The following is a 1,089,902-nucleotide window of genomic DNA, read 5'->3' as shown; positions in this document are numbered from 1 at the left end:
CCAAATGGCATTTAGGCTAAGAATCCCAGCTCTGTAATCAGAGTATTTGAGTCTGGTGGATCCTAGATCCACCACTTAGTAGGCAGTATTTGGGCAACTTACTTAATCTCTTTAAACCTCAGTTTAGTCACATGAAAATGAGAATGATAAAAATATTTTTTAATAAAAAATTATTTTTTTAATTAAAAAATTCACAGCATGCTTAGGAGAATCAAAAGAGATAACTGTATAAAGTGCTTAGTCCAGAACTTGTACATAGAGAGAAAACAGTACTATTAGGTTATAATAACAATATTCATCTCCTAAATGCCAAAGTTAGCAAACCCATTGTAGGGTCGAATATTTTTACCAAGTGCAGGCTGAAAAATGAAAACTGCAGAATCCATTCTCAGTGTCTCTTACACTGTGATCTTTTAAGACTTTGATCCTGCTGCCTATATCTTCGTGTAGCTAAGCTTGTCTTGATAGACTTGATGTATCGGTTCTAATGGTGATTCAATTAGTCTAACATTTATTTAAAAAAACATTTGCTTAATAAATGAATTTTCTGTCATTAGCAATAATATGTTAAGTTCCAGGCCTTCTGTTGTAAAGAGGTATGTAGATAAAATGGAGCAAAATTATGGAACTGAGATAAGCAGTGAGAGAGTAGGAGTCAGGGCAGATGTAAGCCATCAAGGGAACTGTATCTTCCAGAAAGAAGACACAGGGAAGATCACTGGGTTTCAAACAGTTGAAACGTTGGTCTGGAAAAGATACCTGTTTGTTACTGGTCCACCAAGAGTGCTTGAGTCCAACGGATTGAAGACACAAGGAGATGGATTCCAGCTTAAAATAAGGAAACATGGGGTGCCTGGGTGGCTCAGTCGGTTGAGCATCCGACTTCGGCTCAGGTCATGATCTCACAGTTCGTGAGTTCAAACCCCGTGTCGGGCTCTGTGCTGACAGCTCAGAGCCTGGAGCCTACTTCCGATTCTGTGTCTCCCTCTCTCTCTGCACCCCTCCCACCCCCCCACTCATGCTCTGTCTCTCTCTCTGTCTCAAAAATGAATAAAACATTAAAAAAATTTTTTTTAAATAAGGAAACATTCTGAATGGTCAAATCTAATCAGGGACAAAATGTGCTGTGTTTGGGACTGGAGAGTTCTCTGTCACTGATAGTGCTTTGAACCAGTGCTGACACCCACTTGGCCATGTTCTGAAACAAAGCGAACAAAGCACCAAACTGATGACTGGAGTAGGTGACTTCCAACCAATCCTGCGAGTCTGTCTCCAATTAGACTTTTCTCCCTAGATCATAAGATACCTAAAGAAATCTCTAAGCACTAACCGAAGGACTACTGCAGGGGCACCTGGCTGGCTGAGTTGGTAGAGCGTGCGACTCTTAATCTCCAGGTCATGAGCTCAAGCCTCACCTTGGGTATAGAGATTACTTGAAAAAATAAAAATAATAATAAATAAATGAACAGTTCCTCGAGTTCCTACTAATTCTGGAAAGCTAACAAGCTTTTATCTTAAAAGTAAAACAAACAAGCAAAAAACTTAAGAGGGTAACTTGGAAGGTATCTGAACATCTAGTGCAATTATACTCCAGTGAATCAGACACAAGGGAAGTAATTAGATAGGCTCCTCTTTCTATTCCTCCGTCCTCTTATCTCCCTAATGTTTGAGGATTCCCACATTTGTCTAAATGTTGGGAGACCTGTCTAAACAGTGTGAGGAGCCCAGGCTTCGGAACCAGACAGACCTGAAAGTAACTTCGAATTCTTCCACATACTAGCTATGTGGCCTAGAAAAAAGGAGGATTGCCTCTCTGAGCATCACTTCCTTTACCTGTAATGAAGATAAATTTTATTTCATGCAAATTAGAGATGATGATATAAAGCATTTATCATGATGCCTGGAGCAAGATATAGGGTAGGAGCCATTATAACTATTAGTTCACTCATTCAACAAACATTTACTGAGAGTTATCTGTATCAGTCTTTGTGCCAATGTATCAAGAGGTGCTGTCTAAACTTTACAGGCATATGATACCCATGAAATCCACAGATATCACTACTAAAGGGGACCATGATTTGTAACTTCAGAGGATCTAGGAGATTTGTAATCACAGAAAAGTGACCTCTAGAACACCTTTGATCCACATTTTATATAGATCAGTGCCTTGAGAGGAGCTGAAACCCCTCCATCAAAAGCCTCTCTCCCCAAACATGTCTACACACACATCATCTCCCTTCACACTGAGTGCTACGTACACTGCTGGCAAATAAGAGCAAGGGTGCCGGCCGGCACTTGGAACGTTCGCTCCGCAAGTGTTAGACTATCACACTGCAAAACCTCTTTGCTACTGAACGTTCTCAGTCCCATTCAGAGATGAGTCTGCTCAGCAAAGTGGGCAACATACCACTGTGACTGTACTTTCTCCACTAATTTGGGGTTCTAGGAACAGTTCTCAACATAATGGCTGGCAAAATTATGCCAGTGCCATACCTGGAACTAGATAAAGAAACAAAAGACATTAAAATGCAAGTTCCACGTGGCTTGAGGCACTGTCGCATTCACCATGGTGAAAAAATGGGAAAAGATCAGCAGGCAAAACGGGGTTGGTAGGAGTCCTCCCAAGGCCAAGGCAGCTCGAGAGGCTAGACCAACAGTTGCAAGTACAGTGGTCGGGGGTGGGGGCTACCTATGCCTGAAGGCACAACCTGAATTCAGAGATCTGAAGAAGGGAAGAGTAATTTTCAACGTAAAATGCCTACCTTTTGTCCTAAGGGCTACACCACAATGGATCCCTACGGTGCTGATCCCACCAGGAACCTATTTCTAGCAACCAGTCCCTAAGGTTACAAGAATTACATATGTATACATTAGGTTAGAATGACCAGTCTTCCTTGGGCAAGAATCACTTACATTACATAATACCTTACAGTCTTCAAACTGATCTGGATCATAGCCATGCATTTATATTAATACTTTCATTTAAAAATGAGGAAACTGAGAGTTAACACATTTACACCAAATAACTAATAAATAAGTAGAGACTGGTTTCCAGAGTAGCTCTTCTGACCTCAAGTTTAATACTTCTTTCTCCAAACAACATCCAATTTTCTGGAAAGGACTATTCCCGCCAGCAAATTCTGCTATAAAGAAGACAGTCTGTCTGCAAAGCAAATAATCATCTCTAAATTATCTAATTCAGACTTCATAAGCCTCTTTTTTTCATTAGAGAAGAGGACCCAATAGAGCGAGTCCCAAGTGGACAGCTTTCAGAGCTAGGACAAACACCTAGCACAACCCTGCCCTGTCACGGAGGAAACTGAGACTCCGAAAGGTCAAGAGGCATGCCAGATTGTACCCAGAGAAACAGTACTGGAGCTAGATATGGACCAGATACTGTGTGAGTTCCGGGGCGGTATGCTTTACATTTGATGACACTGCCAAAAAGCCTTCGACAGAAACAAACAACTTTTCAGCACTTAAGGAACCTCAGCATCCATGTTTGCTTTTCCTGAGCACCCTCCATGGGGCCTAGCTACATTCTTCAGCATCTGTTTTGAAATGGGTAGAGGTATGTGTTTCTATCTACCAACATTTCCCTTTCTACTTTTCACTCCATCTTGAGAACAATTATGTGTCCAAGGCTCACCAGAAATAGGTACAAATCATTGAACAGTTCCAAATGGACACATTAAAATTCACCCAAATTCTAGCCCCTGATATGAGGGCCTCTGGTTTCTGTCTGATTTCTTCACAGCCCTTGTCCTGGGTGAGAAAGGACAGTAGCATACACAATGGGGATTTGGGTTGCAGGGGGTGACTGTCACATTTCAATTATCTTATTGATTACCAGACAACTTTGACCATTGCTGATTAACCTTGCATATGCTTAAAGAAATGCTTTAAGCAATGAAATTTTCTGGCTTACTGGAATTATTAAAGTATTAGTGGAAAGATAATATGTTGTGAGAGTTACTTAAGAATGGTTTTAACTGATAACCACTATACCTTTATGTGGGCCAATTTTTACCATATATGTTTGGCCTCAGCTTTGGCCTACATGCTAATGTCTCCCAATTCTCTAGCCTCACCTCTCATCTTAATCCCAAACCTAAGGCCTGTATATTCATCTAACTATTGGACATTTCTACTTGGAGTTTGCACTTGATCTTTTAAAAAACAGACACCATCACCTTTCTTCACTAACTGGCTCTTACACCCCCTGCTGGAATTACCTCAGGGATCAGCCCCCCACCTTCTCCCAGGATCACATCCAGAAGTCACCCTTTATTCTTCCCTTCCTTCCTTCTCCATTTGCAGGGAGTCACCAGCCCTGTCACACTTGTCTCCTCCATCTGTCTGTAAAGTTGGTTCACACTGCTCTGTTCTTAGAGCAGGTAGGTCACCTCGTCCAGATCACTGCAGCACCCTCCTCCAAGTTACCTTGGCCTACACTCACCTACCTTCCTTGCATCTGCCTCACTGGCTGAAAAGGGCTTTCTAGATACAAGACTGATTGGATCACTGTGCTGCTTGTCTCTCCCGCATGACAGCGTGGCCTACAAGGCTCACCTTGGCCCAACCCCTGCCTGCCTCTGAAGCTCCACCCATCACCAGCCTCCCATCCTCACCCCTTTGCTCATCACTACCGCACACCCCTTGTGGCTTCCACGCCAAGCATGTGTCTACGTGCCAATACACATGCCGTGTGCTCTCCTGCTGCGGCCTTGCCTCTTACATCCCTTGTGGACTTCCACGTGTCCGTCAGGACTACCCCAGTGCATGACTTTAACTTGGCTCGCATCCGGAAGCAAAGCGCCCCTTTATCCAATACAAAATTTCCTCTAGGAAAGCTTTGGTTATTTTGTTTTTTTGTGTTCCAAAGCGTGAACTTTAGTTAAAAATAAGCTTTACATTTTAGAATTCCAATTCTAAAAATTGTTGTAAAGCCAAAAAGGCCACTGGGTACACACAGAGAAGTACTTCCATGCTGATATCCTCATAGCCCATGTCCTCTATATCTAGAACTACTCAGGAAAGGTTCACAAATGGATTAAGGCCAACCACGTCTATAAGCTATGAAGATCCATGCTCCAGGCAGCCCAGCTTCCCTCTTACGTAGCCGAGGCTCTGGAAATGAATGTTTCTCTTTGTAAGGCAATTCCTCCACACAGCCTGAAGTCCTAATTACAGGCTCTTTGTTGAGCCTTACCCCAAACTATTTTTAGATGAAAAAAAAAAATCCATCAACTCAGATAAGAACTGCTCATAGGACCCTTCTCTGCAGTCCCCTTGCCCAGCTGAACTAAGCTTAACAATTTTCTTGACTATAACAAAAATGAAAACCCACAAATAGAGTGGATCAGCCTCACCTACACAAGATATCGATACAACCTGGGGTAATGGTATATATCCTACTATTAGCAGAAATATTTATTTGCTGCCTGGCATGGTTAAGGGCATGTAGTATCTAGGTTTTTGATCACCTGCAAAATGAATTAAATCAATTTGTGATAGTGACAAAAAATAAAATCAGAAACATAAAGTCCTCTGAAAAGATTAACAGAAACAAAAACAGTTCATAGTAGTTCATGACTTAGAGTTTAAGATTTAAAAGTTGATGGGGTGCCTGGGTAGCTCAGTTGGTTAAGCATCTGACTTTGGCTCAGGTCATGATCACACGGTCTGTGAGTTCCAGCCCCATGCCAGGCTCTGTGCTGACAGCTCAGAGCCTGGAGCCTGTTTCGGATTCTGTCTTTCTCTCTCTCTCTCTCTCTCTCTCTCTCTCTCTCTTTCTGCCCCTCCCTTGCTCACACTCTGTCAAATCTTTCTAAGATTTGTCTGGCTAATCTCAGAAATAAAGATTCCCATGGGGAAAAAAAAGCAATCTGTGAAGTCCTTTTCCTACTTCAGGATGACATATAGAGCCCTTGGTGATCTGGCCTCAGTCTACTGACAGCCTTAGTTATAGAGTAGTAACTAGATACCTCACCTCCTTTGCAGTGGGGTATGGCCATATGACTGTATTCTCACTAACAGAATTGGAGAGGAAGTGATGCATACCACTTCCGGGTCTAGATCTTAAATACTGCATATGGGCTCCTCAGTACTCGTCCCTTCCTTCAAGCTGTATAGAAGTAACTACAATCCAGCATTGACCATGCAGACAAGAATAACACTGAGATCAACAAAAGAAAAGTGCCCTGGACCCCTGAATGATCCTGTGGAACACAGCCAACCCTTCAACTGGACCACTCATCTTGGGCTATTAAATAAAAGAGAAAAAAAAAAAACTTCAAAGTTCTTTCCACTACTGTATTTTATAGTCTCTTTATTGCAACCTTCTAGCCTTTACCTAACTAATAAGCACATCTATCCAACTTTTTCCACTCCTCCTCATCCTTCAAAAACTAGCTCTTCTGGGGAGTGTTTCTGTGACACCCATAGCATATCTATCTCTCTTTTGAGTCACCACAGTCCTCTGTTCTCACCTTTATGACAGCTCTCATCACAATTTATTTCAATGGTTTGCCTACCCTTCAGCCTCCCCTAGAAAACAAACTCTTAGAGACCCGAAGGCAAGAATTCATCACATGCTGTGTTTTGCACAATGTGTGGCACAAGTTTGTAGCTTACTGAGTTCTAAATGAATAAATGAAGTTGAAATCACACAGACTTTCCTAATGACTGAAAGTAAATAACAGTTATTGACATACACATTTGTCAATTCACAGTCAACAGTAATCATGCTGCTTAAGCATTATAAGAAATGTTGGAGTCATCTTAGGGGCATGGCCTTTCTCTCTATTAGAAATATATTTATAATGGTTGCCTCATCTAAAAATCATGGTTCAAACATATGGGAGAAATGAAGGTTTTAAAATAACTACAATGGAATGGAGGAAAGAAATGGCAAAAAATAATTTTGTAAGTTACATTAGCAGTAGGTATTTAATGTTGATCATTTTTATTACTAAAATTAATATGGTTATCCATGGTAATGATAGCCATAATCTGGCTTCCTCCCCAACCCGTTTTTGAAGTTGATGGCAGGAATACTAACTCTACCACGGTCTGATGTCTGGCATGAATGCCAATGATACCAATATTGGCTTGATCTAAGTACTACTCTGGATTTCACTGCCTATGAAAAAATACTGCACAAAAGTCAAATACAAGAAATAGATCATGTTTGCAGACATATGAAAGAAAGGAAATTGAAGATGAGGAAATTTGACTAAATACTATGAAGCAGAGGATTAGAAGATATTTCTTTGCATATGCAAATATTTTATCGGAACATTTTGTGCCTTACAGACACATATTTATGGATTTTTTTAAGTTCCATCAGTCTATTTTATTACGGTATGACAGCAGATTTTTAATTTTGAACTATTCTGAAATTAACTGGAAATAGACTTTTTTTTTTTATATATATATATATGAAATTTATTGACAAATTGGTTTCCATACAACACCCAGTGCTCATCCCAAAAGGTGCCGGAAATAGACTTTTAAAATCAGTTCATGTTTAAGGATCATGTGCTACGTGAAGTGCTTCTCTTTTTTTTCCTCATTCCTGTAAGAGTTAACAGCCTTTGTCATGTTGCTCTTTTCTGTCTCAGGAAGAGAAGTAAACAGGTAAAATCACAAGTAATCTTGACACATGTATTCTATTCATTATAACAATTAAATTTACAGAGTTAGGGAAATGCTCTGGAGAATCTGCTGCCTCAAGTTTGATTTGGGTTGAAGCCAAAACATTTCAGCTTTGGTACTCAGGAGTATTATTTAGAAGATAAATTGCCTGATATCAGATTTTGGAAAAGGTAGAATTACCATCAAGTCTTGTTACACAACAATTCATTGGAGGGAACATACTCTGTATTATTCAGTTTTGCTTATCATAAAAAAGGATTACTACTAAGGAGAATTTAATTGGAATAAAATATCACTGAATTATAGTTTAGTGCAGCATTTCAATAATAAATAGACCACCTCCTTCTCCTGAAAAAAAAAGTTTTATTTTGAGGTTTTACCACACCACTGGAATGTAATATATATTTAGAAATGTGTTATCATAAATCTTTTAACACTAAAGTAGACTGTACCAACTAATAGGAGAGCTTCAGTATTGATCTCCACTTCTTTTGAATGACAAAAATGGTTTCAACTTTCAGTGTGGCAATTTCTCAAAAATAAATTTGAGTGGAGGAGATTACATTCAACTAAAACTACATTATGAAGCAGCAGCAGCAAGGTAATATAAAGTACTTTTCTTGGTTATATTAGAGATCTGTACATATTTTTCAGTTTCTTTCAAGGTCTTGATTCAACAAGATTTATTAGCACTGTCTTCTTTAAAGGAAAAAAATGGCTCTGTATAAAAGTTTGTATTTTTCTGTCTCTAGAACCCACATTTCTGTACTCCACTGTCTCAAAATAACCACTATGAATAAAAGGCTTTTCTTAACTTGGTTAAGCTGAATTACCACTGAATTCTAGCCAAGATTTACTCTTTTCATGGAAAAACTCTTAATAGGAATAGCAGACCTTCAAATTCAGACTTTAAAATTGAAATGCTGAAGTGTGATCAAGGATAATATTAATGCTGAGACCAGGTTCACAATGAGTTCAGTGAAGGGGCATGTTGGAGAGTAAAGCTAATAATACATATAATTAAATAGGATGGGGTAGAGAACAAGAAATACGTCTCAGTTCTATTGATATTTTGGCAAAGGGTGGTTTTATTTTGGCAGGGATTTTCCACACCACTTTGAATAGATAGTGTTATGTTAAAAATATTTTCACAAAATGACGAAAAAATTCCTTACGTGCCTGGTAGGTGAGCAAGTAGGACTTGAACATATTTGTCCTTCTCATCATTGAAGGACATCACAGGTGTTTCTAAATAGACAATTCTACATCCAGGATACAAACATCCATTTCATCTCTACTCTCTTTTCCTCCCATGCATGATTTCTAATTACTTAAGCAATCCATCTAGTTGGAATATCCCTATAGGTGCCAGGATGAAGCCTTAATATAACAGGAATCGTCCTGCATGGACGGATAGTAGGAGGCCCCTGTAGCCAAAAGTTTCCGGGGACAAAGGACCCAAGCTTTTCCTTTTAAAGATGTGGAAAGATATAATAGTACCTGTTCTATGTTTGTTATTTCCTTCTTTTTGGCTGATGTATTCCTCAGGTATCCTGCCACTCTTTATTTACACTTTAAAAAGCACTGTTTAATGTGCACAAGAGAAGAAAATGTGACATATTTAGAAAAGGAAGATGACAGTTTGTTGAGGGCTTTCAATGTGCTAATTCAAACTATCCAAGTTACATCCTGTTGTGAAGAAATAACCATCATCACAAAATCACTGCATCTTAGAAGAACCTTAGTCGAGGTTTGGTTGTATGTCACTACGTTCATAAATATCTCCCTGCATTCAATACTCTCTGCATCGAAGTGTATATGTTCATGCATTTATAAGCATAATTTGTCTTGTATATAACTGACCTGGAGCTGTCCCAAGACAGCACATTATAATCATTAGATATGTAGACAGAACAATGAACAAATCATTAGACTGTCCAGTATGTAAATTTTAAAGGAATGACTTCATTTGAGCAATTAAAAACCCATGAAGAGCCTCTGATACTAGTCCCTACCTTTCAAGTTCTAACAGTAATAAAAGATCCTCACCCCCTAACGCGCCACAAGCAGCTCTGGACTAGCACTCAGCTGACTTGTTTCTAGTTCAATTCTGCTACTCACTACCCGTGCGGCCTTGACAAACAATTTTGTGTCTTGGTTTCCTGTTCAGGAAATTGGGGACGGTAGCAAGTCCTGGCTGCCTACCAGTGTGCTTCAAAAGGTCAGAAGCATGGGGGAAAATCACTGGAAAATCTAAGTTCTGTGCAAATGCGAAGGGTTGCTATTAGTGTTATAATTACCTAAATCTGCAACTGGAAAAGATTTTAAGGATAATCTTGTTCACTAACCACATTTTACAGAGGAGAAAACCAAAATGATGAAAGATTAGAAGACTTTGGTAAAGCACACTGTATTGGAAGTAGATTGTATTAAGAATACTACTTTGTAACTCTAATGTTCTTTCCATGAGCCTACTCCACTCATGGAGTGAAGTAATAAAAGCATGTATGTGGTAATGCCTCCTTGTATGTAGATGTGGGTGTCTGTGTATGTGTGTGTGCTATGAAAGCACCACTGATGATGCAATTGCCATTATATGGACTATTCTGTGGAGAGTATGTGTCCTTTATTATTAAACAAATTTCATTTCAACAGCACTGAACAAATACACATAAGAATGACTCATTTTATATACGATGGTTTTACAAAGTACACCAAATCCATTGTTACCCTTATTTCATACCAAGTTATTTGGAAAAATTCCAATCCTACCCAGCTCTTCATTCATCCCTTTGATTTCTAGTCTGGCAAAGCCAAGTAAAGCAATTCAGCTAATTATATATTCACTTTCTTAGCACATGTAAAAATGTCCATGATTTGCTTGATACGATAAATTCCTCCATTCAATAGCCTCCTGAAAATGGCTAGAATGCCGTCATAAGATACTTCTACTTCCCCCAATTCAATCACAGAGTGATCAAATGGAGAAATATCCCTGCAGGTGACTGCCACTCCTTCCAGTAAGTCAGAATTTTAACAGCCTAAACCTGGAATTTCATTAGTAAAATCCACTTCATCAAAAAAGCAAATATTTGTCAACTAGTCATTCCTTGTGCAAGATCTTATACTCTAGTATTCAAAAATATTTCTTTAGGAAAAAAAAAATAGAGCCTTCCATGGAAAAAATTAACGTATCACCAAATGGAATTCTATCGAGAAAATGAATGAAACGTGTAAATATACCTTGGATCTCTTCTTTCTCTATCAGTCCAAACTCAGCCAGAGAAACGTGCAGGCCTGACTCCCAGGCCCCAGGCCCCTGTGTGTACCCTGCACATGTACCGTGCCTGCTATTGAAAGTGTTTAATAATAGAGGAGCTTGTACTTTCATGTAATTCATAATTAGGAGACGACTACAGCTGCATTATTTAAAATCAAGCCTTTGTTATCAGCACCAGTTTTAGACAGAAGCCGAGAATCATTTGTGAGCTGTGGCAGACCCAGACTGTTCAAAGCAATTGCTGTTCAGCATGAAAGCTGCAATGGAGGTCACGGAACAGGTCAGGAGGAAAGATAGTGTATCGATTTCACACCAGGAATAGAGGCAAAGCGAGGGCCCACTGTTGCTGCATGTGATGTATTTCACTTCAGTTTAAGGCACATTTCATTCCAGTCCGAGAGGGGGTGGGGAGCAAAGGGCAGTGGATTTCACACTGAATCATGATGAATTCTGGACTCGTGGATTCCAGTAAATATCTTCTTCCTGGCAATAAGTATTTCTGTAGCAGAGTGAATATAATGGAAATTAGGCTTCCATTGGTAGCAAGGATGTACCTTAAAAAAAGGTAACCATGTTGTGAGAGGTTCATTTCCTCTGTTTATTAAAATGTAATAAAAGCAGACATGGATGCAAAAGCATAAGATGAATACAAGTGACAAGCTCTGCAGAATGACCTCACAACGAGCAGCATTTAGGTAGTCAAAACGATGCTACAGACCACTCAGTGAGAGAAGTCGATTAATGGAAACAAACCTCTCAAAAAAGAATTCTTGGTCATGGCCTCAAGGGTAAATCTTTGATGTCAAACATAGGATGCTGATGGCATCCTAAAATGTCACTCCATGTTCCCACGCTGCACATGGACTTTCCTTGTTCCTCACCTCTGAAAAGCCATTCATACTCAATAAGACCCAGGAATCAATGTATACCAAACTTCATCCTGCTTCAAGTTGTCCTAAGATAACTAGTAAACCGTTTCCAATAAATACCATTAATTTGCCACAACGACCCTGTATTCTGCCTTTACTGTGAGCATCAGCATTTTTCCACCTTCAACATTTAGATCATTTGGGTGAGCTTAGGAAAATAAACTAGCTGCTGGATGTTTATGATTCTAAACAACTGGAAACAGGGCATCCTTGTTATTGTCTTCTCATTGGAGAGAACTGATTTTCCCATGTATGAACTCAACGCAGAGTACAGCTAACCCAGGTGCAACCAGCTGGGGTGGAAAATAATTTTCTTGTAATGATAGTGGCATTATCCCTTTAAAAAATACTAACCTTGCTATGCATAGTATATACATACTATATATTATTTTTGGAACACTTGTTTTTCCTGTTTAGAAACAGGAATAAATATTTTCTCTTTTCAGGGAACCAAGATTTTATTAGAAAGAGCACAGGGACATCCTCTTAAATTATTTATATCATTTCTCTACCTAATCATTATTTCTGTTAAACTGATACCAGGCATTAATGCAGGCCTTTTCCCTGTCTCTTCTTCCTGCATGCCTCTTGTTTGTTATTTTATAAGTGAGGATCAATTTGCTATCTGCCACAGAAATAAAGATATGGCAATTAAAGCATATATCTTGATATATTTTTTAAATCATTTCATTCGTTCCCAAGCCTCCTTTAACGGGTTTAAAAACTTAAGAGGGAATTAACACACTCCGTTTCTATCCTACTAAGGAAAACTAAAAAGCTCAGATAGGGAGAAATATTAAAACAGAGAAGAGAGAGAAATAGATTCCCCACCCCACACCCCTTAGGTGAAACTGACAAAGAAGAAGAAAGTACACAGGGGTAGGGGAAAGTTAGACGGAAATCAAGTGACATGTTGCTTCCCTAGACCAAATTTCCTCTAATTTGAATCCAAAGTATCAAAAAAGTCCAAACATCAAACAAAAAAGTCCACATGAATTCATAAGGATAATCAATCCAATAAGTCATCTAGAAAGATCAATTCAATAGGGTAAAACACATACAGTAAAGAGTAATACAGAAAGTTCCCGTTAAAGTGTTTCTGCAATTTGGCTGCCATGTCACCATTTTTCTGAATGGTTTCAAGGCATCAATCCAACTTTTCTAGGCATTGCACAGAAACTTTTGTTATTGGAAATAGATCTTTTGAGAATCTTGAATATATACAGTCCGATTCCTTCCTCCAACAAATATTTTGGCTAACAAAGTAATTTTCAGAAGTTTGGCAAACTCCCAACCACCAATCTTAATATACAATAATATGAATTTAGAGAGGATTCATGTTATTCCAATATGTATTCTAACTCACAAATATATTGTTAATGTTTTTGAACCTAATTGAGGTAGCTAGTTCTCATATGCATTCCTGAGATGATCATTCTTAGCTTCTGTGTTGAATGCTCCCTACTCTATATATGCTTTCAATCAAGAACTATAGTATCAAAGTGCATTCTACATAAAAGCACAGCACTTCAATCTCCATACCAAAAACTCTCGAGCTAAAAAGATGATGTTTAGTCGGAAGTACAGTTTTAAAGTGTATCTCCAGTTCCTAAGATGGATATGGCTTTTCTGCAACACAATAATAAAGATGCCTTGAGTAAGATGCCTATGTATGTGTGTGTGCAGGTAGCCCCCGGATGGGTCTGAAATGCAAGTCAGTTGCATATTCTCATGTAATTTTTTCAGCTCAGGTACGTGAAAACATCCATGCTCTCTGTATCCTTCAAAGACAGTCTTATTGTTAGTTATATTTGACTACAAATGAATTCTCCCTCTTCAGAGAGCTGGCCCAGAACTCATGGCCCCGGAGCTCCCTATCATTACTGAAGCCATCGCTAGAAAGTTAAGTAAGGATTATAGTACCCTGCCCTCCCCATCCTCACTCTCACCTCCCAGAATTCTGATGCCTCTGCTTTCCAGAGCTCCTTATCTTGGAAGCAGACTTGGGAAAAGATGAAGAATATGGTTGTGTCATAGGCCAGGGACCTTTTCTCCCAGACATCAGTAAAGGCCAGCCAGAGAGCTATAGGTTGTGCATAAACTCCACGGATTAAAAAGGAAGTGGCTCCCAGGGCAGTTTCAAAATAAATTAGGAAAGCGTAAAGTGCTTTTGCCTTTGTTATCCTATGTCTCTGTTCTTCCTTCACACCAAGAAACTAGCCTCCCATATCACAATTCTATGAAAACCAGATATCCACAAGGAAGTGATCAAAAAGCACTGGGGACATCCACAGAGGTAAAAATGTCCTATTTACCCAAAGCCCAAGAGTGTAGGGATGCTGCTTAGGAGGGTAAGGCACAAATGGTACAAAGACAAGAGCTCGTGTCAGTGAAGTCTGTTTACCCTTAAAGCCATATTGGTAGCCCAGACAATTCTAAAATGTCCCTTGGCACTCTCTTGTGCAAAGTAATTGGAAAATGCTGCACCAACTGATAAAAAGCATTTCAAGTTTCTGCCTAATGTCTGTTTTATATTTTCAAAGCCCTGAATGGCAACAAGGATTAAAACTAGTTCTGAAATAAACAACAAATATTTATTGAGCAGCAACCATGAGGCACTCTGCTGGGACTTCAGGGGATTTGGAGACGTATAAGACCGAGCTTACAATTTAGTTGGGAAGATCAGACATGTGCACAGTGGAGGTTAAGCTCTAACACAACATGAAAATACTTGAAATGTCAAAAAATACCAGCGAGTGTTTCCATCTCAGGGTGCAAGGCTGTTATTCTCCCAAGGCAGGTTCTAGCCCCATCAAAACAGACAAAAATCTGCCTTCAGGTAATAATAACGCAGATAAAAATAAGTCAAAGAGATCACTGCCAATGTAAAAAATGTCCTCAAAAGGCCCTTGATTTTTGCTCGCCCATACAGTGAATATTATGAACGTATTAAATAGATAGTTTGGTCGGCTTCATTTATATGCAAAATTCATTAAATCATTCAGAAACTAAGACTAACTTTTCAAATGATGCTCTTTCATTAGGTGTCTGCAAAATATCAAAATAACTGATCAGTTCAGTCATTAAGTAAAAGAAATTCATCCAATCAATGTGATTGGCATTGATGAAAACACAGCAACCAGCCTAACTTTTTTTTCACTTTTCTATGAAATTGGTTTCTTATAAACTGACAGATGATCTTAAAAGGAAATAACCGTTTTAACAAAACTTTCCCAAGAAATCAGAATTGCTGAGCTAGGTTCAAAAGACAATGAGTAAAGTGTCCCAAAGTGTTGCCTATCATCGGTCCTGTGGCCTCCTTAGTAATGCTTTATCTAATCCTTGCCTTAGCTTTCTCATTCATGAAATAAAATCATTGAGTAAGATGTTTCAGAGGACCCTATAATCTGCAATTGCTCCAGAAAAAGAATATCTGGTGTACCAAATTAAATATAATTACTTTAATATTTATAGCCAGAAACTTTCTTTCAAAATATCCATACCATGCCTTGTAGTGCTTTTCACTTTCTCAAAAAAAATTAAATATATAAAATAAATGCGTATGTATTCTGTAGGCAAATACATTAACATTTTAAATGCCTAAAGTAACGGCTATATATTAGCAATTCCATAGTTTTACATATTAAAATATCATCTTTAATCTTATTTTCCAGCTGACTATATACCAAGTGTACCAACAAGTATAGACGAAGTTAATCACATTTTAGTAGAATGAACATAAAAGACTCGAGGATTTACTTACAACATTACATGGCCTTTTTTGCAATATTTAAGATAAATGTTTTTAAAATTCAAATTGGTAATCCTATTTTAGAAATACTATTGTTATTTGACTGATTTCATGTAATAGTGCATAGTATTTTCATCACTAAATTCTATAATAATGTCCTTAAAGTGAAAAAACCAAATCAGAAATAAACTTGAAGCCTCCATTAAAAACAGCTCTTCGCTCAAATTAGAAGAAAATAATTCCAAAAACCCAGCTCAAAAAGTATGATTAAAAACTGTTATATGGGGGCGCCTGGGTGGCGCAGTCGGTTAAGCGTCCGACTTCAGCCAGGTCACGATCTCGCGCTCCGCGGGTTCGAGCCCCGCGTCGGGCTCTGGGCTGATGGCTCAGAGCCTGGGGCCTGTTTCCGATTCTGTGTCTCCCTCTCTCTCTGCCCCTCCCCCGTTCATGCTCTGTCTCTCTCTGTCCCAAAAATAAATAAACGTTGAAAAAAAAATTAAAAAAAAAAAAAACAAAAAAAAAAACTGTTATATGTATTTTTCCTGAGTGACTAATTATCTGATTTATATAACCATCATTACTTCAACTTATTATACATAATTTTTGCTATTTTTTTAAATAATGTCTCCAAATATCATTGAATAAATGTGGTTGTACAGTATGTATAAGGTTCAAAAGCTAAGGGTCAGTGAATAACTGTGCCTACAATGGTAATTTGGTTTTTAATTTAAGAACATACTACATACTCTTAACACAATAAAGGAATGTCAATATACCAACTGTGGGGACAAAGGAATAAATATAATCAAGGCTTGACATTTGGCCAGTGTTAGAATGTGACTGAGAGGTAACTGGTATAGCTGTGGACTGTAAATATGGAAGGTACCATTATTATATGATGTATGATGGCTCTTAATGGGACAGAGTGGTCATCAGTTAAGCAAATGAACCATTGGGCAGAGAATAGATGTGACACTGTGGGCACGATCTACTAATTTTCTAATAGGCAATGGACATTAACTGGTTCACAGATTTTAACGAGGACATATACAATATGTAGTACATATGCACGAACAAATAGGTCTACATATTTATTTGAATGAAATAAAGATATTAATATACTACAACTGATTAATTTTATTTCCACTTTCCATTGAAATGTTTTCAAATCTACACGTTTGTATACACAAAGAAATTGGGCCAAATCACCCTTAGATTTCCTATTTGATTTGACAGTATGACGTACGCATCAAGAGATTACAGATATGCTGAAACTATTTCTCGATCAAAAATGAGACAAATTATAATTTCTAGTCTGAATCACAGTTCGAACCTGGTACCAGTGAAAGTGTCTGAGTCAGTCACAAGATGAAATTGGAACTTGAGCTTGACTTTGTTTAGGATCCCCCCAGAAGCATAAAATGAGATAAAGATTTGTTTGGAGGTGAAGGCAATATTGGAAGGGTGTTGGGGAAGTGACAGAGGAAAGGGAGAGCGGTCAGTAAGGATACGAAATCACTATTACCACTATGAGCCACTAGAGCTTAACCCCACCAAGGAATTCTGGGAACCAGTGTAAACCGCACCTCAAGGATCATCCCATCCACATGGTGAAGAAACTGGTGTACTTACATATTATCTCTCTCGATCATCGGACACTACGTTAATGCCCTGGCAAGGGCTTCCACAGCCAGAGAAATCCCTGGAGCGAGGATGCTGGCAATTGGAAATCAGGTTGTCGGCACTAATGGTGTGTGTTACGGTATTCTAATGCACTCAGAAGCTCCACTTAGAAATCCACAAGACATGCTGCCACCCTAGTGGGGGCCTTCATTTCCTTTTGCCTGGAATGTTGTAGGCACTTCCTAACTGGTCTCTTCATGTACCTCCTCTCTCCACTTCAATCTCTCCTATGCACCACTGCCAAATCAATCTTTCTAAAACGTGGTTCCAATCTGCCATTGCCTTGCTCAGAACCTCCCTGGTCCTCTTTGTCTGCAGAACTAAGGCAAATGTTTCGGTCTCTCTTTTTCCAGTCACATTATATGCTATGCTCCTGGACTTACCTTATATTCTGGTCAACGTGAGTAGTTGCTACTCACCTGAATATATTTTTATCCTTGCCTGTATCTTACTCTTCACCTGGGCAAGTCTAGACCTCATCACATTCTTTTTCAAAAGATGACTAAGGTCATCTATGGTGGCAGACGGTCGCTACATTTATGGTAACCATTGTATAATGTACAGACTTGTTGAATCGCTATGTTTTATACCTGAGGCCAATGTAACATTGTGTCAACTACACTTCAATAAAAAATAAATAAATAAAAAATAAAAAGAGGAGTGTCCTTCATGTGGGCTTTCCTTACACATGCCCCCTTGTGTACTTTCACAGCATCTAATTTCTTCCTCCACTCTCGAATTTACTGGGTTTGGGATTGTGTCTACTTATATGCAGTAACTGTCGTCATTCTCCCTCCATATTCTCAGCTCCATGAGATCAAGATCTTTATTGATCTTGATCTGTACCTGGTACCATCTACCTTGACCTTGACCTGGTACCATCTACCATATCTAGAGAATTCTCGGCATGCAATAAATTCTCATAAAGCATGTGTTGCTCTGGAATGATGAAAATAGGAATTGTGCCACGAAAAGAGAACTGACCCCAGAGTCTGACACCTAAGCTGCAGTCATAACCAGGCACGTGACACTGGTTTTCACTCAGCTGTTCTGCAACTCGGTTGCCTCACCCACAAAACTGGCAAACAAACTACCCTGTGCCACACATGTCCCATAACAAACTCAAGAATTAAACAAATTAATGAAGTTGGTTTGACATTTGTTTACTGACAGAACATCACCAGTTAGTGGGGTTAGCACAGTGAGGTACTGTCCTTCAGGTGGATGACGGAGATGACTACACTGGGAGTAGTTTTACCAGTAACTGTCCTGGCTGTGCTTTCCTCAGCGTCGGCTCTCAAAATCAAAGCCTGCATGGAGACGTTGACTAGTTGAGGAGAGGGATCAGCCTTTGAATTCAGTTCAGAGCAGAGTTTACCAGCTTCACATGGAGACTGAATAAAGGACTCTGACCTCATTAACACCATGCTTCGGCCAACAGAGTCAAATGGGCATTTGTGTGTATGCATGTATGTGCACATACGCTTAATCATTTTCGTATGTATTTTAAAAAAGAAGAAATGTCTAAGGCCGCCCTGCTTATCCACAGTACATACATGGATGTTTTCAAAGGATACGCTTGAATAAGCGTACAGATAGAATGCATGCACGTCCTCATCCTCCTCTTTTCTAAATGGCACACCCCAACTTTATAGGACACTCATACACTGGCATTGACACACCTTTTAAATATTACTAAAAGGCTGCCTTTCTACTGTGTATTAAGCAGCTGCTTGCATATGAGTATCTTGTTGTCCAGAGTGACAGCTGTATTTTCGCCTGTTTTGACATTGAGTCTGATCTGGGTGAATAGCTCATATCCATTAAAGTGCTATTACAACACTGAATGACTGCCAGAATACTTCCTGATCAATTTTAAAAGCCAGCTAGCTGTCATCATCTAATCGCAACAGCAAAAAACAAATCTTTGGGGAATAAAATGAGATTTTTAAACATTTTTAAGGCAGTGTATTAAATATAATCCCTAAAAACTGTTTGAATAAGAATAATAAGCTACAGAAATGGGAAGGTGGAAATAATATTTTCTGCACTTTGAAACCCCTTACACTTGCATATTGGCAGGCAATCTCAAACACTCCTTAAATTTACCATTTCGACAATCACTGAGTTTGAACTCCTGCCATTACATAACTTAATAAAGCAGCACTGAAAACAATCACCACAGAGTGCGATTGTGCTCACCATTAAATTTAGTTCTATAAAATTTAAGACTGAATTCAATCATCTCTCCGTCTTTGCTTCAATGGTTGAAATCCAAGTGTTCAGGTTTACTCTTTGCCTTTCTCAACAGCCAGAAAATATGCATATTTTTAAAGCTACAAGGCTGGTATTTCAGATTTGCATTTATTAAGCCTTGCCAAAGGGAGGTAGAACTCACTGAGACAGTTAAGACCACTTGAATCATCAGTTTAATTGGGGAAGTCTGATTCAAAGTTGTAATTCCACCACCATTATACTGACGGTATCAACAAATACATAATGTATAAATTGGCATAATCCATTTGGAGGGCAAATATTTAAAGGATGTCTTTTTTTTCGGTACAATTAATCATCGGGGTGGTTTCTTAATGGGCAGTGCTCAGTCCTTCTCATTTTGGTGTTAGCACTATTTTCACACCATGCTTACGCCAAGTAACGCTCACTCACAGCTTGGAGTGGGCTTTCCCAGCAGCAGAAATGCAATGACCCAACTCCATTTCATCTGGAGGCTTATGGTCCTCAATTCCATCTGGGACCACAATATCAGAGAGTCCGAACCAAAGGCTAGAAATGCTACCCATCCAACCCATATTTTATACTATGATAGTCAGTGATATACCATATTTTAAAAATCCTTCAGAATGCATGTCTCCTTAATAAAAGACAACCATTCATGGAAACACAGGGCTGGTAAAAACAATTATTCTTTATGGAGATTCAAGAGCTCTCCTGAGAAACTGGAACCTATGTAACAAACACTTTTCTCCAGAATATTAGATGATCTCCTTCACTTTTGATCAAGGTCTCCTGTCATTTTCACTTTAAAAGACTCTCTTCACCCTTCATTTTTAAATATTAAAATCGATGTTATTCTAAGAAACCGACTCTGTCATCTTCTCTGCTTAAAATGTCAATGCTCCCCCTTGCACAGTGGAGAAAGTCCAGTAACTTCACCCGGCATACCAGCATTTGAAGCACTGCTTTGCTAAGCTCTTGTTGCCCCGTCAGGCGTAGCAACTCCTCCGTCCAGCCCCGTCAAACAGTTCCCTAGTCTTCTGTCTCTCCAGGCCTTTCTGCAACATGGCCTTTGCACATGTGGTACTCCCTGGCTCATATTTTCTGATCATTTCCGTGGAGTCAAACTCTTATTTCTGCAGAAGATCTCCCCTTAACCTCCTGCATGAAGTCATCTTCAATTTTCCTAGGTAAATGTATTTATTCCTTGCTTGGTGTTCCCACAGTACCTGCACACAACAACTCCAGGTCACAATGTATAAGTGACATTTTAGTTATTTCTCTATCTATCTGCCTATGTCAACTGCCAAAGATACGAGGTTCTGATGGGAACAAAATAAAACCACAGAGTCCAACCTTATCCCAAATAACGAAACTTGTCTCACATTGAAAGTTCAGCATGAAAAGAAGAAAAAAACAGCAGCAGAATGGTATTTCTGGTAACAAGTTCACTTCTGTGTTCATTTTCTGGTTTCACTCACTTGTTCTTTTTTATTGTATTACTCCTACCAATGTGCAAGCTTTTGCCTTATAAAGTAGAATTATCAAAATCCATTTATCACAGTTTATAAATAGGGACTAGCTGGGGTCTAGTCACAAAACACACCCCAAAAATGATGAAATAAAAATGTCAATGGATTTGATGTTGAACTGCAGAAAATAGCCAATATTTTTCAAAACTACAAGTTATTCTTAAAGGCAAAACTCATGTTTCTGAGGTATAAGTGTATTTTTCCCCTTGGAGGTAAAAACTAAGTGTCAAAAAAAAAAAAAAAAAAAAAAAAACCACTAAGTTTCACTACAGAGACTGAAGCGTGACCTACATCAAGGTCCAAAGCATGAGCCACTGATGTTTACCCCTAATAAACTTCTTAAATTTGTAAAAGAACAAGTGACATTTTATAAGCAACCAAGCATTGGCTGAAAGAAGCCTAAGTTGTATTAGATTTAAAACTCACTACCATAGATGTGACATTTTTTTTGTCTTTTATAGATTTGACTATACTTTGGACAGGACCATGTGGTACAGAAGACAAGACACAGGAAAAGGTTGTAACTGAGGTCAGCTATTTGTGCCAATCCCCATTTCCTTCATATCCAGTCCATTACTCTCAGCACAAGTTAGTTCAGCCTCCCCAAGTACTGTTAAAAATATGTATATTGCTTCTGGGAGATCTACTGCCCCTTGTAAATTCACATATTAAAGGGTAGCATAGAAGGGAAAGGAATCTGTAATAGAGTCATTTATAGCCAAGCACTAAATCATATAATACAGAAAACAAATGTAGATGGTTTGGAGGGTGGGGGCATATATATTACCTCTCTTCAATGAACATTCATAAAATAAAATGGATCTCCAAGCTGCCAAAATTAAGTGGAAGCTGGGCTACTAGAATATCAAAGACAAGGAAATAAAAAGAGAAAGAGAGAATGAGAGAAAGAGAGAGACCAACTTCACCTAATCTGAATAAGTAGTTAACCAGGTATTCAATATTTGAGAGCTTTGTAAGATAAAATTTTTTTTGACAATCCTGAAACTCATTACACCAATACATATCTCCAGGAAGAGAGAGAGAGAGAGAGAGAGAGAGAGAGAGAGAGAGAGAAACCTACAAAAGGAAAAAAAAAATCCTGGAAAATCAGAGAAAAAAATAAATACACTCCACTTCTCCAACTTTGCCAATGATTCCTATTCCTCCTGACTCGGTGCCCAAACACGTCTTTCTCTGAACTTCCTTGCTATTTTGCCAAAAGAGAAAACTTATTTTCCATCTATGTAAACTCCTAGGAGAGGAGGGAGCAGGAAGACTACTCAATTCAGCCCAAGAAAAATAGAGCCCTTGTGCATATCTCCACGTGTCTGGCAGTGACCAGATCCCCTGCCAACGCTGGTGGTCTGGGCTGGAGGCTATGATCTGACCTAGGACTTAGAAGCATTTTGCTAACCTTCCTTTGCTGGGTCAACTGGAGAAAATGATACTCTTAACAGGCAGGAAGGAAGGGCATGAAGCACATCACATTTAACACCACTCCTTTCCTTGAGCTGGCAGGTCCTAGAGAGTGCCTGGAATTTAGCTGCTAAAGATTAAGCCTTGCTAGACTCTATAATGAGAGGAACAGTCTCTGTGGTACAGAGGGAAAAGGGAGAAAAGTCACAGGAAAAGGATGAGAAACTCTGAGTTCTGGATTCAAGAAGCCAAATCTATTTTGATCTACATGAAACGTTAATTAACAAAATCAATCAAAAAGGTAGAAGAGAGACTAAACATATATTTAAACTGGCTGTTTAATGAATCAGTATACTATAGCTAACAGGAAGACTCTAAAGCACATGTGAGTGAACTGGAAGCAAGAGTATAAAGAAGGACAAGTTCATTGTGAGGAAGAACTAAAATGGGGACAGGTGAGACTGATTATAGATTTACATTCCTCCTTAGCTCTTCAGAAAAATGTGAAAACACAGCAAACAAAACAAAACAAACAAATACTGTGAACAGAGACAAATAAAAAAAAATGAAAAAAAATCAATTGGACCACTGTTGGCATGTAGCCTCCATTAACATACAAGTGAATTCTGCCCAAACAAGTAACATGAACAGATGTTAACTGAATAGCTACCACTGGTCAAAATTGTGTTGAAGACGATGAATACAGCAAGGACCATAGAGTCCTTGCCCTCTGAAAACTTATATGCTAGTTGCAAAGGAAGACAGTTGATTATTGTATACCTAAAACTAAGCAAGATAAGAGGCACACAGAAGCGTCAGATCTAAGCTTGAGGTGTCCGAGAAAATATCCCAGAGAGCATCATCAAGGCCGAGACCTGACAGCTGAATAGGAGCCAGCCAAAGGACAAGCAGGAAGGAAATGCTCTCTGTTTGCATTAAATAATAGTCATCTGATACAAAACAAATTATTTTGATTTGGCATATACACCTAACTACCTAGAATCAAGACGAGAGCTGAAATCTTTTGTTTGGAGTGGACAAGAGTCTAGTCTGATATTAGCAAAGAAAGTCTTCAGTGAAGACAGGACAAAGGGTTGAAATATCTTATTTTAAATAATCAAATTCTATGTATCTTTTTTTCAGTATTTTGTCAATTTTTTGTGGAACCCACTTGGAAACTCAGAGTCTGAAAGAATTCACTGGTGCCTCCTAGCTTGGCAGACTCGCTCTAACCAATTTTCCTTGCAAGGGGATATCACTCAGTCAATGCCTAGACTGTATGGCTGGAAGTAAAGGAGGCTGGGCAGAAGAAGTAACATTTGTTGATCACCTACTGTGTGCTTCATGCCTGATATATTACAAGTACTATATATTGAATTCTGGCAACAACCTAGCAAGGAAGATCTCGATATTCTCATTTTTCAGATGAGAAAACAAGACTCAGAAACTTAAAGTGCTTTATTCAAGGTCTCACAAAGACCTTTATGCAAACCAGTTTAAGTGTCAAAGCCATAATCCAAGCCCAGATTTGTCTGTTCCCAAAAACTTATGCTCAAAACCAATTAAGCTAACTGTGCTCTACTCTGCAAAATGTCAGTAATCACTGCAGAGGTAGCAGCCCCCTCCGTGTTCTGTCTCTTTTTTTCTGCTAAGCTTCTTATTTTAAAATCTATGAAGACACATATGGTATTTTTATTAGTGGGCCTGGCAACCCATTTCAACAGAACCTTAGTAAATTTAGAAATGTATCAATAGGTTAAGAATAAAATGGTGTTGAAAGCACAGCTATAAGGTATATTTTAAAGGTAAAACTATATCTCATTTACCGTTTAGATTTCAAAAACTTATTAAAAGAGTTCTGCATCCTATCATATTAAAAAGATTAATTTTCTCCACATTTGTTTTTTTCTGCTTACAAAAGTAATGCATGCTCATCATGAAGAGTTTGAAAACTACAGATAAATATAAACCAATAAAGATCATCATAATCTCAACATTCAAAATTAGTCCATGTGAATATTTTGGTGTATTTCTATATTTCTGTGTGTGTATATATCAATACATGTGCATGTAATTTTTAACTAAGATCAAAACTGTGAATAACGTTTTGAAACTGGTTTTCTTTTTCATTTAATATTATACGATAAGTATTTCCCTACCATCTCATAGTATTCAAGAATTAGATTTTCAGTGAATGAATGATATTCTTATCCTATAGACGTGTGCTGTCCAGTATGGTAGTCATGAACCGCATGTGACTATTTAACTATAAGGACTTAAGGACGTGCTAGCATTTTGTCTTGTCTTAAAGATGTACCTAGTCACTCTCCTTCTAAAAATATGTTTTGCCTGAGATTTTTCCACATCATGAATATGTAAGAGCCAAACAGTGTCTTATTCATCTTTTCAGCTCTGCTTTAGTGTCTGACACATAGTAAGTGTTCAATAAATGTTTGCTGAATTGATCTGAACAAATGTCTGTCTGAGACTCACAGGGTAATAAAGGCCAGGCTACCCATGGTGGATTTTCCTATAATACATAAATATATGCATAATAAACAAACAAATCTAACCTCTCAACTTTAACATAAATACTGTAAACAAACACAAAGTAATATTCAAGACAAAAAGCTCATATGTGTCAATAATTCATATTAAGATCAGGAAAATACGTCTCCCTTAAAACCCCAAAACCACTGAAGGATTTAAATGTCTAATATGAAAAGGATGTATTCCGAATATTCTTCCCACCCACTCTACCAGGGCCACACTCAGGTTATTATAAAACTACAGAATCAATCCACCTTTAGAATGCATGTTTAGAATGTAATAGGAATGACAATAATTGTTAACAGCCTACAGATCTATTTCCAGCAGCAGAAAGCATCAACATATGTATGAAAAAAGGTGATTCTGACTCAAAGTCAAATTAGGAAATAAGATACATAGAAGAAATATGGAGATTAGGTCACACCTTCCAGTGAAAAGAAATATTCATTCCAAAAGTGATGTCATGGGTCAGCTTTGAATCCAAGTGTAAGGTTAACATTTTGTCTCACTGGAAAAAAATGAATTTGACCTTGTAATATTTACATCACACAAAAACTACCCCAGACAGATTTCTTTCTGAAAGCCTTCAGATTGCTTCTTGTCAAACCGTCTGTGTCAGAGATGTGAAATGTGATCTTAACCGGTAGCCATATTTGACGGTGACAATCCAGAAGACAGGACTGAAAAGGGTTTTAGTGTGGCTTCTTTTTTTTTTTTTTTTTTTTTTTTTTTGTAAACTTGTGTTTGCCACTACTTTTATTATGTGTGCCTGGAAGAGTACAGATGTCACTGAGGGCAGCTCTTGGATAGAACTGCTTCCTTTTTTACAAAATTGTTAACAGTCTTGGATTAAAAATTTAAAGGCAATAGATTCTGTTAGCACTCAGAAAAGCAGAGTCAACTCTTTACTAAAACATGGTAACTTACTGTAAAGCAACCCCAGACAAAAAAGATTTTGAGTATGACACTGGCAAATAAAATAAGCTATCATAGGAAATATATTTTGATCAACAGTAATAATAATTCTATTATATTACTTATATTAATATACAATATTAAATATATACTATTTATTATACAAATAATATATATTATATAAGTGATATATTATTATATAAATAATATATATAATAACATATTTATTACATAAATAATATACATTATATAAATAATGCATTATTATATAAATAATAAATATATAATAAAATATATTAATTATATTATAATAATTATATATATATATATATATTTCAGGAAGAATAGCAGGGGTTTTTTAAATGTTTATTTATTTTTGAGAGAGTGAGACAGAGCATGAGCAGGGGAGGGGCAGAGAGAGGGAGACACAGAATCTGAAGTAGGCTCCAGGCTCTGAGCTGTCAGCACAGAGCCTGATGCGGGGCCTGAACTCATGAGCTGTGAGATCATGACCTGAGCCAAAGTCAGGCGGGAGCTCAACCGACTGAGCCATCCAGGTGCCCCTAAAATATATTCTTTAGTCCTTTAAAAACTGGTAATTATGGGAAGGAAGGCATTGCAAGGTTTATTGATATGCAGTGATTAGACTATGAAGAGCGTTTTCTTATACAAAAGTAATATTTTAAAAATCTCTAAAAATGTGATATTTCTGACAACTTTAGTGGAAATGCCTTGGAGGATATTCAAGAGGCTTACATATACTTTTGTTTCATCTTCAAAGAATATGCTGCCATGCATTCTAATATTTTGTACTGAATCCTAATCTCCATCTTCATTATTTTCCTATAGACGTGAGAAAATTTATGCCTTATATTTTGTAACCTAATATAAATATTCCTATTAAAGGCCAAACTATGCCTATTTTTTATTTTTTTTAATGCGTATTTATTTTTGAGAGAGAAAGAGATAGAGCGCAACTGAGGGAGGGGCAGAGAGAGAGGGAGGCACAGAGTACGAAGCAGGCTCCAGGCTCCCACCTGTCAGCACAGAGCCCAACGCCGGGCTCAAACTCACTTACCATGAGATCATGACCTGAGCCAAAGGTGAACATTTAACTGACTGAGCCACCCAGGTGCCCCCAAACTATACCTATTAAAGGTAATTCCTCTGACATGCTTAAAATTTGGCAAGCGAGCAGGAGGCTACAGAAAAGAGGCAGCTAGATAAATGAGGTAGAAAAAGTATGGGGTCAGGGTCTGACACACCACTGGTTTGAATGTCAGTTCAGCTTTCTGTGACTTTGGACATATTACTGAACTTCTGCAAGTCTTCACTCAGTCCTCATCAGGGCACCGGACATGATGATACCTACCTTGATGTGTAATTTCACGGACAGCTCTTTATATGCATAAAATACGTGTTCTTAATAAGTGGTAACAACTATGGTGTATTACCCCTCCCCCTCCTATGATTCTATCATTCCTATGACAAGAACCTAAGTGGCCAACGCATGTGATACAGTCACTGTCATAAAATACTACATATTTTATTATACTTATTATATCAAAGAATAAATTATGCGTAAAGTCTAAAGTACTGGGGGAACTCAGAGAAGAGACAATAACATGAGACTGAAAATATCAGCGAGAACTTCAGTGAGAAAGGACACAGTCTTTGTTTTAAAAACCAGATAGGGACTAGGAAGACTGGAAGGCTGGAAGAGCGGGGGCACAGGTGTGAAAAATCCCTGGATACTAAAACCCTGTACCTATGTCTGGAGGCTGGTTTTGACCCCTTGGGCCATTTGTGACTCCTGACACACAAGAAATATGCATATATGGAGAAAACCAGAGAACCACTCACTCAGGTGAGGGTAATAGTAAAAATAACTACCTCTTTCTGAGCAACTGCTCTGTGCCAATTACCCTCTGTGTCTCAATTTCCTCTTCTATAAAATGGCGGTAATAGTTTTTTTTTAATTGAAGTAGAATTAACATACAATATTATATTAGATTTAGATGTACAACATATTGATTCAACAGTTCTATACGTTCCTGAGTGCTCACTACGGTAAGTGTAGTCACCATCTGTCACCATAGGATATTACTGCAATATTATTGACCAGATCCCCCCATGCTGTACTTTTCATCTCCATGACTTACTTATTTTATAACTAGAGGTCTGTACCTCTTAATACTTTTTATCTGTTATATCCATCCTCGCACCCACTTCTGATCTGGCAACCATCAATTTGTTCCCTGTATTTAACAGTCTGGTTTTTGGTTTATTTGTATCTTTCTTTGTTCACTTAATAGTTCTTAATTCAGGGAAAGCACTTAGAACATTGCCTAAGACTAGGACTAGCACTCAAACATTGGCTTTGGCTTTGGTGATGAAAACAGTAATGTAGTACCAGGCCCCATGTGATGTACTCTCCTTTCATGGCATCATCTACTCCTAACATTAACCCTGCAACTCACAGGGTGACATACTGGAGGCGGTGGGGTGGAAAGAACTGAATAGAAAAACACTGGACTTGTTAAAGTACTCACTGTGATTTGGGAATGACCACTATTTATAAAGGGTTGGTCTGGCAGGAGCAGGGTAGTTGGGAAGCAAAATAGGAAGAGATTCTCATGCAGGCAATGCCGGGCTTAAGGGCACTTTCCAGGTGGTAGATGTGGGGTGGAGAGAAAATACTTCTGACCCAAAAAGGGGGGGGGGGAAGCATGATTTATTGTCATTGGCCGTATAGTTCACCAACACTTATCAAGTGCTTAAAATATGCCAAGAAGTGTGTTGGTTTTGAATCTAAGTATTTCATTTAATTATCCCAGCATTATTCTGGGGTGGGTCGTTATCATTTGCATTTTGCAGATGAGTAAACCGAAGCTAAAATTTACATCCCATGCCCAACATCATACAGCTGGTCAGCAGTGGGGCTAGGATTTGAACTCGGATTTGTCTGATCCAAGACCCAGCACGTGTGGCCTCTAAACTATGCCACAGCTCTCACATGGCTATGCTTAACATGATAAATTTGCTGTCTGGTTATAAAAATTAATTGATATTGATTTTTTTTATTCTTCAGAATGCATCTCTTTGGTATCTGAAGTTTTACTCTATACTAGATATTGTCAAGGCATATCCATTTTTAACAAAGAATGCAAATCCAATTGTCAATCGTTGATATTTTGCAAGGGATAATGTTACCGACAAGACACCTGAAAAATCTGTCAAGATATGCAAATAACATCCGTGAAGTTATTCATGAAAATCACCTTATTAATGAAAATAATGATTACTCCTTTTTTTCCTTGGGACCAGATTTGTAATCAGACAGAAGAGAGACTCGGATAAAGGAAAAGCAAAAGAAGTTTCTGTACAACAAAATGAAAAGTTAATTTCGTGAAACCAGCTGTTTTAAACAGGGTTGTTTTGAAGACATTGTTCATATCTATTCAAATAGACCCCAGCCCGACCAAAATGTTAATCTGTCACTCCTAACTGATCCTTTACAAAGCCTCAGACCACTGCTTACAAAGGGAATGCAGTTTATTACAGTTGTTGCACTCCAAATGAATATTGATTTCAATCTCAGAATTGCTACGAGAGGACTTGCATCAATTACACAGAACATCAGAGTCATAACGCAAGTCACCTAGTCCCAGTGAGGCACGCAGCAGATCAATCCCTCACTTTCACACACCTTTGAAGAGACACCAGCTACCATGAGCTTCCTTTATCTAAACCTTAAAGTAAGCCATGCAGTGCAAAAGGGTGATAGAAAAGGGAACCATCCCCAGTTGTTAAAAAGCATAGGCTACCGGCTACCATCAGAAAGCCATTATAATTACTCCTTTTCAAGTGGGCTGTGTTAATACAAATACAAATGAGGGGGTAAAAAAATGAAGCCTTAATGGCAGCATTATGAGGGGAGGTTTCTCCTTTACATTATTTATTTATTCAATGGAAAATTATTTGGCAATTATGATAAAGCAACGAGACGACAATGACTTTTCTTTGAATCACTAATTACAATGCTGATTGCCTGTGGAGTGAGATGTGCAGTTATGGTCAAACAAGAACTTTCATTGTGCTGAACAGCTTGGGCTGGCCTGACACCTGGGTGGGGAGGGGAGGGTATGACTCACACACACTTCACTACTAAAATCAGACTCATTTGTATTCAGCAAAATTCTAACGCAACGTTATTAATCTGGGCAAGATACTACTGCAACCAGTAATCTTAACAGATTTTTTTTTTAAAGAAGGAAAATCCGAGTTCCAAAATGAATAGCCATATGAAGTCTAAGAGTATACTTGAAACATATCAAATGGCTTTTCATGTGAAACTTATTTTTTATAAGTTTGCACTTCTTGTGTTCTTACATTTCTCTACAAGCTACCTTTATGTACACACAAACGTCAAAGAAATGTCACCTTCTTAACTCAACATAAGTGCTCTTTAAACACAGACGATTTCTCTTCAATAATGGCAGAAATGTCTTACAATTAATCGTGAAGAGGAAATTGCTTTTCTTGTAATGAATTCAGTGCTTTGAATTTTAGTAACTAAAGTTATGGTTTTCCCAATAACACTGAAATGGTCATCTTTTTCCAAAAGGAGAAATATATTTCTTATATTTGCAACTTGTTTATGTTCTAAAAAATCAATTAAATTCATAAAGTTAAAGGAGAAGATATGCCTTAAACTGGTAACATTCATCGTTAGGAAATGCATTATTCTGAAAGATTCAATCTCTCACAGAATGATAAATGCTGATATTGGAAGAGAATGGAGGTCATCTACCCCCCCATCTAACTTGGAAATTCCCTCCACAATATCTCTCAGAGAATCCTGCCTTTTCCAAGACTTGGAGAAGAGAGGTTTACCACCTCGAAATGCAGATTATCCCACTTCTGAAGGTCAGTAAAAATCTAAAGGCCAGACTGGCCTTCCTATGACTTCTACCCCTATAACCCATTCTAGAGTATCACAGAATCAATCAGTCCCTCTTCCAAGCGATCCCTTCTAAATATTTTAAGACAGCTATCATGCCTCCTACAAAGCTTCCATTTTTCCCAACTTATTAACTCTAGGTTCTTCCAGCTAGTCCCAATGTGCCTTTGTGTCTATCCTCCACAATCTTTCCGCCTTAACACATGTTAGGAGGAAAAACAAAATAATATATACCAGATGCCGTCAAATAACCCAAGTGTAGTAGGACCAATTTCTTTCCTGTCCCTATTTCTAAAGCCATGATAGAAGCATGGACCATATTTACCTCATAGGCAACTAAAACCTCTAGGTCAATGTTATACAAATGATTTTTAACAAAAGTATAAGTTTAATGAACTTTACATCCATTGCTCTTAGATTTCATTTTCTTAGTCCATTACTAACCCTGGAGAAACCCACTCCTTAAATCTCTCCAATCCTTAGTTTCCTTGTGTACAAGATGCTCAGCACAGCAAATTCTAAACACGCACTAGCTACCACTTATTAAGTATTTGTCAAGCACCAGGTACAGTGCTAAGGGCCCTGTGTGCACCACACACAAACAGGTAATATTGCTTCCATTGCACAAATGCAAACCAAAGGCACAGAGAAGTTCAATAATTTGCTCAAGGTCACTCAACTAGTGACAGAGCCAGGTTTGACTTTAGGCCATCCCTACAACCATGCTATCAGTGACCATTTTTCTTAATTTTATAACTGGTAAAGCATCAATAAATGGACCTGTGATAAAATTGTTGAATAGAACAAGATTAAAACAGTGTCTACAGGGGCGCCTGGGTGGCTCAGTCAGTTGAGCATCTGACTTTGGCTTGGGTCATGATCTCATGGCTCGTGAGTTCGAGCCCCATGTTGGGCTCTGTGCTGACCGCTCAGAGCCTGGAGCCTGCTTCCCATTCTGTGTCTCCCTCTCTCTCTGCCCCTAGCCCATTCGCATTCTGTCTCTGTCTCTCTCAAAAATAAATAAACATTAAAAAAATTTTTAAAAAGTGTCTATATATCACCCTCCAGTTTGATTCATTTATCTTATGGAGACCATTTATTCAAAAATCCTCACCACACAATGTATGTATCCACAAAAAGACCACAATTATGACATAAGATACACTCTCAAAGACTTATGCAAACTAAGTTAAACCACGCCTTGGGAATTTCACTCATCAACAGATTCAGTAATCATATTTTTTACGAAGAATGTGAGGTGAGCTTAGCATCCTGGCTGTCATCTAATGACTACTGTCTTTTCCCAAGTGCTGTTAACTCATCCATTTAGAAGTTCCTATCCTGGAATGGGTTTAAGTTTAGGCATCCACTTTATTCAGAATATCAGGATATTGATTCATTTCTTCCTTTCTTGGTTTTTCCAAACATTTTCAAAAGTAGTTCCACAATACCAACAGAAAATTCCTTTAATGCAACAGATGAATCTGTACCATTTTCAAACAGCTTTTAAACTAGAATCTCTACACCTACTTCAGGTTTCCAGGTTCCTTTTAGTTATGGTTGTGCTGCCATTTACACTTTGAAGAATCATTATCCTTTACAGAGAAAACAGAAATTAAATACAATTTACCAGTGTTTCTCTTTTGTTGTCTTTCAACATTATACCATCTGTTCCAAACAATGCAAATCGGCAAATATTTACGGAGCACCTAGAATGTGCAAATATATTTGATGAGAATGAAAGGAACACAAAAATGACACAGTATACTTAAAAAATGTGGAAGGAAAGTCAGAGAGGGAGACATGGTCAAGTATAATGCAAAGAGAACTGAACACATAGGACAGCAAACAAGCTGTATGGGATCCCACAACTAAACAATGAGCTAGAACTTTTATTTTCCCTCTTTTTATGTTTCCAAACATAACTAAGTCTTTTTTCATAATCCTATATTTTACATGTGTACTTTGAAAACTCATGTGTGATATTTTTTGGGTGACCATTCTCTTCTTTGGAGTCATCTATTATTGTCAGAATGTTATTATTAGGACTTCCCATACCAATGGCTCATCTTCACTCAATCACTCTTTGATTCGTTCAATTCTTCACTAGTTACAGAAATTTACTGGGTCTACCAAATACCAGAAATTCCTTCAGTGTCCAGAGTCACTGAATCACACATATGCAATGTGAGCAGGGAGAGGCAGAGGGAGACAGATAATCCCAAGTAGGTTCTGTGCTGTCAGCGCAGAGCCTGATGCAGGGCTCGATCTTACAAACTATGAGATCATGACCTGAGCCAAAATCAAGAGTCGGACACTTAACCGACTGAACCACCCAAATGTCCCCACCTATAATGTTTTTAGATTCTTTACTATGGGTCAAGTGATGCAAGACCACCTTAATTAAAGGAACTAAAATCGTTAGTTAGATTTTCAAAGATCTGCTCCCTGAAGTCTCAGATTACCGTTCTATGTACAGTCTTCACAAGCCAATTACTCCACTGTTCCCTCAATTATTGGAGGGATTTTTTAAAAGACAAATAATATTTTTTTCAGAATCTTGGCAGATCATTTATAGAGATGAAAGTACCCAGCATGGCTATGCCCATCTCAATGGCGGTTTTATAATCTCAATAATTAAAGCAGAGTCTCTATCATCCATTTTGAAAGGTCAGCAACTACTTCTGTCTAATTATTTCATTCACACCCAAATGTTTTCTATGGAAATGTATGTTTTGCTGCTTCTGGTGTTTAAAAGTAGTACTTAATAATAAGTACTATTTTCATTTTCAAAGCAATAGATGGTTACTATTGAAACGTGAAAATAAACAAAAGCAGAAAAAAAGAATTATTTAAAATGTTAGTGCCTGGGAGTATTTTCTTTAATATTTTTTGCTATATTTCCTCCCTGAATATATGTAGATATGTACTAGAATGCACACATATGTGTCTATGTAGGCACATATATCTTCTGTGTGTACATGTGTGTACTGTTTGTATTACCTATGTGATATACAGTGAATCCTCTCTGTATTATTTCTTAAATAAATCTGTTTAAACTTAAAAACATTTTTTTAATCTGTTTCTTGCAGTGGGAAAGTCTTTCCATTGTCAGACCTTACCCTTAGACCCTGGCCTAAGATTTGTTCACAGCCTTTATGCCATAATTAATTTTCATCCTAAAAATCTATGCCCAGCATATAGATTTCTGGCCATATTGACCTCATCCCCATTATCATGTCCTGCTATGGCTTCCAGAGAATTTCCAGGGTCTTCATTCACTCTATTTCATTAATCAAATATTAATTGTATTTTTTGCTTATTTTGTCTCTTCTCTCTTTACCAGCCTCAAATCTCAACGTAAAGCCCTTTGGGCCCTAACAACGAATCCCTTGTCCAGCCCATCCTTCCCAGTCCTGAAAAGTGGAAAAAGAGATAAAGATACTACCTATATTTCAAGCCTTGTAAGTCTGTTCCAGAACTCTGAAGACACATTCTCAGGCCCTTATAATCATCTCTCCTTGACATGCATTCATCAATCCCCAGGTTCAATGAGATTTAACAGACCAGCCATCAATTCTAATATTCTCAACTCCAGAATGTGATGGACCTCTGATGAAGTCATTTCAGGTGTACCTACGATCTCTTTCCACTTCTCAAGAGTGACCATATCTGGAATCACTCTATGGGATTTCTCTGTGAACACTGCTCACTGTCCAGCACAGGACAGAGCAATGCTTCTTCAGAAGGCCCCACTTCATGGTCCAGGAGAATATCTCACATCTGCTGAACAGCTCTGAAGGGACAGGACAGTCTCCTCTCTTCTAGGGGGGGAATCAAATTTCTACACTCACCAACCTCTCAATGTTGGATTACAACTGCTCTCTGATTCTCATTTCTTCAATTTGCCCTAATCAAAAAATAATCTAAGAATGAATATTATCACCCAGGTATCTGAAACACAAAATCTTTTCTCCAGAATCCAACAAGTTATTCACTAAAAAGAACAAAGATAATTTTTTATTTTAACATACTAAGCTGTAACTGTACATCAGTTAGTCATTTAATATATGTTACCTATCACATTAAAGAGACTATAGTTTTATTTAATTCTTTTTTTTAAAAGAGAGAGAGAGAAAGTGTGTAAGCAAGAGAAGGGTAGAGGGAGAAAGAGAACCTTAAGCAAACTGAAATCAAGAGTCAGATACTTAACTGAGTCACCCAGGTGCCTGTGAGTAGTTTATTTTAAACTGAGGATACTAATTACAAACATATCTCTATAACCTTAACAGGAACAAAAAGCAAACATATATATCTCTACAACTATTCTTTATATCTTTTTTTATAAAGGTTTTTTTTTTTTAGTTTATTTATCTATTTTGAGAGAGAGAGAGAGAGAGCACAAGCAGGGGAGGGGCAGAGAGAGAGAAAGAATCCCAAGCAGGCTCAGCACTGTCAGTGCAGAGCCTGACGTGGGGCTCTATCCCATGAACTGTGAGATCAAGACCTGAGCCAAACACAAAAGTCAGAAGCTTCACCAGCTGAGCCACATAGATACCCACCCATCTTTTTTTAATACGAAAATCATGATGTTATGAACCACAGTCCTTAAATAACCTACTCTAGAAATAAGCAGTATTAGTCCCTCTGTCCCTTATCTGTGTCTGTGCCATAAAATGTATAATCATATCCTTGCAAAAATAACATGACAATGTGCCTTTTAATATTATGCAAAAATTAACATTTTCCCTTTTTTTCCTACTGTAAACAAAATTATGGGGGTATTTTTTTTAACATTTGCTTTTCTGATTTGAGTAACGGCTTACAGGAAATAAGCAGTAAGATCAACTCCACTTATCCTGTACTGAAGATGTTTCACATTGATTTTGTGTGTATGTTTCACTTGAATGTATCTAGAAAATGAAAATGGTTTTATTTCTTATTTCAGCTTTTTGTGACATCTCCATGTTATTACTACTATGACAAAAAAAAAAAAAACAACCAAAATTATAGAAGACAGTTTGACAATACTTATCAAAACTTAAATGCATATTCTATTTTTCTGAACTTACCCTAAGCAAATCTAGTTCTTAAAACCTTGGATTGCGAGTAACTTGTTCTGCAAGTGTTCCGCAAAATGAGCAAACATTTCTAATAAGTTTTAACTTAATAAGCAAGCAATGTCTTGCAATATGAGAGGTCCATGACGCCAAAAGTCACATGATCACAACCGAGCCAATGGTTCTTGAAATTTGCTTTGATATACAAGTGCTTCAGATTACAAGCATGTTTCCAGAACAAATTATGCTCACAAACCAAGGTTTTACTGCAATTGAACAAATACACACATAAACGCAAAGAAATCCACAAAATTGTTAATAAAAACAAAATACTGAAATCAGCTTAAACACCCATTAATAAGGAATTTCTTACATAAAATACTATGCAATTAAATATGTGCCAGTATAGAAAATGATGATATGGAGTTATATTGCACATAATATATTAATTTAAAATACAGGTTAAGATCCATATGTAACGGTAAAATACAATTTGTAAAAATGTGTACCTATAAATGCAATAAAAGTCTACAAATGACTACCAAAAATTTTAAATGGTTGTATTTCTGCTAGGTGAGATCACAAATAGCTTTGTCTTTATATGTCTGGGCATTGTATGGCAAAGAATAAGCATGCTTTATACCTATAATCAAAAAAGGAGGGCAGAATATAAACCCAAAATATATTCTGGGTAAAAGTACCCAGAATATAAAATCTCTAAAATCATTATCTTAAATCTAAACCAACTAAATGAGCCAAATACACATGATCCTGAATTCCATTTGAAACATTTTTTCCATGAGAATACCAAGTCTGGAGATGCCTGGGTGGCTCAGTAGTTTAAGTGTCTAACTTTTGATTTTGGCTCAGGTCTTGAGCTCACAGGTTCATGAGATGGAGCCCTGCGTTGGGCTCTCCGCTGAACAGCCGGAGTCTGCTTGGGATTCTCTCCCACTGCTCCCCACTCCAAATGAAGAAATAAACATTAAAAAAAAGAATACCAAGTCTAGCTGACTTAAGACATTTATAAGGAACTTACTATAAACATTTAATATCTAGAGAAATATACAAGACAACCATGAGGGATAAAGAGATCCAAGTATTTATGATATAAGAGCAAATAATTCCACTTATTGTATAAAGAAACCATCTCATCTGATTTGCATGCACTCGTTAAATATGGACAATGTGACTGAAGAATACAATGCTTTTTCTAACTTCTTTTCCTCATTTTATCAGTGTAGCTAATCAGCAAGAGGACAGAAGTCCAGTGGAGTAAGTAGACTGTTAGAATCTGCCACCCCTCAAGGGTCCTGAACATTCTAAGTCAGAAAACCATTCATCCCCACCACTTTCTTGGTCTCCAAGAACAGTTAGATGGATACCATCACTTATGACTAATCAACAAGTCAAGTTCTGTCATGCTTTGCCACTATTTATGCTGATCAAAAGATATGGCTTTGAGGATGAAATATCATACCTTTTTCCTGATAGAGTTTAGTCTGAAGATTTTCATAAGGTCTAAATCTAAAAAGTGAAACTCTCACTTAAAAGATTGATCCATATCCTCTTCTACAAAATACAATCCTAATATTTAATGTTATTTTTTAAAAATTTTTTAATGTTTATTTTTGACAGAGACAGAGCATGAGTGGGGGAGGGGCAGAGAGAGAGAGAGGGAGACACAGAATCCGAAGGAGGCTCCAGGCTCTGAGCTGTCAGCACAGAGCCCGACGCGGGGCTCGAACCCACAGACCATGAGATCATGACCTGAGCCAAAGTCAGACACTCAACTGACTGAGCCACCCAGGTACCCCCTAGCATTTGATGTTATTAATTCTCACTAAACTTGAGTTATATTCCACCAATATAGCATGCCTTTATGGAAATAATGATGCAACATTAGAAAATAAATATTTACAGTGGGTAGCCACTAAAGGCTGTTCAATGCAAGAGGAGATCTTGGTTCTCCTCCACTGCACACTCCTACTGAAGTCACTAACTGAGGAACCTCTCAGGTGAGAAAACTCACAGTGCCTCTGCATCAATGACCATGATGTAATTTTCCTGGGCAGAGGCCTGGATGGTGGATGGAGATGGGATGGAAGAAAACAGGAGGGAAAAGCAGGCATGGCCCTAGGCTCCCGCCAAACCTGAGCCACATCTCCCCTTTCTGTTGTACACACTGGGCTCCTGCATAAGTTTATTTGAAGAAATCAGCCTATTTCTTGGTGTGGGCGGGGGGGGGGAGGGTGGTTAGGGGGGGAAGGGGAGAAGAAAAAAAGAACAAAAAGAAAAACACTAGGGAAAAAATGCATATGACCCCAGGCCTTTCTAACCTAGAAACTTGAAGCCTTGATTCATCCCTGCCATGAACCAGGAGTGAACCTCGGACAGGCTGCCTCAAGTGTCATGGCATGCAATAAAAGTAACATTAAAGTGAAGAAAAGATACCAAAAAAAGAAAACAGAAAGGAAAAAAAGAGCGCATAAATGGCCTAATTCAATTATTTCCTATGCATCAGTGGGCTACAAAGATTTAAAGACTTCTGGAAAAACAAGTAGGAAAAGGCAAACTCTGGTTTCTTGTAATTCATAGACACACATCCTCTTACATAAATTGGTTCAAAGTTAGTCTGAAGGAGAACTGGCTTGCACACTTCTCCCTTTGACTCCCAACATGTTACGGGCGTTATTTCTTTTAGAAAACCACAGCCACTTAGCAAAATACAATATATACACAGTTAGATGGCAGTGAATTTAAGAGGGGCTCACATAAGCTCTCTCACTTGGTTATGACCCACATCTTCGGGGCAGTTCTCCACCCTGAATGTAAATACTTTCATGTCAACCCTGCAAGATCTCCCTCATCCCCATTTAGAATATATCCACCAGAACAAACGTTGAAGCAATTATCTAGACTGCCTGTTTGATGGCAAGTGATAACAATATTTTATTTATTGGACTCTAAAATGTTATTGAGTGTTCTATGCATCCCCTCACTGTTTCATCTAATCTGCACAGTACAATTATTAGTCCCATTTTCCGATGAGGTCACTAAACCATAGGATGATCATAATAAATCTGAGGGGTTGTGTTGTCCAGTACCCTTATTTTATGATGGAAGAAAGTGAGTCGGGGGCTACTCAGTGTCAAAAGCAGCAGTAGACTATGGTTGTCCTCTGCATCAGCTTGGCTTTGGAGGTTTGGGGCTTTGAAGTCAGATAAGCAGTATTTTACAGACTGGCTTCGACATTCACCAGCTAAATGTTCTTGGAGAAGTTATGTTACTCCTCTAAGCTTTGATTCCTCACCTGTGTGATGGGGGAAAAGAGTTCTATCATAGCCTTGGGCTTAGTGAGGATTAAAAAAAAATGCTATGAAACACTTAGTATCTTAGTATCTTACCTGGCATAAAACTCCTGGTCAAAAATCGTGATCCTAGTATTATTACTACTCTTATTAATGCCATCAATACTTCCATGGCAAGCAGCGGCAGCTTAGCGTCCTTGTTGCTGCCATCATCATCATTACCACACCGTGCTCCGATTCAGAAGGGATGCCTGAAGTCGCTCTCTGACTCAGTGTCATTGCTCACAAGCTCCCTCCTTCTTAATATATGCCTTTCTACCTCCCCTATCTATCCAAGCTTTACACTGAGGCCCAAATCAAGACACAACTCTTAAGAAGCTGGCCCTCAACTGTTCCTGCCCACATCGGTCCCCTGATCTGCTGTCTATATTACTGGATTCTCAGGTGGGTGCTTGAAACGTGATGTCTGTTGATGTTACCTACTTTTTCTTACTCCTCTGTGAGGTGGTTTGCTTCGTCAGGAAAGAGGCTGCCATTCACTTTTTTTTTTATATATCACCTACTTTTCTAATACAGTGAGGAGTTCATAATAGGTCTGCAACAAATACTTGCTACATTAAAAATACAGCCTCTTCTCAGCCATAAATAAGCATCTTTTTGCTTTATATCATCCATCCTGTGTCTAGGCTCACATATTATATTAGTTCACAGCAGCCACATTTTAAAACAACACGACTGTGCTAAATTGAGGTACCCTGGCATCAGATCCTCACAGATTTCAGTTGAGAAGGTGGCATGTTGCAAAATAACTGTCCCTATTAAAGCGTGACACTCGCAGAGGTGTAAATTCCTAAGGCCAGACTGACCGTAACACGGACACAGAGCTCGTAAATTGCTGACCACTCTGGTGGTCCGTCTGCTAGCTTTGCGCGGTTACCGAGTTTCTCCAATTTCATAATGTTCAAAGATCTTCTGTAGATCCAAGGCCTACGCAATAAATAAACCCATGCCCATTCCCCTGGAAGTAGAATTCTTAGCCTAGCATTCATTTCCCATAGAACCCTCAGAATTATAAAGGCCATAAATTTTATGTGCTATAATTTTAAACTCAAAAATTTTGCATTTAAAAATCCTCATTCTTTACACTGTTTTAAAACATAAATGTCCGTCTAACATTTTTTACATGCCCTTCTCTAATGTCATCTTAAAATTTGTGGTTTCATATTCTCACACCCCTAAACCCAGCTCCTCCCCAGAGGCAATCACTGTTACCGAGTTGGTATGTATTCCTCCAGAGCTTTTGTCTATAAATTGACATACATCTGTATCCAGAGAGAATGTGCAGTATCCTTTTGTGACTTGTTTGTTTAGCATAAATGGGGTCATATTGCACACACCATTCTATAACTTGCTTTTTTTATCCTTTGAGATAATGGTGTTGGGGAGAAATTTCCTTGTCAGTAAAAATACTTGTAGTTCATTCTTTTCTTAACTGTACAGATTTCCACATTTGTTCACTCAGTTCTGTATCGATGAACATTGGGTTGTCTCCCCTTTTTGCTATTATGAATAATGTTGCAGTGATATTCCTTGCTAGTACTTATGTATTGTTCTCTGTGACATTTTATTAGAAATTATTTTAATTAAGCACACATCCTAATCATACGTCATTCCTCAATAAACGATACAATACAAGGTTTTCTTTTTGTTTTTGTTTTTTACTTACCTAGAAGAAATTTAAAATCCAGCTTTCATCTATGGTAATATTTAACTTAGTATCATATCATTACAAAAGAACAGGAGTCAGTAAGCTACAGCCCATAGGTCAGTCTCATCCACGGCCTACTTTCGTAAATAAAGTTTTAATGAAACACAGCCATGCTCATTCTCTCACACATTGTCTGTCACACACAAAGTGCACTCCAACAGTAGACCTGAATTGTCGTGACAGATGTAGAAATATTTGCTCTCTTTCCCTTTACCAAAAAGTTTGCTGACCCTTATGCTAGAATAGGAAATGTCTTTCCTCTGGAAAGCTTTTTCTATTTATGCAAAGTGCAAATTAAAGGGTCAGTTTCTTGATGTTTTAAGACAATTGTAGCGGCACTTGCTACTGAAAGACATAGCCCACATCTGCTGAACAAAACAATGTCTCTTTTGAATTTCACAACTGAAAATATGCAATATGAAGTCATTTCTGCTTCTGGTCCTTCAATCACTTTTGAAGATAAGGAGTAAATGAATTAAATTAGGGATTCCAATTAAAATAGCAGATGTCCCTAAGCTTGCTGATGATTTAGGTTGCCATTTTGAAGCAAAATATAAATTTTTTTAATGATTTGCCTACTATAGCCTAGTAGTATTTACTAAATATTTGTGATGTGGAACAAAATTATAGAGTGAAGCTGCTAGTGATTCAAGCCAAGTGACATATGGTCCTGGGCTTCCCCATACCCTCTGGCATCTGGGGTGGTTGCATTAGGTGATATCAATATCCTTCCCCATGCTCACATTCTGTGGCCCCTGCAATTCATACTTAAAAGGAGGTACTTATAATAGGAACTCCATAGACTTAATACTTAAAATCACTACAACATTCTCTATGTTGACATAATGTATTACTCTATGTTGTTGCTCACCATAAGATTTAGGTTAAAGTTGGAAAACAGGTCCTAACAACAACAACAACAAAAAGTCTTAGTTTATTTACTCTTTGCTCACCTACAATGAACTGGTGTTTACAAAGCTATTTACTAATAGAATCCACCACTTATTTAAACAATATGAGGAGGCCCAAAGCATGCACAGATGACTTTGCTCTTATGAGAAATAAGAATGTTTTATTTTCAACTCAACTTTCCAGACTGTGCCATACTTCTGGAAAAAGGGAATCATGCTTTCAACCACTCTCCAGTGTTGTAAACTTAGAAGTATTTTCAGTGTTCCTCATTTCAAAATTTTATAGAAACTATAAAGAAGGTCCCAATAATTATACAAAGGATTGAATTCCCATTTTGTTCTTCCCTACGCAGAGAAAATAATGGAGAAATCTGTCTACGCATTCTGTTTGATCAAAACTATTAGTAATAATAATGAGTTCTCAATTATTTGCTGACTGACAGTTGGAAGACATTTTAGAGACCTCTTTTGGATGACCTGATTGCTTAGTCCCTCAGATGACCAGGTTGTGGTAGCCAAAAACTGCTCCTCCCCAGCAACCACTCAACAACAAGTCAGTACATTCATTTGTTGGTGGTACTCTTGTTGAGTGGAAAGAATAAAGAATGGGAGGGGTGTCTGGGTGGTTCAGTCAGTTGAGCATCCAGTGTCCGACTTCAGCTCAGGTCGTGATCTCATGGCTCATGAGTTCAGGCCCCACATCAGGGTCTGTGCTGACAGCTCAGAGCCTGGAGCCTGTTTCAGATTCTGTGTCTCCCTCTCTCTGGCCCTCCCCTGCTCATGCTCTGTCTCCCTCTCTCTTGCTCAAAAATAAATAAACATTAAAAACTGAATGAATGAATGAATGAATGAATAAAAACACTAAAAAAGCATGGGGAAAAGGGGAAATACCACACAGAGCAAACCCAGGGCAACCAAGTTTACACAGGCTGTCCTGGTACAGTTATTAATAACTCCCTCTTTCCCCTCCAAACATTCATGGCTAAACCATAGCCACAGTCTCCCCCAGAGTCTCTTTTTCATCTCTTTTTTTGACAGTCTCCTGATTAGGAAAATTCTGAAAGGAGAAAGAGGAAGCATAGGATTAGAAAAAACAATGGGGAAAGCTGGCAACAGCATGGCCCCTGAAATCCAGAGGGCAAGAAGGGATGAAGGAAGCAGTAGATGGTACAGGGTCCAGGGGAAGTCTGAGGTCAATGTCAACGGCTCCCCACCTTCTCAGTCAACCAGGTCACAGGGAGGGAATGACATGCTTACAAGGTTGGCTGTCTAGGCTGCAGACTTAAGCGTCAGGGCCAAGGTTTCTGTGGGAAGACTGCCCATGAGGACAGTTTACAGGAAAATGCTGGAAACACCTGATCAAAGGACTAAAGTGACTGCGAAGGCTCCCCAGTGCTGTTGTGAATGCTGATGTTGGAAAAAAAAGGGGAGAATCTCTCTGAAATCCTAAAGACCCAATAGCCAGGTCATGTTCAAGGAGTGGTTGCTTTAACAATATTGAGAAGATTCCCATTGTCTTTAAAGCTAGAACAACTTCCCCTACAACCCCAGTCTGTTGTTTCTCTTCTTTAGATTAAAAGGTTCTTTCTAGTTTCTGACACAGGTTATGTCAGAGTGAATTTCCTCTTCAGGAGTGTCTCTCCTAGTTGGAAAACATTGTCTGGTAGGGATTCCAACTTTCTCAGCATCTGGGGACCATCCTTTCAAACCTACCTGTCATACAGATGTCATCAGCTAAGTATTGTGCAGCTGAGGAACTGTGATGCTACATCATTCAGACTCCTGAGAAATGGCACTAGCAATACAAAAATTAGCTAACCCTTACTGAGTGTAATGTGTCAAGCTCTAAATGCTTCATATTTATTAATTCATTTAATTTTCATACAACCCTAAAACAGATGATACTATACCCATTTTACAGATTAGAAAACTGAGGTTAACTAATTTGCCCTGAGTCACATGTTAATAGGTGGTATAACTGGGATTCGAACCAAGGTAATCAGGCTCCACACCCTACCCACTCAACTACTTGGCTACAGTAATTCTCTTACACGAAACTCTTCTGAAATTCTGGGGTAGGCAGGCAACTTCACAAGAACACAAAATTAAACTGCCATAACCCAAAGTGACTCCAGTAAATCACATACACTATTCTTGAATTTTCTCCTTGAAAATTAAAATTAAAATGGAAGGGGAAATGCTTCGGATTTTCCCATATTCCTATAAAGCAAATCATAATCTTAAATCCTTCAACTGTTACAAAGCTTACCCTGTGTAAATCTTACTTGGATTTCTTCTAAACCAAAATAACCGCCAAAATATTCAGGGAAGAGAGCTCATGATGGTGTTATATTCCTTTCTGAAAGCTTCATTTAGACACCTACCAGAGATCCCTTCATGGACACGGAAAAATCTTAAACTGTCTCTATTTGATTGTGCTTGCCTAAGGCATTAAGTCCAATCCACCATGTCGCACCTCAGTAACTCGACACAGACTAGAAAATTCTTACAGTCAGCTTCCCCAAGGGATTTGTTAAGTTTCACATGCATTTAGTTGTGCAGTTGGCCTGCTCAAATTGATAAACTTGTAGCTAAATTCTTTCTGCAGCAATGGGCTGTTGGGCTTATTTTTTTTTTATCACCAAGAGACTAAATATTGCAAAAGAAGCTGTTACTATGCGTTAGTGTTACCCATTAGTTTTTAACATAATTGAGCTTACATTCCAATTTCTCAGTAACTGATAAGTATTTATTTTGTGGATGTGGTTGAAAAGGATTAAAAAGAGCTAATACTGAAATATATTTATAGCAAAAAAAAGGAAGGAAATTTTGATGTCTTAAATAGAGCAAAGAAATGAAACAAAAATTAGGAATAAAATTATTATTTTTATTAGAATTCCCAAGTTGCTATAATAGACATATGCCTATACAGTTTAACTCTTGCATCTATGTTCAGTCAAGTCAATATCCCAATGCAAAATGGCTTCACTTAACAAAAACATACTAAAATTATTTGGAATGCAAACAGTCAAGTGGTAACTCAGAAAAATATGGGGTTTTTTTTCTTCCAGATTTTAATTCTCTTCTTACTATGCTTCTCAACTCTCAGAGCTGAGGATCAGCGCACTTCATCTCAACTTTCACCATCATGTGGTCTTCTAACACACTGTACCAAGGTTTTCCCTACGCCATCTTCTTGCTCACAGTTGAATACAAGTGAGAAAAGCCATGCACAACTTCAGTAGCATTTCGCAAATTCACTACCATGTCATGCCTGGAAACTCTGCTATTTTAGAAACATCACTTTGTGTTATAAAGTCAGCGACTTTACTTGCATCAATTTTAAAAGTCACCACCCCAGTGCAATGTCTCTGCCATTTATCTTCTATGTACTCTATGTCTATGTTATTTTCAATTCATTTGCATATTCAACAAACATATATTAAGCATCTACAATGGGCCAATTATTGTTCTATATCCCTAGAATAGACAGTGATCATACCTGCCCCCATGGGAAAAAAATGAATAAATATATGTGCACTGAAAAAAAAATAAGATGAGGAAATGCAGGGTGACAAAAAAAATATTTTAGATAGAGTGATCAAGAAAGCCCTCATTATAAGGTGACATTAGAGCAGAAACCAAAAGAACTTTAGGATGGGAGTCACGAATTATCTGGGTAAAGAGTATTCCAGGCAAGTGCAAAGGTCATGAGGTAGGAACATGTAGACACAGTTGAATAAGTAAGAAAAGGGGTGGTAGAAAATGCCACCAAAGAGCGAGCAAGGGAATAAAAGCTACATGGCCTAGCAGGCCACATTAATATTACTAGAAGATTTTGAGCAAAAGAGTAACTTGCACTGATTTTTATTTTGAAAGATTAATTGTTTCTTCATGAACAGCAGGCGAATGAAAGTGAAAGTAGAGGATGAGGCATCCAGTGGGGGAAAATAGTAGCTTAAGACAGTTTTAGTTACATTGGTGAGAAATAAGCAGATTTGGGATATATTTTGAAAGCAGAGTTGAAGAGATGAGATGAATGTGGAGTATAAAATAGATGATTCAAGAATAAAGCGGACTGGGGTGCCTGGGTGGCTCAGCTGGTTAAACAGCTGACTATGGCTCAGGTCATGATCTCAAGCTTGTGGGTTCGAGCCCCACGTCAGGCTCTGTGCTGAAAGCTTGGAGCCTGGAGCCTGCTTCGGAATCTGTGTCTCCCTATCTCTCTGCCTCTCCTCCACTCACACTCTGTCTCTCTCAAAAATAGACAAACATTAAAAAAACTTTAAAAACAAAAGAAAGCTGATGGACTAGATGTGGGATAAAAAACAATGTTTAAAGGTGACTCCAAGGATTCATATCTAAGCAATCTAAATTCTTACAAGTATTCAGAACATTTGTAACCCTACAGTTCATTACTACTATGTTTTCTCTTTTTGACCAGCATTAATAATAATACTAATAATAATAACAATGATTTTAGAAAGAGGAGAAGGCAGGAGGAGGGGAGGAAGGAGAAGAAGAAGGAGAACAACAAATGACGACTGGATAAAGGAATGGCCAGATGGCCAGATATAGAATAAGGCAAGTATATTATTGTCAAATCTAAGTGATGGCTATATGGATATCTACTGTAAAAGTCTTTCAACTATTCTCTATGTTTGAAACTCTCATTAAAAATGTCGAAAAAGAGGGGCACCTGGGTGGCTCAGTCAGTTAAGCATCGGACTCTTTATTTCAGCTCAGGCCATGATCTGACAGTTTGTGAGATCGAGCCCCACATTGGGCTCCATGTTGACAGCGTGGAGCCTGCTTGGGATTCTCTCTCCTTCTTTCTCTGCCCCTGCCCCAGGCACTCACGCACTTTCTCTCTCAAAACAAATTTAAAAATTTCTTTAAAAATATTGAAAAATATACAGAATTTCCAAAATAGATTGACTATGGAAACTTTTGCCAATGGATCTGCCCCATGAAAATGTTCTACTTATACTATATAAAAAGTTTAAATGCTTTGCACAAGGTCACAAACCCCAATGACAACAAACTCAGGACTAGATCATTGATCTCCTAATTCTACAGGCAGAGCTCTTTTAAGCATATGATCCAGACAATGTCTGCAGAACATCTGCACCTGACAGTCCTGTTGCAACTTGAAAATGAACTTGTATTAAATCAGCATTATATTCAAATTATCACTCATTCCCAATTTGTTCCCATCAGTATTCCGCTGCTATCAGATTTTTTGGGAGCCATCTTTCCTCTGCTCTCCGGGTGTCAGTGAGTCCCATCGCTTACTTTTATGTCCTCTGTCCCACAGCTACAGTACTTACTAGGAATCTTCAGAGGTCTGCTTTGTCCAATCCTGCAGGGAACAGAGCCCTTCCATCATTTACAGGAACAATGCAGCTCTTTGCTTTAACTCTATCTCCAATATTTTGTTTTTGTCTATTTTCACCTTGACAGGATCCTACATCCAACCAGAAGAATCCTCTTCCCTGAGTAACTTTTGATTCCTGTTCTCACAAGGCATCAATGGCTCCCAACTGCCTCTTGAATCAAATGAAAACGCCTATCCGAATGATTATCTTCACACCTAAGTACCTCCATTTCCATTCAATGCATTTATTCAGCAAGGAGGTATTGAGTAATCACTTTGTGCCTAGTTGTATGTTAGGCCCTGTAGGAAATTATAAGATATATGACATAATCCCTTCCCCTAGGGATCTTAACAATCAATGTAGAAAGACAAAACATGCACACATTAAACATTTTTATAGCAACACAAGGCATATGTGACTAAGGGCCCGTAGGAGTGAGTAGAACACGCAAGTCAAAGATTACTAAGAGCCAATGTGTTTGCCCAAGGCTTCACGACTTACATATGATGTGAGCTGGAGCTGGTTCCAAAAAGGTACAGAATAGCACCTTCTCCAGGGTAAGCTCATTATCTCCAGGGTGGGAATTAGCATCCTCTAAATTCAGACACTAGTGTGACCAGCCTGCCTGGAGTAGAGCCTTCTTGTGCTCAGTATTCAGAAATGAGGCTGGAAGGGAGGTAGAGGCAGGATAACAGTGATTCTTCAAGTATAACTGAGGAATGTGGGATTTATCCTCACACCAAAGGGAGGGGAAAAAGGATTACTAGGTGAAGAGAAAAAGATGAAAGTAATTGCTCATGTAGCAGCAACATTCAGGGTGGAATGCTAGTTCTGAAACTACCATGCCAGTCCCATCACAAGGAGATGGGGTCTCTGACAAGAGTGTGCAGACGATGGATGAAGGAAAAAAGAACATCCTGAACAGGCACATTCTGAAGGAACACTGTTAAACATACAAAGTAAAGAAGAAAAAGAGGTTACCAGTGAGTCCAAAATATCATGCTAAGGTAATAAAAGAATGAAGACACGGTTGATTAAAAAATAATGAATAAAAAAGCTAGGAGAGAAGGGGGTGGTGAGTTAGATAATGGCAGAGCATCTGAACTCACCAGGCAAATTCAAGAGAACAAAGTGGAGGCACCTTTGGCTCAGTTGGTCACGTGTCTGACTTCACCTCAGGTCATGACCTCACGGCTAGCGAGTTTGAGCCCCGCGTCAGGCTCACTGCTGTCAGCACAGAGCCCAATTCAGACCCTCTGTTACCCTTTCTCTCTGCCCACCACCCCCCCTCTGTCTCAAAAATGAATAAACATTTTTAAAAAATAAAAATAAAGAGAACAAAGCAAACTTTAGATGGAAAATAAGGATGTGATCTAGATTCAGAGGACACTAGCATAAAAATGATAGCAAAAGACTACTATGTATTTCCCCAAACTCATGCCTTTTCCTCCTGGGCACCCACCTAGATTACCTTTCCCAGCCTCGTGCTTAGCGGTGTGGCCACATGCCTCATGCCTGCTTTCTGGTCAGCAAACTATGTGTAGGGTTACTTCCCAGCTGGGCCCACACATGCTTCCTATAGGCTCGCCTCCTTTTTTTGTCCCTCTCACCACCTGAATGATGTATACCTAGAAGAAGACTCCCAGAACCTAGAATTTAGCTGAAAGGAGCCTGGAACCCTGAATAAATGCACAGAATAGAGACCCCACACACATGCAGATTCCCACTGGATCTGATGTAAGAAGTAACCTTTGATTGCATTAAGTCACTGATGTTTGGGAGTGTTTGTTACAGCAGTCAGTCTACGCTAAGGTTTTCCAAAAATAAATCTGATTCCTATAAAACCTCAGCTGTTCAAACAAACCTTACTGCCATCTACCAAAAGCCTGCCTACTCCCTCTGTTTTCATTTATTTTATTCATTTTCATTCATACTTCCTAGAATGATTTCCCCCACCCTAATCCTTGTCCTTCCTGTCCTTAATATTTTTGCCTAAGTTTTACATCCTGTATTAAAACAATTCCTGACTTACCCCAGCTGACAGTAGTCACTGCAATCATTTTCCCAACCCCACAGCACTTGTGCAAATATCTCTATCCATCTGTAACTGGTTATGACTATGTTTTTATGTTTATTTTATCTGTTATCATGTATCTCCATTTATATTTGTTCCATTAGATTATAAACTCAATATGAACAAAGATTGTGTTTCCTATTTCCTTTGTAATTTCCTACATGCCTCATATATTGCCCTACACTGTCAGTGCTTCATAAACTCAACTAATTGAAGTTCGAACTTCTACTCATATACTTGCACCAGATGTGTAACAACTCACAAAATCTGTGTCTATAACATAAATACACGCACAGTCTTGCAGTGGGCACCCTCGTTTATCCAGCGTCATCAGGGAATGAACTGGTCCACAGAGGGAAACCTGGCAGTCAAACATAACGCAGCACGGAGGAACAGAGAGGCTAAACAACATAGCACAGTGAGCGGGCATCTGAGCCTAATGTGCTCTCTGGTAAGTCGCCATTTTTCAACAGTCATTAAAATACAGTCAATGATACGGTCATAGTGATATAACAGGCAGAGGGCAGCTACACTTGTGACGAACACAGCATAACGTGTAAACTTGTCAAGTCAGTAAGTTGTACACCTGAAACTCTTGTAATGTTGTGTGTCAACTATACTCAAATAAAAACATATATAGGACAATGGGGGACAAAACAAAATGAGATTCAACAAAAAAATAAGTAATTCTCTACTACGTATTTGGGAGCAAATAAGTTCAAATTGATCAAAACTGGTTTACACATGTCTGACCTGGACAACAACTGGTAAAAATATTTTAAGTCAGAGGCTGTTGACAGACAGCATCTCTCCAGACGCCATCACCATCAGACCCTTCTGCCACAACTCACTCTTTGAAACTCAACTCTGTAATGGCACCTGTGCTGCCTCCTCTGCTCCCCGCCCCCCAGCAGACTGAGGGTCTTCCTCCTGCGTGAGACTGGGTCATTCTGTATACATGTCAATTATAGCATTCATCACTCTGGGTGGTAACTGTGGGCTCTCCTGTCTGCTTCACCGAGCCCACTGCAAACACTTTGGGACAAAGGACAGAATCTTACTCCGAATCACAACCCCAGAGCCAGGGTAGAGCGCGTGGCATGCTAAGTTACATTATTCAGGATATTTTTTACTACAAGCAACAGAAACTCAATCTAAATAAGCTTAAGGAAAAAAAAGAAACCAAGGAACATAAGAATAACTGGCCTAGGAAAATACATCACTAACAGATCTTCTTCCCTCCAGTATGTAATTTTTTGAAGCACCATTAGCAAAGGTAAGAAGCTTAAAATTGTTTCTTCTCCAGAATATCAAAGAAAATAATTTTTAAATGTTTATACTATTGTGAGAGACAGAGAGAGACAAAGAGGAGAGAGCTTGAGCTGGGGACCTGCAGAGTGAGAGAGACAGAATCTCAAGCAGGTTCCGCACCATCAGCACAGAGCCCAAAGTGGGCCTCAAACCCACAAGCTTCAAGATCATGACCTGAGCTGAAATCAAGGCTTGGACGCTCAACCAACTGAGCCACCCAGGTGCCCCAAAGAAAATAATTTTTTAAATATACCTCCAATCACTAGAAATAAAAATAGTTCAGGATGGAGATTTACACTGTATAATCATTTACAAAATGCAACTATATCTGACAAGAAATATATCATTTATAATAATCCCCACCTCATTCCTCACAGTATTCCTCTTAAAAATCAAGGGATAGAAGTTCAACTGGAATTTTTTAAACCATGGTCAGCAATTGAAACTTAAGAAGCAAATATTACCCTTTAAAAATAAAACCTGGGAGCCAACTTTGAGTACATTCTGTGTTCCTTGCACTGTACTAGGCATGAAATACAAACATGAACAAATGAAGTGTCAGCCTCCTAGGAGCATAGGCTAATAATGGAAAAGAGGCAGGAATGCCACTAACCCAGATATTGCACGATGCAAGCTGTGATCAGGTCTTAGGACAGTAAGGAGCAGGAAGGAGAACAGTCTGGTTAACCGGCAAGAGCAGGGAATATTTCACAGAGGAAATTCTGGTATTTCTGTTCTTCCTCAAAGGATGCAGTGGTGTTTTACCAGGGGAGAATAGTGTAAACCAAAGTCCAGAATGGTGAGAAAACACAGTGTTTAGGGAATACCACCTACCCCCATACAGATGGGAAAGAGAATTTCAGTCTGTACATAAGGGGGAGCCAGTGAAAGTTTGTTGGGGTTTTTTGTTGTTGTTGTTGAGGTGAAATGCAAACAAAATAAAATTAATCATTTTATTTTTTTTTAACTTTTTTATGTTTATTTTTTTTGAGAGAGAGTGCAAGCGAGCATGAGCAGGGGAGGGGTAGAGACAGAGGTAGAGAGAGAAGCAATCCCAAGCGGGCTCTGCACTGTCAGCCCAGAGCCTGGCATGGGGCTCGATCCCACGAACCGTGAGATCACGACCTGAGCCAAAATCAATTTGGCCGCTTAACCGACTGAACCACCCAGGCACCCCTAAAATTAATCATTTTAAAGTCAACACTTCAATAGTATTTACAAACGAGGTATGCAATCACCACCTCTATCTAGTTGCCAAATATTTTCATCACCACAAAAAGAAACCCCATACTCAGTAAGCAGCTGCTCCCCATTCCATGCTTCCCTTATGCCCGGGCCACCTACAATCCATGTTCTGTCTCTACAGATTTACCTCTTCACATAAATGGAATCATACAGTATGTGACCTTCTGTGTCTGACTTCTTTCATTTGGCACAATGTTTTTGAGCTTCATCCACATCGGTAAATGTATCATTACTTCATTCCTTTTACGGCTGAGCAATATTCCATTTTAATGCATAAACCACAATTTCCTTACCCATTTATCTGTTGATTGGCACTTAGGCCGTTTCCACCTTTTGGCTATTGCAAATACTGCTGCTAGGAACATATGTGTACTTGTAATTGTTTTATGTACCTGTTTTCAAATCTTTCCAGTAGATACCTGTAATTGCTGGGTAACTTGGTGACAAACTGTCAAACTGTTTTCCATGATGGCTGATATAATCCCATCAGTGAAAGGTTTTAAACAGGCCATGACATAGAACAAAGGCAGTTAAGAGGCTACTCAGTTACCTAGTTGAAACATGGCAGTGCCAGAGCTAGGACCACAGTGAGGGAAACATCAGTAGACAGAATTAAGAGCAAATAGGAAGTTACATAAGGAAGAATCAATAATGTCTCTTAGGTTTCTATCTTGAGTAACTGAATGAATGGTTCAACCATTAACTAAGTTACAGAACAAGAGGGAGAAAGCCCTTAGTGAAGGCACAGAGTTGGAAGGGCTGATTTACAAGAGCCAAAGATCTACCAAAGACGTTCTAAGGGTCGTGAGGAATTCTGGTCAAATGATGATGTTGAGTTTTACTGTAAGTTCAGCACTGATTAAGACAGAAGATAGATGAAGGAGATATACAGAACGAGGGAATTCCAGGAGAGATTTAGAACAAGGAGAAAAGAGGGCCAAGGAAATCAGTTTGGAAAAGACATTAGAATGCAAGATGACCCAAGACTGTGAGAGTGAAAAGGAAGCAGAAGAAGAAAAACAATGGACAGCTGAAATGATAAGAGCCAGACAAGATGTAAAAGTTCCTTGTTGTTATCTACTATAGAAAGGTTAGTTCCTAGTTCATGGTTGGGTTTTTCAAGAGAGAAAATGCTCAGCAGGATTCCTCCTATTCAGAATCATCAGGTACTGAAGGCCTCCTGTGCCTGACATATTTACGTATATCATCCTGTTGTATTCTACAGAAGCCCTGTATGGGCATTTTTGCCGATCTGTAAATAACCTGAGGCTTGAAAGGTTACATAATTTTCCCAAAACCACACAGCTACTGTCACAACCAGGGTTTGAAACTATACTCTTTCTACTGTGCTGAGCTGCCCTGACTTCAATTTCCTCTTAAAACAGTTCTCTTTCCTTCTTGTCTTTATAACATTTTCCCAAGAGTTACTTGCTTCCTTGGTAAAATGACAATTGCTTCAAGTAGACAATCTGAATTTAAGGAACTCAAAGTGCTTAAATATTTAAAACATAAATACTAGAATGGCTACTCAACTTTTTTTTTAATTTTCAGGTCCCAATAACAAATAGTTATCTTTTTTTTTATATATATATATGAAATTTATTGACAAATTGGTTTCCATACAACACCCAGTGCTCATCCCAAAAGGTGCCCTCCTCAATACCCATCACCCACCCTCCCCTCCCTCCCACCCCCCATCAACCCTCAGTTTGTTCTCAGTTTGTTTTTTTTTTGTTTTGTTTTTTTTTATTTATTTATTTTGGGACAGAGAGAGACAGAGCATGAACGGGGGAGGGGCAGAGAGAGAGGGAGACACAGAATCGGAAACAGGCTCCAGGCTCCGAGCCATCAGCCCAGAGCCTGATGCGGGGCTCGAACTCACGGACCGCGAGATCGTGACCTGGCTGAAGTCGGACGCTTAACCGACTGCGCCACCCAGGCGCCCCTGTTCTCAGTTTTTAAGAGTCTCTTATGCTTTGGCTCTCTCCCACTCTAACCTCTTTTTTTTTTTTTTTTTTTTTTTCCTTCCCCTCCCCCATGGGTTCCTGTTAAGTTTCTCAGGATCCACATAAGAGTGAAACCATGTGGTATCTGTCTTTCTCTGTATGGCTTATTTCACTTAGCATTACACTCTCCAGTTCCATCCACGTTGCTACAAAAGGCCATATTTCCTTTTTTCTCATTGCCACATAGTACTCCATTGTGTATATATACCACAATTTCTTTATCCATTCATCAGTTGATGGACATTTAGGCTCTTTCCATAATTTGGCTATTGTTGAGAGTGCTGCTATGAACATTGGGGTACAAGTGCCCCTATGCATCAGTACTCCTGTATCCCTTGGATAAATTCCTAGCAGTGCTATTGCTGGGTAGTTATCTTGCAAACTTCATCAAAAAGTAGATTATTTTACATGAAATCATTGTTATTCATTTAAATTACATTTTGGGGCACTTGGCTGGCTCAGTCAGTAAAGCATGCAACTCTTGATCTCAGGGTTGTGAGTTCAAGCCCCCACATTGGGCATGGAGCCTACAAGAGAAGGAAGGAAGGAAGGAAGGAAGGAAGGAAGGAAGGAAGGAAGGAAGGAAAAGAAAGAAAGAAAGAAAGAAAGAAAGAAAGAAAGAAAGAAAGAAAGAAAGAAAGAAAGAAAGATGGAGGAAGGAAGAAAGGTGGAGGGAGGGAGGAAGGAAGGAAGAGGGAGGGAGGAAAGCTTTAACCAAATTACATTTATTCATGGAGGAAAAACATTTTGTTCTCTAATCCATAATTTACAAAGTGTTGTATATTTAGTTATTGTAGTTTTGATTTATTATTTTTATCTTTTGCTAAAGGAGAGGTATGAGCAGTATTAACCAATCTTAACTCTTTGTTGACAATATATTAATTCAATTTCCTGGGAGTCAGTTTACAAGAATCTATTGTAAAAGATGAACAGCAAAGTGTCATGAAATCCCAATATACACTTTTCCTCAATACAGTGCATTCGAATACAAATATAAGTACTTCAAATACAAATATTAGTACTTGCATATTTGTGGTGTTCATGGAACCCATAGTATCATATTTCAAACAAAATAATAACTAACTACCTCAGGCCATCACCCATACCTCCTCCCACCCCCAACCCCCACCCCCACAGAGAGGACACCCAGTGTCTCTATCATCTCTTTAACTTAGAAAACTCAAAGGAGGGTATCTGCAAACTTGCTGGTTCCCTTTCCCTGGGGCAGAAGGTAATTAATTTGACTTAAAACTCCTCCTCTTCAAATTCCTTCTGCGCTCTGATAACCTAAGATCCTGTTTATGTAAACAAAAGTGCTTAATTAAACAGAGTGTCTGATAATATCAGAAAGAACTAAAAAAGAGTCTCATGCCACCATTTTACTAATCAAAATTTGACTATATCTATGAAGCCGTGAAGATACATCAGTCTTTAAAAAGGTAACAATATTTAATTTTCTAATGCTTTTATTTCTTTTTTGAAAAACTAACTTCATCCTCATTCAAAATTGAAATCAAGTTCGTCGAAAATTAATTGGAGAGAATAATTATTTTACAGTGGGAGATAAAGACCACAAACTGCCAGTGAAGTGCAGCACTTCCGCCTGTCAAGTGGAAAAGAACCCATTGTTGAATGAATAAAAAGTGCAAATTGGCTAATAAATGGAACTTTTGTCATATGTGCTATTGTTATCAAATTCACTGGCCAGTTCTAAGTCCACTATCATCTTTCCCTTTTGTGCATTTGCTTATAATTTCCTCTAATATTTCTTATCCTCTAGATCCCCTGACCCTACACAAAATGGGGACGTTGATTGTGTTTGATTACATTTTCCTCTACAGTTTCTCACCCCCTTGCATTCCCTGACCCTACTCTTGAGCCACGTCCTTCAAAGTTTGTTGTTTGTTTTTGTTTTTTTTTTAATTTCCTTTGGAGTCTCTCCGTTCTTACTACCGGCAAACCTCTAAAAGCAGTCACTCACTAAGCTACATCCACATCCCTATCCTCTCACACAATTCATGAGCAACATAGTCCCAAGGGAATCATTTTTCTTTGCCAAATTATCTCTGTATCTCAGTCTACCTATGTTGATCATTGATACTGCCATTCTTCTAGTCACGCAAAACTTTGGAGTCATCTTTGCCTCATCCTTCTTCATCCTGAATTTAACCATGACATTATGAAGATTTCATATAATTTTTCTCAATAAAGAGAACTCATTAATGTCTAGTGCCTTTATTTGAAGGTATAAAATAACTTGTATCTTGATACTGGGCTCAGAAAATGTGGTCCCCACACTCTCTGACTCCCTACTTTCTCCTGTACTTCTAAAACAATAACCACAGCAACTCACCTGCCAGACAGCCTCGTGTCAGGCTCTGTGGCAGATGTGGCTCCAAGGCCAGCGACAGGCAGTGAGTCAGCCTTTGCTGACTATGTTCTAGACAATGCCTGTACCTGGTGGCTAATCAGTGGCACTGTCTAAACATCTGGAAATTAACGTGATCTACAAAACCTCTACCATAGTAACTAATAAATGAGAACAACAACAAAAAAAGCAAAGTCACTGTAAAGAAACAGAATGACTTCTAATCAAGATGTGATTATGACCTGATGACCTAAAGAAAGAATACGACACTCGGAAAGGGATGCCTTAAGCACAGACACTACTTAGAACATGAGAGCAAAAGAGGCAAATGCCAAGTGTGCCCTTCCACATGCTATCCATGAAGGAGCTGCCTCAGTTAACAGGCTTTGAAGAGTCCTGTCTCCCTGCCCATCTATAGCCAGCAGGCAGCACCAGGCTGTTAGTCTGACCCATCCTACTACCCCATTCTGATTCCATGCCCACCAGGCCCCTTCTCAGTGGGATCTGCTCTCCCTGTCAGAAAAGAATGTCAGGGTCTTGCTAAGACAAGCATTCCATCTGTGTGATTGTATGTCTCATTGTAAATGAATAATTCGGCATTCTGGGTTTATTAGCCTCATGAATGTGGTTAATCTGAGTCCAGACGGAAGAGCTGGACCTGCCCTCTAAGTGCTGACAATATCAGACTTCCACACTGGCTCAACTTGTGTGACAGACCTTGTGCCACTGATCAACCACCGAGGCAATGAACGTCTTACTGTGAGGCTCAAAGGGAGACACAAAAGTAAGTATTTTTTAACTAACCCTGAGTGATATTTTGTAATGTTGAATATAAGAGATAGCACTTACAATTCAATCAAATTGCTTTGAACTAGTCATGGGTTATGATCTGAATGATGCAAATTAAGAGATGAAAAGTAATTATCATCGAAATTTTTTGTCATGTAGTCATTAAATGAATGATGTGTGTTATTTTATGGAGGGCCACGGGGAAGAATTCTACTCACATTCAGTCTCTACTGCCCTTGCAAAAATATAAACCAGTACCTCGTACAGCTTCAAAGGGCAATGCTACAGGTGTTGTTGAAAACTTGTGGCAGACGGACAGATGGCTAGAAACCAAGGCTATGTTTGTGAAACCTAAGGATCTTGATTCTCCCAGAGGGAAAGCCTCCAAGGTAGTCTCAGAAAGGGAATTTACCCCTGGTGTCCAGATTATTTCTTATGTGGGCCTTGATTCCTCTAGAATTACAGCCCCATTAATCAGGCTGGCTTTCCAGGGCAAACATGAAGAATATCAATCCTTATCACAAAATGATCACAAATATACCTCTACAGGGCCATTTATGACCATCCTGTTCCCTCTCACTGATCCTGACAAGCCTCCAGTATTAAATCTCACCAAGAACAAATCTTGAACCCAAATGGATTAATCCTCCAACAACTTAGAAAAAAACTACACTCCTCCGTAGTTTTCAAGTGTTTTATCGGTCACTTCTCAAGTTTATTCTTCTTACCTACTGGGTTCACCCACAAGTTGCCTTCCATTGTAATTAAGAAATGTAAGAAACCAGGCAATCAGGGAAGAGCAAAATGGCAGCAGTGAGACTAATCAACTTTAAGTGAAGGGTTATGTATGGTCACAGTAACCTATTTGGAAAAGTGTGTGCAACAAAAAAAATTGTTTTGGTTACTTCTCCTTTTGCTTTTATAATAATTAGAATGCTTTCTATTGTGCTGTATGGTTTTAAAATAATTACAGCAAGTCAATAATAGTCATTTAAAATGTAATGAATTGATGACTAATCTACACATCCTTTCAGTCATTCAACAAGCATTCACTTATCAAATACATTCAATTATTTTCATAGTCTGGATTGTCTGCAAATATTTGAGTTTCTGCCATTTCACTTTTTAATGGAAATCCTCCACCGCAAAACGTCCAAAAAGGACTCATCATCTTCTGACACAAAAGATGATCCTTTCCCTACATTCCCTGTTTCAGGGAATACGAACACAATCTCATGACTCAGAACCCTTTGCTTATCGTGACTCTCCTTCTCCCTCACTCCTCACATCTATCCAGCAATTAATTTCTACAGCTTCTGCCTCCCATAAGTTATCAAGCCCATCCCTATTCACACGGCATTGATCAGGATGCCATCTCTTGCTGGGAGGACCACATCGCCTCACACTAGCACCTCTTTCCTCTGGTCTCACCTCCCTCCTCTCTCCTCCACATCACCACCAGAGCTAGTCTTCTAAAATTCACGTCTAACCAGCTCACTCTCAAGCTTACCCTTTGCAGCTTTCTGTTTAATTCAAACCACGGGCACTGTGATAGGAAATATAAACTTCAAAATTCATTGCACAAAATACAGATTTTAATGATTTCCCAAACTAGAGCTTTCTAGCCTTGTTTCCTGTCCTATCACCAAATGTGACCAGTCACAACAACCTACGTAGATTTCCCTATGGCTTTTCTGTCCCTGTGCCTAGAACGTCCTTCTCCATTTTATCTACTTGCCTAGTTCTTATCCTTCAAGATTTGAAGGGTTTCCATGCTCTTGACATCCACTCCTGAGCCTCTACCATGGGTCTGGTGTCCCAATTCTATGGTACCAGAACATTCCATACCTCCCTCTTTCACAGCATACAACAGTTGTAACTGATGTTTTGCACACATCTGCCTCCACTCCTGCCACTCTTCACAGGGGATTGGGGGACCCTAGATGATAGACAACAACCTCTGGGGTCCTCATAAGAAAGATATTATATAAAATTTTCTAATTCTTCTCATATAGTACCAGACCAGTCAAAAGCCTGAATCCTAAATCGGTGTGTGGGGTAGTCAGGTTGTTATCCATTATTATATCTTAATCACTGTTAACATATCAATGTGTCTGTTTCTATACTACTGACATAAACCAGAAGGAATTACCTTTTTCAACTTTTTTTTAACTGAGAAGATGAAAGATTAAAAGAAAGCTATCATATTGACTCCTTTCTTTGACAACGGTCTGCTATGGGCACATGGAAAAGGCAGCCTTATAGAATTTTAAAAAATCATTTTTTCAGTTACATGATCACCAGATTAACTAAGCCAAATGCTCAGCTAGGAATTTTTTCTGTTGCCCAAATTATCCTGAATGCTATAAAATCTTCACATGGTTTATAATGTACCTACAAAAACTGCAAGTACAGTTGAATGCTTGAGCAACACAAAAGTGGGGATGCTGACCCCCCACTGTTAGAAACCTGAGTATAGCTTTTGACTCCCCAAAATCTTAACTACTAATGGTCTACTACTGACTGCAAGCCTTACCGATAATGTAAATGGTCCATTAACATACATATTTACATATACACATAATAATATATACTGTTCTCACAATAAAGCAAGCTAGAGAAAAGAAAACATGATTAAGAAAATCATAAGGAAAATACAGAACTGTACTGCATTTACCCAAAAAAAAAGTCTAAGTGGACCTATGCAGTTCAAATCCATGTTATTCGAGGGCCAACTGTAGCTACTTATTGTAGAGAAATTAATTAGTTGAAAACCTATTAGAAGGAAAGTCAAAGAGGCCGTGACTATTGAGGAGTAAATGTCTTCAATTCATAGTTCAACTGGAAAAGTTATTTTGGAGTATATCAAAATGATTTGCTTTATCTTCTGTATGTATAATCTTTCCCTCATTTTGTTCTCATATGAAAGCCTCTATGTTCTTGCCCCCAAGAAAAAAACCATCGGCAAACATATGGCCAAGATATGAAGCGTAAATGAAAGGTCTGTCCAGTCTCATCATTTCTTTGTCGCTTCTAGTACTTTCCACTTCCAGAAAGCACACATAAAAAGTAGACAGACGTTGCCTTTTGCCAGCCTCAGTCAACTTGGAGTCTTCAATGCCTAGTTAAGTGAGCGGACTCTCCCCACAAACTCCCCTTTCCTGTTCAAGAGGGAGGCACATTTAGAACCGCCATACGATACAGTTAGGCACTCACTGGCCTTGCTGTGTTAAACCTACATGACCCAGTCCATCTGGTCCCCAGTTTTTCCTTTCCTTACTGTTTGTTTTCCCTCTCCCTGCAGGCAGAAATCATTTGATCCATGAATACTTTCCTTGGTGTAAACAGCTTTACCATCTATTACTTAATGGTTGTTAAAGTAATTAGACAAGGAGGCCATTAGCCTAGGGTGGCTCTAAAGCCTTGGTAGCTACCTAAGCAAACCAAAACCTAAGCCAGAGTTAACGCTCTAGAATCCAATAAAATGAAACTTAAGAACAACCAACCACAAAGGGCCAACTCAGCTTTCCCAAATAAGGCGCCAGCTTAAGCTGTAGCCATTCAAATAATTGCTTTGCTTTGCTTCTGTGTCTCCGCTCCGAAACCCTTGCCCCTAGCTCCCTTGGTGGTGCACTCCTAACCACCTTCAGTTCGGTGCTGCCCAACTGGAATCGATGTATGCTCAAATAAACTCTTGAAAAACTTTAATGTGACTCAGTTTACCTTTCACATGATTACTACTTTAAGCCATAATTTAGAAAAGATTTACAATCTTTTCTTATAATAGATTATAATTCTTAAATACGCAGACACTAAATCACCAAAACAACGACTTTTCAGTCTGATTTGAATATTTTACATACTGGCATTTTGATATGTTTTAGTGAAACCGTACTCGCTACAAATTTTTCCAAAACTTCCATTTTCTTCTACCCATGTAGACAGAACTAAAAGTGGAAATTAATAATAATATTAACTTTATGAGGACATTGATAGTTTTTGTAAAAAAGAAAACTGTTTCTTTCATATGTTGAGCTGTGACAAAATGTTTGTATTTTAATTAATATACACTCTACCTAAGTATTGGAAATTTTATGAAAATCCTCTGAATTAAGTCACAGTAATTCCTAAGAACAAAAAAAATTAAAATTACTTGACAATCATTTAATAATTAATCTTACAAAGCCATAAAACGATACTGTCTAAAATCAAAGATTCAGTGCTTAAAATCTGCAATTATAAGTTTGCACTCTTTACAAAATTTACAACTTTATACTGTCTTATTGCTGTTATTACTATCACCTGTTTTATAATGACCACAGGACATCTTCTGTTTGAGGAAAAACACTATGTTACTAATGTTCAAAATCCAATTCCAATTTTAGTATGTCTCTGATCCCTGGAAATAATAACAAAATACTTCTGTAAAACTCTGCCACCTAACTTCCCCCTCTCGGGGATCATCTTAATTTTTTTAACCCATCCTGAAAAATGTAACATTTTTTTTCAAGCAGCTGATGCTTTTAAACATGCTGGACTGGGCTGAGCATTCCTTCGTCCTGATGTCATGCACCAGCACTTGTCTCAGAAGACATCTTTTGTAGTTGTAACCAAAAGGCAAAAGAAATCAGAGCTGTGAACAGGGAGAGAGGGAGAGAGGAGGGAAATTGCTTAGACCAATTCACTAAAAAGAATTCTGTATATTTTTAGTCACTCAACGCACATACTTTAAAATAAAGCCTTCTGACTTTTGTAAGGTATTGCGCATATTTTCACACTATTGGTTTTAAAAATACTCTCGGCTTTATGGTAATGTGTCACAGGGAAGTTAGCTATAGTTTCATGAAAGACGTTTTCATCCCTGACTGGCATCTTCTCAATAGCTGGGGCCCAGGCACACCGCTCTCTTCCCGGCAAGGCCCTCTGCGCTGAAACAGTGCAGCATTCATAACTTATTCTCAGCACCGCGGGGCAGCTCCACAGAAAAGCTTCTCCAACCTAATGGGTTACATCACTGAAAAGTCTTCCATTTGGCCTAGGTGAAAAACATGAATGCATGCCTCGTTCATTTTTCCACCTTAAAAAAATAATAAAGTAAAATCATATCCACCCTGAGCTAAAGACCTGATTCCCACAGCCCAGCTCAATCAAAGCTACAATACGGCTCTTACTGAATCTTAGGTAGTGGGACCGCTAACTTTCTAAACTGCCAGGAACCTGCAAAATCATTTTTATAACTTGTGCCCCTGCTAGAGGTGCCCAATAACATCTCCAAAATAAGTTAACATGGTAATGAAGAAGGCTTTGATTGGTGGTTAGCATCGCCTTTAGGTTTAGGTCACATTTAAAAATATACTTGACATACAGTAATGGAACCAAAAACCTCATCCTCCCCACTGACGTCAACACACATAAACCAATGCACGTGGAGGTTTCCCTTTCTCCTTTCTCCATACTTTCCCCGATGGCCAAAGGAAACCAGCTGCATCCAAATCTTCTCAGAGTGTGCTAAACAGTCATGACTCCTTGGAAGGTAGACACCTAGTAATCTATCCAACATGTTTTCAGTTGAAGAGAATACACTTTCCTGACTCTTCATTAGAATGCACTTTCAAGGCTGAGCCCTAATGAATGGCAAGAGAACACTTCCATCTTATTCTCAAAATGCAGGTATATATTCATACTTGGAGGAAAAAAAAACCCATTGCTCATAGTGTGTTCTCTAAATAATACAAATGAGAGGGGGCAGTACATAGCTGGTGTTTCAGCCATGATTTTTGAAAAGATGCAAACCATCTGAAAACAGCCACACAAAGATTGTGCAAGAGGCATGCTGTTCTGTACTGAGTTCAGAATCCTCACCGCGGCATCCATGCAGACTCTCAGGGCTGCTGTGACAATGACAGCATCCTTACTGCTGTCTGTATGAATGACAAGGGAAAGCCATGTCAATTATGAAGAATCGTGGACCTTATGACTAACGACTCACTCAGAGCCATTTATATCCTTGATCGTGTAAATCCATCCTCGCTCACCAACCCATGACATGATAGAACTTTATAGCTTCTTCCAAGCTATTTCCGTGCATTATGAAGAATCAAGCTGCTGCCATCCACATTCAGAATCTGAATCCTAAACACCCTTGTGAAATGCTCACGGAAATCAACTGTTTGCACTCCTATAGGCCCGAGATCTCTTTTTCTGCCTTCTTTTCCCTTCCAAAAATGTGTCCTTTCTTATGGGTTTGTGGATTTTGTTTCGTTTTGTTTGTTTTTCAGACATAATCCCTAGCTGACATACATGCAAAAAAAAAAAAAAAAAAAAAAAAAAACATCTTCCCCAGAAGTCTACACTGAAAATTCCAAAAGAGTTCAATTCCCTAACTAAATATAGCATACATTTGGGGCATTAGATAAACTCTTCACAAAAAAAAAACAAGCATAAACACTAATTCTTGAAACACTAAAGATCCCAATTTGCATAGGAACAGCCTAATATCAACAAGGTAGACTTTTAATAACCAAAGATCCCTTCACTGTGTTATGTGTGTGATGCATATTTTTGTGTAAATTTCTGACTTTTCAAAAATGTTCAGTAGCCTCTAGATCATGTAGCTGTACCTCTCTCCTCCAAGACACATCACTGAAGCTTCCCTAAGTAAAAACTGAGACATTGACATATCTAAAAACCACTGTGACGAAGCACACACACAGGATTCCTTTCTTGGTTCTCCATTTCTTTATCAATACATATTATTTGCTTGTTTGTCTAAGTCTGATTATAAGCATATCTTGCTGAGACAGTATTCTGGAATGTCATGCCCAGATGGCCCTCATAAATATCAAGTAATAATCATTACCATAATTTAAAGAACTCCCTTTATGAGAGAATAGATACAATTTGGCCCTCAAATTCCTTACAGCTTTACGTACATTGCACCCAGGACTTAGTTGGTTGCCAAGGTAGACGTCAAGTCAGAAAACCTGCCTTGATGCAATTGTCCTTAACAATTAAACCAGATATTGTGCTTTTAGGACACAGGAATGACTAAACCAAAGCTGCAGACTTGGTGGCCAATCCTCCAGAAACTCTTTTAGAAGACAGAGCAAAAATTCACAGAATATTCACATGACTAAGGATAATTAACGTCAACCATTTCCACCCTACAAGAGAAAATAGAGCTTCTGTTAAGAATGAACAATAAACACATTATTTTGGTTCCATTGTTTTTTTTTCGAAGCAGTTCCTATCTCTAAAAATTACATGCAAACACAAGAGTATTCCAGCTAGCCCAACTTACCCACTTTGCTGATAATGTTAGAATAAATTTTCTAAATGTTACAAAAAAAATTAAAACATGCTTCAAATATTATTTCCGTTCAAAATTCAGCACAAGAAAGACTTACAGAAAATTGGAACATAAGTACTTAGGTATTCAACTTACATGGCCACATCTCCAAAGAAGGGTTACGGCAAAATGTTGCTAAAAAAACACCAGATCTCTGTCATACTTTATCTCTTTCCTCTTTTATATTTAGCCTTTTTGAGCATTTTCACCTTACGTAAGTACTAAAAATTGGCATGTTTTACATAAGGGCATCACTGACTCAATCCAAGTAGAAGATCTCTGAAGATCTTGGGAAGAATCTTCACTCTCCTTCTAACTCCATGTAAAATTCTAAGATAGAGCAGGGATTAAACTCAAACAAAACTAAGACTGAGCCCTTATAACCCAGATCAGGGTTACATCTAAACAATTCCCAACTCACTTTCAGAACACGGGCAACATACAATGTGTACAATATATACTGAATCATTGAATCTAGCCAGTTAGGTTTCATTTTAAACCACATTGTATCAAACAATCTTTCTTCTGAATGAGTTTTTCTGTACTACACCTAATAATACTATTTCATTTGATAAGCTCTGATACATTACATAAATATAGTACAGCCTCCCTAATTTACAGCCATTATTGGAGGAGGAAACCCAAAATGTAGCACAGGGGTTCAGCCAAAGATTTAAATTTATCGTGTTTGGCAAGGACTTTTGTAATGAATACTGGTGTATATATTTTTTCACTTATAAAGGGAAATTTTGCATTTGAGATCGTTGGAGGAATAAAATTAAGTGAAAACCTACAAGGCCAGACATGAAAGTGTTCATCTCAAAAAATAGTGATTTAATACAAGCGAGTGTCCCACTCCCTGAATACACCGGGAACGCATACATTTAATTTAATAAATAATTCTGTCAATATAAAGCACACACACAAACTTGGTGAAGTAAGGCGAGAATTTCTAGTCTAAAGAAAAATATAAAAATTTCACAAAGCAAATTTTTTTCAAATTTGTAAGCCCTACAAAATACTCTAAGAAAGCACAGAACTTGAGGAACTTCTTCATCGTTAATGGAGAGTACATTCACTACAATTATTAGTTGAAGACAGTGAAAATACTTGTGTGTAATGGCAATGTGCTATTCAAACATGTACAGTTCTATATGTTGGAATTTGTTTTTCTTCTTTCATTACACCTAAAAAAACAACCGCCCTTTCACCTTCATTTAAGATAATTTATAACTATGTACCATGCTGCAATCGGTTGCAAACGGCCAAACCAGACACACATCATTTCTGGCACAGCCTCAAACTTTTACATTTGTCCTGTCACTATAGCACAATAACTCAAAGCTGCACGTTACCCCCAGCTTTATTTCAGCCAATAGTTTTAACCCTGCCTCTACCATCTGAGTGATATTAGCAGGTGGGAAACAGAGTGATTTTGGTTTCACTTTCTTTCTTGTCCTTTATCCTACAGTGAACAGTAATAGCCCATTGACTGGTTCAGATAAAGGAGTGCATAGACGTAAGGAACCAAGTACATAGAATTCAGAAGCTACTGGACTTGGGAAGGAGGAGGTTGTCTCCAATACTGCCAAGTATTGAGCATATATAACAGAAGTAAAAACATGAAGCGAGATTAATTAAATAAAAAATAATCAATTAAATTGTTAATAGCTAAGGAGTTCATACAGACAGAGACATTATTTTAAGGGGTATCTTACTTTGGAATTTGCGGTGCTGGGTTGATACCTTGAGAGGGTAGAAAGAAACTGAGGCGAGCCACAGGAAGCAGAGATGAAACATAAGGGGGCCATCAGCTAGAGCTGCTATTTGACACCCTAGGTAGGGTTGGGTGAGATCACCCAGGGAAGATACTGGCCTGGGATTATCTGCATCTATGCAAGGAAGAGCTGGATGTTCTGGGTCGTGCCCATCAACATGGCATGCTGTTGAACCTCTTACTACAACTCCACCCACGAAGGTGAAATAAGAGATGTGGTGCAATGAGAACACCTGAGAGACACTCTGTGACACCCTCAAGGGATGCTCCATGGATTGAAAAAAAGAGCTCAGTAGAGATTTATTATTTAAATAGTAAACTTCCTGAGAATTTTTCTAATCAAAAGAACATGTTATTTTTCAGTAAGAGTAAAAATAAAGTCAGAAACTTTTAATGCAACATATAATTTATATAGTTTCTCAGCAAAACATTTACTGCATCGAGATAGGACTGCACTTCATACGTACCCCGTTAAAAATAATTAAATGGCTGCCACATTTCACCTCAGAGGAGGATTCATTTCCATATTGGACTCAAAGATCACTTTCTATAAAGTAGTCTCAAGATGCATGTTCCGTTTACAAAAGCTCTTCAGATGAAAGATGTTTTTGCAAATGCAAAATATGAATTATTGTCATCATCATCATTTTTATTGTGCGAGGCATGTGAATGGATTTTGCATCTGGTGGCTCCAAGGTTTTACCACAGCAGGGTGGCTGGGTTAAAATCTAAATTCCTAAAGCAATACTGTAATACTTTGAACCATAGTGACATTCAAGGGGGATAATGACTTTCTGATGAAGTGAGCAGCTCCTCTGTGGTAAGAGGAGAAACGCCAAACCTGGAACGGGGTGCAAACTCACTGCTAACTCCTGGCTGGAAGTGGGTAATAAATGGCTGCAAGCATTTCTTAGTTCTCCTGCGTGAACCTCTGACAGCAAGAACCACTACAGGCCACAGGGCTGAGAAGCCTAACAATCTGAAAAAAACGCGTGTGTGTGCGTGCGTGCGTGTGTGTGTGTGTGTGCGCGTGTGTGTGTTTATTGCTAAAAAAAAATTAAATTGAAATACTATTTTCTAAATACCTTCCACAACATAAGTGGCCTGTATCTTCTTTCAAGACAGAGTATCAGTTTATTTCAAATTTAGAGATACTGGCCTCGATTCAAATTCATGGCAGTTATAGAAACCAATGTTCCGTGCCTTGATTCAGGTGGCAAGCATTAAATCTTTTTCCGGCTGTCATGCAACAACAACTTTAATACAAATTAGCACTGCCAAACTCAGTTTCCTGGGCTCAGAGGTCCTTGATGCTACTCCGTGAATTTTATTCAGACTTTCACGTGAACAGTGCTCTTTTGAAATGGTAGCATCTGAGAAGAAAAACCTAAACAAAAACACATTTTATTCTCAGCTCAGTATTCTCATTTCAACACACTACAAGAAAAAAATTAATATCTCCCTTTTTGTTATTTTGATTAATGTGAAACTTAATCATTATGTCCTACAAGAGAATGTTCTTAAATGCAAATTCCATTTCTATACCTGCAGTTTGCCCTTCAAGCTGTTTACATTGAATAGAGACCTGTCAATCAACACTAATTCAAAAAATGTAGTGCTTGTGTTAGTATCTCATGGTTTCTGAGTCAAACCTTTCCAAAGCTCACAACCATGGGAACAACAGACCAAAATAAAAGAGTCACCTCTTCTCACTGGATAGGAAAACCCAATTAACTCTGAACCTGACACTCCAAACAACTTTGGGATGACTTCCAGCAAGGAAAGATCTGTCAGAGAAACAATATTTCAAGCTAGGAATGGATTCTTCTTGTTTCTCAAATTGGTTTTTAATTAAGACACCCCAGGGAAAAACGGAGTGATGAAGTAGTTAGTCTTAGCTTCCAGGTCTCTGGATATGTGATATGTTCAAAACCAGGATCCTCTGGCATAATTTTAACACTCACAGAAACTCTATCTCGCTGCTTAAAATTGACATAATAATATACCATTTCTTTTCTTTAAAAAAAACTTTCTGACAAGTCAATCGGCATGATTTTAAAACTAAACGCACCTACTTTAGAAGTTGCTTTTCTTTAATAACCACTTCAAAGCCCACAAAATAGGCAATGTAACGCAAAAAGGACCCCATTCCAAACAGTGGTTATATAGTTTTATTCTTTCTTGACCTGAAAAATCCAGGATCCAGTATTTTTTAGACTGGAAAAAAGTCTGAAAATTTTAAAAATGAAGAGAATTTTTGGGAAAATGTGATTCCCTGAGATGTTCATTCCACCATGATATATTTAAATACCTAAAAAGAGCAAATTATGCGAGGGTGCCTTACTATATTGCAACCCACAGGCCCAAAGAAAGATGTCGCAAATAATTGCCCAGAAATCCTTATGGTCCTTTTAAGTGGCTTTGGAGATTGTAAAGTACAGGACAGTGGCATCAGACACTGTCTACGTACTACTTCTGTGACCTTCAACTGAAACCTTGGCTCCCTGAGCCCTACAGTTCTAAATTGTAAACTAAAAACAACGGTGCCTATCTCAAGAGATTTGGGGAAGTGTTAAATAAGAAAATATGCCTGATTCGGTGGTGAACATAATAGGCAGTAAATAAACTGTTCTGAATCTTATTTAAACATTGAGGCAATCAGTGAAGTGGGTATTATATTCCCATTTTACAGAATAAAAAACTGGGAGCCTGATAGTTCAACTAGTTTGTTCAAGGGCACACAAGTTTTAAGTGGCAAAGGCAGGAATGATGTTTTAGGAACAACCAGCAATGAGGAGAATAATAATAATAATAATAATAATAATAATAGCAAACATTCATCGTGTACCATAGGAAGTTTTTTAAGACGTTAATCAATGTAATCTTCCTAAAGACCCTAAGAGATTCAGACTATTATCCCCATTTCATAGATAAGGGGAAACTGAGGCTCACAATAGCTAAACAATTTTAAGTCACTCAGCAATTACTTATTAAATTCTTATAACATTCTAGGCATGGGCAATATAAACATGAGAGGAGAGACAGGACTCCTGGCCTCTCATTTCTACAAAAATCACACCTAGACAATCTTAAAAAGTTGTCACCTTAGGGACTGAGTAAAATACCAATCTAAAACTGAATATGGTCATTAGCTGACATTTTGTGGGGAAAAAATAACCAACCACTTGACAACCTCTTCTCACTAATCCATGCAACATTTCTCATTTCTCTAGTACATAAAACATTGGTCATCTCCATCTTACAGAGGAGTAATACAGAAGTATGCATAATCTTGGATCTACGGATTAAAAACAGGTTTTAAAAATGCAATTAGAACATTTCCTAGGGATTGGAACTCAGACACCTAGTGAGGCCCTCCAATGCCAGAGGCCAGTTTCCCCCATGAGGAGTCTAGGGGGCCTTCCATCCACCTAGCATCCTACCAGCCAGATCTGGACACAGCTATTAAGATTTACACACACACACACACACACACACACACACACACACACACACCCCGCCAAATAAATCCTAAAAGAAATACATGAAAAAAGATTTATATACATATACTCCATTACCTTCTTTCAACCTCCTGTGCCTGAGACAGAAGCTCCCAGCCAGTACAAGCACTTTGCACAACTCTAGGGGACACCATTCACTTCAAGTACAACAGAAATCATGCTCTGTGAGTTGGACAAGGCATGGCCCTGCTCCCTGATGTGTATTTGGGCTTTTCCTTGGGGGTAGGATAGGATGTGTTTGTTTTCCCCATAGTGGTCTTTCCCCAACCCAACTCCAAATCTTACAAAAGGGACAAAAGCAGAATACATGTACCCTGCTGAACAATAGACTCTTGCCCATCTGGAATCCAGCCTCTTCAACACACTAGCCGAATGACTCTTGGCAACTTTTGTCACCTCCCCAAGTCTCCATTTCCTCATCTGTAAACAGGATAACACTAGCACCCAACTCATATGGTTATTGGAAAGATCCAGTGAGATAATAAAGCACCCAACAATGTCTGGCACATGCGGGCTCAAGAGTGGTTACTTATATTCATTATCATTTCAGCTCCAATGTTCTATTCCTCTCCAATTTAGCCAGATCCATCCAATAATACTTCTGAGAAACACCAGGAAAAAGTAGCACTGAAAGAAGAGAGAACATTTTTAAATGAAAATTGAAAAAAAGTTTAAGTGAGACTCTAAAATAGATTTCAGATCTTTAGACACTACGCATGTTGTGTGGCTACTAAAAGAATGACAATATTGACAGACGCTGCAGAAACTTCTCAAGCCAGCAATTTCATGTGTGTGTTTGTGTGTGTGTGTGTGTGTGTGTGTGTACGCACGCGTGTGTGTTTTCTCCACTACTGACAGTTCAGTTGAATAGACAGATTAGAGGCGTGTGTGTGTGTGTGTGTGTGTGTGTGTGTGTGTGAAAACTTGTAAAAAGTAGTAATAGCCTTATTACTAGTTGGTCTAAAAACACCTTATTACTAGTTGGTCTAGAAACACCAATTAGAAGAACCTGGGATAGAAAATCATGGCATTTTTGGGTCCTACTATCTATTAAGCACAGAAAATATGAGGAGGCAAATTGTGTAGCAAGTTCCAAATAAGGGAAATGAAAGTTTTACCGAATGAATTATATTCATAAATATGGTGACACTGGGTGTTTTTAGCTGTTGCAATCTAAAAAATAGCTTTAAAAATATAATTTTATGGAATGAAAACAATGCCTCTTTTTTAAACTTGAAGAGATACACTTGATAGGAAAGAGTCCTCTGAGCACTGGAGAGAAGGAGCTAACTCAAGGTTTAAAGACAAAGAATGAGCTGTCTCTAGAAAATCCACATTTGAACATACCCACTCTTGAGTCACCAGGCGTGCTGTGATGAGACACTAAGCTCTGCAAATTGTGGAAGTGATCCATAACCTGATAGGTTGGAGTTACTTTGACTCTTTTCTTGATTCTTCAGTAGGGGTTTGTTTTCATGAAGGTGTTAGATCTGACAATTAACCTTAGTAGACAGATATTTCCACCTGACATAAATTGCAAAGCCCTTTCCTCCTCTCGTTCTTCTGGTATGCACTGTGTTTATGCACATGCTAATGAAAGAAGCAATGACTAATATCGATGTCTAAATGAAAAACAATTAAGGAACCATAAAGTCTTATAAAGAGCAGGAAAGAAGTATGGATTTGGGCCTTGTAAATCATTTAAAAGAGTCATCTCCAAACTTCTTTGATTTCGCCTATCAATAAAACATTTTCTAGAAGAGGTGTTTAATACACACAAACCTATCCATTTCTAAATTATGAATAGGTACAACTGTGCAAATACAGCATGGACATTACAAAATACAAATAAGAAATACATTTTAAAAGGAAAAGTTAAACAACTGAATATAAGCAGAAGTTTCATTATTTCCTTCCTGAAACAAAATGGGTCTTCCTACAAACCACCTGGACTACACACATCCTATTCTGAAGACCCCTGATTTTAAAGATCCAGAGCAGGTAAGACCCATGAAGCCCTAATGTGAGAGTTGTCTTCTGAACAGATCCTACCACCTCACTGACTGTCTACGTGAATGTTTCTTCAACCCGAGTCCAGGGGTCACCTCCATCAGAATTGCCTGAAGTACCTATAGGTTCCCAGGCTCCATTCCTGCCGACTCAATCAGTAGCCCTGTAAGCCTTACCAAGCTCCCCCCAGAATTCTTAGGCATACTAATGTTCGAAAGGCACTGATGTACACCAATGACCAGATACTGATTTCCTCTTCTTCTTCACTGTGGTCTTCACGGAAGCCAGAAGAAGTCTAAGCTTAGAGGGATTTGAGCAACACACACCACTACCATCACAACCATAACAACAGCAGCAAAAACCTCCAGGGAAGAAAATCACCTGTAAGAGGTAGAGACGCTGTCAAAAATGCATAGCTGTGTGCTGTCATTTTGTTCTGTTAATTACAGGAGCTATAAATCCTCCGTGATCTGTTGCATTTTTAGTCTTCCTTTCCTACAAAGGACTTCACATTCTTCTACAAAAAAGAATATAAAAATCCAAAAATTAAAAAAAAACTGCTATGATACTAATATAAGAAATGGTGAACACCGTTTGCACCATCCCACTGGTCCAGTGATTTAAAGATAGCAAAAGAGGCTTCTTTAATAAATCTCCTCTGTCGACAACCTCAACAAATGTGCTCGTGACCATTTGAAAGAAATAATGGAAACAAGACTCTTCTAGAAACCGAAAAGAAAAAACAACAACAACAACAACCATATTTTCTCAAAAGAAGATAAGGAATCACTCAGCTGTTAATACAAGTTCTCCAAGCTGGGAGTATTAAAAGACTTGGTCCGAAGGCAAAAGATTCTTTATTCAAATACTCCATCATTTCATCATTCAAGTGCTTAGTGCAGACTTTTATGCCATATTTCTGCTAGTATGGTACAGCAAAAAACTACTCTACCAACAAATCTAGAGATCATGATTGATTGCCTAAGCAAATTCTGACAGATTACTGTATTGATCAGATGTCTTTCTATATTTATTCTCATTAGTAACACTAAAGAAACCTTCTTTAAAACCTTCTTTAGTTTGTTCTTTTGTGTGAGTTTTTGTTTGGTTTTCCTTTTTTTTATATATATCTCTCTGGTATAGTGTGGATGGTATGACGATAATGAAGGGTGGCCACGTAGCACTGATCTGACCAATGTTATGTAGACAGAAGTCAGCATGGAACTTCTGGGAAAGTCTTTGCTTTTCTGATAAAAAGCACGAAAGTGGCTGTCCCTCCATTAGTCATCACCCTTTCTGGAGCAGTAGCTGGAGCACTTACCTACTAACCATAGAGAAGAAGCCAAGAAAAGGAAAGGAGACTCCAGCTCTGTCTTTGTTTGGTGGTTAAACCAACAATAATGATCACCCACCTCGTAGTTCTCATTATGTTAAAAAAAAATGACTAATCTTTGTTTAAACCACCGCTAGCCGATTTTTCTCTTGTCTGCAGTAGAAAATATCCCTTTACTGATGTGTACCTTCTTTTTCTTCATCACATTTCCAAAATCCGGTGTCACCAAACACCTGAATTATTCTTACTTTTCTGAAATACTAAATAAAGCAATTTATCTGTATAGTATAGCTGTGGCCCTCACACTGTTTCTATGTATTATTACTGTGACTATTTCCCCACTGCAAACTGAGGGCTGAGGTCCTGTTTCGTTCATCTTGGCTCACCCAAAAGCACTTAGCACAGTTACTAGCAACCATAAGTGCTCAGTTTAATATTTATTGAAAGAATTTACTGATAATAAAGGATAACCTCCTTTGTCACTTAGAAAATAATAATTAAACTCATGCATGTCCTCATGTGAATGGCTCCTGTTGTAGATTCTACACATACACTCTATCTCTATATAACCATTCACTCATTCAAACCTTAACATTAATTTATTAATCTATGTGTAAGGCAATATGCTATGTGTCAAAGGAAGAGAAATCCATTTGATATAGTTCTTGACTTCAAATAAAGTAATTTATTGTAAAAAATAAAAATATATTCACCTTAAGTTATGCCCTATGGCCTATTTCAGACATCAGTACTTGAAAGGGTTACCTAATCTAGGTATCCCTGCTGTAGAAATGATATTCCAAGTTCAAAATACACTTGTTGAACTATAAACAGATTTTCATTTACAAGCAATTCCAAACTTACAAACAAATGAATTTCTAGAAATATATTTTTATTGTAAACTTAGAAAACTTTCCAAAAAAATAACCCCTTTTGGATTATGGTCAGGTATTTAATCAGCCCCTGACGACTGTTTAACCTTAATGTGGCAGAATTATGGGCCCAGTAGTCCCAGCACGAACACTAAGTCAGTGAAAAAAGAAATTAAAAAAAATTAAATCAACTCCACTCTATACCACTCCTTGTTCAGTTCTGGAGTTAGTTCAAGGCAAACACTTCAAACAGATGAATGTGTTCTTATAATTTTTCCTTCCTTTTGAGACTTCTCTTTCCCAGATACTTAGCCCCAAGTGCCTTCATTCAAATATTAATAACCGCACCCCTTCCTATATCACAGAAGCCCCCCACCACCACCAAGACCACTCCCTTGCCCACCTTTACCTCAAGTATAAGAAGGAAGGCAATGTGATCCTGCTCTCTGGAAGTATCTCCCTTGTAAAAAGAGAATGTGTGTTAACCCTAATGTATCTAGCTGCTGAGTTCCCCTCCCATCAAGGTGAGGTGAGCATTTCAGGTAAAGCAGAGCAGCAGCTCTCCATGTATAGGGAAGGATTTCCTGTGAGAAAACAAGGTTGAAATGAGTAAACTTTGATGGTAAGCTACCTTATCCTAATCCCTCTATCAATCCTTCTAATTGAACTCACAGTTCTCAACAACTCACAGTTTTCAGCGGCCATTCTAAAATTTTGTTCAACCAAGAAATAAGGAGGATCTGCTATGTGGCAAAGTGTTGTTTTTTTACCCCTTTCCCTACCGTAGACACAGCAGGGATTTTAGCAAGGAAGAGAGGAAGGGGAGAACAGGGCAACCTGCCGGATTTATTATGGGTCATTTGAAATTTGCCAACCATCTGTACTTATGGGGTTGAAGGCTTTAATTAAAACAAAAACATGATTACAAGGAATTTAATTTAAGTGTGCTTTCACGCTGCAGACTTCAGCAAAGGCTGCATGTGCGTGCAGGCGTGTGTATGTGCACGTGCGTTTGTGAGACTGAGCAACCTTGATCTTTAGGAATCTTCAAAGGAAGCAGCAGGCATGAACTGTTTTCAGTATTTTTTTAAAGCTAAAAGAAGTCTTATATCTGTTCCTAAATAAGGTTTGACTAAAACATCAACTTTCTTTGATTTTTAACTAGTATGATCCTGGCAGTGTTTTACTACACAGGGTATCTCAGGCTGACCAACGGTCCCACTGGTAGACATCTATCACTAGCTAATAAAGAATGGTAATACCTGAACATATCTTTTAAGTATATACAGATTTTTTAAAGGAAATATAATTAACATGTAGTGTTATACAAGTTTTGGTGTACGGTATAATGATTGACCGATTCGATGCATAACTCAGTGCTCATCACACATGTGTTCTTAATCAGCTTTATCTATTTTGCTCGTCCCCACCCCGCCTCCCCTCTGCAACCACTAGTTTGTTTTCTGTATGTAAGCATCTGTTTTTCTGATGAACCTACAGGGTATAATGCCCAATAAAATAAGTCAGACAAAGACAAATACCACATGATTTCACTCACATGTGGAATTTAAGAAACGAAGAAAAAAAAAGACCTGAATAGATCTTAATAAGTGCTATTTACAAGATGAAGGTATTTCAGAATGGGTCTAGAGGGAACATAATAATTTGACCCTTAGTAATTAAAAGCTTGGAAACCATGATCATGGATTTCATTACAATATGAACAAATTGGGGAAATACAATATATTTCAGAGAAGTTTCAGAGAAATACAATATATTTCACAGAAGGTGTTTGTCATCAACTGAGCAGGCAGCCTGTATAGAAAAATTAAAATGTGACCCGAACTGAAGCTCACAAAATATTACTTCTATTTTGCCTCCTGAAAGTTATAAGTATTATTTTTTAAGTTACTTACTTTTAGCCTTAAAAGTAAGCATTTTTAACAAATATTGCCCCAGGGAACTGAAGATAACATTATACCTGGCATATAATTCCCAGTTCTGCTTTTTAAAACTTATCCATCTCATAAATGAAGTCTTAAATAAAAGCTTTATTTCCGTTAGAGATGATGCACAAATTGTAAAACTATAAAGAAAAACATGGAAATCGTTTTCACAAAAGTCCAAAGCGAGGTTACCACAGGGAGGAGAGGGAGTGCACACCTCCAGGTGGCCATTTCTGGGATGGGTAGTATCTATCTTACCCAGAGTAGGTGCTATGTTGAAGTCCCAACCCCCTGTACCTCAGAACATAGCCTTACTTGGAAACAGGGTCTTTGCCAATGTAGTTAAGGTCCTTAGGGTGGGCTCCAACCCAGTGTGACCAGTGTACTTATAAAAAAGAAAAACTGGGAAAAACGTCCTATAAAGATGAAGGAAGAGACTGGGGAGTTACACAGAGAAGCCAAGGAATGCCTGAGATTTTTAGCAAACCACCAGAAGCTATGAGAGGGGCCTGGAACGGATTCTCCCTCATAACCCTAAGAAGGAACCGATCCTGCCAACACCTTGGACTTGAACCCTCTGTCATGGTGAGACAATAAAGCCCTGTTGTTCAAACCACCCAGTTTGTGGAGCTTGGTTACAATAGCCCTAGAAGATGAATACACTAAAGTAATTATTTTTATAATTATTTAAAAATGGCATACATATGCTGTATGTGGACTTTTCTGAATATAGGTTTTCCAAGAAGACCCATTCCTTTAGATAGGTAAGAAAAGGCCATGAAACTGCACAGGAATCAAAATGGACATATTACATTAGGACTCTGGCTTGTGAAAGTGATGAACTCCTGGAGCGTGAGAGTAACAGAAGCAAGTAAAGACAACCCCAGGGAAACTGTAAGGTTTCGCCTTCCCTCAAAGACTGAGAAGTTTTACACGTCAATTCAATCTACCTCCAGCCTAGGATCAACTGATAGAAAAAGAGGAAAAATGAACTTCAGGTGCTCTGCATTAATGACCTTTGATTCCTTTCATCCTCTCCTTGGAAACTTCCTTCCAAGTTTCTATAATTATGTTTATTAATGCCAGTTACCTCCATGTGTTTTAAAATTTTAGTCCCCACTGTTGCAAATGCTCCAAAAACCCCAGTTCCAATTTCATCTTCCATCCAACCCACATGTTTGTGTCTCTTTGCTCTTCTCAATTAGCCTCATTATATTAAGTTATTAGAAATAAGGATTTCTTTTTACTTATGTAGTTGTAAGAGGAAATCCCACCTGATGTTCTTTTCTGAATTATGGCAGAGCACTCAAAATTAATTAATTGTAAGGCATCTTTGCTTTAAAAAATGTTTCTGAAAATAAATATATTTTTGTCTCCCCGTCTACTAGCTCCACTATCTACCATTTATTTTTCATCACCAGACTAGGATTTTAACAACTAGGATCTGACAAGTCTAAAAAGCTAATATTACTCTTATCTCACAGGTAAGAAAGCTGAGATTCAGAAGTGGCAGCAGACATCCAAATCCAACAACCATAGTTCTTCCATGATAAAAAATGGCTTTTTAGTCTGCTATAACAAATTCCATCTAAACCCACAAATTCAATGCAACAAAATCACCAAGCAATGCCAAGGTTGGGACAGGATTGGGTTCATACTTTTTTTAAACTACAATTTTTGCGACACAATATGGGCAATATCCCCTCCTAAAAACTTTGGGGCATTACTGGTACATTTTTTTTTCCTAATAAAATACTTGTAATCAGCCTCCGCAATGGTTCCCACTAACTCTCCACCTCCTAGTATTTCACACCCTTGCATAGTTCCCATCCACACTGAAAGACTGGTGTCTGTGTCCAAGAGAATACGGTAGGACACTTCTAAGGTTCTAAAAGACTGCAGCTTCCATTTACTGTCTCTCTTCTCCCTCCCTTCCTCCCTCGCCTCCCTCTCCCTCACTTACCTTCCTCTCTACCTCCCCTCCTCATTTCCTCCCCCTCCTTCCTTTATTTCCTCCCTCCCTCCCATCACTCACCCTAAGCCAGCTGCCACTGTAAGGACACTTAGGCAGCCTAGGGAGAAGTCTGAGGTGAGGAAAGGAGACTTCCAGCCAACAGCCAGTGAAAAACTGAGACCTGCCAATAGTCATGTGAGCTGAGCCATCTTGGAAGCTATACTCCAGCCTCAGCACTCGACTGCAATCTCAGGAGAGACCCTGAGTCCAAATCACCCATGGGAAGGAACTCCAGGATTCATGCCCCTCAGAAAAGTGTTTGATAATAAACAGTATCATACAGTGCACTGGGTATGAAAAGTTATGTGATTTAAACTTGAAAATGTACCATTATTAAGCTTTATCATTGGATTTAGGAACAAGTAATCCATAATTATATTTCAAGTAGAAGACTGGTAAATTCACTGACACTGAGATACTTTTTTCACTACTGTATACAGCATACTACACGTACATATGTAACAACATAATTTTTTTTAACTTAAAGAAACGCTCAGAATAATAGGAAAAATTCAGCCCATTTGCCATAATGTATACGGTATATCAGATAGGAACCTGGGATCTGGAGTGCAGGAGACCTGGGCTGGAATCCTGACTATAAAATTTACTAGCTGTGTGACCTTAGGCAATTCACTTAACCTCTCTGTACTGTTGCATCCTCATTCATAAAATGGCAACAGTAACACCTATCCCACTGGGTTGAATAGGGAATGAATAATGTATAATATGTTCTTAGCCCGAGTCTTGCATAGAGCAAGCACTAAATCAGTAAATGTTTTTCACGTTTTCGTGTGGTAAAAAGTGAAAGGAAGAGCTGCAGAAAATGTCCCAGTTGGGGGCAATATTGTTTTGGATATTATCTGTCATTTAGTCCACATTCAATCATTATTTTTATAAGTGTGATCACTTCGGAATTTGCATTTTAGTGAAGGCAAAGTAATTATTCTATGAATATAATTTTCAGGTGTATCAAGGAAGAACAGACAGCGAAAAATGGAATCTTCTGTTAATTAATGGCATCTCAGACCTCACAAACCATAGCTTCTCCCCAGTCTATTTTTTTCTATAATAACAAAAGTCCTAAATACTGAGCATCAGAATTATTTATGCCATGCAATTGTCATATTACTTGGTATTTATAGAGAACTTTAGAATCTATAAAGCATTTTCCCATGCATTATCCCACTGAATCATGTACACTAAGTTCTAGTGGAAACTGAATATTAATTTCAAATGTAAAATTAATTTAAACAGTAAAATGGGGAGCCCAATTCTGTCTAACTTCAAGGTTGCTCCTAGTACTAATGGCTGCTTCGGTCTCTTAAATGATTCTCCCAGGGGAAGAAAGAGATGGGCTGGCTGGAAGCTGTGGGACACCAAGTCAACAAGTATGATTCCAGTCAATAAGTAGAGATTCAGTACACCTTCCTCAGGGCCAACGATGTCATTTACACCCACTTCATGCCCTCCCTCCTTTCCGCCCACATATTGTGTTGAGGTAAGAGGAGAGCATTCTTTAAAAAGTTGGAGAACCCAGTTACAAAGTTTCTTCTCCTCCGCCCCCCACAAATTGTTTTGGAAGCAGCCTTATGCATTATCTTTTTTAGCTGCTCATTATTTCAATTTAACGCCCTTATCTGCTGTCTTCTTTCCACTTGGCAAAGCTCTCTTATCAAATGCTACTCTGTATTTAAAATCTGGAACAGAGCTAATATGGGGCTTATTACAGCAAAGAGAAAAGACCTGTTTTGCCATTATTTATTTGCATTCGGAACTGCTTGTGTTTTTAAAGCAACTCCTTTGGCCCAGAAAGTGTCATTTTTATCATTAAAATCTATCTAGACTTTCTTCAGGATCGTCATCTATCACCACTAACAATGACAAAAGTCACTGCTTAGTACCTATTTAAACAATAAATAGCTTTCAAAACGTAAGCACATAAAGGGGTCTTGAATTAGAAAGAAATATGAGCTTTAAAACTGTGGTATAAATTCCTAAACTTTAGTATATTCTTAGATTTCCTATAATGTTAATAATCTCTTTCTTGTTAATGATCACACTTAAAACAGTTCCATTTATAAGCACAAACTCTTACTAAGATAACATTTTCATCATTTATCAGTGATTTGTTACATTGTTTGCCTAGGTCTACCTTTAAGACGATGTCATTATTTGCAGTCTGAAATAAACCAGGTAGGGTCTAATAGTTTCAAAATCCAGTTTTAATAACTCAAACAACAAAAATCCAGCCTTTGTATTTTTCAATTCAAACTAATATTGATCAATGAACTCACTATTTTCAGCATCCTCTATAGGTAGAAGGACACTCTTCAAAACACCTCCTCACCATAATGGCCTCTCCTCCCTTCAATCCAGTTAAGGCCCTAAACTCAGATAGTCACACACAGTTTCTCACTGACATCAAGAAGCAGCATACCCCTCTCCCAAAATATCTGTCTGAAAGAAAGAAAGAAAGAAAGAAAGAAAGAAAGAAAGAAAGAAAGAAAGAAAGAAAGAAAAAAAGAAAAAGAAAAAGAGAAAAGAAAAAGAAAAAGAAAAAGAAAAAGAAAAAAAAAAGAAAAAGAAAAAGAAAAAGAAAAAGAAAAATGTGGGGCGCCTGGGTGGGTCAGTCAGTTGAGCATCCAACTCTTAATTTCAGCTCAGGTTGTGATCCTAGGGTCTTGGGGTCGAGCCCCATGTCAGGCCCCACGCTGAGCATAGAGACTGCTTAAGATTCTCTCTCTCTCTCTCCCTCTGCCCCTCTTTCCTGCTTGCACTCTCTCTCTCTCCAAAGTAAACAAAAAAAAAAAAGGTTTTTTTTTTACTAAAGTTAAAAAAAAAAATTGCTTCTTTTGACTCCATAACTATAAACAAAAATTATTTGAAGGGTTTAATATTTGTGTTTGATTATTTACTTCAAAGGATTTTAGCTTATGTTCTATTTGGGCAACTGAATATCATATGCTGTTCTGTACTTGAACTTCTGAACCACTCTCAACTCTTACTTTTTATTGTCCACTGAAATGTAGCTTTCTAAAATAATTTAAATAAGACCACGACTGAGTAGCAGAGAAGACTTGGTTCGTCATCCATAAAATGGATGTATGACCTCTTCTCCAGAGAGTTTCAGTGGGAATTAGATGAGATAACATGTGTAAAACTCTTAGCACATTGCCTGAGATATAGAAAGAGTTCAAAGCATGTGCCTTCACCATGATGATGATGATGATGATAATGATGATGAAAATGGAGGGTGTGGCCACATAAGACATCAGACAATACTCCCACTGTGAATAACTGAAAAGCATCCTCAACTTGAGATACGGAGCAATTTATCACAACATGTTATTCAGATTAAGTATGAAAGAGAGCAGAACCAATATAAGATGGCAGCACTACAATCAGATATGAATTCGCATTTTTCAGAGAAATGTTATTAGGTTTCAAATTACTGGTAAAATATTACTTTGGGTCTTAAATATTTGTTTCTGTAATGGAAATAGACACAAAATATTTTCAAGTTTAAAAATGTTTATTTCAAGAACTTCCATGAAATTACCATTTACGTGGGGAATTAAGCAGCACAAACATTTCTCTAAATAATTCCAGAGGTTGGTGAATATGTTTAAACACATATGCTGGCAAAACCCAATAAACCAAAACACAAGACACTGTAATTGTGGTTCTTAGGATTAAATGAAGCTGTCTTACTGCAGGTTTTCCTCTCCTACTATGTCTTTCAGAATCATTATTAAGTTCTATGGAACTTTCCTTTTTCCTAATTCCACATTTAACACATAAGGATACATGTTGAATGAATAAAATTTATAGATGAGAAAAAATTTTATTCTATGGTAAGGGACCCAAATAATGTTTTAAGACCCAAACAATGTATGATACTTGGCTCCCTGATAGAGTAATGAGGAAAATCCATTTTTGCTATTTTGGAATTAATAAAAGCTATAATAGTGAATAGAGTAACTGCCTCCCCCCTCCAAAAAAAAAAAAAAAAAGTCTATAACTTGACATTCCATTGTGGCGTTCCTGGTGATTTGTCTGAGAAGATCTCTCAGCCGGACACCATTAGGGCGCAAGAAGAGTTAGGTCTCTTTGGTTTCCATTTGTATTTGAACTGATTGTTTTTTTATTAGTGCAGAATTTTACTTTTACTTTTCTCCTGTTCCAAGAAATATACAAGGCTATAAACACATAATAAGGGATGGTTTCTCCATGGCTAGCTACCGTAATAAATTCTTTCATGCTTCTTTCCCAAAAAATGACAATAAAGAATATTTAAGTCATTGAAAAAGAACTATATAAATACAAAGAAAGTATGGAAGTAAGGAAACCTTCTTGGATGATCTTCCTTTTAAAATTCTTCCATGTGGGGGCGCCTGGGTGGCTCAGTGGGTTGAGTGACCGACTTTAGCTCAGGTCATGATCTTGCAGTCTGTGAGTTGGAGCCCCGCGTCAGGCTCTGTGCTGATCGCTCAGAGCCTGGAACCTGCCTCGGATTCTGTGTCTCCCTCTCTCTGCCCCTTCCCCACTCATGCTCTGTCTCTCTCTGTCTCTCAAAAATGAATAAACATTAAAAAAAAATTTTTAAACAAAGTTCTTCCGTGTGTTTGATGCCTATCTTACAATCAATATATCCTCTTTTTTTCCAGAGTCCTCTAATACATACTTAAAAGGATAGGAAAAGCTACAGATTCTGCCTAATCTAGCAATTAACCATTACTCACAAAAAAAGTAAATGAAACTCACATAAAACATCATACATGGCATGTCCCTTAAGTCCATAAAATGCTTATTCTGGTTTCCACAAGCTACCTGACTTCAGTCGGCATACCCCCTTTTGTGGAGTATACCTGACTTTAAAAAGACTATAGTAATAGCACTGCATTATACTTACTACTTGATAAATTCAGGAAATAGGATCTTCTCAGTAGACCTGAAAATATTCAGGAATTTCAACGCAAAGAAGTGATGCTGTCATTGAGGGATTGAAGCATGTGCTTCTAAAACCAGCACTACACACGTCTTCACAGGGCTCTCCCTGAATGGGTTTGCCCTTTGGCTGTCACAATCATAATTAAGTCTGTGTCTACCAAAAATTTGAACATGATTCCAACTACAGATTTCATGAAAGAAAAGAGGTCTAAAAATGGCAAAATGCTCATGTAAATGTAAACACAGTTTTCTAAAGGGCTGGAATATTGCAATTGTCCAACCTTAACACTAGACTCAAGGTCATTGTTCATTTTTGGAGTCTTGATTTGAACTACAGTTAAAGCATGCATGTGTGCCCATGTGCACGCACGCACACAAACATGCCTATTAAATAGCATGCAACCACTCTCAAAAATCAGGCCAGGTTCAGGAATAAATAATTTGTAGTTTCTGGGACATAAGAAGCAAAAGTTTAGGAATATAAAACCACGAGGTGTTCAAGAATCAGTCAAATAAATAGTGTGTCTGGAAACTGGAAGGTCAAAAGAAAGTTTAGACACTCAGGACAAATTTCAATGGTCAAGACAGTCAAGAGTATATGAGTCAATAGTTTGACAGATCAAGATAGCAGTATCACCATCAACCTGTTGGCATGAGCCTGTTCTGGGGCTACATTTCCTGTCCACATATTTATTTATTTACCACTCACTCATATACCAAACACATACTAAATGCCAAGCATCGTACAGTTAAGTTTCAGGTCTCTTTGACCTTGAGGTGCCCAAGCAGGAACAAATGGCTACGACCAATATACAGTTGCACATATGGGTGTAGAGATCAGGAGAGATCCTGGTTGAAAATTAATAACTGTCGTGTTGTCAGCATCTCTGTTTCCTTTTATGAGGCCATGGGAATGTATGGAAGATTCCTGTAGGGAGTACAGGATGAGGGGAGTAGAAAACCAGGCCAGAACCCTGAACAACAAACGGAGAGCTGGGAAGAATACCAGACAACCATGGTCTCACAGAAGTCAGGGGAACAGGGTATCTCCCAAAGGAAGGGGTGCCCAGTAGTGTCAAATGTTGTCAAGAGATTATGGAGATAAAGACTGAAAGTGTCTGTTGGTCGAAGGTCACCTCAGGTTTGAAGGTATACAAGGAAGCTGAATATAGTTGGCAAAGGTAATGGTAGCTTTGTAGGGTAAGGAAGAATGTGTTAACACTTCTGGAAGCATTCACTTATTGGAGGGGAGGAGAACTGTCCTTTTTAAGAATTTATAAGATAACAAGAAATAGAAATCAAACTAGAGAATAGGGGTCACAGGCTTTTTTTCAAAAAGAGAAATAAACCTCTGAAAACTGAAACAAACTTGAAAATGGAAAGGCTCAACTTTAAGGGAACTGAGGAATGTTTAAAGAAATGCTGAGTGCACCAGAGATAAAAGAGTGTAGCAAGAAGCGGGGTCAGAATGTGACAACTGAACTGCACTTTCCTTATGCTGAGCTGGGGTGGGGAGCAGGAGGGTAATCACTATGATTCAGAAGCTAGAGGTATGACGTGTAGGCTACAAAATGTCCTAACCTATAAAATCAGAGAACACGAGAACTCTCCTAAGCGTATAATGCTTACCGTGATGATACCACCATGTTCAGAATTAAGAAGTGCACAGACCCCAGGTGCCTGGGTGGCTCAGTCAGTTAAGCGTCTGACTTTGGCTCAGGTCATGATCTCACAAATGTGGGTTCGAGCCCCAAATCGGGCTCTGTGCTGACAGCGCAGAGCCTGGAGCCTGCTTCAGATCCCGTGTCTCCCTCTCTCTCTGCCCCTCCCCTGCTTGGACTCTGTCTGTCTCTCAAAAAATAAATAAAACATTCAAAAAAGTTTAAAAAAAAATAAAAAAGAAGTGCACATTCCCCGAACTGACAGACAAGGTCAGTCCAAAGGATGAGGGAGGGACTTGGTTAAACAAAATTGAAATTTCTGCACCGCTCAAAATTTCTACAAGATGAAAATGCAATATAAATACTTGGAATAGAAAATAAATGCTTATAATGAGCAACACTTAAAGATATCAAAGATGAAATCAACAAAGTAACAAATTCATACATTTTGGAAATTAAGATAATGCGTTAGAGAGCTTATCTGTGTCTGACACATAAAAATGCAATAAACAGCAGTTATTAAAATATTACTGTTGAAATTCTAAGACATAGTTGCATAAGTGTGTAGTTGCTCAAATTTTCCGGGAAGAAAACATAATCCAGAGATAGCCTGTGTTTTTCAGAAAAGAGCAGTCTTCCCAAATAGATATTGCATACAGAAGACCACTTTCATTTGGAGCAGGGAAGCCAGAGTGGATCTGGATAAAATAAATAAAATCAGCATCATGCCAGGATACCATACCAAATATCCATGCATGGTTATATTCTTTTCTGCAACTCAGTGCTCTCTTTGGGCAAAGAGAAAGCTTTTGCCCATTACACTGAGTTTTCAATATTAACACCGAATAGAATTTCTAAACGTGTTATAGGGTAGAGCTCCATTTCTATTTGTATAGGGTGTGCGTGTGCATGCATGGCACATGTGTGTGCGTGTTTGGACGTATTTAAGTGTATACATCCAACATGACAGATGTTATTTTGGTTTCAGAGAATTGGATGTGTTTCCTTACCTGTACGTTAATAAATCTGTAGTTAAATTTTATTTCAAAAATTCTTCAAGACATACATCAGTGTATCTGAGATGGATAATATGCACTGAAGAAAAAATTTAGTGTCTACAGATAATAAACTTTGGAGAAAGTGAGCAATGTTCAGAGTAAAGAGAGAAAGGAATAAGTATATTTGAACTACTGATCCCTGCTTTCCCTAGAGTCATTAATTATTTCATTTCTTTATATATATCAAGTTCAAGCAAGTTTATCAAGTTTTATCCCTCTACTGGTTTGTATGAAAGTAACAGTGTTCACTACTATTAATCATGGCAAAGAGCTAAGTTAATCATTGTTATTCAGCATATCCTTACATGATATTTTCCACGCAAAGATTTTTGTTACAGATACTATGTACACAAGGCCACTTGATGACTGAACCAGGCTATTAGAGGAGAGCTCCCTAAATGTCAGTTCTCTTTGTAACCTGTTCTATTTTACATGATTGAACTTTTAAATTTTGGTCTAATCAACTTAAATTATTATGGGTACAATTTTGTGAAATGTAGAATTAATGGAATTCAAATTTTATGGAACTATAATTAACTATAAAATGGGTTTATACTATTCTAATTGGAAATATTCCACTGCTCCAGAATTCACCTATTTGGTAGTATCATTTGGAGGTGAAGAAAACTACCAAAGGTATATTTGGTTCTAATTAAAATTTCTTGGTTCCTTGGCAAATGGAGAGTTGTAACACACCTTAAAGTTAAAACTATTCTCTACAGAGTTATAGAGGTGTAATCTTCAGGGAATCAGAACAGATAATGTAAATAATTCAGCTTTGAAACACAGAATACACTAGAAATTTCTAAGCCTTGGTAAAATATTCATAATTATAATTATAAAACACTTATTTTCCCTATTAATTTCCTTTTTAGATCAGAGATCACGAGGTATGCAAATCTTAGTTGTAGACTTTTGGCAGATATGGGGATTTCCAGGGATGAAATGTAAATATGAAATAGGCATAATTAGAATTGGAAGTCATTCATTCCTTCTTCATTAACTCTGTTCCAAGAATGTTTTCACCACTGGGCATGCAAAATGATTTCTTCCCTTCCAAAGAGATCACAGTCTATGTAGAAAGACAAGAACACAAGAAACTATAATTTATTTCTTCATCATCCATAATTTTGGTTAACGGTACTCTATACTGGTTATGGATATTTAGAATCTTAGCAATAGATTCTGATGATGAATCTGCTCTCAACGGAGAGATGATTTCTATATTCCAGTGTCACTTCCTCAAGAGCATCTTTCGGTTTGATAATTTATCATGATCTTCAGATATTTCATTGATATTTATGTAAACATCCTCATTGCAGAGAACAATTATGGAATGTATCTAATAGGGAATATTTGGGCAAGAGTGGTCTTGTGAGCTATTAGATCATGTTTTGATAATTAATTTTCATTAAATTATAGTAGTATGGTATTGTTAAGCCCTATAGGATAAACATTAGGCTGAAAGACTAGAAAATGGGAAAGCAAAGTGCCAAGTCACTGGGCATTGACTGGAGGTGCACTTATAATTTATAACTCAATCAGAATCGACCAGAAGCCACGGTCATTTTAACCAAGGCTTTTAAGTGAGCTATATCAACAAATTATGGTATAAACAAAAGTGCAATGCTACTATGAAAAAGATAGGGATACATTGTGACCCATGCCACCAAAACACACAACATGTAAATCTATTCACAACTGAGTGTTATAGAAACTATGGAGAAGATAGAACTACAGGTTATAACTTACAAACAAGATCATAATTTCTTTATAACAATCTCTAATGTACCACCTTACCACAGGACTACGTGTGATCTGCAAACCTTGGGTTGATTTGTTTATGTTGTAACTGTAATCATTAGCTTTATAGAGACAGTTACTATGAAATCAGATGATAAGGTGATGACTTAGTATAATCTGAGGCTGCAAAATGATTCAATACCTACAAGTGTGGCAGGTACTAAAAGTCAATATGTAAGAAGGGACCTATAGCATCAGTCAGGGCCCATATGGGGTGGGGCTAGGGTATAGGTAAGGGAAAAAACATTATGAGTAGGAAAATGATGTGGGAAAATGGAGCAGCCCCAGAAGAAAGAGTGAAAATAGAACACAATTCTCTAAGAGTCAGAAGGAAGCTGGTATGGTCAAAGGATGTCAGTTCTATCATATAGTAAGACAATAGACTGAGGCTAGAGCCCAGTTCCAAATCTTTACTAACCGTGACCTTAACTATAAAGTGGAGATACTGACAGAACCTATCTTACTGAGCTATGGAGAAACTTCAAGGATATAATGCAAAGGACAAAGTGAACTCTCAACAAGCTAAAATTATGATAAAGAGAGCATAATTGCAAACTGGGACAAAAATCAACTGTGATAAATATAGTCATGAGAGTGTTCATATATTAACATCATAAGGACCTATCCACTACTGAATCAACTAAAACCTATATAAGTTTGATGTACTACATCATATGCAATTTTGGGAGCCTTTCACATATCTGCAATCTTTGGTCATTTCTTCTCAAATAGTTGAGTTTAGGTTGCATTAAGCTCAAAGAAACTCTAAACTATAGGACAATTACACCACTACATCCTCTTAGCCTTCTAAATAATCACTGTTAACAGTGGTTCAGACTGCTGAGAGACAAGTTTCTATGGGTCTCTTGCATTTCTGCACATCTAACAGAGAAGGCACTAACTACCCTTTGTGTCATACTATCTATTCCAGTTTATGTGCACAGAGAACAGCCTTGCAGGACAGAGCTAGTGTTTCTCCCTCCAGAGCAAAGAGAAGACATATTTACTGTCCATGCTAAAAAATTCAGGTTCCCTAAATTCAGAGCTCCTCTTGTAACACAACCTACTGCACACACAGGTATTATGTGGCCCCCTTTTCAGGAACTGGAGATCAGAGAATTGCCTTAAATTCTGATACTCTCACTACTGCTAATGCTGTAATAAACTTCGTCTCCAGTCCAAGGATATCACATCTTCTCTCAGCATCCATTAAATTGTGGAAGGCTAACTTACTAGCTTGAAAGTAGGGTAAAATCTCAGGTTCTTCACAATTCTAGACACAGATTTTCAGGGAAAATATATCCCCTAAGTAACTGATAAAAATGTATGATATGCCATTTCAGGAGACTCTCAGATCCCCTGAAGCCCATTTACCGACTGCTATAAGGTGATGGACACAGGTTAAAATCCCTGTGTAGGTCGGAAGGCTACACTCTCAGAGTTTATCAAAAGCCTTTGTGATCACGTAAGGAACAGATGCTGCTGGCAATGATAACAGCAAAACACAGTTAGATGGTAACGTATGCCCTTGGAACAGGACTTGGTAAGTGAACCTGACTGCAGAAGGGGCACAGGGACAGGTATCATGAAGTCTATTGTGGTTTGGTTCAACCCAACTCTTAAACACTTGCTGTGGATTCCTTTCTACCAAGAACTCTATAGCTACCTATAAGTGCCACATTTAAATTTCTACTTCAGCACTGAGCAGACCCTGCCACCTTAGGGTCACAACATATCACCCATTCTGAATTTCTTCACTTGCTGGTATCTTTTTTACCACAGTGAGAGGCTTTTAAACTAGATTTTTTTTAATGTTACAAATGAAATATGTACAGCACGTGTGTTAACCCCGCTCATATATTCACCCTGTTTATATTCAATAATGTAAAAAAAATAATGTATAATTTCTAACACAATATCACTATGAGATAGTCAATTTTCAGAAGAGGTATTTCAAAGTTAGACTAATGTATCTTTGGGAAGGAGTATTTATGTGTGATTTGGAGAGACAGGCAAGGGCATACTAAAGACTTTCCATGTTCTAATAATTTGAAAATCTGTTTGGTATTATGGGCTCCTTTAAAAAATGAAATAGCCTCATTCCAAAATGTAATTGGTCTAATCAGATTATCTCCTAACACTCAGCCAATGTTAGTTTTGAGAAAGTAGGAGTTTGATGAGTGAAGAGGGAAAGAAAGGAGTTACAGAAGGTCCAGTCCTACACTGTGATGTGTTTTTTTTTCCCCCTGCATATTTTCATAAGAGAAAAAATGGAAATTATCCTGTGAGGACAGTGCTTTAGGAAAAAATATTTTTAACAGTGCTGCTAATGACCACAGACAATTAAGCCTAAAATAGATTTAGGGGATAAATACTCTTAAATCTACAGATAACATATAAAACAAGGTATAAATAATCTACATAGATAGAGAAATTAGGCAAAAAAAGTCATTATTTCTTAGAATTACTTGTAGCATCCACTAACTGGAAACTTTCAAAGGAAACAATAAATAAGTGATTAAATGATCTATCTATTCTAAAAAGTCATTAACCTATTAGAAGAAATCTTATCCAATCATAAATATTTAAATCTGTCTATGCCATAAACACTAAATCAGTTCACCTTTACAAGTAAGGTAGAAAAATTAGAAGAAAGCTCCTTCAAAAAAACAAGGTTAGAAAGAAAGAAATAATTGTTGTAGTTTGGGCCAATAACTCACTACAGAAATTTATTCCTTTATAAATGTTTTAGGAACACACAAAATTTTCAGAGATTAGTTATTCCCCTAAGTGTTCGCCTGTCGATCAAACATTACATTGTTAACTTCCTTCTTTGTGGTATATCATCTGGTTTTCAAATATTTCCAGAGTTATTCTACCATCTCAATTGAATTTAACCAAGAAATGTATTTATCGCTAAACACTTTTAGTGTTTTCCTTTAGTGCTACCTTCAGTCATGTGCATAATATGTCACTTTAAAATATAACTTAATATAGCCTATAGCTTCCACTGCAATGTCTCTCTGGACATTTTTGCAATAAAAAGTTTCTGCTCAAAGGTGTTTTCATGGAAGAGAAATATTTAAATATACAATATTTTGTTGATTGAAACCTGCATGACAAGCATTGCATTTGATCTAAAAATTTCACTTAATAGCTTAGAAGTAAAGAATATTTGTAATACCATTAGGAAAAAAAGGAAAAAAAAAACACCACAGACCTCAACTCATTATTTTGTATCATACGTCCCAATCATTCAAATCATGTAGTCATAGATTTTTTGTAGCTGGAAGGAAATGTTAGCAACTGAATATGCTAATGAAGAAACTAAGGCTCTAAATGGTTAAAGGACCTGGTAGAGTACAACTTCCTATAAAGATAATGAAAGACCGAAACGGGTCACTGGGATTTAGGCCATTACCTGCTGTTCTACTAATACCCAACACGCAAGCAACCAATGGTAATTCATAATGTATTGCCATGACAATCTAGATATGCATAGGCCTTGTGTTAAGTATGTATCTGTTATTGAGTAATGGAATTCTCTTTGCTTTTTGCCTGCCATTTGTAGTATACCACACTTGATACCCTTTGGTAAAGCTGTACGTTAGGGCTACTGACTCTAAATATCCTGGCCCCGGGATGTTACAGTACTACTATTATGGCTAATTTTTACAATATACAAACCACCTTAGCTGCAGGATGGTGCTACTGTCATAAAAAAGGCTATGCCCCAATCATTTGTTTAAGTTTCTATTCAGCTACACCAACACCATGCAGAAACAGACCTTGGGAAATTCTTAATTTCTGAAGACAAATTAAAAGGATGTGGGACAGTTCTTTCTTTTTGCTAAAAATGTTCTAGCTTGTTAGTAGTTGTCTGTATCAAATCCAGAATGACTGCCAAAAAACACATCTAACTTTTTACAGATAGCGGCTTCCCTACATTAATGGGAAGGAATGATCCTGATTTTCTTGCCCTAAAAACAAGAAAATAATGCATGAGATTAAACCCTACGGATGAAACCATGTACAAAAGGAGTATAGGTTGTGGGAAAATATGCCATCATTAATGTCTTCTGCTATCTGTGTTGCTAACTATAACTCTTGCATATATAATTCCATTATACTTTTATAATTCAGGGTTTTGAAAATGCTTTTGAACCATTAATATATTTTCCTGGTTAAAATTCTTTGAGATGTTCTTAACAAGAGTCTTAGATAATGAATTTGGGCAAACTCTGGAACAGTCTTTACAGTATTATCATTCTCATTAATTTTCAGAACTACCCACTGTGTTGAGATGATTGTCATGGGCCTAAGACTTCAATTTGGCTAAATATTTTTGCATATATTTCAACATATAAGTAACTAACAGATGTTTAAATGTTAAGTTCATATGGAAGAAATGGTTAAATGTGTTTACTCTAATCTCATGATTTCTTCGCAACACTAATTCTTATTTTACAATTTCTTTATGTATTTCATAATTTCCTCTCTGCTTTGGTCTATAATGGACCAAAAATTCCAAAATCTCTTTAAAGATAACAAAACAGTCCTTTAAAATATTCTGGAAGTTAAGCCATATATGCATATGTAATATTTAATGTATGTATCACTAGTTTTTTAAAAGAGAAAACCTTAAACAGTAACTCACATGTTTTTACAAAATATACAGAGTTCATATAAAGCATAGGACTGTACTTGTTTTGGTTCTTTTATTTTTACAGAAAGAGAGTTTTCCATTTATATTCGTATTTGGCTTTAGCAACCTGATCTATGATATTGCCCTAACCTGCCAGAAAAAGATGGGTAGGAAACTAAAAACAATATTACTTTTAAGAGAGTTAATGCAGCACATAGTTTCATACTTTCATCCGGTTTATTTTTTTTCTCTTTGCCTCTTTGGTTATCTCTGAAGACTGCTTCTGTTTCCATTGTTTCATCCTTTAGCATTCACATATCAGAGCAATAAGTATTTCATTACTGGTTTATCTGTCCAGAGGCTTGAGAAGCGGTAACAATTAACCCTCCCTTCACAGTGATTGATACAGGCTTTGCTTTCAATTTGTTCCACTACACAGATCATGAAATTCTGAATGCAATCATCCTCATTGACCTACACTTTCAAACACACGGCTACAATGAGACGAAAGTAATTATTAAAAGGAACACTGGACTACTGAGATCTGAAACAAAGTCTTTAAAAAAAATCTGTTAGATGACCTTCTGGTGAAATTGGCAAATTTTGATGTTAAGGAAAATGATAGCTTTGTGTCCCTGTCTGGAAATATTCGATGCAAGCTGATCAATGTATATTATGGTGATTGCACTGACTACAGTATGTACTTAGAAAACACAGAAATCCATTTTCGAACTGTTATAAACAAGAGTTAAACTGTTAACATCGTAGTTTAATCTATCTAAAATTTTTTTTCAAGGAAATTAAACTTCCTGATTTGTGTACAAAGAACAAACAGTGACTGCGGCGAAGAATGAAGAAGGCTGGAAAAGCAGTAGCTTGACTTTATAAGAAGAGTTGCATACCTGAGTCCTACATCTTCCCTCTCCCCCTCCCTTTAGATGAAGATTCCCAGTAAGAAATGAATACATTTTTCACAAAGTCTGAAAAATAGCTTCAAATAAATATTAATCTACTGCAATCGATATATATGAGGGATGGAGAGGGGCTAGCAGGACACTGGTGACTACAGAACTTTATTAAAACAAGGGTTGCAGTTAAAGAAAATCAGGGCAGAAAGCAAGGCAGCAGGCCTGAGGCTCTAATCACAGAACAGAGTGATGGAGATGAACCAATACTGCATGGATTAGCAATGAATTATTTTGAACCGTAATCATATGCCTGCACAGAAGAGAGGCAAAAACTAGCCATTACTCATAAACTGATCTGCTGATTTCTTGAGAGAGGCGGGGGTGGAGGGGGGATGAGAATAAATTCATATGCTAAACTAATTCAGAATAATGAAAACCTAAAGATGTGGTTACACTTCAAGTAACATTCTATTTTTAACGTCTGCCACATACCGCAAAATATGGGGTGTTTAGAATATAAACTGTAAAGTGCTTGGATTCGAGTAGGATTAAACCAACCATTTCTTCTAAGATTAGGATGTGATATTGTCACTCTACTCTCTATCCTTCCTTGTCCAATAAAACTATTTCTGGATAACTTTAACACTCCCAAGGATAAGATTTTTGAGTATTTGGTTATAAAGAAGCAACAGCATTCAAGAAATTAATTTCCTTTGGATCATCTAAAAAATATATCAAATGAAGATTCAATTGTTAGAGTTAATTTTGTTAGGAAGAGAAAAAAAATCAAAACTGCTGGTAGCAAGAGATTCCTGAGATTCTTATGAACAGACTGTTTAAATGAAGAGCACTTTAATCAGTAGAGGAATCCTCACGTTTCTAATGTCTTGCTGTGCATTCTGCAGGTTATAGTAGCAGCTGGTAGAGGTCATATATCTTTTGTGAGCATCCCAAAAAGGCTCACTGCCAGACTGTTAAATTATGAATAAGCAATGAACAAAAGAATGCAGATACGGTGGTGACAAGATAATCCAAGCAAATTTATCTATGACAAATTTCACAGGATTAACAAATTACATTTACACAGAACAATAAAAATGTGTAAAAAAAAAATGATGAGCCTACTTTTCCTTACAGCATTAGGAAAACAAAAAGTCACCAATTCACTGCATATATTTAAATTTAACTCGATCTGAAGTAAGACATTTATAATATGTTCAAGATATCTTTGTAACACTTCTGCATTTTAGTAGATATATATAAACATGCTAGATCTGGTTTATATTTTATGTATGTTATGTTGTAAACAATCTATCCATCTATCTATCTATCTATAGATACGTCTCACATATGAACCATGCACAGTATATATAGAATCTTGAACAATAAAAAAACCCCGTTCATATATGAATAGAATGCTTATGTTTTCCAGAAATAGATCCTGAGGAATAAATTATTTGTGTAGAAAAAATGCTACCTCAATCAGTGCAACACATTTTAGCTATTAAAATACCCTTATTCTTTGATGTCTCCATTCTCTAAGACCAGAGAAATAAAGGTTCTGGAAACAGTTTCAGTTATCCCATTTGCCCCTACCAAAATACCAGTCTTTCTAAGTAAAGTGCTTCTGGCTGAAGTTTAGGACCAGTATCCCTTTCTGTAGTGTTACCACGGCAGAAAGGAAAATTCGTAGATCGGAGGGTAAGAGGGTGTCGATTTGAGCTACATCCACATAAAGATGACCCTTAATCCAATATTACATTTTTCTTTACAATAAAATTCTTCTTATAAATCGTACAAGTGAAAAAGCCCCCGTCTATCAGAAGTAATGGGATATCACGGAAATGACCTATGATTCTATAAAGTGGTCTTAAAATGCTATGTGGCACCACTTCCAAAAATATGTGATAAAGATTTAAGCTTTAATGTTATATATAACCTAGGTACCAAGTCAGAGCCCTTTAATTCTGCATTAGCATACTGATGATAATAAAATACTGTAATCAGAAGTAATTTCTTTTAAGATGATCTGAATGCTATTTTAAATTTTGTAGCCTATTTTCACTCATACTTCCTATTGACTGCTGCTTTTTATCTTCAATATTTTAGTAAAACATCTCTCTAAATGAACCCTTTCCAACATTTTATAAGGCAACCTATTCTTTATGTAAACAAGAGATTTTCTGAATGTAAAAGTGAATATTTTAGGAATATACACAAGCAAAATATTCAGTTCTTTCAACCACAAATACTCAAGCACTGCTTATCTAGTCCTTTCAAGGTCTGAAATCCCTACTATACCTTTTTTTTTTTTTAAAGAGCTATTCGGTTGACAGTATTACATCCAAAAACGTAGAGATAAATGTGGCATGCCTGTCTACTACCTCAAATCTAGCTGACATTCAACAATGAGCAGTAATGGAGTCAGATGTTATAAAAGTTTCCCAAAGTGTAGCTTTTGTCAAAGAACTGTTACGTAGCAGACCCAGTCCTCTGATTCCTGACATCAGAGAAATTAAAATGTTACCAAAGACCACCTTCTTGAAGATTCCACAAGTGTCTGTGTGTGCCCACGGGGGAAGGGGGACTAAATAATGAGAACTTATCATTTATGTATTTATTGTCGTCCATTTTAAACAAGTTTTTAATTAAATGAGTTAATTAATATATGTAAAGCCCTTAGACTAGTACCTGTCACATAGTGCTATATAAATGCTTGCTGTCAGTATTCTAATGCCAGATAATTTGGCAGGAAGCCAACTTGTAGGAGTCCTTATATATTTCAAAAGACAATACCAGCAATACAGTTAAGTATGAAAGTTGTTATTCAGAACGTCGATGAGGCTGTTTCAACCCATTCAGTGGCAAAACTATTACAAAATAAAAATGTCTCCACTGTAATCTTTAGGCAAACTGTGGCCCACTCTGAGGATGGAAAACGTGTGTGGAAGAGGCCCTGGAATATTTCACAGTCTATGACCAAAAAGGTGAGTGTACGTGGCAAACCGATTCTAAAACCATTTTTTAGAAAATCTGCCCTGCAGTAGACAGAGCTGGGGCGCTTGCCCACAAAACTGCTGGAATGTTAAGGGGTAGAGGGAAAATAATTTAAATATTAATTATTCTTCTAACTTTATAATCGCCGCATTTCTGAATTTCTCCAAACCGCTGACGAAGGACCAAGAAGCGGAGATCTAGCTCACTATCCAGAGTGTACAGGGTCTTCCTGCCCCAAGAGCTGTCTGGCATCAGTGTAGAAATCCCTGGCTCCAGGAAAGTCCAGAAAGGGAGGCCCTGCACACGGCTGTTAAGGTGCATTCCTACAGAGACAAACCTGCATTCAGTCTCTAACTCTACTCCCTTTGTTGGTTGGATTAGCTTCTGTTTTCTTGACCATAAGTAGGGATATTAGCACTTCTCTCACAGGGCACTGAGAAATTTCTTGTCAAGTGTTTAATACAGAGCCCGAAACATGGTGGTCAATATTAAATGTTTACTATTGTCATACGTGATCTATTTTTATTTTTTAATCCCATCAGAGAACATTTTAAAAATTTGCTATGATTGCACTTGCATTTATATGGCATCTTTTCTTTCTCACCTCCAAGAACCTCTAACCATTTCATAGTCATTAGTTACAATATTTTACAATCTCAATAGCTGCCCCCCTCTGCCCTGAACACTAAACTAACACAAGTCAAAAGAGATAGAGGGCCTTATTTATATTTCTATGAATTCTGCTCTTCCTCCTCTTGCAGAAAAGGATGTTTTCTCACTTTTGATAATATTTGCATGTCCAGTATAAGGGCAAGTCTATGACCAGAGCAACTGCTCTTACTGAGTATTATTTACTATCAACTCTGGCACAAGTCATGATGGTCCATAGTAGAGGTTCAATAAATAAGGCTGAGTGAATGAACAATCACTAATCATAGTCAAAGGCCACGAGCAATTTGGGCCATAGCGATACGCGATTTTCATCTTGTGTCTCATGATTTTGTACACAAGACTACAAATATTCCAATTAATTTACCAAAACATTACGCTCTAAAAACGTATCCAGACAACAACTTCAAGTGTTGTTTAATCTTGTCACCGCCCTAGTCATTTTAGATATAGTAGTAATCATTTTACTGATACTAAGCTATGTCCTGCTTATGCACTGTAGTATTACTAATATTACTACAAATTATTCTAACTATGTAGGTTCTCATCAAACTTAATAGTGCAAACTCCTATTCACACTAATGGGCCCAGAGCAGTAAAAATACCATTCAGTTAAAGTTGGTTTATTACACTGCCCAATGAGGAAAAAAAGGGGGGGGGGAGGGGCACTATTTACTGTGAAAATACTAACATCATTAAACCCACAGCAATATAACTGAATTTTCCCATAAATCCTAGAAGTTCTTAGTACAGATTTAATATTGGTATATATCACAGTACAGAGTTTAAATATTTAAAGTTTCAACATAATTCCATTATGTGCAACTTTGATAGCATTTAAATTTTAAAACTAATGTTTAGTCAACTAATCAAGGTAAATTTTCCACATACCAACTCTCCTACTAAGTTATCTAGTGTAAACAATTAAGGAATGTCTAATAAAACACCTGAAGTTAGATTTTAAGCCAAGAGAAACACAAAGTTTTTAAAAATGTAACTCAAATGATGAAATGTTACACTGTAGAAAGAGTGGCCATGTAAACTTAACATGAGGGGCTACTTCTGCTCTCCTGCGTGCTGAGTTTTCTTTAAATTAGCAAGAGGCATTCTACAGAGGAAAAGAGGATCACAGGAATACAGGAAAAACAAGAAAACAAAAATAGACCATCTAAGGTTTACACTGGGGTCTTTATTAATAGGGAAGCACTTAAGAAAGTTTATAAGGGAAAACATTACTAGGAGTGATTTAGAAATATTTGTGACATATTCCCCACAAATATCTCCCGAAATATAAAGCTCTACAGCTTTAAACATAACTAAATGAAAGCTACACTGTCTAAATCCTCCCCCAAAAGTGCTGCTTTACCAAAGCATGCATCTATACATCTTGTCAAAGAAAACCTCAGCACAGAGCAGGGGATCCTGGACATCAGGACCCATTTCAAACAGATGCAATTTTAATGTGCCACTGGATTCCATCCATGCTAAGATCTGGGACAGAGCAAAATTATTAAGGGGTTCATGGAAACTCTGGCATTCCCATAAAATAGCTCCATTGTAGGGGCAACCATTGTGTAGAATTTCAGGGGAAATCAAACTTCTTGTCACTAAAAATATCAACTGTTGCAAGATGTAGATTATATTTAAATTACAATGCAGTTCTTACCAATTCATTGCTGAGATCTTAATTTTCATATAACTTTTAGTAAAATGAAAGTCATCTTTTTAAGAATATGCAAAGATACGGGAACCAAAAACTGTACTCATAATACCACTTGGTGCTGAAATACCCCATGTAACTTTTTTTTTTTTAACCCAAAGCATCAAGTAATGTTGAAGTCAAGTTTGCTCCTCGTAACAAATCAAACCTAGTAACTGCATTATTACAGAACATGCAGAATTTGGAATAGCAATTTGTCTCTCAATTCATAAATCAGAAATTGGGAATATGGAAAGATGTTGCAATGGGGAGGGTCCTACTATAAAGGTCATTATAACTCCTGCTCCAGAGCTATACTATCTAATATCCTCTCTGGTGGTTCTATGATATGCCCATGCATTACAGTTCTTGTTGACAGCCTGTTGCCTTGGAAATATTTCATTATTTCAGTTTTTCCATTTGTAGACCCTTGGCCTTGTGATATGAAGGCCATCCTATTTCATATTTTCGATTATCATTTAAGCAATCTTGTGGAGCTATTTATATATAAGCAAGTGTTAGACAACGCATATCATCATTTATCACTCTGTGTTTAAGCTTACAATGTAAAAAGAAATACCTCCAAAAAAAAAGTCTCCACCACTACCTTCGACTTTTTAAACCAAAAGCCCCGTGCTGTTGGAATATGCTTTGCAAACCAGCCTGGGCACATCACATGCTTGACACTTCTATCTGTCTAATCTTCTTGGTTATACATCCACATAGTGGAAAAACTCTGTGGCAGTGCTATATAATTTGCAGCCTATGCAGCCTATTGGAGTTTAAAGAAAAATCAAGCAAATTTAAATATACAAGGTTTTCAACTCCTTCTCTCAGGCTCTAAAAAGCCACTTTCTGTGTGTAAGAGCCACAGAAATTTCAACAGTACTAAATAGTAACCAAAAACATTAATAATAAGAAGCTTCTTTTCCAAAATTACTCTGTGAACACTATTGGAAGGAAATGACTTTGTTCTGTATGACTAAACTCAGGTCAGGTATTTTATAAATCAACAAGACAATTCAAAAGATATATTTTTTTTCTATAAAAGTTTCGATTACTAGTGTATTTGAAAAGCAGTAAAGAGTAGTGTCTATAAATGCCTTTATGAAATTGATTATTTGGAAACCATTTTTTTAAATAAATGTCAGGATGTCCCTTAAAGCATGTCCACAGGAAGTCATCTTTTATAAACATACTTGTGTTCAACCATTAGACAGAAATACTACTACTAACCAACAAGTTTCAGGCACAAAGTGAACATATAGGTGAAATGACTCTACTTAGTTGAAGCAAATAACTATGAAAAACACCCCCCTCCTGAACAAACCATCTGACTTTCCATTTCTCATTACAAAACCAAATCAACTAACATGTGTAATGTTTACACTTAAAAGTGTTAAGAGCATTTAAAGCCCTAATAACAAAGTGAACCCTCGGGGTATAAAACAACTGTTTGGATAACGGGCCAAGTTTGAGGTTATTACTGTTTGAAACATTTAGTTTATAACTCCTTCTTTCCTCTATACTGTTCCTTCTGCCCCCTACCTCATTATTACTCCTCCCTCTCTCTACAGGTTAAACCTTCTCAGATCCAACCTTTAAAATGACAGCATCCGAGCTGAACAAGAAGATGCTATTAAAGGGCATTAAATTAAATACAGTATATCCTCCTACAACTTCAATCAGAATTTCAGACCAAGTGTTATTTAGTTCAGCTCTCAAGTGGAGCAGAATAACAAATCGCGCACTTTGATTTACCTTCTTCGAATGCCAAATGGAGACAGGTGATAAAGAACGCGCTCATGCACAGGCTATGAAGTTTCCTCTAGAAATTAATTCTATCTTCAAGATTCCTATCTCAGAAAAATTCCCAAAATGGCACACAAATAGGCCTCTGCTAGAGAGATTACTGGGGCCATCCCAGTAAATACATTTACTACCAACAGACTGGGGAAGGAGGAAGGGTGAAAGGGAGGAAGGAAACCAGTTACAAACTTCTGATCTGAAATTGTTAAATGTTAAATTAAAAAATAATAATGATGATGAGACCTGCACAATACTCTGAAAATTCTTTTCTATCTACAAGATAGAAAAGAGCAAAGTACTTAATATGTGAATTCTTCATAAACCACTGAGTATTCCTTTTAGCTAGTATGAATTGTCAGACAGTTAATGCTATACACATTCAACATCTTTAAAAACTGGATTATGCGTGATTTACTCTCAGGTATATAATTTATACAGAAATTATCCAGAGTTTAGAATTAGTCACTTATGTACCTACTTAACAAAATTATTTCCTTAATCCTGACAATTCTTCTGTCCCCACTGTATGAAGGAAACAAGCAACAGAGCAATTGAAGCTTTCTAATGAATAGCTTGTTTAAATACCTCTCTACCCTCTCTTGATGTAAGCTATAGGTTAAATGCTAAGTTGTATCAAATATAAAACTGCTCATGTAATAATAATTAAATCTTGCAACTACTACGGATTTCCCTCATCTTTTTTCTCAAGTTCACTTATGCCTATGAGGAAAGTGCGGGGGCGGGCGGGGTGGGGGGCAATGTATCTAACAACATTTGTTTTCCTCAAGAAGCAAAGCCTGACATTTCATACTTCCTACTGAGCATTTCCTCTTCGGAGACAGAAAAAGATACTTTGCTCAAACCAATATGCTATATGCAATTAATGTCATTAACGCTGCCAATTAATAGCAAATAGGATTCCAAACAAAGTAGGCTGGGTGGACAGCAGGAGGGAAAACCACGTGGGGTGGTGGGGGTGGGGGGTGCTTAGTTACTCTGAAACCTAACAATGCCATTCACGTAAGACGGTTAAGGATATTTTGAATACAAACTCCCTTTTCCTTTGGCTTTAGTTTAACTAACTTCAAACAGACATGCCGGCTGAGCCCCTTGCCTGGATATGCAATTCTCACCAGGAACTTTTTAAAACACAGATCCCCAAACAGTAACTAACGGGGCATAGATGTTCCAACTGTTGGCACATTTTGAATCTCGCTGTTTACTTGCTAATTTGGATTTGAGGGTTTTCTTCTTCCTTTTTCTTTTTCTTTTTTTTTTCCTTTGGGGACCGGAGGAGTGGAAAGGAGGGCAAGATGAGAGCACAGCAGGGCAAAGCTGGAGACCCACAAGTTGCCAAGGCTAGGGGCGCAGCCTGGGCGGCGGGGAGGCGGCGGCCGCGCGCCTCTCTCCGCCCGGCCCGGCCTAGCTGCTCCGCGCGGAGACAGCCCCTCCGCGACACATTCCGGGCCTGGCGCGAGCTCCGCTCCCCGCCCCCGGCCTCCTCCTCCTCCTCCTCTCCTCCTCCTCCTCCTCCTCCCGCTTCTCGCCTGCCTTCCCTCCCCCTCCCCAGCCTCATTCCTTCCTAGAGAGCAGCTGCCAAGGGACCTGCGGCGGCCCCCGGGGATCCCCCGGCCCCCACCCTCACTGCTGCTCCCCGTCACACTGCAGCCCCCTTCTCTTTTTGTTTGTTTCTCTCTTTTTCTTTCTTTTTTTTTTCTTTTCTTTACTTTCTTTTTTTTTCTTTTCTTTTTTTTTTCTTTTTCTTTTTTTTTCTTTTTTTTCTTTTTTTTTTGTCAGCGAGTCACTCCATTCGCCGAGCCGAGGAGGTGCGACTGCTCAGCGAGCCTGGCGCCGCCACCGCCGCTGCCGCCGGAGCCCGCTCGCTGCCGCAGCCGCCGCGGGCGGACAATGCGCGCGGGGACCGCGGGCGAGCGCGGAGCCGCAAGCCCGCAGACGAGGTCCCCGTGGGCTCGCGGCCCAGGAGGCGGACTGCGGAGCGGGCCCCGCCACCTCGGCGGCGGAGGCGGCGGCGGCGGCAGGAGCAGCCGCCCCGGCGGCAGGTTCAATAAACAGAAAAGTGTTACCGTTCTCGCCTGGAAGGATCCTGCTGAAAGCTGGGCTTGGTGGGCGCCATCTTCCTGCTATTTTTTTTCCTCTCTTACTTTTTGCCTCTCTCCCCCCTCCCGGGGTGGGGGGCGTGGGGAGGGCGGGGGGTGTGCGTGTGCGTGGGGTGGCGGGAGTGAGTGCGGGCGTGCGCGGCGCTCAGCGGCGGCCCGGCGGGCGGCGGCCGTGGCCCTGGCCGTGGCCGTGGCCGTGGCGGCGGCGGCGGCGGCGGCGGCGGCCGTGCTGCTGAGGCTGGGAGGCTACGGAAAAGTAGTGGGGCCGGAGCCTCGCCGGCGGCCGGCCGTCCCCTCGCGCCGCCGGTGCCTCTCGCCGCAGGTCGCCGCCTCCTCCGCCGCCTGCGCCTTCTCCTCCCCCTGCTCGCCCGGCGCCGCCGCCGTCCATGCGCCGCAGAGCCCCCGCGGCCCGGGCCGCTCCGGCTCCGAGACATGCCCAGCGCGGAGACTGGCGACCGGCGGCGGCGGCGGAGGAGGAGGGGGAGGAGAAGGCGGCGGGGGGGAGGCCGCCGCGCGGCCCCGCGGGCAGCCCGGCCCAGGGCCCCGCCGCCTCCGGGTTCTCACCCTCGCGCGCCGCCACACCTCCCCCGCCCCCCCACTGTCGTCCCCCACCGCCGCCACCCGGAGCTGGCCTGGTGGCAGGTGGGGCACACACTCTCGCGGCGGGGGGCGGTCGGGGCCTAGGCCGGGAGGGGCGGGGAGGGGGAGGACACGCGGGGGTTCCCAGCTTGACCGCTGTGAAAGTATTTCTGGGCATTTTCCAGCTGCTTTGCTCCAGAGCGCTCTCTCGCACGCAGACACACCCCCCCTTCTCTCTCCCGACACTCTCTCACTCCCCGTCTCTCTCTCTCCGTCTCTCTCCCCTCTCTCTCCCTCTCTCTCGCTCGCTCGCTCTCTCTCGTTGGGGGACTGGGAAGCTCGGCTGCCAGCGCAACAACGCCACTCAGTTGCAGTTGCGAACACTTCCCTTCTCGGGAGTATGTCAGCCCGGGAGAAAGAGGCGGAGAGGAACTGGGAGGCCACGGAAGCGGCCTCGGACAGGACACCGTCCCGGGAGCTCCTTCCGAGACCGTGGAAATAAACGCGGGTGGGCGTGCGCTGACCAAGACCAGGAACCACGAGAACCCTGTGGGCTAGCGCAGCGGCTGCACAGGCACCTTATGGCTCCGGCGCTCTCGCCAACATTTCCTGACCGGAGCATCTGCATTATTCACCCGCATACATGTCTGCAGACCCAGGGGTTCACAGGTGAACCCCCAGGAGTTTCAACGCAGTTAGATACAAATGCCTGTCCCCACTCGGTTCCTGGCACCTAAGACCGGACCGGACTACGGACATCTCTCTGTGGTTTCCCCAGTTTACAGCTCAGCGAGGCCTAGAGAAAGGGCCACTCAATGAAGGGCCAGTGCTGGCATCCTATTACCTGGGTAGACCCTGGTCAGAGGGTCCCCTCCACTAAACCTTACTCTGCCGGGTGTGGGCAGCTTTTTAGGCAGAGACTTGGGTCAGTCATGTGTCAACCAGGAAAGCAGAAAGGACTCCCAATGTATTTCCACTTTGAATAAATGAGAGAGCCACACGGAAAACATCACTCCTATGCGAGGCTTTGCATTTTACTTTAAACTTAAGAAAAGAAAAGAAAAAAAAAAAAAAAGACCTGAAAGGGGTCCCATTCGGTCCTACCGGTGCAGTAAAGTGTGGCTGGGAGTTGGAAACTTTGAAAACACAAGTGTTTTTCGTTGCAGAGGCGTTTAATCTGCATGATGGTGTTTGAGTTCTCTTTGGAGTACACTCTACAGGTAGAAGATGAGAGTGATTGAAAAATGAACTGAAGTGGAGAGTACAAGATATTGAGTACAAGATATACACGGGCTGGCAGGGAGGGGGAAAAGTTGCCGGTTGGAAGTTTTGGCTCCAGGACAGCCAGCCTAGGGTGTTGCTGCCCAAAGATGACAAATGAGAGAAGTTCTGTTCTCCCAACAGGCCACTCTTGCTGGAAAAGCCCCCTACTACTGTCACTCCCTCATCAGACTCCCCAAAAGCACTTAATGCAGAAATACATTTTGATAGAATGATGTGTCACCATTCACTTTAGCAAACATATCCAGCTCTTAAAGTGAAAACTAAGTCTGCCCCTCAAAGCCTCTGAAGCCTATCATGCTGGTGGTCCGATGAAGAAGTGCCAGAGGACGGGGGACTCATGACTCAAATCCTCCCTTAAACATTTGGCTCACTCTCCTGTCCCCAAATTAACAAAAATTAAAGGCAGTAACAGGTGTCATCTGACTAATGAAACCAAAGAAAGGTCCATTTCCCACAGCTAGCACCTTCTCTTCAGTCATTATGACTGAACATAAAAAAGGAGGAAGGAAATTATACACCCAAAGGCTAAAGTTGATTATTTTTAAAGCTCTAGTCTTTAGAACCACAGTGGGATTCAAAGACTTGATAAAGTAGCCCAGATTCAAAGATGAAGGTGGAAGGCATCAGTTGGCTTTTCAGGGTGGGAGGCTATAGAGGATTCCCCCTGGAGGCTCCTGGCTTATTGGGAAAATTGGCCCTGGGAAGATCTTTGTGGTGAAGGACATCAAAACTCTGAGGGCAAACCTAAAGGCTGAAAATTCACGACCACCTCTTATGTTCCATTTATATCTCATGGATTAGTTGGAGGTCTCTGAAATTGTCCAAAGGCCATCTGACATTTCTGGCCCTTGACTCCCTAGGTCACAACCATAGTATTGTGACTATTGCCTGCACCTCCTAGGTAAAGTGACCACCAGATTATATTGTCATTTAAATGTTTTGTGAGTGACCAAAAAACCTTACCTGAACCATGAAAAGGAAAAATCTAATTCTTGTCTAGTCCTTTATGTTTGAAAGATTCCCAGATCTTTTGTATTAAAGGTTCTTGTAATCACTGAAGTAAAACAAGACTAAAATAATTTAAATTAAAAAAAATCCTTTGACCAGAAATAGCCTGTTTTTTGAGTTATTTTCTCAAGACTCTCTTTTTAAAACTTCTGACAGTACCCAGAGCATGTAATGAAGTCTTCTACAGAATATTTGCAGTCCTGGGCATCAACTTGGAAAACACTCAGTGTGTTATGCAAAATCTGCTCTGGTCGCTGGGCCATTGGTTAGAAAGCACAAAATATGGCAGTGATAGATTATCTTAACCTTTTCAGTTTAAACACTGTTGGTTCAAATCAAAGGTTCTCAAATCAATGAAGTTTGAAATACAAGGTAAAAATAGGAACTGTTATTTGAATTATGCATTGTGTATATTTTAAGTTAAATGCCATTGGCAAATCTCTCAGATATTTAATCGTGTGCAATCTGGGAAACACAAATATTTAATTTCACACTTTCACGTGTTTTTTCTTCTTCTCTAAAACCGAGCCCCACAAATGGGAAGCTTACCTTTCATACTACATTGTTAGTTTTTCTCAACACATTTTTGTGGATTACATTTTTGATAAAATATTGGAAGATTACAACTTGTTCTTAAGGAAAAACTTTAGGGTTCTAGAGCTGTTGGTGGTAGTATATCCCCCCCCACACACACACTTCCTTTCCTAATTGCATCAAAGAATGTTTACTAATTCAATGTCACAACTCTATTTTATTAAATATCTATAAATGTTTGGGAGAAATGCAAACAAGTAATACTTTAAAACTTCTTTCTCACCCACCTAGCCTAACTTTGTAAAATTTGCTTCCTAACTCGCATCTCTGAATCTGACGCATTTGCATTATAATGCATTTAAGATGAATACTTAACAGCGCCGAGGAGACTCGGATTTCATGCTGTATTTCCCTGTAGTAACAGGTGACATGATAACACTATTATGTAGAATTGCGAGTCTACAGCTACACGTGAAAATCGTTCCTATTCTGTTTGGAAACAAATGATCAATCAGTCTCCCGTGATCAATTGCCCTCCTGGCTGCCGGTCAGCGCGGGTCCGCACCCGGCAGAGGCAGTGAGAAAATTCCGCGGAAGGGGACAGGGATCCCAAACTTTGCAAAAGCACCTTGTGCTTGTGTCTAAGACTTCGCTGCAACTCCTAGGCTACGCGGGGCTGGCGTTCTGGATTTGGGGCCAGGCAGAGGGCAAAGGATGATTTCACTTCGCCAGTAAACTGGAGTGCCTTTCAATCCGAATTGTGAATTAATTTTTTCTTTCTCATCTGTAGAACGAGGAGCAAGCGAAGTGAGCCCTGACGATGTGCATGTGTGTTGTAACGCATAAAACAGGAGGCAAAGTGAGTCCCACCCCAGCACCCCGGGGCGGGGGCACTAACCCAGCCCAGGCGGGACTACTCACCGCTGCTGGTAGGAGGTGATGCCCTGGACGTTCTGCGGGGTGCCGTTGGCCGCGGCGCCGGCCCTCCCCATGCCCGCGCCCGCCGGCACCCCCGCGGCCGCCCCGCCGGCCGCCGCGGCCGTCACCTGCACGCTGAAATCCGGAAAGATTCGGATCATCGCCGCGGCTTCGGCCCCCGGGCGCGGCGGCTCTGGGCGAGAGCTGGCGGGGGCTCTGGTTTGGGCTCCGGCGGCGGCAGCAGCAGCAGGGCGAGCAGCGGCGGCGGCAGCAGCAGCGGAGCCAGGCACCAGCCTGCAATCCCATTAGTGAGCCGCGGCCACTGTGCGCGGCGGAGAGGCGCTTTGATGTGCGCGCAGCGGGCTGGGGTGGGGGGGCCGCGAGCACTAGGAGGAGGTGCGGGGGGGCGTGCGAGGGACTTGCAAACAGCAAAACGTGTCAGGGTGGGGCCTTTTTTTCCCTTTTGGGGGGGCGGTGGTGCTCCCCCCTCTTTCCAGGATGTTGCTCTCACTGGCTGCTCCGGCTGCGCGGCGCGAGCCCAGCTGAGGGAAGAAGGGGAGGGGTGGCGGAGGAAGGATGCACCGGGAGGCTTGGCGAGGACTTGGCCGGTGCAAGGGAATGACGGGCAGCGGAGGGTGTCTTTCTTTCCCGCCCCCTCTACACACACACACACACACACACACACACACACACACACACACACCAAAGCGCACTTCCGACCCAAAGTGCAAGACTGAGGTGCGCTCTCTCCCCTCTTTTCTCTAGAGAAATAACCACCATCCAAGCAGGCTCGCGCCTCCCGCAGCTTCCAGCAACCTGGACTTCAGCCCGCGTGTGCAGGAATGGGGGCGCAGACCTTCCCCTCCCACCCGGGACCCCTCTCTGCCAGTCTTCTGCACACCAGGCGGCGCGGGGGTTGCCAATTGCAAGTTGGACTACTGGAGAACTTGCTTATCGAGGAGGGATGGTGTGCAAAGGAAAAGGGGGGCGGGCGGAGAAGCCGCTTTTGTGCAATGGAGAGTTTGTTCCCTTTATCAAAAGGGACTCTGCTTGCTCCTTGGTGGGCGGGCAGGTTAGTCTTGGACAAACTTGTGAGCTGGGGAGTGTAGGTCCAGCTAGAGGGATCCGGGTGTGCTCCCGATGACCCATCTCTACACGCCCTTTTCAAACGTTGAAACGAATAAATTAGCAGCCACAACTGAGGCGAACTCTGCAAATTCCAACCACCAGGGAAACAAAAAGAGAAAACACGTGCATTTATTTCCTCGTGTCTCCCAGTTACTTCTCTGCATTGTTACATCGGTATTTCTTAGGGGGTGAGGAGGGATGCTAGTGATTTCGGCGCGCCTTTTTAATGACAACTTGCACTTCTTCGGGCCCGATTAGTAGGTGGGGGCAGTGGGAGTGGATCGTTTCCCCACCCCCTGCCCAGGACCCCCTGTTGCCCCACTTCCTCCCTCTTTCTTCCGGCTTGAAAGCCGGGACCGGAGTTGCGGGGCAGAGGGGCGCGTCCCTTGCGGGACGCGGGGCTCTGTAGGGCTCCCTTCCTCTTGCACGCACCCACCCGCGACCCACTTTGCTGGTGCTGTGGTTTTCCCCATCTCGTTTTCTCCTCTCCCCGCGCGCGGAAGCTCCGGCCGGCAGCCGGGGTGCGAGCGGCCGCCGCGCCCGCCGCACGAACCCAAGTTGGGCTCGGCGGAGCATGGTGACCGCGGCCGCGCCGCCCCGGCTCTCGGCCAATAGCGCCTCGCCGGGCGAGACACCTGCTTAACCCTTTGAGCCTGGGGCGCAACCGGCCGGCCGGGACCCAGAGGGGCAGGGCGGATTGGCCAGAAGTTGCCAAGGCCGAGGGCGGCAGCCTGCCCAGCCCAGCATTCCCGCACACGGGCTAGGGGCCAGACGCCTGCCCTAGCTGTAGAGCTGGACGTCCCCTTCCACCCTCGCGGCTCTCGGGAAGCACAGAGCGGCACAAAGGCCCGTCCGCGCCCCAGCAGCGTCCCGCGCCTGCCTAGGCAATCTCTGCACTCCCCTAACCCGAGTCAGTTTCCGGAGGAGCCTCCCGCGCCCGGCAGCCACAGGGAGACAGAGGGAGGGAGCCCCAGCTCTCGCTGGCCGGGCCCACGGCGCAGCTGCGTTTCCATTTTCCTCTCAAAGAAAATGCTTTGGACGGCAGATAATACCAAGAGATATGAAACTGCTTCGTCCCCCACATGTTGCACGTAAAAAGAATCGTAATGAGCATCTGTGGCGTGTGCTAAGGATCCCACGAGTTAGTTGAAGACCTAACCCAGGTCCTGACTCCTTCCTTCCTGGAAAGAGGTCATTCTCTAGTTTAACGGCATTTCATTCGGAGATACTTGCTTTTCAGAGGCTAAACTCAAGGTCATTGAACGGAGTGGGGGTGGGTGTTGAGAGAGTGGATGGTCTGAGTACATGGAAAGCTGCCTTGTAAGGATCTGGTCACAGATGTGGGTCCCTGTAGGAGCACCGCGGCCAGGAGATGCTGATTGACTTGGTTTCTGAGCCCTCTCCTCTCCATCTCTCATCCTCAGGGCCGGATCTTAAGCGAGAAATCTCAAAAAGCATCCCTTGACTCCAAGCTGGCTTTCCAGTTGAAAGAAATGGGAGTTCATTGCAATTCTAGAGAGGTCAAGAATGTTTCAGGGGTTGGGAAAAGTTCTCCTCTGACTGCAGAGGTCAAGGCCGGCCAGCGGTACTGTAGACCAAAGGAAGCCAAGTAAAATGGCTGAGGAATCAGGCTAAAAATGAACACAGATCCAGGCCGTGGCTTTCTATAAAATAGAATTTGTCTGAATTATTGGCCCATTGTGGGGTGATGCTGTGCCTGCCACCTGACATCTAGGTCAGCCAGTTGATGGAGGCTTCCAGCAAGCAGGTCCAGCTTCCATGTGTGCTTTGACTCCAGTAGCATAATGCAATATTCCAAGCTAGATCCCATTGATCCAGAGGCATTCCCAATGTGCCAAATGATGCCAAAGGGGGGAAACCCTCGTTGGCCAAAAGAGCAGAATTTTTAGATTACTTTCCCTTTTAAAGTCTTTCTGCACAACCAACAGTGAGTTATATTTATAAACAATATCCCAGTTCTTCTTTGTTTCAGTACAATTCTATGAACGGAAAAAAACCAGTGATTATATTTTATGGACTACTTATTTTACCGAATAGCTGGTCTGGAAATTTGTGGTCCTGCTTCACTTCCCTTCTGGAAGGCAAGTTTTTCTTGAAAGCCTAAAGGGCAAAAGTGTCCCAATAGAAAGAATGTGTGAGATCTGTTGTTAGACATTTAAGACTAGACTTGCTGAAGCTCACTTCAATTCTACTTTATATTATTAAAAGCAAGTTTAATGAGTACATTCAACTTCAAAGTTCCAAGCTGTCAATGCCATATTTAAGAGAATATATCTCCTGCCCTCCAGAAACTTTCTTTTCTAAAATAGAAATACACAGAATACTTGAAGAAGACTTGCACAGTAGGTTACCTTAGAATGCATATAAATCTGTTTTCAATATTTTGTCTTTAAATGTGTAAGTCCAGAAGTTTGGTTTGCATGTGTGAGAGACAAATTTCTTATTGGACCTGCTTATCTCCATGTTCATTAAGGACCTTAAGCAAAATATAAGTTTATTCACTCATTAGTAATTCAGATTTCATTACTGTATTCTTTCAGTTAAAATCTTTACATGCTGGCAGCTGTTTTGAAATATTTTGAAAGTTGTTTTGGCACTCATCCAACTAAAAGGGCTCCAGTTAACATTAAACTGGATACTTTCTCATTTTATATTCTCCTCCCCCCCCCTGAAATCTACATATTAGTGTATGTAGAGATCTAGAAAGACTTTTACGATCTTTTAACCCTCAGTACGTACATATGATATATACACAGCTATCACAATTACATATTTACATCTTCATCCTTGTTGTCACTGTAAAGCTACGCCTTTTTCTCATGTGATAAAAATACCTATTCTCTGGAAATTCATTTCCATGTACTTAGAGTTAAATGGTTTGACTTTGAATTTTTACTACTGCCTGTCAGAAGCTACCAAGGAAAGAGGGGCTATACGGCTTGATTGTATCTAATGTTTGTGTTACTTTGGTCAGATATTTAAGAGGAAAATAAAACAGTACATAGAGATTAGGATAATATAAAGCAAAACAAAATGAATAGAAAGAAAATATAGTATGTCATGAATAAGGTAAGAGATGTTTTACTCTGAAATGTTGAGTGTTTTAGCAAAGTGATCACAATGCAAAGAGAGATTTTCTTTTTCTATTTAAAAAAAGACAAAACAAAAACAAAACCTCCTGTGATCATTTACTACAGTCTGTGAGATGAGTCTTCATTGTAGGAAGAGCCATGAGTTAAAATGAAGATCCCTCCATACCAGGGGAAGGAGATCTTACATTCTGTAGAGGGGTTAAATATTTGATTTAAACAATTTTCCGTCTTTGCTCCTCAATCCAAACTGAATTCAAGCTCTTACTGCTAAATTTGCCATGCTATTAATATGTCCTCTAGTCTGTTCAAAAGCAAGACTATAATGTCAGGGGAGGAAAAAAAGTAACATAAACTTAGCAATATACACTTTCTGGATATTCCAGAAGAGAAACTAAGGAATTAAGAGAGAATATCTAATAAATCATTATTTATAATATATGTATGTTCATATATAATATATAAGGAGAGTACTGAGAATTTTTCATATTAATACTACCTATATCAAATACTGAATATCTCAAGCTATTATGCTAAACTAATTCTCAGAGGACTTTATAAATATATAGCTAGAAAGAGAAGAGATTTAGTTAAGAGAGGAAATCCTTTAGCTATTTTCTAAATTCAGCAGCAGACAGTAAAGGAGGAGGAATTGTTTTAAAAAATTAGTGAGTAGGAAATGGTCTCAAATCCTTATGCTTTTTTTTTTTAGTTATAATATTCACATTGTAGCACATATTATTCCAAAATGTCTGCAAATCAATTGAATCTAATATTTGTAATTTTGGAGGGGAATATTTAAAATCTACCTGTCATTATAAAGGAATCACAAATGTTGGTTCTAGTTGTTTCTTCTGTCAGCATGATTAGAATTTGCACAGAGCCCCTAAGTGTGTGTGGGTTGGTACTTGCACCACAGGTCCAGAGGCCATGCACCTTTGTATTTCAGTGAAAATTATACCTAGTGCTAACTGGAAATTTCATTTGTTTGCTTTGGTTCCTCCAGGTAGGCATATTTATTTAGCCAATGGACTCTTTTCTTCACTGAATTTTTGAGTGAATTTAATCATTATTAATTCAGTGACGGGTTGTTTAAAGGAGTGGCTATTGTTTTGGATTAATTTTTTTTTTCAAAATAAAAACAACCATGCTAGATGAGTTTTTGCTTGAATTTTTCATTTTCTATAGGATATTTTATACACCTAATCACACAGCAAATCAAAGGAATGGTTTTATTATGCTCCATGCTGAGTCAACCATTCTGTTTCTATTAAACTGCTAGGTTTCTTCACTTAGAAGAGTGATTCTGGAACTTTCGTGTGCATCACAATCACAATAAAAACATATTAAAATACAGATTTCCGGGCCTTACCTTTACAGAATCTTATCCAAGATTATCCAAGATGGTGGTGAGGGGAGGATGCTAATAATTTGCATTTCTAACAAATTCCTAGGTGATACTGATATAGTTGGTCCATGCACCATATTTGAGAAGCACTTACCTGCAATGTTTACCACAGAAGGTTAGGATGGGAGGCCTAGATTCAGATCCTGACAATACACACCGATTGAGTGGGAAAGCTATTTAAACTCATTCAGCTTCTATAGCCTAACATGGTATTAATTCAGCCCAGCAAAAATGGATTTTCCTGTGCGGTGGGAATTCAGACACAGTTCCTTCCTTCAGGGAGCAAGAAGTTGATTAGCAGAGGCAAATACATAAAGAAATGAATTGCAACAAAGTATCCTAAGGGCAACAATAGATTCATGTGTAGAGCACAAAAGTGGCAAGTGGGGGAGGTTAGGAGTCCAACCAAATGAAAAGTAACAAAACATGGTCAGCAGCTTGGGGTGACAATCACAGCACTCTGGGTTTGAATACAGTTCTACCTTTCACTGTTCTTGAGAAACAAGGTAAGTATATAAAGTACTTAGGACAGTTCCTGACTCATGTTAATTACTCAGTGAAAAGTAGTCATAGACATGACAACAATCTCTAAATTATCTTCTAAGATCTCTTCCTTGGAGATGGGACAGATCTTGATAATTACCCAGATAAGTTATGCAATATTGACATGCTCTATTTATGAATGTCTACAAGTCTAAAGAGTTATTTATTTTTTAATTTTTAAAAATTTTCTTTTCTTTTTTTAAATTTTTAAAAATTTTAAATGTTTATTTAAAAACAGAGACAGAGAGCGTACAGTGTGAGTGGGGGAGGGACAGAGAGTGAGAGAGAGGGATGGAGAGAGAATCCCAAACAGGCTCCATGCTCAGTGGGAACCAACCTGGGGCTCCATCCCACCACCGTGATATGACTTGAGTGGAAGTCAAAAGTCTGATGCTTAACTGACTAAGCCACCCAGGTGCCCTTTTTTATTTTAAAGTTTATTTATTTATTTTGAGAGAGCGAGAGAGAATGAAAAGGGGAGGGGCAGAAAGAGAGGGTGAGAGAGAATCCCAAGCAGGCTCCACACTGTTAGTGCAGAGCCTGATGCAGAGCTCCAACTCACGAACTGTGAGGTCATGACCAGAGTTGAAATCATGAATGGGTTGCTTAAGTGACTGAGATAACCAGGCACCCCAAAAGACATACCTCAATTGTTTATAGTGGTCATCTATAGGTGGTGGATTGGCAGCGAGTTTTCTTTTCTCCACTGTCCTTTTTTATTTTCCATCTTTGAGGCGTTTAAAACTAGATCAGAGAGAATTTCAGAGTCACCTTTAGAATGACTTACTCTCATTTTTGACTACTTCTGTTTTTTTCTTCCTTTTTAAACTCTGAGAGCACAGAAATATTTAATTATCCCATTAATTTCATTAGTTATTTTTTTATCAGTTTAAACTTTTTCAGGTACATCTCATTTCTATTACAGTGAAAAAGTCTCCAAAATGATACTAGTTATTGATAGACACGAGAGGACAGTCAACTGGGAAATACCTTTTGTTTTAAATGTTTATTTATTTATGTTGAGAGAAGGTGGGGGAGGGGCAGAGAGAGAGAGGGGAGAGAGAATCCCAAGTCACTGCAGAGCCTGACATGGGGCTCAATCTCATTAACCATGAGATCATGACCTTAGCCGAAACCAAGATTGGATGCTTAACTGACTGAGCCACCCAGGTGCCCTTTTTCACCTTAAAGTTTATTTATTTATTTTGCAAGAAACAGAGAAAGAGAGCAAGCATGAGCAGGGGTGTGCAGAGAGAGAAAATTCCAAGCAGTTATTTATTTTAAATTCCAGGACATGGGGCACCTGGGTGGCTCAGTCGGTTGGGCGGCCGACTTCAGCTCAGGTCATGATCTCACGGTTTGTGAGTTCGAGCCCCGCATCAGGCTCTGTGCTGACAGCTCAGAGCCTGGAGCCTGTTTCAGATTCTGTGTCTCCCTCTCTCTGACCCTCCCCCGTTCATGCTCTGTCTCTCTCTCTGTCTCAAAAATAAACAAAAACGTTAAAAAAAATTAAAAAAAAATAAATTCCAGGACATTATACCTGCAGTTATGAATGACTTTTTTTTATCAAAATCAAGAAAGGTAACAGATAAAAATACTGCAAGTGTTCCATGGAGTTTGGTACACTTTTTAAAAGGCTTCAAGTTCTAGTTTACACGAAGGGCAGTAAAATTCTGGCATTAACTGTGTGCAAGATGTGTAGAGGCATAAAATAAAATAGCTTAACAAAATGTAAATAAAATACTATTGGTTATTAGAATGAAGACATTGGTTCTGTTTTTTGTTTTTTGTTTTTTTTTGTTTGTTTGTTTGCCAATCTTTTGGAATGAAGGAGGGTGTGACTTGCTGTAAACTTTGACCAGAATATCCCTAGTGGAGTCATTCACAACTGTTTTTGTCTCAAGTCCCCTCTAACTCTTAAATGTTTTCGGGCCACTCAAAGAGCTTAGGATGATACATATCACATTTATCAATATTTAATGCGGTCAAAATTTAAATACATGTAGAAATGTCTTATTCATCAAGGTCATTTAAAAATGATAAAAAATGATGAACTCATTACATGTTAACATAAATAACATTTTCAATTAAAAATTAACTATTTTTCTCCAAACAAAAAAACCAGAAGAGTGATATTGTTTTATATTTTTGGTTTTCTCAAATACCTGGCTCTGTATAAGACAGCCAGACTCCCATTATCTTTTCTGCATTCAACCTGTTATAGTATGTTGTTTTGGTTTAAGTATGTGAAGAAAATTCACTTCACACAGAGATATGTGTAAATACTAAAGAATTAATAACTGGATATTATTCTTTGTTATTACACCAACACTCATTAAGTAGTAATTTCTTTACCATACACATGTGGTTATGTTGTCAGGCCCAAGAGCCTCTTCCATCCTTGTCAAGGGGAGTGCTAACCTTTCACACAACACAGTAGTGATTTCTTAAAACTTAGCTGCACTGTAGAATCTGGAATTATAATAAGAAATTTGTTATATTCTAATCATTGAAATCCATTGAACTATAGATTGTTTTTTGGTTGATGCATGACTTTGTATTATCAAGCAGTGAATATTTTTAAAACACTTTGACTGTATTCTGCAAATCTTCCAAATGTTAACACATTTCATTGCACAATATCAGAAAATCACATTTATTAAGATCACTACCCATCTGATCAGTAAAGTCTTTACATATTGGGAAGCTGTCAAGCTGACAATAGCAAATACAAGCTTCTTAAATACTAATTTTCACTTGGAATCTCAAATATTATTATTGGCAACCGAACTCTGTCAGTTGTATCTTCAAAGTCATAGATGCATTGTATTCATTTTCAAGAAAATGTCTGCCAAATACCCATATCTGAATAACCATAGTGTGTCAGTTATACTTTCAAGTATAAACAATGTTCCATGGGAAAAAAAAAAAAAACATGGCTAGCTCAGCTCATAATTCAAGAAATGGCACAAGTATTTTTTTGTTCCAATAGCACAAGTACTTTTTTTTAGAGACAGAGTTAGAAATTTGCAATAAGAGTACTTTATGTGTACTTCCCACTTCAGCAGAAAGAATATTTGGAAGATATGTGTTTAAAGGTCCAGATTGAATAAAGTTAATAATTCTTACTGCTTCATCAAGGATATTCTTAAATGATACAGGCAACTCTTTACTGTGAATATGTGGCAGGGGAGAATACAGTGACTACCAGTACAGCTTGATTCACTCTAATGCTGTTTTACTTCCCAGTGCTTTTGAATCATCAGTTCAGACATCCACAACAAAGAAAGCAAATACTGTAGTGTCTTGGTATTATTGTAAAATAGTGATACCCTGATAAACTCCTCAGCCTACACTTTGAGAACAACCATCTGAATAGTAAGCAAGTCTCAAGTTATTACAACCAATAAACAAGAGAAGTTTAAAGTCTTCATTTCCTGTACACTTTGTAATTATGTACTGCTTTGCTATCAAATCATGAATGGGTTATTATGAACATATTAGGATTTTGATTTTGAACAGAACTCAGAAATAGGTGCTTTGTTGTCTTATATGGTCACTCAGGAAGTGGGCATAGTTTGGAGCAAAGCAATTCAAATACTTAACATTGAAGCTCTGGGAACAGGAAATTAGTTTTCCCTTCATTCTCCACAAAAAAAGGATGAGAATACAAAAATTAGAACGCTGCTCCAGAAGGATGGAATGATGAAACACATAAGGAGCTAGATTAAGTTCCAGAGCAGAAAGAAGTTTTCCATTATACAGAAACTAAGGAGGACCACCTCTGGAGGTGCTGAGCATCCCTTACTTGGAGGTATTTTAGCAGAACAAGATGACTACCTTCTAGGAATTCCAATGAAGAAATGTTTCACTAGGGGTCGGTTAGGGTCAATGTCCCTTAAGTTCATAACGTTTACACACATAATCTTTAATTTATATTATCTCTATACCATAAGCCAAACATCATAACATTGTTTTCAAAGTGTTGTACAATCTTTCTAATATGATTTACATAGGCAATCACAAATATTTTATTTATTACCATTATTCTTTATCATTATTCAAAGTCTTGTTCAAAATGGAAAAACTAAATTATTGTAAAAAGCAGCTGCATTTTCTCAAAACCCGCAACCCAAGAAAAAAAAGGAAAAAATCTGTAATTTAAGTATTTACAGTAATTAATTTTAAGTACCCTGGACAGCTGCTCAAGATACAGACCAAGTAGGAAGAGGTAACTGAACCTTTTGAAATTAAAGAACACTACTTGTTCTTAGTGATTCATAATCAAAGACTTATCTCAAAGAGATGATGAATTACCAAAGAATTAATCATTTAATATATCATTTAAAATAATCTTGTTCAAGAGTTGTATCTCAACTATCAGATACATATTGATTAAAGTTCCAAAAGACGCAGCTTCTTGGCTAACTTATTTACAGAGACAACTCTCCAGTGGTTATATCTCAGGGGAGCCAAGAAAGAATGTCATCAGAGAAACGGTATCTGTGTAAGTCTACCCAAAGCAAAGACACTTAAAACTCTGCTTTAATTTTACTTATTTTGACTGAGAGAAATGATCCCTGCTAAAAAAGTGATTTGTGTGGTCAAAGCCAAAGAAAACTACAAACTTGAGATTCATTAAGAATTATATGAGGGAAAACATCTAAACAACTTTTCCACTTCAAAATTTTGCCAATTTTATTTAGTTTTATTTTGGAGAATGATACCAAGTATTTTCACTCTGCAAGTGCCTTGTTGTCAAAGATCTTGCTTATTATGATTTCCTCATCTTTCACTTTTTCTAAAAAAAAATTGAACATTACAGAAATAAAATATATTGTATATGAAATCACTTCAGCTGTGTATAACAAAAACCCAAAATAATAATTGCTTACATCAGATAGAAGTATTTCTTATGTAAACATTTGGAAGGTAGTACAAAACAGATGTACCTGGATTATCACGCAGGGGCCTGGACTTCTACCTTGTTTCTCCATCATACCAACCGTTGAACTAATCCACATAGTCCCAGATGATCAGCTACCATATTCACCTTGTAGGCAGCAGGATAGAAGTACCAGGAGTAAGGAAGAGAAGGGCACGGATCTTCCTCTTAAGAACATGCTTTAGAAGTGACACATACCACCCTTACATCTCAGTTAGCAAAATTTAGTCACATGGTCACGAATGGCTGCAAGATAAGCTGGGAAATGAAGTCTCTGTTATAAAGTCATGTGGCCAGATACAAATCAAGAGTTCCATTATTGTAGAAGAAGGAGCCAGTCCAACCCAGAAATCCACTTGAAATTAGGAGAGAAATAAATCCAGATAAGTGACTCTTCATTGAAGTTTACAAAGTGTAGTTTCAAACAGTATTTATTTGAAATCTAATAACCACATTCTGAGGTATTCACCAATGAAACTGAAATGCATTCTGATTGCAACTTAAGCCAAAGAGAAAGGGATATAGGAATAAAGTGTGATTACATTTTTTTCTTTTTTTAAAGGGAAGAAGTTGACAAACTTTTAAGTTTCAGTGTAATAAGAAATGTTATATTGTGCTGTGTAATTTTCATTTGATTTATGACTAAATAAAACCCAGACAAATGTGCAAATATTATTTATTCAATAATAATGTGGTCAACTATTGTTCCAAGGACACTAGGAAGACTCACGCACACCTTTCATTGAGGAAACGGCTGCAGGCATTCAACAGTTTGAGATTGAGAGAACTTGCTTTTGGTAATCTCAGATGTCCTTAACATCTGTTTCTGCACAAAGGCAAGATACAGCTATTGAATAACTTGCTGATTCCAGCCATTCCCTACTAAAGACTCTCTAACTTTCAACTCAAGCTTATTTTGAACTTTTATCTAAATTCCAAGTTTCTTTTTAACTGTTACCATTTGAAAGTTACAGGCAAACTCAGATATTTTAATAGCTTAGAATAGTCCAGATTCTAAAGTATATGTTAAGAGTCAGGAGAAGAAAAACTTGAGTCAGAGCACCCGGACTTTAACATGGCCAAGGACTTGAGGCAAATTTCTTAACTTCTCAGGGAAGAGTTGCTTTCATTCATTTCCTTTCATTGATGCATAAATTTATTTCAACACTCTTTGAGCATCTACCTACTATATGCCAAGTATTCTTCTGAGCAGTGGGTCTACAGAAGGATATAAAACAACGCTGTTGCTAATGGAGCTTTCACTGTAGGAAGAGGAGATAGCAATAAACAAATATCTGTAACAGTAAGAAAAGACAACTTCATAGGGTTGTTATAAGGATGAATTAAGGCAAGCAATGAAGTTTAGCCTAGTTCCTGACATGTACACATACTCCTATCTATTATCTATTGTTGATATTACATGGATTTGGGAACAGTATGAATCAAAAAATTCAATTTTGCAATAATCATCTAAAATAACATGCCTGGTCTGCATTGAAGACCTATTATCTAAAAAAATTTTTTTTGAAATTTTTGAAGGACCAAGAGACAGCGCAAGCAGGGGAGGGGCAGAGAGAGAGGGAGACACAGAATCTAAAGCAGGCTCCAGGCTCTGATCTGTTAACACAGAGCCCAATGTGGGGCTTGAACTCACAAGCCGTGAGATCATGACCTGAGCCAAAGTCAGGGGCTTAACCAACTGAGCCACCCAGGTGTCCCCCTATTATCTAATTTCTACTTGATTAAAAAAAATTTCTGCAATATCTAATAAAAAATAATCCCACATTAAAATGATTTATACCCTTTTTTTCTTATTTCTCTGATTTTTCAGAGTAAAAATAATAAATAATAATAAATATATATAATATATAACATAATATATATTATATGCCATTATATATAATAAATAATAAATACATATATTTTTAAAATACTGAATAAAACTAATGGTGTTAAAATGGGCAAAGAAATGAAGATGGAAAATTAATATTTCTTGATTATCTGCTGCTAGTCAGGCACTATGTTTGGCATTTGATACACTTTCTTTTAAGCCTTCTAACAATCCTATAAAGTACCTATTTTTAGCCCCATGTTCCAGATGGGAAAACTTTCTAAATTTCAACAAATTCACGTAAATATTTGACACAACTAAAGAAAAAGACAACTAAAATCATTTATGTTTTTTTAGTTTCCAGTTATCGTTTTACAAATAATTGGCCACAAGTACTTTTCCTGTAAGAAACAAAGGAATGTAGTGCCACCAATGAGACTGAGAAGATAAATGACAGGTTTTATATCTTAAGTAATTGTCCTAAAATAAATCAGGGTTTTTATTTTCTTTTCCTGTTAAGTTCAATTAGTTATAATACAAAACAGTTATAACACTTTCATTCAATTAGGAAAGCTCACAGAGATTTTAGGAGTTTTTTCCTATTAAGGAATATAATAATGGTATAGATCAACAGTTCTCTAGGAGTGTTCCCAATCTTTATTATCATCATAGAAACTTGTTAGAAATGCAAATTCTCAAGCCCCACCTATTGAATGCAGTCCTCTGATAGGGGGCCTGGCAAACTGTGTTTTAACATCCTCCAGATTATTTCAATGTGCCCTAAAGTCTGAAGATTACTACTAGTGACCAACAAACAGTGTTAAGGACAATTATAATACTACTTTTTTCTGAGGCAAGAATCTCTCTTCTTTGCCTAAAAAATGTATGTCCTTAGTTTCCTCCCATGCAAAGAGAAAGCGGAAGCCAAGACGTTCTTTTATAAACTCCCAATTTCAAAACAGTTCCAAATATCACCCATTTGGAAGCTGCGCTGGTCGTAAAACTGTAGCAAATGTTTCAAAGGGAACTAAAGACTGATTCCCTTCCTAAATTCTTCTGCTTCCAAAAGAGTGGAGAATATTTTGCAAAGACTTAAGATCCTGAAAGCACCGAAGAGAAAACCAACAGAATGGGAGAATACAGAGCCCTCACAAATGTGCTTTAGAGACTTACTTTCCTACCTGGAGGGCCAGAAGGAGCAGTTCCTGTTCAATATGTAGGAGGCCAGAGAGCCGGATTGGTTTGTTAAAGCTGTCACTGAGATTAGAGCTTCCCGAAGCTCCTGTCCTAACATCAAGTCAATTTCTTGCAAAACTCTTTCTCATTTTAAATGGGAAAAAGATTAGACTGTTGAGTGCTTGGGGAAAAATATAAAACTGGCTGGTGGGCAAGCTTTCTTTCTTAAAAGAAAAATTCTCTCAGCCTTCTGAACTCAAAGATAGCTTAATAAAAGTTACAGAAAAGTCTAAAATGAGTGGGTAAAAATGAGAGGGTAAGGAAAGGAAACCAGATCCCTCTTAAAATCAGTGTTCCTTCTCAGTATCCATGCAAGAAAACACCTTCGAAGCTCTTGCAGAAATACTGTTGACACAGAGGGAAAAACTAAAAAAAAAAAAAAAATCATTCAAAATAATATTTGGAGACTTTAACTTCAGAATAAGTTGGGAAACATGACATAAAGGATCCAAAATAACGTTTCACATTCAAAGTGGCCATAGTTCCCACACGCACACTTGCCCTTCTGTGGTAGGGATGCCCTTCCCTCTATTTCATCAGCAACTCCTTGGGCAGAGACCTGTTGCAAACTGTAAGAGAAAGGAAGCAAAGGAGACTAAATTGTATTTTCATACAAACAGAAAAAGTAGTAAAGAAAGGATTTCTGAAGCTGAAATTATCACCCCAGTCTGTTTGCCACAGAGCTTTGACTTGCACTACAGTTTTGAAAAATGAGGCTAAAGTGAACATCATTGAAGCAAAGGCTCTAGTGTTAGTTTCACCAGGCACTGGCCAACAAGTTCTGTGAACTAAACTGGAGGAGAATTGACTGATCTTGAAGCAGGTAGGCAATGTAGAATTTAGCCCAAATCAGAATTTTACCAGATTATTTCGTCAGTTATTACTCACTGAGATTTAAATGCTAAGGTGAAGATAGGAGTCCAAGAGGCTCTAAGGTGTGTGGGAAGGGGATGGTAATAATGCCCATGAAAAATAAAGAGACAGGAAACAGGATCTGGCAAGGAAAGTTGGGATATAAATCTGGATAAAGCCAAGATGTAGACCAGGATATAAATCTGAGATGTGTGAAAGGAAAGTGGAGGGGGAGGGGAGAATTGGTCAGGGAGAGTCTTACACTGTGAAACATGGAGAGTTAGACCATGTGTCAGAAGAATCCCACACTGGGAAAAAGTGGTCAGGTTCTGGTACCCCCATATTGCTCAGTCATTGAGGACCACCAGGGAAGAGGATAGCCTTGGTTCAAAAGTTGTGACATATTCCCAAAGCACTGTCACTGGAGGCTGCCAACTGTCTGAATTCCTTGAAGTTGGGTGGAAAGATTTTTCCTGAAGGAAGATCCAAGCAATACACTTCTATGGTGGTCACAGGTCACCCTCATGCCATATGGATCCACTTCTCCATGTATTTAGCAGTCCTTCAGGATTCCTGTGTGTCTCTCTTCCTACGACAAAACTGTAATCCTTTTTGCAACTGCTATTTGTCATTGCCTTTCTGTACTCTTCATTCTAAGTTCTCCTTGCCCTCAGTCATCACTTCTATGGTCTTGATGGTTTTTCAGAAGTGTCTATTTATCTGCTGCAGATAGCTTGGACTTTAGAACCTCAGGGTCCTGCAGTGAGATTCTCTGGCTGGGGTTTGCCATCAACCCCACTGCATCTTTTCCACTACTGACATCTTTGAAATATAGAGTCCTGCTCTAGAGCCCTGCCCCCTGGCATTTGGGCTGAAGTAGTGTTCCCAAGTACGAAATGTATTTCTTCCAGAACCCAAAGAAACACCATTATACAATTATGCTTCTTTCTTTGTTGTAGTCGCTGGTATTTCTTTTCCTACTTAGCAAGGAATGTCCTAGCATGTCTCTGGCTGCTGAGTCCTGAAAATTTTACTGATATTATGGGCCTCTGAATCTTCTCGTGGTTATTTCTTGTACTCTGGAGTACATATGCCTTACCAAGACTTTCAGGATGTTAGCCACCTCTTACTCAACCTGCCTGATCTGCATAATATAATCAATGCAATGGATAAAGTGATATTCTCAAAGATATTGGGTGGTCTAGATCTCTTAGAACTATAACATAGTTCCCATAGCCCTGTGGCAAAACTGTCAATATATATTGTTGACCATACCATGTGGACCAAGGTGAACTATTTCTGTTCATCTTTCTTGATTAGGATAGAAAGTAATAAACATTTGCCAAATCAAAAGCTGTATATCATGTCTTGAGGTTCTCACTAAAGTGAAATCCTGTCTTCCAAGATGGCACTCCTACGTCAATTAAGTCCCCAATATCCAGTCTTATTTTCTGGCTCCCTTTGTCCAGCACCCTCAAAATCTAATACCAGGGGTCCTTCCCCAGCTTCTGCTGGAATATGCTTACTAGTTTTTGTAGCATATTTAGGATATGATTGCTTTATCTATTGCCAGGTTCAGCACATCTCTAGCTGGATTATGCTGAGAGTTGATCATAGTTACCAGCATGAAAGTCGGAAGTTCTGGAGGCAGATCTTAAGGGGATCTTGCTAGGAAGAAGACTGCGGTGTCTTCCCATATGGAGAGACTTCTAGCTCTTGGTAGGGATGGGCAGACCCCTCTGCAAACTCTGAATGTTCAGAGGGTTGGGGAACCAAAATCTTTAGGGGTATCTACTCTAATGCCCCCACACCATATGTCAAGCTTGCCAATTTTCCCAAAAAGTGCCTTGATCATGAGATTTGCCTCTGCTGAGCATTTAATCATCTGAAGCTCAGTGATTCTAACTCTAGAGTTTCTTTTTTTACTTTTCCTGCTTTCCTTCCACAGAAGGTAAAGGCTACTTTTGAAGCGCCAAAGAGGTCCCCTGGACTTCTCCTTTACTTTTCAATTTGGTAATTACCCTCAGCTTGTCATTATTTTTCTCTAGAGTTTCAATTCAGCCTTATAACAGCAAGCCAAATGTATTGTCCTTATATACGTTTTTCCCCACCCATCTCATACTCGACATTTTCAAAGTCCTGAATCACTGTTGCAGTCAGGATGTTCCCCTCCACTGCAACATTGTCCCAGGTCACCCCTCTGTGAAGGCTCAGTAATGGAGTCACCACCTGTGCCAAGGACTATGTGTACCCTGCCTACCATCCAAGTACTTGCCAGGTAAATGCTGAATAATCTAGGCCCAAACCCCATCTTATTATCCGTTTGGTCCTCCAGGAGGCAGATGCTGAGACAAAGTTAAGAATGAACAAGATTTATTGGGAGAGCTAACACTTTTGAAAGGTAAAAGGGAAGAAAGCATTATTTGACAGGGAAAGCTTTCAGATGAGACAATTGCCAAGTTGCAGGGGGACACCTGAGAATTTTGTCCATTCAGCATCCATGTCCCCTGTTCGGAAAACTGTACCTCAGTTTTCCTTTGAGGAATCACCACTCTCTGTTCACGTGGAAATGCCCTACACCCCCGTCTTCACTCAGCCCTAACACCACCAAGACCTGGCCAGTCAGGACTGTTGTTAGAATTAAGTTTTTGTTCCCCACCAGTGTCGCTGACTGGAAAGACGAGGTAACCTGGACTTACCAGGGAATGCCACCTGAAGAGAGCCTGCCTATGAATGAAGCCAAGACAGAGGAAAGCAGAGCTGAGAAAAAGAATGTGAGAAACTGGATTCTGATGATATATCTGGAACCCTTGGATCCCTCCAGACTTCGAGACTCCTGGACTTTTGGGTTTCAGGAGCCAGTCAAGTGTCTTTTTGGCTTTGGGCTGTTTGAGATAGATTCAGTCCCTTTCAACTAGAAGAGTCTTACTACAGAAATGTTAGAGAAAGGACTGGACAGTGGTATAAGCCATAATACTCCTTAATATGGGCTTAAAAAGAGTACTTAATGTTAGACTTAGAACAGAACTCACAGAGCATCCAGTTGCAACCCAGCGCCTTTAAAAGAGAAGCAGTACAGGGGCATCTGAGCGGCTCAGTTGGTTAGGTGTCTGACTCTGGCTTAGGTCATGATCTCACGCTTTGTGAATTCTAGCTCCTCGTCAGGCTCTGCACTGCCAGCTCTGAGCCTGCTTCAAATTCTCCATCTCTGTCTCTGTCTCTGTCTCTGTCTCTCTCTCTGCTAGTGTTCGCTCAAAAATAAAATAAACAAACAAAAAAAAAGGGAAGCAGCAGCACAAGTTGACAAGTTGAGTGACTTATCTAAGGTCACAGAGCCACTTGGTGGCAAATCACATTTTGATTCTGAGTCTTCAGTTTCTAGGCCACAGTAATTTTCACTGTAACACTCCATCCCTAGAGAGACAGGAGATTACACGATGTAATTCATAGAACTCGCAGAAACAGGAAAAAAATTAATTTATAAACAATAGCAGTCAGCTAATGCTAATTTAGTATTTAATGCCGGTAATCCTGGATAATGTGGCTATTGAAGAGTAGTTACTAACGTGGGCTTCATACTGTAATTTAGCATTACTTAAGTGAGAACAAAATCAAAATATGCACTTTTGAACAAAGTGTGGAGCAGGTTTAATCCTTACTAATTTTTCTTTTTGTGACTTGCCTCAAAATGTTCCTTTTCTTTGTTCAGCACATTTCTATTCTTTAGGTCTTCTGTGTAAAATCTGGAATGTTGTAAGATGAAAACCATTTTGGAAAATTAACAGGAACTTTTTCTAGTGCAGTGTTATTTACTTAATTATTATAAGGAACGTCAAAGAGACTTTGCTGGTTTGAGAGTCCCTGTCCCTTGTTGTTATAATGTATTCTTATGGCAGTATTTTTTAGAAATCAGCAAGCTTAGGTTTTAAAGGTTAAATTAAAAGCTAAATTTTTGAATGATGAGTGTGTCCACATAAAATACCTTAAGGAAAAGGTGAAACATTTATACATTTATGAGTAATTGATTCTTTTATAATTTTTTATTTTCTAGAAAAGGGCTCATAAACCAGCTGAGGGTTTCTATTTCAGAGAAGATTTATTTGTAGGTTTTCATTTGTTTCACCCAGGCATTATATTATTTTAATTTTAAAACGTATTTGGATTTTTTCATAAGCTGGATTTTAAAAATATTTTCCAGGTTTTTCTAAAAGCAACATTATGATCAATCACATGCTGACTGTTATATAATTAGCCTAGTACATCAGGTTTACGCACTGCAAAATGGAAACGGAGAGAAACAGACCAAGACTGAGCAAGGCAACAAAAAAGGTATACCCTATGATACACACCCCACTTGGTAACTCTCTGGCCTTCTATTTTTTAAAGATAAATTTGATACCAGGAAATTCATCTACAATATTCGACTTAAAGCCTCAAGTAGTCCCACACAGATCTTTAGATTCAAGAGGCCGTAATTGCAATTAGATGCACTTAAATTGTATGTAAATTGCCATCACTGCAAACATCTAGTTAAAAAAATATGGATTGATAAGAAAAGGAAAGAAATAAAACTTGAGTATATCAATAAGGAAGGAGAGAAGTTGTATCTTGGTATTTTGCTATTAAGGAAAGCTTGATTTGTTTGCCTCCTCAGATTCAATAAATCCATTTATACATCCAAGGAATACACATGGAGCATCTATGTTCATTTAGCACAGGAGTTATGGAGATGGATGGATCCAATCCTGATGCCTGAGGAGCTTCAAGCAGCAGGGAAGATAGACACACGAACAAATGACTAGAGTGCCACGTGAGAAAGGTTGCAGTACAACTTTGTGATGATGGACGGGGAAGTGGAGCTGAAAAGTGAAGTGGACCTAGACAAACAGAAGGGAGGATGGGGAAGCCGTCATGAATGAGGAAATCAGTAGGAACTTAACAGGTGTAGAAGAACAACACAGCGGTTTCAAGCAGATGAATGAGAGTATGTATGTCTTCTGCAGGGGGTGGAATGTGGTTAGAGAGTAGGCAGGGTCTGTGGTGGGACACGGAGGTGAAGCAGCAAAGCAAAATGCACAACGGGAAATAAATTCAGGTGCGCAAGATGGGCAGGTGTCAGATATTAAAGACCTTGAGTCCCAAGCTATGGCATCTGAATTTCATCTCACTGTCCATGGAAAGTTATGAAAGATGTTTTATTTTATCAAGATTATGGCATGATCTTATCATAATATAGAAAGATAAAGTCTACCAGATTTCACAGGATGGATTAGTGGAGAAAGACACTGGAGCCATGGACCCTCTTAGAAAACTATTTCAGTAGAAAGTGGTGTGGTGATAAATGCTTGACTTGGGGTAATGTCGTGGAGTAGAGGAGACAGGAATGTAGCTTAGACAAAGGATAAAGGTCAGTGATACTAACTAAGGTAGGAGACATGTTGCAGTGGAGAGGAAAGCCATGTTGGGATTAGAACATGTTAAGCTGAGGTGCCTGCAGGTACTGAGGTAGAACTACCCAGCTACCTTGGAATATGAGTCAAAAACTGAGGATAGCTTCCTGCTGCTGAGCCTCGCTGAACACGGGCACTCATGGCACAGAGGGAAGACAGGCCATTGAAGATCAATCAAGTCTTTCGCAGCTATAAACACAGAAAGTTGCTGTTTTTATCTTAATTGTCTCCTGGATGGCTATCAACACACAAGAAAACATGTTTGAGCTCATACAGCTTTCATTAAAGAATAGATGTTCAGAGAAAGCAGGTGACTTGACTCAGCCAAACAGCTGGTAGGTGGTAGAATCCAGAATGAAGTCCAGACCTCTAGGCCATTGTATTTCATCCGACAAAACCAAAAGAAATGCGATGTCTGAAGTAATTAACACATCCAATTCTCTGGGCCTTAACTTCTTCATCTGGGAGAAACTTTTAAATGGCATGGCCTCCAAAATCCCTTTTGACTCAAAAATATCATTATCATGTGCCACATTAAAGAGTAAAACCTAACTCTGGTTTACCACATCCAAGCTGAGTGAATTTGAGTAAATCACAAATCCACTGGAGCCCAGTTTTGTCATTAGTACAAATTGCTAGGAGGATGTGATCAATGTGGCAGTGTGCTTTTCTATTTATCACAGTGGTCTTTAGGAAAATGCACATTAAAACAGTATGATGCCACTACAAATTTTCTAGAATGCCTCAAATGGAAAGCACAGAAAAGACCATGTACCGGAAGCTATGTGGAGTCACTCTCAGTCACTGCCTGTGGGACTGTAGATCAGTACAACCATGTTAGAAAACCAGCACTGTCTAATATCCAAACAGCATGCATACCTTGTGACCCAGCATCTTCTCCTTAAAGTACCCAACAGAAACACGTAAATCTATTAACCAGAGGTCCTACACAAGAATGTTCATGTAACACTATTTGCATGAACCTGTGGGGTTATAGAAAAAATACATGTTGGGAGATCTCTGCCCCTCACTCCTGGAATAATGCTCTGAAAAACCTTGTAATTTCCTAAATGATAAGAGTGCTAGGAGCATGTCTTGTAATCCTTGGTCCATGTCCCCAAACTGTGATATAGGCTCCTAAAACCTTTATAAATTCCTAAGTGATAGGAGCACAGGGAGTATCTATTATTCTTTTTTTTTTGAGTTTTTTTTTTTTTTTTTTTTGAGAGAGATACACAAACAGCACTAGTAGGGGAAGGGCAGAGAGAGAGATAAAGAGAGGGAGAGAGAGAGAGAATCCCCAAGAAGGCTCTGCACTGTCAGCAAAGATCCTGATGTGGGGCTCAAATCCACGAAGCAGCAACATCATGACCTGGGCCAAAATTCAGAGCTGGACACTTCACCAACTGAGCCACCCAGCTGCCCTGAGTATCTATTGTTCTAGTGAAGCAACTCTGGGTGGGCACCTGGCTTCTGAATGGGAGCTGATCACCACAAACAACTAGGCCTTGATTAGAAGCTTGAACTTTTCAGCTCTGCCTCTGCTGAACTTCTTTAGAAAGCTGGCTGAAAACAGAGGTAAATGACTGATTAGGCCTACATAGTAAAGCCTCCGTAAAATCCCCAAAGTACAGGGTTTGGAGAGCTTCCAGGTTGGTGAACACATCCACATACCAGAAGGGTGATGCACCCAGAAGTTCCTCTGCTTGGGACCCTCCCAGAGCTGACCCTATGTATCTCTGTATCTGGCTGTTCATCTGTATCCTTTGTCACATTCTTTAATATACTGGTAAATGTAAGTGTTCCCCTGAGTTCCACGACTGTCCTAGCAAATAATCAAATCCACAGGGGAGGCAGTCATGGCAACCTCCAAAATGTGGAGCCACTTTGGACACAACCTGGGGACCTACTATCTGTGATTGGCATCTAAAGTGTGGGGGAGGGGCAGCCTCATGAGACAGCCCTTAACCTGTGGTATCTGATGCTACCTCCAAGTAGATAGTGTCAGAACTGAGTTAAATTGTAGGGCATCCAGCTGGTGTCACCAAAGTGCTTGGTGCAGGGAAAAATCCCACATGTGTGGGGACCAGAAGTGAAGTGTCCTCTGTGAAAGTAAGAGAGAAAGACACAGGGGGAGAACTCTAGGTTTTTGACAAAACAGAACTACAAACTGGAAATTTCCCCCAAATTCATCAACAAGAGAATGGATAAATAAATCAAAGCATATTCAAGATAAAATGACAAAGAAAGAACAGTTGTATACAACATGACTAAATCTCACCAACAAAGGTAGAGCAAAAGAAGTCAGACACAAAATAGTACACACAGAATGTTTCAAATTATAGCAAGTTCCAAAACAGGCAAAATTATTCCCTGTTGTTGGAAGATAGGAAGGGGATACCCCTTGAGGTGGAAGAATGAGTAGCTTTAGGAATGCTTAGAATATTCTGCATTGTGATCTGGGTGCTGATTATGTAAGTATCGTTTGTAAAATTCACGGAGTTCTACACCTACAATTTTTGCATGTATGTTACATTTCAATAAAAGTTTAAAAACTCGTCCTCGTATCTAACAATTATTAGCATCTCTCTATATAAATATTTACTTCTAGATAGACCTATGCTGATTTTACTGTAAACAATGCCTTCTAATTATTGTAATCTGGTACAAGTATGTCCTATTGATTGGATTACCATGCTAAAAATAACACACAGTTTCGTTAATTAAAATACTGAGACAGGAAAACCAATACTTAAAATTAGGTAATATTTAAATGTAACACCGTCAGAGCTTTAAAGCCATGGAAACTGGGGCAAAAAGGCTGAAAAAACTATGAGTTTCAAATAATGAATATTTGTGATGGTGTAAGAAAAATCCAGGCACTTTTTTTTTTAATTGAAACTTTCAGAGAAATTTTGCATATTTTCTTTCAACTGTCTGTGTAAAATAAGAAAATGAAGATTGGAACAATTATTTGTCCGACTTGAAACAATGCTCAAAATTTGTTAAGCAAATTATAATTTGTGGATCAAATATAACAGTACCTAAATCTTCTCATTCTCTAGCCCGTTTTCTTTGTCCAAATTAAAATAAAAAGGATTTTACTTTGAAATCCCATATGATTTATTTCTTTATACTAGTTTATATTTACAAACCATCTCTAGTTGAGGGGAACCCTCCTCAACAGCTTTAAGTTTCTTGCAGGAGACAAACCATTTAACTATAATGGGTGAAAACAAAACAAAACAAAACAAAACAAAACAAGAGACAATGCTGACAGGAAGGAGCCGCACAGTAGCCCACAGAGGGGGAAACCAACAAAAGAGAAGAAACGCAAATACTTACTCATTTGTCTAAAAGGTATTTTAATACAGTCACTTTCTCTTAGCCATGGGTTTTCATCTTGAATGTGTATCACGCACGTGTTGAAAGAAAATTCTGTTATTTAGCTGTCCTCACGTTCAGTGGCCAGAGGGGGCTGGTCACGGTTTGTGGGGAGGGGGACATTTTTAGCAACTTGGATTTATGGGGACCTAGACATGGCTTCATATTTAAACTGGAAGAAACCCTTTGGCTACGGTTTCTGACTGGGCTCTAATTTCTGAAATGACGAGAACATTCCAGTGCCCACTCCTGCTACCTCCCCTAAGACTAGCCCTTTCCCTTCCCCTTCCTTCCTCTTCACCCCACAGGCAGCAGCCTTAAGGAGTATTTTCCTCTCCAGCCTTTATTTCACAACCAGCCCCACTGAAACAGGATTCTCAAAATAAATAACACGCGTCACCAGCCCCCTACCATTGTCTGACAGAAAAACGCCAATTAAAAGAAGAAACAAGGTTAATGTAAAAATTACAGCTTTTGGAAAAACGACCACTAATTTTCAGTTTTAGAAGAAACTGGGGAATACAAGCCTGGGTGAATTGGAAATTGCAGTGTTAAAGAAGAAAATGAACACCAGTTTAAAGTTGCAAGTCAAAAATTCACCAGTACCAAAAAGTAAAAGCCAAAAAAAAAAAAAAAAGGTTAAAAAAGAAGGTGACAGATATGCTGATTAAAAATGATCTTAAAAATGAGTTTCTTTCGAACATTAAATGGAAAAATCCAGAGTTTGGATTGCCAACTGTTTACAAAGAAAAGATTATTCAGAAGAACTACGTGACTCAAACAATAACATCTTTCAGATTCTGCTGGGAAGATTGGTAGATAATATGAAATTTAAACTAACATTTGGACTTTGTCCATTTTGTGCTCAGTGAAGACATTTTTGGCATGCTATTTAAAATATTTTCATATCAGTTTATCATTTCAAAATACAGTGAAAACACACACATCTGCAGTTGCACTCTGTGGTATAAAGGAAAAAAATGGAAAAGGCTAAGGCCATTTTACCTTATATAGAAACAAATAACAATTCCCTGCATCCACTTTGCACTTATTTTCACCCTTTAATGTACATAAGATACAATTTTTAGACATTCTTGGTAAGAGCAAAATCATCAAGAAGACTTGAGCAACTTGTTTAACCCCTGCTATGCTTTCATTCTCCAGGCTAAGGCACAGGAACAATAAGACAACCTATTTCCCGGGTTACTGTGAGCATCTCAACACGGCTAAATACCAAAAACTACTCAGGATGGTGTGTGGATGTAGTCCCAAAAATCAAGAGAAAAAACCAGAATATAAAAGTGAAACAATATTTGCTGTTTATTAAATTACCAGCCATTGAAACATTGGGAACTGCTAGGAAAAAAAAAATACAAAGAGTATGTGACAAAGACCATATGTGTCCTGCAAATCCTGAAGTATTTACTATCTGGCCCTTTAAAAAATATTCATCAATCCTTGCTCAAATAGATCATCCTAACCACGAAAGATAACGTTCATTAAGCGTGAGTAATACGTATGGAATGCCAGAAATATTCAGATTTTTCTCTGGGGTTACATAGCATTTACCAAAGTTAAAAATTGATTATATAACCAAGTTATAATTTCTTGTATAAATTCAAACGGCACCAAAATATTTATCAAAGAAATGTATTCTGAAGTATGCCTGATGCCAGCAAATTGTTGAATCAGGGTTTTGTTTTGTTTTTGTTATCTTTTTTAAGCCTAGCCTATGAACATGATCACCAGGAGCTACCATATGTGCATAAATGCCTCAAGAGTATTATTGCAAATAAACCTCATTCAGGGCTGTGGTGGATGCACAACTCCAGGGGGCACTAGCTACATTGTGTTCTATGAGTTATGCTGAGGGGTTGACTTGTGAGCAAAAGACAACATGAATGAAGCCCCCTGAGGTGTGCCACACAATGGTATTGAGCCAAACTCCTTTTCATTGGTAAAAAAGGAAAATAATTTACATAATGTATTTCTATTTTGTCAGATTTTATTTATTTATTATTTATTTATTTGTTTGTTTATTTATTGAGGGAGAGTGCACACACAGGAGTGGCAGAGTGGGTGAGAATTTAAGCAGGTTTCATGCCCAGCCAGAGGTGGGGCTCAATCTCACCACCATGAGACCATGACCTGAGTCAAAAAACGAGAGATGCTTAACCAACTGAGGCACCCAGGCACCCCATATTTTGACAGAGTTTTTCATAAACTCCACATTGATACCTTCCTATGAAGAAAGAGAAATAAAGTTGAGATACCAAGAGAGTAATTCAAAAAGGTTAGTTGATTTTTCCAGAAATTTAAAGATCATTGACTGAAATATGCCAGCTGGTTGGGGACCATTGCAGCCATACTAGTGGCCTACCATTGGACAGTTATCTGGTCCAGGAAAGCCCAGTTTAGTTTCAAACAGTGATCTGAACGAGGACACAGAAGCTATGCTTGTGAAATTTGCTCATGATGTCAAGTCGGGAGGCCAGGAAGATACTAGGCCTTGTTTCCAAGTGAAAATTTCACCATAGGCTAAAACTAAGCAAAACAATCCAAACAGAAATCGCTCTTGTACATTAAGAAACTCTCTAAATCGTGACTATCCCAATATTGATCTGCATAAATGATTTTAGAACCTAAATGTACTTTGGGTTCAAACGACTCAAGGAATTTGAAGAAGACTGGGGTAAATATGGAGAACAATAGTTGTCCTTAAATATTTGACTTTTGTCCCCTTTTTTGAGTAAAATATAAATTTAATACATGTTTTTTACCCCCCCCACAGGTGAAAAGGTGAGGCAGCATTTAACTCCAAAATTAAAAAACTGAAGGGCTACAGCCAGGTTTAACCCACAGATATGTGTATTTAATCTACCAACCTCATCCACAGTGTTTTATCTAACAGTTTGAATTAATTATCATGTTGAAAAGCCACAGATTTCACAGCTATATCTAGATTTTTGGCATCTCTTGAGTCACAGGAAGGCTTGGCCACATTGGCCCCTCACTCCTCTGGAGGTATTCAGCTGGAACAGAGTAGCACCTTCCAGTCCCCACAGTCCCCACCACACCCTGTTGAATCACACCTGGCCTGCTGTACTCATGTACATACAGATATTTGAACTTATGTAACTCCTGTAAAATAAAATGATAAAGAAATTCTTTAAAAACAGAATCTGTCCCCAAATGTCATGGGTTGCCTTAAGAGATGTTAAGCTTCCTGGGGCGCCTGGGTGGCACAGTCGGTTAAACGTCCGACTTCAGCCAGGTCACGATCTCGCGGTCCGTGAGTTCGAGCCCCGCGTCAGGCTCTGGGCTGATGGCTCAGAGCCTGGAGCCTGTTTCCGATTCTGTGTCTCCCTCTCTCTCTGCCCCTCCCCCCTTCATGCTCTGTCTCTCTGTCCCAAAAATAAATAAACGTTGAAAAAAAAATTAAAAAAAAAAAGAAAAAAGAGATGTTAAGCTTCCTATCATGGAAAGCAGAGCTACTGAAACAGGTTGAGATGAATGTTACAGTGAGGATGGTTATATGGGGCTTCAATTAGGCTACACCAGTATTTATCAAATTTCTTTTTAAAAGAAAAGAGATTTGTAGTGTTTGCTTAAATTAGCTTTATTCTAATGACTCAAGTATCCACAAACATAAAATTTGTGAGCTAAATTCTTATGTTTTATCTCAGATTTGTATAAATCCCAAACAAATATTTAAATTCCAAAATTATTGCTGTCAACATCTCTATAAAAACTTAACAAAAAACCCAGCCAAACCTTTGTGTTTCCAGATTTTTATATTTTCATATTTTAATTTGAGTGTTTATGATGTATGCAGGCTACTTTATGTTATCAACTTAGTTTTGGATCAACACCTAGGCACTGTGCTTAGTTGAAACTGTAAATTTCGGGATGATTCCTGTGGTCCAAGATTCCCATGAAGGTAGGTCATTCACAACCAATATTCAGAAAAAAACAAGAAGATGATCCTCATTATGCCAATTCATTCCAATCATGAATTTTCAAGAGCTGGTTTATACTATTTGATATTCAGGTGCCCATTCATAGGTTCCTTTTTCAAATGAAAAGCTCTGACTCATTGAAATGAAGTCAACGGGTATTTGTAGTAAGTACTTAATGAGTGGCCAATATTGTGAGGACAAAAGATGTATAAGATAAGGTCCTTGCTCCTAAGGAACATATTCCCTCTTGAAAGTCAAGTCCTAAACAGAAGAAATAAATAAATATAATAAAATCAATGTATAAACAAATATAATACAGACTACAATACACAGTAGACATTTGAGGAAGGGAAAGATTCATACACACTGATGTAATTTGTGGAGAATAAGTAGAATGTGAACAGCCCAAAGGAGGAGAGAGATATTCTAGGTAACAGACACAGTATGTGCTAAGAACATCCTCCTACATTAAAAAAAAGTTTGAGGCATATGTGGGTATGTGAGAAGCTTGATCGTGGAGGTCCTTAACACTACTCAAGGTTGAAACTTTAAGCATTCCATCAGTTATCGATGAAAGAGATTGTATGAGGTAATGATTGTGAGAGCATCCTGAAGACCAGCCAGGACGTTAGTGCTCTGATCTAGGTGGGGTGTGAAGAGGACTATCACAGGAGGCAAAAGAAAGGAAACTACAATTTGTTTCCAAAGATGAATGCATTCAGTTGACCATGGATTGGTATAGCAAGATGGTGACAAATCAAAGAGACATGCTATTGAAAACCTGGAGGACTTTGAGCATGGTGGTGTGCTGACAGAAACAGTTGAATGAACTCAGATTAGAGCCTGTTGTATTTCTTTTGGTATTATTTCCTGAAAGGGTGGAATTAGCCTACAGCCTAAAGGTGGGCTAGTTTTTATTCAGAGATAAAACCAAAGAAAGGGATTGGCTAAAGGTACCAATTTGGGGGTGGAAATAAGAGAAATTTAGAGACCTTAGGTTGTAACATCAGTCTCTGGTTCCCTCTCTCTTTCTCTCTCTCTTTTTTCCTCCAGTGAAGTAGGAAGCAAGGCCATCTACTGAAAATGAGTCATAAGGTTAGGGTAGAAGCATGGGGAATGTGGAAGAGGCATGAAAGGAATACACTCATCCAGAAATTGAAAAATACACAATAAAATAAGAATGCCATTTCAACAGATGAGATAGTATGAATTTGTAGCTGAGAATGATATCATGGCTTTGAGATTTTTCTCCAGCATCCTTGATAAGAACCAAGGATACAGAAACAAGAGAGTAGACAGTAGGTAAAAGAGTCCTAAGATTTTAATAGGGCATCTCATAGGTTATTAACATGATTGCTCATTTCAAGAGTCCAGCCTAGGTAAGGAAGCAAATAAAATCAAAATTGCATGGATATGAGCTGGGAAAAAGGGAAGTATTGAGGGCATAGGGAGAACAAAGTGAAGAGCAAAAGGAATGAGGAAGTGAATAGATTATGTACCAAAATCAAACAAAATTCCTGTGTTCAAGATATACTAGTGTGGAGGGGTGCCTGGGTGTCTCACTCGGGTAAGTGTCTGACTTCAGCTCAAGTCATGATCTCACAGTTGGTGAGTTCGAGCCTCACGTCGGGCGCTGTGCTGAAAGCTCGGAGCCTGGAGCCTGCTTTGGATTCTGGGTCTCCTTCTCTCTCTCTCTGCCCTTCTCCTGCTCCTGCTCTGTCTCTCTCCCTCTCAAAACTAAATAAAAATTGAAAAAAAGATGTACAAGTATGGAAGGCCCAGGTGGGAGTGTAGCCACATGTGTGGCTATGGCAGGGCTAAATGAAGTTGAGTGACGCCTGAAGATGAGGAGTTTTGAGACGAGAAAGTAATAGAGTCATCCTCATCAGTACTGAAGCCAGGGAAAATGGTGACAGACCCAGAGAAGAAGATGAGATTGTAATGCCATTGAGGATGTTGGAACAGCATCCTGGTGGATATGAGGGAAAGTGGAAGTGAGGGAAAGAGTAGTTTAGGAAGATGTCATGTACCCCCCAAAATTAGTGACTGAGTAAAGTTAGAACAGTATGCCGGGTGCAGCAATGATTAAGGAAGTGGTTGTCCCTTACTTAGAACATTCCCTGTGCCTCTCTTCATATTCCCTTCAGCCATGGATAACTTTAGAAACTGCTACAACCACCAACTTCACACAGATGTAACCTGACAGCACCCCAGCTCAAGCATATCACTCGGCTGTTGACTTCTACCTCTGCCTTTCTAAAGGCCATCTAACATAGAGGGAGTTGACACCAATTAGGACAATATTTGTCCAACATTTAGGTGGTGGATACATGCTCCCCTCTTCCATCTACTGGGCAAACAATTCTGAGGTGCTGTCTGTAAGGCTACTAAGGGGTGTCCCACATAGATTGTTCTCCCGTTGTCCATGGCAGTGATCAGTTTCATAAGGCATCTTTGTATTGGCTTTCCCTCCTTCCTGGGGTCATCCCTCCAAGTTTCCCACTCTATTCCCTGGGATTGCTTCTTAAAATTATACCAACTCAATGCAAGCCTTTGTGGCAGACCTGCTTTGTTGGAGGAATCTAGGATCCTTATCTGTAAGTAGAAGCCATCAAGTGAGCAATATAGAAGGTTTCATGGTCAAGTAAAGGTCAACTTTCAGTTAGGTTGAGGAGGAAGGAACCCTGAAAGAAGAGAAGTTATTACAGAAGGTAAGTTTCTAAAGGATCCTCTGGGTGAACGGATGGGTGACAGATCAGAGCTAGAGCAGAGCTGATAGAGATGAAAGCTTGGAGGAAAAAAGAGGGAGGTGAAATATGAATCATATATGTTAAATAACTTCCTTCATGCTAGAAAATAAATATGCTAATAACCATGAAGGTCACGTTTTAGACAATTGTATTTATTGCTATAGCTTTGCATTTGCCTTTATCTTCATTTGTTCCACCCTGGACAGAACATCAGACAGTCTAGCCTGCTGTAGATTTCTATTTCTTGCCAACATGCTGATGTCATCCCATATCCAGCCCTTAAAGTCATTTCAATTCACATTCACATCTTTTGTCTTTTTCTTGGTATCTAATTTACTGTAGCTTCGTTGAACTTGCTTTTCCCTAAGTAGGAGATGTGGTCAATTCAGCTAAGAGAAAATGTCAGGAAACAAACCATATGTATACACGATGATACCATGTGGTGATCACCAGAGAAAGTTTTAAAAATATGTATGCACACAGTAATTTAAAAATATATACATAAAAGCATATAATTCTGTCAGATCACTAATTCGCAGAGAAATCTTTTGTAATGTCACCACCAAACTCTGCCATATTCCTTGAACTTTTGAAATTTGAACCAATAAGTCATGAAATATTTTGAGTCTATTTTGAGCTGAAGTTTGCCACTTTTAGACACTTTTGGTTTCAAATTTTAAGTTATAAGAAGCATCAGTCAGGAGTTAAAACAAACAGAGCAAAGACATCTTTTGTTACTTTCTGAACCTGCTGAGTCATAAGCCATGAACACTTACCAGACCTGTACCATACAGCAGGCCTGGGAGAAGGCCCGACACATGTGACATTCAAGTGAACCTCGAATTATTGTTGCTTAGAAAGAATTCACAGAGGAAACACATTTATTTTGGAATCATAGAAAACTGAGATCAAAAGAAACCTTTCAGGTCATGGGCACCCCACTTCCTGCCAGTCTTTTATGCCCTGTTCTATTTTTTGTTTTATGCACTGTTCCCTTTGGCCTTAAATTTCTTCACTGATGACCCTTTATGAAATTAAATTTCATAATAATGTTATTGTGTGTAATATTGTCGATAAAACTGCTTTACACTTGTAGGTCTTGTGCCCCCAGCAGTTCTGGATTTGGTCTTTCTAACGCACAGCAAAGTGCTGATTGCCCAATTCCATCACACTCTCCTCTTACCTGCTCACATCAGGATCATCTTACTCCCATCATCCTGACTGAAAAAGTCCTACACACAGTTTGTAGACTTCATCTTCTTTGTTCAGGCTCTTTCAATTATTTCTGCTATTTGTTTTTTTAATTCCTCCTAGTTTACCTCTCACTTCTCAATGATGAGGTAGTTTAAGCTGATTTTTTTTCTTCAGTATAATTCATCACCCCATCATCATAGTTAGTGATGGCAGTTTAAGTTATGGATTTAGAAGCACAATTCAAAAAAACATAATCCTCACCATCCAACAGACTCTAATCCACAGAAACAGTCTTATTGGGTACCACCCTTCCTTTCTTGAGTAATCACTCCAAAAGCTACTTGGTCATAGCAATACTAATGATCAAGATTAAATTGAATTTATTAAGCATGCATTGGCAGGTGCTTACTAAACCCTCTATGAAACAAATTCCTAGTTCTCTGTCACTAGGAATTTGAAATCTAAGATCATCCACATACACAGCTAGGTGGAGGAAAATGTAGCATTTTACTAGCATCTATTGATGTGAAATGTGTTATATAGTAGACTTGGACTGTTTTCCATAACTAACACATTGATTTTTTGTTGTTGTGGAGGAGAGATTTACTTCTACCCAATGGTTAATCTGTGGAGTTTAGTTAGATCCATTCCCTCTGTCTCCCAACACACACAAACATATGTTTATACACATCCACACACACATACACACACACACACTCACTCATTTCGGAGGTGGAAGGGGACAACTGGGCAGATGACTCTGGCCTGGCCATTCAGAGCATTCTGAATGTTTTAGGGATCAGAATATGATAAAACTCAGTCTAATTAGGCTCAGTCCTAGGACTTTTGTCTTTCCAATGAAGTTGCTGAGAAGATGGCATATGAGCATAGAAATGTTGGTGGCCAACTTGCCAACTTGCCAACTTTTACAAAGAGTCTTCCTGAAGGAACCAACATAGAGGAAAACAAATCCAAAAGATGGAGTGAGAAATAAAGTCTGGATGATATCCTTTGAAAGCCAACAGATCGTCAGATTTTTTTTTACTGGTCAGTTCTGATCCTATATTTCCAATTACATGAGTTAATATATATTTGCTTTAAGTCCGTTTGATTTGGGTTTCTGTTACCTGACACTGAAAGGTCCTTATTAATGTATGTAGTTTGACAAATAACCAGTTTGATCAGACTTTTTTCTTCTTCCTTCCCTTCCCTTCCCTTCCCTTCCCTTCCCTTCCCTTCCCTTCCCTTCCCTTCCCTTTCCTTTCTATAATCTCTATACCCAATGTGGTGCTTGAACTTATGATCCTGAGATCAAGAATGCATGCTCTACCGACGAAGCCAGCCAGGGACCCCTTGACCAGAATTTTATAATATATCTTTTGTATTCCAACATTTGTCATGGTGGGATATACATGCCATTTGCTTCAGAATCTCCTAGAATGCTTATAAAATGCAGATTCTTAGACCGTATTTCAAACTTCTTAATCAAAATCTATAAAGGGAAGGCTTAGGATCCTCATGTTTGTCAATCTCCCTCTGGTCATTTTATGCACATTAAATTTTGAAAAACACTATTGAAGTCATAACATTACATTATATCAGCACAGATCAACCAGTTTTTATCGAATTGACTAGTGAGTTCAGTCAAATGGAAATTCTTTTCAATAATTGATCATCAGATTGTTAAATGTCAGCACTGATGTAGATAGGGGAAAAAAAGCAAATACTTAAGGGCACGTGTGAAGGAACTGTCACAGGACTTACATGTTTAAATGACTGCAGAAGTTCACTACATTTTGCCTGTAATCTATGTGGCCATTAAAAGAAACAGATAAGGTAGGAGGGAGAAATTAAGCAACTTCACCTTAAAGAGATACAGGAGGGACCACTGCAGAGACCAGACTATTCATTGTCTCTGTTCTGTCAGATGTTGAATGAACTTTACACCTCTCCAATATGGCATTAATTCCCTCTCTTGAATAATTCCACATTTCCCAGAGAGCATTAGTTCACTGGAATGTGGTTTATTTGTAAGGACCCTATGGAGCCCTCTGCTTCATTGGACCTTTTCCATGACATTAAAATGCACATATGTTTAATTAGTTAAGTTTTTTAAAGCAGACACCTTGAGACTTAAGAGATTCACTTCCAATTCAGTTTCTTTTTTTTTATTTTGCATATATATATATGTATATAAATATGAAATGTATTGTCAAATTGGTTTCCATACAACCCCCAGTGCCAAATTAGTTTCAAAAGACATGGAAGATGTGGAAAAAATCAATATGAATCTGTTATCTAATCAACTGATAAACATATTGTGGTATACACTCAGCAAAAAACACGGAAAGAAATATTAATACACTTGATTTACTGATGAACCTAAAAACATTAGGCTAAGTGAAATAATTCAAATACAAATAGAGTGCATATTGTATGACTCCTATATGAAATTCTAGAAAAGACAAAACTACCATGAAAGTAGTCAATGGTTGCCTAGACTGGGGAATCAGAAGGCTTCTATTACAATGAGGCTCAAGAGAATTTTTCAGAGGAATGGAATTGCTCTATTATCTTGCTTGTGGCTGAGGTTACATTACTGCATATAATTACAAAAATTTAACAAGGTGTATATCTCAAATGAGTGTATATTGTATGTAAATATACCTCACTAAAGCTATTAGTAAAAAGTAAACTTTACATAGAATGGGAACAGATTTTATCAGAACAGGCTAAGTAGGACATAAAGAGCAGTTCTAGGGAGGCATGGGTTGAAGTCTGGGAAGATTGCCCATGGCCTGGAGGTCCCAGCAAAGAAAGGACTTTGGAGATCTAATGGGAAGGGGAGGGAGTCTCTTATTCTAAAGTGGCAGCTCCCTCACCCACTCTTGTTTACGTCACCTACTGGATTCAGGGCCACAAGTGATCAGAGCCACAGGAGGCTCATAGCTCTACCTAAATAGTAATCATGGAAAGAACGAGGCCTTTTGAATGAGTTCACTGATAAGAGCATATCAGCATAGGAGGCATGGGCCAAGAAGGGCTGTAATAGATGAGAGTAACACACAGAGACTCATCCCAGTGGTGTGCCGCTGACAGACGCACTGGGAAGGAAAAGAACACCTCCTAGTCTAGAGGACATTCATCCAGAGATCAGTGACCTTTTGTTGCAGGATAGTCCCCTTGGAATTATTTAAAGATATCCCCTGGGTATTTGTCCAAGGCACAAGTTCTAAACAATTTACAAGTGTAAAACTAAAGGATACTAGTAAGTATCCATTGAATTAGAAAGTTACCCTCTGGAGGGGAAAAAAAAAAAGCTTTGTGAAAAATAAGGAATTGCTTCTGAAAAATTGAGCGCATTTAGCAAGCAAGCTTGATTACAACCACTTTACCTCAGACCTTTCCGTTGAGCGTGGAAGGATGTGTTGGTTTTTTTTTTTTTTTTTTTTTAATTTTTTTGAGAGTGCTTTCCTATAAATATCCTGTCTGCCTGCTGAGGGAACAAATGGGAACAATTGAATTTTGTCCATTTCATGAACCCCTTAAAAATAATAGGGTGCCCCCATCAGTAGTGTTTTATGAGCCAAAGGATAGGTTTGGGCTGCCAAGTGGGATAACTTTCTATTGAAACCCTAATTTTCTCTTTTACTCATTTGCTGCCATAAAGCAAATGAAATTTGGCTTTTAAAAAAAAGTGGTAACTCATGTAAAGAAACTATTAGAGGGATTATTAAAAATCCATAAATTACATTAAATTTATAAAAAGCTCTTAGTGCCAATAAATAAGTCATGTCCTTATCTAGACACATTCAAACTGGGCATCCATAAAAAAGCACAAGGAAATGAAAAGTTCAAATGGAAGAAGAATCACTAGATGAATTACTTCATCCTAAATGTTGCAATTGGCTTCTTTTACAGGAACAATTTTTTTTCCAGAGGTGATAAACGCAGAACCTCATCAATCTAGCTCTTTACCCTTGGCGGATACTTGTCTTTCTTTATGCATATTTTTTTTTCTCTTTGGCTCCAGACACAAAACGGAGAATCTTTGTGATCCAGGATTTGTTTGAAGAGATTTCATCTGGAAAGAAGTCAAGCAGGGCACTAGCAGGGGAGCTTTTACAGATTATGACCCGTAATCTGGTTAATACTCTGAAACACAAAGATCCGAATGTTGGGATAATACTGCTTCATGTGGGGCCATGCGCCCTACCTCTCCCACCCCCTTTGGAAGTCATCCCAGAGAATGAGAAGAACCCGGCTTGCACAAGCTGGCAGACAAAGAGGGAAGAGAACGTGGCTATAAAGGCATATATTCCGAATCTAGCATAGGATAATCATCCAATCATAAGATTCACTTATTCTGCTATTGTGGCCAAAGAAATCCATTTTTTTGTTTGTTTGTTTTTACTTTAGGATATCACATACATCACCCTTGATAAAGACTGGCTGTTGGGATCGAATGTAAGGCTTGATTTCCACTCAAATATTTGGGTTAATCCTTCAAGTTTTAGTTTTTGTCTTTTTTCCCAAAAGGTTACATAAAACTAATGGTTAACTTTACTATATCCATTTGGAGACCAGTCCATTTAAAAATTTTTTTTTTCAACGTTTATTTATTTTTGGGACAGAGAGAGACAGAGCATGAACGGGGGAGGGGCAGAGAGAGAGGGAGACACAGAATCGGAAACAGGCTCCAGGCTCTGAGCCATCGGCCCAGAGCCCGACGCGGGGCTCGAACTCACGGTCCGCGAGATCGTGACCTGGCTGAAGTCGGACGCTCAACCGACTGCGCCACCCAGGCACCCCTGGAGACCAGTCCATTTTAATTTGTCTTCTTTTCAAAACCATCTGCTGAGAGTAAATTTTCATAGCATCTAAGTTAAATTGTGAATATATTTTCTTTATGCATAAAGAAGTTTCTATAAGATACTCGATGATATCATTTTTCTATCTAAAATGAAAGGATAAAGTGCATTCCTCAACTCAAATTTGACACTTTTTTGGTTGTCTAGATTACAAACAGATTTTTCAATGGCCATTTTTAAAGTTTTAAGACATTACATGTGTTTTGAAAATAATAACTTGGTGCGAGACAAAACCTCCAAAACTCTGGTTTTGTGTAGGTCCGTCTTCCAACACATTCACTTGCATACACATGCCCTTTGTGCATAGGAATTAGGCACCCTGTCAATGATTCCCCAAATAATAAATGCCTGACCAAAGAACAATCTGTGTGCAGAAACATTTAGTGGAGGAAGCAGACCCCAAACCCACAGTTCTTATAAGCACCATCCCTTTGCTCCATAGCAATACTGGGAGCAAGTTATTTAGGGAATACTAAAGTTATCTCGTGGGAAATAAATAACTGTGGGAAGTAAGTTATTTAGAAGAATACTTTGACAAACGCATGAGAGAGAAGTCACGAGACCTCAGAAATACCTATCCACCTGCTCTTTGGTGGAGCCATTGTCCTCTGAATCTGTACCCTGTATTGCTGATGCCCCCAGGGCCGAGAGACGGGTGAGAAGTTGGAGTGCTTATTTCTGCTGGAATACCATCAAAGTTCCTGATTCACGATGGATGAAGTTTTCACAGACTAGCTGGGGAACCAGACTGCATTTTAAAAAATACTTCCAGAGAAAAAATAAGTTGCAAATTTCATTCAATTGACTTTTCTACTCACTCTTAGAATCCACTCATAAATTGGGAGCTTCTGGGATTATTCTTCCGAGGTCAATGATTTGCTGTATTCGGTGACGTTAGGCTAAGTAATTTCCTCAAAAGATTCAGAGACTGAAATGACTGGAAATTCCCAGACAGGTCTACTCTACACATTATTTATCTCATTCAACCTGCACGTTGTTATTTTGTTTTTATTTGTTTTATTTGTTATTTTGTTATTATTATTATTATTATTATTATTTTAGAGAGAGAGAGTGAGGGAAAGGGACAGAGGGTGAGAGGGAGAAAGAGAAAGACAATCTTAAGTAGTCTTTACACTCAGTGAAGAGCCCGATGTGGGGCTTGGTCCCAATGATCCTGGGATGATGACCTGAGCCGAAATCAAGAGTCAGATGCTCAACCGACTGAGCCACCCAGGTGCTCCTAGAAAGAATCAGTTCTAATATCACCTTCACCGTCCCACAGTGTTGAAATTAACCTCATTTTAAAAATTATGTTTTGCATGTTTTATACCTGTTAAGGTAGAGAAGAAAAAGAAACGGGGAAAGGGGATCTTTCAACCTGAATATGTATTGCTGATTTAGGCAAGTCTCTCTGCCCTATTTTCTCTATTTATCAACCCAGCTTCTCGATGCATTTTTACAATAAGATTTTTAAAAACAGGTTTATTTTAATAGGGAAATGCAGAATAAATTTTAAGACACAGTTAACACAATTCTGGGATAGAGCAAAGTGTTAATGTGAAATGAACATACGTCAGAGAACGTGTAACCTTTCCCAGGATGAACTTCCCACATAAATCCTCTCCTTTCTCTGAAGGCTGTGAGACAAATATCTAGGCTGTCAAAATTGGAAAGCTTTTGATTCCGAGTAATAAGGGGCCTGGGGCAAGGGACATAATTTTTTTATACCATTCTCCTCATTTGTAAAATGAGAATAACAATACCTTCTTATTCTACAACACCATGAAAACTAAAAACAAAATTTAAAGTTCCAGTTTTGTAGAGGTACACTCTAAAATATCAGTCTTTAAATTTCAAAACCCACTGGACCACGTGACTATGACTTTTAAATACCTGAGCAGATGAGTTCTATTTCCTTTGCACATCTCAACCTTTTTTTCCCATTTCTCTAATCCACACGTTTGTTAAATTCTAATATTTAGAAGGTGATCACCGGTTAATAATACCCTTCCACAAACATCATTTTGTTTGATCCTCCCAGCAGCCCTGTAAGGCAGATGTGGTGTTCTTGGTGAGAAACCTCAAGGAAGAAGAAGCTAACATATTCCCTGAGTCTCACATCAAGGAAGAGGCAGACTTCTGCCCTGAACCTAGGACTGCCACAAAGCATCATGGCTGGACACAGCCGGTTCCCCATCAGGGAGAGGGCCCCGGTTTTTTTTTTTGTTTGTTTGTTTGTTTGTTTTTGTTTTTTTTTAATCCTTCTTGTTTTCGGGACTCCCTTAAAGCCCACCAGAATGCTGGGATGAGTTCTCAGGATGGGAGATATATTAAATAGGATGCAGATTCTGTGGAGACAGCCACAGAATTTTATGCAGCCTTAACTAAGAATTGCTAATTGTTAGTCCTTTACCTTATTTGTTCCAAATATTTTTTTTCAAACGATCAAATGGGGGATGGGAGCAAGAGAGAATGAGCCAGAAAGAAATGCCAGTAATCACGGTGAATAACAGTCGTAGGGGGAAAGTGACAGCTCAAGGCTTTACTGTTGTCATAAAAGTGGTGCAGTTTCAGAGCTTTCAGATGAACAAATCTCTGGGGTCTGTGGCCACCATGGTTCTAATAGCATGAGAAAGGGTGAGTCGGTATAAACAATAACAAGATTTATGTGAGCACAAACTGCTGACTATTGACTCTGATTTTGAAGAGACGAGAGAAGAGAAAGCGAAACCAGACCGATTCTCGTTATGTCCCTATTTATGGGAAAGTGGGAAACTTGACTGATTCCAGTGGACATTAACAAAGAGAAGGCAAGCAACTGATTCAGATGCCTTAAGATTACAGTCAATAGAAATAAAATGGAAAAGAGACAATAAAAAAAACAAGCTGTCATGTGGCTACTTTGCACTGAAGGTCTCTGACCACCAAAACGGACTGAGAGAGAGCTGGCCGGGGCAGCTGTATACTCACAGCAACAAAGACTTTGAAATTCTGCTTGGTGGAACAAAACATCCATCCTATGGTGGCTACCAGCAGAAAATAAAACTCAAACACGCTTTTATTCGTGGCTTGTCCTTCAGTTGGTGAAACTTATCTGAAGAAAAAACCCAGGTTTTGCCTCTTCTGCTTTTTACACCATATTAATGTGTGAGCAATCCCACCTCCTCTACCTTCTTTCCTTGTCAATAAAAAGGACCTTAAACCAGACTCTTCTTTTTTCAGTTTATTGTAAGTTAGAAAAGGTACTTTTCTACTCTGGAAACTTCTCTTCGGTTTTACGACTACAGTTGAGCTATCACATTTTGGCCTCATAGACTTATATTAACAACCTCATTAACTCAGGTAGATCTTTTCAGTAACAAAAGAATGCTCCTTATTACATTTTCTTAGATGGGAAGTACATCTTCTTGAAAACCACACAATTATAAAAACAAATATGCAGAAAAGGAGTCTTTGGCCACAGAAGGGAACTTAACCAAAGTGCCACTGACAGATCTTAATAAGAGAAAAATCAGGCTTAAAATAGGGAATTGAATATTTGAGCACAAGATCTACTCCCATAATCTGGGAATTTTATGGCCTCCCTAAAGGAAAGAGTATGTGGTCTGTTAAATCTGATCATAAAATATCTCCTTGAGACCTTAAAATGTAATGCGTCAGATGTTCAATCCATTCAGTATGGCCCAAGTGCAGATCTGAGACGTCACCCCCCAATTTCAAGACAGTCCTTCTGGTGTTATTTGTCACAGTCTACAGCCTTCAGAAAAAGATGGAAACTGTAAAGCTGAGGACATAATACAAATAGTAAGATAAAAATACTCTGTCGTTCCATATTAAATGTATTTGAACATCATATCTATTCATCTACTTTTACACAAAGGCCTGGAAGGATACAAATTAAAGTCTTAAGTGGTTATCTATGGACACTTAGATTGTTAAGAGTCAGCTTTTGCTTTTCATTTTGTCCATTACTGCATTTGATTTTTTTTCAATGAGAATTTATTAGTGAAATTTAGTGATTAAAAATAAAGTCAATACAACCTTTTTTCTAAAGTATGTATAAAGTGATAGGAGACATTTAAAAAAAAGTAGCTGGTAGTCTCAGACAGTTTCAGTGCACAGTTAAGATCAATTGTTTTGGGGGTGATTCTGAGGCTAAACAGACATCATGACATTTAGAAGGGTCATTTTAATATTTACTACAGCAGATCTGTAAATTCACTAATTCACCCTAATTTTTTATTGCCCTTGAGATGCATTTAGAATCAAGTAGTCAGCAATTATTTCTTCTTTGGGGAGAATAAATGATCATTCCAGGTAAGCAATCGATCCATTGCTGAGAGTTCATCCCAACAACAAAAAAAATTTTAGAGTATCAATTCTAGGGTTGCGTGTTATAAATATATACTATGATGATTTGGAAATGGGAATTTATGCTCAAAAAGTAGAATAACAGCAAGTTTTTAGCTTGTGAGTGACATCATTGGCAATCTTACGCTACTTAGAAGGTTGGAATGCTCTGGGCAGAGAACTCTGCACCCTGTCAGGTGCATCTCAAACGGATCAAAGCATGCGGTTAAACAGACATATTTTTTTATGAGAATGGAGATCATAGCCAGATTGCAGTTAGGTTTGCTTGCAAATGGTTTAAAAATATGTTGTAGAGGGGTGCCTGGGGTGGCTCAGTCGGTTAAGTGTTTGACTTCGGCTCAGGTCATGATCTCACATTTCCTGGGTTCAAGCCCTGCGACAGGGTCTGTGCTGATATCTCAGAGCCTGGAGCCTGCTTCGGGTTCTGTGTCTCCCTCTCTCTCTGTCCCCTGCCCTGGCTCATGCTGTGTCTGTTTCTCTCTCTCAAAAATAAATAAACATTAAAAAAAATTAAAATATGTTGTAGAAACAAAGGACCTAGCGCTGAGGTGCTCGGGTGAGGGAAAGGGGAGGGGCGTGGGGGTGGGTGCGTGGGTGCTTAGAGTAGTCCCACCAATTTCATAAATCAAGTGACTTATAAAAGTATACGAAGTAGAAGACCAAGTTCACAAAAGCCCAGAAATTGCAGATTTGTGGAAGAGACATCCTCTCTGAAGCCACTGAGCAAGGAGAAAAAGGGCAAGAAAGAGATACTTCATAAAGCCAGGCCTAAACTAATGCTTTTTGCCCTACACCTTCACTTTTACACTTAACCTAAAAAGATTAAAATATCATAATAATTCTGAGATTTCTGGCTCTCAAGATTTCCATTATGACACATCAATAAAGCAAGGCAAGGTGACTGAGAAAGAACGGCCGGCTTTCATTTCCTGCTCATTTGAAGGTCACTTTTGGAGATAAAGATTATATTTTTGCAGAACCAGAGGATACACGAACATTTCTAGAAACTTGTAACATCAGATGTTCTGAACGAGCGAAGGAAAATGAATGATCCTATTAAGATACTTCTGACCATAAATCAGAGGTGTTAAGCTCTGACTGGCTAACTTCAGCTTCCCATTTGACTCATTTGAAAATGGAACTGATGTGAATATAGATTGAGGAAAGATGCTCGGTACCATTAGAGGTGGCTCATAAGCTACTACTCGCAGGGCTCAGACTGAATGAAATACAGTGTGCCTAGCACCCGGAGACAAATATTTGCATCGTTTCATTGTTAAGTGACTCCGTACGAGTAGCAGAAAAATGGGTGTCATGCTTGTAATACAAAAGAAGTGCTCGTGTTAAAACTCACAGGCTCACTGCGAAGAGTGGTGAGCAATTTATTAACGTCGAGCACTTGGAAAGCCATTCTCGTTTTCAGGCTGACCCTTCTGCCATTTTCAAAAGCATCTATTTCTCCCCTTGTGCCACGGTTCCAACCTCCCTCCCCCTAATATTCTTAGTGAGAGTTTGCTTGGATCCGCTAAGGAGCAATGCTTCCGCAAGAGCAGGGTGGCCCCACCTTCTGCCATTTCTTCGGAGTTCTTACTTTCCGGGGACTTTTCCCCAGGGAGCATGGTGTCAGTCTGCCACTCGCTCGTAGGCGAGTGAACAAGCTTCCTGAGCCTCAGTTTTCCCATCTGCAAAATGAGACTAAAACATTTCTTATCCCAGAGGGTTGTTTTGAGGCATAGACTTGGATTTGTTAACGTGTATGAAAATAAATACCTGCCACTTAACAGGTGGCCGACAAATGTTATCTTCCTTCTACCAAAAAGATGTCAGGTCCGTAAAGACAAACGGCTTGACAAAAAAGAATAGAAACTGCATTTACCTTTGTCTTTCCGGGGCTCCACTTGGTGCCTGGCACACGAAAGATTCCCAGTCATGTTTGCTTCATAAATATTGCGTAGAACGTCCTCTATAAATACAAATACGTCCACCATTCCGATGGTCAACTCAGGGCGGAAAAGCCATCGGAGTAGTTTAGGAAATGTCATCAGCGAACCTCGTTGTTTGAGACAAGCGTTCCCGGGCTCAGGGAGAGCCTCTGACTGCCGCCCTCTGAACAGGGTGCGATCCCCCTGCCACGTGCCCCTCGTCAACGAAACGCAAAGCGCAGAACATTAGAAACAGCTGCTCAAGGACTTTGCAACTATCACGTCTCCTTAAATGTGAAATACCGATATGTATACTCGTATCTGCAAAGTATAGAATAGAGACACCCGGACGTAATCTTTAAAAGAAACAAAATTAGTATCTTACACATTCTAACATGGGGACCATAGACATTACAATTAGGGAAGTCATATGTGAAAGCAATTATAAGGCTAATTATAAAAAAACACCCTAAGAACTAAATAATGGCTCAACCTATAAATTGTAATTTCATCATCTAGGCGGTTTCTTAAACTTTGACTTGTTGGGAAAGAGAACTATTTTTCATACTTAGAGTTTAAATGATGAACTACCACCCTTTAATACTAGCACATTTTAAAGAAAGAAGAAAAAGATACTCGAGTAAAATTCTGTAGGTTTTTTTATAAAGAGTTTTGTTGGACAAGTCTGTAAAATTCTCAAAGAAATACTTTAAATTTAGCAGGACTTCACTGAAAACCCACAGTTCATCTGAACTGAGAATTTGTTTTTGAGTAAAGAAATGATCAAAACACTGTGTTATAGAATCCAGAAACTGTTTCTATCTCCTAAAAAATTTCTGGAGAGGATACTCTAATTTTGTTTGACATGTTTTTGGTGTTTGTAGGGATGACTTTTGTGCCTAGATAAAAATATTGTAGTCTGTAAGGCTTTGGAAGTTATTTGTTTCTTCATTCAATGACAAGCCAAGATTTTCTTTTTCTATAAGACTGTTTTCTTTGTTCAAGGTGGAAAATTAAATTTAAATAATTAAAATATCAAATATTCATGGATGCTATGTGGTATAAATGTTAAAATCACAAATATTTGAAAACTACGTTTGTTAACTTACCATCTATGAAAGTGTTTTCAAGGTCTTTCAAACTTCATTTAAAAAAAGTATTATTTCTTACCTTTATCATATACTACATAATGTATTATATACTTGATATACTTGTATACTCCAAGTACAATGTTATAGGTTCCCACATTCATCCGTTCTTTCATTTGTTTATTTAAGTGCTCATTCTACAAATTCTTGTTGTTTCCCTATAAGGCCCTAAACTCTGGATATAAGTATGTACAAATTCCACAATACTTCTTGCCCTTGTGGGGCTTACAATCTAATATGAAAGACAGACAATAATTTTTAAAAAGTCACACCAGAGAATAATTGCAAACCATGACAAGTGATCTAAAGAAGATGTCCTGGGGTGCATGGGTGGCCCGGTTGGTTAAGCATCCAACTTGTGATTTCTGCTCAGGTCATGATCTCACAGTTGTGATATCAAGCCCCATGTCAGACTCCATGCTGAGTGTGGAGCCTGCTTTGGATTCTCTCTCCCCCTCTCTCTCTGCCCCACCCCCATTCATGCTCTCACTCGCTCTCTCTCTCAAAACAAATAAACAAACATTTTTTTAAAGAAATTAAATTAAAGAAGATGCACTGGGTACGTCGGGTGTATGAAAAGGGGACCTGATCTTGTTCGGTGGCTCAGGGAAGACTTCTCTGAGGAGGATAGCCAGACTCAGGCATGAAGGTTACTGGTCATTCACAATGGATAAAGCTAGAACTGAATGCCAGTTTGTTGACCTAGTTTGAAAAACTGGGAAGAATCATTCTGCTTTGTAGTAAATAGTAAAAACGGCCATAGGAGCTAAAGACTTTGAAGGAACAGTTCCCCAACCCTGACTACACTGGGGGACTTTAAAAAATATCAGGTCCTGAGCCCCATCTACAGAGATCTGGCTATAATCATTCTGAGATGGGATTGACCTTTCTTTTTTGGTTTTTGTCTTTTTTTCTTTGTTTGTTTTAAGGTCCCCAGGTGATTCTACTGCATAGTGAAAATTCAGAACTACTGCCTTAGAGTTAGGGGGAGTGTGGCCAGAGAAAAAGGCTGGGATTAGACCCTGTTAGAACCTTGCATGCCTTCTGAAGGCTTTTGGTCTTTATACTAAGAGCAATGGTAAGCCTTTGAAAGGTCATGTCACAAGTGGCTATGCCAATGTAATGGTGGCTGAGATAACCAGTGGCTGCAATAATAGTAAATAATAAGCTTTCATGACCTGGAGACCCTTATTCATTCATTTAGTCATTTTATCTTTCTCTGTGGAAAACCAGTTCATTGAGATACTGATTTGTGTTTTGCCCTCCTACATTTCTTTCTCCATCGCCACTTCCATAGGGTAACCTCCTTTGCCTCTGAACAGAATTTGAAGTGAATGTTTTTGCTCTTTTGCAAAAATTTCTTATCATTGAAGAGATGATCTTAGGAGTCCTGGAGTGGAAGGGAAGGGATGTGGTGCCTGCAAGCCTCAGGCTCGGGGTTGGCTGGGGCCACAGGATGTGGAAGACCTCACATGAGAGTGGAGTGGGGTCACAAGTAGTGAGCTGGGCGACCACCAGCTGAGGACTCAGGGGTGGTGAAGGGTAGTGGGCGTACCGTCTCCTCACTCCAAGAGTCAGTGCTAATTAACATTATTTTCCCACCATCCATGCAGAACCCAGGCTTAAGGTTGAGTTTAATGTGATTTTTAAAAAATGAGGACGTGTGCCATATCAAAGACACTACAGTTATGGTCACAGCTTTGCAATCTGTACATCGCATTGGACCAAATACAATGAGTACATGTAAGCAGTAGTCATCACGCCAGAGGCTGGGAACAGAGTCGTGTGCAAACTAGTCCCTGGTTAGAGCTCACAGCGCAGTGACGGAGACAGACAAGATATAAAGTTAGTCATTCTGTAAAGAGAAGTGCTTGGAAGACATATGCAGAGATGGTGAATGTGCAGGGAGGTTACTGATACAGAGTGGTCAGAGATGGCCGCACAAGGATGATATTTGAGCTGAAGAAGCCAGAAGTGTCCAGAAAAGGGAAGGAAGGAACCAGAGTTGAAAACATCAGGCCAGCCAGGCTGGCTATTTTCTAACAAGCAAAGAGGAGAACAACATGAGGTTCACTCTTAGAGGTTTAGAGTCTGATCACGCAGGGCCTGAAAATAGGGAATTTGAATGTGTGCAGAACAGGCTGACAGATGACTGCTCTTCGTAGACAACACCCCCAGCTGCTGGGGCAACGAGGCCTTGAATAGGGAGCATATCTCCATATCTACCAGAAGAATATTTCCATCACCTTGAGAAAGTTCCCTTATGTCGATTCTCAACCCCACCAGAGGCAATGGCTGGTGGAGATATTTATCACTGTGAGTTAGTTTTGGTTAATCCTAAACTTCGCATGTAAGGAATTATAAGATCTGTTCTCTTTTTTGCCTGACCTCTTTCACTAAACGTAATGTTTTTGAATTTCATCCATGTGGTGTGTGTGAGTAGTTCATTTCTTTTTAATGTGTGCTATTCTATTGTATTGATATGCTACCATTGGTTTTTCCATTTTCCTGTTGAACATTTAGACCATTTCCAGATTTGGCTATTATGAACAAAGCTGCTATAAACAAGTCTTTTGGGGAACAAACATGTTTCTTTATCTTGGGCAAATACCTAGCAGTAGAAATACTGGGTCATGAGGTAGGTGTATATTTAAGAAATTGCCAAACATTTTATATTTTACATCTAAGGTCTGAGAGTTCTAGTTACTCCACCCCTTTGCCAGTATTTGGCATTGTCACACCTTTTCGTTACAGTCATAGATGTGACGAGAGGCATCTCTTGGTTGTTTTCGTTTGCATTTTCCTGCTGCCTGACACGCCTTCGTGTGTGCTCGTCTGCCATTTGTGTATCTTCTCTTGCGTAATATCTATTTAAGTCTTTTGCACCACCACCCTCTCCTTTCAAAATTAGATTGGTTGATTTCTTATTTTTGAGTTGTCGGGATTCTTATACATTCTGAATACAAGTCTTTTATCAAACATATATTGCAAATATTTTCTCCCAGTCTGTAACTTATGTTTCATTTTCTTAACTACCTTTGGAAGAGCAAAGGTTTTAAATTCTGATGAAGTTCATCTTACCAATTTTTTCTTTTATAGTTCCTGCTCGTCATGTCTTATTGCCAAGTTCTAAATATTTTTCTCATAAGTTTTCTTTTATTTTTTTTAAAGTTTATTTATTTGTTAAGACAGCGAAAGAAAGAGAGAGGGTGCCAGCAAGCGGGAGAGGGGCAGAGAGAGAGGGGGTCAGAGTGTCGAAAGCAGGCTCCGTGCTGACAGCTGAGGGCCTGATATGGGGCCTGGACTCACGAACCACGAGATCATGATCTGAGCCAAAGTCCCATCAACTGAGCCACCCTAGTTCCCCTCTCCTGTGTTTTCTTGTAGAAGTTCTATTGTTAGCACTTACATTTGCTTCTAGTATAATGTTTCAACTTAAGATTCATTTTGTTTCTTTTCTTTTTTTTGAAGTAGTTACAAGCCCACTCAGATTACAGAGAAGGGCATAGACCCCACCTTTCAGTGAGATAATACTATTTATCATTGTTATGTACAGCTACATGATGTATTTGTGTGCCATGTGGTTGAACTGAAATATCTGGTGCATCCCTAAATATTTTAGACTGGTGGCTGCACTTTATAACAGGTTAAAAAGTATGGAACTTGAAAAAAAGTACATAATTTGAAATTTTGATAGAAAGGAAATTAAGACATCCAACTTTGGCAAGAGCAAAATTTCCCATAGAAATGAAGAAACTTGTACAAAATTCTAAAACAAGGTCTTTTATCTTAAAAGAGGTAACCTAATAAAGGATATGAAGCACACTTGAAGAATATAAAATTTGTTTATTTCTTTAAACAATGTGTTTAAGTTTACTTATTTTGAGAAAGAGAGAGAGAAAGCAGGAGAGAGTGAGAGCACAAGCAAGAGCATGAGCAGTGGAGTGGTAGAGAGAGGGAGAGAGAGAATCCCAAGCAGGCTCTATGCTGACTGATGGCGGGGCTCAAACTTATGAACTGTGAGATTATGATCTGACCTGAAATCAAGAGTCGGACACCTAATCAACTGACCCACCCAGGTGCCCCTGTTTATTTCTTTATCAAATAGTTATTGAGTATATGCTACATGCCGTGCTGAGTTGAGCTTGGGCACTGAAAGAGTTCACTGCTGACAGTCCCTGCCCTCAATGACTTTACAGTCTAGTAGGGAAGACCATCATGTAAACAAACAACACCCCAAAGGACAATGGTCATAAAGCAGGCTTTTGATACACGACGTGCCAAGTGTAAGACTTCCACAGATTGCTCTGGAGAGATACAATCTTGTTTGCCAGGATGAGCAGTGACTTGCCATGGAAACTATCAGGGGCCTCTGTGGTCTAGGCAAGGGAAGGAACATGCGAAAGAGAAGATTAGAAAGTTTCCAACTGGGGTGGCATGTTCGGAGAAGTAGGGGAAATCTTGGTGTGTAAAGTCTGCTTTCAGCAGCTTTTCTAGTCCACGGGGGTAAAGAGCCAATGGTTTCTGACAGATTCCATTGCCTTTTGGTTTGGCACTTTATCCTGAGGACATCAAGGAGACTATTCCCATTCTCCGATCCTGATAGTTAAGGACCAGAAGGAATCTAACATCCTGCAATTACCCTGGAATGTGGAATTATTCCAGCATTTCTTTTAACCAGTTTACAGGATATCGGTCGCTAAATGTTGGGGTTAAAAAAATACTTCGCAAGGAGAGTATCGAAGCTACATTTATTGTTGTCCACTCTGCCATTTTTCAAATGTACAGAGAAATTCTAAAGAAATTTTTCTAGAGAAGTTGCTAGAATTATGTAATAGTGACAGCTGAACAGTTAAGCATTGCTATAGACCAGTTAGTCAAGGGAATCTAAGTCTCAATCTTAAATGTGAGGAGGAACCTAATATCTCTAAATTTGGTTTTCCTTACCATCTGCTAAATATATTTTAGAGAGCATATACATCCAATTTACATATATTTGTATGAAAAATGCTAGGAAATTCTGAACAAATATGTATTTGAGTACTGTTTATTAAGAAATGGCTAGAAAAGTAAATTGTGCCAGAGGTAAGTGCAAGAGAAAAGAACGTGTAGTCTTCAGGAAGCATTTTTACTCATGGAGGAAAGACTACGATGAAGACATTATTCTCAGCAAATAATCCTAAATTCAGAAGGGAGACCTAAATATATTTACTCAGTGTTTTATTTGAAGAAGCAACAACTTTAATTTGATCCACATTTGATGAGTATTTTTCTTCTTATCGGAAGAAATACATAAATAAATAAATACCGACAATCTGAGTTTCTTTTTAGGCAGCTTCCAATTTCTGAAGCCCAGGCTGCAGAGCCCTCCGAGAGAAGCATCTCTTTCTGCACTGTGCATTCATCACTGTCATGTTGCGTGGCCATCACAGTTTCAGAAAAGTTTCTGAAGTATTCCCTTTTTTTCTACCCAAGCAATATAAATAACACCGATAGTATTCTCCATTGTGAAGTTGATACTATGGCGATGAAAATAATGTGCTCCTACCAGATATCTGAATAACTCTCAGGAGATGCCACCCAAAGACATTCATGTCCACATCCCCATCCAGAAAGGAGCAGAAAAGTCCAGGAAGCCGTCCATGGTCCGCCTGGCAGCTGGACCTGTCAGGTTTGGTGTGACAGTGGTTTCTGTCACAGTCCATGTTCTGTTTATTGAGCACTGCTCTTCTGTTGTCTGAGAATTATACTTCTGTGGCTTCATCCTACTGAATTATGGGAGACACCAGCTTGCTAAGGTGGATCATTTGGTGGATAGAGCATAAAAAAATTTCCTGCCTTATTGAAACATCCAGGTAACCTTAGTTTTATAGCACCTTCACATGTAGGTCAAGGTATAAAAGTATTCCAAGATTAAAAAAGAGTTTCAAAGCATCAACGTTTCAGAAAGTTCAGATTATCAGCTACAGATTAGTACTTTTAGATGCATAAAGCTGTTTTGGTTTGGTCTGGTTTTCTGGGCAGACTGTTTTGGACCTTGCCTGTGACTGGATATATCCTATATGGTGTGAGATTCAGAGTTATCACCACTGGGCATCGTGCCGATTTGGAGCTTTTTGATTCCTAGTTAACTATCCTCTATGCAAGAAGGGTAACAAACACTACACACGACACCAGCCACATTCTTAGGAAATCTAGCACCTGATCATAGCCAGGCTCCTCAAGTGTCAGTTTTCCTCTTAGAAACTCCAGACTATTCATAATAAAAACTCTGGAGAGAAAACAGGAAGAAGGCTCATTTCTGTTTTATTTCCTATTTGAAGTCCTTAGTGAGATATGGGCATTACAAGGAGAAGAATGCTGGGAATGACAAGTATGAGGCGCTCAGATTAAAATCTAAGAAGTGCTTTCTTGGGCAGGTTGGTCAGGGATGCTGGTGGAGTGAGCTCACTGGAGGAGAATAAGAACTTAAATCAGAGTAAGGAGATATTTCCTGATGCTTACTTCAAAGATTATTGAGTGACTTATTTCAGGTGTCAAGTGATTTATGCCCAAGAAAGGTGGATACATGGGCTTTGAACAGATTGACTTAGTTTGCCTGTAGTGTGTACAGCTAATTTATTCAGTTCATCAATGAAGCAGTAAAATAACGGATAGAACAGCTGATTGCAGGTTAGTTCTAGTTGATCTTTGAAATCCTACCTTGCCAGCCTCTAAGATGGTCCCCTCTGATCTTTGCTTCTTGGTATTCATGCCTTTATGTAGTATCCACTCACACTGAAACATGGCTGGTCTGTGTGACCAATAGATTACGGCAGAGGTGACTTCCTAGGCTAGGTCATAAAGGACAATGAAGATTCTACCTTGTTCTCTTAGTTCAGTTTTTTTGGAAGAAGCCCATAACTATGTCATGAAGGCACAAAAGAGGCCCTAGGGAAAGATCCATATGAGGAAGAATTGGTCCAACAGCCAGTACCAGTTTCTCAGCCACGTGAGCCACCTTGGAAGTGGATCCTTCAAGATCTGTCCAACATTCAGTTGAATACCACCCCAGCCACTATCTGAAGTAACCTCATGGGATACTCTGTGCCAGAACTGCCTAGCCGAGTGAGGCCAGAACTCCTGACTCACAGAAACAAAAAACAAATTGTGTTATTTTAATGTATTAAGTTTTGTAGTAATTTGTTACATAGCAGTAGATAGTTAATGTTGAACTTCATCTCCCATCTGATTTCTAGTTGCCTCAAAAATTCCTAAACTTGAAGGCCAAGATCCATACAGTCCTTGTGCTCTCATGGATTCTTATTGTTCACTAAAATCTACTTTCCTCAACTTCCAGTGCACACAGCTAGACTATATCCTCCAGCCTCGCTGGAGGATAGGTAGGCCATGTGATTAGGTTCTGGCCAGTGGAGCGTAACTCAAAACCTGGCTCATAAAACTTCCCAATTGTGCTCCCCCATGCTATTTTGCCTTTATGCCTGATTTGGATACAACCCTCAGAGTGATCTTTTAAGTTCTGTGTTGAAGATGGCATTGCCACCGTCAGCCCTAGTCCCTCGAAGACCATGTGGAACAACGTGGACTGTTCTGTAAACAAGAAATGACCTTTGTTCTAATGCCACAAAGCTTTGGGGATCTATCTGTTACACGAACCTACCTTATTCTAATCTACACAGTGCCCTCCCATTTTCCAGACCCTTCCTGGAATCTTTACCAAATTTCCCTCCCCACCCCGCAAAATTTTCCTTTCCTGTGTACTATTTCTTGAAAGTAAAGTTCTCTCATAAACTGGTAAACAAATCTATTCTAATACACTCAACAAGTGGGCCTGCATTAAGGTTTGAGCACTACAAGATAACGTATTGCAATTTAACAAGGTCTCTGACAGATATCTATTAAACTAAAGAAGAAACTCCAGAGAATTTCAAGAAACTTAGCAAGCTAATGAAATAGCTTTTGGAGGAAAGACAGAATTTGTGTGACTCCAGTCACAGCACACAGGGACCTTCCAACATTAGTAGGATGTTGGTACTGAATTACAATGTATTCTCAGAGTTTTAGTCTTGCTGACTCCAGGGAGGATGAAGACGGAGCTTTGCCTATCAGCTTGGTGTGACACCACATCATTAGGTTTGTTGTTCCTGGAGACTAGTGTTTGGGCTAATTTCTCATACATGTTTTCCGCATCCTTTAGGCAACAGCAAGAGAAGAGGCCAAATATAGTGATCTGAAGATGAGAAGTTATGTGGCATACTAAGACACGGAGGAGGATCCCACCCTGACTTGATGAAAGCATTTTGGTTTTAGTTCAGTTTTTTGTTTGCTTTATGAGAAGGAGATTAAAAAAGAAGACAGGAAGGAAGAAAATATCCACCTAGTGGTAGCCACACCTGGAAGGTTACGCCAACTAAGGAAAGATTATGCCAACATCAGATTTTACCAGATACTTGCCTTCATGACTCCTGCTACAGATTTCTTGCCATTCCCCATGCAGCCAGAGAGGGGTGACTGGAGAGTATGTCATGTTCTAGCACATTAATATCTGTAAGTGGTAACAGAGCAGTTTAAGAATGTCTCTTATGGATAATAATTAGGAAATACATAATAACTAGGAAATAAATACATAATAACTAGGAAAACATTTTCTTTGAAGTAGTGCCTTAGCCTGGGCTCCCCAGGAAGCAGAGCCCCAGGCAGAAAGCCTATGTGCAATCCCTGTATTAATTCCACACCATCCTAGGGGGCAGAGGAGAATGATGCAAGGTAAAGGGTGCATTTGTCCAAGATTCCATCACCTACTGGCCAAGGATTCTCCCCACAAGGTATTAACTCCCTTGAGTTTCCAGGTTGTACTTGGAGGGGAACACATCAGTAGAGATTAGTTGCATTTTCTGTAATTTATGTAAATGGAATCAAAGTAAGTGCTTTCTTTTGTTTTCTATTTTTATTTTTTTTTTCCACTCAGGATAATGAATTTGAAATTCATCAGTGTTAGCACACGTCAATAGCTGTAGCAGATGCAAGCTAATGTGACCTCCTCAGAGCCATGACCTTTTCAGTCTCCTCCTCCAAGTTGGCTGGGACATGAGACTTGCTTCTGACCAATAGACTATGGCAAAGGTGGTGGGATGCCATACTCCTGTTCATTTTACTTTTGTTAACTGAGATTAACTCAATTTATTGTTAACTTGAGATCCTTAATTCACCTGCAACGTATTTTAAATAGTGATGTGAAGTAAGGTTCTAAATTTTAAAATACCTTGTAAGTAGTCCCCAGTTTATTGATTTCTTTTTTCCATCATTAAAAAAATTTTTTTTTAACATTTATTTATTTTTGAGAGACAGAGAGAGACAGAGCATGAGCAGGGAAGGGGTAGAGAGAGAGGGAGATACAGAATTCAAAGCAGGCCTCAGGCTCTGAGATGTCAGCACAGAGGCCAACACAGGGCTCGAACCCAGGAACCGTGAGATCATGCCCTGAGACAAATTCAGATGCTTAACTAACTGAGCCACCTACGTGCCCCATGTTTTTCCATCATGTTGCACTACCCGTTGTATCATATATTAAATTCTTATATCTAGAACAGATTCTGGATGAGAAAGGACTTTCCAAAACTGTGGGAATCACAGAAAAAATGAGAAAAATTGGAAAGACAAAATGCTATTACTGGAGGACAAAATAGCAATGAAAATGGGGAAAGAAGGGCTGTTTCCTGCTTATACAGTACTTACAATTTTGTGTGTAAAGGAATTTACAAAAAAAGAAATATACGTTTCTGACAAACATAACCCTAATAAAAGTTAACATGTGTTAAACAGTAGTGCGTCCAGTCACCAGGCTAATTGTTCTACATGGACCTCAGTTAATCCTCACAATAGCCCTGTGAAGTCATAGAGTTTGAGTATATTTTAATCTCAGAAAGTACCAAGATACTATTCATTTTTCACTTAATCAATTAGCAAAGTTTATTGACATGCTGTTGGTAGGAATTCCTGGATAGGACACAAAAACCACAAGTCATTAAAGAAAAATATCAAAAATGTCATTACATTTAAAATTACATTTTGATATTCAAAATATACCATTAAGAAATGGAAAGACAAGTCACAAATGGGAATAAAAGATTTGCACTAAATATATCCGATAAAAAGACTTGTGTTTGGGAGATGCAAAGAAAGTCCTAAAACTCAATAAGGAGAAAACGCATTTAAAAAATAGGCGAAAGATTGGAAGAGACACCTCAGCAAAGAAGATATACAGATGGGCACATAAGCATATGAAAAAGCTCAACAACTTGAGTCATTAGGGAAATGCGAATTAAAGTCACAGTGAGATTCCAGTACAACATACCGGTAGGGCTAATATTAAAAAGATTGGCCATACCAAGTGTTGGCAAGGATTTGAAGCAAGTGGAACTCTGATCCACTGTTGGTGGGAATGATCAATGGAAAATCACTTTGGGAAACCAATTTGGTGGGTTTCTTTAAGTTAAGCACTCACTTGGGGCACCTGGTGGCTCAGTCCTTTAAGCATCTGACTGGCTCAGGTCATGATCTCACAGTCTCCTCTGTAAGTTCAAGCCCTGCCTCGGGCTCTGTGCTGACAGCTCAGAGCCTGGAGCCTGCCTAAGATTCTGTGTCTCCCTCTCTCTCTGCCCCTCCCCTGCTCATGCTCTGTCTTTCTCTCTCAAGAATAAATAAACATTAAAAAAACTTTTTTTAAAGGTTAAGCACTCACTTAGCATATAACCCAGAAACCCCAATTCTAGGTATTTGGAATGAAAGCATCTTCAGAGGAAAACTTGTACACAAATGCTCATAGCAGCTTTCCTCAAAACAGCCAAACCCTAAAGCAACCCAAATATTTCAAAGGGAAAAAGAATAAACAAATAGTGGTAAATCCATACCATAGAATACTCCTCAACAATAAAAAGTAATGAACTTCTGCCATACACAACAATGTGGAAACATATCAAAAACATTATGAGGAGTAAAAACAATGCAAATCCAAAAGCATACATATCGTGTGATTCTATTTATGTGAAATTCCAGAACAGGCACAACCCATCTATATTGACATATTGATGTTGCCTAGGCCAGGGAAGGGGGGGAACACAAAGGGACACTTTCTTTTATCGGAAGATTCTGTATTTTAATTTGTAATAGTGAATGTGGGGCATGTAGTTTTTTTTTTCTAAAATTCCTTGAAATACAACTTAAAATGGGTGTATTTTATTGTAAGTATATTACACCTTAATGAAGCTGCTTATTTTAAAAGATTTTTACTCCAGTGGGGTTTTTTTTTTACATTATTAAAACTAAAAAACTAAAAAAAGTATCTTGAACAAAAATTTTGCTATACAAAAGGAAACCTTGTTAAAGACATAATGACATAGCCTCATGTTCAAGAAGTATATATTAAATACAACAAGATTTAACTTATGTGTGGAATCTAAAAAACAAATAAATGATGGGGCACCTGGGTGGCTCAGTCAGTTAAGCATTTGACTCTTGGTTTTGGCTCAGGTCATGATCTCACAGTTTCATGAGTTCGAGCCCCAATTTGAGCTCTGTGTTGACTGTGTGGAGCCTGCTTGGGATTCTCTCTTTCCCTCTCTCTCTCACAATAAATAAACAGTTTTTAAATAAATAAATAAAAACAAGTAAATTAAACAAAACAAAACAGAAACAGACTCGTGGTGAACAAATTGGTGATTCACAGAGCGAAGGGAAGTGGGGAGGATGGAAGAAAAGGGTGAAGAAGACTGAGGCCAGTCTTCAGTTTTAAAAGAACTAAGATATGGGGATGTAAGGTAAGTATAGGGAATTTAATAAAAAGAAAGGTGAAGAATGTCTAATGACAGGAAAATGATCAAAATGGATTTTTAAGGGAAAAGAGTCACATAACTATATGTGACTTGTACCTCTCTTCAAAATTTTCCAAATCAGCCCTTACAGCTTGAAAGTCAATTTCTTTTGTGCTTGCATGCTCCCTTATTACTTTTTTTTGTCTTGGCAAAATGCTTGTTTAATTGTGTAGCCTTTTCACAAATTAGTTTGTTGCTCAAGGATACATTTTGTCCCTGACTTTATATTCATAAGTGAGAAGAAAGAAGAATGTAAGTACACAGTTTGCTTCTTCACAACATGAGAATAGATCTAGTCACATGAAGAAATACACTTTGCAGAATTTTTTTTGTTTAGCGGGATCGAACCAAACCAGGTACGCTGAAAATACTACACATTAAAAATTTGGTATAAATAATATGTTTAAAAACACATTTAGGTAGAGCTTATCGTAATTGTGCTATTTTTCATGGGGGTTCCTGGGTGGCTCAGTCGGTTAAGCGTCCGACTTCGGCTCAGGTCACCATCTCGCGGTCTGTGAGTTCGAGCCCCGCCTTGGGCTCTGTGCTGGCACCTCGGAGCCTGGAGCCTGTTTCAGATTCTGTGTCTCCCTCTCTCTCTGATCCTTCCCCGTTCATGCTCTGTCTCTCCCTGTCTAAAAAAAAATAAATAAATGTTAAAAAAAATTAAAAAAAAAAAAAAGAAAATTAGAGTTCATGAAGTTTTGCACAGTACATGATTTTATCTTTAAAATAGTTATAAAAATTCAGGAGAAATTATATTTGACTTTATTTCACATTTAGTCTAAGATTTTATCATTTTAATTGTCCTTGGGGCTACTTGTATGTCAGAGGAGCATTAACCCAGTTTTCTTTAATCAAGAGAGTGGAACTCAACACCCAAAAAATAATCCAATGAAGAAATGGGCAGAAGACATGAATAGACACTTTTCCAAAGCAGACATCCAGATGGTCAACAGACACATGAAAAGATGCTCAACGTCACTCATCATCAGGGACAGACAAATCAAAACCACACTGAGATACCACCTCACACCAGTCAGAGTGGCTAAAATTAACAACTCAGGAAACAACAGATGCTGGCAAGGATGTGGAGAAAAGGGAACCCTCTTGCACTGTTGGTGGGAATGCAAACTGGTGCAGCCACTCTGGAAAACAGTGTGGAGGTTTCTCAAAAAATTAAAAATAGAATTACCCTACGAACCAGCAATAGCACTACTAGGAATTTATCTGAAGGATAAATGAGAGCTGATTCATAGGGGCACATGTACCCCAATGTTTATAGCAGCACTTTCAACAAGAGTCAAATTATGGAAAGAGCCCAAATGTCCATCAACTAATGAATGGATAAAGATGTGGTTTATATATACAATGGAATACTACTTGGCAATGAGAAAGAATGAAATCATGCCATTTGCAGCAATGTAGATAGAACTAGAAGGTATTATTCTGAGTGAAATAAGTCAATCAGAGAAAGACAGATATCATATGTTTTCACTCATATGTGGATCTTAAGAAACTTAACAGAAGACCATGAGGGAAGGGAAGGGGAAAAAATAGTTACAAGCAGGGAGGGAGGGAGGGAGGCAAACCATAAGAGATTCTTAAATACAGGGAACAATCTGAGGGTTGATGAGAGGGGGGTGAGGGGAGAGGGAAAATGGGTGATGGGCATTGAGGAGGTACTTGTTGGGATGAGCACTGGGTGTTGTATGTACATGATGAACCATGGGAATCTACCCCAAGAACCAAGAGCACACTTTACACACTGTATGTTAACCAATTTGACAATAAGTTATATTTAAAAAGAAAAAGAAAAAGAAATAGACACCTCAGGCAAAGATTGGGAGGGAAATTGAATATCAGCTCCATTTAGGTTTCACAGAGCTAAAAAGTACAAATGACCTATTATAATTCTGGAAATGAATACTCCTACCCATAAAACATTTCAAGAATTATTTTACTTGCTCAAAACACCTTTAGTACCTCCGAGATGTCAGCTAAATAGAATCTTCATTCTGCATATGGAATTCAAGGCTTTCCATGACCAGTTCCTGGTTCTACCACTTACCAACAATGACTTTGGGCAAAGGTACTTTTTCTGTCTGAGCTTCTAGTTTCTTAGTTGTTTTTAAAAAATACACAGGGAAAGTAACATCTTGGTCCTAGATTTGTTGTGGGCAATAAATGAAATAAAACACTGAGCATACTATACATGTGGCATAGAGTGAATGATTTAAGAATGGAAGCTATTCATTTTATGTGTTATTATTATTCGATTTGTTTATTTCCCTACTGGGCTGTAACTTAAAGGATCACTGTTGTCTTTATTTTCATTTTTCTCTTGTCTGTTCAATGGATATTTACTAAAGGCCTACCACTGCTGGGCATCATGCTAGATGATGAGGCTACAGCAATAAAGAACATGAACCTGGCACAAACACTCAGGTAGCCTTCAGTCTAGTGGGGAAGAGACTCAACAAATAGGAAAAGAAATTTCAAGGGGAAAATAACTGATGGGGGATATTAGCAGGGAGCAGTGGGGAAGGAGACCTGATTTTTGTAGTTGTTGCCATCAGAGAAGACCCCTAAAACGTGAGCCTGAGACCTGAGAAAAGGATTAGTTATCACGCAAAGAGCTGAATGAAAGGGATCCTGGTAAAGGTGTAGTATGTGCCACATCAGATTTAACAGAGCTTGTGTGTGAATGGAAAGAGAGAAGGGGCTAGAAGTCACTGAGTGAAGGAGTGACAGTCCTGAGATCTGCCTAGAGCGGTCTGCAAGGGCTAGTCTTACAGACTTGGCAGTGGAGCTTGGGTAGCATTCTATGCGCTGTGGGAAACCATAGAAGGATGCCTAGCAGTGGAGGGAGAACATGTAATTACGCTGAAAAAAAGACCATCCTGCCAAATACTGACAGTGGAATGAAAGGGACCTGGGAGGCAGGATGTCGACGGAGGAGGATGAGGGTAGAAGAGGAGGTCTAGCATCTGGCACCTGCCCACCACTCAGCCCTCACAGGGATTCTTTCCCTCCTGTTCTCCAGCCACACCCTTCTTCCTCTCACCTGTGATAAGCTGGTTGCTTCCTATGGTCATTGCCCTGTTTTCTCTGCCTTCAGTACTCCTCACCCAGAGCACTGCCTAAACGGCTCAGTCTTGTAATTCAGGTCACAGCTTAGTCTCCTTCTCAGAGAGATCTTTCTTGCTTCTTGCTAGATGCATCCCTAATACTATTCTTTGGATAAATGCTGAATTGCTAAGTGTTAAATTCAATATTTAGTTCATTATAAAAGAGAACATCTGGATTAAAAAAAATAAATCTAATGTTTGAATACATAAATTTATTTCTATAATTTTATCACGGAAGATTTTAATAGTTAATTTTAGAAGTGTGAAAACACAGGGAAGAAACAATTTTTCAGCACTGCCAGCCACTATAATGCTGCTTCTTAGTAACTTCAGTAGAGAAGCAAGATGGTTTTGGGTTTCCTGATTTTTCTCTGAAAGTCTCTTCTTGTCTTCAAGCACTATGTACTCTGCAGTTATGATTGCACTAATGGTGGCTCATCATGGGTGACATGAAACAGGCTTTTTAGAATTCCACCTTATTAGGAAATTTTGAGTGTGAAACTTGGTTTACTATTTTTAATTCATCTTAACAAGATGCAAAGAACTACCAAAGAGGATATTTTCTCAAATTTACAACCTAAATGAGTTTGATCATTGAAATGTAAATATACACCTTAAATATTTTTTTAATCTGTTGATCTATTTCCTTATTTATTTAACTGGTTGAAAGTTCTTCACAATTGTGTTTATACATAAGTGAAATCAATAGCTTTCATAATCATCCGATAGTATAGCAGTTATTCTTGTGGTAACAATAAATATTTTGATTTTAACAAACTCTTTGTAGACTTCAAAGCACAAATTAGATTTTTTACCCCAAATTCTATCTAGAATGCATACCTATAGTCGAAAATTAGCACAGACATTAACAATAAATCTTAATGATATATCCTGTTTGTATCACTGATGTTATTTTGATTGGAAACCTACATGATTACCCTACATGATAACTGATAAATTTGGGATGCCAAAAACAACCTTGAAGTGGGCGTTCAGCTTTTTGTCTTCTGAAATCTGAAGTCAAAGACAAAAAAGCGTATTTTGTCTAAATGTGAAGACCCAAAGAAAAATTTCATGTATCTCTACTTCCTGCCACTGTCTCTGACAACAGAACCCTGTTTTATTACCATCAGTATACTAATCACTGACTTGTTTTTCCTTCTTTTTACAATATTCTGTATTCCTTCTTTAGAATGCTGCTCCGTGGAAATAGGGACACTGTCTGTCCTGTTCAGTAGTGTCTCCTGAGCCCCAAAAAAGCACCTGGCACATGGTGCCCAACAAATGCTTGCTGAGTAGATTGGGAGATGGATGGATGAATGAATACTAGAGTAGTACAGGCAAGAAATGATGTTGGCTTGGACTCTTGCAAAAGAAATGGGGAGAGCAATAGATTTTTTTGGATAGAGAATCAGCAGCACTAGCGAAAGGATCAAATGTGGGACATGAGGGCAAATTATCAGGGTTGATTTCCAAGATTGTGGATTGAGAAATTTTTGTATCTTCAGTGTTTAGCGTCCATCCCAACACATGGTATATGCCCTAGAAATGTTTTTTAAATTGGTGAATTGACTTCAACTTGGACTTCAATAGATCCAGTTTGTGTTTGTGATATTTAGAAGTACCTATGGACATTCTGGACACATTTTCCCAAAATTGTGCACACCACCAATGCCTGATGCCCACATTCTTTTCTCAGGGGCTGAACTATGCAGGCTGAGGCAGCTGCATGGCAACTGTTGAACATGACTGGCCTGGAGAGAGACACAAAAGTATGATTGCTATTGCTATCATTTAACTTGTGGTTTCAACCAGGTTGCTATAAAAGTAAGTGGTTTGCAGTTCCTCACCTTCTTCCCTGGAGAAAAATGAAGAACACTAATTCAGAAAAATATGGCAAATTTTCAAATTAATTATTGGAACAGTATCTGAACCATGAAAAATTCAGTTTCCAAAAGAGGATTAAAAAAGAGCATACGGCACTAATTGTCATAGAGTCCTTGTTACATTTTATAGATTTTTCATTTTGTAAAGCAGTGAATCATTTAAAAGAAAAAAGTTGAACAGCAATTCTAGCGAAAAGTTAAATTAATACAGACATTAGCCCAGACTCTACGTGTATGATGTTGGCAGGCTACACAAAGCTCTTGCTCCTGTGGACGCCGTGCATAAGAAGACAGACAGCCTCCCAATTTCTTTACTAGTAAAGTCATTTACTAGAATGTGAACCCTGATGTGTCCTTGTCCCCGGAATTCATTATGTAGGCTTCATGGGCTTGCTGGCCCTCCAATTAGCCAGTTTTCCTGCCTGATTTTTTGAGAAAGGGACAAAGCTATTTGAATGCAGCAGTATCTTGCACAATATGGAGTCTTTATCACCTTCCCCCTGTCAATGATTTTACAAATAATGATGTGGAGAGCAGGGAGAAGATAACCGTTTCAGCATGTGGTCACCAATCATCTCTTATTGTTTTCAAAGAATGGGCAAGTGTTATTCTACACTTTGGGTCAAAAGAATTTTTTAAAAATTGACTAGAGTCATATGCATGCGTATGTAGAAAAGTTTCATTTTTAGAATCAACAAAATCGTAGCCCCTTCTCCTAACTGACCTTACGACACCAAATCTCCACTGCCTGTGATGAGTCTGAAATGCTGTAAGCCTGATGTCTTTTCCCCACCCTCCCTGCCCTGGCTTTCATTGGTTTTATGGACTTCAGGTGACAAGCAGGGCAGCGCAGGGTAGTGGGAAAATAATGGGCTCTGGAAGGGACGAACTTGACTTCAAATCTTGGCTCAGCCCCATTATTGCTGTTTGACCTGAGAAAAGTGGCTTATATTCATCTGTGGAATGGGTTTCATAATAAACACCTTGCAAGGTAAGGTATATCTGGATATGTAAGATATATCTGGAGTCGCTGCCATGTCATGAGCAATCACAGCGGTCATTGTCATGGCTTCACGGCACCCTGATTTGTTCATTTATCAGCTGGACCACCTTCCTTTGAGTTTTACCCTGTGATGCTGTCTCACGTTCCATACATTAAACATCTCCCCATTGTTCCTCCTTTGTTCATTTAACAAATTCGAACTGTGGATTTATTATGTGCTAGGTCTGACGTGAGTCAGGCTGATTTAGAAATCCCGTCTTTTGGAAGATTGTCAAACTTTTTGAAGAACTGTCAAACTGCCTTTTGGTATTTTTTGGAAAGCCAGGATACCTTTTATCTAAACACTTATATTCATTTCAACATTAACCCACTTGGAAGGGATGGTGATAGCATTGGCAGAACAGCACACAGACCACTAGGAATCTGCAGTCTGATAGTTGATGCAATTGTATGCACACCATTTCAAATAAGTAATTTGTTTATGTGTATTTAGTTATTTTGAGAGAGGCAGAGAGAGCAGGGGAGGGGAGGAGAGAGAAGGAGAGAGAATCCCAAGCAGGCTCCATCAGCAGGCTGAGGATAGCCAAGCAGGCTATCAGCCCAGAGCCTGATGTGGGGCTTGAACTCATAGACCATGAGATCATGACCTGAGCCGAAATCAAGAGTCAGATGCTTAACTGAGCCACACAGGTGCCCCGACATCCAACAAGTAATTTAACAAACATGTTCATAATTTAGGTCTGGTATTACAGTTTCCTATCTCTTGTGAGAGGCCATCTAAGATTTGAGGAGTCACAGAGAAAAATATATGGTATGGTATGTCCTTCACTTATGTAAGATTACAACTTTCCAGACATTAAGATATACCATTTTTATATTCAGTAGAGCACCTAACACTGTTATGTCCAGAAAGGAATGTCCATTTTTACATGATAGAACATGGATAACTGGTACCTTCAATGAATATATAAACCTCATTTTAGTCAAAAATATTAGTTTTTTTCCCCACCACAGTTTCAGCCAGTGCTACTAAACACAGCAAAATGGATGGAGAATGCTAGCAAGTATGAGCCATGAACACAACTGCTGGAGCAGCAAGAATTTGGGAATGTAGGAAAGGGTCCAGTGCTTGGCCACCCCAGAAGGAAGCAGGGCAGTTGCCCAGGAGCTGCTAGGGGTGTCTGTTGACCCATCAGGATTCTAGGGCTGCCGAGGAAGCCAGGAATATGTGCAAGGCCTAAACTCATGGCAGGAGAAAAGCCCAGCCTGTTCTGTGAGGGTAATTAAAAGCCTATTCTAAATGCTCAGAACACTATATGGAATATCCCATGGTTATTTATTTACTAACAATTAAGTGTCTACTATGTGCAAAGACCCTATGTATGTGGGCATTTTGCACGCCCTTAATTCTGCTTTTATTCTCCTCGTCCCCCCACAGGATCTTGTTGTTAGGGAGAGAAAAGTGCTCTATTTGTCATTTCTGAACTGAAATGCTTCCATCAACCTTGAATTACAGGCAAAGTCTCCTATACTTAGCCATTGTTGGCATCATCATCGTCATCATTATTGCAGGCTCCTGAAAGAGAGCTGAGAGTGCTTCTTTTAATGCCAACTGTGATTTGCATGTTCATAGAAGGTTTGAAGTTTCAGAAATTAAATGTCGGGGTGTAAAATTTTCCTGAAGGAAGAAAGTATGATTGCATCGAACTTTCAAAGTACAATCAAAGTCTAAAGGAAATATAATTATTATTGTCGGTTTATCACTTCAAACATGTTGTTGTAAATGTCATTATATCAGATGAGTTTGGTAACAGGTTTTCCATTTTGCACTTTATTTGACAAGGTGATTCATTGTTTAGTGCAGTTTAAGATGTCAGTCCTTCTGGAAGGAATTGAGCTGAGCTGATGTGCATAAGAACATTCTTCCATCAAAGTATATGATTAAGGAAGGGTTAGGCTCCTGAAATATTGTTTCCAAACTTGCTTTGAATAAGCGTAGTTTCTTTGTCGAGATATAATTTATCACATTGTGCTACATCTGGGAAAGTGTACATAGACTAGACATGCTGCCTATGGCACCGCGCGTAGCTGTAAGCCTGTGCAGGATGACCCTATTTTGGATAAGTGTGTCTGCAACATAGAAACCTATCTAGTAATTGAAATTGTGTACTTTGTTTTTGTCTCAAATAAAATATTTCACAATGAGCCAGGATGATGGAGCAAACACTTGGCTCCACGTTATTGCCTGTAGTATTTGGATGAGTATGTGTTAGTCACCCAATATTAGACGTTTTAAGACAGATCATCCAGCTTTTGAGTTCATAAAGGGAGCCTACAAAGAGCCAGCAATTGGGCTAATTAATACATTATCTATAATATCTAAGGCAATTTTACAAATTATTGGCATCCTCATTATACAGTCAAGGATCTGAGGCTTTGAAAGGATGAGTAATTCTCCAAGAGACATACAAATGGTGAGTGGCAGAGCTGGGATTCAAACAGAGGCCCTGCAATTCCAATGCCCAGAGCTCTTCCTTTACTGTGTAGATGTCCAAAACATATCATGCCTACCCTCTTTTTAGCAGTTTTCCCTATGGGATTTACTGCTGGCCTGGGCAATGCTTTTATTTATACATAGTATCTGTTAGAAGTGCACTTGGTGTCTGACTGTTAGGGTCTTGCTTTAGGAGCAGTTATTCATATCAAACATAAGCTTTAAGACAGAACATTTCTTCTTTTCTTTCACCAAATTGAAATATGTGCTGATTTCAGGAAAGGTCAAAATGTCCCAGGCTTCTTAAAGTGAAATTAGGTAGTAAGGAACTCCCAAATACCTTCCAAATCACATTATTTAAAATTAACCACAGAGAGGGTATCATGTGCTAGAAGTCTTGTTTAAATTGAACAGCCTTTTTATGAGATACAGTGGCCAACATTTGAGAATGTAAAATAGTTGTGATATATTTATGCAGTTGCCATTAAAAAATGACTGATATGTCGTAGCTGAATAATATCCTCTCCAATAATGAGAGCAGAGGCAGACTTAACACCTATGGAGATTCAAGGTTGAAAAACGTTCAAGGCCTTTCAGTTTGCATTGAGGATGGCTAAGTCCAGGATAATTTTCAGAGCTCTCAATCCTGTCTCAGCTTTGCTGCTTGGAATGGAGTCAAGACACCAAATTTTGGACCTGCTTGAAAACTCCAGTATCCCAAACTAGGGGAGAGGTTTTGGTGACTTCCTATTTATTTATGTTACTGCACTGGAAGATTTGAAACTTGAGGTATGTTTAACCATAGGTTTCTTGGCTGATGCAACTATGAATAAACCCATCTCTGAATAAGAGGGCTTGTTTTCATTTCCATTTAAATTTTCAAAAGGTGTATCTGCATGCGTACGTCTGCCTACACACACTTATCAACAAACACGTACTTTATGGTTTTAAGTTCAGTAATAGACTTAAAATAGTCATCATTCATTCTATAAATAACACATTGCTCAGCAAAGCAATAGAGGATTGGAGAGCAGTTAAGTGCTTCATCTCTGATTCATAGGTTCAGATCCCAGCTCTATTTCCATACTATTTCTGGGATTTGGGGAAATTATTTAACTTCTCTCTCAGTTTCTCCACATTTAAAATAGTGGCTATTTCATAACCCTATATGGGCTCATATTTATAAAGTACTTAGAAGAATATTTAGACACATGGTGAATGTTATACAACTATTTGCTTAATAATGTTTTTTCAAAAAACAACATGATTATCACCTCACACCTGTTGAAATGGCTATCATCAAAAAAAGAAATCACAAATGTTGGCAAGGATGTGGAGAAAAAGGAACACTTGTACACTGTTGGTGGGAATGTAAATTAGTGCAGCCACCCTGAAAAATGGTATGAAGGTTCCTCAAAATATTAAAAATAGAACTACCATATGATCAATAATATCCACAGGATATTTATCTGAATAAAACAAAAAACTAACTTGAAAAGCTGTGTGTGTGTGTGTGTGTGTGTGTGTGTGTATTAGAATATTATTCAGCCATAAAAAGGAAGGAAATCTTACCATTTTACAACATGGATGTACCCTGAGGACATTATACTAGGTGAAATAAGTCTGACAAAGAAAGAGAAATATTGTATTACCTCACTTATTTGTGGAAGCTAAGAAACAAAAACAAACTCAGAGATACAGGGACAAACTGGTGGTTGCCAGAGGCAGGAGTTGGGGTTAAGGAGTGAACAAAATGGGAGTCAAAAGGTACAAACTTTCAGTTATAGATGTCACGAGGATGTAATGTATAGCATGCTGACTATAGTTAATACTGTATTGCATATTTGAAAGTTGCTAAAAGTGTAAATCTTAGAAGTTCTCCTTACAAGAAAAACATTTGTAACTATGTATGATGGATATTAACTAGACTTATTGCAGTGATCATGTGACAATATATGCAAATATCAAATCATTATGTTATACACCTAATATATGTCAAATGTACCTCAATAAAAAAACACAGTCATAATGGATTAGGAAAAAACACGTTTAGAAGCAGATTTTGAGAAACATTAATACTTTTGGAGTTATACTTGGTCCTCTTAAAGAGATATTCAATAAAATTTGAAGTAGAAGTCAACTTTTAATGTGAATTGGCCTCTACAGCAGGGTAACTACAGAAAGAACCAGAATAATGTGCATACTGCAAATTGGTCTGGCTATTATTCTTCTGAGCTACTATTCTCAGAAACAGTAAGTAGTGATGGTCAAAGAATTAATCTGTTTGAATTCAAGAGCAAATTGTCTAATTCCCTGAGCCTCAGTTTCCTCACTATAAAACGGAAATATTAATATATCTATCACTTAGGTTGTTGTGAGAATTAAATGAGATAACATTTGTCAAGACCTATTAAGTATAGTGCTTTACTCACCAACAGCTATATAGTTAATATTAATATTTATATTTTTATTATTTGAGTCCCTTATCCACAGTTTCTCATCTATTAAGATTAAGTATAAATGGCATCAACTGACTGCACTTAGAATGAAATAATACATGAGAATGTTAGGAGACCACAGTGAGAGGTGAACTGCATATGGCAGTGGTGGTCAAATGTTTCTGGAATAATTTGTCACTTCTTTATTTCTGTATTTAAAAAAAATTTCAGATAAATCACAGTGAACTTAAAGTTCAAAAATTTAAAAAGATAAAATATTGAGGAAATAGGAACCCAAACCTGAGAAAAGAGATAGAAAAGACTGACCTTATTTACCTGAAAACACTGACAAATGACTTATTCAAGATTTTGAAGGATAGTTTTTATGAGAATGTTGACTTTCATCTAAGAGAAGATAAAGGATCTGACTATAAATAGCAGAGAGTAAGGTGGCCAACATAAAGACTGTATAGGAATGATATTCTTTCAGCAGAACGGTCTTTGAACAAACTTCAGAAATCTTCCAACATATGGTAAACAATCACTATCTTGGATATTTAGAGTTATTTAATCTAATGCCTAGGAATGAAAAACTGGACCTCATAACCACTTTCTACTCTAAAATTTGATATTTTATACTTGAAGACCAGGGCTTCCCAAACTTTAGTCTGTCAGACACCAGAATATAGTGTTACTCTTGGGCTGAGGTTGGATCCTGTCAGCCTCCATGGTGGCCCAGAGGGCCTATCACCATGACCAGCCTCCTTCATTCACTCCAGAGTATGAGATCATCACTTCTTATGTATGTCATGAGGTGAAAAATATAAGAAATCCTTGACTGGCTTGTGTAATGTACTGAAAAAGAGCTGGTATCTAAATACAAATGTATTAGCCATCAACTGAAAACTTTTTGGAGGCTAAAGGTAATTCCCTGATATGCACATGGGAACCACGAGATAAATGAAAAAAATTAAGGAATTTATAGTCTTCATGATTCAGATTTTCTAGGTGTTCTTTACATTTTCCTTAAGAACATTAGAGGAATCCAACTGGAACATTATAATGGCTTGGTCAATGTGACAAGGTCTATAACTTCATGACAAGTGCTGATGGAGCCCATCCATTTTCAAAATCTGTACCTTGAAAATCTGGGAGTGATAGGATTCCACATTTTCTTGACTGAAAGCCAAAACAACCTCTTGAACTAAAATTAAAAAAAAAAACAACAGATCACATTCATCACATTCTTTGACTTTGCTTCTTCCTTCTCTGTTTCCAAATTGTATGGTTAGGAACTCTGTTTTTGAACATAGCCAAAATAGGATATATTCATCCATTTATTCATTTACCCACTATTTATTCATTCTTTTTTTTAAACAAACATTGAGAGCACTCATATATTTATAGAACAACTGTTCAAGACTTTGGATGATCCAGTATAACAGAAAACTAATTGGACCTATAAGATATATGTTAAAATAAATATGAAACAGTATGTAAGAAGAGGCATGAAGATAGATTGAGAAGTAGGTTTGGATAATTGAAATGGAGAAATCAGCATGCAGAATATATTTCTGAAGATAAAATGCAGTCTTTCAATCAGTTAGAAGCATTTTAAGACTTTTCATGGAACTTATTGATTTATCATTGGACATTGAATCCATAAAGAGGCCTAAGTGTATGATCTCAATAGAGACTCTAGGCTTATAATTCTCTCTTAGAGCCATTACTGCTGAACAACGTGGCACAAATTAACATGGATAGAAAAGGACCTCTTTTTGACAGATGAAATGTCTATTTCACATGGCATGAAACAGGGCTGGATCCCAAGTGCCCTCTTTTTAATTTTATAACTAAACAAATTGGCTGGTTTTAGATGACCTAGCCACAGCAAGACAAGTACCTCTCTTGTGTTGATGACATGCCTTCCTGTATGGTCACAGAAGTGGTTTTGACAAGCAATTCAACCTATTGGGCAACTTATGTCAGGAAAAGCCACTAAATATTAATTCTTTTAAAACCAAATGATCAATTTTGGTAGACACACTGTGACATCTAAATGGATAATTATAAGCTGGTCTGCTCAAATGATTGCCATATGTAGTTTCTTAGGATCACAGCTTGTGATTTACCTTGTTAACCCTTGGTATACAGTTGGTCTCAAAATTAAACATTTAACAAAGGTCATGTTAAGGATCTTCTGTGGTCAAGACAGACCTTTAGCACTTCTTATCCTCAAAACCTTCGAAGGCAGGCTATTTCTTTTGTGCTTTATGGTACAGAATTCTGTCATTGCCATTAATTTGTACAGATACAGAAATGCTTGTGAGAAATGCCCTTTATCTGTTTGAAAGTACTCAGTTAGCTCAATGTTGTTCAGAGGTAAAGTGATTCTCCATTAAGATAAAAATATCAGACAAGTCATTTTATCTTTACAAGGAAACAGCATCTTTGTCATCCACACATTGGATCTTTTTCAATCAGAAATGTGGACAACCTCTGAGGAGAACCAGATAGTATTCTCAATTGTGAATTGTCTATTATTCATCTTCAGTCAAAAGCCTGACTGAGACTATCGATGCTTAGAAAGAAGAGATAATCGAAAGAATCCCCCATTCACTCCTTTTTAAGATTCTCCAAAATATTACCATATAATGCCTTCAGTTTTCACCTAAGTTCTTTGTAAGAAGTAGCTCTATGCAGGCTTCTTTAAAAAAAGAAAAGATTTAAATTATATTATCAATGGTCCCCAAAAAAGAACCATTGGGCAAATTCCGCTCAAAGCTCGGGTGCGACAGGAAGTTACTTCTTTTTACTAGACAAAGAATATTCTTGGTCATGTTTTCTTCTTTACCTTGATTGCTGAGAAGCTTGGAGTGAATTTTTATGCTTTAGTTTTAGTACTTTCCCTTAGTCTGGATTTTCAAATAATTATTCCCTCATTGTTTTTATTTCTTGGCTGGTGCCTTTTATTGTATTAATAATTTTCCATGTAATTGTGATTTTTATTGTAAGCTGCCTCATATCACACTTCACTTTTGGAAGTAAGTAGTGTAAAAATACATATGAAAAATACCATCTGTTCAACAAGGAGTTGGTACTAGATTAGGGACTATTTGGAAGAATGTGGTCAGTGTAATACCTGCAAAAGAATAACCTTGGTTAGTTTTTATACATATGCTTAGGATCTACCCCAGATCTACTGGATCAGGATACAGGTGGGCACTGGAAATCTTCATTTTCACAAGCTTCTACAGACTAAACAGAATATCATAGCTGCCAAACCATTTTCAAGAACATACTTCTTATATTTCACAAGCACTTTCTTCAGCTACAGTAGGGCACAAATTTAGATACTCACAAAGGACTTCATTAAATCAAATGTGTGAGAGAAATTGATAAGCATTATGAATGACCCCAAAATGAATTAAAAAATTATTGCTATGAAACATGAGTCATGGGGGGCTTGGGATCAGGGTGGCAGTAGGAACAGAAAGTACCTAAATAGGATTTCAAAATCTGGGAGGAAGGAACACCACAACTTTCTTAGTCGCATTTGTGGAATTAAAGAGAGAGGGAGAGAAATCAGAGCTATCCTGGAATTTGAATATTGAACAAGTAGGAAAAGGTTAATGTCAGTATCTGAGATAGAGAATTGTATAAAAGAGTGAAAAATTACAAGTTTGGTTTCAAAGTATGAGTTCCACAGTGAACCATCAGGTGGAAACACAGTTGAGTACAATGAACTAGACCTAGAATTCCTGAGAAAAGTCAAGCTTGGTAATGAGGTGTTGGAAAGTTACACCTAGAATTGAGGTGAAATTATGAAAGTAGGACATAGATAGGAACTAGAGAGTGAAAAGAGAGGACGCTTATAAAGGAAATCTGGAGAAAGACATATAGCAGAAAGGGCAGGAAGGAGACACATGTCAAAAAGGAGGAGGTAGGGGTACCTGAAAGGCTCAGTCAGTTAAGCATCCGACTCTTGGTTTCAGCTCAGGTCATGATCTCACAGTTCATGGGATCAAGCCCTACGTTGGGCTCTGTGCTGACAGAGTAGAGCCTGCTTGGAATTCTCTCCCTCCTCTCTATCTGCCCCTCCCTCACTCATGCTTTCTCAAAATAAATAATAAACTTTTAAAAAAGGAGAATATAAGGAAGAGGATTATAGGCTTCAGAAGTCAAAAGAAAAATGGCTTTGGGAAAGGTTTCAAGTGCCAGAAGCTTCTTTGCTGTCCAGTAGTATTATAATTTCCTGAGGAATTGTGGTTGAGCAGTTTCAGAGGAGTGGAGGAGGCAGAAATAAGACTACAGAGGGAGAATGAATGGGAAGGATATGCTAGCATAAAATTTCTGAGAATTCAGATAGTGTAGGCTGGAGCAATATGATGGTACCATGATAGGAAAAAAGCATGGAGGACAGAGCTGATGTCAGACTCTATAGAGCCTTTCTGAAAATGACGAAAACTTGACCCTTGTTCTGGGTAGACATATTCCCATGTGAGTGCTGACATGACTTGGCCAGCAGAATATTGGCCATATTTTATCCTGACTTGTCCCCCCAACTGGGAGTCTTTGTGCAGTATACAGAAGCAACACTCTTTAAGACAAAGTTTTTGACGACCACAGATATTTAAGCATGTTTCTAGGCCTAGGAAAACCTTCAAGTTGTTGGTGGGGGTAGGGGAGACAGGGAGATAGGGATAACTGCTAAAAGAAAATCAAGAGAAGCATGAAATGATGGACTCAAAACACAAATGCTCTTAGAAAATAAACAGAGCAGATATGACCATTTACACCAACATTTTACTTGAAAAAAAACCTCTCAATTAATCTTCACACAAAATCTTTTGTAGTTGCAAAAGGGCTTCAAAAAAGTTGTGATCAGTGAGTGCCATATAGCTACAAAAAAGATTGAGGAAGATCCTTATGAAATGATATGGAGTGATTTCCAGGGGACAGTATTAAATAATAATAATAATAAAGCAAAAGACACAATAATATGCTCTTTTGTGCTAGACAAGAAAATAAGAAAAAAATATGCTTTATATATACATATATATTTTATTTATATATGCTTTATATATATCTTATATATATATGCTATATCTATATTGCTTATTATTACAGAAAGAAACAGAGGACAGAGAAAGCAGAGGACAATGAAAATTGTGGACTTACAAGGCCAAGGGAATACAGACTAATAGACTAATACCAAAGTCAACTGATAAATGGTGGAGATGGAAAATCATAATTTTGCAACCATCTTGGTAAGGAACAGATTAGACAAAAATTACCAATGAATGTTAAATATATGGAAAGTTTTTAGGTAGAGCAGGATATTTGCTGGCTTTAAAGTGTTTCTCTACAAAATGGTCAAAATTAGCATCACTAATGGGGGACAATTGGACAGACATTGTGTGTCTCCAGATATGATACCCCGAGAAGGAAAGAACATCTATATTCCTACTGAGAGTGCATGGCTTCAATCTAATCATGAAGAAAGGTAAGATAAATACAAAATGAGAAATAATGTATTTTTAATTTTTTTTTTCAACGTTTATTTATTTTTGGGACAGAGAGAGACAGAGCATGAACGGGGGAGGGGCAGAGAGAGAGGGAGACACAGAATTGGAAACAGGCTCCAGGCTCCGAGCCATCAGCCCAGAGCCCGACGCGGGGCTCGAACTCACAGACCGCGAGATCGTGACCTGGCTGAAGTCGGACGCTTAACCGACTGCGCCACCCAGGCGCTCCAAGAAATAATGTATTTTTAAAAGAGGTTGGGGGGTGTCTATTCTTCATAATTATCAACATCATAAAGAGACAAAGGTTGGAGAAATGTTTCCAGATCAAAGGAGGCTAAAGAGATACGACAACTAAATTTAATACCTACTCTGTTGTACTGAAGAATGAAATAATGCTATGAGTGATATTATTAAGGAAACTGACAACATTGGAATGTGAAAAGTAGATTAGATAAATCTATCGTATCAATATAAACTTTTGAAGTTGATAACTATACTATGGTTATATAAGAGAATATACCTATGTCACTATTAAGAAAAATACAATGAAATATTTAGAGATAAAAGGCAATGATGTATGTTACTTATCTTCAAATGGTTCAGAAAACAACTATATGGATGGAGAGATAGAAAATGATAAAGCAGACATATTATGACTGAGTATTTACCCAGAGAAAATAAAAATACTAATTAAAAAAGATACATGCATTCCTATGTTTACTGCAGCATTATTTACAATAGCTAAATATGGAAGCAACCCAAGGGTCCATTGATAAATGAACGGACAAGGAAGATGTGGTATATACATACAATGGAATATTATTTGGCCTTAAAAAGGAATGAGATTTGTGACAACATGAATGGACCTACAGGGAATTAAGCTAAGTGAAATAAGTCAGAGAAAGACAAATACCATATTATTTCACTTATATGTGGAATGTAAACAAAAATGAACAAACATAAAAACCCAAGACTCTTAAATACAGAACACAAACAGGTGGTTGCCAGAGAGGAAGAGAATGGGGGATAGGTAAAATAGATAAAGGGGATTAAGAGGCACAAACTTCCAGTTATAAAATAAATAAGTCATGAAAATGAAATTTATAGTATAGGGAATATAGTGAATAATATTGTAATAATGTTGTATGGTGACAGACAGTGACTATACTTATCATGGTGAGCACTGAGTAATCCATAGAATTATCGAATCAATATGTTATGTACCTGAAACTAATGTAACATTTGATGTTAATTATACTTCAAAAATAAAAAAAAATAAAAAAGGAAATGATAAAGTACATGGGGTAGGATATTAACAATAGACAAACCTGGTTAAAGTGGACCCTCTTATTTTCACACTAGTTTGCAAAATCTAGCTATTCTATTGTAAAAAATAAAAGAAACATTGAATTTGTTATTTTAAATGTTTATAGTTTGGTGTGTTGCCAGGGTGAAATCCAATAAATATGATTCAGGAATTCTTCTATCTTAGAGAATATCTCTTGAAGATAAAAGAGAAATTTTGAGATAAATTTTTTGGAAAGTGAGACTTCATTATTTACTCTTAAAGCTAGAATATCTTTGGGGAAAAAAGACCCATGTGAAGAAAAATCATATAAAGAATGCTAGGAATCATGACAAAGCCCAATTTTCATTTCATTAAATTAAATTTTAAATTATATTTTATAGAACTCTCTCTTCAATACCACTTGCAGATATGAAAAAATACATAGAAGGGAAATTACACATTTTAAAGTATTTATCAAGCAAAATGTAATGATAAAAATGTGTGTTCCTGCTAGAACATTAATCTCATCCTTCATGATTAACTATTGCGCTTTTCTTTCATCAGGCTCTGACCTTTAAGGTGTTCCTGTTGTGTGTGTGTTTTAATGCCTAACTTTTCTGGAAAATGTGCAGAGGTCATAATGAGGCATAATTATACACAATATATAATTTTCTTTGGCCTTTTTCAAGTGCTAATTTAGCTATCATTTCTTCCTATAGAATTTTCATAAAAAATATTTTTAAGTGAAAATCTTTTCTTTAGGTTTGGCATGAATTTTATGTTCAATAAGTAATACAGACAGGAAATTTAGCAACGTGTGTATGAATGTTAAGTGAACTCTGTAAAATAACTCCTTATTTATCCAGATGGAAAATTTCTAAAACAGCCTTTTTCCCTCCATACTCTTCTTTAATGAAAAGGAGGCAAATAATAAGTAGCCAACCTCTTTTAGTCCACAGTTCCTTTATTGTAAAATGGCTATCACCGATTAGCATAGTGCCTGGTGCATAGGAAGCACTTGGGTGATAATGAGTTATTTTATTATTATTTAGATTGATTTAAAAAATAATATCCAGAGTATGTTTATTGACGTAGAGTGATTTCCCATAACTTAATCATTTGCTATGCCAAACAATAATTGGTAATCAATATGGTGATGCTGAATCATCAAAGAATACATTTGTTTGAAAATGTTCGAGTTGCCACTAAGCCACAGATGACTTAAATAATTAGACCCTTAGGTTCTAAGTAAGAATACTCTGATTTGCAATCATTCTAAATCAGAATCTGTTTTCTTTTTTAAAAAAAATAATATACCTATTGAGTATTATTTCATTCCTATGGAAAATGTCTCTTTGCCTTTAAATAATTAGTAATTTTACTTTCTAAAAAATGTTTTTACATATAATGTGTAGGGAAAGACATCATTGGTAACAGGACCACCCTGAACTTAGAACATTTATAAAAGTATTCAGAAGAGAGGCAAAATTGGTGTTCATGTGAAAAAGAACTGTTTCCTGGGGGCACCTTGGTGGCTCAGTTGGCTAAGCATCAGACCCTTGATGTCCATTCAGGTCATGATCTCATGGCTTGTGAATTTGCGCCCCACATCGGCTCTCTGCCGTAAGTGCAGAGCCTGCTTCGGATCCTCTGTCCACCCCCCCCCCCCCACTGCCACTCTCTCTCCCTCCCTCTCTGACTCAAAAATAAATCAACATTAAAAAAAAAAAAGAACTGCTTCTTGAAAAGTTAAGAAGCTTTCGTTTTACAAAACCTTGTTGTAAACATCATTAGTCATTTGAGATCGTCAGGGATAAGAGAACCTATATGAAGACTGATTTGATTTTCACACCATTTTAATGACAAGATAAATTTTCAGCAACTTCGATTTCTATATAAAAAGACACTTTAAAATAAATGAAACATATTTGCAAGCAAGCAAATACACACAGAAGGAATTATTTGTTTTGAATTGCTGACAGTGTAAGTAACTTGATCAACTAATAGAACCAGACTAATTCTATAAACCTTAAAGTATTTTTTTATAAACCAGTGGTTAGGGAATATTGGGATGTAAAGAGGATCTTACGCGTTTTTATGATCCTAATACCTTCTGTCATGTTAGCCCTTGAATAAATTTTGCTGAATAATGTTTGTTTTATGCCTGGAATGGCCCATTTGTTTATAGGGAGTTAGCATGTGTTTTTAATGGCAGGATAAGTGTAAGCACAAAGAAATATTTTAATGATTTTAGTATTGTTACTTATGAAATCATGTATTTATTAATTTTTATTAAATTGACAAAATCCATTATTATATGTCTTGATGGTGTGGAAAAAAACACCAAATTATACATCTGGTAATCTTATTCCAAACTTCCCACATAAAATAAATGTAGACGGGAGAAAGAGCAACGTCAGAGTCTATAATGTTGACGAACATGGCAGTTTACGTGGTAGACGCACAAAAGGTTTTGTGTACTCTGAAAGATCTTAATGTTCCCTATCTTATGCCTCTGTAGTTAACCATACGTGAAGTTACCTGAGCTAACTAATCAGCATTGGTCATTTTTTTCCAATGTAAATTAGAGCCAAATTTTGTTGCATTTTACATTTGCTTCCCTTAAATTCACTTTTTTAAAGAACATACTCACCAGAGAGTTTGAGTTTTTCACTGTTGTGGAGTATCCAGGGCTGTCCATCCATGCACAGGGGGGGTTGTTTCTCTCGTTCTTTGGAAGTCCTTTCCCAGGTTTTGAGGCACTTCTTTTCAACCAGGAGAGTACAAGCCTCAATATCAGTGATTCTTAAACATGATGTCATAAGGAAATTGTAACCAATAATAAGGTATCAATATTTAAAAATAATTTTTAAGTATGAATTAGCTTTGCTTCAAAGTTATGTATAGAGTAATGTCACTCCATTCAGCTGTATTACGATCCCCTTTATGAGTGGGAGATGGGCGGAGAATCTTTCCTTACTGGAAATTGCTTATTAATGCTTGGTAAAAGCCTGGAAGGGTCTCACACATGTGAACATCTTCTAGTTTTGTGTGTTACAACAGAAAAGAGAATGATACAAGTTGCTTCATGCAAGGCCTTGTTATACTTCAAAACACAAGTGCAAGTAACATCGAATATTTTCTGCATTGGTAAGGGCCCATCAATAAAGGATCAGATGGTCTGAAGGCATTGGCCAAAATGCCTTTGTTACAAGAAACCATACTATTGTGGGCCTGACTTGCACACATCATTGCATTATTTTACTCTGTAAATGCAAGTACATGGCAAGTCTCATATTTAGAGGCCATTGCTATATAAAATGTATGTGGTTGCTTTTTAAGGAGGAGGAAGTAGTTAAAAGCCTTCTTTGAGTGACCCCTCCAAAAGCATGTGGCAGTGGGAGGTGGTAGGGCTCACAAAGGTAAATTAACTTGTACCTTTCAGACATCTTCTATTCAATAAGAAGGCCCACCTATGGCCACAGTGGGTCTGTGGTGAATATTTATTTCGTTGGCGAATTCAGATTGTTAATAATGATCAGTACATGGGAAATGAAAGTGTATCTGAAACAATCACTGATTATGTTTTTACCTTTGTTTGGGATGAAAAATAAGTTTGAAAAATTGATTCTGAAATGGCCTGGATTTTAAAATGCTTTAGAAAAAAAAATAAAATGCTTTAGAAAAACATTTAGAGAAAGGATTCCAGTCTATCAGTGAATTGAAGTGAGTTTAGGTTATGTCAATTTTCCTGTTGGTTCTGACTGAACTAATGACTTAGTCTGTAATTGACTAACCCTCTAAATCAATCAAAGCCAGGCTATAATAAGTGAACTAAATTTAAATACTTAAACCAACTGTGGTTGTGGAACAATCTTAAATTTATGAAACAAGGCACACTTTATGTTACTAAAGGTAATATGAAACTAAAATGGAGGCCTCAACAAAATCTAAAAAGCAAAAAATAACCAGGTGCTAACATGTTACATTGATTTTGCAATTGGAAATCTATCTGCCTGTAAGAAAATGGTGTCAGAATTTAGAATACCGTAGACCAGAAATGGGAAAGCTTTTTCTGTAATTGATCAAATCATAAATATTTTGGGCTTTGAATGCCATATGGTCTCTGGCACAACTACTCAACTGTGCAGTTATAGTGCAAAAGCAGCCATAGACAATATGTAAACAAATGTGTGTGGCTATGTTCCAATAAAACTTTATTCATGGACACCGAAATTTGAATTTCAAATAATTTTCACATGTCATGAAATACTTTTCTGATTTTTTTCAACAATTTAAAAAGTAAAAACCATTCTTAGCTCATAGGCCAAACAATAACAGGCAGTATGCCAGATTTAGCCCACCCTGTAGTTTTCTGACCCCTACCTTAAACTAATAAAGCATGAGCTGTAAGAGTAATTTGTGAACTTCAAGACACATCAAAAATGTCAGTGACTCATTCATTCCTCATTAAAGAGTAGGTATTGAACAATATACTATACTTGACAAACACGTTTACCCTGAGTTCAATAATGAAGAAACAACTGGACACATCCAGATTGTGGGTCATTCTATTAAAGTGGCCAGGACTCTTCAGATATGTCAGCTATGAAAGACCAAAGAAGGAAAGAATAAAAGCACAGGGAAACTGTTCAAAGTGAAAAAGGCATGAAAACATGAAAGCAATGCATGAGCTTTGTTTGGATCTGGGATTAAAACAAAAACAACTATAAATGGACATTTTTAGGGTATTTGGAGAAATCTGAATATAGATTTGATATAGATTTTCAGATATTACTATATCAATGTTACATTCCTTGGGTGTTATGATGGTATTGTGGACTTGTAGAATAATATTTTTGTTCTTAGATGATTATGTTGAAGCATTTACAGATGAAGTGTTAGGATCTGCAATTTAATTTCAAATGGTTCAATCACAAAAAAATGTATGTGTGTAAAGAGAGAGAAAAAGCAAATGTGGTAAGATATTAACAATACATGAATCTGAGTGATGAGCATGCAAATATTGTACTGTTCATTCAACTTTTAAAAAGGTCTGAAATTATTCAAAATAAAAATTGAAAAAAAGTATATAAAGACACAGTTGTAAGTTTAATTGGTTCAAGTTAGAAAATTTGAAATACATTCATCAAAATTCTAAAAAATACTAAACTCATTTGGAAATTAAAATAATTTGACTTGTAAGAAATAGCTGGATTATTTCAGTATGTTTTGATATTTGTATCTAATTTGTTCCCAGGAATTTTAGCATGGGTAAAACCTAAACTGGATGAACCAAACACAGCAAAATAATTAAACTCAGATTCGCAAAAGCCCTGAATTTAGATTGTTCTGTTGTTGTGTAAGATGCATATTTATTCAGTGACCAGAAATCTGAAATTTTGTTTCTGTAATTAAAAATTTCAAATACAAAAGAACATTTCACTTCTTCTAGTAGTCAGATCCAGATAATTCTGCATACTATTTGTGCTCACTATGTTTTCAAAAATGTAGAGAAACTAGATAGAAAACAGAATAAATGGGTCATCATTTAATTTGGAGAGATCATTCTATTCAAGGATATGAAAGGCACTTTCACAAGGAAAACTATAAACCCTTTGTAGGCAGAGACCATGTTTTAGTTGCCTTTGTATCTCTAATGCCAAACACAGTGCCTCACACAAGTAGCCACTCAATGAATGTTTGTTGAATGACTGAATAAATGAATAAATAAATGGGGGGTGGAGGACCCTGCTTAATATGGAAACAGATTAGGTCTGGATTTGATGTAAGGAAAAGATTCAAGAGGACTCCGGCACTAGACTGGTCCACTAAAGGATGTAATGGATTATTTATTTATTTATTTATTTATTGAAATTTACAATAATAGAATAAACATATATCTTGAATATACTTTTAGAGAAAACCACTTAAATGTTCAGATATTTTTCTACATGTATGATGATGACAGTTCCTCAGTTTCAAGGATTCTGTCTGCTAACATTCATTCAGGTTGAAATGGGTCTGAAAATCATGGCATATGAAGGGCAGTTGAGGGAATGAAGAACAGAAATCATAGCAGCTGGGAGGAGACGAGTAACTGACCTCAGTTATCTTCAAGGTTGCCATGAGAAAGAAGGGGTACAAACACTCTGAGCGGCTCCTCAGGGTAGAGCTAGAATCGTGAGCAATAATGAAAGGCAGGGGGAAAGGCGCCCTATGCAGCTTTTAGCCACCTAAGAAAGAACTTTCCAACAAAGATACACTCCCAATCATGGGACAGCTTGCCTTAACAAATCACGAACCACTGTCACTGGAAGGTGTGGCAGATTTGGTGTGACCATTTTCAAGGATAACTGGGGAAGTCGTGCCTACACACAGCAAGAGGTTGAGGTGATTCCGTCTCTTCCAACCAGAAAAAGTACTGTTCAGTAAAAGTCATCTTACAAATTCAGTGTTAAAATTAAGTAGATAATTAGTAAATGAATATTTTTAATACCTCATGGTCTTAAACGAGCATATATAACAGGTAAATAGAACATAATGGTCAGTTTGTTCTTTGAAGGTTTTACCAATAGATGTGGCCCTTGGCATCACCCAAGGAAAATTTAGGTTGTCTCAATATATAAAATAGTTCAATACCTCAACAGGGATCCCGAATGCTCTTAGGTAGTTCAAGACTCTAGGATTTCTTCTTTCTCTGCATTTCCGGTCACTATCCCTGCCTACTCTGTTACTTCAAGCCTCCCTTGTTTTCTACAGCTGCCTCCTAATGAGACCTTTAACTCTAATCTCTTTCCCCTGTCATCATCTTGCCCACCGCTACTAGATGTCTGCCTAAAACTTCTTTTGAATAATTACTACCTATGCAAAAGCCTAGAATGATTAATCAATTTAGAAATACATATGGAAAAGATTAGAAGGGACATAACAATTCAAATTGTTATTAAAATGGGAAAATCATAGACTAGTATTTTAAAAATGTTCTTGGTGTTGTACTAATGTTCTAATGATAAATAAAATCAGGTGCAAAAGAAAGACTCCACAAAGTCTTACTACCTACCGTATTACCTACAAAAGCTCCAACTTAACTTTTTAAAAGACCCCTCATTAGGTCTCCCAGGCTACCTGTTTTCCCACCACCTCTGCAAGAAAACTTCACTCCTTTTCTATGGTCTACCTTTCAGTTCTCTTCTAGCCCCTTTCTTCCCTCTTGTCCCTCTTTGCTACTTCTGTCTTTGTGCCTCTTTTACCACTTTGCTCTGATCCTTGCCTGCAGGACAACCACTGCATCTCATTTGGGTGTTCACTCTGTCCACAGTGTAGGTAAACCTCCGAAGGGCAGGACCTTTGTTCATCGTTGCATTCCCCACATCTACAATAGTCCTTGCAGATAAAAGGTGTTAATTAACTATCGGTTGAGTGAATGATTGCATTACACATTTTTCTAGTTGTTTATATGTTATAGTGTAGGTCTCTCAAAATGAAAAGGTACATGTCATACATATTGCCTAATTCAATACTTCAACTCAGTAAATGTTTACTGAATACCTACTGTGTATCAGGCACTTTAGTAGGTGTTAGGATATAAATTAAAAACTGCATTTAACAAGAGCAGTAAAGACCAAATGGAATATTTTTCAGCTGATTTCTTTTTGCACAAAATAAATACACCTGAAATCTATACTCTAAATCAAAATAGTCAAATTTTCTAGACTTTTCTACCATCTTTCTATCAAACCCATTCAAAAGAATTACATAGAATAAATATGAGACATATTAGGTATTCTGAAATCCAATATTAAACCATTAATGATAAGTAGAAATAAAAAAATCTAAGATAAGTTTTTCTTGGTTTAGGGGACCTGGCATTTAATCATTTGTGTTCCAAGATCTTTGCAGTGATCAGAAAGATTTTGAAAATTGTAAAGGCTTCACATGTAGTTTAATTTTAAGCCTGTTATGTGATATGGATATTTTGGAAGCTACTACATATTCTAGTTCTTCCAGAACCAGATGTAATAATTTGGTAAAGAACACAGGTAGAAGAGATCACTGATTTTCCTTTTCCCCCAATGAACTATGTTTATTATGCCAATTTCAATTACCATGCAATCTAATGGTTTAAGGCTTATATTTTCCACATCACTAGACATCATAAACATGAAAGCATTTTATACTGTCATTATACATCAATGTTTGTACTTGGTTATACATATATACAGAAATTATTCACACATCTTAACCTTGCTATTTCCTCCTTTCAAACCAACATAATTTTACCATGAAAGCAGCTTTTTAATAAATGGTATAAGAAATACAGCAAGGCACACTTTTTTAAAAAACTTTTTTCTCATTACCACCTCAAGAAGCATAAAAAATGAAAATGTTGTACATAATTTAATAGTAGAATGTCACCAGTTTATAATATACAACACCATATAGTTGTTTCTTGAAGTGCTGCATAGATAATTATTTTTAAAATGAAATAAATAAAATGGCGCTTTTATAAGTTGCTTAATTTTGAAAGAAGGACCAGTGTTTCTTCTGTATGCTGCAATCAAATCAAATGTTGGCCTTTTAGGTAAATCTCTTTCAATAAACATAGGCATCATACCATTTAAAAAAATCCAGATCGAAACATGAAATTGGTCAAGTACCGGCAGGGGGGGGGGGGGGGGGGGGGGGGTCATTCCAGACAGGTGAATTTAATGGACCATCAATTTGGTGGACCGCAGAACTTTAAAGAGTAGATGGGGAGGGAGGAGGCAAACAGAAAAGTCTCGCTGGAGAGGCGGGGTTGGTAGAGGTAGCTTGGGAGAGGAATCCATGGGAGAACAAGCAGCTTTGCCGAACTTCAAAGACAATCACCTAAAGAAAACCAGTGCACAATCCAGATCACAAGGCTCATGTGGACAAATCGCATTCGGAGGGAAGTTTCATCTTGGGAGAGGTCAATGTAACAAATGGCAGTGACGTGATGGAACCACAGACCAGCCCAGGGTGGGACTATGAGGCCACCCCTGAGTTACAGCCAGGCTTATCTACAAGAAACAAGAAAGTGACAAGAAAAGGTATCAGAAGTGTCTGTTTCATTTGCAAAACCAGCCCTTTGAGGAATGCTGCCATTTTGGAACTACCTGCTGATATTCTGAAATAAGAAGATACATAAAACATAGTAATTTTAATAGCCCAAGATTCGTATTACTGACAACAGTGTTTCAGAATCCATTGAAAAACACATTGATTTTTTTTAAAGTGATATGGTTTTGAATAAAACAAGAAAAATCATCAAGTTTGACCTTTTCCCTGGATATAATCTGCTCTTCTGCTTGTGAACTTGGTTTCAAACACTCAAGATAGCTTCAAATCACTATGAAAATGTGAGGCTGCTGGTGCCAAGTGAGGCAGCAAAATATCAACAGTGATTCACCGACTGGGAACCTGGGCCCTCAGGTGGTTTAACCTTTACTTCAGTGACTGTATGTGTGACAGCAAAACTGAACAATTCCGCTATTACATAGTGGTAGAATATTCATAGCATCGTTATACTCCCAAATGTTTCAGCCCCTTGTCTGTAAAAGCAGATAACTTGGGCTTCTAGGTCAAATACGAATGCATTTCATTTAAGGTACAGATACACTGTGCAAATAAGAATGACTCAATTATATCTGTACATCTTGATAGCTCAGATACAAATTCGTTCCAAACTCAGCCAGTTCTACCTATTTCTAATTGGCTGAAAGCAACAAGCCGGATGTGAGGAACAACTGAATTCCAGGTACAGGCAGTACAGGATTTAGTTTCTTTAAGTCTGCTGACCAGCTCTCAAACAAAGCAGGCTTTTGCTTGTCTGGGTTTAAAAGGAGTTCTTTTTTTTTTTTTTTTTTTTTTTTTTTAATTTTTTTTTTCAACGTTTATTTATTTTGGGACAGAGAGAGACAGAGCATGAACGGGGGAGGGGCAGAGAGAGAGGGAGACACAGAATCGGAAACAGGCTCCAGGCTCTGAGCCATCAGCCCAGAGCCTGACGCGGGGCTCGAACTCCCGGACCTCGAGATCGTGACCTGGCTGAAGTCGGACGCTTAACCGACTGCGCCACCCAGGCGCCCCTAAAAGGAGTTCTGATGCTGATGTCAGTTTGCTTTATTATCTTTCTAGAACTAAATATTATCATTCTCCATCTTTCTCTTTCTGTATAATCTTGTAACCCGTTTAAAAGCCAGAAAAACTAGCAAATGTGGTTTGGGCTGAAGCCACAGGAAGCTGGGGAGAAAAGGCAGGTTCTCAAGAACATGGAGAGATAGAGAGATAGACAGGAACAGATGGGACAAAATTTGGTACAGTAAAATGCTTCGGTAACTCAAGAAAGATCATGGTGCATTGTTCACATGCTGAGGACATGACTCATTGGAAATCTGGACGTTGAGTAAGGAATCCTTAGGTGAGGCAAAGCTGGCCTTACTAAATGCTGGTATTTAAATTCTCTATGGATAATCAATTCTTTCAACTTGGCTCACTTGGAGAGGGACAGGCAAAATTGATTGAAGCGCAGATCTGGGGTGTGTGTGTGTGTGTGTGTGTGTGCTCGTGTGTGATAGGTGATGCCCAATAAAATCTTCATTATTTAGCATGGTAGGGCTAGTTACTCAGAAGGGCTGGATAATTTTTTTTAATTTTTAAATTTTATATTTTTAAATTTTTTAAAAATTTATTTTTCAGTCAGAGACAGACCATGAGCAGGGGAAGGACAGAGACAGAGGGAGACACAGAATTTGAAGCAGGCTCCAGGCTCTCAGCTGTCAGCACAGAGCCTGATGCAGGGCTCAAACCCACGAACTGCGAGATCATGACCTGAGCTGAAGTTGGATGCTTAACCGACTGAGCCACCCTAGCGCCCCCAGAAGTGCTGAATAATTAAAAAACATTTCACTTCAACCAGAACCTTAATTTATTAAAGTGATTTTAAAGGTAACTTTGATAAGATTATACTTGTATTCTTTAGTGAAAAATTAATAAACTATCACCAAGAGTAGTTTCTTAAATCTGCTTGGCCAGCTTCAGATCATATTAAATACTTAGTGTCAATCAAACGAACAGCATAAGAACTTATGTTGTATATGTGAGGAATGTGTGCTGTTCAAGTTTTCTCAGTTTGTAAAAACTGAGTAGCAGCAATTTTACTAGGTATGTGTATGCTCGAGCATGTGTAATTATAAGTAATTGCTGAAAATCTAAAATCTTTGAACTACCAACAATCAAATTTGCAGACCAATAAGATAGGAAAAGCAATGGAGCTAAAAAGATCTGAAGGAAATATATGAGTCCTAAGTAAACACAACCCCTCCAACACATACACATACACACACAAACACACAAACAAAACTGAAAAACAGAGTAAACCAAAAGGGAAAAAGAAAGGACACACTGGCTGCATGTGATGAGTTAAATTTTTATACCACAGGATTTATCCAGCCTGAAGTTTACGGTTAAATCATTCACCAAAGATCAGAGGCTTATGATGAGGATTATGAAGAAATAACTGTCAGAATACAGCAGAAAGATTAGTGCAAAGTACATCTCTTAGGCAGGTCCTAGGAGGCACTCTAGACATACATTATGTGCTTCCTCCAAATTAGGCAGAAATATCTGGATCTACCCAGTTACCTTTCCTTTGATGTGATTTGCTAGAACTGACCTCTCTATTTTTGTAGAAACATGACACATAAATGAAAATAGTGAAAAGCACAGCAGTGTGCCTAGAAATCAGAGGAAATGCATCCTGTGTTAGATCATGTTTAAAATTCCAACGGTTTCAGTGGGTTTTTAATTAGAGCAGTAATTGAAAAACCTTCTCAAAATTTTTTGAAAAAAAATATTTGTTACCATTGCAGACTGTATCTGCTATTCTAAGTTGAAGTTCCTCCAGATGACATCATAATTTCATCACCTGAGAACTTATTTCTTAAAAAAAAAAAAAACAATAGCCCAGCAAATTGAATATGGTGTATTTTATTACCCTGATAGAGCACCCTGACTGATGGTTTTGAAGTGACTTTAAAAAGTAGACCACTTTTTGCTCCTTTGAACCTTGTAGGAAGAACAATGAGAACAGTTAAGCTTTTAGAGACATGAAGTCTCATATTTACCAAATAATTTTACTATGTATTCTGATAACACCAAGGGCATGTCAATGTTTTGAGATTAAATAACTCATCCTGGTTAGTAGTATTTTAACAAAATGTAAATGTTTGTACCCAGGTACCCAAGGCTAATGACTGGTGAAAAATCTGGGCATTCGGGTATTTTGTCTGCATGATACTGAGAAAAATGAATAGGGCAGTAAACATGGCTATTTAAATGGCCCTCGGGTGATAATAAGTCACTTGGGGGCGATGTGAGTTCTGCAGAAGTAAAATCTGGCTGCTTCCCCATTGCCTGAGATAGGGCCAGGAACCACATCTCGGGGGTGGGGCAGGGGGGTGCTCAAGAAAATATTGCTGGCTGGCAGGCGGGCTAGCTGATAGGTTTACACTGTGGTGTCGGTAAAAGGTGAGGGATGCACAGATCCAATAGCACTTTCACTTCCCCGTGTCTAAAGATGGAGCTCCTTGTCATTTACATGTCAATTCTCTATCTATGTAAGGGACAGAAGAAATTCCCAGAGTGCCTAAAAGGGAAGAGTGTGACCCGGAGGCTTCTCCAGTGCCAGAGCTTCTGGAGCTCCGGATCTCAGCATGACTGGTGACTTGAGAGTCGTGGTCACATGATATGCTCAGAGTGGTGTTACTTTCAAGCCTTTTATCCCCTTTCAGAAAGCAGAAATCAGCCAGGCTCCGCCAGCCTCTGCCGAAGTTGGCAGAGCCAGCAGTACAATCGGTACTAATAGAACTTGTTTAGAAGCAGCTTATGGAATTGCAGTTACTCTCCCTTAATGGTCAGTTTTACTGCATACTGATGGAGAATGTGATTATAGGGTGGACATGTTTCACAGAAAATACATTTCTCTCTTTCCTACTTTTGTTCCCACTTGCAGCCAATTGTAAATTGAGTCTGAAACACAGAAAATTAGTTGAGCTACATGAGTAAGTAGGATGTCTTTCTTCAGTTTTGCATACTGAGTTTATTTTTAGGGTATATATATGGTATAGATTCCCCCCTCCCCATTTCTAGCAGCTCTACATGGAATCACACATTTTAATGAGCTTAGGGCACAGGTGTTGCAGGAAAAAAAAATAATGATGTTTGCCATTCATCTTTCAAATTAAATAATGTGTTTTTAAATAGTAACTTTTTTCATAATACATTATGGGAACAACATTTATCTGTCACATTTTAAAAGATGTATTTGTAATAAATGTAAATTACTTTTAGAAAATCAGTAATTAGGCTCATCAAAAAATAAACAATCTGCCACAAAAAAGATAATCTTTAGCATAGTTAAGTATAATAACTGTTATTTGAATAAGTTAACAAATTAGGGTAGATTGCTTCTGTAATTCATTTCCTATAGCACGAGTTTAGGTTACAGCATTAAGCTTCTTGGAGTGGGGGCTGGAGACACCATTCGGCACCTCATACTTTGGTGAAATACAACTCTCAACATTCAAAAGCTCAAATTTTCTTCTTTAGACTTGATTGAGAAAGTATATTCATCACTGGGGTTTAGAGATGGAAAATAACAGAATTTTTGTGTCACTTTCAGAGCTATATCATCATCTCAGAATAATCAATCAATAGCTGTCTTATTAAATACGAAGAGTGGAATGACTTTCTTAAAAATTTTGATGGAAATCAGCCTGTCACCTTGAGGCAAAATTCAAAAATTCTGTTTTTATCAAAACGCCATTAACTTGTCATGTATTCTCTCTGCATTTGCTTTCTGGGCCTGTTCTCGGTCTGTGTGTGGATAAATAAAAGCTTCTTCTTTAACATCAACTTTCCCCTCCTGTTTGAATCCTCAGACTCGGCCATGATCAGGAGCTGTGACAGCACAGCCTTCCACTGGGGAAGCAAATGTGATGATAGTTACATTAGACAGAAGCATAAAAGGAAGGCCCAGATCAGGAGATGCAGCCTTTAACCTAATCATTGTTCATTTCCAGGCACTGAAGGGTGTGGGCATCTCTGCGTGCAGGAAACTGAAGTGGGAAGCATTGTCACTGTGCATGCATTTTGATCAGAGGCTATAATTGTAATTGGGAGAACCTTTTTTCCTCCCTCCATGGAAGGTCCTAAATTATCTGGCTACTTCCTCAAATTTTGTATTCTTCTTGCCAGAATGATGTCATAAAGATAATGTCACTAAAAATGTCAATTGTGACTGTTTCTCTCCCTTTTGCTTCACAGTTACTTGCATTGTTGGGAATATGCCTTCCACCTAAATGTCTTATTCAGATCAGTATCTGCATGACCAGTCATTTTGACTAGTCTGTTCTCCTCTCTCCTATCATGGCATTGTTGACTCATACACTAAATATGTACATTAAAATATATTAAAAATATATATTAAAATGAGGACTATACATACCTTTCAATGAGATGATTTTCATGCGTGGAGAGGGTTGCATTCTACCTATGCATATTTTTATGTTGTTCTTCATGAAGATTTAGAAGGTTTTCTTCACAGGTTAAAGTTTTGGGGTTGGGATGCAATGCAGCCTTGTCTTTTGGCTGCTTTGCCTTTGAGGAGAGCCCTGGAACTCTAGATTTGGCTGAAGCAGCATTATGTTCTCCTGGCATTCTAGATTCACCTGTGTTTTCCAAACTTTCCTTTTCACTGCCCAGCCTTGAAGTAGTTAACTCTGAGCTTTTCCCATGGACAGTAGCTAGGGGTAAACCACCCCCTTCCTTGCCAACATCAGATTCTTTCTGATGGGGAGAACCTGAAAGAGCCACCATGTCTTCCTGATCGGCCACGAGAGAAATATCATTGAACTTAGAAGAGCCAGATGCTGCTTGTTGTGGCAAGGCAGCTTCAATGGAAACAGGTTCATTTGGAGGAGCATTGGGGAGGCAGGGCTCAACTCCATCTGGGTCATCTTCAACACAGGCCTCAAAGAAGCATTCCGTGTCCTCCTTGTCTTCTAAGCCAGAATCGCTAATGTCCAGTGGCAATGGAGTGTTGCTCTTCTCTTCTACGTAACTGGTGACCTCCCCACAATCACTGTCATGAGATGAGAGAGATAAATAGGAGTAAAAGTCCCCTTTTCTCAGCTGGATGGGCCGGTGAGAATGTTCTAACACCTTCTCCTTGATTTGAGTTAATGAGGTAGGAGCAGCTGCCTCATTTTCAGGTTGAGATTTACTTTTTAGGGCCGTTGAAGCCATGTCAATGATTTCCTTAACAAAGTCATGTACTGAGCAATCTTCAGCATCTTTTTGATGGAAAACATCTGGCTCACAGTCACAACAGGAAATGTTGTCGCTGACAGAAACATTCTCCTCTGTTTCATTTTGTTCAAGTGCTAGGCAGCAGGGAGCAGATTTTCCAGCCATATTTGGTACATCATTAGGTGAAGGTTTCAGTACCTCAGAATCCTGTCTATTGATAATGCTGGCTTCTGAGGGCAGTTCTGGGCAAGACTTCTCAGTGGGAATAGAAGCAGTAGTTGGGTTTTCAACATGGTGGTGGTTTTGACATTTCTTTGGACGATGTCTAACGGTTTGGGGAACAGATTCTTTTCCAGCAATATTTGAATCATCTGAGCTATCCATAAATACTTTACACTTACAATGCTCACTGTCTGAATTCTTTTTCCCAGTTGAACCAAGATTATCTGATTCCTTTGAAATCCCATTCTGTTTGTCTTTCTGCCTTTCTGGAGTGCCTTCAATATTGCCATTTTCCATGTCAGCCACATATGGATCTTTATTAACTTTGAAAACATTTTTCTTATTTTCACCCTTTGTCCCTATCTCATGGGTGTTGGATAAATTCTTACCATTTCCATTATTTTCAGAGAGACATTTTATGGAGCTGTTTAGTAGAGCCTCAATGTTCAGGGTATCAGACGGATTGGTCATCTCACTACTACTTACATCCTTACTGCCCTTTATTTCATCACTGATATTACACCTTCTTTTATCTTTTGTCAAGGAAATCTTTGGTCTAATCCAGGTCTGTAGTTCATTCTTTATATAGTCCAGCCCTGACATCAAGTTGCATTCTTCATAAATTTCATCATCTGTTGCAATACTGGAATCATCATCTTCATCTTTGATGCACAGCTCTTCTTCTGTCAAGGTGAGGGTAGAGCTGGAAAGGAGGTCACTGTCATCTTCATCATCAGTGCAAGCAGAGGTGCAAGAGACATTAACAATCATGCTGACATTGACGTCGCTTTCATCAGCCACGGAACGAGTCAGGCGCTTCCTGAATGATGCATTTGATTCCGGGACCTTGTTCTTGTGTAATACAATATCCTCTGAGCAAAGAGAGAGCTCATCACTGCTGCTAAGTTCTGTAAGAGATGCTGGCGAGTCTTCATTGATAGAGGATGCTATGTCCAGTGATAGCTGGCCAGTAAAGGGCATCTTTTGGGAACTACTTTGGAGAGTGATATCAGAAACACTTCGCTTTATCTTTTGCTCTGAAGGGCTCTGGATATTCTCTAAACGATTCAGGAGATCTAATGTCCTTTTACTCAGTTCACCAACTGAGCCACTGCTCACACTTATGTCCCCAGAGCTGTGACAGCTAAAAAGATCCTCATTGCTTTTATAGGATGTCAACCAACTTTCTAAAGAAGTGCTTCGCTGGAGGCTGTCACTGCCATTTTTAAGGATGCCCAATCCAAATAAATCACCCCCTGGAGAAAGAGACTCAATAGATGAACTATGTGATAAAAGGGAGAGCTGTCTGGCATTCTGCATGCCAGTGAATGTCTTCTCCACATCGCCACTTTTATATGAGTTTCGATCCATTTCATGGGATGCACTTGCCAAAATCTTTTCATGGGGAGGTGCATCTGGTTGTAACTCTGTAGCCTGATGTTTAGATTTGCAGGATTTTTTATCAAAATAAAAACCACGAAGCAGGGGATCCTCCACATGTGCTTTTTCACTTTGTGACTGTTTCATTATCATTGGCAATTTGAGTTTTGAGCCTTGGAGGTACGAGTAATCATAAAATGTAAACACATCATGTTTTCCTTGTAATTCTTCTCCCAAACAATCAGGGGTATATTTGGTAACACTGTTTAAATCTCCAACTTTTCCATTTACACAACCCACTGGTGAAATGGATGGCTGAGAGCTATTTGGAAGCTTAATACGTTCCTCCTCATCTTTAAATTTTTGCTTTAACACGTTAACTGCATCTCCCATTTGTGGGTCCAGATGTTCAGTTTCAGGGTTACTTGGGGACCCATCCACCATATTGAGCAAGCACATTTCAGAGTTGGTAGTGGTTTCAGTGTCTCCCTCGCTGACGATTCCACTCTCACTGCCTGAATTCTGGCTCATGTCTCCTCCATGGCACGGGCAGGGCTTCACCAAACTGGAACCTCCTAGAAGGTCTGGCAAAGACTTGGTAGATGAAAATGAAGAGTCTTTACTGAGACTCTTAGTTAAAACACTAGGCTGTGTCATGCTGGTGAACTTCGGGTTGTTTTTCAAGAACGGCATGCTGCTGTCTTCATAGAGTTCAACGTTGTGAAGGCTGTACACTTGGTAAATGTGTGGACTAGAGGGGACAGTGACACTTGAGGCATACTGAGACCCCCCATGGTCACCTGCCTCTTCTTCATAACCAGGGTCCTCACCACCTATCTCTTCAAGCTTTAAGGAAGGCATGAGAGGTTGGGGTTCTTGATCGAGGTCATTTGACTCTTCATTCAAACTAATTAACTTGTTACTTATGTCAGTTTCATCCCATTCCAGGGCATCCTCACTTGTCCCATTTAGGTCCATCAAGCCAGGATCAATCACATTCAAAGTCTCCTGTGTAGGAGAAAGGGGAAAAAAAAGAAGAATTAGGGAACACATGTATGAACACTTTATCCGTTCAAAATCTCTTGGAAGAGTCAGGAAAGAAATTTTCCCCAAGCATGGATTTGAAAGAGAACATAATTATCAGCTCTATTCTTCTCTGGAATAACATCCAAAATTATTGAAATAGGTTTTTCTATCAATAGCAATTTGTCACTGAAGGCAATCACATTGATTAAAGTGTAAGATTATTACAGTCCAGTTGTAAGTTTTGGAATTAACCATTTCCTATTGATTCTTCTACATTCTTAACCTAGGATTGGGAGAAGATAAAACTGTCAGGTCAATTGAGGTAAGTAGAGGACAGCCTACGACATCTTTAAGGCACATTCACTCTGATGCTTTTCATTCGGCAGTCCACAGTGGAATACTATCTACACCTACAAATGGCAAACCCCCTCTTGCATCTAATTCTTGGTTTTCCGTTTGAAGCAGCCTTTGCTTTGGGGAAATGGGATACACTTACGGCCACCTGTAGAACGATTCATGGTCAGAGACCCTTCCTTGTCTATCCTTTCTTCTGCCATCCCTTTCAGGGCTTTCTGCCTCTTGAGAATTTGGCCCTGCTCCCAAATAGACCCAAGACAAGCAACACCTGATTGGTTTCCTCACCTATATCTTTCTGGACCCTGAGTCTCGGGCCCCAGTTCTCTCAGTCTCTCTCTTCCCCAGTCTCTTTCTATGACAGAGATTCTACTTTGATCTTGTTAACTTGTCTCACTATTGTCAGTCCTGCCCCTATTTATTACAGGCCCCTAGGGCCTGCCTCTAGCCCTAGAATAACAACTATCTGAAGACTTTTCTGGCTTTCAAGTTTGATTTAGCCCAGATTCTCTTGTGCTGCACTCTGCCAGCACAGTTGAGATCCTTGATCTTTCCTTGGACTTCCTGGTTTTAACTTGGTTTAAGTAGAGCTTGACACATAGTGGGACACAATGGTTTGAATGAGTTCCTGGATCTGTCCAGAATCCTTCACCATCCTCACTTGCTTTCCAGCTGTCTGGATTCATGCTAGAGCCAAGAGAGGTGATATGAGTGTGCAGGCCCCGACAGGCTCACCTATACACAGAAACTCAAATAGAATTTTCAGCTTGGCTTATGTTTATGCAGGGTAGTCAGGCAGATGACCATGGCTCTGAAACTATACAGAATGGGTGAAATGCTGACTTTGCTGCCTACCAGCTGCGTGGCCTTGGGCAAGTTTCTTAGCCTTTCAGAGCACCAATCCCTTTACGTCACTTGTTAAGGGGGGCTAGGACTATCTATATTTTGAGAGAATTCTGAATACTAACAAGCTAATGCTTTCAAAGAGCTTGAGGAGGCCATTGATATAAGGTAGCTATAATTCTGAATACATGTAGCATTGCTCTAGAGTGGGTTCAGTCCATTCATAACGGGTTCTTCGTGCCCCCCTTCTTCTCTCCTTATGGTCCTAAAAACCATAAGGGATTCATGATATGGTAGGTAGAGAGAGATGTCACACAGTATAATAGGTCAGCATATTTGCATTACAATTCAGAATTATTTTAACAGTCTGGTTGAAAAACAACCAATGATGCTTTTTTCCTCAGTAGTGGGGAAAAGGCTTCACCAGCAGCACACTCACAAAACTTTCCTAAGAAGCCCTCAATCCTTTCTGAAACTAGTACTTAAAGGATACCACACAGTCTCATTAAGTGTAAAATACCCATTAGCACTTTATTATACTGGATATGTAAGAGATTATCTGTCTAGCCTACTTAAGTTTAAAAGAGTCCAGTTACAAAGTAAACATTAATTAAAGGATATTTTTAAATTTTATAACAGAAATCTTTCTTGCTGCCAATGTTAGAGCAGTTAATCTAGAACACTGGCAGTCATCATACTCACTTAGGTATGGAGTACATTCACGGTGATGAATTTTTATTAGAATTTCTGTTTATTCTTTGCTTGCCGATAAAGGAAGTACTAATGACCGGTTAGTATGGCTAATGAATGTTAACATCTTCAGCTGTAGAAACAATCAATCAGTCTAATCAAATAGTATATTAATTTCAAATACTATCTTGCCTGACACTGTACTCTGAAAGTGCTAATAAATAATTGAACTAGTCTTTCAAAGAAGCTCCCTTTGTAGCTCTCTGGTCGACTTAAACATTTAGCAGCACAGATTTTCCCTGGGAGTCCCAAACCTGGGGGCTCACTCTAGATGCAGGAGTTGTGCCATCTGGGTGTGCGTCAGAAGCCCAGCCCACGTGATGCCTGTAACTTGGACTTGTCTTCCGTGACACAGTTGTTCTCTGACCAAATGCTGCCTCTGTGACTTTACAAATGTAAGCCTCAAAACTTATAGCAGCACCTAAAAGAGCAAATCCTTTGCTCAATAAAATAGTTGGAGTGGGAAATTTCCATCAGAAAAGATTACACTTTTGGATGTAATGCTGTCCTTTCCCCTCCTTAACTCTCTCTTCCTCTACATCTCTTAAATTTATTGTAACTGCTGACATTTTTTATATGTCAATTCCTGGGAATATCTGACAAGATACTTTAGAAAAATCATTCACTTTAGACTTTAAAGTTTACATATTAAGGAAGTGCTATTTGTTCTGCCCTCATTCACTCCCTTCTGTGGTGGATTAAATTCTGTCAATATTTTCAATAAAATCTCCATTTCCTCAAGACTTAATGTCAAACATAAAACATCCCCTGGGGGCAAGAGAGTGTGTAAAGTTTCCGAGAGGTTGGGCATTGGAATATTTATATAACTAAAAAGTATCTGTGAAAAAAATGATGCATGTTAGAGTGATGTAACTGGCAGGAAAATTATTTGGTCGAATGCTCTCTTTGATGATAGCTCAATGGCCAATAATGCTCAAGCTAATTAACTGTATTTTGTTGTTGTTTTCTAGAGGTTCTGTCAGGTACTTTTTTTAAAGACACAAATGTTTCTGTCTTTGATACAGTGATAAATCAAAAATGAATTCAGACAAAATCTAAGAATATTTGACTGAAACCAAAAGGATGGTGAGTAGTACATGAGGTTCCAATAGAAAGTCTGCAATTCAGGGATAATTCAGAATTAAATTAATTTGTGCAAGGGTCCATCATTCATAAACTTTGCCTCACTGGTATAGAATTTGGCCTAAACCTAAAGCTCTATATAAATAACTGTGGGCACACACACACACACAGCCCTTCAAGATCTGCTCAAGAAACAAGTGGAATTAATTGGTGCTCTTTTTTTCTTTGTTTTATTCTTGGAAACAGGTGGTTTATTTCAACACAATATATACAGAGAAAGTGAAAGGGGCTGGAGAAGAGATGATGATGGTGAGAGAATGAAGATTCCAATTCTAGTAAGTAATATCTATCCAAACTCATTTCCTTCTGCATTTGTATGGCTTCAATTGAATTAGGTCTTCCAGGATCACATTTCTAGGATTTTCTAAAAATTTTAGGTTACATTGTGGGTTTTTGTAAGAGATGAGAAACACATACCGGCTAAAGAATGGGGACAAAGGAATCTGATGTTCTATGAAACAAGCCAACCGAGATACAATACAGCTACTTCTAGACTCCTTTAATTTCCTTTAAAAGGTTGCATCTTTTGAAAAATTAAAGAATGTCAGAAAGATCAGGATGAACTGGATGTTCCAGTCGAACTTCTGGCACTTTACACCATTAGGAGGTCTTGCAATTTGTGTTCCCCCCATTTATTCTAGATCCAGGAGATTATTAAAGCAACACCACTTGCAAAGTCCTGGGAAGAGAGTTTTATCTATAGAAAAGTGAAATACAACAGAAACACACAAATAAATAAAAATGATAACATAAACATCGTTAATTGTAATCAAATAAAGATCTGCATGTCTACCCCTGGTCTACCCCAGGAGACCACATGGAAGTTTGAGGTGATGGACAGGAGGGAGAAATAATATACATAGATCAGGGTAGGGGAATCAAATTAAACAAGGGGAAATTTCAACTTTCATATATTCACTGTGCTTTTTTTGATGCAAATATTTCCCCTTGTTTCCCCCTCCAAATCTAAAACCAAAGTATCTGAACATTAGATGCATAATTATTTCCCTAAATTTGACTTGAGTAGATATTTTCTCAAAACAAAACAAAACAAAACAAAAACACCAACACCCATAACAAACCACTAGTCCTCAGAAAATGCAAAGACAGCTTTTAAGAGAACTCGGGGTTTGTAGTACTCTGCCTCTTTTTGGGCAAAGAATAGATTCAAGGTTGGAATGAAAAAATATAGATGAAAAAAGAAATAGAATGAAAAGCAAAAATTTTCACTGTTTATCAATCATTTTGGGATTTAGGGCAGAATCTCAAATAGATCTGAGTGTGAATCCTGGATGCCCCCCAATCCCACCTTACATGTTAGCTCTGTGATCCTGGGCAGGTTCTTTGACAGTTATGTAGTTATTTAGTTCAACTAAAATAATTTGTATATCCAAGAAAACTATAGTATATTGAGTCTACCTTAGGGGGTGTTGGGAACTTCAAATGAGAAAATGCATGTGAAGTCCTATGGAGGGGGTGGGAGGCTGGTACACAGTAGGTGCCAATGACTGGTAGCTCTTGGCATAGATTCCCCATGCTGAAAAGGGGGAAGAGAGTGTGACTAACCATTAAATAACTGTAACCATGTTTGCATGAAGATTGGTGGTTGGTTGGCTAATCCTTTTGTACAACCACATGCATGGAGTTTAAGGAAATAAACATCAGTTAGACCCCTTACTCACTCCCATTGCACTGTAAATGGGGTGTGGGTTTGTCTTTCCATGTCCTGGCTGGGCTTAGCCCTCAGGAATAACCAGATGAGAAAAGACACCTGCCCAGCCTTCTGCAAGGCCCATAACTCAAGCACTTTCTATTTCCTGAAAATAATCTTTTTTTTTTTTAAGGCAGGTCCATTGTCTGTGAAATCCTATCACAACTGACACATGAGAGCAATCAAATCCTGCTCACTATCTATCAGATTGACAATAATGTTAAAGTAACTTGTCTCAGCTCAGAAAATGCTTTGAAAGTCTATCTCACACTAATGATCAAAAACTGTTCTAGCGAATGCTCTTTTTCAATAACAAAGCTGATCAGAAACTCAAAACAGACAAGTAAAACCCAAAGTCATCTCACAAATCTCACTAAAATGAGTACTGACATGGACATATTTCCTAGTCTTGACTATACAGACATTTCTGAAATAGTAGAAAATGAAAAATCCATTAGATGTTGTTTTAAAGTACGTTTTACAATAGCAAAAATTGTCTTAGTTCTCAACAGGGACCAGAGACAAAAGACATCCAATATTAGTAACCAGGGGTTTTCCTCCCAGATATAAACCCCATGAGGGCAGGGGCTCTGTCTTGTCTCCACTAGAGCCCCAGAACCTACAACAGTGCCTGGGAGAAAGCAAGTTCTCAAAAAATGAGTGAACTGAATGAGGAAAGACTGGGCTGTGGTCTCACAAACTATTGTAGAGATCTGCGGAAAGGCCCCAAAGTTAAATTCTGCCGCAGTGAAACACCTGGAGAATTTCTGACTTTCTAGCTGCTACCTCCTCGTTTAAAAAGCTAGTATCCTCTGGGCACCTGGAGGCTCACTCAGAAGACCGACTTCCACTCAGGTCATCATCTCACAGTTTGTGAATTTGAGCCCCACATTGGGCTCTCTGCTGTCAGCACAGAGCCTGCTTCGGATCCTCAGTCCCCCTCCCTCTTCCCCTCCCCTGCTGGTTCTTTCTCTCTCTCTCAAAATAAATAAATAAGCTTAATAATAAAAAAAAAAAAAAGCTAGTATCCTCAAAAACATCATGCTCAGTGGAAGCCATATAGAAAAGCAATATACTGCATGGCTTCATTGATATGAAATTCCAGACTAGGTAAATCCATAGAGACAATAAAAATTGGGGGTCACCAGGAGCTTGGGGAAAGGGAAAAGGGAAGGAATTGCTTAATGAAATATTTTGAAACTAGACAGAAGTGATGGTGACACCACATGTAAATGCCAGTGAATTACTCACTTTAAAATGATTAATTTTATGTTATGTTAATTTCACCTCAGTTGAAACAAACAAACAAACAAACAAACAAGCAAGTGAATAGGAGTCTTTAGTCCTGTTGGGTTTCAAAAAACACAGGACTTCATCACTCTATTGAGGAACTTGCTTATAAAAATATTAAAACAGATAATATTTCTGAATTCACTTATATCTCTGTGCATATATTATCAATAAAGTAATTTTATATCACAGGCTTCTTTGGTCTGCACACATGCTCATCATTTTCAGAAATGCTGAAGAAAAGAACATCCTGTGTATAGTACTTCTCTCAGCTCAACTTCACTCATTTTGATGCAGCAGTCTCTTTTGAGGAGAGAGGAGTAGGATTAACAGAGCCCTTATTTGCTGGGATAGTCCAATCTCCTTCGACCTTATTTTACTTGATTCCTCTATAGTAGTTGACTCCATTTTTTTCTTGAAATTTTCTCCTCTTTTGATTACTTTGATGCTAAGCCTTCTTATAAAATCCACTTCAGCTGCCTTTTAGATGACAGTGTGTCTCACAGTCCTGTCTTGCCTCTTTTCACCCTATAGTCTCTGCTGCCACATTGCTGTTGTCTATTATTTTGAAGGGTATATAGGCTGTGTTGAGAAAAGAATTCAGAGAAAGTATTGGGGGAGGGGGACATTGCAAGAAGAGGGAACAATAAGCAGTGAAGGCAGATGGGATAGAGCTTTATGGGTACTTTCATAGGAGGGAAGAGCAACCAGCAAAGGAAACAAACAGCAGGGAAATCCAAGTAGGACTGGTATAATATTCTGGGAGCTGTGAGAAGGGGACGTTTAAAGTAGTGGGTGGGTAAGAGTGTTATAAGAGCAGAAAAGGTAAGAATGGGAGGTGAGGGAAAGTCACTTAATTAGCAAGAAGAAAGTTATTTGTAAACTGAGAGAGGTCAGGTCCTAGAGGCTGGTGGGTGAGGAAATGAGCAAGAGACTAGCCAGAGGAATCCTGGTTCCACAGTAATATTGCTGTTGAAATTGGGAGCCCTGTCCTCACAGGTGCTATTCACCACCTTTCTTGCCCTCCAGGATCAGTCTTGGAAGGAAAACAGAAGTGAAGAAACCATGGTAGCCAAGGAATGTATAGGGTTTTATAAACAAGGTGATCATGAGGCTTTAGGAAGGAATTCTATAGAGGAAAGATGGATACACAAAGTATAAGCACTTCTTTCTTCCCTTTCTACAACTTCAGTTTCTCTGGAGGGCCTGCTCCACAGGACTGCTGTTTAGATTAAGAAGCAGTATGTCTGGAGCACCTGGGTGGCTCATTCAGTTAAGCATCTGACTCTTGGTTTGGGCTCAGGTCATGATCTCACTGTTCCTGAGTTGGAGTTCTGTGTTGGGCTCTGTGCTGACAGCACTGAGCCTGCTTGAGATTGTCTCTCTCCTTCTTTCTCTGCCCCTTCCCCACTTGTGCTCTTTCTCTTTCAAAATAAATAAATAAATAAATAAATAAATAAATAAATAAATAAATAAATAAATAAACTTTTAAAAAAAGAAGCAGTATGTTTGTGCCAATAAAGAGATTTATTTATTTAAAAATTTTTTTAATGTTTATTTATTTTTGAGAGAGAGGCAGACAGAGTGTGAGTAGGGGAGGTGCAGAGAGAGAAGGAGACACAGAATCCGAAGCAGGCTCCAGGCTCTGATCTGTCAGCACAGAGCCCAATGTGGGGCTCACACTCATGGACCGTGAGATCACAACCTGAGCTGAAGTCGGAGGCTCAACCGACTGAGCCACCCAGGCACCCCAAATTAAAGAAATTTAGGTGTTGTCATAATTACTAAATAACTCTTAGGTGCAGTAGCCTCAGTGTTGGCAGTATTAAAGCTAGGTGACAAATGCCTTGCTTCAAGCTATATTTTTCTTTTTTCTTAATTTTTTTAATGTTTATTTATTTTTGAGAGAAAGAGAGACAGAGCGTGAGCAGGGGAGGGGCAGAGAGAGAGGGAGACACAGAATCAGAGGCAGGCTCCAGGGTCTGAGCTGTCAGCACAGAGCCCAATGCGGGGCTCAAACTCATGAACTGTGAGATTATGACCTGAACTGAAGTCAGAGGCTTAACTGACTGAGCCACCCAGGCTCCCCTCAAGCTATGTTTTTCTTAAGCTAATTATTGTATAAATCATTACTCATATTTGTTAGGAATCCACTGTAGAAAAAAGATACCTTCCCACCCAACTATGATTTTTTTACTAGAAGTTACTAGAAAAATAATCTACTTCTACCGGCAAATAAATTATTTTATCTTGACTGTTGCTTTATATACAAATACATTGTAATTTTTATTATATTCAGATCAGACTGAATAGGAAAATTATTTTTCTCTTCTTGGTCATTATTTTATTTCTCTGAAAAATTTTCCCCAGAGTTTCAAGAAAGTAACTGAATTCAGAATTGCTTAAAAATGAATTTAAAAAAAAGAACTTAGGAAGAGATTTTTAAATAAAAGAATTTCCTTATCTGACCTCGTCAGCATTATATAGAGCCAAAACAAATAAAAGGAAGTAGGGAAGAAACAGAACTTCAATAAAGTTGTAAAAACCCAACCACAATAAAATGGTGGTATTTTCTACATTCTAGCACATGGTAAACCTTCTTGGATGACAATGACAGAACCACATGACAAGTCTAGTAAACAATTTTTTTTTCCCCTAATGATATAACATGTGGCCTCATTTTTCTGGCATTATTTAAGTGGCTTGGTGTTTGCCTTTTTTTTTTTTTTTTAATTTTAGAGAGAGAGAGCATGAGTGGTGGAGAAGTAGAGAGAGACTGAGAGAGAGAGAGAGAGAGAGAGAGAGAGAGAGAGAGAGAGAGAGAGAGACTCTCAAACAGACTCCATGCTCAGCATAGAGTCCTATGTGAGGTTCAATCCCACGGCCCTGGTATCATGACCTGAGCAGAAACCAAGAGTTGGATACTCAACCCACTGAGCCTCCCAGGCACCCCAGTGCCTCTCAGAATTGACATAACATTGACCTCTCAGAATTGACATAACATTTGAGTTTTGTACCTGTGGATATAGTTTTGCCTCACCTTTGCTTTAATGAAAAGTATACTCTTGTTCCTCCTTTGTGATAAGGATCTCCCATTAATAAAAACTTCTAATTTTTAAAACTACAAAGCATGTTTGTAGTAAAGAGGAGGTGAAGAGTCCTGTAAACAAGTGAAGTTGACTACACATGGCTTTTCTGTGACGTAGGCTGGGGTTTACAACTTTCTGACTGCATTGTAAGCACAGAAGATTTGTGGCATGTTCCCAAGGTAGCCTGATGTGTAAGGAGAGCTTTGTCAACATGCTGAGGTCTGCCTGAAAAGCCGAACATCAGAGAACAGTGTTTACCCCGTTCAGGACCTATGCCTTTTACAAAGTCCATATTAGTGAAGAGAATTTTGTGTCTTTTCATTCTCAACAAGATACATAAGTGCGATGTGGTATTATTAACCATTTGTTCCTCTCAGATAAATAGAGCATGGGGGTTTTGTTTGGTTTGGTTTTTTAATTCTAAAAAAATTTTTTTAATGTTTTATTTATTTTTGAGAGACAGAGAGACACTGAGCATGGGCAGAGGAGGGGCATACAGAGAGGGAGACACAGAAATCGAAGAAGGCTCCAGGCTCTGAGCTGTCAGCACAGAGCTGAATGCGGGGCTCAAACTCATGAGCTGTGAGATCATGACCTGAGTTGAAGTCGGACGCCCAACCAACTGAGCCTCCCAAGCGCCCCTTGGTTTTTTATTTCTAAGACTGACTACAACTTACTGTTCAGAGAAAAAAGTAAGACTAAAATGTTGGCCAATTTTGATTAAAAAAAATTAAGAATTATCAAAAATGGTACAGGTGCAAGTAGGTCATCTATGATTCATTTTCTTACAATAGCTTAACCGTTGTTTCTATATCTGATTTTATTTGATTTTATTTATATTATTAATAGCTCCTTTAAAGGTAACTGCTTTTAGACTTAGGGAGAATGAAACATTCTCAGAATTGCTAGAACACCTCCCTTGCACTGTCACTATTACCTCCGTGAAAGGGATGAGAGAGTATATACAAGTTACACTTGATGCTAGAAAAGTTGGTTGAAATTTCAGAATGAATTTTCCTATAAGGTAATAAACATCTTTGAAGTAAGTTTCCAAGAGACTTTATAGTATACTTCTGATTCCTAAATCCTTAGACATGTTAAAAATGTACAATCCCTCAGGGGTTTTCTTTTTGTGATCTCATGAGAAAAATACTAAGGATCTTAAGATTCCGATTAGATTTAAAAACTCCGTCTTGATTGCCATAGAAGCTCTGGTCCTGGTCTCTCACGGAGGAGGCACTTGAGAGTTTTGAATGTCAGGACATTAATTCAAACTGTAACCCAAATCAAAGGTACCCAAATCAAAGACATGTAAATTTCATTCTAGAGGAAAAATGATCTCAAAATGTGAATTCATTTTGTAATTTTTTTTTTCTAAAAAGCAGTATTAGGGGTTTAGGGTCACCTTAATCCCTTAAAATCCTTTTACAATGCAAGAAATAACCAAAAATAACTACAAGCCTCAAAACCTTCAGAGATGGGTCATTACACTGGCAGTTTAGAGAATATGCTGAGTTTTATAGTCCAGGGAGGCAGGACACTGACCAGCCAGGGAAGCTAATCACCTGGGCAAGATCTGCTGAATCTATTACTCCAGACACTCGACAACGGTAGCATTTGTGACTTATCTCTACTTTGTGTTTAGTCAGTGCACAGCATAGCATACGTTGACTACATAAACCTCCACTGCCTTTTTCCCCCCCTAATAAATAGCAAATAATCAGGGAAATATAATGCAGGTGACCTCCACCTCCTAACAAATCAACGATATTCTTCAAAGGTCTACTCTATACAAGACATTTCTCTTGGCAAACATCATTGCTGCTATTAAGAAGCATGGGGAACGCTTGGATAAATAGAGATCCCTTATGTTTATCTGCAGATAGGTTCCATACTGAGGTAACACGGCATTATTTTTTTCTCCAGATTCAAAGTCCCTCCTCCCACCAAATTAATCATTTTCTCTCGTTATTTAGTAAAATCACTAGATGAGCTGTGACTCCATAAACTTTAGGAACTCATTTATTATGTCGCCTGATCAGACCCTGCATTTATTTACACGCTGTACCCATAAAACCCAGCTTTCATTAGTGCTGGGGAGGAACAGTCCTGCTCCCTTCGCAGGGGAAGGTGAAGCTGGAGAAGATAATTAACCACAAAACAATAAGGAGGCTTGCTGGGTAAGCAGTAGTGTGAAAACAGTTACTACTCACAAAAGAGGGGAAATTAGCTTGCTGGATAAAAAAGGAAGTGTCAGATTGAAGACTGAAAGGCCTGCCAACAGAAGTAGATAGCTCTATGCATCATTAATGAAATTTTTTAACACTTAAACGCCACAGCTGTCCACATTTGAATGCATGTAAATGCCATGTGTTTCCTGAGATTAATATGCATGTTGAAATATTTCTTTTCCCCTTAAACTTCTAGATGTTGTCTCTGTCTGTTTCATTTCACCTACTTTCTTTCCAAGAATAAAAATGCACCAGCTTTCTCAGCATTGTGTCCTCATTTCCAAAAACCCACGTACACCGAGCATCCCGGAGATGGGCAGCGTGCTCATTATATTTTAACAAACACATTATTTTACATTCATAATACCGATATTTTAGTAAACAGAAAGTTTGTTTTGATTTTGCTGCTTCACAGAGTGAAGACTTATGATGTGCGTTTCCTTTCAAAACTTCCTCCTGGAGCATTAGTGCTCCCTGAAGCAGCCCCATTTTGGCAGAAATTCAGTTCTGTGAAGTGCCAAAAGAAATAGAATAAACAAACACTGCTCCATGCAGCTGGCAAGATCATTTACATATTCCTGCACACCAAACATGAAGACCTGAATATGGATTAGAGCTACGGTGATGACACAAATGTCATATAGATAAAGAGAAACAAAATCCAACACGTCGTTGTTTATTTTACCACCGCTACTGTGTGAGTGCCACTCAAGAGAGAGAGAAAAAAATGGAGGAATTGCTTTTTGAAAATTGGACTCCCTTCCTCATTTGAAGTGGTTCTTTCAGACTATAAAACAAGAAAAAGAGCAAAAAGGCATGGATTATTTTGGATCCCCTAATATTCCATGCTTTCGTTTTGGGAGCTAAACCAATTTTAATGTACATCAATTTGAATGAAATGGGTTAGTGATCTTACAGGAACAACCTTTAATATACACACACCTGAATTCCTATCTAGTCTTTTTTTTAAATTTTTTTTTACAGACAGAGAGAGAGAGAGAGAGAGAGAGGAAGAAGCAGAGGGAGGGACGGAGGGAGGGAGAGAGAGAGAGAGAGAGAGAGAGAGAGAGACAGGGAGGGAGAGAATCTTAAGCAGGCTCCATGCACAGAGAGGAGCCTGATGCAGGGCTCTATCTCACAACTGTCAGATCATGACCTGAGCTGAAATCAAGAGTCGGATGCTCAACCGACTGAGCCACTCAGCCCCCCCCCCGCACCTAGTTCTTTTGCTGCCCTTGATAATTTTGGCCAAGCACATTGCTCTTTAATGAGATTTTAAGTTCCATGAATGGGATCCTTGGGTTGGGAGGTACAGTAGACCATTTGGGCCCATTAAAGCTCCAGCAGCAAACAGCATATAGTAGACAGGATTTGCCCAGACCCCTCAGCTAACTTATCTTCTCTCTTCATTTCTGCACATGCTGATTTCTTGATTGCTACAAATGAATGGCCCTACTTGTTCATAGCTAGATGGATAGGTGTCCTAGAGAGGAAGGGACAACTCTCTAGATATTTACTGCCATAACTCTTTTTTCAGTCCTTGGGGATGACAAGAGCTATATGAAGAGCTAAGACAGTAACACGTAACAAATGATGATGGTGACAAGGTGAGGAATAAGGAGAATGCTAGATATTTTTAGCCTCCACCAAATTAAAAAATCTTTACCCCACACTGGACAAAGTTGACTTTTTTATGCACAAACTGCCCTTGAAATGGGATTATCTTAGGAGCTTCCAGTACTTTAATATTTAGAAGTAATTGCCATTATACTTTTGCATAAATGTAAAAACAAGGGGAGAAATCAGAGCCATGTGGCAGAATCTAGTTAGTTAGATATCATTAAAGTTTAATAGTCAAGGAATGTTCTTTAACATTGAAGTAACAAACCATTAAGAAAGGTCAAGGGAGTTGGAGCTATTTTACCTGGTGTGAAAGACTTATTTTTCATAGCTTTTGGAAGGTTTATATGACTAGGACAATGAAAAAGTTCTCTATTTCCAGGGTGCCCGGGTGGCTCAGTTGGCTAAGTGTCCAACTCTTGATTTCAGCTCAGGTCATGATCTCAGGGTTTGTGAGTTCCAGCCCTGCGTGAGGCAGTGTTCAGCCTGCTTGGGATTCTCTCTCTCACTTTCTCTCTGCCCCTCACCCACTCTCTCTTGCAAAATAAATAAATAAGCATTTAAAAAACAAAACCAGAAAAACAGTTCTCTGTTTCCAAAGCTCCAAGCTCAAGAAATAGAATTACAATATAGCAAGAAAAAGAAGGTAAGACACATCAAAAGGATTTGTTATTAAAAGGGCAACAAAAGGGGAACCTGGGTGACTTAGTCAGTTAGGCAACTGACTTTGGCTCAGGTCATGATCTTGCAGTTCATGAGTTCAAGAGCCTTATCAGGCTCTGTGCTGACAGCCCAGAGCCTGCAGCCTGCTTCAGATTCTGTCTCCTTCTCTCTTTACCCCTCCTCCATGAGTACTCTCTCTTTCTCTCAAAAACAAATGTAAAATAAAATGAAATAAAATGAAATGAAATAAAATAAAATAAAATAAAATAAAATAAAATAAAATAAAATAAAATAAAACAAAATAAATCAAAACAAAGCAAAACAAAATAAAAGGGCAGGGAACCTGGGTGGCTCAGTCAGTTAAGCATCCAACTTGGGCTCAGGTCATGATCTAACAGTTCGTGGGTTTGAGCCCCATGCTGAGCTGTCAGCCCAGAGCCTGGAGCCTGCTTCCCATTCTATGTCTCCCTCTCTCTCTCTGCCCCTCCCCTGCTTGCAGTCTGCCTCTCTCTCTCTCAAAAATAAATAAACATTAAAAAAAAATAATAATAAATAAATAAAAGGGCAACTAAACATTCCCATAGACTCCCATGAAAGTTTGTAAAAAATCTATTCCTAGACTTTTTTAAAAACAGAAGGGAGAATAATGTGTTCAGGATAATCCTACTCACCACTTCCAAACCAAGCTTCCTAAAATAAATCCTTTCATGGTACTACCCCTGTAATTAAAAACAAAACAAATACCAACAACAACTTTCAGTCGCTATTTTCTCTTTTAAATTATTCTGACTGACTTTTAAGGCATTCCATAATCTGGTCATATAAAAATGACTAAAATTTGGGGCCCTTGGGTGGCTCAGTCTGTTGAGCGTCCAACTTCAGCTCAGGTCATGATATTATGGCTCATGGATTCAAGCCCTGAGTTGGCTCTGTGCTGACAGCTGAGAGCCTGGAGCCTGCTGTGGGTTCTGTGTCTCCATCTCTCTCTATCCCTCCCTCGCTCATGTTCTCTCTCTCTCTCAAAAATAAACATTAAAAAATTTTTTTTTAAATGACTGAAATTTAATTTAATGCTTTCAAATTTCATCTTCACCACAGTAACTGCCTCATGAATATCCCTCACTCACTTATGGTACCATGCCTCTGTTCATAACAGGTATTCAATAAATATTTTATGAATGAATGAATGAATGAATGAATGAATATGGTTTCTATTGCCCTCACCAAGTCTCTCAAAATTCAGTCTTAAACTCTTCTATAAAAATTTATCTGGATACTCTGCCCTCAGTGGTTTCTCATTTGATTCATACACCAGTTATAGAATCATGTAACTTAGTATTTATATTTGTTTATTCATTCAACAAACATTCACTGAATACTTACTATGACCTACCACCTAATCACTGAGCACAGATGAATTGAGCACAGACTCACCTCTCAAGTATCTTGCAGCTTTATATTTAGTTTTGTAATTGGTGCTGTCATTTTCAACCCAAACACAGATTGGAATAATTATTATCTCATTTATATCAATATTACCTTACCATCAATACAGCTTGCAAATTTCTTCAGAGTGAAGATCATGTCCTGTACTACTTCTGTGTAGATAAATCTCAGGACAATGCTGAGCATATAGTAAGTACTCAAGGTACTCTTGATTATCTGTCTATGGGTTCAGTCCCTTCCAATTCCATGACCCAGTGGAATCAGATGAGAAACCATCCTTGCAAATATTCAGAATCCAATTCTTGCATAATCAGCAGTGATACACTGATGGTATTATGGCTATGGAAAGAATATTTAACCTAGGTTAAGATAGCTTTAGTTTTTCAGACTTAGGGCCTATGGATCTGCCTTTACTATACTGCACTACTATACTTTTCTTTGCAAAAGTTAGCTTTTTCAGTACTGGTATCAATTTTAACCTCCTGGATGACAAAACATAAAATCTTTTCTGTGATGTTCAGTAAACTTAGCCATTTATATGTTAAGAAATCGTAAACACAATTCAAGTGAAACAACAGACCTAAAATATTAGACCTGAATAAAACAGAAGACTAGAGTAAATCTGATCATCTTCTAGGGGGTTAAGAAAATTCTTTGACCCCAGTGGCATTTTCAATTAAATGTTTTCTCTTCAATCAAAATTTAAATGTGACTGTTGCTTCAAGATCAGCGGGTTGGTATTGAGGCTTAATACCTATTATTTCTAGACCAGTGCTTCCCCATCTTTTTCCAGTCATGACATATAGAAAATGCTAACATATATTTGCTTACCAGGAAGGAAGGAAGAGGTTACTACAGAAGGCAGATGACCTGGACTCCTCCCATGCCCTATCCAGCATTTCCCCCCTCCTTCCACACACCAGGAGGAATAACGGTTTCAATATCTTAGCTCACCTCTAACTAATTTAAGGTACGTGGGTGGGAAGCTATATTTGACATAAATATAATTAGAGGTTAATTTGGTAGGGAAAACCATGAATGTATGAGAACATGGAGAAATGGGTTGATGAAGACTGAAATTATGGCAGTTTGATATAGGAAGAAAAAATAAATATGTAGACTAAAGAAAGTTGATATGAACTTTTTAGAAAATGTCATTCATTCAATAAATATGTATTCAATAAATTTATTCAGCACATATTTATTGAATGCCCTGTACTGAATAAAAAAGACAGGTTTTAGTGAGTAAGATTTACTAGTAGGTAAGATTATAATCTGTGATAAGATATAAGAGGAAGACTTGATCTACTCTAGGAGGTCAAGAAAGCTTGCCAGAGGAAGTGGCTCTTCGACTGATTTCTGCAGGATAATAAGAATTTTCTGGGAGGGAATTCACAGCATGGTGTGTGGTGAAGGCAGAAAGAACAAGGCTCTTAGGCAGGAGGGAACATGCTACATTTGGGGGCCTGACAGCAGGCAGTGGGTCTGGCCTGCAGAGAGAGGAAATGCAGAGACTGGAAATAAGTCTGGAGAAGCAGACAAAGTGGAATGATCAGATGAGTATTTTTAAAAGATTACATAGGCTGTAAGGTAAGAGATCGGACAGGAAAGGGGGCAAAAGTTGATACAAGGCAGGCAACCATAGAGACAGGTAAAAATAATAACTAACATTTGCTGAGCACTTTTTCTGTGCCAGGTAATATCCTAAACACCTTATGAGTGGTGCCACTAGCTTGGACTAATGTGGTGTACTGTTAGGGAAAACTGGATGGACTTCAGAGCTATTTAGAAATTACAACTAACAAGACCTGAAAAACATGATTTTTAATGGGCTTAAATATTCCATCAACTTACACTTTACTTAAATACATATTATTACAAATCCCTATTGTTTCCAATTGTTTGATTTTTTTAAAGTATGATAGACCTATTCATATAAATAGCTCAGATTATTTTCTGAGAGTAAATTTGAGACAAAATTTGAGACCAAAGGGTGTCACACTTTTTAGGATATTAATAAATAGCTAAATAAATAATCACGCCAGTTTGGAACTCATTTTAACCTCTCTAACACTGGAATTTGTCATTAGATTGGATATTTATTTATTCATGGGTTTAGTAACCATTTGTATTTATTAAATTGTATTTATTTATTATTTGTTCATACCCTTTGCCAAATTTTTGAGTATTTAGAACTAACTGGATGGACAATTATTAGGGTAAACAGTTTATGTAGTGTGAAAGAATTTTAATATAAAATGAAACTGGAGTATACAGAATGGAGAATCTCACACATGCTCCCTCAGAAGAACAGAACTTAAGAACTGAGAAACTGATTTCTTTTAAGTTCCTGATTTACAGAAAATTGAAACTTCTCTCCTGACCAATGAATCTCTCCCCATCCTCAAGCCAATGAACTTACTGCTTGGACTGTGGCTGGATTTCCCAACCTTTGCACTCTCTGCACATAAAGACAGCTCACCCCAAACCCTCGGGGGGACTTACCTGTAGCTTGCTACATCATGCATTTCCTGAATTGCAATTCCTCTACTATTCCTGAATAAACTAAATTTCTGGTAATTCAAGCTTGCCTCAGTTCACCTCCTTTAGGTTGACAGTAGTCAAGAGTACGGCCAGTGTATGGTGGCTTGGAAGGTTATGAACTCTAATTTCTAAGCAAAATGGAGCGATAACATGTACTTGTTCAGGGAGATAACATCATTACAACAGCATGTCTGTCATTAAAGCCACATAGTGGTATGCTGAGTAGACTGAAGAGGCTAGTTGGAAATAAACACACTGACAAAGAGTAGACACTAGCCATTAGGCTGTGCCAATAGTGGATTAGAGTTAAAAGGGTGAAAACAGAAAAAGGAGAGTGTGAGTTTTCATCAGCTCCACTTAAAAGTTACTAAGGGAAATGGAAGCCTTACATACATTCAGCCCCAAACCACTTGCACCATTAACAGTTGCATTTCTACAGATTCTCTCTTAAAAACGTCTGCACTCCTTTGGGAATCACTCTCGTTGCCCTTGAGCTTACTGTGCATATAGTCCATTTGCTTCAATACAGATTTCAACCTCCTGTTTGGGACTTCTTGGATCGATGTTTGCCAAGATTTGGATTCTTAGCTCTGCTTGATCCTGATCCTGCATCTTAGATTTCTCCTGAATTTACATCCTGCAGCCTTGGATCTTGTATGCCCTTCTCCTGCACCTAGTATGAAACTCTGGAGTCCTAGTTTGGGCTAGAACATTTCAACTAGCTAATTTTAGCTAGTTTGGGTTAGAACACTTCACCTAGCTAATTTTAGCTCTGGCAGGTAAAGAGCTTTGGATGTTGTCACTCCCACCTTCAAAAGAAGGAAAAGCTAAACAAACTGAAATCCAATGACTTCTCTTGGACCCTTCCAAGCTCTAAGGTTGCCAGGAAAACTGTCATCCTTAAATCTATAGATTTAGGCAAGTCCAGATAATCATAGATAAGATCTACTCACCTAAAGCAGAAGCTACTAGAGCCATAAACTGGCTGGAACTCCCTTTAGCTTTCCTGTCTCTCCTAAGGGGTAGAGAAGCTAAGAAACATTTATGAAGGATGTCGCCCCAGGGCGTAGGCCACTGAACTGAGAGTTAATCTTAAAATTATAGAACACTTCTCCTCCCTCACTTATTACCTACACCACATAGGGTGCCAGTAAAGTAACAGTGGATTAGAGCTAAAAGAGTGGAAAAATATCTGAAAAATCCTTAGGAAACCTCAAAGGCAATAGAGAAAACAAAAACAGGACACTAAAGAAGTTTGAAGTGTGGCATAAAAGAATTACAGCTATGGCAAACATGAAATTCAGGTCAACTCCTAGCCAGATTAACATCAAACCCTACATTAATGCCCTATTTACCTCAATTCTTATTACCTGACACACCATGTCCAGCTTTCAACAAAAAAATTATAAAGCATGCTAAAAGGAAAGGGAAAAAAAACAGTCCAAAGAGACAAAGCAAGCATCAGAATCAGACCCAGATATGACACAGATTTGGAAATTAGCAGTCAGAAAATTTTAAATAACTATGATGAATTTATTAAGGGCTATAATGAAAAAAGTATACAACATATAAGAATAGAGGGCAGTGTAAGTAGGGAGATAGGAACTCTAGGAATGAATCAATAGAAAACATTAGGGAAAAAAAAAAACAGTAGAATGAATGATGAATGCCTTTGATAGACTTATCATTAGCCTGGTTACGGCCAAGGAAATAACGGATAAACTTGAAGATAAATCAATAAAGAATTCCAAACCTAAATGCAAAGAGAAAAAAAAAGTGATTAAAAAAAGAATGAAACATCCAAGAACTTTGGGATAATTTCAAAGGATACAATAGATGTGTAATTGGAGTACCAGAAAGAGCAGAGAGAATGGAGGACAAGAAATATTTGACGTGGAATGACAGAATATTCCAAAATTAGTGGCACACACCAAACCCAGAGCCAGGAATCAGGATAAACACCAAGCTGGTCTATCATATTCTCAACCATAGAAAACCAAACATAAAGAGAAAATTGAAAGAAGTCAGAGGGAAAAAAGCCTCACCTATGGAAAAAAATGACAAGAAATACAATTAACTTCTCATCAGAAACCATGCAAGCAAGAAGAGATTGGAATGAAATGTTTAAATTATCACAAGAGGGGCACCTGGGTGGCTCAGTCAGTTGAGGGTCCAACTTCAGCTCAGGTCATGATCACACGGTTCGTGAGGTACAGCTCAGGTCATGATCTCATGGTTCATGGGACTGAGCCTGCATCAGGCTCTGTGCTGACAGTGTAGAACCCGCTTGGGATTCTCTCTCTCCCTCTGTCTCTGCTCTTCTCCTGCTCATGTGTGTGCAAACTGTCTCTCTCTCTCAAAATAAATAATCATTTGTTAAAAAGTGAAGGAGAAATAAAGACTTTCCCAGACAAACAAAAACTGAGGAGATTCATTGTCATCAGATTTTCCCTGCAAGAAATGTTAAAAGAAGTTCTTCAGGAATAAGTTAAATTACATAGATCAGAAAATTGGGATCTCTGTAAAGGAAAAAACAATAGAGAAGGAATAAATGAAGGTAAAATAAAATCATTTCTCCTATTCTTAACTGAGCTAAAAGATACTGTTTACTTAAAGTAGTAATAGTAACAATGTTTTAGGAAACGAATGACAGCGATGTCATAAGGAATAGGAGGAAGGAAGAGAGAATACTATGTTATAAGTCATCTGTACTACATATGTGAAAAGAGTGTTATTTGAAGGCAGTCTTGGATTAGTTAAACATATAGATTGATAGATCTAGGACAACCACTAAAATGTTCTGATATGCTAAAAGAGAAGACAAAATGAAAGGTAAAAGGTTCCATTAAAATTTTAACAAGCAGCGGTGCCTGGGTGGCTGAGTCAGTTAAGCGTCTGACTTCGGCTCAGGTCATGATCTCACGGTTCATGAGTTTGAGCTCCACGTCGGGATTTGTGCTGACAGCTCAGAGCCTGGAGCCTGCTGTGGATTCTGTGTCTCCCTCTCTCTCTGCCCCTCTCCCACTCATGCTCTGTCTCTCAAAAATAAATAAATGTTAAAAAATTTTTAAATTTTATAAAGCAGGAAAATGAGGAAAAGAAACAAAGAACAAACGCAATGAACAGAAAACAGTTACAGATATTAATTACAGATATTAATCCAACTCTATTAATAATCACTTTAAGTGTGAATAGTCTAAGTACTGCAATTAAAAGAGATATTCAATCTATAAAGAGCTCACCAAACTCCACACCCGAAAAGCAAATAACCCAGTGAAGAAATGGGCAGAAAACATGAATAGACACTTCTCTAAAGAAGACATCCGGATGGCCAACAGGCACATGAAAAGATGCTCAACGTTGCTCCTCATCAGGGAAATACAAATCAAAACCACACTCAGATATCACCTCATGCCAGTCAGAGTGGCCAAAATGAACAAATCAGGAGACTATAGATGCTGGTGAGGATGTAGAGAAACGGGAACCCTCTTGTACTGTTGGTGGGAATGCAAATTGGTGCAGCCACTCTGGAAAAGAGTGTGAAGGTTCCTCAAAAAAGTAAAAATAGACCTACCCTATGACCCAGCAGTAGCACTGCTAGGAAATTTACCCAAGGGATACAGGAGTACTGATGCATGGGGGCACTTGTACCCCAATGTTTATAGCAGCACTCTCAACAATAGCCAAATTGTGGAAAGAGCCTAAATGTCCATCAACTGATGAATGGATAAAGAAATTGTGGTTTATATACACAATGGAGTACTACATGGCAATGAGAAAGAACGAAATATGGCCCTTTGTAGCAACATGGATGGAACTGGAGAGTGTTATGCTAAGTAAAATAGCCATACAGAGAAACACAGATACCATATGGTTTCACTCTTATGTGGATCCTGAGAAACTTAACAGAAACCCATTGGGGAGGGGAAGGAAAAAAAAAAGAGGCTAGAGTGGAAGAGAGCCAAAGCATAAGAGACTCTTAAAAACTGAGAACAAACTGAGGGTTGATGGGGGGTGGGAGGGAGGGGAGGGTGGGTGATGGGTATTGAGGAGGGCACCCTTTGGGATGAGCACTGGGTGTTGTATGGAAACCAATTTGACAATAAGCTTCATATATTGAAAAAAAAATAAAAAATAAAAGAGATTTTCAGAGTAGATAAAAGAATAAGATCCAACTATATGTTGTCTACAGAACCCCACTTCAAATACAAAAACTCAGAAAGGTTAAAAGAATGGAAAAAGATATACTACGCTAATACCAATCAAAAGTAAGCTGGAGTAGTTATATAAATTTCAGACAAAGCAGACTCAAAAACAAGAAAAGTTATCAGAGATAAAGAGCATTACATAATAATAAAGGGATCAGAAGAATCCAAGGATCCAAGAAGAATTCCCAATCCTAAACTTCTAACGAAAAGACATCAAACTATGTAAGGCAAAAACTGAGAAATCCATGGAAAATTAGAAAATTCTTTGTTATAGTAAATTTCAATTTTAGTTCTATTTTTTTCAGTAATTAATGTATCAATCAGGCAGAAAACCAGTAAGGATACAGTTGACTTCAACACCACTGTCAAGCAACTGGTTCTAATTAACATCTATAGAAATTTCATTCAAAAACAACAGAATACAAATTCTTCTCAAACTCACATGGAACATTCACCAGGGCGGACCATATTCTGAGCCATAATACACACTTTAACAAATTTAAAAGAACAAAGATCTTACATACAATGAATGTATGCTCTCAGACCACAGTGGAATTAAACTAGAAATCATTAACAGAAAGACAGCTGAAAAATCCTCAAATATATGGAAATTAAACAACATTCTTTCTTTTTTTTTTTTAAGTTTATTTATTTTTGCAGAGAAAGAGAGATAGACAGGGCATGAGTGGGGGAGGGGCAGATAGAGAGGGAGACACAGAATCCGAAGCAGGCTCCAGGGTCTGAGCCATCAGCACAGAGCCTGATGTGGGGCTCGAACCCACAGATCCCGAGATCATGACCTGAGTGAAGTTGGACACTTTACCAACTGAGCCACCTAGGCACCCCAAAACAATGTATTTCTAAACATTTGGGTTAAGCAAGTGTCAAGAGAATTTTTTAATATTAAAGCTAAAGATTAAAATACAATTCATCAAGATCATGAGATACAGCAAACGTAGTGCTTAGAGGGAAATTATAGCATTAAATGCATATATTAGGAAAGAAGAAAGACCTAAAAATTAATAAACTAAGCTCCTATCTTAGAAAACTGAGGTTGGGGGGAAAGCAATTTAAGCCTAATGCAGAAGGAGACATCAATTAAAGTACAAATAAGAGAACAATGGAGAAAATCAAATCAACCAGGGCTGAGAGGGGTGTGTCTGGAATTAATTCAACTGATTTAGGTTTGGCCAATTCTGGCTGGAAAGGAGGCTAAAGATGAGAGGAGGTTATGTTAACCATAGAATCTATCATTCAAGATTTCCTTAACTACTCACTTCTCTGCCATTTGTTCATGTGTTTATTAAGTAAAAATATGTTGATTGCTCAGTATGCCAGGCAATGTATTAATTTCTAAACAATTACAAAGGTAAATAAGACTCAGTCCCTGTAGTAAATAATAATAGTTGCTAACATTCATTGACTGTAAGGTAGCAGTTGTTCAAAGAACTTTCCAGCTATTGGGGTGCCTCGGTGGCTCAGTTGGCTAAGCATCCAACTTCGGCTCAGATCTGGATCTCGAGTTTGTGGGTTCCAGCTCCAAGTCGGACTCTGTGCTGACAGCTCAGGGGCTGGAGCCTACTTCGGATTCTGTGTCTCCCTCGCTCTCTGCCCCTCCCCCACTCGCTCTCTATAAAAGTAAGTAATAACAACATTAAAAAGAAAAAGAACTTCCCAACTATTAATTCATTTAAACCTCACATAAACTGAGGTAGATATTATTGTTATCTCTATCTTACAGATGAAGAAAATGAGGCATAGAAAAGTTAAATAATTTGCCATAATCACTTTGCTGCTAAGGGGCCAAGTCTGGCCCAAGCTCTTAGTTACCACATTCTACTGCAGTAATATTCAAGGAGAGGTAATTTCTCCTACTCTGTCTACTGAAAATCCTTATATTAAGGACACAGATCTTATATTTAACATTAACCCCTTCAACTATAATTTGGGGTACGTGGGTGGCTTAGATGGTTAAGCATCCAACTCTTGGTTTTAGTTCAGGTCATGATCTCACAGTTCCTGAGTTCAAGCCCTGCATCTGGATCTGCACGGATAGTGTGGAGTCTGCTGGGGATTTTCTCTCTCCCAATCTCTCTCTGCCCCTCCCCTGTTTGCTCTCTATCTCTCTCTCAAAAAATAAACAAACATTAAGAAGTCATTTCTTTCTTTCCTTCTTTCTTCCTTCCTCTCTCCCTTTCTTTCTTTCTTTCTTTCTTTCTTTCTTTCTTTCTTTCTTTCTTTCTTTCTTTTTTGGCTGAGTGGAAACAGGAGGGAGGGCATATAAAACTGTATATAATGCACTTCATCTACTTGAAAAAAAATAGTAAGGAATTCATGAAAGAAAAAGAAATTTATTGGAAATTACTTTTAAAAGAGCTTTTTGGTATTTAAAGCTTGGCTAGAAATACTCTAAAGAAGAAAGCTGTTTTTGACATGTATAAAGATTTTTTAACAACCATCTCTCTTGTAAGTAATTAAGTACAAGTAATTACATAATTACTTGATTATGTAGCAGCACTAAAATTTTACAGGAGGTTTTTCACTTAAACTCTAGCCTTATAAAAATAATTGCCACAAGTCAAAATTATTTTCTAAATGCAGTAATTTTTTCTGCTTTTAATTTTTTGAGGGGGGGGCAAGGAATCTAGGTCTATTTTTGTTTATCAACCAGAGCCAGAGAAATATGTAATTTAACAATGTGTCACTGTGTTCAGACACTGACTTGAAACTTAGAATGAATCTCCAAGTTACAATGGTGAGAAACACTTAGTTGGGAAATGAAATCATAAGCCAAGGCCACTTTCTAGAGAATTTCCTTGGTCATAAATTTCTAAAACCATCAGTCATATTTGGGTGAGAGTGCTATTACTTTACTCACAAAATAGCATTTTAAAATACTTGGTTTTTCAAAGCACATCACCAAATAAGATCAAGAGAGAGAAAAATCATTAGAAATAAAGAAGACTCACAAAACATAATTTTATGTAACATTGGCTTGCATGAAATAAGCTTGAGTAACAAAATATGTAGGTTTCCCCCCCTTTTCTTCCTTCCTTCACTTCCTTCCTTCCATCCTTCCATCCTTCCATCCTTCTTTCCTTCCCTCTTTTTCTTTTTCCTTTTAAAAGTAAGCTGTCTCATCATTGCAAATTTTCTCAAGTTCTTAGAACTCTAATTAAAATGTGGTAATTGGTTATGTTACCTCAATTACCATGATGCATGGACATTGATGCAAAGTGACACCAATTGAATCCCTTGGGTGTTTTACCCTGGGGCCATCCCATTTATCGTGGCCTTATTATTTTCAATTATGTGGCTAGATGTGTTGCATACTTTCAAGGCCAATAACTGTGCAAGGGTTTTCTGAATGCAAGGTTCTGTTTTCAATGCCAGAGCTCTGGAATGCCAAGGCAAAAGGAAAAAAAGACTAAAAACGTAAAATTCTAAATTCAGTAAGGAGTCAAAGGTACATTTGCTAAACTAAAGGTATTTCAAAAGAATACAGATTTTTCTGTTTAAAACATCGGTTTGAAAAGCAAGAATGATTTATTTGTTACTGACAACTACTCCTCCTAACTAGGAAAGTAGTGATGGGACCATTCAGAAACCTTATATGATGAGTTAGGTGAGGAAACAGAGATAGAAAAGATAAATTTTAACAGTTTGGGTTTCAAAAAGGGCTAAGCAGAACTGTACTGAGTACGTTACAGACTTCTATTACAAGCATGATAATATTTTACAGAGATTGGTCCCAGCATGAATGTGAAGGTGAGATCACTATACAATGGTTATAATACATAGTGTTGCCCAATGAGGACACAACTAATGTTTGCCGGGAAAAAGCCATTGTTGGTTCTATGCACTCTTACTGTCTCCCCAACCCATCCATCCAATGCCAGTGGTGTCTGTAGTCATGATGAATGACTCCTGGTCATTCTCCATGAAAATCTAGGAATGACTTAGAAAATAATTTGAGCCATTATCCATAAATATAATTTAACACTATGTCAAACCAGTTTCATTTTCTGAGAATGATCCCTGTGTCTTCACAAGGTTTTATATTTGAAAAAAATCACATTTTCAGATTTCTAAAAGTGGAAGAACATTTTCTGTCCTTTTACTTATTAGTTTATATCTTGATTTAGTTTGAGTGTTTCCAAATTGGTAAAACATTTGTTCATATGCTGCAGATGATAGAGGAAACTAAATTGGGAAAGTGGTAAGAGAAAGGAGGAATTGTACTGTTCAGAGATCTATTTTATTTTTCAATTTTTATTTTTTAATTGAAATATAAAAGGCATACAACACTATATTATTTTCAGGTGTACAACAGTGATTTGACATTTATATACATTATAAAATAATTGCCACAATAAGCATAGGTACCTTCTCTCACCGTGCAAGGTTTTTAGAATACTATTGACAGATTCCCCTCGCTGTACACTATTGACAGATTCACTTCGCTGTACATTACACTCCCGGGTTGTATCTATTTCATAACTGAAAGACTGTATCTCTCAATTGCCTTCACCAATTTCCCTACTCCCACCCTCCTCCCCTTTGGCAACCACCAGTTTGTTTTCTTTATCTATGAGTCTGTTTCTATTTTGTTTTGTTCGTTTATTTGTTTTGCTTTTCAGATTCCACAAATATGTGAAATTATATGTTATTTGTCTTTCTCAGTCTGATTTAAATCACATAGTATAAAACTACTAGGTTCATCCGTGTCATCACAAATGGCAAGATTTTATTCTTTTTTATGGCTGAGAAATATCCCATTACATATATACACACTTTTTTAATCTACTCATCTATTAATAGACACTTAGGTTGCTTCCATATCTTGGTTGGCTATTATAAATAATTCTGTGATGAGCGTTGAGGTACATATGTCTTTTCCAATTAGTGTTTTCATTGTTTTCAAATAAATAACTAGAAGTGAAATTCTGAATCATGTGGTGGTACTATTTTTAATTTTTTGAGGAAACTCCATACTGATTTTCATAGAGGCTGTACTAATTTCAATTCCGACCAACGGTGCACAAGGGTTCCCTTTTCTCCATGTCTTTGCCAACATTAATTTCTTGACTTTTTGATAATAGTCATTCTGACATGTGTGAGGTGATATCTCATTATGGTTCTGATTGGCATTTCCCTGATGATGAGTGATGTCGAGCATCTTTTCATGTGCCTGTTGGCCATCTGTATGTGTTCTTTAGAAAATGTCTATTTAGTTCTTCTGCCCATTTTTAATATTTTTTTTCAATATTGAATTGTGTGAGTACTTTATATATGTACTTTGCATGTTAACCTCTTATCAGATATATCTTCCCCCATTCAGTAAATTGCCTTTTTGTTCTGTTGATGATTTCCTTTACTGTGCAAAATCTTTTTAGTTTGGTGCAGTCACATTTGTTTCATGGATTTTGTTGTACTTGCCTGAGGAGACAGAGGCAAGAAAATATTGCTATGACTGACATCAAATGGCTTACTTACCACCTATGTTTCTTCTAGGAGTTCCATGGATTCAGGTCTTACATTTATATCTTTAATCCATTTTTAGTTTTTTAAAAAAACTTTCTATTGAAATATAATTACCATGCCATGTTATATTAGTTTCAGGGATACAACATAGGGATTCAACAATTCTATATATTACTCACTGCTCACTGGACAAGTGTAATAATCATCTGTCACTAAACACCATTTTTACAATATAACTGACTATATTCCCTATACCTACACTGCATTTTTCATCTCTGTGACTTATTTATTTTGTAACTTGAAGTTTGTGTCTCTTAATCCTATCTATCTATCTATCTATCTATCTATCTATCTATCTATCTATGTATCTATCTATCTATCTACCTACCTACCTACCAATCTATCTATCATCTATCTCTTCCCCTATTCACCTCTCTGGAAACCACCAGTTTGTTCTCTGTATGTAAGAGTGTTTTTTTCTCTGACTTATTTCACTTAACATTAGGTCTATCCATTTTGTTGCAAATGGAAAGATCTCATTTTTTTACTGTTATTAATATTCCATTACATATATACATATACTACATTTTCTTTATCCATTCATCTATTGATGGACACGAGTGGTTTTCATAACTGGACACGAGTTGTTTTCATAACTTGACTATTGTAAATAATGCTGGAATAAACATAGAGGTGAGTTGATATATAGGCATATATATTTTGAAATTAATGTTTTTGTTTTCTTTGGGTAAATACCCAGCAGTGGAATTACTGGATCATATGATAGTTCTATTTTTAATATTTTTAGGAACCTCCATACTGTTTTCCATTGTGGCTTTACCAATTTGCTTTCATACCAACAGTGCACATCCTCCACATCCTCCACATCCTTGCCTATACTTGTTATTTCTTATCTTTTTGCTTCTAGCTATTCTGACAGGTGTGAGTTGATATTGCATTGTGGCTTTGATTTGCATTTCCCTGAAGATTAGCGATGTTGAGCATCTTTTCATGTGTCTATTGGCCATCTGTATGTGTTCTTTGGAAAAACGTCTGTTTAGGCCCTGTGTCCACTTTCTAATCAGATTATTTGGTTTTTTTCGTGTTGAGTTGTATGAATTCTCTGTATATCTTCTCCTATTCAGTATGTTGTCTTTTCATTTTGTTAATGATTTCTTTCACTGTGGAAAGACTTTTTATTTTGGTGTAGTCCCAGTAGTTTATTTTTGTTTTTGTTTCCCTTGCCTGAGCAGTCATATCTAGAAAAATGTTAGCCAAAATCTATGACCAATGTCAAAGAAATTACTGCCTATGTTGTCTTCTAGGAACTTCACGGTTTTAGGTCTCACATTTAGGTCTTTAATCCATTATGAGTTTATTTTTGCATATACTGTAAGAAAGCAGTCCATTTTATTGTTTTGCACGTAGCTTTCCAGTTTTTCCAACAACGTGTGTTTATTTCTGGGCTCTGTAGTATGTTTCATTGATCTATGGGTCTCTTTTTGTGCCAGCTCCATACTGTTTTGGTTACTATAGCTTCGGAGAGTATAGTTTGAAATCTGCAAGTGTGATGCTGACAGCTTTGCTCTTCTTTATCAAGATAGCTTTAGCTACTTGGGGTCTTTTGTGGTTTCACTCAAATTATAGGATTATTTGTTCATACAAATTTGAGTTCTGTGAAAAATATGCCACTGAGATTTTGATAGGAGACTGTAGATCTTTAGGTTGCTTTGGAAAGTCTGGACATTTTAGCAGTATTAATTCTCCCAATCCATGAGTAATCTTCCCATATATGTGTATCATTTTCAATTTCTTTCATCAATGTCTTAAAGTGTTCAGAGTAAAGGTCTTTCACCTCCTTAGTTAATTTTAGTCCTAAGTATTTTATTCTTTTTTGATGTAATTGTAAGTGGCATTGTTTACTTAATTCATCTTTTCAGTAGTTTGTTATTAGTGTATAGAAACCAACAGATCTCTGAATATGAATTTTGTATCCTGCAATTTTACGGAAGTCATTTATTAGTTCTAACAGTTTTTTGGTGTGATTGTGAGGACTTTCTCTAGATAGTATCGTGCCATATGCAAATAGTGACAGTTTTACTACTTCCTTTCCAATTTGGATACGTTTTCTTTCTTTTTCTTGGCTAAGTGTTGGGGGGAGGGGTGGGGGGGCAACTCCAACACATTGTTCAATAATAGTGCTAAGATTGGGCATTCTTTGTTTCTGGTCTTAGAAGAAACACTGTGATTATACCTTTGGGTTTGTCAATATAGCATTTATTATGTTGAGGTATGTTCTCTCTATAGTTACTTTGTTGAGACTTTTTATCATAACTGGATATTGAATTTTCTCACATGCTTTTTCTGCATGTATTGAGATAACTATATGATTTTTCTCCCCTTCTTTGTGTTAATGTGCTGTATCATGTTGATTGATTTGCAGATGTTAAATCATCCTTGCATACTTGGAATAAATTCCACTTGATCATGATTTATAATCCATTTAATATACTGTTGAATTCAGTTTGCTCATATTTTGTTGAGGATTTTTGCATCTATGTTCATCAGGGATATTGGCCAGTAATTTCCTTTTTTTGTAGCATTTTTGTCTGGCTTTTGTATCTGGGTAATGCTGACCTCATTAAATGAGTTTAAAAGCATTCCTTCCTCCTCAATTTTTTTGGAATAATTTGAGAAATATAGGTAATAACACTTTTTAAATGTTTGATAGAATTCATCTGTGAAGGCCTCTGATCCTGGACTTTTGCTGCAGGGGGATGAAGGGAGGTGGTTGATTACCGATTCAATCTCCTTGCTAGTAATTGGTCTATTTAGATTTTCTATTTCTTCAAGATTCAATCTTAGAAGATTGTGTTTCTAGGAACTTAGCCATTTCCTCTAGGTTTACTTTACTTTGTCAGTAAATAATGTTGGTAGTAATCTCTTAAGGTCCTTTGTATTTCTATGGTTGTAACTTTTCTTCCTTCGTTTCTGATTTTATTTATTTTGCACCTCTCTCTTTTTACCTTGATGAGTCTGGTTACAGGTTTATCAATTCTGTTTATCTTTTCAAAGAACCAGCTCTTGGTTCATTGACTTTTTCTCCTTTTTGGTCTCTCTATTTCATTTGTTTCCACCCTGATCTTTATTTTTTTTCTTTCTATTAATGTTGGGCTTTGTTTTTACTTTTACTAATTCCTTTAGGTGTAAAGTTAGATTGTTTATTTGAAAATGTTCTTGATATTCTAGGTAAGCTTGTATTGCTATGAATTTCCCTCTTAGAACAACTTTTGCTATGTCTCATAGATTCTGGAATATTACGTTTCCATTTTCATTTTTTTTTTCAACGTTTTTATTTATTTTTGGGACAGAGAGAGAGACAGAGCATGAATGGGGTAGGGGCAGAGAGAGAGGGAGACACAGAATCGGAAACAGGCTCCAGGCTCCAAGCCATCAGCCCAGAGCCTGACGCGGGGCTCGAACTCACGGACGGCGAGATCGTGACCTGGCTGAAGTCGGACGCTTAACCGACTGCGCCACCCAGGCGCCCCTATCCATTTTCATTTTTTTGATTTCCTCTTTTATTTCTTCACTGACCTATTGGTTGTTTAATAGCGTGTTGTTTAGTCTCCATGTGTTTGTTTTGTTTTGCATTTTTCTTCTTGTAACTAATTTCTAGTTTCACACTGTTGTGGTCAGAAAAGATGCTTGATATGATTTCAGTCTTCTTAAATCTATTGATAACTTGTTTTGTGGTCTAACATGTGGTATATCCTAGAGAATGTTCCACATTCACCTTAAAAGAATATGTTCTGTTTTTAGATTAAATGTTCTGTATATATCTATTAAATCCATTTGGTTCTAATGTGTCATTTAAAGCCAGTGTTTTCTTTTTGATTTTCTACCTGGGGGTGATCTACCCATTGATGTAAGTGAAGTGTTAAAGTCTCTCACTATTATTGTTTTGTTGTCAATTTCTCCCTTTATATCTGTTAATACTTGCCTTATATATTTTAGGTGCTTCTCTGTTGAGTGCATAAATATTTACAAATTTTATACCCTCTTGTTGGATTGACCCATTTGCCATTTTTGTCTTTTATTGTCCTTTTTTGTCCTTTTATTGTCCTTTTATTTGTCCTTTTTTGTCTTTTATTGCAGTCTTTGTTTTAAAGTCTATTTTTTTAGTATAAAAGTATTGCTACCCCCGTTTTCTTTTTCTTTCTATTTGCATAGAATATCTTTTTTCATAACATCATTTGTGGTCTTTGTGTATTTTTATATCTGAAGTGAATCTCTTGTAGGCAACATATAGATGGTTTTTGCTTTTTTTTTTTTAATCCATCCAGCCACCGTATGCCTTTTGATTAGAGAATTTAGTCTATTTACATTAAAAAATTATTATAGGTTTGTACTTATTGCTATTTGTTAATTGTTTTCTGGTTGTTTTGTAACTCCTCTTCTTTATTCCTTTTATTTCCTGTTGTTCTTCATTCTTCTGGTTTAATTATTTTCTTTAGTTTCCTATGTTTGGACTCCCTTCACTTTGTTTCTGAGGACCTATTATAGGTTTTTTGTTTGTGGTTACCATACATTCATATAGAAAAATCTGATGTATAGCAATCTATTTTAGGCTGATGGTTGCTTAAGTTCAATCACATTCTAAAAGTGCTATATGTTTACTGAACCCCTCCCCATGTTTTATGTTTTTGTCATCATACTTTACATCTTTTTATTCATCTTTTTATTTTGTGTATTACAAAATTAATAATTATTATAGAAAAAGTTGATTTTCCTTTTGTGTTTTAACCTTCACACTAGTTTTATAAGAGGTTGATCCACTACCTTTATTATATAATTGCCTTTACCAGTGAAATTTTTGTCTTTCATTTATGGTCTTTTCTTTTCTGCTTAAAGGAGTACCTTTAACATTTCTTGTAAGACTGGTTAAATGATGATGAACTCCTTTACTTTTTGCTTGTCTGGGAAACTATCACTTCAATTTTGAATGATAATTGCGAGGTAGAATAATCTGTACTGTGTTTTTTCCTTTCAGCACTTTGAATATACCTTGCCACTCCCTTCTGGCCAGCAAAATTTCTGCTGAAAAATAAGCTGATAACCTTATGAGAATCCCCTTGTATCTAACTAGTTGTTTTTCTCTTGCTGCTTTAAGATTCTCTTTTTTTTTTAATTTGACATTTTAATTATAATGTGTCTTGCTTGATCTGTATCTCTTTGATTTTATTTTGTTTGAGACTTTCTTGTGATTTCTGAGCTTGGATATCTGTTTCCTAGGTTAGGGAAGTTTTCAGCCCCTTTCTCTTTCCCCTCTCCTTCTGGGACCTCTTAAATGCTAATGTTAGTATGCTTGGTGTTGTCCCAGAGGTCTTTAAACTATTATCATTTTTTAATTTTTTAAAATATATTTATTTATTTTCAAGAGAGAAAGAGAGTATGAATGGGGGAAGGGTAGGGGGGGGAGAGAGAGAGAGAGAGAGAGAGAGAGAGAGAGAGAGAGAATCCCAAGCAGACTCTGTGCTATCAGCACAGACCCTGATGTGGGACCTGATCCCATTAACTGTGAGATCATGACCTGAGCCAAAATCAAGAGTTGGGTGCTTAATCAACTGATCTACCCAGGTGTCCCATCCTCATTTAAAACAATTTTTTAAAACTCATTTATTTTTGAGAGAAAGAGAGACAGAGTATGAGTGGGGAAGAGGCAGAGAGAGAGGGAGACACAGAATCTGAAGCATGCTCCAGGCTTGGAGCTGTCAGCATAGAGCCTGACATGGGACTCGAACCCAGGAACCGCAAGATCTTGACAGGAGCCCAAGTCAGACACTTAACCAACTGAGACACCCAGGTGCCCCCCAACACCATCTTCATTTTTTAAAATTCTTTTTTCACTTTGTTTTCCAGGTCACTGATCTGTTCTGTATCATCTAATCTGCTGTTGATTCCCTCTAGTCTGTTTTCATTTTAGTTACTATATTGTCCATCTCTAATTGGTACTTTCTTATATTTTCTATCTCTTTGTTGAAGGTCTCACTGTGTTCATCTATTCTTCTCCTGAGTCTTGTGAGCATTCTTATGACCATTAATTTGAACTATTTATCAGGTAGATTACTTAGCTCTGTTTCATCAAGGTCTTTTTCTGAGGTTTTGCATTATTCTTTCTTTTGAAATATATTCCTCTGTCTCCTCATTTTGTCTGACTCTATGTGTTTATTTCTGAGTATTAGGCAAATCAGCTACCTCTCTCAGTCTTGAAGAAGTGATCTTATATAGGTGTCCTATGGGGATCAGAAGCATAGTCTTCCCCTGATCACCAGAGCCAGGTGCTCAAAGGAAATCTCCTGTGTGTGCTATGTGTGCCTACCTTTTGTGGTGGGGCAGTGGGTTGTGGTGTAGCAGTGGACAGAGCTCTCTGCCCTGCCCAGCTGGCTGGGGTACTACAGCTGCCAGTGAAGTGGAAGAAGTGTTCTCTCCTGGCCCAGGAGGCTGGGGTTGCACTTAAGGGAAAGGCTCTCTCCTAGTTAGGCTGGTTGGGGTGCTGTGGCTGCCACTGTGGATGCTGATGTGGTAACAGGCATGGTTCTCTCCCTGGCACAGGTTGTTGGGGCACCACATTTTTTGTTGTGGCTATAGCAGTGGGTGAGGTCTTTCCTCACCCCCCAATGCCACCCCACACCCCACTGTAGCCATGAGAAGGGCTCCACATTGGTCTAGCTAGCTAGGGCACTACAACTGCCACTGTGACCACAGTGGTGAGCAGGTCTGTCCCCTGGACCCAGCTGGCTGAGACACCATGGTGCTGCTGCAACTGTGGCAGTGGCTTGGGCTGTCAGCAAACTGCACTTGCCCACATTAGCAGGCTAGAGTGAGAGTTCCAAGATCATGCCCACCAGCAGTGGCACTGGTAAGGTAGACTAGGACTGCAAAAGTGGCATCCAACATTGTCTACATCCCCAAAGAGTGTCTCAGCAGATTCTTCCCTGTGTGGCTAACACCGCAGGTGAAAGTGGGTCTCTCCCATCTGTGTTCTAGGTCCTTTTCCTAAAACTGGTGTTTTATCATTAAGTGTCAGGGTGCATGAGACTGCACATGAGCTCTTTGAGAGTAGGTTCTTCTGAACATAATCCCTGTTAGTTTTCAAAACCTAGCTTTTGGGGGGCTCATTTCTCCTGTGCAGGGTTTAAGGGTTGAAGTGCCTGATGTGGGGCACCTTGGTCCTTAGAGGAAAGTTCTCTCCTTCTAATATGCCTCCCAACTGTGGATTGCTACACCTGAGATGGAGTTTTTCTTTCTTTGGCAAGACCTTGTCTCTGCCACTCCCACCCATATTAATGCTGCCCCTTTGTCTCTCATTGGGGAGGCTCTGTTTATACAGTTCTTAGGGCTTTTTTCTGAAGAAATTATTCCATATGTAGTTGTATATTTATTTTGTCCCTGGATGGAAGTAAGCTCAAGACCCTCCTATGCCACTGTCTTGAGCAAAGATTTTTTTACCTTTCTCACTCTATTTTATTTCATTTATTTATTTATTTATTTATTTTGGTGGTGTTATGCTACACAGTTCATCTGAAAGTTTTTTCAATTTGTTGCAAATCTCTAAAAATTTTTCCTATTTACTGGAAAAAGAATGTGCATATAAGTGGACCTGTGCAGCTCAAACCCATGTTGTTGAAGGGTTAACTGTATGTATGTTTGTTTATTTACTGTTTTTCCTCATAGCACTTATCACTATCTGCAATTATTTTATTTTAATTCCTGTAGTTAACATCCAGGATTATATTAGTTTCAGTTGTGCAATATAGCAATTCAACAATTCCATATATTAGTGCTCATCAAGATAAGTGTACTCTTAATGCCCTTCACCTATTTCACCCATCTCCCCTACCTACCACCTTCTATTTGTTCTCTATAGTTAAATTTTTTTTTTGGTTTGTCTTTTTTTTCCCTTTGTCCATTTGTTTTGTTTCTTAAATTCCACATATGAATGAAGTTATATGGTATTTGTCTTTCTCTGACTGGCTTATTTCTCTTAGCACAATACTTGGTAGATCCATCTATATTGTTGCAAAAGGCAAAATTTCATTCTTTTTTGATAGCTGAATAATATTCCATTGTATATTTATAGCACATTTGCTTTATCCATTCATCTATTGATGGACACTTAGGCTGCTTCTATAATTTGGCTATTGTAAACAATGCTGCAATAAACATAGGGGTGTATGCATCTCTTAGAATTAGTGCTTTTGTTTTCTTTGAGCAAATACTCAGTAGTGTAGTTACTGGATCATAGGGTAGTTCTATTTTTAATTTTTTTAGGAACCTCCATACTGTGTTCCACAGTGGCTGAACAAATTTGTATTTCCACCAACAGTGCAAGAGTGTTCCTTTTTCTTCACATCTATGCCAACACCTGCTGTTTCTTGAATTTTTGATTTTAGCTATTTTGACAGGTGTGAAGTGGTATTTCATTTTGGTTTTGGTTTGTATTTCCCTGATGATGAGTGCTTTTGAGCATCTTTTCATGGGTCTGTTATCCATCTGTATGTCTTCTTTGGAAAAATGTTCATATCTTCTGCCCATTTTTTTAAATAAAAAAAAGTTTTTTGGGTGTTGAGCTGTACAAGTTCTTTATATATTTTGGACACTAATCCTTTATCACATATGACATTTGAAAATATCTTCTCCCCTTCAGTAGGTTGTCCTTTAGTTTTGCTGATTGTTTCCTTTGCTGTGCAGAAGCTTTTTGTTTTGATGAAGTTCCAACAGCTTATTTTTGCTTTTTTTCCCCACTTGCCTCAGGAGACATATCTAGAAAAATATTCTTAGAGCCAATGTCAGAGAAATTCCTGCATGTGCTCTCCTAGAATTTTTATGGTTTCATTTAGGTCCTTAATTCATTTTAGTTGGTTTTGTGTGTGGTGTAAGAAAGTGGTCCAGTTTTATTCTTTTACATGTAGTTGTCCAGTTTTCCCAATGCCATGTGTGGAAGAGACTCTCTTTTTCCCATTGTATATTCTGGTCTCCTTTGTCAAAGATTAATTGACCATATAATCATGAGTTTATTTCTGGGCTTTCTATTCTAGTCTGTTGATCTATGTGTCTATGTCTGTGCCAGTACCATACTGTTTTGATTACTACAACTTTTAAAAACTGGCAACGCAGGGATACTTATGGCAGAATCCCAGACTTATTTCCAATCAACACCCCAAAAGCCTTGTATTTGCAACACTTTTGAAGTCCTTTCTAATCTAGCTTCTTGCATAGATTAACTGTCATGTCATTTTTCCCCTTTATTTTTGTCTTTGAATTCAATAGCAAACTCAAGAAAATTTTACAAAGAAGTCATCCTATTACTTTTAGAAATACTTTTAGAGTAAAAAAATATGGAATGATGATGTGTGATGATCATAACCAAAACATTTCAGTCATAAAAATACATGCCGAAATCTAAACTTTACTCTATTATTCAAACTTTTCCATTTTTCAAAAGCAACTTTTTTCCTATCAAATATTTTTCTTTTTTTATTCAGTGATTTTTTCATTATTTGATTTATTTTTTCCAAATAATCCACTACTTAACTATACCCGCGTATTTTTTTCCAATGAATCCAATTCTTTCTTTACATGAGAGCCAATGGATAAGAGTGCAGGGAAGCACTGGGTTTACTTTCAAGTGAAATCCTCTAACTAAATCCAACTTAGCTTGAGTCTTTAGATCTTCAACATATCATTTACAAATTCTTAGGACTGACCATCTAATAAAAAATAGTATGTTCACAGAAATTACTGTGTTGCCATTTGTTTATATGATTTTTCTTGTATGCAATTCAAAAAAGATTTCTAGGAAGTTTCTAATATAAAGGAAAAATAAGATTATTGGGGGTGGTGGTGAGGCAAGAAATTATATCAATAAAGCCTTTAAGAGCTGTGAAAGAGCTTAAAGCCCTGGAGTCACATATTCATGGATCCAGATCTTTTTCCTCCACTTACTAGTTCTATGTCCTTGGGTAATTAATCTTTCAAAAAGTTAGTTTCGTCATCTACAATGTTATCACGATTAAATGACACAATGGATGGTAACCCAGTGACTAAGACGAAGTACACATTCAATACTGCTAGCAAATAAACACAACAGCCCCATCCTTTTAGTGACTGACACGTAATACTCCTTGGCTTTTTATTGGGATATTGTCCAGACAATAAAAAAAAATAATTTGAGAAAATAAAATAAACTGAGAGACATATGTCCTCACAATGTTTGATACCTTGTTTTAGGAATGTTGGGTTTCCCTGAGGGAATTGGTCTATATTAGACCAAACCTGTCTGGTAAAGGTTTATTGAGATGGCATTTGAAAAAAGAAATCTGACTTGTGATATATAGAATTCACCACTGGAAAACTGACCTTCTTGGTACAAATTCCATGAAAGTCAGGAGTTTATGTGAAGCAATTGTGAATTAATAAGAACCTCCACGTTCTTAAAAAAATGTTTAAATAAATAAGTGTCAGTGAAATATCAGTGGCTAACCAACTCACATGGCAAACCAAATTCTCTTTTTTATTTTTTCCTGGTATTGTAAAAGGGAAAATGCTTGCTTAGTTCTCTTCCTTAAGGTTCTGTATAAAATATTACTCTTTTTCAAATACAAATCAAAACCACACTCAGATATCACCTCACGCCAGTCAGAGTGGCCAAAATGAACAAATCAGGAGACTATAGATGCTGGAGAGGATGTGGAGAAACAGGAACCCTCTTGCACTGTTGGTGGGAATGAAAACTGGTGCAGCCGCTCTGCAAAAGAGTGTGGAGGTTCCTCAAAAAATTAAAAATAGACCTACCCTATGACCCAGCAGTAGCACTGCTAGGAAATTTACCCAAGGGATACAGGAGTACTGATGCATAGGGGCCCTTGTACTCCAATGTTTATAGCAGCACTTTCCACAATAACCAAATTATGGAAAGAGCCTAAATGTCCATCAACTGATGAATGGATAAAGAAATTGTGGTTTATATACACAATGGAGTACTACGTGGCAATGAGAAAGAATGAAATATAGCCCTTTGTAGCAACATGGATGGAACTGGAGAGTGTGATGCTAAGTGAAATAAGCCATACAGAGAAAGACAGATACCATATGGTTTCACTCTTATGTGGATCCTGAGAAACTTAACAGGAACCCATGGGGGAGGGGAAGGGAAAAAAAAAAAAAAGAGGTTAGAGTGGGAGAGAGCCAAAGCATAAGAGACTCTTAAAAACTGAGAACTGAGGGTTGATGGGGGGTGGGAGGGAGGGGTGATGGGCATTGAAGAGGGCATCTTTTGGGATGAGCACTGGGTGTTGTATGGAAACTAATTTGACAATAAATTTCATATAATAAAAAAATAAAAAAAATAAACAAGATACCCAGGTAATTCATATGTACACTAGACTCTGAGAGCTACTGTTACAAATCTTGGCACTGTAAACTAGTGCTGTCCAATAGAACTTTGTACAATGATGGAAATTCCCTGTGCTATTCAGTACAGTAACCAATAACTGCATATAACTATAAGAACTTCAAATATGGCTAGTGCCAATAAGAAACTAATCTTTTTATTTTATGTAATTTTAATTAATTTAAATTTAGATAGCCACATATGGCCAGTGGATACCATATTCTACATTGCAGTTGTAACTTTTTATTCAAACGTATTTATGGGAACAATGTATGCCTTCTGAAGCTTTGGGACATTTGTTCTTTTTATCTCATTTGCCAAAGGTTATAGGACCCTCATAATACATTGATACTTGTAAAAAAAAATATTACTCCTTTTCATAAATGAGTTAGAGATGGTTAATTTTTGGCAATTAAAACTTCTTCACATATCACTGGTGATAATGAGGAAATTTGATCCATAATTTCCTAAATTGTATTGGAAAATGGAATGACCTAATTTCAAAATCCAATAGACTTAATACGTATTTATAAAACTCCTGTTAATTTACTTAATTAAAACAAGAGTGGATGCATATGCAATATTCATATCATTAAAAAAGACCTTATCTTAAAGAGACAATTTAGGATGCTGATTCAGGACAGTGACTCCGGAGCCAAGATGTCTAGGCTTTGACAGATCAGTTACAAACTAGCTGGGTCACTTTGGAAAAGTTGCTGAAACTCTGCTTCAACTTTTCTTATGCAAAATTGAGAGGATAATAGTACATATATCATATGACTATTAAAAGTCTTAGATGAATTAACATGTAACAGAAAAGGGCCTAACACCTAGTAAGTGTTATTATGTTAGCTATTATTATTTTTGTTGCTGTTGTTTTTTGGTCCTTCAGAAAAGGGATGCTCATTTTATTTACTTACTCCAAAGCAAGGATACTCACTGTCAGGCTTCAGGGCAATCTATCAACCCATTTATAACTACATGTAAAATTCTGTATATCCCCATGTGTTTTTAAAATAGTCTTATTGAGGTATAATTGGCATAAAATAACTGCATAACTTAAAATGTACAATTTTATACATTTTGACATATAAATATACCCACAAAACTATCACTACAATCAAGATCATGACTATATTTACCATCCCCCAAATCTTCCTCAGTACACTTCATAATTCCTCCAGTGGTCACAAAGATTTTACCCTATAATTTTTTTCTATTTTGTTTTACATTTACATTTAGATCTATGATCCATTCTGACTTCATCTATTTTTAAACTTTTTTAAAAAAATGTTTATTTATTTATTTATTTTGAGAGACAGACAGAGAGAGAGAGAGAGAGTAGGGGAGGGGAAAAGAGAGAGGAGAGAGAGAATTCCAAACAGGACTTGCACTGTCAGTGCAGAGCCTGGTGCGGAGCTCAAACTCACAAACCATGAGATCATGACCTGAGCCAAAATCAAGAGTCAGATGCTCAACTGACTGAGTCACCCAGGCTCCCTGACTTCAATTTTTCAGGATGGTGCATGCAATATGGAGTTCAATTTCATATTTGTGCATATAGATGTTAAATTGTTCCAGGATCATTTGGTGAAGGACTACCCTTGGAATTGCCTTTGCATCTTTGTCAAAAATCAATTGACCATTTTTGTGCAGCTCTATTTCTGAAATATCTACCCTGTTCTATTGATCTATTTCTTGGCCTTGACACTAAAGCCATACTCTCCCAAACACTGTAGCTTTATTTTAAGTCTTGAAATCAGGAGGTGTAAGTCCTTTAACTTTATTCATCTTTTCCAAAATTGTTTTGACTATTCTAATGCCTTTGCATTTCCATGTGAATTTTAGAATCAGCTTATAAATTTCTACAAAATACATTACTTGAAATGTCATTTGAATTACACTGATCTTACAGATAAATCTGGGGAGAATTGATATCTTAATATTGTGCCTTATGATCCATGAGCACAGTATACTTCATCACTCATTTAGTTATTTAATTTCTGTCACCAATATTTTGTAATTTTCAGAGAATAGGTCTTCATGTATTTTGTGAGATATATCCCTAAGTATTTCGTATTTTTGCTGTTATTATAAATTATACTGTTTTTTAATTTCAAATTCTGGTTGTTCATGGATAGCACATAAAAATACAATTAATGTTTGTATATTGGTTTTGTATACTATAACTTTGTTAAAGTCTTTTACTAGCCCTAGGATCTTTTTTTTTTTTGGAGAATCTATAGCATTTTCTACATAGATGATCATGAAGCATGTGAGTAAAGATAATTTGGTCCCTTATCTTCCAAGTGGCATGCCTTTAATTCCTTTTTTCCTTGCTTTCTTGTATGGGCTAAAACTTCCAGTGCGATGTTAAATAGAAATGGTGAAAATGGACATCCTTGCCTTCTACTGATACTAGGAGAAAAGTATTCAGTCTTTTACCATTTAATATGCTAGCTTTAGATTATTTGTAGGGCTTACTGGGTGGGTTTAGTCCATTAAGCATCCAATTCTTGATTTTGGTTCAGGTCATGATCTCATGGTTCATGGGTTCAAGCCCCACATCGGGCTCCATGCTGACCATGTACAGCCTGCCTGGGATTCTCTCTCTGTCCCTATCCCACTCACTCTCTCTCTCTAAAAAAATAAATAAACTTTAATAAATAAAAAATAAAAAATAGATTATTTGTATACATCCTTTATTAAGTTGATAAAGTTTCTACATTATTTTATCTAAATAGTTGAACTTAATGGCATAATTATTCATAATATTCCCTTCATATTTTTTAATATTAGTAGAATATGTAGTGATGTCTATCTATTATTCCTGATGTTGATAATTTGTGTCTTTTCTCCATATTCCCTGATCAGTCTTGATAAAGCTTTTATCTTTTCAATAAAACAGCTTTTTTTATTTCATTGATTTTTTTTCTCTATTGTTTTTCTGTTTTCAATTACAGTGATTTCTGCTCTGATATTTATTTCCTCCCCCCCTTTCTTCTACCTACTTTGTGTTTAATTTGCCCTTATTTTTCTAGTTGCATGTGGTGAAAGCTAAGATCATTATTTTAATAGCAAATTTTGGTGGCACAAATTTTAATTTTTTCTATTTCTATTCAGTACAAAAACACTTGATAATTTCCCTTTCTAATTTCTTCTTTGTTCCATGAGTTGTATATAAATTTTCTATCTAGTTTCCATATATTTGAGGATTTTATAAATATATGCCTATTATTTATTTCTAAATTAATTCCATTATAATAAGAGAGCATACTTTGTATAATATGAGTCCTTTTACATTTTAGACTTAGTCTGTGGTTCAGAAAAGAGTCATTTTTGGTAGATGTTCTGTGTGCACTTGAAAATAAAGTATATTTTTTGTTGTGGGATGAGGTGTTTTAAATGTCAGTTAGATCAAGTTCATTTATGGAGTGTTTATGGCTTTTATATTCTTACTGATTTTCTCTCTGCTTATGCTGCCAATTATTGAGGAAAAGTGTTGGAATCTCTTTCCAAAACTGTGTATCCCTGCCTACTTGTGTCAGTTTTTGACTCATGTAAGTTCTGTTATTAGAACATCAACATTTACTAATGGTGTGTCCTCTAAATTAATTGGCATCTTTATCATTAAAAAAAAGTGTTCTTCTTTACATCTTATAATATTTTTGCTTTGAAATCAAATCATGTTACATATTAACAGTTGTGTTAGTTTAATGTATGTTTTTCCATACTTAACCTAATTTTGTCTATAATTAAGGTGGGTTTATTATAGACAACATATAGCTCCATCTTGTTTTTTTAATCCAACCTGACAATTACTGCCTTTCAATTGAAGTTTTTAGTCCATTTACACTTAGTAGAATTACTGATATGATTGGTTTAATCTTCCACCTTGCTTCTTTCTCTTTGTTACACCTGTGCTTTATTCCCATTTTCCCTTTTTTCCTGCATTGTGTGTGTGTGTGTGTGTTTATGGTTAATGATTTCATTTCCCTTGTTGGACTATTAGATACAGTTTCTTGTCATAGTATACATTTTATGTTTTCACAATCTATCTTTAAATGATATTATACTACCACATGTAGTATAAGAACCATTCAACAGTATAATTCCATTTCCTGGTCTTTGTGATATTGTTGTCATATGTTTTACTTCTACATGTTTTGTAAATCCTGCAATACGTTGCTACTATCTTGTTTTAAACAACCTATTATCAATTCAAGAGATTTAAATAATACAAAAATAGTTTCATATTAACCTACATAGTAGCCATTTCCAGTACTTAACATTCCTCTGTACAGATTCAAGTTTCCCACTGATAGCATTTTTCTTTTGTCTGCAGAATTTCTCTTAACATTTCTTGTAATGCAGTTCTGCTGGTGATAATTTTTTCTTCTTTTGATGTCTGAAAACTGTTTTTATCTTTCTCTTTGAATATTTCTCTGTGTGTAGAATTCTTGGTTGTTATTTTTTCCCAATACTTTAAAGATGTTGCTCCACTGTCTCCTGATCTGCATTGTTTTGAAAAAGAATTCTGCTATAACTCTTAATAATAATAACTCTTAATAAGTCTGCTATAACTCTTAATAATAACTCTGTTTTCTCTGCATGCTTTGAAGATATTCCCTTATCACTGGTTTTAATCAATTTGGTTATGATGTCTCTTGTGTAGTTTTTTCATGTTTATTGTGCCTAAAGTCTACTGACAAGTATCAGTTTATACTTTTCATCAAATTTGGAAAATTTTGGCCATTATTTCTTCAAAAATTGTTTCTCTTTATGTCCCTTCTTTTAGGGATTCCAATTACATATATATCGTGTTGCTTAAAGTTATCTCACAGCTCACTCATGCATTGTTTTCTATTTTGTCTTATTTTTCTCTGTGTTTCATTTTAGACAGTTTCTATTGTTACATTTTCAGGTTTATGAATCACTTCTACAATATTTAATTGGCTGTTAATACCACTCAGTGTAGTTTTCATCTCAGTTATTATAGTTTTTATCTGTAAAAGTTTGATTTTTGACAGATATCTTCAATGTCTGTACTTAATATGCACAATATTTTTGTCTAACTTCTTGGAAGTTAGCTTCTCTCCACAGCTCTCTCCTCTCTATTACTCTATATCAAATAGCAAAATAGATATAGTCCTATAGCACATTTAGCTGTCTTGGCCTCCTCAGACTCCCGGACCTGTCTCTTCAACTCAGTGAGACTGCCAGAATCTGTATAGACTTCCTCTCCATATGCTGTGCCTTGGAATTTCTAGGCAGAAAATTGGGTAACCATAGTATCACTTCATTCATTTCACATGCAAGGTTAAAATTTGTGATTTTGGGAGCACCTGGGTGGCTCAGACAGCTAAGTGGATGACTTCGGCTCAGGTCATGATCTCATGGTTCGTGGGTTCAAGCCCAACATTGGTCTCTGTGCTGACAACTCAGAGCCTGGAGCCAATTCAGATTCTGTGTCTTCCTCTCTCTCTGCCTCTCCCCACTTGCTCTCTCTCTCTCTCTCAAAAGTAAAAAAAAAAAAAATAATAATGTGATTTTGCCCAGTTTTTTAGTTGTTTCAGGTACAAGGATAAATGTGATCTCATACTTTATCTTGGCTGAAAGTGGATATCTGCTTATGTACTTTAAGAGGAAGAAGGCCTGGGGCGCCTGGGTGGCGCAGTCGGTTAAGCGTCCGACTTCAGCCAGGTCACGATCTCGCGGTCCGTGAGTTCGAGCCCCGCGTCAGGCTCTGGGCTGATGGCTCAGAGCCTGGAGCCTGTTTCCGATTCTGTGTCTCCCTCTCTCTCTGCCCCTCCCCCGTTCATGCTCTGTCTCTCTCTGTCCCAAAAATAAATAAACGTTGAAAAAAAAAATTAAAAAAAAAAAAAAGAGGAAGAAGGCCTACAGCCTTCGTCAAGGAGTTATGGCCTCTTTATTAAAAGATAAGAAACACTGTTCTGAATAAATTTATAGATTATTGGTATGGATGATTGTCGTTACTATGGATTGTCTTATACATTTTAATTTTCATCTATTGTAAAAAGTGATATTTAAACTGGTAAAATCTTGGTTCTCTATAATAAACACATAATAAATTCAGAATGCTATTTTGGAAGATGGGATGGCTTAAGGTAACATAAATGTATAGTACTGTCAGTCAAGATATGGGCCTGAATCAATGAAAGGAATAAAAGGAACAAAGCTCAAGTTTCTTTGGCTCACAAAGAAAGAAGGCAGAAGACTAGGAAAGAAAAAAACCAAAAGATACAATTCAAATGAAAATTAGAATTAAAGCTTGAAAAGTATGGACACACATCAATATTACAGTTAACACACACACACACACACACACACACAAACACACAAAAGTAAGTCTGGGTAAAGAGTTTAAATGTATGAAGAACAAGTGTAATGTAAAATAATTATGCAATTTCAAAATCTTGATAAGGGAAAAAGATACTTTTGGGATTTGTCAAGATACTTGATAAGGGAGAAAGGTGCTTTGGAGGTTTTATACAAGATCTCTTGCTTTCTTGTAACTTTTGAAAAAGAGATAAATATATTCATTATTTACCTAGTTAGGGGTAATAGGGAAGTTTGACATTTACACACTTACCTAAATTTTTCTGAATATTATGGAAATTTTTCCATATTTTCGTCTGTAATTAGCTATGAATATTACCTAGTATGATAGTTATTTGTACATTTGTATTATCTTTCGAACTGTGCTTTTTAAGGAAGGGGAAGGGATCTAATTTACTGCTGAATCTCTAACACTGACTACTATAGAGCATCTCTTAGAGAAAATTCACTTATTTAACAAATATTATGAAGTACCTATTAAACCCTGTGAAGTTTTAGGAATGCAGAGGTGAACAGAAACTGGCTATGTGGCTGCTTTCTTCAGACCAATGGAGAAGACCAATAGTAATCGAATCATCACACAAACAGATGTCAATTGAACCATAAGGAATACTGCATATGGGATTAAGTGACATCTCTTATATAAGTTATTTCCAAAATGACTAATGAAGACAATCCTATAACACAGTGACTGAATCAGAGCTTCTAATTTGCAGTTTAAGAACCTAGTCCACATTTAAAAAAAATTTAAATCCCAGTTAGTTACCATATAGTGTAATAATGATTTCAGGAATAGAATTCAGTGATTCATCACTTGTATATAACACCCAGTGCTCTTCCCAACAAGTGTCCTCCTTAAGGCCCCTTGTCCATTTAGCTCATCCCCCCCCCCCCCCCGCCCAACACCACACCCGTTTGTTCTCTGTGTATGAGAGTCTCTTATGGTTTGTCTCCCTCCTTGTTTTTATATTATTTTTGCTTCCCTTCCTTTATGTTCATCAGTTTTGTATCTTAAAGTCCACATATGAGTGAAGTCATATGGTATTTGTCTTTCACTGACTGATTTATTTCACTTAGCATAATACACTCTAGTTCCATCCACATTGTTGCAAATGGCAAGATTTATTCTTTTTGATTCAATTCTTTTTCATTGAGTAATATGTCATTTTATATATATACCACATCTTCCTTATCCATTCATCACTCAATGGACATTTGGGCTCTTTCCATTCTTTGGCTATTGTCAATAGTGCTGCTATAAACATTGGGGTGCATGTGCCCCTTCGAATCAGCATTTTTGTATCCTATGGATAAATACCTAGTAGGGCAAATGCTAGGTTGTAGGGAAGTTCTATTTTTTATTTTTTGAGGAACCTCCATACTGTTTTCCAGCGTGGCTGCACGAGTTTGCATTCCCACCAGCAATGCAAAAGAGACCCTCTTTCTCTGCATCCTTGCCAAAACCTGTCATTGCTGGAGTTGTTAATGTTAGCCATTCTGACTGGTATGAGGTGGTATCTCATTGAGGTTTTGATTTGTATTTCCCTGATGATGAGTGATGTTGAACATTTTTTCATGTGTCAGCCATCTGGATGTCTTCTTTGGAAAAGTGTCTATTCATATCTTTGGCCCATTTCTTCACTGGATTATTTGTTTTTTGGGTGTTGAATTTGATAAGTTCTTTATAGATTTTGGAGACTAACCCTTTATCTGATATGTCATTTGCAAATATCTTCTCCCATTCCATTGGTTGCCTTTTAGTATTACTGATTGTTTCCATCACTATGCAGAGGCGTTTTATCTTGATGAGGTCTCAATAGTTCATTTTTGCTTTTGTTTCCCTTGCCTCTGGAGACATGTCAAGTAAGAAGTTGCTGTGGTCGAGGTCAAAGAGGATGTTGCCTGTTTTCTCCTTTAGGATTTTGATGGCTTCCTGTAATACACTTAGGTCTTTCATCCATTTTGAGTTTATTTTTGTGCACATTGTAAGACAGTAGTCCTGGTCATTCTTCTGCATGTTGCCATCCAGTTTTGCCAAAACCATTTGCTAAAGAGACTGTCTTTACTCCACTGGATATTCTTTCTTGCTTTGTCCAAGATTAGTTGGCCATATGTTTGTGGGTCCATTTCTGGGATTCTCTATTCTGTTCCATTGATCTGAGTGTCTGTTCTTGTGCCAGTACTATACTATATTGATGATTACAGCTTTGTAATATAGATTGAAGTCTAGAATTGTGATACTTCCAGCTTTGGTTTTCTTTTTCATGATTGCTTTGGCTATTCAGGGTCTTTTCTGGTTCCATATAAATTTTAGTATTATTTGTTCTAGCTCTGTGAAAAAGCTGGTGTTATTTTGATAGGTATTGCATTGAATATGTAGATTGCTTTGTGTAGTTTTGACATTTTAACAATGCTTGATCTTCTAATCCATGAGCATGGATTAGAATTTTTTTCCATTTTTTGTGTCTTCTTCAATTTCTTTCATAAGCTTTCTATAGTTTTCAGTGTATAGATTTTTCACCTCTTTTGTTAGGTTTATTTCCTAGGTATTTTATGGTTTTTAGTGCAAATGTAAATGGGATTGATTCCTTGATTTCTCTTTCTGCTGCTTCATTATTGGTGTATAGAAATGCAACCAATTTCTATGCATTAATTTTATACCCTGTGACTCTAGCATATTCATGGATCAGTTCTAGCGGTTTTTGTGTGGAGTCTTTTGGGTTTTCCACATAGAGGATCATGTTGTCTGCAAAGAGTGAAAGTGTGACTCACTCCTTGCCAATTTGGATGCCTTTTATTTCTTTTTGTTGTCTGATTGCTGAAGCTAGGACTTCCAACACTATATTGAATAACAGTGGTGCGAGTGGACATCCTTCTTGAGTTCCTGACCTTAGGGGGAAAGTTCTCAGTTTTTTTCCATTGAGGATGATGTTAGTGGTGGGTCTTTCATATATGGCCTTTATGATCTTGAGGTATGATCCTTCTATCCCTAATTTCTTGAGAGTTTTTATCAAGAAAGGATGCTGTGTGTTTTGTCAAATGCTTTTTCTATATCTATCGAGAGGATTATGCGGTTCTTATACTTTCTTTTACTAATGCGTGGTATCAAATTGACCTAGTCCACATTTTTATCCAATAGCTCATACAGAATTTCCTTCAGAAATAACTTTTGAAGAAAAGAGTATACCACCAGGTACTTCACATCATGTTTTAGAACTTGGAAACATTGTCACTATCATTGGAAACATTATCACCATCACACAGGTCAAAAGGCATCTTCTTGGTGGTCTCATGAAGGTGAATAGTCTTATAGAAATGTAATAATACTCAAAGCCATTTTGGGGGAATATGAACCCTGATCATGAATGTAGATATAGTTTTAAACCAAATGTCAGAATAAAAGAAAATTTATTAAATAAAAGCATGTACTCATTCATTTAGCAAGTATCTGTCAAACATCTACCATGTGCAAGTACGTCCCAGGCCTTGCAAACAGGCACTGAAAGTCCCTGTGCATGAAGGACCAAGGGGATGGCATGAGGGTGAGGCATATGATAAACAAGCAAACAGACCACTTAGAGACTTCTGATTTTCTGCATAGGTAGCCTCCCACAATGGTCAATGGCTGCTTGCCCATCAAAGCAATATGGACTCTACTAAACAACAGAGATCATAAGCAAGAAATATCTCCAACTTAATTCGGTACCCTCTGCTGACTGAATTGTTGCCATTAGTCTTACTCTGTTCTATCCTTTTCTTGACAGTGATTTTCAACCTTGTTTAGCACAGACCTTATTTGCTACCTCCATCATTCCAAAAGCCTACACACTCAGTAGACAACCTAAAGAAAAGGGGAGACTTTTCTCTATCTGCAATTTATATCTACCTCTATGTGTTAGCTTGAGCCTCTAAGAAGTAGCCGGGGTTTTAAAATGAAAGCTTACTTCTACCACAGAAGCAGGATAAAAATGTCTACATCTAGTCCACAGAGATCTAGTCCTGCAAGCCTGATCATATGATTTCAAGTAAATCCCCAAAGAAAGCCATTTTTGTCTCCTCCAAAGCAGCTTGAATGCTTCCAAAATGTCAGAGTTTCTCCAGGTGCAGATGGTTTTTGTGTAAGTTTTATTATGGTCACTACTATGCTTAGAGGCTTCAAAACTATAGAATAAAAAATAACCTCTTTTGCCCTTCCAAACACTGAAAGAAAGAAAGAAAGAAAGAAAGAAAGAAAGAAAGAAAGAAAGAGAAAACACACTAGCTAAATAGCTTCATAGGTCTTTTCCAAGAAAGACATCCAATTATATAGACTCTGATTACTGGTAATAACTTGGAAGTCTTAAGAAATTTAACATCTTCAGCTCAAAACAATTAAATTGAACTGTTGATGATACAATCACCCCCTAGACTCAACATAGCTGCAGATGCAGAAAAAGTGAGAAGGCTTACTGATTCATTGTCCCTTCTGTTCCCAGTCCCCAATGCCAAACACATCAGACAGCAAATATTAAGAATTTGTTAAAATTAGAATTCACAGGAGAAGACTTTTTTCAGTGGCAGGATTATTACATTTGATTTTTCAATTTTGAATCTTGGACTTTCCAAACCCATAGAACTGATAATATAAACATATAACAATAACTTTCCATTCCATGTATGTATGTATGTGTTTCATTTATGTAAGTCAAACATGAAAATTAGGTATTCAACTAATGGTCAGTGACTTCAAAGGCATTTGGGGAATGCAATCTTTTTATCAATAAATATTTTCTATTAAGAATATGAAGGTTTTCTGGACAAGAACTTATTCTCTACTATTATTAAACAACCTTAGTCACATATATTTCCTTCATGTATCAATGGTTTGAACTTATAATCAACTTGGAAAATTCTTAAAAGGGACCCTACCCCTACCTTGAACACTGCATTAGAATTCACAGAGGAAACTTTCTAGCTCTCAGCAATGTATATCTATCAAAAGAAGCTCTAAGCAAAAGAAATGGAGTTTGTTGTACAAACAGTGTTAAGTCATCATGTAATGAAAAGGTAAGCAGTATACTTTATGTCATTGCCTCATAGAGCAATGCCTCATAGAGCATACACATTGCTACATGTGCTTTCAGAGTAGAAAGCCGCCTTCTAACAAAATCTTCATGGGGTATTTTACGATTAAAGAATATCACTGGTGAAGGAATGACTGAAGGAATTAATGGCTTAGTTTGGCAAGATTAAGCCAACTCTTCCTGTGATTTTTTTCAAGACATTGAGATACACTGAAACACTTCTTATTGGTAGGCAAATAAATCTCTGTGCTATGACAAATGGAATTTCATCTAGTGGTTGGAGAGATCTATCCCTTTCTTTCACAAAACCACTTGTAAGATGAATACATTTTCCAAGTTCTGAAATAATTTTTTTCTGAGAAAAATAAGAGACCATTATGCTTAACAAAAAAAATATCACTCACAGACTCCTTTCCCATCTTCTTTTGTAGCCGTGTTTGCCACTGAACAGCTTGCATGACAATGGCTTCCCATCTTCTTTCAAGATTTACAATGATCAGTTGCATGGGCTGGTGGTCTGCGTTCAGATTGCAAGTGTCCCGGTCATCCAGAAGATGCTGGCACAATCGCAGGATGGAGGCCACTCCACGTCGCCGCTGTTTGATTTCACCACAGAGGGACTGCAACACAGAAAGGGCTTGATCCGTGGGTGTTTATAAAGCATAATTCCCCCCAAATTGAAACACCTACTTCCACCATTATTTCAAATTATAGTGATATGCTTGGCTATGAATAAGACAAGAATGGCTCTGGAGTTGCCTTTAGATTGGAGACCATCTATTGATACCCAAGTAATGCCAAAGAATTTAGCTGCATCCCACTCTTCTTCCCTTTTTTTCAATGATTTCTCCATCTAAAACGCTGGGTCCCACCTGGACACCTAGGTGATTAACAATTTACAACTTAATGAAATTTAGGTCATATGAATGCCAAACAGATTGACCTGCTTTAATTCCAGGTGACAGGAAACACAAAAGATAGAGAAGTGCTCCAAAAGGAAATGGAAATTTTCTAAACTTACTCCTAGATTTTTTGAGGCCAAAAGTTTAGTTTTCTACTGGCTGGGAATAAGTTAAATAAGATTGCAGAGAAGTTTCATACCTAACATCTATTATTGGGGAAAAATGGATAAGCAACATTTCTCTTCCGAAGCTTGATTAACAAAGCAATAATGTTCTGAGAACAGAAATTAGGATACTGGATTATTACTGCACTATTTGTTGGTTGCTGTTTCTTTTAATAGACATTCACACAATTTAAGAAGGATATGCATGCATCAAAATAGAATTTTGCCCCCAGAAGCATTTGTATTGCTGCAGTGACCCTAAGCTGAACGATTCAAGCAAAATAGTGGGTACACATGTCTAAAAATATTATATCTTTTCTTTGCCTACGGATAGTGTGTAAGTGATATTCTAATTCAAAGCCTTCAGGAGAAATGATGATTGTATCCACAAACATCACTGAATTACTAATCTCCTTCTACTGCTACAATTGGACTGTTCTAACAGTTAACAGATTGCTTATTAATCAACAAGGGTAAACAAGACAATGCAATTTCATTTAGTGTGAGAGTTTTAATGCCTAAAAGTATTTGTGCTTAAAATGTTAATCTAGATAAGGCTTCATTAGTAGAAGTCTTAAAATGATTAAATGCGGTTCATTGAAATGTGCACAGAGTGGCAGTAGATCAGCAGGTGGACATTTCATACAGATGTTCCACTTACTGATATAATACATGCAGTAGCCATTTAAATGACCCTAGCTCAGTAATAGCTGAAATTCTATTATTTCTGTAATGAAAGAACACTGTACCTTTAATATTTCTGAATTTTAAATAAGGTGAATGACAAATTCCCAAACCTCTATTTATGGCAAAATATGACTAGGAATTTTATTATTCAATTTATACCAGTGCAGCATTTTTAGTTATGTTTCCTGAACTTACCCTTATTTATTTTCCTAGCATTCATTATTATTTTCCAACATAACTCCTAATATAACCACCAGGTCTGACAAATTTCTTTACTGATGCTATTCATTTGTTCAAGGCTGAATGAGGAGAAACCCCTAGACATTCAAAGATAAAACTTGAGGGCCTATCAAAGCAAAAAGCATTGTTTTGATCTCCTCCCATCCTGCTAACTGCCCCCTCTTAAATACATTCTCTCTCTCTCTCCCTCTCTCTCTCTCTTTCACACACACGCACGCGCACACACACACACACACACACACACACACACACACACAATTTGCTCTCTTGCTCTAGAACTGTTGAGCAAGTCAAACTGTCAAGTCCAATTAATACCTGCCAAATTTTGATCCAATATTAACACTTCAAGATAATAATATAGCCAACTGAAATTCATTGAAATGAGTCCTATGAATATGAATATTGAGGATTTCTTTGTTTTGTTTTGTTATACATTTGTTAACAATAAAGGGCTAGAAAAATCAAGAGTGATATTTCCATACCATAAAATTGGATCTTGCAAAACTCTGTTTGAAGTTGACTAGACCAGTAACTGCATTCATCTAGCTAGCAAAAAGTCCCCATGTCTCTTAGCCAAATGAAAATTTGCCATGGACAGCACTAAACGTATGTGTGTAGCTAGCACAGCCACATTGGTAACATTTACAAAGTAGCCCAAATAAGCTTCGTGCACCTTAAAGGCATTTTTGAAGTTCTGAAACAGGGCATGTGAGATCACTAGGGGAAATTTTCATAAACGTCACTGGCCATAACCTTTTTATGAGTATCTAGAATACACCCAGTATTTAAGTATCCAGATGAACCCCAACCCACATCTTAATGTGAGTCAGTCCAGGTAAAAAACTGTGAAAGCTGTTTTTGATGTTCAGTACAGGATTTTATTGAATGTTGACATTCACTACCTAATTTTGGGATCTTCACAATTCCACAGTTTTTTTTTCTCTTACTTTAAATATCTAAAGAACTTAGTCTACATTCTGGATTAATAATTTATCCTATATGTACAGTGGGAAATAACACGACTTTAAAAAGGAGGCAAAAATTGAGAATTTTAAATGCCAACATAATTTTTGATAGTTTTTTATATCTAGGAGATATAACTGATAAAATAACATTCTTCTACATAAATGAGTTTCCATGACAACCATTAAAATATACATATTTATTTATAATCACAAACACATACTCAATAAAACCAGTGCATTTTCTGGTGATGTTTCTTAGAATCAGTAGTTTACGTTATTTCCATGATAAACTATGCACAGAAAAATGTTAAATGTAACTACACAGGAACAAATAAGTATTGTAACTACTCCTGGCTTACATTTTCAGAGAAAAGTACTTTTAAACACAAATCCAAACTAAATAACCTAAGTAAGGCACTGAAATAAGATAAACTCATCCCTGCCTCTTAGACTTCCTCAAATGTGCATTGTACCTTCTGTCTGCTAGGCAGCGGTTTATGCATGGAGGCTTCAAACAGGAGCAAGTTCCTGCTCCTTCTCTCAAGGAGCTGAAGTCTACTGAAGGTGGATTATCCACAAATAAGCATGGTACCAAGAGTAATGTAGAGAGAGACCTGTTAACAGAATGTTTGTGCAAGTTGCTTTTGGAGGAGTTGGTGAAATCTCCAGGGAATCAATGGGAACCAGATGGTCCAAGCTGAATGGTTGTGGTTATAAAGATAGAAGGTTCAGGAAGCAAGTAGCCTGGGGCAGCGGGAGCACCTAGTGTGTTAGGGAGAAGAGACAGTGAAGCAACTGGACAGGAAGTAATTAACAGAAAAATTTGTAATGTTTTTCATTATTGCCAATTCTGAAGCATTTTCCTTGATATCTGATGAGATATGCTTGATTCTCAAGCATAGTCATATTGCCTTCACAGAAAAGTATAAAGACAAGAAGAGTAAAGGAAATTTATTTTTTTTTAATTTTTTTGATGTTTATTTACTTTTGAGAGAGAAAGACAAAGCATGAGTGAGGAAAGGGCAGAGAAAGAGAGAGAGAGAGAGGGAGGCACAGAATCTAAACCAGCTCCAGGCTCTGAGCTGTCAGCAGAGAGCCCGATATGGGGCTTGAACTCAGAAACGGCAAGATCATGACCTGAGCTGAAGTCGGTCGCTTAACTGACTGAGCCACCCAGGTGCCCCGAGTAAAGGAAATTTAAAAAGAAAGAAAAAAAACCCCACTAATTATCAGTATGTCTAAAAAAGAGATTCCAAATGTTTTTGTACTAGTTGTCCTATTATTTGGTCATTGTTAGGCAATGTCTTCTTAGAAGACTACCTCTCAGTATGGAGGTCATTGTCTTACATCACTTCAGAATCCAATTGGTGGAATATAGTTTGGTGTGCTACTTTTAAATTTCTAATCTCTTATTTTCTTTATTTTACATTTCTATTCAATTTCCTCATGTTATTAAAAAGGCAGACTTGCTATAAGAAGTGTAGAAAAGTAAAAATCAAAATTTCTAAGTCATTGTTTTCCTTCACAATAATCGGATATCCAACCTTCTAAACACATCTTTTTCGGCGTGTTACAATAGAGTTGCCAACAGGCTGAAGGTTTTTCTATCACACGTATAAACGGTCTGGTTTTCAATTAATCAATCGTGATGCAAAGGATGTTTTTGGTCTATCTTGGGGGGGGGGTCTTTTATTTATTTAGTTGTTTGTTTGTTTGTTTATTTTTAACATTTTTATTTATTTTTGAGAGAGAGGAGACAGAGTATGAGCAGGGGAGGGGCAGATTGAGAGGGAGACACAGGATCTGAAGCAGGATCCAGGCTCTGAGCTGTCAGCACAGAGCCCAAAGCAGGACTTGAACTGGTGAACGACATGATCAAGACTTGAGCAGAAGTTGGACACTTAGCCAACTGAGCCAACCAGGTGCCCCTGTTTATTTATTTTTTTAATGAGGGTTTTTCTTTCTCCCCTCCTGACATTCTGTCAGCCTTTTTGACTGTTTAAGCCACTCTATTATTAGCCAAATGTGATGTAACATCCTTTTTGACATTGGCTTCAGTTTAACACGATTAAAGGTAAGACTTCCAATACTGATACTTCGTTTTTCATTATATATTAAACATATGCATATATACGCACATATACATACATATATTGTACAAAATTATACCTACTTGTATACCCATATTCTTGACCTTAAATAATAGTGTCATCTACTATCACAGAAGGATATAAATAAGCTTACAAGAAAAGAACTACAATTAGACCAAAAACCAAACCACACAATAAGTAAAACATAAGAACTAAATAGAGAAAAGAGAGATGAAGAGGAAAATAAAAATTTTAAAATACCAAAACTAAGCAGAAAAAAAAATCTATTTAAGAAACTCCAAAGCAGTTTGTGTCTATATCTCTTACATAATTTTATTCAGCAGGTTAATGTAACATCATTAAATAGGTCAATATTAACAAAGTGATAGGACATTAGATGATCTGTCAACTAAAAACTATTTATGAAGCAATTCCATTTATAAGAGCAAACATAACTTTATTTTCTAGATTGATCAAGTTTTTAACAATATCTATTGAGTAGGCCCTCTCTGTAGTAAGCACAATAAAGAAGTTTTAACCTGCATATATGATACATACTTGCCTTCAATCTAGTTGGAGTGAGGAAATAACAGAGAGAGGAAAAAAGTGAAAAAGACATGCAAGTTCTTCTGGCTTAAAGAGTCACAAGTAAATAGCTCCAACTCTTTGTTGCAAGGGTCCCCCACACTTTTTTATGTTGTCTTTCCTTTTTGCACTTTCTGTATTTTACCATTTTAATTTCATAAGGTGGGAAACTGTCTTCTCTTAGTCTGCTACCTGTGACCAGATTTGTAGAGCAAATCTTCTCAGAGACTTCTCCAGGCCAAGTAGCACTAGCATCACCTGGAAACTTGGAAATTCCAGTGCTCTAGGGCCACTCCACCTGTTCTGAATCTGCAACTCTGGGACAGGCATCAGTGAGCTATGGTTTAACAAACACTATATGTGATTACAATGCATGCTGAAGTTTGAAAACACTGGCCTATGGAAACAGAGGAACTTAGTTTTATAGATAAGAGAATTAATCCAATTGAGCAGATTTTTTTTTTAGAAGTATAAAATAGAAGTTACAATTCTGTTTCTGGAGTCACATTGTTAGCCAAGAGCCTAGAGACCACACCAATGGTGCTCAGTTCTTTTTTTAATTGTTACTGAATTACTGCCAGAAAAAGAATCAATCAATGAATGAATAAGTCTTTTTGACCAGAGATATCTTTATCTTATTAGTACGTGCTTGATGATCTTTGGAATTTTCAGTATAATTATTAAGCATGATGATATGTTAGGTTGTTTGAATACTATATTTGGGATTTTTCTCCTTTTAATCAATTTTATCAAAAATTATTTAGTAATTAATGACTCCACTACATGTGTCATTGTGCTAAAGATGCTTCTCTCAGAAAGTGTATATAATAAAACAAAACCATGATGATTGTTCAGAAGGTACAAAGCATCAGATACAGATAATGTTAATGCTACAGCCATTGTCTAACAAGAACATACAGTATGTGGGGAAAATGAGAGGCAATACTGGTACCTCTATGAGCCTTCAAAAGATGCTTTTTACTGGTTGGTTCTGGATTATTATTTTGGGGCAAGGATGCCAAAGATAATATGAATGGTATTTCTTACAGCAATAAACATTTATTGAGTATCATCTATGTGCTAAACACCATACTTTTCATTATAGGTTGGAATTAGTAAGTAAGGGGAATATAATAAAATGTGGTACCTGTTTTTAGGTGCTTGTTATTTGGCTGTAAAGAAAAGACTCTCCCTCCTCAAAGTAAACGTTGACTTGGGGGATGAAAAGATCATTACTAGCAGGAGTATATAGATTAATGTTCATGGACCTAGTACTATGTTAAAGTTGCTGAAGATCAAAAAGGTGGAGGGAAGAGAGGTCAGGCATTACAGTCGGAAGAGTCACATAAGAAAGGTCAAGAAACTACAGTTTTGGTAACATTTTAAAACAGGATGGAAGTTCAAGTGGACAATGATGATAATCATAATTCAATTATCCATGCATCCATCCATCCATCCAACAATCCAAATGTGCTTATTGAGTGCCTCTTATGTACCAGGCACTGTTCTCAGGGATGGTGATATAGCAGTGAGCAACAAGAGTTCTGCTTTCATAGAACTTACATTTGAATTTGTGTGTGTTGGGGGGTAGTGGTAAGAGGCTGGAAATAAAACATAAATAAACCTACAAGAAAATATCAGATAATGATGAGATATAAAATAAAATAGGGTGAAATGGTGGAAAGTGGTGGGGGTTACTTTAAACTGGATAGTCAGTAAAGCTTCTCTGAGGGGGTAACATCACAAAATAAAACATTTAGATATAGAAACAACATAACTTAGTGTTCTGATGCTGCAATAATTTAGACAAGATAATGTTTGTAACATGGCCAATTTAGGCCATAAAAAGGCATATTTTATGATTAAGTATAGGATATTAATGATTAATGATTGAATGCTTTCCAATAAAGTAAGTGGAATTAAAAAGATCTTGGTACAATTAAGTCAGAAAAAGCATTTTCAATAAAAGGGGCTGGGATAATTGCATATCCACATGCAAAAGAATGAATTGAACTCCCCACCTCACATCATATACAAAATTAACTCAAAATGAATCATAGCCCTAAATGTAAGAACTAAAACTAAAATTGGGGTGCCTGGGTGACTCAGTTGGTTAAGTATCTGACTTCAGCTCAGGTCATGATCTCATGGCTCATGAGTTGGAGCCTCACATCAGGCTCTATGTTGACAGCTCAGACCCTGGAGCCTCCTTCTGATTTTGTGTCTCCCTCTCTGCCCCTCTCCTGCTCACACTCTTGTCTCTTTCTCTCAAAAATATGATAAAAACATTAAAACATTTAAAAAAAGAACTACAACTAAAAACATCTGAAAAGAAAACATAGGAGTAAATATTCATTACCTGGGGATAGGCAATGCTTTTTTAAATAGGACACCTAAAGTAGAAGTGACTTCTGACTTCTTAGGCAGTGATTTCTTAGAGATGCCACCAAGAGTACAAGTGACTTTTGGACAACTTAATCAAAATTAAAAATTTCTGCTCTTCAAATGACACCATAAAAAAATGAAAGAACCCACAGAATGGGAGAAAATATCTGAAAATCCTATATCTTATAAAGGACTTGTACCCAGAATATATAAAGAACCCTTAAAACTCAACCATATAAAGATAAGTAACTCCATTTTTAAAATGGGCAAAGTATTTAATAGACATTTATTCAAAGACAACATACAAATGACCAATAAACATATGAAAAAGTGTTCAATATCATTAGCCAACAGGGAAATGCAAATCTAAACCACAATTAGATACTACTTCACCCACACTATGATAGCTAAAATAAAAAAGACGAAAATAACAACATTGGCAAAGATATAGGGAAATTGGAATTCTCATACACAGTTGGTGAGATTGCAAAGTAGTGCATTCATTTTGGAAAATAGTATGACATGGAGCAACTGAGTGGCTAAGTTGGTGAAGCATCTGACTCTTAATTTCAGCTCAGGTCATGATCTCACAATTATGAGACAGAGCTCTGTTTAGGGCTCCATGCTGGGTGTGGAGCCTGCTTAAGATTTTCTCTCTCCCTCTCTCACTACCCCTCTCCCACCTCTCTTTCTCTATCTCTTTCTCAAAAAAAAAAAAAAATAGTATGACATTTCCTCAAAAAGTTAAACACAGAATTACTACATGATCCAGCAATTTCTGTCATAGATAAATACCCAAAAGAATACACAAAAACCTTCAGACTAATATTCATAACAATGTTATTCATAATAGCCAAAAAGCATAAACAACTCATATATATATGTATATATATATATATATATATATACATGTATATATATATATATGTCAATGGTTAATGGATTAAAAAAATGTAGTATTTTTTGGCCAACTAATCTTTGACAAAGCAGGAAAGAATATCCAATGGAGTAAAGACAGTCTCTTCAGCAAGTGGTGCTGGGAAAACTGGACAGCAACATGCAGAAGAATGAACGTGGACCACTCTCTTATACCATACACAAAAATAAACTCAAAATGGATGAAAGACCTCAATGTAAGACAGGAATCCATCAAAATCCTCAAGGAGAAAGCAGTCAAAACCTCTTTGACCTCAGCTGCAGCAACTTCTTACTCAACATGTGTCCGGAGGACAACAAAAGGAAACAAGGAAAACAAGGAAAACAAAAGCAAAAATGAACTACTGGGACCTCATCAAAATAAAAAGCTTCTACACAGCAAAAGAAATAATCAGCTAAACTAAAAGTCAATCAACAGAATGGGAAAAGATATTTGCAAATTAAATATCAAATAAAGGGTTAGTATCCAAAATCTATAAAGACCTTATCAAACTCAGCACCCAAAAAACAAATAGTCCAGTGAAGAAATGGGCAAAAGACATGAATAGACACTTCTCCAAAGAAGACATCCAGATGGTGACAGACACATGAAAAAATGCTCAACATCACTCATCATCAGGGAAATACAAATCAAAACCACGATGAGATACCACCTTACACCTGTCAGAACGGCTAACATTAACAACTCAGGCAACAACAGATGGTGACGAGGATGCAGAGAAAGAGGATCTCTTTTGCATTGTTGGTGGGAATGCAAGCTGGTGCAGCCACTCTGGAAAACAACATGGAGGTTCCTCTATTTTAGTTATTAAAAATAGAACTACCCTAGACCCAGCAATTGCACTACTAGGCATTTATCCATGGGATACAGATGTGCTGTTTCAAAGGGACACATGCACCCCCTTGTTTATAGCAGCACTATCAATAATAACCAAAGTATGGAAAGAGCCCAAATGTCCATTGATGGATGAATGGATAAATAAAATTTATACACACACACACACAGACACACACACACACACACACACACACACACACACACACAATGGAGTATTACTCGGCAATCAAAAAGAATGAAATCTTGCCATTTGCAACTACGTGAATGGAACTGGAGGGTATTATGCTAAGTGAAATTAGTCAGAGAAAGACAAAAATCATATGACTTCACTCATATGAGGACTTTAAGAGACAAAACAGATGAACATAAGGGAAGGGAAACAAAAATAATATAAAAGCAGGGAGGGGGACAAAACAGAAGAGACTCATAAATATGGAGAATGAACAGAGGGTTACTAAAGGAGTTGTGGGAGGGTAGATGGGCTAAATGGGTAAGGGGCACTAAGGAATCTCCTCCTGAAATCATTGTTGCACTATATGCTAACTAATTTGGATGTAAATTTTATTATTTTTTTTTTTAATTTTTTTTTTCAACGTTTATTTATTTTTGGGACAGAGAGAGACAGAGCATGAACGGGGGAGGGGCAGAGAGAGAGGGAGACACAGAATGGGAAACAGGCTCCAGGCTCTGAGCCATCAGCCCAGAGCCTGACGCGGGGCTCGAACTCCCGGACCGCAAGATCGTGACCTGGCTGAAGTCGGACGCTTAACCGACTGCGCCACCCAGGCGCCCCTGGATGTAAATTTTAAAAAATAAAAAATAAAATTAAAAAAATATGAAATACAATAAAATAAAATTGTTAGAATGCATCCAAAAAATGTAGTATTTTTTATTCATACAATGGAATATTATTTGACCATAAAAAGGAACAAAAGGGGCACCTAGCTGACTCAGTTGGTAGAGCCTGTGATTCTTAATCTTGGGGTTATGAATTCAAGCCCTGTGTTGGGCATAGAGCTTACATTAAAAAAAAAGAGGAATAAAGTACTGATACATACCACAACATAAATGAACCTTGAAAAATTATGCTAAGTGAAGAAGCCAGACACAAAAAGGCCACATAATTGTATGATTCCACTTATATAAAATGTCTGGAACAGACAAACGCATACTATGTATATTAGTGGTTTCCTTGGGTTACAGTCAGTGGGGGATAAGGAATGACTGCTAACGGTTAAGGGATTTCTTTGGGGACTGGTGAAAACATTCTGAAATTAGATTTTATGGTATGTGAATTATATCACAATAAAGCTATTTTTTTAATCTCTTGGTAAGGCCAGGTATATATTACTAGCCACATAACTGGTAATAGAATCAGAGAATTTACCACACATACATTTAGGGTGTGTCATGACAAGAGATCTTATGATATTACTAATAACCATTCAGACATCACAATTCTGCAACAGTGAGTTCAAACACATATTAATACACTTAAATAAAGGCAAACTTAGAGCTTTCATTTATTTTGTTTTAAGTAATCGCTATACAATTCCCGGGGATAGAGTCATAACTGCAAACCTATAAATCTCAGTCAACAGATAAGACATTCTGCTATATGATAAAAATAATACAGTGCTGTTTTTAATATAGCTGTCCTAGTTCTAGAAATATCATAAAACATAAACAGAAAAGTATATATAGAAGAGCATGGATCTGTTAAAGGAGCTGAAGAAAATGTAGAAATTAAAGAATGTTAGTTAAGTCTAATTACTGCAGTGGTGAGTTTCATGCACGATCACACATCTTATGAAACTGTAATCCATTGTGTTATTGGTGTCCATATGAAAATGAGAAAAGTGACATATCAGATGTACTTCATGTATTTTACCAACGGTCATTCTAAGTTAACTATATGTATGTGAACCTATAAGAAGTCTTTTAAATGTTATGTTCTCCTCAAATATTTAATCAAGGATTTACTTGATTGCAAAATAATAGCCAACAATCATTGAATATTATTAAATTGCTAGAGCACTATTCTTAGTATTTTTTTAGTTTTCACTAATCTCATACACTAATGACAAACATTATTTGTGTATTTCTTTCTGCTATGCATTCTTTAGGTATTTTATATGTATTGGCTCATTTAATCCTCACAACAGCACTATGAAATATATATTATTGTCATGTACCTATTTTACAAATGAGGAAATGGAGACACAAGGAGGTTAAGTAACTGACCAAAGATAACACGGCTAATAAGCAGCAAAGGCAGGATGTTACCCCATGCAACTTGAATCCTGAGCTAATTCATAAAAACACTATGCTACATTTCCTTTCTAAAAGACCTGAAGAGGCTTATAAAATGTTTCCATTTTAAGACTGTTCCTGTCCCTTATTTCCAACCAGAAGTGGCCACAACCATAAAGTTATTATTGATAAGAGAGCCAACAATGTACTTCAGTATACTTTTCATAGGTGTCTCTTATACCCGTTTCTAGACCTAAGTTAAAAATTAGTAATCTTTGGGGTGCCTGACTGACTCAGTTGGTAAAGCATAAGTCTCTTGATCTTGGGGTTGTAAATTCAAGCCCCATGTTGAGTGTAGAGATTACTTAAAAATGAAAATCATTTGGGGCTTGGGGTGGCTCAGTTGGTTAAGTGTCCAACTTCGGTTCAGGTCATGATCTCACAGTTCCTGAGTTCAAGCCTCGCGTCGGGCTATGTGTTGACAGCTCAAAGCCTGGAGCCTGCTTTAGATTCTGTGTCTCCCTCTCTCTCTGTCCCTCCTCCCCTTCTCTCTCAAAAATAAAATAAACATTAAAAAAATAAGTGAAAAAAAATAAATGAAAATCTTTAAAAAAAATAGTACTCTGCTATTCTTAATTCTTCTTAATTCTAGCGTGGTTGTGAGAGCAGAGATGGAAAAAACACAAATTAATTTACTGAGCAAATATTTATTGAGCACCTATTGTAATGGGCACTGTTCTGAGTGTTTGAGATGCGTCAGTGAACAAAACAGACAAACTTTCTACCCTCAAGACCCTCATATTCTAGCAGACAGTGGAGGATAATCTTTTTTCTGAGAAAAATGTAAATTAAGTACATAATCAAAAAGAGATTGAACAAAAGTAAGAAACATTTATTAGGCAAATGATTATCAGAGTTCCCAGCAAAGGTCAGCAGATCTTTTGGTCTTGAGAGCACCATTCTTGAGCCAATTATGTGCTTACCTCAACTGTATCTAGTGTATAGTGTTGCAATTAAGAATTTCCATCCAGAAATTATAAAGGGGTAATTCTTCAAAACAGCAAAAAAAAAAACCTAAAATACCTCAAGTGAGGTATGAATGATGAATTGCATATTTTAAAGGAAATATGGGCAAATGACATCTGCATATTTTAACTGATTCCAAACTTAAAAGACAGCGTCAGCCAATATAGGAACTCAGCTCAGTTGCGAACCCTAGGACTTAATCTATATTGAAGCTAAATATTCTATAAGCATGCAGTGAAGTGCAAAAATAGCAATTGAAAAATGACACGATTAAATGGCACGACATGCAATCATTTGCTCTCAATTATATCAATGTATCTTCTTCATTTCTAGGAGTCAGGCAGAAATATTGTTTTTTAAATGCCTCTATTAAATTGGTCACCAATAATAAAATAGATGAGAGTCCTAATAAGCTCATTTACATAACATACATCATACACTACAAAACTATTCTCTCCAAACAGTTTTGCTCATAGATTTGTCTCCTGGTTGTCATGAGTCTTTGCTACATTAGCAGATTTCAAAAGCATAATACTGCCTTCAGAACCATTTGTAGAAAAACGTTTATGAAACTTTTCTAGTTAACCCTTGGCAGGATCCTTATTGCTAATTATGGAAAAGGTATTGATATAATATCTTGGCTGTCACATTTTATTATGGTGATGGTAGAAACAGAATCTAGGTCTGACATTTTGGAAATACCACCTAATTGCAAGTTAGAAACACAGAATGACAGTTTTAAGTAGATTATAACTTCTTTCAAAATAACACACGGGTTTATTTAATGTAAAAGCTGGATTTTAAAAATAGCATTAAAGACCCCTGAATTGGTTTACTAAGCACATCTCTATCAGCTCCTTGAAGATGGTCTGGGATGTGTGCCAAAATAGTTTCAAAATTGTACATGACAATATAAGTCTAGATTCTAACACCAAATGATTTCTTATAACCATTTAAAATCAAAATATTTCCAGTGAGTGCTTCCATTTTTAAGAAAAATCATCTCCTCTCTGTTCATCGAGGCAGCAAATGAGTGAGGTCCAAAGTCAAGTTACCTTAACTTTCATGGCCTACTTAATTTGACCTTTGACCTAGAAAAAGCTTTTACTTTTCTTGCAATCTAGTATCCTCTCACTTGGATACTAGATTGGATCACTTAGGGCCACCAGGACTATTGGTTAATACTATAAATTCTTGGATGAATGGTGTCATCAAGATAAAAGCTAATCAGTTTGTTACAAACATTCATTTAATTGTTTGTACTTTTCATGTGTTGAAAAACATTAATTATATTTGGAAAGGAGATTTCTATTTCTGTTGGCTATTTTGTTAGCTGTGGACCAAAATATAATAACCATTTTAGAATTGCAGACCTTGCTTTGTTATTCCATAAAAACTGTTGCTATCCCTGTGTGGTATTCTTTAATTTTTTTGTGACTTTCCCTACATTAGGTTAAGTACTTTTAAATATGTTTGTTTTTAAGAATCAAGCTCAGTGGTCGTGTGCTTAGTTCATATTCGCATGTAATTAGTAATATGTTATATACTTCCTTTTGTAAATTAAAAACACTATTAAAATTCCAGACATACAAAACAATATGAAGATTAAGTTACTCTAAAGAAAACTGTAATAGCTTACAGATTGCTTGTATCATTACTAAAATGCTGGTATCTATTACAGAGTCTCTCTGGAATAAAGAATGCACTTTTGGCAATAATCTTTTAAAAACATGTCCATTATTGTTAAGATGCTAAACTAGTCTGCAATTATAGAAAGGTAACTTTTAGCAAAAAGGGGGAAAGGGTGCTGGATATAAATGCAACTTAGCCATTATACTACAAAATACCTTTTCTTAAAATTCCACAATCACTCTTTTCATAAGCAGATAAGGTATTAATTGCCATTTAGTTCTACGTTATTATATTTTGAAATCTATTTACAACACCCACTGTGCTTTTTATCTCTTGTTAGATTTCATGGGAATCATTTCAAAGTAATTCTGGGGAATGGATAAAGGTGATTTTCTTCCTCTAGATTCTCTGTTGATCCCAGGTACCTGAACTCATCTTCGTTTTTAATGGATGTTGGGTATTCACTAGCCAGGTCAAAGGAATAGTCAAGTTGGTCTTGAGGAAAGGAAGAAAATAATTCTATGTGACAAGGTACAGCACAATACATCCATTAGGCCAAATCTACAAAAGAAGGATCATCATAAAGACCACACTTGAAAGGAAAAGCAAGGAGAAAGAAGGAAAGTGAGAGAACACAGGAGCAAGGATAACCTGGGAGGAATTCCCAGGGATAGTGTGGAACACGCAGGAGAGGACAGATTACTGAACTAACTGGTTTCATGACTTGCTCAGCTCTGTTGCATGGTATTTTCTAGCTCTCTCATTCATACATTTGACTCCTTCTCTCCTCTATCAGACCCTATTTTCCCAAATTTATCTCTGAGTAACATAGTTTATTTCCTATGAAGCCACTCTTGGCACTTGTCACAAAGCTCGGAGTGTTACTGGAAGTAGAACAGCTAGGAATTGGTATTTTAGGGAAGTATTACTGTTATTCCAGAATCCTGCAGATGGGAAATAAATGAATTCAAGAACACGTGGGACACAATAAGAATGCAGGAAGAGAGTTAGGCTTTGGGGAATAACAACACTAAAAAGGAGGAAAATGATACTAGGGACAAAAAGTCAACACTAGAAAGATCCTTCTGTTTATTCATTTATTCCTCCCTGACCTGGAAGAGACTGAGGTATAGACAGCTCTACAAACTTCATATTTCTGATTTTATTTTTATGACATCTAAATAGGACATTTTCCTGTGAGTTTGGATAACTAGGAAATTGCTTCTTAGCTCTTTTCCTTTGCTTTTGTGGTGGAAGCCCAGGGCAACTTGACTCCTTCTCGCCAGTTTTCAGTATTCCCAGATGTGCAGTAACACTAACCACACTCTCAGGGTCGTTTAGAAGTTTAACTAATATATAACAGCAACACACTCTTCAACCATTATATTAGGTAGTAGAGAGATGCTGACTCAATATTAGCCAACTGGTAAATTGCTATAATGATTATTTAGCTCAAAGCAATATTCCAGAACCATGTGAAAAGGAAATGTAATAAGAACTTCATTCTTTAAACACTCCCATAGCTAAAATAAAGCAGAGGTCCAGGAGAATTTTTTGAGAGCATTTTCCTGAATAAAGTTAGTTTTCCTTTTAGAAGGATGATGTTTTCATTTTTTTCTGAGAAGAGATACCACATCTCTCTCCTGCTTGCTCCCCAAAACATGAATGAGTATATTGGGGGGCAGTGCCCTCATTCACCTCATCTAGTATTTTGGCAGCAAGGCAGAATATATGTCATCAGGGCATGAAGGTGTTCTAACTAAACATCTGAGAAGCAACTTGGACTGAGGGGAAAAAACACAACTTAGAGTCTTTGCCTAGTTTGGCAATAAGTAGTTGTATTATCTCAAGTAAATCATATAACTTTTATGTGCCCTCCATATTCTTTCTCTAAAATGCAATGATCCTTTAGCATTTCACATCTTCTGGCATCAGATTATGACATAATCTTGTTCTGTTATGAGGCAGGAAAAATATCAGTCTATCTAAGACAGACTTCTAAAAAATAATAAAATACAACTTTGAATATTTCTCAAATCAGTTGCAAGTTGACTCTCATCTGCTCTGGTGAACTTGTAGGAGTGAAAGAATACTAATTTCATTTCATCTTTCATTTTTATTTATTTTTCCTTTCACTGTCCTGAACTGTAGGAAACTAATTGGGCAAGTGCTTTGTTGCAATCACTTGTATGAATCAACCTTGCTTGGCCTCAGATTCTGCTCATGTATTCTGCTCATGTTCTAACATATTCAAAGTCTAACTCCAAATATCTTTATAGTGAGAACCACATGCCTAAGAAAAGCACACAAGATTGAAAATTTTAACTTCCATTGTTACGTTTGTGAAGTTTTGAAGTCCATTGCACCAATGTTTTACTGAGAATTAGGATGGCATGGTTGAATGGATATCCATTGGCTCTCTTGGTGGTAATCTTGGCTGACAGATAAAGGAGTGAATGGGTCTTGAAACATCCTTCTAATTCCTAAAAGTCATTTCCCCTGTCATGACTGAAGGGTAATAAAGAAGGACATTTTGAGAAAAGGAGGAGAGCTTGAGGGGAAGGAAGAACCTGGTTTACCACCTATCCTGTACTTTTCAAAGAACTTCTAACACCAGACCCATTGATCTATTTTTACACTTATCCTCATGACATTAAATTCAAAAAGAAAGAAAAATATCCTTAGGGAAGAGAATGCAATATTCTGAATGTAAGGGTATAAGTTAGGATTTAATCAACAGTTTAGAGCATCAGTGAAATTAAGAGAGATAACTTAGGCTATTTTTTTTTCCAGATGGGAATAATGATTTATGCCTCTGTCCTATCTTAGAGAGGTTTGGGGAGGATTAATGAGCTAAAGTCTCTAAAGCTCTTTAAGCTCCTCATATGGAGGTGCAACATAAACAGAAGGTGAAAAATGATAGCAAACTGTACACTGAGTTGAACTTCCAGAGCAAAGCCCCTGGAAATGAGAAGCTGTTGCAGGTCAAGATGGTAAGTCTCTGAATTCCAATACCAGAGGAGTCTTGGTTTATTGTCATATGTATCTTTAACACTATTTAAAATAGGACTTCATAGTATTAACAAGCATTTCTACATTTCTTGTCAATCACAATGTCTGTTGTAATGATCATTTTTTTTAATTTCCAATCATCAAATAACATAGACTTATTATCTCTATTTTATAGAGAAAAAATTGAGTTGTGAAAATTGCAAAGACATCAGTATTAATTCACATGAAATCATTGGTTTGGTATTATTGGACTATGGCCTGGATTAGTGGGCTAACATCTGGCTCTGGTTGGGTAGTTATTTAATTTATCAGAGACTTGGTTTTTTCTTCTTCGGAATAAGAAGGTTAAGCTAGCTAAATGATCTCAGGTCCCATCATGATGATCTGCAATCTGCTAAGTACTTCTTAAGTATCTAGTGACTCTAAAGTACATTGCCTATGGTACTATGAAGGGTATGCAAAACAAATACTTTAAGATGGTTCCTACTTTTAAAAATTTTATACTCTTAAAACAACAATGAAATATCAACACACCCCTATTAGAGTGGCCAAAATTCAAAACACTAACACCACAAAATGCTGAAGGGGATGTGGAAAAAGAACTCTTATTCAATGCTGGTGGGAATGAAAAATGACACTAGCACTATGGAAGAAACTTTGGTAGTTTCTTACAAAACTAAACATACTCTTACCATACAAGTAGGCAATCGTGCTCCTTGGTATTTACCTGAAGGAGTTGAAAACTTATTTCCACACAAGAATCTGCATATGGATATTTATAGTAGCTTTATTCATAATGGCCCAAACTTGGTAGCAACCAAGATGTCCTTCAGTAGGTGAATGAATTAATAAATTATGTTATAATCAGACAATGGGATATTATTAAGTATTAAAAAGAAACGAGCTACCAAGCCATGAAAAGACCATGGGAGAATCTTACATGCATATTGCTAAGTGAAAGAAGTCAATTTAAAAGGGCTACACACTGTATGATTCCAACCATACAACATTCTGGAAAAGGCAAAACTATGCACAGTAAAAAAAATCAGTGATGGGGTGCCTGGGTGGTTCAGTTGGTTAAGCATCCGACTTCAGCTCAGGTCATGATCTTACAGTCTGTGAGTTCAAGCCCTGCGCCAGGCTCTGTGCTGACAGCTCAGAGCCTGGAGCTTGCTTCAGATTCTGTGTCTCCCTCTCTCTCTCTGCCCCTCCCCTGCTCATGCTCTGTCTCTCTCTATCTCAAAAAACAAAAAAAAAAAAAACAAAAAAAAAACAAAACAACTTAAAAAAAAATCAGTGCCGGGGTTGGGGCAGGGGGAAGGGGGCTAGGAATAAATAGGCAGAGCACAGAAGATCTGTAGTGCAGTGAAAATACTTGGTATAATAAACCACAATGATGGATACATATCATTACACAGTTGTCTAAACCCACAGAATGTATAGCATTGAGTTAACTGTAATACAAACTATGAACTTGGAGTGATCATGATATGTCATTGTAAGTTCATCAACTGTAACAAATGTACCATTTTGGTGGTACCATGTTGATAATGGGGGAGGCTCTGTATGAGTAGGGACAGGGAGTATATGGGAAATCTCTGTAACTTTCCCTCAATTTTGCTGTGAACCTCATACTGCTTTTAAAAAAAAAAAAGCTTAATTTAAAAAAGGTTTACACTCTAGTTTGTTGATAAGACACATAGATTCATAAATTTTTTTAATGTTTATTTACTTTTGAGAAAGAGAGAGAGACAGAGCACAAGCAGGGGAGGGGCAGAGAGAGAGGGAGACACAGGATCGGAAACAGGCTCCAGGCTCTGAGCTATCAGCACAGAGCCCCACGCAGGGCTCAAACTCACAGACTGTGAGATCAAGACCTGAACCGGAGTCAGACGCTCAACAGACTGAGCCACCCAGGTGCCCCTAGACACATAGATTCATACCTATCCACACAAGAATAACATTTAAATAAGTACACAAAACAACACAGAAGTCTCTTATCTCTAGAGCTCCATGCACATGCACATGTTATTCTGTTCACACTCCCCCTCCTTCACTTCACATGTCAATTTAGAGTCACTCACTCTAGGAACTTCCTTGTCCCTCCCCAGGAATGCCCCATTTACTTCCAGAGCACATTATGTTAACTCCAGATAATCTTGAACTGGCTTCTCTTTTTAGGTACCAGAGCCTCTCCATCCTTACATGTGTTCTATTACTTCCAATGCCTTTTCTTGAAGATTTTCTTCCTTATTTAAAGGGGACTGTGAAGGCAGAGGCAATTGCATTCCAGGAAAAGAGGAGCTCTTAGTGGGAGTGAGTCCTGAGAAGGCTTTCTCCTACTTCCTCACCCCTACCAGCATTAGCAGTTTCTAAATCCTGTCATCTCTAACAGGAGAACTCTCTTAAATCCAGCCTCCTATCTTCCACTATAATTGTACTAGTTCAAGTCCCCAGAACGTATCACCTAAGTTACAGCATAGTTACCTTCTAATGGGGCTTTCTCTCTGAACACTGATGGACACACAACTCTGCAAGACCACTCTGCTGCTCTGGGACACTGAAGATGCCCCTGATGAATGAGAAAAGTATTGACTCCTTAGCTTGCTTTAAACTTCACCTGATATTAGTTATATAGGTACCCCATGTTTCAGTATCAATGGACAATTGGCTAGCCCTTGTATATGGTCTACATTTTCTCATTCTTGAATTTTCATAAAACTCAAGGGAATCCACATTTTCCATTTCCTTTTTGTCAGGGCCTGAAATATTTGTAGAGGAGGCCACTTACAGATTCTCTCAGAGGACCTACCTTAACACTCAGTCCTGGCAAACAAAACTCTCTCCTTAAGCACAAAGAGACATAGAAAAATCAACACATAGATTAATAGACATTATAGTTAAAAGGAGGGCCCAGTTTGAGCACTCAAAGCAACAGACTAATAAACTCCTTTTGAAATAGAATTAGTACAAGAAAAAAGAAAACCTTAGAAAATTTTAATCTATTTCAAAAATATACACAAATATATTGCATCCATGGCACTGAAGTAGGCACTTCTGCAAATGAAACAAATCAAGAACAGGAAAGATTGTACAAAGATGAAAAGAACTTTTGTTGAATTAAAAATTGCAGTGAAAAACTACAAAATTAGGTACTGCAAAAACAGAAAACCTTGAGAATTTCACCAAAAGTCCCTGTATTAAAAAGTAGAAATAAAAATAGGTTTCTTTAAGTGAAGGAAAGATCTGGGGGACTCAATATACACAGAATGGGACCTCTAGAAAGAGGGAACTAAACTAAACATATGGAGAACTTGTGATAATCAAATGGTAGGCAAAATTCTCTGATGTAAAGCAAAATTTCAGTTGTCAAAAATCAATTAAGACTCACCAGGTTCCCAGCAAAAGAAATACAAAGGGACCAACACCCAGCCATAGATAAGTGAAAAACAAGGTTACTATGGAGCAACAAAAATCAGCCTTCTTCTTTATGACTGTAAATGCCAAAAGAATCATTAGCAGTTTTGATGGTCAAAGGTTATATTCTCCATGACAAAATTTTACAGTTGGCCAAGCTATTGTTTATTTGTGAGGTCAAGTAAAATGTATTTTCTGACTCACAAGGTTTGGAGCATATACTAAGAATGCACTTTTCCTATAAAAATTATTAGAAGATAATCTAATAGTACTAAGAATAACTTTTTTTAAATGGAAAACCGTGGTATTAAAAAAAACTGATGTTGAGCAACGAAATGAGTATTACAAAGAATTAATTCTGAATCATGTTTCATATTCTTATAAAATATAATGCAAACATAAAAAAATTATTGCAAGTATGAGAATGTCATTGTGTTAGTAAAATAATAATATTAGGTAATAACTGCATCCAAGATGATACCAACAAAAATGGAGAAATAGGGTAGAGGATGCAGAAAAGTCAATTTATCATTTTAAAAGTGGCATCAATAAAAGGTAGATTCATTCTTGTTCTTGGATATAAGGGATATCTTTTTTAAAAAATTCCAATTCACTAGGATAAAAATGAAGAAAACAACATGCCTTACAGCAAAATATTTAGACAAGACCACTGTGTAAGCTTCATGCATTGCTAACACTTAGCCCAGGGCCTGCCACATGGTAGGTGTCCAAGAAATATTTATTGGATGAATAAATGAAGGAACATGATGAGTTAAAAGATCAGCAATCTTAATCAAGAAACTAAATGTGGGCTGCCTGGGTGGCTCAATCAGTTGAGCTTCTGACTCTTGATTTTGGCTCAGGTCATGATCCCAAGGTTGTGGGATCAAGCCCCATGTCGGGCTCTACACTGAGCATGGAGTCTGCTTAAAAATCTCTCTCTCTCTCTTTTTTTTCCTTTGCCCCTTCCCTGCTCAAACATGTGCCCTCTCTCTCTCTCAAATTAAAAAAAGAACTATATGTGAAAGGGCTTACTTTTTTATTAAAAGATAGAGACTTTCAGATTTGATTAGAATGCAATTTATTTAAAAAATTCACCTAAAACAACATGCTAAAAATTTGATAACCAAATGGCAGGCAAAGATATATGAAGACTTTAGACGTATTGTGAAGGACTTCAAGGCACCTAATAGATGAGAAAGGAGTAAGGCAATGCCTCTGATTGTAGGGTCTCTACAATTGTAGGGTTAGTTCTGTTACATTCAAATCCCGCATCTCTTCAACCTGGTCATTAATTTTAACCAAGAGTGTTCTGTATTCTGTTTCTCACAGACCTGTACATTTGCTTGCCATCACTGTACCAGCCATTTCTATAATTCTTTGCACTTTTAAATCAACCGAGTCCTGATGATGTATAAAACAAAAACATATATATTCATGCTACCTGTGCCACCTTTCTGATTGAAATTTATAACTAGGAAAACCTTTTCTTTCCCATTTTAGACCCGCATGTCTATTCAAATTATAAAGATATTATAATGTTAGAAAGGAAATGGATAGGGGCGCCTGGGTGGCGCAGTCGGTTAAGCGTCCGACTTCAGCCAGGTCACGATCTCGCGGTCCGTGAGTTTGAGCCCCGCGTCAGGCTCTGGGCTGATGGCTCAGAGCCTGGAGCCTGTTTCTGATTCTGTGTCTCCCTCTCTCTCTGCCCCTCCCCCGTTCATGCTCTGTCTCTCTCTGTCCCAAAAATAAATAAAAAACGTTGAAAAAAAAAAAAAAAGAAAGGAAATGGATATAAAGACAAAGTTGGCTACTGTGGTGCCAAAGGCAACAAACTTTGGTTCAAAAGATGCCCTTGTCCTTCTGAAGCATCATTCTCAATGAAGTAAACATGACTTCTGGAATACAGAATTGTCTGTATACCAGAAGTTTTATGCCAAATGGAAAGTGTTGTTTAGAGGAATTAAATGACATCTATAATTGAATAGATTCATCCAAGGAAAAAGATGGCTACGACACAGTCACAGAATGCTAGAGGTGAGGGGAAGCCTTTCAAACAAAAAGCCTAAATTTACAAATAAATAATATCAGGCAAAAAGAAATTATTTACTGAGATCACACAGCTGGAAATCCTAGGTCATAATGTTGCCAACAAACATGACCTAGTAAGGGTACTCTATAACTACCATTAATTGGTAAACTGTAAAAGAATGATGTGGTACTAAAGTTACAGAAGAGGATTCACAACTCAATATTAACACTAAAAAAATAAATTTTGTTTATCTCCTTAAGTGGAGTTCTAATTGTGTGTGTAGAGCAGTAAACCAGGAGAAATATGATGAAGATATAAAAAGAGTGTTTACAAAAGAAGGTCAGGGATACAGAAAATGGGGAAGAAAAGGGACTCTAAGCAGCTGTTTTGCCATCTTGCTCAAAAGCCGAAAAGTAGCCTGATGTGGAGATCCACCTTTGATAATCTGGGATCTGGTCTATTGCATCCCAAAAGAGCTGTCCTTTTCCCAAGTGAGAGGGGAAACTGGGAAGGTGTACTGATTGCCTCCTTTTTTGCTAGGCTTTAGAGGAAAACAATCCTCTTGTGGTTTTACCTAGATGATTATAGGTCAATGACTAAACAATAAGATAGATAATTCACTTCCTATTGAGCATACAACTTACCTCAAGTAACTGCAACCCCATGGACTTTTCTTTATGTTTACTACTTATCTATTTACTTTGCTGTATTAACAATAAATATTTTTTTAAAAAGACCAGTTTATGCTATAGTAATTATAATGCTAATATATATTGAGTTCTTACTATGCAGGCTCTAGTTGCAAGCAACTTTCATATATAGTATCTTATAACCACTCTATGAGCTAAGTGCTATTACTATCCCTATTTGTAAGATGAGAAACCTAAGGGGCTTTAAGATCAGGGATTAGAAATAGTTAGAGTCGGGGCGCCTGGGTGGCGCAGTCGGTTAAGCGTCCGACTTCAGCCAGGTCACGATCTCGCGGTCCATGAGTTCGAGCCCCGCGTCAGGCTCTGGGCTGATGGCTCAGAGCCTGGAGCCTGTTTCCGATTCTGTGTCTCCCTCTCTCTCTGCCCCTCCCCCGTTCATGCTCTGTCTCTCTCTGTCCCAAAAATAAATAAACGTTGAAAAAAAAAAAAAAAAAAGAAATAGAGTCATGATAAACCCAAGCATCTTGAACTCACCTGTGTAAGCTTCTTCTCTAATGTGGAACAGATTCACTGCTCCCATCCTACACTTAGATAAGTGGAGAGCATGGAGACAAGTTTACAGTTCTGTTCCCCATTTTCTACCCAAATTGAGTGTGTTAACAATAAAAATAACATTGAAATAATGTTAAGAAATCAATTAAGACTTAAGAATATAAACATTAATCACAGTGGTTTCAGAGCCTAAATGTATTTCTGTCTGATTTTCTAAGCAGCAATAAAGTAAAGATGGGTGAGATCTCCCTCTCATCTTCCTAGATTAGCATTGCAGCCTTTAATTTCCATGAATCTGGTTTACCTGATAGCAATAATACGAATGACACCTTTGAAATAAGTACACGGCTATATCTTTGTATCCTCAACTCATTCCCCTTCATGGGAATCAGTCAGTATCTCCTTCTAGTGAAAGGTGTGCTCAGAAAGAATTAGGTCTTTGTTGTTTCTTTCTTTTTTTCTTTCTTTTCTTTTCTTCTTCTTTTTTTTTTTTTCACTTTAGAAGGCTGCACTAAGACTGCCAATAAAAATTTCCTGTGGATCTTCCCACCAAACCCAAATGGTAGTGTGTATAACATTTATTTAAATCTCTCTTTGAATTCAAACCTTAACCCAGCCAAATTTTTTAAAAGACAGTTCTGGATTGTATCTAGTTACTTAAAATTACTTCCAAAGTGTTAGATGATGGATTTCTTATATGTGGTGGGACAAAATATCTGATAAAAGCTGAATTCAGTATTTTCTTTTGATGAACCTAACATGGTTAATATAATAGCTTTTTAAAAAATTGTATCTAAGACATATAGAAAAGATTAAATCCTGTCTGATGTCTGTTGATTTTGAAAGCATTTGCATGCTTTTGTCACAGCCAGATTGAATCACTGTAATTCTTTGCAGCTTTGCCAACAACATCATTACAAAGTTTGTAATGGCTCCAGGACACAGCAGCAGGGATGATCCTGAACCTGTAGGAACCATGGCTTCCTTTCACATATTACAAAACTTCCAAAATATTTTCTTCTGTCTTTCAACCTAGTCTTAAAAATGTGGGTTTGGGGGGACACAACCAGTGTGATTATTTATGCTGCCATTGAGATTGGTTACAGTGGACATGGGAAATTCCCTCTAAATGTCTTGGCCAGATTGGTCCAATTTTTACTTCTGGAAATTACAGTGAGATTTGAGAAAATGTTTCTTAAAGCATGAGAACTGTGTTTAGCTCTTTTATTTATCTCTCTCTTTTTTTAAGTACATTAGTGATATCTCTTTTCGGAGTAATTACTTAGTAATGCTGCACATTTAATAGTTAATGTGAAATCCTTTTAAAGACTGTACCCTGAAAATTTTAATTTCTAAGATTTCAAACATTGATTTGCTGATTCCTTCAGCTGGCTGTCAAGTATTCAGACATGGGGTGAGAGCAGGCTACCAGTTGATGTGTGTTTTGTAGATCTTTGACCTAGGGACTATTGAGTTTACAAAGTAGTGGCAGATTCTGGAATAAACTTACTAGGTCTGACTATTGGCTCTAACACTTACTACCTGAATGACCTTAAGTAAATTACCTCAATTTTCCCTGCCTTGGCTTTCTCATCTATAAATACAGAATAAAAAACTACCTGCCTCAGGATGGTGATAAGGATTAAATAGGCAAATGCAGGTAAGACATTTCGAAACTGTGACTTACATCCTATGAGCAGGTGATAAGTACCAGTTGTCATCGTGTCATTGCTAAAATTATTAAAGAACATTTTGTCTCCTTCTACTGCAATTCCCACATGGCCTCCTTTCCTCAAAGGAGATGCAGATGGTACCATTGCCATGCTTGTGATAATTTTTGTAATCTAGAGCACGGTCAGGAAACTAAGGCCTGATGGCCAAACCTGACCCAATGTCCACTTTTGTAAATAGTTTTGTAACTCAGTTCTATTGAACACACTATACTAATTCATTTACATATTATTGGTGGCTGCTTTTACACTACAGCAGCAGAGTTGAGTAACTGTGACAGAGATTATATTATCTGGCCTTTGGGGAAAATGTTTGCCAACCCTTGATTTAGAGTAAAACAAGGTTTCAATGTTCATTTTGAAGGATCAGTGAGTGACAGGGAGATTACTGGAATTTGAACCCAAAGACCATGGCTGTTGCTCTGTCTCTGCTCCTTGTTGCTATGTGGATTCAAACAAGTCATGTTGACTTTCCACATCTCAAGTTCTTCATTCATAAAAATAAATAAAAACATCCTTAAGGAAGTGACCACAATTTTCAACTTACATAATTAGTAATTAGTCTAAGGTTTAAGTATAATAGCTTGCATAAAAGTGCTTGGTCAAACTTAAATTGCTAAGCAAATTTGGGCCATTAATCATTGCCAAGCTTACCAAATCTATTCCACTCATTCATTCACCTTCTTGATGACAGAGCCTCTTGGCAACTCTAAACTTGTCCTTCCCAGGCTGATTCTGGGCCCAGTCCAGTGCTGCAGCCTCCTCTGGCTGGTAATGAATAATTTCTCCCCAATTTGAGTCTTTAGAATAATGAATTTAGTTATGGAATACAATAAACATATGATTAGGTAATTATTTTCTCTTTGAAGGGCCATCATTAAAAAGTAGTGCTTTCCAGCCAATGGCATTAAAACTGCATGCAAACAGCTCTAAGGGGCCCTTCGCCAGCTGACCTCATGAAATCTCTGACGTGCCTTCCACATTTTATTGTAATGGTGTGTTCACTCCTTGACAATTTTGCATTTCTGTCCCAAGGGTCTCAGGTTCACATCTTCATGTATCTCCCCATACTGGGCTTTGACTCTTTCTTTCTTAGGTAGAATTTCACCTTGTGTCTAATCCCACATTTATCACACTTACTGCCTTAAAGAAAAAGAATACATTCCACAATTGCTTTTTCCCTTTTTCTGAAAACTTAAGATCCTGATCCTTTCTCTCATCCCAGACCAAACTCAAAGAAGGAAACAGTTCTGTCTACAAAGGGACAGGTTTTCCTTTTCATATGCAGCACCCTCCTACCCGTTCTCCTGGGTAGTGCACTGTGGCTTATCTATCATTACTCTGGGTGTCATATAAAGGAATTTGTTCCATTAAAAGCCTGAGATTATAGAGAATGGAGAATCATAAAGCTAAATCCTGTGGATAAATCCTGTCTTCCATGTGACCAATGACAGCAGTAGACATTTGGGAACCCACAAGAAGAGGCAAATTGTGGCAAAGAGTTCCACACGTAAAGATTCTTTAATAACTCCTATCTGAGAAATTTTATCACGTAAAAAAGCAGAGGGTATCTGTTCTTTGGATTTGTGGTAAGTAAAAAGTTTTTATTCTGCATATGCTTATTATCAATTATGATTTTGACAGGTTATAAACATTATGTTACATTATTATTATATTACAAACATTTGGTTTGATTCTTCCAATGAACGTGATAATATACAGAACACTTGATTAATCATACACTAAGCACTAAAGAGTAAACAGCTCAGAAATATTTAAAATTCTGGCTAGGAAAGACATTTATTCCAACAGACAGGCATAAAGCTTTCTTAAAAAACAAAAAAGAAGTGCCATCATGCTAGATCCACTTAGCTCATCTGATCAAATTCCTCAAGGTCAAAACTTTAGAAGGGACTCAAGTTTCAGGTTATAGAGAATTATCAAGACTCCATAATCTCAAAAATTTTGAAAGTTTCAATTTAAAAAGTGACACATGACAAAAATAAAGGTCTACACTGATATAGTATAGAACTGTAAAATAAAAACACAAATACTTTCACCTCCCAAGATCTTCAATAGCCAAAACTATTTGCTATCCTGGCCCAGTTGCTGAAGATTGTGACTGATAAACCAACCGCAAAGCAATAGTGACATTTAGTTCTGTTCTGTTCTTCTCTCTGAGTCATCCAGCATTGAAGGGAATTCAGTAAATATCAATAAATATCAATTTTGCATAGTAGTTCAGAGAATAGACTTTAGAGTCAGACAGCCCTAGATTTAAACCTAATTCTAGGGGTGTCTGGGTGGCTCAGCTGGTTAAGCATCTGACTCTTGGTTTCTGCTCAGGTCATGATCTCATGGTTCCTGAGTTTAATTAAGCCCCACGTAGGACTCGATGCTGATAGTGCAGAGCTTGCTTGGGATTCTCTCCTTTTCCCCCTCTTTCTGCCCCTCCCCTGCTTGCTCTCTCTCTCTCTTAAAATAAATAAAAAAACTTAAAATTTGTTTAGAAAACAAAAGAAAAAAAACCCCTAATTCCACCACTCATTCTGGCCTTAGACATACAAAACTTAACCTTCAACTGGCCATTTCCATACCTGCAAAATCAAGATGCTATACCAACTTCACAGGCTGCTATTAGCATTAAATTAGATACAGGTATATATTCACAATAGAATATCATACAAATATCAAAATAAATGAATTATAGCCATACTCAATGACATGAATGAATCCTGTCATTACAATATTAAATGAAAAAAGAAGTCCTAAAAGATAATACACAGCATGATTACCTTTTAATAAAGTTAAAAACAAATAAAATAAAAAAAATATTCTTTCCTATCAAAGGAAAGCAAGGGCACAAAGAATATGGGGTTCATGATTATCTAAGGTGAGGAGGGCAGGGGATGGAATAGGGCTAGAAAATCAGATCGAGAGATGAACATTATCATCAAAGTCTTACCTTTTGTGGGAGGGGCAGGGTAGAAAAATGTCTATACCGACTTTAAAACCAGCTAAATATGTAAGAATGGGGTACAAAAGCAATTAGTTTGATGACCAGCGACACTGAAAATATAAAAATGCCCTAAGAAAAAACAATCTTTGAGGAAAACAAATAAAACAGCAAAGAGCATATGATAGTCTCTGGCACTTTTGAAATAAAAATCCTAGGATTATTTTCAGGCACTAAAATGCACATGGTAAATAGTGATTCAGATGTAGTGAATATTTCCCTAGTGGCTACAAAGTATTAGCAAATGACTAGGACACCTAGGAATTATCTACTGATCTGGAAGTCTAGAGATTTTTCTCTCTCACTGTTTCTCCTTTGTTTCTTAAACTCTCTTAAATTTGTTACTAGGATAGCTGAAAATCATGACACTATACAAAGCTAAAGCATAAAGCTAATGTCTTTTGGAAGCGTCAGCAAAATGAATGCAGAACAGCTCACTCTTACATTTATAATAATAACAAACATGGGAGGGGGAGTTGTTTATAAATATCTATAAGATATGGTGTAGGTATATAAATAATTGTAATAACAAACTTCCTGTTTTTATTTCCAATTATTGTATAACATTTTTGGGTTTATAATATTAAGAGATTTCTGGCCTTTAAATGTACCATTACACAAAAAGCAGAAGTAATAATTTATACATATAAACTCATAACTGTGTGAGATAAATACTATCAGCATCCCATATTTTAGATGAAGAAATTGAGGCACCAAGGGATAACATAAGGAACATGACCAAGGTCACACAGCTGGCTGGGGTCATTAACTGGTTCATTAATGCTGTGACATAGACACTGTGGAGAAAAAATATATTTCACAACATCCAGCCTACTAATGACCAGGATGCTTGATAAGGTGCATGCTATGTTCAAGTAACACAGGGAAATACCAGAAGGCTCCATCTCCCTGCGATGGGGGTTAGGGCAAGACAAGTAGAGATGAAATAACAAATCTTCTGGACATTAGAGTTTAGAGAGTAAAACCTATTTGCCTTGGAAAGAGGCTTTCATTTCATTTCCAGTTTGGTCTTGTCAGTTCAGCGGCAGAAGAGAAGGTTTTCAACCAAAGCAATTTGTAGGTGTGTAATGCAGACAGTTTATTGGGAAGTATTGTGGCCTTACCTTTGACAGCTCCTCCTCTAAGGCTATGCAAGTAAGCAACATGAGCCTGCTTATGTGGCAGACGGAAAGGGAGCCATCATGTGACTCAATTCTATGATAGACAGTTGGAAGATTGCAGGGCTGCAAGGGGATGGCAGTGGGGGGAGGGGCTGGGAGTGAATAAAACCTGGTCCTGGAAAGCATCGAAAAGGGACAATTCCTTGGTCCTAAGAAGTTCTCTCCTTCTTGGTTTTCTCCTTTCTCCTCTTTGAGACTATTTATGCCAGAAGGTTTCTTGGCACCAAGTTCATATCCTGTAACCCCAGAGCCTCAGACTGATAACAGCCAGAGCCTAAATAATCACTGCACTTACAGGAAGATTCAAAGGGAATAGACTAGCATAGGCAATACAAGAAAATATTTGAATTTTAAACTGCTTTTGAATAGATGGTGCATAAACCATGGACACAAATGAGGTACATGCTTTTTCGTGGACGTCCAGTGAACACACACATAGCTGTGTTGCTAAGGTTGGCATTTTTCTATGGGGGAATATGCTTGTAATGTAGGAACCTCTTACTTTATTTCTTCCCTCCATAAATAATTGATACTCTCACATGTAAAAATTATGTTTCTTTTTGTTAGCATTAATGGTATTCAATTAAATCATGTGCTTTTATCATATCACTTCATGGAAGTATTTTTAGCCACATTATTTATGGAACATTTAGGTCTGCCTTTCAAAGTCCTGAGGAATCTTTAGTGTTTGCTGGTCTGCTTTTAATTTATCAAAGCCCTCCCTCCACAGGCACTGCACAAAACACACAAGCAGCAGAGACTCCCCCCCCCATACAATGTGTATTTGATATGCTTAATGTTCATCTTTATACACACACAGACGTTGGCGTACAAGAAACGTGGAGGGTGTCTATAAATTCAAGGAAACATTTGAGTGCACAGTGATACATAGATACATGGGTATAATACTTTATGTACTTGATAAATATTTCATCCCTCCCATAAAGAAAGCTTTTTATCAACTTGGATTGTTTTTTTATTACCTTAAAGTATTGCAGTTGTTTCTCAGCATTCATTGTTCCTTCCTTTTCTTGTCTCAGACAGGAATTGAAGATGAAAAGCTCTGTATCTCTTAGCCACCCTTTCAGTTCTTTGATCCTGACCTCCAGCTGCCTTACCAGGCTTCCGCTTTCGGGAGAGAGCAGGTCACGTGGACCAGACCCACTGTGCCCTGCCATTGTGTCCTGGATCTTCTGTCCTAGGGTTTTCTAAGGCATCGGATTAAAAACAAAAACAAAAACAAAAACAAAAACACACCAACAACAACAACAAAAAAAACAAAAACATAGATTAGCTCAGGTACCAAAAACATATCACAGTTTGGCTGGTAACAAGAGCCACCTGGAAGGTGTCTGGCTGCACCTGCTACTTCACAACTGACATTCAGTTCAGATTAGCTCATTGTTCCATTTAGGATTTTCGAATTCTTGAGCCATGTGTGTTGTTCTGACCACCACCAGAGGCTTAAGAAGACCTCATTCACTTATAATTTCCTTTAACAGGAAGGAAAAGTTCACCATGGACACTGATGAAAATTCATTTGAATTCTCATGATGGGAGTTTACAGTAAACTAGTGTCTGCATAACATTTTCAGGAGATAGAAGTCTGAGTTTAATCAATATACTAAAGAGGCCAGGAGTAGATTATGCATGGAGAATTAAATTCCTTTTGTTTTGTTTTGTTTTGTTTTGTTTTGTTTTGTTTCATAAAGTATAATTCCCCAAACCATATATGACTGAGGGCTGTTGAGAAGGGGTAGCCTCCTCGGTGCTGTTGGCACATTTTACCTGACTTGGAAATTGTTCAACCCCACACTTAACCACTTTGCATTTCTGGTTGCTAGATTTTCTTATATATGTGTCAAAATAAGCCCCAATCCACTATGCTAGAAGCCTTCTTAGATTAACCACTATGGCATGAATGTGCAGTTGGGAGGGTTTTTTTTTTTTTTTTTTTTTTTTTTTAATGGAAAACACTCCGGAGAATCAGTAGGAGTTAATCTATAATGATGAATTAAACCTACAAAAATAAGCTTAAAACACAAATAAAATTAAGTCAACAAACATTCATTTGCTGTGTGGTGTTCTGTAAATAGTATCTTTAGGAGATCATAACAGAAAAATAGCCTTTCTTGGCAACACCCTTGTATTTTCATGGTGCAAATATTGATAATTTGAAGACCCTCAGTGGAATCCAGATTTAGCTATTGTTTTTATGCTGTAACAAAAGTAGCAGCAGGAGGTGAAATCAATGCCCTTGGAGGGTAGGGTCACAAAAAAGAATTTATTGCCACTTTTTTGTTCTGGAACAGTTTGCAATCATAAATTCTTCATAAACAGAATACTTCAGAGAATGGTCCGTCTTCATAAATATACGACAGAGGACATCAATTTCATTTAATTCACAATTTGTGTCAGCACAGCAGATGCCAATGCCTGCCTTGATAGGGTTGTTTAATATGCAATTGAGACAGAGTAATATGCAGCACAGGGGACAAAATTTCACAGATTAAACTGTACGCACCACTGACATTTCATTCTAATGTATTTCCATTCCACACTGTTCACCTTAGATGAAAGTAATATTAAAAACCATATCCCTCTATTTTACTATTGTTAGAAGTTAAAATCCTTGTCTTTAAATTTTTTTCATGCCAATTAAAATGTAATCATGCCAATTAAAGCGGTATGCCTGGTGGTGTTACTGCAGCACAGGTTTTGTTAAAAATCTTCCCCCCGCCCTTCTCTCCCCCTAAATCATGACAAAACTCTGCATATTGTATTCAAATGGTATTTTTGTCAAAATGGCAACCGTTTTTCGGGTATCTGACTCATGAAGGATAGCTAAATATTCTGTTTCTTTAATATTACGTTGACTTAAAATTTTTGTTGAGGAAGCAATATACGTGCCATCAAACAATTTTCAAAAAAGATTGTGTTTAGTTATTTATCAAATTAGAAACAGATATATTAAACTACAGCTCTTTCTATCAAACACATAAAGTTGCTGTTCTCATCTCTTTAGTAAAACAACCCTTTAAAAATGTCGTACGCTAACCACATTTCTCCTGCAGGAGATCAATGAATTCTGTACAAGTTAGCAGGTTCCAACTTAAATCACCATATTATAAGGTGGAAGCCATTAATTACTATTAAAAAGTAATGTAACAGTAGGTCAGAGTAAAAACTTTCCATGTTTTAAGTTACTTTGCACAAGTGTAGAGCCTAGTGAATTTAGATGAGAAAGCAAGGATTTAAACTTGCAGTTTTTTTAATCACCTAGATTAAGTATGGCATAAACTGAACACTGGCAATCCTCCAAGTCATCAAGGTACACGGAGAGCTTTTTATTCAAAATATTTTTGGAGTATTATTTCTTTAAAATTAAAAAAAAAGAGGCAGGAAATGGAAGGCATGCAAAATTATGCTCCATAACTGACACCACCCATACTTTGCTGTTATAATTAATCATTTAAGTAATTGACAAATTTAGCTTACCCTTGATTTGAAGTGAAGGCAATTTAGGAGAGAAGTTGATGAAAAAATACAGTCTAACCTCTCTCTCTCTCAGCTGTCTTCCAACAAAAGGACAGTACTGTCTCGTGCACAGTGCCATCCAGGTCTCTGGGTAACAGAATCTCTATATTGCCTTTTTGCCAGATTCTTGCATCTCAGGCTTTGGCTGAGACCCAGCCCATCATTGCGTGAAATGAATTACATGAAACTTTTTTTTTTTGGCTTTTGTTAAAAGTGAGCTGGAAATTGAGGCACAAAACAGAGGCCGATTTCATTCTGCAATTCAGATTTGGGTCAGATTTGCATCTTTGTTTTGGTGGCTTTAGTGTCACTTGAAAGCTGTAGTGACAACTCCCCTTTTCATCTGAAGGGTACAGTAAATAGTTACACAGTGGATGTCTCTAACATGTACCTTCAGAGTAAATTCTATTAACATTCATTCAAGCATGACAGTCAGTGTATATCAGATATACTGTATTATAGTTCACTTGGTGCATACCCATAATACATGGCATATTTTACTTACTTTTGTATGTATTAAAGAACCAAAATTATTAAAATCTGAGAGGAGACAAGCTCAGTGTAAAAAAAAATCCCACAGAAAAGGAAAAGCAGTGTTTTTTCCTCATAATAGCATAAATAGCTTGTTTGAAATGTAGGTAGTGAATTGAAAGAGAGAGATATTTGTGCTTCAAATTAGAAATCAGACAGATAGAGTACTTCACTACACAAAAAATGTACACATAACCTACAAACAGTAATAAAAATGCAAATACCCCAAGCAGTTCCCATTTTTCATTAATTGAATCCACTTTTTCAAGGAGATCATTTGGTAGTAAAACGCCACCTTTCTTCAAAGCTTCAACCTTACTAAGCAGCTCCGTCTTTTTCAGGTCCCTGATGGACATTTCCACACTGTATCTCTAAAACGAGAAGAGAGAAGGAAAGCTATCATTAGGGAGACAGGTGTTCTCTGCAAATCTTTGAGCACAGAGTTAGTGACGCTCATGAGGGTTAAAAGTTTTTGTTTCCAATAAAATTTATGGGAAGGCTAAACCTAAGTACCTTGAGTCGTTGAGCAATATTGCTGAAAACAGTTAAAGTATATATTACTCACACATACATAGACATCCAAGGTATTCCATTTAGTTGACTAAAATTTATGTCACATTAAAGTAAAGTTTACACACACATTGGGTCTTTAATTTAGAATATTCCAAGTAGGAAAATACCTGGTCTAGGAAAATTTACTGTTACAGTTAATTTGGGTCAACATTTGGCTCCAGAGCGCTGCCCATCTCTCATGTCTGCCCCACAAAGGACTCATGGTACAGGGTGGTACAAATAAAATGTTCCCTAAAGATTGTGTAAACTTCCTCCTTATTCTGTAAGTCTCCAGAGTTCTCAGTTAACCCTTTTTTCCCCATTTTCTTTTACTTAAAAATTGCATGGGCTTGAAGAAGAGGTACTTATATAGAGAAAAAAGCAAACCAGAGCTTTGAAATGGTTACAAATCTATGTTTCTTTATTGATTATTGTAAAATGTCCCCAAACATCACAATTGATTACAGTCCCCTCTCCCCCAATATACATTGTATTGTAACAAACTGCCAAGTGAGTCTCTGCTAAAAGATGTTTTGCTAGAGATAATGTAAGTGCCATTTAATATGGCAGTTACTATAGTGACTCTCTTCAAATAACTCTATTTGGATAACTTCATAGTTAGAAAGTCTTGTATTATGAATAGCTATAAATGACTGTGGCTATATTTTTAAAAGGTACTACACACAAAAAACACCTGTGAGTTGAAAACTAGATTCTAGTTAAAATACTACACATATTTTACAACTTCAGCACATTGTCAAAGTATAATGGCAATCCCCATTTTTTTTTCTTTGAGCCATAAAAGTTGGGGCACTAAGGTTCTTGGTAGTACTGCTCCATTGCTCTAACTAAGCTAAGAGGAGCACCTTAACAGATCTAATAAGAAAAGCTTTTGTCTGGGCAAATCAGCAAATCAGCAAGTACAAAACCTGCCCAAGCATGTTATTCACCTTTAAACCATGATATTGTATATGATCCCAAACTAAAATACGATTGGAAGCAGCTTAAAGGAAAAGAAGGTGTGAAATCCTTGTTTTGGGTAATAGATCCTCAGCATTTACGTGCATATGTTTGCATACTTTTAGTTTCTTATTTTAATCTTTCATTTACGCTAAGCATGCACATCATTTGTATTATGTAAACTTCTCCAAATGTTAGTCATTTGTGGATCACAGAACAAAATGTTTTAAATGAGGTGATTTAAAGCATTTCATAGTATTAATGAATGTTGATCAGGGTGTCAAAGTATCCAAAATTACATGAATATGCATAACGAAAAAAATCAAGGGTTGTTTGAGAACTCTTCCAGAATTTGACCTGTGATAGGTGGGAGATTCTGATTGCATTTTCTAATGGCAGGCAATTACCAGGATCATGTTACTCCAATACTTAAAAAACACACTGGCCACTCGAGTTTTCTGGACCAAACACTCAACAAGTATTCCAGAAACCCAGATAGTGTTTTATTTATCAGAGTGATGATTGAGGAGAGGGCAATCTGCTTTATGTAATCAGATTCCCATCTAAAGATGATGCTGCCGACAAAGATTTACATAATTAATTTGGTAAGACTTCTTTGACATAATATTGGGGAAACCAGCATTTCGGGCAGGCAGACGAGTCCTATTCAAATCTTTTGCTTTTGCCACGTGCCCTGACAGAGGGAGTCCTCCGGCTGTGCCACCTGGGAGCAGCCTCAACCAGTTATCACTGTCACTTGTGACAATCTCATCCCCTCTCTTTATCCCAACATTTAATGGCTCCCACATAGCAGATCAGTCAAGAAAGAGAACAGTTTAGATTTGGCCCATAAAAATAATAGTCTTATAATAATAAAAATATAAAAAGCAATTAATTTAATTTTAGACATAATAAAATAATTTTCTCTATGAAATGTGGTACAAGTAGTCACAGCAACCTCTAATAAACGGTTATTACATTAAAAAAACTTGTCTTTATGTACTCTCCCTGGTCTTGTCCCCACGTAACCTACTGTATAAAGAGCTTGATTAAAGATGTGATTGATGGACAATGCCTTCAAACTATAAAAGCTAAGATAATCCAGCCAATTATTAGGTGTGTTGGTATGTACCTGAAAGATACTAGAATGTCATGTAATTTAAGGCAAAAATATTTGTTCTCATTTTTGAGGCACTCTGAAGGTTGAATCTGATATGATTTCAGACCTCAAGCAGTATACGTATATAATAATGCAAACGTTGTTTTTGTTGATGCTCAGGACATTTTGCTCTTCTCTCTCCAACATCTTTTCAGAAGCATCAGATGGGGAGAATCAACGGCCTTCTCTATCAGTCATCCTATCGAGTAGGGCTACTTTATCCTGTGGTGAGAAGATAATTTAATCTTCATATTCATTTCACCCACAGCAGTAAGTGAGCAGAGGCTGCCCCGTTGTGTCCTATAGCCTGGGATATTATGATAGAGACTACTCTTCAATAGCCAAAAATGAGATTAACGAAGTTAAAGTCAGATGGCTTTTCTTGAGTGCTAAGGTAAATAAGCATCCAGTATTTAATTTCCCCACAGCACCTGCTGTGGGCCTCTCTGTCTAGTCAAAAATAAAATATACTCTATTGAAAGGGCATATTTACATTATTAAGTGTATTTGCTTGGCCAATTCAATTTTGACTAATGAAGCCTCCTAATAGATACGTGAATGATCTAAATTAAAAACGCAGGCCACTTCTATCCTAAATGCCACTCCTAGGTGTACAGAAGGTATACGAAGAAAACTTTAAAAACGGAGTTAAAAATAACCACCAATGTTAGCTTGCTGTTGTCACTAAAAATTAAGGAAGTTTTCAGAAATTCTCACTCAGTCCTTTCTTTTTAAAAGTACAAACGCTAAAATTGAATTATAAAACAAAGCCAGTAAAATAGGGATTTCTGAAGTAAATATAATTAGAAATGCATAAAGACTTGATTGAGATAACTTTTTTGACAGTTATGCTAAAGGCTCTTTTCCCTCCTAAAATCTTTTTTTTTTTTTTTTGTTAAAAATCACACCAAAAATTCTGCCTAAATGGAGACTGGAACAATGCCTTGAAACAGTGTTAATTGTCACCATGGAAACCAGAAGAATAAGCCATTTTGAAACTGGTATAGAAGGCACACATTGAGAAACTCCAGCATTTTTCTGCCTCCCTCAATGTTAAAGAACAAGATGCCTTGTCACGGTGAGGTCACAGAAAGAAAGCATCATGAAAGGGTTGTAGATACTCACTGTCTAGTAAATAAAAAAATAGAAAATAAACTACATACAGCTAATGCTATAAGATTCTACCCAGTGAATCTTTTTGAAATAGAAAGATCATCAAAAGATGGCCAGGATTGGGGGATGGATTCCACATAAGCAAAACTTCAGGGCTATATTATGTGAACCTTGCCCCCAAAGCTCCCTGGGAATTCTGCTGTTGTAATAAAACTTCAGAAGAGGAAAGAAAAAAGGCAGCATGATGGAATTCAAAATAATGCTCTAAAAGCACACAGAGAGATTAAGACATCCATTGTAAGACTTTTGTATGGTGCTTCTGTTGGTTATGCTGAAAAGAGACCAGACATTGCTGAGCAGAGAGTGAAGTTTTGGCTACGAGAAGCACAAGAATTAAACCAAAGAATTTTCTTGATTATTAGAACAGGGCTGTCTGATTCTGTGTCTTCGGGGTTTAAGTATTTACATCCTATACCATATTTTAACTGGGCTTGATGTGACTTTATATTAGGAAGAGTTAAACTTTAAGCAAGGAAAATGATCTAGTCATTAGAATAACAAATTTGAATATCTTTCCAAGTGCCAAGTAATACCACAAACACCTGTATATCCAGCATAATCTCCTTTCCTGTAAACACACAACAGAGAGAGAAAATACAGTGGAGGGGGGGGAATGTATTTTAGTCTTTTAACAAGAAAGCCTATGGTAGGAACACACCAAAACACCAAACTACCAGCAAAACTATATGTGGAAAATAGGCATTTTTGCACAAAAATGCAGAGATGTGTCTGTCTATGACTCCCGCATTGTGTTTTCTGGCTAGTGTTTGCCCTCCTCATGCGAGACTTCATGGTGGCCCCTCAGCAAGTCCATGCCTAATGCCATTCAGTGGTGAACAAAGAGTCTTTTTATATGAAAGTCCAGGGTCCACAGCTCAGCTGTACATGCCCCCACATGCTGGAATCTGCTAGAGGCCAGTGTCGTCTCTGCAGCACCTCTGGTGTTGCCCCCTTTTCCAGAACACCAGTGTCCAGCATCTCATGACGCATGTGATGTTTCACATTGAGCCAATTTCACCAACACTTTGGGAAGATGTTTGAGAATGAAGAAGGCGGCTCGAGCCCACGACAAATAAGAGTCGTTATTTCTTACAAACTCTTTGTATTTTACCATTAGCAATTTATGGCGAATAATTGCACAGAGAAATTATAAAGACTCCTACAATTGTCCTTGTAAATTAATAATAGGCTTTCTTGATTGGGATAAATTTGCTGCTGAGCCTTTGGAAAAATTAAAAAGTGCAATGTCATTTAAAATTGCCAGAACTCGCACAGCAAATTACATCTGAGGTTAAGAATTGAGTTTTACCCCCTCTTCTAGCTTATTCCATTTGCATGATCTGGAAATCACATTACATTGGCCATGTATTGTTAATTGGACATAGATTGCATTATCTTTAATATAAATCAAACTACAAATATTAAAATGAATTGCAAATTCCCTAATAGAAGATCATAAAACAATCTTTTTTAAAGTATCTCCCATTAATAATTTAATTCCAATTATATCACTCAGAAAACTTAAGTAGGAAACCTGGCAACTTATTTCTCCAATCATTTCTTTTACATAACAAATACCTAAGCCTTTGAAAATAAATACCCAGAACGGTATTCATTGTTATAGAACAAAACTAAAAACACCAAGAACTGAAAACTTTTCATTCTGATTTCCTGTAAAATACTGCCTAAGAACACCAAGCCTGCCTGTCTTCTCCCTTCCCTGCCCATGTCAAGGGTGAGAAAAAAGTCTCCATTGAAAAGATTTACTAAGTTTAAGAACTATTGTAATCTTACTCTCTAAAATTATAAAATTGATTCTCCTTCTATTTATCTTTTAAAGGTTCTCTAGTCCCTTACATTTCTCTATAAATCTGATATCTTTCTGAAGCCTTTGCATGGCCTTTAATGAGTTTATATTAAATATTTAATACTGTTTAGGGCATATCTACTACTACCAAAAACAGTTATATTCCCAGCAGTCCCACTGTTTCAGGCAGAGGACTTGATTGATCCTCCTAGCCTGAATTGAGTAGAATGAAAAGAAGCAGTTGGAAAATAGCTGCAATCATTTAATGCAGATGACCTCTGACAGCCTCGCAGCTCTTCTATCTGAACAGAAATTTGCATGGGGTCTCTGTGCAGAGGAACAATGTAACCTAAATGGTAGACAATCTTTATTCTAATGAAGTGGGTGTCAAGGTCAATGTAAAACTGCAATGATAAATGGTGCACCACTAGGCAAGAGAAGTTGCATAGGCATTGTAGTGCTTTCACATTAATTGAAGACTGAAATGCGCTGCGTGAAAAGCACAAGCCTCTCTTTTCACCATAATGTGTTAATGCGCCAACGCCGAAATGATTTCTTCAAGATGTTTGCCTGTTGACACGTATCTTATTGCAAAAATAACGCAAATATGGAATTAGGGCAAAAATGGGCATTTTTAGAATTTAGCTTTTTCCTGTAATAGAATTACAAAATTCTAAATAAATCTCCCCAAACAGCGTCCTGACACCTAATGTAATTCCTTTGATCCCTTTTTCTTTTCTTTTTCTATTTAGACCTGTCTTTAATTAGTTTCAACCAAGCAACCTTTATAGACCCCTTTGCTGGGTACTTTTATACTGAGCTAACTGTAAAAGAGGACCGAGGAGAGGAGAATCATTCAGATATTATTTTTTCTTCGCACTTCTAAGTTTTCTGCTTAGTCTGCAGTTAAGATCTTCAGGTATTGTTTGTCCTGAATGAAAATGTAATGAAAAGCCTATGGTTTGTAAAAGAAAATAACTATTTTCTAGTGTGAGAACTAGAAAACTATAATCTGGCCGTTTGACATTGCCAAAGTGACTACACAACAATAATTACACCATTTCTTCAGTTGATCTAGCAATTCTGTGGCAGCCAACTTTTTTCATTATATAAAAATAAGGACTGTAAGCTGCTTTAAAAAAAAAATCCTGATCTACTTAAGCCTGTAGAGGGGACATTGTTTGCTAATACACTCATTAGCAACCAAGCATTTTAACTTCATCAATTAAACAGGAAATGGAGTTGCACCATTAGTTTTACAGTTTGCTAAAATACTGATAAGGGCATATTACTAACCATTTGAGAAACATTTCCAGGCTCAACCCATAATATGTCATAAACTTGATGCATTTTTATGGTTGACTTTTTTTTTTTTCCTGATTCGGGTAGATGTAGCCACCGATCTAAAACTAAGCTTCCTGCTACAAATAGATTTTAATAGTGGAATTACACTTATACTAGTCAGAAACGGTCTACACGTCTTTCAGTCTGTAGTCTTGGTGACTAGGAGGCTATTAGTATGATTTACTAGAAAATAAATGATATTGCCAGTTTGTAATTCCGATGGAAAACAAACTGTTCCACATAGAATTTAAGATTCCTTAAATGGTAATTCAGAGGGAAAAAAAAATCTCAATATGAAGGAGGATAGTGAAAAAGATAAAGAAAAGTTACTGATGAAACTGTTTAAAAAACTGTACAGCTTCATCTGTGTGTGATTTGTCAGGTCTGAAGCTTTGACGTGCCCAAGGGGCAGACCCCAGCGGGGAGTAGGCTGCCGAGCTAAATAGCTGTGAAAGAAGTCTTAATGTAGGATGGAATTCAAACTAACCTTGACATGACCTCAGGAAAAATATGCAAAAAGTAAAATGAATGCACTCTGCAAGATACATCCTAATTTTGTGGTGGAGCTGGTTAGTTTTACAAACATAACTGAGACCTTAAAAGAAAAATAGAAAGCTAGTAAAAGGGGCAAACTTTGGAATTCAGGCAAAAAACGTAAGCAAGCATGATGTGTTACTGTGAAGGCATGTGAACCATTTGGAAAGAATCCAAATAAAAACCCACACCGAACAATATTGTTGTCAGCCTGTCTATTCAAGAAAATTGTTTTTTTTAGGTTGAATATAAATGACACAAAGCCAAGATTACATCACTGCATTACAAAGTCTGTTGTGGTTTTTAGCTGAACAAGCCCCATGGATCTATTGGTTTAGGACAGTAATTCAGTAAGGAGGTTTTAATGTGTTATTTTTCCTCCAGTGACAATAAAAAATAGAGGAATTTAAGGAAGAAATATCGTGGGTGCTCTCTAGTCTATCTCTTGCTTTTGATCTGTATTTGATAAGCCAAACTCACATTTTAGTTGAGGCATTGAGTCTCGATTTGACTGTATTATAAAATTTTGCCTGTTTTGAAGTGATCGGCTTAGGAGGAAGGCATTTGTTCTAGCTCCCCGGCCAAGAACTGGCTAACTCATTGGATATATGGAAATTTTAATTGACTGTCAACTTGTGTAGAAATTCAATCCTATTACCTTCTCAATGCAATTTTGTAGCAATACCAGTTATTTACTACACTACTAACCAGATTTTAAACATAATTAGATTGCTAAGAACATACACCCAAAATCTAATGACTTAAATCCCTACAGCAAGGATGTGAATTCCTGTATCAGGTGTATGTGCTTCTATTAGATTTTCATAAGCATAAAGGGAGCAGAAGGATGCAATCATTTAGAAGCACAGAAGTACAAGGAGTTTTCCTGAGAACCTGTTGAACAACCATATGCAATGATCACTGTTTAATGGATAGGTTACACCACAGGTTGTTTTTTGGTCATCTTATTCAATATTTTTTTATTAATGACACATATGAGTAAAATACGTATATGGCATGTTGATTTGATTGGCTGATTACACTAATCTCAGTGACCAATAAATAATAATAAATATCTTATGTCAGAGATCAGAAATTCAAATACCTACAGGTGGTGGTATACTAGTAACCCAGCTCTCTGGGGGTGTGGGGGAAGCCCTGATTTATGGTGCTTGCTGATTTCCCTGGTGTATATACTCCCACCATGGCAGATTTCAAACTACCAAAAGTTGCTACTGCTAGCAAAACTCCTGAATATTTAACAATCAGCTCTCTTGAGCCAGTACTGGCCAGCTCCAATAGCCTACTAACTGGCAACTAACTAAAGTAGTTGAGCTGAGCTAAGTCATTTTCTTTCATATTCTAACTATTGCCAGTGTCTTGGAAAAAGAGAAGTGTTTTCTCTACTAAAGGAAAAACAATGTAAAAATGTGATGTTACTAACATTTGATCCCAGTGAAGGGGCAATAGGAAGAAGTAGTGTGGATTGTGGAGGATAGGAGAATACAAGTTTCTTCTAAAAGGGGTAGCCGCTAGTCAGCTTTGCCAACTGTTCACATGTGAGAATATGGCTTCAATATGGCTTCTATATGGACAGGTATATGTATTTAAGAGCAGATAGAAATATATATTTTTATGTGAAATCTCCTAACTTTTATATGTTGAATTAAAAGTTTTTAACACCTACAGGCCAAACTATATCTTTGAGTTGGATCTGAATGCATAGGCAACTGCTTCACAGTGTCTATTTATGACGATACTATACTCTAAAGGGAACACAATATGCTGGCATAGTAGATTAAATCTAAGTAGGAGATAAGATCAATGTCAAGTCTGAGTTCATAATCTCTCCCTGATTAAAAAAAAAATACAAAAACTGTACACACAATAGAAGTTAATAGGCTTCATTGTCATTAGGTTCAATGAGTCAACGGATAGTGGAAGGTAAATATAAAAAAGGAAACATGATTTGGAGCTGGACTGAAACAATCACAGGGTTATAAATAAGAAAAGTAACAAATCAGCTCGACTATGATTTACTAAGCCCAAACCTGCAGTCCTGGTTCTGGTTGGGTTCCATTTTCCAAGGGAGACTTAGACAATGTATAAAATGTCCAAAGGAGAACATTCAAGGAAGGCAGAATATTCAACACTTCTCCAAGGAGCAGGCTGTTGAAGGAGCTGAAGATATTCAGCCAAGGAGTAAGGAAGAATTGAAGATGACAGAAGAGCGGGAAGGACATGTTAGCAGACTTGGAAAATTTAGAGGGCTTTCAATAGAAAATATTCATTTCTTTCATCTGATCTCAGAGATCAGGAATGGGCTCAGAGGCTAAAGAGTAAGTAGAAATGAAGCCTGGGCAACAGTGAGTTTCCACTTACCACAGGTATTAAAACAGAGACCAGAAGTCTATCTGGTTGGGAAATTTTATGAGACAATAGGGCATTAAATGAGGATTGGCCTAGAAAATAAAATTGAAAGTTCTCTACTTTAAAAAGTTGAGTTTCTTTGGGCTCACATCTGCCAAATAAGCTGTAACAATCATATTATTATGTATAGAAAGAATGCCAAGATCAAAACACACCAAGTTAAGAAGAAGCCATCATTTACTGAACAAGACTCACATAGAAGATTCTCATGTAGAGAAACCCAGGAGAACAATAAGGGAGCAAAGCTACAACCACATAAAACATAAGCCATACAATCCAAGCTCAAGATAGGGCACGAAAAATGAGAAGAAAAGACAAGATTAAATGAAAATCCTCAAATCATCCTCAATCTGTCCTACTTCAGGAAAAATACTTCAATCATTGAATTTGAGGTATTAAACGAAACCTAAATATTTTATAGGAAACTTCTATAGAATATATGCAGTTAAGTCCATATTTCAACAAGGTCTTTCTTGTAGATTTTTTTTAAGACAAAAACTTCACAAATACCAGTCTCAAAAATTTTCTTCCATCAATGCAGAACTTTCTCTAACATATTGAAGAAATGCATTATATACTCTTGCTGCCAGCAGTGTGGGCATAATGGCAATTTCTCCTCCATGCTATGAAACTTCATGGTTGTGCTATATTATGTTGAAAATCTGCACATCTCAATGGGTTTTCTGTGCATTCCAATGCACTTCAGTGACGATGTGGATCATTGCCATAATACATCATGACTGTTCTAATTACGGTTTCATTATGATGCACCATATCAGGGCTGTCGTAATGTCATGTCAGCACATAGTAAGAATAGTTATGCAATTATGTAATATCTGTTAGAGTACGCAATGTAGGAAGAAAAAATACATGAGGAGCAGCAATTAATGTAATGAAACTCAGTTTTCTCCTTTTAAAAAGTTTCCAATTTAAAAGTATTATTTCTTTTGCTTTCCATCTTCTAACCTAAACAAATGCCTTGAAATACATCTATTTTTGCTTAATTGGGAACTACTGTAAAATTTAATGGATTTTTTTAATAAGGCAAAATAAGAAGAGAAAAGGGACATCTGACTTGAGCTGTTCTCCACATGTCACAGAAGAATGAGACATGCTAGAAATCTACTATATGCTAGAAATCCAGTAAAAATTTGAATGTAGTAAAGCACAGTCCACTGAAGGCTTACTATTATGCAAACTTCAAACACAAGGTCACCTTCTTCTGTCTTCTTTAATCTCTTGTGTAGACATAGAACTTCTTACCTTACCCCTTAAAGCTTGATTGACCAGCTATGTCTTAAGTAAACTATGATAATGAAATGAGATAAAGCACTGATATCCACACTTAACTTCCCTGAATTAGGACCATAAATATATACTTGCCTTTAGTCTAGCTGTCAAAATATACTCAAATATCTATTAAAAAAAACAGCAATCTTATTGTTTGTCTTATATTTGAAGAATAAACTCTCAAAGGATGAGGACTATACTTTGTTTGACCAATCACGGAGTACCTTGAATATTTGAGATCTTTAGAAAACATTGAGTCAATGGATAGTTTCTCAAATGAAATGACGCATGAAATGCTGTTTGTTGTTTTAATATATAACCATAGGAGAATTTATATATCAAAGCTTACCCCCATATCTCTATAGCTGAATTATAAGCCTGTTCAATGCAAGTATTTATAATAGAAATGCTGATGAAGCCTAAACACCATGGACGTATATGGTTGTGCAGCGGCAGCCATTTCAAATATAGATATATTTTTAGTATTAGGAGGCACCGAGTTTGTTTAAATCTGGACTTTTTTTTTTTTTACAATTGCAAGTAATGTTAATAGCACACTGTAAATGTTAAGGCTAAGTGTGCAATGTCAAAATAGATTGAATCTCTCTGAAAATTGGAAATTCAGGCTTTTCAAACGTAATCCAGATGTTTGGCTTTTATTCAGATTTCAAGAAAGAGGGAACTAATATGATATAAAATTCATACATGCATATTTCATTAGTGCCTTTTGTATTGCTGAATTAAACATTCTGAAACGTGCTTTTCCCAAATCACAGAGTTTTAAACCAAAGCAGTTGCCAAGATATTGCGCACCTCAAAAATAATGCCAAATTAATTTCATAAGGAAGAGACTATATATTTCTCATGTTAATGCTGTTGATAATGCTTCTTCAAAGAGAATGCCTTGCTTTCTCTTTGAGGATGACAAGAAAAATGAGAGGTAGAATACTGTAGCCATAGTAGTTTATCAAAAAGATATTGCTTCAGAACATGGTGACTTTGGAAATCCATGAGAATCAGTGGCCCAAATGAAGGCTGAAAGCACTTTCCGCCATATTGCCATTATAAAAAACTATCTTGTCAAGGTTAGTGCAAATGGGCGTTCCCCAGGGACTATGGCCACTAGCTCTGAGAAACATATCCACAACTCACTATGTTTGTACGTTTTAAGACAAAGCCAATCAAAACATTTCCAGAGTTACTGCTCTCAAAACACAATGGAAATGCCATCGCACCTTTATGTATTCACATCGAGGCTTTTTCTTTTTAGAGCACTTATGACTTTTTACATCTATAATCTTAACAGACCCAAATGCCACGGAGTTTTTCTTGGTGACCACCCAAATCCCTGAACTGTAAAATATTTGATGCCTTAGGCCACTTTTTTGAGGGTACTCTAGTACCTTCACAGCAGATGAGGATGAATGTAGTTACAGAATTACATTATAAATTCCAACAGTGGAGTGTGTAACATCATGGATCATGTGTTGATCACCCTTTATCCACTGTAACTTTTAGCATTATGGGTTAGATGTAGAAGGTAGTTGGAAAACATTTTATTCATTTGAATTTCTCCCCCCAAAAAGGCCAAGGGAGCCCATATCATCTGTTGAAATATATGTCAGGTATAGTATTAGTACACAGAAATGAGAAGCATGTGATTGCCTCCATTTATCTTTGAACATTAGGCACACCTGGATGGCTCAGTTGGTTAAACATCCGACTCTTGGTTTTAGCTCAGGTCATGATTTCACAGTTCGTGACTTCGAGCCTCACATCAGGCTCTGTGCTGATGGTGAGGAGCCTGTTTGGGATTCTCTCTCTCCCTCTCTTTCTGCCCCTCCCCTGCTCACAATGTCTCTGTCTCTCTCAATAATAATAATAATAAAAAAATGAACATCATGCTCAGTGAAAAACTTACTTGATCAGAACTTCCAATATAGAAGTATTACTCTCAATTTTTAGACAGAAACTGTGAACAAAGTTAATTGTTTCCCATGGCCAGGAATGGTTAACATAAGAAAAGCTTCTATAAAAAGTATCAGGGAAAAGAGGAAGGTGACAGAAACCTTTTCAATATTTAAGGACACCTTTTGGGAATTCACAGTTTTCTCATAGCAATAATATTTGACCACGATGCAAGAGGCTGGGTCCAATTCCCAGTTCCAATGCCAGTCTGCTATAGACTTAAAAATCTTTCTGTTGTAGCCTCTTTGATTGGTTTCTTTGGGGTACATGTCCATATTTACTACAGAGAGATCTTAAGGAAATAAACTAGAGGCTTCAGGCTTTAAGCTTTAAGCACTGTTTGTTGCTTCAGCATCAGAAAGTTTGTCATTTCAATGGATTGTTTTCTTTTTTGTTCTCCTATGGCAAGCCCATGGGGAAAGTAAGTGATATCACTTCTGTCTTACAGATTAGAAGTTGATACACAGAAACTAAGTGACTTGCCCAAGGTCGGTAAGATATCTCTAAAATCCAGAACAGAACTTTCAGAAGGAATTTAGCTTAATTTGCTAGGCTATGCTGTCATTCTTGAAAACACATCTTTAGATATCGTCCAGAGTTGTGAAGAAATTAGTAGGCCCTGGGGGTACAAAGTCAATAAGGTCAAGAATGCCATTCAAAGTGACTGGAACCAGGTTCATCAGGGATATTGGCCTGTAATTCTCCCTTTTAGTGGGGTCTTCAGTAAGGGATGAATCACTGGGTTCTACTCCTGAAACCAATACTACACTGTATATTCATTGAATTTAATTTAAATAAATAAATTAAACACACACACAACAAACAAACAAAAAAATAAAGTGACTTCTGGGTGGTCAAAACACACTTAAGAACTCCACCCTTGCAGCTTCTATGGCCAGATTCATTTGGTATAATTTCATCTTCCAAACCTCCACAAATTTTTAGTAGCATGAAGTTGAGGCTAAAAGGGCAGATAGGCTCTCACTGATAGTCATAGTTGTTCAGAAGAATGATGGCTCATAATTTAAAGAAGCTCTAAGGTACAGGTGAAAATTTCTTAGCATAAACTAAGACTACAAAGAATAAACAAACCTTGGTTATGATACTTGCTTTTCAGCATTTTTCCAGCTATGTGAGGGAGTCTGCCATAAACATTCAAGGAAGTTTATTGGAACAGATCCATCAAAAAGAAACACAATGTGTGTGTGTGTGTGTGTGTGTGTGTGTGTGTGTGTGTGTATCCAATCACAAGAGTGATAAAAGTGAGAAAGAGGAGGGAGTAAAGATTTAGAGAACAAAATGAAAGAAATGCACAGATGGATGGAGAGAAAGTAATAAGTAAATAGGGGAAATTACAAAGGTTTTTCCAGATAGGGGAAATAGTACCAGTCCACAGAGAATAAAGCATAAAAACTAATAAAAATAGAGAATGTTGCAGAAGGGGAAAGAAATCACAGCTAGAGAGAAGGTTTTCGGTGAATGGTTCCTCTGAAATAATCAGATGAAAGAATATGATAATGATGACTTAAAATTTTGCATAGGGGCTGCAAAAATCTAGCAAGTGGAGATCTAAACAAAAAAAAAAAAGCAGAAGTACTAGAATGTGGCCATTTAGGGCAGCCATAACGCTGGATAACTTTTCAAGAAGAAATAGGTCCTAACATTTGTGATTTCGTTGGATCTTCTCTAAGCATATCAATAGGGAGCCCCTGGACTGGGCACCACTTTGTTTGTGACTGTTACTTCTGCCTTTGCTTTATGGTGGCTTGCTATAGTGAGGGACTTTATTTCATATTTCCTTGGTCATCCCATCTGTAAAACAGGGACAATGATATCCTTACCACTTATCCACCATAGACATTTTAAGATATAAATAGATCTTGTTTGTATGAAATTTCAGTTTTCTATGTATAATGTACTATTTTAAAACAAAGTCTTTGATTTTAATATGTTTGTAGTATGACATTCTCATCTGTTATCCATTTGCAAGGTAAGACTGCATATTTCCCATTTGTTTTTGTTATATGTCTTAGGAATAATGTATTGTAACTGCTGTTCACATTAGAGAATAAAATAGGTCACACAGGAATGGAGTCACTGAAAAGGTAAATAATATTTATATATAACATATATTATATATATTTATTATAATACATATTTATTAACTATGTATATACAGTTTCCTTCTTTTAGAAAATATATCAACAAAGTGTTACTATTTTTCTCTACCATTAATGGAAGGAGGAGGGAATATGTTGATATTACCTAGTAAAACTACTTCTCAAAACCTACATACACATAACCATTTGATCACTAGGTTCTATAAACATGGTAATAGACAAGGACCCATGCCAAATATATTAATTTGTGAATCAGTGAGATTCAAAGAGTTTGGCATAAATAAATAAATAAATAAATAAATAAATATAAATTTTTTTTTTTTCAACGTTTATTTATTTTTGGGACAGAGAGAGACAGAGCATGAACGGGGGAGGGGCAGAGAGAGAGGGAGACACAGAATCGGAAACAGGCTCCAGGCTCCGAGCCGTCAGCCCAGAGCCCGACGCGGGGCTCGAACTCACGGACCGCGAGATCGTGACCTGGCTGAAGTCGGACGCTAAACCGACTGCGCCACCCAGGTGCCCCATCCAGGCATATATTTTATTTTATATTTATTTATTGGGGCCCCATCCAGGCATATATTTTATTTTATATTTATTTATTGGGGCCCCATCCAGGCATATATTTTATTTTATATTTATTTATTGGGGCGCCTGGGTGGCGCAGTCGGTTTAGCGTCCGACTTCAGCCAGGTCACGATCTCGCGGTCCGTGAGTTCGAGCCCCGCATCGGGCTCTGGGCTGACGGCTCGGAGCCTGGAGCCTGTTTCCGATTCTGTGTCTCCCTCTCTCTCTGCCCCTCCCCCGTTCATGCTCTGTCTCTCTCTGTCCCAAAAATAAATAAACGTTGAAAAAAAAAAAATTAAAAAAAAAATATATATATATGCCTGGAATTAGATTGCCCATTTTTGGTTTTGCATTTCCAAATGGATTATAAATTACTTAAGAAAAAGGATAATCTTCCTTTTATTTTGTTTTTTCATAGCATATAATAATCCCCAACAGACTGGACAGCAAAATTTGTTTGCATTGCTTGCTAACTGTGCAATTCCCTGTGCCTTAGTTGCTCATCTGGGGATACTACCAATACTTCTTTCACAAGCTTGCTGTGAGGTTTAAATGCATGCATATACGCAAAGATCTTAGAACAGCTCTGTTACATAAAAAGCACTATATGTAAGTGTTTGTTCAAACTTGATCCAATGTTGCCTGCTAAGAAAATATGACCTTTTGCATAACTTTTCTCATCTCCTTTATGCCATTAGTTTGTATATTTATGTATATAACTTCCCTTCACTAAAGAAAACACTGAATCTAGGATTCAACATTCAATAGAAAAGTCTCTTGCCTTTTGTTGACTTTAGTTGAACACATGGACAAAAGCAATTATGATGTGTTGCTCATTTCCTACTCTTCTCCAGTGTATCTTCCTGATTTTGGTAAAGTCCTTGTTAGGTGTCACACCAAACCAACCCCTACCTCTGAAGGTTTTCCTCCCCCACATCCCATTCTTCTGCAATGCAACCTATATCCATTCCACCTATTTACATTCCATCCAGCAAGTCCCAATTCAAATATCATTTCTTCTATGAAGATGTTCTAAGAAGGCTAGCACTTATTTTTTGGTACCACACATATTTGTTATCTTTACTATTCTTTTGTGTTTTTTGGTTTTGCTTTTCCAAATGGATTATAAATTACTTAAGAAAAAGGATAATCTTCTTTTTATTTTGTTTTTTCATAGCATATAATAATCCCCAACAGACTGGACAGCATCATTTTCTACTTTTCCCTACTTTTAAAGTAAAGGTGAAGTATTAGACCATTCATTCCTAATATGCATCAGACATCAACATGTGACATATGAACATATATTTAAAAATACATGAGAAAAAAAGAAAGTAGGAAATGTTTGTGCTTATGCAAACAGAAAGTAATGCAAATTTCATATATTATTAGTTGAGCTTGATACTAATTAGTGCAGTTTGCAAAGTGGGAAAAACCTTGTAATCAATTTTTCCCCAAGCAAGTATGAATCTGCCTTTAACCAGATAGCTCTCCAGAGAAGTAGTCCCAGTAGGGAATTCGGAATTAGAGAGATTGCCTGTCACAATGTCTCCCTGGGTAACTCTGAATTCAAACGTGAGCCTGTTCTTTACCAAAATGCCCTAGGGACAATTCTGGTCCTTTCCTCATAGACAGCTAAATGCCTTTAGCAGTATTTGCCATGACATCCAATGTGACAATTCAAATACAAACCAGTGATGTGCGTATCCCAACTCAGGCAGAAAGTAAGAACAGGTTATCTGTACCATATAAAATGACCCATTTTCAATGGAAATATAAGTGAATATATCTATTTTCTGCTGTAAAGAAATCTGAGGATTTGATCATTGTGTCCAAAGAAAAAGGTAGGAAAATTTAAATGTGTAGAAAATAAGACATCAAAGACAAAGCTAAACTTCCATGACAGATTTAAGACACTGTTGAGAATCCAACTGAATAGTTATCTACCACTGAACGAAAGTAAAATGTAAAGGAAAGGTCTAGAAGTCTCATAAAGTATGCATTTATGAACACCATATGAAATGAACCAAAATAATTTGACATTTAGAAACTATACACTTTTTATGGTAGTTTTCCAAAAAATTATATTTACCCATGGGTTTGTTTCCTTACCGTTTGAAATTGAGTTCCTAAAATTCTGGTTTTGCCAGATTGTTCATATCAAATCAATTACTAATTGTATCAATCATTGATTTTTCACCAATGAGAGAATACTGAAGTTGGAATGGGCCTCAGAGGCTCCCAATCCATCCTTCTGGTTTTACAACAGATGAAGAAAATGAAACCTGCGGGGAGAAGAGTCTTTGCCCAAGGAGAATCCAGCCTCCTTCTCTAGCACTTTATCACACAGCTTTCTAATCTTTCTCGCCAAGCACTGGTCTTTAGTAAAGCTCAAAAATAAGATAAAATAAAACTCAAAATAAGAATCTAGAAAATAAAATAACTTAATAAAACTGGGGCACTGAGGTGAAGTCCACCTATGCTCTTCAAGAGAAATTAACATATGGAGATCTGAGTGGCAGTGGCTTTTGTCTTTCCTGTGGAAGCTTCAGGATTAGTTAACTCTGCCAGTACACATATGAGAATAATACTGAGTCATGGTAAACCTCTTACAGCGATAGCCAAACTTCTTTTTTTAAAAAATCACTTTGATGTATGTGTGAGTATGCATTTATATATTTTTATTTTGTTTTTACTTTTTAACTCTTTCTAACTCTGATCTATAATTCATCTTCTAAAAAGGCCAATGTGAATTTATGTTTCGGGGCCAAATATAAATATAGAGCGATTTCAGAGCAGTGGAGTCACCAGAGAAGTGCTAATAAGAGCAGCATCACAGCCAAAGTTAAAAGAAGTGCATTAGATCCATTTTCTGCTTTCCTTTGGGTCCCACAAGCACAATAGAGCGTAGGAGGCCACCTGGTGGTGAAATGAACCAATTAACCATTTAATGCTACATTGAAAAGCAAGGAAAACAGGCCGACTTTGGGTTGTTACAAAAGGAAAACTAGAACCTTGGGCAAAAGAACGATATTCAACAGGTATTATTGCGATACAACAGATAGAAAATTTGAATTGGAAAATCATTCAAGTCTGTAGAATAATGTATATTACAAAAGAGTTGACATAATAGTTATTTATACCAGGGACTGGTAAAATTTTTTTGCAAAGAGTTAGATAGTTTAGGCATGCTGGACATATGGTCACTGTTGAAACTATTCAACTCTCTTATCGAACTATAAAAAGAGTCACAGGTGATATATAAATGAATGCACCTGGTTATGTTCCAATAAAACTTTATTTAAAAAACAGGCTGGGGGCTGGATTTGACCTTCAGACTATAGTTTGTTAGCCCCTGATTCTGTATTACTTATGTATTAAGCTATTTACCAAGCACAAGGATGAACCCCTTACATACATTACTCATTGAACCCTGACAACCTTTCAAAGTGGGTGCTATCCCTATCCCCGTTTCCCAGGTTTGAAGACTACAGCTTAAAAAGTCTAAACACTTTGGTGGAAAATGTACTATGCTCCTTCTAACTTAGAAATGCTTTCTGTAGCCTCATGACCATTTTTTCTCTGTGACTACAGAAATATGTTCTGACCCTCCCTCCCATTTATCCTGCAGAGGCTGCTTTGGGTTCTCTCCATGGAGACTTTGCTCCTGTTTCTCCATCTTGCATTCCTTTGAAATGTTGTTTGTCTCTTACCATCTCTTTCTCCATCACTTCTTTTATGTTTAAAAACTTTATGTCAGTTTTCATAACAACAGATGTAAGCAAGCATGAAAAAAAGACAAAAGCAATGTATTAAAAATAGATAGCCATATATACAACAATAAGCCAAGGAAACTGTCATACTGTATGTGCTCCAAATGGAATGTGAGCCAAAAGCATGATGCTCTCTCTCACATAAATAATATATTACACATCCACTGGGAGAAGCAGCAGCTCTGTCCCTAAATGGGAAGAGGATTTTTTAGCCCACTTTTATATAATTTTCTTTTCCTTTTCAAACTCCTTTTTCTTTAGGTATACACTGTAAGTCATACCATCTCAGACAGGCCATATTCCTCCTCCAAACCATCCATGAAGTATTTTATTAACTGTTAATAAGAGAGAGTTGAAAAACCTGATGGAGAAATCCGTGGAGCTTGTTAAAGCTCCTCAAATATATGGATTTACCAGTACTGTCTCAATATTAGCATATTTTCTCCTACGAAAGAGGGCAGAAGTGGTTTCAGTTAGATGGAGTATAGACAAAGCTGATATAAAGGACTTCTAAAAGATTTTTTAACTTGAAAAGAAACCTGCAAAAGCTTGAGAAATGTGACTGTATAGAAAACAGAAAGAAGAGGTTTAATTACAGACCATGGATTCTGGCCGATTTGACAATTAAACCTAACAACAGAAGGGATTTACACTAGATATAAGAAGACTTTAAGGGCAGAGAGAGTTGTTAAACATTTTAATGGGCGGCTGTGGAATTCCCTCTGGAAAGATCTTTAATGGAGGACAAATTCTCTCCTATCTGGGATGGAGGAAAAACAATCCTTGGAAAAGATGAAATGAAATGAAGGTCCTTATGAGGTCACTTGCAGTCCTGAAACTCCAGGTAACATCCTTACTTCCCATGGAAATAAATAACTGTGCAAAACCTCTAAGAGATTCACTTTGGAAGATTCAGAAGAAAACACTCATTACGCAGGCAATTTAAATCAGAAAGTATTTATCAAGTGCCCAATATTACCTAGCCCCAGGGAGACGTACGCCCCCAGCAGAGCACAGATCTGAGCAGCAGTGTTGGCCAATGGACAGAGAACACAATTATTCACTTCAGTTAATTTTTTAAAAAAATCTTTGAACTCCAATCAGCTTTCTGGAACTGTCTATTTCCTGAACTTGGTGAGCTCAAAAAAAATCCCACAAGAGCTGGCTTTCACATGAGATTTCTGGCATTACTCATGGTATCCCTGGATCTTTTTGTAAACAGAAAAGGCTTCTGACAGTGTTTCCATACTTCATTTCTTTTTCTAACCCAAACTTGGACGGACAGAGCCTCTTAAACTATCATCAAAACATGGATTATAAAATGCTAGCCAAATTTGAGTTATTTTGCTATATTCCCATGTTGTAGAACAAGAATTCAATTAGCTTAAGTTTTAATGAACATGAGGATTTTTGTTCATGGCTTGTAAGAAATCCAGTGATTCACAGAATGGATCTTCAGCATCAACAGGCAGAAGAGACTGAGGAAGAAGAGAGAAAAATCACACAGAGAGGAATGCCCTTCACACTTATTTTCAAATCTCAACATGTCTCAGCTGAAGAAAGCTGAGGAGGAAGGACAAAGTTCAGTGGGAAGGATGTCAAGGTGGACATAAATCGGATCAAGAAGTAAATTCATCACAAATCTTTCTCAAATTCCAATTATAAATAGTACATCTTATAGCTTTTTCTTAATTGCATAAAATCAATAAATCCTATAATTAATGGCTAAGTAAAAAATATAAATGACCATATATGAGGATTATTTTTAAAATTATGAAGTGTGAAACTTTTTTTTAAATGAAAGAGTAGGAGAAAATTTCAACATTACATTTCAGCCTTCTGACATTACAGCAGTGGATTTTTTAAGTTGCATATTCTGAGTTGTTAGCTGTAGCTTTGGAAAGATGAATCAGTCTTTTAGGTTCCATCCATCCACCCTCATCATGATGAGCTAAAGTCCAAATCTCTTATTGTTTTTCTCACTTCCTTCACGACAACTTTGTTAGATATACGTACTCCTCTGAAGCCAATTTTCTACAACAAATATGTCAATAAACTCTCCCATTAACCATGGTAGAATAAAAAAATGTGCTGATATTCCTACCATTTCTAATGGCTGTGCATGTTCACCTGTATCTATTGTTCTATTTTTAGGTTTTATATTTGCATGATACATGTTATCGTTATATGAAATAAGTAATTATAATGTCTACATAAATAAAATACATCAACAAATATTACAGTTTGAGAGGTTGTGGACTAGCTACAGAATTATGGTGATTAGTTATACATTTTTGTACCATTTGTCTCAGACATGGGCATCATTATCCTTCCCTTCCTCCCTCCCTCTTTCTTTCCTTACCACCCTGTCTTTCTCCCTGATACCAATCTGGTCAAATTCAAGTATTCTGAGTATTAAGAACTACACTTAATGCACTTTGGTTTTTAAATGAGAGAGATTTTTGTTTTTCTTTTTTTTATACAATATAAGAGGATGCCATGATGTTTCATTACCAGAGCATGACAATAGGGTTGTTCTCTTGCAAAAGTAATGAAATGATAGCATAGTTCTGATTGATAGAACTTAATTAATAGATTATTAAATAAACCTATTTCAGAAGTGTTTCTCAACTTATATTTATTGGGTTTCTATTATGTGCCAGGTATTGCACTAGGCAGTGGAGATATGGCAATAAACAACACAGACATGAACCTTGCCATCCTGGAGTGTGGAGTCTAACAAAAATTATAATCATTCATTCTCAAATTTGGTCCACATAGTCCAAATCTATCATCACTAAAAATATGCACTTAGTTATAACAAAGTACTCATGGCTAAATTATTCTCAAGGAGGGCTCTTTTAGGGATGCACCTATGAATATTGAAGGAGTAAACTATTCTAATTAAGGTAGCAAAATCCAATATGCCCAGATTTATAACCTAGAAATGAGCTCCAAACTGAAACTTGGCATATACGAAGGAAGTTTATATAGTTATTTACACATGCATGATTTTAATGTCTTGGGACTACAAGTATATCTGGTCCAAGGAATCTGGTTTCATCCAGATTCAATCCTGATGAAAGATTTTTTTTAAATAAATGAGTTAATACTTTGTAGACGCATGTGTATATCTGTAAACACACATAAATGTGTGTGCATAACCACGTGTGTGTTATACTTCTCCCACAAACTTCCTACTTTTCAAAAACAAAACTTCCTACTTTTTAATGGATAAAATGAGATGACAAGGGAAATATCACAAGTCACAAATTTTCTTTAAGCAAATGTCAGTGAGCATATAGAATCAATTACTTAGAAAGAGGCTGAAATAGTGTGTTCAGATGAGTTACTGGGATGTATAGATGTCCTTCTGGAGAAAAGCTGGAGATCTGTGGTCTAAAAATATTTAGAATAAAAATTATACAACCCCAAAGGTATTAGCCTGCTTGACTCTTTCTTGGCTTCAGTACAAGAAAATATGGGTGTGTATGTATGTGCGTGTATGTTTATGTTTTGTGTCTTATGTAAATGAATGAAGGTTCAGCAGGAGCACCACTTCCTTCTTAGCTTACCCCAGTGTGCCTCATTAGGTACAGAGTGTCACAGAAGTGCCTAGTTTAAGAATGTATGAGCTCTGCAAATGCCAACATTATTAAAAATATGCTTGGGAATGCCCTTGTTTCTGAGAACTAAAATTGCCTCCTTGACAGGACTGGAAAATGGCTTTTCCGCAAATGATATTCCTCTAGAGTATCTCTCCATGGGGACCCTTCTTCAGTAACTCCCTTTGGCAATAACAGGATCCATGAGGTTGAACCTTCCTAGGGCAATGCTGCCTTTAGTGCATCTCACCCAAAAACATAAATATTTTCAGCCTTAGCTTTCCTGAGTCTGACAAAACATGGGAGGTTCCCGTGAGACTCAAAATGGTAACACTTTCCCAGGGTGCTAAGGTGCTTAAGAAAGTTTGGGGAGTTTCACAGAATAGCCTGATGATTGGCTAAAGAGCAAACCCAAGTCCATCATGCTTTCTCTGCTGATGTTCCATTTAATATGTAGCACCTTCTTTCTTATCTAGGCACAAAAAGCTCATGTGGAGGGAGGAAAATGCATTTGCAAGAATTTTTCCTCTTGTGGAGAAGAAAATATGGGACAATAGTGAGCAGGCAAGGAACACGTGAAGGAAAGATTGTGGGTATTAGAGCCACCCAGACTGGGTTCAAAGTGACTTATTTCTTGTGATAGTTATTGATACAGCCCAACAACAATTTCTTGCTTTCTGCCTTTCAGGCTTAGAGTAGAGATGCATTTCCCCATCTACTTTGGAGTTGGGTGAGGCTGTGTGATTACTTCTGGTCATGATTTTGAAAGGAAGTGAACTGTGTCTCTTCCAGGTAAAGGTTTAATGGCAAGAGTGAGACCCTCCAGAACTCTCTTTTCTCTTTGCCACATTGAAGGAATATTTAAGAGGATGACTGATCCTGTGAGAAGTAAATCTTCATAACCGTAAACCTTTGAGACTTGGGGGTTGTTTGTAATTTCAGCAAACCCTAGTCTAACCTGAGGCACAAGTTGTCTTTTAGGCTAGTCACTTAACCTCTCTGTGTTTCAGGCTCAGATGCATGAAGTAGGGAAAAATAATTCAGGATCATTGTGAGCATTAAATAAGAATGTGCACAGGGGGCACTAACATAGTCAAATAGTAAGATTTGACCAATTTAGTTTTTTTTCTCCCTCCATCCTACTCCTATCTCATAACACGCGCGCACACACACACACACACACACACACACACACACACGAATGTACTTCCCTTTTTATCAAATGGTGGAATAAATAACATCTATCCTTGGTCCCCTTCCTAGATTTCTTCTCTCTACCCCTTCTATCTTCCTCTCCTAGTGCCCTTCCATTTAAACTAAATGTTAAAATTGACATTTAATTCAGTATTATTCTCCTACCCCCATAGAATACCTGCATCCAGTAAAGTGCACTCTTTTTTACCTCAAAGAAATGAATTAAAAAATTTTTAATGTTTATTTATTTTGAGAGAGAGCAAGTAGAGGAGGGGCAGAGAGAGAGAGAGGGAGAGAGAGAATCCCACGTCGGCCCTGTGCTGTTAGCACAGAGCCCCATGCAGGGCTCAATCCCATGAATCGTGAAATTGTGATCTGAGCCAATATCAAGAGTCAGACACTTAACCGACTGAGCCACCCAGGCGTCCCCAAAGAAATGAATCTTAAGGCTGGGATTTAAGGCAGGATGGAAATTTAGTAAAGGAAATAGTTGGTTTTGGACAATCTTAATACTCCAAATATGATTCCTCAACCACAAATCTACCTCTTTCTAAGGTGAGACATGGTAGCGAGATTAGGAGAAGAATCTAATCACTGTGAAAGTACTATGGTTAAGTTTTTCCCATCCAGGGTTCTCCAGACTATTCTGAACAGGTACCAGGACTTTTTTTTTTTTTTAATATGGAATGCTTCATGAATTTGTGTGTCATCCTCGTGCAGGGGCCATGCTAATTTCCTTTGTATTGTTCCAATTTTAGTATATGTGTTGCGGAAGACAGCACCAGGACCTTTTTTGAAATAACTAAAATATCATCTAGGTTCCCTTCTATCCCCACCTTCCTGTTTTGAGAATACATGCATGAAATTCTAATAAATTATAAAAACTTAGAATAATCATACAGACATAATATTTGGGTTCAGTAGCATATCTTATACACTTGGTTATGGTATAACTTACATTGTAAGTTATATGATTTAGTGTCGTCATTATGATATGGTTACGAAAACCAATGCCTTCCTGATATAGGCAGTTATAGATGACAACCAGTGCCTTACTGATGTAAATGCATGGAACATTAAACCTAACATTTATTATTTTTATATCAAGACCACTTTGACAATGATAATACTTGGTTTTCATCATTAAACTTTGGTAGTCCTTTTTTTAAAAAAAACAAATAAATAATTCCCAGCTCATATCATATAAAGTGTAATCATACATCATACATTTTTTTTCTAGCTACAAGCCAGATTAGCCTACATATGATTATAACCATTGAAGATACATAATTTAAAAATAGGAAATGCAAAAAAGTAGGTGAGGGACATTTCCATGCAGTCACTTAACTGAAACATACACATAGTATGGAGCAGTTCTGGAGCCAAAGGTGGCAGTGAACCTAACAAACACCCTTTCTTATGAGGAGTTTAAATGTTCCTCAAATTTATTTTATAAAAAACCAGAAAGAAATCTACAAATATGTGGGGTTGAAGCCAAATCTCTCAGCTTAACACAGGAGGGAACACTGCACATTCACATCTAATTAAGAGTCGTTTTTCAAAAGTTAAAGGCTGAAATTTTTGCAATTTAATCCAAATTTTATTAGCAAACTCTAATGATTATCCTGATAATTGCAATTAATAAAAGCTCCCAAACAGGTCAACTCGTTTAAGTGCTATCTGTATCATTTGGATTTTAACATGATGGTTATTACTTATTACCCTGAAACCAAGCTGCGCAATGAGATATTGATTACTTTTAACCTTTAGATCCAAGGATTCAGGAAAGGTCAGAGGAGGGGAACACTACACCTTTCATGGCTGGCAAACGTATTGCCTTCAGGAGAATTCAAATGATTCCCATTGGCCAAGTAGATCCAAGATTAGTTTATTCTCTGGGCTGACAAGAAATGATGATGCTTTTAAAAATAACACCCAGCACGTATTTAGTGAAGTGTTACATTTATATAACCAATGGCCTCAAGATGTGCTTCACATCACAGCAATTCTCAGGCTGTTAACCCTTTAACAAGTTTTGCTCACGGAAGCATCTTTGTTGGGATGAGATACTAAACGTAGTAGCTCTAATTGGAATAAACTCATCTCATTAAATTCAATTGTAGGTTCCAAAAGGCTAAACACAATCACTGGACACCGTTGGCCACCAGCACTCCTTTTGGTTTTCTTTTTCCATGACAACATTTAGAAATATTTTTCACATTTGCCACTGAAAAGCAAGGAGTTAGCTCTTGGTAGGGTCCAGCAGAATTACAGGCAAGGGAAACATAACTGTTATGTGTTAGATTAATTTGCAGAACACTTGGCATTATTATTGCCAAGTCGTCAAATTGTTCCAAGTTGTTCCGGAAGGTTGTTATTAATAGTATGTTTTCTGAGGAAAGTTCTGTCTACTTTTGGAACTGCATTTCTGTTGCCAAGGAAACTCCTTGAAGCACAGTTTTCTAGGAGCACACTGCTGCTTTTGTTTGCCAGTGTCCTATTCATATCATCTAAGTAAGCGTTTTACATGCTCCAGCCTTCAGTCCCAAATGTTGAAGTGTTAGCCCATTTAAGTTGCTTTTTCAAACACAGCTAATGCCTGCTATGATTTCCCTCTTTCTCTCCCCCCTTTTCTCTCTCCCTCTCCATCCAAAGCCCCTCTCTCCCCGCCTTCTTCCCACTCTCCCTCCAACACGCCCAACTCTTACTATTCAAGGTTTATTTTTTTTTAAACAGTTGCATTAGGGGAGATAGTTTTCACAAGTTTTTGATAAATTAACTTCAATTTGAATAATAATTCCATAGGTTGTAGCATTAGTCCTTCAAGTGTTAATTATCTTTTCACTTTAAAATTAATGTAGTCATTTCCTCCTGACTCCTCTACCCCATTTATTGAAGTGCTGAGGAAAACATGTCATTGAGTCCTGAGCCAGCCCTGTTGTTGTGATTAAGCGTGGTCACATGGCCCATCTCTGCCAAAAGGAGGGCCCTGAGAAAAGGTGACAAAGACAGTGATTTCCTGTCAGCAAAGAGTACGACAGGGCTGTCTAGAAGTGATGCAAATGAGGGGAACTTTCCCCACGGCTTGTTTGATCCACTCTAGGCCAGAGCAGGCCAGGCCAGGGAGAGAGGGAGCAGCACAATACAGCAGAGGCAGCCCAGAGAGCCAACGCACCTTCCGGACAGTAGCTCACCCACCAGAGACAAAGACTGCTGGCGGCCTTTCCTCGCTTGCCCCTATGCACACACAGCCAACTATTTCTTGGCATACTATTCTCTTAACATCCTTCTTTTTTTTTCCTCTTAAAAAAGTGATTCAAACAGGCATTGTAAGCTCCAGCAAAAACAGTGTTTCCTATATTGTTCAGAAACCTCATCCATCCACTTTTTCCTCTGAACATGTTCAGGATGAGTTTTATCCTCTCTCAAAAAAGGAAAGAAAAGAAAAATATATGCATATTTAAGTCTTCATAGCAAACACTGATTCATCAATGCTCACATTAATATGGCAGTTAATCTAAGGACTTTTTAACTTTAACAAAAATGGAAAAACAAATCCATTTCTACATAGCAGTGGAGGTAGCCTAGATTTTCCTATTCTGATCACTTTTAAAATGACTAGATAATGTTATTTGAAATATTATAATGATTTTAAGCATATTCTTCTTATCTTAATGGAGTTTTAATCTAACATACAATTAAGCTCTACAATTAATCTACTGAGAAAGAGGTAAAAAATTATCATTAGATTCTTGTGCCTGATATATCTGCTACATTTTTACCTTGTCTGCTTCAATGACTAGTAATTTGCTTCATTTTGGTACTGAAATTCCAAACTAAATCCTAATTAACAGAATTTAATTTTTTGACACACTTCTTTTATACCCAAACACCAACATGTAAAAAAAAAAAAATTTTAAGGTAATGGATTTTCTTCTATTTTAAGCCTACCTCCTATGACCTAGACTATGAACCACCCTAACATATTTTTAGAAGCTCAAGTTCAGTCTTAAAGGTATCAGGCCACATATGAAATTATTTATACCTGGTCCAGAACAAAATAAAAGAGAACTATTAGAGAGGGTTGAAATTTGTGAATTTATAAAATATAGAGATAGCGTGATTAATCTGTTTTCTCTGATTGGTTCATAGCTATGACAACATCATTTTGGCATCAATAGTTATAAAATAGCAAGCCAGCTATGTCCCATTTTTCTTTTTTTATGCTGTTTCTTATTCCCCAGAAGTTTTTCTTTTAAAAGTCATAATGCTTGCCTTTTAATACAGACCCAAATTCTCTAAAAGTGACATTTTCTCCTTTAAAATTTATCCCTTTCTCTTATCTGTTTTTTTCCTAAAACAATCCTTTCAGTGTTTAGCTCTTTTTATTTGTTCGTATTTGTTTTTTTTTTTTTTTAGCATTTTCTTATCTATTCATTCACCCACCCATGATTTAAACTTACTCTTTTCTATTTAATTGTTTTAAATTATTCATTTTTGTTTGGTAAACTGTAGATTAACTAATTTCAACTGTGTTTCTTTCTCTTCAATGCTTCTATTTCCCTCTCACTTTCCTAATATCCTCTTCTCTTCAAATATATAATATTGATGTCCTCTCTTATTAATTCCACCTGGCCAAACTATCATCAAGAGGAGTGCCACCTTCGGGTGAGAGCTGTGATCAAAGTCTGTAAACATTACCTGGCAACAGAGTTAGAGAAAAATAATTAATTCACTTGGTAGAAGTATTATGTTTAGAAACTTACTTGTAAGAAATATGGTGGTTAGATATTTCACTACCATGCCATTCTAATCCCTTACATATTAAAAAAAAATCCTAAGAGAAAATGTATTCATATCTAAGTATCAAAATAAACTTAATGTCTTCAAATGAAGTGTGATTTTTTTTCTCATGGAAGATGTAAATTTTGCGATTGAGCACATTTCCCTCTTCGCTTTCACTACCAGGAAACCCAGAGTGGAGTTTTGGGATCTTTATTAAGTGTGTAGGACCATACAGTCTATATGCCTACATATTAACTCTTCTCAGAGAAAGGGACCCTAGTCTATGTATATTTTCCCCAGTTCTGATTTGTATTTCAGTGTTAAAAACATTTTAAAAATTTTCCTGTGAATTCTTATAAGCAACCTCAAATCCAGAGCAGAGTAAAAATGTAATTAGCCTCTTTAGTGAGCATTGTATTATGCAAAGTGAACGGGCCTTTTCCTTTTGCACATAGGACATAATTGTGTAACACTTATACCAACAGAGAAAGATAGAGGTCATTTGCATTTTTGCCATAAAAGCAGAACTATATGAGAGCAACTAACCCTCAAAATTAAATGTAAAATCTTCAGTATGAATTCCTTGAAAGTATAAAGGTCTTAGTTGAAATGCGTACTAATTTATACAATCTTTAAGCTGTAAGGGCTATTTTAACCCCTTGGAAATGATATAATCTAATATTTTATTGATGAGGAGCAGCTAGACCATTCTCAAGGAGTAAATCCATAAATGTGCTGTTTTTGGTGAGCTTCATACTATCTGAATACTATCTGAAAACAGCTCTTGTTCAAGTATAATAGTAGTAATCACCAGACTGCAACTTTTGAATTTGGCCCTTGAAATTAACCTTTGGACTCTAGAACTCCACACCAATCCAGGATCACGAAGGGCTCTGTCATCTGTGCTTTGCACTTGGCAGAGAATGGGCAGTGCTTTGTGGCAACAGTAAGGAGTCCTGGCCAGGGCACACCCTCCCAGCCCTGCAGAGTCAACTGTGTCTGCTGCAGAGGGCAGAACGGCAACAGCAGCAGCCTGAGCTCCAGCCTCGTTGATTGTGGAGATACTTCTAGGTCACTCAGTCTATAAAATTCATAGGATGGGGGAGGAGGTGTCTTAAGCTTCCCTGAGCCCAAGAATAATGCCACCTTTGATCTGTAGAAATGAAAAAATGGAGCTTTTCCTTTGCAAGTGGGTTTTAAATATTTCTCCATTAATAGTTAATGCACATGCAGACCAGCAGAGTGACAGCTCCCAGTGATTATGAATTCTGGCTACGTAACTCCAGTCCAAATAGGAGCTGAACTTTCAAAATCACGGTGGTTACTTTTGACAAATTAAATTGTCCTACTTAGGAAGGTAGAAGGAATGAAGAAAAAGAACGTGAGAGAGGGGGAGCAAATTCTCCTTGGAGGTGATTCTCACATTGAGGAAGAAAAAACGAGAAAGAACTACGTTTCTGTTTTCCAGGCTGACAATACTGCCAGTGTTTATTAGAAAATAGCTATAGAAGGTCCCCATTCAGAGGTTGGGTCAGTGGGCCGGACAAAGAAGGGAGAGGGAAAGATATTGGCAGTATGGCTTACTATCTCAAAACAAGTAAGAAAGTATTTTTAAGGAAGTGGTTATACAAGGAAAGTATATATAAGGAAGATACAGGTTGCTCTTAAGACCCTGCGGCTGAAAATTTAGGAAAAAAAAATGGTCTTCAATTTCTAACAATCTGAAAATAACAAGAAATGGTTTAAACAGGAAATCCACTTTGTAGCCCATTGTAATGTTAAGGTTCTAAATTATGTCAGGTTGTGTCAATGTTCTTTGCCTATTAAGTCTAATTCCTTTCCTTTAATAAATCCCTTTGGTATTTTGCTGGTTTAGGGTAACCAATATACCACAATAGGCACCCAACTTGGGAGGTCTGCTGAATGAATAGTCTAAGGTATTTATTGGTACCTCCCTATCTAGGAGTAAAGGTCAGATGACTTTCTATCGAAGACCAGAATATACAATAAATTGGTAAAGTCAGGCATGTAGTACTTGATGTTGAAAATGCTAAAAAATCTTCACTCTCATTGACTACCAACTTATTATACTTTCTCTAACACAACATATCCAAATGTGGACTTTGGGGATCAACTTAGGACTGTATAATGCATATAATGAACCAGGATCTGGGCATGACTATCTACTCCAGGAAAAGAGTTGAGTGATGATATATAGAGATGCCCCCAGAGAGAGGACAGAAAAACCTTTGGATTCTATGATAACAGGAATAATGATTCTGTCCTGGTCTCCAGTTCCTGGGATTTTACCATTGCTCAGCTGAAGGTCTCTCTTAAACGTTTCCCCTTCATTCTTTACATTAATACCAGAGATCACAAACTTCATTCTCATTCTTAATTTTTTAGTATATGTGCTGCTGAAGCAAGCATTCATCCTTAATTTTTTCACTCAACAACTAATGGTTCAACATCAGCTATATAAGGTGTTTTACTTCACAATGTACAAAATACAAAAGCAAGGGATTTTTCTTGGGCGTTACAGAAGCATTTTAAGAAATGAAGATGATGTACATAGGTTGAGATGGATTGGGAATGCTGTGACATGTGGTTGGGCATCCTGTTGAATTGTCACAATGACTAGGGAATGTGAATAGTAAATGCTCTATAGTGGACAGGGTAGTCCTCTTCACCAACAAAAAATTGTTTTGTCCCAAATGTCAGTGGTGCCCTTGATGAAAAATGCTGAGAAAGCATTGATATCTTTCAGGGCCAACAAATTTAAAGATTAAAGTCTCAAATGGTATTGAAAGCCTAGGAAGGCCTGGGGACCAACTGAAAAAGCCCTATTACTCAGGGGTCTCTATGATCAATAGACTTCAAACCTCCCTCCCCCAAGTCATCAGTTGAGTTGATTTCTGAAAAAGCGCATTAGAACAGATGAATGGGACATTGAAAATGTTGACCTAACCTAAGAATCCCTGAGGATTCTAGACAAAGACCTGAAATTAATTTTCCTCCATCAATTTTTCTAATTCAGGAGCCATCCCAAGTTCTAAATGACTCCTTAGCCAATATCCTCAGGATTGCTTTGGAGGTTTCTAAAACTCTGGAATAATGTGGGGGTTTGTATAAAGAAAGACTCTGCACACTTGTAGCATTCACCTTTGGTGTGTAATTCAACCTTTAATTTTGCTTATAAGCCAAATGCAAAGTTAGTGCTAGTCTCATGAACTTAGTTAGCTATGTTGAACACCTCTAAGCAGAAAGATGATAACAGGACATGAGTCACAAAGGAAGAACCCTGGTATGGAAAATGTTTGGGAAAACACTATAATCCAGAAGTACTGAGTGGGTGGAATAATAGCTTTGAATATGCCAGAATGGGAATTCTTAGGCAGAGCACTTACAAGGAAACCACAAGAAAAAGAAGACTGATTTCCTATTAATTGTGATGTAAATTATATGGATGTGATTTTGACAAAGAATAGCACTGTTTCTGAAAAAAAATAGTGGTTTATGTGCAAAATACAAAATGCATCAAGAAGAAAAGAAATGTTATTTGGCATCAAGAGTGCAATAAAATCTGAGATAATGGCTTATGATTAGTTAACTTTTGTATTATTTTTTCCTGGTTGGCTCGATTTTTAATGCTTAAGTATTAGGAATAAAACTAATATTTTTGTATCAATAAATTAATAAAGATTAATAGGCATTTTTTCATACATAATTCTTGATCCTGACATGAAATGTGAAATCACCTAGCTTTGTTTACATTAGGTGAAGACTGTAACTCTAACATTATATTATGCTCAGAAGATATATTGGATAGCTTTGTTGTTAATGTGGACAGCTATCCATACAGGAAATAGCTAATAGTCAACAAACTCGATTAATGTCGGAACACAATTCTTTAAGGAATAAAATATCACCATGTGCTGACTCCCTGGGGAGCTTATATCTTCTCTTAACCAAGACGATTCTCAGGGGACACTAATTAAAGTCAACCAGACCCTTGAAAAGTATAAATAAAGATCTCTCTTTAGAGAAGGTAAAAGTTAATATATTAAGGAAAGGAACTCAAAATGATAAATAATGAGGAAGAAAGAAGACAACTTTTATTTGACCTTGAATGTACTTCTTATTCTATAAGAAATTTTTTAAAGCTAGAGGGTAGTTGTTTCTTGTCATTATACTGTTGCTGATTCTGTGGTTAGTTATTAATTTTATTTTTTATGATTCACAATCTGCTCTTTGAAATATGCCATATGCTCAAAGCAATTCAAGGATGACAACTGTCAGAATTACTCCAATAAAAATTGCCTAAATGAGGAAGATTTACTGCAATCTGATATTTCAGTGGAAAGTCCCTCTAACCCTCCCCAACAGCTTTTTCAGACACTGTGAATCTTGCAACCATTTTTTTTTCAGTCAAAAATCACATAGATGTTTTATAAGAACTTCTAAGACTATTTAAGTAGAATTGGTAAAACATACTAGGCTAAAGGTGAATTAGCAGACACGGAAAAACAATATAGATAGTTATTAGATGGATTGCCTGCAATCAATATATAAGTTCCAAGCCAGTTTTCTTAAATCACACGAAAATGTATTGACTTAATATGACAACGTCTGCTCTATGTATCACTAATAAACATTAAATTGAATGAGCCCTCTACCCTGAAAGTAGCAAGCCAAACTGAAGGCAAATTTCTTTTTTCTCTGCAAAGATCTGAGGGGTGGATAGAATCCACCTGAGTGCTCCAATGAAAACACATTTTGTTAAATGTTACCAGTCCATTTATCCTTCATTTTGTTTCAGTCTATTTATTAATGCAGTTTCATTTATTGCTATTCATCTTGGAGATAAATCTTTGTCCTTCTATAGAATTACACCAAATAGAATGTGATAAAGGGAACTTTCTTGCAATTATGATGTCGGTGCAGCCTGTCAGCACACAAGGGATGGAAATGAGTTTGGGGACAGGGAAGGGAATTCTAATAGACACCATGATACATACAATGAACGCAAAGATATCCTGAGAGAGAGAGACTTGTCAGGCTAATCAGATCTTCCACAGCAAGGTAAAGGCAAGAAGGGTAGCTCTAACCTTGTAAAGATGCCGCTGCTGCTCCTCTGACATCATCAGGTCGTGGCTGTCCATCACGAGGGACTCCATGTCAATCAGCCAATCCCAGAGCTCCTGATATTCTGAATCAAAGTCCAGAAGCCTGAAGATAAGGCACAAAATGTATTATGCATAAATACAGTGTAGTTGTTAAAATCTCATATTAGAATAATATATTCTTGAAAACCCATGATGTTCCTAGGTGATACCTGTAAAAAGAGAAGAGAAAAATTCTCTGTGTGGTTACACAGTGGGCAAAATAGAAACTCAAGCCTGTGACATAGCATTTCTTAGATTTTGAAAACATAACATGTAATTCTGATGCTCATACCAGCGACACTTCATCACTCTTTCCATCTGCAAACCCTTTTTGAGGATTTGCAGCACTTGAACAAAATGACTACTTCTATGTCCTTGAAAGAGAGCATTGCCATATTAACAGTGTGAGGAACGGAGGGTCAGTGTCTTGTGAAAGTTACATGGCTCAGAATTTGGGGTCAGAATAGCACCCTCAAAATTCAAATCTCTTTATCATCTACTAGGTTTTCATAGGTATCACATCCTAAAATCATCCATGATTAAGAATACTAATTTGACTAATTTCTCTATTATGATCACAATTTCTTATCATATCTTAAATATCATTTTCACTGGGAAATGACTCAATCATTTATTTGTCCCTCTGCTGTCTACCTGCCTATCTCTGCAAACATATATGCTACATTTATTGTCATGGATGAGTAGCCAGCATTTCAGCTTAACACTGAGAGATAGGCTTGAGTGACTCTGGTAAGCCAGTGAGAACCAGGGGCAGATCCAGTATTAGACAGGTGTTCCCCACAGACATGTAGGAAACAAAGGTAAGGACAGGAAGTCAAAACAATGAATCTTTGAATAGCCAGCAATCATTAAAATTCAAAGGAGGATCACTATGGTTTTCAACAAAATAAATCATTAGAATAAGGAGCTTAAAAGGATTAATGTGATTCTCTATTGAAAGCCTGGTGCATAAGTAAAGCCCAGATTCTTCTAAAACACTGTGATCAGAAAATGAAAGTGCAGGATGAAAAACTATGACTTTGTCCTTTCTCCAAAAATCATCTCTTTAAAAGAAATCACATCCTTGCCAAACTGTAACTGAGCAAAACCCTATCAGTACCAATGAAGCAGCAGGCTCAAGTATGAATCTGGATTTATCTATCAAGTGAGTATCTTATTACTATCTTGTTCCTGTCTCTGTACGTTAAATGACTGCTTTTCAAGAAAATGAACATCCACTTTTCATAACTTACAATTTAATCTTAATCTGTCAAAAAAAAAAAAACAATTTAAGGTGGGTCTGGTGATGGAGACTGAATCTAGAATTGTCTATTTTATTTTAATTACTTTACCATCATTATAAATATTACTGGTTAAGACCATAAACATCCAAGGGCAAGGATTGTCACTGACTGACATGTAGAATTAATGTTTAGCTGAATGCTGATCTTGGGTATAGGTGATATGACCAAAAGCTTCAGAAAGGCTATGGTGGCCCAGAACACTGATTCTCAGACTTTAATGTGCAAGTGAGGAGTTTGTTGAATGATGATCCTGATTCAATAATTCTAGGGTGTGGCCTGAGATTCTGCATTCTTAACAATTGTTGGCAACTGGCAATGCTGCTGGTCATGGACCTCGCTTTGAATAGCAAGGAATTCCAGCATACACTGGAAATCTGAAATAGGATCTTATTTCAAAATATTCAAAAACAAACAAAAACCATGGTAACAGGGACAGATAAACCATCAACTTTCTTTATTAACTCTGTGAGTTACTAGTAAGAAATCACTAATAAGCATTTGCTCACATGAAGGTTCAATCATTTAGAAATACCACCTGAGGGGTTCCTAGGTGACTCAGTCTGTTAAGCATTTGACTTGGGCTCAGGTCATGATCTCAATTTCTTGAGTTTGAGCCCCACATCAGGCTCTGTGCTGACAGCTCAGAGCCTGGAGACTGCTTTGTATCCTGTGTCTCCTTCTCTTTCTGTCCCTCCCCTGCCCGCACTCTTTCTCTGTCTCTCTCAAAAATAAACAAACATTAAAATTTTCTTTTAGAAATACCACCCAAATTATGGTCATCATTTCTCTCTCCTTGCATTCTCCCACATTTTAACCATAAAGACAGGAGAAAAGCAGAATGCCATCCCCCAAATTAGGAAGGTATGATTCAGGGGAATAGTAAGAACAAAGGAGAAATAAAGGGAAAAGCTCACCCTTTCCATATGTATGGATCTGGAGAATAAGGAAAAAATAAAGGCAAAAGGAGCAGGTGCTAAGATACATATCCTCCCATCTCTTGGACTAAGATCCAGAGAGGAAATATGTGAGACAGGTTGAAAAGAAAGCCAAAAGCACAAGGATATCAGCTCCATCACCTGCTAGGAAGTCTGGGAAGAGACTTCCTTAAAGTTCCTTCACTATAACCTGGAGTGGGAATGCTACGGTCAGAGAAAACTCTGGTCAGGACTCCCCTTGCTACCTGCTCTTTTATCCCCTCCCTGAGGACACTTCTCTCTCCCATGAAGTTTCTGGGAGTTCACCTGATGAACTTGACAAAGGTGTTGCCATAGCAACAGAGGCACAGTGACCCCAAGGAGAGGAGGAGGAACCTCTGAAGCCAGACCTCAGAGAGTTGGCAGGGTCAGTGAGGGCTAAGATAACGCCTAGTCAGCAAGAAATACCCCCTGTCCAAGCCATGAGATAACAACACAGACGCAGTCCTCAGTGGGAGACAACCTTGGAATATCTAGGGCAAGATCCATTTCATTGAACCCAGCCAGACTATACCCAAAGGTCATGGTAAGCCAGGGGAACTCACTGCACCCTAGAATCACAAAGTCATATAAACCCAGATGCCATCTTAGAAAAAAGCAGGGAGAGACATAAATCTGAAAAACAGCATTTACCCCAAGAGGTAGTTCCCTAATGACAATGTTAAATTTTAGGGGAGGCTATAAGCATCGTGTTTAAGTGCCTGAGCTCTGATCTTAAAACAAGAATTTTCCCTGCTTTACCAGGAAATTATGTGTTTAGGATGTTTCATAAAAATCATTAATCAGCAAGGAAAACAAAGAGGCCTGTTTTCTTTTCCATATGTGTCTGAAAAAAAGAAATTTTGATTATGACCAAACAATGCAAGGGTAAGATATGAGTTTATCTTTGCATTGCTAATGCTCAGCATAGCACCTGGAGAATGATGATGAATGAATGTAGATAATGAAGCCAAAAACCTTTAGTAGGGCAAGAATGACTTCAGCATGTGACAGAGAGCATAGTATCTTATCTTCAAATGCCAATACCAACACAACCAGTGCAACATGGACAGGCTTCTTCATTCATTCGGAAGGTGGGATTTTGCCTTCTAGTACATAATAATGGCGCATTTGCTAATTAAAAAAAAATATGTGCAGTAGATTCTCAATTAATGTGAGTTGCTCTCCTGCTCCTTCCACATTTTCTTCTTTTCTACACTGAAACTTAAAGCAGATTTGAATAAACAAAACATATATAGGGTGGTAGAATGTTCAGAACCATGGACATTTTTTCACCTTTATGTCTACTGAGCTGTTCCCTCCTATTATTCCCCTTATCAAGGGGCTTGGAACAAAAAAACATTTCTTCTAGTTAAATGCACCTCAGACTTCTCAGAGAGTCTACACTGGAGACCCACCAGAGGCAAATGAACCTAACACAGATGCTCACCCTTTCTTTAACCTATTTTCATTTTAGCTGGGAATATGCAGGCTTGAGTTTGTTAGGTACAGCAAATGCTTTGGTTTCATATTTTGCTTCATTAGCATAAAATCAACACCAGTGTTTGCCAAACAACAATTCTCATAAGGTCTTAATGCTGAAGACAAAAACACTTTTTTTAGCATTCAGGCCCGATTTCAGATTCTTGGCCACGTGTTAATTCACAGCTTAGAAAAGACCTGAGAGCTTTCCAAATTTACTAAAATAAAATATGTAACTTTGTAGCAAATCACAAATAAATTACTAGAATTTCTCTGTTGGTTCTTTGAAACCTTCTGAAATGAATGCAATTTAATGTGCTCATTATTTCAGGAAAATTCTTAGGTAAGAAAGTAGTTTACTTCCTTATGTTTACATTACCTGCAAAGGTGTGCTAAGTGTTTTTCAAGTGATTTTAGGAAGGACGATGTCTTCCAGGAAAAGTGCCAGCTATTATACAGGAAAACAGGATCATCAATGAGTGAATTTATCAGGGGTAGCATAGAACTAGTTAATAGTTTTATATCCCTTTGAAGAATATGCTGATTCTATCAGCTGAATTCAGAACAAGGTTCTTTTCTTGAATTCTTGGTGACAAAGGCCCTAGTCTTTCTTTTTAGAAGAGAGAGAGAGGTAATTGAAACTGTGGCCAGTGGCTCAGAATTTTATAAGTGTATAAACATAGGAACTACTCTTTTGGAAGAATTTTCCTCACAAAATTTTCTCTGTAGTTGTGCTTTGGTTTGTGTTAACTCTTCCACTCAAATATGTAATCTGTTAGATGTTAAAAGCTCTCAAAGTATACCTTTTCAGTACTGTATGAATCTGTTATATTCTCTATGAAACTGTTACAAAGCAAACTCATATCTACTCTATGAAAGTGTTACAAAGCAAACACATCACCCAAATAGTATTATTTTGGATACTTCCTTAAATTGCCGTATACTGCATCTTAACTGGGTTCACAATAAAAGAGTCAGACACTCTGTTGTAGGTATAATATTCCCATTTTAGGAGGTTGAAAGCCTTCATCACATGAGGAAAAACAGTCTTCTAAATCAAAGTCAGTTTTTGTTAGAGAAGCACAGAATTATGAGTGTATTTATTTCATAGATGGAGAATTTAATAGAGATGGAGACAAAGCTATGGAGAAATAAATGTGTAACTTTTTCTTTAGTATTTGTTTCTAAGTTTGGGTTCACTACTATGGGTAATTGCCAAAAATATTTCCCAACATCCTGTCCACCATTTTACTCTGCCTCTTCCAGGTTACAAAAAGATTCTTTTCACCACAGAAATAAAATACTAACAAGCTTATTCAGTATTATTTTCCTGCAGATTGGAGAGCAATACATTATTTGTAAGGCTAGCATAGTTTAAGAAATAATCCTTCCTCTAAACCCTGATGGGAGTTATGTTTGACTAGCTAAGTGTTTGAATACATAAATGCATTCAGCCTTTGGTATTTAAAGTGAGCATCATTAACTCAACATTTCAACTTAAACTTTGCTTAAAAGATAAAGTTTCACCCAAGTGAAATCAATGGGAGGTGTGTGTGAATATATGAGGTTTCAGTTTGGCCCACTGAGGAATTTTGATTAAAACAGACAACCAAATGAAGAAATCATCAAAATAGAGCAATTATTGGTTGAAGAAAAGATAACACTATAAAGTCCTGGCAGTTTTTCTACCTAAGTCTCAGTGACATATATTTAGGAGCATTTAAGAATCCATCTTTTATACACTTAATGGTTCATTTCACACCAATACATCCAAAAACACAAGACCGGTTCCTGAAATACCAGCTTGTCTATATTGGGACTTCTATTAAATGATCCAATTTTCCTAGCTTCTTTAGCATATTGATTCTTTCCCCAAATATTCACTAAGTGTTCACTGTTCACATTATTTGCTCAAGGAAGTTTGCCTCTGCTTTTCAAAAAAGACACTAAAGGGAGTGGTAACAAAATCTTGTAAAAATATGGTTTAAGAATTTTACAGAAGTGAAATACTAATAATAGATCAGAATTTCCCATCATCCTCTACACCATGTGGCACGTAAGCACAGAAGGGGCACCTGCCCCAATCATAATATCATTAAAGAATAAAATTTAGCTTTCTGGACATGGAATCTGATATGCACAGTTGCATGTAGAATCCCTTTCCACTCTAAACATATTAAAGTGTGGACACTAATATACTATTTTGAATGAAAATTCATGAGCGACTTCCTCATGAGAAAAGCAGTCTGCCTTTGCCATTAATAAATAAAAAGGAATATGGAGTTCTTTCCAGCAGTAATTTTCTCAATTCTCATATATACCCACATACATGTAAAAATGCCTGAGAAAAATAAAATCAACCCTACAAATCTGTTAATGACTGGCCCCACTTTCTCATGGGCTCATGGGCTGCCTGTCCATAAACAGTTGTTATTACAATAACAGTCACAAAGCAAAACAAAATTCTGATCTCCAAGGTTAGAAAATATCAATTAGAAATATCAGTGTATATTTCTGGATGTATTTGGAGGATTCTGTTAGGCTGTCAGGAAGTCAAACCCTTATCTAAATTTCCAGATAATACACTGGACTAAGCTCTAGACAAAGAACTGGAAAACATTCTGAAGAATGTAGAATCAGTAGTGATTCTAACACAAATGGGGGAACAATACAAAGCAAGAGACAATGTTGTTTTTCAAAAAAAAAAAAAAAAGAATAAATCTTCCTATGTATCATCTGTGTGTTAGAGGGGCTGGATCTAGATGTGCTACCAGCACACTGGGATGCATCAGGCAGCTTGCTCTTTAAAAGGACTACCACACCCTAGGCCTCACTGGTTTTCAAAGATTTAATAGGCAACAGAGAATATGGACTCTCAGGGTTAGGGCAGGAAGTAAATAATCTGGAAATTATCTAATCCCTAACAAAAGCCTGGTGGCAGAATTAACACAGAGCGCTCTCCCAGAATGATTCTATCTCCTTCATCAAGGTTGTTGACTCTGCCCAGAGAGTGCTATGCTCAGACTACAATTTTAGTTACTTGTAGAACTGCTCTTACTGAATTATGCTTTGACATCACTTCTCCAGCCTACATTTAAAAACTGCCTTCGGAATTTTGTTTCTCTTGTAGGGCTGTAGTATCACAGATGCCTGTCTTCTCCTTAAAGCCACAAGAGAAATTCTCGGGCCTCAATGGCATAAGAAGCTGGGCTTCCCTAGGAGCACCTGGGTGGCTCAGTCGGTTAGGCATCCGACTTTGGCTCAGGTCATGATCTCGCGGTCCATGAGTTCGAGCCCCGTGTCAGGCTCTGTGCTGACAGCTCAGAGCCCGGAGCCTGTTTCAGATTCTGTGTCTCCCTCTCTCTCTCTCTGACCCTCCCCCATTCATGCTCTGTCTCTCTCTGTCTCAAAAATATATAAACATTAAAAAAAAAAACAGAAGCTGGGCTTCCCTAGATACATATGATTTTTAATCTTAGGACACCATACATTTTCTGATACAGGAGATTTTCTTCTTTTCTTTCGTATGTAAAATTGAGAGCCAAATCACAACCCTTCTTGAGGACATGCAGAGAATACGTATCTGTTTGTTTTCTTACATGTATTTTACTTTTGCTTAACTTATTTCAGTCAGATATTTATTTTATTTTATTGCAAATATGTTTGTAAGTTGACTCAAATCCTTTGTGAAGATGGGGGTATGAACAGGAATAAATTTTAAAGTGAAGAGTTAAGCTCTGCACATTACAATAAGGTAGCTTAGATCTGTCTTAGGTACCCTCTCATTGCCCCTGCTAGCATCTCTCTGCCTCTTCAATGGGCCTCATCAGCCCTCCAAAGCAGTACAGAAATTAAGATGGAAGGGAGATACAAATATATCTCTTTATTGGTTGACTTTCCTGTTAACTTTGAAGTAACAGTTTCCCGGGAAGTATGCTTCTGCCTCTCTGGCTTGCCTTTTGCTTGATCCTGGCATGGATGGCATTAGATCACTGAAGTGGAAGACTGCCCAGGTCTAAAATTAGTTTAATGTATTTGCACATTAAAAGGGTATAATATCATGACTCCAATGAATACATTTCTACTGGTAAGGTGTTTTTTTTTTTTTTTCCCAGAAAGACCTATTTTGACAGTTGCATAGTACCCAGAATATCAGTTATGCAGAGGGTAGCCAGGTACTTTTTGCTCCCTTTGACTACATCCTGATCTTTCTATTTAATAACATCACGATACAAAGGATGGAGCAAAAATAACCTGAAATGAACACAGATCAGCTAGCTATTCATTAGATTGAGACAAGCCAAGAGTCAGAGGAAGAAAGTAGAAATTCATGGTGGAGATAAATTCATGTGTTGCCTAGTGATTTATCTGCAAGAGCATTCCCAACATTAGCACAAATAAAAGATGGTACTTCATTTTATGGCTGGCGTGTACCAGAAAGAAAACATTTTACATAGCAATGTTCCAGAAAACACCCATTGAGCAGAAATTCAAAATGGTCATTTTGTGTATGAAAGAGAGAAAGAAAGAGAGAAAGAATATGAGTAAGCATGAATGTTCATGTAACTGCAACAGAGATATTTTTGGCATGTTGCTCAACAGAAAACCAGGAATATCACCCTGCAGCAGTAAAATCCAGGTTGATTATATCCCTTCTCAGGAGGTTAAAATCATTCAGTGTATCTTACTGCTTAATTAATTTAAAGAATCAAATTTGATCTTTAATCAAACAATAGTTTAAATAGTGATTTATTTGTTTTCATTTATCAAAATCATTTCCCTTTGGGGATGCTATATATATATACATATATAGTATATGTGTATACATATACATGCATATATACACATGTACATATACACACATATATACAATACATATATATGTACATATATACATACATATACACATATATATATATATATATGTGTGTGTGTGTGTGTGTGTGTGTGTTCAGACCAGTACAGAGATGTTTCTTTTTCTAAAGAAAAATGGACTCATCCTTTCTGCCAAACTTAACTTTTTATCTATTTAAAGTTCATTTCAGCCTGTTGTGCTTGGGAATTACCTATATATTCTGTTCGTATTTGGGAGTAAAATTTACACTGAAACCTTGCATGGTAAGGAGTGAGTTATTCCTACATTCTTAGACTTAGGACAGAAACCTTGACTGCGTCTCTGAGACATGGCTCAAATTTCCCCATAGCCAGAGGAAGCCTGGCATATGGCCAGTGAGACTTGAGGTATCTTCTAGAACTTTACCACCAGAGCAGAAGTCCCTAAAAACTCACCTGGTATTCCCTCCTGATCCCAGGAAGCAGAGTCAAGAACAATCTCCATGCCCTTCTGCTTCAATAACATCGGATTATTATTTATAGTAACCTCAACACACACACACACACACACACACACACACACACACACACACACACATTCTTTCTCCTTACACAGTTACTGTCTTCTGGCCGAAATCCTCACCTTCCCTCTACCAAATCTTTTTCTAATAGCTAGCATCTATGCACCTTTTCTGACAGCTCAGATATTCCCTGCCCCCATAAGTCTCCCTGATTAGGCAGACCTCCTAATTACTCCCATAATACTCTCTATCTTGAATTTTACCACTGTTTCACAAGGATTATCTGAGTGTCTTTCTCCCTCACTAGACTGAGGACTATAGAGATTAAATTTTTTTTTCTATCTTTTCTATTTCTAGTATCTCCTACCACTTCCTGCAACATAGTAGTCAATGCATATTTCATTAACTAACATATATATATATATACATATATATATATATAACATTATAAATATTTTAGGCATTTTCTTATAGACTATTGTATTTCTGTGCTACAAAAACTATACAGAGTAGGGGGGTAAGGGGATGGGAAAAATTGCTGAAGGGGATTAAGGGGTACAAACTTCCAGTTATAAAATAAAGAAGTCACAGATATGAAAATACAGCATAGGGAATATAGTCAATAATATCATGATAACATTGTTTGTTGATAGTAACTAGACTTACTACCGTGAGCATTGCTTAAGGTATAGAATTGCTGAATCACTATGTTGCTCACTTGAAACTAAAAATAGCATTGTATGTCAACTATACTTCAATAATAAAAAATTTTAGGTATTTAAAAGTACAGACAGAGATATTGCATCTTGAGAAGGTTAAGTGTCCCAATCAAAGTCACACTGCTAAATGCATCAGAGTGCCGACTTGAATTCCAGTCTTTAGTTTTTAATCTAGTACACATTCTTTCCTCCTTGAAGAAATTAGACTAGACTGAATTCATGACTACCCCTAAAGGTACATGTTATTTGTGCAGTTGGAAGCAATCTGAGCAGTCTTAACTCATTCTAATATCTAGGATCAGGAGCTTTTACCTGCAGCTTTAAGGCAGAAAATAATAGTTGACTGTGGTCCTAAATTCCTGCCAATCAAGATACCACCTTGAATTCTCAATGATGTAGTTTTTATTTTGGAAGCCTTGTATAATATAGCATGAAAGATTCTAACTGAAATCAAAACGTTCTGATTATCCACACTTTTTAAAACAAGCATTCCTTAAAGGTAACGTTATGTCCACCTGGGTGAGGGAGTAGTTTACCATAAAGTAAGCTCCTACCTCTCTCAGCGTCTGCTGCCTCATAGTTACCACACTGTCCTTGTTGATGGTCGAGAAGCGCAAAACATTCTTGAGACCCAGACCTGCTTCCTGGGCATTTACACTTGGAGGTTCCACAGACCATCAAACAGTTTGGAACTGTGCCACAAATACTCAGCTTCTTTCCCCCATTCCTGCTCCTCGCCTTTCTTCCCCACCTCAGTGAATGACATGTCCATCTGCCAGACTGCACAAGCCTGAATCATGGAAGTCCATTCTTAAATTTCCCTCCCTTAATGTCACCTGCTTGGTGTCCAGGGCCTGTCTTCAACTTCCTTCTTTCAGTTTCCAATGGAAACTTTCAGCTTCCATTGCTACTGTCCTAGCTCAGGCCCTATTTATTTCTCACTTGGATGACTAGAGTAGGATCTTAATTGAACACTATCTAATCTTGCCCATGCCAATCTATTTTCCTCACCACTGCCAAGATACCATTTCAAAACTGACCATCTAGTCAGTCTGGGCAGGCTTTACTGGTCCTAGAAGTTTGTACACAATGCCTCCTCTGTAGGAAGCATTCTCATGGTCACTTCTGACCCTGAGGCATATTCCATGACACTTCTGGAAGGCTTTCCTGACTTGCACACACCTGCCACATGCTGTGTCTCATTGTCTCTCCATGCTCAGTACAGCCTGCACTTAACAGTTGTAATTCAACGTTAAATGACACAAAAGCCATTTGAATCCAGATTCTCCCATCTTCTTTCTCCTCCCTGAACTAGCAATCAGAACATCAGAGTGGCTCCTTTCTCTCCCTCATTCCCCTCACCTGATGGGTCATCAAGGTTTATCAATTCTTTCTGGCTTTAGTCTCCAATCCAGTCTCCACATACTCAATTAATTTCTAACCTGAAATCTTCATTGACTAAAGCAGTGCTTCTCAAATAGCAGCATCAGAATCGCCTGGAGAGCTCATTACACAAAGATTGCTGGTCCCCAGGTCTAGGCTTTCCAATTCAGTAGGTCTGGAGTGGGACTGAGAATTGGCATTTCTAACAAGTTCCCAGGAGATGCTGATGCTGCTGGTCCAGAGAACACACTTTCAAAACGAATGGCACATTGGTTCTCAAACCTGAAGTGGGCATTAGAACATATTTATACCTTGGCTCACTCCTGACTACTGAATCAGAATTTTCAATGGAGTGGGGTAGGCAGACATTTCTCAGCTTAAAGACTCCACAGGTGATTCTGATTCTGAGTAACAACTAGGAACTCAATGATTAACTCCTGGACCTGGACTGTGCCTTCTTCCCAAGGCTTAATTTCTCACCCCTGGCTTTCTATCCCGCTTTCCAGTCATATGGAACCAGCAGGCAGTCTGATGATTCCAGACTTGTGTTCCCTCTCTTCGAGCCCCAGATCAATTTGAGCTACTAATTTATGCATCCATTCATTCACTGACCATCTAGCACGCACAAGCCTAGCACCCGGTGTAGGGCGGAGTGTGGTGAGCACTACAGATGCAGCTTTGCCTCATGGAGCCCACACTGTTGCTCTGAGCTCCTCAGCATCCTCTGCTTCCCTTTCTCATTTCCCAGGTAAATACTGGCTTGATGCCACACTTTCTTGCTAGACTGTAAATTTCATGAAGGCAGGGACTGTGGTCTGTCTTTGTAGGTGCTAAATAAATATTTGTTCAGATTAAATTGAAAAGCTCTTCCCCTGACCCAGCCTTCTTTCTTTCCTTTTTCTTTTTTTAAATTTGAGTATAGTTGACACACCATGTTACATTAGTTTCAGGTGTACAACTTAGTGATTTGACAGGTTTATACATTATGCTATGTTCACCATAAGTATGGCTACCATCTGTCCCATTACATCACTATTACAAGATCATTGACTTTATTCCTTATGTTCTGCTTTTCATTTCCATGACTTGCTCATTCCATAACTGGAGGCCTGTATCTCCTTTTTCCCTTCACCTGTTTTGTCCCCCCCTTCCCCCTCCCCTCTGGAAACCATCAGTTTGTTCTCTGTATTTATTGTTCTGACTCTGCTTTTTGTTTGTTTATTCATTTTTTTAAAATTCCATTTATGAGTGGAGTCTTATGGTATTTGTCTTTTTCAGCCTTACTATGTCACTTAGCATAATATTCACTAGGTCTATCCATGTTGTTTCAAATGGTATGATCTCATCCTTTTCTATGGCTGTATAATAGTCCATTGTGTATATACCCTACATTTTCCCTATTTATTTATCTACTGATGGACACTGAGGATGCTTCTGTGTCTTGGCTATTGTAAATAGTGCTGCAATAAACATAGGCAAAAATATATAGTGGGAAAAAGACAGTCTTTTCAACAAGTGGTGCTGGGAAAACTGGACAGCCACATGCAAAAGAATAAAACTGGACTACTTTCTAACAGCATACACAAAAAAGAATTCAAAACAGATTAAAGACCTAAATGTGAGACCTGAAACCATAAAAATCCTAGAAGAGAACACAGGCAGTAATTTCTCTGACATCAACCATAGCAACATTTTTCTAGATATGTCTCCTAAGGCGAGGGAAACAAAAGCGAATATAAACTATTGTGACTACATCAAAATAAAAAGCTTTTGCACAGCAAAGGGAACCATTAACAAAACAAAAAGACAACCTACTAAATAGGAGAAGATATTTATAAATGATATATCTGATAAAAGGTTGGTATCCAAAATAAATAAAGAACTTACACTACTCCATACCAAAAAACCCCAAATAATCCAATTTAAAAATGAGCAAAAGACCTAAATAGACATTTTTCCAAGGAAGACATACATATGGCCAACAGACACATGAAAAGATGTTCAACATCACTGACCAAGCCTTCTTTCAAAAATCCTCTCCCTGCTGTCATTCGTAATCTGCTCCAGATCTCCTACCATAGTCAGAATTGAGCTATGTCTTCCCTGAGCCGAAGCCCCTACCCAAACAACGGTTTCTAACTTAGCACTTGTGATCCTTTATTCCATGTTGTTTATAAACTGGCTCCTTCTACTAAACTGTGAACCTCTCTTTTTTGCCTTTAATCTCTATATTCATATTAGTAATATTTGTCAAATTAATGAGTGAAGTCAATTTTGTCTTCACTTAAGCCTACTTCCGAATGTTTTTGCTCAAACTTCCTTGTGGCTTTAATGAAATCTCCTTAAGACTCTTCAATTTCTCCATAGTAGAAAAATACCATAATTAAATTTCATACACTATGGAATATACACAACATAGGATTTAGAGGGGGAAAAAATGTTTATCGAGAGTCTGAATGAAATCCTCAGAGAGAAGGCAAAGCATGACTTTTTGAACTGTCTACTGCATTCAGACCCAGGGTCCTGCACTGAAGTCTTAGCTCCAACTTAAAAAATCATCCTGGGCATGCCAGTCACCCCAGCCTTTTTACCTCCCAGTTCTATCATTTATAAACTGAACAAAAGAAGTGGTTTGTGATCGACAGTAAGTCTTGACAGCAAGTAGGATGCTACTTAATGAATTAAACAGCATCTTTGAAATTCATTTAAAAAATGAAATCAGACAACGTCTGGATAGAAAGAGGTGTCAAGAAAAGAGATGGTTACACTTTACAAAATATACAAAAGGTAAGTGTTCTTGACAAACTTTGCTCAGACCATTGTGTCATTCACATAGTAGGCCTTCAGTGGATATTTACTAGGCGAAGGAAACAAACAAACAAAAAAAACAAACAAAACAACAAATCTGTAAGTGTTTTCATTTAACTTGGCAGGAATCAAAAAGCACCAATCTGCTCCCATAAATAATCATCAGTGATTCGTGCATTGCATGTCCCTCCAGGAAGCCATAGTTTCCCGCTTTGTGGTGCTGGAGCCAGTGCCAACGGTCTCCCATAGGTAAACAACTCTGTTACTAGCACTCACACAGTCTCACATATTCAGGGAAATCTTCCTACCACAAATATTCATGACTGTTCAACACACAGTTCATAGTTGTATATAAGCTCTGTTCTATCACTTTGCTACCCAACTTTTCATTAAGCCAGAGGGGTTAAAATTCATTTCTTTAAGAAATATTTTAAGTTCATTTATTTATTTTGAGAGACACAGAAACATCCTGAGCAGGGTAGGAGTAGAGAGAGAGGGAGAGGGAGAAAGAATCCCAAGCAGGATCCATCTACACGGTCAGCACAGAGCCCAATGCAGGGCTCACACTCACAAAACTGTGAGATCATGACATGAGCTGAAACTGAGCATCAGATACTTAACCGACTGAACCACCCAGGTGCCCTGAGGTTAAAATTCATTTCTACACTTGATCTTAGGCAAAAGTCCAAAAAGCGATTAAAATTCATTTCTAAGCAATACTGTGGTTATGTAAACTTCCTAGAAATTTAAGATCACCATTCTATCCAGCTGCTGAGTTTTCCCTGGAGTAGCTTATACATTTTTTCAACCACATACTGATAGTGTGCATGTAGACATGGGGAGGAAATAAAAATATACAAATTGTATCACCAGCTTAATTAAAAAAATTTTTTAAGTTTAGTTATTTATTTTGAGATAGAGAGAGAGAGCGCTCAGAGAAGGTGCAGAGAGAGAGGGAGGGAGAGAATTCCAAGCAGGCTCTGTACTGTCAGCACAGAGACTGATGTGGGGCTCAAGTTCACAAACTGTGAGATCATGACCTGAGCCAAAACCAAGAGTTGGACATTTAACCAACTGAGCCACCCAGGAGTCCTTAATTTTCTCTTTAGTAGATTGGATGTCTGTATATGGAATGAAGACCCTAGAAAGCCCACACTATTCCCACAATTGCTTATTGCAAACAATGCTCATTCTATGCAACAAAACTAACTATTAATGAAGTTTATGTATCATTGGAGCAGATAATTTTACAAGGCGGTGTTCTTAAGGCTCCAGAATCAAGGATTTGACTGTGGGAGCAGGGAGTCTCGGGGGCAGGACACCCCAGATAACCTCACCCACATGCATTCCTCAAACAATGCTTTTCTGTATGTAAACAGAAAATAGAAAGGAGTATATGGTTTTTGTCTTTAGTATTAAATAGCTGCCTTTTCTTCAGTACGCTCTTAAATTTCTGCACAATGCACAGCCTTCAGCACCCCAAGGAGCATAAACAAAGGATATCAGGCAAGTTCACCTACTCCCACTTCACAGAACAATGCTTGTTGTTAACTAAGCAATTCCCAGGGCAAATTTATGATTTTTGAAGCCCAGAGTAAGTACTCAGGTTGGGTCCTTGGAATCTGAGGTCAGAAGCACGAGGTGCCCGCTCAGTCCCCAGGGCTTTCAGAAAACATGAAAATGTGACCTAAAGTTTGTGCTTGCATCTACGCCAAAGACTATTTAGGCACAGAGAGAAATTAAAGCACATTAAAGCCTCAAAACAGCTTATTGTTCATGCTCCAAGACCTAACCTTTTCTTTCTTATATGCTGCAATGCTTTTCTATATACATAATGTATCTGTATATAAAAAATATCTTGATAGAGAGGAACCTGGGTGGCTCATTTGGTTAAGCGTCCGAATTTGGCTCAGGTCATGATCTCATGGTTAATAGGTTTGAGCCCCATGCTGGGCTCTGTGCTGACAGCTCAGAGCCTGGAGGAGGCTTTGGATTTTGTGTCTCCCTCTCTCTCTGCCCCTCTCCCACTTGCTTGCATGTGCGTGTGCATGCTGTCTCTCAAAAATAAATATCAAAAAAATTTTTTTAATATCTTGATAGAGCAACAAATTATATAGATTTGAAAATTTGAAATTTGAAAATTTGAAAATTAGGAAAATTTAGTCCATTTCCTAAACAATTATAACCCGCATCATTTTCCTGTATTCTTAGACCTTAGGTTATATCACAAGACAGAATTTATAATCAGTACTTAATTTATCCCAAAATATCTGTAACTATATGCATTTAAAGTGTAAATGCAAACAAGTGCACAAAAAGATTTCTTTCTTCCTGCCTTTTCAGGGAATATTTTGGCTACAGTTAAACCCCATATGACGCTTACTAACATGTATGTAATGGAACTTGAGGGAACAGTTTCTCCCCCTTATTGTCTGGCGCAAGTATAAAAGTGAAATAGGTTACTGTTCCCATTTTTATGAGTATACTTATTCTTAAGTCATTAAAATAATGAAATAATTAAATTTAATTAGTGTTCTTTTATTCTTTAATAATCGCCTATAAAATAATAGAATTGAGCCAGAAAAGAAAAAAAAAAGAAAATATATATATACATGCAGTATTTGCATAACTTGAAAGTCATTTGGAGGGGCGCCTGGGTGGCACAGTGGGGCTCCCGGGTGGCTCAGTTGGTTAGGCATCTGACTTCAGCTCAGGTCATGATCTAACGGTTTGTGGGTTCAAGCCCCACGTTGGGCTCTGTGCTGACAGCTAAGAGCCTGGAGCCTGTTTCGGATTCTGTGTCTCCTCTCTCTGCCTCTCCCCTGCTCATGCTCTGTCTCTCTCTGTCTCTCAATAATAAATAAATGTTAAAAAAAATTTTTTTAAGTCATTTGGAAATATCTGAAAGTATAAGTTATTTATTCAATAGTATAATTGAACATAGTATATATAAATTGAATATAGTATATTTGGGTATTTAGTACAATGTAAATACAGCCATGTGTGTCAGGCTGAGGGAAGTTGTTGATGGGTCACTGAATTTGTTGGGTCCTTTCACATACCATGGACAATTCTAGTGCTAGACTGTTATTCTAATTGACTTTATGTGAATGCAACTGGCTAACCCAGTGTCTATGAAGAATTATTAAATATCTATGTTTTCAGGAAAATTATGTAGTACCAAATTTCCAGTGAGATTTTGATATTTAAAAGTCCCTTGGATAGACTTTAAAATAAATGGTGAAGTTAAAAAGGGGGAAAAAAACACTGAAAAAAATTTATGAAGAAGAAAGACCAATACTATAAGCACAACATAGTCACACAAACATTCCCAACATCACTACTTTGAAACAGAGATTTGAAGCTTGCAAAAAGGCTGTTTTGAAAAAAATAACAAGAAAGTTAGGAAGTTCTGGGTTAGATGAGAGAGTCTGATAAAATCCACACTCTTCCATTCTGGCACAAATGGAAAAGAACGTAAACGCCTACTCTACTGAGCTTTGACTGGTGTGTTAGCTAAGGAGGAAATGCCTTGCCTAACACTAACCAGTGGAGAATCATTGAAAAAGTAGAGATTAGTGAGAATAAAACAACAAAAAGAATAGCTCCCTACCCATTGCCTCCCACTGAATGAACTTTTGACATATCAGCAAACTCTTCTTTCCTCTTGCTGCTGCTGGTGTACTGCTCGCTGTACAGCTTTAGGGACATCTGCTCAACAGCATCTCTTTGTGCTTCCAGGTAGCATAGCTGAACCTCAGCCTGGAGAGAGAAACAAAGGGGAATTGCTGTTTTAATCCAGAAGGAATGCATTTCAAGTGAGGTGTAACAACTCAAAGAATGGGAATTGTTCACATCATTATACCGTTCCTTTTTGGGTTGGATTTAATGGGATCAGCTGGGCATATTACAGAATTATACTTTAGATCTGAATCTTATAAGTTCCTCCTTAAAATATGACTTGAATAAGTGAACTCTCAGAAGACTCAGTAAATATCACAAAATATCCCTGTGATCATAATACTGCATGATGAGATTTTACATAAAAATTCTGTGAAATTCCTTAATAATATTCTTCCTTATATTGCCACATATGTAACATTTATTTTTTAAAGATCTCCCTCAAACCCATACATTTTCATGGACATATATTCTGAACGTTTCTCATTATCTTCCCTGAGAAGAATAAAACCCTAGTACAAATTCTATTGTATCTTCAATAATGACAATAGACTTCCTTTGTTACTTTTTTGGGGGGTCCCCTGTATTATTACCTTAATTTTAAAACAGACAGAATCATGATTTTGCTTACATGTTGGTTTGAATTGTTACATCTTTCATAGTTACTTGGGGCTTACTGTAGTAAAGAGAGGTAGTAAGTTCACCATGCTGTTTTCTATCAAACCAAGGCCAAAAGAATGCTGAATAATATTTGGCATGGAAATTTATTGAATAGATGCTTTATTTATTGCAGCTGTTATGATCCCTGTGGCTTTAGGGTTCCCCAGAACACCAGATGAGACCGGGAATGCGTGCCCATGGTAGAGGGGAGGGAGAAATGCTGACTTCATGTGCACTGCGCACCAAAGGAACTCTTATTTTCTTTTGGCGTACTTCACAAAATCCATCCATGTCTGTTAACATTTCTGATAAGCCTTAAAACTGCTACTTCTTTCTAATTTAATTACATATTGTGTTAAAAACAGTTCTGGGTCAGCTGTTGGGTAGTTGCCAGAATTCTGTAATGTTTAAGAAAAGCCAAGTCAGACACGAGGTCCTACTTTTTGTGAACCAATCAAGGCCTTTTGCCTGCTCTCTGGCTGTATAGACTTGACCATGGAAGAAAAACAAAACAAAACAAAACAACAACAACAACAACAACAACAACAACAACAAAAACAGTGTTACAAAGTGGCAGCTGCTTAAAACAGCAAATCAGGACTCTGTAAATGAAATGGGTAGTTTATGAAATGTAAGATCTCTGAAGTTCCTATGTTGTTGCTTTCTACAAGCAGCTAATTATGAACACTCTAGACTATAGAGGAGAAACTTATAAAAATGCTAAAATTACTATATTTTGATCACTGAAATTTCAGAAATCAATTAAAAGCTATAATCTATATAATGGTTCATGTGAATTTTTCTTGCCCAAACTAATTGGAAAGTAATAGTCAAAGAACTTAAAAACAATAATCCTCCCAAATGCCAACCCCTTTTATCCTTCCCCTCTTCCAAGCTGTAGGGATAATAAAGAGGTCTTCCCATACCATGTATTCTATTGGAAAACCCATTCAAATAATGTTTCTCCACCATTAGGTGCCAAGGGACATGTCTGATCCCTAGAGATTCTCGTAAGTTTTTAAACATCCTAAGATAACAAGCCAGACCATCCTCATTCTGGATAATGATCTCACAAATGTGTGTCACTGGTCACAAAAAGAATCATCAAGAATGAAGTCAACTTAATGTAGACATCACTACTATAGAAAAATAACTGGAACTCATCCCTCAGAGACCCTAGGCCATTTCTGTATACAAAGGAACATACCTCTCATATGACAGGGATACGTGGAAAGGAGTTCAGAGAACAATGCGGAGAGCAACTCAAAGATAATTAGTCACCTTATGAAAATGATTGAAATGTTGTAATGTAAGACTTTTATTGCACAATATCTCACAGGCATTTGACATAGGAAACTTCCCTGCACTAACAAAGAGATGAATTAGATGGCCCAAGTCTTTCCTATCCATCTCTATTTCTCTCTCTGCTTTCAATGATTCATTCCTAAATGTGATGATAAAAATAGAACCAAAATAGCTCCTTCTGCTAAGGTTGAATGGCTTTGCCAGTCTAACTCTCTGCAGACTGGTTAAATTTTTCTCATACTATATCTTAGTCCAAAGATAAATTTTTAGGAGGAAGATATGAAGAAAATATACTACTTTAAAAAACAGTAACACTGAATCTCTGATTAAAGGAATTTTATTTGTTAGCATTTATGATAATAGTGGATACTCTGTAAAATACTATATTTTACAAATGGTAGCTCAACTTGATTAAATAACATTACTGTTATGTTATCAACAGAATTTGGCAACTTACTCATTAAGGAAAATAAAGGAAAAAGAGGGTGCAAATACAGTGACAGATCAACTTGTTACTTCCTGGTTGCTGAAAAGCCTATGGTGCCATCAATTAGAGTAGGTGTAAAAAAACAGCAATATGGATGGATGAAACAGATGATGTGGATTTGAATCTTTTGGTTTGAGGTACTGGTGGAACACCAAAAGGAGATGATCAGTAAACAAGTGGAAAAAATTAAGTCTGATATATAAACCTAGAAGCAATGGCTGACATTAGGAGAGGAAATGAGAATGCCATGGGAGAGCGTATATGATGACAGAAAAAAAAAATCAGTTCTCACTTATTCTACTCAAAGTCTGCATTACCCCTTAGCTGACCTAATGTGATGGATTCTCAATCACTCTCCTTCCTTCCTTCTCTACCATCACCAAATCTGTTTTACAGATGGTTCACTGATTGATTTCTGAATCAGAGCTGAGATCACTAGTTGTTGTTTCAGGGCTTAATTCTGGATTGCTTTTCTTTATTTATACTATTCTCCATGGCTTTCACTGAAATCTATATAGTAATGGCTCCTAATCTTTTCTGAGCTCCATATTACACATCCAAGCAAACACCTGACACTGCTCCTTGGATTTACTTTAGGCACAAGTATTCAAAACTGAATGCTTCATTCTCATCCTCACCACATCCCCCAAAACATTCTGCACTTACGTCCTTCCTTTCAAATAAATGGCACCATGTGTTGCTCAGGTCAGAAAACTGAAAGTTGTCCTTAATTCCTCCCTTTACTCATTGCCCACAGCCATTTACTCTCTAAATTCCATTGATTCTTCTTCCAAAATGTCTCTCCAGTCTGTCTCCCCAATCTGCATTCCTGCTAGCCTAGCCCACGCCTTCATCACCTCTCCTCTGCAGTGCAACAGTTATCTTCTAACATTCATCTCTACTCACCCATTCTTGCCCTTCCAATCTTCCTTTATAGTGGCCTCAGTGGTTCTCATAAAAAAATAAAATAAAACAAAACGAAACAAAACAAAAACCCAAAAACAAACAAACATCCCAAACTTCTATGCTCCAAGACATTTGGTTCTTCAGATGTCATTTTCTAATTGTCTCTCTCATGATCCCCATGCCCTGTCATCTCTGTCTATTTTCAGTTCTTTAAACAACTCTTTCCAATCTCAGGGCCTTTGCACATATTGCTCTCTTTCTCTGGAACACTCTCTTACTAATGTCTTCTCATCCTTCACTTCTCAGTTGACATTTTATCTCTCGAAAGGCCTTCCCTGATCACCCTATCAAAGGTATATTCATTCTATTTTTTTTTTCTCCTTTGGAACAGTATTAATTTCTTTTACAGAATATATCACAATTTAAAAATTCTCATATTTACTTGTTTATACTCTGTCTCTGTCTCCAGACTCTAAGCTCCATAATGGGACTGGGTCTGTCTGTCTCCTTTGTTATTTTGTACTCCCAGCACCTTGGCAGAATATGATAGGGGCTCAGTAAATAACTGTTGAATAAATGAATTATACATTCATCCATCTATCCACTTATTACTCATATGTACATTGAGCCTTTAACATGTGTCAGGAACTGCACCCGGGACTATGTGTACGACGAGGAAAAAACAGTCCCTTTAGAGAAGGAAAGAGCTATGCCAACAGATAGCCTCAAGTGTGCTATGTAAAATGAATGTGGGGAGGATGGGAATTAAAAAACAAACAAACAACTAATTGTCTGAAAATGAGGAATGGGCAGTAAAAGCCTAGGAGAGGTGTCATTTGAGCCAGATCTGGGAGGATGGGTATGATTTTGTCAGGTGAAGAAGCAGATAGATTCTTTATAGGCAGTGACTTGTTTGTTCAAAGGCCTAGAGTCATGAAAGGATATGGCATGTTCAGAGAGGGGGCTGGAGCTTTGGGGCATTTAGATGAAGAGTCTTACAGAGAAGAGGATGTCAGTTTAGAGAATTTGGATGCTATCCAACAACATGACAACGGAAGATGCCACTGCTTCTGTAATGGCCTTAATCTTCCTCCATCTCCCCTTTTCTCTCATGGCAAGGGAGTCATCTGATGGATTAGTCCAAATATGCTCATAAAGGACATACCTCCTGATGTACTTTGGGAATACTGCATTGAGAAGGAATCAAGTTTCCATCAGGCCAGAAGGCCAGTGTCCCAAATAAATGCCTAAGAGATTCTAGTAACTTGTACCTCTAGTAAACCTTTAACATAATATGGACTGAGCTCCTCCCACCCCCAATTCATATGTTGGAGTCCTAACACCCAATATGACCATATTTGGAGATAGTCTTTAAGGAGGGAATTAGGATTAAATGAGGTCACAAGGGTGGGGCCCTAATCCAATAGGAATGGTGTCTTTATAAGAAGATGAAAAGTAGGGACAAAGAGAAAAGGCCATGTGAGGACACAGTGAGAAGATGGATGTTTCCAAGCTAAAGAGAGATGCCTTACAAGAAACCAAACCTGCCAACATCTTGATTTGGAATTTTTAGCTTCCACAACTGTGAGAAATACATTTCTGCTGTTTAAGCCACCAGTCTGTGGTATTTTGTTATTGCCACCCTAGCAGACTAATACACATAATAAAGTTAGAAACGCTGCCTTCCCATCTGAGGTTGAATATAATTCCTTTGCATTCCTTCGCTATTCCTAATAGCACCTTTGTGCCTTTGTTTTATAAGCACCTAGAACCTAAGTCACAAGGGATACACCTCTTCAAATTTAGACTACACATTAATAACTTAATCAGAATATAAGGCACAGTGTGTTAAAATAGTTTACTTAAATTTGGCTTCATATGTAGTGATCCAAATTCAATAATCTTCTTTTAGGGCCTGAATAATTACTCAACCATACAGTTCCCCTTGATACTGAATCGAATAACAATATAGCTAACCCATGATAAATTTGCGGGAAGGGTTAAATTTCTTAACAATCTTTTTTTTTCGATATATGAAATTTATTGTCAAATTGGTTTCCATACAACACCCAGGGCTCATCCCAAAAGGTGCCCTCCTCTATACCCATCACCCATTCTTCCCTCCCTCCCACCCCCCATCAACCCTCAGTTTGTTCTCAGTTTTTAAGAGTCTCTTATGCTTTGGCTCTCTCTCACTCTAACCTCCTTTTTTTTTTTTTTCCTTCCCCTCCCCCATGGGTTTCTGTTAAGTTTCTCAGAATCCACATAAGAGTGAAAACATATGGTATCTGTCTTTCTCTGTATGGCTTATTTCACTTAGCATCACACTCTCCAGTTCCATCCATGTTGCTACAAAGGGCCATATTTCATTCTTTCTCATTGCCACGTAGTACTCCATTGTGTCCTAACAATCTTTAATGATTAAAAACATAATCACTTTTATAATTACATATAGACATATCCCTTATCCTTGCCTTAAAAAGCACTGATTTAGTCAAGAAATATCAATTATTTCATCATTGCTGCATGTCCCAGCACCCTTTGCTGGGTTAAGTATCCTGAGAATGTTAAAATTAATTTCACTATTTCTTAACTCATGCTATTAGAAGTCTTCCCACTCATTCATACTGTATTTCATAGCTTCCTACCACAACTACCTGCCTTCTTGCATCTGGGTCCACATCCTCTTCCTTCCCTCCTGTTTCTGTGGAAACAGTCCTTTTCCTTTCTAAGTCTGGTCCCCTTCACCTGTGCACCAGATCTCCTCTTATCTACATAAAGACTGTCACCTTGGGGCGCCTGGGTGGCGCAGTTGGTTAAGCGTCCGACTTCAGCCAGGTCACGATCTCGCGGTCCGGGAGTTCGAGCCCCGCGTCAGGCTCTGGGCTGATGGCTCAGAGCCTGGAGCCTGTTTCCGATTCTGTGTCTCCCTCTCTCTCTGCCCCTCCCCCGTTCATGCTCTGTCTCTCTCTGTCCCAAAAATAAATAAAACGTTGAAAAAAAAAAAAAAAAAAAGACTGTCACCTCTGTGGTAAATCGCCCTTCTTTCCTGCATAAAGTTTTTTTCTCTCTTGTGTATTATTCTCATCAGCACATCAGCCAGAAAAAAAAGCTGTTGCTCTTCCCTTGCTGAGAAGAAAGAAAGAAAGAAAGAAAGAAAGAAAGAAAGAAAGAAAGAAAGAAAAGGAAAAATAATCCTTATACACCAATTGACACTAATCTATCCCCTGGCCAAAGCCCCATTTCTCTGTTCTCCATTATTGCAAACTCACTTTTATACTATATAGATATACACTATCTATTCACTATGTCCAATTCCTCTCTTATTTTCTCTTGAACACACTCCAGTCAGGGTTTTGTCCACATTCCCCACGCCAACAGTTAGTCCTCAGTCCTCAACCTATACTGACCTGCTCCAGCAGGGCTAGTAGGCATGCTCTAGGGGCACTTGGCCTTATTTGCATGACAGCTCAGTCCCTAACCTCTCTCAGGTCTTTACAAAAATGTCATCTTCTCATTCAGGTCTTCTCTGATCTCCTACTTAAAAATTCAACTTACACCCACCCCCCACATCCTTATACTCTTTCATACATATTTACCATATCTAGCCAAAATATGTTACTTATTTTGTATTGTCCATCTTCCTCCAGTGGATTAGAAGCCCCATGAGGGCAGGGACTTCGTCTATGTGCTTGTTGCAGTATCAACAGCACCTAGCACAGCATAGGGTATATCACAGGTGCTCTATAAAAATTGGCTGAATAAATTTTACTGAGTTTGAAAATCTGAAACAGTTTAAAATGTACAAAGAAATAAAATAGATTGTTTGAAGGCTGCAGCCTCAGCTTGATTTCTGAAACCGTTGGCATCATTCTCACTTAAAAAGGAGATTCTTTTCTTTCACAAAAGAAAATTATTGAAATATATAACTTACTTACTTTTCTCTAAGAAGAAAAGAAGAAAAGGAAAGCTTTAATTCAGGAATCACTTGATAATGTTTTATTCAGCTAACAGAGTGATCTTATACACCATACACTATATTAGAAACTAACGACGGCAGTCACACACACATAGAATAAAAACTTGAGCTATTTTCTTCATGTGGTTATCTTCACAATGCGTTTCAAAACAAGTTTTAAGTCTTTAAGTCTTCTGGGTAGGAACTTGTTTTAGCTTAATAAAATCTGATTTCTCATTTTAAAGAAAAAGCGTATTTGAGCTTTTGGAGGAGGCATTAACAATGCCATAGTTTGTTTTTGGAAGAGTCCACAGTTATGCAGGAAGATCCTTTAATATAATGTGGGGGGGGGGGTAAAAAAGAGAGAAGATAGTACTTTTTTGGCAATAATTTTGTCATTTGGAAATATATTTCTACTTTTACTACACAGACTTTTTTAACCTTTGATGCAGTAAATGTAAGCACATGCCTTCTTCTCCTCCTTATATAAATATTTACTATGACTTCTCTTTTTCTTCCCCATTGTATCCCTCTCATGCAACAAGCCAAGACTGCCTCTTCTTCTGGAAGTACCTACAGGTCTCAAGACCCCACAGTCCTGACAAGGACTTCCAGGGTTTATTAGAATCTACACTGTAAATCTCCATAATTTTGTTTGGTAGAGCTCCCCATACTCACTCCAGGATTTAGAGTTGTCATTTTACAGTATTCCTGGGTTTTTTTCCCTCAAGATTCTAGTTATTTGGGGGCATTTTTGCTTTTGTCGTCATTGTAGGTGGTTCATAATTTCCTAAAATAACTCACCTCTGGAACTGAATTCAAAGTGCATCTCCTTTGAGGAGGGTTTGAGATGACAGTATAGAAGAATCCTGAACTCACCTTCTCCCATGAACACAACAAATATACAGCTACATATGGAACAATTCTATCTGAAAAGGACCTGAAAGGTAACTGAACAGCACCTCCACAGCAAAGAATAAACTGCAATGGAGAGATGGGTCCTAAAGCGTCTGGCCTCAAAAACCAATAGGACTTACTTCTAGGAAAACTATAGGGCTGTAGGGAATGTAAAATCTACCCTTAAAGGGCTCATGCACAGACCCAGTAGCCTAGGGACCCAGCACAAAAGCACAGTTTAAAATGCACCTATCATAAATGAAGGACACTCATTTGTTAATATTAAAGTATCTACCAGAAAGTCAGGAGCCTGTTGGAATTCTCTCTCTGAGGACAAATGCACTGGTGGGAGCCATTTTTGCATTCTGCTTCTGTCTTGTTGGTGTTGGCCCCATGGAGGGACATTTTCACATTACCTCCTAGCCTGCTAACTCTGGTGGGAGTGCCTACATCTAGGAGTTGCAGCCATGCCCCACTATACCCTCGCTAGGTTGGCTGAACACACTGCCCCCACACACCACAGCCATAATCCCTCAGGCATCATAGCAGGACTACCTGAGTGCTCCCCCAAACCCCGCATCTCCAAGCCTTACTCTCCTCCTCTCCACAGTAGCTGGTGGGAACATGCAACCCATACAGTGGATGTTCCTTGAACATCTGCCTCTGGTAGTCAGGGGGATTGTATTTCTGGTTCCCAAAGGTCTGAAACAATTGAGGAGATAGTCTTTGGCAGGCTACCACTCCCAGGGCACTGCACAAACACTAGACCATCACCTACAGCCATCATATAAAAAAGGCCTATTTTCTTGTCCTGGAGCTTCAGGCCTGAGGGGCAGGTTTTAGGTTTGCCCTACATCCAGAGGCAACAGAGTTGCCCCCCAGGGAATATGGGTGGAAAGATATAATATTTTCATCCTTCTTTGGCCTCACCACAGCTAGCTGATACCTCCCAGAAAGGTGCTTATACACACATCAAAAGCCATAATATTTACAACTATTGTCCAATAGATACCTCCAGATCTCCTGATCTAGAAGTCAGCAGGGTTTATGATTGTAGACCCACAAGACTGTAGATATTTAAATACCTTAAAAGATGCTGCCTGAAGATCTGGTTTACAATTACCCTAAAACTAGGCACTGTCTTAGATCCCTCCATTTAGAACACTGAGAGCTTTAGGCACACCCTCAACAGCAGGGAACTATCAACAACAAATCAGGCTATTTAGACAATCACAAAGGTCTGAGAAACAACCAAAAGCTAGAGAGCAAGGTTGAACCTTAAGTTCTATCACCTACATAAGGCCATTCCTTCAAGACTAGGACAGGCAGCTGTTTCATCTAATAGATAGAAACAAACACAAAGAGTAGAGCAAAATGAAGAGAGACAGGAATGTGTTCCCAGTTAAAAAAACAAGACAAAAGCTCAGAAAAAGACCTTAATGAAATGGATATAAATAATCTACCTGATAAAGAGCTCAAAGTAATGGTCATAAAGATGTTTAATGAACTGAGGAATATGGATGACCACAGTAAGAACTTCAACAAAGAGATAGAAAACATAAGAAAGTACCAAACAGAACTCACAGAACTGAATAATACAATAGCTGAACTAAAAAATATGCTAGACAAGTTCAACATCAGACTGGAAGAACTAGAAGAAAGGATCAGTGACTTGGAAGACAAGGCAGTGGTACTCATCCAAGGAGAACAGAAAAAAAAATTTTTAAAGTGAAGATAGCTTAAGGGACCTGTGGGACACCAAACATCAAGAGAAAAGCATCTGCATTATAGATGGAAAAGAGAGAGAAAGAAAAAGTGGTAGAGAAGTTACTTGAAGAAATAATGGTTGAAAACTTCCCTAACATAGAGAAGGAAATAGACATCCAAATCCGGGAAGCAGAGAGTTCCAAATAAAATGAACCAAAAATCTCCGCACCAAGGCAGATTGAAATTAAAATGTCAAAAGTTAAAGAGAGAATACTTAAAAGCAACAGGAGAAAAACAATGGCTACGTACAAAGGAGCCCCCGTAAGGTTATCAGCTGATTTTTCAGCCAAAATGTTACAGGCCAGAAGGGAGTGGTATGATATGTTCAAACTGCTAAAAGGAAAAAAACAAACAAACAAACAAACAAACAAGAAACAAAACATAACAAAACAAACAACTTCAAACCAAGAACACTCTACCTGGCAAGTTTATCATTCAGAACTGAAGGAAAAATTAGGAGTTTTTCTGATAAGCAAAATTAAAGGGGTTCATCACCACTAAACTGGCCTTACAAGTAATATTAAAGGGATTTCTTTAAAATGGAAAGAAAGGCACTAACTAGTAACAAGAAAACATGTGCATGTAAAACTCTCACTAGTAAATACATGTATATTGTAAAGGTAGTATATTAACCACATGTAAAGCTATAAGAAGGTTAAAACACAAAAGTAGTAAAATTAACTATAACCATAATAATTAGTTAAGGGATACACAAAATAAAAAATGTAAACTAGGACATCAAAAACAGAACATTGAGGAGGGGAGTAAAAATGCAGACTTTTCAGAATGTGCTCAAACTTAAGATGCTATCAACTTAAAATAGACTGTAATATACATAGGATGTTACATGTGAATCTTATGGTAACCACAAAGCAGAAATCTACAGTAGATACACAAAAGATAAGGAAAAAAGAATCTAAACGTAACATTAAAGAAAATCACCAAACCACAATAGAAGAAAGGAACAGAGAGGAAGTACAAAATTAATAAACTGGTAATACATACATACCTGTTGATAATTATTTTAAATATAAGTGGACTAAATTTTCCAAACAAAAGGAACAGAGTGGATGAATGAAAAAAAGAACAAGATTCATCTATATGTTGCATATAAGACACTCACTTCAGATCTAAGGATACAGACAGAAACTGAAGGAAGTGCTGAAAAAAAGATGTTCTATGCAAATAGAAATAAAAAGAAAGATGGTGTTCAGGCTCTGCACTGACAGGGTGGAGCCTTCTTAGGATTCTGTCTCTCCTTCTGTCTGTCCTTACCCCGCTTATGTTCTTTCTCTCTCTTTCTCAAAATAAATAAACTTTTAAAAAAATTAAAAAAAGAAAGATGGTGCTGCTATACCTATATCAGAAAAAAAAAAAATTTAAAGCTAAGATTGTAATAAAAGGCAAAGAAAGCCATTATATAATGATAAAGGGGTCAATCCAACAAGAGGATATAACATTTGTTAACACTTATGCACCCAACATATGAGAACTTAAATATTAAGAAACCTAAGAAAGAAATTAACAACAATAAAACAATAGTTGAGGACTTTTAAAACCACCTACATCAATGGATAGGTCATCCAGACAGAAAACCAATATGGAAACATCAGCCTTAAATGATACATTAGACCAGATGGACTTAATACATATATACAGAATATTCCATCTGAAATCCAAATGCAGAATACACATTCTTCTCTACTGCACAGGAACATTCTCCAAGATAGATCAAATGTTAGCCCACAAAACAAGTCTCAACAAATTTAAGAAAACTGACATCATATCAAGCACCTTTTCTGACCACAACAGTATCAAAATAGAAATGCATTACAGGAAGAAATCTAGATAAATCAAAATATGCAAAGATTAAACAACATCCTACTGAAAAACTAATGGTTCAACAAAAACAACAACAAAAAAAAATCAAAGGAGAGTTCAAAAAACACCTGGTGACAAATGAAAATGGAAATACAACCATACCAAATTCTATGGGATGCAGCAAAAGCAGTTTTAAGACAGAAGTTTATAACAGTACAGGCGCACCTCAATAAACAAGCAAAAAGAATCTCAAATAAACAATCTAACTCTATATCTAAAGGAACTAGAAAAAAGGAGAACAAGCAAAAATCAAAGCTAGCAGAAGGAAGCAATCTACAGATTCAGTGTAATCCCTATCAAAATTCCAATGGCATTTTTCACAGAACAAAAACAAATAATTGTGAAATCTGTATGGCACCACGAAAGAGCCCAAATAACCAAAGTAATCTGCAGAAAGAAAAACAAAGCTAGAGGTATCACATTCTCTGGTTTCAAACTATACAACAAAGATGTAGTAATCAAAACAGTATGATACTGGCATAAAAACAGGAAGATAATCAATGGGACAGAATAGAGATCCCAGATATAAACCCACATATATATGATCAGCTGGTTGTTGACAATAGAGGCAAGGACATACAATGGGGAAAAAACAATCTCTTTAATAAACTGGTGTTGGGAAAACTGTACAGCCACACGTAAAAGAGTGAAAGTAGACCACTATTTTATACCATTCACAAAAATTAACTCAAATGAGTTAAAGATTTGAATGTAAGTCCTGAAACCATAAAACTCCCAGAAGAAAACATGTGGTAAACTCCTTGACATTGGTCTTAGCAATGTTTTGTTTTGTATTGTTTGGAATATGACTCCAAAGGTAAGGGAAATAAAAGCAAAAATTTAAAAATTGGACTACATCGAAATAAAAAGTTTCTGCATAACAAAGGAAACCATCAACAAAATTAAAAGGCAACCTACTGAATAGGAGAGGTTATTTGCAAATCACATATCCAATAAGGGGTTATATCCAAAACAGATAAAGAGCGCATACAACTCAACAATAAAAGCAAAAAACCCGATTAAAAAATGGTCAGAGGATCTGAATAGACATTTTTCCAAAGAGGACACACAGACAGCCAAAAGGCACATGAAAATATGCTCAACATCACTGATTATTAAGGAAATGAAAATCAAAACCAGAATGAGACATCAGCTTACACCTTGTTGGACAAGATAAGAAACAACAAGTGTTGGAGGAGATGTGCGGAAAAGGGAAGCCTCATACACTGCTGGTGAGAATGTGAATTGGGGCAGCCATTATGGAAAACAGTATGGATATTTCTCAAAAAAATTAATAATAAAACTACCATATGATCCAGAAATTCTGCTTCTGGATATTTATCCAAATAATACAAAAACACTAATTCAAAAAGATATATGCACGCCTGTGTTCATTGTAGCTTTATTTACAGTGGCCAAGATATGAAAACAACCTAAGTGTTCATCAATAGATGAATGGATAATGATGATATGGAATATGTATATACATGGAATACTACTCACCCATAAAAATTAATGAAATCTTGCCTCTTGTGACAACACGGATAGACCTTGAGGGTATTATGCAAGGGAATTAAGCCAGACAAAGACAAAAACCATATGATTTCACTTATATGTGGAATCTAAAGAACAAAACAAAACAAAACAAAACAAAACAAAACAAAAGCAAGCCCATAGGTAGAGAACAGATTGGTGGTTACCAGATGGGAAGGGGACTTTGGGGTGGGTGAAGTGGATAAAGGGATGCAATTGTATGGTGATGGATGGTCAGTAGACTTACAGTGGTGATCACTTTGTAGTGTATACAAATATCAAAGTATATCACTGCATGCCAGAAACCTATCTAATGTTATACCAATTTTACCTCAATGACAAAAAAAGTTCATTTCCCCTGTGCAGAAATGAACTCTCTAAATATGTTTATTATTAGCTACATTCTGGCTAAGTACAAATAACATTTGGCATCACAGTGGACCAGAATCTCACGTTTTTAAGTCCCGTGTGCATGACTAAGTGGAATAGCAACACCTCCTTCTCCTACAGAGTTGGAGCAGAGAATCACAGGATTACGGAGCAACGTATTTTCTGTAGTAAAATTGATTAAGGGCCTTCATTTATTCATGTGACAAATATATCTTGCCAGTCTTAAGTGTAAGATATCGTGCAAGGTACAAATCTGGGTCAGACATGGTCCCTGCCTTCAGGAAACGTAGAACTTAGAATTACAGAAAAATTGTACTGCATAATAAGAGCTAAAATATTCATCCAAGGATAAAACTAATATTACACTTCAAAAATGTTGACAAAGAGACAGTAAGTTAGTTAGAATGTTCTTTTGAACATTATTCTTGGATAAGAGAGTTATAAAAGTATTTAAAAACATAAATATTTTTCCATTGTTAAGAATTAAATATACATCAAGTATTTAATAAGTGACTCAAAGCTACCTCAATATTATACTCAAAAAGACTACTGTATATACTAATCTTTTACATTAGGATACAAAACTCCTATGACCATACTGGCAGCTCCAGAAAACCAAGCTTTAGGTTCCCAAGGTTTATTTATATTTCATTCATGGATATATGGATAATCAAATCAGACAAAAGATAACTGATTTAAGTGAAAAATACTGTATTTATATCCTTCAAAAGTCATCTTTATTTCTACTGACTTGATGCTGTTTGCAAGCCATTAAAAACATTCATGATAATCTTTAGAAAATTCAATTTTAAAGCTATGTCTTTAATGATATTTGTTAAATGGTGAGCATTTAAACAAAGTGGACAAATTAACATGAATGCTAATTTCATTATTTATTCTGCATTTGTGTGTAAAGAAAAATGCCTTCCTCCTCCATTTTAATGATAGATGAGTTGTTTATTAAAAACAACACCACCACCTCCACCTAACAAATATAAAGAACAAACACATCACGCAACTGCATTTGTGGAGAGCCTCACCCACCACCATCCTCCTCTTTATAATGCAAGTAGTTAAAATCATTAAAAATTCAGCATTTTATGTCATGAGCTACGGTGGGAAGGGAGTGTGATTACACTGTGTGGACTGGAGGGGATGATTAGAATTTCGATGTTTCTCCATTACTGTTTCCTTAGCAAATCTCTGCACAATGACACAGGCATCAAGTCTGTGTTTATATTCTATGGCTGCACCTTGTTCCCATCTTCCAAATTCCACTACAGCAAATCCTTATTTACTTTCTGGCAGAAACTAAAAATTAAAGATGTATAATGTGAAGATACAATCTTAGCTTCTCTTGCCCTGCAGGACTGGCAGTTCCTTCCCAAGTACAATTATGCTGGCAAATGCTGCTATTAACTCTATGGCTACAACATGCTCCCCAGTTCCTTTGAAATTCTATAAAATAGTTGTCCTTAGATGGTGATAGAGAGGAAGGAATGAAACAGGAACAACAAGAATTACTTTACATACTAATAATAACAATTTAGTTATCAAAACAGAACTGAACAAGTGTGCCTTTATACTGTTCTTTTAAAAATTTAGCCTCCTAGGGTTCTAATAATCAGGGCCTATGGTTCAGGAATGCACAGTAGCACTCAGCTCAGTGCCTATATCCTCATTTCAAAGAGAATCATTCAAACCGACATCCACCCTGTCAAGAATCTCGACTTTGAGCTGCTAATGTAGAATAAAAATCAATATAAATTTTGATCATTTGATGAATATTTACTTCTTTCTTTAGTGTTTGGGGAGTTAGAATTGAAAAGTGCTGAATCAAGTCATTTTATTTTTTTGTGTTTGTGCCAACACCAATTTACTACCCTCCAGAAAGTTCCTGAACAAGACGTCTCAGGTGGCACGCATGTTGGTTTTTCCTGTCAATCATAACTGTATGTCAGTAGGGAACCATAATCATTTCCCTTTCATACTCTTAGTGTTCCAAAAAGGAATATTTTCATTACTTTCCTGGAAGAGGTAAACTTTCTCATTTAGACACACTATTGTAAGCCTGGGTGTCTCTTGTTTTTGGCATTCAGCTGAGCCTAAATTGATACAATCTATTAAAAGTTAAACACTTTATCTGAGGCTCCAAGGGTTGTGCACAATAAATAGAGTTTACGAATGGATTCTTCTATAAGCAACATTCAGCATCACCCCCAAGACAAAGCGCTTTTATAGAAACTTCCATCTTCGTCCATATGTTTTCTGAAAAATAGCAAAAAATATCAGCTGGCTGCTCTAATCAGCAGAATGACTTCACAATAAAAACTTTACAGTTTTTTTTTAATAAATGAAAAGAAAATGCACTACAGACAAATGACTCTAAATGAATGTGGCAATTAAAACATGATTCTAGTGTAAGGCTAGTTCTAGGAGTAGAGCACATGCCACCATTTTTATTATTATATATATATATATATATATATATGAGTATATATATATATGTATATACATACATACATATATATATATATATATATGACTATTCTTACTTACTATTCTTACTATTCTTGCAGAATGTTTCCATAGTGATTTTTAGAAGAATGATCTTTCCCAATTTGAAAAAGGCTAAACTAATTGCAAGCACCAGAATGGTAAGCTATTATCGTAAACACACACACACACACACACACACACACACACACACACACACACACATTTGACATAATGGCAGAAGATTCAATACTAAGGAAACATTTTTGATGGCTCCTTATAAATTAAATAAAAATGGCAGCATCTGCCTCTCCCAAGGATGATATAGCCCTGGACAATCACTAGATATTATGTAGACAGATGTTTTAAATAAAATAAGTATTTAGATTGCTAGATACCTTGCTATATATGAAGGCAATTATAGGATGTCTTTGTTAAATTACATTTTTCATTTTTGTGAGGGGAAAAAGAATTGTCCTGGAAACAGTACCGACAGGAAATGATCCTATATCTAAAACAGCTGGAGACTGTAACTAATATAAATTTACTTGAAAATAAAAATGCTGTGTATCTCTGGAGACATGCAGCAACGTGCCATAAAAACAGATGAGAATATAGAAGTATTTAAAAGGATGGAAAATAGCATTTAATCTGGATATTATATTGAGATGTGGTTCACTGATAAATGAGAAATAAAGATGAAAAAAAGAAAGAGAATCAGAAGAGTTGTTTTAAAACTTATAATATTTTATTTAAAACCATATTTATAGGGAATATGAAAATATATTTCCAGAAAAAACCCTCTGCTTTTCAATATACTGGTTATTAATCAATTTACTAAAGTTATAATAAAAATATAAAGGTGATAACAGTGTTTAGTTGGGAAATTCTAATGGAAGCCAAGAATACTCACTTCCTCTGTGTAAGACAACCCCAAATGGTGGATAAGAATACTCCATTAAATTTCAAAGCCATATGTAACAGCCTCCACACAAAAGCTCCCATTATCTTTGTCCATCCCCTGATCCCTACTTTGGTTAGCTATTGAATTAAAAAAGACTTCAATATATTAATTCATAGTAAATATTCACAGGCATTAACATCTTAACATGGTAGTTATCTCCAAGCTCATAAATTTCAATATTCTTCATTTAAACACTGAAATGCATAAATCTACAAGATAACTTTAGGAAAGACTGGGTGAAAATCTACTTTCACAGTAGAGAGCCTGAAAAAGACACCCAAGTCTTGAATGTCCACCTCTTTCGTCTGTGCCTAAGACCTATCCTGGCCCTGTTCCTGGTGATCTGGGTATCAGGCAGGAGGAGGTCATGTGAAGCTGGAATTTCCTATGTGGCCCCAATTTGCATAGCCAGGGAAGATTGCAGAGCCTCAGAAGTTACCTTATGCATGTCAACCAAAAGGGAGACCCAATAGGAGGAAAGTGGGATGACAAGAATAGGGACAGGGAAAAGCAAATATAAAAAGCAAATATGGATATGAGTGTGAAGAATGGTTGTCACAATTGTGCCCACAGAACCCAAAATGAAATGTTCTTAAAAAAAATCTTGACTTCGGGGCACCTGGGTGGCGCAGTCGGTTAAGCGTCCGACTTCAGCCAGGTCACGATCTCGCGGTCCGTGAGTTCGAGCCCCGCGTCAGGCTCTGGGCTGATGGCTCAGAGCCTGGAGCCTGTTTCCGATTCTGTGTCTCCCTCTCTCTCTGCCCCTCCCCCGTTCATACTCTGTCTCTCTGTGTCCCAAAAATAAATCAACGTTGAAAAAAAAATTAAAAAAAAAAAAAATCTTGACTTCAATAATTCTTTTGTAGGCTGAAGTTTCAATACCCTCAAAAATGAAACTCTAGAACTCAAACTAAAACTCAAAACATATTTGCTATAGATTGAATATTTGTGCCCCCCCCCTTCATATGTTGAAACTTGATCCCCAGTGTGATAGTATTAGGAGGTGGGGTCTCTGGTAGGTGATTAGGTCATGAGCCCTCATGAATGGGATTAGAACAGAACTTTCTTGCTCCTCTGCCATGTAAGGTCCCAGTGAACCAGCAAGTAGACTCTGAACAGACACTGAATGTACCAACATCTTGATCTTGGAACTCCCAGCCTTCAGAGCTATAAGAAATAAATGTCACTTGTTTATAAGCCACCTGGTCTATGGTATTCTTTTAGAGAAACCCAAGCCAATTAAGACAATATACACTAATTATTTCCTCCTTTCCACAAGTTCCCCCAAATTAAGTAGCCACTGGTGCTATTTTCTGGTAGATCTGTCTCACAAACACACTTGCACGAAACCCTGTAACAGTGATTCCTATACATTCATACCATCTTTATGACTACATACATCCATCATCATCACTGTTGCTTAGAGTTCATAAAGGTTGGCTTGTTTTTGTTTTTCCTGAAAATGCCCACTAGTTCATTGCTATTATATCTGGAAGAGACTGGGAAGAAAAAAAAAAATATGACTTGATTCCTCCTACCCATCAGGCATAGTGCTATTGTAAGTTAAGGACAGGTTAAAAAAATTATATCCTCCTGCTTTTTCACCTCCTGCTTCCTCACCTTTGCTTACCCCAATTATATATTTTTCTGCTCTTTATTTTAGGACTAGAGTGAAAAAATGAATTATTGTTATCTCTTGAACCAAAAGACTAGTTATAGAGGATTCCTAAGCATTGCTCTGTCCACAGAAAATTTCCACAAATTTCTCCATTATTATCTTATGTTTCCATTATTCTGTATCCCTCCACCACCCATACTGACAACATAAGGGTAGGTATTAGATACTATGCTCAAAATCTATTTAGAGGAAAGATCTGACCTGGGCCTCAACTTGTATATTGCAGACATATCTCCCTTTGAATACCAGAATCTTCAGGGGCCTGCCTGTCTAGTCTGAGCAGCTCTCATCCTTGTCCACTTATTCTACTAGGCTTCTTTCAATTCCTTGAATGAACCTTGCTTCTTCTCACCATGAATACATTGGACATCACCTTCATATCCCCTTTAATTCTTACTTTAAATGTTACTTCCTTCCTTGATCATCTCACCTAGGACAGGTGTCTCCTGGTATGCTCTCTCTCAGGTCTTATTTATTTCCTCCCTAATATTTACTAGCTTACAAATATATTTATTTGACTGAATAACTTTTTTTGCTTATTTGCATGCTTGCTTTTTCTTAATTTTCTTCCATGCCTATTTATTTTGAGAGAGAGAGAGATAGAGCATGTGTACATGTGAGCAGAAGAAGGGCACAGAGAGAGGGAGAGAATCCCAAGCAGGCTCCATGCTCAGTGCAAAGAGTGAAAAAGAGGTCAATCTTATGACCATGTTATCATGACCTGAGCTGAAATCAAGAGTCAGATGCTTAACCAACTGAGCCACTCATGCACTCCATGTATGTTTGCTTTTTTTCTGATCCATATCCCACTGAAATGTAAATTCCACAAAAGCAAAAACCTCATTGTTTTTATTCATAATTGCATACCGAATGCTCAGAAAATTGTATGCTGAATGAATGAGTGAATGAAGGGTGGTGAGCAGAAGTTCATGAACAATCTCAGTAGAAGGCCCGAAAAAGAAGTGATGTCCTAGTAGAAAGCAGAGATCCCTGGCAAGTGCTTGCAAATACCTCAGGTTGCCAATCTGAGAGCCAAGATATGAATGGAGACATTCAAAGGACTTCCTGAACTGTGGCAGCATAAATACTGTTAAAAAGGGATGCTTTGACTGAGATTCTTTCAGCTTAAGAAATAGGTTTGGATTGTCTATGAATTGCAAACAAAAAAGTTCCTAGGGGGTACTAAGCCTCCATGCTACACATTTTAATTTAAAGTGGTGACGTTTAATTTTAGCATATCTCTATGACACTTTAACCCTAGTGATAAAAGACTCAGTTGAGCTCAGACATGGGGAAAATATATCACATTCCAGGCTATAGTGAGAAGCAGAATCTTTAAAGTCATTGTAGGGAAGAATAGTTGAACGACATATAACAGGATAGGAAAGTTCAAATCACGAGGAACCAACAGAAAATGAAAATGCTTAAAAAATAGTCAAACTTCCTAAGCTGAGTTTACAAATCCAAAACCCCTCTAATTAGGCTGTCAATCATCAAAGGGGAGAGGGATGGAGCACTTTACCTCTTGAAGTGCCAAGAATATTTCTTTGAATTTAATTTCTTCCATTTAGGATGGAAGTCTGAAATATTACATATCCTTAAACTGAATCTATTCTGTGGGTGACTGTCAAGATATAAACAACAGTTATACTTACAGACATTATTAGAGCTGCTTTTCGTCATACAGAATGGCTTTAGACCCGATGATTTTAGAGTTCTTGTTTCCCATTTAACCATGTATGCCCTGTACTATATCTAGGCTAGAAGAATTAATTATTCCTTGCAATTCTTGATGTGACAGCCTCTAGTAGCTTGTCTTATCTTTGACATGATATGTTAAATTAAGCTGGGAAACTACATAATGAAAGTTGTAATAAGTATCAAAAACAAGAGTTAAGTAGCCTCAAAGTAAGAGCGTGAGATCCTAGGCTTTGAATTTTCAGCAGCATTTCAGTTGTTCAGGTATTTTGCTTATGTGCTGTAGCTTATACAGTAAAAGTTGACCATGTAAAAGTTAATATCTGGAGATATAAATATCAAGATTTCAAGAAAGAACCAAGAAGGAAGGAGTTCTGTGCTTGGGAGAAAGATATGTGGGCTGCATGGGATTTTTCATAGTTACAGGCAATTGAACAAATTCTTACTATGAAGTGACATTAAAACTTTGTTGGTGGGGCGGTTGGGTGGCTCAGTTGGTTGAGCGTCCGACTTCGGCTGAGGTCACGATCTCGCGGTCCGTGAGTTTGAGCCCTGCATCGGGCTCTGTACTGACAGCTCAGAGGCTGGAGCCTGTTTGGGATTCTGTGTGTGTCTCTCTCTCTGCCCCTCCCCCACTCATGCTTTGTCTCTCTGTCAAAAATAAATAAACATTAAGAAAAATTTTAAAGAAACTTAAAAAAAAAACTTTGTTGGTGATCTGCTGTTGCATGTAAGAAATATCACAGAAGTACCTAGTGCCCTGGTATTCTAGTCATTATACCCTTTACTAGCCAGTTGGTTCAACATCCAACTGACCAGCAGTATGATTATATTCTCCTTATGATGGCCCACATGAGAAAAGGCCTCTCTGCGAAGCTTCCTCTGGCACATCTGTCATATCACTGTTCTGGTTTAAAAATAAAATAATAACAACAAAGAATAAAAGCCTTTTCATGGTTGCCATTTTCTTTAGAATACAATTCAAATGTCTTAGAACACTATTTAAACACTGTTCATTGGTAGATCCCAGTCCACCTTCCTCTGTACCCTCTGTGACTTCCTTTTCTAACATATAGCAAACCCCACATATACTCACATTAGACTGAATCATGTCCTCCCAGGTACACAACCTTTCCACCTCTGCTTCTTCACAAGCTTTCTCCGTCTCTGCAACTCCACATCCCACACATTCCAACAGGCCCAATAACCTTCCCCCTCACCTGAATCTCCTCAACATATGATACGCCCTTCTATTATAAAACATGTATCTCTTCCCACCTTTAGATATTCCTGACTCCTCTATCCTATTAGATTTTAAGCTCCCCAAGAATAGGACATAAGCCAGATTTATTTTGATATCGCAGGTTCCTGACACATGGCAGACACTTAGTAAGTACTTGCTAAATGAATGAATGAGGCAAAGAGACAGTCTGGTACAGCTTGTTTCCTTATAAAAATAGCCGAACATATCATTTAAAAATCCTTTTACAAATCTGGAGCAGGAAAAGAATAAAGTGAGCCTGGGACATCTTGTGCCAGAAAGCAAAGCATTCATTGACTAATGGGATCTGTCAAAAGGGTACAGAAGTCATCAAGATGAGGCTCCTTTTTGGAAAATTTGAGACAATCTAAGCATCCTAAGAAGAATTATTCTAATTGATTGTAGCATATTGAATAAAATCAATCAATCTATAATTTTACTCAAAAAAGAATGAAAAAATGAGTGTCACTACTGAAGGTGACTATTACAGCAACTCCTTACCTCAAAATTTGGTAAGGAAAGAAGAAAGAGGAACTGTAGTTCATCTGAAGTTGAAAAGGAAGATTTATAGACAAATAATGCCTGGTAAAAAAAATGTGAAAGAAACAATAGAATTAGAAAACTACCATTTTACAAAGAAATAATTGATTCCAGAAAGACTCATCAATGGATCCTAAAACCATTAAGCAAACTTTTCATGGTGAACTGAATATTAACACGATGTCAAAGCACTGCCCTATAGATTACCTGCTAATGACAAGGGAAATCTATGTATGTAGCTGTCACCACGTTAGCATCGCAAGTAAGGGACAACCTGACTTAATGAGATGCCATAGAAAGTACACTTGCCAAAATGTTTAACCTTATTCCAAGCAAGCTTCAGGACAAAACTTACAGTTTCCAGGAAATAGGGGGCAGAGAAAAAAGTTACAAGACACTGTGAGGAATCAATCAGACAAATCTAGAACATAAAACATTTCACATGACAATTCACCTGTGTATTCATATTGGTATTTAAAGACGGCTGGGACTTCAGCTTGAGTAGAGTTCTGAGGCAGAAAGAAATGTGTGGGAATAAAAGATGACAGTGAGGAACAAAGTCATTTTATATTGGCACTAAATGCGCAGCTGTCTTCAATATCCTACTTTGCAGTTTGAGGACTGGCCTTAAGAAAGAACTGTATTTTAAAAAATGATAAATAGCTTGCTTTTAGTCAGAATTCCATACCCAAAAAGAAACTCTCCACCCTTTTATTGGACATGTGAAGAGAACTGTAAGATTTTATATTTACCTAATGAGATATTTATATTTTATAGTTCCATCCCAAATAATCTCTTTTCCTTGAAACAAGTGTTGATTTTGTTCTGTTATTTGACTCAGTATGTAAATTAACAGGTTAATTGGATGTGGTGATCCTGGGTTCACCATCTCTCACCTACGTTAGCTCACAATTCGCTGCATACCTGAATAAATTCTTCGATCATCACTCAGAATAGGATAGTGATACTTTTTGACAATACATTACATTTGTCCCTCTATGACTCATGTGATTTCACATACATTTTCTCATTTGATAGGTACAACAATCTTAGGCTCTGCTCAGGGAGATCTGGTATTAGTATCCCCACTGAACAGATGCAGAAGCCAGAGATCAGATAAATGAGTTTGTCCAAAGTCACATAAGTAAAGAGGAAGAGCCAGGGGTTTCGGGCTCCCAGTCTAGAGCTTCTTCTACTACCCATCTCTGGCATCCTCTTAAGCAGGCAGTCCTGCAACCATGATTCCCAATCCCCAACCAGTCCCTGGCTAAGGTAACTGAAATAGCTGGGGTGTGGCACGAAGTCCCTGTGTAAGATATACACATCAGTAACTTTCTTGCAAGGCTCAACATATCTTATCCTGTGATTCGTGGACTCAATAAAAAACAAAAACAAACAAACAAACAAACACCTCTCTGCTCCTTTACCTCTAGAAATTACAGTGATTATGAAATGTTAGTTGCTGGGTGCCACCACAATGTGCTCCTTCTCTGCCCTAATTATTACCTTGCCCTGGAATAGCTCACCACTCAGCCATCTTGTCACTCCTTCCCTTCATAGGTCCAGGGTGTGATGAGGAATGCCGCCTCACTGTAAGGAACTTTTTCTTGACAATTCTGATTGCTGGTTCCCAGTCAGTAATAATTTATTACCATTACCATGATGTATTGATATGCACTGTCAATAGGGGTCCTGTGGTAACTTAGAAATTTAGGGCTGGGGTTGCAGTACATGTTGAACATTCAGTTCGTCTCCCTGCTATTCCTTTCTGGAGACACTATACCTATTCCCCTGTGACCTCCTGTTCCCTGTTTACCACCATTTCTCTGAACTACCTCTCTAGGGCTTTTGTTTATGTGCCATCCTGACTCAACTATTCTTGTTCAACTGTTTCCCCTCTCATCTCTGGCTCCTCACTCCCTCATCCCTCCACCTCCCCCCTCTTTCTCTGTAGTTGGGTTCCACCTGACCCTCTGCTCACAGCAACCTGCCTTTTCTGAAGAGAACACATACACCCCAGATGTTTGGAAAGTAAGGTGGTCAGACCTTAGGTATAGTAAATTGTTCCACTTCTTGTTTTCATTTACTTATTTGTTTGAGCCTGGGTCGCAAGGGCAGGACAGACATACAGCCCAGTGGTTAAGGGGGAAGATGGACCTAACATTTATTGAAAGGCTGTACTTTGAACAGTCTGGTTTAATCCTCTAAGTGATTTGAACAGCAACTGGGAAATTCATGGATCCTCCGGCACCAACACAGGCTTCATGGAGTCACTAAGGGCTTGTCTGGTAACCTGTGAGAAAATCTGCCCTAATAATGTAACAGGCATCGGTGGCCTTTGTCTCCCCAAATTCTACCTATCAGCCCCATAGGGAAAGTTGTCCTCACTGTTCCTGTTCTATGGGAAATAATAAATTTCCAAAATGAAATGTCACTCTCTGTATGGTGAATCTTGACAGAGAGGTTATGAAAAGTTAGGTGATCCTTGTCAGAAAGTGGGAGAGCAAGCAATGAGACATAGACAGTCAAGGACAAATGGCTGGAGTGGAAAAAAAAAAGTGAAGAAATATAGAGACAGAAATAGCCAAAAAGCCTTTTTATATTTCATCTAGGTTCCAGAAAAGTCATGAGACAGTAAATCAAGAGAGTGGAATGGTGAATAGAGTCATTAAGTAGTCCACCTTCCTCACTCCAGTTTAATTAGTGTTTCCATATTCTCTCTGAACACCTAACCTTTCCATATACCCTCAAAATCCTACATTTTAAATATTATTCATAATTTGGTGATGAATCAAATTTCTTCCTAAAGTAGATTCCAGGTCCATTGTGAGCCTCACAGACACCTTTAAAAAGTGTGTTCTTATTTAACGCTTGGGGAAAAGCAAATTAATTTTCTATAGTTTTTTCTCTTCGCCAGGCTCTAAAGTCCACTTATTTTCAGAATTCCCTCAAATCACTGAACTAGAATGTAGTACTCCATCCAACTCCGTTCTCCCACCACCAAAACATTGAAGTTTCTTTCCAGGCTTTTTGAGTGATTGCCTCACAATTAGGAAAAGCCCAGCACACCCATTAGGTTGTCACTTCCTACCAGATGTTTTCCAGCTGTTCCCAGTGTCTTTCTGCTAATGCTCTGCCATCTGCCACCTTAATGGTGCCACGATGGGGAATGGATGCTTTGGTGACTTTGCTCTCCGAGTTGTAAAGACCTGGCCCATTGCCTCATCCTGGGAAAATCTGATCTGCATATTTGTCATATTTCTCCAGCTAATCGTTGCATTTATTCCACCTACTAACTAACCAACAATGAACCAGTTGTGACATGAAGTAAGAGAGCTCTCTCACTGTCACATCTAAGCCTGCATTGCTCTTCATTAACAGATACATTCACATCTCATTTCCAGTAATCACATGGCCTGCCATCAGGATGACATATTCTTGCTCAATCAATACTAATCCTTTTTACCTTAATTTTTTTTTTTTTACCAGCATGCCAATAGTACATCAGGACAGTAAACAGTGCCTTTTATGACACCTTGCTGGTTATACCTTACACACAGAAATCTTATGCTTATTTGATATTCTCCACAGTTGAATGAAGACAAATCCTGGCCCCGCTGCGATCAACAGTCAGAGTCAAAGTTTGCGAAGGAACACCAGTAACTAGTACTTATTTCCAGGAGCTGCAAATCAGTGTGTGATCTATTTGTGTATACTTATCAAGGAGATTATTGCTTCCCCTATTATGCAGAGTAATGGAAAATATTTTTCTGAAACCAGGATTATACTAGATGTCAAAAAGGTTAGCACCATTAGCTCATAATCCTTTCCAAAGACCCAATAGAAATACTTGTTATTGGGTCTTCAGCAAACATAACAGTAAGTTCAGGAGAATTGATAAGCATACTGATTACAATGTATGTGTCTCTAGCCATCTATTTATATTTTTAATTCATTTTTTTAAGATTTGGGTCCACTATGTGGCAACCCCATGCGTTATCTTCCAAGATAAAACAAACCTTCTATGGCTCTCTTAAATGAACAGCTTGTTTAAAGTGTCTGTGCTTATGGTCGTGAGCTAAATTTGCATGCAGAATGGTCAGATTCTAAACCTGGGACTGAAAGGGGATATTAACATCACCCCTGCCAGCATAAACACAGGTCCTCTGGTCTCATAACACTGACCATTTTATCTTGAACAAGTAGCCTCTTCCCCATTCCAGCTCATAGTTAACTGAAATTAACAAAAACATCAATCTTTAAGGTGATAAAAGCAATAAGATCACAAACAGCAATTTCATGCTTTACTTAAAGCAGGCATAAATATAGCAACAGTGCAACTGTCATGTGCTAAAAGTGAAAAGTTCACTCATTTCCACTTCAGTCAATAAATGTATTTAGTTGCTTTGCAAACAATTAAAGACTGTCTTCAACTTATCGAAACATGCTAGCTTCTTATCAGGTGTGCTGGCCCTTGTAAGGGATGGAGACAGGCCTTTAAGAAGCTTCTAGTTAGCAAGGGACACAGACTGTAACAAGTAATTATAATACAAGGCAGAATGGCATAAAAGAAGAGCAACAAACAAGTGCTGATACTATAATGGGAACTGGAAAATACCTCATGGAAGAGATACTGTTTTCACTGGGTCATGGCTGATGAACAGAATTTTGACCAGTAGACAAGAAATAAATGTAGTTAGACTTTAAAAAAAAAAAAAAAACGAGTCTCTATAAATTCACCTACCAAACTCCACCATACTTCATATAATCACTGATATTTTGCACCCCTAAGAGTGTTATTTAAGTTTTCAATGCTGTTAATTGAAACCCTACTAGATGCAAATCAAAAGTTTCAGCCTTAATTGAGATATTTTGAAAATTGAACCCATTGCTTCAGGCAGGTGCTACATGAGATTCCATTAATATAGGTAATTAACATTAGCCTCTGCTTTAATTAACATGCACACTTTAATTAGCAAAGCATTAACCAACATTAAAAAATCTGATCTTCATGCATCACAAAAAACTGCAAAGTTATGACTACTATGTTATTTTTCTCCAAGGTTGTAAATCACAAAACAGCGATCAGTTTTGAAGTACACACCAAATTTAAAATATTAAAGAGGGAGATACATACAATATGAGCGAAAACTCTGTCAAAATGAAAAAGAGTATTCTTTACAAAATATAGATACCACAGCTTTCACATTTTAAAGATGTGACATTATAATCTTTCAATGATCATTTGGGGGGCGGAAACCTTTGACTTGAAAAATCTCCACAGATTGGCACCTTTCTTACATGTAATAAACAAATGACTATAATAGAGTTAATATTATCAATGTGACTATCTACCTCCTAACCTCTATTTATCCTTCCCAGAGACCAGAGAAAGCATCAGTTGCAATGTCATTTCATACTTGAAGCCTCAAACCAGCAGAAACTTCATTTTTAAAACAATCTATGTTGCTTTATCTTAAAGATCCAGATGTGTTAGAGTAGTTCTTTATTGCCAACCTACCATGTGCTGGACTATCAACAATTAATTATTAAAATGAATTTTTGTTAAATACAAAACTGACTTTCATGTTCTTTCCTTACCATATCAATTAGATGGGCCAATTTTCAAGTACTGTTAATAGTGTACACTACCTTTTTATTTTTAATCATTTTAATGAAAACAGCTTCATCATTATATGGAATAAATGGTAGCCATGTAACACATCACTGTATTCTTTTGTCCCAAGGCATGCTAAGATTATAGTAAAAAAACCTGAAAGCCTTTCCAAAAACACATTTTTAGAAAAAGTGCTCATATTCTGGTTAAGCATTAAGAAAAACATTCATAATATTGCACAAAAGTTCCCATTGTTACCCTGCTATGAATAAGGCGGTATTTTAAGCAGAGAGAAACCCAAGTGACCATGACAAAAAATGTCCCTCATGAGCTTACATTTAAATCTGAAACTGAAAATACCAGAAATCACAGCCATTGTGGTAAATGTTGGCGCAATGAGAGACAAGAGCTAGCAGGTGGATCAGTAGGCCCACTTGCTGTGTTAGGCGGTTACTACCACCGAAAATTCTTGTTGCCAGTGGCTTAAAAGAGAGTTGGGCTTCTCTCCTGTTGCCACCATTGACCCCTTCACCATAGCCTACCATAGGGTCAGCATGAATCAGTATCTTTATTCTCTGAGCTCCTTTTCAGCTGACAAACTAGGAAATGAATATTTCTTGTGTTTGCAAAGCCATTCTCCAAGCTGTTACAATGAATTCCTCGGCCCTTTCTCTTCTGGCAAATCAGGGCCTGGGCTCCTGGAAGACCATATGGGAACGTTCTTCCTGGATCAGTGTTGAGGGCAGTGCCCTGGAAACTGATGCAAGGGGGAATTCTCAATCCTGTTTAAAAGCATTTGAGGCTTTATGAAATTATTTCTCTATTCTAGAGACTATATTATGACAAAATTCCTTATAATAGGGTTGCCATATGTCAGTATTATCCACATTCTGCCCATTAAATTCACTGGGCTTTCAGGCAAGGAAGTAGAAGGAAGAGAAACAGAAGCACCGAATGTTGGTTTTAGAAATGTGTGGGGCGCCTGGGTGGCGCAGTCGGTTGAGCGTCCGACTTCAGCCAGGTCACGATCTCGCGGTCCGTGAGTTCGAGCCCCGCATCGGGCTCTGGGCTGATGGCTTAGAGCCTGGAGCCTGTTTCCGATTCTGTGTCTCCCTCTCTCTCTGCCCCTCCCCCGTTCATGCTCTGTCTCTCTCTGTCCCAAAAATAAATAAACGTTGAAAAAAAAAAAAGAAATGTGTGACAAACCCTCACAAATATCCCTTCTGGTTTTAAGTTCCAAAGATCTTCTTTAGAGAAGGCCTTCAGAGATGCCAAGAGTAGACCCACAGCATCAGGCACTGAGTCATTTGTTTGCCCTTATATACATATTTAAGACAAGAGAGAGTGCACTCTCCACTCAGTTGGTTTATTTTCCTTCACTCTGGATAATGTTTCTCAGACCACCAGCTTCCCAATCAGCCTGTGGATTCACTAAAATGCAGGTTCCAAGGCCCAATTAGCATCATATGAATCCTAGTTTCTGGGGGTGGGTGAGTTTTAACCAGCACTCCCAGGTGATGTTTACTCATAGTAAATCAGAAGAAACTCTAAGAAAAAGAAACCAGTTTCCTATTTATTATATTACAAGAAATTGTCTTAAAAATAAGCAAAATATTCCATGCCTAGTCTTACAGCCTCTAAATAGATTAATATGAGAGGGAAAAAAGTTTTGAGGGAGAAAAAGATTTATTAAAATAGAGTCACTTTTGATAATGAACAAAATTTGATGGGCAGATAAAAGTCACATAAAAATGGAAAAATTTATGTTTACTTTGAATATATTTTTATAGTCATATCTGCTGTAAATATTGCTTCATAAATACATTTTTAAGCATGGAGTTTTCAAACACATTTCTTTAAAAAAATCAACCTAAAAAACAAAACAAAACAAATAAATCAAAATTAGCTCTGCTGGTAGAGTATATTACTTTTATTTCTTTTACTTCACTAGTAGATGGCTGAACCTTTCTCATGGTTCATGTCAAGCAACTCCTTCTGATTTTCACTAAATAACTAAAGGACAGACTTATCTTTGGAGAAACCAACAGATTTATCTTAAAAGAGACAAGTTTAATATATACTAACTTTCTTTATATTTCTGATTATATTTCACATAACATGATCGCCATAAACCTGAGAAAATATAGTCCAACTCACCTACCTACACAAAAAGGTTAGGTTGGCAAAAAAGTCTTCTTTCAGTCTGACCCCAATATCCTTTTCCAATCTTATCCATCTCCCATTACTTTGCACACAACCTTCTTCCTTAGGCCATTTGTCTACTCATTACTGGCTCCAAAATAGAAGCTTCTTACCCCTATGTCTTTGTAAGCAACATTTCTCTGTATGAAATACCTTCTCTAGTCTGCTTTCTTACTTACTTAAAACCAGAAAGTCCTCTAAGAGCCATCATAAACACCAACTCCCTGGTTCCAACCCTTACACTTCTATTCTTCCACTATGAATCACAGACCACCTTGCACTGGCAGTGAAATCACTAAACATCTGTGCAGGTATGTAGGTCTTATCTTCCTAACTAAAGCATGAGCTCTTTAAAATCAAGGAATCTCCCAAAGCATGTAAAACCTTGCCTTACACATCAAAACTTGATTATCAATATTTTAAAAGATTTACATCAACATGGAGGTGAGAGGGGGAGAGGGTGAAGTGGGGAGTGAATTGGGTGAAGGTGGTCAAAAGGTACAAACTTCCATTATAAGCTAAATAGGTCCCAGGGATGTAATGTATAACATGACGACCATAGTTAACATTGCTGTACTGTATATCTGAAAGTTGCTAGAGGAATAGGTCTTCAAAGTTCTTATCACAAAGAAAAAATTTGTAACTATGCGAGGTGATGGATGTTAACTGATCTTATTGTGGTAATCACTGTGTATATATATGTGCATATACATATGTGTATATATATGTGTATATATATATATATTACACATACATATATATACATGTATATGTGTATATATATATTACACATACATGTATATACATGTATATGTGTATATATATAATTATGTTGTATATAATATATATACAATTATTTTGTAGACCTTAAGCTTATGCAATGTTGCATGCCAATTACATCTCAATAAAACTGGGAAAAAAAAGCTTGAAAATAAAATAAAATCAATCACTCAAAAACAGATTTACTAAAAGATCCAGTGATAAATTGTGCAAACATGCTATATGGTTTAGTCCTTAGTTTGAATTACAGTTAAAATCTTTCATCTACAATCCAGCTGAGAACCAGATACAGATTCACATAGTTCACAGATATCACCAAGACAGAAGGTAATAATAGAATGTTAGTGAGTAGGTAAGTGTTCAGGTGAAAGAAGTTCAATTATCAGAATCATAGGCTGCTACAGTTAGGGTTGACTTCAATTTTTTTTATAATATTCAATTTCTAGAACAAACTTTCAGAATGATAGTCATTATTAAAGAAAATAGCACAAAAATGGAAAAGCACTTTCTTATCTATCCCTAACTCTAAGTAAAAATGAGGCTTTTGTTGTGTTGGGGAGAAAAATTTTTATATAGCATCCTGAACTAAGGATAAAGAAGTAGGGGTCTGGGGCTTCAAGGTAGGGAAAGACAATTCACAGGAAGATGAGAAGAGCAAATGTTTGGTGAGCAAATGTTTAGTAAACAAACGTTTGCTACACCATGCAGATACATCTTTCTAATATAAAAAGTTACCTTTGGCAATAGCCCTCTCCCTGTTACAGGCCCTCCACCTAAATCCTTTTAGACAGAGATAAAAAGTTTTTCCTGAGTCCACTGGGTCTTAACTGCTTTCAGCTCACAACAGTCCACATGCCAAAGTGGCACATTTTGGGGTAGTGTATTCCACTCCCCCTCAGTTGCAATCTGTAGTACCTTATTGGGTAGAAAAGTATGCAAAGGTACAGTGGTATACAATCCTCAAAGTACTGACTCTACCATCCCTCAGAAGTAACCCTGTATTAGCTAAACTAGAAAAAAAAGCCTGAAAGACAAACAGGAAAGACAATAAAAATATGAAATGCGATTAATTCTAATATATATTCATCCACATGTCATAAATTAATATATCATCACCCTGCCTTTTTTTCTTTATTATTTTAAAAAAATTTTATTTTAATTCCAGTTAGTTAACATATAGTGTTATATTAGGTTAAGATGTACAATATAGTGATTCAATCATTCCATATATCACCCTGTGCACATCACAAGCGCCCTCCTTAATCCCTGGCTTTTACAACGTTATGTTACTATATGTATTTATCCCACACACATTTCTGAGTGATTGAAAATTCTTTGGGAGGACAATTTTTACTTTTTCTGCCAGCTTTTCTTTTTTCCTTCCCCTTCTTTTTCTTCTTCTCTCCTGTATTTTCCCTTTCCTCTCAAAAATGAAAAATATTTTAATGAATAGGAGCTACCTATTGAATTGAATAATATAATCAGGGTAGAAGGTAATTGAGAGAAAAGAAAGGTTGATAACAAAGGTGATAATCTCCCCCAGTTACAACCAATTCACTCTCTCACTTTCTGTCTCTCTTTCTCTCCTCAGAGACTGAATCTAACATTGTTCAGACAAAGAGTAGTGATCCTGTGGCAAAACAGGCAAAACATGGTAGAATCAGTGGGATACTTCGGTCCTTCAAGGAATTTGTAGGAATCGTCTAAAAATCAAGCAGAACCATAGGTTCTGCATAGGTTTACAATGCATGAAATAAATTGAAACTTGAATTCCGTTCTTAATTGAACATTAAGTAGAAAGTCTTATGGTGAAACCATGGTGATTTTTATGCTTACCAATTCATAAAATATTTTATTACAAAAGGTTCTTTATATCTTAATTCAAATTAAATTATTCAAATAAAACTCATTTTTCTGATGAGATAATAATCCCTGCCACAGTCAACTATTTCTTAATCTGCTGCATATTCATGCTTTTCCTGATAGTTATTTCTCTTTCAATAATCAATTTTAACCATTGACACAGTATTTCTATTGATGAATTCTTCTGAATTCAACTCCTCACTTTGTATTTTCCTCATCAAAATATTTTACAACCAAAAGTTAATTATTAAACAAGATTAAGATTGCAAATCTTACATAGTTTTGTGAATTTATAGAAGTGCTTAAAAGATGATTCTCTTGTATCCTCTATATATTTTATAAAAATATCTGCTTAATATTTTTAATTGTGTACAAGGTACCTTCCTAAAAGACTATCAGTATAGTATATTTCATTCTTAACTAATAAATCCACAGAATTGTGTTTTGTTTTAATTGGTTTGTTGCATTTGTGATTGGGTTCCTCTCAATTCACTTTATCATAGAGGAGAAAATTCTCATTTTAGTCAATGCCACTTCATTCCATGACAGAACATCCCCTAGGGGAGCCCTTAGGGTATGAAAAATATGCTATGGGATTGTGACAGGAAAAGAGACCCAGAATGTCAGTGGTGCAGGCTTCAGAGCCCAACTCTTGTGAAACTAGAGTTTGTAATGGCCTCACAAAGACTCCCAGCCACTTGCGAACGACAGACCAATATTAAATTGAGCATGACATTTTTTGAAAGAGGAAATTACACAGCAGATATATAGCTGCTAAAAATTATGGGCATTTTATAGTGCTAAGTCTGATTTTTAATAATGATCTAAAATAATGACTTTAAGTTTGAGCAATTAGTAAGAGTTTAAGGTACAATGATTTCAAATTAGACTTCTGAACATGGCAGAAGAACCCAAATGGCCCAAGACAGGGGTCTTCTGATTTGCTGCTATGAGTCTGCACAGGTTTTTAATAGGCAGAAACCTGGAAATTGCCACTCATTCAACTTGCATGAACATGAAATGGTAGAAATCAATTATCATGTTTTTCCGTTGAACATGCTAATTCATGACCACACACAAAATGAGGCAATCTTTGGTTTGCTCCAGTTTTGCTAACACAGAGACCAGAAAAAGCAAATGAACAAATACAAACCTGTTACTTAGTACTTAACAACTTTTTCATGTTCACTGAGATAAATATTGTTATACCTATTTTATAGACGAAGAAATTGATACACAAACCTTATTTATAGATTAATAAAAGAGAAAGAAAGCAAAACGGGCCAAACAGGGTAACTAAACTTTCAATGGTAGAATACCTAAATTGAGGCCAAATATGTACCAGTTAATACAGCAATTCCTTAGCACTTTAAATGTCAGGACACACCAAGTTGCATGGGAGTAACTCAGCAATGGATTGAGAGGTTTGAGAGATGCACATTCAGAAAGAAGAAAGGGGAGGAAATATCAAGCAAGGACAAAGGAGAAGAAGTTCAGAGGAAAGCAGCTGAGTTTTAGCTTGAATGGAGAGTAATTTTCCTGACTGGAAATGAAAAATTGATTTGGTGTGATGGCTGGAAGTATCTTTAAAGAAAAGGCCAAATAACTTGGATCTGATGCAACAGGGAATGATTATAATGCATGGAATTTCCTTCTAGGAAAATTTTCTGTTTTATAAGGATCAGAAGGCAAAAGAATGCTTAAAAATAATCCAGCTCCATGATATTCTGGGTTTCTAAGAGAAGGAAAGACAGGTAAGAGGCTGGTGGAGTCATCGAGACATAAATAGATGAAAGCCTAGGCTACTGGGACAGCTGGGGAAATGGACAAGTACGATTCCAAGAGACCTTATCAAAGAAGATTCAGTAGAAGTTGGTGGCTGATGGTTCCTATTTGGGAAATAAAAGAGAGAAGAAGAGTGAAAATGACTTCTGGTATCTATTGCTGAAGGCAGTACTAGCAGGGTAATGACGGGAAAAGTAGAAAAGGATGAAGAGATACATTTAGCTATTATGGAAAGTTTTAGGTGTCACCATCACATAAAACTGGCAGTCTTCTATAGAATTAATTGAAGATGGAACTGTAGGATGCAAAATGCACAGTGATTGAACTAGAGATGTACATCTGGACACCACTGCTTATGATGGTGGTTGAAATCATCATAAATGATAAGACTCCTAAGAGAATATGTATATAGAAAGATTTACAATGGACTTTGAAGATAGTCAAAGGTGGGAGGAAAAAGGGTAGTCAAAAACAATGAATCTAGGATATAAGGGACCTAAAGGAAATCATAAGAATTTGTTGTTTAGGGGCACCTGGGTGGCTCAGTCAGTTAAACGTACAACTTCGGCTCAGGTCATGATCTCAGGGTTCATGAGTTCAAGCCTCACATCTGGCTCTGTGCTAACAGCTCAGAGCCTGAAGCCTGTTTCAAATTCTGTGTCTCCCTCTCTGACCCTCCCCCTGCTCATGCTCATGCTCTGTCTCTGTCTCTCTCTCAAAAATAAATAAACATTAAAAAAAATTGTTGTTTATAATCTCTATAGGAAGGAGATCTTCCACAGTACACATAGCTGCAATTGACCCCCCAAAGACTAGCTAGACTATCTGTAACATTTAGACACCATGCCACCACCATGATGACAAAGAGCCAATCAAACAATGTATAAAGAGTTAACTTCATGATGCTTGGCTGACATGAGGCACAAAATAGAATAGACATGAGCACCTTGCTTAAAGTACAGAAAGTGGTTGGAAATGTGGAGGAATGGACAAGGCAGACACTGCATAAGTGTGTTCACTGGCCACCCAAGGTGGGCCACCCATTAAAATGTGTGAAAGGGCAGAGAGAGGCTACTGGGCAAATTCCTGTGACTGGTCAGTAGGTAGAGCATTCAATAACCTATGTAAGAGCCAAGGATTTCTGTGTCCATCTGGGGCTATCCTTGGTTATTTCTATGTTTTCCAATCAAAGTTAAAATAATCAGCTATCATATATAATTTTTTTCCTTTATATGTCTCACTTTATGGCTTAGAATAAGCAAATTTTACAATCCTCTTTGGTAAGTCACAAGAATTAAATTTTAAAGAATATGAAATAGAGAAAGAGAACTCTTGGAATTACCCAGCCTAAACCAGCCTTCTGAATAGTTTTTACTATTTTCTCAAAGTATTAAAAATCTATGCACAGTCTAGATGAATGCAAAAATGGTCTAACAATGCTGCTTTGGCTATTATTGTATATGTTTGGGGAACCTTGGTCTGATTAAAACATATTTGAGCTGGTAAGTGATTTCTTTTTTAGTTGGTATGGATTTTTGTAAATTTATTGCAATTAACATTTAGAAGTTAGACTGGATCACTAGTATGTCTTTAAAGGGCAGACTGCTGGGGTGCCTGGGTGGCTTAGTCAGTTAAGTGTCCAACTTTGGTTCAGGTCATGATCTCATGGTTCCAGTTCATGGATTTGAGCCCCACATTGGGCTCTCTGCTGTCAGCACAAAGCCTAATTCAACCCTCTGTTCCCTCTCTCTCTCTGTCCCTCCTCCACTCACATTCTTCCTCTCTCAAAAATAAATAAACATTAAAAAAATAATAATAATAATAATAATAAATAAAAGGTAAATTGCTGGGGCACCTGGCTGGCTCAGTGTGGGCTCATTGGGAAGAGCATGCAGCTCTTGATTTCGGGGTCATGAGTTGGAGTCTCATGTTGGGCGTAGAGATTACTAAGAAAAAAAATACACTTAAAAAATAGGCAAAATACTGTAAGATATACTGGGCTCCTTGCACAGTACACAGCTAATGTGGCTCAAGATGAAATACTGTAAAGTAAATTGCATATACTCATCTGCATTGTACAAGACTACATTTTAGAAAAGAAGAAAAAGACTCCAATAACAAGTTACCTTTTTAATTCTGACATTTATGATTATGAGACGAACTCAAATCTACAAAATTATAAGAAAACCCCAAGCCCTAGATAATTAATTCAACATCTATGTTTAAAAAAGAAAGAACAAGAGCCCTTCTCAGGCTCCATTTTTAAAAGTGATCTAGATAAAATGTGAGCCATGTGAGCTGCTTAGAGAAACCCTGTGTCTCCATCAAAGGCAAGGAACTTTTCTCTACAACATACTTTCTGCCTTCTCTTTATTTGTGAAACCAACTTAAAATCATCTACCACATCAACTTGCAAACGCAGTTTAGTGACCAATCAGCTCTTACATTTTAATATTATTTTTATGAAATCCAGGCCCCTTCAAAAACGGGTTATAAAATATTAACCATAAATTATTTAAAGTGATTTGTTTACTATTGCATATTTGTTCCATATTTGCATACTAAATTTACAGACTGCTGAAATTTATATTTAATTAATTCATATTTATAAAAGAAGAAAAAATAATGTATAAGACTTGCTGTAAAAAAAACAAATGTTCATAGTGATAAACATGAAATAAAAATAAAATTACATTGAAATCTATTGTAGTCTTTCAGTTCATGCCTTAGAAATATAAAGATATTTGCAGAGATTTAATGAAAACTTTGCAGCACAATTAAATGTAAAATAAGTTTTCACATGCATTTCTCTTGCCAATTGGCATACATAATAGAAAAATGGTAGAGAATAGGTTAAACAGTCTAAAAGGATTTTAACCTTAAATTTGACAGAAGTTAAATGGCTGTGACATTGGGTTCTTCTGCTTTATTCCAGCTAGTAATCCACCCTCAAAGTTCCTGTCAGGTAAATGACCTTGTATTTCATTAACTGATAATTAAATGGATTTATTCCACTAACGGTTTTAATTAAAATGCTAGAAATATTGATTACCCCTCTCATCCTTATTCCCCCAGATGAAAAAAAGGTTTTAGGAATGTTTATTTAGAGAAGACAGAGAATTAAATTAGATTGAATCTCTATGAGACCCGAAGACTGGTTCTTTCATTTCTGCTGCTCAAGCAGAAAAAGGTTTCAATTTTTTGATGTTTGATTAATTATTTTGAAATCCATTTATGCTTACCTTGGTGTTTAATTAAAAATGTCATTTTTAGCATAATTAAATTGGCTATCTGTGGAAGACTAACTTCAAACTTATATTTTAAAAATGCAATGCCTTTTTTTTTTTTGGTAAAAGAAACTTTTTAGTTATTTGCTTTTTCGGTAGAGCTACTGCCTCATGAATGAAAAACTAAGGAGAGCTGGAGCTTAATTGGATTTCCTACATTTGAATATTAGGCCACATATGCTTATGACTAGTCTAGGTTTATTTGGCTGTGCTCTTTAATCCATTAGTGATTCATTCATTCTAACAAATACAGAGTATGTTCTTCCAAATGTGTTGGATTTCATAGTGTTTACACTGACAAAATGTACCTCATAAAAGCTGTCTTCAGCATGCCTGGGTGCTTTTCTACAGCACTGATTCAAGTAAGTTAAGATACAGTTTCTACTGTCAGTTCTGTCAAAGCACATACAGGCAATTGGAAAGCGTTTTTGCTAAACATCAGACCTGATAATGACAGAGTGGGAAGTGTAATAAACAGGAAAGGAAGACCCAATACTTCTTGCTTGAGGCAATTGACCAAAAGGGAATGCATTCACATGTGCTCCTCAAAAAGGCAATCTAAAAATGATCACTATTATTATTTATAAAATAGTGCCAAAAAACTAATTTCTACATAAGCGAATAGTAAAAAAAGACAACCTGGGAGGTAACTAATGGAAACCAAATCTTACTTAACAATGAGATATTTTGTTGTAGCTTTTAAACCAAAACCAGCTTAAATCAACACATTTTCTAAAATGTCTGTCTTTGAACAGCTTCTTCTAAATTCTTCTCTGGTTAACTTTGTGAGTTACTGTATAGGTCAGGCTTGCTGAAGTCACAGAAATGAGAACACATGCAATTTCATGCTCATGATTAGGCTACAAGAACCAATGGCAGTCATTTGCATTATTTTGAATGGAAAGACAATAAAGGGAGAAATAGTGATCCAAAGACTTTAGATAAATTCCTGTTTTGGTGCATTTTCATATTCCATGATTTGGGGGTTTGTTTGCTTTTGATAGCTTAAAGGTATACCTTTTCAGGGTGCACTGACATACTTTCTCTTTTGATGGAGAAAGGCAAGTGTAGTCATGCTGATAATATAATTCTTTTAATTCTTCAAGTAACTCTAGAAGGGTTCTTGGATATGTTTGTGCTCCGAATAAAAAGGCATATTTCATAGGGCTGGGCAGAGTAGATTCATGGTAGCTCAATGCTCCAAAGACATAAAGTTCTCAGCTTCAATTACTAAAAAGAATAGTAATTTTCAACACTCATATTCTTAAATTACACCAGTGGTACCAACATTTATTGGCTAGATTTTAGCAGTCTAATTTCAACTATGTGGATTTTCTCAAAGACTGTAACAAGCCATTGATTGATACATCTTCATCCTGTCATTATCAGAAGAAAATTCTGGCCAAAGCTCTTCCAGAGAGCTCCATTCAAAAAGTGGGGATGCCACTTAAATTCTTCCTGAAAAAGGCTTCCTAAGAAAAGGTAAGGAAAAGGGCTGTACGTGAGCAAAAAGAGGATGAGCAAAAATGAAAGTGGAGAGGATTCCAAAGCCTACTTTTCTTACCAGTAAAAGGAAACATATTTGGTTATATACCTCAGTTTTCTCATCTAGCAAATGGGCATAATGCTAAAGGAGAAGGATCATTCTTTTCTAAAAGCACCAGCATCTGCTTCACTGGAAATGAAGACCAATGAACACCATTTGCAGAATGATATTTGAATCAACAGTTTAAATTTGCATAGAAGAACAAAGACACAGAGATAAGAGAAGTTGGCCTGAGCTACTATACTTTAAAAATGTCAGGTTTCATTTTCATAATAATAGAAGCAGGTTTTTCATAATAGCTATCATTTCTAGTACTTAAACAACAACCACTTGTCAAGATTGCTGATAGTCCTAGCACATACACCTACTTTCTTGACTACTGTTTTGGGAGATAGTGACTTGGTATGCCCTCAGATACATATGGAAATATTTTCAAGTTACTAATATAGTTTTAGTGCCTTTCCCATGAACTTTAAGAAACTAGCCAAGATGAATAACTTTATTTTTATCACTGATATATGACATATTTTAACCTGTCTACATACAAAAGTAGTGCTGTTAACAATTGCAACTTTCTTCAAGTATGCTATGAATCACTGTATTCCTTTTCCCTTTTTTCATGCACCATTGCCACTATCTTACCTTCAGCAGTTTTGCTAGATTTCAATGAAGATGGAACTAGAGGGCACACATTAGAATTTTATATTAGTTCAAGAAGGGGAGAGAAGAAAGACATATGAAGCCAGAATGACATTCATTGAAGGTTCCCTAGGGAAGATAACACATGTTTTTGTCTCTCACCTGCTAGGCATGCTAAATCAGTGCAATGATAAGCTAATTTATGAAATATATTTCATTGAAACCTGGACATCTTTACTGTTGCTAGTTCAGCCATTAGAATTTCAGAAATAATGGACGTCTAATTTTTAAAACCTAGAAGACGTGAATTCTCTGCATGCAGCTTCAGATGTCTAACTAAAATAATTGTTAACCATGCATGTGCTTAGCCTAAACTCAGACTCTCTATCTGTGCCTCTCTGAAACTTGTCACACCAGTGTTGAATGCCATTATTTTTCACTATAATGTCAAAGTTATTGGGTTTTGGGAAATCCAAATACATATAAATATGCCGATTATATATTATTGTATGTGTTTTCAGATGTACAACTGTCATTTAGCTCTTTAAATATCCTTTATAATGCTTTATAACTCACATGGCCAAACTTGGCTTTTTTTCCTGATCTTTTAAGACCCAATCCTGGCCCATTTTTCTTCAGAACTATGACTTTAACAAAGCTTTTAGGCAACTTAATCAGAAGAGTGGGCACAGAAATAATAGAGATGGCTCCAGAGGTGTGTGCTTCAATGTTTCCAGGAAGGCACCACTAAAATACAATGCCATCATGGTAGCCCCTGAAACCAATCCTGTTTTGTTAGCAATAGAGCAGATAGTTTTTCATATAATCAATGCCTTCTCCAAGGAATGGCAAATTAAATGTGGATCAAATTAAAAGCATCTAAGCATAAAATTAGAGTCAAAACAAGAATTTCCCATTAAAAAGTGCTAGTCAGCCTTGTGTGATATTTTTTGAAGACTCCTTCTCCCTGCCATGCTCTGATCTTCCTGCCAGGTTCCCAAGAACTGTGTATAAACAGCATTTGCCTCCCTCACCATTCTCCTGTCCCTCTTGCCAGACTCACTGGAATTCCACACAGCCTTGTTTAAGGCTCAACACAAGAGTGCGGTCCTCTGCCACCCACACTAGAAAGTGCCATCAAAGAGTGTACAGGGTAGGAGCAGGCCAGTTATAAAAGAGATTGTTTGTTTACCCACAAATCTATTGTCAAGCAGCAATGATGGGAAAGGAAGTGCACCAAACATTACTGATAGCTTCATGGCATTTAAATAAGATACTCGAGGTTGAAAGTTTCCTCAATGCTACTTTGCTCTGGTAACTGTGCACCTTTTAGGATGAAATCGTTTTTCCTGATACTATGCATTTAGACAAATAATTGCATTTTTATTTAATGACCTAATTCTCCTGTGCACAGAGATAGAATTTAAGTAAAATTTAACCTATCAAGATTAAGTCACTGTCAAAAGTAAATATTCTTTTTCTTCAGCTAGAAAATAGCACCACGCTAAGCAATGTACTAATGCATGTTTTACAGCAAAGATGATAACAAAAGATTTAGGATTGTTACAGAAACAAATCCGTAACTGAGAGGTGACTGGTTTGTAACTTTTGTGCTTGAATGATCCATTGATTACAGTAAACACACCTGTTAGTCTGTCAAAGACCAGAAGCATCACCGTGTGGCAGCTTTTTAGAAAAACAAAAGCCTCTCTTGAACAAAGACAGAAGCAAATTTTATTGGGGAATCCTATGAAGAACTCTTGAGGTCTCTGTAACAAACTGGGGAAATTGACTGAAAGGCTAAAAAATAATTTGTATATTTAGGGAAACACAAATGTTTCAGTATATGAGAGTTGGTGAGTAGAGAGAAGAGAGAAAAGAAAGCAGGCAGAGAGAAACAGAGAAGCTGCAGGATTAAAAAAAAAATCTTGGTCCCCCCAAAAAATAAAGAACTAAAACAATTCAAGGCCTTGTTATATAGACTTTGTGCCTTTTTAAAGCAAACAAGAAAAAGAATTTGAGTGCTTAAAACCCTTTCTACTTCCTAGGCCAGTAGAACTCTCGGGAACATCTTGGAAACAAAACCCCTTGGGCAGTATTTACAGAGAGATCAAGTGAGTGTCTCAAGAAACCAGCACTGCGTTAGACTTTTTTTTGCTCCAAGGTCACCAGATGAAACCCAGCCAGGTTAGAAATTACTGACAGCTTTCCTCTCTGACGCTGGCCTGGAAACACTTGAGAGGACGGAGAAATGACCTTCACAGAAAGAGCCACTTCTCTGGATGTTATTTGACAGCCTTCGGAGGGTAGCAACTTCCCATCTCTACAACCTCTTCAAATTCCTTGAGTGCAATCCCAACTCCATCTGGACTAAAATCTATGTAGATGTTGGACTTCCAATGCCTCTGTATAAGTCTGTGGTAAATAGCAGATCACCAAACTAAATCAGATCATTTAACATCAAATGATCTGTCAGAAATGGTGTATCCAGCAAATGTCTCATCCTCAAGCGTCTGCAACTGAGTAGCTTTCATAAGTCAAAATTATGAGCTCTCTCTATATGTGTATACAGATATATATGAGCATTTATTAATGTAGGATTCATTAATATTTCAGTATGTCAGGTGAATATATCTATGAGAAACAGGAGAAAGAGGCAAATAACCAAAATCAGCATTATGAGTAAGTTAAGCCTATGAATTGAATCCTATGTGAAGGTCAAGAACCATGCATTTTTCATTTCAATTTCAGATGGCTTTGGTTGGGCAAAGAATGAAGACTAAGTACTACACACATTAGAGCTGAAATATCCATTTATGTAAAGGATGTCTCTTATCTTTATGTTTTCCCCTGATGACTCATAGTTGGCATAAGGCAACACTGTAACCCTTCACCCTTCTTCAACAGCACAAATGTTTATGGGAAAAAAACACAAAACAACAACAAGAAATATATTCATGAATCAGGAGAGAGGAAAACAATTGTGGAGGCAGAGTGTGCAGAGAAAAGCAGAAATGGAGAATGGAGGAAGAAAATGAAGAAGGCAAGAAAAAGAAAAGGGAGGGAGGCGAGCAGTAAACACTTTTCTCATCACAATATACATCCTTGTAGATGAGTTTTACTTTCTACTTTCAGGGCCAGAAGATTTCAAACACTCATTAGGGCAACATGATGGTAAGAGAGTCCTTTTCAAGAGATCCAGAACATTAACCTTCCTTATTATATGTATTTCAGAGCTATACTGAAACATGTGCATTTGTTACAGTTGCACTAGTAAGTCTCAATTTATCCTCTTATATTGTCTTGAAAACTTTTTTTATCTTAATGAAAAAAATTCTAATACTATGTGAACTTTAATTGTATTGCCAATTTCCTTGTCATATTGTATTCCCACGGTAGAGTATTAACACTGATATACTTTAACTGTGCTTCATGTATAAATTTATACACACAGAGGCATATGCATTTTTTAATGGGATTTACCTGAGTAATGCTAATAGGGAGCCACACATGTAAATCCTTGAACATCCAAATGAAAATATATCTCCACATATTCTCAAATAAGGTTTCTTGGGGGTTCATTTAATGTTTGTGGGGAATTCATTTATATTTGTAACCAATTCTAATCATCTGAAGGTCACAGAATTTGGAGTATTTTTTAAATGCTTCTTTCTGTGGTGAACGAATGGAACAGACTATGCTCAGGTTTGTTGCTTTCTTCAAAGCCCATTTCAAAATAAGATGCCTAATTTTAAGGACATTCTTCCCTTATTTTAAAAAATAAATCAACTCTGTGAAAGAAAAAATATACAGCTGCCAAGTATATATAAGTTCAAAAGTTTTTCTATTGCCTGAAATAGAGATGCAAGAAATTACATTAAAGTTTTAAACAGAAACAGAAGTTTTCAGTCGATGTAGATAAAAATCTATTAGAGATAAAATTGTTTTGACAAAAACTGTGTAAATACAATGCCACTGGCTGCAAGCCTATTATTGAATGCAAGTGGAAAATAAGAATAGCACTCCTGAAGGGGCATTGCTAAAGTGACACAAAATAAACACAACCATTTCAGTATAATTTTTCACATTAATTATGTTCTCTTATCGTAGATGTATAACTAGCCAAGTATAACAACAATAACAAGATAGCACTGAAGTTATTTTGCAAACAGGAAAAAGCAAATAAAATAATACTGATATGCTAGTTATTAGATTACTAGCCTTTTATCTTGTGGAATAGCTTCCCTGAACAAAAAAGACTATATTAATCATTTCTGTTCCTCCAAGCAAATGATACTGCATTTCTGGAAAAATAATGTTAACAGCCTTTTTCCTTAAAGATACCTTCATTTATTTGCTGATTTGCCATCTCCAAGTCTCCAACTACTCAGAATATTTTCAAAAACAACTTTTAGCTTAATAATGTTGGCTTCTTTTTCTCTCTCACCAGGTTAAAATGTAATACCCTAAAGACAAAAGGTTCCCCACTTCCGTTAATGGAACCCTTGCATTCTGTTATTTGAAATTTTTGGGGCGCCTGGGTGGCGCAGTCGGTTAAGCGTCCGACTTCAGCCAGGTCTCGATCTCACGGTCCGTGAGTTCGAGCCCCGCGTCGGGCTCTGGGCTGATGGCTCAGAGCCTGGAGCCTGTTTCCGATTCTGTGTCTCCCTCTCTCTCTGCCCCTCCCCCGTTCATGCTCTGTCTCTCTCTGTCCCAAAAATAAATAAATGTGAAATTTTTATCAAGGATGTACCTATAGATAGCACTATTTTTAGCCTCCTCAAATAAACTCCCCTTTACCCAAGTTCTAATTGTAGCTCTCTGTTGTTTCTCACCGAGTGGAAGTTAAGGGACCACAATGAATTTAACCAATCTCCATGGATGGCCTTCAAGGTTTGTCCTCTACAGGCCATCATTTTTGTCAGTTAATCTTAGAAATAACTCCCAAGTTCAACTGCAATAGGTTTGGTTAACATACGTTCTTCAGTTTTCAACTAGAAGATGGGAAGAAGTTCTCCTTCTCTTTGCCTGGTAGGTCCTAGCTTTCTGATTTTCTTTATTGTGTTGTGTATTATTGTATATTCCACTTCTGCCACTTGCATACTATGTATTCTTCTCTTGCCTTCAGATCTACCCTTTGGTATACTGAGCATGCCAAATTTAATTGAACACACACCTGATTATTCATTACCATCACAGAGAGGAGATGGGCATATTTTTCTTTATTAGTCCCAAAACATTATTTTTAGCAAAGGAAAAATTCACAAGAATCTTCCAGGGAGTAGAAGAGCAGTAATCTGTTTCTCTTTCATCTCCACTAAAAATGGTATCCGTGATGTGCCCACAACTTTGGATTTTTGTTTGTACATTTCTGTTTGCAAACTTTTGTTTGTACATTTTTTGATTGTATATTTGTGCAACAAAGAGTCCCGTGCCATTACCAGAATAAATTTTCTGAGGTAGTATTTCTATGTCATTTCTAAATCACATTCTTTGAAGTCTAGCATTCATAAGGTTTAGAACCTTGGTCTCTTTGAGGGATAACAGGATATTAAAATATACAACTAAATGTTCCTAAGACTCTCAGTCAGTTGAGGGTTATCTGTGAGGGCTAATGTGAACACAGACAAGAGAGAGTTGGTCTCTATTCACAATGTGAAGCATATTGAATAACTGACTTATTTTAAGGATTGATTAGAATACATGCTTATGTTTGAATTTTATTTATGTAGGTATTTAAAAATTGACACAAAAGGAAAATTATTTATTTTCATCTCGCTAAGTCAGTTATGAGAAAAATAAAAAAGAAATGTTGAGGAAAAAAACTGAAAAGTCATGGACCCCAAAAAGAAGTAAGAGGGCTCAATCCTCTCTAAGGCCTAAATCAAAGCTCTGGAGTATTTTTAAATGTTTTTAAATGTTTTTTTAAAAATGATTTAATATAGTGAGTTGAGATACATTACATTAGATATAATTAGACCTAGACAGGAAAGGTGGTTCTGAGAAGCTAATGAAATATCATTAAGGTTGAATATAAGATTGTTGATTAGGATAAAGCTAATCCTGATTAGGATAAACAAGATAGGAGCTAGAGATCTTATTTTTCCTCTTATTTATATATTTATTTTGTGAATAAAGAAGAGGTGTGCTACCTCACCTTTATTGGAAAGAAAAAATAAAGAATATTACCATTTTTACATTTTGTTAAAATATTCCATCATGATGATAATGTCTTTTCAACTTTATTCTTGGGAAAGGCATTTGCCTTGAGATGTATCTATATTAAAGTAAAAGATATGAATAAAAATTGAATTTACTTGCTATATATTGTGCCTTTATGGCAAAGAAGTACCACAAGGCCCCAAGTAATCTGGCTGTCCCTTCCCTCCCAAACCTCACCCTATACCAGGGCCCTCCTAGAAAAAGATTTTCAGTCCCTCATCCCCCGTCCACTTTTGCCCATTTAATATCTAATCGTTATTTAGGTCTCTACTCCACTCTGCTTCCTTGGCAAACACCTGCCTGACCTCCCTGACTAGATCAAATCAACTACAGGTTCTCCCAACACTCTGAACTTCTCCCTTTGTGGTATTTTTCATAGGTGCAATTTTATTTTATTTTTATATTCCATCTTTCTCAAGCCTCATGAGGGGACAAGTCCCCATCTGATTTTGCTCACTATTGTTTTTCTAAAAGCTTAATGTCATTCCTAGCACATTCAAGGCACTCAAAAAGCATTTGACAACTGAATGAATGAATGAATGAATGAATAAATGATTTTCCCTTTGTATTGAAATGGTTGGTGTTGTACAGATGCAAGCAATCATTGGTTCTAGTTGTGAGACTGACGAAGATGACTGCAGCATCCTCTCTGTAAAATTTTGACATATACTTGAAACCTTTTCTCCAAGAGTAAATATCTCAGTTCTTTGAGCACATCAATGATTAACCACAAACCATAATTTCATACACACTCATGCAAAAGCAACTTAGGTATTTCTGGATCACTTACAGTTCCTTTAATCATCTTCAGGTCTTATTTGTAAGCATTACTACATTATAACATTAATACATTGTGAGCTATTCAATAGCAATAGTATTTAAATACTATATATTGCATATATACCAGTTTTCCATGATGATGGCAGAGAAGCAAAGTAAATCCGATATATAATACAAAGCCAACTAGACTTTGAAATTTAGAGACCACTATTGCCATATTAGGACCAAAATTCCCACTGAGGCATATAAATTCATAAGGTATTTCATATTCTTTAATTGCTCCTTCCTCTACACTTCCATAAGAGATCATTTATACCTTCATTTTAGCCCATGTTTTTGGCTGGCCTTATAGTTATGTATAATGTTAATTTTTTTCCTTATCTATAACAACCTTAGGAATAAGAACCAAGTTCTCTTCATTAAATACCACTTCCAATACTCTAGCACACCAACAACCAAGCACAGTGCTTTGGTAGTTAAAACACAATGTATATGTTTTAAATGGAAGGGGGGAGAAAAATTAAAGTAAGAAAGAGAGGGAAGGAGGAAACAAGAAAAAAAAAAGGAGGTACATAGAAAAAGTGGTTTTCCATTGATGACACCAGTTTGCTTGGATCAAGCCATTAGATAATATCAACTATTTGCTGAGTTATTTTTCACAAACTCAACAGTTTTTAAGATTTCACCACAATATACAATCAACTGCTGATTAGATTTTCATTCCTTCTCACTATCTCTCTCCCCTCAATTATCTGGCTGACATGCTAATACACAGTGAAATAGGCAAAATGTTGGATATAGAAGAGAAAAGGAACCAAAAAGAAACATATAAAACATAGAGTTGAATATATTGTCTATTAGGCCACAGGCTGCTGTATCAAAATGGAAGTTTGGGGCCAGTCAATTCTACTATGCTTCTCGTCCTCGCTAATCTTCACAACTATTCAAAAAAGAAATCCCTTGTTCTGTCTTTTCACCTAATCTCACACATTACTGCTCCCAACTTATCTTCTGCATATCTTCACCATTCCTTTCCTCACAGGTAGAGGCTGCTCATTCTTCCCCTGTACACTCACCATAATGTGAAGAGAGATAGTCTGTGTCTCCCATAATCTTTTCCAAACCATTGCTCCTTTACCGTAATTTAAAGACATGTGCCTTGAGACTTATCTCGAATCTCTGTGTGTGGCCCATGACTCCTGGATTTTTCCCATTCATTAGTTGAGGATTAAGGCACCTGGCTCAGGATCTTTATCTCTGCCCAACTCCAGTGTGCCTTGGACAATTCCATTTTACATGAGAGTGACTCTTCCCACATTCCAGTTCCTTGACTTCTTCAATTTTGATAAACTAAGCATTCTTCAATCTACTCCCATAACCATTTCTTGACATATCTAGGATATGAATGTAAACTCCCATGTCCCACTTCTCTGACCACAATCTTTTATTTCTCCCAGCTCACTTGTGTTTGTCCTCCCCTTCTCTCTCTCCCTCATTGTTAATGGGTTTACTCTTTCTAGACCTGTCTTGAGTAATTATAATCCCTGCTCATATATCAGTAATCTTTTGTCTTCCTGTTTTTTCCAACCCAGATCTCAGGGTTCACTATAGCAACCACCCCCTTGCCATTATTCCCTGATTCTTGACTCAGTTGAAATAGTCTTATATATGTTACAAACAACCCAAAACAAAAACAAAACAACAAAAGAAAATCTTTATATAGTATCTCTCTTTGGCCATGATCTTGATTTGCTCCTTCCTTTCACAATCAAGTGTCTTGTTAGAGTAATTCTTCCTTTCTACAATTCTTCACTCTGAATTGTTCTTAGACCCACCACAATCTGGCTCCTGTTCTCCAGGATCAGTCTTTCCTCCACAACTGCATATCTTACAATACGCTGCTTTTCATCCATTACCTCATCAAAAGCCAGCGGTTGCCTATGTTCTCCCTTCCCTCCCATCAGTTACCAAGTTCTGCTGATGTATTATGATACATCATAAGCTAACCTTCACTCAACTTATGTTATGTTCCAGGCCCTGTGCTAACAGCTTTACATTTCATCCTCACGGCAACCCTATGGAGAACATAGTACTATTATTTTATACACATTTTATACACATGAAAAGTATAACTAGAGATGTTAGGCTAAGCCCAAATCCTTCTACCTCCTTAACATCTCTTGGACTCATCCTCTCCCCCATTTTCCCACTGTCACTACCTTGTACCAGCTCAACAAGAGGCCCCCCTCCTCACTGCTTTTCCTGGCTCCATTCCATGTCCCCCATCCATGCTCTCCATTGCTGTCAGAGACTCTTCTAAATTTCACAGCTTAAGTACTTCCACAGGTTCCCCTTAACTTTCACAGTAAAGTTCAGTGGTCATACTTATTACACAAGTCTGTTCACAGTCTACCCCTTGCCTGCCTCTCTGTCCTCAACTCATGCCACTTTCTCCTTCCCACACACCCAAATGGAATTATTTATTATTCCCTAACAGTGTCACGCTGTGGCCACTGCATGAAGTATACTTTCATTCAATTTATTTTTATTCAATCTTTAAAACTAAGTTGCAGCACGGGAAGCTTCATAACCCCTGGTGTAGACACCTTTCTCCACCATTGTGACCTACCACATTTCACTCACAGCATGGAGTTAAATGTCACTTTTTCACACTCAACTAGAAGTTCCTGTAGGGCTGGAAGGACTGTGGTTTTCTGAACTTTGAACCACCAGTTTTACTCATAGTGCCTATCAATATAGAAGAACTCCAATAGTCACTTTTCAATCCCTTCTAATTTAGCTGTTCTGATTTGAACCCACACATCAAGAGTGTTTCTCCAATTCTATCATACACCTAAAGAAATGTTTTTATCATTTTCCAGGCAGAAAACAAATGATGTTGTGCTAAGTTAACACTCCTAATGAAGATAGCATCCATGAATTTAGAGTAAAACAGAATCCATTTGCTTGTTTTGATGGGCAAGTCATTTGATTGCCAGCAATTATGTTATATGTGTGTAGATATTTCTGCACATGTACCATTTGCTGCATTTCAAAGTTTGTTATGTTGTAAGGTATATAGATTTTTGGTTTAAAATGTCTAATAGATATGGGGACACCTTCATTTTAAATAATTTTTTAAATAAGCACAAAACAGTTCTGGGCAAAATACAAAGTCCTTACAAATACTAGTCTATATACAACTGAGCAAGAAGACAACCATTTGCATGTAAATCAGTAAGCTTAATGGTGGATTTCAGGTCTCTTGAGAACTATCTAACATAAAGCAACGAATAAATTGAATGGTACGACATTGTTCTCACAAAAGCTAATAAACATGGCTTTACGGCACCCTGTTCTTTGAAGTAATCTCCTCTTCTACCATTATTTGGCTTAGCATATATATTCCTACAACTTTCACAGATGTACTCAGACTTAAAAAAAAATTAAATACTGTAATTAATCACTCATTTCAATATTCTTGGTGTGTTTAGCAAAATATGTCCAGTGAAACATAATTTTCCCATAAAAATATTTGACATTCTTTCCCCCCACACCATACTTACCAATACCTTGAGTATAACCATTGTCTATTTCTATCAGTGTTCTTCAATCAGATTTTGTTCTAATTCATTCATCTATCCTATTTCCCAGCTCTAAGACAGCTTCCTAGCCACAGCCCAATTAATAATGAAGTTCTCTGTTGAAGCTAGTACTTTCTAAATTTACTTTCAATTTAATAATTACAGATGGATCCGTGATGTGTTTGCTTCATGTGATTCTTTTTTTTTTTTTTTTAGTGAATGATACAAACTAAAATAGACAATAAAACATCCAAACCCAGGGCCCTCATTACTTATTTGTACATAACTCACATATACCTTAAGCCTTGAAGCAAAGACTTTTTACTCTGACCATGACTCATACATCAAGCTTTCCATAATTCCCTGTTATTCACAGTTGTATAGAATTGGCAAGCTGCTTTTCCATGCCCCTATTCCCTCACTAAAATAAATTGACTCCCAGAGTTTCCTGGAAAGGCTGTAACTTTATTTTTCAATCTGAAAACAATTAATAAAGTACTCAGCAGTGAGTCCCAAATAACACAAGACAATTTGACAGAATGTACACTTCACTGAGCTAAGAATGATTTTCCCTTCCAAAACTTCCCTGATTAAACTCAGTAATATTGAGGTCACCTTTGAGTCCTACACTGAGAACTGACCCTAATGTCTGGCCCTCACTTTCTATGGCTATGAATTCCCTTCTTTTTTTAAACTTTATTTACTTATTTTGAGGGGGCTGGGGGCAGAAAGAGGGAGAGAGAAAGAATCCCAAGCAGGCTCCATGCTGTCAGCACAGAGCCAGACATGGGGCTTGATCTCATGGTTTGTGAGAAGATCAAGACTTGAATACTTAACCAACTGAGCTACTCAGACACCCCTAGCTTTGCATTCTTGACATGTTTTTATATTAACATGAAACCAATTGTTATGTCTACATGATTCTTTCAAGCTTGTGGTGTAATTAGGCAACTGGATGATATGCTAGATGTTAATCACTTTCACACTGGTCTGAAAATCATATTCTGTTCAAACTATGGCCATTTCTACACTGAATCTACCCCTACATCCCACTTCCACCAAATACCTAGCTCTCAAGCAAATAACCTCAACAAGAGAATTACTATTAATTGATTAGGTTGGATAGCCATGATGTCCTCAGCCTATAGAAAGACACAGAGTAAGTTTCATTCATCACTGTTTTCAAAATATTAAAACCAGAAGTAAATAATAATAAATAAAGACAGTACCAGAAAAATTGGAAGACTTCATAAGTAAAGTGAACTTTGAACTCAAAGCTGAAGTTTGTTTAAAACTGAGATAAATCAGAAGAAGAAAAGCACTCTACATGAAAGCAACAACATAATCCCAGTTACCACTTACTGATCATTCACAATCAGGGGACTGTACCACACCGAGCACTGTACATGCTTAACATTGGCTAATGTTACAGCTCTGTGACTTGGGTATGCTTATTATCCCCATTTTTCAGCTAAGGAAATTGAACCTTAAATAGCCTAAGTAACTTATTCAAGGTCACCCAGCTAGTTGGTAGTAAGAGCAGGGTTCCCTCCTATGTTGTCTCAATCCAAAGCCACTCTTAATCACTATACTCTAATGCCCTAAACATATGTGTGCAATGAGGAACCTGGCCCAACCAGTAACGGAAGCTATGTGAAGTGAAAACAGAAAGTTAAGTTTGCCATATGCATTAGACTATAGGCTGCCTTAGAACTAAAAAAAAGGTTTGAATTTGAAATAAGGAGCTATGGAAGGTTTGTGAGCAAGAGAGCAGTGTTGGAAAAAGACAGAGTTGGGGAGACATGCAGAAGCATAGACTGGTTTGATGAAGGTGGGGAAATATCCAGTCAGACCTTTGGTAATTGTATTGGGTAAGCTTTGCTGCAGTAACAACCCCCAAGTGTTGGGGGCTTACAAAAACAAATGTTTACTTCTCACTTACATAACGTGTCTGCTAAGGATGGCTGTGAGTGAGTTGTGAGTTTTCTCCATCTGTCTTCTTCATTTCCTGAATCCAGGATGAAGGAGCAGCCCTTATTTGGTCATGCTATTCTTGTGGCAGAGGAAAAGAGGGAGAGAGTGGACAGAGATATGCAATAGCTCTTAAAACATCTGCTCACTTACCACTGTCAAAGGGAAGTCACATGGCCAACCTTGAGCTCAAGATGGATGGGACAGGGGTGCATCCTCCTCCACAGGAGGCCTGAAAGTCACATGGTAGTAGGCAAGGGTGTATAATCCTCTTACAGGAAAGGGGAGTGAATCGTGGGAACAATAATGCAATCTACCAGAGGAAGCCTGCGCTCTTTAAAGATGCTGTCACTATAAATTAAAGCAACAGACCGAAATGAGTAAACTTCATAGAAGGGGGTGAAATCTCTTGTTCTCCTCAGATAGAGGGCTCTGTCCTAAGGAGAACAACTGCTGTTCTATTTCCATATTTTCTGGTGTAAAAGCCTTATGGTGTATGATTTTATCATCCTGTGCCTAAAATCTGTCAAAGACTGAAAAGTGAGTCAAAGAGAGTTTATATAAATTGTGGAGTGGGTATGAATCCTTTATACTCTGGTTCATCACAATTAAAATGAAATTAACTTTGAAAAATAAACAGAGAAAGGACCCAATTAACAGGTGTCATACCTTCTTGATTTTCTATCATAGATGGCATTACAATTAAGATACCTTTACCTGCTGACTCTTTGTGGCTGCTGACCTAATAAAATATTTTAGCTGCATACAACATATATGTGACACAAATTAGTGATAGTTAAGAATGGGGCGCCTGGGTGGCGCAGTCGGTTAAGCGTCCGACTTCAGCCAGGTCACGATCTCACGGTCCGTGAGTTCGAGCCCCGCGTCGGGCTCTGGGCTGATGGCTCAGAGTCTGGAGCCTGTTTCCGACTCTGTGTCTCCCTCTCTCTCTGCCCCTCCCCCGTTCATGCTCTGTCTCTCTCTGTCCCAAAAATAAATAAACGTTGAAAAAAAAATTTATAAAAAATAAAAAAAGAATGAATGAGTCTAAATACATTTGGGTGCTAAACAAGCTTCCCCCAAATATGCAAACCATTAAAGCAAATAAAAATAATCTAATGGTATTCTTAGAATGAGTTGTTTCTAAGGCTTTCTTTGGAAATTTTGAAATCTACAAAACTGAAGCCTGAATCTTAGCTTTACACTGTCTGTTTGGTTTTTTGTTCAAATTTCTTGTCCCTACTAGTCATTTATAGATTCCAAGGTCTTTTCAAAGGTCACTGTTTCTCTAGTCCAAAGCCTGGTTCTTTGATCCTCTTCTCAGCTCCCCATCAAGCTCTCTTGTTTGGCTTCTTATACACGGATGTATATCTCTGGAAATTTACCATTTTATCTGAGCACAACATTTGCTTAATGCAGAACATTCCCATTAAAGATCAGTTTTGCCTGATTTTCAATTAGAAAATGGTCTGTCTCTCTCCTTCCTTGCAATACTACCAAATCTTTTAGGGGAAGCCCAAGTTTTCCCAGAACACAAAACTTGAAAGTTTGGGGAAGATGACATATTGGGATTTGTGGTATATATTAAGTACTTAATAAGTGTTTGTAGAATTGACAAACTTATCATTATAGCAGTTAAGTCCCTCCTATATAGCAAAAGCTCCTAATCCTTCATTCAAAGACATTTAAAGAGAATACCATATGTGTTTTTCATATAAGATGCTCAATAAATATTTGTTGTTTAGCTGGCAAGGAGGGAGAAAAAAGTATGGTCAATGGTTCACAGCAAAGAAGATGTCCAGTCCCACCATCTCCCACCTCCCTTATTTTTAAAAATAAAAGAAGTATTTATAAGCCCTGGAGAAAAGAATGAATATAATAGTGAAAATTCTACCAGTAGGAAGAGAAAGTTGTCTCACACTCCATCATCTACAACGCCATTTCCTAAATACTGTAGAATGCTATTAGAATGTCATCAAAGTCTAAGACGGCTTCTTTTGTATTACAATGATCTACTACAGATAACCATATTTATAGAAGAATACCGACAACCCACAGCATAACCACATCTACGGTATATTGTATTTACTTTCTAAAGACCTTTACTAAATTGACAATAGAAATGCGCTGTAAATTTTTAAATCATTTTAAACATCTCATTTATGTGGCAAATTCAACAGCTTATTCTAAGGCTACTTTCAACAGAGTAACTCAAATAGTCTTATGAGCTACATCTTATTGGTGAAATGCTGGAGTGCTGAGTTCAATCATAGCAACGAACTTTGAAGCACTAGAAGAATGTGAATAGAATCCCATCTCTTCACACTGCAATTACTGCTCTCAGGAGATCAATAAATGTATTTCTCCTACTTTTGTACAACTGCACAATGGTAATATATAGTGTTTACTAACTCTGTTTTGCTACATTTGTAAAACCTATTTAAAATCTAGCCAATCTCATTCTTAAAAAATCATAAACTATTCAATCATGAAATCCAATCATGAAATCATAAACTATCCAAGAAAGCATTCTGAAAAGTGGAAAATTGGTAAATATAAAACCTGTCATTATAACATCATGAGCTTATTTGCATAAGCACAGAAGTGCTGCTAATCTTAATCTTATACACAAACATAGGGTACTTAAAGAATAATTTTCTAAAAATAACATGATAAACAATAGATGGGATATTTCAAGCACAATGTGAGATTTTAGTAAAATAAACATGAGAATGAAGCTCCCTAACAAAATGAAATGCTATTTGTGGAAAATGAGGCATGGGAAGGATATTTCTTAATAGAAAAGAGGAAGTATAACATATCTGAATTTAAATCTCTTTCTATATAATCTGTGAATTTTTAAAAATTCACCAAAATTATTGGCAGTAGAAGAAAGACTAGAAGGAAATATTATACATAAGAATTTTAGCCATCCTTCAATGATAAGAGAATTATTTTTTTTATTGTGGTCTGTAGCTTCCAGGTTTTCTTCACTGAACATCCATTACTAGTGATATCGGAAAGAACAATGAATCATTTAAAATTTTAAAAGAACTAACACCTTTGAATCAGGAAAAGGTTACACTGTTAAGTTGACTTTATATGTTCTATGTGGAAGGGCTTACCATTTACCTCAGGTTTCAAAGAACACTGAAGGCTCACATTATCAGTTATAATTTCACTCTGTTGGAGTTATTGCTTGCATATAAGTCCTAGCAGGAGAGCTTAGTTGTGATAGGGATATTTTCTCTCTGATACAAAAGCATCTTGCCTTTTTCCCTGAACTATTGTAAAAATTATTACCAAAATGTCTCAGAAAATAAAATCAATGCTGATATCTAACTCTATTGCATTAACAGGTTTTTCATCAAATTCTACAAGCAATGCATTATATTGCTTTTCTTTTCCAAAACAGCAACATGAGGTAATTCCCATTATCCTCTTTTTATAGTTGAAAAAAAAAATCCTTCATTTTCTAAATGTTGAACAATACAATAAGCTGCTTGCTTATATTCTCATCTGGGACCTTATTTCTAATTTCAATTTAAAGATGGTTTGAAGTAAATTAAATGGGCCTATGAAACAAGATCTTCTCAAAACCCAAGTTTAAAATGAGATGAGATCTTCAATGAAAAATTTTACATGTTATGTTGTGACAACATTATTTAATGGGGACAGTAAGAGGCAGTTGAGAACTGCAGCCTCAGTTTGCATACAGGAAAAGAGAAATCCACATATTAGAATAAATTCCTGGGTATTACACAGAAATGGCCCATATTTACCTAGTTATCAGGAAGCAGTTTGCTTTTCCCTTCACATCAAGGTCTTTCCAAACTTTGGTTTGGTCCATGTAATTACTTTGGTTAGTCCATGTAATACAGCAGAGTATTACCAAGACATAATTTCAAATCTCTGAAGAAGTTTGGTTGTGTTTAAAAATCTAGCGTCTAGGGGTGCCTGGGTAGCTCAGTTGCTTAAGCATCCAACTCTTGATCTTGGCTTATGAACCATGAGATCACGCCCTGTGTCAGGCTCTGTGTTGACAACATGGAGCCTGCTTGGGATTTTCTCTCTCTCTCTCTCTCTCTCTCTCTCTCTCTCTCTCTCTCTTAAAATAAACATTTAAAAAATAAAATAAAATAAAATAAAATAAAATAAAATAAAATTAAATTAAATTAAATTAAATTAAATTAAAATCTAGGGTCTAGGGATGCCTGTCTGGCTCAGTCAGTAGAGCATGTGACTCTTAATTTCAGAGTGTGAGTTCAAACCCCATGTTAGGCATGGAGCCTCCTTAAAATATAAAACATAAAATAAAAATCTAGGATCTAAACCTTACAGCTTCCTGATGAATGCTTTCATGCAACTAGCTCACTAGACAATGTCATAACCTTACATGTATGTTCTCTGATTAGGAACAAAGCTTAGGGCTGTCCTCTCACATTTACAGAAAAATCCTCCTTATACCTGGGCATCCAGAGACGAGGGGCTAGTTTAAGAGCATTCTTCTACTGGATCTTGAGGAGGAAAATGATGAATGTCTTTCATATTGAAAACATTTATGCATGTGTTTTTTAATTTCTTTCTCCCTCTTTTCTTTCCTTTTTGTTTTTGTTTTTTTCTTGTTTTTTGAGAACCTATCACCTTAGCAAATCACATGGTTACACTGTGTTATGATGCATGATGTTTTCATAGTAATGTGACATGTCTAAATGACAAAATTCTGGCTATCTACCAAAAATGTAAAGTAGTTTAAATATTTTTCCAAAGGAAAAAAAGCCATTATCAATTCCTTTAGCAAATTTCTTTGCCGTAAAATGGCAACCAACCAACTTAACACCAAATCTTCACAAAATACAATGAAACAAAGCGTTTTAGGTATGGACGACTTTGTTTATGAAATTGTTCACTACCCATAGCTTCTTCCTTCTTGGCTCAAAGAGGTAAAATTATGAACCTTGAAATTGCTTTATCTCTCCTTTGTTCCTAGAAAAGGAGTAATAGAAGCCTCCCTCCCCAAAATACATGTCCCTCCCACTTTATGAGATCTGAACTGCAGGTGGTTGGATGTTTTTATTTAGAAAACAACTTATTTATAAATCATGAATGGCAAAGTTCTGGCATTGATTCTCACTTTTGTGTGGTTCAACTTCTATATTTTTTCCCAACGTTTATTTTTTTTTTTATTTTTGGGACAGAGAGAGGCAGAGCATGAACGGGGGAGGGGCAGAGAGAGAGGGAGACACAGAATCGGAAACAGGCTCCAGGCTCTGAGCCATCAGCCCAGAGCCCGACGCGGGGCTCGAACTCACGGACCGTGAGATCGTGACCTGGCTGAAGTCGGACGCTTAACCGACTGCGCCACCCAGGCGCCCCTCAACTTCTATATTTTAATAAAACATTTCTTTTTTCTGATTCCTCACAGGGGCTGCTACTCTGAAAGAGCCAGTGACACATATATGTGTGTAATTATCAAGAGAGATGAGCTTCCTTCAAATTTAGAAGGGAAAAAAAAACCCTCTTTTTGGGGGAAACTTTCTCTATTTTTTCCCCGTTTATTTGTACACAAAGGGGAAAAAAAAAAGAAAGGAAGAACGGAAAGAAGGAGGATGTATACTGTGTTTTATGGGCCTGGTATATGTACCCAAACCTAGCCATACAAACGAACACTTTCAACTTGAAAATAAGAAAGCAAAAAAAATAAATAAAAAAAAAGGAACTTTATCATTCCCTCTTTTTTTTGCTTTGCAATGGTCCATAGTGAAATTCTTTCTGGGAATCATTCACCCAGCCCTAATTCTAATAGAAGACTTCAGAGCAGTTTGTGTCTAATAACAGCTCTGTGGAGGCCCTTGAAATTCTAATAGAGAGCCATCAACCTATCAGAAGAACATGTAATTTTATGTTCATTACTTCTTGGTGCCCAGCTGTAGAATTTGGATGGTTGCACCTCAATTAAAAGTTGAATTGAAGTTAATATCATTTAAATAAAAACTTCAATAAAAAGTTAAAGTTTTATTCTTAATAGCATTAATACCCTCTAATGACCGCTATGGTCATTACCACCAGATAACTGACCTCCTTGACCCTTTCCTGAGAAACCTTCTTAGAACACAATTATTTAGCAGTAATGAGCACTCTATGGGAGATTACTGTGGAACCCAGCACCTTGACTTACCATGCTCAGTTATCACCATTCTTCCACAAATGTTGCATTTTTCCGTTACAAGTGTTCCGTTTGGAAAAGAGAAAGCTGCTCCAGTTGCACATCAGCTCCTCCCACCCACCTCCCCTTGCCCTGCAGAGGTTTATCATATAATTGTTAAAAACCTTAAATGTAATTACAATGGCATAGAGGAGGTTCTGCTATTCATGTGCAGTGACTGCTGCTTATTAAGGACCTTAATCTCCACCATTTGAGACCACTCTAAAGAAAAAGAAGGGGAAAAAAATGAATGCCTAAAAAAGAAGTTAAATGTGGCTTTCTAAGTCTCTTTCCAACTGGACTTTGCATATGGTATTAAAGTGGAAAATATGGGAGACAAAAAGAGGTCCAACAGGATGATTTTAACAGGAGAGACTCCCACAAATCCTTTAAGAACTTCATTTCCTGTTTGCCTTTTCCTGGAGACTGCCATTAACTGAGGGTGGGGCCAGAGAAGAAAGGAAAGGGACACTAACCCAATTTTCTGTTAAAATAACATCCTAGTAGGATCAGTTCCTGAAAACATTGAGAAATTCTTATTTCATAATGTATCTTTCTTTTTTAATGTTTATTTTTGAGAGAGCATGAGCACAGCAGGGGAGGGGCTTTAAGGAGTCACATAATCACTTTTTTTATAAGTCTGTCAGACTTTAAGTCTATATTGCTTTAGGTCTATATACATGTCCATAAGTGCTGAACAAAGGCCAGGGAGACCGAATAAAACTGCAGTTGATATCAGCCTTTTAAAGGCTCAGTGATTCCCATTTCTTTCAAGTTAAAAAAGAAAAAAGAAATATTGTTCATGCATTCACCAATAAAACAGTACCAACTAAACATTGCGTAAGGTATTGGTACAAAAACAAAGATGAAATTGGTATAATTCCTGCCCTCATGGAGTTTATAATCTAATGAACAACAATAAGGTAGAATGAAATTTATGAGAAATATGTGTTGCTTCACACAAAAGCAACATGCCGAAGGAATATAACAAATTTGATTAATTTTGACTGAGGGAGAATTAGGATGACCCTAATGGGTGAAGTAATATTTGAGATGGACTTTGAAAAAAATTGAGTCAGGATGGATAGAAGGCAGAGAAGAGCACCCATCCCTGGGGAATAAGCTTGGACCTGTGGTTGGTCAAGTGAGGCATTGGAGAAGTAGGGCTGAGGGAAGGGCTGGGCAACAGGACTAAGGGCCAATGAGCCCAGAAAAGTGATTTGTTGCTGGATCAAGGAAAATTGTGAATACCTTGTTAAGCAGTTCGGATTAATTTCTGGCAAGGCTTCTGAGCTGGCATTTCATGTGATCCAACATGTATATTAGGAAGATGACAATGGAAGTAGAGTGATCAGTATACAGAGATAATATTGAAGCTGAGAGTCAATTAAGTCAAGGACATTACTCCACCTCAGCACTGTGGCCGAACACTGAAAGGCTCAGGGTAAGGGGAGCACTGCCAACATTAACTATAGGATTATAGGCCAACAAGTCAGGAACTTCATATGCAATATACAAACTATTTGCAACTCCCTGATTCAGTCTGTGGGAAATCAGATTCCAAGATTAGCTGCAACCCTATCTAGCTAGAATGACAAGGCCCATACCAAATGAGCGGATGTAGAAGAGATGAGAAGTAAGAGAAAAGCACCTCTATGGTTCAGCCAAATGATAGTGCTCCAATGATGTGTAAATAAAAGCATTCTTGATGAATCATCCTTGACCCAAGCTGGGAAAACAAATCAAATTAGACATAAATTTGGCATTATAATGGGATTCCCATTTAGTCCTTATTGCTGTCTGTACATATTAGACCAAAGCCAATTCCAAGTACAGTCAACTAAACAGCACCTGGAATGACCCCTGAAGGGCTGGTAAAATATCCTTTTGGCTAAAATGGCTGAAATGGTGCTTTACTCATGTCTTTCCCCTAGATGCCAGAAACAGAACGAGCAATGTTCTACATGCAGCTGGTGCTCAGGTATGACCACAGGTGAGGCTTCCACCAAAAAGAAAAACTGTCAAGCAAACATTTTTACTACACTGAAAGAAAATGGAGCAAGAAGGTTTTTTTTTTATTTGTATAAAATATATTGTTCTTCCAGGCTGCAGTGAAATAGTTTCTATTTAATTGCACAGAAATCCTAAGAAGGTTACAGCAGTGAAACATTAAAATTCTAAGGGCAACTAATAACATTAAAACTTTATAGCCCCAGATAGAATAATTTAGACAAAAACAACATGAACATATGTTTTGTGTAATAATAACAAACATTTATAGCTGTCAAGAGAGAAAAACACAGGTTTATGCACACCTTAATGGTGTGCATGGGTGAGCATGAGTATATTTAAAACATAATATATTACAAAAATGACAGCAGGCATGGCTCTTCTGGGTACTATGTTAAATCAATGAATAAATTACCAAAAGTGAGCTGTGGCTGTTTGGATGTGTAATTGAGCTTAACGTATGTAGTGTTATTTCAAAAGAAACTGTTCAAGGAGTTTCGAGCCCAATCCACTCAGCCTCTATCCTAGGCAGTTTACAAATAGCAATAAATGAAACTGTTTCACAGTAGGAAGGAAGTTTAGTTATACACATTACTTAAATGGAGGAAAAGTTAATTTTAATATGCTTTGCAGGAATTGAAAACAAACTTATAATAATTTGCTTATGTTCACCAAACTGGAAATTGAAATGTTAATATTTGAATTTAAATTTATTTTAATTATTCACTGGGTGACTCACAAAACCACTAAAAATTATCTGTTCAACTTAAAACAAATACATATACAACCCTTCATAAATACATGTTTATTATTCTACTTGTTTTAATTACATCATTTGAATGCCACACTTTTTCAAAAAAATTATTAGGACTACAGAATATGAAGTAAATTTTAAGCTTGTTTGTGCCAACAAGTTAATGGCAATTGGTAATAACTGTGCTGCAGACAAAGCCATTAATGTGATTTTTAGAATAAAAATAACTTCTCATAATTTTCTTTCTAATTATAAGGTTGTTTGTCTTACTTAGTACTCTACCACAGTTTTATGAAACAGGGAAAGAGGTATGCTTTCCTATTTTTCCCTGCCGATTTTTTCTGGCCTTAATCATCTCATATTTTCCTGTAATATATAAAATGCTATGACCCTTTTACACAGAAAAACTGAAACAAAATTTCATAAGAATTAATTCCTAAACCATTTGAATTACAGATCTGGCCAAGTAGCCAAAAGGGCCACTCAACAACTATAATTTCTTTTTAGGAGATTGCAACTTCAAGCAATTTAAAATGTTGTGATGGGCTTAGGTAACAACCATGCTGACTCCTTATTTTTCATTTCTTTTGTGTTAATAGGGTCATTATATCATGGCAGATGCAGGATGCAGGACTGTCAAGTGTTTTATGAAAAGGAGACTGTTTTTCTCGAACAGCATATTTTCATCTGTCCTATTAGTCCTGTGCTTTGTCGTCATTTATAGCCACCTAATACAACAAGTATCTTCCAATGCTCTCCACAGTTGTGTGGGGCCCTGGACTCATAAACCCAGACTTGCTTTTCATTCGCACTAAATAAATCGCTTCCTACTAGCACTGAAGATTACTAAAATAAGGTTGCACTTAACAAAGATCTTTTTATTCAAAATCACAATACAATTAGACAGGAGGCTGTCCCTCTGCATTTTCAGCACCACTTTTACTCATGTTGCCACTATTATCTCACTTTGCCACTTTATTCTCTTTTCCCAAAATTTTGCACAAACCGACCAATTTACTGACTCTGCCAAACACTAATCCCTCCAGGGTTTCCATGCTTCTGTGAACAGATGATGATTAACACAGCTGGGGCAGTCAGATGCAGACAGACAGTGGAGCCCACTTAGTGCTTAGTGCTCGTTAGGAGATCAAGGTATGGAAAACACTAGGAAATACTACTTTATGAGCTAGGAGTTTAAAGACTGGGCCGTATATGCTGAAATAGATAAAGCTATATGGAAGAAGCTTCCTTATCCTCTTTGGAGTCTTCTCAGTGTGTGACTATGGCCACAATTCTCTTTTCCTAGGGACTGACCCCACAGAGGTATTGCTGGTAGTTAAGCAGCAAGCATCATTACTTTGCAGAAAGAAATTACTGATGCTCCTATGGGCAAGGCCATAAGAGCCAGAACTTTTCCCTAACTATATTCATTTTAAATGGCCCATTTTCCTTTACTTATTTAAACTGAGTCTTATAGAATTAATGGGCAAGGAATGGGGGAATGTGGAAAGTAGAAAGGGATCGGCAACCAAGTCAGTGTTAAATCACCAGCCAACTGGCATGTTTCCAATGTTGCCCTATGAATACTATACCTCCTCCCAAGAATAGATAATGAACACAGAGTCATAGAAGCAATTTAATTTAGATCTCTAGATACATGTTAATAAAATCTTAATATAAAAGACCCTTGACAAGGTATCATAATAATTATTTCCAATAACAATAACAAATATCAAAATCATAATTTAAGAGTTCAGATCCTGTACCTTTTAAATTTCAGAAGTTAGTAACCTTAGGATATAATGCTAGAGTTCAAAAGTATGAAGATGTCACACACTGAATCTATTGAGCGTACAGGGCAAGTATTTTTGCACTGCAGAGGAACCCCAGGCATCACAGAATGGTGTTGGAAGACATGGCCTGCGCCTTAATAGTTCCTACCATTACCACCTCCGGTATCATCCAACATCCCTATTGTGAAGCATATGGCTCTGAGTACCGTTGCCTCCAAGTGGCTCTTTGCAGGCTCAACTTCCCATTTTCCTTTTCATATCCATCCTCTCTGCCTCCAGTTGTGGGTTCAGTTCTTGCTTTCAATTGTGTCTTTGGTTCTCATGCCCACCATCTCCCTGGATGCTGTGATTCTCCTTCATTCCATGTTCTACTTAAAGCTCCTCACTTTAGCCCAGACCATGGCTCCAGCCTCCTACTCACCATGTATGAGAACAGGGAGTCAGACACCTACCTTGGAAGCAACTATAGAAGCTTATGTATGACATATCTCTAATCTTCTTAGCAAAATGTATGAATCAGTCAGCCATTCAACTCTGACAATATATTTATATATATCATTCCTCGTTTGCAGGTAAAAAACCAAAAAAGGATTCTCTGATTTGACAGTCCTTGGAGACAGCGCCTTCCGTTGCCTATTTCTTATGGATACAGAGACTTATTTCAAGCTTTCAGTGATCTATTATGGAATATATCTATTTGTCTCTATCAGTTATTTCTAGTCCCAAAGTCAGTTACTTCCCAGTTATAAAAAATATTGATATCATGAGTCTTGGAAAAAAAAAAAACTTCCTAATTTATTTTTTCCCCTCAAAAGCATATCAGTTACTATGCTATCACTACTGTATTACATGATATATTCCTACTATAGTTCGTTTGAAATGCTAACTTGATCAAGTCAGCATACCTTTTCCTTTTCATTGGAACAATTTAGTGATATTAATAAAACTAGGAAGCATAAAGTAGCTAAAATGAAATAGAAACTAAATAGTTGTACACTGGTACCTCCTTTCCTTCAACAACTTTCATAACTTTTATTAAACTTAGTGTAATTGTCAAGCACATTCTATTAAGATGTGATAATCTTACAGTGATTATAGAAAACAGGAAAACAAAAAAAAAGATATACTTTATTGAAATTACATATTTGATTGTCATTCCTGATAACTTAATAACTTTACTTAAATTAAAAGTAAGTGAGTGAAAATTATAGTATTGTATAGCTTCCACACTTTCCATTAATTCACAACTTGTATTGTGATGTCAGTGAGCTAACTCATAAGTAACCCTGCTTAAAAAGTCAAAAAAAGGCAAATTTCCAAGTATGGGTATAGTAGGCTGCTTTGTTTTTCTTTTTTTAATTATGACATGAAAAGCTATAAAACATTTTGCATCAAAAAAGTACTTGACCTTAGTTATAGAATATAACCAGCTTATGTTTCATTATATCAATTAAATTCAATCAATTGAATCTGCATAAATTCAGAGTATAGATCAATTTATAAAACTGATACAAATATTTAAAAGACAAACAGAAATAAATAACCTAAAGAATTCCCACATAATATAAAAATTTTGATTTCTGTTGTAAATTTTTTGTTCATTAATAAGCATTCTTTGAGAGTAGTCTTCGAGGGACATATGCTGAGCACTGCAGTGTTCAGCACAATGAACAAGAAATAGTTCCAGAGCTTCAGAGAGCATACAGTTTGAGGAATAGCTTTCATACAAAATTCAAAGAGAGAATGTGCCAAGTGTTATAACCGAGGTACAAATGCTGTGGGAACATTCAGGAAATTGACAGTCACTCTGACTTAGAAGTGTACGGGTGGGAGTGAGAAGGTTTGAAGAGGTGCAGATGGGCAAAGGTATGAGGCAGAGAATGAGAAGAGCATAGAAAAAGGGACGGATGGACAGTTTTGGAGACTACAAGTAACCCCATGTGGCTGTAGCAAATGAAAACAAAGGAGACTGAAAGGGGCAAACCTAGGGTGGAGAGAATTTTAGAGGTGGGCAATGGAAAACCACCAAAGCATTCCACGTGGGAGAATTACAGTGCAAATGGAAAAGAGGCAAGAGAGGCACTGACAAGGAGGTCAATTTGGAATCTGGTTTTAGAACTATGTGCTGTACGAACTGTGAGTTCTGCAGAGGTCAGGGGCAGGGAGGGCTAGATAAGGCTAAGGTGTCAATAAGCATGGTGAAAAGCCATCAGGTTCTGAGTCAACCAAGAAACTCCACTTTGGTCCCCTCTCTTGTTAAAAACAGCTTTTATTTTTATTTTGTTTTTACACTTTGGTTTTATATACTGGGGGGTATGAGTAAGATTTGGTTTGAAATAAATTAATTGGTGAATACCTCTTTAATTAAAATCACCAATCGAGATCACATGTTTTGTTTATAGACTGGAGAACTGATGCTCAGAGATGGATTTGGTAACCAAGAGATCATGAGTGAACACTGATAAGGATAATTTCGATAGAGTACCTGTGGCCAAAGGCACCATGTAGCAATGAGTTGAGAAGAAGTTTTTAAAAAAGAGATGATGGTTTAGCAGTGAGGGGGAAAAAAAATAAAAGTATTCTGAAAAGTAAAAGGTAGAGAAAGATTCAAAGTGTAGCATACCCAGGAGCAAAAACACTTCACTAAAACAGTGAACTTGTTGGTTAAAATGTATGTGTCCCCAGTAACAGAAAATTCCAACTCCACTACCAATAGAAGCCAAAACAAAGAACAAGATTGTCAAAAATGCTAAAGGTAGGGTATCCCCAGGGTTGGTTAATTCAGCTATTCAATGATATAAAAGATCCATCTTTCTCCTCTGTCATCTTTGGCACGTAAGCTTTGACTTCCACTTAGTTCTATTCATAATGTCACAAAATGGCTACAGCAGTTTAAGCTTCAAGTCCTTGTGAAAGCATCCAGAGTTTGAAAAGGAATCTTTCCTTCTTGTTTGTCTTTTTCTACAAGAAAGAGACTATGGAGAGTCTTTTCTCCATAGTCTATGGAGACTATGGAGAGACTCCATAGACTATGGAGACTATGGAGAGACTATGGAGACTCTCCATAGACTATGGAGAGACTTTTCTCCATATCTCACTGGTCAGAAGTGCATCAGTTGGCTGTGCCTAAACCAATCGTTAACATGGCAAGGGAGGCTTCATGGTTGTTTGATGGACTGTGATTCACTGCCTGGCCTGGAGAATATGGACCACCTCCTGAACCACACAGTACAGAAGGGGGGTGGGGGGGATGGTAACAGCCATTGGTTAGGCAGTCCACATGTCTGCAAATGAAGCCTAATAAGCACTGTTTGATGCCGCTGTTTATGATTAGTCATTAGTACATCTTCCCCAACTCATTTCCCTCTTAGGAGGAGAAATGTGCCTATACTTCCCAATATCCAATCTTATCATTTGTGGGAAGAAAGAGAACTATCGATTGCTTAGGAAAAGTACACACAACAAGAGTTTCTATTTTAAGGCATTCATTGAAAGAAGCTTTTGTGAGACAACACTGCTTAAAATGCAGGATTTCCAAAGAGATCCTATCTTCAAACTCTTTTACTCTATTCCCCTTTTGTATATTAGCCAAAAGAGAACAGTCATTAAGCTTTTTGTGTACAAGTGACACTAAAAGAATCTGTAGGTAATGATAGGAGATGCTATTTGTCAAAGGTCTGAAGCAAAAACACAACTGAAAACTACTATACAATTGGAGAAAATACAAAAGTAAAACAAAGGAAGAAAACCACTCAGAGCATCAAATTTGCCTTTATCCAATGATACCTTTGTTCACATCGCTGTTCTCTTTGTCTTGTGTGATACATTAATAATTCTTAACCTTCCACCAAAAAAGGGGGGTGGGGGGGATTTTCAGTTACTGATTAACAGAAATAGTTACTGAAGTTAGTTACGAAGTTCTCAACCTGTTAGGAAATGAGATGATTTCATTTCACCCTAAAATGCAGCAAAAATGAGTAGCAATGCTATTTAATGATAATTTTGAAAAATACAATTTGGTTTTCTGTTGAATCATATTAGTTTACCATACTTGAGAGAAAAAAACATAAGAACTTCATTAATGATAATGGGTAGTGGGCCCAGAAAGCTGCCATTTTATAAATATGTAATACTAAAAGAGTTTGTGAAGAAGAGAAATAATGGTCAAAAGAGGAGGGGTGTGGTGAGTATAAAGCACTTGCTAAGTGCACAATAAGCCAGGTTCTGGAATTTCCAAAATCTTGAGTAATGGGAAAAATTCCAACACATTAAGCAGTTGATATCTTAAAATAGTATCACTAATACTATTGAGCCTCCTTAGCATTGGAATCATGAGTTTACATTATGTGGTTATTAGTTTACTTTCAGCTAGGAAAGAAAAACAAGCTTTGGGCATGAGGGTCTGAAAAAGAGAAAAGAGCTGAGACAAAAAAGAGTTTTTCAAAATTCCTCATAATTCAAAATACAGAGCCCTCAAATTATGGATGAACTTTAGAAGGTTGAAATAAGTACTGACGTTCATATGTATTAATTTCTTTCTAGTCTTGCAACTGGACCAACAATTCCCATCAGAAATTATTTGCTTTACTGGTTTTAGCCAGATGGAACTATCCAGTGAAATTCAGTAACCCCCCCCCCCATCTACCTAATGGAAGCCAGAAGAGGCATCAAATGAATGACAGAAGGAAAATAAATTTGACTAAGCTGGTTTGGAAAAAATGCATGAGTGTGTGTGTCTTACGGAGACTCCATTCCAGAGAAGTGATCCAGGTCACTTTACAGAGCAGAGCGCCTCAACCCTGTATTTCCTACAAAGGTCTAGAAGAGTATAAACTATATTATGTTAGCTAAACCTCATTCATCATTTACTAGAAGCATGTGTATGTACACAGATTATAGTACACCAAATATAATATGTCAGAGATTAGACTTTGTTAGCGATTCAAATAGTAGTATGATCCAGTTCTGCCCTTTCAGTTTATGTCAATTTAGAGACCTTTACCTTCTCAGGTTCAATTTCACCTAATCTTGTTAGAGAGCTTTAGAGAAAAGACTACAAATTTTATCAACCAGTGTGCTGGTCAGCTGGTAAGTTATATTAGATGCTTTTAGTCCTTTTCAAAGAATCAACTCAGTATATTCTTTCAGTAAGTCTGTTTAAATAGACTTTTTAAAAAATCAAAGAACCTATTAAAACAATTAATCAACTAGACCTGAATCAAGAAAGCACAAAAATAATAAGAGAATCATAGTTTTTCTTTTCTATGGCATAGATTACTAGTTATTTTGGGAGAAATAGGTGAAACGGCTCTTTTAAAGATTGTCTTATTCATAATAAAAAGCAACAGGCAAAGGCAATGAGAGAGAATTGTAGGAAAAAAAAAGAGAAGGTGATAAGACAGAATTGTGCCATTATTTACACAGCCAAGATAAAGTATCGTGAAAGATGAGAAAATAAAGTGTAATTTTGTCCTTAGCTTTAATAAGAGTATTATATATCAACCAATTAAGAATAAATAAAGTATATTTTTAGCTCAAATAATGTTTAAAGTGAGTACAACAAAGAAGTTTAGGTTGTAAATGCTGCCCTGGGGAGTTTGTAGTCATGGAATGTAATCGCCTTAAAAGTTAACTTTAAAAGATATAAATGGAAGTTCAAGACAACAATGGAAATGGTGTCACAAGATTGGGTGTGATTAATCACTAAACGTGTAGTACAAACAGTAAAGGTAATACAGTTTAGAGGCGATCGCAATCACTTAGGACTGGAAAATTACAGGAAATCTCTATTGAGACAGCGGAATTTGAATTGCAATCTTGTTCTCCAGTCTCTCTTCACCCTAAAGCCTCCCTCTAGTCAAATAATTCTCTCACTGACTAATCACATTGAATTTGTCTTCATTCTAAATCCTTTGGCTTCCCTCCCTCTTTACTCTTGCTTACCACCCAACATTCCTTCTTTCTCTCCTATTTTAGAAGATACATCCTCCTTTCTTCAGAGATTCAACTGATTTACTTTCTCTCCCTCATCTGAATCACTGTGCCAATTCACTTTCTTTCTTGTCCTTCCTAAATCTCTCTTCTTCAACTATCTCTTTTTCACTAGATGTATTCTTTGGCCTATAAACATGGTAGGGTCACTCATATTCCATGAAAAGTTCCTTTGACCTACATCTCTATTCTCCCCTGACTGCCAGCATTCTGGGAGTTTCACTGTTTAGCATGTAGATTTTCACTTAATCCCCACTTTTAAGATGACATCCTTGCTCTCAGTTACTCCAGACATTCCTCAAGGTTCTATCATATTTCTCTCTTACTCTTATACAATAGTCCTTTCTTGTCACTATCAACTTCCAAGGCTACAGCTATTATTTCTATCTTGACTGCCAAAGTTATATCCTTAGCATTGACCCCTCCTGAATATTGCACGTAACCACATCAATGATTTTCAGGCTTCTCTTATTTCTAAATCATTGTTCTCAAACTTTTCTGCACTTTGGAATCACCTGCAGAGGTTACAAAAATATCTATGCCCAAATTACATACCCAGATATTCTTCTTAACTGGATACCACGGTCATTTTACTTAGCTTTCAAAACTGCTCCTTATCAAAATGTGCCCAACCTCAGTAAATGCTACCACAATTCTCCTAACTGTTCAGGCTCAATTCTTTTGAGTTATCATTGACTGTTCCCTCTGCCCCTCATTTTCCAGATACCAAAACCTAATATTTATTCTTCTATAATATCACTTCCATTTTTTTCTTTATGTTATCACAGCTACTGCTTTACTTCAGCTGCCTTTAGTTATTGTACTAGATTCCTAATTCGGTTTTTCCTCTCTCATCCTACTTTTGCCATCTGTTTCCTATGGCTAAATCCAATCATTAAAAACACTCACGGAACACTAGTAAAGTACAAACTCTTCAGCTGATATTCAAAGTTCTCCATTATAGCTCAAAAATTATCAGGCTTTATTTTCCACTAGGTCCTCATCCCTTCCCATGGACACCCTATGCTTGAAAGAGCCAAACTATTTGCTGTTTGCCATTCTCTAGAAGTCCCTCATATATTCCCTTTTCCATACTTTTGACCATGTTATTTCCTCTGCCTGGAATGTTCTCCTTCTAATATCTTCCTACCAACAATTTATCAGAATATTAGAGAATTCCAAAAATCCATTTTCTCTTAGGGGTGGAAGGAGCTTTCCCAGACCCTATTAGATTGAAATAATGTCCCCTTCCCTAATTTCTCTATCTCTTTTGTGCCTTATTATAGGATTTATCATGCAACCTGCTTTAATTTAGAATTACATATGTGTAAGTCTGTCTCCACTGACGGGCAGTGAGCAAGGAGAGGTACAGTGTCCTCTCCAGAGCTATGACATCACAGTGTGGTAACATATTCAATAATAATTGATTTTAAGACTGGATAAGATTAGTATAGATGGAGAGAATAGGAAAAGCCCTGGGCAAAAAGAAAAAAAGAAAAGAAAGGGGAAGATGCACTTGGAAGATAGTGAATCAGGTGGAGTCAAATGACAGGGTAAGGAGTTTGTCCTTTACCCTGTCATGCAAGGTTCCTAAAAAGACTGAATAAGCCTGAATATCTTATATATGTTTGGAGCCTAAGTTTTTCCATCAGTAAAGAGAAAATGATTAGAGGAATTATGACTGCTAGTTCTTGTTTTATGTTTATTTATTTATTTTGAAAGAGAGAGTGTATGCATGCATGCAAGGGAGGGACAGAGAGAGAGGGGGAGAGAGACAATCCCAAGCAGGCTCCATGCTGTCAGCACAAAGCTCAACACAATGGGGGGCTTCAACTCACAAACCATGAGATCATGACCTAAGCCAATATCAAGAGCTGGATGCTTAGCCTAGCCGACTGAGCCACCCAGGAGACCCATGACTGCTAGTTCTGTTGGGAAGAGTGAATGAGACAATCCATGTAAAAGGCATGACACAAACCTACACCATAGTAAGCCCACACTAAGTGCTAATCCCATTAACAGAGTAGTTATTACACACACACACACACACACACACACACGTACAATAGTTATACAATAATATCTAAGATGTCAAAAGTAAAGAAAGCTTTTCTGACTTTGATTTCCAGAGCTAGAGAAAAGATGGAATGAGAGAGACAGAGACAGAGACAGAAAGACAAAAGCATAAATGTCCATGAAACAGATATGGACAATTAGTTTCTACTATATTTCACTGGACAAATACTTCCTTCTTTTGTCTTTCTCCTTCTATTCCTTCTATTTCTCTTTCTCCCCTCTCTTTTCCTTTGTCTTAGTCTCTAGCTTTAGGCTTCATTTTTTTCCCTGTCCTGCTACTCACTCAGCAAGATCTGTGACTTTGCTTAGCGCTGCAAGGGGCAATGCTAAACAAGTTTTGGCCTCTGCAGGCCAACTAAGTACAAAGATGAGAAGCCACCACCCCAGCCCAGTGCAAAATGGCTTGGAAGCTGCATTGAGATGGTTCCCTGGGCTCTGGCCCAGCAGGACCTCCAATCTAGTTAACATTTCCTGAGAAACATTAACCCTCATTTAGGCGCAGTGGGAGGTAAGACTGGGAATGTTCTGTGAGCCCTAGTGGCTAAGAGCACTACCTTACACTAAGAAAAGATCTGCATCTCTGTTTACATCAGCACCACACAAATGGCTATATTCCAAGTGGTTTCCAAGGCAAAGGAAAATGCAGAATGTGGACCTCTCGATGCTTTTTGACCTCACTGGATGGGAGAGATATTCTGGGTATGAGAACAGTTAAACAAACGTTTGGAGTATTCAGGGTGTTGAGTGCAGGTGTGTGTACATTTGAAAGCTGCTGTTTTATAAGAAGTCCTAGGTGACTCAATAAACACAAGAGCCAGAGCAGAGTAATCCCGTTAGCAGGGCTCTCCTCAACTCAGAAGGCTCCCCTGCCAGAAACAACACATTCCCGGGAAAAAGGGTAAATCAAACACTGAGGTAATTGTTTCACACCTTCAAAGAATTTACTTATTAATTTCAAAGTGTTTTTAGAAGCAATTCTGTATCTTGCCTTCCGTTTTGTCCTTACATGCTTATAGATTTTTAAAAATGTTGACCTCCACCTCATGCCAAAAAAGTTCCCCTAATGTATTTACTATACACTATCTTTAACATAGATCAGGCTGAGTTACAAAATGTGAGTTCTGCCAGTAAAAGAGGGCTGCTTTCCACTGAATGTAACTTTGTATACAATACCATGCATCTTTGCAACTCTAGGTATTATAGATTCTAAGATTAGGCACTCTCACTAAATAGGGAAAAAAATAGACTACCTACTCATGTCAATGACATTTCTTTGTATTGATTAGGGACACCAAAGAATTTCACTCTCGGATTTTTGCTGACCCAAACATTTCTACCCTTAAGGCCACCAGCAATGGAAGTACAGTATGAAAAATTAAGATAAGCTATGGTCTTACATATCATATAGACCATGATAGGAATAACCATTAGCCATCCTTTGACCTAGTATATATTTTTATCATCTCAACCATTTTTTAGTCACCTCATTAGAGTGGCAGACCATTAAAAAAAAATTCCTCATCTCGGTTCCACCCATACATCTGATAATATGCAAATTTAAGTGCCTCAAGGAGATTAGAGGAACTATCTTTTATTCGATTCTATCATAAATTTAGGAACGACAACTGATCTTCAAAGAAATAACTCACTTTTGTTTCTGTCTTTCAAAAACACTTTTGAAGAAAAGTTGCCCTTCTGATAACAACGAAAAAAAGAACTACTGAAGAATCCACAGTAGAAGAAAGGGCTCTCCCTAGGTACTGCATATCAGGACTCTGTTTATATAGTTCAGCAGGAAAGGAACTGGATCAGATACTGGCTTTTGGGAAGAATTCTGCATGAAAGAGGTGGAATTGGTAATGCATTTACTACTCATTTGCTTGCATCAAGAACCACATTCCATTTCAATCTGCCAACATCCTAATTAAGATGATCTGAATCTTAGGTGATCTATTATTCTAGATCTGAGATAGCCCAATTTACATTAGACAAGATGTTACACTGTGTGCTTACACTGAGATGATAAGAGCACTGAGCATGTCTTCCCTCATGTCTGGCCTAGCACTGGGCAGAGCTCTCTGTCAGCACTCAATCAATAATGGCCAGGCCTTTGCCTGTTGTCTTTCTCTCTACCACTTCAGGCACAATTTAATCTTACTATCTCATTTCTGGTTCCTCTTGACACATAAAGCTGTCCTCTTTTTTGCATGAGGAAGAAAGTAAAGTATCTCAGGGAATTCTTTCTACATGCATGTGTCAGGGTATGTGGGACTCACAACATAAATGCAATTACCATTCATTACCTTCATGCTGTCTCTGAAGATCCTCTATTAAAGAACATGTTAGCTACATAAGCTTTTGAGCCAGAAAGGGAAAGAATACAAAGACAATGCTTTGGAAGCACTAGGATCAAATTCCATTCCAGGATAATAATATCCAGCTGCAATATTACCCAAGAGGCACTATAGAATACAGAGAAAATATCATACAAAGGTACTCTCCAAATCAGTTTCTTTCTCCCCACTTCAGTTAAAGAAAGTTACCCATAATTCATTAACATGAATACTAGGTTAACACTCAGGTGTCTGTTAAACAAACAAAACAAAACAAAACAAAACAAAATGTGTCTTAATACTGGACCTGCTCTCTCTAGACATCTGAATAAAGTCCAGGTTCTCAGTGACATAATCAAGTCAGAGGCCAGGCATACCTCCCTTCTTAGCCGCTATCTAAAACTGTCATTTGTACAGCTGAGGAAACATATTTAAGATATGTTCTTAAGCTTGCTCTAAGTGCTACTGTTGAACAGATAACATTGATGACCTTCATAGTCTGATATCCATTTCCAAGGGATGACAATCTAAGATGTCAATCTAAGAACCTCCAAGAAGGCAGATAAAGAAACACATCCCTGGAGTTCAAAGGAGCTAACCCTGTGTCTCCTTTCACTAAGGAAATGAAGAGGTGGGTTGGAACCCAGGCTAGGTCACCCTTCTAGGAGCTGTAAAGTTTTCTGAACTTACAATAAAATCTCCAAATGTTCTTTGTTTTGGAAACTGATCTGTTTCTTTAAAGAGGACAAAGTAACCACTGTGATTTCTGTGATGCAAGGTTTGAGACGTCACCTTAGGCACATCCTGGCCTTGATTCTTAGATAGCTGTAATGATGGCTGAATAGCTGTAAAGAAACAGAGAGGAAGGACATCCTAAAGGAGGCAATGTGCAAACTTTAGGAATGCTTTATTGCTTTCAGGATTCTTGTTTTTGGCCTTGAAAGGTCAAAAAAAAAAAAAAAAGGAATGTAACCTTTGTTAGGTGTTGGGTGTTCCACATTTTGAAATCCTTCCAGCTATATACCATTCAAAAATTCAACATACTGAAAGCCTAGTTTTAGCTGATAAACTTTAACCAATCTATCTTAAAATAAAACACATAATTACAAGCATATTTTCAATTCTTGGAAGTGAGTGCTGAAGCTCTATTTCTAGAACTGGTGAATTCTGTTCTCTATTTCCATGTATAAAAGATCTCACAGTCCTGGGAAAACACTTTTTTTAAAAAATGAAATACAACAAATAAGGTATGCTGCCGAGTCCTGGGGGAGAAGTTTCCCAGAGTCTTTGAATTTCCTCCTATCCTCCTTCTTTACAAGATTTCTAAGACCAAGTCCTTTTCTGCAGTCTCTCAAACAAGGTAAAAAAGAAAAATACCCCCTAGATATATTCTTTAGATTTTCTATTATGCTTCTCAAGTTCCCAGTAGCTTCTGAAGTAAACTTTAGATGAATTCTGGAGTTATTTTTTTATTATGTTTTAATTTTAGTTCCTCTTTTTGGTCTAAGATGAAATAGATGATCATAACTGCTCTGCTTAGAGATGCATTTCATGGCACAATTTGTACATGACCTATGCAAGGTCACGTCATGGAAGGAGAACTGACATGATAGATAGCAAGTCGAATCCATGCTTTTTAGTCTTGGACAACTTCGGGGTAAACCCATTTAAGTTTGCTCTATGGGCAATATCACAAGGAAATTTTCTTTTTAAACAGTATATATGAGATATATTCTGTATAGGGTTCTCACTCTGGGTTGGACAGCATCAATTTCAGACATATGAAGAATTATTGCTCAAACCACTGGTCATAAGGGTTATTTTCGGTCACAATGTGAGCCTTGGTGCAGACTGCGGCAAGCCGCCCTAATTCTCGTCCACAATAAGATGTCACGTTCCAGCCACGCCACACATTCTTACACCTCTAGGTCTCTGCATATGTTTCACACTAACAAAAATCCTTTCTACCCTTCATTTAAAACATCACCCCCCCCCTATAAATCTTTCCTTTTCATTATTTTCATGCTGGCAAAAATCCTTTTCATCCCTCATTTAAAACTTCAACTCCCCTGTAAATCTTTCCTTTGATACGCCCAAATAGGGTTCATTATTTCCTTCTCTGTGTACTCATAGTGCTGTATACCTATCTTCAGTAGAGTATTTTTCAGATTCTATTATATTTATTTACTGTCTCCACCACCAGAAATGAAAGCTTGTACATTTACCCTAACCTAGGATTTCCCATGTACCAGGCATTGTTCAGAGCACTTCAAGGGTGCCTGGGTGGCTCAGTCAGTTAAGCCTCCAACTCTTGATTTTGGCTCAGGTCATGATCTCTCAGTTCATGAGATCGAGCCCCACATCAGGCTCTGTGCTGACAGCGTGGAGTCTGCTTAGGATTCTCTCTCTCCCTCTCTCTTTGCCCCTCCCCTGCTCGTGCTCTCTCTCTCAAAATAAATAAACATTAAAAAAAAAAGCACTTCAGATACATCAGCTCTTTGATCTGTATCAGAACCCTTTTGTGGTGGGTATGATCACTGCCTCCATATTAAAAATTAGGAAACTGAGACATAGAGAAGTTAAGTAATTTTCCCAAGGACACATAGCTGTAAGTGCCAGGAGTTGAACTCAGGCCGTCTGACTTCAGGGTCTGAGCCTTCCCTATTATTCTTTGTGCTTGCCCAACAGACTAAGGGAGGCAGTTCATGACTATTAAACACATAAAAAGAATAATCATCCTGACTTCTCCAGTTAGCTTAAGTTAGCTAACTGGAGAAAGAAGCTTAAGTTATAATATATTTTCTTCATCTTCAGTTGATTTCACCTTTACCCTTGGCTGTGGAGGACTTCGTCTGTCCAGAGAAAATTCAGCCTGGACTGGGCAAGAGAGAACTAGTTGGGAGGTGGAAGGCCTGGGGTTTTGGTGACTCTGCCACATCACAGTTGCACTCCCAGCACATCCCTCAGGTCCCACGTGTGCCAATCCTGACAAGTGCCTCTCCGGGAGCTGCTCTTAGATGTACAACACGGTGCACACACTGGGACACAGAGTGGCTTTGCGTAGAAATATTATTCATGAGAAACACTTAGGTTATTCTTTGCAAACTGGTGTGAGTCAAGGAAGATACTTTCACTTTGGGGATGATCTGAGCAGAGAGGTTTGTGTCATTGTTTCTTTAGAACTGAGGTACCCAAATCATTAAGAACCAGATGTATTTATTCTTCCTCCTGACCTTGAAATTTATATCTCAAGTCCCTACAGACGATTGTCATCTATTTTGCCTTTTAAATCTCTTCTTAATTCTTGTATTTTACATATGCTCTTTATTTTTCTGATTAAAATAACTTTTAGTCACTGTAGAGATTGGGAAAATTCAAAGATATTTAAAAATATATCATATTTTATTTATGCATATATCATATTGCACATTACAGGACTTTTTCCAATGTTTAAAAATTCTCTTCTAAAACATTATTTTAAATGGCTAGATAACTTTCATCAGGATAAGATGTAGCATAACATTAAACAGTCCCTATTTTAGACATAAGCAACAATGTGACAGACACTCTTTCTTTCAGAGTGTGTGAGGATCCTGGCTGTGCACGAATCGAATCGGGAGCCCTGCAGGAAAAGGGCCTTCCTGGAGCCTATATGACAGTGGTTCTCTGGAAGCTTATGGAATGCAGATTCTGGGACCCCAGTCAGGATGTCTCTAAGGCTGGGCCTAGACAGGTTCTTCTCTTTTTGAAAAATGCAGACATTGCCTTTCCTTTCATAATACTTTCTCCTCATTGGGTTACCTTCTTTATTCCATCTCAAAACACCTTCCTACAAAATGAGTTGATTTCAAAAGTATGAAATTCAAGTTGGCCCTGGTGAACACAGCTACTCATTTTTAGCCTCAGTCTTTTATTAATCAATTAATTTAATTCTGTATTCATTTAAATTTAATTAATTAATTAAGTCTCCACAGTTCCTCTTTGGCACCTCCCCACCCTCCCTGACTCCCACTTACCCCACTCCACCCACCACCCATGCTCCACGTCACACCCAGAAACAGCTTTTTATGCTGCAAATCAATGATACCATTTCTCTGCTAGCTCCAAAACCCTCCCGTATAACCACAGGCTATGGAGCTTCCATCAAACCCTCCTCCCTCTCTCTCCAACTGCACTGGCCTGCTCATACAATGTTGCTTCCTCAGAGAAGCCCTCTCTGATGCCCTGATCTAAATCACTTCTCCCAGCCCAACCTCCAGCTGCTGCCTTCTCTCTTCTTTCACGGTACACCACCATCTACAAAGGCATGACTATTAAATTTAAATCTGTCTCCCCACTTCACCACAAGCTCCATGAGACAGCCACTGAGACTAATTATTCATCACGATACCTGGCCCTGAGCAGTACAGTGAGGGGCAGTACTCTAGGTGGTGACTGACAAGGGCTCTGGGGCCAAAGGGGTCAGATTCAAAGATGAGTTCTGCTACTAAGCACCTGTGTGACCTTAGGCAGGTTACTTAATTTCTCTGTGCCTCCATTTTCTCCACTGGGGATTATATGGGAACTACTGTATAGGTTTACTGTGAGAATTAAATGAAAGAAGCCATAGAAGTGCTGTAGAACAGTGTCTGGTCTGTAGAGTGCACCCAGTACAGGAGAGCTTTTTAAAAGTAAGCAATCATGGGGTGCCTGGGTGGCTCAGTTGGTTAAGCATCCGACTTTGGCTCAGGTCACGATCTCACTGTTTGTGAGTTCGAGCCCCGCGTCGGGCTCTGTGCTGACTGCTCAGAGCCTGGAGCCTGTTTCAGATTCTGTGTCTCCCTCTCTCTCTGACCCTCCCCCATTCATGCTCTGTCTCTCTCTGTCTCAAAAATAAATAAACATTAAAAAAATTTTAAAAAAAAGGTAAGCAATCAGTGTACTTCATTAAATAAATAGAACACAACAGACTTTTTAGTTGGTCTTTTCTCATCATCACTGCCCCCTACTCCAGCCAACGCATTAGCCCCATCAACTTCTCCCTGCACTCTGTTCCTTGAAAGAGCCCTCTTTCTGCCCTGAAAAATCTGCTGAATGCATTCTCCCTTCCATGTTATTAGTTCCAGCTTTGATCCTTTCGCCACATCACTTCCTAAAATGTGTGCTCCTGTGCCAAGCCACTGCTCTTCCTTCCTTCAAGTATTTCCTGAAATGTGACCTCCTCCAAGGAGCCTCCTTTAAGTGGAACTGAGCTCATCATTCCATTCTCTGTTTCCAACAAATAAGTTAAAGGTTGTTGTTTGAGGTTCCAAAGCTATAAATCTTCTGAGCCTTTCACTGGCTGCATGGTCTCACCATTGCAGGGTAGGGTGGGTTTTTCCTCTGCCTGCACTTAAGAATGTGAGTCTAAGAAGGCAAAGGGTTTGTTTAACTTGCTCTGTATACATTTAGCACAAGGCCAATCCACATGGACGCTGAATAAATGTGACTCGATGATGATTTAATTACTTTGTCCATGCCAGGAATAGAAACCATGAACTCTTAAATCTGTTCCCCACCCCCCACACCCGACACGTTGCAATATGTTTCGATGCTGAGTCTATTATAAGACTGGTTTTCTGCACTTACTTTCACAAAAGAATAAATACAAAAGAAAGATTACATGAAAATATAAAATTAATAAAATTATTTTCCACATCATGAGTCCAAAGATACCTTTAGCAAAGCAGTGCATTGTATGAAAAGGTGATTCGTTTAAAGTTTACTTGCATATGCTTTATGGGTTATTTTGCAAATCTAAAATAGATAACCAAAACATGTCAATAGTCATTTTTAAAGTACTTGTTGTATTCGGTGCATGCACCATTATGGAGAACTTACACTCAGAGCAAAAAGATTTGTAGCGAAGCATATGACCTTCTTCCCACTACAATGACCATCCCCTAATTAGGCAATGCATCTGATAGTCATTAACAGGAATGAGATAATGAATCACTTTCTCTCTTCTTTGTTAATTTGCTGTAACCAAGCGGCTAATGGATGTCAGAGCTGAGTGATTGCACTGATTATAGTGATTTATAGTTGCAACAAAACAATTTAAAACCATTCTGATTATTCACGTTAAAGATGCTTTATGTTTTGTTTACTAAATGTTTTATGTCCCCCTTTCTCCTACCTCTAAAGTACTGTCCCCCTCCTTCTCTGCCACTTTTGACAGAAAGACCTCTTCCTGGAGAAACTGAAAGTTGCAGGGTTTTTTGTTTTGTTTTGTTTTGTTGTTGTTATTCTAAACTAAACCATTTCATTGTGTTCGTCTCTCTCATTTTTCTCTCTCTCTCCCTCTCTCTCTATATATAGTTAGATATAGAAATAGATATGGATATATAAAGTTTACCCAGTAGAAACAAAAAGCCTTAGGGGTGGAAAGAAAACTTCAGTGGTGCCTAGTTCAAAAGAAGGCAGAAATGAGAGGAAATAAGGCAAACTTCAAGCCACTTACCTTGGGGCTTCCAGTGCCTTCCTCATCCTCCACAGACACATCAGTAGCCAGAATCTCAGCTTTGATGGTATCCAGAGCCCTGAGAATCCAGCTGTGTTGTCGTTTGATTTGCCTCTGCAGCTCCTTCCACTGACTCGCAATCATCCGCAGCATGTCCTTCAGTCCTTCTCCAAAAGGAGGGGAAACCACAAGTTACAGACTTGACTGCATTTTTACCCATTGTTTGCTTTTATTTAGAAAAATTAGATGAATATTTCAAAGAGTAAACATAATGTTAAACGACCACTACCCATCGCCTGCCGTATAAGCGTTTGTCACTAAGGAAAGGGAATGGGAAGTTTTGCCTTCACTTGAGGCATAAGGACACAAAGATGGGATAACCACCTAGATGCATGGTTGGGAATCAAGTTAAATTCAGTCTAGGGACTAAAAAGATGCATGTGGAACAAAAATCATGATGTATGAAAATTACTAACTCTAAAGCTTCACATTCCATATAAAAGGCCCTGTGTGTACATGTGTGGAGGCTTTATAATGACCAGAAAGATGTAACAGAAATAGGTAACATTAATTCGTTGAGGAATATAGTAAACGGGTCAGAATTAAGAGGGCAGTCTTTAGCATTAGCATGTCGGATTAATGCTGCTCTTTCCTTATTTAGCTGTGGTAAGCTCAAAGCAAGAGCCAAATTATAATTCATCCTGTCTTATGGTCTTTTACTACCAGGATAAGTATAACCAAATGACAAAACTATTTTTTATTTATAATCTGTTCCTCATAAATACATTAATACTGGGTAAGAGTTGGTTTAAGGCCAAAACTCTGCTAATGCAATGACCAGCAAAAAACATGCAAAATGTTCATGTGTGTGAATTGGCAGGGAAATAATCAGATATATCTACACCGCCTGCCTCATATCTGTAATGATATCTATAAGTACCCTAATGCATATGCATTCTAACTATTTGCACCATTCTCATTCATTATCTTAATGTTATTTCCAGAGCACCTACATCACAAAGCATGTCAACGTGAAGTTTTCAGGAATGTGATTTCAATTGAAACTCAGGCGAACAGCAAGCTCAAAATAAAATGAACAGACCATTTGGAGGCAGTATTTCATCTTATAAGTATCACAGCATTGTATGCAGTATATGAAACATTTATAAATCTTGAAGGTCAATCTGATAATGTAAATATTAATAATACATAAGGAAGTGAATATATGCAGTAATTTACAGCAATGCTTCTTCATTCTTAATAGTCTGGAGACATAAAGGCTTGCAATATTTCAGCAGGATTTACCTGCTTTGTGAGACGCAATAAGCTCGAGAAGTTGGTGTCCTTCCTCCTCCACGGCTTCCTTGAGAGCACAATGACTGTCTACATTCAACTTGAAACTCTGCAAGGAAAAATAGGAGCATCAAACCCTGGCAAGGCAGTTAAACATAAAACATCCATACAAAACCACTAGCTACTTTTTATCAAAAACCACACAGCCCAATTTACCCAATAGACAAACTCATTTGCAATACTAAAAGCTATTGATATTTGGGATCTGGGCTCAAAATGTTTCCATTAGATTAGCAGAGTGCATCTGTTTGGAAACAGCTGACAAATCGAGAAATTCATTAGGTTTTTATGAAAAGTCACATCCCGTAGGCTATATCAAGAGTAGCAGTGTTCTATAAAATACACTGCATTTCTACCAGCACATATGAGCGCTTTTCTTCACTTTTTAAAAATGTTAGTGATAGCACTATTTATGAAACCATAAAAAAATTGGCAGCATAAAATATATTAGCCTTATGTGTGCATATATAAATCCATTAATATAGTAGGGGTTGGATTCAGCAGTTTTCTCAGCTATCACGCAAACCAGAGAACATCAAGGTGGATTCAGGTGCTATACTGAGGAGTCAAATACTCTCCAAATCTTTGATTTTTAAAAGTTTATTTCTTACATTGTGACTCTCCTTTAAAAATAAATACATCAAGCACATCAGGGGCATTTTTCACTCACAATAGTCATCCAAAAACCAGAAACTGCTGGAATGGGGGAATCCCAACCCAGAGCTATTTCTTTCAGGAAGCGTTCTCTCATGCCTTACGTGGAGTTAATTCGCCCCTTCTCTCTGCTCCTTGTATGTGTTTCTACTACAGTATTTATCATACTGTATTCTGCTTTATTTCTACATTTGGCTACCAAATTACAAGCAATTTTAAAGAAATGCCAGTTTCACATTTATCTCCAAGATGTTCAATAAATTTGCAGAAATAATGGCTCTCTGTTGAACTAGACTGATAATACTCTCTGAAGGGGAAGGCTTCCATTTAGATATTTCAAGAACCACAGATGATTTTCCATTTCTGTAATGTTATAAGGCATTCCAACCATAGAATGTCCAAAGGAGAGCAATCATAGTAACCAATCTGTTGAATCAATGGTTACTCTTCAGGGTGAAAATCAATCCCTTGAGTTGATTAACTAGAACATGAATTTTGAAATACTATGTGCCAAATTTTGGCTTCTCCATGATAGGACTCCAAAAGCAATAGCCATATGGACTGCACTAAACTTAGTATTAAGAATATATAACAGAAGTTCAAGATGATACAAACCCAGTTAGAATGTAATTTGGATGAAAGAGGTTAAACAACCATAAATTGTGAAATCAGGTATCATTTATTCATGCATTCATTCATTTAAAAACCATGTATCATGCCTATTCCATACACTGGACTGATTAATACTGAGTAACAGTGATTTAAGGGGTTTAAAACATGACCTCAGGCATCAAAGGGCACCTGAACATGTAGGAGAACACAGGACAGCCTGAGTCATCTTGGATGTTCAGTAGTGAGTCTGGGTTCTCTTTATTTTAGAGGGTCTTTTTAAAGCTTGGAGGAAAAAGGAGAATAAAAGAAACTGGAACTTAAGGGACAGATCAAATCATCAAGTATAAAGGTAAGAATTTTGACTAAAAAAAGTTTTGACTCCAAAATGATGAACCATTTCATCTGACAAGAGGCATAAGAAATAGTAAATTTTTAGCCAAACATAATGGAAAGAGACAATATTAAGTTTCCCCAGGAGTTATTTATTCACTGTTTCTTGTATTGTCCTCGTTCAGCTACAGGTGTATGGTTGGATAAAAGAAAGCATGGCAAAGTATGGAAGCCTAATGTTTGTGGTCAATAAAAACAGTATAATATCTATGAAAAAATAAATGTTTACTATTTTGTAGCCAAAATATGGCTGCCTTTACTTTTTCCCACTGCAGTAGAAATCCTCAACTTGAAGCAATGTCACTCAGAAAAAGGCTCACATGTGTTTCAGGGAGAAGGGACAGGGAACAGAAAAACACTTGAGATCAACCCAAGAGCACCAAAATTTAGGAAGAAATCTTTTCTAGAGATATCCTCATAACTGTACATTTAGCCTAGTGCTCTCTCTGATTCTCTGTTTACTTACAACAGACTTGTGCTGAATGGTTAGTAATCATGAGCTTCTGAAGAGGTGCATCAGGCCTACGTCTCTGAGCAAAAGAGAAACTAAGGACCTGTGAGTAGGTTGGGTAATTTGAAGTAATTGAAGCCACGAGTATAGAATAGATGCAGCTGGGTCTGGTTCTGCCTCAAAATGATGTGGAAGCATTTGATTAGGCAAGTGGAAAAGATGAGATATTCATTATTAGGAAAAAGATAAGCTGATAAGCTTGATGCTGTAGAAAAGACCCATTTAATATGTCTATTACCCAAATAGCCCAATATTGCTTGATTTCAGGTGCACCCATTAACTATTAATAATATCAACTAAGGAATTCACAATGGACCTCTGAGAAGGCAGTCACGCAGGCATGCTAACAAAATTGCCAATGAAATTTCTGGCCGCTAAGGTCTGTAATAAGCTCTCCCCATTCTGCCCCTGCCTCTTCCCTAGGGAAGGAAGCTTAGACAAAAGGGTTTTATTTTCTTTCTTTTTCTTTTTCCTTGAACCTGATAGTTGGACACATTTCCATTCTTATGCTCCTGACACATTTCCTCAGCAATGCCTTATACTATAGAGTCCTTCTGCAACATCCACAGTACTCCCTGAAAATACAGGGCATTCTCTGAAGATTTAATTTATGGCAACCACATTGCAATAGGTGGGTACCACGTTCCTATGTCAGTGATTATATGAAATTCCATAAATATGAGTAGTCTGGGTTCTATGAGACACCAAATATCTTTTAGTATCTTCAAAGCAGCATGTAATTGAACATCTAGAAAACAGTTACTAAGGAAATGGAAAATACAGTGACTGAGACAAAGGATTATCAAAAAGATGGTACATCAGAGGTTGACCAATGGGTATCTCCATAACTGCAATCTCTAGCTTCACCAGCTTAGATAGATCTGAGTGCATTACTCCTTGGCAGGGTCTAAATTTGGGTAAGCACACTGACTGCTACTTTGTCCATGATCAGACTTCACAAAACAGATGAAATATTACATCTCATTCAATTCTATTCAAATTTCTGAAGAGCCCAGTTTGATGGAAGTATGGCAGTCATGTAGGTACGAAACGAAATCAAGGAAATGTATACTTTGATGGACAAAACTATGACAAATGGAAAGGATGATTACTCCAGGGGAATGAGAAGAAGAGATATGGATCTCCTGGTACAGGAGAGTGGGGAAGACTGTAATCACATTCAGAAGCTTACAGATACAAAGTTGCTAGCCTTAGCAGCATGTATCATGAACATAGACTTTCAATCATCCAATGAAATACTGTTAATGTCTGCCAGGTCCATCGAGGTCCATGAGTTTTGGAGTTGTTGGTAAACAATCAGAGAGGCCAAAAATAAGTTATTGAGTCTTTCCCGACCTAATTTTAGGTATTTTTTTAAAGCATAAATCAACACAATAGATATTTCATTGAAAAGCCTTTGCCAGGCCTATAGATACAAAAGGTAACACCACACTATCCTGGCACAAGCAGCGTATAATCTTTTTGGGTAAAAGAGAATTTAAAAAGCCAGTAGCTTCATACGACCCAGCATAGAATAAATGTGGAATTACGGTTTGGTTAGAGAATTAGAGAATGGTGGGCCTTAAGCAAAATGAATGATATGCCCTGCCAAATGAGATTTTTATTTTACTTTATTTTTTTAATTACAGTATTATGCTGTGAGAGATACCAAGACTGTGGGCTGTATTCCAAAGGAGTGTGGTAAAGGCTTGATACGTGCTCTGGGAACCCCAGCTGGGAGCCAGGTTCTACCGAGCCTTGCAGGGACCTTGTGGAGAAAGGACTGAAATGTATGCAGGCCTGGACATATCACTTATTGTAGCAGGAAATGGGGAGCCATAAGCAGCTTGGTGTGGCCGGGACAGGGTACAAGCAGGGGAGGTGGAAGTTGTGGCTACACGTGGTAATTAACTCCAAGGGCCTTGAAAGAGTTGGGGAAGAAGATGTCAGCAACACTGGAGAATGCCTGATGTAGTTCTGTGTTCTAGAAGGATCTCTCTGGCTGTTGTGTAGAGTTGATTTTGAAAGGGCAGACTGGAGACAAGGAGGCCATTTAGGAGGCTGCTATGGTAATAGAGGCCAGATGTTTCTGCACGCTCACATTTTTTTTAATTAAAAAAAGGTATGGTTTTCTTCTAAATGAATGAAAGAAGAAAAAAATGGAGAAAATCTTCTGTCTTTTTAAGTTTTTCTCAGTGTGTGAGAGCAGCATGTGCCAGAATTTAGTTCTTTGGCTGTTCTGATGATAAATACCAGAGGTTATTAGTCAGGAGTCTCCCAATGTGAAAGACATATTGAACTGATGAACTTTTACTCCCACTGTCATTTTAAAGAGATGGTATATATGCTGATGAATAAGGCACTTGATGACACTTTTTCTTCACACAAAAGATTTTTACTACCCTGAGAAAATGAAAACTTGCTTTTTTACAAGGGCAGGAGGAAGAATGTGTGTTCAGTCAGAAAAAGCAGAGGCTTAAAAAGTCACCTGCTACCTGCCTCAGGCCATCTTTGCCCAGGCTCCACTCTGAGCTATGCCTACCACCATGCTGCATTCCCACAGAGGCTCCTGCTGAGGAAGAAAGCCACTATCCCCTGTGCCGAGCCTGGGAGCTCCTCTTCTCCTTTGCCCAGTGCCATCGACAGAGGATGATCATCTGGTCCTCAAAATATAAAATATACTTTCCAAATGACACATGTGCCAAGAACTGAAAGATTTTTATGAGTAAACACTTCTTTGTTTAAGAACCTCCTAAGGGGCATCTGGGTGGCTCAGTCAGGTAAGCGTCCGACTTCGGCTCAGGTCATGATCTCACGGATTGTGGGTTTGAGTCTGGCATCGTGCTCTGTGCTGACAGCTCAGCGCCGGGAGCCTGCTTTGGATTCTGGGTCTCCCTCTCTCTCTGACCCTCCCCCACTCGTGTTCTGTCTCTTTCTTTCTCTCTCTCTCTCTCTCGAAAATAAATAAACATTAAAAGAAAAGAAAAGAAAAAAGAACCACCTTAGGGGCGCCTGGGTAGCTTAGTCAGTTAAGGTGTCCTACTCTTGATTTCAGCTCAGGTCATGATCTCATGGTTTGTGAGATCAAGCCCCAAGTTGAGCTCTGTGCTGACAGCACAGAGCCCTGCTTGGGATTCTCTCTCTCACTGTCCTTCTCCAGCTCAGGCTTTCTCACTCTCAAAAATAAATAAATGAACTTAAAAAAAATCCTAAAAAAAAAAAAAAAACTTCCTAAAAACTTGATATTATACAGCCATTCAAATGAAGACTATGAAATAATGTGAAAAGTACACAGAACAGAACACATTACAAGCCAAAAAAGAAGATTCAAAACTATATCTATGGTAACAGTATAGCTTGTAAATGAATAGTCCCAGTGCACAGGAACAGAAGACTGTAGGGAAACACAACAAAATGTTAACATCATTTGCGCAGGGTAGAACTTGCAGGTAACAGAGTCTAATCTTACGGAATGAGTTCTCAGTGCTTTAGCTTTACAAAACATAAAATGAAAATAACACTAACTTCTAGGTTATTGTAAGAATTAGAGATAATGATTGTAAAGCACTGAAGCAGTGCCCAGAAATAAGTGGAACTAAAGAGAAATCATTACGACTTTTAAGTTCATTTTCTCTATTTTCCAAATGTGCTGTGTAGTAAATGGTACTTCATGCCATCTTTAGGTGACAAGTAGCACTTATTGTTGAGGCTCTATCAACTCTTTGAGTGCAGACACCAATCACGTTCTCTTTGCTTTAGTGCCACCATCCAGCACAGGCCTGCCCACACCAGGCACCAAAAGATCGGTGCTGCTACCTGAGATTTGGGAAGAGGGTGCACAGGCTGAGAGGCCGATGATTTGGGGCTTCCTTTCGCCTCAAGTGTGCGCTCTTGGGTGAATCATCTAACCCTTCTGGGCTTCTGTTTCCTTCTCTACAGTCCAGGCATTTGGACTCAATATTTTCCAGTCCTTGGACACTTTGATTTTATCTTTCAGCCAGGCAGCTAAGGATAGGTGGCTGGGGAGACTTTTTATTTATTCTAAACTAGAAAATTTTCAAAGGGGGAAGAATCCCAAAGGCCATCTAACCATTCATCTACCCTAGAGCAGCTCTGTCCCTCAACCATCCTGGGCAGATGTGTTCATTCTATTTTTAACTATCTCCAGGGAAGTCTCTTCTAACTTCTCATCCTGAGTCCGCAACATTTCTTCTCAGGAATTTAAGAGCTCTGTGAAAAGCAGCACGAGCTTTCCTCTGCTTCAGATTCTTTTGCCAAGTCATCTCTCCAGTGTAGGAGTTGGAAATCAGAAACATCGTGAGAATATGCCAACAAAATCCACACGTCCAATCACTCACCGAGTCCTGCCAATTTATTTCCCCAACCTCAACTCTTCCATATTGACTAACACTGCCTTAGATTCAGGCCTTCATATCACTCCTTGCTAGGATGACTTCAACAATCTTTTGTCATGGTCCCTCAAAACTACAGTTATTCCTTATTTGTCACATGCCTGTCAAGGTGCAGACATTGTCCTAAGCATGTAGGATGTGGCTGTAAATTAGGTGAATATAGCCCCTGGCCGCACAGAGCTCACAGTCTAATGAGGGATGGAAGATGTGCATCTTATAAACAGTCAGTTGCCAGCAATTGTGTCAAGGAGGCCATGACATAATGTAGGTGCTGGTGACAGCACAAACTCTGGAAATGGACAGCCTGGGTTCAAATCTCAGCTCCTCCATCACCCACTGTGTGACTCTGGGCAACCTCTGGGTACACAGCTTCTTCAACTGTAAAAAGGGAGAAATGTTAGTGCCTACTTCATGAGGTTACTGTGGAAAACAAATGCCTTGTTACCCTAGAACAGAGCCTGGCATATGGTAATAGCTCAATAAAACATCTTACACATAATGGCCTGCCCCGAAAACAACTCTGAAAAAGATGCTCCTTCTCTCAAAATCCTCTAATGGTTTCCCAGTGTTGCAGGATAAGGTCCTTTCTCTATCATGACCTATAGGGTCTTCTAGAATCCTAGCCAAGTCTGCTTCTCAGGTCTAACGTCCTCCTTGAAATGTGCCTGAACTGCTTAAAGTTTCCAGCTTACACCAGCCATCTTGCTCCTCTGAGACTCTGGTCTTGCTGCTACTTCTGACGAAGACTGGCAGGGACAGTCCTCCCCTTCCCCTGGTTAAGCCCTGCTCACCCTTTAAGATTTATCTCCGGTGTCAATCTCTCTAGCGAGTTTTCCCTGACTTTCTTCTGCCTTCTGGGCTTCCACATTCTCCTCAGCACCCATGGTACCTGTGCAGACCTCAAGACTCTACTTACTACAATGTTGGGTAATTATTGGCGATGCATTTGCTTCCCATACATGAGTTCCTCGAGTTCCTTCTCACTCATTTTTGAATCCACAGTGCCTAGGACAGTGCCTGGTACACAGGACACACCTAACGAATGTTCGCAGAACAAATAAACATTTGTACCAAAAACCTTCCATGTAGCGTTCAAACTGTGTATGGCACTTTGGGAGATACTGGTATAGTCACTCTTCACTTGAAAGTGGTTGATAAATGTCCCCAAATTTTACTCAGTGAACACCATGTAAATGAGCTGTCATGTTCCTTCACTTACAAAATTATTTGCCAATTACACTTAGATGATCCCAGTGTAATTACCATGTAAACTGTACCCTGGCTGAGATAGCCTAAATCATCAATTCAACTTTACCCTCTCATCATATGGTACTTACCATATAATTAAATAAATGGTCAGCCACCACCACAATTGTATATCTCCCCAACAAAACGAAGTGGCTACATTTGCAACTGATTTATCAGTTATGACAACATGCAACACACCTCCAGGTATAATATCAGAAGCTTAAAAAATGTAAAAGCTCTATGTGGTCTTGAGGGAAAAAATGCCAAGTTTATGATAAAAAATATAAGCATTATAAAAAATTTGTTTTCCTTAAAAAAAGAAGAAGCACTAAGATATAAAGACAAAAATCCTCATTCTTCCTGAGAAGACTCCCTTCCTAAAACCTCAGTTAATAAAAACATTTCCAAGCATTTGAAAGTGAATTTAGCTCTTCAAACAAATCACAATTTCTTTCAAACAAACAGTTGCATTTTCTGTGTGTGTGTGGAAGGTAAATGTGTTTTACTAAGGTTGACATTCTTTTCTGACAGACTTGCTAATATCTTATGCGAGAATTAGATACATGGGAGAGATCCTAAATGTTGACAGTACCTCTTAGCGAGCAAATTTTCATTTGCTCTTCCGGATGCCACCTTCACACCTGGCACAGGTGATCACATTGACTTCCTAGCATGGCCACATTAGGCCAAACAGATTCTCAAACAGAGGTTCTGTCTAAAGGGACTATTTGACTTCCAGAACACAGTGCTCTGAGGCTCTGATTGAAAAAGAGGTCAATGCTGGCCCAAATATCCCTCAACCCCCTGCAGTGGAATAATTGATGTGCAGCAGCCCCTACAGATGTGGAGTCACCAAGGTGATGGATGGATATAAGTATATTATTCACATGTACATCTGCTAATATACAGGTCCCAGTGCAAACACCAAGACTTAAGAATATTATGTGGATTTAGGACAATCCCTGAAGGACTCCAGTTCCATTAAAAATTTGTTTGGCAGCCTGGGGCAGATCTATTCCAACTCCCACATGCTTCGTGCGTTTGAGAGGGGGAACCAAACTCCTTTAAAAATAAATTTAATAAATTTTGTAATGTCAAATCATTAACATCCTGTCTAGTCATTTATTCTTTGTATTTTGAAACAGTAACATTAACCTGTGGAATTTTTTCAAATCTTTCTAATATCTGAGTTAACATTTTTATTTTCCTTGTGTTTTCTGCCAAAGGAAATGAATTATGTCCTGAAAACAGAAGAAAGCATTCCCATTTTTTTCCCTCTATAGGCCTTTCTCTTGTCACAAATATACCAGACAATACCCAGAAAACTCTGTGACCAGATTCCATTTTGGTTTGGAAATAGTAGAGGAAACAATTTAACTTGCAGACATTCTCAGTTATTGTTTGCTGATTTACAATATTAGTTATAATTTGCTGCCTGTAATGGTTGTAACACTGCTCTTACAAATGCTCATTCATTCCTCCAGCAGATATTTTTAGTACCTATTATGCACAGGCTGGGTGTCAGAGGAGACAGCAAAGAGACACGCAAGCCGTCCCCTCAAGTAGGTGACAGTCTGGGTGTACGGGAAGAAATCCAACTTCTCCTGCCACATATTCTTCTCATGTCTCCAACGAAAATGCTCACGATTCCCCTGAAATGAACCAAGTATCCTCACATACAACATGTTTATCTGGTCTTCACAACAATCCTCAGTAGATACGGCAGATCTATTTCAGGCCTGAAGTTCTTACCTTAATATCCCTTATATTGGATAAACTGCTTCAAGGGTCCAAAATTCCATGTCATGCAGTAGGTAAATAGAATGTGCACATGTGTCTCTCCAGGAAGAGAGGTGGCACCCTGACTTAGCTGAGTTAGGACATGCGCTGGCTTTTGTCCAGTGTCCAGCAGCCTGTGTTTGAACCCTCATAGTGCAAAGCCAGTCTACAAAATTTCTCTTCAGCCCTTGGTATGTCACTGCCCTAAACAGGAAGTGTTTAACAAGTGTGGTGTTTCCCTGGCATTCTAATTGAAAACAGTCATTACATCCTAAAAAGAGCAATAAACAAAATAATAAATTAGTAAAATGTTTTGCCACCAATAATTTCCAAAATGATAAGAAGTATTGGGTATCATGGCTCAAGTGCTTAAACCGAGTTCAGTTAAAAGTACATTCCCAGGTGCTGTGAGCAATTCGGGACTCCTAACCTGAAAATGGAAGACAATGCTATATGTCTCCTAGAGGTACAGAATTAGTTACACGAGCAAAGGAATGTGGTCCAGGACTTTTTACATGTCCAAAATGAGCCTCCTGTCCACACACATCCTTACAAATTCGCGACAGACTTTTCCATTCCCAAGCCACCAAAGGAAGCAACTCAAGGCTGGGAGCTGAGTGTTTTAAATCCCCCAAAGAGAAGTAACGCTGCTCCCTACTAAACTCTCAGCTAGTTACCTTAAACTGATGGAAATCAAGGGGAACAAGCAAATGGAACTTCAAAGCTCCTATGAGGCCACCAGCTCTGCTCAGCAAGGCTCAGGGAAGTGGCGGCCAAACTCACACAGCTTGGGCTTTTGAAGTCTAACCGACTGTCTCCCATTAGCTGGGCAATACAGCCGCTGCTGTACAGTGGCAGTTGCTGGTCTTGTGAAGCTCTGCTTTCTTGGGCCAGGACTGCCTCTCATCTCAGCAGAGAAAGGTAGCCAGGGAGCAGTGGGCACCAGGAAGTGGGAAAAAGGAAAGCCCATCATCCCTTAACTTCGAGCAGTGAAAAATGGAGCAGACATAGAGACAGGAGAGCAAACAAAAGAAAAACAGCTGAATGTATTTTGAGAAATTTTCTTGTATGGCTAAAAGCTCTGTGAGAAGTATATTGTTTTATTTAAATGAAACAAATGAAAACTATTTAATAAAACAATGTAACATGAAGTTCTAAATATAGATGATACATGCATGGAAGTATCTGTGTGGAGATTTTGTTAGCCAGGAACATTAGCAGTTTAATCCAGTCTGTCTTTATAAATAGGGTAATGGCACAGTAAGGAAATATTTTCAAACCTTTCAAAGGTACCAAGATAGAAGCATTGTTTGCAGGATTTGGTGTTTTTGTGCCACCTTGTGGTAGCCACCTCAAATTGCAGGTACCAATCCTAAAATAAACAACTAAGTTCTAGAAGGTGGGCTTTAAAAGCTACCCCTATAAACACAGACTCAACCTCTGTATACACATCAACATGGACCCTACCACTTTTCCAGACCTATGGCAAAAGCTTCCCCAAGAGTATGGAAGACTCTCATCACATGGGTGGCCTGAGCTGCTGCTGTAGACAGACACTAAGGGGCCAACAAGAAGATTTCCAACTAATTAAAAAAAACAAAAAACAAAAAACTGAATGTTCATTGCAGTATTATTTGTAAAAGCATAAATAAGGAGGCAACTTAAATGGCCATCATGATGGGAATGATTAAATAAATTGTGGTACATCCACACAATAAAATATTAAGGAGCTGCTAAAATGAAAATGTGTAGTAGATCTTCATGTACTGACAGAAGGATGACTGCGATATCTTTAGGCACAAAAAGCAAGTCATTCAACAGTATGTATAATATGAATTTTAAAAATTCTTAAAATGTATGCACTGTTACATAAAGAGGTCCAGAAGGATATAGAACAAACTGTTTATGTGGGTTATCTAAGGGAGGGTAAGACTTTTTACTTTTATTTTTATGCTCTTTTATATGGCTTGAATTTTCTCCAGTGAATATAATGTTTTTCTCCAACTAGAGTGCAATAATATCAGCAGTTGCATGAAAGTCCACCTTCAGCACATGCCCCTGATGGTCAATGAGTTCTTGTAACATCTGCCCCCTCTTTCCCATGTAAAAACTCCTTGTAATGTTCACATTCACTGGTTTCACACACCCCCAGAAGGCCATAGAGATTCAGTCCCACTCCACACAGAGAAGCTTCCTGCCAATTTCCACACTCTGCAATACATTCAAGTCTTGGTCAGATTTCTGTCAGCTGTGGGGTATCAGGCCTTGCTGTGGTGTTCTTGAGGATATTAGGGAGACTAGGGAAAAATGAAATAGACATTGGCAATGAAGTTTCTAACTATTCAAGAGACAGCATCAAAAAGACAACTCTGATCCTTCCCCTTCTCATTAATCTATCCCCTCTCCTCTGTTCTTACCTAAGTCCCACCTGACCTTAACTCACATCCTCTCCAGGTTTCTCATGGCTTGTACATCACTTACTCCATGCATTCTACAAAAGCTTCCCTGATCTTAGGTTTGTTCCACCCATGCCTAGGTAAGCAAGCTCCCTGGAATACACTGGTCTTTCCAGGACTGGAATCTGAACATGCTTTTGCCATGGGTAGAGAGACCTGTTGCATGCTTATCAGCCTGGCTTTGAGGTCTGCCAAAGCCTAGATTCCTCAAACTGTTGAGATATCCGGGTTCTTCTGGAACAGAATTCCAAAAATAGCATATTTTTAACACACTTTCTATTCACATCACAGACCAGGGACTCATTTCCTTAATATATACAAAGGTCCCATAAATCTTGAAGCAAAAAGCCAATGACCCAACAGAAAAAATAGGCTAAGAATATGAACAGTTTTCAGAAAAGAAACACAAATGACTCCTAAAAATATGAAGAGGTACTCAACTCCACTTATAATACAAGAAATACAAACTAAACTACAATGAGTTGCCATTTGTAACTATCAAAGGAACAAAGATCAACCAATGTGATAACATACTTCAATATCAAGGATGTGCAGATAGGGCGTTCTCATGCCTTGCTGAGTATAAATTGGTACAATCTCTATCAAGGACAATTTGGCAAGACATAAAAATTTTAAATGTGCAAAACTTTGACCCAGAAATTTCATATGTAAGATATTTATTCTAAGGATATACTTAAAAGAATACAAGATGATGAATATCCAAGGATATGCACTGAAGCACTGTTTAAAATTTTTAAAAAGACTGCAAACAACCTATGTTTTCATCAATAAAGAACTGGCTAAATGAATTATGGCATATTCATAAATGGAACATTATGCAGCCATTCAAAAGCATAAAGTAGTTCTACATTTACTGATTTTGAATTATTGTTAGCATAAACCAAGGGACCATAGTTAAGTACACATATGCATTTGTTTTCAGATACCATGACTACCTCTGAAAGACTATAAAGAAACAAGTAACACTGGTTGCCTCAGAGCAAGAGAATTGGTAACTGGGTGAACAGAGGTAGGAGGCTTACTTTTGACTTTCTACTTTTTTACTAGCTTCTTTTATTTACCTTTAGAATTTTGTGTTATATTCATATATTAGTAAGTAAAAAAATCACATTAAAGAAATTGATAATGTTGTCTGCACTAGCTTATCTTTCAAATATTATATTCAAATACATTTTCTATTATCCCCATAGTTATTTTCTCTCTAAGCCATGGACCTCATCCAGTTAATCTATGTCAAACTGACCCTAACCTAATGGAATTTACATTTGATTCATGTCATTCTCCTGTTTTAAAATAAAATCAAACTGTCACTTAGTCCCTTTGCTCCCAAAGAAATGTTCAATCCAATAAAAAGACACTCAGTCTCCTTCACCATCTGACCATCAACCTCAACCTGGTTCTCAGCCACATGACGTGGTTCACCACACCTTCCTTACTTGCCCATAAAATTTCCTTCCATCTCTTCTCCTCCCCTCTCTATCCAGCAAATCATGTATGTCCTGTGAGGTCTACATCCAATTACTTCTTTGAGTCTTCTTTACTCTCAGGAAGGACTAATAAAACTTCTCTCTGTGCTCCTAAGAGTACTTTGTGTCTCCTGCAAGAAGTTGACTGATCAAAATTATATTACATTTATCAGAGGGCTTGTGTGGCTTAGTCAATTAAGTGTGTGACTCTTGATCTCGGCTCAGGTCATGATCTCATGGTTTGTGAGATCAAGCCCTGCATCAGGCTCTGTGCTATGCTGACAGCACAGAGCCTGCTTGGAATTGTCTCTCCCTGCCCCTCCCACTATTGCCCATGTGCACATACACACACACTCTCTCTCTCTCTCTCTCAAAATAAATAAACTTTAAAAAATTATATTACATTTATCATTTATGGCTCTATAGATGACTACATTTTACCTATGGGCATGTCCCTCAGATTGCAAATCCCTGGGAGGAAGAAGCCAAACTCATTCATCATGTATTCCTGGTACCCACATAACTGCCTGGCACTCACAGGTGCTTGATATACATGAACTCATCACCACCATTTCCCCCATGTTTTCTCATCCATCAAGCTGAATGAAGAATATTGTTTCTCTAATGCTATTTCTATGTGGTTGGCTAATGTTTGCCCAACATGACATGGTACCACCTATGCAAATTTATCTCCCAAGTTTAATACAGGCTCTGTGCTAAGTTCTTTGTCCTAACTCTTACACAGCTATCTGGGGTCAGCTAGACTTTGCTTTCTCCAACTAGATATCTGATTGGCTGTATACTGAAAAATCTATTGGCCTGTTTTCCTACAATTGGTTTCATATGATATGGTGCCCATTTGGTGAATTAGGCATACATAAAAACCACTTGGGAGATGAGAATTATGTTTTCAGAAGCAAATGGACATGAAATGAAATCTCTAGAGGGAGAAGTTGCTGTCCTTCTCTGCTGCTTTACTCTTAAGCATGCTAAGATATTATAAATTATCTTAAAGGAAAAAATATAAATAGTCTGCCCAGAACTATTTATGATTCTTCTATTTATGATGCATCCAGTCAAATGTAGCTTTTGGTAACTTCTGTTTCTTAAGCCACTAAAAAAAGGTGATAAGTGGGGCGCCTGGGTGGCGCAGTCGGTTAAGCGTCCGACTTCAGCCAGGTCACGATCTCGTGGTCCGTGAGTTCGAGCCCCGCGTCGGGCTCTGGGCTGATGGCTCGGAGCCTGGAGCCTGTTTCCGATTCTGTGTCTCCCTCTCTCTCTGTCCCTCCCCTGTTCATGCTCTGTCTCTCTCTGTCCCAAAAATAAATAAACGTTGAAAAAAAAATTTAAAAAAAAAAAGGTGATAAGAGAAACAGCCTAAAGGTCCAAAATCTGTCGATGAAGATTTATGTGATAAATCTCTATAATGGAATATTGTTCAGCAATCAAAATGAAAAAACAGTTGAAATATGTAACATACAAATAAGTATGCTGGGTGAAAGAAACCAAAGTATGCTGGGTGAAAAAATAACCAGATGAATGGGAGTGGGAGGGGGAGAGAGAGAGAGAGAGAGAGAAGGAGAGAGGGAGAGAGAGAGAGGGAGAGAAGGAGAGAGAGAGAGAGGAGACGAGAATAAAAGAGAGAGAGAGGACACACATTGTTTGACTTCTTTTATGTGAAATTCTAGAAAGTGCAAAATAATCTTCATAATAACAGAAAGCAGATCAGTGATTGCTTAGGGGTTAGGGAAAGGCCAGGAGGGAAAGGAGGAAGGAATTACAAAGGGTCAGGAGGAAGCTTTTGGAGGTGATGGATATGTTCACTATCTTGGTTGTGAGGATAGTTTTATGGGTGCATACATTTGTCAGTTTGTTGAAACTTGTAGGCATATGTATTTTAAATACATACAATTTATTACATGTCAATTATACTCCAATAAAGTTCTTTAAAAAAAAGTTGACAGAGGTGAAGAAGAAGGGAATCTGTCCAAAAACATATGTATACAATACTGTTATGAAAGTGATTTTCAAAGAAGAGGGATGTTCACTACTTGCAGAATACCTTTCCAGAATGACATTTTCCTGAGAATGTCATTTTCGAGGAAGACAGGAATTGTATTTTTGAAAGGAGCAGCCAGGTTGCAAGCAGATGATTAATTATCATGGAAAATCATTGATGTATCATCGCAATTTCACAGTATTTCTTACAGTTAAAATAAAGCTCTTTCATATCTCTCATAAAGGTATTGTGAAGCTTTAATTGATTTGTGTTGGTAAAAACCCTTGGTTACCGTCATGGAAAATAATTGAATTAAACATCAAAATATAAATGTACAACTTTTGTTATTGTTTTTATGTTTGTTTTTCTTTACAATGATCATTGCAGGGTGCCAACTATTCTAACACATGATTAAACCAGGGAAGACACTGGACTCAAGGGCTTGCACATCTGCTGATTTAATGTTAAATTATAGAATCTATAAAGGTGCTTAAAGAAACCTGTATAGCTATCTCTACATCCTGGATAATCTTGCAAATACCACGGGCCCACTCATTAAGGAATACTAATGACTTACACAAGCTGAATTCAAGGATATAAATCTCTGGGCTTACTTGTATACTTTCTTACTTGTACATATTTTTTGCCTTCTTTTGAAAAGAATAACTTAATATTAACTCAGCACCACAGTAAGGAAATACAATAAAAAATATAAATGACAGTATCGATCAGGAGGACAATGTAGACATTGTCCTCAGGGACACAGAGTAACTCAGGGTTTGTTTGAAAGACATTTAAACAACAGGCTGTATCTAGAGTAACAGACACTGCACACAGCACAGCGGTGACTCAGTAAGTGTCCTTAAGTATCACTGGTGATCCATGCACACTAAGTCATCAGTAACTGTTGGCCAGGATTGCTCATAATTTCGCAAGTCAAAATTGTGACTATGACTTAAGACTCACTGAGCAGAGCTGGAGAACACAGCCCCTCACTATTTGCAAAGCAGAGATAAAGATGTTCCTATGTTATCTCTATCCCAACCAATATAATTAGACATGATAGTAGAGAAAACTCATTTCAAGAAAGTGTTGATCATTAGGCAATAAAAAAATTATTCTTTAAGAGCTAAACATTTTAAGGAGGACTCCTTGCTGTGGAGCCAATGTAGAGTGTAAAGAGGATGATGGGCTCATGTTTTGGATGAGACTGTCACTATGAGGCAGGTACACATACGTGCAATTCATTATGGTCAGCTGCAAAGAGTTTTGCAACTTATTAAGGCTACAATACAGTAGTCACAAGCTACATGTGGCAATTTACATTTAAATCAAGTGAATTAGAATTAAAAATTCATTTCTTCAGTTGCTCTAGTCACATTTCAAGCGCTCAGCAGATACATGTGGTGAGTGGCTCCCATGTTGGACAGTGCAACCTTGAATATTCTATTCTTACAGAAAGTTCTAGCAGATAGTTTAGGGCTAGAATGAGGCTGAGGTCAACAAAGGGATGCTAAGGAAGGAACTCTGTAATGGGGACTTGAGAATGACGACAGTGCATTGGTTACAAAGAGGCCATGTTGCTCAATTCCTGAAGAGAGGGGAGACCCTGGTTCATACTCTTCTAGCCTGGCTTTCAATAAATAGCCTAGAGTTAAAGCACTTTGTATGTCCCCATGCCCTCTGGGACCTCAAAAACTAAATGTGTGTTTTCCATAAAATATTAAATGAAGAGAAATTAAGGCAGCACACTTAATGTGAAATAAAGTTCATATACTCCTGTTTAAACACAGATTAGAATTTCTGTCAGAACAATGCCAGTGAAAAGTTGACATTCTAATTAATACAATTTACATTATAAAGCACTGAATATCTTTATCTTGCTATTATGAAATGCCCTCTTTAAAAAAAAAAAATCAAGGCTCTACTCAACAGGGAATTGAGTACCAAGGGCAATATTTAAAAACCCATGTACAAGAGAGGTGGTTGGGGTCACTGGCATTTTTACACACAATCAACCCAGGTCTCTAAAAATGGAAGCAATACACTCATCCTCTTAAACATAGTTTTGTGTCTTTTATCATCCACAAAGCTATTTTCATGCAGCAATAGGATTTTGAGTCTGTTTTACTTGCAATGACATAAAACATACTGCAAAACACAAACACCAAAAGACTAAAACATCCTCTTTCTCTTTCCCCTCTTTCTCCCTCTCACCTCCCTCTTTGTCATTCTCTCATTTAACATCACAGGGAACGTTCTGGAACCCTGTGAACTCACGCATAGGTAGGACTCCCACACAATGTTTATTCAATCCAAATTCTGAGTGTGTAAGAGGGGCAGAAAATCAACCCCACAGTTGGGTACCCAAGGATTCGTGTTCATTGCCTTTGTCAATTTTATACTATCGGTGAAAGGAATAAAGATGAGATCCTTAAAGCTTGAATTTTCATTTCCTATGACAACGTGCTTTTTCTTCATGCTTTATCACACTCCACTACTTGGTTTCCACCCCTTCATAATTGATATCGGCCATTTGAAGCATTCAGTAAAAACCTCATGAGGTTCATCAAATGTCCCCCAGTCTATAATTCTTGCTTCTAACATATTCAGAAGCATATTCATCCAAGTATTTTCCACTTCCCCTCCATGGTTTTCCCTGTGCACAGGGACGGGTGTAATGACAGTTGTATTAATTATATGCTGAAAAACCCACATAGCAGCAAAAATGATGGAGATCATCGTTTTAAATATTTTATTAAAATAACCCAGTGTAGAACAGATAATGTAGACCCTCTAGATAATGAGAGGTTCATTAATTTTACAAGAATTCTAGAAAGCTTAGAATGGTCATCAAAATTATCTCTTTCATTTATTTATTTTTTAAGAAGAGGAAAGCCTTCAATCATAGCTTTAGAGAACAAGGGTCTAGTATATTTTCTAAGGTATTTTTAAGTTAATTACTCACCTTCCTGGAAAAAGTTTTGAAAAAAATAGCTTGAAATATTGAGGATTTAGATTTCATAATATATTGAAATGCCTGTAAATTTTCAGCTTCTGTAGTTTGCCCCATTAAAACTTGGTTTCATTAGCATATAATGTCTTGTGATAAATAAAAATGATACTCCCCATAAACAAATAAGCAGTGCATTAAAATCCTCCCATTACTAACAGCAAAAGCAACTCAGTTTTGCCTACCAAGTGTGTCTCCAGGTACAGTTTAAGGCCATCCGTCTCTGCTTTAGGGGGTGTCCAATTCTCAGTGGTTTCCATGGCTTCATTTAACCATTGAATGAATTCATCCAGCTTGTTTACAAACCCCTTGACACAAAAAAAGGGAAGGGGGAAGAAAAGGACAAGAAAAGCATGTTAGTTGGTCATTTCTTTAGGCAATTTAAAAAATCCCAAACGTCATCAATGGTAAAAATTGATACCACTGGACTCCCATTCTGGTTCCACACTGTAAATGGAATTTCCATGATTCCCAGCACTGAAATCTATCAAAATGGAAAGAAATTGTGCATGACTCCCTCTCAGTTTTTCCCTAGGAACATTTTTTTCTGAGGAATTTGGATTGGATTGTCAGATGTCTTCGTAAAGATGTCTTCAAATCATCAAAACATTTCTGGTGTCTGACAAGTGCCCCCAAAGCAAAAAATCAGGTCAGGCCTGCTAGGAACACTCACTGGATTTGGGGGATAAAAGCATTCCCGTAAAGATGGTGTTCTTTACTCAGAAGCCTATGGAGTTGAGTTGCCTTAACTGAACTACATATCTATTTTTAAATCACGTAAGTGTTTAAAGGGATTTGGATGAGTTCTACTGACAGCCCAACTGTCTGTGCCTGAGCATGGGTTCTAAGAAGCAAGGAAGGGTAGAGGAGGTGGGATCAGTGAACAAAAACATAAACACCTGACTGGGTGTGTCCTGCACATAAAGAAATATTCTTGGCTAGGAAGCACAAATCACAGTAATCTCGCAATTTTTCAAATAGTGGTTATAAAAATTTATTGACCATTTAAAAGAACACATCTGTAGAAACGGAAAATATTTTTGAAAAAATGAAAGCCCAGCTATGAACCTAAGGGAAAGAAATGGGGCTGGGTGCCTGTTTTCTGTGTCTAGGTAAACAGCACCACCTGGAGGTCGAAAGGAGCAAGGACCAGCTTCTACATTTGTACTCACTGAAATGGCTTGGAGTGCTATTTCTCTTATTAACCTTAACCCGTTCTTCAGATTTGCCTTTTGATTAATTTTGCTTAATATTTTTAATGCTTAACTTAGGATATCCTGAGACTAAATTAAGAATAGGTGAAAATTCATTTTCTTTATCATGCTTCTCAGAACCTAGGCTTTGTTTTTTTCTTTTTCAATGTTTATTTTTGAGAGAAAGAAACAGAGTGTGAGTGGGGGAAGAGCAGAAGGAGAGAGAGAGAGACACAGAATCAGAAACAGGCTCCAGGCTCTAGGCGGTCAGCACAGGGCCTGGCACAGGGCTCGAACTTGGGACCAGAGAGATCATGACCTAGGCTGAAGTAGGAAGCTTAACAACTGACTGAGCCACCGAGATGCCCTGAAGCTAGGCTTTGTTATTAAAGTTTCTCCTGAATAATAGTTCAAGATTTATAACTCCTTAATTCTAGCAGTTGATTGGCCTCAAAATGATTGTTAGGAAATAAGAAAATGGGACTGAGAAGGATGGTAAAGAGGAAGACAGACAAGTAACACTCAGAAACACATTTCTGTCTGTCAAAGGTTGATAGAGAAGAGCTGTGGTCATCGGTACACCTGGAGTCCATCAGATTGTCCCACGATGCTCTGGTACTGCTGCCAGCCTGTGCAGAGCTCAGCCAATCATCCCACATGGTAGTGTATCTATCCCATGTTTCGAAAAGCTACCCAAAGCTTTCCCTATTTTATCCCTATTGTGCAAAGGTCAAACGATAATCACACTCATCCTTTTGAAAACCTAGCCTAATCAAGTTGTTTTGGTAAAGCCAATAAAAAATATCATATTAGAGTCATCTTAATTAGAAGCTAAAGCCTATGCATTTGCAATGGACCGAGCTGGGAACCAGAAGGTTGTTTAACATGCCTCATGTCCTGGCCTCCAACCCCAAATTAATGACCTCACTGAGACTTCCTCTGGTCATCACTCAGAAGTGTTTCTTCCAGGTGAGGTGAAAATGTGTCCAACAGGGATAGCTTCATGAATGTCAAATAATGTAGTCCCCTACCAAATGCATTTTTCTGATGATCCACCCAATGGTAGGAATCCATGCCAAGTAATTCTTTTTGCCCTTTCTCATAGATTGAGGGTATCAGTTTGTCTGCTCTTTTTCTACATTTCCATAAATTTGAGAGTTGCTTTGTTTTTCATTTCCTTCCAAATACTAGAGCCTTTTAACACAGATGTTATTTTAGGCTCCCTGTTTTCAGTCGAGCCTCCCACCTGTTTTAAACATCACTCCCCAAATCCATATTTCTGGTAGACTGCCTACGACTCAGAATACATAAGAAATTCTTATCAGACTTGATGATTACCATAGATCCCTACAGATATGTACAGTAAATCTGTGAGCAGAAACAATGATAGAGTGTGTTAGAACTGATGTCCTAATTCTTCATGCTCTCATAATTAAATTCTATGAAAAATTAAGATATTCTTTGTTGGCCAAATGGACTTACTGAAACATCTACAGGGCCTCATCAGAATGCCAGACTCTAGATGGTTGATAATTGTGAGATGAAATAGTACTTTATATCATTAAATAGTACTTACTATTGAATTTGGACTTGAGTTGTTTTATCTGCAAATTGGTCTGGGGAGAACATTAAGTCAGGAAGGAAATTATTTTGGAAAGAACTGATTAAATCCAAGAAGACAAATAGTAAAAGATGTTATTTGAAATATGACCAGTTATATACTATTCATTATCTTCTCTTCCTCCAAAAGACAAGCAAACAAAACAATGTGTGTATATGTGATCGCATGGGTACTTCATCACAAAAGGTTGGTCGTAGCCAAAGAGTATTGAACAATGTGTGACAGATTTCCTAACAGAACCATGATTACAGAGTTAGCTGAAATCCATGAGGTGCAGATTAGGCAAACTCATGGGACCCAGGTGAAACTTTCTGGATGATCTTTCTGCATAGCCTAGCCAGAGAACAAAACCAAGGCTGTCTGATACAGATGAAACAGGTCCTTTTCAAGGCTTCTCTCTGGGTTTCCTCTGAATTATATCCCTACCTCACCAATTTTCATTTGTTGCACATTTTCTCAACTCTTTTCTTGCCAGTGCTTAAAAGTTCCATCCATCACAACAGAAATCCAGAGAATCCCTGCAATCTTATAATAAAATGCTAAACACTTCTTCCTCTTAGGGAGTTCTTAGCTTTCCACCTCCCCTCCTGCTAGTATGTGTAGCCACAAAAACATAAACAGAAATCATAAAGGCAGATGAAAGTGAAATCCATGCAATCCTTGATACCTTTGTCACTTGCTGTTTCTCCACCTCTCCCAGCCTCTTTATATGTGTGCTTTTCCAGGGTACTGTGTAATGGACAGTATTCTGTGTACTATCCCCATATCATGATATGCTCTTCTTAGAAAGACCAGCTAAGTGCCACTCAGTATATCGAACCAGGCATGCAATGTGCAGGAGAATTCACATTTGGATGTATGCAGGGAATATCTGATGCTAATTTTCAGAAGCTCTGTAGAGTCCTTGTGGTGTGAATAAAGGAAAATGAGGTTACATAAAAAACCACAGGGGAAAATACAAAATTTTATTTTATCATGAGGATCAAATCCTAGTATAACAAATACTGGGCACTCATTCACTCTTTTAAACTAATATTTATTAAGTGCCTACGCTATATAAAGCACACCTCTGGACATTGTTGAGAATAAAAAGATAAACATCATTGAGGCAAAAATTTCAGCAGAACTTAAAGCATGAGTAAACACTTGCCTACTCAATTCAACTAATTTTAATAGTTAAAAAAAATTTACCACCAATAAAGAGTTGAAACACTCTCCTGGATGTTTCTGTGAAATATATTCTGCCTGTATCACAATTCTGTCTGTATCCAAATTTGTTCTTATTCTTATTATGTGACCCACCTCTGTTTGTTTCTCTAATATTCTGAGTTCATACTTACTTATTCTGAGAGTCCAAGTGACTATAAAACCAGATTTTCTTCGTGACACAATCCAATGCTGCCATCGCACTATATAAAAGCACATCTTACGCACATTCAACTCATTGCTACAGGCTGAATTACAAACTTCTGAAAGGCCACATTTCAGCCTTCATTGTTCAAACTCCTGTTGATGTATCTTATCTGCTTCGTCTCTCTCCTGTCTTTTTCTACCACGAGTTTCCTTATTGTCCATTTCCATTACGCTTCTCTGACTCCTGCCAAGCTCTCCAGGAGAGCACTGAGTGTGACTCAGTCCACAGGCTCCAATCCTCCCAGGCCACCCACCTTGATTATATCCTTTTGTATAGGTCCCTTGGCATATTCATATCTGACACATGTTTTGAGAGTCTGTATACTCTTCACTAGAGTCAAGCCAGGATTCAACACCCAGAAGAAACCCTGGCCATCCAATGTGAGAGGAAACAGAAAGCAGTTAGACTTGTTACCACCAGTTGAAAAGCACATTTCACACTTCCAAATCATTTGCATTTTAAAAGTTCCTTAATGAAGTGCTTCTTAAAAATCTTACTTTTAAACTTTCTAAAGCATCAATCTTTTTAAAGACTAAGCAGCAAAAAGTGTGTGCAAATGTACACTTTCAGATTTGAAGATCATATTCACAAGGAAAATTTACACTCAAGTCTTGCACATAGCTACACCCTCATGACAGATTAAGAATGCCCATTATTGGGGCACCTGGATGGCTCAGTCAGTTGAGCATCCAACTTTGGCTCAGGTCCTGATTTCACAGTTCATGGCTTTAAGCCCCACATTGGGCTCTGTGCTGACAGCTCAGAACGTGGAGCCTGCTTCGGATTCTGTGTCTCCTTCTCTCTCTCTGCCCCTTCCCCACTCACATTCTCTCTCTCTCTCTCTCTCTCTCTCTCTCTCTCTCTCTCTCTCTCTCAAAAATAAACATTAAAAAAATGTTTTTAAAGAAAGCCCATTATTTGTTTTATGTCCCTACCTGTTTCTCTCTACCACAAATCTAGTTTGGTTAAATAAAACCTGTGGAGGTGATTACTGTTGCCCTCCAGCAAGCCTGTCATGTGGAGCAGGAATAAAAAGGGAGAGCCTTCCTGGGTGCCAGGTATGGGACCAGAAGATAGCAATACAGTATAAAACGAGACATAGTCTCTGCCTTATGGTGTTGTAAGCCTAGCAGGTAATTTTTCTTTATAGAATTACATAATTTTTAGACCAAATTGATATTGAAACCTATTTCTCTAAAAGGGGAAAGGGGGGCATATACGACAGGAAGTAGATGCTGTGTTGTTACACATCTGTGGAGTGGTTCTGATTCTGATCATTTTACAGATGAGGAAACTGAGGGTCAAAGAAGGTGAGTGACTTCCAATGGCAGAGTTGGGACCTGACCCCACATTTCACTCCGAAGTCTATTTCTCTCGCCCCACCACACTGACCTCTAACAATAGTACTCTCAGAGACATGTCACGGGACCCAGATGAAAGGGAAGCAACAATTCTTCCCAGCCTCACGGTCTTGGCACTGAGGCAAAATTCTCTAAACTTCCAGTGCTTCCACCTTCACTTCACTTCACTTCACTTCCAACTTCACTTCACTTTCTGTTAATTTTTCTGAAAGGAGGTCTTTGATGAGGCTAGATGCTTAACAAGGAACACACACCTTTTGTCTGTCTGTTTGCAAGCAAAAATCACTGTAAATTTCACTTGTAACTCATGGAAAATTTCAACCAAACATGCAGGCAGTTACATGCTGCAATTAGCCCATTTTATCACTGCCTCAATTATAGATGAATCTGATATACTTTAATCATGAGAAGAAGGCCCTTAGTTCTCAGTAGTTCAGCCAAGGACTTCAACTGCTAATTTATTTTTGTTGTTTGTTGTTTTAGTGTGTGTGTGTGTGTGTGTGTGTGTGTGTGTGTGTGTGTCGCCAGAAAGATTCTCATTTCTCAGTGGACAAAGAAATCAAGCATGATGTCTGACCTCGTCTAGGTCAAATTAGCTGCGTTCAGATAGGGATCTGAAGAGCATCACAAAAGTAAACTATTTTCACTATATTTATGAAAAAATCGTTCAGTCTCTATTGTTGAATCTTGTAAACATTTATTAAAAAGTATTTACCTTTTTCTTAGTATTCCAAGATTCAAAGATTCACTGAATGATCTCATCTGAATGATGCTAGCTGAAACAGTATGTAACCTTCAAACTGCCCTCACTGTGTGCCAAGACCTTTTAAAAGTATTTTATACCCATTAGATTGTTTGAGTTTCATAAAGACCTTGTGAGGTAGGTAGTATTGTGACCTGTTTTACAGGTGAGAAGACTGAGGCCCTGAGAGGTGAGACCTGTCCAGTGCGATATGGCCAGAAGATAGTGGATTCAGAACCTGAATCCAGAGAGCCTCACTGGCACCACAGGAAATCGTGAGAGGCCAACTGATCTAACAATTTATCTAAGTCCCTGGCAGAAATTGGAAGTTTAAAAACATTTAAATGAGGATTAACCATGAGGGTAGAAGAGGTTATATTAAAAGAGAAGAAAAACCACCCCTATCATGAACCAGTATGGATATTATTAAGAGAACAGTTGCTACAACCAGACAAAACTGAATTTGATTCCAGGCTCCATCCACCTCTTACCAGCATCATAAACCAAATGAGCTACCTAATGTCGCTGAATCTCAACTTCCTCATCTGCAAGATAGGGACAGCAGTTTCCATCTTGGGTTTACATGAGGATTTCAAAAAAATGTATATATTTTAAGGCCTGATGTAAAACTAGGGCTTGATAAATGATTTTTAAAAACTATTCCTAATTAACAAGTTCTAATTTGATCTTTTATCTAATTCACTCAAAAAGCTTTGATTATTCACTAAGTGTGCAGCACGGTGCTAGGCCACAGGGGAGATGGATCAGAAAAGTCCCCCCACAGCCATGAGGTCAGAGGAGAGGGAGCACCGAGGCTCTGGGCATGCAGAGGAGGGAGTCGTGACTTCTGTCTCAGATCATCAGGTGAGACAATGTGGAAGGGGAAACCTCTAAACCTGTAAGTTAGTATGGATTCCCCTATCTCCTTATTCCACCAGTAGGTCTGCAGGGGATCACATTTCTCCATAAATAGCCAAGAGTTTAAGAATAATCTGGCTTAATTTTTTAAAACAGGCCACAGGCTTTGGAGCCAATCTTTACATTAGCGATGGCTACCAAAGAGTAATTGCAATACTCTTACCCTACCCTCAAGGAAGCTTTATTTAGGCTCTGATAACTGGAAGACTTAGAACTCCATTTAGAAGCAAAAGTATGCATTGAGATTTTATACGTACATCTACCAATGTCTATATTTAGCCTTCCATTTCCGGTTAATTCATATATACATAGTTCCTATATGAAATGCCTAATTCAGAGTTTTACACAATAGTACTCAATGCAATTCACCTTTACTTTCCAATTTACCTTTCCTTCCTTTTTTTTGGCAGGAGCAGGGGGAGGAAAGGTAATCCGTATGCTTAATGTGCTACCCAAGATCCAGAGGCTCAAGATAAAATGCCAAGGAGTTAAAAAGAGATGTTTTAGATTCTACTACCTCACACATTTACCAATGTTCCTACCCACAAAATCCAACACAGTGTAAGTAATTGACAGAAGGGAGGATATGGTGTGTGCTTTTAGAAAAAAGATTGAAGAGAAAATGAAATGGTTTAAGGCAGTTTTAACTCTGATGCCACAAGAAAACTCAAACACTGAAATGTTTTATGAAATATTTAAGCTTCTTTTTCTAAAGGTTGAATGGAATGTCTTTAGAATATAAAAATATTCCTGATAAAATTATCCCAGAATAAAGTAAAAGGCTGTCAGTTGGAAAGAGAGCAAAAAAAAAAAAAAAAAAAGGCATGGAATGGTATTATCTAAAATTGACCAGGTGGGAAGTTCTATTCTATCATGCAGAAGGGATAAATGGAGCTGAATGACTGTTGACAATACTGTTGACGATAATTTCAACCGGGAAAAGAAGAGCCCAGAAAGATTCCTGATTCTCACAATGTGAAAGAATTTCCTCCAACAAATCCAGAGTTTGAGTTTGGTTGCTGCCTATTGCTTTATAAAAAGAAGTAATCAACATATTTAAGGGCAAAACAAGATTGAAATGCATATCATTAAAGCCTAATAAAAATACGAATGAATAAAAGACTTGGAAATAGACTGGAACTAATAACAGGTTAATATTAATTGAGCACTTATTATGTGCCAGGAATGTATTCAATTCTAACAATGACACTACGCTATAAGATTCCCACACCCTCTATTTTATAGAGGAGAAAACTGAAATATAGACAAGCTCATGCACTTGCATTTGCACAACTGTGAACACTTCCACAGGAGTGAAGCTAGGGATCTTCCCACGGAGTCTGGCTGCCCCAAAGCTTTGCTTACTTACTCTAAAGGAGATCTTGAATCAAGCACCCCAATTCCCCAGAGGCACTGACTGAGCAAATCAGGTCATCTTTATCTGCCTCTAAATCCCCAAGAGGATTCACACCTTAGATATTCACACTTCACAATTTAGGATTATGATAGCTGAATGCTTTATAGGTTTTTCATATTTTGTATTATAAACAACAATCCTTAACATCTGGATGATGACTGTCTACCAGCTATTCTTCTAAAAACTTATGTAGTCATTGAGTCTTTATGAATTTCCCTATTGTACAAAGAGGCTGAAGCATAGAGGAGTTATGCAATTTATTCAAGGTCACAAAGCCACCAAAAAGATATTAAGTAGTTCTGTTCCAGAATCCAAGCTCTGAGCTATCACACTGACTTTCTGACCAGACTTATTCCCATGAGGTTCACAGAGAGAAAAAAAAGGACAGGAACACCCAATGTGGTCCACTTATTTTTTTAATTTTTTTAAATGTTTATTTATTTTATTTTTGAGAGACAGACACAGAGTGTGATAGGGGGAGGGGCAGAGAGAGAGGGAGACACAGAATCCGAAGCAGCCTCCAGGATCTCAGCTGCCAGCACAGAGCCTGACGCAGAGCATGAACCCACGAACTGAGATCATGACCTGAGCCCAAGTTGGTCACCTAACTGACTGAGCCACCCAGGCACCCCATACTTATTTCCCAAGCCTTTGTGAAACCCCAGCTTGAGTCACAGAGCTTCAACCATGCCCATTACAGCCACCTCTGTTTTAGAGAAGTCCCTGCATCTGTGCTCTTTTCAATCCCCCTTTTTCTCTTTCTTGACCACTGTTTCTCTTTTGCCTTTTTTCTTCTCTTTTGTCTTCTAATCACTTCCTTCTCTCGGTCTCTACTGCTCTCTCCTTTCTTTTGCTCCCGTCCCTTCTTCTCCTCTTCTCTCTCCCTGCTCTTTCCTTCTCTTTTTCTATAGTTTTAAGTCTCCCCTGACCTAATTAACTGGAGCTAATTAACAGCTTTTAATAAACATTTCCCAACACGTCCATAAAGTTTTCGTGAAAGGGGCTGCTTCTTGATACTAAAGTGCAGAGCTGAAAATGTTGTTATAATCCTGTGTTTAGATTAGGTCTAAACTTTCTGATTAGTACTACCTCCTTGCAAATCAATATCTGGAACAAGAATGCACGTGGCTAGATGGGAGTGTTTGTAGAATGCTAAGATCATTCAAAAGATTACCTGCAATTGTTGAGTTCCTATTTATATAAATACTCTCAACTTTATTTGGGGAACACAGAGTTCTTTAGTAATGACAAGGTTATTATTTTTAGGGAAAAAATGGAATTATCACACTGAGTGAGCAAGAAAATAGCCATCTTTAGTAAATGGAGTAAGAGTTTTGCAATGGTATATCCAATAAGGGATTAATATCCAAAATATATAAAGAACTTATACAACTCAACACCAAAAAATACAAATAATATGATTTAAAAATGGTCAGAGGACCTAAATAGACATTTTTCCAAAGAAGACATACATATGGTCAATGACATGTGAAAAGATGCTCAACATCACTAATCCTCAGAGAAATGCATATCAAAACCACAATGAGATATCACTTCACACCAGTTGGAATGGCTAGTATCAAAAAGACGAGAAATAACAAGTGTTGATGAAGATATGTAGAGAAGGGAACCTTACTGGTAGGAATGCAAATTGGTGCAACCATTGTGGGAAACAAAATAAAGTTTCTCAAAAAATTAAAATTAGAAATACCATGTGATCCAGTAAATCCACTACTGGGTATTTACTTAAAGGAAAAAAAGCTACTAATTCAAAAAGATATATATGCACCTCTATGTTTATTTGTTTTTTGATTTACAATAGCCAAGATATGGAAACAACCCAAGTGTCTTTTGATAGGATTCTAATTTATTAGAATCCAAAATGATAGCCAATTTAATTTTAGTTGCAGGTACTATTCTCCAAAAGAAGCAATAAGATATTCAGAAGGAAGAAGCAGCTCGTAGGCAGATTATGAACATGGTATTATTAGATATTATGAGTTTGCTTTCTGAACTCAGTTGAGGTGTGGAGCAAAACCTGGGTTAGAGAAAGAAATATACAGGTGGTCCTGGAGACCATAAGCATGGATGAGATAACCTGGGAACAGTGTAGAGGGGCATATCCACTGTGCCTTCTTTTGATAGGTGAATGGATAAAGATGTGGTATGTGTATTTGGGAATATCACTAAGCCATAAAAAAGAAGATCCTGCCATTTGTGACAACATGGGTGGATATAAGGGACATTATGCTAAGTGAAATAAGTCAGAGAAAGACAAATACCATATTATTTCACTCATGTGTAAAAAAAAGCTGAAGCAGACCCATAAATACAGAGAACAAACTGGTGGTTGCCAGAGGGAAGTGGGTAGAGGATGGGCAAAATGGGTGAAGGAGAGTGAGAGATATAGGCTTCCAGTTATGGAAAGAATAAGTAACAGGGATGAAAGGAACGGCACAGGGAATATAGTCAATAGTATTGTGATAGTGTTGTATGGTGACAGATGGTGGTTACATTTGCAGTGAGCATAGCGTAACTTACGGAGCTGTTGAATCACTACGCTGTACACCTGAAACTAATGTAACACTGTATGTCAATTATAGTTTAATAGTAAATTTTTAAAAAGAAGAAAATAGCCACCTTTCTACCAGAGAATTTCAGGGTTGCAAGTCAGTAAAGGATAGAAATTCAGCCACTGCACTATCATTAGAGCCAAGAAGACAGAAAATAGTATTATCTAAATACATGTGCTTGGAAAGAAGAAAAGTTTACATGCAGATCAGAAACACAGATCTAGTCTTCAAAAGGCCCTTAGGACCCATCTAGTTTAATGCTCCCCATTTTACAGATGACGAAACTGAGGCTCAGAAAGGTTAAATACTTGACTGATACACAATGAGTAGACAGCCAAGTCAGAAGAACTCAGGTGTTGTGTATTCAATATACAGCTCAAATTTCAAAGTTTTCAGAGACATTCTTTGGCCAAAATTTCTAGAGCTCAGAAAAAAACAACAGGGGTGCCTGGGTGACTGAGTCGGTTAAGTGTCTGACTTTGGCCCAGGTCATGATCTTTTGATTCGTGGGTCCGAGCCCTGCGTCAGGCTCTGTGTTGACAGCTCAGAGCCTGCAGCCTGCTTCAGATTCTGTCTCTGGCTCTCTCTGCCCCTCCCCTGCTTGTGCTCTGTCCTCCTGTCTCTAAAATAAATAAACATTAAAAAAAAATTTTAAACAACAACAACAAAAAGGACAGAACTAGAGCTTTTAAAATTAGTGCAAACTTTCAGACTACTATTGGTTTAATTATGTATTACTACCTAGATTGGGTTGCATTAGGCCAGCTCAAGTAAAGATTAAATTGTTTTTTTTCATTCAAACTCTAAGTGTACGTACATACACATACGCATGTATGTATTAGGTATTTTATTCAAAAACTATTTATTGCAAGCTTACTATGTATCAGAAACTGTATAGGGCCTGGAACTCACATATAAACGACCCAGATGCCTCTCTTACAGAATTTGGAGCATAGTAATATAAAGTGTGATGTGTGATAATGTGGATCAGCAGTTCTCAAACTTTTAGAACTCATTTAGACTATTAAGAATTATTAAGGGCCCCAAAGAGCTTTTGTTTCTATGGGTATCGATATTCATTTTAGAAATTTTAAAAATATTTATTAATTCATTCATAATAACAACAATAATATATATGCATATTCACATAGTACATTGTTATGAAAAATAACTTCGAAAACAGTGAAGAGTGGCATGATGTTAGCTGTATGTGAATCTTGTTAATGTCTGGCTTGATAGAAGACAGCTGGATGCCATTTCTACTTCTGCATTTAATCTGCTGAAATATCATATGCCATATAGCCTCTGGAAAACTCCGTTGTACACAGAATGAGAGTGAAAAGGCAGACATAATTTTAGTATTAATATGAAATAGTTGACCTTGTGGGCCCCCTGAAGGATCTTGGGAACCCTAGAGGTACCTGGATCATAGCCTGGGAACCTCTGTTGTAGATCATCCCAGTGTTCAGGAGTCAATGGAAGGCATTTAACTCAGTCTTGGGGCATCAAGGAGGGCTTCTAGGAGGAAATTACAAGCAAGCTGAGCTATGCAGGATAAGTGTAATTCATTCAGAAAATATAAATAAATAAAAGGGTACTGGGAGGAGCAGAGAAGAACATTCCTGGCAGATAAAGTCTGAGAGGGAACAGCTCATCTGAGAACTCTATGTAGCTGAGAATGGCTAACACTGTGGGGCAGTGGCGGGGGTGGGAGGGAGGGAAAAACTGAGAAATAAGATTGAAGGGCTTGACCAGGAGCCAGACCACACATAACACACCTGGAGTCTGGACTGTATCGTGAAGACAATGAGGTGGGACCGGATTTCTGAAGCAGGGGAGTGAGATAATCTGATTGGCATCTTAAAAGATTCACTCTAGCTGCAATGTAGAGAGTGAATGGCTGAGCATATGGTTGAGATCAGAGAAGCCAGTTAAAAGGCTGCTCCGTACAACATGAAGTAGTCAGTGAGGGCTGGACCAAGGCAGCAGCAGTGGGCATGCAGGAGAGGTGTCAGGCTACACAGCAAGACAAGTTAAAATGGACAGGACCAATTGGATGTGAAGGATGAGAAATTTGTTAGAATTCAAAATGATAGCCAATTTAATTTTAGTTGCAGGTACTATTCTCCAAAAGAAGCAATAAGATATTCAGAAGGAAGAAACAGCTTGTAGGCAGATTATGAACATGGTATTATTAGATATTATGAGTTTGCTTTCTGAACTCAGTTGAGGTGTGCAGCAAAACCTGGGTTAGAGAAAGAAACATACAGGTGGTCCTGGAGACCATAAGCATGGATGAGATAACCTGGGAACAGTGTAGAGGGGCATATCCACCGTGCCTTCTACATCATGAGGCCCCAGAGGGCAGTGCACTCAACATGCTTCACTCTATTCCCTTATTCCATGTCTGTCTCAGTGATTCTTGACACTGGGCTGTGTCTCAAAATCAACTGTGAAACTCTTTAAACATATGCCAAATTCTGAGAAGGAGAATCTGCTTCAAAGTTTCTCAGGGCTACAATGATATAAAAGCCGACAGCTGTGGGGCACTAGGAACATTTTAGTGTTGATCTCTGAAAAAAAAGTACTTGCTGCCCCTTTGTGACAAGGTTGCAAGATATGGTATAATCAGGAGACGGGATGTTCTCATAGGAAGTACTCTGGACTGGGGGAGACAGGTTCTAGCTATAAAATGAGGGCACTGAGCTGAATGATTCCTCATGCCTTTCTGACCGTTCACATCTGTGGCTCTTGCATACAGAGCCTCCTTTAAAGCTATATACGTTCAGGTGGTTGACCGCCTCTCTTCTAGCTAGGAAACTGATCTTGGTGACCTTCACATACTCCCAATGTCTCCCAATCCACTCACCATGTCTATCCTTTGACATTGAGCCTAAATGTCCCTTTCCCAACAAATCACCCAACCTATTACTGCCTTCCCAAGACACTTTCTTATTCTTTCCATCTTTAGCAATCAGAGCTTTGAGGGATAATTCTAAACCTACTGGAGGCCCTTCCTTTTTCTTCCTGTAATACATTGTAATGACCCTCCCTTTGGTTAAAGAGTGCTGTAAGAATTATTATTTATAAGCACATAATTATAAATAAATATTATAAATATGTATAAATACAAATTATAAATAAGTAAGTACATATTATTTATAAGGTTGTTGTGTGACAATATTACAAACTAGCAGCTTGTTTGTATTTGTCTGAACACACATTCATAGCATAAATTCCCCTACATAAACTTCCTAAAATGTCAAGAAGTACATTAACTAAAATTATTGGGCCAATTAGAGAAGAATTATCTCTAATACAATATAAGAATCATCTGCCAAGACAGGAGGCCCAGAGTCTCACAGAGAAGAGAAGTACAAAAATCTGGGGCAACCAGCACAGTTCCCAAGAGGACGGAGAAGTAGCCTTAATCATTGTGGGTGGGGGTCTGAGGCTTCATAATGACCGAGGTGGCTGGAGGTGAGAGGAGAAAACAGGGTGGTGATGTCTGATCCCAAAAGGCTGAGTGTAAGGGTGGGATCAGAGAAGCCAGTTAAAAGGCTGCTACAGTACACCATGAAGTAGCCGCTGAGGGCTGGACGGAGACAGCACCAGCAAACGTGGAGGTTACAGACAGAATGACCTACATACAGGAAGCTGCTAAGGCCTGACCCCTGCCCTCTCATAATAGTAATAATAACAACAACAGCAACCACAGGAGCGAACGTTTATTGAATGCTTACTATGTAGCAGGTACTCACCTCAGCTCTTCATACATTTTAACATGTTCACTAGTCACCACTCTTACGTGGAAGGTAACACTTTTAACCCTATTTTGCAGAGGAGGAAACTGGGACAAGGCCACATCGCTTGGTGAAGACAACATAATATTCCCAGCCACCACACTCTGCCACCATGTAGCACCACAGAAGCTTCCCCATCTGTTAATTCAGGTGACTCCAGAAATCACTTCCTACCAAGGTTACCTTTTCCTTTGCCGTAGAGTTCTACCTAGTACTTTGCTGTATATTCATCTCTTTTGGCATCTTGAAAAAGTCTACTGTTCTAGGAGTTCTTTCCAGCTATATTTTGCTCATATAAATGTGTCTCTAGAAAGAAGAATTGGCACAATATAACTTTTCATGAACCCTGTATCCTATGGAGAAGGCACTAGTTGACAGTCTCTTGAATACCGTGGCATGCCCCAAACAATGTAAAACTAAAGATGTAGTGAGGATAGGATAAGTAAAAGGGCTTTAATGGGACTTTATTTTATATGGGTACAAATAGTCTTCTCTACACTATATGAAATTTAAAAAAATATTTTTGTTAATTCAACTTATCAGCTTTATCTTTATAAAGTAATGGGCTCCAGTAGGAAGAAAGAGGAAGAGTACTAGATTGTAATTGTGACATACACCTCTTTCTCTCTGTCTGCCTATCACTCTCCCTCTCTCCCTTACACCCCCCCCCCCCCCCCCCGCCCACCTTTCAAGCTGAAGTCTCCAGACAAATCAGAAATATCAGAGCACCACCTCTAAGTGACACCTCTCTGGTTTGATTATTTTAAAAGCATTAAAAAATAAAGTAACAACAGCTTCCTTTATTCCTGGATAAATAATTAAAGCAAACAGTAAAGCCACTGGCTTCCTAAAAAGTAATGCACAGGTCCGCATCAAAATGGTAGATGGAAAGCATATGGGCCTGAGCTTCCAGGCAGCATCTTTCCTGGGTAAAGTTGTTTATTTGCCATGCAAAACTCAGGCCAATCATCTTCATATAGTAATATCCGCAGCCTCACACATGGTCTGACATCTGAGTGACCTTGACACAGAACCCACCCTCTTGGAATGATTGTCCCCTACATGGTCTGAACAGAGCACAAAAGCAGCACTGACAGGTAATTTTAAGAAATCACAATGGCAAGTCTGCCAAGGTGAATGCTTCCTATCTGCTTCATTTAGCTTACCTGATTTCCTATAATTTCAGGCTAATCCATGTCTAATTCCTACTGGGTTACTCTGTTCACTGTCACCATTGTTCCTGGTCTCGTGGCATCTTATGAACTCTAGTCAGGCCCCAAATTCCTCTAGGATGTCTAGTTCTTGTCATATTACAGTGATAGGAATGCAGCCTGAATAGTGTTATACCTTCAGTCTCACTGATGTCACAGCCTCACATTCATGTACCAGGAGGATCTTGTCAGGAGAATTTACCCAGAATCCCATGGAACAGAAAGTCAACCATGTTGAAGTGATATATTCCACTGTGTATCTTACTGAGAAATGGCTGCTTAGTTATTGCCTTACAGTCAATCTCACAAAATTTCAAACCTAAAAAGGATCTTAGAGGTCATCCAATTCACCTTCTTTATTAATGTATACTTTTCAAAAGTGAGGTTTAAGAGATTAAATTTCCAAAGTAAAAATACTAGTTAGGGGCAGAATTAAGATTTTTATTCTTGGAGCACCTGGGTGCCTCAGTCAGATGAGTGTCCGACTCAATTTCAGCTCAGTTCAAGATCCCAGGGTCGTGGGATCAAGTCATGTCTAGGGCTCCATTCTGAGCTTGGATCCTGCTTGGGATTATCTCCCTCTCTCTCTTTCCCTCTACGTCTCTCCCCTGCTCACCCTCTCTCACATGCTCTCTCTCAAAAAAAATTTTTTAAAATATTTTACTGAATCTGCTGCTGATTCCCTGTATTCACCAGTGAAGTCACACTAATGGCAAGATTAGTACAATGAGCCATTGTTGTTTGTAATTTCATATAACAATCTGTGCAATGGCATTAAAAACAATTAATATTCCATTTTAAAGACTAAAAAAGTTGGGGGGTTGTATAAACTGAGCCCTAAGTTCATGCCTTCAACTCCTTTACCCTTGAGAAAATGACCATATTTTTATGCCTCTCTATCCTCATTGGTAAAATGGGGATACAACAGAAGAGTATTTGTATCAGAGAGTGCTTTTTTCTTGAGAATTAAATGTGATGATGTGTGAAATGAATAAACCTCTTGGTACCTCACCTGACACACTTGCAAGCGGGCCACAAATGTCAAAGTTTGCTTTGGTTTTGTAAATTGTTATCTTTCCAAAGCATCCTACTAGCAATAAAGGGTCATGACATTAGGTTTAAGGATAAAGAAGAATTCACTATCATTCTAAGAATTATTTTAGTTGAATTAAAAAATGTAACAGTCTCGATTTTCATCATCACAGAAATACTTCCTGTCAAATGTGGTTAGGCATTTTCATTATCTTTAGACAAGATATTATTTAATCAGAACCTTTCCATACTAAGAAAATAACAAAGAACTATTTTCATTTAATGTTTACAGCTATAAACAAAAAGAACTGCACCTCTTCGTTTTATAAATGAGGCCAAAAACCAGATGCAGTGACTAGATATACCCTCATGGTGGTGCTAAATCATCACGATAAAGCCTTGAGACACATCTAAGGCTCTGCAGAAACCAAAGTGAGGCAGGCCTGAAATATTCTTAACATATTAACCAGGAAGGAATTTGCTTTGGATCCCTATGGTTCTTTTCTAATAACCTTGAGCAATAACCTTGGCATACTATCTCAACAAGTCCATTAGCAATGTTAATTCACAGACTTTTCCTGGCATTGAAACAAACAAAATGTACACAAAAGCTTATTATCCTTTAAAAAGTGTAGCCTTATCTTTAAAAATATTATGCTGATTTAGAATTCTCAATTTGGATTGGGGCAACAGAGTTTACATATACGATAACATTTACCTTTGCCCCATTCACTCACTGTGTACTTTAATTTCATATGTCCCTTGCAACTATTTGTTAAACTCCTTACATCTCTCAGCCCCCCAAACCAGATTGAAATCCCAATTCTTTTGACCCCTTTCCCCCACTCCCTTATTTTTAAAAAGCCAAAAATTTTTATCGACTTGTCTTTTATAACATCTCCCACCTCTATCTCTTTATTTCCTCAGTTGGCTTCCAAAACCACTGTTCAAACCCTTTTATATGTCCAGGCTATTGTAATAACCTTCCAAATTAGCCTTAGAGCACTAGCTCCCAACCTTGACTGCACATCATAATTGTTTGAAGAGCTCTTAAAATTACCCACCTGCTGAGATCCTAATTTAGTTAGTCTGGGGTGGAGCCTGAGGTTGGGATTTTTTTCAAATCTCTCTAGGAATGAAAATAAGCAGCCACAATAGAGAACCACTTTGCAAGTGGTATATCCAGGCAGGTGCACCACAATCAGATTAACCTTCATACCAGCTCTCTGGACAAAAAACCTAAGTGGTTTCTTATTTTCACAAAGATTGCAAATTAGTGACTTGAAAGCCACATCTATCATATATATGTGTTTTATTTGGCCTGTTTTAAAATTGTTCAGACCCAACATTTTTTAAATTGGAAGATGTCACATAAAACTGAGATTTCCTACTTTTTAAAACATTGCACGATCTTGCCACACAGGGTCCACAACAATCACCTGGAGCTGACCAGTGGATAACCTTTAGACATGGCACTAACCCTCCAGTTGTTCGGTTCCCATCCCTCCCCATTTACACCTGGCTGAGTGACTCATTTATGTTATTTGTCTGAACTCTTAGAGGCATTTTAGTTTGTAGCTCCTGGTCTAGAGGATAAAGTTCAAATCAAACAATACATTCATTCACTCACCCACTCCCTCATTCATTTATTCATGCATTCATTAGACAGGTATTTATTTTTGTATTTGTACTATGCAAACACTTGGAATTCAAAGTCCATCATATTTTGTCCCTACAACAAACGCTATTATAACCAGCAGTCGGTTAAGAGACATTTGCCTCCCAGTGTTCATAGTCTAGAGGCTCATTTCTCAAACTCCTTTGCAGTTAGGTGATGCCATGTGACAAAGTCTGGGTCAGTGGGTTGTGAACACACACAGTATGTGCAACTTCCAGGTTGTATGTGTGAGAAGAAAGTTGGCTGCTCTCCACTTCCCTCTTCTGGTGAGCTGGAATTCAGACAGAATTGGTGAGCCACAGAAGAGCAATAGGGAGAAGGTACCTGGATGCATAGGTGGCCTCTTTCCTGGACTGTCTGCCTACCTCTTGTTATTTACAAAAGATAATTCTATCATATTATACTTTGGGGTCCCTTTGTTTATAGCAGTTTAACATATACTCCAAACACCAAGCATCTCTCTACCCTTTCCCAAATACATCTTAAATATTCTTGACCTTAACCTTAGCCTATGCCAAAATTTCAGTCATTAACCTTCCACCTCCTCATCTCTATCTAAATTCTATTCACCATTCAAGACCCAGCTCAAGTAGTTCCTCTTCTATGAGGCTTGATCTAGTTATACTTGTTATTATCTTCTTTCCTCTGTCCCCCCATTGTATGACTTTCCACATGGTATTTACCAAATACTATCTTATGTAGTAATAAGCACAGTGCTTTGAATTATGTTGACAACATAATTAAAAATAGGTCTATAGTTTATAGACCTAAAACTATAAAACTCCTATAAAACTCCTCTGGGCTTCTGTCTAAGCCCAGAAGACAAATTCTAAGACAAAAATTTAGGTTGTACATAGTATAAATAAAGAAGAGAATAAGGAGTTCCTACAGCATTCTGCTATTATATTACACCTTTTGTTGAATCATCTTCTGTACTATCAACTTATGTTCAATTAGTGATCCTTTAGGACTTTTGAATCTTCCAACTACAAAGCTAAGCCTTCCCGATTCATTAAGAATCTTTTTCCTTGATATTTAAACTAAATTATTATTTTCTTTATTCTTGCATCTAAACAATTCCTCAAATCTCTAGATACATATTTCTAAGACTAAGAAATGCACTGAAGGGAGCAAATTCAAGCTTAGATAGTCATGAAAAGCCAACTCAAAGTGCTCCCATGTCCGGAATCTGAGAATCTCTACGGCAATATTAAAGGGAGAAAGTAGAAGATACTCTTGAGAAAGAAATTAAAAAGAGAAACAGGAGCCAGAAAGTGAAAACTAGAGAGTCCAGAAATAAAAGTAAAGAAAAAGGAATGAGAAAGAAGATGTAAGGAAGAGAAGGAAATGAGAGACAAGAGGAAGACCAGCAACCAAAAGAAAACAGTTATCATAAAGGAAATGCACATACAAAATGAAATGCCAGTGAAAAACAGTCGAATCCAATAAACTTAAAATGCTTCTTACCTGATGCTCTTAGGAGATCTCATCAACACCTAAGAGCAGACTACCACTCCAACGACTCTAGGAAAACTGGTACATGATTGGTATAAAAGAAATATCAAAAGTGAGTGAGAATCGAATTTGTGGCAGACCTTGATTATAAGCTACTCTTGGGGGTGAATAAGAAAGATAAAGCTGTATTTCAAATGAGACTTATTCAAATCTCAAATCAAATAAATAATGCCCAGCTGAGATTATTAAAAAGAGTGACTCCAAATGTATGTGTGTCTGTGTGTGTGTGTGTGTTTAAACAAATCCCAGAAGGTGACTTGGCTCTAGCTATGAAGCTGCATCCTATCTCACAAGAAAGCCTGGGATGAGATCCTTAAAACATGAGCAGTAATCACACTGAGAAAAAATAAAGGAAAACTCAAAGACCTAAAACTATAAAACTCCTACAAAAAACATAGAGGAAAATCTTCATGACATTGAATTTCGCAACGATTTCTTGGCTATAACACCAAAAGCCTAGGACACAAAAGCAAAAACAAATGGAAATACAGCATACTTAAAAATTTTTGTGCATCAAGGTCTCATTCAAGAGAGTAAAAAGTCAACCTACAGAATGGGAGAAAATCTTTCCAAATCATATGTATCATAAAGGGTTAATATCCATAATATATAAAGAACTCTTACAGCTCAACAACAAAACATCAAATAACCTAATTAAAAATGGGCAAAGAACTTGAATACTTCTCCAGAGATGGTATACAAATGACCAACAAGCATGAAAAGATGCCTCAACATTACTAATCATCAGGGAACTACAAATCAAAACCACAATGAGATGCCACTCCACACCCATTAGGATGGCTATTATTAAAAAAAAAAAAAAAACAGAAAATAACAAATGTTGGCAAGGATGTGGAGAAAATAGAACACTTGTGCACTACTGATGTAATTATAAATGGAGTAACTTCTATGGAAAATGGTATGGAGGTTTCTGGAACATTAAAAATAGAACTATCATGTGATCCACCAATCCCATTTCTGGATATATACCCAAAAGAATTGAGAACTGAGTCTCAGAAAGGTATCTGCACACCTACATTCATAACAGGGCTATTCACAATAGCCAAGAGGGGGAAGCAAACCAGATATCCTTCCACAGATGATGAAAAAACAAAATATGGTATAGATACACAATGGATTATTATTATAATAATATTATTATTATTATAATTATATTATTATTCACCTCCAATTATAATATATATTATATAATAATATTATTATAATAATAATAATCCATTGTGTATCTATACCAGCACATAGTAGATGCTGATAAGGAGATCCTGTCATATGCTACAACATGGATGAAACTAAAGGACATTATGTTACATGAAACAGATCAGTCACAAAAGACAAATATTATATAATTCCACTGATATGAGGTATCTAAAATCCATAGAAACAGAAAGTAGAATTGTGGTTACTGGGGCTGAGGGAGATGGAGGAAAGAGAAGTTTCTGTTTAGGGGGTAGAGAGTTTCAGATTTGCAAGATGAAAGAGTTCTGAGATCGGTTTCACAACAGTATGAATATACTTAAAACTAATGAACTGTACACTTAAAAACAGTTAAAATGGCAAACTTTATGCTATGTCCTTTTCATCACAATAAAGAAAAAGAAAAGGAAGAAAACTCAGGACAATGAGCTATTTCTTTAATGACTGCCATCATCAGCGTGGTATCATCGATGAGTCAACATACAGTCAAAATGAGGGTAAAAGATAGGACAACTTCTATATGGACCCATTTTATCTCCTGGAAAAAGGAATCAGTGCCAAGTTAATCCCAGGACCAAATCTCTTCTACATTCACATTACTCTGGGTTAACCAACCAGCTCCCTGCTCCATCTTGAGGCAGTAGCAAGGGTGGCTGCCTTCATACTGCTACCACAGACTTGACTACAATTTTACATAGCCTAGTTACAAAAAGCAAGCACTTGGCTAAGTATTTGCTGCACTGATTCTGAAATAACTTATGTGCAAAGACATCCTTAGCTGGCACCAAAGACGTTTTTAAAATCAGGTTATAGATGTCTGAGATAAAATGCTAACAAGAGTTGGGTCACTGAACTCTAGTTGAGATGCCATAAACTGGCATTTGAAGACACTGGTTGCTGGAGAGAAAAGGGATCAGTTACGTCATGTATCTATCAACTTGGTACCAATGTGCTCAACCTAATGGAGTAACATCTTCCAGGATGAGCTTTGAGAACTTAGTGTGAGCAGGAAGTCTGTGATGTGAAAAGTGGACATTGCACTATACCCCAAAGGACAGATCTCCTGAAATGCTTCACTGAGGTGGCACCACACTGTACTGCATTCTCCCAGCCTTCCTGCAAATCATATAGCTGTTAATCTGGTGTCAAAATTGCTCACCTTAAACAAGTGACTACTCATTAGGCAGTTCATTTCTAGTCAGGTCATGAGGAAGAAGTCACGCTATTCACTTATGAATCTAGTAGTGGTTTGTGGGTTTTCTAAATAGATTTTATCTGGGTATGTGATTATTGTCTAACTCCCCTGGCATTGGACTATGTCTGTAGGAGAAAACCAGGTCAGTCCTGGCATCTCAGTTGGAATCCCAGCTCTCATATTAGCAGCAGTATGACCCTGGGCAAGTCATTAGCATTGGAGCTTCAGATCCAACATCAGTAAAACAAGACCAATAAGAGCTCTTCCACAGGGTTGTCATACAAGTTAAATGAAAGAACCTATATCAGAACCTGGCAGATGCTGATAAGAAATCATTTCCCTTCTTTCTTCCTTACTCTAGAGCAGGGGTCAGCAAATTTTTTTTGAACATTTCTTAAATGTTTTGCAATGAATGGGTCTGGTTCAATAACTTGACTCATGTTTTTCACTTTTAATTTTACACCTTGAGAAGCTCCTGTTGGAGGTGAACATTCAGACCTGAAATGCTCAATTACCTCATCTACACAATAGGTTCTGGAAGGATCAACCATGTCTCAGCAAAATTCCCTCAACTCCCACTGAGAGATTGGGAAAGGGACATCCCTTAGGAACTCACAGAATTAGTTAACAGAAAAATTTTTATTTGCAGAGAAGAATAGGCTGCAACTTGTTTCTTAGGTTTTAAAATATCACTTAATAAATATGTTTGCATTTGCTTGTATATGTATAAAGCACTTCTTAAAGGACATATAAACCAAAACAACAGTGATCACCTTTGATGGGGTAGGAACTCAAGATGTGGAATAAGGATAGAGAGTTTTTTTACTGGATGTTTTGTTTTTGAGAGAAAGAGAGAGAGAGAGAGAGAGAGAGAGAGAGAGAGAGAGAGCGCACAAGACAGGGAGGGGCAGAGAGAGAGAGATTGAGAGAGAAAATCCCAAGCAGGCTTCACACTGTCAGTGCAGAGCCCAATGAGGACTCGATCCCACAAACTGTGAGATTATGACCTGAGATCATGAAATCAAGAGTTGGATGCTTAACTGACTGAACTATCTAGAAACTCTTTACTGGATATTTTTAAACATATATGTTTTTAAGCCATGTGAATACATTATCTATTCAAAGAAATGAATTTTCCTACAGAATAAAAAAAATAAAGAGAAATTTTTCACATTCACAAAACCAGCCCACTTTAAGAAGGACCCAAATGTGAGGGGTGGGGAATGACAGGAACCTAAACGGCATCTGGGACACTTGTCACTCGGGTGTTGTCCCAGGGATTCTATCACAGCCCCATAAAATCCCTAGACTGTTAGTGGCCTTTTATGTGCCTTCTACCTTGTGTTCTGTGTGACTCAGAAAGGAGGCAGGGGAACTCGGGATGGGAAGGGAGGAGGAAACACCCCACTTTCCCTTTGATAAGGGTGGAGTCTGAAGCAGGATACATTCTTCAGCATTTTATAACTTTTTTATATCAGGCCAGAATTCTCCCCACAGATTGCACACTCCCTCCCTTCTTGGTTCAGTGTGTGCCACATTTACACATTCCTCCCAGCCACCTCCATCTCTCTTTTCTTTTCTGCCTTCAAATAAGCTTTACTTTTTTAATGAAACTTTTATTTGACTTTACTTTCAACTATCGTCTTTTGTCTCATATGGCTTTCTCAACCTAGTTCCTTGAGCTATTAGGAATGATTCTCTCACTTCTCAATCATCTGTATTCCAGCTTCTACTTCTACTCTTTCATTGAGTCCATTTTTCTCGAAGGTCCTCACTGACTCTCAACCAAATCTAAGGGTTGTTTTTTTTTTCTTTGTTATTATTCTTCTCAATCTCCCTTTTGCAGAGAACAAAGCTAATATCCATCTCACATCCCTTCTCCATCCATTTATTTAACACCCAAGAATCCTCTCTGTCCCTTCCTGGTCCCTACAGATGGGCCTATTCTTTGTTCCTGCCTTATAGCTGGGCTACAACTTGAGTCTCAGTTATCACCCCTCTTCTATTCTCTATCTATCCTCATTTTCTCAGGGAATTCATCTATTCTCAAGACTTTATCTAGTGAATAGAGTAAAGCACATGGGGCTTGAAGACTTGCTCCATGACTTACTAGCTGGGAAGTCTAGGAAAAGTGATTTCGTCTCTCTGTATTCAGATTCAGCCACTCTAAAATGGGATTCATTCATTCGAATGAATTCAGTCTTTACTGAGCACTTACTATGTACCAGGCACTGTTATAAGTTCATTATATTCATTAGCATGCTTAACAGATAAATACTTCTTCCCTCACAGACCTCTCATTCAAGCAAGGGAAACAGTAAACATACTAAAACAAAAACCATATTAAACAGAATAAAATGGCAGAATACAGTGAGAGCTGTAGAAAAAAATAAAACAGTTCAGGGGACACCTTTTAAAAGATGGTGAGGGTAGGCTTCCCTTAAGAAGTTGGTGTTTCAGTAGACACAGAAGAGGTTAACAAAATTAGAAATGAGGGCATCTGATGGAAAGATGCAGGCAGAGGGAACTGACAGAGGTCCTAAAGGCAGGGGCATGCCCAGCTTGTTCCTTCCTGGAACAGCAAGGAGGCCAGTGGGAATGGGGTGAAGTGACCGTGAGGAAGAGCAGTTGGAAATCAGGTCAGAGAGGAAATCAGGGGCCTCTCAATTGACAGGAACTGTTTGGGGTTTTGAGCAGAGGCATGATATGATCTGATTTATGTTTTAAAAGGATCATTCTGGCTGCTGTCTTAGAAATAGACCATAATGGGAGCAGGATGGGAGCAGACAGACCGGTTAGGAGGCTAGTGCAGTAAACCAGACAGAAGATGATGATGGTGGCTAGGACCAGAGTGGGAGCACAAGGGGGAAAAAGAAGTGGTCCATTTTGGGTAATAAAATCTATGCTGTAGGGCTGTTTGAGAATCCTATGAGAGAATTACTGCAGGGAAAGTGCCTAGTAGAAGCCTGGTACCAAGAGGATGGTTAACACCCTTGTTATTATGTTACATTTGCAGGTAGAAAAGGTTCTCTGGGCCCACAGGTAGATCAAAGCTGGAATGTGATATCCTAGGTCAACTGACCTGGGGGTTGGCAGCTGCCCCACTGAAGGGGGAAGGGAGGGTAGACTGACCAAGGGTCTTAATCTTCTTTCAGCCTTTGCTTCATATCCCAACTCTGGGACAAAATTTCCAACTCCCTACAAGACACTTTCCCTTAACAGTTTTATCATATAATCAACATCAGTGTACTTATTTTTTAAATTACCTGCCTCCCCTCCACCTCAAGCCAGCTACCCATCCAAATGCTTCCTTCTGAGGAAGAGGCTGAACACTTGACTTCATCCTTACACAATAATGGAAACAAAATGTGCTACCATTGTAAGTTGGTATTGTAGCCATTATCTGCTTAAAACATTTCTATTTACAAAAGAAGAAACAAGACCCAGAGCGAAACATGATTATCCATGGGCCACTCTAGGCTTTAATGACTGAGCAAGGCCTGGAGCCAGTTTTCTGGATCCAGCTCACTTCCTTCAACAGCCCTCCCCACCCTTGCCTGTCCCACAACACAGAAGTCCCTCAGATTGGCTGCCACAGGCCAGTATCTCTGCCCCGGTCACCGTCACAATTATCATGACCTCCTTCCTGTTCCTGTCAACTAAATCTTCCAGAAAGGCTATTGGAGGCCATGGCCTACACTGCTTTTAAGTGTGGTGCCTCTGAGTTCAAATCCTTACTCTGTAATTACTAGCTATGAGGCCTAAAGCAAATTTTCTAATCTGTTCTGCCTTAGCTTCTTCACCTAAAAAAGTCCTACCTCCTATGACTTAAACAGAATAAAGCACATAAAGCTCTTATCACAGAGTCAAGCATGAAATAAGAGCCCGGGAACCATTAGTTGTTGTGGCTTATATTACTACTCACAGTAGGAGTAACTTCACTTTCAGAGAAGTTTCCATAGGTGTCTGGTGAGGAAATTCTAACTGCCTTGCTCTGGTCTTCAGGGCCTTGTAGCAACCAGGTCTATTACATACATGGGAACTTTCATTGCTTTCTGTTTAAAACCTTCCAGTCAGGACAGTTCTCTGTACCTCCCGACCCCCCATAAACATGCTCGTTCCCAGTTCCCACCTCTGTGTTTTGGTTTATGCTCCTCCTGCCTGAAATACCCACTGTCCTCTCTGTCTAAATCCTGGCATACTCTTCAAAACTCCACTGAAGTTCTCGCACTTGACAAGAACGCCCCAGGCAAATCCTAACTCCACTGATATTATTTCTTCTTTCCAATACTACGGTATTTGCATGCAGTATATATTGATCACTTCCTTACTGAGAGGCATGGGAGCATTTAGCTAATAAGTGTGGGTTCTAGAGCAGGTACCTGATCTCTCTCAGCCTCAGTCCCCTTAACCATACAATAGGGATGTTGTGAGGATTGAATATATAAATTCTTAGTAAAAATAATCATTAATATATGTTATTATTGTCTATTGACATTAACTCTTCCTTTGTTTTAGGCACCTTCATTTTCCTCCTCCAGGTTAGCCTGTCCATGTGTACTATACTTTTATCCAGTGTCTTAAATCACAGCTTAAATTATGGAGCTCAGTCCAGAGAATTTTGACATCTGCCCTCAAATACTTCATCTAATAGCCCATTCTAAAAGTACAGATTTATCCAAGATATCACCCCCACCTCATCTCAGAGCCCATGGATGGTACACAGTACAGAGAGTGTGGTGATCAGACAGGGGCCTCAAAGAGGAGGAAGACTGAAGAAAAACAAGGTCTCCCCCCCTAATTAGAAACATCTGGTCTATTTCTATAGGGAGCTAACATTGGGAATGGTAAGCTGTTCTTGGGTTAGAACAAACCAATCAAAAAGCAGTGAGGACAACTACAATATTCCATTCACATACTCCTGAGGTACTGGTCTGTGCACGGCTGCCGTTCTGCTTTATTTCGTGTTCCATTCAAGGGGGCCCACCATTCACCAGGAGTCATGATGGGTGTCACCAATATCAACAGAGATTCCTGCACCAAGCAGCGCCACACAAAGCTAATGCACTGACAAGGGTCATTCCTAATGATGCACATTCTGCCACAGTGCAGTGATCATTGGGCTTTTTCTTTTCTATCTTCGGGGAATCAGGATTATGAAAAATAGCTACACTTTTTATGATGGTGATGGGCAGGGGTTGACCTTTTTCCAGCATTATTTCCAAAGATCATAGAGGAACTCTTTCAAGTCAAGAAGACCACCTTACCTCTATTTTTTCCCATATGGCTTCATAGTTGTCTTGGTGTTGAATATCTTGCATCAGTTTCTGAATTAAAGCAGATTTTGTGGCAGAATGGCTCTCGTTTTTCTCAGAGGATGAAGCTCTCTCCGACTTCTCATCAATGTATTTTTTCATACCAGAGAGAGACATACACAACTCCTCGTCAGAAAGAATGTCACTCAGGGGGCCAGACTCCATGCTCTCTCCCAGTGAAGAGGCTATGTCACTGGACGAGCTGGGAGACACTCTGCCTAGCCTCGTATGCTTCTTCTTGACATGGTACGTGGGGTAGATCTCGGAATCCGAATTCATTTCAGACAGTTCCCAGTCATCGATATTTTGAATGGTTTCTCCTCTGGGTTTCTGAGGCAGAAGCTTTGTTAGGTTTTCCAATTTCAGAGCTAAAACTTCTGTCTGCTTGAGGTGTGAGGGCAGTGCCAGGTATTCGTCGGAGCCATACCAGGCCTCCACGACCTGACCGTTCCTGGTGACGTGACTTGGGGAGGAGGAGTAACTTTTTTTGCTTTTGTGTTTTGAAAGAAGGGGCACTGGAGACAGGATGCTATCTGAGCCAGCAGAAGATTCACTACTTTGAGTAAGAGGTGGTGAACTGGATGACTCTGACCTCACTGGCAATTTAGCATCCCAACTTCTCTGGTTACACGGCTCCAGTGAGGATGTGGAAACGGAGTCTGTTTCTGGCCTCTCTGTGGCGTTGGAAGTACCTGAAGGAATCCCATTCGACACTACTGAGCTCCTCGTGTTTTCGGCTTGCTTGCCTGAACCGGCTCCCCGTTTGGGTGTTCGGCACAGAGGCACCTCTGCTGGGGCCTTGTGTGGCTTCTTAAGTCGAGGTTTCTCTTTATGGCAGTCACTAAGCCTTCCCAGGCTGGAGGATATTTCCTTAATGTGACTTTTGACTGTGTTCTCAAGATTCCCATCTGCAACCTTGTGCAAACACTCATATGACTGGCTGGCAGCGGACGGGCTGTTGGGGTAGGAAGACTGTAACACCAGACAAAGCTTGGATCTGTCAGGAGCTTCCACCAGAGAAGGGGTGCTTCTGCTCAACTCAGGCTTGAGATCAGCCATCTGCTTCTTTGTAACAGTGCCTTTCAGATTATTCTTAAAAGTTTCCTCTTTAAGGAAAAGCCCTCTTTTTGGCAATGTGGGCTGCGTGGGAGAGTCCTCATTATAATTAAAGCAATCTCTGATGGATCGCTTGGGAGTTGCATTTTCACAAGGCAGAGGCTGTTGGTTCTTTGCCCCAAGCTGGGAGGAGGAACTGGATTCTTGCTTCACAGCCTCAGAAGGGGGTTGTTCAGCATTTGTCAGAGCTTCCCCTGAAGATGATGTCCCAGGCATTAAGCCTGGTGGCTCCTCGACAGTAGAAGCACTGTTTTTCTCGCATCCACCTCTGTCATCTGTTGAAAGAGATACTTGCGACCTCTCCTCCCTGACTGCTTCGCTGCAGTTGGGAGGGATGGGGTCAGTAGCCACCGTGAGTAACCCAACGCTTCGGATGAGCTCGGGGAACTCCTTTTCCATCTCGCTGTAGCTCCAAGAGTCAAAGGGTTTGGTTTTGACCTGGCTAGAGGTCATGTCACCTAGGCCACCGAGCAAATCCTCACTTGGACTGTAGTCAGACAGTTCAAAAGCAGTAATACCACAATCCAGGGACAAGTAATTTTGAGAGCATTTGATAGTTAACTGTCCTGAGTCATCCACTTCTGTTAGAGAATCAAGTCGGCCCTGAAACAGACAAGGGCAACAGTTTCAGTAAATGCAACATCAATTACACTCAACTGCTGTTCAAATGAAATCTCAGCAGAGGCCACTGTAAAGGTCAAAAATGCAGCTGTCTCAATTTCTTCTGGTTTACATACAGAAAGGCATATTAATCAATTATATTGCTTTATATAGTATCCTGTTCTTAAATATTGGATATTCCTTTAATCTGGAGAATAAAGCCTTGATAGAAATGGTCAAGGTCAAGCCAAAAATATCCATTATTGCCTTAACTTTCTATTTTAAAATAGCATACCGTTCATTGAATAATTCATTTTTTATGCAATGCCTTATGTAATGATATTCTGGGAACCAAGTAACGTTAAGAGTAAAATCTCCATGAACATCTGTTTTGCCCCTTGCTATCATTCTAGCACCTACCACAGTGGTTAGCTTATAGAAGATGCCAAATAAATATTTTTAAGTGGTATAATTAATTACACTAAGTTTGACGTGTTAACTACATATTTCATATATATTTGTCATATTCACAAATCACAGGAAGGTGAACTATGATTTGCATACATCACAGAAATAGTTCAAGACCAGCTTCTGTTTGTACCCACCCTTTTGAAGGTAGACACAGGTAAACCTGGGGAAGAGTAATGACTATTAAAACCTTACCGTCTCAGTCCCTGTCCTCTTTCTCTCTCGACATGCATTTCTTGCCCCCACTCCCATTTGTGTGTGTTAGGTACCAAGTGCCTCTCTCCCTTGTTATTTATAATTCAAGATAGCCTAGTTTGATTTGAAACCCCCCTATGCCATCAAATAGCTTTACAAGTATTTTTAATTTTTAATCTTTAATTATGTGATTAAGGCTTTTGTGTCATCACTAATACAGTTTCTAATATCACACAACAAACAGGGAGATTTTTGATGGATGATTAGCTGAAGACAGAAGGGCCCTGGAATCCTGTGATGCCTACCATGCTAAGTAAAGCCTGGTCTAATCTAGCCCCTTAGGAGATGAAGGAAGGAAACTAAAACATGGAGGGTCATTTATCCCTTCAGGCCTCTTTTCTCCTGGAGGAAGAACCGGGTGAGCAAACTGAAGGCAGAGGTCATGTGGCCGCCAGACCCTGTGTCCTTTCAGCCAGGTTATCCCAAGAGCTGGTCATTCTAGAACCTTGCACTGGTTGTTGTTGCTGTTGTTGTTGTTGTTGTTGTTGTTCATTTGTTTGTTTTACTTTTGGAAATTTTCTCTCCCTTCCCACCTTCACCTTGCATTTATCTCTTACTCCCCTTACTGGTACCCACAACATTCAGATAAATACTAATAAGCCTCATTTAACTTTTCTAAGCCTCAGCTTCCTCATCTATAAGTGGGGATGGTTGATTACTACTATTACTTTTTCATTTAATCCTCGCAATAACTTTCTTCTGGGGCCTGTACCATTGTCCCTGTTTTATATAGGAGGAGCCTAAGCCAAAAGAAGGTATGTAACTAGCATACAGCCTCACAACTAGGGGCTGAACTAGGCCTTAAATGCAGGCCTTCCGACCCTGAGTCCACACTCTGACCTCTATATCATAATTTTCTTTGATTCATTGGCTATTATTTTAAACAGACATACCCCCTCCTCCAGTTTGTTTTCCACATTGTCACTAGAGTAATCTTTACAAATTACAAATGTGATGCTTAAAGTCTTTATTAGCTTCCTGCTGCTGGGTTAAAAATCCAAACCCTTCCAAGGACAGTCATGTAGAGGACTCTTTCAAGCCACTCTCCCCTCCCTGGCTATACCAGCCGCAATGCCCTCCTTTCAGTTTTTGAACATAATGCGTTTCTTTTGCCTCAGGGCCTTTGTACATACTATTTCCTCTGTCAAGAACATTTCCCACCTACAATACCCCTTAACTAGTTTACTCTTACTCACCCCTCAAATCTCAGACCAAGCTTCACTTCTTCAAAATTCCAAACTCCCACCTAAGTCAGCATTTTTTCTAACAAGCTCTCATAAAACTATGTTGTTTTTCTTTTAAGCATTTACATCAAACTATAAATAAATACTTCTGTGATTACTTGATTAATTTGTTTCTCCACTATTTTGTAAGTACCATGAGAGTATCAAACACATGAAAAATGGCTGACTCACGAGAACATTTGCAACATTTGGCATGGTGATGTGCATAGAGTAAGTATTCACAGATACATCTGTTGAATAAATGAATGAATGGGTGAATGATGATATTTTGGAACGTATCTCTATGTCTTCATGTAATTTCTTCCTCTGATTATGTAGTTTTAGCTAACTCCAATGACTAAAAGCCCAAGTTTCAGAGCCAATTCTAGCTCCAACACTAATTAGCTATGTGACCATCAGCCAGTAGCCTGATGTCACTAAACCTCATTTCCTTCATCTGTAAAAAGCAAATGATAAACCATGTCAAGGGCTGTTGTAAGTTTTAAAGGAGATAATATATGCAAAACACAAGTCTGGCACATGGATAGGTGCTCAATGAATGTTCACTCTTACTACTTACTGTATTATTACTTTTACTGATCAAGTATATTGAGGGGGAAAGTGTCATCAAAATGAGAGGTATCCCTATGCTAAATTACATTGTACAAAATGAGAAACCATTATTAACTGCCAATCTCAACAATAATTATCTAAATGAAATTGTGTGGCTTTTATGCTTCATTCCTGGACTAAGCCCATGAAATGACAAAGTCAGAAGACAAATCCACTGACGAATGAGCCAGTCAAAAAAAAGTCATACTTTATGCAATTTTTAAGAGAGTAATATGGAAATTCTTATCTAAAAGCAGGGTTTGGGGTGCCTGGGTGGCTCAGTCGGTTGAGCATCTGACTTCAGCTCAGGTCATGATCTCATGCCTTGTGAGTTCAAGCCCCACGTCGGGCTCTGTGCCGACAGCTCGGAGCCTGGAGACTGCTTCTGACTCTGTGTCTCCCTCTCTCTCTGCTCCTAACCCACTCACATTCTGTCTCTGTCTCTCTCAAAAATAAATAAATAAACATTTAAAAAAATATTTTAAAAGCAGGGTTGTTCAGGCAACTACAGATGTTGGTGAGGATGTGGAGAAAGAGGATCTCTTTTGCACTGCTGGTGGGAATACAAACTGGTGCAGCCACTCTGGAAAACAGTATGGAGGTTACTCAAAAAATTAAAAATAGAACTACCCTACAACCCAGCAATTGCACTACTAGGTATTTATCCAAGGGATACAGGTGTGCTTTCTCGCATGGGCACATGCACCCCAAGGTTCATAGCAGCACTAATCAACAATAGCCAAAGTATGGAAAGAACCCAAATGTCCATCAACAGATGAATGGATAAAGAAGATGTGGGGTGTGTGTGTGTGTGTGTGTGTGTGTGTGTGTGTGTGTAATGGAGTATTACTCAGCAATCAAAAAGAATGAAATCTTGCCATTTGCAACTATGTGGATGGAACTAGAGGGTATTATGCTAAACGAAATTAGTCAGTCAGAGAAAGACAAATATGATATGATTTCACTCATATGAGGACTTTAAGATACAAAACAGATGAACACCAGGGAAGGGAAGCAAAAATAGTATAAAAACGGGGTGGGACAAAACATAAGAGACTCTTAAATAAAGAAAACAAACAGAGGGTTGCTGGAGGGTTGCTGGAGGGGGGATGCTCAAAATGGGTAAGGGGTATTAAGGAATCTACTCCTGAAATCATTGTTACATTATATGCTAACTAACTCAGATATAAATTAAAAAACAAATTAATTTATAAGCTAAACAATAAATAAATAAAAGCAAGGTTGTATTTTTAAATTTTTTAATTCAGTACTCAGAACTTATTCCTTCACAAAATTAGTATTATTAATGATAGTTAAGTTCCCAAGCTATCCCATAAGTTGGTATTTAAATTACTAACTAGTTGAAATTTGCATTATTTTCTATCATTTGTGTCATGAAAGTACAGCACTGCAGCTACTTCAGTGAGGTTAAAGAGATTTTAAGTAAAAGTGTTTCTATGATGGGTAGAGAAAAAGACATTTGACAGTTCAGGTAAAAATTAGACCCTTACAAGTGTCAGGTGCCTGTTTCTGGCCATGTAGAATACTGCAGCCCTGGGGAAGTATTTGGTCTCCATTTTGAGATACTGTCTTAAGTATCTTAAGATCAGGGAGACTGTTATGCTCAAAAATAACTGGTACTCAAGAAATATTAGATGAATATATGGCATGAAACCACATCTCAGATAACAGAGTATGGCTGCCTTTTCCTAAGTCTTCCCCTAGAGATCCCTTCCCTAGCCAGTCCTTTGTTTGGAAAAGAAAATGCCATACTCAAAGACACTTAGTGCTCCAAAGGGAACCCTCTCCCGTCCTGTTCCCAACCAGGCCAAGATTTCTGTTCATGGCTGAGTGTCACTCAGGGGTAACTATTTTTAATAATGCTGCACTTTTAATGTGAAAAAAAAAAAATCCCTCCCTGAACAACAAAACAAAAAACAGCATATAGAGTATCCATTTCATACCCTAAAGACCAAATGATAAGCATGTACCTGAGGTATTTTTTAAACACAGTTTGTTACTAAGAACATTCTTCAAAAGTACTTTTTGTAGATTTCACCATGCAGAGGGCATTTTTTTAAAGTTCTCTGAAGTATCTCAGAGCAGATGAATAATGAGTTTCATTTCCTAAAATATTGCTTAGTAATACTAATATTTTTAGCCCCATTGCTTTCTTCTGGACCAGTCGTCCCAGACAGTTTTCTAATGTGTGTAATTAATAGTCTCGGGTGGATAGGGAGGTGGGGAAGAATGAGCGTTGTTTTTACTGTCCTTTTTTCTTCAGAGATATCACATTTAATTGCGTAGTGCCGTGAGTTGTGTCATGGGTGCCTAGCAATGTCTAAGCTCGAATATACCTCCATTTCATATGCTATGAAGCAGTTTCTCAGATGAAGCTTATGTTTTGTGGAGATGGTAATGCATTCACTTTATTGATGGATAATTTATTCACTTTATTGCTGGCTTCTATCTGGTCTCAGACATCAAGGAAACCCTTCCCCTGCCCCCAGTTGAAAACACAAAATTTTGCTTTGTTCCTCACCCATGATTAATTGAAGCTCTTCCAAATGTCTTCTTAGACATTTTCTTTTTATACAACTGCATTTTGCTACCAATGAATATGAGATTTAATACTCATAATTTAGAGATTTGAATATCTCCCTATTAAAAAGCCCCCAAAGTTATATCAGTGTCCATGGTCACATCAGGGTTAGTTTTGTGCCCTTATTTAGAGTTCTTACTGAGAAGAGAGTTTGAAATAGAATTTACTGGTTTTAACCATGGGTACACTAAAAAAAATTTATATGCCCCTCCTTCCCCTTCCTCCTCTAATCTCACTACATGCTGTTTGTTATGCTTCAACTACCAACATACAAAGTCACAGACCTCTTACTGGTGGGCAAGAGGAAACCACACACAAATAAATTCAAAGAGTCTCTATTTTCTACAGGCTAAAATTATGAGTCAAATGATTAATTTCCAAGATTGATCCTATTCCACCAACCTAAAATAGTATCTCCGTCTTCTATCCCTAAAGCAGTGATTATCTTCATTATTTAATTCAACTTAACCCATCAGATTTTTATATACAGTGATTCTAATAAGGTGCTGTGGTTGATAGAGATGATTATAATCCGGTACCAACACTCATGAAGTTCAGATCTAGCGTATACTTTGTCATTATATAAACTGACCTGTGACAAGTGCTCATAGAACACAAAGGGTGATGGTGTGTGTGCTCTGGAAGGATAAGTGCACTCCCACAGAGAGGGTTAAGTATCATTTAGGTAAAGTGCTTGCCACACCATCTGGCTTAATCACTGTTTGCTATTGTGTTAATATTATTAATATTTACCACTACTGGTGTGATTTTACCTCAACCTCAGTCATGTCATCTGTAAGATGGATACAAGAGTATCATCTGTAAAATAAGAATACTGGGACCATCCTTGCCTGTCCTCCAGAACTGTTTGAGGCTCTAACAAAATTATGAAGGTGATTCCTAACAGGTCTCATTCATCTCTGACTGCCTACTGCCTTACAGATAGTAGGAAATCAATAAGTATTTAGGGGAGGTAAAAGGAAAGTGGGAAGGAAGGGAGGGACAGAGGAGAGAGGGAGGAAAAAAACACTATTATTATAATAGAGATTGATTAAGAGGTAGTTTTCTTTGTTCTATTTATTCCTAGATTTATGCCCTGAGGTAGTCACTTAACCTCTCTTAGATTCAATTTTTCCCATCTATAAAATGGAACTATTTTTAATATCTCTTACCTTCTTTACTAAATGAAACAATAAATATAAAGTGTTTATCAAAGTATCTGAAATATAAAAAATTTCAGTACAACACATTTTTACACAATGTTGAGCTTTGCCCTGTTCTTTTTATTTGTTTACTTGATTGGTTTTATCTTAATACAACATTTGTTAATTTGTTTTCAAATATGGTCTGCTTCATATTTAAATACAAGAATGAAACTTAACATTTTGTTTTTGCAAAGACAGAAAAGAGAGAACTTGCCACTTTTTCAGCTTCCCAACTTATCCTCTAATATGGCTCAGAAACTCAACTGACTTACAAAAAGAGAAAATGAATTCACCTTCACTGGAAGGACATCTACTATTCCAGGTCATCAGCCTGTTTTATGCCATTTCCTTCTTCATTCTAGAAATCTTCCACAGCTGACTTTATTCTGATGAAGCTTAGAATTTTAACCCAATTCTCTTCCCATTTTTCACAGTCCCAGTGTGCTTGCTGGCAGAAACAAATAAAACTAAGCAGTCTTTGAAATGGTCTCATGGAATTCACACTAGAGGCACAAACAAATAGGATCAGGTATCCATTGCTTTGGGAAGGATGGTAATGGAAACAGTGCTTCAATTCATAGAAAAATGTCAACAAAGCCGATGGCTGAGAATCCACTGTTCCTTTATCCCTCACACAACATATTCTTGCATATTTATGACAGAACTAAGGAATTCCAAATATGAAAATGCACTAAATTGTTTCCAATCAAATATGTAAATAACTGTTGAGCTCACATTGCGAGAACCATAATGGATACTACTTAGTATAAACTTGAAACATAAAACAGTGGCCAGTGACAATTAGTTAGCCTCAATGGCTTTTTCATCATTACCTGGGCTACCCTTCATGAATGACACAAATACATGATGAAAGTATTCCACAAAACAACAACAATGATAACAATAAATCCTAGAACACTGCTCTATCCCCCACTCAACAACAAAGAGTTGGTGATTAGCAAATGTTTATTTAATGAATAAATAAATATATAAAGGGAACTGGTTTGATCCAATAATTTCTAATGCCCCCTCTATTAGTAGAAAGTAGGCAGATCTGATGACTAATCGATACTGGATGTTAGAGCCAGCAGAACACATAAGGAGGAAAAACAACAACAAAAATATATAGATTGAAGATGGCAGGTAGATTTCTATAGAGCTCTTCAGAATTTAGAAAAATCTTTCCCAACTCTCATCTCTACCTCATTACATATACCTCATGAATACCAGATTTAGGGCAAAGTTGGACAGTTTGGGATTCTTAATAGCCTCTCAGGACCACAAGAGTCCCAATCAAGGACCACCTAGGGATCGCACCGGGGAGGGATGGCATCTGGGCACTAACACACACACCAACGGATCACCTTATGATTAAAACAGGGCTCTACCGAAGTTGGTATCACCTCCCCCAATGCCTTGATGGCAGCAAAAGCGGAATGAAAACAAAGAACACGACATAAAGCTAGAAGTGAGCCTAGGAGATTTGGATTCTCATAAACTTCCAGGGCCTGCAGGGAATTTGCTACAGCAAGAGCATCATCATGAAAACAATAATCAACAAGTATAAATCATTTATGAGAATAAGCACAAACATGTTTTGTTGTTGTTGATATTGCTGGAGACACTGAAACATTAATACTAAATTATGCAACACTCATTATAAAACCTGTTAATCTTACTTATTTATGTATCTTGTAAACCTCTATAATATATATTTTCCACAAAACCAAAGGTAGAGCACTAAACTGGATGTCAAGAGCCAAGGGACTATATACACGTATATGCACACATTCTATGATTCTACACACCATATCTATCTACACATCCACACACACACACACACACACACACACACACACACACACACCACAGCCCCTGCTTAGTTAGCACAATGCTTTGCTCCCATACATATGTCAATTTTATTTGGGGTTAGGAGAGTTCACTTGGATTAAAATTCACAGTCTTCATTCTTAAGCCATGCATCAAAAGTGACAGCAATAAGCTCTTTAAAATACCCTTAATATGAGTACAAAAAAATACAAATATATTGGTTGTGTAAAATTCTGAAACCCATTTGACTTCTTACATCCAGAATGACTTTTTTTAAAGCATGAATTTAATCATGTCAATTCCCCAAACTCTTTTTCTTTCCCTAAAATATATTCTAATTCTTTAAATACGAGTTTTAGTATGACTTTTCATCTTCATAATCTGACCTCTGCTTACCTAATAGGTAATCCTGGTCCCTTAAACTTTTTGCTCCAATCCTTTCTATAGCTCTCTGAGACTGTCATTCTTTCTCTTACTTCTGGATCTTTGATGATGCCATTCTTTTTGCCTAGAAGATTTTCTACCTTTGTTACCCAGTCTAATACTGCTTCTCCTTTAGGTCCAAGGACTTTCCTGTCTGAATTAGGTTCCCCTTTTCTATCTTCCAGTAGCAATATGTAGACTTAATCACAATCTGCCTTTAATGTCTGTCCTTCTGTCTCTATCCCCTACTAGACCACTTGAGGGAAAAGACCACATTTTGATCACTATTATACTCTTAGCACCTAGTGCTTAGCATATAGTAAGTGCACAATAAATATTTAACAAATAACTGAATGGGGAGCAAGAAGCCAGGTGAGTACCAACAACTGTGGGTGGTATCTGGGCAAACCATCAGGTATGAATTAACTCTGGTCTAAAGCTTTATTCACATTAAAAGTACCCTAGCCTCCAGTCACTATACCTAGATTCAAAGACCAGCTCAGGCCCTGATTATTTACCTACGAAAAGTTCCTATCCCACATCTCTGAGCCGAAAACATTCTTCAAATGGTCACACGTGATGACACATGACTTGGGTTCACATACCCACCTCATTTGTCTCTTCGGAGAAAGCCTGCAGAATGTCCGTCTGCCTGGTGTAGTTGCCATTGGCGTCCTGCAGACCCTGCAGGATGCGCTCCCTCAGGACCAGCACCGAGACTCGGAGCTGATGCCAGAGGAGCTGCACGGCGTGGATGTCCACAATCACATTGACCGAGTAGGACAGCAGCTTCAGGGAGAACTCTGTTTCAAGGAGGGCATGGATTTGCTCAACATGATCAGAAATATCTTCGCAAATGTCCTGTAAAGAAAAACAAAATACATGAAGGCTATTTTCCCTTAACCTAGGGACAGTGGCGGCAGGGGGTGGGAGGGGTCGGGGGGGGGGGTGATAAAAAAAAGTCACTCCTTCACTTCACACTAATTGCCAGGGCCAAAAGGTCTGGTAAACTGCGGGTTGGGTAACTTGTCTTTATTTGTTTTTTAATTTTTTAAATTATTTTTTAAATTATTTTTTAAATATAAGTTATTGTCAAGTTAGCTAACATACAGTGTATACAGTATGCTCTTGGTTTCAGGGGTAGATTCCCGTGATTCATTGCTTACATACAACACCCAGTGCTCATTCCAACAAGTGCCCTCCTCAATGCCCATCACCCATTTTCCTCTCCCCCACCTTCCCCCATCAGCCCTCACTTTGTTCTCTGTATTTGAGTCTCTTATGGTTTGCCTCCCTCCATCTCTGTTTGTAACTATTTCCCCCCCTTCCCTTTCCCCATGGTCTTCTGTTAAGTTTCTCAAGTTCCACATATGAGGGAAAACATATGATACCTGTCTTTCTCTGACTGACTTATTTCACTTAGCATTATACCCTCCAGTTCCATCCATGTTGTTGTAAATGGAAGGATTTTATTCTTTCTCATTGCCAAGTAGTATTCAATCATATATATAAAACACAGCTTCTTTATCCATTCATCAGTTGATGGACATTTTTTTTTTAATGTTTACTTTTGAAAGAGAGCGACAGAGCATGAGCAGTGGAGGGGCAGAGAGAAAGGGAGACGCAGGATCCAAAGCAGGCCCCAGGCTCTGAGCTGTCAACACAGAGCCCGACGCGGGGCTCGAACCCACAAACTGTGAGACCATGACCTGAGCTGAAGTCGGATGCTTAACTGACTGAGCCACCCAGGTGCCCCCATTGATGGTCATTTAACTTGCCTTTATTTAATATCAGATACATAGCTGCAGGCTGTATTCTTGGCCACTGGACCTTCAGTACATGCAGGTAAGTTGATCTTTTTCTAAACCACAAAAATGCTACTATTCTTTCAGATTCAATTCTTTCAGATTGAAAGTTCAGCCAAGGTAAGAGGTCACCTCACAAATCCGCTCTCTATTCTCTTTAGTTACTGTTTGTTTGTGATCCTGGCAAGGGAGCCAACAGCTGATCTCTTTGCTAGTGGCGAGTTCCTCTGAGCACACAGTGTTTCAGGAGAGAGGCATCATCCAGACAGGTAGCAGGGAGAAACGTGGGCTAGAATGTGCACTTCATAGGAATACCCAACCATGCTCAAGAAGCCATGGGGTCTTTGATGTAAGGGACAATTGTCACATTCCCACAAGAACAGATTTTCATCTTTAAATTCATAATGAGTATCTAAATTTCAACCCACGCTTCGCAATCAGAATCACTCTTTTTAAAAACCTTTTTATTTGATTATAGTTGACACACAATGTCACATTAGTTTCAGGTATGCAACATAGTGATTCAAATTCTCTAAACTTTATGCTATGCTCCCTGCAAGTATAGCTACCATCTGTCATCATACAACACTATTACAATATCATTGACTTATTCCCTATGCTGCGCCTTTTATCCCTGTGATACTTATTCATTCCATAACTGGAAGCCTGTATCTCCCACTCTGCTTCCCCCATTTTGTCCATCCCCCATCCTCCCCTTCGCTCTGGAAACCATCAATTTATTCTCTATATTTATAGTTCTGACAGAGAAAGAAAGTCAGAAAAATTCCAAGGACAAAAAAGACAAAATACGGCTGTGTTTTTAAGACCTGGACATTTTAAATAAAAACATTACTAAATCAAAGTTTCAATCTCCTCCACACATACTATTAGGTAGGCAGATTTGGTGCCGGATATCTCACTTGTCCTTACAATTTCCCAAATTTCAATTGTGCTGTCAGAGGCTGGCAGCACAAAATGGGTAGCATCAATGGTAATATTTACTCGAGCAATTTGAGTCCATTAAGCATCAAAAGGATGAACATGTCAGCTAAAGTACTCAGCGACTCATGTTTAGTTATGCATCAGTGATTTTTTTAAATGGGACTTTTATTTATGATTTTTATTAAGGCTAAAATGTAGGATAACATTTGAGGTCTGAGCCCTATCATGACTATCCAAACAGTCAGTCTAGCTGGAAACATAACTTTTCAATTTCATATAATTCAATTACTCGTTTTTAAAGAAAAACTAAAATGGAATCTGTATTTAATGTGTAATAGTAGGCAAAAAAAATCTATTGAAGAATGACATAAAATTGTGCTGAATTTTTAATAAAAATTATTGTAAAACTCCAATAAGTGCTCCAATATTATTTCTTGAAACTCAAGAACTAATTGGTGATACTTATGTAAATTGGTGGTAATAATTTGAAATAGATTAAAAGTTTAAACAGACTTTGGAATCCTAATTAGGTAAAGTTCTGACTAATGTGGCCCATGAGCACATGCAGTCCAAAAAAGATTTGGTGCAAAAATCACATTACCTCATCAACCAGTACATGGAAACCACTCAAAGCCAGATTAGCCAGTCTCTGCTGGCCTTCAGCACATCAGGGCAGGCCTGTAACTGCTATCATCAAATAGTCCATATTGACTGGGATCTCAACAGATGCCTCCTTGGAGCATTTACTCCAGTTATTTCCCACACTTCTTATTCTTGATACCTCAACCACCACCCCAGAGTAAATGTCCTGTATCCTTTGCCCTCTTAGGATGCTCATTTCCATGTAGTACTGTGTTACCTTGGGGAACTCCCTTCCTCCCACTGCTGATCTCTTACACTGTGCACTTTCCTGGCTAATACTCCCAGTCCATTGTATAAGAAATTCTCCATAACTTTTTCACAGAATAGTACATGTATCTCCTGCTCTTACCCAAACGTGACTCTGTCCTGGGTTCCTGCTTCCCCCACTGCTATCCCATTGAAGTCTGTTCCTTCTCCCAGCCCTCACCTGAGAGATGGGGGAAGGGCAAGCCTCACTGCTTTACACTTTCTGATCATTACTCTTTTGCCCTCATACTAACACCCTTTGTTTCTACTAGGTGTCTACTCTCTGCTATGCCTTCCCATCTTCCTTCTTCATTGCTATTACCTATATTCTCTTGCACTCCTCACACTGAAGAATGCATATGGTTCAGTTTTCCTCTCCCTATTGAGCAGACCATTACCTGAGGTAATGTTTACACTGATGAACCAACCAACACCCTTGCCTCAAGTTTCCTTTACTCCACAACCCTTAAGACCTTCATGACTACTCCATTAGGACAACTCTGCCATATCTCTATTCTGGACCTTGTCACCACTCTACCTGTGGAACAGTATCAGAAAGTCTCCTATGCCCCCAAACTCTCTTTGTCTTTTTCACTCCCATTCTCCCACTACAGGTGTTCTCCAACCTCATCTAGGCCACCAGCCCCCTCCACCCCTTTTTCTCATAAACCACCCCCTCCTGCAAAGCCTCTATAGTGATCACTTCAACCACACCCTTGGCAGTGTTTTCCACTTTCTCACATTCTTGATTTCCTCACTTGGATTTGTTAATATCAGTCTCCTGGGCCCTACTATGATCCTGCCGATTCAGAATACATTATATACCTAGGACAGGAAAAGGTTTGGGTAACTATTATGCCACCTGCTCAGAATAGCCAAAGAGTCATTTCTCAACCACCCCACTCCCACCTTCCCATATAATATGTTATATACAGTCTTGGCACCATCAAAACAACATGCCATCACTCCTCTTACACATCATTTGGTTCCTTCATGATGAATGTAGGAATTTAATCAGACCCAGGCCATGGTCAAGATTGCCAGGCAACTATCCAGGGGAAACAATGTATAAGGGGCACTAAAGCATCAACGGTGCCAGTTAACTAAGGTCTTCACACCCTCCTCCTTACATATCTGTGAAATAGAAATTACCCCTGTTCCTACAGAAACAGATGGGCCCTGAGAGAAAGAAACACTGTCCCCACAAGAGCTCACCTCTATCGAGTATTTTCGCAATGTGCACATGCAGTGTCTGCTGAAATTCTGAAACTAAATAATGCATGGCATGGTACAACTTTCTGGGGTCTATTCATTTATTTAATCATTTGTATGCCCTCTACTCTGTCACCAGGTGTCTGGTTTGACAAAATTACATGCACACACAAACTGTAGAACAAGAATTCCAGATGTATGTGTAGGGTGTGTGTGTGTGTGTGTGTGTGTGTGTGTGTGTGTGTGAAAGTATGTACACCCTCCCCCAAACATACTATACTTGGAATATTCGATGAGAGGTTTGTTGAGAGAAATAACTGAGTGATTCTGAATCTGTACATACTTTTTAATGATATAAAATCTGCTTTCCTCTGTCCCTCTACATAAATGTCAACCAAACATTTAAAGAATAATCAGTTTGAAGCTTCTAAGCCTTAGACCCTTAACTATTGCCAATTTGCCATACGTTTATATGAAAGAAGCGGAATATTATTGACATTCTGTTTATTTTAATGCAGTCAGATAACTAGGTATTAGAAACTTTTAAAAAGGATTTGCTAAATGGCTTCCTTCCAGCAGAGACTGTTTGGAATTAAAAGGCTCTGAGAGATCTGACCTGTTGGAGGCCCTGTGGGCACTAAATTAGCAAGGTGAAGAGGAAGCATTTGAGGTGGGGTCGGGGAGAGTGGAGGGTCAGACCAGAGCCCCACTGATGCATATAAGGAATCACTAGTGTTCGGCCTTGACTGGACATGTGACTCAAGTAGATAGCAACTGGAGACTGGACTCAACTCACATGGCCAAACTGCTCAGCATATAACAAACTTTTGAGCACTGCAGTGCTACTTGCTAGAAAAAAAGTTAGCAATTTTAGATTCACAGATTTAGGAATACAAAAAGAAACAATCCCTTCCGGTTCAGGACTGTACACACACACACACACACACACACATACACACACACGTCTTAAAGATGTATAAGCAAAAATATTTCTCTCCATCTGCTTACTGAGAGCATTAACACTAACATTAACATTATACAATTAGAGATGTCAAATTTAACATGGCAATGACTGGTTAAGCTGGTTTAGTGACTAAAATTCATAACAAATGTTAATGTTTGATTTCAGGTTCTTTCCTATTTCTATAGAGGGTGTTAGTAGGCAGAAACCTGAGTGTAAAGGAGATAAGATCAAGAAGGGGATGAGGACGTTGAAGACTGTATGAGTGACAGCCATGGAACCCTTTCCAGATTCAAAGGGAGAGATGATTGCCAAATATGCCTCACTTGGGACAAGGTGACCATGGACAGACCCACCAGTCCAGACTTCTATCACTCTAAAACCCCAAATTCAGTCTCTTTCCCTTAAAGGCAGCTCTCATCCCTTGTATTCCATGTCCACAGAGAGCTAGAGGACTCTGGGACTGTGTGCAGGTAGGAGAAAAGCAGATCCAGAGAAAGGCAGCAAAGGATGCCAAGACAAACCATTTAACCTTCAGAAGTTTGCCTGTCTTGTTCTCTTATGAACAAATGAAAAAAAACATCTAACTTCCTATGAATATGGTGGAAAAAAATGCTGTTTCATATAATTTGTGAAGATTTTATCATCATCATCATAATGTAGCTTCATTTCCAGAGTATATATTTTGGTTGATGAATGTTCTCCCCAACTAGTTGATTGGTTCCCCAGCACCTCTTCCTATAATTAGTGACTATCATTAAGTTGGGCACTCAAGAATTTTGACAATCAGGATCTTACTTCAACATACTGACAATAAACAAAAACTTGAGTAGATAGAATTGTTTAGTTTTACTTTTCAATATCATCAATTGGTATCAATTGCTTTAGCTACACAAAAGCTCCCATGACTCTACATCAATATATTATTCCCTTATATCTTTTCCTCTGAGAAAAGATATTCTCCATCAAGCCCATTTAGTTGACTCAATCAACAGATGTCTCAAAGAATAACAAAATTTTAAGTTTAGGGTAGTTTTTAAATGTTCTTATTCAGGGGCGCCTGGGTGGTGCAGTCGGTTAAGCGTCCGACTTCAGCCAGGTCACGATCTCGCGGTCCGTGAGTTCGAGCCCCACGTCAGGCTCTGGGCTGATGGCTCAGAGCCTGGAGCCTGCTTCCGATTCTGTGTCTCCCTCTCTCTCTGCCCCTCCCCCGTTCATGCTCTGTCTCTCTCTGTCCCAAAAATAAATAAACGTTGAAAAAAAAATTTTAATGTTCTTATTCAAACAATAACATTTGTTTTTAGAGATCCTTAAATTGTCCCTGGAACGACCCATAATTATTAAGGATAGAAGAATAATGTCTTTAGAAATCAGTCACTTCTGTTTTTTCAGTGAATGTGCTGGGGATATAAAGTTGAATAAGGCCAGGGCTTGCCCCCCTACCCCAGAGTTCCTTGCCTGGTAGGAAGGAGCATGTAACTAGAAGCCATAGTTGGGAAGATAAGTATTCACAGAGGGTACACAAATGAGGAGGAAATGACTGTGCCCAAGGAGGCAAGGAGGAAAGGGACAAGAAAGCTTTTCTAAGGAAGTAAAGTTTGGGTCTTCAAGGAGACCAGGAAGGTGAGGTGGAGAAGGGCATTCCAGGGAGTAGAAGATGTCAATGTGGTCGCCCTAAATATGGACCCAGGGTTTGGCACTGATTTTTCTTAGTCGTGGCATATTAGACACAACTCATAAAAGAACACAATTTATTTCATCAAAATATAAAACTTCTACTCTGTGAAAGGTATTTTTAAGGAAAAGATAAGTTACTGGGGAAATATTTGCAAATCACCTATTCAATAAAGGATTTATATCCAGAATACCCTAACTCCCTCTGATCTATGGGAGATATGTTCAAGATCCCCAGTGTATGCCTGAAACAAAAGATCATACTGAAATCTATATATACTCTGTTTTCCCCCTATATATACATACCATGATACATATACATGATAAAGTTTAATTTATAACTTAGGCACAGTAAGAAATTAATAACTAATAATAAAATAGAACAATAGTAACAATGTACTGTAATAAAGGTTATATGAATATGGCCTCTTTCTCTCTCCCTCTCTTTCAAAATATCTTATTGTACAGTTCTCACCCTTCTTCCTCCTATGATGTGAGGTGATAAAACACCTATGTGATGAGATGAAGTGAGGTGAATGACATAGGCATTGTGATGTAGCATCAGGCTACTATTGACCTTTTGACGATATGTCAGAAGGAGGATCATCTGCTTCCAGACTACTATTGAGCACAGATAAGTGGGAGCTACTATATATAAAGAATTATCAAAACTCACAGTAAGAAAAAACCCAATATAATTACACCATGGGCAAAGACTTGGACAAACGCTTGACCTAAGTGGGTATAATGATGGTAAAAAAGCACATGAAAAAGAACTTTCAGCCTCATCTAGCCATTAGAGAAATGTGAATTAAAACCACAGTGAGATACCTGTATACATGTATACTTGTATACATTTTTTAAATGGATACAATAAAAAATACCAAGTGCTCAGAAGTGCCAGAGCAACTGACACTCTCCTACACTGCTAGTGGAATGCAAAAGGGTACAGGCACTCTAGAAAACAGTTTAGCCATTTCCTATGAAGTTAGACATACGCTTACCATATAACCCAGCAATCCCACTCCTGAGTGTTTGCCTTAGAGAGATAAAAACTTAGGCACATACAAAAAAGAAAAGAAGCTACTCATAATCACCAAAACCTAAGTGTCCTTCAGTGGTAAATAGATAAACAAATTACAATTATGGCACGTCTATATAATACACAACAAGTAGGGGAAAAACTATTGATACATGTAACAATTTGTATAAATCTCAAAGGCATTATGCTAAGTGAAAGAAGCCGGTCTCAAAAGATTGCATGCTATATAATTTCATTTATACGACATTCTTTGAAGAAAATTATAGTGATGAAGAATACATTAGTGGTTTCCAGGCACTGGGGTTGGGAGAGCATGACTATAAACTGAGAGCATAGGGGAGTTTTGGGGTGATAGAATTGTTCTGTATTCTGACTGTGGAGATGGTTATATGAATCTCCAAATGGGTTAAAATTTGTAGAACTGTACAAAAAAGAACTGTACCAAAAAGAAAGTCAATGTTGCTGTATGATCATTTTTAAAATAATGAAAGAAAAGAAAACCAGTTTATAGTCTCTTAGTAAAATGCATATAAAAATTAATTTCGGGTCACACATTCCCTTCAGATTCTTGGAAATAACAAAGAGCACACTCATTACACTGCACTATTATCTACATCCCTGATTCCACAACTTCCACATTATTTCCTGGCAAGTATAAAAGAAAATGAGACTAATCTAGAGCCCATCTCAAAGTGAACTAAACCAAATGGCAGTGGTTAACAATATATCTTCAAAGTTGCATCAAGACTTTTTCCTTAGACATGACTGTGTTAACGTGGGAAAGTGACGTTCTTCATTTTGTTTAATCCACACACAGCACAGTAGTCTCTGTGGCATTCAATTACTCACAGAATATGATGCATTGAATACATTATGTTGCCAACTGCCCGCTTTACTCAACCTTCTTGACACCTGTGGTCTCAGAATTGCAGCTGCTGCCACCTGTCTCAAACAGGAATCTCCTGTGGTTACTGAAGCAGCTCATATAAACACTGACCTGAGGCTGGAGTTTACAAATAAACTCCAGCTGGTTGGGTGCTTTTATTTTATTTTATTTTTTTATTTTATTTTTTAATTTATTAACTTATTTTGAGAGAGAGAGCATGAGTGGGAAGAGGGACAGAGAGAGAGAGAGAGAGGGAGAGAGAGTCCCAAGCAGGCTGCACTGCCAGCGGGGCCTGAACCCACGAGCTGTGAGATCGTGACCTGAGCCTAAATCAAGAGTCAGACACTTAAGCAACTGAGCTACCCAGGCACCCCTGGGTGTTTTTCTTTTAATTTACTTGTGTGTTTATGTAAGAGAGTTGTTTATGTGTGTTTATGTTTATTCTTTTTTGTGTGTAGGATTGTTGTATATTTTTCAGTTGTATCTTATCTTTTCTAGACAGAGTACTGATATGTATTTAACCGGTATGTTCAGTTTCCACTAGCATGGGAGAAAGATGAGGATACCTTTCATGGCAGTGCTCTAATTGCTTCAGCTTCTGCTACTTGTCCCTGGGAAGGGATCTGTTTGCTGTCTCACCATAAGGCCACCATGCCCCTTCTCAACCATTCTCAAGACATCTTGAAGGTTTTCTTGTGAAAGTACAAGTATCCATGGACCAACATTCTTCCAAAGGGTCCCAAAGTGTCAATCTCCAGGCTCTGTGTGTATTTTTGGAAGGAAATCCACCCTTCCTACAACTTCCTCGCCCAGGTACCAAAGCAATACTAGGCACCTCAGTTTCATGAAGTCCCATTAATACAGTCCTTCCCACTTCTTTCTGCTTCTTGCTTTGCCCCACATGCAATCCCCATGAGAAAACACAGCAAATCCCCCCAAGACCTACAATCTGCCTCTCCATAGGAACAAACAGTAATTGGCAGGGACTTCTCCATTCACTTACAACCCCAAATAGTGTTCTCTTTTTCTTTTCTCCTAAAAGTAATTTCACTGTTTCCCTTAAAACATTCCTGACTTATATTTGTGTAACTGTGGGACACATTCAAATGTCTTTTCTAAGAAATTGTGAATTAAAGCATGCTTTTTAAAGGGTAGTGAGGTCTCACTTCCACTTCCAATGTTTTCCTAACAGAGTTTCAAAATTCTTGAATCTTCATCTTAGCCAGCACGGACCACTACATTTAGAAAAATGTAAATTACATTTTTGAATGACAGTTATAAAATGTTTTCCTGATCTAAAGTCACTAAGACTAGAATTAAATATCAAGAGGCAGGGCACATGGGTGGCTCAGTTCGTTAAGCATCCAACTTCAGCTCAGGTCAGGATCTCACAGCTTGTGGGTTCGAGCACCATGTCGGGCTCTGTGCTGACAGCTCAGAGCCTGGAGCCTGCTTCAAATTCTGTGCCTCCCTCTCTCTCTGCCCCTCCCCTGCTCACACTCTGTCTCTCTCTTTCTCAAAAATAAGCATTAAGAATTTTTTTAAATATCAAGAGGCATTTTCTATACATATTTTAGTCTTACTGCAAAACGCCACGTCATCCTGACTGCTCATTTTGTTTATTAGCAATTGTAGATATGCCCACTGTATGTGTGTGTGTTCACTCACTAGAAAAAAAAACTGAGAGGAGACTCCTACCTAATACATGGGCTTTTATTTTAAAGTGCAGATCAAGGGAACACTACAGTCACTTGGTTTAAAAACAAGAAAAAGAAAACCTCATATGTGCCTATCCCTGTGAAAGTGAGCCATTTGAACTGAACCTTGCAATTTTATATTAAAAACTTCCTATTGCAGAGTATTAATGTCATCTTCAGTTGACTTTCAAAGCTGTGCTTTCTCCAAAAAACAGACAGATATTCCTATGACAAGGTATTTTATTTCCCCAAATTGGACTTCTCCCTCTTTTTTCCCTTCCTCAAGTAAATATACTTTTTAAAAAAATGATTATTTATTTTTGAGAGAGAGCATGAGCAGGGGAGGGGCGTGGGGCGGGGGGGTAGTACAGAGGATCCGAAGCAGGCTCTCTGCTTACAGCAGAGAGCCCAATGCAGGGCTCAAACCTAGGAGCCCTGAGATTATGACCTGAGCCAAAGTCTGACGCTTAACCCACTGAGCCACCCAGGCACCCCACAAATATACTTTCTTAGTGGTCCTGGTTTCTTCTTTATCATATCATTTCTTCTTTATCATATCATATCTCCTATCTTTATCATATTAGAATGGCTGTGGTGGGAGGGAGGGAGGGGTCCTGAGACTTTTTATGGTCATCACAGTACATACTTCTCTCCAGAGTTTGAAGAACTTATGGCTGCAAACAGTTGTTACCCTTTTAATTGCTACAGTTTGGAAAGTATGAGGACTGAAAGGAAATTACTTATGTGCAAATGATTTTGCTGTTATCATTAGCTATAACTCATCCATTACTCTGACCAGACTGAACCTTTCTAGATGCAGGAAATGCATTTTAATTGTCTCTGTGTCTATCATGCCACACTGCTAGTAGCATACTGCCACACATTTGGTCAGTGTTCAGAGGATGTTTGTAGAATTCAACTGAATAGAATACTGTGTTTCACAAATCAATCCCCATAAAGTGAGGACTAGTTTAGTGTCCTCTCTTAAGTGAATCCACACTGAGTGGCGCTCAATTGGCAAATGCAAGCAGCTGACACTGGATGTCAGCTGTCTTGATCAGTAAAGGGGCTGAAAAAGCACGTAGGGGAGAGTAAAGAGGATGATAGAAAGAGGAGGAAGATGGAGAATATAAACTTGGAAGCCTTTACACTTCCACTCTCATATTCTGAAAGTCTCCTCTGTCTTCCGCTGATAAAGGACCAGCTGGAAGTTCTATCTGGCCATACCTGGCCACATCCAAATCTACATAGTTCTTCTTTTCATGATTTAAAATTTGTTGCTGTTGTTGTTAGTATTGTTATTTAAAAACTTCAGAGGATTCATTGATTGAAATATCACTTTTGGGGCACCTGGATGGCTCAGTCAGTTAAGCATCTGACTTCAGCCCAGGTCATGATCTCACGGTCCTTGAGTTCGAGCCCCATGTCTGAACTGATGTCAGTTCAGAGCCTGGAGCCTGCTTAAGATTCTGTGTCTCTGTCTCTCTCTGCCCCTTCCCCACTCACACTCTATCTCTCAAAAAATGAATAAATGTTAAAAAATTTTTTTTAGAAATATCACTTTCACTTCCTAATCTCAGGCTCTCACTTGTATGAGAGGGAAAAAAAAAACCCTTAGCAAAAAAAGATGAGAACAAAATTGACAATTGTTATTGCACACTGGAGAAAATGTTTTATTGGGCTATTGCTTAGACACATTCACACACAGTGTTCTACATGACTCAACTACATAAAGATTCAAAATCTAAGTTCACTCATTAACGAAAATCATAGCTGTGGCCTTGACTCTAAACAGCCCATTTGGAAATTGCTTAGAAGATCTATACTTCCCACATCTTCATAGAAATGATTTCAGGTAGAAATTGACAGAGAAGTCAGTGGTGGTTCTTACACTACAGTGTGCTTGTGAATCATACAGATTCTGGGGCTGCTCCTTTGAAGAGAGATGGGACCAAGAGATATGGAGTTTCTTAAGTACAACAGAGTGGCCATGATGCCAGTGTTCTCAGCACCGCATGCTGAAAAACACTGAGACAAAGATGGGTCATCTGTCTAGTCCAGCTGATACTAAAAAGGGAACCACATGCACACCTGTTGCTACACAATCATAAAAACAAAATCTCCCAGCAGCTTGAGAGGTAGCCCACCACTGACGTTATCCAGATGTGTCTACAGTACAACTTACATTCATTTTGCCCCAGAACATGATTTCCACAACTTTTTTTACCCACTGCTGACAGTGTTATGATAATCCCTAGGTCAGCATCAAGCCTGCAGACTTGTTTACCATGCTTTTTTTTTCTGTTCTTTTACACTTATAGAATGAAACAGATATGTGAAATCACACAAAAACATATAGCTTGGTAACAAACATCCTTGTAACCAATACCCAGGTCAAAAATTTTCCAGCCATGTACCTCCTCCCCATCATAGGCCCTCTATCTCTGTGAAAGTGACCCCTATCCTGACTCACATCTCTTTCTGTTTTATTACCCAAGTATGCATTCCTAGATACTATGACTTACTTTTGCCCAGTTTTTCACTTGATATGTCCTTTAAGCCTTTTTTTAATCTATAGATTCCATATATATTCCTTTTTCATACAATTTATCTGTTGAAGATCGTGGGGCATTAGACCTGCAGAGTTTCCCATAATTAGGATTTGTTGATTGCAGTCACCATGTAGATTCCTCTGTCTGCTCTACTTCCCTCAAATTGGCAGCTGAATCTTGAGGTCTAATTAGTCGTATGTTCAATTTCTTTAACAAAAGTGTAAGTACTGTTGTGTTCTTTCAGCAAGAGGCTTTTAACTTTGGTTTAGCTCTTCTGTGACAGTTGATGATACCAACTATTCTGATAGTTGGTGCTCTTTGCCTCAATCTGTTAATGCTTTGGAGGTTGCAGAATGATGATATTCTATCATTTTGTTTTCATTTAATAGCTGGGATAACTTTATTAGAAGAAGCTTCCCTTTATCAACTATTTGTTTACAGTGATACAATTCACAATGGAAAGTCAAGATAAATGCTTGATTCTTTTTGTTACTCAGTTTTCAAGATAATGAACTGCTCTTCTGTCAAATCAGAAGGTAACCAACCATTTGATTTACTTAGTATCAAATACTCATTAACTTAAACATATTTGATGAGTTTTGATCCATTACAATTCTCAATCTTATTGAAGCTCAGATTGTCCATCATTGGCCAGTGGGATCCCCTTTGACTTGACTTCAAGTTGATTGTTCTAGTTGTTTTCAATAGCTTCCTTGCTCATCTTGTCTATTTATAGACTTGAAATTAGCCATTTCTCTAAAAAGCCTTGGTTTCATTTAATGGAAAAAGTTTTTCCAGACTATAATTTGTGCAATAGGGATGCTCATTACTACTGAGTTAGTCATTGTTTCTTTTTTTTTAATTAACACAGAAAGAAATATGAATATTTAAAAATAAAACACCTTATGAGTTCATAAGTGATATTTCCAATTCAAATTCATGACTGCACTGATTTTATCAAATATCTTCTGTACTACATCAATATCTCTTTTCTTCCACACCAAGAATCTTGGTTCTCAAGAACCAGGGGTGATAGAATTAGAAGATCCCATAATTACTCATTTGTTTTATAACGTATCACACATTTGATAGTTTCAGAATATAATACCAATACTACCCTAATACTACTACTACTGACACTGGCTCTGAAGCAAATGACTAAGTCAGGCATTTATGAAGATACCTGGCCAAGTGGCTTTTGTTACCATAGAAGAGGGCAGGGTCACCTTTGGTTTGTCTTTAGTCTTCAAGAGAACAGAAAATACAGCCTAGTCTCATATTCACCACAGTTCAAGTTATACAGATCAAATGTTTGAGGGTTTTGTATGTTCCTTTTTCATCTTCAAGGTCTTTATAAAATGGAAAAAAGGCCTCAGTAAGAATATGTCTAAGAACCACATGACTATTAACTAGTTCTCTAGAGCAGGAAAAATGCTTTGGTTTTAGAAGGCATTCACTTCGAGGCTTCTTGCCTCACCAAACTCTTCCAGTCTTTGCAGACCATCAGAGAATATGCAAAAGACAAAAATTAGAGAAGGAAGTAATCAACAATTACCAAAGAAATAGCACTATTACATGTACCATAGTGCTAGGTGTGCCACATTATATACTATTTTTCTTCTATGATGACCTATGAAAATAGGTCATCTCTTTATGCAATGGACTGTGAGAATCTTTTTATTTACAATCTCACATGGCAGAAGTTGTATAATTTACGTATTTGGTTTGTTTGTTTAGTTGTCTATAAGTCATTTTTGTCTACTTCTATGAGATCTGTCTTCCTTTGAAATTCCTATGTGTCAAGTGCTGCATTTGTCTATTTTGCTTTATAGAGTACAGCACCACATGTAAAATAGATTCTTAATACATGCTGATGTTAGTGATACTGAATTCACAAACGATGAAATAGAAGCTTGAAGACAATCATGAGAAAGAATAAATGAATCACAAGCTATACCTAAATCACTTTGTATCAAGCTGAGTGTCAGAAAGTCTGAGTTCTTAGTCCTAGTATGTACTAATTACTTATGTCCCAATAACTCACTGAGCCTCAGTTTCCTCATCTATAAAAACAGTGCTGGATGGCTGATCTCTACCCTCAAGCTCCAAGGTTGTCTTTTGTTTCCTTTCTCTTTTATTTGTGTACCCTTCCCATAATGTAGAACCTGAGCTTTGGTTACCCAGAAACTTTTGTGTATCTCTGAAAACTCTGGTAAAATGACCATGATTTCTTACTAGTACCAGAATGAGCACTAGACTGGGAATCAGGATACCTGAGTCCCACTCCTGGGGACATTGGACAGTATCTCTATGGCTCCTACAAGCAACCCTGCCACAGGTTTGAAATAACAGTGCAGATCCATACCATCAGGCAGAGGAGGAAATATCTATGATTCATTCATAAGACCTCCACCTTCACACCAGGGTTAATGTTCTGAGGAGCCTCTTTGGTTGTGTGTTCCTTAGTCACCATGGTAGGCTCAGGCTATTACTCTTCCCCCATCCAATGTCCCTCCCACTCCATCCCCACCCCCTGCACACACACACACACACACACACACACACAAACACATGCACACTCCTATGAGGTTTATTTCCATCTGTCTATACCACAATAACTCTCTATTCATTTCAGTCACTTTATATTTTATTTTCTAAAAATCTATCAATGCCTTTTGGCAATTTAGATTTGCCTACCCGGGATGGGAATTTTCTAGTAACTCTCTTGAAATTGTTGAGCACTTCAAGTTATAAGTGGCCTTACAGGTTCATTTATAAATGCTTTCTCTTGACCTATTCATAAATACTCTTTATAGTGGGATAAAAAGGTTAAGGAGATGAAAGTCCTATTTGGGATTTCATTGCTGACTCATGATGTGACCTTGAGCTGGTCAACCTCTTTCTTAGATGCACTATTTATATATTTAGACCACTAAAACCATGGCACAGCTTCTAAGGATGTGTTTCTATGTCTTCCTCCCCCACATAAATATCCACAGCAACTAGCTTGGCTGTTGGTTTCTGTTTAAACACCTACAACATGCCTGTTGGGGGCTAACATTATAGACACAAGTTTTTAGATCCCTAAACTAGGGAATCTAAAGAGAATTCTAGAAAGAATCTAGAAGAGGAAATGAAACTTCATAAGATGAGAGTCCTAAGAACTAATTTCAGGGACCATGATTAAGACCCTGTAAATGAGGTAACAACAAATCCAAATTCTAAAGCCAAAGCCATCCAATCATATAGGGCAGATGGGAATACAAGTCATCAATTAACCTCCTGGACAGCTCCGGGTGCCTCCCACTGACCCAATTTCATTCCTAGGAATCTCTCCTAAGGCAATAATGGATTCACCTACTGAAATGCTATCACAGAATTGTTCATAATGGTGAAAAATTCTACTAACCAAAAAAAAAAAATCAAAAGAAGGGAGATTGGTTTTTGAATCACTGTATTGTACACCTGAAACTAATACAACTAACAAAGAGTCAATATACTTGAATTTTTTTAAAAAGGAGATTGGTTTAACCTGATGTGATATTTCATAGAATGAAAACATACACAGGTGCTAAAAATTATGTTGGAAAATATATTTCCTAGCATCAGATGTTCAAGACACATTGAAAAAGTAAGTTATAAAGGAGTTCTATAAAAAAAAATGATAGCCACATATACTCAGAAAGAACTCAAAAAGATGTCAAAGCTGTTTATAGTATTTTCTGTAGGTGGCAGTATTACAAATGACATTTAATGTACTATTGGCCTGTATGTTTTAAGTTTTCCCCACTAAAGATTCATTTCTTTCTTGAAAAACAAAGAAGTAAAAGTGAAAGAACAACAAAGAAGTAAAGTCAGTGTCCATAGCAAACACAGCAAAACAACAGTCAAGAAGTACAGGTCAAATTAGGCATAGTAAGTGATATAAAGTGCGATATCAAGGTGACTGAGGAAGAACAATGTCAAAGGAACAGGATCCTTAGACTCCCAGGATTCTTTTTGTAGAGAGAAATAGCTTCACTTCATCCACACCCACCAATCTCTTAGTTTGCTCTGTCAGGTGGCCAGGTGCTACCAGCCAGGTAGTAATCACTGGCTATTAAAGCTTTTAACTCTGTTTGGCTTGATTAGTTTTTTTAAGTTCAGCAGATTTGAAATAAAAACATGGGTGAGGAAAAAAAAAAACATTCAACAAGTGAAATAAGTGGGAATGTAAATACCACTCATCCTCTCTTCCTTTTGATTGATTTGTCCTAGAGTATGGCTGGATAGATCATCAACCCTCTTCTACATTTTCATACAAACCCACCAGGGAGGGATGTTTCTAAGGACAGATTCTACCAATTGATAAAGTAAGACTTTGTTTATTTCCAGGAGCGACCTCCATACTCTAGGATTCAGAATCTTCCACTTTCAAGCTACTCTAGCTTTTAAGTAATTATCAGAGAAGTGAAGACATCTAAAGAGAATTCAGTCCTCCCTTGAGGGCACACTTTATATAAGCAGAAGTTTAGTCCTTCACAATTGCCAGGGATTATTAAAATAAATAATTCTTGCTAATTGATTTATATGTTTGTTTACTTCCATCAACCCAAATAATTTGTACTGATGGATTTGTTTTGTTCCTATGCTCATCCCTTCATCCACAGAATCAAAAAGAGCAAAATGCATACATCTAACATATTTTATGGAAAATTTAAAGCTAAGCATCAGAGCCCAAATTAAAACATAGAATTTAGCCTATATCTTAGTTTAAAAAATCCATTTTGGTATTTTGCCTGTTCCATGCTTGACTGACTCTCCATATTAGAACTACTCTTCAGCAAGCACTAGACATACAAAGCAAGACAAAAGTTATTGAATTCCAATAATGTGGTTTTAAATCTACTCTCATTGCCCTTTTCCAGAGGCCCCTTTGGGAAATAAAAATGGATCAGAATAACATATCTGACCACCAAGTGCAGCAACCATCCATTATTAATGTCCCAATGACACATCAAAATGGAGGACGAAGGATCCTTTCAAACAGTCCTGTAACCCCAACTAAGCCTCCTCAAAGGCCTTTGCATTTGAAATCAGCAACCAGCTAAGAAATAAATTCAATTTCAATTCACTTCCCAAACATCCAGATTAATTTTACCTATAAAGTCATTTTTAACCTCATTGCTTATTTGGATTGACTATAAACTTAGTGAGGAAGAACTTTCTGATTACACACACAGAATTCTATTTGTACATAACAATGAGCAGGGTTTCAGGAAGCACACAAAAGGAAAAACAGGACAATAAATGAGCTCTGAGCAAGCACAAATATCAACTGAACCTCAGGTCATTCCTTTCAACATTTAATCCATGATTAATAATCTCCTGCCTACAGGATCCTAAATCTTATGCTCCTCCACCCCTATTTAACTGCAGGCAGAAACCATCTTGTGAATGTCTAGTGAAAATTCAGGTATGTACAAGTAAGTTGATAATGAATAATAAAATTAAAGAAACAAAGGGGCAAATGAGCTGGAGATATAGAAAATATGAATAATAAAAGACTACAAGGGAGATTTACAAGGATAAGATCATTTATATTGTTTCTTTATGATTTAGACCTTATCTACTTACAAAAAAAGGAGAGATTGATGGTGGCTTACAAATAGTGAAGTGTACTATTAAACAAAAAAAGCAGGATGGAGAAAGATGAACAAGACATTTCAAATGAGATCATTGCTGCATTTTAGCACTCAGTGTAGATCTACGGAAGGAGGAGAAAAATGTGTGGCCATAAGTGGATGGCTGAAGAAAAAGATCTCCTGTGGGAAATTAGAGACATAAAGGAATTATCAACAGTTAATGCAAGAGGGTCACAGTAGGTGATTTCTGTAAGTAGAGTGAACTAAAAACCTGGAACACCCAAGCTCAGAAGATCTCGCTTCTTTAGAACTGCATGACATCTTAATGACAATAAATCAGACTTTGAGTGGGGAAGGTAAAACCAAGATTCAGCTGTAAGAGCCCAGTGCAGAGACGCCTAGGGTGGAGAGGGCTCCATTCACATCAGAGAGAGAACACTGACAAGGAAATTCCTGAGGAAATTTATCTCTGAAACTAGTGAAAAGTGGACTCTGTGATTACACTTTCTCCATGTTGCTTGTCCACTTACACTGTATGGAGGATTTGTAATCCAGGACCGCTCATACAAATGTTAAGAAGGTTCTCACATTCCAAACAGAGGGTAGAATGTGTATGGAGGACGATACAGTCCAGAGGGACCTCTGTTCCTCCTTTCTCTCTCAGGTTGGTGCAATGGTCAAGACCATCAGTGACCCTGAGGAGACTTCTGCGTCAAAATGCCCCTGGTGTTTCATCACAGAGCAACAAAGAGTGAGGTCTTGATTAGCTAGATTGACTATAGCAATTTCCTTCAGCCAGAGCTGACATGAAAAAATAAATGAATGCTTCTTTGAAATGGACAAACATACTGTCATTATATGTTCAGGGTGTAGAGGCCATCTTAATGTTGGAAGCAATGAAGTGCCGAATTATAATAGCTTTCATTTGCTATAGAAAGAATAGGCTTACTTAGATGGAAAATACTGGTATAGACACAGCATAAGATCTATAAATAGGCTACATAAGTAATAGAACAAAGCCTGAAAACTATGTGAATAGAGAGCAAAATAAGTACACAAAAAATACACCAAAACATCTCTGGGGAATAGGACAGCAAGTAATTTTTTCTTCATCTATGTATCCATAAGTTGATTTATATTTTATAATTTATTATAAGGAACAGAAATGCTTTCTCAAAAAATAGTAATTTAGTAGGGTTTTTGCTGGCTTGTTTGCTCTTTGGCATATACTCAAAGATCTTGCCTTTTAAAAACAGGAGGCAGTGATGAGTGCATTCTAGCAGAAAGACATGGTTAGTAGTAATCATGGGAGAAGAGCTGTTCAGAGGTTAGGAAAAAATAACACAAAGGCTTTTGTCTAAGAGCCCTGGAGCCTAAGTGATCATCAGCGCCAGATCACCCTTTAGGTGCTCTGCCCACAAACGTCTTCCAGCCAAATCCTCACCCCTGAACTCACCCCCAAAACTTCCTTTAAATGTAGCCAGAATATATTTTGTTTTTCAGACTGTGGGAGGTCAGCTGCACTGCCAGGCAGTTGCCAGTGTTTATGGAATGACAGAGATTTCCGGGAGAGGCAACTTCAACGGGAATAAAGGAGTGTCAAGTAACGTACAGCAAATGTAAATGGACACCAGGCTGGAACGACCAGCCCTCAGGAGGACTATAAAAAGCCAAAGAGTCGAAAGTCTCATCAGCAGGACTCTATTTGCCTTGGAGCCAGGCTGCGTCTGGGAGTTCTGACCACTCTGGCTGCCAAAGCGCCGGCAGTGCCCTGATGTCCCCTAAGCAGGAGGCCGGTGTCCCGGAACCACCTCCCCTCTCGGGGAAGCACCTGGAGGAAACACAGACCAGGACAAGTGTCATTTATAACAGCACCACCTCCACTTCACTTGCACAGCCAAGGAGGGGGTCATAAAACACACTTGCGCACCACACAGACGACCAATGGAAGAATCTATTAAACTTTTTTAAAAAATTAGTTTTCAACAGAGGTAATATGAGTAGTTCATTGCAAAAAAGTTAGAAGAGACAAAAAAAAAATCAGCCACAGGTGTCTACAGCCATACCACCCTGAATGCACCCTGATCTTTTAAAAAAGCCAAAAAGTAATCAGGGACCATGTCTGTCTTATTTACCACTTATCCCTAAAGCCCAAAACATTGCCTCACACAGAGTATGCCCTCAATAAGCAATCACTGAAGAATAATAAATAAATCACCAATAATCCTACTCTTCATACAAAGTGGTAGACAACTTTCTATTTTGTGTTCTATACTTGTATTGTTTTTCACTCAATGGTATATCATTAATATTCTTTCATATCAGTAAATATGTTTCATAATTCTTTATGGCTGCATTGTGTTCTGTTTTATAAATATACAATATTTTTTAAACCAATCCTCTGGATGTTTGGCCTTGGAGTAAATATCATTCTCTTCAAGACACAAATACCCTATTGGTCAATCACCAAATTCTGCTGATTATTCCTTTTGTTCGAATGTTAAGAAAAAAGAATAAAGACCTTTTCTGTCTTATTTACCACTGTATCTCCAGAACCTAGTACAACTTTTTATTATCAGTAAGAATGAATGATTGATGACTCTTGTCTTTCCCCTTCTTTTGATTCCTACTTCAACTGCCCTCCTCCTTTCTGAACTATCTGCATAGCCTCTGAGCTGGTTCCTTCCTCCAGTATGTCTAACCGCCTTTCCCAAGATAATCATCCCTTACTGAATTTAATACCAACGGAGGCTCCTTTAATTATGTGGTAAATTTCCCCTTTTGTTACATGAATCCCTTAGAACAACCTTAAAGGCTCTGCAATGTTGGGATAAGATCAAAAGTCTTTATTCTAGTTTATCAATGACCACCATAAAAGAATCACAGGTTGCTTTCAAATAGGAAGCTGCCTTAGCGATTTTTCACCTGGAAACCATCATTTCACATTTGAGGTAATAGAAGCTTCGAAGGTTCAGTGACTTGCCAAGGACGCATGACTAGCTAGAGGCACAGCCCCAATCTCTGGCCTTCAGGCCACGGCCTGTTCTTCAGGCCACGCCGGCTAGCTCCCAGTCTACCTTGCCAGCTTCATCTCCTATCCAGATTCAGAGGAGACAGTTTCAGACTATCCCAAAATAAACCTGACTCATTCTGGCTCCTGTCTTTTGCTCACAGCATTACTGTTCCCTAAATTGTCCTTCAGTCCTGCCTCTGTATGTGATCGAATCTTTTTTCAAGGCCCTGTTCAAGCCCTGCCTCTTCTACAGTGCCTTTCACAAGCCAAGCTCAATTATTTGTCCTCTGATCTCCAACAGCATTTGCCTGCCCCACTCACTCCAGCATTTAATTATACATTGCCTCGCAATGCTAAATATTTCATGGTTGAGTGAAACAGTTCCTTCTTCTATGTAAGAAGGAAAAGGAGGGTAGAACTGGGGAAAAAAAACAAAAAACAAAAAACAAACAAAAAAAAAACCTACAATGTGCTGAGCCAGCCAATTACATTCTGATACTGGAACACACCATTCAATAAGCACAACCAACCAGGCATTGCATCTTGATGTTTTCCTTAACCCTTTCCTACCTTAAATGTAAACCTTTCATTTGAGGCCAGTGTTTCTGGTTTGCTAATTTTAAGGCTTTCCACCTTAAAAGCAAGATTTTTTTTTTTATATACATTGAGGCACTGGATACTAAGGCCTTGGAAGGGAAGGAGGATGCTTGACTTATTTTAGTATTCCTACAAGACTACAAATTTTTGAACAAGTCTGGTTACTTTTCTGTAAGTAATTCTATAAATGCCCGAGGTTTGCCATGATATTTTCCTCTAACTGACTGACATCATTGACAAATAACAAGCAATTATTGGATAGATAGACAATACTGAGCAAGCTAGAAAGAAGATGGTTAAGAGTTTTACTTCATAACTTTGTCAAAAAAATCCACAAAACCCTTCTAATATAGTGAATACCTTATGCTAGCCCCCAATGTCTCTTCCTATTCTACAACTCACAGGAAGCACTGCTTTTTACTCATGTGACTAAATATATTTTTTATTTTTCTTAAGGTCTTCCTAAGAAGTGTGTGTGTGTGTGTGTGTGTGTGTGTGTGTGTGTGTGTGTGTTGTGTGGGTATTCTTTAAGGTGAAATAACTAAAATGAGATCTACATATGAAAGACAGTTGCAAATGCCATAAAACTGTTTATTACTGATATATTATGCTGTGCTGACAGCTCAGAGCCTGGAGCCTGCTTTAGATTCTGTGTCTCCCTCTCTCTCTGCCCCTCCCCAACTTGTGCACTCTCTCTCTCTGTCTCTCAAAAATAAATAAATGTTAAAAAATTTAAAAAATAAAACACAAAAATAAATAACCCACCATGTATATTATATACTGTATGTTATTATAACTACTGTGACTGTGAAAAGGAGTATATTTATTTGCTATAAATATCTTACAACTGATTAACTAAATGGAAAAATTTGTATTTATACATCTCATAAACAAGATCTACATATACATCATGTATGTAACATAATGCCTTATACATAACACTCAATAAATATACGTTTTCAATAATTGTTCATAAAGACAGGATCAGTATTACTGATTTTTCCTTTTGCCTCAGGCTCCAATATGGCTTAACATTGCACTGTTATTGATCCTGCCTTTATTTAAAATTTTGATATTTTGTTCACCATGGATTTGTCTGCTTTAATTTTAGCTTTAAAAAATACTACATTAAAACATTATTTGTTTTGATTACTAAATTTTTTTGTTACCCTATTACATTTTGTGCCTGAAACAAGCCCTCACTTGCTTCAACCTAACCTCAGCCTGCTTTGGCTAACCCACTAGTTTGAGGAAGATCAGAGACATGAAGCAAAACCCCCAATGCTAAGCAAGGCCTATGTCAGCCACCACCAGCTAATCAACAGACATGCGAAATAAATACTGAATTGTGGAGTGGATGTTAAGCCTCAAGAGTTAACTGATAGAACAATGACAAATTAAGTATTTGGGGCTGGTGGACTATAAGAACTATGGTTATGTTATTCAAAGTTTGCTGCTTTTCTGGAAAAATTAATTAGAGCTTATAGTAGACTGTATTATTGATCTCTAATAACCAGTGCTCCTCTCTTTAAAAAGATTATGCTTCCTTGTCCCACTGATATCAGGCTTGGCCATATGACATGCTTTGGCCAATGAAATGCGAGCCAAAAGAAGGTAGCTGGAATTTTAAGAGCCATGGAGTGGCTCTATCATCACTCTTTCCTTCTTGATTTCAGGAGACCAGCATCTCCCAGATGTAGATTCTCCTTCAGAATGGTCCTAGATGACAAAGACATTGAGCAGAGCTAAGGTCAGCCTGTGATAGGCATGTAGTATGAGCAACAAATATACATTATTGTTCTGGAATGCGATGATCTACAAGTTGCCTGTTGCCACAAAATAACTTAGTAAAAGCCAACTGCACCAGAAGAGTAACTATTGGGAAGGAAAAAGTAACCCTACCACTACTCAAAGATGATAGGACTGTATGCTTGGAAAACTCCAAAAAACAAGAAAATTTCATCAGACAGTAGGTAAAAATTTTAAAAATTAATACCTAGAAATCAATACTCATAATATGCACAAATAACTAGCTATTGGGAGCTTTAACTGAAGATTCCATTAATGATACAGCAACAACAAAGATAAAGTACCTTGGAATAAACTTAAGAGAAATGTGGGAGACCTAAAGGAAGAAGATTAAAATACTACCGTAAAAGTTTTTTAAAAAATGAAAAAATGTGATAACAAAACATGTTCTTGGATGGGAAGATTTTACCTCATTAAAATATCAAACTTCCCTAAGTTATTTTACAAATGTAATGCAATTCCTAATACAAATAACAAGTTTTCATTGGAGGTAGGTGTTGAAGAAAGGGGATGGGAGTCTGATCCTAATATATAAGTGGACAAACAAGAATAGCCAGAGAAAACAACAACAAAAGAGCAATGAAAGCAGACTAGTCTAGCAAATATTAAAGTATAGTATAAAGTCTTGGTAATTAAAACTATGTTACACTGGCACAAAATGCAGACAGACAGTTAGCATAAGTCCAGAAATGTGATGCCTGCTGGCTCAGTCGGTTAAGCATCTGACTCTTGATTTCAGCTCAGGTCATAATCTCACAGTTCATGAGTTTGAGCCCCATATCAGGCTCTGCACTAGGGATTCTCTCTCTGTTGGTCCCCCTCCCATTCTCTTTCAAAATAAAAACAAACAAACAAACAAACAAACAAAAAGAATAAGTCCAGAAATAGACTCAAATACACATGGGTATCTGAGCATGTGATAAAGGAGGCATCTCAAATTGGTGGGAGAAAAAATTAATAACTAGATAAATATTTGGGAAAAAAATAAGTTGAAGCTACTGCATACCTGGATAAATCCCAAATGGATCAAATATTTAAATATAAAAAATGAAAACAAAAAATTACTAAGAAAAACAGGTAAATTATTTATAACCTTGGAGTATGGAAGGCCTTTTGGATTCAGCTTCCAGAGTCCTTAAAAGAAAGATAAACTTGACCACATTGGGAAAAAAAAAAAAAAAAAAAAAAAAACAACTTCATCGTGATGAAAAATATACCTTAAGCAAAGTCAAAAGACAAATAACAAGCCATAAAAAAAATATTTCAGCTCATACCCAAGGCCTTATCCTGCTACTCAACACAGAGCTCCCATAAATCAATAAAGACCAACAACACAACTGAAAACAGGCAAGGAAATGAACACAGTTCACAGAAAAAGTAATACAAACAGTCCTCAAATATACAAAAAGCTGCTCAATCTTTCTCACAGTGAGAGAAATATAAATTTAAACAACATCAAAATATCATTTTTCAGCTATAAAATAAAATTCAAAAACTTGATAACAAAAACTATTGGCAAAAGTGCAAGAAATAGACACTCTTTCACATTCCCGGCTGAAGGGCAAAATTAGTGCAACCACTGGGAGAGCAATACGGCCATTTCTATCAAACTCCAAATACATATACACATTGACTTGCAATCCTACTTCTGAGAATTTATGCCTCAAATACATTTGGACTTTTTGTGGAATGACTTATATTCATGCCTACTTATTGCAATACAATTTGTAATATCCAAAGATTGGAAACAGACTAAATGTCCATCATCAGGGGACTAGCTAAGTAAATTATGAGATACTCAGTAGAATACTACACAGCTATAAGAAAGAATGACGATGACAAAAAGGTTCTATATTCTGACATAGAAAGATTCCTATTAGGTTTAAAAAACAAGATGTGGAACGGTGTGTAAAGGATAACATAGGAAGAGGGGCGCCTGGGTGGCTCAGGAAGTTAAGCATCAGACTCTTGATTGCGGTTCAGGTCACGATCTCACGGTTTGTGAGATAGCCCCACATCAGGCTCTTGGCTGTCAGTGCAGAGACACTCTCTCTCCCTCTCTCTCTGCCCTTCCCCCACTCTATTCTCTCTCAAAAATAAATAAATTAAAAAAAAGAATAACATAGGAAGAAAATAAGAATATACATTCATGTCTCATTATACATGCATATACAAACTCTAGAAAGATCGTTCTAAAAATCAGTAAGAATCAGTACCTACCCAGCTGGCGTAGGGAGGGAGAAGCTAGAGGAGGGCTAAACTTCTGCATTAGAGGACAGAATGGGGACCTTGCATTGTATACCTTTTAATGTTTTTAAAGTTTTGAACTCTGTGAATGTATTCAAAATATTCAAAAATTTAAGACAACAAAACCCCTAAACCAGTTTGCTATGGATAATTTAAAGCTAAAGGACAGTGGTCTAATTATATTTTCTTCAATAAAAGCTGCCTTTGATGGACACTTATAATCAGTGTTATAATCAGTAGTCCATGGAGAACCATCAGTCTTTACCACTAGTCTGCTTTGAGGAATATTATCTTATTTCTCCATCTAAAAAATAAAGCAGCTTATCCAAGCACTTCAATTCAATAATTTTACCATTAAGAGCACTTCTGGTACTATTCTCCTAAGCACTTTTAAAAAGCTGAAAACTCCAATTGAACAGACTGCTCATTATAACATAAAATGCAATTTATCCATTGATTGAATGGCTTGATGAGGACCTTAATAATCCTTTGCTTTGAATGAGGAGCTTCAGTACACGGAAGGAAAAGGCCCACTCAAAATGATAATGCAGTGCTCAGAATAGTACTATTATTTGAACCGTTCAGTAATAAGGCATATTTGCTTCATTATACTGGACTGCTTGTCATTTTCCAAAACAGCAGTAACAGGATACTGTCATTAAGTCATAGAGCAGCCTAGGAGAGCCGATGAGATAAAATATTAGAATCGTCAGGTTTTCTCCAAGACCTGTATCTATAGGACACACTTAAATGGGAGGCTGAGAAACAAATATAGGGGAAGAGGCAGGGCAGTCTGATGGAAGAAACATCACTCTAGGGAGTAAAGGCCTGCATTCTGTTTACATTTTCCCATTAACTAGCCCAGGATTTAAACTTCTTGGGCATCGATTTCCTGAATTGCAAAGTGTGGTTAATAATACCTTCTTTGCTATGGTGGAGCCTCTGCCATGTGCTCACCAACCCATTTCCTTTTCCTCCTGGGCACCCGGCTGAACCACTTTTCCCAGGTGCCTCAGGCAGTTTAGGGGGGTCACGTGACTGAGTACTGGTCAACGGAATGGGGATGGAAGTAACATACTTCATTGCTAGGCCTATCCGAAAATCTCTTTGAGGCTCTTCTATGCACTCTCTTCCCTGTCTGCTGGCTGGATTCAAAAGATCCAACAGAGGAATCTGATGTCCTAGAAAAATGGCAGAGCCTCTATATCTGCACTTTTCAGTCTGATAACACTTGAAATGTGGCTAGTCCAAATCGAGAGATGTACTGTAGGTGTAAAACACCTACTGTAGGTGTAAAACACACACTGGATTTTAAAGACTTAATATTAAAGTAGAATTTAAAGTAACTTATTGGGGCACCTGGGTGGCTCAGTTGGTTGAGCATCCAACTTCGGCTTAGGTCATGATGTCTCCTTCATGGGTTCGAGCCCCGCATCAGGCTCTGTGCTTACAGCTCAGAGCCTACAGCCTGCTTGGGATTGGGTGTCTCCCTCTCTCTCTGCTCCTCCCCCACTCATGCTCTGTCTCTCTCTGTCTCTCAAAAATAAAATAAAACATTAAAAAAAATTTTTAAGTAACTTATTAATAATTTTATATTGACTGCCTGTTGAAAAGGTATGATTTTTTGACATTTGGGTGACATAAAATATATTATTAAAATTTATTTTACCTGTCCATTTCTACTTTTTTTTAATATGGCTACCAGAAAATTTGAAACCACATATAGAATTCACACTCACAGTTCATATTATAATTTACTGGACAACACTGCTTAAGATGTAAATAACTTTGATCCCTAAATGACTGCACAGAGCAGAACTGCCCTGCTACAGTGCTGTGTCATCACCACTCCAGAATGTACTTGAAAGGAGGAACTGCAAGTGTCAACCCTTGTTCCTTTGGGAATCCATCCTAGCATTCCCTGCATGTGTACCTGACTCAGTTGACATAAAGAAAAAGAGATTTGTTCACAACAAGGGTAAAGAGGATGGGTGAGAAGTATCTTATAACATGATGGTAAGTATGACTTATAGCTTTAGATTCCAGCAACATTTGGCAAAACTGGTAAAAAAAAAAAAAAAGGATAAACATTGGAGGATATAGATTTCTCCCCATGGGTGGTGATTAGCCCTATAGCATAGAACTGGTCAGTTCCATTTTTTTCTATCCAAAGCTTTATCATTCTAGGTAACAATGGCACTCACACTGACAACAACTTACCAATCCTGGTAGATACACTATATGGATGCAATTATAACCATTGGCACCTGTACAACCTGTATGGTACCTGCACCCTCCTTCCAACCAGGGACTGAGGAGAAGGATGTGCAGTGTCCCAAAGTGATAAAAGTATAGGAAATGGTGATTGAATATTAAATTTTCTTTCTCTTCTTGTAATAAAAATCCATCAGACATATTGCAGTATTTTCATTTTCACAAAATATTAATTAATAATCTTATCAAGTAAATACTTTGTAGTAGTCTGCCAAATTATCAGGTTATGGGATGTATGAGGGTGCCCACTTCTCCACAAAAAACTGCTCAGGTTTTTGCAAGCAAGATCATTGCTAAGAATAATCTGTTTATATTCCCTGTTTCCTGTTGATAATTCCATGGATCAAGCTGATGAAACATGTTAGTGAGTGTTCCCTAGCTTTTCTTCTCATCTCTTTTTTCTTGGCACTAAAGACCTCATATAAGTGGGTCAAACATAAAGAGGCTAAAGAAGCAAAATCTCTAAGTTTCAGGAGTTTCTTGGATATATCAATTACAGTTAAGCTTAGAACTAATAGCTAAGTATAGATACATTGTTTCAGTTCATACAAACACAACTTCTTACTGAAAAGCTTTAATTTTTTATCAGGTACATATGCACTTACTCAACAGGTTCTACTTTTAATAGTGTTCGGTATAAGTAAAAATTTATCAACTGTAATTGTGGGATTTTTAAAGTTAAAAACCATGTAACAAATGAACATTGTGTGGATCTGTTTCTCTTTTTAAGTGATTGATGCTTCTAAAATTAAGCATGTCAAATGTATAACACTCATCATTTTTAGTTTGATAATATAAAACAATATCAAATATATAATAATAAATCTGATAGAAAATGTGTAGAATACTATCCCAAACATCATATATTCATAGTGATATTGTTTACTATTACTACTGCTGTGTCAAAATGTTATCCAAGTTTTATTTCCAAGCATCAATATCAAAGCTTTGCATTATCGACAACATTCATCTTCTGAACTATAACAGATAGAGACCTGTATATGTAAGCCCAAAATCAATATCTAAAACCTTCTGCAAGTAGCAGCCTTCCTAATTATATAAAAAATTATAGTCCTGGGGCACCTGGGTGGCTGAGTAGGTTAAACATACGACTCTTGATTTTGGCTCAAGTTATAATCTCATGGTTAATGAGATGGAGCCCTGAATTGGGATCTGTGCTGACAGTGTGGTACCTGCCTGGGATTCTCTCTCTCCCTCTCTCTCTCTCTCTGCCCCTCCCCCTGCTCATTCTCTCTCTCTCTCTCTCTCAAAATAAACATTTAAAAAAGATGATACTTCTAAATGAATAAGAATAAAAATTCCTTATTCCTCTCCCATTTGTTACACTAAATTTTATTTTTGTGTTGTAAAATATGGCATGGATAAAAGTGTATAAATCATAAATGTACATCTTAACAAATTATCATAAAATGAAAACATACTTAACCACCACTGTGCTAAAGAAATTGAACATTGCTGACAGCCAAGATGTTCCCCATGTATCCTAGAGGTGATCAAGCCTATTACTTTATAGTAATCACTTCTTGCTTCTTTTTTCATCATTTTAGCTAATTAGTATGCACACCTAAATAAAACAGTTTAATTTTCCTTATTTCTGATCTTTAAGTGAAATCAATACTGTAAGAATACAGTATGTATTCTTTTGTTTCTTTCACTTAACATTACGTTTGAAACATTTTTTCATACTTGTGTATTTTCTATCATGAGAAATGTTTTAACACACAGAGGAATACATAATTTATATGTAGAGTATAAAGAGTAATAATAAAATAAACACTGATGTACCCGTCATCTAGCTCTAGAAATTTCCTTCATTTCTTTTTATAATTTTTTAATGTTTATTTATATTTGAGAGAGAGGGGGGGAGACAGAGAATTCCAAGCAGACTCCGCATTGACAGCAGAGAGCCCTATGGGAGCTCGAACTCACAAACCGCAGGATCATCACCTGAGCTGAAGTAGGACGTTTAACCGACTGAGCCACCCAGACACTCCTAGAAATTTCCCTCATTTCTAAATTGGGTTTATCTAACACTTTCTAAAGTGTTTTGACGAAAAAGAAAAGGGGAGAAAATACATGTAACGATTTACCTACTATTACTGACTTGTGGTTCAAATCCTCTGAATGGCTTTGCCAGTAGTACAACCAAACCAGCCAGACTTCCCTAGGCCAGCCCTCTTGAAGCTGCCTGAACTAGCTGGTGACTAAAGCTAATTTATTCCTGTGGCCAAGCTGCTGAGACTACACTGTATGGAAAGGAACAAAGGCATGTGTAAATCCCACCCAGGGCCTGAGGTGACGTAAGCTGCTTTTGCCTGAACTCTGTTCTCAGTACACAGAAGACTCTACACACGAAATTATTTTGTTGTTCTGATTTCAGTCCTATATGCATATCATGATAGCCCACTCCTGTTCCCTGAAGATGCCTCCTCCAGTTCTGTCATGGAGTGTCATCTGGTGACAGTCACTTCCTTTGGGTGATATCCAGCTCATGACAGGGCTGAAGGACAGCTCCAATTTCTTCCTATATCCTCCATGCACAGAAGTAAAAATTCATTGCACAAATATTTGTTGAGCTCCAAGAATGTGTAAGGCACTCCACGAGGTAATATACCCTGCATCGAGTATGGTAAGTGGAGTGAAAGCTCTAGTAAAACCCCAGACATGGACAAAAAAAATTAATCATTGAAAATGCCCTGATGACCAAGTAAATGGTAAAAATCCCTGGAAGAATAAAAATAACATATATGTTACAAAATAGGTCCTACCTTTTGGGAAATGGATTAATTTATTTTGGCTCTTACATCCTGAGAGATCCTGTGAGGACGAAGGGTGCCCTCTTAGACACCACCCACACACTGCTGTACCTCATCCTGGGTTTTGCAAAATCTCTCAATAGACCTCCCTCCCTGACTACTTCTTAAGGGCAGGAACAAGGTAGTATTGTTCATTCTTGAATTCTCAATGGCTGACATATGATAGGGGAGGGCCTCAATAAATAACTAGTGAATTAATGAACAAATATTTGCTACCTGAAACATCAGCCAAAATCTAAAATAAAAGTTTAAAAATGAGTTCCCTTATAGATTATTCCCTTAATATAAGAAAGCCATGCCTTAAGAAGTCTATATACTTGTTAACTTGCTTATTGAATAGCTTTAGGGGTTCTAAACAGATAAGCATTCTTTAAAAAAAAAAAAAGTATCAGGCACCTGGATGTTTCAGTCAGTTAAGCATCTGACTTCAGCTCAGGCCATGATCTCACAGTCCGTGAATTCAAGCCCCGCATTGGGCTCTCTACTGTCTGCCCAGAACCCGCTTCAGATCCTCTGTCCCCCTGTCTCTCTGCTCGTCCTCCACTCATTCTCTCTCTCAAAATAAATATATAAACTTTAAAACAAACAAAAAAAAGCAGATCCCTATGCAATGTTTTTTTTAAAAAAAGTTTTTACAAAAGGTAGCATTATATGTATGCCTGGAAAAACAGTTCCTGTACCTAACTCAGGGATCATCAGTTGTTACATATTCAAGGACAGATATTTAGCCAGCATGCAGCAGTAAGGCCACACCTATTGTTTGCTGGCATCCATTGTGACTGGTCAGTGCTCATTTCTTGCTACATGTTAAATATATAAATACCATGCATTATATAGAAAGAAGGTTACTATACAATGACAATCACATAAGAGCGGAGGTATGATAGCTATAGAAACCCTGCCACTGTAAAAAAGGAATTGTAGAAGAACATCTGAAAATTATTAGTGAATTCTACTTATACCTTAATTAATAAGCTAAATATATTAATACATAAAAGTTATGTAGTTTATTTTTACAGAAATACTTTAGATAGAAACTTAACAGAGAAAGCCTTCAAAATAAAGCTGGAGTAGCTATATTAATATCATAAAAAGTAAATTTCAGAGCAAAGAATATTACCAGGGATAAAGACAGCCATTTCATAACAATAAAGGGATAAGTTCATTAAGGGGGCATTATAACCCTAAATGTCCATGATTTTATGAGAGAGCTTCAAAATACATAAAGCAAAAACTGATAGAACTACAAGAAGATTTAGACAAATTTACAGTTTTGAATGGATATTTCAATAACCCTCTGTCAATAATTGATAGAACAAATAGACATAAAATCAGTAAGCAATTATAGAGAGAGAATATTTGAACAACACTAGCAACCAAGTTGACCTGACATTTTATGCTATGTTATGTTATTTTTTAGAGACAGAGGGTGAGTGAGCACGCAAGCGTGCACACACACACACAAACACATGTGCATGCACACAAACACATGAGCAAGCAGGGGAGGGACAGAGGGATAGAGGGAGAGAATCTTAAGTAGGCTCTGTACTGAGCATGGAGGCTGATGTGGGGCTCAAGGCCACAACCCTGGGATCATGACTTGAGCCAAAACCAAGAGTCAGATGCTCAACTAACTGAGCCACCCATGTGCTTCTTGACCTAACATTTTTGAAATCTCTATCAAACAATAGCAAGTACTATGAGTATTTAGCAAGATGGATCATAATCATAAAACTAGTCTTAATAAATTTTAGAAGATTCAAGTCATAAAACGTATGCTCTTTGGCTGCAGTGAAATTAAAGTAGAATAATAAAAACAATAACAAAAGACCTCTGGAAAATCCCTAAGAAGGTAGAAAATAAATAATACACTTTTAAATAATTCATGAGTCAAAGAAGAAATCGAAAAGTAAATTAGAAGACATTTTTAGATTAATAGAAATAAATATACAGCATATAAAATTTCTTACACTGTGGCTAAAGCAGCATCTAGGAGAAAATTTATAGCACTGAACACTTACATAAAAAAGTCTCAAACAATGACATAAGGAAATTAGAAATTAGAAAAAGGAGAGCACTGAGAAAGCACACATAGAGAAACCCTAAAATTGCAACTTACATTTGGTCATTGACAAGCTACTACAGGAAGAACCTTCTCAAAGACATCCCAAACCCTGCTAAACCCTCAGTCATTAAGGATGTATTCCCACAGTCACCGGATCTAATAAATACCGTAGGTAGGACTTGGCAGACACAGTAAGCTCTTTTTAAAAGACCAAAGAAGCTAAGGAGTAGGGAAACAAAGGCGGGGGGGGGGGGGGGGTGAATAACACATACTACTGGGTTTCTTCACAGGAAGTGACCCCTGATGATCATGTTTTTAACAAGGTAGCTCTCATACTTGATGAGAATATTTGACACTTGCTACTATTGTTTTGGTGATTAAGGCTAAACTTTCATTAAAATGAGTTTATGTTCATTAAACAATTGGAATGAGCCACACAAAACTGCCATTTTTATGTCCAAGATTGTCAAATATTTGCAACTTTTTATTGGTCAAGTTGATAATTCCTGAGATTGCAATAGATATAATATGTTATAAAAAGCCACAATATTACATATTTTCAGGTTCATTAAATTGACATAATGCACAAAGAGTAGGATAATATTCTTTTCAATTTTAACTTTTTAATTTATTTTGTTTCAGACCATGATCCTTACCTTTAGAAAATCTTTCTCTACCAAAGCCACAATTTAATATCCAACATAGCCAATAGGCCACTCCCAAATCTCACCACACAAACATTTTTCTAGAAATACCCAAAAGGCTTCGCATGATCAGATACATATACACATTTTTCCTTGATAATGAAAAGGCAGGTTTTGCTCCTGAGAAATTTATCCTAAGTTACACAACATTAGTGTACCTCATATTAAGAACCTGATGCGTGAAAAGAATGATCAAAGCATAATTTAAGTTGTGACTTCCTCTTTGTTTTACACAAGGATTTCTTAAAAGTGATCAGCTTTCTAAGTATTCATTAAATAATTCCAACTATAAAACCCCACTTGACATATGTTTCAGAAATGCGTCAGTCATATGATATGAGGTATATGTATGAATTTGAAAAATTACTGGATTAAATAACCCACTAGGTGGAAGGTCCAAAGCATCATTTGCAGCATTTACAGACTTATTTTATATGCCAGATACCTGGAAGCCAAAACTAAATCTGATACTTCATAACATAGGTCAACATTGGAGAAAGATGAGCAATAATACTGCAGCATTTTATGTTAACTAAACTAATATGGGGCACAAACAGAAAGTTAAGTGAGGTTATTTGGAAAAGAGTAGTGTTGATTTTCATCTTAGTCTAAAGATAAAACCCAGATTTTATTAAGTGCTCTTAAAATATAGGAAAATTATACTAAGAAGCTTAACATCTCCTCCCATCATTTCTCACAAATATAAAAGCCTGCCTTTTGGATCTAGAATAAGGGAAGTGATACAGAAAAGAGGAAGATAAATTGTAAAGAGGCATTTTCCACATGCCAGATAAATCATACTTTGTATGAACTCCATTAGTTTCCCTAATGTCCTAGAATTTCAGCGCGCTGGGGTAAGAACACGAAGAACTTCATTCAGCATAACGTCAAGGTAGGGAGTGAAATGTAGTGCCCACCAACTACGTTGGTGCAGTAGCGACACTTGAGACTCTCATTTCCAGCTGTGGAATTGAACAGTTTATGACCTCTGTCCAGCTTATAAAGAATTCCATACAAACAACATCCTACCTGCACTGTGAGGCAAGAAGGGGTCCAAAGTACCGTAGGCTCCTACACAGACTGCCGAAATGTCACGTTCCTCAGCCAAACAATCCACTTCTGTCAGTTACTCCACAACCAACCAGCAGGTTAAAGCAGAGCACAGCTAGCCAAGATCTTGTAACCCAAGCAGACCTGGTTTTTAACCAGCTGTCACCGGTTAACCAGCTTTATGAACAACGAACATAAAACACAAAATATAACTTTTCTTTCCTTACCTGCACACTAACAGGCTTTGGACCTAACTGCCTACAAGTTATGAACCGTAACTACAGTAAGGTTTCAAATCCTCAGTCCCTCAGCTCCCAGACTGCTAACTGAAATTCCAGTCCACATGTGCCCCCTCACAATTAGCAGGGTTATTTTAGGCACTGACCTAAGTTCTCAGAGAATGTTAGCTGATGGCAAAGGGGTGTCTAATGTGTCGGTTGCTTGGTTACAAAAGAAAGCTTATTTGAGAAGCTTAACAATCTGTGTGCAGGGCTTCCTCGATACCCCGCCGCATGGGTTTTTACTTTAGCTAAGGAGACACACTGAAATGGTGCAACTATCTTTTAATACCCAAAACAGCTTAGACCAATCATGAATAATAATAATTCAGTAGAGGCATGCAATTGACTTGGACAGCTGTTTTAGAAAAGAATTTTAAGTTCTGACTGGCAGTGTCCAGTCATGGAGTAGACCACTCCTCAGGAAGCCCCAGTGAAAGTAAACATACTGCCCAGAATATTGTCAAGATTATTCATGCCCTTCCAGGGTCGCACAGATAAAACTACAAATACAAAATACTCTGAACGTTCTTCATAACTAAGAAAGTTAGCTCCCCTTTAGAAACTGATACAGATCTGCTAAGGCCTTGTATTCCTAATAAACTACACCACCTACTGGTTAATGGGACTGTCTTATAGACACATATCTCATGGGAGAAATAACCAAAAAAGAAATAGTAGAAGAAAATTGCATTGTGCCTCCTTACCAGTGAGCTCCTCCATGAAGCACTGAGCATTCTGACTCCCAGAGTCAGATAAATTCACAAAACTTTCAACTTCCTCATCAGCACCCTTCTCATGGTTTCCACAAAAATCAGAACTAAAGGAGAGCGCTTGAATTTCCAGGAGGGGTGTGGGGGGGGGTAGATATAAATTAGATAAAAGAATTTCCTGGGTTGGAGATTTGCTGAGAATCATTTATAGGAAGAATTAGCCAAACATCATTCGGAGAGAAGTTTAAATAAAAGGGTTGAAAATTCTATTAAGAATGGTCAGCCATAGTCTCCCTAAAGACAGCACCAAATCAGATGAGGTTTTCAATCTCTTCTCTTGCCTTTGCTACTGCTCTCCTAATCTCTTGACAGTCTTCTCAGTGGTTACCTGGTCTGGAAGCCTCATGACTCCCCTCATCTGGCTTCATGTCCCCTCCTCAGTGCTCCCAGGCTCTGCTACTGCCCGACATCTTAAGGGTCTGGTACTTCCTTCCTAGCTCCTCAAACAGGGCACTCTAGTTGGCAGTTGCTCTCTCAGGTTTATCTTTGCACAGATGGCTTAAAACACCACTGGGCCCCTAACAGACACCAATGAATGTTTACTAAATAAATGAGTTCTGGGATGTTAGAGAATCACTAAAGAACCTCGGGCCTGCCTCTGCCTTCAACAAGCTCCTCCCGCCCTATTCCCACTTTCCTAAGATACTGTTAAGTCAGAGTGACCAGCAGTTCTGAGGTGGCACAATGGATGTCATATAGACTTCTTTGTTACAAAACTCAATGACTGTCTGACGAGGGAGCAAATGAATGAATAATGGCATGTCAGATCTTGGGTAGGAATATACTTAGAGTCCATTTCCAGCTTCCAACTCCAACTGGGCCTGGTCTAGTCAGTCAGTTTCAATGATAAATAAGAATCTGCTTTCCCAAAGCCAAAAGGCTTTTCCACAGCTCCCTCTCAGACAAGCAATTACTCTATTTCTTTCACACCCCAGCACCTGTTTCCTTTAAGCTGAGGTTCTTTCATTTATGATGATAATACAGAAAGGGAAGACACATCCAGCAGTCAAAACAACTCAGTGTGGATGAATCACAGACTATATGGCTACCAACTGGTGGCACTTTAACTTTCAGATTCTTCGAACAACTTTCAAGAGTAAGGAGAAAAAGCATATTTTCTACTAGAAGTAAAGAAAGTATTTGGACTACTAGAATATGTCTTAGGAGTTATCTTTTTCATTATTGGCTTTTATCTAGAATTTGATAGCATAGTCTGTGACAATTTTATTTTAGAAAAGAGAGAGATGTAACCTCAGTTCTATGGTCAGTTATATCCTGGCAGGAAAAAAAAAGGAACATGTACTTCACAGGGTCCTATTTTTAATTCTCATTTAAATAGCTGTCAGCTCTTGCCAGCACAAAAGAAGAAAGATGATAAAATCAAAACAATATTTTTCTGGTCAGAACCAAGTATTAATATCAGTCTGGAAAACTATGTTTATGTGAGAATTTACATATTCTTCAAAAAATTTAAGAAACATCTAAACATAATTTTCCCTAAGTCTGTCAAACACCAAAAGTTTATATGTATAAATATGTACATGCATATGTGTGTGTGTGTGTGTGTGTGTGTGTGTGTGTATATATATATATATATATATAATTTCCAAATAGAGGCATAGAAGCACTTGACAAAGTTAGCTGTAAGAGGGATTCTTCTAAGATTCCTATAAGGGAAATGTATTTCTTTAATGGCTCTCATTGTGAAATATAATCATTCATTTATTTTTTTTAAAACATATTTTTAAAGGGTGCCTGGATGACTTGGTTGGTTAAGCGTCTGACTTCGGCTCAGGTCATGATCTCACAGTTCTTGGGTTTGAGCCCCATGTCAGGCTATGCTGACAGCTCAGAGCATGGAGTCTGCTTCAGATTCTGTGTCTCCCTCTCCCTCTGCCCCTCCCCACCTTGTACTCTGTGAGACAGGGGAGTGGCAGACAGAGTGGGAGAGAGAGAATCCCAAGTAGACTCCTTGCTGCCAGTGTGGAGCCTGATGCTGGGCTTGATTTCACAAACTGTGAGATCATGATCTGAGCCAAAATCAAGAGTTGACCCTTTACCAACTGAGCCACCCAGATACCCCAATTATTCGTTTAATTATAAATTAATATGTTATAAAATATTCATTATATATTAAGCTCTGAGCTCAGCTCTTGGAATTAAAACAAAAAACAAAAAAACAAAAAAAACAAAAAACAAAAAACAAACAAAAAAACATGGCCCCTGTCCTCAAGGATCTTAGAATTTGGAGAGATAGCAGATAAGTAAATAATAATGTTTGAAAAGCACAGAGATGGTATCTGCAGATGGTATCATGAGAATGAGAAGGAGGGGGTGGGTACCTTGCTCAGAATAAGAGAAGCTGGTCAGAGGAGGTGAGGCATAGCTAAGTTCTAAAGAACAAGTAAGAGGGAATCAGACCTGGATTTGGGAGGAAAGCATTCCAGGAAGAAAAGGCATCCTACAGGGAGACCTGGAAGCAGGAGAGTATAGGGCAGTTTGCTGCGGGAGCTGAAAACACCTTGGTATGAGAAACCCAGAGTGCAAAGGAGGGACTGAGCAGAGAGACAAGAAATAGAACCAGAAAATAAGAGGACTCGTCACACCTGAAGCCAGCCCAGAGGAAGGGATGTCTAGGATCACAATTTACAGTACATCTTAATCCTAAGGGGCTCCTGTGGCCGTTAGTGTCAGAGGACTGCAATTACAATTGAATTCAGTCATGATTTAATTTCCCATTTGAGTCATGAATTCACACAGATCAAAATCGATTGTTGTTACAAAAACAGTACATAACTGATGTTTTACATTACTCTCTCTATATATTCACAATGTAAATATAGATGTTATTATAAACATCAACTTCATTTTTAAAGGCACACATAACACATCCTAAAGCAATGATTCACAATCACGAAGTGTTGGAGTTGGAAATCTCCTGGTTCAATTTCCTCTTATTGTAGAGGAGGAAACCACGGTCCAGAGAGGTTGTCATTTGGTCCAGTCATATTCTAGGCAGGAACAGCCCCTGTACAAGGACAGAGGTTTCTGAGTATCCCATAGCACACAGTGCCTGCCTTTAGTATTTGCTGGGGGTGGGGGAGCGAGGCAAATATGTATAATATATATAATTTTATATATTACATATTATAAGCTATGAATTATAAGCAGCTACTGTTGGATTTTAAGCACAGTAGCAAAAGCTTGGATGAAAGTTGTAATTTAGAAGGATCATTCTTTGTTTTAATAGGAGAGTGGGATTAAGGGGCTTTTCAACAACTCAGAAAAAGAATGATGATAGTTGGACTTAGGCAAAGGCAGTGGAAATGGAAAAGAGTAAACATATTGTAGAAACAATAGGGGGATATAACAGACATGATTTGGTAACCAGATGGACCTGGTGGGTGTAGAAACAGAGATGCTGAGCGTGAGTAACTCTTCATTTCCAGGTATGGGTAACTGAGTAATCCTGGAGGAGGTATCTGATGGGATGCACATGAAGCGTTTGTGGAGAAAGAAGATGCCAGCCAGCCTTGAGATGAGCAGAATCAGCCTGCGATAGGTGCAATGATGGATGTCACAGCCAGATCATCTGCGCATCCCACGTGGTGCTAAATGACATTCTTGGTATTTGAGGTAGTTTGTGCTACTTTCATTGCCTCCCAAGGTCTGGGCACAAATTATAATTCCTGATACCACTACTACACTTTAACAGTACCTTAAACTTCTATTTTATATCATTTCTTGATTTCCATTTCTGGTTGTGGCAGATGTGCCTATGCAGAAAAACCATCTCACCGAGAACAGCTACACATGCTGAATAAAAAAGAATCAGTTTGGAGGCATCAGAGATTTGCCAAGGCAGCAGGGATTTGAGAGCTTAACATCCCACAGAGAATGGAAATTCAGAGATGAGATAGCTGGAACCATTTACCCCTTAAGGCCTTTGCAGATTTGTAAGCAAAGCTAAGAAGTTTAAAGCTGAGATTTCAGTTTTAGCCATTTTCACTGCTGGAGGGACGACAACTGGAGCTCAGAATCTACCAAAGAGAAGGGGCACTGGTAAAAATCCAACATTTTAGGGAGCTCTAAGGGAGCACTCCAGAGGAGTACAGGTAAACCAGAAAGTAGACCAGTTTTCACAAATGAAGACAATACATAAAAAAGATAATAATCATGACCAAGTTGGATTCATTCCAGGAAAGCAATGTTAGCTTAGAGTTTGAAAAAGAAATTTTAAAAAATCATATGATAATCTCAATACATTCAGAATAAAAACATATTTACACAATTTAAAAACATGAAAAAGGAAATATATGGTGACAGGAATGCAGAAAGACTTGGATAAAGAAACTTCTTATTCTTGGATAAGAAGACTGAAGATTATGAAAATGTTAATTCTTCCTAATTCATCTCTAAATACAAAAAAAAATGCTAAAGCCAATAGAATTTTATTTGGTACAAGACAAGTTGATTATAAAATTTAAGTGGAAAAATAAGCAACAAAGATGGAAATATTTTGCAAATATCATTAATTTCAGAACTTTTAGTTGTGGGTAGAGACAAAACCAGCCAGATAACTAAAGAAACATTATAAAGCTATAATATATAAAGTAATGTGGTATTTATACACAAATGAATAGATAAATGGAACAGAATATAAAGCTAGAAATAGAAATTGATGGAGTTGGCATCAGTGAGAGAAAAGACAATTTGTTCAACAGATATTTGGACACTATGGTACTATTGATCTTTGATTTAAAAAAAACTTTATAGGGGCGCCTGGGTGGCGCAGTCGGTTAAGCGTCCGACTTCAGCCAGGTCACGATCTCGCGGTCCGTGAGTTCGAGCCCCGCGTCGGGCTCTGGGCTGATGGCTCCGAGCCTGGAGCCTGTTTCCAATTCTGTGTCTCCCTTTCTCTCTGCCCCTCCCCCGTTCATGCTCTGTCTCTCTCTGTCCCAAAAATAAATAAACGTTGATAAAAAAAACTTTATATTCCCATATTTTTAAGATGTACATCAGGATAAATTCTCAAGTAAAAAAATATTTAAAATGTAAAAAATCAAAACTTAAAAGGATTGGAGGAAAATATATGAGAAAAATATCTGTAATGTCAAAGTGAGGAAGATTAGAGCATGACACAAAGCCCATAAGAAAAAACTGATAAACTCCACTGCACAAAAATGTTATACTTCTATATGAAAAATAAAACATCAGAAACAAAGTTAAAATATAAAAGACAAACAAAAAAGTACTCACAAATATTTACATTTTCTGTAAGTTAATGAGTAAAAGAGCAACAATCCCAACAAAGTTTATTTAAAAAGTATTAGTATAAAGATTACATAAAAGGGAATATAATTGTCTTTTTTTTTTTTTCTATCAAAGGTGGTTTTTATACAACTGATAAGCACTTTTCTACAGCTGCACTTGTGGAACATCACATGGCAAAAACAGAAGTTATTTTTCGTTAGACACTTTTTTTTTAAACCTTATTAAAAATGAGAATCGTCCTGCAGAGCCTTGGTAGCTCAGTCAGTTAAGCATCCAACTCATGATTTCTGCTCAGGTCATGGTCTCATGGTTTGTGAGTTCAAGCCCTGCATTGGACTCTGTGCTGACAGTGCAAAGCTTGCTTGGGATTCTCTCTCTCTCCCTCTCTCTCTGCCCCTCTCTTGCTTGCACTCCCTCTGTCTCTCTCTCAAAATAAATAAATAAACTTTTAAAAAATGAGATCGGTCCTAAAATATAAATATAGAAAGAAAGAAATTTAAATTCACAAAAAAGGCCTGTACATTATCAAAAAGTCACTGAAATACCACATTTGGTTTTATAAAAATTCAAGTCCCTTTTGTTGTAAAAGGAACACAGCAATTTGTTGGTGTTGATGGTGTGGTTTCTTCCTGCAGGGGATGGGTTTTATTATTTTTTTACCTGCTTTCCCTAGCAAATGCTCTTACTTGCTAAGAAGAGAAAATCCACCTAGCTCAAGAGGCAGTGAAAATGAGGAAAGAAACATGAGAAATGGCCCCTTTGGTCATGGTGCACCCCCAGCCCCCTTTCAGCTCCAACTTCTTCAAACTGAGGCTAAGATTCTACCCCACCTTCCTTAAGAGTGCCTGGTCCCTAGGGAAAGAAATGCAGCTGGAAGGGGATCACAAAGCAGGAACATGGAACTCCCTCAGCCACCTTCCCCGACAAGAATAAAATTAATTTAGTACATTTTATATCAAAAAGAAGAAGGGGAATAAAGAGTGCTAGGGTGGTAGTGGGGATGCTACTTTATACAGAGCGGTAAAGAGACAAGCTCTGATAAAGTGAATTTTGAGCAGAGATCTCAAGGAAATGAGGACTGAGACAGGAGTGTATTTGGGGGAAGCATACCCCAGGAGGTCAGAAAAGCCAGTGCAAAATCTCACAAGTGGGAGTTTGCTTAGTATACTTAGGGAACCCCTAAATAAAACTGAACAAACAGGAGAGTGTAGGAGACGTAGCCAGAAAACTTGGCAGTGGAAGAAGGAGAGACACACAGAGCCATTGCAAGACTTGCTTTTCTTCTGAGATGGGGAACCACTAGAGGATGTCACAGTTGGTTTCCTGGGAAGCAGACTCTACAGTGGATATTGGTGCGCAGGAAGTTTATTAGGGAGTATACTTGGGATGAACTCTTGAGGAAGAGGAAGAACATAAGCAGGGTTGGGGAAAGTTGAGCTGTAATGCAGTCTCAAAGAATGCATCGGCTTACCTACATGGAGTTCTGAAATGGAGAATACTCTCCAAATTGCCCCAAGGTAGAAGAAGAAGCCAAACCTTTATAGCCCAATGAGTTCTTAAACAGACCATAAAGATCGAGATTGCTGTTGAGTTCATCAAAGGGTGTGAGAAGAGGAATAGGAAACCATAATTAGAGAAAAATTTTTAGGGATTACTGCTGTAAGGGAGCAAAGAAATGAGATGGTAGCTGGAAGGGAATGTACAAATTGAGGAAGAGTTCTTTCTCTTTCAGACTGTGATATTGTATAGCTTGTTTGTATACTGAAGGGAATAATGAAGGTTGCATTTGTTCTGGAAGGATTTATGTGAAATTGATAACAATAATTGCTTCTGGAGAGGGGAACTGTGAGGCAGGAGAATAAGGGGCAAGAGAGAGACATCCTTTTCAATGTTTGCCATTTTGTATCTTTGCATGCATTATGCACAAATCAGTCAATCAATAAAGTGGAACAACTAAAGCAGATCTTTGTAACACTGATCCAGAAAGAGATCCTGAAATATAATAGGAAGCAAGACAGTTGGTTAAACAAGAGCAACAAACATGCTTTAAAAATTACATAAATATGAATATAAATACAGTCTAGAAGAATATATGCCAAGTTGTTAATGGGGGTAAACCCTAAGAATATAAAAGGAAAGTTCTCACTTGTCTGTTGTTTGCTTTTTTTACAACAATCTTGTATATAAGGAAAATATGTATTTCACATTTTAAAAGTACTTTTACTATACATGAATCTGTAAATATGAATTAATTTTCTTTGTGTTAAAGCAACCAGGAAACCAACTAGATACTTTCCTGGGCCACTGGGATCTGCAGGCATGAACACATGCAGGTAGGGCCAAAGAAGAATAAGAATAATCAGACTGGGGTTGATCAGATAGTGTACTGAACTCTGGCTCCTGAGAGTTTGTCTTGCATTGTTTTACCTACCAAACTTTACCTACTATTAGTGATACCTAAATTCAAACAAATAGTAAATGAAAATGGATTTTTAAAAGTCTTTGAGCTCCATACTAGTTTATGATAAATCACAAAACTGTTTCTCCTTTCCTTAAAATAGCTATGTGAGTCACTGTACACAAATATGTACAAATCGTGGAAAGAAATCCAGCATCAGAAAGCATGACTGACTATGAATGGGCACTGACTATGAATAGGGTACAAATGTTTAAGAAGAAAGCCCTTTGAATACTGCATATTGTGCTATTATTTCAATCATGAGATTTGAGGGCTTAACACAGATCTTCCATTAATTAACAAAGAGCCCATATAAGAGAACTCACTATTTAAGCCAGTTGTAAATTTTTTCACCTTCAAAGATGACCCCAACATTCTCTTACTTTAGAGCTATGATTTTTTTTTTCACCCAACTCTGAAGAATATAGTTCCACTTCTTCTTTATTCTGAATATCTAACATAGTAGCCAATGTTTCTCTCTCAACCAAGCAGCTGCCTATCATTTGTTTGAGTTAAGAAATGCAAATGTATTCACAATGCCCTACTCAAAGGAAGGCTATTAAGAGACAAACTCATACAAATAGGATTGGGGAGCTCTGTTCTCTCTTCTCTCCTCCGAATACATTTTCCTCAACACCCTCTAACTTGAGACTAGCTCCTTCCTCATAGAAACTAATTTTATGCTGAGCCAAAGAGGGCAACATAGTAGAAATCAGGATCTCTAATTGTGAAGGGTGAATTCCATTGCACCGAGGAGGTTTGTTTATACTTCTATTCCCTATCTTAGTCGAACAATTCTCTTTCTCTAACCCATGTGACCAGGCTCTATACATGCCCATCGCCTGCCTAAAAGCCAAAACCACCTTTCTTCACTTCGAGTCATCATAATGTATTTTGTGTGTTCTGGGAGCTCCCCATAAAATCTACTCTAGTGTTCATCTTCCTTCCCGGACCTGCTCCTTAAGCAAACATTATCTCAGGCTAACTCTAGTTTTCTACATGCTGATTATGTTGTTTAGGCATTAAATACATTTTTGTGTTTTTTGATGGCAGAGATCCTTATTTGGCTTTCTCCCTGAGGACATTCAGTTCATCTTTAATCCTTGTCACCATGGCCTGTTAGCTTAGCTGCTGCTGCTTCACATCTTGACTCCAGTTGGAGCCTGGAATTTTCCTCCTCACTATTTACTTACTTAATCTTTCCAGTCATCTGTTTAGCAGAAGGACCTTCATCTCCCTAAAATCTATCCCTTGATTTCATAGATCTGAGTGTAATGTCTTCCTGACACATTTGAAGGCAATCACACAGGCACTTGGCCTGAGGGCACACATCCACAAGCCTGGGGGGGCGGGGGTGCTTCTTGGCAACAATGTTCACTAATGTGGCTCTTAATCATTGAATATGAAAACTTAAAACTTCATACATGGCTATGGTCAGTATATGCCTTTACTTTAAATCTTAGAGTTTACTTTTGGCATTTAGGGGTGATGCCAGTATGTCTGGAAAGCTATGTGAAAGATTCACTGTGGATGCTAAACCCCAGCCAGGCAATGCCTATTGACAGGAGAATCTAAGACTGTCATACGAGCTACATTTATATAGTGCTTACCATGGCCACTCATCATTCTAAGCATTTCACAGATACTATTTCATTTAATGCTCATTACAATCCTATGAGACAGATGCTATTATTATGACCATCATTTCACAGAAAAGGAAAATGAGGCACAGTGAGCTGCTTTGTGTAGCCATGTAAGAGGTGGGGCTGGAATCTGGACCCAGACAGTTGGGCTCCAAGCATCAACTCCTTTAACCACTACTCTAAATTGCCTCTCATTTGTAGCAAGATCTCTATAAATAAAATTGCTTTGCTACTGAAAAGATCCTGCTCAATTGATTTGGGGGACCAAAGTAGTAAATATACCGCAGAGCATTTTTGCAAGTCTGTGATACATACTAGACTTGGAACTGTGGCACTAAATTGGTTTGTCAGGACAGACACACACACATGGGAGCCAAGTTGCCTCGGAGCTGAGCTTCAACCAGCCAGGCTCAGCCACTCCTTGGGAGAACCGTGAACCCCACCCTCAGCTTCCCTCTTCAGCTGCTTCTACTTAGGGAATTTTTCTATTATTTTTAACTCTGGGATTCAGAAAGATCTGCAATTTGGTGCCCAACATCTAAGGGTTTTCATCTTTGTGTGACATTTAAAATGTGGCTAGAAAAAATTCTATATATGGGTCACAAGGCTAAAGTCCAGTAAGAGTCTTGGATTGCTATGCAAATATCTTACTACAATGTCTTTTTGAAGTGATCCACACAATGGAAGCTAAACTGGAACCTCTTCCAGCCCCCATTTAGCTGTTTGCTCTTAATCTGAGTAGAGTCTGAGCTGGCTCTGGGGCCTCCTGAATAAGAAGGCACTGCAAATTTTTCCCCAGGCCTCTCAATAATTTCTAAGGAGTTGACTCTATAGATCCACCCTCCTTCTCTGGCTTTCTGTTGGTAACCCTTTTAAAAACTAATCATCACAAGAATGTTAAGTGCTTGAGGTCAGAATTTTTGCCAGTTTTGTTCACTGCTATGCTAAGAAGAATGTCTGACATATGGTAAGCTCTCAATAAATATTTGCTGAACTGATAAATATATAAGATAGTAGAAAATACAGCATATAAATATGTCTTAAAACAATACATTGAACTTCTGTTTCAGCATAGAAACAAGAAAATTTAAAAGTATGAGGTAGATAATAATTACAATGTTGTATAGTTGAAAGAGGGCTCAAAACATTTTTTATGGGGAGCTCAAAGAGCTAATAACAATTTCTGTCTACAGACTTGATTCATCAGATTAAAAAATTTTTTTAATGTTTATTATTTTTGGAGGAGAGAGAGACAGAGAATGAGCAGGAAGGGGTTGAGTGAGAGAGAGAGAGAGAGAGAGAGAGAGAGAGAGAGAGAAAGAGACAGAATACAAAGCAGGCTCTAGGCTCTGAGCTGTCCGCACAGAGCCTGACCCAGGGCTCAAACTCACAAACCGGGAGATCGTGACCTGAGCCAAAGTCGGACGCTTAAGCAACTGAGCCACCTAGGTGCCCCTTGATTCATCAGATTAAAATGCACCTGGGTGGCTCAGTTGGTTTAGTATCTGACTCTCGATTTTGGTTCAGCTCATGATCTCATGGTCATGGGATCAAGCCTGGTGTCAGGCTTTGAGCTGAGCACTGACCCTACTTGGGATTCTTTCCTTCCCTCTCCCTCTGTGCCTCCCCAGCTCATGCTCCTCTCTCTCAAAATACATAAATAAACCTTAAAAAAATAAAATGAAGTAAAATGCAAGGATTCAAGGAAGCGGGTTGGTGGTATGTAAGTGCTACAAACACAGCTGGTTTCTCTTGCATCTCTACATGAAGAAAATTCATTAAAATGCTTCTTTTGGGTCACCTGGGTGGCTTCAGTCAGTTAAGCATCCGACTTCAGCTCAGGTCATGATATCACAGTTTGTGGGTTTGAGCCCTGCGTCAGGCTCTATGCTGACAATTCAGAGCCTGGAGCCTGCTTCAGATTCTGTGTCTCCCTCTCTCTGCCCCTCCCCCTGTTCTTGCTCTCTCTCTCTCTCTCTCTCTCTCTCTCTCAAAAATTAAACATTAAAAAAAATTTTTAATGCTTCTTTTGAAGTTTTGCTCTTCATAAAATGTCAACATACCAGTCTTCAGTCCTGCAAGACACCTTGCCCAAATCCCACCTTCAAAAAAGAACTAATAACAAAAACATTCACTAAACATGATAAATTGGGGGGAATGCCTGAATTGGTTACAGTCAGTATGACAGCAGAATGGTATAGTAAATTAAGAGATGCTGTAGTAAATTAAGAGAGACAAGTCTAAGAGACAAGTCTAGGGACAAGTCTAGAGACAGTCTGAAATTTAGTCTTAGCACTGCTATTAACAATTTTGATTCCTTAGAAGAGAAACAATCTTTGTGCACCAATTCCTTCATTTGTTAAGTGAGCTAACACTAGGACCCATGTCATAGAATGAGGATTAAACGTGATAGTACATGCATAGTACCTGACATGACGTAAATGTTGAATAAAGGTTCACTATGGTTATTAAACACTCATAAGCCACTAAAAATGAAGTATAAAAGAAGACTGCACTAAGATTTCCATTCTTCTGCATTATGTTCACCGGGTTGTAGCTCTGGGTTCACTGTCAGAGAGAAAATTTAAACAAATATACTTCCTGTGTCTCAAAAATATAAAACTGAGAATGAATGTTCTAGAGCTGAGAAAGAGAACAAATGTATACTTTTCCCACAAATGAATGGAAACTTAGAGTTTCCATCTAAAAAAGTTAATATACCTCCTAAAGCAAGGAGCATGTGAACAATTTTTTAAATGTAACACAGAGATCTGAAATCAGAACAAATTTTGAAAAATGAGTGAACCACAAATATTAAACAGAATTTATGTTAATCTTTCAAATTTCCATTTATCATTTACTTATTTAATGTTTATTTTTGAGAGAGAGACACAGTGCAAGCAAGGGAGGGGCAGAGAGAGAGGGAAACATAGCATCCGAAGCAGGTTCCAGGCTCTGAGCTGTCAGCACAAAGCCCAATGCAGGGCTTGAACTCATGAACTGTGAAATCATAACTTGAGCTGAAGTCGGACACTTAACCGACTTCCACCCAGGTGCCCCTTCAAGTTTTTATTTAAATTCTAGTTAGTTAACATACAGTACAATGTCGCTTTCAGGAGTAGAATTTAATGATTCATCATTTACATACAACAGTCAATGTTCATGACAAGTACCCTCCTTAATACCTATCACCCATCTGGCCCATCACCCACCCACCTCCCTCCATCAACCCTCAGTTTGTTCTCTATTGTTAACAGTCTATTATGGTTTGTTTCCCTCTCTCTCTTTCCCCCCCCTCCCATATGTACATCGGTTTTGTTTCTTCCACATTTAAGTGAAATCATATGGTATTTTTCATTCTCTGACTAACTTATTTTGCTTAGCATAATACACTCTAGTTCCAACCATGCTGTTGCAAATGACAAGATTTCATTCTTTTTTATGGCTGAATAATAATCCATTGTATATATATACCACTTCTTTATCCATTCATCTGTCAATGGACATTTGGGCTCTTTCCATAGTTTGGCTATTATTGATAGTGCTGTTGTAAACATTGGGGTGAACGTACCCCTTAAAATTTGTATTTTTGTATCCTTTGGGTAAATACCATAGTGCAATTGCTGGACCGTAGGGAGTTCTATTTTTAACATTTTGAGGAACCTCCATACTGTTTTTCCACAGTGGCTGCACTAGTTTGCATTCCCACCAACAGTGTGAGAGGGTTCCCCTTGCTCCACATCCTCACCAACACCTGTTGTTTCTTGTGTTGTTAATTTTAGCTATTCTGACATGCATGAGGTGGTAACTCATCATGGTTTTGATTTCTATTTCCCTGATGATGAGTGATGTTGAGCATCTTTTCATGTGTCTGTAGCTACCTGGATGTCTTCTTTGGAAAAATGTCTATTCATGTCTTCTGCCCATTTCTTAATTCGATTATTGGTTTTTTGGGTATTGAGTTTGCTAAGTTCTTTAGAGATTTTGGATACTAGTCCTTTATAAGATATGTCATTTGCAAATAGGTTGCCTTCTAGTTTTGTGGATTGTTTCCTTTGCTGTGCAGAGCTTTTTAACTTTAGAGATTTTGGATACTCGTCCTTTATAAGATATGTCATTTAAAAATAGGTTGCCTTCTAGTTTTGTTGATTGTTTCCTTTGCTGTGCAGAAGCTTGATGAACTTGATGAAGTCCCAATAGTTTATTTTTTCTTTTATTTCTCTTGCCTCAGGAGACATATCTAGAAAAATGTTGCTATGGCCAATGTCAGAGAGATTACTACCTGTGCAATAATTTTTAGGCCTCACATTTGCTCCATTTCAGGTTTCACTTTAATCCATTTTGAATTTTATGTAGGGGGAAAGAAAGTGGTCTAGTTTCATTGTTCTGTGGGTGGCCGTCCAGTATTCCCAATACCATTTGTTGAAGAGATTGCTTTTTTTCCATTGTGTATTTTTTCCTGCTTTGTGGAAGATTAGTTGGCCATATAGTTGTAGGTCCTTTTCTGGGTTTTCTATTCTTTTTTTCTTAAGATTTTATTTTTGAGCAATCTCCACACCCAATATGGAGCTCAAACCCACAACCCTGAGATCAAGAGTCTCATGCTCCACTGACTGAGCCAACCAGGCATCTCTCAGTTTTCTAGTCTTAAACAGAATTTTTAAGATAAGTGCAAGACCAAGTAAGCTGAAAACATATCCTACAAAGAAAACTTAAATCCTCATCTCCCTCAGAAACTAGTTTCCTTCAAGATGCAATCCCTATTTCTCTTCCATCTGTAAACCATAAGCCAGCCCCATCTGGAATTTAGTTTGGTTACAAATAAATTTGTCAGTATGTTTACCTTGAAATGTTTTCTCTCTCCTCAGAGAATTCTTCTAAGGACAGTTATCCTTAGATATCACTTAGAATCACTCAAAATCACTCAGTTGTTAGTTTTAAATCAGAAACTTGTCTGTATATGTAGAAGTTGAATCATGTGAAATTACCTGTATTTAACTGCCTTTGACCTAAAAAAAAAAAAAAAATCAATTTCATATGGTTCCATTTCATTTGTTGTAAATGTTTTGGATTTACAAAACATTTGGATGAACGTTTTCTTGGGGGCATTGGGAGGTAGGGAAGTGAATGGATAAGAAGAAATGTATTTCTCAATTTTTACGTCACCTCTTCAAAGTTGTTTTGTCATGAACCCAAACACTTTGTTGAGAAACTGGAACTATTTCATGTGGTCCTCTTAGCATTAATGAAAAAAGACAGAGAAGCTCACAGTGACAGCAGCAGTAGACCCATGGCCCAACCATATGGGAAGGTGGCAAGGAAGTGAACCACTAACAGTGTTAAGAAAACAATGGCTTTCTGCCCACTGTGCTAGGATAAAAGCTGCATAAGTGGTGGATGAACAAGCTATTCTGAGAAATATCAGGCAGTTACCTACCACGTAAAGCACTAGATTTTCAATCCCCTCCCTTGTAGTCCACATCCCTTCAAATGAACCTTTTCCAGGCAGGTTTACTAAACAGTTGAAAAATGCTTAGATTATGAACCTACAGGAATGCAAGCAGCAGGCAGCTCACCCCACTAATTAAGCATTTTAAGCTCTTCTTTCCCCCAGTCTTCTTCTCTCTTGCCTTTTTCCCTCGCTTTGGAATTTTCATTAGAGTATGATATTTGAGAGCAAACACTATATTTTCTGGCTTTCCTAATTTGAAAACCAGATGGCCTCTTCACTGGCCCCAGGGAAGAGGGAAAACAACTTATTATCAACAATTCCACTTGGCTTTCCATTTTCTAGTTTTCAAACACCCAATTCCATTGCTACCTATTGTACATGCACCCTGGAGACAGTGTGAGCAGCCTATAAAGCAGGCTTCCTGCCTCCAGAGGAGGCTCATCACTGCCTCTGAGGACCACCCCTCCTTTTCTCCCATTTTCACCTCTCATCTCCATGACCATTGGCCACCAGAAGGAAAACAAAATATAACTCTAAGCTGTCATCTATGTTATACTGGAATTATTGTTTCAAAGCCCATAGTAAGAAAGCAGTAGGTTAATCTTAGAGAAAATTAATGCAGAAAACAGAAACTGTTTTCTATGTTACAATTCCAACACACCACAAGAATTTATATTTAGGCAAATACATGTGTTTGGGAGTGCTCCTAGCCTCAACTTTAATCATTCTGAGAGAGGAATAGTCCAACCAGTTTAAACTAGCTTTTCATTCTTTGTAGCCCATGTGGCATTCCAAACATTTCTAAGCATTAGAGTTACATCATTTTCTCTCTCTTTTTTCTTTAATACAAACAGCCATTATATTCCATTTTCATGACCTTTAAATTCCCAATATCAAATTACCCAGCTGTTGTTTCCATCTCTCTCAGTTGCTAAGAGATGGAGATGGTGGCAGACCAGACCAATTTTCTTCAACATAGAATTGCAAGTTGACATAAGAGAGAACTAAATTCAGCCAAAGCACAATGAACCCAACAGTTGGCAGCCGGGCTGTGTGTCTTTTCACAGCTGCAGGAGACAGTTGGTTCATAGAACCTCATTGCCATCTCCCTGCCAACATCACTGCCATGTTTTCATGCACTCTCCACAATGCCCTTCAGCAGAGAGGCATTTTCATTTGCATCACAGGGATCTGTCTGCTGTTACACTGTCTCTCCTAGAGTTAAGTTCCAGGGCTAAAGACCGTGACCTGTTCTGGACTAAGCCCTGTAATAATAATAATAATAATAATAATAATAATAATAATAATAAACAGAGAAAACAGTTTAGTGAATGCTATGGGAAGCATCCATACTCCCCCACCTCTTCTGATTAAGGTACTTATTCTCCCATCTTCCAGGAGTATTGGCTGCTTACTGCTCTCAGCTAAGACCCTCTCTGGGAACTGCCCTCAGCTGCCTCACCCAAGGTCATGTCCTTCCCTGGGAGTTTTCTACATCCAATGCCTGCTCAGTGGGAGGGAGTATAAACCCTAGCAGGGAAGGGGTAGGGACATAACTCCATGGAGTCTCCAGTAGGAATGACTGAGGTCTCTATTGCAGCTGTCCTGGGTTTCAACTCCTCCTCCCTGCTTGATTTGATGTCTCACACCTCTCACAGATGTTTCATCAAATGGCCTCCAGCAAGCAAATCCCAGAGCCTGAGAATCTGCTTCCTAGGAACACAACCTATGATGTCAAATACATTATCAAAGCTCTAGTTTCTTTTAAGGAACAAGCCATGGGCTTCTATACATTGAAGTGTGAAAGAAATTTCATAGGGATTATTTTTCATAGGGATAATTTGGTTTACTCACAATAATTGTGCTAACATTGAAGTCATAACCCAGAATGAATGACACACTGCAGTATCTGTGCTTACTCAGAGGAGTCCAGTAACACAATGTCCAGTGTTTCATTCTCAGCCAAGCTCCAGTCATGGTGCAATGTCAATAGAATGACTGTAAAATGGAGGCAGATGAATAAAGACAGTGTATGCCCTGGATAGCAGCGCAGGTTTCAATCAGTGCTAATTGTGCGATGACAACATTAGCTGCAACCCTGCTAGGGGACACAGAATTCCACCCACCCAAAAGAGGTAGGAAAATGTTGAAAGAGTTTACAATAAAAATTGAATAGGGGCGCCTGGGTGTCTCAGTCGGTTAAGCGTCCAACTTCAGCTCAGGTCATGATCTCATGGTCTGTGAGTTTGAGCCCCGCATCAGGCTCTGTAGTAACAGCTCAGAGCCTGGAGGCTCCTTCGGATCCTGCGTCTCCCTCTCTCTCTACCCCTCCCCCACTCATGTTCTGTCTCTGTCTCAAAAATAAATAAACATTAAAAAAAATTTTTTTAATGGAATAAAGATAGAATAAATCCTGGAGACAAGTGATACACAGGGTTGTCAAATTAAGTCCCAGTTAATAGCCACAGACTTGGATTGCCCCACTGGCAAGAAAGAATTAAACTGTATATAAGAAGGTTCAGCATGGTAATCTATGGTTTTGGAAGTAGCACCCAAGTCTTACATTCTGGTCTAGACTGCCTTAGTTACTATATCTGCCCATGACTGGATTAAAGAACTGGTCATGGATCAAATAACTTCTGCTTCATTTAGTTGTGTAAATGACTGTAAAACACTAGGAAAATGTAGAAATAGGTATTAGAGATGATGACATAAGCCATGGTACTTTAAGCTAAATTTTGTAGTAAGATTTGTAATTATGGAGGTAATCTGTGTTTATTTATAATTTTTGAAATGTTTTGCGGAAACTGGGTGGCTCAATTGGTTAAGTGTCTGACATCGGCTCAGGTGAGGATCTCATAGTTCATGAGTTTGAGCCCTACATCAGGCTTTGTGCTTACAACTTAGAGCCTGGAGCCTGCTTCAGATTCTGTGTCTCTGTCTCTCTCAGCCCCTCCCCAACTCATGTTCTCTCTCTCTCTAAAAAATAAACATTAAAAATTTTCTTAAATCAAATTTTGAAATATTTTAAAGACTCTGAAATATAATATTGCCTTGAAGGTTTTTTTTTAAGTAATCTTTATGCCTAACATGGGACTTGAACTCACAACCTCGAGATTAAGAGTCACATGCTCTGCCAACTGAGCCAGCCAGGTGCCCCTGCCTTTAAATTTTAATTTGAAATATTTAATAGGTATCAGCTATGATTTTAATTGAATAATTTGATTAATTGTTTAATATAAAGGAATTTTTATCATAGTTATAAGTTTGGTTTATTACATTTTCTAATTTGTCTACATGATAGAAAGATTAATTTAGTTAAGCTTCTAGGTCTGTCCTATTCATCTAAGGTGTCAGAGATCATTAGAGAGGTTAAAATGTTTTAGGAATTTAAATGTGTGAATGCTATTAACTTGTTACACTTATGAGCTAATTGAACATTAATCAAAAAACAAATGGCAGTGACTGCTCTTATTTTTACACTAAACTTACTGGATTTATAAATAGAAGCAAGAGATATTTAAGAAAAAATGAAGGCTTAAGAAAAATCAAGCTTTAAGATTTCCCACTTTAATAATAATACAAGCTCTAAGTGTTCCTTTCTACCTCAATTGTCAGGAATTATTTATGCCTCACCCCCCTAGTGTCTGTTCAAACTATGAATCTCTCTAGCACAGCAAACTTAATTTAAATATTTTCTTAGCATTTCATGCTCTAAGATTTCAGAGTTGGCAGTTTTCCTCTCAGCTGCTTTACGTGGCTCTGATTATGTTTCCCAACAGATGAAGCTGATGGCTCCTGGTAGGACAGGGATGTGCTGCTTTTGTACAGCTGCTGATGTGAGTTCCAACAACAGCAGTGATACAATGTCTTTGAAATAAGTCCGAAGTCAGACAAGAAAACCACAACATTTTTTCCAAGAATAAAATCTCGTAAACCCCAAATTATCATTAAAGTCCTTATTCTTGGTTTGATGGCTGTTCAATCTTTGGGGAGTGGAGAGGGCATCTCTAAAATGGTGTTTCTCAAATTTTAATGGGCACATGAGTCAGCTCTGGAGATCTCGTTAAGCTGCAGGCTCTGGTTCTGTAGCTCTGGGGTGGGGGCAGGGATTCTGCATTCCTAACAGGTTACCAGGTTTGTTCAAGCTTCTTGTCCATAGAGCATACTTTGAGTAGTGAAGTTGTGAAGGTCAATACCCACCCCCGACGTTTTGTGGCCTTTTAAGGGGTGAAGATTCTCTGTTGGGGGTGGCAGTAATGCGCTTACATACTAACCTTGAACCTCATATGGCATCACCGTATTTGAAGCAATGGCTGTTTCACCACTTAAAGATTTGTTTGTTGAAAAAGCAACTGAAGTTAAAGCAAATCGGTCATTTCCCAACATCTACAGGCTAGTTTGTTAGGAAATGATAAGATAAATGGATATTATTAGGCTTAAAAGTGACAAAATATGTCAAATAGACATATCAAAAAAATTCATTCTGATCATGAGGTAACTGAAGGTATAATCCTTCATTTCAGAAACGTAATATAAACTGTATTTCATAACTTAGAACCATCCCTGAGCAGCAGTTCTGTGGCTAACAGGCCGAGAAGGTATGCTCTAGGTTTCTGTTTTTCTAACTAGCCAGGCAAGGAAACGCTAGGAAAGCTGTAGAGAGCCTGTTTCTCTATCAACACTAGGTGGTGCTATAATACAAGTAAACAGTAAAAGTATATCCAATCCCTTCCCTTACCAGGATACAATTCTTAATGATTTAATTATTCACCAAACTTTGTCTACTTTCTTACAGATTAAAGTAAAAACTGATTTTGAGTTCATTCTGTACAGATAATTGGACATGTTTTAAAAGTTTTCTACTTCTAAGAAACGCTATAGGAAATCTACTGGAAGTTGAATACGGCATATAACTTAATGGTTTTTTAAATGAATGAGCATTTGTGTGCATATGTGTGTTTTAGTTCTTCTTAAATTACATGGGAAAATCTTAATGGTCACAAAGTTTGTGATATATTGGCATACAAAAAAAGTTGTGAAAATCTCTTTCCTTAGAGATCTATGAGAATAACACAAAACCTTCTATTGATTTGCTGGATTAGTTTCATAGGCCTGCTGAAGCAAGTTGTTAAACTTCAGCAAACAATGCCTAGAAATTATTTCCTGGCACAAGGTCTCTTAGCAGAACAGGAAAGCACTTCCCCAAAGCTGCATGAGTTCTCACCACAAATCCCATGAATCAGGGAGGAGTGACAAAGCAGAGGGAGGATCAGCAAGTTTTCTAGCTGGAATGCCTACTAAATACGTCTTCCAAAAGCATCACTGTAAGTTTAGGACTGTTTTACACATTCCACAAAGCAATGAGTAATTTCAACAAAACCTGCCTATTATTCATATCCTACTAAGAATCACTTTAGGGGTGCCTGGGTGGCTCAGTTGGTTAAGCTCCCGACTAGGTCAATTCATGATCTTGTGGTTCCTGAGTTTGAGCCCCGAGTCAGGCTCTGTGCTGACAGCTCAGAGCCTACGCCTGCTTCAGATTCTGTGTGTGTGTCTCTCTCTCTCTGCCCCTCCCATGCTCGCTCTCTCTCTCTCAAAAATAAGTAAACACAAAACAAAAAGAATCACTTTAAACAAATGCTCTGTCTCAGATCACTACCTCAGAAGTAATGATGTTGATAAAGGTGAGATAGGAGTGTTAGAGCAAAGGCGGCAAATCCAGTTACAACGCAGGATACTTGGTGACTGGCAAGTCTCAGGAGGCTGTTGTGGTGAGAGGGGAGTTTTGATTAAGAGAAAACAAGAGGGTATGGAGTACCTGAGACAGAGGACAGACAGACAAAGATGGGAGGTGGGAGGCAGTGAACCATAAACAAAAGTCCCATTTTGCCGTTTTACCTTAGGTCATGACAGCACAGGTGTGTGACTTAGCAGAGACCCTTCCTAACACTTGAAATGAACAGGAGAGATGACATCTTCCAACACCCTGCACAGAAATGTAAATATGAATCAATGAGGTCTCTGCCCTCAAGTGTTTCTGTGTCACACTGACCAGGTGGGCTGACTTTCATTCACTCCATGAAAGGGCAACACATTGTCTCACAAGGCTATGGTATATGCATTCCCTGGATATAGACAGCAAAGCATACAGGGATGAAAATGGAGTCCAATAAGTCAAAAAGCATGGAGTGAGGAACATTTTTCTCATGCAACCAGCTCTTCCTGGTATGTCATTTCATTTCTTCTTCATTGATGGCAGCCATAAATATTAATAGGGCATCTATTTTGCTCACGGTGCCAGGTTTCCTCTTGTACCAATGTTTGAATAGAAAATTCATAAGTCTTTCTAGATTCTAAATGCTATTGCTTGGGTTCCTATTTCATGAGGACTGCCTTATGAGTGCTCCTTTTACTGATTCAGTTTCTCAAAATCGCCCAAATCGCCAAATGATTGAAAAGGAGGCAATCATTAGGGTGAGAAGGAGGGAGAAGAAATAGTATCTGCAGCAGAGCCAAGAAGAAAAGGATCGTAATCAGCCATTGAAAAGTCACCTGACAGGGGCACCTGGGTGGCTCAGTCAGTTAAGCACCCAACTTTGGCTCAGGTCATGACCTCCTGGTTCCTGAGTTTGAGCCCCGCATTGATCTCTGTGCTGACAGCTCAGAGCCCGAAGCCTGCTTCAGATTCTGTGTCTCCCTCTCTCTGCCCTTCCCCCGCTCATGATCTGTCTCTCTCTCTCTCCTAAAAATAAACATTTAAAAAATTGAAAAAAAAAGTCACCTGACAGATGGAGAAAGGCTAGGGAGGAAAGAAAGAAAGAAAGAAAGAAAGAAAGAAAGAAAGAAAGAAAGAAAGAAAGAAAGAAAGAAAACTGAAAGCAAATAAAACAGGGAAAATTTAACTTATAATGACAGAAGGAAAGAAGTGGAGTTGTGAGCCCTAAAAAAGGTGCAGTGCCTGAAGGCAAGCTCAGGAAGACTGGGGTTCTCGTTGTAAAGCAAAAAGTGTGAAGTTGCAGGAATCATAGACCAACCTCTTGGGATTCCCACCTCTCCCATAAGTAAGATCAGAGTACTAGGAAAAGTCACCCAAACAACCAAGGAAAAGAGCCACCTGGCTTTTAAGACAGCACAGTTTAGAGGAGCAGAGATAAGACAAGGTGTCAAAGAAGCAGGGTTGGATTCATCATTCTGACACTCTCTAGTTAAGTGTCCTGGGCCAAATGATCACCTCCTTAAGTCTCCATTTCTTGTCCTGGAGAACGATAATCCTTTTGCTACAGGTTTGTGAAAAACCTGATATAAATGTCAATCATTCATTTTTTAAACTTACTATGGAAAATTTCAAACTTTCAAAAGTAGAGACAACAGGATAATGAATCACCATGTACCCGTTGTCCGGCAATAACAGTTACCAACCCTGGCCAATCTTGCTTCACCTATGTTCCCACCTACTCCTGCTGTTCTGAAGTTATTTTGAAGCAAATCCTAGACATGCTGTCATTTCATCTAAATAATATTTTAGTACATATTGCCAAAAGACAAGAACTCCTTTTGTTAAACACAATGACAATACCATTATTATACCCCTACAAAATTTAATTCCTTAGTATTATCAAATATCCAATCAGTGTCCATATTTCCTCAATTGTCCTATAAACATCTTGTTTGTGTAGCTTGCATTTTGAATCAGGATCCAAACAAGGTCCACACACTGATTGGTTAATATGACTCTAATAGCTGTATCAGTCTATGTTTTTTCTTTCCCACTCTCTCTCCCACGTGGGAAGTTTATTGAAGATTCAGTTGTCTGTCCTGTTGAATATCACATTTCACACAGTCTACGTTTTGCTGACTACAACCTCATGGTATGATTTGACACTTTCTCTTCCCCCTTATGTTTCTTGGAAATTAATAGTTAATTAAACTTGATCATATTCCAGTTTCTTTTCCTTCTCCTTTTTTTTTTTGGCAGGACTAATTCATGGATGGTGGTATATAGTTTTGTCAAGAGTTGCATATGGTTGTCTTCCTTTCTGTGATTTTTATCAGCTAATAAAAATCACTGCCAGTAGTCCTCACCTAGATGTTTCTCTAGTTATTCTGACAGGCTAACACATATATTCTCCAGTAGATTCCTCAGTAACCACTCTGGAGACAACATATCCTGGCTATTGGCAAGTTTCTCTGTGATCTTTATACTTGAAGTGCTATTTGGCTGAATCCTTAGTTCTCGATTTTTTGTTTTTGCTTTTGTTTTTTATTTATTTTTGAGACAGACAGAGCACAAGTCGGGGAAGAGCAGAGAAAGGGAGAAACAGAATCTGAAGCAGACTCCAGGCTCTGAGCTAGCAGCACAGAGCCCAACATGGGGCTTGAAATCACAAACCATAAGATCATGACCTGAGCCGAAGTCGGATGCTTAACCAACTGAGCCACGCAGGAGCCTCTCATTTTCTTTCCCAAATATCCTAAATATGTTACTCCATTCTCTTCTGGCAGAAAAAAAAAATCAGCTGACGAAAATCTAGTGACAATCTAATATTCTTTGCCTTATCAATTACTTGGTTGTTTAGCCTGGATGACCACAGGATTTTTTTCTTCTTCCATTTTTTTCTCCTTTTTATAGTCCAATAGGTTTTAGTTTTCTGGGTAGATTTTTTTTACCTCATTCATGTAGCACCTTCCAATATGTAATTTTAAATAATTTAAAAATTTATTTCAAAAAAGTTTTCATTAAGTAAAGATGTTTTTATTGGTTCTATTCTACTGTTTTAGTTTTCTTTCTTGGGGATTCCTATTAGGCATATGTGTAATCTTCTTAGCAATCTGCCTGTATTCATTATTTTTTCTCAAATCCCTTTTTATGTCTTTATCTTTATTTTTCCTCAGGTGTAATTTACATATAATAGAATTAATCCTTTCTAAGTATATAGTGTGGTAAGTTTTGGCAAATGTATGCAGGAGTGTAACCAAGATAAATATAGCATTTCCATCACCTCAAAAAGTGTTCTCAGGCCTCAGCGTGGTCAATCACCTTCTCTTCCCCTCATACACACCCTCTTCCAGCCTCTGGCAACTACTGATCCACCTTCTGTCCCTATATTTTGCCTTTTCTAGAATGCCAGTTAAGGGGCGCCTGGGGGGCACAGTCTGTTAAGCGTACAGCTCATGATCTCATGGTCATGAGACTGAGCCCTGTGTTGGGCTCTGCACTTACTATGGAGCCTGCTTCAGATTCTCTCCCTCTGTCCCTCCCCAACTTGTGTGAGTGTGCACGCATGCGCACTTTCTCTCTCTCAAGAAATAAAAATTGTTAAAAAGTAGAAGATCAGTTAAATGGAATCTTACAGTATGTAGTCTTTTTCTTATTTATTTCACGTAGCATTATGCTACTGAGATTTATTTATGTTAATTCATGTATAATTGATTCATTCGTTTTATTGATAAGTTGTACTCCTTTGTGGATAAATGAAAAATTCTATTCACCCAGGTGATGGGCATTTTGGTTGTTTCCTTTTGGCTCTCATGAATATCTTTCCTTCTTTCCATATTCTTTATTTCTTAAGGTATTAATGATCTGTTGTATTTATTTGCCCTTGTGTTCCTTCCTTTTAGTAGAGACTTCATTCCTGAACTTTTTCCCTTGTATTTCTAATTCTTCCCTGAGTTTTTCATGTCTCAAAATCTACCTTCTCCTTAATCACCATACTTCTAAGTTTTTCTAATTATGATCCATGTTTGTATTTCATAGCTTCCCTCATTTTATTCAACTGCCTTTGGATCAATTGGAAATATTAAGTATCATCTTCATATGTTTTGTGGGCACATCTTTCTGGCATGATTTCATTCTCTGTGAAGATGTTAGTCTGCTCCTTACTCTCTTTTTAAAAAAAATTAGTAATTTTGTATAGTAATCAATATTCTCTGTTGTTCATTTTCTGTATTACTATTATGGCTAATAATACTTTTAAAGACATTTGGATAACAAATAATATATGGAAATTTACTAAGAAAGGAATATGTAAACTAAGTATAGCATCATCAACACATATAATTATATGGCTTCTGTTATCTGTGGAAAGTAGGTAACATTATTACTGTCCCTGAATTTTATTAAGTCAGTATTTATCCTTACTTTACCGAAAAAGAAACTGATACACTAGAAATTGAAAAGCTTCAAGTTAACAATAGGGCAATATTATAATACGAGGCTCTTAATTGCCAGGCTATATATGAAGATGTACATAACTGGAATGAAAATTCATTATTCTAAACTGAAGAATTATCTTTTCTAGTTAGATTTTTCTCTGCCTAGGGTTCTTTTAAAAAAATGAAAGCAAATTTGATATACTGACTACTAATATAGCATTAGGGTAGTAGAAGAATTACCATTTTGAATAAGGTAACTTTCTTCTATATACTTTCATGTATTTGTCAAGGTGTTTTATTTACACTAACCTTGATGTCAAGTAGGCAGACTGAACAAGATGTGACTTTGATCACTGGAGAATCTCTGTAGCAAAACTGATAGAATCTCCAGATAGCAATGTAAATGATTGTGAGTTACTAAAATGATGACTAGGTCAGTCTTGCAAAGTTGGCTGGGGCATGGGACCTGGGCAGGGGTTGGGGGGCTAGGGAGTAGGTTTCAGGTAAGTGAATGGAAGAGAAATGTTTAAATTTTCTATTTTGACATAACTTGGGTCCCAATTATAAAACTAAGGTTTGTGGCCTCTGAACAGAGATAAAAAATGCCAACAGGAATAATTCAGGAATTATTAAAACAGGAATACGTCATGTTTATGACGTAGACAAGAAACATGTGGCCTAGAGACCAGGCCCTATCTGTGCAGCTTCACCAGACACCTGAACTTTATCAGAATGTCAGCCCGAGCAGCACACAGGGAAGAATTTCGAGTGTGATTATCACACAAATATCTCTGTTTGGTTTCACTCTCTTGTCTACTACTGTGTTGAGATCCTGAAGTTGATCCTAGATTAACGAGAAGCTTGGGATTTCTGAGTTTTACCTGCCCCAGCCCAGAGCTGAGAGCTAGGTGGAGAGATGTGCTTTCACTATATGTGCTACATAGAGAATTTTCAAGTAGCCATGGCAAGTTTCTAATTTTGAGCTGCCTTCACTCCACACCAGGGCCATCTGAGCACCAAACTGAGAAGCAGGTAAAACAGAGTTCAGAATCCTCATGACCTCACCTGATACTGCTAAAAATGCTCTTTGCCGGGGCAGGGGATGAGGAGGGGGGTATTCAGCCCTTCCCCTCCCCCACTTGATCAATACTTACCTCTTCCATAGTGATTTTCCTAAAGCCTTACTCAGTAGATAAGGACCTATTCAGTAGATTAATTCAGTGGTTCCTCAACCTTGTCTTCACCAAGAAACCTCTCATTAACCCTCATTATATCTTATCCTTTCCCACCATAAACCCCATGTTTTGAAAGATTATTCTTGTTGGACAAGCTAAATTTATTTAGAAAATATTATTTTTCCATTTTTCCTTTTACTCAATTACAAATACAAATGTTTCTCAGAGCTCCCTAACAAAATGAGATAAAACATGTTTGTTATTTCATTGGTTTGATAGAATTTCAGATAGAAGGCAATTAAAAATCAGTCTGTAAAACCATATCACAGATAAATGTACAATTTCCATCAGGCTTTTTGAAGTTTTCAAAGTAGTTTGAAGAGTATCATTTGTTGGGAAATTACAGATTGAAGATCATTGATTTTCTTTACATCAAATTATTTCTCGTAATGTGTTATACCCTTCTCTTGGGGAACATAATATCTTTGGTTAAAATGTATATAATTATCAGCACTAAGGAAGTAGTAGCAAGTCCATTAAAGAGTTATATTTGAGGTCCCTGGACATGATCCAATTCTCTGACTCTGGTCGTGACCAGCCCTGTTTGCCACCCACAGACACGTGACAATTTAAGGTACTTATTTTGGAACAGATATGTTGACCCAGCCATTTACAAACATTATTAAACCATCATAAAAGCTTGGTTAGTTATATTTTACATCCACCAAAGTTATTTGTTTCAATTTGAGAGCATAATTCATTTTGAAAGTCTGCTATGAGCTCTGTGTTTTTGTTATTTGATATTGAAACAAAGCAATCTTCCATGTTTACTTCTGAAAACAGTTGTAGTTGGTGATTTTTTTACATATTATTATAGCTTTTATTCTGATTTTTTGGTTTTTGTAAAAAGAAGAAGTTTTAAAATTTTTTTAATGCTTATTTATTTTTGAAAGAAAGAGAGTGCAAGCAGGGGAGAGGCAGAGAGAGAGGGAGACAGAGAATCCCAACCAGGCTCTGTGCTGTCAATGCAAAGCCCAGCATAGGACTTGAACTCACTAACCATGAGATCATAACCTGAGCTGAAGTAGGATGCTCAGTGGACTGAGCCACCCAGGTGCCCCAAAGAAGAATTTTAATCTCTACTGTTTGTTCTTTTTGAAGTCAAAATCAAACATGTCTGGGAAGTAAAGATGATATTTCTATGTTTTTTTCTTCATTTTGAAGGTTTACCAAATTAAATACTATGGCACTATTTGGCATTCAAAGACTGTTCATCATTAAAATTAAACCATGGTTAATGCTGCTTTTCATATAAAGCATTTCGATAATAACTAGACCAATTTCCAGGGACCCTAACAGCCTTAGCACTAGTATATTGTATCTGCTTTATAGTAAAATATTCTCATTCATCTATCACATCAAAATAAAATATTAATCCTTAGTCACTTTTACATTTTTGAAATGCATGTGTATCACTTTTCCCTACATATGCTCCTCCACCACTGAAAAAGTAGAAATAAAACAAACAAAAAGCCCCAAACATTTGCCCTTAAAAATGAGGTATCCCTTACTCTCATCAAAGTGGCCACTCCAGAATGTCCTGCTTTGACCATCACCTCTCCCACCAACCCATTTTATCTAGAGAAATGACCAGTCAGTCAGCAAACTCAATCATTTGTTTGGGATTTGTACTTTGAGTACTTCCAAAGTAGGTTTGGGGCAGGTTACAAATGTTATGTAATTAAAAAATAGGACAGTCCTGATAAAAGCAGATCAGAGTCTCTTAAAGGAGATAAAGGGGACAGAAACTACAAAGCTCACCATTTTTATACCCAAGTATCAACATCACAAAGGAAAATTTTGGAGTGAACCAGTTTAGCTTCAATAAAAAGGAGAGGGCAAGCAAATTTATTTTCCAGAAAGAACTTCTTGGGATTTTTAGCCAACCATGTTTGAGGACAACTTGGCAAATACCTGAGACTCTCTTCCAATGGATAATTCTCATATCCACATCATTCAATTGCTACATATTCAAGAAAAACACTATTCACTTGCTCTATATTCAAGAAAAACACAAATCTTTAAATGAAAAAAGAAGGAAAGCAATTTAGCATAAGGAAGCATTTATGTTGGGGCAAATAACCCTAATCCATTCCAAATCTATAATTATATGCCTTTTTAACTACAGAAAAAAAGAAATGCGAAAAAAAAAAAACCCACAAAAACCCAGCTGTTTAAACACCTACAAATGTCTATTATCTTCATCTTTTCATCTCATGTAAAAATCAAGTTTTCACTGTAAGTTATGTCCCTATTGGTCTGTTCCAACAAACCGTTAGTACTTACACTGTGTTGCCTCATCTTCTAATACTTTATATCAGCAAGTGCAAGACCAAGTATTGTCGTTTATGGAAAGCCCTTTGATATGGGAGTCACGCACAGCCACAGGAGAAACTATGCTTTGCATGGAAAACGTGTGAGTCTTTGGCTCCTGAAGAAGGACTAGCACTGTCACTGAGTTGCAATTCAGCACACAACTCACTGAAGGTGGTCTGCCCTTTCTAGATTTAAGAGTTCTTACTCTCTTCCTTAGAAGACCCATATGCAAATAGGATGACAGCCACCAACCTTAATTTCTCTAGGTTATTTATTGCCAGCAGTTATTGCACATTCAAAAAAAAATGCCAGTGAGAAGAGAAATCCTGAGGGAGACAACTAGGCACACACACTGAGGGAATGGACTCTGAAGGCATGTTCAGACAGTGGAGTGGGTGGGGGAGGGGTGGTACTGGCCATATGGTTGGTTTTGCAGGCTGATCAAAATCCTCCACATAACTTGCAGCTCTCATACTTATGGTTTCTTAGGTAAAGTCATAAAGTAAATTAAGGTATCAAGGTTGAGTACGAAAGATGAGCTAAAGACAGGGACTCAGAGCTTCCTCAATTTGTTTCTAAGCAGTGCTGACTAAGTTAGATGCCATTCATGGGACAGGTTTTATTCGTAATTTGGCTCACAGAGCCTGAAAAGTTCTATTATCACTACAGGAATTTCAAATTGCTGACAAGCATTTGGCAGCCTGACTCTCAAATAGCCCAGTTAGCCTATACAAGCATTTATTTCAAGAATAAATTTCTAGATATATATTAGTTATCAAAATGGATTGCAAGACTGACTTAAACTTCATCTGAGAGACAGCAAAGACACTGCCATCTCCTGCCTACATCATTTAGAGCTGCAGAATGTAGAGGAAAGGATTCTGGCTGGAGGATCAGAAGACTGGGGTCTAACCTAGATCCTGCCCTTGTCAACTGTGTAAATCTAAGAACTCATTTAACTTCTCTGGGCCTCTCCTTTCTCATCTGTAGAATGACGAGTAGGATTGGATGATCTCTTAGGTTTCACCCCCTTCTAACATTAAAATAAAAATTATCCCACTTCTGTAAATGTTTCTGTATGGAAAATCCTACCTTCACACTGATAATGTGTACAGCAATAAATGATATTTCTGAGGCCAGGGGTCCCATTCCCATGATGAAATGTTCAAAGGCATGTTCTCTCCACCACTACTGCCACCTTTATTCCTTATTTGGGGTGTTCAACTAGACTGCAGAGGATTAAGGGTCCCTGGTGTCCATATTTACAGTCAACAGATATTTTAATAATATGAATATCATACAGACACACTTTTCCTTTTACTTGTTTAAAGTATTCACAAATATTATTCCATTCCTAGTAACTACCTAGTGAGGCAAGTGGTATTATTTTGAATAGAAAAATTAAGTGTGACTTAGAGAAGTTAAGTGACTTGCTCCAGTAGATATGAATGCTTCTCTCACAATTAACCGAGGGAATGTTTACGGATACAGTGTCTGGAGGGCAGCTCTGCAATATGTACCAAAACGTAAAATGTGAATAGCCTTAACCAAGCAATTGAAATTTTAAATATTTTGGACAACTACAAAAAGATACATGCTCAAAGGTAATAAACACAACACTTTTTATAATGGAGAAAAAAAAGAAGCAAGCTATATGACCGTCAATAGGAGACTGGACAAATAAATTAAGGCACATCCAGGCAGTGGATTATGATGCAGCATTAAAAGTGATAGCATACAGCTATAGTTACTTAAGTGGAAATACAGACACGACTTATCCTTGAATTAAAGAAAAGAGGTGAATAAAGTACAGGTTCAAACATCAATCCAAGGTCCAATACTATTTCTGCAATTATGGAAAAGTCTGCTGCTATCAAATACAGTTGCTGCTAACTACACTTAAAGTGTGGCTAGTGAGGCTAAAGAACTGAGTTGTTTTTTGTTTTTGTTTTTTTTTTGTTTGTTTGTTTGTTTTTTACTTCTATTTAATTTTAACGAATTTAAGTTTAAATATCCATTGTGGTTCATGCTACCATATTGGACAGCTTTATAGACACTGATGTTGATTTTATGACTATGTGTTACTTTATAATCAGAAAAAATACAAAATGTTTTGTTTAAACATCACACCTGTGCCTAGAAGACACAGAAATAAATTACTCAACAACAGGTTTATCTAAGGAGCTGCTATGTCTGCAGCATGAGACCCCAGTCTATGTTTTACCAGTGTGCTTTCCACACCTAAACGTGATTGTGCTTATTTGGCAAGTTTCCTAGATACCAGTTACATACTAGCAAATAAATAGGCTTTTATGCCAAGAAAGCTATGCCCTTTGTGCTAGTTATGCAGAATAGACCAGAAAGAAAAGAGTGATAAATGGAAAGAAGCAGAAAATAGAAGCTGGAGCATTGAAAGTAAGGCCAGATTTTTTTTTTTTTTGAAAGGATGATAAATTATTCAACTAACTGAATGGATTTGTACTGATCAGGAAGTTCATGTTTTCTCCTTACAAATATTGATTACATCAAAATGTACTACTGCAACAAAATATCTTATTTTCTCATATATCTAGATCTATATTAGTTATCAAAATGGATTGCAATATACCAGCCAGTATAACATTTAGTCTTAGATAATCATGCAAACTAGCGAAAGGCTAAAGAAAGGATGTTTGTTTGTTCACAGGTATTTCCAGACTCCAATCTATTTGCAAATCTAAAGCAACATTTTCCCCCGAGGGAACTATTTTTTCCACTACTGGATTATGAGGTAGATAAAACATCATCCCTTTCCTCATTTCTGTTTTTCTTAACATTATGCTATTATCAACAAGATACAGTAAACATATTCTTATAGAAGGCTTTTTGTCCCTGTATATGGAATTTAAAGATGCCTTCTTACAGACATAATTGGCCAAAACTGGATCCTCCCCATATTCCACATTTTAGGAGAAGAAAAACAAACCCTGAAAAAGGACATTGAAGGAAGTAGAAAACTTTGGCATAAATCACTTACTACATCTAAATCTACATTATTTTGTAAAAATGATGTTCCAAGTGATAACCTCAAAAGCTGCAATACCTTTAATCCTGAAAAAGATTTAGGTATGTTCAGTACCATGAGCTTGCAATTTGGGAAGGAAGTGTGCTAATATACTGTAGAACATTTTTTAGCATAATATAAAATCAAATTTGTTTTTTTATTTCATTCTGTTAACTAAAAATATCAAATTAAAGTTGTCCTGCCCCTTGTGGGTCTTAAGGCTATATTTTATTGTGTTTTAATGGCAAAAAGCAAATTATAGAAGAGTGTATTATAATTGGAATGTATATAATTCCTTCAACCATAATGCACATCTACATACACATACTTTGCCTATTCACCCTGCCACAGTCACAAATGCAGCCAGCAGTGTTTAGACTGGGAAATAATAATCATAACCAGAACTACTAACATTTATGTACCACCTGAGAGATTTCAAAGTTCTTCCAAAGAAAGTTCTTACTTAATTTTTATAATAGCCTTCAGAGGTAGATATTTATAGTTAAGGAAATTAAGGCTCATAGAAATCACTGAATTGCTTGGAACCTCACTTCCAGTAGGTAGCAGAGACCAGATCAGAACCAGGCCCACCATCTCCAAATTCGAAGGGCTTTCCACTCTGCCTCACTCCGAGCAGTGGGCCAGAAGGAAGGAAGGAGGCATGAGGGCAGTGGTGACAACGGATTGTCACTGATTTGAGAAAGTTCCATTCCAGCATTATTAAGCTGGTTGATACGAAGGAGGCAACAAGCTTTGATTGTTTCCAATGTGCTTCTGAAATCTCTGAGGCAGCTTGCACTAAATGAGCCACCATCACGAAAAGGGACTGGGGTATCTCAATTTGCCCTGTAAACTCTAGAAGACAGTCTCAACTCTGTTTTCAGAATGCCTTCAACTGTCTTAGCAGTTACTCCCCATGTGCTCAGAATCTAGTTTCTTCTGCTTGAATTACATTAGCAGTCCTGAGGCTATATGACTCAAAGACTCCCCTCACCAGCAAGGCCTCTGTCTGAAGCCACTCCCTTCCATCTCCTCTCCTCCAGAAACAAGCCCAGAACCCTCTCCTCCACCAAAAAACATTTTTTGAGAAAGGCTCTGGTATGTATTCTTGATGTGAATGTAAGCCAATACATTATTTATCCCAATGACATGTATATTTAATGCTTTATCTATAATTATAGAAAGAAAGCCTTTGTGAGGACAGAGAAAGAGCAGGCTGGGAAGCAAATTTTTCAAGGTGAAGATCTCCCCTGCTATTCCATTATCTTTCTGGGAATGGGAGCCTCCCCCAAAGCCCCTGACATTCATGCACGTGGAAAAAAACTAATGCAAACGAGAATCCAGGTGGCTATTTTCACTGAACATAAGACTATGGAATGAATTATGCATTTTCCATCTCTCTCCTTCTCTCTCTGAAACTCCCCATTCTGAAATCAAGAAAAAGTGAATTTGGGGCGCCTGGCTGGAGCAGTCGGTTAAGCGTCCGACTTCAGCCAGGTCACGATCTCGCGGTCCGTGAGTTCGAGCCCCGCGTCAGGCTCTGGGCTGATGGCTCAGAGCCTGGAGCCTGTTTCCGATTCTGTGTCTCCCTCTCTCTCTGCCCCTCCCCCGTTCATGCTCTGTCTCTCTCTGTCCCAAAAATAAATAAACGTTGAAAAAAAAATTAAAAAAAAAAAAAAAAGAAAAAGTGAATTGAAAGAGCAGTATGATATATTATACTACAGGAGTTAACTTGGAGTGCCCACGAATGGGTTTCAAAGGGTCTCTTGAAATAGTATGCAAAATATTTTGGGCATGTGTGTGCAATGTCTTGAGAAGACAGTTCATAGTTTTAACATATTTTCAAAGAAAATGTTAATCTACAAATGGTTAACAGACTTTAGGATTATAAAGACTCAGCTTCTATTCCTAGCTTTACCACTTGACCACTTTCTAGCTGTAGGACCTTAGGCAAGTCAATTAACCTCTCTGTGCCTCAGGTCCTGCACCAGAGGTCCAGGTGCTACTGTAAGGATTAACTGAGAGGCAAACCACTCTGAGGAAAGCAAAGCATAAATGCTAGGTAACTGGCTAGTATTGTTACTAGCAGAGTAAAGGACTTGAGGAACTTCAAGAGCAAACAAGAGTCCCGATCCAGACACAGAAAGAGGAGATTGTGGGAGCAGAGCCACAGACTTGCAGGATTTACAGCTTGCTCAGAGTGTGCCTGGTGATTCTGCAAAATGTTAGGACTGGAAGGAGCCCTGTAGTTACCTCTTTTTACAAATGAGGAAGCCCAGAACAGGGGAGCACTGCCGCATCATAAGGTTAGTGTCAGAACGTGGACACTGGATTTGGTTCTACTCCAGGAGGTTGAAAACAAAGAGAAGCTGCCATTGAGGTACCACTGTTATCCAACTACAAACAGAAGCCATTCAGCCTCACCTGATTTATAGACATTTTGCCTCCCTTGCGAGAGGACCTTTGGTTCTAGGCATCATTAATCAAGATGTCAGTGCATTTCATTTCTAGTTCCTCCCCCTTTGCTCTCCTTACTACAGGAAAAGCAGGGTGTGGGTAGATGTGTGACTGATTTATGTCAGTGCACCTGTTTTAACCTTTGAAACCAAAACTCCCGCTACAGGAGGTATTCAAGTGAATGTCGTGAGGGAGCACATTTCCATACCAGCTCTCATTTGGACGGCGAATGGATGGAAATGAATATTAAGCTGTATATTAAGCTTGGACAAGTAGCCCAAGATGGAGAGATTCATAATTCCACTTCCTCTCAAACGTGAATATGTGTTACACTGGAGATTTATTAGAACTGAACTGATAAAAGGCTTGCATAGGACTCAGAGATTTAATGTGGCCCAAACTTTGGGTTATATTAACTGGAGTTTCTTGTCTTTGAAGGAACTTAATTAAGGTTACTTCATCACTCCATTCTTATTAAGAAAAATGTCAAATTTTGTCCTGAGTTAATTCCAACAAAATTCTGTTTGTTTCAACCAAGCCCTAACCCCAAAATTTCTGTGAACAATTATACTAATTTAAAAATGCTTATGAACATATTTTATTATTTCACTGAAATATCCTTGGGAAGTTATGGTTTCCCTGGCATGCTAATTGCATGTAGAGCAGAAAGGAAAGTTAAAAAGGATAATGTGAGGATTTAGTCAACTGGCTGACCAAAAATGTTCACAATTTTAGACAAAAGAAATGGGAGAAATTTCCCTTAAAAAACTTCTAGATTTCTTTGAGTAAATTAGAAAACAACATATGAGGGGCACCTGGGTGGCTCAATCAGTTGAGCATCAAGCTCTCGATTTTCACTCAGGTCATGATCTCATGGTTCATGGGATCAAGCCCCCCTTTGGGCTCTGTGCTAATGGCACAGAGCCTGCTTGGGATTCTCTCTCTCTGTCCCTCCCTCTCTCTCCAAATAAATAAATAAACTTAAAAAAAAAGAAAGAAAAGAAAACAACATGTGAAAAAACAAATAAGAATGCAAGATAGCAAACTCTGGCCCTAAATTATGGATCAAGAGAATAGGGGCTGAGCAGCACAGGCTGAGAGCACCAGAAGGGCTTTATAGTGGAGAGAAGAGTTGTGTGCTAGGCCTTAGATCACTGAATATAAGTTTGATGTGGATGAGAGTAGCTGTGAATCTAGAATTGGTGCTGCACTGTCCAGCTGGCATCATGATATAAGGGAAACACAATGATTTACATTTTTTTTCCATCTTTGGCTAAAAAATCTACAAAACTATCAATAACAGACCAAAGGAAATGAAAGAACTTAAATTTGATGAGAAATAAAATAGACTACATTTGCTTTTTAAAATAAAAGCAGAGATCATAAAATTTTATTAAATGCATAGTCTTTATAAAATCTTGTGCTTTAAGCATCAGTAAATTTGTTCTGGAAACCTGCAACACATTTATGGAATTGCATTTTAAAAGATGTGCTGAAGTTTAGAATAACCATGTTAAACAGTTATGAAATATTTATTCTTATTTATGGTCCTGTGGGAGACAAAAATTATAATTGTGTGTAGATCTGTAGGAAAAACTAAGCCCAGTAACTTTAAAACCTGAAACAAACAACAGTAACAAAACAAATGTCCACCAGTTCTGACATGAAAATTCACTGGTTTTTCTAACTGAATACATTCTACATTATCTACAACTTAATTTATAAAAGTTTAAAAAGAAATACTATTTAGAGAAATATAGACACCTCACGTTTATAACTAATAAAGAAGAGATACATATAGATCACAAGAAGCAGAAAAGAGAAAAAATGAAAAGGAAAGCATGTAATCATATGCACATAAAATAATGTCAGCTACTGTATTAATTATGCAGAGGTTAGATTCCTTTTGGTTTATCTAGCTCATTACTTATTGTAGAAGACCAGAATCCAACAGATAGATAATATACACCCCAGGGAAAACTACTAGAGTTCACATATTTAAAGAAGAACCCAGCAAATCAAATCTACATGCTGTTTAATAGTTTTTGCCATGATAATGACAAAATCACCCACTTATACAAATCCTACATTTGTCTACAAAATATAGTACAAAAAAAAAAAAAAAAGAATTGAAGATACCTCAACTTTGAATGTCTCCTTACAGGAACTATTCTTTAATGACATCAAGCTTTTATTACCAACATGATTTACCTTTAAATGTTCATTGACACATGATTTTTAGAATTGCAAATAGAGTTTTGAGGTAAGGGTCTTCCCCCCAAGTCATATCCCTAAAGTGCAAAGTGTCCGGGATGTTCTGTCAAAGGTCAAATGAAATGCAAACATGCATGCCCTCAGATTTCCAACAGAGATATGGAAACTAACTCTCCCTTCATAACACCTGCTAATTATTGACAGGTCTAAGTATATCAATTTGCATTCAATGAACCAAACATTCAAAGGAAATACATTTTATGCTAACATAAGCTGTATATCAAGCTTGGACAAGAAGAGAAAATAGGATTCCTCATAATGGCTAGAGTATTAATAACTCAGATTGAAGGCTGTGTCTACCACCATGCTACAGTGGATACCATATGAAAATAAGGGGAGAAAGTACAGAAGGAGTGACCAAATTGACCTTCAAAATGCCTTCACCCCAGATAATATTTCAGCTGCAATTCAAAGGATGTGTAGCTATTTTCATAGAGACAGAAGTTTGGGGTAAAGAGTGAGGTGATTTCCCAGGGAAAGAGAAACCATGTTCCAAGACATGGATTTCTAAAAGGGCTTAACTTTTTAGAGGTGCAGGAAAGGAAATGTCAGAAGACACAGTGGGCCAGCTGGGTCCAGACTGTGAAGGAACTTATGAGCCATGCCCAGGCATTTGGACTTTATCTAGGAGGGCACCTGAAAGCTAAGGCAGGTAAACATTGCAGTTAAAATACTTTTTCTTTTTTTTTTTAAGTTTATTTATTTTGAGAGAGACTGCACACAAATGCAAGCAAGGGAAGCCCAGAGAGAAAGGGAGAGAGAGAATCCCAAGCAGGCTCTGCGCTGTCAGTGAAGAGCCCAATGTGGGGCTCAAACTCAAGAGATGTGAGATCATGACCTGGACCAAAATCAAGAGTTGGACATTTAACAGACTGAGCTACCCAGGCACCCCTATAGTATTTTTTCAAACAACATTTAATTCCTAGTTATTTCCAAGATGGGGGCATAGACCATGCATAAAGGAGGCAGTCTCCTATGTGGTGTTATTTGAAGAACTCTGTCTCCACCTTGTCATTAACGCCTGACTCCCACAATTACAGACAGAGGTGGATGCCTTTGGCCAGTGTGATAATATTCCCACTGAAAAAGAAAAAGTTTGAGCTGCAGCCACTGTTAACACTGTAGTTTGAATTACTTTACAGGGTCTTTTGACAGAAATTCGGTTTCTAGAAGAGAGGAAACTGCAAGAAAGCACTGAAGACTTTCTTTTTTTATATAAGATCTTTTAAAATGTTTATTTATTTTGAGAGAGAGAGAGAGAGAGAGAGAGAGAGCGAGCATGGGAGGGGTAGAGAGAGAAACAGACAGAATCCCAAGCAGGCTCCGCACTGTCAGTGTGGAGCTCCATGCGGGGCTCGAACTCACAAATTGTGAGATAGTGACCTGAACCAAAATCAAGAGTGGGATGCTTAACTGACTGAACCACCCAGGCATCCCTGAAGACTTTCTTCATAATTTGCCCAAGGTCAGTTTCCCTCCTTGTGAACCAATTCTCTAGCAGCTATTATACTCATTCCCTCTTCCTCAGGAGAGGAACAGATCACTTTTCACTTTCATTTCATATATTCCTTTTCCATTTAATGATGTATTTGGCAGATTTGCTGCATTCAAATAATGAAGAAAATTGGTGCATTAAGTTATCATAGAACAATGGAAGCAGCTACTCTAAAAAGCCCACTAATAACAGTCACACTGCTAAAACGAACACCAGAGAGATTTCTATTCTGTTCCTTTCTATTCTATTCACATTAATACAAAGAAATACAGCCCTCAGCCCTAACACAAAGTGACAATAGACATAGCAGTTCAATTTGAGCCTGATGAGGGCAAATTCAGTGGCAGAGTACCAGTCGCCTCTGACTCCCAAGTGGCCTCTCTGGGCTTGCATCAGCCACCTGGTCTGATGGACTTTTTCTTGCTTCCCACTTTCACCACCCTTTGTCATTTACCAAACAATCTTATAGCTGTGTCACATCTCTCCCCTTTCCAGAGCACCCTGCACATACCCGTAATCTCATTGTAAGACATAGGTTTTTACCATTTATTCCTTTGTAGATGTTTTTATGACTACTAGATCAAGTCCAGACTCCTCTGAGGCATTCAAAGTATTTATGGTCCTTCAAAATGTGTCTCCACTAACTTCAATAATATGTGTCATTCATCATTCCTTGGCTCCAGGGAAAAGAAGCCCTTCGGTCTTTCATATTCAAAGCACTCTTTGCTCAGGCAATCTCCCCTGCTTATACAAGGCAGCCATGGAAAGCTGTGCATGTGGTAGACTGCACAACTTCAAAAAAAAGGTGCCATTTATACATAGCCTGTACAACTATAGGTGAGCAGCCCTGTGCCTGGGCTTCCCTATAAAATAATTTCTAATTCAAAAAGTTATATGAATTAAATGAGAGAGAAATATTTACTCTATTTGGATTTGGTTTTTCTTTTGTTTATAAGAATTTTAAGAGAATAACATTGATACTTTTAAAACATACAGGCTGGTATCTGGCATGGATTTATTCCTTTCCCTATCACTGTTTTTACTGACTTTATGAGGTCACTTGACCTCAAAAAAGTCATGTAGGAGTCTTTGCTCCTAAACCAGTTACTCTGAATCTCTGGTTGTTTTGTTTTTGTTTTTTTTTTTGGGGGGGGGGGTGGCGTGTGGGGGAGGAAAGGGATCAAATGCATTGATCAAGAGAAATGAATCCAAGAGCCCTTTGCTCAAAATCATCTTCCAAGGGTCATCAGCTCTAGCTTGTACTGGAATCACCTGAGAAGTCTTTCAAATGACTGATGCCTAGGTCTAAACCCAGATTCTAATGTATCTGTCTGGAGCATGGCCTGGTAAATGGGTTTGTTTGGTTTTTTTTTTTAAGCTTCCAAGGAGATTCTACTGTGCGGCCAACGATAAGAAACACTGTCTCTATGCATGCCATACCTGGAAATCAATTGATTTCTTAACATTTCTCATTAAAGATGTCTATCGCTTGTTCCACCCACGTCCATGTTAGAATACTAGTAATTCACAGCTTGGTATCATTTCACTTTAGTTAGATCACATGTTTCCCTCTTTGGGATATAACATTTTGAAGGGGACAAAGTGGGAAAAGTAGCAGCAAATAATGAAAAGAAACAAAAGAAACAAGTTCTCTCCCTAGTTCTAGGTAGCTGTGAACACCCCTAACTCAAAGGGACCCCAGGATTTCATTTACATCCCACTTCAAAACCCTCACATTCCTGCTGGTGATGAATTAAAATACCCATAGTTTAGATCTTCTTCTTAATTAAAAAGAAGAAGAAGAAGAAGAAGAAGAAGAAGAAGAAGAAGAAGAAGAAGAAGAAAAACAATGAGCCCCCACTCTCAAATCCATTCATCTTAAACATCTAATACAAGAAAGCCAGAACTTATTGCCCTATACTTTATAGCCACCAAAATTTCTCACAATGTAGAAGGGTGTGAGACCACTGCACTAAAGTAGAAAGAATATTCAACTTAAGAATCTTTTTGAGTATGGTTTGGCTTTTCTTGAGCATGGTTTGATTCCCAAGCTGATCAGCTTCTAACCTTTCTAAGACTCAACTTCTTCATACATGATAGGGGATTATGGTAGGGATTAAATAAAATATTGTAAGTAAAAACTCCTGGTTCATATCAGCCATTCAGTGAATGCTACTCAACTGAAAACTCTCTAGGCAAGGAAAGACAGTTAACTAATATCTTGCCTCTGGTGCACTGGTCCTACAAACACCTAATCCCCTGAGTTAGGTGATAAGTAAAAGCTGATAAGTAGTGTTGCTCAGTGATAGTTCATCCTGGAATTATTTTATTTTATTTTTTTAATTGAAGTATAGTTGACATACAATGCGACATTAGTTTCAAGTGTATGAAACAGTGATTCAGCATCTCTCTGTGTTATGCTATGCTTATCATGAGTGTAGCTACCATCTGTTACCATGTGATGCTATTATAATACCATTGACTATATTCCCTATGCTGTACCTTTCATTCCCATGACTTATTCATTCCATAACTGGAAGACTGTACCATACCAACAGTATTTTAAACCCCCCTTTTTTTTAAGTAACAAATCCCAGTAAGACTTCTCTAATCAAAATAATGTGTTTTTTCAGACGTTTCTCACTGGTCTCACTTTCAAATCCTTTTATGGTATTTATTACCTCTCTCTAAACTCTGTTTTAATGGTTTCTTTCAAATTATGAAGTCTATAATAATCCTCATTTTCCATGCTACTATTGCTAATTAAAAATCATGCAGCTGGGGGTCGCCTGGGTGGCTCAATCAGTTAAGCGTCCGACATTGGCTCAGGTCATGATCTCACGGTTCGTGAGTTTGAGCCTCTTGTCAAGCTCTGTGCTGACAGCTCAGAGCCAGGAGCCTGCCTCAGATTCTGTGTCTCCCTCTCTCTCTGCTCCTCCCTTGCTCGTGCTCTGTCTCTTTCTCTCTCAAAAATAAATACTAAAAAAAAATTTTTTTTTAATTACACAGCTAGGAAATCCGGTAGACTTATTGGGCCACCTTGACAATTAATGTTCCCATCCTGAGCTCTAAATACATTAGTGTATGTGAGTAAGGCTCATATATACTCGAAAATTTTCCATAGTAGTATGTGTCAGAAGCTACCAATGTTAATTTTTCCATGTTGCCCTTCCTAAATCTTAACCAAGAATACTGACTTGTAGTAGGAAACATGTGCTAGATCTGAGACTTTTAGATCATCTCCCAAATCATGATGAAAATATATTAACCAGTCAACAATCAAAAAGTATTTATTTAACACACAGACAGTTTTCTAGCATTGGATGTGTGAGCAGGGAAGTGGGGAGATATTTATTCCAAGATTGAGATGAATTTTCCACATAATCGGGTGTCCCGAATATCGAAACTTAGCTTTTCAAACATTAAACACTCTTTTTATTTCATCCATTTTTATTGGTCAATGACACCAAACACTTTTTCATAATCTAGGCACTAACCATAGGAAAAACTTGTCCACTGATAAGCACCATTCTGAAGCCACACTCCCAAAACACTAGACAATGAACATCCAACTTTCCTGGGAAAATACCCTCCGAGGAATTCACATCAACCATATAAGAAATTCCAGCCACAAATCTGGGCTTGGGGAAGTCAAAACAAAGTAATATCTTTATACCTACCAACAGAAAACTCAGCTCTATTTTCTAGTTTCCTGGAATTTGGAATATGCTTTTGGGATTGCCATTTTAACGTACATTTCAAGTTGGTCATATTAACATTAAGATCAGAATCCTTCAAGCTCCAAACTGTTAATGTCAGAACTTTAGTTTCATTCAGGGTTCCCTTTATGAAGAATTTCTGAGAATCCTAGGGCATATTTTAGATGTGCCCAAGAATCAACCCTGGCTGCTGCTCAGTCATGGCCAGCAGACCCAGCACTTCACAGCTGCCACTCTGAAACAACCTCTGCCACCTCCAGCAGACTTCAGCTAATTATGCTCCAGTAGTGGGAGAAAGAGAACACTCCTTCCTCTACACCTGCTGTACAAGAGGAGGGAAGAATTTCAGGCAGAGAGTCAGCTGACGCAGGTCCTCCAAGTCACCTCCACAACCTCTTCCCTTCCCTGGGTCCCCACGCTGCCTGGCTGGCTGCTCAGGATGGATCCAAGAGTCAGAAACACACTTTACCACAAACTACCACCCCCCTCCCTATGCTCCCTCCTGCACTAGGACAGACCCCTGGCCCCATGATGAGGGTGAATTCTCTCCTAAGAGCTCCCTCATCCTAGGACCTCCATCACTTTCAGTCCATCAGGCCCATCTGATGTGCCAACTTCAGCTACAGAGAGAATTCAAGCTTTTTTTTTCCAGCAAGCCCTCCAGACCCCACGTGAGTCACTGGGTATCTGGCTCAACTCCAGATATCAGGCACATCTCAGTCTGGATACAGCCCAGTCAGAACATCTTGTAAACAGAGTCTCTGTTTAATGTTCTAACTTTGAGAACCAGGCCCAAATCCAAGAAACAGACACAAACTTCATTTGGAGGTGGCTGAGAGCACAATTTATCTAAAGTAGGTTGTTTGGAGGAGCTGATTCCAGCTATGTCACGTCAAGATTTCTATTTGTCATGTAGGCACATAATTTAGCCTATGCTAGCTAGTCTAAGCTTTGTCTCTTCCCTGTCATGTTTCCAGGAATACAAATAATATTTTCTCTAAGAAGACTGTTAATCAGGAAGCAGGGGTGCCGAATTTGCCTGTTTAGCACCCAAATACATTCATCCAGACAAGAAGTCTCAGTTAAAGTCAAAATCTTGTGAGGTTCTTAGTCTGGTTTTCCTACACAGCACAGCCTCAGAATCCAAAAGAGGAGAGGGAGGAGAGGGGAAAGTTTCTAAAAATGGTTCAGTTGGTTTCTCATACTTCTTAACTAAAGAATATCTGGAAGCTAAGAAATAAGATATGTGGATTATATTTTCAGCTTAAAAATAATGGGAAAACTACACAGTATAATATATTGCATTGTTTCCATATTTTAGTCTTAAGGTTAGATGTTTTTATTCACTCTCTAAAACAATCACTTCTCCACCTGCCAACATGGGAACCTCATAATAGTGCTTTGTAGTTCATCCTGGGGGTTACAATAAAACTTCCCCTAAGAACTTGGAAGTAAGGTTGATATAAATACAGTTTCTGATAAATAAACTTTGAGATCAACATAATGACCAAAAGATAAGCAAAATTACCTTTAAAGAAAAAGAGTGGATTTGAGTCCAAAAGACCTAAGCATATGCTTATTGACTAAAATCATTACCAAAGAAGGAGTCAAACAGAAAAGTGAGGAGGGGGAGAAGGACGAGGCATAGTTACTTACAGAAAGAAGCCACCTAGACTCTTCCATGCAGACTTTCTTAGGAACGATCACCAAGACTTCTGAGCCACTCAGATTCTCTATGATGAGAAAGTAATACCCCAAATGTACTTGGGCCTTGATTCATCCAATGCCTCCGTCCTAATTCAACCCCTGACAAACAGCCTTCCTTGTGTGAACTTCCAGGGCAAGCCTATCTATGGGGAGAGAAGGCACTAACCATACAAACTTGGACTCAACCACAAATGTGAACTGAGCCCCCCTCAAGTGCTTGGCTCTTGTCGTAGGCAACAGGGATAAAGTGGAGAATTAGACATTTGAGGTCGTTGGGGCTAATGCAAATAAGTAAACAAATAAATAAGATAATTGCAGCTAGTGATTGTTACTAAATAAATAAATAAGCTGAATAATGGACTAGATAATTGCTGGGAAAGAAGATGGATGTTTTAGAATAGGGGTCAGGAATGGCTTCCTTGAGAAAGTGACATTTAATATATAATAACATTATATATTAACATTAAAATGTCCTTATTACCTAAAGCAATCTATAGATTCAGTATAATTGCTGTCAAAATACCAATATTACTTTTTACAGAATTAGAACAATAATCCTAAAATTTGTATTGAACCACAAAAGATCCTGAATAGTCAAAACAACCTTGAGAAAGAAGAATATGGTTGGAGGAATCACAATGCCATACTTCAGGATATACTACAAAGCTGTAGTAATAAAAACAGTATGGTTCTGGCACAAAAATAGACACATAAATCAATGGAACACACTAGAGAGACAAGAAATGTACCCACGCTTATATGGTCAATAATCTATAACTAAGGAGGCAAGATTATACAATGGGAAAAAGACAGTCTCTTCAACAAATGGTGTTGGGAAAACTGAACAGCTATATGCAAAAAGATAAAACTGGACCACTTTCTTACACCATATACAAAAGACAGGTGATGGGTACTAAGGAAGGCACTTGTGATGAGCACTGGGTGTTATACATAAGTGATGAATCACTGAATCCTACTCCTGAAACCAATACTACACTATATGGTCACTAACTAAAATTTTAAATAAAATAAAAATAAACAATAAATAAATAAAAATTAAAGCAATAAATAAATAGATTCAAAATGGATTAATAACCTAAATGTGAGACTTGAAACCATAAAACTCCTAAAATAAAACATAGGCAGTAATCTCTTGCACATTGGCCTTAGCAACATATTTACGGATATGTCTCCTCAGGCAAGGGAAACAAAAACAAAATTGAAATATTTGGACTACACCAAAATACAAGCTTTTGCACATCAAAGGAAACCATCAACAAAACAAACAGGCAATGTATTAAATGGGAGAAAATATTTGCAAATGATATATCTGATAAGGGGTTAATATCCAAAATATATAAATAACATATACCACTCAACATCAAAATAATAATAAAAATAATAATCCAATTAAAAAATGGGCAGAGGACCTGAATACAGATTTTTCCAAAGAAGATACACAGATAGCCAACAGCCACATGAAAAGATGTTCAACATCACAAACCATCAGGGAAATACAAATCAAAACCACAATGAGATATCACCTTATATCTGTCAGAATGGCTAAAATCAAAAACACAAAAAATAACAAGCATTGGTAAGGATAAAAGGAAACTTATGCACTGATGGTGGGAATATAATTGGTGCAATCACTATGGAAAACAGTATGAAGTTTCCTCAAAAAATTAAAAATAGAAATGTCATACAATCCAGTAATTCCACTACTGGGTATATACACAAAGAAAACAAAACACTAATTCAAAATATATATACATCCCTATTTTTATTGCAGCATTGTTTACAATAGCCAAGATATGGAAGCAACCCAAGTGCCCATCAATAGATGAATGGGTAAAGAAGCTGCAGTATATACACAAAATGAAATATTACTCAGCCATAAAAGAGAATGAAATCTTACCATTTGTGGCAACATGGGTGGAGCTAGAGAACATTATGTTAAGTGAAATAAGTCAGATAAAGAAAGAAAAATACCATATGATTTCACTTATATATGGAATCTAAAAAACCAAACAAAGCAAACAAACCATAGGCTGAGCCTATCCTGAGCATTTTCCAAAAGCACTTTTCAACTGATTTTTTAAGTTAGACATCCACACAATGGCAGAGAAGACCATGGTAACAAGACATAGAGCAAGCAATGTTGAAAGGGAGTGTGAGGCACAAAAACAAGCTAGGTAAGGGTAGTGCCTTTTTTTGTGCTTGCCCTTCATCAAACACAGTGCAGGCCCCACCTCACCCCAACCCCTGCCTAACTCTCTCCTAGGCTTGCACCTCCAGATGTTAGAACTTGGCTGCGCCTCTGCCTGACTGCTTGATGAGAATCCAGACTCTACCAGGCAAAGACAGAGGAAGAAAGTTTCTAGGCAGAGGCAACAGGAAAAGTTCTGAAGCCAGATGTCTAACTTAAAAAAAGCCTAACATTCCTTTGGAATTTCAATGTGCCTGGAGCTTTATGAACAAGGAGAAAGTAACAGGAGAAATGGCCAGAGAACCAAACAGGTGCAGAGCCACAGGAAGAGATTTCGGATTTATTAGAAGCCAATAGGAAGCAAGGGAAAAACATGACCTGATTTACATTTTTAAAAGATTCCATTGGCTACTGTGTGGAGAATAAACTGCAGGTGGTAGAGGAGACTCTACAAGTGGCCCAGGCAAGCAGTCTTGTGGCTTGTCTAGGGAGACAACAGTAGTGTTGTGGAAAAGTGAATGGCTTTAAGTCATATTTTGGAGACGGATCCACAGGACTTGTTGATAAGACAGATGGGTGGGATGGAGAGTCACACTTGGGCTTTGCAATGTGTGGTGCCTTCCACTGAAATTGGAAAGACATGGGGGTAGGACGGATTAAGAGCTTTTCAATGGTCATATCTGGTTTGAGATTCTCACTTAAAGATACAATTAGAGATGTCAGTTAGGCAGATGGGGTTCCTGGGAGAACATTAGGATAGATATATAAATCTAGAAATTATCTGTGCCTAGATGGTCCTTAAAGCCATGGCATTACTATCCTTGGGATGGTTATTTTTCATGGTAAATTAAAAAAATGAATTATTCACCAAGGCAGTAAGAGCCAAAATGGGACATCCCATAGCAGATGGCTGGTCTTGCCCAGGCTGGGTCTGCCCCTCTGCTTTGCCATATCCCTTACTTGAGAGCTGCTCCCACAAGGTTGTTTTGTTGTGCTTTCACATATAAAACATTATGTCCAAGTTGCCCCTTTATTCTGTGGATCAATGTGGGAATCTGAGAAATTGACATGTATTTAAAATTGTTTTAAATGCATCAAAGTGCTTACTTGGTTGAATAAAGAAATATTACACAAATAAAGGGAAAATTTAACCATATGTGAGATTAGGAGACTTGTGTAGATTAAGTCTCAGTTCACTGACCAGAGTTTGTTGACTTTGGGCTCAATGTGGAAGGGCTCTATTATTACAGAATATTTGAGAACATAACAGAAAATGTTGGTTAAGTCACTTGATGAGACAAGTATAAAAAAAAGTAGTGATAGAAACCCTAAAATTAAATTAATATAAGACAATGTCAATTCATCCCTTTAACAGTCTTTGATTAACTACTCTGTGATTACTATGTTGAATTCCTGCTCTTTTGGGGCTCCTTTTTCAGCAGAGGAGACAGACCACACCTTGGGACAGAGCTGGGTGGAGGCAGGTTGTTACATGCTTTTTGACTAAAGTGAGAAGGTGACAGTTCCAATGAGAAAAAGACAAGCAAATCACCCTAGAGGTGATTTCTCAAACACTAACCCTAACCCTGGCTGATTATATAAAAACTTTACATTCCTGCATGAAATTAAGATTTAAATTTTTATGTAAGTATTATGTGTTGTAATTAAATGAATTTAACTGACTCATTGATGTTTTTAGGAGCCCTTAGCAGCATTTTTAGTGGAGTCATCTCAAGATATTTCCATTTCCCCCATTCTCCTTTAATCTTTCACCATCTTTTCTGTGTAAATCTGCAAGATTTGGGCGGAGCAACAGTCAACTTGCCTTACAACCCCAACCCCGTATTTACTTACAGGAGTCTCATGTAAGTGCAGCATTAGAGGCAACAGAGGAGAGGAGGAATGAGGTGAAGCCCCTGACTTCCATTTCACTCCAGCCTCAAGGAGAGCTGCTCCTTTGATTAAAGGAACCATATTTCAAAGACTGAGACAAATCATTCCCTATGGACACAGTGGGGAAACAGGCAGGCTTACACTGAAACTAGTTCCTAGCCTTCTCTCTATTATCCTTTTTGCACTTTCTCATTCCCAAAAACCTGTGGAAAGACAACCACCCAAGCCTACTCAACCTGGGAGAAGCCCAGCTAGCCACCTTGCTATTCTGGCTTCTTTTGTTTTCTCTCTTTCTCCCCCAGTTCCATCCTTCCCTCTCTGGGACTCTCCCTAATGTGGAAGATGGGCTCAGGATCTATTGACCCAGCCTAAAGGCTGAGCCAGCTCTGCTCTAGACTTTGGGGCACATGTTCTCTTACCTTAACTACCCACCTTCTCTTCTCACACTGATGGCTGCAGCCTATAAACCATTTAAGTGTTAAGATCCAGGAATCTGTTTGGTCTTTGGTTTCAGACCATTTGGGATGAATTCGCTTAGGTAAAAAAAATTCTCCTTAAGATCTCATCTAACTAACTAGAAATTTACATTAGGATTTGGGGTCAATGCCCTGATTGATGACAAAACTGCCTTGCTTTGCTGGTCATTAACCTGAGCGTGTGTCTGCCTCAGGGACCTGGATGAGATAAGTGGCTATGACAGGACAAGATCCACTGTACTGTGGGGTCCCTAGGCCAGAATCTCTATTAATAACACTCTTTACTAGCACCTCCATTTCATGATTAACAAACATCAGGCTTTTCAAGGGCTCTAGAATCCACAGACATTTTTTTAACATCTGAACATTGAGTGAGTTGTTATAAAAGCACCTTTGTTCCTCATGACACATTGTACCTGGATGAAAGGACTCATTCTAAAAGGCAAACACTACCCTTCCCCATCATGCCAGAACTCACTGTATGCCACAAAGGTGGCATCAACTGCAATGTAAGATAATAATCACATACACATACTCACAATCACAGCTCAGTTTGATGTTTTACCTGTGAGAGGCTTATTAAACCTTTTAAAATACTTTTATTCTTCATAATTGATTTCTATGACACTGCACCAAAATGCCCTCCTCTTTTCCCCCCTGTCTGCATTACCCCCTAAGATCAGTTTGGTTCCAGATAGCCAAACCGTGAATTGAAATCAGGCAAGAATGAGTTCTGCCCATGTGTATCGAACCTGGTATTTTATTTTTCTTCCTGGAAATTTCCTCATTGCAAGTTATAGAACTCAGGCGCCAGGTGCTACAGCCTTTTTCAGACTTCTGTCTAGAACGGACCTAAGTCCAGAGACCTTCCTTACCTTTAGTTGAACTAGATGCACATCCACATGCTTGCTGTCTGAGTCCTGCTGGACTGAATAGGTTAGGTCACGGACCCTCTCTGAGGTCATCCGGAGCCAGGTCTCAATTTCAGGTAAATGGAGGACAATCTTCCAGTCAGCCCCTGTATGCAATGGGGGTGGCTTTTCATACTGCTGGTCAGAATCCATATCCTTCATTGCCTCTTCTCCCTCACCCTGCTCCACAGTGGGCGTCAAGTTGATGGCCATGGGTGAAGCATCAGTAGCCATGGGATCCAGGTCCTGAGACCTCAGAGGGGAAAGTGTCACGCTCATGGTTAACATGGAGAAGTCTAAACCTTACTTCTTTCCAAAACAGCTGAAAGGCAAGAGGAAAGAAGAAAGCAAGAGTCAGACAAGATTGCCAAATAAAGAAATCATACTTCGCAGAAGAAACAGGATTTCTAAATTAAGCCAGATTTCTAAATTAAGAAACCATAGCTCATGGCAAAAACAGAAGGAGGTGTTGTGAGTTTCTACATAGTAGCTCCAAGACCCAGCATATAATAGGAACACAAAACCATGTGGTATTGCCTACCCCACCATCCATCGTCTCCTCATTCCTTACTAATAAAATCCTGCTTTTCAGCTGTGCATATTCCTGCCAAGAATTTACAACTACATTCCCTATCTCCATCACAGCTAGGTATGGCCATGTGGCTAAGTTCTGACCAATGAGGTGTAAATGAATGTGTGGGAGAGCTGCTTAAAAGGAGCTGACTTAATTTAGGAGGGGCCTCCTTTCTGCCCTTCTGTTTCTCCCCCTGCTTCTAGCCTATAATGTGGACTTGATGACTAGAGTTCCAGTTTTTGTCTCTGACCAGGAGATGCATTTGGGTATGGCAGTAGAGGATGATAGAGCAAGGTGGTAGGAACATGGATCCCACAGGATAACAAGAAGCTACTGTATCTGTCTTAGACTGCTGCCCTGAACTACTTTTATTGAGAGAAGAACAAACTTCTATCTTGTTTTAGTCACTATCACTTGGGGCTTTTCTACTATAAGCACCTAAGCATCATCTTGGCTATTATAATCAGTATATTCAATATGTGGGATAACTAGAGAGGCAACAAGGTTCTAATTAACAAAAACACTATGCTGAATTCAGGAGAGGTTGCTCCTTTCTATGATATGTTAGATAAAAGGATATCATGCAGTAATTCCAAACCTATACTTTGCCAAAAAGTGTAAGTCAGGAATTAGTATATGCAAAATATCTAATTAACTATCAACTTAAATTACATTAATTTTTGGTGATATTGAAAATTTTAGAAGCTTCTAGAATTTCAAGAGTAATAAATTGCTCTTAAACACTTAACATTAAGAAGTTAACTAAATATGTTTAAAATAACATAACTGTAAGTCATAATAAACTTTCTTTTTAAAGTAAAGTTGATAAGCTTGTTAGTAAGCTAGCTTACTAATGTAATGATCTAAGCTATATAATTTATCTTTCTTCTAGAACTAGTCTAACACAAAATGACAACGTTTAGGATCTTTTACTTTAAACATTTCAAATAGACATTTTTAGTTTCAGAAGCAGCTTCTTCTACTCAAGGTAGTGGGTTTCTTTTCCTTTTTTTTTTTTTTTAATATTTAATGTCCATTTACTTTTGAGAGAGAGAGAAAGAAGGTACAAGTGGGTAAGGGGCAGAGATAGAGAGAGGGGGGCAGATGACCCAAGAGGGTTCCCTGCTGACAGCAGAGAACCCAGTTTGGGGCTCAAACTCATGAACTGAACTGCAAGATCATGACCTGAGCTGAAGTCGGACAGTTAACCTACTGAACCACTCTGGCATCCCTGGGTTTCTTCTTCTTTTATGAGACTTTCTCTGGTTCTACACATTCTAGCTCCCTTCTCCAAAGATGAAATGTGGTTGAACAAAATATGAAATTAAATGTGATTGCCAGAAAGTAGCCTTTATTTCTTTAGATTCTCACTATTCATTTAGTAACAATAGCAAAATTATTTTACCTACAAAAATAGAGGGAGGAAAATCAAGAAAGCTCCTATTTTGACCAGCAACATGTAACCTTCCATACAGAAATGGGCACAGAGAATGAAAAAACTTATTGAATTGACAAAAGCCTTAAGAATAAGTTATTCCTATGACATATTATTTCAGAAACCTTCCAACTCTGCATTGCACTGCCCCCCTCCCAATTTCTTGAACATTTAATTTTTAAATTAGATGATAAGCAGGATTATGAATGAATTTTTGAAACCAAAGTTATTTGTAAAAATAAAATATTATGTCTTAAGGTAAGTTTATCACTCTGGTACTGGCCTTAGAAAGTGATTTTAGGCTTCAATTCAACAGTTTTCTCCATCTAATTGCGAGAGAGAGAAATCCATGCCCCACATTCTTAACCACTCTTACATACAATTTTTAAAATCATACTAGACCTGGCTATTTTTTTAAAGATTTTTTTAATGTTTATTTATTTTGAGAGAGAGAGACAGAGCATGAGCAGGGGAGGGGCAGAGAGGGAGGGAGACACAGAATCCGAAGTAGGCTCCAGGCTCTGAGATGTCAGCACAGAGCCTGCTGGGGGGCTTAAACTCACGAACAGTGAGATCATGACCTGAGCCTAAGTCAGAAGCGTAACCAACTGAGCCACATAGGCACCCCTAGACCTGGCTATTAAAAAAAACACAATTAAGAGATATCAAAACTTCAGAAGCAATAAAAGTCCAGGAAGAGTGAGCTGCCATCTACTTATTCATACCCTAGCCTCAGACAGGCTCTGGTTCCGATTTCTCAAAGCACTTTTAAATTTTTAATCAATTCACTTGCTCTCTGGGTGATCCGTTTAGAATCACAATCCCAGAGAAGGAATCGGATACACAAAGGTTAATAAAGGTTTCCAATGGAAGGTCACAGAACTGGTGTTAAATGAAGAAGACAATGGTATCACAATGGTTACCTCTTATAAGAAACCAGATTCACCCAAATCAGAAAACTAAATGCCAGGGTAGTGTACAATGAACTATTTCTGCCACACCCACAAACGACTCACACACGCAACCCCAGATCTCTCCTAAGCACGCTGCGCAACTGAAAAATGATGCTTGGTCATTGTGTTTTCTCTGAAACTCCTTGATCAACACAGGGCCTTCTCTGGAATACACATCCTACTATAAACTAAAGAACATATAAAAAATCGACTCAAAGCAATTTATGTCCTAATATACAATATTTCCATAGATACCATCAGGCTGTGCACTAAGCAGGCACAGTGCAGTTTTATGTGGGACAAGATGCTCCACATTTCTGGGTCTCGGTTTCGTCATATTTAAAATGACAAAATTGGACTAGGTGATCAATGAGATCCCATCAGACTATAAAAATCTGTGATTACCCTGGGTTATTTTCCAGAGATTCCAAAGCCATTAAAATAGCATCCTGCCTATACTGAGAGCTGTGTAGATACCAAGTGCTGGTCCTCCATTTTAACAAAGCACATGAACAGCATCAATAGATTTTCCTACTTAATGGAATGAAATAAAGTATTACCACGCAAATGCATTTTATAAATCATTATTAACACATTATGTGTTGCTAATTCTTCCCAGAGAAACAAATATGGGAGATTCTCTCCTCTTAGAGTCTGAAACGAAAGACTGACAACAGAGATGTGGCTGTATATGTAGAGGACACAGAATAAAATAAAAACATTAAACAAAAATGTAGCTGGTGTTCATCACACATGAGTAAATGCTAAGGAAACCTAATATTCAAGCCGCAAAGCAAAATTTTCCTGTGTCTATAAAATTTCAACTTGGATGTGATGTTTCTATATTTAACTGAGCAGAGTATAAACAAGAAAACTTCAGTATCTCAGAGAAGTAAAGCAAAGCAGGGGTCTACTCAAGTTTTATTTTAATCTCTATTTTCCCTCTCGTATACCTTTGCCACTGGGAAAGGAATACTGCCTGTGTTGTAACAGCATAGCAAGCCTGGAAAGTGGCATAAAATTGATTAATTATCCATTTTCATGCAAAGTAATTACCATAAACATTTAAATTTCCGTTCTAGTAGTTCACATTTAATATGCCCCCATGGATAACCAATCTCTTTTTGATTTTCACAGAATCACATCTGATTTCAAAGATAAATTTATAATTTAAAGGAAAACTGCTTCACATAGTAGAGACCTATAGTAACAACCTTTATGTATATTTTTCCTGCCCCTACCATGCCTATTCAAGCTTGCTTTTCCATTGAATTAATTACTCTATTTGAATGCAAATAGTAGGAAATTCAGCACAGGTCTATTATACGTTCTTCTAAATACTGTTTAAGTTTTGTATTCTTTCTTTACAAGGGGTCTCAAAATGAGATTCCTTTCCAGGCACGTAGAAACTTTTTTAAAAAGCCAGTAGACAACAGATGATACAGATGAAAGCAATGACCCAAATGTGCCCAGGTGCCCACCCACTCACTCAGGTTCCAAAGGTGCATGTGTGACAGGAGCGATCAACCAGCTTTTTGGAAACCAGTAACCTCTCCTTCCCCTCCCCCATCAAGTAATTATCTGTGGCCACCTCTCCAGCATTAGAGATAATACCACCTTTATCCCAGCTGCTGTTAAAAATAACATAAATCAAATCCTTCCCTTTCCACAAATCCAAAGAAGATTCAACATTTAAAGTGCAAGAGCTGCAAGCAGTAAAGATTTAAAAGCTTTTTCTTTTTTCTTTTTTAAATATGTGGGAGGGCTTTTCCCACCATACTCTATTTATCATCCTATAGAAACAGAAGAAACATGCCACAAATTGCTTACTGACACGGACCAGTTCTGCTATCTTCCTGACAGTCCACAAGTTTTTAGCTGAAACCTGACATTAGCAGAATGCATTCGACTTGAATAAGACACATTTCAATCAGAGAGTGTTCTTGTACCAAGCTAGGAGACCAAAAAATGCAGCCACACAGCCATCTAAGCTGCCCACCTCCTTCTCCCTTCTCTAGTAATCTTTCTCTCTTAAATAAAAGAATAGAAAAGCCAGAAATCTGCCGTATGTACTCACTGTAAATGCTTTTGTCCCTAAAGGTCCTTCGGGATTAAGCGTCTGGCTCCTCCTTCTCCACCCCCCTCGGGTTCTCTTCCTGTGGCCAAATAAGATAAAGGCTGGTGTCAGGCCTGCTCCATGCCAGCAGGACACTGGTGAGTCTGCAGGGCACCAGCTTCGTATGTCCTTAGTAGCCCAAATCTCTTAAAAAGAGAAGGCTACTCCGCTGTCCCTATTTGGAAACTAATGTATAAGCTCCAGGCCTGTTCGGTTACAGTTGGGTCTTTTGCAAACAAGCCGTGATAAGTGAGCAGAGAAAAAGGAGACAGTTGCCAAAACAAGGATCACTATGGAAAAGAGTGTTTGGGTGGACAGAGCACATCCAGTCACAGTTAAGAAGAACCAAGACGAAACATACCCTAAAAACTGAGTAATCCTAAAGCAGAATAAATTAATAAATGCATAATTAAATTAATAGTACTACATTAACATAACCAGCTGACAAAGCCAATCTGAGTGGAATAGGGTCAGGCCCCCTTTCCTTTCTTAGGAAGAAATTGCTCTTTCCAAGTAAAGAACATCATCCTGTGTATCGTGTGAGAGGCAGTTCTACCATCCATGTAAATCAACCCAAACCTAAATACTTGCTCTCAATCTTTCTGTGCTCTGCCTAGTCCCTAAAAACAAGTGAGAGACGAAAGCATAATTCTAGCCAAATTAACAGATATGTTTGCTACTACGCACATGTTACAAAACTGAGACAGAGAAAATTATGTTAGGCGTCACTGAGGATCCTTTTTCCTCCCTCCTCATTTCATCTCTTTCATGTTCTCATAGTCATCCTTTACAGAACCTATTTACAGAGACACTGAATTTTGAAAGGAAAAAAAAAAGTTCCACTGGAATGTTTTCATTTTTGTCCAAGGTTAAGCTCTTATGCTTTGATTACATTAAGGAAAAAGAAATAAACTTAAGAGGGGGTACCCTGTATCTGGTTCCGGCATTCTAGAATCAGGCTCTGCGAAGAAAACACAAAAACAAGTTTAATAAATGGGTGAATTAAATGTCATGGCCTACCTAGATGAATGAGGCTCTAATTCATTATCCGGTTTTAAATCTTGCTGCCTGTGTACATTCCTGGCCTCTTGCGAGGTCAAACATTAGGAAACTTTAAATGGCTCTAAGCTCTTAAAGATGAGAGCCTAAGAGTTCCTGACAAGTGTTAAGTTAGATTTGCTCTTGAGGGGGAAAATAAAGGGTGGTTTTTGTAAGATGCTCCTAAGGAAGTTTCCATAATCACTGTCTGCTTCTTCCTTCTCCTTAGCCCTCTTCCTGGCTCCAAGCCCTGCAGCATTCACCTGGAGTAACAAGGTTTAGTGAGATCACTGCCATAACCCCAGATTAGTCTCACTTTCTAACCCTCCTGCCACAACAGAACAGCCTGCAAGCGGATAGGATATCCTCGAGAAGGACTTTGGAGGGAGGGAAGGGGGCGACAACATGTAAATAGTGGGTCCCTGACAGACTTCTGCAATTAAAATGATTTTCTTGGTGTTATCACTGCTGTTTCCCCTCTCTCTTTTTCCCTCTTTAATATGTCCTCTGTGCACAACTGTGTCCCCAGGCAGATGGTTGATTATACGCTGCTAATCACACAAGGACCTCTCCCAGTCTCCCTTCAGTCACCACTAACTCCCTTACCAGAGCATAGAGTCTTCCATCAGCCATAACACACTTCATCAAACCATCTTCCTTCCTTGGCTTCTCCTCCTACTCTCCAGCCCTCCACCCTGATTATCAAGTCCTTCTCCTGTGGCAGGGACACCCAGATTGACTCGTCTAGTCATTACTCCTCCTGTGTTTTCTTTCCCCCACCACAGCAGTCGGCTCCTGTCACCCAGAGATTCATATGGCTGCATCAACCGGTCAGTTGCAAATGGTGTCCATGCTCATGAGTGCGTGGACCTGGATTCAGTGATGAGTCTTCATATTTCTTACTCTCATCCCAAGTTCCTAATAATCATCTTTAACTGTTAGGCAGCTACTTTTCTACTGTTCAAGAAAGCGTCTTGAGAGGAAATGGATTTGTAAAACCATACATAATCTACACTATTTCTGCTCTCATCAGTGCTATTAACAGAAAGAAAACTGACATTACTGAAAATCAACTTTATATAAGGTATTATGTGTATATATGATTCATCATATTTGCCCTCAAGGAAATTATAATATGGACAATATTATAATTGTTCCTCCCTCCACTCTCTCCCCCCCAACCCCACACACACACTCACCCTAAATCTTTCCTTACTCTGTGTTGCTGGGTAACACAAGCAGGAGGTAGGCAAACAAAGCCCTGTGAAGGCCCCAGTGGATTGGGATTAATCCTGAAAGGAGGAAAGATAAGAAGGAATATTTTCTGGACCAGGTAACATTTGAGATAGGCTTGTAAAAACAGGTATGATTTAGATGGGCAGGGGTAGAAGGGAAGTGGGAAAACAATTCCAGCCTAGGAGAATGCCGCTACACCAACAAGTTAAGAGAATCAACAAATAATTCAGCATTGAGAGGAAATGGGAGCTTGATAGGGACCAGAAACAGACAAGGCTACAAAGTAAGTTGTGGGCATAATATAAGAGTACTGCAAAGGCCATGCTAGGGAAGAGTTTGGAATGAATCTCACAGGAAGCTGAAACTTGAAAAAGACTGTAAAGAAGAGAAAAGGATTGCAGTTGTATTCTAAAATGGGACAGGAAAATCAATGCATCTACACTTATTTACCAAGAAAATGAAATGAGAAATCAGCATTATGAGAGGACTAACATCCTCTTTTCCAGGTAGACTTCATTAATATAAAACATAAGCTTAAAAACCTCTTTCTGGTCCAGAAAAGAGAGTGGATGGGAGAAAGAAAGAAAAAGAAAGGAAGCCTACAGAAAAAGAAAAGATGCCTACAAATATGACTTTCAGATCAGAGTAATTAAAGGAGTTCTGTGCTCTGTCCTACCTACTCCATTAAATATAAAAAGAATTCTCCATTTTTAGTTCTCCATTAACCCTAGTATCATAGATGTGAAGTGGAAATTTTTTAAGGATTATTTTATGCAATGTTTTTACTTTTTCCTGTTCTAAAATTATTTTAAATTAATTAAAAATTAATATATATTAATTCAAATATTGTAAAAATAGATAACATTGAAGTTAAAAGATCCTCCTCTATTCCTATATTTTTATCCCCAGTCAATAAGTGATAAGAGGCTATTTATCTTTTGTGACCTCATTATGTAAAGTAGAAAGGAAATGAGCCTCATAGGAACAGTCATTTTTAAAGGTTCTGAAGTCTAAATTAGTTGTCCGTATTAATGCAGCAACATACAAGTGTTTGCTAACTCAGTATCTATTTATCTAGTGGTAATAGGTATTCTACTAGAAGTTGAATAAATTCTGACAAATAAATTGAGAGTTCTGGGTGACTTCTGGGTAGAGATAGCAAACTGAATATCTAATTCTGCTTCCTCTAGAAATCCCACTAACACCATTGCAGAGGGATTTTTTATTTGGGACTTTTTCTTTTTTTTTAACGTGAACATTCAAAAATGGGAGGAAAAACAATAATCTTTTTGGAAACAGAAAATTGTATGAACAAGTGATAAATTCTTTAGCTGAAAGATTTAGAAAGATTTAGAAAGCTAAATCTTAACCCAGAAGAGCAGAGAACAAAGAACCAACCTGAGTTTACTTCAGAATCCTTTAAACATTTTGGAACTGGTAGAACCAGGTACCTCTGAAGTAAAGAAAGAAGAGTGTAGAGAGAAAAATTAACTTTACAAAAAGAGAAGTCTGGCCTTTGTCCTGACTTCTAGGAGGTAACCTCTGTACCTTGGAATTTCCAGAATGGTAGGAGTATTTTTATTATTTATTGTCGGCCCCTCAGAGCACACCTGACAGTTTATGCTGACAAGGTGACTCATGATGGGGGCTAGCCAGACAGAAAAACCAACCATGTGGTTAAAGAGTTCAGGCTTTGAGCAACCACCAGAGCAATCATTCAATCAATCATGTACAAGTAATGAAGCCCCAATAAAAACTATGGATATTGAAGCTCAAGCAAACTTCCCAAGTTGGCAATACTCCATGAGTATTGTCACACATTAATGACAAGAGGGTAATGCATCCCTGAGGATGTGGAAGCTCTGCAGTTGAAACCTTCTCAGTCTCAGATTCCACCCTATATATTTCCTCCTTTGGCTGGTTCTGATTTGTATTATTTTGCTATAATAAAATTATAAGCACAAGTATAGTCTTTTTCTGAGTTCTGTGAGTTGATCTATAAAATTATCAGATCTGAAGGAGTCTGTGAGGATCCCTAAATTTATAATCAGCTGCTTTAAGGTGAGGATATCCCTGGAGACCCTTGAATTTGCAGCTGTTGTCAGAAGTCTTGGGCTCACTTGACAGCCTTGGAGGACTGTGCCCTTAACCTTGAGTGTGGCCTAACTCGGAGTAAAGGGGCAATAGCACATTGAGATTTATTTTGTTTGAAAAATGTTTTAAAAGAAGTTATAATCCTAAATCTTTCCTTACTCTGTGTTGCTGGGTGGTTGCTCTCACACCCAATGCTGTCAGAAGACTGGAGGTTTCTTCTCCAGAAAAGATCAATCAAAAGGTCTCTGGATTTGGGGACACTGGACACAGTTGAAAAAGTACCTTGAAAATGAGGGAGTGAGTTAACATAACATTCTGAGTGTTGAGAACCCCCCTTCCCGCCAGTCTTCTCTCCCAACTTGATTCTCCAAAGTCTCTACCCTCTAGTCAAAAGACTAGAGATCCCTTTTCCAAGAGGTCTGATCAGTCCAAGAAGACAAGATATAAAACCAGCACATCCATATCACCCTACAGTGACATCCACAGTCAATAGGTCTGTCCACATAGTCAGAGCATTCATTCAGCATTTTAGTCTCCCACTCCTAAATATGATCAGGCACTCAAGAATTAGCACAGATTTAGGGAAAGCTCTAATATGGGTAATAGACCTGAAGTAAGCAAACAAACAACCTCAACCTGTAGGAAACAGGTTCTGCACAAAGAAGATGATTTTCTTGAAAATGAAATATTATCAGAGATAAGATTTTGTATCCATAAAAAAGAAAAGAATGTTATTTTTAAAAGATATTTTTGGAACAAAAAAGAACTTTGGAAAAATAAAAACGATAGCAAAAAGGGAAATCTCAATACAATGGGTGAAAATAAACTTGAGAAAATCTCACAGAAAGTAAAGCAAAAAAAAAAAAAAAAAAAGACAGAAATTAGGAAAGAAAAGGTAAGATAATTAGCCACCAATCTAGGAGGCCCAACATTTGGAGAACAGGAGTTCCTGAAGGCAAAAGTAAAGAGAAAAGAAAAAAAATCATCAATGAAATTTTGAAGAAATAGAAGGACATAAGTTTCTAGATTAAAAAGACCCACGTAGTGTATAAAAATAGACAAACACTAAGGCACTTTATTTGGAATCTCAGAATATCAGGGAAAATGAAATTTAGGTTAGAGGTATAGACATATACAAAGAATCATAACTTAGATTGCTTTGGATTTCTCAAAAGCAACTATGATATTATGACATAATAAGAAGCATATTTTTGGTCTATGTCATCATTTCTAGCAGAGAATTCGTAAGACTTGGAATTTCCTAAGCATAAAGCAAGGAAAGTATCTTTTGTTATAGTAGTTGGTCTTTTGTCCTTGGTTCCTGAAATAGCACCAAAACCAAAAATGTAAAGACTGTCATTATTCATAACCAGTCCCTTTCAACCACACCTGAGTTTATGTTAATGAGGTGACTTTTGGAAAGCCCTTAAGGAAGGTGCTGCTTACCAGAGCAACCAACCATGATTAAAGCATTCAAACTTTCAGTCCCACCCTTAAATCTCGGGGAAGAAGAAAAGGGCTGGAAGCTGCATGAATCACCAATGATCAGTATTTAATCAGTCATGCCTATGTAATGAAGCCTCCATAAAAACCCCCAAAAATGGTTCAGAGAGCCTCCAGATCAGTGAACAAAAACACATCCATGAGGACAGAAGCTCTTGTGCTCAGGATCTTTCTGGACCTTGCCCTATTTATCTCTTCATCTGGCTGTTCATTCATATGCTTTAATATCCTTTCTATCAAACTAGTAATCTAGTAAGTAAATTGTTTTCCTGCATTCTGTGACTGGCTCTAGGAAATTAATCAAACCTGAGAAGGGGGTGGTAGGAACCTGAGGAGGGGTTTGAGTTATAACTAGTCAGATACATAGGTAACAACCTGGACTTAAGATTGACATTTAAAGGGGGTGGAGGGAGGGAGACAGTCTTGAGGAACTGAGTCCTTAACCTGTGGGTTCTGACACTATCTTCAGGTAGATAATGTCAGAACTGAGTTAAAATATAGGATACCCAGCTGTTATCATAGAATTGCTTGGTGTGGTAAAAACCACCACACAGTTAGTGACCAAAAGCACCAGAAGTAGAGTACTGAAAATAGAGGAGACACACAAGAGTGTGTTTTTCTATAGCAGCTACATTGTAAACAACATTTTCCTTAAGAAGGAAAAGGAATTATAGCATAGAGGGGCACCAGGCTGACTCAGTCAACAGAACATTTGACTCTTGATCTCGGAGTCATGAGTTCAAACCCCAAGTTCGGTGTAGAGCTTACTTAAAAAAAAAAAAAAAGTTAAGAAATATAGCATAGAATTGTATACCAAAAATAATACAGATTGATAAACAGTAAAATGTAAGGATAAAATAAAAATATTTTCAGATATTTAAGTTCACAAAAACTAACTCCCCACATACTTTTATCAAAAGATATCAACGTCTCTCTAGACACTCTACCAAAACAAAGGAAACCAAGAAAGAGGAAGCCATGGGAATCAGAACCCAGGAGACCTAGCATTCCAGGTTTATGAATAAAGGAAATCTCAGGATGGCAGCTGTGTACCAGACAAGGAAGCATCCAGTCCAGAATGGAACAGGTCAGAAGACTCTCAGAAAGACTGCTTCAAACAGGTGACATTGAGAGAAAACCTGATGTAAATTAATATACTTAGAAGAGACTTACTCAACTGGTAGAGAATTGGGAGTTGAAATAGAGATAAACATAGAAAACTAAGCAAACAGTGATTATAAATTCCAGAAAAAATTAAAGAGTGTACAAAAACAAATCAGGAATCATATTATTCTATGTGGTTTAGCTAAAAAAAAAAAATTACATTTACCTAATCTTAATAATATAAACACTAAATGTTGATATAATCCAAGTCACAACATAATTTTACAGGATGAATGAGAGAGCAGGAATTGTGAGTGGGCTCACACATATGCATGTGCACCCTTATGAAAGGGTGACAGGGAGATGGGATGGGGGCAAGCTAAATAAATTCTAATCTTTCATAATAAGAAGTCAACAGATAAAAACAAGAGAAAAGTCACATTTGTATGGAACCACAAAAATAGCCAAAGCAATCTGAAAAAAGAAAAATAAAACTGGCAGTATCACAATCTCAAATTTCAAAATATACTATAAAGCTGTAGTAATCAGAACAGCATGGTTCTGGCACAGAAACACACAGAATAGAGAGTCCAGAAATAAACCCACACTTGCAATGTCAGTTAATCTACAACAAAAGAGGCAAGAAAATACATGGGGAAAAGACAATCTCCTCAACAAATGGTGTTGGGAAAACTAGACAGCTACATGCAAAACAATGAAATTAGACCACTGTCTTACACCATACATAATAATAAACCCAAAATGGATTAAAAACATAATGTGAGACCTAAAACCATTTAATTTCTAGAAAAAAACATAGGCAGTAATTTCTTTGACATCAACCATAGAAACATTTTTCTAGATATGTCTTCAATGGCAAGCAAAACAAAAAGCAAAAATAAACTACTAGGGGTACACCAAAATAAAAAGGTTTGTACATCAAAGGAAACCATCGACAAGCAAAAGTTGACATAATGAATGGAAGAATATATCTGCAAATTATATATATGATAAGGAGGTAATATCCAAAAAATATTAAGAACATACAATTCAACACCAAGAAAACAAATAATCAAATTAAAAAATGGGCAGAGGACGTGAATAGACCTTTTTGCAATGAAGACATACAGATGGCCAATAAACACATGAAAAGATGCTCAACATCACTAATCATCAAGGAAATGCAAATTAAAAACACAATGAGATTATCATCTCACAGTTGTCAGAATGGCTAAAGTCAAAAGCACAAGAAGTAACATGTGTGGATGAGGACGTGGAGAAAAAGGAACCCTTGTGCACTGTTGGTGGGAATGCAAACTGGCATAGCCACTGTGGGGAAACATTATGGAGGTTCCTCAAAAAATTCAAAATAGAATTATCATGTGTTTCAGTAATTCCACTACTGGGTAGTTACCCAAAGAAGACAAAAACATTAATTCATAAAGATATAAGCACCCCCATGTTCATTACAGCATTATTTACAATAGCCAAGATATGGAAGCAACCCCAGGGTCCACAATAGATGAATGGATAAAGAAGTGGTGCATGTGTGTCTATATGTATGGAATGGACTATTACTCAGCCATAAAAAAGAATAAGATCTTGCCATTTGCAAAAAACATAGATGAACCTAGAGGGTATAATGCTATGTGAAATAAGTCAGTCAGAGAAAGACAAATACCACATGTGGAATTTAAGAAACAAAACACATGAACAAACAAAGAAAAAAAGAGACAAACAAAAAGGCAGCTTCTTAAATATAGAGAAGAAGCTGGTGGTCTGCCAAAGGGAAGGTAGGTGGGAGGATGGGTGAAACAGATAAAAGGGATTAGGAGTATACTTATCTTGATGAGCAGTGAGAAAGGTATAGAACTGTTGAACAGCGATTCAATACATTGCACACTGAAACTAACATAACACTGTATGTTAAGTATACCTGAATTTTAAAAAGAGAGAAAATAGGAAGTAGTCATACAATTCTATTGTCTCAACACAGAGGTTGGTACCAAAAAAATCAGTTAAAAGATGAAAAGTCTATGAGGTGCCTGGCTGGCTTAGAGAGTTAAACGACTGACTCTTGATCTCAGGTCATGATCTCTCAAGCCCCACAATAGGCTCTGTGCTGACAGCGTGGAGCCTGCTTGGGATTCTCTCTCCCTCTTTCTCTGCACCTCCCCCCACTCATGTTCACTGTCTCTCTCTCTCTCTCTCAAAAATAAACAAGCATTTTTTAAAGAAAAGATGAAAAGTGGTAGAATTTTTCCTCCTGTTCTCCTTGGGAGAACAGGACATGGAAAAGAAGAGCATATATTTGACTCTTAACTATTTGTATGCAAACATAAAACTTAAAAATATCTAGATTAAGCAGTGCCCGGAGCGTTCAGTTGGTTGAGGGTCTGATTCCTGACTTCGACTCAGGTCATGATCCCAGGATTGTGGGACGCAGCCCCTCCTCCCCACCTTCCTGTCGGAGCGTGAGCCTGCTTAGGATTCCCTCTCTCCCTCTTCCCTCTCCCCCAGTTGCACTGTCTCTAAAAAATTTAATATATATAGATAGATTAAAAAACAAAAGAGGTTTTTTTATTAAAAACTTTTTTTTAACATTTATTCAATTTTTTGAGAGACAGAGTGCAACCGGGAGAGGGGCAGAGAGAGAGAGAGAGGACACAGAATCCAAAGCAGGCTCCAGGCTCTGAACTGACAGCACAGAGTCCAATGCGGGGCTAGAACTCACGAATCGTGAGATCATGACCTGTGCTGAAGTTGGACACTAACCAACTGAGCCAGCCAGACACCACTAAAAGAGTTTCTTAATTGCCAGACAGGGTTTTAATACTCTCAGGTACACTGAGCATTTCTAAATAGGGGTCACTAATTCCCAAACTTATGTGAATATGAAAATTATTAGTCTTTGATTTTTGGTAGAGAATGTTACAAGATTGGATGTGGCACTTGGTTAAAATACTAAGTTTAAAATTGTACCTACCCACCTCCTAAAACACCGTGGTTTTTAAAACAAAGTGCTTACTGTGACTCAGTTCAATAATAAGGTTGTATTTATTTCACTCAAACAATCTCTTTAAGAAAGAGCTGATTCCTATAAACTAAATCTGATTTCATGATAAAAGCCACAGGTGATTAAGTGATCAAGTTAAAGGTGAAATTATTTTATTATTTGTTTCACAAAGAGATACATGCTTTAGCAAACAACTTTCATTTTTGAGGACAATGAATCAGAGTGAAATACCAAATAAGGAATTTAAGCCAAATCTTTCAAGTAATATTACATTCGTTTTTGCTGTTCATGCTGCAACATGAGAACACATCAAATAACTACCCATACTGCTGTTCTTCCATAAACAGAAGGCATTTTACGGGTGATGAACTCTCATAAAGACCAGGATTTTCAAAAGCATTATTTCCTATTCACTATTATTTCCTTCCCACCCTAGCCTCCCAGACATGCAAAAATGATTTTTTTTTAAAGATTCTGATGTCAGATTAAAAAAATATCAATGGGCAATGGCAAAGGCTTTTAATATCCAAAGATCTGATGTGATCAAAGATCTTTCTCTGAATATTCTTTATTAAAGAAGGAATAATTAAGTCTGCTTTTCAAAGAAACAGTTTTAGCCAAGTAGAATCTGTTTTTTTAAATATATTACAATGGTTTTGTTTCATATGCATCACATTCATTAAATAGTGTCAAACATTTCTGCCCAACCAGCCATCTAAATTGAAGGTGAGTGTCTGATAAATATGACTTGTTGTCATATGAATCAGTGTTTTGAAAAATAACTCCTAGAACAAACAAAAGTTATATATCACAGACCTTCAAAGAAAAACAAAATACATATTTCCTAGTGAAAAGTATAGAGACAGTATAAGTTCATAAATATTTTTGGGCTGTGTATTCTGGTATACAATAAAAGGCTGAGGCATGGACCAGCTTAAGCATAAATTCACCTTCATTGAATTTTTATCTTTTTCTTAATAAATTATTTATTCTCTTGCTTAGTGAAATAAATAGCAATATAGAAAATGCTAAGTAAGGGCTAATTACTTAAAAGCCTCTAAAAAGAACTCAGCAGATCCTATGTCAATTCTAGAAAATTAGTTATAAACTGAATATTACTAGATGCTTTGCCAGATTTTCCTTTCAGCAAACACAGAAAAAAACTTTTTAAAAAATTTTTTCTGTACTCCTCTAAATCACAGAAGTACAAAGGGGAAAATGCTGAACAGTGTAACAGACAAACCCATATTCTCTCTCCTCTGCCATGAGAGTGTAAAGCCTAAGCTGAAAGCTAAACCCTCCAGCCATTTGATTTTATCACTCACCATGAACCAAGTCCAGCGGTGGCTGGCGGGGAAGAAAAGGAGCAGCAGGTTCCCAGAGAGGTCATCATTTCCGAGCCTTTCACTTCTTGCCCTACTTAGGTAAGTCTTCGATAAGCTCTATCATCCAGGCACATGAGCACCTGGCTTTCATCCAAGAGAGATTCAAATGCTTGAAAGCTGACTGTCTCCTAAGCTTTTTATTCTTATTTTTCATATCTTTCTTTGTTAGCAATAGTTAAAACCGATGTGACACTCAGAAACAGCTGGCCCTTCTCCAATAGGCTCTAGAAATCATCCATTTATAATTTTTCAGTTACTGAAAAACAATCATATCATACATCACATGACACAGCTACTTTTGGTCTTACTTAGTCATTTGAAGCCAAATACAAATGCATCTCAGACAGATTCTGCTTGTCATAGCTTCTATTCACTGTGGCCTTTGCCACGATCCTGTCATTGTTAATAGTTCTGTATGACTCAACCACTGATTTAGATATCCAAGGTCCTTTGAATGAGTTTCTTGAGTAAGAAATATCACTTATGCCTGAAAATGAATAATCCAGAATATTTTATTAACATGCAGCTGACTCAGTTTTTAAAATAAGAGCATTTGGAATGGCCCTTTAATTAAGCTGGAGTCTATAAAGTGAGAGTTTTGTTTATTTCATTTTTTTTAACATAATGTAAAAACAGAAACAGTTGACAGAATATGGTTTTCCTCTTCTACCACAATGTGCAAAATAAGATGCAAATGTAAAAGAAAACAGATTTAGACATATTTATAAGGAGGTAGAAGAATATATCAGCCTGACAGTTTTATGTACACTAGAGTTTGAGAAAAAAAAAATGTATTTAATGAGCATCTCACTTTGTTTGACACTTTCCTGGGTAGTCTGGAAACCAAGTTCAGTCAACACTTGCTAACAACCCACCCTCCAGAAACTTCAGGCCCAGGAAACGAAGGTCTAGCAGCTTCTATGTGTACTTAATTCTCAGTTGAACTGTAAGGATGAAGAGGTTGTAGAAATTTGATCATGAACATAAAGAATAAGCCTCTGTACTTTTTTTTCCATTTTTTCTTTGTTTCCCCAGCCCTACTGAGATACAATTGACATGTGACATTGTGTATGCTTAAGGTGTACAAACTGATTTGATACACATATATATTATAAAATGATTACCGCAATAAGGTTAGCTGACATATCCATCAGCTTGTATAATTACAGTTTTTAGTATGTGGTGAGAACATTTAAGATTTATTCTCTTAGCAACTTTAAAACGTATAATAAAGTATATTGTTAACTATAGTCACTATGCTGTACATTAGCTCCCCAAAGCTTATTCATCTTATAACTGGAAGTTTGTACCTTTTGACCAACATCTCCTCATTTCCCTACGCTTAGCCCCTACTAACCACCATTCTACTTCATTTCTAGAGTTTGGCTTTATTTTAAATTCCATATATGAGTGATATCATATGGTAATTGTCTTTCTCTGCCTGACTCATTTCACTTCACCTGCAAGACCCATCCATGTTGTCACAAATGGCAGAATTGCATTCCTTTTTATGGATGCATTATATACATATCACATTTTCTTTAGCCATTCATCTGCTGACGAACACTTAGGGTTTTTTTTTTTTCCATGTTGTGGCTATTGTGAATAATGCTGCAACAAACATGGGGCTTCAGATAGATCTTCAAGATAGTGATTTCATTTCCTTTGGATATATATCCAGAAGTGGGACTGCTGGATCATATGGCGGTTCTATCTTTAATTTGCTTTTTAATTCTTTATTTTTTTGTTTAAGTAATCTCTACACCCAACATGGGGCTTGAGCTCACAACCCTGAGATCAAGAGTCATGTGTTCCTCTGACTGAGCCAGTCAGCACCTCTATTTTTAATTTTCTGAGAAACCTTCATACTGTTTTCTATAGTGGCTGCACCAATTTACATTCCCACCAGCAGTACACAAGTGTTCCTTTTCTCCACATCCTTGTCAACACTTACTATTTCTTGTATTTTTGAGAATAGTCATTCTAACAGATGTGAGGTGATATCTCATCATGGTTTTGATTTGCATTTCCCTGCTGATTCGTTATTTTGAGCATCTTTGCATACATGTATTGGCCATGTGCATATCTTCTTTGGAAAAAATGTATACTCAAGTCCTCTACCCATTTTTTTTTTTTTACGTTTATTTATTTTTGAGACAGAGAGAGACAGAGCATGAACGGGGGAGGGGCAGAGAGAGAGAGGGAGACACAGAATCGGAAGCAGGCTCCAGGCTCCGAGCCATCAGCCCAGAGCCCGACGCGGGGCTCAAACTCACGGACCGCGAGATCGTGACCTGAGCTGAAGTCGGACACTCAACGGACTGAGCCACCCAGGCGCCCCTCTCTACCCATTTTTAATTGTTGTTTGTTTGCTTGCTGCTCTGTTTTATGAGTTCCTTACATATTTTGAATGCTAACTCCTTATTTGATACATAGTTTGCAAATATTTTCTCCCATACCATACCTTGCAAAGACTATCTTTTCCCCATTGAATATTCTTACCTTCCTGGTCAAATATTAGTTGACTATATACACATGGTTTTATTTCTGAGCTCTCTATTCTATTACATTCCACATGGTCTCTGTCTGTTTTTATGTCAGTATCATGCTGTTTTTATTACTATTATTTTGTAGTATAGTTTGAAATCAGGAAATGTAATGACTCTAGCTTTTTTCTTCTTTCTCATGATAGCTTTAGCTATTCAGAGTCTCTTCTGGTTCCATACAGATTTCAGAAGATTTTTTTTTCTATTTTTGTGAAAAATGCCATTGGAATTTTGGTAAAAATAACATGAAATCTATAGAGGTCTTTGGACATTTTAACAATATTAATTCTTCCAATCCACAAACCCAAGATATCTTTCCATTTATTCATGTCTTCTTCAATTTCTTCCATCAATATCTTCTAGTTTTCAGTGTATAGCTCTTTCATCTCCTTTGTTAAATTTATTCCTAAGTATTTTATCATTTTGGATGCTTTTATAAATGATGGAATTTTTTAAGTTTCTCTTTCAAATATTTTTTTGCTAGCATTTAGAAATGCAACTGACACCTGTGTAGCTCAGTTGGTTGAATATCCAGCTCTTGATCTCAGTTCAAGTCTTGATCTTAGAGTCATGAGTGTAAGCCCTGCATTGGGCTCCGTGCTGAGCATGAAGCCTACTAGAAAGAAAGAAAGAAAGAAAGAAAGAAAGAAAGAAAGAAAGAAAGAAAGAAAGAAAGAAAGAAAGAAAGAAAGAAAGAAAGAAAAGCAAGAAAGAAGGAAAGAAAAAAGAAAGAAAATTTACTGATTTTTTATGTTGATTTTGTATCCTGCAACTTTATTGAATTCATATATTAGTTCTAACAATTTTTGGGTGGGGTCTTTAGGATTTTCTCTATATAAGATCATGTCATCTGCAAACAGAGATGATTTCACTTTTTCTTTTCTGATTTGGATGCCTTTTGTGTCTTTTCTTGCCTAATTATTTTGACTGGCACTTCCAGTACTATGTTGAATAGGAATGGTGAGAGTAGACACACTTGTCTTGTTCCTGATGTTAGAAAAAAAGCTTTCAGCCTTTGACCATTGAATATGATGTTAGCTGTGGATTTGCCATATATGACTGCTAAGGTATGTTCTTCTACACCCAATGTGAGAGCTTTTAATCATGATAGGATATTGAATTTTGTCAAACGCTTTTTCTGTATACGTTGAGAGGATCATATGATTTTTATTTTTTATTCTATTTATGTGTAATATCACATTTATTGATTTGTGTATGTTGAACCATCCTTGCATCCCAAAAATAAATCCCACTTGGTCATAGTGTATGATCCTGAATTTGGTTTGCTAATATTTTGTTGAGGACTTTTGCATCTATATTCATTAAGGATATTGGTCTGTAGTTTTCTTTTCTTATAATGTCCTTATCTGGCATTGGTGTCAGGGTAATGCCGGCCTCAAAAATGAATTTGGAAGTGTTCCCTCCTCTTCATTTGTTTTTTTTTTTTTTTTGGAAGCATTTAATGACTCAAGTTAATTCTTCTTCAAATGTTTAGTAGAATTCATCATTGAAGCCATCTGGTCCTGGGGTTTTATTTGTTGAAAAGTTTTTGATTCGTGCTTCAATCGCCTAAGTCATTATTGGTCTCCTCAAGTTTTCTATTTCTCCCTGATTCAGTCTTGGTAGGTTATATATTTCTAGGAATTTATCCATTTCTTCTCGCTTATCCATTCCATTGGCATAATAGTTTCATAGTAGCCTCTTATGATACTTTGTATTGCTGTAGTAGTAGTTGTAATCTTTCAGTTAGTCTAGCCAAAGGTTTGCCAATTATTTTACCTTTTTAAAAACCAACTTTTATTGATTTTTTTCTATTGTCTTTCTAGTCTCTATTTCATTTATTTCTGCTGTAATCTTTATTTTTCCCTTTCTTCTAATTTGGAGCTTAGTTTGTTCTTCTTTCCCTAATTCCTTGAGGTATAAAGTTAAGCTTTTTTTTTTTTTTTTTTTTGAGAGCTTTCTTTTTTCTTAATGTGGTCATTTATCACTATAAACTTCCCTCTTAGAACTACTTTGCTGTATCCCATACATTTTAGTATGTTGTGTTTTCATTTTCATTAGTCTCAGCACACTTTCTGATTTTCTTTTTGATTTCTGCTTTGATCCATTGGGTGTTCAGGAATGTTGTTTAATTTCCCCATATTCAGATTTACTCCTATTTTTATACCGTTGTAGTTGGAAAAGATACTAGATATAATTTTGATCTTCTCAAATTTGTTAAAGCTTGGTTTGCAGCCCATCATATCATCCATCCTGGAGAATGTTCTGCATGCATTTGAGAAGAATATGTATTCTAGTGACATTTTATAGAATGTTCTATATACATATCTGTCAAGCTCATTTAGTCCAGACTGTTATTCAGGTCTGCCGTTTCCTTATTAATTTTCTGTCTAGATGTACTATACAATGTTGGGAGTGGAGTATTGAAGTCCCCTACTATTACTGTATTGCTATCTATTTCTCCCTTCAGTTCTATTAACACTTTAAATATTTAGGCATTCCAGGGACCTAAGTTGGTTAAGCATTCAACTGCGGTTCAGGTCATGATCTTGTGGTTCATTAGTTCAAGCCCCGCATTGTGTTCTGTGCTGAGCCTGGAGCCTACTTCAGATTCTGTCTCCTTCTCTCTCTGCCCCTCCCCTGCTTGCTTGCTCTCTCTCTCCAAAAAATAAATAAACATTTAAAAAATTTTAATATTTAGTCATCCAATGTTGGGAACATATATCTTTACAACTATTATATCTTTGTGATGAATTGACTCCTTTATCACTATAAGTGACAGTCTCTCATCACAGATTTTGACTAAAAGTCTATATTATCTGATATAAGTATAGACACTCTTGCTGTCCTTTGGCTACTGTTTGCATGGAATATCTTTTTCTATTTCTTCACTTTCTACCTACATGTGCCCTTAAAGCTAAAGTGAGTCTCCTGCAGGCAGCATATTGCTGGATCTTATTTCTTTGTCCATTCAGCCACTTTGTGCCTTTTGATTGGCAAATTTAGTGTATTTATACATAATTGCTAGTAGGTAATCACTAATTACTATTGTGATTTATTATTTCCTGTTTTTTTAGTTCCTTTGTTTCATCTTACTGTCTTCCTTTATGATATTTTTTGTAGTGGTATGCTTTTATTTCCTTTTTCTTTGTCTTTTGTGCAACTATTAAGGGTTTTTTCTCTTGTGGTTACCATGAGGTTATATAAAGCATCTTATAAATATACCAGTCTTTTAAGCTGATAACTATCCTCCTTCAACCTTATTAAAAAACTATACTTTTATTTCTCCCACCACATTTTATGCTATTGATGTCACACTTTACATCTTTTTATATTGTGTATCCATTAGCAAATTATTTTATCTATAGGATTTTGGGGGGTTGTTTTGTTTTACTTTGTTTTGTCTGAGGGAGTAGGTGTTTGTTTTTTTTAAGTAGGTTTCATGCCTAGCATGGAGCCCAACAAAGGGCCTGAACTCATGACCCTGAGATCAAGACCTGAGCTAAGATCAAGAGTCAGAGCCAACCAGGTGCCCCTATACCTATTCTTAATGTTATTATTTTTTAGCTTTTATTCTAGAGATAAAAGTGGCTTACCCACCACCATCACATTATTTGAGAATCCTAAATTTGACTATATATTTACCCTTACCAGTGAATTTTGTGTTTTCATATTGTTATTTAGTGTCTTCTCATTTCAACTTGAAGTACTCCCTTCAGCATTTCTTGTGAGGCAGGTCTAGTGGTGATGAACTCCTTTAGTTTTTGTTTGGGAATGTTCTTCTCTCTCCTTCATTTCTGAAGGACAGTTTTGCCTTTAAGGCATAAAGGTACCGTTTTCTTGGTTGATATATATATATATATATATATATATATATATATATATTTTCCACACATTGAATATATCATCCCACTGCCTCCTGGCCCCTCAGGTTTCTGCAGAGAAATCCACTGACATCCTTTTGTGGTTTCCCTTGCATGGACAAGTCATTTTCTGCTTGCTGCTTTCAAAATTCTCTCCATGCTTTGACTTTTAACATTTGATTATGATGTGTCTCAGAGTAATCTTTGGGTTGATCTTGCCTGGGGTCCTTTGAACTTCCTATAACTGAATGTCCATATCTCTTCCAGGATTTGTGGAATTTTCAGCTATTATTTCTTTCTATAATATTTTTTCTCCTTTCTCTCTCTTCCCTTTCTGGGACTCCTATGATATGATGTTCATTTGCTTGATGGTGTCCTTAGCTCATGTAGGCTATCTTCACTCTTTCTCATTTTTTTCTCTTTTTGTTCTTCTTACTGGCTAATTTTAAAAGATCTGTCTTTGAGGAGTGCCTGGGTGGCTCAGTCGGTTAGCATCCTACTCAGTTTCAGCTCAGATCATAATGTCACAGTTTGGTGAGTTTGAGCCCCATGCTGGGCCCTGTGCTGTTGGTGTGGAGCCTGCTTGGGATTTTCCCTCCCTCTCTCTCTGCTCCTCCTCCATTCACGCTGTCTCTGTCTCTATCAAATAAATAAATAAATACATACATACGTACATACTTAAACAAAAAAGTAAAGATCTGTCAAGGTCACTGATTCTTTCTTCGGCATGACCAAGTCTGTTGTTGAAGCTCTCTCTTAAATTTTTCAGTTCTATCATTGTATCTTCAGGTCCAGGATTTCCGTTTGGTTCTTTTTTATGGTGTCTATTTCTTCATTAAACTCATTTTGTTTATGCATTGGTTTTCTGATTTAATTTATCTGTCTATCTACATTCTCTTGCATTTAATTCAGTTTCCTTAAGATAATTTTTTTTTTAATTATTTTCAGGCAAACTGTAGATATTTCTTTTGGGGTTAGTTGCTGGAGCTTTATTAGCTTCCTTTGGTGGTGTCAAATTTGCATGATTCTTTATTATCCATATAGTCCCACACTGATGCATTTGCGTTTGAAAGAGCCAACATCTTTTCTAGTCATTACAGACTGGTTTCAGCAGGAAAAGACCTTCTCCTATTTGCTCCTTGGATTGATGGGATTACCTCCAGAATCACAGTTGCACTGGGTTGGAGCTTGTTATAAAGCTGTGACTGGGTATGCAGCAAGATGCATGGTTGTCAGGCTTGTTACCAGGGTCTCAGGTACTGTGCCTTGTCCCTGAGTAGATGGGACTACCTCTAGTAACTTCTTCAGTAAAGTGGTGTCAGGACAAGTATCCACTTCAAGGTTCACAGCTCTATCCTCAGACAGGGGGCCTATTCCCATGTCTGTGGCAGGTGTGGCTCCTGCCAGGACCCTGGGAAGACTACTTCTTGGTTCCTGGATGAGTCCCTGGGTGGACAGGACCAGCTCTCGACCACGGCTGAGATTCAATCCACAAGGCTGTTTTAGGTTCCACAGCTAAGATTGAGGTCTGCCCCTTCCTCCAGAGGCACAAATAGGTGTGTCTCCCATCAGGTCCCTGAGTAGGCTGGATTGGTCCCTGACAATAACTAAAGGGCTGGAGCCAACTGTAGCATCTTTTCAGGATCTGAGGTTCAGACATGAGGATGTTCCACCTGTCCCTGTGCCAGCTGGACTACTCATAGCCTGCACCTGGGAGGGCCTAGAACAAAGTTTAAGGCCCTTTCAGGATACCCTGAAAGTGTGCAAAAGTATCTGTTGCCCTGTCTCTGTGCCACCAGAACTACTGACATACTGAGTGTGTGAGGGGCTGAAATACAGGGTCCTTTCAGGATCTCCCAGGGCACAGATAGAAATGTCTCCCTCTGGGACCCTGGCCCCCAGACTGCTGGAAGACTGACAGTCTATGGCTGTCAGGAAGCTGGAGCCATGTATAGGGCCCTTTTATGGTCTTTGGGGATACAGACAGGAGTTTCTCCTTTCTGGTCCCTGTCACAACAGGACTGTCACAGATTGTGGCTAGCAAGGGGCTAATGCCTAGTATAGGGCCCTTTTAGGATATCCAGGGCCAAGATGGGAATATCTCCTGCTGAGCCAAGTCTCTTTACTTTTAAACCAAGTTTATCAGTCTATATTACAACAAAGGAAAATATCTGGCTGTCACCTCACAGGGTTCTTACAACCTTCTACATTTACATTTATATATTAAACCACACACACACACACACACACACACACACACACACACACTTAAATATAACTAGGTTTATATTATAAAATGATCTCAGTGTTCAGGCAAACACAAGTAAAACAATGTACTTTTACTACAAAATTTAAAATATTTCTCTTTATGAGGGCAAAACATTAAAATAAATCTTGGGTTCAAACTATGAAGAAGTCACTTGAATTAAATAACACTGTTTTTATTATTCAAAAAGTAGTCAAAAGTCTTAAAATAACAAAGGTAATTCTTAAATAGGTATTGAGTATTTGCTCATTTAATGGACTGGGATAGGCACACACACACAAAAATCATTAACCTAAAAATCTTAGGAAATTCATGGGCATTACATACAATGACACTGTAGGATGACATCATCCAATGGCTAACAGAGGGTCTTCTATACCTGTACATCACATTATACCCCCAAAAGAATTCATCATCATACAGATTTAACCGCTTCTTCTTGTCTTTGACTTTTTCTAGTATCACTGGTTATTTGTGTGTCTATGAAATATTTAAGGAGAAAAATATCCAAAATCTCAGTCTTAGATTATAATTGGATCAATCACTTCTATTTAAAACTCTCCTTGATCTTAGCCAAAAGGCCAAGAAGCAATCCTCTATTCAAAACTGAACAGAGGGGAGGAATTTAAAAAATACGTGAAATAATTACTTCTGCTTCAAACTAAACATGCTTCCAAATTTAGTTATCTGGGCAAAGGCAAGTTTTACTCAGTAAATAGATTAATCTGGTAATTTGTTCAAGGTTATTTTCTACCTAAGGCAAGACTAAATTAGAGATCTGAACTGCCCAGAACTTTTACTGTGGTCATTCTCTCTTTGTAACTTGGCTGTAAGGTGAAAGGGCTTCAAATTTTTCCTCAATGCATTGTCATCTTAATAAACAATGCTTTGAAAATAAGTATAAAAATAAATCAATAGATTCATTCAGCTACAAAATTTCACAAGGTGAGCTCTGACAGCCAGCAGAACAAAATGTCCTGAGCAGAAGACATGGAAATTCTACATGAACATCCAGATAGCAGCCAAAACATCATTTCCCAAAATGTGGCTCACATAATACTGGTAAGAAGAGGTTTGGAGGTTGAACAATTTGGGGAACACCGTTTACACATTTCTCCTATGGGAGGATATGTAGCGCACATTTGCTCCTAGGAGTCTTCAGGAAGAAACTTCTTAATTTTGTTTAATTTATTATTTTCCAAATATTTTTCTTCATTAACAGTGCTCCTTTGGGGAACACTATGGGGAACGTTGCTCTAGAAAACTCCAAGTATCACTTGTATACAAAAAGAGTATGGATTCCAGACTTCATGTAGTCAAAAGCAAGAAATCTTCCTATCCTGCCTTCCAGCCCTTTGTCTTCAACAGTCTCTGCTCCTATGTGCCCCAGCTGACCCAAACTCAATCAATCAGTATTAAAAGGAGAAAAAACTGAAAGCCATGCTTAGCTTCGCATTTTATTTACTTTTTCATCTCAACTCTGAATCTCTCATTTTGCTTTTGATAAGCTTATGTCCCTCTTTCAATATGTTCCTAGTTTCACACTGGAACCCTTCATCTGGCATTCTAGATTCTGGCTAGCTAAACCTCTGATTAACTTCTGACACTGGCATCCCTGTGCTCAGAGTCTATATTTTCCCTTTGATCCTCTACATTGGCTGCCAATTTAGGTCTCCACTTTTGGCTCATCCTTCTGCCTGGGACAAAACATTAAAGGCAAACCCCAAAATGTGAGAATGAGGATGTGCTCCATAGAGAAGTAGAAATCTAACACTGTTTCTTGCAGCTTGGATTTAACCATCAGTCAATGAAGAAAAATGTGAAGAGCTTTTTTCCTCAAGTCATGGTGCCAAGAGCTGTGGTTGAATGCAGCAGAAAGCACAGTGACAGGGCACTTCACTGAGTTATTGCCAAATGTCCCTAAGGTGTGTGTTGGGGTGGGGGTGGGGAGATAACAATGTCACTCCTGGTTGAGAACCAATGCCTTGCTCACAGTTAATATGCCTCTCCCACATACTCAGGACTTCAAATCAGCTTCTTAGATATTAAATAAAATTATGTATGGGTAAATATAGAGACACTTGTAATTTATGCTTGAGTTAATTAGCTATTTAGGAAGCATAGTATGGTCTAGTTCTTCTCAACTAAAATTAGTTTTTTTCTTTATAAGATCTAAACCTTAAACAAAACTTCCTAAAAAACACCATCAAAGGGCACCTGGGTGGCTCAGTTGGGTAAGGGTCCAACTTCGGCTCAGGTCATGATCTCATGGTTCGTGAGTTCGAGCCCCACGTCGGGCTCTGTGCTGATGGCTCAGAGCCTGGAGCCTGCTTCAGATTCTGTGTCTCCCTCCCTCTCTGCCCCTCCCCTGCTCATGCTCTGTCTCTCTCTTTCTCTCTGTCAAAAATAAATAAACATTTAAAAAAATTAAAAAAAAAACACCATCAAAAGTTAAAAGTATCCCAAAAGAATTGAAAAATAAAACAAAAAAAAATTTATTAACATTGTCTACCTATGAGAAATGAATTAGGTTTCACTTTACTTCATAAAATCCTAGTTTTCTCTTTCTCACTCAAGGAACATTTATCATCATCATCACCTTTTAAAAATCTCATCATACATGATCAAGACAGGTAAGTAAGTCAGGTAGATTCTCATGAGGACACCTCTGAAGTTCTGGTCCTCTTGTAAGAGCTGAGCATCTAACATCAGGTTGAACATGTGGAATTTTATTACCTTTCACATTATTTACTATTTTTTTAATTAAAAAAATTTAATGTTTATTTTTGAGAGAGAGAGACAGAGCATGAGTAGGGGAGGGGAGAGAGAGAGGGAGACACAAAATCCAAAGCAGACTCCAGGCTCTCAGCTGTCAGCACAGAGCCCAATGTGGGGCTCAAACCCATGAACTGTGAGATCATGCCGTGAGCCGAAGTCGGATGCTTAACTAAGCCCCCTACTGGTTTTAATGTCAGTTTCAAATCAGAAAAAGAAGAAAACCTTTGTTATTAAGCTATGTCAATATGTGAAGTACATTTTGCATATAAGAAAAATGTTTTTATGAGAACCATACAATTTCAGAGTAGAAAGGAACCTCAAGAGTCATTTGTCAACCTCCCATCCCAGGAAAAATAACTACTTCAAAGTTCCTGCTACATGTCAAGGATATAGAGCTGCTATTTTTTGAAGAAGATGGTTCAACTATGAATCAATTACAAAGCTATTCAAATGTGCTTTTATAACTTTGACCCATTGGTCTAGCCTTTAAAGAAAAAAAATATTTTCTAATTCATCAGTTCAGTTCAAGAGTTCTGGGCTCCTCCTTTATCCATGTAATTTTGCATCCCCCCCCCCAAATTTTCCTGAACCTCAGCAAAATCAAGAAATAAGGGAGCAAAATAAGCTTCTTAAGCCACCTGACTGAGCATCCATGCCACCAAACCCCTTTGTACCTTCTTAACTCCTTTCAAACACACCCAAAGTCATCACAGTAGTTAGCATTTTCAAAAGGGAAGGGAATCTTTGTACAAGATTGCGGCTTATCTGAACTAATCGTGATTGATTATATAAACTAATTATCCCACACATGCAGCTTCTCACTAGGATCATCCTCTCTGCGGACATGAACTTACACCCTTCGTCAATATCCACCAAGCAGTGATCCTTATTCCTACTCCAAGGCCATGAAAGTAAAGGCACAAAATTCATATTCCTCCCCTACATATACCTACTTGGAGATACTTTTTTAAACTACAGCAGAATATGATTAATAGTGCTAATTATTAAAAGAAGCTAAAATGAAGTCATACTCAATTTACCTGTATTCTTAGGGAAAACTGCAGCCGATGCCCTAGATCTCATTCTTATTTAGAAACACTCCTTGTCCATTCAAATGAAAATCAAATGAGGTCATAACACTTAAAACCATCACCAAAATCTGTTACTCTGAACACTGAAAACTTTAGTATAAATATTGTTGCTAATGTGAGATCTTTTCTTTTCTTGTAATCACTCTTAAGTTTTTATCCCAATTCAATTATTTCAAAGTTAATTTACAACTGATACAATAACTACTTTTACAAGACAATGCAACATTTGAAGACTTACTAAAATTTTTATTGTACTCTTCAATAGACTTTTGTTCTTTCCCCTTCCTTCCCTATTCATTTCCACTTGAATAATCCTGGCTCCCAGCCAGCCAGTCTTGGAGAAAATCCTGCTTCCCCTCCCACTCCCCATCCCTCACCAGGGTGTGCCAAATGCTAATTTTTATTCATGCTGTGGCAGTTCCTTTCTTCTGAGAAGCTTTTCCACCTCCTTGGCGCTACATTTTGGGGGAGTTTCAAGGCCAATGATTTGTGCATGTAATACAGGATCCTGACACTGTTCAGAGGGAGCCTACTCTTCTGGCACTTTTCGGCACATCGTCAGGAGGTAAATATAGTCTGCAGTCCAGCAAGGAACTCTTTGTGGGACCTTGGGGTGTTTCTGGTGCTTCAGCAATTAACAGGCATTAAAACCAAATATTTTACCCAGATTTATCCTACCCACCATTATGGAAGCCTCATTTCCCCCAAGTTGGTATCTCCCAATCCATAATCCTAGGGGATTTTGTTTGGTTTTGTGTATTTATAGAGATTGGCTACAAGAGTGTGTTCAGTGCCATTGCTCTGAGGTTACTCGATACCAGCTGTTAGAGTCTTTAAGTCTAAAATTATGGGTTTCCTAAAAGACACTAAGACGTGAAATGAGAATGTGAGAGATCATAAAGTAGAGAAACTGAGATCATCTCAAACTACCACACCAACATACAGTGACTAGTCTGTTTTTGTTGCTCTACAAAGGTGCACACACCTCTGTACAGGTCAGCCTCCCCAGGTGCTTCTTCAGGCCTGGCCAGGTGGGCTCTGCCATTGCCCTCTCCCTCAATGTGGAGGCTGAGGCTCTTCTCTGTGTCTCTATGGGGATCTCCTTAGACATAGCTGAGTGGGTGAACTGATGCTGCCCAGACCCAAAAACAGTGGGGACTGAACCATTTTTCTAATTCTCTGAACATAAACTTGGCAGGAGGTTCTTTGGGTTACCAAGCAACTGAACATCTGACATGAAGCCTTTAACAACTTTTTCCATAGATTACTAAAAGTTCCCAGAACAAATTCATGTCTGGTCCAGTGAAGAAGAAGGAAACAGAGGTAGCCAAGATGTGGGGTGGGGAGAAGGCCAAGAGAGCAAAAACAGCCAGCATATCTTGAAGACATGGGGAAGCAGAAGGAAGAGGAAGGTAGATAAATGGAAGGCACTTGGGTGTATGTAAACTCCCCAAAAAAGAGAATACACATATAGAATACAAATTATCCCAGAACAGCATTTCCTAAAAGCTCTAGGAAGCAGTCTTGCAGCTAGAGAAGAGCTCCTAAAGTGTTCGTTTGTTATATAGAATTATGTTCTATTTTCTTATAATCACTCTACTCAGCCGCTCATGTTGAGTACATAGCTGTCACAAAATCTGTAATCGGAGGCTAATGTTCCCAACAACCTCATGCAGACAAACAAGGGGTAGGAAAACAGGGATGTAAGAGCTCACCACTCCTGGCTTAGAGAACTCTCAATTCATAATTTATTGTCCTCAGCAAGATGCCTTGCTGCTGTCCCTCTGGATCCACTCCCTACCCTGCTCTGTGCCCCTGGTGTAGGCAATAAGAGGAGAACTGTTTGCGGATAATTTGAAAACAATAATGAACCAACCAAAATTCACTCTGCTTTTATTAACACTACAGCTAAATTCTGAAACAAAGAATTGCTACAGTTTTAATAATGTGTATATAGGCCTCCAACTCTCTCTCTTTTACTTTTAATTAACATTATGTTCTACATGGAAGTTAATTCAGAAAGCTTCCAGTTATACTGTCAGCCCTGACCCACAGAGACCCAACTACAGGCATTCCTTTCCAGACTGAGTTCTAAGGGTCCAAAATCATCAGAGCTTGCTGTAGAAGCATTTCTTGCCTCCAGCCCCTAGAGTACTTCATATCCCTTGTTTAAATAGTATATGGTATTAGAAACAGTGATTATCAAGAAGAACCAAAACCTGAGTTATATCAATTGTGCCATTTTGTGTGACCCCCTGGAATTTTTAATTCATGCTTAAAATTTAGAACACGTGCAAACAGTAAAGCAGAGTACAACTATATCATTTGTTTGATAAATGCAAATTTAAGATCATACATAAAATATTTTACTGAATTTGAATAATTTTAACATTATATTCTTTCTAAACTGTTATTTTTTGTAAAACTTAAGAATGAATCAAGAAAACAATGACGATGACTGATTATGTATATGACTATTATTGAAAATAATTCTGTCTATCCCATAGGGGTAGGGGGAGGCATATTAAAAATTATCTGTTCTGGTGTCAGAAATGTTTGGTACGCCATTACCTCCATGGAGCACATTGTCTTCCCTGCCCTCTGGCTTCCAATTGGACTCATAAAGGACCACTAGTATAAATCAGGTAAGAAGAATGAGACTGGGGCGTTCATGTCTTCCTTTCCCTGCAGGCTTGCCTCAGTCTGGTAATATTATTTGACTTTTTTCCCCAGATTTATTGAGGTATGATGGACAAATATCATATATATGATGTTTTGGTACATATATACATTGTTAAATGATTCCTCCAATCAGGCTAATTAACCTATCCATTACTACACATATTCACCTTTTTTGCATGTGTGTGGTAAGAACACTTAAGATCTACTTTCTTAGCACTTTTCAAATATATAATACAGTGTTATTAACTATAGTCACCATGCTGTACATTACTGAAATTTTTTACCATTTGACTAATATCTCCCTGTTTCCCTTACCTCCTTGCCCCTGGCAACCAGTGTTCTACTCTCTTTTTCCATGAATTAGGTATTTTTAAATACCACATATAAGTGAGGTCATATGGCATTTGTCTTTGTCTGACTTATTTTAATTAGCACAATGTTCCCCTGGGATCATCCAGAGGACAGGATTTCCTTCTCTTTTTGCCTGAATAATATTTCATCGAATATTATTCTGCTGTATCACATTTCTTTATCGATTTGTCTGTAGATGGACATTTAGGTTGCTTTCATAAGCAACCTAAATTGGCTACTGTGTGTAATGCTGCAATGAATGTTTGGTGCATATATCTCTACAAGACAGTAATTTTTTTTTTCCTTTGGATATATACACAGAAGTGGGATTGCTGGATCATATGGTAGTTCAATTTTTTAGGTTTTTTAATTTATGTTTTTATTTTGCGGGAGAAGGGGGGGGGGTTGCAGGGTGCAGAGAAAGGAGAGAGAGAAACCTAAGCAGGCTCGACACTGTCAGCACAGAGCCTGATGCAGGGCTCAAACTCACAAATGACAAGACTATGACCTGAGCCAAAATCAAGAACCAGATGTTTAACCTACTAAGCCACCCAGGTGCCCCTGTTCTTAGTTTTTTTGAGGAACTTCCATACTGTTTTGCAGAATGGCTGTAGTGTACCATTTTATATTCCCACCATCCTCTGACTATGGTCAGATTTCAGAGTTCTTATCAGAAACTCCTTCCACACAGCTGGTTCTCAACATTCTCTCTCTCCCACCCTGTCTCTCTCCCTCTGTGTGTGGGGGGGGGGGGAGTCTGTGTGTGTGTGTCTGTCTGGATTACAATTATTGCTTATTCCTTTTCCCAATTTAGACACACGGGTGAACAGACACCACCCTCACCCCTTAGTAGCCTAAGAATACTGCACTATCCTTTACCATTTCTCATACCTTTATAAATTTAGTTTTAAACTCTGAAATTATCCAATATCAACTATTTCCTGCTAAGACTCTGATTAATTTATATTCTTACCCCCTTATAACCCCAGTTTCCATCATTATCCTAGACCTCAAATGGAAATTTTCTCCTCCTTAAATATGCATATTCTAATTCCATGGGCTCTTAGACTCCTGGGAATAGAGTAATTGATATTAGTTGTTTAATTATAGTTTTAGGGTTCAGGGAATATTAGGGGAAATATCACAGAACATGCACCAAGCTGAGGAATCTCTGCAGCACAGCCTCTATATATAACTTCCCTTCTCAAATGTTTACTAGTCACTTCATAAAAGTAACATTGGATGAAAAGTGCCTCATTTAGTACAATTTCTCCCTCCACAAAAAACACATCATCACTTTTCTGCTTCTCTCAGAAGTGGGAACTAAGAAGTCACCAGTCATACCATCTCTGCAAATGAAATTTATACATTCTGGGATTAAATTGAAACTTTTACCATTTTTAATGCTTATTTATTTATTTTTGAGAGAAGGGGCGGAACAGAGAAAGAGGGAGAGAGAGAATCCCAAACAGGCCCCATGCTATCAGCACAGAGTCCCATGCAGGGCTCGAACTCACGAACCTTGAGATCATGACCTGAGTCAAAATTAAGAATCAGGATGCTTAACTGACTGAGCCACCCAGGTGCCCCTAACCTTTCATCGTTTTAAAGGGTTAATGTTATAGCTAATAGAAAGAATGAATTCTAGACCATACTGACTTCAATCTGTCTGCATTCTTTGCCTTTCATTTAACTATTTCTAAGTAAACAGTAACTAAAATGTCGGTAAGAAGACCCTACTAACAGTTTTTCTTAGAATGAAGAATATTTTTGTAAATATTTTTTAATGTTGTATGAGGAAAAAAGGCATATTTATGAAACTCAAAGGATCTTGATTCTCTCCCCCTGTAATGTTTAAAATGACTTATGTACTTTCGTAATGTAAGAACTTGACCTCAGAATGCCAAGTAAACTCCAGTAAGAAAATAGAGAATTATACCTGATACGGAGTAAAACTACCTAATTCCTGCAAAGCAATTCATCAATCTTTTGTGACCCATAAGTGATTACCTGGGAGAGAATGTGGTGGTGGAAAGGGCCACTGAAGACATAATTACCACGGCTAATCTGTACTGATGAAAATGAGGTAAAATTGAACAACAAAAACAATAGCAATAATAACAGCTAACACATCATGCTTACTATGTGTGCAAGGCACTGTTTTAAATACTTCACAGGTATTGAGCCATTTAATCCTCAGGGAAACCCCAAGAATTAGCTCACTATTACCATTCCCATTTTACAGATAAAGAAACTGAGATTCAGAGAGTTTCAGTAATTTATCCAAGGTCACACAATCAGTAAGTGACATAACTGGGATTCAAGTGCAGGTCGCCTGGCTTAGAGCCCTTATATCTAACCACTGTGGAGAATATAGGAAAAGACATCATACAATCCCTGCCTTCAAAGAGCTGCATAGCTCTTTACAAAGTAAGATAAGATAATAGTATGGTGATTAACTTCTCTGGGTGATCAGAAGAAAGAAATGTTATTTCTAGCTTGGGATGTCAAGCAAGGCTTCAAAAGAAGACTTGGAATATGATCTGGCCTATAGACATGATTACAATTGGAGAGGAAATGGAAAAGGCATTTGATATCAGGAAAAAAGAGAATTCATTTTAACACTTGCCTGGATCTGTAAGTTTAAAAATGTAATTTAATGAGAAATATTATATGTTAGCTATAATTATTAAGAACCTTATTGTCCAGGGCACCTGGGTAGCTCTGTCAGTTAAGCATCCAACTTGATTTCGGCTCAGGTCTTATGGTTCATGAGATCAAGCCCTGCATCGGGCTCCATGCTGATAGTACAGAGCCTGCTAGGGATTCTCTCTCCCCCTCTCTCTCTGCCTGTACTTTCTCCCTACTTGCACTGTGTCTCTCTCTAAATAAATAAACTTAAAAAAAAAAAAAGAACCTTACCATCCTACCAGATAGTGTGCTTCATGACTCATCAGTACCAATTTGCTCACCACAGTCCAGCTATCTGATGGGAAGGAAACACACAAGTTGAAGCCCTTGGCCTTCCATCTGGGAAGACAACTAGGACATGCATCACACTGTTAACCATGATAAGGATACCTGTCAATAGAAATTAGCTTGAGACTTTCAACTCATTTCCTTGGGGCCAGAGAAGCCAACAGATAAAAATGTATTCTGATTTAGGGGCTCCTGGGTGGCTCAGTCAGTTAAGCATCCGACTTCAGCTCAGGTCACGATCCCACGGTCCGTGAGTTCAAGCCCCGTGTCGGGCTCTGGGCTGATGGCTCAGAGCCTGGAGCCTGCTTCCAATTCTGTGTCTCCCTCTCTCTCTGTCTCAAAAATAAATAAAACGTTAAAAAAATATGTATTTTGATTTCAAGGTGGCTTTCTATCTCATTAGCAATCCCAAGAGCCCCTACTCTTTTCATTCATCTGTCAACAGTCCTTGATGTTCTGAATAAAGAAGCTGTCCAAACTAGGATTAAAAAGAAGGGAAAAAAAATCACTGTTCCTTTTTTCAGTTTTCAGATTCATGTGGAGGTGCTGACCTGGCCCAACTCTCTAGAGAGCTCCCTTATTATTTTCTTTGCAATCCTGGTCACGATTCAGGATTCAGGCACTTGTATCATGTGGCCCTGATTCTTGCTGTAATTCTTTCCCGCAAAAATTCAACACAGAAGGACAGGGTATTTTTGAAATTCTGGTAGAATCAATGTTAACTTGATTGGGAAATTCTAGGAACTGAAATTAAAGTCTGAAGGAGACAGATTACATTCCTAATTACCTAAGATTGTCAGAAAATAACAATGTGTAGAAATAGAATACAAGAAAGTAGACATCCAGTAAAACTGTCATCATGCATTCAACCAGAAATGGATCCTACAGTCCCACATGTGCAAATGAGATGCAAGTTTGGAGCAGTTGCTTCCTTTCAAAGGATTCACAATTTTGACAGTGTTATAGCACATCCCCCAGAGGACCATAGGGAGGCGGGGAGTAAAGTGGAGAAGAAAGTTTCACAGGAAATTAGTAGTTCAAAAAAAGGAATGAAAGCATAATTTTAAATGAACTCAAATACTTTAGCATAGCTGGGTGTGGCAGAGAATAAGACAACATCTCCAAATGATAGCTGCATCACTTAGAATATTTGAAGCTGTTGGATGCCTGGGTAGCTCAGTTGGTTGAGCATCCAACTCTTGAATTCAGGTCAGGTCATGATCTCACAGTTCATAAGTTCGAGCCTCACGTCAGGCTCTGTGCTGACAGCGTGGAGTGTGCTTGGTATTCTTTCTCTCTCCCTCTCTTGGGATTCTCTGCTCCTCCCCCACTCACACATATGTGCTCTTTCTCTCTCTCAAAATAAATAAACATTTTAAAAGACCAAAAAAAAAGAATATTTGGAGTTTTCAATGACCAGGAAACAGACTCAAACAGTACTTAAAAAGTTTTTTTTTTTTTTAATTTTGCATTTACACAGTATCTCACATAGAGAAATAACAGAGGTAGGTAGTGTCTAGACAAGGAAGAGCTATTAGGATTCCAGCTCTGCACTGGGAGTCTCTTGGTTCTGCGCATTACCATAGATGGCTTCATCCTCTGGATGAAGGCAAGATGCCTGTGGCAGTTCTAGGCATCATGTTCTGACACAATGTCCAGAGGAAAGCAGGACCAGATTTTCCTGTCTTTCCTCAGGGTTGAGGTAACCTTTCCTGAAAACTCTCAGCAGACTTCCCCTCACATCTCAGATTTAGATTACATGCTCTTTCCTAAACAAATTATCAGTGGGAAGACTAGGATTACCATGACTGGTTGTCAACGTGTGGTCTCTGGACCATCAGCAATTCCTGGAAACAATGTGAACTATTAGGACCAGCTCCAGACTTACTGAATCAAAGTCTCCAGAATTGGGCATAGCAATCCATTTTACAACAAGCATTCCAGGTGATTAGTATACACTTAAGTTTATGAACCACCAGTTTAGAATGGAATGGGTGTTGGATTATCAACCACCATGACCAGGACACCTGGATCAGCAACCATTAAGATCACTAAAGACTTATATTCAACTAGCATTATTGAATGCTTGCTCCATTCTGATTTTTTTTAACCTATACTATACCCTTTAACTTTCCACAGCAATTCCGTCAGCTACTTGTGTCTCCATTTTACAGATGAAGAAATGGAAGCTCAGACAATTTAACTTACCCAATTTTATTTTTTTATTTTCTTTTATTTTTTTTAATATATGAAATTTATTGTCAAATTGGTTTCCATACAACACCCAGTGCTCATCCCAACAGATGCCCTCCTTAATACCCATCACCCACCCTCCCCTCCCTCCCACCCCCCATCAGCCCTCAGTTTGTTCTGTTTTTAAGAGTCTCTTATGCTTTGGCTCTCTCCCACTCTAACCTTTTTTTTTTTTTTTTCCTTACCCTCCACCATGGGTTCCTGTTAAGTTTTTCAGGATCCACATAAGAGTGAACACATATGGTATCTGTCTTTCTCTGTATGGCTTATTTCACTTAGCATAACACTCTCCAGTTCCATCCACGTTGCTACAAAGGGCCATATTTCATTCTTTCTCATTGCCATGTAGTACTCCATTGTGTATATAAACCACAATTTCTTTATCCATTCATCAGTTGATGGACATTTAGGTTCTTTCCATAATTTGGCTATTGTTGAGAGTGCTGCTATAAACATTGGGGTACAAGTGCCCCTATGCATCAGTACTCCTGTATCCCTTGAACTTACCTAATTTTATATAGCAAAGTCAAGATGTACTTAGGTCTTGTGATTCTAAATCTGGTTTTCATTCTATTATGCCAGAACTCAAAGTAGGCTACCCCAGCCCATACCCATATTCTAGGGAGGCTCTAAATTCCTTCATGTTCATATTTAAATGAAGATCAACCAGAGAAATGTCCTCAAGTCTACAGTCTTCCTTAGGTTCTGGAACTGTAAGAAATTCCAGGTTGTGAGGCCTCCTTGCTCCTTAGAGTCTAGAGTCTAGAAGCCTCAATAGATGGTCCAGAAATAAAACAGAGACTTTTTTTTCCTATCTTGAAAATGGAAGGCTAACCTCGAAAGGCCTCAAATAGAAATCTGAAAAACAGGTACTCAAGCTTCTGTTACTCTGGAGGTCACTGACACTCTCAGTAACAAAGGGCTTTCTGTGTAAATGACACATAAGATGGCCACAAGGTGAGGCAATAAAACTGAAACTTGTGTTGAGCCAGGACCCTAAAAGGACTTTCTCTGAGAACAGGTAAACTAGAAAAAAAAAATCTACCCACAGAGGAAGGAAACAATGAACATTCTCTACCTCAGGCTGAACTCTAAGGGAAAAAAAATCTCCCCTGGTAATTTGTAACCACAGTCCTGCCCTCATGTGGGTTTGAAATACACATTTATATTACCTACAAGGGCAGGTAAACCTCAAACAGAAATTAACATCAAAAGTGGTTTCCAAATCTCAATGTCCCTGAGGTCCTGGCTTAATAAGGAACAAACAGGAAGCCTCTTTGTAAAAAGACATATCCTCAACTCAGGCCATAAAGGGTTCTCACAGATAACAAGAACTCACAACCCTATATCACAATACCTGAAGGAACATGTGACTGTGAACAAAAGTCAGCAGAAACAACAAATCTGAATTTCATGTAGTAGAATTATCAGGACAGGCGAAAAGACAAGTAGGTTTTAAATTATTTTTAAAAGTAAAAGAAGGAATAAAAATATGAGAAAGGAATAAGATATTATAAAAAAAAAAAAAAAAGAACCAAGCGGTTTTGAAAAGGATACGACAGGGAAATTCCCAACTTCTATCTTTCTCAACAAGAAATGTATGACCTCACTGAGAAATCAGCCTTGGGTGGAACAAAGAAGCTATGGAAGCTTATTGTTCCATAAAGCATTTTGTAATTTGGGTATCTGATCAGGGAGTTCCCAAAATGCTCAGCTTTATATGGTACCAAATGTCTACTCCTACCATGACATGGAAAGATTTATCCCTGTCACTGAAGTAACAAGGTGAAAATCAGACAACAATTAAATGACTGGCAATGATATTTTTGAGAATAAGGAGGGAACATGTGATGAAAAGCTTTGAAAAATTCTTGCTCTGTAGATCTCCTTATCATATGCTAACTTTTCAGCTTAATATTTATATTTTATGGTATTTCCCAACAAAGCCAACATTTCAGAAAATACCAGATTAAACTGAAACCTCTGATTACCTAAGTGAGTCTTTATCAAACTATTAATAGTGTCTTCCTCTGACTACCTAAATTAGGAGTATTTTCTTGAAATTTTATTTCTAATAACTTGTGGAAAGACAAAGGGAAGAAAGCAGTATGCAGAGTACCATCAATTTGTACAAAATAAAAATTCAATTCCAGTGTTGGAGCAACAACCACCTGGAAGGTCTGCAAATTTGGTGATCATCGCAAATTCGCTTGTTCACAGAGACTGCCCCACTCTTTCTGGCCCAGACTCAGCAGAAGCCTGAAGCTATGGGAACGGCCTGAAAACATCTGTGGATGGCTGAAAAGCACAGGGATTGCTCATCAAATATGAAGTTCCTGTCTTAATCCATTCCTGGCTAAAGCAAAGGCTACTCCTTCAGGTTCCTCTCTGCATTTCCAGCATATATGAATCACTTGGCAAAACCTGACGCCAAAAGAAATGCAAAAGACTACCTACGCCAAGAAGTCCTTGCCTGATGGTGCCTCAGGGTGAACAAACACCTGGTTTAAACAAAGGCTTGGAGGAAGTAGCAACTCCCTGCCAGTGAGAAGGCCTCATGCCTGCTGACTGTGGATTTCCTCCCACCACAGGTCAGAAGTAGAGCGTCACTGCATTTGGGACCAACCGTGTGGAAGCACTTCCAGCCAGTGCATAAACATCAATTATGTTCCTTACTTAAGAAATGGTTACTTATCTGAATGCAAGGTACACAGAGGGCAGGAAAGCTCTCTCCTCTGAGAAAGTGAGAGTTGGTTATCTATCTGTAACACATAGGTCTCCTTTATTATAAACCTGGAGTTGGGGTATCTACAGAGGGAGTAAATACTTGAGGCAAAAGCAACATTGCCAAATAAGTAGAGAAGTATCAGAAATTTATTCTGTGGTTAGTATGAAAAGTAAGTAGAGGGTGATAGGTGATTACAGTTTTCCCATTCAGAAGTCTAAAACTTCAAAGCAAAGATCTCAGTGCTGCCATTTCCCTAAAGAGCAAATTTTTGCTAGAGTTTCTTAGCAACTAGGGGAGCTTTTTACTTAATCACTATCCTGTGTTAGTTTTAGACTGCCTCACATATACCATACCCACTCTTGCCTTAAAACATCCAACCAAAAAAGCCTGGCAGATAGTGCTTTCCTTCCAGTGGTTAATCAAGTGTTACTGAGTGCCTACAATGTGCTTAGATCTGTGTGTTAAATCCGATGGGGAGCAAAGATATTTATGTCATAGATGCCCTCTTCGTGAAGTGTATAGTTTGTTTAAGAAGACAATCATGTTTTGATAACTTGGTCCATTATGTGGGTTTACCTGCCCAACTTGTTTTGAAGAGCTCAGTGCCTCCTGCAGGAACAGACAGAGCACCTTTCTTGGCACCATGGCCTTGCCCAATGCCCTTGACTATCCCAACAGAAAAAGCAAAATACTTGGAATCTGACGTAGTGGTTCTCAAGGTGTGGTCCCTGGACCAGCAGCATCAGCACCATGGGGGAACTTGTTAAACATGCAAATCCCTGGGTTCCACCCAGAGCTTCAGAATCAGATGCTCTGGGACTAAGTCTCAGCAATTTGTGTTTTAACAAGGTCTTCAGACAATTCTCATGTATGCTCAAGATTGAGAAGCACTGGTCTAAGGAAACTGTCTTTTAAAGACTCTCCCACCTTCTAAACTATCTTGCATTGTTTCCATTTTCCATCTATTCAAAACTGGGTAAGTTTTGTTTTGTTATTTTAACGAGTTGTAACACTTTTGCTGTAATCACAACAGAACATTTATCAATTAGCTTGAACAATAAGAACATTTATTGGCTCACATAACTAGAAAAGTAGCATAAGGGCAGATTCCATGGGTGACCTAATCCACCAGCCCTGGCTTGGTTTCCCCAGAATTCTATTAATTCTGCCAACCTCTGAGGGTCAACATCTTCAGGATGCCAATGAGATGGCAGCAGCCCTTCAGTCTCACAGCTGTCCACAAAAGCCTCTAGCACAAGAAAGAGAGTTCACTTATGCAAAAGAGTGAGGGAAAACTTTCCCAGAAATCATTAGCCCACCTTCCCTCTTTTATCATGGGTCCAGGTTGTAACACAAAATCATTCCTGAACCAGTTACTGGCAGAAGGATGGGACTGATCAATCAGGCCTATTCCTGCATCTGGGGGTAGAGTCAGCTCTGCACTTCCTCTCCTCCCCCCTGAGCAGGGTCTATCCCTTGCTCAGACCACCTGCCTAGTGTAGAGAGAAGCTGGGTGCCAAAAGGAAATCAGGCTTCAGCTAGGGGAGAGAAAGGAAACATGATTGACAGGTAGACTACTCCAAAGTCAACTCATTTCCAAGAACATGCTGTTAGGAAGGAAAATCATCTGTTCTTGACATGGCAGTTAAAGTTAAACATCTTAAAGCTGGGAAGTCAAGACCATAAACTCCACCCCTTACTGTTGGATGGCAGTTAGTCTGGAATGAAATTTATCAAATCACACAGGCAAACTTAGGAGTTAAGTGAAAAAGGAAAACTATTTCCTCTTTGTTTCTTCTCCCATCTTTCTCCCTCTTCTTCCATCCCTAACAATACTCTTTACTCATCTACTGAATAGCAGAGGTCTTTTGGCCATTTCCCCAGTGATATGAATACACATTGTAGATAATGAATGACATATTTCACTCACAAATAATATATCTTGGAGTTATTTCCACAGCTCACCAGACTTTAATTAGAGCATCAACTCTAAGCCAGGAACAGTGTTAAGCAAAGGGGATATGATGATAAATAAGAATGGGTCCTCATCTCTAGAATCCACAGTGAAATGGAGAGACAGACAAGTGAACAAATGAACACAATACAGGTGCAGGGGGCAATAACAGCTGTATGCTTACACTATAAATGTGCTAAGACATCAAAGCAATGAACTCCATCTGAGATATGAAGGATGGAGGTGATACCCCGGGAAGGTTTTGGTAGATAAATAGGGAGAGGGGGTGCCTGGGTGGCTCAGTTGTTTAAGCTACCAGCTCTTGGTTTCTGCTCAGGTCATGATCTCATGGTTCATGAGTTCAAGCCCCACATCAGGCTTCATGCTGACGATGCACAGCCTACTTGGGATTCTCTCTCTCTCTCCTTCTCTCTCTGCTCCTCCCCCTGCTTGATCTCTCTCTCTCTCTCTCTCTCTCTCTCTCTCTCTCTCAAAATAAATAAATAAACTTAAAAAAAAGACAAATAGGGGGGAAAAGTGCAAGTTTCTGGACAATCTTTAGAAGTCAACACAGATGGGGCGTCTGGTTGGGTCCATCAGAGAAGCATGCAACTCTTGATTTCCAGGTTGTGGGTTTGAGCTCCATATTCTTAAAAATAAAATCTTAAAAAAGAAAAAAAAAGAAGTAACACAGATAGCAGCATAGACAACAGAGCATTTCATCTATATAACAAAGCAGCAGACCTGTTCTAGGACAGGATGTTCCACTTCAGTGCAGGTGTTCAAGGGCTATATATGTTTTTGAGATACATTGAAAGTAACTAGCTATGAATAATAAAGTACCAGACTATGCAAATAACTCACTACTTAATAAGTGAAAGCAGGTTCAAGGTTATCACTATAATTCTGTTACTATCATCTGCATTCTTATGTGCTTTCAGAGGTGGAGGAGAAAAAAGATAGAGTTATATTTAGCCTGCAGGAGGATGGAACATATCCCTAAGTTTCCCATGATTGCCCATAGTAGGCATGAAAAGGATCTGTTTTGAGCTCCTGGTCGGAAAAGGTAAGGAAAACAGCTATTAGGTTAATGCTGTTAGTATTCAATTTCTGAGGTCAACTCCTAACCTGTGGTAACTAAGGCCCCTGGAAAGAACACCAAGGTGACCTTGACTTGCACTAGGATCTACTCTAATTAGAAGACATTTAATTTTTACATGCAAATTTGTTTTGCCCCACAATTTTCAAGAGACCCAGGTCTTTTTTCTCCTCTTCCTTTAGTTTCTAAGAATGGCAATTACAGAACCTTTAACACAAAAATAAAGCTGTGTCCACAGGTCAGTAACTGCTTCTCCAACTAAATGACAGAACTCAAATTAAAAAAAACTATTTTTCAGTTGACTAGGAAAAGAACTGAAGGTTACCCCACCAAAAAAAGACACATGCAACAAACAAACATGATGCAGCCACATCCAGGGAAATCTGTGTATGTGCCTTTGTATGTGTGTTTGCATTCAGATGCAGGAAAGAGAAAAGGAAAGAAAACTACCATGTGATGGGAATATACATTTCTCTAAGAGTAGGTGACCTTGATTGCTGTTTGCTCTGTTTGCCAACATGCATGTGACCCATATTTGCTGTGCTTTAAGACTTTTTATTTTATTTGAGACTCTGATGTTCTGTCTCATCCTGTAGAAGTATAAGGCCAAAGGTCATACACTACTCCCTGCCCACTGTCCCAGTTTTTGAACTTACCTCCCTAATGTTATAACACATACTTGCCAGACTCCTTTGCAATCCTAAATCTTTGGAATTTTAAAACATTTTCCTCAAGCAAACAGAGAGCATATCCCTTGTGGGTGACACTCAACATATCACGAATGCTTAGTAAGCTATATTGAAAGCAGAAAATGACCTTGGAAGAAGAGCATCAGGAAAACTCCTCTTGAAACACCACTATCAAATGGCTTTCAATTTCATTTACAGCTCAAAGATCATCTTAATGAATGTGATACTACTAGTTATCAATTTCATACTTGAAAAAGCAAAATTTATGCACCTGTGTTAAATATAATCATTTAACATAATACTGTAGATGAGAGGGCCTCATGGTCATTATTGATTTTAAACATGCAGTAATTGAAGCCTAGAGAACCTGGTTGAAGGTGGATATTTTCTACACAATTTCTTTTCTTTTTAAAAAACTGTTCTTCCCTTCCAATTTAATTTCCACACCCCATCCTATTATTTACTCATATACTCAATTTTTCAAGTTAGAGTTGAAACAGAATTTAAAACACATGACAAATCTCAGGTGTTTTGAACATATCTATTTCTTTAGAGGAAGAGCACTTTCTTCCTTTTTCATCATTATTAGTCATATCCAGAAATAAAATGGCCAAGAAGAGGACTAGAAACTATATTTGTCCTTAAATCTCTCCCCGCTACAATTCTTCTTTTCAGTTTTTTTAAATTTAAATTTCACAACTTTAATTGTTCATGTTGATTTACAAAAGAGTTGCAGAATAGCATAAGGAATTCCAGTAAACTCTTCATGTACCTTCCCCAAATACTAATCTCTTACATACCACAATACAACTATCAAAGCCAGGAAATAAATATTGATACAATACTATTAACTAATCTATAAACCTGATTCAAATTATGCCATTTGTCTCACTAATGTCCTTTTTCCAGTCTAGGGTCCAGTTCAGGATCACACGTGCATTTATGTGCCATGTCCCTTTGGTCTCCTCCAACCTGGGACAGACAGTTCTTAAGTGTTTCTTTGTCTTTTAGCCCTGATAATTTTGAAGATTATTGACTTGTTATTTTGTAGAATGTCTCTCAATTTGTGTTTGTTTGATGTTTGTTCATTAATAAAGTCAGTTTATGCATTTTCGACAGGAATACCACAGAAGTGATATTGTACCTTTCTCAGTGTATCCTAGCAGGAAACACATGATGTTGATACGTCTAATTACAGATGAGGTTAACTTTGATCATTTGGTTAAGGGGTATCTAACAGCTTTCTCCACTGTAAAGTTAGTATTTTCCCTTTGAAATTAATAAATATTTCATGGACAGATACTTTGAGACTAGCAAATGCTCCTGTCTACTAGTTTAAGCATCCATTGATGATTCTTGATTATAGTGATTATTGTTCTAGTATTTAACCAATGATAGTTTTTCTATTTCCATTTTTCTTCTGTATTTATTAATTAGAATTCTACTACAAGAAGAGATGTCTCTTTTCCCCATTTATTTATTAAATTTAATACTGTGGGATCATGGATCCTTATTTTATCCATGAATTATAATCCATTACTATCATTAATTACTTTGTTGCTCAAATTGTTTTCTATTTGGCTAGTAGGAGCTCCTTCACATTGGCTCTTATGTCCTCTTGGCATGTCCCAATCATTTCTTGAGCATGTCCTTACTTTCTGACATAATAAGACACTCTACGCTCATCTTGTTCTTTCTCTGCCTCAGCCTTGCAATTAGCCATTTTTCTGAGGAGCTGAAGTTCCTTTTATCTGAGAAAGATATTTAGAAACCAAGGTCCAGGCTGGTAGTGCTCATGGCCACTGGGTTTTTGTTCTTTCTAGGCCCTCTCGGTGGACGGAAGTAGGAAATATCCATATACTAACCCATACATGCACAATTATAGCTATTTCTATATATGTTTGTGTATATATTAAAACCATGTGTTCATACTGATACCTCCAATTCTAATCCATCGAAGGGGTCATCCCCTGTCTATTTACATTTACTTTCCCTGAAAGTAACAGACTTGGTTTTCATTGTCTACAATGTGTTTATTTGCTCTAGAATACACGTGAAATCATTTCAAAATTTGTAACCCACATCCCTGTGGAAAAAGATAAGCTGTTAACCACAGGACATTATTTGTGTGCAGTTCTTTTGGTTTTTGGTCTTACATTATATAGTCAAAAATTGTTTTCCAAAGTTACTTTCCTTTTCCATCCCACTTACTGTGGTTACCTTATTCATGTGTAATAATTAGGTTCATTTGATATCACCATATTCTATTTGGTCTTTCGCCACATCCAGGATGATTTTCTGAGAAAGTAAAGCATTAACATGGTTCTCAAAGTCAGAACTATACAAAGTCAGAACTATATACATTCAGAGATATCACGTCCTCTTCATCTCTTTTACTCAATTTCTATTCTGCACCCCCACCCCCAACACACACATATTTTCCCCTCCTGCCTTCTCCATATAACCAATCTCATTTGTTTCTGGTTCATCCTTCCTGTATTTCTTTTTTCACAAATGAACCTTTTCTTATTTGTTTGTCTTTCTTATATGAAAGGTACAATACTATAGATAATCATTTACATTTAGCTTTTTTCACTTAACAATATACCAAAGAAACCATTCCATATCAGTTCACAGAGATTGTAATCTATTTTGAAGTCTTTTGTTTGTGGTGAAATTTTCTCCAGAAGGATGGAGGAAAATGATGCAACAGCTTGTTCAAATTCTGGAAGATTTCAACTAATATTTCCTAGAAAACAATGTTTCTAAAAACACCTGTTTCACAGACATGCATGCCTAAACTTGGCAGGACTCCTCCTTTTATTGCACAAAACAGCTCCTCACTCATCTACAGGAAAGCATTTGTTTGGAAAAATTCTGCACATAGATATTAAATTACTATTTCTGGTATCTCTCTTTGGTGCTATATTTTAACTATCTGGGACCTTAACTAGATATTAATGAATACTTATTGGGCACCTTCTGAATGCCAGTAATTATGGACCTAAGACACTCTGGAGCTAGGAAGATAAGGAGTACAGTAGAACAGAACTGAGAAAAAGTCTATAAAGCCAAGCTCATGATGGGAAGGTAGTATAAAAAGTACCCTGGAAATTCAGAACAGAGTCCTATCAATAAAATGGCTAGAAACACCAGAAAATTTTTGTTTATTGTTGAACCAATGGTTCTTATTTTTTTCTTTTATTAATGAAGTATAGAGTTGAGAAATAAGGTAAAAGGAGAAAGCAGTTATTTGTGGAGGAATGTAATGAAAGAGATGATTTTAAAGTCTGAACTCTCTCCAACAACCCTGATTCTGATCTTGTCAATACATAATTTAATCATCACTGGAGAACAATGAAAAATAGCCACAAAAACCAACAACTAGAAAGAAAACAAAAACACAAGAAACATTGCTAGAAAGGGGTGTCTGGTGGTTCAGTCAGTTAAGGGTTTGGCTTTGGCTCAGGTCACAATCTCGTGGTCTGTAAGTTTGAGTCCTGTGTTGGGCTGACTGCTGTCAACGCAGGGCCTGCCCTGGATCCTCTGTCCCCCATTTTTTTGCCCCCATGTGACTCTCATGTCCTCTATCTCTCCCTTAAAAATAAACATTTAAAGAAAAGACATGGTTAGAAAGCAAAAGAAAGGATATAAATGACAATTAACTTCTACATAATCAGCATTTTCTGTGGTCTGATGATCATTAACAGATAAAACAGTGTTAACAGAAACAGTTATTTGAAAGCCCTCAGTCCATAAGACAGTTTTATCTTTTATAAATTATCTTTCTTGGCTCTCAACCACTGTTTCTGAACCTGTTTTTTCATACCAATACCCCACAGGTGCTGCTTTAGCACCATATTTTTGTTATCACTCCTCATAAAATTTTACCACCGCAGATAGACTCTACATGTACTATATGTATATTTGTGCTTTATATACTAAAAGATTTTAGGGGTTTTTTTACCCTCAATAACCAATTTCCACCAACTTGGTGAAATGTAGACTCGAGATATTCTCCATGATGCCATTTTTCTATTTAAAAGCTTTCCATCTCCAAAATGAAAATGAAAAGACATGAGGACAAAAGCAATGTCAAACTGCTGAACAACAAATAAGAGGAAAAGAAAAAGGAATGCAAATAGCTAACCACTGAGAATTAGAAATAGGGGCACCTGGGTGGCTCAGTCGGTTAAGTGTCTGCCTTTGGCTCAAGTCATGATCTCATGGTATGTGAGTTCAAGCCCCATGTTAAGCTCTGTGCTGACAGCTCAGAGCCTGGACCCTGCTTTGGATTCTGTGTCTTCCCCTCACTGTCCCTCCCCCACTTGTGCTCTGTCTCTCTCTCTCAAAAATAAATAAACTTAAAAAAATTGTTTTAAAAGAACAGAATTAGAACAGAGGGAAGCAATGTACATCGAGAGTCAAGCAGTTTCATTAAGCTTATATATTTATTTCTCAAAACTACTCTATGAGGGGTGCCTGGGTGGCTCAGTCAGTTGGGTATCTGACTCTTAATTTCAGCTCAGATCATGATCCCAGGGTTGTGGGACTGAGTCCTGCATCAGGCTCTGTGTTGAGTGTGGAGCCTGCTTAAGATTCTCTCTCTGCCCTTCTCCCCCACTCATGATCTCTCTCTAAAATTAAAAAAATAAAACCAGATTTTAAAAAAACCCAGCCTATGAAATTATATTTCATTTCATTTTCAGAGACAATGAAAAATATGGCTTAGAAAGGTAATCTAACTCCTTAACTTCTCCCAGAGTCACACAAAAGCTACATTATGGAACATGGATTTAGATCCAGTTGTAACTCTAAAACTAATGTCCTTGTTCCAGAACATCATGTGTCCAGGACCTTGCTATAGTTGCCTACTGCCCTTCTTGACTTTGATGCCATTTCTTCCTACACTTTCCTCATTCTTTCTTCCTTAATACATTTGTACACAAAACCTGCATGTCTTTATATTGCCCTAACCACCTCCTTTTTTTCTTTTTCTTGGTTAGTGTCCCACTGGACTGGGTTGCTCCTCCACTTTCAGATTCTATAATATACCTGAAGGATCAGGTCTTTCATGCAGCTCTTCAGAGGAGTCTCTAAGGACACTGCCTGCTGAGTGATCTGTTCCTCATTGTCAAGGGCTAGCCAGTACAATAATGCTTTACATCACATAACTTGGTATTCTTCCTTGCTTCATTTCTCTTTTACTCTCAATCCTCACTACCTGGGTTTGTACCTTCAAGCGAAGCACCTGAATTCTTGCCTTGGGCTCTGCTTTCTAGAGAAACTAAGCAAAAACTCTTAGCCTTATAACATTTATTTTTATTCAGTGTTATATTGAATTTTTTTCAATAGGCTTTATTTTACAGGAGTTGAGGTTCACAGAAAAATTGAACTAAAGGTACAGAAATTTCCCAAGTACTCTCTGCCTCGCACATATGCATAATCTCTCCCACTATCAAATCTTACACCAGAGTGGTACATTTATGATAATCAGTGAATCTACATTGTCACATAATTATCACCAAAAGTCCATAGTTCACATTAGGTCTCACTTTTAGGGTGGCACATTCTATGGGCTTTGACAAATGTATAATGACATTGATTACACAGTATAGTCTCACTATACTAAAAATCCTCTATGTTCCACCTATGCATCCTTCCCTCCCTGCTAACTTGTGGCAACCACAGATCCTTGTGGTTTCTACAGTTTTGCCTTTTCCAGAATGTCATATAATTGGCATCATATAGTATGGAACCATCTCAAATTGACTTCTTTTACTCAGTAATATGTTTTAAGGTTCCTTACATATTTTCATGGCTTGATAGCTCCCTTTTTTTTAGCACAGAATAATATTTCCCTGCTTGGATGTATCACAGTTTATCCATTTACCTACTAAAAAAATCTTGGTTGCTTCCAAGTTTTGGCATTTATGAATAAAGCTGCTATATACAACCATGTGCAGGTTTTTGTGTAGACATAAGTTTTCAATTTGTTTGAGTAAATACTAAGGAGTGCAATTGCTGGATCATATGGTAAGAGTATGTTTAGTGTTGCAACAAACTGCCAAACTGTCTGCCAAAGTAGCTGTGCGTTTTGCATTCACACTGGTAATAAATGAGAGTTCCTGTTGCTCTACCACCTCATCAGCATTTAGTGTTGTCAGTATGCTGGAGTCTGGTCACCTTAGGTAAGTAGTAGTATCTCATTGTTGTTTTGGTTTATAATTCCCTAGTTATATATGATGTTTGGCATCTTTTCATATGCTTATTTGCCATCTGTATATCTTCTCTCATGGTGTGTCTGTTCCTTTTTTGGTCCCTTTTTTTTTTTTTAATTTTTTACGTTTACTTATTTTTGAGAAGAGAGAGACAGAACATGAGTGGGGGAGGAGAGAGAAAGGAGGAGACACAGAGTCTGAAACAGGCTCCAGGCTCTGAGCTGTCAGCACAGAGCCCGACACGGGGCTTGAACTCATGGACCGCGAGATCAAGACCTGAGCCGAAGTCAGAGGCTTAACCGACTGAGCCACCCAGGCACCCCTTTTGGTCCCTTTTTTAATCAGGTTGTTCATTTGCTTATTGTTGAGTTTTAAGAGTCCTTTGTATGCTTTGGGTTATAGCCCGTTATCAGATATGTCTTTTGCAAAAATTTCTCCCAGTCTTATTGTCTTAAAAGTGTCTTTTGCAGAGCAAAAGGGTTTGTTGTTTTGTTGTTGTTGTTGTTGTTGTTGTTGTTGTTGTTTTTATTTTAGAGAGTGAGAGAGCACACACAAGCAGGGAAGATGGGTAGAGGGAGACACAATCTTAAGCAGCCTCCATTCCATGCTTCAGCTCAGAGCTTGATCTCACAAATCATGGAATCATGACCAGAGCCAAAATCAAGAGTTGAACGCTAAACTGACTGAGCCACCCAGGTGCCCCACAGAGCAGAAGTTGTTAATTTTAATAAAGTCCAACTTATCAATGTTTTATTTCATGAAATGTGCCTTTGGTGTTGTATCTAATAAATCATCACACACCCAAGGTCATCTAGGTTGTCTCCTATGTTATCTTCTAGGAGTTTAATAGTTTTGCATTTTATGTTTAGGTCTATGATCCATTTTGAGTTAAGGTTTGAGAAGAGTGTAAGGTCTTAACCCTCTTCATGGATGTCCAGTTGCTCCAGCACCATGTGTTGAAAAGAATGTTTTTGCTCCATCGTATTGCCTTTGCTCCTTTGTCAAAGATCAGTTGAATATTCTTCTGTAGGTCTATTTCTAGACTCTCTATTCTATTCCATTGATCTATTTGTCTATTCTTCCACCAATACCTCAGTGTCAGTCCTCTTTTGTTCTCCTTCAATATTGTTTTGGCTATGGGTCTTTTGCTTCTCTGTATAAACTTTAGATTCAGTTTGTCAATATCTACAAAATAACTTACTAAGATTTTGACTGCAACTGCATTTAATCTACAGATGAAGTTGGGAAGAACTGACATGGTGACAGTCTTGGGTCTTCCTATTCATGAACATGGAATACCTCTCCATTTATGTAGTTCTTCCTTGGTTTCTTTCATCAGAATTTTGTACTTTTTCTCATATAGATCTTGTACATATTTTGCTAGATTGATATTTAAGTATTTCATTTTGTGCGTGCCTAATGTAAATAGTATTGTATTTTGAATTTCAGATTATTCATTGCTGGTATATAGAAAATTTATTGACTTTTGTATATTAACTTTGTATTTCGCAACCTTGCTTGCTATAATCACTTACTAGCTCTAAGAATCTATTTTGGATTTTCTATATAGACAGAAGATAATCATATCATCCATGAACAAAGATAGTTTTATTTCCTCCTTCCCATTCAGCATACTTCTCATATCTTTTTCTTGTATGATTGCATTACTGGGACTACCAGTACAATGTTGAAAAGATTGGTAAGAGGGGACTATCTTTGCCTTGTTCCTGATCTCAGTGAGAAAGTTTCTAGTTCATCACTATTAAGTATGAATTGGGTGTAGGGATTTTTTTTTGTAGGTGTTCTTTATCAAACTGAGGATGTTCCCTCTATTCCTAGTTCGTTGAGACTTTTTATCATTAATCAGTGTTGTATTTTGTCAGATACTTTTTCTGCATCTACTGATATGATCATGAAATTTTTCTTATTTTGCCTGTAGACATGATGGATTGCATTAGTTTGGTTGTGTTGTATTATTCTTCTTACCTGTTTTTGGATATGACTTGCTAATATTTTGTTGTTGCATTCAATTTTGATATGGAAATGTACTTTTCTACTCTAAAAGTGTGATAACTACCTTAAAAAACAGGGGAAAAAATGGAAATGAAACACCACTCCAAATCCTACCATCCAAACAATCAATGTTGCATCATTTTCCTGTATACCCTTCTGGAATTTTTTATTGGTTTTACATAATGTCTAATAATTGCTATAATGATAACGATAAAATGTTTCTATCTAGTTCAGAAATTAATAGGCACCATATAAGTTACAAATGAGAACAATATTTAGATGGTTAAAAGTATTTTTAGCACAAACTATGCTTTTTAGGTAACTAGTTTGTTGTTAAACTGAAAATGGGAAAACATATGTCAGTCTATTCTCCATTTAGATTTGTTTCTGAATACTAAATAGACCTTAATGTTCTTATTTCATCTTTATCTCTATTAAAGAACTGTTAAATGAGAAAGAAAACCAGTTGAGCAACATCCACAAGATAGTAATTTTTATGTGTCTTGTCAATCTCTCAAAATGCTAGCTTTGATTCATTGTTAAGGTCACCCCATGCTCCATAATGTAATGCTGAACACTGCCACAAGGACAAATTTTATTTACAGACCACTTTCTGGATTAATAAATACATGCAGGTAACAAATCAAGAAGTGTACTGAAAAACCATCTGCTATTCTTGCTTCTTAGCTAATACACTCAGTAAAAAGCATATTTCTAAATGAAATGTTTGTTTATGTACATTCTCATATTTCATTTTCAGTAATACACTAATGTCACATCTGAGAATGAGGAGTGTTTTTAATAAATGAGTTTTACTTTCCATAATTCCTTAGATCCATTCCACACAACAGAATACACAGCAATCATTTTATAGGGTGGTGAATATCTAAATTCTCTGATGTAGAATAATGTCTATGACATATTGGTGAGTTAAATATACAAACAACAAGAGATTTACACTTTAGGCAATGAGGGATTAGCAGAATCCAGAATTACCTTCCCAGCATAAACAATAAGAAAACTGGATACAATACATGACAATTCTTTTCATCAGGTCTGGGACTAAGGGGGGGCAAGACAGGTGATTAGGGTGCAAAATTTAAGAAGGCACTCCTTTTTCAAAAAATTTTTTTAACATTTATTTATTTTCAAGAGACAGAGAGAGACAGAGCATGAGTGGGGGAGGGGTAGAGAGAGAGGGAGATACAGCATCCCAAGCAGGCTCCAGACTCTGAGCTGTCAGCACAGAGCCTGACACAATACTCAAACCCAGGAACAGTGAGATCATGACCTGAGCTGAAGTCGGACGCTTAACTGACTGAGCCACCCAAGCACCCCAAGAAGGCACTCCTTTTTAAAAGCCAATCTTGCACTTGCATGAGCCTGAGAGTGAGTGTCTTCTTAAATTTTGTACCTTTGGTACCTCTCCTAAACCTGGTCTTAGCCCTGTTTTTAGCCATTGAACCAAAGAGAGCAACATGACCATGATTCCTGGAAAAAGGAAAATAAATGAGGCCAGCACTATAGTAGGCACAGATTTCTGCCCAGAGGCAAATTCCAGACCATATTGCAGAGAAAGGAGGCCTAAAAATAGCTGATGGTCTCACAGAGTTGAGGAGACAGAAATTAGAGTTTAGAGAGGGCATGGCACCTTAAATTGATAGGGAAGAATACAGAAAAGAGGAAGCTAGAAAGAGAAATAGCTCCAGAAATGAGTAGAAATCTCCTTGAGTTTTTGGTTGAATACAATCTGTGGATGCACAGGATGAAACTGTATAAGGCCAGTCAGCTTCCTAAGAAATAGCAATTAAAGAGAGATGCAAGTTGAACAATTCTCAAAGCTCACAGAGGATTGGGACTCATTCTAACTCCTACTAGGCAGAGAAGAGAAACTTCCTTCAAAATACAGGGCATTCATAGAGCCTCCAGAAGAGTCACACCCTAGTAGTAGGGCTGAACTACCCATAAAGACTGCTCCAGACAAGTACTATAGTTTATAAATAAAACTCTAAAACATTGAAATGGTTTGCAAACCATCTAACTTCTTCTTGAGAAAAGTTCAAAAGCCTTTAAAGAAATATGACAAAATCCAGTGCACACAATGGAAAATTCACAGGGGCTGGCATCCAATCCAAAATAGTAACAGAAAATTTTCTGTCTCTTATAGAAATTATATACCCACAAATCCCAGACAGTCAATACCTCTAAGTAGGATAAATACAAAAAAAACAAACAAACAAACAAACAAACAAAAAAAACACACACAAAGACAACCATAATCAAATTGCTAAAAAAAAAAAAATGTTAAAAAATTATCTTAAAAGTAGTCAGAGGAAAGATATTTTATGTTGCAAAGAACGAATAAAAAATGATCATAGGTTTCTTGTAAGAAACCATGCAAGGCGGAAGACAACTAAATGACCTTTTAGGGTGTAAAAGAAAAACTGTCAACCTAGAATTCTATAACCAGTAAAAATATCTTTCAAAAGAAATTATTTTTTAGGCAAACAAAAGTTGAGAAAATTTATCAGTAGCAACATTGTATTATAAGAAATGTTAAAAGATGTTTAGACAAAATGTAAATAACTCAATCAAAATGTGTGTCTACACAAAGAAATTAAGAGTATTAAAAAGGGCAAATATGTGGATACACATATATACATAAGATATTTTCTCATCTAAAAATGTTTTTAACAGGTGCATGTTTGGTTCAGTAAGTGAAGCATATGACTCTTGATCTCAGGGTTGTAAATTCGAGCGCTACATTGTAGAGATTACTTAAAATCTTTAAAAGAATGTTTTTCAGAAATAATTGATTGTTTAAAGCAAAATAATAATAACATATATGAGATTAACAACATATATAGAAGTAAAATGTATGACAATAATAGCACAAAGGCCAGGAGGGGAAAAATTAAAAGTTTTAGATTCTTAAAGTATACATGAAGTAGTATTATTTGAATATAAACTATGATAAGTTAAAGCATACGGTAAATTTTAGAGCAATAAAGCAGTATACCAAATATAAAGGAGATAGAGGAGACAGAATAATAAATATTCACTACTAAATAATACTTCTAAAGTAATAAATACTCTACCTAAAAGAAGGCAGGAAAATAGGAAAAAGGGAACAAAGAATAGGCAGAACAAATAAGAAACAAATAGAAGGTAGTAAGCTTAAATCCAACTACTCAGTAATTATACTGGCTAAATATTCCAATTAAAAGGCAGGGATTAAAAACCAAGACCCAACTGTATTCTGTCTATAAGAAACTTACTTTAAATATAGAGACAAAGATAGGTTAAAAATAAAAGAATGGAAAAAGATATACCATGAGAAATATAAAGCATCTATTTCAATATCAAACAAAGTAGACTTCAGAGTAAGGAGTAACACCAAGGAGTAAAAGGCACATATGATAGGGGCACCTAGGTGGCTCAGTCAGTTAAGCCTCTGACTCCTGATTTCTACTCAGGTCCTGATCTCATGGTGGTTCAATGGGTCATGAGATTGAGCCCTGAATTGTGGAGCCTGGTTGGGATTTTCTCTCTCCCTTTCTCTATGTCCTTCCCCTGCTGGCACGCACATGCACAGGTGTGCTCTCTCTCTCTCTCTCTCAAAATAAATAAGTTTTTTAAAAGGGGGGATATATGATAATAATAAAGGGGTTGATTCATCAAAAAGATGTAACAATCTTATAGATTTTCAAATTCCTAACAGTTTCAAAATACAAGAAGCAAAAACTGATGGAACCAAATAGAGAAATATCTTCTTTCACAGAGTTTTTTCAAATCTTTTGCTCCTTTGTAGTGGGTTACTTGTTTTCTTATTATTGAATTGTTAAGAGTTCTTTATGTCTTCTTAACTCCTTAAACTGTACATTTAAAGTGGGTGTATATCAGGGCACCTGGGTGACTCAGTTGATTAAGTCTCTGACTTTGACTCAGGTCATGATCTCACAGTTCATGGGTTAGGGTCCCACGTTGGGCTCTATGCTGACAGCTCAGAGCCTGGAACCTGCTTCAGATTCTGTGTCTCCCTCTCATTTTGCCCCTTCCCCACTCACACTCTGTCTCTCTATCTCTCTCAAAAATAAATAAAACATTAAAAAAAAATGTTTAAGTCATTTAAAGTGGGTTTATTTTATTCATATAAATTATACTTCAATAATTTTTGGATTAAAAATTCAATTTTTTTTAGAAAGAAAAACTTAAGTTGAAGAGAGGATCATGTTGCCACCTGCCTCTTCAATTCTTGGATTCAATAAAAGTGATTTAAAACTTAAAGCAGGCTACAAAGATGTACAGTATGATCACATTTGTATAATAATAAATGTGTGTATGCACATGTAAATATGCACAGACAGATGCTAGGAAGGAAGATCCCAAATATTTAAATGAGTTTTTCCCAGACCTAAAACAGGGGTGAATTTTCCTTTGTGAATTAGACTTTTGTTGGTGTCAACCAATGACAACATCCTTATTAAGGTCTTTGTATAGAACTGCTGCCTTACAAATATACTTGCCCTAAAAATCTACTTACCTGCATATAGCTGACAGGCAAAGGGTCAACACTAGATAAGACTGCAGAGTTAATAAGATAAATTTCAGACACTGCCAACATTTCCTTCCTCTGCAGTTCATTGTCAACTGCCTTCATCAAGATGCCTTGGGGGCGCCTGGGTGGCGCAGTCGGTTAAGCGTCCGACTTCAGCCAGGTCACGATCTCGCGGTCCTTGAGTTTGAGCCCCGCGTCAGGCTCTGGGCTGATGGCTCAGAGCCTGGAGCCTGCTTCCGATTCTGTGTCTCCCTCTCTCTCTGCCCCTCCCCCGTTCATGCTCTGTCTCTCTCTGTCCCAAAAATAAATAAACGTTGAAAAAAAAAAAAATGCCTTGTGCTCTCCTGCTCACTCCCTTTGCTTAGCCAGATGAGTTAAGATATGAAAGATACCAGCCATGTAACCTTACTCTTTTGGTCACCACAAGCTGAAGCCCAGACTGAAGACCTGCTGCTGCAGATGATAATATCTCTTCTCACAGATTCCTCTTCCAGGACTCAGATCCCACCCTGCCCCATCAGAGGCTGCCTGAGGGAACTGCCTCCATCAAAATCTTTACCTCAGCCTTGTTCCCACTGAAAAACAGGTCAGCCTCTCCTGACTTCAATACCAACCAAGCCATTTTTTCTGGAGTCTCCCAGACGTTGTCAGTTTTCTTGCACATTTGATGATGCACATGTGTCCAGGGTTCAGGAGAAAGCCCACAGAATACAGAAGAACTGTGTCCTATCCCTGCTTTGCCTCTTCAGCTGGTGAGCTCTAGCAAAGTCACTTCACATCACTGTACTTCAGTTTCTGATACCAGGAAATGACAAGCTAAACTGAGATCTTTTCCAGCTCTCACACTAGAATTCTAGAGATATTTTCTGTTCTATAATGACACTCTGGAATACAGCCAATTTCCTCCTGTGGCATATCTGAAAGTCTAGCATATATATTTCTGTCTTTAAAAATGCAGTTGAAATGTATCATCTTCATTTTCAGGGATACTGCTGAATAATGGGGCCAATTCTAAAATCAGAAATTAACATAATCTAGCAGAAGGTGAGCCTTCAGATAAATACTCTGTCTCTCAATCTCTCACACCCCCATCCCCTTGCCCTCTTTCCACCCACTACCCCATGCTTTTCCTTCTTTCTACCTCTTCTAACCTGTCTCCCTCTCTCTTTTCTCACTCACTGACTGCATGAATAGGGTCACACAGCCAACAATCAGAAAGCTAGTAAACTTGCTGAGTTATATTTGCCTATAAGATTCATGACAAAATCATTTATGCATGAATACTAATTTATGCTGATTGAGCTCATTCAGAATTGAGTTAAGAGAATTCCCTATCCCCATCAACTCTTTGTGAACACTTGTGGGTTGTAGCCCAGGAGTATCATATGGAGTCGGTGACTTCTTTGTAGAGGAGGAGGCTTTAGGTCAGAATCCATTGAGAAGTAGCTTTCTTCCCAGTCAGAGTCCAGGTGGATCATACAACTGCTTTCTCAACTGCGCAAAGGTCAGAAAGAAGCTGTTTCCAAAGAACATGCTTTGTAGGAAAACAAACCTCTTAAAAAGCTAGATTTTTACATATTTGTGCAGAAACCTGTAGGAACAGAAACACCTACAGCCTATATATATAGTCTATATATATGAGCTCCCAACCACTACTGGTAAAGACATTGCAAGTTTTTCCCAGTTGGTAATAAAAGCCTGGGAGGAAGGAAATAAACTCTCTAATGTAGAGAAAGAAAAGGTATAGACCCAAGAGCAAGACATCAGAGAAGATCTGAATAAGGCAAGAGCAGAGATACTTGAGTCAAGGAGTTGTGCCAACTTCCTAATCAGGAGGCGCTGGAAATCAATGTGAGAGTGACACTTCATGTCATGTGCCATTTGATTTAAATTAACAGTTAGCAATCTCAAGTCCTTTGCACTTAATCTCTTAGCTGCTTTCACAAAGTTCTCAGTAAAGAGTCTGGTGCAATTGAGGAAAGGTATGTGGGTGGAGTTGGTCCCAGAGAACAATTGTAAATCCTCTATCTACAGCATAAAGAAGCAAACCCTTATACACTGGTACCTAAACAAGATTTATTCTATGCTGGGTGTGGCACATGTTGTACTGTAGCAAATACAATAATTAAAAAACCAGAGGCCACTACTAGCAGGTAAAAAAAAATACAGTAGTAATCTCAGTGAAACAGAAGTTCCATTCAAACCAATGCCGTTAAAAGATAAAGGGGAAGAAGAATTCCTTTCCTTCTATGGCCATGTGACAGGAACTCCTGGACTTCAAAGCTTGAATCAGAGTAAACGTTTAAATAAATGCCTTCAATCTGCATAATGGCTGCTTTTGCCTCTCAGCTTATCAGGCCCACCCATTTTCCAGGGTATCATGAGGATAGAGGGTGTTTCTTATCAAAGGTGAAGTAATAGCAAGACCAATGACAGGTGAAGTACCAAGAAAGTCGTCTAAAACTATTTCTCATTTCAGATTTACTTCTTGCAGATCTGCCTAATAACAAATAAATCAAAGTATGAAATATTCATAAAACCCCTATCAATCCCATAAGCATCCATTACCAAGAGCATCCACTTTTGCAATTGTGACTTTCATTATGAGCATAAACCATACCCCTTCACCCACCCTAACCCACCCATTCTAATCCATCCCCACCCCCTGCACATACAAGCAAAAGTTTTTAGAGCTTAGGCACACATGGCACTTTGCCAGTGACAATCAATCATGCACCCTAAAAACAAAACAGATAAGAATAATATGGACTTTGTTCTCCCCTTTTCAGGGAGAGCATTAAAGGGTGGGGCTGTGCAACCACCAAACAGGTTAAACCTGTTCCTATTAAACCAGTTCATCCGAGACATGGTAACAGCATAAGGAACCCCAGCCTGGGGCCAGGAAACTGAGGTTCTGGTCCTAGTTCCGCCACATATTTTGACCTCAAACAATCATTTCACCCCTCTAAAACTCAACAAGTGGAGTTGAGATTCCCTCCTTTACCAAAATTCTATGATTCTATGACTTTGTAGGTAGCCATTAAAGCTACCCCTGTCTTCTTTTCTCCTCCTATCACTAAGGAACAGCAACAAAACATGAGGTGACAACCTTAAATTTCTCAGAGTTTGGCCTCCCACTCCCCCATAAGGATCTGTCTAGTGGTATTAAAAATATCCTAAATATTCCACAGACTAGGGCAATTCAAGACACATAGAGACTCTACCTATTGCTCTGGTGTTGTGAGAATTAACATAGTCTAGAAAGAAAGTCTTCCTCTCATTATTCTAGCAAGATGGAACACAATGACTACATTCCTCTTGGGCTAGAGTCTGGTGTCACAAGTTAAGGGATACTGCTCCCTCATAGTGTTTCTCCAAACCTAAGCCTTTAGTTTTCAGGGTGCTAGTGGCTACGCAGATGCTCCTAATTCCAGCACTGAACCCATTACTGGTGGCCATTTGCTGGTCATGAACTAGGCCTTCTACAGCCTCCCTAGTCACTTATATGCACAAAAGTGAAAGAAGAAAACATGAGTTGGTGGAGGGACTGTGGAATGGTAAATAAGAGAGGTAATTAGTGGTGGGTTCACCAGGGCTTAAACTCCCAAAACTGCAGATGTGGCAAAAGATACTCCTTTTGAAAATCATTCCTGAAAATCCATCAGGAAAGCACCACATTAGAGCTTCATACTTGGCCACTCAGTAACACTATTTTCCAGCAGGGTTGGAAGGGTTAACTTTATCTTGGGTTAGGCAGAGATGAAAAGTTGGCCTGCATTCAGGAGTTGTGTTTAAACCCAGAAGCACCCTTAGCTCAGGGAGATGCTCCACCCTGGGGATCACAAGGGAGCTGAGATCAACTGAGGAAAAGAAAAAGGGTGTCTCCCATCTCAAGAGAGCTCTCCAGCAGGCCTAGGCTTATGGAGTGAATTGGCATGTAGAATGAATCACAATATTTAAATCTCTTTCCAAATGCTCCTGGTTGAATTTGCATATGTTAAATTACACATGACCTAACTCCCCTATACTGTCACCAGGCAAGCATATTGGATTTTCTGGGACTGGCCAAATTCAGGTATTGTCTCTGACTCAGCATATGTGATAAATTATAGGTTTCAGAAACTAAAGTGATTCTAGAAAATAATACAGGCCCTTGAAAGATAACTCATTCATTATTTCAGACTAGACTAAGAGATAGCATAATACCTTTATGTACATTGACACACTCAGACACACAAACTCTTGTTTCCTATTTAAAAGCATTCTAGTCCTGTGGCCAGAATGTTATATGATAATATTTTTGACAAACAGTTAAATAACAGATATACTTTAAAGTTGCTTTAGGACAATTCTTTTTTGGGCACACCTAAATATTTTGCTAATCTTTGAAAACAGTTTGATCTTCAGCTTCTCTCCCTACTTTTCACTGAGAAAAAAAAATATGTGAACTCTGCCCTCCTGAGTAGAATCTCAAAATTCTGTCTTGGAATGGTACATGATCTTTCTAAAGCAGTTTTTTTAAACGTTTATTTTATTTTTGAGAGAGAGAGAGAGAGCCAGAGTATGTGCCAGGGAGGGTCAGAGAGAGGAGACACAGAATCTGAAGCAGGCTCCAGGCTCTGAGCTGTCAGCACAGAGCCCCAGGCAGGGCTCGAAGCCATGAACTGGGAGATCATGACCTGAACCAAAGTCAGATGCCTAACCGACTGAGCCACCCAGGAGCCCCATAAAGCAGAATTTTTTTAAGCAGGGTTTGCAGGGCTCTGGTGCTACTAGGTGATTTCTGAGCTGGAGGCAACAAGGTGAGGCTGGTGGTGATACCAAAAACATTCAGGTGATGGCAGCAGCACCCTTTCTACTCTCCTCATTCCAGCTGCCACCACAACTCCCTTCATGGGGAGCCACAACCAAGCCACTGCATGCTTCCCTTTTGGGATAGCTTCCTTCCCAAACAAAGCAAAGCCAGTGTCCACCTTGAAACTCCCTCCTCCCCCACAGGCAGTGAACGCCAGCAAATGTCTATCAAGGGCCTGCTCTGGACACACCTCTGTAACCAGCACTTGAATCCTGCCGTGCTTTCTGACATGAGATGATGAAAGTAGGACATTGAGGACAACATGCCATTAGTCAGCAAATTTTCTTTCTTTCTTTCTTTCTTTCTTTCTTTCTTTCTTTCTTTCTTTCTTTCTTTCTTTCTTTCTTTCTTTTTGAGGCAGGGAGGGACAGAAAGAGGTAGAGAGAGAGAATCCCAAGCAGGCTCTAGGCTCTGTGCTAGAGCACAGGGCTCAATCTCATGAACCGTAAGGTCATGATGTGAGTTGAAGTCAAGATTTGGACACTAACAGACTGAGCCACCCAGGCGCCCCAGCAAATTTTCTAAATTGAGGTATTTATAACATTTATTGAGCACTTACAATGTGCTGGACATTACACTAAATCCTTTCAACAAAATAGCCTATTTAATCCTTCCTACAATCCTAAAAGTAGAATTATTATCCCTAAATTACCAATGAGGACACTAGGCCAGCTGTCCAAAGTGAAAATCCAACCTGTCGAAAGTTCTCACAGCAAGTACATGATGGAACTAGGACCTGAGCCTTGATGTTTCACTCTGTAGCTAGTACAAAGATGTCCTCACCTCAAAGCCTCCCTCTGAAACCCTACTCTCAGACACACACAGGGATAGACTCCAGGAAGAATTCCAGAGGCAAATTTCCAACCAGTGGCTTAGATGGTGAGAGGACTGGAGAGCACTGGTATCAGCAAGAGGAGAAGTGAGGTAACTAGAACAGAAGCAAAAACGCAGAGAGAAAGAAAATAAATGTTTGTTGAGGTCCTGCTGGGTAACTCACAGCCTTGTGAGGTATGTATTACTAATCCTCTTTGCACGTATAAGGACACCGAGACCCAGAGGGTTAAATAACACACCATAGGTTAGTTAGGATGCCACCGAGCTGCGCATGAGCAGGTCCAAGTTTCATCCATCTGGGGGAAGGGAGGAATGAGACCCCACAGCTCATGGGACTCTGGGCCCTAGGCCAGTGAGAGTCTGGAGCAGAGAATGAGGATAGAGACTGATGAGAAACTGAGAGAAGAACATGAAGTACCTTGGGTGGACATACCTTTGGAGGATGGTCAGGGCCAGACGAGGTAGCTTAGAAAGGAGGGAGGGACAGTGAAGCTCTACCTGCCCAGCTTTCCCTCTAAAGCAAGCTGTGTTCTGCTTCCTACTTCCCCCACTGCTCTGCCTCCACATCTGTCTTATATTTTTTCTTTCCTTTAATTGTCCAACCAACGGAACTGAAGCATACTTTTATTTTATGTATTTACTGAATAAAGTCAGACGCTCTCACTCAATTTTTAAATTAGCTAAATGGATCATTTCCTATCTCTATCATTGCCCAGAAACATCACTAGGATTAAAACCAAGTTTCTCTTTGTAAGGATGGGTACCTCATTGACATTTTCTACATTTCTTCCAAAGCAAAAAGGTTTCTCATTCTTATCATAGATTAAGTATTTTGGCTGCATGTTTCTCCCACTCTATTATTATTTTTTTAAATAAAACTTTGGGGATTTGTTGTTTTTGATTCATAGGTCCTGCCAAAGACACTAAGGAAAAAACGCTTTTGTAAGAGGCTCTTAACTGAAATCCTTCCAGAAATCTTGCAAAGTGGAAGCTCTAAAGCAGATGTACTCCACTAAAAGTGGTTTTAATGATAGGGGATTACTTTTCTCATGTAACAAGGACTCTAGCAGCAGATGATACTGGAGGTAGTTCAAGGGTTTGAGGACATCACTAAGGACCAGAACTTTCTGTCCTTGTTCTGGATCATCCTCAAGCTTCAGGCATTATTTTCCCTTATAAGAGATAAAAAAAAAAAAAAAAATTATACCCTTTCTAACTATATGCCCCTTGAAGGGAGAATCTGTTAAAATGTTTTATTATTTCAATGTATGAACCCCACCTTCAATAACATAGCTTCAAGCCCAAAGGAAGTGAAAAAGACCTCTCAAAATCTTCATTCCTTCACCAAATGTTTATTAATCTGTACCTGATGTCAGGTAGGCATTGGGATGAGGATGAAGCAAGAAATGAACTATACACTACATTCTCCAGGAGCATTTATTCTGGTGCTGGAGGCACACATAAAAAGAGATCATTGTAGATCACCATGCCAAGTACTGTAAATGAGGAAAGAACAGAAGGTGGGTGCCCAGACGGAGGCAGGTGTCTGCCTGAAGGTAGTAAGGAAGGCTTCACAGAAAAGACACTCCACCTAATATGGAAGGACACACAAACATTTGTGAAGTGAATCAAGCAGCATTTTCAGTGGCAGGAGCAAAGGATTTCCTGCATAGAAAAGGAGCTGGAGAGGCAGCTCAGATTATAAAAGGTTTCAGATGCTCAGCTGAGGCAAATGGGGAGATTCTTAAGTCTGGGAATGATATAGTCAGCATCAAATTCTAGGAAGAAAACTTGCAACAGTGAGAAGACAAGTTTGTACAAGGATATAACAAGAGAGGCAGCTGTAGTTACCAGCAAGATGTGATAAGGACTAGACCAGATGTGGCAGAGAGGAGTGAAGAAGATGGGCCGATCATGGAGTTCCAAGATGGACATGACAGGATTTGTTAAATGATTAAATGTGGAGTGACAAGGAAGACACATTTTCAAGGACAATTCACAGATCTTCAGGCTAGATACAGGCTGGGTAGAAGGTGATGCCATGACCCCACTCACAGAGATTAAAAATAAAAATCTTGGTGGGAGCTGCTGAGCTCAGCTTTCAAGTGTTGAGTTTGAGGTCCTGAGAGGCATCCAGGTCAAATCCAATCAGACAGGCAGTGTGCAAGCCTGCACCCAAGTCTACAGGCCAAACATGGATGCAGGCCCCCTCTGCGCCCGGGGCAGGGGGCTGGCATTGTCAGAGCAGAGCAGGCCATAGGAGGAAAGGAAAGGAAAGGAAGCAGACTGAGGTAAGGAGAGACAGGAAGTGAGGAACAGGACAAGATGAGGAGAGAGGAAAAGAAAATGAGGAAAGGGGTAGTCTTAGTGCTTTACCCTGTAGGAAAGGTATAAAGCTACCTCAGGCCTCCCCAACCTTCTTCAAGCAACTTTGTGTAAAATAAGAGAGCAGAATAGAATAAACAGAGCACATGACCTGCATCACAGAGGACAACTGGTAGCAGCAAGAAAGAGGCAGGAAGAATGACTAATCAATTACTTCCTATCTTGCTCCCATGTATTTAATGATATTTAAAAAAAAAAAAAAAAGCTAAGCAGTCTAAAGTAATTTCACGGAGAAAATAATCCTACACTCTTCAATTGTCCTTGAAGGAATTACTCTATTAGATAATTATTAGTTTCATTATCTGGAAAATTCACTTAGGTAAAACAGCATTTGTGAGAGTATCAAGATAAAAGAATTACTTCCATTTATAAATATTCATTTTTCTTCAATCACATTAAATGAAAACACTGTCCTAAAAAAAAAAAAAGTAACTGGTCTGGGTCATCTTAATACTTTCACAATACTAGAAAACAAATCAACCATTTTAAAAATGACTCTGCTATGGAGCCTAATAGACCATGTACATGAGGACAATCACGTCCTCTCACAAATACTCTTTTCTGGTGATGATTAGGCTGGTCCCTCTTCCCCAGCAGGCACCCAGTCTTCAGCTACTTTCCTTTCTTCCAGGCACGAGCTCCCACTGACTTCAAAGGAAGCTTTAAAAATGGATTAAAGCAAAGATCTTATATTGACTTCAAAGGGAGTGATGAAAACACAGAAGATATTTCATAAGGGAGGGGACAGAGATGGAAATTTTGTTCCTCATATTATTTTATGCTTAATGAATACCATCAGCATTCCCTGTGCATTCAGCCAAAACTGTGTTTTCTGCCCTTTACAACACTTTCAATTTTGATGACATCATAATAGTTGTTCATTCTTTAAAAAAAGTTCTAATGCTTGCTCTAAATATTTCAGTATTATTACAGTGATACTAAGTGTTAGTTTTCTCCCTATATGACACGGTGGCCACGACAATACAATATTGTCACACCATGTAGAATATTGCCATTTTAATTGCATACCATAATGTTGCTAAGGAAATTGATGAGAATTATTCTTGATAGCATAATGTTCTTTTATTATAATAAAAGAATATATCTGGCCAGATCTGATTCTTGGGTCTTTTCTCCTCTCCCAAATTACAAATCATTTAATATAATAAACTTAGAACTTTATGTGTAAGTGACCACCAGGACTGTTCTCTCTCTGAATAATGATTATTAATATACTACCACTACATTAACATATGCAAATTAAAATAACTTACTCTCCATGGCATTGAGGAGACTCCAAAAATACAAAATATACCCCAAGTAGGGGTTTCCTTCTCCATAAAATAGCTGAGACTCATTCTAAAACAATAATTATGGTTAATCAGGGGCTCTTAAACAAGTATTGTGGGCTAATAAAACTCCTACAGAGCCCTCTAAACTCACAAGGAGTCTTCTCCAGAGGTAGGACAGCCAGCTAAAACACAAACAAAACTTCAATGCAGGTGCGGTTGATATAAAGAAGGAAAGTAGTCATTTTACCCAAATGTTCAGGCCTTTGCTAGGAAACTCCATGCTCTTGGACTGCCTGTGCTCATTGCTGGCCTGTGTCCCACAGCATGACTCATGCTGACTTGTACACACATATTCTCTTTCTCTCTCTCTCTCTTTCATCCCCGGCTCCCCCTCCCCCCGTCTCTCTCTCTCTCTCTCTCTCTCTCTCTCTCTCTCTCTCTCTCTCTCTCTCACACACACACACACTCACACACACATATACACTTCTATATGACTTAACCACATGTGGGAGTTCTTTGCCACAGGATGCAGAAAAGGTGTAGGAGGGAGTCAGAGAAATCTCTACTCCAGTCTCATAGGGAAAACAGAGTAGGGCAAGCTGAATGTGTTATATAATTCAAAGGAGAGAAAGATCAGACACAACATCACGTTTAACTAAAGTCTATATAAGGACTCACAAGTAAAATAATGAAACCAGTGGGACTACTGCCAACAGTAAGTCTTTTGCAATAAGCAAAAGAAATAATTATATCAAACTAGTAAGAGAGTTAAAAAGGTATAGGTATGCACTGATCTACCTAAGAAATCCAAGTCTGACTTCAAATTAGAAGACCAGACACTGCTCAAGAAAAGTGGTATTTCCAAGATCTCGTGGTATACCCCATATGCAGTTGGGACAGTAATAACCAAAATGTTACCTTCCTCAGTTTACTCAACTAAAACCAAAAGCAAACAGTTCAAATGGAAACAAAAAGAGAAAATATACACTCACCTTATTCTCCAAGAAAAGCTTTGAATCTATTTTCATTCGTGTTTTGAATAGTTAAGTCCTTTTAATAGAAAACTTTTATGTAAAAAGAAACGGTACTAATTTCTTCTGTATTTTGTACATTTTATTTATCAACAAATAGACTCTGACAGAACACTGACTATGTAAGAGGCAGTGCAGAAGGTCCTATGTAAAACCCCAAAATGAAATCGCTGTGGACTCCATTCTCTTGGGCCATGGGAGAGGTGCAGGGCATGAATAATGATATTATAGGGGAGAATGAGTTTTGTGGCCATCGAGAGTGAGAGGCAGAAAAAGCTATGTGCATCTCACATAAGACCACCTGAAGGAAAGAAAAATCATGTTTCACTTGTAGCCATGGTTTCACTTGAACCTTAGTTTTGAAGGAAGCTTATATATTGTCTATATGGAAAGGGGGGATAGGGCCCAAGATCAAATAAGTTCAAAGAATTTTGGAAACACTTGGCAGACAAAGTTAGAATACATTATTTATTTCCCAATACTTTTGATGGACTAATGCTACTTGCAAATACCCAAAAGAAAAATAGAGTTGGCAACATTTCTCAAACTTATTTGACCACAGGACACTTTTATTCACAGAGCATCTCATGGAACTGGTGACCCACAAACCACTTCGGTAAGCTGTAGCAGAATTTGAGCCTGTGTGGAAACATGGAGCACTAGAAATTGACAAGGCTTGGGTAGGTGAAGACTAATTAGAAGACAAAGTTGGTGACCTACTGACTGCTTTTTCCTGGAAACTCCCTCTTCTGTTGGCCCTCCTAATAAAGCAAACTAATCTGACTTCAGTTCAAAAACCAGCTCGCCACTACTAACTGTAAGAACTTCAGCATTTACTTCTCTATCCCTGAGTTTCCTTATTTCCTTATCTATAAAATAGTGTTGTTATAAGGATTCAATGAATCCATGAATATAACCACCTAGAATGCCTGGAACATAGCAAATACATAATAAACCTTTACCTGTCTATCTATCTATCTATCTATCTATCTATCTATCTATCTATCTATCTAAGGCTTGATTTCTTTTCTAGCCTTCTTAGTATTTCTCTCTACCTCCTTTGTTGGCTCAGCATTATCTTCTTGTTCCTTAAATACTGGCTTTCCCCAGGGTGGTCCCCTTAGCCCCTTTTTCTGCTTATTCTAAATACTCTCCTTGAGAGATGGCTTCAACTTACCTGGCCTGATGCATTCCTTGACTACAACCCCAGCTCTGATATTTCTCCCAAACTCCAGAGAGTATTTCCAAACACCATCTGAACATACCCACCTGAAACGTTATGCAGACACCTAATGTTATTCAAACGATGTTCAAAACTGTGTTTACTATCTTCTGTTCTACTTCCAAACCTTTTTCTCCTCTGTATCCATATCTCATCATCCAACACCCAGTTGTCCAAGCTGGAAATTTTTGGATCCAGTTTTCACTTTTTTTTCCACTTTTTATTTTAATCACTTGGTGCTCATCACGACAAGTGCACGCCTTAATCTCCTTTACCTATTTCTCCCATCCCACCACCTACTTCCCCTCTGGTAACCATCAGTTCGTTCTCTATAGTTAAGAGTCTGTTTCTTGGTGTCTCTTTCTCTCTCTTTCTTCCCCATTTGCTTTTTTTATTTCTTAAATTTCACATATGAGTCCTTCTCTGATTTATTTTGCTTAGCATAATACTCTCTAGCTCCATCCATGTCATTGCAAATGACAAGATTTCATTCTTTTTGATGACTGAGTAATATTATATATTACTTATATATTATATTACATATAATATTATATACACACACACACACACACACACACACACACACCACTTCATTATCCTTTCACCCACCAATGGACACTCCTTCCATATCTTGGCAATTATAAACCATACTGTTATAAACATAAGAGTACATGTATCCATTTGAATTAGTGTTTTTGAATCCTTTGGGTAGATACCCAGTAGAGTGTGATTGCTGGATCATAGGGAGTTCTATTCTGAACTTTTTGAGAAACCTCCATACTGTTTCCCAGAGAGGCTGCACCAGTTTGCATTCCCACCAACAGTGCAAGAGGTTCCCCTTTCTCCATACCCTCACCAAAACCTGTTGTTTCTTGTGTTGTTGATTTTAGCCATTCTGACAGGTGTGAGGTCATATCTCATTACAATTTTTATTTGCATTTCCTGGATGATAAGTGATGATGAGCATCTTCTCATGTGTCTATTGGCCATCTGGATGTCTTCTTTAGAGAAATATCTGTTCATGTCTTCTCTGCCCATTTTTTAATTGAATTCTTTGTTTTTTGGGTGTTGAGTTGTATATGTTCTTTATATATTTTAGATACTAACCTTTTATCAGCTGTGTCATTTTCAAGTATCTTCTCCCATTCCATAGGTTGCCTTTTAGTTTTGTTGATTGTTTCCTTCACTGTGCAGAAGTTTTTATTTTAATGTAGTCTCAATAGTTTATTTTTTACTTTTATTTTCCTTGCTTCAGGGGAATGTATCTAGAAAAAAGTTGCTACAGCCAATGTCAAAGAAGTTACTGCCTGTGTTCTCTTCTAAGATTTTTATGGTTCCAGGTCTCAACATTTAGGTCTTTAATTCATTTTGAGTTTGTTTTTGTATATAGTGCAAGAAAGTGGTCTAGTTTCATTCTATTGCATGTAGTTGTCCAGTTTTTCAACACCATTTGTTGAAGAGGCGGTCTTTTTCCCATTGGATATTCTTTCCTGCTTTGTTGAAGATTAATTGATCATATAATTGTGGGTTTATTTCTGGATTTTCTATTCTGCTCCATAGAATTAAGTGTCTATTTTTGTGCCATTACCATACTATTTTGATTATTATGGCTTTCTAATATAACTTGAAGTCCAAAATTGTGATTCTTCCAGCTCTGCTTTTCTTTTTCAAGACTGATTTGGCTATTTGGAGTCTTTTGTGGTCATTTTTTACTTTTTATACTCCCCCAACCCTGCCTTTGCCCTCCACTACTTCCATCCCTATATTCATTTGGTCAACTGATCCACTGATTCTATTTCTGGATTATCTCCTGAATTAATTAGTACCTCTCCATTCCTACCACAGGCTCTCATCACATTCTTACCATCTCTCATTTAGAGTTTTGAAGCAGGTTTCTAATTTCCTTCCCTCTTCCAAGTGATCCTCCACAATATATTTCATAAATACAAAATTGATTGCCTTATTCTTATACTTTAAAACTTATAAAGATTATAATTTTACATTAAATATCTCAGAGTGAACTCTAGTTAATGATATTCATTATGAAGTATTTACAGAGGAATTTACTGAAATCTTTAATTTGCTTGGAAATGGACAAAAAATAAAATGGATTGATGGATTATAACAGGATGGATTAATGGATGGATGGATGGATGGATACGTATGTGATTAAAGAAATACAGTAAAGTGTTAATAGCATAATCTGGATGATAGTTATGCAAGCACTCATTATAGAATTATTTCAACTTTGCTATATGTTTACAAACTGTTCATAGGCTCCCTGTCATCTAGAGGAGAGTATCCAAACATCTTAGGTGGGTCCTTCAAAATCTAGCTCCTATCTACCACACCAGCCTCTCATTCTCCCCCCAGTTTGCACCCTATGTTCTAGCCAAATGGAATGAGTCAACATTCCTTTATGTCTTATATACTCTCCTGTGGCTAAGGCTTTGTCATTCTTTGTCACCTTTGTCATCCTTTTCTTTTTGTCATTGGAAGACCCTTCCATTATTTCTCTATCTGGCAACTGTTTAAGTGTTCTTAACAGCAGCATCTCCTCTTGGCTGACTTCCTAGAAAATTAGCTTACTGATACATCAATCAGTTATTGTTGAGCTGGGGCTGGGGCTGGGGCTTATGTATGTATTTTTCCCAAATGCACTAAAAGCTGCTTGATAGACTATGTCTCAATCTTTGTATATACAATACCCAGCATAGTCCCAACATTCTAGGCCCTGAAGGCATGTCTCTAAATTAAACTGAATACCAGCTAAGAAGTGTACTATTTCTTTTTTTAGTTTTTTTTAAGTTTATTGATTTATTTTGAGAGAGGGTATGCAAGCAGGGAAGAGGAAGAGACAGGGAGAGACAGAATCCCAAGCAGGCTCTTGACAGCACAGAGCATGACATGGGGCTCAAATTCACAAACTGTGAGATCATGACCTGAGCCAAGATCAAGAGTTAGACGCTTAACCAACTGAGCCACCCAGGCACCCTGAAGTGTGCTATTTCTTATACTAAGTTGTCAGTTGCTGTCTCTGGGCCTTTTCCTTCACTCGGTAGCAATATGCTTGTTATTTGTTCCAATATAACAGTTGTTCTCATTATCCCTCATCTTTAACCATAGGTAACTATGGTATCAGGATGTACAGCTCTTATATATTAATCAAATGGATGCACACATTTCAAGTCTGTTTTATATAATTATATAGTAATTATTTCTTCCTATAAAGATTTTAAGTGAAGAAAAACTCACTCACAACTAGCTGATGCTTGGTCTATTCCCAGAAGTGCTAACAATGACCTTGCACGCATGAATACACACACACACACGCACACACACACACACACACACAAATACGTTTTGAAATGAAATTTTACCTTATAAAGAACCAGGACCATCAGATTCCAAAAGATTAAGAAGTTCCTCAAAAATTTTACCAAAGTTTGCATCTAACCTTCTTATCTTTCCCTAAAACTTGACAGGCAACAATTAGCAATAACACTTCAACCTCTCACTTCACTTCTCTCTAATTATTTGGTGTTCATAAGAAACAGTCTCCAAACTACAAAAAAACTATTTATTTGGGAGTTCCTAATCTGTCCTTTTACTGTGTTCAGAAAAATTATTTTCAATTAATGAGTTAATGCTTGATTCCACAAACCTGAGAGACTTGCCATTTCCTCTACTTTATCTCTAGTCTCCAAAAACCAAAAATATGATTTTTAACATTTGCATTTATTATAAAGAAGTGTTGCTATAGTGAAATAAACTGTGACTATTTCCGGGTTCACAGTGTTGGCATTTGATTCAGATGACTAATATTTCTTATCTATTACAAACACTACATCTGACCCACTAAATTTGCATTGGTCCAAGGTTCACTGAACTAAAACATTCCTTCCTCTGTCTGCCAAGCGCGTATTTCTTTACAGAAATCTTCAATAGTGAACTCTACAGTCACGGAAATCCACAAAGGATCCATCAAAAGTAAAAGAAAAATGTTAAGTTAATAAACAACATTTCCAAAATGGTTACAATTTTGATTTGTGAAACAAGCATTCCCTGACTCCTAGCCTGTCAGACACTCCCTCAGCATGCCGGCCTCCTCAGAACCACATGTATCCTTCTACAAGGCAATTTGTTTGTTCATCCCCTCTACAACAGTGGAGGGGGGTGCAATTCTATATCCCAGCACAGAGTACAGCGCCAGGAATAAGTAGGTACTCGGTAAACATGTGTTGAAAGGAAAGAAGGAAGAAAGGAAGGAAGAAGATGCAGGGGTTATAGCTCTTGTACTGCTTATGATGTCTTTTAGGTCATAGAAAACAAGATCAGCGTTTGTTTTTAGGAAATTGGACAGTTAATTTTCACGTTTCTGAAGTTCTTTTGTTATGGTCTAATCTATAAACTTCTGCTTCTCAACATTACTGTTTAAACTAGCAAATGGCTCCCCTCAAATGAAATCAACCAAAGTTTAAGGAAAATTATTTTGTTAACACAGTTTTGCACCTTCAGGAATCAACTGAAACTAAAACCAGGAGTCATCATGAGTCACTCCTCTTCCTCTTACACAAGGAAAGAGGATGCTATTACGGAGCAGAATACACGAAGAATGAGGCAAGCCAAGCCAGTCCAGTACTAAAACCAACCTGCCCACGTCTCTGCGTGGCCAGTAAACCCAGAAACTACAAACCCCAAACATATCTCTAACCACTTACTCATCTGTTTATATTTTGAGAGCCCTTTATAAGAGTAATATATTTTAGCTTTAAGAAACTATCTTCTCCCCACCCCCATCATTTAACAGTGAAATAAAAAATTTATTTTATGCAAATTGCCCTGTTCTTCCATTTCACCAGCATTAATAGAACCACTGGTTTCCTCCCTGATCAATCAGTAAGTTATTTATGGCTAAGCCTCAGGACTGTGCAATTAGAGACACGGCAGAACTCCACTAATGTCATGCATCAGGAACAATTCCACTCTGCAGGAAATCAAACTCAGTCATTATTTGGGTTCATTTCTGGTAATTAAGCAATTAAATAGCACTTTGGATATCTAGTGTGTTCAGCAACAAATTTTATAAGCATTCCTCATAAGAACCTAGAACAATACCATCCAGTCGAGAGCATCATCTTTATAAGACAAAAAAATGATAGGGACCAGGAACCAAGAAAGTCCTTCCTTTCTGTGTGACAGTGATGGTACTCTTGTGAGGGCAAGCACCACATTGCTTCCTCAATGGCAATTTCTGATTTACACTGATTTGTCCACAGTCTTTTCCCCTGCATTTTAAAAGGGTTCCCACCTTTTCTGCTTTGCCCAATTTACACCTATTGTCCAGCATAATTATTATTAATATCTTCATTCTCAAGAGTGATGAAATCATATACCTAACTCGAACAGTATAATTCTAACCACATCACTCCCTTGTTTAACTCTTTCAGTGGCTTCCCCCTGCCCTCAGAGTAAAGCCTAAACTTCTTCAACAAGGCTTTTTGATGTCTTGATAGCCACTAAACTATAAGCACCATGAGGGCAGGGATTTTTTATTGTCTGTTTGTTAACTGTCATAACCCTGAACAGTGGCTGGCACAAAGTAGGGGCTCAAATATGCATTGGATGGCTGGCTTTTAAGGGGCCCACAGTGTGGGCGCTGCCTCTGTCTCCTACTGCATCTCTGCCTTTTCTTCACAGGCTAATCTTCAGTTGGATCTTACTGTGTTCAGTTCCTTTCTCACCTCTAGGCCTTTGCATATGTCCTTCCTTCTGCCTGATATATTCTCCTCCCTGGCACACCTCTACCTGTCTCATCCCCCCCATCTCCCACTCAGCTCCTGTAGGATCCAGCTTGAAAGTCACTTCCTCTGGGAGGCTTTCCCCAGCCTGCTAGGAAATGTGCTCTAACTGTTTGTATGCACACCAACCACCTGTGCTTCTCCTAGGCTAATGCTCATCATACTCTCCAGTTAACTATTTCTGTACTCACTTACTCGCTCTATCTCTCCTTTTAATTTCCTAGTCTGTTTGTTCCATGATAGCACTTATACACAGTCCTGGAACCCAAGCACCTATTACAATTTCTACCACCTGGGAAGCAATTAATAAATTACTGTTGAATTGATTAAAATAAACTAATGTGACCTTAAAGGTACAGTATAAAGATGAAATGGTTTGACAGTCCCACCTTACCCTGCAATCGATTATGTTCAGTCCTGTGTACCATATGCTAATGGAAACAAAGCCCCTGCCTACTCAGAGAAAAATAATCAGGAGGGCTAATAGACTGACTAATGGAAACTGAGATAGTTCTGCCTAGAAAAGAGACATGGAGGGAGGGAGGGAAAGAGGAAATAAAAGACATGAGAACTGCCTTCCAATTTCTAGATTAAACATGCTTTATATGGCCTTGGTGGGATTAATGAGAGGAAGTTAGAGGGCAACAGGTTTGGGCTTTTTAGCAGTCAGAGCTACCTGGAAATAAATGTGCTGTCTGTGAGGCAATGAGTTTCCTGTCTCCAGCAGCATTCCATGATGGGCAAATGCAACTTGGTGGGGATATGAGGTTAGAGTATGTTATATTTTTTTATTTTTTTTAATGTTTATTTATTTTTGAGAGAGAGAATGAGACAGAGTGTGAGTGGGGGAGGGCCAGAGAGAGGGAGACACAGAATCAGAAGCAGGCCCCAGGCTCTGAGCTGTCAGCACAGGGCCCAACGCAGGGCTTGAACCATGAACCATGAGAACATGACCTGAGCCCAAGTCCCACGCTTAACTGACTGAGCCACCCGGGCACCCCTGGACTATGTTATTTTTAATCTTAAGTAGCAAAGAAGAAAAATAGTAGAAATTGAAGTAGTTAAGCAGCTTGATCAGATTAGAAGGGAAGATTAGAAGGGAAGATTAGAAGGGAAGACTCCTATGCAGAACTGAGGTAGCTGGGAATTCAGCCCTGTCCCCATACCTCATGCTTGTAGAGAAAAATAGGCTTGTTCAGGTAAGACAAAAAGGGAGGTTTAACAAGCAGGATACTAATGGTCACACAATCACTGGAGAGAAAATTAAAATCTCAAAAATATGATTGATGGAAATTCATTCCTATTTAAAATATAATAAAAAATACAAACAGATATTGGAATTACTAGTCTACTTCATAAAAAACAAAGAAAAAGAAAAATCTGTTCACCTTAATTAAAGGTGAAGAGAAAGAAAGATCTGCCTTTTTTCATAATAAATGTAAATAACATGTATTTTCATAATCTTAGCTCCTGAGCAATTAATACTTTAAAAAACAACCAGCAAAGAGATGGAGTTTTTGACCACTTAATTACATGAGTGTGAACACTTCTGAAGATTTCATACTTTTTTATTATTTTTTTTAATTTTTTTAATGTTTATTTATTTATTTTTGAGAAAGACAGGACGAGCAGGGGAGTGGCAGAGAGAGAGGGAAACAGAATCCCAAGCAGGCTCCATGCTGTCAACACAGAGCCCCATGTGGGGCTCAAATCCAAGAACCTTGAGATCATGATCTGAGCCAAAACCAAGAGTCAGATGGTTAAGCAAGTGAGCCACCCAAGTGCCCCTATTATTACTTAAATTCTAATTAGTTAACATATATGGTAAAATTGGTTTCAGTTGTAGGACTTAGTGATTTGTCACTTACATACAATACCCAGTGCTCATCACAAGTGCCCTCCTTAATACCCATCACGCATCTAGCCCATCCCCCACCCACCTCCCCTCCAGCAACCCTCAGTTTGTTCTGTATCATTAAGAGTCTCTTTGACCTTGGCCATAGCAACTTCTTACTCAATACATCTATGGAGGCAAGGGAAACAAAAGCAAAAAATGAACTATTGGGACCTCATCAAAATAGAAAGCTTATGCACAGTGAAAGAAACAATCAAGAAAATTAAAAGGCAACTGACAGAATGAGAGAAGATATTTGCAAACGACATATCAGATAAAGGGTTAGTATCCAAAATCTATAAAAAACTTATCAAACTCAACACCCAAAAAACAAATAACCCAGCAAAGAAATGGGCAAAAGACTTGAATAGACACTTTTCCAAAGAAGACATCCAGATGGGTAATAGACACATGAAAAAATGTTCAACATCACTCATTATCAGGGAAATACAAATTAAAACCACAATGAGATACCACCTCACATCAGTCAGAATGGCTAACATTAACAACTCAGGCAACAACAGATGTTGGCGAGGATACAGAGAAAGGGGAAACCCTCTTACACTGCTGGTGCAAATGCAAACTGGTGCAGCCACTCTGGAAAACAGTATGGAGGTTCCTCAAAAAATTAAAAATAGAACTACCCTATGACCCATAAATTGCACTACTAGATATTTATCCAAGGGATACACGTATGCTGTTTTGAAGGGGCACATGCACCCCAATGTTTATAGCAGCACTAATCAACAATAACCAAAGTATAGAAAGAGCTCAAGTATCTATCAACAGATGAATGGATTAAGAAGATATGGTATTATATACAATGGAGTATTACTCAGCAATCCAAAAGAATGAAATCTTGCCATGTGCAACTATGTGGATGGAACTAGAGGGTATTATGCTAAGTGAAATTAGTCAGAGAAAGACAAATATCATATGACTTTACTCATATGAGAAATTTAAGATACAAAAGAAATGAACATAAGGGAAGGGAAGCAAAAATAATATAAAAACAAGGAGAGGGACAAAACATAAGAGACTCTTAAATACAGAGAACAAACTGAGGTTGCTAGAGAGGTTGTGGGAAGGGGGATAGGCTAAGTGGGTAAGGGGCATTAAGGAAGACACGTGCTGGGATGAGCACTGGGTGTTATACATAGGGGATGGATCAATGGAATCTACTCCTGAAATCTTATTGCACTATATGCTAACTAACTTGGATGTAAACTGAAAAACTAAAAAAAAAATGTAAAAAAAAGAGTCTCTTATGAATTGTTTCTCTCTCTCTCTCTCTCTCTCTCTCTCTCTCTCTCTGTCTCTCTTTTAATATGTATTCTTAACCCAAGCTTCGAGTCACTGGAATAAAACTACATGTCTTATCAGTCTCTGAGATAAGACTCCTGGTGACAAACTAATGACACTGATCTCTGTTTTGAAGGCCCTGTTGTATTGTGGATTTAGTGGGGCAGGAAAGAGGGAAGAAGTAGTTGGGCCTCTCATGCAAAAGAGTGGCCCCAGTGGGGCCACTGTTCCCAGGAGGGCTTCCAAAAGACCTTCTGAATAATTCATGGTTTGATTGGAGCAGCCCACTGCAGGGAATGCCCTTCTGTTTGGCTATCATGCGGGCTTCTTTCAAGAACCTACTCTGGGAGCTTCATCAAGAGAGAGGTCAGGCTTGTTTGTAAAGTAAAGCAGTCGGGTGTAGTATGCCTTAGAACTTCTTCCCCCAGCCTCCTCTGAGCTGTGCTATGACCTCACACAAGACTCTCTTTCTCCTAGGGGACAAATTTGAGATTTAAACACCTCAACTTAACATAATTAACATTTTGACTAAACAGACTAAACATAAACGGAAATCCTTGTTATAGCTTTAATGACCAACAGCACTTCCCAAAATACACACACACACACACACACACACACACACACACACATTTTGTAATCCAAATGTAGAGAAAAGAAGATGTCACTCTCTACTTAGAAAAGAAACACAGCAAGAGATGAAATATGCAATGCCAGTTAAAGTCAACATTCTGAAAGTGAAAGGGCTCCATTCTCAGGGCAGACTGTCTTGATCTCACAATGGTTTTCTAAAGACCTTGGACTGAAGTCAGAGAGTACGTGCCAAGGATCACAGCCATTCCCCACCCCACCCACAGTCACTGTGGTGTGGGAGACAGGCTATCAACATTCAGAGGCAACTGACCCCAGAAGGCACTGCCCTACAAAGAATTAATTTCTGGGGATCCCCGGCATCAAGTTTAGTTCAAGTGCTACTTTCTAAGTGAAAGAAGATGTGTTGGCTGATAAAAGAATGAAGTATGGCAATCAGACATCAGGCGACTGTAAATGGGTAGGAACAGAATTGGGAGTGATGGCATGAAGCTGAGCAGAGGTGGTCCTTCATGGAAAGGGGCAAACAAGGAAGGTTAGGATGACAGGAAAAGGCCAGGATGAACAGATTGCTGTTTGATGTGTGCAGTTTTCTTTATGTTGTCCTATTTTAATGGGAGAGATTTTGAGGGTGTTTATATGTGAGGAGAAGAGTCAGTGAAGAGAGGTTTGAATATACAAGGAATAGAGAGGGGCTGACCAGTGGGAAAGGGCCCCAGGAAGGGGAAGTGGGGTAGACTAACTGCGGACAGGGCAGGGACACCTTTCCCCTGATGAAGGAGGAAATTGTGGGTGCACATGGTGGTAAGCAAGCCTGGGGTATGGAAGCTGAATTGTTTCTACCTTATGATCAACAGTTTCTTGGGGAAGTCAGAGGCATGGTATTCCTGAGAGTGAGGAGGTAAGGTAGTAAAGAGAGGCTTGAGGTAAAAGTGAGGACTGGTTGATGAGAAGACAGGGAAAAGGCTGACCAGCAAGACTGCTAGATGGCCCAGAGTCCCTCCTCACACTCAGCCTGGGTACAGGTCCTCCAGGAGTAGCACCCACAGAGAATCACAGGAAGAGTGTAGTCTCTGAGGGCCAGAGAGGTTGGAGGAAGCTGTTCAGAGGAGATGGAAAAGGATTAGAATTGGTAGTCAAGAGGGTTAACCAACCATAAAAGGTACACATTATATGGTCAGTTCCAAAGGAAGGCTCAATGGATCCTGGGGTTGTCAGTAAGTTCTGGTTAAGACATCAGATACTCTTAATGACAGGTGCCCCCATTAGTGCTCTACAAAGGAGAGAGCATGCTAGGTCCTAGCATGGGAAAAACAATGACTATTGAGCTACAGAAAAACTTGTGCCTAGAGAATCTCTCTCCCTACTGTACCATTACTTTATCATTAGATAAGTAACTTTATTGTCCTGAGATGACTCACTCGACACAGGTACTGCCACCATGTAGCTTATGCAATCAAGAGAGATAAAAGCAGCCTGGAAGCAATTAGGGAATGAGAATGTGGTGCCGTGTCCTGTCATCTGCAGCAGAGGTTAATACCAGTCAGTCAGGGAGCCAGGTCTGGACTCTAGGAACAAGTATAGCTTAGCTCCCTGTGCTAACCTGGGCACATGGCTTAGACTCTTTGAGTATGAACTTCTGAATTTGTGAAGTATGGAGTTTGAATCTAGACGGAGGAGAATCTAGATGATTTTCTAAGCTGTTTCCTAACTCTATTATTCTTTATATTTCTAACACTAAATCTATTTATAATTTAAATGCCTGATTCCAGAGTCCAACCATCTCTGGCAATGTAAACCTACCACTTAGCAATGAATAAAACAAAAATATCCTGACTGGGGCCCCAGTGCAATTGTCATGATTTGCTATTCATGTTGTATTATCATCTAGAAAAGTATTATTCCCAGTTGAGACTTTGGGAATACAAATTGTGAGAAATTATTTAAAAAGCCCCCTATTTGCTTTTCCTTTGGAATTAAAATCTAATCTCTTTTACATTGAAATATCTATACTTCAATGGGAGGTTGGGGTGAGATAGAAATGGATAATACTGGACTGGACAGGGGGACAGGGTCCAAATGAAAAAAAGAGTTTAAAATATTGCCAGTGTGAAAGATCAAAAACAATTATGGCTATTTACCTTAGCCAATGGGATAGTTACTTAGATATTTACCTAAATAATCCCTCTCCCTCCTACCACCACCACCACCATCACCCTTCAACAAATGGGATGAGGGTTATGGAGGGGCACCGATTTTACAGTTACAAATCTAAAGTTGGGTAAACCACTCCATTTTGTCCACCAGGCAGAGTCTACAGTCTATAAACCAATCATATTTTCCAAGGGCCCTAGTTGTGTTAAAATATAAAGTAGGGGACTTACAACGCATCTGTTTCTAGAAGAATCTTAGAGAATACTGATCTAAACTGGTCCAAATGCACTACTTTATCAGTTTATTTCCTTCAAAACCTGCCACCTTCTTTCTCACACCCCACGCCCCACAAATGGGGAACCCAGCCATTTCGTTTGCAATTCATCCTCTTTCATTCTTTTTTTACCTATCAAAGGTTACTCCCTCACCATGGACTAGCCACTGCTAGTGACCACTCTACTGACCTAGGTAGACTTACATGCTTGTTTTCCTGTGTTCCCATAGCATTAGTATATAACCAACCTGTTACTGACAGGGGCTTGGTTGGTTGGCTGCTTTGTTGGTTGGTCAGTTTCATGCTTCTGTCTATTTACTGGGATGGTAAATTGTATGAGAGAGGGGACAATGTGTTTTCTCTCTGTAGCTCCAGTGCCCAGGAAAGCATGGCATCCAGCAGCGAACTAACAAAAATGTTCTATCTAGTCCATATCTCAGATAATGATATTCCATCCATTTTATCATTCACACTACAAACCTCAGGGCCAGCTTTGGTTCATCTCTTTCCGTCCCCTCACTCCATTGAAGTCCTGATATAAATACCTCTGAAACTGAGTCTTTTTCCCATTTTCCAGTTCCACTGTTACAGCTTCATATCAGCCTTTGTTTTTTCTTACCTGGCCTATGACAATAACCTGCTCACCACTTTCAGTCCTCCCACTACTCACTGATCTTTCAGGTTGTTACAAAAGTGATTTTCTAAAGCACAGTTCTCATTTTGTGACCTATCGATTCACAAGGATAAAGTTTTAACTCCTTAGCATGGCTCCAGCTCACTTCTCCAGTCCCATGGACTTATCTGCCCCAACCAGGCATCTACTCACCTGACACTCAAGTCACATAAAACTGGTACACCCTATGCTTGCTCCTGTTTCCAAGCTTTTGTGTGTGCTAGTCATCCTACCCGGAACTCCACTACTACCAGTATGGAGTTTTACACACACACACACACACACACACACACGCATATGCATGCATGCACACATCTTTTCCTAGCAAATTCTAATTTGGGATAAAGGTCCAGTTCAAATGTAAACTTCTCTGTGAACTTTTCCTGAGTCTGGAAAAATTCATTCATTTCTCATAATGCACTCACATTACTGTGTTCATACCCCCAGTATAGCACTTAATGCAGTGAATTCTGATTCTGTCTACACAACTGTGTCCCCTACAATACTGTAAACTTATCGGTGGCCAAGATATATTTTACTCATATTTGTAATGCACATAGTCATATAGTACCAACATATAAGAGGTTCTAAATAAATGTTTTCACCATTACTGAAGATGACTGTGGAGTCTACAGGTTTGGAGATATTAGAAAATACATAACATTTAACCTGAAAGTTGGGGGCACTCACTGGTCCACAGGCAGAAGAACAGACTAGATAATCTGTTAAGGATGCTCTCAGTTCTAGTAAGATTCTCATAGCATTTATTGAGTACAATAGTACAACAGGCTAGGCACTATGCTAGGTAATTTTTTTTTTAATTTTTAATGTTTATTTTTGAGAGAGAGAGACAGACAGACAGAGTGCAAGTTGGGGAGGGGCAGAGAGAGAGGGAGACACAGAATCTGAATCAGGATCCAGGCTCTCAGCTGTCAGCACAGAGCCCGATGCAGGACTCGAACTCACAGACCACCAGATCATGACCTGAGCTATAGTCAGACGCTTAACCAACTGAGTCCCACTAGGTGATTTTTTAAATCAATCATCTTATTCATTCATCACAACAGATCTGTGAGGCAAACAAATTATCTCCTTTTCAGTGGTAGAGAAGGAGAAGCTCAGAAAGGAGAAAAGACTTGCCCAAGTTTCTGTAGCCAGCCAGTAGCAGAGACCCCTTCTCACGTGCAATTCAAAGATAAGTCTGCACAGCCGGAAGTAAGCCTTCTTTAAGCACTGAAGAAAAGCAACACCCCACTGGCCCCAGTGAATGGGAAAGAGCAATCAAAGGACAATAAATAAACGAGCAGAAATCAAATGATTTTAGTCTAAGTGAGCCCTGGTCTCTGTTGAGATTGAGCCATGTAACGTGTAAAGCTTAATAAAAACCAGTAAGAAACCAATCCTTATTAAAAGTGTAGCTGGAAATATCCCCTACAGGAAGGAGAAAGATTTCAGAGCCAATGAGGAAGAAATTCTAATTAATCCCTCACATCACACTTTACCCAGCAGAATCCAAAACAAAACTCTAGATGGCGTCCCTGTAAATGGTCCAGTGATTCATTAGTTACTGTGCTTTGAAATAGATGCCAACACGGCTGTTTGCTGCCTTCTTTTCAGTGCTGGCCTCGAGGGCCTCCTGGCAAGTGTTTGTTACTCCCGTTCCCCTTCATCTTCTGCCATTTACTGCGGAACCTAACCTGTATTCCCTGATCACATCAGGTTCCTCCTCTACCAGATCATTACTCACGCCGTGTTCTCAGCCTAGAGTGACCTTCACCAGCTTCTCAAAAATATATATTCAATGGGCAAAGCCGAAAGAATTTGATCAATGTAATGAATAACTACAATGTTGATGTATAATCTAAAGCGTAAAATAAATATCCATTAGTTATACTGATATAAATAAATGATTGAACAAATAAAGAAATGTAGGAGTAACATCTCTTACCAAAAAAAAAATCCAATTAATAAATATATGGGAATGAGGGAAATAGAAATTCACCATTATAACACCATAGTAATAATTACTACAGGCAAGATCCATTGATGAGTGCTAAAATCAGTAGGGAAAATACTCAGGAGAAAGAGGATATTTGCATGGCTTCAGAATACTACCTCCCAAATTTACTAAGACTTTTAGCATATGCCCACAGATTTTCTGATAGACCATCCCTGCCCCTGCTTCCAAGAGGTGAAGTGCAAGTCCCCTCACCTTGAGTGTGGCTGAACTTAGTGACTTGTTTCTAACAGAGCATGGAAAGAGAAAAATAATACTGGAAACCACCACCTTAAGCATGTGAGCAAGGTTAATATCATCAGTTGTGTGGATAGTATGAGCTTTCTGATTTATGTAATGAGAGGGATCACTTTTGTGGTATTCTCCCCCAAAATCCATAACCTGTTTATTCAGGAGAAAACACTGGACAGACTCAAAATGAGGGAAAATTTTTAGAAAATGCCTGACCACTAGTTCTCAAAAGTATCAAGGTCATAAAAGACAAGGAAGGATAATGACTCCATAAACCATCATAGATCAGATGAGACTAAACAGATGATGAGTAACCATAATGTGGGATCCTCCACTGGATCCTGGAACAGAGAAGGGGCACTAATGGAACAAATAGAAAATCTCAAAGAAAAAGGTCTATAGTTTAGTTAATAGTACTGTACCAATGGTAAGGTCTTACTTTTGGTAAATATATCATGGTTACATTAAATGTTGACATTGGAGGGAGATGGGCAAAAGCCATATGGGAACATTCTGTATTATCTTTGCAACTCTTATACAAATCTAAAATCATTTCAAAATAAAAGCATTTTAAACGTATACCTTTTTCTTTTTTATAAGTTTATTTATTTTGAGAGAGAGAAAAAGAAAGAGAGAGAGAGAGCAGGGAAGGAGCAGAGAGAGAGAGAGAGAGAGAGAGAGAGAGAGAGAGAGATGGGGAGAGAGAATCCCAATCAGGCTCTATGCTCAGTGTGGAGCCTGACACAGGACTCTATTTCATGACCGTGAGATCATGACCTGAGCCAAAATCAAGAGCTTGTTGCTCAACTGACTGAGCCACCCAAGCACCTCTCTTTTTCTGATTCTTACATGTATTTTGTACTTCCATTTTTCTAATATCATGTTTTCCTTAAAAAATCAGGAGCAAACAAAGATATTCATTTCTAAAGACCCTTTCTTGGAGAAGGCTCCTTTCAAGAGGGTAAAATGCTCCTTATGTTGCACTCCCACAGGATTTTGTCCATTCAGAAACTCTGTTGTAGCACTCAGCTCATTCTACTTTATTTTATAGTTGTTATGTGTCTCTTTTTGGCAGCTCTAAGGAGGCAAGGGCCTTTTAATCCCACTGAACACTTAGAATCCAAGAGTGTCAGCTGAGTTATTGTCATAGACAGAAGCCTCCATCCATCCAAGGCCAGTCCCTGAGCCAAGCCTAGCTTAGGGACTAGTCTGCCAGCTGCTGTGTCCCCAGACCTCCTCTGCACCTGGGGCCTCAGCAGGTGTCTGTTCTGATGCAATGCTACCAGAGCTCCATGATGGATCAGTAGCAGGATGATTTAAATCTCTACCATCCTGGGCTCTACTGAAAATACACTGACCCTTATCCAGGATTCTTTTCATACTGGCACAGGCATCTTCCCATTTAGCTCCTATCATATCTGACAGCTTCTCTCCCTTTGCACTATCCCCTGGGGAACCCCACCTGCCACTCCAGGTCCAAAGTAAACAAGTTTACCTCCAACCTGTACCTATCCTCAGAATGTTCCATTCACTTCCCAGTTTTACTAGGATCACAACTCTCCTGCTATGACAGTCCTCCTGAAAGGTTAAAAACTAGAATATACCTGGAGTAAATTGCTATGGCCCACTGCATCCCAAGTCCCCACCCAACACACAAGTCAGAGAACAAACCTAGAGGGGAAAAACAAGGGAAACAAAGTACGTCCAAATTCTTTTAGATCCAAAACTTCATTATTTATGAGGAAGTAAGCAAGGGTTCATTTTTATTCAGGGAACAAATAGTTTCCTGGCTATATATGTTAAGTATCAACCACAGGATTTGCATAAGAACAGAGATTCCAAATCTTTGACTAAGGAAGTATAAGAAGTGACAGTGACCAAATACTGGCCACAGTTTTTGGTGCTTTACTATAAACCTAAAATCTGTACTTGGAAATCTTGTCCTGGAAGGAAGTTGGGAACTGAAAGTGGATCCTTGTGGAGCCATAGCTAATGGACATAGTGTTTCAGAACCCTTGAGCTTATACTTTTCAAGTCAGGAAAGCAACAGCCTAAACAGTGATTTTCGGTGCCCGATTTCATTCTATAGGAGACAATGGTCTGGATGTGATCTGAGAATCACTTCAGTAAGCCCAAAGTCAGCTTCTTCTCCCCTTCAGTAAAATGCAACTAACACTTTTTGGTTTTCATCTGAAAACTCTCATCCTCTTCTGAACAACAAGTAACTGGTAGCAAATCCACATAGAAGAAGAGAATGCTAAATACAGTCCTATAGCTAAGGCTGCCGTGTGTGTCACAATGCAGGCTGTGCATTGAACAAAAGCTCCACTTCTGGGCCAGGGATCGGGGTCGGTGGGGACACGTCACAGATACCCTAGGTTTGCATATCTCTTAATGTGGTTTTCCAGAAGATGTCAGGAAAACACCCTGTTCTAATAAAATAATCTACAATGACAATTTCCTAAAGGTGAAAGTAAAGTGTTTTAAGGAAGGGATGTCTTTTTTCTAAATTACATATAAGTGCCATATGACTAGCAGTGGCCATGATTTTGATGTCAGTTTTATTTATTTATTTATTTATTTATTTATTTATTTATTGAGAGTGAGTGAGTGGGAGAGAGGGCTAGTAGTGGGGGGGATAGGGCAAAGAGAAAGAGGGATTGAGAGAGAGAAATTTTAAGCAGGCTCCATACCCATTGTGGAACCTGATGTGGGGCTGGACCTCACAACCATGAGATCATGACCTGAGCCAAAATTAAGAGTAGAATGCTTAACTGACTGAGCCACCCAGGTGCCCCTACAGCAGCCATGATTTTATTGCACACTCTAAGACTGCTTTCCATTCAGTAATTCTGTGTCTAAATTCTTTTTTTTTTTAATGTTTATTTATTTATTTTGAGAGAGAGCACACATGAATGCAAAAGGGAGAGAGACGGGAGAGTGGGGGAGTGGGAAGGAGTAGAGAGAGAGGGAGAGAGAGAATCCCAAGCAGGCTCCTTGCTGTAAGCACAGCACAGAGTCTGATGCGGGGCTCCATCTCACAAACTGTGAGATCAAGACCTGAGCCAAGATCAAGAGTTGAACAGTTAACCAACTGAGCCACCAAGGCACCCCATCTGTCACTAAATTCTTAAATGTCAGTCCACAAATAAGAACCTACAAATATTCCTGGGGCTCCTGGGTGGCTTAGTCAGTTAAGTGTCCGACTTCAGCTCAGGTCATGATCTCACAGTCCATGGGTTCGAGCCCCATGTCAGGCTCTGTGCTGCCAGCTCAAAGCCTGGAGCCTGCTTCAGATTCTGTGTCTCCCTCTCTTTCTGCCCCTCCCCTGCTCATGTTCTGTCTTTCTCTGCCTCAAAAATAAATAAAAACATTAAGAAACTTTAAAAAAAAAAAGAACCTACAAATATTCCTGACATTTTTGGCTATTTGTCTAAAAATCTCCACTTGCAGTAAATCTAAACAGAATTCAGATAAGCACTTATGGGAATAAAAAGAACAATTTCATACAAAATCATAATATATCTAGCTAAAACAGTACCTTAAAATGGACGTGATTGACTGAACTTTATATACAGAAACTCAGACTAGCTTTTAAAATGTCTACAATTTTGCTCTCCATGCACTACACCAGTTCCTTGACCTAGTTTTCTCACTAAAGAGGTCCAATTATGTTACAACAGTGAGGCTAAAATTTTGTCCTAAATTTATAATGGAAGAGACTCATTCAACATACCCTAAAACAAACTGATTCTCTGTGTGAATTACATAATAGTGTTTTTGGTTTTTTAGTAACACTAAATATGTCAACAAATATTTGTTGGGAACAACTACATGGTAACAGCTCCTGCCGTGCTAGGGGTTGGAAATACATAAATGAATAAAATATGGCCCTTTTCCTCAAAACAATTCACATTTTAGTGAAAAAAGAAATACATGGATACATGATTATAATTCATGTGTTATGACCTGGTAAATTAATATGAGCTTTACTAGAAACATATGCTAGTTTTAAGGACGAAAGCAAGAGGGAAGGGTTGACTATATGTGAGGCATCAAAGAAGCTTCAAAGAACTTGTATCAGTTTGAGTTCTTTTGCTATAAGCAACAGAAGCAACTGTCTCACAAAAGTGAAAAGAACTGTATTGAAGGAATATAAAACAGATCACAGACTCCAAGGAAAACCTGAAGAATTCACCCACAGAAAAGACAGGAAAAGAGAATGTCCCAGAGGACAGGGTAGCAGGAAGGTAATGCCACCATCCACCACTCCCCTAACTTGCTTGTCTGCTTGGCCTGACTTGGGGTCCTGTGTCCACTCCTTGGGCTGGAAGAAAACAGGGCACCCGAACTGATAGTTACACCAAGATCCTCAGTGGAAGGACAGCTCCCGAGATGGTGCACTGGTAGCCAAAAAGGGAAAGGATGAGAGGTAAGCAAAAGCAGATATCCACTTTAGAGACATCTTGCTGGCAACCTGAGCAAGCTCAGTTTTGGTGTAAGTATGGAATCCAGATTGCTTTAGGCTAAGAGCTGTCGTGAAGTGGAGCAGGGTATCCTACCCTGTTAAAAAACTTGACTGTGAGAAAACAGAAATGGAACATCAATAGGAAATAAAACCAGAATCAGGGAGAGATTTTTTTGGTTCTTGTTTACTTTTAACCTAGAGAAGATGTGAGCATATTTATAGACAGTGGAAGAAGCCAGAGCAATAGGAAAAATTTACTATCTGGGTAAGCCCTGGAAAGCAGATTGAATCTGGAACAGACAGAAGTCATGATCGCCATTTACCACACCAGGCACTTACTATACCAGATGCCATGCTGAATTAACTGAACCTGCATTATCTTCTAACACTACCAGGTAGGTACAATAATTATGACCATTTAACAGGCTGGGGAATTGAGAATTATAAAGTTTTAAGAAAATTGTTCAAGGTTACACAGCTACAGTGGCAGAGCCAGAAACAGGTCCATTTCTTCCTGACTCCAAAACCCATGCTTTTAACAGTATTATGCCTCTTCCTATAAAACCCAGAGAAAGTAGGGATACAGGGGTATACCAGCTTGTAGATTTGTATCTGGGAGGCAGGACATGGGAATAATTCTTAGCATTTAGCTTTGCTTCTCTCTGTAGGATATGCCAACCATTGGTGGAGAAATGGGATTTTGGGAATGGCCCAGCAAGTCTGACCAGGGAAGGATGGTTACAACATGGGCTGAGAGTAGGAGAGAAATAGGATAGGAGAAAAGGCCCAAGGAGCATGCTGCAGACCCTCCTATGCACTTGAACATGCACACAGTCTCCCAGGTTTGCCCAGGAAACAGTGCGCATGGCTGTGTAACCCTCTTCAGCTTCTAGAGCAGGGCTACCCAGTATGGGTAGGAAGCTGTGCTGTGTGATGCTCAGAACTGAACCATACTCAGGTCCCAGCTCTGATTGTGTTACAAGAAAGGGTGAAAATAAAGAACACCTTATTCAAACTAGTATTTTCTCTGGCTCTGAGCTCAGTCAGGTTACTATTTTCCCCTCCTGAGCCAGCAGTAATTCTTTTAGATTTTACATATGTATACATATATACATATGCACACACATAAATACATATACATTCCAGTTCTATCACTAACAGCTTCAGTTATGGATGCTATTCCATCTACAAAGTTATGACCTAAATGTGGTCAAATAGCAACATCTTTATTACTTTCATTTTTTTTAATGATGAACAACTTTATTTTCTTAGTCTTTGTTTCTTAAAAATCAATGATTACCAAATACTATTTTTAGAGCACAGCAGGTAATAATCTTGGGTACTATGACAAAAATTCATAAATGTCTAAGATATGTCTATAAGATACATCTAAAAGGCTTAAAAATAAAGTTATAACCTTGATAGTTAGTGACTCTGTGGAAGCAATACTCTCCCCCACATTTAAAAACCACCTGGAAAATCATTATAATCTGTCTTGAAACCAAGTTCATGACTTAGTATTTAGTATAGAACAAAATGAGAAACCAGATAGAACGAAAAGCAAGGTTCCAGTTATACATTTTAAATGTACATATAGATCAGAGAAAATATCTAGGGGTAGTTATATCAAATTTTTAAATTATATTAACTTCTGGGATTGTGATGAGATGGGATTGGATTTCCTACTTAGGAGAGGAACTTGCTTTTCACTTTCTATAATACAACACCCTGATTTTTAAAAAAATGAGTCTTTATTACTTTCTAAAATTTTTTCAACTATTTCATTTACTTATTTATTCATTCACTTATCTATTTCAATAAGCTTTTTATTTTGGAATAATTTTAGGTCCACAGAAAACCTTCAAAGATAGTATAGAGTATCCTGTAATACCTTCCTGCCCTCCACTGTTAACATCTCACTATTAAAGTACATGTGTAAAAACTATAAAGCTGATCACAACACATTACTATTAATTACAATTCTGACTTTATTTGGATTTTGCCAGTTTTTCCATTAATGCCCTGTTTTTTCCAGGACCCACTATGGAACAGTGCCACGTTGCATTTACTTGACACATCTCCTTGGTCTCCTCTGGTAGCAGTTTCTTAGGCTTTTCTTGTTTTTGTTTTGTTTTTTTTTTTTTGAAAAGTTTTTGTTTTTGTTTTTGTTTTGTCTTGTTTTTTTTTCATGAACATGACAGTCCTGAGGAAGAGAGATTAGCTGTTCTATAGAAAGACCCCCAATCTGGGTTTACCTTATGTTTCACATCAAAATTAGAATGGGGTTGTAGGTTTTTGAAAGGAATACTGTTGAGATGAAGAACTCTTATCATCACATCATATAAGAGACAGGTGACACCGGCACAATATCACTAATGATGCTAACCTTCATCACTTGCCTAAGGTGGTATTTGCCATATTTCTCTCTTGTGAATTTACTATTTTTCTCTTTCCATACTCTGTTCCTCGGAAGTAAGTCCCACTAAGCCTAGCCAGCCTAAGTGGGGTTCAGGGGTGGGTTAAGCTCTTACTCCTAGACATAGGAGTATTTACACACATTATTTGGTATTCTTCTGTAGGAAAAATTTGTCTCTTCTTCCCTGTGTATTAATTAATTAAATTATTTATTTAAATGAATATGTACTCATGTATATTTATTTTGCACTTTGGATTATAACTCAATAGTACCTTTCTTACTTTATTGTTCAGTGTTCCAGATTTGGCCATTAGGAGTTCATCTGGCTTGACTTCTGTGTCCCTGTGATATGTCCCACCCTTTTATTTTTTGGGCACCTCCTTACTTTCTCACACTGCATGATGGTCACACTCATCTTACATTGTTCTCTGCCCTAACCCTAGAATTAGCCATTTCTCCTAGGAGCTCTGATTCCTTTTGTTGAAGAATTGTGTTTAGAAACCAAGATCTGGGCACTGAGTATGTCCTTCCACTACCTTTTAATAAATTTACTCAATGTATGGAAACCAATTTGACAATAAATTTCATATAAAAAAATAAATTTTCTCAAGATTTAATCAGTTAGTTTACATGAAGTAGTTTTTTTATTATTATTTTTTAAACATTTATTCATTTTTGAGAGACAGAGGAGAGACAGAGAGCAAGCAGGGGTAGGGCAGAGAGAGAGGGAGACACAGAATCCAAAGCAGGCTCCAGGCTCTGAGCTGTCAGCACAGAGCCTGACATGGGGCGTAAACTCATGAACTGAGAGTTCATGACCTAAGCCGAAGTCAGATGCCTAACTGACAGAGCCACCCAGTCACCCCTACATGAAATACTTCTTAACATAGAGGCTGATACACAGTAAGCACTCAAAAATGGAATAAAACCATTACTGTTGTGATAATGATAATGACGACAATGATGTATGTTTTTAATAAATTTGGAACTTCTAACTCCTAAACCAAAACTGTATCCCACTAGTCATTACATAAAGCCTTAATAGGTCCACAGATCTGTCTATATTTCTGAGGTTCAGGACCATCTAAGGCCAAGAAATAGACACTCCTTCACCCCTGGCCCAGGATTCTGCATTCTTTGGCCATAAAACATTTTTTTCTTCCTTTCCTAGCATATACACAGAGCCATAAAATCAAAAGACTTCTGTGGAAAAAGATGTCCCTTGATTTTTGTTTTCAAGTTAAATGAAACATTTGAAGGGCATTTAAAAAATAATTACTACCATATATAAGTCAAACTCACTTTGGATCTATAGAGTGCAGTTTTGAAGTCCTGCCCAAAATAGCTGTTGTTCTGAAATACTGCAATGTCATCAGTATAGAACTGGCTATTGTCCAATAGAACTGTAATAGCCCCTTCAAACAATTCCTGTTCTGTCAAATACCAATACCACTATTCTTAACGAATAGTAGGCACTAGAGAGTCCCTTTTATGAATCAGATAACCAAGAGCAAGGGTCCAAAGGGGATACCTTAAAGGCCTCGCGTACTCTGGCCAGTTAGAGTGGCCACCAGGAATCCTCTGGGTATGAATCAGAGAGGTGTTCTGAAAGGATCTGTGAGGAGGACCGTGAGACGAAGAGGCATGCTCAGGAAATAAGAAGAACACATAAGAATAGCAAAAAGTATGGGATCACTCACACCTTTCTGGAATTACCTGGGCCCTGCAGAGTTTTTGGGTGGGGAGCACTGGGAAAACTCACCCCGGTTTCAGATATGTCAGAAGCTTCATACAGTCCACAGTAAAAGCACTGCAGAGCGATACTAGCAGATAAAAGAAGCAGAAATTCCCCAATTTGACAAAACAAAAGGTTTTCAGTATCCACATTCTTCTTAACCAAACACTCTGGGTTTCTATTTGTTTTTGGATAACTATTTTTTGCTCTTAGTCTATCTCAGAATGCACTAATTTCATTTTTGGTTATTCTTTCTCTGTCCCAGGCCTACATTCCTCTGAGCCCATAGGTTGTGCCATCCAAAATCTCCTGGCGCTTGTCTAGCATATTTCTGGTCTGGATTGCCTTGAACTCCTCACTGTTGCTGTCGGCATGGTCCCACCCAGATGTATCCCCTAGTCCTTCATCTCCACCTCATTGTGCAGACTAGTCCTTGCCCTTGGGTCATGGCAAATGTCCTCTAGGCCCTGGAAAATATATTCCAATTTATTTGATGAAAAGAGCTGTCACAATCAAAGCAAACAAAGCCACCTTTGGGGAATACAAGTAAAACTTCATAATTCTGGTAGGGATTGTCTTTCCTCTCCTCAGGAAGAATTACAGGAAGGACCAGGTTAGGAGAAGATGTGGATTCCTCACTTTCTACTATTGGTATATTACTATTTTTTTAAATGTGTATTTATTTTTGACACACACACACACACACACACACACACACACACACACACACACCATGAGCAGGGGAGGTGCAGAGAGAGAGGAAGACACAGAATCTGAAGCAGGCTTAAAGCTCTGAGCTGTCAGCACAGAGCCTGACGTGGGGCTCGAACCCACAGGCCATGAGATCATGACCTGAGCCAAAGTCAGACGCTTACCTGACTGAGCCAACCAGGCACCCCTTGGGATATTACTATTAACTAAATTTTTAGACTTTGTTAAAAAGTGGCCAAGGGGCAAAGGGTTTCAATCCCAGGAGGCAGCACTGGAAGTGCATATAGTCAGGTGCACTCATATTACAAAAGAAACATAGGTTTCAGAGGCATTTATGCCTGGGATCAGTTTTTGATCCATCCTTCACCCAACTAACTCTGGGCAAATCATAGATCGTAAGCTTCAGTGTGAAATGGTAACCCAATGTTACAAGATCTATAATTTACTTTAAAATACTTCAGTATAATCTACATGGTATGCATGACAGTTAAAGCTTCATTTCTAGGTGTCATCAGCTAAAGTGATATCTGGAATATACAGTCCAGGAGTGGGAGTATGTGCCAGTCACCAATGTATCAGAAAGGGGGTAGCCTCACTACTACCTCAATAACCACTGTTTTACCATTTAGCAAGTGGAAATTTAGAAAGATTCTCTTTGGTAAAATTAATGGTACTCAACGCAAATTAACTAAAACACTGCAGAAATACTCGCAAAAAGAAGGACAAGAATCTTCAGGTATACCCTTAATAATGCTGTCTGAGGCTCAATCCCTAGTGTGTCCTTATCTCCAGCCACTGGTTTAGAAGAATTTCTGACTGCATGATGCTTACTAAATGATGCAGAGTCCTATCTCAAGGAAAGCTTTTACTCAAGATATGGCTGGAAACCACCTAAAGGGGAGAGAGCTAGGACTTCATCAAACTTCCCAAACAGATCATATAGGATATTTTGTGCCTACTTTACTAGTGAATAGTAGTCCAATGAATATCTGTGTTTAGTAAATTCCATCTGAGGCTTACTTTCGTTACAATTTGATAACAAAGTTGTGGAAGAGTAACAAACTATCACCATCTCAAACTTCTGAGGTGGCCATTATAATTTCAAAACAAACAAACAAAAAATCCGAGAATTGGATGTGATCAAATTGACTTAAAAGGAAATTCTCAATTTCCATCATTCATACACTATACAGAGTTGTTGAAGAGTTACATGTGAAAAGCTGATGGTAATCTCTAAAATCCAGTACAGACATATGGTCTCAGAGATGTTTTTGATTTGCATAACCCAATATGCCCCAGGGCTCACCAGTCTGAAGGTACAAATAGAATCACATTATTGGTAATGTCTTGGGTTTTCTGTCTCTTTCTCTTACCTGCCTCACCAGAGTTTAGCTCCCTGGGAAAAAAAGTTGGTGTGTGTGTGTGGTGGGGAGGGCTGCCTAGGGACCTATGTAGAATTCCACAAAGTTTCCGCGTGGATCTTCCATGTGCACACTCATTAAAGCGTGGGCACCTTCACCAGGAAGCGCTGCACCAACAGGTCTTTCCCACTGATGCTCTAGAGCAGTGGTCTGCAAGGTAGTGGCTCACTCCATGGAAGACACAAGGCAAACCTTTAGGAGTGTGAAGAAAACATTAAGGGTTTCTGTTCAATTCTTATTTCATCTGTTTTAAGTTTCACTTTTGTGTATGTTTCATAAAACATATAATAATATGAGAGGGCTTAGATATTTTTAACAGATAAGGATGTCAATCAATAGAATTTGGAAACCTCCAGTTAGCGTCCATGGAGAGAGAAGAGCATGACTTTCTCCCTCTTGCACAATATATTTTGCTGAAGGCTGCTGAAGCAGCCATCTTGTGCTCAAAAGAGGTACACATTCTCTAGTGAAATAGCATTTCTGTACAGCCCACTTGCTCCTCCTTGGCTTTTTATAGGACTCAGCCCTGAGTCCAGGGAGTGACCTACAGGGAGAGGATACCTCATGACCCACATCAAACTGGGCTCAGAATCAATCCACCCTCTGGTGATTAAAGCTCATTGTAGCTAACTCCTCCTGTCTTAGGATGAATTCTCTTCCAAATGAATTCTCTTCTGACCTTGGTGCCAATACACTCTGTTTATTGACGGGACAAAGCATCAACTCATCATAGACATAGGGCAGACATTCAGTGTACATACCCAGACATATCTGAAACTCAGTGAGGAGGCATTTCAAGAGGAGAGGCTCCAGGCTATACCAGAGCTGACACTGTAAGGAATATTAACCCTTCATTGTTAAATCACATAATCATTTCCAAGGCAAAGCTTTACCTGTACTGAGAAAATCCCTCTAGGCAAAATTTTCCCTGAGGAAGGATATATAACTCCTGTGTCTGCTCTTGTATATTCAACATCTGTGGGGGAAATGTGAAGTCAACTGTATAGAGTATTTTAATACCAAGTGTGTAACAGATTGTGTGAAGTGAATCTGTATTGGAGATGTAAATTCACATTTTCAAAAGATTACGAGTTTTAATGGTAAGTTTTATTATCCACTGGGCCCCAAAATTTGTTTCTACAGAAACATTTTCCACAAATTAAAGGAAGCATAAGGTAAATAAAATTTGATATATAAATATTGGTCATGTTATGTGGTTGTACCTACCCAATCTAGGGGAGAAACAGGGTAGTTGGACAAGATGCTGGTACAAGACTTACTTGATCACTGAAATCCCAGAGGTCTGGGATAGGAACATAAATTCTCCTAAAAAAAGGCGAGGCTGCTCACCAGATAGTCCTCCTCCCTTTACATTATGAATAGCTCCAGCCTCTACTTACCACTCCTGAGAATTTCCTGTATCCTAGGCACTGTGCTAGGTGCTTTACACACATGTCTAAACTACATAACACTTGACAAGGTGGTACTATGAAGAAAAGCAGAGCCCAGAAAGGCTAGGAAACTTTCCCTAGGCACAGAGCTTGTAGTATGAAACTAGGATTTGAACTCAAGATCTAACTGACCCCAAACCAAGCTCACCAACATGCCACTTGCCTTCCTCATGGGAACCAGTTGTCTGAATCCTTCAAGGTGGGGGGTGGGGGAGGGAGAAAAGTTGCTGCTTTGTTCTCTTGTGAACATTACTGTAAACAATGCCAGTGTTGTGGGCCACAGAGCTAAAATTGGCTCCTGTCCATTGGAATTAATTCAAAAGACAAATGAGAATCATGCCTGCAAAAAAGAAATACATTCTAGTGCTGAAGTCAGCAGTATGTTATTCTCTTGAGTTGGGATGTAGTAACTTTATTTATCAATTTTTGGAATGCTCTGATCAGATAAACTTTTATTTCAAAGTGAAAAAAAAAAAAGATTCCCAAACTCTTTCCATATAGGATAACACATCTCTGTTCATAGAGTCCCTATCCAGTGTTCACACTGCATTTTCTCCCCCGTTTCACCACAGCACACTAGCCATACTGAACACCTGAGGTTGCCCTGGACACAGGTTTTAATAGAGCTCAAAAGGTTCAGAGCACAGCTAGAAAGATCATGCAGATGGAAGGGGCTTCCATGACAGAATGTCTAATAATATGAGGGCTGTGGTTTAGAAAAGGGAAAGCCAGGAGGTCAGGGAGCAGGCCCTAAACCTATAACATAATAAAAAATTATTTGGGGATCCCCTAAGCTCATCTTCACCCAATCCTGCAGAATTAGAAACTGTACAGGACTTGGCGATTCAGCAGACTTGGGTCTGGGAGAAGAAAGAAGGAACAAAAGGCTGTGAACGATGCCCAGTCTCTACCCCGAGGGAGGGGACTGAAGGCAAGGCTTTATTCTAGACAGGGAGTTCAGAAAGAGGAACAAATTTGGAATAGGGAAGAGGATAATATCATTTTCAGCATGCAGAGTGAAAGTACTCATGGAAGATCCACAAGACATACAGAAGGCAGGAGAAATAGAAGTCTGAATCTCAGAAAAAAATAACCAGAGCCTAGAAATCTGAATTCATGAGACACACATAGCTACAGGAGAAGGCATCGACCAGCACAGGACCCTCTAAAGAAAAGATGGAGGGTTAAAGATTTGTCCCTTCCAGTCTAGAACCAGACCCATGGTCTCATGGGAATCATTTTAGACCAAATAAAACATTACACTTGTTCAGGTAGTAGGCATTAAACATATCGAACACTTGTGAACATTTAATCTCTATGACTTTTTTAGCTCAAACAATTTTACAGAATAAAATGTAAAATTTATTTGCTGCATTTACATACAATGTAGTATAGTCCATAGTTTTCATAAGAGCAGTTTATTAGTGCTCCTCTCAAAAAACAAAATATAGGTGTGCCTGGGTGGCTCAGTCAGTTAAGCCTCTGACTCTTGGTTTCGGCTCAGGTCATGATCCCAATGTCATGGGATCAAGCCCCATGTCTAGCAGCACACTGACAGCACAGAGCCTGCTTGGGATTCTCTCTCTCTCTCTCTCTCTCTCTCTCTCTCTCTCTCAAAATAAATAAATAAACTTAAATATATATAGGAAAATAGTTGAAGTAAGTTGGCAGATGCTAAGTAAATTATAGAATTACTACTCCAGAGACAGTTATTTGAGGATGACATGACAGGCAGTCTTCCTGTCCTCCCCCAAATGTCCCTTAGTAACCTTGTCAAAAGCCTGTTCTGTCCTAGAGGATAGAACTCTTTTTCCCAGAGATCTTCCCCTTGTAACCATTTCTCAATTTAGTCAATTTAGGTCCACTTGTTTGTCTTAGTAGCTGAACATTTAGACATTTATGGTTGAGGGAGTAATACAATGGTTACTAGTAACAATATCATGACCAATTACTAAGTGAGAGCATGAAGCAGGGACTGTTCTGGGAGTCATGGGCATTCTTCTCAGCAAGCTTGTGAGGCAGGTGTCAGCATTTCCATTTTACAGACAAACAAACTGAGGCTCAGCAAGGTTGAGCAACTTGCCCAAGGAACACTGTTAGTAGCAAAAAGCAGAATTCAATATCAGATCGGTCTTTCACCAAAGCCCTTGAGTGCTCTTTGCATTACTTCACTTACTCATTTAAGGCCTAACTTTGATCACTAAATTATAAAAATAGTAATGGTTAACACTGCTATGGTAATTAACAAATTGGTGCGTTGAACCACATGAAACTGCCAATGTTTGGCCATTTTTGACCTACAGAAATGGAAATTTCATGTAATTTGACCTTTAAAAAGTACATACATTGGTATTTTTTTAAATGTCTAGAAAAGCAGTGTGACTTTCTAAAAAGATTCTACATCAAGCAGGAAGGGTAAAAGAGAACCAAATATTTCACTCACCTCATTAACAGAAAATACATATTATGGCTAAAAAGAGAAATAACAAATATAAAATACATGAATTGGCAAAATAAGGACTGTTAAAAAGGGTTTACCACTACAAATTATTGTGAAAAACAATAATTTGCTGATGTAAGTACTAACTTAGACATTGACTATAGGTTAACCACAAAGACTACTATGAAACACAAGCCTCATGAAACACACAAGTGTGAAATTTAAATGGTGTATAAATTAAAGTATGTTTTAATCTACGTGAAGGCACTAAGAAAATTTAAAATGTTCTATGGAACATTGTTTTGGAAAAACTCAAAAGACTGAACAATCGAAAGATATGGAAAACCCTATAACTGAGGCATAAAATATTAGAGCTACAAGGAAACAAAAAATCATTTAAATATAGTCCTTTTGTGCTATCAACTATAGCCAAATTATGGAAAGAACCCAAATGTCCATCAACTGATAAATGGATAAGGAAGATGTGGTGTGTATATATACACATATAATGGAATATTACTCGGCTATGTAAAAAAATGAAATCTTGCCATTTGCAACAAGGTGGATGGAACTGGAGGGTATTATGCTAAGTGAGATAAGTCAGTCAGAAAAAGCCAGGTATCATGTTTTCATTCATATGTGGAACTTGAGAAACTTAACAGAAGACCATGGGGGAAGGGAAGGAAAAATAAGCTACAAACAGAGAGGGAGGCAAACCATAAGAGACTTTTAAATACAGAGAACAAACGAAGGGTTGATGGGGTTGGGGGAGTGGGGAAAATGGGTGATGGGCATTGAGGAGGGCTCTTGTTGAGATGAGCACTGGCTGTTGAATGTAAGTGATAAATCATGGGACTCTAATCCCGGAGCCAAGACTATACTGTCTACACTGTATATTGGCTAACTTGACAATAAATTATTAAAAATAATAAGTGAAATAAAATTTAAAAAGTAAATAAATAAATAAATTTAATCCTTTGGATTTTTTGTACAGGAAACTAATGTTCAGCAGATACTAAAACTCAGGTTCCTTACTTCCAGTCCAGGGCTCTTTAAAATAGACCAGAATAGGAACACCTGGGTAGCAGCTCAGTCGGTTAAGTGTCCAACTTAAGCTCAGGTCATGATCTCACAGTTTGTGGGTTCGAGCCCCACATCCAGCTCTGTGTTGATAGCTCAGAGCCTGGAGCCTGCTTCAGATTCTGTGTCTCCCTCTCTCTCTGACCCTCCCCTGCTCACATTCTGTTTCTCCCTCTCTCTCTAAGATAAATAAACATTTTAAAAAATTTTTTTAATACTTTAAATTAGATAGATCAGAATAACATTCTATTTGAACACAATAATGTCCTTGTGTGTTTCAACTGGCCATGGCATGTATTGCAGATGTAAGAAAATTTTCATGAGGCATAACTTTTATCCTGCAGCATGATGAGGCTGCTAAAGTAGGCATCTTAAATATGTTTCATAACCATAAAATAAAAACACTATGAGTTTTAAAATTCAACAGCATTACATTTTCTTATTCAGCCTGTTATTATTATGGTATAACCAGAACACAGCCCTCTCCCAGGATGTTTTTCTAATTACTTTTGGATATTGTTTTGCCTTTTTACAGAGAAAGGCATTCTAAAAATAGAATGCTGTCAAAATGGCTTGAATTTCAAGAAAAAAAATTTCACACCTGCTCTCTGAGAAATAAATACTCAGTTCAAAAGCATGACATTTAGAATATGTCTTTGGTACAAAATCCAGCTATCAGTATCCACTGCTAAAACACAGTTTGCCTCTAATTCAACATAAATGGCGGAAATCAGCTATCCTAATTATTACCTTCATTTATGAAGCCGTATGTTCTTCTGGATAAACAACTGTATTGCTGTGTGCCTGTGCTTTGCTTTACTTCCCATTAGAGTATTTTAAATTTTTTTTTTCAACGTTTATTTATTTTTGGGACAGAGAGAGACAGAGCATGAACGGGGGAGGGGCAGAGAGAGAGGGAGACACAGAATCGGAAACAGGCTCCAGGCTCTGAGCCATCAGCCCAGAGCCCGACGCGGGGCTCGAACTCACGGACCGCGAGATCGTGACCTGGCTGAAGTCGGACGCTTAACCGACTGCGCCACCCAGGCGCCCCCCCATTAGAGTATTTTAAATAGCAAAAGGGAAGGATTGACTGTCATAGCTTATCATTCCCCCTATCTTGTCCTTTCCCTGGAGATGCTTTCAATAACCACCAATTCATCAATCTGAGATTTACACCTAAGGATTCATGGTTGAAAGAAGAATAAATAACTATTTCTGAAGGAAACTCAAGTTCACTAAAGAGATAGAAAGAAAGAGACAACCAATAGAAGTATCAGTGTATCTTTCAAATGACCTGTGAAACCCCAGGTATTTTACAGAAACCCTGTAAAGAGTAAGAGCCCATCAGAACTGCCTAGGCAATATGCCTGCTTTCAATGGAATAATTTAGAATAACTGGATGGTGCATGATGGCCTACCCATCAACCACGAGGGCTTCCTGGCATGCCATCTGAAATAATAAGAGCCACTCAAGGATGTTTAGAAACTTGAAAAGCATCACTGCAAAAGAGAACCCATTTACTACATATTGAATATAATCATATTGCCTCCCTCATAGGGTTATATAGATTCATTCATTCTTGCAACAAATATTTATTGAGCATCTACCATATGCCAGGCATTATTCTAGGAGCTAATGAAACATCAATGAACAAAACAGACAAAAAAATCTCTGCCCTTGTGCAATTTGCTTCATACTAAGACAATGAGAAAAATGTATAGTTTGCAGATGGCGATAAGTGCTATGGAGAAAAATTAAGCAGGGAAAGGAAATTAAGTGAACTAATACATGTGCCCAGCAAAGTATAACCATTTAAAATATATTAAAGGGATTTTCTCTCCATTAATGAAAGCTTTGAAAATTATTTCCTTGGTTTAGGGATTGGAGTTGAGAAATTGAATTTCTTCTTGGGAGAATAGTAATCTTATCCCACTACTTCAGAGAAGTAAAATAATAATAATTCATTTGGGGTGCCTAGGTGGCTCAGTTGGTTAAGCATCTGATTCTCAATCTCAGCTCAGGTCTTAACCTTAGGTTTGCCAGTCCAAGCCCTGCTCTGGGCTCTATGCTGGGAGTGGAGCCTACTTAAAAAATAATAATAACAATAACTTATTTATCAAAGCTTTGTGCCAATAAGATTACATAAAAATGTATTTTCAACCTGTAAAATGGATATTCTCCTCATTTTATATGTGGGGAAAATGACACTCTAGGAAACTCAAAATCAAAGATTTAATAATTATAGGTTAGAGGGGCACCTGGGTGGCTCAGTCAGCTGAGCGTCCAACTTCAGCTCAGGTCATGATCTCACAGTTTGTGAGTTCAAGCCCTGTGTCAGGCTCACTGCTGTCAGCCTGTCAGTGCAGAGTCCTCTTCAGATCCTCTGTCCCCTCTCCTTTCCCCTCCCCCACACGTTCTTCTGCAAAATAAATAATATTTAGTAATAATAATAATAATAATAATTTTATGTTAGAGCTGAGATTCAAAGGTAAATACACTAGCTCCAAAATTTACCCTTCCAAGTTCTGTTTAGGGTGTCAGAAGATGGAGTGATTCAAGAAGGAAGCCTCCCCTACCACAAATCTCCTGCATAGAGAATATCAGCATATATACATTTGTGTAAATTATTGGATTTTAGGATTCTAAAACCCAAAATGGAAGCCCTCATTTGGTGCAAATTATTGTAAAAAAATCACTTTAGGTTTGGTAATACAACATTTCCATCACCATCTGAAGTTTTAGACTATCTTTAAAAAGGAACATTTCGTTTTGTCCCCAAGCTTGTTGACCCCACTCATTTACTACTTCTTGTTTAGGTTTTTAATCATATATGGTAGTTATACAAGGATGGCGTTAAAATCTTATATCTAAGAACCAAAGAAAAACAACATGGCAAAGATCATGATTCTTGTTATTTTCTTGAAGAATAATAAAAAATAAATAAAACTTGGCACCTAGATGGCTCAGTCTAGCATCTGACTCTTGATTTTGGCTCAGGTCATTATCTCACTGTCATGGGATCAAGCCCTGCATCCAGCTCCAAGCTAGGTGTGGAGCCTGCTTAAGAGTCTTTCTCTCCCTCTCCCCTTGCCCCTCCTCCACCAAGATTAAAACAAAACATGTGAGCTTATTCACCTTCACAACAAATAAACCTAATAATATTAACCAGAGAAAAGAACAAAAGGAAAAACTCTCTGAGTAAAAAATATCCTGGTGAAACATGTCTCTTCTTAAGCTGGTTATGTTACCTTTTTCTTTGTCCTCTGCCTCTTAGCCTATTCCTTTTCAGTTTAATTGGTTAAAATTCACATGTTTACAAATCATGTATCAATTATTTATTGCTAAATTAGTGAAAACCATAATATCTTAATTCACCAGTCTAATTCTTTATTAGTTCTCAAAGCAATCGTTAGTTCTCTGAGATAGTTTTAGAGGTTGTTTTTATTTCTTGCCTTTCTTTTCAAATCTGTCCTTTCTCTTCAAGCAGCTGCTCTTCTGAGACAGGTTTTCCCCTATGGTATTCTAGAAGCTGAATGCCACACCTAGTTGAAGCTGAAGATACACTGCTGTGGTGCCTTGCTGCATTGCCCACCTTCTCACCACACTCTCCTTCTTATGTTTATTTATTTTAAATTGAAAACGTAATGTAATAACAACACTAAAGGACAAATTTTTTAACTACATTTGTACACCTGCTTTTATTTTTGCATAATGTCCTGCTATTCTGAATATTTCTAGTTAATCCCACTCAGGCTGCCTACATGAGTGACCAAAATAAATGTTAAAAAGTCATTCCCTTTTGGGGTGCCTGGGTGGCTAGTCGGTTAAGCGTCTGACTCTAATTTTGACTCAGGTCATGATCTCGAGGTTTGTGGGTTCAAGCCCTGTGTCAGTCTCTGCACTGGCAGTGGGAGCCTGCTTGGGATTTTCTCTTCCTCTACCCGCCTGTTGCTCTCTGCCCCTCCCCCCCATCAAAATAAATAAATAAACTTTAAAAAAATTTTAAAAAGAGTCATTCTCTTTTACTTCACACACACACACATACACACACGCATGGAAAAACAAAAACAAAAAAAACAAGTTAAATACAGTGTGATATTTGAATTAACTACTAAAGCTAAATGTAAGCAGATTACTTCACTAGGGGAGCACCAGTGTTACTTGTTTTAGATGGGCTATTTTTATGCTAATGTAATGGGAATAAACTGTGGCTGGGGAGACTGGAGGACTGCTGGAGGAGAGAATCATGGTGGGTCCAGAGCTATGCCAGAAGGTAACAGGAGTAAGAAAGAGACTGGTGGGGTAGAAACAAACTATGAACTCTAAGAATTGAAAGAGCTGAGAGGGGTGTGAAACAATGATTGTGAGGGGACCAAAGTAAAGAGTTATTTCAGGAAAAATATATAAATCAAGGAATTGAATGAAAAGAACGAAAGATGAGAGGGTAGGCTCAGATATACCTAGAGCTCCATCCCAGAGAAACTCTAGAAAAAGAGAACTAGTCCACACTGTCTGCAAGCACAGCCCAAGCAACTGGATGTTAAATCTATGACAAGCTCTCCAGGTAATATACATGCACATGCTTTTGGTTGTCCTAATTTGTAAAGTGTTTGTTCCTTCAGCACATGATCTTGTACATGGTAGATAGCTGACACATTTGTTGATGGCTGACTAGTGAAATTATCTAACACAGCTGGTTTTACAGCTTGTACAATGGTGGCCACAGTGGGCATTAGGATCTTTACCAAGTACACAGTAAGGCCATGAGTCCTTGGTGCTTGATCCTTAGAGAAAACTCCAATGCCCCCTAGTTCTCTAAGAAATGACAAGAGCCCCTCAAATATTTGTCAGGTCCTTGTTTACTCTCATCCAGTCAAAACCAACCCCCAAAAAAGTTATCTTTCTCCTGTGCAGCAAGTGCCATTATTCATATTAATTCTCTAACAATTCTCTGTACATCTGTAGATTAATATAGCTTCTTCTCACTGTAACATGATGGGTCAGAGTGTTTCACATACTATAAGGTCCAGGAGTCCATTACCAATATCTCATTATTATAAATAGTCATGGTAGATCCAGACTTACAAACATCAGCATGGCTGGGACGGCCTTGCTAGGGAAGGGTTCATTATAAATATTGACTATATGGGGCGCCTGGGTGGCGCAGTCGGTTAAGCATCCGACTTCAGCCAGGTCACGATCTCGCGGTCCGTGAGTTCGAGCCCCGCGTCGGGCTCTGGGCTGATGGCTCAGAGCCTGGAGCCTGTTTCCGATTCTGTGTCTCCCTCTCTCTCTGCCCCTCCCCCGTTCATGCTCTGTCTCTCTCTGTCCCAAAAATAAATAAACGTTAAAAAAAAAAATTAAAAATAAATAAATAAATATTGACTATAATTCCCCTTTTAATTAAAAAAAAATGTGAACTCTTTCTGTAGTAGTATAACCTCAAATTTTAGGTCCCCAGTTTCCTGGAGAGAGAGAATATTAAAAAATAAATAAATAAAAATAATGCTGAAAAAATATCCAGCCAGCATAAAAATGCTGTGTAATTTAAATAAGAGTTAAACAAAGAAGGTGATAAAAGTAATCAAGGAGTAAACAAAGAGTGGGAGAATAAATATAAACAATGAACCCACAGGATGGTTAATTAGCTTGCTTTGCAAAGATCTGATTTCTCCCCTGAAAGCAATGGTAATGACAAATAGGCCTGACCTACCAAATATCTTCAGGTATAATGTAACATGTCCCCCACTGCCTATAAAAGAAATGCCACTGAATTACTGTGCATGGCACTGAATTACCATGGATGCCTTTAAATTACCACGTATGGAGTCTTTGCCCTGGGTTGTTTTGACAATGGTACTTCAGTTATTTTAAGCTCTACAATTTCTGTTTGAATTGTTCCAGAGCAGAGGTCTCAAACTCAAGTATCTACAGGGCTCAGGCAGTAGCAGTTGGGGGTAAATGGAGGGGACTGATGGGAGACCATGATGAATTGGAGAGTACTGCTAAGTCAACCCTTGCCAAATGAGACACATCATCTAATTCTTAAAGAGAAATCTGGAACTTAAATTTGAGTGTCAATTTTTTATATCAAAATGGCCATACAGGACTGCCAAATAACTTGCAGGGTCCAGTATAAAATGAAAATGCAGAACCCCTTGCTCAAAATTATTCTTATGAATTTCACGATGGTGACTGCAGAACATTAAATCAAGTGAGGACTCTTCTTAGCACGGGCCCTATGTGACTACATGGGCTACAAGCACATGAAGCCCGCCCTGGAGGCCTGCAGGCCAAGTTTGGCCCATGAATTGTCCTGCTTGAGACCATGTTCTAGAGATTCTACAATCTCTCCCCATTTCTCTTTGTGACTCAAAGCACCCAGCTGCAAAATGCCTGGAAGAATTTGAAACATGCCCTTTAGCTGAAAAACAGATAAAAACATCACTGGTGGCTTACAAGGGAAACAAAGTCTCTCCTCTGTCCTCACCAAGTCTCAAAACCAGCTGGGGGATTTACCTGCTGATAGGGATGTGCTTATAGAGAAAAATATCTTTTGCCTTATTATTTCAAAATACCTAAAAGTCTGTTGCTGTGGCCAAAGTCCTATAAAAAGTGATATTCCCCCAAAATGCCTTCCCACTCATGGCCCATTTACAGAGTTGGGTACATGCAATTGCCATCAAAGGAAAATAATCAATCTGCAAGTGATTGATTGTCACAAGTCAGACACAACTTACATATGTATGAACATGCACCTGAAAACTTTCAGGAAAGTTTATGAAAATACAATCACAGTTTTAAACACTTTAGTTAATATAATCACTTAAAGAAATGTCTCTCATTTAAAGTGATATTTGTAAGGCATACTAGGAGGAATGGACAGGCTGCTCATGGCTGGAGGTGACTGAACTTGTGCCCATGTGGCATATACCTCCACTGGCTCACTGGATAAAACAATCAATTTAGAAGGCTCTCAGGATAGTTTTTAAAAGTGAGAAATATCATGGGGCGCCTGGGTGGCGCAGTCGGTTAAGCGTCCGACTTCAGCCAGGTCACGATCTCGCGGTTGGTGAGTTCGAGCCCCGCGTCGGGCTCTGGGCTGATGGCTCAGAGCCTGGAGCCTGTTTCCGATTCTGTGTCTCCCTCTCTCTCTGCCCCTCCCCCGTTCATGCTCTGCCTCTCTCTGTCCCAAAAATAAATAAACGTTGAAAAAATAAATAAATAAATAAAAGTGAGAAATATCTTTTATAAAAGTGAAAAAAAAATCTCTCCTTAACTGATCTGTCATATACATTTCATATTTCCATATGTCAGGTTGAAGTCAATTGAGATGGATATGTACTTTGTGGTTGATGACAATTATACCTTCCAGAACAGCTCATATACCAACAGGATGATAACTGCCATGCAAGCTTTGTTTATACCTAGCAAAATTCTAATCCAAACCTAAGCAGAAAGATAACAAGGCTATAATTTGATGCAGTGACTTTACCTCCACATGTACATCACACATGCATAGGCACCTATACATATGTGCAGAAATAATATCTATTATATTATTAGATATATATATCTTATATCTATTATATCATATGTGTGTATAAATATATATATATATATATATATAAAATATCTATTACCAAGTGGAACGTAACTAAATAGAAATAGTAGTATTATAGTATCAGAGAGAATAAATTATTCCAGTATAAATTTACCTGTTTATTTTTGTCTACCCCTCTAGAATATAATGGGGGGAGAGATTTGCATCTGTCTTGTTTACTCCTATGTTCCCTCACATTGCCTGGCACATAGTAGATACTCAATAAATACTTGAATTGAACTGAATCCATAGGATCAAAACAAATTATAATTCACTGATTCTAGGATTAGGAATAGGAGGAAATCAAACACATGTAGCAGGACTACAGACTTCCCTAAATTCCACTGACCTTTTATTTCCTAGTTAGAATCTAACTCATGCAGTCACTGTACCTACTAACTCTATTGCTTTCATGTCAGCCTCTCATTTCTGTAGCTCAGGCAGACACAAGCATGGACCTCCTTGGAGCAAGCTGGGACAAAGGTTAACGTCTTCCCAGAACCTAGAAAAGGCTAATGAGCTCCGTGGAATGATATCTCTAAGTATTCACCATACCAGAATCAATATCAATGTGCTGTCATGTATGCATTAGCCCCACAGTCAAACAAAGAACAGCCCTTAGAGCCCACTAATGATGCTGGGCGTGGATAGCTGGGGATGGACAAGATGATGCAGAGATGACTGTATCAGTTCTCCTCAAACACAAGGCTTCCAGGATGTTGCACAATACCATCATTCTGGTACTTTGTCAGAGATAGGAAGCATTTGGATTCAGCCACTGATACACTCAGCAAAAAAATTCTTTTTATCTTCTTGACCAAAGAGATATATTTGGAGTACACCTTCTGGCTGTGAGAGAAGTTTCCTCTTCTATTCCTTGTCTGGTGTTACCAGGGAATGCAACTGTCTTAAAGTTAGCTGAGCACTATTTATGTAGCTGATGAGACAAAATCAACAAACTTGATTCATTATTGACCTAGATAAGACCTGCCTTTAGAGCAATTCCATCATGCCCATAGTCATTCATCTAGCATTTCCGATATGTAGATCCTACTAGAAATATATGTTGAGCCAGGGTACTGGCAAAAGTTCTAAGCCTCAATTCTGTATTCGTTCAATCTCTAGGATCAGATAAAGATCTCACCAAAATTTAAGCTCTTCTGTGCAGTAAAATTGAACTTCTTGTCATAAATGGAATTTCATTCTATGTGTGAAAATGTGAAATCTGATTTTCCAATTAGAATGAGAAGGGTAAGATAAGTATGATAGAGTAAAGATGACTGATCCGTATGGTACACACAGTTAAGATGTCACAAAACCAAAATGTCTATGGGTATCACAGTCAAATCACATTGGTTTGGAATCCTCACCCAATCACTCATTAACTTAACTTAGCCAACTCTGTTAACCTGGCTAAGACTTGGTTTCTGCAAAACATGAATACCACCACCCAAACCTAAAAATGCAATTATTATTCTCTATCTCATAATGTCATTATAAGGGCTAAATGAGATATATATAATGTTAGGTCCAGTGCTGGATACATAATGAGAACATTATGAGAATTGTTATTTTGGTTACTATTTCTATCACTCCCATAAATAATTAACTTATTTGCAACTTTATAATTTAGGGGGGAAAGAAAGGCCATAACCAAAAGCATGCAGAAGGTTAGCTTCTTGTGAGGTTTCCATGGTGGAAACTTGGCCACATAGTAAACATGGTCTTTATGACCTTTCACTCATCACTGTGAAACAAAATTCTTTCAATTCTAGAAAGTTTCAGTGAAACACCACTAAATGCAGCCATAGAGCAATCTCTCCCCTCCCCCATACACACACACACACACACACACACACACACACACACACACCATCCACCCCTTGGGGATATATTAAAACTAAGGCAACTGAAATAGCCTTAGCCAGTAATTAAGACACGCAGCTAATCAGAGAGCAGCACAGAAGGCTGTGGCCTTCTGCAAAGAAACTGAGGATCAGGATGACAGCTCCCATTACTAGGGCTTTGTTCTCCTGGAGCAAAAAGAGCACAAAAGCATAAAGTTGGAGAACTGTAACTGCATTTTGAATACTTGCAGGAACAGGGGAGGGTGGGGTGGAGGGGGGGGTCACAGGTTCCTCTGAAAGGAGAGAATATTCTACCAGATAACTGCGTCAGCCCACACCCACCAGCGCCTTCCCCACCCTCAAAGCATGACTCCACTTTTTCTAACACTGCCCTTAAGGAATCTGGCTTCTGTGACTTCCAGTAATTGTACAAATCACCCATGATGAAGCAGCTGAACACACTGTTAGACAAAAGAAACAAAAATTAAACAAATAGAAAACTCATTAAAATGCTGGCTTTGGTTATTTTTACTCCTAACAATTCATGTTACCAAACAAGTCTTTCTTCCTTGCTTTTCCTTGGAAATAATACTTTAAAAGAATTCTAATGGGCACTGGGTGATTTTCTCCAGACTCATAATCCAGCAACTAGATACACTTTCCCTTCCCCCATCTCCATCTAGGACTCCTCCCTGTCACCTTACAGCTTCTGACTTAGCTGCGTTCATACCCAGCAGTCCCAGCAAAGCTTTCTGTTTGCATTATACAACAAAAAAGCAGGCAACGAACAATTCGTGGTCCTAAGTGCTTGCAATAAAGCCAGGCTGAGCTGACCTCTCCCATCCCATAGAGCTGCATGTCAGCCATATAAGCTTAAAGGATGGAGAGTAGTATGTATGTGATATGTATAAACAAACTAATTAAAATCTAAGGTCTCTCATTCCAGCTAGTGCCTAATGGGACCAATATGATCGACTGTGAGGAAAAAAAAGAAAGAAAGGATCACTCCAAGCTCACTAGAGATACTGCTTTTGCTGCTTCCTAGGATACATCTCTTTTAGGCTCAATAAACAGCCTAAAAGAAGGGCAACTCGGGGGTTGCCATTCTTTCCTTTAAGACTTTTCAAATAAAAACTATCAACTCAGCAGCACTGAGCCAAAAGACCACTCCCTGATTCCAAGTGGACATATTGATCAACTGAACTGACATGTGCCTCCTCCTTTCTCTGTCTTCGTAGCAATCAGCTGCACCAGAAAAATCCATTTCATTTCCCAAAACAAAAGGCAACACACTGCTCCTTAACTGGTACTGTCAGACTACAGTTTTTTTTTGGGGGGGGGGGGGGGATATATATATATATATAGGCAACAAAGATGCCTAAAGACATAGCTAAGAGTTGAAATGAACATGGTACATGTTTACTGTAGTTTAGAATTAAGTTGAGGTTATGACTGAGCCCAGAGATCTGTATTCACCACGGTCCCTGGGAACTCTGCTATTTATTCGTCTTACCAGATTCTGGCTAAAGTTAACAGCAGCACCCACTGGCACTTCCAGAGGCTCTCTTCAGCGTTACCCTTCATTGCAACTGCCGCAGAGAACAGACTTGTTACAAGTCCGCCTGCAAACAACTCCAGCTATTTTAGAGACTGTCTGGAGATGGAAAAATATCGTGGCAGGCTTTCAACTAACTATGAAGGACGTGGGTTGAAGGACGACCATATAAATCAAAAGGCTCAAGTAATTTCATTTGGTTTGGGTCTTCATGCTTTTAATAAATTCCATCGTGAACAGGCAAGAGATCCCCTTTCACATCAGGGTTATGTCAAATGCTTATTCAGCATTCGCTCCTTGCCATGAAGAAACTGAAACCCAACCGAGGTAGATACTAAATTTCATACTGTAAATCACTAAATATTTCAAAAATCACAAGAGCAAATAGGGGACCAATTAGCTCTGCCCAACAAATAAAAGAAATATATATCTTCACAATGCTGAAATGCTGTGAACTGCTCATTTCAGAGCCTATTTGGGATTTTGCAATAGAAAATTATCTTATGCTTATGAAAAATTCTATGAGAACAACAAAAATAAGAGGCAGAGATGGAGCAAGGATAATTCTATGTACTATGATTCCTGTATGACTCTTACAGGCCTTTGTCTTAACCCAGCAGCCTGAAAAACAGATTTAGGTAAAACAGCTCCTCTTTCCCTAGTCCATTTTAAGCAGACAACATCCCCCCATCTCCGCCTTAGCAGACACCGACTAACCAACAAAACAGCCGTGCAATTAAGGCCCGGACATTCAACACTTACCATCTCCCGCTCCCACCGTCTCCTTTTGATGTTTACAGCACATCTGTAGGATGCAATACTAGGAGATGCCTTGTTTGACCTGCTGCATGATGCTGTGACATCAGTTCAGATGATGCAGCTCATTATGGGAAAGACTGCTGTTGCTATGGCAACTGGGATGTGCTAGGAATCCTTGCTGCATTTCCAGTGGAGCCTGAGACAATACGGAAGCCCTGTAAGAAACAGACGATATGCAAAATGTAGACTAAAGGGAGAGGATCCCTCATTGGACTAAAATCCATAGATTTAAAAGGGATTTCCCTGAAGGCACATTGGAAAAAAATAAAAATTATCTCCTACTTTGTTGTTACACATTTAGAAAAGAATGAGGTTGGGGGAGATATAGATTTAATACTGAGCAAATAAAAACAAATGCACAGTGTTTCTCTGTTAGGCAGTTTGATCACTTATTCCTCTCTGGACAGCATGATGACATCTTTTTAAAAGTTATTAAAAAGAATTTTTGTTCACTTGTCAAAAAGTGAAAGAACAAAGCAGGGAGCAGGAAAAAAATGAAAAATGGAATATAAACAGCTGAGAAAGTGACTCTAACTCTGAAATAAATAAGTTTTAATTCTCAAAACATGAGCAAACTCCCACCAATGAACTCTTCCCTGATCATTTCCCCTGATGGAAACCAACCCTCAGGACCTTCTTAATGTAGTACAGCCCCAGCTCTCAGTTGAGCATTGACAGGCACATGCAAGGATGATCTATAGGGCATAACACATCACTCTCAATTCTAGGGCCCAATCCCTTGGCCTGCAGAGGACCTCTCCTGCTCACAGGCAAAATGCAAATCTTTTTTGGGAACAAACCTGGTGGTTGGAACAAGTAACCAACCTCCACAGTCACTGACGCCCCAAATATTGGAGCTCTGTTTTCCTTCCCTGGGGACAATAAGACACGGCAGGAAATTACTTGCACCTCTCCCCCCAAAAAAGCTGGAATTGTGTGAAAAGTCACATTTTTTTTAAATTTTTTAATTTTAGAAAGAGAGAGAACATGCAAGCAGGAGATGAGGGCAGAGGGAGAGAGAGAATCCTAAGCAGGTTCCATGGCCACACAGTCCAACATGAGGTTCAGTCCCACAGCCCTGGGATCATGACCTGAGTCAAAATCAAGAGTTGGACGCTCAACCAACTGGGACACCCAGGTGCCACATTTAAACAAGATACAGTAAGGTACTTCCCCAATTGTTGAAAGAAATGCAAATTTAAGGTAATCACTCTTTTCTATTCCTATGCATAAACAAATATTATGTGGTGGGAAGGGGTATGGGGAGGAGAAGATACGAACAGAGCAGCCATTTTTTGCATATTTAATACTCTTAGACCATGGGTTGAGACAGAATCAAGCTGACCTCCCTCTACTCTATCCTCAAACTCTGGAGAAGAACAATATTCTAAAAGCCCAAAATCTAACAAGACAATTATGTTGTCCTCTCTAACTTGAGATTGTAAATCGCATTGTTGGCTAACTGCATGGGGGATGAAGAGACAGAATGGCAGAAGAAATTCAGGCAGTGCCTTGGTAAATAGGAGCTGACAAAATGCCTGAGAGATGCCAGGATTCTAGCAGTGTGCATCATCAGCCATTCAGAGAACAGCCCTGCCCTGGATGGGAAGCTAGGATTGTTCCTGTTTCACCTAATGAGTACTTGTGAGACCAAGAGCAAGAGGTCGAAGTTGCCTGCCCAAGCTACCCATGCTTCAGTCACGGGCAGAGCTTGACTCCCATCCTTAATCTTAGACCACATGCTATATACCAAGAGAAATAACAGGCAACCACTCCAGAGCAAACACTTATCTGGGATTCAGGAAACATAGTGTTAATGCCAGTTTTTCCAGTGAGCATCTGTGTGCATTCAGGCCAATTAATGCACTTCAAGCCAATGCATTCAGGCCAATTAATGGACTTCAAGTTTTTCATCTGCAGAGATAATGTATTTCACTAATAACCATGGTTTTCAAGTTTTGTTGGTACTTGAATGCTTTATTCTAATGCTACAGTCCAAAGCTAAGCTGCCCTGATTGAGAGGTGATAAGCCCAGAACCAAAACTGATGAGCCTTTCTCAACCCCCACTCCCTCTACTTCATCTGCTCTGAACTGACCCATGAAGACACTTCTGAAGAACCCTTCAGTCTCTGAGGAAGATGGAATGAGTCATGGATCTAGAACAATATTACTGGCCTTTCTAGAACTGAAATCCCATGGTTCTATAAAGAGGAGAGAGCAGGGCGGAATCGGGTATTTCCTATTTGAATATGGTTTCTCAGAATGAGAAGAACCTTGTCAGTCTCCTTTACCAAAAGCAAGTCTTTGTTCACTGGGAAGAGATGGATGGTGGCTCATCAAATCTGAGGTCAGACTCTTAACAACCTGATATGGCTGAATAACTAACCCCAAAAATGGCTCAGATCAGGTATAAAAAATAAAAAGGTGGGGGGGACCCAAAAAACAGAAGCAAGTCACAAAGTGTTTTCTTGCCTTGCGAATGGGCCTATAATAGTTAACTTTAGACCTCCCAGTGGCCTTTCTCACTGTTAAACATCCCCACCTCATGAGTTTATTTTGAGGACTGCATACAATAATGTATATAAAAGCATTTGGAAACCAGCATCATAGAAATGTCAAGCCTTATTACTACTGTCATTAATAGCCCACTCACCCCAATCAGGGGAGGCTCTGTAGCTCTCATTTGTACATCCAGCCAGATTCTGGACCCTGGACTAAGATGGTTAGGAAATGGCTTGTAAGATCTGCTACTAAGGAGGGCTTACTCCTTACCACTCACTTCAGATGAGGTCAAGGAAGATAATGGACAGGAGATCCTCTCAGGGTGCAGAGCCAGGGCCATGGACAACAAAGAATAAATGAATTTCTTCTGCAGAGGAGAATCAAGGCCAGATCAGTGAAATGAGGCAGGAAGCTTCAGACCTGAATGATGAGAAGGATTTCAGAACGGTTGTGGGTTAGGGACCACTATGTGTCTTCCTTTTTGCCTCTGACAGAGACGACTCTGTATCACTAAAAACTCCTGGATTTTCAGCTGAATTTCATGACTAGATGGGAATTTAGGTAGCTTCCGCGGGGTTTGAATATGCTTGTCATAGGGCAAAAAGGAGAAAACAATATTTGGAGATCAGCAGGACAACTTGTGACAGCTACTCAGACTCCTCACCAATATCCATGTGTCTCCTCTTCCTCCAGGTATATTCCCAGTGCCCTTACCTGTAGGTGGACCTTAGAATTGGTTCCCACCAATGGAATGTGAGTGGAACTAAAAAGAAACATCTCTAAAGTTAGTTAGGAGCATGTGTGCCTTTCCCATACTTCCCTCTCTGCTAGCTGGATGCAAAGAATCTAGTGGAAAATTCTGAAGCCCTAGAAGATAACAGCCCCACACTGTGAATGGAGCCTGAGTCTCTGGCCCCAATGACCTGGGGTATAGCCATGCTCTCCCAATCACCCACTGACTCACATGGAACTTCAATGAGTGAGAAATAAACTTTTACTGTATTGAACAGATTTGGGGGTAGTTTATTATACATGTATTATCTAATTATAAATAAAATTATAGCAATTTAAAAAATATAAATTAAATAATTTAATAAAACATAATAACATATAATAAAATTATAATATTATACTGTTACTTAGTAAAAACTTACAGAGTTAAAAACAGGATTCCTTATTACAGAGTTTCTCAGAGTCTTTAATTTGCTTATATGCATTGAGATCCCTCATGGGGAGAATATACTATGTAGTATTTCCCTAATTTATTTGACCATAGAATCCTTTTTTCATGGACTAATTTTCCACTGGCTGTCCATCCACAGTCTAGGTAGGAAACAGGACTGTAAACAACAATGGGCTAGAATCCCCTTGAGTCCCTGTTCCAGTCTGGAGGCTGTAGAAAAGGCTGTAGAAACTTCTCTCATCTTTAGTACAACAGTCTACTTGCAGCCTTTCTCTGCCATTCTGAACTGGGAGGCAGAAATTGGTGGTGTTATTACAGACAGAGCAACATTTATACAAATGTTTCCTCCTGGCCATTTTCCCCTACTTACAGTTAGGAGTTGTGTCCCAAATTCTTACCATATCAGGAGTAAATGAGTATTATTTCCAAATCAACAGCTCACGATGTAAACATACATCTTCTGTTTGCACTTTAGAGGTTTAAAAAACCCTGAAGTTATTCCTGGAAATGTGACAAGCCTGCATCCCTTAGTGTATTATGTTAAAATGTCTGAATCTGAGGCCTAGTAGATGTTAGTTAGCAACTGTTAGCTGGGGGAAGTACTAGCTGATTTCACAGGTGAGCCTCCAAAATACCCTGGATAAATATAACAGTGGTGTGTTTCTTCTTCACTGGAAGTCTAAATGGATGTTCTGATTGCAGGTGACCTTCTATATGGTGATTCAGGGACTCTATCTTGAGATTTTGCCCTCCTCTAGAACCTTAGAGTCCTTGGCAGTCACTGGGCAGATGGAGATGGCACAGGGAGGGTTTTTATGGGCCAGATCTGGAAGTACTTTTCTACACTTCCATCCACATTCCATTGGTTAAAATTTGGTCAAATAGCCACACATACTGTAGGAGAGACTGGGAAATACAATCTAGCTTTGTACCCAGGAAGAAAAGGAAACAGGCATAGTTATCTGCCACATCATGATATCAGGAATCTGAGCCTTGTTTCAGGCTACATTTTACATATATGTCTGCAATACCACCAATGGGTCTTCTTGAGCCCAAGTGAACATTCAGACACACAAGACTATCATAGCCAACCAGTCTGCTAGAGAGTTTGCCAGCAAGGCAGCATCAGGCATTACTCTTCTGCAGGAGTCTTGCGGCAAACAGTTCAGCAACCCACACAGTATCCAGAAGCTATTTTATCTGGCCCCTAGGTGACAGCTCAAGAGCAATGAGCAGAACATAGGCAAGTTTAAGAGCACCCAGCCTTAAAAGCATTATTCCTCATAGGAGCCCATATCTTTGTAACAATTTCATAGACATAATTTCCAGGGTTCCCACAAAAGTTATGCCCAGTTATACGAATCACTGTACTCAGAAAATATCCAACCTATGGCTTCCTCTCAGAATTTACAGTTATCTCAATTCAGACTAAGAAGGGCTTGCCCCTCATCGCTCACTGCAGATGTAGCCAGATAACATAATGGATGGTAGGGAAGGGACCTCTTAGAGATTCCCCCAAAGCTAGGGCCATAGGCAGAATGGACAAACAGCTCCTCTTAAAGAGCACAGTTGGGACCAAACCAGGGAAATTCTCCTACTTTCCAGTAGTAATTTTTACTAACAAAGGGCCATTTTTCCCCATAGCATTGTTGCCTAAAAATAGTACTGACATTTTATCATTTTCAGGTTTCCAGGAGAACAGAGCTTAACCAAAGGTCAAATTCTTTCACAAAAGGATAAAGTGTTTAGCTAATCTTCTAACAAAAATGCCCAATTCTGGCTTCAAAATTGACCTTCATTCATAAAATTTTCAAGCATTCAAACACTCCAACCACATGCTTTTATGACCACACACCCAAGCTGCCTATGGATGCCCCTTCAATCAGTATATTTTATATACTTTCTGAGGATATCTGGAAACCAAAAATACTTGAATACCAAACTATAGTGGACATTAGTGACTCTTATTGTTGAATGCTCAGCATCTCTCTACGTTCTTTAGATATCCATATAAAGCAAAAATTCTTGTCTGAAAATTATTAATCACTGGTGGTCACAATAGAACTTTCAGCCATAATAATGATATAAAAGTTATATCGTTATTATTATTATTATAATAATTATAAAAGTTATATTAGTTATTATTGTGGTTACCTGAAGTTTGGATTTATTATTTCCAGACATCACGTCTGCCAACATCCTAGGTTATATGCTTTGGGCGGGAATCCAATTAAAGGAATGGAGCATGCGACTCAGTCTTAAGCCAGCCAGTTTGTTACATTCCCGACCTACAGACATTAATTAGTTAGAGATGGGTATGGGGCTCCACTTAAGCCAATGAGATGCAATGAGACATTTTAATGAAAATCATTGTTGGCTCCTGGTTCTAAAAGTGAAAGGATGTCAAATTTGAAGCTGCTCGCCCATTTTGCATTCATGAATGAAGAACCTGTCTAGGAATAAAGCCAATGAAAGAAAGAGCAGAGCAGAGTTGAGTTGAGCTGGAGAGACTGCTTGAGCCAGAAATCAGCCCTACTCTGGCTCTGTAGGTTATAAGAGCCAAAAGGTCCATTTTTCTGCATCACCCAGTATGTTTTAGGATTTCAATCACAGTAAACAGAGACCTAACTGATCCAGAAAGCCATTAGAGACATTGTGTAAGGTGCAACTGGGCACCATTAGCATGTAGCCTCCTTGGGAGGGAAAGAAAAGGTTGGGTTCTGAAGTGTTGGGCCTCAGCAATGAGACCCTAACAGTGTCAGGATCAGGGCCTGAATTGGCAAGATTTCTCCCACAAGAAAAATGCAAGGCATTATCTTTTCTTCTGGACATTCCTGGATTGATGACAGTGACCTCACACCCCTACCAGGCTGAGCCCCATTCCTATGTCCTTTCCCTGGGAAAATTCCCATCAATAAAGGCCAAAAAGCCTCAAAAAGCCCAGGGAAGGTAGATTAGACCCTGAATGAACACGTAGATTTGGAGCCTGAAGCAGACGTTGGGGTGATTTTGTCCATAGAAACTGGTTTCAACCTGTTGAGACATTTCCCTGCCATCCTTCTGAATTTAAGATTTTATCTTGCCTGACTTTATAGAGAGTATGGTTTACTGCTTCACTTAGATTTAACTCCAAACACAAACCTTTAACATGAAACCAAGTGGCGTTAATGTGCTGGTGGAAGCACAGTTGTGCTGCTTTACACAGGGAAAGGAAACAGTTGGGACCAACTTATGAAGCAGGGGGTTACAAGCTATTTAAACTCTGCACTGTATTTCTGAAGCTTCCTTATTTTAGAATTTAATTTTTTCATAGGTCTGAATCTTGTCTACTCAAGTAAACAGTCTTCAGGGTACTACTGAGAAGATCTGACCAAAAATGATAAAGCAAGTCAGCAAGCAAACACCTACTATGTGCCATCAGACATAGAGGGGATAGTGGTCAGGATATCTGTTTCAAGTTATTTACAACTCAGTCTTATAACTAACAAAGCATTTTTAGCCTCCACAACCTTTTAAACTAGACTCCTCCTCTTACTGAGAAAATTATTAATATAATAACTAACCCTCATTTATAAATATTCTTCCAGCATAAACATAATACATTCTAGAAAGATGTGGTTTTCCAAGATAATTTTAGTTAGAAAAAGTCATTTCTTTTCCTATGAATGTATGTGCATATAAACACACCATATACATATAGACTCAGAAACATGGGTGGGAATGAGTTTTTGTACACATTACCAATCTTTCCCTTTACTCTAGGCAACATCATTTTATTATTAAATTTACCAATTTATTGCTGAAATAAACATTCTATCAACATACTTGTTATAAAAACATTTCACCATAATACAAAATATATTGCTTCATGGAATTCTTTTGAAAGGGATTACAGAGACATAAGCATAAAAGTAAATCTAAAATATTCATAAGTATACATGTCACATAAAGAACATATACCACATAAAACACATAAAGGTTTATAAGGGTTATATACATATATTGAGATTATCATGAAAAAATAAGTCATAAAAGCATTGCTTGACCTAGCTCTATGTTCACAGTGCTTACTCAGTGCTATGGACTGAATATTTGTGTTCCTTCCAAAAACTCAAAAGTTGAAATACCCACCCCAGAGGTGATGGTATTAGGAGGTGGAGACTTTCAGAGGTCATTAGTTCTTGAAGGTGGATCCCTCCTGAATGGGATGGTGCCCTTATAAAAGAGGCCAGAGAAAGTTCCCTTGCCCCCTTTCACCATGTGATGGCAAAGCAAAGAGGTATCATCTGTGAAGAGGAAGTGAGCACTCATCAGACATTGAATCTACCAGACACTTAATCTTTGACTTCCCAGACTGCACAACTGTGAGAAATAAATGTCTGCTGTTAATAAACTACCCAATCTATTGTATTTCTGTTCAGTATCCCAAAGAGATTAAGAAAATCCAGGTCTTCACAAATCAGTTGTGTTTCTATATACTAACAACAAAGTACCCAAAAAAGAAAGTAGAAAACAATCCCATTTACAATAGCACACAAAAGAATAAAAAACTTAGGAATAAATTTAACCAAGAAGGCTAGAGATTTATACACTGAAAACTATAAAACACTGATGAAAGAAATTGGAGAAGACACTAATAAATAGAAAGACATCCCATATTCATGGATTAGAATCATTAATATTGTTAAAATGTGCATTTTACCCAAAGCAATCTGCAGACACAATTCAATTTCTATCAAAACTCCAATGCATTTAGAGGCACCTGGGTGGCTCAGTCGGTTAAGCATCTGACTTTGGTTCAGGTCATGGTCTCACGGTTTGTGGGTTCCAGCCCCATGTGGGGCTCTGTGATGAAAGCTCAGAGCTTGGAGCCTGCTTCATATTCTGTGTCTCCTCCTCTCTCTGCCCCTCCCATGCTCATGCTCTATCTCTCACTGTCTCTCAATAATAAATAAACATTTTAAAAAATTAAAAAAAAAATTCCAATGCATTTACAGAAATAGAAAAGCCATACTAAAATTGCATGGAACCATAAAATACTACAAAAGGCTAAAGCAACCTTCAGCAGTAAGAGGAGAGCAAGAAAAGGCATCATACTTCCTGATTTCAAACTATCTTATATAGTAATGAAAACATTGTGGTATTGTCATAAAAATAGGCGCATAGGTCAATTAAACAGAATAGAGAAATAAAACCATGAATATATGGTCAACTAATTTTCAACAAAGTCACTAAGAATAAAAAATGGGGAAAACTAGTCTCTTCAATAAATGGTACTGGGAAAACTGGGTACCCACATACAAAACTGAAACTGGGCCCATATCTTACACAAAAATTAACTCAAAATGGATTAAAGACTTAAGGATAAGACCTGAAACCATAAAACTCTTAGAAGAAAATATTGGGGAAAACCTCTTTGATACTGGTCTTGTTAAGGATTTTTTTTAAGTTTATTTGTTTATTTTGAGAGAGAGAGAGAGAGAGAGAGAGAGGGGTGTGTGTGTGTGTGTGTGTGTGTGTGTGTGCGTGTGTGTGATTGGGGGACGGGCAGAGAGAGAAGGAAATAGAATCCCAATAATGTCAGCATAGAGCCTGATGCAGGGCTTGATCTCAAAAACTACTAGGTCATGACCTGAGCCGAAATCAAAAGTTGGACCCTTAACTGACTGAGCCACCCAAAAGCTCCATCAATGGTTCTTTGTGGTATGACACAGAAAACATAGGCAACAAAAGCAAAAATAAACAAGCAGGTTATATCACACTAAAATGTATCTGCACAGCAAAGGAAACAATTAATAAAAGAGAAAATGTTTGCAAACCATATAACCAATGACGTTCCAAATATATAAGGAACTCTCAGAATTCTCTCAATAGAAAAAGAAACCAGATTTTTAAATGAGCAAAGGACTTGAAGAGACATTTTCCCAATGAAGATACACATATAGCAAATAGCAAAATATAAAAAGATATTCAACATCATTAATCAGGGAAATACAAATCAAAACCATGAGATATCACTTCACACCTGTTATGATGTCTATTAACAAAAAAATGAGAGAGCAAATGTTGGTAAGGATATGGAGAAAAAGGAACCCTTATACTTTCTTTCTCAAGGAAGTGTTTTTTTATTTTTTTTAATTAATTATTTTAACTTGTATCCAAGTTAGTTAGCACATGGTGCAACAATGATTTCAGGAGTAGATTCCTTAAGTCCCTTACCCATTTAGCCCATCCCCCCTCCCACAACCCCTCCAGCAACTCTCAGTTTGTTCTCTATATTTAAGAGTCTCTTATGTTTTGTCCCCCTCCTTGTTTTTATATTATTTTTGCTTCCCTTTCCTTATGTTCATCTGTTTTGTATTTTAAATTCCTTATATGAGTGAAGACATATGGTATGTGTCTTTCTCTGACTAATTTCACTTAGCATAATACCCTCTAGTTCCATCCATGTAGTTGCAAATGGCAAATTTCATTCTTTCTGATTGCTGAGTAATACTCCATTGTATATATATGTACCACATCTTCTTTATCCATTCATCCATCGATGGACATTTGGGCTCTTTCCATATTTTGGCTATTGTCGATAACACTGCTATAAACATTGGGGTGTATGTGACCCTTCAAAACAGCACATCGGTATCCCTTGGATAAATACCTAGTAGTGCAATTACTACCAGTAGTGGATTGTAGGGTAGTTTTATTTTAATTTTTTGAGGAACATCCATACTGTTTTCCAGAGTGGCGGCACCAGTTTGCATTCCCACCAGCAGTGTAAGAAGGTTCCCCTTTCTCTGTGTACTCACCAACATCTGTTATTGCCTGAGTTATTAATGTTAGCCATTCTGACTGGTGTGAGGTGGTATCTCATTGTGGTTTTGATTGGTATTTCCCTGATGATGAGTGATGTGGAGGGCTTTTTTCATGTGTCTTTTAGCCATCTGGATGTCGTTTTTTTTTTTTAAATATATGAATTTTCCTGTCAAATTGGTTTCCATACAACACCCAGTGCTCATCCCAAAAGATGCCCTCTTCAATACCCATCACCCACCCCCTGTCAGCCCTCAGTTTGTTCTCAGTTTTTAAGAGCCTCTTATGCTTTGGCTCTCTCCCACTCTAACCTCTCTTTTTTTTTTTTTTCCTTCCCCTCCCCCATGGGTTCCTGTTAAGTTTCTCAGGATCCACATAAGAGTGAAAACATATGGTATCTGTCTTTCTCTGTATGGTTTATTTCACTTAGCATCACACTCTCCAGTTCCATCCACGTTGCTACAAAGGGCCATATTTCATTCTTTCTCATTGCCACGTAGTACTCCATTGTGTATATAATCCACAATTTCTTTATCCATTCATCAGTTGATGGACATTTAGGCTCTTTCCATAATTTCGCTATTGTTGAGAGTGCTGCTATAAACATTGGGGTACAAGTGCCCCTATGCATCAGTACTCCTGTATCCCTTGGGTAAATTCCTAGCAGTGCTACTGCTGGGTCATAGGGTAGGTCTATTTTTTTTTTTATTTTTTTTTTCAACGTTTATTTATTTTTGGGACAGAGAGAGACAGAACATGAACGGGAGAGGGGCAGAGAGAGAGGGAGACACAGAATCGGAAACAGGCTCCAGGCTCTGAGCCATCAGCCCAGAGCCTGACGCGGGGCTCGAACTCACGGACGGCGAGACCGTGACCTGGCTGAAGTCGGACGCTTAACCGACTGCGCCACCCAGGCGCCCCATGGTCTATTTTTAATTTTTTGAGGAACCTCCACACTGTTTTCCAGAGTGGCTGCACCAGTTTGCATTCCCACCAACAGTGCAAGAGGGTTCCCGTTTCTCCACATCCTCACCAGCATCTATAGTCTCCTGATTTGTTCATTTTGGCCACGCTGACTGGCATGAGGTGATATCTGAGTGTGGTTTTGATTTGTATTCTGGATGTCTTCTTTGGAGAAGTGTCTATTCAATGTATTTTGTCCATTTCTTCGCTGGATTATTTGTTTTTTGGGTGTTGAGTTTGATAAGTTCTTTATAGATTTTGAATACTAACCCTTTATCTGATATGTGACTTGCAAATATCTTCTCCCCTTCCATCGGTTGCCTTTTAGTTTTGCTGATTGTTTCCTTCACTGTACAGAAGCTTTTTATTTGATGAGGTTCCAATAGTTCATTTTTGCTTTTGCTTCCCTTGCCTCCTGAGACGTGTTGAGTAAGAAATTGCTGCAGCCGAGGTCAAAGAGGTTTTTGCCTGCTTTCTCCTTGAGGATTTTGATGGCTTCCTGTCTTAGGTTTAGGTCTTTCATCCATTTTGAGTTTATTTTTGTGTATGGTGTAAGAAAGTGTTCCAAGTTCATTTTTCTACATGTTGCTATCCAGTTTTCCCAGCACCATTTGTTGAAGAGACTGTCTCTATTCCACTGGGTATTCTTTCCTGCTCTGTCAAAGATTAGTTGGCCATACATTGATGGGTCCATTTCTGAGTCTCCATTCTATTCCATTGATCTGTCTGTTTTTGTGTCAGTACCATACTGTCTTGATGATTACAGCTGTGTAATACAGTTTGAAGTCCAAGCTTGTGATGCCTCCATCATTGGTTTTCTTTTTCAGGATTGCTTTGGCTATTTGGGGTCTTTTCTGGTTCCATACAAATTTTAGGATTGTTTGTTCTAGGTCTGTGAAGAATGCTGGTGTTATTTTGATAGGGATTGCATTGAAAATGTAGATTGCTTTGGGTAGTATCAACATTTTAACAATATTTGTTCTTCCAATCCAGGAGCATGGAATATTTTTCCATTTTTTGTGTCTTCTTCAATTTCTTTCATAAGCTTTCTATAGTTTTCAGTGTATAGATTTTTCACCTCTTTGGTTAGGTTTATTCCTAGGTATTTTATGGTTTTTGGTGAAATTGTAAATGGGATTGATTCCTTGATTTCTTTTTCTGTTGTTTCATTATTGGTGTATAGGAATGCAACCGATTTCTGTGCATTGATTTTATATCCTGCGACTTTGCTGAACTCATGAATCAGTTCTAGCAGTTTTTTGGTGGAATCTTTTGGGTTTTCCATACAGAGTATCATATCATCTGCAGAGTGAAAGTCTGACTTCTTCCTTGCCGATTTTGATGCATTTTTTCCTTTGTGTTGTCTGACTGCTGAGGCTAAGACTTCCAATACTGTGTTGAATAACAGTGGCAAGAGTGGACATCACTGTTGTGTTCCTGACCTTAGGGGGAAAACTCTCAATTTTTCCTCACTGAGGATGATATTAGCGGTGGGTCTTTCATATACAGGAATGCTTATACTCTTATACACTGTTGGTGGGAATGTAAACTGGTACCATTGTGGAAAGCAGTATGGAGGTTCCTCAAAAAATTAAAATAGAGTTACCATATGGTCCAGGAATTCTACTTCTGAGTATATATCCAAAGGAAGTGAAATCTCTCTTTCAGAGAGATGCCTGCATTCTCATGTTCATTGCAACATTATTCACGTTAGCCAAGACGCAGAAACAACCTGTCCATCAACAGATGAATGGATAAAGAAATGAGGGTTATTAAGCCATAAAAAAAAGAAGGAACAAGTGCCATTTGTGACAACATGGATGAACCTAGGGGGTTATGCTGAGTAGAAAAAGCCAGATGAAGAAAGAAAAATCCTGTATGGTATCCCTTACATGTGGAATCTGAAAAAAAAAAAAAGAAAGACACACACAAAAAAAAAACATTGAACTCCTAGAAACAGAGAGTAGAATGGTGGTTGCTGGGGACTTGGAGGGAGAACTTAGTCAAAGGTTACAAATTTTCAGTTATAAGATGAATAAGTTCCCAGGATCTAATGTACAGTATAGTGCCTATAGTTAATTCAGTATTGTACACTTGAAATCTGCTAAGAATGTAGATCTTAAGCATTCTCACCAAAAACAAATAAAATAAAAGTTTAAAAAGTAACTGTGTGAGGTGATAGGTAATCATTTCACAAAGTATACATATATCAAATCATCACATTGTACACTTTAAATATCTTACAATTTTATTTGTCAGAAATACCTCAGTAAAGCTAGAGAGAGCAAAGAAAATGACAACAACAACAACAACAAAAGACATCCAAATCTTGTATGGAATTTGGTCAAGAAATAAACCTTTTTCCTAACTAATGTAAAATTAAAATACTCAGGGCCTGTTTTAGTTGGTGTGTTGGCCCTTGGCTTAATGTTTTAAAATACCCAGGAAGTGTGGCATCATTGTAGACAGTAGCCACTGTGGTTGGTCAGCACTACAACAATGTGTGGTCAAGGTTTTGAGGTGTTAGTGATGTGCTGTAAAATACCACTAATAGACAATATGAGATGAGCTACACTGAAGAAACAGACGATGCCCCAAGGAAAGAGGAGCCAGCACCATTTACCTATGTGGGGCTTCAAGGGGTGATTTTGAAAAAAAGTAAATAGTAACACCCACCCCCAAAAGAGGCTCCATCCTGAGGTACTACTTCCAATGGCTGGGTAGGGCTGCCATGCATTGGTGGGTTTTGCAATCAGTCTGGAGTCCTCTTCTGCAGGAGATAGCTTTATGAGTAAATGTTACTCAGATGGTGGGATCTGAGGAGAATCCAAGTCCCACCTTCCCCATGGTCTCCCCCACACACCCGCTCTGGCTCCTAAATTACCTCAGGATTCACTCCACTCAGTTGGAAGCTAATGAATTTTTTGGAGGAGACGTATCACCATCTGCCATCAGCAACCATTGATACCTGCAAGGCAGTGCGTGCTGTGAGACAGGCACTAACCAGGATGGTGGAAAGACAATTAGGTTGAAGCCCAAACATTAACTAGCCATGGGAAATCAGCCAAGTCATTTAAAGTCTCTCAGATTCTTCATCTGCAAATAAGGAATTACTGCCCTGCTTACCTAATAATGTTATGAGCGTCTAAGAAGTAAAATGCCATAAGTGCTTTAAGAAAGATGGAAAGGAAGAATGCATAAAGGGGAAGGAAGAAGGAAAAAGGAGAAGAAAAGAGATGGAAGAAAAGAGGAAAAGCAAAAGGGAGAAAGGGGAGTCAAAGGGATAGGAGAACGAGGAAGAGAAAAATAGGCAGGGAAGAGAGAGAGGAATGAAAAAATGGGAAAGAAAAAGAGTGAGGGAAATGGAAAGTAGAAGAGGAGAAGCAAAGGGAAGGAAAGAAAGATAAAAAGTTATAAAAGAATGTAGGCTTTGGAACCTGAATTCCTCTCTAGGTTCTGTACTCACCTAAGTGTGTGTCCTTAGGCAAAGCACTGATTCCAAGCCTCACATTTTTTTCTGGAAAATGGGGATAATAATTCTGCTTTTCAATGTTATTATTATAAAGATTATCCATTTGTACATTTAATAAATACTCATACACTCAACAAACATTTATTGAGCAGTCTTCTAGATACTTGGTATACATCAGTGGACAACACAGGATCCCTGTATTTTGGGAGCTTACATTCTTATATGAATTGAAGCATCCAATATGATACCTGGCATACACCAGACACTCAAAAGATGTTGGTTATTATCATTCAATACTAATAAACTATAAGGTATTATGAAATGTAACATATTACTATTAGCCCAAATTAGATTAGCCAGATTCCATTCCTATGGAGAAATGGAACTCAAAAGAGCAAAATTTTTTTTGAGATGTAATTGACATATAACATTATATTAGTCTCTGGTGTAAACGTAATGATTCTATATATGTATATATTGCAAAATAATCACCAAAATCTATCACCACATACAGTACAGTGACAATTTTGTGCGTGTATGATAATTTTTAAGATCTATTGTCTTAGCAACTTTCAAATATACAATACAGTATTATTAACAGTAGTCACAGTGTGATACATTGCATCCCCAGGACTTATTTATTTTGTAACTGGAAGTTTGTACTTTTCTGACGTCCTTCGACTCTTTGCCCACCTCTCACCGCCCACCTCTGTCAATCAACAATCTGTTTTCCATATCTATGAGTGTGATTTGTTTGTTTTCTTAAGATTCCATATGTATATGAGATCATGTAATATCTGTCTTTCTCGGGCTTACTTCACTTAGCATAATGCCTTCAGGGCCCATCTATGTTGCCAATTCCTGGAGTAGGTAAACTTTGATGGGGAAGGGAAGAAATGTCAGGCAAATGAGATGATACCTGGGAGACCTGGGCATCCCTAAGCCCCCAAGATGGACAACCCTGAGCATCATCAGTGGGAGAGAATTGCCCTTCAAGCAGAAATACCCACAGTGGACTGTTCAATGAAAAGAAATCAACCACTATAATATTTGAACTACTACATGTATTTTTCAAAGCCTCCCCCAATTATTCTAATGGTCAGTCAGAACTGAGAACCACTGAACTAAATAATTCACATGTGAAAATGGAGAGTAAATGTGTTGCCCTATGTGAAGTATAAGTGAATAATTAATGTACATGAAAAAGCACTACAAACTTGCTATGACTAGAAGAGAAACATTTGAGTTTTTCTACTAAGACTGACCTATTTGTACAGATCCACACTGTCCCTGTTCACTTGACTTACACAAGGTGAGGGGGAGCATGCAAGATGAGGCTGGACAGGGAAGCAGAATGAAAGGATCTTGAATGTGCCTTAAAGAAGGCACAGGAGGTGCCTTCAGACTCACCTCCTCAGTCTAGGAGGGGAGAGGGTTATGGAGCCACCCAGAATTTAAACTAGGAAAAGGCAAAAATTAAATGCTATTCTTCTTTTTTTTTTTTTTTAATTTTTTTTCAACGTTTTTATTTATTTTTGGGACAGAAAGAGACAGAGCATGAACGTGGGAGGGGCAGAGAGAGAGGGAGACACAGAATCGGAAACAGGCTCCAAGCCATCAGCCCAGAGCCTGACGCGGGGCTCGAACTCACAGACGGCGAGATCGTGACCTGGCTGAAGTCGGACGCTTAACCGACTGCACCACCCAGGCGCCCCTAAATGCTATTCTTCTAATAGAGTTTCCAAATATTTCCTGCTCATCTGGGCTTCTCAGAAATGGGCTCTTCTATTAATCTATAAATTGGTATATTTCTTCCATTTTTCATTGTTTCTAAAAGCTACCTTTTAAAAATCTCTCAGCTTAAATTATTAAGGAGGCATATACAGCAAAGGTATATAGAGTAAGGCATTCAAATATTTTTGTCAAAGGTGAGCTACTTAATTATAATAATAATTATGCTTATAATAGCTAACTATGTGACGGGCACTGTTAGAGTACATATTAACTCATTTAATCTTTATTAACGCATTTCAATCTTTAATCTGGGAGGGAAAAAAAAGGAATCCTGGAAAAGAGGTACTCATTATCATTTTGCAAATAAGGAACAAAGGCATCCAGAGATGCCCAACATCTTGCTGCCTATACAGTGGCAGAGCCAGGTAGGTAGACTCACCACAAAGCCTATACCCTTAACCTCCAAGACATAAAATATAATCCTCAAAATGTTTATATTTACATCTGGAACACAGACCTTCCCTCATTAACATATCTTTCCAGGCATTCTAACTTCACCATCTTGGTTCCCCCAGTAGCAGCCCAGAATTCAACCAGCATTGGAAAAAAAGAGGAAGCACTGAATCCAATAATCCACACTATGTGAGCCATGTACAGATCATGGAGAGGAAACTTAAACAGCTTCTAACAATTCCTTGCATTTTAAAGGCCACCAACTGTAAATGTCTTGCCTACAAAAACTAGGTACATTTTGACACTGGTGAATTTTCAATAAATTCTTGTTGATCAAAACAATACATACATCTCCAAACTATTGAGCCCCAGACCAGACATTTATTTCAATGCCATAACGTCAATGCTGCTCAGGGGGCAAAGGTGCTATAAAGACAATGCTGCAGGGTGCCTGGGTGGCTCAGTCGGTTGGGCGTCCAACTTCAGCTCAGGTCATGATCTCACAGTCTGTGAGTTCAAGTCCTGCATCAGGCTCTGTGCTGACAGCTCAGAGCCTGGAGCCTGCTTTGGATTGTGTCTCCCTCTCTCTCTGCCCCTCCCTGCTCATACTCTGTCTCTCTCTGTCTCTCAAAAATAAATAAACACTGAAGAAAAAAAAAAAAAAAGATAATGCTGCTGATCAAAGTGAATATGGTTGCATTAAGTACATGACATGGCAGGTATACAAGGAAATACAATCTTAATAATTGCTAGAACTTTTGTCTCCCTGGCCTAAAAGTCTCTGGGCCTGTGGTAATTTTCAGGATTGCTCTATAAATAGAATCAGTAAAACACTGTTGCTCTATAGGGAAGCAGAACAACAGCTAGGAATTGGGGTTCATGAGTCTCAGTCCCGGTAACTAGCTCTGAGGGTCATTTATATTCTCTGTGTTTCTGTTTTTTCATGATACATGCCCTGCTGTTTCTGGACACTATTCTAAAATTCCCCCCAAATAATAAAGGGGTATGTGCTTTCTACACTTAAAGATAAGCCAGCCTAATGAAAATGGCGTAAGTTTTAGAGCCCGACAGACCTAACTTTAAATCCCAGCTCTGTCATTAGCTGTGTGGTCATGGGCACATTACTTGCCCACCCTGAACATAGTTTCCAGATCTATTGAAAAAAGTTAATAACAAGACCTGTCTCTTAAGGTGGCCAGATAGCTAAATGCACTAATTATGTAAAGCATCTGGCACATACTGGTGCTAAATAAATGGTAATTACTGTGCTTGTTTGCCAGCCATTATTTCTCAGGTTGGTCTTATGTAAATTACAAACATCTTGAAGTCTTTGACAATGTTTTTTTTTTTTTTTTTAATTCCCACAGCATCTAGCATAGAACTGACCATGTGAATGGTGACTAGCAACGGCCACAGAAGTACTAAGAGCAGTAGGAGCAGCCACAGCAGCATCAGCTGTAATTATCGTCAGAAAATCAAGGAGCAGCAACAATAACAGCAACACAAGTAGTAGTAGGGCAGCAGTAATAACAGTAGCAACAATTGCCATGCTGTCCTAGCCTGTTCTTTCTTATACAATGGATTATCTATCTCTATGCCAAGAAGATAAAGTCTCCCATTCAAATAAGCACTGATTTATAGGCACTGGGTCAGTAAGAAATTGAGCAGACCCTGCAAGTTGAGGAAGCTCAAATGCTAATGGATGTTAAATACTCCATCCTAGTTTCTCCATACTAGTCCTGTAAGTTGTCATCTCCACTGGTATAAGATGCAGCATCTTTATGAACAGAGCAGTGACATCAATTCATTCAATATTTGAAAAGAATTCTGGATACTTGTGATCTCAAACTCCAACCTAAGTCAGAACTTTCTTCTCTGACCCTCAAAACCCCGAAATCTTAAGAGACTACAATCCTTCAGGTTTAATGCCATGCTTCAGGAGTCAGGGCAAGACCACAAAGGCCCAGATAACTAGCTGAGAGATCCAAGTTGGTCCTGGGTAACATGGGGGAAATGACAAAGATATTAGGAGAGTGACCAGAGGGAAGTCATGTAAATAAACTTAAAACAGTTTATGAGTTCCTCTATCCATCTGCACAAGCAAGAGTTTCTTTCTACGGTAAAGATTTTAACCACTGTCTGAGAAAGTAACAAAGAGCGCCCAGGCACTGGAATTTCATCTTCTATTACATTCCTTTTTTATGCATGGCTTCCCATGGGGAACAAGGAGGAGAAAGTTTACTTAATAATATATACATGGGTATATGTTTAAAAAAAACCAATTACATAGAGTCAAACACAGCTAAAGCTTAACCATGAAGCACACATTAAAAAAAACATTCTTTCAATCAGAGCAGTTCCAAAGGAGCAAACACATCCTCTAGTTAGCAAATATATGTGTAATGCTAGCACACCTATCCAAATTCATATATACAAGACTCAGAACAGCCAAAGAAACATAGCACACCAAAATGACAACATACAATAAAATAAACATCCTAATGGAATGACTAAAAGGAATTAAAATAAGATACATCAAGAAGACTCTGACTTACCACTATTGGACAGTATTTTTATTAAGGTTCACATGAGGAACAAAAACCTGCCCTCTGAGAAGAGTCAGAAATCCTGTCTTTTGAACAGATTAGATGAGGTCTCCAGAACCCAGCGTTTTCCTCTTTCCTCAGCAATAGGAATGCAGAGGTCACAAAGGAGGTTCCATTTGACTGAACCTCAAGGGGAGGAGCAGTTTTGCTCAGAACTCTCTGAGCAGACAAGACAACAGTTAGAAAACTTGGGTTTCTCTTGCTCTGCAGGTGACACACGTGGTTGGTGATATGGCAATGATGCTGGAAGAAAGTGTTCTCAGAGCAAAATCTGTCATTCCCAGGTCCCCAAGGACAGTCAGGGCTCACAGGTCTTAAAAATTCCCTTGACTCATCCAGAAACAGATTTCCTGATTCTAGATTCTTACCTTTACCAAGTTCTGTATTTGCCAACTGTGGGCCTCAGCTAGGTAATGGAAAAATAATCTGGTGGCATTAAAAGGGTGTGTACTAGCAATTATCTATCAAATAGGGCTGAGGGTTAGCCAGGATGAATACATAAGTACAAGGATATGAGTTAGTAGTTTTGTGTTCAGTCAAATAACATGGGCATCCTCACAGTCAGCTCTTTTTTCATTGGTGGCAGAGACTCCCTCATCCCCTTGGTCTCAGAGGCAGCAGAAGCCCTAGAAATACTGGGGGCAGGTAGTGACAGGGCTGACAGAATGAAGGAAACTAGCAGAAACAGAGGCAACACTGGGGATGGGAAGAGGCAAAACTATGCCCCACTCCCACTACAAATATCCACAAGTTATTTGAATGATGAGATTTCCAGCTTGGGCTTGAGGGCTCATCACTAAAATAGACCTAGTGGTAACTCACTAAACATTTTATAAACTCTAAAGCACTATATAAATGTTACTTGATATCTTTACTATTATTACCAAAAAGATAATACTCAGACTCAACCATTTGGAAATTAGATTTTAGTCTTATTTGTTGTTAATTTTTTTTTCATTTATTTTAGAGAAAGGGAAAGAGAGTGAGCATAAGCCTGGAAAGGGAGCAGAGCAGGGTGGAGAGAGAGAGAATCTTTAAGCAGGCTCTGTGCTCATTGTGGAGCCCAATGTAGGGATCAATCCCACAATACTGGGATCCTGTCCTGAGCAGAAATCAGGAGTTGGATGTTCAATCAACTGAGCCATGCAGGTGCCCCTTATTTATTTGTTGTTTTTAAGCTATTAATGGTCCAGGAAGTTTCTTCATTGAACTTCAAAACACTTGTTAGTCATGTCAAATATTCTCCATAGAAATCCTAGACCAATCAATAAATGAAGATGGCAGGGAAAAAAATACTTTTACAAGTTTGACTTTCTCTTCAAGAAACATATTTCCCATTACTGAAGAAAACAAGTATACCACCCAACTTGAAGTATTTGTGTTTGGTTGACTTTACCAATATTTGAGGCCATTCTAAGCAACCACAAGTCAGTTTTTTAATTACAGCTATATGACCTACAGGGCTGTCAGAACAAAGAAAAACTATGTTCCAAATATTATTCTTGCTTCTGTTCATTATGTACACAGAAAACACATTTCTGGCAGTTTTAGGATAGTTTTAGTTTTTTCCTTTATTCTAGCCATCATGGTTCATAAATACAGAGGTCTAGGTTCAGAGACTAAAATATTATAGTATGTGAGTTAGTACCAGACTCAGGCAATGTCAGTATAATGTGAGTTCTCGCCATTCCTAAGATCTCCAAGTCTTGATGGGTAAAATCTGAAGGGAAGTTATAGTGGGAGAGAGGCTGCCATCTAAGTGCTGAAAGCAATTCCATCTGTCCAGATACAAGGACTTAAATTCCCTTTGGGGTAGGCGGATCCTTTGTTTTGAAAAAAACATTCAAACTCACCCTTGGTTATATCTACTAACTTTTTTTTGGAGAATAATGTGAAATAATCTAGATACAGATGTTTCAAATTAAAAATATAAGTATTCTGTTTGGTAGAAAAGATTTTCATTTTGGGTTAAGCTTGAAATAGTCTTCAGAGACTTTTTTTAAATAACGTTTATTTTTGACAGAGAAAGAGAGAAAGAGAGAGAGACAGAGACAGAGCAAGTGGGGGAGGGGCAGAGAGAGAGGGAGACAGAGGATCTGAAGTGGGCTCTATGCTGACAGCAGAGTCAACGTGGGGCTCGAACCCACAAACCATAAGCCAAAGATGGATGCTTAGCCAACTGAACCACCCAGGCACCCCTCTTTAGAGAGATTTTTGTCCTGGCTTTTTCAAAGAGGAGCTATTGTCTAAGGATAAAGTTCCCTTAAAGAGAGTAGATATTCCCAATCCTTGGATGAGACAGAGACTTTGACAAAAAAATAGGGACTGAGAAAGCAAACCTTAGACTGGTAGCAGAGGAACCTCATTCACTTTCTAGGTCTTGGGGAAAGTATGCTTAGATTCTCCTGAGTAGACATATTCTGAGCACTCCAGGGTATGGTTAGCTGGCCTTTGCCACATAGAAGCATGGAGGGAACTAGGGAAGTGGACACTAGAAAGACCCTGCAGGTACTGTAGAGCTATGGATTCTGAAGTTAGCAACACTGCTATGGACTGAATTGTGTCCTCCCCCCCCCCAAATTTATATACTGAAGCATAACCCTCAGTGTGACTATATTTGGAGATAGAGCCTATAAGGATGTAATTAAGGTTATAAGAAGTCCCAAGGGTGGGGCCCTGATTGAACAGGATTAATGTCCTTATAAGAAGAAATACCACAAAGCTTGTTCACTCTCTCTCTCTCTCTCTCCACCATGTGAGTACACATAAGAAGGAGACTGTTTACAAGCCAGGAAGAGAATTCTCACCAGGAACATAAGTGGTCAGCATCTTGATCTTGGATTTTCCAGTCTCTAGAACAGTGAGGAAATAAATTTTTGTTTAAGCCACAGCATTTTATTATTGGTACTTTTTTATTATTATTGGTATTAATGGTATTTTATTATGGCAGTCTAACCTGACCAAGACACACACTTAGTAACTGTTTCAGGATTCCTTTGGTATTGTATTTTTGTTTAATTATTCCTTTACCTAAACAAGTCTTGTTAATCCTAACAGTCTAGCAGATCTTTCTAGTACTTGAATGCCTAGTATACTAGAGACACTATACTAGGCAAAGCAAAATGATAGTGATTAAGAGAGACTTAATCACTAGTTTTCTACTAGTCTAGAAAGATATTAAACAAATAAATGTATGGAAAATTCATGACAATTGTGACAATTGCTATCCTGCACATATGAGAGCACACAGCCGTCTCTGCCATGCTGTTCAGGATTAAGGGAAAATCCTGCCCTCCAAGTGGCACAGCATAATAAAGAATAGAGTTGGGTCAGTATGGTAGTGGGGGCAGCTATGGCCTGACAAAGATCAGAGATGCCTGAGCCACATGACAAGATGGGACAAGCACTAGCACAGTAGCTTGATAAGGAGACTGGAACAATAGATTGAAAGCTCCATGAGGGGAGTGACCATCTCTCTCTTGTTCGTTGCAACATTCCCAGAATCTAGCATTCCTTGGTACACAGTAGACACTTAATAAGTACTTGTTTTTGAATGGATGGGCATAAACGATAAGACCAAGGGAGAAATCTCAGAAACAAATAGAGGATAATCTAAGTGGACTACAGTCTTATGCTCCAGCATATAAAGACACAAAAATTGCTAAAATAAAAGTATGAAGAGAAAGTGACACATTATTACAATTCTCAAGGACATTACAGGAATGCTGACTACAGATTTGTTTGGGGGACCATGTCAGGAATGCTCTGTAATAAATACCTGTTGTTTTTGTCCAATAGCCATTTCCAAAAGTTTCAGGAGATCCAAAGTTTCCTTTGAGAAAGAGCATCCAAAATTTACTTTGGGAAACCACCCTCCACTATTTTTCAGTCATGTGGTTTCCATGGAATTGACTCCAACTCTAGCTCCAGGGGTGGAGGTGGGAGTAGGGGGAAAATCCCTAACTGGCTTAGAATAACAACATACCCCATCCCTGTGTCTACACCGATTAGTTCCAGAATGGCACATAAACTAGTCAGAGCCAAGAAAACATGTTTGGTCTTCCTCTGGAATCGGAAATGTGAGGATATGAAACCACAAAGTGAGCTGGTAAAGCTGACATGCAGACAAAACAAGCCTAGAGACAGATCCCTGTGATAATAGTTGAGCACTGCACCAAACCACACTGGAAGCTCAGCCTGCCTTGGACTATATGTGAATATGTTCCCACCTGACTTAAGGCACTTTAGATTTGTTTTTCTAGCACTTGTAACCAAGAAAATCTTAATAAATAGATGTCCTGCTTGCCCTGTCCTAACTCTCTTCTGGGCTGAAGCAGGCTGGATCATAGGACCAGTGGGTCTCCTCACCTTAAGCTTCACCACAAAGGCTGCTGCGATTTCTCTGGCAGGTCTCCACAGACATCCTGGCAGCAGTGAAGGTCCTGAGAGAGCTCCCTTTGCCCTTATGATTAAGGGCTGCAGCCTACAACCTGCCCTCCCTGCATCTGTTTCCTATGGCAGGGAGGCAAAATGCCCAATGTGAGATAGATAGGGAAATCACTGGGTGTGAAGCTCAGAGCTATTGATGCAGTAACAGATTTCAGCTGTGTCCCTTTTTGTCCCCATCTTGTCAGTATGACAGCTACTCAAAACCAAGAATGGGAAGCTCAGAGGCTCAGTGAGATTAGAGAGGCAAGGAGCACAGCCCCTGAAGGCAGAGGGGCAGTTTTGAGTCTTCCCACACTACTCTGCAGCCCACGATTTGGCAGTCATGACCCTTTCCTTTGGTTCTCCATCACAGGTCTCCAGCCCCCATCTACAAACCTATGGTCATAAGATGCTATGAGTTGAATCATGTCTCCCAAAATTCATGTTGAAACCCTAACCCTCAATATAACTGTGTTTGGAAATAGGGCCTTAAGAGAGGTAATAAAGGTTAAGTGAGGTCATAGGGTGGATCCTAATCCAATGGGACTGGTGTCCTTATGAAAGAGGGCGAGATACCAGATCTCTCTCTCTCTCCCACACACATCTGTACCAACTAAAGGCCATGTGAGGATATAGCCAGATATGTACCTGCAAGCCAGGAAGAGAATTCCCATTAGAAACCAGATCAGCCAGAACCTTAACCTTGGACTTCTAATGTCCAGAACTGTGAGAAATAAATTTCTGTTGTTTAAGCCACCCATTCTATGGTATTTTGCTAAGGAAGCCTAAGCAGACTAACACACAGGAGGTTACAGTTACCTAAAGCCAGTGGAAGCAAACTGTGTGTGATAAGGTCCACAAAGTTAATGCAATCTTACACCTATGTTGAGGAAGGAACAACGTACTGCTGATGGACAGTAACTGTCCAGTGTCACACTACCACACATAAAAAGAGATAGAGGGCCAACCAGGATGATGAGTCACCATGGAGGGAAACTGAAGATGATGGCTTAGAAAAGAGGAGATAGTGGTTTTCAAGTAGCAAATATGTATAATGTTGAAGAGCAAGCTAACCTTGTTCTGATCACCTCAAAACTAGAAGATCAATGGAGAAGGAAAAGCTAAAGCTGGTTTCAGCTTAACATTAGAAAGCTCCCACAGAGAGTTACCCAACAATTGAAAGCATTGCCTCATTGTGCCATCAAGCACCTTGTTACTGAATATAGACAAACAGAAGCTCAGTAAGCAACTCTCAGAAATATCAAGCAAGTAATTCTCACTGTGGAGCACAAGATTGAGCTATCAAACCTCTATTTCCTCTTCCAACTTTATCACCTTATGAATCTGTGACTAATAGATAGTAATTAAGAACCAGGAGCGCCTGGGTGGCTCAGTCAGTTAAGCATCTGACTTTGGCTCAGGCCATGATCTCACAGCTCATGGGTTCGAACCCCACATCAGGTTCTGTGCTGACAGCTCAGAGGCTGGAACCTGGCTCGGATTCTGTGTCTCCCCCTCTCTCTGTCCCTCCCTCGCTTGTACTCTCTCTTTCTCTCTCTCTCAAAAATGAATAAACATTTTTAAAAAATTAAAAAAAAATAAAAGAACTAGACGACTTGCTTCAAATCCCAGCTCTGTCACAAACTGTGACAACTTGTGAACAAGTTAGCTCCCCATCTGTAAAATCAGGGCACTAAGAGTGTCTTCTTCATCTTGAGGTGGTTAAATGAGTTAGTATATATAAAGAACCTAAAACAGCATGTAGCCCATGGTGAACCAGTAACTGTTAGCCACTGTTACTAATAGCTGAGCAACAGCTTTGTGCTCAGCCCTATTACAACTAAAGCAGGATACAAAAATATATGCATAGTCCTGGACCTCAAGACTAATGTATAAAAGTGGGAGCAAGCAATGATAGCTACCAATTTTCAAGTTCCTACTACAAATTGAACACTTTATACACATCATCTCCAATCTCCTAGCAACCAGCAAAATAGGCATTACCATTCCTATTTAAAATGATAGGAGCAAAAATTATAAGATTAAGTAATTTGTAGTTAGGTACAAGGTGATAGTAGAATCCAAATCCACCTTTGTCAGGCTCCAGTGGGTTGTAGGCTCTTCCTACTAATGGCCATCTCAAGACTAGTTCCTTTCTATTACTTAATTTCATCCTTGCCACACCCTCTGAGTAAACAGAGCAGACAGTATGAGGTGGGAGTTGAATATATAGGCTCTGGAGTCATGCAACCTAAGGTCAAATGGTGGCTCTGTCATTTACTAGCCATATGACATTTAGGAAATTACTGAACTCAGGTCTCAGCTCCTTCATTATAGAATGAAAAGGTTGATAATAGTACCTATACACAAGAAAGTACTGCATAAGGGCTAATAGTAATGAAGTATTAGCTACTATTTTCATTCCCATTGATGACTAAGAAACTGAAGCAAACGAAGAAGAAGAAGGAGGAGGAGGAGGAGGAGGAGGAGAAGAAAGAAAAAAGAAAAAAAAAAAAAAAAAAAAAAAAAAAAAAAGAAAAGAAAAGAAAAGAAAAGAAACTGATGCAAATCATCCAAAGAATGTACACTGTAAATCAGGTTCCTTGTTGCTCCACCATTTTCCACTAGATCATATATTTGTATCGATATGACACGTCAGCACCTCTAAAAGAAAAGGTGACATATGCTATCCATAAACATGAATATTCCCTAACACTGAGCACAGTCAAAATGATTATATTTCTGCCACCTCTGTAGAGCTAAAATAGCCAACATGTTTTAATGACAATGACTCAATCTTTAACCACAACAAATTAGGTTCCCAATAATCCCTCTTCTGCCCACCCTTCCAACATCACTCAGGCAAAGAAGACACCCTCTGGTCCTGTGTCCTGCCTCAGCCTGTTTCCTGCCCTGTTAAAAATCTGGGTGTGTAGCTGTTATAGAAATACTACTTGCCTCACATCTGACTTCCATTTTCTTTACTGAATGGTCATGTTTTCACTTTGCGACACTTCCAATGACCCCGATGGACTTCCAAATAAACCCACCATGGGTAAGCATTTCCTCTTGGTAAAACTCCTTACCAACCTAACCCTGATTATCGTCTTTTCCTTGTAATGATCTCTGGTGGTGACAAACACTCATCCCCCTCTCCTATTATGTCTTGGACATTACAAAAATAGTCCTTGACTTAAAATAAAATTTTATTTAAAAAAAAAAAAAAAGAGGCAACTGGAGATTGACAGTGCCTTTTCTCCTCTCTCTCTCTCCCTTACTCTCAAATTAGGCCTCTGACCCACATTCTGACATGGTTGGGGTTTCTACCAGCCTGAGAATCCCAATTCCACGCCAAATATGGCTCCCCCATATGGCAAAAAGAGCTGCTGCCATGGGACAGCTGCTGAGCTGAAGCTAAATCCTGTTTGGAGCACTTACGGCCCAGAGGGTGTCACCTCCAAGATGTTCAGGGCTCCATCTCTCCCTCCCAGCCTGCCCATTAGGCTTAGAAGCAGGCATGCAGCATAATCATCCATGCCTCTCCTGGATCCCTGAGGGGAGCCCCCTCTTCTGGGTGGAGCATCTGTCATATGGCTACCAGGCATCTGGTTTTAAGCAGATTTTTGTTGAGAGGTGAAATGGTGCCAGTATTGTACTGTTACCCTTCCCTGTGGACATCCATCAGAATAAATGACGAGAGTAGATTAACCCATCAAGGATCTGAGTCCCACCTGGTTAAAATAGATTATTTGGATCCAGAGTTTTGAGCTTCATGTACTAGAAATCCCTTCCAGGGTTAAAGTACCGCGAAGTTTGAATTGTTTTTCATAGTTTGTATTTTTATCTGATTACCCTCCCCCCCCCCCACACACACACACACTCACAGTTTACAATCTATAGTCAGTTTCATTTTTTTCCTTATAATTTCTCCATGTCCTGGCTTGTGATGTGGACACATTTTGTTCTGAGGTGAAAAAGGCCATCTTTTCCCCCAGCATCAGAAAAGTGCCAGAACTGGAAGGCTGGGATATAGTACCCAAATCCAAGTTTGTCAGAATCCAAAACTCCATTGCTTTAAATGCATCAATCTATCTCTCTTAAGTCTAAATGACTGTGTTCAGGCTCAACCACTAAAAAATGGTTGTAATTATGCATACATAAAATGTTAACATTAGAAGAAGCTGGGTGAAGTACATACACATCCAGTAACTCAAGGATCAATAAACAGGCTAAATTTGATTCACTTACAGTCCTTTTGGCCTCAGACACTAATGAATCCAAACATTGCTTCTTACTAAAATGAAGTAATGACTTTAAAAATTGCAGTCAATCCAAAGATACTTCCCAGCTAAACCTGTTAATGTTGTTAATTTAAACAGTATTAAAAAGTGCAATTACCCACAATGCCACATGCTTATAATAATTACAGCTCACCTCTGGAATGTATCCCCAGAAATCCCATTCATATTATAAGAAACTAAAATAGTAAATATATCTTAAGCTTTTGATGATACTGCCTACTATTTTTCTAATAATTGGTAACTCATTTAACTCTCTCCCTCTCTCTCTCTCTCTCAAAATAAATAAACTTAAAAAATAAAAATAAAAATAAATAAATGAAGATAGATCTATAGATATATAAGTTCTATGTGTCAACACAGCCTCACCATTTCAGACATTTATGAGACTGGAAAGAAGGCACAGATCCTTCAGAGGAGAAACACACACAAGAGGGAAAGCCATTTAACTTGCTTCTACTTTTCCTGACACCACCTTCTGTTTTTAAAGGTATGTTTTAGAATCCTGCCTTTCTGTTGGGAATGTTCTCTTCTTGCCCTCCTTATGGTACTCCTGGGTCTCTCAGCTTTGACACCCTATCCTGGCCAAAGGGTCAGCATGTAAACAATCTACATCTGACCCTCTCCCCAAGGAAATGGAATACTGGGCAAGAGATGAAGAGATGGAAGATAAGTGGAGCTGAGTTATTCTGATGGCCACTAAAGAGACTTCCATGAGTTCCTCTAACTGAGATGCCTGGGGCTGCCACGGCTTCTATACTTGTGACATCTTATTTTCTGTAATTGTGTGAACTACACAAATCTATTCAGTAAGCTTCTTTTTTTTTTTTTTCTTTTCATAATAGCTTCTGTTACAAGCAAATTTACAGGTTCAGAACATCATATCTGGAAGGCATCTTAGGAATGATCTAATAACAATGTTCCTTTACCCTTTACCATTGTGTTGCAAGTGAAGAAAGTGAGCATTTTAATTTGTGCTTAGTCTTGCTACATGGAAAGTCAATTTTTGGTCCTTGATAATAACAGCACTCTAGTGTAAACAGTCTCTAGGGCTTGCCCATAAATATTCCACAAGATATTGCTAGTAAAAAAAAAAAAGCTTGCCTGAAAGAGTTATTGATGCCATGAACTAGCTCTCTCTCTCTAAATGAAGGCCTAACAGTATAGAACATTAATACTTCTGTAGTATTTCCTATGACTGAAAAGAGTTAAGGTACAAAGAAAGTACTTCTGAATCCTAGTTTAAAGTAGTTCATTTAAATTAATAGAGACTTGCTGCTGTAGCTAAGAACCCACAAATTTCAGTGGCTTAGTACATTGAAAGTTTATTTCTTGTTCACATCATGGTCCAATGAGGGTCATGAGAAGGACTCTGCTCTACAAAGTTTCTCAGGACTCAGTTTCCTTTATCCTCTAACTCTGATCTCTTTCAAGTCTTTGAATCTCTCCATTCAACAGAGAAATGTAGAAGAGAATGGGGCTTGCCCACGGGAGATGTTTACAAGTCAGGCCTGGGAGAGGAGCAGTGACTTCCACTCATATCTCACAGGCAAGGAAAGCCACACCTAGCTGCAAGAGAGGCTGAGAAGTGACATCTAGTTTTGGACCTTCAGTGGCCTCTGCCACAAGTAGCAAATTCCTTGACTTGAAAGAAAGAGAAACCCAAGATTAACTTCTTTAGTGAAATTTATCTCTCCCTAAATACAGAGATTGCCCTACTTAAATTAGCTGCCCACAGATGTGTCTTTAAAAATACTTTGTTTTACAGTAACACAAGAAAAGCTCTAAAATTATCTAACTAATCAAGACATGCAAGATTTGTTTCTTATTAAAGAATGAAAGCAAAAGATTTACTAGGATATAAGGGAAGTTGAATAATTAGGCCCTAAATGAAGAAAGGGTCTATTTTCACAAAATGAGTTTGGTTTTGCCTGCCCCATCTCTTTTGATTTCAATATAATCAGACCTGCAAAAGGGGTGGGGGCCAGACAATCAAGCCGAAGAAAGTCTAGTGTAGTGGTCAGGAAATGACCAAAGTAAATTGCAATTTTCTAACTGCGTTGAAATGTGATCTATGGGAGCACAGTTCTGGAGCTAAGGATCAAGGAGGAACCTTTTGAAAAGCTAAACTTTCTGTCTCCTGCTGGACCAAGCCAATCCCCCTCCTCCATTTCCATTCTCACACACGCTGCCACCACACTAGAACCTGATCCAGGTGTACATTATGGGATTGTTATGTGACTCATCTTACCCTGCAATTGTCAAAATAATGAGACCCTTGTTCACAGTCTTAAGTCCTTCCTTGGGCTTCTCATGTGCCATGGTGAGGGCAAGCATCCCACAAAGGAGGCTGGAGGTTCACAGGGAAAAACTGCAAAGAAGAGCAGTTTTTCTTTTATAATCTATACACCTCTGTATAAAGCACAGTTGCCATGGGGCACATGATCTTTCTCACCCAAATAAGGTGAGATTATTGGCTCTGGTCATCCCTAAGATCTCAGGTCTGGGATATCCCTAGTAAGGCCCCAGGTTCTGATTGCCTCACTCCTGGTACAGCCTGTCTTGAAGCATAAAACCCTTCAATTCTCATGTTTCCTAATGATTATCCATAGCACAATGGCTCGGAGAGGGAGGAGGGGAGATTGAGGGAGGGTGGGCCCAGCCAGCAGGCCTGCTTTGGAGGCAGCCAACAGCCTGGGCAGGCAGGCCACTCAGAGCCTGCTGCTTTCCACCAGGGGTTTGCTGACCAGATCAGAGCGACACTGGAGAAGGCAGCAGCTGTGGCCGGAGACAACTACTCTAACTCCTTTTTAGCTAATGAACTGGAAGACTCAGGAGGGAGCCAGGGAAGAATGGCTCCCCTGGGGCTTGCAGAGAGGCCTCTCCTTCCCTGAATTCTCCATTTTTAATTAGGCTTGATGGTTTGGTCAGGATAAGATTTTTTAGATAAAATATCATACTGAGTAGGGATGCCCAGTGCTTAATTTTTCAGATCCCTCAGGATCTCAGACCCAATACTTCCCCTGATTGGGCCTCTTGACTTGTTTTGAAGGAGCAAAGAGGAAAAGAATGGGGTATTTTTGGAGTATGCTTTTTATTTCAAAACAAGCACATGATAATTATTAAAAGTTGAGACATTTTTTAAATACATTAACAGAGAAAGAAAATGTGCCCCATAAACCTACATCCCCGGGGGATAAGAATTCAGTGTTTTTATGTAGCTTTTTTTTACAGACATACAAAGAGAACTCTATGTGTTGTTTGTACATATACGTAGATATTTAAGACAAAAATTTGATATTATACACTCTTTTGCTACTTGCTTTATTCCAGTTACTATAGTGACCTGTAGATCTATCATTTACTTTAACAGCTGAACAGTGTTTCATTTGAAGTATATGCTTTTATTTAACCAATATGCTTCCAAAACAAATTCAGGGAAAATTATTTGAACGATATGGCCATGAAATAAAACCACCATAGTAGTTTCTGGCTAGGTAAGTTAACTGTTTTCAAAATCTAGATATGTGACTATGGAAAGAATAGGCATGACCATAAGCCAAGAATCCACCCAAAAAGACACAACATGAACAGACAAATCATTTGCACAATTTTACATTCAATTTCTAATCGTGGATATCATTTACAATTGCAAAATACTAACTTCTTTTAAAGTAAAAATCTTGTGTCTCCATGTTTCTATAAGAAATTCAGTCATAGGGCACATGGGTGGCTCAGTCAGTTAAGTGACCAATTCTTGATCTCAACTTGGGTTTTGACCTCAGGGTCCTGAGTTAGGACCCCACATTAGACTCCGTGCTGGACATGAAGCAGAAGGCTGGAAGGCAGGAAGGGAGGGAGGGAAGGAGGGAGGTAAGAAGGGAGGAAGGTGGGAGGGAGGGAGGGAGGAAGGAAAGAAGAAAGAAATTCAGTCTTAGCTACTTCATAAACTAGAAATTGAACAGAATCTATAAGGAAAGAAGCTAATATCCAGTGCCACAGTGCTCACTGGTATGAAGCAGTCAGGATGAAGAAGAAGGTCCTTGGCCCAACAACACTTCTCTTATGCAGACACTAAATATTCCTGCCCTGGGCACTGGACAGAGGTGTGAGCAGTGTCTCTGCCCATGCATATAACATACGATCATGAGAAACCAAGAACTGTTGCTTCTAAGGGCCATAATTCTGCAACTCACACAAAATTCAGCTCTTTTTCCCTCCCCATCTTCCCTTACTCCATAAGCAATAGACAAGGTCTGTATCCTCACTTTCCTAAGTCACTGTTGAGTTCCACTCCCCTATCTATACACATTAACCTGGATACAATCCGAAACTCGCTTGTGTGACTAGTAGAGGTTGGCATGGTAGCTTTCGACATCACTGGAGCCAAGATGTCAACATGGAAGAAGAAATGGGTGTGTCCATTCTCATCCAAGCATGTTTCAGTCATTATAGACCATAAAAAGCACTAGATGGTGTTTGAATAAAAAGGAAACAGAATAGGGTAATGTATTATGAACATGTTTGGGAAACAACAAAATGAATTTATGTAGCCTTAAATATTTACTTATTCTACACACAAGTTAAATTTTTTAAAGTGTGGTTCAAAATTAATAATGCCTGGGGAGGAACCAAGATGGCAGAACAGCATGGAAGTTTTTTGTGTGTCTCGTGTCCCTGAAATACAGCCAGACCAACACTAAACCATCCTAAACACCTAGAAAACTGATTGAAGGATTAACACAACAGTCTGCACAACCTGAACCACAGAATTCAGCAGGTATGCGGCACAGCGAGGTGAATTTGGGGAGTAAGAAGCCGCAAAAGAAAGAGAAAAACTTCATTTTTATTTTCAATTTTTATTAAAAATATTTTTCTTTAATTTTTATAACTATATTTTTTACTTTTGTGTAAATTTTTTCAAATTCTACTTCCATCATTTTATTTTAGTCTACTTCAGTGTATTCACCTTTTCAAATTTTCAAACAATTTCCTTTTTTTTCTTTTTCTTTTTTTCTTTTTCATTTCTTCTCTTTTTATTTTTCTTTTTTTTTTTTTAATGTTTATTTATTTTTGAGGCAGAGACAGAGCATGAATGGGGGAGGGGCAGAGAGAGAGAGGAAGACACAGAATCTGAAGCAGGCTCCAGGCTCTGAGCCGTCAGCACAGAGCCCAACATGGGGTTTGAACTCACAGACCATGAGATCATGACCTGAGCCAAAGTCGGATGCCCAACCAACTGAGCCACCCAGGAGCCCCTCTTATCTTTTTCTTGAAGGCAGAAAGAGAAAAACTTCCTTTTTACTTTCAACTTCTATTAAAAATATTTTTATTTAATTTTTATTACTATATTTTTTTGCTTTTACGTAAATTTTTTCAAATTCTATTTTACACCCATCATTTTTTTTTAAATTTTTTTTTTAACGTTTATTTATTTTTGAGACAGAGAAAGACAGAGCATGAATGGGGGAGGGTCAGAGAGAGGGAGACACAGAATCCAAAACAGGCTCCAGGCTCTGAGCTGTCAGCACAGAGCCCCACGCGGGGCTTGAACCCAAGGACCACAAGATCATGACCTGAGCCGAAGTCGGCCGCTTAACCGACTGAGCCACCCAGGCGCCCCTACATCCATCATTTTATTTTAGTCTACTACAGTGTATTCACTTTTTCAAATTTTGAAACAATTTTTTTTCTTTTCTTTTCTTTTTTAAATTTTTTTTCTCTTTTTCGTTTCTTTTCTTTTTTCTTAAATACAAGGAAAAAAATTCATACTTGTTCTTAATTTTTTAAAAATATTTGTCTTTAATTTTTTTCTACTATACTCTACTTTTGTGTAAATTTTTTCAATTCTATTTTACCCCCATCATCTCATTTTAGTCTACTTCAGTGTATTCATTTTTTCAAATTCTCAAACGATTTCTTTTTTTTTTCTTTTTCTCCCCCCCACTTTTTTTTCCCCTCTAATCTGTCAAACCACTTTCAACACCCAGGCCAAAACACACCTAGGATCTTGCATCATCTATTTGATTTATGTGTGTGTGTGTATTTTTAATTTTTAATTTTAATTTTTTTATTTTAATTTTTTTAATTTCAATTTTTCTACCTCATTAATTCCTTTTCTCCCTTCAAAATGAGAAAACGAAGGAATTCACCCTAAAAGAAAGAGCACAAAGAAACGACAGCCAGGGATTTAACCAACACAGATACAAGCAAGATGTCTGAACCAGAATTTAGAATCACGATAATAAGAATACTAGCTGGAGTCGAAAATAGATTAGAATCCCTTTCGGCAGAGATAAAAGAAGTAAAAAATAGCCAGAATGAAATTAAAAATGCTATAACTGAGCTGCAATCACAGATGGATGCAGCGGTGGCAAGGATGGATGAGGCAAAACAGAAAATCAGCAATATAGAGGACAAACTTATAGAGAATAACGAAGCAGAAAAAAAGAGGGAGATTAAAGCAAAAGAGCATGATTTAAGAATCAGAGAAATCAGTGACTCATTAAAAAGGAACAACATCAGAATCATAGGGGTCCCAGAAGAAATAGAGAGAAATAGGGGTACAAATAGGGGTACAAATAGGTTATGTGAGCAAATCATGGTGGAAAACTTTCCTAACCTGGGGAAAGACACAGACATCAAAATCCAGGAAGCACAGAGGACCCCCATTAGATTCAACAAAAACCGACCATCAACAAGGCATATCATAGTCAAATTCACAAAATACTCAGGCAAGGACAGAAACATGAAAGGAGCAAGGGAAAAAAAGTCCCTAACCTACAAGGGAAGACAGATCAGGTTTGTAGCAGACCTATCCAAAGAAACTTGGCAGGCCAGAAAGGAGTGACGGGATATATTCAGTGTGCTGAATCAGAAAAATATGTAGCCAAGAATTCTTTATCCAGCAAGGCTGTCATTCAAAATAGAAGGAGAGATAAAGTTTCCCAGACAAACAAAAATTAAAGGAGTTTGTGACCACTAAACCAGCCCTGCAAGAAATTTTAAGGGGGACTTTCTGAGGGGAGAAAAGATACCAAAAGCAACAAAGATTAGAAAGGACCAGAGAACACCACCAGAAACTCCAACTCTATAAGCATCATAATGGCATAATGGACTCAATGCTCCAATCAAAAGACATAGGGTAACAGAATGGATAAGAAAACAAGATCCATCCATATGCTGTTTACAAGAGACCCATTTAGACCTAAAGATGCCTTCAGATTGAAAATAAGGGGATGGAGAACCATCTATCATGCTAATGGTCAACAAAAGAAAGCCAGAGTAGCCATACTTATATCAGACAATCTAGACTTTTTTTTTAATTTTTTTTTTAATGTTTATTTATTTTTGAGACAGAGAGAGACAGAGCATGAACGGGGGAGGGTCAGAGAGAGAGGGAGACACAGAATCTGAAGCAGGCCCCAGGCTCTGAGCTGTCAGCACAGAGCCCGACGCGAGGCTTGAACTCACAGACTGTGAGATCATGACCTGAGCTGAAGTCGGACGCTCAACCGACTGAGCCACCCAGGCGCCCCAAGACAATCTAGACTTTAAAATAAAGACTGTATCAGGAGATGCAGAAGGGCATTATATCATAATCAAGGGGTCTATCCACCAAGAAGACCTAACAATTGTAAACATTTATGCACCAAATGTGAGAGCACCCAAATATATAAATCAATTAATCACAAACATAAACTCATCGATAGTAATACCATAATAGTAGGAGACTTCAACACTCCAGTCACAGCAATGGACAGATCATCTAATCAAAAAATCAACAAGGAAACAATGGCTTTGAATGACACACTGGACCAGATGGACTTAACAGATATATTCAGAACATTTCATCCTAAAGCAGCAGAATATACATTCTTCTCCAGTGCACATGGAACATTCCCCAGAATAGACCATATACTGGGACACAAATCAGCCCTAAGTAAGTACAAAAAGATCGAGATCATACCGTGCATATTTTCAGACCACAACGTTATGAAATTCGAAATCAACCACAAGAAAAAATTTGGAAAGGTAACAAATACTTGGAGACTGAAGAACATCCTACTAAAGAATGAATGGGCTAACTAAGCAGTTAAAGAGGAAATTAAAAAGAACATGGAAGTCAATGAAAATGATAACAACGCAACCCAAAATCTCTGAGATGCAGCAAAGGCAGTTATAAGAGGAAAATATATAGCAATCCAGGCCTTCCTAAAGAAGGAAGAAAAATCTCAGATACACAACTTAACCTTACGCCTAAAGGAGCTGGAAAAAGAACAATAAATAAAACCCAAAACCAGAAGAAGACAGGAAATAATAAAGATTAGAGCAGAAATTAATGCTATCAAAACCAAAAAAAAAAAACCAGTAGAACAGATCAATGAAACCAGAAGCTGGTTCTTTGAAAGAATTAACAAAATTGATAAACCACTAGCCAGTTTGATCAAAAAGAAAAAGGAAAGGACCCAAATAAATAAAATCCAGAATGAAAGAAGAGAGATCACAACCAACACAACAGAAATAAAAGCAATAATAAGAGAATATTATAAGCAATTATATGCCAATGAAATGGGTAATCTGGAAGAAATGGACAAATTCCTAGAAACATATGCACTACCAAAACTGAAACAGGAAGAAATAGAACATTTGAACAGACCCATAACCAGTAAGGAAATAGAATTAGTAATCAAAAAAATCTGCCAAAACACAAGAGTCCAGAGCCAGATGGCTTTCCAGGGGAATTCTATCAAACATTTAAGGAAGAGTTAACACCTATCCTCTTGAAACTGTTCCAAAAAATAGAAATGGAAGGAAAACTTCCAAACTCTTTCTATGAAGCCAGCATTACCTTGATTCCAAAACCAGACAGAGACACCACTAAAAAGGAGAACTATAGGCCAATTTCCCTGATGAACATGGATGCAAAAATCCTCAACAAGATATTAGCCAACTGGATCCAACAATACATTAAAAAATTATTCACCACGACCAAATGGGATTTATACCTGGGACGCAGGGCTGGTTCAATATCCGCAAAACAATGTGATTCATCACATCAATAAAAGGACAAGAACCATATGATCCTCTCGGCAGATGCAGAGAAAGCATTTGACAAAAACCAACATCCTTTCTTGATAAAAACCCTCATGAAAGTAGGGATAGAAGGAGCATACCTCGAGATCATAAAAGCCATATATGAACGACCCAACACTAATATCATCCTCAATGGGGAAAAACTGAGAGCTTTCCCCCTAAGGTCAGGAACAAGACAGGGATGTCCACTCTCGCCACTGTTATTTAACATAGTATTGGAAGTCTTAGCTTCTGCAATCAGACAACACAAAGAAATAAAAGGCATCCAAATTGGCCTGGAGAAGGTCAAACTTTCACTCTTCACAGATGTCATGATACTGTATATGGAAAACCCAAAAGATTCCACAAAAAAAACTACTAGAATTGATTCGTGAATTCAGCAAAATTGCAGGATATAAAATCAATGCACAGAAATTGGTTGCATTCCTAAACACCAACAATGAAGTGATAGAAAGAGAAATCAAGGAATCAATCCCATTTAAAATTCCACCAAACACCATAAAATACCTAGGAATAAATCTAACCAAAGAGGTAAAAAAATCTATATACTAAAAACTATAGGGGTGCCTGGGTGGCGCAGTCGGTTAAGCGTCCGACTTCAGCCAGGTCACGATCTCGCGGTCCGGGAGTTCGAGCCCCGCGTCAGGCTCTGGGCTGATGGCTCAGAGCCTGGAGCCTGTTTCCGATTCTGTGTCTCCCTCTCTCTCTGCCCCTCCCCCGTTCATGCTCTGTCTCTCTCTGTCCCAAAAATAAATAAACGTTGAAAAAAAAAATTTAAAAAAAAAAAAAAAACTATAGAAAGCTTATGAAAGAAATTGAAGAAGACACAAAAAAAAATGGAAAAATATTCCATGCTCCTGGATCGGAAGAACAAATATTGTTAAAATGTCGATACTACCCAAAGCAATCTACATATTCAATGCAATCCCTATCAAAGTAACACAAGCATTCTTCACAGAGCTAGAACAAATAATCCTAAAATTTGTATGGAACCAGAAAAGACCCCAAATAGCCAAAGAAATCTTGAAAAAGAAAACCAAAGCAGGAGGCATCACAATCCCAGACTTCAAGCTATACTACAAAGCTGTAATCATCAAGACAGTGTGGTACTGGCACAAGAACAGACACTCAGATCAATGGACAGAATAGAGAACCCAGAAATGGACCCACAAACATATGGCCAACTAATCTTTGACAAAGAAGGAAAGAATATCCTGTGGAATGAAGACAGTCTCTTCAGCAAATGATGCTGGGAAAACTGGACAATGACATGCAGAAGAATGAACCTGGACCACTTTCTTATACCATACACAAAGAGAAACTCAAAATGGATGAAAGACCTCAATGTAAGACAGGAAGCCATCAAAATCCTCAAGGAGAAAGCAGGCAAAAACCTCTTTGATCTTGGCCGCAGCAACTTCTTACTCAACACATCTCCGGAGGCAAGGGAAACAAAAGCAAAAATGAACTACTGGGACCTCATCAAAATAAAAAGCTTCTGCACAGTGAAGGAAACAATCAGCAAAACGAAAAGGCAACCGACGGAATGGGAGAAGATATTTGCAAATGACATATCAGATAAAGGGTTAGTATCCAAAATCTATAAAGAATTTATCAAACTCAACACCCAAAAAACAAATAATCCAGTGAAGAAATGGGCAAAAGACATGAATAGACACTTCTCCAAAGAAGACATCCAGATGGCTACCGACACATGAAAAAATGCTCCACATCATTCATCATCAGGGAAATACAAATCAAAACCACAATGAGATACCACCTCACACCTGTCAGAATGGCTAACATGAACAACTCAGGCAACCACAGATGCTGGGGAGGATGCGGAGAAAGAGGATCTCTTCAGCATTGTTGGTGGGATTGCAAGCTGGTGCAGCTACTCTGGAAAACAGTATGGAGGTTCCTCAAAAAACTAAAAATAGAACCACCCTACGACCCAGCAACTGCACTACTAGGCATTTATCCACGGGATACAGGTGTGCTGTTTCGAAGAGACACATACACCCCCATGTTTATAGCAGCACTATCAACAATAGCCAAAGTATGGAAAGAGCCCAAATGTCCATCGATGGATGAATGGATAAAGAAGATGTGGTATATATACACAATGGAGTATTACTCAGCAATCAAAAAGAATGAAATCTTGCCATTTGCAACTACATGGATGGAACTGGAGGGTATTATGCTAAGTGAAATTAGTCAGAGAAAGATAAAAATCATATGACTTCATTCATATGAGGACTTTAAAAGATAAAACAGATGAACATAAGGGAAGGGAAACAAAAATAATATAAAAACAGGGAGGGGGACAAAACAGAAGAGACTCATAAATATGGAGAACAAACTGAGGGTTATGGGAGGGGTTGTGGGAGGGGGGATGGGCTAAATGGGTAAGGGGCATTAAGGAATCTACTCCTGAAATCACTGTTTCACTATAGGCTAACTAATTTGGATATAAATTTTTAAAAATAAATTAAGAATGCCTAAATGTATTAAAACTCTGTATTAATCGAAGATAATAAAACAAAAAGTCAAAGAGAAAGATAAGGAAAGGAAACTTCCAAGAATGGATAAACTGGTTTTGAATAAGATGATTTGGGTAGTCAATTCTTTTCTTCATTTTCAAATTAGAAATATGATACAAAGAATTAAGTAGCTTCTTGGAGGTGATATAAGAATTATACAAGAGGGGTTCATGGATGGTTCACTTGGTTAAGCATCCAAATCTTGATTTCGGCTCAAGTCATGATCTCATAGTTTGTGAGATCGAGCTCCACATCAAGCTCTGGGATGACAGCCAGAGCTTGCTTAGGATTCTCTCTCTTCCTCTCTCTGTCTCTCTCCAGCTTTCTCTGTCTCTCACAATAAATAAACAAGCTTAAAAAAAAAAGAATTATACAAGAATGCTGATAATCATGGTTTATTACAATAGTTAAATTTAAAATATGAATATTATAGTTACATATATAAATATACGCCTTACTAATAATTCCCTTTAAAAGAAAAAAAGTACCATCCTACCAACATGCCTATTTAATGTAGAATTCATATTTTGAATGTAGAGTCATATTAGATAATCCCTCTTCCTAACAGGAAAGTGTGTGAGTGTGAGTGTACATGAGCATATGTGTATGAGCATACACATACACCCTACCATTTTACTTCAAGTCAGTGTCATCAAGTGCATCATCTTATAGTGTATCTATAACAAACACTACTAAGGAAACCCAATCTTACTAGGACCAGTCTTAATTTTTTTTAATTAAATGGCAACAACAAAAATAATGGGCTTTGGAATCACATAGAACCATATTTAAATCCTGGCTCCACTGTGCAAAGTTGAGGAAACAAATGAGTGACAACTCTAAGGCATGGTTTCCTTCACTGTAAATTGGAAAGCTACTCCCCATAGGGTTATAATGTGAATTAGTGATTTGAGGACACCCAGCATGCAGCACATAAATTCTGGGCATTCAGTAAATTTAATCCCCTTCCCTTTAATTCAAACATGAGTGATTTATGCACAAATGTTTCTAAGATATACATGACACTATTAATAAACAAATGACTGCAGTTAATAATGCCAAAAAGTTGAGGCCCCTGGGTGGCTCAGTCAGTTGAGTGGCCAACTTCAAATCAGGCTATGATCTCATGGTTTGTGGGTTCAAGCCCCATGTTGGGCTTTCTGCTGTCAGCAATGAGCCCTCTTCAGATCCTCTGCCCCCTTCTCTCTCTACCGTCCCTTGCTCATGCTCTCTCTCTCTCAAAAATAAATAAATATTTTGAAAAATAATAATGCCAAAAAAAAGCATGATTTAAAATTTCTTTTGCTAATATTTGCCTTATGAGACCATTACTCTGAGTTAAGGATATAGCCACTTCACCTTAAACACTATAATTGGCATTTATTAACCAAGAGAATTTAGACAGAAGGAGTTTTGTATCCGATCATCTTTCAATTTAGTGACCAAAGGGGTGACTGGCTGACTCAGTCCATAGATCATGTGACTGTTGATCTCCGGGTTGTGAGTTTGAGCCCCATGTTGGGAGTAGAGTTTACTTAAAAAAAAAAAAAAAAAAATCTAGTGACCAGAAAGCAATGCCAAACCTAAAATGGACTGTAAGGAGGATTATTAAAGGATAATATATGACTCCTGTTTATTAAAGAGAAACAAATGTCTCAGGAGTTTGTAAATCACTCATAAGCCTTAGACAGCACAGCAAAGGAAAGTAAACAAAAGGATACATGAAATACAAATTGCTAAACTAGCCCTTTCCCTTTTCCTTATTCTGCTGACAGAAAGCGGAGCCCTTAAAGTAAAGGCCCCTAATCAAGGGACATTACCAATTCTAATGTTTAAATTTGCCAGTGTCCCTAAACTGGAAAAGTTCAAATATAGGGAGGAAAATCCAGGAAGAGCAATAAATCTTGAGTAAATTAAATACTAGAATCCGAATAAGATTCACTCAACTTTAAAGAAAGACCAGAGACAAGAATTTTTGATATTTCAGTCCATCCTTGTGGGATCCTGCTTGTGCTTGTGGTTCCAGCTCATTCTTGTTCTTCTGCACTTAGCACTTTAGGGGCATGTTCGCTTCCCTGCCTGACCTGTGTCCACACATTCCAGCATCACATGTGAAGATAACAGCCTTTCAAAGACTGCCTGACCAGCTCCCAAAATTACATAAGGTCACATTCCTGTAACACATCCCTTTGTGTGTGGATGTGTGTATCTATACATACGTATATACATGTATATCAAGGAAATTGTTACATGGATGTGACCTTACCTAACTGTGAGAACTAGGGATTTATATATATCCATATATGTTTATATAATCCAAATATTTCTATAATATATATATTTCTCTGAAACCTAACACCCATATACTTAAAATATATTGATACTTTCCTTTCTTTTCTCTAGATATCTCAAATCTCTTTGCTCTTTTCAAAGTGGGAGAGAAAAAAGCAAAAATAATTTTAAAATACCTTTCTCATGCTCTCATGCTTTTACCCTCTCTCTCCTTCAGGTTATTAGGCCTTATCAGGGTGAAATTATAGAATAAATTATACCCAAAAGCAATATTCCATGTCTTTCTTATTACCAGAAGCTCAATTGATTCAGGTGTCAGAGGTCTACCTGCCTCCTCCTGGGATGCTGGGCCCTCCTCAGCCTCATGGAAAACATCTTGATTAGCCAAAGCCAATCATGGTCACTTCTTTTTCTTGCCAATGGTTAGGTTAGGAATGGGCAAGTGACACAATTCTAGCCACTAAGATGATTGGGGATGTCTATTGCAGGCAAGGAGGCTCTAGGAAATTTTTCCCTCTCCTTAAAAGGGAACATAAAGAAGAGAAGCCCTCCTTTCTAGCCTAGAGTTAAGATTACTAATCAGTTGACCTTAAAACAGAAAGATTACCCTGGTTTATCCAGGGAGGGGCTGGGGGCAGTGTAATCACAAGAGTCGTTAAAAATAAAAGAGAAAGGCTGAAGAGATGAGTCATACTAGAGAAGAAAGGCACAGAGAGATGCGATATTACTGGTTTAGAAGATGGAGAAAGGAAGTCACAAGCCCAGAAATGTCGGTAGCCTCTGGTTGCCAGAGAGGTAGGGAAATAGATTCTCCCCTAGAACCTCCAGAAAGGAACAAAACCCTGATGACATATGGTTTTTAGGCAGAGAGATCCATATGAGCTGTCTCACCTACAGAACTGTAAGATAATAGATTTGTGTTGTTTTAAGCCACTAGATTTGTACTAATTTGTTTCAGAAATGATAAGAAACTAATACAGCACTTTGATTATAATGCTGATATACCTGAATTCAAGAAATCAATGGCAGGAGTAGAAGGTAAAAGAGATCTGGCTTCCCCCTGGAGTCTTAGTTGACCCAAACTTACTATGTTCAAAATAATTACTCAAGTCAATGTGGACTACATTAGTTATCCAAGTATAACACAGCCACTAAGCTCTGCACTTATATATCATTATGTCCAATTCCGAGCATCACGTTTGAAGAGGAACATCTGCAACTAGAGTGCCCATGTGACAGCACAAGAACAGCCAAGAGCCCTGAGGATGCTCACCTTGGAGGAGACCTAAAGGAAAGTGATAATATCTGCAAACCTTATGCAGTTGTCATGTGTAAGTGGGAATAAGACTGTGTTCTCCATGGTATAGATTAGACCAATAGGTAGAAATAGAGGAATGAGGTTTCATCACAATATATGGAAGAGTTTTTTACCATTCAGAGATGACCACTGTTGGAAGGTGCTGCCTTTGAATAAGAACACTTGATGTCACTGAAGGACATTCCTAGCTAGAGTGGGTCTCAATTCTCTTCTAAAATCCCTTCTAGGGGCACCTGGGTGGCTCAGTCAGCTAAGTGTCCAATTCTTGATTTCAGTTCAGGTCATGATCTAATGATCATGAGATCAAATTCCACATCAGCCTCTGCAATGTCAGCCCAGAGCCTGCTTGAGATTCTCTCTCCCTCTTTCTCTCTCTGCCCTGCACTCGCTCCCTCTCAAAATAAACACTTAAAACAATAAAATCCCTTCTAAATCTAAGGACCTATTGATTTTTTGGTTGTTGTTTCTTGTTTTTGAGATAGAGAAAAAGAGCAGATGAGAGTAGATGTGGAGGATGTGCAGAGGGAGAGATAGAATCCCAAGCAGGCTCCATGCCCAGTGCAGAGCCCAACACCAAAGAATCACAACCGTGAGATCATGACTTGAGTCTAAATCAAGAGTTGGTCACTTAACTGAATGAACCACACAGGTGCCTCTCTATTGACTTTTTAAGTGAGAGTTTTTGGAGAGTAGCATGGTACCTACCCTATAGTCAGCACTCAATAAATATTTGTTGAATGACTGAGTGAGGTAGGCTTGGAGGCATAGGTCACAGACTGCAAAATTCATCCCTCCACAGCTTCCCTATGTTGGCAATGCTTTGATAGGTATTTCTGGCCTGAAAACACTATCAGCCCAATTATCACGAATAAGTACTTAACATCCAGGCAGTGCAACTGATTATTCTCACTCTAGTGTTTCACAATTCATAGAAAACAATAGAATTTATTGCTCCACAGGTGGTTTCAAAACAGTGGTCACATCCTTTCTAGCTATTCATTCTGTGCAATCCTCAATTAAAGATAAAACAATGAGTTGCCTAACAAGTAGTCTTGGTGGTGATGAGGTTGAATAGTATCTTTGTATTTGCCCCAATGCTAGGAGCCTTTTCAACACTGCCATCTGGCCTAAACCAAATGACAATGCTGGTTTCTTGGCTGGCTCAGCCTCCAAGCTTGCTCTGCCCTTTTGGTTTCTCTGAAATCCAAGGCTTGTCTACCTCAGAATCAAAATAAGTGGCTACTACAAAGGCTTTTGGGGGTGAGTTGGTTGGTTGGTTAGGTTTTGTTGTTGTTGTTTTGGGTCAAGAAATTATGCTTAATTCCCTTAGATTAAATACTACATTGCCCTCTCCTACTTCTCTCTAAAAACAGAGATAGTCTAGTTCAGAGTAAGAGTGAGGAGGTCATACATTGACTGCTTTCCTTAGGCTTGGAGGTACTGGGGCATCAGACCTCTGAGCACTGCAAGGGGGAAAGGAGAAAAGACTGAAAGGTGGAAAAACAAAGACATCTTGCACTATTCAGAACTACAGGAAACTCTAGGCAACTCCCATGGTGTCACAGCTTGCTGAGGAACAAATTCTAGAACAAATTTAACTAATGAACAAATTCTAGAAACTCATTGAATGAATTCTCCTTGGTTTCCACTTCCTCTCACAGTGGCAGGTCTTGGTTCCAGAGCCATTTTGTAGAGTGTGACTCTGTTCCCCTGATGGAACCAAGGATAGACATGAGGTCTAAGCTGGACCAGTTAGAATTCATTTCTTAATATTTGTTTATTTATTTATTTTGAGAGAGAGAGAATGCATGCAATCATGAGCAGGGAAGGACAGAGAGAGAGAGAGAAAGAGAATCCCAAGCAGGCTCTGCACTGTCAGTACAGAGCCCAATGTGGGGCTCAATCCCATGAACTGTGAGATCATGACCTGAGCCAAAATCAAGAGTCAGACACTTAGCTGACTAAGCGACCTAGGCACCCCTCATTTGCTAATATTTGAACTGAAATAGTGGCAAAGGAAGAATGGAAAGAGACAGACTGGCTTAGTCTATTGTGATGCCTCATCCAGTTACAATGAAAACAGCCTTTGGACATGTGGGCTGTCCATCTTATGATCAAAGGGGCAGAGGAAATAGGTCTATGGACAGAATGAAGCAGCCATACCAAGAGGTAGCAACGAAAGCATCAAGATAGTGTGCCATGACTGATTCTAGGCCCTCCAAAGGCCTAGCTACACTCTTGCTCTGGGTTACTTGAGTAACCCTTGTTATCTTGAAAGTTATTTTTTCCTTAGCTAATTTTAACTGGAGTCTTACATGCCACCAAAAAATCACTATACTATATACCCATGTACAACTTGGCTAAACTGAACTACACTTTCCAGAATTCCCTTTCCTATATATTCCCAATGAGGGCTGGCCATAGGAAAGATTCCTGTGGGAGATTTGGTGGGCAGAAATCATCAGCAGCAATCTGTAGCTCCCACAGGCTGCTATTTATCTTTGCTGGCTCAACTCATTATCATTAGGCAGGAGCTGGGCCTAAAACTTTCTCTACTTTCCCCTGGATCTTGCTTTAGCTTCTCCAACTCTGGGGCCAGGTGTGTGTGTGTGTGTGTGTTTAGCTCTGTGATGAAGAATTCCAAATGTTACTTTTATCCATATATTATTTCATCCTGTTGAAATAGGTCCATCCTCCCAACCTATGGAGAGCATTTTGATTATCTGCCATTCTGTATATTATCTTTCTAAGCTTCATTAGAGCTACAATCTTTTTTTTTAATGTCTTATTTATTTTTGAGAGAGAGAGAGAGAGAGAGTGCATGCAAGCAGGGGAGGGGCAGATAGAGAGGGAGACAGAGGTCAGAAGCGGGCTCTGCACTGAGAGTGGAGAGCCAGCCCGATGCAGTGGCTCAAACTCACAAACTGTGAGATCATCATGGGAGCTGAAATCAAGAGTCGTAAGCTTAACCAACTGAGCCACCCAGGTGCACCCGTTATAGCTACAATCTAACCCCTAACTGTCCTTTCCAACCCTTTCTTATTAATACTCCTTGGGGCCCTTCTATCTTCTAGAAAGGCATTGGGCAAGAATGGAATGAGATCTAATAAATTAATGTGCCACCCCTACCTTATACATTTAAACAAGTGTTTCTGAGAATAATGGTAACCCAAAGGAATGAATTCTGCAGAAATGAACATTTCAGTCCTCAGATTGGGAAGGAGATATTTTAAGGTAAAGGGGGACTTAACATAAGTGGCTGCCTAGTCTGGCTACTCTTGTGGAAAGCTGTGGCTGTTGCACCAGCAAATAGGAAACCCCACCTTCTCACATCTCTTACAGACATTCCTCACATTTTTCTCTTCCTTTCTCAGAGAACTGCAAGATCCTGAGGTCAGGAAAGCGTCTGGCTTATTCCTAATCTTGTCTCCCATATATCGCATTTGACCTGCACAAGTAGTTACTGGATAATAATCGCTATTCTTTGTAATATAAACTTGCATAACACCCACTTTGACACCTAATAGGACTCCTGACTAGGACTCAGGAAATCCTAGCCAACCCTAAACTACAGGACAAACACCATCCTGCCAGTCCTTAACAGTGGATACATTGCCACCATTTCATAACATCTGAAGATAAGAAAAGGAGGGAAGAATAAGAAAGGGGGTGATTTACTCCTTTTTATCAAACCTACAGTTACTATTTAAACTATGGGTTAATCAGGGGCACCTGGGTGACTCAGTGGGTAAGTGACTTAACTTTAGCTCAGGTCACGATCTCATGGTTCATGAGTTCAAGCCCTGCATAGGGCTCTCTGCTGTCAGCATGGAGCCCGCTTCAGCTCCTCTGTCCGCCTCTCTCTCTGCACCTCCCCTGCACACATGCTCTCTCTCAAAAATAAACATTAAAAAATAAATAAAACTATAGGTTAACCAAATATATTATGCTTAGGCCCTTTTAATTCTGAGTTTCTAAAAGTAATTTAAATTATACCACCTGAGAAAGTGTGCATAATATGTTAACTGTTTAAGACAGGAAAGGAAGATATGAAATAGATAGATATCAAAACAGGAGTGGGGGGGGGAGCCTGGCTGGCTCAGTCAATGGAGTGTGCAACTCTTGATCTCAGGGTTGTGCATGTGAGCCCTACATTGGGTATGAAAATTACTTTAAATTCAAATCTTAAAAAACAAAACAAAACAAAAAACAGAAAATGGGTATCTATAGCAGGAGGAAAGAAATAAAGTGGAGAGGACAAAGATAGAAGCTGATTTCTTTTCATATACTTTTGTTGATTTGACTGTAGAATCGTGTAAATATTTTATATCATTATAAAACAAAATTAAATTTTAAAAAGCAAGGTTTTTAAGCTTAGGCTAAGAGTCCATACTCAAAAAGCTGTTATACTGAATGATTCCATTTATATGACATTCTGGATAAAAGCAAAACCACAGGTACAGAAAACAAATCTGGGGTTGCTAGGAATGTTCAGGGCAATTGTGGGGTGTGATGGAACTGTTCTTTATCTCAGTTTTAGTGCAGGGTACAAGATTGTACTCTTTTGTCAAAATATGCAGAACTATACATTAATAAAGAGGAATTTTTTAAAAAGGATGGATTTTGCAGTATATAAATTATACTTTAATAAAAAGAAGTATATAAAATCTTTAATAATAAAAAGCCAGAAGACTGAATGTATGTCAGTTGATTGTATAACCACCACAACAAATCATTCCAAGTGACTTTAAAACACAATAATGTGTCTGGTCATTCTTTTGGCAATATACACTTCTCATAAAAGAACTGCAAATAATCATATTGCCTTAGGTGTGCTTAGTGTGGAACAAGGGAAATGAGTAATTACAATGGCGTTAAGGACCAAGATCTTGATGTAGGAGAAAGGAGGCCTGGATGTAAGATCAACGAAATTAAGTAAAAACCCAAATTTTAAAATCAGAAGTATCAGTATTAATTCAAATTTTATTTTATCTTAAATATTTCCTGTATCTGTCCATTGAAAACACCTAGAAATAATGATCAAAGTGGAAACACTATGCACCTGTAGTACTCTGGTAGTTATCTCTAAAATACCTCAGGGCTTCTGGAGAAATGGCAGAATCAGTTCTAGAGCAGGAAATGTAAAAGCTGAGCCTGGAACAGTCTGTTACGACCAAAAAGAAGTCATCAAACACTATTAGAGTTGCATCTAGAGGACCCAGGAGCCAACTTGAATGCTCCCACTGGCCAAATAATGGAAAATATTAGGTGCCAATAAGGAAAATACCTGCAATGGATTAAATATTCACATGTGTTTAAATCCATAAGTTTACAATGCTAATAAAAAGCACTAGTCATCCACTGGAGCATGCTAGGGAACCACTTCCTACAAAGGGAAAAAAAATCAGCACCTTTCCCACCTTTCCTTTATGAACCAAACCTCAGAGACCCTAGTGGTTGCTGAGGGAAAGATTTTCTGTAAGATGGAAGTATTCCAACTAATAAGGAAGAAGTAAAAATAGAATATCCCCCTTTGGAATGCTTATGAATAATGTATCTAGAAAATAATCGTCAGTGGTTGCTCAACCTCTCCCACAGGGAGAATACCAGCCATTATGTACCTCCTAGTAGAGTACTCAACACAACAACCTATCAAGTATTTAATCTGATCAACCACTAAATTTAACCCTGAATTTATAGGAAAAACAGGTGCAGAGAGACACATTTATCAAACACCATGAAAGGCAATCAGCAAGATAAACGACTGTGGGAAACTCCTGATTACTTCAACAACAAAGAAGACTGAAACGGAAAAAAAGAAGTAAAGCCATAAATTAAAAGAAATTTAAGAATCTAACTGCAATGATTAAACTTTATTTTGATCCTGATTGTCACAAAGTGCTATTATAATCAGTCAAAGAAATATGTGAACATGAGATATTAGACAGTATTGACTACTATCTTTAATTTTATTATTATTGTTACAACTAGTTTTAGGTTATGATATTGGTGTTATGTTTATTTTCTTTAAACAAAAGCTTAATGTGGAAATCTTTACAGATGAAATAAATATGTAAGATTTGCTTCAAAAATAATTACTGAGACCGGCAGGGATGGAAGTAGGTAGAGTCTAACATGAAATAAGATTGTCTGTGATTGGTAATTACTGAAACTAAGTGATGGGAATGCTGGGTTTCATTAAACTATCCTATTTTGTATATATTTGAGATGTGTAGTTAAAAATCATAAATTTAACTGTGCACTGTAAAACTGAATGACCTAAACTTACAACACATTTACTGTTTCAAAATGGTAAGACTTAGCTTTATCCCTCATAAGAAGAAAGCACAATCTGGATTTATTTTGAAACTTACAGGAAGCAGAACAGATTCTATCATGATAAAATGCAATTATCAGATAAAGCATAAGACTGACTTCTGAGAAGAAGGGGAAAAATGTAGGTCAAGACAAACAAGAACATTCTTATAAATAAACATTTCATGAAGAAGTGTTATTGATCACCGGAAAGTCAATCCATTTTTTAAATTACGTTTATTTTTCATAACAGATTTGATATATAAATTCATTTACCACACAATTTGCCCATTTAAAATGTACAATTCATTGGTTTTCAGTATATTCAGATATGTACAAACTATTATCACAGAAGGCTTTTAAAACATTATCATCTCACAAAGAAGCCCCATACCCATTAGCAGTGATTCCCCATCCCTGCGCCACCCCCAATTGCCACCCTTAGGCAGCCATTAATCTGCCTTCTGTTCTCTGGATTTACCTATTGTGAGCATTTAATATAAATGGAATCATGCAATATGTGTTCTTTTGTGTCTGTCTCTTTCGTGGTTTGTCCATGTTGTTGCATTATTAGTACTTCATTCCTTTTTACGGCCAAATAATATTCCATTTAAGATATACCACATTTATTTATTTATCTATTCATCAGTTGAAAGGCAGTGGCATTGTTTCCACCTTTTGGTTCTTATAAATACTGTTGCTATGAACATCTGGGTATATGCCTACGTGTGAAATTGTTGAATTATACGGTAACTCTATATTTAAATTTTTGAGGAACTATGAGACTATTTTTCCAAATGGCTGCATCATTTTACATTCCTGCCACCAGGGTGTAGAACTACAATTTCTCCATATCCACACTAACACTTGTTATTATCTTTTTTATGCTAGCCATCCCATGAGATCATGACCTGAGCCAAAGTCAGATGCTTAACCAACTGAGCCACCCAGGCACCCCTGAAGAGAAATTTCTAATTAAACATTTAGGAAAACAATAGGTTTGAGGTTCCTCAAAAAGTTAAAAATAGAACTACCCCATAATACAGCAATTGTACTAGTATTTACCCAAAGAACACAAAAGTACTAATTCAAAGGGATACATGCACTCTGATGTATCTACAATAGCCAAATTATGGAAACAGCCAAAGTATCCATCTACTGATGAATGGATATTACTTGCCATAAAAAAGAATAAAATCTTACCATTTGCAATGACATGGATAGAGCTAGAGAGTATTATGCTAAGTGAAATAAGTCGGGCACAGAAAGACAAATATCATATATTTCACTTATATGTAGAACTTAAAAAACAAAACAAACAAAGGAAAAAAGAGAGACAAACTCTCTCAAAGTTAAGAAACAGACTCTTAACTATAGAGAACTGATAGTTAACAGAGGGGAGGTGGGTGGGGGGGATGGGTTAAATAGATGATGGGGATTAAGGACTGTACTTGTAATGAGCACTGGGTGTTGTACAGAAGTGTTGAATCACTATATTGTAAACTTGAAACTAATATTACACTATATGTTAACTAACTGGGAATTGAATAAAAACTTAAAAAAAAATAAATATCTGAGGAAGCCTAACAGATTAAGTGTAACTGGAAGAAGGTGTGTTGTCTAATTCAGATAAATTAATGGAACAAAAGTAAACAACCCAAGACCACCTGATTTTGACATTTTGAATGCGGTACTCAATTTTTAAGTAATCTCTATGCCCAATGAAGGGCTCAAACTCACGACCCTAGGATCAAGAGTCACATGTTTTATCAACTGAGCCAGCCAGGCAGCCCTTGAATGTGGAACTTAAATAAGTGAGTCTAACATAAGAATATGGACTAAGCCATCTAGTACCCCCAAAAGAGGAAGCAAACATTGGAAAATCACAGAAGTGACTGTTTACTCACAAAGGTAAACAAAAATGAACCTACCACAGGCCCTGAAAGAAAGCATGTTGGGAGAAACTTTCTAGAATAAAAGGGAAAATCTCTGACATTTTGTCTTGAAATCACTCTGTCAGTAAACCAAAGATAATTCAGAAAGAAGGAGATTTGGTGTCTTCCAAGAAGAAGACAAAAAGGACAAAGGAGAACGAGAAAAAATGAAATAAAAGAAACATCCAGAAATGTGAAAGAGGAAAGTTTTCTGAGTAAAGAATCTTATTTTAGCATGTAATACGAACTGAACAGCTCTTTGAAATCTATTGAAAGATTTCTCAAATACAGAAAATCAATGAGACCAAAAATTTCAAAAAAGAGGTAGGCTAACAGTATTGCAAAGAGAAGAAAGAAAAGTAACAATAAGATGATGTCTTTGAAGAGAAAGGCCAAAGACAAAAAAAAAAAAAAAAAAAAAAAAGGCTAAGGAATAGGGTATAATCTGAGAATAATTTGATTTACTCAAGTTAATGTTGAGGTGAGCTTTTAGAGCTTTTTAAAAGCTACTAAGAAAATAGAAAATACATGTGGAAATGTCACAAAATGTTAAGAGAAGAAAATATCATATATGAAGAAAACATTTTGAAAAACTATCTTAAAGAGAGGAAAAGAACATCAATGAAAATTATCACATTAAGGAAGAAAGTAGCCATTCTTCTTTTGAAAAATTAGAGATTAATAAAAATGGAGAAATTGATATTTTAAAGCAAATAATAATTGTCACTTACAGGTGGAAATAAAGGTGTTTTTCTTAAACCCTGAACTCCTGACAATGTTTATTCTTATCTTCATTCAATTACATACAAGGCTTTTTCCCTCTTGCAGAAGAATTTTTAGCCAAAAGAGGTATACAACTATTTCCCTCAAAGTCACTGCAATTAATACAGAAGGGACAATTCCTTATATCTCTGCCCTGTTCAGGAGATATCAGAGAACTCTTATCTCCATAAAATAGAGAAAATATTCATTTTCAAATCCAGACTAGTATGTATGTAGTAGGCACTCAACAAACATTGAATAAATGAGGACATGACAATAGAAATACAGACATGCACTCAAAATACTGTTTTTCCCTGGGGCGCCTGGGTGGCTCAGTCAGCTGAGTGTCCAACTTCAGCTCAGGTTATGATCTCGCAGTTTGTGGATTTGAGCCCCACATTGGGCTCTGTGCTGACAGCTCAGAGCCTGGAGCCTGCTTCGGATTCTGTGTGTCCCACTCTCTCTGCCCTCCCCCCGCCCCAACTCACACTCTGTCTCTCTCTCCTTCAAAAAAATAAACATTAAAAAATTTTTTTTTTAAAGTACTGTTTTTCCCTTGAGACAGCACTTAAGATTTCTAAGTCACATCAAAGACAAAAATTTTTTTTAATTCAGTTAAACAAAACTCAAAACTTCTCAGACATAGATCCATTTTTTAATGTTATATATTTTGACAGATCACAAAAAGTAATTTGAGAGAATTAAAGTCAAAAAAGACGAAAAATACCTATTTTCTTACATAAGACTATGAATAGTTTACTACCTAATTTATTTTTATCTTTCACTGCATTCAGCAGCCTTAGATGAAGACAATTTAAAGTCTTCTTTTTGCATAAATCTGCCAGCAGCACATTTTATTTACAAGTTTTCATGAAAATGACCTGGAGGTAGTTAGGATTAGTCAGAAACATGCATAATGACCATAATTTTTCGTTAATAGACACATCACTGCATTTCACAATAAGTTAATCATTATGTCGTCACATGTCACAAAATGACATCTTTTTCATGAGAAATCTATACGGTTTGGTTAGATACAGGGTAGAGTTGGGAAGATTTTAAATCTACATATGATACCTGACAGAGGGTTCAACTTCCCATCAAAAAAAAAAAAAAAAAAAGCCTGCTTGGATTAAATGAAGCACAATAAATCTACCTGGCCCTGTCAATATCTCCAAGCACCCCTTGCCTTAATTCTATATAGGAAAAGGGGGACGGATGACAAAAAGAAAATCTATGACATGCATTTGCCTGCCTCCAGCCACAAGACTCAGAGTTCTTAAAGACACAGACCAAACTTGGTTCCTTTTCAACCCAGTGCCTGACAACAGAATGTTTTTGATATTTCTTAAGTGAATAAAGATTGGTAGTTCTGGGTACAAGATTAAAACCAGATACTAAATTAGGAAGGGATATTTTTGTGCTAGCAAGCTATAGAGTTTAATATTCTATTCTGTTTCCTATCCTGGAAAGCCAATTCCTTCACCCAGCAAAGATTAAGCATCTTCTAGGAACCAGGCACTGTTATATTTCTTGGGATACATCAGAGAATAAAACAAAAATCCTTTCCCTCACAGCCTAACATTCTAGTGGAAGGAGACAGATAATAAGGAATAATTATAATAATCTATATCCTACATTAAGTAATAAGTACTATGAAAAAGAACAAAATAGGGTAGGTTAAAAGGGATCAGGTACACAGGGGGAGTGATTGTGGTTTTAAGCAGGATGGTCAGAGTAGGCTTCCTCCACCTCCTCTCACCTTGGAAAAAGTAAGAGAACAAGCCTATGTGGGCATTTCTAGACAGCTTATGCAAAGGTCCTTGTGGGGGCAAGAGCTTGACCTGCTTGAAGATTAAAGGTAGGCAGCCAGAGCAGGGTGGGCAAGAAAAAAGGAGGTCAGGGAAAGGGGCAGGGGGTGGGACACATGTCATCTGGACCTGTGTAAACACTCTGGCTTCTATTCTAAAACAGAAATCCTCTGGATGATTTTTGATCTGAGGAGTGACATAGTCTGACTTACATTAAACAATATCCTTACTGCTCTGTAGGAAGAGGGTGAAAGCAAACAGATCAACAGGGAGGCTCTTGTGGTAATCCAAATGAAAGATGACATCTGTATCCATTTCCTAGGGCTGCCATAACAAAGAACCACAGACTGGGTGGCTTAACCAAAAGGAACTTGTTGGCTCACAGTTCTGGAGGCCAGAAATCTGGAATCAAGGTGTTAGCAAGGCCATGCTCCCTCTGAAGGCCCTAGGCAAGGGTCTGTTCCAGGCCTGTCTCTTAACTCCTAGTAGCTTCAGGTGTTCTCTGCCTTGTAGATGGCCATCCTCTCCCTGTGTCTCTTCACATCAAGGAGAGTGGAGAAGGTAAGGAGAGGTGGTCAGATTCTAGATAGGGTTTGAAGGTTTGGTCACAGGTTATGATGACAGACTTAATGTGGGGAATATAAAAAAGAAAAGAATAGGGTTCAAGCCCTGCATCAGGCTCTGTGCTGGCGGTGTGGAGCCTGCTTAGGATTCTCTCTCTCTCTCCTCTCTTTTTTCCCCTCCCTTGCTTGTCCCCCCCCCCACTCTCTTTCAAAATAAATAAATAAACTTAAAAAGAAAAAAAAAGAAAAGAATAAATGTGGAGTTCATGATTTTGACCTACGAGTAGGAGTTGTTGCCCTTAAGATAGGGAATACTAAAGACAGAGAAGATGGGGGGGGGGGGTGGCGGGCAGGGAGGCAGTCATGGAGGAATGCCATTCAGATCTCCCTGCTGCACAGCATGTAGTTAGCTGCCAATCTCCAGCAGATACACCTCTAGGCTTCAAGGTATCCTTCAGGCCAAGGCCATGAGCTCCCTGCATCACACTCAGCCAGTGACTGTACCCAGCAGGGGTTCTAGAGTGGGGCCATTCCTGATAGGGCAGGATGCCTCTAAGGGTAATCTTTGCTTTAGTTCCTTTCCTGCCTTTTGAAATTGTCTCAGAGCTACGCTGGGTCTCAGGCTCTTCCTCTCCTTTCCTCTTTTCTTTCTTCTCTCCCTTCACGGTTTTCAGACTGACAGTGCCATCCAAAGGCTCCTGCTCTCACAACCCTATATCTTTCACAAGTATCTCTCCCTCTTAAGTCCTTTGTACTCCTAATTCCATCTTGGTATCTACATCCAGAGAACATGAACTGACAAGACTGGGCTGAGGAATCAGGCAGCAAGGTAGGATTTGGGGACTGGACCATCCACCTCTCATTTGACAAAGAAGAGCACATCCCAAGTGGTTGTGGGCCATGGATAGTCCCTGGCACAAGGTAGTGGGAAAGCCACTGAAGACTTTACTGGTAGTAATGTGGTAACACGTCTCAGTGGGGGGGAATGCCTTTGCCAGTAAGATTTAGACATTTGAAAGGTAAGGAGGGAACAGTGCATAAAAAGGACAGTGGAATTAGTTATTATTAAGTTATATTGTCCAGCACAGGGAAAACGAACAAATTGACAGCACCTGATAATAGTTAAAGACTAAAATATAAAAATCAGAAAATCTTTTGGGTAGATTACAAAGAGGACCTTGTCTCCCATACTGAAAGAGTAGCTACAACTGAGGAGGAAACCTAGGGCTGAATAGTTGCAAAGCTTCAGAAACATTTAAATGCTTAATCAAGATTAGTCTATTATGCAAAAAACCTGGGACCCATATGGGGGCGTGTGGGTTAAAGCACCTGAGGATTACGGCTGTACAGACTTCCCTGCAGAGATAGATGACCACTCTTGGTTAGGAGCTAGCACATCCCCCATGCAGAAAGACCCTGCAGAGGCCTCTCTGCCACAGGCAGCATATGCCACCTTCAAAAATAGCCCCACCTTGTCACCTCACTGCCAAACTACTAGCTAGGGATAAATTCCAGGATAATCTGGATTGACAAACTAGGACTGATAAGAGAGATGCTGTATTAGTCAGCATGTCCTGACAGCCCAGAGAAAGACCTCTGTGGCTGGATTTTGATCCATGAAGAGGGAATATAAGACTGTATAAGCAAGAATAAATTCTTCGGGCCACTCTCTTGAGACATGAGATTTAACATTCTGGCAAGGACTCCAGGAAAGGAGCAAACTTGCAAGCAATGTGACCCCTAGAAGCCTGGAGAAAATGATAGCCTGTGCTAAGGAAAGTGGAAATGCTTGGGTTGCCACAGCAGGCAGCAGAAGAAGGGATAAAGAGGCTAAGGGAAACAGGTATACTGGAGGGAAGCAGCACCATTCATCTAGGTAGCATGTGCTCCCAATGGCAGACAGGCTCTCTGTGGTGTCTCCCTACATGGGGGATGTGCTAGCTCCTACCAAGCAGTGGTAGGCCACCTCTGCATCACGTTTGGCCAAATGACCCACCAGAGGATTATATTTCATGGAGGAGCCAAGAGGACACTTCATTTACAAATGCTGTCAGGAATTTGCTAGTGAGAAAGGGAACAGCATCACTAAGAATTTCAGTGGTGGCTGTGCTCTATAGGCCAGAGCCTATGGTACCAGAGGCAGTCACAAAACTTAGCTTGTTGATAGTCATAGGCTGATGGGTCCCCAGAGCAATAGAGAGCAATAGATAGCACACAAGCTGGAAGAACAAAATTACTGCAACTGCTAGAAGGCAGTTGGCTGGTCAGGGACTAGAAGGAAAAGATACCAGAAAATCAGAGACAAAAAGATCCATATGAATAGATTTATAGTTGTGAGCATGAAGTGTGAAGATTTCTGGGTTACATGTTGATGCCCATCAGAACCTGGAACAGGCACTGAACAATAGGCAAAATGACTTAGCAGTTGACATGAGTCAGCCTTTATCATTAACCACCCTGAAACATATAAGATGGGTGCATACCCACAGTGGCAGAGACGAAGGCAATACTGGGGTCCAAAGCATGATTCCCAGTTACCATGGCCAATCTAGCTACTTCCATTTCTGAAATTCCAACCTCAGAGATTAATTCTCTGCATCCTATATGGCACTAATCCTCAAGGAGACTAACTGGTCACTTGGTGGTAAGTTGACATTATACCTCTTCAAGGATCAGTGATTCACTCTCATAGGAGTAGGTGTGGTAAAGCCCCTCCCTAAGGAATGCGGTGGAGGCCTTCTCAGAACAAAGAAAGGCAACTTGGCCCAATCAACTTCTATACATGTATGCATAGCTCTGATATGACTCTGTAACTTGGACTGTGCCCAATCAGACTATATGTATCACCATATAAGGGACACAAAGAAATAGAAATTGCATAAAAGGCTACACTGCCCTGTGCTCAGGGCTCAGTTTTTAGGGTACAAACCCACTGAGCCCGTGCTGGCACGATGAATAAAGTTGCTTCCTGGACAAAGAAAGCCTCAGTGTCCTGTCTCTCTGTGCGAGAATCCTGCTATATAGACACCTATTCTGAGTGTGAGTTTGCTTTATTATCTGCAGAGCCTCAAACAGCACCACTATCCAGGGATCATAGGGTGCCCATTCCACAGACATGGAATCCCACAAAACACAGCATGCAACCAAGGAACCAATTCTACAGTGAAGGACATGTGGAGTGGGTCCATGACCATGTAATGCATTGGTTATATCACATACCGTACCTGCCAGAAGCCACTGGCCTGATAGAGCCCTGGAATGTCCTGGTTGAAGGAAGAGTTGAGATACAAGCTTGGAAGCAATGCTCTACAAGGATAAGGTGCCATCCTTCAAGATGCAATATAGGTAACAAATCTATATGGCCCTGTGTTTCAGAAGGAAGAATTCATGGGTCTGGGAACCAAGAAGCAGAAACAGGAGTGCCCCCTGCCTTATTATCATTTCCAATGACCCCACAGTGGATCTTTGTATTTCCTATCCTCATTACTCTAGGCTCTGCAGGGTTAGAGGTCCTCTTCCAAAAGGAAGTGCACTCTGCCAAGAGACAGAGCTTTCTTTGATATCATATGAAAACCTGCTAAAAGCAGGGTCCCACATTCTCTTTTAGTTTGGGATTTAAGACATAGGTAAGACATCATTAACTATACTTCTATGGTTCATGATTGGACAATACGTGCCTTACAGAAACTGCATGTTTGGGCCATGTTTGGGGCCCCCATACATCTGTTTCCAGCACTATTTTATAAGGTCTCTGGAGTGCAAAAGGATTATCTTGCTCACCTGTTTGCTGCTTACAAAACTGCCAAATCCCTTCAACTGCCTTCCTCAAGGGCAGTTTCCTGTAAAAGTCTGAGTTTAGTGAGAGATCAAAAGAACCACCTGCTGCCTGGGGCCAGGGCTGAGTTGCTTGATGAGTCACAGTTTATCTATTTAACTCTTTCCCATTTGCCAGATGCAGGGACACTGCTTCCCTCTCGGGAAACAGAAGAGGAAACAAAGCATTATAATGAACATCTGAGATCAGATATTTAAAATAATGAACTTTTGCTGTAATGAATGGAATGTCAGAAATCATGTTCTTAATATGCAGAGGCTAAAATGAAGGTCACATTTTCTATGGTGAATTAGAAAGTAAATAGATGTTTGTGTTTAGGAGAAAGAAGGCAGGATTCTGACCACACCCTTACTCCTCTAAAATTCCTAAAGCACTTGTGATATTTTATTGTGGTGGGTAGCTGAGATATTTGAATTTTTGAGGAATGGGAGAAATTGAAGTTACATCTCACTAGCTCACAGAACCAAAAACAAAAAAAGAGAGAGAGAGAAATGGAGAGCTTACATATCTCTTCTCCTTCTAAAACAAATAGTACACTCAGGCATTTAAGGCACCTTCCTTAGGTAAATTTTGTACAAACAGGATCCAAAGAACATATGTTCTACAAAAATATTTCTTCTAGAAAACTCATAATCAACAAAGTAACAAAGGTAACTATTAGGATTTAAAAACAGTAACAGTCCAAAAAGTTATTTTAGCATAAACTGTACCCAAAACAATTTCATTTATACAAGCCTGGGGGCCGAAAGAGAAGGGTTAGGTTTCTAAAGATAAATGAGTTAAAAGCTAGGGAGTCTGGACAGTATCCCCAAAGTTGCCATTTACTTAGCAATCAGATACATTCAGTTTTTGAGTCAAAGCCAAAACTATGGTATGAAGGAGACAGTTGTTGGTTTTAAGTTCCTTCTGTGGAGTTTTAATTTCCTGGAATGCAAGGGAGGAAAGTTCAGGCCAACCCAGCCTGTCTTTTCTGAGAGACGGCCAAACCTTAGTGACAATCTGATTTGGGCAGCCAAGAAGTCTTAGTTTTGATCCTTTGTAAGGAAAAGTTGGGACTCTGCCCAAGTCAGCAGAAAGGGGAAGAGGCCCAGATGGGAATAAAGACTGAGATAGTGTCTGCCTACACACTGGGTAGGCATGTCCAGTTTGAGGCCTCCTGCTTGCCTGCTTAGGCCTTGAGAAATTACTGAGTAGCTGTTTACTGAGTCTTTACATAGACCATATTCATGTACAGAGTCTCTGTTGTACTTTGTTAGAATATCTTAGAGAGGGTCTTAAGAGTGACAGCTATCCCTAGCTAGAGAGCAGGACCCTGCTGCCTCTCCAGAACCCTTTCCTAGGAGGTCCAAATGAACTCCTTAACTTTTCTGTATGCCGGACGTAAAGGAGGGTAACTGGGCTGAGAGCCCAGACATAGACAGCTGAGTTCAAATGGGCTGCGGAAGCTGCTTTCCCAGTAGCATATGACTGGAGAGGTAGTACGGTGTAATGGTTTCAGGCATGGGTCATGAATTTGACCTGGGTTGGCTCTAGTTCTGCCACTTACTAGCTGTATAAATTCCAGCAAGGTTTTTGATCTCTATAAGCCACTATTTCCTCATCTGAGGTAAATACCTACCTCACAAGAAATTATGAGATAATACATGTAAAGGGCTGGGCATTTAGTGAATGGTTGACATAATTAGTGAATTATTATCCTTATTACCAATAGAACCATGAATTGCAGAAAAGGGAGACAGGAAAGTAACTCCTCATCTGTGACTCTGTTTCCCAAGTTGTATAACAGGTGCGTGATTACTATATCCATTTACATTAATGGATATTTGAAAGACAAATGAGATGACAGGTGTGAACCCCAATGGGAATGAAATACAAGATGGTGTCATTAAGAGAAGGCTATGACTTGAGGAAACCAGGATGTGGCCTTAATGTTTGATTGCTCCCTTTGGAGCAATTATCCCTGGGGAGTATTATCCCTGAACTCCATCTTTTTGCTTTCCAAGTCTCCTAAGACATAGGAGAATTCACATTTTCAACTGCCATTCAGTTACACACTAAGATTTTAAGATGCAGGTAATGATGAAATCTCATAGGTCTTTCAGGCAAGAAAACAAAAACAAAAACAAACAAACAAACAAAAAAACACCAGGTGATGAAAAATGAAGCTACCTTATGTCCAGACTTTGCTGAGTTAACAAGCAAAATAATAGCAAACTTCAATCTGCTTACCTTCAATGAAAGAGAATTTTAATTGAACTAATTTTGTCAGAAATAAGACCTCTTCCCCACCCCATCTCTAGAAAAAAAACTTATTCTCTTACCAAAATTCTTATTAGCTTAAAAAGCAAACAATCTTACAGTATTTTGTTGGTTTTGTTGAAAAAAAATAATTTCTACAGTGTACTGCCTTTCCTTGAGGATAATATATACAAAGTCCTAAATATTTACCAGATGATACAGATCTGCCAGTGTTTTCAGCCAAGTTTCCAAAGTTTTATGAAATCACTTCTTGGACATATTTCTAACAATCTGGCCCATGATAATTTAACTAGGTTGGATTTTTCTGCCTTCTTCACATGGCCTTTAGGTCATAAGCCTCTGTGTGTGTCCACATGAAAATCACAACCTGCAATCCTAAATGTCCTTGCTTGTTCAGAAGCAGTTGTTATCAACAGGTAAATATACAAAAAAAGTTTTTTCTGTGGGAATATCTATTTCCAATGAAGACAGCACGTGTTCTGGCTTCAGTACAAACTAATTTTCTCGGCCTCCACCTACTTAGATCTCAACAATCTGCCCTCTTAACAAAATATGTTCTCAAAAACAAATTTCAGTTCGGTTTTTCTACACTAGCAATTTTCAGTTCAGGTTCCACAGAATCAAATGCCAACACTACCTCAATCAGAGTAGCTCCACTTTCATTGTTTTCTTTTAGCTTTATAATTTTATTTGAATTAAAACTTTTAAAAATTTGGGAAAAAAATTACTCGTCTGTAATTATAACCTTTAATAAAAAAGAAAGTCTATTCCATTAGTTTACTTACTAGAATTTTTTAAGTAATCATAGATTTAATTTTAACTTTTTTAAATGTTTATTTATTTTGGAGAGGGAGAGAGACAGAACACAAGTGGGGAAGGGGCAGAGAGGGAGACACAGAATCTGAGTCAGGCTCTAGGCTCTGAGCTGTCAGCACAGAGCATGACAGCTGAAGTCGGACACTTAACCAACTGAGCCACCCAAGTGCCCCTAACTAATCATAGACTTTAAATGTCATGTTCCCATTTAAAAATCTTTCAAAAGTACTGTATACCTCTGAGAAATTGTAAGAAACAGAGAGGCTGGATGTCCACATCCTGTCCTAGTTGCCTGGAGGGTCAGAGTGCCAAAAATCTAAGTTTTTCCCATGAGAGTTCCACATACATATCCAGCCAGGAAGGTCACATTCCATCCAGAACTCCAGAGGAAGAAAATGATCCAAAGGGGTGCGAAACCAGGCCAAGCATTCACTACAGACCAAAACTCATCTATAAAGTAGCGACCCAGTTAATGAAGAGATATTATCCTCATTCTACCACACTATTACTTTTGCATTTCTATGTGGGTCACAGCACAGAAAAATCCACGGAGAATTGCCAGGGAAAATATGGAAGTTATTGACCCCACTTTTCCACTCAAGTTGTCACATGCAGGGAAAGGTGAGACCACAGGGAGTGGCACACCACATCTGCCCAGACTTTGGGATTTCAGAGACAAGAGAAGGTTTTGAAAGAATTAGGGAACTGACTTACAGTAGCCTTTTCTTTTGTCAAGCAAATACATGCTTAAAGTGATAACTCACAACCAATATCATCATTTTGTAAAAGGGCTTTTAACACCAAAAAGTAAAGAGATTATAATCTCAGAAAAAAAGGGTATTGCATTCCTTTCCTCACTAGGTCAATAGGCCCTCTTATATTGATATTACAACAAAGGCAGCCACCCTGGCCCCTACATTGGATCTAAAATTTTGTTTTGTTTCCACTTAAAGCCAATGAAAAATACTTCAAGGCAATCCTGGTCAACACACTGGGTATCCAGAGGAAGTTGTGATACAGGCTCCCAAAGCAGCCTGAGCCTGAGGCATCTGGCCCTGAGCTCAACAACTGATGGGGAAGTCCCTGGGGGATACAACTCTAGTTGTGAATTAAGGTCATCCAACAGAAATCCAAGTGCATCATGGAATTTTATGAGCTCTGCTGTTCTCTGTCCAGCCCTGGGAGAGATGGAGGTGCCAGGCGTGCTCACACTCTTCCACTCTGCCAGTCAGCTTTCCAAGCTTGGTGATCCTTTTCCAGCAGATGGCAGAACACACACATAGAAAACTCCAAAGCCACCCAAGGTTTCTGCCTCTCATTTGGTCCTTGGCCTGATTTCTTTAAAACTTGGCCATGTATCAGAAGAAATTTTGCAAATAAAAAGCTCCACCCACATTCCATCCCTAAATCCTGTTTATACAGTACTGTGTTCTTCACAGAGACGCTGAAAACTCTTCACAAAGAAAAAGGACCGCAAAGTCAAGAAAGCCTAACCAGGGCACCTGGGTGGCTCAGTAGGGTTCAGGTCATGATCTCGAGGTTCTTGGGTTTGAACCCCATGTTGGGCTCTGTGCTGACAGCTCAGCCTGGAGCCTGCATCAGATTCTGTGTCTCCCTCTCTCTCTGCCCCTCCCCCCACTTGCACTCTGTTTTACTCTCTCTCCCTCTCTCAAAAATAAATAAACATTAAAAATATAAATATATATGCATATGTGTATATGTACATATACATTTAATATATATTATATATATTAATTATATATATATATATATTATTTTTTTTTTTTTAAGACAGAGCCTAACCAATGAACTGCAAAGACCAGGATCAACATCTAGCTGTTAGAGAGTCCAGCATATAACTTGTGCATTTTTTAAATTTCTAAACCCAATCAAAGTTTTCATTAATCTTCATCACATGTGTTTATAAAGGTACAGTTATATATTATCTTTTCTAAAGAAACCCATGGATTTTACACTGCCTCTTTCCAAGGACAGAATTCATGTAAGTATCCAGAGTTATACAGTAGGTCACGAGAACGGCCAAGAAAACCAAAAGGGTATCTCTCTACTGCAGTGTGTTTTCACAAAAGCAAAATCATATTCAAGCTGAAAAAGTGTTTCCTAAAATACACTCTAATTGAACATTTCAGGCACAATAGTAAAGTAGGTCACTTGCTCTCTAGGATTCAAAGAATATCAGCCTATGGTACTCCATTTCCATCCTGAACAGGAGTGTGAAAGGAAAAACACTACACAACAAGAATATCCACCCCACAAAGCTCTTTAAAGCAGCTGCAGCTCAGGTGTATGATCTAGAACCAGGAGCTCTGTAAATAATTATTATTTGACCTATAAAAGTATAAGTAATTGGGCTTCCCCCCAAATCTGCAGTAACCATATCCACACCACCACTTTCCCTTTGGGGCATTTTCTCAGAGAAATTGGACCCAGGAATAAATGCCCCAGAAACATTCTTTAAATAGCCCAGATTTAATGGTCAAATCACACTCCTTCTCCATACTCCCTCTCTTTTTTTTCAGTGTCTAATCTGGTCCCACTCCCACTCCCAAACAGTTATCCAGTGTTCTCAGGGGTGCTCCAGGCTCTGTGCTTTCCTGGATGCTACCTGCCACGCAAAAAAGAATGTTAGAGCTAGAAAGGATCTGACAGAGGAATTAACATAGCTGCTTCTCCAGATGAGGAAAACTTGGTCCTGAAAAATAAATTCCTCAAGGCCACAACTTGCCAGTGCCAGCATTATAACTCTACCCCTCAGTATCCTCATCCCTCTAAGTCTTGTTAGGTTGTTCATTTTCACCAGACAGTAGGTATGGAGACAAAGTCTCTGGCTTCATTATTAGTTCTCTCAGAGAACACATCTTTGATAAACGAGGGGCTCCAGTTTAGAAATTTCAGAAAAGACTGCTTTGGGGCAGACACAGTTTTGAGCGGTAGGTACTTTCCATGTCCTCAAATCACATTCTACCTGGAAATAAATCAATGAGCTGCGGTGACCTGCCCCTTAGCAAATGTAAAGAATATAAGTTCCAAGAGGGCAGGGACTCTGTTCTAGTCACTTATGTATCCCCAATCCCTAAAACAAAATCTGGCACTGAATAACTGCTCAACAATAAATATTTATTGGATGAACAAAATGAGGGAAGGAAGTATCCCTCTTCCCTTCTCTCTATAGTCTGTCTCTACCCTCCTTTTGCTCCCTGTTGTACTTAAGTCTAGTTCCTTTGATCAAAATTCTGTTGGCAGGTAATGTTTATCAATCATTTATATGTTAGTGGCCTCTAAGCTGCTGCTTGCAGTGTCTGTAATTTCAGTTTTACTCTAAAAGAAGGCTTTGGCCCGGTTGCAGGCCCTGTCTCAGTCAGCAATGGAAAGCCTTTGTGGCCAGGCCCTATCCATCCTCCTCTCCATGCAGGAGGCCCAGCTTTGAATTCTTTGTTAGAATGGCAAATTGTTCATAGGAACAGCTCCCTTCCCTAGTGATCTCCTGATTCGCTTTTGTGGCTCTCCTTAGTTTTCACATCTTTGTACAATCATCTAAACCACTGTCTTCCTGCTGTTTCTATCTTCCTTTCTCCGTTATCAAAACCTAGAAGACACACTGCTGTTGCATATTTGATCTCAGCCATAGTGTTAAATAAATAAATGCAAGCTGCCTGTTTCTCACAGCTCACTCACTGTGTAAAGGCAGAACACTTCCTCCTGGAGTTCACCAGGAGCCCATCGTCACCCTATCATACACTAGGGGGCGCTGTTGCTATATCCAGATCCCAGGAGCTTGGAAACCTGGAGGAAAAGGAAGTGACAGAGTTTTCGGGGTCCTGGGAGACATTTCTAGCTGGGTCTCTTGCATAACCCCTCTGCACAGTTTCTCAGAGTCAAAGCCCATTACACCTCATCAAGCATAACAAATCCAGGGTAAAGCTTAAACGTAGTGCAATGGAAAGGGAGGGCTGAAGATCTCCAAACTAAAAGTTTTACTCCAATACTCATCATTGACTACTGGACATTAACAATTAACCTTCACTCACCACTGGAGAAGAAAATTCTGTTTAGACAACCAAGTGGCAAACACTGTCAGGCAGAATTAAATGTATCAGAGGCAACCAGGACAGCCAGGAACCACTTGAGTTTGTCCCTGCTTTTCACAATCATCTTTCCTGGTATGTGATGTCTAAGACTTTGGGAATGAAAGCCTTATACACAAACAAATGAATATCAGCCTCTCCCAGCCCCCAGCTTGGCTATTGCACAAAGCTTGCAGGCTGCCAGAGAAGCCTCTCTGGCCTCAATTAACCCTTTGCTTGAATGACTGTTGGACCTGCACTGCAGGAACACTCTCTCTCAGACAGCAGAATGCCTTTTCAAATTTCTGAACAAACCATCATGACAAAGAGTATTTTGTTGGGTTTGTAGGTTCTTTAATATAAATTGAGAAAAATGTGTATTTAAAATAAGTTCTTTGAACGAGACTCTCACCTAACAGTATGAACATTAAACATTCCCACACAGAGAAGAATGGCTCTGCACCAAGGGAAATAACCCTGGTATTAATCCAAGGAGAAACAATCCCTCTCACGCTCCCCCCCCACCACAAGCTAGGGTTTCACACCCTTTGTTGGTTCACACAAATGCTAATGAGCAACAACTCACCAATGCTAATGACTAGAACTCTCTTTGGCTCCCAAAGCAACCCAGCCAAGCTAGAAACTTGAAGAATCCCTTTCGTGGTTCAAGAGGGACTCAGACAGCATGAGGTGCCATTTTAGGGCAAATGTTCCACAGAATGGTTTACTTTTTGCTCTGAACTCTATTCCTAAAAGGGACAGAATCCCAACTACAGATGCATCAAACTTTCAGATGAAAGGCAAAAAATATCCAATCCCAGGTTTTCTGCGACAACTATCCTGACATTTCCATATAAACCTCTAAAGTCAAGGGTAAATATATCATACTTTAAATAGTGTTGGGGACACTTCTAAGAAAAGTGGCTCTCAACCTAATTTCTGTTCTCACATAGCCAAAAGATACACTCCTATCAATTATCAAGGGTGACTGCTACAGTATTACTTAACTAGGACCCTTAGGGAACAGATCAGAATGGGGAGGTTGAAGGATGTGACTGTAGGGTATAGTTTCAAAAAGCCTTACTCTGTGAAAGCAATTCTGAATAGCCCCCTAGGGGCACTCTGCTCAAAACCTCATTGGAAATCACTAAGGTTAGCACAGTCATAAGCCAATGACTACAAACCTGGGAGCAGGGGAGAGTAGGGGAGAGCACGGAGATACACTCACTATAGTCAATTAGGTCCTGATAAACAATGAGTGAGCATTTCTGGTCCTAATACCCTGGAGTTTTATTCTTTAAAACAAAAAATACAAATTCAAACGCTTGTACCTGTTGCTATCCAAAAACCTTCACAAACAAAATGCTAATTGGTTTGAAAAGTAATAGCATTAAGCAAGTTTTAATTTAACATTATCAGTTACATTTTTTTAAATATACAGTCATTTTACAGTCATTCCTGTGATTTCCTAATTCCAACAGTGAAAATGACATCTTGCCTTCTTAGTAAGTTCAGCAGTAATCTCAACTATGTTTGCCCATGAGATTCGCCCGAAAAGACTGAAATCTCCTTGACTTGACACCTCCTCAATGGACTGTCATTTTTCATTGGCTCGGGTGAGACCTAGGCATCATGTTTCTTTAAACTCCTCAGGTGCACAGCCAGGTTGATACTACTGACTGGTGTAGCCAGGCCCACTACCTGAATGTAATTACAGTCTTCTTTAAACTTTCCCATATCTGAAATTTACTCTGCAAAATGAAGTTATCAAGAGTCTCCCATCTGAATATAGTGAAAATAAGACTATAATAATAAAGAATTTTGTGGTAATGAAAAAAGAAAGTAGGGTACTTTTATCTTGATATTTGAAACCAATTGTTGGCGCTGCTAATGGTGAGCCACAAGATGTTGATGAGATGGTGAGATGACACCTGCAAATATGCAGCAAATTTGTAATTGAGGTAGACACGTATTACTTTTATTTTCCAAAGAATTTATTGCATTGCAGACTTAGCACTAAATTCAAACAAGAAGCAGCATAAGACAGAAAAAAGGGACATGAGAAGCTTGCACCATGAAAAGTCTAACACAGATCCAGATGGTGGTGGAGAGGTTTAAATCCCTATTCCTTGGTTCAAACACAGCAAGACAACTGGGAAAGAAGTAATCAGTGTCAAGGCCACCCTGCCTGCCTCTCCTTTGCTCCCCCTCCCAGCTCCCCGCTGTAAGGACAATGGACCTAGTGGGGCTCCTGACTGAAACCACTCAGATCCCCTCTGCCCTGAATAGCAGAAAACATTCGGCCCCTCATGCTAGCAGAGAATAAGGGGACATAGCTCCTGTTGGGGCCTAAAGCATAACTCAGCACTGGGGCACCTGGATGGCTCAGTCAGTTAAGTGTCCGACTCTTGAGTTCAGCTCAAGATCATGTGATCTCACAGTCCCTGGAATCAAGCCCTGCATTCGGTTTGGTGCGTACAGCATGGAGTCTCCTTGGGATTCTCTCTCTCCCTCTCTCTACCCTTCTACCACTTGCTATCCTCTCTCTCAAAAATAAAAAGAAATTAAAAAAATAAAAAGAAAACATCGCTCAGCACCAAATGCGATCTTGGTTATGAGAATCAATAGACTGAACCCGAGAAATTAGGACTCTCTGAGTCCCAGCTTGGCTTCAGAAGAAGAGGCCAAGTGGCACCCTTCAGATACCCATGCTCTGAGCTGGCATATTTCACCTTCTTGGAAGCCGAGAATCACAGATGCACTTGGCCGGCAGAGGACGGCATGTGTCCACTAGCCCACACCTACAACATCACCATGATAGTAACACAGCTGGCTATGTCAGGACAAAGCACAAGAAACACATTACATAATCAAAGATACACAGAAAGGTGACTTGTGGACCTGTGTTGGGATTTCACACAGGCAAAAGTCTCTAGCTCCTTCCAAATGTATTTTTAATGACTTAATTTGGTGAGAATTTTGATGATACAGCTTAGCAACCAGCACAAAGTAACTTCCCAGTCCTTCCTGCAATACACCCACAACCCCTGTTTCCACTCTTTTCTCAATCCTTTCCAGTCAGGGCAAACCTATTTTCAGTTTCCTTAATGGGCCTGAGCCACCACAATGATTTTCATACAGGCACTTCAATTCTTGCTTCTGAAGACTGAAGCAGGCATCTAGTCACCAATGGATTATCAAGCACATACTGTGTGCTGGGCTCTTACCTCAATTTTGTCTTCACAACAATTTATATTATCTCTATTTTATAGATAAAGAAATTAGAGCATAAAGAAAATGAATAACTTCTGTCCAAGGTCACATAATTAGTCAGCAGTAGAGCAGGCTTTGAAATCAGATTTGTCTAATCTTAAACTCATGTTCTTTAAAATAATAATAATGTCCTTACATAGTACTATGCGCCAGGCATTGCTGTCTACATTCTTCAAATCTAACTTATTTAATTCTCACAACAACTCAAGGAGAAGGTACTGTTTTTACCATCGCCATCACTGAGCAGATAAGAAAACTGAGGAACAGAGATTCAACAATTTGTAAAGTTTCAAAGTCCATAATTGGTAGCACCAGGATTCAAATTCAGGCAGGCTATTTAGCATTCAGGCCTTAACCATACACTGTGCCCTCATTTTCCTTGTAACTTTCTGCATCCATTCATTCACATATTGCTTAGGCCTCTTCTATGCACCTGACATCTTACCAGGTACTGTAGAAAGATAACCAGTATTTGACAGATTCCTTCTATCAAAGGTCAGCAATCCAGGGGGGCAGAATCAAGAAAACAATATTATAGAAAGAAGGTAGTGAACAGAGTGTGAAGCCAGGTAATGCATGCTTGGGACAGCAAGAGGACTCAAGCACTGTAAGGGCAGGAGGACCTCACTGAGCACTGCAAGTGAGAGAGCGGTAGAGAGAACGATACAGGCAGGGAGAATAATGCGAGAAAAGGTAAAAGTACAGAGAAGGACTGGGGATGGAGGGAGGCAACAGCACTGTGTCCCCAGGCCAGACTGTACACTGTTGTTTTATATGTGTGTTCTCATTTAATCTTCATGACAGGCCTATAAGACATCCTCATTTAACAGATAAAGAAAATGAGGTGTAGAAAGTCCAATAACTCACTCAGTTACACACCAGCCAAGGAACAGAACTAGGTTTGTCTGCTTCCAATACCCTTTCTCTAAACCAGGAGCCTCTTCACAGGTGAAGACAAACTTACAAGGCCAAGAAATCAGGCAAAGCAGGAGCAGGCCAGGCAGAATCTAACTGTTCTGATTTCTAAATCCCTTAGAGAAACTAGGGCTCTTTATCTTCCTCCCAGCCCCCACAGGGGCATGTGCATTTTCAATGCAGAAGCCTCTTCCTGTGAGTTCCCACTCCAAACAAGCTCCCTTTCTGTAGACTGATATATCATGACTTGTCTTGTTCAAATATAGAGCAGTCCTCTAGAAGCCAGTTGAGCTCACCAGGGAAGGGCCTGGCTGAGAACAAGCTCTCTGCTGCTGGGCCCCACTGGTGGAGACACAGACTAGGCCTGGGGGACCTCAAGGATCTCCTAATCCAGACCCCTCAGGAGGAAAAAACTGAGGCCTAGAGAGAGAAGTTGAGTGAGTCACTGAAGGCATTCCCTCACCCCACCAAAAAAAAAAAAAAAAAAAAAAAAAAAAGAAAAAATCCTAAGCTCTATAAAAGTGCTTTGGCAGGCAGAGGTCTGAAATTCCTGCAACAGCTTGGGGAGGAGGTAACTAAGGTTCTGCCTTCCCACGGAGGCTGTCTTTAGATGCTAGTGCTGCTAAGACTAAAAAGAGCAACACTGTTTTCTTAGCAAGGTTCAAGCTTGACTCAAATTTTGTGTTGTTAAGATGGGGGTGAGGGCAGAGGGGCATCTAAATGTGAATCACCAGCTCTTAATCAGCAACCTGGGGAGTGCGATATTTTGGGAAAGCAAGCCTTCTTGGGACCTTGGATTTGCTCCCTTTCCTCTGCAGGAAAAACAGCACCCACCTACAGCCTTTTATAGTAGGTCTTTTACAGCACCCACAGCCTCGAATAGGAATATAGGAGTCGTGATGCTTCTGCCATTGTACCCTTAGGTAGTCCTCTAAACAGACTTGAAGTAGGAGACCCCACCAGAGCATAGGAGAATCTGCTATCCTAAGAGTAAAAGCAGCACCCATTGCATCACTGTCAGAATGTTTAAAGTGTATATTAAGATCATTAGTCATCAAACTTTCCCTCTGGGAACAGATATAGCCCACTGCTCTTTCTAAGGCCAAAGGACTGTGTGTTACCTTCCATTAATATTTTCCTGTCACTCTTCAATTCCACTTCCACCAATCATCACATTAAATCATAGCCAGAAGACATAACTTTTTTAAAATGTACTTACCTTAATGTGCTCATAGTATTTATAGGCCAATCTCCCTGCTGGCTACTTTCAGTGAAGCTGTACAGTGTATGAAGAGGATTTCTTCTTTTTCTCTCTGCTATAGATAAAATCCTCACAGGGAGCAGGACCTAGAGATGTTTAAATAAAACAGACCAATGACCTTGGGCTACCTTATTCACACAGTAATGGTTGGATATGATTTCTTTCTTTCTTTCTTCTTTCTTTCTTTCTTTCTTTTCTCTTCTTTCTTTCTTCTTTCTTTTCTTTCTTTCTTTCTTTCTTTTTTCTTTTTTCTTCTTCTCTTTCTTTTCTTTTTTTCTTTCTTTCTCTTTCCCCCCCCCCCCCCCCCCCCCCCCCCTTTCCCCCCCTCTACTTTCTCTCTCTTTCTTTCTTTCTTCTTCATCTAGGATTTACTGACCAAAGTAATGTGAAATATTTGGGAACCTAGAGATTGGATGACTTAAAGGTAAAGAAGGTGGACCATTCCTTCTTTAAATTCTCTCATCCACTGTGCACACCTCTGTTTGCCTCCTATCCCTCTAACCACTCATGGTTAGGTTTCTTTATGCACCCTTCTGACTCTGTCCAGCCTTTACATGTTGGTATTTCCCTGAACAAATTCATCTACTCCCATGTCTACATCATTCTCAAATCTGTACTTCGACTGATATCTCTCTTCAGAACTTGAAACTCATTCATTCAACTGCCAACTACACATCTCTAGGATGTCCCACAAGCTCCTCAGACTCAACACGTAAAAAACTGAACTCATCATCTTCTCTATCTCCTCTCCACGCCCCTCTCTTTTGCTCTGTTCTCTGTCATGTTGATAGCACCACCTTCTATCATTGCCCAAATCAGAGACCCTGGAATCATCTGTCACCCTTTGCTCCTCCACATCTAGTCCATTTCAAGAACTGTCAATTCCCTCTCTTAAATCCATTCACTTTTCTCCCCTCTCACTCCTACTAGCCTAGTTCAGGTTAAAATAATCATTTCTCAAATTTGAGATGTCTACCAACGGTTTTCCTGTCCCTACTTGAGCTCTTCTCATCCATTTTGTATGTTATACCTAGTGATTTTTCAATATGTATATCTAAGCATGTCATTCCCCTCACTAAAAATCCTTCTGTGGCTCCACTCTGCTTTTGGGATGATGTCCAAATGCCTTAACCAACTGAAGAAACTCTGCATGACTTGTCTTCCATAGACCTTTCCAGCCTCATCTCTCACCAGAATTCCTTCACATTTCATGTTCCAGCTGCAATGAATCTCTTTGATCTTCAAAAGTAATGCTTTCTCTCTTGCCTCTTAGCCTTCCTGAAATCCCAGGATTACACAGAGAAAACAGACTGAAAAATACCCAAACCAGGGCTTTCCACCAACTTCATCCATATCTTCAGAAAATTCAATACAATTCAATGAACATTCATTGAGTGTCCACCAAGAGTAAAACAATACCTTGCCAGTTGCAAAAACACTTACTGTGTAAGACATAGTCCATGCCTATGGAACTTGTAATTTCATAGCTTCTCTTAAACTTGAGTTTAAAGTTCAAGTTTCTGAAGTTTAGTTCCTTTCCTCAAATGTAAGTTCAAGCCACACAAAGAAACTATCTGTCCCTGACACAACTGGCTTGTGCCTATATTCACTTTTAACAGAATATTTTACCCCCTTCTCTACCAAACCAGGACCCACAAATCTTCTCCCTATCTCTCCATTTCAAAGAAGCACCAACTGGTTGTTAATGCCTAGATTACAAAACTCTAAGTTTCTGTTGGATTTTTCAGCAGTTGCTTAAGGCACTCCAACTGATATTAACCAGCAAGTATTCTCAGTAGCCAGAAACCCTACACTTAGTAGTTATGTGTGGTGTTAGATTTTTAAGTTTAAAATAATGGGCCTCAGAAAAGGTATGGAGGGAAGAGCCATCCTGAAGAAATTTAATACCCTGCATTTCTGATTAGCCCTGGTCATACACAGAGCAAAATGATGGAACTAGGCAAAAACACCTATCTAGAATCAAAAGACTATATTCTAGGTCTTCACTGAGTTAGGAATGTAATTTGATGTTGGAGACACAATATTGATCATACTGTTCCTTCTTCTTGGTAGGCAGATGACTGTAAGACTTTGTATTACTAGAGTTGCAAAAAGGTATCTTCTCTGGGCAAACAAATGACAAAATATCACCGCTTCCTCAAAACTAAAGGCAGACTTTGTATAGGCCCTGTGTGACACCTCTTTGCCTTCTAAAGTCATGGCTATCACAACATAAATGGAAGACACCTTCTCCTGTTTCTCACCACTCAGCCCTGAACAAGAGGGCATCTACTTACCAAACAGAGAAAGTTACTATAAAACACTTGCATACTTCCTCTCTACTTGGAAACTCATGTGAAGTTCCCCAATGCCTTGAACTTTCATCATCTGTTCATAATGGCCAGTCCTGGCCCACCTTCCCCACCCTCAATGAGGCAGAAATTTGGATTGTTAGCGCATATAACACAAACAGAATTCCTGGAAACCAGAGTTTTACCCAGAGGTAGTAATAAAGCATCATCATCCCTACCTGACCAGAAACCCAATGACTATCAAGAGACAAGCAACATGAAAATGTCAAATAGGGTAGACAGCACAAGCACACTACCGCTGGGTTGAAACACTAAAAAAAGTAAGGAATAGGATGTAGAGAATCAAGCGGCCTTTTGTCATATGTCTTAATCCCTTTGGTTTTTTAGGCTGGTTTGATTCCTGCCTATTTCAAGGTAGGGCACATCCTACTTGAATCTGGTTTGGGAAGCAAGTGAGGATTCTGGGTGCTTCTTTTGGGGGGGCAGGTGCTTCTTTTAAGGCAGGCCCTGGGCTTTAATTTAGCTGAGTGTTCCTAGGTTTAAGACACCTTTCCTTCCACCCTATCACAAAGTAGGTTTGTGAGTGTAGGTCAAACAGCACCAGCAGTAAGCAAGAGAGTTAAAAAATTGGATGTAGTATCAACCCTATGTTTTACCTACATCTCTAGAGACCTGAAGATTCAGCCGCTGTGGTAGCAAAACCTCCCCCACATGGAGTGGCATGGAGTGTGCATGGAGTGACTTTCATATTTTCCACACCTTTGGCATGGCCTTGTTACTCAAAGGACATTAACCCATGCATTCCCTCCAAGAACCTGGCAGTGAGTCTTTCAGTCAGCATCAAATAAGGGAATTACTGATTTCGAGGCCAAAGATATTTATTGAGTTTAGAAACATCTATCAAATACCTTCTCTGTGGAAAAAAATGAGCTTAGCTCTAGAGTGTAGTAGAGTAGGGTGAAGAAGGCCGTGAAAGATGAGAGATACAGGAAGCTTCCTCTCAAAGGAGCTTAAAAATAGGGGAAGCTGACACAGACATGAAATAAATGAGGAACAGAACCCAGATATCTGGGCTTGTGCTTCCTCAAAGAGAACCAAATTTGCAGTTGGCCATACCATCAACATCTTTTAAAACATTTTCATTCCTCTAAACTAAAACCTTATCATACCTGCCAAGGAGAGAAACTATAGTAAACAGAAATAAACTCCTTGGGGAAGATTTGTTTATATTCTTTTGCTATTCCCAGGACACAACATGCCCTAAAGCCTGTTTTCAAGTTGAGTTGGTTTTTATGTATGTGAAGATATGGTCAATAATATAGTAAAATAGCTGAATAAATCAAAAGAATTAGAAAGGCCCACTGAAGCAAGATTATGAGGTATCCACCAGCAGGCATTTGGGCTTCACAGCCCAGATATCCTGATCCAAGTGGATGCCACATAACTGTATGCCTCTAGGGTCTTTTAGAGCCTGGGGAGACAGTAATTGCAGGCCTAACAGGAAGGTCTGTGAAACCAACTGCAGAGCGCCCCAGTACACTGCATTACACGCCATCAAAATTGGAGGCTTTGCTGATAAGAGAAGCGTTGCATTAGAGAAAGTAACTCAGATACTGCAAATCCTCAGTCAGACCCACTTCAATATGATTGTAATTCTTGACTCCAGGCCTATTTCTGAAAGATATCTAACACGGAAGGAAAAAAAAGTCAGAAAAAATACAGCTTATTCCAGGATAGAGAATAAGACACGTAACAGATGGAATGGGGAAGGGCAAAGGGTTTAATAAAATTCACTACAGGATTAGGCATTCATTTGATTAAAATCAGCATATGTGGGGCAGAAGCAGAACAAAATTACACCGCTCTGACTCATCAGGCCGCAGGGTGCACAGCCACCACCTTGCAGGCGAGACCAGGTGGAAGTCGTGTACACAATCCCTGCTAACAAGTATCATAATTGGGGAACTGGACTGTGAAGGTTTTGCCTTGCTCTTTAGTGTCATGAAAGTCTTGGCCACAGAAAAAAACAACTCATCTGGTATAGAAACGGAAGAGCTCGGTTTTGTATCTTCAGTGCCAAGCACAGTGCTGGACACATCAGTGTTTAACAACCGTGCTATGATTGGGTCTAACCTCTTAGTTATGGCCATGAAGTCTGGAGGGGTTACAGGTAGATTCTGTGACCATATTTGGTCCAGATTTGCCTCGTAGTCCCAGTTTACACCTGTTGAGTCAGCATAATCAGTTAATGTCCCCTTTCACTTGCAAAAAGGTGTCAGTTTGGATAACAAACTACATTTTACCTTAGCTATATGCTCTATCACCAAAAGGAATGTTTTCCACTAATTAGATGATCACAAACACATAGAGGGCCCCTCACTTTTTTCCATCAAGTACTCCTCAGTCCTTGAAGAGCCTGTCTTTGGTGGAGTCTGTGAGGGTCTTTTCTCTCCGGTCTCCCTTTTGATCTCTTTACCTGTGTCTCCATTATTTCTTCCATCCATCTGTTTCCCTCAAGTGTCTTATCTCAACCCTTGGGAGAGGGGAGTGTGAATCAGCTTCTCTGTGTTCTATGACTCCTGATTATTTTAATTCCTTCAGAGTCTCAGAGGGACACCATTTCTAACATACCTTTCCTTGCTAATATTCACCACCTTTTATAGTTTTTCATATATTTTTGTGCTGACATATATGTTGTGCTGACAACATATATTTTGTGCTGTCCCTTTTTGCTGCCTTACCAAAGACCCCTCCAAGAATGAATGATAGTGAAGAGAAAGAAAGAAGGAAGCAAGGGAGGAAAAAATCCCAGTCTTACTACAAATAAATAAGTCAACAAATAGCTTGAATGAGGTCGTATACATGGGCAAGGCAATGGACTCTTAGCTTTGTGGATTTTTATCTTCCAGAAAGAAAGAACTGAATTTTGTGCTTGCTTTTTAAGCAGGGAGTTTGATTTATTTGTGGACTTGTATCTATTTCTATTTATTTAGGGTAGCATTTACACCAGCAGGATTCAAGAACAAATTATATTGTTCAAGATAAATCACTCACTTCAGGAAGCCCAAAGCCATCACAAAAATAAAGGCAAGTAGGACAAAAAAGGAATATTAGTAGGAACTGGATCCATTAATGAGTTTGGGATTTTGATATTTTTCATGTAAATTCTTTTCAACCTTTCTCTCAGACTATGAGAGGGAGTTTATTATCAAGTGTGTGAACTTCTTATGAGCTTCAGGCATCATTGCTAATAAGGAAATAATAGCAGATCTATAGCCTCTGTCTTCATAAAACAAAACAAGAGACACATTTCCTCCTAAGGTTCCTATGTTAGGAACCATAAAAAAATAAATTCAACTCCACATAGTGTGATGGAAAGTTAGAGTCTGAAGACATGGATTGGAATTCCATTCTAACCATTCTCAACTGTATGGCCTTGGAAAATCTCCTGGGGTCTCAGTTTCTCATCTGCACAATGAGGGGTTCATTTGCTTAAGTTCTACCCATTACTCAAACTCTGATTTAATTATTTGGTCAGGGATAATTTCTTTCTCCCATCAGCTCCATGTGAATGGTAGCAAATGTTCATTCTATCTCCTATTCCCATGTCTCACTACTTCTCTTCTAACACCCTTGACAGAAGCCCCTCGGATCTCTATGCTCCCTCACTGCTCCCATCTTTCCCTGAATCAGATGCTCTGGATTACATAACTTCATCAAGGTGATTTCTAGCAATCAAAAACGGTCTCTGCTCACAGTAACTGGCTTAGCTTGGATGATGAGCGAAACATCTCAGATCAAAGGTTCATCTGTCTTTAGTTGGAAAACAGGGTTTGAGTAAATTAGTTTTTTACAAATTGGCCAGCTCAGGTCCACCAATGAGAAATCCATTACTCAGCCTTCCATGTCTCTCCTGAACCAGTGTGTGTTCAAGAGACTCAACAATACAATTTCAACCCTTGATCCTCCTTGGCAAAAAACATTATTTCATTACATCTGCCTAGAAAGGTTACAATATTCCCTAACTTGCTACTGATACTCATTGATTCCAACTGGACTCCAGACATGTTTGCTTACTTAAAAGAAGCTAAACAAAGCATCTGTTACTCATTTTTCTTTAGTCAAAGAAGAGGTTGCAGGATCTTCTTGTAATGACTTTTGTCAATCGCATTTAAAAACAGTGGTCACAATTCACTAGTACTCTCTGTTTCTATAGGATGGAAACACCTTTACAAAGGCAGACCCAGGGATCTTAAACCCCCTTTGGATGTCTTCTGAAAGCTCCCTCATAAGTACCTCATGGGATTGCTGGGACCATGAAATTAGATGATGCATGTGACGTGCACAAAGCCCACAACATTATAGGAACTCTATTTTTTTTTTTTTTCCAGTAGGTGAGCAAGTAGCATTGCAGGAAGTCTCTTTTTTTCTTTTCAAATTTTTATTTCAATTCTAGCTAATTAACATGTACTGTAATATTGTTTTCAGAAGTAGAATTTAGTTATTCATCACTTACATATAACACCCAGTAATCAATACAGCAACTGCCCTCTTTAATACCCATCACCCATACTCCACCCATCTTCCACCAACCTTCAGTTTGTTCTCTATCATGAAGAGACTCTTATGGTTTGTTTCACTCTCTCTCTTTTCTTCCCCCTTCCCATATGTTCATCTGTTTGCTTTCTTAAATTCTACATATGAGTAAAATCATATTGTATTTGTCTTTCTCTGCCTGCCTTATTTCACCTAGCATAATACACTCTAGCTCCACCCACATTGTTGCAAATGGAAATATTTCATTCCTTTTTATGGCTGAATAATATTCCATTGTGTATATATATACAGCATATCTTCTTTATCCATTCATCAATTAATGGACATTTGGGCTCTCTCCATAGTTTGGCTACTGTTGATAATGCTATAAATATCAGGGTGTATGTAGCTGTTTGAATTTGTATTTTTGTATCCCTGGGTAAATACCTAGTAGTGCAATTGCTGGGTCGTAGGGTAGTTCTATTTTTAAATTTTTAAGGAAACTCCGTACTATTTTCCAGAGTGGCTACACCAGTTTGCATTCCCACCAATGGTGCAAAAGTGTTTCCCTTCTCCCCACCCTCACCAACACTTGATGTTTCTTGTGTTGTTAATTCTAGCCATTCTGATTCTGAGAGGTGTGAGGTAGTCTTTCATCATGATTTGGATTTGTATTTCCCTGATGATGAGTGATGTTGAGCATCTTTTCATGTGTCTGTTAGTCATCTGAATGCCTTCTTTGGAAAAGTGTCTATTCGTGTCTTCTTCCCATTTCTTCACTGGATTATTTGTTTGGGGGGAGTTGAGTTTGATAAGTTCTTTATAGATTTTGGATACTAACCCTTTATCAGATATGTCATTTGCAAATATCTTCTCCCATTCTGTTGGTTGCCTTTTAGTTTTGCTGATGTTTCCTTCATGGTACAGAAGCTTTTAATCTTGATGAGGTCCCAATAGTTCATGTTTGCTTTTATTTCCCTTGTTTCCAGTGACATGTCTAGTAAGAAGTTGCTCTGGCCGAGATGAAAGAGGTTGTTGCCTGTGTTCTTCTCCAGGATTTTGATGGTTTCCTATCTCACATTTAGGGCTTTCATCAATTTTGGTTTATTTTTGTGTGTGGTGTAAGAAAGTGGTCAAGTTTCATTCTTCTGCATGTTGCTGTCCAGTTTTCCCAACACCAGTTTCCGAAGAGACTGTCTTTTCTCCATTGGCTATTCTTTCCTCCTTTGTTGAAGATTAGTTGGCCATATAGTTGTGAGTCCATTTCTAGTTTTCTGTTTTGTTTCATTGAACTATGTGTCTGTTTTTGTGCCAGTACCATACTATCTTGATAACTATAGCTTTGTAATACAACTTAAAGTCTGGAATCATCATGCCTCCAGCTTTGCTATTCTTCTTCAGGATTGCTATTCTTTTTTCAGCCAATTGCTTTGGCTATTCAGAATCCTTTGTGGTTCCATACAAATTTTAGGATTGTTTGTTCTAGTTCTGTGAAAAATGCTGGTGGTATTTTGATAGAGGTTACATAAAATGTGAGACTGCGTTGGGTAGCATGGATATTTTAACAATGTTTCTTCTTCCAATCCATGAGCATGGAATGTTTTTTAATTTTTTTGTATCCTCTTCAATTTCTTTCATAAATACTCTATAATCTTCAGAGTACAGACCTTTTACCTCTTTGGTTTATTCCTCGGTATCTTATTATGCAGGAACTCTTTTGATGGTGGTAGGAAGGATTATTGTAAGTGGCAAAATGGCTGGGGTAAGAGAGAAGAAGTAGATGCCTAAGTAGATAGAAAAGTCAAACAGGGATACCTGGTGGCTCAGTCGATTAAGCACCCAATAGTTCAGAACTGACAGCTCAAAGTCTGAAGCCTGCTCTGGGTTCTGTGTCTCCCTCTCTCTCTGCTCCCACTGGAGCTCTGTCTCTGTCTCTCTCAAAAAAATAAATAAACATAAAAAAAAAGAAAAGTGAAACAGATATGGAATAAACCATGAGCACAGTGTAGGAAAGTTCTCCCAGACTCTGGTTTCCCAGTATCCCAAATGGCTACACTCCTGGAAACCTGATTTTCCAATGGGTCTCAAGTTCCATCCTCATTACACGTCTATAATTCTCCTACAAACTTCTGCTTCCTACTCTCTGAAAGCTGCAATCATAAGAACATACTTTGTTCATTTGTTCTTAAGTGTAAGTCCTACGTATCTCCCATGGTGCCCATGACAATCATATCTCTACATTTGATCTCTCTTGTCTGTAAAACAGCTACCCGTTTTATAGATAATTTGTTAAATTTCATGATGTTAGAATCCATGCCCATTTCATTCTCTAAGAATTTTATCTATTTCTGCTCTACCTTGTTCAAGGGCCCATGGCTGATATTTTTTCATGGCAATCATGGAAGACATATACAGGCTTCCAAAGGCTCACAGTGCCTCGCTGAAACAGCTTCTCACACAAGGAAGAACTGCCCTGTTCTAAATGCTGGCCTTCTGCCCTCCTGCATTGGTAAACTCTGCCCAGCCTAGTAAAATACTTCCTAGAAGAGTAGTTCATTAAAAGCCTGCATAATTCTAAGGCTAAACTTTGCTAGGCTGACTCCCTGGCTCGCATACCCCAGCTGTAAGTCAGATTCTTCATGGTTCCTTAATCCCATTCCCTTGTCCCTACTAACTAGCTTCAGGAATGCTGGCTAGCACAAGACATTCTTGAGAATGAGACTTCCAACCCAATTCTACCAATCACATGAAACTCTTGGACTGAATTTGTTCCCACTCTTTTTTCTTTATTATGCAGAAACTTTCTTGATGATGGTAGGAAGGATTACTGTAAGTGGTAAAATGGTTGGGGTAAGAGAAAAGAAGTGGATGCATAAGTAGATAGAAAAGTGAAACAGAGGCACCTGGGTGGCTCAGTCAGTTAAGCGTCTGACTTTGGCTCAGGTCATGATCTTGCAGTCCGTGAGTTGGTTCTTTCTCTCACTTTCTCTATCCTGTTCATAATTGCTGTTTTTTCTTCCTATTACAAATGAGCCTCTCTTTCCTTGTGTCATCTCCTGAGCTTCTCTGAAGGAATTCTATGGCAAATTCTATCAATTATAAGTAGAAAGGATATTGAGGACCAGTCAAACCAGAAGAAGAGGAGGAGGAGGAGGAGGAGGAGGAAAGAGGAGGAGGAAAAGGAGGGAGAAGGGGAGTGGGGAGGGGAGGAGGAGGGGGAGGGGGGAAAGGAGAAACTAAAGAAAGTATTCATTTGCTCTAGAAACTATATGCTTCTATGCTATCTTAGGCACTAGCACAGAAGTGTCCCTTGAGAAGGAGTCAAGCTATAATATTAATTAAGAGGAAGTATCTCAGCAGCACTGCAAGGTGACATTTGCCATGGCTTTCTTATACCAAGGGCTGGATTTCCAGCAACTCCTTCCCTGGGGCCAATTTCCTATAGCTTTATGGCCAGAAATAGCTGCACAACTTGGTGAGGTGGCAGGGTAGGGAGGGGGGAATTAGATCCAGGCCAAAGGTATCAGTGGCACTGTGCACAAAAAAGCTGGCCCCTGGAAGGAAGAAAGGCTGGGAACTTCTTTGGCCACTTCAAAGTTTGAGGGTGTCACTAGTTGGAGAAAAGGTCTGAGGCTTACCCAGATAAAAGGGGAAGCCTGGTACCTCACCTGCCAGCTCTACACTAATGTCAGGAAGCCCAGCCTGTGGAGCTTCTTCCAGCAGCTAGTTGTGTAGCACAACAACCTGGCCCCAGGCCCTAACCCTCCCCCTTCATCATGCCCCAGTAAAAGTATCCCCTTTATGGGGTTCAGCAACATCTGTCTATAAGAGTGGCAAATAAGAGGTTTAAAGACTGACCATCTTATCTGAGGAAATAAGAAACTTATCGATGCATCCTTGTATGGCCACCACAGTGTATGTATAAATTAGAAGGCCCTCACTCTGGGTGAACACAGCTCCGTGGATGCACAGCTTGGCTGGAACATGGGCATGATTTCATCCCTTGGTGCTTTCTGTGCTCAGGCACAGTGCTGCAACAAACAGCCACACAGAGCTTCCCCATTCTATAGCTTAGGGGATAAAAATAATTAGGCTCAAGACAGAGTGTCAGAAAAGGTGACAGGTGTCAAGTCTGCATCAGCCCAAACCAAAGACAGCCTTCTCACACCCCTCTGTGCACCAGGACATCAGTCTGTGCCAGGCTAGCTGAGGACAGAGATGTTACGAGCAGCATGGATACAGGGAACATGGTGACCCTGCCAGAATTCACAGCCAAGCCAGCCATGTCCTAACCTCACTTAGATACAGCCCTTGAGACCCAACTCACTCGTGTTACCAAGTCCAACCACCACCCTCTGTCTCTGAGAAAAATTATCAAGAACAATTCATGTTCACTTGCTCTGAGTGCAAGTGGGGATTCAGTAGTGATATGAGGTATGAAAAATGGGCTGAGCAGTATGATCACTCATGAAAGAATCAAAAGCAATAGGGGAAAGCTCTTAAATTAGGGTGATTTGTTCCTAAAAGAAAAGGAACAGGAGCATACCACTCCTCCCACTTCTCCAAATAAATAGGTATGTTTACTATGCAAATGAATTTAGCTCTTGGGAATTCATGGAGACTAAAGATGCTCCACAAATGGCAGGTGCCCTGAGCCAGGCTCACTGCAGGAAACCAGGGTTGGACCAGTGTCGCCCATGCCCCCTACCCATGACAGGAGAAGTTCTGCAGCTGCTGCCTGAGGTTAAGCCTCCTGCAAAGCTACAAACCTAAGGAGACAGGAGGAAACCAGCACAATCCTGAAATTGAGCTGACATGAGCAAGGACCCAATCAAGGCTGCCCACAAATGCAGGGAATGGACCTATGACTAACTCAGTAACACATAGGGCAGGACGTTCCAACCACCTATACCATACCTGGTTCTGAACAGGGTCCCAAGGGATTTGGGGTAGAGACAACCATTGAGGAAAGGATGAGTGAAGAAAAAAAGGAAAGACAAATGACAATCTGTCAATAAAAAAAGACAACCAAGGAAAATCAGTCAACTTTGCAAATGAAAATAATAGAATAGTGGTGCCTGGCTGGCTCAGTTGGAAGAGCATGCAACTCTTGATCTTGGGGTTGTAAGTCTGAAGCTCCATGTTGCATGTAGAGATTACTTTAATAAATAAAACTTAAATAAAATTTAAAAAAATAAAATAATAGAATACTCTAAAAAGTGTTTATGTATTTTCAGAATCATCACAGAAGTCAAGGAAGGAAGAACATTCACTTAAAAACTCAAACAGGGGGGGAACCTGGGTGGCTCAGTCAGTTGAGTGTCCAACTTTGGCTCAGGTCAAGATCTCATTGTTCATGGGCTTGAGCCCCACATTGGGCTCACTGCTGTCAGTGTGGAGTTACTTCGGTTCCTCTGTCCCCCTCTCTTTCTGCCCTTTCCCCACTTGCACTGGTGCTCTCTCTCTCTCTCTCTCTGTCTCTTTCTCAAAAATAAAAATTAAAAAAAACCTTTAAATAAATAAATAAACAGAAACTCAAACAGGCGTTCCTGGGTGGCTCAGTTGGTTAAGTATCTGATTCATGGTTTCAGCTCAGGTCATCATCTCACGGTTTGTGAGTTCAAGCCCCACAATGGGCACCATGCTGACAGCACTGACCCTGCTTGGGATTCTCTCTCCTTCTCTCTCTGCCCCTCCCTTGATCCTACTTGCTCTCTCTCAAAATAAATAAATTTAAAAAAAAAAAAGAAGAAGAAGACTTTCCTTACATTAAAAAAAAATAGTAATAAATCTCAAACAGGGGCACCTGGGTGACTCAGTCAGTTGAGCATCCAACTCTTAATTTCAATTCAGGTCATGATCCCAGAATCATGGGACTGAGCCCCGCATCGGGCTCCATGCTGAGTGTGGAGCCTGTTTGAGATTCTCTCTTTCCTTCTGTCCTTCTCCCCCACTTGTGCTCTCTAAAAATAAAAAAATAAACTCAAACAAAAAAAGGCACAGATGAAATTACAGGAGGTAGATGAAACATATAATAAATGAAAAATAAAGAAACTAAAAACTTAATACATGGGATCACCTGCACTCTGTACGCATTCAAAAGAAAGTTAGGAAACAGAAAAATTGCACTGAAAACAAACTGTGGAGAAAGAGAAAAAAAATTATGAAAGTGTAGTTAAGAGACCTGAATATATTAAGAAGCTTCAAAATACATCTAATCAGTTCTACAAGAACAGAGAGTTAATGGAAGACAAGCAATATTCAAATGGTTAATGGCTAATAATTTTCAAGAGCTGAAGAAAAGAGTCACAGTTTGAAAAAGGATTCTGAGAGGCAATGTGATTCAACAAACATAAACCCACAATCATAGTGTGTGGTCAAACTACAGAGCATTATAAAAGTTACTAGAGAGAAAAGACAGATTCCTATGAAGCAATGACAATTAAACTGACAATAGATGCATTGTCAGCAACAATAAATGCCAAAAGAAAATTGAGTAACATCTTCCACATACTAAGAGAAAATAAGCATCCACTTTGAATTCCATACCCAACTATTCAGGTATAATAGACTAAGGGAGCTTACCAACCAGAGCCTCTCACTGAAGAAACAAACAAAAACTAAAGAATGCACTTCAGCAAGAAAGAATCCAGGACAACGAATACAGAAACTGACAAAAATATAATAATGGTATACTTAATCCTTAACCATAAAAATAATAATTACTTTTGGTTCATCTGTAACCTCAGGTAGCACTACCCTAAGTAATATAGATGGTAAACAAAAAACACAAAATAAGATAACAGAAAGAAATCCAGATATATTATCAATCACAATCGCTTCTTGGCCTTTTGACTAAGATCAAGTGTAGTATTATCAATCACAAAAATGTAAATGGATTAAGCCCAGAGGTTGGCAAGCTATGTCTCCCAGGCCAGTTACAGCCATGTGCATTCATTTATGTACTGTCAGTGGCTATTTTTTTTTTAATTTTTTTTTAACGTTTTATTTATTTTTGAGACAGAGAGAGACAGAGCATGAACGGGGGAGGGGCAGAGAGAGGGGGAGACACAGAATGGAAGCAGGCTCCAGGCTCTGAGCCATCAGCCCAGAGCCTGACGCGGGGCTCGAACTCACGGACCGCGAGATCGTGACCTGGCTGAAGTCGGACGCTTAACCGACTGCGCCACCCAGGCGCCCCTGTCAGTGGCTATTTTTGAGTAGTTATGACAGATATATACAGCCCACAAAGCCAAAAATATTTACTGTCTGTTCCTTTATAGGAAAATGTTGCAAATCCCTGGATTAAAACCACTTATTAGAAAATGGGATAAGAATATAGGTCAATTTTTAAAGATTCAAATAATGCTATTTATGAGAAAGCATCATTTTATTTTATTTTTTTTAACATTTATTTTTGAGACAGAGAGAGGGAGAGAGAGAGAGAGCATGAACAGGGGAGGGTCAGAGAAAGAGGGAGACATAGAATCTGAAACAAGCTCCAGGCTCTGACCTGTCAGCACAGAGCCCGACGCAGGGCTCGAACCCACGGACCACGAGATCATGACCTGAGCTGAAGTCAGACGCTTAACCGACTGAGCCACCCAGGCACCCCAGAAAGCATCATTTTAAAAAATCACATCAAAGGTATGAAAATGAAGAGATAAAGATATACCAAGCAAATATTAACCAAAGAAAGCATACTTAGCAATATTAATATCGAACAATATAAAAGCTAATGCAGTGGCGTTAACAGAGATAAAGTACACCCTGAAAAGATATAACAATCTTGGACACGTAAGCACATAATTATATAAAGCAAAAGTGATAGAATTACAATGGATACTTTTTCAGAACTATAAATACAGAGGTAAATCTTTCAGAAACTGATAAATCAAGCCAATAAATTTTAGTTATATTAATCAAGGTACAATTAGGAGATTTGAAAGCTGTGATTCCCAATGGAAAATGGGTGGGAGTTTCAGAAGCACCTGAGGAACTTTTTCAAATAATACATACACTGCTCATATTACCCAGAGAGGAGAAAAGGGAGGGATCTTTTGAAAACTGATTTAGTGCATCTCTGTTACTGTCAGAAAGAGGGTGTATAAGGTCTCCCTTAGGGGTGTGATGCTGTGGTTAAAAGAGAGAACTGAAAGTCTTTCTCAAGGGGTCAACCTCAACAATATGTGCTCTGAAAAGAAACATATGTTAACTTATCAAGAATTTAAACCATCTCAAACATGAGCTTCTCTACGGCTACCAGAGACACCAAAGGGCTGGAATACGCAGAGCAAAAGATCTCAGGATAGTGACCAGCTCTCTCTCCTGAATTTCTGGATAACAGTTTCTAATTTTAAACCATGTCAGAGCCTTGTCTTAGTAGATTCAGTTAAACTAAATATACAGATCTTTGAGCTCGCCGAGTAAGCATCATGAGCAAAGCTCACCCTCCCGAGTTGAAAAAATTTATGGACAAGAAATTATCATTGAAATTAAATGGTGGCAGACATGTCCAAGGAATATTGCGGGGGTTCGATCCCTTTATGAATCTTGTGATAGATGAATGTGTGGAGATGGCAACTAGTGGGCAACAGAACAATATTGGAATGGTGGTAATTCGAGGAAATAGAATCATCATGTTAGAAGCCTTGGAACGAGTATAAACAATGGGTGTGTTCACCAGAAGAAACCAACTGCTTCCATGTGTCCCCTTCATAGCACCTGTTTTACTACAATATAAAAATCAGGTCATGCATTTTCATATTGAACTTTTTTGTTAAATAAACTTTTTTAATAGTCAAAAAAAAAAACTAAATATACAAGTGCTCAAAAAAAGGAAATATTTTTTAAGGTGTTCAAAACAATCAATATATTGACTTAAATTTTTGGCCATCCATGCTGAGCCACTGCATGGAGGACAGATCCCTTAGACAGTTTCTTGCACCCGTGGTGGCCATAGTCTGGGCAATAAAAACTTACATTGTGCAAAACGAAACAAAAAATAAATTAAATTAAATTTTGGCCACCTTTAGGGGAATTTTACCAATAGGTAACATATGAAAAGTACTCTACCTCTTCTAAAAGATCATTGAGCAAGACAAACCCAATTTAATCAAAGGAAACCAGCAAAGAGAAGATTACATCTGTGAAAAAATAAAATGTAGAGTCCTCATCCAAACAGTCCACCAGTCCACTTGTTTTCCTCCCCAGTCCTTCTGTATGGGAAGGGATTTATAATAATGTAGTCAATATATCAACATTCCCTTTTAACAAAGTAGTTCTCTGTCCATGGAAGTTTATAACAAATATATTTTAAGAATATATACTCAAAGGGAAGAGTAAAACCTCTCTCTAAATAATGGACTGGAGGCACTAGTTCAGAGACTAAAAATACATAATTTGCAATAATGAGGAGTGTAGTTGATAGATAATACAAAATATTAGGACGAGAAGTTTAGTCCTGGTAAGGAAGATAGAGAATCACTACTTATTCTTGAGTAGGTGACTGGCATGGTAAAAATGATGTTTGTACAAAATAATAGTCCACTATGTGAAAGAAGGATTAAAGAAGAAAGAGAGAAGCTAGAAGCCTTTTGGATCGTCCAGGTGCAAGTTGGTGAAGGTGGGGGTTTTGGAGGAGTGGCCATAAGAATGAAATGTAACATGAATGAAGACTGTGCAACAGAAGATAACAGGACTTAATGAATGACTAGAACAGAGAGAAGAAAAAGAAGGAAGGAGGAGGAAGAGGAAGAAGGAAAAAAGAAAGATGAAAGAACAAAGACTACAATGATTACATTTACAAAACTTTGGTCCAGGAATGATGACAGGGAAGAGAAACCTATATCTAGAATTTAAGATAAAAGAATTTATTTTTTAATCAGGTGAGCAGTTGGAAAACACGATGATTCTCAAAGAGTAGCCCACAGAACCCTGCATCATAATCCCTTTGGTGCTAATTAAAATGCAGATTCCAGGGCTCCTCTCCAGACATATAGAATAATAATCTGGGAATCTGGATTAAATGAGTTGGAAGTGGCAGTGGTCCAAGACGGTGGTGTAGGAAGATTCTGAATTTATCTCCTTCCACAGACACACCAAACCTACAGATATATATGAAACAATTCCTTCTGAAAAAGTACTGAAAACTAGGTTAACCACTTTTCCACAACAAATGATAAAAGGACCAATAAGAGGGATAGGAGAAGCAGAGAGACAGTCTTGCCCAAAACCCTACCCTCTCTGCAGCAACCCACAATAAAGAGATCTCAAAAATACAGAGGTTCTCCTAGAGGAGCCAGGGGTTTATCTTTGCATCAAGTATCCTTGGAACCTGTACCACAGAGCCAATACCCCAAACTATCCGGCTTAGAAAACCAAAAGGGCTTGCATTTAAGGGACCAAAAGGACTCTAGGTAACTGAGATTCTCCTTTTAAAGGGCTTGCATGCAGTCTCACTCACCTCAGGACTCAGTACAAAAGCAACAGTTTGAATAGTACCTAGACATTGTGTGAGGAGATCTGTTTGCTAATCTTAAAGCATCTGCTAGAGAGGCAGGAGACAGTTGGGACTCTCCAAAAACACAGGTCCTGGTAGATGCCATTTTTGTACTCTATCCTCCTACCACAGACAGGCGCATGCAGATGCAGCACCCTCCCACCGCCTTGCTAAATCCAGTGGGGTGAAAGGTTACAGCACTACCCTATCCCCTGGCTGGGGCTGGCAAGCATTAACAGTCATGGCATGGTCCTGCTCCCTTGTTAAAGCTAGCAAGGGGGAGTTGCAGCACACCCCTGCTTCCTGGCTGAGGCCAACCAATGCAAGTGGGCTGGGCATTCTCCCACTCCCTTTCTAGGGCTGGCAGGTGCACAGAGACAAAGCACTATCCCACTATTTAACTGAAGCTGCTGGCACATGCAGTCAAGGCATTTTCCCACTGCCTTGCTGAAGTTAGCAAGTGTGCTCCACCCCCTATATTCTCCAGTTGTCTCACTAACTCTAGTAGCCACCAGCAATCCACACAGGGGATGCCCCTTGACTGCCTAGCCCTAACGGCCAAGGGGGCTTGCATTTCTGGGCTCCATAGGATTAGAACAATCAGAAAGACAGTCCTGGCAGACAATTACTTCCAGGGCATGGCAGAGACAGCAGATTAAACACTGTCCTGTGAAAAAGGCCTATTTACTTGTCCTAGATCTTCAACATGAGGGATAGGCTTCAGATTTTCCACACATCTAAAGCGTACAGATGCGCTCAGGCAGACACCATTCTTGTGTACTTCCTTGGCCTCACCACGGCTTGATAATACTTCCTCCCAGAAAGGAGCATATACACTCATTTGGAGACCTGATTTTTTCAACTGTCATCAGGGGACACCTCTAGATCTCCTTATCTGAAGACCAGCAGAGTTTATGACTGTGGCCCTATAGGACTGTATATATTTTTATACTTTAAAAGCTGCTGTTTGAAGGGGCACCTGGGTGGCTCAGTTGGTTAAGAGCCTATCTGACTCCTGATTTCAGCTCAGATCATGACCTCATGGTTCATGAGTTTGAGCCCTGTATTGGGTTCTATGGTGACAGTGTTGACCCTGCTTGGGATTCTGTCTCCCTCCCTCTCTGCCCCTACCCGGCTCACAATCTCTCACTCTCTCAAAAATAAATAAATAAACATTAAAAAAAAAAATCTGCTGTTTGAAGGTTTGGTTTCGAATCAGCCTGAAACTAGGTGCTAAATAAGATCCTTCCCTTCAAATCACTGTCAAATCTTGGCCCACCCTCAACATCAGAGACCTATTCAGAATAAATCAGGCTATGCAAGCAGTCACAAAGGTTCAAGAGACAACCAAGTGCTAGGGCAAGGTTGAAAGATGTTTCATCACCTACACAAGGCTGCTCCTTTAAGACTGGGAGAGGTAGCAGTTTTGTCTAAATACAGAGAAACAAACACAGAGAGTCAAAACAATGAGGAAATAAAAGATTATGTTCCCAATAAAAGAACAAGATAAAACCTCAGAAAAATACCTTAATGCACAGATATAAGTAATCTACCTGATAAAGAATTCCAAGTAACAGTCATAAAAATGCTTACCTAACTCAGTAGAAGAATAAAGAAACACAGTGAGAACTTCAACTAAGAGACAGAAAATGTAAGAAACTACCAAAAAGAAGCCCCAAAGCTGAAGAACACAATAACTGAACTGAAAAATATACTAGAGGGATTCAACATCAGACTAGATGAAGCAGAAGAACAGACCAACAATCTGGTGGACAGATCAATGGAACTCACCCTAACATAGCAGCAAAAAGAAAAAAGAATTTTAAAAAATGAAGATAGCTCAAGGGACTTATGTGACATCAAACAGAATAACATCACATTATAGGGGTCCCAGGAGGAAAAGAAAGCGAAAAGGACAGAAAACATATTTGAAGAAGTAATGGCTAAAAACTTCCCTAACCTACAGAAGGAAACAGACATTCAGGTCCCAGAAGCACAGAGAATTCCAAATAAGATGAACCCAAAGAGCAACACCAAGACATGTTTAATTAAAATGTCAAAAGTTAAAGAAAGAATCTTAAAAGCAACAAGAGAAAAACAACTTGTTTCATACAAGGGAACCCCTATAAGAATATTAGCGGATTTTTCAGCAGAAACTTTGCAGGCCAGAAGGAGTGGTATGACATATTCCAAGTGCTGAAAGGCAAAAACTTCCAACCAAGAATACCTTACCAGGCAAGATTATCATTCAGAACTGAAGGAGAGATAAAGATTGTCCAGACAAGCAAATGCTAAAGGAGTTCATTACCACTTAACTGGCCTTACAAGAAATGCTAAAGGGACTTTTTTAAGCTGAAAAGAAGTGGTACTAATTAATAACAAGAAAATATATGAAAGTAAAAATCTCACTGGCAAAGGTACAGTACAGATAGTGGCTCAATCACTTATAAAACTAGAATGAAGTTAAAAGACAAAAGTAATAAAATTATCTAACACTACAATAATTAGTTAAGGAAATTTAAGTTGCTATCAACTTAAAATAAAATGTTACATATACAGGATGTTATATGTGAACCTCATGGTAACTGCAAAGCAAAACCTACAGTGGATACAGAAAAGAAAATGAGAAAAGAATCTAAAAATAACACTAAAGAAGGCCATCAAACCACAAGGTAAAGAGGAATAGAAGAAAGGAAAAGAGAGCAACTACAAAAACAGCTACAAAACAGTTAATAAAATGGCAATTAGTACATACCTATCAATAATTAGTTTAAATGTAAATGGATTAAATTCACCAATCAGAAGACATAGAATGGCTGAATGGATTAAAAACAAGACCCATCTATATGCTGCCTACAAGAGACTCACTTCAGTTGTAAGGACACACATAGATGGAAAGTGAAGTGACAGAAAAAGATACTCCATGTAAATGTAAATGAAAAGAAAGCTAGGTAGCTATGCTCATATCAGACAAAATAGACTTTATAACAAAGACTGTAATAAAAGATAAAGAAGGGCATTACATAATGAAAAAAAGAGTCCAACAAGAAGATAAAACATTTGTAAATATATATGCATACAGCATAGGAGCACCAAAATATATAAAGCAAATATTAACAGATCTGAAGAAAGAATTGACAGCAATACAGTAATAGAGGGGGACTTTAGCATTCCACTTGTCATCAATGGATAGATTACCCAGACAGAAAACCAATAAGGAAGCATTGGCCTTAAATGACACATTAGATCAGATGGACTTAATATATACTGAACAGTCCATCCAAAAGCATCAAAATATACATTCTTCTCAAATACACATGGAACATTCTCCAGGATATGTCACATTAGACCACCATATGAGTCTCAATAAAATCAAGATTGAAATCATATCAAGCATCTTTTCCAACCACAGTAGTATGAAACCTGAAATCAATTACAAGAAGAAAACTAAAAAAATCACAATACGTGAAAATTTAACAACATACTACTGAAAAATTACTGGGTCAACAAAAAAATCAAAGGAGAAATTAAAAAATATCTAGAAACAAATGAAAATCAAAATGCCATACCAAAATCTATGGGATGTAACAAAAGTAGTTCTTAAGAAGGAAGTGCATAGTGATATAGGCCTATGTCAAGAAAAAAATCAAACTCTACAACTAAACTCTACAACGAAAGGAACTGGAATAAAAAGGACAAATGAAGCCCAGAATTAGTAAAAAGAAGGAAATAATAAAGATCAGAATATAAATAATGAAATCAAGACTAAAAAGACAATAGAAAAAGATCAATGAAACTAAGAGTTGGTTCTTTGAAAAGATAAACAAAATTGGCAAACAGCTAGACTCACCAAGAAAAAAGAGAAAAACTCAAATAAAATCAGAAATAAAAGAGAAGTTACAACTGATACCACAGATATACAAAGGATCATTAGAGACTGTGATGAACAATTATATACCAATAAATTGGACACCCTAGAAGAAATACATGCATTCTTAGAACTGTTTAATCTTCTAAGACAAAACTGGGAAGAAATAGGAAATCTGAATAGACCAATTACTAGTAAGGAGACTGAGTCACTGATCAAAAACTACCCAACATACAAAAGTATAGGACCAGACAACTTCACTGGTGAATTCTACCAAACATTCAAAAGAGATTTAATCTCTCTCAAACTCTTACAAAACACTGAAGAAGAAGGAACACTCCCAAACCCATTTTATGAGACCAGCATTATCCTGATACCAAATCCAGATAGGCACATCACACAAAAAAAGAAAATAACAGACCAGTATCTCTGATAAACTTAGATGCAAAAATCATCAACAAAATATTAGCAAACCAAATTCAAAAATCCATTAAAAGGATCATACCAGGATCAAGTGAGATTTATACCAGGGATGCAAAGACATCCACAAATCAATCTACATGATACACCACATTAACAAAATGAAGGATAAAAGTATTTGGATGCAGAAAAGCATATGAAAAAATTCAACACCCATTTATGATTAAAAACTCTTAACAAAGTGGGTATAGAGAGAATGTGAACCTCAGCATAATAAAGGTAATATATGATAAGCCCACAGTTAATATCATGCTCAACAGTGAAAAGCTGAAAGCTTTTCCTCTAAGATCAGAAATAAAACAAGGATGCCATTCTACCCACTTTTATTCTACTGAGTATTAGAAGTCTTTGCCAGGGCAATTAGGTAAGAAAAAGAACAAAAGGTATCCAAATTAGAAAGAAAGATTGTCACTATTTGTGGGTGACATGATTATTATATAAGAAAACCCTAAAGAGTACACCAAATAATTGTTAGAACTAAAAAGCAACTTCAGTAAGGTGGCAGGGTACAAAATCAATATATAGAAATCAGTTGCATTTCTATCACTAACAATAAACTATCAGAAAGAAATCAAGAAAACAATCCTATTTACAACTGCATCAAAAAGAATACCAAGGAATAAATTTAACCAAGGAAGTCAGAGACCTGTATACTGAAAACTAGAAGTCACTGATGAAAGAAATTATAGAAGACACACAGAACTGGAAAGGTATTCCAAGCTTATAGATTAGAAAAAGTAATATTGTTAGGGGGCTGAGGGGAGGGGAGGTGGGTGTGCCCCTGCCAGGTTCCAGGCCACCACCTGTGTGGATGCCCCTGGAGAGGGGGTAGGCCTCCATGAGGAGGGCAGGTTCTGCAGCCATCTTGGATCCTGGGCCCAAGTTGGGGACCCACAGGAGCAGGAAGAGGCCTCGTTCCTCCGGCCAGCCATGGGAGCCAGTAGCAAAGGGCCACAGGCTGGCTGGGGCTTGGAGGCTCCCCAACTCCAACCTGGGCCTCCCTCACTGCCTGGCCCTGACCCTAGGCAGAGCCCCACTATGTACCCAACCTCAGAATCCAAGTCTGGCTATCGACACCCTTGATAGTAGAGCCTGAGGGGTAGGGGTCCCCTGTGTCCCCAATTTGAGCTTGAGGCCCTCAGGAAGGGCACCGACGACCTGATTTGGTCATCCAGGGCACACCCTCCAACTCTGTGCTCAAGGAGGGTAGGGGAGGATTGCAGCCTGGGAAAGCTGAGTTGGCCTTCCCTGGGATCCCCTGAGGCGGAGGGCTCCACAGGTCTTAGCTAGAGAAAAGGCAACAGTCCAGTACCCACAGAGTGAACCATCCTACAGTATGGAGCAGGAACAGGCCTAATTTCACTCTAAGGAATTCCTGGTGAACAGAAGGTAAATGACTTGGGTTCCCCAGAATATCTCACAGCCCCTCCTGGAACTTCAGGGTCCCTGATTCAGGGTCAGGTCCAGGGCTGGCTGCAAAGATAAGTGGTCTTCCCCTCATTAAAAGGCCTCTTCTGGGCTCCCTCTCCCTGAGTGACAGTCACTATAACCTAGTCCCTTTGTCTCCTCCAGCCTTAGGCTGCCCCTAGGGAAAGATGACCCCAGCCCTGCTTCACCAGCCAATCAGAGCTCTTTCCTGTTCACCATAGAGAGCTTAACGGCCTGGCTTTGGCTGGGCTCCTCTCCTGTTCAGAAGCCTCCTGCCTCCTGACACTTCTCTTGAGCCTCACAGCAAGGCCTTCCATGATTTAACCCAGGTTACCTTGACAACTATGTCTGGCTTCCCTCCTCCCTCCCCAGGCACTGAGGAAATCTGATGGAGTTTTCCAACCATCATGCATTTGCCCAGGGTACCCATCTTGCTCCTACTGGTCTGCCCTCCCAACACTGCCAAGCTTAGGCTCAACCTTCCCTACACCCCTAAAGGGGTTCTGGTCTCTAAATTATTCATATCTCCCAGACTCCTTTAAAAGACTGCTTCCCCAAGACTGAGATCCTTGCAGGCAGGAACACAATCGCTTTGCAATAAACTTGTGTTGCAAAAAAGGAAAAAGAAAAGAAAAATTAGTATTGTTAATGCCTGTATTATCCAAAGCAAAATACAAATCCAATGCAATCCCTATCAAAATTCCAATGATATTTTTCACAGAAATAGGACAAATAATCCTAAAATTTGTATGGAACCACAAAAGACCCAAATAGCCAAAGCAATCTTGAGAAAGAAAGAATAAATACAAAGGCATCTTACTCCCTCATTTCAAACTGTATTACAGAGCTATAGTAATCAAACAAATGATATTAGAATAAAAATAGATACATAGATCAATAGAACAGAATAAACAACCCAGAAATAAACCCATGCATATATGATCAATTAATTTACAACAAAGGAGGCGAGAATATACAGGGGGGAAAGGACAGTCTCTTCAATAAATGATGCTGGGAAAACAAGACACCTACATGCAAAAGAATGAATCTAGACCACTGTCTTACCCCATACAGAAAAATTAACTCAAATGGATTAAAGAGTTGAATGTAACACCTGAAACCATAAAACTCCTAGAAGAAAGCACAGACAATAAGCTATTTGACATCAGTCTTAGAGATGAATTTTTGGATCTGATTCCAAAAGCAAAGACAACAAAATCAAAAATAAACTATTGGGACTACATCAAACTAAAAACCTTCTGCACAGCAAAGGAAACCATCAACAAAATGAAAAGATGACCTAATGAATGGGAGAAAATATTGAAAAATCATATATCCAGTAAGGGGTTATTATCCAAAATATATAAAGACCTCATATGGGGTGCCTGGGTGGCTCAGTTGGTCAAACGTCCAACTTCAGCTTAGGTAATGATCTCACAATTTGTGAGTTCCAGCCTCATGTCAGGCTCTGTGCTGACAGCTGGGAGCCTGCAGCCTGCTTTGGATTCTTTGTCTCTCTCTCTCTCTCTCTGCCCCTTCCCTGCTCATGCTCTGTCTCTCTCTCTCAAAAATAAATATTTAATATATAAATATAAAATATAAATAAATATTAAATATATATATAAAATATACATATAAAGATATCATAAATACAACAGCAAAAAACAACCAATCCAGCTCAAAAATAGAGGATCTGAACAGACATTTTTCCGAAGAAGACATAAAGATAGGCTGTAGGCAAATGAAAAGATGCTCAACATCACTCATTGTTAGGGCACCTGGGTGTCTCAGTTGAGTATCTGACTTTTGATTTCAGCTCAGGTCATAATCCCACTGTCTGGGATAGAGCCCCATGTTGGGCTCCATGCTGAGCATGGAGACTGCTTAAGATTCTCTCTCTCTCTCTTTCTCTCTCTCTCTCTCTCTCTCTCTCTGCCCCTCTCCCCAGCTTATGTGCTCTCTCTAAAAAAAGTAAAATAAATCTTAAAAAAAATCACTCATTATCATCATTAACCTCCCCAAAGTGACAAAAGATCTCTCTCTCATTTTTATCATGTATATTACAAACGCAACCCAAACATACACAACTTTGGGGTTTTAAAAAATGATTAGGAAATGTTTAAACAGGTGCTTAGTATCTTAATCTTTGGGGGAGAAAAGGGTGATTGGCCCCAATGTGTGCTTTTCCTCCCAGTCATATTGTTCCCTTTCCAGTATTTTGAAATGGTCCTAGTTTCCAAGGTAACAGACAATGGATATTGGGTAGTATTTCTTCCAGTTTAAGAGTTGTAGGCAGGTGCTCTTCAGGATGAGTGAAGGCCTCTGAGGCAACAAATACCCAAATGCTCTTCTTGAATTAATGACTAAAAATATTCAATTACTACAAACCTTAAAGTTGAAAAAACCTTCTCATAGTGACAATAGCAATTGACACACTTGGAGAGCTTTGCAATGCACAAGGCACTTTCCCGAGCATTTCTCACAGATCCTTCTGCCAATCCACAGAGGCAAGAAAGACAGACATTACTATTATCTATTCCACAGAGGGTATGGGTTGTCCATAGCATGGAGTTGAGATATGAACTGTGACCATCACAGGGATCTTCCCACGATACCCAAAACATACAAGTAATTAAAAAGAGATTATTTTCCCTCTTTAGAGATAAATCTCAGAGGAAAATTTGATTGATAAATGTTTTATTTGCAGTTTACATTGTCATATACTACAATGAGGTAGGCTCAGCTTTTTCTGGTGGAAAAATGAAGCTTGAATTTCCTGGGAAAACAAAAACCTTGAGCTATGTGAAAAAACACAATTGGTTGGATAAACCACAGTGAGGAGATGTGAAATGTAAATGCTTCATGTAGCTGGGTTCTTTGTATCAGAACCAAACTCCTACTCACTCTCAATCCAGGGATATAAGAAAACCACTCCTAAAAGCAGTGAGGCTGGCCCTAAGGGTCCATCGTATATGAGGGCCTAAAGAACCTGCAGAAGGAGTGAAGGCTCATAATAGGAGTCCAGGGTAAGGGGCTAGGGTCTGGGTGTCTGTCCCTCAGATTCACTATTCTTGGACAGTTCAGGAATAAATGCTAGCCAGATTAGAGGTGGATGGATAAGATACAAAGAGAAAGTTAAAACAAAGAATTATCTCACTAATAAGGGCTTCCTGAGACCCTGAGAACTCAAGGCAACACTGTTTTGTGGCACTAGTTGTGTGAAAGGAAAGCATGAGAACACAACTGGGTGTAGAAGTTATTTCTGAAATAGCCCCTGTGTAAGCAGAGGCATCTTACTGTGAAGTAAACAGAGGAGAGTCAGGAAATATTATGTTCTTACACTTGTTGCAGCTCTTTTGTACATTCATTCATTCAGAAAGTATTTACTGAGGTCACACATTGTGACAAGTAGTTGGAATACAGCAGTGAACAAAACAAATGAAATCTTACTCTTTGGAAGTTCTATCCTAGTGGGAGAAGGCAGAAAACAAATAAATTGTGTGGTGGAGACGGTTGCCATGGAAAAAATCAAAGCAGGATAAAGGGGATGTGGCTTTGGAGAAACACAAGTTGTGTTTCTATTTTAAATGTGTTTATAAATCATCAAAAGTCCATTTGATTAATTTTAGTAGTTGTGATAGCAGAGGAACGTTTCATAATGGTAACAGGATCAATTCCTCAAGAAGACATAGTAATCCTAAATGTATACATATCTAACACAGAGTTTCACAATACACAAAGCAAAAACTGTTAGAACTGAAAGGCCAAACAGAACTCCACAATTAGAGCTGGAGATTTCATCAGTCCCTTCTCAATAAGTGATGGAAACAGCACAAAGACTCAGTAAGGATATACGTGATTTGAACAACATTTCTTAACGTTTCTAGAACACTCCAGCCAACAACTGCACATTCTTTTTCTATGCAGCTGAAACATTCACTAGGCATATCATATCCTGAGCTATAAAACGTCTTAATAAATTTAAAATAATTGAAATCATACCACAAGAGAATTATGAAAAAAATACAAAGATACCTAGAAAAGCCCCCCCAAAATTTGGAAACTAAAAATAAACATCTAAATAATCCATGTAACTAAAAAAGTAAAAGGGAAAGTAAATATTTTGAACTAAATGAAAATATAAACACAAGACATTAAAATTTGTGAGGTACAGCTAAAGCAACTAATTCTTCTATTGGAAAAAAAGAAAAATCTAAAATTAATAATCTAAATTTCCACTAAATAAAACCAGAGAAAGAAGTGCAACTCAAATAGAAAGAAGGAAATAATAAAGAGCAAAAATCAATGACATAGAAATGAACAAGCAATAGGGAAAAAAAATGAAACCAAAAACTGGTTTGTTGGTAAAAGAACAATAAAATTGATGAAATTCTATCCAGACAGATCAAGAAAATAAGACAAAACAGAAATTATCAACATCAGGAATGAAAGAGGAGACCTCATTACAGCTACTGGAGAGATTAAAAGAAAAAATAATATTAGAAAACACTTTATGCTGCTGCTTTAGGACAAAATCAGTATTTTTGGAAAAAATAGAAGCACATACAAGTTATATTTCTCTGTAACTATTCCTTCTCAGTGTAGTCTCCATCATTTATAATAATTATAACTTTTAGCCAAAGTAATTCCATTTTACAGAGAAAACTGGAGGGAGGGGGTCGGTGAATAATGTGAACGGTCACACCCCAGTAGTTTATCAGACTACCAGAATTCATGAATTCATATAACATAACTTTCTACAGTTGCTAATATCCCCTATACAATTTCTCAATGTGGCAAAAATGAACATGTTCGTGAACATGACCCAAAGATATCATCTTTCCATAGTATATAGAAATAAGAAGCAAAGGTAGAAGTTAAAATCAATCAATTAATTAATTAACTAACAATTAATGCTTTAGTATTAAATCTTATTTACAAATGATGGTATCCAATGATTTTTCCATTAATTAACCCAATTTAATACTAATCCGTGGGGCACCTCGGTGGCTCAATGTCCGGCGCTTCATTTTGGCTCAGATCACGATCTGGGTGTGGTGCCTGCTTGGGATTCTCTCTCACCCTCACTCTCTGCCCCTTCCTCCTTCCCTCTCTCTCTCAAAATAAGTAAATTTAAGAAATACTAATCCAAGATTTTAAGTCACTTAGATCTTAGAAATCCATCTTCAGGTTGATACACTACAGAACATAATGACTAATAAAATAAAGTTCATCAGAATTAAGGATCAAGCTGGTCAAACAGAAATTTACACTTTTCATAAGCAAGCATTAAGTAGAAGTAATGCTAACTTATTTGATCAGTAAACATGTATATGTTTAGAAAAATATACCCAAGTGTAAGAAAAAGGTACACTTGTATTACATATGTCACTGATAAATCACAGAAGACATAGCTGTTTTTATTAAACCAAATTATAAAACTAACCAGGTGTGCCACGATTATTTACCTAAACTATGTGAACTTGAATTCTTAAAATGTTTCTGAGCTGGTTTCCCTTTTAAAATACTTCTTAAATCTAGAAATTTTTATAATTTTTTTTAATGTTTATTTATTTTTGAGAGAGACAGAGTGCGAGCAGGGAAGGGGCAGAGAGAGAGGGAGACACAGAATCCGAAGCATTCTCCAGGCTCTGAGCTGTCAGCACAGAGCCCAATGCGGGGCTCAAACCCACAGATTGTGAGATCATGACCTGAGCTGAAGTTGGCCGCTTAAGCGACTGAGCCACCCAGACACCCCTTTAAATCCACCACTTTTTAAATCTTAGAAGTTATATTTTATTTTCTGAGAATTATAGAAATATTATACTTATATAAGCGCTTATCTCATAAGCCAATCAGAACAGGGCTCCTTTAATTTTGGAGATTTTATAATCTAATTTATTAATACCACCTAGATTTAGAAAAACATTATACATTCATACAATGAGAGGGAAAAACCTTTCTGAACTACAGACACACATCCACAAAGATACAGAGCTTATAGCTTTAGTTCCAAATTTTCAATTGTCAAGAGTAAACACGGAAGCACAAAAAATTTACTGGTTCAGATTATCAGAGACTCTTTTCCTTCCTGGTGGAACACAACATTCTTAATTGGTTTGAGCCCAAACAGATGAACAGGAAGACAAAACTAACAAACTACTTTCTCTGTTTCTCTCACCCACAAGGACTAGATCTCTACAAATCTTTAATCCATGCACACAGCTCACCAGACAGTAATACTATATTCCCAATCACTCTACCAACAGTAGGCAATGACTTATTGCTGTAAGCAAAACAAAGACAAATCAAAAAATTAATAGAGAACAATATTAAAGTTTGAAAACACAGACACTCAGCAAAGTTCTAGTGGCATTTTGGAATATATATATATATATATATATATATATATATATATCCCACAAGCTACACTTACATGGTAAAAAGTATACCTGGTTTTGTTAGGTAAATCCATTGGGCATCTTAGTATAAGACCTACAAACTGTTAAAAGACTATTTAAAAATTTTAAATACATCAAAATGACAGACAGCCATATCCTGCAAGACCTAATTTCATAGCAACATATGCTACAGACATCTTCCCAAAATGTACAGTGGTGGATGGTAGATTGTTAAATCCTGCCATTTAAAGGAATGTTCTACACTTTAGTTTTAATGACTGGAAATGTGTTACAAAGAGCTCATCTTTGGAACTAACTTGTGTGCAAGACCAGCCAATTGAATAACTTGGCCTGTTCAGACACAAGAATACTGAAAATGGCAGAATTCAAAGATGAACTCAGGAAGTGCCATTCAGATGATACTCTAGACCCATCCCACCACAGTGTGGTGAAGAGTTCCAGAAGCCCCCTTTTCACTCCTGGTGAAGAATTTAACTTGACAACAAAAAAGTGCCCATATTTGGCAGGTGTCCTGCCTGCATATGTTACAAGCCTGCAGTATCAAGAAGACCCAGATGGTGACACTGTTCAACATGAGGTCTTAGGTAACTGGTTCTTAAAATACCTGGAGCACAGAACTGCATCCAGAAATTACAGCTGGGAAAAAGGAAAAAGGAAAAAGGAAAAAGGTGAGGTTTAGGAAGGATTTTTTTTTTAAAAAAAAGGTAAAAATCATGCCTTTCATACAGATATAAAATGAATATGTACTAAAGACATTAGAGTATATTAATCAATGAAGGTAGATGTTGTAACCCTTTCAAAGGAGAAATTAAAAATCACAAATATGTATGAAGTAAATGGATATTGAAATGAATGTGCAAACAGTAGCAAAACTAACTTCTTCCATAGTGAAGTCAATTGAACCTCTACTGGTCAGGACAGATATTTCAGATCTATAAAAAAGAATTACTTTGCACTGCTATCAGTTATCTACAATTTACAGAGTTTCCACAGGATTGGAAACAGATAACCCTGGAGGGTATTCTCACGAACCTAAACAATGAAGTTGTCCACCTGGGCACAAGTTTTTCCCATAAAGGAACACCACTCCCCTGAAACCAGAAGACAGGAAATAGAGATGCCTGTGTATTTAGGTAAATTTGCAGTAAGGACAAGAAATTAAGGAAGCTCATCTCTGATAGTCTCTCTTGTTGTTTTATTTATTTTTTCCTTCAGTGAAGCAGAACATGAGGTTATCTGCTACAAATAAAAGGAACTGGCTGCTGTGAAAGGAATTCATGCATAAAAATATCTCACGTCAGCCTTACCACAGTGACTTTCTCATTTCATTTAAAGTAGCCTGTAAAACACAGATAAGTCATCTGGAAGATAGGCCGGATCATCCTTTTGATGCGTTGGCACAGGCTAATCCTCTGGACACTGTTAAGAAGTTAGGTCTAGGAATCTATCACTAGGCAAGTTTGGGAAACAGTGCTCTAGCATGATTTACCTTATCTGGTTCACTAGCAGAGCCCTGAAGAAATAAAACCCAGAAGTGGTGAGTTTTGAAAGATCCTTGGAGTTCCTTCCAAGTGAGACATTTAGGAGAAGTACTGAGAAATACTGGGCAGTCAGTGAGTGCAACATGAGGGAAGGGGGTAGAGCCATAAAAGGGAGGGAGTAGCAAAGGAAGGGGCCTGGTGGGGAGTTCACACAAGCTTCAGCTGATGCACAGTGTGTCTGCTGGAAAAGAAAGGAGACAAGAGGCAAGGAAGAAGGGTGCTGATAAGCCTGAAGCAGATCTGTGAAGGCTGAGATCTCACAGTAGAGAGAAACGGAGAACAATTAAATCAGTACCTTCAGGGGAGGGCTCTGGCACTGGTATTTAAAAAGCTCTTTGTGGTTTATAACCTGCAGCCTAGGTTGATAACCCCTGTCCCCCAGCTGGAGTTCACCAAGTGAAGCTGATCATTGATGCCATGGTTCTAAGTGATTTCTCTGTTCCCTACTCAAGAGGATGTGAGGATTTGGGTTGAGTTTCTTCTTGATAATTAGAGTAAAATTCCTGAAGAGGAAATGACTTGTGGTTTTTTCCCTGTGATTTCAATTGTGTCATATCACTGAATGTTCTCTTTCTGTGAATAAAAAGAAAAAGAATAGGTCGACTTTCCATTTATCAGTGTGTACTATCCTATTGTTGCAGTCAAACAAGAATTCAGAAGTGTGGCTGTAAAATGGCAGGCTTGAAGTCTTCTACTCTTTGCATTGTAACCTACTGCAAACAGTATGGCCTAGTAATACGACAAGTGGTACAGTGGAAACAGCAATGGGTTTGGCCTCACAAGACAGGACAGCCAGTGCCAATATTGCCCAGAGAAATCACTACACACTTACCTCAGCTTCAGTTTTCTTTTCTCCAAAATGAGATGCTACATCTCTTTGGATCTAAAATGCTACTGATTATAAGACACACCATAGTTTTACATACCACTTAAAAAAGGAAAGATAATCATTTTATTCCACTGCTAATATATACACTTGGAATGATTATGACAACAGTTTTGGTAATAAATCCCAAATGTTCCAGAATATAAAAATAAAACTCATTTTTCTTATTAAAAAATTCAATGAGCTGAGAAAAATCTTCACTTTTAATTTTTTATAAGAAAAATGCTTTAAATCAATCTCTCCTAAAGTCAATTGGTTAACAACACCTATTGAAACTTTCTTCTTTTCTTAATAGTCAATTCTTAAGATACAAAAGATATCTAACTAAAAGGCCACCTGCCTTCTAACTTTTCTATAGAACTTCCAAAAGATGTGATGAGGAACACTATCTCCCCCTAAGAAAGTGATTGGAGATTTACACATGCCAAACCAGTGAAAAGAGCAAGAATTGTTTTTGTCAAAATGTAAATATGGGATCTTAAAGATTCTTTGGTTTAGCAGAAGCCAATAGTGTTAGTGTTGCAAATTTGTATTGTGATGACATGAGAGTGATTACAAATGTATACATGAACTGGATAAATGTGTTCAGTCAGTGAGGTATGCAATGTAGATGGGAGGAGTTACGGGGGAAGAAGAAATGAGAGGAACAGCACTGTAGGGGAACACAAAAGTTTGGGGAGAAAAGGACAACTGTGTAAAAGAAACAAGAGAATAGAGTAAGGAAATCGAAAATGTTAAATTTGAATGTCTCTAGCACATTATCTACTGGATGAGGCTTTTCAATTAATGGATAGCCTGACAGAAAGCAATGTTCAGAAAATAAAAACACATAAGGCTGCGTTCAAACAGAGATGAGGCTCGGTAGAGCTATATCTCTTAATCCAACTGACTGTACACAAGAATCCTTGTAGCTGAAGGATTATCGGACTGTGAGGAACAGACACCTAGAGACCCAGCACTCAGGACCAACATTAAGTGGTTCCAGAAGAGTCTCTTAGGAAACAAAAACACAACTTGAGTTTAGCCCAAGAAAGGTAATTTGTTGGCGCACTTAAATTATGGAAACGGTAGAATGATCCAAAGACTCAAACATCAATACTCTTCCTTCATGTCTTCTTCCAGTCTCTCAATTTTCTTCCTTGGGGCATATAATTTGGACACCAGGGGCCTGGGGTTTATTTAGATACTTACAGCTCATGAGCCAATGGTTAAAAACAAACCGACAAACAAACCACCAGACCATCTAACTGGACTTTCATCATGGTACTCTAAAATCATGAAGTAAAAGATTTCTGGGAAACCATCATGGAGGGTCAGGCTGAAGACCTCCCCTGAACCCACTGGTTCAGCCAGGCATTACATACCTTTGGCTGAGATGCAATACGAAGTAAACGCCAATGAAGACCACAAGATTAAAAAAATGGAACCAGGATTTAGTTAGGCCTTTATATCTAAATTTTCAAGAAACATGGAGGAATGAAATATGAATTAAACCACATCATCAATAAGAAACGAGCCAAATGCAAGAATTGTGACGGTCCCCAGGGTAAATATCCCGTTTCGCCAATAAGTAATGGCATGAACAGAAATGGGGAGTCCTTGGAATAATAAAGACCTAGAAGCATAGCAACCAAATACAATGTGGGATGGGGCCTCCTTTGGGTACATAGGACAAACCAACTATAAAATGCATCATCGAAAAAGTCAAAGACATTTGAACCTAGAATGGATATTAGGTAGTATTAAGGAATTACCTTAACTTTCCAGGTGCTTCCTTTTTTTTTTTTTTTTTTTTTTGGTATTCTTCAGGGAAGTTTAAATGGGAAATGTGCTCTAAAAGTGTGACGCCGGCACAGCCCTGCCCAGCCCACCCAACGCACCACGGCGGCCTCACGGCCCGCTCGCCCGCCGCTCGCCCGGCCCTCGAAGCGCCGAACGCACAGGGGCTTTCTTCGTGCTCGCCCCTCCCGACATGCTCCGCGGGGCCAGAGCGACCGCCACAGGACCCACGGTCCAGGGCCTGGGTCCCACGAACGGCCCCTTACCCAGGGTGCTCCGGGCGCGGCTCTCATTTGCATGCCCCACCCGGCAGGTAAACTCGACAGGTCAGTCGCGGCCTAGCCAGCATAGCACCAAACGTGAGAGCCTCACGAGTGGCTCCTGTCATCACATTTCCCGCAAACATCCCGAGTTCGTCGGGAAGACGCGCACATCAGTCACCCTAACTAAGAGAGGCAGGAGGCTGCCGTGCCTTATATAACTGGTGGACGGAGGCTGTAGTGTGCTCGCTTCGGCAGCACATATACTAAAATTGGAACGATACAGAGAAGATTAGCATGGCCCCTGCGCAAGGATGACACGCAAATTCGTGAAGCGTTCCATATTTTGCGCAGTTCCCTGGCGAGCTTCTACTCTGACGATTACCCCTGAGGAAACGGTGTCATGTCAGAACACAATGTACGGCACTGAATGATAAAATTGTGACATTTCACTAGAAAAACACTCCTGTAAAGCAGTCTATGACTTGTAAACGAAGCTGGGTTACAGCTGGAAATCTATGTGTCTATGTGTCGTTTCTACATATCACGGAAACAAGGTGTGAATTTCTTTATACAACTAAAAATTCTGAAATTGGCTTATGTATGGTCTTGTCTCCTTCAACAACACAAATTCCAGAAGGCCCAAGAGTATTGGCTCCGGTGGAGTAGAACACTAGCACATAAATTGGTCCGTGAATCCTTACCAAATCATTCCTAAATTATTAAGCTGCTAAATCAATGAATCCTTACTAAAGGAAGTAAGCAACATCAGCGCACATTTCTTGCGCCTACGTTGTGACATTCTTCAGTCGTTTTATAACTGAGTCCATACACCCTCTGTCACGAGGAGGTGCACTAAGGCAGGGACTGTTAACTGTTTTACAAGGGGTGGTTACACCGGATTAGATCAATGCTGGCTGCGGCCTGTGGATCCTAGATCTCCAGGACCAAGAGAACTGGCTAGAAGCAGCAAGCCCACTAGGATCTGCTTTCACACATCTGTCTGAGACAGCTTTGTATACCTGTTAAAAAAATCAATGGCATCTAAGGAGTATTCAGAAACGACAGTTTGTCTAAATCAGACGGATTCTGTGATGGGAACTTTGATTAAGAGGAGAGTTAATTACCCAAACCAAAAGCAGACTAACCAACGAGAACAAGCGTTAGGATGCAAGTACCAGGATTACCTAGGTAATTCAATAATAGTAAAGTGGTGGGCGCCCACAGAATGATGTCAGAGGGCCATCAAGGTGGCCTCACCTCCAACCACACAGGGTTCGGTGGAACGGCAGAACCTCGAAGGTGTGCTGGGCTGGTAGCTGCTAGCTGCAATCCTTAAACTCCGAGCGGGCCTCCAAAGCTACCCTCCCATCCCCCATTTTTGTGCCGGTCCTCAAAAGGATATCGATAGTTCGCCGGGGAACTGCGCAAAATATGGAACGCTTCACGAATTTGCGTGTCATCCTTGCGCAGGGGCCATGCTAATCTTCTCTGTATCGTTCCAATTTTAGTATATGTGCTGCCGAAGCGAGCACGCTACAGCCTCCGTCCACCAGTTATATAAGGCACGGCAGCCTCCTGCCTCTCTTAGTTAGGGTGACTGATGTGCGCGTCTTCCCGACGAACTCGGGATGTTTGCGGGAAATGTGATGACAGGAGCCACTCGTGAGGCTCTCACGTTTGGTGCTATGCTGGCTAGGCCGCGACTGACCTGTCGAGTTTACCTGCCGGGTGGGGCATGCAAATGAGAGCCGCGCCCGGAGCACCCTGGGTAAGGGGGCCGTTCGTGGGACCCAGGCCCTGGACCGTGGGTCCTGTGGCGGTCGCTCTGGCCCCGCGGAGCATGTCGGGAGGGGCGAGCACGAAGAAAGCCCCTGTGCGTTCGGCGCTTCGAGGGCCGGGCGAGCGGGCCGTGAGGCCGCCGTGGTGCGTTGGGTGGGCCGGGCTGGCGCGACTGAGGTTTCCCTGAGAGACTGCGAATTGGTTGACTTGCTGGGCTACCTTGGTGCAGGGTGGAGCACGGGTCCTCCCAGCAAAGTACGTAACTTGTCACCGGTATTTCACCCGTGACACAGGGACCCTGTGCCAGTTTCCAGAAGGGTTTGTTGAAATGAGCCCAGCGTCCAGCCCTCGGGGAGATTACCGCCAACGATTTGACCACTCACTTCGGAACACGGAGCACCACACTCTGGCTTGTCCTGGGGCTTGTGAGAACCAGCACGTGTCTTGGCCCCAGTCCATTCTGCGCAGGCGCCAGTGGGAACCGGGAAGGTGGTGCGGAGGAGCCCGGATGGGTGGCCACGCCCTTCACAGGTGCCTTCCTCCTAGGTCATTTGCAGCCAGCAACCCGATGGAACGCTGAAGAATGCGGTTAAGCGCACCTGTTTGACCTCAGAGGCGGATTCAAGGAATCACACTATTAGAATTGAACTGGAGAATCATTCTTGTACTTCCTTATACTTCACCGCACCTTAGCCCTAGCCCTGTTACGACAAACAAGCGCAGCAGAGCTTTTTGCAGGGAATACTGGAATGTTAGTGTTAACTATTTTGATTTGAACTACTGCAAAAACCATACTGCAAAAACCATACTGCTCAAGTCACGGCCTTGTGAAATGAGGGCCAAAGGTCTTGAAATGAGGGCCTCAAATGGTTACAGTACTCCATATATTGAAGTAAAATGAAGGGCAGAGGTTCGCCTGCATTGTGTTAAAATGGCATCCTTAATAAGGAATATGGCATATTTATATATAATAAGTGGAGTTTTGCTTCTTTTTTAAATGTGTTTATTTTATTTTATTTTATTATTTATTTTTGAAAGAGAGCGCGTGCAAGTGGGGGAGGGGCAGAGAAAGAGAGGGAGACACAGATTCTGAAGCAGGTTCCAGGCTCTGAGCTGTCAGCACAGAGCCAGAGGCGGGGCTAGAACTCACAAACCGTGAGATCATGACCTGAACTGAAGTTGGACGCTCAACCGATTGAGCCTCCCAGGTGCCCCGTTGTTTCTTTTTTCTTGCCTATCGTTGTCCTACCCTTCCTCTGAAAATATGACACAATATTTTGAAGTAAAGACCTGAGAAAGATCAGTAATTTTGAGAAGTTTTTTAATTGGTACCCAATTTTATGATGTACAAAAAGAAAGTAGTGTGAAACCGTATGAAAGTTTCTGGTATTGCTGAGACAAAAAATAGAGAAGGAGCAGAAAGCCTACAGAGATTATTGGTAAACCTATTTTTCCCTTTGTCCATTATAATTCTTTTCTTTAACAGCTTTTGAAAAGTAATAAAAACACTATGTTCTTCTCCCCCTCAAAAAACAATAGGCAAAAACGACATGCCTATTGAGTTAAATTGCCCAATTACAAATAAAATATGCTTTGATATATTTTTTCTAATGGCTTGTCTTTCCAATAAGCCATTTCTGATTTCAAAGCTATTAAAAAAATAGTAGATTGATGTTCAATTATATGATTTGAAGAAATATATCAAAACCCTTTCATGTTCTTGCTCTCTTTAGAAACTTTACAACCAATTTAAGAGATACATGGTTAGAGGAGTCTATATTTGGAAGGATGGTTCCAGAGTCATGAACTTGAGGTCTCTACTGGTTGTAAGCTCTTCAGTCAGGCTACACTCCTGGATGACCACGTTTAAACCCTTTATATTCTAAAAAAAGAAAAAAATATTTACTTTTACAGAACGAAAAAGCTGAAGCTTTACAAGACATCAAATCTTTTGGGAGAAAAAAATCTTTATAATGGTTTTAAATTATCAGATGTCATGGCACCCCTGCACAATGTGCTGTCGAGCTACAGCAGAATTTCTCACAGGTGATTTATGTTTGACCCCTTTTAAAGCAAAAAATTCTAGACCGCTAGCATTGCTGAAATTACTTCTATTTTTTTTGTCATTTAAATATGTATAAACATAAAACAGGGTAGAAACCACTTATTCATATAGCTGTTATAAACTCTAAAACCAAAGCAGATTTACATATTAAATACAAAACTACAAGTCAATACAAGTCAAATTAACAACATTAATTTATTGAAGTAGATGATGTTTGGCTGAAACAAAATCACCACTGTTGGGTTTGATAGTGGAAAGATGTAGCCTCAGGTTCAGTTCTCTACTTAGTCTGTTTCTGTGCAGTTGCAGAGAATACCAAGAACATACATATGTTTTAAAAACACTAAACCTTTATTTACTACCAAATTGTATAGATACTGGAACAGACATTTTGTTCTTATTTTAACATCTATGAAATCAGGACACAATAGACAGTACATGGGCACTCAGAGTCTATGAAATAGCATAAAGAAAATCAGACCTCATACTTAACACTCTGTTAGTGAGAAATCCTTAAATGCCAATATATTACTTGATGACTCTGTTATTTATTCCAACTTGGAGTTAGCATAATAATATAATTGAAATCACCACTAAATATATCATCAAATTTTGCTGAAATTTGAAACAAGAAAATAATATCTGAAGTTATTTTTCAATTCTTAGAAATATTTTTTAAATATTTTGTTTGTTTTGCTTGTTTCAGCCCTGAGCTCGTAGTCAGACTGTTGAAGATAAAGACAGAACTAGGCTTCTCATAGTGTTTTATTTTATATATGCCTGGGACTCTGGCAAATATTTCAACAATTGCTGGCAAGATAGTAAAGAATTAACAGAGAATTTGTATAATCAGAAATGCCCTCTCACTCCCAAAACAAGGCAGACAGGTTCCTAAAGCAAAACAAGCCTAACGCAGGCATCACAGGCCTTGTGGTTTTTCAAACAGGCTCCATGTTTGCCGTGAATGAGGCTTGAGAACGAAGAGTTTCACAGAGGCAATTAGTATCTCATTTACACCATTTCAAAATTGATCATAAATCAGATTTTATTATTATTGCTTCCACTGTTTTCAATTTAGAATATTCAAATTACCATTAAATCTTTATTTGTATAGAATGTCCTGAAAGCATTTGGCTTTTGCTTGGTACAAATACATCATTTATATTATTTAGTCTGCCTCTGTTCATTTCCCATTAGCCTCTACAAAATAGTGCATTACTCAGTGGCATGTCATTTTCGTGATGTGAAATCAAAGTATTGATTTGTTAAAAACATAAGAAACTAAAATCTTGGTCATTTAAAATGCTATTTATATGAATATTATCACTAGGAACTAGAAACATTGCCTTCAATGTTCAATGGCCGTTGCTGTCATTTAACTAGTAGGACACAACAACCAAACAGCAGCCAGTTATCTACACTGTCACACTGATGGCCCCTTAGCTCAGTATGATGAAATGGCAAATGGAAATGCAAATTCACATTGGGATCTCATGGCAATGCTTTAGTTATAAGCTGAATATAACTTATTCCAATGTGTCATACTCTGCTTATTTCAATATTTTGAGACAAGCATCTCAAAAAAAAATTCCCGTAGAAAATCCTTTGATCCCTAAGAATCTGTCTGAAGAATCCAAGAGGTTCTAAATACCAATTTGGGAAACACTATAGGCTGATATAGAAAAGTATAATTTCTGGAGTTTGTGTAGTTTTATATGTGTTCTTTCCTTGAAAGAATAAGTCAAGAATTTGAAATTTCTATATTCTCAAATCAGTCAACATGACACATCATGTCAATAAGAGAAAGGATAAAAGCTATATGATCATTTTAATAGATTCAGGATAAGCATTTGACAAAGTACAACATTGATTCATTATAAAAACACTCAACAAAGTCGGTTTAGAAGAAACATACCCCAATATAACAAAGGCTTTAGGTGAAAAACCCATACCTGTTGTGATCAAAACAGTATAAGAATATGCAATGGGAAAAAGACAGTCTCATACCCCTCAGAATGGCTTAAATAAAAAACACAAGAAACAAGTGTTGGTGATGACATGGAGAAAAAGGAACCCTTGTGCTCTGTTGATAGGCATGCAAATTGGTCCAGCCACTCTAGAAAACAGTATGGAGGTTCCTCAAAAATTTAAAAATAGAACTACCCAATGATCCTGCAATCACAGTACTGGGTATTTACCCAAAAAAAAAAAAAAAAAAAACAACATTAATTCAAATGATACATGTACTCCTATGTTTATTGTAGCATAATTTACAATAGCCAGATTATGGAATCAGCCCAAGTGTCCATCAATACATGAATGTATAAAGATGTGAGAGATACATAAATACACACACACATGCACACACACACACTGGAATATTATTCGGTCATAAAAAAGAATGAAATCTTGCCATTTGCAACAACATGAATAGAGCCAGAGACTATAATGCTAGGTGAAATGAGTCAATCAGAGAAAAATAAACACCATATGATTTCACTCATATGTGGAATTTAAGAAACAAAACAAACAAGCAAAGAAAAAAAGAGAGACAAACTAAAAAGCATATCCTTAGCAATAAAGAACAAACTGGTGGTTGCCAGAGGAGAGGTGGGTGGAGGAATGGATGAAATAGGTGAAGGGGATTAAGAGTACACTTATCTCAATGAGCACTGGGTAATATATGGAATTGCTGAATCACTGTATTGTACACTTGAAATTAATATAACACTGTATATTAACTAAAATGAAGTTAAAATTAAAAAAAAAGAATTAGAAACAGAAAAGGTAGGAGAGGGGTATATTTATTGAGCACCAACTACTTGACAGGCACTTTACATACAAGATTGCATTTAATATTTGCAATTATTCTGAGAGGTAGGAATTATCCCATTCTATAATGAGGAAAATAAAGCTCAAAGGAAATGTGTACCCTGCCTAAATTCATATGGGTAATAAAAATAGGTTGGGGAGAGACAGCATTCAAACTCAGGATCCTCAGAATCCACATCCATGCTGCTTCTATTATTTTGTAATATGATTTAACATTAGAGGTATTTTTACATAGCTTTAACCAAGAAAATCTTTATGAACTGTGTTGAAATTCTTGGGCAATCCATACACAGAACATGAGAAAATGAAAAACTTCAGATAGTTCTAGATATACTGTTTCTAGATTATGAAGGAAAAACAGTCAATCTCAAACCAGATCACTTCTATCTTCCAAAATGCTTCTGGGGTACCTCTGTTAGACTACTGAAACTTACTAATGAAATAAAAAGTAATACAATTGTTATAGTCAGAAAACAAAAACAGAAGAAAAAACCCATGACTTTAAAAAAATAATACAATGACCTGAGACAGGATTTCTGTGCCCATGTTGTCCTCCATTAAAACAAATGATTCATAACAATTTAGTGTTTGTGTCTTTAATAAAAAAATTGATAAGTTAAAATGTAGTTCTTGAAAAATAATTGGACAAAATAAATACTAATTCACTATTTGAATGCATGTTTTATCAACTAAAATCAGTCAAATAGTTTTCATTAAAGAATCCCAGTTGATTTTACACAGAGTTCTAGCATTTCTAAGAGCTCTTAAAAACGTAGGTCAAACTCAATTATTGTTTTTAAGCATGCAAAAAAATTAATTAGAGATGAAGTTTCTAAAAGGAAACAGGAAAACATTTTTGCAACTGTGGGATTAAAGATTTCTGAGATAGGACATAGAAAGCAGCAACTATTAAAAAATTGATAAATGGACTTTATCAAAATGATAACCTGCTTATCAAAAGACACCTGTGGGTTTTTTTTTAATGTTTGTTTGCTTTTGAGAGAGAAAGCTCATGCACAAGTTGGGGAGGGGCCGAGAGGGAGGGAGAGAGAGAATCCCAAGCAGGCTCTGTGCTGTCAGTGCACAGCCTCATGGAGGGCTCTGTCTCGCCAACCTTGAGATCACGACCTGAGCCAGAATCAAAAGTCAGATGCTTACCCCGACTGAGCCATCCAGGTGCTCCCACCTCTTTTTTTTTTTTCAATAGGCAATCCAGAGACAAGGAGAAAATAATCAGGAAAATTTCACAATCAAATATCAGGAAAAGGATGTACATCTACAATAAATCAGGAACTCTTCACCTTGACAATAAAGTGAACAAAATCCCAAATAAAATATGGGTACAAGACTTGAACAGGCACTTCACACCCAAAAAAAAGATACGTAAATGGCTAATAAGGAAATAGAAAGATGCTCAACATCATCAATTATCAGAGAACTGATAGTTAACACACAATTATTACTATTTCAAAACTATTAGAGTGGCTAAAATTTAGAAGATTGACAATATCAAACATTGGCAATTATGTGGAGCAACTAGAGCTCTTACATTGTTGGTGGGAGTGTAAACTTGTATAACTTTCATATAACCGTTTGGCAGCTTCTTATAACGATAAACATACACTTACACTGTGACCCATCAATTCCACTCCTATGTATTTGTCGAGGAGAAAATAAGACATGTGTCTGCGGAGATTCATATGAGAAAGTTTACAACTGCCTTATTTATAATAGTTCCAAGTTGGAAACAATCCAAATGTCCATCAACAGGAAAATGGATAAGTTGTGGTATATTAATACAATGAATACTACTCAGCAACAAAAAAGGAGCACAGTACTAAAAAGCACAACAACCTGGATGCACTTCACAGGCATATTGCACAAAAAAAGCCAAACATGAAACGGTACATACTGAATGATTCCTTTCGTATGAAGATCAAGAACAAGCGGTAGTGACAGAAATAAGAACAGAAGTTGCTTAGGAGAGAGGGGGAAATGGGGAACTCTCTAAAAGATGGTTCAGAAGGACTTTCTGGAATGATGTAAAGATCTATTATCTTGATCCGTGTGTGGGTTATATAGGTATATGCATTTGCCAAAACATCAAATATACACTTGAGAAGCATATCACCATTACAAATTATACTGCAACAAGACAGTGGGCTTCAGTGAAAAAGAAAAAAGCATTAGTAACAAAAGACCCGTTGCTGAGATCTAATGCTGAAGGGCTTGCTGTTTCTAACAAGTGCAGCATCGTTCCTGGAACTTTATACCCTAGCTATACTCCTTTACTAAACATGTTAATTCCATCCAATAACAAGGCACTTAATAAAGCTGGTAGTTTTTGCCACTGTGGAGGCTTCATAAAGGTAAATTCATAAATATACCTCTGAAGTAGTACATTGAATGTTTTCAACTTATATTAATTCCTTCACTTAATAAACATTTATCAAGCACTAATTATGTTCCAGGCAATGTTGTAGGCTGCGGGGATACAGCAGTGACCAAAACACTACACACCTTGCTTCATGGAGTTTCACTTGAGTGTGGAAGAGACAAAGTATACAAATACATAAATGAGGTGATTTCAGGTGGTGATAAACGCAATGAAGAAAATAAAATATTTGACCAAATTTTATTCATTTCTGACAAAACATGTGTATTACGTATTTACATGTCAATTACATATCATGTTTAGCTTCATTATGATTTCAAAACCCAATTCTTGAATGCTTTTGTGCCCACTATATGATGAGAACACATTTTTAAAACATGAAGCCCTATTTCATCCACCCACATTTATGTATATTTTAATTTCTTACACACTCTTTTAAAAAGGACAGATTGGGGCACCTGGGTGGCTCAGTTGGTTAAGCATCCACCTCTTGATTTTTGTTCAGGTCGTGATCTCATGGTTCATGAATCTGAGCTTGTATCAGGCTCTGCGCTGACAGTGCAGAGCCTGCTTGGGATTCTCCTTCTATCCCTCTCTCTGCTCTTTCCCAGCTCATGCTCTCTCTCTCTCTCTCTCTCTCTCTCTCTCTTTCTCTCAAAATAAATAAATAAACTTTTTTAAAAAGGACAGACTGACAATTCACCAGATCATTACACACAAATAATAGAGCATATGGACTGTGCATTTAAGTAAAGTATACCACACTGTTAAGATCCACCACCATAATTTCACTGGGAACTCACTTTCTCCTTAAGGCTTGATTCTTTAAGGAATTATAGTAATAAGTGACTGGGAATTTTGTAAACCTACAGGCTTGAAGTGACCTGTGAAAGTCAGACCACTTACCAACGGCTCGTTCATCATATCAAGCATAGTATAGAGAGTAAACGTTTCAGACTCTTAAGTCTATTAGCATCTCGTCCCTTGGAAGTGTGGCACTCAGGCAGTTGTGCCACATGATTTCACCAGGTGTAAGCATGGTGCCATACAATGGTATTGCTACTGTTAATCTTTTAAAGGTTATTTTGGTTCTCATAAGTGGAGGAACAGAAAGAGGTGCTAACTATTACTGTTTTAGCTTTGTTTGACATCGATGAAACACTAGAATTGGAGTAGTCTCACCTATGGCAGATCAACTTCTGTCATAGAAACAGCTCTCGCAAAGCCAGGTAGACTTGTGCGCAAGCCAAAATGTGGGTGAGACTATTTCCTTTATTTTAGTTTCTACAGTGGTTTATACCATTTTGAGAAGTGGTGTTATCTTTCATTAGCAAACCCTATCAACACTTTAGGGAAAACAATAGGTGAAACCATGGTTAGCTGTCATCTGCTTAGAAACAGAAACGGTGCCAGAAGGCAGCGTGCTCTCTCTGTCCAGTAGCTTGCTGGCAGAACTGAAATTAAAACAGAGAGCGCCAAAGTGTTCATTTTTGGCTAATCTTCTAGCATCCCCTCCATACCCCACAATTCATAGGGAAGAAAAACCCTGATTGTCAGCTGAATCTACCTACACTTGATGAAAATCTATATTTATGTTCATTCACCTTGCAAGATAACAATGATAACAGTGACAGCAGCTCTTGAGCAACTATGGAGCAAGTATTCAACTAAAGAAAAAGACGACCAGGGCTGCATCATCACCTGAACCAAGAAAAATAATTAAGAATCAAAATAATCATTTATACAAATAGTAATATTAAGAAGAGTGAAAATGGACCCCTACAATTTATACGATAGAGTTGAGTACTATTTTTTCCTAATTTATGAAAATACATGCACGGTATTGGCACCCACAGGAACAATAAAACTCAATTAATTTTATCGTTTAAAAGCAGGTTTTGAGGAAGATTGGCAGAGACAGGAGAATGCCTGTTGATTAAATCTTGCTCTATGCCTTCCAGCTGAAGTGCTTTATACTTTACACTAAGAAAATATCCAAATCACCTTTGGATGGTGTATATAATGTTATCTGACATCATCCTAAAATGTCTCATCCTCCTGGTTCCTTTTTTATCATTTGAGACACATGGTCAGTAAGGACCTCTTTTCTATAGGTCACATGGCTCTTAACCTGTGAGGCTGAGGAATATGCTTCCAGGCAGGCCTATCTGGATTTGCATTTCAGCTATGCCACTTACTAGTGTGATCCTGGGTTAGTTCTTTGAACTGGGCATAATACCAACCTCTTCATGTTATTTTAAGATTAAAAAATGATATATGGGGGCACCTGGGTGGCTCAGTCAGTTAAGCATCCGACTCTTGATTTTGGCTCAGGTCATGATCTCATCATGGTTTGTGAGTTTGAGCCCCACATTGGGCTCAGCACTGAAAGGGTGGAGCCTGCTTGGGATTCTCTGTCTCCCTCTCTCTCTGCCTCTCTCTCAAAAATAAATAAATAAACATTAAAAAAAATATGTATGTATATATATATGTATATATGTGTGTGTGGATATATATATATATATATATATATGCCTGGCTAATGAAAGGTACACGATTACTGGTTCATTTGTCTTCTGCTTCTTTCCCTAGACCTTATAACACATGGTTCGTATAATCAGTTATCTGTGTATCTCTTAGGTTTACCCCTCCTTAGACTATAACCTCCTTATTAGGGAGGATGGCAGATCATTCATCTTTGTGTCCCTTAGAGCCCACCATACAATGCCTTAAACAGAGTAGGCACTTGAAACTATATATTCAATTTTACTTCTTGTAACTCATATATAGTCAGCAATTTAATGAAATAAAACCATACTAAAAATGCCCAGTGATGTTTCTTTTCTTGAATAGGTAGGCTGCTTTTATTTTTAGACATGTCCTTATGTAGCATTCACTTAGACTGATGGCCTTTTCCTTCAGGTGGACAGAGTCTTTGTAGGTTAGATGGGCTATCTGTTTTCACGATTCAGCTGAGGCTTTGCTTTTGTCCTGAATTAGTTTGTGACATATATGGTTAGATGAACTTCCCAGTGAAACAAGAGGAGCCCAAGGAATAAATCTGCCAAACTATTCCAGTTTTTGTCAACTGAACATCCACTAGTTGCAATTTACAGCACAGTTGACCATATACATATATAATACATACAATATATAATATGTATTACATTTTTAATAACACTAACAAGAATTTTAGTGAGCACTAAATGTGTTCAAAATGCTTTGATCCAAGGAAATTTATTTTTCCAAGTTCTCCACAAAGTACATGCCAAGTATATAAAATTTTTTAAAAGGCAAATCCAATTAGTCAGATGAAGCCATGCCTTGTACATTTTACCTTGGAAAAAGTGTATGTAAATTAATAGTCTTGAATATTTATGAATTAAGAGCAACTTTCCTTTATCTTTCTCTTTGGCCCTTCGACTTTAGAGAACATCAGTTTTCTCATCTCAAGTGGCTGTTTTGAGGCTTAAATGAGGTAAGCATACACAATGCGCAGTGTAGTGCCTGCTGTACATCATGGGCTGAAGTGAGGACAGTTGGGTAGCTGGTATTGACATTCAAGGCACAGCATAACCCTGGGCTTCCCTTTCAGGAAGATGGGATAATCCGGCAAGGAATTTCCCAGTCCCCTTTTCTCTGAATCCACAGGCATTCCAAAGATCTTTGACTCAAATACTGTTTTCACAGTAAATTTCATCAAAAACATTAATTTGAGGGATGGCTCAGTTAGTAAAGCATCCCACTCTTGGTTTTGGCTCATGTCATGATCTCCTGGTTTTGTGAGTTCAAGCCCCGCATAGGGCTCTGTGCTGACAGTGCAGAGTCTGCTTGGGATTCTTTGTCCCCCTTTCTCTCTTCCCCTCTCCCACTCGTGTTGTCTCTGTCTCTCTCAAAATAAATAAATAAACTTAAAAAATATTACCTTGAAAAAAAAAGCAAGGAAGTGACTACCATATTTGGAGAGGAGAGAGCACTGGGCGGTTTTCTGGGAGCTGACAGTGTTCTGGATCAAAGTAGTGGCTACCTGGTGTGACTTTAGGATAATTAAGCTATACATCAAGGTTTATGCACTTTTCTACATGTGTGTCATATTTCAGTGGAAAAAAGGTTTAAAATGTGTATGTGTATGTGTCTCAAGAAAACAGAAAATAATACCTGCTTGGATTTTTAGAGTGTTGTTTGTTTTTTTTTCAGATTGCTAACAGGTGACACACTGTGAATCCAAAGGACTCCTTCCATTTGATCCAAACATATTTAAAAGTTTGTCTGAAACTGGTGCAGCTGCTCTGGAAAACAGTGTGGAGCTTCCTCAAAAAATTAAAAATAGATCTACCCTATGACCCAGCAATAGCACTGCTAGGAATTTACCCAAGGGATACAGGGGTGCTGATGCATAGGGACACTTGTACCCTAATGTTTATAGCAGCACTTTCAACAATAGCCAAATTATGGAAAGAGCCTAAATTTCCATCAACTGACGAATGGATAAAGACGATGTGGTTTATATATACAATGGAATACTACTTGGCAATGAGAAAGAATGAAATCCAGCCATTCATAGCAACGTGGATGGAACTGCAGGGTATTACGCTAAGTGAAGTAAGTCAGGCAGAGAAAGACAGATTCCATATGTCTTCACTCATATGTGGATCCTGAGAAACTTAACAGAAGCCCATGGGGGAGGGGAAGGGGGGAAAAAGTGTTACAGAGAGGGAAGGAGGCAAACCATAAGAGACTCTTAAATAGTGAGAACAAACTGAGGGTTGATGAGGGGTGGGGGAGAGGGGAAAGTGGGTGATGGGCAATGAGGAGGGCACCTGTTGGGATGAGCACTGGGTGTTGCATGGAAACCAATCTGACAACAAATTATATTTAAAAAAAAAGTTTGTCTGAGGTTTCATTCCTGTCTTTTTACTTCCCCAAACTTTTTTTCCAAAGCAGGATGTGCAATTTACACCATGTTGATATCAATATGCAAACTAATTAAATCTTAACTTTTAAAATTATAAAATATTTCAAATATATAAGTATTGAGAATAAGAAAAACCTATATACAGAATCTTAATTTTCCCAATTTGCTTCAAACTTTGCAAAAATAGTAAAAATTACAGATATACCTTAGGCCCATTATGTGCCTTTCTCAGCTGTCATTCTTCTTCCTCTCTTCCCAAATACCAATTTCCATGAATTTTAAAATAAATTATGTATACACACACACACACGCACACACACACATATATATACATCCATAATCAATATATAGTGTTCTTTTGTGGGTTTAAAAACTTGGTTTAAACTGAATCATATCGGGGCACCTGGGTGGCTCAGTTGGTTAAGTGTGTTTTGGTCTCAGCTCAGGTCATGATCTCACAGTTCTTGGGTTCAAGCCCCACGTGACGCTCCATGCTGACAGTGCAAGCCTTCTTCAGATTCTCATTCTCTCCCCCTCTCTCTTCCCCTCCCCCACTTGTGCTTCTCTCTCTCTCTCTAGAAATAAATAAATAAACTTAAAAAAATGTATCATATTATGCTTCTGCAACTTTTTATTTTGGCTTAAAATTATATTTTTGATGTTCACTCATGCTAATACATGTAGTTCCTGGCCAGTATTCTTGCCTGAATATACCACTAATTTTTTAATTTATTTACTCTCCCATAAAAAACACTTTGATTTCATCAATTATTTTGCTACTGAAAACATTCTTATGGAAAAAGAATTGGCAAACTACCACCATGGGCTAAAACTAGCATGCATCTCTTTATCTTTTCTTTTCTTTTCCTTTCTTCTTCTTCTTCTTCTTCTTCTTCTTCTTCTTCTTCTTCTAACGTAATCTCTATGCCTAACGTGGGGCTTGAACTTACAACTTCAAGATCAAGAATTGTCTATATACCAACTGAGTCAGCCAGGCATCCCATTACTACCTATTTTTGTATGGCCCATGAGCTAAGAATGGTTTTTACAATTTTTAATAATTGAAAATATCAAAGAATACTAATATTTTGTGACACATGAAAATTATATGAAATTCAAATCAGTGTCCATAAATAAAGTTTAATTGAAACATAACAATGGCCATTTATTTATGTATTTTCTAAAGCACATACAGCAAAATTGCATAGTTGTGACAGAGACCATAATAACTCCATAAAGCCTAAAATATTTACTATTTGTCCCTTTACCAAAACAATTTGATGACCTATTACAAAGGTCTCTTCATGTACATATGTGAAATTTTCTCTAGGATTTATTTCCAGGAGCTCATATAGTTCATAGAGTGCTAAGTTCTTCAGTCTTACCAGATTTGGACCACAAACTGTGAGATCATGACCTGAGCCGAAGTTGGACGCTTAACCGACTGAGCTACCCAGGTGTCCCTATATTTTCTTATGTTATTATTATCTAAAAACTTTATTATCTTACTTTTCATATTTGGATATAGATTCTATGGAATAAGATTTTTTAATGTAAGGTGTGAGGCAGAAATCAAGACTTGTTTTCTGTATAGATACACTAGCAAACCAATGCTATTTATTAAACAAGTCATCCTTCCTACTGACCTTCAACGCTACCTTTGTGTATAGCTTTGACCTTTAAAGCATGGGTCTCTCTTTTGGCTCTTTTGATCTATTGGTCTAGCCTTTGTGCCAATACCACGTGGTCTTAATTAAAAATGTATAGTTTTTAAAGGCAGAAGAGAGCAGGAGAGGTATCCCCAGCAGGAAAGGTGTGTAAGATATGGATATAATTTGTTCATGTACAGAATCCAGAGGGAACAGCAAAATAATTTCTTTTAAATTGTCAGCATGTTGAATTCACTTTGCCCTACTGAGGAGCCATAGTTTCATGTTCACTAGAATAAACACCCTTTATCCTTCATTTCAAAAACTGTTTCTATCCATATAGGAGCTGTGAGACATCTGCTCTAAGATCTTTTTCTCTAGTAAGGCTGAAAGTTTGATGGATCCATTTACTCCCTCTTGCCTAGGCCCTTGGTTGTCACCAGGTACGTGCATTTACAGGCAATCTGATCAGGGCTAGGATAAGTTAAGAAGCTTCTGTGGCAAAGAATTTATCTTTTTGCTCTCAAAAACAACTTATCCCAATCAATTGATCAAATCAAATCTTGTTAACCATGGAGCTTTTTTTTTTTTTTTTTTTTTTTTTTTTTTGCACCAACCTGGTCTTCTACATTTTACTGGGTTAGGTGACCTTTCCTGAGCCTTCGTATTCCCTGGGGAAATTGTCTTCAAAGCTCTTGTAACACTGAGCTGTAATTGTTTCTTTACTGATCTGTCTTCCCCTGTAGATCATGAAAACCTTGGGGTTAATATCTCAGTTCTTTTTCTTTTCTTTTTTTATCTCTACTTCCTAGAAAAGCACCAGGAACAAAACTGACATATAACAAATATAACAGAATTACATATTTAAATGAAAGAATTAATTTCAGGCTCAATCAGTCATACACGTTACTGACTTAAATAGGCTCCATTGTTAAAATTTAGCCATGTCTAGAGGTTAACTATTAACTCACAAATCTGAATTTGTGGTGAGGAGTTTGCTAGTACAATTAAACTGAATATCCTGGAAGCAAAACATCAGAGAGTATTGACTATTAATTGTATAATATGATTTCTGGTAATATGAAAACCAGATACCCTGAGGAATTGTCTCAGTGTATCACACATATTCACATGTACGCATGCACACACGAGGGGAGAAAGAGGGAGGGAGATATGGATAAGTCTTATTTAAAAGTCTCCACAAATGCAGAGCTGGGCCGGCAAGAAAGTTACCTCCAGATAATGAGCACTGGGGCTGAGAGCTGCCTGAAGCATCTGACAGGCCCCAGTGGTATACAGCTTTTGGTTTTAACTGATTGCATGCAAGAGGCAGGAGACAAAACTGAGGGCTTATGTAAAGTGGCAAATCAAAATAAGATAGTGGCATAAAGCTAAGACTCTGAGAAGCGTCATTCTAATGGAAGGATGAACTTGGGGCAAAACCCATCTACATAAAGGGAGATAATTAAGAAACATGCCAGTCTCAGCTTTATTTCTGAGCAGAGTGGGGAAAAATGTTCTCTTGAGATTTCCTAATCACAAATCCACCATCCTCTGGCCTCTGGGCCAGAATTGACATTAGATAAACTATAGTTTTAGTTTCAAGTGATGCCAGATTGTAGTGACTTGTTTAAAAAACAAGAGAGTATCAAGAGTTCTGCCCAAAGAATGAGAGACTATAAAAAATGATCAGGTTGATCTGGTACAAAAAAAAAAATCAAAGGCAACATCTAAAGATGAAAAGTGTAACTAAGATAAGAAATTCAATAACTGGGTTTAAATATCAAATTGTCCATAATTAAAGAGTGAATTACTAAAATGGAAGATGGAATTAAAAATCACACAGAATATAGGGGCAACTGAGTGGCTCAGTAGGTTGAGCGTCCAACTCTTGATTTTGGCTCAGGTCATGATCTTGTAGATCGTGGGAATGAGCCCCACGGGAGTGAGTGACAGGGTGAGGTCTGCTTGGGTTTCTTTTTTCGCCCCCTCCCCATTTCAAAATAAATAAACATTTTTAAAAATTACATAGAATATAATTGTGCTGGTTAATTTGTGTATCAACCCGACTGGGCTACAGAATGTCCAGATTAAACATTATTTTCAGATATGCCTATGAGGGTGTTTGGGATGAGCTTAGCATTTGAATCTATGGACTCAGTAAAGTAGATTGCCCTCCCCATGTGAGTGGCATCATGCAAGCAGGCAAGAACTTGAATAGAACAAAAATCTGAAGAAGGTAGGATTTGTCCCCTTCTTGCCTGCCTCTGCGCTGGGACATTGATCTTCTCCTGCCTTTAAACTGGGATTTACACCACTGACTCCCCTGGTTCTTAACCTTTGGACTCAGATTAGAATTACCACCAACTTTCCTGGATCTCCAACTTACAGATGGCAGATTGCAGGACTTCTCAGTCTCCATAGTCATGTGAGCCAGTTCTTCATAATACATCCCTCCTTTTCTTTCATTGTCTCTCTTGATAAATATAGATATGGACATAAGTATATCTTATTGGTTATATATGTAGGGAAAGATAGATACATCTTATTGATTCTGTTTCTCTGGAGACTACTGATGAATACAGATATTAAAACATGTAAAGTTTTGGAGGCTAGAAGTCCAAGATAAAGGTTTGGTTTCTGGTGGGGTCTATCTTCCTGGCTTGTATATAGCTGTCTTCATTTTGTGTATCTATAGCGAGAGAGACCATCAGTCCCGGTCTCTCTTTCTCTTATAAGGACAAGAGTCCTATTGGATTAGAGCCTCACCCTTTTGACCCCATTTAACCTTAATTACATCTATAACAGCCCTATCTCCAAATACAACCATACTGGGGGGCTTGGGCTTTAATGTACGAATGTTGGTGGGACACAGTTCAGTCCATAACAGTAGTCCATAAAAGTAGGCAAGACTAGGGATGCCTGGGTGGCTCAGTCAGTTGAACATCCACCTCTTGATTTTGGCTCAGGTCATGATCTCATGGTTCATGGGTTCAAGCCACATCTATGCTGTTAATGCAGAGCCTGCTTGGGATTCAGTGTCTCCTCCTCTCTCTACCCCTCCCCCATGCTCGCTCTCTCTCTCTCTCTCTCTCTCAAAAATAAATAAATAAATAAACATTTTTTTAAAAAGTAGGCAAGACTACATAGAAGGAGGAAGAGACTATTCAAAGACATAATAATTGAGAACTTTTAGGGGCGCCTGGGTGGCGCAGTCGGTTAAGCGTCCGACTTCAGCCAGGTCACGATCTCGCAGTCCGTGAGTTCGAGCCCCGCGTCGGGCTCTGGGCTGATGGCTCAGAGCCTGGAGCCTGTTTCCGATTCTGTGTCTACCTCTCTCTCTGCCCCTCCCCCGTTCATGCTCTGTCTCTCTCTGTCCCAAAAATAAATAAAAAAACGTTGAAAAAAATTAAAAAAAATAATAATAATTGAGAACGTTTAGAACTGATGTTCAGTAAACTTAAAAAATCCAAAGCAGAGGGGTGCCTGGGTAGCTCAGTGGGTTAAGCATCTGACTTTGGTTCAGGTCATGATCTCACGGTTTGTGGGTTTGTAATTTTGAGCCTCACATCGGGCTCTGTGCTGACAGCTTGGAGCCTGGAGCCTGCTTCAGATTCTGTGTCTCCCTCTTTCTCTGCCCCTCCCCTGTTTGTACTCTGTCTCTCTCCCTCTCAAAAATAAACATGAAAAAAAAATTTTTTAATCCAAAACAGTATAAATGACAATACATACATACTCAGACATATCATACTAAAATTTCAGAATACCAAAGACAACAATAATGTTAAAGGCAGATAGAGAAGACAGATTATCTACAAAGGAACCTCTATTATACTGAAAGCTAATTTCTCAGCTTCAATGGCAGAAAAAGATAATGGAATGATGTCTTTAAAATCAACTATGGGGGCGCCTGGGTGGTAAGCGTCTGACTTCGGCTCAGGTCATGATCTCACAGTTTGTGAGTTCGAGCCCCACGTCAGGCTCTGTGCTGACAGCTTGGAGCCTGGAGCCTGCTTCAGATTCTGTGTCTCCTTCTCTCTCTGCCCCTCCCCAACTTGTGCTCTGTCTCTCTATGTCTCTCAAAAAATAAATAAATGTAAAAAGAAAAATTTTTTTAATCAACTATGAACCTAGAATCATTTATTTAGTGAAACTTTTTTTAAATAATAAATTCAAAATAAAGATGTTTTCTGAAAAATTTAGACTGAGAATGCTCACTAAAAAAAGTCATACAGAATGTATTCCAGAAGAAAGAAAACAAACTCAGAAAGATCTAAGATGAAGGAAGGAACCATGAGCAAAGGAAATAGTAATAATGTGGATAAGTAAAACCAAATGTTTACTGTATAAAATAATAATACTGGGAATTAATTTATTGGGCTATAAATTAAATTACTGGAAAACAATAACACATAGGTAGGGTGGCGCATAATCAGAGTTATAAAACAAACATTCAAGCTCCTGTGACAATCTAGAAAAGGATAAATGTATTGGCTAATTTTAGGATTTGTTAAAATGCATGTGAAATTTTTGAGAATAACACTGAAAGAATAGAAATAGACTACAATTTCCAATTAGTAGAGGAGGAGAAATAAAATAAAAAACTCAGTTAAAGCCAAAAAAACAGTCAAGAAACAAAGACAAATAGGGAGAGAGGAGGTGGATCAAATGGAACACACAAAATAAGATGGTAAAAAGAAATCCAAAGATCTATATGATTACAAAGGGCCACTCGGGTGGCTCAGTCAGTTAAGCTTCTGACTTTGACTCAGGTCATGATCCCATGGTTTGTTGGTTTCAGTCCCATGTCAGGCTCTGTGCTGATAGCTCAGAGCCTGGAGCCTGCTTTGGATTCTGTGTCTCCCTCTTTCTCTGCTCCTTCCCTGCTTATGCTCTGTCTCTTCTGTCTCTCAAAAATAAATAAACATTGAAAAAAAATTAAGAAATATGGTAGAACTTTCCAACTGAAATGCAAAACCTGCTCTCAGATAAAAAGAAATCCATCTCTATGCCATTTACACAAGAAGTATCTATAGTTTGAGATAAAGAGTATGTGAGTCTTGATCTCAGGGTTGTAAATGCAAGCCTCATTTTGAGTGTAGAGATTATTTAAAAATAAAATCTAAAAAAATAAATAAATGATTAAAAAAGAGAGACACCCAGTAAATGCTAACCAAAGGAAAGCAGCAGACGTGTATTAATGATAAATAAAATAGATGTTAAGGCAAAAAGCATAAACAGAGATGAAAGACATTCTAAGATGATAACATTATCCACCAAGAAAGTTTAATAATTATGAAGTTTTATGTACCTAATAAAAGGACTTTAAATTATGTAAAGCTAAAACAGACAGGACTTAAGGAGAAACTGCCAAATTTAACATCAAATAGAAGTTTTTTTTTTTTTATGTTTATTTTTGAGAGAGAGAGAAAGAGAGAGCAAGCGCATGAGTGAGGGAGGGGCAGAGAGAGAGAGGGACAGAGGATTTGCAGTGGGCTCTACCCTGAGAGTAGACAGCCTGATGAGGGGCTGGGATTCACGAACCATGAGATCATGACCTAAGCCAAAGTCAGATGCTTAACCAACTGAACCACCCAGGTTCCCCATATGGAAGATTGTAACACACTTATCTTAGTAACAGAGAGCAAAAGATCCCTGAAAAATCAGTAAAAGTATTAAAGATTCAGGCACCACAATTTAATAAGCTTAGTATAATGGACACATACAGAATATGAGTTGTACCCAAGAATTAGAGACTGTGCAGTCTTTCTAAACACCTATGGAAAGAAAACTCATGCTGTCCACAAAATAGATCTCAACTAATTTCAAATTAGTGTTATTAGAAAGACTATGATCTCTAATAAATTCAATTAAATTGGAAATAATACAAAAACGTAACTATACATATTCTGTATACAAAATATTAAAAATACTTCTAATAACACATAGATTAGAAAATATTTCAAAACAATGATTAAAAACACTGTACATCAGAATGGGCAAATTTCCCCACACAGAGAAACTTATAGCTTTAAATGCATATTTAAAAAAGAGGAAAACTAAAAATGAATGATTTAAGCAACCAAGGGGAGAAATTAGAAAAATAACACAACAAACCCAAAGAAAGTAGAAGGATATAAGAGATTAAAAGTAGAAAATGAGGGCACCTGGGTGGCTCAGTCGATTGAACCTCCAACTCTTGATTTCGGCTCGGGTCATGATTTCACGTTTCATGAGTTCGAGTCCCACATCAGGTGCTATGCTGAGTGTGGAGCCTACTTAAAATTCTCTCTCTCTTTCCCTCTCTACCTCTACCCTTCTCCCCTGCTCACACACTCTCTCTCTGCAAAATAAAAAAAAAATAAAAGTAGCAAATGAAACAGAAGACAAACACATAATAAAAGAGCCAATAAAGCAAGAAGTTTTCTTTGAAAATACTAGCACAACTGATAAACTTTGGACAAGAATAATCAAGACAAAAAGAGAAGAGGTATAAACAAGCCATGTTTGGAGTGGAGTGGGGGGCACATTACAGATAAAGCAGGAAATAAAATGACAAAAAAATGTGAATAACTGTGTCAAAAGATTTGAAAGTTTAGATGAAAGGAAAAACCCAGGAAAACATTAAATTATATCAGACTGATACTTTTACAGAATGGTATAAATTGGAAATTCACTAAGAATTCTCAGGCTCACATGAAACAGAGATGATATTTTTGATGATCTTTCCAAGATTGTTTGGATATTTCCTGACTAGAGAAAGGAGGACTGCCTGAATTCTCAAATTACATGCTAAATCTGTGATGGTAGAGTAAAAGACAAATTAAGTATTATTTAAGGGTGGAAATGGGGTGCAAAAAGGCTTAAATACCAGAACCCTATAGACCACGGAAAGCAATATCAAGTGTGGAATTAAATGAGTTCCTATTAAAAAAATGCCTCTACAACTCATTTTCTGTTCATTATTTTGTGCAATCTCACAAATTCAAGTTTTAGGCGATAGAGCATTAACTTTGGAGTTGGATGTTTTCCAGTTTGATCAAAACTGGAGTAATATCAGCTTTTCAGGCTCCCCCTCCACTTCCTGGTGCAATAAGAACTCATCACACTATATGGACTTCTTCATCACCTGACCGAGAGTTTGCACCATCTTCGCTCAATTAACTAATCAAATGACTGAGAAACAGATGAGGCTGTGCAAAAACATGGGCTCTGAAGTTACAACAACCAAGGTTCAAATCCACCATGGAGTTTGCATGATCTTAAGAAAATTACATTAATATCTGTGCATCTCATTTTCCTCACCTGCCAAATAAATATGAGATTGTTCATAGATGGATTTAGTACAGGAAGTGTTTTTATGCAAAGTGTTTATTGTGGAGTTGATAGGTGCTCTATAATGTAGTTCTCATCCCTGACCCTTTCTCAGTATTGGTGGGCAAAACCTATTTCTAACTAGGTATAACTTATGTACAATGAAAATGCTTCCCCCTAGGATGTGGCTTAGGGAGTTGTATGCATCACGTGTTTAATAATCCTACTGTTTGGACCAAAATGTTCAATTTTGAGAAATTTTGCATTTTGGGTTTTATCATACTTTCTAGGGGGGCTGATTAGCGTTTTAAAGTCTGGATTAGTACTATAACAGAGAATTTCCTGCTTTGAAATGGCTGTGGGAGGAGACAAGAGAAGTCATAAGGCTATCCGTGAAGTGGCTGGCTGTCCACACCAATATGCCGCTGTACTAGTGTCTTGTTCGTGTGTATAAATATATGAAAAGAAACTTTTGTGAACTGGCTTGCTTGAAACTTTTAAAGATATGTTCCCCTGGTGGGAAATCTATTTTCTGTCCAAACAACTGACTTCCACTAAGTTGTTCATATTTGACAAATTAATCTTTGAGTATATATTGCTATCAAGCTATATTTCAAGTCTAGAATTCCTAGGACAGTATCTCTCAACATTGATGTTTTGGGTTTCTTTGCTTTTTCAATTTTTTCGATTTTTTAAATGCTTGATTTATTTTTGAGAGAGAGACAGAGAGACAGAGCTTGAGCAGAGAGGGGCAGAGAGAGGAAGACACAGAATCTGAAGCAGACTCCAGGCTCCGAGCTGTCAGCACAGAGCCCGATGCAGAGTTCAAACCCGCGAATCATGAGATCATGACCTGAGCCAATGTCAGATGCTTAACTGACTGAGCCACCAAGGCACCTCTGGTTTCTTTTAAAGTTGGGGACCTAACCTATTACTGGATGGTGAAATCACCTGCTCTGAAGGACGGCAGTGATGGTTAGTTGGTTATGATCAATATTGAAAACATATATAGAGGGATATTTAGGAAACTTTCATTTCTGTGTTAAATGTTTGAGTGTGGATGTGTGGATGTACATACACACAGTGGGTCATGATGTCAAAAGTATTTCTTACCCTGGGTCATGGTCAAAATGAGAATGAAAGCTGCTGTTCCATGTGAACTGGCAGAAAGGTATGAGGCAGGGGTGGAGGGTAAGATTCTCTCCTGGTTCTAAAATCTGAGACCTCGCAGCTCACCTCATACACATACCCACACACACAACAGACAGTTCCTGGTGTTCAAGTTTGCTTTGGAAGCCAGTTTTTGAGGACTCAGAAGGCATCATGTAAGAGAAAGATTTATCAAACCAGCCTAGAAAATCTTTCACCTGCAATGTACTATACTCAGAGTACTAAATACCCCCAAAATTGGGTGTAGCAATGTTCCATAGGGAAAATGAAATCATTTTCATTTTATGAAGTGAGATACTTACTAACCTGGAGTAAAAGAGACCTAACTTGGTTGCCATAAACCTGATGATGACTTGAGTAAAGTAGTCACATCTCTGGATTCAGCTGCCTCAGGGATAAAACATCAAGGATCTTTAAGGTGTCTTCTTGCTCTGTAATATGAAGTTCCAATATCTTCCTTAGCGTCCCACCTTCGTCTGTGCAGCAGAATAGTAGTGGGTCGAGGGAATAGCACAAAATTTACAGTAAGAATAACCTGCCCAGTCTCTGGCTCTATGACATCAAGCATGTCACCAAATCCCTCTTGGCCTCCATTTCTTTATCTATAAAATATAAATAATAGCTTTCACCTATAAAAGATGAAATGTAAAAGCACGTAATAAAATATTCAATGTTTTCTTCGTTACTTCTCGAATGCCTCCTCTTTTCCACCTGCTAGCTTGTGGAGGTTGACTTTTGCTCTCCAATATGCCACCTGTACTTAAGCAGTGACTCTGTAGTGAGAGAAGGGGCTTGGTGGATGGGGAAGAGCAAAAAGGAAGGAGGAGGGTGAGGGCGCGGTCCTGTCCCAGCAGAACTGAGGGGAGCTGGGGAATCCTGGTTGTCATGGAATCCCTTCAGGGCCTGGCCCTGCTGCCTCCCCAGGATCTTTCCTCCTTCAGGACTACCCACCACCCCAACCCCACCCCCTGCATCTGAAGGGCCTCAACAACCCTGAGTAGGAGAAGGAGGACTTGGTGGAAACAGGAAAGTGAAGGAAGGCTCTAAGCTGCAGTGTTGGGGAGGGTGTCTATGGCAGCCTCTGTTTTTAAAGGACGGAGTATTTGTTGTCTCCATCCTACAGTCTCAGACAAAACAAAACAAAACAAAACAGCCTCTCCACCAACACCAGTGAGCAAATGAGATTTTTATTGGTCTCATTGAGGGAGATATGTAAGGAGGCTTACCTCACAGTGTACATATTACTTGGATGACAAAAGTCGTCAGCAAACTTCTAGGTTCTTGTCTGAAAGCTCCACGGAGGCCACCGACCACTTAGTCTCCTTCTCCCTCACCCCCCCCCACCCTCCACCACCACCCGCAGTGTCCATTGAGGCTGCTTTTACCTCTCCAGGGCCTCTGTTCACCACTCTCCTTTCCTGACACAAAGCATTTTAGTTCCTCCCATTTTGTCTTCTCAAACCTATCACTTGACAGCATCCTCAGCGAAAAAGTAAATAAACTGCTCCTGTCGTCCTGAATCATTCTCCTCAGAAATTATAAATAATAAACCAGTTTTTTTCCTTATCACACTTGTATACATGTCTGCAAAAATCATTTGTGGGTGGCATTGTTGTTAATATTGCACATCAAAGATATATGCTGGATGAGAAAAGGGATATGGTATGAGAAGAAGCTCCAAGTACCTGAAAAGCTGGTAGCAGGTCCCAGATGGATGCAGTATGGCTGGTGGGCTATTAGTATGGAAATGACAGAGGGCACATCCTTTGTAATAGTCTCAACCTAGATGATCCCCATGCCCAGACTACCACCTAAAGTTATAGTGAAGTTCCATTACCTAATTCATCTTCTTACAACATTTATTTCATCAAGTCTTCATCTGCTAAAAATGAATGGTGAATCTCAATTCCCTTTAAAGGGATGAAGAATCAGGCTTGAAGCTTAATTTCACCTGTTGTCTATTTTATAATAAGGTCTTGAAGGACAGGGGCTATGTGGTACTCATTTAAGAACATATCCCATAGGTTTATCATGGTGCCCTCCAAATAAAAGGCAGCCAAACACTCTGTGTTGAAATGGATAGACTTTAATATCATAAAAATACATAAAAATGCTTTTATAAATAGACTTCTATAAAAACCTAATTTTAATCAAATATTTTCTTTGCCATTTTCTACCAAGCTGTAATTCAGCTTCTAATCTAACTCATTATATGATTAAAGAATGCTGTCATTTAACACTTGTGGGACTAGAGATTAATACAGAGAATGTTGTTTAAAGGGCTTTCTCTTGAAACATGGCCCAGATTAAAAATGAAGCACATTTATACAGCTATCAATGGCATTGACCATGAGCCTCTTCCTATATTCACTCTCACTAGTTAGTACTCTTGGCTCCTTGCTCTTCCACAAAAATCCTGAGTTTTCTTTTTACTAATATAAAATATATTTCTGACTCAAGAGACTATTGCCTAATATGGAGAATAACCAATTTGGCCATATTATAAAAAACTTTTGGATAGCGATACTTTAAAATTTTCCTTGTATTTGACTAAAGTTTCCATTCTGGACCGGGAAAATACAAATTAAACTGTCAGGTATCAAGACTGGAAATGTTCTGTTAGCCAGGAGCTGGGAAGAGGAAGATGAGAACAAAGAAGATGAAAGAAAAATTTGCCCACCTTCTAGGCTGGTTGGTGTTTCCTGTTCGAAGATGGTTGTAAAGAGATTACAGACATACCTCCTGGATTTGTTACAAGACAGAGACATCATTCTGATTTGGTCATGGCCTCACTGTCCTAGATGACAGACTTGGATTTTTGATATGAATTGTGTTCCTTACAAACTTGAGTCCTGGGCTCCAGACAGGGTCTGGACCTCAGACACTGTGTCACCCTCACTCTCGTGGACTAGGTACACTTAGTGCTCAGGACAAAAAAAAAAAACAAAAAAAAAACCAAACTTTCAATACTCAGTGTTAGCAGTTACCCAAATAAAGTCCTCTAAAGCCTACAGCCAGGGTCATTTAGTTTGCTCCTACAGGTGCAGCTTTGCCCCAGGCTCAAAGATGAATTAAAGAACCCCATCACTAACTTACAGCAACTGTGAGTTAATCAAGTTTTATAGATTTTACTACCCCCAATTCTCCACACCTTGTAGAAATGAGGCCCATACTTGGTTCTCTGTGATTAAGCTGTGAATTCAAGTGGTATCTCAACACAGGTGTGTACCGTGTTTTGAAAGTTAGAGTTAGGCCACTTCACTTTTATCACAGACCCACCTTACCCCCTATTTTTCTAACTGAAAGAAATGCAAGGAGGACTTTTGCTTTTATGAAAAAGTCTGAAAGTAAAAATATTGCATTCTGCATTTGTTTTGCAGTGATCCATTGTACAGGCACCACGCACCCCAGCAGCAAGAGTGGTCCTGCCAAGCTCCTTCCCCTGAAACTACACTCAGCCTGTCAGCATTGGACCACCATAGCTTTGAAGGGTGTCTGTGAGCATGTGTGCTTTGTCTCAATGTATTTTGTGCATCCCTTAGCAAGATGTTTCTTAAGGGATCAGAAAAGCCTAAGAGAGGTGATTTTTGGGGGGTCTGAGAACGCTCCAATAATTTTCCTAATAAATTCATGGTAACTGCTCACTTTACACCATCTATTTTCAGACAGCAGGGGAATCGCTGCATTGTGTCCTTTCCTTCACGTTCTGCTCTCTCCTCCCTGACCAGAGTACTGTCTTACCTTCACTAATGCTCTGGGGTACTAGAATCCTGCCCTCAAATCCCAGACCCATGACTGCATCCTTGTTTTAGAAGCCTACGGCCTGCTTGATCAGACCACCATCAACAACCATCCCTGCAATCCCCAAAAGTAATTCCCAAGTAATGTGCTTACTGCTGGCTCCGCACTAAAACACCTGCCCTAACCACCAAATCGGCCCAATACCTTAAGCTTAGCCTTTTCTGCTCTAGATTACCTACTTGTTTACTAGGTAACCAGCCATTTTGGTATGCCTGGGACTGAAATGTTTCCTGAGACATGAGACTTTTCATGCCAAAACCAGGGAAGGCGCTGGGAAACCAGGACAAGTTGATCACCCTATTTTCTACCAAGTACTGATTAGAATTCGTGCCTTGACTCAAGTACTTCTTGTGCTTCGTTTCTATGTACTAGGTTATAGAAATAAATTAAAGATCTATCACTACCTGATAGATCTACATCTTTCAAGTCAGATTCCCTGGAAAGCAGACGCAGACACAGATTCATACGTAGTAAATTTAAAAGGGAACACTCTGATCAACAACTGTGGGTAGTGTTGTACTGGTAAATACTAACTTGTTTCCCTGGGGTGGCATTGGTGGGAAGCCCTGATTTGTAGAGTTTGCTGATGTCTATGGTGTAAATACTCCCACCATGACTGATTTTAAGCTGACAATCTGACATCAATAAGCTTGCGAGATCTCTGCAAATTTATTTATTGGCTCCCATAATCCAGTACAAACTCACTCCAAGACACCACTGCCAATGGTGGAAGAGAAGAAAGCAGAATTGAAGAAAGGGAAGTGGTGGGCTAAGATATACTCACAACAAAGACCTCACTGAACTGCATCGTGAGCTCTGAAACTGACATGGCCCTTCAGAGTTATCCCAAATTGAGGTAAAAAGGCTGGGTATTTATACCCACATATTTACCAATAATTGGATGCTGACTACTCCCAGGAAAGGGATTGCAACATTAGGCCAAGTAGTCCTCTTTAGCCAAGGATAATTCCTGGAGAGGACTGACGGCTGAAGCCTGTCATCCTGCATTACTCTCAGAAGTTGAGTCTTTCGCTGCTATGAGGAGGGGTGGGCAGTGTGGCAGAGCATCCACTGTAGTCCACACTTTTCACAGCTCAGAACCACTCCTTATAAATTCTAGAACCATTTTTCCTTTTCAGTAGATCTCTTTCTCTGGGAAAAACTTACAAGAAGAACGTTAGTGGGACAAACTATAGGCCCACTGCTGTAGTTGTTACCGAGGCCACAAGTGATACTCATAGATTCCCTCTTTTACACTCGATTCAGGATTTCCCTTGCCCTGAGCTAGCACGTCTGCTCTTTTCAGTACTTACAAGTGGCATGACTCAGATCCTTAACTTTGAGCCTCTGGTCACCATGCGCTTCTCATGTCATGGTTGCTGTGCTTGCTTGTTTATTGTCAAATTTAAGCAAAAGTACCAAAACACACCCAAATGGATCACATGAGTGTCCTACCTATTCCTTCCTGGTCCCAGTGTGTAACAGAAGCTCCTCTTCCCTCTGAGGATTAAGGTTAATTACTCTTATCAAAGTAGTGAGATTATTCTTCTGGTCTGCTGGATCCCTTGACATGGAAACATAAAGTAATTGGGTGGTAGCCATAGCTTAAATTTCAATAGTGCTCTTATTGTGTAAGCATCCCCACTTTGAGAAACACAACCTCTAAATCCACAGAACCCAGGACTGTGGGAACAGGAAGAATAAATTCCCCAAAGGCCTATTAAGAACAATCCTATGGTTCCTAGACTCATGTATTCTACCTATTGTTGATGGTACACACACTCTTTAGCATTCATGTAGTGAATCCATATCAGAAAATGTATCTTTTCCAATTAAAATAAGTGACTTCCCCTCCCAGAGTAAAAGGGGCTGCAAAATAGTCAACATGTCACCAAGTCATTGATTGGTCTCTTTGAAAGATGGTACTGGGGACTCACTTTTGATCTGTGTTGCTGGAAATTTGGACAGGTTGGACATTTGGAAGTGGCATAGTTAGTTCAGGCTCAGGATGTGGAAGCTGGCATTGTTAGGTCAGTGCATAGCCTCCAGCCCTGCCATCTTGGTAACTCTGTGTACTCATTGTGCCAGCATTGGGTAGTTGATGATAGAACTTGGCTGATGTTAACCAGTCAAGTCATTCTGACTAATTGGTTGTTTAGTGTCTTTTCCATGGCATATGCACACTGGTGAGCATTAACATCCAATACAAAGATCTTCACATATTGTGCCCACTCCAATAAGTCCATCCAAATGTCTCTCCCCCAGACATCCTTTTTCCTAAAATTCCAATATTTATCCTCTCTTCTTTCCCTTCTGATCACTTGCCACTGCCCATGAGTCTGTATATATGCTAACCTGAGTCCATTCTCTCTATGAAGGTGGATGATCAGGTATGCCACTTGAATCTCTCTGCTCACCAGGAGGATTTCTTCTCATTGCTATCTGTTAAGGCCATGCCTAAGTGAAGCTGAGGTGAAGCTATAGTCAATTTTTGGTTTGTACCCACATTCTAAGACTATCCAGTTATGAAAAAAACCTAGATTTTTTTTTCTCTTCCATCATCTGATCATAGCCTGTGTTAGTTTGGGTTCTCAAGGAAGCAGACACCAAGACAGAGTTGAAAATGCAAGACATTTTTGAAGGTAAACCCTGTAAAAGATAATGAGAAGAGGGAGCAAGAATAAGCAGAGAAAGCCTGTCAGGCCAGTAGCTTCTGGATTGTGTGAAACAAGATAGAACCAGTGTATTCCATGGTCATGGGCCCACTCCTGCACCTCTTTTACTGTGAAGTAAATCTCTGCATTGGATGCTACATTATGTGGGATTTCATGACTCTCAACCAAGTACTCTATGAGTCCCCAGATAGTGAGACGGCTGAGGTTCTGGGGATAGGGAAAGGCAAACCCATACCTGGAATTGCTGTCTGTTCTTGTGAGAATGAACTGTTGGGCCCTTCCAGAGGACCATATCTATAATCAATATGCTACCAATTGATTACCAATGTAATCAATATGCTACCAAGTTACTGATTTGTCTCCTCAAGAAACAGTGCCGGGGCGCCTAGGTGGCTCAGTCGGTTGAACTTCCGACTTCAGCTTAGGTCATGATCTCACAGCTCATGAGTTCGAGCCCCATGTCGGGCTCTGTGCTGACAGCTCAGAGCCTGGAGCCTGCTTCACATTCAGGGTTTCCCTCTCTCTCTCTCTGCCCTCTCCCACTCATGCTCTCTCTGTCTCTCAAAAATAAATAAGCATTTAAAAAAAAAAAAGAAATAGTGCCATATTGGAGGCTCAGCCTTGCTGTCTCTTGCCAACAAATTGGATATTCAGACTAGCTTAGTCAGCTGAATCAGTAGCCAGGTGAGCTTTAAGTGGGAATTATGTTATTGTGCCCACATCTCTCTACAGTGACCACTTTGCTTATGAACTCACTTTGCCACTGGGGTAACTGATGACAAAGGGTGGCTAATGTCAACTGGCCAAGTCATTTCATATATTTAGTTGTTCGGTGCCTCTTCCATGGTTAATGCTTTCTGATGGGCATTATTATGTAATACAAAAAATATTCATACTTCATATCCACTCCCATATTCCCAGCTCTATGCCTCAACACCAGACCTCCTTATCTCTGATTTTCTAGTCCTTCCTCTTTCAGGCCCCTTGGCAAGATTGCCAGGCTATTCACCACTGTCTGTGTGTCCATAGATTCTCTCACCTCAGGTTACTTCTACAAAAAGTGAATGATCAGGAGCACCACTCATAGATCCACCCATTTGGAACCAATGTCTTTCAAGATCACTCCAGATGCAGCCACATATATTTTCAATTTGTACCCACTTAGTGAAAGGAAATATCCCATTTATAAACTGTGCATGTGTTCTTTTCTTCCCTTCAGCTGGTCATAGGAGGCCTCTTATAAGGTGGTGGGTGATGCAAGAATCTGAACTACTTGCTTATTTAGCTTACTTGTGCAATCTAGAGTCCTGCTCAGGTATGATCCCACATATACTATTTCTGTCTTACAATGGATTGCTTCTGGGCCTGCCCATCTTTATGAATTGAGAGTTGATAGAACTCATTCATTATGGGCAGCTCCAGATGTATGATCACTTGGTGTCCATGTTCAATTGTTCCTTTCTCTACCAAAGCCCAGGAACATGCCAGGAGCTACTTTTCAAAAGACATAATAAATTTATACTCTGGATGGCATGGCCTTACTCCAAAACTCCAGAGACCTGAATTCTAATTGTCCCTTTAAGACTTTCCATAAATTCTACATTATTATATCTTTCCCACTATTTATACCTCCAACACCATAGAGTCTTCCGGATAGCATGGCTCAAGAAGCAGAATTACATATACCAAAGCCTGTATCTTCTATGGGATTCTTTGCTATTCTGGACAACCCTGAAATCTGGCAGCCTTCCCTCTCAGTTGTTATGTGGGTTCAAGCGGAATTCCTAGGTATATAATAATGATTCTAAACCAGAAATGATTTTGCTCCCCAGGGGACATTTGGCAGTCTGGAGCCTTTTTTAAAAAAAAATTTTTATGACTAGAGTAAGAGGAGTACTATTGGCATCAATTTAGGTAGAGGCCAGGAATACTGTTAAATATTCTACAATGCACAAGACAACACCCAAGAATTATCTGTTCCAACATTCCAATATAGTGCCAAAGTTGAGAAAATCTGGTGTAGAATATGTCGCCTTCAGAGCATGATGCCTACCAGGTGATGGGCTTCCTTATCTGTAGGATGGATACAAGATGTTGCAAATTTCTCTTATTTTGGAGGAAATATCCAGCCTGACCACTGGACCCCTAAAAACCCTACTGAAGTGAGAGTACCCTGATCCTTGTATGATTTATCTCTTTCCTCTGGAGTATATTGTCTTATTAGGGACCCCAGAATACTAGCTATCTTCTAGTCACCCTGTCTGATCAATATGACATCAATGTAATGGATCAAAGTGATATTCCAGACAATCAATTCTCTTCAAAATGTATAACAGATATTAAGAGAACTGGCATAGTTCTGAAGTAAAACTGTAAATGAATATTGTTAGATGTACCTGAATGAAAAATGTTTCTGATTCTCTTCCCTAATTGGAGACATTCTTATTCTTGCCAAATCAATGGCCATGTAACATGTACCTGGGGACTTACTAATCTGCTCTATAAATGGTATCATGTCTAACATAACAGCTGTTATTAGGGCTACTACTTGGTTGAACTTACAGTAAGTCTACAGTCATTCTCCAGGATCCACCTGCTTTCTTCAGGAACCAGACTAGTAAATTAGAGATTTGATACAGACTATCACGCTTTGCTTTTTAAGGGTGGCACTAATCTCTGCTACTCCCATTTCTGGGATGAGATAATGTATTTTCTTTACTATCTTGTGCAAAGGTTGAAGATACCATCACATCTTGTCTTTTCCACTATAGTAAATCTTATTCCACAGGCCAAGAACCACATGATGGTTAGTCCAACCACCAAGTATGTCTATCCCATCACGTTAGGACTGGTCAGATAACCACTGTAGGGGTCTGATGAAATAGTGGACCCATTATAAGCTGGACTTTCGACAGGGTTCTTTTTGTTACTTGGCCCCTATGTACCCCCTATCCTAACAAAGAGTATAACGATGCTTTGGGATCATTAGATAACAAACATCAACTCAGACCTTGTGTCTAATATTCCTCAAAATGTAAGATCCTCCTTTCCCCCAATGTACAATCAATCATCTACTTAAATAGCCTAGGTCATTTTGGGAAATTACGGGGAAAATCTTATATACTTGCTGAGGTATTGTAGGGCCTTTCCTCCTGGAGATTTGTTCACCTTTTTAGTCAGTTGGTTTGGTTTTGTCACTGGCTCAGGTCAGGGAATCGAACAGGGATTTTAATTTTTATTGTAAGGTTGCCCTTGGCCTCTTCCTTCTCCATATTTGCTCTTTTTTTTAAATTTTTTTTTAACGTTTATTTATTTTTGAGACAGGGAGAGACAGAGCATGAATGGGGGAGGGTCAGAGAGAGAGGGAGACACAGAATCTGAAACAGGCTCCAGGCTCTGAGCTGTCAGCACAGAGCCTGCCGCGGGGCTTGAATTCACGGACCGCGAGATCATGACCTGAGCCGAAGTCAGACGCTTAACCGACTGAGCCACCCAGGCGCCCCCATATTTGCTCTTTAAGAATATTTTAGATGTTGAGTAGCACCATCATTGAATGTTCACCCCCTTTGCCCAGAGGGTTAAGCTTTCACGGCTCTCTCTCCAACTTTGCAGATCATTATGGTAAGTATGGCTCTGTGGCTTCTAGAAGTTTAGTGTACCACCTGCTTTGAGATAATATTATCCTTATTGCTGTTAATGAGCTCAGTTCTGTGACCACCTTTCCTACCACCAACCCCAGCCTACACATGACAGAAGCCACCAATAAACTCCCTTTGATACTGGTGTCCCTCTCATAAAAACATTCCTGATGGTGTTGTGAAATGCAGGGTCAGGGAGTCTTTCTTGGTGAATACAGAAATGTCCAGTTCCTAATGTCTGTCCACATCCGCCCACTAGTTGATCATTGGCTACAGGTGCCCAGGAACAGTGTGTCTTGAGTTTAAATGTTGTAGTGAATTCTGAAAGTGCAGCAACTGAAAACTAACAGTTGATAGGGCAACAGTAGTTGATGAGATAGGGATCAGGAATACTTGCTCATGCAACTTAATGGAGTCCTCTGGCACTAATGCCCAATCACAGACGTACCACTTCCATCTTATGATAGATTGCTGTTGGGTCCATCTGACTTATGACCTGATAGATCTGATGGAACCTACCTTATTGTAGTTCTGGCCACATGGCCACTTGATAGCCATGGTCATGGTGTCTTTTCCAGGGTGTAGAAGCATACCAAGAACTTCTTGAAAGGTATATAATTCTCTGTAGGAATGGTGTGGATTGCTCCAAAACCCTAAGAGTCTATGCTGTAATTCTCCCATTGGGGAATTCCATAAACTCCATGTTGTCTTTTCCCATTATAGATTCCTCCAATACCATTGAATGTGCTGTCATAAGGGCCTTTCTAAAAATATAGGCAACTACTTATACAAATACTTATTTGTATTATCGAAGATAGGAGTTATGGTTTTTCTCTGTACATTTTTTTCTACTTCATTAATTTTTACTTTTTTCTCCCTGATGACAATTTAGGCTTCCTAACGGATGATTCAAAGCTATGAAATTCTGCTTATAATATTTGTATGCAAAGCCATAAATCTCCAAGCATGGTTACCTCCCACAATTCAGCAACCCTCAAGATTTATTTTACCTTTTAGTTCAAAATATTTCCATTCTTTACTTTTTTTTTCACCCATGAACATTTTTACAAGTATACACTTTATTTCCAAACATTTGGAGATTTTCTTATCTTGCTATTAACTTTTATCTTAACTTTTACTATAACCGGCGAACAAATTCTCTGTGATTTTAATCCTTTGAAATTTGAGATTTCCTTTGTGGTTCAGCTTATATTCAATTTTGTAATAGTTTCATGTAATTATCTACAGTTATCAGGTGTGGCTTCTAAAATAGGTTCCTTATGTCATGTTTGCTTATGTTGAAATCTTCAATATTTTACTGATATTTTTTATTTGCTTGTTCCATGTGTTAATCTCCTACTTGGATAGTGGACTTTTCTATCTCTCCTTGTATTTCCAACATTTGTTTTGGTTTTATTTATTTTAAACTGATAAGAACAGATACTACACTTGATCTTAGCCAAAAGGCCGAGAAGCGATTTTTTTTTTTTAATGCTATGGTACTCGGTGCTTACAAATTTAGAATTGTTCTCTTCTTGCTGAATTAAACCTTTATCATTATTAAATGTTCTCTATCTCCAGTAATGCTTTTTGCCTTACATTTTACTGTCTTATAATAGTATGGCAACATCAGCTCTTAGTATTTGCATGATGTATCTTTTTTATAAAGTGCTTTATACTTATCTATTGATATAGCAGTATATTTTTCTTATTCTATAAATGCACATTACAGTGACTGATTTTTGAAAGTTAAACCAAATATGTATGTTCCTTTAAACATTTTGTGAAACGTAAAGATATTTATATTCATGACACAGCCCTATAATTATGTCCTTGTTGAATTTATCAAGATTATATTAGCCTTCTAAAATCAAGTGTTTTCTCTTTTTCAATCCGACTGAAGACTTTATAAAAAATATGTGCTATTTCTTATTTAGTAAAATTCACCAGCAAAGTCATATATGGGCCTATGAATGCATGTAAGCTTTGAAGTTATAGATTCGTTTTAATACATATCAAGCTAATGTTAGTATTTCCTACTCTTTTCATATAAGTTTTAATATGTTGTACTTTGGAGGAATTTTTCTATTTCACTCAAAGTTTCAAATATATTGGCATTCAGCTGTTTATAATACCATCTTTATCCTTTTAATCTTTCTGTATCCTTATGACTTTTGGTGGCCCTTGTAAATGTGATTTTGTCATTTTTTGAATCCAGTCGGACTTCCTGTATCATTTACTTAGAACATTAATTTTTTTTTAATTCAATGTACTTGTTATTATGTTTGGATCTAAATGTACTGTAATACATTTTTGTCCTATGTGTCTCTGTTCTTTTTTCTTTTTAAACATTTATTATTCCATTTTTTCCTTTCTTTCTTCAATGTTACACTCTTTTTACTTATCATTAACATTAGATTTACCCACGTACTTACCATTGCTATTGCCTTTCATTCTTTCCTACATATCTACATTTCATCTGGAGAGTTTTATTGTCTGAAAAAGTATTCAGTACTTCATTTTACAATCATTTTCTACTTTGTCTGAAAATATCTTTGATTTTACCTTTATTCTATAAGACTTTTTTTTTTTCTATTGAATGCTAGGGAGATATTTCACTGCTATTTGGCTTCTAATATTTTGACTGAGAAAGCAGCTTTAAGTGGTACTCTTTTGTAGGGAATCCTTTTTCTATTGTTGCTTTTAATTTTTTGTTTATTTTTCAGTTTTATTATGGTATGTTTCAGTATGTGTTGTTGTTTTTTTTTTTGTGCTTGTCATTGATTCACAGCCCTTGAAACAGTTGTTTGTAGTCTTGATAGCTGTGGAAAGATCTCAGCCATTATCTAGTCATATATTGCTTCTTTCTCTCTCTGCTCTTCCTGGGAAATTCAATTAAATTTATGACAAGACTTTCTCTTCACTACATTTTAATTTTTTCAGTTTTTGTTCTTTTATTGTATTTTCTATTAACCACTTTCAATTCATGAATTCTATTTTCAGCTGTGTCTAATCTGCTATAAGTCAATCCTTTGAGTCCTTAAATTCAGCTAATATATTTTTGGGTTCTTTAACTTCCATTTGGTACCTTTATGTATTTTTGTAGTCATCTGCTGAAATCCTGTATCTTGACTTTTATTTCCTTGGACTTAGCATATACAGTCTGTGTTGTTTGTTAGTTTTAATTCAGGTTGTCTGCACACATGCCTTGTTATTTTGGGTAGGACATCAAATTTGCAAAACTGTAGAAATACTTTGAGGTCTTCAAATCCAATACCTGTCCACCTACACCTATGGCAGGCCATCAGAAGTATTGTTCAGCCTCTCAGTTACCCCTTAAAGAATTGTGGTCCCAAAGGAGAGTTTATCTATCTGGGCCTTTTTTTCTCCCCCTCATGCTGGTTGTAATCCTTCACCATCCTGTTAGATTTTTTTTTCTTTAAAGGTTTTTTTTTTTGTTTTTTTTTTTTTTGTTTTTTTTTTTAGTAATCTCTACACCCAACATGGGGCTTGAACACAAAACTCTGAGATCAAGAGTCACACGCTCTACCAACTGAGCCATCCAGGCATCCCAATCTTGTTAGTTTTTTGATGGCCTTCAAACTGATGTTTGGAAGCAATTTTGTCCATCTTTTTTCTAGGTTTCCTAAGCTGGAGGATTAGTCCAAATGATATTACCTGGCAATACTAAAAATGGAAATTCTTTCTTGTTGCTTTAAGCCATTTACATTCTAACTAAATAGGATTCTGACTTCCTGTAAATGTAGCATAAGAAAGGTGAAGATATGTGGGAACTGTGGTAAAAAAAAAAAAAAAAATAACAAAAAAAACCTTGTATACTAAATTTGGCTCCTTTCAAATTTCATCTTATGTTCATATAAAATTCTTGACTTATCTTTCTTTTGTGGAGAGATGGCCCTTGGAGCTATCTACTGTGCCAATTTCACTGAAGTCATTTATAACTCATTTTTGAATGTGAAACTAACTCTGCATCTTTGTTCATAGCATATTATCCTTTTTGTATATTGTTATAGTTTCAATTTGCTAAATTGCTGGTAAGACTTTTTTTTAATCTATATTCAGGGGACATATTAGTCTATAGTTTTCTTCTAATATAGTTTTGGTATCAGGGTAATGCTGGCACATGCTCCTCTTCAATTTTCTCGAAGAGACTGTAAAGTTAACATCTGGTGAGTTAATGAAATCATGTTTACAAGCAGCCTAGGAAATGTGTCCAGACGAAAATTGTTAAGGCTATTAGCTTTTTGGTGAGAATAATTGCTTAGTTTAGAGCACTAGGTGACATCAATTTAAATACAATGCAAATTATTCCAAGTGGTTTGCCTTGAGTTTTGGGTTTGAAGATATTACCAAGACTGCTCAGTTGCTGTCTACTCAGTCAATGCTGAATTTGAATTGACTGAATAACCTCAATGGATGTATTGTGTAACAACTAAAGAGAGTTGAGAAAATGTTCAGTACAACCTTAAATGGAATCTGATCTTACAACTGATGGTGGCAAAATATAGGTGTAGAACAGAAAGAAGCTTTGTCCAACAAATTTATCAAGATTTTCAATATTAAGGCTTCAAATATGTGGTTACTCACTGTATTATTTATCAGCAGGTCCTTTATGGAAAATATTTGAACTATCATGTTTTAGCAGTATCAATGGTAGACTTCATCAATTTTTATAGACTTATCAATTGTAAATTCCGTGACTTTATCAGAAGAAGCCAAATGTCCTGATTTGCCCTTCCACACAGCAATTCAATTTCTTAGCAATGATAAAGTTTGGTTGCACATTTTTTTTTAATTTTTTTTTTTCAACGTTTATTTATTTTTTGGGACAGAGAGAGACAGAGCATGAACGGGGGAGGGGCAGAGAGAGAGGGAGACACAGAATCGGAAACAGGCTCCAGGCTCTGAGCAGTCAGCACAGAGCCCGACGCGGGGCTCGAACTCACGGACCGCGAGATCGTGACCTGGCTGAAGTCGGACGCTTAACCGACTGCGCCACCCAGGCGCCCCTGGTTGCACATTTTTGAGCTCAGGGCCAGGACTGAAACTTTTCTGAATGAGAGGACCCACACCAACCACCATTATTGAACACTGAATGTTTTTCAAAATTAGCTTATTGTTCTTGACTTGATGGATTGTAATGAATTCAACCTAAAATTACAAGGCAAAGTAGATAACATGCAAAGTCTATGCTGCAGGGAATGCATTTCATGATAAGTAACATTGTTTGAATCACAAGCAAATGTTCAGTTGCTCTATACATTTTCTGTACTATCAGAAATTAAAACAAAAAAAAATAATTTCATCATTTCCAAATTTGTATTAGATGTACTTTCCAAGCTCATCCTATACTTCCAGCAGCAGTTTTTGGACCTTGATAAACTTACAAAGGAAATTTCTATATTTCAAAATATATTTTAACCATATGAATGTGAAATTTCCACACAACCTTCAATTGGAAATGATTAATTTGCAATGTAATAACACTTTAAATTTTTGCCAATAAAAATTTTATGGATTCCCCCCCCCCCCCAAGTATCTATAGAATATCCTTGCTTTTGGCCTCTCGGGCTGCAAAGCTTAAAATATTTACCACCTCCTAATGTAACACTGTTTGTCAGCTATATTTCAATTAAAAATATAATAAATATTTATCATCTGGCCCTTTATAAAGGTTGCCAGTCCACATCCTAATATTTCAAACTGGCAAGTTTTTCCTGTGAATTACTTAAGATGCCCTTTCCTCAACACATTCTTAGATGTTCTCTTCAGAATTTTTCTCACAAATATATCCATATAATTTCTGAGCTACATAAAATCTATAATGTGTAATTACACTGATTCTGTGAGCAGCTTTCTTACTTTGAATAAATAATTTTCTCTCATTTATGAACTCTTGATATATACTGGAAACTACTGCCAAGGTCTCTGCCACAGTAAATAGTGGCTCAGGTACCCTGGTCATATCAAACAATCTGTTGGGGAAAGCTTTACACACACACAAACACATAGTTTTTTCTCCTTTGTCAATCTGCTGATGCTACTGTGGCATTTTCTAGAGAAGTTACTACAGTATGTTCTCTGACATGTATTTAAAACAAGATTTTTCCATGAAGGCACTCTTATTTAGTAGAAGCATAGTTTTTTCTCCAGTGGGTTTTCTGATACTCACATTTAATCTAGCACTGTTTTCCAACTCACCACATATATGATTTCACTGTGTGCAGTTTCTGATACACTTGGCATTGTGACTTGTAAATTAAGAAACACATAGTAGCCCCCAGTATGAACTGCAATGTGCAACTGTATGTTATCTTTTGCTGTGTAAATTACCCCCAAACTCAGCAGCTTAAAACATTTACTACATTTACCAGGGACGAGAATTGGGAGAAGTCTAGTTGCACAGGTCTAGTTCTGATTATCTTGTGATGTTTCATTCAAGGTGTCAGCTGGAGGCTTCCAAGCTCATTCCCAATTGCTGGTAGACTTCGGTTCCTCACCACGTGCACCCCACAATATGACAATTTGCCTCCCTCAGAGCAGGAGATCATTTAGAGTGGGTGCCCAAGAGAGGAAATCACAGTCCTTTATAGTCTAGTCTTGGATCTAACATACCATCACTTCTGCTGTTTGCTACTGGTCACACAAGACCAATCGTGGTAGAAGGTACAGGACCATACAAAAACGTGAACAACAGAAGCCAGGGCCATGAGGGCCATTTCAATGGCTGGCTATCACTCAGTAAGCCAGTTTGATTTGTTGATGGACTTTTCAAACTCAGTATGTATTAGTCTGTCTCCAGTATGAAACTCTGATGTACATGGAGTTGTGACTTCTGGGTGAATGCTTTTCCACAGTTACTGCATTCACATGGCTTCTTTGCCAGTGTAAATTTTCTGAAGTGCAACCAAGACTGACTTAACAGGTGAAGGCCTTTTCAAATTTCAATACATTCACAGGTTTCTTGCTAATGTGAGCATTACAGTATGCAAAGATGTGTGACCTTTTGGTAAATGTCTCTACATATTTAATGCATGTATAAGATTTTTGTTCTGAATGGCTGCAGATATTAAGACTTGAATTTCCCAGTTACCATGTTTCTCTCCAGTATGAATTGTCTGATGTTCAAACGGCTTCTGATTGAAGACCTGCTCACATTCCATATACATATAATTTTTGTACACGAATTCTTCAAAAGAACCGGAGTACTGATTGGTGGGCAAGGTCTTTCCTACTTTATTTCATCTTGGCCTATATTCTTAACTCTGTTTTCCACAGGAGATGGAAGAAGGTTAGGTTGTCTTTAAGTTCCGATCAGAGTTGCTAGAAGAGGGGTTCGAGTCTCTGACTGATCTCTTCAGGCTCAACTTAAGTGCTTTTATCCAAGACACCAAAACCTCCAAAGTTTGTGGGTTTTAGAGGGAACTTGATTCAAAAGTCAGTCTCCCAAGAACAGTTGGAAATCTCAATGACAATACTAAATTGCCTAAGGACCACTTCTGCTTTCCTTGATTTTTATTTACTGCAGCCCTACTGGTGATGAAGTATCTTTGCTTTTGTTTGTCTGGATCCATCTTTATTCCACAAGGCCTTTTCCTTGGCAGATACTGTATCTGCCCCATGTCTGCATTTTGAAGATGTCATTCCATTGTCTTCTGTCCTTGATCATTTCTACTGAGACATCAACTGTCAGTCTTATTGGTGTTATACTGAATATCTTTTCTCCAAGCTGCTTAAAAAACATGGCCCATTTTGGATTTTCAATAATTTTATCATGGGTACCTAGGCATAGTTTCAAACAGTTCTCCTGGACTGGGATTGTCTGAACTTTAGTCTGTGCTTTTTATCAGTTTTAGAAAACTGCTGACCATAACCTCTACAAGCATTGTTTCTACCCCAATTGTGCTCTCCTTTTGTGACTCCAAAATACATGTCAGACACTTTGAACATATCCTGAGATTATCCAGTGATAATCTAGTCTTCTGGGTCATGGGGAGTTAATTTTTGAGTTCTAGATGTCCTTTCACACAAAACATGAATCATTCCTTGACATATTTCATATATCAATCCTCTCCATTTTCTTCCACATTAAATCACAATCGTTTAAAAGTAATAGCCTTACTCCACAATCTAGATCATTTAGATTCAATTGTACATTTTTTTCCCTCTTGGTTGTCATGATTTTGCTTCACATACCTAGTAATCATTAAACAGTATGCTGGATACTGTATACAAAAGAACTGTAGAATCTCAAAAATTATCTCCAAGACAATTTCTTCCTCTGAAAATGGTTCCCCTTTGCCGTTAGGCAGTTTTGGTAAGATTTAGACCAAAGTCCAAATTTATCCATTTCTAGGGTGTGGACCTAGAAAGTTTTCAATTGAGAAACTGGAGGGACCTTTGTATCCTCTTCAGCTTTGCCTTTCAGAAATTTTCATCTTAGATTTTTAGCCTAAGCTTCAACATTTAACAAATATCTTGATAGAAATAAACTGGCTATTCTTTTAAGGCTTTCAAAACCTCGTTTCGCCACTCCAGCCCTGTGTACTCAGTAAAAGCACAGCTGGTTTCTCTTAATGTGGCCCTCTGCCTAGGCCAAATCCAGACCCCCAATGTGGCCCTCTGCCTAGGCCAAATCCAGACCCCCAGACTGAGCCCAGCTTCTACAAAGGAAACTGGAGGGTAAAAGTTTCTGATCTTCTACTAACCTCTGAATAGTTCTTCCCCTGATGGGAGTGAGTCTAGTGTAAGCATTTCCATATCACACTGGTGCTTTTAAAAATAAGGCTTTTGAAAATTATCCTGCTTTAATAGGTTAGATTGTGTGTTGACCTGGTGTGGGCAGTAACATCTCATGTAAAACACTGAACCTGTACAGTGTTTATAACGCAAATATTTAAAAGTGGTAGAAAAACAAAAATGATGACTTTGGTAATTTGTGAGATGTATAAATTTAGAATACTAAAAACATTCTTCAATGCAACTCACTCCTCCAATTCTTTTTATCAGTTTCTTCTTTGACAGAACCCGTTTGTTCACAAAGTTAAGACATCATAAATAGCTGAATTTTTCTAAGAAAGAACACTATAACTTTCCTTAGTAAGATGGCTAGATCTTTGCCAATAAAATACTTTTGGTTTATTACAACTTATGATTATAAAATTGCTCAGTAACTATCGAGTCTGCATATTAAGTTTAAATTTGTTTCTTAATTTTTTTAATGTTTAGAGAAACAGAGCACAAGTGGGGGAGGGGCAGAGAGAGAAGCCATGAAGCAGGCTCCAGGCTCTGAGCTGTCACCAAAGAGCTCAACGCAGGGCCTGAACCCAATAACTTCAAAATCATGACCTGAGCCGAAGTCAGATGCTTAAACCAACTAAGTCACCCAGGTGCCCAAAGTTTAAATTTGAATATCAAGGTTTTTTCTATGTAATGAACCATTCTCATGTGAACTTTTTCTTCCAGAAACTCCCATTCTGTCCTCCCCATATGGAATATATAAGCACATAACTGGGAATAAATATCTTATTTTTGCACCTCAAAGATTTGTATAGTTGGATGCCTTCTGGATAGTTTGGAGTCTTGATTTCCACTAGTGATTCTGAGATTTGGGAACCATGGCTTATAAACAGAAAAATACTCAAAACCCGGCACATTCTTAAAACTTCTAAGATTATTTTTACTTGAAGGACCTTGCTTGAATTTCAGACTGAATTAAGATTTGCTGCCTGTATGCCTCATATGGCACTTACATAGACTAAAAACAGCCAAAAAAAGGTTTCAGAAGCAGAAACCTACTATTAAATAGTGGTCACATACTTTTAGATCCATTATAGACATGATTTTGGTATTTAAGGGTATTTCAAAAATAATCACTTCATTAATGTCACAATTTACTGAAATATTTAACATTTGCTCATTAATGTACAGTGTGTGGAGATGCAATTACCACCCTAAGTCATCTTTAAGAATAGAAGGCTGTGAAAGCAAATAAATTCTTACATATATAAACAATTACTATTTTTTCAAGTTTTATTAAGTAACCTCTACACCCAATGTGGGGCTCAAACTCAGGACCCCAAGATCAAGAGTCACATACTCTTTCAAACTGTGGCAGCCAGGTGTTCTTGATATATTCAATTGTATCACCAATCCTACCTACTGGATACAATGTTTTAATAATTTCCTACGATCTTTTAAAGAACTAAAGAACTATTCCACATAGCTCATTTATTAAAACTAAGAAAGATGATTCCTTTTGGGGAAAAAAGGGTGGTAAAACAGGACAATTATCATCTCCCTCTGCAAAATATTTCTTTGACCTGTATTATTTGGAATTAATCTATCATAAATTATTCCACCTAGTTGGAAACTTGAACTTTACTAACAATCAGGGATCATCTGGTCTGTGAGCCAATTCTAGTCTGCTGCTTCTTTTTTGTAAACACAGTTTTACTGTAACACAGTCATGTTCATTTATTTCTATACTGGCTATGGTTATTTTTGCACTGCAACAGCAGAATTGTGTCATAGATCATATGGCCTGCTAAGATATCTACCATCTGCCCTTACACAGAAAACGTCTGCTCACCTTAATCTACATGAAAATATTTAAATACATTTTTAAGTAACTTATAACTGCCATTAAAAAAAAAAAAAGATTTTATTAAATAATCTCTACAACCCAATGTGGGGCTCGAACTCACAACTTGGAGATTAAGAGTCACAGGCTCCAAAGACTGAGCCAGCCAGGCAGCCCTCTACCATCATTTTGAAACTAAAGAATTGGATACATTTTAGTTTGTATTTGAAAAATGCATCACTGGTAATGGTTTCTCTCTATAAACCAAAAACATTTGGCAACTAAACTTCTGAACACCAACAAAAATGAAAAATCTGAAAATGAAATTTCTAAGAGATCAATTTGAGTATCGAATGACTCTGTTCTCATAGCTTCAGTTTTTGTTTTTAAAATCTTTTCACCTGCACATTTAAAATAACTCAAGTCCTACACATATAATAACAGAAGGGATAGTGTGGATTGCTTCTAATTTTACTTGTAATTTTAGGGTATTATATATAAAGTGGCTTCACTAACCCCTACAAAGACAATTATTTGGATAAAATGAAATACCAGAATCTGAAGAGAAGGGAAAGAAAATAAGAGCTCCACGTTTAAAATGGTAAGATCTTTTAAGAACTACAAGTACCTAAAACATATTAAATGATTAGGACAAAACATTTAGTTTATTAAGGTCACAAGAAAATGATCTGGTGAGTGGAGACACATAATTACAACTAACTTGTATGAACTAGTGAAGCAATGAGTAAACAGGTCAATTGTTAAAGCCCACATCACTTGTATTGGAATAAAATATAATACAAAATAATTTTGAAAAAATAGGTCACAACACTAAGAGAATCTTAACTAAAAATGAGGCAAACTTTTAGAACAGAAGAGCCATTATTAAAATGTTCATAATTTTTACACAAGGCGAATAAAATTGAATAGAAAATCAGCACTGTGGGAATTAAACAAGTGTTTCTAAACTACAAATTCTGTGACAACTACTCAGTGTGTTTACTGTAGATCTTAGCACTACTTGTAAAATGACAACCAAAATTGCTAGCACTGTATTAATTTTAGGGTTTATAAATTTTATATATTAAACAGTAATGATTGAAATCTTAAAACTTTGACTACCATTAGCCTTCCAAAATCATTTCTATTGCCTGAAAAATTTCTATGAAATACTAGTATTAAACACTTTAAGATTTAACTGATATGACATCTGTGGATCCCCCCACCTACCTGCCCCCACACCCACAGAGATAAAACTAATATTGGGGGTGGGGATGGAAATCATGCTTATAGGATGATGACAAGGTTCAACTTAATAGTAAATATCCTCAAAGTTTGTTAATTAGATTTTAACTAATGTAAAGAGATCACAGTACTTGGATATCTAATGATTGGATATTGGGTATGAGATATTAATGCTTGTACAGTTTTCTCAACTACACACCGATGTTACCATAAGAAATCCATTTTGAAGAGTGGTTCCTTCCCCTATTAAATCTTAGAAAATTTTATTTTCAGACATTTGAGAAACTGAAAAGGCTGCTGAGAACGTCAAGAATTCAAATACAATAAAAAAGTAAATAAAACCCATAACTGTTGAAACAAATCAGAAATTGTTCAGCCTAAGAATTAAGGTAATTAATTAAAATTATCAATTTCAAGAAAAACAAAAATTAAAGTCAGACTTGATCAGATCTACAGAATATGAGAACATACATCCAAAAAGTTTGGCTTAATACTCATAAACCAATTAAGAGAAAACAAAAGTATATTTTTCAATGTTAGCAGCTCTGCTAATAAACTAAAATAGGCTTCAAAATATTTCCAGTGGCTCAAAAGAACGTCTAGCCAGAGCTCAAAATTCAGGTCCAGGTAACAGTGGAATCAGAAATCTGTGCAATCAATCTTTTCCTGAACATTTAAAAACTAAATTTTCACCAGTATGTGTACATCCAAAATGAATTTTGGATCTCCTCTCATGGTATAGTATAAAAGCTTAGTAATATACCTCCCTACTAAAACTTTCATCATATTGAAAAATTTATTTTTATTTTCCTATTTTACACAAAAAAGAAAATAGCTTTTACCAATGAAATGGTAAAATTAGAGGCAACTATAACTTAAAATTACACAGCTTCTTAATGTTTTATTCAGAGCATTCTTTATACAGAAGAAGCTTCACTGATATTTAATTTACTGCAGCATCCTGTGGGTGAAGCACAAAATTACATTAATTATAAACAAAGAAACAAAGCACTTTTGACTTTTTAAAATTATATATATATTTATATCCAGATGACAAATAGCATCACAATTATTACCGTATAAAAAACTAAAAATCACCATGGAAGCTAAGGCCTAAATCTTATTCCAATTGTTCCCTTTTGTTTATATCTAAGAGATATTAGAAATTAAATTCCAGTACCTAAAAAAAAAAAAAAAAGGGTCTACATTATTTACACACAGTATGGAAAATAAAAGCTGCTTTTTGGCTAAGTTAGATTGTGGTTACCTACACAGTATTTACATCGTCAATGTTAGGGGGGGAAAAGCACTAAACAAATACCATTTCAAATGGAAATACATTATGCCTGGAATTTTGTTCTAAAATTAATTGTATATCCTAGTGTCTGTTGAATAAAATTTGACTTCCAATAAATCTATTAAAAATTTGAAAAGGAGTACCACTATGCATCTTTATATTGCTAACCTAACCACTGTTAAGTACAATATTGTAGTAACTACAAGCACTGAAGCTTAAATGAAACAATGGCAACATGTGTGTAGATGGAATTTTATTTAAAATTGTAAAATATAATGCCTTAATGTTTACCCATAATTATGAGACTATCTAATATCCTTTTCATCCTTTAAGTCTCATATATAATATGTCCCTAAACAGTGAGACCTTCCAGTAACTTACCAAAGCAAAGTTTAATTATATTATTCTGTTCTTAGAATTATTTTTCTAATATTTAAAAACATATCTAAACCCTTGGCAAAAACAAACGCAATCAATTCAGTGTAACAGACTGAGCTTTAAACTGTACTTTAATTTTCAATTAACTGAAACCTATAGGTTAATTGAACCAAATGTAGAATTTTAAATGACCCACTACGAAGCTTTTCAATCAATTATAGAATGCATAGAAAAGTGGAGATAAGTTTTGGGGAAGGTGTAAGGTAGTTAATGTGGAAAATGATAAATGCTAGTTTTAATAACAAAAATGGTACTTAATGTACATGAAAGTTAAATTAACAAAGTATAAAAGAGAATAGCTTAAATAAACTGGGATTCACATATTACAATAGCAAAGTCATGACCAAATGAACTGAAGACAAGAACAGTTCTGAAAATTCTCTTTTCAGCCTACTTCCAAAAGAAATAGTCAGGCTTTTTTCCTGTACATAGTTTTGAGCTTTGTCTATACCATATATAGTAGAAAAATAAATTCTTTAGCAACCTAGAAACAGTTTATAAAACTCTTAAAGTTTAATTTTCTTTGCCAGACATGCCAATGTTAAACTGACAGCTATAAATTAAAGCTATATAGACAATAGGTTATTAAGTAATATAGAACAAGTTAAGAATACTACATTTACCGGATTTTTCTTTTTAAAAATTACTGTACTTTCTTAATTCCTGTGTGCTTTGCAATAGGAATAATAGGGACTTTGTTTTCTTAGAAAAGATAATAACATGTAAGAGTATAACACAAATAAGATAATTTATAATATACATGTACTTCAACAGCAGCCTGGTTGATGTTGACATCTTGATTCTGAAGTTAAAATTAGAAGTACAATACCTAGGACATAACAGTTGGGAAAGACGGTATTTATTTTAGGGAAAAATGGAGCAAATCAAACTCTTAGGAGCCTCCAATCTCAAAATCATCTATTTACTATAATACACGTAAGACAACCTTAAAATTGTATTATGAATGAGGATTACAACACGGACCAAAGAATTTCCTCTTTCCTACAGGAAAAGATAACCTAACAAGGAAAAACAAACCATTTTTTTTTTCCTTTCCAGAAAAAAATGGCATGGTTTGGTAATAAACAAATTTTGAATAAAGCCTAAAAAAATTTATGCCACCAGTTCTGAAATTTTTATCCATAATTTAGTGTTCTGGTTGGATCTTTACTAACATAATGTTTAACCCCCAAAGCAGCAATCATTTACAGCAAATCTGGTACCAACATCAAAAGAAAAAATTGTTTTAAAAAATGGTGCAAAAGCATTTTGGATTTTAGTACAACATATCACAGAAAAGAATATGAATACAAGTTTGCAACTTTATATATACACACTCCAAAGAGGCTGTCAGTACCCAAAGTATTTTTATTGCTATATTAGCAATGGATTTTTGGATATGTTTTTAAGGGCCACATAAAAATAGATTCAAGGAACAGATTAAATTGAAGTCCTAGATTAAAATGTTTGGTTTAAAGAATTTTCTACAACAAATTTCATGTTTATGTACGAAAAGTTATATAACCTTATATGAAAATGTCATGAAGTATTTTCTACACTATACTAAATGTATTTCCCAAGAGGGAAAAAATTAAAATATCTAAAATATATTAGATTAAGATTACAAGACCATCATAGATCTTTTGAACATGCATCTGTTTACAGAATTAACAGTATACAAGATGTTTATTTCATTATGGACCATAAAGAAATGAGTTGGTGACAACTATCCTTTGCACAATATTATCAACTCACTTTAGCCACAAGTATATCCTTGGTATGCGTGTACAAGAAATATGTTCATTTACCCCTCATCAAATCATCCACAGGTTTATTTAGAAGTAAAGATGAAGGTGCAGAAATATGATAAGTGTATTTTTCTTTCTTTCAAATAACATCCCAAGCATGGCATAAGTAGCCTGAAATTATAAAATACTTAACTGGGCTTTTAGTTATCTACACAGACTGCTAAAATGTAAATTAAGTTGCCCAAATCAGCACATCAAATAACAAAATCAGCCATAAAGCAGGCTGAAAAGCATTAAATGTTTCATATATGTGAGTTTTTAAATCATTTAATTTCTATAGAAAAATTTTATTCACAATATAATGTGACAGAAAATGCCACAGGAATGATATACTGATTGCAATAAGGTTGCATGCAACAGCAGCTTTGTATTTTATAGCTATTTTTGTTTATAAAAATTAAACCTCTCCAGTCATGCTTATCACATGTTAGATTTGTAATGTAAATGACTAAGGAATTATACCATATAGTTCAAAGAGAAAATGTCTCATCATTTTGACTGTGAATTACCTGTAAGAAAAATCAAGTATACTACTGAACCCTGAAACATGCATGCCTAGATTTGCTTTTTGTCCAAATTCAGGCTGTCTGCAATCAATTCGTACTTATATAATACCAAGAGGATCTGTCTGTAACTGTGGTTGAATCAGCTGAGGTTGCAAAGGTGGTGGCAACTGAAGCGGTACCATTGGTTCCACCAACTGTCCTGGGTTTGAAGGTGGTGGAGGAGCCACAGTGTTCACAGTTTCCACAATTTCTCCATTATAAAAGAAAAACTGACACTGCTGAATGAATGTTTCAACGACAGACTGATGGATCTTAGTAGTAGACAGAAACTCTCGATTTTCAAAATCGGGTCTCATCAAGGTTGGCCAAAAACAGATGGATAAGTTGTCTGCTGTCATTAGGTTGATTTTGTTTTGCTGACTAACCCTGAAATTATGATAGGAAAAAACAATTAGAAACCAATCAAAATTCATGGCAATTTAAGTATCAGAGATCTCAGATGATTTAGTTTTAAAAATTTTTTATCTTAACTTCAAATTTAAACCATCTTTCTTCTTGTGCATTCTAAGATTTTCAACTACATTCTAGTAACAGGAGACAGCAAATCCATTCCTTATGAAAAATCAAAGATAGTCTTTTAAAAACGTGGTAGCAGGGGTTTTATAATTTATGTATAGAAACCTTAATGTGTGTGAAAAAAAAAAAAACCTTTTTCTCAGAGTAAGGAGGACACGTGACAAATTTTAATGAGTTTCTGGCAACAGATGCCGAAAATTCTAACTGCATATCCAAATTCCTTGACTATTATGAGAGATGAAAAGACAAACCGTGGTATTGTCAGCTCGCTGATCCTTGGAAAAATCAAACTTTAGAAAAATTACTCTATCATATCCTCCAACCAACAGACTTTTCAACTTTCAAAAAACTTAGTTTCTAATATTGCAAAAAAGAATCTTTTCCATCATTAAATATATTGTACCTTGCTACAAATTTAATTTGAAAGACAACAGTTCACAGAAACACATTCCACCTTAAAATTCTTAGTTAGAATTTTAATAAGAATTTATCACTTAAGAATTTACTTAAGAATTTATAAATGATTATACATTGTATTAACAGATTTACATATAGCTCTTTAAATATGTGAGCAAGCACTTCTACCATTGTAATAAGAAACCTAAGAGAAAAATCTTAAATTATAAATCAAAATTATTAAATTGGGGAAGAATCTTAGTATTTTTATCTGATGCTCTTCCACACATAAAGAAATAATCCAGGATGGAAGGTAGTGGGAAAATCTCGTAATTAAATTTGCACATCAAAATATTTTAAATATAAACCAAAGAAACCCCTTCCCCCAACCACAGGAATTGTTCATCTGAGGTAAAGTAATATGCCCTAAAAATATGTGTTCTATGGTAAAAGTTATTACTATTTGTTAAGAGACAAAATTAGAATATTCAGAATAAAGTTAACTAACTATAGTGGGTCCATTCAGGTGTTTCTATGCAGTAGACAAGTGTAGATTCTGAAAAAAGAAAACCGAACAAAAACCGAAAGGCAAAAAACAAAAACACCTATAAAGTTGAAAGACATTACAGCATGGGCATCAGGTCTACAAAAGAAAGGTAGCAAGTAAGAGATGAGGGTGCCTAGGAAAGGCTTCCTTGAAGAGGTAATGTCTGATGTTTGAGTTAAGAGTGATGGGCAATTGGTAAAATGGTAGGAAGGGAAGGTAATTCAGTCAAAACAGTGGTTCTCAACTTCAGTGTGTATCAGAACCTCCTAGAGGGCTTGTTAAAACAGAGACTGATAATTATGTCTGGGATGGGACCTGATAATTTGCATTCCTAACAAGTTCTGGGGTGATACTGCTACTGCTGGTTTGAGGACTACATTTTGAGAACTGAGGCAGTCATATTAAGATGTAATGACAGGCACAAATTGATACCTCTGATTAAATGCTATTAATCCAGCTACTTGCTGTGTTGTGTACTTAGAGGAAATGGAAAGAAGGCGTAACTGAGTAAGTTAGAACTAGACCACTTAATGTTGAACATTTTTTTCTTTAGGATATAGGATGTTATTCAATTAAAAAACATCTTTATAGAAAGATCATTCTTGGGGCGCCTGGGTGGCGCAGTCGGTTAAGCGTCCGACTTCAGCCAGGTCACGATCTCGCGGTCCGTGAGTTCGAGCCCCGCGTCAGGCTCTGGGCTGATGGATCGGAGCCTGGAGCCTGTTTCCGATTCTGTGTCTCCCTCTCTCTCTGCCCCTCCCCCGTTCATGCTCTGTCTCTCTCTGTCCCAAAAATAAATAAACGTTGAAAAAAAAAAATTTTAGAAAGATCATTCTTAGATCAGGATCACAGGAGGATCAAGAGGAAAACTGGCATGAAGAGAGCTTAATTACAATGAAACTAGAGTTACCTAAATGAGAAATGATAATGGCTAAACTAAAGCAGTGGCACAGGAACAAATAGGAAAAATAATTAGAGGAGAAAAAAGTGATTCAACACAGGAACTCACTGAATATGGAGGCTGAAAGAGAATATAACAAAAGAGTCACTCCATGGATTCATTTCTGCAATTTGCCAATCATCTATTATATATTTATTTATCATTCATTTCTTATACTAGAACTTAATGAGTGACTGCTTTATTCACTTTCTATGTCCCTAGCACTCTTCAGAATACTTAGCACACAGAGTTCCCATTACAGTCTGGTTGACCAATCCTTTTAAAATTTAAGTCTGATGATATTATTTCTCTGCTTTACTCTCCAGTGGTCCCCCTACCACTCAGAGTGACAGGCATGCAATGCTATTTTCATTAAGAAAGTCTCATTCCTCACCTCCTCACAAATGTCAGTTGGAAGTCAACAGTGTGCTTAGCGACATACACTCATAAGCAACTTCCTTGTCAGTAAAACATTTTAAAGATTAAAGTTAGACATATTACACTCTGAGAAGTACTGTCCTATATAATCTCACACTGTCTCTCTTCCCTTTCTGACCATAATTACCTCTTACTCTGTACTTCCTTCTCTCTACTGGAATCACAAAGTCCTCTGCCATTCCTCAACACATCATGTATGCTTCTGCTGCTGTATGGTTGTATTACTGAAGCCAAACATGGTACTGTCTAAAATAATATTGCTAGTGGACTAGTACTATGCTTCTCTGACCATGCTTTTCCCCTTGGTCTTTTTTTCCCTATTCTTTTAAATAAAGTACAATTCTGGGGTCCCTGGGTGTCTCAGTTGGTTAAGCGTCTGACTATGGCTCAGGTCATGATCTCAGGGTTCATGAGTTCAAGCCCCACATCAGGTTCTGTGCTGACAGCTTGGAGCCTGGAACCTGCTTTGGATTCTGTGTCTCCCTCTCTCTCTGCCCCTCCCCTGCTCACACTCTGTCTCTCAAAAAGTAAATAAACACTAAAAAAAAATTTTTTTTTTAAATAAAGCACCAATTCTTACTTCAGCACTTTAAAATGGCCAAACAATAATATGTTCACAAACCATCTTTACACTCTATAGTGGGTAAGGTCTGTAACAGTACCATGTACACATCTGTTATCATTTCAAGAACCATTTGTATGATAATTTTCAAAAGATGATACTCCACTAATTTTATGACAATACTAGTTACTAGTATGCTGGTATTTTCTCAAGGAGGGAGACTTCAGAGAATAGTTACTAGAAACCTTAATATAATTTTATACTACACTGATTGCAACAATAAAACTTTAAACATTTAAGAGATACAAAACTGAAATGTACTTGGGTTTCAATATTGATGTTATAAGTTAAAATAAAAAAAACTTCATTAGTGTCAATAGAAATTATAAGGAGCAGACTTTTGAAAAACTTAGCACAAATACTAGTAATTCTATTTAGTCCTAAGAACAACTTTGTGAGGTGTTATATTTCTCATTTTTATAGTTGAGAAAATGAAGACTTAAGCAAGGTTAAGTAATATGCCTAAGGTCACATAACTAATAAAAATGTTTCACATCTGAGCCTCTCTGACTCAACAGTCTGAGCTTTAAGCTATGACACAATACTGCCTTTCACTTAATAAATGGTATTGTGAAGAGAGTTATCGCTTTACAAAAAAGGATACGCTTGAAGTTTAACATATTTAAGATTTTAGTGCAGGATTAATGTCCTGCATTTCAGGTTAACAGGATGGACGGTAATATGAATTTAAGTTTCTGATAAAATTTCACTTTGTGGGCTATACCCGAACAAAACAAGCAAGATATACAAAAGCAACAGAGTGTGATACAAAAATTAAGTGAAACCTCTAAGAGACTTAGGGTCTTACTCATAAGATGTGTCACTTATTAATTATGTGACACTGAGTATCTAATTTCCCTCTTTAAACCTCAATTTTTCCAACTTCAAATAGGTTCATTTGGTTAAGAGTCATTTCATACCTAAAATTCTAAGTCTATAGAAGAGAACTGTTGAATAATAGCAATATTCTTACTACTTATATACTTACTATACTATTTATATAATCATTACATGTACTAAAAGAGTCACAATCATAAACCTTTTTTTTTTTTTTTAATTTTTTTTTTAAACGTGTATTTATTTTTGAGACAGAGAGAGACAGAGCATGAACGGAGGAGGGGCAGAGAGAGAGGGAGACACAGAACCAGAAGCAGGCCCCAGGCTCTGAGCCATCAGCCCAGAGCGCGACGGGGCGCTCGAACTCACGGTCTGTGAGATCGTGACCCGAGCTGAAGTCGGACGCCCAACCGACTGAGCCACCCAGGCACCCCATCATATACCTTTCTTTAAACAAGTTGTGAAAAGTCTATTTTAAAAATCCAGAGAAGACCCAAAATTCAACTATATTTAAAATTAGTTTGTCTCCTTTTCTCTTATTATTAACCCAATTTAAAATTGCAAGTTTAAAATTTACAGTGCAACTGCATAAACAAAAAATAAAAATACCTGTTTAGATGTGTTATTACATATCTGAATACATCATAGTTTACAGGATGAAATTTCTTAACAATTTCTTTCAATGCATGAAGACGTTCTGTTTTATCTGGGATTTCTGTAAAATCAAAGTAGGAAGGAATTTGTTGAAACACACATTTAAAAATATTTGATAAAGCTTCCTGCTTTGCTTACTGTAAAACACAATGAAGAATCTGTTTGAAGCATATGAGAATAAGTAAACAAAAACAAAATGTTCTAAGAAACCTGCTAAATACATTATCTATTACAATAGCCTTTTTGCATGTAAAGCTAATCACAAGGTCAAACTGACTCAGAGATGATAAAATTTGAAATGGTTATACTGAATAAGCACCTACTTTCCTACCTTACTTTTGCAAAAAATGACTTAAGATATGAGGCCAAAGTTAATGTGACTTTAAAAAACTTAAATATACATGTGTACACACCATACAAAGGTTAATATTTTACTGAAATATGTTAGAGATACATTCACATGAAGAGTTCATTTAATTTTCTTACACAGCCTCTAAGTCTGAAATAAAAATACAAATCACAAATTTCTAGTACAATGATCTTCAAATTGCTAGAAGCACTGAGTCACCTGAGAGACCAGCTACAACTAAATATTTCTGGGATCACTCCCCCGGATTCTGATTTTGTTTACTTGCAGGAAAATAACCTTTAAGAAAGAGTCTTATAAGCTGAAATTTTTATTAGCTACACATTCTAGTGTATGGATGATTTTAACACAGAGCAATCAGTACATTAAACCCACCATCATCATCTCTCTCCAAAAAAGGAGGCTTACAACTTACTTGCTGCTTCCAATAGTTCTGGATGAAGAGAATATGGAATTAACGGGTCTGGCAGATCTGCAAAGAAAGCTTTAAGAGCTCCAGCTACAGCATTTACTGTTACTTCCATTGATACGAGACTGATATTATGATCTACAAGACAAAAATTTAAATTTATAATTTATATAATATAATTTTAATTAATTATAAGAGAGGTAAGCTAAATATAGGTACTTACAGATCCAAATGTATTAGAGTCTTCTCCTCAGCCGTGTTTCTTTACAGGCTGATTCACCCCTCCCCAAATGTGTGTTTTTTTTTTTTTAAGTTTATTTATTTTTTAGAGAGAGATAGAGAGCACATGGGGCAGGGGCAGAGAGAGAGAGAGAGAGAGAGAAAGAAGTGGGGAAGAGAATCCCAAACAGGCTCTGCACTACTAGTGCAGAGCCTGATGAGGGCTCCATCTCATGAACTGTGACATGACCTGAACCAAAATCAAGAGTCAGATGTTCAACCAACTGAGATGCTCAGGAGCCCCTCCTACTCTGTTTTAATAAGTTTGCCTACATAAGGGAAGAGAGAACCAAGCAGGAAGCATCTTCTACTACAGCAAATGTAAAAGGCTGTTAGGCTTATTAGTATGTTATAGAGCATTAGCATTCACTAATACCTACCTTTTAAAATATTTTGTTTACATAAGCTATTTTACAGGGGCACCTAGGTGGCTCAGTCAATTGGGTTACCAGGATTCCCTTTCTCTCTGCCCCTTCCCCACTCTCTCTCTTTCAAAACAAACTTTTAAAAAGGCCATAAAAAAACAGAAAGACAAAAGATAGGAATTAAGCATATAAATTTTAGTTTAAACCTTCTACTTCTACTTGCTGAAATCAAGTGAGTTTACACCTTCTAGCTTACACTTGATTTTTTTGTATGGAATAGTTTCATTTCAACCCTTTTCAGAGAAGTTCTGACTTAAAAAACAAGAATGGAATATACTAAAGGTGTATCACAAGGTTAATTTGCTATTAAAAGAATTATTTTTTCTTTTTATAATTTTGATTATTTATGATATCAAATTTTGATACTTGTGACAGAAAATGTAAAAACACAGATCAACAACAACAAAAAAATTACCCCCATCACCTAACAATCACTATTTACATTTTATTTATTCGGGCATGTTTACTTTCATCCCTTTTTATTCATTAAAAAAAAAAAAACTAGAAAAATCATAAATACATTTTTATACTGGATTTTGTTTTCAAGGCATTATCTAAGATGATTAAAATTTCACAAGCAAACGTTTAAAACCTTTCCCGTGTGTACCAGGTAACATTTAATTGTAACATAACTGAAAATTTGCAAGAACAGTACTAAGAATTCATACATCCTTAACCCATTAATAACCTTTTGCCCTAAATGGTTATAATGACCACAAAATATTCCCCAAGACTTAACAATTTACATAATATTTTATTACTGAACATTTAGATTTTATTTAAAAACATTAAAGATGCTATGATAAACACTATTATATACTAAAGCTTATTTTCTTAGGCTACATTTTCTATAACAAGAGCTATCCGATGAATATTTGATATGGTGTGTGGCACAGAAAACTCTTCATTATCTCATTATTCATCCCAGTTCCTCTTATCACTCCTAGTCTAGATATGAAAAAGTTAGGGTTTAGAAAAATTAATTGCCCTAGGCACAGTAAGTGACAGAACGAGAAAACAAAACCATGAAGTATAATTCAAGAGGCCACAGTATTGACTATAATCTATTCCTTAATTACTATAAGTGAAATTGCACAAATTTAAAATGAAGTCCTATACATAGAAAATACTTCCAAAGCTTTCACACCACTCAACAACTGACATTTTACCATTTTAACACACATAAATCTACACTATTTTACACAGGAATCTAGTATTCCACTTATAAAGAACGTGGATAGGTCCCCTCCTCTTTTTAAAAAAATTTGAGACAACACTGCTATAAATGCTCCTTCAAGTATATCTTGGTAAGCTTATACAAAGACTTCTGTAACATAAATATTTGTAAGTGGAATTTCTGGAGCAAAGTATCTGAATTTTAATAGTTATACATGAACTACCTCTCAAAAGGTATCCACAACCAACAGTGTACAACATACCTGCTTCTCTACACTCTGTCAACAATCTTTTCACTCTGATAATAAATCAAAATCAACTCTTTTTATTTTAGTGTTTGTATCTACAAATCATAGAGACAGAGCATATTTTCATATACTCTTTGGTCTCTTTCTTCTGATGTGAACTGCTTATCCCATCCAAGATTATTCCACACTTCCCTCAAGTTTATCGTTTGTCTCCCGGTTTTGTTTACATTTTATCCACTATCTCACACAGAGATAGCAGTCCAGGTTATCATCCTGTTTAGGATTTCTACATTTCATATCAAGTTTAGGCCTTGATACTCCAAGATTATAAAATATTCACTCATTTTTCTCCATAGTGCTTATAGTTTTTTTACATTTAAAACTTTGATTTCTTTTTTTTTAATTCCTAATGGTTAGCTGGCCCTAAAGCATGGAAAAAAAATTAAACTGCACCTTTAAATAAGTATTATTTCTGATTTAGAAAGATGCTGATTTGTCCTAAGTCAATTGATTGCTTTTCTAATTCTGGTAACGGATTTATAGCTCTCCTATTCTTGACTGTGGTAAATATTCTATCACACATTTAAAATCCTGCTTCAAGACTCTTTCCTCCCCAAAATCCCACTTCCTTATAAAAATCAGTCTTCCCACCATGAAATTTCAGTAAGGAAAATAATTTAAAAATGATTGTATTTTATATACCTCACCTTGATCAAACTGCTTTTGAATATTGTCTTGATCAGTTTTGTTCCCACTAACACGGTAAAGTCCTTCAGTACATAATCCTATAAGAATAAAGAAATATATAAGCTTTTATACATACATACATACATACATACATACATACATACGTACGTATATACAACAGAATACACTCAACCTTAAACACATCTTAGTAACTTAGAAAAATATGGTGGTAAAAAACTATTAAGAATTAAAAATTTTGGGGCATTTGTTTTGAAATTCTTAATGGACCACTTTTTCTCTTAAATCATTTAGGACATCCAGTTCCATGCAAAATGAAAAAACATGTTTCTTCCTATTTCTTCCACTAAGTATAGCTAAAATTCCTGAGCACAACATATAAAAAGCAAACATCAAGATTCTGAATGGTGGAGAGAAGATAGACTGTCTAATGACACTGGAATTTGCAGAACAAAATGATAGTGAGTTCTCTGGGGTTTCTTTTTGCCTCATATATACTGGACTGGACAACAGAGAAGCTTCAACCCAGAAATATCACATAGCACAGGCAAAAAAAGAGAAAGAAAAAATAACAGAAAACCAACCACAAGAAAAGCTTGCTCTCTCAAGTGGAAGGACTGTGAAAGGTGTAGCCTTAGAAAGCAAAAACAAAACATTTTTTTTTATTAGAAATGCCTTCCTCTAGCCGAAGACCATGAAACCCACTCCTCACACACAAGTGGTAACCCAGTAGGGAGATCAGAATTCCACTTCTTCTACCCAACGGTAAAAATGGCATACACCCCCCCTTCCTCTTCCTGGGGTGTCAATAGGGGTGAATAGAGACCAGAATCTAGAGGTAAGAGGGAAATTACCCTCCCCACCATGGTAGTGTCAGTAGAGGCCTATGGAGACCAAGTAGGGCATCAGGGCTTTCATCCCCAACTGCTGGTGCAGTCAGAAGAGGTTCACTAAAATAGAAGATCCAAAGTCTCATAGCATAATATCCAAAATGACCCGGATACAATAATAAAGCTAAAATTATTCATCATACCACAAACCAAGAAAATCTCCAACATGAAGGAGAAAAGATAATTAACAGATACCAATACAAAGGTGCCAGCTGTGGAATTATCTGACAAGGATTTTAAAGCAGCTATCATAAAATATTTCAATGAACAATTATAAACACACTTGAAAAAATTGAAAGTTTCATAAAAAATCAGAAATATAGTAAGACCTAGAAACTTTAGAACTAAGGAAAAGAAATAGAATGGAGACAACAGAGCAGTGAACGAGTGACCTTGAAAATAAATCAATAGAAATTACAGAGACTAAACAACATAAAGAAATTTATACTGGAAAAGGAGGGGGGAAAAAGAATGAAAAAAGAAAGGCCTCAGGGAATTATGGACAATAAAAAAAGACCTAACATTTATGTCACTGGCCAAAAGTCTATACCTATTGTCTGTGCTCAACAGGAAGTTTCTTAAAGCACTTCTAAAAAAGACTCAATTTCATAAGGCATTATATACTCTTCTGATCACAGGAGTTACAAAAAAATAAAAACAAACCAAATCAATGAAAAAGTAGATTATCTCAAACTTATTCCTTGACCAATGTCACAGCTTCCATGGGACAATGTATTTTTAATTTCTTCTAATTTCTTACCTAGTTATTAGAATTATTTTAGTCTTTACAAAGAATACATAACAATATGAAAGAAGAATGAAGTATATCTCATGCTGGGAGGAAAATGTTAATATTCAGAAATTCATGAACATATAAAAGGAAGCAAAAATCCAATCTGACAAAGTTTCATGGGCTAATGTTGCTATATTAAAAAATTTTTAATGTTTATTATTTATTTTTGATAAAGAGACAGAGGGTGAGCAGGGGAGGGGCAGAGAGAGGGAGACAAAGAATCAGAAGCAGGCTCCAAGCTGTTGGCACAGCAGGTGACATGGAGCTCAAACTCAGGAACTGTTAAATCATGACCTGAGCCAAAGTCAGACACTTAAAACCGACTGTGCCACCCAAGCGCCCCTAATGTTATTTAAATGTTACAAGGTTTTACTGACATAGCCAACATGAATTCACCTGTGATTAGTGAAAGAAACCAGACACAAAAGAATTTATTTATGTGATTCCATTTATATCAAGTTCTAAAAAAGGTAATACTTATCTATAAGTGGGGGCTGGGGGAAGTTAGACGAGTTACCTTGGGTGGTTTGGAAAAGCAATTGGAAAGAGACATAAAGGGTCATGAAAATGTTCTGTATCTTGACAGGTGTGTGCATTAAACAGGGGAATGAATTTGTCACATGTCAATCTAAGTGTACCCTTAAGTTTGGTGAACTTCACTCTATGTAATTGGACCTTAAAAATTTTTGAAAAATTGTGATAAATTATTGAACTCTATTTAGCAGGTTTCAAATCTAGAGTAGTATGTATACTTTTTGCATATTTCAGACTTGAGCAAATGAGTAAATATGTGAAGAATAAAAGGAGCATGGATTCTCACTGTTCAAGAAGGGAATTAATAACAAAAGGGGAACCAGAATTAAATGTACTGTATGGTGTTAGATTAAAATTGAAGGTAACAACATAAATTCATGGTTTTTAACAAACTGCTACAGAAATAAGTATAGATACATACACACATACATTTCTTAGCTTTCTTAGCTTTTTTTGCTGAGATGGTCCAGAAGTAGCCCCAATATTGGTTTCTAAATACCATTCTCTACCAAAACAAACCAGAGCAATTTGGAGAAAAGGTGGATTCCAAGGATGAATCAGGGAAAGTATAAGCCATGCCTGGTACATCTTGTGCCAGAAAGTTGAGGAAGTACTTAAAGAATTATAGAGATGTATCTTCAAAGGACACAGAATTCATGAAGGAGTCTAAGCTAGGATGATCTGAGTAACATTAATGCATTATAACTCATTGAATACAAGAACACATGAACTCATACCAATATAAATAAATAAAAAGTTACTAAATTAAAGTTTTAATTTCAATGAAGAAATATGGCAGACACCAACAAATAATCAAAATTATTGGGACAAACTGATACACTGTCTCAACAGGTTACGACATACTTAAAAAGATACAACAACCTGGATGGTATTTCTAACAAAAATGCATAATTCAAATCTAATAATGAGGAAACATGATATTCAAATTGAGGGAGACGAGTAGTTCATTTATATAGTGAAATGTCAACCAATAAACACAGGAGAAATTAGATTTAAAAAAATCAATGAAGTTTAAAACTAGTGGCTAAAAGTCTGAAGATAATCTCAAAAATTCTTTTTAATTAAAGGAGCTGAAAAAGGGTAGCCTGGGTGGCTCCGTCAATTAAGCCTCTGACTTAGGCTCAGGTCATGAACGTACCATTCACCAGTTCAAGCTCCACACTGGACTCTGTGCTGACAGCTCAGAGCCTGGAGCTGCTTCAGATTCTGCGTCTCCCTCTCTGCACCTCCCCCACTCGTGCTCATGTGTTCTCGCTCTCAAAAATAAATAAAAACATCTAAAAAATTAAATAAATAAATGAGCTGAAAAAGACATGATCACTAAATGCAATACACCTAAATTAAATTATATCCTGGACTGCTCCTCTCATGAAGGATTAAATAGCTCCAAATGTCATTAACTGAGGTTGACAATTCCTGACAGAGATAAGCATTTAGTATTACTTGTTTAGTGAAAATTTTAAGGTACTTAATCATCTACACTAAAAATCTTGCCTTCCATCTACTAATAATTAAATGATGTAAAAAAAAAAATGAAAAAACATCCCCAACTCAATTATCAAGACGTGAATTATCAAAGTTTTACTTGGACTTAAAATCACCCAAGGTATCTATCATGGGTCTCCAAGCAATAAATAAAGGCATTAGAAATATATTCCAATATTCTGAAACTATACATAAAAATGTAGAAATTGAAAACAACTTTAAGCCAAATCCTTTTTTTTTCTTTTATTAGAAAAGTAACTAACCCTTGTGCTGTACAAACTTATTGGTATCTGAAGTTCTAAAATGGTCCAAGCTCTATCTGAGCTAATGAAGAAAATGAAATAAGAGTTTCAAAGCCTGTTTCTGTACCTTCAGGATGAAATAATACTAAGCCACAAAATAGACTACAGTGTGTAAGAGAAAAAGTAAAATGTGTAAATAACACATAAATTAGACAAATGCGTCCATGTGGAAATGGCATCAGTAAAGAGATGGAAATGGGAATTTCAGGGCTTGTTTCCCTCAAAAAAGCAACTAATGAGCTGTCAAAAAGTGTATCAATTTTTGCAGAAGGATGAAATCTAGTAAAAGAAAAAAAAAAAGAAAATCACAACCATTAGAAGGCTTGGTGAAGAAAGCAGCTTTTAATTATCCACTCACCATACCCTTAAACTTCAGATTAGCAACAACCATGATGATGGCAGCCTGCACTCTGGGCAAAGGTTACAAGTGCCAGAGGAAGCAATACAGATCTTATTCTTAAGGAACTATGGTGACGGGTTTTGACCAGTCTCCTAGATGGAACAACACAAGGGCTTTTTACATGTTTTACTCAACTTGAAGTGTTCCCAGGGCTGAGGTGGCTTCACTGGCATGTAAAGGCACAAGTACTGGCTGCAGCAATGTGGAGACAGGAACAACAGGATCAGCAATGGGAGGGAAAGCCTATCATGGAAGATGTTGGCAAAAGGAGACAGTGGGGGATTACGGAGTTTAAAAGCGTCTACGTATATTGGGGGAATCAAGAAGCCCACATGCATGCCGAAAGCCGGATACATCCTCAGAAAATGCCTGAAAAGATCAGAAACTTTCACCTCTGGCTAACCACAAGCTCTGCTCAAGCTGGAAGTGAAGGCTCAAGCAGAGTTATAAATGGCCTGGGTAAGTGTTAAAAGAGTAAGCGAACACAATGTGCAAAGACTTGGAAAGAATTTTTTTCCCAATGACTTCAGGCATTTAAACAAACTGTCAAAACACTAGCTAACCACTAAGCTAATGGAATACAGACTTCAGTAGCCACAAATGACAAAGAATACAGACTTTAAAATAGTAGTTTAGGAAAGTCTCCAAACAAGCAAACATAGCCAATAAACAGCAACAAAAACCCTGGTAAGGGAGGGGAATCTGATATCCAGAGATAACACAAAATTCAAAACCCCTTATTTTCAACAACATATTAAAAGGCATAGAAAGAAATAAAACTGGTATGCTCAGAAACAATATGGTATGCTCAAGGAACAAAAAGAAATGAACAGAAACTGTCTGTGAGGAAACCCAGTCTTTGTACTACACAAAGACTTTAAATCAACTCTTTAAAAAAATGCATGAACAAAGAAGTGAAAGGAACCAGAGGGATGACAATAAAGTGAGTATCAATAAATACAAAGAAATTATAGTAAGAACTAAGGAGATTCTGGAACTGAAAAGTAGAGTAACAAAAATGAAAACTTCACTGGCAAGGTTTAAGAGCAGATTTCAGCAAGCAGAAGAAATAACCAGTGAACTTAAAGACTGGTTAACTGAGATTATCCAGTCTGGGAGCAAAAAGAGAAAAGAATGAAGAAAAATGAACAGAACCTAAGACATTTCTGGGACACCATCAAGTTTACCAACACATGTGCAAGGGCTTTCCTAAATGGAAAGGAAAATATTTAAAGCAATAATGGCTAAAACTAAATATGGAAAAAAAAAAAAAACCCAACAACCCACAAATGCATACATCCAAGAATGTCAACAAATTGCAAGCAGGATGAACTCAAAAAGAGGTACACTAAAAAAAACAAGAGAAACTTAACCATATCCTAGGAATCCACATTAAGATTAACGCTTATTTCTCTTCAGAAACCAGAGGCCAGAAGGCAGTAAGATGATATAAAGTCCTGAAAGTAACTATCAACCAAGAATTCTGGCAAAACAAAAATGAAGAAAAAAATTAAGACATTTTTAGGTAAACAGAAGTTGACAAAGTTTATCAAGAAATGCTAGAGTCCTCCAAGCTGAAATAATGCATCAGACACTAACCTGAAGTCACACCAAAAAAATAACTAAAATAAAAGTAGTTACAGATAATTTTTTTATAAACCAGTAGTATTGCAATTTTGATTTGTAACATCTTTTTCTCTAGGATTAAAAAAAATGCAAGAAACAAGAATTATAAATCTATGTTAATGGGCAGACATGTATCTTAAAATACAATAGGAACAAAATAAAAATAAATTTTATGAAAATTTACAACTTCATCAGAAACATTTACCAAGTTCACAACTTGCATCAAAAACATTATGAAAGACAACCTATAAAGTGGGATAACACATTTGCAAATCATTTGCATGATAAGGGTCTAATACCCAGAATATGCAGAGAACTCTCATAACCAAACAACAGAAAGACAACCCAATGTAAAAATTGGCAAAAGATACATCTTCAAAGATATACAAATGGCCAACAAGCACATGAAAAGATTCTCAACATTATTAGCCATTAGGGATATGTAAACCAAAATCACAAAGAGGTGTAACTTCATACACAGGAATGAAGGAATTACGGCTATACAAAAAAAAAAAAAAAAAAGGAAAACAACAAGAGGTGGTAAGGATGTGGAGAAATGGAAACTCTCATACACTGGTGGCAGAAATATAAAATGGTACCGCCTATTCCTCAAAAAGTTAGACATACTCCTAGGCATATACTTTAAAAGAACTCAAAACAGGTATTCAAAGAAATACTTGTACACACATCTTCATAAAAATACTATTCACAAGAGACACAAAACAGAAGTAACCCAAAGAGCCATGAATGGATGAACAAAACGTGGAATATGAGGAATAACTGCATACTTAATGGGTACAGGATTTCCTTTAGAGTGATGAAATATTTTAGAACTAATTAGAGGTGAATGGTTACACAACACTGTGGATGTACTAAATGCTACTGAATTGTACTCTTCTCAAATGGTTAAGTTATAGGTTATATGATTTTTACCTAAAAAAAAAACAAAAAAACCCACCCTAAAAAGCTCCTGTGGGGAAAAAAAATGAATAATTGGTAGGATATAAGCTTATTCAAGCTAGATGCTACACAATAAAAAATGTATTCTTATTGCTTGATAGAAATGTAAAAACCACAGAGGGAGGTAGATGGGTCAAAAGTAGTATTAAGGCAAAATCATATTTCAAGAAAACTGCACAATGCAATATACATTTAGACAAAACAACACATATTCTACATTAATCAGTTATTTTATTTATTTATTAATGTTTATTTATTTTTGAAGGCGAGAGAGACAGAGTGTGAGTGGGGGAGGGGCAGAGAGAGAGGGAGACAGAACCTGAAGCAGGCTCCAGGCTCTGAGCTGTCAGCACAGAGCCCAATACGGGGCTCAAACTCACAAACTGTGAGATAGTGACCTGAGCTGAAGTTGGATGCTTAACCGACTGAGCCACCCAGGTGCCCCTGGTTATTTTAAAAAATTAAATAGTTTGATTATCTGGTAATGCTAAACCAACAAACTAGTCAATATAATATGCTATGTTGTACTCATAAGATTCTCTCTTCTGAGAATTTCGAATTGGAGACTAAAAGATATCTGGTTAGGTTTAAGATGTAATTAAAATAAAAACAAAAAATATAGGATGTGTAAATAGACAAGGTAAGTCTAAGAGAGAGAAAAGGACACAGAAAAACAGATGATACTATTACCTGAATTCTAGTCCACTGGGGTGGACTCTTGGCTTCCACAGATGAGTATGCTTTCAATTAAGCGTATTTTTTGCATTTAGTTTCTTGCAACCAAAATAATTTAAGATTTTAAAAGCAATTCTTAGGCTATGGAATTCAGTTGTTTTGATTTCTCCTAAGGGCTCAATATTTTTAAGTAGAAGAGACATCTGGGGGTAGGGATTGGAAGCAATAACAGTATACATGTGATTTTTTAAAAAAGATCTTTATATGGTAGTGACACTAGAGAAGAGATGTAAGAAAAATACTAAGGGCAATGCTTAGCAATTAATGGCATATGAGTGGGCACAAAGGGTGAAAGAGGACTCAGATTAATGAAATGCCTTCACCCATAAAACTGGGAAAAACAAACTGGCACTATCAGAAAAAAGGAAATTAAGAGAAGGAAGTGGCTTGGGGGAAAAATAACTAAATTTTAATAAAACCCAAGATATTACATCCAAATAGAAATGTTTAGTAGGCAGTCAGGAATACAGGAAAACACTGGGATGTGAGAAAAAGATCTGGGAGTTATTCTCTTAGACATGATCCCCAAGCCTAAAACAAAATGTCTAACAGAGTATGCATAAATGAGATGAACACTAAATGGGACAGCTATATCTTCCTCAAATTAATGGTGTACTTCATAAATGCAGAAAAAATATGAACATGTGGACACCTACTATGATATGTTTTGATTTGAAACAGAATTTAATATCCCTTAATACAATGCCTACTATGTGCTATGTATTAGAATATGCATGTAACAGAAAAAATAAAAAAAGACACAGTATATAATTCAACATGTCGGTTGAGTCTTAAAACAAATGCTGAGGTAATATGTCCATTAATCTCAAGATGATTTTTTACATGCTAAAAAACTTATAAATCCAAAGTATTTTAAGAAAATAAAACTGCAGACCAGTATCTCTCATGAAAATAGATGCAAAAATCCTCAACAAAGTATTAGCAAACTTAATCAAAAAATGTGTAAGAATTATACACTATGACCAAGAAGGATTTATCCCACATATGCAAGGCAGGTTCAATATTAAAAAAAAAATCAATGAATCAATCCATTAAATCATTAGACTAAAAAAGAAAAATCACACAATCATACCAATATGCAGAAAAAGCATTTGATAAAAATCTCTCATTTATGAAAAAAACTCTCAGTAAACCAAGAATAGACAACTTCCTTAATATGATAAAGACTGTAAAAAACCTACAGCTGAAATCATACTTAACAGTAAGAAACTAGAAACTTTGCCATTAAGATCAGGTACAGGGCAAGGATGTCTACTCTCACCATGCCCTTCAACATTATCCTAGAAATACTTGCCAAAGCAATAAAACAAGAAAAGGAAATCAAAAGCATAAAGATTGGGAAGAAATGACATGATCATCTATGTAAAAAACCAAGAGGCAAAAAATCTGGAATTAATAGTGATTACAGCAAGATTGCAGGATACAAGGTTAATATATAAAAGTCAATTATTCTCTTTATATATCAATGAACAAATGGAATTTGAAATTAAAAACATTATACCATTTACATTAGCACTCCCCAAAATTATATAAAAAAATCAACAAACATGAGTAAGATTTATATAAGGAAAACCACAAAACTCTGATGAATTAAACTCCAAGAACTAGGTTAAATGGACAGATCATAGATAGGAAGCCACAATACTGTCAACATGTCAGTTCTTCTCAACTTGACCTACAGATTCAATGCAATCCCAAATTCCCAGCAAATTATTTTATAAATACCAACAAATTGATTCTAAATTTTATATAAAGATTAAGTCAAAACTTAAAGCAAACACAATATTCAAGAGAAGAACAGAGTTGGAGGACTCACACTACCTGATTTTAAGACTTACTATAAAGCTACTTTAGTAAACAAGACAATGTATTATTGAGGAAAGCACATGCAAAAAGATCAAGGGAACAGAATAGAGAGCCTAGAAAGAGAAATCTATTAAAAGTCAACTGATCTTTAACCAAGGAGCAAAGGCAATAAATACAACACAGCAAAGATAGTCTCTTCAACTAATGGTGCTACAAAAGTTACACATCTACATTAAAAAAACAAAAACCAAGCATCTAGACATAGACCTTACAACCTTGACAAAAATGAACTCAAAATGGATTACAAATGTAAAAAATTAAATGACTTAAATGTAAAACACAGAACTATAAAATGTCTAGAGGATAGCAGCAGAAAACCTAGATGACCTTGGTTATGGTGATGCTTTTAAAATACAATCCCTGAGGAAAATACTGATAAACTGGACTTTAATTTCTGTGCTGTGAAAGACAGTATATCTTGAGAATTAGAAGACAAGCCACAAAGTGGGAAAAAATATTTACAAAAGATACATCTGATAAAGGAGTATTATCCTAAATATACACAGAACTCTCCAAACTCAGTAATAAGAAAACTCCATTACAAAACAAACCAAAGGCCTTAAGAGACACCATGAAGAAGGATATGATGATGGCAAACAATGTATGAAGATAAGTTCCACAGAGTATATTACTAGAAAACTGCAAATTAAAATGAGATACCATTACATACCTATTAGAATAACACCACTGACAACCCCAATTGCTGGCAAGGATACAGAACAACAGGAAGTCTTATTCATTGTTGGTGAGAATGCAAAATTGCAGGCACCTTGGAAGAGTTTGGCATTTCTTACAAAACATATATCATACCATCCAACAATCACACTCCTTGTTATCTATCCAAAGGAGTTAAAAACTTAGGTCTATATGAAAATTTACAGACAATGTTCATAGCATTTTTATTCATAACTGCTGGAAGTTGGAAGCAACTCAGATGTCCTTCAGTAAGTGTGTGATAAACAAACTAGCACATTATTAAGTACCAAAAGAAATGTTATCAAGCCATGAAAAGACATGGAAGAATCTTAAAATGCATATTATTAAGTCAAAGAGGCCAATATGGAAAGCCTACTTACTATATGATTCCAACTATATGGTAGTGTAGAAAGGCAAAATGATGGAAGGCAATAAAAAGATCAGTTGTTGCCTACGGTAGAGTTAGGGATAGTGGGAGAGAGATGAAGAAGAGCACAGAGAATTTTTGTCCAAACCCATAGGATATACAAAACCAAGAGTGAACTCTAATGTACACCATGAACTTTAGGTGATTTTGATGTGTTAATGTAGATTTATCCTTGGTAAAAAAAATGTGCTTTTCTGGTGAGTAAAGGTGGTAATGTGCGGTGGGGGTGGGGTTCACATGTGGGAACAGGAAATATATGGGAAATTTCTGTTGTAAACCTAAAATTCCTCTTAAAAAAAAAAAATCTATGCATCAAGTTTATAAAGAAGAAGTAACATCAATGCAGTAAGAATCTTCCAGCAATGGTAAGTAACATTTTAGGCACAGGCTACTACAGGAATAATAAGGCTAAAGGCAGTATTTATTATTATTTTATTATTTACTATTTAATTATTATAACTTCAATCTACTGAATTAAAACGTCACTATATTTCCTACCCATTAAATCTTTAATATAGGAGAAAAAACAACAATAGTTTTCTAATCTTTCATTTTGTTACTTTCTTTACTATAATGATTAAACGTAGGAGTGCCTGGCTGGCTGAGTCGGTAGAGCATGCAACTCTAGATCCCAGGGCCGTGAGTCTGAACCCCATGTTGGGTGTAGAGATTACTTAAATCAAAAAAAATTTTAGTTCAGGCATCATTTTCATTCCATGTTCAACATAACTGACTAGAGGCCTTAATGTCAAAGGAAACAAGCTTTGAAGAGTGAAATGACTTTCTCAAGGTCACACATTAGACAAGTTACAGTAATTAGTTTGTCACATTCAATATATTATCTCCCCATTTATTTTATGTTACATACTTTCTACCATTAGGGGTTGCACATAGAAAACTTGTGTCTTAACATTTTTTCCTGAAAAAACAACAACAACAACCTAGAAATACAAGCATATAAACATGTATATATGAAAGGATAACTGCCAATAGTGAATGTTTGTGGAGACTTAATTCAGAAATATAGGATAACTGAACAAACTATGATTATCAAGATGTTAGAATATGACAGGTCATAAAAAGTAATTCCAAAGACAACTATCTTATTGCATGGAATGATGTTGCTTGTGTACTAAAAACATTACAGGGGTGCTTGGGGTGGCTCAGTTGGTTAAGGATCTGACTTCGGCTCAGGTCATGATCTCACGGTTTATGTGTTCCAGCCCCACGCTGGGCTCTGTGCTGACAGCTCAGAGCCTGGAGCCTGCTTCAGATTCTGTGTCTCCCTCTCCCCCACTGCCCCTCCCCCACTCGTGCTCTGTCTCTCTTTCTCTCAAAAATAAACATTAAAAAAATATTACAAAACCTTGTTTAATTATCCCCTCTTTTTTTTTTTTTTTCAACGTTTATTTATTTTTGGGACAGAGAGAGACAGAGCATGAACGGGGGAGGGGCAGAGAGAGAGGGAGACACAGAATCGGAAACAGGCTCCAGGCTCTGAGCCATCAGCCCAGAGCCTGACGCGGGGCTCGAACTGGACCGCGAGATCGTGACCTGGCTGAAGTCAGACGCTTAACCGACTGCGCCACCCAGGCGCCCCTTAATTATCCCCTTTTGAAAAAGCTACAGTATGTTTAAAAGTGTATTATATATTGTAAAAATATGTACAAAAATAAAACTTATCTCATGATCATAAAATTACAAGTGTTTTTTTCAGGTTTTTTTGGACTTATTTGTATTTTTTTTCTGGCTATAATGAAAGATAATTCCTTTCCTTAACAATAAAAAACAACTCTGATTATCAAAAGTCACTTGTAAGCAGTAATTTTAAGTGGAGCTAGAATCCAATTGTGTGACCTCATATGCATTAATTAATTTCTCTGAGCCTGTTTCCACCTCTGTAAAACCTGTTTCCACCTCTAGATACAGTAACTATACACACAACTCATAGAGGTATGAAAATTAAATGAACAAGTTATTTTATAGAATACTAAAAATTTACTATACATATAAAGCATTTGAAATAGCTTTCACCTAAGAATAGTCTCCACAGAAAAACCAGAGAACATCTTGCACACTGTGTATCATCTTGATCATGTTATTATTACAATGCAAAACTCGTGTTTTCAGGATATTATAACTTAGTGGGGGGGTTCTGCATAATGCAAATTATTTAGTTGATACATATTTAAATTAAGAAATCTCACTGTAGCACAAATGCCTCCATTTTCTCATCTTTTGCACTTATCATGCATTCTTTGTATGGAAAAACAACAAACACTAATTGTAGCTTAGAAAATAAAGACTAAAATATTATTCATGTATAACTAATGTCACAAGGACAAATAGTTATTATGAAAAAACTGTTTAAACATTAAGTAAGGACTTAATTATATGTACCACAGCCATGGGTTTTACGAGCTCAGGGTCCTTACTCACATCAAGATTATTATCTAATGGCTATGGTATAAAAACCAACAACAACAAAGCATTACTCTAAGGCCCAATGACTAGCTACTTCAAGAAGACAAAGTTCCAGCTAACAGATAAAAACATATTCCAGAGCCATAAACCATAAAAAGTAGTATTAATATACCAGAAAATCTCAAGGATAAATGCCAATATTGAATGTTTGGAGACTCAAGGAGTTTCTGCTAGATACAACATACTAAAACTAAAGAAATTCTTTAAGGGACTACTAACTTATAATTCCTCCTTGCTAGATCAAAAATAAACAGGTCACACTTGAATCATTAAATTCAGATGTCAATGATACCAACTTTTAGCATTTCTTCAACACTATTGAGGTTAACAAAAGCCTAGACTTCCATTTTTAAAAAGTTTATTTATTTTTGAGAACATGCATGCACAAATGGGGGAGGGGAAAGAATCCCAAGCAGGCTCTATGCTGTCAGTGTGGAGCCCAATGCAGGGCTCCATCTTGATTTCACCAACAGAATGAGCCACCCAGGTGCCCTGAAAGCCTAGAATTTCAAAAGCAACATAAAAAGTCCTTTAGGAACTCACATCATGGGTCTCCTAGAATGATGTGTTAGGAAGGATACATCAGTGCTATGTAGCCAAAAAATGTTTTAAATTAAATCTGACCAGGCATTAAAATTTAGGAACAATCTATAAAAATAGGCTTAACGTCTTCAAAAAAGGTGTCATGAAAACACACACACAAGTCTAGGGAACTTCCTGACTTGATCTGAACTGAAAGAACAAAAAAGCTCTTAGGAGGTAATATCCTATTATATATACATGTATACATATACATACACACACACACACACACACACACATACACACATATGTATATATATGGGTATATATATATATATGTATATATATAATATATGCACACACACGACCAAATATAATGGGATATATATGTGTATATATAATATATGGGACAACAGAGGAAATTTTATCAATGTTAAATTTCCTGAAGGTGACACTTGTGGTTATGTGGGGAAAATGTCCTAGTTCTTGGGAGATATGCACTAAAAGATTCATTAAGAGTGAAGTGTGATAATCTCTCATAACTTACTGAAATGATTTGACAAAAAAAAAAAAGAAAGAAATGTGACAAAAATAAGTGTGAAAGGTGTATGAATGTTTAGCCATACTATCCTTGTAACATTTGTGAAGATCTAAATATGTTCCAAAGTATGAGGAAAAAAACGAAGACAAAATACTTATTTAAAAAAGAAATAATCCTTTAGGAGAACAAACTAAGGAATTGTAGGATTTCTTCAGATGTGCATTTATATACTTAAAGTGAAATACATGGTTTATGTTTATCCATAGCCATAACCCACTTGCTGGTCCAAGACAGAGTAGGCAGGGGGTTAGTTTAACCAAGGTTGAGGTTTTGACAAGTGAGTAACATGGTGGGGGCTGAGGAAGTATGCAAGCAAATGAACTTAAAAATGGACTCAGAAATGTAGGCAAGTCAAAAGAGGAGAGAAGACATAGGGTAACAATATTTGTGAAAAAATGTTCAAGTGATGAAAAAATGGGAGTTCTTCCAAACAGCAAGTAGGAACGCTGAAGTTTAAATAAAAAGGCTTTTAGTTAATACAGTTATATTCACCTCAGCAATAAAACAAAGACTCATACACTTCAATTATTTCACACATCACTGATGTGTGCAATAAAACACAATTTTCAGACCAATATTTAGAGAATCTCATTGGCTAACCAAAAGCACAACTAAGGCTAAGTCTGCCACGTTTTCCTGACTCACAGCAGATTTCTAAGCATTTCCTCCTCCCCCCCCTTTTTTTTTCTTTTTCATCTCCTCCTTTAAAATGGTATTTTAGTGAAAATTTTCTCTGGTTTTTAAAGTGTGCTACCTTCAGAATCTGTTGAGGCATTCCTATCAGAGACTGTGGATTTTTCCTACATTTTATAGTTTTTGAATTTCCTGCTGTATCAGTGCACCTCCTCCTGCTGATAATCTTATTTTGCCTTTCCCATTTGCCAAGGATGTGGACAAATTTGAACTCTTGTGCATTGCTTGTGGAAATGTAAAATGGTGAATCCACTGTAGAAAATAATTTGACAGCTATGCAGAAAGATAAAGAATTACCACAGGACTCAACATTCCACTCCTTGGTATGTACACAACATAACTGAAACCAGGCACTCAAACAAATGTTTGTATATGGATATTTACAGCAGCGGTATTTGCAAATGCTAACTGGTGGAACAAACTAAATGTCCACCAACTTATCAATGGATAAACAAAATGTGGTATATCCATACAATGAGAAATGCTACAACATAAATGAACACTATGCAAAGTAACAGAAGACAGACAAAAAGTCACATATTGGATCCCATTTGTATGAAGTATTCAGAATAAGTCAATCCAAAGAGACAGAAAACAGGTAGGTGGGATGCCAGCCTGGGCCCAATTAAGAATAGGGAAAGGAGTGGGGCGCCTGGGTGGCTCAGTCGGTTAAGCATCCGACTTCAGCTCAGGTCACGATCTTGCAGTCCGTGAGTTTGAGCCCCGCGTCGGGCTCTGGGCTGATGGCTCAGAGCCTGGAGCCTGTTTCCGATTCTGTGTCTCCCTCTCTCTCTGCCCCTCCCCCATTCATGCTCTGTCTCTCTCTGTCTCAAAAATAAATAAAAACATAAAAAAAAATTAAAAAAAAAAAAGAATAGGGAAAGGAGTAACTAGTTAATGGGTATAGTTTCCTTTAGGGTGATAAAAATCTTTGAAACTAGATAAGGAGGTGGTTGCACAACACTGTACATGCACTACATGTCACTGAACTGTATATTTTTACATGGTTAATTTTGTGTCATATGAATTTTACCTCAACAAAAATGTTTTAAAAAGTATCATTCTAAGTCGCCTGACTTTATATTCAATGTTAATAATGATGCTTCTTTATTAAAATTTTTCTTCTCTCTGGAGTTTTAGAGCTCCATTCTTTTGTACAGCTTATTTGTGCTGAACTTTTCTTCTTACTCTGTATGTTCACCCTGAATTTCATAGCTTACACATAACTTACATTAATATCTATACAATGACAATTGCCAAAATCTTAAGATTAAACCATTTTCCAAAGATCCATAGCCACACAGCCAGTGGAGTCGTGGGGCTTTTAAATGGATTACCCAGAGGCACCTGAAGATTTAACATGTACATAATATGAATCCATTATCAAAATATCATTTCTACTCTTCATCCTACAATTTCTGTTTTCATTAATGGTACACCTACAGTTGCCCTACCTGCAATATGAGGGGCACTTTTGAGTTATCTTTCAAGCTCATTATCTATCAGGTTATCATACTAATCCCTGAGAGAAGTCTATCATTCCCTTTCTTTTTAATCTCTCTCCTCCACATACTTTTGTCTACTTTCAACTTACACTCATACTTCAAGGGTCATTCTCAACTAGACCTTAACACAACTTATACAGTACTATCAAAAAACTGTTATAGAAACATCTGATTCCACCATGAAGGACTCAACTACTATGCAAACTGCTCTACTTCAGCAAAGAACTAAACTGGAAAAATTACGTAAAACAAGTTTTCATACATTGAGACACAGGCAGTTCAAAACAGTGATCTGTGGGGGAAAAAAACAGCTAATAAGTTAAACTGTCTGAATAATCCAACTTAGTGCCTGGAAAAAGCTTTTAGATAACATACAGAAAGGTAGAATCACAACAGAGCACAATGGTCTACCAGAGTTGAGAAGACAGGAGACGGGAGTTCAAAAAGGATGAGAAGGCCAAAATTTAAGGGGTAGAGTACCAAAAAAGAAGCTGAGATACACAGAGAAAGACCCTCAGATATGTGCAGAAAATCTTTGGTTGAATACTCCAAATGTAGGAAAGGAAATTTCCTGGGGATGGGGCAGAGATTAGTTCAAGTTCCATTCTCAGAAGACCTTTAATATACAGGATATAGGGTCAAGTTCTCACCTTATTGTAGATCTAAATAAACAATAGAATAAAAGCTGTTCTGGATTCACCAAAACAAACTTACATATATGAGCCTAGAAATTATCAAACTGATTCACAAATACTTAACACATGACAAAACAATTTAAACACTCTTTAAAAAGAACACTTAGAAAACTCACCACCCAATAATGTAAGATTCAAAATATCTGTTATCAAACCAAAACTACCAAGAATAGTTACTCATAATCAAGAAAAAAACCAACAGAAAAAAAAAATAGATCCAGAAATGAAATACGCAAGAGTAGTAAAACAAGGACCTAAAACAATTATTATAAATTAAAAACAAAAAACAAAACTTCTTTTAATGTTTATTTGAGAGACAGAGAGACAGAGTGCTAGCAGGGGAGGGGCAGAGAGAGATAAGGAAACACAGAACCCGAAGCAGGCTCCAGGCTCTGAGCTGTAAACACAGAACCCAACACAGGGCTCGAACTCACAAACTGTGAGATCATGACCTAAGCTGAAGTTGGGCACTTAACCCATTGAGACATCCAGGCATCCCTAAATTTTTTAAGTATACTCAAAGCTGTAAAAAAAACAAAACCTGGGGCGCCTGGGTGGCGCAGTCGGTTAAGCGTCCGACTTCAGCCAGGTCACGATCTCGCGGTCCGGGAGTTCGAGCCCCGCGTCGGGCTCTGTGCTGACTGCTCAGAGCCTGGAGCCTGTTTCCGATTCTGTGTCTCCCTCTCTCTCTGCCCCTCCCCCGTTCATGCTCTGTCTCTCTCTGTCCCAAAAATAAAATAAACATTGAAAAAAAAAAAATTAAAAAAAAAAAAAAAAAAAAAAAAAAAAAAAACAAAAAAAACCCACCAACATGATGGGAAGAAAAATGACACACAGTAAAAACAGACTTAAATGGAACTTCTAGATTTGACTATACAGAAAAAAAAATCAATAAACTAGAAGACAAAACAATAGATATACAGTCTAAATGAAACACAGAAAGAAAAAAAGGCTTAACAAAACAAACAGCTTTTAGTTAGCTGTGGGAAAATTTTAAAAGGTTTAACATACATGTAGTTTAGAGTCCAGAGCAGAAGTAGGGGGAGTAAGACAACAAAAAAAAGATATCTCAATAAACATTGGCCTAAAATTTTACAAATTTCAAAATTTCAAACCAAGAGGATCCAAGGAGGTCCAGAAACCTCAAGTAGAAGTATTTTCTTTTTTAAAAAAAGCACATGTTAAGGAACATTTTAAATAAAATTGTTTTTTAAAAAAAGAGAATAACCTTAAAAGCATCTGTGAGTTTTAGGAGAAAGGAGAACACATCACACACAGAGGAACACAGAAAAGAATAACAGCAAACTGTTAGATATCATGAAAAAGACAATGAACAGTCTTTAGAAAGCTGAATGAAAAGAAAAAAAATCCATTAGCCTATAACTGTATACTTAGAAGAACAAAGTGGGAGGACTCCATATTTCTTGATTTCAATACTTACCTACAAAGCTACAGCAATGAAAATAGAGAGGTACCAGCATATATGGATAACCATATAGATGAGTGAACTATAAGGAGAAGCCCAGAAATATTCACATTTATGGTCAACTGATTTTCAAAAAGAATGACAAGGAAATCCAATAAATGGTGCTTGGATAATGGAGATCTGAGTGCAAAAGAATCAAGCTGGACCTTTTCTTTTACCAGACAAAAATAAACTCAAAATGAATCACAGACCTAAATGTAAGAGCACTAGCAAGTAAAATTCTTAGAATATACAGGAATAAAAATCTCTGTAATCTTGGACTGAGGAAAACCTTCTTAGATATCATACCATTAACAGTGACAAAATCATAAAAAATTGGGTTTCATCATGGGGCACCTGGGTGGCTCCGTCAGTTGAACATCTGACTTCAGTTTAGGCCATGATCTTGTGGTTTGAGTTCAAGTCCCTCCTAGGGCTCACACTGTCAGCGCAGAGTCTGCTTTGGATCTTCTGTCCCTCTCTCTGCCCCTCCCCCACCTGTGCTCTATCAAAAATAAACACTTTGTTTTTATTTTTAAATTTTATTTATTTGAGAGAAGAGAGGAGTGCAAGCAGGGGAAGTACAGAGAGAGAGAGAGAGAGAGAGAGAGAGAGAGAGAGAGAGATGGACAGAGGATCCGACGCAGGCTCTGTGCTCACAGGAGAGAGCCCAATGAGGGGCTCAAACTCACAAACCACGAGATAATGGCCTCAGCTGAAGTTGGATGCTCAACCGACAGAGCCACTGCAGGAGCCCTTAAACAAACATTAAAAAAAAAAAAAAAATTGGGCTTCATCAAAATTTTTGACTTTTGTGCTTCAAAAGATACCATCAAGGAATGTGTTTTTGGGAAAATATTTTTGCAACTCATACTTCAATGCAACTTGTATCCAGAATATATAAAGAGCCCTTAAAAGTAAGATAAACAATTCTATTTAAAAAGGGGCAAAAGATCTAAATAGATATTTCTCCAAAGAAGATATGCAAAGATATGAAAATAAACACTTGAAAATATGCATAACATCATTTGTCACCAGGGAAATGCAAATGAAAACCATATGAGATACCACTTCATATTCACTAGGGTGGTTATAATCAAAAAGAGGAAAATAAGTATTAGCAAAGATGTGGAGAAATTGGAACTCATATATTATTGGTGGGAATGTGAAATGATACAGCTAGTTTGTATGACAGTGGTAGTTTCTCAAAAAGTTAAACACAGACTTACCATATTATCTAGCAAATCCATGTCTAGATATATACTCACGTGAAAAACATGTCCACACAAAAACTTATAGAGGAATGTTCATAGCAGCAATATTCAGAAAGTATAAACAACCCAAATGTTCACCAATGGAAAATTATTGAGCAATAAAATTTAAGTGTTACTGGATGTTATGATATGGATGAGCCTTGAAAATATCATATTAAAAGAAGCCAGTCACAAAAAGACCAGTACAGTTAAATCAATAAAAGACAGAAAGTTAAGGGTGGGTGGGTATGGGCAATAGGAAGTGATGGCTTAATAGGTATGTGGCTCTTTTTTAGAGTAATGAAAATGCTCTAAAATGGGTTGCACTGATAGTTGCATAATTCTGTGTACTAAAACACCAATGAATTGTACATTTTATTTATGTAGGTATGTATGTATGTATTTAAAACGGTAAATGGCTGCATTGAAACGTTGGAGATCACTTTTTTTTATTAATTCTTTAAATACTTACTTTTGAGAGAGAGAGCGCAAGCACGCATGCACTTGTGTGAGTGGGAGAGGGGCAGAAATAGGGGAGACACAGAATCTGAAGCAGGCTCCAGGCTCTGAGCTGTCAGCACAGAGCCCAATGTGGGGCTGGAACTCATGAACCGTGAGATCATGACCTGAGCAGAAGTCGGATGCTTAACCAACTGAGCCACTCAGGCACCCCTGGACTGTACGTTTTAAAGGTGAACTATAGAATATATGAATATTTCAGTAAAGCTGTTAAATAAAAAGATTTATACTGTAATATTTTCTTTCTTTTGAAAGAAAATATCTTTTTTTTTTTTAATTTTTTTTTTCAACGTTTATTTATTTTTGGGACAGAGAGAGACAGAGCATGAACGGGGGAGGGGCAGAGAGAGAGGGAGACACAGAATCGGAAACAGGCTCCAGGCTCTGAGCAGTCAGCACAGAGCCCGACGCGGGGCTCGAACTCACGGACCGCGAGATCGTGACCTGGCTGAAGTCAGATGCTTAACCAACTGCGCCACCCAGGCGCCCCAAAAGAAAATATCTTTTAAAAATAACAATTATTATCTCTTCAAAGCAAAAATTATAAATATACACTGTGATGTTTAAAACATACTGTAGAATTATAGAGCAATGGAACAGAATAGAAAATCCAGAAATAAACCAATCATATGGTCAATTAATCTTCAACAAAGGAGGAAAGAATATGCAATAGGAAAAATAGTCTCTTCAACCAATGGAGCTGGGAAAACTGATCAGCTATATGCAGAAGAATGAAACTGGACCACTTTCTCATACCATGCACAAAAATAAACTTGAAAGGGATTAAACATCTAAATGTGAGACCTGAAGCCATAAAAATTCTTGAAGAGAGCACAGGCAATAATAACATCTCTGACATCAGCTACAGCAACACTTTTCTAGATATGTCTCCTGCGGCAAGAAAAATAAGAGCAAAAATTGGGATTTCATCAAAATAAAAAGCTTCTAGACAGCAAAGGAAACAGTCAATAAAACTAAAAGGCAACCTACAGAATGGGAGCAGAAATTTGCAAATGACATATCCAATAAAGGCTTAGTATCTAAAATATATGAAGAACTTATACAACTCAACACCCCAAAATACCAAATAATCCATTTAAAAAATGGGCAGAAGAAATGAACAGACATTTATTTCTCCAAAGACATACAGATGGCCAACACACACATGAAAAGAAGTTCATCATCGCTTACCATCAGGGAAATGCAAATCAAAACTATAATGAGGTATCACTTCACACCTGTGAGAATGGCTAAAATCAGTAACACAAGAAACAACAAGTGTTGGGGAGTATGCAGAGAAAAAGGAACCCTTTGTGCATTGTTGGTGGGAATGCAAAGTGATCCAGCCACTCTAGAAAACAGTATGGAGGCTCCTTGAAAAGTTAAAAATATAACTACCCTATAATCTAGCAATCGCACTACCAGGTACTTAACCCAAGAAATACAAAAACACAAATTCAAAGGAATATATATACTCCTATGTTTATTGCAGCATTATCTACAACAGCAAAATTATGGAAGCAGTGCAAGTCTCCAGTGACAGATGAATGGATAAAGAAGTGGTATATATATACAATTGAATATTAAGTCATAATGAAACCTTGCCATTTGTAATGCATGAATGGAGCTAGAGAGTAAAAGCCTAGGCAAAATAAGTCCAAGAAAGACAAATTCCATGATTTCACTCATAGGTGGAACTTAAGAAAGAAAACAAACAAGCAAAGGAAAAAAAGAGAGAGAGATAAACCAAGAAACACACTCTCTCTTTGAAGCTTGCTCATTCATTCATTCATTCATTCAAAGAGAGAGAGAGAGAGCAGAAGCAGGGGAAGAGCAGAGAGAGGGAGAATCCCAAGCAGGCTCTGCACCATCAGCAGAGCCTGACCTGGGGCTCAAACTCACAAAAACTGGGAGATCAAGACCTGAGCCAAAATCAAGAGTTGGACACAACCAACTGAGCCACCCAAATGCCCCCAAACAAGCTCTTCACTATTGAAAACAAATTGATGGTTACCAGAGGGGAAGTAGGTAGGGGGATGGGTGAAATAAGTGATGGGGATTAAGTAGTGCACTTGTCATGAAGAGCATGGGGTGATTTCTGGAATGGCTCAATCACTATATTGTACACCTGAAACTAATATAACACTGCATGTTAACTATACTGGAATTTAAAAAAAAGAATAAAAGAAAAAAATATATAATTAAAATGTGTAACAAAAGAAAAAGGGATCAGAAGGTTAAATATACTGTTACAAGGTTCTTAAATTATAAATGATAGTGGTGTAATATTTGATAATGAACTGTGTTTAAAGATACATATTTCAAATACTAGTACATCACTAATATAAAGATACAAATAGGCTAAAAGGATGGAAAAGATACACTACACAAACATTACTCAAGGAAAATACCATTGGCTATATTAGTATTACACAAAGTAGACTTCATAAGTATTATGAAGCATAAAGAGAGTGCTTTATAATAATAACAGCTCAGTTCATAAAGAAGACATAATCCTAACTAAAATTTCAAAACACATGAAGCAAAACCTAAGAGAACTGAAAGGAGAAAGACCTATATAATCACAACTACAGATTTCATTAGTATTCTTTAAGTAATTAAAAAAAAACAAGTCAACAACAACAAAAACATCACTAAGGATATATAAGACTTGACCGGTACTCTCAAAGAATGTGACCTCTTAACTTGCATTTACAGAACCCTTCACCTGAAATCTTAATGAACATTCTACTCAAAGTCCCACCATACACAGATTATATTCTGGGTTATAAAGCAATCTCAATAAATTTACAGTGAAATCAAACTGCTGTTTTCCAACTGCAAGAGAATTAAACTAAAAATGAGTAACAGAAAAATACCTGGAAAATATTTAGAAATAAAATACTTATAAAATAACCAATGAGTTAAATTTTAAAAAAAATCAAAAGGAAAACTACAAAGTATTCGAAACTGAATGCAAATGTAAACACCAAAATTTGTGGCATGCAGTTAAAACAAGCTTAGAGGAAAATGTTTAACAGAAAATATTATAGTAAATAAGATTGGTCAAAATCATTAATCTAGGCTTCTACTTCAAGACACTAAAAAGAAGCCAAATGAAAGCTGAAAAAGGGAATTAAAAGCAGAATTCACTCAATTAAAAAATAGACAAAAGGAAAAAAAAATCAATAAAACCAAAAGCTGGCTCTTTGAAAAGATCAGTAATATTGACAAATCTCTAATATGAAGGGGGAAAAAAACGCAAATTAGTAATACAAAATCAAAAGAGAAGCCATCACTACAGATGCTACAGGCATTAAAATACTGATAAGGAATGTTATAAACAATCTTCTGTCACCCTGGATGAAATGGACAAACTCCTTGAAAACCAATGCTTGCTCAAGAAGAAATAAAAAATCTGTACATCCCTGTATCTATTTAAAAAATTTAATCCAGGGGTGCCTGGGTGGCTCAGTTGATTAAGTATTCCACTTTTGATTCTAGCTCAGGTCTTGGATCTCATCATGACCTGATCATGAGTCAAGCCCCATGTGGGCTCTGCACTGAGAGTGTAGGGCCTGCTTGAGATTCTCTCTCTCTCTCTGCCCCTCCCCCAACTTGCACACACGTGTGACCTCTGTCAAAATAAACATTAAAAAAAATTTTAATCCACAGTTAAAAGCCTCTTCAGAAATAAAAATCCAGGTCCAAACAGTTTCACTGGTGAATTATATCAAATTTAAGAAAGAAATATTACCAATCTTGTACAACCTTTTTAGAAAATAGATTCAAGTCTGTGGTGTCCGTTTTACTACTCTGATACCAAAACCAGACAAAGACACTTCAAGAAAACCATAGACCAATATCCCTCAGGAAGCAGAAATCCTTAACATTTTAGCAAACTAACTCCAGTGACATATAAAAAAGACAAAACATTATAACCAAGTTGCGTTTATCTCAGGAATGCAAGTTTTTAACATCTGGAGATCAATTAATATAATTTACCATTAAACAGACTTTTAAAAGAACCATATGATCACCTCAACAAATGAAGAAAAATCACAACAAAATCAACATCGATTTTGGACATAAGAAAAGGAACTTCCGAACCTGATAAAGAGCATCTATGAAAAACCCAACAGCTAACACCATACTTAATGATAATACACTGGATGATTTTTGGGGTGATGAGAATGTTCTGTATCTTGCTTGTGGTAGTGCTTAAATGACTACAGAGTTATCAAAACTCACCATTCTATTAAAATTGATGAATTTTACTGTACGTAAATTATATCAATAAAGTTGAATTTTAAAACTACTGTAATAGCTTCTTCAAGATTGTTTAAAAAGTTTAGTTCTTTAAACAAGACTTAATTATAACAATAAAGTACTGCTCATTTATATTACTATGCCTAAAGATCTACAATCAAGTTCAACTTTTAAACAGTAAGTATCTGATATATATTTACATTAAGTTGAACCTTCAACAGAAGATGGTTGTGCCACAGTGCATATTGAGAATTTGATATTGAATTCAAACAACTGAGAATTTCTAAAACTGATCAGCATTAATCAGTAAAATCAATTAGAACTACCACCACCAACAACACAAAAGTGGACTTGAAACTTCTATATAACTATTCTTGTGATCTTACAGTACCTCAGTATACTTCTTTTTATTTTTTTAATGTTTGTTTACTGATTTAGGAAGAGAAAGAGCAGTGTGCAAGTGGGGGAGAGACAGAAGGAGAGGGGGGGGGAGGGAGAGGGAGAGGGGGAGAGAGAAAGAGAGGGAGAGAGGGAGAGAAAAAGAGAGAATCCTATGCAGGCTCCACATTGTCAGCGGCAGAGCCCTATGTGGGGCTTGAGCTCACAAACCCGTGAGATCGTGACCTGAGTCGAAACCAAGAGTCATATGCTCAACCGAGTGAGCCACCGAGGAGCCCCACCTCAGTATACTTCTAACAAAGCACTTAAATATATAAATTATCTGTCAGTTAAATGAAATAATTCAAATTATGCTAAAATATGGGATAGAGTTTCATTTTATCTTACATTTGGAACTCGTTCATTTTCCTCAAACCAAATCACTCAATTACCATGAAGATATTCAAGAAATGAGAATTTTTAATTATAAAAATAAATGTACAAAAGACTATTACTTTATTATTTTCTAATTACTAAAGAAAAATATTTCCTAATTTCTCAGTTATTTCCATAAAGCCTAACTATATTATTAGAGCAAATAAGAATTCTTTAAGTTCAGAGCAGAAAGCTAATATTCTAAGAACCTTTACATTTCTATTATACTAAAGATGGATACAAATATAGATAAGAAATGAGGCTAAAACTACACTTTGTTGAAGGAAAATTCAAATGATTAAGAGTATATCCAAATGTATGCTCTATAAATTAACACTTATTAAAAGAAGGGAGAAGATTACAGGCTATTTCAACTCTAACACTAGTGGATAACAGTTAATGCCCCATATTCCACTTCTTTTTCACAACAGGAAGTCAGCATTTCTCACCAGACAACCCAATTAGTATAGAACTTAGCTAATAATCAGACTAAAAAGGCTAAAATATACACTGAAGTAAAAATGAGCCTGACATTTTAGATAGGTCAGACATCCTAGTTTTGTCTTTAAACAATGCTTATTTATCAAAGAAGATCATTAAGAACAAATAAAGCTAAGATGGGATTAGTTCATGTTTTCAAACCATCCAATTTTATACTCCAGTCAATTACTGAGGTTTCATGATTAACTCATGTTCACTTTAAATGCAAATAAACATGATAATATTCTACCTTTATTCCTCAACTTTAGACTACTCCAACCCTCAGCTAATAGTTTACACTGGGCAAAGTAAACGTAACACAGGCTTGTTTTTAAAATAGTGAGGATATAAAAAAATTAAAAACAAAAACAAAAAAATAAAATAGCGAGGATATCTGCACACACCTGACTTCAGCTCAGGTCTTGATCTCTACAGTCCCTCCTGAGTTCAAGCCCTGCATCTGGCTTGCTGGGGGTCAGCGCAGAACATGGTTCAGATCTTCTGTCCCCCTCTCTCCCTGACCCTCCCCACTCCCATTCTCTCTCTCTCTCTCTCTCTCTATCAAAAAATATTTAAAAATACAGCATATAAACCACATAGAGCTAGTGCTGCTAACAAATAAATGGTTAACATCTCAAATCAGCAGTCTTTCATACGTTTATAAATATTGCTATGAAATTTAAAACAAATATTCATATGTAAAATGGGTAATAAAAATAGTACTAGACTTAAAAAATATTCAAAACTTTCAAATTATCTGTTTAAATCATTAACTATGATTAAATAGTAGCATAATTTAATCATCAACTTATTCTAAATTCCAGATAAGAGAAGTTTAACATTTTAGCATTCAACTTACCCATTTATTAGAAGTCCAACAAAAGCATTAATGGCTAAGAACAAGGTTTTCTGCAAATATCAGATAGTTATGTCTAGAGTGAACACTCAACACAATCAATCCTAATGAGAACTACACATCTGTTTCAAAACTTAGCTTTTATGAATCATGAACATTTGACAAACTGTTGGTATAGCAAAAGTGAAATTTTAAATTAAATCTCTGCAATGATACTTCTATCCTACCTGTATCTTCAATAAATTCCACACATTTTTCAACAAATAGTGGTATGGGCTTCTCAGCTGTCACCAGATCCTGGAGGGGCATCCCAAAGTAATTACTCTCCCAATTTCTACGTGTTGGTGGATTGAAGTTCTTAGTTTTCTTTTTCTGCTATAAGAAAACATATTCAAGTTAAAACTATTAAAATTAATTTCCTTCAAAATAGCATGAGTATTAAGCAATGTAAATACACATTTTGTATCAAAAGATTTATTTAAAAGCCACATCTAACTTAAATGACCATCAATATGGGACTCAGTTAAATTCTGCCAGAAGCATCAACCTGAGCAACGGAAAGAGACAAAAAGTGAACAGAGGAAATATGACTAGAAAAAAATGTTCCCTCTAGAAAATAATAGGAAACTGGATAGGTAGGGAAATTAGAAAAGGTCATTTTTCAATACCAACTCAAAGGAAAATCTCAAAGTGAGCAATGCTCAATTCAGTTTAGGTGTGGTTTACTAACTCTATTTGGTCTTTAGGGCAGGTCCAAGCGAGTTTTTCGCATATAGGTTTATTTATAAAAACATAATATAACTTTAATTATTGATTATACAATGAAGCTATGTAACTTCATGACTTTTAGTCCCATCATTTGTCTTTTCTCATTTTCCCATTTTCTTCCCATGTACTGACTATATCTTAAACGTTAAAATAGTTTTCTTAAGTAACTGATAAAACATTTTCACAATAGTAAAAACAAAATGAAATACTGATTTTTAGAGTTTAACTTCAATATAGCACTGGGAGAAAATGGGTTCTTAACCAAGAAGTGAACATCTGAAAAACCTATGGAGGTTTAGAATTGCTGAGGAGATTCTGAGTCAGTTTTTCTGGAGTAGGATACTACAGGCATCTCCAAAGATAATTCTATTATGCATCCCCCATTGAGAATCTCTAAAATATACGAAGATAAGTAAATTTTCAGAAATCCAAAGATGTCAGAGCACTTCTATTGACAGCCCTTGTTCCCTTTTTAGCTTACCTACGAACTTTTATTTTCGGTTATAAATCACAGATCTTTTCAAATCTGTCATAAGTATCATTACTGACTTATAAATAGGATAAAAACATAACATTTCTTATCAGAAAAGGGGAGAATGGCAGACGTAGGAGAGCTTTCTATCCCTAAAGCAATACTCCTCATCTTAATTTCCCATTCCTCCTGGAGGAGTCTCTCCTTTGGATGGATCCCCCAATGTATTCTTCCAAGTTTCTGGCTATCTTAAATAATTAACTAAGTCCTTTCTTCATTTCAATTTTAGGCTGTTCCACCTAGCAAACTTCCAGAGCTCATGAAACCCAATTTCTAAATCCACATGTACTATATCTCAGTGGTGATAGGGATTATATACAAACCTGGTGTGTACAAATCATATACAATATAACTAGGTATCTAGGATATTGCCAAGAAAGCACTGGAGTGTTTGATCTGGGTCAAGACCTAAAGCCACCGGTAGTGTAGATCCTTACTCCTTAAATAATCCTTCCACTCCCACCACCACCAAAGCAGAACATTATGCAAGGAAGTGGAAATGAAGACACTGTAATTTCAAAAATGAGATAGGATAGTGGCAGAGTCCTCTTTCTAGCCTGCAAACTATCAGCTGCAAAATTTGATTAGAAAACTGAAAACTGAGGCAAAGATGAATGTATTTTCTTTAAAGAGTTAATACAACAATGAAAAAGATTATACTTAGGTAGATTAATGAAAATAGCAATGTCTAGCCTATGGTAGGAGCAACAGGAATGAAGTGATACAAAGATCTTAATACATCTTGGCCACTTAAAGAACACAGTTGTAAGAAGAGTAAGTTGGTTGGTCCTAAATGTTCCAGTCAATTCTTAAGAAATCCTCTTTTTAATACTGCCCTTTAGGAATCAATCTAAACTTTCAGATGACTCTAAAAATATTCCACCCCTTATCCTTGGAATCATAACAAAGGAGGAAAAAATGAAGTGTAAACTTCATCTAGTAAGCACTGAATACTTGACTGAAATTGGGAGGGTGAAGACAGGAAGCAAAGTAAGGTAGATTGATTCTGTGGCTTATGCTCAGGGAACATTCCCCAAGGTCTGTAAAATTTCAAGGGCAAATTATTTAATTCTGTAGTTATACCAAGATTCAGGGATAGTACTCTAAGGTAATGAAAGGCTAAATGTCTTATAGCATGGAATTTCTGGCAAACTCTAAAGGGATAATTTACTAACACAGAACTGCCCTGACAGCTCAAGTTTTAATTCATATACATTAGGAGGAAAAAAGGGTAAAAAGTTCTGTGATTTTACTAATTTTTCTACTAACTGACATGGATATAAAAGAAAATTCTATGCAGAAAAAGTTTTGGATTAGACATTCCTGTGTTAGCTTTTATGATAAATAAAAATATATACAATTCCTTTTTTCTAATAGAGATAGTTCTTAATCGTCAGAATTCAAGGATTTCTTTTAAAACATGTGAATTTTAAAAAACTTTACATAATTCTGATATACACCCCTTGGTTGAGAGTTGCTGATCTATAGCGATAAATTTATACCAATTCAAAAACGAATGTTTTAAGTTAAACTAAGGTTAGATGATTACAATTGCTATAAAAAATGCCATCAAGATTCTCTGAAAGGCAAGAAAAAAAAGAGGAGTATGGTTATTTGCTAATTTATTTCCACAGCTATTAAAGAAGCATTGTCAGAAATGGCAGCCCCAATTAAATAATTACGCCAGCAGGAAAACATCTAATTTACGATAACCCAATTTTTAATTCATACTACAGTCACACATATCCTCATTTCTGCTTAAATGCAAGTGCCCACCATCTTTTTTTTCTGGCCACTTAGGCAAATCTCATGTCATGTCTGCTACAAATGAATGTCCGCAATAAAATATCCCATTCACAAATAATGTAAACAATGTTATCAATTAAATGTCCAGCAGATATTAAAAACTATCATTAGTGTAAGAAAACAGGACCAGGAAACGGTATATAAATAGCTTCTTCCAGGAGCTGCGCTCCCGCTTCGCGAAGATCAGCAACACAACAAAGAAGGGCATCTAATAAGCAACACTGTCAAATAACTACTGTAATTAATAACACTTAAAAAACATAATGCCTCAACTGCTTCATTTGTAAACAACCAACCAAAGAAAAAAAAATAGCAAAAAGCAGTTAACTTGGCTTTCAAAGAATGAATCCAGGAAACAAGAATATCTGGTCTTCTCTACTCTCTTAAGATGGGATTCTTGGGAGGAAAACAAACAAACAAAAAAACACATCAAGAAAATGAGACAAGAGGAAGCAAAATGTAAAGAAACTGAAGAAAAAAACCCATTAAAGAAATGAAAACCTCTTTAGTGAAGATTCAATTGAAAAGATCAGAATAAAGTGAAAAACATCATCAGAGATCCCTCATCTACTGTATCACTCCTACGACACACTCCAAAAACTACTCTTGCTTCCACTGTATTTTATTTTTTAATGTTTATTTTTGAGAGAAAGAGAGAGGGCAGGGGAGACAGAGAGAAAGTCACAGAATTCAAAACAGGCTCCAGGCTCTGAGCTGTCAGCACAGAGCCCCATGCAAGGCTTGAACACACGAACTATGACATAATGACCTGAGCTAAGTTGATGCCCAAATGAAGGAGCTACCGAGGCACCCCTTCTACTTTCACATTAAAAAGTCTCAATCATCTTCTCCTATTTGCCCCATAATGCCATTTTCTCTTATAGACAAACTCTGCAGAAGTCATATAGACTAGAGGTCTCCAATTCCTCTTTCATTCCCTCTTGTATGTACTCAAATTAGTCTATCACCCTCATTACTCCATAAACTTGTTCTTATCAAGGTTTTGTTTTGCAACAGTTAGTTCCCAACTCTCACCTTCTTTGACCTTTCAGCAGTCACTCTCTTCACTGGACTTTCAGAACACCACCTGTATGACCTCACTCTCTCCCCCCTTATTTGTCTCCTCTGCTGGTCCCTTTTAGCCAGCCTTGTAATGCTGTGAATATCCCAGGCCTCAGTCCCTGACCATCTTCTTTTTCTCAACATCTGTCCCAGCCCTCTTCATACTGTCATCCAATTGCTGATAACCCAAATACTTCCAGCTCAGCTCTTTCTCCTGAACTCTGGACTCATCTAAAACATTCTACTGGACATCTTCACTTGAATTTCTAAGAGACATATCGTTCTTCATATGTGCAAATCTAGAAGCACCAGGGTGGCTCAAACATCCAACTTAGGCTCAGGTGACCATCTCACGGTTTGTGAGTTTGAGCTCCAATTTGGAGTTCTGCTGTCAGCATGGAGCCTGCTTTGGATCCTCTGTACCCTGTTCTCTCTGCCCCTCTCCCATGTGCGCATGCTCACTCTCTCAAAAATAAACAAACATTAAAAAAAATGTACAAAACTAAACTTCTGATTTCTTTAAAATGTTCCCCAAATGCAGCCTTATCCCTCAGATACTGACAATTCCAACCTTTCAGTAGCTCAGGCTATAAAAATCTTGGTCTTAGCCTTGATCCCTCTTTTTCTCTCATACTCTAATTCCAACTGTCAAGCACATGTATTAGATATAGAATCTAACTATTTCTTAAAGCTATCACTTCACACATCTAGATTATTGTATCAACTGCTTCAATCCATTCCCCCTGGTCCTATCACCATCCTCTCAGACCATTCTCAACAAAGCAGCCAGAATGATAGTGGCTACACAAACAGCAGCCTATAAAGCCATATACAAATCTGCATGCCTTGAACTTGGTCTCTTATATTCTGACTTCGTTTCCCTCTACTTTTTTCATCACTTACTCCCTTCCTCCATCCACATGGCTAACTTGTTTTAATAAATCAGGCATGCTCCTGACCTAGGACTCTTATACTGGCTGTTCCCTTTACCATCTCAATGAGGCCTACCTCTACCTACACTGTATTACAAACTGTAATTTTAATGCCTGTCTTCTAGCTCCTGCCCAGTATTCCCAATCCCTTATACTGCTGTTTCTACCCACAACACTACATACTTTACTCATGTATTTTTATTATATTATTATTATATCTTTTGGTGCCCCCCTGCTATAATTTCAGCTTCAAACAAGGGCAGGGGTTTTTATCTGCTCTGTTCATCAACATACTCCAAAGATCTAGTATAGTGCCTGTAAAAAAGAAAGTACAAAGGGATTTGAGATCTCTTCTGAAATAATGAACACCAATGTAGATTAAATTAAATGATCTCATCATGTAATAACAATAAAAAAAATTTTTTAAAGACTAGGACAATGAAATGTAAGCAATGTATTTTATAGCAGAATAAAGATCAGCTAAGTAGGATAAACAGCAATTGCATGTAGCTTTGGCCCACAGTAGCTCCTTCCTGAAAATACATTCTCATCCAATCATGTTAAGGAGAGGGAAGTAAAATCTATGACCTATGAGGAAATCTTGCCTTTCATAAAGAGCAGGTACAAACATGCCTTGTATGACTGACTTCTAGAATTTCACAGGAATTTCCTTAAAGACCACATTCTGCTACACAGGATTTCTCAACTTCCATATTATTGACATTTTGGGCTGTATAACTCTTTGTTGTGGGAGAGTGCCACAAACATTAAGACGTTTAGCAGAATCCCTGGCTTCTACCCAATAGCTACCAGTAGCAACTCCCTACCCCAGTTGTGACAGCCAAAAATGTTTCCAGACATTGCCAGATGTACCCTGGAGGGCAAAACTGACCCTGGTTGAGAACAATCGTGCTAGGCTAATAAAAACAAGGATGAAGGACTCAAGTTTGGGAGATAGCTAGAGACAGATTTCTGGGAAGTGTGAGAATTTTAACTTTAAAAAAGGTCAATAGGTAACTCAAGATTGAGAAATAGTACTGTAAGGTACACAAAGATGAATGATAATCAGAACTTTCCTCAAAAAGCTTACAGTGTAGTAAGAAAAAAGCTACGAAGTGATAAAACTACTACAAAGTGATTACTTTAGGTGAGAGGAGTAAGTATTATATCACACACTTACGTCAGTATAAGAAAGAAGCCTTAGGGCAGCTCAGTCAGGTAAGTGTCTGCTCTTGATCTCAAGGTCATGAGTTCAAAGCCCCACATTGGGCATGGAAAAGGAAAAGGGAAAGGGAAAAGGGGAAAGGGAAAAAGAAAAGAAAAAGAGAAGAAAAGCCTTAAATGGAAGCCAGGACTCCCCGAAGGCTTCTTCAATCCTTTTTCAAAAAGTCTATAAAAGCTGTAGGTGCTAGCTAAGAGTATAAACACACTTTGGAAATCAGGGATATTGTGAAGGCTCTTTCACACCCTTTAAGCTACCACTCAGCAAAAAGAAGGAAGAGACAGTAACTGAGGATAAATAAATGTGGTCTGAGTTCTTGTTCATACTAACAGACAAACTGGTTTCTAGCAATGATTCATCTCTAAGATGCCATCTTCCTATAAAGCATTTCAATATAAATTATCTACCTGGTAGCTATTTTATTAATGCCATTAACAACTTCAGCAACCAAAAAATAAACATGGAATCATCTGGGGAGGGTCCTAGCAAAACATCTAGTTATTTAAAAGAAATAATGGTTGGGGCGCCTGGGTGGCTCAGTCGGTTGGGCATCCGACTTCAGCTCAGGTCACGATCTCGCGGTCCATGAGTTCGAGCCCCGCGTCGGGCTCTGGGCTGATGGCTCAGAGCCTGGAGCCTGCTTCCGATTCTGTGTCTCCCTCTCTCTCTGCCCCTCCCCCATTCATGCTCTGTCTCTCTCTGTCCCAAAAATAAATAAATGTTAAAAAATTTTAAAAAAATAAATAAATAAAATAAAATAAATAATGGATGGCTTTCCTCCCAGTTTCCTCAAATACATATTATTAACTGTATTCACATAAAAATGTTTTCTATTATATCCACCACTCCATTATTTTTAAATTTTTATTTATTTTGAGAGAGAAAGCACAAGAGCAAGCGGGGAAGAGGCAGAGAGACAGGGAGAGAGAATCCCAAGCAGGCTCCACAAGATCATGAACAGAGCCGAAATCAAGAGTTGGGACACTTACTGACTGAGCCCCCCAGAAACCTCCCAGCACTTCCTTTTAAAACCACTGATTTTTCTTTTGCTTCACAACTAATCTGTTAGGTACTCTGTTACTCTAACGATTGTCAATCAGAGCATCAACAGATAAATTTTTCAGTGTGTCTTCTTCCTTCCTCATTATCAACAGAGGTTCTTTTTTTTTTTTTAATTTTTTTTTTAACGTTTATTTATTTTTGAGACAGAGAGAGACAGAGCATGAACGGGGGAGGGGCAGAGAGAGAGGGAGACACAGAATCGGAAGCAGGCTCCAGGCTCTGAGCCATCAGCCCAGAGCCCGACGCGGGGCTCGAACTCGTGGACCGCGAGATCGTGACCTGAGCTGAAGTCGGACGCTTAACCGACTGAGCCACCCAGGCGCCCCTCAACAGAGGTTCTTAAGCTAGAGTCCACAGCTTTAGAAAATATATGAAACCCTTAAAATTTTGTGCATGTTCATTTTTCCAGGGAAAATACCCAAACCTTTCCTCAAATTTTCAAAGGTTAAGAACAATTCCCCTGAAGCTCAAAACAATTACTTTATAAAAAATGTTCGAAGTTTACCTTCCACATGGATAAAGTTAGATACACTCACATCACTTTTGTTACACTTATATTTTGTCCTTAAAAATTGGAAACATCAAAAATTACTATTTTTAAAAAGCAGTCTTTTGGGGTTTTTCTTTTCACACTCATAAATTAAGTCATTTTTACTCGAGGACTCCTTTACAACATCAGCTGAGATGACAAGAAAACATTAGAGTTAGAAATCATAAAACTATACCTATTACAGAAATAACTCTTCTAGGATTAAAGTGGGACAATTTGTAGTATACCAAATTTTGGAGTACATAAAAGTGACAGCCCTGTAAAATTACCCGTTAAGTCTTAGAACAGTAACAACGGACCACGGATAGAAAATTATAAGCTTTAATTTTCTATGTTAACAGAGTTAAGTGACTCCTTGATATATTAACATATTCTAACAATTACAATCAGTGTGCTGTAGAATTAAGAGTAATTTCAATACTGGGGTGCCTGGGCGGCTCAGTCAGACAAGTGTCTGTCTGACTTCAGCTCAGGTCATGATCTCGCAGTTTGCAGGTGTGAACCACGCATTGGGCTCTGTGCTGATGGCTCAGAGCCTGGAGCCCGTTTCAGATTCTGCGTCCCCCCTCTTTCTCTATCCCTCCTTTGCTCGCACTCTCTCTCTCAAAAATAAACATTAAAAAAAATTAAAAAACAAAATTTCAGAATTTGTGCTATGCCAGTTTTTGCTAAACATTCAAAATATGCTGTTATGAAAGCAAAGAAAAAAAGTTTGAAAAGAATGCCACACTGGAGAAATTTACGTTTTAATTTTCTTAAATTTATTTATTTATTTTTTGAGAGAAAGAGTAAGCATATGTGAGGGACAGAGGGAAAGAGAGAGACAAAATCACAAGCAAGATCCACACTGACAGCACAAAGTCTGACGCGGAGCTTGGGGACTCAATCTCACAAACTGGGAGATCATGACCTGAACCAAAATCAAGAGTTTGACACTTAACCAAATGACCAATCCAGGTGCCATTCCATTTGCTTCTAAGTTAGTAAAAAAAAAAAAAGCACACCAATGATACAAGTATTTAAATTAAGCCTCATTAGAACACATGAGTAAAATAAATATACTTTAAAAACTGACCCATATAGGGGCTGACCCTGGATGGCTCAATCAGTTAAGCATCCCAACTTCAGCTCGGGTTATGATCACACAATTTGTGGGTTCAAGCCCTGCATTAGGCTCTGTACAGACAGCTCAGACCCTGGAGCCTACTTCAGATTTTGTGTCTCCCTGTCTCTCTGCCCCTCCCTCACTTATGCGGTCTCTCAAAAATAAACAAACATTAAAAAAAAAAAAAAAAAACCTTACCCATCTAGTTACTTTTCAATATGAATTTGAAAAGTTAAAAATCATGGTCAAATGGACAGCACAAATAAATAGCAAATTGTAAAACATAAACAGAAATACTCACATAATATATCCACACCTATGTAATGTCATAAATTGATGTATCTGGCACCAGAAACGTCACCAACTTTATGAGAAATTTTAGGAACTTCATGTAAATAATCAGGCATAGACCAATTTAGCCAGTAGCCAGTAAGAAAGCAATTGAAATGGTTACTAAAGAACACCTCACCAAATGCTTTCCAAATGAGAATGGAAATATTAAAGAACCATAAGTTCTGCTAAATCTCAATGTAAGTATAAAATGTTTAATTTTCAACAACAAATTTTACTAGACTGAATTCCTTGACAGCAGAGCCCACACACCAATTCATTCCTGTACCCTTAACTTCAAACAGCGCTCAAGCATAGTGGGCATTCAATAAGATGTTCACTGAATAAATTGAGTTTCCTTAAGTCAAAACTAAATGGTAATTACTTAAAAAAAAAAAAAAAAAGCACACACACATAAAGGGTTCTTTTTCACCACTACAGAAACAAAGCCACATACTCATACTGACTTCAACTGACAACAGTCAACATACTGTATCAGGCCATAAAAATATATTATAAACAAGATATAAATCTTCCTTGTAACAGATATTATGGTTTTCATCCCTTAACAAATTACCCAATTTGGGGGAAAGGCAACTCCACCCAAAGTTCTAGGGATAAAGGCTCAGGCCTATACTTAGTACCATAAACTCTATTCTCCCGGCCAGAGTTCCCTGGCTACAAATGGGTACAGTCCCAAATCAAGATACATAGTCTAGAAAAGACGCTGATTAAGGAGAGTCTGGGAAACCAGCTTTCCCTTTCTTCTGAATATATCACCTTTACAAGAGTGACCCACACTCTCTCTCCCCTAAGGAATATCTGCAAGATAATAATCAATATAATGGGTACTCTGCCAACAAGAAAACTAAGGTACTCTCCCAAAATATGTATAAAATAGAAAACCTGAAACTTCCAAGCAGTTCAAGGCTCCGTTAAATGACCTTGCTCATTAAACAAAGTCTAAGCTTACTCTATCTGTATCTGATCTAAAAGTATTGTTCTTTCTACAGTAAGCTTTTTAGCATCCAATTTTTATTTAGCCTTAATTAAAATTCTTTAAAGAATTTCAGTTTTTCTCAGATGTGAACACTGATAGTCCATCAAATTAACTGTCAACAAGTTAAGGGATACACACTAGACGTGAAAGGCAAACTTACCCTGTAACTTATGCATTTTGATACAGACAAAACAGTTCAATGCAGATATATATCTCATTCTTATATCTGGAATGAACAATTTATAAATCAAAAAAAATTCTGGCCACCACTGTTTGATTAACAGTATATTTAAAAGTACTTTATTTAATAAAGACAGATTCTACAAGTCAGAAGTAAAAACTAAACCTAAGATTCATTACATTCAAAAGAACCTAAAGTATTAATAGCAGGTATCAATTCACTATTTATTAATATTAAATTAACATTTTGTGACTCATTACATACATAGGCATCTACCTCTTTGGTTTTTTTTTAAAGGTAACATGCCTATTTTGGTATTCTTCCTCAAACCGTATTACAAGGGCTAAAGCAGCAGAATCTTCTAAGGCATTATCTCAGAATCAGGTTTAGTAAGAAAGAAGCAGTAAAATACATCGAGAAGAATATAGACTAGAAGCAACATTTGAGAATAAAAGAGGAATTGGTAGTCACTAATATAAATAAGAGGATGAAAAGACTCAGGACCTGGAAACAAGACAGAAAAACAGTATTAAAAGAAGCTGAAATACCAACTCACTCTAATGCACCATAAAATTCAACAAATAATTTACTATTTCCGATCTGAGTCAAGCTAGCGTAACAGAAATAGATACTGAAGAAAAACCAAACTGGCTTGATCACAGGTATACCTCATTTCATTGAATAAGTGTATTAAAAACTGGCAATTTTACCAATGCAACTCAAATTTCTCATTCAGTTCACGGTCTTAAAGCACTTTTTCAAACACCTGTAAGTTATGAAATCAATTCAGTAGGTCACAACCAGCACCTCTTTATTTCACTGTAATGGACTAGAAAATCAAAATAATGTATACAGTATTGTTTTTTGAGATTTCATTTATGGAGAAATATTTATGTGTATGATATAAACAAAGTAATTCTGATGGTTGCAATCAAGAAATGTCTTAAAAGGTTTTGATTTCATAACTAACACTAAACTCATTTTGGAGCAGAGAATAAAGGACGATCAAACATAAAGCCTTCTTTGATTGGCAGGAATGACAAATAAGCCCACTTTAAGAGAAACAGATCTTCCTTAGATGCCACTAATGCCCAAAAGTCGTAACTTTTTAGGTATTAAGGAATCTGAAAAAAGGTTTTTAAGACTACAGCTCCCATCTTGGAATCAAAGAATGAAGATAAACAGAATGACCTCTCCTCTTAGAGGGGAAAAAGAAACAAAGAAATGTATAAACTTGGGTTCAGAATTCATAAGAGTATTTAATTTAAAAATGAATATAGAAACTAATCCACCGTAATGGAACAAAAGACTAGTCATTCAACACTGGCAGTTCCTCAAGGCTCTGGTAGGCGCTCCTCTGTACTCCCCAAGGTCAATTTCATCTGCCATCTCTACTTCAGTGTGTCCTAAATATGTATCTCCAACTCAGACCTCTCCTGTGAGAACATCTAACTGCCAAATTAACATCTCCACTTGAACTCTAAAACCAAAGTTATAATTTCCACTCCCCAACTCTAAACCTGGTAAATCTCTAATGTTCTACATCATAAACAGCATCAACACTGTTAAAGCTGCATAAGCCAGAAACCAAGAAGGTATCTTTCCTATCTCATTTACCATTCTCACTCTTTCTCCCCAAACAATACACCATCAAATCTTAGAGATTTTAGGTACTCTTAAATCCATCTCATTCCCTCCACTGCCATCATTCTCCCTTCCCATTCCAACTACTCAAAAGTTTTCATCATGATTTATTTAGATTACTGTAATATGCTAATTGGTCTTCCATGGCTCAACCCATTCACCACATGGAAACCAAGTGATTTCAAATCCATCCACTGTCTAGTGTATCACTTCAAAGCTAAATAACAGAAATGTCTAACAATGCTAAAAAGGTCCAAGTCTAGTCCCAACTAGCGAGTCTCTCCTTGTACTGCTCTTTCCCACAGAACTAAGGGTCAGCAATTCAGCCTGCTGCCTGTGTTTATACTGCAACAGCAGATCTGAACAGTTATAACAGAGGCTACGTTACCTGCAAAGCCTAAAATACTACCTGACTCTATGGAAAGTATGCCAGTACCTTCCTTAGATTAATGACCACTTACAGTGACCTCTTTAAAGAACATACCACATTCCCTCTCACAATATGAACACTCTACTCATTCAGCATTAAATAGTCTTCCAATCATCCAACCATTCCACTAGTTAAGTCCTATTAACCCATCATATCTGACTTAAAATGACACTTCTCAGGGAGGCCTTTCCTCACCCTCTATACTAGCACATCTCAATTCAGATAAGCCACATTTCAATAGCCCCGTTGGCTACCATACTGGAATAACAGTTCCAAGACAGAAGACTAGATGTTTTGAGGTGTACTTTTCTATTCTATTGGTCAATATGCCTATCTCTGTGCCAATACCAGTCTTACATGCTAAAGTTTTACATTATCTGATAAAATAAGCACATACACCCATCACCACCACTCCACCTCTGCCTTTCTTCTTAAGTGGCCTATTCGAGGAGCACCTGGGTGGCTCAGTTAAGCATCTGACTCTTCATTTCGGCTCAGGTAATGATATCGCAATTCATGGGTTTAAGCAGAACCTGCTTGGGTTTCTCGCGCTCTCTCTCTCTCTCTCTCTCTCTCTCCCTCCCTCCCTCCTTCCGCCCCTCTCTTGCTATCTCTCAAAAATAAATAAACTTTTTTTTAAAAAAGTGTCCTATTCTAGGCTCTTTACTCTTCCATACGTGGGTTAAAAACACTGTGTGAAGTAACCTGAAAAACCCTGACACTCTGAATGAAACACTGAATCCAGAGATTAGTCTGAAAGCAATGACTTCTTCATAATATGCTATATTCGTGGACAGGAAAGCACTAGAGTTCCCCATTTATTTAGATCTTTTTCACTGTTTTTCAATACCTTTCCACATAGTGGTGTGCACATGTTATAATTACTCCCAGGCACTGGATAATCTACCATGCTTCTGTAACTAGTATCTTCTCCAATTATTTTTACTATTTATTCCCAATATACAGAGAAGCAATTGACTTTTGGTAACTGATATTACTCAAACTATTTCTGTTAACTCCTCTACTACCATTAATTTATTTGTTGATCCTTTATGGCTTTTACATAGACAATCACATCAGCCAATAATGACAATTTTGCTTCCTCCATTCTAATATTCATGCATTTAATTTTTTTTATTTTATTGCTTTGACTAGCACCTCCACATAATACTGAATAAAGTGGTGACAGTGTGTACATTATCTTGTTCCTGGTTGAAAAGAGAGTCCATTTCCCCATTTAGGGCATTTGTTGCAGGATATTTGTTGCAGACTTCAATTGTTTATTTGTAGAAACCTTTTTTCCAAGTTAAGGTTCTTATCTATTCATAATATAGTTTTCTATGAATTTATTAAATTTAATAAAATGCCTTTCATACACTGTTGCTGCATGTTTTTTGCTATTATATGTCCAAAATCCCTTATCTAAAACCCTTGAGGAAAATATGTTTTAGCATTTGGAAGTTTTTAGTCATTAGCCATAATGTACAGTACAAAAACTGTCAATTATGTAACCCCATTAAAGTGTGGGTCGGTTCTGCAGTGAATAGTATGGATATTTACTCTAAATAAGATCAGCAATGATTAAAAATAGCCTCAAATAAGATTCTGCAACCAAGAGCAGGTCAAATCAGATTGTGTCGCAAAGTCTGAAAAAAAATAACAAAAACAAAAAACTTGGTTTTCAGAAGTTGTTGGATTTCAAAACTGCAGTCAAGGGCCTGTGGACCTGTATCTGTATTTCATTTAGGATTTTTGCATGTACACTCCCCTAAGCAAAACAGGACTATAATTTTCCTTTCTTATACCATCCTTGTCTGATTCTGAAATTAAGACTAGATGACTTCAAGAAAATGAATTAAAGAACGTATTCTCCTGCTTTCTGTTTTCTGGAATAGTTTGAAGAACACTGAAATCATCCATTCCTTGAAAAGTCTCCTATCAAATGATCTGAGCCTGGTATTTTTGTGCAAGATAAAACTATTACTCCACAACTTATGGGACTGGGGTGCCTGGGTGGCTCAGTTGGTTATGTGTCTGACTCTTGACTTTGGCTCAGGTCATGATCTCAGAGTCGTGAGATTGAGCCCTACATCATGTTTGCACTGGATGTGGTGCCTGCTTAAGATTCTCTCTCTCTCTCCCTCCCCCACCCCCCACTGCGTTCACTCTCCTTCTTTTAAAAACAACAACAAAAATAGTTATGGGATTATTCAAAGCTTTCTTGTCTGTATTTTTCTGAGTTTGTGTTAATTTTGTTTAAACTTTCAAATATGCTAACATAAAACTGTTGATAGTATTCTATTATCTTTTTTTTAAGTATTTTTTTTTTTTAATGTTTACTTTTGAAAGAGACAGAGAGAAAAACAGAGCATGAGCAGTAGAGGGGCAGAGAGAAGGAGCCACAGAATCTGAAGCAGGTTCCAGGCTCTGAGCTGTTCGCACAGAGTGCGACGCAGGGCTCAAACTCATGAACTGTGAGATGATGACCTGAGCTGAAGTCAGACACTTAATCAACTGAGCTACCCAGGTGCCCCAAAGTTCTATTATTTTTTTAATCTATCTGTGATTATGTTCCCTTTTTCATTGTCAGTATTTAATTATGCCTTCTCTTTTTTTCTGATTAATCTTGAAGGACATTTGTCTACTTTTCTAGTCTTCTTAAAGAGTCAGCTTTTAGCTTTATTGACTTCTCACTTGGTTTCTGTAGCTCTCTAACTTCAAAAATGAATATGTAAGGAAGCTCAGTCGGTAGATGACGTGACTCCTGATCCTGGGGTTCTAAGTTCGAGCTCCACTTTGGGTATACAGATTACTTAAAAAAATAAGTAAAAATAAACGGAGTATATACATCAGCTTCCCACCTAGACTATGTGAGGCCAATCACTTCCCTACCTGCAACCTGAAATCCAACACAACTTTCCTTACTCCTCAGGCCTTGCTTAACTAACTGCTTTTGGATTTAAACTAGCTCTTCAACTTAGCAGATTTTTATAAATGCAGTGTTATTTCACAATATCCCCAAAATAAGGGCAGTTTCCTATCATCTCTCACCTTACTTAGTAACAATTTTATGCCTCTGTAAACATGATTTTCCCCACCTAAAATCTTTTCTCCTTCTTTAAAGCCAACCAAAATACCCCAAACTGGTGACGTACCTCTTTCTTCATGAAGCTTTGTGAAATTAACTATAAACTCTAGGGTAATAGCTCAGCCTGTATTCCTTTAATGTTTATACTTAAGTGATACTATCAAAAAATAGTGTACATACTTTATTTAACAAATTTACTAATGTGTCAGGCACTGCTATAAATAAATATGAACTGATTTTTCATAGCAGTCCCAAGAAATATGTTTATCTCCATTTTCCTAGTTGGAAGTGCAGAATGATTACACACTTACACAGCTAGTAAATGACAGCCTGGATTCAAATCCCAGAAGTCTGGCTCCAACAAACCATGTGCCCTTAACTATGCTTCCTTAAATTGTTCTAGTAGTACTTTCTTAACACTGCCCCAAGCACAAGGTATGGTCTCTCTAACTACCCATTTAAACTCTTTAAGGGGATGTGTGTTCTTTTTTTTTATATCCTTCAACAACTTTCTGCACAGACTTTAAGTGTTTAGCAGGTTATTAGCTAATGCTTACTGAACTGAAACACGAGACGACAATTACTCAAGTCCAGCTTACACAATGAAAATAATTTTTAGGAAAATTAAGTTGCACTAAAGTGCTCCAGCCTTGCTTGGAAAACAAAAAATATTATGGATAACTTATATAAAGTTAGCTTTGGAGTGAGCTAAGACATATAGTGTGCATATATACACACAAATCCATAAAATATAGCTGTGGTCCAACACTGTTTCTGTAAAATTTCACTGTAAACTATGTTTATCTTTTTAAGATCACAGGTATAGAAACTAAACATTTAAGTGATAAATTAAAAAATTAAAAATTATTTACAGACCTAAAAACTTCTAAAATAGAATTTCTTCAATTTTCTTAGAGTTCAAATATTCTAATACATGAATCTAAAAACTAAAGCAATGTTATATGAAAGTACAAGGAAATTCTAAAATAGCTCTAAAGATTAAAATAGCGTAAACTACCGTGAGTTAAGTCAACTGAAAGCAGATTATAAATACGACCCAAAACCAATGCACCACTTCAATAGAAGTGAGGACAAGACTGACACCAAATGAAAAGAGGTACATTATACAAAAGGCTGAGTAGAAGCAAATATATGAACCATTGCAAGTGAAGAAGAAGAGAACCTAGGCCCATGTTTCTCTGTGGAATAATAACAAAAATTAAAGACAAATTACTGTATTTAGTGATTTTAAGATGTGGTGAATGTAAATACCAACATTACTTTATGTATCTTTAAAAAAGAAACAATAAAATCCTGTATTAATTATAATATCAATTAACATTGGATATTAGATTCAGTAAAATTCTTATCTTCCTGAACTTCCTCAACTTAGGATGGGGTTATATCCTGCTCAACCCATTGTAAGTTGAAAATACGTATCATTAAATCAAAAAACCACTTAATATACCTCACACGTCTAACATCATAGCTTAGCCTATCCTACCTCAAATGCTCTCAAAACACATTAGTCTACAGTTGGGCAAAATCACATAACACAAAGACTATGCTATTAGTAAGTGATGAATATTCTGAAATGTACTGAATACTGTACTGAAAGTGAAAAACAGAATGATTTTGTGGGCAAAGAATGGTTGTTTACCCCTCATGACTGCATGGCTGAATGGAGCTGCAGCTTGCTACCATTGCCCAGCATCACAAGAATATTGTACTACATCTCACTAGCCCAGGAAAAGACCAAAATTCAAAATTCTAAGTATGGTTTCTATTGAATGTGCTACTGCTTTTGCACTATCATAAAGCTGAAAAATCTTAGTTGGAACCATCCTAAGTCAAGGACCATGTGTATAATTGACTATGTAAGACAAATCATGTATGAGAAACATTTAATTCAAGGAATATTATTACTAAACTAACTGAAATCAGGTAATGTGCTAAAATTTCAGAATATAAATACAAATTTGGTATATTCCTTCCTCACAGTGGTCATAGTTAAGAAATTAACACTAAAATAACTATAGTAATAATAAATATCGAGTCATTTAAGTCTTTGGAATTCAATTGTTGAACATGTTTACCCTAAAGAAATGACCTAGGGGTGCCTGGGTGGCTCAGTATGTTAAATGTCTGACTTCAGCTCAGGTTATGATCTCACAGTTCGTGGGTTTGGGCCCCACATCAGGCTCTGTGCTGACAGCTCAGAACCTGGAGCCTGCTTCAGATTCTAGGTCTCCTTCTCTCTCTGCCCCTCCCCGTGCTCACTCGCATGCTCTCTCTCTCAAAAATAAAACATTTAAAAAAGAAAATAATCTAAAAAGAACAATCTTTCATGCAAATTGGCCACTGCAATAAAAAAATGATAGCAAAATTAAAAACCTAGAAGGCTAGCCACCCAGTTTTAAAACAATTTGTTAAATGGAAAACAATGTAATAAGTAAAGGTATTAACTGAAATACTATGGAGCAATATGGAAAAATACAACTAAGTGAAAAAAATAAAAAAGCACATATACACTACTACTGCAACTAAATAAAAATTAGGAATAATGGGGAAATATAAAGAAAACTATTGAGAAAGATGTTGAAAACCTAAGTGTTTGCTCATAGATTGTATATTAACTAATAGTACTACACCATCATTAAATTTCCTCATTTTGGTATCGGTACTGTTACTATTTAAGAGAATGTTCTTGTTCTCACAAAATGAAGTATTTAATGGTAGAAAGAGTCCAACATCTCCAATTTAATCTCAAAGGGCTCAAAACAATAAACCTCAATACACACACACACATCAAATAGATCAAGGAAGCAGGACAAAATGCTTCCTGAGGGTAAATCTCAGTAAAGAATATACAAAAGCTTTTATCCTTCCTGCAACTATTCTCCAAGTTGAAATTATAATAAAAAGTTACCAGGGCGCCTGGGTGGCTCAGTCGACTGAGCGTCCGACTTCAGCTCGGGTCATGATCTCACAGTCTGTGAGTTCGAGCCCCGTGTCAGGCTCTGTGCTGACAGCTCAGAGCCCGGGGCCTGTTTCAGATTCTGTGTCTCCCTCTCTCTCTAACCCTCCCCCGTTCACGCTCTGTCTCTTATCTCAAAAATAAATAAACGTTAAAAAAAAAAAAAAAATTAAAAAAAAAAAAGTTACCAAAACAACTAAGTAAACTTATGATCAAAAATAGAAAAATAACACACATATACACAAAAGCAATTTAAAATGGAAAGGCTGTAAATGCTTTATTTTTGTTAATATGCATTAAGTAGTTTTAATAACCTAAGAAAAAATGCTGAAGTCTTTTGGTGGTGATAAAATGTATAGTAAAAACTAGTGATTAATAGCTGAGTATGAAAGATCGTTAGCTAGTAGCATGTGTTGTGAGTACCTGCAGTAAATATGTACTAAGATGATGGACATACATAACTGATGAAAAAATTATCAACATGGACAATGAAAGCCTGCTGAAAGACTATCTTAAAACCATAAAAAATCTGAAGAAAGTTTATGCACACTCAAGAGTCAAAGAGTACTGGAAGTAAAGGTGCTAAGGTACCACTGTGATAAAGATCTAATTAAAATTATTAATTATAACTTTAATAGCATACATATTTAAGCTTTTAATGCTTAATACCATCAGGTAAATTAATATCTACTGAAAATGGATACTGTATTGCTATTTGGTCAGAACGTTACAATTCAAACTTCAGAAACCTTTCTGCATGTCTTTAGGCATTACACCACCATCCACAAAGAAGCTTCCTGGAACTGTAAATTCCAAAATTGCGAATAATTTCCAATATTACAAATTATTAATTATATTTTAGTATCTTTGATACTGGTAGGTCAAATTAATTTTGCAAAAATGCTAGGTCAAGAAGGCAAAAAGATAAATGGGATACATAAAAACAAAAAAAGAGCAAAATCACTTTATATCTCCGTTTCTAAAAGGAAAATAAGCATATTCACCTAGAATAATTACACTGAAGAATAAGAATTCAAACTTCTACACTAAAGACACAAGTAAAAAATAATGCAATTTAAAAAGTAATGAAAATAATTCACCCTCACAAAATACTAAAAACATTAAAAAGAGCTAATTATTTACCGAATGACATAATGCAGCCTAAGTTCTCAATAATATTCAATTCGTTACCTTTAAAAATATGTATTTTAAAAGGCAAAACAAACATCTTCATAAACATTATTAGTGTTTAGTAAAGTTTTATAAGCTAAACTTACCTTTTTATCTTCTTTTACTTTGTGGGTTTTCTTCTTCATTTTCTTATCATCTAATTCCTGGTCTGAAGTGATTGCAGGATTATCAATACCACCTTTCCAAGTTTCAACAGGAGAAAGAAGTGGATCTTCTTCACTTCCACGATGTCTTCCTTTTCTTTTTGTTTTAGAAGTGGTGAAAGCCTCATCATCACTTGCATCTGAATGTGTTCTTCTATAGTACGACTTGGCTTTACTAAACAGGGTTTTAGATTTATATTTGTATTTTGAAGGCCTCCTTTCCCCATGACTTTTTGAGGTTCTATCAGAAAATCCATTTTCTTCATCTCCTTGGGTGTTATTTACAAATGAGTTTCGAATTTTAATAATGCGAGTCTGACTATCATCTGGGACAACATATATCTCATCAGAATAGCCCTTCTGTTTGAAAATTGTGTCAATGGGTTCCGCATAGTTATCTGAAGGATCCATATCTTCAGGATGTGCCAAAGGTACCCGGGAAGTCTGTTTTCTTGGATTTTTACCAATACCAGCTTCAATTGTTTTTAAGAGGTTTGGATCCAGTTTTTTCACATTTGTCTTAGGTACAACTGGTTTAGGTTTAATAGGTGGAGGCACTTTATGGTTGCGTTCATGGTCATGACAGTTTGGGGTGCTATGAATAGGATATTCATTTCCTTCTAAATCTAATCTGTATCTGGAACGGTCACTAGGTGTTGGAAGCAACTGTACATCATCCCCAATCGGACTATAAGGAGGTGGTGCTTCTGTATCATCATCTGAATCAGGGTAGTTGTTATAGGGGAAACAGTCTCTGGGAGATGGTAGAAAAACATCCTCACTTTGATGGGTTGATTCCCTTGTATTATCAGATAAATAGGAATTTTCTATCATATTTTTTTTCTCTAGAACATCACTGAAAAACAGTGTAAAGACCTCAGTTTGTCGATGATATTGAGATAAAGAATACAGTGCTGTAAACTTAGCAGTGATCTCAGTTGCAATGTGTTCGCCTTCAGTCATTAACTCCTTGATAGCCTCATTTTCAAAAAAATCTGCTTGGCTGTCAGTAACTGCCACCAGCTGTACAGGAATGGTGTCTTGAACTTCTGATAGAAATGCTCGAAGCATTCCCATTGACGCTTTCCGTTTGGCAGAATAAACTAATATATACCCATGAACTAGTTCATCTTTTCTTACCCCAATTGAAGAATGGTATGATAATATTGTGATCTGTATTCGCCTCCTTTTTTCACCAATGATTTTATCAAGCATTAGGGAATTATTCTGTCCAGCTTGAGCAGCACTACAAGAATGAGAATCAAGGAAGGGTGAAAGAATAAGATCCACACTAAAGGGATCACCACACATGGCACACATGACAATTCTCAAGTCAGCTTCTGATACATCCTTACTGGTGGGAACTGGGCTCACCACATCTAAATTATGCTTAACTGATTCTAATACTCCTCTTAGAGCTTGCTTTATTTGGGTTTCATTAAATTTACGAGGATATGTACCAGGAGGTACATCTACAAAAGGACATTGTAACTTGTTTGCCAACTGTTGCCCTTGGTGCCTGAGAATTGGTAGATTCTTACTCATGGAATCTCTCTGATTAGCCAGAATTAATGTAAATGGAAGATTTGCCATGTATTTATCTTTTCTGATCTGAGAAGCTTCAGTTCTTATTTTTCCAATAAATTCCCCAATAAAATTCAGTGACTCAATGGAATTAAATACACAGAAGCACCCATGTGGTTTAAAGGCAGCAGTCCACAATTGACTTAAGAAGTAAGGCGACTTGGCATCAACTGGCCGAAGATCAAGTTCATAAATTTTTCCATCTAAGGCATACTCATCATCAGTGGATTGTGTTCTTATCTCATTTGCTAGTTCTTGGGCAAGGCCATCCTTCCCTAAAATGAAAAGGTTAACTTTATCTATACTGGTACTATCATGATACAACCGTAAGCGGCCATGATCCAACTGCAAAAGACTACTGGCAAGTAATTGCTCTACTTTAATGTCTGTACAATTTTGGCCACTAAGACAGGTTTCTTTAGTGGGGTGATAAACAAACCCTATGTGCTTAAGTAGAAGAGATTCCCTATCAGGTGCAAGTTTCTGTAAAGCTTTATATCTAGGTTCTTCACTCAAAACTGTATGAATTTCACTCATTTTATCTGAACTAGGTGTTGCATTAAGATCTAAATCATAAAAAAGTTCAGAGTGCTCAAAAAGCATTTCCTGAAACTCTTCTTTGGCTTTTTCAACTATTTCTCGCTGATGCCTACCATACACCTCTTTGCTATCAGCCTCTGTGATGTACTTGAAGGCTTCATCCTCCATAACAAAGCACATAACTTCTTCCCACGGCTGCCCAGGTGAAATGAACTGAATTTTTTCCAAAGTCTTTTTGAATTTTTCCTTCATTTCTACCCTTCTTTTCTCTGATATTAGATGTTGTACATGGTTCTGATAGACTTTCTCAGCTTCTAAAGTGCTCAGGAGGTCAAATGGGATTCGTCTATCATTAATTTTGTCTATATGGTCAGTTTCATCCCAAGGTGTTTTTTCTAGCACCACAAAACATAACTGAAAGTCTGCTCTCTTTTCCAATAACTTCAAAGCTTCTGACCAATTCAAATGTTCAATCTCTTCTAAGTTTGGCAAAAGAGTATTAAAAGCTCTTGGTAAAGTATTTATATATTCTTCTCTCCTTTTTCTTATGTGTTCTTGTTTAAGTTGTTCTATATGTTTTGAGAATGTATTTCTGGCCTTTCTTGTTCCCTCTAAGTTGATGTATTCTTCATAATCAGGATGATTTTTTAATTTATTACTAACAGTTTTCCAAGTTGCATGATAATCTCTCACAGTCTGCACAAGTTTTTCAAACTTATCTGTTGCTGTGACAACAAGTTGTCGCTGTGTTTTATAAGCATCCAGATAGGGAATAATTTTAGGTTTGCCACGAGTTTTATCCAACATTTGTACCAGTGCAGTGAAACATGTCTCGATGTTGACATTAAATCGTGCTGATGTTTCCACTACAAGAAGGTTCTTTTTGTTTGAAGCAAATGCCTGAACTTCTCTAAGATAATGATCCACGCACTCATCACATTTAGTTGCTGCTATTATTACAGGCTTTTTTGATTTTGATAGTTGGACAAAAAGATTATTCACAAATTTAAGTTGATCATCAAACTTCCTATTGCATCCCTGACTCACATCAATGCACAGTAAAAACCCATCTACATTGAGCTTCCCTTCGGGCATTTGCTTCTGCTCAAAGTCTTGTTCCAAGCCCAGCTGATCAGTGCAAATGTACATTAGTTTTTCTGCTGACTGCAATTTAGAGGCAGCTGCACGTTTTATATATGGTTGCAAATTCGTACTCCGATGAGGCAAGAAAGTCTGGTCATCAATGAACTCTGTTTGTTCAATGACATGAATTTTGCATTCTACTCCATCTTCACCATTTTGTGTTATGTCACCCCAGTACAAAAAGTGATCATTGTTTACTACTCGTCCTCCAAAGTCAATGGTGCTAAGCACAGAAGTATGCTCTGGGTAATATTCATCTGCTTTTGAGCGTACAAATCTATTGCACAAACAAGACTTTCCAACTCCACAGTTACCTTTGTCTTTTTCAGTCCCAGAGAGTCCAACTACACTGATCGTATAGGATGGGGGGCGAGGCTCTTTGTTTTTTGCCATCATAACTCTCTTCTCATGTCTCTACATTCATAAAGATAACCAGATATACTTCTCATTCTGAAAATAAAATCATCTCAAAATACAGATCCGAAAGTTCAGAACTATATTTGGTTCTTTGTACTTCCCTCATTTCTATGCAGAAAGGTCTTCAAGATCATAACGATCATCTTCCTAGAAAGAGGAGAAAAAGGACAAAACTTAATCAGGAATTACATATTAAATTATATACATACTACAGATGTTCGTAACAAAGCACTATGGATATTAATGTTACATGTATTTTAGGTTTGAAACCACCATTAAACACTGCTTATGATTTACAATTATAAATGCAACCGGACTTCAAAATTTAAGAGAAATCTAATAATTAAAATAATTACATACAAAATTTAATGTTTCACAAGCTTTAAACTAAGCCCCTACTGACCAAATGTGCGTTTTGTCTCTATTCCTTCCTAGAAGTTTGAAGAAACAACTAGTCCTTTCCCCTCCCTCAATTTTCCTGCGACTGGAGGTATGTTTGCTGATAACTAAAGCAACTAGTTGCCTTAACAACTCCCTCACAACTTTCAAAACAACCTGCTTTCTATTACATTATTCCCCAAAACTTGTTCCCTAAAATGGAATTTCATACAAATTTAGCAAGATGTTAGAATTAAATAAAATTTTTCATAAAGTTTCAACATGCTCCTGTGAAATCTATAAAATTTTATGCCCAAAAACAAATTTAAAATATTCACACACTTCAATAGGTAAGTAGAAATGGACAGTTAATACAAATACTGAGAGTATTTAACCAAAGTTTCTCAAACTATCAAAGGATCAATTTTTATTTCATATCTGCACGTTCAATTTTGCAAAATGCAATAAATGCAGTTTTTTTAAAAATCCAAGCCCCAATTATTAGACTGAAGAGACATAACACCACTGTCAAATTATTTCTAAATGTTCTTGATTTCTGTATTTATTTCCTCTAAGAGTAGCTACAAAAAGCTCATGGACCACATTTTTTTTTTTTTCAATGTTTATTTATTTTTGGGACAGAGAGAGACAGAGCATGAATGGGGGAGGGGCAGAGAGAGAGGGAGACACAGAATCGGAAACAGGCTCCAGGCTCCGAGCCATCAGCCCGGAGCCTGACGCGGGGCTCGAACTCACGGACCGCGAGATCGTGACCTGGCTGAAATCGGACGCTTAACCGACTGCGCCACCCAGGCGCCCCTGGACCACATTTTAAGTAGCAGTAAGCTAAAGAATTTGGAGATTATATATTTGAGATAATCTTCTACAAGTATTTGATACACTAGCAACATTAAATAACCTGGAAGAACTACATGCAATTTAATTTAGGTTATTTATGTGGAAGCAATGAATCAGTCTTTTAGAATAATCTTATTTATAGATTCCTCATTCTTTTGAGGTTGAATTAAAAGCAATATATCATTTGGACATCAACATATGTGAAAATTATCTTCAGTTCAAACAAAATAAAGAACATAGAGAAAAAATACAAAGAAAAGAACCACCACTTGCCCCAAATACCTGGCTTCTACACTGACCTCAAATGCAAGTAAACATTTATTCAAAATATACTGTACATTTACTATACTAACAACTAATGAGTAACAGAAATTGTAATTCAGAATTATGACTAACATTTCTGGTAAAATAATATTAAAAAGTAAAATTTCAGATTTTTGTATTCATGTACTTTATTCTATTAGCCTCAACTATAAATACTAGCATCTGCCATATGACATTCAAACAAAGCATTTACTAGATTCACTTTCCTAATAAAATAACCTTATGTAGAAAAAGCAACACAAATAGTTAAAGTTCTTTCAAATCTATTTGAGTTTGTGACAACAGTAAAACCAAAACTGCTTTGATACATGTTTTCCCCATCTATAAAATGGGGCTGTGTATCTATACAAATTTAAGAAGTAAATCATTTTTTTAAATGTTAAGCACCTAGCCAACAAAGGGTTTAATAAGCATTAGTTCTGTTTATTAATTTGATTCTTAGAACCAGTGAAACTGTCAAGGATTTTTTCAAAAAAATGATCTGGTCAGACCTGTGATTTAAAAAAATTTATCTGGCAGCAATGTATATGATAACTAGAAGTAAGAGAAATTGGGGCAGTCCCTCCAATCCTATTAACTCTTTTTCATTAATAAACCTTTTAAAAAATCTTAATCTGGTCAAATTGGGTATTTACACCTAGCACAAGTTTAACTTTCTTTACCTAAGAAAGTTTACTTTCTAAACTGTGTAAAAGAATATTTGTATTTACTGGTAAGAAAACACAGTGAATGAACTGGATAACAACATTATATACAGTGATAAAAAGGCAAAAGGAAATTAGTTTGGGAAAACAACACAATGATTCCATAACTAACAATTAAGAAAAAAATCGAAAACAAGGAATAGAATCCTTTCGTCTTACTAGAAAAGCAGAAAACTGCAGACAATACTCTTTAAAATGTACATCAAAAGAAAACCTACCTAGTGATTACTTTGGGGAATTTTCATGTTCAACAGCATAAACACTAGCACTACATATGGCTCTTTATTAAACAAACATCTATTCTGAAAACTAAGCAATTCAAAGCATGTTAAGACTGTCCCCTGCCTTCCAGTTTAAGAGACACAAAGTTAACAGAAAAGTAACAGTACATTGTCATATGAACCTAAGTATTATAGAAAATTCTCAACTACAAACCTAATCCCTTGCCTTAACAGTCACTATTCATTCCTCATATATACTTACCCAAACATTAACAGACACGTTTCTGCTCTCCTACAGCATGTACCTCAAAATACTGAGGTAGCTTTCTATCTTAAGCTATAGAGTGTAAGCAGAAATGAAAACACTCTTATCGTAGAACGTATTTTAAAAGTTTCACAGGGACATCTGGGTGGCTCAGTTGGCTGAGCGTCCGACTTCAGCTCAGGTCATGATCTCGCAGTTAACAAGTTCGAGCCTTGTATGAGGCTCACTGCTATCAGCACAGAACCAATTTGGATCCTCTGTCCCCTTCTCTCTGCCCCCCTACCTGAGCTCGCCCTCTCAAAAATAAAGAAACATTAAAAATAAAAATTTCAGAAAGAAAAGGGTCTTAAAATTAAAAGGAGATGAGTGAAGGCATGAAGTTACCACCCTTTCACAGGTCAGTGAAAAATGGAAAGCTTCTTATCTAATGAGAAATAAAACTATTATATCAAATTTTATAATGAGGCTTCTACACATCCTAATAAATTTGATAGTGGCAGGCTTTGAATCATGAATATTAAAGTTTAAATTAGAAATAAGGTAGCTCTACATGACATTTATGGTTTTCACACCAAATTCACAGTAAACTATCAATTAGACACTTAAGTAACATCCATGTTCTTCTTTCAAGAAGGCTACCTGCTGGTATTATGAAGTCAGCTGCAGAGCTTTATGTCATGAGTCACCATAGTGATTTTCAAACAATGATGGAAAATTCTTTCACCTACAGGTAGAAAAGAAGAATACCGGGCAAATAGTTGCTCTCTCCCTCCAAATCTCTCATCAAAGCAGTGCACTCTTTATCTAATTTAGAAGTTTACTTAACCCAAAAGATTTTTAATTTTTTTTTCAAAAGCCCTAATTTAATAAAAATGTTTTCAGGGGCGCCTGGGTGGTTCAGTCCGTTAAGCTTCTAACTTCAGCTCAGGTCATGATCTCATGGTTCGTGCTGACAGCTCAGAGTCTGGAGACTGCTTTGGATTCTGTGTCTCCCTGGCTCTCTGCCCCTCCCCCACTCACTCACATTCTCCCCCTCTCTCTCTCTCTCAAAAAAAAATGAATAAATGTTAAAAAATAAAATAAAATATAATAATAAAAAATGTTTTCAGATTTTAAAAAAGTTTGAGAAACCATAGACTAGGGAAAAAAAAACTGTCACCGGTCATCCAAAACATTTTGCTATTTGTTTAGGTGAGTATGGTATTACCACCTCATGGGAGAAAGATAGCTTTCATGAGGTTGACTGTAATAGGTTATAAGGGCATTTAATTTCAGACACCTGGATAGTATATACTTACATAATTACCTTCTGGCCCTCAACATCCAGGTCAAAATTCCCGTCCATTAACCAACTGAGGCAGTTTTTCTTCTGTGCTTAAAAAAAAAAAAAAATCCTTTCTTTTTTTGTGTGCTCCCAGTAATAAACTAATGGCTAATATATATACGCAGATTATTCAATTTAATTTGAAAATTCCTTTCAGATATGTGTAATGGTAATATCTGATAATGTTGATTCCTACATCTTTCTGATTTTTGGTGTGACTTTCTTTCATATAACTTGTTCTTATTTTCTCATATTTTTACCCATGAAGGAACCAAGACAAAAGTAGCAATGACCTACTGAAAGCAATCCAGTTAAAATGAGTCTCTGGATGACCCATCTTTATTTTCTTAAGCAGGACTACTGCTTTTTATGTTTGCAATGCAGTTTCTTTCTCATTCTGCCTTTAAGTTTACCTTATAACCATTTCAAGGAAATGTTTAGATTAAGTATCTTCACAGAAATTAACGAAAAATGTTTAACTTCAGTGGAGCTACAGTTGATGAGAGAGTTGGAGGGAGAGAGCAACTATTTGCCTAATATTCTTCTTGAGTGGTCCCTACAATTGTCTCAGAAATGAAGCGATCTATACAACTAAGTTTTCAAAGATATTTTACTAAGTCATTCAAACACAACTTGTTCCTCTTAATCGAGTTTTAATAACATGAAGTGGCTTTCCATGAAAAACAAAAACAAAAGCTTTTTAAGTTCTACAAGGAATCTAGGAAACTGAAAAAAATAAATTCTTAGTAATTCTCGATTTAAACTAAAACTTTGTTTTCTATCTTCTCACAAAACTTCTGCATTCATAGATAAAAGGTGTGATATCTTAATTATTTTACACTTTTAAGTTATTACACTATGTCAGGAAATTCCTGTTGGTCCTATCTTCATAATATATCTAGAATTTATCACTTTTCATTACATTTAGTGCTCTAATCTGACCCATCCACCATCATATCTGGCCCTAGATTATTCCAAGGCTTCCCAATTAATCTCCGTGCTTCCACTCCTGCTCCCCTTCCCCTATCACTATCAGAGCAGCCAGAGTTTCTTTTATTTATTTTTTTTTTCAACGTTTATTTATTTTTGGGACAGAGAGAGACAGAGCATGAACGGGGGAGGGGCAGAGAGAGAGGGAGACACAGAATCGGAAACAGGCTCCAGGCTCTGAGCCATCAGCCCAGAGCCTGACGCGGGACTCGAACTCACGGACCGCGAGATCGTGACCTGGCTGAAGTCGGACGCTTAACCGACTGCGCCACCCAGGCGCCCCCAGAGTTTCTTTTAAAACGAAAGTCAGAGCTTCCCATTCTTAGGTCCGAAAACCTCCAGTGGCTCCTAAAAGTCAAATCCTTTCTATGGCATAAGATCTGCCTTCTCCAAACCTATCTTATTCTTTGACCTACTCTCATATATTCTCCCACACTCATTCTGCTCTAAACACACTGAGGAACACTAACACAGTTTCTTAACATGCTAAGCATGCCTCTGCCTTTACACTTACTTTTCCTAATAACTTCCAAAGTCCACCTTGCCTCCTAATTTACTTGCAACTTATTTACTTGTCATTAGACTCTATCCCTCTCCCCACCCCTACTCCAGATTTAACAAAGATCCACAAAGGCATAAATCTTTATTTCATCAATATATTCCACAAGATTCCAACAGTGCCTCCTACTTAGTACTCAATAAATGCATGAATGCTAATAAATATTAAAATCAAAATGTTCTTAATTCTTTGGTCAAAAAAAGAGGAAAGCACATTTGTTTACTGAATAAGCACTGTAATATATTAATCTAAAGCTACTAATGGAAGAAATGCACATTTATTTCAAGATTCCAAAAACAGTCAAAACTTAAGCCACCAGAATAAAGACTATGATCTATAATACATTTAGCCCTAATTTTTGAAACTTTTAGAATCAGAAATATTATAAGAAATTACATTTTCCAGAACTAAACAGAAGGATCTTTGTAATTATGTGCTCCAGCTTCTTTAAGTCAAACAAAGTTATCTCTTACATAATCAAATATTTGAGAAAAGACAGATCGGAGCCCGAAGACTGTCATATATTTCACAGTCTCAGGTGATGTAACCTAGCTTAATAAAAGTTATCAAATGATTTACTAAAGATGAATATGGTACAATATTGATACAGTATTACTTAATTCTTATTCTCAGTAACAAATTTATTAATTAACAAATTTATTATTAGCGAAAAACTAGAAGAGGAAATGAAAAAGCCATTTTAACATATACAATAGTTAAGTCATTTAACAATGTAATACTTGTAGAAGAGTCAATTATATTCCACAACATTTTCTTTGACCAAGAATTCTACCACATAAGCACATAATCTTAAGGTTGAAAGGAACACTAAAGACATCATTCCAGTGAATTGGTCTTTACACAAGATTATAATCAAGTGAATGAAGAGAATCTATTAAAAATTTCAACAATTTATGTAGTGACTAAATAACCTGGAAGCATATCCTGGTTAGGATTTAGAATTAAACTACGTTAGAATGGAGATTTTGTTGCTGTTGTTTTTACCACATTCCCAACACCCTAAACAGTGCCTGACACAAACTGGCTGCTCAAATATTTGATGAGTAATTGGGCCAGTCTTCAAACTCAGATCCTAAACCACTGAAGTCGTATTTGTAGTCAAAATTAACAAAAATTGCACAATGCTATGGGCCCTAAGTCTATTAGTATAGCATAATATTCTAATATAAAAAGTCCAGATTTGTCCAAGACCAACAGTTTGCTGGTTAACACAAATTAGGCAAGCCTGAAGGCTCAATGGAAGTATTTCCAGGAGGGTCCAAGTAGGCAGTACTCTGGAGCTCCCTCCCCAAGCCCTACTCAGTAAAGATAATTCTGTTTTCATTCATTTTTATCTTTTGATATTTCAAATATTTATTCTTTGAAAAAAGTTTCACTGCATAAAATATTTGAAAACCAATGACCTAAAATATTTCCAAACAGAATTACTGCCTACCCTATTATTTAATCGACACTTTCCTCTAACAACATGTTATGTCCCACGCCTTGGTATGAAAGTTATTCTAAACTCTTTCTAGACCATTTCCTCACTCCGGTGAAAACAGAAGAACCAAAGGTCGCCTGATTTATATCAACCTATGTAAACAATCCATTAAGTATTTACTGTGGTTACCACTATCTGCTCAGCTTTATGTCAGAAGTTTTGAGGGTACAAAGGTATATGCAGGAAAGTCCACTAAGCTGGCACTATGAAAATGTTCACCTCCCTTCCAGAGTCTGAGTCTTCTCGCTTTGGAGAAAACAGAGAAGTAAAGGGAAGGGCATGATTTCACATTCAAAATTATAATGCTATACCAGAGGGAAATCATTATTTTCATGATACAAACTACATTAAATAAGGCTTAACAATTTTCTCCGTGATGGGAACATTAAGAGGCTGAATAAGAATCTCAGGAAGATGTATAGACTAAAAAGAAGGTATATATTGGGGGGGGGGGGAGGCTTAAAAGTACCTCCTCCACTGTTTTTAAAGAAACTTTACAGCACCATAACTGAGAAGACAAAGACAATGTGCTATACCATGGAATTGGTAAGTGCAATAGGAATTCAAAAAAATGAAAGATCAGTGCAAGTTGGAATAGATCAGGGTTTGGAAAACTTTTTCTGCACAAGGCCAAACAGTAAATATTTTAGACTTTGCGTCCATACGGTGTCTGTTAGAACAATCCAACTCTGTGGTCATAGCGCAAAAACAGCCATTGACCATACTTCAATGAATGACCATGGTTGTGTCTGAGAACTAAAATTTGAATTTCATATAACTTTAACATATCACACATATTATTCTTTTAACTGTTTTCTTAACCATTTCAAAATGTAAAAAGCCATTATACAGAAGCAAAAGACCAGATCTGGTCCAAGGGTCATAACTTGGAAACTCCTGGAATAGATTAAGTTTCAGAGTAGAGAAAGGACTGGAGGCAACTCTGAAAAATAGACTGGATTTGAATTTTAAAAAGAAGTAATTCTAGGTGTGTGATTAGGGTGGAGTGGTTGAGCATAGCTGTCATGATGAAAAGTAGACTTATTTCTTATTTCACTTATTTCTGAAGATAAATGGTACAACAATAAGAAGGTCTTCAAGGGCAAGCAGGAGTTAAACCTTGTAATAAGCAATAAGAAGCCATTATAAACTAGCAGTGGAATACAAAATTAGATTTGCTGAGGCACAAAGCCCAAGAGATGGACAAATACTGGAGACTTGAAACACCTGAACTATCACAGAAATGAAAAGAGCAATCCAAGAAAAAAGAATTTGGTGACTGGCTGCTAATGATAATAAAGACAAATGAGTCAATGTTTCTTAATGAAAAACTCAGTTTCAGCAACAGACGGTAGTATCACTTGAGTTTCAGGTGACAGTATTTCTGAAGAAAAATCAAAATAAAGAAATGAAATAAGGCAACATCAAGATTAGCAACATAAATTTGAAGATCATAACCTTAAGAAAATTATGTAAGAGATCATTTACTACTCTTATAAAAAACATCTAAGTAATTACTTAGTCAACAAAGAAGAGTAGCAAATCTGGATTTTTCAAAGCTCAGATCATATAGGAATGTTAATTTTCCACTAGTTCTATAAACTGTCAACCAAAATAAAAATAAGTAAATAAAAAGAGCTATTATTTGGCTTTGAAAAGTTAAGTATGGAAAGAAACAAAATTTTGGATCAGGAAGAACACATGATAAACGGGAAGAGAACTAACAAACTATCAGAACCAACGTACAACTTCTTTCAAGGCTGCTGGTAATGCCAAATACAGCAAAGAGGATAAATAGTAACGCAAAAATTGTTTCTTTCCCCATCACTCCTTCTATTAACCTTCTATCTAACCTATTAACTTTTCCCCACATCTTTCAGTTTTTCTCAAAAGGTACAAACTGATGCTCTTACATTTTTACCTTATATTTTCCTCTCACCTGCCAACCTATCCTCACTTCCCTGTGCTTTTGGTCTACAAGGTCATTAACTTATCTAGTTGTTTTTTTCCTTACTTATTCCAATCCTCTTCAATTTCCAAATCTTATCTTTTTTATCTAATTCCTTTACACTGATTTTTAAATCAGTATGTCCTGCCTTCTATATGGCTCCTTCTACTCTATGTTGAGCTGGCATCTAACCATTGCTAAATTGTCCAGCTCTCTTTCCAACAAAGCTATAAGTTCTTTTAAGGGAGTAATATTTTATATTTCCTTGTATCACTTACAGTGCCATAGCTGCTCAATAAATTATTGTTCAGGAATAAAATATGCTAAATCTAATATGAAGCTAGAAAAATGAAAATTCACTTTTACCATTAACTCTTCATGATGAAAGCTGTAGAATCTAACCAAGAGACACATACGGGTCATATTTTAACCCTAAAATTATAAAGTTATTCATAACTCTTATTCCCAAGTAATAGTTCTAAGGAGTCCAACGCAAAGACATGACCAAACATTAATAATCTATTTTTACTGCAAATCTAAGTATTGTGGACAGGCAACCTCCAAAATACAGGGGAAAAAAAAAAATCAACCTTGCTTACCATCTCAAACTTCTATTTGCAGTTAATATATCCAAATTAAAATGATTAATTCTTCTGTAAACGATTCCCAAAGAGACCCCGATAGAAATAGTTGTTCTCTTTTCTGCATCTCTTAGTACTTGTACGTATTTACTCCTTTATAGTTACTACCTTGTCAACTAAAGCTCAAGCTACACAATCTCTAATTTATCTTGGTATCCTCAAGGCCAGGCGCACAGCAAATGCTAAATAAAGATAATATGAATTAATGAATAACAAATCAAAGGCCTTCTTTTACACATAGATTTCTTTTTTCAAAGGAATTTTCATATTTAAGTACAATAGATTTACCAAAAATAGAAGTGACTGTAGTTTGGGAGGGTGGGTTGTCAAAGGAGGTCTCATGCCATCCAGGAAAAATCCATAAGGGGTTCAAGTACCAGAGTTTTAAAACCAATTGAGTTAAAGTTCATACTTAATATTTTTAGCACTGAACTTTTTAAATTTCTAATATGGTTTTTCCTGGTTTGATAAAATGATTAACTACAACCTGCATTTAAACAAATAGAAGCTTGCTTACTCAAGTCACCATATGATGAATGACTTTATCAAGGTTTCTTCACCATTCTTAGAAAACCAAATTTTCTTAGTGTACTTTAAATGTATTTTACAAACATTTTTTAGAAACATCGATACTACTAAAGCAGAACACCTGAGTCAATTATATTCTCTGCATACCTTCTTGTGTGCGAAGAAAAAAATCATGGGTCTTACAGCTCTAATACTTTTTAAAATTTCTAAGGAAACTGAAGTTGCAACAAATGAAACTTACTCTGTAGCTATCAAGAAAATTTGTATTATGCCATTTCATACTTAAGTGAGGAATACTAAAGGCAACACTTACCTGAACTCCTGCTAATGTTGAAAAAGCTTAGTAGTCTTCCTGAGACATAACTTTTCCTTCAGTATTAAAAAAATGAGTTAAAAACTATTATTCTAAGCTGTATCACAACTTCCAAAAAAGTAATGCAAACACAGTATTTTATTCCTCAAAAAAAAAAAAATCTTAATTTTCAAGGTCAAAATAATTTATTTTCTCCAAAAGGGTTAAGTGTACTAACTCTGCTTTACAACAGAAAAAAAAAAAAAAGTGTGGGGCTTAAAACATTTTACAGATGTGACAGAATTAAGATATTAATTTTGGAATACATTTTTTAAATTGCTAGAGTGGGGCACCTGGGTGGCTCAGTCGGCTGAGCATCCGACTCCTGATTTCGGCTCAGGTCACGACCCAGGGTCGTAGCATGGAGTCCCAAGTCTGGCTTTGAGCTTAGTGTGAAGCCTGCTTATGACTTTCTCTCTCTCCCTCTGCCCCTCTCCTCCGCTTGCACACTCTCCTTAAAAACAAAACAAAACCAAAAAAAACCCCTAAAGTAATTTAAATGGGAGTGGGGTACTAAAAAATGACAAACATATCAGAATTCTGCAACAATTCTTTCTTATAGCAAAGTATAACTGATCCATTCCCCAATGCTCTTATAACTAACATATACAAAGAATGGTAAAATAATATATGCTAAGGTGGATTAAAAAAATGTAGCCTACACATGACAACCAAATCAATTGTCATCTAGTCATCTGTGTCCTTCTGACTAAAGACTGCTTTAAGTCAGTCAGATCAATAGTGCTATTTCTTGAAAGTTAAATACATAGGTTACGCAGATTTTCAATCATGTACGTTTAGTCTCATAAAGTGCTCCAAGGCCTGTGCAAGTTTTTTGGTGATCCACACTTAACACTCTCTTCCTCTGCTCTACTACACATATGGGAAATGTGGGTCAATTTGAAAGAGCCAAAAATGAGAAAGCAATTTAAAATGGAAATAAAACCTTAATTTGGCAACTGTCTAGTAGTAGATTACCTATATGGTATGTATATCTAAAAATACTCATTAAGAATACAGTTTTATCATAGTGAAGTCAAGTGAAATTGACAGTAAAACATCTCCAAAACACATTTTACTAATATATCTTAACCAAATATTTTTCCAAATGTTGCATCTGGATCAAATTTTTGTGAAAAGAACCATTTTAAACAAAGATTTTGAGAAATATTTCCAGAAGTGAATACAAATGAATTCAATGCAAATAACTCCTCCGCCCCCCCCCCCCCTATACTTTCAAACTGAGTACTGATTTTGGGTGTTTTAGGTGAAGCCGGCAAACCCCTCCCACACACACACACACACACACACACACACACACACACACCTGTAGAAGGCAGCATAAGCAAATACCAGTAAATACAACGACGTATTCCACCGTTTTACAACTGAGTAGTTTTAAAAAATGACATCGTTTCCTATCTATCACAAAGAAAAAGGCAAATTATATTTAGGAATTTAAACTTAAAAACGGGCGTACATAGGTCTATTTTGGTCGAGACTTAAAACACTTAAAATTCCCATTTATTAAGCATGAGCCAAAACTGGATTTCTATCGTATGGCAAAAGTATAAGCGTCTCCCTACAACTTTGCCGGAATTTTAGCAAACGTCCCAATAGTTTGCCTTTACTTCCGAGCACCTTTCGGCGTCAGCTACACCCACAGCCTCCACCTCACTTGCATTTCTAATAACGCTGAAGAGGGAGGGTGTGAGGGAGTGAGTATTTATGTGTGGATAAGTGCGCGCGCGCTCCCGCGCGGTTCCCCACCCCCACCCCGATACTTTTCTTTAGTGGAAACAGAGGAAGAATCTAAAGGTTATTCTAGCAAGCACTCAGTATCAAAGCCTCAAGCCGGACGCAGTCAACCCAGAAGACTCCCGTGTTTTGGTTGCGCAGTGCAACTTCTCACACCCTTGCCCGAGCTTTCGCAGCAGATGGGAAATTGGTGAACAGAACCCAGGGAGGAGTGGGGGAGATCGGGGAAAAGTGAAAGGGCCGATCCCCCTGAAAAGCGCTTAAGTTTGCAATGAAGATTGTGTTTCCGTGAATATGCGCCCACCCCCCGCTCCCCCTTCCAGGTGGAACTCGTTAACAGCAGCAACCCAGCCAACAGACACCGCCACCTTCCCTCCCCACGTACCATCGGAGAGCAGGGCAAGTGAGGGCGGCGGGCGAGAGCGGACGCCTGGCGGGGCCGGCGCGATCCCCGGCCACAACCAGGCCTCCAGCGACCCCGGCCGCGTCACCTGTGGAGAAAGCGCCCCCTCCCCCGGCCTCTCTGCCCTTCACGCCGACCGTATCCCCCCCCGCGGCAACCGCTCCCCGCTCGGCCTGCGAGGACCGAGCGCGGCGCCAGGCTCCCCTCCGTGGCTGCGGGGCCCCAGCGCCTTGAACTGGTTACAACCGGCGGCGGCGACCGAGCGGGGCAGCCGGTGGCGGGAGGGTCCCGGTCGGGGAGGGGGCGAGCGGGCAGGCCCGGAGGGGCTGAGATGGCAAGGTCCTACCTAACACCGTGGGTCTCCTCCGTCTCCTCCTCAACGGCAGCGGCCCCGGCGGTGGCGGCGGCAGCGACATTCCTGGGGAGCGCTCCCGCCGCCGCCGCCTCCTCCTCCACTCTCTGCTCGCCTCTCTTCCCCGGCGCGCTCACCCAGCGCCGCGTCCCCTCAGCCACCTCCCCCCGCCCTCCCCAACACACACGCCCCGAAACCTTAAGCCCTACAGCTCCCGCTGCCGGGTAACCCACCCTCCCTCCCTCCCTCCCGCCACCAGCGGCGGCCCCGTCCCTCCCCCCTTCCCCAGTGCCCGCCGCCGCGCCGGGCTCAGTAATGGCGGCCACTCGGGCTCCCTCGCGCTGACGGATCTCTCTCCCTCTCTCCCGAACTTTACCTCAGCATCTCTCCCGGCGCGCACCGCCGGAACGCACGCGCGCGCGCGCAGCCACACACCCGGCCGGGGGCGGAGCGGCGGCGCAGCCTCGACGGGGCGCGCGCGCGCGCGTGCCCGCACCGCCCTCCCCACAATTCCCCGCCCCCGCCGCCCTCACCTCGCGGCGCCTCCCGCGCCGCGCGCCCGGCTGGGCCCCGCCCCTGCCCTCGTCTCCGGGGAGCCTGGGAAGGCGCGAGCGCTTGGGCCGGAGGGAGGGGACCAAGCGCGGGGCCGCGTCCTCGCTCGCGTCCGGGCTCCTCGATTGGCTTCTGCCCCTCCCCCTTCTTCCTCCGCCTCTCCCACCCATTGGTTCCCTCTCCTACTCCATTCCTTCTCACCTTTTCCCTTTTACCCATTGGCGTGGGTATTTTTCCTCCGCTTTCCCCTTTCTCCGTATTCTCCTCCTCCGTCCCATCCTCCACGCTTTAGAAGCTGCAGACCATGCAGCCCTGAGCGCGGTAGTCTCCGAACCTTCCCTGCGTTCTCCCTTTCCTTCTGTTCCGGTTTCTGGCTGAAACTGAGAGCAAACCACAGTACTGCAAAAGAACCTGATACCGTGTTAGCCGTTGCAAAACATCGCACGGGCACTGAAAGATTTTCGGTAAATTCCCCTACGGTCTCAGAGCATTAAAGAATTGAAGAGAGGAAAATATGCGCCCTAACACGTTGGCGGGGACCTGCTCGCATGGATACTTCTGCATGTGCAGCCAGTTTCCTGTCTGGGGATCGCTCGCTTACTACAGACATCACCCGCCCGGGACCTGGTGCCATACTCACCCAGAAGGCAAAACTCCATGGGAGCAAGAATCCCATTCTCCATCGACATGGCAGAGACGCACAGGCCCGTGGTTTATTCCATTCTTAATGGAAGTTGAGCGAGATACCAAGATTTAGGGGTTTAAAGTGGCCCCAAAGACGCCAGCTCCACACCACTACCAGCCCAATCTTAGGAAACATCGGCCACCAGGCTTCTATTATACAGCCTTAAGTATATTCAATATTTTTTTAAGCTTACAGAAATTTTACAAGTTTGGGGGTGCCCTGGGCTTTCTATGTATTTCTCTTCTGGGCATTGGTACTGAAAGGTGGAGAAAGGACGGACAGTAGAAAAATGCCTTTCCTTTTACCATTGAAGAAACAAGTCCTGCGACTTTCCCAAGGTCATCAGAATCTTAGAGATCTGAAAATAGTTGCCAGCAGATAAAAAATGAGCAAAAACATGAATCTACCCCAATTTGTTAAGTCTAAAAGAAGTAATTTGGGGGAGAATTTCTCTTGGGGGAAGATTTGTTTTCTACGCTGAAAACAGTTAATCATCAGTAAAGTTAACATTTAAAAAGTCTTTTAAATTCAAGTTACTCTTTATTTCTTACATAAGGTACTGGAGGTAGCCAAGGTTGTTTTTTTGTGTTATAATGATGCAGCTGCTGCCAACCAGAAGTACATTTATGGTCTGTTACTAAACTAGAAAAACAAAAGTGCCTTTTCGTAAAAATTACAAAATTTGTCAGCAAATCTATTCCAGTATTCCAGCACAAGTTTGTTCACACCCTTGCCCCTCTACTCTGCATTATTTCTCAAAGGTAAACTTAATAGACAAAGCAGAAGAGAGGTGTTTAATTCCTCTGTCTCTTACTCCCTAACTGTAAAAAGGCATCACTAAAATTCCTTACTGTAGCCACTTTCTTGCATTTGAATGCTGCCAAAGATGTTAAGTAGTTAAGGACTGTAGGTACTTATTTTCTATCAAACCATACACAGGGAAGGATGCAAAAGAAAACTTACAATTAAAGTAAATATAGAGGGGAGGAAAGGAGAAAAAGAGAAGAGGAATAAATTGGGGAAAGGGAGTAGAACCATCAAAGTGAGGTACTGATGCCCTAAAGTACCCATACCACTTGTACAGGTAGGAGAGTTCATGCATTTAAATGCATTTCATGACCTTTGTACTAAGAGTCCTTAAAAATACAGTAAGCTGATTCAGAGTCACAACTTTGACTCTGAAATGTTAAGTGTTATAAGGTGTCCACCCGAAAGATACTTAAAAAATTACTCCCTAAATAATCAGAAATGTCCTAACCATGGACATGTATCAACATAAACCAAAGTCAAATAAATCAGGGCTTTTAAAGGAAACATCATCATATAAAGAAGGTGAAAATTATACCTTCTTTATATGATGATGTTTCCTTTAAAACAGGACATGATACTAAAGAATCAAGACCTGATTCTGGAGGGAAAAAAAGACTTGAAATCTCATTATCTCATAATGAAGACCCAGAAAATGTAGCAAACAAACAAACATAGCCATAGTTTTCAAAGGATAATTTTCAGAGCTGACATTACTATTAGTCCATCATCCATCTTGATTTAAGGGGTATAGAAATTTAGAACTTTGCTCCTTATTAATACATAGTCTAAAACTGCTTACTATTATGAAAAAGTTAACAGATTTTTATTGTTTTTATACTACTCTTCTAAAAAAATGAAGCATATAGTTTTCTGTACAAATAAAAATCTGAACATGAGGATTGGGGGCCAAAGTCCTATGGCTGAAAATGCTTAGATATCTACAAATAAAAGGCAATAAAGAGGAAAAAATAAAAGACAAAGAATAAGATGGCATCTCCTAAAGTTTATCAGGAGCCAGGCCTTCAGATAAATAGCTTTAAACACTCACCCTCCCCACCCAAAGGAGAAATTTTGAGAAAATAAGTGATTTATTCTTTACACATGCACACGAGAGAGAGAGAGATGAGTAAATATTACCAAGCTCTCTCAGACCATCTACTCTTCTTATCTAAAATAAAAAATTTAACCACTTATTCCACTCTACTGGATAATTAAAATTACCCGAAGCTTTGTTTGTCATTTACTTTGAAAAAATTAGCAGAATAAGATTTCAGTCAGGCATTTTAGGTTTTTAATCTAAATATTCTCCACAAATTTCTAGTTCTTTACCATATCCTAACAAAATATTAATATGCATGGTTTTTCTAGGATCAAAAGAGAAGACAGCCATAAATGTTATCAAAATTCCAGCTCTACCATCTGCAATATTCAGATGTTTGATGTGATTTGGCTTCAAAAGAACTTACCCTATAGAAGCGGCTGCACCCCCTGCTGGAAATCTCTGATCATAACCACTTTCGCTTTTGTAGCCTCCACCAAGAACATACAAAAAGCCAAATAAAGGGCCTTTGCATTCATGACAAAATTGACCAATACCTTTTGCCCTTCTGATACAAGACAGGCAAAGTAGTTTGAAGAACAAACTACTTCACAATGTCGCCTGATGACACACAAAATACACAAAGAAGTTGGATAAGGAAGGAAAATTAACCAAATAATTAAAGCACTGAATGATTGTTTATTGTGTAATTTCCTGTTGAATTTCATAACTCATTTCCACCTCCCACCAACCCCCACCTTTGAAAGAGAAAGTTCTCTCTTTCTCCCTGTCTCATACAGGTAGAACTTCCAGACAAACAGAAGCCAGAGTAAGATGGGGTGCTATTCCCACTAGTAGGCAAATCGTGATATACCCAATAACCCCTGTAACCATTTGCTGAGTTGGGTGCTGAAAGGCTTTCTCCAAATTTATTTATGTTTTATGGCTACCAATGATATTTTCAGCGTGAAGAAAAGGTGCTAATTATGTCTTGGCTGTTACTGTAGAAAATATTTTGACAAGAGTTAAGGTAATTGTGAGCATGGGACTGGAACAGTAGGAATGTAATGCATTGACCTTCCTGGCATTTTGTTCCACAGAGCCTTGTTCTGTTGATTTTCCAGAATTGTATTTTCAGACTGAAATCCCAAAGATGGTATCAGAGTCTAGTTTCAAAATGTTATGTTCTTGCCACTCTGGTCCTAGAACATAACTGAAATAGTGAAAGCAGAATTCTGTTTTTTAATAATTAGTATTTTATAAAAATTATTTGTAATGCAGACTCCTTTTAAAGGGATAACAATTCATTCAGGTCCCACCAGCACAAATACCTTAGACAAAAATCTTCAAGTTATTTTCTCTCACAAAAGGAGGTATTATTGGGACATCTGGACCCTCCATTGAGTTTTTATGAAATATCACAGCTTGAATTTAATCAACCCCAATAAGGTTAACCCCACAAAGCTAAAAAATAATTGCAGAGGTTGCTAACGGAATTGTCTCTTTGAGATTGTTACCACTGTCATTCATAAATCATTATTACAGTGAGAAACAGGAAATTGTATTCATTGACTAACCACAAGAACATAATTTTTTGTAAATATCTCTTATTCCTGCTCTCTTTAGGCCAAATTTGGACTGTGAGCCCCTCTAGGTAAGAATCGCAAATGAACATTTGGCCCTATACAATACCTGGAACATAGTCAGAAAGCTCAATGAATGTTTGATAATAATAATAACATGAAACACTTTAGGTTTTATGGATTTCTGTGGATTTATTACTAACAGAAGGATTTAGATTATATTTTGAAATACCAGCTGAGATAATCACTTTGGAAAATACAAATCACTTAAAGCAGTCGCTGAATTAGCCGGTGAAAGTCAAGTTAGATGCCCTTCCCTGAGTACAACCCATATTTCTCTAAATCACATCTCTCTAGAAGGTAAATGTGAGTTACTAGCAACAAATAACTGTGGATCTGAAATATCAGGGAACATTGTAAAGACCTGGTGCAGCATAAGAGTTTCTGAAATCAATGAAAAGCTGTATAATCACTTCATAATTAAGGCTTTGTTATTTTTCCCTATTATTATAAGTTGCAAGTAGATGATAAATGTTTGCTTTGCCAATCCATGCTTCTGCATTTTCTTCAAAAAGCTTCTCAAATAATAATGTGGTTTTTCTGATGGACACACAACTTCTTTCAAACACATCTATTACATAGTAAGGAATAATAATATTCCTCTTTCCCCAAATAGGCTTCCAATCTCTCTTCAGCACAGTCTAGTACAGGACTTCAGCATATAAATCATTTATTTCTAGCCTTAGTACCCACAAATAATTCTTTTCTTCCCTCAAAAAGTATTTACATTAGAAATTCTGAGATTTTACAAACATGGTAACAAAGTAAAAGTAAAGTAGCAAAAATTCATAACGTGTACTGTAGATCAAATTCTTATGAAATTACATTACGATGCAGGCAAATATTTCAAATATTTTAGGAGCACCTGGGTGGTTCCGTTGGGTAAGCATCCGACTCTCTATTTCAGCTCAGGTCATGATCTCACCAGTTCATGAGATTGAGCCCCACTTCGGGCTCCACACATAGGGCTTCACGCTTTCAACACTATCAGAGTGGAGCCTGCTTGGGATTTGCACTCTCCCTCTCTCTCTCTGCCCCTCCCTCTCTTGCACGGATAAGTGTGCACACACTGGCACTCTCTCTCAAAATAAATAAACTTTAAAAAAGTAATAATAAAATATTTTAAAAGTATATATTTTTGAGGTAGAAAAATATCTATAATGATTTCTGTGAAAAAAAATCAGGCTACAAAGAAATAAAGGTAGTATGATTCCATTTTTGTAAAAAGAAAATGTTTTGAAAATAAGATGACAATGTTATTGACTGACATGTTGACAGTGATTTAATCTAGATGGTGGAATTATAGCTAATGTTAATTTTCTTTTTGCTTTTCTATATTTTCTAATTTTTTACAACAAACATTATTTCTTCTGCAATAAAATGTTGGATTATGGTGGTGTTGAAAATGGAGAGAGAATATATAAAGCAGGATGAGATAAATTCTCTTGAAGCAATGAACTGCCTACCACATATATCTCTATTCGTTTCTCTTTTATTATTTCCTTTACTTCTCTCTTTTTTCCCTCTTACTCCTATTTTAGATTGTTTCCTCTTTCTTCCTTCCTTCCTTTTTGATTCTCCATCTGCTTTTCCTACTCTCTTAATTATCTCTTGTGCCTTTTACAGGCCACCTTGGGCATTGACTGGTTCCATCTGCAGCAACCTCTGATGTAATGGAATGAAATGGCCTGGATAAACATATTGCCACCACTGGATTGTAGCCTGTCTTTGATGAATTTTTTTTAAAGGTCCTACAGACCAAAATATATCAAAGAATGTACATTTTGTTATATTTAATGACTTTATTTTTAATTATATAAATCTGCCCATATTATTGCCTATATTGCTGATGATTTCATGGCACAGATTCTATTTTTAAACTGTTTCTACACTAAGACTGTTCAAAAGCTTTCTGACATAGACAATAGATAGAATTTCTACTGCTGATAAAGCCGAACTGATCTTTCCACATGCTCTGGTATTCCCCTTTGGACCACAAGGATTATGATAAAATGTGTTCCATTTGGATGGTTTCCCATGTGGATTTCCTGATACTTGGAAGTTACCTTTGGCTTCCATCACCCCAGGGAACTGAGGGTTGCTGTTTTCAGTCAGAGCATTTATCTTGTAGTACTCCTCCTTCACTGCATCCTCCTCAGCACAGGATAATCAATTACCAGTTTAAAGAACAGGCAAAAATGGTCTTACTACACTGCAAAGAAATGCTGGGGCACAAATTCATTTGTAGTAGAAAGACCCAAACTGGGAGTCAGGAGACCTGAATTAGTATCTCAGGTTCTGCTTATGGTATGACCTTCAGAAGTCATTGAAGCTCTCTGAGCTGAAATTTCTGCATCCACAAAATGGGGCCTTTACCACTCTAACATTATTAAGTTTGAAATTATTTTGCAGGGTTAGCCCAGGGACCACTTTATTCTGGTTTGCGCTTAAACACCTACCCATGCCCACCACCACACCCAGACAAGGCTGTTACTCTTAGTCTCCCTACTGGTTTTGTCTAGGGCCCTTACCTCAACTCTCCCTAATAAAGAGAAAAAAAAACAAAACAAAAAAGCCTTTATCCTAATGAAAGAAAGTTAATACTAATACTCTAATACTCTAATATTCATCCCTAAAATCTATTTCATTAGGTTTGAACCTCTGGATTTCCTTGTTATAAGGTCAAGTGCTCTGAACCTTCCTTGACAAAAGGTTGCCTTGTGGTTTCTAAGTCCACAACTCTCCCACAATTCATCACTTTGCATACTCTTCAAACAGTATAATCCAAATCATCCAAGTAGTCAATACTGGGTCCCGACAGTCCATGTCTTTTCTCCCTGCGTCCATATAGACAATCCTGTTTCCATCTTCAGCCCCAGACAACTGCTAATCTTGTTTGTTTCTTTCGGGATTTGCCTATTCTGGACATTTAATGTAAATGTAATCATACAATATGTGTCTTGTGCATCTGGCTTCTTTTACTTGCTATAACATTTTTGAGGTTCATCCATATATTGGCATGCACCAATAATTCATTATTTTTCATTGCTGTCTAGTACTCTATTATATGCATATACCACATTTTATTTATCCATTTACTAGTTGGTTGACATTTAGATTGTTTTCACTTTTTCGCTATTATGGGTAATGCTGCTCTGAATACACAAATATTTGTGTGGATATATGTTTCCATTTCTCTTAGATACCTATGGATGAAATTAATGGGTCATATAGTAAATATATATATATATATATTTTAAATTGTTTAATGTTTTATTTATATTTGAAAGAGAGAGCATGAGCGGGTAAGGGGCAGAGAGAGATGGAGACAGAATCGGAAGTAGGCTCCATCCAGGCTCCAAGCTGTCAGCACAGAGCCAGACGCGGGGCTTGAACTCACAAACCATGAGATCATGACCTGAGCTGAAGTCGGACACTTAACCGACTGAGCCACCGAGGCGCCCCTGTAGTAAATTTATATTTAATATTATAAGAAAATTCCAAACATTTTCCAAACTTGCTGTACCATTTTTATAGTCTTATTAGCAATGTATGAGAGTTCTAGTTTCTCCACAACCTGGCCAATTCTTGTTATTGTCTGCCTTTTTTATTAAAGTTATTCTAATGGGTATGAAGTAATGTCTTACTGTAGTTTGACTTCACATTTCCCTAATGACAAGTGATGTTGAGCATTTCTTATGTGTTTAACACTTACGTGTTTATCACATAGTTGCAGGTGTCCTGCAACTATGACTTTATTTTAATATTTCCCAATACTTCCCAAGAATCACTTCCTTGCATGTTTGTAATACTTCTTTCTCCCAACTTGCAAAAAGTTGGAAAAGATAAAACGTCATTGAGTGAAATACTTACCCTTCTAGGGCATTCTTATAGCCAGTTTATTTATTTGGCAATACATTGTTTATCAAGCTTTCTTTCCCAATTCCTCCTTATTCAAACAGTATAGCATCAAGCCAATTATCCCATTTGATCTTATTGTTGGAAACAGTATATTCATTCTATCAGAAAAACTGGTGTAGGATTATTAAACAGTGAGCTCCCTGATCCACACCAATTAGGATCTCAATAACATGAGCCTTGAGCAAGACTTTTGAGTCTTTTCAATCAAAAGTGAGTAACTGCAACTAATCTTCTTCTCCATGGTGCCTAATTCGTTTTCAGTTGTAAGTATTTTTGAAAGTGAGTTAACTCTTTTCAGCCAAAGGAGTATAATTTTAGAGCACTTCAAAGTGATCTTTTCATTTGATGCCTCAAAATACTGCCATGCCTTTTAATATTTTGCTGTGCAAGGCAACTTCTTGGCCCCAAAGAAATCATGTGCCACAGTGATTTAGGGATTAGAAAGAAAAGAGGCTACTGCAGTTTCAGTCCTCCCTTCTGATTTACTATGTGTACATCCACGGTGTGGCCTGTGGGTTCATGTTACTGTGGTATGTATCCCAAGTGTCATCCTAATCCTAATAAAAGAGCTCTGGCTTTGACAGTGTTCTGTATGTTCACCTTGTATTGGAACAGGCTGCTGACAATTCTTTGATTTTACCTTAGGGTAAAACTCTTCACCTTCCCCAGTCATCTCATCAGTTAACTCGGCTGTAATCAGCTGCCACAGCCCATGCCATTCAGATGAGTATTTTTAGCTAAATCATCACAATGATCCAAATCCTACTTGCTTTAAGTTTTTAGATTAATTTTGTTGAGAACTCTTATTGTTTGAAAGTGATATATATTAAGTGCATGCAGGTTATAGGGTAGTTATTTTCAGTTTACTCTGGATTATTTTATATATGAAACATATTTGGAGTTTGATATATTCTGGAAATTTGATATTATCCCAAATTTGTTCTAATATAAAAAAATATGAATACTTAAGTAGCCTGGGGAAAAATATGTGAAAACATTAACAGTAGCTATGGCAGTTCCCCACATACAGTGGGTCAGTCTCTTTTGATGTGCAGGTAAAACTCATTAAAGTTAATGGGAATGAGGCACACTCATCAAGGTGAGCATGGAACCCACAGAATATAATAGCAGAGGAGTCTCTGAGAATATATTGTCATATATTCTTTTACATGTGCATCCTATATACTTTCTCATATATACTTTCTCATATATCTACATTCTTTCTTAGAATTTAAAGTAGAGAATTTTTTGTAATGCTGCACATAATTATACCTTCTCATTCACAACATTCCTTAAAATTACATTGACTGGCAGAATATATTGAACAGGAGTTTTGAAACTTAGGTAGACTATCTCTTTGAAATACCATTTTTTTTTTAAATTTTTTTTTTCAACGTTTATTTATTTTTCGGACAGAGAGAGACAGAGCATGAACGGGGGAGGGGCAGAGAGAGAGGGAGACACAGAATCGGAAACAGGCTCCAGGCTCTGAGCCATCAGCCCAGAGCCTGATGCGGGGCTTGAACTCACGGACCGCGAGATCGTGACCTGGCTGAAGTCGGACGCTTAACCGGCTGCGCCACCCAGGCGCCCCTGAAATACCATTTTTTTAATGTTTATTTATTTTTTTTTTTTGAGAGAGAGAGAAAGAGAGAGAGAGAGACTGTGAGCTGGGGAAGGGGCAGAGAGAGGGAGACACAGAATCCAAAGCAGGCTCCAGGCTCCAAGCTGTCAGCACAGAGCCTGATGAAGGGCTGGAACCCACAAGCCTCAAGATCATGACCTGGGCTGAAGTCGGACGCCCGACCAACTGGGCCACCCAGGCATCCCTGGAATACCATTTTGATATGCCCTCTAATTCAATAACCATCAATATGTACCCACTATGTGCCAAAGACTGTACTCAAATCAGAAATATAAACATGAAAGGCATGGTTCCTATTGTAATGAGCTCATTTTCAAGTCAGGACGGGATCGTGTCCTAGAAGTAGGCCCATAGATTGCATCTTCTAATGAAGAGCAAATAAGTATTTCAATCTCTATTATCTGATAATAGCTTAATCACTTATAATTTCTTATTATAAACATGACAAGCATAGACAGGTAGGTAGGTCATAGATAGATAGATGACAGGTAGATAGGTAGATAAACTGCTGAAGAATGACAAATTTGAATGGGCAATAATTTCTTCTTAATCAAATTAAACAACTAGCTTGCTCAAATTACTTTTGTGATCAGGATATTTTCAGACTTACATGCTGAATGTTAGAGGCACTTTGAATCAACTCATGTTGCTCTTCCATTGTCAATGTTGTAGTCTTGTGGCTTTGTTTTGCAGTCTTTAGGTTAGTGCCATACCACCAAATGACACAGAGGCTGTTCCAAGTCTGAGTGAAGTCTTGTTTTAACTGGCATATAACTGTTTTTATTTGGGTTTCTATGGAATTTGGAAGTCTGCAACTCATCCAAAATAAGGGCATTCCACAAATTCCATTTTATAAAAGCCATCCCTCCTTCATATACTGTTTCCATTTCCTTCAATGTAACTAAACTTTTGGCAGGACATTCCAAAAAAAAAAATGAGAAAGGGAGATGTTTAAGACAAGCAAAACAGAATTCTTATTCAGCAAGTCCTTTTGGTAGTATGTTAACAGTAGTAACAGCAAGACCAGTAGTAAGAGTAGTATAGAAAAATAATTCTAAGATAGTTAAGCACATAAAATGTCAACCCTTTTAAACAAATCTAAGAAATCCAAGAGTTAAAAATGTCATTTTGTACATGTATTAGTTGATTCAATACAAATAATAGTCGCAATTCTTTAGCAATTTGTGCTATTTCTCAAATTGTTGAAATGAAAACTAGGTTTTTCTGGGTTGCCAAATTTGTAGCCTAAAAATCTTAGTTTCTCTTTTATATGCAAAAGTTTATTTGGATTCCAAGCACTTTAAATACAAAGAGAAACAGGAACAGATTCTGTTATGGAGAGGAGACCTTAAGGAAGACTGCTACTATCATACCGTGTAGGATTACCCCTGTGGCATCTTGTTTCCTGAGAAATAAAGCCTATGGCAGTTCCCCACATACAGTGGGTCAGTCTCTTTTGATGTGCGGGTAAAACTCATTAAAGTTAATGGGAATGAGGCACACTCATCAAGGCGAGCATGGAACCCACAGAATATAATAGCAGAGGAGACTCTGAGAACATTCTGACTGTGAATGAGCAATTGGTTTGTTGAATTGTAATAAGGGTTGTGTTCCGGGTCCTCATTTCATCTGGGAAAGGCTTGGCATATTTTCTCAAACCCTGCCTTTGTGCAGACTCATGGCAGAGTGTTTTGTTCTAGGGATGTGCTGCTCACGGTCTACTCACAGAGCAAGATTTTATACAGATACTTTTGAGTGTGCTAATTTGTGGGGAAGATGCTTTATAAGAGCTGAAGTAACTTGGATTCTTTTGTTTGAGAAAAGGAATACTACTTTTAACCATATAAAGAATGCAATGAAGAACGAATGAACAAAAGGAAATAAGCTTACCCTGCCATAAGGTTAAAAAGAAGGAAGACCTGCCAGTGCTGATTTTAAAAATTAGATACCCATAGGGTTTTGCAGGTTTCTCTAGAGATGTTTAAAAATGAGAGAGAGTCAGGGGTGCTGCTGTTAAGTCAGGATAAAGGATTAGGCAGATATTCCTATGATGCTACTCTTAAGTGGAAAATGCCATTAAAATCAAATGTTCCATGTATCTTAACAAGTGTGTAAAGATTATCTTTCACTTGATATGAGCACATGGTAATAATGCTCCAGTGGCCTGGGGTACATACCAATATCAGAATTACTATTATCTTCTACTGTTTCATTAGTTTCAGACTTATCTTTTGATCAGTACTACTGGTCCTCCATTCCTTCAGTTCATCATCATGATCATCATCATAATAGTAATAATAATAACAATCGGTAACAAATAAATCATTATCCCTTTCCCATTTTTGTGACATTTTGAATCATTATGAGTTTCAATAAATAGGTAAGGAAAAGGAATATTGGGTTGTGGTTGCCCAACTTCATATTCACTTCAAAATTTTTCAATGGTTTCCATGTGATATTTTGTATTTTGAGAATCTACTGATGAAACCAATACAAAATGACAACAACAAAAAACTACCACCAATTCTTAAAACCATTTTAAAATGACTATATTTTGTTGGGGCGCCAGGGTGGCTCAAGTGGCTTAACTGCCTGGCTTCAGCTCAGGTCATGATCTCACAGTTTGTGGGTTCAGGCCCCGCATCAGGCTCTGTGCTGACAGCTTGGAGCCTGGAGCCTGCTTCAGATTCTGTGTCTCCGTCTCTCTCTGCCCCTCTTCTGCTCTCACGCATGCTCTCTCTCTCAAAAATAAATAAACATTTTTTAAAAAGAGTGTATTTTGTTAATCCCAGTGGCATATATACATCGGAAAAGTTGCACCTGTGGAAAGTTATGTATTAATTTTCCAGACAATGTTTGGCATATGTATTCAAAGGTCCCAACAAAAGTCAGCCCTCTAAGGGAATAACTACCCCACCTAGCCAAGGACACCTAGATCTGCAGTAACTCCTTGGACATATGAGTGAATATCTTCGCTTTTTTGAACCATAATTTTTTTTATCCATAAAATAAGGAGGTTGGACTAGCTGCTCTCAAGAATCCTTTAAGCTCTAAAACTTCTTTGATTGTATCAGGTCCTTTATTAAGCAACCATATGTAACTGGATTTAAATGCCATATGTGGATGTAAATGTCAATGTGTGGCACTATTAATATGCTTTTCATGCTAGAGAAGTTGTTCTTATAAAAAATTTGTCAATATTCCTATGTATTTATGTTTAGTGAACCCATTATAAATATCCAGTATACCTATACTTAAATACTGCTTTATTTTTTATATTTCATTTAGTCAATAGATCTTAAAAATTAGGTTTCAACATGTTTATCCTTATTGATGGAAACAATGAAGGCCATCCAAAGGATCCAATAAGTCAGTGACATGGTTTAGAGTGGAGCTGTCATTTGATTATTTCTGCAAAGAACACGAAAAGAACAGTAAAAGAATCTGTTTATGCTCTCTTCACAGTAATGAGTAAGTTATTGAAATAATCATGGCAGATGATTTTCTTATCCAAAATTATCACTGTCCTAATTACTGATGACTATTAACTCAGTATTTTTCTAGTTTATGCTATTTGATTGTAATTGATTAAAAGATTATAATGCTGCTATCTCAGGATTTGTGTGTTTCTTAAATGTTGAAGTTAAACTCTACCTTAAATATTTAATATTAATATTATTGCATGTAAATAGTATTTTCAGGAAAATTTTGAGAGTGAATGAGTTACTGGAATCCTATTAAGTGCTGTTCTTAGTAAATTTCAATAAATATACTATAGTTTGTTATTTTTAAGTGCTTATTTTGAGAAAGAGAGAGAGAGCAGGGGAGGGGCAGAGAGACAGGGAGAGATAGAATCTCAAGGAGACTCCATGCTGTCAATGCAGAGCCTGACTTGGGGCTCCATTCCACAAACCTGTGAGATCACGACCTGAGCCAAAATCAAGTCAGATGTGCAACCAACTGAATGTTGCCCCAATAAGTGTACTTTAAAAATTTTAAATATCAAGTCACATTTTAATGTTTATATATCTGTTTGATATGTTTACTTTTCTTCAGCAAATTCTAGTGTTATTTTTAGCATTTATTTTACTCTTCTGATTATGTTTTTCCTGAAGTGACCTTATATACAAAACTAATATGACCTTATACACCAGTATGCATATGTACTATTTAAATGCCATGCACACATCTGTTCCTCTTCTTGATCACTTTGAACTCTCAGTGGATATTTCAGGTAGCCATAGGAATAACTTTTATTTGTAATTGCACCATCATTTTAAAACCTAACTACAGGAAAATATCTTGTTTTAGGCTACTAGAAGTTAAGAAATAAAGATATTTCTCCTTCAAGAAACTTGGGGTAGCCAATGTTTTAAGCTCAACTGAGCACCTAATGTACTTGGAAGAAGAGTAGCTTTCAATTGGGAGCAAGAGAACTCTGTCCAGAATAAACTAGTACCAGTTTAACAAGGGTTTAGTATGTTTACACTTCACACAGGCATAAAACATTTTATTAAGAATCTAAGGAATCATATCAAGATAGGCATGATAAAGAGGCAGGGGTTTAGCTGGCAGTGGAAAGGAGAAAAAAATAGAGCCTAAATCATAAGGAACTAAAACCCAGAAAACTTCTGTAGAGCCAGGAAGTATAGCACCTGAGACTTCTGTCAACTCAACTCTTTCTTCTTTTTATCTTTCTTCTTCCTCAGTGAAGTAGGATGATGGGTCCACATTGCAAGTCCCTGTAAGGGGTTGGCCCCCTGCACAGTCACTCTGCTGTGTGGATTTGGATGCATTCAGGACACTGACTCTGCAAGCTGGAGCAAGTTTGTGCTCTGATTAAGCACTTGCGAATTCAAGGCTGCTGAGCAGTCTCTTCATAAAAGTTTCCCAGGATTGCTTAGCAGGGTAAAGATCTTCCTCAAAAATATACTGATTAAGGAATGGTTCAGATACAACCTGAAAGTGCCACATGAGATAAATAGGGGCAGAAGCAACTGCTCAGAAACTCATGAGGGTAAAAATAAACTCTTGATTGGCCACTGCATGAGGGGAGGACACAAGATGGGAATCTAGACACAAACACAAGTAGAAAGTGGAGAGACACTACTATTATTTCAAGCCTAAAAAAAGTTCAGAAATTAATTTCAACTTTACATAATCACACAGGAAGCTATTAAATGAAACAAGACAACCTGCTTGTTCAGAAATTAATTTCTATGCTAATCTTGAACCCTAAATTTTTGCTAATCCTGTTTCAGTTTAATCACTTTCACAAAAGCACACACCATGTTTCCCAAGTGCCACTGTTTAGCAGTTTTCATGACATATTTTGTCTTGTCAATCTTGCCATCAACTTACAAATTAAAAAAAAGGGGGGGGGGTGGGCAATCAAACCTGGACTTAATCACACACAAATTTTAGAATATTTCTTGGTACAAATGCCCCCTAAAGATTCAAATTTGTATAAATTAGTTTGGCCCAATCCAAACAATCAGAAGTCTCTACGACAAACCTCTGGAATCACTTCCATTGCCTAAGAATCCAGGAAATTACCAAATGATGAATGGACAAATGCTGTCATGATGCCTTTTGGCACATTAACAAACACCAAATCATGCGGTAGTCATTGTCCAAAGTGAGTGGTTATCATCTTCACACAAAGACTTTAAAGAGTCTAAATAAGAGGATTATTGCTTTAACATGGACTCAGAAAATAGAGAGGGACCTCTAACCCATCTTTCTTCCTCTAGATTGAAATACATTTACGATATCTAAGGATGGAGTATTTGTCCATTGGTTTTTTCAGTCAATTGTTCATTCACTCACTCATTTAAACATTTATGCTTGGTACTAGACATATGAAGAAAGAGACACATTCCCTCTCCTCACTGTTTAATTGGAGAGACAAACAGGAGAACCATCTCGAATCATAGTGATAAACATGATGCAAGAAAAGTCTCCTCTGGGGTGAGGATGTAGCAAGGAATGCTTCCATCCAGAGCTTGAAAGAGGAGGAAGAGGAGGAACTGCAATGGTGAAGGAAGTCAGAAAGAATCAAGGAATGGGCACATGTGCAGAGGGCAAGGAGAGGGAGGAGTCTGATTTGATCACTCCATTCTCATCAGCCATCAAGTTTTCTTAGTTACAAAAAAGCTGAAAGAAATTCAGTAGGAATCATTTGGAAAGACAGATAACTTGTGTTTACACTAGAGTTTTATTGCTTCAGGGCAAGAGAAAGGAATCAATGGCCAAGGACTCTTTATCCACTTTAAAATCTTCTGATTTTTAAAGCAGTGACACAAATGTAACAATAAAGTGATTTAAAAAAAGAAAAAGATCAACTTTCATTTGTGACTACAGCAGTCAGGATAGGTGGGGAAAGGAACTGGGAGAATACAGGAGGGAATCCGAGAGGCATCATCAAACAGCCCATAAAAACCATCAGCCAATATGACCCTAACTCCTCAACCCTCTTTGAACATTATTCATAATTTCCCATTTGAGAGGCTGCGATATATCCCCATTCTTAGAAATCTCCATTACCTTTTTGAAAGTTAGCTCAAAATATGGCCCTTTTTGAAAGTTAGCTCAAAATATGGCCCATATAATGATAACCTACATTCCTCATTTTTAACACTTAGAAGTTCAGAATTCTTAGGTGCTTCCCTTTATTCAATACAAAGGAAATAATGGAAGTATTTGTTTCAACACAAAAACAGAAAGAAAACAAAACAGAAAATGTACATTAAATTTAGCAGAAATCATTTTGTAGCACTTCAACAGAACTGGATTGCAATAGTCTTATATGCTGAAAAGCACTTCATCCCATATTTGCCTGAAACACCCTCCCCTTCAAATCCATGATGTAGGATAAGTTTTTTAAGATAAGACTACCCATTCAAATAGTTAAAATCTCCTTAGATGTGGCATAACATAAAATAAATATAAAACTTAAGCTGAATTCAACTTTAAAATGAGTTTTGTTATGGTGAAAATCCAAATATCACATCATTAAAACTTGCTGATTAAATTAACATTAGTGGCACAATCTTTCCTTTTCCCCGTTCCGTTTAAGAAGCTAAGTTCTCTTTATGCTGACATCTCAATATAGTATTTGAAGAATCAATTAAACCAGAGTAAAATTCCAACCTCATGTAAAATGGGAAAGAATGACAAAATGCAATGGTTACTAAATATTGCAAAAGACTGCTCTAAGTGGTACTCCAAAAACGGTGTGATCTTTAACAGGCCAATTCTACTTCTAGGACTCTGTCCTATGGGGATGTAAATAGACAAGAATGTCCATTGTTGTATTATTTATATCATGAAAACAGGAAAACAAACTATTCTGATTAAAAGAGGAATGGGTACATCAATTGTTAGAACAATGGTATGGAATACTGTACAACCATTAGAAAGAATGAAATGTAGGGGCACCTGGGTGGCTCAGTCATTTGAGGGTCTGACTTTTGATTTTGGCTCAGGTCATGATCCCAGGGTTGGGGGATTGAGCCTCACCTCAGGCTCCTCACTGAGCATGGAGCTTTCTTAAGATACTTTCTCTGCCTTGCTCCAGCTCACGTGCACATGTGCACTCTCTCTCTCTTTTTTTTTCTTATTTTTTTAATGTTTATTTTTGACAGAGAGAGAGAGAGAGAAAGAGAGAACATGAGCGGGGGAGGGGCAGAGAGCGAGGGAGATACAGAATCAGAAACAGGCTCCAGCTCTGAGCTGTCAGTACAGAGCCCGACTCGGGGCTCGAACTCATAAACTGAGAGATCATGACCTGAGCCAAAGTTGGATGCTCAACCGACCGAGCCACCCAGGCGCCCATGCACTCTCTCTATTAAAAAAAAAAAAAAAAAAAAAAAAAAAAAATGAGATCTACTTATGTGTACTAACATGAAAAAATCTCCAAGGCATATTAAGTGAGAAAATAATTTTGCTTAATAATGCATATGTATATAGCTGGATCCCATTTATATTCAAAAATGTATGTGCATGTACATGTACATATGTCTATACATCTGATATATAGGCAAGGTTGGGAAGGATGCCCAGCTGTGGAAGAAAGTGGATAGAATGCATGAAAATGGGGTAAGTAGATATCAAAGGGGAATTTGTTACTTCTCAAGCTTTTATGTTGCTGTCATTTATATGATTAAAACTGTTTTAAAAAGTAAAAAGTAAACAGTATTCACTGTTAACCAAGAGAAAAGAACAGTAATGCAACAAAAAGCCTAAAGCGAAGAAAGTCAGGAGCCACAGTACACATCAGAAAAAGGGTACTGGAAGTCTATTTGAGAAGACTAAAAACTATCTTGGTAGCCACTTCTTGATCTTTTCTTGATATCAGATAAGGTATTTTCAAACAGTGCATTGTGTAACCCCAAAGCATAACAACTCTGATTGGTATGCACTGCAACTTTATGCCATACAGATTGTATCATTTTGTAATACGTGTCAAGCATGTCACTAAAAAGGCATGAAACATACGCTTTTTACCTGTGATAAATCACCTTGGCTAGGTCACAGAATGAGTAGATTGCACACGGCAGGGTTTTCTAACTGCCACATAAGAGCCCTGAAACATGATGACACTCTTCATTTTGCTGGCATAAATGACACATGCCATCAAAATCACAGCCCCATCTCCCATTTGTTACATTTGTGACAAGCAATTTTCATTCAGTAATGTTTGTTCATATGAAATTGCATAAAACAAAAGAAGACATATATCAGTCTCTTTCATTTCAAAGGTATGAAAGAGTATTCAACTATATTTTTTATAATGATGGCAATTTAGAATTTTTGGAATTAATATGAGAAAACATAAATATTCAAAACAATAACTTGAATAATCACACAAGCATTTTTGTCCCATGGTACTCATGGTATTTAGTTCCTTTCTTTTCCCTTTCTTCTTGCTCTTCTTCCTACCATCTTTTTTTTTAAATAGTTTTTGTTTTTTTTGTTAATGTTCATTTATTTATTTTGAGAGTGAGAGAGCAAGTGCACAAGTGGGGGAGGGGCAGAGAGAGAGACAGAGAATCCCAAGCAGGTTCCACGCTGTCAGTGCAGAGCCTGATGCAGGGCTCAAACTCACAAATCACGAGATCATGACCTGAGCTGAAATCAAGAGTCAGAAGCTTTGACCAAATGAGCCACCCAGGCACCCCTCCTCTAATCCTTTCTTCCTGCCTTTCATAACTATGTATTCAACACCTGTAATGTGTCAGTGTGCTGGATGCTCAGGATCCAAAGATAAGTATGACATAATTCCTGTCTTGGGCGAGTTTATAGCAGAGTAAGGGACACGCATATGTAAACAGGTTGATCTTAATAAAACATGGTGTTGTAAGCAAAATCCTGATGAGAAAGAACATAATACTTATTAGGTGTCCGCTACATGCAAAGCATAATATTAGATGTTATATATATATTATTCATCTAACCTTCACTCTAATCTTCATACCCTCACATAAGTATTTGTACCTTCTTCTTTTGCAAATAAGGAACATGAACTGTAGAAAAAATTGTGTTAAAAATTTCAAAGCATCTGAGAGATAATCAGCAGTGCTATGAATATGGTAAATTATAAACCTGGCTGGATTAATCAATTTGTCAATAACTGCTCCTGCACTAGAACTCAAAAATCTTACTGCACATTGTCGATGATGCTCAACTTTTAAACAAACAGGAGCACCTGGGTGGCTCAGTCAGTTAAGTGTCTGACTCTTGGTTTCGACTCACGTCATGATCTCACATTTCGTGAGTTTGAGCCCCACATGAGACTCCATGCTGATGGTGTGGTGCCTGCTTGGGACTCTCTCTCTCTCTCCCCCTCCCCCTCCCTCTCTCTCTGCCTCTCCCCCACTCATTCTCTCTGTCTCTCTCTCAAAAAATACACTTAAGGGGCGCCTGGGTGGCTCAGTCGGTTAAGCGTCCGACTTCGGCTCAGGTCACGATCTCGCGGTCCGTGAGTTCGAGCCCCGCGTCAGGCTCTGGGCTCATGGCTCAGAGCCTGGAGCCTGCTTCCGATTCTGTGTTTCCCTCTCTCTCTGCCCCTCCCCCATTCATGCTCTGTCTCTCTCTGTCTCAAAAATAAATAAATGTTAAAAAAAAAAATACACTTAAACCAACAGAAATAAATGAGATGAAATAGACCACTACAGTGAAACATTGTGTTCATTTTTAATAATTGGGTCTTGAATTTTAAGTAGAAGACAACAATATTATTTGATTAACAATTAAAAAAATTTTTTTTGACATTTATTTTATTTTTGAGAGGCGGAGAGAGTCAGAGCACAAGTGGGGAAGGGGCAGAGAGAGAAAGAGACACAGAATCCAAAGCAGGCTCCAGGCTCTGAGCTGTCATCACAGAGCCCAACGGGGGGGGGGGGGGGGGGTCGAACTCACAAACCGTGAGATCATGACCTGGGCGGAAGTCGGATGCTCAACCGACTGAGCCACCCAGGCGCCCCTAATTAACAATTAATTAGAAAAGAATTGATAATTGGGCAAGTGAATTTTCCTGAAGACAAAAATGTTGACACTATATACAACAACAGAAGATTCTAGAAATGCTTTTGAATGGCTTATCTGACCTCCATTTTACCAAGTTTGATTAATTCACTTTTTATATGTATTCTTTTTTTTTTTTTCAACGTTTATTTATTTTTGGGACAGAGAGAGACAGAGCATGAACGGGGGAGGGGCAGAGAGAGAGGGAGACACAGAATCGGACGCAGGCTCCAGGCTCTGAGCCATCAGCCCAGAGCCTGACGTGGGGCTCAAACTCACGGACCGTGAGATCGTGACCTGGCTGAAGTCGGATGCTTAACCGACTGCGCCACCCAGGCGCCCCTATATGTATTCTTAAAATAGGAGATAATTTTTCTTCTCTTTTTTGGGACAGTATTGGCTCAGTTTATATAGCTAAGAAATATCTACAGGACTTAAGGCAGTGTCATTTTTATATATTATATCTTGTAAACTTTGTGGGGAGAGGGGAGAGAGCATGCATTTTATAGCTGGTGAAACTTAAGATCCAAGAAAATTAACTAAAATATGAAAGAAAAGACAGTTAACCCTTCCTCATAAATATGGTTTAACATTTTCTGTTTCTTTATGGATGAATGGTAGCTTGTTTGCTTCCTTCTTTTCTTCCAACAAACATATATTAAATACCTACTACGTTCCAGGCTTTGTGCTAGGTAGTAGGGATACAAAAATGAAGAAGCTTACAGTCTAACATAAAGTCTAAGATAAAGACCATGTTCTAGGCATCTAATTTAATATTTGAAATAACTCTGTCAGTTAGGCACTAATATTGCCTCCGTTTTGCAAATTAAGACAACAAGGCTAATAGAAGTTAAGTACTTGCCCAAGGTCACACATCCAGAAAGTGGCATTGCTAGGCATGTTTGAGTTTAATTACTACATGACGTTGGTATAATAAAGATATAAGCAAAGAACTATGGGAGCTAGGAAGGCATAAAGGGAAGTCGGCTTCAGGCTAGGAAGGCTTCAGGCAGTTGAGATGATTTATAGAGGAGATATCATTTGAGCTTTGAGCTTTGTCTTGAAAGAAAGAATAGTGGATATTCCCTGGGTGGAGAAGAGCAGAAGGGCATTCTAAGCTGTTACACACACACACACACACACACACACACACACAACAACAACAACAACAACAACATATGCAAAGTCACAGAGGTATAAAAGGGCATAGCAAGGTTGAAGAAACACATCAGGATCAGCAAGAAACGAGTCAACAGACCTAGAGCTAGAGAGGAAGGCTTATATGCTTCAACAAGGAGCTTAGGCTTTATCCTGTAGGCAGCAGAAAGCTAACACGGGTATGGAATATAAAAGTGTGTGTGTGTGTGCATGTGTGTTGAAGGTAATGCTTGTGTCAATGTAGAGAGTGGGCCGGAGTACAATGTCTAGCTCTAACTGCAACAGTATAGGAGAGAAAGAATGGTCTTCCCTGAGGCTCTTACTTGATAATGTGGTTTATAATAAGAAATATGTATTTGCTGTGTCCCCAGGTCCTGACACAGCACTCCTAAAACCATTGTGAATTCCTAAGTGACAAGAGCACTAGGAGTATCTTTTGTTCTAATGAGGTGACACTGGGTGGGTGCCTAGATGGCCCCTGTTTGGGGGATGATCACGAGAAAGACTAAGCGATGGGGTGCCTGGATGGCTCAGTCAGTTGAACATCCCACTCAGTTTCAGCTCAGTAATGATCTCACAGTTCGTGAGTTCGGGTCCCACATTGGGCTCTGAGCTGACAGCGTGGAGGCTGCTTGGGATTCCCTCTCTCTCTCTCTCTGCCCCTTCCCCACTCATGCTGTCTCTGTCTCTCTCAAAATAAATAAATAAAACTTAAGAAAAAACTTAAAAAAAAGACTAAGCCATGATTAGAAGCTTGGAAGTTTCAGCTCTCCTCCACTCTCACTTCTTTAATGAGGGGACAGGGACTAGAAATGGAGTTAATATTTGATCATGCCTATATGAGGAAGCCTCCAGAAAATCCCGATAGTATGGGGTTCAGATAGCTTCCAGGATGGTGAACATATCCACATCAGGAAAGTGATGCACTCCATAGCCACAGTGACAGAAATTCCTGTACTCAGGACCTTCCCAGACTTAAGTATCTCTTCCTCTGGCTGTTCATCTGTATTCTTTACCATATCCTTTAAGAAAGTGGTAAATGTGAGAGTTTCCCTGAATTCTGTGAGCTGCTCCAGCAAACTAATCAAACCTGAGGAGGGGGGTAGTGGGAACCTCTGACTTGAAACTGAGTCAGACAAAAGTTTGGGATAACCTGGGGATGTACTACTTATGACTGGCATCTGAAGTGGGATGGGAGCTGTTTTGTGGCAGTGAGCACTTAACCTGTGGGATCTACATACTGTCTCCAAATAGATAGGGTCACAATTGAGTTAAATTGTAGGACACCCAGCGGATGTCACAGAGAATTGCTTGTTGTGGGTGAAAAAAACACAAACATTTGGTGACCAGAAGTATCAGAAGTGAAGTGTTCTGTGTGAAAGTAAAGCAGAAGACACAGAAGGAACAATTAATTTTTTCCTTAATTTCCTCTAGTTCTGGGATGTGCAGGTATTTAAGCAGTCTCTACTGTGCAGGATGCTGAGGGGGTTAATAAGACCAGGTAATAAGGGAAATAATTATGTACACACCTTGTATTTGCCATGTTATTGTGCTACGCATTTTTGCATATATTAACCACTTGATCCTTACAACAACCCTTAGAAGTTATTACTCTCTATTTTGTGGAGAATTCTGTTTACTAAGAAAATTATCAAAGGTCATGCAAGTGACCACTGGCAGAGCTGGAATTCACACCAGTCAGGTTTGTCTTCCTCCAAAACCCATGGCCCTTCACAGAGGACACACTCAAGGACACTACAATTTATTTAATGGTTCCATTCATTCCAGTTTGCCTTCACTGAATTTAAATAAAGTGCCTTTAAGAGCCAAAGTGTTAAAGCAGCACAGAGGACAAAATAAGGGTCACACAGCAGATCTATAAAATACAGGCCTAGTTGGGGATCTTTTTAAAAAGTATGCTCTATACTTCACCCTTGTTGGCATACTGCCATTCTCCTAAAAGGGAATTTTCTAGAGATGCATGTGTCATTTGCATTTGTGGTTTGGGAAACTTCCCAGAAAACTATGATCTGAATAAAAGGATGTTGTATTAAGGTAAAAATGACACTTAGCCTTACCTAGCAACCCAGCTTCCAGAATCGAGGTTATTACTAAAATGATTTTGAGGAGGCTTTAGGCATTTAGATGTATACCCACACATACAGACAGTATCTTTTTAGAGAAACCAGGCTTGCCTTCTGCCTTTAGGACCTGTTTATAACATCACACTCCAGTGACTAAATGGCCTTGCTACCATGTAATATCAAAATGGGATATAATATTCACACTGCTGTGGCAAAGTGCCATTAGACTTGTATTATCATTCATCAAGTTTTACAAACAGATTGGAAAAGATAATGCACATGGTGTAAATGCTATATAAATGTTAGTTGCTGCTGCTGTTGTTATCCTCATTTTTGTTATTTTTCCAATCCAACCAGTCACCAGCATTAATACCATCAGGAGTAGACACTAAAACTATTTGGAGGGCCTAACAGTAGCAGGAATCTCATATGCCTTTGACCAAAGAAGTATCTTCTTTTATCTGAAAAAGGCAGTCTTCACATCATCAGATTGACTCAAGCAAGCCATCATCATCTCACGATTTTCCTCTCCCATCTCCCCCCCCTTTTTCTTTCTCTGCTTCAACAAGCATTTATTAACTCTCATAATTAATTCATCCATTTGTTCAACAAATAAATATATATCGAGTGACTGCTCTATGCCAGACCTGGTTTCGGGTGTAGGATTAGAGCAGTGGATAAGCAGACAAAAATACCTGGCCTCCAGAAGATGCCATTCTAGTGGCCCAGTCATGCCACACGTCTCAACCAGATCAACAGTCAGCCAACATTCCAGATCAAACATCCTGTCAGGACACAAACCTGACAATAGGTAAAGAATGGGGAGGCGACAAGACCAGGCCTCCGGACAGCTGCCACTCCCCACCCCTACCTTGCACCCCTGCTCTCCTGCCAGAGTCTGACTACGTACCAGCATGGTTAAGAAAAATTTTCCCTCTTGCTACACTCACTTTCGTGTGGGGCTTTGGGTTGTTACAGGCTCTGGAGTCTCGGTGGCTGCAGCTGAGTTCGTGGCTCTTCTTTCCAACCAGTGGATACCTAACACCAAGCACCTGGGAGACAGGGCCTTTCATGAGGCAAAACCCAAACATGTGAAAAAACTGAGGACATTTTACATGAAAATCAAGACTCCTGACCACACGCCCTGCAGAGTCACCTTACCATTAGGTGTCAGCCTGGACGGAGGAGCTCTGCAATCTAGGAATCCATCCACACACAGTCCGCTTCTGTCAAGCTAGAAACTCGTGTCAGCAATGCCTGTAGGGCATGACCAGGAAGATAGAATCTGACCTAGTTCATACTCTGGCTCCTTCTCCGTAGGATCTTAATGAGTTTTGTTAAACCAAACTTCTCAGTTTCCTTAAAAACCAAATCAAAATGATTCATTTAGAAATGTCCATTTATCATGCAATGTTGATTAAAATCACTGTTTTCAAATGAGGGTATGTTAAGTTATCCATTATAAGAGTAGGAATAGAAATGATCTAAAAATAGGTGAATTAAACTCTCAGAAAACGAAAAATAGTACTTTGGCCAGTAATTCAGCCTCTTTCCCTCAAACCAAACCTTTTAGTAAAAGTAATAACATATAAGGAAAATGGATGCCTTGAGTCGAACGTCTTATTTTCCCTTTCTTTCTGGTGGAGGTGACTAATGAACAGTAAAGTAGCCAAAAGGTAGGCAGGAGGCCACAGAGGGGAGGAGGAGGAACAAAGGACAGAAATAATCCACAAATGGTAGCTAGGTCCGAAACAATGTAGAATCCGGTGTACTGCACCTTACAAAGTAAGGGAAGAGGCCTGGAAAATAATAGTTATATTAGCTTAGGTAATGACAGTAATTAATAGGTACAGGCCTCTCCTACACTAGGCCCAGTGCCTGCCAGGTATTTTATATCCATTATCTCTCAGTAATCCTGTAAAGTTTGCATTATTCTTATTTAAAGAAGAAAAATTGGAGGCTCAGAGACTTAAGGTACTTGCCCAGCCCCACATGGCAAGGTGGTAGAGCCTGTATTGGAACCTAAACTCAATGTTCTTCCCTTTCACCACAGGCCTCCTCTGCACCATTCCTTAGAATCCACTGCAAAACAGGGGCAACTGGGTGGCTCAGTCAGCTAAGTGTCCAACTTTGGCTCAGGTCATGATCTCACCATCTAGAGTTCGAGCCCTGCATCGGGCTCTCAGCACAGAGTCTGCTTCAGATCCCCTCTCCCCATTTCTCTTGGCCTCTCCCTTACTGGTCCTCCCTCAAAATAAATAAACTTAAAAAAAAAAAAAGAATCCACTGCAAAACATTACACTTTTCTCAAATGGGAATATATCACATTATAGTGACAATTTAAAATTTATTAAATAAGTTTCTAATGAAACATGTAAGATATCATTGGTCTATGGAATGCAAACTGTAAGAAAAATGACCTAGAGAGCTTGTTCAAACTGCATATTCTTGGGTCCCATCCCTGGAAGATTGAGATTCAATAGGTCTGTGTAGGGTCCAGGAATCAACATTTAAAAAAAAAAAATTTTAATGTTCACTTATGTTTGAGAGAGAGACAGAACATGAGCAGGGGAATGGCAGAGAGAGGGAGACACAGAATCAAAGGCAGTCCAGGCTCTGAGCTGTCAGCACAGAGCTCGACGTGGGGTTCAAACCCATGAACCATGAGATTGTGACCTGAGCCGAAGTCAGACACTTAACCGACTGAGCCACCCAAGCGTCCCCCAGGAATCAATATTTTTAACAGCATCTAGGTAATTACTATAAGTGGTCCTCAGATCACACTTTAAGAAACAATGTCACAAACCTTACCCCGAATTGCCAAGTCTCAGGTAACTATTGCCTTGCTTTGTCACTTGCTTTATTCTAAATCAGATGGAGCCATGCCATAGTAGTAGAGGTATGAGTAAAAGCGGTAGTCTGTTGTAGTGGGGAAAAAATACAATACTGGTGGGAGTGGCCTTGGTAGAACTCTGTTGCCAACCAGTTGGGTAAACTCAAACAGTTCCTTTAACTGTTGTGGGACTTTGCCCCCTCATTTGTAAAATGAAGACTTTATAAAATCACACATCTCTGATTTTATTTGGCTGCAGAAAGCCAATATTTTAAATGATAATGAGTTAAACGGTCTAAACATTTCAATGATGAAACGAAAGAAGCAGACTCTACTTTCTTTATAAATTTTATATCAACACAGTGCCTCCAAATATCATGGGTTTGGGGGAAGGGGATGGAATCCAAAAATGAAAGCAGGTATAACTTCAGTTATATTTTTAAGACAGTTCAGTTGTTTGCTTAGCAACCAATTTCTTCAATCAGGTAGTTGCCTATAGACTAAGACTTCTTCAGGTACATAGTATTTCCAGTCTTAGAAAGCAAGTTGTTACACAATCATTCATTCTCATTTTCAGTTGCATCTTGAAGTCCAGAGCTATTTTGAGCTTGTTTTTAAAGAACTAAAGATACCCCTTGATTTACATCAATACATCCTTGGATACTGAAAACACAGGTTGAGAATTGTTGATTTACATCTTGTTTTAAAATGCCAAGTGTGACTTATTGGGCAGTTAGTGTGCATGGAGACAAGCTTAACAAGTGAAATGAGTCATATAAATGAAGACGCAAGTTACAAAAGAGAAAAAAAGAGCACCGGTGAAATGGCTATGGTTCTAACTCACTGAGGAAAATCATGAAGCAAACTTGCTGTACTTATCAGAAAACTGTGTAGACATTTACCTCCTTGGAAATGTTCCTCTTTGCCCTGTAATTTATTAACACCTTCCTTGGAGGCATTAATTTTCTAGTTCAGGCAGTCTAGTTGAGTGGCAGAACTTGGTTACAGAGAAATGAGAAAAAGGTATTTTGTTATACAGGAAATCTGAATCATCAGAAACAACAACAAAAAAACACATTCATTCAATTATGAACTAAGTTGAGATGCACTACTTATAGCAATGTTGAGGGAGACATTAATTTCACATTTAGATAGTGTGTAATATTTTCTCCAGCATTTTGCAGTATAATTTAACAGCTCTTATTTAAAAAGGAACTTTTCAACTCAATTGATGCTAGTTTTATCTCCAAAGCTTTCAATTATACCACATTCCCAAAAGCATCATATTAAGTAAACTCATTGCATTCATAATCTTACATAGCCTGTGTAGCATAGTAGAGTCACTTAGGGAAGTGTTCTGAGATTATTTCGTATGTATCATAAGGATAAATATTCTTTTTCTATGTATTTTTCTAGCTATTTCCTTAGCAAGATCTTGGAGGGTTCATAAATTGACTTTGACTTCTCCAGTTTATGATTTTGCAGCATCCAAGAAAGATAAAATGTTTTCTGCTGCAGCTAAGGAGTGTAATATTGCTACAGTCTATTTACTTGTATTGCAAGGTAAGCTCAGAAGTTAAAATGAAAAGGTTACTTTTTTAGGTCAAGAATTCTAAGGAAAACAATTTTTTTTATATTCCATACTAATCTTTAATAACATTCATAAATGTTATGACCTAAAAAAAACCGAAGGAAATTTTTTTTGGCCTGGCTTAAAAAAAAAATGCCAGCCAATAACCTCTAATCCACATATAACTCAAAATATGAACTCCAGAACCAAACCACTGACAACCCATCAAAGGCCAAGGGGGGGCACTAGGCTATGTAGGCGCTCAAGTAACTTCTCCCTTCACATTTTAGTTTATCTTGTAAGATGAAAAAAAAAAAACAGTTCTGTGAGTCTGAAAGGGGCCAGTGGAACTACAAAGCTCTCTCTACCAAGACAAATGAGAAGAGTATGTATGTCCCTAGTGGGCCAGGGACATCTGTAATCATGACTTTCAGAAATCGTCAGAGTTCTACTTGGCCTGCAAAATTTGCATTTACCTCATTTCTTAGAAGCATTGGGCCCACTTAAATAACTTTGAGTATAATTATGGTGTAAGAATATCCTATCAATGCTGAGAGAAACACAGAAAGGCTTTTAGTGGAAATGTGTCTATTCTGTACCTAAATAGTAAAGAGCTTTTTCTAGAATTGTTTAGGTATTCAGAATTTGGGTAGGCTAAATGATTCTCAATAATAATTCCAACTAATAATAATTCTGAATAATCTCGGGGTCTGGAAGGCTAGAAGAAGGAATATCAAAGTAGATGAAATGAATTAATAATACTGGCAGCTAAAAATTATCAAGTATTTGACACAAAAGATCTTGGTTAATCTCCATAGTAATCCTTTGAGGTGGGTATAATTATATATTTCATTTTACACATGAGAAAACAGAAGTCCAAAAAGTTAAGCAACTTAAAGATTCATAGCTGGTAATGGCAGGATAAGAATTTAACTGAGGCCACAGGGTTCCAGATCTGACATGTTTAAGCAATATGATATACCACCTCCCAGAAGGCCTCTTTTGTTTCCTCAAAGTCCAGCTCTACAATGGTTAGCTTGTTTCTGCCTACCTGTGATTAGTTGCCAAGGAAATGAGACAATCTCTAAGGTAAGCAACGTAAAATGTTCAAATGAGATTTAAATGAGGAACTTACATTTTTATTTATGCTACATTGTGCAGTACTAAAGGCAATTTATTTCATTCAGTACTTCAGAATCCATACTATTAATTTGGGAATGTGATATTAGCATGGAAAACTTGCCCTATACAATATTATTCTTTCAATAGGAATTTCTCTTGCATTGAGCCTACAACATTTAGAGACATGGACTTAGGGCCTCTTTCAACACACTCCAAGTGACAAGTCTCCTTGCAAGGTGTTGGAGAAGATGGGGCAACCCTTTCCTAGAATTTGTGGGAAGTAGCCATAAGACAGATTGAATTCTCACTTCTGTCACTTTAACTTGGAAAACCTCACAGCCTAGAGGCTCTCAGGAGGAACTTGTCACCAACTCTGAGCCTAGGATGTCCCAGCAGTACCTCAGCAGTGGATCCTTACAGCTCCCTACTCACTTGTAGGGGCCAGTGGTTTCCTCAGCCCCAGCAGAGATGCCAAGGAATTCCAAGAACCCTGTGCAATTTCCAACATGTTCGGGTGCACAGCTAAATAGTGCATACTATTTTCTTCCCTACCTTTCTATTCCCAATTGTGGCGTTCTGTGTTATCTACACTCACACATATCTCCAGGCCTTTGGAAAATGACAACGACCAGATTCTCTTATCACCGATTTATTCAAAGCTTGTGGTCAAAACAGCCAAAGAAATTAGTTGGAAAGGCTAAAAAGGTATTAGTGAATTATGTAATATGTAGTTGTCTAAAAGTACAAGTGCCTTTTCAAAAGGCAGTGCAAAGTTGTAACTGCACTCTTATTGTGTAAACACAAGTTTCTCCTATATTTTACAAAACATTTTCATTATTACCTTATCTGACAGTGGTTATTCTTGACCCTGTGGTCAGATAAGAAGGTTTGGCAGATGGTACTTTTAATTTAAATGGATTTTTATGCCATTAAAAGGAATGTTTGCTCTGTCTAAGAAGAGTATTGACTATAAAAGTCACAGGCTCCAGACTATTTCCTGTGGGATTTTTCCACTATCCTTCCAATTAGTCAGTCAATGTGATGTTTCTCTAAACACAATCATTTATTTTTCTCTCGAGGGCTTCCTTCTATCCTGTTCAAGCAAGATGGTCCTGGAAAATAAAGAAAGCTTTCTACACCCCCCAGTGCAATATTTATGATTAATTGCAGCCCATCATAATGAATGACAAAAGAAGAAAAGCATTCAGTTTCCTTGCTCTTCTCATATAAAAAAGCATTTGTTGCAATTTGAGTCCCAGCCAACTTCTATTGTTTAGTCAATAATTAGTCAAATTATACCAATCACCAATAATCATAACAGAAATCATATAATTGTAATTGTAGACCAATGACCTTATACTTGTGAAAATAGAATGTGGGGTATTTAATTGCATAATGTGGCACTACAATTCTATACCTATAAATTCAAGGTTTTCATACTAGTTAATTAATTTACAATAGCCTGTACCTAAACATTTCTGAAAGTGACAAAATTATGTAAGTTTTACAAAAATATCCAAGTAGCATCTTATTTCAAACAAAGGGATCCATATTAAAAATAAAATAAGACGTCCACTCTCATATAAACAATGACTTCATATATTTTAGAAATTTGGACAGACTTTGCAGCAACACATGTTTAAATTAAATTGTTTTGGGGAATTGATCTAGTATAAATTATTGAACGATTAAAACAAATCAACATGTTTTGTAATCAGAGAAATCCTGAATCTGTTCAATACTTACTGTCAGTAGAGTTCACCTTAAGAAACAGAACGGGTTATGCATACAAAAACAAACCTGAACTTGGATGCTGTGCATCAACAGAACGATGAATAAAAGACTCTTCCAGCACAGTAGGCAAATTTCCCCTTTAATAAGCAGCCAGGAAAAAGCAATATTTCAATGTTTGCTTTCCTTCCTCTGAGGGAGAAGTTTTCACTATGACTTATTTTACTTCCTTTTCATTCTGTCCTATTTTCTTGGCTCTCACAGACAGCTCCAGTAGCAACATGACAATACCACTTTGCACTTGCCCAAAGCGCCTTTTCTCTAAAAGTCTCAGCTGTGGTCTATGCGAGGAGAGTGTAAAACAGGGGAAACGATGCAAACATTGAAGTTCATCCTCTCATGCAAACATTTTGAGAGACCCAGACCCATCTTAACCTGGACTGGGAATGAGAGACACCAAGAAAAAAAGAAACAAAACCCCAAAAAACTCCTCCCAAAGTTCATGCTTAGTGTCCTTGAGACCTTTGGTGAGATTTACGATGATCTGGAACTCTGTCTCACATGTAAAATGAAGCAATGCCATATTCTTTATGAGGATGTAAAGAGTAACTAGATTGTATTTTCTAAAATAAATCTTGCAAAAAAACTAGATTTTTGGAATTCTAAAAATAGGCCTAAAGTGGGTGCCTGGAGTATATTAGTATTGAAAGCATTTTTCTGGAGTAGAAAACTTTCATATTTCTATTTTTTTTTTTAAATCAAAAAACCTTACTTGTCCAGGGAAGAAATACCTCAAAAAAAGAAAGCTTCAGAATAAAATTCATCAAAAAGGTGTTGATGCTCTCTTTAAGCTTATGTATGTGCATATGTATATCTCTATCTATCTACATAAGTGGTTATTAAATTTTATTTATTTTGAGATAGAAAAAGAGCATGCGCAGGGGAGGGGAAAGAGAGAAAATCCCAAGCAGGCTTTGCACTGTCAGCATGGAGCTCGATGGAGGCTCAAACCCACCAACTGTGAAATAATACCCTGAGCCAAAGTCAAGAGCCAGACGTTTAACTGATTGAGCCACACAGGTACCCCAAGTGTTTATTAATGGAAGAAAGAAAACTTACTTCATAAACATCAGAGCTGTCTGTTGTATATTCAGTTATTTAAGGTAACTATCATATGACAGAAATTTTAGACTCCATAGATTCCTGATGAATAGCTACATTTCAGGGGTCTACCTTCATTCCATTGCTTTCAGCATTTATAATGGCCTTCAAAACTTACAGCAGTTTTCTCTTCACATTTTGTCAAGATGCAAATAGTTCTTTTCAAAATTTATCAGCTAAGAGTTTGTTTATGTGGGTTGGAAACTTCTCATTCCAGTTTTTTAATTTAATGAAACTGAAACAAAATACATATAATAACTAGCTCTACCTAGAGAGGTACCTATCTTCTACCAAGAGAACACATAGGGAAAAAATGAACTTCCTGAAGTAATCAGAGAGCAGCTTACAAACATGTATTTCTTCTACATTTAAAGAAAATATGAGTTTTCAGAAAAAGACTACAAACAAGTATGTATGGGACTATTTTAAAAAATATACATACACAAAAACACATATACACACAATTAAATTAAGTACAACAACAAATATAAAAGATAGTTTATTATAGCTAAGTGGGACTTATCATGGGAATGCAAGGCTGGTTCAACATTAGAAAATCAGTCAGTGTAATTCACTACATCAATAGACTAAAGAAGAAAAATTGTAAGATCATCTCAATAATTACACAAAACCATTTGAAAAAAATTCTACATCTATTCATGATACTTTTAGCAACTTAGAAAATGAAGGGACATTCCTTATGTTAAAAATGGGCATCTATAAAAAAAAAAACCTACAGATAACATCATACCCAATGGTGAAAGAATGAATACTCTCTCTCTAAGAACAGGACTAAGGTAAGGATTTCTATTCTCATCACTCCTAGGACATAAGGTCCTAGCCAATGTAATAAGTCAAGAAAAAGAAACAAAAGGCATATACTTGGAAAAGGAGAAATAAAATTTTCTCTGTTCAAAGATATAAAACACATCTAAGGATACTCAACATTAGTATAAGGAAATGAAAATTAAACCACCATTATATACCACTACATATCTATGAGAGGGGCTTAAAAAAAACCTGATCATTCTAAGTTTGGGTCAGGATGTGGAGCAACTAGAAACTTTATACTTGCCGGTGGAAGTGCAATGTGGTAGAGCCACTCTGAAAAAGAGTTTGGCATTTTCTTATAAACATTTACATAACATATGATCCAGCAAACCCATTTCTAGGTATTACCTAAAAGAAATGAAAACTTATTTTCCAGTGGCTTTCTTCAAATTGCTAAAAACTGGAGACAACTCAAATGTCCTTCTGGTGAATAGAAATACACTGTGGTACATCTATACAGTGAAATATTACTCAGCAATAAAAAGAAACGAACTACTCATACACACATGGATAAATCTGAAATGCCAATGCTAAGTGAAAGAAGCCAGACTCAAATGGCTAAATCCTATAAAATTCCACTATATGACATTCCAGAAAAGACAAAATTGTAGGAACAGAAAACAGATCATTGGTCACCAGGGACAAGGGTTGGCAGTAAGAGGACTAAAGGCAGCAAAAGAAAAATTTTAAAGTGATGGAACTGTTCTGTATCTTAATTGTGCTGGTTATTGCATAACAGTGTGTGTTAGCCAAAACTCATAGAATAGTACACCAAAAGTGTGACTTTAAATATAGGTAAATAAGATAAACTTAAAATGTGAATTAACACACAAAAACACAAAAACATAAAAGTCCGGATAGATATATACCAAAATACTGACAGTGATTATCTCTTAGATATGGTATTATGGGAGATTGTAATTTTCTTCCTTGTCCTCTTTTGAAATCTAAAAATTATCCCCAATCAATATTTATTACTTTTGTTTCTAGGGGCAAATAAAATCACACTTTGTCATCTGTTGAATATCTGCCTCTTGGAGGCCTCCTTGATTCCAGTCTTCCTTCCTTTTTCCCCTCTTGTCCTTTGTCCTTTATAAAAGAACAGTATATCCTTATGTCCTTTATAACAGAACATGTCAATCCTTGGTTCAAGAAGCTGCAATAATTGTCTAATGCCTCCTCAAGCAAGTCCTAATTACTCTGCGGCCTTTTGAACTATTTCTGATATGATAAGATTAGGCAAAGATGTAGTGAGCCCTTATTATGTGCCAGGCACTGCTAGGTACTCCACATGCAATAGCTTATATAATTCTAGCACAACAATCTTAAATGATGTACTTTTCTTCTCCTCAATTTATAGATGCCTATACTTACAAGCTAACAGAGACAGAAGAGCAATGATTCCAGAATCAGCATTCTCAACCACTGCGGTGGAGTGATATGGTTAAAGAGCATGGCACTAAGAGAATAGTCACCTAGGTTCTAAAGTTTGGCTCACTATTTTCTAGCTCATGACCTTGGGGGAGATTACATAACTTCCCTGGGTCTGTTTCCTGAACATAAAATAAGTATAATAGCACTAACCATACATCAGTTAGTTGTGAGGATTAAATCATATTATACATGTGAAAAGCCTGGTACATGATAGGTGTTCCCCCTGCACCCCACTCTTCTTCCCTCACCACCAGTCCTTTTTCCTCTTCAGCTCTAGCAGGAACCTTCCTTCAGTGCCCATCAAGGTGATCTCCTAACTGTTCAGGTATAACAGCAGGCTCTTCTTGTCTTCAGGTCATTGGTTTATTACTCCCTCAGCCCAGAACATTTACTCTTCTCTTCCATTTTCTGCCTTACCCTAGCCTACCAGGTTCAGCTCAAGATCCCCTCTGTCCAAGATAATGTTTCTTTATACACCTCCTTATGGGTGGTCACTAATGGTTTTATGGGCATTGATTTTGTCTTTGATTAAAATGGCCATCCAATAAGGTAGTCATTAGCCTTATGTGGTTATTTGAATTTAAATCATTTAAAATTAAATAATATTAAATTTTTTGGTTCCTCAGCTACACTAGCCATATATCAAGTGCTCAATAGCCATAAGTAGCTGGTGTGAACTATATTGGATAGCACTAATATCTCTATAGCATTTTTACCTCCATAGACAGTTCTATTGGAGGGTACTATCTAAAATATAAACCTTTGGAAGACAAAGACTATACATAGCAAAAGTTCTAGAAACCCAGCAGTGCATAACATAATGATTACATAGAAGGAACTCAACTGAGTACTTGTGTTTTGCTTTATTGATTCACCAAGAGTATTCACATTTTTTTTTCAACGTTTATTTATTTTTGGGACAGAGAGAGACAGAACATGAACGGGGGAGGGGCAGAGAGAGAGGGAGACACAGAATCGGAAACAGGCTCCAGACTCTGAGCCATCAGCCCAGAGCCTGACGCGGGGCTCGAACTCACAGACCGCGAGATCGTGACCTGGCTGAAGTCGGACGCTTAACCGACTGCGCCACCCAGGCGCCCCCGAGTATTCACATTTAATGGAAATATTAATGTAAGCAAGATCATTTGATCTAGGCTACAAAATACTGACTGATTAAATTATTCATACAATTTCAACTTTAGTTACAAAAGACTAAAGGTACAAAGAGCCCAGCCCATTTTCGTTTTTGGGGAAATAATTATTCTGCCAAAGACCCCTTCAGTTAGGAGCTGATGCCCTCCATGGCACATTCAATTTGCATAGAATCTTAGATTGAAGCTGCCTATGTTAAGCAGTCTTCTGCAAAATATTAACTAAAATAATTGTCTTAAAGTGAAAAGATTTCTTTGTGCTTGGCCAATACTGCCCTGATAACTCGCAGTATTTCAATAAAAGGAAAATGCATATATTCACCTTACTTAAAGGTAAAAGAATTAAGGTCAAGTGATTTACCCAATGTCACAGTTTAGCACTACTGTTGGATCCAGGTCCTTTAGACAACTGAGCCCCTATCTTCCTCTCTCTTCACTGAATCCTAGAGTTCTAAATCACTCCCACATCCTTAGGGCATTTTATGCCCACTAATGATGCCACTTACTCTGAGTGCTTACAATTTGTAAGCTCTCTCCAAAAGTGGCAAAAGCTGAGGCGATGCAACCAACCCTCCTTTCCCCCACCACAGTCCTGTAAACATCTTGGCTGTATCCCAGCTGAGTCACTGCCACAGAGTAAAGGACTCTCAAAAAAGTCAGACTGAGCTTAAACCATTCCACTAAAGCTGCTGCAGAGAAGTAGGTCATTAAGAAATAAAACATAAAATTAGCAAAACAGCCTTTTTTCCCCACCATATGCTAAGAGGTTTCTCCAAATGATAACACACGCACAAAAATCCATACATCAGACAGGAGGGTGAACTGAGAAAGTGGCTTCAGGGATGTGTTGATTGAAATACTCAAGCAAGATGAATTGCTTTTTGATAATTAGATTTGAGGAAATCTTTCTTCCTTGCTTTCTTTCTTTTTTTTTTTTTTTTTGTTTTGTCTGCTGTGACTTCACTGTTTTCTGTATTGCAGAAAGACATAAAATTCCAAAGAGATAAAGGTCTTTCTCCACACATTTTATCTCTTTGTGCTTATATCCAAGACACAATGAGAACTTTCATAAAATTTCTCTTATCAGGCTGATTTGCCAAATATTTTCAATGTTAAATGGTTCTGTTTTTCAACCAAACTATAATTAAGGCTTGAAGAAGAGAGTTATTTCAGGGTACATCATCATTAACATTCAAAAAGAATAAAAGGGGGATAGTGTGAGTTTCAACAAATGAAATTAGCAAAATGAACCTGATTTTATATTTTAGGCATTCCGTGATAGCATAGCTCCAGAAACCATAGCATAAATAATGGCTCCAATTATTAAAACTGAGAAATTTAACAAGGCACAAGATCAAAGTGCACACACACTGGGTTAACCTCACACTCATTTAGTCACAATTATTAAAAAATGCTTTCAGCTAGGCTTGCACTTTGAATTTGAGAGGATTTCTTAACTGACAGCAAATTTACAGCGTCTCCTTATTGCAGCAAATTTGCTTGACTTTTGGTCTTGATGCTGACATTTTGATAAACTAGTACTCTAGTCCCATCGAGAACTATCATGATAATGATCTATGGCAAACATTCGCAAATTAAAAAAAAGGGGGGGGGGAGCAGAGATAGCATATAACAAGTAAGTCTCCAACAGCAGAAAAAGTAATCAACGGTAACCAACAAAAACCTTATTGGCAGCCTCTTTGCCTTTGTCCATATTGAAATCCACTCCTCCTCCCCTCCATCCCTTGGGAGGTATGCTGAATCTTTTCATTAAGGAGATTGGGATGGGAAGCTAGGGAGAGGCAGAGGCAGAGGACATAGAGTATGATGAAGAGGCAGAGAGAGGAAGAGACAGAGACAGAGAGAGAGGCGAGAGAGAAACAACAACCTCTAAGTTAGAGCTAGTTGGCATTAGTTTAGGCAATGAGTATAACAATCTACTGGAGAGTTCAAACAAGAGTGAAACAAAGGTGGATGTATTCAGCTTAAATCGACTTGCTCAGTGTTCCAGTCATAAATTTTCTGACCTTCCCACCACATTGCACCCTACTTCATGTCCAGGGTCTCTTTTTTGAGTGTCGTCTAACCTTGGTATTTTCACTCAGGCTGTTACAGTTGGGTCAGTCGCCAGAAAGTGGAGAATACTAATTTGTAACCTCCAAGGTTTTTGGATCAGGAAGTTATTTTTCATTTGAGACTCAACTGTCTGAGTCACTCATCCCCTGATACCATTTTACGGCACAGCTACTCAGGTTGTTCTCAGGTCCTGGCATTTCATTGATTACTACAAGAGAAGGTGATATCACCTCTGACACTGTATTCATCAAAGCATCTTCTTCATCCATGAAGTAGGAGGTAGGAGATATTACGGGATTGACTGATTCTGGAGGACTGACAGTATGAAGCAAGAGTCTGTATGATTTGCTTTATATCATATAACATTTGTTATATACAACAGAAGATACTGGGTATTCTGGTAAACCTCATTTTTAAATGAAGTAACATTAGCTACGTAGTGGTTCTCAAACTTCAGTATACATCAGAATTACCTGGACTAAAGGGCTTGTTAGAACACACACTGTTGGGTCCTCCCTCTGGAGTTTCTGACTCATCTGGGGACTCACCTTGAGAACTCAGCAATCCCAGGAAGTTGAGGAGGGAAGACTATGGGTAAAACAAATAGGTTCACACATGCAAAGGGTAAGAAGAGGCTTCCTCTAACCCAGTGCATTTTAAACTTGAATGTGCATATGAATCACGTAAGGGTCTTGTTAAAATGCAGATTCTGACTAAGAGGGGCTGGAGGGGGTTCTGAGATTCTGTATTTCTGGTAATGCACGTGACGCTGCTGGTCCAGGAGCCACACTGAGGTCCTACATTACCCAGGACAGTGTTTCTCAAAGTGTACCCTAAAGACTATCTCTATCAAAAACACAGGGGTGACTGGGGAGAGAAGCTACTGCTATTAGTGTGGAACCCTAGGCCCACCCCTTAGATATGCTGTATCTGGGAGGCAGCTCTGGAAGTGGGTCCCCAGGAATCTGCAGGTTGATCAAGTGCTTCTACAATTCTACAGACTGAAAACAGTGGACTGGGGGCTAGGGATGGGGAGGAGGAGGGCAGGGAGAGGGGGATGTCAACAGGGGGGTATTCAGTGATCAATATTTCCAGGTACTGACTGCCAGGGCCCATAGTTATTTTCTCTCCTTTATTCTATTGCCCATATTTTGTTGGCTATTGTTGACATCATCAGAATAAGTAAGTAGGGTCCTAAAAGAAGGGGTAAAACTTTGAATGGCTTATTTTGTTCTGTATTAGCAAACACTGAGTAAGAAAAAAAAGGAAACTATAGGACACATTTTTTCAGTTTTCCATAAATTTAAATTATTCCTGCTTTACCTATCCTCTATTTCCATAGACAACTACAAATTATTGTCTAGACATCTTTTGTTAGTAGTAAGTGAAAAATGTTTCTGTAATGATTACTTAATATGTTGCTAAATCCAGGAGATAGCAACTGCCTGCCAGCAAGTGCCATATTGAAGTTTCCTAAACACTACAAAAAATAGAAATTATTTACAGTTAGCATTCAACATTGGCAAACAAGTCATGCTATTAAAGATGTATTTGCATATGTTATATTAAGAGGCATGCAAATGTATGTGCAAAATGGGCATAATTAATCATTTCCATCAGTGATGAATATCCCATTTCCAACCTTGCTGTCCAATCTCTCCTTTCTTTTGAGCACAGATGTGTGTTTCTAACCTCCTGGGATTCCAGCATTATGTGCAATATCCCCTCCCCCACCCTCAGCTCCTACCTCTACATTTAAAGGACTGAAACATGGAAAATAATTTAATGTTCTTATTCAAAGATTAAGAAAATAAAGTTTGAAAAGCAGTAAATGTGGACAGTTGTTTTTAATCCTAGTTCTTATTGTCAGGAACATCTAGGAAGCCTTTCAAAAGTTCAGATTCCCCAACCATCTCAAGATTCACATCCAGTAGGCTTGGGGTAGGCCAGGAAATTTATGACTGCCTAAAACACCCCGGGTGCAGGATTAGGCACTACTGGCATATATAAAGGAGCATTGAACAGAATGAGGGAACTTTGATAATATTATAGTTATTATTGGTGCGCCTGGGTGGCTCAGTCGGTTAAGCGTCCGACTTCCGCTCAGGTCAAGATCTCGCCATATGTGAGTTCGAGCCCCGCGTCGGGCTCTGTGCTGACTGCTCAGAGCCTGGAGCCTGTTTCCGATTCTGTGTCTCCCTCTCTCTCTGACCCTCCCCCGTTCATGCTCCCCCAACAGAGCATGAACGGGGGAGGGCATCAGTATCAGTTTTAATAAATAAACGTTAAAAGAAATATTATAGTTATTTTTTGTTGTTAAATGTAAGTTTTGTTAATATTGAGTTCTTCCTACATATCAGCCATGTTACTAAGCACTTTACATATATTACCAGTGAATCATCACAACAACCATCCATCTTACAGATGAGGAAACTAAGAGTTGGAAAGGTTAAGTAATTTGCCTAAAACTAGAGATAGTAAGTGGCAAAGCAGGAATTTGGCTTTATCACTAAGTAGTACATGAGTCATTTGAGTAGTTATGTGAATCATTTGAGTCATTAATTTTTCTCGTTTGGAGTGAGGGATGCCAGATTAGACACTAGATCACTTCTAATCTTCCTTCAAGCTCTAATGTTTATTTGTGGAATTGAGTTGACCTACAAGACACGGCTTTTGGCCTTCTGGAGTTTGAGATGTGTTGTCTTCCTTGCCTTCCTTCCCATTTCAGGTTTAAAGTGCCTCTTCATCTATGGCTCCTCATTTTCTATGGAGCAAAACTCCTTCATTGTCAGCCCCAATCCCTCTCTTGAGCTTCATCTCCCAACACCTCAGGGCAGAATCCCAACTCTTCAGCTGTTCTAGATAATGGGCTTCCCTAGCTCAGTGCCCTTGCTCACACTGGTTTTTTTTTTGTCTTGATGCTTTTTCCTTCTTGGTTGCTTGATGGAATAATCCTGCTTAGTGTTCACAGCCAACCTACATATCAATTCCTTTGTGTAGACATCCCTGTTTTCTTGGTCAGAATGAATTTGTTCTTTGATTTTATTTTGCATTACAGGTAAAGTAAACTTAAGTCCTCACTCTCTGGCAATCTCAGTTTCAAATATTCTGTCAGTTTATCCACATAAGCATGCCAGTACTTGGCAGTCTTGGTTTAGACAACATGGCAACTGTAGTTATGGCACATATCCGACTAGGGGTGTGAACTGTTTGCCTATTAGTGAGATTCTCGGGGCAGAGGCACCTGCCTTATCTGTTTGACTGTTCTTTCACCCATACCCATCCATCCATCTGACCCTCCACTCATTCATTTATTTCTTTATTTTTATTAAATTTAAAATTTTAATTCTAGTAAACATACAGTGTAATATTAGTTTCAGGTGTACAATATAGTGATTCAACAATTCTATATATTACTCAGTGCTCATCATGGTAAGTGTACTCTTTGTTTCCCATCACCTATTTTATCCATCCCCCACCAACCTCCCCTCTGGTAACAATCAATATGTTCTCTAGTTAAAAGTCTATTTCTTGGTTTGCTCTTTTTTCTCTCTTTGCCCATTTGCTTTGTTTCTTAAATTGCATATCTGAGTGAAATCATATGGTATTTGTCTTTCTCTGACTGACATATTTAATGTAGCATTACACTCTCTAGCTCCATCCATGTTTTTGCAAAAGGCAAGGTATCGCTCTTCTTTTATGGCTGAGTAATACTCCATTGCATGTGTGTATAAATACATATATATATATATATATATATATATATATATACACATATATCTATTCTTTAGCTATTCATCTATCAATGAACACGTGGGCTGCTTCCAGAATTTGGCCATTGTAAATAATGCTACAATAAACATAGGAGTGCATGTATCCCTTTGGATTAGTGTTTTTGTATTTTGGGAGTAAATAGCTAGTAGTGCGATTATTGGATCCTAGGGTAGTTCTATTTTTAACTTTTTTGAGGAAACACCGTACTGTTTTCCAGAGTGCTTGTGCCAGTTTACATTCCCACCAACAGCGCATGAGAGTTTCCCTTTCTCCACATCCTTGCCAACACCTATTGTTTCTTGTGTTGTTGATTTTAGTGGGAAGTGATATCTCACTGTAGTTTTGATTTGTATTTCCCTGATGATAAGTGATGTTGAGCATGTTTTCATGTGTCTGTTGGTTATCTGCATATTTTCTTTGGAGAAGTCCCTTTTCATGTCTTCTGCCCAGTTTGAGTTGTTATTTTAGTGTTGAGTAGTATCAGTTTTTTATATATTTTGGATACTAACCTTTTATCAGATATACCATTTACAAGCTACATTTGAATTCAGTAAATTACATTTTAATTTTGTCAATTGTTTTCTTCCTGTGCAAAAGCTTTTTATTTTGATGTAGTCTCATAGTTTGTGTTTGGTTTTGTTTCTCTGGCCTTAGGAGACAAATCTAGAAAAAATATGCTATGGCCACTGTCAGAGACATTGTCTGTGCTCTCTTCTAGCATTTTTATGGTTTCAGGTCTTTCATCCATTCTGACTTTATTTTTGTGTGTGGAGTAAGAAAGTGGTCCAATTCCATTTTTTTCTTGTAGCTGTCCAGTTTTTCCAACACCATTTGTTAAAGACACTATCTTTTTCCCATTGGATATTCTTTCCTGCTTTGTCGAAGATTAATTGACCACATAATCGTGGGTTTATTTCTGGGCTTTTTCTATTCTATTCCATTGATCTATATGTCCTGTTTTTGTGCCAGTACCATAATGTTTTGATTGCTACAGCTTTGTAATATAACTTGAAGTCTGGACTTGTGATACCACAAGTTTTTTCTTTTGCAAGATTGCTTTACCTATTCGGGGTCTTTTGTGGTTTCATACAAATTTTAGCATTGTTCTACTTCTGTAGAAAATGCTATTGGTGTTTTGATAGGGACTGCATTAAATCTGTAGATGGCTTTGCATCTACTCATTTATTTATATATATGTCAACATATACACCCAAAATTTAACTTGCCTCTACTTGGCACATAATAGACACTTAATTCTTTGTTGAATTGATATAAACTGATTTTATGTGAATGTCTGCTTAGATAAATCTTTTGCAATCAGCTTCTTCTCCACCATCACTCCTGCCACCTTGGATAAAAACTATTTCTTCTGAAGAAGTCGGTAATGAAGTATCAAAGGAATGATAGCTATAGAAAATGAATAGAAGGACAAAAATGTTAAATTTGATTAGTGCCGACTATCAGCATAATAAAAGAGACAAAGCTGACATTGTGCTTTGCTTAAAAGACAATGATGAAGGCCAAGCTCTTCAACTGGATCTGTGCCCAGCACTGCCTTTGTAACAAGCCTGGAAAAGGATGCAGACAGCATGTAAGCAATGTGACCTGTAAGACTAAGTGAAGGTAAGCAAGAGGCCATGTCTTACTCAGATCAGGCTGCTGAAACAAAACACAATAGACTGGGCGGCTGATAAAAAAACAGAAATTTATTTCTCATAGTTCTGGAAGCTGCAAGTCCATTATCAGGGTGCCAACAGGTCAGGTTCTGGTGAAAGCTCTCTTCTGGATTGCAAACTGCCGACTTCTTGAGGTATCCTCACGTGGCAGAGAAGAGAGAGAGGAAACAATCTCTCGTGACTCTTAGAAGGGCATTAAGCCCATTCATGTGGGTTCCATCCTTATGACCTCATCTAACCTAATAACCTTCCAAAGGCCCATCTCCTAATAACATCGCAATGTGGGGTGTGGTTCCAATATATGAATTTTGAGGAGTCACAAACATTCATTCCATAATAAGCCACCAACAGGTCCTCAGGGCCAGAGTCATTCAACCCACCACAAGAGTTGGCAGCATTCAGGGAAAAGAAGTAGTGTAGACTTGCAAAAGGAACTTTGTATATTTGGACACCAAGAGAACCATGTACATAAAGAAAATATTTTATCAAAATCTTTTTATAGTCATTATTACTTGGCAACTTGTGAAAATTTCACTGACTTCCCAAGGTCTTCTTATGCCTTTGTATCTGCCCCATTAACTAGCACACTGTGCTTTGCTCTGACTTTATTTCTCATGCTAAACTGAAAGCTCTACAAAGAAGACAAGTTGTAAGTCACTTTGGTGTTCCCAAGGCCTGGTAAAGACATGTGAATTCCTCAGTACATATTTGATAGATTAATAAAGGGAAAAATTAGCCACGTGTACCTATTATAGGTAGTTCCTTTTAATGACCACCTTTATAGTCTTGTAGAATGGGAACTGTTCTGTTTGTGTCATCTGGATGAAAAAGTAGGCTATCTCAGACTAGAGGCAGATTTTTGATCCTGTTGGCAGGGGGTGGGAAGGTCTAAACTAAGTGACAACAAGACAGAAAGGATCAAAGTGTAGGGGGTGTAGTTGCACTAAATCCCCCTAAAACAAAACACCAGACCTTTTCTATCCCAGTAATTTCTAAAAAGCAGTTACAATTCTGATTCTATTCTGCTAGGACAGGCAAGAGTTTCCTTTGCAACGGTCTGTTCTCTTCCTTCTGATTTTACATGAGTATCCAAAGAATTCTTATATATGTAGCAAATGGCCTCCACCTTGTACAAGGTGAGAATTATAGCTTAACATTTACTTCCCCTTAACCAAGTCCCAGGAATCCTGAATCAATAATTTCAAAGACTTAATGAGATAGCTTTTGCTTCATAATGTGTTTTTCTATCTCTCCATACACCCTGCCCTTTTCTTTTTGCAATCATCTGCAATTAGTTTTCCATTATGACCTGTTTAGAACAGGGGATGCATTTCCCTTGATCATCTACTTGAATATTGTATAATTACTCCACGTTTGAGGAAACCTTGGTTATTCAAAGAGGTTGCTCACAGATGACCATATTTTCTTCTAGAGAAGCAGAGAACTAGTTTTTGAGGCTTGCCTTAGGGGTTAATAATGAGTCATATAAATATTAGGCTTTTAATATTCCAGCACAGCCTCCAACACATTCCAAGTCACTTTTACTTGCATCTAAGTCAAAAATCAGAGATACATGATTCCTGCCTCAGCCCTATCAAATAAGATAATATATTAAAAACAACAACACATAGTCTATAGTGAATGGTCAACACATTGACTCTCTTGCTCCTTTTTCCCTTCCCATCCCTTTCCCTACTACACACCTAAAGAGCATGACCCCACTGAATGTCAATCAGTAGAAGTAAAAGGCACTATTCTGCTACAGTTTCCTGATATCTTTTTCTTAGATCCTAACACCAATGGGGATGTGCTTATAAAAGCCTCAGATGATCAGGGTCCCATCTGTTTAAGATTATCTTGTGTTGTCTTAATTGTTAGTGACCCTTTAATGTGAAAATTTGGAAAAAAAGCAATCTGTTTTGTTTTTGTTTTTTCCATTTTTCAAATCTTGTTACTTTGTTATCTAAAGATAATAGTGTGTGTGTGTGTGTGTGTGTGTGTGCGTGTGTGTGTTTATGTGTCTGTCTGTCTGTGTGTGAGAGATGTTTCCATCTACTGTGGAGATTTTATACAAACTATAACTTTCTCAAATTCCTTTTGTCTGAGAAGTTTTTAAGTCAGATTAGATCTAGATTGAGTTTTAAGAGGAGCCTTTCAATGGTAAAAATAGCAAATCACCAAAGAAAGTGTTATCTACAAACAAATAGTTCATACCTTCAAAGGATATTTCTTATTTCTAATATTCAACCATCCTGACCATTTCAGTAGGCCATACCAGAAAGTATAATCCTCCTTTCCCTACTTTATTATTTCTGATAGTGATATCACAGACCGAATGAAGGATCATTAAAATTGGGCCCTGGATTTTTTATTTTCTTCAAAGGAAGTTGTCAAGATAAAGTATATGCTTTTTAAATCAGCTTATCACTGACTCCTTAGATTATTAAAGTTGCAGGAACTTCCACAACATCATTTACTTTTTATGGAGAAAAAATTTAATTATTATGGTAAGAAGAGAAAAATGTAAGTCTATTCAGAATTGTTGAAAGGCATAACTCACAATACTTAATGTAGTTCTTTGCAATACTGTTACTTCTCAATCTGAGTTCTGAATCTCTGCCATGTGTTTGAGCAAAAAATTTTATTGCAGCTTGTCTCATTAGGCCTGGAAGTTCCTTTCTCCAGACTATCTGGGGTGTTGTTTTTCAGACTGGTGTTTCGCAGGACACCCACCTTCAAGAAGGAAAAGACAATAAAGCAGAGCGGTTGACACCATAGTGGTGATAGGCATGAGCTGAACTTAGATCAATGACAAGGTAAGAGACGCAGGATACTGATTATTTCAGTGCTGCGCACCTGATGTCAACAAAGTTAAAGCAGATTTTAATCCAGATATCATCCTAGTTCTGTAATTTCTACCTCTATGATTTTTGAATTTTTTAAAAATTGTTTATTTATTTATTTAGCGAAAGAGAGGGCATGGGCACACAAGTGAGGGAGGGGCAGGGAGAGAGGGAGAGAGAGAATCCCAAGAAGGCTATATGCTGTCAGCACAGAGCCTGATGTGAGGATCAATCTCACCAGCCATGAGATTATGACTTAACTGAAATCAAAAATCAAGAATCAGATGCTCAACTGACTGAGCCACCCAGGCTCCCCTACCTCTATGATTTTAAATGTTACCCTCTCAAATCCTCAGTCTTATTATTTATAAAATGGGCATAATTTTAAAAGTTCCTGTGTCACTTATGGTTGTGAGAATAAGATGAAATGGTGCATGCCAATTTTTTTGTTCGTGTATTTGTTTATGTGTTTATTGCCTTTCTTCTATCTTACCTCAGGACCTTGTCTTGTTCATGGAGGTATTCCCATTGCGACAAACAATGTGGTACACACAGCAGGAGCTCATTGAATACTGTTTTTAAAAAATAAATGAATTTTTTTAAATGATGAATTCTTGGGGTGCCTGGGTAGCTCAGTCAGTTAAGCATCCAACTTCAGCTCAGGTCATGATCTCTTGGTCCGTGGGTTCAAGCCCCACATCGGGCTGTGTTGACAACCTGGAGCCTGCTTCAGATTGTTTGTCTCTCTCTCTCTCTGACCTTCCCCCACTCGCACTCTCCCTTTCTTTCTCTCTCTCAAAAATAAACATTAAAAAAAATGATAAATTCTTGGCATGATTCCCAGCAAATAGTAAGTGTTCAATAAATATTAAAATAAAAAAACCAACTTAATTCTGTGAGATGTTTCTCAAATAAAGGATATTGTGTAGTATATACTATAAAGACTAACATACCTTTAGTGAAGAAATCTGTACAACTTAGTTAGTTCCATTTACTAATCTTCTTTGGGCACAAAATCCTTTCTTCCCAGCTATCCCTGTTAATTAACATTCTACAACATTACAATTGGACACACTTTGGGAAATAATGAAGTAGTCCAGTATCCCTATGTTAGAAATAAGGAAACTGAGGTCCATATATTTTTTTAAAGATTTTTTTATGTTTATTTTTGAGAGAAAGAGAGAGCACAAGGGGGGATGGGGCAGAGAGAGAGAGGGAGAGAGAGAGCGAGAGAATCCTAAGTAGGCTCTATGCTGTCAACACAGAGCCTGATGCAGGGCTCAAACTCATGAATGATGAGATTATGACCTGAGCCAAGATCAAGAGTTGGACGCTTAACCGACTGAGCCACTCAGGCATCCCGGAGGTCCAGATATTAAATGTTTTGCCTAGGTCAAGTAGTCTGTAACAGCAATTCTAGAACTAGAGGCAAATGTTCCAACTCCCAGGTCTGCAATTTTTCCCCCAAGGCAGGTGAGCAGTGGCATATGGGCAGTGACATTGTACTTCAGCATTAGAAAGTATGGATTCAAGTCCCACCTGCATTTTCTAGCCGGGAGGTCTATATCAGACACTGTTGGAGCCTCTCCTCCCCTCTCCTCCCTTAATGGGGCCTCTTTGATACCTGAGCATGGTATACTGCCAAAACTGGTCCTTAGGAATGTGGAAGCTGAAAGTGCAGGGGTCTTACCAACCCAGAGGGCAACTCTTGGGAATGGTTCCTCATGGGTAAATGCTTTCTCCTTCTAGTCCTCAGGTAGATAACTCCAGGTGCATTCTATCTCTCTCTTTGGGGGCTCTGTAGGATGGATCCAAGTTGGCCACATCCACAAGTGACATAATCCACAAGTGGGTAGCCATAGAGGCAATGCTTCAAATTCCTAGCTTATGTCCTTTGCAGTCACTCTGCCTCTTCCCAGGTGTGTTACACTTTTGCTTATTACCTAAAACAGCTGTGTCATCTCTTGTGAGCCCGTTAAACAGGTGCTGGGTTTCACACCAAAGGTGGCTATGATTCAGCAGGTGGAGGCGTAAAATAGGAAGTGACATCTAAACATAAGTTGGACTAGAATGGAGGCTGCTAAAAGATGAGAGGTGCTACTAGGCTCAAAGCTCTGCTGCTTTTTTTTTTCTTCCTGAATTTTCAAGGATTTTGAGAAGGCATGAGAACAATGTGTTTACAAACATACTTTGTGTTTATGACACCTTCTGGTTTTTCTGTAATGCTGAGTAAAACAAGGGAGCTATACTTGGTGTGAGAAACGAGTGAAGTTGAGATAGTTACCACAATCCTTTGTTTTTTTAAGTTTATTTATTTATTTTTTTTTGAGAGAGAGAGGCAGAGTGCAAGCAAGGGAGAGGCAGAGAGAGAAAGAGACACAGAATCCAAAGAAGGCTCCAGGCTCTGAGCTGTTAGCACAGAGCCTGACATGGGGCTCAAACTCACAAGCTGTGAGATCATGACCTGAGCCTAAGTCAAACACTCAACTGACTGAGCCACCCAGGCACCCCGTTACCATAGTCCTTTAAAAACATTGGGTAACCTACCATGGCATGAGAGGTTCAAGCTTCAAGCTTATTCTGCTTTTTATGTCCAAGGCAAGAAAGGGAGGCAACACAGCTGTATCAGACTGTGAAAACAAAGACTCAAACATCTCGTTTTATTTCCTGCTTAATAGTACAATTCTGGTATTCCTCTTTGGTAATTTTCTTCTATGTTATAACTCAGGGACACAGGCTCTTCCACATTGTGTCTCTGTTGTTCCCTGAAGGCTTGTCCCTGTGATCTGCATTCAGCTGGCAGAAGAGGAGAGTATGGAGAGGGCACTCTGCTCACAGAAAATTAAAGCTCATATTCCATTGGCAAAAGTTGGTCTCATGGCTTCCCCTCAAAGCAAGGAGGTTTTGGGAAATGTAGTGACCAGCTAGGTAGTGGCTTCTCAGAAACAACTATGTTCTATGGAAGGTGGAGCATAACTTGTGGGGAGCATAACAGTGGCACAACTGTGGAGAATGCCAGTTGTAGGGTCCAGTGAGTCTGGATCCAGACCCCAGTTCTGTCACTCACTAGCTGTGCATGCGGGCATGTTAATTTCACTTTTTTCTGAGATCTTTTCCTCATCTGTACAATGGGAATAATGGAAGGATCTGTCTCACAGGGTTGCCATGGGATTTAACTGAGATCATGAACATACAACCCTTGTCACTGTGCCTGGCACATAGTGAGCACTCAGCAAATGGTGTTTTTATTCTTAACTATGAAGAAATGTCACCATCTCACTTAGTGAGTTGGGTATGTTTCCTATAGTTTGCAAAGAACAGAGACATATAAAAGTTATCTCAGTCAACATGAATTTACTTTCTAAGAGATGCAAGGGCATAAAAAAAGAGCAGGAAAAAATCTGAGCAACCACACAACTAGCTACTTGGCATGAGAGCATTACATAGGTGATGAGAAGGGCCTAGAAGCTCAGAAGTACTTCTCAAGAGGGACACTGGCTGCCTTACCCACAAGAGTTAGCTCCTCATTGGTTTAGCATCTCTTTTTTTCTGCTGCTTCTGACTGACTACTCTGCTCTTCTCAGCACCTCCTGTTTTCTCCTGTGAGCTTTTATCTGAGTATGATGGCTTCTTTGCCATTGTATTTTCTGCAAGTCTCTGTCTATGTCTTGTGCTCAGATACTCTGAGAGGATCTGATTGTTAGATAGCCCTTATCCAATATAGGGCACCTGTCACTGGTCAGAACCCAGAGCCAGTCCACCTAGGCTTTTGATGGCTGTTTTTGTGCCTACTATGAATCTCTGACTGTGCCTGTGGCAGTATGAATATATCATACAAACATGGTGATCTGGTACAAAAAAAAAATGCTTTATGCTTCCTTGTTTAAAAAGGAATAGTGGTTGGAGCTGGCACTCAGAATATCAGGAATAGGGCAAATCATTAAAATTTACAGTGGTGAACAGTAATATCTTTGACATCAGCCACAGAAATAGTTTCTAGATATTTCTCCTCAGGCAAGGGAAACAAAAGCAAAGTTGAACTATTGCAGCTACATCAAAATAAAAAGCTTTGCACAGTGAAGGAAACAATCAATAAAACAAAATGACAACCTACAGAATGGGAGAAGATATTTGAAAATGACATATCTAATAAAGGGTTGATATCCAAAATATATAAAGAACTTATACCACTCAACACCCCCAAAATAAATAATCCAATTTAAAAATGGGCAGAAGGCATGAACAGACATTTCTCCAAAGAAGACATACAGAAGACATCATGATCAACAGATACATGAAAAGGTGCTCATCATCACTTATCATCAGGGAAATGCAAACTAAAACTACGATGAGATATCACTTCACACCTGCCAGAATGGCTAAAATCAACAACACAAGAAACAAAAGGTATTGGCAAGGATGTGGAGAAAGGGGAACCCTCATGCACTGTTGGTGGGAATGCAAACTGGTGCAAGTACTCTGAAAAACAGTATGGAAGTTTCTCAAAAAGTTAAAAATAGAACTACCCTACAATCCAGCAGTTGCACTACTTGGTATTTACCCAAAGAAAATGAAAACACTAATTTGAAAGGTTATATGCACCCCTATGTTTATTGTAGCATTATTTACAATAGCTAAAATATGGAAGCAGCCCAAGGGTCCATTGACAGATGAATGGATAAAGAAGTGGTATGTATACACAAAGGGATATTATTTGGCTATCAAAAATAATCTTGCCATTTGCAGCAACATGGGTGGACCTAGAGGGTATAATGCTATGTGAAATATTCAGAGAAAAATAAATACCATATTAATTCACTCAAGTGTGGAATTTAAGAAAAACTGAACAAAGGAAAAAAGAGACAAACAAGAAAACAGACTCTTAAATACAGAGAACAAACTGGTGGTTGCTAGAGGGGAGGTGGGTGAGAGAATGAGTAAAATAGATAAAGGGGATTAAGAGTATACTTATTGTGATGAGCACTGAGTAATGTATAGAACTGTTGAATCGTTACATTCTTTTGAATATAACACTGCATATTAATTATACTTCAATTAAAAAACATTTGTTTTCATGGGCGAAAATCCTCAAATCTATTATCTGCCTTTAATTTGCTATGGATTAACTTGGTTTCCCAAATCTTATGAACGAATGCTTAACAGTGAAGTATTAAGGTCAATTCACTTAACTGTTACCCCTGGTTGAGTTTGTCTGCATTTACTCATCTTCCATACTGCCATCAGAGTTCTTATCCTCATATGAATCTGATTATTCTACTTTCCCAATTAAAAATACACAGTGATTCCTTTCTGCCTGTAACTTAATCTCTAGCTTCTTCACCAAGTATGCCAGGCCCTCTAGACACTGCCACTCCTGGCTATCTTCTACCCTCCTCTCTACCACCTTCCACCAGTACCACCACACTGGATTTTCTCCATTGTCTTTCACACTTTTGGACCATGAATATGCTGTTATCTGCTAGGAATTTTGTTCCCCACACCATCTCCGCCTAGCAAATACTCATTTATCCTTCAAGGTCCAACTCACTTGGTACCTTCTCTCTGAAGTGTTTTTCTGAATTGTTCAGTCTCTGTCTCCCTGTCTCCCCACCCCTCTATGCCTGGGTGAAACCAACTATCCCTTTACCTGATTCCTATAGCATGTAAACATACTTCTGTGGATATGTTTATTATTTTACATCCTGATTACCCAAGAGTTAGTCTCCCAGGCATAGCTCTGAGCCTCAAAAGCAGAGAATGTGTCTTATTCATCTTTTACGTTTCCAGGGCCCAAGAGAACATCTGTCTCATTTAGCACTCAATGCCTGTTTGTTGAATTTTATTGGAATTCAAAACCCTGACACCACAGAGGAATCTGGAACGTGAAAACAAAATCTACTCATTCTCTTGTGTGTGTTTCCCATTATGCTTCTCAAGGGTTATTTTATGGTGGACCACACTTAGTCTATTCTACATGGTATGAAAGGGAAATAAGTCTATGTTTTCTACAAGGTTACATGATGAAAGCTCCCATTTTTATTTAAAATCTAGGAAAAGTGTATTATTTTTTATGTCACGTGATTTTCAAACATCCTCTTTTATGCTTTTTCTCTTAATATAAATGTCATCATCGGGGGAGTGATGATGTCACCAATGTATGTTAACTAAAAACATGATAAAGTCATGTTTATCCACATGTGGACTCAGACCCTCTTTGGGTTTTTGAAAGGTAATCTCTTATTGCTAGACCTCCTCTTTTGCAGAGGGACACTTCCACTTTGGACTCTTTCAGAGAAATTGGCATTTGGAAATGTGTGTGGGGCTGGTATGAGTGTCACAATGATCAGTGCGTGCTCTGGCATTTAGTGGGTGGGAGCCAGGAATGTCAAATACCTTGCAATGCATGGGTCAGTCATGCAAACTAAATACTGTCCCATCCAATGCCGGTAACCCCCAATTGAGAACCACTTGAGTTAAGGGACATAGTAAGCCCTTTAGTTGAAAACCATTGGTTAACCATTGATATGCCTTTTTTTTTTTTTTAAAGATGAGATGAGAGTAAACCATAGGAATCCAAAAGGAAGCTCCTGCCTTAGTTTAAGAACTTTTGATTTAGGGGTGCCTGGGTGGCTTGGTTGGTTAAGCATCTGACTTTGGTTCAGGTCATGATCTCACAATTTGTGAGTTCAAGCCCTGTGTCAGGCTCTGTGCTGACAGCTCAAACCTGGAAACTGCTTCAGATTCTGTGTCTTCCTGGCTCTCTTCCCCTCCCCCACTCATGCTCTGTCTGTCTGTCTCTCTCTCAAAAATAAATAAACATTAAAAAAAAACTTCTGATGTAAAGAAAATTTATAGTTTTTTCTCTTGTGCGTAAAATATGGGTGTATACCACATTCACTGGAAACAGGAGACTTCTAAAAGAATCAATGAGAGAAGCAGTTAGCATGCCCTCTTGCTTGTGAATATAAGGCAGAATAGCAGAATAAAATGGCCCTTCCTTTGAAATACATTTAATTTAATAAAACACCAAATTAAAGGCAGAACAGTCTCATCCCTATTACAAAATAACCTGCAGAGTGAAAACTGAAACATGCACAATTTCATTAGCCTTCCATTCATAAAGCATAATGGAGGGAGAATGCCGTTTTAACATCCAAGTGAACAAGGCTATTTCCATTCCTTGAGAGAGCTTTACATATTAACATTGTCAGTGTAGAAACAATATAAAGGAGAGAAATCTCAGACTGACAAAACACTGACAAATATTTACCCTTTTAATCAACCATTTTTTGGATGAAGATATTTCCTTTTCATATAGTGTTTTGTCTGCTTTGTTAAATATGCTTAACAGCATATGGAAAAGCATGTCAGTTGTCGCAGTGACATTTATCAAATTTGAAGATTCTGTTAAATCCTGATCCAGGGTGTTGGTATCATAGAATTTTAGAACCTCACAATTTCAAAATTGATCACACCCAGTTCCCCACCTTGCAGATAAGAAAATTGAGGCTGAAAGACATTAGGGACAGTAGAAGTAATGGCTTTCTCCAGGGCCAGGGAGAGAAAGCAGCAGGTCTGGATAGATTTGCTTTGGAGTTCTACCCATCTTCCAGTTACAGACTATCTTTAGTGAACCTTTAATTATTTTCCAAATAGATAATGGCAATTCAGAACCCTGTTTGTTTTACAGCATTCCTTAGCTGTTAGTACTAATACAATGAGCTCCTGACCAAAAAACAGAAAGAAAAATTGGAGCAAGAACAAACCATGCAATTTATAAAATTGCAAAACATATCCACTTAACATTTGAAAAACATGTCATATTTCATCAAGATATTGTGTTGCATTCAACTACATTCATTGCAGAAGGATGTAGCATCATTTACCTTCTCTGGCTCTTAATGGGTTGGCACAAGGCAGGCACATCCTTTGGCATCCACCCCTTCCTCCCTCCTACATGTCATTTGCAAGTAAATTGTGCACCTAACATTTGCTTTGTGCAAGTGAATTTTAAACCCAGGAAACAATATAGTATATTTTAGTATATTACAGAAATAGGCTTCAAGTTTAATGAGATTTGGATCTAATGCAGCAATTTGGAAGTCTCTTCAAGCTTATTAAAATGAGATTCTACCCAAGTTTACAAGTAGGTACAATAACATTTGGAATGTGACCATATCTTGCTTTTCAGTGTACTGTATATGTAAAGCAAATTGCTTATGTAATACTCTCCTTTCCTTTCCAGAGTTCTATTCTATGACCACTGATACTAGAACAAAATGTCCCCACGTGACAGGTATTGTAGCAGTTTGGTAATTAGTTTAAAATACAGCTGATTTGTCCTCCTGCTACTTTCCCTGAGGCGACCAGTGTCTGAAAGCTTGTTTTAAGGCCATTCAACAAGCAGGAAGAACCACACCTGTTGCATTTGATTTCCTCCCCATTAAATCAGGATGAATAATTTATTAAGAACTGCTTAGGCACAGAAACTCCAGTGAGTGGTTGAAAGATAAGACTGTCAGGCTGCTGGCATTTTTACTACTGCCGGTTGTTCTTGAGCAGAAGCTTGGTTTTTTCCCCGAGTGGCATTAAGCCAAAAAGCCTGGTGACCCCAAACTTTTACTTAAGCCCAGTGCACCAGAATCTTTTCCCTATGACAAAGGCCATTGTTTCTTTTGTAACTGTGGCAGATACTGTTGGTTGGTTACCCAACAGCCTTTCACAGCCCCCATCTTTCTATAGGTTGAAATAGGCAAATACTTATATTCTCAGCCTCCCTTACAGCCAGGGTGGTCATGTAACTCAGGTTTAAACCATAAAGCATAAGGTAAAGAAGCTAGGGGGCTTCTGGGAAATCTCTTCTTCCCTAGTTCAGAGGTGGTTTGGCACTGTTAAGGCTCTGGAGCCAAAACGCCCAAGTTTGAGTCCCAGCTCTATCAGTTTTTGTCTGTGAATCCCTGATAAAGTTAATTATACTCTCTAGGCTTCAGTTTTTCTCATCTGCTGTAGAATTAAATGAAACAACACATCAAGTGCTTAGGGTAGTCCCTGGCATATTGTAAATTCTCAAAAGATGTTAGCTATGATTATAATTAATAAAAGATAGAAGGCTCATGACAAATTTTTCTGCTAGCTGCCTTTGGAAATGGCTTTGTGAGGCCATGATGCCTGGAGTTATGGCAACCATTTTGTGACCATGAGGGGAAAGTCCAAGAGAATTGCAAAGACTCCAACTCAGTATACTTGCATTGTGAAGATGCTGATGGAAACCTGCCTAGGTCAAGATTTTCTTCAGTCAACAATGGATATTCTCACAGTAGATTTTCTGTTGCTATCTGCTGAACAATCCCATCTAATATTGTCACTATTGACCCAGCATTTAAGCCCTGCTGTCTCTGCCTCCAGCTGTTCTGTTGGCTTTGCTTACCATGTACTAATTTCTCCTCTGGTGAAAACTTTTTAGGATGTTCCCTCCTAACAGTATGTGACTGATTTTCTTTAATCTGCTCTGGGAAGTCTCTTAAATAGGCTGTTGGTTTGATAACAGCCTCCAGTGTGAGAGTCAGGCTTTAAGGAGGGGGGAGGGAGTTATTCATTCTTAATCCTACTTCTGAGCAGAATCTAGCTACAAAATAGGTAGGCCTTCCTGGCTCCTGCAGGGCCAGCTGCTGCATGTAAATATCTTGACGAGTCACTGGGGCTCCGGTCTGGCAACCTACAGGCTGTATCTGAGGTGGCTGTAGGGGATCTCCTCAAACTCTAGTCACCATAGCATGTGGGCTCTGATGGGAATGTAAGGCCACCCACCACATGTGTAGATGAGGATGGGAGAACTGAGTGTTGCCTTGAATATCCCATTGATGCTTCTTTGCCAAGATCATGGTAAAGCTGCCCCACCTCTGCTCCCCCAGTGCACTTATGTTTCTTCTGGCAAAATTTGTTCTCAATGCTTTTTTGTTTTCCAGACCACTCCTGAGAAGACTGATCTGAAAAATATTGAAGGCGATGATCTTATAGAATGGCAGAGGAAAGAAGAAACACAAAAGCAGCAGTTCTGGGACTCACTCTTCTCTAGACAATTGGCTGCTTGCTGGGTGCCTTATGTTTCCAAATCCAACTTTGATGATAAGGCCCTAGGGATTTCTTTCAGTCTGTTCTTCACTGAAACCACTGTAAAATCACAGTAAAAACAAGGATAATGAGAAGAAGGTCATTCTGTTGCCCACCTGGGTTCTAGAATTAAACCAGCTCGGGTCAGGGACAAGACATGGGACCCACTTGCTATCATCTACCATCAGACCTCAGTGAAATGATTTTCAATAGCTCCATGAGTTTGCAGATGATTTTTCTATCATATAAAATTCAGAATGAGAAGGAAGCTTCTCTGGGGAAATTTAGAAGAAAGAGAGGCATATTTATCTATCGCCTGAATCTGTTTTCATTTTTTTAAGCACATCAGTGTATTTATTATTTAAACACCCACAAGGTGTCACATGTAAGGATCAACACATTGCCATGGGCTACAGTCTCAGAAGAGACTGGACTCTCTGGAAGTCGACATAAATGATTTGGGTTATTAAGGTGTTGGTTAATGAATTGCCCCAGTGCTTCAGCACCCTGTGTCCTGCGAACTCCCAGAAGGTGCTTACTCGAGGGAACAGTTCATCTCAATGTACACAATAGACATACTGTCACACACTTCACTGTGGGATGACCCAGGGACCTGGCTTTGTAGAACTGCCAGAAACAGAGCAATGGAAGCTCCTTTATGGTTTTTCCACCCCCACAGTGTCACACTTGCTGAAGCCCCCTCTCCAACTAAATAAGCCATTTCCCCCCCAATGCTTCCTGAGTCCTTAATCCTTTTACTGAGAAGCCAGAAAAAGAGGTCAGTGCAAATGGGTGTTGAAAAGAAAAACCCTGGGTCTTTTTTGCCCAAGAAAAGCAGAGCATTTCTGAATTCTGGCTCTGACACAGAAAAGCCCTGTCTCTAAGTCCCTGCTCATGATGACTGCCTGCGGACTTATTGGAGAGTATTCTGGCTGATATTAACTGCCGTGATCACGTATCCGGGGAGAAACAGTTTGGAAGTATCCAGAGCCTGTTGTTTGGAAGCAAGTAGGCCAAGCAGTCCACTGCTCTGCATTAAGTGTAAATGAGAGAATATAAGAAAGCTTTAAGATATGTAAAGTCTCAGGCATGTGCCTAGCACTGTGCCAAGCACCCAGCACTGAATGTAGAAGATTCAGAAGACAGGCTTCTTATGTTCCAGAAACTTAGACACCAAGAGGGAGACAGGACCTTTCTATGCAAAATAAATAAGCAATTAAGTGCTTGACTGTGTGGTTGTAAATAGCCCTGTGCCAGCTGGGCAAGAGAGAGCACTGGGGCTGAAGTTGTCAAGGGCACTTGGTGGAGAAGCTGCACACTCAATGGCTGGGAGTGTCAGGGAGAACATAAATTTAGGAAGGATCGAGATGGGGCAACTTGTTTTTATCCACAAAGGGTATCTGTGTGGGTCAGGAATGCAATCAGACAACTTATGTTGGTCTGACTCAAACTTTGCGCTCAGTTCGAGATATGATTTATGGCTTCAAACACCTATAAACACAAAGATACTGCAAAACAATTTGAGTATAAAAATGAACAATTGAGAGCTGGTTTTACTATTGCATGTGGCTATGTAGGAGCTAATGTGTGATGGCTTTTTCTTACTAGAGAGATTAATAAGTCAGGGCTTCAGTTTCCAGGAAACGAATGTTCATGGTTACAGTCACCTTCTTGCTAGACAAATAGGAGGGAACCGAATTCATTCCATCCCTGTATTTCGCTTTGCCTTGATTCCCAAAATAATGAATGAGTTTTTAAGCAGTGATAGCTGAATTCTTTTTCGCTTTGTCCTGACATGTAGACTATTTAGGAGAAAAATCTAGCCAAGGGAGTGTTTAGGGAAAAGAGGACTGATGCCTGCAATTTACTTTGAAATGCATCAAAAAATAAGATGGATTGTTCTGTGGATATGGAGATGGGTAGATATGTAGATATGTGAGAATGCAAGTATAGTAAAATAGTAATGAAAAAAATCTAAGTGGTAGGTATAAGCCTGCTCATATAAAATTATTTTAATTTTCAACTTTATTATTAATATTATATAGCAACATGGTGGGAACAACTGAGGTTACCCTTTCCCCTTCCCCTAATAGTTAAAGATCATAATCTGAAAGGACACAGAAAAAAATACTTTAGACTTAGTTCTAGACATGAATGAAAAGTAAGAATTGTATATGTGATTTTTAAAAAGGAACCTTCAAATCTATCTCTACCAGCCAACTGTTGATGTCAGACTTTCCCCCATTAGAAACACAGTCTTTTGAGTTAAGGGGTTAGTCTATAAAAACCGCCTGGGGTTTTTGGAGGACTACCAGATTAGGCTCCACTGGTCATTAACACTCAAATGCAAATCTTAAGTGACCATTTCCAAGTAATGTGTAGCTAAAAAGGTTGGGATAAAGGACACAGAAAAGAGAACATAGCACTGAATGTTCTCGGAGTGGAGTGCAAGATGCTGAAAGAATGTCTACAGAGAAGCATTAAGGATCAACTTCACTTTCTTACCAGGCTACCCTGGGCCAACACAAATCTTTATATGAGTGTTTGCTGCTCCTGAATTTTAAATAAAAATTTCCTGGTACTCCAATGGAGATGTCCCGGGGCAATTTAAAAAGGCTTATAAACTACCCTGTAGCTCTTGCAACTCAAAGCCCAAATCATATCCCCATAGTGAACACTTGGTACCATGGACTATTTATCTATGGTGAGGCTTAAACTTTGACTTATCTTTTTTTTTTTTCCTGTGGAGGGGAATATTTTCATTTTTGTACACTTATCTATTTTTCTATTGTCAGAGACACAATTTTCTTAGCCTGGATTCCTCAGAAAGCAGAGCCTGAGGCAAAGGTTCATGCGCTACTATTTTGTGAGGGAGGGCTGACCAAGAATCAGGAGTCAAGGACATGGGAAGTAAGATAGGAAAAGAGATAGAACCAATACAAGAAAGTGTTTTGAGCTTGCCACCCCTGAGTACAACTAATTGTTTGGTATCACAGGAACATCTTCTGTGGAGGCATATACACAATGTCTCAGGAATGTCCCTCTAGGGGAGAAAAGGGGAAGAATTTATCCCTTGCTCCCATATCCCATTGGTCAAAGGTTCACTCTACAGAGTTAATTCTCCTACACACCCAGATGTGTGTATGTAAGAGTTGCTGTGAATTTCTATGTCTACATCTTGGTATCAGAGAAGTCTTAGAGTAACAGGCAAGCATTGCATAGCATGGGTGTGAGGCAAAGCTCAGCCAGGCTATGCCTTTGTGGAGCTGCTTGCTGCAGTGACAGCTGGAGCAAGAGACAAGTGAAGCTGAGAGATCTAAAGCAGTGGGTAAGAATGGTCTAACGCAGTCCACCCCTGTACCACACAGTCTGCTTGTGCCCTCTGTCATCTGGCTCACTTATATACTCTGGGGTTTTCCCAAGAACAACAGGCCCTCACTTCTTCCTTGAAGGGCTGAATCTAAGTCTAAGTCTGAGTCTTCTAAGTGTCTCTTGGTCTGAGTCTAATCAGTCACAGAGTTTCCCTCAGGGTGGTAGCAGTTGAAATTTCCAAAAAGATCCAAGGCAAGAGGGTGAGTGAAATAAGATGCAGCTCACAGTTGCAGCTCATCCTAAGGCCATAATTGACATTCACCATGTTCCTCTTCCACTTCCCATTTTAGATTTCTATCACTTGGGCCAGCAGTCTGCCACTGATATGCACTGCACTTGCCTAGAAGTGAGATCTACATTCCCAAGGGGTCTGAGGTCTTTATTGCTTTGTCCTTGGGCTGTGATTGCTGTAATTACCCATTTTCTATGGATGTACCAAAATACATCCTCATGAATCCTGTGAATTTCAGCTGTACTCTTCCCTGCTCACATGGTGCAGAGCAACATCAGCTCCTCATGGTTTGCGGTACAGTAACTCTTTCTTTGTTTGCTGATCCACCAGCATAAGGAACCCAGAGTAATCTGGTAGTGGTTGCAGTTTCAAGTTCAGTGGAAATCTTATGTGACCTCTGGGCATCAGGGGCTCTAAACCTGGAAAATTCTGTTTGTAGGGATTGAAAACACAACTTTCATAAGAAGGTTGCTGGGAGTGATGATGAGAGAGGCCATGCTCCTTCCCAAACCCACTCATGTGTTCTAACTGCTGGGAACATAACACCATATATTGGCTAAGAGCTCAACACATGTATTGCAGGGTATTTTCCCTAAGGTGGCAACTTAGCTTTTAATAGTGCATTCTACTATTCTGTTAGACTGGCTGCTTCTTGATGAGCAGGTAGATGGTAGATACTGTTGTCATACTTCTTTTGCTGTTGCTGTAAAATAGGTCTCTTGGTCTTATGTAATGTCATGAGAGCTACCACATCAGTATATTAGGCATTCTGTAAAGCCTCAGATGGATATGCTGGAGAAGGCACTTTGGGAAGGTAAAGCAAACCCATATGGAGAGTAGGTATCAATTCCAGTAAAAATGAATTACTACATGTGGGGGTAAAAGGGACCAATATAACTGTTCTGCCATGAAGTGGTTGGCTGGCTTCATTGAAGAATCGCATCATACCAAGGAATAAGCATCAATCTCTGCTTCTGACAGTGCTAGAGCCCAGACTCCTGGACCCATGCATAGGCTCCTTCTTTGCTACCTTGGTCACTCTCTTTATGGGATCATTGCATGAACACTGGGGTAGCTCAGGAGAGACACTGGCTTATATCCGTAGGATGGCTCATCTGTTCCTGGTTGTTAAAATCCTCCTCTGTTGTGGATGCTCTTTGGTGATCATTACTTTGAGACACAAAGATTTACATACGAGGTGCCCACTCCCATAGGTCAAGCTACATGTTTCTTCTCTACACCTTCTTGCTCCATATGATGAAACCATCCTTCAAGAAACTACATAAACTGAATCTTAAAGATTGTATGTTGTAATGGAATGGGACAGAAAGATGGAACAATTTCTCTCCCACTGGGTTAATAACGATGGGATTAACTATCTTGCATTTCTAGGTTGTTGCTCATGCAGGGATACCTAGTAGGGACATATGCTTGGGTGTCAACAGGGAAGTCCTGGGAAAAAAGTAAATGGCTTGCGGTGCAGTTACGAGGCTAGACAATGTCAGCCACCGGAAGTCCACTGAAGCCCACGCAGAAATGGCAAGTGCTGCAGTGGCTGGAAACAGACAGGTAAGGCTGAGAATACGTGAAGTAGAACATAAGTATTTGAAACACCCTTCCAAAGCATATTCCCAAAGAAGTGTGACCAAGCTGTCTCCAGGCTGTAAGAATTAATGAAGCAATTTTGTCCTTAATATGGAGTTGTACTGGGTTGTAAGACTCCATCTGCCTCACCGTCTTCCAGCAGTCCCTCACCCTGTAGGTATTCTTGGGAGACCTGGAGAGATGTCTCAAAAGTGCCTGCAGCTCCTTCTGGCTCTGTGCTTAGTGTGAAATGCCTCTATGTGCATCCCTTTCCCAATGGTGACAGCCTCTGCCCCTGCAGGCTGATAGCCCTGCTATTGCCCATGTTCAGATCTGAAGGCAGAGCCTTGCATTGGCCACCTAGTAAATTGCCACACAGAAAGGAAATGGTGTTTGCCCTGGTGTTATGCTCTGTTGGGGGAGAGGCTTCATCCTGCAGTGGGGTTGCTTGGGCTCCAGGGTGTTACAGAGTTTGGTGGCACTGCTTTATCTAGCTTTGTTCTTCCCTCTAGGGCTAGCATACAACACCAGAATAATTGGCCCACAGTGGCTGTAAATAACAGCCTCCATGCTGAATCAAGAGTCATTACTCCTTTTGATCCTTAAGTCCTGTTGCTCAGCCCAGCTTGCTGTGCCAGAATTTTTCTTCCCTTAAGGATAAACGTTTGCCCATGGACTGCACAGCTCTTGCAATTTAGTGTTTGTTACATCTTTCTCCTTCAAATTTGACTCAGTTCAAATTCTTTATCCAGGAGTTTCCTGAGGACTCCTATAAACCAGGACTACTACTATCTACTACTATCAGATATAAAAACTGAGTCCTGAAGAAATAAAGTGACTTGTCCAAGATCACGCACTAGTTAGTAGCAGATCCTGGTCCAGGATCTGGACAGATTCCTAACTCCCATTTGGCATTTCCTCCTCTATGCCCTGGTCAGTAATGAGGCCTTCTCCTTAGGTGTATTTTCGCTACCATGTTCCATGAATGTCTCCCCCTTTAATTTTGAAGTCTACTGTACCAGACATTAGCCAGTCTCACTCCTTGAGAAAGGCTGCTGAAAACAGTATTTATACCACCAGATTTTAGTCATTCTCTTTCTTAGTGACATCTCTGATAAACTGGTGGAAACATTGCTGTCTGAAGTATTTCTAAGCCACTTCTTCATTTTACTAGCTATGCTAATTTTAAGACAGGCAAAATTATGAAAACAATTTGGCTCGAGATGTCACAACTTTTGCTCCTCTTCCTCTTACCCTCATCTCTCTGTCTCTCTCTTTCACACCACCACCACCACCACCACCACCACCAACAACAACAACAAACAACAATTATTTCCTGCACTCAAAATATGTTGCAAAGGAGCTTAAGAAGTTTTCCAGATTGTTCTTCTTGGACATGCCCATACCCATGCATCCTAGATGCAAGCAGAGTTGACTGTACAGAGTACTATTCCTTCAAAACTGCCCTTTAGTTTCTAATAAGTCTCACTAAAAGTGAACCCCACATGAGTACACACCACGGCCAGACTTTATAATGAGCAGCCAAGAGAACCAGAGAATCCCTCACTGCCCCTGGAGGTCCAGGGAAGGCAGTGCAGATGGAGAAGGAAATACAAAGGTAACCATTGCTTCATGTTCTAAATACATTATGCTGGGCTCTTTTTTTTTTTTTAATGTTTATTCATTTTTGAGAGAGAGAGAGCACGTACACATGCGAGTAGGGGAAGGGCTGAGAGAGAGTGAGATAGAAGATCTGAAACAGGCTCTGTGCTGACAGCAGAAAGTCCAAACTGGCGCTCAAACTCCCAAACTGTGACATCATGACCTGAGCTGAAGAAAACACTTAATCGATGGAGCCACCCAGGAACCCCTATGCTGGGCTCTTTATCAAGGAGACTTTCCTGGGAGACATACCCCAATAGCCACCTCCTTCCAAATGGACATAGTTGAGTGTGGCAGGGAGCTTGCAAATGATGCAAGATTCTCTGGATTCATTGTACCATCTCCTTATCAAGAAATCTATGCTAACCCTTCATAGCAAAGTCTGTTCCTATTACTCTTCACTGACTAATGCAAAGATACAGTGCAAGAGTAGGTGACCCCTCCATATCTCTGTTGACCCTTAGCTTTCTTCAGGCTAAATCATTATCCCGTGAGAGGCACATCTAGCCTTTTACTCGATGCTGGAAGCTACTGTTATGAAATCCATTGAATAGACTTTTATTGAGAACATCCTGTCTATTGAGCTCTGAGTACATAAGAAACTTATGATCAGGTGACAAAGATGATATTACTAATGATGATGGTAATAATGATTAATATATGCCAGCCCCTTTTCTAACTCACCTCATTCCCACATCAACCCTATTAAGTATTATTACCTCCAGTCTTTATTCATGAGGAAGCTGAGGTTCAGAGAGGTTAAGTAACTTGCCCAAGGCCACACAGCTAATTAGTGACAGGGTCAAATAAAAGGCCACGATGCAACCACTGTGAAAAAGTAGACAATTTCAATAGACGGTGGTAAGAATATTAAGAGGGATGTACAAGATACCTAGGCAGCTCAGAGAAGTCACCTAACTTAGTCTGAGGCATTACAGAAAGCTTTCTGGAGGAGATGTTCTCTGAGTGGCTTCAGAATCCCCCATCTGTAGTCAAGAGACAGAGTCACTAAGGCAGTCACAAAGGTTGAACAACACCTCCACCTCTGTGGAGGGCTATTGAATTTCCCACTCACTTTTCCCTCCTTCACATCTTGGCTGGACATGACTTGCTGAAACTGTTGTCGGTCCTGGTACCAGCCTCTTATTCAGAGGGAGTGTATCTTTCTCATGCTTCTGCCCCTCCCCTCACCCCAACTTGGTTGCTCAATTCCTGCACAGTCTAAAACAAGTAAGAGAGTTGGTTGCTGCCTCCCTCTCACCATTAAGTGAACCCGGGTGGCAGGCGAGGAGAATTAATGCATTGAATCTGAATATATCTGGAATGGAGTTACTCCATTACAAACTCATTGTGTCATACTTGAACAATATAAGGATTCTTTCCTTCTCTCTCAGAGCCCACAGCTGCAATATTTCTGTGCTGCTTTGCAGACTCTTATCAGAGTTTTAATGAAGTGTAGTTGGTTTGAAGTAAAGTCTGTCGGTTCTCATGAAAAGAATTAAATTTTGGTCTTGCTCTGCATATTCAGCTCTAAAACAGACTCAGGGCTCATTATTCAGAAAACAGTAATTTATTTGCATCCCCAAATATTAATTGTGCTGCTGTATTTTCACCTGATGGGATGGCGAGCTCATTATCGACAAGGGTTTGCCCATAGGAAACAACTGATTATAATGATCTAGAAACTGGTTGCTCAAAAAGAATTTGAAAGGGTCATACACTACTATGCTGAAGGGGTCTTTGGCTGGAAGAAAAGGAAACTAATTACCACACATAATCCTACTGACATTCTACGGCAACCCACTATGGCTGTTGGGATGTTTGTAAAAGGTCTGTGGTTGCACTTTTTTTGCAGCAATAATCACCGATTATGAACACAGGTCTGGAAATTAACACAAGATCTTTTAGTGCAACCTCTAATCTTCAAGGACACTTACTTGTATGTCAGATGGGTGAGACCATCTCTCTCTCAGTTTAAAGACTGCCAATAGTTTAGTTGCAGGGGCCTGGCACATAGTAGCTACTCAGTAAATATTTGTTGAATGAATAAACAAATCTGAACGCCTCTTCTGGCTTTACTGGACCTCCCAGGAGTGGTTTTCAGCCAAGCTTTCTATTGTAGATTCCAAGACACTATGTAACTTTTACAATATGGCTTTGGAAGGTGCAATGAACACAGCTTAGAAGGGAAAAGAAGGAAAAGGCAGAAAGGAAGGAAAGGGCACTATCTGGAGAAGGTGAGGGAAAAGGGAAAGAGAAGGAGGGTGTAGGCAAGCAGGAGGGATAGAGGAAAATATAAGATGGTAGAAGGGCAGTGGAGGTTACTAGGCTGGCAGGAAGAAGAGGGAGACTGGAGAGCAGGTATCTAGTAAGGCAGTCAATGCCTAATAGCAGCTTTAGAAAGCTGGGGGCTAATCAAAAACAAGTGATATGACCTGGTAGTCTCAGTAAATGGGAGACCGAAATAGCCCCCTGGGAAGAATCCGGGTTTGTGATGGTTTAACAGACTAAATAAAACAGGTTGAAAGAATGAGTGGGAAAGAGAGAAAGAGAAGAGGGAGAGAGAGAAAGAAAGGTAGAGGAAGGAGAGGGAGGGATGGGGGAGGGAGGAAAGAAAGACGAAACCCTTCAATTTAAAAAAAGCTATAATCTTTCTAGAATCTTCACTTTCACAGTGATGAGAAAGACTTTCATTTCCAAAAGGGACTTTTCTAGAGAGAGGTCCTAAAGTTGTCAGGCCTACAGGTTCAAGTGCTGGTTGTGGGGAAAATGAGCCTGCTTATGCCAGAAAGCAGAACTAACTAATTCAGATACTATAGACTCTTTCCTTGTGATAAATTTGGCTTTTTTTGGTCACATTTTATATCAGCCAAGACCAAGATTATGGTGTTATATGCCTTGCTCAGCCACTTAAAATGCTTATCATCAGCAAGTTCTTCATCATGTCTAACTTACATCTCTCATGCTTTAATACAAGTTCCTTTTTTCTTCTCTGTCCAGACTCAACAGAGGAGATTAACTAGTGCCTATCTTCTGTACAGTACATTCCTTCATACTTTTTACTGTTAGGTCATTCATTAGCCATCTCCCCCAAAGGAAGGCTTTGAAAAATAACTGAATAGAGAATGAGACCCGATCCTGCTGCCTTTTCCTAACACATCCTAGTACACAGTATGGTGAACCCATCATAGGGAAGAGAATCACCATAAGACAATTTCAGACTGGAACTTAACTGCACAGTTCTTTAGCATTTACCCAAACTATTTACCCAAAGATTAACCACTTAGTCTTCCAAACATTTTTATAAGATTCATGAAGGGCAGGAATGATCCCTTCCACATGAGGGAAGAAACTGGAATGTGACTTTTCCCAGCTGGTTATCAGCACAGCTAGGAAAACCTCCAGGATGTGGACATGAGCTTCCTGCCTTGCTCACAGCCTAAAGGGCCCTTTTTGTCCTTGAGTTAAAAGTCTAGAAAAATCTCGGGGCACTTGGATGGCTCAGTCGGTTAAGCATCCAACTTCAGCTCAGGTCATGATCTCATGGTTCATGAGTTCAAGCCCCACTTCGGGCTCTCTCTGCTGTCAGCACAGATGCCTCTTAGGATTCTCTGTCCCCCTCTCTCTCTGTCCCTTCCCCACAAGCACATGCACTCTCTCTCTCATAAATAAATAAAAATTTAAAAGAAGTCTAGAAAAATCTCAAGAAAATTTGAAAACCACAGCCACGAATGGGAACTTATTTCTGGTCTCCCTGTCATTCTAATACTTCCCTGGACCCATGGCACCCAGGATTCTCACCCTGAAATTCATTTTTCTCCAGAAGAAAACCTTGCAGGAGATCCTCTGGCCACTAAGTTGGTTCATGACAATAACTTTCTCAAAATTTTCCATTAGACATCAGCTGCTCCTTAAGTTAAAGTGAAGAGAAAGGTCATCATCTTTCTTGCTGCTTAAAGTGGAGCATGACTCAGAAGAACAAACAGGGAGGGGATGTCGTTAATCCCCACATTATTTTTTAATGCCCCACGTGGTATTGCAGGCCCTACACAAGATGCAGAACTAAAGTGAGTCTGTCTTTCCTTATGTAACTATTTGCCTTTTCACAGACTCCCTAATCTCCCAGGACGTGCAGGTGGCTACAGAAAAGGCAACTATATACATTTTTCCTCACAATGGACAGGAATGTACCAGACAAAATTGGCTTCCTCTGGGGTCAGGAAAGCAGATGGCCAGTCCCATGTTAGCATAGAAAGTGTGGAGCTAAGAGTGTGGGCAGACCTCACGAACGCTGTCAGAAAAGGCGGTGGGGATGGAGGGGAGATGAAAACACCCTATACCCAGGCAACACTCCCTCCCAGGCCCAATAGCATCCGTGAAATTCCATCATTGCCCTCACCTCCTGGGAGAAGACCACAAACCACACACTGAATCATTAACAAGCCAGTGGGAGTTTGTTCATTGGGCTACCCCCTCTGTAAGGTGGGCTGGAGACAGCATAAGCTCCCAGGTATATCAGCCGACCCTGTCCACAATGCTGCTCGTGCCCTGTGGAAGAATATGTAAGCCAGAGCCATGCAAGGAGAGGGAGCAGGCAGACCAGACTTCTCTCATTGGTCCAGCCAGTGATTTGGAAGACTCTATGCCTTGTTTCCACTCCCCGGCCTGCTGGGCTGGCACACCTGACCACACACACTCAGAACTCCACTGTTCTCAGAATGAACTCTTTACAGTCTTGACCTACAGCCCTTGGTTTGCAGCTCAGAGGTTTTTGGGGTCTAATGTCAAATTAATTAGGTCATTAGAGTCTCAGCTTTGGTACCTTGGCAATTCTTCCTGAGAGTAAAGGCTTGCTTTTAAAAAGAACAAAGGAAAGAAAAGTTGATACCCAGCTTTATTTTGGGTACTGATAAAGCTATCATCACCCTTTTAAGTGTTAGAAGGGCCCTGCCCATTCTATCCTGAATAGGCTGCATGGGCTAGGAGCATCCTCTATATCCTCAAAATTCCTGATTGTAGACTGTTCCACTGGCACTCTATGACATGGAGTGTGAACTCTGTTCTCTTGGTTTTGAGACTAGAATTTCAGAAGTGACTTCAAATTTGATCACCAGGTCTCATTTTCTATGGATTTTGGCAAGCCAGCTGTCCATGACAGCATTTTCATTAGCTAGCCCCTCCCACCCCCTCTAGTGTACATTTCAAACTGAAATAATCCCATTTTGAGCCATGAGATCTCTTGTTTCATTTCAAAGAGCAAGTCTCCCAGCACCCAGCCTGAAGGCAAACCTCTAAATTAAAGGAGAGACAGTTTTCCTCTGCTTTGGCAGGTATGATTTCCTTGACATACCCCATGTGAAAATGTGTCCTCAGTCTTCTGGTGGAATGCCTTCCAGATTTTGCTGGGTGGATCAAATGACATTTCCAACTAAAGAGGAGATTAACTTATTATTGTTATTCCACCCAACACATAATATAATTATTATTAATTTATTATTAATAATCCATTAACAATAATGGATTGGGAAGCACAGTCATGATTCTGTTTTTCTGCAACCAAGTTTTTCAAGTAATTGGCCAATTATTCTTTTGGCCAGAAAATGTCTCAAACACTTGTATTCATGTTTCTCATTTGGGCCAAGCTCTCACCATCTCAACGGCCATGGGACATTAGGTACTTATCTGAGGCATTCAGGCAAAATCTCACTTATATCTGAATCATCCAGGTTAATTTAAGGACAGGCTAGAACTCTGTCTGGATACTTGTCTCCACATTCTGTTTTACTCTGGAGACCTGTCTTTTGAGGTATAACTGGAGTCTCACACGTCTCTCACATGGATTACCTGCATCTAAGTGGTTATATTAGAACTTGGGAAGGGATTCAAGTTTTGGTTCTTTTACTTTGCTTTATTCTCAGTGTCTATCCTATTTTAAGAAAGATGGAAGTCACACATCTGCTTTTATGCCCATTATTTTCACTTCCAAATGAAAGAGGAAGAAGTTGATGGCCACTTTTGATCATTTCTGTCTCAGACCATTTCTTATAGGTCCATCCAGAGAGGACAGAGGCTGTGTTGATTCTGTCTGTGAAAGGCTGAGACAAGTGGGTTTAAATAATGCATAGCTTTTCAATCTATTAAGGAGGTGGCTATGCGATTGTTTATCATGCTTAAATGACTGAGAATTGGCAGGAACTAACATTCAAATGACACAGGATGGGAAAGGGGAGAGGGTGGTAGTGGCAGTAGCAATATGATGACTTATTAAACAATTTTTCCCTTCTCCCAGTATATGTAACATTTTTGCTGGTATTGCTATTCATTTCCATTATGTTCTTTTTCTCAAACCAGAATACTCACCTCCTTAATCCCAGGGAATATGGAGCCATGTGCTCAGTTCTGGTAGCCAAAGGATAAAAAAGTCCATCTTCCTAGAATATATATTTTTCCCCAAAGATTTGGGGGTTAGGACATACAGAGCAATTTAACTAGTAATTTAATTTTATATTAAAATAGCAATATGTTATGGAGTATAATATTCCAATATATTTCTTACATAAAAGGGGAAAGTGCAACCAACTTTTCCAACTTCTGTGTGTATTCAGCGAACTGCTGGATTTCCAGGGAGTTGTAGCAGGAAGGTTCCCCAGGCAGACTCACTTGGGAAGCACATTCCACTGACTCTAACAAATAGAAGACTACCTGCCACATCAGTGTCCCAAGGCTGGCCAGCAGCAGGCATTCTTTTGGAAAGGGCTGACCCAGGCACACTGCTGTACAAGCTGGTAGCACGAGGCCTGGGCCAACACGAGCCATTCCATTCCTCTTGCTGTAAATAAATCCCCACTGTCTACCCACTGCTATTGCTTCTCACTTGACAGTAGTTATGAGGCCATTAGTAAAACAAGAATCTGCTCTTTCCCCATCTGCATATTGGACAAGTCCTGTACTATTTAGCTTGTGAGGCCTGATAAGAAGCCGGCACAATCTGCCCATTGACTGCTGGCCTTCTTTCCAGTCCCAAGTACCAAAGTCTCCTGGCTTAGACTCCTATTTTGCATGTCTCTAGCTGTCCCCAATTGAATGCTTTTCAGTCGCACCTGCATGGCACTTGTAAGAGAGGAGAAAAGACTCCCTTTGAGCTAATTCAAACTCCTGGCCCTCACACTTGTTCCACTCTTGTGTGTCCTGGGGAATCTCTAATTTGAGGCCTAAACATGTTTAAAGAATGCTGTTTTCATGTATCCACAATGCACTATTTATTCTAACCCATACTCCTAGGAACATGCTGCGTACTTCTCTTGTACTTTTTCCCCAAAGAAGGCAGTCTGGCAGAGAAAACAGGGCTCTTTCTCCTCCTCCTTCTTCATGATGGCTCTGAGGTAAGCCATGCCTGTGTCCAGGCCTTCAGGGAGTGTTCACAATAATGTCCTGTGGATTTAGCATCTTAAATATCTCCCTGGATCTGGTTTTCCCTTTGTTGATTTTAAAGTACAGAAACTTCCTTGGGACCTGAATAGCCCCTGTTATAGTCCTGTGATGGTTTAACATATTTGAAAATTGTTGTCATCATGACAGAATGTTGGATGCCATGATGAATTACTAAGTTCAGATGCCAATTATAATGTAGTGAAGTTTAAAAAGAATTAATCTTATAACTGTTACTACCAGAATTCCTTTTGTGAGGAGAATTGACCACTAAGTTCCCTGAGGATGGGGACTATATCTCTTACTTCTTTTCAAATACCTCTCAGTGATGGGCATAAAACTGGTGCTCGATAAGTATTCATTGAAAGAAAATGAATGCATATACAACTTACTGACGAACCATATAGATAGACTAACTATAGCACTTGGAAGGACAAGGCAGAACAAAAGAAAAACCAAATGATTATACATAGGAAAATGGAAGAAACTATCCCTTAAGAGGTGAGAGAAAGGAAAGTGAGAGGGCGGAACAGTGTTTCAGAAGGGAGGAGCAGAGATGCTAAAGCTCGAGGCTGTATTAAAGTCAGTTTTGGGGCACCTGGCTGGCTCAGATGGTGGAGCATGCAACTCTTGAGCTCAGGGTTGTGAGTTCGAGCCCCACTATTGGGTGTAAAGGTTACTTAAAAATAAAAAAATCTCAGGGCACCTGGGTGGCTCAGTCGGTTAAGTGTATGACTTCAGCTCAGGTCATGGTCTCAGTTTGTGAGTTTGAGCCCCATGTCAGGCTCTGTGCCAACAGCTCAAAGCCTGGAGTCTGCTTCTAATTCTGTGTCTTTCTCTCTCTGCTCCTCCCCTGCTCGCACTCTGTCTTGCTCTCAAAAATAAATAAACATTAAAAAATCCCTCCATCTACACATATTTACATAAAGTCCGCTATACACACAAAGGTCTCAGGTGAGGACTTTTAGCTGTTTTATCTGCTTCTGGCAAACAGTGAATGGTGCTGAGTTATCATGTGTGAGAAAGTACCAAGTGAGCAAGGACTGCATTCATGGGTGGTCAGATGGTCTATACATCATTTCACCAGAAGCAGGAATCAAGAGCCAGAGATGCTACCTCTTCCTTCCTCCTCTACCCAAATTCCAGGAGAGCTTAGATTTGTGGAGTGCACCCATGCACATGAGGGATGGGCTTCATTTGGATCTCCACTGACAGATGTCAGTGATGAAGAATGACCATTGGGCTATCTACTTCATCGGTATCACATATTGCTCAAGACCTGTTTTTTTCTTTCAACTCTTGCCATTATCCTCCTTTCCCATTTTTTATAATCCTTTGAATAATTTTCACTATCATAAAATATGAGACAAAGGTTCTGCTAACAAGAGAAAAAAAGCAACAAAATGAGAAATATGTTTATTCCCATAATGTCTCAGAGACATTTGGGCAAGGGATTATCACTTAGGAAATCTATTATTGTCCTCTGTGAGATCCAGCTTAGTATAGGAAGAATGGCTTTTGAAAAATGCTTGTTATCTTGAATCCAAAGTAACAATTAATTGGTGTGAATCCAAAATAATAAGTAATTAAATATAAGAAATTATTATTAAATCTATAACTCCAAATGAGATTTGTTGAAAGAATCTTTCATGTCACCAAGGAAATGTGCTTTTCCATGTCTAACCATCTCAATCACCATGATGGATTAGTGAGATTAAAACAATAACTCTGTCTCTACCACTGCCTATGATAACGGGTGCCCTTTATCATATCTCTTTATTCAAACTTAAAATAAATAAATTTGATTAAATTCAAACATAGGAAACTTGCATACCAAGAGATGGCTTAACGTTAATGGTCTCTGAAATTACTTTGGTCTTTTCTCCAAATTCTCCAAAGATTTCTCCTAGAACAATATCCTGGGAAATGAATGGGGAGGGCAGACCCTTGGCATATGAGTAACTCACAATAGCACATTACAATCTGCAATTTCTGCTCTTTGTAAGAAACTGCAGAGTTCTATGTTGCATAGAAATGTGTCATTTTTTTAAATGTTTATTTATTTTGAGAGAAAGAAAAAGCATGCACACATGAGCAGGGGATAGGCAGAGAGAGGGGTAGAGAGAGAGAATCCCAAAACAGGCTCCACACTTAGTGCTCAGTGTGGAGCCCAACATAGGGCTCAATCTCACAACTGTGAGATCATGACCTGAGCAGAAATCAGGAGTCTGATGCTTAACCAACTAAGCCACCCAGGCACCCCCAAATGTGTCATTTTGAACTTCATCTTAATGTGGCCTTCTTGTTCTCTACTGCTATGGTACTCAATAGCTTTCTAGAAGTGATAAACTTTTTCTTTATGAGAAATGACCAATGTGTCCACTGAAGATTGAAAATTCACGATGTGAAGGCTGGGACTATAAGCAGACTTTTGTTTGAAGTGTGGTTCTAGAGAAACCTGGATTTCCCAAAGTAAGCAACTTTTTCAAATACTAAGAAGTTGTCTGCTGTTGCTTAATGAAAGATATTAAGATTCAGAAAGAATAATTTTCATTAACAATTATTAGCTCACACTTTAATATAGAGGCATAGTATAGAAGTGACATTATACTCAGATTCTATTTCCCACTCACCCATTAGCCAGCTGTGTAAATTTGGGATAGTTACTTCACCTCTCTGGTTATTATTATTATTATCACAATTATCATGGCCAGCATTTATTGAGACTTTATACTATGAGTTAGGTGTTATGCTAAGCTTTTTACTGGATTATCTCATTTAATGTTTGCAACCACCTGATATAATGGGCACTATTGTTATCTGTAGAAGCAAATAATACTGGATAATAACAGCAACAGTTAGTGAATGCTTATCATGGGGGATATTATGCCAAGTGCTTTACATGCATCATCTCATATAATCTTCATAATTCTTGTAACAATGAGTTGGGTTCTATTAAACTTCTATTTAATAAACAGGAAGTTGTGGCTTAGAGAGGTTCATTAATTTGCCCAAGATGACCCAGCAAGTAAGAGATGAAGGAAGATTTTGAGTTAAAAATTCTCTGACTCTGACAGCTCAAAATGCTAACCACTAGGCTCCAGTGAATATATAAAGAAAGTAATCATCCTGAAAAACAGATATCTGTGTACAGACGTTGCGTTCTTTATGTTTACATAAGCACCAATGTTGGCATTGGTCCTGTCATTTCGTCATTTCGTCATTACATCATATAGATGGTATTTCCTGTGGGGAGGGCCAGACGTTTAAGACATTTAGTCTGTAGTAATTTTCATGGATCCATTCTCATATCATGTGGCCAACAGCCAACAGTGAAAGGACAACTGGTCAAGGTTCAGACGGTAGAGATACTATGAAGCCAGGTTTCATCTCTATGCGACTCTAGGTAGCCCATAAGGGATTGAAGCTGTGCCTTGGTCATATTAGCATTGCCCTTCAACCAAAGAAACCAATTGCCCTAATGAAATCCCAAACCTTATCTTGACCAATTTCATTTTTTGTACCCTAGTAAACAGATGGCAAAAATCTGAGTTTCTGACAGTTGAGCAAGCTTTCTTTTTACCGTTCTTGGCTTGCAAGAAGAGAGGAAGAGAAAATAAAAATTCAATGGAACAAGGAGAAGGCAGATTTCTAATGTAGATTTTCCCAATTCTACACACACACACACACACACACACACACACACACACACACACACAGCAACCAACAGCAGAACAGCAGAAACAAGAGTGACCAGTGATTTGTGTATTATGAGATGAGAGTAGGAGATTTGATAATACTTCACTTTCATGCATTTTCTTTAAAGGATCACACGTCAACGTTTAGACCTCCTAGAAGACACAGAAACAAGTATAATCTCTTAGATTGATTGTAAATCTGAGGAGCAGTTGTAACCAAATTATAGTTATTACTGTTATTTCTGTTTCTGGGGGAATGATAAATTGCATTCAAGTCCATTATTTAGCAGAGTTGTTATGTATTTAGGAACTTCATTTGGGGACAGTTTTGATTTTCTTTGGAAGAGAAAAGGCAGACTCATCTTTTGGCTGAAACACAACTATTTTGGGATACTGTCAGATGTCATCTTCTAGAGAGAGAAACTGGCCAAGTGTCATTCTTGTCCTCCATGGGTGGTGCAGATGAAAAGAGGAGGCATATACAGGGGATTTGTTCTCAGCTTCGTAATGATACTCTTCCTTTATCTGACATTCACTAAAAATAACATTTGAATGAAGGAATTGGGTCACCTGGTGACATTTTTGGTAGTATCAGTATATTGGGGGGGTGCTTTATGCTCTCACGCAGAATTGCACACATTCAATGTTGCGTTAGTAGAATGCATTTCCAAAGAAAGCTACGAAAATTCCTCACTTGTACAGCAAAGAAGGCTGCATTTGGGGGCACTCCCTCATGGAGGCAGGGGCTGAAGTAGATAAACAAAACTTTAATGTCTCATTTCAATCCTGCTATCCTGTATCACTTTCCATGTGGTATACTGGCCCTAAGAAGTAAGCAATCACTTTATCTCTCCTAATACATTAGTTTCATTTTCCAAGAATGGAAAAATACAAGCTACAGATTATTTTAGTGTCAGATGGCTGACTTAAAATTCGGTGCCTTTATGACAGAAGACACTTGTATCCTAATTTTTGATTCCAGGACTTTCAGGAAACTTAGCACATAGTAGAGTTTAATAAAAATTATTATAATGAATGAAGGATATTTATTTGAAATGTCTTACAGGCTCTCTGATGCATCTTCTGATGTTTTCACCCTCACTCACTCAGCCCAGCCACATAGGACCCTGGCCAATACTCAGATACACCAAGCACCTGCCTCCTTTTGCATTTCCTATACTCTTGGCCTGGAATACTTCCCCCATGTATTTGCGGGACTGGCTCACTCACCTTCTCGGAATGCCACGTTATCAGTAAGAACTTGTGTCATTTCCTCCACTGTGACCCCATCCCCCACATTCTTCCACTGTACTTACCAGAATCTAATATAGTATAGATTTACTTGTTTATTTGTTTGTCATCTTTAGCCCCCACATTCATGTAACTCCAAAGGAATAGAGGCTTTGTCTAATTCATTGCTGGGTCCTCAGAGATAAAAATGTTGATTGAATAAATGAACAAGTGAATGAATATATTTTTTAGTCATCCCTTCTCTAGTTGATAGGAACAGACACTTGCTCAAACCATGTCAAGTAAAGGGATTTACCTTAATAAGAAGGAATCTCAGAGAAATCTAAGAATGGGAGTGTTGGGGGTTCCTTGGTAGGGCAGGTATCCTGAGGGCAAGAACTAGAAAGAGCTACCATGACTTCAATGGCCACAGTGGGAAGATCTTGACTCCAGCACTCCACCATCAGCACAGTTGGCTTCTTCTGCTCTCCCTGATTCCTAATTTCCTCAAAATTTCCACTTGTACCATGCTGTGTGACAGCTCCAGTTTTGAGTTTACTGCTTCACCTCCATCATCTCTCAGTCTCAGTTGACCCACAGAGGAGTGTCATGATCTCAGATCATCCTTTCAAGCCAGGCCAACAGTTCCTGGGTCTCTAGCTTCTTGACTGGTGAGCCCATGTCCTCCCCAGGTCTGCTCACCTATGATGTGACACAGGCATCATGTCATCTGCTCCCCATTTAGAAGTTACTCAAGGGACAAATGTGGATCAGGCTATCGACTTCCCAAATACTCTCCTCTTCCTTCTCCAAGAATGCCCTTTCATCTCCTACATTTCCCTTTAAAGGTAACAGGAGGTGAGTTGCACCTTTTTATTTGTTTGATTGATGTTTTTAATCAATTAGTTTAATCCAAAAATGCCTTAAATATTATGACATGTATTAATTTAAAGTCTTACATTTAATGTGGAACCAGAAGCCACACAAGTACTCTTTTTGTCTTGGGCATCATAGGCAGATTCTAGAAGGAATCTGACAAGTGCAGCTGGTGTGGCAGGTCCTGCACCATTCCTGGGCAGAGAAGCTGTCATAGACACAAAAGATCAGAAATGCTCTCTATAGGGGGCTTGCTCCTCTTACCAGTCAGTCCAAGAACAGCTTGAGCTTGGGAAAGAGAATATATTGAGATGGTTAAATTCAACGCAAATGGGATGGCAGGAGACAATTATTTTGTTTGGCTCAGATGCTGGAAGCTAAGGCTCTTGAAAGGTGTGTGATGAATTTCTCCGTATGTCCTCTTAAAGTATCCTCTCAAGCCCAGGATTTTTTTTTCCTTTCCAGTCTCAAGATTTAACTATTAAGAACCCTAAACTAAGTAGACCTGAGGCCCAGCATGGACCCTGATGCTGTGCATGGGAGATTATTGCCCTCTGCATTTCGCTGAAGGCAGACATCCAGGAGTGATGGGGAAATGGCCCTTACAGAAGCCCATGAATGCATTTCAGCAAGTCCAGTTGTGTTACCTCTCCTCAGAGGCTGTCCACCTCATGTAGAATGAAAGCCAAAGTCTTTACAATGGCCTACAACTCTCTACTTGCTCTGTCCACCCCTATTACTTTTGACCACCACTCCCATTCCTTTCCCCCTTGCTCACCCTGCTCCAGCTACAGAGCTTTTTGTTGTCCTTAAGTGCACCAACAGGCTCCTACCTCCTACCTTTGTTCCATCTGTGCCTTCCACTTAGATGCTCTTCTTCTATACCCCATGGCGCATTCCCTCACCTCCTTCAACTCTTTCCTCAAATCTCATTTCCCAGTGAGATTTGTCCTGGCCACCCTGTCTCATCACTATTGTCTAAAATCAGAAATGCACCCTTCCAACACTCCCAATCCCCCTTACCTTTACTGTTAACTTACTGGTTCTATTTTTATCTGTTTCATTTCCACTAGAATGTAAGCTTCAGAAAGGCAGGAAACTTTGTCTTTTTTTTTGTTCAGTGATGTATTCTAAGCATCTAGAACAGAGTCTGGTCCACAGTAGGTACTCAGTAAAATTTGCTGATTGAGCCAATTAATAATCTAATAATATTTTGTAATTGAATAGCCCTTACATTAGCCTCAGAATCTACCTCTTCCTGAACCTGCCAGGAATCAGACCACTTCCTTGAAACCTCTGTGCCAGTATGTTAGAATTTATAAATAAAACTGTGCAAGAAACTGCCCTCTCTCCGGGGAATCTGAGGGAGCCCAAACCACACCCCAACTTCAGCTATATGCTCTGAGCCAAGAATGACCTCACTGGGGGCAGCAAATCTAGCATTAGGGTGTTAAAACTCTTGCTTTGTTCCTTTTCCTTGCTTTGCTTTTGCATCATAATTATTGGCAAAATCTGCATAACTTGAGCATAGGGGTGGGGGGGGAGATATAAACATTAATAGCATTGGTTTTGCGCTTGCATAAAAGATCTGGCAGGAAAAGAGTTTGAAATATTGGCAAGAATTAGGGATGGAGTTGGTGTATTGAGTTATCCCAATTACCTCAGATAATGGTAAAATTATATCATCACCTCTGAGGAGGATGAAAGGAGAATATGAAAAGGCTATGATCTCCTCCTTTTCTGTACCCTGCCTGCACACCACGGGCACATCCTGCATATTAAACCCCAAGAATTAGACTGTTCAACTCACAGATTCCCATCTCCCAGCTGTTACGCAGTGAGGAATCTTGTCAATGTTCACAGGAAATATCCCCAAGGCTCCATCCCTCTGGCCCCTGTTCCAGGAGAGATGACTGTGGTCAGAGTTATCATAAAGTTTAAGTATATATGAATCATAAATAATGATGAATAACCACATTATAAATTTTGCAAGGCTTGTTTCACAGGGATGAGATTTATACCGAATGATATTGGCAGTGAATCCTTCCTCTACCCTTTTAAGGCCTCAGGATACTTAGCAATAAACAAAGAAAGGAAATACCCTGAAGAATTTATTGAGGAAAGTCCTTGACCAGCCACACAGCCTGGGGCACTCCTGATGTTGGCTGCCAGTGTGATGCAGGCATTCTAGCTTCACTTTCCACGAGTGTTATTTCAATTACCAAGTTGATATCTAAAGGAAAGGGGTGGGAGGAGGAAAATTCTCATGGGAGATAGAGTATAGACTACATCTCTGAGCTCTTCTTTAGAACCTACAGGTTTGAGGTAAAGTTTCAACTCTTCTCTTGAATAAAGAGCTATTCACTGATGTAGAACAATGAATATAATTTTTACCAAGTATCAATTTTGTGGGTATGCTTTTTTAAAAAAAGGGGCCAAGCCTTGCTTCTGTCTACTCTTGCCTAGTCAGAATGTGAGGAATAAAATAAATGAAATCTGAATGCTTTACAATGACCCCTTGAGTAGTGCCACCTGCCCCTCACCCTGGGCCAGTGAGTCTATTTGCAAAGCTGATTCAAGATGAAAAGCGAAATGTAGTGAACAAGCTGTACCCCTCTGCCCTGATGAATATTTTCTGAGTGAAGTTTGACAAGCCTCAAAATTCTTCACAAATTCAAGAGGAAAAGGCATTAGGCTTCTAAATGGCCTGGCTCAGGTTTCCATAGTAGCTTGGTTAGACAACAGACCTTTTCCCAAGAGTTATGCAGATCTTGTCAATAATGCTGGTGCAAAAACAAGAAAGCCACAATGGGGTCTTGTTCAGTTTAAGCTGAGTCATGAAAATCATGCACTAAAACTATCTTTGGATAAAGCCCTGATTGGTAAAGCTAATAGCCAACTTGGAAGGAATTTTCGAAAGGAAACGTTACCCTCTGTATCCTGAAAGGCATTCAAAGCTATGAGAGATTGAAGAAAAATAATTTGACATTGCTCTTCTCAACCTCATAAAACATTTTTAAAACTAACTCATTATCATAATTTATAGCAGGAACTAGTCTCTTAAGTCTCAATGGACAGTCTGTCTGACATCATAGTCCCATTTGTATGATTCATTTTTTAAAAAAGCAATCTTGCCAGACCATTAAAAAGTAAAACAATTAATTACTTTTATGATAGTTGGTTGCCTTCTGGCCCCTAGTTTTTCTCTTCAAGGGGAACATTATCACTCATTCAGTCTTGCCTGATATTTCTGCCAATGCATGTCAGAATGCTGCCTGTACGTTAACCATCCAAAACATGCAAAATGAGGCCCTTATTTCACTGACCATTGCAAATTTAATACTATTCCTGTCAGTGTAGGGTCCCTTTACAGCAATACAATTATTCAACCTGACCTGCACTACCATTATACCAAATGTCACCATTTATCCCAACAAATGGGAGAGCATTAGTTAAGGACTGAGCTGTTTTCACTGGTACTCTCTCAAAGGGGACAGTGAGAAGGCTGTGGTGATGCAGAGCAAATGATTAGGAAATTACTGTATTCCTTCTGAGACTCTTATCTTCATCCACTTCCAAGGGAAAGGCAGATGCCATCTAAGTCCAGGTGGACCTGGCTTTTGTGTCTCTACCCCCTCCTTCTCACTTCCCAATCTTCTTCACAATTATAGAAAAAGTAGAAAACTATGTCTCTCTTTAGATTCCCTATTGCTTACTATAATCATGGTAGCGATTGCTGGGTGAATTTGCAATCTCTGATGTTTTACCACAATGAAGATATTAAATCCTCTTATAAACATGATCTTATTAATTCCCATGATAATACACTGAGATGAAACAAGGACCAAGGCCTTCAATATTCATTCTCTTTACAGACAGGGAGAGTGAGACAAGGTGCTGGGAGGTCACAGGGAAATTAGCTAAGCTAGAATTAAAACTTAGTGTTTTGATTCTCATTTAGTGCTAGTGCTACAAAAATGATTCTACATCTTGGAGGCATAAAATAAACAAAGCACAAAAAATAAATAAACAAGTATCAGCAAAGAAAGAGTGAAAATAAAAATAATTCCATAGAGTTTCAGTAGCATTGCTGTAACTTTTTACTGAGCTCTTTGCCTGGAGTAAAGCATATAAAACCAAAGGAGAGTAGGATAAGAGATTCAAACCTTGAGATCTCACAAAGTACTAGAAGGCTTATCCTTTGACATAGAAAGCAAGTAGAGAAGTAACTACCAGTGATCAATGGAAACATCGTGCAAGGTTTAAGCTACTGGGATATTTTCAAAGATTGTATAGCATAGACTACAAAGGAAAATTTTGAGGCATGTGAATATCACCCATGTTCTGCTCCATTGAAATACATATAGTCTTTCCTTTGAGATGAAACTTAAGTTTCATCTTCTCCATGAAGTCTTCTTCGATTGCTATAGTCCAGTGTAATTTCTATCTTCTCTGAATTCCTATAGCGCTTTTCATCTAAACGATGGTTCTAGTTAGACTTTATGTCATTATAAGGGGGGAAGGGGGGAAGCAAGAACAACCATTGAAACCATCTCAAGTAAAAAGAGAGTTATTAAAAGTATACAGTGGACTATTACAGAAATGAAGTATTAGAAGCACAAAGAGCACTAAGCTGGAAAATTGCTGGGTAGGAATCTATTTTTCTCTCAGCCTCTGTAATATTTTTATTTCTCTCTTTTGCATCTACTCTAGTCTCTCTGAAGACTGTTCACCAATGGCTCTTACTTCTCCAGATCCATAACTTGGCCATGACTTTGGCTTGCCCTAGTGCCACCTTCATTGCCAACTCTATATGAATTTCCTTACCAAACAACCACTCTTATCTGAACTGCAATCTCTGAGTCTACTAAAATTCTGAGAGGAGATTGTCACTGGCTAAGCCCTATCTATAGATTGGTACCCTTTGGATTAGATATACAGTCCTGGTCCAGCTTTTGTGACTTGGGTGTGGGGATGGATATCATGTGTGATGCAGAGGTTCTCCTGCAGCTAGAAGGGGAAGTTAAGTCAGGTCTGTCTCATTTATTTGTTCCAACAAGTCTTATCATGTGATTGCATTCTGCCTTGCCTTCATATTTAACTTATTTTGTATATGATACTTGCCTTTCCTGTACAGTAAAAGCTCCTAGACATTAGAGCTCCCCTTTATTTTCTTTCTATACCTCTTTCAGGGTCTTGAAGATTATTATAAAAAAATATTGGTTGAATTGATTCTGTCATTCTTTACTAGAAACTAAGTACAAAATGTAATACTTCTTAGCTATTAAGTAAATTAATGATGGTATATTTTCCAATTTCAGTATCTTTTAAACATTCATTAAAAATTATAGAAAATAGCCTTGGGGAGCCTGAGTGGCTCAGTCAGTTCAGCCCCCGCCCGACTTTCACTCAGGTCATGATCTCATGGTCTGTGGGTTCGAGCCCCATGTCAAGCTCTGTGCTGTCAGCTCAGAGCCTGGAGTCTGCTTAGGATTCTATGTCTCCCTCTCTCTCTCTGTCCCTCCCCTGTTCACTCTCTTTCTCTCTCTCTCAAAAATAAATAAACATTAAAAAAAAAAAGGAAAATAGCCTTATTTTTCTTTATAGAAGCTTGGTACCTCTTCATTGGCAAGTATCACATGCAAGCATTTGTTCTTTACTATATTTCAAAATGGTTTGAAGATGACATGTTCACAGACTTCAATGTCCCACAATACAGAATAACTGATACCTGACTTGTCTTCCTACTGAAATAAACTATAACAATGAACAAAATATATGAGACAATTGTTTTTAGACAAAGAACAACAGGCAGCATAGGACTGTAATTTTTGAGAAGGAAAGCATGAGATGAACCCACAACTGCCTTGGACACATTCCTGCCATAACAGGGAGATGGAGACAAAGCAGAGTAAGAGATAAGGCAGAGATTATGGTTTTGGGTCACTAAAACAGTTGGAGTTTGTAAGATCAGGTACTAACCTGTGCAGAGAAAAGCTCCCAAAAGTCTGTGTGGGGATTCACCATGGGTCCTGGGTAAGGGTGGAGCTGCAAGGCACAGGGCAAGATCCATGAGGCCCAAAGAAGAGTGATTGCTGCAGGGCTGAGAGCTGAATGGTGATACCAGTGGTAATGTTGAAAGGGCGGGCCTACGCTGGCCGACTCCATCTTGTTCTATGTCCTTCACCTTGACCACGCCTCCTCCCCTTGAGTAACCCCCCCCCCCACCTGCCTAACAGGACTCGGACCCTTCCCCAGCCAATCGGCTGAGGCCACAGCCATTACCTCACCAACTGCCCCTAGGCCCCAATAAAACCTTTGTCCTTTTGAAACTTGCTCTCCCCCCACCCCCCCCACCCCCCCCACCCCCGTATCTCACCGCTGCATCAGTGCAGGTAGGGGATTGAGCTCGAGCTAGCTCGAATAAAGGCTCTTTTGCTTTTACATCGGACTCGGCTCCCTGGCAGTATTTGGGGATCACGAATTCTGGGCATAACAATGTCAAAAGTTATATAGCAGTGGCAGATATTTGAGTTCTGGTCTAGAATCCAGTTGAGACCGGAGAAACATTGTGTTTTAGGAATACATTTCCTACTTTGGAAATAAGAACCATATCACAAAGTAAAGGCTACAACTAGGACTAACTTCAAAACCAAAACAGGCCTGTCCTAATGATGAACAAAACTGAGCCTAACAGAACCAAAAAGGATCTACCCATGATTTAAATGCCCTCAAGAACAAAACTCAACACTCTTTAAACTCAACATTCAACACATAATCCAGGCTCTCTTTAATGAATCATCCGTAATGTTCAGGTTACAATAAAAATTTACTAAGCATGCAAAGTAAAAGATAAATATGACCCAAGCTAAAGAAAGAAAAAATAAAACAGAATCCAACATGTCCCAGATTCTGGAATTATTAGACAAGTGCTTTTTTTAATGTTTATCTTATTTATTTTGAGAGAGAGAGAGAGAGAGAGAGAGAGAGAGAGAGCCAGAGTGACAGGGAGAGAGAGAATCCTAAGTAGGCTCCGCACTGTCAGCAGAGTCCGATGTGGGGCTTGAACTCACAAACCATGAGATCAAGACCTGAACCAAAACCAAGAGTCAATGCTTAACTGACTGAGCCACCCAGATACCCCTAGACAAGTGCTTTAAAGGAACATATGTTAAAGGACTTAAACTAAAAGATGCTCAAATCAATGCACAGATGGGAAAATCTCAGCAGAGAAATAGAAAATATAGATGAGAACAATGGCATCATGGAGAGTTCCATGCAATAAATTGACTGACTGAGGAAAAGAAAACTTGTGCCTGGTTTATAGACAGTTGTGCATTTTATGCAGGCACCACCCAAAAGTGGACAGCTGCAGCACCACACCCCCTTTGTAGGATGTCACTGAAAGACAGCAGTGAAGGGAAATCCTTCCAATGGGCAAAACTTCAAGCAACGCCCCTTGTTGCTCATTTTGCTTGGAAGGAAAAATGGTCAGAGGTATGAGTTTATTGTGATTCACGTGCTATAGCCAATGGTTTTGCTGAGTGGGCACAGAGTTGGAAGTAACATGAATGGAAAATCAATGACAAGGAAGTCTGAGGAAGAGATATGTGGATAGACTTCTCTGCATGGGCTGAAAAGATATTTGTGTCACATGTGAAAGCTCACCAAATAGTGACCTCAGCAGAGGAGGATTTTAATAATCAAGTAGATAGGATAATACTTTTGGTGGATACAACGTCAGCCTCTTTCCCTGACCACTCCTGCCATTTCCCAAAGAGGTCACAAATAAAGTGGCTATGGCAGCAGTGAAAGAGATTATGCATCAACTTCCACTCACCAAGGCCAACCTGGATACAGTTACTGTTGAGCACCTAATCTGCCAGCAGCAGAAACCAACAATGAGTTCTTGATATGGCACCATTCCCTGTGCTGATTAGCCAGCTGATTACAATGAACCATGTCCACCATGGAAGGGGCAGTGCTTTGTTCTTACTGCAATAAATGCTCTGGATATGGATTTGCTTCCCCTGAATGCAAATGCTTCTGCCAAAACTACCATTCGTGGGCTTATAGAATGCCTCCTCCATCATCATGGTATTCTATACAGCATTGCTTCTGATTAAGGGACTATGTGGCAATGGGCTATGTGGCAATGGGCCTATGCACAAGTATTTCACTAGCCTGTGTCCCTCATCATCCTAAAGCAGCTGCCTTGATAGAATGGTGGAATGGCCTTTAAAAAATGTAGTCATAGTGCCATCTAGGTGACAATACCTTAAAGGACTGTAGCAATGTCCTCCAAGAAGTTATGTGTGTTTTATATCAAGATGCAATATGTGGCACTGTTTTTCCCACAGCTAGAATTCATGAATCCAAGAATTAAGGGGTGGAAATAGGAGTAGCACCACTCACTATTAGATCTGTTGATCCAGCTGTAAAATTTTTGCTTTGATCCTTCTGAGCTTATACTTTGCTTGTCTACTGATCTTAGTTCCAAAGGGAGGAATACTTCCACCAGGAGACACAAGAATGATTCCACTGAACTGGAAGTTATGACTGCCATCCAGCCACTTTGGGTTCCTCATGTCCCTGAGTCAACAGGCAAGATGAGGGTCTGTACTGGCTATTTTTGATCCTAATTGTCAAGGGGAAGCTGGGCTGGCACTATACAATGGATATAAGGAAGAGTATCTCCAGAACACAGGAATCCCTTAGGGTGTCTCTTTGTATTACCATTCCCTGTTATTGAAGTCAGTGATAAACTGTAGTAACTCAGTTCAAGCAGAACTGCTAATGGCCCAGACACTTCAGGAAAGATGGTTTGAGTCACCCCACCAAGCAAAGAACCAACACCAGCTGGGATGCTTGCTTTAGGCAAAGGAATATGGAAATAGTAGTGTTAAATAGTGTTAAAAGATAATTACAAATACCAGCTTTGACCATGTGACCAGTTGCAGACATGAGGACTGTAATTGTTACTAGTATTTCTAACTTATTGTGTTATAAACATGTTAATGTGTATACATACATAATTTGATATTTTGATATTTTTGTTTTCTTCCTTCTCTTATCTCTGTATCACCCAATATAAGATGTATTAATAATAATTATTAATAGTTAACTCTACATCATGGTATCTGAATTATAGGATATCAAGGAGAAGTGTCCAAATTACTCAAGACCTTTCTATCCTCTTCTGGAGAAAGGGTCAGTGTATTTTTGGTTATATACAGAATAGTTGTATCCTGTATCATGTTAGGAAAAAGTAGGGCTTGGGTACTGTCTTTATTTGGAGATTAAGTATGGTTTCTGTAGATGTGTATGGGTGCCAAGCTGTCAAGAGATAGATTGTGATGATCAGTTTTATGTCAACTCTACTAGGCAATAGTACCCAGTTATTCAATCAAACACTCATCTCGGTGTTTTTCTGAACGTATTTTGTAGATGTGGTTAACATCTACAATCAGCTGACTTTAGTAAAGGAGATTATCCTCACTAATTTGGATGGGTCAGGCCCAATCAGCTAAAAGACTTCAAAAGCAGAACCGAGGTTTCCCTGAAGAAGAAAAAATTCTGCCTGTGGATGAAAGCTTCACTCTTGCTTGAATGTTTCTAACCTGTCCTTCTTGATGACCTTCTTACAGATTTTGGGCTCAACTAGCTAGCACCCACAATTTTATAAGCCTATACATTGCAATATCACCACACACACACTCACACACTCCTATATATATATACAACCAGATATTTTTCTGTTGGAACTCTAATAGATACACCTCTCAGCTCCTTTTATGATTCCAGAAGTAACCTAATGCCAATACTTGACAATAACATACAGGCAAAGAAAATTATCGACCAATATTGCTCACGAATTATAGACACAAAAATTTATGATTAGATGGTAGCAAATCAAATGCATCAATATAATTGTTATTACAATGTATCAAGACCAAGTGGGGTTTATTCTCAAATGAAAATTGGCATAATATTTGAAAGCTGACCACTGAAATTTATCACTTTAACAGAATAAAAGACAAAAGCCATATCACCATTTTAATGGAGCAGAAAAAACATTTGATATTCCACATTTATCTGTGGTAAAAACGATCAGTAAATGAGAACTAGAACTTTCCAGAGTGTGATAAAGAGCATCTATAAAACTTCCAGCAAATATACTAGTAGTGAAATATTGGCTGCTTTCCCCTTAAGAATGGGAATAAGGCAAGAAAATCTACTCTCACCACTTCTAGTCATCATTGCACACAGAGGTCATAACCAGTGCAATAAAGCAAGAAAAGGAATCTAAAAGCATAAAGATCTGTAAGAAACAGTAAAACTCTTTATTTACAAATGGCATGATTGCTTATGTTGAATGGTGACTCCACCACTTGCTTTGTGATGTAGCTTTGTGATCTTGGCCTAATTCCTTAGTATAACAAACGTTATCGTCCCCATCTGTACAACAGTGATACCAAGTTATAAGGATGAGATGAAATAGGAGAGGGGGTATGGGGAAAAAAAAGGGTGAGATGAAATAATACATGTAAAATGTTTAGCATCGTGTCAGGCTCAGGAGATGTTAGATTGATAATGGTAGTTGTAGTGACTTTAACAATCTAGGGGTTTATCCAGAGTTTTAACTTCTCTATGCCTTGATTTTCTCATCTGTTAAACAGATAGTACTACTGACTATCACAAGTAAATTACAAGCAAATGCATATAAAGTGCTTAGAACAATGCCTGACACAAAACAATCCCATACTTTTAAATTGTTCTCTAAGAAGCCACCTTAAAAGAAAGGATTTGGGATTTAATTTTCCTGGTGAGAAACAGTGCAGAGTCTCCAGAATCCTGAAGTTATATGCAGCCAAAGAAATTTACGCAGATTCAATAAGTAGTTATTGAATACGCATACTCTATACCAGTCACTGCTAGACACATTTATTATGTATTTTAATCTCCTCTAATCCTTAAACCAGCTTTTGGGTGGGTACTACCCTCGGCCCATATAATGGGTAACTGAAACACAGAATGATCAAATAATAGGCCCAAAGACCCACTGCTAGTATTTCAAGTCCTCCAAATCTAAGCATTCTGAGTGCTTTTTAGTCATGTACAACACAAGTAACTCCCAACTAACCTCACCAGATTGTGTTTATTCTTTGTGTACAGATAAAATTAGTTAGTCAAAAGCATTTATTCTAAATGTCCAAATTAACATCGCAAGCGTGTGTCAAATGAATCCAAACTGTTGGCGTGGGGTGGGGGAGGGCAAGAAGAGGGAGGGAGAAGGTATCACTCCACTCCAAGTGTTTTGGATCAACACCAGTATTTCTGCCCCAGTCCTCTAGACTCTATTCTATGAGAAAGAGAGATCAGGGTGTATAATATATGGAGTCTCACCAAACTCCATGCCAATTCTCGCCAGGAAAAAAAAAGAAGCAGCAGCTAAAAATGTAACCTATGTTGGATCCTTACACAAAGTCAGCCTTCATTACTTACTGCTACATGTTGATCTAGAAGAAATATTTCATTAACTACACTCTTGCTGTAGATTTTATCTAGTTGCCATAGAAACTTTGGAGGAAAAGCTTGTTTTTAACCCTTGGACTAGGTTTGCCACCCAGTTTTATAACTCTATTTAAAGAGCCCCCTTGTTATTTAATACTCTTTCCCTTCTGCTTGCCTGTTTTCTCCTGTGAGAAAGCTGGACAGGACCTGTTCATGACCTTCAAGCTGCCACTTATTGTGATTTTGAAGGCACAATTTCTGAGAGGAGATGGCAACAGCCACCAGTGCTTTTCTGCGTTCATCTGTGACATGCGCTCTGGTCACAACAGAATTTTTTTTAAGCTGAAGTTCCACTTCATCAAAAATAAAAATGAACTGTCTTGTTTCTATCACCTGTGCCAAGCAAGCTTCCCCACCTAGTGCAAGTCTTCACAGAAGGCATCAAGAGCCCCACTCAATTCCCAAGACAGCCTCTAAGTTGGAAGTGTCTGGTTTCTAGATGCCCTGGGTCCTTCTGTCTTCCCACAAGTCCCTCCTCACTGCTCCTGCAGTTTCCAAATACATCACCAGAACTGTGCTTATCTGCACAGCTTTCCTTTCCCTGAGGGATGTGCATGTGTGTCTCAGAACAGGAATCTAGGCTCAGTTTATAGCCCGGGCTCCCAGGATGTAAACTCCTGCTTGTCTCCATACTGCATGACATCTTTTCAAAACTGTCCCTTTCTTTTCCTGACTGAGAGCTCATTTGGGACATATGGAAGTTCTCATCTGGTTACAAGTGATTTTGTTCCACAGGAGAGAGGTGGGTGTTGGGACAATGGGTTGTATTTAATGGGGTCGGTCAGGGCCTGGCCTTGCTCTGGTTCAGAGGAAAGTTTGAGGGCTGGATGTTGGGCATTTGTAGAAGTTAGAAAATGTAGCCTAGGGAGGATAGAAGACTGCTTGCTTCCAACCCCTTTTAATTGTGGTCGTAGATGGAGGTGTGGCTGGGTACCATGGCTAAGAACAGTTTCACATAAACAACACACTGCTTTTGTCAAAGCAGATACAGTCTCCCAAAGGTGAAGTGGAGGTCTAGGTCATGACTGCTAATCCACGGACTTAGCCTCACAAGGCAAAGATGAAAACTGAGTGCAACAGCCAACCAAGGAGCTTGAAACTGCCAGGTAATTCCACCTTGCAAGAGTGCCACCCACTCAGAACGTCTTCTATTAGAGGTCTCATAACCATATTTCTGATTATGGAGCCCCAGAGAATGGCCTGGATGACTCTCACAAGCATAGGGAAAGAGAAAGATTCATTGCAACCTGTTCTGTTCCTGTGATTACTAACAAGTGAGATAATCCAGCTCATAAGTGAAACACTCCCTAAAGATGAAAGAGCTTTGGCGTTGCCAAGACAGGCAGTCTTTTCCTGGTAGGAAGTCCAAAGGTAACCACTGTGCCTCGATGTGGGCAAGGAGGAAGTTCAGTTGCATCAAAGAGTTACTTAGAGCTGCAGACTCCTTGTCTATCTCATTTCTGAATGCCTCTCATGCCTCCAACAAAACCTGGTGCATAGTTTGTTAAATGTATACCAGGTTGTTTTTGCTTTTGGGTTTTTTCAGGGGCTATAATAGATTATTGATTTCTTTTCTTCTTCTTCTTCTTCTTCTTCTTCTTCTTCTTCTTCTTCTTCTTCTTCTTCTTCTTCTTCACCTAGTAGCTTTATTGAGATATACACCATATACCACAAAATTCACCCTTTTATTTATTTATTTATTTATTTATTTATTTATTTATTTATTTATTTTTTATTTATTTTTTTTTTTTAATTTTTTTAAGTTTATTTATTTTTGAGACAGAGAGAGACAGAGCATGAACGGGGGAGGGTCAGAGAGAGAGGGAGACACAGAATCGGAAGCAGGCTCCAGGCTCTGAGCCATCAGCCCAGAGCCCGACGCGGGGCTCGAACTCACTGACCGTGAGATCGTGACGTGAGCTGAAGTCGGACGCTTAACCGACTGAGCCACCCAGGCGCCCCAAAATTCACCCTTTTAAGGTATACAATTGAGTGGGTTTGAGTCTATTCACAGAGTTGTGCAATTATAACTACTATCTAATTTTATAACATTTTTATTGCTTCTCCCAAAAACTCTGTACCCATTAGCCATCATTCACTATCTCCCACCCCTCAGCCCTTGGCAACCACTAACTTACGCTCCATCTCTGACCATAGACTTCTGACCAGTGCATTCAACAGTTTCGTGGACCTCCACATAAGCACACAAAGCAAAATTTCTACCCAGGCCATGCTCTTCAGAAAGCATTCCTTGTGTTATCCTGGTTCTAGCTAATCCAGTTTCGTTCTTTCTGTCACTTAAAAGAACAGATGGCTTCAGCCTCCTCCAGGCCAAAGCTGAGTCTCTGTATTGCCAAACATGTTGATGAGCACTGAAATGCAGCCCAGAATCACAATGAAAGCAAATGTGAAATACCTGGACATAGCCAAAGTAATTCAGGCATTTCCCCATGCTCTAGCACCATTTAGCAACTACATGGGTGACCCATTCCTGGGAAGTAACTCTTAGCAAAATTCCATTTGGGACATGCCAGCTCAGTGAAGCTAGGTCAGGCCTGATCTGAAGACAACACTGAAGGTGGGCAATGGTGTCAGCCATGGGAATTCACATGAGGAAGCACCAAGTGCTGTTTCAGGATGAAGACCCAAATCTGAAGCCCAGGGATGTGAGCTTGCACTAGGAGTAGGGGGCATCGTCTGAAGATCTCAAGCCTGGGGCAGACTTGGTTCAGGAGCCAGGATGGGCGGCCAAGTAATGAACACAGGAATCTGTGGAAGCTGAACAGGGTGAACAGGGCGGTTCCACGGACTATTGCCAAATAGCTTGTTGCTACCTCAGTCAGATTTATTAGCCCAGTTCAGCAGTTTTTGCCTGGGAGCATTTTAAAGGCACCACAGGATCTTTGACACTGGAAACTGAGAATCATTGATGGATAACAATGTGGTTCTTCCTTGAACAGCTTAGCCTCTTTAGAAAATGAAAGGTGATGAGAACAATTGTCCAATTCCAAGAACATCATGGCAGCTTCCCTTAGAGAAAGTGGTGAGACTTTGTCTTATTTCTATAGTTGGTTTCTAACATGTGGCTTTTTTCAGGCTAGAATGTGAGCTCCTTATAGGAATTGTCCATGTCATTTTCCTTTTATATCCCAGTGCCTAGAAGTATCTGGCACATAATAACTACTCCATTAAAATTTATTTAGTGAGTAAATAAATTTCTAGTACCTATCTCCAAAAAAAGATATTCTCCCTTTTTTCCTAACTTCTCAGGGAGATAGGAGGGAAATAATAGTAGTAAGATTTTCTCCAGAATTCACTGGCAAAAAGAGTACCCTTCCTTCCCAAATCACTGTTTTGGGCAGGGAAAATTATGATAAAATGTAAATGTGTGCTTTTAAAATATGCCACTCTTATCAGGAGAAAAAATGGTACGGCACATCCAAGAGGAAAATATGTGAGCTGAATAAAGATTAAAAAAAAAAAAAACACACTTGATGTGAAGCCAGAGAAACGAGCTCTTAATGCTGGTACAAGACACGGCAAATACCTTGCATGCATGTTGACCCTTTTCCTCCCATGCCCATGGCAGACAGTGCTAATCAAGGCTAGGTTATTCTTTCCCACCAAACTGAGGTTTAACTTTAGAATTCTTGCCAACACTGTTTTTCATGCAGTCATTACTGGGTGGTTGGTGTTGATAGACATAATATAAGCCATTAGTCATGGCTGAGCTAGAGTAAAGGAAGGACAGGGCTGTGAAAGAATGTGAGGTCATTTACGGAAGACAAGAAGGGGACCTGGGCGGCGCCCCAATGGCCAACAGAGATCTTTGGTCTGGCTTGAACCTATGTAAATTGTTAGGTGCGTGGAGAACAGTCCCAGCCTAATTCAAGGAGTGCCCTGGGGCTGGATCTGAGACCCAGACAGAAAAAGGTCCTGTTGTCCAAGAGACCAAAGAAACTAAGCTAAGAAGTCGGGTGACTTGGCAAAGTCTGTTACCCTAGAGCCTGAGTCTAGTGGAGCAGCCAGTTCACTGGAGGGGGTGTGAAGTAACTTAATTCTGCACCAGACTGAGTGAATAATTGAGTTCACCCAGGAGGCATGCCTCAGCTATAAGCTGCCTGTACCCCCAAGATCCCCTGTCCATGTGGAAAATCCTGATGTTACACAACTGGATGGAGCAAACTGCATCTGTCCCTGTGTTGGGGGTGATGGGAAAACAAGGAAGGAAGGACTTATTTCCAAAGCAAAGGGGTCCTCTCTGAGTTTCAGGGCAGCTGGTTAGAGGAGTACTCTTTCTTCTCCTGTCTTCCCTGGAGGGGACAACAGAAAATTACCTCCAGCATAGCATTTTGTTTGGCATGCTTCGCCTATATCTCCACTGCATAGCTCTGTGGAGCATGGGGTTCATTTTCTCTTGAGGTGGGGCAACTAAACCCCAGACAGGCTACATGATGAGTTCTCTGACCTACAGTGAGGCAGCTGGGATCAGCCTTTAGGCTCTTGTTCAAGAACACTTTTCCCACTGAACAGTGCTGACTCATCTAGGCTGAAAGGAGAAAGCATGATGCCGACAGTTCACATCATAAGGTAATCAAATGGCCCTGAAGAGAAGCAGGCAGGAGCCGCTATGTACCTAATCTGAGTTTTCTATGGCATTTTCCCCAAGAAGGTAGATGCATTTTCTTGCCTTACATTGAAGGGACTCAATAAATAAACAGTTTTGGATGTTGAAAACAGCCTTTTAATATGTTTGTTTGACTATGGATCAGAAGAGTCAGTGTGTGGGCTGGCCCACCCTTTCTCAGAGACAGTGCGGAATAAAAGAAGTTAGGAAGACTTCAACTGCAGCGTTAGCACTTACTAGCTGTACAGCCTTGAGTTATTACTTTTACTCTCTGAGCAACTATAAATTTGGGACACAACTATTTATGTCTTTATTTTTATTTTCATATTTTTATTTATTTAAAAAATATTTTTTAAATGTTTATTTATCTTTGAGAGAGATAGATACAGATCATGAGCAGGGGAAGGGCAGAGAGAAAGAGGGAGACAGAGATCTGAAGCAGGCTTCAGGCTGTGAGCTTTCAGAACAGAGCTGCAACTCATGACCCACGAGATCATGAACTGAGCCAAAGTTGGATGCTCAACCGACTGAGCCACCCAGGCACCCCATCCCGAATATTTACGTCTTAAGGGCTGTCTTAAGGATTAACAGTGTATGTAAATAGTGTAACACATAATAAATGATCAATAATGTAAATCCATCCCTCCAAGGTAAGGATGAAGGTTGTTTTTGTTCTTATAAAGTAGGCAGCATAGGAGAAGTCTGCTTTACAGCTGATTCTGAACTCCTGGATTTCCAGATATCCAGCCCAAAGTTCTTCTCTCTTCCCCAACTCTCTACTGTCTCACTGGCCTGCAGACTCAGGCTGGGGGGCAGGAGGGCATTGGGGAGAAGGCTCTGGGAAACTCAGCAAGCCCACGGACCCTGCGGCTCCCAGGGTCCTGGCTCCTGAGTGGAGGCAGGCAGCTGTTCGCTGCCCTCAGGGCTGCTTTTGGGTTCATTTCAAATGAAGCACAATTTGGAGAGAATTAGAATCATTTTGTTGGGAGGTGACAACAGCAAGAAAGTCTGAGGGGGGAGATGGAATTGAGGAGAGCTGAAGCAGGGAGCCATTCCTCCGTGGGAACCCCTGTCCGCAGGGGATGCTCTGGAAGGGCACCTAAGCTAGTTGCTTGATGAATCCCCTTTCCAAGTAAGAAAGCAGGAGCACCTCTCAGAGTCCTTTCCCCATCTCCTCCCCTTCCTCACAAGGTTGGGTCTGCTCTCCTCTGCCACGTTCAGCATCTGCCAGCTTCCTCAGCCAAGCCCACAGCCTGCCAGAAGGTCAGGTCCAAAACACAATTGCAACAGCAATAGTGAAGGCTGAGCAAACAGCCCTGAAAAGATGATGAAAGGCTGAACCAGGGGAGCAGGCAGACTGTCTGGGAATGACACCAGAATGATAAATCATGGCAACGAGTCCCCACATTCTCCAGACCAAGAACTTAACTGGGAGTGGTGGCTACTCCTCCTGAGTCCATTTTGGAAAGTGGCACCTTTTCTTTTAAATGCGTCCACATGATGGTTGTTAAGACCATGATGAAAAGCCACTGGAGCCAACTGGGAAAGCAGGAATGTGAGGCCTTAAAGAAGGCAGTCAGAGGCTGGCGTATTTAAAAAATAATAATAATAATAATTCCTCCCTAGCTGGTACTGGTACAGTCCTGTCAGCTAAGCCTCCAGCACAGCCTGGGTGCTTTGTCCTGGAGGGTCTCAAAACTCTGCAAGGCAGCAAGACAACAACTACCCATAACCCTGACCCCACCTGGAATTCAGAACTGTGGTGTCCAGAGAAGTTTACCCTCCTGTGCTGAGCTCTGCTCTGGGAGTGAGGAGAGGTTGCACAGCAGCACAGTCCCAGGGAAGGGAAGCTTGGCCAAAAACCTGTATGAGATGAGTTAGCACAGCATGAAGATCTCAAAAGCCATCTCCTTCCTCCTCATCGGCCAGGCAGTCCCCGGCCAGTGGCCTTTGTACCTTCAGAGGAATCAGACCTCTTAGACTTTTTTTAAAAAATGTTTTATTTTTGAGAGAGAGAGAGAGAGTGCAGGGGAGAGGCAGAGAGAGAGGGGATAGAGGATCCAAAGCGAGCTCCAAGCTAACAGCAGAGAGTCCAATGTGGGGCTTGATCTCACAAACCACGAGATCATGACCTGAGGCAAAGTCAGACACTTAATCGACTGAGCCACCCAGGTGTCCCTAGACTTTTAAAGAGCATCAGTGCTTCTAGCTGAGGCCAGCCTGCCATTTCTTTTCCAAAATATCTTCCTGGTTTTCATTTTCCTCTCTTCATTCTCACATCACCCTAGCCCAGACTGTGCCATGTCATTCTTGGACAACTGCAATGGCTACTAAGTGGCCTTGTCAGCACAGCTCTCTCCCTCATGAGTCTTCCTTGCTATGGCCATAAGACTTTCTTCCTAAATGACTTTTGTATCATAAAACTCCCTACTCCAAATTTTATGTTGATATCCCATGATGCAGTGTCTGGCACTCAGACCCCTCTGTCTGGCTTTCCACAACCTCCATAATCTAGCCCACAGCTCATGGAGATCTAGGGTTTCCATTCCAGAGAAGCTGGGCTCCTCCCTGATCCCTGTTCATGCCAGACTCGTCCTCACCTCCATTTCTTATTCCTCCCTCCTGCAATGCCCTCCTTACTCTCTCTGCTTAATCCAATCCTATCCCTCCTTCAAACCCAGCTGAAGTTCCATTTATTCCCTGCCTTTCAGGATTTCTTATGTTCCCCTGATCTCTTGCTCCTATGAATTTCAGCTGAATTCAATGGTTCAGTGTGACCCTTAATGAGACTCTGATTGTCTCATTTGTCTACCCAGTGTGCAAGGGATTTGCGAGCAGGGCCACTGCTTATATCCTTTGGTGGCCTCAAGAGAACCAGACAGACCATGGTGTTCACACATAAAAGGGTCACAATTCATGCTTGTTGGTTCTACAAAGTCCAGTGTGACCTTGAGGTCATTGGTTCATTCAACAAATGCCTACTGAATAGCTACTATGTGGCACAATCTGTGCTAAAGATCAAAATGTGAAAAAGACAGCATGGTCCCCAGGGAACTTACAGAACAGCGGAAAAGATAGACAGTAAAACAAGCAGTAACAATACAGTCTAGCATGATGATGCTCTGACAGGGAACAAATAGCATGTGTTGGGGATACAGAATGAGGGCAACTAACCTAGTCTTGAGAAGTCATGGAAGGTTTCCCGGGGCTGGTGTTTCCTAAAATAAGACCTTGAGCTGTCTGGTTAAGGGTGCTAAAGAGAATGAGATAAGACTATTTTAAAAGAACTGAAAGAGATTTAAAATCTCTTTTGACCATTTCTAGGAATGATACCTTGGTTTTCCTCTATTTACTTAAAGGAACTTCATGCCATAAAAATTAAGTGATAATGTAATTATCTGTCTAAATCCATTCATCTATCTACCCATCTACTGTATTCTTAGCCAAGTGTACAGAAGTCCTGAGTACTTTGCTAGACATGGTGTAGGAAGGAGCATGAGGATACATTTTTTATAGCATCTCTAGATTTTCATTCTTAGCTGCCTGAGATGTTTGGAATAGTGTTCCAATAGAGGGTGGTGAATAAGGGGGAGGAAGGAGGGATGGATTGGACTCACACACCCTACTGTTATTCATAGCATTTTTTTTTTCAACCAAAACATGGGGATAATCTGACTGCCAAGCTATTATGGATAAAATGAAGAGACTGCCTGTACACAAGTCTGTATTCCCTTTCTATTACTGAGATCCAAAGGGCAAAGGCCCATCCCAGCTGCATTTCCACATTCATATAATCAGAGTGTTTCCCTGGATAGAAAGGCGGCGAGGTTTATACATCACCCATTTCTCAGAACAGACTCACAGCCTGGAGGTACTGGCATTTTATTATGCCACTTCTGGATTATTTATTTAATATTGTTTCATTAAATTTTAAAGAACACAAGTGGTTTTACAAATAAAACATGGAATGCCAGGATGCAAAAATGAATGGTTAAATCCAACTAATATTTATAAGCTCCTGAAGGAATTGAAGTACAATGTCTGTGTGTTTATGCAGGAGAAGAGATATTATTTTGTGACTGAATATCCTTCCAGTCATGCTGAGAACATCCTATCTGTAGACCTAGGAGTACAGAGGCATGGTGCTGTCTTGCACACTGAGCTCTACCCTAATTTGTCCAAGTACCACGGCCTGTTGTTGCTGGGCAGAGCAATGGCTGGACGTCCACATCTCACACTAAGTATTCAGGGCACAAACATCAAACTCGTCTTTGTTCTCTATGGGATGGTGGAAGGCTGAGGAACACACCCAGAAACCCGCAACTCTACTACTGACCAGCTTGGAAACAGGAAGAACCTGGCTGCGATATTCAACCACATTAAATAACCAGCATTATCCAGAGCTCTGCAACATGAGTTCATTGTCTTGCCACTCTTTGACTCGGAGTACACTGGGAAAGGCTGTGCGTAATTAGCCAGCCTGGTAAAAAGGGCTTTGCTCGTACCACATGCCCAGTTTTTGTCCTCAGAGGAGGGTGTTAATCTGAGAAAGGGTGAGCCTCTAGGGAGACACATTTATAAAGAATTTTGAGGATGTGTGGCTATCTTGTTACCGTGACTTCCGAGTGGGGAGGCGATGCCCAGTCAGAATTTAGATTTAGGCCAGGACACTTGCCAATAATAGAATCTAATAGAACCCTGCTGCAGACAATTGTGCACAGTGAGCTGTGGGCTTCTGTGTTGGGGGAATGAGATGTGTTTTTCTAATAAATGCTTCCCAGTCTATATGAGTTGTTTCCAGGTACTTAAATGACTCAATAACTTAATATTTCATTTTAAACCACACTCTGTACAGGAAACAAGACTGACATTATTAGGATTTTCAGGCTTTAAATTTTTTTTTTTTCAACGTTTATTTATTTTTGGGACAGAGAGAGACAGAGCATGAACGGGGGAGGGGCAGAGAGAGAAGGAGACACAGAATCGGAAACAGGCTCCAGGCTCTGAGCCATCAGCCCAGAGCCCGACGCGGGGCTCGAACTCACAGACTACGAGATCATGACCTGGCTGAAGTCGGACGCTTAACCGACTGCGCCACCCAGGCGCCCCAGGATTTTCAGGCTTTAGATATCATCCAGCAAGGCTAGTTTCAAACCCTGAGGTAGCATTACAGAAATATTTCTTATAAATGATAATAAATAACCCACATTGTTCTTTAGAAAAGCAGAATCAGTCTTTTCAATGGCATGAACAAGCCTTGAAATGAGGAGAATATGGAGGCTTTTAGCACTTTTAGGTATAAATACAATCTCTCCGAGTGGAGGGTCTCCCACTCATATTGCCAGCTTTCATTTGCTAGACCGGACGTTTCCTCTAATTCCTGGACCATTGGCTTGTAATTTTTTGAACAGTCAAGTATATTCCCCTTAGCGAGGACCCTAATAATCTGAACAAGCTAACAAGCTTCCGTTAGCCTTCCTTCATTCCTAGTGTGGTCGCGGTCTGCCAGCTGACTCTGTCAGCCACCTCAGCCATTACGTCTGTCTGCACACCCACCCTGAACCTGGCTGTGGAGTTGCATCCTCAGAACTTTGAGCAGGCGTGGCTGTGTTGAGAGCAGCTGCGGGGATTTAACCATGAACAAACGCAGGACTTGAGCATTTGAACAGAACCTGAAAGTCATTTCTTTCAACGTCCTACCCCAACAGTCACGTAGTCTGTAGTTGAAATCCTCACCACTCGAGAAGACAGCTTTGTGTAACAGCCAGACATCACAAATTGCCATAAAAATCTCCCACCCCTGACCCAAGTGGTTCTACTTCAGTCATCCCATTTCCTGTATGTATCCCTGCTGCAACCCTCCCCACAACGATCAGAGCTAGTTGTTTATACATATGTCGTTTTTTCCTGCTGAACTCTCAAAGGCAGGAGCCCCGTCATATTCATCTTTGTATCTCCATTGTCGCTGACAAGCAAGAGTTGAAAAGAAAGGGGCAATTCTAAATTTCCCTTCAGCACTGATTCATCTCACCCTATCAACCAAACTATTCCGTAGTTCAATCCACATTTCTCTAACTTGTCTGAAAAGATATCACAAAAGATCCTGTCAAGTAGCCTTCCAAAACCCAGATGTATCCCCCTGATCATTGAGTTTAATATTTCAGCTTAAAAAATGGAAATGAACTTCATTTGTGGTATTTCTTTCTTAGTGAATCCAAGTGAGAATCTGGCAATCATGTCTCCCTTTTCTACATTTTAACAAACTATTTGTTAGATAACCCATTTTAGAAATGTGTTGATGGTTAATGTTAAGATTACCAGTTTGCAGTTTCCAAAATCCACTTTTGAAATTTGAGGTAACATTTTCTCCCTCTCATCTGTGGATATTCAATCCTTGGTAAATTGTTCAAAGACTGTTAAAGCTTATTCCTCAATCTTATCTTTAAATTATTTTTGTTCCCTGGACTGTTATTCATCTGGTCTTACAGACTACAATGCATTTCAAATGGCCAGCTTCTCTCAATATCTTTGTCCCCAACTGGGGCTTCACCCCATCTCTCCAGGATATATCCTCATTGATGAAGGAGGACAAAAACCAACTCATCTGTGCCCATTGGGATAGTGTAACTCTGGGATGTGGGGTGTGGTAAGAATCTGGAAGAGAGCTACTGGAGCTTTCCTGCCAGCTATTGGCAGAAGGAGATTTACTATGAAGCTAATGGAGCTTAACTTCAGAGCCCTTCACTAATTGTGTGTTCTTTTTCTTAAAATTGTTCTGCCAGATTGTGTAACCTTCAAAGCACAGATACATGGATCTGCTCTTGGGCCTTGGGTAAGCTCACATATTATGCTTCTACTGAAAGTGTTCTTATGGGTGTTGCAAATAACCAGGCTATCAAAGCAAGAAATGAAAATATAGGAGTGTTTTATAGGCTAACCAGAGGCTTGAACTACCCAGAACTGATACTATCATTTCAGTAAGAATTTAGGAAATATACTTAACCTCATTGTTCTTTCATTTTCTTACAACATGGGGATAAAATCCTTATTTGAGTCTTAGCTGACAATCATTCCATGTTGACCCACTATAACTATTCCCCAGCTTACAACAATTTGATAAATAAAAATAAGTATTTGTTGACATACACATAAAACAGAAAAACTAACTTTTCAGAATGAGCATTTACTCTATGAGGGGATTAACTTAATGAAGGAATACCAAGTTAAAAAAAAAAAAAGAATATAAGATTTACAGTTGGGAGAACTGACTTGTGAGCACAATCTAGGAAACAGCAGAAGGTTGAATATATCCCTTCATCCCCATGAGTCTTAGTTCCCTCTTCTAAAAATGAAGATGAAGATACTTCTCCATGAAGAGGTTGTGAAAATTGATGCCATACGTACTAACATGCTTTGTAAACTATGGAGATGATTTATAGATGTATGGGGTTATTATCACCTTAAATCATAAAATTCATTGATTTACAAACATTTAATTTACACAAACTTTTCTGAAGTACAGACTGTACATACTATTGTCATGTAGGGAATGAGTTAAAAATTTAGTGAATGACCATGCAAATATCAAATACTATGCAGATACAGATTAGTTTAAAAATCATTAAAATATCTTACCTTAAGAGTAAATCTCTCCAGTCCAGACCCCAGTTTTTTCCATTCAGTGCAGTAGAAACGCTAATGAAGTTGGCAGTTATATTGGAAGTTCAGGATCAGTTGATTTGTTATCCAACATTGTTATAGGATGAATATTCCTTAAGTTCCTTCTTTTAACGTGCCCCAGAGTCTAGGGCATTTTGTTGATACTCCCTGACCAGGAAAACATCTCTAGATTTCCAAAGTACTTGCACCTGAGGGTTCTGTCTTCTTTTGGTCTCCCCATACTATCACAAGCTTCCATCTTGAAGATGTCCTTCCATTCAGAGAAACATCCATTGACAATAGTCTTAGGTTGCCATTGAGATGCTTAAGCGCCTACGTGGCAGAAAGAATTTTGCACCTGTTTCCTTTCAGAGTTTGCTGGAAGACTCAAGAAAACTTCAAGCCTCTCAGAGATTTCTGAGCACCTAGTTTGCAGGATCAATCTGTTGAGGTGGAAGCCTGTTGCCTAACTTTGCTGAGCTCAGTTTAACAGCAATTTAAACATAGATTCCTCTCCTCACAATCTGTTGTTCTACAAGGAGGGCCTCATTTCACAAAATTCCACGCCAAGTGGAGCTTCTAGGCTCAACAGAGACAACTGCATTCATTACCACCAGCTCCGACTTTCCATTCAGAGAGGAATCCTGTTTCAGTTCATTATCTCTCTGAGTTCCGGCTTCATCAGTCTCCATTAGGAAGTATGTTGCCTTTCTGCCAAGAGGCACTGAAGGTGAGTGGCCCAGTTCTCTGCAACAGGTGCCAGCTGCCAACAGCCTCCTTGCCACCAAGCACTTGCCCTCTACGGAGGCCAGAAACCCATCTTCCCTCATTAGGGAAAATATGTCTCTTCTGAAATCAGCTCTGACACACAGAGCCCAGGCAGCATGTTCCTTCTGTACTCCCTGTTCCCTTTTGTTCACGCCTGCCACTCATAAAATCTTCCTTCACTACCATTGAGGGTGAGCTCACCAGGTCTCTCCTCACCTCACATAAAACCGTGTTCCCCAAAAGGATCCAACTGGGTGTTCAATCCCCTCTCTCAGTGTCTCTTCCATACTAGTGAACCCATTTACTACTTTCAAAGAAGTAAAAGGGAGAAGGAAACAAGAAATTAAGGCCAATTTTTGACACAAGAAGCAAGAGCAAGGCAAAGAACAAAAAAGATGCGGGGTGAGAGTCTTAGGATGTGGGGGCACCTGACATTAAATCAGAAACCCTTTCCGGGAGAGCAGATGCCCCCAGACCCGTAGACCTAAGATATGATTTAATTGGCATGAAAAATAGACCCCCCGAGGGGCATAAAACATGAGAACTTTGCTAAAAGAGTCAGTGCACGGGAACAACAAAAAGATGTTTGTTTTGTAGACTGTCCATCTGAAGGATCTAAAGTCCCCTTCTTCCCACCTCAGGAGGGACTTCATGCAGTCCGTTACATGAGGGAGTTATGTACAGAATCTCCAAGAGTCACCATGCACGTGATGGAGCAGACCCCTTTCCCCCCAGATCTCTCCACCACCTTCTTACACGCCAGCCTTAGCAGTGTCTTTATTCCCAACAGCCAGCAGCTGCTTCTCTTGAAAAGGACCCTCAGGTCTGCACACAGATTGCTGGGAAGTGATATGGGAATTTTCCTCCTGGGGAGGAAGGTAGGGATAGACCTTAACAACCGATGATTATTGATTGCAAGGGTGTAAACTACTCCAGCTCCTTATCCATCCTTTGCTGATGAAGAAAACTTTGAAGTAAGACCTCCTCTGTCTCCAAGAGCAACTCCGTGGGGACCCTGCTTGATACCTTTCTATACCTCCCTACTGGCTCCCCCTTCTGCACCGCCAACCCTAAGTTTTCCAAGGAAAGTCTCCTAATAAATCACTTTCACGTGGTCCCTCATATCAGCAGCTGCCTCTGATGATCCCAATCTGACATTGTAGAATGGAGCCAAGAGAGGGGAGAGAGAATAAGCCTGCAATGTGTGGGAGGGCAGGAGATGCAGCAGGGGGCGCTGAGAAGGGCTTGATGTAGAGACTGAAAGGAGATGTGATGGGGAAAGTAGAGAAAAGAAACATTTTGTACAATTTCCCAGATCCCATATATCTTCTAATAATAACTGTGTGTGTGCGTGTGTGTGTGTGTGTACATGCACACCCCTATGGGCACATAATTTTTCTTGTCCCATTCCCTTTCTGGTAAAGGACTGCACTACATGATCTTGGGATATTATAGGCCTAACTAAACAGTTGCATGTTATTTATACTAAAATGTATTTTCTTTATACTTTCCTAATTTTGGTAACAACAGACTAGCTTTGACAGGAAATAAAATCAATGAAAACAGTGTAAAGAAATGGTGTTATATGAGCCACTAGCAAAGAAACTCTAGGCTATGACAGGAATAGGGGGTAGAAATGGAGAGTCATCGCCTTCTTGGTTTCACAGATGTACTCATTTGATCCTCTCCCTGCTGATTGAGGGCCAGTCCAATTTCTGTCATGGGTTTGGGAGTCTTGTCTGAGACTCTTAACCTCTGCATCTCCTTTCACCCTCTGTAATATGAATGACAGTTATGAAAATAGCATCTGTTACATCATGCTTTCAAGGTATCAGTGCTTTAAAGTTATTAATGCATTTAACCTATGCAGCAATCCTTTGAGTAGCTATTGCTATCTTTATTTCACACATGAGAAACTGAGGCACAAAGAGATAATATAAGAAAAAACTGCACAGGTGCATGAAAAGATGTTCAATATCACTAACCATCAGGGAAAGGCACCACAATGAGATATTACCTCACACCTGTGAGAATGGCTATTAAGAAAAAGACAAGAAATAAGTGTTGGTGAGGATGTGGAGAAAAGGGAACCCCTGTACACTGTTGATGGGGATGTAAATTGGTGCAGCCACTATGGAAAACAGTATGGGGTTTCTTCAAAAAACTAAAAATAGAAGTACCCTATGATCTAATAATTCCACTTCTGGGTATTTATCTGAAGAAAACAAAAGCACTAACTCGAAAAGATATTGGCACCGCCATGTTTGTTGCAACATTATTAACAATAGCCAAGATGTGGAAACAACCTGTGTCCATAGACGATAAATGAATAAAGAAATTGTGGTTTATATACACAATGGAATATTATTCAGCAATTAAGAAGGTGTGAAATCTTGCCATTTGCAACAGCATAGATAGACCTTGAGAGCATTATGCTAAGTGAAGTAAACCAGAGAAAGAGAAATATGATAGGATCTCACTCACATGTGAAATATAAAACAAATACAAAAATTTGTAGATACAGAGAATGGATTGGCGATTGCCAGAGGTAGAGGTTGGAGGGTGGGCAAAATGGGTGAAGGAAGGTCCAAAGGTACAAACTTTCACTTGTAAATAAGTCATGGGAGTGTAATGTCCAGCATGGTGACTATAGTTAATAATACTATATTGCATATTTGAAAGTAGCTAATAGAGTAGATCTTAAAAGTTATTATCACAAGAAAAAAATGTGTAACTAACTATAGTGATTTATGTTAACTAGCCTTATCATGGTGATCATTTTACTGTATGTTCAAATATAGAATCACTATGTTGTACATCTGAAACTAACATAATGTGGCATGTCAATTATTCCTCAATAAAAAATGATAAAACAAAACAAAATCTGCTTTTCCTACTTCACATAGTTGCTGTGAGGATGAAACAAAATAACGTATGTGAAAATGCTTTGACAATTCTAATGCACCACACATGTGGTTTACAGTACCATCATTATTTTTGTAAATAGTATGACCACATTAGTAGTTGCTATCAGAGCTATGGTCCTATCCACGTTATAAATAATCTTTCTCTAGAGGTCTCACAATACTGAAAGGGTGTAGTGGGGCATTGGAATACTGGAAAGGGTGTAGTGGGGCATTGCTGCCTGTAGAATGTGTTTACGTGGAGTTTACAAGTTTCTTTCTGTCTGTAGGGGACCTCAATTTGAACCTAACATCTCTGTCTAGTATCTAGTTGCATCTGAAGGACTAGTAAAGTGGGTGTCCAGGGAGCTCCTGAGGAGACCTAAGAGAGAAACTATAGAGGTGGCTATTGGCCCTGCCCTTACCATATGCTTTGGGTTGAAACATAACAAATCAGCCGTTGTTGTGGCATGAAACAGATCCTTCCATCATAGCCCTCAGAAGGAGCCAACCCATAAACTTAACCAAAGTTTGGAAATTACACCACATAGATGGAAAAAATTGAATATGACACAAACAAATGGAAAGTTTTCCCATGCTCATGGATTGGAAGAATTATTAAAATGTCCATATTACCAAAAGTAATCTATGACTCAATGCAATCCTTATCAAAATAAGCATTTTTTTTCTAAACAAGAACAAATAATACTAAAATTTGTATGGAACTACAAAAGACCCCAAATAGCCAAAGCAATCTTGAGAAAGACAAAGCTGGAGGTATCATAATTCCAGATTTTAAGATATACTACGAAGCTGTAGTAATCAAATCAATATGGTACTGGCATAAAAATAGACCCATAGATCAATGGAACAGAACAGAGAGCCCAGAAATAAAGCCATAATTGTATGGTCAATTAATCAATGACGAAGGAGGCAAGAATATACAATGGGGGAAATGGCAGCCTTTTCAATAAATGGTGTTGGGAACACTGGACAGCTGCATGCCAAAGAATGAAACTGGACCACCAGTTAACACCATACACAAAAATAAACCCAAAATTGATTAAAGAACTAAATGTGAGACCTGACCATAAAATTCCTAGAACAGAGAACAGGCAGTAATTTGTCTAACATTGGTTGAGCAACGTCCTTCTAGATACATCTGTTAAGGCAAGGGAAACAAAAGTAAAAACAAAACAAAACAAAACAAAACTCCTGAGACTACATCAAAATAAAAAGCTTTTTCACAGCAAAGGGAACCATCAACAAAACAAAAAAGCAATCTACTGAATTGGAGAAGGTATTTGTAAGTGATATGTCCAATAGGGGTTAATATCCAAAATATATAAAGAACTTACACAACTCAACACCAAAACACCCCAAACAACTCAATTAAAAAATGGGCAGAGTACCTGAATATACATTTTTCCAGAGAAGACATACAGATGGCTAACAGACATATAAAAAGGTGCTCAACATCACTAATCATCAAGGAAATACAAATCAGAACCACAATGAAATATCACATTACACCCGGCCTGTTAGAATGGTTAAAATCAAAGCTAAGAGATAACAAATATTGACAATAATGTGGAGGAAAAGGAACCCTCATACACGTTGGTGGGAATGTAAATTGGTACATCTACTGTAGAAAACAGTATGGAAGTTCCTTAAAAAAACATGATCTAATATTTCCAACATTTGGTATTTGCCCAAAGAAAACAAAAACACTAATTGAAAAAATATATGCACCTCAATGTTTATTGCAGCATTATTTACAGTAGCCAAGATATGGCAGCACCTAAACAGATAAGGAAGATGTGGTACACACACACACACACACACACACAGAGGAATATTATATAGTCATAAAAAGATGAGATCATACCATTTGAGACAACACAGAAAGAACTAGAGTGTATTATTCTAAGCAAAACAAGTCAGAATGAGAAAGACAAATGCCATATGATTTCACTCATAAGTGGAATTAAAAATCCACAAAACAAATGAATAAACAAAAAGCAGAATGAGATGCTTGGATAAATACAGGGGACAGACTGATGGTTGCCAGAGGGGAGAAGGGTGGGGTATTAGGTAAAATGGGTGAAGTGGAGTGGGAGATACAGGCTTCTAGCTATGGAATGAATTAAGTCATGGGGATAAAAGGCACAGCATAAGGAATATAGTCAATGATATTAGCGATGTATGATGACAGATGGTAGTTATACTTGTGAACACAGCATAATGTATAAACTTGTCGAATCACTATGTTGTACACTTGAAACTAATGTAACATTGTGTGTCAACTATACTCAAATAAAAAAAAATTTCAATTAAAAAAAGTGGAACCAACACTATCAACACCTTGATTTCAGGCTTCCAGCCTTCAGAACTGTGAGGTAATACATTTCTGTTGTTTAAGCCACCCAGTTTGTGGTACTTTGTTACAATATAGCCTCCTTTGTTCATTTGTTATGGTTGTTTGTTACTAACATAGTTTATTTAATAACTAATACAGCCTCCCGTTGATAAGCTGCCTCCACCTCCAGACCCGGATAGAGAAAGCAGAACACCCCTGTGACCTCTCACCTTGGGTCAAAGCTAGGGGGAAGAATGCAAGGAGTTCTGAGCCAAGGACAACCAATCTTAAAGCTTGCCAGGACCTACGACTGCTGGCTCAGAGAAATGACACAGGACCATCAAAGCCATTCTCAGACAATAGGAAGCTATAGTGGAGGGTGGGTGTTAAGCTGGAAGCCCATGTAGACCCTAGCACGTGGCTGCCATTTTGGGTTGTGTACAGGATGAGTAAGCAGAGGAAGCTGGTGAAGAGAATGTGAGAAGAATGGACAGAGGCAAAGCTGATGAGAGGAACTGAAGAGAGAGAGAGACAGACAGAGATTGGCTCGGCCCTAGAGCTGTCTTGTTTCTGCCTTTCCTGAAGCCAGATTTCTCTGGGTTCCCTCATGCATACATATCCTTTAACAAATCTCCCCCACCCCCATTCCTCTGGTAACTTGATTGTTGTCTTTCTTGAACCTAAAGTGACCTGAGTATGATGGTTCAGAAAGGAAACTTCAGTCCTTGGAAAAAAATACACATAGCAAAGTAGTGACCAGGACATTTCATTGGATTCACGTCTCCATGTTTTCCTGTCTTAATCTGAGAAAGAGCAGAGTGAGTTAAAAAACTTAAAAATTACTTTTTTTAAAAGCCCTAAGATATTAGGCATAAGACAGCATTGCTCTGGAACCCTGTGACAAAGCATAAACTAAAAAATGGAAAGAAAGGTGGGGGCGGGGATAAGGCAATGAGCATAGTGATAGAGCTGAACCCTGGCAGGGTTCTGGGGACCCTGTCCTGAAGGGCCTTCCAGGCTAGCTGAAGAAGCAGTTTGACCTTTTTCCAGAGAAGGAGAGAGGCCCAAACTGATAGGCATTTCAGAAAGATCAGGATACCAACAGGGTGTGGGATGGATTTGAGGGGAACAAGACTGTAGTCATAGGGAGTATGACTAAAAGGCTGTTGTAGGAACCCAGCCACAAGGTGATGGTGTCCTGAGGTGAGAAGAAGAGAGAAAGGAACTGAGCGAAGAGATGTTGAGGGGGTAACACTGAGTGGACCTGATGAATGTGGAGCTGGTGGGGAGGATTGGATTAAAGACATACTCACTGAGGTGACCAAGGGGCAGAGATGAATCTCCGGGGCCAAGGACTGAGGAAGCACATCTCTAACCTTTATCATTCCAAGGACCAGTTCCTGACATTTAGACGTGGGTCCCCAGCATGGCCCCCATCCTTAAGGGCTGAAAGCATATGCTATCCCAGCGACAGCAGAAAATCTTCTCTCCAGGCTGCTGTGGGCTCAGAGCCTCACGCTAGAGCTCTGTGTTTACACATTCAGGAGAATTGAATCTCACATAATCACATATGTGACAAAGGCCTCAGCTATAAGCAACATTAATGAAGACAAATGAATCAGCCGAACGCGGCAGCTTGCACAGCAGCTCCCAGGGCCCTGCCTCACAGGGAAGCTGCTTTGTGGGGGCTGCCCACTTTTGGCTGCAGCTTTCGCCTTGCCTGGCGGAGAGGTAGGAGAACCCTTTCACTGAGCGGGCACCTCAGCCACTGCCTGGACAGCCTGGGCTGGAGGACAGGCAGTCGCTGGGGGCTTTGCGGGAATTCTAAGAGGATTCTAAGAGCATGTTTACACATGCTTATGAAAGCTATCTTAGGGGAGATAGGCAAGTAGAGCTTAGCGGGATATGGTCTGATTATGTTAAATAAACAAGCTCCCTGCATCCTGGCGGTTGCTGATTGGGAAAGTAGCTATTAGAATTTTAATTCCAGCCAGTGAGTAACCACACTCCCACGGGCATCTCACTGAGTGCTCACTGAGCTAGGAGTTAGCTCCTACCTCCATTCTCTTCTCCCCTTTAAGGCCACTTGTATCTGCCCATCCATTTCTTTTTGTGACAGAAGCAAAAACACTCAACTTTGCGAGTTTCAGTCCAGCCTCTCCGGAGGGGATCACAACCGGTAGATAAAAAGAAGGCATTTATAAATCAAGCGGCAGAGACTGGGGCTGGTGAAGTGGCCGTGGCTCTGTCCTGGCGCTCGATGGCAGGGATGGATGGTGAGCAGGCCCCACGGTGGAAGGCTAGGTTTTGATGCTTAGAACCAGCTCAGACAACCTCTAGAGGTGGAAAAGACAGCAGTCTAGCGTGCCTGTAGTGAGAGGACATGAAAAAACCGCCCCATTAACAGGCAGAACTGTTTGTTGTGAAAGCATCCAGACCTGGCAGCAGGGTTCTCCCTTTTCTTGCCACCATTTCAGCCTCTGCTCTGTGAAATTCAAGATACTGCAAGAAGGCAATCTCCCTCCCAAGGGATGTCTCCGACAGGACACTGAGAAAGACCCCTCATCAAAGTCCAAAATGAAACATACTCAGGATTTCCCGACGTGAATTAAACAAGCGGATTTTATTAGATCAATATGAGGGGATTTGAAACTAATTAATCAGTGTAGAGATCAAATGAGCCAATGACAGAGAGACAATGGAATGAAAACTTGGCGAGTCAGTAAAAGGCCTGCCTGAATTCAGACAGTGTAATAACACCGGGTCTCATCCCCTGTGGAAGAAATTCCAATTGCTCAGTAAAAGAAAGTGAGTTGGGTGACAAATCCACTGTCACCAGCAATCTTCTTCAGGGACTATCCTCTTAATGACACTCAGATTGATTTTTCATTCCTGGAAGGAACAGAAGGAAGCAGAAGTGATCAGAAAACATAAATATCTTTTAATAAAGCCGAGACGGGCTGCTGGAAGAATATGTGTGTACAAGAGAAAGAAACAGTAAAAATAATGCACTTGGGAAAATGCGTTTCCAGCATCAACACGGTGACTGAGTCAATAAAGTTGGGATGGGAAACAGCATGGAGCCTCTTACCACACTGCTTACCTAGCAGGTGCATCCTCAAGGTGAAGGCAGAGGAAACTCATATGGAGTGGGCCCAGAGATGGCTTGTTTCTTCCTCTCCTGAAACAAAGATTTGGGTCAGATTAACTCTAAGGTTCCTTCTGGCCTAAAGATGCCACTATTTGTTATTACAGTAGTGTCCCCTCCTCTGCGGTGTCACTTTCTGAGCTTTCAGTTACCCGTGGTCAGCAGCAGTCCAGAAGCAGACGATTCTCCTTCTTATCCAGTAGGATACTTATGCTACTTATGCAGTAGCATCCTTCTTACAGACTTTCTCCTGTCACTGAAGGTCAATGGTAGCCTAACTCTACGTCACAGCGCCTACATAGTTCACTTCACCTCATCTCATCAGGCAGTCATTTTATTGTCTCACATCATCAACAAGAAGAGTGAGTTCAGTACAGTAAGATATTTTGGAGAGAGGCCATATTTATATAACTTTTATTACAGAAGATTGTTATAATTGCTTTATTTTATGATTACTCTCTGTGTGTAATTTATAAATTAAACTGTGTCACAGATATGCATGGATAGGAAAAAACATATTATATGTAGGGTTCAGTACTATCCATGGTTTCGGGTATCCACTGGGGGTCTTAGAATGTATGCCCCGTGGATGAGGGGGGACCACTGCATTCCAGAGCTACCCTGAGAAGGGCCCAGGTGAGCAATGACAGAGAACTGGTGATAACCATGTTGGAAGAGGACAGAGTGGGGACTTTTCAAAATTTTTTTTTTCAACGTTTATTTATTTTTGGGACAGAGAGAGACAGAGCATGAATGGGGGAGGGGCAGAGAGAGAGGGAGACACAGACTCGGAAGCAGGCTCCAGGCTCTGAGCCATCACCCCAGAGCCTGACGCGGGGCTCGAACTCACGGACCGCGAGATCGTGACCTGGCTGAAGTCGGACGCTTAACCGACTGCGCCACCCAGGTGCCCCAGAGTGGGGACTTTTCAATCAGGCCTGGATCTGGCCTCCACCCACTCTCTTCATTTATCAGTGTCTTCTCAGAACCCGGTTAGGTTGTATCATATTATTTTATATTTGTTGTTCATGTGGTGGCTCAAAATGTACATATCCCTCACATCTCCTAGAGTGGGAAAAGCCCTCAGCTTTTGGAGTCAAAAAAGAAATGGGTTCAAATCCCTGCTACATCACCAGCTAGTTTTGTGATTTTAGACTGGTCACTTCCATGTGATGGACTATTAGGCAGCCATTAAGAAGAATGAGATGGCTTGGGGTACCTGGGTGGCTCAGTGGGTACAGCGTGTGACTTCGGCTCAGGTCATGATCTCACAGTTCATGAGTTTATGCCCCATGTCAGGCTCTGTGCTGACAGTGCAGAGCCTGGAGTCTGCTTCGGATTCTGTACCTCCCTCTCTCTCTGCCCCTCCCCTGCTTACACTCTGTCTCTCTCTCAAAAAATAAAACATTAAAAAATTAAATAAAAAAAAAGAAGAATGAGACGGCTCTATAGGAATTCATGGAGAAACGTCCACAATGTATTTCTTATTCAACAGCACACCAAAGATGGAAGCAGCCCAAGTGTCCATCGATGGACAAACAGAGCGACAAAATATCATATATATACATGATGGGATATTATTCAGCCTTTAAAAGGAAGGAAATTCTGACACATCCTATAACATAGATGAACCTTGAGGACATTATGCTAAGTGAAATAAGCCAGCCACAAAAGGACAGATCCTGCATGATTCCATTCATATGAGGTGGTCAAATTCATAAAAATATAAAGTAGAGTGGTGGCTGCAGAGGCTGGGGAGGGGAGAACAGGGAGGCAGTGTTTAATGAATACAGCATTTTGGTTTGGGAAGATAAAGAGAGCTCCAGAGATGGGTGTTGGCAATAGTTGCACAACAATGTGAATGTACTTAACGCCACCGAACTGTATACATTTAAGTGTTCAAAATGGTAAAATTCTATGGTATACGTTTTCTACAATAAACAAAGTAAATGGCAGAACAGTAAGTATATAATGTGATCCCATGTTGGTTAAAATTTTAAAATCTCTCTATATTGTCTATGTACAGAGGACAGTCTAGAAGGATACATACCGTGATGCTAACAGTGGCTACTTTGGGGGAGTGGGGTTGGAAGGGGTGCTAGTGGATAACATGACTTACAAGTTACATGTGTCTCAACGCATGAGAGCTTGTGTTCGACTTTGACAGGAAAATGCCAATAAACTCTGACTCTCAAAATCCCTGTTTCAAAAGGAAAAGGTATTCATCGTTACTCTTGTTACTCCTTCCTGGAACATGGGCTGTGGCTTTCATTTCTTACCTAGTACAGTCCAAACTCCTCAGTCTGGTATTTAATGTCCTGCAACCAGCCTCTCATCATTCCCTTTTAACTGTCTCCATGCATCAGTATCACAATCATCCGATGTTCCCTGACCACAGCTGGCTTTTTTTTTTTTTAAGTTTATTTATTTTGAGGGGGAGAAGGAGAATCCCAAGCAGGCTCCATGCTCAGCATGGAGCTCAATGCAAGGGTCAATCCCACGACCCAGGGATCGTGCCCTGAGCCAAAATAAAGAGTGGGATGCTTAACCAACTGAGCTACCCAACCTCCCCTCACATCCATGGCTTTGATCAAGCCATTTTCTCTCTATACTGTCCTTCCCCTCAGTATCTGCCTACAGATATCTCATCTATTCTTTTAGGACACAGTCTCTGAATCCCTTAAGTAGAAGTGATTTCTCCTTCCTGCTCATGGCAATCATTAAATCTAGCCCATCTCTGATTTGTTTGTGTGTACATCTTCTCTCCCTCCAACGACCTGATGCTCCTTGAGAGAAGGGACCGTGCTTTGTGCAGCCTGGTAATTCCCAAGGCACTGACCACAGTGTAATGATACAACAGCAACAGTGGTGACGGCAGTTGAGAGTTCCACACGGTGTAACTTGCGTGACCCTGAGAGCAAGTGCCTCCTTAAAATTTGCACCTTATGTACCTTGTTCCCCTCACCTAGTCCCAGCCACCACCGTCCACTGAGTGCTTGCATGCCAGGCACCGAGCTAAGAAATGACACACCTCGCCTCACAAGATTTCTGGGGTATAGGTGTTATTATCCCCATTTTGCAAATGAAGAAACCATGGCTTAGAGATTAAATAACTCGCCTAAGATCATACCGCAAAAATGGGAATTTGAACTCAGGCCTGACTTTCTAAAACACGTGATTCTGATAACTACAATCGACTGCCTCACCAGTATGCTTGCACATGCAGTAGGCACTCTCGACATTTGAGCGTTTAATGACTTCAGTCGGAGAGAGGGCAGCATGCCACAGAGCGCACAGTAACTGTTGACCCAGTGCTGTGAAAAACTTGCAGTGCTCTGGGCTCCTGTGGCCAGCGTAAGCACTAGAAAGGTCTGTTCATTCCTGCCTGCCACATTCAAAAGGAAACTCCATCCTGATTCTACTGCTCGTTCAACCACAGCTTTCCCTTCACTCTCTTCCTCCATCCATTTCAACACCCGTTTCTCTCCAACAAAAGCCTCCTCCTCGCCCCCAAACACCCGGACTCTGCTTATTATCTACAGAGCCTCTCGGATCCTGACCTCAGACGCGCAGACGGGAGGAAACAAGCCTTGCAGACATGATTTGGCCCAGTCGACCTTTTGTGCTCTCCAGAAGCGCTGCTGGTGAAGAACGTGGGAAAGACTCTCAGACCCTGAGAACAGATTCCAGGCTCTAGGAAGGACAGGAAGGAGAGGATGCCTGCTGCTGAGAGAGGTGGGGACCAGTGTACATCAGCCCTTCTTCAGAAGTACACGGCCCCACAGCCTGGTGTATCCAGACTTGTGCTATGTGCATGCGGCCACTGAAAGGTGGCTAGTCTGAACGGAGATGTGCTCTAGGTGCAAAACATACACCTGATTCCAAGACTTAGCATGAAAAAAAGGGTGTAAACTCTCCCAGTAGTGATTTTTAATGTTGGTGACCTGTTAAAATGATAAGATTTTGGATAATTAGGTTAAAGTTAATCTCATTGCTTCTTGCTAGTTTCCTTTGAATGTGGATAGAAAATAGGAAGTTACATATGTGACTCACATTTCTGGTCAGAGTCCTTCCAGACCCCCAGACTCTGTTCCAGGCCCACTCCTTACCTAACCACTGGGCCTCCAGCTGCCTGGACCCCAACTTAACCCCACTTGGACTTTCTGTACAGTGGCAGATGTGGTGACCCGTACTCTGGAGCTTAGAAGTGTCCTGGCCTCGAAAGCCAACTGCAGAGTTTGAGAATAAGAAATAGCTGGATATTTGTGCATTCACTCATATTTCCCTCTGAGCACATGTCCCTGGCTCCTTTCTTTTAGGACAGTGGTTCTCAAAATATGGTCCCTGGATCAGCAGCATTGCATCACCTAGGAACTTGAACTTGTTAGAAATGCAATTACCAGGCACCATCCAGAAACTCTGATTCAGTAACTGTGGGGATGGGGCCCAGCAATCTCATTTTTAATAAGCCCCCAACATTATTTTGATACATACTAATATTTTCTTTTGCCTCTTTTTCAAGTCTTTATTTAAATTCTAGTTAGTTAACATACAGCATAATATTAGTTTCAGAAATAGAATTTAGTGATTCATCAATTACATACAACACCCAGTGCCCATCACAACAGTGCCCTCCTTAGTACCCATCACCCACCTAACCCATACCCCACCTACCTCCCTCCATCAACCCTAAGTTTGTTCTAGGTAGTTAAGAGTCTGTTTTGTGGTTTGCCTCTCTATTTTTTTCCCTTATGTTCATCTGTTTCATTTCTTAAATTCCACATATGAGCGAAATCACATGGTATTTGTCTTTGTCTGACTTATTTCACTTAGCATAATCGTCTCTAGCTCCATCCATGTCATTGCAAATGGCAAGATCTTTCTTTCTTCTTTCTTTTCCTTCCTTCCTTCCTTCCTTCCTTCCTTCCTTCCTTCCTTCCTTCCTTCCTTCCTTCCTTCCTTCCTTCTTCTTTTTTTGTTCTGTGGCTGAGTAATGTTCCCGTGAGTGTGTGTGTGTGTATGTGTGTGTGTTGTGTGTGTGTTTACCACATCTTCTTTATCCATTCATCAATTGATGGGCATTTGGGCTCTTTCCATAATTTGGCTATTGTTGGTAGTGCTGCTATAAACACTGGGGTGCATGTATCCCTTTGAATCAGTATTTTTGTGTCCTTTGGATAAATACCTAGTAGTGCAATTGCTGGGTTGTAGGGTAGTTCCAACGCTAATGTTTTCAAACCACTATCTTAGTGCTCTGTTCCTCAAACTTTGCTGCACATTAAGATCACTTGAGAAGCTTTTAACCTGGGCTTTCCCCATGCCCAGATCACACCCCATGGCAAGTAATTCAGAATCTCTGGGGGTGGGACCCAGATAGCAGTTTTTAAAAAACTCCTCCCTTGATTCCAAGGGCAGCTATGGTTGTGCCCCATCATCTAAAGGTAAAGGACTCAAGACTATCAGCCAGAGCTGAACAGGCTGCAATAAGTAAGCGAGTGAGACTGACTTCCTAAGGGGTGGTGGGGGTGTGAGACAGGACAGTACAGAAAATGGCATGAGAAAGAGGCTGAACTGTGCATGCTGAACCTAAAAGGCCTCCTTGCTTCTTTCTTTCTTTCTGTTCTGTCTTTCTTTCTTTCGTTCTTTCTCTTGCTTTCTTTCTTTTTCTTTTTTTCTTTCTCTTTCTTTCTTCCTTCCTTTCTTCCCTTCTCTTCTCCCTTTTCTCTTTTCTTTTTAAATAATTTATTGTCACATTAGCTATCATACAGTGTATGTAGTGTAGTCTTGGCTTCAGGAGTAGATTCCCGTGATTCATCACTTATATACAACACCCAGTGCTCATCCCAAGAAGTGCCCTCCTCAATGCCCATCACCCATTTTCCCCAACCCCCTCCCCATCAACCCTCAGTTTGTTCGCTGTATTTAAGAGTCTCTTATGGTTTGCCTTCCTCTCTGTTTGTAACTTATCTTCCTTCCCTTCCCCTATGGTCTTCTGTTAAGTTTCTCGGTCAGCCACTGTAATGAAACAGGGATTAGTTCTTTAGATTCCCTGAAGTTGAAATGACATGTGGAAAGTGAACAGTTTTTCCCACAGTCTACCAAGAGGTGAAGTCAAGCAAGGCCTGAGGTCTGAGGCTCCAGGTATGTTAAAACAAAGAGATGTCTAAGTAGGGTTCTGAAGATTGTGATACATTTTAGAAACTTACACATGTAGCACATGTAGCACATGTAAAATTTAAAGCATACACAAGGCAATGTGATCATCCTATTCACAACATAATAGCAGGATTTATTTTTAAAATTCACAGGCATGGTAGCAAAATTTGGCAGAAGTTTAAAGCTGATGATCACTCCCTTCTTCCAGTTCTATTAGCATATCTTTAGAGATAAAATGTTCAAAAACCCAAATTTGAGGCCTTTGGTGACCGTGAGATCCATGGATGAAAGACCCGCCTTTACTGTGGCCCCGGGATAGGTGCGTCGGGGTACGCGAGAGGGAAGTCAGGGCTCTGCAGGTGTGCACACAGTGCCAGTGTCCCCCCACCCCTGCCCACCCGACATGCAACCTGGGCTGTGTCTGCCATTTACCACCCTCCTGGCCTCTAGTATTCCCCTGCAGGGAGTGGAGCAGTGACAGTCACAAGACACCCACCCTCATCTTACTAAAGTAATTCCTCTAGTTTGGGACATAGTTGCAGGAGGAGGGGAGGAACTGGGGAAATATGTCCTCTGGGCAGCACCGGCAATATTATGGGTTTATAAAAGTACATATTCTCCTGTTCAAGAGGCTAGACTGGGCTCAGAGCTCAGGACTTGATGTGACATGATTCTTTAGAAAGAAGAGAAAGCAATCCCAGACTGAACAACAATTATTGCCTGAGTAGCAGGCACATCAGTAAGGAGCTGCAGTTGGTCCCAGCTGCGTGTGCTTTCTCCCCTGGGAAGCGAACTCAGAGAAAGGCCCATGAACGGGATCCCAGCTGCATGCCTCAGAGGTCTCTTAGGAGGCCCAGGGCAAGGTCTGGGGTGCCTACATAGTGCAGGCAGCCTGGGCACCATAGAATGAGAGGTAGGTAGTTAGAGACAGGTGCATGGGGCAGGGAGAAAACAGCAGCCCTGTTGTCACTAGCTCAGTCTGAATCCATGGCTGCCACAATCTCCCTGTTTCCTAGATACAACCCCAGGTCTCATGCCATCTTCTCTCCTAAAGACCAAGCCTTCTGGGGAGGAAGGTCCACACCTAGGCAGAGGAGGGTAAACACTGGGATCCAAAGTCCAAGGCCCGCCCTTACATTTTGCAGTCTGAGGGATCATCCACTGTAAACCCACAGTATCCTCAACCAGGGCAAAGTCTTATTCCTTGGGCTCATTTGCCTCATTACCTTCCCTCTGGTCCCACAGGTTCCTACATTTCTTTAGCCTATGTACAATATGAGGAGGAGGGAGAGGAAAGGTAGGAGGAGGAAGGGGGAAGGGAAAATAAGCACATGGGCTGCCCACACCCCACGGCCCCAGTATGGTAAACACTTGGAGGGAAGCCAGCTGTCTGGCACCTTGATTCTTCCACATCTTCCCAGCCAAAGCTCAGACTTGTATATTCTGGGATCTTTCTGCCTCATTTCACCCAGGCTTTAAATTACCCAGACCTGGATCTGGGTTATTCTGTCCAAAACTTTCCTCTGGAAATCTAGATTGCAATGCAAGATGTACATTCTCAGAGTCAGATTTCTGAGGCCTAAATGCAGGACAGTGTGGACTTAGCAGTCTGGCTGCATTCCATTTCCATCAGCCCATCAGGTGAATACACAATGAGGTGCTCATCGCTTCTGCAGGATTCCGCAGACGGCAATAGTCCAGGTAAATCGGAAGGACCCAGCCAGAGCTCAGCTAGTCTTGGCTATTTAGGGAGACTAAGGAGGACATAGAAGGTCTGAGGTGATTTGTAGATTCAATCCTAAGGCTGTCAAATTGCCCCTTCATTGGCTGTGCAGATACTAGCTCCAAAATCCACCCCTTGATTTTGTAAAATAGAAGACCCTTTTGGAAAGACAACCCAAGAGAAATCCCAGAGAGTCTTTCAACCAGTACTGTAATTAATAATAGTAGCGGTAATAATGATGGTCAGCACGCATCACTTACTGTGTGTCAGGTGCAGTTCTAATGCTTCACATGGATTTACTAGGAATAGGATCTCCGGGGCAAGGTGAGGACCACCCTCACCAAGGTGGCCTCAGGAAGTTCCCTGGTGGACTGTCCCTTCTGCTGCTTGTTCTGTCACACAGACCCATCTTGACTCTTCAACTTTAACATCCTAGTTCAAGTCTTAGCCAGCTGAGGACTGGGGCCAATCCCTCATCACAAAAAAGGGTAGCAAGCCCCTGACCACCGCACTAAATGAGCTTGCCCTTTGGAGAAACACAGGAAGGATTGAGTGTGAGCATCTCCGGGAGGCAAACACTGTTTACTCATTGCTATTGCTCCTCTAGGGAGCCATGGGGGTGAGGGGGTTGTCTCATTTTACGCAAATATGATATATAAAAAGCCTAAATCAAAATGATTCAGAAAATTATTATTGTCTCTATAAAGCGACCTATTCTGGAGTACCTTTCTATATTTCCCTAAGTATATTCAAAATATAATTTCAACATTAAATTTACTGAAACCTCATAAAGCACACATGCATTACATGGTGCACACCTATATAAGTGCTCCTAAAACACTCGTTTGCAAGAGCCTTATTTTTCTAGCTGTGTATCCCATATGAAGGAGGAGAAGAGAGTCAAAATGACATCATGTAGCCGCTGACCGTGCAGTGGCCGGTCAGAGCACAAGGTGTCTAGGCATTTCAGCAACACCTTGTCGTCCTCATAACACACCCATGCGGGAGGTACCATCATCTCAATTTATAGATGAGGAAACTGAGGCTAGGGAGGTCAAATGCTATCCCCTAATTGCACAGCCATTAATAGCAGAGCTTTGTTGGAAGCCAGTCTTGCCTGACTCCAATGACCAGAACTACAGACAAGGTGCAAAACAAGACAAGGTCCAGACATTCCCCGAAGTTAGACCCATGGCTCCCTAATTACAGATGTGATAGCAGAATCCTGTCACTTCCCTTCTTTTTGGCCTTCTTGGTCTTCTCAATTCAGTCAAAACGAATTTTAGATGTGTCCCAAATGGAGTCTGCCTTCAGCGGCAAAGGGCAAGTCAGTCACTAAGACCAGCCCAGCTGGTAGGTCTGTGAATAAATGCCACTTCCAGAACCATTCTTCAAAAACCACAGCTGGCCTGGAAGGACTCAAATGCCTGTGCCAACAGGCCGTCACTCAAAGCTGCCAGGTTGACCAAGAGGTGCCCTGGCCGCGGAACCACACAGTCACACCAAGTTTAAGAGTGGCACACACAGGACCTTCTCCAGGAAGCCTCCCCAGGTCATGTGAGCTGATCCCCATGTGGAGTCAGTCTCCTGACAAGCCAACACCAAGTACAGACCTGGCATGTCTGACAAATGCAGCATTCAACCCCAAGATGCTGAAATTGTTACCTCATGTTAAAAAGGACCCGAAGCTGCAAGCAATTAGCACTGCATCTGTGAGACTGGGGAAAGACAACCAAGAGAATGGGGGCTTCAGATGACTGTTTTGGTCCATATGGAAAACTGATACATTGTGTGCATGGTAAAATCCTTTCAGGTATGTTTTTAAACCTTAAATTTTAAAATTCAGGTTTTAAATATTATTCTGGGAAAAGCAGCATGATTCCTTTAACATCAGGAGACCTGAAAGTAAACTAAAAAACTGTTGGAGTCTTCAGTGAAATAATTAATGTAATAAATGAACTCAGGCGTTGGTGCAAATTAATCAATCTGCATAAATTACAAACTTTAATCAATCTCAGAATTTCAGTACTCGAAAGGATCTTGGAAATCATCTGTTCCAAGAACAAAAATTACGGAAAATAAATGGTCAGGTGGAGAAAAACCTTCTGACTAGGGAAATCCACAAAAAACACAGGGTCAGGAGGCAGTGTGCACAGAAGTTTGCATAGACCAGCCTGGGTTCAAAGCTCAGGACTGTTTCTTGATGGCAGTATAAACTTGGCTGAGATGTTTGATCTCAGTGAGCATTTATGCCTCTGTAAAATAGGAGGGGCAGCATAATGTCTGCGACACCATGTGGTGCCTGGAACATCAGTGCTCAGTAAATATTAGCTCCATAGAAAAGGGAACTCCACAAACAGAATCTAACTGTGCCAAACTAACACACTGTGGATCACTGGGCTTTCTTTTATCTGTCTATAAAAGAAAAAACAATATACAGTAGATCGAAGTACCCAGATTTCTGGCCATGAGAACAGGACATGGTACCCGAGGTCTTCCTGGATTTAAAAAAAAAAAAATCGTCTTCATAGGAGGATCCACATCTCGGCAGAGAAAGCAGCCAGATCTCTTATGTAAGACAAGAGGACCCAGGGAGATGATGAGTCTCCTCTTTTATAAGGGTAAGTGAAGCTTCTTGCAGTGGCGGTTAATGCAAAACTGTCCCAAAGTTATATAACTCTGGGCCAGGAATTTACCTGGCTAACAGAAGTTCAAAATGAGCCTCAATGGTGTTCAATTTTAGCCTAGAGATGAACCAGTGTTGTATTAACAGTGACCGATTGAGAAAAGGTTAAAGGTGAACCAGTAAGACATAACTCTGTGTTTGTGTATCTTTATATCTTAACATAAAGTTAATTTGGCCTTACCCTATAACACTTATTAATTATGCTGAGGAGGGCAGCATAAAAACACGGGAGAATCACAGACTGGAATATAATAAATCCTGGGTCTATCCATTGGTACTGTGAGATCTTGGATGAGAGATATAATCTTTGAACCCTCAGTGTTCTCATATGCAAAATGCGGGAGGCCATACCTGCCACCTCGGTTGCCGCGAAGTGATGGCACGCTGTCTGCCGCTTTGTTGTACCTGATTTGCTTCTTTTTCCCATTTATTTCACATTTGTGATGTTAATAAGCAGCTCTGTTTCTGAGTGGAAAAGAGGGCTGTCCTTGCTTTATTCGGTTTCCCACGCTGATAGGAATTCTAGTCACTTCAGACCAAAGCCACGGGATAGACAGCCCTCTCTACTCAGCAACGATGCACCTGAATTACAGACATAGTGTATGTGAGGGGATTATCTCTGGAGGATAATTTCCCAAACCTGAACCTACAGGGTCAGAAAAGACAGCTGGACTTGGAGCAAGAGATGAGGGTCTTCATCCCATTTCTGCTACTAGTTTTTTGGTGGTTGTTGTTGTTGTTGTTTCCTTAAGTGAGTCACTAAATATTTAACCTGTGTCCCCAGCTCCAAATCAATAAAATATGAGGGACTGTTTTCAGACTAGACAATACCCAAAATCCCTTGGAGCTTTTTTTTTTTTTAATGTTTATTTATTTTTGAGAGAGACAGAGACAGAGAGTGAACAGGGGAGGGGCAGAGACAGAGGGAGACACAGAATCTGAAGCAGGCTCCAGGCACTGAGCTGTCAGCACAGAGCCCGACACAGGGCTCAAATTCATGAACTCTGAGATCATGACCTGAGCCGAAGTCGGACATGCAACCAACTGAGCTCCCAGGCGCCCCAAAATCCCTTAGAGCTTTAAAAATTCCATGTTTTTACAGTTGGTTCCTGCTGTTTGTTAAAATGTTGGACTACACTCTACTCCAAAAGCCACAGGGCCCTGGTCTATGTCCTCCGCCTTGGTTCTAGTCATGATTTGTTCCTTAAGTTAGTGACTCCCTATAAACAGCAATTGCACAGACAGAATCCAAGTGAGCCAGGGTCACTGCTGTACCTTCTGCTTATTCTGGAGATCAGCAAAAGCTGGATGAGCTGGGAATAAATGAATCTGCCATGAAGACAGGATTTTACTGTGAAAATGAGTTTTCTGATGAGTTTAAAACAGCAAAAATGCTCTGAAGCCTACTTTAAACCTAAATAATGCCACATGGATTAAAAAACAAAACACGACCTCCCATACCTCTGCAGGTTTTAGCTCCCTGTGGCTGACATATATTTCACCAACTGATTCCTCACCCTGGAAAAAATTTTTGTCAGAATTCAAAATAAAATGAGGGCATGTGCCAATCAGACCAATGGAGGACAAGAGCTTTGGTTTTATAGAATGCTAACATCTCAAAAACTAAGTAGCTAACTTATCATTGTAGCCTTGCAATTTTCCCAACACTTACCACGTTCTGTACCTGGCAGGCTGGGAGTTCTTTGAAGGTAGAGATGATCTCTCCATATCTAACACAGTGCCCTGGTATATTATAGATACTTGCATTAGTGTGCTAGGGCTACCATAACCAAGTACCAAAGACTCGGGGCGGGGGGGGCGGGCGCTGAAACAACAGAAATTTATTTCCTCACAATTTTGGAGGCTAAATATCTAAGATTAAGGTGTCAGCAGGATTGGTTTGTTCTGAGGCCTGTCTTCTTGGCTTGTAGATGATGGTCTTCTTCCTATGTGTTCATGTGTCTTTCCTCTGTATGTCTCTGTCCAAATCTCTTCTTCTTTGAAGACACTGGTCATAGTATATTAGTGCCCACCTACTGACTTCATTTTAACTCTTTCAGGACCCTATGTCCAAAACCAGTCACATTCTGAGGCACTGGACTTTAGGATTTCAAAATATTCATAAATTTGCAGTGGGTGGGGGGTGTCACAAAATTCAGCTCCTTGGAGCTGATGAGTAGTGTTGGACGAGTAAATGGTAGAAGGGTAGGTCGATGAATAGATGGACTGGATGGATAAAGAACCAAGTGGTCAATAAACACTTGGTGAATTGAGCAAATTCACATAGGCACTTGTGAAGATTGGGTTTTGCTATAATGTCATCTCAAAGCTTCTTACAATATAAATTTTAATCCAGCTTTATAAGATGTCTTTAAAAATTAATATTCTCCAAAAACTTATGAGGCTGATGAAAAATAGTTATACACTGACTTACCAATGCCATTTTCACTTGTAATGTGAAATAACATTGCCTATAACAAATAACTACTACTGCTCCCATAAATACCTACAATTTTAGAAATTATATGAGGGAAGCAGAAATAACTAAGAAAATAGTTTTAGTTGGATCTGTTCAGTGATATTTCATAGTTCATGCCTGTTGTTGTTTGTTTTTAACAGTACCTGGCTTGACCTCAGTTCCTAGATTGCCTTAACACTCTGATTCCATTCAATGAACTACGGAAACATTCCTACAGAATTGTAGGGAAGGCAAAAAATACTCTACCAGGGATCTCAGTGAATCTCTCCTCTGATTCATTTTGCCACTTTGAGTGTCTATTATGTCTCTGGTGGCATAGAAACTCACAAGCCCTCTCTCCACCCCACCTGCCAATGCTCCTTCTCTATCTTCCCATCTGGCTATAGGATGAACTTGGTCATATGCAAACCTATCAAGGTGGTTGTAGGTGTGCGTCTGGATAGAGTCAGCAAGGTCATTGTACTGCCTGCCCTGCCCCACGATGTCCTGAGTCACGGTGCTGGCTGCCAGTCTGACTCAGTGCCAGCCTTTGTCACAACAGGAAGTGCAGCCAGAGGACACACCCAGCCTTAATGAATGAACTGTTTGTAGCACAGCTAGGACGATACTGATTCACGGGTGTTAGGGGACCATGTGGGCACTCATTCATTCATTCCTTGCTCATCTATTCCCTATTAGACATCTTGTTCAGCAGATAGGCAATAATATAAACTTCCCTTGAAGCAAATGTGTTAATTTTAAAGGGTTCCATTATGATTATACCTATTCTGTATTTAAAAATAACAACACAGAGATAAATGGACAGTGTGAGTTCTATCTGTATAAATGTGATGAGGTATTAAAATTTAAAGACAAATTTATTGTGGTCCTTTGTCAATGACAGTGATGAATTATCCTGGCTAGGACCCTCGGACAGACTGGCTGCTCTCAATTTAGGATTAACCCATTAGCATTATCCCTCGGCTGCCTTCCCCAGAGGCTTCCTGAGATGAGACACGTCACTAGGCATGATGCCATTTGATTTTGATTACATGTATAAAACGGGCCCTGCTGTTCTAGGTTCTCCCCATCAGCAGAGTTCTTTACCCATTCCCACATACTTACACATTTGTACTGGGAATTAATCAAATACGTTCATGTGCTATAAAACGTCTTGTCAGGAATTCAAACCAAGTGATTTCTGACCTCTCTCTGTCTGCCTCTCTTTTTAAAATGTGTTTTAACTGTCCTGTTGTAGACATGCTTTATTGTAAACCACTTTACATTCTTTCTGAGAGTAGGTGGCATATAAATCATAATTGAAGAAAAACCTTCAAAACAACATAATCCCAGAGCATGAAAAGCTCAGTGGGGAAGCAGCAGGACAGAGGGCTGCTTACCCTGGGGCCCACCCAGCTAGGCACACCTGCCACTCCACTACCAGGCCCCACTCTCTGCAGGCCAAGGGATGTTGGAAGAACCATCCAGAGGTCTGTTCAGAGCCCTACTATGCCAGATGCAGAGCATTTAATTCACTCAAGGCTTGCTCTGATGACAATCTCACATGACAGAAGGATAGGGACCTATTTTTAGCCAATAAGGGAGAACTACATGGATGACAGAGTGGAGGTGACTGGCACTTGGAAGACAAAAGGAATCATGTCATCATATGTTTTGTAAGAGCCAAAGAAGGGAATATGAGCATCTTGTGTTCCTGAAACTGTAAGCAAGCAGAAAACTCCACAGGTCCAGAGAGAAGAAGGGGTGAGACAATGGACTTAAACTCAGCATACTGTGAGTATGGGCAGCATACTGTGGAGGTTAAAGTGCATATGCTCAGGAATCTGGGCAGACCTGAGTCAGGCTCCTGACTCTGCCCTTACAACTACACAGATACACTTCCCCGTATCTCAGGTTCCTTAGTAGAGTCATAAGTAACACAACCTCCCTTAAGAATTAAATGAGGTAAGGCACAGAAAGCCCTTAGCACAATGTCTGAATCACATAAAGACCAGCTATCATTGTTGGTGTTGTTGGAACCATTGTTGCAGACCTCCTATGTGTAAGGCACTAGGCTAGATGCTCTTTGACCCCATGGTCAGAGACTCTAATCAGATAGAAATTGATTCTAGAAATATTGGAGGTTCCACATAACATAATCCTGACCATCTACTCATACATAGTTCTAGGGAGGAAGAAGAGAGGAAATTATCCAAAGAAATTACTGTGTGTTCCAATCAGCTTATATTTTATACGGACACTTACAAAGGAGGGAGGAATTTGAAGCCAAGAGCAGGTATAAAGGAATGGCATGAAATGAAAGAATCAAGTCAGGGAGGTGGGAGGCTGGGGCCTGGGACTAAAGCATACATAGAACAATAATAAGAGCCACTGGGGTGGGCACAGAACAAGAAAAGGACAGGAGAAGTGTTGGCCTATTACTTGGGGCAGACGACACAGTTAACTTGGAGATGATACGGTGAAAACAGAATTACTCACTTCCTAGTTTGTCCCCATCCTCTCTATCAAGAAGAATGATCTGCAAGCCAGGAAGGAGAGCAAAAACATGGCCAAGAGGAAATTAAAGTCTGAGATAGTAAGGAGATAGGAGGAGAGCACCTGGCTGCTGTCTTGAAGTCTCCAAACGCTGCTCAATTGCACCTCAGCACCATCTGAACATGCACCCAAAACTGACTGCAACTCGGACAGCAAAATAAACAGCCATAAAACCCTAAAAGAACATGGATTTCGGGGCGTTTGGGTGGCTCGGTCGGTTAAGCTTCTGACTTCGGCCTAGGTCATGATCTCGTAATTCGTGAATTCGAGCCCCACGTGCAGCTCGGTGCTGACAGCTCAGAGCCTGGAGCCTGCTTCGGATTCTGTGTTTCCCTCTCTCTCTGCCCCACCCCTGCTCATGCTCTGTCTCTCTCTGTCTCTCAAAAATAAGTAAATGTTAAAAAAATAAATAAATAAAAAAGAACATGGATTTCACCAATTCGTGAAAAAAAAGTAGCAATGAGATAACATATGAGAATTTCTGAGGCATGGTAGAACTTCCAGAAACTTGTAGAGAAACAAAGGTCTCCGTTATAGTAACAGACATGTTTAGCAAAATTTTAACAGAGATTGGATAACCTTGTACTACTGATCCAGGAAGATTAATACTGGTCACACCATCCTCATCTCTTTCACAGGATTCCTCAGAGGGGAGCTTTGTGCCACGGGTGTTACAGAGGTAGGAAATGGTAACGCGTGAAGCTGTACCAATCTTCCTGAAGCAGGTAGGGGAGAAAGGCTACATAACAGAATAATCAGGAGAACTCAGAATGGCTCAACTATAGTCTCCAAATAGGGTTTGAAAAGAGGCTAGCATAAATCTAGAGAAGGATTTTAATGACATTTGACTCTGTCTTCAGTGCCTTTCTGTTCAGTCTGCGATCTTGACTTTCAGGACAAGGAAGTTTACTGACATCTGCTGGGAGAAAGACCAGGAGGCAGCCGGTGGGTGGAGGAGGGGTTAAGAGCACAGCTGTGGAAGCAGAGAGCCTGTGTCGGGATCCCAGCTCCACTCTCTACTGGTTGTGTGATGTTAAGGAAGGTACTCATATGCTCTGACTCAGGTTCCCCATCTAGAAAATGGGGGTGATAACTGTACCTACCTCACTAGATGACATAGGTTAAATTAGTATGTATAAAAGGACTTAGACGAGTGCCTGATTATGAGAGCTATCAGGATCCCAAACACCTGTTGCAGGCTAAAATGGTGGAGCCCCGCAAGATGAAAGCTGTAAAGAGAAAATATTTGTGATAAATTACAGAAGAATGATTAAGGCAAGGAAGAAAGTGAGTCAGGGTAAGGGAGAAGAGGTGGGGGAAGTAGAGGTACTCTAGGAAGCTGGTTTCTGAAGGATGGTATTAGATCAGGGACTGAAATGAGGAGCTGAGCCATTTAGTGCTGCAAAGAGCAAAGACCCTAAAGCAGGAAAAGGTTGGGGCTGGAAGCAAGTACACGTGGCAGGAGCCCAGAGGGCATGCTGCAGAAGGGAAGACACTGAGGTCAGAGAGGCCTGCACACACACACCTGCCAGCCAAGGGAACTACTGGGGGTTCTCCTTATGTGATATGGGAAGCCACTGGAAGGTCGGGAGCAGGTCGTTAGGATTTTCAAGGATCACACTGGCTACTTTTTGGAGAATATGCTGAAGAGGGGGTAAGAATGGAAGTAGGGAAATCAATGTGGGGGGATAGTAGTTTAATAGTTTTCTGGTATTTTAAGAAACAGATGATGTTGTCTTAGGCTGGGAGAAAATGGTAAATGGTGGAAGACTCAAAATATATGTTGAATAGTGTGATCCTAATTTTATAAAAAAGAAATACACCCCACATGTATACTGGAAGGATACATATGCAGATATTAATAGTGATTATCTCTAGATTGTGCTATTCACGGTGACTTTAATTTCCTTCTTTATGATTTCCTGCACTTTTCAAAGCTTCCACAACAAACATAGTACTTAAGAAATCGGGGGGTGGGGTGAGGGAAGAATGACATTTTTGGAAAAGAAAAAGACAATCATCCAAGGACAAGCCAAGTGAGGTGAGGATCAGTATAAGGCTAAGAGATGTTGAGGACTTGACTGGCAGCAATTTCAATACCTACTGACAGTACAAATGATTAACTAAATAAGTAATGACTGCAGGCAATAGGATATAATATTAATAGGGACCTCCTTCCCTGTGGAAGATGACTGTCCCCTTCCCCTCTGTTATCTATTTGAGCCTGGGTACCACAATCTAAGATCTAAATGATAAATGAGCTAGAGGAGAACAATCAGGATAGGGAGGGGATTTCAAACCACACACTGTGATAGTAGGAGTAGCTACCACCCACTGAGCACCCACTCTGTGTCAGGCACTTTTAAAATGTGAAGGAGTTAAATTATGAGATGCTCATTTGAATGGAAGAAAAAAGGTGGCAAATGCGTGTTTTTTTGAGCACTAGTGGAGTTAGTGCATTAACCACTTTACCATACTTTTATCACATCTAATCCTTACCATGATCATGATATTCTGAGATAAGTATTATCTCTGTTTTTGAGAGCTGAATTGAATTCATGAAAGGATTGAACTCGTGAAACTGAATTAAGGAAACAGCATTACATCACTGGGCTCTGGAACCAGAGAGCGCGAGTTCAAATCCTAGCAGCTATACATGACCTTGGGCATGCTACTAAGACTTCCTAACTCTCAGTTTCTTCATTTACAAAAAGGGGGCTATGATACCTACTTCATGTGGTCGTTTGAAGATTAAATTAGTTAATACATTCAAACACTTAGCACAGTGCCTGGCTGTTGGTACACTCAGTCAGCACCTAAGATCACTCTGCAAGTTGGGGAACCAGCAGAGAAGAAAAGAATCTGAGGGGCCTGGGTAATTACTTTCTAGCAAGTGAAGGTCTGTCACAGGGAAGAAGAGAGGCTTATACTGACTTCAAGAAGTAGAACCAGACTCAGGGAATGTAAGTATAATAGGGCGTTGGGTAGAATGCGACCTGAAATTAGTCAGCTAGGTAATGCCAAGTTACTTTTCTGCCTAAGCAGATACCTGTCTCCCTCCTTCAGGGAAAAGTCATTAAGTGGTCACTCTTACTTATGATGCTGTAAGATGCAATCTAGAGAGAGAACCGAGTAAAGCTTCCTGTGGCTTGACAAAGCCTGCATGTCTAGTACCCCTTATTATGGAGAGCACGTCTCTAATGAGACGAGATGTGGGAAAGTACGTGGAGTTCAAGAGTCCCCCTGATGGACATGCCTGAGTGGCTCAGTCTCTTGAGCATCAGACTCTTGATTTCAGCCCAGGTCGTGATCCCAGGGTCACGATCCCACATCATCAGGCTCTCACTGAACACAGAGCCTGCTTAAGAGTCTCTCTCTCCCTCCCTCTGCCCCTCTTCCCCACTTCTGCTCTCTTTCTCTCTAAAATTAAAAAAAAAAAAATTTAAGTCTCCCTGATGGGTTAGGATAGACCCCATAAGAAGCTTTCTGGGAGAAAGGGACCTCAAAAACCCCAAAGGGGTAACTCACCATGAAAAAATGGGCAATCTGGACTGAGGGTCCTGGTTACAGAAGGGATACAGGGTAACCCCTGCAGGAGTTGGAGAGGGCTGGTTCCAGCACAGGCCATGGCTGAGGCTGGAAACCCTTCAGGGTGTGGGTGTGATTTGAGAACAATGACTGAGCAGTATGAACTAAAAGAGCTGTGATCTTGGAGCCCAAGCACACATACATGTAGAGGCTCTAGGGCAGCAAGAGAATCCCGGCAGCAGTGGGGAAGTGGTGGTGGACTGTGTTGAGCCAGTTTTCAGCAACACTGGCCAACCACTCAGACTCAAGACTGACCCTTTGGAATGAATTAAGACCAGGGTGTTCTTGGTGTTCTTGGATGTTTAGAAGAGGTGGGAGGTGGTTGGGGCTTTAAGAGAGAAATTTTGGAATCTCTACTCATGTGAACAGCAAGGTGTTCTGGCAACTGATAGGGGGAAAAAGATACACCTATTATTTGTATCCTGCCACACAGAAACTGGTGAGGTAGCTTACATCAGTCATGTACAAGTAATAAATAAGACTTGATTAAACTCAACATTAAGGACTTGTTTAAAATCAGAATTAATAATAACAGCAAGTATTTATTTGATGCCTATATCAAACTTTTTACATGCCTTAGCTCATTAATCTTCATAAAACCGTATGAGATAGAGATGATTTTTATCACTATTTTACAGATGAGGAAACTGAGGCTGGGAGAAACTAAAACACCTTTTGAAAGTCACACTGTAGACATTGGTGGAACATGAATTAGCTGATAGGGGCGCCTGATCCTATCCTTTTAACCAATTCAGCAATCTACGCCCCTGTAAAGATGGAAAGGGAGATGAACGCAACATGGCAATGACGTTGTTAGGATTCCAACAGATGAGTGTTTGCAGTACAACACCCATAAAGTCTTTCTTATGCTGCAACACTGAGATATTATGCTTCCTTTGCAACCTTAAGAACCTGTGCGCTTCATTTATCTCTATAGAATTGCTATCAAAAGGAGTTGTTTGATACAAGTGGAAAATAAGCATAGGACCCATGGCTAAGGAATATAAAGATAAACCACATATGGAGACACATTCTAAGTCTGTAGTTCAAATTTCATGACAATGACCTTCAGAGGAGCAGTATTTGTCCACTCAACAAATATTTATTACATGCCTTCTCTGTGCATTGTTCCAGGTGCTTGGTGTATCGCACTGAGCTAACCAGACAAAGATCCCTATCTTTGTGGATTTTACAGTCTTGTGGGGGGAGAGAAAATAAACAGTAAACCCAATAGCTGAGTAGATTATATAGCATATTAGAAAGCTTTACATACTTGATCACAGTTGCAGTTTTAAATTAGGCTGGCAGGGGAGACCTCTTTGAGAAGGTCATGTGTATGCAAAGGCCAGAAGGAAGAGACAGTCAGTCATGTAAATATCTGAAGGAAAAACATTGGAGACAGAGGATACACCCAAAGCTAAGGCCTGGGACAAGAGCCTGTGTGGTTGGAGGAGATGCAAGGAGGCCCATGAGACTGGGGCAGGGCTAGGGAGAGGGTGAGGAGTAGGAAGTAAGGTCCAAACAGTGAGGGAAGAGTGGCAGGTCCTCCAAGTAAGATGAGGAACTGTCGTTGGGGTTTAAAGCAGAGGAGTGACATGATCTAACTTGCACTGAGTATATTAAAACTCACTGCATTTCATATTGTTTTGACTTGAACATATTCTTTATCAGTGAGATCATTGCTCGTGAGGAAATGTCAGCGTGATGTACAGAGAACCCCACCAGGTCTTGTGATTGGAACGGAAGGGGAGGGAGTTGGTGGATTTGAGTAAAAATAGTTTTGTCATTTAGTTCAAAGAGCCACTGGGAGGAATAACTAATAACAATGGCTGTAAAGGTCACTGCAAATATGAAGTGCTATCAAATGCTAACTACCACTTAAAAATAAAAAGCCTGTCATTATTCTTTGGTCCAGGGGTCAAGACCTCTAGCAACCTGCATGCCTTGGCCAGCCCATTAACACTTTGGTGCCTTTAAAGGACTTTTCCCTTAACCTGTGATATCCAATGGCTGAATCTCCCACCTACAGCCCCAGTGGAAGGAACCAAGCTTTACCCTGTGTACTCAACAACAAAACATAATCGTAAGGGTAAGGGTTGATGAACGTTTGTTAAAATTAAAAAAAAAAAATCTGAAGCAGTGCTTACAAGACTCTCTGCAAAGCCTTGAATGTTTAAATGAATGACATGGGGATAGATGTAAAAAGCTCTTGCAATGAGTTGTTTACACTAATCCGTCGGGTCATGGAAATTTTGCTCGAGATCTGTTTGTGTGGGAACAACACTGGAATACTAGCTTGCCGGTGCCAGCTTTGAAACCGACACAATGAATAGCTATTGTTCTGACACAATCCGGCTGCTCATGTCTACACACTGAAGATGACCTTCCTCTTTAGAAATAACTTCCAGCCATTATATAGTTTTTAAAATTGTTATTGGTGTACCCAATGTTCTGGATGCCTGGGGAAGAGGAAAACTACATAAAGACATTTCAGACTCTCTCCTAAAAGGATTCCACAACTTCCCTATTTTGTTAAGTCACCCAAGTTACTGCATTCCTGGCGTAATGAGAAATGGTGGAGGAGATATAAAATAAAGGGAGAAGGGAAGTAAATTATTAAACACCTATTAAGTACCAGGCGGTGTGTTAGGATATCATTTCATTTTACCATCACAACCCTACCATCCCCTATTTTACAGATGAGGCAATTAAGTCTTAGATTAAGTAACTTACTTCAATTATTTAGTATGTTTTAGAGCTGGGATTTGAACCTAATTCTATTGACTTCAAATCCATGTTCTCCTGCCACGTGGATCTGCCCTCAAGAAGACTGTCATCTAGTGGGTGAGGCAAGACTTACACACAGAAATTAACTGGAGACAAACACCAGCAATACGTAACCAAATGCTTAATCCACATGGTTGATACGCCTTAATTCAATTCTACAAACAAATACAAATGCCCACAAAGAGCAAGGCCCTAAGCAAAATACTGGCAGGGACACTAATAAAGTAGAGTGACTGAAGGAAGCATGATTTTTCTTTTTTTAAAAATTGTGTTTGAGAGAGGGTGTGTGAGTGGGCATGAGCAAGTGGGGGAGGGGCAGAGTGACGGAGTGAGAGAATTCCAAGCAGTCTCCGTGCTGTCAGCACAGAGCCTGATGAGGGGCTCAGTCCCCTGAACCCCAAGGTCATGACCTGAGCCAAAATCAAATCGGACGTCCAACCAACTGAGCCACCCGGGTGCCCCTGGAAGCAAGATTTTTCCATCAATGACATACACTTCAGATAATCCAAGGTGACTGATAAGATCAGCATGAGGTGGCAGCACCAGAATAGCACTGCCTACCTTTGTGGCACCTGGGTCCACTCAGGTCTTTTCCCTACAGTTCCAGGGTCTGCAGGACAGCAGACTTGGGGTAGGAGGTGTCAGAGGAAAAGACATCAAAGCAGATGGGAATTAGAGGTCACAAAGAGAGCTAATAGCACTCATGGGTCATTATGAAAATAAGCCTAAAAGGTGAATGATTACCTGCTAATGTTTGAGGAAATTTTTAGCTTCTAGGATGTCTGCCCTGTTTCTTCCCATCCATTTGCACCCACAGTCCTGTGGGAACTGTAGTTGGGCTAGTTACTAAGCCATAATAGATCCAAACTCGCCCCTCTAGGCTCTGTCTGGCAGTTTGGGGCTGGGACTCTGTGGCTGGCTGCTCCCTGTTAGGCTCTGCCAGGAAAGAGAGCTGGACGGAACCAGCAAGGCTGCAGAGGAAAAACGGGGCCTGCTCTCTCCTGTGCTTTCTGTTCACTTCTGATTTATAGGCGCCTCCTCAGTGTCGTGGTTTTGGCCCTCGTGGTGGCCCTGGCCCTTCATTCCAGTAGAAGTAGGTGATTCTAGTTTGCAGTTTTTCCAAAACAGAACTAGCCTCATAGTACATAGCCACCATCCCTAAAATCTTTTACATTTTAATAATGCTGACCTCTCCCCCTGCTCCTCTAGTCCTTGGGCTGGCAGCTAGTTCCTTCAGTCACAGCACCATGATACCTTCATGTATCCTTTGTCTTTTCAACACCTAGTTAAGAGTTCTATGTATTAATTCTCCCTCTTCAAAAAGCTGATGTGATTTCTGACTCCTGACAGGACTCTGACTGATATGCAAGTAATTTTCCTGTTAATTTAAATTAAAGCAAATTAGAAAGCTATTTAATATATGCTTAGGTCCAATAGACATAGTTGCAAAAGGAATATTTAGTTCATCCCTTGCACCCACATGAGGCTGCTGGTTCTCAAATGCTGATATGACCATGTCTCTGCTTGGTTTAAAGTCCTGCAATAGCTCCCCCTGCTCACTAAATAAAATCCCAGCTCCTAGCACCAGGCTCTCCACAAGCCTCTACTCCCCCTTCAGACCCATCCTCCCCAACCATGCCTGTTCAAACCCACCATGCTGTTTTTCACATCCCATGTCTTTGCCTCGTTTTTCCCTCTGTCTAGAATTTTTCCTTCAAAGTCCAGCCCTGTTTCCATCTTCCCCTCCAGCAGCTAAATACTCCCTACCTTGCATCCCCTGTGTTCCTAAGTCTAAATGTACTCTCCTATTAGACCATGAGCTTCTGGAGGCCAAGGTAGGCATCATATTCTATCATTATGTCAGTACCCGGAACAATGCTGGGCACTCAGTAGACCCTTAACAAATATTTGAACTTGGAATTCCCTGTTATTTTTTCATTATCTGAGTTTCTTGCTACCCTCTTGAAGCATATAATTACAAAAAACAAAAAACAAAAAAACAAAAAAACCCTCAATACTCAGAGAATTTTAAAACTCATTCCTTTCTCTTCTGTTTGGTTGGAATACTTATCCAGATACAAAGCTGTTTGTATGTTTTTGCATTAGATAATATCCTTAAGAAGTAAAAACATTATAGTTTCCTTAGTTTGATCCAAGGAGGGCTGACGTCATCATGAGTGCAAAAGCTACTGTTGACCAAGGAATAAAAATGGCCAGTCAGGACTTTGGTTAAAAGGAAAGTGACCCCTCTGGCGAGGGCAAGCGACCATTGTTCTAAGTAATGCTCACAAATATCCACTAAAGTAAAATATGTATAAGAGGTTAAGTAATTTGCCTAATTGAAATCTAGAATTCAGCCCTCCCATGATACCAAACATAGGATTAATGTTGTTATTCCCAGGAGTAACCACCCCAGGCATCGCAGCATGCCCCGCAGAAGGGACCTGGATTTGGAAATGGCAACGCTTCCAAGTAGACTGTCTCATCAGGGCATAGGATTTTTGCTTTCCCACACCTTGGAAACCATTTCTATCACTGTTGGCTACCCATGCACGTACTCTACTACCTCGATGGCTCCTTAAAGTCTAGAAGTGGCAAGCGAGTGGCAGTGGAAAGCTGTGGGACCCTGGGAACCTGGGGGCAGGAAGTCAGCAGCATAAATCCATCTCTGATCAAGGCCACTGTGTGCTCAACAGTTTGGAGATGGAGCTGGAAAGAAACAAGGGCAAAAAAATAAAAAAATAAAAAGTATAGTTTCTCTTTGACCTATAATCTATCTTCTGATCCTTGAATATGTAGATCATAAGTATTTGTTCTTGCATGGAGAAGTAATATGAGTCAGTTTGGTCAGAGATCACTGTGACCTCTCTAAACCAGTACGTTTCTGCTAAGAGAGTTGTATTTTCACACTTGTGGACATCACAAGGATTCAACCGAATCTTACTGAGAATAATTACACTGCCCTACCTCAGGAGTAATTACACCTGTTTGAGTTTCTGTTACTTTATTTTCAGGAATCTCTACTGACCAATTACACACCTATTTTTTTTTTCTCATTCTAATATTGACATTTTGTGTAAACCTGATTGTGAAAAAATCCATTTGAAAGGTGTGGCTTTGGTATGGTGCTAAGCATAATCTGGAGAATGAAGTTAGTTAACAAAAAAAAAGTTCCATTTCCTAAACTAATAAATTCAAAGAAACAAGCTAAAGCTTTCATATTTTTTCCTTGTGAAGAGCACTTCATGTGAGATATGAACTAGTTTGAAAAATTCCATAGACAACAATTCGGGATGCCTGGGTGGCTCAGTTGGTTAAGTGTTCAACTTTGGCTCAGGTCATGATCTTGCAATTTGTGAGTTTGAGTTCTGTGTGAGGCTCTCTGCTGTCAGCGCACAGCCTGCTTTGTATCCTCTGTCCCCCTCTCTCCCTGCTCTTCCCCCACTTGCATGCATGCACTTTCTCTCTCTCTCTCTCAAAAATAAATAAACATTAAAAAAAAAAAAAAAGAAAGACAACAAGTAGACAGTTGGCTAGATGTCTTCCCTTCAACGCTCCCAACAGGCTCTCTACCTTCTCCACTCAGAGTGCTGCCCCAGGAGGCACAACCCATAGATGATGTCAATGGTCTCTTGGGCCTCTTTCCCACTGGATTCTGCCAATGGGGAACTCACAGGAGATGAGCCTTCTGAGAACTGTCCATGGCTAATCAGAATCTCTCCCTTCAGGATTGCTTCAGGTGTACCGTATGCTTGACCTAAGGTCACTTCCTTCAAGGCAGCCTTCTCACTATTACCAATACTACTCTTCACCAGGACCCAGAGTGAGGGCAGTTTTATTGCTTCTAGCCATGGGTTATTGTGCTACGCTGTGGTCCCCTGCCCACATATGACCCCAGCCCCATCTTTGTAAATAGTTCCCCTATAAATTGATTTTCAACAGATTATCTTAATTTGGGTATGTCATCCTTTCCTGTTAAAATCCTGACTGGAAATGTTATACTGCTCGATATGGAGGGGTTGAAACCTTCCAGTCTTTTAATGGAAATCTGCTTTCCAGATAGTTAGGTAATATGCAGAGGTGTTATTCAAAATATCTAACATACCGCCCCAGCAGGGTCCTGGAGACCCTGCTGAACCAGGCATTATCCCTCTTGTTGCTCGATTATTGAAAGGCCTGGAGAGTCCCCAAGCTGGGGCTGAGGCAGCCAGAGTCGATAGTATTTGGGAGTGTCAGGATTGTGGCTATTGACCAACCAACACGGAAGGGATTAGTGTTTTAACAGCTGTGCATTCCAGCTGAATGTTAGCCCAGGTAAGGTGCCTGCCTATCTATTTTCACCTTTAGTTAGCAAATTTCAACCACAAAGTTCATTTTTATGTTTATTTAACAGACTCTGAAGGCAGAAATGCAGACAAAAAATGAGTAGAGAACAGATGTTGCCTTGTACATATAATGAATAAGCAAAAATTTTTGCATTCCTTTACCCCCACCCCAGTGAACCAAGAAAAGAACCAATTTTAAGCCTCTGGCAGAATGGGTAGCATTATCGACAAGCTTGACATATGAACCAAATATCAAAGGCTGTCCAATGCTATCAGGGAGTTTTAGAACTGTGACATTTGCATCAAAGATTGTGTCTGTGCTAAGCATTTTGCATCTCTTATGACAGTCCTTTTAATCCTGGACTGTGGTTTCTGAAATTATTTGAGCCTGTAAAATAAAGCAGTGTTTGATCCTTAGCCACACATAAGAAGTTTCTTGATTCTTTTTAGAGCTGATCCTCTGTAATATAATTGGTTATTTCACCTCTGAAACATAATTATATCACATATTTTTATATTTCCTTCTGCTGCTTCTATGGTGACACGATTTACATATCTCAAGTGATTCGTCATGAAAATGGGCCATATGCTTGTAACACACACTCTCTGGGTTTTTAATCCTGTTAGTTTAAGCTGTGGACAATTACATAAATTCCTTTCTTATTCACTCTGTTGCAAATGCTGAATAACTAAACTATCTTGCTAATGTAGCGTCAGGTTAGAAAATGAGACACCTAATGATTTTGCCAAAATTTAAAAGGGAATCTTTAGCTATAGATCAATGGTTGGATCCAAAAGAATGCCCATCCAAGGAGATAGCATTTCAAATACTGCAATTTCTCCTTTGCCCTATTAGCAACTGGCAGTAACAGCAGGGGACATAACCGAATTAGGGAGAATTCCATTTCCATGACATGGAATGTGTGCATATATGCATGAGAGGCTAAGGGATACAGGACAGATTAAGCTACAGAAGAAAATATTCTGGTGATCACAAACTGTACAGTGTTATAGACCAGCCTGTATTTAGTATGAATGTCAGTGTAACTGAGATCTATTACATAATGCATAAATTATAGTTCTGTTTAGTCTTCAGTTCACAAGGATAAATGATCAAGGAAAATATCTGGTCTTGACACAGAGAAATGTTCTTTGAAGTTTATTTGTTGAATTTGTGTCCTTATGTGACATATGAGATTTATAAAATCAAACATTTCTCTGTCTTAAAGAAGAATATTATGCCAAGAGCCTTCAATTAAAAAACCATCTCAGGAAAAGTAGAGATAAAATTAATTAATTGTGCTAACCATTCTGCTCTGAAGATAATTGGCAGGACTTCAAGAATTAATTAGAATAATATTAATAAAACAGAATTATTAAACTACAACTAGTACTTTTATATCTTATAAACCATTCCTAGTAAAGAAAGGTATTTGGTCCAGTTCAGTGAGCAAACAAATTCTCTCAATGTTTCTAAGTACTGTATATACTGTGTCAAAATTCCCTGAGAACCATGGCACTTCTTGGGTTATTGTTCTTCTTGCCTGCCAATACATTCCAAAACATACCATGCAAAAGATCCCAGGGTGTGGAAATAATAAGGAATCTTCTCGGTTTCTAGTACAAAGCTAGTTGTTCTGGGAATAAAATGTACCATTACCGAATCTCCAAGTGGGAAAACTCAATCAAACTGCAGTAAAAGTATAGCGTAAAATAGGCGGCAAAGTAAACCCTTAACTTTAATGCAGCTGACAAACAGCTGCTGACCACCCACGGAGACAATCACAGAATCCCCCACAATCCATTACCTCTGTCAAGTGAATTTACTTTACTACTAAGGAGCAGAAGCTATAAATTTTCCTTTAAATGTGCTGCCGTAGCAAATCTGTGACCAGAAAATGCCAACAACATTGCTTTGGTAACAGCATTGGCTCTCCCATCTGACACCACTACAATTCCAGGACAGCCTTTCTAGAATGGCCTTAGTCAGAAACAGACAGCGACCATTTCAATAATATAAAAGTATCAAATCAATTCATTTCCAACTAAAAAGAAAAATATTATAGTCTTGAAAGTCCAGATAATGAGCCATCTGGAATCTCAGTGGGGACTTACTCTTCATTATAACAGAAGATCATGGAAGCACAGAAGACAAAGGCACCTGCATGGCCTTCCAGTGGAATGGCCAACCCCACACTGAGATCACTTATGTGCTCTTCATGGCAGATAATCCCACTGGCTGAGAGGCTTTTGCAAGGTACTTCATCACAGCTTAGGTCAAATGGATAGTTGTTCGTATGAATCGAAAACTTCTCTGTAACACTTCCCTTGATTCTCACTTTTTGTTTTTTGGAGGAAGTAGAGGAAGTCCAACTCTCTTCTCCCTTAAGGTTCTGTATGAAATTGATGACTACTATGATGTCTTCTTTAGGCCTTATCTCTTCAATCCAAATAGACAAATGCTATTGGATGCTTCCATTGGGTTAAACAGAAGGGATTAGAAAATGAGCCAGATGCAGTAGCACACACACATATATAATTAAACTTAATTCATTAGGATGACTGCTATACCCACAGTATTTTTTTTTTCTTTTTCTCATAGCAACATAAGCTTTTTCTCAACACAGTCTTATATGAAACACAACAGATGAATCAGACTGGAGCAGAGCTGCTATGGCTGAAATGAAACAGAGGCTGAGAGCCTCACCTACTTGGCTTCCCTCTCTGCTCTCCAGAAGCTCTAGAAAAAGCCCTGCGGAGCCTCTGGGTCCTAAGCAACACAGTGTAAACACTGCTGCTCTAGAACTTCAGAGAAGAATGAAAGTAATCTGCTGGTCAGATGCAGAGTGTTGGGCAGTGAAGGTTATAAAGAACAGGTAATGGAAAACCACCCTAAAATAGGGGGTACTGCAAAGGCTGAATTGGTGGGGCATCTCTAGCAAAGGCAGGGAAGCCTGGCATTCCAGCTGCACTGAGGGAGCCATTAGTGCTGAGAGAGCGCATGAGACAGTGATGTGAGCCGAAGCTCAAAAAAGAGCCTGTGAACAGAGGGAGGAAGACTTTGAATGCTATGCTAATGAAACTGCACTTTTCCTAAATGAAAAAGCCATTGGAAGCTTTTAGGTTTTTACCTTTTAGGGGAGTGATATGGGAAGATTTGTGCTTTTGAAAGGTAGGTAGTGGTGATAAGGAGTTTATACCACAGAATGGAACAGATATGAAAATGAGGTTGTTGTACTGAGATGATGAGAGCTCACTGGAAGGGCATTTTGAAGATATACTTAAAATTTTTTAATGTTTACTTATTTTTGAGAGGGGGGCAGAGAGAGACAGAGTTACATAATCCAAAGCAGACTTCAGGCTCTGAGCTGTCAGCACAGAGCCCCATGCTGGGCTTGAACTCACGAACCATGAGATCATGAGCTGAGCCAAAGTCGGATGCTTAACTGACTGAGCCACCCAGATGTCCCTGAAGATAGATTTAATAGAAACTGCTGGCTGGTGGATTAAAGGAGCATGATTCCAAGATCATGCTAAAATCTCTTGTTTATTCATTCAATTAACAAACATACTGAGAAACTGTCATGTGCCAGGCACAATTTGAGATGAGTGATGAATAAAAACAGTTGTGCCTTCAAGAAGGTGACAGTCTGTTCAGATGAGACAGAAACATAATTAAGCAATTAAGTAGAACAAGGTATTACTGCAGAGCTGTGTACATGATGGCAAAAGACCACAAAGGAGCAAGAGGTAAATGCACGTATGGCTTTCTCTGCTCTATTCCACCCGCCCTCTAGCATGCCTGTCTGCACATTAGGGACTGGAGAACTAAAGTCTACACTTCCCAGTTGCCTTGCAGCTTGATTTCCCCACACATATTTACCCTCTAGAAAGACCTAAAGGGTTATTTATTTATTTATTTTCATAGAGAGAGAGAAGCACAGAGAGAGAGAGAGAGAGAGAGCGAGCACGAGTGTGCTCTAGCAGGGAAGGGTTGAAAGAGAGGGAGGGGGAGTCATAGAGTCATAGAGAGAGAGAGAATCCCAAGCCAGCTCCATGCTATCAATGTAGAGCCCAACACAGGGCTCAATCTCACAACCCTGAGATCATGACCCTGAGCTGAAATCAAGATTTTCACCGACTGAACCATCCAGGTGTCCCTACTCTCTGGAAAGAGAATGTGTGTGTAAACACCCCAAGAAGGAGGCCACATGGTACTGCTTCTATTGTTTATAATGATAAGCAGTTGTGGAGGTTTCTGATTTTTCAGTGGCAGTGGTGCCAGCATCTAGTCCCCATCTTCCCAGGTCCCGTGCTGATATGGACCCTGGCAGAGGCAGTGTGGACCTAGAGCTAAGAATTGTGGTGGCACTTTCCTTACTTTCTGGTGTCTGGATCACAACAGAGGCACCCATCCCCTGATGGGCAACTTGTGCAGTGTTAGTCTAGAAGTCCCAATTAGAAACTCAGCCTAGAGGCTGTTCCTCTAGCCCTTCTAGTAATTTTATGAGCAATTATTCCTCCCTACTCGGCCTTTTTTTTTTTTTTTTAAGCTAGCTGAATAGATCATTGGCTACAATAAATTCCTAACTATATCAAAGAGATATTTAATATAGTCTGGAGGTTGTCAGAGAAGTCTTCCAGGAGAAGATAAAGCTTGGATGAATCTTTTTTTTAAGTTTATTTATTTATTTGAGAGAGAGCAAGCACGTGGGCAGGTGGGGAAGACAGAGAGAGAAGGAAAGGGAGAATCCCAAGCAGGCTCCACGATCCATGGAGCTCTATGGAGTCTGACGTGGGGCTCTATCTCACAACCATGAGATCATGATCTGAGCCCAAATCAAGAAGAATTAGACACTCAACGAATTGAGCCACCCAGGCACCCCAAAGCTTGGATGAATCTTAATTTGGTCTAACAGAAAACCAGGAAAAGATGTTCCAGGCAAAGCCAGGAAGGTAAGGGAGATAATGATGTGCTCAGAGAACTGCACAGAATTTACAAAGGGGAATGCTACGAGATGAAGATAGAAAGGCAGAGAGATGCATTCATGAGAGCCTCATGTCAGGCTAAGCAATTTGAATTTTTTTCATAGGAGTTATTGGAAATTGTAAGCAAAAAAAAATAATATAAGCAGATTTGTATGCTAAAAAGACATCTCTGTAGAATTGTGAAGCGCAGATTGGCACAGCTAGAGAGTAAAGTGAGGAAACTGCATCAGGAGGGAATTGCAATAATCCTGGCAAGAAATATTGAATACTGAGAGATTAGCCAAGAGACAGACAGCAGGAGTGGAGTGGTGGGGACAGATTTTAGAAGCAGGAAGTAGAATCTCTGAGATTTCATGACCATCTAAATATAGACTAATAGGAGCAAAAATGTGTTGTTGAGAGTGACACTCCATTTTCCAGTTTTGGCAACAGGTAGATGATGGTACCATTTAAAAAGATATGGAATAAGGAAAGAGCAGTGTGTTTGGTGAAAAAGATTAAGAGTTCAAGTTGGGCATGATAAATTTAATGAGTCTGTAGCACAACTAAGTAAAATTATAAGTAGACCTTGGAAGAGATGAGTTTATAAGTCAGAGTTCAGTCTGAGAGTCCTCCCACATAAGGGGACACTGAATGCTTGGGCAGACTGCAGGAGAGTGTGCAGCCTGAAAAGGAGGAGGGCTGATGACAAGAGTCCTGGAGGCAACCACCGTTTATAAGGTAACCATGGGGAAAAGAGGAAAATATTGGGCTAGAGAGATCAGAGAATGAAAAGAAAATGGTGTCTTGGAAGGCCATGGGAGAGACGTGAAGGAAGAAAAAATGGTCCAGTGCCAGAGGTCCAAGGGAGGCCAGTACAAGTATGTGAGCACACACCCGTGCACACACGCATGCATGCACACATACACATACTGGTATTTGCAAGGCCTAATCAAAAGCAGTTTAATGAAAGAGTTGAACAATGCATTTGGCAGAGGGGAATAAACAAGCACTAGGGTTAGGGAGAACAAACATATCAAAGGATATTTATTTTCTCAAGAAACTTCAATGTGAAAGGAAACTAGATAAAGTAGTTGCTAGGAGAAGACACAAATATGAAAGTTTTATGTGCATTTTAGATTAGAATGACTTATAATAACATACAATTATTGAGAACATGCTGTATGCCAGGACTGTTCTAAGTGTTTCACATGTACTCCTTCATACAACCACCTTATGAGATAGTTACCAGTATCCTCCCTATTTTATAGAAGAGGAAATCGAGCAAGGGTAAGGTGAAGTAACTTGTCCAGTGCCACAGAGTCAGGAAGCAGGAGCACCAGGGTCCATACCTGACGATTCTGGGTATAGGGCTACATGTGTAACCACTGTGTTTTCCTGCCTCCACATCTAGAAGATGAGCAGAAGCAGCAGAGAGGGGAAGGTTAAATATGCAGAGAATGTGGCATTCTTGAGGAGCCCAGACAAGATAGAGCCCTTAGGTGGGAGACAAGAGTGAGGATGAGTATAAATGAAGAAGAGTTGTAGCTACGGGGTCGAAAAGCAGATGTCTGTGCCAGACCTCCATCTTTTTCTGTCCGGTAGGAGGTTAAGAACATCTACTCAGTGTACGAGAAGACATGGTAAGAGGGGCCCTCAGTATGAGAAGGGAAGAGGTGAGATAACTGCTAGGCAGAGAAGAGATGGTGGTTTTGAGGGACAACTGAAAGGTTGTTCAGCTGCGATGGGTGCTGGTTTTTACTCTCCTTATTTTGCCTGGTGTGTGATTTTATCGAACTGAACTCCTTTTGGAGCAACAGAAACTGGGAGTTTATGAGCAGGAGGGAAAGGTAAGGAAATTAATGATATAGAAAGAAAAAGAAACATCAATTTATTTAATGAACATTAAATAGTAATTACTATGTGCCAGGCACTGTTATAAACATTTTAAAATATTAACTCATGTAAAAATTATCATTCATAGCAATCACTTCCACTTATTGTTCTCTTTATGAGCTAAAAGCTTTTTTAAATTTCATGCAAGTCTCACAACCTCCCTATTCTCCTAGTCAAGGAAAGTGGGTTCAGACATTAATTCACCCAAGTGGTGATTTAGCAAGTGGTAAAGACGGGCTTTGAACCTATGTCTGCATCTCCAGAACCTATGTTTCCCACCACTACACTACATCTTCTCTGTACAGAATGAGAAAATAAATCAGGTAGGCTGGATACAGGACATAAAGCCAAAAAGGGATAATCGTTTGGCTGAAAATGGAGGAGCATAGGGGTGGAGGTCTCAGGGTGTTTCAAGGACAAATAGAAGGAGAATAAATTGAAAGGTTAGACATTTGGGGTCAAAGATTGATATTCCAGAGTTTGTGATTTCAAAGGTAAAGCAAGAGCCACAGGTCTAAACTGAGGGTGCCAGCCTAAGGTCCTGGATGAATGCAGGGTCTGGAACATGGGTCTGGAAACGAGAGCAAGGAGGTATAAATATGAACCAGGTGCCAGGAGGCTCAGGGAAGAAAGGATTTTTACAAGAAGATGAAGAACCAGGGGGTTGGAAGGAACTGTTGGGGGACTAGGGACATACTAGCCAATCTGTCCTCCTACCCCTCTTTCATATCCCCACCTATCCTTGTCACTACAATAAAGTTAAGTGATGAATTCTCCACAACTCAGATGAAGTCAACTATGAAAAGCTGGCACACAGACACAAAATTGTCCTGTGTCAGCCACAGGAAGAGCAAGAATCTGGTGTAACCTGATCGAGGGTATGTATGTATTTAATAAATGTTTATTGCACTCCTATTCTATGCCAATAAATTCTTCAGAACTTTTAAGAATCCTGCATTTAACAAAAAATAAGCAAGTAAAACAAGGCACAGGGTTTCAAGTACTATGGAGATAAGTACAAGCTGGTTAAAGGGTGTAGGGAATAAGGGGGTGGGGAGGGTATGCATATTGCCTTTTGTACAGAGCAACTAGGGAAGGCCTCACCAAAAGGTGACATTTATACAACCTTGCACATTTCAAAGAGAAGACATGAACATGCAAAGGGTCTAAGGTGAGAACATGCTTGGTGTGTTCAATGAATATCAAGAAGGCCAGTGCGGCTGCAGCTGAATGAGCAGAGTGGAATAGTAGGAGAGGAGGTCAGGATAGGAGCAGAGCACCTGGGTCCTTAAAAAACATTGGAGGTGTGTTTTTTTGTTTCATTTTGTTTTTGTTTTGTTTTTAGCAGAGGATTAACAAGATCTGACTCATATTATCAAAGGCTCACTCTCACTACTGTACGTCAGTTTGTGTGTGGGAGTGGTTATGAAGGAAAAAATACCATGTAAGAGGCTATTGAAATTAGCCAGGTGAGGGGCGCCTGGGTGGCGCAGTCGGTTAAGCGTCCGACTTCAGCCAGGTCACGATCTCGCGGTCCACGAGTTCGAGCCCCGCGTCGGGCTCTGGGCTGATGGCTCAGAGCCTGGAGCCTGTTTCCGATTCTGTGTCTCCCTCTCTCTCTGCCCCTCGCCCGTTCATGCTCTGTCTCTCTCTGTCCCAAAAATAAATAAACGTTGAAAAAAAAATTAAAAAAAAAAAAAAAAAAAAAAAAAAAAAGAAATTAGCCAGGTGAGAGACAACAGAGGACTGGACCTGGGAGCTACCAACGAAGGTGGTGAGAAGTACTTGGATTCTACACATATTCTGAAAGTAGAAATGGCAGATTTTGTTGTTGCATGTGATTGGCAGCCTTTGTCATGGCCCCCAACAATTCCTACCTCGCCTTGACTATGGGCGGGGCCTAATGATTTACCTCTAATGAAAAGAATGTGGCAAACTGATGATATGTCAATTGCAAGATTAGGTTACAAAATTTGACTCCTGTCTAGTTGCCCTTGCTAGCTCTCTCTCTGGCTAACTCTGGGGAAAGTCAGATGGCACACTGTGATCTTCACTTCGAGAGGTCCATGTGGCATGGAACTGTTGTCTCTAACTAACAGCTAGCAAGGACGTGAGGCCTGCTAATAGCCACATGAGTGAGCTTGAAAGTGGTCCTCCATAGTCAAGCCTTGAGATGACTGCTGCCTTGGCCGACACCCTGACTAAAGCCATGTAAGGGACTGAACCTGGAGATAGCCAAGCCATGCCCAGATTCCCAACCTACAGAAACTCAAGTATAATGATTTGTTGTACAGCAATAGAGAACTAGTATAGATTGGATATGGGATTTAAGAGAAAGAGAATAGCTGATGATGACTCCAAGGGTTTTGGCCTGTGCAACTGGCATCTGGAGTTGTCATTTACTGAAGGAGGAGTAGGTTTAAAGGGAGGGGAGAAAGCAGGCATGTTCTGAATGGGTTATATTTAAGATGCCTATTCAATGGAGATCATGAATATGCAGTTGTATATTCAAGTCTGGAATTTAAAGAAGAGATCTGGGCTGTTAAAGCCTTTTGCCCATTTTTTTTTTTTTTTGTATTGCTTTGTCTTTTTCTTATCATTTATGAGAGTTATTTACATAATATAAATAGAGGTCCTTTGTCAGATATATGCATTATAATTATCTTCCACTCTGTGGCTTACCTTTTCACTCTCTGAATAGTGTCTTGATTTACAGTCTAAAATTAAAAAAAAATTGTTTTAAGTTTATTTATTTATTTTGAGAGAAAGAGAGAACACAAATGGGGTAGGGGCACAGAGAGAGGGAGAGAGAATCCTAAGCAGGCTCCATACTGTCAGCACAGAGCCCTACATGGGGCTTGAACTCACAATCCCTGAGATAATGACCTGAGATGAGATCAAGAGTCAGGCCTTAACTGACTGAGCCACCCAGGCACCTTTAAAAAATTTTTTTTAGATTTACAGTCTAAATTTTTTTAGTTTTATTTATTTTTTAGAGAGAGAGAGGAGAACAGAGAGAGGAGAGAGACAATCCCAAGCAGGCCTCATGTTGTCAATTTAGAGCCCAACTTGGGGCTCCATCCCATGAAATGTAAGATCATGACCTGAGCCGAAATCAAGAGTCCAATGCTCAACCATCCAGTTGCCCCTGCAGTCTAAATTTTAATGGAGCTTGACTTTCCATGTTTCTTGATATGCTTAGCACATTTTATGTTCTGTTTAAGAAATCTTTTCCCACCCCCTGGTCATGAAGATATTTAGAAATAGAAATCTGAGGACCATCAGTGTACTGGATAAGATCACCTATGGAACGACTGTAGAAAGAGAAGAAATCTTGGATTCAGGCCCAGGGCATGCCCATGCTTAGAAAATGAAGGAGTGAGGGGAATCAGCAGATGAGACTGAGAAAGAATAGATGGTCAGTCACATAGCAGAAGACAGCTGAACCAGAGTGGAGTCCCAGAAGTTCTTAGGTGAAGTCATTAACACTGCCATATCCTGCTGTAAGTGGAAAAGGCAGAGACTCAGAGAGGATCACTGGAGTTGGCAAGAGTGGAGTCCAGTGGATAAGCACTAAGACCAGTGGATAAGCAATGAGAATAAGTGTGTGTGTTGGGGGAAGGGACCTCTAAAGTCTGATTGGAGCAGAATGGGAAAAGAAGTGAAGACAAATACAAACCACTCTTCTGAGGAACTTGGCTGCAGAAGAGAAAAGAAAAACAGGATGGCAGCTGGAATGAGGTGTACAGATGTGGAATCAAAGAAGGAATTTTTTTTTCCATGGAAGATGGTATAGCATATGTGTAAGAGCTACTATGTGGCCAGCTAGTGAGAAAGAAGGACAGAATGGTTTCAGCAGTGGAACCACGTCCTTGAGTCAGCAAGAGGAGACGGGATCTGGTGCACAAATGCAGAGGACGGTCATGGATGCAGCAGGCTCATAGGTGCGGTTGTGCAAGCAGATGCAGGGCCTTTGCTGACTGCTTTGGTTTTCTCAGTGAAGTAAGAAGCAAGGCCATCGGCCAAAAGGGGAGCAGGGGAAAGTTTGTGATTGTAAAGAAATATAGCAGAATGGTTGAGTCCAGACTGCAAGCCAGGCCATCTGGGCTCACATCCCAGCTCTCCCATCTAACAACTGTGTGACCTTGGGCAACTTACTTAATCTCTCTGTTTCCTCAGGTGCCACATCTATGAAATGCAGATAACAACTGTATCTATCTCATAGGGTTGCTATGACGACTAAAGGAATTAATACACATAAAGCAAAGTTTTACTTGTATTATAGACGGCATTGAGTTTCTGGACCTGTTAAAGAACTAGTCAGTCATGGACCATATGAAGTCACCAAAGTGATGCCACAGGCATGTAGGCCTTTCCCTGAAGCACATATTAGTTTGTCTCCCATGTGGATCAGAGCAAAGAGAGGCTTCAGACAACTTGGCAGAATGCATGTTTTCAACTCTAGCAGTATGTTACAATCTTCTAGGGAGATTAACAAAACTATCAGTACGTGGGCCCCCCCTTCAGAGATTCCACCTGATCTGATCTAGGATGGGGCCTATGCTAGTACTTAGGAAAAGCTCCATCCATGGATGTAGGGTATAGCTAGGGTTGGGAAGTGTGGGCCTGCTAGGTACACACATGCTATGGAGGTGGTTTAATAACAATTGATCTATTAAATATCCTATTCAGCCAGTAAACTGACTCCACATCTACAAGGCAACTTTCTAGATTTATTTTGGTTTTCTCAATGTTTTTTCCATAAGAGGATGGTGTTCTAGTTGGCCAATCAGATGTCAAGTTCAAGTGGCAGTCACCTTCTCATTATAAATGACTAAAGTGACTTTGTTGTCATATGCAGTGGTGTGACTTTCTGAGGGCACAGACAACACTGTTTCTGGACTTAAAAACAGAAGGCTCTGGCCATGGACCAAGAGAAGTCACTTAGGAGATGCCATCTTCTCAGGCTGATCTGTGGGCACAGCTTCTCAGATCTTTCCCTGGAGATGCTCCCAACTGTTAGAAACTGAGCAGCCAGATTTGAATGCCACTTTCAGAAAAGTGAAAGCAGAGAACACTGGTTCTGCTCTCATACCTATGATTTTGGCAGAAACATGACATAATTTTTCACAGTATACAGCCATGGTTCCTAGCGTACAGCCCATTGCCTGTATCAGAACCCCCTGCTAAACAATATCTATGAAATGCATATAGCAATTGTATCTACTTCATAGGGTTGCTGGAGGTAGGGCTGGAAATCTACGTTCTAACGGGCTTTCCGGGAAAATATTATGCATGACAAAGTAAAGGAAATCTAGACAGTCGCACTGAGTTTTACTTGCCATGAAGAAAATACATGAACAACTGAAATAGTGAGTGAGACCTTACAATCCACTGGCTCTTTCTCCGCCCTGAGGGGCACTACCAAAAAGGCAAACTCTTAATATTTTTATTTTTATTCTTTTGGAGGTTATTATCTCCACTGGATAATTTACTAGAAAATATTAAGAAATATTTCTATTTCTTATCAAATAAAGCATTTCTATTGACTCCCTGATACATAAGAGAATGATTTTGTTTATACTAACGCATTCCTCTCTCCTCTTCTCAATGTTTAAATTTCTTTTTTTCTTTAGATTTTCTATTAATGACCATTATGACATTAAGTAATATTCAAACTTCTATTTCTTCCTACATAAAAATTGGCATCCTTTTTTGACTCCCTACCCTTCCAATTTCTTTCCTTACATCAGGTATACTTTGACTCTTACGTTAATAGATTCTTCAATAGACAGATCTTCAACACATATATCTGTTTCCCTCCACCCCTCACTGCCATTTTTGGTCCCACTGCTCATCCCTGCTTTCCACAAGATCTGTTGACTCTCAGCCCAAAGCCTTCTCCACTGGGCAGATGGCTCCCTTGTCCCCTGCCCCTGGTGCTAGGCTATCACCCTTACCTGCCTCTATTGGTCAATTCACTGTCAACCACTTTCCACCTTCCAGAAACGTGTTGAAGTCTCTTTCTTCTGTGAACCTTAGTTCCATTCTCTTCTCTGGTATGGGTTTATTCCTTTTGGTACTTCTCTACTTTCACTTTGGTTGGGGCTGGGGAGTAATGGCAGGCAAAATGCGCACCTTGGCCATCTCTATAAAATCTATGTCCCGGAACTTACTTTATCGGACAACGGACTGTGTGGCCCTTTTTGTTTTGTATCTCAGTTCCAAGTCCCTCTTAATTAATTTAATTGTACTGCTTTTTCTTATTTGAAGATTATTCTTTTTTTTTTTTAATTTTTTTTTCAACGTTTATTTATTTTTGGGACAGAGAGAGACAGAGCATGAACGGGGGAGGGGCAGAGAGAGAGGGAGACACAGAATCGGAAACAGGCTCCAGGCTCTGAGCCATCAGCCCAGAGCCCGACGCGGGGCTCGAACTCACGGACCGCGAGATCGTGACCTGGCTGAAGTCGGACGCTTAGCCGACTGCGCCACCCAGGCGCCCCATGAAGATTATTCTTGATAGAATATGCATTAAGCAATTTTTCTTTCCTCTGTCATCAGTCTATAACATGTTATTCTTCTTACATTACACTCTTCTAAAATCTACCTTCTTGCAATTGAAAGCATTTCTTCACATATCTCAGCTCATCCTATCCATAATTCTTGGATGTTTATTCCACTCTTGGGTATGTAGCCTTGGCCATACTTCAACCTCTCCTTTCATTTTGAATCTAACTTAAAAAAAAAAAAAGTAAAATCTCCTTTTCAAAAGTAAGTAAAAATAAAAGATTGAATATCTCGTTTCCAAAGACAGCAACTCTGCTGCTCTATAAGTCAGTGCCTAAGGGAGTTGGCTTTCAAACTTCTAGTCCTCTGTGGTATGAATGTGTATAGCTTTGTGGTTAAGATGTCACCTTTGTAATAGGACTGACTGTATTCAAATCCTGCCCTGCCACTTGCTTGGTGTGCTATCTCTAGTACGATACCCCACATGGCAGAACTTAGTGAACCATTCTCCAAATCCTTTCCTCTTTCTTCCTGGAGATATGACTAGACTCCATTTCCTAGCCTCCTTTGCAGTTAGGAGTAACCACGGGATTGAGTTCTGGCCACTGAAAAGTAGGCGGAAATTCTGGCCCACAAAAACCTCAGAATTCTCCATTATCTCAATCACCCTGGCTGCTGGCCTGCTATGAATATCCAGGGCAACCTTGGAAGCCATGTGTTGAAGACACCCGGGCCTCCATTATTGGAGTAGAAACTTCACCCCACCCTCCACCAGGTGCTATCAATGGAACTTTACACGATTAAGAAATAAGTTTTATGTGATTAAGCAATCAGCTTCTCTTTGGCTAGTCCAATGAAATTTAAAGTTTACATTACAGCACTTTGTTTTACCCTAACCAATATACTTAACTTCTCTAAACTTCACTTACCTCTTCAGGATAATTCTAGCACCTCCCTTCAATACTGCTGTTAAGAGGATTAAAAGAGAAGCAATGAATACAAAGTATGCTAATGCACAGGGCCTGGCAAAAAGTAAATGTGCAAAAAAGGTTCATTTCTATTATTCTGTGAAGCCTGTTGGTAATTACTGCTGCCTGTTATGTTTGATATAATAGGAGGCTCTCACACACATTAAAATGCCCATTCCTTGCTGCCTGAAATTCCACCATTCCTTGGTGGAAATGTCTTGTAAGTCAATGTCTTCCCCTTTAAAGAGTAACTTTCTTACCTCTAATTATAAAATAAACATGTTTATATGTTTAATGAAAAAATATGTATATATAATACAGAACTTATAAAGAAAAAACTATTGATCATCTATAATCCTATCATCCAGAGATAATCATCGCTAGCATTTTAGCATATACCCTTCTAAATCTTTATCAATTATTATCGGTATGCATATATGTAATACACATACATGTATATAGTCAAATTAGGGATAATACTAAACATATAGCTGCTTTTTTCACCTAACATTTTATTTTGAACAGTGTCCTATGTGTTCAAATATACTTTGAAAAGATAATGTTTGATGGGTGCATATGGGTGTACAGAAACTTATTTAACTATCGTATGAATATATCACACTTTATCTAACCATTCTTTTTATGTAGCATATTTTTGCTGCTTCTGTCAGGATAAATATTCTATGTGGAATAAACCTCCTTGTGTATAAAAACTTTGCCTCTCTATTTGCCTTTTCGGCTTTTATTTTCCTTTATTTGGACTTTTAAAAATAATATTTGACCCCAAAATGATGCAATAAATGATACTTACTTTATCTTGATTTATGTTTTATCTTTACTATTCCTTTTTTTTTCTTGTGGTTTTAAAAGGAAAAATGCCCTGGAAAAGCCCACAGATCTTTCTCTGAAGGTTTCATGTTAAAAATGTTTATCAGATTGTTTTATTTGCAGAAAGAAAAGACAAGGCTGTATTTAAATTTGTGAAAGTTAGAGACAAAAGGTGTTCTAAGAGGGGGAAAGGGACAGGAAATGGGAGATTCAAGATAAAATCTATGACTATCTCACAATTTACACATAAAGGGATGTCTCCTCTTGTTGTCCCAACCAGCACGCAGATGAGCTACTATATTTCCTTTTATACTCAGTCAGATGCAAAAAGAACATGAAGCGTTAACAAGCAAGGATCTTGCTTAATTGAATTTTTGCTGGGCACATAGATAGCATTAACAATAAGAGGAAACAATAGTTATCGATGAAACATAATCCTAGCACTGGACCTCCTGTTTATTGAATGGCTGGGTCAGTGTCTGTAGATAAATTAATAATGATTCCAGCTTCCTCTGTCTCTGGAGCCAAATCAATGCCCACTCTTCAGATCAAGGAGATGCAATGTTTCTCTACTACATGTATCTTGGCAAAATGGTTGAAAGGATGTAGGAATACAGTTTGTATCCTTCTTGGAAGGTTTCTATCAATTTCAATTTGATATTCCCACAGCTGGAGTGAGCCACGTGAGTCCACAACTGGTGTGGCATGAGCAGCAGAGTTGTTATCTAAGGTAAATGCTCTTCTATCTCATTTGCATCTACTTCCAAATTGTTATCTTTCCTCTTGGGTGAAGGTCTAGTCACAGATATTTATTGAAATGACTCTGTCGCTCTGTTTCCCCTCAGGCTTCTATCAACGTGTAACATTAAAATGACGGACACACATCTGCCTTTCTAAGTGTCTTCACACAAGGAATGGTCATTCTCAATAACATCCTCTTCAAATAAAAAGGGCAACAATATGAGGTACAATCAGGGACCCAGCAGGAAACAGATGGCACACTCAAATTAGGATAATTCAGGGAGGATTTACTGGAGGGACTATTTACAAAGGAGGCAGGGTGGAGGCAAACCACAAGTGATAGAATGATACTCCCAAGTCTAGTAAACAGTGGGGCAGTGAGCATCCCTAGGTCTGAGAGACCAGATCCAGACCCAGAAAGGATAGAATCATATGGAAATGATAGAGGGATGCAGCCAGAGGGTGCAAAGAAGGTGAACCTGTGGGGAAGGAGTCCAAGAAATAAACTCCAGGACTTCCCTCTCCTGGGTTCCTGCTGGGATTTGCATTGGGAGAACCCAACCAGAAGTCTGATTGTGGAAAACCCATACAAGTCAGTCTTTCAGGTTAGTGAGTGGGAGAGAAGAGGGAAGGTGAGGAATGTACATGGAGATCCATGGAAGATCACCGGCAGAGGGGGAAAGACCAAGGGTTCGGCTTGCATGTGCCAACATGAGACATCTATTGTATATCCAGAGGAGGTGTCAGGTAGACAGCTGCATCTATGACTGAGCTGGAAATATATACTCAGGACCCAGCACACAGATGCTTCTTCTTTTTTAATTTTTTAAATATTTTTTTATTTTTTAAAATATAATTTATTGTCAAATTGGTTTCCATACTACACCCAATAAGTATCATCCCAACAAGTTGCTCATCCCAACAAGTATCCTCCTCCCTGCCCATCACCCACTTTCCCCTCTCCCCCACCCCCCATCTACCCTTATTTTGTCCTCAGTCCTTAAGGGTCTCCTATGGTTTTCCTCCTTCCCTCTCTGTAACTTTTGTTTCCCCTTCCCCTCCCCCGTGGTCTTCTGTTAAGTTTCTCAAGATCCATATATGAGTGAAAACATATGGTATCTGTCTTTCTTTGCCTGGCTTATTTCACTTAGCAAAATACCCTCTAGTTCCATCCACATTGCTGCAAATGGCCAGATTTCATTCTTTCTCATTGCCAAGTCATATTCCATTGTATATATAAACCACATCTTCTTTGTCCATTCATCAGTGGATGGACTAGGTTCTTTCCATAATTTGGCTATTGTTGAAAATGCTGCTATAAACATTGGGGCACAAGTGCCCCTATGCATTAGCACTCCTGTATCCTTTGGGTAGATTCCTAGCAGTGCTATTGCTGGGTAATAGGGTAGTTCTATTTTTAATTTTGGATGAACCTCCACACTGTTTTCCAGAGAGGCTGCACCAGTTTGCATTCCCACCAACAATGCAAGAGGGTTCTCATTTCTCCACGTCCTCACCAATACCTATAGTATACTGATCTGTCCATTTTAGCCACCCTGACCGATGTGAGATGACATCTCATTTTAGTTTTGATTTGTATTTCCCTGATGATGAGTGACGTTGAGCATCTTTTCATGTGTCTGATGGCCATCTGGATGTCTCCTTTGGAAGAGCGTCCATTCATGTCTTCTGCCCATTTCTTCATTGGATTCTTTGTTTTTCGCGTGTGGAGTTTGGTGAGTTCTTTATAGATATTAGATACTAGTCCTTTATCTGATATGTCATTTGCAAATATCTTTTCCCATTCCATCAGTTGCCTTTTAGTTTTGTTGATTGTTCTCTTTGTAGCGCAGAAGCTATTTATCTGGATGAGGTCCCAATAGTTCATTTTTTGCTTTTAATTCCCTTGCTTTTGGAAATGTGTCAAGTAAGAAATTGCTGTGGCTGAGGTCAAAGAGGTTTTTTTCCTGCTTTCTCCTCTAGAGTTTTGATGGTTTCCTGTCTCACATTCAGGTCCTTCATCCTTTTGGAGTTTATTTTTGTGAATGGTGTAAGAAAGTGGTCTGATTTCATTCTTCTGCATGTTACTCTCCAGTTCTCCCAGCACCATTTGTTAAAGAGACTCTCTTTTGTCCATTGGATACTCTTGCCTGCTTTGTCAAAGATTAGTTGGCCATACTTTTGTGGGTCCAATTCTGGGGTCTCAATTCTATTCCATTGGTCTATGTGTCTATTTTTGTGCCAATACCATACTGTCTTGATTATAGCTTTGTCGTAGAGGCTAAAGTCTGGGATTGTGATACCTCCCGCGTTGATTTCCTTCTTCAATATTACTTTGGCTATTCGGGGGTCTTTTGTGGTTCCATACAAATTTTAGGGTTGTTTGTTCTAGCTTTGAGAAGAATGCTGGTGCGGCAAGGTCAGCAGTGCAGTGTGCAGCAGGAAAAGATGGTCCTTTAAATTCCCAGGTTTAGAGAAAACACATGGCCTGGCAACTTGAGGGACAGTAAGAAATGAAAATGAAATAGGTCAGCTTGTGTTCATGGCTTAGCATTGCATTTTAATTAAAACACAAAATCATACTCTTTTTTTTTTTTCTTGTGGTCCAGCATCTTAACTGGTGGATTACTCCAGCTCAGCCAGGGGATGCATTTGGGGGATGAGGTCAGCATGTGACACATGCTGCCTCCTTTACAGGTTCATTGAGAGCCAGTGCAGTCCTTCCAACCATGGTCATTCCTTAGCTCACGAGGAAGGAACAGCCCAGCGTCATTTCCTCCATCCAAATCTGGCTGCAATGCCTGATCCCACACAACCACAGGCATCTTCCCAGGGGTCCGAAGTCAAGGAAATCTCCGGAATGCATGGACGTTATGAGTTTGGCTCCAGAACACTCTTCTCAGGACTAATAGCCTGACTTGATGACACAGGAAACACCACGAATGCAGGGCAGGTCCAACCCTGTTTACACCATTCCCCAGGGCCTGTGAGCCTCAGGTCACTGACCTCACCTCCAGTTGCTCAACTGGGACAGGAAGGTTGGGCCACAGGGTAGAGAGGGCCAGGCTCTGTGCAGAGAGAATGCTTATAATGCTGTTCTGTGCTCGTACACAGATGCTTCTTAAAGCCTTAAAACTGAAGGTGATCACGAAGGGGTGAGGGGAGACAAAGGACCATGGGCAGAGATCTAAATGTCTCCCAGCTAAGAGTGTGGACAGAAAGGAAAGCTCAAGAGTGATGGAGCATGGAGGGCAGGTGAGCAAAAAGTGAGCACGGAAGTCAGGGAGGGACCAAGTGCCAGAGTCATAGGTGGCCCATGGGTTGACTTGGAAGAAACATGAGCCCTGGCACCCCTGGGGGCCTCACCATGTTGCAGTGGGACCTGGGGGACCAGGGCCTGACTGTAGAGCACCTCAGAGAGAATGAGAGAACAGGAGCAGGATGCTGGAGACTGAGTGTGAGCAACTCTCATGAGGAGTTTGTGCTGTGAAGAGGGGGAAAGAAACGGGAGTGAGCACTCACAGGGAAAGTCGAGTCCAGAAACAGTTGAGTCTTTTCAGAAGGGAGAAATAACATTAGGTGTTTATGCTGGTGGGAATAATCCAGGGGAAAGAGCAAAAATGATGGCAGAGCAGAGAGAGAGACTACGGCAACGCAGGGCACACAGGCCCCTACAAAAGAGGGCAGTTGCCACTCAGCTCCAGCTAATAGTTGCCAGTTCCCTGGTTTCTCAAGAGAAGCCAGAAAACGACCTTCTTTTCTTTCTTTTTTTAAAACATAAAGTCTGATATTTAAATGTTGGCAATTAATTAAAAAAAAATTTTTTAACTCTCTGAAGTCCAAACAAAACTCATCTGCAGGCTGCCAGTTGGCAACCTCTCTTATATGGTAAAGTTGTATTCCTTCCACAGCTACGAGGCACAGCCTCCTGTTTTAGAGACCTCTGAAGGACAATGGCAGTTTGATCTCTAAAATCTTTGAACTTGTGAGTGTCCCCACGGTGGTGGTGGACCAGGGTGGCTAATGATACAGTCATTGTCTCCGTCGTAAAGGGCAACGGAACTGAGGTTGCCAGAGCTGGCTGCACAGCCTATACTTAAGTCCTCACAGTTAATACTTAGGCTTCACATATGCCCTTTACCTCCTCCCGTCTCCTCCTTACTAAGGAAACTTACTATTATCTGCAGGCCAATGCAAATAAAGGTCACCAAGAGACACTTTCAAGCCAAACACTGAAAGCTGGCATGGTAGAAGGGCTGATTGTTTGTAGGCTCCTGGCTAATAAAAGAAATGCCAATCAAAGGGGCCTTCTGCCTGGTTTGAAACTCAGGAGTCCTAGCTGTCAGATAGCCTGAAGCAGAACAGCACTTGGATTTCCAAGGGTGTCCACCACCTGCACAGAAAAACTGCAGAGCCTGTGAATTGATGGTCCTTCACTGGCCCAGGGAGGGCACAGGGGCAGTCAGGCAGGGAAGAAGGAGTGCCAAGTTGAGTCATATACTGCCTTCCTCCAGAAGTGGGAGTGAGGAAGAAAACCACCTTGGGTGGACTGCTGCATTTTTACACACACAAAACTGTTCCGTATAACAAGGTTTAAAATCCTACACCTCTTTTGGAGTGCCTGGGTGTCTGAGTAGGTTAAAGGTCTGACTCTTTAGTCAGGCTCAGGTGGTAATCTCACGGTTCATGGGTTCAAGCCCTATGTAGGGCTCTGCACTGACAGTGCAGAACTTTTCTGGGATTCTGGGATTCTCTCTCTTCCTCTCTCCCTCTGTCCCTCCTTTCCTCTCTCCCTCTCTCTCTCTCTCTCTCTCAAAATAAATAAGTAAATAAAAAATAATAATAAAGTTTAAAATCCTACACCTCTCCAATTTTCACCATGTGAATAAAATCATTAAAAATGCCTCTCAGTGGGGGTGCCTAGGTGGCTCAGTCCATTAAGTGTTCGACTTCAGCTCAGATCATGATCTCATGGTTTATGAGTTCGGGCCCCGCATTGGGCTCTGCTGATAGATCAGAGCTTGGAGCCTGCTTCATATTCTGTGTCCCCCTCTCTCTCTGTCCCTCTCCCACTCATGCTCTGTCTCTCTCTCAGAAGTAAATAAACATTAAAAAATGCTTCTCAGGGGCTGCCCAGAACACCATCCTTACTTCTGGCAATGCCAAGGCTATAGGCAAGGTCATCCCTAAACTGAATGGAAAGCTCACCCACATGGCCTTCTGTGTCCCCACCAGCAATGTATCAGTTGTGATCTGATGTGCTGCCTGGAGAAAGCTTTCAAATACAATGACATCAAGAAGATGGTGAAGCAGGCATCGGAGGGCCCCCTCAAGGGCATTCTGGGCTAAACCAAGGACCAGGTTTGTTTCCTGCAACACCCACTCTTCCACCTTCGATGCTGGGGCTGGCATTGCTCTCAATAACCACTTTGTGAAGTTCATTTCCTGGCATGACAGTGAATTTGGCTACAGTAACTGGGTGGTGGACCTTATGGTCTGCATGGCCTCCAAGGAGTAAGAGCCCTTGGACCACCAGCCCCAGCAAGAGCAGGAGGAAGAGAAAGGTCCTCAGCTGCTAGGGAGCCCTTGCTCCAGCTCAACCCCCAACACACTGAGGATCTCCCGACCTCCACAGTTTCCATCCCAGGCCCCCTGAAGAAGAGGAGGGGCTTGAGGAGCCCTACCTTGTCATTTACCATCAATAAAGTACCCAGCCAAAAAAAAAAAAAAAAAAAAAATTGAAATGCTTCTTAGGTCACAGTGCCAATTTCCCCTAGTGGTGTCTGCTTCCACCTGGAAGTGGAATATCAGTCCCAGAAAAACTGTATTTGAAATGATTTCTTCCTTTTTAAGAATGAATCACCACAAGTCCAGTTGGGACAGAAATAGCTCTCATCTCTGAAACATTCTGCTGTCACTGATCTTCCAATTCAGTCAGTCTATGGAGGGCAAGCTGGGAAAATGTTCCAAGTATCCTGCCACAGTGTTAAGCTCTAAAGCATACCTGTTTCCCCCTCCATCCTGCTAAAACTTGCCCAGGGCAGGCAAGGAAGGGTAAACAGGGCTTGAGAGGAGGCTGAAGAGAAGAGAGAAAGTTATCTGTCAAAAACACTTAAATGTCTTCACCAGGAAGGCTAAAATTGTTCTCCCTGCTCTAAGTGAAAAGGAAACTGGGGGAATATTTATCCAGAGTTCATTGGTAGGGGACAACTCTGGGAAACCAACAGTGTGGCAAGCACGGTGTTTCAATCTCTCCAAATTCCCACATAAAAACAGAACAAGATAGCAAAACTGTGGACAACACTTATAACAAAACTAGGTGACAAGGTGTCCCCATGAGCCCCAAAATATAAGTGGGTGGAGACAACCCAACCTCACAAGACCTGGCTGGTGGCCCATCTGTACAGGAGGAAGAAGGAAACAATGGGACTTCTCATTTATGGACCCGGGAACAGAAAAACCATACTATGGAAATAGGGAGGACCAAATTGAGAACAGCAGCTGAAATTGGGTGGTTGTGCTCTCTCCAATAGCAAGCTAGTGAATCAGGTCTCCTTTCTAGCACTCCGCCGAAATTGCAGACAAGCGATGGGAGTGCAGTGAAAACCAGGCAGAACAGGGAAACAGAGACAACGGAAAGAGACAGTTCAGACCAAAGTCAGGGAGAGAAACAGAGCCAAGAAAGCTGAGAGAGAAGGCTGCCATATATTTGAACACTAGGCTAAAACAACTAGAGAGGGGGCTCTGTGAAATAAGAAATGTTTCATGGAACCCCTGCCCCTTCTAAAGTTCAGAAAAGCTAATGTCACTAAGAAATATGCTACAGGGAAGTATCAAAGTAGATACCATATGAAGTTATTATAAGGAAAAAGAAAATAAGGAACTGAATAGCATCCCACAGGCAAAGAAAGCATGCCAGAAAGACCCGTCCACAACACAGAACAAAATTGTAATCTAATACTTCACAATGAGTTCAGAGACATTAGGAAACTGATAGAAGACTTGAAAAAAAAAATCAAAATTAGAAAAACTTGGAAATGAGGTGACAGAACTCCTACAAATTGGAAATAAAAAATCCTTTCAAGAATGAAGAGTAAACATGAAGGAACATGAGAGAAAATACACACAACAGATAATATCCTAAGAGAAACAAAATGTACAAAAGAGAAATCTCTTAAAAATCAAAAAGTAATGAAGAAAGAAATTTTTAGGAAGATTCAAAAGAAAATGAGTAACATTAAAGATATTCAGGGGCACCTGGGTGGCTCAGTCGGTTAAGTGTCCGACTTCAGCTTAGGTCATGATCTCATGGTTCGTGAGTTTAAGCTCTGCGTCAGGCTCTGTGCTGACAGCTCGGGGCCTGGAGCCTGCTTTGGATTCTGTGTCTCCCTCTCTCTGCCCTTCTCCTGCTTGCACTCTGTCTCTCTCTCTCTCTCAAAAATAAATAAGCATTTAAAAAATTAAAAAAAAATAAAGGTATGCAATGGAGCTCGAATGTACTGATAGGATTCCCTGTAAAAGAAACACCAAAGTAAGGGAATAGAACACATACAGTAAAACCTTGGATTGTGAGGAACTTGTTCTGTGAGTGTTCTGCAAGATGAGCAAATATATCTAATAAATTTTAACTTGATAAACGAGCAATGTTTACTCGCTACGAGTAGTATGGGTGGCATCATGTGATGCCAAATGTCACATGATCACAACTGAGCCAATGATTCGTCCCAACCCCACCCCGACCACCTCTTTGCAGGTGATCACCTCGCATGCTCAAATGCTAGGTCTTAGGCCACAAAGTTTGGCAGAAATCAGTGATTTTTCAGAACGTTGGAAGGTGCCCACAACTGGCGCTAGTGTACTTTTTGTCACTTCAAACCACCTATGGACAGTCCTTTGCTTTTCCATACAAGAGTGAGCTTAGGAATGCTTTGCTTCATTCTAGGTCAGGCTGCCTGCACATATAGACCCTTTCCTGTGCTGCCTTATTGCCATTAAATACAGCATATGACAAGATTTTATTAATACTGTACTGTGGTCAACATCTGTTAGTGATAGTGAAAGTCATCCTACACAATAATCCACCTCTCCCTTGACTCCCTCACACTAGCTGCGAAGGTATTCAAAGGTAAGTGCAGGTTAATTTGTTTTTCTTTATATTTTGTATTTTCTTTATTCTTCTGTATTATATTACAGAATTGTAATCATTTTTATATGCATGGTTTTGGGTTGTGGAACAAATCATCTGAATTTCCATTATTTCTTATGGGGAAATTTGCTGTGATATACAAGTGCTTTGGGTTACAAGCATGTTTCCAGAATGAATTATGTTACAAACCAAGGTTTTACTGTACTAAAAACTGTAACTCAAGAAAAACTTTTTAAAAATTATAAATTACACACACACACACACACACACACACACACACACACACACATACACACACACATATAATTTGACCACTATGGAGACATCCTGGGAAGAGAAGAGAAGGGACAGGAAGAGAAATTTTGCCTGGGCATGTAGAAAAGAACAAGTGAATTACAAGGGAAAGAAAATTAGATTGTTATTAGTTTTTTTTTTTCCACAGCAATGCTTTTTCCCAGAGGGAAATGACGTAACATATTTAAGATGCTCAAAGAATGAGCCAAAGATTTAATATCTAGTAAAACTTGTTTTTGAGTACAAAGGGCACAAACTTATCAATATACAAGGACACAGGGACTATTATTCCCAAGAACCTTTCCTGAGAAATGGGCTTCAGACAACCAAGATGACTAGGGTGATATTGACATAGGATACTTTGCCTGTGGCTCAAAAGTTACACACTATCTATATAAACAATTAGAAAAAGTACAGCTATTAAAAACTAGGGAAGAAAGCAGATGCAAAATATATGCACATGTGTTTATGTGTTTACACACCTGTGCCTTTTTCAAGCTCAGTCTACTGAAAAGGCCTAGAAACAAAAGATTGATCCAGTAGCAAGGAGATCCCTAGTACCACATATAGTTTTAAGATATAATTTCTCACTTAAAAAAAAAAACCTTATTAGAGAAATTGTGGATCCCAGGCATGACACAGAAAGTATACAAGACAAGCTGGAACATCCTACCATAACAGAAAGCAAGGAAGGTATCAATGACTACTTGGGTCACATTAAAAGGACTCAGGAGCTACCTTGAAGAGGCTTCCACTGATCAAATATGTGGTCATTTGAGCTTTAGCAATTATAATAAATGCAATGTATTTAAACCTATAAACATATTTAAATCCATGAGTTCTTAAATAATCTTTGAAAAGAGGAATTAGTGCTAGTTCCTGAGAATTGGCAAATAAAAGGAAAGAATGAAACATTTAACTTTCTCTCCCTGCATGAGCAATACCACTGATCAATCAACAGTAAATGAAGTATTTCTTTTTAAGTGTATTCCAACTAATAAATGGGAAAAATTATAGAATAAGAATAACATCATTTTGTTAATCTAATGAAAAGATGTAGATATTAAGCCTCAAAGCTGTTCCTATCATAAAAAGAGAGACAACCTGATACCATGTGCCTCCTACCATCTAGCCAAACACGATCTAGAATCTTGTCAAAGGGAGAAAACATGAGTCTGCTCCATTGTCTGCACCCAGCTGCCAATTTCCAAGAAATACAGAGGACAGAGCAACATACTGTAATGCACCAAGAGGCTGCAAACAGCTAAATCCAGACTTGGAGAAATTCTAAAGGACAAATGGCCTAGATTCTTCCACACAAATTTAGAGGAAAGGTGATGGAGAGGGATTCTATAAGTTAAAAGAAACTTAAAGATCTATCAAATTTTAAAAATGAGCAAGACTAAATGATAGTGCTAAGAATACATATATGCATATATAAAAATACAGCAAAGTGATTATGACAAAAAGTCAGGATCAGGTTACTTTTGTGAGGAAGGTGGAACTTTTGGGTGGGAGTATTGTCCGGTATCTCCAGGGAAAGAGAACCAATAGGATATATACAGATATAAAAGGATGTTTATTATAGGAATTGGCTCACATGACTGGGGAGGCCAAGAAGTCCCATAATGTGCCAGAAAACCAGGAAAGCCAATGGTGGAATCCAGTCCAAGTCTGAAGGTCTGAGAATCAGGGGTGTCTGATGGTATAAGTCCTGGGCTGAGTCCAAAAACCTGAGAATCAGGAGCACCAATGTCTGAGGGCAGGAAAAGATGGATATCTCAGCTCAAGCAGAGTGAATTTACCCTTCCTTTTCTGCCTTTCCAGGCCCTGTATGGATTGGATAATTCCAATCTGCATTGTTAAGGGCAATCTTCTTTACTCAGTCTGATTAAAATATTAGTCTTCCAGAGGCACCTGCATAGACATACCCAGGAATAATGTTTTACCAACTATACAGACATTTCTTAGCCCAGTCAAGTCGACACATAAAATTAGCCATCATGGTGGGTGATAAAGTTGTAATTCTTGACTTGGCACTTTCAAGAATGTTCATCTCAGAATAACTCAGAATACCTCACCTCATGGGGCGCCTGGGTGGCGCAGTCGGTTAAGCGTCCGACTTCAGCCAGGTCACGATCTCGCGGTCCGGGAGTTCGAGCCCCGCGTCAGGCTCTGGGCTGATGGCTCAGAGCCTGGAGCCTGTTTCCGATTCTGCATCTCCCTCTCTCTCTGCCCCTCCCCCATTCATGCTCTGTCTCTCTCTGTCCCAAAAATAAATAAACGTTGAAAAAAAAAATTTAAAAAAAAAATAAATAAAAAATAAAAAAAAAAAGAATACCTCACCTCAGAATAACTCAGAATAATTGTTTTGTGTTGTTTTCTGTATCTGCATTTTATAATAATAATAATAATAATATCATATTATTACATTAATAGCCCATCTGAAAGACCACTGCATCCTCTGTAGGTGTAAGAATAGTCTGCTGTAAGGTCAGGAGATGAGATCAACTCCTCAACAGAAAATGTTGTCTAACCAGGAACCAAGATGGCCCTTCCCAGGATGCTGATGAACCACCAGCACATTCTTTGATTTTCCTCACCCTGTGAGTAAGATCACTGAGCCTTCCTGACAGAACTATTAATTAATAATTCAAATAATTACTATTTTTATGTTAGGTGATATGCAACAAGTATTTTAACTCAGGTCCAAAGAGCTCAAATTAATTTCAAAGACACCTTTTAATGGGTTGCAAGGGGATGAGGACTGGAAAGGGGTGTTTGACCTTTCAGATAAAGCAGCACACCTGGTTCCAGCCCTCGCTGTCAAATCCTGTTTCATCGAGATACGGGTTCAATTCAACTGGGTGTGCTGTGCTACGGTTATCTAATTCTCTGTGACTGAATGGCTTTTAAAAAATGGTAAAACAGAAATACTTTATCTAATTAAAACTTTTTTCCCATCACAAAAAGCTTATTAGCCACTAGAATAGATGACAATGGAAGTTCTGCTATCTCCTTCCCATGAGAACCTAAAAAGCCATCTATTCAGAATCCCCTAGGTGTAGGTGCATGTGGACACAGGTCCACTGGACACCCATGGGTGTCTCTTAAGGAGACTGTGCCCATCACTGCCCAGGTGTGCTTGCCATCATAGGAAGTCAGAACAACACTGTGGTTGGAACCACAGACATGTAACAGGAAAATTTAAATTCAAATCCTGGCTTTTGTCACTTACTAGCTCTGTGACATTGAGCAAATTAATTAACCTCTCCAAGTGTATTTCCTTACTTGTTGAATGAGTAGAGTAATCACATCTATTCCATGAAGTTGTTGTGAGAACTGAATGTAATGATGGATGTAACAGGCAAGGTGCCTGTCACTCCACAGGAGCTCACTACATGAATATTGTTAACATTATCATCATCACCAAAGGGAGGGTCTACTGAGGAACAAAATACTTTAGACCAGTGCTTCTCAAAGTGCAGTTCCCAAACCAGCAGTCTGTGTATCACCTGGGGACTTCCTAGAAATGAAATTCCCCCTCCACTCCATCTCCAACCCCAGACCTGCTGAATCAACCCCTCTGGTGAGGGGCACAGCAATCTGTTTGAATAAGCCCTCTAGTAATCCAAGGCATACTAGAGTTTGAAAACCACTGATCTAGTACCATTATTTGTTGAAGACTCTTGCAACCATTTGCCACCAGAAAGCCTTAATATTTCAGGAAGGCTGCTGAAATTTTGTGGGTTTTTTATTGACTGAGAACAATTAACTTGAAATCTAGCCTTGACTGTAGTCTATCAACCATTGATGCTGAACAGTCTGATGCCCTACTAGCCTTTAAGTGCAGTGAAGACAAGATTGTCATTTGTCATTTCTGTGTTCCCCAGCATCTCACACTGTCTGACAAGGTGTAAACACTCGATAAATATTCATTGCCTGAACAATGAATGAAGAGTTAGGAGAAAGACCAGAGATGATTACAGCATTCAAACAGCAGATAACTTCGCATTTCAGGTCATCTAACTTAGGATTTTGTTTAAAAACGCTTGCTTTCTAAAACTCAGGGGAGGCTTATTTGTTTGACTTAGTCAGCAACTTCACTATATCTTATAAAAATGTATGACTTCCAATTGAAATTGAAAAAAAGGATTAACAGTGATTTTAAAACCTCAAATAACTAAATTCCCAATGAAATTGAATTTGGGACAGTACTCAGCTTGTGGGTTAAAGAGGTAACAAAAAGAAAACAAATGGACAGAAAGGATTTTAGTTGTTGTTTTAAATGCAATTCTGAGGCTACATCCTGGAAATAAAGAGAGGGGAATTGCTTTCTCCCTCTATTTATGCGTATATATTATAGTAGAAGCAGAAATGATTATTTATAGCCTGAAGCATGACAAAATTGAGATTAATCAAAGGAAGGTAAATAGACTATACTGAATATAATTTATTAAGGTAGGGAATTATAAAAAGTTTGTGTTAGGAAGGTCTTAATAATTCTATATTTCAATTAATCTGCATATCTCATTAGACACACATTCTGTTAATTAAAATTTAACATATTTAAAAAGCAACAGTCATATTATCAAGCTGAAGCACCATATCTTCATATAGAAAAATGTCTTTTCCTGTAAGAATTAGTACATAAAACTCACATCCACAATTCCAGGAGGCATAGGAAAATTAAATGCAGTTTGGCATTCATCCACACCTACAGATTGTATAGAAAAATATTAAAGGAATAAAAAAAAATGTGTCAGAGGCAGTAATGCCAGGATCATCCATATTTATTTTGCTTCTTGCATCTGACCATCTATCAATGTAAATAGCCCTCAGTAAAAATGAATCGTTTTATCAATATTCCCAGCAAAACATATTTGATTTCATCAGTGTAAGATCTACTGTCACCAACCTTGAAAGTCTGGTCTCCTGGCCCTGGGATGCCACCTTTCTTGGAGATTTGACACAGAGAATGAATGAAAAGCATATATTATTTGCAGCAGCTCTGTACACTAGAAAAAGAGAAAAACTGGGTGACTGACAGAAATTCCTTGGTGGCACTTGATGAAAAAATGCAAGGATAACTAATGAATTAATAGGGACATTGGAGCTATCATTTTTTGCTTTTGGCTTAGGAGTAGTGGAAGATCCTCAGGCACTAAAGGAGCACCATCCATTAACTTATAAGTAGGCTGAGGAAGAAAAGGAATATCCTAAAGAGCTTAACTTTCTCTCAAGGAGAATTTACTGACTTCATTCATTCATTCATTCATTCATTCCTCTGTAATTTTGTATTTGGGTGCACCTTTAGATGTACTTCATTATTTAAGAAGTAGAACAACAGAGTCACCCACATTCCCCTCCCTTAATACATTTTTGAGAAACTGTCTGTTAAATACCTCAAATGAAAAAAAAAGAAATAAAACAACTGACTTGCCCATTTTTCTATACATTCTATTGATACCTTTTTAGTGATTGCAAAATCTTCAAGGATTTCCTTCTTGTAAGACATTTAGAGGATCTGTCTTCATTCTCCAATCTTTCTGGAATTAATAAAAATCATTTTTAAATGTTCCTCTTTAAACATTTTACAATGTTTCCACCCTTTATTTTTCTACTAACAAGATTATTTATACCCTATACCAGCAATGTTTACAACTATGTGATGATGGGGGGAAAATCATTAATAACTTCATGTTAAAGAGTCACATGCCTGCTGAATTTGGTACAGTCAGGGAGAACATAAATTCCTCATGCTGGAATTGAGGAATCTGTGAGTTGGAAGGATGCAAAGGTTATCTAAGAACAAAATGCTTCAACCTCCACCTGCATGTAATGACTCCCAAAGCTCTGTCTGCAACCCAGTCTCCTTTATGAGCTTCAGGCTAGACACAGAGCTGCCTTTCTGACACTATCACTCTGATGGTATAGAAGTCTGCATGGCCTGTTTCAAAGGCTCAGCACTCAAGTGCGCGCGCGCACACACACACACACACACACACACACACACACACTTGGCATCTGCCACCAAGAACATGAAATAGCCTTTTAAGAGTGGGTCTCTGTGTGAGAAATGAGTCAGGTTCTCAGTGTAGAAACAGACTCAAAAGATGTCTGGGCACGTGTTTTCTTCCGTGTCTGTTTCTAATGCTGACCGATGCTGCAAACAGCAGCTGACAATCCTAGCCCCTCCCAAATGCCTGCAGTGCAATTAGGGCTGTCCTCACCATCCATTTCCCTTGCTGGCAATTATATTACATGCTTAAATGAAATGATGAGTAAACAGAGGTGTTGTGGAGGAACCTTATTTAACAGTTCTCAGAAACTACACACTTGACCCAAACAATACAACTAGCAGTTGATAACTTTAGAATTACTCACTATAACCTCACCAGAGTCTGGGATGAACTTCAGGCAACAAACAGGCAAAAATAGCAAAAGATTATAGTACAGAGACTGACAGAGTGCTGATGCTGTCATGGGCTGGGACCTATCTTTGATGTATGCAAGGTGTTCCTGCTGTAACAAGGGTCTTTTCAATTACACTTAATAAATCCCCTCTTGTTTAAACAACTAGGATTAGGTGATCAACATTGTTCCTTTTGTTTTAGCAACCTACAAGATGAAAAATGAACTCAAATGGCCTGGAGGGAGGGAATAAATCAGGCTGTATGATTTAGGCCTAATAAAAAGCCCTTTAAGAGATCACAGTGGTTATACATGTTCCGCAGGCACCTGAAGTTTACTGTGGCCAAAACCACTTATCATCTTCCTTCTGAAACACCCTGCTCCACTTCCTATTGCCATGTCTCTATGACTGGTACCATCCGTCCAACCACATCCAGACACCATGTCCTAACATTTCTAAATCCTATTTGGATTCATCACTCTGAGTTGTTATGTCAGATAAGGAGGTGAAAGTGGGCATTTAGTAGGTGAGGCAAATTGAAAGATGGAATGGACTACCATGGAGGGGGCAGGTGAAGTCAAGAGGTAGGTGGTAATGACCTTCAAAGAGTCCTAGGTAGGGAGTTAGAGGCACAGTCGCACTGGATGTATTCTGAAGACAAAGTGCATATGCCTGTTGGCCCCTTACCTGCTCCCAACATTCTCCTATGAGGGCAAACCAAGATCATTTAAATGGTTCAGACAGGGACGAAGAGCAGCAAGTTGATGTGGTTCATGTTTAAAACCCACAGTTTCCACTGTGTAGTAATAGCTAAGCTCATTAGCTGAGCGAGAGAGACTGAGACATGAAGGGATTCCCTAGAACCATAGAGGTCTGAAAGTCTCTCTGTGGGAATGGAGATGGAGTTGCCCAGGGACACACAAGCAGTCCTGAGAACCTCACTGGAGCCAGGGACCACTAACTTGTTTTAACACCATTATACTCGGGTGTGTGGTTTTCTTCAGTGTTGCTGAACAGTTTCAGGAGTAGAGGAAGCAGATTTCCAGAGTAATACAAACTTTGGCATTAACACAGCGGGTGTGGTAGTTACACAACAAGGTAAAGGAGCAAGGAAGAAGCCAATGGAACCATTCATGGCATAGGTCCAGGTTAGAGAAGACAGGAAGGTGTGATGGTTACTTTTATGTTTTGACTTGGTTGGGCCATGGCACCCAGATATTTGGTGAAACATCATTCTGGATGTTACTGTGAAAGGGTTTTTGGATGACATTAACATTTAAATAAATGGACCTTGAGTAAAGCAGTTTGCCCTCCATAGTGTAGATAAGCCTATTCACTTGACTGAAAGCCTGAATACAACAAAAGACTGACCTCCCTAAGCAAGAGAGAATCCTGCCAACAAATAGTCTTTGGAGTTGAATCACAACATCAGGTCTTCCATGGATCTCCATCCTGCCAATTACCCTACAGATTTTGGATTCACCAGCCTCCATAAGTGTGTGAGCCAATTCCTTAAAATATACCTCTCTCCATGCAAATCAGCCATCATGATATATCACATTAACAAAATGAAAGATAAAAATCATATAACCATCTCAAGAGATGCAGAAAAAGCATTTCACAAAATCCAACATCTATTCATGATAAAAAGCTCTAAACAAAGTGGATATAGAGAGAACATAACTCAACACAGTAAAGGCCATATATGGCAAATCCACAGCTAACATCATCCTTGGTAGTGAAAACATGAAAGTTTTTCCTCTAAGATCAGAAACAAGACAAGAATGTCCACTCTCACCACTTGTATGCAACATAATACTTGAAGTCATAGCCACAGCAATCAGACAAAGAATGGAAAGGGAAGGGAAGGGAAGCGAAGGGAAGTGAAGGGAAGCGAAGGGAAGGCAAGGGAAGGCAAGGGAAGGCAAGGGAAGGCAAGGGAAGGCAAGGGAAGGGAGAAAGAACATCCAAATTGGTAAGGAAGAAGTCAAACTTTGCAGATGGCATAACACTATATATAGAAAACAATAAAAGCTCCACCAAAAGAACTATGAGAACTAATAAGTGAATTCAGTAAAGTTGGAGGATACAAAATTAATATAGAGAAATCTGTTTCTTTACACTAATAACAAACTAGCAGAGAGAAATTAAGGAAATGAACCCATTTACAATTGTATAAAAAAGGATAAAATACCTAGAGATAAATTTAACCAAGGAGGTGAAAGACATGTACTCTAAAACAATGAGACCAATAAAAGAAATTGCAGATGACACAAATAAATGGAAAGATATACTGTACTCATGGATTGGAAAAATTAATATTGTTAAAATGTCCATACTATCCAAAGCAATTTACAGATTCAATAAAATTCCTAACAATTATCAATACCATTTTTCAAAAAAATAGAATAATCCTAAAATTGGTTTGCAAGCATAAAAGACCCCAAATAGCCAAAGCAACTTTGATAAAGAACAAGAAGGATGGAGGTATCACACTCCCAGATTTCAAACTATACTACAAAGCTGTAGGAATCAAAACACTATGGTACTGGCATAAAAATAGACACGTAGAGCAATGGAACAGAATAGAGAGCCCATAAATAAATTCATGTTTATACGGTCAATCTGACAAAGGAGGAAACAATATACAATGGGAAAAAGAGAGTGTTCTTCAATAAATGGTGTTGGGGAAATAACAGCTACATGCCAAAGAATGAAACTCAACCACTTTCTTATATGATATACAAAAATAAACTAAAAATGGATCAAAGACCCAAATGTAAAACCTGAAAACAAAAAACTTGTAAAGGAAAACATACACAGTAAACTCATAGACATTGGTCTCAGCAATATTTTTCTGGATTTGTCTCTTCATACAAGAGTAACAAAAGCAAAAATAAACCACTGGGACTACATAAAACTAAAAAGCTTTTACACAGCAAAGGAGATAACAAAACAAAAAGGCAATCTACTGAATGGGAGCAGATATTTGCAAATGATATATCTTATAGGGGGTTAATACCCAAAATATATAAAGAACCCAATCAACTCGACATCAAAAAAAAAAAAAAAAAACCACAATCTGATTAAAAACGACCAGAGGACCTGCATAAACATTTTTCCAAAGATGATGGCGAAATGGTCAAAAAACACATGAAAAGATGTTCAACATCACTCGCCATCAGGGAAATGCCAATCAAAATCACAATATCACTTCACACTGTCACAATTGCTAGTAGAAGAGAAAAGGGAACACTTGTATAATGCTGGTAGAAATGTAAATTGGTGCAATCACCAATGAAAACAGTATGAAGTTCTCAAGAACTTTTAAATAGAAATATCATACAATCCAGCAATTCTACTTCTAGGAATTTACCAAAGAAAATAAAAACACTAATCAAAAAGATATATGCAACCCCTGTGTTCATTGCAGCATTATTTACAATAGCCAAGATATGGAAGCAGATGAAGTATCCATCAATAGGTGAATGGATAAAGAAGATGTAGTATATATACACAATGAACTATTACTCAGCCATAAAAAAGAATGAAATCTTGCCATTTGGAACAACACAGATGGACCTAGCAGGTATTATATGCTAAATAAACAAAATAGAAACAGATTCTTTTATTTTTAATGTTTATTTATTTTTGAGACAGAGAGACAGAGCATGAGTGGGGGAGGGGCAGAGAGAGACAGAGACATAGAATCCGAAGCAGGCTCATGGCTGTGAGCCCGACACAGGGCTTGAACGCACGAACATGAGATCATGACCTGAGCCAAAGTCAGCCACTTAACTGACAGGTCCATCCAGGTGCCCCAGTGCCCCAATAGAAACAGATTCTTAAATACAGAGAACAAACTAGCAGTTGCCAGAGTGGGGTAGGGGTTGGGGAAATTGGTGAAGGGAATCAAGAGGTACAAACTTCTAGTTAATAAAAAAAATAAATCATGGGGATGTAAAGGATAGCATAGGGAATATAGTAAAGAATACTGTATTAACTTTATATGATGACAGATGGTAACTATACCATGGTGAGTATTTTGTAATATATATAAATGTCAAATCACTATGTTACACATCTCAAACTAACATTATATGTCCATTGATATGTCAATAATAAATAGATAAATCACCTCTCAGTTGATCATTAGACAGATAGGAAGATATAGCTACATCCACCTATCCATCTACCTATATATACTCACGCTTTATTAATTCTGTTTATCTGGAGAATCCTAACTAATATAGAAGGTAAGTCCAGAGAGAGGGGAACGACTTTATTAAGAGACATCAAGGCATTGGGAATCCTGAAAAGCAACTTTAGTGAGGGTAAGGGAACATGAGAACAGGAAGGATGGTTAAGTAACTACATTCAGAGCTAGAAGAGTTTCAGATTTCAGATGGAGAGTGGATGTAAATGAGAACAAAGTCAGAGGAGTGAATGCAGAGAATGTGGAAAGTGAAAAAGCCCTTGAGGCTCAAGAGCTGCACACTAAAGCAGTAAACTCAGCGCATGGGCTTGGAATGAGGAAAGAAGACTGTGAGCCAGGGCATCAGTAGACAGGCAAGACTGCCTGCTAACATTTTCCAATGGTTCTTTATCATCTGCAGAGAAAGTCTAACTCCCTCACATGGTAGGAAGTGCTTCATGATCTGGCCCTTTACACCTTCCCAGCTCATCTCTGCTCAGCCCCATCCCAGCCACACTGACCTTTTTGTCTGTGATCTGGAAGTTGACCAAGTTCTTGGCCTTCTAGCTTTTGCACACCCCATGCTTCTTTCAGTTCTTGGTAGGGCAATTCACCCCTCAGCGTGTTTCTCTCTCTCCATACTGGCAGTTTCAAATGAAGCCAAAACAAATCCTCACCTCGACAAGTACTCCTAGTAAACCAAAGACCATCTGAGCAATAGTCTCTCTCTTTTTTAAATGTTTATTTATTTACTTTGAGAAAGAAAGAGAGAGAGAGAGAGAGAGAGAGAGAATCCCAAGCAAGTTCCACGCTGTCAGCAAGGAACCCGACGTGGGGTTCAATTTCATGAACCCATGAGATAATGACCTGAGCTGAAATCAAGAGTCAGACACTTATCTGATAGCTACCCAGGTGTCCCATAGGCAATAGTCTCTTAAAAGGTCAGGAAAACTTCTTCCTATGCTCAGTGATTAGTTACATCTTGAATTAAGAAAACTGCACTTTTCTGTGGAACTGCAGGTACTATAAATCCTTTAAAAAGTTTCAGGCTGCTCTGCAAATGACATTAGATAAAGGGTTAGTATCCAAAATCTATAAAGAACTCATCAAACTCAACACCCCACAACCAAATAATCCAGTGAAAAAATGGGCAAAAGACATGAATAGGCACTTTTCCAAAGAAGACATCCAGATGGCTAACACACACATGAAAAATGCTCAACATCACTCATCATCAGGGAAATACAAATCAAAACCACAATGAGATGCTACTTCACACCTGTCAGAATGACTAACATTAACAACTCAGGCAACAACAGATGTTGGCAAAGATGTGGAGATGGAAGAACCCTTTTGCACTGCTGGTGGGAATGCAAACTGGTGCAGCCACTCTGGAAAACAGAATGGAGGTTCCTCAAAAAATTAAAAATAGAACTACCCTATGACCCAACAATTGCACTACTAGGTATTTATCCAAAAGATACAGGTGTGCTGTTTTGAAGGGGCACATGTACCTGAATGTTTATAGCAGAGCTATCGACAATAGCCAAAGTATGAAAGGATCCCAAATGTCCACCAACAGATGAATGGATAAAGAAGATGTAGTGTGTATATGTATGTATATATATATATATATATATATATATATATACACACTATATGTAGTGTGTGTGTGTGTATATATAGTATAAAACACACACAATGGAATATTACTTAGCAATCAAAACTCATGAAATCTTGCCACTTGCTACAATGTGGATGGAATTAGAGTGTATTATGCTAAGCTAAATTAGAGAAAGACAAATACCATGACTTCACTCATATATGGAATTTAAGATACAAAACAGATGAACATAAATTAAGGAAAGAAAAAATAACATAAAAACAGGGAGGGGAACAAAACATAAGAGACTCTTAAATACATAGAACAAACTGAGAGTTGCTGGAGGGGTGCTGGGTGGGGGGATGGGCTAAATGGGCAAGGAGCATTAAGGAAGACACTTGCTGGGATGAGCACTGGGTGTTATATGTAGGGGATGAATCACTAGATTCTACTCCTGAAATCATTATTGTACTATATGCTAACTTGGATATAAATTTTTAAAAATAAGTAAATTTTTAAAAAAAGTTTCAGGCTGTTCAATCTCAATTACATCCTAGGATTTGAGCTTTCCAGGTTTAATTCAGGTAGTATCAGAAACCGTATTAATTAATCACAAAGATGACAAACAGACAGCAGCAGGTGGCAACAGGTGGACTCACATCCAAGCTCTTAATTTTTTGCATACTATTGTCCATTGCCATGTCTCTACCAGACTTCCAATTCCAATGTTTAGTGCAAATATATGCTTTGTGCATTGATTTCTTTTCCTGTTTTTTATTTTCTCTCCATAGCCTCTCTTGAACTTAGTGCTCTATTTAAAAAATGGTAAATAAAACATGAACTTGGTTTTTACCTTTAAAGCATGAGGTAGTTCATTAAATAGAAGAGTGGATGGATGTTAATCGATTACGCTTGATTCACAGCTTTCCAAGTGATACCCGGATCAGAGACCGTGCCAGTAAACTTTAAGGAACCAGGAGCTCTGGTTTCTTTCCTTGGCCCTGAAAAAAAATTAACCCCTTTTGTTCATTTTCTTCCCTCCATAAAGATGGTATGCGGGTGGGGGGAGACTTCAGGGGACTAGTGCGACTCCATTCCAATTGGCCACCCTTGTGTGTTCACTCTGAGTGGTCCTAGTAACTCAGACAGCAGCATCATTATATAGTCGCACCAATGGTCAGTGTCTTCCACAAGTGACCCTTCTTTTAACAAATAAGGTAGGTGAGGCTCTAGGGGTAGAAATAAAGTACGATTTCTGTTTTCCTTAGACTAAATGCTCTCCTTCCTTAATAAGCTTCTCCCTATTCACAGAAAAATTGAAAACACAGCCTTTTCCTGATGACCAGATGGCCCAGCAGATTTAATCACTTCAAGCACCCCGCACTTCCTCTTCACTACCCTCCGTGGTGGGGAAATCAGAGGCAAACTCCTTATTTCTCCCAGATGCCAACCTCTCTCAAGTGCTTCCCTCAATCATTATTTTTAAAATACCAGAGCAATGGAGTTGGGAGAAAGCAGCATGTCTTTAAAGCTATAAAAGAAAACCAATCTTCAGAGGAGAGTAAGAATAAGTGAAAAAGAAGTCAAAGTTATATTCTTCATTAATATTTAATTTAACAAGGACGCCACTTACATTTATTTTAGCTTATCTGGTATTGTTGTTTAGATTAAAATTTTCCTTCAAATTCACATTGAGGTCTTCAGTGAGTAAAGCAAAGAAATTCTGATGGATAACGTAGGGCAATATGAATAGAATCTTACTCACGTCATTGATATCCACTTAATACTGTGGACTGTTTCAGCTAATAAAAGCTTATCATGATTCCTGAGTTTCTTTTGGCATATTTTCCTTTGATAGTCTTATATAGGTAGTTTATTAAATGGGCAAGGGGCATTAAGGACATTTAGGCAAAGGGCATTTACTTCCTGTTTCTTCCACCTGAAAAGATGGGTACCTTAGGTTTACCAATACATGAAAAAATACAGGAAAAGAAATTCATGTGGGTAAGCTACATTCCAGCACAGATAAGTTAACTACACGAAAGGAGATTTTCTCCACAGTTTGGTCTCTTATATCATCAGGAAATCAACCCTCGACCCATTCCTCAAACCAATTTTAAAGATGGTAACTAATGTTCTCATTTACATGGGAATTGATAACTCCTTCAATAATTATTAAAACAATAACATGTGAAGGTTGCTATGAATTGTCAAGGAAAATTAATTTGCAGGAGGGATTTTTATTAACAGAGTTGTGAAGTGAAACAAAAAAGGAAGTGGCAGCACCTCTTCTGCATTTGGAAAATATGCTCTTAGAAAATGTGCAAGCAAGTCACATACACACTTGTTTCTAAAAGCTCAGGACACTAATGCATTCTAAAAAGCATGGCTATAAAGCCATCATTCAGAAATAAAAGTGGATTCTACAGGTTCCAGCCTAAATGGTTAGATGGCATATTTTCCTATCCTTCCAATATCTAATTTTATAAAAAAGCAACTTGACTAAATAGCTCCTGTGTCTTATTCTCTGCTAACAGGAAGTGATTATAATGAATCTCCATTTTTGATATTCCTTGCAAAATGTAACTAACTGGAAGCCTTAGACATATACAAAAAGCTTGTTTATACAAAAATTCCTTCCTAAAAAGGATAAAAAAATCTCCCTGATTCAACAGAAAACAATTAGTTACTAATTAAAGACAGTAAAACCTTTCTCTCCTCACCACAAAAAGACATAAACTAATGAAAAGTTTTGATATTTTTGCTTATTGGTGATTTTATATACACTATTTATAAAAATTGGTTAGTGTGGAGACTAAATAATGTTAACTGTTTCAAGCAACATCCTGAATGCTAAATAAAGAGCAAGGAGCTAGATACAGAGTGATGTTTTTTCCTCTTCTGAAAAACATATCAAGCCTGGAAATTGAACTACAGGGTCATAGAATATTTACTTTAAAACTTTCTAGTCAGTAAAAAACATTTTCCTTGGTGCAAAGGAGCAAACATGACCTAACATTCCCTATAAATCTTGAGCAAGGAAAATAGGGTGTAATAGAAAAGAAAAAGCACAGATTTTAGTTCCTAAAATAAACTTTATGCAATCACAGGAAGCATTTAGATCCCTTTTTTTTTCTCCTCTTGCAGGAAAATGAAACAATCTCTGGGCCACAGGAAATAACACAAGTTTTAGAAAATCCCTGTGGTATGAAAGAAAAACTTCAAGTAGATCTTTTCTGAGTCCCATGAATGACATAAAGGACGACAGATGTTCAAAGACTCTGGGACTTCAACCAGAAGTCAGTGGTGGTGCCGGGCACAGGGACAACTCCATCTGAGGTGCAGGAAAATAGGACAGCACAGACTCACACACACAAACTATAATCAATACATCTGCACACAACTAATTCCTAGCTGCATTTTGGCAAAAAGATCAACTGCAGGAGGAGTGAGGACGGCAAGAAGTGTGGAAGAAAGGAGGCATAGGAGGGGCGGGGTGGAGAGAAGAGAGAGCGGATGGGACCATTTTATTTTAGATTGCCAGCAGATTTTACTAACACTGAGTAAAAGTATGGGCATTTCAATAATTGATGGGATAATTTAAGAGAAATCAATTCGTAACTGCAGATATAACCGATATGCAAAAATTCATATCATAATGTAACTGGGTAGAAGAAAAGGTTTATAATGGTTTAATTAAATTTAATTACAGTTGTCAAGAGAATAAATCCTGTAATCTCTACTTTCTGCCTTAAAAGTATTTTCTCTTAGAATACCCCGTTAGGAGGGTGTTTTTGGCATTGCTACATAGGGCACATTAGTAGGCAAATATTTTTATAATCTCATAGAAGATTTATCAATTAAATCCTTCTTGGGATGAAAGCTCAAAAAGTAGGGTAAATCAGGAAGGATTTCAGATTTTCTTCTCCCTTTGTGGCTTTAATGAAAAAACGGATACCACAAAACCTTCTGAAGACCATCTGTGTTGTAACATTCCATGACCATCCCTTGAATTTAACAGGTCTTAACTAGGATAATAAAATAAATTGCATTCAGTACATTAAAAATGCAGTTTTACATGACTTTGTAGACTACTGGGTTTTGGCAAGAGTAATTAGGCAGAATGAACTGTTTAATCATTTACAGTGTCAAAACCTTTCACTTCATTATGTTCTGTTTATAATCCCATGGCCATCACCCTTCTCCAGCCCTGGTTCCCTCATGGTTGCATTCCTGTGATGGTTCTCCAGCTGGTCTCCCGTTTTCCCTGATTTCTTTACTGAAAGTCACTCCCTCATGGCCCCGCCCTATCACTGCCACCACCTCACTTCCTACATGTGGCTGGGTCAATGTTTTAAAAATATGGCTTCCGTAAGTCACTTCCAGAGTCAAGAACTCATGAGAGCCAGTTTCTTGGTAATCTTACAGAGATAGCTGACTCATGAATATATAAATGTGTGTGTGTGTGTGTGTGTGTGTGTGTGTGTGTGTGTGTTTTAATGCAAATTGTAGCATTATACATGCACTTCTTTTAACAATAATCCAGTTGTCCAGTTGTCATTCCATTTAGAACATAGAGGGTTGCTTTATTCTGATAGCTGCATTGCATTCTCTTGTATGGCTGTTCTACAGTTTATTTAACAAGTCTCTATGTGAAGGAAAATGGATGGTTGAATGAGTAGAAGAACGAAATATATTTTTTCTCCAAATTATAATTTTAAGGTTATATTTCATACAAAGAATATGTATGAGTTAAGAAATAAAACAATACCTATGACCCCACTCACCCTCCCAACTTAAAAAAATAAAAACAACTAGTTTACCAGATCTGTAGCTATTTTTGTCTTTCTTTCCTGCCTTATGCCTCAGTGGCACCATAGAGTAACACTTGATTTTAATGTATATCATTCCCACAGGTTTTTAGGAAAATTTAATCACACATATCATGTATTACTTGATTTTTTTTTTGAACTTTATAAAATGGTAGGCTATAGTCTTCCATAACTTGCCATGTTCATACATTATGTTTCTAAGATTAGTCATTCAAAAACATTTTTTTTAACGTTTATTTATTTTTGAGACAGAGACAGACAGAGCATGAATGGGGGAGGGTCAGAGAGAAAGGGAGACACAGAATCTGAAACAGGCTCCAGGCTCTGAGCTATCAGCACAGAGCCCAACTATCTGCAGTTCATTATCAAGGCTGCATAATATTCTACTGTATGACTATACTACAAGGAATTTATTCATTCTTTTGTTACAGTTGGGTTATTTGCAGATTTTTGCTACTCCGAATAGCACTGCTATGAACATTTTCATCTGTGTCTTCTGATGCGCATGTGCACGAAATCCTCTTGGAAATGCCAAGAACAGAGTAGTAAATTATGTGACTGTATTATTACAACAATGTGTTCTCCAGAGCGGTTGTTTACCATTTTACCAGAAATGTCTAAGACACGTCCCTTTCAACACTGGTTGTAAGACTTTTTAATTTTTACAATCCAGTGAGTATGAAATGGCATCTCGTTGGTTTTGATTTGTATTTTCCTGATTACTACCAGGATTGAGCTTATTTTGTTTATTGGCCATTCACATTTTCTCTTCTGTGAAATACTTACTTTCTATTGCCTAACTTTCATTTAAGTTATGTTTTTTCCTTATTGATTTATTTGTAGTTGTTCTTATATTATTCCAAATAACTAATTACAGGTGCTGCAATATGTTCTCTCAGTTTATGACATGTCTCATTTTTTACATGATGTCTTTTACTGAAGGGATATTCTGAATTTTAATGCAGCCCAATTTATCAAACTTTTCTTTTATGATTAGTGCTGTTTGTATCTTGTTGAAGAGATTCTTCCCTCCTAAGGTCACAAAGGTCCCATGTTTTCTTCAAAATTTTACCTTTTTTAAACAACATTTTTTTTTTTAATTTGAGAGAGAGAACATGCATGCAAGTGGGGGAGAGGGGCAGAGGGAGAGAGAGAGAGAGAGAGAGAGAGAGAGAGAGAGAGAGAGAGAGAGAGAGAGAGAATCTTAACCAGGCTCCATGCTCTGCACAGAGCCTTGCATAGGGGTTGATCCCACAACCCTGGAATCATGACCTGAGCTGAATCAAGGGTTGAATGCTCAACTGACTGAGCAACCTACGTGCTCTATTATTTTACCTTCTAAAGTTGATTTTTATATGGCATGAGGAAGGGATCCATTCTTTTCCACATGGATAACCAAAAATTGTCCCAGCACTATTTCCTCAGTGATTTTGTCATAAATCAAGCACTCATATATGTACAGACTGTTTCTGGGCTCTCTTATTTTGCCAATTTTCTATCCTGTGTTAATAACAAACTTTTAATTACTACAAATTCATAGTAAGTTTGCGATCTGGTAAGTCAAGGTTCTTTCCTCCCCCTCCCCCTCCCACCTGCTCCTCTTCCTTCTAATTTTCCTCTTATGCAGGAGTTTCTCAGCTATTCCTGCATCTTTGCTCTTCATATAGATATTTCAATCAGATTGTTACGCTTTATTAAAAGGGACTATTATTTTTCATGGATTGCATTTTTGTGCCTTTTAAATTTTATTGGGAAGGTATGTATTATAAATTAAAGAATAATGTAAATGAATCTTATGACTGCCCATTGTGTCAAGATCAATGAGAACTTCATGGCATTTCAGGCCCTCTATAATCTGATTAGTTTTTCCCATCCTATTATCCATTACTTCCAAATAGAAAACTACATCTCTAAAGTAGGCTAGTTTTTCCAAAACTCCCTAGTGTAAACCATAGTAAGCTCACTTACACCCTGTCTTTGCTCATATTATTTCTTCATATTAAACCACCTATTCTTCAAACCTGATTGTAGATCTTTCTCCAACCCACTTTCCTAAAAATACCAATGTACATAAAGTCAGAGGTTGGCTCTTATTAGTTTTAAATTTTACTTCATTGTGATAGTTTACTATTCCCAGTTGAAGTATGAGCTCCCGAGGGGCCACGATGGGCTACAAAAGAGTTAAAGAAATATTTTTGATGGGCTCCTCTCCATGTTAAATGGATTTTAGACTAATCACTGTTGCCAACCTTTGGAGTCCAGTCACAATAACACCTTTTTATTTGGATGTGTTGGCTTTTTTTCGTACTTGATGTACGTGGGCAACTATGATTAGTGAACTACAGGAGAAAGCCAGTGCTTAATGGAATTCATTTGCAAGGGACTTTTACAACATAATTTGAAAATACCTTCATCAGCAGAGACAGCCTAATAACATGTTCTCGTAGTGGTTTACAATGTTTCTGTATAGCTCCCCATCTGAAGAGATGATAAAGAAACAAGAGTGTGAACCATAATTAAATCCATTAGCCACAGTGTGAGAAATAATGTTTAAACAACAGTTCAACAGCAGCAACACCCATATTCTTCAAAATCTTTTCCAATGCTTAAAACAGAGATAGCTGGAGATAACTTATTGTTCCTATTATATTTCTCAATAATAAAAATTAAAAATTCTTATTGCTTGATATATTCATTTTGTAGAAGATAACTAACGTTGCCGTAATGGTCCAAACTAATTTGCAGTAACATAAAAATTACCAAAGGCATAGGATAGGGTATGAATAAGCTGAAATAAAAACCAACAACTACGACACTTTAAATATCTATAAAAGATTACAAATAATAAAGAGCAAGTAGTTTGAAAAAAATCTTCAAATAAATGACCACTTTTTGCCTTTTTTTAAAATTAAAGGTTATTCTTTTTTGTATTAAACACCTTTTATGTATTATCCAACTTACCTGTTGTTACAAACCTGACGTTTCAGGGGATAAAAGTGAGCTACTTTTCAATTAATAAGTTGGGAGTATGGCACATCATTATTTATGTTAGTCATTCAATTTTAGAGTTTAACAAGATTTTCAAAGCACTGATAGGCTTTACACTGAAGAACGGATTTAAATGCAATTTAAATAAAGGTTTCTGATTAGAAAAGTGGTCTATGGCCAAGTTCTATTGTCTTTGTACTCCGTGGAAACTTTAAGCCAAATTATTTAAAAATAGTTTTAAATGTGAAAACAATTTGCTGCTTCAGATCACACAATAGGATGTGCAGAAGAAAAGAAAGCAAATAATTGAATTGATTATCCTTCAAGTTTCAACCCGAAATCCAAACATCAATAGTCATTCAAACTAGCTCCAGAGAGAATGTTCATCTAGTTTTCAATAAGGTATCTTCAGATAGAAAAAAAAAAATTAGACTTTACAAAAGGGATTTGAAAATAACCATATACAGGCATTTAAAAAGGGCTATCTTCTTCTAAAAATATTATTCCAAAAAGTACAATCCAAAATCAGAAAGCAATTTATTAATGCATTCTTTTTTTTTTTTTACAACTTCATTGAGGTATAACTGATGCACAATAAACTGCACATATTTAAAGTGTACAAGGTGGCTGGTTTGGCCCATGTATATACCTGTGAAATCTTCACTATAATCAAGTTATAGAGCATTTCTATCAAGTCCCAAAGTTTCCTTATTTCCTTTTTAATCCTTCCCCTCTCTCCATCCCTTTCTCCCCCAACACCCATCTCCAGGCAACCACTGATTTACTTTGTCAAGTAGTTAAGTTTGCATTTTCTAGAATTTATATAAATGGAATTACGCAGGTTCCACTTTTTTGTATACCTCTTTCACTCGGCATTAAGAGTTATTAATATTGTATCAATAATTCATTCTATTTTATTTCTATGAAGTATTCTATTGCATAGAGGTAGCAAATCTGGTGTGTCCATTCACCATTTGGTGGACACTTAAGTTGTTTCCAGTTTGGGATATTATGAACAAAGCTGTTAGGAATATTAATTTGTACATAAGACTTCAGCTGGATATACATTTTATTTCTCTTGCGTAAATAAATATCTAGGAGAATAGTTAGACTGTATGTTAGTGCATGTTTCACTCTTTTAGAATATGCCAGGCTGTTTTCCAAAAGTAAATGTACTATTTTACATTTCCATCAACAGTGTATAAGATAAAGTTCCAGTGGGCCCATATTATCACCAAGATTTAATGTGGTCAGACTTCTTCACTGTAGCCACTTTCGTGGCTGTGTAGTGGTATCTCATTGTGGGGTTTTGTTGTGGTTTTTTGGGTTTGCGGGCATTTTCCCAGTGACTAAAGATGCTGAGCATTTTTCATGTTTTCAGTGGTATCTCTTAGTGAAGTCTCTAGCCAAATGCTTTGCCCATTTTAAAATCACGGTTTTTAGGGGGTCTTTTTAATGGGTTGTAGTTCTATATATAGTTTAGATACAACTTCTTTGTCAGATATATTTTATGTATTCTCCCAGTCTGAAAATTGTCTTTTAATTTTCTTAACTGTGTTTTTAAACAGCTGTTTTAATATTAAGTACAATTTAACCTTTTATAGTTTTAGAGTGATTTTTTCTATGTCCTATTTGAGAAATCTTTGCCTAATTCAAGATTCTCCTGTTTTCCTTTTAGAAGTTTCATGTTTTAGATTTTGCATTTAGATAAATTATCAATTTTAGTTTAATTTTTGTATATGTGTAGGTATAAAATTTCATTTCTTTACAAAAAGGTTGTCTAAGTATTAAGCACACTTGCTGAAAAGATCTATTCCTCATTGAATTGCCTTGGCACCTTTGCTGAAAATCAAGTTATCATATCGGTAATATGTCTATTTTTAAACTCTACTCTGTTCTATGGATCTATAGGTCTATCTTTATACCAAAACTACATTGTCTTGATTACTGTAGCTTTATAAAAATCTTGAAATCAGATAATGTATGTTCTCTGACTTTAATCTTCTTTATTCAAATGTGTTTTGGCTATCCTAGACCCTCTTTATTTCCATATAAATTTTAGAATCAAGTAGTCAATTTCAGCAAGAGAGTATCCCAGGATTTTGATTGGAATTGCATTGGATATAGTAGTTCCATCTGAGGAGAACAGATGTCTTAACAATATTAAGTCTTGCAAACCATGAATGTGATCTTTCACCATGTATATAAGTTTTCTTTGATTTCTTTTTTTAGTGTTTTGTATTTGTCCACATCTTATTAGATTTATATCTAAATATTTAATGGTTTTTGTGCTATTATAAATTGTACTTTTTTCCACTTCCAATTATTCATTGCCAGTATATAGGAATAAAATTGATTTTTGTATATTGACCTTGCATACTGCAAATCTGCTAAATTGATTCATTAATTTTTTGTATATTTAGGGTTTTTTTTTCCACAGACAATCATGTCATCTGTGAACGAAGGTGGTTTTATCTTTTCCTTTCCAACTTGTATGCTTTTATTTCTTTTTCTATTGCACTGATAAAACCTCCAGTATAACAGTGAATAAAAGTGGGGAGCTTGGAGAACTTTGCCTTGGTCCCAATCATAGGAGGAAAGCAGTCAATTTTTCACCATTAGTCATGATGTTAACTGTAAATATTTTTGTAAATACTTTTTATCAGGAAGAAAAGGTTGTCTTTTATTCCTAGTTTGCTGAGAATTTTTTTTATCACAAATACATATTAATTTTGTCACTTTTTATGCATCTATTAGGATAAACATACGGTGTTTCTTCTTTAGTCTGTATGTTCTTTAATCTGCTATTTACATTGATTGATTTTCAAATGTTTAAGCAACCTTACATTACCAGGATAATGACCACTTGGTCACAATGTATTATTCTTTTATGCTGGATTCAATTAAATAATATGTTGCCTAGAGTATCTATGGTTATGAGGAATATTTATCTATAGTTTTCTTGTAATGTCTTTGGTTTGGTTATCAGGGTAATGCTAGCTCCAAAAACTGAGCTGGGGGCAGCACCTGGTTGGCTCAGTCAGTTAAGCCCTTGACTCCTGATTTTGGCTCAGGTCATGATGTCATGGTCCTGAGATCAAGTGCTGCCTCCATGCAAAGCCTGCTTGGGATTCTCTCTCTCCCTCTCTCTCTGCCCCTCCCCTACTCGTACTCTCTCAAAATATGACACAGGGCTCAACCTCACAAACTGTGAGATCATGACCTGAGCTGAAGTCAAGAGTCTGATGAACACCTAACCGACTGAGCCACCCAGGCACCCCCATCTATTCCTTGAATAAGCTTTGGTAGTCAGCATTTTTCAAGAAATTTGTCTATATCATCTATGTTGTCAATTTTGTGGGCATAAAGTTTGTAATAGCTCCTTTTGTACTTTTAATGTCTGTAGGATCTTTGTGATGTTCCCTCTTTCGTTCCCGATTTTGGCAATTAAACTCGGTTTTTCTCACTTCTAAATGAGTCTGGCTAGTGGTTTGTCAATTCTGTTCACTTTTCAAAACACCAGCTTTGGATTTCACTGATTTTCTCTATTGCTTTTCTTCTCAATTTCATTTGCTGCCCTTTTTTGTGTGTGTTGGATTTAATTTACTCTTCTATCACCAGGTTCTTAATAGAGAAGATTACTTTGTTGCTATGAGATTTCTTTTCTAATGTAAGCATTTAATGCCACTGTTTTCCTATAAGCACTACTTTATGTGCATCCCACAAATGTTGATGTTTTGTTTCCATTTCAATTCAGTCAAAATATTTTATAATTTCCCTTGTTCCTTCCTTCTTGACACATGGGCAATTTAGAATTGTTCTATTTCCAAATACTTAAGAGGTTTCCAGATATCTTTCTGATATTGAATTCTATTTATTTCTTATGGTAAGAGAACATGTTTTACAGGATTTTGGTTGTTTTAAATATGTTGATATATGTTTATGACTCAGAATATGGTATATTTTGGTGAATATCCCAGGTATACTTGAAAATAGTATGCATTCTATTGTTTTGGGGAGAAATGTTCTATAAATGTTGATCATTGTTTAGGTCTTCTAATACTTTCTGTCCTTGTGCCATCAATTACTGAGAACTGAGTATTGAAATATCTAACTGTAATTAGGGTTTGGTTTTACTTTTAGTTCCATCAATTTTTACTTCCTGTATTTCAAAGCTATTTTGTTAGGTGGACACATATTTAGGATTGTTATGTCTTCCTGGCTACTTAACACCTTTACCATTACATAATGTCAGTTTTCAGCCCTGGTAATGTGTCTTGTTCGGAAGTCTACTATGTGTGATAATACTATAGTCACTCTATTTTTCCTTAGTGTTTACATTGTATGTCTTTTCCACCTTTTACTTTTAGTCTATTTATACATTTATATTTAAAATGGACTTCTTTCAGGAAGTGTATAGTAAGTATGATCCTGCTCAATATGATAATCTTTTAATTCATAATTTGTATGTTTTGAACATTTCCATTAATTGTTATTATCGATGTTTAGATAAAAATCTGCCATCTTGCATGCTGTTTTCTTTTTGTTCTATCTGCTCTTTGTTCCTTTTATATTTCTGCTTGCTTTTGGGGCGCCTGGGTGGCTCAGTCGGTTAAGCGTCCGACTTCAGCCAGGTCACGATCTCGCGGTCCGTGAGTTCGAGCCCCGCGTCAGGCTCTGGGCTGATGGCTCAGAGCCTGGAGCCTGTTTCCGATTCTGTGTCTCCCTCTCTCTCTGCCCCTCCCCCGTTCATGCTCTGTCTCTCTCTGTCCCAAAAATAAAATAAACGTTGAAAAAAAAAATTATATTTCTGCTTGCTTTTGGATTAAGGATTTATGATCAAGTTTATCTCCATTACTGGCTTACTATTTAACCCTATTTAAAAAAAGCTGTTTAAAATTTACAATGTTTGGCTTAAATTAATGTACAAATAATATTATACCTTTTCTTATATAAGAATCTTGTAACAGTTTATGCCCAACATATCCCCCTCATCATTTGTGTTATTGTTGTAATATATTTTACTTTTATATATGCTATAAATCCACAACACATTGCTGTTATATTTAGACACTTGTCTTTTAGGATGATGAAGAATAAGACAACAAGTACTTTTTATGTTTATCTTTATCTTAACCATTTTCAGACATCTTTAGTTCTTTGTATAAATCAAAGTTCCCATCTGGTGTTTTGGTATCACTGCCTGAAGAATTTCCTACAGCTTCTACTGTACTATAGTCTGCTGTTTAGGAATTCCCTCAGCTTTTGTCCAAGAACAACACAGGTTTTCCTCTTTGAATGTTTTTTTTTTTTTTTTCAGTGGCATAGGATTCTGGATTGACAATTTTTAAAATTTCACCACTTTAAAAATGTCCCTCTGTTGTATGTCTTGCATAGGGGAAGTCTGCTGTAATTCTTATTTTTGTTGTCTGTATATAATGTGAATTTTTCCATTTACTGCCTTTAAGATTTTCTTTTTATCTTTGTTTTTCTAGCAGTTTCAATACGTTATTTCTGTTTTAAAAATCCCACTTGGGGTTATCTGAGCTCTGTGAATTTCCCAGTTTGATACCTTTCATTTAACCAAGAGAATTCTTAGCAGTTATCTCTTTAAATATTTTGTCTGTCTCAGTGTTCCTTTCTTCTTACAAGATGCCAATTTATCCCCAGCTCTTGCTCATGTGCACACATGCACACATGTGTGTTTAACTCTTTATTCTCTTTGTCCTGTTTAACTATATCCAAGTTCATTGATTCTTCATCTGTCCAGTTTCACTGATGAGCCCAAAGGCATTCTCAATCTGTTAAATATATATTTTTTTCCTTCTAGCATTTCTATTTTACTTGTTCTTATGGTTTCCATCTATCTGTCAAATTCCCTATTTGCTCAGGTAAATCGTCCACCTTTTCCACTAAACACTTTAACATATTAATCATAGCCATTCCTTACTTGATAGTACAAACATCTGAGTCATCTCTGTGTCTGGTTCTGTTGAGTGTTTTGTCTGTTGATAAGGGGTTGGTTTTTGTCTTTTATGTCTTATAATTTTAAAAATATTATTTTAAAATTATTGAAGTATAGTTGACATACAATGTTATATTAGTTTCAAGGGTACAACATAGTGATCCCATAATTCTATATATTACTGAGTGCTCACCATAAGTGTAGTCACCATGCAAAATTATTACAATATTATTGACTATATTCTCTATGCTGTACTTTTCATCTCTGTGATTTATTTATTAATTGGAAGTTTGTACCTCTTTTACCTATTTTGCCCATCCCCACACCCCACTTTCCTCCGGAAATCACTAATGTGTTCTTTGTATGTATGACTCTGTTTCTGTTTGTTTGTTCATTTGTTTTTCAGATTCCACAGAAAGTAAAATTACATGGTATTTGTCTTTCTCTGACTTATTTCACTTAGCGTAACACCTTCTAGTTATATCCATGTTGTCACAAATGACAAAAGTCTCACTTTTTAAATTATATATATATATAGATAGATAGATATATACATATATATATATACACACACACACACATATATATATGTGTGTGTGTGTGTATATATATATGTATATATCTATATATATATATAGGCATTTGGGCTCTTTCCATAATTTGGCTACTGTTGACAATGCTGCTATAACACTGGTGCGCCTCTGTTTCCACATCATCACCAACATCTATTGTTTCCAGAGTTGTTAATTTTAGTCATTCTGACAGGTGTGTGGTGATAGCTCACTGTAGTTTTGACTTGTATTTCCCTGATATTGAGCATCTTTCCATGTGTCTATTAGCCATCTGGATGTCTTCTTTGGATAACTGTCTATTCATGTCTTCTGCTCATTTCTTAACTGGATTATTTGAATTTTTGGGGGGTGTTGAGTTTGAGAAGTTCTCTATAGGTTTTGGATACTAACCCTTTATCAGATATGTCATTCACAAATACCTTCTCTCATTCTGTAGGTTGCCTTTTAGTTTGGTTGGTTGTTTCCTTCACTGTGCAGAAGCTTTCTATCTTGATGAAGTCCCAATAGGTCATTTTTGCTTTTGTTTCCCTTGCTTCTGGCAACGTTGTCTAGTAAAAAGTTGCTATGGCTGAGGTCAAAGAGGTTGTTGCCTAGGTTCTCCTCCAGGATTATGATGGTTTCCTGTCTCAAATTTAGATCTTTCATCCATTTTGAGTTTGTTGTCGTGTATGGTGTAAGAATGTAGTCTACTTTCATTCTTCTGCATGTTGCTGTCCAGTTTTCCCAACACATTGTTGAAGAGATTGTCTTTTTTCCACTGAATATTCTTTCCTGCTTTGTCAAAGATTAGTTGACTGAAGGAAATCTTGTTTTTGCCATTTATATTCTTTCCTCTTTTATCATAGATTAATTGACCATGTAAGTATGGATTTATTTCTGAGCTCTTTATCCTGTTCCATTGACCTATGTGTCTATTTTTGTGCCAGTATCAAACTGTTTTGATTACTATAGCTTTGTTTTATGTCTTGAACTCTGGAAATGTGATACCTCCAGCTTTGTTCTTCTTTCTCAAGATTGCTTTGGCTATGTACGGTCTTTTGTAGTTCCATAAGAATTTTAGGATTATTGGGGCACCTGGGTGGCTCAGTCAGTTAAGTGACCGACTTCAGCTCAGGTCATGATCTCGTGGCTTGTGGGTTCGATACCCGCATCGGGCTCTATGCTGACAGCTCAGAGCCTGGAGCCTGCTTTGGATTCTGTGTCTCCCTCTCTCTCTGCCCTTTCCCCACTCATGCTGTCTCAAAAATAAACATTTAAAAAATTTTCTTTAAATTAGGATTATTTGTTCTAGTTCTGTTGTCTTATAATTGTTTACACTTAATACTGAAAATCATGTGTAGAACAACAGAAATGGAGGTAAATAGTTATTTATGGCTGAAAATGCACAGGACTCTAATTTCACTAGAAATTTAATGAACAGATCTAATTTAGTCAACAGTTCATCTTATTTAGGTTTTATTGTTGTCATGGTTACCTTCAGTACACCATTGGCTTCAAACCTCTTTGGTATTACCTTGTGCTTAAGTTGAAAGATGGATTGCTCTACTCTTAGTTTTTGACCTCTCTATTCACATTCTTTCCCCCTCCTCCACCAGTGGACACTGCTAATGTTTCATACTTAATGCTTGCTAGCTTGCTGTGGACCAGAGGATTCTCTGTTGTCCTAATCTAATCTTAGCTCTAAGTAAGTGCTACATCCCCAAGTCTTGGTGAATGGGCTTTCTCAGTGATCCTATCCCTCCCTGAGTGATAGGATGTCTTTAATGGCTAGGGTAGGGATGGCTTCCTGTTCTCCATCATGATTAGGGGTTTTCTATGTCCTCTCCTGCAGTTAGAATGGGTCTTCATCTGAGGACAGGTTTGCTACCCTCCCCTAGTGACTTAAATGTGTTTGTTCCACAGGGAAGGAGAATCAGGTAAGGTTTTGTGTTTTTCTCCAAGCAGCAGTTACTCTCCTTCTCCAGCCCTGTACTACTCAAGGTTTTCTCTAATCCCCTGCCCAATGCTCAATTCTTCTCTTAGGCACACAGTCAGGTCCATAGAGAAAAGCCTAGGAGTGGGTACAAACTCTCCTCAATGAACAGCTTGTAGGGGTTCTAGATTCTCCTGTTATCTCCCACTCAGCTTTTAGCAATTTGTTAGAGTTTTTCACTGAATTATTCTTACCTGTCTGTAGGGAGCTTAACATCTCTTCTGTGTTTTGCCAAAGGTATGCTTGCATCCTGTGTCTCCTTGGAGAGGTCTGTCTTTTCATATATCTCATACTACTTGGTTGCATTGTAACTTAGGATCTCTAGTGGGTTTAAGAAAAGTTATGATTTTGTATATCATACAGTTTTTTCTTGTTCTAAGTCAGATATGATGCTTTTCCCAGTCTTCTCCATCCTAAGCAAAACCGAAACTCTCCAATTTTTTGTTGCTGTGAACTTTACACACTGGTCCTAAAATTTATATGAAAATGAAAAAAAAAATCAAGATTTGCCAAAATATTCTTGAAGAACAAGGTGATAAAAAACAAAACAGTGAGTTATTGGTGTAAAGGCAGACAAACAAACCAATGGGACAGAACAGAAAGCCCAGAAACAGATCCATAGAAACATAGACATTAATTTACAACAAAGGTGGTACTGCAGAAAAGCAAAGGAAAAAGACAGTCCCAGTGGACAATTAGATAACTACAAGGAAAAAAATGAAACCTAATGTCTACCTCACCTAATAACAAAAAAACAATTCCAAATGAATTATAGAATGTAAAAGCAAGACAATGCTAGAACGTCTAGATATTAATACCGGATATCTTCATGACCTTGAGGCATTGCACAAAAATCAATAATCATACAGGAAAATAATGAATTTGAATATGCTAAAATTAAGATCATTTGGTTAATCAAAACACACCATTAAAAGACTGAAAGACCTGGGGCACCTGGGTGGCACAGTCGGTTAAGCATCAGACTTCAGCCAGGTCACGATCTCGCGGTCCGTGAGTTCAAGCCCCGCGTCGGGCTCTGTGCTGACAGCTCAGAGCCTGGAGCCTATTTCCGATTCTGTGTCTCCCTCTCTCTCTGACCCTCCCCCGTTCATGCTCTGTCTCTCTCTGTTGAAAAAAAAAATTAAAAAAAAAAAAAAAAAGACTGAAAGACCAATCAGAGTGGGAAAGCTATCTGCGACACAGAACTGACAGAAATTCATAAAACACTCTAATACAATAGAAAAATAGGCAAGAGATTTGACTGGGCAGTATACAAAACAGGAAATCTAATCAGCCAATGGGTAAAGGTGCTCAATTTCATTTGTAATCAAGGAAATGCAAGTTAAAACCATAATGAGATACCACTAAACAACTACAATCCCACTTCCAGAAATAATACAACAGAAATTTAAGTACAGAACACCAAGAAAATATGTACACCAATGCTCATAACAGTACAATCTGTCAAACAGTGGAATCAACCCAAATACCCATCTACAGTGGAATGGGAGAGTTGTGTATATTCAATGTAATATTCTACAGCAAATAATATGAATAGCAGCTATATGCAATAGCAGATATGGAACTCAGAAACAATACACAGCAAAAGCATTTAATATAGAGCAAAAAACTGTATAATCCCAATTAATATACATTTCAAAAACAGGTAAAACTATAATATTTAAGGGTATAAGCTTAGGTATATCAGTAGATGGTTAACTTTGTAAGGGACAGAGAGGGTAGTAATTGTGAGAGAAAATACTGAGGTTTCTGTGATGCTAGTGGTGATTTACCTTTTCATTTGGTTGGTAGTCACATAGGTGTCCATTTTGTAGACAATTAGCCTATATACTTTGTCTTCCATGCTTTACTATATATTTAGTATACTTCATTATAACCTCCCCATATATCTTCCAGAAAGTTTTTGGCCATTAGTGAACTTGTTGGGTTTTTGTTTTTTTTTTTTTAATTAGAGGTGTTTCATTTTTTTTTAAATCAGATTACTATTTTTTAAATTATGTTATTACTTTTTAAATTTTTTAAATGTTTATATATTTTTGAGAGACAGAGACAAAGCATGAGTGGGGAAGGGGCAGAGAAAGTGAGACATAGAATCCAAAGCAGGGTCCAGGCTCTGAGCTGTCAGCACAGAGCCTGACGTGGGGCTCGAACTCACGAGCCGTGAGATCATGACCTGAGCCAAAGTTAGACGCTTAAATGACTGAGCCATGTAGGCGCCCCGTTTACTAGAGGTGTTTCAAATGCAGTGATGCAACTTTCTGATCCCTAGTATGCTCTTTGGTTCTAATTTTCTAGGATTCAAGAAAATTTGTATGTTTTTTGGAGCATGGTGGGGGGGATTCTTCCCCTGTTTGGAACTGAGAGACACAAAATGCAGGTAAAAATAAAAATATATATATATATTAGCTATACTAATGACAAAAAGCTGGACTAGTGGATATGTGACCATAGTGGGCTACCAAATACCCAACACCTAAATTAAATGGATCCAAGTCCAAGGCAGAGATGGACAGGTTTCCCTGCAGCCTGCCTCACAAAGCTCAGGATTTTGTTGAAATCAAAGAAATGCAGACAGGAAGAAATTTACCCATAAGATGTGTCACTCCTCCTTCCCTGGCATGGACTGAGTGGGGCAGCCTGCCTTCGCCTCCTGGAGAGTGGAATGGAAATTCTCTCCGCTCTATGGAAATGTGAAGAACGGGAATAAATATCACCCCTAACAACAGGCAGACTAGCTTCGCTTGACAGTCTATCTTTAAAGTCAGCTCTGAAGCTTAGCAGAGGCTGCCATAGGCTAAATTTTAGAACAAGCTTCATTCTTGCTCTTACAGCTCCTTTCTCTTCTTCCACTGATGAACCTGCATATATACTCCAACCACCATCTTTTTAGTGGCTTGCCTGGAAATATCTGCAGAGACTTGTAAGCAAGGGTAAAGGAGAAGAGAGCAGGTGATTATATGTGTAGCTCTTTTCTAAGTAATGTATTTATGAATAAAATGATCTTTCCCATTTCTCTATGAGATGTATTAAATTGGCATACAACTTTAAGTGCCTCTGGAGCTTATTTAGATCATTCTTTCTCTAGGTAAAGTTAAGCCTGGTTCAGGTCT

At 38.3% G+C, this 1,089,902-nt stretch overlaps 3 protein-coding genes, 1 long non-coding RNA gene, 3 other non-coding genes and 3 pseudogenes across 12 annotated transcripts; 4 read left to right on the top strand and 6 right to left on the bottom strand.

Moving 5' to 3' along the window:
- Positions 1-115,139: 115,139 nt before the first annotated feature.
- On the bottom strand, positions 115,140-115,218 carry LOC115517531 (annotated as a pseudogene).
- A 73,787-nt stretch (positions 115,219-189,005) lies between these two features.
- Positions 189,006-670,192, bottom strand: AKAP6 (A-kinase anchoring protein 6). Of its 3 annotated transcripts, none has more exons than XM_030318904.1 (14): positions 670,030-670,192; positions 559,420-559,777; positions 474,418-474,669; positions 463,427-465,193; positions 435,457-435,579; positions 416,663-416,759; positions 415,358-415,524; positions 334,953-335,101; positions 317,280-317,400; positions 283,135-283,281; positions 279,826-280,050; positions 248,954-249,169; positions 194,865-198,277; positions 189,006-189,378 (listed from the first exon to the last, which is right to left on the bottom strand). In XM_030318904.1, the coding sequence occupies exons 2-13, from the start codon at positions 559,741-559,743 to the stop codon at positions 194,906-194,908; spliced, it is 6,960 nt and encodes a 2,319-aa protein (XP_030174764.1). In that variant the 5' UTR covers positions 559,744-559,777; positions 670,030-670,192; the 3' UTR covers positions 189,006-189,378; positions 194,865-194,905. The 3 variants fall into 3 exon arrangements, with proteins under 3 accessions (XP_030174764.1, XP_030174763.1, XP_030174766.1); XM_030318903.1 differs by lacking the exon at positions 670,030-670,192 and adding an exon at positions 564,495-564,739; XM_030318906.1 differs by lacking the exon at positions 670,030-670,192 and adding an exon at positions 564,495-564,739 and having other exon boundaries at positions 415,358-415,521.
- Positions 308,062-308,168, bottom strand: LOC115517337. The gene has a single exon (XR_003969801.1). It is a non-coding gene; the product is annotated as a U6 spliceosomal RNA (small nuclear RNA).
- Positions 433,952-456,233, top strand: LOC115516346. Its single transcript, XR_003969516.1, has 3 exons — positions 433,952-433,964; positions 451,746-451,748; positions 456,114-456,233. It is a non-coding gene; the product is annotated as an uncharacterized LOC115516346 (long non-coding RNA).
- An 86,681-nt stretch (positions 670,193-756,873) lies between the features above and the next one.
- Positions 756,874-757,272, top strand: LOC115517213 (small nuclear ribonucleoprotein G-like). Its single transcript, XM_032593489.1, has one exon. It carries the CDS (start codon positions 756,895-756,897, stop codon positions 757,123-757,125), a length of 231 nt encoding a protein of 76 aa, XP_032449380.1. The 5' UTR covers positions 756,874-756,894; the 3' UTR covers positions 757,126-757,272.
- An 18,594-nt stretch (positions 757,273-775,866) lies between these two features.
- LOC115517319 lies at positions 775,867-775,973 on the top strand. The gene has a single exon (XR_003969783.1). It is a non-coding gene; the product is annotated as a U6 spliceosomal RNA (small nuclear RNA).
- A 1,079-nt stretch (positions 775,974-777,052) lies between these two features.
- On the bottom strand, positions 777,053-777,159 carry LOC115517318. Its single transcript, XR_003969782.1, has one exon. It is a non-coding gene; the product is annotated as a U6 spliceosomal RNA (small nuclear RNA).
- Positions 777,160-811,222: 34,063 nt separating this feature from the next.
- LOC115517547 lies at positions 811,223-811,339 on the bottom strand (annotated as a pseudogene).
- An 11,244-nt stretch (positions 811,340-822,583) lies between these two features.
- ARHGAP5 (Rho GTPase activating protein 5) lies at positions 822,584-898,548 on the bottom strand. 4 transcript variants are annotated; one of them, XM_030318900.2, is made up of 7 exons: positions 898,480-898,548; positions 881,254-885,141; positions 861,515-861,662; positions 834,379-834,456; positions 831,550-831,681; positions 830,723-830,828; positions 822,584-826,183 (listed from the first exon to the last, which is right to left on the bottom strand). In XM_030318900.2, exons 2-7 carry the CDS (start codon positions 884,971-884,973, stop codon positions 825,856-825,858), a joined length of 4,512 nt encoding a protein of 1,503 aa, XP_030174760.1. In that variant the 5' UTR covers positions 884,974-885,141; positions 898,480-898,548; the 3' UTR covers positions 822,584-825,855. The 4 variants fall into 4 exon arrangements, with proteins under 4 accessions (XP_030174760.1, XP_030174759.1, XP_030174762.1 ...); XM_030318899.2 differs by lacking the exon at positions 898,480-898,548 and adding an exon at positions 898,098-898,224; XM_030318902.2 differs by lacking the exon at positions 898,480-898,548 and adding an exon at positions 898,098-898,224 and having other exon boundaries at positions 861,515-861,659.
- A 156,357-nt stretch (positions 898,549-1,054,905) lies between these two features.
- On the top strand, positions 1,054,906-1,055,357 carry LOC118517832 (annotated as a pseudogene).
- The last annotated feature ends 34,545 nt before the right edge of the window (positions 1,055,358-1,089,902 follow it).

The sequence above is a fragment of the Lynx canadensis genome, chromosome B3 (genome assembly GCF_007474595.2).
Source record: "Lynx canadensis isolate LIC74 chromosome B3, mLynCan4.pri.v2, whole genome shotgun sequence".
NCBI classification, from domain to species: Eukaryota; Metazoa; Chordata; class Mammalia; order Carnivora; family Felidae; genus Lynx; species Lynx canadensis.
This window is presented reverse-complemented; position numbering and strand designations above follow the sequence as displayed.

Bases quoted from the DNA above. Each gene is read 5' to 3' on its own strand.
- ARHGAP5 (XM_030318900.2), bottom strand. From the start codon at position 884,973: ATGATGGCAAAAAACAAAGAGCCTCGCCCCCCATCCTATACGATCAGT. The intron at 861,663-881,253 runs GTAAGTTTAGCT...GTTTTCTTATAG, and splicing joins AAGTAAAAGAAGATAAAAAG to CAGAAAAAGAAAACTAAGAA. The intron at 834,457-861,514 runs GTAGGATAGAAG...TTATTCTTATAG, and splicing joins GGAATTTATTGAAGATACAG to GATTATGTACTGAAGGACTT.
- LOC115517213 (XM_032593489.1), top strand. From the start codon at position 756,895: ATGAGCAAAGCTCACCCTCCCGAGTTGAAAAAATTTATGGACAAGAAA.
- AKAP6 (XM_030318904.1), bottom strand. From the start codon at position 559,743: ATGTTAACCATGAGCGTGACACTTTCCCCTCTGAGGTCTCAGGACCTG. The intron at 465,194-474,417 runs GTGGGTATGTGA...TGTCTGTTTCAG, and splicing joins TCTCCGAAGAGACAAATGAG to GGCCGACTTGATTCTCTAAC. The intron at 435,580-463,426 runs GTAAGGTGGTCT...TTTTGTGTCAAG, and splicing joins CCATATGGGAAAAAATAGAG to GGGTTTGTAAACAAGCTGGA.